Source organism: Triturus cristatus, chromosome 4_1, assembly GCF_964204655.1.
Source record: "Triturus cristatus chromosome 4_1, aTriCri1.1, whole genome shotgun sequence".
In the NCBI taxonomy this organism is placed as follows: Eukaryota; Metazoa; Chordata; class Amphibia; order Caudata; family Salamandridae; genus Triturus; species Triturus cristatus.
This window is the reverse complement of record NC_140585.1, coordinates 97393984-98370729: the sequence shown is the minus strand read 5'-3', so window position 1 is coordinate 98370729 and position 976746 is coordinate 97393984. Positions and strand designations below refer to the sequence as shown.

The following is a 976746-nucleotide window of genomic DNA, read 5'->3' as shown; positions in this document are numbered from 1 at the left end:
ACAGTTCTCAGGACAGCCAAAGTTCAGGAACACTCAGTCAAGATCCCCTAGGACAACCAATCGTTGAAAATGAAGCATCAATAGCCATGAATGAAGTGGAAACGGCTATGAATCAAGCTCAAGAAGAATTTATAGACTTACAAAATTTGGAAAGACAACTGAACGAAGAGCAGCAACAAATTTATGAAGAGATCAGAAACAAAATTGATCACGGATTTCTACATGAAAAAAAAGAGTGCTCATGCACATCATTTCATCCAATCAGGATGTATGTAAGCGGACAAGCTGGAACTGGAAAAAGTTTCCTAATAAAAGTCATCAGAAGCTACCTACAGCAAAAAACGGATTCTACTTTGTCTTGTGTGGTTACTGCTCCAACTGGGTTAGCAGCATATAACATAAAAGGAATCACTTTACATCGTTTGCTAATGTTACCAGTGGAGCATGAGAACAAAATACAATACAACAAGCTAACTGGAGAAGCATGCTTGGAAGTTTCAAGAGTATTGAAGAAGATGCAAGTTCTCATTATTGATGAGGTGAGCATGGTATCAAACTTAATGCTTGCCTTTGTGCATTTAAGAATTCAGCAAATTCTGAAGACAGACTATGACGTGTTATTTGGAGGAAAACACGTCATAGTTTTTGGAGATCTTTTGCAACTTACTCCAGTTAAAGGACAACCAGTGTTTAATACTGTGGCACATGAAGACACGAAGAAGTCATTGGGAAGCATCGGTAATACAAATATTTGGTCCTTCTTTGAGTACAAGGAACTTACTACTAATATGAGGCAAGCAAACGATGAAGAATATGGAAGTATTCTGAAAGATATCAGAATTGGACTACTCACTGAAGCTGGCAAAAAAGCATTATAGAGTCGGCTGCTACATAATTTATTTCCAAAGGAAGAAATAGTTGCAGAGAAGATATACAAGAACATTGCAGAAAACAAAAGTGTCATCTGCTTAATGCCAACTCTACGTGAATGCTCAATATTCAATGAGGAGCTTTTGAAATTGGAAAAGGAAGATATCAGGAAATTGGAAGCAGTGGACAAAATTGAGGATGGAAGAATTACTGTCACATTAACAGGCACACTGAAAAATAAATTGGATTCACTAGAGAAGAACATTTCCAAAACAGCTGGATTAGAAAAAAATCTATATGTTTGCATGAACTGTAGAGTATTTTTAAGGAGAAATTTGGATGTTCAAAAAGGTTTAGTTTATGGAGCTATGGGAAGAGTTGTGGGTTTTATTAATTATCAGAAAAAAGATGGAATTGAATGTTTAAAAATAAAATTTGATCAGATAGAAGAAGTTAAAGACATTTGTCGTTGTTCAGTTCGTTTCATGCTTGTGAAAGACTTATCTGTAGGTAGGAAGCAGTTTCCGTTTTCGCTAGCATATGCTGTAACTATTCACAAGTCTCAAGGATTGACTGTAGATTGTGCATTTGTGAACATTGGTTCAACTGTGTTCAAAGAAGGTATGGCATATGTTGCTTTGTCACGAGTGAAAACATTATCAGGTTTATTCATGATAGACTTTGATGATTCAAAAGTTAGTGCTGATACAAATTGTGTAAAGGAGCATAATAGATTAAGAAGAAGCTATGCTCCTCATTTAGGTCAGTATCCTGTGTTAGAGAAACGTGTAGTTTCTCGTAAAAAGAGAAATGAGAATATCTGTAATGAAGATGTAGAGAGGAGGAAAAAAAAGAGGAGTGATGTAATTGCAAGCAAAAAGAATAAGGAAAATGAAGAACAGGTTGTAGGATGTCATTTTGAAAATAGCTCTGGTGTCAACTGCTACGCTAATGTAGTGCTGAATGTTGCATTTTATCTGGAAAGTTTGCAAGAGCAGATAATAGTAAATCAGGGAAAAAGATTCTGTTCTGTGCTGAGTCTCCTTTTTGAAAAGCTGAGTAATGATAAAACTCAAATAGAAAGTGCTACTGAAATTAGAAAACTTTTAGATGTATGTTCAGGACGAACACAGTTTTCTCAAAATGTACAGCAAGACGCACAGGAATTCTTGATGTATTTTCTTCAGGTACTGGAAGAAGAAGAGGTTCCCATTGAAAATTTATTTGGTCTCTCTTATAAATGGGAACATAGTTGTGAAAACTGTTATAATATATGTGGCTCTAATGTTGATAATGAAAGGTTTATTTATTTAACATTGCCAGAGAGTAAAACAGTCACTTTTGCTAAATTAGTTAAAGATGCTAATCATAGCATGCAATGCGGTGAGTGTAAATCTGACATGTTTTCAACGTTAATTTTAAAGGAATACGGACAGTATGTAATTTTAATGATGCAACGATGTAGAGCTGATGGTTCAAAATTGGATACTTTAATAAAGAAGTTTACAGGACAGCAATTATCAATTTCAGGAAAAACTTTTGTAACAGTTGCAATAATTTTCCATGATGGACCTACTGTAACTTCTGGTCATTACACAGTTTATCTTAAATGTGAAAAAGGCTGGACACTGTGTAATGATTCCCAATTGATTTTTAAGCAACGTTTGCCTTTTGATTTAGCAAATTCCTATCTAACCTTCCTGAAACCTAAATTTTAGAGAGATTTGGCAACATCTGGACAAAACAATTTTACCATTTTATTGGATTACCATTTGGAATTTACAAATAAAAAGATTTAACAAATTATCATTTGGCCTAATGGAAAGGTAACCAATTGTAATGTGGAATTTTTCAATTTTTTAAGGAAACTTTGGAAAACCAAAAATGTAGAAAAAATCGGTAACATCTGCACAATTTAAATTTTGGAATGTTATTGGATTGCCATTGGAAATTTTTTCAAAAAAGATTTTTAAAATTACTATTTGGCCATGCGGAAAGGTAAACAATTCTATTGTGGACTTATTTAATTATTAATAAATCTTTCGGAAACCAAAATGTTACAGAGAATCGGTGAGATCTGTACAATTTAAACTTTAGATTTTTATTGGATTACCATTGGAAATTTAACCAAAAAAGAATTTTAAAATTACTATTTGGCCTAAAGGAAATGGAACCCGATGTATTGTGGAGTTATTTGAGATATATTATTGTGATTATACTTCTGAAACTAAAATATCAGACGGTATTTTAAAGAAATAAGTATTGATATTAGATGATATTTTTTAAGAATATTATGCATTTCTATAAAGTTATGTTTATGCAAAAAGAGATTGTGGGCTTTTTTAAAACAATCTTTGAGATTGTTAATTTTTTTTTTGCCTGCTGTTAAATGATGAATGCAATTGCTTTCACAATTTATAGTGAAATGCAATATATTCTGAAAACAGCAAAAAAAAGGCAAAAATATTTTTTGAAAAATATGTAAATATGTGTACTGTATTATAAAATGTTTTATTAAATATTAATACATTTTTCTTTTTTTTCAGATTTAGATAGAAAATTTTCGAAAACTAGAACCATTTTTAAAGCAATTAAAAATGTTTTTAAATGAATAAATATTTTTTTGAGTGGGTATGGTAAGTCAATAATATCATTGTCCCTTTTTTCCACTTCTCTACAATCACATTTTCAGTTTTTAATTGTAGTCTCTCAAGGACCTTGTAATGTGATAATTGATTTTTAGTGTTTTAAAAAAAAATAAAAAAAAATTACGCGTACCGTACGCGTACGGTAAAACAAAATTTAAAAAAGTTTTTAAAAACATATATAAAAAATAGATGAAAGGTAAGGTTGGCTCTTAAAAGAGCCGTTGTGTTCATGCAGGGACAGAGGAAAGAAAGATTGGGAATATAAGATGGTACGACAAGTGTGCTGATCTATTTTATTGTTCACTAGGGAAATACTGGTCTCCCTGTGGTAAATAAAATTCCTTTACCTGGACTTAATTTGATACAGAAACATAATAAAATAGCTCAGTAAAATGAGAGGCAGAATCCGTGGTATTAGAGGTTCGGAATGGGCTTTATTCCAATGCACGATTATAATCGGTTGCTCCAAGTTCCATCACCACGGAGGTTCAGGAAGTGAAGTACATACATTATTGACATGAAATGACTTTTATAGAACATACATTACAATGAAGCGAATGCAATAGGCGTAACAATTGATAAGGAAAATGACGATTTATCTGCGTAACCAAAAATGGGTGTAATAAGGAGTAAAATAGATGAAAGGTAAGGTTGGCTCTTAAAAGAGCCGTTGTGTTCATGCAGGGACAGAGGAAAGAAAGATTGGGAATATAAGATGGTACGACAAGTGTGCTGATCTATTTTATTGTTCACTAGGGAAATACTGGTCTCCCTGTGGTAAATAAAATTCCTTTACCTGGACTTAATTTGATACAGAAACATAATAAAATAGCTCAGTAAAATGAGAGGCAGAATCCGTGGTATTAGAGGTTCGGAATGGGCTTTATTCCAATGCACGATTATAATCGGTTGCTCCAAGTTCCATCACCACGGAGGTTCAGGAAGTGAAGTACATACATTATTGACATGAAATGACTTTTATAGAACATACATTACAATGAAGCGAATGCAATAGGCGTAACAATTGATAAGGAAAATGACGATTTATCTGCGTAACCAAAAATGGGTGTAATAAGGAGTAAAAAGGAACATAATTGGTTATGATGTCACATATAGGTGGATCTATAAGATAATACTTGGCATGGATGCGCGCGCAGCAGCATGACGTGTAATTGACGTGTAACTAGGGGGTGAAGGGGACTTGACATTTAGCTCTACATGTGGAGACGAAAAGTCTGGGGGGTCAAGTCAACCTAATCCCAAATCATATCTAACATCCTATGTTTAAAGAACTATGTTATGCACGAAAGAAGGACTCTCGGACAGAATCTATTCTATACTGACTGTGCGTGCGTGTACAAGCGTCTAAGTGTCTACACTAAATGCGAGGGGATAGGAATATTCCATGGTAACAGGGCTATGAATTACTTGCATGAGGACAGAGAAGCCGGGCCTTTTGCTTGGTAACTGGAAGAATGTTTACTTAAACTACTAGGCAGGAATGCATCGGCTGAGGGGGAAGCAGATAATTCGAAGGTGAAATACAGTTCTTGGCAGAGAATAGGCTGATGTCAGGCTTCGTGAGCCGCGCAGAGAATGAGACAAAGTTCATGGTCACAGATGCAGGCTCAGACTGGAGCTTTCAGAGGCAGAAGGCAAGAAGAGTTCGATGACAGAATCAGGGCCTACTTGCCTGGACTGTAAAATGGCATAAGTGAACCATATAAAGCCGGTGGCCTTTCATATTTAGGAATGGAATATCCGGCCTATTCATGGCGGATCTGACAGAGGACATGTTGACGGTGGACGCACATGTATTTGCGTCTTCATAACTGGAACTGGAGGGAACATACATGTACTTGTGACATGCACATAGAACCGTTGGGGTCCAAGATAGGGGACATAACTGACCAGAAAAATCCATATTTCCACATTCCCTCCTTGTCCCCTACTTGCCCGTCAAGAGATATCAATCTTCATTAATCCATTGATCTGTTCATATAGCATCATTTGTTCTTCTTTCTTCTTCCGTGACGAATGAAATCTTGGTGGGGGAATACACGATGTGGCACACAGACCACAGATCGCTGGTCCACATTGTAGACATAGACAGCAACTGAATAGTATGAGAAGGCCAATACCTAGGAAGGATAGAACTCTCCATCCCCAGGCTGATATCACACTCCAAAACCAACTGGACCAAGTCCAAGTGCCTGGGTTCTGGTGTATCTGGTTTACAATCTTATGAAGGCGAGTTATGGCTTTATATACTGATGGCGAATTTTCTGGTATGAATACGCAGCAGCTTGATCCGATGACCCTACAAGCTCCGCCCCTATCAGCCAGGATGACGTCAAGGACAAGACGATTTTGAAGCACAACAATCCGCATAGCAGACTGCTCTTCTGTTAAATTGCCTAGGGCGGAAATAGTTTCATTCACTACTGCTTCAAGGGTTCTAGTTAATCTACGTATCAGTTTACTATTTGTAACAGTACCTATATAAGGAAAGAGACCTTTATTGAAATCTGTGTATTTTTCCCATGCTGTTTCAGTGTAATCGACAATTGGGAGATCTCTCCGCTCTCTGTTGTGTACTAAATGAATATTTCTATAATAATCAGGAGGAGCTAGGAAAACAGGTGGCAAAAGGAATGCAATGTAGCAGGTACCATCCCAATCTAGAGGTAGACGCATATATGCAGTCTGACCACATATAAAGTAGGAGTGGCGATAAGCTCTAAATGAAGATTTGCCTTGATCACTGAATTCTACTATAGTAGTGCATTTACTATGGCCCATATGTATGGAACCAACCTTTCTTACACACAATTCACCCTTCGCTGGGAATACTGACATGGTGGGTAAGACTAGTTCAACTTCGGATACGACATTTAGAATCATGAGATTAGGTGTAAAATTACCTAATCCATATACTTCATTTTCTAGATCAGTTCCTGTTCTTTTGGGGCGACCCTCCTTGTCAGGGTAGCAGACCTTGAGTAAAACTAGGTTCAGGTTTCCCCATACCCACTGATCTTGGTAAACTGCTGTGTCTGAGTCTATGGAATTGATTAAACTAAACCATGCTCCACAGGAGCCATTATGTGTAAATGGGTGTGGAAAGAATGGCAGGACTCCTTCATAATTCTAATAGGGAGGGAGTCGGCCACACACCCAACAATTGGTGGCATTACTAGTCTGATGGGAATGATGTAACATACTAATGAAAGTGTTATTGCGCAGCGCAAGTCTATAAGACAATTCATGCGGAGGTAAGTCACTAAAAGAATGTTCTGCGGTAACATTGTAAACGTTTCTGGCAATAGGGTAATATATGTGCAACAATATACTTGCAGTAATTATTAAAAGACTTAAGGAAAACAAGATTATTAATGTCACTATGCAATGGCTACGCAGTGATTTACAATACGCCTGTCGTTTCAACATTTTCCGCGACTGTCCATGATTCAGGTCTAGAGGATACATGTCAGAGACAAATTCAACCGCTTCACCTTGGAGAGGACTTAAACAATCAAATTGTCTGACGTTCTAGGCCTCAATTTTACTTTATAGAGTTCGGTTTCAGTCTTTTCAACCAAAGGAAGTTTTGAATCAGTCTGTGAGGGAGTGCAGGGCACAATGTCTATATCCGAGGATAGTCCATGAAATTTCTTGATATGACTTGAATGAATCCAGCCCTTGCGGCCCTCGATCTTCACGGCTGTCCTTGTGGTCAGCAGAACCAACTTGGGTGTCTTCCACCTGGGCTCCAGCTGAGTCTTTCGGTCGAAATTTCTCACAAATACGAGATCACCCGGAACTACGTCATGGGGTTTCACCTCCGTGTTGTCGGGAAAGGCTGCAGCTACCTGTGAACGACAAGATTGTAGTGCAGACATCAAGGAAGCCAAATAATCTGTCAGCATATTACAGTCAACATCAGTTATTTTGCGTGGTACAGGCGTCCCCCACATATTTGGTGGTCTGCCGAAGATCACCTCATACGGGGATAGCCCTGTTCGAGAGTGTGCTACCATTCTCATGTAAAAGAGTGCAACTGGTAACGCTACTATCCAGTCGACACCTTTCTCTCTGCATATTTTGGACAATCTGATTTTCAGTATCTGATTATGTCTTTCTACGAGACCTGCTGCCTCGGGGTGTCGGACACAGTGGAATTTCCACTGATATCCTAACAGAAGTGAAACATGTTTCATTAATTCGGATGAGAACGGCTGGCCGTTATCTGAGTAGACAACACGTGGTAAACCGTATCGTGGGAAGAATTCTCGAACCAACTGTTTGGCAGTAGTCGGGGCAGTGTAATCTGAAACCGGGTATGCCTCCGTCCAGCGGGACAGAGCGCAGACAACTACGAGAACATATTTGAATCCTCGACATCGTTCCATCTGGATATAATCCATCTGGAGCACTTCAAAAGGGTGATCAGGAGGATGAAATCCACCCTGTTCTACGGGAACGCTTTTTCCTGGGTTAAACTGACAACAGATCATACAGGTACGGACCTTTTGTTTGGCTGCTGCTCGCAAATGTTTATTGAACCAAATGTGTTGAATGCTGTCTAGCATAGCTTTTTCTCCGAGATGTGCTGGACTATGTGTAGTGTTAATTATAACTTGGACCATTGAATCAGGAAGGAACCACACAGACTTTTCCTTCATCATCCATCCTTGGTCCGTTTGGATCCCTCCTAATTCAGTCCATTTCTTTATTTCGTCTGGTGTAGCATGTGTCTGTATGTCAATTACGTCAAGAGTAGGATCTTTAACTGTCATACACTGTGTCGGCATCGGGACTATTGTCTTTATCATGTCGGGGGTTTGAGTTTGAGCAGTCTGTTTAGCTGTTCTGTCGGCTAGATCATTGCCTTGGGAAATGATATCAGTAACCTTCGTATGAGCCTTACATTTCATAATTGATATTGCAGTGGGTCGATGTATTGCATCTAATAAGGCATGAATGAGGGGTCCGTGCTGAATGTGGGCACCGTGGGAAGTTAAATAACCTCTCTCTCGCCACAGCACGCCGAAGTCATGTACAACTCCGAATGCATAACGTGAATCAGTGTATATGTTGACTTTTTTATTCGTGGCTTGAATACAGGCTTGTGTCAGAGCGATGAGCTCTGCGGCTTGAGCTGACAAAGTATTTATACGATTAGTTTCAATGACTTCAGTATCTGTTGTGACTGCGTAAGCGGCCACTAACTCTCCTGTACTTGTTCTCATACATGAACCATCTACATACAATGTCAGGTCTGGATCTGACAATGGGACATCGGTTAAGTCTTGTCTGGGTTTTGTCGTTATAGTAATAACTTCAATACAGTCATGAGCTAGTGGGTCTGTTCCGGCTACTGGCAAAAGTGTGGCAGGATTCAATGTGTTACAGCGTCTGATTTCTATATGTGGCTGAAACAATGTAAGTTCGTACCCTGTAAGTCGCGCTATAGTCAAGTGTTGTGTTTGCGTTCTATTTACAAGAACCTCTACTGCGTGTGGTACTTGAACTGTCAATGGATGTCCTAACACTATGGCATCGCTTTGTCTGATTGCTAAAGCTGTCGCTGCTACTGATTTTAGGCATGCAGGCAAAGCCTGAGCTACGGGATCTAATGTACTAGAAAAATAAGCACATGGTTTGTGTGCTCCTGCTTGTTCCTGTGTGAGTACTGACAAAGCAGTACCTTCGCGTTCTGTAACAAAGAGTGTAAACTGTTTTCTGTAACATGGTGTTGCTAAGACAGGTGCTTGACATAAAGCTTTCTTTAGGCTTTCAAAAGCTTGTGTATGTTCCTGAGTCCAAGGGAGAACAGTCGATGTGGCTGCCTCCTGTGTTGTCAACTGAATGAGTGGTTTTGCTAGAAATGCATACTGAGGGATCCACTGCCTACAATATGAAGTGAGGCCTATGAAAGCCCGCACCTCCTTTTGCGTCTTGGGTATTGGCATGTTAGCTATTAACTGAATGCGGTCGGGTGTAAGCTGCCTTCCCTCCTTGGACAGCGAGTGTCCAAGATAAACAACTCGCTGGACACAGAATTGCAGCTTAGAAGGGGACACCTTGTGCCCCTTTTCGGCCAGAAATTGTAAAACTGTCAGTGATGCTTTTTCACATTCCTGTTCACTTCTCGCGGTGATCAACAGATCATCGACGTATTGGAGCAGAGCAGTGTTAACTGGCATGTGGATACTATCTAGTTCTCGTTTCAGTGCTTGGCTATAGATGCTGGGGCTTTCTGTAAATCCTTGAGGTGCGCGTGAGAATTTAAAGCTACGCCCATTTAAACTAAATCCGAACAAATATTGGCTCTCCGGATCTATTGGGACGCTGAAAAAGGCATTCTTGAGATCAATTACAGTAAAGAATGTTGCTTCGGAATCAATAGCTGTCAGTAATGACGAGATATCTGGGACCACAGGGAATTGTGGCACAATGCATTTGTTTAACTCGCGCAGATCAATAACCAATCGATATACTGGCGGGGCCTTTGGATCTGTTCGTTTAAGAATCGGAATTATCGGTGAATTACATACATTGGAGTCTGTTTCTACAACTACTCCTTGGGTAATGAGCTCGTCAATGATTTGTAGTAAAGCCACTACAGCATCTGGTGGTAACTTGTATTGTCGCATTCGTGGTAGCACCACTCCTGCCTTTAATGTGACTCGATATGGTGTAATATTCATGCAACCAACATCAGTAGGGCCTTGTGCCCATAGATGTGTAGGTAAAGTCTGCAGTCGGGGATCCATGTCTCTAGACACATAGTGACCTTTAAAATCACGTAAAAACAATCTTACTCCTTCCGGAGAACAACATATTATGGCTCCTAGAGCTTTCAATGTTTTTATTCCTAATAGATTTTCGGGACATGATTTAGTAAGCAATAAATCTGTAGTTCGGGTCAGAGGTCCTATCGTAAGTGGGAGAGGCTGTGACACTTCATTAACAATAGGTTTTCCTGAAAAACCAAGGGAAATATTCTGTGAGCCTGAGAGGGGTGCCCCTGGAACTTCACTACGTTTTATGGTTGTTCGACTTGCCCCTGTATCGAGTAAGAATTTTCTATCTTGGCCTAATAATTCACTATGTATATAAGGTCCTTCTTGATCTACAGGGATCTCGATAAGGGGTAAGTCAACTTCCCTCTCCAGGCTAGTTCATGCGTAACGCTGGTACTCAGGATATTCATACTGTGCGGTCTGATACATTTGTCGTGTTGTTGTCTGTGTGGCAGCAACAGGCAACGGTGGTGCAGCTGGCACAAACTGTATTGGCTGTTGTGCGGCTGGCATGGCCTGGGCATGCTGCGGAGCTCCTTGTTCATTCTGATCTTGTCTGAGTGGCCGTGGTCTTTCTTGTGTTTTACCTATGGCGATATTATGTTTTAAAACTGGACAGTCGTGTACGTAATGACCTGGCTTTTTACAATAATTGCATGTCCCTTTTACAGGTCCTGCTGAATCGGAATGTGTCATACCCTTTTTATGTCCTTCAGCTGGAACTGTCTGGGAAACTAGCATTTTCATTTTCGTGTCTTTCATGCGTCTGTGTTCATGTTCTTGTTCCTCTCTAATTCTATTGTGATGGTACTGTAACATTTGTAACATTTGTGATGGAGTGTTACCTTGCCAGGTACTCTCGAATTTTAATACTCTATTCTTTACTGGGGGCAGGGCATTTTCTACTAATTTTGTTACAAACAGATGTGGGTATGATTCGCTACTTGCTTTTATGCCACTATTTATACCAAAACATTTTTCAAATCGGGCATAGTAATCACTAGTGTCTTCATCTTGCTTCTGTTTACAGGCTGAAATTGTACCCCAATCTTCCTTTTTCGTAGTTAATAAACGTGGCAGTACCTGTACTAATAAACCTGGTAGTGCTTTAGTTTTATCCCCAAGTCCTGCTCCTGCAGTTCGGGCCTTTTCTTCCGCTTCTAACACTGACCATTCTATCTTTTGGTCTCCTACCTCCCACTCTTTTTCCTTGAGTTTCTCATAAATACCAGCAGGCATCAATACTTTTAATATTGTCATAATGTCGGGATAGGTATACTCTCCCATGAGTAACATGTCTTTAATTTCTCGGTGAAAACCCGCTGGATCTTTGTCATGACTGGGTACCACTTTCTTCATTTGTAACAATTCTATTTTTGATATGGGCGTATATACAAATACGCGCTTAAACTCGTTGTCCTCGCCCTTTATTGGGTGCACTTCTCGTAAGGGATTCTGTCTATCCATGTGATACGTGGTTCTTTCCTTGACGGGCAATGAGACATGGTCTGAACATACAAAAAGAATATACTGCTTTCTTGATTCTAGAATTTCTTTAATTAATTTAGTACCTGCACCTCTCCATTTATTCATAAGCAATTCAGTCAATATGTCAGGTAAGGGACCAGGGTCCGAATGCTGACTCCGATATAGTATAATGAGTTGTTGAATCATATAAATCCCAACTAACCTCTGTTCATCTGGGGTGAGATTCAAAAATGTGCGTACTACTGTATCATCACTATATTTTCCGGGACTGTCCACCCAATGGACAGCTGCCCTGGCTAAATCTTGTTCATCCATAGAATCGAGAAAATGATAACCCCTTCGTTCTCGGAGTAGTTTGTCGGCGGTTTGGAACGAATGCTCGTTAGACCTTATATTAATTATAGGTATTTGGAAATTCCTGTTATTATCTGGACATATCGGACGTATCGAGTCAGTAAGACATCTATTACTATTACAAGATCTTCCTCTACCTACATAGGCTATGGTGTCCGACTGTCTCGCGGGCAGTCCTGACCCTTCTTCCTCGCTTTGTTCGAACTCGTCTACCTCTAATCTTTCTTCGTGTAGGCGTTCTATTTCTTTACGGATCTTTCGGCACATGGCTATTATACAATTTTTCTTATCATGTCTACCTTCTGATATATTCTGGCTCCATCTGGTAAGAATTTGCATTGCTTCCGGGTCTACCCCCGGTCGGTCTTGATTTCTGATCACACAATTTATGAGGAAACGTAACAGTTCCCCCTGTATCTCTACTTTCTGGTATTCCATAGCTCTGTTAATACATTCTGGATCTCGCCCTGTTTGGACAAAATGATATATTTTATCTAGATGCGCAGTCATTCCTGGTAACTTCCCTAAATACACCGCGGCTCGTCTGATACGCAATGATGCCAGGGTCATTTCGTCCTCTTTACCGGGCACAGGGTCATATCTGCAATCTATAAGAAGTTCCTTCAGCGTACGGGCACTTATGAGTTTGGGTGTACGTGAATGAGCTGACTCTTGAAAAGTAAGTTTATTTATTCTGGGTGGCGTAGAAAAAATGTTACTAGCACCTCCCGTAGCCCCATCTGGGGTGTCGGGTGTGAAAGGATTCGTTGAACGTGACACAGCAACTATAGGTGTGGACACAGCTATAGAAGTAGCTGTAGGAACAGATGCAGAAACAGATGTGCTTGCCGGAACTTGTGACACGATCTGTTGCTGTAGGGATACGGGTACTGGGTCTTGGCGTTGAGCCTCCCTGATAGGCGGTCTATGTGGGGCGGAATTAGCATACTCGGGAGCTGCGTCATCTAAATATGAAGAAAGAAAAACATCTTCTGCGGTTCTAGGATGCCCCTTAGGATGTACCTTTATTGGAAATAATGGGGGTGGCAAGTCTTTCGGTATTTCTGGAGTAGCTTTAGGTAATCCTTCGGCCAGAAGGGGATACATACCATTCATAAGGGCATTTCTTTGCCTATCTACTTGTTCTGATTTCACTCGGATACCTTCCTCAATTAATGGATTCTCTCGAACTTTATTTGAACTCTCTTTATTCTTTTCTTCCTGTCTACGTGCTTTTTCTGTGCGTCTTATAACTAATTAGATCATGACAAGTGGCGCACCGTACTTCAACCCTCGCAAACCGAGGGTTAATTTCCAGAGGACCAGAAAAAGGAGATGCTCCCCCCACAGATGAAGGGCTCACCTGACCTGCAGAAGAAGGACTCGGCGCTGCAGATGATGGTCCAGGCTGAGCTGATGTGGATGTGCTTGGTTGATTTACTGAAGGGTTACCTTCAGTAAGTCGAGCATGTGTCCTTCTGTGTACATCCTTAAGGTGTCTCATCATGGTGTGATTCCCAAAGGAATACTTCCTGTCAGGATTCCCTCTTGAAAGTACACGCTTACACAGCTTACAAGTCACTAAGGGTGCATTTACCTTTTGCTGGCCTTCTGGAAAAGAAAAATACTCCCATACGTAAGAGGTCTTTTGTTTCCTCGCTCTCTGCCTCAAGGTAGTGCTGCTAGCCTCACTCTCAGAAAAGCTCTGCTGTTCTGCCATCGTATCACAAAGACAACCCAGCTCCTTCTCCTAAGGGTTCTCATTTGAGATGTCATCAGTGATGTCATGAGTGATGTCACTGACCATGTCATGAGTGATGTAATATGTGACGTCATCAGTAGTGCATTGCGGGCGCGCGAGTTATAGTTAGCTGAACTAACTATAACGGGGGAATTTCAATGGTTTTTTACGAGTGAAATGTCCAGCTAACTATAACATGTGTGAAACCTTTGGTTTTTTCATTGAATATATATATGTATATGTCCTGACGTGCACTTGTGGACTCAAGTACATCGGCAGTACTAAGTTACAAGTGCATGTCAGGATATTGCAACATCTACGCGCTATTGTTAATAACGACTCCGCATACCCGGTGGCTCGCCATTTTAAATCTACACACAACAATGACCTTAGTTGTTTAAATTATTTTGTGGCAGCAGCCATTCCAAAACGACGTCGTGGCGGAGATCGAGAGAAAGCCTTGAGACAGTTGGAATCTAAATTAATTCTTGAGCTCGACACTAAGTTCCCATCTGGCCTTAACAACACAGAGGATTTGCATAACTTTTTATAAACTAGCATCTTTAGGTCTGATTTTTCGAATCTGTTTTAAGTCCGGTTCTTCTTATGTATCTTATCTTTGTGTCTATATATATATTTTTTAGATATGATGCATGTATATTCACTATTGCTACATACGTATTTGTTCAGTGAAATACAAACTAACTGAAATATTTTCCATATTTATATGTGGCTGAGATGTTTTTAGAGATACATGTACCATAGGTATTACACTATTGTAATTCACACAGTTACACTTTTGCTAAACTTTGCACATTATATTAACATTTTAGGTGTTTATGTTATGTTGAGGATACGGTCTTTTAATCAGAATAGTTAGGTTGCCCGCATCTTGGGTTAAGAAATATAGAAATCGGCACGGCTATTAGATGATGGTCGTATACTTGCATTTATGCAGTAACATCAGCATTACCGGATCCTTGTCTATAGGTTGCAGATTGAAATGACAGCGACTTTGCACATAAGTATTATCAATAATATTACTGAATGGTTTTTAATATTCTTAATATATTTATATATTTATATATTTTATATTTCTATCTTGTTACAGATGAAATTTATATTGAGTGATTGCAATGTGCCGTCCATACAACTATATATTATGAGATTTATCTCAGGATCTGGTGTTCCCGATTATGAGAAGAAATTCAATATGAATTCTTAAGGACTTTTTCTGCATATTATGTTTGACATGCATTAATTTCGTTTTCACCCTAACTAAATAAGATGTGAATTCAATACAGCAATAATATTGAATTAAGGGGCACGTTTTTTAAATGAAAGTCAATGATATCACTGTAAAAAGACTATGACATCCCTTTAGATATATACCTTACATTCGAATGTGTGCAGTATTTTGTTTATGTTTATTCACGTTGTGTGGTCACATGGGTGTAGCATCACAATTTAAAAATGGCAATTTTACCTCTATTCGTTGATGTGAACAAGGGCGAGTGACGCCCGAAACGCGTCTTCAAAGGATTCTACAGCTGAAATAAACTTATTGCTGCTTTAAATCCGTGGTTCGTGATTCCTTGGTGACTGGGTCGGCGAAAAGGAAAGCTGCAAGCTCACTAAGGACCAGGTGTGTTTCTATATATATATATATATACATATATATATATATATATATATATATATATATATATATATATATATATATATATATATATATATATATATATATATATATATATATGTATATGTATATTACCTACTGGTGGTCGCCAATAGGCAGTTGTAGTTAGGACCTAGTTTCCATAAGAAAAGCGTTTTTTCTTTTCCAAATAACTTTGGCGCTGGTTGATGAATCTTCGCGAAATTTTCAAAACTAGTGGCCCACTCAGGTCAGCTCCCATCTTGAAAGTTTCAGGGTGATTCGCCAAGCTGGAGCCGAGTAAAAAGGGGGTCTCAAAACATGTTTTCTCCACGTTAATTTCCATAGGAAACTTTAGACACGGCTACAGCCCTAACTGCTAAACGGAATTACACCAAATTTGGCAAAAAGGTAGCCCTTGGTTCAGAAAGAGCCCTTTTTTTAAATGGTGTAAATCTGTTAAGTAGTTCCCGAGAAATTAGAAAAAGAAAACGTTTTGATATCTAGGGATGCAGTGGAGTTGCGGCCCCTCCCAAGCACAAGCTTTACTGTGATTGGCTGCCAACACTCAAAACTGGGAAGTGTTGGCAGCCATCTTGCGACTCGGTAGAACCAAGTCACAAGAAAATAGGGAAACAAAGGAGAAAAAGAAGAAAAGTGGGCAGAATAGAAACACCCTGACCCCCTAGGCCTGCTCAGGGGGACCCACAAGGACCCCCTTGGCCCAAGTAAGCAATTTCTTTTTATAATTTCGGTGGAATTCACGCTGGGGTCGCGAATCCTGCCGAAAATATTTTTTAAAATGAAGCGCGGGCTCCCGCTCTTCATTTAAATGAGGCCCCCGGGTGGGCCAGGTCCTGGGGGCATTGCCCAATTCCTAATTTACAAATGCGGGGGCCTGCGCGGGCCCCCGCAGCCCCGGGGACCGCCACCTCCCTGGGGCTCTGATAATAAAACTATGCTGGAGGGGTGTGGCAATCTGCGGCTCATTGATGTTACTTTCTTCCATATGTCCCTTAAAGTGTGGTGTGTTCGATCCCTGCACACATAAAGTCACCTACTGACTAAAAGAATGCCTTTCTTGAAGCCCGGGACTCGAAGAAAAGAACTGGTGCTGGATTAAGCATTCACCTTGCTTGGTATCGCAAAATCACAAAAAATAAATTGCGATATGAATAATTTAGTATTTCAATACGTACTGTGTACAAAATATAAAGAAAATGCACATTGTAAGGTTTTTCACTCACGCTTGCTTCGCAGTTAGTTAAGCAGTTAAAATTCAGACATCGTTTTCACTTTTTAATGCACAAGCTTTTCTAAAAACACGATGCAAATGGTGTAAATGATATTCCCTTTTAAGCTTTCTAGTGCTGGCGTCTGTGGCTCAAGTATTATTTCCCCACAGGTGGCTGCCTGTCCTTGAATCCTTGCCAGGCTCCTCGCGCACAACACCAGTGGGAGGAAGGTCACGTATCTGTGGAATACATATGTTGGTCAGTGGAACATTTGCTGCACAGTGGCCGCGCTTCTTCTTCCTGGAGCCGACTCGCCAGTCCGCCTTTGATTTCTTATGTTCTTCTTCAGATGTTGCCAACGCATTATGTTTTAAGCCTAGGCCCGTTTTCTAGGCCAAAACTCATTGCAGTGCATTAACAATGCTGGATGCTACCGTGTGGCTCCTTGAGTCAGCACAGCCTCAGATTGGACAATCATTTGGGGCCTGCCCCCCTCCACATCACCTCAGAGCCGGGCCTCTCCAGCAACTGTGGTGCGATGGGCCCCCATTATTTAGTGCAACACCCTTCAGCCTAATGCTTATTACTGTCTATAAGAAAGGGAGTGTCAGGCCCCCTCACAAGATTCTGCAGGTGGGGACGCATCATTTTGTGTTTCACTGCTGCCTCGTCCGAGGGGGACGGATATGCCAAGACGTGGGTCCCGTGCTCTCCATGTCACTAGAGTCAAGCTATCCTGGCTGAAGAGGGGTGAAACCCCGAAACCGGTCCTAGGATGCTTGTTTCCAGTCCAGGGAGAACCTGGCCTGGCAGTTCGGGCTGGACTGTTCCCTTGAGGCACAGGGTCAAGACTGATTTGCATATGCTGGGTTCAAACTCGAACGGCATGGTGAGCAAAAAAACGATTGATTTAAGCCCAGATTTCTGTACTGCAGTGAATGTATGACATTGTTCTACATTCTGTCCATCAACTGTTGTTTTTGCATTTGTCACCCTGAGTGGGATGGGTATGCCCAGACGTGGGTACCGTGCTCTCCATGCCACTGGAATCAAGTTATCCTGGCTGAAAAGGGGTGAAACCCCAAAACTGGTCCTAGGATGCTTGTTTCCAGTCCAGGGAGGACCTGGCCTGGCAGTTCGGGCTGGACTGTTCCCATTGAACACAGCGTCAAGACTGATTTGCATATGGCTGGGTCCAAACTGGAATGGCATGGTGAGCAACAAAACGATGGAATTAGGCCCAGATCTCTGGATTGGCAGTTCAGACTGGACTGTTCCCATTGGGCACAGGGTCAAGAGTGATTTGCATATGGCTGGGTCCAAACTGGAATGGCATGGTGAGAAAAAAACGATAGATTTAGGCCCAGATCTATGTACTGGGGTTAATGTATGACATTATTCTGCATTCTGTCCATCAATACTTCTTTTTGCATTTATCACTCTGAGTGGGACGGGTATGCTCAGACGTGAGTTCTGTGCTCTCTATGCCACTGGAATCAAGCTATCCTGGCTGAAGGGGGGTGAAACCACGAAACCGGTCCTAGGATGCTTGTTTCCAGTCCGGGGAGGACCTGGCCCGGCAGTTTGGCCTGGACTGTTCCCATTGGGCACAGGGACAAAACTGATTTGCATATGGCTGGGTCCAAACTGGAATGGCATGGTGAGCAAAAAAACGATGGATTTAGGCCCAGATCTCTGTACTGGGGTGAATGTATGACATTGTTCTGCATTCTGTCCATCAACATTTCTTTTTGCGTTTGTCACCCCGAGGGGGACGGGTATGCTCAGACGTGAGTCCCGTGCTCTCCATGCCACTGGAATCAAGCTATCCTGGCTGAAGAGGGGTGAAACCCCGAAACCAGTCCTAGGATGCTTGTTTCCAGTCCAGGGAGGACCTGGCCTGGCAGTTCGGGATGGACTGTTCCCATTGGGCACAGGGTCAAGACTGATTTGCACATGGCTGGGTCCAAACTGGAATGTCATGGTGAGCAAAAAACTGATGGATTTAGGCCCAGATCTCTGTAATGGGGTGAATGTATGACAGTGTTCTGCATTCTGTCCATCAATAGTTCTTTTTGCATTTGTCACCCCGAGTGGGACGGGTATGCTCAGACGTGAGTCCCGTGCTCTCCATGTCGCTGGAATCAAGCTATCCTGGCTGAAGAGGGGTGAAACCACAAAACCGGTCCTAGGATGCTGGTTTCCAGTCCAGGGAGGACCTGGCCTGGCAGTTTGGGCTGGACTGTTCCCATTGAGCACAGGGTCAAGACTGATTTGCATATGGCTGGGTCCAAACTGGAATGGCATGGTGAGCAAAAAAGCGATGGAATTAGGCCCAGATCCCTGTAGTGGGGTGAAAGTATGACATTGTTCTGCATTCTGTCCATCAATAGTTTTTTTTGCATCTGTCACCCCGAGTGGGACGGGTATGCTTATACGTGAGTCCCGTGCTCTCCATGCCACTGGAATCAAGCTATCCTGGCTGAAGAGGGATGAAACCCCGAAACCGGTCCTAGGATGCTTGTTTCCAGTCCAGGGAGGAACTGGCCTGGCAGTTGGGGCTGGACTGTTCCCATTGGGCACAGGGTCAAGACTGATTTGCATATGGCTTGGTCAAAACTAGAATGGTATGGTGAGCAATAAAACAATGGATTTAGGCACAGATCTCTGTACTGGGGTGAATGTATGACATTGTTCTGCATTCTGTCCATCAATAGTTATTTTTGCATTTGTCTGGGAGGTGTCCTCACCTCCCTGTGACAGGAAACCTATTGTCTGGCCTTCCCCTGCTTGAGCTCAGCTCAGCAGCAGAAGGGCAGACACGTGTCTGTGGCTGGCAGCATCCATTTTGTGATGCCCAGGTAGAGAAAGCTGGTACCGGGTGTACCGGTGTTTCACAGAAGTCCCTCTAGAAAAGTGGAATCATACCTCCCCCGCCAGTTACTGGTGGGGAGGTGTGATTCCAAGGTGTTTGACACCAAACACGACATGTTTCTAAGCAACCGTTTTAAAGTTAGCATTTACCGCAAGGTTATAATGCACTTAAATATATATCATTGGCTGCATCACAGACAACCCCGGAAAATGGGCTCCGAAGGCTGCAGAGGGGCTCTGCTCATGCATGAGCACCCTCTCACATAAAACTCAACACCCTGCCTTTAGGAATGATAAGGCCTGCCTGAGGGGTGACTGATAGGTTTATATGTGCAGTGATTTAGAATAGATACAGTTAACCTATATCCAAGTAAGGGGCGCATGCACCACCTTACACAGGCTGCAGTAGCAGACCTGTGGTGTCATTTTGAATGGTCGCTCAGGGGTGGCACAATACATGCTTCAGACCCTGTGAGGCCTCTGGGGTTCCTATGCCATGGGTACATGGTGTACCATATACTAGGGACTGATAAGGGTACCCCAGTATCCAATCTGGAGTGTACCTAAAGTACATGCAATCAATTTAGAGGAGAAGAAGATAGACAGGGGTGCTGAATAGCAGGATCCCAGTCAGTCTAAGTCGAAAACAGTGATACGTCAGCAAGAAGTAGGGGTAACTATAAAAAGCAGATCCTACTCTCCTACACAACCCCCCACAGATGTATGTATATTAAACTAACCTTGACCAGTTGAGTCTTCATGTTCTAAGTGAAAATATCTTGAAAGTCCATCTGCATTTGCATGGTTACTTCCAGGTCCACGTTCTACTGTATAGTCCATCCCCTGTAGGGAAATGGACCACCTCAAAAGTTTGGGGTTTTCACCCTTCATCTGTTTTAGCCATAAGAGGGGCTTACGGTCTGTCTGAACAATGAAGTGAGTGCCAAATAAGTATGGCCTCAGCTTCTTCAAGGCATAAAACCACAGCAAAGGCTTCCCTCTCAATAGCTGACCAACGTTTCTCTCTGGGGGTCAACCTTCTGCTAATAAAAGCTACTGGCTGATCCTGACCCTCTTCATTCAGTTGTGATAACACAGCCCCTACCCCCAACTCAGATGCATCAGTTTGAACAATGAATTGTTTGGAACAGTCAGGACTTTGCAGAATGGGGGCAGTGCACATGGCCTGCTTCATGTCATCAAATGCCTTTTGACAGCTAACTGTCCACTGAACTTTCTTAGGCATTCTTTTGGACGTTAAGTCATTCAAAGGGGTCCTTATGGATCCATATCCTTTGACAAACCTCCTGTAATACCCAGTCAGGTCCAAGAAAGCTCTGACCTGAGTTTGGGTAGTTGGAGCAACCCAGTCCACGATGGTCTGGATTTTGCTCTGCAATGGTTGAACCTGATCTCCACCCACAAGATGGCCTAGGTATACAACCTTAATCTGCCCTATATGGCAATTGGTGGCCTTGATAGTGAGGCCTGCTTTTTGCAGAGCCTCCAAAACATTTCTCAGGTGGACCAGGTGATCCTCCCAGGGGGAGGTAAAGACAGCAATATCATCTAGATAAGCTGCACCATAGGCTTCCAGGCCTGTACGGACTTTGTTCACCAACCTTTGAAAAGTGACAGGTGTATTCTTCAAGCCAAAGGGGTTCACCACAAATTGGAAGTGCCCACTAGGGGTTGAGAATGCTGTTTTTGGCTTTGCATCCTCAGCTAATCTGATTTGCCAGTAGCCAGCTGTCAGGTCAAATGTACTCAGAAACTTTGCTGAGGCCAAAGTATCTATAAGTTTCTCTGCCCTGGGTATTGGATGGGCATTAGTCCTAGTGACTACAGTGAGACCCCTGTAGTCAACACAGAACCTCATCTCTCTCTTATCACCCTGGGTGTGAGGTTTTGGTACCAAGACTACTGGACTAGACCGAGGGGTATCTGAAGGCTCAATTACTCCCAACTCCCACATTTTCTGGACTTCAATCCTGATGCAGTCCCTCACATGGTCAGGTTGCCTGTAAATCTTATTTTTAACAGGCAGACTGTTATCTGTGTCCACTGCATGAGTGCACCAGATAGTTTTACTTGAAAACATATGTCTGTACTGATTGAGGACTTTCCTACAATCATGTTAACCTTCACTCACCTGAAAAGCAGGACGTTCAACTTGAGAGATGTGTAGATAGTTCTCGACTTCCCCCAAGAACTTCCTTTGGACGCAACTGAATGTTTATAACCACAGCCTGCCCAAATTAAATCCTTAAGGGAAGGGGGAATTGGGACAAAATAATAAACAGAAAAACACTTCCGGTCACAGCTTGCTTCTATGTTTAACTGCCTGCTTTTCTTCAGAAAATGTCTCTAAGTTTAAACAAACAACAGAAAAGATATTAGCATAAATAATTAAAGGGTGGCGATAATTATGTATGAAATCAAAACACTGAATTTGTACCTTTATTTTACTCAGGTTTAGTCGTCACCTTAATACTTTGAAACATATTATGGTTCTGAAATGATAATAAAAACAGAATTCAAATGTTTTGTTATGATACTTTTCTAAACAATTGGTGAATTGGCGATTTGTTCCAGTATTTCACACTTACAAAGAAACTGACTGTAAATGCCCAAAGGAACTCTGATTCAATTTAAATGTTTATTCTGTTCAGTTCTCAGAGTCTTGCTGGAGAATTGCGATGCAACAAGTGAAGATGCCAAAATAAGATAAGCCAAGTTTTTTCCTATTCGTAGCGCTTTTTGCTTGTTGACTGATTCTTGTTTTATGCAAACTCGCCAAAGTATTTTTTGTTCGAATGCGCAATCAGACAGTATTTTGTACCAAAAACGTAAATATAAAGCAACTAACTTACTGCTTGTCTTTTAGGAAGTCAGCCGGTTACTCACTGTTCGAAATTTCTCTTTTGTTTCCCTTCTGTAGATCAGGAAGCCTTTTTTTGTAACCCCGGAAGAAAGCTTGTGATGTTTCCAAGACGACGAGGGAAGGAATTGAAGTCCGGACAGGAACCTTCGATCAACACGGAAGCGGTGTCACGATCTTGGACGAGGGAGCTTGCATCTCTGCCTTCAGGTAAGTAAGGATTTAACGAGCGCAAGCGCAAGAAACAGTTTGTCTGGGTCTTAAATTGGGTTGCTACAGGGTGGGGTTGGCACAAGGAGGAAACGGAGTTACACGTGCTCAGCAGTAGCCCAGATTTCACCTGCCATGAACGTGATCTGCAACTGCCGAACACAGAGAATGCCTGAAAACGTGCATAATTAGGGATGGACGAACTGAATCAACAACGTGACGATGAGCCTTTGCCAAATGTGAAAACGTGTTAAACAAACGTGTTTGGTTACTGCGTGACTGCCTAAACAATAATAGCATGACTTCTTAGATTACCGTTTTCTAACAAGCATTGGCTAAATCATTGGGAAACATAATGTAATACACAAGAAAAAACATACTAGCATGATACTTTATCATAACCATGACCTGTTTATAATATGCTTTGATCAAACAATAAAGTATTGTATCTTGTCAAGACTCTTCTAAATGTGTTTGAGCATGGTTGTTACAACAAACTGTAACAGTTGCTCCCCTCAAAGACCGCCCCACCGGACGAGGCTTGAGGGGGAAACGTAAGTAAAATTGTCTCAGTAATCGTGGGGCATGAACAAATGACGCTGGTTCCCATGAATTTTCAGTAGCATCAAAACCTTTCCATGCTATCAGGTAATACAGTTTACCTTGCATTCTTTTAGCATCTAAAGTTTTTGTACTTCGTATTCCAAATGTCCATTGACAGGAATGGGAGAGGGTGGGGGTTCTGGCCTAGTTTGTGAATTATAAGGCTTCAACAAAGATACATGAAAAGCAGGATGTACGGGGTATTCTTGAGGTAATTCCAATTTAACTGTCACTGGATTGATTATTTTGTTTACAGCAAATGGTCCTATGTATCTTGGTAACAATTTTCTAGATCCTGTTAACTTTAAGTTTTTAGTTGAGAGCCATACCTTGTCTCCTACTTGATATTGTGGAGTAGCTACTCTATGCTTATCAGCTTGTCTTTTCATTGATTCTTTGTACTTGTTTAAATGTTTCATAGCTTTTTCTTGTATGTTTAATAGTGTAGAAAGCCGTTCCGTGACCCCTGGAGTTAAAGAGGGGATTGCTGAAATGGGTAATGCTTGTGGATGATACCCTTGTAAAAAATAAAACGGAGTACATTTCGTTGCAGAATGTACATTATTGTTATAAATAAATTCTGCAACAGGTAACACTTTATCCCAGTCAGTGGTAAATTCTGCCATCAAGCAACGTAAAGTTTGCAATAACTTTTGATTTACCCTTTCTGTCTGGCCATCAGTTTCTGGGTGGAAGGCCGTTGAAAGAGCTATTTCCATTTTTAGACTATTTCCTAAATTTGTCCAGAATTTAGAGGTAAATTGACTTCCTCTGTCCGAAAGGATCTTGGTTGGTAAACCATGTAACCTCACAATTTCTTTAATGAAAATATCCGTCAATTCTGCAGCGGTAGGGAGTTTAACCAAAGGAATAAAGTGTGCCATCTTTGACAAATAATCCACTACCACTAAAATAGTTGTATAGGTGTTAGCCTTAGGTAAATTGGTTATGAAATCCAAACTAATTGTATGCCAAGGACTCGGAGGAGTTGGTATTGGTTGTAATAAACCCATAGGTGCTTTGTGTAAGGATTTATTTATTGCACAAATTGGACAGGCATTAACATACTCTTTAACGTCTGAAATCATTGAAGACCACCAAAAATGTTTTTTACAATTGTCCAGGGTCTTTTGTGAACCTGGATGACCTGCTAAAATTGAATCATGATGCCATGTCAAAATCTTTTCTTGTAAATACTTGGTTGGTACATATAACAAGGAGTTATGATAAAATAAACCATCATGTATAGTATTGTGAGGATTTTTTAACCAATCTTGAGTTTTCATTTTTAAATGTTCCTCCCTGACTGTTTTTAAAAAATCCTGTTGTATTATTGGTGCCAAGATTTTTTGTGGAGGAATTATGGGGGGACCTGTTCCTTCTTTGTTAAAATCAGCGGTGTACCCATATCTAGATAACACATCTGACTGAATTTGTTGTGCTCCTGGTCGATAAGTTATAACAAAATCAAAGGCACTAAAAAAATGTAACCACCGCATTTGTCTGGGTGTCAATGCCCTTACAGAACTGAAAAACTGTAAATTTTTGTGATCCCTAAATATAGTGACAGAAAATTTTGTCCCCATTAAATGATGTCTCCATTCAGTAAATGCCAATTTTATTGCCAAGAGCTCTCTCTCAGCCACGGTATAGTTCTGCTCAGCTGGCAGCAGTTTTTTAGAATAAAAAGCCACAGGATGCAATTGTCCATCCTGGATGTCTCTTTGTGAGAGCACGGCTCCCACTGCCACCTGTGAAGCATCTGCCTCTACAAAAAATGGAAGATCTGGGTCTGGATGTTTTAGCAAAGGTGCAGAGGTGAATTTTTCTTTGAGTGACCCAAACGCCTGAGCTGTTTGTTCTGACAATATGAATCTCTGTCCTTTGTGTAGCAATTTGGTTAAAGGTACTACAGTCTCAGTAAAATGAGGAATAAAATGCCTGTAAAAATTGGCAAAACCCAAATCTTTTTGTACTTCTTTAACAGTCGTGGGTTCTGGCCAATCCTTAATAGCATTTACCTTTTTTCCGTCCATCATTATTCATGTCGGAGATAGACAATACCCAAGGAAATCAACTGTGTCTGTATTGAAAATACATTTTTCAAGCTTAGCGAATAAATGGTTTGTTAACAATTTCTGTAATACTGCTCTGACTTGATGCACATGTTCTTCCTTTGTTTTTGAATAAATAAGTATATCATCAATATATACAATTACACAAACATCAAGAAATTCATGCAGTACCTCATTGATAAAAAATTGAAATGCTGCAGGCGCATTGCATAAACCAAATGGCATCACTGTATATTCAAATAAACCAAATTTCGTTTTAAAAGCAGTCTTCCACTCATCATTTTCTTTTACTCTAACAAGGTGATATGCACCTCTCAAATCCAATTTAGTATAAATAGTGGAATGACGTAATTGGTCTAAAAGAACGGGTATCAAAGGCAACGGGTATATATTTTTTATTGTGGCCTTGTTTAATCCGCGATAGTCAATACAAGCGCGGAGACTTCCATCTGGTTTGAGAATGAAAAATAGTGGCGAGGATACTGGAGAGGTGGAATGCCTTATAAAACCTGACGCCAATAAATCATCAAGATACGTTCTCAAGTATTTCGTTTCTTCTTCAGTGAGAGCATACACTCTAGTGTTAGGCAAAGGAGCTCCGGGTATTAAGTCAATACGACAATCGTACGAACTGTGTGGTGGCAAAGAGCCAGCCTTCACAGGGTCAAATACGTCTTTAACCCCTTGTGTGCCACACCCTTTCCCCACCCTGTGCCGGCCGTTGCATTAGCGGGCGGGTTCATGACAAGCTGGACTCGTCATGGGCACAGCGCGACCGCGGCCCATGACGAGTCCAGCTCATCATTGGCACAGAAGGGGTTAAACTCTTGATACTCACATGGTAGATTAGCAACCTGTGTTTTTGCAGTTGCACAATGAAGAATTGTCATAGATTCATTGAGTGCTTCCTGATAACAAGATTCTCGACAATAAGTGGAATCTAAAGTTACCGTTCGTAAAGTCCAATTAATTCTAGGGTTATACAAAGTTAACCATGATGCCCCTAGAATAAGCCCAAATGTGGGGGTGTCAATTAAATCAAAGCCAATCTTTTCAGTATAACCATTCTGACATACCATAAACAACGGAGTAGTTTTCTTGGTTATCATTGCTGAGGATAAGGCTGACCCATCTACTGCACAAACTGATTCAGGTTGTGTTTTCCACTCGGTAGGTATCTGTAATTCTTCAGCCATCTTAATGTCCATGAAATTCCCAGTGGCCCCACAATCTAATAAGACTGGAACAGAGTGTCGCACATGGGCACTAATGATTAAAACTACCTGTATTACAAAATGTCGAGGTATTCTTGGTACTAAATTAGTAGAAATATTGGAGGTCAATAAAGACTCCTCACTCGTGCAAGAGACCCCCCTCCTTGACGAGTTTCTTAGTTTTCCTGCTCTGTAGAATTTGTTATTACAGAATTAACTTTCTTTGGCCCTTTTGGTTTTATAGGACACTCTTTTGCAAAATGCCCAGATCTAGCACAATATAAACAGAGGTTTAATTTTCTCCTCTATCTTTTTCCTCTGTTGATAAAGGCCCTTTGATAGTCTCAATCTGCAGAGGCTCAGACTCCAACACTTTAGTATCAGTTTCCTTTTTATCACTTCTTGATACAGAAAACCTTGCTTCAAATCTTAGTTTATCACCTTTTCTTTCTCCTAACCGATGATCTAATTTTACTACTAAATCCACAAATTCTGAATATTCTTCTGGAAGATCTACAATATGAGCCAAGGCATCTTTTAAGTCATCACGCAGATCTCTATAAAACAAGGATGTACGTTTTTCCTCTGGCCACTGAGTTTCTGTCAAAAGTCTATTAAACATGGTTACATAGGTTAATAAATCTTGTTTACCTTGTTTTAGATTTAGTAACTCATTGTCACTAGCTTGAACATAAGTATGTTTTGCAAACAATTTTGTCATGGTATTTTTAAACTGAGACCAATTATGTAAAATGGGGTCATCTCTATCAATATAGGGTATAGACCAGTTTGCTGCTGTCCCTCCCAAATAAGAAAGCACAAAAGCCACCTTTGTCGCATCATTGGGAAACAATTGTGGTTTACAAATAAAATGTAATTGGCATTGGCTAATAAATACATTAAACTTACCAGAATCGCCAAAAAAGCGTTCCGGGGCTGCCAAAGGAACAACGTTAGGAACAGCTACCGTAACTTGTACTGGTGAGGAATTAGAATCTGAACTTATGACTACCTTAGGGGATTTAGGCTTACTACCAAAAACTGAAGAATCCGAACTTTGGGGCAAAACAGGATTTCCCCATAAGGAGTCTCTAGGCTTGTAACGAAGGACTTCTTGTCTTAACTCTGCATTTTCATGTTTTAATGTGTTAATTTCCAATTGCATTTTTTGTAACATATCAGATATGGATTGGTTTCTTTCAACATCATCCGCAAGTGCATGCGCCATTGCTTGGCCATCAATACCTTCATTATCTGAATCCATATCTCTCAAGGAGAACCTAATTGTTGTGAAGGCTTGCGCTTCTGTTAACCTTCACTCACCTGAAAAGCAGGACGTTCAACTTGAGAGATGTGTAGATAGTTCTCGACTTCCCCCAAGAACTTCCTTTGGACGCAACTGAATGTTTATAACCACAGCCTGCCAAAATTAAATCCTTAAGGGAAGGGGGAATTGGGACAAAATAATAAACAGAAAAACACTTCCGGTCACAGCTTGCTTCTATGTTTAACTGCCTGCTTTTCTTCAGAAAATGTCTCTAAGTTTAAACAAACAACAGAAAAGATATTAGCATAAATAATTAAAGGGTGGCGATAATTATGTATGAAATTAAAACACTGAATTTGTACCTTTGTTTTACTCAGGTTTAGTCGTCACCTTAATACTTTAAAACATATTATGGTTCTGAAATGATAATAAAAACAGAATTCAAATGTTTGGTTATGATACTTTTCTAAACAATTGGGGAATTGGCGATTTGTTCCAGTATTTCACACTTACAAAGAAACTGACTGTAAATGCCCAAAGGAACTCTGAATCAATTTAAATGTTTATTCTGTTCAGTTCTCAGAGTCTTGCTGGAGAATTGCGATGCAACAAGTGAAGATGCCAAAATAAGATAAGCCAAGTTTTTTCCTATTCGTAGCGCTTCTTGCTTGTTGACTGATTCTTGTTTTATGCAAACTTGGCCAAGTATTTTTTGTTCGAATGCGCAATCAGACAGTATTTTGTACCAAAAATGTAAATATAAAGCAACTAACTTACTGCTTGTCTTTTAGGAAGTCAGACGGTTACTCACTGTTCGAAATTTCTCTTTTGTTTCCTTTCTGTAGATCAGGAAGCCTTTTTTCGTAACCCCGGAAAAAAGCTTGTGATGTTTCCAAGACGACGAGGGAAGGAATTGAAGTCCAGACAGGAACCTTCGATCAACACGGAAGCGGTGTCACGATCTTAGACGAGGGAGCTTGCATCTCTGCCTTCAGGTAAGTAAGGATTTAACGAGCGCAAGCGCAAGAAACAGTTTGTCTGGGTCTTAAATAGGGTTGCTACAGGGTGGGGTTGGCACAAGGAGGAAACAGAGTTACACGTGCTCAGCAGTAGCCCAGATTTCACCTGCCATGAACGTGATCTGCAACTGCCGAACACAGAGAATGCCTGAAAACGTGCATAATTAGGGAAGGATGAACTGAATCAACAACGTGACGATGAGCCTTTGCCAAATGTGAAAACGTGTTAAACAAACGTGTTTGGTTACTGCGTGACTGCCTAAACAATAATAGCATGACTTCTTAGATTACCGTTTTCTAACAAGCATTGGCTAAATCATTGGGAAACATAATGTAATACACAAGAAAAAACATACTAGCATGATACTTTATCATAACCATGACCTGTTTATAATATGCTTTGATCAAACAATAAAGTATTGTATCTTGTCAAGACTCTTCTAAATGTGTTTGAGCATGGTTGTTACAACAAACTGTAACAGTTGCTCCCCTCAAAGACCGCCCCACCGGACGAGGCTTGAGGGGGAAACGTAAGTAAAATTGTCTCAGTAATCGTGGGGCATGAACAAATGACGCTGGTTCCCATGAATTTTCAGTAGCATCAAAACCTTTCCATGCTATCAGGTAATACAGTTTACCTTGCATTCTTTTAGCATCTAAAATTTTTTGTACTTCGTATTCCAAATGTCCATTGACATGAATGGGAGGGGTTGGGGGTTCTGGCCTAGTTTGTGAATTATAAGGCTTCAACAAAGATACATGAAAAGCAGGATGTACGGGGTATTCTTGAGGTAATTCCAATTTAACTGTCACTGGATTGATTATTTTGTTTACAGCAAATGGTCCTATGTATCTTGGTAAAAATTTTCTAGATCCTGTTAACTTTAAGTTTTTAGTTGAGAGCCATACCTTGTCTCCTACTTGATATTGTGGAGTAGCTACTCTATGCTTATCAGCTTGTCTTTTCATTGATTCTTTGTACTTGTTTAAATGTTTCATAGCTTTTTCTTATATGTTTAATAGTGTAGAAAGCCGTTCCGTGACCCCTGGAGTTAAAGAGGGGATTGCTGAAATGGGTAATGCTTGTGGATGATACCCTTGTAAAAAATAAAACGGAGTACATTTCGTTGCAGAATGTACATTATTGTTATAAATAAATTCTGCAACAGGTAACACTTTATCCCAGTCAGTGGTAAATTCTGCCATCAAGCAACGTAAAGTTTGCAATAACGTTTGATTTACCCTTTCTGTCTGGCCATCAGTTTCTGGGTGGAAGGCCGTTGAAAGAGCTATTTCCATTTTTAGACTATTTCCTAAATTTGTCCAGAAGTTAGAGGTAAATTGACTTCCTCTGTCCGAAAGGATCTTGGTTGGTAAACCATGTAACCTCACAATTTCTTTAATGAAAATATCCGTCAATTCTGCAGCGGTAGGGAGTTTAACCAAAGGAATAAAGTGTGCCATCTTTGACAAATAATCCACTACCACTAAAATAGTTGTATAGGTGTTAGCCTTAGGTAAATTGGTTATGAAATCCAAACTAATTGTATGCCAAGGACTCGGAGGAGTTGGTATTGGTTGTAATAAACCCATAGGTGCTTTGTGTAAAGATTTATTTCTTGCACAAATTGGACAAGCATTAACATACTCTTTAACGTCCGAAATCATTGAAGACCACCAAAAATGTTTTTTACAACTGTCCAGGGTCTTTTGTGAACCTGGATGACCTGCTAAAATTGAATCATGATGACATGTCAAAATCTTTTCTTGTAAATACTTGGTTGGTACATATAACAAGGAGTTATGATAAAATAAACCATCTTGTATAGTATTGTGAGGATTTTTTAACCAATCTTGAGTTTTCATTTTTAAATGTTCCTCCCTGACTGTTTTTAAAAAATCCTGTTGTATTATTGGTGCCAAGATTTTTTGTGGAGGAATTATGGGGGGACCTGTTCCTTCTTTGTTAAAATCAGCGGTGTACCCATATCTAGATAACACATCTGACTGAATTTTTTGTGCTCCTGGTCGATAAGTTATAACAAAATCAAAGGCACTAAAAAAATGTAACCACCGCATTTGTCTGGGTGTCAATGCCCTTACAGAACTGAAAAACTGTAAATTTTTGTGATCACTAAATATAGTGACAGAAAATTTTGTCCCCATTAAATGATGTCTCCATTCAGTAAATGCCAATTTTATTGCCAAGAGCTCTCTCTCAGCCACGGTATAGTTCTGCTCAGCTGGCAGCAGTTTTTTAGAAGAAAAAGCCACAGGATGCAATTGTCCATCCTGGATGTCTCTTTGTGAGAGCACGGCTCCCACTGCCACCTGTGAAGCATCTGCCTCTACAAAAAATGGAAGATCTGGGTCTGGATGGTTTAGCAAAGGTGCAGAGGTGAATTTTTCTTTGAGTCACTCAAATGCCTGAGCTGTTTGTTCTGACCATATGAATCTCTGTCCTTTGTGTAGCAATTTGGTTCAAGGTACTACAGTCTCAGCAAAATGAGGAATAAAACGCCTGTAAAAATTGGCAAAACCCAAAACTTTTTGTACTTCTTTAACAGTCGTGGGTTCTGGCCAATCCTTAATAGCATTTACCTTTTTTCCGTCCATCATTATTCCTGTCGGAGATAGACAATACCCAAGGAAATCACCTGTGTCTGTATTGAAAATACATTTTTCAAGCTTAGCGAATAAATGGTTTGTTAACAATTTCTGTAATACTGCTCTGACTTGATGCACATGTTCTTCCTTTGTTTTTGAATAAATAAGTATATCATCAATATATACAATTACACAAACATCAAGAAATTCATGCAACACCTCATTGATAAAAAATTGAAATGCTGCAGGCGCATTGCATAAACCAAATGGCATCACTGTATATTCAAATAAACCAAATTTCGTTTTAAAAGCAGTCTTCCACTCATCATTTTCTTTTACTCTAACAAAGTGATATGCACCTCTCAAATCCAATTTAGTATAAATAGTGGAATGACGTAATTGGTCTAAAAGAACGGGTATCAAAGGCAACGGGTATTTATTTTTTATTGTGGCCTTGTTTAATCCGCGATAGTCAATACAAGCGCGGAGACTTCCATCTGGTTTGGGAATGAAAAATAGTGGCGAGGATACTGGAGAGGTGGAATGCCTTATAAAACCTGACGCCAATAAATCATCAAGATACGTTCTCAAGTATTTCGTTTCTTCTTCAGTGAGAGCATACACTCTAGTGTTAGGCAAAGGAGCTCCGGGTATTAAGTCAATACGACAATCGTACGAACTGTGTGGTGGCAAAGAGCCAGCCTTCACAGGGTCAAATACGTCTTTAACCCCTTGTGTGCCACACCCTTTCCCCACCCTGTGCCGGCCGTTGCATTAGCGGGCGGGTTCATGACAAGCTGGACTCGTCATGGGCACAGCGCGACCGCGGCCCATGACGAGTCCAGCTCATCATTGGCACAGAAGGGGTTAAACTCTTGATACTCACATGGTAGATTAGCAACCTGTGTTTTTGCAGTTGCACAATGAAGAATTGTCATAGATTCATTGAGTGCTTCCTGATAACAAGATTCTCGACAATAAGTGGAATCTAAAGTTACCGTTCGTAAAGTCCAATTAATTCTAGGGTTATACAAAGTTAACCATGGTGCCCCTAGAATAAGCCCAAATGTGGGGGTGTCAATTAAATCAAAGCCAATCTTTTCAGTATAACCATTCTGACATACCATAAACAACGGAGTAGTTTTCTTGGTTATCATTCCTGAGGATAAGGCTGACCCATCTACTGCACAAACTGATTCAGGTTGTGTTTTCCACTCGGTAGGTATCTGTAATTCTTCAGCCATCTTAATGTCCATGAAATTCCCAGTGGCCCCACAATCTAATAAGACTGGAACAGAGTGTCGCACATGGGCACTAATGATTAAAACTACCTGTATTACAAAATGTCGAGGTATTCTTGGTACTAAATTAGTAGAAATATTGGAGGTCAATAAAGACTCCTCACTCATGCAAGAGACCCCCCTCCTTGACGAGTTTCTTAGTTTTCCTGCTCTGTAGAATTTGTTATTACAGAATTAACTTTCTTTGGCCCTTTTGGTTTTATAGGACACTCTTTTGCAAAATGCCCAGATCTAGCACAATATAAACAGAGGTTTAATTTTCTCCTTCTATCTTTTTCCTCTGTTGATAAAGGCCCTTTGATAGTCCCAATCTGCAGAGGCTCAGACTCCAACACTTTAGTATCAGTTTCCTTTTTATCACTTCTTGATACAGAAAACCTTGCTTCAAATCTTAGTTTATCACCTTTTCTTTCTCCTAACCGATGATCTAATTTTACTACTAAATCCACAAATTCTGAATATTCTTCTGGAAGATCTACAATATGAGCCAAGGCATCTTTTAAGTCATCACGCAGATCTCTATAAAACAAGGATGTACGTTTTTCCTCTGGCCACTGAGTTTCTGTCAAAAGTCTATTAAACATGGTTACATAGGTTAATAAATCTTGTTTACCTTGTTTTAGATTTAGTAACTCATTGTCACTAGCTTGTACATAAGTATGTTTTGCAAACAATTTTGTCATGGTATTTTTAAACTGAGACCAATTATGTAAAATGGGGTCATCTCTATCAATATAGGGTATAGACCAGTTTGCTGCTGTCCCTCCCAAATAAGAAAGCACAAAAGCCACCTTTGTCGCATCATTGGGAAACAATTGTGGTTTACAAATAAAATGTAATTGGCATTGGCTAATAAATACATTAAACTTACCAGAATCGCCAAAAAAGCGTTCCGGGGCTGCCAAAGGAACAACGTTAGGAACAGCTACCGTAACTTGTACTGGTGAGGAATTAGAATCTGAACTTATGACTACCTTAGGGGATTTAGGCTTACTACCAAAAACTGAAGAATCCGAACTTTGGGGCAAAACAGGATTTCCCCATAAGGAGTCTCTAGGCTTGTAACGAAGGACTTCTTGTCTTAACTCTGCATTCTCATGTTTTAATGTGTTAATTTCCAATTGCATTTTTTGTAACATATCAGATATGGATTGGTTTCTTTCAACATCATCCGCAAGTGCATGCGCCATTGCTTGGCCATCAATACCTTCATTATCTGAATCCATATCTCTCAAGGAGAACCTAATTGTTGTGAAGGCTTGCGCTTCTGTTAACCTTCACTCACCTGAAAAGCAGGACGTTCAACTTGAGAGATGTGTAGATAGTTCTCGACTTCCCCCAAGAACTTCCTTTGGACGCAACTGAATGTTTATAACCACAGCCTGCCCAAATTAAATCCTTAAGGGAAGGGGGAATTGGGACAAAATAATAAACAGAAAAACACTTCCGGTCACAGCTTGCTTCTATGTTTAACTGCCTGCTTTTCTTCAGAAAATGTCTCTAAGTTTAAACAAACAACAGAAAAGATATTAGCATAAATAATTAAAGGGTGGCAATAATTATGTATGAAATTAAAACACTGAATTTGTACCTTTGTTTTACTCAGGTTTAGTCGTCACCTTAATACTTTAAAACATATTATGGTTCTGAAATGATAATAAAAACAGAATTCAAATGTTTTGTTATGATACTTTTCTAAACAATTGGGGAATTGGCGATTTGTTCCAGTATTTCACACTTACAAAGAAACTGACTGTAAATGCCCAAAGGAACTCTGAATCAATTTAAATGTTTATTCTGTTCAGTTCTCAGAGTCTTGCTAGAGAATTGCGATGCAACAAGTGAAGATGCCAAAATAAGATAAGCCAAGTTTTTTCCTATTCGTAGCGCTTCTTGCTTGTTGACTGATTCTTGTTTTATGCAAACTTGGCCAAGAATTTTTTGTTCGAATGCGCAATCAGACAGTATTTTGTACCAAAAATGTAAATATAAAGCAACTAACTTACTGCTTGTCTTTTAGGAAGTCAGACGGTTACTCACTGTTCGAAATTTCTCTTTTGTTTCCTTTCTGTAGATCAGGAAGCCTTTTTTCGTAACCCCGGAAAAAAGCTTGTGATGTTTCCAAGACGACGAGGGAAGGAATTGAAGTCCGGACAGGAACCTTCGATCAACACGGAAGCGGTGACACGATCTTAGACGAGGGAGATTGCATCTCTGCCTTCAGGTAAGTAAAGATTTAACGAGCGCAAGCGCAAAAAACAGTTTGTCTGGGTCTTAAATAGGGTTGCTACAGGGTGGGGTTGGCACAAGGAGGAAACAGAGTTACACGTGCTCAGCAGTAGCCCAGATTTCACCTGCCATGAATGTGATCTGCAACTGCCGAACACAGAGAATGCCTGAAAACTTGCATAATTAGGGAAGGACGAACTGAATCAACAACGTGACGATGAGCCTTTGCCAAATATGAAAACGTGTTAAACAAACGTGTTTGGTTACTGCGTGACTGCCTAAACAATAATAGCATGACTTCTTAGATTACCGTTTTCTAACAAGCATTGGCTAAATCATTGGGAAACACAATGTAATACACAAGAAAAAACATACTAGCATGATACTTTATCATAACCATGACCTGTTTATAATATGCTTTGATCAAACAATAAAGTATTGTATCTTGTCAAGACTCTTCTAAATGTGTTTGAGCATGGTAGTTACAACAAGCTGTAACAGTTGCTCCCCTCAAAGACCGCCCCACCGGACGAGGCTTGAGGGGGAAACGTAAGTAAAATTGTCTCAGTAATCGTGGGGCATGAACAAATGACGCTGGTTCCCATGAATTTTCAGTAGTATCAAAACCTTTCCATGCTATCAGGTAATACAGTTTACCTTGCATTCTTTTAGCATCTAAAAATTTTTGTACTTCGTATTCCAAATGTCCATTGACATGAATGGGAGGGGGTGGGGGTTTTGGCCTAGTTTGTGAATTATAAGGCTTCAACAAAGATACATGAAAAGCAGGATGTACGGGGTATTCTTGAGGTAATTCCAATTTAACTGTCACTAGATTGATTATTTTGTTTACAGCAAATGGTCTTATGTATCTTGGTAAAAAATTTCTAGATCCTGTTAACTTTAAGTTTTTAGTTGAGAGCCATACCTTGTCTCCTACTTGATATTGTGGAGTAGCTACTCTATGCTTATCAGCTTGTCTTTTCATTGATTCTTTGTACTTGTTTAAATGTTTCATAGCTTTTTCTTGTATGTTTAATAGTGTAGAAAGCCGTTCCGTGACCCCTGGAGTTAAAGAGGGGATTGCTGAAATGGGTAATGCTTGTGGATGATACCCTTGTAAAAAATAAAACGGAGTACATTTCGTTGCAGAATGTACATTATTGTTATAAATAAATTCTGCAACAGGTAACACTTTATCCCAGTCAGTGGTAAATTCTGCCATCAAGCAACGTAAAGTTTGCAATAACGTTTGATTTACCCTTTCTGTCTGGCCATCAGTTTCTGGGTGGAAGGCCGTTGAAAGAGCTATTTCCATTTTTAGACTATTTCCTAAATTTGTCCAGAAGTTAGAGGTAAATTGACTTCCTCTGTCCGAAAGGATCTTGGTTGGTAAACCATGTAACCTCACAATTTCTTTAATGAAAATATCCGTCAATTCTGCAGCGGTAGGGAGTTTAACCAAAGGAATAAAGTGTGCCATCTCTGACAAATAATCCACTACCACTAAAATAGTTGTATAGGTGTTAGCCTTAGGTAAATTGGTTATGAAATCCAAACTAATTGTATGCCAAGGACTCGGAGGAGTTGGTATTGGTTGTAATAAACCCATAGGTGCTTTGTGTAAAGATTTATTTCTTGCACAAATTGGACAAGCATTAACATACTCTTTAACGTCCGAAATCATTGAAGACCACCAAAAATGTTTTTTACAATTGTCCAGGGTCTTTTGTGAACCTGGATGACCTGCTAAAATTGAATCATGATGACATGTCAAAAATGTTTCTTGTAAATACTTGGTTGGTACATATAACAAGGAGTTATGATAAAATAAACCATCTTGTATAGTATTGTGAGGATTTTTTAACCAATCTTGAGTTTTCATTTTTAAATGTTCCTCCCTGACTGTTTTTAAAAAATCCTGTTGTATTATTGGTGCCAAGATTTTTTGTGGAGGAATTATGGGGGGACCTGTTCCTTCTTTGTTAAAATCAGCGGTGTACCCATATATAGATAACACATCTGACTGAATTTGTTGTGCTCCTGGTCGATAAGTTATAACAAAATCAAAGGCACTAAAAAAATGTAACCACCGCATTTGTCTGGGTGTCAATGCCCTTACAGAACTGAAAAACTGTAAATTTTTGTGATCACTAAATATAGTGACAGAAAATTTTGTCCCCATTAAATGATGTCTCCATTCAGTAAATGCCAATTTTATTGCCAAGAGCTCTCTCTCAGCCACGGTATAGTTCTGCTCAGCTGGCAGCAGTTTTTTAGAAGAAAAAGCCACAGGATGCAATTGTCCATCCTGGATGTCTCTTTGTGAGAGCACGGCTCCCACTGCCACCTGTGAAGCATCTGCCTCTACAAAAAATGGAAGATCTGGGTCTGGATGTTTTAGCAAAGGTGCAGAGGTGAATTTTTCTTTGAGTGACTCAAACGCCTGAGCTGTTTGTTCTGACCATATGAATCTCTGTCCTTTGTGTAGCAATTTGGTTAAAGGTACTACAGTCTCAGCAAAATGAGGAATAAAACGCCTGTAAAAATTGGCAAAACCCAAAACTTTTTGTACTTCTTTAACAGTCGTGGGTTCTGGCCAATCCTTAATAGCATTTACCTTTTTTCCGTCCATCATTATTCCTGTCGGAGATAGACAATACCCAAGGAAATCAACTGTGTCTGTATTGAAAATACATTTTTCAAGCTTAGCGAATAAATGGTTTGTTAACAATTTCTGTAATACTGCTCTAACTTGATGCACATGTTCTTCCTTTGTTTTTGAATAAATAAGTATATCATCAATATATACAATTACACAAACATCAAGAAATTCATGCAACACCTCATTGATAAAAAATTGAAATGCTGCGGGCGCATTGCATAAACCAAATGGCATCACTGTATATTCAAATAAACCAAATTTCGTTTTAAAAGCAGTCTTCCACTCATCATTTTCTTTTACTCTAACAAGGTGATATGCACCTCTCAAATCCAATTTAGTATAAATAGTGGAATGACGTAATTGGTCTAAAAGAACGGGTATCAAAGGCAACGGGTATTTATTTTTTATTGTGGCCTTGTTTAATCCGCGATAGTCAATACAAGCGCGGAGACTTCCATCTGGTTTGGGAATGAAAAATAGTGGCGAGGATACTGGAGAGGTGGAATGCCTTATAAAACCTGACGCCAATAAATCATCAAGATACGTTCTCAAGTATTTCGTTTCTTCTTCAGTGAGAGCATACACTCTAGTGTTAGGCAAAGGAGCTCCGGGTATTAAGTCAATACGACAATCGTATGACCTGTGTGGTGGCAAAGAGCCAGCCTTCACAGGGTCAAATACATCTTTAACCCCTTGTGTGCCACGCCCTTTCCCCGCCCTGTGCCAGCCGTTGCATTAGCGGGCGGGGTTCATGACGAGCTGGACTCGTCATGGGCACAGCGCAACCGCGGCCCATGACGAGTCCAGCTCGTCATGGGCACAGAAGGGGTTAAACTCTTGATACTCACATGGTAGATTAGCAACCTGTGTTTTTGCATTTGCACAATGAAGAATTGTCATAGATTCATTGAGTGCTTCCTGATAACAAGATTCTCGACAATAAGTGGAATCTAAAGTTACCATTCGCAAAGTCCAATTAATTCTAGGGTTATGCAAAGTTAACCATGGTGCCCCTAGAATAAGCCCAAATGTGGGGGTGTCAATTAAATCAAAGCCAATCTTTTCAGTATAACCATTCTGACATACCATAAACAACGGAGTAGTTTTCTTGGTTATCATTCCTGAGGATAAGGCTGACCCATCTACTGCACAAACTGATTCAGGTTGTATTTTCCACTCGGTAGGTATCTGTAATTCTTCAGCCATCTTAATGTCCATGAAATTCCCAGTGGCCCCACAATCTAATAAGACTGGAACAGAGTGTCGCACATGGGCACTAATGATTAAAACTACCTGTATTACAAAATGTCGAGGTATTCTTGGTACTAAATTAGTAGAAATATTGGAGGTAAATAAAGACTCCTCACTCGTGCAAGAGACCCCCCTCCTTGACGAGTTTCTTAGTTTTCCTGCTCTGTAGAATTTGTTATTACAGAATTAACTTTCTTTGGCCCCCTTGGTTTTATAAAGGCCCTTTGATAGTCCCAATCTGCAGAGGCTCAGACTCCAACACTTTAGTATCAGTTTCCTTTTTATCACTTCTTGATACAGAAAACCTTGCTTCAAATCTTAGTTTATCACCTTTTCTTTCTCCTAACCGATGATCTAATTTTACTACTAAATCCACAAATTCTGAATATTCTTCTGGAAGATCTACAATATGAGCCAAGGCATCTTTTAAGTCATCACGCAGATCTCTATAAAACAAGGATGTACGTTTTTCCTCTGGCCACTGAGTTTCTGTCAAAAGTCTATTAAACATGGTTACATAGGTTAATAAATCTTGTTTACCTTGTATTAGATTTAGTAACTCATTGTCACTAGCTTGTACATAAGTATGTTTTGCAAACAATTTTGTCATGGTATTTTTAAACTGAGACCAATTATGTAAAATGGGGTCATCTCTATCAATATAGGGTATAGACCAGTTTGCTGCTGTCCCTCCCAAATAAGAAAGCACAAAAGCCACCTTTGTCGCATCATTGGGAAACAATTGTGGTTTACAAATAAAATGTAATTGGCATTGGCTAATAAATACATTAAACTTACCAGAATCGCCAAAAAAGCGTTCCGGGGCTGCCAAAGGAACAACGTTAGGAACAGCTACCGTAACTTGTACTGGTGAGGAATTAGAATCTGAACTTATGACTACCTTAGGGGATTTAGGCTTACTACCAAAAACTGAAGAATCCGAACTTTGGGGCAAAACAGGATTTCCCCATAAGGAGTCTCTAGGTTTGTAACGAAGGACTTCTTGTCTTAACACTGCATTCTCATGTTTTAATGTGTTAATTTCCAATTGCATTTTTTGAAACATATCAGATATGGATTGGTTTCTTTCAACATCATCCGCAAGTGCATGCGCTATTGCTTGGCCATCAATACCTTCATTATCTGAATCCATATCTCTCAAGGAGAACCTAATTGTTGTGAAGGCTTGCGCTTCTGTTAACCTTCACTCACCTGAAAAGCAGGACGTTCAACTTGAGAGATGTGTAGATAGTTCTCGACTTCCCCCAAGAACTTCCTTTGGATGCAACTGAATGTTTATAACCACAGCCTGCCCAAATTAAATCCTTAAGGGAAGGGGGAATTGGGACAAAATATTAAACAGAAAAACACTTCCGGTCACAGCTTGCTTCTATGTTTAACTGCCTGCTTTTCTTCAGAAAATGTCTCTAAGTTTAAACAAACAACAGAAAAGATATTAGCATAAATAATTAGAGGGTGGGGATAATTATGTATGAAATCAAAACACTGAATTTGTACCTTTGTTTTACTCAGGTTTAGTCGTCACCTTAATACTTTAAAACATATTATGGTTCTGAAATGATAATAAAAACAGAATTCAAATGTTTTGTTATGATACTTTTCTAAACAATTGGGGAATTGGCGATTTGTTCCAGTATTTCACACTTACAAAGAAACTGACTGTAAATGCCCAAAGGAACTCTGATTCAATTTAAATGTTTATTCTGTTCAGTTCTCAGAGTCTTGCTGGAGAATTGCGATGCAACAAGTGAAGATGCCAAAATAAGATAAGCCAAGTTTTTTCCTATTCGTAGCGCTTCTTGCTTGTTGACTGATTCTTGTTTTATGCAAACTTGGCCAAGAATTTTTTGTTCGAATGCGCAATCAGACAGTATTTTGTACCAAAAACGTAAATATAAAGCAACTAACTTACTGCTTGTCTTTTAGGAAGTCAGCCGGTTACTCACTGTTCGAAATTTCTCTTTTGTTTCCTTTCTGTAGATCAGGAAGCCTTTTTTCGTAACCCCGGAAGAAAGCTTGTGATGTTTCCAAGACGACGAGGGAAGGAATTGAAGTCCGGACAGGAACCTTTGATCAACACGGAAGCGGTGTCACGATCTTGGACGAGGGAGCTTGCATCTCTGCCTTCAGGTAAGTAAGGATTTAACGAGCGCAAGCGCAAGAAACAGTTTGTCTTGGTCTTAAATAGGGTTGCTACAGGGTGGGGTTGGCACAAGGAGGAAACAGAGTTACACGTGCTCAGCAGTAGCCCAGATTTCACCTGCCATGAACGTGATCTGCAACTGCCGAACACCGAGCATGCCTGAAAACGTGCATAATTAGGGAAGGACGAACTGAATCAACAACGTGACGATGAGCCTTTGCCAAATGTGAAAACGTGTTAAACAAACGTGTTTGGTTACTGCGTGACTGCCTAAACAATAACAGCATGACTTCTTAGATTGCCGTTTTCTAACAAGCATTGGCTAAATCATTGGGAAACATAATGTAATACACAAGAAAAAACATACTAGCATGATACTTTATCATAACCATGACCTGTTTATAATATGCTTTGATCAAACAATAAAGTATTGTATCTTGTCAAGACTCTTCTAAATGTGTTTGAGCATGGTTGTTACAACAAACTGTAACAATCAGTTTGCTGCTGGTCAGTGAGGCTGCCTGCCAAGGCTACACCATCAACTGAACCATCATCAGGGTTCTGTGAGAGCAGGTCAGGGAGTGGATCACTCTCTTCCTCCTTATCAGTAGCCATGAGCAAGCCCATGTCTACCCTGTCAACATATGGTTTGAGCCTGTTCACATGGAGCACCCTTTGGGGGCTCCTGGAAGTTCCAAGGTCCACCAGGTAGGTAACCTCTCCCTTTTGCTCAATTATTGTATGAGGGCCACTCCATTTGCCTTTGAGGGCTGCTGGGGCCACAGGCTCCAATACCCATACTTTCTGCCCTGGCTGATAAACAGTCAACACAGCCTTTTGGTCATGCCAGGCCTTTTGCAATTCCTGGCTAGCCTCAAGGTTTTTGGAAGCCTTCTTCGTGTACTCAGCCATCCTGGAGTGGAGGCCAAGTACATAGTCCACAATATCCTGGTTAGGGGTTTTGAGAGGTAACTCCCATCCTTCCTTCACTAGACATAAAGGTCCCCTAACTGTATGTCCAAACAGAAGTTCAAAAGGGCTGTAACCAACCCCCTTCTGAGGATCCTCTCTCTAGGCAAAGAGAAGGGAGGGCAAAAGAATGTCCCATCTATGCCTGAGCTTTTCATTTAGACCTTTAATCATGTCCTTGAGGGTTTTGTTGAATCTCTCAACTAACCCATTGCATTGTGGGTGATAAGGGGTTGTACATTTGTAATTTATTCTACACTCCTTCCACGTAGCAGTCAAGTAACCAGACATAAAGTTTGCACCTCTGTCTGATACTACCTCCTTAGGAAAACACACCCTGGAAAATATATCCAGGAGGGCTCTAGCCACCACAGGAGCTGTGGTTGTCCTAAGTGGGATTGCCTCTGGATACCTAGTGGCATGGTCGACCACCACTAGTATGAATCTGTGCCCAGGTGCAGTGTGAGGATCCATGGGACCAACAATGTCAATCCCAACCCTCTCAAAGGTAACCCCCATCACAGGTAGTGGTAGCAGGGGGGCCTTTGTAGTGCCACCTGCCTTACCACTGGCTTGGCAAGTGACACAGGAGTGACAAAACTCTTTTGTGTCCTCTGACATATGAGGCCAATGAAATTGAAGAACAAGTCTGTCCCAGATCTTGTTTTGGCCTAGGTGTCCTGCTAATGGGATATCATGTGCCAGTGTCAATAGAAAGCCCCTAAACTTCAGAAGTATAACCAACCTCCTGGTGGCACCAGGTTTGGGGTCTCTACCCTCTGAGTATAAGAGTCAATCATCCTCGTAGATCCTGTGGGACCCACTGGCACTCCCAGCAGACTCAGCAGCAGCTTGCTGTCTGAGGGGTTCAAGAGTGGGGCAGCTCAGCTGCTCCTGGCTCAGATCTGCCCAGGAAGGACCCCCTGTCCCAAAGAACTCAACCTGGTTCAAGTTCCTCTGAGACAGTTCCTTCTTCAGGTCAAAGATCATCTCCCTCAAGAGATTGATCTGTATTCTGAAGCAGGGGCGAAGACACTGCCTTACCCCTACTGCTCCTTCTCTTGGAAGGCACCTGGTCCATTATTCCAGGAGCCAGGGCCTGTTCAGTGGAAGACATTTTTGCGTGTGACCTAGTCATGGCAAACACATCTTCAGGGATGCCCAGCATTTCTGCATGTGTCCTGAGTTCCACTTCAGCCCATGCTGAAGTTTCCATATCATTGCCCAATAAGCATTTAACAGGGAGGTCTGAACTTACCACAACCTTCTTAGGGCCAGTTACCCTGCCCCAGGTGAAATTCACAACTGCCATGGAATGGTCTGTCCTGACAATGCTTGCATTGGTCACTTGGTACATCTCACAAAGTATGATTTGTTCAGGGGCCACAAGATCTTTTGTCACCATTGTGACACTTGCACCTGTGTCCCTGAATGCCATGGCCTCCTTACCATTGATCAAAGGCTGCTGTCTGTATTTGCCCAGATTACTGGGACTGAAAATAAGGAGGCAATATCCATGCCTCCATCACAGACTAACACAACCTGAGTTGGAACTCTAAGTCAGAACCCATCTCAGATCCCAGGGTTAACCCTACTACACCCTTATTCTGTGTACCACCACTTTCAGCTGAACTAGGGGGAACCATTGCCTTAGGGGCAGTGGTGGTTGGAGTAGATTCCTTGGCCTTTGGACAATCAGCATCTTTTGTCCAATGGGTCTTATCCTTACAGATATAGCACCAAGGTTTCTTTTTACCTTTACCCTTGTTTGAATGTGACTCCCCCAGAGGAAGACTTTTGGGGCCCTTGTGAAGACTTCTGGCCTTTACCCTTCTCCCCACCCTTATCTGAGGTTTTAGAATCTTGCTTCTTAGAGTCACCACCTTGGTTCTGGGTTTTCTGCTTCACCCTGGTTCTGACCCATTTGTCTGCATTATTTCCCAATTCTTGGGGAGAAGTCAGATTAGAGACCATCAGGTACTTATGCAACAACTGATTTTGACAATTATTAAGGATCTGCTCCCTCATAAATAAATTGTACAATCCTTTAAAATCACATACTTTACTGCCAAGTAACCAGCCTTCCAGAGCCTTAGTAGCACAATCTACAAAGTCAACCCAGTCCTGGGTCTGTGTCTTCTGGGTGTCTCCGAACATAATCCTGTACTGTTCAGTGGTTAAGCCAAACCCATCTATGAGAGCACTTTTCAGGACTAAGTAATTGTCAGCATCCTCTTCTCTTACAGTGAGGAGCTTATCTCTACCTTTGTCAACAAAGGAGAGCCACAAGATAGCTGCTCACTGCTCTTGAAGGACCCACTGTACTTTACAGGCCTTCTCTAGTGCAATCATCCATTTGTGGATGTCATCCCCACTTTGATAGGAAGGGACTATCTTGTTTGGGTTCCTGTGATCATGAGAATACTCTCTAATTCCAGGGACACTGCTGCTGCCACCATGGGACTCTAGTCCCAATCTTCTGGAAACTCTCTGGAGTTCTAGGGATTACCTGTCTAAGGCCAATTGCTCCTTCTTGAGCCTGAGTTTGATTCACTCAAACTTTAGTAATTGGCACTTCTTATCATAAGTGGATTCTCTTCTATGAGAAGCAGAGGTCCCCACAGAAGTACCTGAATGATTAGATTCCACAGAGGGAGATCTTGATCGGCTAGGCAAACTTTGTACTCTCCCTGGTGGAGAGAAGAGAGGGCCACTGGGGACTTCTCCTCCACCTAAGGAAGAGTTGGATTTTCCAGGTTGGAATAATTTTGATCCTCCTGGCCAGGGTTTGATTCTAGATCAAAGAAGTGTTCACTTTCTGCTCTGTCCTCACCTCCTGTCTCACCCACTCTTTCTACTTCATCAGATCCTGAGGTCTTTCTGAGGTCATTTAAGAGCAACATCTCTATGAGACGTTGGGTGCTTGCACCTCTCCCTGCTTCAGCTTCCTAGATGTACACATATTTCTCAATTCTTGAAATGAGAGTTGGTCATACCTAGTTGGCAGAGAGCCACTGGCTTCTCCTTTAGAAGACATACTAGTGTTATGTGGTGTAGGCACCTACCTAACCTAGTGGGAGCTAAACTCTCTTGAGTTGGAGAAAGGGTGTGCTAGACCTTTGACTTACCCAACTCCAAGTTCAGTAGAACTTACTTATTCTAATCTTGATGTATTATATGTACTTAATACCTTTAGTGGTTTTCAGTTAATCCCTCAATGAGATTTATCTGGTAAAACAATAGCAAGTGTTATGAAAACTATCAAAGTGGTAGCTATGGAGAGCAGCATTTAGGCTAAGTCTTGAAGGAATGTAAAGCAGCTTGTTTTACCAGATCAGAACTCCTTGAGTAATCAAATGAAAGGAGAACCACACAAGTCTAAAAAAAATATATGTATTTATTACTAAACACTCTCTACTAATCTCTTTATGAGATTAGAGCACAAGGCACACAATACTTAATCAATAGAATGACAGTAAATAGCACAATACACTGCGGGATCCAGGGGCAGACCAAACCATATACTAAAAAAATAGTATAACAACGACTTCACTAGACACAGTGCCTAGAGCACGTAGAATCGCTGGGACCCCAAGGAACCACCCAAAGGAGTGACACAGGGAGTCCACGGAGGACGGGAAACAGGAATGTCGCAGTTGGAAAATTAGAGTTTAAGGACACTTCAGAGAGGACTTCAAGCAAACCCTTTGGAACATAGAGGGTTCTAAGGCCAGCACCCTTGTGAGTACCAAGGTACCCGTGTTACCTATCCCAGAGGAGCCGGGTGCATAGGGGTCAAGTGGTGTCAGAAACCCTCGTCGTTTTCAATGGAGTGATGCAAAGAAGTACTGCTGACGGGAAGATGAAAAGTGTCTGGTGGAATCCAAGCCTGATCCGAGGTGAGATGAACCTGAAAGCAGAGGGGGCAGAGTCTGGGGCACTTCAGGGTGACCAGGGGCTCGGTAGATGAATGTCCACCGATGTCGGGTGCTTCAGGTGTGAAGATAGGATGCTTGACTCTGCAGCCACGGGGACCAAGAGACGTCGACGATGACCAAAGTCCGGAGGTGAGCTTTTCCCACAAAGGATATCAAATGCTGAGGGGTCAGTGTCCGGATTGAACACCAACAAGCCTTGGCAAATGCAACCCACGAGGGCAGAGGAAAAAAGTTACGGTGTGGACTAGCAAGGTCCAGGAGACTCTCCAAGCTCTGGGGAGTCAGGGCACGTCTGGAGCAACCAGGGAAGCCAACAGGAAATCAAAGTCACTTGTGGAGTGGAGGTCGGAAATCTTCAGTGGAAATACTGCTCGGGTCAGGACTACAAGTAAGCCTGGGCAAAGCACTACACTACTCTCGCATAGTTTGTGAAGTTTGCGATACTTCGCACTACGCGAATTGCACGTAGCTCAGTGCAAACACGCATAGCGTAGCGTAGTGCAGCGGTCATTTTTTGCTTGCTCGCGGTCCTCAACATCAAGTTGGCGACCGCAAGCAAGCAAAACGACATCCCGGTGAGACTTTTTCCTTGTTCGTGATCAGCAACATCAAGTTGTCAATTGCGAGCGTGGAAAATAAACCTCCCGACGAGCTTCTCAACAAGGGGAAGTCAGGTTTCTCATTGTGAGTGGTCGCGTATGCTCGCGACTGCTCGCGATGAGAAACTACCAGTCCGCGTTGAGAAAGCTGCCGCACGAGTAGAAATCTACTCGAGTGAATGAAAAGGACTGGTTGCACTGTGGAAGATGCAGTTTGCACTGATTGCACAGTGCGGACAAGCATCCGGCACTGTGCAATCAGTACGAACAACATCTTGCACAGTGCACTATGCAGTTTGCGAAGCTACGCATAGCTCGCGTAGTGCGAAGTGCACTTTGCATAGCTACGCGTAGCGCTACTTCGCAAACTACGCCCAGGGCTAACTACAAGTAGCCCATTGCACAGCCTCAGGGATCGCCAAAAAGCATATGCAGCTGCAAAAGTACACAGTGCACAGGGGTTCGGGTTGCACGGTCCCCACAAGGGATGCTGGTCTCAGGATTGCTGAGAGACCAGATCAACCTCAGAGATGCTTGGGAACCCACCTACTGTGTTGCACAAATCTTCAGAGTCCTCAGGATCTCGGGAGTTGCAAACCGGTCAGATGTGTTCAGTTGCCTGCTGCTGCAGGGGAGTAACTCCTTTACTCCAAGGGAGATTCTTCTGTCATCCGGCAAAGTCTAGACCGTCAAAGTACATGGTTTCTGCTGGCTGAGTTTAGTCCAGGTAAAATCTAAAGTCCTGTAGTCAGGGTTCCTACTTTATACCCAAGGAAGGGGTTGGACAAAGTCTGGGGACCCACCTATGGAAGGGTCAGGACTGAGGGATGGCTACACCCATGTCCTTTGTCCAGTTTCACGCCAGAGCAGTAGCAAATGGCTCCTGCAACCGATTTGAGCTGGACTATGCACAGGGACACCAAATGTGCCCCGGGTGCAGACTTTCTGGCACTCTCAGAGTGCACCCACCCAGCCCCAATACACTAAAGCCTGTCTGGGAGGTGGTCACACCTCCCTGTGACAGGAAACCTATTGTCCGGCCTTCCCCTGCTTGAGCTCAGCTCAGCAGCAGGAGAGCAGACTCGTGTCTGTGGCTGGCAGCATCCATTTTGTGATGCCCAGGTCGAGAAAGCTGGTCCCGGGTGCACCGGTGTTTCAAATAAGTCCCTCTAGAAGGGTGGAATCATACCTCCCCCGCCAGTTACTGGCGGGGTGGTATGATTCCGAGGTGTTTGACACCAAACACAACATTATTCTAAGCAGCCGTTTTAAAGTTAACATTTACCTCACGGTTATAATGCACATAAATATATATGGTTGGCTGCATCACAGACAACCCCAGAAAATAGGCCCCGAAGGCTGCAGAGGGGCTCTGCTCATGCAGGGGCACCCTTGCACATAAAACCCAGCACCCTGCCTTCAGGATTGATAAGGCCTGCCATAGGGGTGACTGCTAGGTTTATATGTGCAGTGATTTAGAATAGATAGAGGTAACCTATATTTAGGTAAGGGGTGCATGCACCACCGTACACAGGCTGCAGTGGCAGATCTGTGGTGTCATTTTGAATGGTCTCTCAGGGGTGAGAAAGCAAAAGACATACAATTGAAGGACGGAATGCAGAACAAATCAAAACATTCACCCCCAGTCAAGAGATCTGGGTTAAATCCATCATTCTTTTGCTCACCATGCCACCCCAGTTTAGACCTTGCCATATGCAAATCAGTCTTGACCCTGTGCCTCTCAGGGGTGGCACAATAAAGGCCTCTGGGATAACTATGCCCTGGGTACATGGTGTATCGTATACTAGGAACTGATAAGGGTACCCCAGTATCCAATCTGGAGTGAACCTAAAGTACATGCAATCAATTTAGAGGTGAAAGCAGATAGACTGGGGTCGAAAACAGTGATACATCAGCAAAAAGTGAGGGTAACTATAAGAAGCAGATCCTACTCTCCTACAACAGTTTTAATTAATCATATACAATTAAAAATGTAACTTACTTACTTTCATCAGCATTAAGACCATTAGGAAATTTACTGTCAAGGTTAATAATGTACTTTGCCTCGAGTTGTCTTAGAGCCTGCTCCCGGTTGCCGCCTCTACATTGCTTATGCACTACATCGTTCACAAAATACTGCAAGTGTTTTGCATCATTGTTATGATATTAATGAAAGTACATAGGAACTGGGTAAGAATTATCTTTATTATTGATAGCCCTGATGTATTTCAGGATTCTTTTATGCACCTAGAGAGACATACTCCCCACATATCCAAGATTGCATCTGCAGGTTAACACATATACTGCGTAAACTGTTTTGCAGTGATATGCTCCCAATAATTTAATGGTCTGTTGTGAAAACGGGTCATATATATTTAGTGGTATCAGTTCCGAAAAGGCAGGCTTACCCTTTACTACACTTTCGGAACCCTTTGGTGTCTTGAAGTTCGGTTTGTCCAAGGAACTTACAATAACATTTCAGGTTTGCTCTTACTAAAGCTGTCCCATAGAATATGCTCTTCAGTGAGTGATAGAAGGATTTTTTTAGCTTGATTGACCTATAACTGGATCTGCTTATACTACATGCCAATGATTCTGAAGGATACTTCTCAGGAGATCATGCTGATTATTGTATATTTTGATTAAGCTAATGGCTGAATCGGTTTTCTTCACATACGTTTTAGTGCTCTGACAGAACAACACAGATTTTCTGCGATCTGACCAAGCTTAGCAGCTGTTCTCTCTAACAAATATCATGAATATACCCGCTCTCTGAGTTTGACTATTGTTTATTACTGACAGACTTGCATTTTTCCTAAGTTGCTACACTGTCCTCTTATTCCCAAAATCTCTCCATATGGGGATACTAGCTTTTAGATGTTTGGGATGGAATATAGCATCAAGCTTTGCTGTGTTGCCAGTCGTTGCTTTCCTAAATAATCTTGTTTTTCAAATTTGTCTTCCTTGATAAATACTTCCAAAAATGAACTTTAGATTGGCTTATTGAACATGTAAAATATAATTTTAAATTGTTTTGTTGATCTTGTCCACAAAAGCATTCACACTATATGGTAAGCCTTTCCAAATAACAAATAAATCATTGATAAACTGCAGCCAAATATTACATGTTTACTCCATGCAGTCAAATGTTTACCGAGAAGCACCTGTTTTTCCCATCAAGCTATGGGCAAACATGCATACCCAGGGGCAAAACAGGTGCACATTGCCATACCTCCTATTTAAGTATTTCCTTATTAAACATGGAAAAGTTATTTTCAAAGCACCACTTGATCATAGATAACAGCATTTGAGAATGTTTGAACAAATGTAAAGATCTCCCTTCAAACAATACTCAACTGCATGTAAACCGTCATCCTGACCAATGCTTGTGTGGAAAGCAGTGACATCAAGCATCATCAACATATAGTCCTCTTTCTATGGGATATTGTATATTCTTTTGAAAATGACCCCTGCATCATTGATGTAGGATGGTAAGTAGATGACGTGTTCTTTAAGAAAAAAAACTACATATTTTGAAATATTTCCAAAGGTGCTGTCTCAAGCTGATATTATAGGACTCCCTGGTAGTTGGAATGGATTTTTGTGGACCTTCGCTATCAAATAAAAGATTGAAATTGTTGGATAATCATTTCTTAGAAAAAGGTATTCCTCCATTCAGTTAGTTCAGAGTGGTAAAGAGTCTTGGCATGACTGACTGCCTCATGGCTACTTTTAACACAGCGAGCTGTGTTATTCAGTTGTGTATATGCTTCCACTTTATATATTTCCAATGGCCATAAAACAATTTTGCCCCTCTTGTCTGATGCTTCACAACAAGGCTGTGTGGAATAAGCCACCGCTCATCCAGGATGATAGGGACCAACGGCCTCCATCATGGGAGGATCCAGGCCTGGGGCACATTGCCAGTGACGAGGAGGAGGAGGAGGTGGATGTCAGGAGACATCTCATTGACAACTTTTTTCCATGAGTGTAAGTAAGCAAAGATGTTTGATAATGCCTTTCCTAAGCGTTATGTGTGTATGTAGGACAATATGTTCTGATACGTGTGTGTGTAGGCCTATTGACATGGTCCTCGTTGTTGTACAATGTATGTTTAGTTATGATGGTCACCACTACATTGTTGGAGTTACTCCTAGCTTGTGTTCTGAAGTTACAATGGACAATAGTGAGTCTATATTTGGATATGTCATCATAACAAGTTGTATATCAATCTGTACTATGTCTCTCCTTCACAGGCTCCTTTGCCTATTGTGTGGGTACACACAATGCTGCTCCATGACAGAATTGCCATTTGAAACAGTACTCTGTGACAGACAATATTTTTGGTCAGTGTTTCAATTTTGTTTTTTCATTTGAATACTTGGAACTGTCATCATTTTGGTTTTGTGTTGAGCAGAGCTTGTGCCTGTGTAATACACCAGTTCCACACATTGATGTTTGCATTGTTTGTTTCCACACATGCTACAATCGTTTAGCTACTGTATTTATGCCATGGTGTTCATTTCATTTGACAATGGTCATTGTCTGTGTGGTTTAATGGTTTGATTTCACAAGAGTGTGTGCAATGTTTAATAGTTGCATGTGCTATATGTGTTGGGGTGCCCTTGCGTGTCTATCCCCGGTATGTGTAATGTGACATATCTTCACAAGACGGTGGATGAATTGTTAGCTGGTCCTTAGGATCATGCTGGATTATGCTAAATTAACCAGAGCGAAGCTTACATTTTATCTTTGTGTCTTACATTTTAGCACACATTCTTTCTATGCTTGTTGTGCAAGATGCCTTTAGGGTCCACATGAGATCATTTTGGTACAGTTGAAGCACTGCGCCACAAGGTTGCGGAACAAGACTCTTTGTAATGGAAGATCTAGTCAGCACGTATAGTTTAGCCATGAAATGCCACACTTTTTAACACATAAGTGGAATACTTGCATTACATTGACGCACAGGGGAATCATCTACACAGATCGAAGATTTCCATCTACTCACCAGAGCTTTGCTGTGCATATGCTGTAACCAGTACTCCTACTTTCTGAGGTGAGCGGTTAACCTGTATTGCCAAATAGTCCTTCAATAGTTTGATGAATATGTCACCATCACAGGTAGGGTGGTTATTTCCACACTGTTGATGTAAACACATTTCACCTCTAGCATTCTATTTAATGATGAAAATGTATATTGTTTGAGAATCATGTATTCAGCTACTGGTGCGAGCTCGTATACTGCATTGTAGGACAACAGACAGAGATTGTTCTTTCTCAAACTTAAATTCTTTAACTTTACACACACTCTGAATCATAATTTTGTGGACAAACATGGGTGAATGAGCGTGAATGTGTACATTGGTACCTTGAGATGTTGATAGTATTGGGTACTGGGTGGTAGAATCATTGTGTATCTTCTGTATGTTTTATTGAGCTAATGAGACACTAGAGGTAGTGGCTCTTTGGATTGTGTGTTCTGATATGCAACTTACAACTTATGTCCAACCATCCTTCACCAACGGCCTATTTTGTTGTGCATTCTTCTGTATGAGAAGAATCCATACCACAGAACTCATGCACCTCATTGGGAGACAGTGCCAGGTGATGCTGATCATGATTTAAAAAGTGTGTACAGTGTATAATTCACAGATGACGCAGGGATTGTGTGAATATGAAAATCTAACAGTCAAAGGTGATTGTATTCCCAAATTTAAAATCCACAGTTCATAGAGGAGTTGAAAGTGTTGTCAGATGTAAAATCTTCTGAGTAAAGTCCACAGTCAATTTGGCATTTAGTCCAACCTAAACACTTCATCCCATGTGGGAGAGTCCAGGGACTGTCAACAAAGTGAATGATTTGCACACAATGGAGGATATCCAGAGCATTTCTTTTGTACCTGGGGGGATGCACGTCCATCAATCTCTCACTTGCCATCCTACCTTGAACGGCCCCTCCTCTTCTTTGGTGGGGCAGAACCCTCAGTATCAGGCTGCTGCGGTGGAGGGGACTCTACGCCAGACTCCTAATCCCTCCCTGTGGCAGTTTCCAATGCTGAGGCAACAGGTGTGGAGTGCACACGGGGAGGTGGGGTAATGTTGGTGGTTATCTTGCGTAGGCATGTAAATATGTCCCTATGCACCGCAGTGAGATTGTCTCATTTTGACCAGTTGGACTCTATACAGTCCATGTGTTGGTCCATACGGTTCATGTGTTGGTCCACACGGTCCATATGGTTGTCCATCTGGTCGAAATGTGCAGCCTGCTGATGTTTTAGGTCCCTGAGGATCCCAACAACCTGGCGAAAGTCGCCGGTGCATTCGCAATATACATCGAAAATGCGTTGTAACTCTGGGTAAGCTTGATCTCCGACACCAGCTGTGGGACGTGTCCTCCCACCACGCACTCTCACACCACTCCATACCCTACCCACATGGACATTGCCTGACATTGCACGTACTGACAGCTCCAGTCCTCCTTCATTGTTGACAGTGCTGGTATTTCCTGCCAAATCCAGATTGGGCTGTCTTGCTGTGCTCCCAGGGTTTTGTTGTCTGGGTGTGTCCGTGGGGATCCGGGCATCTGGATGTTAATGGATGTTGCAGGAGTGGTCGCTGGGGCTGCTGATTGTACTGGTGCCGCATGCTGACCCACACCGGAGGTGCCAGGTTGGTTCCCATCGCCCAAGGAGGAGTGAGTGTCATCCCCACTGGAGGTCTCAGTGTCCGAAGTTGTACCGGAGCTGCTGGTGGACTCAGAATCTGCTCCAGATGATGCCCTCTGTTCTGGAGTGCCTGTGGGTAGTAGAGAGACACAATGTTAGTTGTGTATTTTCAAATGTTATGGTGTCAGACACAGACAAATGTGAAGATGTTGTGGATAATGTATTGTTTCCTACTTATTTCGACACATTAATCCTCACAGACGCTGAGATATGTGTTAATTGAACATTGTGATCTTGGAAACATGTGCTTTACTAAGCATGTCCAGCTCTGTGCATCAATGTGCATGTATTGTTATCCTGGACTGATCATAGTGATTGTTTGTCAAGTGTCACACTGTGCATGTGGGGAAGAAGACGCCCTATATTCCCATGTGTCCTTCTTATAGGTTACATCCAGCATCCGTGGAGAACGGATAGGTTTTCCCGTACACAAAGGAAGAGCGTGAACTGCCTCTGCCTGCCCACGGTACTGCTGAGGAGGTCCATCCTTTATTTAGGGAGGGCTGAGAACAGGGCACACGTATAACCATGTGTCGCTACGATAGTATCTGTTTATTGTAACCTATAAGAAGGACACATGGGAATATAGGGCTTCTTCTTCCCCCATTCCCATATCTACTCTCTTTCACTGGTCCTGATGAAGCGCTCTAGGATCCACTAGGGACCAATATATAGCGCAAAACATGTCGACCCCGTCTTACACTTAACACTTTAGATACTCACCACACGGGTTGAGAGCAGCGGGATCTTATTTGCTTAGTTTCCCCGCTCATTTCAGCATTATTTTACGTCTCCATCCCCATGCCATTTGTTATCCTGATTAAGAGGACCTTTCAATAAACTGTTTGGGTCCCTTGGGTCATTTTACCTTTCACTCACCACCATTTCCCGACCCACACACCATCATGCTCAAATGCGGCAACTCCTAGAAGATCTCCGCCAGAGAGCCCCTTAAAAAGGGCCCGTGAGGGACTGCAGTGCCACCCCCATGAGGAGCACTTGCCCAATGATGATGCTATACACTCGCAAGGGTGTGTGAGGGCACCACAAGTTACATACAGGAGTACTCTCTCTCCTCTCTGCACACTCAAGTCTACTTGGAGACACCGCACATTGCTCATAGCCGACTTGGCTGTTGCATACCTTCCCCTTGCGTTTTTAGGAGCCGATACCACCTACATTGTTAATGTAGGGGATTCACTAACATGAGTTGTTGTATTATGTGATAAAAGTATGATCTGACATTCCCTAATGTTGCCCATACTGGACTTGTAATGGAAAATAGTATAAATTTGTACTCCTGTGCAGAGCCTTCAGCAAGCTTGTGTGATGTTTTGCATTGTTATGTTCTGCTATGTCACAACATGGTTGTTGTTATGCCTGTGTTGTTTTAGCATTGTTTGTAAACGTTTGCAATGTGAGAAGACATATTTGTTTTGACATTTCTCATCACTTTGCGCACATGTGAATATCTTGCTGTAGTACATTTTGTTGCTGCATACTTTTGCACATGATCACTTCATGTACATTCTACTTGTTCTCCATGGACAGAGAAGTTTCCTAAGGATGGTCATTTGCCTTTTCATGATCAGAGCTGTGAGGTGCAATGTGTTTAGTGCTTGAGTTAGGCTGTATTGTCTTCTACCCCACTTCCCAATGGCAAACATACCAGCTTACTCATCATTGTCAGAGGATCTATGATAGTGAGGGTGGTAGTTTTCAAGGATGCTGACACCGCTGACTGATGTTGAATTACAATGCATAACACAACAATGCCTTGTGCACATGACACAACGCAAGAGTGTCAGCCATCTTGCATTAAACCTCACATCTACTGTCTGTGGGCATTGTCCCTGATGTGTGTTTATCTGTGTGTGTTTTGTGTTATGTGGTGTGACTGCAAATTAGAGTGTGTCCTGTCCTCCACTCACATTTGTAGCATGCACATTGAGGGCACATGTGACTGATCTTTACCTGTCAGTGTGGAATGTACAGTTAAGGTTATGGTCTGGAGTTCTGTGAGTAGGCCAAGAACTGACAGTAAGTTTTTCCAAATTTCGTACATGATGGCCCTGTGTAGTCATCTTGACAGGGCATTTGCATTCACTCTCAGGGCCAGTATAGTGACAGGTGTGTTCTTGTGGGACTGGGATGTATGTGTGTGTGACTAGTGTCTGCTGGTGGCAGTAGTGATTGCTACCACTCCTCCTCCCACCCATACAATTGGCCTGCATGTCCCAGGGTTCCCTGACAGTGAGTACAAAGTTACATTGAGGATGTCTTGCTGTGATGTCTGTGGCTGTGTATTTGAGGTAATTTTAGACTATTTGTACATGTACTCACCAGTTTCTGGTATGCCAGCTAATCCAGTTATGGCCTCCTGTGGGAGGAGGTCCCGCACCTTCACCTCCCAGGTGGAGAAATGCACCGGTTTATGACGTCCACCGCCAGTCTTGATGCTCAGGGCATGTTCTCTGGCAATGAGCCTCTGTACCCTCCTGTGAACGTCATAATAACGGTTCCAGATATCCTCCTTTGTGCGCAAGGTAGGTGAATGGGCATTCACCTTGTTGACAATCCTCTCCCAAAGTATGGTTCTCTGGGACTGGGATGTCTGTTGGACCAAGGTGCCAAATAACTGTGGCTCAACTCGGATGATTTAATCTATCATCACTTCCAACTCAGCAGCTAAGAACTGTGGATTCTTCTTTGGGGGCATGGTGATGGGTGGTGGTGGAGATGTATGTGTGTGTGAAGATGAGGGTGAGTGAGTGTGAGTGGAGGTGTGTTTTAGTGGTGCTGGTTGTGTGGAGGTTGTGTGGTGGATGAGTTATGTGTGTTTGTAGTGGGTAGATGAGTTGTCTGTGTGGTAGTGTGGTGTGCTTGCATATGTGTTGAATTCGCAAATGCTGTAGGTAAGTTTTTGCTCACTTTATATAGGTTGATTTGTGGGTGTGTCTTATTGAAATTTATTATTTAATTGAGATGACAATGCTTTTTTGGTAGTCTTTTTTCTGTTTCTATAGTATTTCTTTTCAACTTATGTAAGTCGTTTTGACGGCACATGATGCTTGTTCTTGTGTAATTTGTTTTGACCGAGTCTGTTCCATTCATACTAAGCTATGTGGCATCTTTCACGTCCGAGTCTGTCGGGTCGTGTTAGTGCTTGGCTATGTTAATGCTTGGCTATGTTCAAAACACTTGCAACGTCATGACGCTCCAATTCCAATTGCACAGCCGAAAGCAATAATAGCACAATTCCTCTTGTATTTTTATCCATGTTTATTCCAGTTTACCCTTAATTGACCAGATTTCATTTCACAATACACGATTAAACTGATAAAAGTCCCAATTTTTCAAATGAAACAATTATGCCCATCCGGGCCTTATACTGCTTCACGTAGGTACATACAATTCATGTTAGGCAGCTCTGATTTTAAAAAAATCCAATGCATTTCGGGCCTTTTTTTTTTTTTTTTGCCCTTCGTCAGGGATAGCTGTCAAGTCAAAATAAAGAACCTCTGTTAATGTCTTACATGGTAACAGCCGTAATGTATTCACAAAAAACATTTTTTCACTCAGTCATGTTCAAATGCTGTAAATCATATTAAAATAACACAATACCTTTTAAAAAATCACTGCATTAAGAAAAAAATCATTACTTCACCCCAAAACTTAGTCATATCTCAACCCTATTGAGTATCCGCTGAACGCGGTAACCTCCCCCACTTCCATACTCGTTCTCATACCTGCCAAATAAGACCGCGTAGCTAATCGGATTCTCAATCACCCAATATGCTCAATGAACTCTAACCACCCTACATCTATCAATCCTCCCACACGCCTTTCATCTAAAATACAATCTTCCGACATCACTACTTCTACCCCTTCCATCCTAGTTGTAAACCCCAAATCCGTTTCTAAAAAAAACTCCATACCTGCCCTTTTCCTTACTACTGTCTGTACCGACCTCTTCTCTCATCTAACACGTGTTGCCGAACGGATGTTCAAACGACTGAATCCTCCCCCTCCTTTCTCCTTAAATACTTCCCCCAGCTAGACTACCATCAATCACCTAACCACGTGCCTTTCAACTCCCTTCCCCTCCAACTACCTGTACCATAACCCCTTGCGTGTGACTCCCACTCCCTCCATCTTATTTTTAAGTTCCAACCTCAACCCCCCATGTTATTGTGCAATTTTAGTGTAAACGTAACATATTCAAAAAGTGCAACAAATATATAAATGTTATCTCATATTTCATGTTCCCATGTCTTTACGCATGACCAAGCAGATGTCCATAAAATATATAAGTTATGTTCAACATGTTATACGACCATAACCCTCAGAGCAAACCGCAGATGGCTCGTTATTTCCTGATCAAGAATTGAACACAGTCTTTCTCGTGGTACTGTTACTGTATGGTCATAATCAGATTCAAACAATCTGTGCTGGGTGCAAACTGCCGGTTTTGAGGTAAAAATAATTCCAAGAATGCAGTTTGAGAATGGTAGAATGCACACCAATTTTCCTCAACGCACTCAGTCTTTTTTATTTTTATTTCCTTTGTTTTGTTGGCTATGTGGCATCGATTGCGTCTGAGTCTGTTGCATCGTGCATGGGCTTGGATGTGTGGAATTGTTCGCGTACGTGTCTGTTGTGTTGTGTTGATTGTGGACTATGTGGGATCGTTCGCGTCCGAGTCTGTCGTGTCATGTATGTGCTTGGCTGTGTAGAATCGTTCACGTACGTGTCTGTTGTGTTGTGTTGATGGTGGACTATGTGGCATAATTCTCGTCCGAGTCTGTCGCATTGTGTATGTGCTTGGCTGTGTAGAATCATTCCCATATGTGTCTGTTGTGTTGTGTTGATGGTGGACTATGTTGGATTGTTCGCATCAGAGTCGGTCGCGTCGTGTATGTGCTTGGCTGTGTAGAATCGTTTGCATACATGTCTGTTGTATTGTGTTAATGGTGGACTATGTGGGATCGTTCGTGTCGAGTCTGTCGCGCCGTGTATGTGCTTGGCTGTGTAGAATCGTTTGCCTATGTGTCAGTTGTGTTGTGTTGATGTTCATGCAACACCGGAACAGCCAAAATGTTCACCAGGGATAAGTCTCTTCGCACTTTGTCCGATGAACAATGTGGCGTCAAAACCAAGTTTAGCAGTTGTACCACTGAGCGTTCAGGATGATAGTATCAATTCAGGAGTAGGAAAAAGACAGTCACAAAGCCAATCAAAAGGACCAGAAACAGTAATGAAATTGTTATCCAAAGGTATAACCATGGAGGAACAAAGTATGTCCTTTTTCGTCAGAGATAGAAAACTTGCAATCTCATCTTTAAAGGCAAAGATGGGGTTTTAGGAGCGTCAGATGAGTCGGAAGAAAAGTCATAAAAGTTGACGAAGTAACCAGAGGCAGTTCGATCTATAGCTGGCAGCCCTGCAGGTTGAGTAGAACTGTGAGATGACTTGTTCTGTAGTACATTGATGTAGACAGTATTTGTGTCAGGATTCCAAATTAAAATCTGTGTTTCAGTACAAGTTGTTTGTATCGTAGTAGTTGAAGTTGCAGGAACACTTCATTGCCTGTTATCACATTTGATCGCTGTGGACAGGCTGCTTCGTCTGTAATCAAAGCTTCCATAGTAACTTCCTGATTGGCAGTGAGAGGAGGCAGGAAACTACCCAGGATTCTGCATGGTCTGCTGTTTAGAATCGGGCACACAATGAGGTTTGACCAATTCTATTTAGACAAATCTCTTGTTTTTGGAGCCAGCATGTGATGGGAGAAGTACAGTTCTCGTACCTTCAACAGCCAGGACAGGCACAGGTTCTCTGAAAGATGGCCCAAACTCTCCTTTTTGTCTGCTATGATCTCCAGGACCAGATCCCCAACCTTCGGGATCCAGCTAAAAGCTGCTGTACAATGCTTAGTTCGTCCTGGAAGCCGTTCAGTTCTTGTGAAAATAGCTAAGCACTCATTGATATCAAATGCTTTTTCAGTCACCACAGCACTGGGCTTGTCGAGGTCTAGGACACACATCCTAACCCCAAATAGCATGTAATAGGAAGTCTGACCACCCAGGGATTTTCTTGGCAGATTATTAAGTGCCCTCTGGAGCCCATAAAGATGATGGACCCAACTACAAACTGCACCTCATACCCGAGCTTTTAAAGACTGCATTAAGTCCCAGTTTTTCCTCTCCAAAACATTATTTCTCTAGGGATGGGTTGGAAAGGAGAAATGAAGGGTCATCTCCAAAGTCTCATGGCCTCTTTGTATGCCATGGAGGCAAACGCCAGACCATGGTCGGAATGAAGGTTGTCAGTTGTGTATGTCCCGATAAAAACGTCCAGATCCTTTATAACAGTTTGGGCGTCAGCGGACCACTGTGACCATACCCAAAGGAATTGACAGAAGGAATCTACTGCAACCAAGATATACTTGTAGGCGTCATCTGATATTAGTGGCCCACAGTGATCCATATAAACACAACCCAATGGCTGTTGGAACTCAAAAGAGGAATCTGTGGTGGGCGTGCTGGGGTGGATACTTTCATTTGCTGGCAGAGGTCACATTTAAGGACAAAATTCCTAGTCTATTTATAAAGACCTGTCTACAATTAGCATGGCTGCAATAATGAAATCGTAGCCATCGCCCCTGCATGTGCAGATGCAAGACTCTCGTGTGCAGCTAGAATCAAATCTAACCTTTGATCTGAATTTGGAATTACCCTATCCCCATGCCAGGTATATTGGCAGCTGGAATATTGTCTGCATTTAACTTGTAGGAGTACTTGAGTGGAACACCCTTAGGCAAGCAGATGCCATTGCATGCAGCGTCAACAGCCATCATGGTGTTGCTGTCTTTCCTAGATTTTGAGCGAGCTATTGCAGCTATAGATCTGTCACTTTTGTGGCTTCGTCAGCCATTGAATTCCCTGCAACGTGTACACCAGCACGTTGGTGGATCAAAGGGTGCACGCACCTGTTCCCAAAGCATCTTGTGCTTAACTGTGCCTACCTTTGCATCTCTGAATTCATTCTGACTCTAGTAGTGTAAATACGCATTGTAAGACTGGACACAATAGTATGAATCAAATACTTTTTGTGTGGGTAATTCAGGATTCGTAATTTACAGTGCCAGAATTAGAGCCCTAGGTTCTGCTATCAGCGCTGTGCAATCACCTAGTGACTGCCAGTAAATGTTTTTAGGAAGTAATTCTCCATCATGCATGTGACCTGTAACGATTCAGCACAAGGCTGAATAGCTTTGTTTTGTCCCTACCACAGGATGCACAGAACCACCAGTGTAAATAATGTCATTATACTGATCCGGAGGCATTACTTCTTCAGGCAGAGGATTATTCATTCTCATATTGCAGAAAAGCGGGATTTATTGTGTACAGTCAAATCTGTAATGTGTTGCTGTGAGGGAGTTAGCCCATTGTATTCATCTTGGGTGTAATGCTTTTGCATTTGAAACACTGTATTTTGTGAAAGCAACTAAGGTCGGCACTGGAGTCATGACAAATATTTTTTTTCCCTGGGCTAAAGCTCTCTCCTTTACCACAGTAGTTTGAACTGCTGTGAATATTTTCTCTGTAGGTGCAAAGCAAATTTACCCATATGATCCAGCAATTATACGGATCACCAGGTTTGTTGTGTTTGCACGTGTGATTAAGTGTTTTGAAGCTAGCATGTCTGCCTTTACTGAACATAAGATCTGTCTATGTTAATTTGTCGAGAGTACATTTGAGAAATCTAGACTGATCAATTCGTAGAATTGTTTTACCCATTCTGCGTAATCTGGGATGTATGTTGTTCCAAAATGAAGGAATCCCAGCATGGACTGCAATCTCCACAGTGTAGTTGGAGGTTGCAAAAGTGTGCACTTCTGCAAGAAGTGTGCTGCAAGGCTCCTGCTTTCACTTGAAAACTCATATTTTTTTAAGGGAAATTTGTAGCCCATATGAGCAAATCCCAAAACAATGCGATCCACTCTGTCCAAGTGGGCTGACAACTCATCGTTGTTTAGGTAGATGTCATTAGCATAGGACAATGCCTGGTCATTAAAATTCTGAAAGAGCTCTGATACCCAAGCAGAAAAGAGCCCAGGAATATTCTTATACCACTGGAGTAATCTGCTAAATTTCTTTTGATACCCCAGGTCGCTGAAGGCGGTCAGATAGCTGCTTTCAAGCACTATGTTATAACTGAAAAATCTATTTGAGATGTCTAATGTTGTTTTATAGTTTTTGCACAGTTTTGTTCATCAGTGATGAGGTATGTGCATTCTGCACTGCAAACGTGCAAATGGCTGTGTTCAGATATCTATAATCTAACACCAAGGGGCCGATTCCGATCTCGTTGGGAAAGTCCTCCGTCCGAGTCGGATCCGGAGGGTTTTCGGACCGAGCCGTGCCCATGGAGTCCGACCGAGCGAGTAAGATGCAGCCGTATGCTGAGGGACTCGGGTGGCTCGGACTCCCATTGAAGTCAATGGGAGCCAGTCGTACGACGCGTACATGGGCTGCCATTGACTGAATGGGTACGTTGCGAGCAAGGGTGCCCCCTGTAGTGTGTACGCATTGGTGCCACCCTCACCATACATGAATGTGTAGGGGGGACCCTCTGTGAAGGACTCGTAAGGCTACGGGTGAAGGGGGGTCCGGAGCGGACCCCCAAAATCCACTTCCTTGAGCGTTTACGTGTCAGAGGCTCCGACTTGATCCGGCTGTCCGCATCGTGCATCGTACTGGCTTGGTCGGAAATTGCCACCATTGCACGACACGGTTTGCTTACGGACGAGACGTATGGGGCAGTTCGGACCAGTAAACGAGTTGGTCGGTGATTTCGCGTTTCTCGCATTGTACTTGCTCGCTCGTACAGCTGTACAAGTTGGTCAGTACTTTTTCCAGCTGGATCGCATTTGGAGCCCTTCCGAGTTAGATCAGAATCGGCCCCTATGTGAAATGAATGCACTTTATGTAATGTCTTACATGGTGCAGAGACAGAATATCGACGTGAAAATATCGACATATATTAACATCGTTGGTGTTAAATATCGAGGTAAGTAATATCGAGGTAATAAATATCCCATTTTTTTGTTGTGTGGTTATATCAAATTGTAAATATATCGATGTTAAAAATTAAAGGTGTAAAAAATATCGATGTAAGTAATATCAATGTCATTTTTTTGTGTGTTTTAATTGTTATTTTATGTTAGTTTTCATAAGTTTCTAATGTTAAACAAAAATATTTTTGGGAAATAATTTGTTTATTTGTTTTTCATATTAATTTTAGGAGTGGTATGTTGGGTTTATAGGGGATAAGGGTGGGTAGTAATTAACAAATATTGTGAGTATTACATTATAAATAGTAATTTCTAAAAAATTGAAAATATTAAATTTGAAAATTGAAAATATTTTACATGAAATAAAATATCTTAAAAAATTCGAAATTAAATTTGATGTGAAAATATTTATTTAAATTTAAATAAATATATATGTTTTTTATATTTTGCAAAAATCTACTATTATTGTCTAATACATTTAATATTTAATTTATTTTAAGTATATTGTATTAAATATTAAATATTATAAAAATTGATTAATTATATTTTTGAAACTTAAAATTGAGGATCATAAATCATATTAAAATAATATATTTGTTACAAGTTTAAAACATTTACAAAATTGTAACAAAAAATGTGATGAAAATATTACTGTAAATGTAGATAAATAATATTTCGTAATAATAATTTCTTAAAATATATCAATTTAAAAAAATCATTAGCATTTATTATTTATTCTATAATATGATTTAAAATTGTTTAATATCTTGAAAATATAAATTATATTTCGAAATTATATGAAGTATTAATAATTATAAACAAATATTAATGTGATAATATTTAAAAAAATATTTTCGAACTTTAGAAATTACATCTAATAATAACATTTTTTTTAAGGATATATGTTTTTTAATTGTAAAGATGACAAGTGGGGTTGAATTATTTATTGTTTGAGTTTATTTTTTTTGGAATTTGAATAGTAAATTATTATGGTTTACCATCCAGCACTTTCCCTGAGTTTAGTTGAATTTGAAGTAGGAACAGTAAATTATTATGGTTTACCATCCAGCACTTTCCCTGAGTTTAGTTGGATTTGGAGTTAGAATAGTAAATTATTATGGTTTACCACCAATCACTTTCCCTGAGTTTAGTTGAATTTAAAGTTAGAATAGTAAATTATTATGGTTTACCATCCGGCACTTTCCCTGAGTTTAGTTGAATATGGAGTTAGAATAGTTTATTATTATGGTTTACCATCCGGCACTTTCCCTGAGTTTAGTTGGATTTGGAGTTAGAATAGTTAATTATTATGGTTTACCATCCAGCACTTTCCCTGAGTTCAGTTGGATTTGGAGATAGAATAGTAAATTATTATGATTTACCAACCAGCACTTTCCCTGAGTTTAGTTGGATTTGGAGTTTGAATAGTAACATATTGTGGTTTACCATCCAGCATGTATGTTAGTTTTATTTTTAATATGTTTTGAATGAAAATATATTTTTATAGTTTTACAATTTATATTTTTTACCTTTTATTTAGTTTTAAAATGTATTATATTTCTTTAAGAAAATAGACATTTTTATGTTATTGAAATTTTATTTGCACATTGTTACATTTATCTATACATGTTCAATAAATCATATTTTTTTACATATATATTTTTTTAGTTACAGTTTTTAACAATTGTAAATTTTTTTGTTGTGTAAATGTAATGGTAAAGTAAAACAATACAATATTTTACTTAATACACAGTGGGGCCGATTCCAATCATGGAAAAAGGCTGTACGAATAATCGTACGGAGCGTTTTCTCCGTAAGACTCGTACCAGGTAAACTCACTCTACAAACTAGGAAGTACGATTCGTACAGAAAGCCTTTTTCTGTACGAATCGTACAAAAGATCATGCAGCAAAAAAATACCCACGATTCCGATCCGGAACTGCTTGTACGCGACGTCCGCACGTATTACAGCACCGTTTTCCGGCCCAGCAAGTACGATTCGTACCGACGTCACTACGTACCTCGCTGTGATTACGGGAGCGAAAAAGTGCCGGGAAAGCAGAACCCTACGCCACGGAGCCCCGGTACGCAACGTACAGCCATGAATCCCATCGTACGTGTCATCCCGGTCCTCTTGGCCTACGACCTGGTGCACCGCACCCGACGCACACGCCGCAGAAGGTGAGAACAACATGCCTGGGTATGGTGCGTACCACACGTACCCCTACGGCGCCATGACAACAGTGGTAGGGACCGTACTCACGCATGAATACGTGGGTACGGTGCGCACCCCTACGGCCCCATGAGTCCTTAGGTACGGACCGTACCCACGCATGAATGCGTGGGTACGGTGCGTACCATACGTACCCCTACGGCACCATGCCAACAGTGGTACGGACCGTACCCACGCATGAATACGTGGGTACGGTGCGCACCCCTACGGCCCCATGAGTCCTCTGGTACGGACCGTACCCACGCATGAATGCGTGGGTACGGTGTGTACCATACGTACCCCTACGGTACCATGCCAACAGTGGTACGGACTGTACCCACGCATGAATATGTGGGTACGGTGCGCACCCCTACGGCCCCATGAGTCCTCAGGTACGGACCGTACCCACGCATGAATGCGTGGGTACGGTGCGTACCATACGTACCCCTACGGCACCATGCCAACAGTGGTACAGACCGAACCCATAAATGCGTGGGTACGGTGCGTACCCCTACGGCCCCATGAGTACTCAGGTAGACCGTACCCACGCATGAATGCGTGTGTACGGTGCGTACCCCTACGGCCACATGATTAATCAGGTACAGACCGTACCCACGCATACATGCGTGGGTACGGTCCATACCACACGTACCCCGTTACGGCAGCAGGAAATTTTGGATACGAGGCGTACACACGCCAGGAATGTGGGCATAGAGGACTAGCCCAGCATGTTACCTACAAATTGTTGTGTGTGTAGGTCCTGGCCAGCAGTGTACAGCTCCAAGGGGGTGCATGGGTGGGTGCAGAGACCTCCCAGCAGTGCCCAGACATATGAGGGGTGGGTGCAGAGGACTCCCAGCAGTGCCCAGACATATGAGGGGTGGGTGCAGAGGACTCCCAGCAGTGCCCAGACATATGAGGGGTGGGTGCATATCACACCCAGCAGTTCCCCACTCCCAGGAGGATGGATGTCATTCACACACTGCATGACACACCACATGTGGGTGTGAGGACATGCAACACATGTACAACACACCCATGGCGGATGCCCCACAATACACACATTTAATGCCAACAGACTGTATAGTCATGGAAATGCATATTACAATAAGTTAGCCAATGGGAACACACACTGTCACACACATCACAGGAGGGATAGGAATGTCCAGGTGCTGGTCCAGCCACCAAGATGATGTCTCTCATGTAAGGAATAGGGTTCACTGCGACTAGATACAATGTCCACAATTGTGAGTCAGGTGCCCAAATACCCTGCATTACACGTGCCATTAGGCCGTGATTACACACATACATAGTGCTGAAAAGGGCTAATTGGTCCCTGATGCCATTCCTACATACACAAAACACAAGTACAGTGATTGGCAAGGATGGCACAGACGAGTCAGCAGGAGACATCGGTGAGCATGCATGGCCATTGTTGAAGGGATCCATCACCAACAAAGGATATGTTGACATAGGTCAGCACAACAATTGTGCAACTGTTTGCAGGGAACATGTCAGGTGCCGCAGAGGAAGGAACACTTCCTGGGACAATGTCTCACAATCCAAAGGAACACACACTACCAATTCATATTTTCACAGACATTGAGATGGCACACAGATACCATTGTCCACCTCATGACCATCATACTAAAACATTACTCAGAACCCTAACACATTACCAGAACACCAACTTCATGGGCCTCATCACCAACATCAAGTACCTGAAATGCAATAGTGCGGGAACTAAAAGAAAAGGCTTTATTCAGCACACACTATTTCAAAGGCCAATGGCCAGTCCATAGTTTGAGTCCAAGGGTGGACGTATGCGAGTGTGTCCACCCCTACCTTGTCTGCACAAAGTCACAGCAAGGGTTGTCGACCGGGGGGGGGCATCATCAGTGGGAGTACCAGGCACCGCAGGGACAGGAGTGGGTTGGGCAGGTGTGGTGGGTGCAGGGCTGGACGTATCCACCACAGGGGGTGGGACAGTGCCAAAGGTGGTGGTGAGCAGCTCGCTGCACACTGCTGCCAGGGCATCCAGAGGAACCCCTGCACCGGAAGGAACACCAGGGCCAACGGAGGGGGGGTGTCCAAGAAATGGGGTGCAGCGCTCTTGGGGGAGGTGGTGGACATTGGGGGGGACTCAACTCCCCTGGCCGGAGACTTCCTCAACCGCTTGCGGGGTGGTGTCACAGTGGGGCTGAGGGACAGACTAGCCATGAAGGTCTGTTTGGGTGACATTTTGCCAGGGTAGCTAAGGGGAGGGGATTTGGAGGAAGTGGGTCGGACTCGTGAGGACTGCGGTCTCTGACTGTGGCTGCGTGTCTGCCGTTTGCCCCCAGACCCTGTGGGTGTTACTACATCCGCCTGAGTGTGCGTGCCAGGAGGTGTGTGCTGTGCCTTAGTTGGTGGTGTGCTGGATGTGTCTGTTGTGGTGTGTGCCTGTGAGTGTCTGTGTGTGCTTTGGACAGGCATGGGAGAGGGCAGTGTGGGTGGGTCCAGGGGGGAAGGAGTGCCGCAGGAGAGGCACTGCTTCCGTCAGTGAAGAGTCCATGGACAGCAGAAACCTGCATTGCTCATTCATCGTTGATGACATTCCCTCCACGAATGACACCAACTGTGTGAGCAGTCTAGTGTGTTCATGGAGGACATGCAGCATCGATGCCTGACCAACCTGCAACTGGTGCAGTGTGTCCACAGACTCTTCACTGAGGGCAGCAGGGGTGACAGGGGCAGGGGCTGCGGTGCCTGGTCTGAAGGAGACATGGTGGGACCGTGCACGGAGAGAAGGGACGGGAGCAACTGGGAGGGCGGAGATGGCAATGGAGGAGGTGGGTACAGATGGTGGGATGCTGCCAGATGTTGTTGCATTCTCCGCCTCCTCAAGGATGTCAGCCTGGGACCCGTCGGTGTCGTACATGCTCTCGCCTCCGGACAGGTCCTCCGACTGACTCCCCTCGCCCTCCGTGCCACTGTCTCTTGCTGACTCCACAGCACTGGTGGCACTGTCGTTGGGTCCCGCCTCAAGGTCCATGCCAGTGTCTCTCTCACGTGTGGATGATGATGCTGTGGGCAAGGAGAAGAAACCAGAAAGCATCAGTCACCTGCATACATCTGACACATGAGCACAAGAACAATAGGTCACAGTGCATATCAGGCAATGCATCATGAGTAACAGCTGGATTACTCCGCACATATGTAAGCCCTGTACTGCCCAGTTGGTAGACCCACCATGCCAGTTTGACACCAGGAAACTCAATATACAAAAGACCACAACTTGAATGAGCAATACACTGAAAAGCTAGTGTCTGCGAACCAGTGAGCACAGCAATACAATGAAGTCATGACACCTCTTGTTTACCCTGAAAGAAACAGGAGTGGTGCACTCAAGGTTAACTAACACACTTCAATACTCAAGGTGTCACCACACTCAGAGACCTGTAAGTCCCTTGGAACACAAAACGAACAAATGTTGGTACCTTGGGACTCACACAACTTCAACCAATCTACATGTTTGGGATGTGCCAATTGGCCATTTTGCAAAAAGAACACTGATGTGCCTGCATGCAAGATGTTGCACAAGGCAGTGCACACAAAAGTACATGAGGTTGTACACGTCATTTGGACACTCTCACCACAGGTCCACCCAACTCATACACATCTGTGGGTACAGTCACCTGTCACACCGGGGGGACCACTGAATCACCTCAGGACAACATGAATAAAAGCCCCCAAGGATTAGCCAGGATGAATGTCTCATGCACTATGCAGTGAAAGTCACTGTAAGCACCATGCAAGTGAGGAGTGCACACAGGAATTACATGATGCACTGCATGAGTGACATAAGCATGCCCCCCCGGGACACACTCTGAACAACATTGCATGTCAGTCCCACCTGGACACAATATTGACTGTCACACAACAGGTGCATAGGCAAAGGTAGTGGACTCACCTGCTCCCCTGGTCTCCCATACAGGCTGGTGTACTGTGGGAGGAGGACGTCCAGCAGGGCCTGATTCTCTTCCAGGGTGAATGGCTGGGCCCTCTCCACAGCACGAGACATGGTCCAGGGAAGCACAGACAGCAGCAATGTTGTCGACAGGAAAGTTGTGCAGGCAAGTGCCTCCTCATGGCTTCTGGCTGCCTTATATCTGTCTTGCTGAGGGGCATTCATTTTGAGGAGTACATAGTGATTGGTCTGAATCATTCCCATCTTACGTTTACTCCAATCCCTTTAAACATACACCAGTGACAGCATTTGCATCGTTCAAATTTAGAGCATCATGTCAAGTCAACAACCACTTTGCAACATTGTATTTTGTGGCCAACTGACTTTTTCAGGACACCTGCTGTAGCAATTTGAAGAGAAAACTCGGTATCCATGGTAACCTGCATGCATTTAGGGCCTAATACCTGTCCCTTATGTGTCCCCTATGTAAAATTGAATGCCACACACAGGTACGGTGCATTTCACGCATACCCCTACGGCACCAGTTGCACAGTGCGTTTGACACGTGTGTACTACCAGTGCCTACACGTACATGTACTACCAGTGCCTACACGTACCTGTACACGTACGTGTATGCACCAGTTGTACACGTACATGTACTACCAGTGCCTACACATACGTGTACTACCAGTGCCTACACGTACGAGTACAACTAGTGCGTACACGTTTATGTACAGGTATGTGTAGCCACTGGTAGTACACGTACGTGTACAACTGGTGCGTACACGTACGTGTACAGGTACGTGTAGGCACTGGTAGTACACATACGTGTACAACTGGTACATACACGTACGTGTACAAGTACGTGTACGCCATGGTAGTACACGTACGTGTCGGCACTGGTAGTACACGTACGTGTACAACTGGTGCATACACATACGTGTACAGGTACGTGTAGGCACTGGTAGTACACGTACGTGTACAACTGGTGCATACACGTACATGTACGCCATGATAGTACACGTACGTGTAGGCACTGGTAGTACTACCATGGCATACACATACGTGTACAGGTACGGTACATGTATGCACCAGTTGTACACGTACGTGTACTACCAGTGCCTACACGTACGTGTACTACCAGTGCCTACACGTACGAGTACAACTAGTGCATACACGTACGTGTACAGGTACGTGTAGGCACTGGTAGTGCATGTACGTGTAGGCACTGGTAGTAGATGTATGTGTAGGCACTGGTAGAACATGTACGTGTACAACTGGTGCGTACATGTACGTGTACGACTACGTGTATGCCATGGTAGTACACGTACATGTAGGCACTGGTAGTACACGTATGTGTACTACCATGGCGTACGGGTATGCATTTCACACGCTTACAATGGTGATCCAGCCGTACACATTCCAGGAATGGAGGGCTACGAGTCGCACATGGATGTCCATCAAGTACTTGTCATTGCATACTTTCTGGTGCAGGCCCTAGGTGTGTTAGCCAGTGATCTTGCACAGGTACTTCCATCTCGTAGCACAATTGATGTGTTCTGACCTGTGGACACATGTCATGTGTGATGGGGCACGATGTGCCACACATCACCTTGACACGTGCCACATGTGTGTCTGTAGTCCAACTGTGTCATGCATAGCAGCAGTGGGTGGCACAGTCATCAACACCCGCACCTGTCTCCTGATGCCAGGGACAGGGACACTTTATGAACTGACCTGTCACGATCAGCGTGCCCCTTTGGGACCATGTTGGCTGTGTGTCATGTGTTCACATGAGCTTCATGTCAGTGTCCCGTCAATGGCATCTGCTGTTGGTGCATCCAACAGGGGTCTGTGTGGAGATGGGCATGTAACACATCTACGCACACCATGCCACATGTGGATTCCCAATGCTGTAGGGTCTGTGTGCATGGGACATCATATTCTTTCAGTCATACATGTGTTTGTTGTCTCAATGGCTGTGTCTTTGTGTTGTCACGTGTACCACTTCATCGAACTGTGTTTGACATGTACATTTGACATTCCATGTGACCTGAGCGTGTGCCTTGCAGTCAGCTGTCTGGATGAGATGACATCCTTCAAATGTAGCTATGTGGTTGTGTGTCACTCCGGTGATATCTGTGGCTCTTCACTCAGACTGGCCCCCAAATCTTTTCAGGGCATGTCATGTAGAATTGACAATCAACAGGTGTATCATGCATTTTGTAGGAGTGCCAGCAAGCTGCCATCTGTGTCCTGGATGTATTGCACCCACCCGACTCCATAGTTAGCTGATGTGTATTAGCAGTGAAGCATGTGCTATGTTCATTGACATTGATGTTTGCCGACTCTCAATCTTCATTCCTCAAAACTATGTTTTGCAGGGCACCACCTGTCCCAAGAATAATGCCGGACTTGGGTGCCATGATGGAACGTGCCTGCATACGCCGTTACAAATTCACTCAACAGTTGATTGAGGACCTGACAAACAGGCTGGCACCACACCTCCAATCGCAACACAGGTATCCTACTACGCTGACCCCCAAGATGAAGGTGATGGCAGCCTTACATTTTTTTGCAACAGGTACATTTCAATTGACCATAGCTGATGTGGGTGGGATGTCCAAGACTATGTTCAGCCGTGTCCTGCGTGATGTTTTAGCAGCCATGTTGGAGCACCTTGATGAATTCATCAAATTTCCGACTCCAGAGGGGTTGAGGGATGTCAAGGGGGATTTCTATGCCCTGGGTGGGATGCCCCATGTAATTGGGTCCATTGATGGTACACATGTGGCTTTTGTACCACCACAGGCACAGGAACAAGCCTATCACAACCGCAAACATTACCACTTGATAAATGCCCTTGTGGTGTGTCTTGCTAACATGCTGATTTTCCATGTCTGTGCATGTTTTCCAGGATCAGCACACGATGCCTACAACATGAGGCGTAGCAGGGTGCCACAAATGATGCTGCGGCTGCACAATGAACGAGCATGTCTTGCTGGATATAGTCTTTTTGTCCTATGTGTTGCGGTATCTTTGTCTCTTACGGCATCTCGTGACCCACTTATTTACATGATGTTTCCATGTAGGGGACTCTTGCTATCCCAACATGCCATGGCTGATGACACCTCTCTGCAACCCAAGAACAGCTGCAGATCACCAGTACAACGATGCACACGGCCAGACCAGGCGAGTGATTGAGAGGACGTTTGGACTCCTGAAGAGCCGATTCCGGTGCCTGGACAAGACAGGCGGGTCCCTCCCTTATGCCCCGGAGAAGGTCTGCAAAATCTTCATTGTGTACTGCATGCTGCACAACATGGCAGTTGAGAAGGCAGTGCCACTCATCCTGAATCCGGATGAGCAGGAACATCCACCCGTGGAGGATCAAGGGCTTGGTCACGAGGCTAGTGATGATGAGGAGGAGGGGGATGATATCCGGAGTCAGCTCATACGAAACTTCTTCTCATAATGGTGAGTCACTGGCTATGAGTGTGCAAGCTTGTAGCGTTGAGTGGCATGTGTTGCAATGTGTGTGTCCAGCTGACTGAATGCACTTGGATGTGTGTTCTGATGTGTCACTCGAGTGATGATGTCATGTAACACAGTTTTGCAGAGAGACTTGATTGGCAATTTACATGTGTCCAACATTGTTGCTGTTTTGTACACTTCCATGTGTGCGTTGAGAATCTTTTTTTGGTGACTTCTCGTGTGTCTGTCATTCCCAGGTATTTGGCACTTGTTGTCTGGTCGTGTCATCGTTGTCCTCCTGCTATTCCTCGTGTGGATTGCAACGTGGGCTGAATCAGCGTTCCATGCACGGACATGTGGAAATGTCAGTTTGGGTAAGTATTGCAGCAAGGCTTTTTTGTGGTGATACAGGTTGGGAATGTGTGGTGACTGCTTCTGTGCATGTTGTGGTACCATGCATACCTGTCTTCTCACCATGGAGCATATGACATGTAGCATCACTCCCATGACATGATAGTCAGCCTTCTTGACAGCCATCTGTAGTGGAATATGGCGTCTGATGAAGGCTTCAATGTGTGTGTACCTTGGCTCTGCAACATTGCAGATGCTACGGGTGGACATAGTGGGGGACATCACAACAACATGCTCTATGGGGAATTGCAGCCTCTCAGTGTGCAGCAGGATGTGTTTTGCTCATCCCCTTACCTTGTGTGCCAGTTCATTGGGATTGACATCATCCGTGTTGTGAAGGGTGGGTCTAGCGTATGTCCCACATGTTCTGTCAACTGACCTGTGAGTCTGTTAATATGGAGGCATATCCCTTTGTGTGTGTATGTGGAATAAAAAGGTGTTCAGCACAATCCAAAGTGCCTCATCTCGGTCACTGCAGATCTCTTACCAGTTTGCATGCGTCATCTATGGCAGAATTGACAAAGATTGAGCATATGAGTGTATGTGTACTTTGGCAACATGCATGCAGTGCTTCATGGCTAATGATCTCTATTGTGCATGACGTGCCTGGTTGTGTATGTATTTGTGAAGTTTGCTGACCACAATGGGACGTGAATGCCTGCTGATGGTGTGTCTCCTTTGCGCATCTCCGCATTTTGTTGCCTGACACAGTGGCTGTCATTTATGGTGATTGATCATACACTTTCTGGGAGTGACCCATGAGTGAGATGACACTCCTTCTTTGACATACACCTGTTGCACTGTGCCTTGCAGACCTCCTTGTCTTTGTGTGTTGATTTTTGCATGATTTCTAACCCCTTCCGCCTGCTTCTGCCTCACCTGCGGCCCGCCACTCCGAGTGCCCTGATTCTGCATCCCCCATGCCTCAAAAATGCTCAGCACTTCCCCCTACACCCATTTGTAATGCAGCCAGCAGCTTTTCTGTGCCACTGTAGCCCCAGCACCGTGCCAAAGGCCGGACCGTCTGCACCTGCAACATGCACAGTGCACGACCCTCTAGTCTTTGCATGACCCACATCACACAACAGGCTCATGCTGCAGCCACTCTCCAGGCAATGTCCTTGTGACAATCATCCTCCTGCCATCATGCAACCCCTAAGCAAACACACAACACCTTTGCATGCTGAGTGTGCTACTCTAACTGCCTACACAGCGCTGCCCAGCCAACCAGACCCTGTCATTCCAACCAGGTTATGTGCCTCCTACTCCACACCTGCTCCATCCACCAGCACGCCATTGGACTCTGTTACCTCCTCAACACTACAGCCCCACACATCACCTTCATGACAGTAACCTGGACAAAAGCATCCTCAGCACATGACGTCTTCATTGCCATCTCAGACGGATCCAAGATCACCCGCAGGGACGCCAACACCACTCCCGGGGGCTGAATTGGTAATTATTGACAAGTACACCCTCAGAGTCACAAGTCCGGGTTCGCAGCAACTCCCTAGCAACCCTCGGAGTAACACTCATCTACAGATCTGTAGCCCTACAGCCACAATTCCGCTAAGCCATCACCACGTACATCTGCACGCAGGCCCTCACCTCCACAGGCTACATGTGGCTGGGGCCCAGTAACTTCTTGCTGGAGGGGACACACACCACCATCCATCATTGGTCCATCAACATTTGAATCCACGTCTTCAACAAGCAACACAGTGCCACTCACCCCGCTACCGATCCCTCAAAGATGCCTAATGTAAGTCGCCACAGACAAGCTGTGTGGGACACTGATAACAACACCACCACCACACCCTGCAAACTCACACACTGGATCAGCAACTGATCCATCAATCTTGCCACATTGACGGACTTTCCTGTGAAGCACAACAACAGTTAAGGCACCTGGGACAAGGCAGACCTACTGGACTCCTACAGACCTAGCCGGACTCTTGTGCAAACCTTGCAACACAAAGAGACATCATTTTCCTTACAGCCCTGAAAAACACCACACACAGCCATCCCCATATCATCAGCAAGGCCAAGTGGAGATCCTTCAGATAGTGCCGAGACACCCAAACACACGACATCAAGGAGCTCATCGGCATTGTAAGTGAATTGACAGCAGATCTCCATCCAGGACACCCCACCCTTGCAAGGCAGATCCCATCCCTTGCTACTTTGTAGCACTGCAAGCTCATGGCCATGGACAACAGCCTTGGCACACAGAGGCAGACAGCACTATTTTCTGCTGGACAAACCCCCCTCAGGTCATGGACTCCCGCCAGCAGCAAGTACACAACCAGGATTAGGTGCACCATCCACTCTGGCTCTCCATCAGGCCCCTTCTCACACAACATCTCAACCACATAATTTGCCATCCTTGAAGCCCACGTCCTGCGCGTCATGAATGTCTCCTTTGAGTTAGCCACATTCCATGGCTGCAGGAGGCATGCAGAGCCCCATGCCCTTCTTAAACAACGGATGGCAGTACTGCAGGATCTCCTGGTACATCAGCCTACTTCCCTACCCAGCAAATGTCACCAGGAAGACACTCAACTAGCAACTGACCAATTTCCTACATGCAACCAGCTCCAGCCAACTGGCACCAGACCGTTTTACACAGTAAAAACACCACTGCAACCGTCATCATTGCCAACACCAACGACTACTTTGCCCTGCTCACCAATGGTGAGGCCACCACCCTTGACCTCTCAACGCCATTCTACACCGTGTGCTACCACACTGTCAGCTCACACATCTCCAACAGTGGTATCCAGAGGAGGGCCCAGGATTCACTCAGGAAGTAGCTCACCAGCAAGGCCCAGGGAGTCTGCCTCCACCCTGCAACATGTAGTACACTGGGGTCATCTGGCCCATGCCACAGGGCTCTTCTCTCAGCGTGACGATCTTCAATGTCTCCATGACCCCCCTCTCCACCATCACATGCACACACAGCCTCATCATCATTTGGTATGCCATTGACACCCAGCTGCTCCTCAAACTCACCAAAGAGCCAGCCATTGCCAGATCCAAACTTCAAGAAGGCATGAGATCCGTTGATGAATGGCTGAACATCAGCCATCTGAGGCAGGACTTGGACGGGACAGAGGTCATCATCTGAGGATTGTCCCCTTACGTCTGGGTCAACTCCTTGCGTCCCACTGGTCTGTGCACCGCACCAGCACCCAGTGGCCATGCAGGCAAGCTGGTGTTCATCATGGACCCATCGCTCACAATTAACATGCAACTCACCAACATCTGTACCTCATGCTGCAACACCCTCCACATGCTGCTGATGGCCCCCAGATAGATCCACTCCAAGGCAAGACAGACCGTCCCCCTGGTCCAGGACACCAGCCGCCTCAAATACAGTACCGGCCTCTAGAGAGGACAACAGCAAACATGCAGGAGAACTTATCCACATCCAGGGTGCATCCGCACACCTCATCTGCAACATCCCCCGCCCCAGCCACATCACCGTCCACCTGAGAGAGGTACAATGGCTCACTGTGTGCTGCAGGATCACCTTCAGACTCCTCAACCACACTCAGGAGGCAGTTAGGGGTGGGCGGAATTAGAGAAATCCACTTTCGCAAATTATCGCGAAAATGTTTAAAATTATCGCAAACAAGCGGAAATATCGCGAAGATGCGGAAGATTTTATCCCGCATGTTCGCGAGATTTTCTGCATGGTTGCGGGTTGCCAACTTACCCATCTGGTTGCTCGCGGGCGCGGCCATCTTGTTTTGAGTTGTCTCGCAGTGCATGATCGCGAGAAGAAAGACGTGATCGCGCGACGCATGACGTCACTGTTGTCTGCCTCCTCCTGGGTGCCCGCCACACCTTGTCTCTCCTGGTCAGACTGGCTCTGTTCACTGCGGGCAGGACTCCTGGGTGTCTCCTGTGATGTGGCAGGAATGGGGGTGGTGGTTGGCACAGATGTTCCTGAACCAGGTGCTGCAGGGGCTTGGACACCAGAGGGTCCAGGTCGGTCGGGGTCATCCACGGAGTGTTGAGAGGTGTCGCTGCTGGTGGGATCTGGTTCCTCCCGAGCCTGTGACTGTGATTCTTCCCCCCCATTGTTGTGGGGATGTTCATCACGTTGCCCTGTGTGTGAGAGAGAGACAATGTTAAAGATGTTTAATGCAACATGCATGTTTCATACACATTCAAGTTGGCACAGTTCCTCCAGGTAGTTTTATGTGCCTAGCATTCTCATCAATGTTCACTTGTGTATGGGTATGTTGCGGGGGACAGATTGATATGTTCTCCTGAGTCTTTGACATGTCCATTTGTGGCTTGGATGCTTCTTCGACTATGTATTGGTGTTGTTGTGTTACATGTCCATTGTGGCAGTGGGTAAATCCATTGCCTGTCCTGGTGGCGTGTGCTTGTGTAAGGGGTGTGTGTGACAGGGCCTGCTGGTGGGTGTAGTGTGATTTGGCCCTGCGGCTCCCAGGGGATGTAGCTGTCCCCCCATGGAGCATGCTGCCATGACAGTGAGTGTGAGTTCCTATCCTAGATATCTGACCTTGTTTTGTTGGTGTTTGTGTTTGCACTGGTCACAGGATGGCCTTGTGCTGCCTACACCAGGGCCAAGTGTGAGCTATCTTGTCAGTACGTTCCCAATCCCTGTGCATTGCGCATGGTGCATGGGTATGTAGCTGGGCCATATGGGATGAGGGCAATTGTGTCTGATTTGGAATTCAAACATGCGTTTTTGTGCACCCACCCTCCCAACATACGGGACATCCATTCTTGAGTTGGTGCTTCGTGTAGCATGGGACATGGCATGGCCTTGCTTTCTCAATGGGGCATACACATGTTATTGGCATTTGCGTTGTTTGTGACTGTGGTTCTGGCGGGTGAGGGCTTTGGGGTAGTTGCGTGCATTAGGTGTAGTTGGGGTGTGGATGCCATTACCCCATGTTACGTAAGTGGTTTGTGTACTCACCAGGCTCTGGAGGTCCTTGGAGTCCATGTACTCCCACCGGCGGAAGCATGGCCATCACCTTCTCCTCCCAGGGATGTTAATGTACTGGTCTGCGGGGCACGCCACCTCCAGTGATGTTGGTCTGGGTGTGCTCTTCATTCATTTTCCTCTTGACCGCCCTACGCCGAGCGTACCACCTGGCTTGGCATTCATTCCTGGTCCTTCTGATGGGTGCGACAGCATTCACCCTCTCGACGATCCTCTGCCACAGGCGTGATTTTTCAGCTATGCTGGTCTGTCTGACCATTGTTTCAAACAGCTGTGGCTCGACTCTGATGACTTAATTGACAAGGATGTCCAGCTCCTCCCTTGTGAACTTTGGATTCTTGTCGGTGGGCATGGTGTGGGGTGAGGGTGTGGATGGTTGTGGGTGTGTGGGTCTGAATGTGACGGTGTGGGTGTGAATGTGGAGGGGGGTATGGGTGAAGGGGTGTGTGTGTAGGTCTATATGTTTAGGTGGATGGGTGCAGTGGTTTGTGTGTGCTCTGTAGAAGTGGTGAGTCTGTTGCAAAGGCTCATGGTTTGTGTGTGTGGTCCCTGTTTATTGGTCCATTTGTGGGTGGGGCTCAGTTTGAATTTTTGGTGGGTGTGTTATAAGGGGTGGTTGTGAGGTTGCCCCTCTGTTTGCCTGTTTGGATGTGTCCAGGTCACTCCTTTTCATTTTTTGTGCAGTGTAGACGTGTTTTGTGGTGTTGGGCGAGTCGAATAGGCCCTCCTTGTGCTGTTTTACAGTGTCCGTGTTTCAGTACGGTACAGGGGTACGAGTCGTACGACCACACACCACCATGCATTGTGTATGTACGGCACGTACACAGACATTGATATGTACGGTGCGTACACCCCATTGCTTCTGTATGGTGCGGGTGCGTAGACCGCCATCACGTATGTACGGTGTGTACCCGCAACATCGCCTACCCGCAACATCCAACGTACATACGCGATGTTGGGGGTACGCACCGTACATTCACAATGGGGGTACGGTGCGTACCTACACCGGGGGTATGGTGCGTACCTACGCACTGGGGGTACGGTGCGTACCTACACGGGGGTTATGGTGCGTACCTACGCGCGGGGGGTACACACCGTACATTCGTACTGGGGGTACGGTGCGTACAAACTTCGCTTCATAGCGGGCAAAGTCATTCCCCGTGTACGGGACATTTTCCGTAAATTGTAACGCCGGTCCAGATCGTACTAGTACGGTCGGACTTCATTTTTACAATTTGTACGGAGAAGTGTCCGGGTCCGTCTCGTACTAATTTTCCAGGTACGGTTCGTACGGATCGGGCCAATCCGTATGTACTTTTTCCCGTACGGATCGTACTTCACGGGTCGGAAGTGACTTGTACGATTCGTACGGTAAAAAATATGGATACGAGTCGTACGGGAAAAAAAATACAGGATCGTTTGTATTGTTCATTTATTTTTAGTTGCAAGAGAAAAATATTTGTAGACACTTTTCTTTAAATTTTAATAATATTATATATGACAGTTTCATTAGTTTGAAAATATATACATTGTGCATGTTATAAGATTATGTTTTATTATTTAGCATTTTAAATATTATCTTTATAAAATAATATTTAATATGTTAAATAATTTACAATATATTTACAGGAATATTGAGAGCAATACATATTTATTTTTAGAACATTTGTATTATATTTGTAAATTAACAGTGTATGTAATAAACATATATTTGAATATACATTCATTATTATATTAACGTTTTTGGGGATAAAATAATTAATGTATATTTTACATTTTGATATGTTTACTCTAAACATTGAGGGGAACAATTATACATATAATTTCTAAACATTTAAAACATTTAAAAAAAAATTCTAAACATTTTCCATTGATTTCTATAGGGAGTTAGTCCTATTTTCATTTGAATTATGCAGCCATTTTATTTCCTATTAGTCACTTTTTTACCTATCTATTTCATTTTTAGGTCATTTACCAAGACAGAACCTCATGGTTGGGAGCTGCTTCTCGTCCGTTCTTGTAAGTTTAGTTTTATTTACTTTTAAGTTAGTTTTAAGGTTGGGGTAAGTTAGTGGTAGTGTAAGTATATTTGTTAGGGCGTTATTTTTTCATTTTCAGGATAGTTACTTGTTGTGTCGGTAGTTTAGTGTTTTATGTGTTTGATTTAGTGTTGGATGTAATTACCATGCTATGTAATTGTTCTTATATGTTTACAGTATGTGTTTATGTTTATTTTATGATTGGTTTTTGTGGGTTTATAGATTTGTTGTGGGTGAGTGTTATTTACCTTTATTTACAGGTACTGGCTTTGGTGAACGGATGGAGTTGTTCACGCGTTTATTTATTTTTTAAATAAAGGAAAATGTTGTTTCTTGTTTGATAACAAGTTGCTATACATTTCCTGTTTATTATTGGGTTTTTGGAGCGTTGTTTTATATACTATTTTCGGTTTTTTGAGGGTTTCGTTATTGAGAAGATTGTGGCATTGGATTCTTTTATCTACAGTTGTATTTTTCCATATTTTTTTGGGGTTAACTTATTAAATGGATTAATTTTTGCTTGGTTTGTTGTGGATTTTATCCATTTCGAAGATATTCTGCAGCTACACAACTGAAAGTAATTTTTTTTTTTATTATTGAGGGTGGGAAATGTACATCTTTTTATTCTCTTGTTTTATTTTTTATGTTATTTGATATAATTTTTTGTTATATTTAGAATGTTATGACATAATTTAATGAAATAAAAAAAGAGAAATATTTTGTTGATATGTTTGTTATGTTTATAATGTTTGCTATTTGGTTTACTTTAAATAATTGATTGGCTATCATGTCTAGATATTCTATGCCTTGGGTATTTGGATACATCCTAGTTTTATGTTGGAGGTATTCATACATACTTTAGGTTTGTTTGCTAAGTTTAGGTCCTATTTTGCTGAGAGATTGTTCTACTCTGAGCTCTTGGTAGCTTTGTTCCTTTTTAATAGATTGTATAAGTTTGTGGAATGTGGGTTGCCCTCTACCAATTGTGGCCTGGAAGGCATTATGCCCTCCATCTACCGCGTTATTTGTTTTGGCTTTTTGAGCTACAGTACTGGCGTAGACATTCCACCAGGGTATTTGAAATTTGGGTTGTCCACGATGCCCTGACCGATGTAATCTCCACACCCAGGTATCCTGAAAGTAGTCCTGCAAGAGACTTAACTTACTTTCATCGGTACGGTAGAAGGGACTATCTATTAGCAAGTTGTAATGATAAGCCACTTCAGTTGTTGGTTCGTATGCTGTGGCTATTAATTTCTTTATTTGATAGGCAAAGTTGCTATTAGTTGAGTATTCTATGCTTAAAGTAGATTTTTGTAGGTGCCTCCATATTGTTTGGTTAAAATGGTAGTAACACCCTTGTAATGCAGTGTGTGGGTACAGTTTGAGTATTGCTTGAATCATAGCATGTTCAAAATCTATTATTATTCTTTGGGGACAGTAATTTTCAGTTAATTCTTTTATTCTTGTTAGTAATTCTATATAGGTGGTGCTATGTTTATTAGGCAGCAATGCGTAAAAAGGGTTTTGGACAAACTTTAAAAGTTCCGACCTTCATCCATGTTTCGCAGTTTTTAAGTTTTTGCAAGCTACTATTAGTTGCAAAAATAATAATTCTTTTATCTTGACTTTTGCTGTCATACTGTAAGAATTTGTTTTCTTTGTGGGTGATGGTGTTTTCTGGGAGTGTTTGGAGTTCTTCAAAGGTTTTGGGGGTAGATGGGGTTGGATCTGAAGCTCTCTTAGTTTTTGCTATTAATCTTTTTAGGTTTGGTATAGAAGGTAGTTGTCCTGTGACATGTTCAGGTACTTTGGTTGGAACATTTTTCAGAATTTGAATACTTGTCTCTTGGGAGCCTGTGCTTGCTTCTCTTATTGTGTCTAAGGCTTCTCTTACTTCTAATTCAGTCACATTGGGTGGATGGTTGTGCTCTCTAACATTCACAACATTGCTATCTATTATTGCAGCTCTACCGTAACAAGCACTGGAATAATATTTGCTACATTTCCAATTGGTTTTAGTTTCTATGACTTTTTCTTGGGCGTAAGTGTAACCCATGTAGCAAAGCATTAGTTTTCCCTTTTCAGATGTTATAAACTTTGCTCCTTCTGCAATTTGTGGGGCATATCTATGAAGACATATACAGATGGGTTTAGTAAATATGCTATTGTGAATGGTAAATATACTAGCTTTATTGACAATTTATAAAAAATACTTACATTAGTGGTGTTTGTTTTTTGTTGATGGGTTTATTTGCTGCTTGTTGTTTGTTCACTGTTCGTTTTTCTGTAGATGGGGAAGACAAATGTTTTTGTTAATTACATTTGAGATATGTTTTAATTTCTTTGTATTATTTTTTATTTAGCATTGGAAATATACTTACTTTTTGTAGTAGATGAATTTAATTTGGTGGATGTTTTTTGTAGATGCAGTTTGTCAAAGCAGTGAAGAGAAATGCATTTATGAGTTATGTTTTCTCATTTTGTACGCGTAACAAAATCAGACTACTTTACTTTCTTTATAGGTTAAGTTGTACATTTAATAGTTTATGGGGCATATTCTCAAGGACCTATCGCAGAGTTAGCGGCATCCTTACCCTCATTGCCCACAGGCTGACGGTACCAACACAGCGGACAACCAACATCCCTCCGCGGACAAAGCTGCTGGCTGTGCTGCACTTGTTGGCCTTTGTTACCTTCCAAACAACAACTGCCAGAGTCAGAGGAGTCACACAGCCAGCCCTATCCAAGTTCCTCACACCTGTCTTAGATGCCATCATCAGCTTGGTACTCCAGCATCTGCACTTCCCACACACTGAGCAGGAACAGCTGGAGACCAAGCATGGCTTCTACGCCATATCTGGCTTCCCAAATGTGTTGGGGGCAATCGACTGCGCACATGTACTCCTCGTACCCCCTGCCGCCATTGCACACAATCACTGCAACAGGAAGCACACCCATTCCATCAATGTGCAGGCAATAGTGGACCACCGGGGACTCTTTACCAATGTCGTTGCCAACTACCGAGGCAGTTGGCATGATTCCTTCATCTTCCGACAGTCAAAATCACATATAACATGACAACCAACATGCCCACATACCAGACACGACAACACAACTTACTTTGGCCGCCTGGGTTAGCCATGTACACAAGCCAGCAACAGCATGGCACCTCAGCCACACAATAGCAGAATGTGGGGCGAGGTGGGAACCAGGCATGTGCAAAGGGGGCAGGTGACCGATGAATGTGAATGTACACAATGCCAAGTGTGGCGTGGTTGTGCCAGACAGGCCTGAGTATGCAGACCACGGACATCTCCATGTCGACATACACTGCTGGTGTTTGGAGTGTTATGGACAGTGGACGCAACCATGCTACCTACGCCAGTGGGGAAGATCATGGAAGAGTAGCTTGTTTACTTCCCCCCTGTGAGCATGAGCAGAGTGGGCTGGCCTGGCGTAGGCCAGGCCAGCATAGGGGTGTGAATAAAAAGACCGTTGCTCTGGGTGTGGTTCTCTTCCGCAATGGCCAACGTTTTATATCACTGTACTCCCTTCGATGTGGTGCCACCGACTCTGTGCATAGCATTCCAATGATACGTGTCAGTGGTCACTTGCTGACTACTGCCTTCGGCCTACACTGCAGTCCAGAACCGCAGAGTTTTCTGTGTACTACCTTCACTGCGGTCCACCCGGCCTCATACAAATCCAAATGCAGTCCGAACCAGACAGGACACGGCATTGTCGCACACACTCAGCTTTGGTGGTTCTACCTCCGCCAACCACAAATCATTGCCACATGCCATTCTAACGCCGTGTGGGAGACTTACAGGAGGATCTGGCTGAACAGCACTTGGCCCGCGATGACCGCTGGCTCCGGCCCACATTGCGGTCCAGTAGGTCACACATTTGGAACTGAGTCTTGATTTATTCATGGCAGAGTTTATACCATTGTACAGGCCTCATCGTAGACTGCATCCCCTTTCAGTTTTGGTGCCACTAACTCTGTACCCCAAAATTCATGGACACTCTCTGGTAGAACTTTGGTGACGTCTGAGTCTATGGCCTAGGGGTTGTCTTCATCATCATGTAGGTGATAATGACTTGGTGTTAAAAATGAGTCTGTAGCATTCATCACCTCCATATTGCCTGTTTCTGCTTGGTTCTGCCCTCTGCATCATGCCCTGGAAGAACAACTTCCACTGTCCCGGGAACACTGCGCACCATTCACCTTGGACGTCGATGAGGACCCGCTCTGCTCTGGTGCCCCTATCTCACTCAGTTCACCGCAAGTCACCATCGCGTGGCAGTGTGCCTGTGCCAGCCCCACTGCATCCGGGTCGCTGCCTGCGGCCTCAACTGCGGTCCACCAGGGCTCACACATCAAATCCAGGCCTGACCTGCCCAGACGATGCAGGGCCACCTCCCATCGACAACTGCCATAGTCAAAAGAGTCTTACAGCCAGGCTATCAGAGTTGCACACACCTCAGATGGATGCCATCATCATCTTGATACCCTGCTCAGCTCTTCAGGTGCCACTGACTCAGTTCCTCACAACTCATGGACCGTTTCTGATTGAGTTTTGTGCTGTGGACAGCTCACGCAACAATGTCACCTCATGCAGTGGGGAAGACCTGGGACGATGATGAGGAAGATGAGGCAAGTGTCCAGCTACACACCAGGAGCTATGACTGAGTATTTTGCTGTGGACTGTGGATGTAACTATGTCACCTCAGGCAGTGTGGATGACGTGGGACGATGATGGGTGAGATGTGGCAGGTATAACACACCCTACTGCAGCTGCAGCAGGGATATCCCGAAGGGACACAATCCGAAACAATTTCTCACATGAGCACGCTCAGCTCTGGTGCCCCTACCTCAGTGCACTGCAACTCATGGAATCTTCTGAATGAATATTGGGTGACCTCTGTACTTGCTCCGGCTACCACCATGATGCCTCGCAGTTGTTTGTGTTATGTTGGTGTTTTCTGTTTCCGCTTCAATAGTGATCACTGTTGTAGTTGTTGCCAGCTCCAACCACTCCCTGAGGGCTGGATCACACTCACCCCACACTGATCCAGCAAAGGCGTTACTGGTCATGTAGGCCTGGTAATAAACAGTGGTCGGGCACACATGCCCGTAGCCAGTTCAACTGACTATCACAGTGTGTTCGTATGCTCATTACGTATGCATGGTGGCCCCAGGCCCTACCACAATACATTGTGTGTTGTACAGTGGACGCAACCTAGTCACCCCAGGCAATGGGTAAAGACCTTGGACATGTAGCTCGGTCATTCCCCCATCTATATGGACATCAGACTCAAACAGCTCGTCACAACACCCACCCACTCCACCGGACACACGCTCGACCCCATCTTCTCCGCCAGCGACCACGTCACCTTCAGCCACACCACCAAACTCCACTGGACCGACCACCACTGCATCCATTTTTCCTTCAAGAAACACACCGCACAAAACCAACCACAACGAATTCCACACCGCAGCTGGAAAAAAGTCACCGAAGACCAGCTCATCTCCACTCTCGCCCGAAACCTTCCACCCGAGCCCTCCGAGACCGACGCAGCAGCCCACAACTTCAGACAATGGATCAACGATTGCGCCAACACCCTTGCCCCGATCAGGAAACCCTCCAACAAATGCACCAACATGAGAGCCATCTGGTTCAATGCCGACCTCCAGAACTCCAAGCACACCTGCCGAAGACTCGAGAAGTAGTGGCGCATCGACCAGACACCAGACAACCACGCTGCCCTCACGAACGCCAGATGCAAACACCACCAACTCATCTGATCCACCAAAAGATCCTCCTTCAAGAAATGCATCGACAACAACGGTCACACAGAAAAGAGCTCTTCAACATCGTGAAAGAACTCGCCTCCCCCAGCTCCAGCTCCAACGACATCTCACCGTCACAAGAACTCTACGACTCCGTGGCCACCTTCTTCCACCGCAAGATTGCAGACATCCACAGCAGCTTTGACACCCAGATGCAAACAACAGACGCCAACACCCTTGACTCAACACCCACCAATCACACCGACCTCCTGCTCTCCTAGAACCACGTCAACGATGAAGACACCATCAAAATCATGAACACCATTCACTCCGGCTCACCCTCCGACCCCTGCCCCCCCCATATTTTCAACAAGGCAAGCTCCATCATCGCACCCCAACTCTGAAAAATCATCAACAACTCCTTTGAGACCGCCACCTTTCCGGAAAGCTGGAAACACGCCGAGATCAACGCCCTACTCAAGAAACCCAAGGCAGACCCAAAGGACCTCAAGAACTTCTGACCCATCTCCCAGCTCTCGTTCTCAGCAAAAGTCATTGAAAAGACGGCCAACAGACAACTGACCCACTTCCTGGAGGAGAACAACATCCTGGACCACTCCCAATCCAGATTCCGCAGCAACCACAGCACCACAACCACCCGTATCGCCTCCACTGACGATATCAGAACCATACTGGACAATGGCAAAACCGCGGCCCTCATCCTCCTGGACCTCTTGGCCGCCTTCGACACCGTCTGTCACCACACCCTGTGCACACGCCTCCGCGACGCAGGGATCCGAGACAAAACCCTGGACTGGATCACCTCCTTCCTCACCGGCAGAACCTAGAGAGTCCGCCTCCCCCTTTACGATCCGAAGCCACCACGATCATCTGCGGCGTACCCCAAGGATCATCCCTCAGCCCGACCCTTTTTAACATCTACATGGCACCGCTCACCAACATCGTCTGAGAACACCACCTCAGCATCGTCTCCTACGACGACGATACCCAGCTGATTGTCTCCCTCACCAAGGACCTGGCCACCGCCAAATCCAATCTCCAAAAGGGAATGAAGGCCGTCGCAGACTGTATGAAGACTAGCTGGCTGAAGCTGAACTCGGAAAAGTCAGAGATCCTCATCCTCGGATCTAACCCCGTCGCATGGGACGACTCCTAGTGGCCGGCCACGCTGGGTGCTGCCCGAACACCCACCAACCACGCATGCAACCTGGGTTTCGTCCTGGACTCCATGCTCTCCATGACTCGGCAAGTTAACTCCATCGCCTCCTCCTGCTTCAACACCCTCCGCATGCTCCGAAAGATTTACAGATGGATCCCCACTGAAACCAGAAGGACGGTCACCCAAGCACTCGTCAGCAGCAGGCTGGATTATGGCAACTCCCTCTATACAGGAACCACGGCCAAGGCCACACTCCAGAGGAGACTCCAATGCATACAAAACGCCTCCGCATGCCTCATCCTCGGATTCCCTCACCACAGCCACATCACCACCCACCTGAGAGACCTGCACTAGCACCCGGTCAACAAGGGGATCACATTCAAGCTCTTCACCCACACCCAAAACGCACTCCACAATGCCAGACTGTTAAATGGTAGCGGCAGTTTCAGTCGATAACCTTTCAAGTATTGCCCGGCGGTAATCGCCTCTTATACCATTCGATGATAAACCAACAAAAGAGGCAGGCGCCGGAGACTGGAAGGCAGGAAACAAAGTTTTATTCCATCGGAGCAGAACACATCAGATCGGACAGCAAGGTATCGTCTCGAGGTGCTCTAACCACATCTCTGAGGCCTGGCCTCTTATACACAGGTTTATTGCTTTATTACACGTTGTACATTCTTATTGAGACTTTGATGTACGGAAAGACATCCTTGGAACCCCCACTTCAAGCTCGTTCCCACACATATCTACAGTAGAAGTCCCCACCCCACCCACAGTAGGAGATGGCTATCACACAGCTGGACATTCCGCCAATTCCCGGGGGTGTGTGCGACTGGTCGGGTCTCAGGGGGTGGGGGCCTTGATCTACTGTAATCCCTTTGATGTGAGGTGTTTCCCTTACAGTAGGGGCAATAAACTGCATCCGCCGGGCTAGGTGATGGCCTGGGATCGGTTCGGACAATTGGGTGCAGAGGAAGGGGGTTATCAAAAGGATGTATGACCATGTATGGGATGAAAGGAGGTGTTGGTCAGGCGCGGGATGTGGTTCCATGGCAGGGTCGCGCAGAAGGAGAGAGTTTATGGCCCATGTATGAGAGAGCGGGGGTTGTCAGCGCGCGGGGGGATGTTCGCAGCGCCAGGGGGACGTGCTGGCGATCGGCAATGAGGTCATGGTGCCTAAAATGGCCGTCGCGCGTTTTCTGCGTGTGGCGCTTGGGGAGAGACAAGATGGTGCAGATAATGTTCAGTTACGAACTAAATTTCCACAGTCCTCCCTTTTAACATATCTCGCCAGCTTGTTTAGTTCGGATCTATCCCCATAATACCTCGTACTTCTATTTCATATAGGGCTTTCATTCGTTCTGCTTCAAAGTTCAGAGTCTTAGGGGCAGATGCAGTTCGTGAAAAGTGAACATAGAGGTGGCAAGCATTGAATCCCCAGGCAGCATCCACACAGTAACACAATCGGTATTAGGATAAACGTAAACAACCTCCACCCCCAACTTTTAATAGTGTCCCAAAACCAACTCCCAAGCGACCATCCTTCTTGCTCCTGATGAACCTCTGCGGAAAGTCTGTGGAGGTGTTCGATCGCCTTGTAGACTGAGGGTGAGTTATCCGGTACGTAGGTACAACAGCTGGACCCAATGATGCGGCATGCTCCTGCACGGTCAGCCAGAACCACGTCTAGAACGAGGCGGTTCTGAAGAGCTACCAGGCGGACGGCCTGAAGCTCAGCGGTGTTGTTGGTGAGGATGCCGGCTGTAATGTTCATTGTGGTTTCGACTGCCTGGGTCAGGTGCCGGATGGCACGGCTGTTTGCCATTGGACCCCACAGTGGAACAAGTCCCTTTACTGCATCCATGAACTGTGCTCCAGTGGAGTCGGCTTGTACAATGTCCTTTGCACGTTTTTGTCGGTGATGGTTTGCTGGAGCCACATATGTTGGAGGAAGGATAAAAGCGATGTAGCAGGTGCCTCCCCAACTTTTCGGAAGCCAGGTGTAGGCCTTAGTACCACAGACGAAGTACATATTTGGGGAGGTAACAAAGGAGGGTGGGTCAACTGAGTCCAATGTTCGGGAGATGAGACAGGAACTGTGGCCTACCGGCTGTGTTTCTAGGCCTTCGAGGCACACCAGACCTGTGATGTTGACGACGGATAGGGCCACTGTTAGGGTGGCGGCCGTTCGTTTCCGGAGGTAAGAGAAGGTGGGTCTGGCTGGGTTGTTGAACACCTGCATTTCAACTCGCTCCTTGGCAGGGATGTCCATATGGAAAGAGGTGTTTGATCTCAAAGGACAAAAGGGGGCAGAGGTTTTTCCAGTTTGGTTCAGCCAGAACCCATGATAGAACCCATGATTGAAGTGCGACACAGTTTTGCCGGAAGTGGCATTGTCCTTGTAACTTTCTTGCAGGAGGATTAGCCAAGCGAGGCAGGAGCCATGGACAGAGAAGGGCGAAGGGATGAAAGGGATAGAATGTCCAGTGGCATGTGGTAGCAATCCACAGATCCAGCAGTTAGTGGCATTGGCGGCAAGGTTGTGTTGGTGGAGCAGTTGCACAAAAGAGTTATTCCAGAACTCCTTACGTCTTTCTCGGAGTTGGGGTGAAAGTGAAATCAGATGGTGTTCTTTCATGGTGGTGGGTTGGGCAGTGGTCAGCAATGTCTTATGAGCGGGTGCGTTTTCTTCCAGGATCCAGAAAGTGACCATGAGAAGGAGGCAAAGGAGAAGGGTAACAAAAAGTGCAATGGTCTTTGAGCTGTGCATTTTGTCAGTCTTTGGATTTTTGTAGTGGATCTTCGGACATCCGGTTGCTTCCATCATCTTCATGTTGGGTGCTTCCATCACCTTCATGTCGGGTGCTTCCATCACCTTCAAGGGACTCGGTAGCGGGCAGAACCACAGACTTTGTTTAGTTTCTCTCCTGGAGGCCTTTGAGGTGACTAGGCTACCGCTCTGAGATTTCAACTTAGTTCGTGGTCTGCTTAGCCGAAGTTCCCTCCTTGCGTCGTAGGTTATACCCTTCTTTGGATGGCACAGTGGGATCGGGATATTCAGTCAATTCAAGTGTCTCTGTATTCGGGCAGCAGCTCAGGGATGGTCGGTCTTTGTCCAGAAGTTCCTCTTGGGCGGTGATGTTGTCGGTGGTCGTCAGGGTCGATGATACCTTCTTACAGTGGTGTGCATGCAGCCAATTACGTTTCCCCTCCACTCAAAGAGCTGTTCGGGTGGTGATCAGGACTTGCAGGGGGCCCGTCCACCGGGGCTCCAGACTCTTGGTGCGCTGGAAGTTGCGCACTAGGACAAAGTGGCCGGGTTGGATGTCGTGTCCGGGGCCCCTGGAAGCATCGGGAATGGCTTGCAGTCCCTGGTCATTACTCACCCTGTTGCTGTTGTGTCAGGTCTTGTTGGGCAGTGTGGGATCCCTCACATCCTGCCACCGTCTCCACACTGATGACTGTGGAGACCATTTCCTCCATCTCATCCAGCTCCTCCTGTGGCACTGGACTCCCACCTCCTGTCTGCATCGCTGGCGAGTTTCTGCTTGGTTTTGCGCTTCATATCATTCCAGCGCATCTTGATCTCTTCCATTGTCCTCCTCAGCACTCCGACTGCATTCACCTTGTCCACGATGGAGTGCCATATTGCATTTTTTGTTGCCAATGACACAGTGGAGTTGACGAACAGTGGTTGATGGTGTTCTGTCACCTCCGTTATCAGAATCCTATTTTCTTGCGGTCTGAACCACATCTTCCTCTTCTTCTTGTCCTTGCCTTTCCCTGACCCGAGATCCCAGCCCGGTCATCTGTGGGGCTTGTGGGGTTCGCGTTGTCCTCTGCACTCAGTCCGGGTACATCCATGGTGCTACGTAGTTTATGTATTTTTTTTATTTTTTATTGCTTTTATGGTGCATTTTCCGGCATGAGGCATGGGAATTGCAGGGCTGTCGATGGTTATCACTGATTTTTGTATCCGCGATATGGGACATCGCCGCTTTTTTCGTGTTGGTGTTTCGCATTTTTCCAGCGTCGCGTTAATTTTAACGTGGGCATTAGTTGCGTTTTCTTGAGACTATCGCATGGTGCCGCCGGGTTGAGAATACTACGTTAACACGGTGTTATTTTCCCGTGATGGACTGCGATGCTGAAAGTTGCTTTAAGCTAATTTTGCAATAGTTATCACACGTTCTTGAGAATATCCCCCTATGTTTTTCATCATGTAGAGTTAAATAAGGTACTTAATAAAATTTTTGTTTTCAATTTCTTGGTGTGGTTGTTTGCAACTTTAGTTTTGATTTAAAAAGAGGGGAACATTTTATTATTTCAGTTAGTTAAGTTAAGGAGGTAGAGGCATTTATATTTTGTAAAAAAGTGTTGTTCTGACCTGTGTTGTATAATCTGTTATAGTAGTTTCTGTAGATTTTCTTTCTTTCTCTCTCGTAAAGCCGATAAACTGTAAATTTGTGTCAGTTGATTGTTTGTTTTAAGTGTTTAGCTAATTGGTTCACAATTTTTATTGGTTTGTGCTATTTTAGTTCAAATTCATTAGATGAGATATGTTATTTGAATTTTTTAGCAGTTAATTTTTAATTAGGTAAATGTTATGTTATGTTATTATAACTTATAGAGCGCACGATTACCTTACGGTGTCCTGGTGCTAAGCATTGATAACCTACGCTAACAAGGAACTAAAACTGAGAGAAGAACCATGTTTTAAGACTTTTCCTAAAGAAACTGAAATCCGAGGAGTTTCTTAGCACAAAAGGGAGTTCGTTCCAGATTTTAGACGCACTGTAAACAAAACTTCTACCTCCCCAGTTTACTTTTTTAAAGCAAGGTGTTTTCACTAGCTTCGACCCAGTAGATCTAAGAGTTCTACAGGGAATGTACCAGAAGAACTTATTCTTTAGAAACTCAGGACCTGTCCCATTCTAAGCTCTAAACACTATGCACAAGGCCTTAAGGCGAGCTCTCAAGTGGACAGGGAGCCAATGCAGCTTCTTTAGTTCGCCTTTGACTGACACAGTCCTGGGAGTCCGGGTCAACAGTCTGGCAGCAGCATTTTGAATAACCTGCAGCCTATTTTGATAATGTACTTGCATATTAACATAAAGACTGTTGCAGTAGTCAAGGCATGATAATATAAGTTCAGTCACCACCGTTCTGAGACACCCCTCAGATAGGTATGACCTGATTTTTCTGATCATTCTAAGTACCATAGAACATCCCGACGTCACCTTGCTCACCTGGTCACCCATGTTGAGTTTGTCATCTACCACCACACCCAGGTTTTTAGCTTTCCTGCATGGTGTAGGGCAGAGACCAAGCATGTCAGGCCACCAATCAGGTGTCCACATCAGAGGATTATTACTGAATCTCAGAACCTCTGTTTTAGCTGAATTTAGCTTAAGGTAATTTGCCGACATCCCCCTAGAAATGGATCCCATGCAATCTGAGAAACATGCGCCTGTTTCCTTTTCAGCTCCCTCCGTCACAGACAACACAATTTGTGTGTCGTCTGCGTAGGAGGTGAGCTGAAACCCAAACGATCTAATAATACCAGCCAGGGGTGCCACATAGATATTAAAAAGTGTAGGGCTGAGAGATGAGCCCTGCGGCACCTCACATGGAAAAAGGTTCAGAAGTATCGCCATTTAGTTCAACTATTTGTGATCTATCCTTCAGAAAGGAGTAGAGCAAATTCCATGCTCGTCCTCCTATCCCGATCTCTGATAACCGATTGAGCAATACCTTGTGATGAACGGTATCAAAGGCCGCGGATAGGTCTAATAGGATCAGCATCGCGTTCCCTCCCTTGTCCATCACCTCTCTGATCTCCTGGGTGGACTTGAGAAGCGCCAGCTCAGTACTGTGATGGGCTCTAAAGCCATATTGAGAGTGATCCAAAGAGTTATTTGCCTGAAGAAAATCACTAAGTTGTCTATTAATAGCTTTTTCTAGCATTTTGGCTGGTAGGGGAAGTCTGGAGATAGGACGGTAGTTAGTTGGATCCTTAGGGTCCAAAGACTGTTTTTTTAATAGAGGAAGCACTGAAGCTTTTTTCCAAGGACTAGGAAAGGTTCCCAAAAGAAATATGTCATTTAACAGAGGTGTCAAAGCCCTACAGGTAATATCTGCAATCTGCTTAATAATCCATGTGGGACAAGGATCACTGGGGCCACCTGATTTTATATTATTCTATATCCAAAGGAGAAAAATTATCCAAAGTACTAACCGGCGGAAGAGAGATTTTAGTTGTAAGATTATTTCGATTTTTATGAATCAATTCGGACAGGGAAAAAAAGATTGTTTCCACTTTTGACTGGATAAATACCGCGACAGTATTACAGAAGTCAGGGGCAACAGGATCATTTGGCGTCCTGGGGTTTGACAGTTTAATAACTGTTTTAAACAGCTCCTTCGTGTCAGATTTAGCTTTCGTAATTTGTAACGAAAAGTATTCTTTCTTTGCTAACACGAGGGATTGTTTATAATTAGAAATCGTTAGTTTAAATTCAATTTTATCTGCCGTAGCATAATTCTTCCGCCATAGTCTTTCGGCCCGTTTACATAGTAATTTTTTTCCCTAAGCTCTCCTGAATACCAAGGAGCAGTGTGGGTGGCCCTTTTCGGTATCCATGTTTTGGGAGGTGCTAATTTGAGACACACATCACTTAACCAACTGTTGTACAAACATGATGCTACTTCAGGGTCATGTGAAGCTGTGTACATTGAATCAATAAGGGAAAATTCCAGATGTTTGACATCTACTTTACCCCAGGCCCTGGTCGTGATCTCCTTCTTTTGTTTGGAGTCAATATGACCTTTCCTAGCACGCTTAAGTTCGAAAGTAACTAAGAAGTGGTCAGACCAGATAATCAGGAGGACGGAGATATTGCCTAAATCACAATTATTAGAAAATATCCCATCTAGGGTATGTCCTTTCGAATGAGTAGGCGAGGAGACCAGTTGTTCAAGGCCTCCTAGAGCCATAATATTATTAAGTCTGGCTGTATCGGGTCTTCCGATTTTTCCAAATGAAAATTGAAGTCTCCAAGCACAACAAATGTTTGTTGACTCAATCCTTCTTCTAAAATCATACTCAATGAGTTCAAAAAATCATTCTTCCCTCCAGGAGGACGATAAATTAAAATCCCTTTACAACGCTTATAGAGAGCTGAAAAACTCTTAAAAGACAGAGCCTCACATCCTTGATCGTAAACCGGTAGGAAATGTGGGGTCAGTGAGTCATGATACATCACCGCGAGCCCTCCACCCCTTTTATGAGTTCGGTCAAGGGAATAAAAGTGGAAGCCAAATGGAGTGGCTTTCACTAGGTCTGGGCCCGAAGTGCTATCTAACCATATCTCTGTAATAAATGCCAATTTGATATTGTTGTCCTCCAAAAGAAGAGCACATTCCACCGAATGCTTTACTAGTGATCTAGCATTAAAAAGGATACATTTCAAATGAGTGTCCCTTCCATTGTCCTTATCCAAGACCTGAGTGGTTTCCCTTTGTTTGATAGGAAGGTTAAGCAACGTTGGTAACGGAGTCAAACACTCCTTACACATTAAGTTCCCACCAGCTCTGTCTACAACATTATTACTTTCGTAGAGAGTGCCCGGAGACAATTTGTGACAATGTGCGCCTTTGTCTACATGATTCCACATATGTATTTCCTTACCCGAGTAGACATATCTTCTAGCCGGTATAGGAAGGGCAGGGGGACTGGCCCTGTGCCCCGCCCGAGCGCGGACGGGCGCAGACGGGCTTGCCTTAGGCATGCCTTTGGCGCGCCAGCGGAGCGCCCGCTGCGCGCATCCGCTGTGCGGGCACATCAGCATGCTCCTAAATAAGCCACCCTGAACCACTAGACCGCTAACCGGCGGAAGTGGTGTCGTCCTTGCCGGAAGCGAGGCTCCGAAGAAAGTGCAAGTGCAACTCCTATCTAGTTAAATGTTAAAAAGGTGTGTTAAAAACCAAAGAGTTTTTAAAAATAAATCAGAACAGTATTCACCCAGAGTTTCAAAGTTCAAAGTAGCGCCACCAGCGAGCATTGCAACACAGCTTCGCTAGGTGGTCAAATGCTGCGCGGGCGCATCATCATGCTCCTAAATAAGCCCCCCTGAACCACTAGACCGCTAACCGGTGGAAGTGGTGTCGTCCTCGCCGGAAGCGAGGCTCCGAAGAAAGTGCAAGTGCAACTCCTATCTAGTTAAATGTTAAAAAGGTGAGTTAAAAACCAAAGCGTTTTTAAAAATAAATCAGAACAGTATTCACCACAAATATGTGGTTGTTTATTATTTACGTTTATAATATATTATTTTTTGTAGTTATTTAAATATAATTGTTAATATTTTTAGTTAAACACAATTATAGTTATTGTATATTATATATATGTAATTTTCATTTCGTTGGTAAGTAAATTAATTTTATTTTGTGAATTTTAACATTTATTTGGGTTTGTAGAATTATATTATAATTTTTTTAATCATTTAATATTTTTATATATGTTGTTATCATTTATTATAATTATTTGAGATGTGTTAAATAATTAAATATTGGTTAATAGTGTTTCTTTAATGTTGAATGGTATTATCAATATTTTGTATATGTATTTCAATGATATTTGTAAGTTAATATTAGTGTTATCGATATTTGTGTTGTGTTTCATTATAGTTTAATTTTCTCAATATTTGTGTTACCGATATGTTTGTAGTCGATCTTTTTGTGAACAATATTTAGTTAGGCGATATTTTTTTATCGATATTTGTGTTTGAGTATAGGGTGTCGATATTTTTGTGTACAATATTTTTAGCGCGATATTTCTGTATGTCGTTGTTTTTGTTATCGCTATTTAATCAGTGATCCGCTTTACATGTCCTGTTTACATACTGTTATCTAGCTAAGAAAGTTTGCAGAGGGGAAAATTGTTCTGATGCTGCAGAAATTTGATAATATTTTAATCATGAGTTGCACTTGGCTAATCTGCCAATGGTTGGCTTGATGTCCCTCGTGCATTCTTGCATTTTAAATGTCTTGTATTTTTTGTGTGTGTATGTGTGACTTTTGTGGTTCATCGTATAAACCCAATAAAGTTTTATTAACTGAACTGAACTGAACTGATATGAATGTTCTGGTTTCATTACAGGAAACAAGGGATTATTCCTTGGAGAGGTGCAACTTTCAATTACACCCTGGTATTAAAGTTGTTAGAGAATCTCCCTAACTTGTTTTTTAGCCTAATATTTAATAGGGTTTTGTCTTTGAATTTGTGGGTTTGACCTCAATAGAATTTCATGATAAGGAGAACTGTCATCCCACCCCACATGGTTGCAGTATAATGTGAGACTTAGGGCTATCTCCCACTCCTTGGCATATGAATGTTTTACTGAATCTTCAACGAGGTCAGACAAAGCAGGCTAAATTACAGTTTCTGTACCCACACATAAAAGAAAAGGAGTTATCTGTTTGATTATGAAGATCAAAAAACATTAATAGGAGAGACGTAAAGTTTCTTAAAAGTGCCCTCACCCACTAATAGTGGCATGATTCGTCATAGGGCTGCAACAACATCCCTGTGCAGACAAACACCTTGGAACAGTTGCTTAAATTTGGGAGGATAGAAAATTAGTTTTACCTCTCTCTACTTATGTGTGTGTTGTAAAAATTAAAGGTTCCCCTTTTGGGCAATCCATTAGAAACCACGGTATCCAATCTTTCTCAGCCAGAAGATTGTCATAAATTATGACATGTACTCCCAAAAGAGAATATATATGGGTCTCTGAATGTCCCATCTAGCTGGAGTTCTATCTCCCAAAGACTGTGTGGGACACCTGGACTCTCAGCGCTACTCAGTCACTCAGCGCTACTCATGCCAGACAAATCATCAAGACCTCTGCCACGCTTTCCAGCATGGTCTCTGCTCAGCCCCTGCTCAGAAGCGGTGTCCTTATTATCCATGGCATGTTTGCCTTTTAGCCCAGCTACCTACTTCTTCTTGAATTGTGGTTTTGAGATTTTTTTTTTATCTTCCTATTTTATTATATGCTCTGACAGTCCACCTTTGTCATCTATTTTCCAGATGTGTCCTGAAAGGAACAAGAGGAACGTGTATCAGTATACTGATACCTATCAAGCTGTTTAATATTATCCTGGTTACGCAAGTTATAGCATTGTTCAATGGCTTCCTGTTGAGGAGACCCACCCCATGATCTGAGCTTCTCTTTCAGTTTTTTCCCCCCACTTCTTCTTGGTTGAAGTGTCGGGTGCCTGCCTAGAGTTTTCCTTTTCAGAGTTACTCTTAATTTGTGGTTTACCTGGTTTGTCCTTCAAATTATCTCTACCCACTGTAGCATATGTTTTTAAAATAATTTTAGGTAACTCACATCCCTGTTGTCCTGGAGCCAAGCCCCATAGATTTTGGTTTATAGCCAACTACCCCTCTGATATTACTTAGCATTATAGCCGACACTGTGGCAAAATTGCCCACCAGCTTCATGCCCAAATCCAGGGGAGATGCTGCCCTGTACTCATTCTTGGTCTGTTTCAACACCTGTGGTAAAACAGCCAGTGAAGGAGTGCCATGTATTCTAGTGTACACCGTGGAACAGACCGTACCTCAAGGTGCACAGTCTTCCACAGTGGGAGCAATCCCCATTGGCAAGCTTATGGTTAATATCCTGTGTTTTTCCTGAGGCCCTGTATGGGGAAACACTGCTTTCAGTTGACTCATTTTTTGTGCAATCCAGAACAGCATTTGATCCTATCTGGTGGGAATCTTACCCATAACCGCATTTAAGGTTTGTGGGCTTATGCCTGCTGTAGCCAATTGTGGTTGTACAGCTTGAGCATTCCTCGCATGATTTAAAGTCAGTGTTCTCATGATGAACTGTGTAAGACTCCTTTAGAGTGTAACTAAGTTTTTTTATAATATACATAACTCTATTGCTGACAAATTTTCAACATCAGGATGTGGTGTATAACCGGCTAAGACTGGCCATGTTGCTCATTGCTAAGGAGACCTAGTCCAATTTTTTCTGTGCTGTGTGGGAGGGTGCCCTCAAAATAATTTCTGTGTTCTTGGTATGTTAATGGTATTTCTAATTCCTCATACGGTATGTAATTATGTGGAATATCTCTGCTTTATAATTGTGAAACAGCCATATTGTAATGTAACCCAAGAATAGAACACCTCTGTCCTGTAAGCCTCATGTGCCTCAAGCACGAAGCAAACATCTCCACCTGTAATTGTGAGACTATGTTGCTGTACTTTCTGAGTAACTGCATATCTGCAGTTCTCAGTGATGTTAAAATCACCATTCTTTTCATCCCCAGACATTCTGTGGTTTGCAGAAAAGGGTATGGCACAATGGGACTTTATCCTTTGAAACGTTTGAGTTTGGCTCAACCTACAGCTAATACAAAGGTGTCCCCCCACTGAGCTCAGGAGGATATTCCCTACCACCATGGACGTCGCCAGTTGAAAAAGTGTAGGGGTCTCTGGGTATATACCAGAATGCTACTCAGGTGATCCACGTAATAAGTGCCTAAACTATCATGTTGGGCACCATGTAGTATAGCTTGTGAACTCTGTCCATGATCATATGTCTTCCAATCTGACAGCTCTTTCAGGAGGACCTCCGGTCTCAGCAGCAGGGGTGAATCTTGCACCCAACCTCTACATTCTACACCTCCTTAAGTGGAGTTTGAGCAGCGACAGTTGATATCTTGCAAGCTTTCTCCTGAAGTGGTTCTTGTCTTCTTGGTAGCCAGGCAGCCCTGAACAAAATTGATTTATGTAAGGAGAAATGTGGCCTTCTTATGTTTTCCCGACCAGCCATCCCTCTACAAATTACCAGTTGTGATGTGTTTTTTTGGGACCGGTCCATTTGTTCCTGCCCCCTTAATTTATGATGCCATATCGAGACCTTACCTTGGTACTCAATTAATGTGCACCATCTTGGAAACCATGGCATTCCTCATTGTCATAACATCCACCAGATGAGTGAGCGAACTCCAGACATTGCCTGTGGTCCCCCATATACATCTTTGTAACAAGACAAATTAAATCTCAGGACAGAAGCGGAATTCCAGATCAATTTAGTCATGCTCTTTGAAATAGGACTATCAATCATCTAACTGGCTTTCCAAGCACCACCTCATTCCTCGAAGGAGAAGGAATGGCTTCACAACCTTGACCCTAAATGAGCACTTAGCTTCTCTGTGGACTGAACTAGACACTACCAATGGGATGACCAATGGCTAAGAAAGGATAAGTGGTGCCAAAGATAACAATCTCAAGATGTATTATGCTGTGCATTAGAATCTCCTATGGGTTGCACAAGAATCAGCCACCAGACGGACTGTGTGGGCACTCAACCTTCTATTAGATATAGTCTCTACCAGAAAAGGCGTTACCAAAGGTAAGTAACTTGTTCATCTTTAACAATACCTACAACTAAAGATAAAATGGCAGCAAATCCCTTGTTAATGAAGGTGAATGGATTCATGGCTCTCTTAATTTATGCACTGAGAGATTCTCATCACTATCAATGTGTTTCTTGAGTACCTTTAAGGGGGCACTGACAAAGGAAATCTCAAAGGAAGCGACAGCTGAAATGTTCAAAGTCAACTTTTAAATGGACCACCCGGTGAATAATGTCATATTATGTGTCAACATTATACCTCATCAAACAAAGGAACAATTTTGAATTGGTGTTTGTTAGTGATGTAGGACTGGGTATGGTGAAATTTTGCTTCCCTGGGTGGACCTTTAAAAGATACAGATGGATTCCTGACACCAGAAACAGACAGGCAATATCCAGTGAGACGGACACCCCCATTTTCTGAAAAATAGAGCACAGTTGTGGAAAAATGCCATTTGTTATCAGATGAGCATTTTTTATTCATTATGGAGGGAAAAGAGGTAGGGTTTGTCAAATCATAAGCATAACATCATGTGCTAAAACAATTACAGAATCTTTGCATACAAGTTATAAACATGCACCCAGGAACACAGAGTATGGCGCACTGGGCCAGCTGCCAGGTTCTCTTCATCTCCCTGGTGAGTTTGTATCAGATCATCTATTTATTTATTAATCATCGATTTCTTAGGCGCCACGTGTAGATTTCAGGTTACCAGGTAGTGTTTAATGCTTTCTTGATGTGGGCGGAACCTTTAAAGATAAAATGAATTTCATCACAGGGAGAAAAGATGAGCAGAAACATCCATACACAGTACTGAGGAAATGAGCTATGAGAGGAAGATGTGGAGCGATAACAGCTCAAAGAATGTCATCTTATCGGAATAACAAATTCACAAAACCTTAGGAAATAACTCATTTTTTCTTTTTAGTAATTCAGAAAGCTAGTTAGGAGCACACCTGGAGAGTTAAACAATTCCTAGATACCCATTGACACTCAAATTTAGTTCTCCTTGCAGAATTGCAATAGCTGTACCTTTCTGCAGGTGAAAGGTGACACAAAAAGTGATTTTATACCCACAGTTCTTTCTGTTTTTTTGTGAGAGGAGGAACACATTTTCTCAGAAACTTCTACCCATACTATTTTGTCCTTTTCAGTTGCAATCTTGCAGAGCACTGCTGCGCTTATCATGAGAAAACCTTTTGCCTCCATAATGTGAAACTATATGAAAACAGGTATGTGGGTGTTTACCTTTTTAGGTTTGACCTGAAGACTGCTTTCACTGTCTTTCTAGCATCATGTTTTCAAAAAATATCATACAAAAATACATACATACGTAGGTGAGCCCAATCAAAACTCTTTTACCATTAGGCTGTTGAAATGTCACTCAAACTAGGCTTCCGACCCCCCACCAGAAGGTTTAGATCAATGGCCAGCCCACCACAGCCATTAGATGCTTTCACTTTGAGTGCCTATGTTTTGCCTTTACATATGTACACATAAAACTAAAAAATAGTTCCCAAAGAATCAAACTTAGGGGCTGATTATGATGGCGTAACGATCGCCACTGCCGAGCCGGCCATGGCGACCGCTACGCCATTGTAACGTGAAATACCTCCTGCCATATTATGATGGCGGGGGTATCGCAGTGGATGCAAAGTCCGCCTGCCACTGTTCCTCCGGTCTGCAATCGTTCCAATTGCTGGCCAGGCAGTGCTGGGCCAGTAATATGGTGCCGGTGCCCAGCAGGCACCACCAGCCATATTACAATGTGGGTGTCATACAGGCCCCATCGAAGGGCTGGCGGGGTTTGGGTTTGGGGCGGGCCGCCGGAGGGGGGCTGGGGTACACTTGGGGGGTACCCATGGTACCCCCCCTGCAGTTCCCTGAACCAAGTGGCAGGCATTGAGTGGTTTCTGCCACATGGTGCAGGGAAATGCCAGGCATGCGATTTTGACATCGCTGTGGGTGCTGCTGTAAGCAGCACCCGCTGCAATGTTAAAATGTGGAATGCGACCACCAGGGTAACAGTCGCATCGTGATTCACAGTGCGGGACCACTGCATGTCTGGTGGCCGGCCCCAACACCGCAAGGATGGCGGGCGAACTCAGGTCCGCCCGCCATCCTAATAGGCCCCACAGACACTTGGGGCCTAAGTTACATAGGTAAACTTACACTTTTGTACAAGTTTACTATTGTTTGCTATTCACAAAGGTTTTTTACAAGTATCTTTATGACTGCGGAATCTCTGCACATAAAAAGATATGACAATCCTACCTTTTTATGTGTGAAGGCTCCGCAGTCCTAAATATACTACTTGCAAAATATCTTTATGAATAGCAAACAGCATAAATAAACCTTGGTGAATCACATTTGTCCACTTTCCCCAGTGACTGATAGTCCCTGTGTATGATATGGTTTCATCAATTATTTCTATAACTGTAAGACATTTATGATAAATAGCAAGCAATGTTGCGAGTTTGCAGATTCAGGAAAAATGCTCCCCTTTTCTAAATACACTTTTACGTAACAGTGAATGGAAGTTCCTATACATGATAGGGTGTAATCACTTACTTTGATAACAATCAAGAGATGTTTTGAAATGTGTAATGTGGCATCATTTTAAACTAGCTTTTGCAAATAATTAATACTATGAAAAACAAGCAAAGTTCAATAAAATACCAAAAGCATGTATGCAAATTATATGTTAAAGCCATACGTCCTCAGCTTGGTGCAGGTCATTTGGAGCAGCTGCATCTCACTTGAGCAGGACCTCTTTTAGCAAGTGGAACTGCAGGTTAATAAAAAGAATATAAATGCATTCGAATTTGACTTGAGAGGGACAACTAGACACAACTAGTGAAAATGCAGCTTCATGTAAGAATTTCAACGATTGTGCGAATCACTCACAGAATATCGATTACAGAAATATCGACGAAAAAACTATCTGAGACCCGAAATATTGATGACCAGAATATCAGGGTCCTAACTACATTATGATAAGTACAAAAATATTGAAACAAAATTATCGTTGTAAAAAATATGTCTTTTTTATGTCTAAAAAATAATGTAAAATAAAGTAAATAATGCATATAATTAAAAAACACAAATATAGAATTATTAGAAAATGTTTAAAATTATGAATAATAAATATAATTTAAATAATAATTAAACATACATATATATAAAATATTATATATACATTTACTTATAATATAAATACATATATATATATATATATATATATATTACCTACTGGCGGTCGCCAGTAGGTTGTTATAGTTAGGACCTATTATCCATATGAAATCCGCAACATTCTATTTGGAATAACTTTGGCGCCGGTTGACGAAAGTTCGTAAAATTTTCAAAACTGGTGGGCCGCTCCGGTCCGCTCCTATCCGGAAAGTCTCGGGGTGTTTCGTCAAGCAGGGGCTGAGAAAGAAGGGGGGTCCCAAAACGTGTTTTCCCCATGCAATTTTCCATAGGAACCTTTAATCGCAGCTACAGCCCGAACTGCTGAACAGAATTACACAAAATTTGGCAAAGAGGTAACCCTTGGAACACACTCATGCCTTTTGGTTAAATGATGTAAATCCGTTCAGTAGTTCCTGAGAAAATTAAAAGTAAAATCACATATATATCTTGGCGGAGCCTAACCACACATCTCATCGTGAGATCTGATTGGTTGTCAGCACTTCATCCAAGAAGTGTTGGCAGCCATCTTGGGACCAATATACATGATAGCACCTCATTAAAAAGCATTGCAGTTAATAGAATGTTTTAAGACTTTAGTTACATTATAAATAATTTGTTGATGGTACCATACTCATTTTAGGAACTGTGGTGTGTTCTAAGGTGATTTTTTTTTTTTTTTTAACTTTTATTTTAAAAAATTTTGAGCGAGCATACAGCAATAAGCAAAGGTGCATCAATGGGTACACATTCCAGTCACAAGCAATACAAGGTAGGCAGGAAAACAGAGAACACACAACGGGCATTGACAGTGCGAACCTGTCCAGCAGAGCAGGACTGTACATTAATTCCATGAGTACTATAGTGTTTACCACTGCCCACACTCCCCCTGGAGGAGCTCCACGCGGCCCCATACGTCCCAACACCAGGTGTCTGGAATATATTGTTCACAAGGGTGGAATCCCCCGGTATGCAATGTCTCTGGAGCCACATCCCACGGGCAGTGCCCCTCTCAATAAAGTCTCAGTATTCCATGAAGGATTCTCTAGCTCGTGGTTATGGGGGCGTTCTGCTTCCCACGGGAGCATCCCCCCAACAGGTAGCAGTGCAGTGGAGCCCAGATATCTGCTGGTCGTGATGCTGTTGGTAAGAGTTCAGAGTATGTATTGATTTGTTCCTGACAGTAAGTAAGATCCCGCATCCAATCCTTAAATTTTGGGGCGCTACATCTGCCCCACTGACAAGCAACTCGTCGTTTAGCAAGTAAGAAGGCAAGCGCGATGAATTTGCGGTGCGTAGCTTGTATGGGCTCCACGTTTTCCAGGAGGGCAAGGATAGGGGAGGGCTCAATCTCTGAATTAATCATTTTCAAAAGTGCTGTAAATATCTGGCACCAATAGCGGTGCACAGCTGCACACGCCCATGCCAGGTGGAGAAAATCCGCCCCAGGGGCATGACACCTGTCGCATCTGTCATCTTCACGAAGTCGATATTTGTAAAGCCGGGCAGGAGTGTAATATAATCTGTGAATGTATTTATAGTGTATTATTCTAAATCTACTACTAGAGGAAATGCGTTCCGTCTGTTGGAGGCAGAACTCCCACTGTTTGTCTGTCAGTGGGTCCTGCAGTTCTAGGTCCCATTTCGCCCGGGCTGCCAGAGGCGGGGCGACCGTGAGCGAGTGGACCGACCCATAAATTTTAGAGACTAACTTGGCGCGTGCCTCGTCCAGGAGGATACGTTGTAATGGTGTCCCATCCGGTGGTTCCTGGGGAAAGTCAGGCGTTAGCGCCCTAATCCCCTGCCGGAGCCTGAGATACAAAAAAACGTCAAGGGGAGAGGGTTGGATGGCTTCATATAAGTGTTCCATAGAGCGGAACTTGCCATCATGGTACAAGTCCCCCCACGTCGCGACGTGGACAGTATGTACTAATTTCCGAAACCCCGCTTCCTGCAACAAGGGCATGCTGGGATGATAAACAAGGGGCAAGAGCGGCGCATACAGCATGGCAATCCCTAATTTGGCCGTTATTCGGTTCCATGCAGTCACCGTACTTGCCACGGTCGTGGGCGTTGTATCTTTCCCCTGCACTGGGATATACAAGGCGCCTTCTATGGGGATCGGGTGCGCCAGCCAGTGTTCAGCCGCTAGTTGGGGCATGTATCGAGGTTGCCGTATCCAGAAATAGGCGTAGTGTGCCTGCGCCGCTTGAAAGTACAGCTCAAAATCAGGGACGCCAAACCCGCCTTGACGATATGGCTTAGTGAGGACCTCCCACTTGAGTCGGGGTGCCTTCCTGCCCCAAACTAGTCTAATGAGCTCTGATCGTAGGCGTCGAAAGAAGAAACTGCCCGGGTAAAAGGGGATGTTCAAGAAAAGATACAATAGTTGAGGCAATATTACCATTTTAATCAACGACGTCCTTCCTGCCATAGAAAGGGGAAGCGTGATCCATCTAGTAATGCAGTCAGTAATGCGAGTCATCGTCGTACCATAATTGGCCCGCATTAGTTCATCTTTGTCTTTTTCTATGTGTATGCCTAAATACTTAAAGTCCCCCTCGCACCAGGCGAGAGGGTACTCCAACTCAAACCGCGCAGTAGATGTCGTAAGAGGGAAAACCCGTGACTTGCTCCAGTTGATCTGAACTCCGGAGAGCCTGCCAAATCGGATGAATTCCCTAAGGATCGGATTGAGGTTATCACTGGTGTCCCGTATATACAAAGTAATGTCGTCCATGTACATAGATATTAATATCTGCCTCTGAAAACATCGCAACGCCTTGTCTTTATGATGTTGTCGTAACTTGGCTGCAAGGGGCTCCATGGCTATCGCGAACAGTAGGGGCGACAAGGGGCAACCCTGTCTAATGCCTCTGGTGATGGGAAATGCCGAGGAAAGTCTGCCATTTATCAGCACCTTGGCTCTAGGAGATGTATACAACAGTCTAATCCAGGAGATGAAAATGCCTGGAAACCCCATACGTTCCAGCACCTGGAATACATAATCCCATTCTAACGAGTCAAAAGCCTTCGAGGCGTCGAGGAAGACAGCAGCCATTGGTAGGTCCTCATGTACCGAGTTTAGGATCGAAAAGAAAGTGCGCAGGTTATGGGATGTCGCCCTGCCGGGCACAAACCCTGCCTGGTCGGGCAATATCAGGTTAGGGAGTAGCAAGTTAATACGGGTAGCAATTAGCTTCGCAAGTATTTTTACATCGCAATTAAGCAATGAAAGGGGTCGATAAGAGTCACACCTATCCGCAGCTTTCCCAGGTTTAAGGAGGGACGTAATGAGGGCCATGCGCATAGAAGGGGGCAAATGGCCCACCTCGAGGGCGTCTTCATACACCTCACGCAAGACCGGTGCCATAAAATCAATGTAAGTCTTATAGAATTCTATCGGTATCCCATCTAGGCCCGTAGCCTTGCCTGAACGCATGTGCATAATAGCCTCACGCACCTCGTCTAACTCAAAGGGGGAGCTAAGAAATGCTCTATGCGCATCACTGAGCCATTCGAGGGACACATCCTCCAGGTTGTCCTGCAAGTGGAGATCCCCAGACCTGGTCGACGTATACAATTGACGATAGTGCTCCACAAACGCGTTAAGAATGTGCGCGGTGTCTCTATATACTGTACCTTCCACGCCTTCAATTTCCAATATAGTGTTAGGAGGCCGCGTCAACCTTATCGTCGCCGCCAGGGCTTTCCCCGGCCGCTCGCCTTTGCCATAGCGGCGGGCAATCCAATATTTACCCCTATATTTTGCCTCCCTAGCTGCTTCGTCCGAATATTCCGTCACTTTTTCGCGGATACGTGCCAGCGTAACATCGTCAGGGCTGTCCGCTAACACCGTCTCGAGCGCTTTAAGATCACCTTCCAGCGTTCGCAAGCGTGCTAATATACTCTTCAGTTCACCGGACCCCTTAGCGATGCATATGCCCCTTAAGGCCACCTTAAATGCATCCCATATAGTTTCTACAGCGCTCACAGAATCTTTGTTGCGCTTAAAAAAATCCAAACAGTCTTCCCGCAATTCCTCCTGAAACACAGTATCGATCAGCATCGTGGGTTGCAAACGCCAGGCGGTCAGGGGGGGGGCCTAAGTCCGCAGCCCGTAGCGTAATGCGTACCGGCGAATGGTCAGAGAACATTCTTGGAAGATGGTGCGCTCGATCAAGCGCCATATAAAAATGAGGAGATATAAGAACATAGTCAAGCCGAGCCCATGATCGTGCTTGCGCCATGAAGTGTGTGCCTTCCCGTTCGTCAGCATGGAGGGATCTCCATGTGTCAATCAAGTTATGCTCAACTAGTGTCTCCAACAACGTCGCACGAGCTTTGGTATAATGGTGTGGGGCCGGGTGTGACCTGTCCCTAGATGGATCAAGCGTAGTGTTGAAATCCCCTCCCCAGATGAGGCGCTGCGGGCCCACGCCTATGATAGCCGCACTGAGGTCTGTAAAGAAATGCGGGTCGTCTATGTTGGGGCCGTAGCAGCAGACCAGGGTAACTGCCACATGTCCTAGCCTACCCCACATCAAACAATACCTCCCCTGGGCGTCGCTTTTAGTTCCGGCCATAATGAAGGGCGTCCAGTTTTTCACCAGTATTGCCGCTCCCATAGAGTATGATGAGTAGGAGGAAAAAACTGTGTATTTCACCCATCTACTGGCAAAAGTGTGAGTAGCCTGCGGTCTAAAATGAGTCTCCTGGATAAAGGCTATGTGAATTGCATGGCGATCAAGATAAGAGAGGATCTGTCCTTTTTCCTCGGGTCTCCCAGGCCTCTAACGTTCAATGTTAATATATTTAAATCAGTGTCTACCCTAGACATGGTGATAGTGGGAAGGAGTACAGTGCAGCAGCAAAGGAGTTTTCCACTCTCTCCCTGGAGTGTCCATGCTCGATACCTGTTTTACCCGTACGTTACAGTAGCAACGCACTGTGTGTTCTACCGCCTTAGAAACATGACTGTCATAACTTATGTGGATGATTGTGTGTACTACATGCACCATGAGGGACCCTCCTCGCACTTCTCCATCATGCATTCCCGCAAAATCCGAAAATAGCATCCCTGTAATAGCAGCCGCGCCCAACATCGTAAAAACATTTTCAAACCGTCTCACTCCCCCACCCCTCAACCAAAATATCCCCAATGTGCTTCATATGATCATCTCCTCAGCAGGTCCTCCTGGTAATGAAAGATGATCAATCCCACCCAATGCAGAAGATTGGGCCCCGCCTACCCACCCCGTAACGATACTCAGGCATATCCAGTCGTAGCTTCGGTTGGGCCCAGACCTCGCCCCTGTTCTCCCTTCATCGTCCCATCAATAAACATCTTCATCCCATCGCATCCGCAGTACGTACTAACAAACAGTTCCCACAGCATATGTCTCGGGCAATGCACATCTATCTGCCTGGGTACAGTGGCCCTGGAAGCAATGAAGGTAACGGTGGAGACCATAGTCACCACGAAAACACCTACCCCACCCCCCACCCACTGAAGCATCCCCAACTTGCCAGTATCCCCTCCCCACCCCCCTCCCAAAATTCCCAACAGCCAGCTCAACAAGAGCAACATTGTCAATATGGTCATTGGGGTACACCCCATGGGATTCATCGAGAGTGCGCCCATATCCACCCCCCACTTCCTGCCCCTCACCACAATCAAGGGAAGAAAAAAGGGGGGTGGTGGTGCCTGGAATACATTACCAACCACTGTCCTATACTATGGTGTGCTCGTACAGTCCGGCGCCATCACATTCACGTGCCCATCAGGTGGGCCTCCGTAATACCAGCAGTTCAGCAGTCCTCAAGTTCGGAGACCAGGCAACAGAACGCCGCGACCTTGTAACTAATGTTCATCCTCAAGCTCTTCCTCGTCACCGACGTGGCGCTCAGCCCGCGCAGTCTTTAGAGCCTTCAAAAAATCCTCCACTTGTTGCGGATTCGTAAAGAAGTGTTGCTTTGCTTGGTGGGTGACTCTCAACTTTGCCGGATACAGCAGTGCATAGTCAATTTGCAGGGCATGCAGTTTTTTTTAACCTCGAGGAATTTACGCCGTTGTTCCTGAACGACAGGCGTGAAGTCTGGGTAGACAGTAAAGCGGACACCATAACACGAGAGCGTTTGGTTCGTGCGCGCAGCCCGCAACGCAGCATCCCGATCCCGGTAGTTTAAGAGCCGTGCAATGATGGGTCGCGGTGGAGCTCCGGGTTTGGGCCGCGGCCCAAGAGAGCGGTGTGCTCTCTCGACGATAAATTGCTTAGAAAACGCTTCAGACCCAACGGAGGCAAGGAGTATCTTCTCCACATATTCTTCCATGCGCCCCGTATTGGTGGATTCTGGCACACCAACCACACAAATGTTATTGCGGCGGCTGCGGGCTTCCAACTCCTCATTCTGTGCAGCGATAACTCTTAAGACATTGTCCATTCTCGAGAGCTGCGTGGTGTGTGAGGCTGTGGTGTCGTCATGATCAGATATTCGCCTCTCTGCTTCCGTTATGCGTACTTCATGTACATCCATTTTATGTGCGAAGGCGTCCATTCTCGACGATAGCCGGTCAACTTTATCCACTATGGTAGCAAAGCCTTGCCTCATTTCCTGCATCATCTGTTGTAAGTCCGTTGCTTGGGAGCTTGAACTCGCGTCAGCCGCGGGCAGGCCGTGGGAGCTCCCCGCATCCTGTGCGCTCCGCACTCCTTTTTTCGCCGCTGGGGCCTCAAACGTAATTTTAGGCTGCCGACTATCTTGTTTACCCATCGCGGCTGTCGTGCACGTACCCGTAGCAGCCAGCAAGGGGCGGACTCCGCGTTCCTCTCGGGTGTGGAAGGAGACAGAGGTCCTGGTTGCAGCTCGACGTGACCGTAGCAACGGGTATTAGGTTACGGGACAGACTATACCGGCACTTCCAGGCAGAGACTGCAAGCAGGGAGGGAGGCCTCCGTCACGGTCGTCCCCAGCGGATCCCGCACCCTCACGTAGTATCTAATTTACTCCAGCAGATAGTAGGCAGGGGGACTGATGGCACACAGCAACCCACGGCGGCGGAGGGAATGGGGCCAGCGCCGCCGGGGCTCACGAGCAGGAGATGCGCCAAGGTACTTGAGTGTCACTTCCCCAAAAAATTCTCGGAGTGGGGAGCCCCAGAAATCCGTGCTTGCCACCTGGGTACTGCTCCACTGTCCGGTGTCTCCCTGTGGGCAGGTTCGCTCACCACCACCTCTGCGTCCCGTAGCGGGAGGTCGCACTGGGTCCCAGCCGTTCAAACGGTGCCCCCGCTGCACAGGACTCTCGCGCTGATCCCCCAAGCTCCAGGCGTAACTGTCAAATAGTAGCCCCTCGTGTCAGCGGGTCCCCCGAGGCACAATATGCGGTGGCCGACACTGCCTACTCCGCCACCTGTCCGCCCGTGCACCCGTGCACTCAGACCGTCTTCGTAGGTACGGGGGGGCACCCCCGAAACACCAGGCCTCAAAAGTTAAGCAGCACTCGCTTCTTTGCACCACAGCGTTCGGCAGGTCTCCCCCACAGATGTCACCTCTCACCGCAGATCGGCCTCATAAGTTAAGCAGCACTCGCCTCCTCGCACCACATCGTTCGGCAGGCCTCCCCCGCAGACGGCACCTCTTACCGCAGATCGCAGGCTGCTCCGCTGTTCGGCGCACAGCAAGGCCGCTCCCATCGGGGGGGGGAAATATCAGGCAGTGTCCTGCGCCCGCACAGTGCCCCTCTCATCCCGCAGTCAGTCCATCAAGAAGGCAGGGCGCCGCAGTAGCTGGTCTCCGTCAGGGCCCACTCGCCGCGTGGTGCGCATCGGTCCGGCGTAGATCGCACGGCGGGCAGCACGCTCCACCGCCTCTCAGCTCTGCTCCCGTTCCAGCTTGTGCCGCCGCTAACTTCGGCGCGGCAGGTCGCACGGCCGCCAAACTCTCGCCGAGGCTGCAGGATAGTGCAAGTGGCATCCGGGTGTAGGTTTCGTCGGAGGATCAGCAGTTTAAACAGGATAAATGAAGGATTTCCTGTCCAGGCAGCAGGAGCCTCACACCAGTTCGGCCATTCTGCTTGCGCGCCCTCTAGCGCCCCCCCCCCCCCCCAAGTGTTCTAAGGTGATTTTACTATGTGAAAAAGCCTTCTGCTGGGATATCATGAATCATGTTTGAGAGAAAACTATTTTCTCATGCTTTTCCCACAGATGTTTGGAAGGTGATCTATAAACTAAACTGTGAGCATATTTTCTGTAAATTCACATTATCTTTCTCAGTCATGTGAGAATGAAGTCTGACATTCTCAGTAAAGCATGTACATCCAACAAGGGCAGAGACTGTCAGTTGATTTCTTGGTGTTCTACTGCAGCTTCCCAGAGTGTTCTTAAGAACAACTAGAGCGCTTACTGTCTTACTTATGACAAAAGTATGGCTCACCTGAAGCCATCTTGATTGGAATAAACTTGTAACACTTAAAACATTTAATTCAAAAAGGAACACAATGAGGGGGTTCATTTTGCCATGGAAATTATAATTAGTGCTGAAGAAAGAAAAATCAGGGCACATTTTGAGTGACTTCTCAAATCCTCTTCTATTTCATTAAAAAATTCTGCCTGAAACATGCACTTTCAATACCAGCATCAGACTTCCCTGGTGAGCAGTAGCTTTACTACAGTGATCAAATGAGCAACTAGAGTGCTAACATTCTGAATTTATGGCAAATGTGTGACACATCTGAATGCATTCTTGATGGAATCAAAGTAAAAGACTGAAAGTATTTCCTACTGAGGAGACTGTAGTAAATGAGGAAATTAGGAAACTTCAAAACAAATAAGTCTCCCAAGATGGCCACCAGAGACAAAAGAGCCCAAATGTAGCACAAATATCACCCAGATGAGGCCCAAGTATAGCCCAATGACAGAATGTCCCAGAGTGTTCTTAAGAACAACTAGAGCGCTAACAGTCCTACTTATGACAAACGTATTGCACACCTGAAGCCATCTTGATTGGAATAAATTAGTAACTCTTAAAACATTTAATTTAAAAAGGAACAAAATGAGGGGGTTCATTTTGCCACAGAAAGTATGATTAGTGCTGCAGAAAGAAAAATTAGGGCACATTTTGAGTGGCTTCTCAAATCCTCTTCTATTTCAATAAAAAATTCTGACATGCAGACTGAAACATTCACTTTCAATACCAGCAGCAGACTTCCGTGGTGAGCAGCAGCTTTACTACAGTGATCTAATGAGCAACTAGAATGCTAACATTCTGAATTTATAGCAAATATGTGACACATCTGAATGCCTTCTTGATGGAATCAAAGTAAAAAACTGAAAGTATTTCCTACTGAGGAGACTGTAGTAAATGAGGAAATTAGGAAACTTCATAACAAATAAGTCTCCCAAGATAGCCACCAGAGACAAAAGAGCCCAAATGTAGCACAAATATCACCCAGATGTAGCCCAAGTATAGCCCAATGACAGAATGTCCCAGAGTGTTCTTAGGAACAACTACTAGAGCGCTAACAGTCTTACTTATGACAAACGTATTGCACACCTGAAGCCATCTTGATTGGAATAAAAAGGTAACTCTTAAAACATTTAGTTTAAAAAGGAACAAAATGAGGGGGTTCATTTTGCCATAGAAAGTATGATTAGTGCTGCAGAAAGACAGATTATGACACATTTTGAGTGACTTCTCAAATCCTCTTCTATTTCATTAAAAAAGTCTGACATGCAGATTGAAACATGCACTTTCAATACCAGCAGCAGACTTCCCTTGCGAGCAGCATCTTTACTACAGTGATCTAATGAGCAACTAGACTGCTAACATTCAGAAATTATGGTAAATGTGTGACACATCTGAATGCCTTCTTGATGGAATCAAAGTAAACAACTGAAAGTATTTCCTACTGAGAAGACTGTAGTAAATGAGGAAATTAGGAAACTTCATAACAAATAAGTCTCCCAAGATGGCCACCAGAGACACAAGATCCCAAATGTAGCACAAATATCACCCAGATGTAGCCCAAGTATAGCCCAATGACAGAATGTCCCAGAATGTTCTAAAGAACAACTAGAGCGCTAACAGTCTTACTTATGACAAAAGTATGGCACACCTAAAGCCATCTTGATTGGAAAAAAGTGGTAACACTTAAAACATTTAATTTGCAAAGGAACAAAATGAGGGGGTTCATTTTGCCATAGAAATTATGATTAGTGCTGCAGAAAGAAAAATTAGGGCACATTTTGACTTCTCAAATCCTCTTCTATTTCATTAAAAAATTCTGAAATGCAGACTGAAACATGCACTTTCAATACCAGCAGAAGACTTCCACTACAGTGATCTAATGAGCAACTAGAGTGCTAACATTCTAAATTTATGGCAAATGTGTGACACATCTGAATGCCTTCTTGATGAAATCAAAGTAAAAAACGGAAAGCATTTCCTACTGAGGAGACTGCAGTAAATGAGAAAAGTAGGAAACTTCATAACAAATAAATCTCCCAAAAGAGCCCAACTGCAGCACAAATATCACCCAGATGTAGCCCACTTGTAGCCCAATGACAGAAATGTGCAAAATGGTCCCCAACGTTGTATATAGGCCCGGGGGATGAGGTCCCCGGGGAGAATAGAAATTAGTGATAGGTGGTAATTTTTTTTTGACAGGCAAATTAGGAGTCGCACACACAGTGCGGCGCTGAGCATGGCCCCCTGGTGTGCACGCGCTGGGTGCGCGACTCCTAACACGTCAAACACGTATATAACATCACGCGCAAGCGCGTGAGTGTCGCGTAAAGTAATACGTATGTGTCACGTATGCGCCTGGAGTTGCGTACCGGTCGCATACCCATCGCACATCCTACGTGGATCCTGCACAACAATCCTAAAATGACGGCTAGGTTCCGCACAGTGATCGAGAAAGGTACGTTTGGGTGCGCGACTCCCAAAAAAAATTTGAAAATAAAAAACAATAAAGAAAATAATCTAAACATATTAAAAATAATATATAAAACAAAAAAAACATTAGTTTCAATATTTGAATTTTGTTTTTCCATTTATATTAAAAATATTTAATGTAATTTAAAAAATAAAATATATAAAAATAGTAAAAAAAATTTAGAAAATCAGTATAAAAAAATACATATAACTATTATTAAATTTAAAAATTGTCATTTAAGAAATCTTTGAAATTCACTGAAAAAAACCATAGGTTTCAGACATGTTATAGTTAGGAATTAGCATTTAAAAAACCTTTGAAATTTACTGAAAAAACCATAGGTTTCAGACATGTTATAGTTAGGAATTTGCATTTAAAAATCCTTTGAAATTCACTGAAAAAACCATAGGTTTCAGACATGTTATAGTTAGGAATTAGCATTTAAAATACCTTAGAAATTCACTGAAAAAAACATAGGTTTCAGACATATTATAGTTAGGAATTAGCATTTAAAAAACTTTGGAAATTCACAGAAAAACCATAGGTTTCAGGGGTGTTATAGTTAGCTGGACATTTCACTCGTACAAAACCATTGAAATTCCTCAATTATAGTTAGTTCTACTAACTATAACTCGTGCGCCCGCAATCCACTGCTGATGATGTTACATATTAAATCATTCATGACATGGTCAGTGACATCAGTGATGACATCTAAAATGACATCACTGATGACATCACTGATGACATCATCTAGTAGATGTAAGAAAACAAACGTGCAAAACACGCAAAGGGGGCAGGGTAGACACACCCTGACCCCCTAGGCCTGCTCAGGGGTCCCACAAGGACTCCCAAGGCCAAAACAAAAAATATATATTTCTTTTTTTAAATCGCGGAATGCGCGGATTAGCGCATCCTGCTGCTAAAAAAAAAAAACGAAGCGCAGGCTCCAGCGCTTCGTTTATAATTATCCCCCGGGGGGCAAAATGCAATGCAGCGCGCGCAACGAAATTCGTTTTATTTATTTAAATGTGTACTTACCTCCGGTCATCCATATTCCGGTCTTTACATTTCCCACACTGCCCCTCCCCCGCCCCGCCTCACCACCCCACGGAACTCCCTCCACAGACCGCTACTGACGAGGGGCAGTATGAAAATAAAATTTGATGAGGCCGGTCACAGCCAATAAAATTACTGAGGACCTCTTAAAACAAATCATGATCAGCTGTGCTGGTTTGGAGCAGTGCTAAGTGTCTATTTTTTACAATTTAGTGTCAAATGTGCAGACATATCACTGTGCCTTCATGATCAAATGCTGTAACTCTGAGTTATACATATGTGAGAGAAAACGTACACAATAGGTGTTTGGATCTGCACTGAGGAACTCACCTGTTCATGATATTGCCCTTGATCTATGGGAGGATTGTTAATATCAGTGAAAATGGGGTAAGGTGTGCTGAAATTTATCACTACAGCCTAAAATCAGGTTGTCCTCCAAAGAACTAGGCCGGAAGCCATTGAGAATTTAAAAGATTACTCTGATGTAAATTCCTATGGCCAGATCTGATTTTGTGTAGGTTGAGACTAACCCTGGGCGTGACACTACGCTTCGCCCACGTAGTGTACGTAGCACTGTCTGCTTCACAGTTTTCGAAGTAGGCGAAGCAGGCAGCCTTACGCACACGCCCACCACCCGCCACCCACGCGCCCTCCTTTTAAAACATACCCTGAATGTAAAATAAATAAAAGTAAAGACACATACCTGAAGCGCGGCGTCTCCGGGGCTCCCTCTTCCTGGTTTCCAACTTCTTCTGACAAATGCGCATGCGCGGACGCCCGCGCATGCGCATTTCTCGCAAGAAATGCGCATGCGCGGGCATCCGCTCATGTGCATTTCTCGCAAGAAGTTGGAAACCAGGAAGAGGGAGCCCCGGAGACGCCGCGCTTCAGGCAAGTGTCTTTACTTTTATTTATTATAAATTCAGGGTATGTTTTAAAAGGAGGGCGGGCGGGAGGCGGGTGGCGCGTAGTGGGGCTACCCGGAGCGCGTAGTGTGTGCAGATTTGGGCACACTACACGCTGCTTCACGTAGCCCCACTATGCCCACTACGCCCACCCTTAGTTGAGACTCCAATCTTGCTTAAATATGAACATATCTGCTTTTAAGTCAGATGCCATCTATCCTTTTCTTTCCAAGAACCTGTGAAAGTGTCAAGTCATTCAGACAATGACATCAATAACACACCTGATACAACATCACTCTGGGACAAGGGCCTTGTGATCTCTATTTCAAGGTCAGTTAATAATAATAACATAAACTATGTAGTCTGAATTGATGTATGTTTATCTTATTTGTTTATAAGAATGTGTCTAAGACTAGCATCTTGAAGCACATTCAGACAATTCCACGTTATGTCAGAAATTCCCAATATCAGATAAACCACAGTATAAAAGGCACATCAAGTGACCACTTTGGAAAAGAGTTCCTTTGACCCAGATTATCGTGCACAATAGTGCCAGAAGATCTTGGCAGAGACTGCTGTGAAGCCACATCATTCCGTTCTTCGCTGAAAGCTGATACTGATAATGACATCCTTTTGCTGTAAATGGGCATGCAGTGCATTGATTCTCCCTAAGAAACTTGATATACAAGTTAAGCTACTCCATGATCTCATACTAAAGCGCATAGAAGTAGATTTGAGGGTGTTATGTTGCTAGATGGTATTTCCATCATGGTAGAAATGACCATATTGTTTATGTTGTTCACAAAATGCATTAGTACTGTTTTTAATATTATTGAGAGTGATAATTTTGAATGTGCTAGGCCATTAAACTCTTTTAAGCATAAAGTGCATTTTTCTTACTGCAGTACGTGTGTGATATTGTAAAGATATTGTAAAGAAAATAATTGGTCTTTCAAATTACCACTTCAACAACGAATCCCCGTTTAGTAACACTGTAAGCATGGACACCACATCAACAATGTATTGAGTGGGATTCTCTCGGTCTACAGCAACCTGTTATCGCTAGTGACACCTGTGGGTGTGACAGCAAATCTTGTAGAGCTAAGCCAGAGCCTTAGTATATGCAATAACACTTGTTCAGGTGAGTTGTAAAAACATCTAAAGGTAGGCGACACCCAGGTTTGAAGATGGGGACACCTCTCAAAAAATGTATCAGTTACGGGATGATTAGAGATGCCTGCATAGTTTCTTCATTCTGATATTCATTGCTGCAATGAGGGAGACTTTACTAAATATGCCTATTGCATAGCTCTTGCTACGAAGACACTCTCAGTCAACAGACGTAAAGGGAGTGGATGTCCACTTGCCTCCTCACATAGAAGAAGGTTGTGTTGTTGCTAAAAAAGATGACCTTCAATGATTGCAAGGAAATTCTTGATTTACCCACAGATTTACCACAATGTGCCTAAACCCTCACCCTGAGGAGTTTGTGGAGACAGTGAGTTGCAGACAGTACTGCAGAAGCAGCATTCCAATCAAAAGATTTAGGGGCCCATTACGATCCGCCCGCCACCGTAACGGTGAACGGGGCCGACCGCCAGGGGTGCGGCGGTCCCGCTGTGCCTATTAGGTACGCATCCTGCACATTTAACATTGTGGTGGGCGGTGCTGTAAGCAGCACCCGCCACAATGTTAAATGTGCATGTTTTGCATTGGCATGCACAACGTGACAGGCACTGCGCCACGCCTTGTGCATGCCATTGTAGGGGGGTACAATAGGTACACCACAAGTACAGCCCCCACCCTCCCACCCCATGGGGATCCACAACAGCCCCCAGGAAGCAATTCCCACATGGAAAGGCCTTCTCTGCCAGCATCCAGCTATGGATGGCAGTGTCTTCCAGACACCGCCACCATATGAGGCCTGAGTTCCGCCTGGCAGGCAATCCGAACAATTGCCTGCCAGCGGAAATGTGGCGGACGGTCTTTCTGTCCACCGCTGTAACCCCCGCCATTGTAATATGGAGGGGGGTAAATGCAGGGTGGGTGGTGAAAGATGTCGGGCGGATCGCCTCCACCGGTCGAGCGGTGGCAATCCACCCAACATCATAATGGATCCCTATGTTTGGGGAACAAGCAGCAGGTGTATACCACAAGCTCTGAAATTAGCACGTGTGATCTGTCCCTGCTATTGTTGTAGATAACGTTTGGACATGGCCACAACAGATTCTGCTGAGATTCCCCCACTGAAACCACCCACATCAAGGCTAAAAGAAAGTGAGAAGCCAGCTACAGGGGGAAATAAATAAGCACCGGAACCCACAGAAGCCCGTCTACCCGAGGAGAATTATTGGGAAGCGTGAGCAGCAAGAAGGAGCTGCAGGCTTTCTCGCTCCACAAGCAGCTTTGCCCACACAGACAGAGTTGAGTGCTGCCAGCTGCAAGGAGTGGGGGTGGGCTAGCATTTTGCCTTCTGTCTGGTGTTTTGGGATGTATGGCAAGCAGCAGCTGCTCTAATTGTGCTATCTGAGCACTGGAGTCATGAAACACATAATGCAAACCTATCTCAACTCTGCCCTCTTTGTTGTGAGTTTGAACAGTAGCTGAGACAGACATTGACGTAGTTCTGGGGAGTCTGTAGGACTGAGGTTATGTTGGAGGGCAATAGAAAATTTGGATTATCTATTGTATAAAGCTGCTTTAAAATATAAGAAAGTAGCATTCTAAGACAGTGAATGCTGTCGGCATTTCAGACTCTTCTACTCTGGCTCAGACGTCAAAAAGACGTGCCGTGCAAGCAAAGTCAGACGTTGCTTTGGCAAATCATAGCATTCACCTGAGAATGTAGTTTAGGATGGCAGCAACGCCAGTGAGTTCAGAGGATTGCAAATTCGGCAAGCAGAATTGAAGTGTGATGGGGGCTGGAAATAGTGATAAATAGGTAATCTCAGAGCAGGTTGCCGAAAGCTCAATGGACTTCTCTATAAGGATTGAATCTGAAGCTCAGAATATTGAAATTAATGTGGAGGTAACTGTTGAGGCAGATTCAAATCAGGGTAAAAGAAAAGAATACCCCTTGTTTGCAAAGGGGAAATCCATTGCATCCGTCCCTATGGTCACACTGCTGCAAGAACCCCAGCATGTAATCTGAGACAGCTGTGAGTCTCTAGCCTCTCAAGTGCCAGTGGCAGCAGCAGCAGGATCAGCAAGAAGAGTTCAGAGGGAATACAGGCAGCAAGGGACACAACGTTAAAACCATGCTTATTATTATTTTGTCTGAGATTCCCCTTACATGAGAGACTGCCTAAAATTGAAGAAACTATTGTACAAGTCGCAGAGAGACTGAAGAAAGTTACGTTTAAAATATCCAAACTTGAAGAGTTTTAGGCATAACTAGGCAGAAAGGAGAATGCAGTTTCAAAAGCAAAGGTCCTTTCTGGAATATAAGATTGAGAAGCTTGAAAACCACTCACAACGTACTAACATGCGCATAGTGGGGGTGCCAGAGGGGTGTGAGGGTGAACAGGTTCCCCAAAGGTGGGTTAGCTCAAAAAGATCTATGTACTGTCTGAGTACTTGAGAGAGCTAACCATAAAATGGGCTCATCGTGTCCCACCCAGCTCGAAATCTCCATGCACTATTCTGGTCAATTTCTCAGATTACTGAGTAAAGGAACATATTCTGGCTAAAGCAATTAAGAAAAAACAGTTTTCAGCTCCAGGGGTAACTCACTGTTGTATTTTTTCAGATATTTCAGTGTCAGCAGCTCGTTGTCGGAAAAAACCTGAAAAAGACTTGTTCAGGGCTTAGGGTGCCCAGGTGTCCATAGCACAACAGTCTAAATTAAAGGTGGTGGTAAAAGGGCAATTTCATTTGTTTACAAGTCTCATAGTTTCTCCAGAAAATCACTAATTAATAATGAATGTTTTTGTTTTTAAGATATGAAGTTGATTGTCCATTGTTGGCGGCGGCAGGTGCGGTTGGATGGTTACATTTGCACTAGTGTGCAATTCCGTGGCATCCTCTTTGTGAGGGGGGAATAGTGGGCAATTCCCACTGCAGGGATTGGGTTTTTGTGGGTCACTTAGGTATTTTTGAGTTGGAGTCAGGGGCGGGGGAAGCAAGTATAGTCAAAAATCGAAACAGGATCTGAAGTACTGTTGGTCAGTGACATGAAAGCTGTGTTGGTGAATGGCATCTATAGAATGAGGCTCAAAGGTGAGGTGTATTTCTTGCAATCTCAATGGCATTACAAATAAGCGCAAATTTGGGGGGCTGATTAGGTGGTTGATGTTTCTCTTCCCTGAGGAATTATTTCTAGAGGAGACCCATCTTAAGAATAATTCCGGCAATATTTTTATCTTCAAGCAGTATACCTATGCGTACTTTGCTTCTGCAGGGCTTGCAGTAAGGGGTATTGCTATTTTTTGAGGGAGTGAAGTTGATTGGCTGGTATGCGATAGAATTAGGGATCTACATGGTAGGTGGCTATGGCTTAAAGTAGTCGCCAATGGGAGCCTTCTAAATCTGGTAAACTACTGCTCCCCAGTCACTGATGAGATAAATCCATTACTGCAGATGTACAACATTGCAATGGTGGCGGTGGGACCGATAATTTCAGGAGGGGATTTTAACTATATTTAGGATTTGACTTTGGATACATCCAATAAGCCCAAAAGTAAATAAACCCCTAACTAAGAGAGTTTGATACTTTGAAGCAGGATTTTGAATTAGTAGATCCATGGCTCCTTAAACCTCCAGGTGTTTTACAGTACACATGTTTTTCACATTGCTTTTTCACTGCTTCCCGTTTGGATAAAAAAAAAATCGCAATTAATCAAAATCGTGGGCTCGGATATCAGGGCAAATTCCTTCTCTGACCTCTGTTATGTTGGAGTTGGAAATAATTAGGAGGGGAATGCCCAAATGGCAGTTGGACTAGCCCCTTCTGTCTAATCACGAATGGCTCATAGAGAGGAGGAAATTTATTGCAGAATTATTTTTGTGGTAAATAGAGATATGGCTTTATTTTCAGTGTGGGAAGCTTTTATGGTCACATATCGGGGCAGCTTATTCATTATAACACTCACCAAGATTAATTGAGTGCTTACCAAATAGGAGAATTGTAGTCTGTAGTAGGTCAAGCCCTTCAGGCCAAGAACAGAGCTGTAGGTATTCATGTTGTATTAGAGAACTATCTTGAGAAGGCTAAAGGTCTTATTACGACTATGGAGGTCCATTGGACCTCTGTAGTCGTAGTGGCGGTCTGTGGACCGCCAGACTGGCAGTCCACCCACCATATTCAGACAATGGCGGTGGGACTGCCACTGGATTACTGCTACCACTGGGAATATGCGATTCCTCGGCGGTGATGCAACAGTCCAAGGCCGCAATATGCTGGCAGTGCTACTGCGGAACCCCCAAGCATATTATAAGTTTCCTCACCGCCACAGTTTTCTTGAGCCCATCATGAAAAGTGTGGTGGTGCGGAAACTAAGGGGACCCTAGAGGGCTCCATGTTGTCTCTGTGCTAGGGGATGCATTTAGGGGGAGGGGCACATGGTTGCCCCTCTGTATGCATGCACCCCCCAGTTCCTGCACAGCCTGGACCTCACAGTCCATGCCAAGCAGGAACAATCATTGTCATTTCCATTACGGTGCCTAGCTAAAGCTCACATATGAGCCTTAGCACTGCACCGCCATGGGCAAGCTTCTGCAGGACTACCCGAACTGGATTCTAGAAAGAATCTAGAGAGCAGTCTCAGTATGGGTTTGGCAGTCCTGGAGCATGGCTACCCGCTCTAAGACGGCCCAGCTCTAAGACGGCCCAGCTCATAATAAGGCACTAGGCGGGGGCGGAGTCTGGCCACCGACTGAAATGGCCAACTCTGTGTAGAGCTCCCGGGCTCCGAGGGAAGAATTCTTCAATTCAGCTGTCAACAGGTGTCCTTGGAGCCAGAATGAAAGCAACATGAATGAGACAACAGCACTGTAACTTTGAGGTTATTTTTCACATGAGAAATTTCAGTTAAACGGAGCTCCTCTTTTCTTCAGCTGAGATTCACAAATCATTCTGTCAGAAAACAGTCAGCTGCTCAAGAGATAAGAGACTTTTAAACACAGAGGCAACTTCAGGGGAATTTAATTACTCTTAAACTTTGGTTGAACTCTTCACACTGTCAGCAGAGCTTTTGGAGGGAAAATGAGAGCACCATTTCTGTAGCTGAGAGAGTCTGTGAAAAAGACTAATTCTGTCAGGAAACAGCTTGATTCTAAAGAGTTAAGAGAAATTCCCTTTGTTAAAGTGGAAAGACTGCTGTGTGTTTTTGAATTGCTGTTGTATTTCTCACAGGACACAGGAGAACCATAGACTCTGCTACATAACATGGGAATTCCTGTCAGCAGAGTGTTTAGAGGGAATTTGGCTAAAAAGAGGAAAGCTGTGTGGCATTTCTGAATTCTCTGTTTTTCACCAACCCCTAGCGACATTTCTCCTGTCATGTCAGGTCAGGAACGCCCACTTTGCATCTCATTAGAGATGCAAAACTGGGCGTTCGGAATTCCTGCGCTAATGCATGGTTTCACGTGTTAGCATGAGCTTGCTAATTAGGCGATAAAATTATCGCCGCTTTTCGGCCGAAAACGGCCTGCAAAAGCGGCGATAATTTTCTATCGCCGCGTTGTAGATATGCCCCTTAGTCTCTGCTACATAACATGGGGATTCCTATTAGTAGAGAGTGTAGAGGGAATATGGCTAGGCAGGGGAAACCTGTGACATTTCTGATACCCGTTTTTTAAAAAATCATGAAGCCATAATTTTTTAGAATCCCAAGAGTCTGTAGATAAAATACTCATTCTGTCAGGAAACACAGCAGGGGAAAGCTATGTGACATTTCTGATTGCCCGGTGACTGTTTTTCAGCAACCCCTGTTTTAAAGACATGGAGTCATAGTTTGTTAGAATCCCAGAAGTCTGTGAAAAATTACTCATTCTGTCAGGAAACACAACCTGATTCCGAAGACTTAAGTGGAATTACCTTTCGTGAAGTGGAAAGGCTGCTGTGTGTTTTTGCATTACTCTTATACTTCTCATAGGGCACAGGGGAAGCATATGAGAACTCTCAAACCTAAGGTATTTCTCTTTATTTGACAGCTTAGCCTCTGCTACACATTTAAGATGACAAGGAAAGTCCTACCAGCAAAGGGTGCAGAGCGAACTTAGATAAACAGGGGAAAGCTGAGTGACATTTCTAATAGACTGTTTTTGAGCACCCCTTATTTGAAAACATGCAGCCATAATTTTTGAGAATCCCAGAAGTCTGTCCATATCCAAATATGTATGTGTGCTTGTTGTGCTACTACCCAACTGCTTTGTGAGGCAACTGGATATCATATTTGGTTACTAGGTAGCACTTATTTCTTGTTTTCTCTAACATTGTAATATAACAGTATGGTCAGTGGAAAACATAATAGAAAGCCTTTGTTTACACAAGTAGTAGGGAATACTCTACCTTCGGGTACTTCTACTACTGTCCCACAAGATACTGCTTTTATGGACATTATTTTAAAAAAGATCTCTGCTGTGGGAAAACGATTGGGATCTATGGATGCCAAAATCTCAGATCTTGCGACAGAAGTGAAGTCAATAAGGATGGACCTAAACTCTTTTCATACCAAAGTGGAAACACTAGATAAATAAACCACCCTTTTGGAAGAAAGATTAGATAATGCAGAGTGTTGGGGTCCAGATATCTGGCATTTAAAACAAAAAGTAATAGATTTGGAAGACAGGGCCCGAAGAAATAACGTTCGCTTTTATGGAATTCCCCAAAAAATGGAAATGAATAATGGTTTGAAGAACTTGCTACTAACCTTGATAGAGCGGCTACTGAACATATCTTTTGAGAATCCCCTTGAGTTGCAGAGAGCTCACAGGATTCGGTCAAGAACTTCAACTTCAACACTTGAATCTAGACATAGACCAATAATTGAGTGTCTCCCACGTCATGAACAGGTCCGTCAAATACTAACAGCTGCTCGTAAACATGGTCCTTTTGACTTAGAAGGCCATCAAGTATTTATTGCTGCGGACTTCTCCACTGAAACCAATGCCAAATGAAAAGCATTCATGCAACTTAGGAAATTGGATATTAAATATGGTCTTTTACAACCTGCTACAATGTGGATCACAATGGATGGGAAATCAAGAGATTGCACAGAGCCTGAAGATCTGGTACGCTTCCTGGACAGTTTAGAGGACCATCACATGGACTTAACACTGCCACCCTGACCTAAACAGCTATGAACAATCAACTTCAATTACAGAATGATCCTCAAACCCACCGTACTGGTAGATTACACATCCGTACATTTAAGAAACAGTCTGACAGAGACAGAACTACTCACACAGGAAAATACCAGAGACAAATCGAGATCACCTCTGAAGTCATCCACGTCTTTTGATAAAGTATCTGATGCTAAACCTTCCACTGTTGCTTCTTCCAGCTAGATGAGTATATATGCATGCTATGTATTAATATAATTTTATTACTGTTCTACTTCAGTTATTACCTCTGTTGGATAGGATTAATTTCCTTTTCTGCTACATTGTTGTTCAATACACCATGTATATCTCATACTGTATTTGTATATACAAATCTCCTAGATGGACTTTATAACTCCATGGCTTGGTTCTTTTCATAATCTGTTTACCACATGTGGTTTTCTATCCTGCGGAGTCTGCGTCTCGCATTGAGGTTTAGACCCGCCGATGAAAGATATACATGATCTGATCTGATCTGCAGTGTTCTTTTCCTTTCTAGCAGGTAGAACGGTGTACTTACACCAATTGAAGTTTAGTATTAACAGTATTTTGTGATCATATTTGCACATGTTGGTTTCAGGTTAATTATACTTTTTTATTTTTTCTCTCTCTCGCTTCAGTAATTTTCTATTACCATATTCCCACATCATTTATCAGCCTTCTTTTCTTTTTCGTTTTTACCCTCTTTTATACATTCTCACACAATACAAACATACTCTAACATTTCCAATCAGCATCATGACAACTAGTCCTATGCACATTGAGTCCATCAATGTCAATGGCTTTAATAATTACATTAAAAGGAAGAAAATTCTTTCCTATTTAGCCTCCAAACATACAAATATTGCTCTCATTCAAGAGACACATCTATCCGGTATAGAATCAGAAAAATTCAAACGAGATTGGGTAGCCCAGATTCTTTACAGCTGCAAACCTCCTTCACAAACATCAGGAGATCCTATATCCCATACTATCACTAGGAAATGTGGTGTAGCCATTCTGATACGGAAATCAATACAATGTCAAATACTACAGTCCTAGTCAGATGAAGATGGTCAGTTTGTTTTAGCCAAGCTTAAAATCGGTAATAACATATTAGGAGTGGGGTCTATTTATGCCCCATTTGGAAACAAAACAGAATTATAACAGAGATGGGAATTTCCAAAATAGCTCTGGGGGTGACTGGAATCTTGCCCCAGATGTGATCTTAGACAGAACGGGCCCCCTAGACACGACACATGGCAGAGATAGAGCGATACTGGGAGACATCCGTGAAGATCATGGGTTGACTGACATTTGGCGTTTGCTACATCCTTTAGATAAGGGGTTTACATATCACTCTGCAGTACATGATTCCTATTCTAGAATGATTATTTCCTTATTTCACATTCTATAATACCACATGTACTTGATTGTGATATTTTAGAAATTGCACTTTCAGACCATGCACCTATCAGTCTACAGCTTGATTTGGGTCTGAAACGCCCTTGTAGAAAACCATGGCGTTTAAACATATCTCGATACAAACTACCAACAGAAAAATCACAATTATAATCACATTTGACTACTTACATGAAAGACAACAAAGGTTCAGTTTCTTCTCCACAATTTTATGGGCAGCTGCAAAAGCCACCATTAGGGGGCAAATTATGAGAGATTCTGCCATAGCCAATTAACGTAGAACAGAACAACAGACTATTTTAGAAAATGATATCAAAACCCTGACACATGCTCATTTTACCAATCCAACCGAAGCTTCCAGATGTAGATTGGAAAAGGCTAAAATGGAGCTTAATACACTATATACTTCGAAAGCAGAATATATGTTATATAGACTTAAGGCTCGAAACTACAAACAAGGAGAAAAAGCTGGCCGTTTACTAGCGGCACGATTAAAACAGAGAGAAGCTATGACAACTATTCCAGCTATTTATAATTCTGAAGGTAAGCTAATTACTGAGACTCAAGAAATAGCTAATACATTTACAGATTATTATGAGCGGTTCTATAGCTCAGAGGTTGATGATGATCACCACAAAGATCAGGAATTTTTTGATAAAATAACACTCCCCTGCCTCAATGAACAGGATCGGCTCATACTGGAAGGCAAAATAACAAAAGATGAAATTGCCCAAGCAATCTCTAATCTTCCATACAATAAAGCACCAGGAGAAAATGGTTTTTCTGGGGAATTTTACCATTGGGTTAAACCAGAAGCAATAGATGCCCTTTATGAGGCCTATAAAGAAGCAGAGGAAACTGGTAGCCTCTCCTCTCTCACAAATAAAGCTATCATAACGGTCCTTCCTAAACCTGAGAAATATCGATTATACTACAGTAACTATCGTTCAATTTCCATACTGAATACAGATTCAAAGATATTAGCCATCATTCTCGCCAAAAGACTCAAACAAGTTATCGCTAAACTCATATATATTTCTCAGGTGGGATTCATGCCAAGCAGAAATTCTCGTAACCATCTACGCACTTTGCTCACATACTCTGGCTTTCCAAGGATGCTGGAGAAGGCAGATTAGCCTTATCCTTAGATGCCGAGAAGGCCTTTGACCGTATTGAATGGAGCTATATGCTCCGTACACTACATAGGCTGGGGTTAGGCAATGAATATATCTCTAAGTTTAAATGGTTATATGAGACACCATCCGCACAAGTGAACTTTGGGGGTTTCCTTTCAAAATCTTTTTTAGTGCAAAGAGGAAACCGCCAAGGTTGCCCTTTATTGCCCCTTCTGTTCCTTCTTGCACTTCAACCGCTGGCTGCGGCAATAAGACAGTGTTCACAAATAGCAGGCATTCCTACACCAGCAAGGATCTAAAAAATACTTATTTATGCAGATTACATATTGCTCGCACTTACTGATCTGCCCACTTCACTCCCTAGAGTCCTGTCTACCATTTCTCGCTTCTCAATAATTTCTGGCTATAAAGTCAATTGGAATAAGAGTGAAGCTCTACCATTGTTCAGGGGTACAACAAAAGCAGCTATTTTGGGCAATAATTTTCAATGGAAAGTGGACCGCCTGAAGTATTTATGTATTTACATCAACACAGGTTTAGAACGTATGATTCAGGATAACTTAGATCCACTTATTGCCTAAACGAAGTCAGAGTATGACAATTGGTCCCATCTTAACTTGTCTTTTTGCGTCAGAGTCCAGGCAGTGAAAATCATTATAGTGCCCCGTTTCACTTATGTTTTAGGTATGTTGCCTTTGACAGTTAAAATATCAATATTGCAAAATATTGACAAAAGTATTAAAACCTTTATTTGGGGATCCCTGAGACCTAGACTTAAAATCTCAAAATTGATTGCTCACAGGCGATATGGGTGTCTTAGTTTACCGGGTATTGAGCATTACTATACAGCCCTCCATTTATCTCAATTGGTTTATCTTTGGCCCAAACAGGATGATCCCCCACTATGGGTTCTCATTGAAAGACAAACTGTACAGGCAACTTCAGATTTGCACATGTTTTACACTCATAAATCACCTGCTTTACAAACTTCCAACCCTATTATTCAATCTATGCTTAAGATTTGGATACATGCCCACAAACTCCTTATGAGTAACCCAAGAGTGCATGGAAATGCCCCCACACGGCATAACGCTGATATTAGAATAAGTAAACAGACTATATCCTGGCATACATGGGAGAGAGCAGGTATTCTAACATTGGATCACATACTCACTTTAGAAGGTGAACTTAAAACCTTTGAAATGCTTCAGATAGGGTTTCAACTCCCTCCCTTCCAAGAGGGGAAATACTTACAACTAAAGCAAGCCCTATTTCGTACACTAGGACGATTTCCTTGTATAGTTGAGGATTCCCCAGTGTTACAATACTTACAAATTTGGGGGAAATTCAAAGGCGCACTCTCTGGATTTTATAATCTCATAGTACATAAATTACACTCATACCCACTACTAACACAACTTCATGTTAAATGGCAAGGGTTAATTGCTGTTGCTTATTCTGATGGGAAATGGGAGGATGTTATTATGAACATGGATAAGGGAATCAGAGAGGCCAGAATTAAATGTACTCTTTTCAAAATTCTTTATAACTGGTACTGGTCACCACAAAAACTCAAGTCTGCAGGCTTACTACACCAATCTACCTGTTGGAGGTGCCCACAGGAGGACTGCGATATACTACACATTTTATTCCGATGCCTAATTTTGAAGGGATATTGGTCTTCCATAACTGCCTCTCTACACAGAGCTATACAAGTGTCCATTCCTTTAACGGAAAAATTAGTTCTATTACATGATGTTACTGATCTCCCAAATCTCACAAACCATACAAGACGATTGTTAGCTATAGCACTCACTGTAGGAAATATTTGTATATTAAGACATTGGAAAACACCACAATGCCCTACACATGATGAATGGTTTATTTAAATGTATAAAATAGCATCATATGAAAAACTCATTTATAGATTGCAGGACAATGTTGGAACTTTTATCCAATTTTGGAACCCCTTTCTAAGTAATATAAATTCTATTTCTGGTAATATTTCAGATTTTTCTTCTAATTAGGAACTACAATAAGGGAATCACTTCTTTATTCATTTCCTTATTAATTCATTACCATCATTATTTATATTCATGCTGTTGATGTTATCATTAGGACTGTTGATTCTTTAGCCAGTAAATTAGGACTTACCGTTCACCTATTGGAAATTGCTGAGTTAGTGGAAATATCTTCACTTGAAATATTATATTTGTATGATATTATCGCTACTATCTTCCAACTATCTATAATACATTGTTTACTACATATTGTATACTATCTATATCATCTCCTCCCTAGTCCACCTTTCCTATTCCTTCCTTTCCAGGTTTTATGAGTACCTTAGCTATTGTATCTTTTGATATCTGTATTGTCTTTTTTATGTTTAGAAATCTAACATTTCATTGTAATTTATTGTGTGGCCATAATTTTTTTATATTCCTTTTTTAATGTATTGTTTATAAACTGACATGTACTTCTCAATAAAAATATTTTTAAAAAAATAAAAAAATGGCCCTTGGCAAAACTTGAGCGACTTTTTCATAATGGAAGAAATTAGCAGCTCTAAAGCATATCAGCAATGGGTATACCAAGAAAATCAACAGATTGGCAAGCTTTTGGCTTGGTCAACACGGGTTAAGCAGGATCCCACAGTAGTTAGAAAGTTAGAGAATCCAGATAACCAAAAATTAGTTACTGAGAAGGCAGAGGTGTTCCAAAGTCTTTCTGCAGCATTATAGAACACTGTTTGAAACCAAGTATTTGATCTTGCAATTAAGTGTATGTAGGTATTATCAGTCTATTAGACTACCCCAGCAGTCAAATTCTGTGGCTGATAAAATCACAACCAACATAACAGTGACAGAGAAACACAATCCCTTGCAAAAATACCAAGCTGAAAGGTGTGTAGCAATGATGGGTTTCCATCGAAGTTTAATAAAACCTTTGTAATTGAACTTGCACCTTTCCTAACTGATTTATTTAATATTTAATGTTATTAAGGAGGATGGGGAAGTTTCCTGTACCTTCAAGAAATCTACTATTTTGAGTTTCCTTAAAAAAGATAAAAACCCTAGTAATGTTAATTCATCTCAACCTATTAGCCTATTCAATGCTGATTATAAGCTGCTGATGAAAATATGGCCTATTGGCGTTGTTTCGGCTACTCAGGCTTTAATTCACAAAGATCAGAGTAACTTTGTTTCCAACCATTTGATGGCCCCGAACATTGTGTTTTTTAATACAGGCGTTGGACTGCTTCTTAGGCAATCACATCAGTGCAGTAGTAATAATGATCAACGCAGAGAAGGCATTTGATATGAGTAACTGGGAGGCACTGCTTTACAGTTTAAAGAACTTCAGCTTCGCTGTTCAATTTATCTTTATCCTGGAGAATTTATATAAAAGGTTACACGCAAAGATACTCATGAATTCCAGCCTCGCAGCAAAAGTGGCAGTCAACAGAGGCACCCATCAGGGGTTCCGGGATGTCCTTTATCACCAATCTTGTTTGCTTTTTTAATTGAGCCGCTGACTGCTAGGATTCGCAGTAATGAGGCGATCTGTGCTCCCATGTCTGGTATGTCCAAAGTGAAGTTGTCTGCAGACGACAATATTTTATATTTGAAACCCGACAGTGTCAATGTGTGGAGGGTTTGGATGAGTTTGAGCAAATTAAGAGGATTAGGGGGCATTAAATTAATCAAAATAAAACACAGCTGTTCCTTTTTAATAGTCCTGTTGGTGATCTTCCCATTTCTTTACAGCGGCAAGGTCATTCTCAAAGACCAGTATGCTATTTAGGTATATTTGAGATGAATAACTATTCTCAGTTATTTCAGTTTATTTACATGGAAATGTCGAACAGAATTTGAGGGCTACTGGAAAGATGGTCGGCTCTCCAACGAAGTAAGAACCATCCTAGACCAAGGGGTCACGGCAGTACTGGTGCTGCTAGATCTGTCAGCAGCCTTCGACACGGTCGATCACACCACACTGATCGATTGTGTCGCAAACATAGGCGTGACTCACAAATCTAAAGAACTACTGGCCTCATTTTTCTCCAATCGCAAACAAGCTGTCGCCCTTGGCCCTTTCAAATCAGCACCTTTTTCTCTCCCTTGTGGTGTGCCACAAGGTTCATCTTTGAGTCCGACACTCTTTAACATTTAGGTGTCTGACCTAGCAAGGGTCATCAGAGCCCACGGGATGGAACTTACCTCTTACGCCGACGACACACAATTGGTGCTCAATATCCATAATGATGGAGGAGCAATCGCTTCCAGCTTCCAAGAGGGAATGCTTGCAATCAGCACCTGGATGGCCACTAACTGCTTAAAGTTGAACTCCGACAAAACGGAGGTTTTGATCTTCGGAAAGCTCCACCCGGTTGGTCTTCTACTTGGTGGCCAACCTCCCTGGGCCCACCACCACTCCTGGTAACCAAGGTGAGAAATCTAGGTGTCATGTTCGATGACAAACTCACCCTTATTCCCCACGCCAACTCTATTGTCTCATCAGCCTTTCACACGCTAAGAATGATAAAAAAAACTCCTTCCATTCCCACAACTTGGTGCCCGAAAAACCCTTATAAGCACATTAGTTCTGTCAAGAATCGATATTGCAATGGTCTCTTTCTTAACGCACAGGCAAAGGTCACCAATAAACTTCAGATGGTGCAGAATGCCGCAGCTAGGTTGATAACAAACACCCCCAAATACCAGTCAATTGCTTCACAGGTCCGGAAGCTCCACTGGTTGCCAATCACCAGCCATATAAAATTCAAAGCGCTCTGCATCACCTTCAAGGCCATCCACAAACAGGGACCCTACTTTCTAACCAAGGCATTCTGTATCTACACTCCCAATAGAGCCTTGCGCTCTTTAACGGCCACCCTTCTGAAGGTCCCCCGGACAGAGAAGGTTCCCTGGGGTGACAGAAGATTTGTTGTTGCCACAGCCAAATTATGGAACACCCTTCCCACTCACATCAAATCATGTCAAAATCTGCTCTCCTTCAGAAAACTCTGGAAGACATGGCTTTTTGACCAATAAATGCTTATCACTGATCTCATCCTCAAGACACTCCATAGCGCCGAGACACCCATGGGTATTTGCGCGCTCTATAAATTGCTTAAACATAAACATAACCATTGAAGGATAAACATACGATGATGAGGATTGACTGGTTTCCCAGAAAGTAAGTGGAGCAGTGCATGGGGTACCACTGCTACACAGGAGGCTTTTCACAGAGGAGGGTTGGAGTAGTTCACTGAGAACTAAACCTGATGTGTCCAGTGGAAGGCCAAGATTGCACTCTGTATTCTCATGTAATAGCAATAGTACTCTCAAGGGAAAATCATCTGGGTACAGATAGCAAGATACGTTCTGTTGTTGCAGAAATGTAACCTACGGGCACAGGATCTTGGCAAAGACCCGTAGGGAGGCACTGAGACTGTGGCAGTGTTCTCTACTGGTAATGGTTTCCTATTGTGACATAGCACTACATCCTGTCATCCTCCTTGATGGGTAGATTTAAGGAGGTGTCCTTGAGAGTCAAAAAGTTCATCCTGTTAATATTTTGAACAGCTACCATCAGCAAGAAATAATCATCTTGAACATGTTTGTCAATGAAAATGGGTTAGTTCATTGAAGTTTAGGGCGGGGTGTAGTCCGCTTCCCCTTTTTCTTACAGTAATATTGCTGCCTCAGCTTGATTGCTCCTGAAGTTCTTGCAATGCTGACGGTGGCAGAGGAGGCATGGATACCTTTTAGCTGTTGGCCTCGGGGGGGGGGGGGGGCACAACGGGAGCCTGAGGTAGGGGTGCCATCTACTGGACTTGATCCGGTTAGGTACACCACGGGTTCTCCATGGGGGAGTGAAGGGTGGGTGGGGGGGGTTCACGGGCAAAATTTTAAAATTCCTCATCAGCCAACTTTTTTATTTTTGTTTTTGTTTTGTTGGTTTTTCATATTGTGCTGTGAGTTTTCTCATGGAGGTGGGTCAGTTTATATCTGGTCGTATTATAAAGGCAAAGCTGGGTGTGCTCTGTCTCAGTGGGGATGGCTAGTTTAAAGATTATGTCTTGGAACGTTAATGGGCTCCGTACTAAACATTGATGCAGTATCTCCGGGACTCTGATGCACAGGTCATCATCCTCCAAGAGACACATTTGATCCAGTCTGAAATCGATACCCTGGTTAAAGGGAATAAATGGATTGATTTTATAATATCGACCTCCCAATCTATGACTTCCCGAGGCGTGTCATTGATTTTCAAAAAGCAGCTTAGGGCCAGGGTATTAGATTTTAAGATTGACCCTGCGGGAAGATGGGTTATTGCCTCTCTGATAATTATGGGTGCTTGTTTTACTATGGTTGGATATTATGGCCCCAATGTTGACGACCCTACATCTTTGGAAGTGATTTTTTCTCACCTTTTGTCCTTCCCGGAATCAGTTATATTAGCTGGTGATTTCAACATTGTTTTAGATCCAGTCCTGGATAAATCTCATAACAGTAGATCCCGTGTCCCTTCTAAATCAAGATCTTTCCTGTTGAATAAAATGAAACAATACGGATATGTGAATATCTGGAGATTAAGGGCCGGGCAGCAGCAGGGGGTGTCTTTTAGAAATTATAAATAAAATCACCAGTCCAGGATAGACTTTATATTAATTAACCATAGTTTATCGGACGCAGTTAAGGACATTCGTTATCTCCCGTTACATCTATCTGACCATTCTGCTGTTTTCCTGGAACTTATGGTTTCTACCTCTGATGTAGTAAGGACTTGGTCTTTTGACCATTCTTTGCTCTCTCACCCTGAAGATGTCACTTTTTTAAAAACTGAAGTGAGGTCTTTCTTAGAGGTGAATGTGGGCTCTGCAGAACCTGGTGTGGTGTGGTCTGGGACTCACTTAAAGCCTCTTTGAGTGGTCTTATTACAGGTAAGATCTCATACAGAAGGAGGGAATACAGAGAGGCTATTGCCTTAGTTGAGGCGAATCTGACTAAAACGCAGGCTGATATCGATGCCAACTTGGCTTCTACAGATGCTGTCTTAACACCTTTGCGGGTTAAATTATTGACTCTAAGGGGTGAACTGACCTCGATCCTTAACCGGCGGCTTCAGGAAAGATGGGGGGCCAGTAAAATCGCACATTTTCAGTATGGAGAATGTGCTGGTAAGTTATTGGCATGGAAAGTAAAAACTGATCAGGTTCGTAACAACATCAACCAGATCTATGTCAATAACGCTCCTCTCTCTTCTGATGCAGATATTAGAGCAGCATTTAGAGATTACTATCAAGGTATCTACCACGAAGATAAGAAATTGGATACTGTTATGATCAATGATTGGCTTGGGAAAATAGATCTACCAAAACTTTCCGTTGATCAGTCAGCAATGCTAGATAGTAAAATCTCGGAAGAGGAGGTAAGGAAAGCCATCCAGGATGCCAGGAAAGGCAAGGCGTCTGGGCCTGATTGGTTGCCTGCTGAAATATATAAATCTTTGGAGCAGGAACTTGTCCCTTTCCTGGTTGCATTGTTTAATCAGATCCTGCTGGATGGAGTACGACCACCTGCGTCATGGGATAACGCATCCATAACTGTTATCTTGAAACCAGGGAAGTCTCCAACTGCCTGTGATTCCTATAGACCAATCTCTGTTTTGAATGGAGACTATAAGATCTTTGCCTCCATTCTCGCAAAGAGATTGGCCTCGGTCGCTCCTTCCATTTTACATACTGATCAGAAGGGATTTATTAAGGGGCGACAGCTCTTTGAACTGACTTTTGATTTGATTGGAGCAATAGATATGGCATGTTTGAAGTCTTTGCCCTTGGCGGTTCTCACGCTGGACGCCACCAAGGCCTTCGACAGAGTTAATTGGTTGTATCTGTCGGAGGCCCTGGCAAAGTTTGGCGTGGTAGATTTCGTCAGGCGATTGGTCTTCTCTATCGTAACCCTAGTGCCCGTGTCTTGGTTAATGGTATACTCTCTGACTCATTTGACATCTCGAGGGGTACCAGACAGGGCTGTCCTCTCTCCCCGCTCCTGTTCGATTTATATGCTGAACCTTTTGCTCAGATCTTGAGGGATAGTGTTAACATCAAGGCATTTGCGTGCGGGGGCTGGGAGAGAAAGGTGGCCCTCTACGCCGACGATATTCTCATATTTACCTCTGATCCGCATGAGGCCCTCCCAGTAATATTCAAGTTGGCTTCGGAGTTTGGGATGGTCTCTGGTTATGAAATTAATACTCTAAAAACTGAGATGATGACCTGGAATATTGACCAAAGTACCTTTGATTCGGAAATCCAGCCGGCGAGTCGGATGATATATTTAGGTTTGGATATTGTAGCTGATCTCGACCAGATTACTACTACAAATTTTTCAAAAGTTGCAAAGGATTGCCGTAAGTTGCTCCAGACCTGGGCCCATCTTCCACTCTCCCTACTGGGTAGGGTCAGCCTTGTCAAAATGTCCATCTTGCCTAAGGTCTCTTTTTTGTTTAATACGATACCCTTATATTTTGATCCCACCTCTATCAGAAAATTGCAGTCTGACATTAGTACCTTTATTTGGAATAAACATCTTCCAAGAATCTCCTGGAAAAAAATCAGGAGGCGTAGGGAAAAAGGAGGGCTCGCTGCACCTGATCTCCAGGTTTATGCCTGGGCTTTCCAGTTATTACATGCCAGGATCCTATTAAAGAGACCAGAAGGGTATGGAGTGTGGTCCCTTTATTCAATGTTATTGGATGTAGAAGGTGTAAGTCAGTCAGGTTTTCTTTTTAAATTTGGAAACCCCAAGTTCTTCAAAAAAATTAAACTGAAAATTTTAAGGGGCATGGCTAGAATATGGGCTCAGATGTCTAAAGCTATTAAAGTTGGGTACTATGGAAGCAGGACACCGCTGTGGGACCTTCCTGACGGCCAACGTGGTTAGGGGATGTACTAGCTATACCTGTGAGAGAGGCTGGCCTGGAGGAGTGGGGTAACCTATTTGTTGATGGGGATCTGTGACCCTGGGAGTATCTTTGCACTAAAATTGGTCCACACTTCTCCAGGCTTAAGTATCTTCAAATGTCGAGCTGGTCTCGTGAATACTCCGTTCAACCTCCACACGGTGTTAAATATCCTTTGGGTGCATATAGTCATCTCATAACGCTTTTGGCAGATAAGCCGCCTGCCAAAATGGAGATTTCACTGTGGTACAATCTAATCTTGGAGGAAACGGATGGATTCTTTTCACTGCCAGACGATCTTTGGTCTCTACATGTCACCAATTCCGATTTACAACATCTTTGGAATTCGTCTTGTACGATGATGTGGGATATTGTCAAACCTGCATGGTTACGCAGGAATCATCTTTTCACCATTCATCGAGCATACTACTCACCCCTTCGTCTCTCTAAATTTACCGAGGGGAGTAGTGTGGCCTGGGCGAAGTGTGGTTTGGTGGCTGCTTCTGACATTCACATGTTCTTTGAGTGCCCGCATTTGGCCCCATTCTGGGAAGCCATTAGTAAGACTCTTTCACTTTCTGTTGGAGTTAATATTACCCTGGACTTAACATGAGTAATTTTTGGCTGCTACCAAGGGGTCCCCTCCTTGGCAAAAAAGCTTATTTTTTATGCCATCCTGCTAGCAAGGAGGGAGATATGCAGGAAATGGAAGGATTTTTCATCTCCTTCTATTAATGACTGGTACGCTTCTACTCTGCTGGTCTCTCAGTTGGACCTGGCTAGAACCGGTAATCCAGATACAAGATCTTTCTGGCATCTCCTGAATTGGGTTCATTGAATAGCTGTTTTTTTTGGGTTTTTTTCCCCAGGTCCAATGATTATGCCATTAACCTCATTCTGGGGGTTACTTGACTCATGGTGCTAAGTTTAGTACCTTGGCTGGACTTTAGCAATTGCCTGTCTGGTTATAAACTAGTGATCACTGCTGGTTGAAACACTGTTGCTGAGGGGTGAGCTTTCCGTTCCATTACTGCTCCAACCAGTCTTAGTAACTGAGGCAGCGCAATGTGTGTAGACCTGCAAGATTGCATATTGATACTTGTTTGGCAGATGAGGACAAAAAAAAAAAAGAAAAAACAATAACATAAAATAACATAAAACAACAATAACGAAACAAATTAACACTGCACCACAACAAAAACACAAACTAACAAGAAAGAGCAATGCAACAACCAGACTGTGCCTTCATAAATCAAAATAAATAAAACCAATATAAAAATCAATACAGTAACACCGTGGTGATATGTTTAATTGTTGTGTTACTGTTATAGTGTTGATTTAATATTCTGTTGGTGTGTTTAGTTGGTATGTTGTTGCAATGTAGTATTGTTGCTTTTCCTTAACTGCAGCCCATATGCTCATACATAGACTCAGTCTTATTACTGGACACAAACAGATTTTTATAAAATAGTGATAGAAATGCTAGGTCATATAATTGAAGTATCCGAAATATTTTTTGTGGTTCACTCTCAGATGTTATAAACTGTCATCCTGTTCTTAAAAAAGTCACAAAAACACTATGAGAGAGAGCGGGATCACAGCTTTCAAATCCTTTCATCTCTGAGCTAGAGACCCTGTGGCACATGGACTAGGTGTGCAGCTCCTACCAGCATGAAAAGCTTGTTGTACTGCGGGCCGTGGGGCCAGAGCACCCCCGTACCATTAAGACTTCTTATTTGTTGGAGGCCAGTAGGAACATCACCTCCTGTTGTTTGGGCAATTTTAATCCTTTCTTGAATTGCACTTACCTTAGCATCTTCATTTGGAAATAACTGCGATATTATCATACTGAAAAAGACAATATTTCAGATTTAGACCAATACCTTATCAACGGTACATTCACAAACTAATACAACAAAAAACAGCACAGGCTTTGAAGCTATATTTACAGCTAAATAGAACATAGTAGTGCCAAAAATGCAGTGGCAACTCCTCCACTATGGCGGAGGAGCATCGCCCCACTTCTTTCAAGCAGTGCGAGAAGAGGAAGCATAACATGATAATAACTTTTAGTTATTATCATGTTATGTTTCCTTTGCGGGTTGGCGGGTGGACGGGGCTGCTCTGGTCACGGAGCTGGACAGGGGTGCAGTGGTTTGCCACCTCAAGTGGGCAATGACTGTTTGCTCAGCCCTCTCAGGCCACCCAAAGCAGTTATGCGCACTTTCCCTGTTCTCCATGCAGGCTGCATGGCCTGTATAGAGAATATGCCTGGCTGGCGCTCATACCAATCACAATGCTGCACTGCAGCATTGTGAATGGCTTAGGAGAAGGAGCCTGGCTGCCTGCTTCCTGTTCCTGGAAGCGAACTCAGGAGAGCAGGAGCACAGAAGTTGCAGGACCCGGGTTCAAGGTGTTTTTTTCCTCTAATTTCTAAACCCCGCTTCCCCCGCGTGACACCTTTGTGACCCCCCCACGACCTCTGTGGCCCCTGCACCCGCCCCCCCACCTGCAAGCAATGTTTGGCGCCCCTGCAAAAAAGGAGAAAGTGTGTAACTCCCTTACTACCATAACATTGGCACCATCCCATGAAAAGTAAGGCTGGGTCATTTATCAATACAGATCATCTGAGTATCACTGGCCATGGTTATTCTTCCTTATAGGAATAGGGAATTTCAAGACACAATGTACCTTGGGAAAATAATATATATATATATACACACACACACACACACACATACAAAGCACTTCTCCTCATTCAATAAGAAAAGTCCTCACTCTGGAATGTAAAAGTTTTGCTGTTTTAATTCATCTCAGACAGCGCTCAACACAGAACGCATTTTGGCTGCTTAGTCAGTTGACGAAGACTGACTAAGCAGCCAAAATGCTTTTTGTGTTGAGCGCTGTCTGAGATAAATTAAAACAGTGACACTTTCACATACCCGAGTGCACACTTTTCTTATTGAATGAGGAGAAGTGTTGTTTATGTTTACAAGCGGTAGTGCTTTACCAGCGGTTGGGATGCACATCGGCAAAACCGCAGATATATGGTGATATACATATAGTAAATCACGGTACATATGTTGAGTTATTTGTAGTAAAACTTGGCTTACCTATATTAACTTACTTTCTTGGCACACTATTTTGTCCCACAATGTTTATGGTTTCGATATTCTGTCTTAAGAATGAGACATTGTTAGACCTGATACTCTGGAGGTAGTAGTTCCATAAACCTTTTGCTTTTCCTCGTGGTTTTTGCTGATTTTCTTTTTGTGGACTTTGGACACTGGACTCTTTTCCATTGTAATGCAGTGTGAACGCACGCACCCCTCCTACCCTTGGAAGTGGTGCTTACCTGATTGGTTTACGTGCTGTACCTGTGAGTTATACCACATACCCAGGGCAGGTACTGCTCTGGCTACTAGAGGACCACATCACTGATTGAATCACCCACAAGAATAGCCTTTCAAACATGTCACAAGCCTGCCCTTGCAGGCCTGTATGTGTGCATTTGCACTTATGCTCAGGGGCACTTTCTAAATCAATTGCCAATGCTGAGGGTGCATATCACTAACATTAGAGCACCCCTAGGGTGAACCCTGGGGGGTGGAGCAAGTGATAGGTGAAAGGCAGGGCAGGTACATATATGTGTTCCCTGCCCAGGTAGTGAAGAACCCCCTTGTGTGTTTTCACTACATCTGAGGTTTGCTCTCTCCATAGGTTAACATGGTGGAATTGGGGAGATTACTTTAAGTCGCAGTAAAGCTTAAAGTGGCACATCCTCATAATGTTTCCTATCACTGGATTCACAATGACAACCCCTCTCATGTGGTGAAGGTGGATTGGTTATTGATAGCTTAGAAATGCCACCTCTAGAAAGTGGGCATTTATCTGATCAAACACTCTTTGTGTGCCTTTTAGTTTGTCTCCAGTTCTCACTGGAGGATGGGGAAACATACCTGTGCATTTCCCAGAGACACCCATAAACATTGAACATGCTACTGGAATGACAGGCCTCTGCCATTTGAGGACCTAGCTGTATAGATTTGGGTGAGAGGTTTTGACACTTGGCCAGGGGGAAGCCAGATAATACCTTCCACCCCCTAAAGATTAAGATCTGCATTTTAAAGCCTCATGGCATACTGTACTGAACTTTAGGGAAGATGTCTGTTTCGAAGGGGATCCCTCTGAACCACACCCAACTTCAAAGGCACACTACAGTAGAACTACTGGTGCCATACTTCAGCAGGGCAGAGATACAATTATGGGATGTGTGTCCAGACATCCTGGACTGCGTGGTGCACACTGCCAGAGGAATCTGTTATGCACAAGGAAGATTACTGCCATTGGAAGGGACTGTGCACCTTTCCTGAATAGTGGCTGGACTAGGCTGACTACCTGCTGCTGTGTGGCACCCTGAAATGTGCTCTCCAAGGGCTTGTTGACATGCCCCCTGTTATTTGTGGAGGTCTCAAGGACATCTAAGTCCTCCCATGAGTGACCTACACCATCTACATGTTTCGCCTGGGGAGCGGTGCCCTCTCAAGTTCCCTACTTCTTCTGTGGATCCTGACTTCAGTGCGATGTGAGCATGGAACTAATTATTGTGCTTGGAGATGGGATTGCCTTGTGTGGCACCTCCAAACCATGCCTGCATCTGAGGAGTGTAGCCCCTGCATCATGGGGCGTCAGCATGCAAAAGAGTCTTGAAGGTGGTGAGCGGATTACCGGTTGCAGGCTCAGCACGGCCCATATCGTCACCTGTGCTGCATCTCTCTCATGTGGGGGAGAATGTCTGCATTGTCAGCATTCCGTCCATCATTTGTTTGTTGTAACGCTTTTCGCCCTAAGTGGGATGGGTATTCCCAGACGTGGGACCCGTGCTCACTACGCCACTGGAGTCAAGCTATCCTGGCTGATGACGGCTGATAGCCAGAAACTGGTCCTAGGATGCTTGATTCCGGTCCAGGGAAGACATGGCTTGGCAGTTCGGGCTGGACTGTTCCCATGAGGCACAGGGTCAAGACTGATTTGCATATGGCCATGTCTAAACTGGGGTGGCGTAGTGGGCAAAAGAACGATGGATTTAACCCAGATCTCTTGACTGGGGGAGAATGTCTGCATTGTCTGCATTCCGTCCATCATTTGTTTGTTGTAACGCTTTTTGCCCTAAGTGGGATGGGTATTCCCAGACGTGGGACCCGTGCTCACTACGCCACTGGAGTCAAGCTATCCTGGCTGATGACGGCTGATAGCCAGAAACCGGTCCTAGGATGCTTGATTCCGGTCCAGGGAAGACATGGCTTGGCAGTTCGGGCTGGACTGTTCCCATGAGGCACAGGGTCAAGACTGATTTGCATATGGCCATGTCTAAACTGGGGTGGCGTAGTGGGCAAAAGAACGATGGATTTAACCCGGATCTCTTGACTGGGGGAGAATGTCTGCATTGTCAGCATTCCGTCCATCATTTGTTTGTTGTAACGCATCTCTCTCATGTGACACGCCAACTTCATGCTCATTGCTGCATGATCTGATTCACAGTTTGCAACCCTTGAATAAAGGGCGCATCAGTAGTGGTGCCTCATTCTATCTCTTGCGGTACTACTGAACTTGCAACTGTGTTTGTATGGAACTGGACTGTCAGGTGAGACTTAAATCATTGCGCACCAGACATTGTGGCTCATTTCCAGGGATGCACGGAGAATCAGATTTGTGGGTCATTGTGATCAGATTGTCTTGTGCGACTCATATAATCACGCACCATCCATTTTATGGATGTACTGAGAACCCAACTCGTGGTTCATTGTGACTGGATTGTCTGGTGTGGCACGAATCATCGAGCACCAGACATTGTGTATCATTTTCCATGGGGTGTGGGGACAGCAGCACCCCCCATTCACTGAGTGTTCCATCTTCCCTCAGTGAGGCAAATCAACTGCCCATTCTTCACACAGCCCGACGACTTTGGGGTCGATTACGATCCTATATATTTTTTTTCTGTACGACTCGTATCTGTATTTTTTTCCGTACGAATCGTACAAGTCCCGCCCCACCGGTGAAGTACGAATCGTACGGGAAAAATACATACGTATCGGCCCGATCCGTACAAATTGTATCGGGAAAAGTTGTACGAGACGGACCCGGACACTTTTCCGTACGATTCGTAAAAATAAAGTCCGACCGTACAAGTACGATCTGGACCCGCTTTCAGATATACGAATCGTACAGAAAACGTCCCGTACACGGGGAATGACATATGTATATGACATATGTATATGTACGCACCTTACAACATCGCGTATGTACGGTGCATACATACGCACTGTTGGGTGTACGGTGCGTACATACGCACTGTTGGGGGTACGGTGCGTACGTATTTACGCACCGTACCCCCAACAGTACGTATGTACGCACCGTACCCCCAACAGTGCGTATGTATGCACCATACCCCCAACAGTGCGTATGTACGCACCATACCCCCAACAGTGCGTATGTACGCACAGTACATACACGATGTTGGGGGTGTATGCCTGTACGTCACGTACCGGGGCTCCGTTTGTAGAACTATGCTTTTCCGGCTGTTTTTGGCTCCCGTATGAAAAGAGCCGTACGGAGTGACGTAGGGACGAATCGTACTTGCTGGGCCAGAAACTGCTGCTTAAATACGTCCGGACGTCGCGTTCAAGCTGTTTAGGATCAGATTCGTAGTTTTTTTTTACCCGTACGGTCTTTTGTACGATTCCTACAAAAAAAGGCTTTCTGTACGAATCGTACTTCCTAGGTTGTAAGAAAAGTTTACCAGGTACGAGTCGTACGGAGAAAACGCTCCGTACAACGATTCGTACAGCCTTTTTCCAGGATCGGAATCGACCTCTTTGTGTTGCCAGACAGTATGGTCTGGATCAGGCCTGGGTGGTGAGCGGAAGTAATTGGGCTGAGGAACACTTCCGAGAGAGATTCGAAGCAGGTCGGGGGACTGTGTGACCCACCCTGTGCTTCGCAAAACTCGGCTGGTGCCAGGAGGTGAATTGAGGGATCTCTTGATTGATCTGGGACAGCCTCTAGACCAATTCTGCTCTGAATAAAGTCGGTGAACTTCCCGAGTGGTGTCGATAGTTGCCTGGTTACCCTCATAGTTACTTCATCCTTCTCTCTGGGCCTCTGATTTAGTGTGACTCTGGCCTTAAACCGATCTAGTAATGAGTAATTTTTTTATTCTAACCTGTGAGCAGAGTAGCGTGGGGTAACTGAGATGTGTGGGAGGGATTGCGCCATGGTGTCTGCTTTCCTATTATCAAATGACTTGTCGAATATCATTGGCCCCACGTTACGGTACTAAGTGCATGTGTGTGCGAGTGTGCTCCATACGGACTTGCCAATATCCTTTGCACCACATTAAAGTGCTCTGTGAGTGTGGGAGAGTATGCTGCATGAGAACATCCTGCTAATAGAAGCACAGTGCATCGGTGTTGTTCTACTTGTTTTTTTCATTACCTAAGGAATACTCCATTTTGAAATTGGTTTTAATCATGCAGCCTTGGCCAAAAGTGTTGCTGAAAAGTGTTCTAAATTCCTGTGTGTACACTTTCCTGATATTGTTGTGACCTGAGGTGCAACCTAGAAATGTGTGAATTTGAATTGTGTCATTTGCCAGGGTGGGCCCAGTTCTGATAACGTATCGCACCGCATAAGGTCACCGGGGTAAAATAGGATGTTTCTAAAGTGTGCCTATTACTGATGTCATTTTAACAAAGCTAGACCTAGTACTACTAGCAATATTTCCAAGTTTGATTTATGCCAAGAAATACATGATGTTTATATTGTGCTGATTATTGTCTGTGTTGAATACAAACGTTATTTACATACATCACTTGTGAAGTCTCTTTTGTGATGCCCAATATATTTATTGTGAGTGAGTGCTGTGCCAAAGCTTTGCACACTGCCTCTGTGATAAACCTGACTGCTCAGCGTCAAGCTAACTAAGAGTGAGTGCAGGTTATACAGTGAGTGTAATCAACTAACCCTGCCAGGAGTGATAAGTTCGCCCTGGCTTGGGCACCACCTTAGCAAACCAGAAAATACCAGTTCCAATAGTCATGCTCAAAAAATAAACAACTGTGCTAGGGCCATATGTAGGTAAAACGTGTTTTGCGATTCTCAAGTTGCGATTTTTAGGGAATCGCAATTAGAGAATCGCAAAACGCAATGTAGGTAGGATTAGCAAAATATTTTGCGAATCCCACATATTCCTAATTTGCGAATCGCAAATTGAGATTCGCAAATAAGGAATACCTTGCCATTCATTCCTACGGGCTAGAATGCCCATAGGAATGAATGGGAAGACATTCTCAATTTGCGATTCCCAATTAGAGAATCGCAAATTGAGAATGCAATTTCAAGGTTGCAAGGGTGTCAATAGGACACCCTTTTGCACCCCTGAAATAAACATGTGTGCACATGTGGCACACATACATGCGCTAAGGTCATGTATGTGCGCCACATGGCACTTTGAAAAATGCAAAAAAGTGAATTTTTCAAAGAAATCGCAAATTATCACCAACCTGAAGTTGGTGGTAATTTGCGATTCCTTAAGCCAAAATCGCACAACTTGAGTGCTTCCTACATTGCATTTAAGGAATCGCAATTTGGGATTCCTTAAATGCATTTGCAAAATAAGGAATCGCAAATTTTGCGATTCCTTATTTTGCATGTGGGTTGTTGTTTGCTACATAACACACTGCCCAAATTGTGATCGCAAACGCTGAAATTCTGCGAATTTCAGCATTTGCGATCGCAATTTGGCTTCATACATATGGCTCCTAGTCCTTTAAAGTTAAAATCTTTTTAGGCCCCTCCTATTTCCATAGGGACAAGTGGAGTTGGTTTAAAGTTGGGTTAAGGTAGTGTGCAAAGCACGGGAACCGTTTCCCTAAAACTCAAGAAAATTTGCACAGATGTTTATAGAGTGGCCAAATCTCCACATTTCATTAGGGCGACTCATGTCCAAAGACCATCTTAAAAAGCTGCAGAGAACAAAAGGAGTTGGAGGGGGCCAAAACACAAAGAATTATGGTATCAATATGTCTGTGACTCTCTGTTGTGCGTCACCACTTGATAGAGAAACCAGCCACAGTGGATGAGACACAGTAAGTTGAGGCAGTGCTCCATTGTACAGGATATGAGTATTTCCCAAGACTTGTCCTCAGCTAGGTCCCTGGCAATGTGCATATGTCCTAGGGACTCAAGGGATGCCAGAAGTTTGGTGGATTCTCGTGAAGCACAGAGCACAGAAGAATCAATCCCTCATGCCAGCTCACAATTGTCCACTAAAACCTCATTGCTTATTGTCATCAGGGAAAATAGGGCATATCTGGCCAACATCCATTGCCTATGTCGACGACACTTTGCTACTGGACGATGTCCAACAGTATCATGCTCAACACTGAAAAGACAGAAGGAGTGACCTTCAACAAGAACACATCACAATGGTAATTCACCTGTTGGCCTGTTCACCTTCAACCCACCCCCACCACTCATGCCTGGTGCCCCAGGATAGTCACTGACAACAGATTCAACATGACTTCTCAAGTCTATGATATCACAACATCCAACTTTTACACTGTGAAAACGCTGAGGAAGAGCTTTAAAGGACAGACTCTCCGCATGAGCAAGATGAACTAAGGGAATTGTAGTGTACAACGACTTAGCGCTTCAACTAGCAAATAAGCTAACCAAAATTTGAGTTAAAGTCTAACAACACTTGCTGTTTGTTAACTGCATGTTTGCATGGCTTATATGGTTTGTCGCTACGTTATTGTCAAAGAGGGTGCGCACAATCGTCATATGTGTAAGAGAGGGAGAATAAAAATGAAACATAGGTAGGAGTGGCATGAATCTAGAATAAAAGAAAATTAGAATGAGTGTGAGACCAATATCTTGAGTAAGCAGGCTCCAGAAATAGAGCAGTAGTGAGGACAATAGGCAGAACTGCCAGGACTTAGAATACTAACCCTTGACGAATGAACATGTGAGAGGAAGAGATCCTCTAATGTAGCCACCAACACACCTTTATGAGCCCTCAGGTGTTGACTTAAGATTTGCCAACTACAAGGAGATCTTTGGGTGTAAGTACATGATCCCTTTACTACCCCCCCCTGAAATAAATAACTTATACCGGGAACCTTATCCTGTTTTCAGTTTTTACAGGATTAGCTGCAGGCCCAGGGCTTGCAAACCTTTTCCCTGTAATTGAGTGTGAGTGAACTCTAAGGCACACTGATGGAGGGACTCCTGCCCGTACAATTTACCAAAAATGTGGAAAACGCACATGCGAATATTTACAAAAGTGGGTAGGATTCATTAATGAGACGGGAAGGGGTCCTTTCCGGAAAATGGCACCCTTGATGTAGAAAGATTAGCTATTCCATGGAAGAAGCTGAAAGACCCTATCAATAGAATAGATCACAAATGGTGGCTTCTGTTTATACAATGGCATAGGGACATAAATCTCAAATCCGGAGTATAAAAGATACTCAGGAGAAATTTGAATATCAAATTACCCACCTTTCAGACAGCAGTCAGCTTGTGCTCTGCCTTCTCTGCCTCCTCCCTATCTATTTCCTAGATCATTGAACCATAAGAGAAAGAAAAGGAAAGCATAAATACCAGGGAGGAGGGTTTGTTGTACATGTTTTGAGGCTGACCAATGGAGCTCACGGTGTAATTGATAATGCACCCACAAATGTATCAATAACTGCAGAACTGCCAGGAACACCAGGTGGTAATATGTAAACAAATCCTGCAATGTGATTGGCTGGCAGTAAAACAGCCAGGGCAGGGGCTGATTCCACTACTGTGGATCGGTATAGAGCATACACGAGTTCAGCCCTGGGGCATAGATATGAATGAAAAGGAAGTCCTACAATCATTCTGAAAAGCTTAAGACAGTTTACAGGATGGCTGTCCAGGTGGAATCCCCTCTGTCACCATCCAAGTGAACCTGATGATGAAAATCCATCCTTTTCCACCCTTCTTCCTTTGTGCGGCTATGGGTAGAGTATTGGTCCATGTTCTCTGAACCTCCTTTGAATTATTAGATTATTGGGTATAATCAAGCAATTCCCCTACATTCAGGAAAAACAAGCGGTTTTGAGGTATATAAGCCCAACTGAATCATTTATTGTGATTGATAGTGCTGATTGAGGTGAGGGGAAGACATGTGGAAAAACTCACCGCTCAGGTTGGCCCTTGAGAATAATAGGTACTTAAATGTTGCAAAGGATGGGCGTTTGAATTATGATTCCAGAGTAATGCTCAGTGAAAACTGATTAGACTAAGAACTCAAATTGCAAGTCTAAGGGTGAAGCACCAACTCACTATTTGGACAGATATTGGAGTGTAACCCATCTGCTGGAGTTGACTCAGAAAGCTGTTGGTGGGGCTCTTGCACAGGGATTATTCCTGAATACTCAGTCATTTGACCTATTATGTATTCAGTTACAAACTAAGAAGCTAGCAGAATTTGTGGCACTTGCCAAAGTCAATGTTTCTTCACAGTTTCTTCACTCAAAAAAAAAAGATGCCGAATAGAAAATAATGTATTTGAAATAGCAAAATATGCAGCAATTGATTAAAGTAGTGTGATAAGGAAGCCCCTAAATGTGGTGAGGGCAAAGGAGGACAGTGAAGTGGAAGAATTGGGAGAGGAAACAGAAGTGGATGAGGAGAGACCCAAGGGTTTGCAGGTTCTTGCTTTGCATGGTGTCTGCTGAAGCATTGAAAGTGAGATTCTCTCAATATTGCTTCTAATGCACTAGGACCCATGGATCAGCCTTGATACCATCAAATTTCACAAAATCCTTATTAATCCTGGGCAGAGTTCATGGACTTTCGTTATGCGGAATTCCGCAAAGTACAAAAATAACTCCGCCGTGATACGCGGAGCTCCACAAGCGGCAGAGTTTCTTTAGATAAATGCAGTTTGCGGTGATTTTCAGTGCCAGGTGCTTGTCCACACTATGCAATCATCGCAAACGGCACCATGCACAGCGCAAACGGGCGCCGCTTCCTTTCTTCCCCTCGAGTAGATTTTTACTCGAGCAGCAACTTTCTCAACACAAATGGACGGTTTGTCAATGTGAGCAGTCGCAAGCATTTGCAACCACTCGTAATGAGAAATCTGACCGCCTGCATTGAGAATTCCCACAAGGAGGTTGAGTTGCCATGCTCTCGCTCAACAACTTGATGTTCACGATCGAGAATGAGGAAAAATCTCGCTGGGAGGTGGATTTTCCTCACTCACTTTTGCCAACTTGACATTGATGAACGTGAGCGAGGGAAAAAACTCCACTCCGCTACACGGAGTTTTTCTGAACTCCGCGAACTCCGCATAACCCGGAGTGCAGAAAACTCCACAAACTCCGCGAGAGAAGCTGAGTTTACCTCCCGGACTTAGTCCTTATGCTGAATTTTACCCTAAAACCAGCAGAAAAGAAGGCCTCTTATATCCTTTGTATCATTGATGCTAAATTCACCACCTGCATTATTGACATGGACGCAAGTCGCTCGTCTCTCAAAATGTCCAAACTCCATTTTTAACCTTCTTAGGCATATCCATAGAGGCAGTTGGTATTTCTAATCAGAGGGTTTTCCACCCACCATATTACTGACTAATGTACATTTTTGTAGGGCCTGGTAGTGATGAGAGTCCTTTTAGTCCAACTTCTCCCAGATTCAGCAAGCAAAGTAGAAAGGAGCAATATAGCGGATGTATGCTCCAAGACATAGTTATAATAACCTGATGCTATGCCACTAGCCTCGTTGTGCCTAGGAGCGATCCTTTCCCAGAAGACAAAATTGAGCCTCTGTCAAATAGTCACGGGCCAAACCATGAGTCTCCCTTTAAACCTTTCTGTGCAGCCAAGCTGGATTTACAAGATGATAAGATACATGTCTGAAATAACACATTACTAAAGTGTGATTCTTGGAAGAAAATAATCATCTCTCAATTCCCTGAACACATATTAGATTTCGGTTATAAAAATATTGTTTACCCCAACCCCCTAGAGCATGAAGATTTCAGGAACAAAAGTTGCACTTTTTAATCTAGCAGACTTTACCTATTAAAATATAGAACAACGTATCTATATTGTAAATTGCAATCAATCATTATTGCTCCAATACACTGATTCCCAAGAGTGAGGGGCATGTGTGCTGAATATGAAAAAGTCTCTGTGAAAACATAGTTTTCTTAGTGGATACAGTTAGCTAACTAACGGAAAAATGAATACAGAATAGATGCATTTTCTCTACAGAGCCATGTGGGGAAAAGCCTCTTTTGCATGATCACCCCCAAAGTTTTGGACTGATGCTGCTAATTTTTGACTCTGAGAGTGCACTGAGGCTTGCTAACTAAATCTCAGTGCCAGTGCTAGTACATGGTACCAGGGGTACCCAGGGCCTACAAGTTAAAGTGTCCCCCAGGGACTGCAGCATTTGGTGTGCGACCCTGAGTGTGACAAAGCCCATTGTGTTTTCCAGCCTGCCACTATAGCCTGAAAGAGCAGTTTAATCTGCTAACTTGCTTTGCCATTTAAAATAATGGCAAAGCCCAAATGTCCTCCTTTAATATATATATATATATATATATATAGGTCACCACTAAGGTATGTCTATTGAGTCCTTAGGCAGGGTGCAGTAAATATCAAAAAGTAGAAGGTGTGTTTTACATGTTCTGGCAGTAAAAACCCTAAATTGTCGCTGCGAGAGAGGCTAGTTGCTTCATTGGTGAGTATAGGATTCCACCCTGACAACTCAGTTCTGCTAACTCATGAATGGGAATACTAAAGTTGGTACTACAAGGCATCAAATTAATTGTAAAACCAGACTTCATACTCAAGTTAAATTTAATGTAACTTTTGAGTATATACAACTTTTAGAAAGTTGCCACTCTGTTGCCAAATGTTTCTGCAGAAGATGACCACAAGACAGCCTTTTGCCCTTCAAGGGAGAAGTGTGAATAACTCTCAGGAGTGGGGCCAATTGAGGCCTGCCACTGGAATTGGTTCTATCTCTTACTTGCAGGAAGCTACAGAGGGTGTGCGCCCAAAAGACGAGTTTTAAAGGGCAAGCCACCTTTGAAGGGCAAATGGTTACCACACACAAAAGTGGCTGCTCTTTTGTTCAGGTAGACAGGCTGGCATGGGGAGAGAGAGGGGAAGCCAGTTGTCAATCAATTTTGTCCGTGTGCATGAAGTCCTCAGGTAGCCACACCTCTACATTGGTCTCCGAAGCACCACAACACCAAGAGAAGGGATCCACCATCTTTAGAGTGAGCAGAATAGTGTAGTGTGGGAGTGTAGTGTAGTGTAGTGCAGGAAGACATCATCAGGTGGGAGGAAACCTGGTAGCCCATTGGCTCATAGCCCCTTCTTCCCCATGGGCACTTTCTGGGCATAGATATGGGACTCCCTAGCAGCCAGACCTCAGATCACATCTTGACTGGAGAGACTGGAGAGAGGACCAAAGAAGCACTGTCCTGCTGTTCCCTGGACCTGACAATAAAGGCTGCACAAACTGCTGAACTGCACCTGCTGATCCCTTGGCTAGCAGAGAGAGGACTGTGCCTGTGGTGCCTGGCTTGTGCTAAAGTCACTGCAACAAAGGATGTACAGAATGCTGAATAATTCAAACACTCCCCATTCAAGAGATCTGGGTTAAATCCATCATTCTTTTGCCCACTACGCCATCCCAGTTTGGATCCCGCCAAATGCAAATCAGTCTTGACCCTGTGGCTCATGGGAACAGTCCAGACCGAACTGCCAAGCCAGGCCCTTCCTGGACCGGAAACAAGCATCCTGGGACCAGTTTCAGGGTATGTCACCCATCATCAGCCAGGCTAGCTTGAATGCAGTGGCACAGTGAGCAAGGGACCCATGTCTGGACATACCCATCCCATTTAGGGCGAAAAGTGCAACTGCAACAAATGATGTACAGAATGCTGAATGATTCAAACTTTCTCTCCCAGTCAAGAGGTCTGGGTTAAATCCATCACTTTTTGTCCACTACACCACCCCAGTTTGGACCAAGCCATATGCAAATCAGTCTTGACCCTTTGCCACATGGAAACAGTCCAGACCGAACTGACAAGCCAGGTCCTGCCTGGACCAGAAACAATCATCCTGGGACCGGTTTCAGGGTATGTCACCCTTCATCAGACAGGCTAGCTTGAATCCAGTGGCACAGTGAACAAGGGACCCACACCTAGGCATACCCATCCCACTTAGGGCGAAAAGTGTAACTGCAACAAATGAAGGACGGAATGCTGATTGATTCAAACATTCTCCCCCAGTCAAGAGATATGGGTTATTTCCATTGTTCTTTAGCCCACTATGCCACCCCAGTTTGGACCCAGCCATATGCAAATCAGTCTTGACCCTGTGCCTCATGGGAACAGTCCAGACCGAACTGCCAAGCAAGGTCCTACCTGGACCGGAAACAAGCATCCTAGGTCCGGTTCCAGGGTATGTCACCCTTTATCAGACAATTGTGTGTCTTGTGCTAAAGTCACTCCTGATCCCCAAACATAAGAGGAGAAATCCAAGAGTCAGTTAGGTGATTTCCTGCTACAGTACTAGGGCCACAAAAGCTGAAGAAGCTCAATCTGGTGAGTCAATAGCCACAATTGCCTGATCATCACAGACTGTCGATCTGAAGCCTGGGCAACCAAGTCCTATTGCTCTAAAGTTGCACCCAAATATGCAGGACTTGGGAGAGCCATCAGAGTACAGTTTGGTCACCCAAGACTGAGACTAGCCGTCACCAAAGAGAACAGCTGGTTTCGCTGTGACGGGAGGCCAGTAGTCCAGTGGCAACTGGACTCTCATTGGACCAAAAATAACTTTGAGGGACACTACCCCTGTGCCCATTGTTACTCCACGTGGACTCTGGACCAAGGAGTGCCCTTGGAAGTTCTCGGTTGACCCCACAGCATCCTCAGAATCTTCTAGCATCTTCAGCGTCCTACATCCCTTACATCAGGATCACTCTATTGAAGTATATGGAGGTTTTCCCTTAGCAGCTGGACCTAGACTTGAGACTTCTTTGGTGCAAGGGTAACTGTCCAAATCCTCCTCATTTTCCCTGCGCCCCTGATCTTCCCCATATTGTATTGGGCCACAGTAGTCAAACACAACTATCTAAAAGTTTTACATAGTTTCCAAACTTTGCAGTTGCCAATGCTTGGAACCCACCTGTGAATTTTGTTTGATTTGATGTCTAAAAATTCATAAAAATATACTCTATTTTTATAAATTTGTGCTGGATTTCTTTTGAGTTGCATGGACTACTTTTTTTGTTTTAGTAGTTCTAAATGCTTCAAACCTATTACTTTCTTTAAGTCTTGCTGCTCGAAGCACAACTACCCAGTGTTGAGCTAAAGGTTTTACAGACGAATCTGACTGAACCCAAGATGATATTGTGAGTATAATACACAGTGAGGTTGCACAACCAACACCATATATATAATGACATTTCCTCACAAGCCTCATTCTTCTCAAAGTGTGGCAGGTGGATCTGAGACTGTATAATTAATTTCCTTCAAATGATAAGGCATAAAATTCTGTATTACACTTACCACGTTCTCTTCCCTTCTGACTGTGGTCAAAATCTTCTTTGTGTCTAAAACAGATACAAATGAATGATATGGATCAGCTATTTCTAGAACAACTTCCTCTCTGTTGTTGTCCAGACATTAAAAACATCTCTTTTATTTTCATTGTTTAGATTAATTAAAATATATTGAAAAAATTGGAAATATTTTTTCCTAAAAACATCCATATTCACCAATATACGATACAAAAAAGAAAAAGTGACATTTGGCAATTTACTCTGGACTTGTTTTCTCATCAAAATCGCCAAACATTCAATATTTTGCACTAACATTGACAGTATATGATTTCAAATCTTACATAGCTGAGAATAAACAATAATACAGTTTTTTTGTGTTATAATTCTTTATTGAAATTTTCATAAAATTACATCATATAGAATCAATAACATCAGTCTCATTTAACAATGGATAAGTAAATAAGTTAACAATAGGCAGATATGACTTAAATGTTCTAAAAATTGGATAAGTTATATAAATATATTTAAATATGTAAATAGATAAATAATTATGAAGACCATATGAGAAGGGGAGAAAGAGAGAAAGAAAAGAGAGGGGGAAGAGAAAACCTTAAAAACTGGTATATGCAATGATAATAGCATACATAGTATATATCTAAAATATAGGAAAATGAGAGCAATAGCTTCTAAATAATAATAATATTTATCCAATCTAATGATGAATATTGCTAATAGACCCTATTAAAGCTTTAGGATACAAAAGACTATTAGTCAAATGTAAGAGTAGATTATAAATACAAGGACTTAAAGTGAAAAATGCATAATAATATTTAACGATAAACTGAAAAATGTGCACGTTTCAATATTGCATATAAATATGAATCGGCTACAATAGATGGAGAATCTAAATAAATACTTACCATTTGACAGTATAATGTTATTACCTGAGTGGGGGAAAGGGATTCTTAAAACTCACAAGAAGAGGATCTTCATTTAGCTGAAAGCTTACTGTTGTATTACAATACTAAAAATTATAAACGACTCCTTATAAATCTGACTTTCTGTGGGACTCTTTCGCTACATGTCACTCCACCAGTGATCCTCTTGTTCATACCAGAGAAGTATGCAAAGAGACCTGGGTCGAGACAGAGCATGCAGTAATCAATTTCAGGTTGCCGGGGTAGCAGTTGGTACCTCTGCATGACCTTTGGTATCACAGCCACTGCTCTTTATAGGTTTGGTATCAGAGGTCAGGAAGATAATGGAGGGAACAAGACATGGAAAACACTGCACAAGTGCCTTTTCTGGTCTTTCGTTTTTTAAGTTTCACCTGCACAGCATTAGCTCCCGCCCTCTCTTCTTGTTTGTCTATGTACTTGTCACTTTCGTTTTCAGGTCGAGCCTGATTCCGCACGCATGTGCTGCTCTGCGAGACTTGTTGTGGTGGAGTAGCAAATAGAAGCACCACCCACTCTCTTCCCATACTTGCCATTGGCTTGTGTCGTTGTCTGTCCAAAAAGCTGTCTTCTGATTCGAAAATAGGCATGTTAGTCCCTCCTTTGTGCTGCCTCCATTTCATTTGTCACCTCCCATGGTGACTGGGCCTTTTACTTCGGTTGTTACATGGTACGAGTTATTTAGACTGTGAGCACTGTTTTCTTTATTAAGTTCAGTTTCTCTTACTGCAGACAGGATGTGCTTCGGAGCCTTCTTTACCTAGACTCTAATCACCTTAATTCTTTTGTGGTCAATGTCAAGGGCAGGCTTTCAGAGGTCCACCCCGATTGTAGCCTCTTTGGACTTCAGGAAGGGCCCTCCGCAGAAGCGGTAACTCATGCAAGTCTTGCCCACGCAGGAGTCACCTATGAAGATAATCTTGAAGATGCGCTGGTCGGGCGTGTCAGTCTGCCGGTACCAGCCCGCGAGCAGCATTGGGTGCCCGCAACCGGGGCTGGTCCATAGCTTTAGAGGAACACAGGAGGCTGACTATTTACAGTGAGTGTAAGTGCCAACAAAAAGCACAGAATAAGTCAGGGGCAGACAGACGCCACTAATGCACAAACTGGGTATCCATCTTGAAAAATCATTTTAAGGACCATGTACATCATTACATTACACTCATCCTCATTTTACTGTGGACAGACCAGCACGAGGAAAGTCTTTTTGTAAGGATCTTAATGCCACTCAAACATGTTTTTTATACACATTACACTAATATTTATTAAGTCTTATGCACAACATATTTTTAGCATACAAAGTCTTTTAACAGTCTTTCATAAGCAAATATAAATATATATGTATAGTGCAACAACGTGTTACTGTTCATGGCCTTTTTTAGGTCTCGCATAGGCAGCGCATGCGCTGCCTCTACGAGGCATTAAGTAATTAGCATTACGATTTAAACTCCACCCATTGTATTTCTCTTTGCCTCCTCACTTACCATTGGTGAAATCTGGCATTGCTCTTCCTAACGTGCTCTCTGTTGGCTGGTGGTCCGTCACGTCATTTCCGTTCTCTTTCGTTTTTGGCGGAAGCAGCATCGATCAACTACAGTGAACTTGCGCTGCAGGACGGCATCTTTGAATGTAGGCACTACTTTGGGTTTTTTTCCATGGCGCTTGGTTCGCGCCCCTCGCTCCTCGTTGTTCTGTAGGCTGAGGTCTTCCAGCCTGTACAGGAAGCCGCGCCGGCTCTGCTGCTCCAGCCGCCTACTCTTGTACTTCTTGTTTTAAACATGCGCCTTTTAATGTCTTATTTTTTAAAATATTTAAATAGCACGGCGCGCTTTATCTTTAGCTTGCCTGTGCTTCCTCCTCCCTGCCGTCCCGCCCCTGGATGTGAGCTAATCTTCCCTCATTACAACAACATGGCGTGGGGCGCCATGCATAATATTTCAGCTGGCACCTGTGTGATTTGTTGCTTTATTGTTACTTTCCACTTCTCCGCCTTTCCTCTGATCGCGGTGCAATCTGGGAGTGTGAGCTCTTTACGCGCGGCTCCCTGCTGGCGGCTGCATCTTGCCTGCTCTGTGTTTGCCCCTTCTCTGCAGGACTCGGCACGTGGACGACATGGGGCGGAAGAAGAAGCAGCTCAGTCCTCGGTTCTGGTATCCTTTGTTCGGTGCACGCATCAGTAGGGGATCATGCGGGGTTTGTCGTGTTGGGGGACGCAGATTGGGCAGGGACTTTACTTGTGTGTGAGGGGCAGCGGTGCGGAAGGGGGGCACAGTGTTTGATGAGGTACGGTCTTGTTGTTTTAAGGATAAGAAGGATCACCACGTTTAGCAGACTGGTCAGTGTAAGCTTGGTGTACTTACTGGTAGCAGCGAGTACGAGCTTGGAGTATGGCTGTTTAGGGTCTTCCTGGTTGTAGGAACACTGTGGGTGTTAAGGAGGCGAGCGCTTAAGGTGTGACCTGGTGAAAGGAGCAGAAACTGTAAGAATGCTGCGGGCTGTTGTAAGTTGTGGTCTCGGGGGTGATTTGGAGATTGGGAACTTTTTGTATGTTGGGATTGGTTTGCTGTGTGGAAGGTGTTGGTCTCGAGATAGGTCGTTTTACCATATGTTCTACTAACTCCCTTTGTTTTGCTGTTCTCAGACGACTTAAGGGTCCTGGAGCAGGCTGCGGCCTTTGTGTGTTTTATGTGGTTCTTGGATGTAAGGCATGAGGAGAAGTCTTGCTGGGTGCAAGAAGTGGGATCAGATTCAGGTGTTGGACAGAGGAAAGTTATTTTCTGTGCGAGTAGTTCATGTGGCGCTGTTGTACATAGTGCACGTAGCTTAGTGATTATTAAGACTTGTTTTTTGTTGTACCCAGTATTAATAGTTGATAAATCTGCACTTTCTCCTAACCCTTTTCAGGGAATTGCATTTGTTTTCATACTTTCAGGGCTCTTATAATAGCGAGCGTCATATTGATTTTTTATTTTCCTTGTCTTTCTTGTTTTACTCACTTAGGTGTTTGCAAACATCATGCAGCGTGTCTGGCTTTTTTTCTATTATTATTTTGTTTTTATATTGTCAGCGAACTTCTTATTGAGTGATATTTCTTTCCGAAGTTAGCGCACACTATTGGCATACGTTTAATCAAAGGCCATAAAACTCTGTTTTATGAGTGTTTTTTAAAACACTCCATTAATTATTGATGGGTTCTGGTTCATGTTTGTGGACAGAGAAGTATGTATTATGTTTGAACACAACCTAACTTGTGGCTTGTGTGTGTGTGTGTGTGTGTGTGTGTGTTTGTGTGTGTGTGGTGAGCATGAGGGCGGGGCTGCCAGAGTGTGGGATTCACTCCCAACATCTTTGTTTGATGTTTTTGGTTTGCATATGAGTACATTGATATTACTGAATCTATCATAACTTGCGACCTGTAGGTGTCAGTTGGGGGCCTAGGGGCTGCCCTACATTTACTTTTTGTGTTTTATTTATTGTTATTAACCCACAGCAACTTGACTGCTGTGTGTGTTTATGTGGCAGATTTGAAGTTGGGACTGCCACGGCATGTGATTCTCCCACACCCAACTTCCTTGATATGTTTTGTTGGATGTTCAAGAACCTTACACTACAGCATGGCTTGTGTTTTTTTAACCCATCATAGCCTGTGGCATGTATGTGTCTGAGGTAGGTGGGACAGTTGGGCCCACTGCTGTGTGAACTTCGCCCACACCAACTTTGTCAATATGGTTTATGTTAGTCACATTGTAGTATTCTTTATTTTTGGACCGAATATAACTTGTGTCTTGTATGTGTTTTGTGTAGGTGTGACAGTTGGGCCTGCCTAGGTTTTGGATTCGTCAATTCTAAGTTGTGCTGTGTTTGATGCTTGCAAACATTGGAGTATATTAATTGTCCAACAACCGTGACTTGTGGCATATATGTGTGTTTTGGGCGGTGTGTGATTTCGGCCAACCAGGGCATGGGCATTCTGTGTCGTTTTGATTGTTTTGTTTACAAACAGCGATGTTTGCAAATGTTTTCAATAACTAACAAAGCAACGTGTATACAGCATCCCCAACTTCTGTTGGAAGAGAAGGATTGTCTTCTGTTTGCAAAAGTTTTCGGCCATACTGCGTGCACCCTGGACACAAGGTTTTTGCTTACAAAGCAAGCAAATTAATATTCACTAAGCCAAGGAAAGGCATTTTTACACAGGATTTTGGGTTCAGCGATTTCCATTTGACTCGGAAATGTCACTAGATTTAAGATTGCCCTTTTGACATGTAACCTCTTCGACCAATCTGCAAATCTGAAAGTTTGAATTTTGGATGGTGACTTCTCCCAAGTCTGGTTTACATTGGTCAAGTGGGACCAAAGGTATTTAGGGCTGTCAGACTCAACTAGGGGTGCTACTGGAACAAGCATTTACAATGCAGAAGGTCTCGCATTTGCAAGAATTTGAGCCACTGGAGTTGTAAATGACAATGCCTTTTACTTACGTATTGGTATTGAAAACATAAATAAAAGGTATTGTCCTTTACAATGCCAATAGCTTAAACGCGTGCAAATGCGAGACCTATTGCATTGCAAATGCTTGTTTTATTGGTTTTCAGCACGCACCCCATGTTCTGCAAAATAAGTCATTCAAAGATGGCCGCCACAGTGCCGGTGAGTGGCATGAAACGCTCTAAGGCAAGAAAGCAGTTCACGCCGAGTAAGCAGAGCTCCCGAGCATGTACGTTTTAGGGTCAGAATCGGCCTAACTGCTTAATTTGCCCACTAGATGCCGGACGACCTCGGATCACAAGGAATTGCATTTCATAACTTGCACACAAAGTTTGAAACACACTGGAAGAACGGTATTGTTGAAAAGGGAAATTTCTAATATTTTCCTGAATTTGTGCCCAGATTTTAGGCACGTTACTATTTCTTGCATTTAATTACATTTTTTACACTTACAGCTGGACGTTTCATTTTCAGACTCAACTGTATCATGAATCTTTGTACCTAGCACACCGCTGTGGGCCAAGAAATACCTAGACGACATAGAGTCTGGACTGCACTATTCTTGTGAATTCCTGCATTTCCCCTAGAATTGAAACCTGTCCTCAGTTGGTTCTCACTTGTAGATCCTTTTCTTAACCCCTATTAGTTCTGAATTGGTGATAGATGTTATTCTGTTATTATGTTGTATGATTTTGAACTGCCTCTTCAAAGAGAACACACTGGGGTGGTATGCGCTTGTGCTGTGCTGTGTGTTTATCACATAATAATGCATTAACCAGGAGATCAGCATCTGTCATTAATATTCAGAGTGTCCCTGCTCTGGTCGAAGAGGTGTGATTGTAGGGTCCTTCAAAACCACCAAATATTTTTCTGTAAGAGTACATGAGCCATTGGTACGAGGCATTGTTGGCAAAATATACTTTATGACTTTATGACTCCAATGTCTCTATTAGAGGAACCTGTTGAAACATAAGAATTGGCCATCTCATTTGCACAGAAAAGTGTAGATGACTCCAGAACTGCCTGTATCTGGGTTTCTTTTTCTTATTAAGATGCAGCCCTTTTGGGGGAGGATAAATACAAGGAAATTGTGATTTAGCCGGATGAAATTTGTATTTTTCCAGCTTACACAAATATGGCCCTATAAACTTATGTGTCAATCTCCACCTCTACCTCTATCATTCTTTCCATGGGAGATACTTACACTTGTAAGTTTACTAGATTGGGGCTGATTACGATGTCAGTCGGAAAGCCTCCAACTGCGTCGGAAAGCATCCGTCGAGGGTTCAGAGGCTTTCCGACCGACACGGTCAGTTCCCGTTCCGATAACCAAATTACGATGTTGGTGGTCTGAGCGGAAACTGGCCAGTCTTTCTGACGTCGTCCGGAATGGCTCTCAGAGTCAGCCGGACAGTCGGAACCGCACTGTACTCCTTTATGGTTGTGGTTTCCGACATCACAATTAGGATGACGGTTTCCAACAGCCTTTCCGTGCTGGCATTTCCAACATTGAAAGGCTGTCAGAGAGTGACTTTGGGGGACCCCGCTGGTCCCCCTTGCCTCGGCCGGCTACAGTTGGTGGTTGAGGGGGTACCTAGGGTGCCCCCCTGTAAATCCCTGCACTGTGTGGCAGGCAGTCGCGGCCCATGCAGGTAACAGCGGTGGGGCAGTGGGGCCGGATGGAGTATTCCACTGGTCGATGCAGAGGAAAAATTTAATATTTCTGTAATTTTTACTCTGCATTGTTCCTCTGAATCACCCCATGCAGCCCTATCCCCCAACCGCTGTTACCTGCACGGACAGCGGTATGTAGCAGGCGCTATGGGGTGCCTGCCACAGGGTGCGGGGTTTTACACACACACCTGTTTCTTGATGTGAGCCTGTATTATGACTGGTTTACAGCCATGGCACATGCTCCCATAGAGAAATTAATGTATGCGACCAAACAGTGTTCGGTCGCATCATAATCAGGTGGTCGGGACCGCCACCGGAGGTCGGTCGGTCCCAATTCTGAGATGTTGTCAGTCGGAGGCAACTCCTGTTGCAGGGATTCTGCTCATGCACAGAACTATGCACAGGAAACCAGGACCTCAGTGAATTGTGGTGTACCAAAAACTCACCTCAGAACCCAGAACCCCTATCCGACCATCATCAGTGTCCCATTTGTTATCCGTATTATCTCGGAGGTCCCAATGTATAGACAACCCAGAACAAGCGACTTAGTGTACTCTCAGGAATGGTGGGAATCAGAAATACCTGTTCGTAATTATTCTCATGTCAGTCCACAACAAGAGTAAACAAAGACACGGTAAAGTTTAAGGAGTTTATTTTATAAACCTCGTGTCCTAAGATGCAGTACTTTGGCTAACATAAGCAGACAAACGATTAAAATCAAAACCATCAGCATTGTTACAATACCATAGAAAATGAAAGGAGAAATCATAATACAAATGATAGTGGAATACAACCATCTTCCTTTCGCTAGTAAACTAATATTATTATACTAATAAAAAGGTCTCTAGGCTTGAATGGGGAACCCCATACCGTAATGATCAGCTTAGTGGAATCACATCACAGGATCAGGTGTGCTCTGCTCCTGGGAAAGCTCTTCTTCAGAATGTGTGTTAAAGCATGCAGACTGCAATATTAAAAGCACTCGACTTTCAGGTATTTGCAGCTGCTTGCGTGTTATGGCTAAATAGTGGGCCGATCAACCTGAACTCAAAAACATGCATTGTCTGGCGACCCAGACTGTTTCTTTACACAATGTTCAGACCAAGGTCGCAGCTCACGGCTAGGGATGTGAACAACAGACAGTTCTCATGCGAAGAAAAAGGCGAGTAAGCATTTTTCAAATAATAACATGTAACTGCAGTGTCGTGTGCAAAAGCAGCAAAAGTGGCCAGATGGCTTTCTAACATCTAACGCGGTTATGCTAACTTAGCAATGTATGTATATAAACTACAGCCCTCACTACACTCCAACCGACATTGTAATAAGTCCCTTAGTAGTAAATGTGAGAGGGAATACGGGTGTGGTTGAAAAATGAGACATACTTACTACAAAATAGATGGGGTTCAAGGGGTGAAAATGAGGGGTTTAGGAACGCACATGCAACCACCCACAAAGAAGTAGGCTTTTTTTCTTTACATTTTTTTTTATTTATTGGCATTTTCAAGAAAATACAACAAACATTTAATACAACAGACCAGTGTGCCAGTTATATATGTTCAGAATTATTCAACAGCACATATTGTTCATTAGAGGTATAAACATAGTGCACCCAATGGGACAGTATGCCCCAGTAAAACCAGGAACATCTGTTCATGCAGCAGCATGTATGAGATTTACAGTTTTAGAAATGTAATAACAAAACCCAGACCCCGCCTGACATGATCTTCAACATGAATATACTTGGTAACCACATTGGATCAGTGCATATCCTCGGTATGGACACCACATGTCAAGTCATCCCTATCCTCATCCCCCCATTCCCTGGCCCAAACAATGAACGGCTCCCAGATGTCACATGATCTCGAAGTGGCTGGCATTAAATCCCAAAATGTGCTTAGCTGGGAATGCCCGTATGTGACATCCCTAATCCATTTCGTAGCCAAAGGTTTCCTTTCCCTCCCCCAGTGCACAGCTATCTGGCGTTTGGCAAATAAGAGAAGTAGTGCATGCAGTTTGTGTTTCTTAACTGGCGTGTCTTTGACTTAGCCCAGCAGTCCTAGTAAGGGGGACAGAGACAAGGAGACACCAATAATGTGATTGATTGATAGGAAGATCGTGGACCAAAATGCGGTAAGTGTTGGACAATTTCAAGCCATGTGTAGGAAAGCAGCTGGGGTAAACCCACATCGCCAGCAGCTCTCATCCTCTTGTAACCCCGTATGGTATAGCCCAATAGCTGTTCTGTAATACCTATGAAGGAATTTTAAATGGAGTAGGCGGAGCCTATAGTTGGGGATAGTTCGATGAGTTGGCAGCAACAATATTTCCATTGTTCCTCGGTCATTGGGGTGGGGAGCTCGTCGTTCCACCCCTGTAACGCTCAGGGTCGCGTCACTGGAGCAGTAGTTTGCATGTGTGTATAAAGACGTGTGACAAGTTTGCATGGCGATGGTGAGTGCAACACATTTTCTTGAGCTGATAGGGTTGGTGGTGGAGTAGGGAAGTCATCATGTAGAGTGCGACAGGCAGCACGTAATTTATGATAGAGAAACATTTCAACCCCTCGACTGTAACCGGCGGGCCCCTAAATGTGTTGTCTGGGTAGAGGTCCGCAAACGTGTACAATGTCAGCTTCTGTGCCTTACTTATCCCTTCTTTGACGTTGGGCAGCATGGGGTTTGTGCTAATGGAATGTAAGGGGCATACAGGATCCGGGCACCCGCTCATTTCTGAAACCCATCCTAGGCCCAGCGTAGAGTTGCTGTGGTGTCTATGTCTTTTCTAGGATGACTATATGGCTGATATAATGCCACCCGCAGGGGGACAAGTGCCATCACGTCCGTCTCTACAGCTACGTGGGGTTGAAAGGGTGTCGGATGAACCCAGTAATTTAAGAACTGTGCTTGCACACAGAGGGCATATAGTGTCATATCTGGGGGTCCCACACCAACCTGGTTTAACGGAAGGGACAATAATTCCCATGATACCCTAGCCTGTCCACCCGCCCACACCAGGGCTATCAACAAGGAGCGTAACGTTTTAAAAAAGGCATGAGTAAGTACGATCGGAATATGAACAAAAAGGTATAGAAACTTAGGTAGTATGACCATTTTAGCCAGGACAATCTTCCCAGCCAAAGATAGTGGGAGTTTTGACCATAGGGAGACCTTATCTTCCAGCCAATTCACGGCACGGCCAGAATTCAACCTCCAAACCTTCTGCAGGTCTCGACTTATCCAGATGCCCAAATATTTGAACTTCTCGGCTTCCCACTGCAGCGGGAACTCAGAGGTAACAGCCTTAGTGTTACCTGTCAGGGGAAATATGACTGATTTGGCCCAATTGATGTATATACCGGCTAACCCTCCAAACCTAACGAATTCTCTGAGAATGGGGTCCAAATTTACTGCGGGGTCTGTAAGGTATAAACTAACTTCATCTGCGTAAAGCAAGATAAGGAGGCTTCTGGTACTGAACCGAATCCCCCTGGCTGTATGATGTTGTCTGATACGTGCGGCCAGGGGTTCCATCGCTATTGCAGAGAGCAGGGGGGACAAGGGGCACCCCTGTCTTGTACCTCGGGAGATTGGGAAGGGCTCCGACTGGAGACCATTGACCCTTATCCGAGCGGTGGGCATAGTGTACAATAACCTGATCAAATTAATAAAAATGGGACTGAATCCCATGCGGGCTAGTATCGCAAAAAGATATGGCCATTCTAGTGTGTTGAGTGCTTTGGTAGCATCTAGGAATACTGCCACAGACTGCACATCTGGGTGTAGCTAGTATAGCACTGAAAAAACGGTCCGGAGGTTATGATAGGTAGACCTGCCAGGGATGAACCCTGAATGGTCAGGGCGGGCAATAAGGGGAAGCATAGGATGCAATCTATTAGCTATCAGCTTAGCTAGTATCTTAACATCCATGTTAATTAACGACAAAGGTCGATATGAATCTAGTTTGGTGTCAGGTTTCTCAGGTCGTAATAAAGTGATAAAGATTGCTTCCCGCATCGTTTGGGGCAGTATGCCCGATTCCTGGGCCTCCTCATATACCACCAGCAAACGAGGCGCAAGCTCCTCAACATCTGTTTTATAAAATTCTGTTGTCAATCCATCAGACCCGGGAGCTTTTCCAAGGGCAAACCCTTTATCACCTGAGTGACGTCTTCAGTTGTAAAAGGAATGTTCATATATTCCCTATGCCTGGTATTAAACCAAATGAGTTCCAAGGAGTCGAGGAATGCCTGCAGGCCTTCCAGACAGCTATCTTGAGTGGTCATATATAACCTAGAATAGAATGTGGAGAACTCATTGAGAATATCTATTTGGCCCCGAACTGTTTTACCGTGTGCGTTAATCAATTCAAATGTAAGCAGTGGACCTTAGAGTGCGGATCATGCCAGCAAGTGTCTGCCCCGGCCTATCGGCCTCACCATATCTACGCGCTTATGCATATTTCCCAAGAAACTTCACCTCGCATTGCGCTTCGTCAGCATAGTCTAGTAATTGGATTTCAGGAGAGCTAGAGTTTCAGAGTTCAAAAATGTAGAATTGTGTTTCAAGGTCTTTAATTTTAGATTCTAATGATGAAAGTGTACCCCTGATGGTGTTCAGCAGCCCTGCCTGGCGAGCTATACATTTACCTCTAATGACCACATTGAACGCCTCCCAAAGTGAGGCTTCTGTGTCAACAAAGCCTGCATTAAGAGTAAAATAGTCAGATATGTTGGTTCGTATTTCTTCCTTAAAGGCCTCATCCAACAGGGCATATGGGGGGAGTTTACCAAGAGAATTCACGCCGAATGGAGTCTGGAAGTGTCAGGCGCAGAATGCACAGAGCGTGATCTGATAAAGTTTGTGGCAAATGTGACACATCAGTGACCCAGTTGGCTACGTCAGCCAATAGTCCAACTGCGACCAAGCCCTGTGATGTTTAGAGAAGCAAGTGCCTTTCCTTGTCAGTGGGTTTCTCAATCGCCAGATGTCAACGAGATTGCCATATGCTAGTATGGCATGCAGAGCATCGCTGGCAGTGGGATGGAGAGTTTGTGCTTTCCCCTGTCTGTCCATATCATCATTCAACACAGCATTAAAATCTCCCCCACAATACTGTGCTGCACCCGGTCACTCTAGTCTTGGCCCAGATATCTTGAAAGAATGTAGGGGAGTCCACATTGGGACCATATATTGCTACTATCACAATGTGGACACCTCCTAGCCACCCCAATAATATAGTGAACCTGCCCTCTGGGTCTGTGTGTGCCTCTCGTTCTCTCCAGTCTAGCCCTCGCTTAACCAGCACCACTACACCACGGGCGTAATTAGAGTATATCGAGGAGTAAACGTGTCCCCATCTGTAATGTTTGAGCTTCGGGAGGGTCTGAAATTGAGGTGGGTCTCCTGCAGGAGGCAGATGTCTATATTATGTCTAGTTAGATCGGCGTGTACGAGTCTAGATTTTCTTCCATCATTTAAACCTCTGATGTTCCATGTAAGAAAGTTCAGGCTGTTAATGTGGCACACAATAATACAATATGCATTAAATCACAATGTCTGGAGCTACATTTCATTACCTCAAATTTGTTTGCGCAGTTAAACCAATTGCATTCTGGTACACGGTCAAAACATACATTAACAATCCCAACCCTCCGTCCCCTACCCACTCCAACCCCCCAATTAGGTTGAACAAAACCCACCTGATAACATAAAAAGAAACAGCTGAAATACAGGAAACTTCCCATGGGGATGTGGAAGCGCCGGCATACTCCCCTACCTAGGCAGGGTGGCCAAGAAACTGCAGAGAGTTAGGCTTGCAGCGTAGCTAGATAATAGAACAGCGAGTAGTCAGCACTCCAACCTCGCCTATCCCATCACGACCACTTGGCGGCAACAATAGGGCAACAGTCCTCAGATTTATAACAAATAAAGCAACATTTCCCCACATCAAACAGAGCCCTCTGTCTATTACATGTACAGCCATCCCCCCCAAAAACTATTTTGGTCTACAAATACGCTAGTTATGACTAGTATGAGCCAGTAAATAATAGGGCAAAAGACAGGGTTCAAATAACCGGGACCATAAAGATCCATTTTACAGTAGGAGATGGCCAAAGCAGTCTACGGAACAAGTTCCAAGTGCCCTCAATCATTGTCACTTACCTGGGTTTCCGCTGAAGTCTCCAGTCTAGGGCTTCGCTGCACCTGTTTACGGTCTGCATGTTTGGCAAACTTAAGCGCAGATTTGGCATCGGTGAAGTAGTGGGTAGATCCATCATGTGACACCTTAAGTTTGGCGGGGTACAGCAGCGAGTACGGGATATGTGCCTGCATAAGGATTTTTTTAGCAGGTAGGAATTCGTGTCTCGCCGACTGGACCTCTGGAGTAAAATCTGGATAAAAGGAGATCTGATTTCCTTTGTGCGGAATTTTCCCCATCTCATGCGCCTATCGTAGAATTACATCGCGGTCCTGATAGTTGAGGAGTCTCGCAAGGATTGGCCGGGGTGGCCCTGACCGGAGGTTTAGGACCCAGGGCGCGATGGGCTCTTTCTACCGCAAAGACCGGTGAGAGATGTGCATCAAAAAGTTCTCGTAGTAGGTCTGTTACATACGGCTCCATTTTAGCAATGGCCGTCGTCTCCGGGACACCAGTAATGCGTAGGTTATTGCGGCAGGATCTCGCCTCCACATCTTCAATCTTGGCGCTTATCACCCCTAATAGTTTGTCCATGTGTAACAACTACTCTTTTGGAACTCATGGAAGTCTATTTGTTTGTTTTCTAGTATATCCAATCGATGCTCGTGAGCTCCAACCTGAGACTTAACAGATTCCATTTGGGTGGTCAGTGCATCCAATTTGGCATCGATGGTACGGAGGCTAGATCTCATTTCAAGCATGAGTGTCCAAATATCTTCTCCTTGATCTCCTGACTGACTCTCTGTGGATCCCCCCGCACCGGTCTCTTGGTCGGATTCTATAAGTCGAGTCGTCCTCCTTTGATCGAAACTAATTTTGGGCTGTTTAGCGTCTTGTTTTCCCATGGCTGCTAAGGAGATCTGCACCACAGCAGCAGTATAATCTCACACGTTGTGTCAGCTGCACACACCGTCTGTCCTCCATCTGTCCTCCGCGTGGTTGTCCGGAGCCGGCGAAATGCTATGGCTCGAGAAAGGTAGATAATAGCACCCAGGTTAGTCAAGGCCCTCACCGCGTAGTTGAGTTAGGCAGGCCCTTAGGATGGTTCTCCTCCAGTTGGGGCCAAGCTACAACAATAACGTGAGGTGACTTTATGGCCCGATATTCGCCTCCCTCCACTCATTCACCGCAGCCTCGCCAGTCTATCCCCTCGTCAGTCCTGCTATTTATGCAATATGGTCCCAGCACACCGCATTTACAGGCAGGGGTAAGCCAGCAGGGTGTCTTCCGTCTCATGCGTGCTCGCAATTGACAGGGTTCACAGCGGCACTTGGATTAAAACAGACGCCGGGGGGCCAGATCACCCCGGGAAAAGCTGCGGCAGGAGATACGGCCGTGCAGACCCAAGATGGTGCCCACGGGTCTCAGAGCTCCTCACAGTCACCTCTCCGCTCCGACTCACCCACTTGATGCCTCGCCATTCTGCTGGGTCTCACCGTGGGGCCGCCCAGAACTGCAGGTTCATCCGGCTTTACAGCGGCAAGCGAACAGGCCAGGAGCACTCATCAAGGTAGCCGGATGAGGCCTGTGTGCAAACCGAAGCTGCGGCCTCAAGTAGCGTGGGGCTGCCGCCTCGCGACATCAGGACCCGCCCTCGCCTTCCATCCTCTCACCTGAGGGCATGGAGCTCAACACCGGAACGGGGTAGGCAGGCAGAGGCGGCGTCGTCTGGTTCTGCAAGTGTTTCACTATGTAATAGTCGGTTTTGGCAGGACCACAACTCTCCTTTGGTGCGGATATTTTGAAGGATCAGTTCTTGGCCGATGGAGCCATTCCATAGCTCGGCAGACCACGCCCCAAGAAGTAGGCTCTTTGACATTCACAAACTGCAAGTCAAAAGTTATGACACCTCATTAAGCCGTGTATCGGCCGGCACAACAATATTTACAATATTTACAATTCCTGTTCATAATATGGAAACATAACCCTATTGCATATAATTACGCCATGTATTGGCCTACAAGCAAGGGGAATAAGGTCTATGTATAGAAAAAGTAAGAGTGACAACAACTATATACAGTGTTATATTTCCATATTATGAACAGGAATTCTAAATATTGTAAATATTGTTGTGCCGGACGATATTTTATTTATTTATTTATTTAACCTTCTAAAGCGTGCAGCTACCCACAGGGGGTTTCCCGGCGCTCAGAGACAGACTGAAGAAGAAAAAATAGCAAGCTGATTTTACTGGGCTACAAATTACTGCTGGAAGAGCCAAGTTTTAAGTCCCTTGCGGAAACGAAAGAGATTAGTTTCTGTCTTTAGGGTCACAGGAAGAGCATTCCAAAATTTAGGACCTAAATAGGCAAAAGAACGGCCTCCCATTTTTGCCAGCCTAAATCTGGGAACAGAAAAATCACCGTGTACTGATGATCTTAGAGTTCGACTGGGTTTATAGGCCTGGATAAGGCCCTGAAGGTATTTTGGGGCTGAGCCGTGTTTGATTTTAAAAACGTGACACAGGGCTTTGAATTTAGTTCTGTTTGGGATTTTAAGCCAATGAAGGTCACGAAGTGCTGTGGAAGCCGATGTTCTCCTAGGAACATTGCAGAGCAGTCGGGCAGCAGCGTTCTGCACAACCTGAAGTTTTTTTATGGTTGTTAGGTCGGCTCCAAGATATAGGACGTTGCCATAGTCCAGGCGGGAAACAACCAATGCCTGGACTACCGTTCTTTGAGTGGAAAGGGGGAACATCCACAAGATCTTCTGAAGCTATCTCAAGGTGGCAAAACAGATAGAGGCCACCTTTACAGCCTGCTGTCTCATTGTAAGTTTCTCATCAATGAGAAACCCGAGATTGCGAACTGCAGTTACAGGTTGCGGGGTAGGTCCCTGTTAGACCTGGCATCATTGGCATGAGTCTCTCCTCCATTTTTTTCTGTTTGCCTCCTCTGTTTACGATGTTTTTGCTGGATTATTGCTTTGGGCACTGTGCCACTGCTGATCAGTGCCACAGTGCAAGTGCTCCCTATGTTAAATTGTTACATTGATTGGTGTTACCATGATTGGCTTGGTTGACTTACTGTTCAGACCCTAGTCTAGTGCACTGCGTGTGCCAAGGGCGTGTAAGTTAACTGCTGCTGGTGGGCTTGCAGCACTGGTTGTGCCACCCACAGAAGCAGCGTGTAAAATGTGTCTCAGGCCTGCCACCGCAGCGCCTGCGTGCAGTCCCTGACTGCCATGTCGACTTGGTAAGGAAACCTACTTACCAGTCTCTAAACCTTCACTTTGCCACATTTCAGACACCTCTATGGTAGGCCCTAGGGCAGGGTGCATTGTTGGTAAAAGGTAGGTCATGCCCTGATGTGTGTGGCATGACCTAATAGTGAATTACAGCCATTTTTGTTTTTCACTATTGAAGGGCTACCTGCCTCCAATAGGCCAGACTGGGCAGACTGATTATTAACTCCATTATAATCTATCTGACTCAGGGCGCATGGTAGCAAGTCGAGTTTAGTATCCCTGAACTCAGAATTTAATAACACACCCTTTAGGATGGATGGTTTTTAAATTCTATGTTTGAAAATAGCACTTTTAGAAAGTGGCTATTTTCTTGTCCAACTATCTACCGGTCTCTGCTGGTTTGGTGTGTGTGTCAGGGGCTGGGTGGCTCCAGAGGTCTGAATGAGTCAGTGTGGGGTGAATGGGGCGTTTACACATAGAGTGAGGGAAGAGTAGCCTGCCCTGCCTGACACAATACTGGCTCCACCTCCTGCTGGGCGACTGATAGCCCTGCTCCTGCCAGTGACAATACTGGCTCCGCCTCCCGCTGGGCGGCTGAGGACTCTGCCCTGCTCAGTGAATAGGCCAGGTGCCTCTGCCTGGCAACACCCACAACAAACCTGAGATGGTGGGAATCTCCCTGCTTGGACAAAGGGAACAAAGGGAAAAAGGGGTATAAGAGAAGGACCCCTGAACCAAGAACTCAGATCACTTCTGACAAGGAAACCTGTACCAAGGACAAGAAGCCTGCTGATCTAAGGACTTGCCTCCCCTTTCTGCCAGAGTGCTGTTTTGCTGTGGAGGAACCTGAAAGCTGCTTCTTTATTTTTGCCAAGGAACAAGGAGAGAGGAACTTGGTGTGTACTCTCTGAACCCTTGCTAGGAAATCTCCAAGGGCTGGAAGAGTGCCAGTCTCCTGCTGAAGTCACAGGGCCAAAGGACTTCACCATTTTGCTGAATTGCTGGAAAGTGTTGTTTCCAGTACACAAGGGAAAATCTGCAGTCTCGACGCCGCCGCCGAATCCAGCTCGACATCGTGAGTAACGGCTCCAGTGTCCCGAGCCTTCGACGCCGGCCGCCGGGCCCGATCGACGCCAGCAGCAACGCCAGTGAGCAGTGGGTATCGGCCCCGGCTCCAAGTGACCCCGTCTCGACGCCGGTATCGACGCCAGTGAGGAGTGAGTATCGGCTCCACCTCCAAGCGACCCCGTCCCGACGCCGCTGCTGATCGCATCGACTCGACGCCCTTCTCGACGCCGTGAGCGCTGCTCCGGCCCGACATCCCTCGACGCCGCTGCGGATTGACCCGACTCCGAGGCACGATCGACGCCGACCTCGACGCCGACATCTCGACGCCGTGGATCATCGTTTCTTCGTTTCTCAAGGTACTGTACTTGTGGGGTCTGTTGCAACTCCAGGCTCGACGTAGCGCTCCTCGCGGTCGACGCCGAACCTTGGGAATCTTGTAGACTCGACGTCGTGTGACTCCTGTGGGGGTTACATTGTTGCCAAAGAACTGTGCTCAGAAGAATACTTTGCTAAAGAACTATTTGCCAAGAAGAAACCTTACTTGAACTATCATTTTTCCTTCCAAAGAGTATTTATTAAGACTGTGGTATATTTTTGTCGTTATTTGGTCTTGTGCTAAGCCTTATATAAAAATACTATTTTTATAATAACTTCTGTGTCGTGTCCATCTGTAGTGTATTCACTTTATTACTGTATGTGGTCATAAATGCTTAACACACTGCCTCTGAGATAAGCCTGTCTGCTCTGCCAAGCTACCAAGGGGGTAGCAGGGGTTATCTGAGTGTGTAATCCCCTTTCCCTGACTAGAGTTGGTAGGTCCCTATTTGTCAGAAGTGTATACCTCTGCCAACTAGAGACTGCCGGTTCTAACATTGGTGGTCAGCGGTGAGGATTTGAACTTTGCATTTATGACTCATGTGCAGTGATTAGTGTACACTACATAGTGAAAGCAGACCATAACACAGCCACAATCTGTTTTTGGTAGGATATTCTATTTTTGTTCTCCGCTTTCCTGGAGCTTATTTTCTTAAACACTGCCAGTTTTGACCATGGAGAATGCCAGAGCTGCTACACCTGTGGAGATTGTTGTGGGGGAATTTGATAAGGAGAAGATAGATTCCTACAAGCTAAAGGATCTAAGAGGATTTTGCAAGCAGTTTAAAGTTCCTACCACAGGTCTCAAATTGAGAGGCGACTTCCTCAAAGCGCTGAAGGCCTGGTTAGAGGCCAGAGATCCCTCTGACCCGGTGGTGGTACCGGAAGAGGAAGAAGAAGAGGAAGAGGAAGAGCCCACAGGTGGGCCAGTGTCATCTCCAGGCAGCAGTGTTTCCTCTAAGAGCCTTTCTCCTGAAGAGTTGGAAGACAGGGAGAAGGAGAGGGAATACAAGTTAGAGATGGCAAAACTTAAATTAGGAGGGCAGTTGGAATTAGAGAATGCAAGAAGCAAGAGAGAAGCTGAAATGGAGAGCAAAAGATTAGATTTTGAGAGAGAGAAATTAGCGTTTGAACGTGAGAAGATGGTGAGGGAGATGGAGCTTAAAACTAAGAGTTTAGAGTTGAATCCCTCTGGTGGCAGCACTCCATCTGTGCCTGCAGAAAGTAGGTTTTATTTTCCTAAAGATGTGATCAAAGATTACAGTAAGAATGAAGATATTAGCCAATGGTTTAAAGCATATGAGTTAGCGTTATTGGCCCACCGGGTCCCTGAGAAAGATTGGGGAACGGGGTTATGGAGCCGCTTTACAAATGAAGGGAGAGATACCTTGTTGAGCCTTCCTGCTGAGGATAGGATGTCTTATACTCATATGAAAGATGCTTTAATGCTGAGATATGGCTTAACTCCAGAAAAGTACAGACAAACCTTTAGAGAATGTAAGAAGTTGCTTGGTACTACGTGGGTTGAATATGTGTCTTTTTTCTGCAGAACCATGGATGGTTGGATAAAGGGTAGCAAGGTTGATAGTTATGATGCTCTTTATGATTTGTTTGCTTGGGAGCACTTGTCTAATAACTGTTTTCCAGAGCTACGCCAGCACCTTGTTGATAGCAAGCTATCTAACCCTAGAAAACTTGCTGAGGAGGCGGACCGCTGGGTCAGTACCAGGGTCCACAAGGGTCCAGTGGGAGACTCAGCCAAAGGTGGGCAGGGTCCCCAGCAGAAGAGTGGGGGGGACAGGGGTAAACAGAGGGAGTTTCAGAAAGGGCCCAGAAGTAGTCCCCAAGGGAACCAAGGGAAGGGTTCCCAGCCTCCCCCTGTAAAGAAGCCAGAGGCCCCGACAGGTAAACCTGTTCACAGGGGCCCCATGACCTGCTATGCCTGTAAGCAGGTGGGACACCGTTATTATGATCCCCAGTGTCCCATGAAGGATTCGAATGCACCGCCGCGTGCACCCCCTCGTCAGGTAGCGAGTGTAGCCCTGGGAGGGGATGAGATGGGTGCCCCCGGTGGGTGGGGTCCCGCAGAAATGTCCCTGGTCTCTTTAGGAGACGTGGAAATGGTCCCTCCAACCCCTCTGCCTAGTAACACTAAGAAATATAGGCAGTGGGTGACCATTAATGGCCATAGGGTGGAAGCTCTCAGAGACACCGGAGCGAGTGTGACAGCTGTCAAGTGTCACTTGGTGTCCAGAGAGCAGGTGGTCCCTCATGCATTCTACCCCGTTGTAGCTGCTGACAACTCACAGAGTCAGTGTGAGGTAGCTCAAGTTCCCTTTGAGTGGGGGGGGGGTCTCAGGTACTCTTCAGGTTGCTGTGAGGCCCGCCATGCCTGTTGATTGTCTCCTGGGCAATGATTTGGAGGACTCCCCTTGGGCTAAGGTGGAGAGAAAATCGCATCTGGAAATGTTGGGTCTGCCTGAGTGGGTGTGTGCGACCACCCGGTCCATGTCAGTCAGTAAGGGTGTTGATGGGGCCCTGGAGCCTGAAAGTATGGCCCAGGTCCCAACCGTGAAGAGAAGGGGCAGGGGGCGCGGGAAACCGTCCCCCATCGTTCCCGCGGTCCAGGAGGGAGCAGACCCTGAGGGGGATGCCCTGGAACCGACAGGAGAACAAGTGGCCGAACTGGGAGACCTGCCCGAGCTGACCCATTGGCAGCAGGATGGTGGTCCCTCCAGGGAGGAATTTTGTGCTGGACAGAAAGTGTGCCCTTCTCTTGTGGGTATGAGGCAGCAGGCCTCAGCCCAAACGACAGGTGATCAGTCAGGATCACATTGGGTCTACTGGGAGAACGACCTCCTGTATAGCGAGCCTAAGGCTGCTGAGCCTGGGTCAGCCCGTGTGCTGGTGGTACCCCAGCGCTTCAGAGCCTTCCTACTGGGGTTGGCTCATGACGTTCCGTTAGCTGGACATCTGGGGCAGGACAAGACCTATGACAGGCTTGTCACCCATTTTTATTGGCCCCAGATGAGAAGGGATTCAGATATCCATTGTAGGACCTGTCAAACTTGCCAGGCAAGTGGGAAAAGTGGGCGGAAGCAGAAGGCTCCCCTCCAACCTTTTCCCGTCGTCAGTACCCCCTTTGAGCGAGTGGGAATTGACATTGTGGGGCCACTGGACCCCAAGACAGCCATGGGCAACAGGTTTATCCTGGTCTTGGTGGACCATGCCACCCGGTACCCGGAAGCCATCCCTCTCCGCACAGTGACGGCCCCCGTGGTGGGACGGGCACTGATGGGTGTTTTCTCCCGCATGGGGTTCCCCAGAGAGGTGGTGTCAGACCGGGGCACCAACTTCATTTCGAATTATATGAAGTCTCTGTGGAAGGAGTGTGGGGTAACCTACAAGTTTACCACCCCTTACCACCCTCAAGGTAACGGGCTGGTTGAGAGATTCAACCGGACCCTAAAAGGCATGATCATGGGTCTTGAAGAACCAATGAGGCGTAAATGGGACGTCCTCTTGCCATGCCTGCTGTTTGCTTACCGTGAGGTGCCACAGAAGTCTCTAGGGTTCAGCCCATTTGAGCTTTTGTATGGTCACCCGGTACGAGGACCTTTGAGTCTGGTTAAAGAAGGCTGGGAGCAATCTCCCAGGAAACCTCCCCAGGATGTATATAGTTACATGCTGGCCTTTAGGAACCAGACTCGGCGCTTCAGAGATCTTGCTCAGGCAAATCTGGAGGCCAGCCAGGAAGAGATGAAGCGGTGGTACGATCAGAATGCCACTCTGGTTGAGCTTCAACCTGGTCAGAAAGTTTGGGTCATGGCCCCTGTGGAACCTTGTGCGCTCAAGGACAGGTGGACTGGACCATTTGAGGTTGTGGAGAAAAAGAGCGATGTCACCTACTTGGTGGACTTGAAGTCTCCCAGGAACCCCTTAAGGGTCCTGCATGTCAACCGGTTAAAGCCCCACTTAGAAAGGTCCGAAGTGGGCATGCTCCTTGCCACAGATGCTGGGATGGAGGAGGAGAGTGAGCCTCTTCCTGACCTCCTGTGTGCAAAAGAAAAAGATGGGTCAGTGGATGGTGTTGTCCTCTCTGACACACTGACCCCTGAGCAGCAGCAAGATTGTCGCCATCTGTTGGTACAATTCCCTGATCTGTTCTCCTTAATCCCTGGTGTCACTCAGTGGTGTGTCCATGATGTGGACACTGGGGACAGCACTCCTGTGAGGCACAAGGCCTACAGGGTGACTGAAAAGGTCAGAGCATATATCAAGGAGGAGGTCTCCAAGATGTTTGCCTTAGGGGTGGTTGAGTCCTCTAGCAGTCCTTGGGCCAGCCCAGTGGTCTTGGTCCCAAAGGCTGCAGCGCCTGGTGCTTCACCAGAACTTCGGTTCTGTGTGGATTACCGAGGACTCAATTCGGTCACCAAGACTGACGCGCACCCCATCCCCAGAGCTGATGAGCTCATCGATCGGTTGGGGGCTGCCCGGTACCTTAGTACGTTTGATCTAACGTCTGGGTACTGGCAGATCGCCTTGACTGATGGGGCAAAAGAGAGGTCTGCATTCTCCACACCAGATGGGCACTACCACTTCCGTGTGATGCCCTTTGGGATGAAGAATGCCCCTGCCACATTCCAGAGGTTGGTTAACCAGGTATTGGCCGGGCTGGAAGATTTCAGCGCCGCCTACCTGGACGATATAGCAGTGTTCAGCGCCAGCTGGGAGGAACACTTGCGCCACCTCCAGGAAGTGTTGTTGGCCCTGCGCAGAGCAGGCCTCACAATCAAGGCTAGTAAGTGCCAGATTGGGCAGGGTTCAGTGGTGTACTTGGGGCACCAAGTAGGGAGCGGCAAGGTGGCCCCCCTGCAACCCAAGATAGATACCATCCTGGCTTGGGAACCGCCCAAAACCCAGACTCAGGTGAGAGCCTTCTTGGGTCTCACGGGTTACTACAGGAGGTTTGTCAAGGGGTATGGCAACATTGTGCACCCCTTGACCTCGCTGACTTCCAGGAAGAAGCAGAGACTTGTGATCTGGACTGACGCCTGTCAGAATGCCTTTGACACCCTGAAAACTGCAATGTGTACAGCACCGGTCCTCCAGGCACCCGACTTTTCAAAAGAATTCATTGTCCAGACAGACGCTTCAGAGCATGGTGTGGGGGCTGTTCTAGCACAGATGAATGAGGAGGGCCGAGACTTACCTGTAGCCTTCATCAGCCGGAGTTTACTTCCCAGGGAACAAAGGTGGAGTGCGATAGAGCGTGAGGCATTTGCTGTGGTCTGGGCGCTGAAGAAGCTAAGACCCTACCTGTTTGGGACTCACTTCCGGGTTCAGACAGACCACAGGCCCCTCAGATGGTTAATGCAGATGAGGGGTGAGAACCCAAAACTGTTGAGGTGGTCCATTTCCCTACAGGGGATGGACTTTACGGTGGAACACCGCCCTGGTACAGATCACGCCAATGCTGATGGTCTGTCCAGATTTTCCGCCTTAGTGATGAGGACTCCCTGGGTGAAGGGTAGTTCTCCCCACATTTCAGCTGGAGGGGACACGTGTTAGACCTGGCATCATTGGCATGAGTCTCTCCTCCATTTTTTTCTGTTTGCCTCCTCTGTTTACGATGTTTTTGCTGGATTATTGCTTTGGGCACTGTGCCACTGCTGATCAGTGCCACAGTGCAAGTGCTCCCTATGTTAAATTGTTACATTGATTGGTGTTACCATGATTGGCTTGGTTGACTTACTGTTCAGACCCTAGTCTAGTGCACTGCGTGTGCCAAGGGCGTGTAAGTTAACTGCTGCTGGTGGGCTTGCAGCACTGGTTGTGCCACCCACAGAAGCAGCGTGTAAAATGTGTCTCAGGCCTGCCACCGCAGCGCCTGCGTGCAGTCCCTGACTGCCATGTCGACTTGGTAAGGAAACCTACTTACCAGTCTCTAAACCTTCACTTTGCCACATTTCAGACACCTCTATGGTAGGCCCTAGGGCAGGGTGCATTGTTGGTAAAAGGTAGGTCATGCCCTGATGTGTGTGGCATGACCTAATAGTGAATTACAGCCATTTTCGTTTTTCACTATTGAAGGGCTACCTGCCTCCAATAGGCTAGACTGGGCAGACTGATTATTAACTCCATTATAATCTATCTGACTCAGGGCGCATGGTAGCAAGTCGAGTTTAGTATCCCTGAACTCAGAATTTAATAACACACCCTTTAGGATGGATGGTTTTTAAATTCTATGTTTGAAAATAGCACTTTTAGAAAGTGGCTATTTTCTTGTCCAACTATCTACCGGTCTCTGCTGGTTTGGTGTGTGTGTCAGGGGCTGGGTGGCTCCAGAGGTCTGAATGAGTCAGTGTGGGGTGAATGGGGCGTTTACACATAGAGTGAGGGAAGAGTAGCCTGCCCTGCCTGACACAATACTGGCTCCACCTCCTGCTGGGCGACTGATAGCCCTGCTCCTGCCAGTGACAATACTGGCTCCGCCTCCCGCTGGGCGGCTGAGGACTCTGCCCTGCTCAGTGAATAGGCCAGGTGCCTCTGCCTGGCAACACCCACAACAAACCTGAGATGGTGGGAATCTCCCTGCTTGGACAAAGGGAACAAAGGGAAAAAGGGGTATAAGAGAAGGACCCCTGAACCAAGAACTCAGATCACTTCTGACAAGGAAACCTGTACCAAGGACAAGAAGCCTGCTGATCTAAGGACTTGCCTCCCCTTTCTGCCAGAGTGCTGTTTTGCTGTGGAGGAACCTGAAAGCTGCTTCTTTATTTTTGCCAAGGAACAAGGAGAGAGGAACTTGGTGTGTACTCTCTGAACACTTGCTAGGAAATCTCCAAGGGCTGGAAGAGTGCCAGTCTCCTGCTGAAGTCACAGGGCCAAAGGACTTCACCATTTTGCTGAATTGCTGGAAAGTGTTGTTTCCAGTACACAAGGGAAAATCTGCAGTCTCGACGCCGCCGCCGCCGCCGAATCCAGCTCGACATCGTGAGTAACGGCTCCAGTGTCCCGAGCCTTCGACGCCGGCCGCCGGGCCCGATCGACGCCAGCAGCAACGCCAGTGAGCAGTGGGTATCGGCCCCGGCTCCAAGTGACCCCGTCTCGACGCCGGTATCGACGCCAGTGAGGAGTGAGTATCGGCTCCACCTCCAAGCGACCCCGTCCCGACGCCGCTGCTGATCGCATCGACTCGACGCCCTTCTCGACGCCGTGAGCGCTGCTCCGGCCCGACATCCCTCGACGCCGCTGCGGATTGACCCGACTCCGAGGCACGATCGACGCCGACCTCGACGCCGACATCTCGACGCCGTGGATCATCGTTTCTTCGTTTCTCAAGGTACTGTACTTGTGGGGTCTGTTGCAACTCCAGGCTCGACGTAGCGCTCCTCGCGGTCGACGCCGAACCTTGGGAATCTTGTAGACTCGACGTCGTGTGACTCCTGTGGGGGTTACATTGTTGCCAAAGAACTGTGCTCAGAAGAATACTTTGCTAAAGAACTATTTGCCAAGAAGAAACCTTACTTGAACTATCATTTTTCCTTCCAAAGAGTATTTATTAAGACTGTGGTATATTTTTGTCGCTATTTGGTCTTGTGCTAAGCCTTATATAAAAATACTATTTTTATAATAACTTCTGTGTCGTGTCCATCTGTAGTGTATTCACTTTATTACTGTATGTGGTCATAAATGCTTAACACACTGCCTCTGAGATAAGCCTGTCTGCTCTGCCAAGCTACCAAGGGGGTAGCAGGGGTTATCTGAGTGTGTAATCCCCTTTCCCTGACTAGAGTTGGTAGGTCCCTATTTGTCAGAAGTGTATACCTCTGCCAACTAGAGACTGCCGGTTCTAACAGTCCCATATCATTGGGCCAATGGAGGGGGCCCCAGAGATCCTTGTTCTTGCCTAGTATCACAACCTCGGTTTTGTCACCGTTAAGCTTCAAAAAGTTCCTCTTCATCCATTTGGAAACACGAATCAGACCTTCTTTCAGAGCAGAGGTGTTGTTGCACTCTTTATTAGAGAGAGAAAAAATTATCTGTGAGTCGTCGGCGTAGGAGTACAGTGTAAGACCAGCTTCCTCCACAATAGTAGCTAGGGGTCTTACATAAATGTTAAATAATACGGGATTGAGTATTGACCCTTGGGGAACACCATACGCTGAGGGATAAGTTGTAGAAGAAGCAGAAGCAGAAAACACCTGAAAAGTGCGATCTTTTAAAAAAGAGGCTATCCAGGCTAGAGCCGCACCCTCTACTCCCAGGGACCGGAGAGTAGCGAGGAGAATGGAATGAGACACAGTGTCGAACACCGCACTTAAATCGAGAAGGATCAAGGCTGATGTTTCTCCGCAATCGACACTGTGTCGCAGACTCTCGGTGACTCCTAGGAGTGTGGTTTCAGTCGAATGATGCGCTCTAAAGCCTGATTGGGACGGATGTAAAAAGCCCGAGCTCTCCACAAGATGTGTCAATTGTGTATTAATGTGCCTTTCCAGGATCTTTGATAGAATGGGGAGCAATGAAATTGGTCTGAAGTTAGACAGGTTGGTGATGTCCGCTCCAGCCTTTTTTAATAAAGGAATTATCATTGCATGCTTCCACTCCTGTGGAACATATGACTCAAGTAATGAAGAGTTGAGAAGTTGCATTAACACTTGACGTGGGCTGAGTTCAAGTAGTTTTAAGATCTTGGCGGGTACCGGATCCCGTGGGGAGCCAGATTTAATGCTATTTAGGCAATGGGAAAAAGAGGCATCATCAAAGGGTAACCAGTTTGCAAGTTTCGTCCTTGTGAGGAGTGAAACATCTGGAATCAGGATAGGTTCTGGCAGAGGCATATCATTAGATGTAGAAGGACTTAATGAGTCATAGATGCACTCTACTTTAGATATGAAAAAATTTGCAACAGAATTGCATTGAGCCTCTTCCAGTACGGGAGGGGCTGGTACCGTATTTGCTCCAGTTAATTTCTTCACAACCGAAAAGAGAGTACAGGGACAATTTTGGGCATTGGTTACTGTATTCGAAACATAGGCAGCTCTGGCCATTTTACAATGATGATGGTAGTCTCTAAGGGCTTCCTTATAGGCTATTTTACGGGAGGCAGAGTAAGAACATCTCCATTTTCTCTCAAAAATCTTACAACTAGATCTCATGCGTTTTAGATCTTCAGAAAACCAAGGTGCAGGAGGTCGATGAGATGAAGAGTTCTTGAGTGTTAAGGGAAGAAGTTCATCGATGGCAGAATTCAGTCACTTGAATACTTTGAAGTTTAATACAGATGTGGATGTGTTGGTATTAGGAAGAGTATTCGATAAACGTGTGTTAAGATCAATAGTATTAAGTTTGTGCCAACGACGTATAAACATATCCTTACTGCTGCTGTTTTTATTTTGAATTTCTGTCTGAGATAAGGCAAAGTGTACAGCATAATGGTCCGACCATTCCAATGGACGGGCAAGAAAAGAACATTCAAAAGGAAGGTTTGAAAAGACAGGGTCCAATAAGTGCCCGGCAGAATGTGTAGGCCCAGAATTGCATAATAAGATATTTAAGGCTTCCAATTCAGATAAAAACAATTTGCTGACACTACATTGACCCTTCCAGATGGAGGTTCAGGTCGCCAAGAAAGGAAAAGTTGGCCGCTTTCAGGGAAAGAGGAGCAATAATGTCTGCAAAGGAAGTTATCCAGGTGTTAGCGTTACCGGGGGACGATAAATCAGGAGACCAGACAAAGTGAACTGGGGGGCTAATAGCGAGCTTAAAAAGTCCGGCTTTGCATCCAAGCATGGGGAAAGCATCAAGAGTGCATGTATAGTTTGACTTAAAAATTATCGCAATGCCACCTCCTTTACCAGTGTCTCTATCTTTATTAACCAGTTTATAACCGTCGGGAATCGCTATGGCAATATCAGGCCCCGAAATAACCTGAAGCCAGGTTTCTGTAAGGAACATGGCATCAGGATTTTCGTCTACTACAAAGTCGTAAATGTTGGTCTTATGTTTTGGAAGTGATCTACAGTTCACACTCCAAAACTGCAATTTTGTGAGGGAGGAGGGAGTTTTAGCAGCCCTAGTTCTACCCCTCGGTTTACCCCGTTTATGTAATGCTTTCAGTTGATTACACCTTAACATTTGGCCCGTGATAAAGCTGCAGCGGGTGCATTTAAAATTATGAACTGGCAATACAAATATAGTGCACTGTGCGGGGGGGTGGTAATTAAGCCGTTTTAACTCCTCACCAGTGTAGATATAACTAGCACCAAGATGGACAGGGATTGCAGGAAGCGGAACCGGGTCCAGTGTCCCTAGGCCCGTCCTGGCGTGGACGGGCGTAGACGGGCCTGACTCTGGCGTGACTCCGGCGCGAGTCAGGCGCGCCCGCTGTGCGCGTTCGCTGCGCGAAGACATGGACATCCCCTTTTATGCGCAACTAGAGCGCTGTCAATTCCACCCACACACAAGATGGCCGCCACTATTCAGTGCCCGGGACCGGCTCCACAGCGTCAATGCTCGGCTGGGAGCGGCCCAGGGCAGCGGGAAAGAGGGGGAACGAAGTGGGAGATCAGAGCCTATCAAATCAAGCTAGATTGCTTAGAGTTGCAATAAGGTGGATAAAACGCCGATTTAGCTGTTTATACAATTTAAAAACAAGTAAAATCAGAAACAATGCTAAGTAACACAGCCTCCCGGCTTCCGCCTCAGGAGGTGCTCAAGCAGTCACACAGTCAAGCGCTGGGCAAACCGGGACCCCTTTTATGCGCAACTAGAGCGCTGTCAATCCCACCCACACACAAGATGTCCGCCGCTTAATGAGTGGATACTGTGTACCTAAGTATGCTGCTAGTGTAGGAGGGGTTAATTTACCTTAGAACCATGATATGTAGTATGGACACTAGTTGGAATTCGCCGACTCACGGCAGGATTTTAATGGGCATTATGACTTTAATCTATAATGTATTAGTCATGAGTTGTTTTTCATACGAATAACAAATTTGGCACTTTAGATGATGAAATGCAAAGACTGTTCCAATATGGCCGCCAATAGAAATGTATTCATTTGTTACATATCCCGTTGTCTATGTTGTTGACATGTGTATGAATTTAAATTTCATCAGTTCTTCTTACAAGTAGAACTCATACTTTTCCATGTAACATTAGCATGAATATCAATCTCCCTTATCTTTAGTTTTTTTGAAGTCCACACAGTCAATATTTGATTAGAACATTCGCCCATGTGATGTAAGCGCCAAAGCTTGAGTTGTCTTACATCCTTTTTCAGAGCGGTGTTCCCTTCCTGAGCGGTTGCCAGGTGGAGGTTATGGTCCCACCCAGTTTTTACGGATGAGTGGTTAATGCAACAAGTTACTTAGTTTCATTTCTTTTATTTCAGTACTTTGCATTATGAACCAACTTGTTTTCATACCAAGTTTTTCTTTGTTTAGGTGATGTTAAGATGACAAGGTGACGTACACCCTTCAAGCAGTCATTGGGTGTCCACAGTATCCTTTTTCCTGTGTAGGATTTACACAGCTTCATTTTGCAGTAGCTCTTGTGGTCCTGATGAAAGCCGAGCCTCTTTAGGCGTGTTGGCTGAAACATGTCGACCTCTCTTTGTTGTTTACCACCACAGTTTACATTTGACTAGTGGTGTTCACTATTTTAATCTAGCTTCGGCACGGCTGTGCCAAGAGGACTTCCCTTTGCTGTCCCGTGACTAGTTTTAATACACTTTTTTCACTGCACAATCAATTTGTCAGCACTGCACCCCTCACTCATACGAATCAGCTCATCATATGTGGATTTAGTCCACCCTTTAGTGTACATTCAAAACGTCCCTGAGCTCCTCCCTCTCATAGAGGGGGTTGTAGCCCCCAGAGAAACTAGGATTTTTCTCTGGGAGGAGAATCCCATATGATGAAGCATGTCACCCAGGGTGAGTGAGGGATTACGTCCTTAAAAGGGATTGCCCTCTCACTTAGTGAATTGGGCTTTTGTTTGTTATTCATACATCACCTTTTTGTTCTTTTTCTCAGCTAGTTTAGACCTCAGGGTTCTTGTTGTTTCTGAATTTAAATGGATCCTCGCAGTGAGCAAACTAAACACTGACGAAGGATTTTCCGAAATGCGTCTGTTTGCTGATTAAAAAACATCGATACGATATTCCCCGCGAGTGCTGTACTCTGTTGTTGAATTTCGGAGTTGGAGTAGCGTTGATACTACGTGGGGCACCACCACGACAAATCACCCGCCTGCGAGTGTTCCGGTGACAAGGTGCAAGACAGTAGCGTGATATATATATATATATATATATTCGTCCTTTTTCCCCACACAGGGCTTCCTCGTGCACTCACGAGTCAGGAGGCGGTTATGCAGTGATGCAATTCGATTTTTATTCCATTTTATTTCAGCATGCCAGTTCTACAACTCTACGCGTTTCGGTCTCCACTGAGACCTTGTTCACGAGACTGACAACAGGAACTATCATTTTTTTCAAAATATAGGCCCCACATATTACTCATTACATCATTTCCTGCTCAGGCAGCTAAGCATCATGGTTTTTGTAGTTTTTGGTTATTTTTGTTTTGGTATTTTGCTATTAGTGCATTATAACATCGACTGATCAACACATTACAATTTTTTTTTTATATAAATTCAATCATACCATGTTGGTCTCAAAATATTAGACATGTCTTTACTTATGCCTAATAATAAATTATATTCCGCGTGTCTGTGATAAATCACCGCGCTATCATCCGCCAATGCTTGGTTCATTAGTGTTTAACACATATATAGACAACAAATAAAGCCCTCCAGTGGGCAGTTGAATCTGTCTCTTATTTGTTATAACCTTCATACACTCTGACCCCCTGATGGGCCTGACTTCAAGCTGGGATTGATTACTCTCCTTATATCTTATCTAGTGCAGTTGGTCTGACTATGTCTAATGGTATATAATTATTGTGATTGTACCCAAGTAATTATACATTAAAAAAGAATTTTTTGAACAGTTCTTTGAACTATTTCTCATCTACATTATTCCTTCTTATTTATAACTTCTACCACTCAAATAATATTCCTAAAAACATCTACAAAACATTTTTTGGGAAAGAATGTATATACATGAGACGCATTATAGTTTAAGCTCTACCACAATTTCACATGATCACCATTTGTTTGATAGTGGAACATTATCCCAGACAGTTCATAGATGATAATGAAGCTCCTCATCCTGGTTCAAACCATCAGGCATTAATGTTCGAAAGTTTAGAATGTGTCGCCTTCTGTCTCAAGGTTCTTTCTCTGTCACCACCTCTTGGGTGCATTCCCACTGTTTCCAACGCATAAAATTTTAATTTTTTCCAATCCCCACCATGTTCCTTCTCCATATGTTTGGTTACAGCATTACTTCTATCCATATTGATTGTGGCCCGCACGTGTTCTAAAATGCGTTTTTTCAATTCACATTTTGTGCTGCCTATGTATTTCATTGCGCATGGGCTCTCAATCACATATATCACAAACTGACTTTTGACAATTGATCAACTGTTGGATTTTCCACATGCGGTTATTTGTCATCATTGCTTCCTTCTTATTCTGAGCAATTAAACATACTTTGCAACTAGTACATTTGAAGAAGCCTTTCGGTTTCAGCCATGTTTCTGGCTTCTTTTGATCTTGAAAATGACTGTGGACTAATTGATCCTGTAAATTCTTCGCTCGCCTGTAAGTAATGTTTGGATGATCTCCCACTATTTTCGATACCGTGGGATCCATCTGTAGAACGTGCCAATTCTTGCGCAATATTTTCATCAGTTGTTGATTTTCTGTGCTGTATGTTGTTATAAGCCTTATTTTATTATCTTTTTCTTCATCATGTTTTGACTTTTCCTTTATCAAATCAGTTCTTTTTACGATTTGTGAGCGTTGCAGTGCTTCCTGAATGATTTTAGAGTTGTATTTTCTTTTTGTAAATCTTTGTATTGCTTGGCTGCGATGTTGTTTCCATTCTTCCTCTTGAGAGCATATCCTTTTAATTCTGAGGAATTCCCCATATGGGATGTTTTTGATCAAACTGGAGTGATGGAAGCTTTCAGCGTGTAGTTCCGCATTTGTAGCCGTATCCTTGCGATGCAAGGTGGTGTGAACTGTATCGTTTGCAATGTAGATCTCGGTGTCCAAAAATACAACACGTTTATCGCTGATGTCATATGTGAAATTTAGGTTGAAATCAGAGTTGTTTAATATTTCAAAATATTCGGCGAACTCTTCCTTGGTTCCATCCCATATCATCAAAAAATCGTCGATATATCTCAACCATGTTATGGTCTTATTGACATATTGATCATTTTCACTTCTCCAGGCCCAGATTTTTTCCCACAGCCCCATGGTGAGGCAAGCATAGCTTGGACTAAAGGAAAAACCCATCGCCGTGCCTTTCACCTGGCGATAGATCTCTTCCCCAGACATAAATGTGTTATGTTCCAAACAGATGTTGATCATTTCAAGCAACATTTTGTTATGATCTGCAAACTGGATATTTCTCTCTTGCAAAAAATGTTCACACGCTCTGATGCCAATATCATTTCGGATGTTGGAGTATAACGATACTACATCCATCGTGATCAAATTGTATGTTGCTTGCCAAGGTGTTTCCTGCAAATGTCTCAATAAATCACCCGTGTCTTGTAGGTATGATGTTAAATGTTCGACATAAGGTAACAAGAATATATCCAAGAAGTTGGCCATGGGTTCTAATAATGCCCCTTTCGCCGATATAATCGGTCTCCCTGGTGGTTTAGTGGGGTTTTTATGGATTTTGGGTAGAAAGTATATCGTCGCCATTTTAGGATGTTCCATTTTGAGATATTTTACTTCATCCTCATCTAGTAAATTTTGTTGCATCCAGAGATCCAATTTCATATCCAGCTCCTCTTTCCATTTTTTTGTGGGATTCGATTTTAATTTTTCATAATATTCTTTATTCCTCACCTGCGAATAAGCTTCTCGCATATATGCCTCTTTTTCCAGGATGATGATGTTTCCTCCCTTTTCTGCCATTTTTATTTCAATAGTGTCATCATTTTTCAGATTTTGCAATGATCTGCGCTCTTCAAAAGAGAGATTGTCTTTTTTCATTGAGTAGTTAAGTTGGTACAAGTCCTTTATTACACATTCATGGAATAAGTCAATTTTGTTTGTCATTTGGGGACCAGGTTAGTAGAGTGGGGTCCACATGCTTCTTCATTCTAAGGACTCTGAACAAAATCAAACCCTTCCTAACAACTGAAAGCTTCAGATCCGTAGTATCCGCCTTGGTTCTGTCCCATCTGGATTACTGCAACAGTCTGTATCTTACAGTTCATAATAAACACCTTAACAGACTCCAGATGGTACAGAATGGGGCAGCAAGGTTGCTCATGAATACTCCCAGGTTTGTGTCAATCAGAAACGGCCTACGAGATCTGCACTGGCTCCCCATGAAACAACAGATCCATTTTAAAGCCCTCTGCATTGTACATAAGTCCTTACATGGAGTTGGGCCGTTGGACCTCATAGAGCGCTTCCAGTGGTATGTCCCTAGGAGAACCCTGTGCTCTAGGGAAGCCAAACGGGCAGCCGTCACTAGGGTAAAAAAGGTCAACTGGGGCGGAAAGAGTTTTGTGCTCAAAGCCACCAACGCCTGGAATGAACTTCCGTCTTTCCTAAGGTCTACTACTGAACTTTTAACCTTTAGAAAAAACCTGAAGACTTGGCTGTTTTCAGCCTAGGCTCTGGCAATGCTTCTGGACGAGTGTCTTCTACACTATCTCTTCTAGGCTAACTGCTATAGCACCAGGACACCCTCGATTAACAGTGCGCTCTACAAATTGATTTAACATAACATAACATAACTTGCTTCAAGAACTTTTTTTATATCAATTATAGCTTTAGTACAATGACCAAATTCATCTTGCAAGTCCAAAGGAACTCTGAATGGCAGTCTACAATGCGGACAGCAGAGCTCACAGTACAAATTCAGTTTTGTTTTATTTATTGCAGAGTGAACTGTACTCTATGTCGTTGGATTTTCTCAAGAGGAAGTCACAAAAAGCATTCCTCGATGTCTGTGTTGACTACTGCCTTCGATCTACACTGCGGACAGCAGGGCTCATAATTCAGATGGAGTCGCAATTGCAGATGACGCAGTCCAGTAGGCAAGAGACATTGCTCCAGTGCGGCCCGCCCACACCACGCATCATCCCTGGCTGTGCACACGCTGAGCACCACACCTACCACTAAATCTATACAGCTCAAGTCAATGCCACTTGGCTGTGGGCCCTTCCTGACCACTGCCTCCAGTCTACACTGCGGTCAGCAGGGTTCACAATTCAAGATTAGTACTGATGCAAATTGTGTAAGAGACTATAATCGGTTAAGAAAATCAAATGCTCCCAATCTGTGCAGCTAAAGTCAACGCCACATGACTGTGGGCCTTTGCTGACCGCTGCCTCCAGCCTACACTGTGGTCAGCAGGGCTCACAATTCAAATTCAGTCTTGATTCATTAATTTCAGAGTCCAGTAGACAACTAACTATAATTTCCGAGAAACCCACACATTTCGACAATGTATTCCATACATATTTCATCTTTTGTTACCTACACTGCAGTCAGCAGAGCTCATAATTTACATTGAGACATGATTTATTAATTGCAGACAGAATTGTACTCTAAGTCCTCGGATTTTGTCAGGAGGAAGTGACAAAAAGCATTTCTAGATGGATGTGCTGACTACTGCCTTCCATCTACATTGCGGACTGCAGGGCTCACAATTCAGATCGAGTTGCGATTGCATATGACGCAGTCCAGTAGGCAACAGACATTGATACCAGTGCGGCCCTCCTGGACCACGCATCATTGCTAGCGTGGAATGCTTCTGATGCCCCTACCTCAGTGCACCACAACACATGGACCCTTTATGATAGAATATTTTGTGTTTGATTTCAGATCTGCTGCCCCTACCTCAGTGTACCACAAGTCATGAGCCCTTTACGATAGAATCTTTTGTGTATTATTTCACATCTGGTGCCCCTAACTTAGTGCAGCACAAGTCATGGACCCTTTATGATTAAATCTCTGTGTGTGATCCGATGATTACTGTTGTACTTGTTACCAGCACCAATCATTCCCGGAGGGCTGGCTTACACTCATCCCACACGCATCCAGCACAGACATCACTGGACATGTGACCGTGGTAATAAAAAGGAGTTGAGCGCACGTGCCCGTACCCAGTTCCACTATCTATCTGTGTCTGTGTGTTCATTATGTATGCAAGATGCTGCCCCTGGGCCCTAAAAAATTACATTGTGCTGTGGACAGCGTATGCAACCATGTTACCTCTGTCAGTGGGGGAAAACTTCGGTTATGTAACTTTGTCTCGGTCATTGTACAAGTATGTACGTAGAGACTGGATCATTAGAGTACTGCAAGGAGAGTGTATAGTGAATTTATAAGTGCTTGGGGATTGGCGGAGTGATTGTATAACTACATATGTTGACGCTGCTCTAATTGGCTCTAATTGGCTGCCCTCCATGTGCCAAAAACTGAAACTTGAACTTTCCATGACCCTGCATTGCTACAGCCGCAACACTCCACTGAATGTGCAATAAACAGTCATATCCACACAGATCTTTCATGTGTGGAACTATGGATGAATGTAGGGTCAGTGTTTCCCCGTACCTTCCATTTTGGCCATGTTCTGGGACTTGGCTCACAGAGTGACGCATTGGTGCTTGCGACCTGGGTGATGGCAGCACTACAACACGGACACCCGCATCAGTTGATTCCTCATACAGCTCACGACGGAGCCACGACCATAGCTCCGGAGTCATTCTTCACAGCCTCATGCAGGACTGGCATACGCCAGGCCAACCCACTCCGCTTACACTTACAGGGAAGGACAACAACACTACATGGCCCAGGTTTTCATTAAAGTGATCTTCTGGTCACAGGCCTAGTTGTCAGTACACCACAGCCACTCCCTCACGGCTGGTATACACCCACACTACACCCATCCAGCACAGATGTCACAGAACACGTGACCCTGCCAATAAAAAAAAACGGGCGCATGTGCTCTACGCCATTTTAGAATTGCTCGCACAGGATGCACTGCGGCCGGCACAGGCACACCGGCACAGGACGGTGACTTTCGGTCCAATGAGGTACGGGTATCGTAACTGCTGAGCGGGTGTGCAGCCTAAGGTGGTGGCCCGTGCCAGCGGTGTGGACAGCTCAGGTTTTGTGTGCCCTGCTGGACCGCAGTGTAGGCCTGAGCCTTCAGACAGTGCAGACCTAACGCCACGTGGCATCGTCTTGCTGATCACTAAGTTAGTAGCACCACAAGGGCTGAGCAGGTGTGCAACCTGCAATGAAAAATCGAGTTCACTGGTATGTCCTCTGCCATGGCGAAATCAAGACTCAGCACCAAATGTGAGACATGGTGACCTGCGGAACGGGGCTTCATAATATAGAGAGTGCCCTGTCCGTGGGCCCCGGGCTTGGGGCTAGCAGCGGCATGTGGTAGGCCCTCTTTTCTACACCAGGGTGTGAAAGGTGAGCAGAGAGGCTTGTTTTTCGCAGCCGCGGGCATTCACCTCCAGGCAGTGGTAGTGCATGGGGTGCAGCAGCCTGGGTGCGCAGTGGTGGGCAGTCACCTCCGGGCAGTGGGAGTGGATGGGGTGCAGCAGCCTGGGTGCGCAGCAGTGGTCAGACACCTCTGGGTAGTGGAAGCGGATGGGGTGCAGCAGCCTGGGTCCGCAGCGGCAGGACAGCGATTTAGGCGTGCGCAGTAGTATGTACTCTGCCATTACTGATTCCATACTACGTTTCAGATGAGTAAGCTTGAGGGCTCCACTATGTCCCGGCACGTGGTTGGAGACAGACCAGTGGTGGAAAGGTGAGCTGTGAGGGTTTTGTCCACAGTGTGGGCACCACTGTCCCTCTATATCTCTTCCTTTCTCTCCCTCGCACTCTTTCTCTCTCTCTCTTTCTCCTCTCTCTCTCACTCTATCTCTTCCTCTCTCTCACACTGTTTCTCTTTCTCTCTCTCTTCCTCTCACTCTCTTTCTCTCTCACTCTTCCTCTGTTTCTCTGTTCCTCTTTCTCACACTGTTTATCTTTCTCTCTCTTCCTCTCTCACTGTTTGTCTCACTTCCTCTCTCTCTCTCTTGCCCTCTTTCTCTGTCTTCCACTCACTCCTTCTTTCTTTCTTTCTCTCTCTCCTTTGATGGACGCATGACGCACAATCTTATCTTGCTTTTTGTCTAGCAGGCTGTGATTCACAGATTGATGCCCCCCGACACGGACCTCCCACCACGAGGCGATGACTTCAGTTCTACTGAGTTATTGCCACCAGAGCTAAGCACGTGTGCAGCCTGCGATGATGCATGGGCATCCTAGCAATCAACATCTATTTAGAATTGCAAGCTCTGCTTCACAGCGTGTACACAATGAGTGAAGAGGTTGCTTCGGCACGTGGTGGACCCTCTCCGACATACGCCAATGGCGGAAGGTGAGCAGAGAGGCTTGTTTGTGCAGCGGCAGATAGTCACCTCCGGGCAGTGGGAGTGGATGGGGTGCAGCAGCCTGGGTGAGCAGTGGTGGGCAGTCACCTCCGGGCAGTGGGAGTGGATGGGGTGCAGCAGCCTGGGTGTGCAGTGTCGGGCAGACACCTATGGGCAATGGGAGTGGATGGGGTGCAGCAGCCTGGGTGCACAGCAGCGGGCAGACACCTCCGGGCAGTGGAAGTGGATGGGGTACAGTAGCCTGGATACACAAAGGCGGGACAGCGATTTAGACGTGCGCAGTTGTATGTACTCTGCCATTACTGATTCCATACTATGTTTCAGATCACTAAGCGTGAGGGCTGCACTATATCCCGGTACGTGGTTGGAGACACACTGGTGGCAGAAAGGTGAGCTGTGAGGATTTTCTCCACAGTGTCAACACTCACTCTCCCTCTCTTACTTTCTGTCACTCACACTCTTTCTCTCTCATTCTCTATCTCTTTTTCTCTCTCCAACCCTTCTCTCTTTCTCTGTCTCTTCCTCTCTCTCTCATTCTTTCTCTTTCTCTCTCTACCTCTCTCACACACTGTTTCTCTCTTTCTCTCTCTCTTCCTTGTATCTCTCTCTTTCTCTCTCTTTCTTCCTCTCTCTCACTCTTTCACTCTTTCTCTGTCTTCCTCTCTCTCTCATTCTTTCTTTCTCTATCTCTTCCTCTCAGCCTGGGTACACAGGAGGGGGCAGACACCTCTAGGCAGTGGGAGTGGATGGGGTGCAGCACTCTGGGTGCTCAGGAATGGGCAGTCCCCTCCGGGCAGGGAGAGTGGATGGGGTGCAGCAGCCTGGGTGCACAGCAGCAGGCAGACACCTTCTGGCAGTGGGAGTGAATGGGGTACAGCAGCCTGGGTGCGCAGAGGTGGGAGACATCTCTGGGTGGAGGGACTCGATGGGGTGCAGCAGCCTGGATGCACACGGGCAAAACAGAGAATTAGCCGTGTGCAGTTGTATGTGCTCTGCCATTACTGATTCTATACTATGTTTCAGATGACTAAACTTGACGGCTGTACTATGTTCCGGCACATGGTTGGAGACACACCGGTGGCAGAAAGGTGAGCTGTGAGAATTTTCTCCACAGTGTCAACACTCTCCCTCCCTCTCCATCTCTTCCTTTCTGTCACTCACACTCTTTCTCTCTCTCTCACTCTCTATCTCTTCCTTTTTCTCTCTCTTTCTCATTCTCTGTTTCTCTGTCTCTTCCTCTCTCTCTCATTCTTTCTCTTTCTCTCTCACTTCCTCTCTCTCACACTGTTGCTCTCTTTCTCTCTCTCTTCCTTGTATCGCTCTCTTTCTCTCTCGTTCTTCCTCTCTGTCTCATTCTTTCTCTCTTCCTCTCTCCCACACTGTTTCTCTATTTCTCTCTGTCTTCCTTGTAACTCTCTCACTTTCTCTCTCTCTTCCTCTCTCTCACTCTCTCTCTGTCTTCCTCTCTCACTCTTTCTTTCTTTATCTCTCTTTTCCTCTCTCTCACTCTTCCTCTCTTTCTCTCTCTCTCCTCTCTCTCCTTTGATGGACACATGATGCACAATCTTATTTTGCTTTTTGTCTTTCAGGCTGTGATTCACAAATGGTCCTGGGATGACACGCCATGGCTGTACCTCGTTTTATTTGTTGTTGTTTTCTTTAAATAAAATGTTTTATATGTAAATCCATACATGACTGTGATTCTTATTTGTCCAACCTCACATGCAACTTCTTAATTTATAATTGTGCGACATGAGCCAATTTGTTGCGTTCCAGACAGGGTGGGGTGAGGGGTGATGGCGGACAAGGGGCTGGTGGCAGGGGGTGTTGGAGCAGTGTTCGGTGTTCGAGCTGCATGATCATTGGCTCTATTGCATGTGTTATCGTTCAGGTGTGGCTCTGGGCTGGGCTCCATTTCATCTTTTAGGTTGTAGTCCGACTTTAAACCAGCTTAGAGCAGATGTAAACTTCCTGCTACTAACGCACCATATCACCTGTTTTGTACTCTCTTCGAGGATCTTGCTGGTGGTTGAGAAACTTGTGAAGTGATGTGCTTCCTGCTCTTTGCACGGGAACGCCTACTCTCCATCTCATTAGCAATATTTGCCGGGGTTATACGTGACAATGCTTTTTGAGGCTGCTATCGCTGGTAAACTGCTGATATGGCTGTTTGCTCCAGCTTGTGAATGGTGCGTTACATTTTGGTTGCGAAAAAGTACCGTTAACTCGGCGATGTGTCCTTGAGAATATACCCGTTGGTGTTTGAAAGACTTAGGAAGTACTCGAGTGCAGTGCTGAGAGCCGCCCACCCATCGCTTTCACACGGGGGGGTCGCGACAAAAAAAAGAATTCCACTTTCACTAATTTACATTTGCCTCGGGAACCCCATCCCCTGAAGCATGTTGACATGTTCAAAATGTAAAAAAATAAAACAAGAAGAGGACCGTGTCGGCCCCCTTCCCGTGGCCATATCCCGCCGCTAGGACCCCGTCTCCCGGGGTCTGGCCTCACCGTTGGGGACCATGGGGGCCGCCCCAATGCCCCCACTGTCCCGCCAGCTCCCCGCATCCTGCGGGAGCCGGCATTGCTTTGCACACGGGGAGCTGATGATATACACCTCCCCGTGTGGCAAAGCGGAAGCGAGAGCAGGCTCCCCAGCGCTCGCTTCCAAAATCCAAAGCAAGATTGGAATGACAGGGCGGAAGCCTTGCGGCTCCCGCCCTGTCATAGCAAACAGCACTGTCACGTGGGTGGGCACCCCGGGACACTGCAGGAGCCGCCCCTGGTGGGTGGCGGTCCCCAGGGCCATCACGGGCTCCAGGAGGAGGGCCGCGTGCCTCCCCCAACATGAGTAAAACCCCGCAGATGTGGTGGTCCCCAGGGCTGCAGGGGCCCCCGCAGGCTTCTGCTGTTATTTTTTAAGAACTGCCACCGGGCCCTAGCCCACCCAGGGGCCTCATTAAAATAAAACGCGGGAACTAACGCTTCATTGTTTTTTAACAATTTTGGCAGAATTCGCGACTCCAGCACGAATTGTGCGGTAATTTGTTTTTTTATACAAATGCTTTTTTGGGCCCTGATGGTCCTTCTGGGACCCCCTGAGAAGGCCTAGGGGTCAGGGGGTTCTACCCTGCCCCCTTCTCTTGTTTTATATCTTTGTTTCTCTGTTTTCTGGTGACTCGCTTCTACTGAGTCACAAGATGGCTGCTAACACTTCCTGGTTTGGAGTGTTGACACTACAGCCAATTAGAATGAAGCTCGTGGTCATGGCAGCCAATTAGAATGAAGCTCGTGGACAGGAGGGTTCGCAACTCCACCGCTGCCCTAGATATCAAAATTTTTATTTGTTTTATTTCTCAGCAACTACTGAACGGATTTACACCATTTAAAAAAACACAAGCACTACCTTTTTGCCAAATTTGGGGTAATTCCATTCAGCAGTTTCGGCTATAGCCTTGCCCAAAGTTTCCTATGGGAAATGTATTTTTTGACTCTTATTTTTTGAATTTCTCAAAACCTACTGAATGGATTTCCCCATTTAGATCAAAGGTTGCTTTCTGAACCAAGCTCTACCTTTTTGACAAAATTGGGGTCAATCCGTTTAGCAGTTCGGGCTGTAGCCCATCTCAAAATTTCCTATGGATATTAGCATGGAGAAAACGCATTTTGGGACCCCCTTTCTTCGCAGGCCCCGCTTGAGGAATCACCCCCAAACTTTCAGGATACGAGCTGACCTGAATAGACTTTTTTGGGGAGAATTTTACGAAGCTTCGTCAAATGATGCCAAAGTTATTAGCAAATCAAAAATGCTTTTCCTATGGAAACTAGGTTCTAACTATAACTACCTACCGGCGACCGCCAGTAGGTATTATATATATATATGTTTATATATTTGTTTATGTATATATATATTTATGTTTATGTATATCCAAGAAGATAAGTCGAGCGGCACCAAAGTTATTGGCAAAACAAAAAAATCTTTTCCTGTGTATCCAACTATAACTACCCATACTGGTGACTGCCAATAGGTTATATATATATTATATCACAAGAAGGTATTTATAGTTAGGAACATGTTTTCATAGGGAAAGTGTTTTTTGACCTGCCTATATCTTTGGTACTGTTTGACGAATCTTCACAAACGTTTCCATAAATAGTGCCCCGGTGGAAGCTGCATTCCGAAGAACTGGATGGAATTACACCATATTTGCCAGAAAGGTAGATTTGGTTACAAAGATCACACTTTCAGTTATTTGGTGTAATTCCAGTCAGTAGTTGTGGAGTTAAAAAAAAAAGCTAGTGATATCTGTGGCCATGAATACTTCCTGAAAAAAAGACAAGCTTGTGCAGGGAAATGCAGAGCTCTGATTGGCTGCAAACACTTCAACAACAATATTAAATGTCAAATGTTAAAAAAATGAAAAGGTGGCAGGATACGAATACCCTGACCCCCTTAAAGTTGGTCTATTTTTTTAAGACAAATTTGCCGCAAATACTCATTATTCGCGAATTCCTAGGGGGAAAAAAAACAAGCACAGGCTCCTGCGTTTGTTTTTAATTAATGGGCCAGGTCCCAGGGGCATGCCCATTCAATCATTAAATAGGAGGGGTCACAGGGAGGAGCTCCCATCCTAGGACTTATGAAAGCCCATGCGGCTCCTCTGCAACGTAGGGGACTGCCACTTTCCGTGGGCTAACCTTAAAATGAATGCAGGGGGATATACAGGTTCCACTGGGGCTAGAGATGAAATTAATGGGGGGGAGCCATAAGGCCTCCCCCACAGCTCTGTGGACCGCCACCTCCTTGGGGCTAATTATAAAATGAATGCAGGAGGCCCATGCACCCCCACAGCCCTGGGGACTGCCACCTCCCTGGTGCAATTTATCTAAAATAAAGGGGGCCATGCGGCCCTCCTGCAGTCCTGAGGATCGCCACCTCCCCAGGATGAATTACATAAATGTAGGGGGTCTGTTGTGTACCCCAGCCCCGGGACCCCACCTCCCTGGGGCTAACATTTTATGATGGAGGGGGCCACATGGCTTCCCTCATGGAACAATGAATGGTTCCGGGGACCCCTACCCCCTAGGGCTGGCTCCTGCTACCTCCCGAGGAGCCCACCATCAGGAGGTAGCTGTTTGCTTTTACCAAGTAAAATCAAACATTACTCTACTTTCTGCATGCTCGAGTGGGGAAACAGCTTGCAAAAAGTGAAGTTTTCATCTGTTTCTGTGCATGCACATATGAGTGTAGGGAAGGAAATGAAAACATTGCTCTGACATACAGGGTGCTGCTTATTAGCTCTCCCCATGTTCCTAACGGGCAGAATAGTGCTGATGAAGATGGTTGTTCTTCTGAAATATATATACCTCTTCCAAAATATACCAATACCAGTATCCAAACATTTGCATAATACTAATAGATCACAGCTGATTACCTGGGCTGGTAAGCAACCATGCTCAAATGGGAGGTATTTACCCAAATGATCAGGGTGGCTTTGCAGCCCCTTCCCTGGAACTCTGCTATCTTTGTGCTCAAGCAGAATTCGCTCACTGTTGGTACCTTCTGAGCCCTTTAAGCTAGAGAAAGAGCAGCTTCAGTCCCACTAAAAGAGATATGTTGTCTACAAAGTTGGCAAATGAGAGATTCATGCCTTAGCTTGCATGAAGCTAGCATGGGAAAAAGAATAGGCTAACCTTGTTGTAATAATACTGAATGGGAATTCAATCATCATCCATGGCTATCCCCAACCCGTGAAGAACACTCATCGATAATATTACAAAACTCATTATAACTAAGTTTGAAGATCTCTTTCCGGAGGGTCATTTTTTCAATTTCAGAACCTAGATGACACCACAAGGCTCACACCATCTGTAATATTCTTCATTCCATTTGCACACAGCTTGCAGGACCATTGTTTCCACTTTACCTCACTTCTAGGATTTATCTCTCCTACTCAAAGTAACTAGCCTAAATGTCTCATAACACTACTTTAAAACACAGTCCAACTTCCAGAGATAAGTGGAAGCTTGAATAAGACAGCCGTTATATGGCGTGGACTTGACGTATTGTTGGTGCTAGAGTAGCAACCTCCCTCCAAACTGAGATACATTTTAAATAGAATATATCACCCCCGCTCACTTTGATGAAACAGGCTCTTAGGAAGGACTCAGTATGCACAAGATATAGAGAACACTGACTTCTCACATCTTGCATGGGAGTACCTCTGGCTAGGAAATACTGGCTATCAATTATCAATCACTTATCAGTACAGTTAAAGAAATTATAGGTTCCAGGATTCCATTGGATCTCACAATATGTCTGTTGGGTCTAGTCAAAGTAGTCCCTGTCAGAGGTCAACAATTCATCGTACTGGCCCCACTGCTGGCTAAGCGGAGAACTGCAATGTGCTGGGGACTGGCCGATGCCTGTTCGAGAGAAATGGATAAAGGATCTTATATTTTGCAGCAAACAGTTGGTGATGTGTTCAGAAACATTACCCCTCCTCCCAACCCAAAGATATTTGGGGTACGCGAACACACTACCTACTGCATCAGTCCACCGATTTGTAGAAAAGCAGTGTTAGGGGCACATAATACACATGGATGTCTCCTGGGCACAACACAAACCCAAGACCCCGGTGTTGTTGGATGGGTTTCAGCTGGGTGCATTACCCTGAGATACAGGTGACATGACAAGGAGACACATGGTTGAAGAAGTGTCCAGCCTCAACAAAGTATACATGCTATATTAGTAGGCACGGTGGGATCAGTTAAATAGACTTCCAATTACAAAATGTGCGTGCTTCTATGTCCAGCTCTAGCATAACCACCGGTTGTAACTGTATGTTGCTTCCTAGGGGACATAAACTCAGCTGCCCACTCTATGCTGTACTGGACACAACAGTGGGCTCATAACTAACATCTTGATCTTTACATACCTATACTTGTCGTTATGCTTTTGAGGGTGCTCAGTTAACTGTGCCTCATAAGCAACGAATCCAGCAATGTATACCCCACATGGTAGATGTATAATGTGCTAAGTTATTATTTATGGAATTGAAGTAAATCAAAAAATAAGCAATGGGAAAACTACTAGGTTTGCCTTGGCAAGCCTGTGATTTCTTCTCATATCTATTTTTTTGTAACTCTATTCAATAGGCATTACATGTTTGAAACGAATCAAAAAGTAAAAATGCTGCTGTCTAAAAGTAGTGTGTATATGTTTGCAAAAAATGCCCCATCGTATAGGAAGCCAGAAGAAATCATTATGAAAATTCATTAAGCCAATTTCTTACCTCTTTTGCAACATGTGCAAAATCTTAAACACGGCCAAAATCCTGAAAAGTACAAAATGAAAACTTATTAGCAAACATTTGTGAATTGCTTCCATTTGCACTCATCAACCCTATCTGTGATGCTAAAGTGACATGCTTCTTTAGGAACATATCGCAATGACAGGTGACAATGGTAATTATTCAATAGCGTATGATGCATTAGCATCCTAGTGCCTATTTCATGAATGCATTACAAAGAAATAGAAATGAAACACAAATTATATAAAAAAGATCAACTCTCCTTCTATTAATTGTTTGACAAAAGAACATTTCAAGGAACACTTTTTTATAAACTGTTATAAGAACTTCAAATAATTCTCTTTCACAGAAGGTGGCAGTTCATCCACAGGGGCGTTTGGGCTGTGCCCTACCGTAGTACCCCTGCTTGCAGCAAAAGGTAGGCTGTCGCGATCTGTCCCCCTGCCCCATAGACCCGGGAATCAGATGTCTAAACCCCCTGGTGCAAGAAATCCAGTCCAATTGCGATTCGTATCAACACACTGCGCTGTGTGGGTGGGGTTTTCTGGCTACGATCAGTCACACTAGATGAGTTCAGGAACACAGTGGAACTCCAAACGCTCTTTAGTAAATAAACAGACTTATAATAGCACTAAGAAACAGGGGATAACAACTATATATAGCAATAAGAAATATGAATGGTAACCACACAGAATGAAAACAACATGCTGCAGCGTACGACCTGGCCAGCAAAAACAATATGAACATTCCTGACATGGTTAGCAAGTTCACTGCAGCCGAACATCCTATCAGTAGCTCTAAGCGCTATGCTGCTACATTTGAGCAGAAACAGAAAATAGCAAGCCTATGATTGGAGATTCTTAGGGTGGATTGCACAGCAGGCCCTCTCCCAGTGAAAACAGCTGGTTAGCTATTCTCTGTCGCAGCTTTTGCCTGGGAATGATACGCAGTGCGCGGCTGGCGCGGCTTCTTAGCGCGGCTCCCAGAGCAGCCCAGACTGAGGCTAGCTGCCACTGCAAAACGTCGAGACCTCTGGCGTGATAGATCTGTCGCAAAGCTCCTCTAATCAATGATCAGATAGGTGTTTTTTTCATAACATATGATCACCCATGTTATCTTATGATTATAAAAGAAAACAGTGCTTACAGACATTGAAGCACTAGCAAGACCAACCAAACATGGCGATCAATGCTTCATCTTGATTTACATAAAGGTAATATACTCTAACTAAAACAATAAACACACACCAGCATCTACTGGTAGTGTCCATGATAATATGGCAGAGCACAGATCAAAAACAGCAAAATCATCTCAGCCAAGGTAGGAGGCAGACATCATACTAACAGTTCTACAGGTGTGAAAATGTCACACGTTCTAACAAAAAGAGAGAATCAAATCCGCACACAGGCACATTGGAAAAATAGAAGGCCCGAACAGGCATTGTCACAGGGTTCACAACTAGCAGAGTAAATACAAACACAATCGTGTAAATATGTTTGTGTGTTATGTTGTTTCTGCACTGATCTTTCTGGCAGATGCAGGAACAGGTTGTGGGAAGAGAGGCCTGAACCTTCTCCAGATGTGCCCGTAAGTGCATGGAATCCTGGAGACAGGTGTCGGAGTATGCATATGTGAGCATCGTACCATAACTACATCTCCTTACACAGGCACATCCCACATTGTCTGCAGTGCCAGGTCTCAGTAAACACAGCATATGTGCTGAAATGGGGCTGTCAGGGTGCTCATCAGTGCATCCCTCTCTCCAATTGGAAGCCACAGTGAGCAGCAGGGATGGAATCCGAAGTCCAGTCCTGGCTTTTGATAGGGCTGACAGATGACTGGACGGTGCTTGCATCCTCTTCCTGCTGCTCAATCAGGCTTTGCATTTGTAAGCTGCAGCCTGGGACTCTTGGTATATCAGATTCTAGTGTTTCCCCCTATCATGAAGGAGAGGAGGTCCTTTAGCATTTAGGCATGAAGCAGCAAAGCAAGCAAACCACATGTGAAAACATGTTTCTTTTATTGTTGTGTGTGCTTGTGAGAGAGAGAGCATGTGTGACAAAATGGACATACGTGTAATAGTATTTGTAATGCTTCAAAATACATTTGCGACGTTGCAAATGAACAAAGTCAGATGTTTGGTAAATCTATATCAACTATGTGAGAAAGTGGATTATTAGTTGAGGTGGCTGGTACCAAGCACAAGTAATAATGGCAGTTTTCAAGTTAGGTCCAGTAAGGTTTCAATAATTTAAACATGAGCTCAACCACCAGAAAAGAGCAGAAAAACAAGTAAATGTGTAAGGCATGTAGAAGTACCAAAACAGTTAAAAAGTCAAAAACAAAACACAATAAAAATCCCACTCAAATTTATAAAAATAGAGAATATTTTAATGAACAAAAACTTCACAGATCTAATACGTGGAACAGGAGATATGAATTTCTGAACATTGAAGTAAATTTTAGAGCCAAAAGCACAAAACGCCAACCACAATCAACTGGTCGCGCTAGACGGGGGCATAGTAAAACGTTAAGGGCGATATCGATGGAGCACGTGTCAAATACAATGCCCAAGTAGGTGCCGGTCAGAGGGTTATTGTCAGAAACCAGGGCTTTTTGCTGTGTCTCTGCAATTTTTGCCACCACTGTGATTGGTTTTCTGATTCTGAATATGCCCTGGGCTCTGCTAACCAGATACAGGGCCATTGCTCTGATTAAAAATACTTGGTAATTAGGTGTAATTAGACTAGGTACTGGCAACCTACCTGTAAGTCCTTAGCATGTAGGTTTAGAGGCCCAGTAGATTTAATGCACTTAAGCGTGCCTATGGGTTTCTTGCGGTCATTTTAAAGGCAGCCCTGTTGTGCAGGCTCCTCCTAAATTACAATTATATGCAAGTTTGACTTTGGAATTAAAGGTAATTCCAAAGTCTTAACATACCTTATTATTAAATCTAAGTCACCCTTAAGGACTCCCCTAGATGCCCCAGGAGTAGGGTGCCTTGTAACTATAAACCTGGACATTATTAAAGATGTTTTATAAGCCCTAGTGAGGGACAAACAGCCAATTTCGTTTTTCCCCATAGTAGTGTATTAGCTCCATAGGCTAACATGGGAATACTTTAATCAAGTATAACTATTGACAGTAGTGAGCTAATATATTATTTTAAAGACTTAATAGTTATGATAAATCCAACAACTTGCCAATGTTAGATTTATTGTAACTGTTATGGAAAATGAGTAATAGAACTTGCTTTTCTCATGTGCCAAAATCCAGCAGTCTCTCCTGATTGGCTAGCCTTTGGCTGGCTGAGCCAAACAGCTATGATGAAGTTTGAAGAGGTCTGCATAGAGGAAAAGGGTATTTTGTGGGAGGAGATCTGCAGCTGCAGAGCAAAAGGCAAGATGGTGGTGACTCTGCAGCTTCAAGTCACTGATGTCGAACAGCGACGCAGCCTGGATTTCAGGTTCGTCCAGCTGAAAGCTCCGGAGCTCCTGTTGTCATAGAGACTTTCAGGACTTCACCGAGGCCTCGCGCTGATTCAAGCTGCCGTCGTCATCTTGAAACCTGGCCTAACGAGGGGCCTCGCTCATAGGTAAAAACTTGACTGGGCCCTACCGCTCAGTGTATTCGACCCATGTTCCATTACGGTCGGCCTCAAACTTTGTCCTGTTCAAGCTTGACCAGACGTTTCAAGTTGGCGCTTTTCATTTTTGGGCACTAGAAAACATTTAATCTTTCGAAGTTTATATCTCTGGTTCCCTACATTGGATTTTTTTTATTTTGGTGTCATTTTAATAATAAAAATATTTCCTATTTTTGAAATTGTAATTTTGTTTTGTGTTGTGTCTTACTTATTTGATGTAAATGTGTTTTTAAATGCTTTACACACCTGTCAACTAAGTTTAGTGTGCCTGCTTGCAGTCAGCTACCAAGTGTTTGAGAAAGGGAATCATTTATTGAGATCTTGACTAGACCTTATATTGTGGATGTGGCCTTATTACCAGTGTTAGATACCTACCTACACCTACTAATAGACCACCTTCCAATAGTTATCATTGGACTTAGATATTTTCTGAAGAAAAGGTGGTCATTGTCAAGTTGTTGGTGGGGCAAACTTGATCAGAGTCGGTGTTCGAGAAGCAAAGTTCTGGTGTGGTCGACAAAAATATTGGGACATCTCTGAGTGAGTGACAGCATCTTTATGTCAATCTGCTTTGACTTAGTGTTGCTCTCAGTGACGCCGTCTATGTTCGGAGTTAGAAACATTTCTGGAATTCAAATCTCCTTTAGCAGAGCATACCAGCAAGTTGAGCCTGACTGCCAATTTAACGCTTCTGCTTCATGGTGATCTGAATCTCCCAACAGTTCTTCAGAGAAAAAGTGGGAAAAAAGTTTCTAAATCCCAGCTTTTGTATTTTGGCTAGGAGGAGTACTTTCTGACATTTTTCTAAGGGACCAGGACCTAAGTGACATACTTAGGCGTTGTGACTCACTCTAGTAGAAGCCACCATCAGAGTCCAGTAAGTCTTGGTCCGCTGGGCCCTAAAGTAAAGTGAGCTTTCTTTCTTGGAGGCTGCTTCTTGGTCCTAGGTACAAATTGCAGCAGATACAGCCCTTAAGGTTGGATAAATTAGAGGAAGAGAAAAAGAGTTTGTTTATCTCAGGTTATACAGAAAGATGATGTTGACAAGAGGACGAAGACCAAACTGGCCCCTCATTCTGACGGAGATGTAGTATAGATCTGCCAACAAGGTCATGTTAAAAAGGGAGATGCCTATTATGGAGATCCTGTCATTACAGATAACAAATTGTAGTAAGGCTACCTGAGTACCGGGGCATCATTGGTGGACCATAGAGAGGGTGGTCAAAACACCTGACTGTGAAGTTGATAATGAGCTTGAAGCAAAAAGAAATATCAGGCCCACTCAAACCAATTTATGCAAACATGCTTGTGAAAAAAGATTTGCATGAAAAGTGAGATAGAGTTTAGGCACTGATTTTTTCTTTGCACACTTGTTTCTTCTTTACCTATTTCCATGAGTAAATGAGATGGAGTTTGTACAGTGTTTCTTATTATTTTTTTTTTCTATTTTGGTATGCTGTTGTTTGTTATCTTGCTCTTAACTAGAACGGTGGGTTTGTTTAATGTTGATAGTAAAAAACAAAGGAACATAATGTTGTGTCTTAGGTTTGTTGACTTTTCGCACAAAAAAGTTTCAATTGTCCTTGCTGTCTGTCTCTTGGAATATCGGTTCTTTTTTGAAGGATTGACTCAGTTGATGTGGGTATGTTGTAAGCGCAGTAAATGAGCGGTCTGCCTCCTGCATACACTAAACTTACCTTTTATATCAGCTCAGCATCAAAGTGCCCTTCATCTTCCCAACTCACTCAGAACTACAGTCACTTTCTCAACCTTTCCATGTTTCTTTCAATCCTTTTTCTTCCATTCATACCCTTTTCTATATTTTCCTTGTTCATGTTATTGTTTTTATTATTATTAGTATTCATTACTACAGTTCTTCAGATTTTTTGGTGGGTGAATGATTTGTAAGGTTTACAGATATGTTCTTGTTTTGGGATTGTATTGGCAGGGAACCTTTTATGAAGAACTAAAGAGAACATATAATAACAGTCTATTTTTTTTCACAACACATTCACCCAATGAGCTTTAGGTAACACATTCAATCAATCAATCAAAACATTTAAAGAGCGCACCTGTGAGGGTCTCAAGGTGCTTAAAAAACGTTGGGGGAGTGTTGCTACTGATCGATTAACCAGGTCTTGAGAAGTCTTCTGAAGGCCAGCAGGTCTGCTTCTGTCGCAGGTGGGTGGGGAGGGTGTTCCATGTCTTGTTGGCAAGGTAGGAGAATAATCTGCCATCGGTGGTCGTTCGGTGAATGCGGGTAACGGTGGCGAGGGCTTTGTCAGTGGAGCGAAGCTGGCGGTTTGGGGTGTAGAAGGTGAGTTGTTTGTTGAGGTATGCTGGTCCGGCATTGTGGAGTACTTTGTGAGCGTGGGTGAGGAGCTTGAAGGTGATCCTCTTGTTGACAGGGAGCCAGTGCAGGTCTCTCAGGTGGGCGGTGATGTGGCTGTGGTGGGGGATGTCGGGGATGATGCGTGCGGAGGCTTTCTGTATGCGTTGAAGTATTTTCTGGTGTTTGGCAGTGGTTCCCGCGTAGAGGGTGTTGCCGTAGTCAAGTCTGCTGCTGACGAGGGCTTGGGTGACCATGTTTCTGGTTCCAGGGGGGACCTATCTGTAGATCTTGCGAAGCATGCCGAGGGTGTAGAAACAGGAGCAGGAGACAGCGTTGACTTGCTGGGTCATAGATAGTGTTGAGTCCAGGATGAACCCCAGGTACGTGCGTGGTTGGTGGGTGTCGGTGCATCTCCCAGCGAGGCCAGCCACCAGAAGTCATCCCAGGCAGAGGGGTTGAGGCCGAGGATGAGGACCTCCGTCTTGTCAGAGTTCAGCTTCAGGTGACTGGTCTTCATCCATTCTGCGACGGCCTTCATTCCTTCATTGAGGTTGGTTTTGGCGGTGGCCAGGTCTTTGGTGAGGGAGAGGATCAGCTAGGTGTCGTTGGTGTATGAGATGATGTTGAGGTCGTGCGATCAGACGATGTTGGTGAGCGGTGCCATGTAAACGTTAAAAAGGGTCGGGCTGAGGGATGATCCCTGGGGTACGCCGCAGGTGATCTTGGTGGCTTTGGATCGGAATGAGGGGAGGCGGACTCTCTGGGTTCTGCCTGTGAGGAAGGAGGTGATCCAGTCCAGGGCTTTGTCGCAGATCCCTGCATCGTGGAGGCGTGTGCATAGCATGTGATGGCAGACGGTGTCGAAGGTGGCCGAGAGGTCCAGGAGGATGAGGGCCGCGGTTTCGCTGATGTCCTGTAAGGCCCTTATGTCGTCAGTGGCGGCGATGAGGGTGGGTTCGGTGCTGTGGTTGCTGCGTAAACCGGATTGGGACGATTCCAGGATGTTGTTCTTCTCTAGGAAGTGGGTCACTTGTCTGTTGGCAATCTTCTTGTTGACTTTCACTGGGAACGGGAGCAGGGAGATGTGGTAGAAGTTCTTGAGGTCCTTTGGGTCCGCCTTGGGTTTCTTGAGTAGGGCGTTGATCTCGGCGTGTTTCCAGCTCTCCAGGAAGAAGCTGTTGATGATCTTCTGGAGTTGGGGTGCAATGATGGAGCTCGCTTTGTTGAAGGTGTGGTGGGGGCAGGGGCCAGATGGTGAGCCGGAGTGGATGGTGTTCATGATTTTAATGATGTTTTTGTCATCGACGTGATACCAGGAGAGCAGGTTGCAGGTGTGCTTTGGGGGCAGTGAGTCCGAGGTGTCGGCGTCTGTCGGGGGGGTCTGGGTGTTGAAGCTGTCGTGCATGTCTGTGATCTTGTGGTGGAAGAAGGTGGCTAGGGATTCGCAGAGGTCTTGCGACGGCTGGATGTCGATGGAGCTGGAGCTCAGGTTGGCTTGTTTTTTCACGATGTTGAAGAGTTCTTTGCGGTTGTGTGCGTCGTTGTTGATGCGTTCCTTGAAGGAGGTCCTTTTGGCGGTTGGGATGAGTTGGTGGTGCTTGCGGCTGGTGTTCTTGAGGGCTGCGTGGTTGTCCGGTGTTTGTTCGTGGCGCCACTTCTTCTCGAGTCTTCGGCAAGTCTGCTTGGATGCCTGGAGGTCGGTGGTGAACCAGATGGCTCTCCTGTCGTGGTATGCATTTGTACATACATAATGATTACTAACTCATCAGAATTGATGATCATGTTATCATGTTCAGAAAGATGAAAGATTGAAGCAGCCCTGCACAGATCTTCAGATCACCCAAAGCAAAACACAAAGCAAAAACTAAAAACATTTGTTACCTTTTCCATTTGACTTGGACATTTCTGTTTCCTGTCATCCTTGAACTAGAAGGTGCTTCAAACAATTTGTGCTTTTCTTATAATAGCAAAAGGTATGCACTTGGTACAAAAAAGTAATAGTACCACTATCTGACAGTCCAACCGGTGCACTAAGGATGTGCAGGGCCTTCATGCCTCTGATGTGTCACTGTTACTTTAACATTTGCCCTGTCTAACTGTCTTTGAGGGGTTCCAAGGAGAGCACTGTTTTTGTCACATACATTCTAATAAGGCAGGTAAGGTAGTCTGAAGAACAAGGCTCATATTTGTCATGGTTTTGCGTCACCCTTGCACCACACAAAGGGACGCAAGGGTGACGCAAAACCTAAATGAGAATTACCAAGCCACCCAAGGCCACATGACATGGCTCTGAGTGGGTTGGTAAATCTGGAATAACGCAAGGCAGCGCAAGTCGCTGTTTCATATTCCGATGCATCCACCATGGATTTTGGTGCATTCTCAGATTTATCATTAGTGGTAAACCTGGGTATGCATCAAAATGCTACACCTCCCCAGTGGAGGAGGAATAGGTTTATTTCTTCTCATTTTTTCTGCCATCGCACCCGAACTATGTCGGACGGTCAACTGCTCCCACAAGAGCACCACCTTCCCCGATGACTGGAAACACGCCGAAATGAACCCCCTCCTGAAGAAACAACCCACAGACCCGACGGACCTTAAGAACTTCAGGCCCATCTCCTTGCTTCCATTTGCAGCCAAGGTCATCAAAAAGGCTGTCAACACCCAGCTAGCAAACTTAATCGAACAAAGTCCTGGACATCTCCCAATCTGGATTTCTAAGCAACCACAGCACCGAGACCGCCCTACTCACCGCCACCGATGACATCTGCTCCCTCCTTGATCAGGGCAAAATGGCAGCCCTCATCCTCCTAGACCTCTCAGCTGTATCCGACACCATCTCCCCACCACTCTAGCCACCAGACTCCATGATGTCAGTATCAACGGCAAGGCCCTCGACTGGATATGCTCTTTCCTCACTGGCAGAACTCAGCGGGTCAGACTCCCTCCCTACCTCTTGGAACCAACAGAGACCAACTGTGGAGTGCTCCAGGGGTCCACCCTCAGCCCCACCCTTCTCAAGGTCTACATGTCCCCCGTCATAACCATCGTTAGGAACCACAGGCTCAACATTGTCTCGTACGCCGACGACACCCAGTTGATCCTCTCCCTCATCAATGAATCCAACATCATCAAACACAACTTCCAAGGAGGGATGAAAGTCGGCACCACCTGGATGAAGAACAGCTGCCTGAAAGTCAACTCAGAAAAGACAGAAGTCCTCATCCTTGGCTCTACCTTCTCCGCATGGGATGAGTCCTGGTAGCTCTTCACCCTCAGAAATCCCCCCACCCCCATGGACCTCGCACGAAACCTCTGGATCATACTTGACTCATTGCTCACAATGAACCGCCATATCAACTCCGTGTCCTCTATCTGCTTCAACACCCACTGCATGCTTCGAAAGACTTTCAGATGGATCCCAACCGAATCCAGAATAACTGTCATGCACACACTCATCAGCAGCAGACTAGACTACGGCAAAGCTCTCTATGCAGGAATCAACAAGAAACTCCTTCGCAAACTCCAGACTGTCAAGAATGCCACAGCCAGACTGATCCTCAACATCTCTCGCCGCAGTCACATCATGCAACACATCTAAGATCTCCACTGGCTCCAAGTCAAAAGAACAATAACCTTCAAACTCCTCCCCGATGCATACAAGGCCCTTCACAACACTGGACCCGCATACCTGAACAGCTGCCTCTCCTTCCATGTGCCCAAAAGACACCTCCGATCAGCCCAGCTCTCTCTGGCCACCGTCTCACATGTCAACGAGACCAGAACAATAGGAAAGTCCTTCTGCTACCTCGCAGCCAAAGCCTGGAACACCCTCCCCTCCACCTCCGGCAATCTCCCACATTGCCTCAGTTTAGGAAAGACCTCAAGACCTGGCTCTTCAGATGAACCCAGCACTTCCTTGAGACCCTCATGTGTGAGTAGCTGCTCGTTACCAACCCTGATGGATTGATTTATTGGTTTTCCTTTTTCTACATGCGCTACATTCAGCACCATACGTAGAAAGAGGAACAAGCCTCAGAGAATTGTTTATGTACGGGAAGGTATGCCTTTCTGCACAAAAACAATCCTGCCCTACAACGTGCACCATGGCGCAAGAGTGCCCGCATTGGCGCTAGTTAGTGGTTTGTGCACCAGCAAAGAAAGAGAGCCGGAATGCTCCGTATAATGTTAAATATGGTGCATTCCTGCCATCTCCCTTTCACACACAGCAGCAAGGTGGCTTGCTGGGTTGCGTTGCATGAATATTTCATAAATATAACACCAAATACATAACTCTTTAAAGTGAAACATGGAACCAAGAGATCTGGATATTACATTTCATGTTTGAAGAGTTCAATGGTAAATGTGTCCCTATTTAATAAGAATGTGTCCTTTTGTTGTGTTTCTGCAGTTTAGTTTTACTGTAAGTTATGGATCTTGTATAGCGCATAGTAGGATGTGAGTTGCCTCTAGGTTTCAGGTTGTTTTAAGGAAGTGGATAATCTTTCGTTGCTGCATAACTGAGAGCTCTCGAGTTGACGTTGAAGGCAGTGCAAGTTTCTATTATAGTCTGTTTTATAAAATGTTTTACTGCATGCTTGCTTAATCCCTAGCCTCTCTGCAGACTACACAGAGGAATGGTCACATATGTGGCAACTGTAATAATGTTTCTATGGGAACTTTGTGACGGAATTACACAGCGTTAGATACTGTCTGGTTCCCGGCTGGACTGAGGCCTCTGTCTTGACTTCAGTTCCGCCTTACCCTAGCATGATTCCCTCCTGTAGCCGCGAAGCCACCTACACAGAGTGCACAATGCTTGAAAAGCAGATGGAAGAAGAAGTTTGGAGAACAGCTCAAGACTTGATGTCAACTAACAAGAATCAGGAGAATAACATGAGAGGCTTTCAGGAAATTGGGGGATCCAAGCAAAATCCTGACGAATGACAATAGGAAAAAAATATAGACTAAGGGATGAAGAAAGCGACAAAAGACACTATTCCTTGTATTGCAGCGCACCTTTCCCAGGGATTCAGCAGCCTTTTATACTATAGAGCGAGAAAGTGACATCTCACACAGAACAGTAGCAATCTGGGACTGAGAAGCAGTCATAGAAATCCATTGCACTGACCATTTTTGCTTGGTAATGATTATATGGTTCTGTTCCATAGCATGTCTTTGTGAAGCACACATTCACCCAAGGGTTTCTTGGCACTCAATAACAGATATTACCCAACTCAATGGTACTCATTTTATCAACCTCAGAAGGATGAAAGGCTGAGTGGACCCTACAAGATTGGAACCTGTGACCAAGAGGTCGAACACAGGCCCCTACAGTGAATCCATTAGTCCACTAAGCCACCAGACCCAGCAGCCACCAGACCCAGCATTCCACGTCTTCCTGAAGTACTTTGGGGCATGGAAGATTTCAGGAAAGAGAAAGTGGCATCAGAAGAAGCACAAGAGTGATTTCAGATTGAAAAACAGTCAGAATAAACCTCTCGGCCACTATCATGGATTTGGAATGATGACCTCATCCAGCTTCGAAAACTTTGGGACTGAGATGCCAAGATCGTGGATTCCATAATGTTAGAAAATTGCTTTAGTGGAAAAAATAAGCTTTCTTCAGCACTACTTATTGCTTGCACAGGTTTAGGCTTTTAGTGGAAAGAATTAGCATACTATGAGTCCTCAAGACATAGTAGAATTATGAGAAAGGGCAACAAAATAGTTTTTTGTGGCTCGCACCCTCTTATAAGATCCCCACGAGGAAAATTGGCTTGCTTGCTAGCTTTGCTTGCGCTCTGCAATATAGCTTCGGCATTTTCTATGCAGGCAGTCTTCGGTGCCAGCAAAGGAAGTGTGCATGCCGATTCATGAATGTGAGCAGCGGATATGTCCGGTATAGTGCTAGGCATTGATTGATATGCTTGTGTTTCAGTTCAGGGAGGACCTGATTTAGCAGTTTGGGCTGGAAAGTTCCCCCTGCTGCAGGGCCAAGATTGATTTGCATTTGGCAAGGTCTAAGCTAATATATCATGGTGTGCAAAATAAAAATGGACTGGGTTACAGCACTCGGAGAAACTGGGTTGTTGGTTGACTGGGGTGTTGGCAATGGTTAAGCAACAGCGACAATCCCTGGCATGGTGAACCACAAAAGTAACAATAATATTTTGGGATTAGCCCTGAGTATTTTGGCCCAAAAACCAGTCAAGCTTAACTTAGAGGCAATGTGTAAAGTATTTATGCAGCACAGAAACAAAAAAAAGTGAAAAAATAAACTGAGAAAAATCCCACACCAATTTAGAAAAATATGTTCAATTTAAATAAACAGTTTAACAACAAAATTATGAAATCCAATTAGTAGAACCAGAGTTAGAAATTCTTTCGTGAAAACTAGTGCCCAAAAATTCTTAAAAAGTGCGAACTGCAGACATCTAGTCATGAGAGACCGATTCAAAATGAAACAATACAATGGAGGATGATGGAGTGAGGGTTGAATACAAGAACTGGATTGGGCCCGGTCGACACTTACCTTCACACTTAAAAGAATTTTTAAGAAAAATGTTTTTAGAAAATAAAGTTCAGCAGTGCAAGGTTGCAGGTGGTGTCCGTGGGGAGAGTGTCATGGTTGGCGAGCCACTAAACGAAGACGTGGTGAAGATTTCTGCTTTTGCAGCTAGTTACTATTTTGGAAATCATAAATCTCCAGTGGAACGAGGCAGGATGCTTGAGCCAAAGACAGTTCCAGGAGATTGGATACTTCTTTGGTGAAGGACCTCTAAACAAGATTTGGTAATGGGGAGAAGAATGTAGTGGGAGCAGTCGTGCAGCCAGGCCAACCGGTGATGCACCTTTGAAGGATCAATGAGCAGCTTGGTCCCGGTCTTCCCTAGGTTCTCAGGGCAGTTCTTAGCCAAAATTTTCCAAGTTTTACATTTTGGATATCTGGGTCCCTTTAGCACCACAGACTAGGGTCCAAGACTGGTGGGGCACCACTTGTGGATTCAGAACTCACTCAGGCTGGATTCAGGTGCGTGTTCAAGATGGTAGGAACCTGTTATGTCCCTGTGGCTCTGAACAGGAGGCAGCAAACTAGCCCGTGAAATCTCTCTAGTAGTCCTGGGTGCAGATGAATAAGCACGGCTGTTAGAAATGGGATTTCTGGTTGGCTAGGGCTTGCGCCAAAGCCAGGCAGAAACCACCACTCTAATCAGGGCTGGGGAGTTACACGCCAAAGATAACCCCTGCTCACCCCCTTGGTAGCTTGGCACGAGCAGTCAGGCTTATCCCGGAGGCAATGTGTAAAGCGTTTGCGCGCGCACCCAGCAACAACACCCAAGGCCCACCACAAAAGAAACTCCACACAAGGTTTTATATAAAAATAGCCTTTGTATTATACCAAAACACATTAGATAATATTCACACAATTTACACGGTGCCAACTGGCACTGGGCAGAATTTACAGGGGACTATTTACACAAGACAGGGCCACATGGACCACTGTCAGAATCATCACAAATCACCAAATTATAAATGTAGAAATTTAGAACAAATAATGAATGTAGCGCACAACCAGTAACCACTGGTAACAGGTAAGTACCACCGACGCAACCCTAACTACCGTAGGAAAATATTGTGCAGGGAACCATGAACTCAAAAGTATCACTATACTAGGTAACACAACCTCCTAGGTATGAAAATACATCTAGAGGGATACACAAAGCATTGCATAAATCACATTAGGAATGAAAATGGCATAAAGGCAATGCACAGGCGCAAAAGTACACCGGTAACAATGATTATGTACCCTAGGTGAGGGCACACCACAAGAAAACTGTCCCCAGGCCAACTTGGCCTTCCAGGGGCTCAAACGCCCTTTGTCCAGCAGAGTCAGGGCTAGGCTGTGCAGGCTGCGCAAGCCAAAGCGCCAAGGGCAACAAACCAAAACGTTGCAGCTGCCCACTAAGTGCTGGGCAGCTGGGGAAATGACTTATGCCACACGTTGGAGTCCCTCTGGACTCTTAAACAATAATGCCCTCTTCGTTGGAGCGCACAAGCGCTCTAAAACAAACAATGCCCGGCGTGGGAGCCTTCTTGGGCTCTAGACTAGAAATGCCCAAAACAGCGTGGGACACCGTTGGAGCGGCCCGCTGCCTTCCGGGGCCGCTCTTCTCACCAAAGCAAAGAATGTCCCCCTACATTGGATCCTCACGGGGCTCGTGAAACAAACAATGCGGGCCCAGTCGTTGGAGCCTCTCGGGGGCTCGAGCACACTGCCCCCGACATTGGAGTCCCGCTCAGGGGACTCAATGTGGGCATGAACCACCCCGAGCCCTCTCCTTACCGGGACTTCTCGCGCTGCTCCTGACACTCCGTGGCGGCGGGGCTCTCTCCTCCTCACGAGAGCCCCGCTCGAACAGGCAGGACTTCCGGGACCTTTTTCGTGCTCACGGCCGCACACCAAGTCTCCCGGGCACTTGACGACCTGCGCTGTGGGAACCAATCCCAGTGTGGCCGCTGCTATGACGCTAGGGAACGGGAACCAATCCCGGCGCCGCTTTAACGATGACGCGGCGGGAATCCCTGAGGCCTGGGACCAATCCCAGCGCGGCTGCTGCTGACGTCGGTGGGCCCGGCACTTGGAACGAAGCCCCCGGGCCAGCGGCGGTGAATTCCTTGATGCGGGTAGGCTCCCGTTTATCCTTACATAAAGTCCCTGGTGGGGTGGGCACCCGCTAGGGATATAAAAACAGCACACAATGCAGGGTGGGCTCCCGTGTCGATCTCCTCACTCAGGGGAATCCCCACGTCGGGATTTCCTCGGGGAAACCGGCCACTTCGTGCTGCGGCAGCCACGGGACGCGTTTCTTCGTTGGCTGGAAAGAGAGCCAGGCGCTCTATTAAAATAAATGCAACAGCGCTCCCAGGGTGCAGTTAAAGGTCCGGGAGCAAAGTTCTTCCAGGAATAAGGTCCTTCAGGAGGCAGGGGGGAGCAAGGGCTGGGCCCAGGGGCCAGCTCACAGGGCCCTCCAGGCAGGGAGGCAGTCCCCAGTGGCGGTCTCTCCTAGCGCCCAGCAGCAGCAGCAGGCCTCCCCAGTTAGGATCAGAAGAGAACATTTTACATGGGGTCACAGCCACTTTTTATACACATGTTACCTTTGTTTCAAGGTGCAGGGGAGGGGCGAATCAGATGCAACTGGTTCTTGAGCACTTTGTTTTGCTCAGCTCCTCTCCCTATTCACCGAACAGGCCAGGGTCATCAGTCGCACCACAGGGGACGGAGCCAGCATTGTGTGGGGAAAGCCCAGCCCTATTTAGGTCCCAGGTGTACTCCTCCCACCCATCTGGCTGCTGATCTCCCCATTCACCACTGGGTGACTCCTCCTGACTCTGGGGATTCCCTAGCCCATCACATGACCTCAGCCAGCCAATCGCCAGACAAGGCACTCATCTCACACTGCACACAGAAATGCCAACTTCTAGAAGTGGCACTTCCACACTAGGTACATTGACGCCGCACACATCATCGCGCAGCATTTCATCACACGAGTCCGCACATACCAAACTCGGCCATGCACTCCCCACGCATCAGGAACTACCAGGGTCACACACATTCCCCATTCATTCCTATGGGAGGGCAGGTCAGTCTAACTAAACCATACACAGAGCGCACGCGTTTTCCGCTGGGACACAGTGTGAAAGCGCCTAGAGGCCTAAAACCACTAGTCCTCCATAGGGAAAGAGCTAATATACTCGCAAAAAGTTTAGGGGTGAACCTGCCAGAAGGGCGAAGTCCAACAACGGCTCAAACAGCAGGGCTGGCCTCTGAGGGTTTAAGGCAGGCACCAGGCAGCAAAGCAGTCCTTACAGGTATAGAAAAAAAGTCTTACATAGTGAAATGAAGGTCACAGCAGAATTCTGTTCTCTGGGAGTCCTTCTGCAGGTATACCTCGTTCTTTTTTTGTAGTCGGGTTTTTCTAAAGGTTTCTCTTTGAAGTGCTTCAAATTTCCTAAGTCCCCTGCCCTGGCTCCAAGCTGGCTGCAGCAGCAATGCAGTGTAGACAAGCCATTTGAGTGAAGGCAGAGCACAGCCTATTCAGTTACAATTAAGGCTGTATCCTAGCACTGCCCCCATCCTGCCAGCATTTGGCCCATTCGGGCACACCTAATCCCTCTATTGTGTGACTGTCTGGGAGGAATTCACAAAGACTAACTGCCAGTTGTACCTAGTCAAGTGACCTAAGACAGAATGTAGGCACCAGAAGGCTAAGGGCAGGAAAATGCCAGCCTACTTAAAGTGGCATTTTCAAAATAGTAATTTAAAATCTGACTTCACAATTAAAGAGAATTTTTCAGTACAATTTCATAAATACCAAACATAAAATGCTCATCTGGCCCCAATCAAATGTTAGCACTTAAACAGTTAAATGTAATAAGGCAACCCACTGTTATCCTATGGGACAGGAAGCCTCACAGTACTGAAAAACTAATTTAGGGGGTTTTCACTATCAGGACACATAAAACTTAAAAGTTCATGTCCAACATTTAATTACAATGCACCCTGCCCCATGGGCTACCTAGGGCCAACCTAAGGGGTGACGTATATGTAAGGCTTCCAGTTTTCCATTTTTACTGATATTTACAGATAAATACAGACAGAAAACAATGTTTTTCCTGTCTGTATTTATTTTTAAAAGCAGAAAAATACTAAAAATGGCGGTTCTCGTGAATGACTTTCCATGCTGTCTTATGTGAATTCCAGGAAAGCAGCTGAGCAGATAGACAGCATGGGGAGTTAAAAAAACAGATTAAATTTCCCTAAATACAGGCATATGTTAAAATATAATTATAGTCTAATGCTGATATTTACCTGTGGGTGTAGTATTTTGCTATATTTGCCTACTAAATTTTCTAAAAAGCTACAAACATCAAGGTTTGAGCGCATGTTTAGCAGCTAAATAAATGTGGAAAGATACCATTTTATTACACAATTTATTCTCAAAATACAAAATAAATAATAATAAATTCCAATAAGATGGCCAAAAAGTAAATAAGGATAAATACAGATGGAAATATTAAAAAAATAAATACCATAAAACCGGGAGCCCTACTTATATGGAATAAAAGGGAGTTTAAGTCTTGTAACGATGGTTATATTGCCAAGTTGAATTGGTAGTTTAAAACTGCATTCAGGCTGCAATGGCAGACCTGGGACATGTTTTAAGGTGCTACTTAAGTAGGTGGCAAAATAAGTGCTGCAGGCCCACTGGTAGCTTTTAATTTACAGGCCCTCGGAACATGGTATGCCACTGTTCAAGGGACCTATAAGTAAATTAAATATGCAAATCAGGTTTACCACGTTTAGGGGAGAGAGCACATTTTCAGCAAAAATGGAGAGAAACAGGCAGAATGTTTGGGGGTAAGACCTACCTAAGGCTGGCAGGTCAAACAGGCTCAAGTAATTACCAGTGTCTAAGAATAATTCAAGCATTGCATCCATCATGTTTTTGTATACTTTAGTGTGTCACTCTAGGTGGGACTGTAATGCCCATACATGGGTCCCCAGCACACTGTATCTTTGAAACCAAACTGTACCTGACTGAGCCCCAAGTAGGACAAGAGAGGTCCTTGTTTGCTTCTGTTCCGGCTCAGGGAGGATCTGGCCTACAGTTTTGGGCTGGACCGTACCCATTGGAGCAGGGCAAGACTGATTTGCATATGGCTGCGTCCAAACAGAGGTGCTATGGTGTGCCTTGTTGTACAAAGTAACGACTGACTGGGTTACAGCCATGAGTAATTACCAGTGGCTGAGTAAAGCACTTCATCCATCACTTTTTTGTTGATATCAGGCACTTTACCGGTTTCCTTCCTGCGCCATCAATGAAAAGATTGGGAAATCATGTTAAGTGCCGTGGTTTTACTTATGTTATTCTATCCTTTTCACTGCTCTTGCCTGTGCAGCTGGGTTGTGTTCTGTATTCTACCTGTCATAGCCTAGCAACAGAATACTGGCAAGCTGGAGGGGATGATTCTGTTTGATTGAGAAGCTAACTGCTGTTAGGACTGGTGCTTTTCCTGACTGCTTCTGGATTAAATACTACATATATCTACTGGATTGTTTCATGGACTTCTTTCAACTAATATCTTCATTACATTAAGCTTTATAAAAATTATGAGTAATGCTGCAGTGTAGGCCAGCATGGACTGGTTGTAGTCCACCTTGGATATTAGCATGGTGCTACTCTGCTAATTACCCATGTATGCCAGATTGTCTTTGTCTGCAACACAGCAAAAGTGGAGAAAAGCAGTTGAAACAATCATCAGACGGACAGTCACAGCAAAGGTGCAAAGGATGACAAGCAGCACCCAGGCCAGGAAGCCTGGATTTTGCTCCTCTTACCCAAGCAGTAGTGTGGTATTGGCAAATTGCCTCACTTGTTTCCCCTTTTGAAACCAATGGCAGTAGACAGGTGCATGGATGTCAATTCACCAAAATGCTAACTGGAGCAGAAGTGACATCACATGCCCTTTGACTCTCAGATGACATCACAGGATGTAGCCTCACCTTTGACCCTGGTGACATCAATGGAAATATTGTCGCATGATATTTGACACTGTTACTCAAGTTAAAAAAACATATAAGTGGTAATGAAAAAAGGAAACTAAATTAGTACACAAACTTTTTAGTTATAAACCATATACTGACTCTGCTGCTTCACAGTTGTGCCAGGTGTGCCACTACGATAAGGCAGGAGCACAACCATCATAGATCAGGGGAAATGTCATCATAGGTCAGAGTCATCACAGTACTAAGCATACCTTCAAATGCCCAGTCACAGCCAGCATTTGCTAAACATCACCATTATTTCCCCCACACAAACCACAGTATGCCTGAATATACCATCCAGTGCACAGAAACAGCCTCTAAAACACATAAAGGAATCTCCACACACAAATATATGCTCACAGATAACCGCACATACACATCCTGTTCAGCATAATTATGGAACACAGACTGACTTTGGTGTGGTACACATGTGTAGAACCAACAGCATACCGCCGGAAGCTAGCGAGCCTTCTACTTGCGAACCATTGCCCATATTAACCGTGCTGCCGCTATCTCCTAAAATCAACACTGTCCCTAGAGTTCCATGCTCCAATAGGTATTCTCCCTAAGCAGCTTATGAGACATTTAGCCAGCCATCGGCAGCACCCTTAGCCAAGCCCCCCGCTCCCTTGTAGCTGTGGTCAATGCTGTCTCCACAGACCCAACTGCTCCCACTTCCCCAGTGTTTGCAGCCACTGCAGGTCTCCATTCACCCCATGGTAAGCTGGGTGATCTGAAGTGCTTGATTACCACACTATTCAAAGCAACTGTACACAAGCAAAACAACTCTGTTAACAATTGCTGCTGTAGATGCCATGGTAGGTCAGAGTCTGTGAGACAACAGCAGGGGTCTACGGCATCAATTTCACCCAGAGTATGGACTACCCGGCCAGAGTTCTGCCCCCCGGCAGACTCAGGCAGGATATAAACCTTTTCTGTCTTGTGATAGTCCAGCATGGCCAAAGACCCCTTCCCACATATTCCTATCCTACTGATCGGCCTACAGACAACCTTACTCCTGTAGCAAGAGAGCCATGTGCTATAAGGTGCACAGACTAATACCATCTACACTCTCTGGAAGACAGCCATAGCAGTCTAATCTACTTGACTCTGGCATCCAAACTGGCTGATGCCACTTTCGAGGACACTGAGTCTTTGATAAACAAAGTCACACTTTGGATCAGAGTAAAACCCAATCGTCTTTTCATAGTAAGATCTGACATTGAGTATGCTGGACGGTGCAATACTGGTTCATCTATTCCGGATAACATCCTGGTGTCATTAAAAAATGAACTGTTAGTCGAAGGGCTCGTAAATGTTGAACTCCGCACCTGCTATCTTGTAGAAGATCCAATATGCCTTCTATTGCAGGAGGAACTGAGTTCTCTAGCCTGAACTCAATTGACTGACTGTGGCAACAAGCCAAATCTGGCTCAATGGCTAATCAGACTGGGATACTAACCCTAGTCTCACCTGGCATTGTGGGTGCAAATGGGTGTAAAAACCAGAAGACACAAAAAAAGGGCACCCCCAATTCCAGTGATACTAGTACGATACTATACAAGCAAGCGGCTGAGGATCACCACCCCCAAGTGACATCTGACCCGCAAGACGGGTTTCCATGATTCAATGCAACATGGCTAGGATTAAGCCTAAATTCATTGACAGTGAATGGATTTTCTTTATAGGGAATCATGATGTTTGGTTATTTCAAGAAACCTGGGCAGTGGAGAAGGTGTTTATAAATGGTTATGTGCTGTAGTGTGAAAGCAAAGCCTCCAAGGAAATTTGGGCGGGCTTCTGGGGGGCTGTTCATTGTGGTTAAAAATAATGTTTCATGCTCACACACTCTACTGAAGGTAGATTCTCCCAATTTAATGGGGATCTCGCTTAAATGTCCGTCCTTCCACCAGGGATTCACCTGTCCTGGCTCTCATAGACACATTAATTGACTTACATCCGCAACAAGGCTGGTGGACGTGCAATGGGCGTACTCACCCAGATCTGGAAAGATCACCTACATGTTAAAGGGGACCATAGTCTAGTGTTATTGACTACGTAAGGCTCTGGACATTGCTTGTTGACATGAACGTTGACATTTGCACAGTCAGCGACCACAACCCTCTGCTGACATCCTTAACAGGGGACGCTCTGCATAGGGCTCTAAATACCTGTAACAATGTGGTACCAGAGTATTCTAGCTAATAGCCACTGGAGGTTCTCCTGGCCACATGTAATGTCCAACCACAAATTGCACTCAGAGATATATCAGTGGTTTTCGGGTTTTTTATGAGATTATGAAGGCATTCCTCACTCTACAGTGCCCATTTTAGACACTCACAAAAGGTTCTTTAACAAATGAGTATTTTTCATGATAAAATGTACCCAAGTGAGGGAACCAACATGGTTTCATTTGCAGTAAATTACCCAAAAATAATGTTAGGAAAGGCTGTTATAGGATGCACACGCATAGAAATTGTGGAGGCTTGGCAAAATTATAAAGCTGCATTCACAAAACCCAAGAGTGACTGTGAGGAAAGGAACTGGCAGGATCTGCTGTGTGCTGTCAAATTAAAAGGTAACAGATCCCTTTGGCACATATTCTCACATCAGAGTCCAGATACTGTGAGCACTGATTGCTGCCTAAGTCGGCCTGAGAACTGGGTTGAGCACTTCTCCATGCTCTATGCTAAAAAGACATCTGACACCCTCCTCCTGTGTGAGGGTTCGACTCCCTCCCGAGGTTACATAAAATCCAGCCACAAGGAAGACCCCTGCCATACACTTTAGTTGAGAGGATACTTTCTCTGCTATTAGTCGCTTAAAATCAGCAAAAGCCCCCGACCCAGATTGAATTCCTGAATGTCTTCGCAAGGCCGGCTCCTAATCAGTTGAAAAGAATTAGGGGCATATCAGCAAGGCGAGGCAATAGAATTATTGCTGCTTTAGCGGCCGTTTTCGGCCGAAAAGCGGCAATAATTTTATCGCCTAATTAGCAAGCTCACACTAACGCGTGAAACCTTGCTTTAGCGTGGGGATTCTTTACGCCCAGCTTTGCATCTCTAATGAGATGCAGAGTGGGCGTTCCTGACCTGACATGACAGGAGAAATGCCGCTAAGCGACATTTCTCCTATCATCAAGCCCCACGCTATGAAGCATAGCGTCAGGAAAAGTAGCGATAACCCCTGTTATCGCTACTTTCCTTACGCCTGCTTCAGGAATGACTTCCTGAAATGACTTAGCCATGATATCCTATGGAAGGTGGATATCATGGCTAAGTTTGTGAGTCCCTATCATCAAGCTAACGCCACATTGCGGGAGATTATCGCTGGGTTTCCAGCGATAATCTCACGTTAGGCAGTTAGCGTGAGGATTTTGATTGCTTTTGAGATAAGCGTTGCTAATAGCACGCTATCTCAGCGATAAAAATCCACGCTAGCTGGCGATAATAATCTTAGCGCTAGGTGCGCTTAGCGATAATTATCGCCGGTTGTTGCTGATATGCCCCTTGGATCGACAGCGAAGAGATCCTGTCCCCACACCAAGCTGGTGTCCGTGCAAAAACAAGTACCTCGGAGCAGGTTTTTAGATTTGCAATGCAATACTGGAGGCACCAATACTCAGCAAGCAAAGACTATATGTAGCTTTTATAGATTGGCGAGCAGCCTTTGAACTCGCCCCTCCTGAGAATCTTTGGAGAGTGTTAGTCGGAATGGGGACCCCAGGTATCCTGGTTAACAGGGGTGAACTGGCCATCCACATTCCAATCTTTCATGGTGTTCGTCAGGGATGCGCTATTGCCCCCACTCTCTTTACTTTGTACTTTAATGACGCGGTGGAGGAACTCATGGCCTGCAAGAATGACTCCCCTGTTTTAAATGGAAAAAAGACCACCATACTCCTCTTCGCTGATGACTCGCTCCTTATTTTGAAAAGCCCCATGGGTCTCTAAAAGTTGATTGACAGGTTTGTGGAATTCTGCACAGAACGAGGTTTAGAGTTGAACGCGACAAAACAAAATACATGGGGACTTACTTACAAGCCCCTTGCGCCACTTTTGCGTCACTTGTAACATGGGAAAAGTGACGCACAAGTGGCGCAAGGGGCTTGTAAATCTGCCCCATGGTCTTTGGGAATGGTGCAGTTAGAAATAATGCTCTAAATGATGGCAGAGACTCCCTACAAAGGGCCCTTTGTTTTGATTTCTTGGCAGTTATATTATCTGATAAGTTTAAATGGGAAACCCAACTCAATAAAAGCTCCCCACTATTATTACATAGGTCTAAAACCATCCATCGATTACATAAAAGGACACATTGTCATTCAATATCACCTGCCCTTGAGGTATATTGTGCTAGGGCTCAAAGTGCAGCATTGTTCGAGGGTGAAGTATGGGGTAGTGATGACAACCAGAACCTGGCCGCTCCAGAGTATAATTTTAAAAGATCACTTATCTCAGTTCCAGTCAGCACCCCCCTTATCCCTCTTGTTCTTGATTCAGGTACCAATGGTACTTCAGATGTGGCACAATTGAAGCCATTCATGTACTGGATACGCCTGTGGACAACGCCGGGGTTCTCTAGGGGACATGATGAAAATGAGTAGTGCTTTGAAGGTTCCCAGGTTGAAGTGTGTTTCTAGTTGGTGGAGGAAGCCAAGGTTTGCTCAAACTAGGGGAAGACCCTGGAAATATCTGCAAGGCAGAGGCTGGTTTTGTAAAATCCAGATATTGGGCCAATGTTCACGAACAAGTTGTGATGGAGACAAATGGGCACTTTACTAAGCAGTTCCTTGAGTTTAAGCCAAACCCGGACTTTGAATTGTTTCTGGGCACGATTGCACCACTCCTAGCCAAAAGCCTATATGTGGCTTTGATGTGGATCTCCCCTTGAATGCATTCAGTAGCAAATGGAAAAAATGTCAGCCTTCCGATCTGTGCCCAGCGTGTGGTTTGGTGCCTGAGGAGCACATCTTGTCCTTCGGCCCAGAGTACCAGAGCCCCAGCCACAAGTGGATCCGCCCGGTGTGCTTGAACCTGGGGCAACTCGTGATCTAGTTATTCACAGAGTCTTCAAAAAACAATACTTCAGACCCAATTGTATTTGCGGTCAGTCGGTTTCTCGTTCAAGCGTGCTAAGTTTTTTACTTAGCCACACTAATAAAACAGTGCTAAAAGTACTAATCATAATAATATAGCGCTGTGAATGACTAGTTTTTTTTAGATTTACAGGTACTCTGCACGTTATAAACCCTGCAATTTCTGATTTTGCACTGTTATATGGGTTTACTGTTGGGGCAATGTGTTACTTAGTTGCCCACAGAACTTCAAACACCTGAAACATCTAATTGCACTTGCTGCTGGTTGTTTTATATTAAATTGAAGAAAAATGTGCCTAGCCCCTGATTTAGTTGACTTAAATAGAGTATTTGTTTTAATGATAGTTAAGATATGTCAATATTGTCCACGATTAGGTAACAATAGAATCTCTTAGACTTTGCACTTTATAAATCTTGCACTTTTTGACTGGGTACTGTTCTACTGCTAATTATATGCACTTATCTAATCTCAGTTTGACTCTTTCTTTTCTAGCCGTTAACAAATTTGATCCAGTACTTTTTATTTCTAATCTTTTAGAGAGACAAGGATTAGCTTTCACTTACATCGTTTTAAACAAGGATGGAAAACTAAATGTAGTTACAGATCCTTTGGTTGATTTTCAGATGTGATGTGCAGTGTCTGTACAATCTGGCATTTTCGTAAAAATCCTGTAGCTGCTTCCTGGGAGGTTTCATAAGGCAAATATATAGCAAAAATTGAATTTTTAAAGATTGTTTTTATATGTTTATAATTGATTTATCCTTTGATGGTTATGGTAACCAAATAAAGTACTTTTGCTGATGATGGTGTAGACTCTCTTTCTCAGAGCTATTCTGCACACAGATCCTACAGAACTTACCCTGGGTAAAAATATGCCCATCAAAAAATGCAGATAATCATCTCACAAACAATTATTAATACTTTGCCCTTCTGTCGCAACTGCCAGAGTGTACAGGCTTGTAAGATGTTACAGCACATGCGTTTACTATGCATTTTTTACAAAGCATGCATTTACCATGCATCTGCATTTAACACGCATACCTCTATCAATCAGACAGGTAAGTATAAATAATGTAAGTGAACACACACACACATATATTAATTCACTGAAAAAAACATAGGTTTCAGGGGTGTTATAGTTAGCTGGACATTTCCCTCGTGCAAAACCCTAGAAATTCCCCTGTTATAGTTAGTTCAGCTAACTATAACTCACGCCCCCGCAATGCACTGCTGATGACGTCACATATTACATCACTCATGACATGGTCAGAGACATCACTGATGTCATCTCAAATGACATCACTGATGACATCACTGATGACGTCATCCATGTGATAAATTAGTGCATCTCCTCACACCCTAATATAACCTTTGATACACCGACTCAAAATTTCAGACGGCCATTTTGAAAACCATAGATACTCCAATACCAATAACTACTCACCCACTCATTGACTTTTAGGTCTACATACATCTCCACTCACTCACCTGTACAGTCACTCATACTTACAGTCACTCTGTGCATTTATACACCTATATAGACACTCACACACCGCCAATCATCCATTGAGATACTGACACATCTAGTCAGTCATGCAAATAATTAATTACAGTAAAATTTACTCACCTATACAGTTAAAAACAGTCAAGTTCACTTACTCATAAAAATACTAACAAATTCTGTGTCTTTCTGCAGAAAAACAAACAGCACATGACACAGATATCGTTGCACTATGGCACATACATCCACTCCCAAAATCACACACTCTCACATATAGATAGTTATATACTCTTACACACATATACACTGCGTTTCACATATGTAGTTATTGACACATGTACAACTTAGATATACATTCAATCACTAACACACCCATACGTACACTCACCCAACCATACAGTCCATCACAGTTGCACTCTTAAAACCATGCACCCATAGAATCATCCACTCACACATCTATGCACAGAGTCACACACACCCCACCCACACATACACTCAGGCACCCATACAGATACTCAGACAACCAATCAATAACCCATAGAGACACTCATATTGCTATTCACAAAACCATGCAGCCGCTTATTCACCAACAGACAGACAGATACAGACATTCACACAGTTTAGTCACTAGTCTGCAGTAAGATACATTTAATGACTCACTTATAGAGACAGTTACGCACCTAGAAAATCACCCATTCACACACTTGTACACCCACTTATTCTTCAACAGGCCTTTCCCTATATATATTAAACATATTAAAACTGTTCAGAAACACATACTCACTGTATGACGTCATCAGTGATGTCATCAGTGATGTTATTTGAGATGTCATCAGTGATGTCACCAGTGATGTCACTGACCATGTCATGAGTGATGTAATATGTGATGTCATCAGCAGTGCATTGCGGGGGTGCGAGTTATAGTTAGCTGAACTAACTATAACAGGGGAATTTCTAGGGTTTTGTACGAGGGAAATGTCCAGCTAACTATAACGCCCCTGAAACCTATGGTTTTTTCAGTGAATTTCCAAGGTTTTTTAAATGCCAATTCCTAACTATAACGCCCCTGAAACCTTTGGTTTTTTCAGTGAATTTCAAAGGTTTTTTAAATGCCAATTCCTAACTATAATGTGCATGAAACCTATGGTTTTTTCAGTGAATTTCAAAGGTTTTTTAAATGCTAATTCCTATCTATAACTTATCTCTGAAGATATCATGAAAAGCATTCTTTTTTAAAAGTAGGGTGCACATTAGTTTTGTGGAAAAGCATCTTTGTGATTGGTTAAGAAAAAGAAGTTTCAACTTGGAGTACATATTATAGGATAAAATTTGCTCAGCTCAACCACACCTGCTACTTGCATTTGGAAGGCACTGTTCGAACTTAAAACAATCGTCAACTTTTAACCTGCACGTGTCGTTAAATGTTCAAGTAAATGTTACGAAAAAATATCGTAAAGTTTAAAAAAATCAATGAACTTTTAACCTGCACGTATTGTAGAATGTTCTAGAAAGTGTGTTGATAGAATACGTTGCACTTCTGACTTCTATGTGTTGTTGAATATTTAAAAAAAACTGTTCATATGGAAAATTAAAAAGAAACCAATGGAGAAGTTTTGAAACCTAAAAGAATAAAGGAACTATTCTAATTTATTCTTTACAAGTATTTATGTGTGCAGCAACAAAATTATAGACACAATAGCACTAGGAAGAGGAAGAAGCAGGGAGTGGGGGGAGGGGGGAGATGGGCAGAATGGCACACATGCACAATTAAGTACAACACACATATAGACTAACAATGGCCAAAATGAAACACACCAACAAGGAGCACAAGTCACACAACCTACCAACATCACACCACTGAACGAGCATGGAAGTGAAAACCACGCTGCATTCATACAGGATGTGTACAAAGGCCAGTCGTTGGTGTTCTGGGATGTCTGCAACCGTGGTCATCATGGATGAGATGCCCAGCATGTGGCACATGGTCGAGTTCACTGTGTGTTATGTTGCCACACGGCTACTCCTCCCTCCCACGAGCCCCCATACTTTTGTACGGTGAGCTGTTGTATCTCGTGCACTCGTATGGCACGCCATTGTAATGCCTATTTGCGCATGTCCTGCTACATTCCAACTACAACATCACAGTGCCGTTTGGAGGTGGTGCATGCCACTTTACAACATCGACTGCTGCGGCTCTTGTAACAGGCCACACCAGAACACAGAGACACACTTACCGCACTTCCTGTACATGGACATGTCCGAGACACCCCGTTCCCCTTGCCGGCTAGGCACACCCCAGCACTGACCTGTGAACGACAGACCAGCACACGCCAGTTGTGCATGCAGGAGGATGCGTACGTAGCTACACATCCACTGCTCACTGCCAACGCTGAGGTGACAGCACACTGTGATGTTGCAGGGCTCGTGCCTATCATGCTAAGACAATGACCACAGGGACACACTTACTAAGATGTGGGTTTGGGGGGCATTGGAGGTCCTGGAGTTGTTGAGATGAGTCTTCTGGCCCTCATGGGTATCCCTGTATCATACTCATTGACTCTATGACACCTGTGGGTGTTCTGGTGTGGCTGTTGGCTGTGTTCCATTTAATGGTGCAGGTAATTGTCCTGCTTAACACCAGCAGAAAGCAGGTGTAAAATCCCTGGTGCTAACGTGTCTTATCGCCGGAATTTGTTTCGCATTGCAATTGGTGTGAAAGTTGTGATGTGATTTTTTTTCGTGTGCACAACAATATACGAACTGAGCAGTGTATCTCGTCAAGATCCAGCACCTAACGCACTATTCCCAATCAATATAAATACAATGAGATTTCTTAATAGATTTTGTGTGTACACTGTAAGTGCAGCCAATACCTCAGTGCAATACAATACAGGATTTTAGTATTTAGAATAAATCGCAAAGGTGCACTTCGTGTCTTTTTGCACGGGAACGGTTACTCTCCATTTCATTATCAGCACTTTAACAGATGTAAAGTTGAGATAAATCTAACACACTATTCAGAAGTTGGTGCAAACTGCAGATATCACCAGTATTCCAGCGATAAGTGCCCCAAAATTTAACACCATGGTGGACTCCATCAAATAAAAGTAATAAGAACAAGAAAGAGTCACACAGCAGTTAAGAGAACAATCAAAAACGTTATTAATTTTTTTTTCAAACTTTATTTTTTATAATAATAAATATATAAACGATAAACTATTTTCAAACTTTATTTTTTTATTAACATGAATATAAACAATAAACTAATAAACAAAATGTAACAACAATAATACAAAACAACAAGGCGGAACACTCCTGTGGGAACCACGGATGTCGACGACAGACCTGGAAAATCAGAAAGATTGTTAAAAAAAAAACAACATGGTATTCTCAACAAAATACCACAAGAAGCAAATCACAGATATATAAAATGTATACAGCTAACAAAATTTTATAAGTTTAACTTACAAAAACTGTAAATGTTGCCGCTTTAAAATATTTACCGAATCTGAGGAATTTTTTTGGCAGAAGGCACCACGCCCACAACGTTTTTCTTCAGTGGTGAAGAAATTTTTAACTTTTTCCAAGGGTCAAACAAAGACCAATGCCACCTTCTTCATTCGCAAGATTTGCCAAAGAGTTCTGTTACGAGGGGATCCTAACAAAAAATACTCGTGCGGCACAGCAAGTATGATGAAACACCTAAGGACCCTTCATCCAAACAATCTTGCACGAGAATAGTGCAAACAGATGAGAAACACTCCTGTTCTGTATCTGAAAAAAAGAATAACAAATAAATGTATATTAATAACTTTCAAATTTATACTATTCCATTACTGTACAAACACATTTTATATAAAAACTGACTAAGAAACTATAGCCCTGAACCACAAGTGTGACGATCGTTAAAACACTACATGCATAGTGCATACTACTTTGAAACAGTTCAAGCCCTAAAGCCTACCTCACTAAAAGACTAAATGCTAACTGACTATGGGCCATATGTAGGTAGAAAGTGTTTTGCGATTCTCTAATTGCAGTTTTTAGGGAATCGCAATTAGAGAATTGCAAAACGGAATGTAGGTAGGATTAGCAAATAATTTTGCGAATCCTACATATTCCTTAATTGCGAAATGCAAATTGCAATTCGCAATTAAGGAATACCTCCCCATTCATTCCTATGGGCCTAGAGGCCCATAGGAATGAATGGGAAGACATTCTCAATTTGCGATTCTCAATTAGAGAATCGCAAATTGAGGATGCAATTTCAAGTGTGCCAGGGTGTCAAAAGGACACCCTGTTGCACCCCTGAAATGAGCATGGGTGCACATGTGGCACACATACATGCCCTAAGGACATGTGTGTGCACCACATTCCACTTTGAAAAATGCAAAAATATGCATTTTTGAAAGAAATCGCAAATTACCACCAACCTATAGTTGGTGGTAATTTGCGATTCCTTAAGGCCAAATTGCACTTTTTTGGTGCCTCCTACATTGCATTTAAGGAATCGCAAAATTTGCGATTCCTTAATTGCAATTGCAAAATAAGGAATCGCAAATTTAGAGATTCCTTATTTTGCACGCAGATTTGCCTTCCTACATTCCACTTAGCAAAATTGCGATCATAAACGCCGAAATTCGGCGAATTTCGGCGTTTGCGATCGCAATTTTGCTTTCTACATATGGCCCTAAATGATTACAGTACTATAAGGAGACACACTGGGTAAGTGACAGGGTGTTTGCTAGAAGAGTATGAATACTAACTAGGGAATTGAAGGTGTGAAACACAACTGTGTAAGTGATTAGAGGACTGCATCCATACTGCATAGGCATTTAAAGCAGTCCATGTGCTAAGGCCTGGCTTACTGCATGACTACTAGGGTACTGACTGAATGATTAGAGTACAGCAAGGAGAGTGCCTAGGTGAATTTATAAGTACTAGGATTTTCGCACAGGGAATGGATTAGTACTTGGTACTGAATGGGCCACTAGAGGAGTGCAAAGGCAGTCACAAGTGCTGGACTGTATGGATACTGACTAGGAAATTGAAAGTGTGAAAGACAAGTGTCTAGGTGGTTAGACGACTGCATGCATAGTGCATAGGGGTTTGAAGCAGTCCATGTGCTAAGGCCTGGCTCAGTGTATGAATACTTAGGCACTGACTGAATGATTAGAGTACTGCAAAGATAGTATCTTGGTGAATTTATAAGTGTTTGGGTTTTAGCACAGTGAATGGATTAGTACATGGTGCTGAATGGGTCACTAGAGGACTGCAACGGGAGTGACAGGCTATTTCCTGGAAATGTATGGATACTGACTAGGGAATTGAAGGTGAGAAAGACAATTGTGTAGGTGGTTAGAGGACTGCATGCATAGTGGATAAGGGTTTGAAGCAGTCCATATACTAAGGCCTGGGTCACTGGATGAGTACTTGGGTACTGACTGAATGATTAGAGTACTGCAAGGAGACTGCCTGGGTGAATTTATTAGGGTTTGGCGCAGTGAATGGATTAGTACATGATGCTGAATGGGTCACTAGAGGAGTGTAAATGGAGTGACAGGGTGTTTGCTGGAAGTGAACGGATACTGACTGGGGAATTGAAGGTGTGAAAGACAAGTGTGTAGGTGCTTAGAGGACTGCATGCATAGTGGATAGGGGTTTGAAGAAGTCCATGTGCTAAGACCTGGCTCAGTGCATGAATACTTAGGCAGTGACTGAATCATTAGAGTACTGGAAAGAGAGTGTCTTGGTGAATTTATAAGTGTTTGGGTTTTGGCACAGTGAATGGATTAGTACATGCTGTTGAATGGGTCTCTAGAGGACTGCAAAGGAAGTGACAGGATGTTTCCTGGAAGTGTCTGGATACTGACTAGGGAATTGAAGGTGTAAAAGACAAGTGTATAGTATGTTAGAACATTACATGCATACTGCATAGACATTTGAAGCAGTCTATTTGGTACTTAGAAACTGACTAAATAATCAGACTACTTCTAGGACAGTGCTTAGGTAACACTTTTACATTTTCAGTTCTGCCACAGTGAACAGAATAGTACATGGTACTGCACCTTAGTGTCAAACCCTGACTCATTTTATCAATGCATAAGCAAAGACTAGCTTCTAATGCTACTAAAACTTGACAACATGAGAGGTTTTAAATTAGTTATCTGTCAGCAAATACACGATGTTACCAAACACTTCTCTCACAGTGGTTCCCAAATGCACACAGACTCACAGTGTGATTCTAGACAAACAACACTATCCCTAGGAGTTTATCAAAACTCATTCACTACAGTGGAAGTGGTAAAGGAACTGCACACAATCTACATATTTCACGACTACACTTTAATGTCAATGCCTGACTAATTTAATCAACACATAAGCAAAGACTGGCTTCTAATGCTACTAAAACTTGACAACATGACAGGTTTTAAAACAGTTATCTGTCAGCAAATACACGATGTTACCAAACGCTTCTCTCACTATCCTTACCCAAATGCACACAGACTCACAGTGTGATTTTAGACAATCAACACTATCCTAGGACTTTACCAAAACTCATTCACTACTGTGGAAGGGGTAAGGGTACTGCACACAATCTACATATTTAAGTACAGCACATCAGTAATCCCAAATACACACTAACTCACAGTGTGATTCTAGAAAAGCACCACTATCCCTATGAGTTTACCAAAACTCATTCACTACAGTGCAAGTGGTAAGGGAACTGCACACAATCTACATATTTCACGACTGCAATTTACTGTCAATGCCTGACTCATTTAATGAAAGCATAAGCCATAACTGTCTTCTAATTCTACTAAAACTTGACAACCTGACTGGTTAGCAAATACACGATGTTACCAAATGCTTCTCTCACAATCCTTACCCAAATGCACACAGACTCACAGTGTGATTTTAGACAATCAACACTATCCTAGGAGTTTACCAAAACTTATTCACTAGTCTGGAATAGTTAATGGTACTGAACACAATCTACATATTTAAGTACAGCACATCAGTGTCAAAGCATGACTCATTTAATCAATGCATAAGCAAAGACTGGATTCTAATGCTACTAAAACCTCACAACATGACAGGTTTTAAAAAAGTTATCTGTAAGCAAATACATGATATCACCAAATGCTTCTCTCACACTGATCCCAAATACACACTAACTCACACTGTGATTCTAGACATGCACCACTATCCCTAGGAGTTTACCAAAACTCATTCACTACAGTGCAACTGGTAAGGGAACTGGACACAATCTACATATTTCAGGACTGCACTTTTCTGTCAAAGCCTGACTCATTTAATCAAATCATAAGCCATAACTGTCTTCTAATGCTACTAAAACTTCACTACATGACAAGTTAAAATAGTTATCTGTCAGCAAATACACGATGTTACCAAATGCTTCTCTCACAGTGGTTCCCAAATGCACACAGACTCACTGTGTGATTCTAGACAAACAACACTATCCCTTGCACTATACCAAAACACATTTCTTCATCTAGAAATAGTACTACATTTTAGTATAGTAACATAACATAACTCATTTCACAATTCATAAACAATGACTGGTTTCTAATTCTACCAAAATATAAAAACTGCCCAGTTATCTGTATACAAACACATGAAAAACACAAATGCTTATCACAGAATGGTTTCTACATTAACACACATTGTAGAGAAAAAAAGTACTCCCTACACTTTAGCAGGAAAAATACATTAGTCTGATTAAAATCAAAATAGTCTACATACATCCCCTCACAATTAAATAACTAATCTTTCAAGTTCTTTTGTAGATTAAGAAGTATATAAATCACTCACCATATTTTGTTTTACAGAATCTCTGCACTGTGCACCTCTTAGCAAAGAATGAAAAAGTTTCCCTTTCATTTTCCACACATATACATGTAAACATCAAATCATAATCCTTTGCACATAAACTCAAAAGCAAACACACATTTCTATTGGTTAAACATTTCAACCCTTTCCAACTGAAATACATTTCAACCCTTCCCCCAATCTGCCTTCTGCCTGTTACCATAGAAACAGGTCATGGAACACTACACTGAACTCACAGGTCACAAGTCCAGCACACAATGTTCCTACACAAGACAGGAAGTGTGCTTGACTTTTCAACATATCAGCTTATCATATATAATGTTCCTTACAATCTGTTTTTGTTAACCAATAACAATCATACCTTTAAAAAACAGAAATATACACCCTACCTTTCAGTGTAGAAAGTTGTCATACAACCAATGATTTCTTGTCATTTTTTAAAAAACAATGCCGTGGATCTGCGCACCCACCGCGAGAGAATCCGTGCATCCAACGCGATAGGATGCGCGCACCGTGCGCGCATTTCGCCGCTTTTTTAAAAAAAAAAAGGGGGGGGCCCCAGGGGGTCCCAGAAGGACCTCTAGAGGGTCAGAGTATTTCCACTCTGCCCCCTTTATATCTTTTACACACTTATTCCCCTTGCTTCTTCAGCCTTGCTTCTACCGTAGCAGAAAATGGCCGGCAACAGTTCCTGGTTTCGAATGTAGAGAGACGCTCGACAGCCAATTAGCATTCAGCGCGCAATCGGGAAGGTGCGCGCTCGGTTCGGGGAGGGTGCGCTTACGGTGCGCGTACAGTCCGCGGATCCTCCCCGGCCATAGATATCACTAACTTTTTTACCATAATTTTCTCAGGAACTACTGAACAGATTCACACCATATATGCAAAAGGCACGAGTCCGAACTGAGGACTACCTCTTTGCCAAATTTGGTGTCATTCCGTTCAGCGGTTCGGGCTGTAGCTGCAACAACAGATCCTATCGGAAATTGCATGGGGAAAACGCGTTTGGGACCCCCCTTCTTTCTCGGCCCCCGCTTGACGAATCACCACGAAACTTCAGGGTAGGTGCGGAGATTCGTCAATCGGCGCCAAAGATATTCCCAATACAATGTTGCGGATTTCCGATGGAAAATAGGTCCTAACTATAACTATCTACTGGCGACCGACAGTAGATAATATATATATATACATATATATATATATATATATATATATATATATATATATATATATATATATATATATATATATATTCTAAACGAAGCGCTCAGGAAGCTAAGGGGCCACACACAGCGTGGATACCCTCCTTATTTTATTAGGCAGGCAGCAGATTCAAAACATATCCCATCAGCTTTGCACATCTCGCCATACGCCTTTCAGGCAATGCCTTGGTCACTGGCAATATACAAAGAAAAACAGCGGCTCAGGTGTGACTGACTTTAAATGTTCCGACTCAGTGGGCGTGTGCTTGCTAGACATTATGGTTATTATAATTTAAGCAATTAACATCCTCAGAGTAGGTGCCGAAATTCTGTCTTTCACAAAGTTAAAACAACAGTTCTTACTGCGGCTGTTCAGGCATTGTTCGATACTGCTTAGCTTTTGCCTTTACCCAAAAAGGCCATGACGTTCCACAAGTGCCTCAGACGATCAAAAGGCAAGGACCTGCTGAATAGGCAGTAGGGCCCCTTCCTGGCCAGAGCAGGCCATAAATATTCCAAACGAAGTGCTCAAGAAGCGAAGGGGCCACACACAGGGTGGATACTCTCCTTATTTTATTAGGCAGGCAGCAGATTCAAAACATATCCCATCAGCTTTGCACAATTCGCCATACGCGTTTCGGGCAATCCTTTGGTCACTGGCAATATACAAAGAAAAACAGCAGCTCAGGTGTGATTGACTTTAAATGTTCAATATATTGCCAGTGACCAAGAGATTGCCCACCACTTACCACTTTTGCCTTCGGGGGCCTCCTGGAGCTCATAGCCCCCTGCACCACAGAGCTTTTGTTACACCACTGGGTGTTGGAAGGTGTAGAAACCCCCCCTTGCCTCGGGTTAAAATAGGATTTTCACTTTAAAGAAGATGCTAAGGCTTGCAGCTGGTACTGGTATACACCCTGTAAGCCACAGAGTTGAGATCTGATTAATCCAGTCACTGTGTCTGCCTGTTAATCTTCTGCAGCGATACAAATCGGCAACTGGGGTAGATCATGATCAAGTCTAAAAATGGCTGTCGGTACAAGTACATATGCTATAAATGTGTGGACACATGCATGAATATGAATCTAAATAATGAGTTCTGACCAGACCAAAGAACATATACTCATTCTGGATTTTATGCACAACGGTTCTCTGTGCATGTTCAGGGGCTTCATCAACCCTCTGCTTTAGAATCTACAGCTGTGTTGGAGTTCTTGATGGGTGCATGAGCGATGCAAACTGGGTCATAAATAAGGCAGCAGTGCAACACATAGAAAAGCAGTCCTCCCAGAAAATAGGTCCAGTTGAGTCCTTTAAGCTGCACAGCAGTCCAACTGACAGAGGTTCAGTTCAAGATCCCGAAGTGTCTAGTTTCAGGGGGTCAGAGACCTAGTACTTATATGCAAAAGTGACTTTGATGTAGGGGGTTACTTCAAAGGAACTCTCTGAAGTACACAAGGATCCCTTTCAACCAAGTGCAGTCTGTCAGGCTATCTGTGGGGGTACTCACTCCTTTGTGTGTGGACACAACACTACCTATTGTGGTGTAAGTGTTAGCCCTTCCCATTCCTCTGAGGAAGACCCATCAGAATGCAGAGTAATACACATGAGTGCTCAGCTTCCTGTGTTTGTGGCTGTCTAGAGAGAAAGCAAAATGTGTAGCTGTCACCCACCCTAAACGTGTATTGGAGACAGGCTTTCAGGCACATAGAGCAGTATGTGCAGAGAAATGTCCACTTTCTAAAAGTGGCATTTATAAAACAGTAATGCTAAATACAACTTCACAAGTAAGGAGGATTTATCACTACCATTCCAAAGATGTGAAACATGAAAAAGCTACTCCTCTCTGATCAGGAATTACAGCTTTAAAATGAATTAAGGAATTCCCAATGCTGTCCTATGAGAGGGGGAGGACTCACAAAATAGGCTGTTTGTCACTACCAGGACATGCAAAACATAAGAGTACATGTCTTACTTTTTACATGGCACTCTGCCCTTAGGGTTTATTATTCCTACCTTAGGGGTGACTTATATGTAATATTAGGGAAGTTTAGTGCCTGGCAAGTAGTTTCAAATGTAGAAGTTAAAGTGGCAGTAACTGCACACACAGGCACTGCAGTGGCGGGTCTGAGACAGGTTTGAAAGGCTACTTTGGTGGGTGGCACAATCAGTGATGCAGGCCCATTTGTAGCATTTGAAGTAAAGACCCTGGGTATATGGTATAATACTTTACAAGGTACTTACCAGTTTTAGGGTAGAAGTACATGCAAATTAGCACTGGTTAGCAGTGGTAAATTTGCTCAGAGTTCTATGCCCAACAAAAAGAGTTCAGCAAAAAGAGGAGGAGGAAGGCAAAAGGTTTGGGGTAACCCTTCAGAGAGGACCATTTTCCAACAAATGTATATAAATAAAGAAGCACCATGTAACATTGAAATTTTGGTGGCTAAAGATTACGTTAGCACCTCAGACTGATTGGTGGAAGAAGTGTATCAATCAGAATATAGAATGGACAATAAATGGTCTCAATAGAATTTAGTAAAGCTCCAAACTTCCCATTAAAATTAAAATTATCTTATATTTGTTTGTGAATTATATCAAATATTTCATAATTTGTGTATTTGATGAATGCTTTTTTCAGTATTTTTTGTATATTGTTTTGTGGTTCAAATCATTGAAAATGCTAAGGCCTGAGTCCCGGTTTCCAGTAATGACTCAGCGGGGTCCCTAGATTCCAAACGTGATTCAGTGGGGGTGCCTGTGTTCCACTTATTCCAAAGTAGTCAAAAGGTTAAAAAGAACTGCTATGAAGAGCTTGTACTGAAAGAGGTGGGGACAGAGGGTCTGCTGATTTTGGCAGGTTGGCATTGCTGCTGACTTCAAAATGTGTCTATAAGTCATAAACACAGCCTGGGATACTTAACAGACAAGGGATATATTTAGTAGTCTCTGGTTTAAACTAATGTAATCAGTGTGTGATCTGAGGAGTTGGTGACAGTGTTAGTGGATTGTTAGTTCATTGTGACGTAGTGTTCCTTAGAAAGGTGTGTCTTCAGCGCATTCCTAAATTGGAGTAAGGATGGGGTTAGATTGATGTACACAGGGCTGTTACAGATGCTGTGGCTCCACAGAAAATGTGGTTTGTACCGACAAGAGAGTCACTTGGACCGGCTTCTCGCAGACATACACAGACATTGGCCAAGTCTAGAGCCCTGGGCTTCAGGACACTGTGTCTGCACAGCAGAAGTTGATGGCGTTTAGCTATCAAACTAGAGACGTTATAAATATAAATTACAAAAATACTCAACAATGTAAATGGCAAAGATAAACACTATGGGTCTGATTCAGAAAGGTAAGTTAATTTTGAGAAACTGTAAACCTTGCAGTTACTTTACTACTTTCAGTATTTACTCCGAGTGCAAATTCACTGCAAAAGTGTTAAGTTACATCTCCACCCACATAATAATCCATTTGGCTTACTCTCGAGTGGATAGGTGACATCTCTCCCTAAGCCTCCCTAAACCCCTCTTACTCCTCCCTAATCCCATCCCCTTTAGTAGTAAGTCTGCTTCTTTTCCCACTCACTCCTGTGTCCCTCCCACATTTCTTACTAAAATCTGTACTTATATGTGTAGAGACTCCGCAGTCAAAGAGGAGGACTCTGTACAAGTAAGTATCGGCACCTCTTACATGGTGCAGAGTAAGAATATTGAGGTAAAAATCTCGAATTCCAGAAATATTGTGGTAAAAATATCGTGGGTCAGGAATATCGTTAGTAAAATCCTCGTGGTCCAGAATATCGATTTTAGGTAAGTAATATTGATTTAAAAAATATCAAAGTGTTTAATATCGTTTCTAAAGATATAGGTGTAGATTCCGATCCTGGAGAAACCGGGTACGAACCGTCGGACGGAGCGTTTTCTCCGACCGACAAAAACATAGCCACAATTCTGATCCGGGACACCGCGGACGTGACGTCCGGACGGAGTCAGGCAGCGTTTCACGAACCAGCAAGTACGATTCGTACCGACGTTACTCCGCACAGATTATATTTTCCGGCAGCCAAAAACTGCCGGGAAATCAGGACGACGCGCAGAAGGAGCACCTGTACGTGACGGACGGCCATGGACCCCAACCTACGTGTCATCCCGGCCCTCATAGCAGTCCACCTGGTGTACAGGAACCGACGCAGATGCCGCAGAAGGTCAGAACAACACCCAGGGGCAAAGGGGGGGGGGCAGGGGCAGGAAACATAACCCCCACCCAAGTCAAAAATCATACATGCCCTGTACATACCTCACCCCCAGGGCCTGGTCACTTCGGGGGGGTGGGGGCGTGTCCACCAAGGCCTGCGTCCGCAACTACGGAAGGCAACATGGACGTGAATCGGCAACACAACAATTGTGGTACGTACCGTACCCACGCCTTAAGAGCGTGGGTACGGGTCGTACCACGCCCACCCCTACGTCACCCCAACAATGGCGGTACGACCCGTACCCATGCCTTTGGGACGTGGGTACGGGCCGTACCGCCATTGTTGGGGTGACGTAGGGGTGGGCGTGGTACGACCCGTACACATGTCCTAGAGGCATGGGTACGGTCCGTACCCCTACGGCACCCCAACAATGGCGGTACGGACCGTACCCACGTCCCAAAGACATGGGTACGGTCCATACCCCTATGGCACCCCAATAATGGCGGTACGAACTGTACCCATGTCCCAAAGGCATGGGTACAGGCCGTAGCACCATTGTTGGGGTGCCGTAGGGGTACGGCCCATACGCAGGCTTTAAGGACGTGGGTACGGGTCGTACCACGCAAGTGGACAGACAAATAGGGGTGGGTGCCTATCACTCCCAGCAGTGCCCAGACATAGGAGGGGTGGGTGCAGAGTCCCCCCAGCAGTGCCCAGACATAGGAGGAGTGGGTGCAGAGTCCACCCAGCAGTGCCCAGACATAGGAGGGGTGGGCGCCTATCACTCCCAGCAGTGCCCAGACATAGGAGGGGTGGGTGCCTATCACTCCCAGCAGTGCCCAGACATAGGAGGGGTGGGTGCAGAGTCCCCCCAGCAGTGCCCAGACATAGGAGGGGTGGGTGTCTATCACTCCCAGCAGTGCCCAGACATAGGAGGAGTGGGTGCCTATCACTCCCAGCAGTGCCCAGACATAGGAGTGGTGGGTGCCTATCACTCCCAGCAGTGTCCAGACATAGGAGGGGTGGGTGCAGAGTCCCCCCAGCAGTGCCCAGCCATAGGAGGGGTGGGTGCCTATCACTCCCAGCAGTGCCCAGACATAGGAGGGGTGGGTGCCTATCACTCCCAGCAGTGCCCAGACATAGGAGGGGTGGGTGCCTATCACTCCCAGCAGTGCCCAGACATAGGAGGGATGGGTGCCTATCACTCCCAGCAGTGCCCAGAAATAGGAGGGGTGGGTGCAGAGTCCCCCCAGCAGTGCCCAGACATAGGAGGGGTGGGTGCAGAGTCCCCCCAGCAGTGCCCAGACATAGGAGGGGTGGGTGCAGAGTCCCCCCAGAAGTGCCCAGACATAGGAGGGTTGGGTGCCTATCACTCCCAGCAGTGCCCAGACATAGGAGGGGTGGGTGCAGAGTCCTCCCAGCAGTGCCCAGACATAGGAGGGGTGGGTGCCTATCACTCCCAGCAGTGCCCAGACATATGAGGGGTGGGTGCAGAGTCCTCCCAGCAGTGCCCAGACATATGAGGGGTGAGTGCAGAGTCCTCCCAGCAGTGTCCAGACATATGAGCGGTGGGTGCAGAGTCCTCCCAGCAGTGCCCAGACATATGAGGGGTGGGTGCAGAGTCCTCCCAGCAGTGCCCAGACATAGGAGGGGTGGGTGCCCATCACTCCCAGCCGTGCCCGGACATAGGAGGGGTGGGTGCAGAGTCCTCCCAGCAGTGCCCAGACATAGGAGGGGTGGGTGCCTATCACTCCCAGCAGTGCCCAGACATAGGAGGGGTGGGTGCAGAGTCCTCCCAGCATTGCCCAAACATAGGAGGGGTGGGTGCCCATCACTCCCTGCAGTGCCCGGACACATGGGGGGTGGGTGCAGAGTCCTCCCAGCAGTGCCCAGACACAGGAAAGGTGGGTGCAGAGTCCTCCCAGCAGTGCCCAGACATAGGAGGGGTGGGTGCCTATCACCCCCAGCAGTGCCCAGACATATGAGGGGTGGGTGCAGAGTCCTCCCAACAGTGCCCAGACATATGAGGGGTGGGTGCAGAGTCCTCCCAGCAGTGCCCAGACATAGGAGGGGGGGGTGCAGAGTCCTCCCAGCAGTGCCCAGACATAGGAGGGGTGGGTGCCTATCACTCCCAGCAGTGCCCAGACATAGGAGGGGTGGGTGCGTATCACTCCCAGCATTGCCCAGACATAGGAGGGGTGGGTGCAGAGGACTCCCAGCAGTGCCCAGACATAGGAGGGGTGGGTGCCTATCACTCCCAGCAGTGGCCAGACATAGGAGGGGTGGGTGCCTATCACTCCCAGCATTGCCCAGACATAGGAGGGGTGGGTGCAGAGTCCCCCCAGCATTGCCCAGACATAGGAGGGGTGGGTGCCTATCACTCCCAGCAGTGCCCAGACATAGGAGGGGTGGGTGCCTATCACTCCCAGCAGTGCCCAGACATAGGAGGGGTGGGTACAGAGTCCTCCCAGCAGTGCCCAGACATAGGAGGGGTGGGTGCCCATCACTCCCAGCAGTGCCCAGACACAGGAGGGGTGGGTGCAGAGTCCTCCCAGCAGTGCCCAGACACAGGAGGGGTGGGTGTCTATCACTCCCAGCAGTGCCCAGACATAGGAGGGGTGGGTGCCTATCACTCCCAGCAGTGCCCAGACATAGGAGTGGTGGGTGCCTATCACTCCCAGCAGTGCCCAGACATAGGAGGGGTGGGTGCAGAGTCCCCCCAGCAGTGCCCAGCCATAGGAGGGGTGGGTGCCTATCACTACCAGCAGTGCCCAGACATAGGAGGGGTGGGTGCCTATCACTCCCAGCAGTGCCCAGACATAGGAGGGATGGGTGCCTATCACTCCCAGCAGTGCCCAGAAATAGGAGGGGTGGGTGCAGAGTCCCCCCAGCAGTGCCCAGACATAGGAGGGGTGGGTGCAGAGTCCCCCCCAGCAGTGCCCAGACATAGGAGGGGTGGGTGCAGAGTCTCCCCAGAAGTGCCCAGACATAGGAGGGTTGGGTGCCTATCACTCCCAGCAGTGCCCAGACATAGGAGGGGTGGGTGCCTATCACTCCCAGCAGTGCCCAGACATATGAGGGGTGGGTGCAGAGTCCTCCCAGCAGTGCCCAGACATATGAGGGGTGAGTGCAGAGTCCTCCCAGCAGTGTCCAGACATATGAGCGGTGGGTGCAGAGTCCTCCCAGCAGTGCCCAGACATATGAGGGGTGGGTGCAGAGTCCTCCCAGCAGTGCCCAGACATAGGAGGGGTGGGTGCCCATCACTCCCAGCCGTGCCCAGACATAGGAGGGGTGGGTTCAGAGTCCTCCCAGCAGTGCCCAGACATAGGAGGGGTGGGTGCCTATCACTCCCAGCAGTGCCCAGACATAGGAGGGGTGGGTGCCCATCACTCCCTGCAGTGCCCGGACACATGGGGGTGGGTGCAGAGTCCTCCCAGCAGTGCCCAGACACAGGAAAGGTGGGTGCAGAGTCCTCCCAGCAGTGCCCAGACATAGGAGGGGTGGGTGCCTATCACCCCCAGCAGTGCCCAGACATATGAGGGGTGGGTGCAGAGTCCTCCCAACAGTGCCCAGACATATGAGGGGTGGGTGCAGAGTCCTCCCAGCAGTGCCCAGACATAGGAGGGGTGGGTGCAGAGTCCTCCCAGCAGTGCCCAGACATAGGAGGGGTGGGTGCCTATCACTCCCAGCAGTGCCCAGACATAGGAGGGGTGGGTGCGTATCACTCCCAGCATTGCCCAGACATAGGAGGGGTGGGTGCAGAGGACTCCCAGCAGTGCCCAGACATAGGAGGGGTGGGTGCCTATCACTCCCAGCAGTGGCCAGACATAGGAGGGGTGGGTGCCTATCACTCCCAGCATTGCCCAGACATAGGAGGGGTGGGTGCAGAGTCCCCCCAGCATTGCCCAGACATAGGAGGGGTGGGTGCCTATCACTCCCAGCAGTGCCCAGACATAGGAGGGGTGGGTGCCTATCACTCCCAGCAGTGCCCAGACATAGGAGGGGTGGGTACAGAGTCCTCCCAGCAGTGCCCAGACATAGGAGGGGTGGGTGCCCATCACTCCCAGCAGTGCCCAGACACAGGAGGGGTGGGTGCAGAGTCCTCCCAGCAGTGCCCAGACACAGGAGGGGTGGGTGCAGAGTCCTCCCAGCAGTGCCCAGACATAGGAGGGGTGGATGCAGAGTCCCCCCAGCAGTGCCCAGACATAGGAGGGGTGGGTGCAGAGTCCCCCCAGCAGTGCCCAGACATAGGAGGGGTGGGTGCAGAGTCCCCCCAGCAGTGCCCAGACATAGGAGGGGTGGGTGCCTATCACTCCCAGCAGTGCCCAGACATATGAGGGGTGGGTGCAGAGTCCTCCCAGCAGTGCCCAGACATATGAGGGGTGGGTGCAGAGTCCTCCCAGCAGTGCCCAGACATATGAGGTGTGGGTGCAGAGTCCTGCCAGCAGTGCCCAGACCTAGGAGGGGTGGGTGCCCATCACTCCCAGCAGTGCCCAGACATAGGAGGGGTGGGTGCAGTGTCCTCCCAGCAGTGCCCATACATAGGAGGGGTGGGTGCCTATCACTCCCAGCAGTGCCCAGACATAGGAGGGGTGGGTGCAGAGTCCTCCCAGCAGTGCCCAGACACAGGAGGGGTGGGTGCCCATCACTCCCTGCAGTGCCCAGACACATGAGGGGTGGGTGCAGAGTCCTCCCAGCAGTGCCCAGACACAGGAGGGGTGGGTGCAGAGTCCTCCCAGCAGTGCCCAGACATAGGAGGGGTGGGTGCCTATCACTCCCAGCAGTGCCCAGACATATGAGGGGTGGGTGCAGAGTCCTCCCAGCAGTGCCCAGACATAGGAGGGGTGGGTGCAGAGTCCTCCCAGCAGTGCCCAGACATAGGAGGGGTGGGTGCCTATCACTCCCAGCAGTGCCCAGACATAGGAGGGGTGGGTGCCTATCACTCCCAGCATTGCCCAGACATAGGAGGGGTGGGTGCAGAGGACTCCCAGCAGTGCCCAGACATAGGAGGGGTGGGTGCCTATCACTCCCAGCAGTGGCCAGACATAGGAGGGGTGGGTGCCTATCACTCCCAGCATTGCCCAGACATATGAGGGGTGGGTGCAGAGTCCCCCCAGAGGTGCCCAGACATAGGAGGGGTGGGTGCCTATCACTCCCAGCAGTGCCCAGACATAGGAGGGGTGGGTGCCCATCACTCCCAGCAGTGCCCAGACACAGGAGGGGTGGGTGCAGAGTCCTTCCAGCAGTGCCCAGACACGGGAGGGGTGGGTGCAGAGTCCTCCCATCAGTGCCCAGACATAGGAGGGGTGGGTGCCTATCACTCCCAGCAGTGCCCAGACATATGAGGGGTGGGTGCAAAGTCCTCCAAGCACTGCCCAGACATATGAGGGGTGGGTGCAGAGTCCTCCCAGCAGTTCCCAGACATATGAGGGGTGGGTGCAGAGTCCTCCCAGCATTGCCCAGACATAGGAGGGGTGGGTGCAGAGTCCCCCCAGCAGTGCCCAGACATAGGAGGGGTGGGTGCCTATCACTCCCAGCAGTGCCCAGACATAGGAGGGGTGGGTGCCTATCACTCCCAGCAGTGCCCAGACATAGGAGGGGTGGGTGCAGAGTCCTCCCAGCAGTGCCCAGACAAAGGAGGGTTGGGTGCCCATCACTCCCAGCAGTGCCCAGACACAGGAGGGGTGGGTGCAGAGTCCTCCCAGCAGTTCCCAGACACAGGAGGGGTGGGTGCAGAGTCCTCCCAGCAGTGCCCAGACATAGGAGGGGTGGGTGCCTATCACTCCCAGCAGTGCCCAGACATAGGAGGGGTGGGTGCATATCACTCCCAGCATTGCCCAGACATAGGAGGGGTGTGTGCAGAGTCCTCCCAGCAGTGGACAGAGACATGGTGGTGTGTACACCTTCCTACAATTAGCAAAACTCCATGGGTGCATGAAGGCATACACAAAGTGCGACTATATTGAGAGTGGCATGCCAACACATCACTGACAGCAGGGTCCTACTCCCATGAGGGTGGATGTCCATCCCCCACTGCATGACAAACCACATGTGGGTTTGATGACCAATTACACATGCATACCCACCCCAGCCGCTGGCAGCACAATACACACACTGAGAGCATGCAACAAGACTGTATATTCATGTGCCACCCTACTAAACTAAGAGACCCAAAGGGAACACACACTGTGACGCACATTCCAGGACTCATAGGAATGTACAGGTGCTGGGGCAGCCAACAAGTTGTTGTCTCCCATGAAAGGAAAAGGGTGGAGTACCCACAGATACAATGCCCACAATTGTCAGTCAGGTGACCTAAGACCCTGCAGAACATGTAACACATGTGTGCGAGGCTGGGAGTACACACATGCATAGTGCATAAAAGGGAACATGTCCATCTGAAGTCATGTCAATATACTCCATACACAAGTACAGTGACCACCAAGGATGCCACAAATGATGCAGGTTGAGACATTGCTGAGCATGCATGGCCAAAGTTGAAGGGATCCATCACACACCCAGGAAATGTAGACACAGCTCAGCACAACAATTGGGAAACACCCTGCAGGGAAGATGTCAGGGTCCACAGAGGAAGGAACACACCTTGGGACAATGGCACCATACAGTAAGAGCTTACATGACCAAAGATTATTTGCAGAGACCTTGTGATGGCACACAGATACCAGGGTCCACCCCATGAGCAGCACACTACTACATTTCCCAGAGACCTAACACATTATCACCACCCCAAATCATGGAGCAGCACCACCAACAGCAATACCAGAAAAGCATTAGTGTGCAAATGAAAACAAAATGCTTTATTCAGCCTAAAAAATGATAGGATTGGAAATGTACACTATTTACAAGGCCCATTGGCCAGTCCATATTAGAATTCCTGGTGGGGGGCACATTGGGACGCGTGTCCCCTAGCTTGCCTGCACAGTTCAGAGTTCCTTTTCATCCACGGGGGGGGGCATCATGTGGGGGGGAAGGACCAGGCACCGCAGGGACAGGAGGGGCAAGGGTAGGTGTTGTGGCTGCAGGGACGGAGGACTCCACCACAGGGGGTGGGGCAGCGCCACAGGTGGTGGTTAGGATGGCGCTGCACACGGTTGCAAGGTCCCCCAGCGTATCCCCTGCACCCGAAGGAACGACAGGCCCCAAGGAGGGGGGGCGGGTCGGAGGGATGGGTTGCAGCGCTACTGGGGGAGGGTGTGGACAGGGGGGGGACTCAACTACCCGGCCCGTGGCCTGCCTCCACCGCTTGCGGGGTGGTGCCACACTGGGGCTGATGGACAGACTGGGCAGGAAGGACTCTTTGTCCGAATATTGGGCAGGAGAGCTGAGGGGAGTGGTTTTGGAGGAAGTGGGTTGTGAGGACTGCGGACTCCCACTGTGGCTGCGTGTCTTCCGTTTGCCCCCCGACTCAGTGGGTGTGCCTACTTCACCCTGTGCATGCATGACAGGAGGTGTGCGCTTGGCCTTCCCTGGTGGTGTGCTGCCTGTGTCTGGTGGGGTGCGTGCATGGGGACGTCTGGGTGTGCTTGGGACAGGCATGGGAGTGGGAAGTGTGGATGGTGCAGGGGTAGGGGGGGACGGAGCGCTGCAGGAGACCCACTGCTGCAGTCAGTGACGAGTCTATGGACCTCAGCAACATGCGTTGGTCAGCCATCGCAGCTGACATGCCCTCCATGTACGACACCATCTGTGTCAGCAGTCTGGTGTGGCCATGGAGGACATTAAGCTGCGATGTCTGACCAACCTGCAACTGCCGCAGAATGTCCACAGACTCGGCATTGACGGCAGCAGGGGAGATAGGGGCAGGGGGTGCGGTGCCTGGCACGAAGGAGACATGTTGTCGCCTAGCACGGACGTAAGGGACACGAGCAAGTGGGAGGCCGGTGATGGGAATGGAGGGGGCGGCGAGAGATGGAGTGCTGCTTTCAGCTCTGGGAGCAGCCTCCGCCCCCTCTTGGAGCTCAGCCTCGGACCCGTCAGCGTCATAGTCGGTGGTGGGACTGGACAGGTCCTCCGCCTCACTCCCCTCGGCCTCCGTGCCACTCGCTGAGCCAGACTCGCCAGCACTGGTGGCACCGCTGCTGGATCCCTCCTCAAGGTCCGTGCCAGTGTCTCCCTCGGTTTCCCCCAACGATGCTGTGGGCAAGGTGAAGAGACAGGAAATAATCAGACACCTGTATACATATGACACATGATTCAAAACTGCATAGGTCACAGTGCATAGCATGAAAAGCAACATGAGTAACATCTACAATACAAGGCACATATGTAGGCCCTGCACCACACAGTTGGTTGACCCACCATGCCACAGAGAAACAATGAAGAGCATGACACAACAGCACATAACTTGATATCAAATTAGACAGAGGAGCTAGTCTCTGGGGACAGTCGAGCACAGCATCTGGACCACACACCGTAGCCAAAAAGGGATGAGCAGGAACCATGTCTTTTTAACTTTTGGCACATGTTGCTTAGCAAATACATTAAACCATGCCCAACATGACTGGGTCACTGCATGTTGAGTGTATGTTCAGACAATCATCACACAAAGGCCAGACCTGGCAAGGACATATACGGTTTGGACATGTAGGCCTTGCCCGCACAAACCCCCCCCTACCTGAGACAATGTGATTGAGACAGAAGAAGTACTTATACCTCTTACTCGGGGATTACTAAAATGCTCTTCAATGAATCCTGAATGTACACAAACTAACCCTCGTGCACCTGTCCACACATATAATTGACAAACAACCATCATCAGATAGTTGTACCAAAACACACAGGCACTGGCCACTGTGAGTATGCACAAGCCAAATTGGGTCACCCAGTACAGTGGACACATGTAGCACACTTCACGTAAATACAAATTAGGCCAGGGTACAATGCCACAGAGCGCAACCTATGCTGAAGACACAGAGAATGTCCACATTGTTGGATGACACACATGATACCTAGGAAAAGGTGCCCCAGGGGACTGTAGTGGCCACACTCCTCCATGGTCCTGTATGGATATGACTGCAACAGAAGCGACCGTCCCTGCACTATGCATATCTCACACTCATGCACATCATGTCTGAGGGCACAACATTGGTCATGCATGCTGTAAGGCAGTACACTTTTTAAGACACACTCCTATGTCGGGACTCAGAATCAGTGCCAACTAACATGGACCCCACAATGACTGAACTGGCCAGGGCACAGGCAAGGTCTCAAAACATGTTACACACCACCCCCACACATGATGCTGCAAGCATTGGGCACTTGGATAAAGTGGCAGCCTAGATAACCTTGTGCAAGAGTGACTACACACAGACCAGGGAACACATGTCAAGGAGAGGAAGGGAGGAAGAACAGCACGGGTTGACTTTGGGGAACAGGATCTGCACTGCACATGTAAACCCTGGCAGTGTATCCATGCAACTGCGCACTTCCAAAAGCTGGTGACACACAACAAACACACATGCACCTACCCGCTTCCTGCTGCTGCTTCTCCTGTAAGCGCCTATCCAAGTCAGGGAAGACCACCGCCAGCACACGCTTCATGATGTGGGTCAGGCGCCGGCGTCCACGGTTCTTATGGCTCTCTGGTGAGTCCCCCAGCAGGACCCGGGCGATCCTCCTGTTCCAGCACCGGATATCCTGCCAGCGTTTCCTCACCTGGGCCAGGCGCCGCTTCCGACCCTCCACCGACCTCACGGCACTGACGGCTTCCTTCCAGATCACCCCCTTGGCATAGGGGCCTACCTGTAAGGATGACAAAGTGAGACAACATCAATACACCTGCTACATGTCACAGAGACACACATTTGAACTATTTGGCTGGTTTGAACAGGGCATAGTATGCAGCAAACTCATTGCACCTTTGTCATAGGGACATTATCCTCTGGGGAAGGCCAAATGCACTACATGGCATTGAAAGTACACAGGTGGCATGAGGGGTGCAACACAATCACTGATCCCGGCTCACACTGTGCATCACAAGCTACACCACGATTATGTACAGCACCTCAAAGCAGTCACATGCCCCAGGCCACTGACGCAACCTCAGCAGGGTACACAGACACACACAGGCACAGGACAATCACCTGCCATTGGCAACTGCGGCTACAAACCTCACTCTGCACATGTGCCACTAGACTGGGGGGTGTCACAGGTGTGGGGCTGGCTCAGCACGGCAGACACACAGCACTGCTCCCTGCTCACATCAGATGGGTAGGGTATATGCTTCCCTCATGCAGCTGGGGTGCAACACTCCACATAGACACTCACCCACATGACAGGGGACTTACACACACACCACTGTCCAGGGGACGAACACATCATTTGGACACTCTCACCACAGGTACACTCAACTCACACACATCTGTGGGTACAGTCACCTGTCACACTGGGGGGACCACAGAATCACATCAGGACTGTAGAAACAACATTCCCAAGAGGATTAGCCAGGCTGAATGTGGCATGCACCATGCAGTGATTGTCACAGTAAGCACTATGCAAGTGAGTAGTGCAGACATGCACTACAGCATTCTCTGCATGGGAGACATGAGGCATTCCCCCCCCTGGGACCCACTCTAAAGTACATTGCATGTCTGTCACACCTGGACACATTGCCAGAAGTAACAGTCACAAAAAAGGGGCACAGTCTAAGCTAGTGGAGTCAGCACTCACCTGCTCCCCTGGTCTCCCGTACAGCCTGGGGTACTGTGGGAGGATCACATCCAGCAGGGCATGGTTCTCCTCCTGTGTGAATGGCTGGGCCCTCTCCACAGACCTGGACATGGTGCCAGAGGAATCACGAGCAGCAGCAGTGGTGTGGAATGAAAGGTTGTGCAGGCAAGTGCTCTCTCATGGGGCCTGGCTGCCTTATATTTGCCTTGCTGGCCTGTTTCATTTACAGGAGTACAGAGTGATTGGTCAATCTCATTTGCATCCTACGTTTCCTCCAATCCCTTTAAACCTACCCCAGTGTGTGCCTTTGCATGATTTCAAAATTGAGCATGATGTCAAGTCAACAACCACTTTGCAACATGTTATATTGTCTCCAACCGACTTTTGCTGGCCACCTGATGAAAAAATTTGAAATGGAAACTCGGTCTCCATGACAACCAGCATGCATTTAGGGCCTTATACTTGTCCCTCATGTGTCCACTATGTAATTTCACTATTCGCACACAGGTACGGTGCGTTCCACGGCCCTAGGGCACCACTACTCCAGTGATATGGACCATACACGCGTGTGTAGGGTCCCTATCACTATGGGACTGCTGCCGTAGGCGTACGCCGTAGTGATAAGGACCGTACACGCGTGTGTAGGGTCCCTATCACTATGGGAGTGCTGCCGTAGGCGTACGCCGTAGTGATATGGACCGTACACACGTGTGTAGGGTCCCTATCACTTTGGCGTACGCCTACGGCAGCAGTCCCATAGTGATAGGGACCCTACACACGAGTGTGCGGTCCGTATCACTATGGCATATGCCTACGGCAGCAGTCCCATAGTGATAGGGACCCTACACACGCGTGTACGGTCCGTATCACTATGGCGTACGCCTACAGCAGCACTCCCATAGTGATAGGGACCCTACACACGCGTGTACGGTCCGTATCACTATGGCGTACGCCTACGGCAGCACTCCCATAGTGATAGGGACCCTCCACACCCGTGTACGGTCCGTATCACTACGGCGTATGCCTACGGCAGCAGTCCCATAGTGATAGGGACCCTACACACGCGTGTACGGTCCGTATCACTATGGCGTATGCCTATGCCAGCAGTCCCATAGTGATAGGGACCCTACACACGCGTGTACGGTCCGTATCACTATGGCGTACGCCTACGGCAGCACTCCCATAGTGATAGGGACCCTCCACACCCGTGTACGGTCCGTATCACTACGGCGTATGCCTACGGCAGCAGTCCCATAGTGATAGGGACCCTACCAACGCGTGTACAGTCCGTATCACTATGGCGTACGCCTACGGCAGCACTCCAATAGTGATAGGGACCCTACACACGCGTGTACGGACCGTATCCCTATGGCGTACGCCTACGGCAGCACTCCCATAGTGATACAGACCCTACACACGCCCTCAGAGCGTGTGTACGGTGCGTTTCACACCTTACACTGGTGACAGGCAGCACACAGAAAGGAATTGAGCTGTCATACTTGGCCAAGGCTGGACATCAAGGCATTCTTTGAAAGTAACAAGGACCCCCTGTGAGATATTTAGGTCAATTCCTAAGACAGGGCAACAAAGACAATGAAAAATATATTCCTAGGCAATCAAAATTGATACAAGTGTCAACCACTGAATATGTTGATATAGAGCCAAGAAGGCAGAAATACTTTTAATAAGAGCCAGTGTACCATATGGCGATGAAATTAAAAATCATCTCTTTATTGTCAGTAACTGTTAATGTTTTATATATAAAAAACATATAACCAAAACACAATACAACTTTTAAAAAGAGACACGTTTTTTATATAAAAATGTTTCATGAATTCTCAACATAATACACAATAAAATACAGGTACAATGACAAAAAAAGATTTTCAATAAACACAATATTAAATAAGAAAGGTAAAAGACAAATATAAACATTCAAAATTCGTAAAGTTGCGGCAATTGATTGTCTTCGACGCGCGTTTCGGCGCACTAGCGCCTTCGTCAGGAAAGCCACACAATTTTCTCGTAATAATAATTGAAGTAAAAGGATGAAGGTTATCGAGGACTGATACTCGTTGATTGAATAATCACTTGTGATTAATACTATTTCCAACCGATATTCTTCGGTACGCACGACTTTTTAAAAGAGAACTCGATGAGGCAGCGAAAGAAGCCGATATCTTCCGGTTATATTCGGGAAGGAAGTTGATTGATAATCTTATTGTTGTATATTGCTGTTTGCACTGATATATAGATGTTTTATCTTCTTTTCTGACCCAAAAACGGTCTAATGATGAAAGACCTTCGTGGGAAGAAGGACGTGCCTCACCGTGTTCTTTTCTTCTACGGAACAATTTCTTCCATGTGGACATCAAGGCATTGTCAGTGCAGTCCTACATGTCTCGGGCCTAGGTGTGTCAGGCTGTGATGTGGCACATATCTTCTCATGTTTGAAGCCAATAGATGTGTGATGAGCTGTGTACACAAGTTATGTGTGATGGTGCACTATGTGCCACACATCCCCTTCACTCCTTTGACATGTGTGCATGTAGTACAGACTTGTTGAGCAATGCGTCACTAGCATGGCACAGTCACCAACACCCGCAACTGTCCCCTGATGCCAGGTACACGGATAATTACACCTGACATGTGACTACCGGCGTTGCACGATGTGACTATGTCATGTGTGTGTCATGTGTTCCCATAAGCTTGCTGTTGGTGTTCCGTCAAATGCATCTGCAGTTGCTGCATCCAACATGTGTCTGTGTGTAGATGGGCATGGCACACTATTACGCACACCAGGCCACATGTGGAATCAGACGTAACGTGTGTATGTATGCATCGAACATGGACTTGCGAGACAAGGACATATCTGCGTAGTCTCAATGTATGTGTGATCAGTCTTGACATGTACCCCTTCATGGCAAGGTGTGTGGTCTGTCCTTTTTTCAAGGACATGTGACCTGTGCCTCTAGTGTTCCGCAACCTGTCTGTATGATAAACATCCTCCTTCTGCACATATGTGGATGTCTGTCACTCCTGTAATGCGTCTGCTTGTTCACTTACACTTGCCCACAGCTAGTTCCATGCCATGTCATGTTGAGCTTCAGAATCCACGTTTGTAGCTGGCCCTTGGTAGGAGTGTCACCTGGCTGGCATACGTGTCCAGGATATATTGCACAGACCGGACTCTGTATGTAGCATATGTGTATTGCCTGTTGAACATGTGCTCAGTACATTGACATTGTTGGTGTACTGTACTCACTCTTCGTTGTCCCTTCCAAATTACTGCAGGGCTCCGCCTCTCCCCCGACCAATGCCAGACTTGGCTGACCTGAGGGAACGTGACTGTATACGCCGCTACCGCTTCACCCGACCGTTGATTGAGAACTTGACCGCAAGGCTGGCACCACACCTCCAACCACTACACAGGTATCCTACTGCACTGACACCCAAGATGAAGGTGATGGCAGCCCTACATTTCTTTGCCACTGGTACGTTTCAATATACCATAGCTCATGTTGGTGGCATGTCCCAGACCATGTTCAGCCGTGTCCTGCATGATTTTTTAGAGGCCATGTTGGTTCACCTGGATGAGATTATCCATTTCCCAACTCCTGAGCAGTTGACAGGTGTCAAGGGTGAGTTCTATGCCCTGGGAGGGATGACCCATGTCATTGGGTCCATTGATGGGACACATGTGGCTTTGGTACCACCACAGGCACAGGAGGTAGCCTATAGGAACCGCAAACATTACCACTCCATTAATGACCTTGTGGTGTGTCTTGCCAACATGGTGATTTCCCATGTCTGTGCTCGTTTTCCAGGATCAGCACACGATGCCTACATCATGAGGCGTACCAGGGTGCCTGAAATGATGCTGCAGCTGCGCAACGAACGAGCATGTATTGTTGGTGGGTATACTCTGTCAGTCCTGTATTTAGCGTCATATTTATGTTTTACTGCTTCTCCTGACCCACTTCTGTCCATGATGTTTCCATGTAGGGGACTCTGGCTATCCCAACATGCCATGGCTGATCACGCTTCTCCGCAACCCCAGAACGGCTGTCGATCACCGCTACAACGCCCATGGGCAGACCAGGCGAGTGATAGAGAGGACTTTTGGCCTCCTGAAGAGCCGATTCCGGTGCCTCCACAAGACCGGCGGCGCACTCCCATATGCACCGGTGAAGGTCTGCAAAATCTTCCTCGTGTGCTGCATGCAGCACAACATGGCAGTGGAGAAAGCTGTGCCACTCATCCCTGATCCGGATGAGAAGGAACATCCACCCGTGGAGGATGAAGGGCTTGGTGATGAGGTAAGTGATGTGGAGGAGGAGGAGGAAGAGGACATCCGGAGTCGGCTCATACGCACCTTCTTTGCTTAGTGGTGAGTTCCAGTGTCTGAGTGTGCACGCATTGAGCCTTGTGTGGCATGTGTTGCAATGTGTGGGTCCATCTGCATGTATGCCAAGTGAGTCAGAGGTGTGTTTGGATGTGTGCTTCTTTTGGCTGACTTCTTGTGTGTCTCTCATCCCCAGGTATTTGCGCATGCTGCCTGCTGGTGGGATTGTTGTGCTCCTGCTATTCCTCATGAACACAGCAACGTGTGCTGAATCAGCGTTACATGCATGGACATGTTGAAAATTCTCCTTAGGGTAAGGGATGCAGCACGGCTTTTTGGGTGTGGTATTTGTTTGGAATGTGTGTGCACTGCTCCTGTTCATGTTTGTTTACTTTGCATACATGTAGAATCACCATGGGCCACATGACATGGAGCTGGATTCACCTGAATTGATAGTCACACTTGGTGACAGTCAACTGTAATGGGATAGTGGATTGTGATGAAGGCATCAATGTGTGTAACACTGCCCTCAGAAACATACGGGATGCACCGGGTTGACATAGTGTGGGACATCCCCATTAGAGGCTCAATGGTGAATAGCAGCCTTTCCGTGAGCAGCAGGGGGTGTTTAGCTCTAACCCGTCACTTGTGTGCCAGTTCTATGGATTTCCAGCATCTGTGGTGCAAAGGGGGGTGCCAGTGTCGGTCCCACATGTTCATCTACATGACCTGTGCATCTGTTAATATAGATGCATTTGCCTTCCGGCACACATGACTAATAAAGGTGTCCCTCTGCCTCCAAGGTGCCTCATCTCTGTCAATGCTGGTCTCTTGCCACTGTGCATGCGGCATGTCTGGCATAGTTATCATAGATTGTGCATATGAGTCTATGTGTAGAGTAGCAAGATGCAAGCTGTTTGTCAGGGATTATAATCTGTATTGTGCATGATGTACATGGCTGTGTAGGTATTTTGCCATGTCAGTCTCCACGACGGCCACTGTGCTGCATGTGCATCCATTGTCTGTGTGTGTGCCATGTTGAACCAGACACTCCTTCCTTAACATACACCTTTTGCATAGTTCCTTTCTGACATCCTTGTCTTTGTGTGCAACTTGTGGCATGGTTTTCTGGACATGGCGCATGCTGCTGCAGGCCCTGCAGCAAGGGCACACAGAGTTTCTAGATTTAGCCTCACACACACGCCTCTAAGACGCACCCCCCTTCCTCCCTCCACCCATTGATTTGGGTGTAATCTGCTTGTGTGTGACACAGTTGCGGTGGCAAAGGCTGGACCGTCTGCACATGCTACATGCACATTGCACGTGCCTCATGTCCTTGCATGTGCCACATCACGCTACACCATGATGTTGAGGCCACCCACCAAGCAATGTCCATCCAATACATCTGTTGCATGCACTTAGGCATGCACTAATCGGCCACACAACACCTTTGCATTATGAGTGTGCAACTCCAACTGCCTACACAGCGCTGGCACTCATTCCAGGCCCTGTCACAACATCCAGGTCATGTCCCTCCTACTCCCCACCGGCTATGTACCCCAACAAGGCCATGGGAGTGGTACTCCTGGCCTCTGCATGTGGTATGGTGTCGTTGTGGGACACATGGCACAGGTATCATGTCTCAGCGTGTCAGTGTACAATGTGTACAGAATCCCCCTCTACACCATGACATGCGCACTGCATCTCATCATCATCTGGTGCCCCATTGACAGCCAGGTGCTCCTCACCCTCCGCAAAGACGCAGTCCTTGCCAGTTCTCATATTCAATAATGCATGTTATCCATTGGCAGATGGCTGAACATCAGCCACCTGATGCTGGACTTGAACAGGGCTGAGGTGTTCATCTGCAGATTGTCCCCTTACAGCTGGGTCAACTGCTTGTGTCCCACCCGCAAGGGCCCTGCACAGGCACACAGTGTCCATGCACACGAGCTGGTGTTCATCATGGATTGCTTGCTCACATGTGCTATGCTGATCACCAGCATCTGTACCTCAGGCTGCAGCACACTCTGCATTATGCACAAGATCCACAGTTCGATCCACCTCAAGGCAAGACAGACCATCCCCCAGGTCAACTACAACATCCGTGTCTAATCCTACCCTGCACTTTACGGACAAGTACGTTACAACTCCCATGATACTTGTCCACATCCAGGGTGCATCTGCTGTCGGGTGCCCCACAAGACTTACCTTTGCTTGTGAAGCAATTCCGCAGAAACGACAAGAGCGCCCGTCCCTGTACCAACCTGACCCCCCTTGGACAGAGAACCCAACAGGGATGAGATGGACGCAAGGATGGGAGCCGATTAAGGACGTAGGGCGGTGGTGAGTGGAATGGAGCTTGCAGGGTATCCCGGGGCAGCTGGAAAACAAACAATAACAGGATTGGTAAACTACCCCCAGGATATTCCAGAATATCCCTAAAACACACACAACTGTTCTCCTGCCGGGACTCACCAGTGCTTCTGTATAATGTGTCTTCAGCTTTCCGTGTTGTCCCCAAGAATATTCAAGAATCTAGAGAGACTCTCCTACTCAATGTCATGCGAACAAACGGGCAGAAGGTAACACAGTGATTCATCAGAAGCCCTAACTGCAACCAAAGGATAGCGCTCCTGCGCGGCTCCCCAAAAAAACAAGTAATGCGCTCCTGCGCGGCTCCCCAAAACAAATAAGTACTGCGCTCCTGCGCGGCTCCCCAAAATAAACAAGTAATGCGCTCCTGCGCGGTTTCCCAAAACAGCAAGTAAAGCGCACCTGCACCACTCTCCAAACAAACAAGTAAAGCTCTCCTGCGCCCTTTCCCCAAAATAATGTCAGTAAGCGCTCCTGCGCTGCTTAATCAAAATAAATGTGAGTAAAGCGCTCCTGCGCTGCTCACCCAAAGAACACAGTTCAAAAACGCTGCTGCGCTGCTTCTTTACACATCGAATGCAACAGCTGTAGCACTCCAGCAATGGTACCAGAACGAGAGCGCTCCTGCGCGAGAACCCCCAACAACACAGGTACCTTCGTGTCGGCAGCGGCCAGAAACGCTCCTCCGTCGCTGAAGCCTCGGGACAAGAATTCAAAGCACAGAGCCGGCGGGAAATGCGGTGATAAGGCGTTTACCCCGGAAGTGCTTCCATGACCCGCCTGTGGCAGGAGAAGAACTAGACCGGGGCTCAGCTTCCACCCGGAAGTGAGGATCCCGGCAGTGTTGTGCGTGCTTCGTGGGATGTCGGGAAACGGCAATTGCCGAGAACCCGACAGAACCCCCTCCCAAAAGAAATCCCCCCACCGACCCCCCCGGACCTCAGAAGGGGCAAGCAGGGCGAGGGCTCAGGGGGTGACTGAGATGAAAGGCACGGACCAGAACGGGAGCATGGCGCACATGGGACAAGGGCTCCCAAGACCGCTCGTCCGGACCGTAACCCTTCCAGTCCACCAGATAGAAAAGCTTACCTCGCACCCAGCGAGACCCCAAGATGGCCCTGACCTCACATTCAACATGGCCCGCCACCACCACAGGAGAAGGAGGAGAGGGGATTGGGTTGTCAGAGCGGACCGCCCGCAGAAGGGAAACATGGAATACAGGGTGGATCCGCATGTGCGATGGGAGCGAGAGCCTCATGGCCACAGGGTTAACCACCTTCTCGATGGCAAAGGGACCCACAAAACGGGGCAACAGTTTCTTGGGACCATGCACATTGAGGTGCCGAATCGAAAGCCACACTCTGTCGCCCACTCTGTATTCAGGCTCCTTCTGTCTGTGAGCGTCCGCATGCGCCTTGTAGGCGTCCTTCGCCTTGGCCAACTCAAAGCGCGCCTGCTGCCAGAGTCTGTGTAGAGTCTCATGATAGGCGCGCACTGTAGGCAACTGGCTGTCCCGGGGGACTTCCCAAGCAGAGGTGCGAGGGTGACGGCCATGGAGACAAAAGAAGGGGGACATGCCAATGGCCGAATGCTTGCTGTTGTTGTACGCGTATTCTGCTAACCATAGTACCGCAGACCATTCCTTCTCCACCATCAGCATCAGACATCGGAGATACTGCTCCATGGTGTGGTTTGTTCTCTCGGCCTGACCATCGGTCTGGGGATGGTACGCTGAGGATAAACGCACGTCCATCTCGAGGAGTCTGCATACTTCTTTCCAGAAACGGGATACGAATTGCGAACCTCTGTCCGTTATGACCACCGATGGAATGCCATGGAGGCGAACCACCTCGTGCATGAAAACCAGGGCCAGGTCCTTCACCGTGGGCACTTTCAACAAGGGTACGAAGTGCGCCATTTTGGAGAGGTGGTCGACTATGGTGAGAACCGTGGTGTGTCCAGTCTTGGTGATGGGAAGGTCAACCACGAAGTCCATGGAGACGGTGTGCCAGGGAAACGGTGGCACAGGAATGGGACGCAGCAGACCAACCGACGGCTCAGAGCTGTTCTTGCCTAACAGACAGATGGTACAGTTCGTTACATGCGTTCTTGTGTCGGACACCAGTGTTGGCCACCAAAACTGTCTTTGTATTAGTTCGAGTGTCTTGTGATAGCCAGGATGACCGGAGAGGACATGATCATGGCACATACGGACTGCTTTTTGTTGACTAGGTACCCCAGGTAAGCACAACCGTTCCCCTTTAAACAGCAATCCGTCCACACGAGTCACCTCTTCGCTGTCTTTGGCCAGGCCTATTGGATCAGACCGCTTCACATCCCTCTTTACTTGAGTTAGGAAGTCTGTAGACGCTATAACGCCCTGGAAATGTTTTTCAGATATTATGGGAACCGGCTCAGGGTTTTCGGCAGGCTCGTCATGGTCGTCCAGCCGTGAGAGGGCATCGGCTTTGGCGTTGTCCTTTCCAGGTCGGAACGTGATCACGAAGTTATATTCGTTAAAGAATAAGGTCCATCGCAACTGTCGGGCTGTGAGGGCACGGGCTGAACGCAGGAACTGGAGGTTCCGATGGTCGGTGTAGATGGTCACTATGTGTTTGGCGTCCTTCAAGAAATGGCGCCATTCCTCGAACGCCGTTTTGATGGCTAGCAGCTCCCGGTCAGACACAGTGTAGTTGCGTTCCGCTGGTTGTAATTTTTTGGAATAAAAAGCCACCGGATGTAGTTGTCCTGTGTCGGTGCTTCGTTGGGACAACACGCCCCCTATAGCGTCCTTCGAGGCGTCTGCTTCCACGATGAAAGGCTGCTCAGTATCAGGATGCACCAGCACGGGGGCTATGGTGAAACGTCTTTTTAGTTCTTGGAAGGCCCTCTCAGCGTTCTGCTCCCACCCGAATGGCACACCTTTTCGCAACAAGCGTGTTATGGGAGCCACCAGTGCGGAGAAGCCGGTGACGAACCTGCGGTAGTAGTTGGCAAAGCCTAGGAACCGCTGAACCCCTTTTACGGATTCCGGAGAAGGCCAAGACAAGATGGCTTCTACCTTTTTGTTGTCCATGTGGATACCTTCAGGTGTTATGATGTGCCCCAGGAACTCCACAGAGGTGACATGAAAGACGCTCTTCTCCAGTTTGACGTACAAACGATGTCTTCCTAGCTGTTGGAGGACAGAACGCACATGCTGCACGTGTTCAGCGATGTTACGGGAATAAATCAGGATATCGTCTATATAGACGATACAGAAGACATCTATAAAGTCCCTCAACACCTCGTCGATGAAGTACTGGAAAGCTGCGGGGGCGTTACAGAGTCCGAAAGGCATGACCTGGTATTCGAAGAGACCGAACTTCGTCCGGAAAGCGGTCTTCCATTCGTCCCCCTTCCGGACTCTGACTAGATGGTAAGCACCCCGCAGGTCGAGTTTGGTGTATACTGAGGCGTCTTTTACTTGATCCAGTAGATTGGTGATCAACGGCAGGGGGTACCGGTTTTTCACTGTGATGGCGTTCATCGCCCGAAAGTCTATGCAGGTCCTCAGATCACCTTCCTTCTTCGACACGAAGAAAAGAGGAGAGGAAACCGGAGACCTGGAATGGCGAATAAACCCGTTGTCCAGGTACTCATCCAAATAGGATCGAAGGTGGATGTTCTCCTTTTCTGTGAGAAAATAAATTCTGCTGCATGGCAACGTGGAGCCAGGGATCAAATCTATGCGGCAGTCAAACGACCGGTGTGGTGGTAGGGTGTTGGCTCCCTTTTTATCGAACACCTCTGCCAGATCCTGATATTCCTCTGGTATGGTTGTGTGGGAAACCAACCCCATGCCATCAACGGGTAGTGATCTCGCCTGTACCGAGCGAGCCCCCAGACGATTGTCCCTCGTATAACAGGTTTCACAGCAGTATTCCGAATCCAGGTGGATTATTCTGGCCGCCCAATCGATTCGGGGATTGTGCTTCACCAACCACGGCAACCCCAATATAACCTTGAATTGCGGAGCGTCAATGACATCAAAACTGATGGACTCAGCATGGTGGTTGGCAAGAAGCATGGACATCTTTTCGGTTTGATGTCTGATTGGGCCAGAGGTCAAGTCCGTTCCATCAACAGCCTTGACTGCTTCGGGTTGTTCTTTTGCCACGGTTTGTATGCCCAAGGCACTCGAATAACCGGTGTCAATGAAGCTGCCTGTCGCACCGGAATCCAGCATGGCGGTTACCAACCAGGTTCTGCCCGCCTGATTCTGTAAGGATACTTCGATGCCTACATGATGACTGCCATCGAATACTGCGGGGATCGCTGAAGTGTGATACGAAGAACCCAGAGGACGGATCCCCTTGTCTACTGGGTTGTCTCGTTTCCCATCTGATCGCCTTTTGTGATGGGCAACGCAAACGGCCGTCTGCCCCTTGGTTTAGAGGGTTTCACTGGACACTCCCTGACGAAGTGTCCGCTTTTCCCACAATACAGACATTGGTTCTGCTTCCTTCTCTTTTCTCGCTCGTGAGCGGTCAACGGCCCTCGTATGCCCCCGATCTGCATGGGTTCCGACGCTTCACCCTGGGGGGAAGCTTCGTCCTTTGTTTTCTCAACGCTTTTGTCTCCAAAGGATAAGAAACGGTTTTCACTGCCCTTCCCTTTCTCGGTCTTTCTTTCCTGTAGACAGAAATTCATCTTCACCACCAAGTCGATGAAAGGACCTATTTCCTCAGGCGGGTTGGGTAACTGTGCGATGAGATCCTTCAGGTCATCACGTAATCCTCGATAGAAGACTGACACCTTCTTGTCCTCTGGCCAATTGGCCTCGATGACTAGCCGGCTGAAACGGGTGATGTAATGCAGGAGATCTTGGCTGCCTTGTTTTAAGTTAAGCAACTCGTTATCTGCGGCCTGCACAAAGGTGTGGCGAGCGAACATCCGCCGCATGGCTTCTTTGAACGTCGGCAAGTGGTGGAGCATGGGACCGTCGTTTTCTACAAATGAAATGGACCACTGAGCGGCGTCACCTCCCATGTATGATAATATGTAGGCGACCTTGGAGGCATCATCAGGAAAAGCCGTATTTCTGGCCATGAAATGTAGGTGACATTGATGGATGAATATCCCATACTTAGTACTATCGCCGTAGAAGCGTTCCGGCGGTGCCAGTTGTACCTGATGAGGTGTTACGACTTGAATGGCGGAGCTCTGATTAGGAGCTGCGGGGGCCCCCCCAAAGGTGAAGGTAGGCGGCCTCAACAGCCCTTCTTGTATGACTCTGGAACTAGGGGTAGTGCCCCAAGGACTGGTAACCCCGGATGCCATGTGACTCTGGATGGACGTTACATCATGGCGTAGACTGAGGTTATCGGCTTGCATGGCAGCCAACATGACTGCTATGTCCTGCAAGGTGACTTCCGGGTCGCCCATGTCGTCTGGGTGGAAGAGTAAACGTGGGCTTTGAATTCTGTCGGGTGCCCCACAAGACTTACCTTTGCTTGTGAAGCAATTCCGCAGAGACGACAAGAGCGCCCGTCCCTGTACCAACCTGACCCCCCTTGGACAGAGAACCCAACAGGGATGAGATGGACGCAAGGATGGGAGCCGATTAAGGACGTAGGGCGGTGGTGAGTGGAATGGAGCTTGCAGGGTATCCCGGGGCAGCTGGAAAACAAACAATAACAGGATTGGTAAACTACCCCCAGGTTATTCCAGAATATCCCTAAAACACACACAACTGTTCTCCTGCCGGGACTCATCAGTGCTTCTGTATAATGTGTCTTCAGCCATCCGTGTTGTCCCCAAGAATATTCAAGAATCTAGAGAGACTCTCCTACTCAATGTCATGCGAACAAACGGGCAGAAGGTAACACAGTGATTCAGCAGAAGCCCTAACTGCAACCAAAGGATAGCGCTCCTGCGCGGCTCCCCAAAATAACAAGTAATGCGCTCCTGCGCGGCTCCCCAAAACAAATAAGTACTGCGCTCCTGCGCGGCTCCCCAAAATAAACAAGTAATGCGCTCCTGCGCGGTTTCCCAAAACAGCAAGTAAAGCGCACCTGCGCCACTCTCCAAACAAACAAGTAAAGCGCTCCTGCGCCCTTTCCCCAAAATAATGTCAGTAAGCGCTCCTGCGCTGCTTAATCAAAATAAATGTGAGTAAAGCGCTCCTGCGCTGCTCACCCAAAGAACACAGTTCAAAAACGCTGCTGCGCTGCTTCTTTACACATCGAATGCAACAGCTGTAGCACTCCAGCAATGGTACCAGAACGAGAGCGCTCCTGCGCGAGAACCCCCAACACCACAGGTACCTTCGTGTCGGCAGCGGCCTGAAACGCTCCTCCGTCGCTGAAGCCTCGGGACAAGAATTCAAAGCACAGAGCCGGCGGGAAACGCGGTGATAAGGCGTTTACCCCGGAAGTGCTTCCATGACCCGCCTGTGGCAGGAGAAGAACTAGACCGGGGCTCAGCTTCCACCCGGAAGTGAGGATCCCGGCAGTGTTGTGCGTGCTTCGTGGGATGTCGGGAAACGGCAATTGCCGAGAACCCGACATCTGCACAGCTCTGCTTCTACATCCGGCGACCAAGCCACATCACCGTCCAACAGAGATAGCTGCAATGGATCACTGCCAGCTGCAGGATGACCTTCACAATCCACGCCCACACTCAGGATGCAGTCCACGACCACGACCCCAAAACAACCTTGTGGCACTGTCATCCAAGACCCCATTGTGCCATCTCCATGCATCCAACCTTGGCCTGGCCACCATTCTCCACATCCACCTGACTCAAGCATGCAGGACATAGTTCTGACACCTGTGTACACATACCTGGGAGTCACACACCAGGACACTCCACATGATCCCTGACCTCTGAGCATGACTGTTGCTCTTCAAAATAGGTCTGTCCGCACAGTTGTGCAGGCATCCCCTCAGCTGGTTGGGCCCATCACGGGTGAGTATGGTGCTCCATGTCTGTATTGGATGATACATTGTGACCCATGTGTGTCCTGTGCCAGACTCAGACCCCAGGGTATGGATGGTTGGAGTTACTTCAACACTCAGGCATGGTTTGACATTATACCACACACATGTTATGGGATAATACAAAATGACGGCATCATCTCCTGATTGTGATGATTTTTATTAGTGGTGGGGTACGTGTTTGGGGGGATGAAAAGACGTGCTTGCTGGGTGTCTAGAATCCAAAGTTCACTGGGGGAGTTGGTATCCTTGCCATTGGAAATCATCAGAGTCCATGCCACAGTCTTTGTCAACATTGGTCAGACAGTGACCAGCAAGTCCATGTGGCAGAGAATGTCATTTGATGATGTGCTGCTGTTGGGCTAGAGGGCCAGGTGCCAGGCCAGGTGACCTGGGAGATGGTGATGTTCCGCTGACTCTCACGGTCTTTTGCGTGGACGACCCACCTTCCTCCGGGGACCCTCAGATGCAGGCTGTGACGATGTCTGTGATGCTCCGTCGGATGAATCCTCCTCCTCCTGATCCCTCCCTGTGGCTGGTGGTGATCTTCGCCTGGTGGCACAGGGAGGGTTGCCCATGTTTTCAGCAATCCGACGGAGTGAACGGCTCATGTCCGTTTGCACCGCCATGAGCTCAGCCAGTCTTGCCTCCATCCGTCCTTGGTGTCGCTGTTGACTGGCATGTTGCTCGGCCTGCAGGGTCTTCATCTCCTCGAGGGTCCCCTTGATGTCTGTGAGGGTGGACACAACCTGGCTGATGCCCCTGGTGTCACGCCGGTATGTGTCCAGGATGTTGCGGACGTGTGACATTACCGGTTCCTCAGCTGTCTGGTCAGGTTCGCGCCTCCGCCGTCCTCCACTCCCACCACCCCTGCCCACTTGAGCCTGGCCTGCCGTTGTGGGCACATCGGGTCTCCGGGACCCCTGAGGGATGGCATTTGTGGGGTCGCCTGCCTCCTCCTGGGTGCCCGGAGTACCTTGTCCCTCCTGGTCAGACTGGCTGCGTTGTTGTGTGCGAGCATGGATCCTGGGTGTATCCTGGGATGTGGCAGGAATGGGGGTGGTGGTTGGCACAGTTGTACCTGACGCAGGTGCTGCAGGTGCTTGGGCACCAGAGGGGCCAGGTTGGTCGGGGTCATCCACGGAGTGGTGAGAGTCGTCGCTGCCGGTGTGATCATCTTCACGCCGAGCCTGGTCCTGTGATTCTTCCCCCCCAGTGTTGGGGGGAGATCGACAATGTTGCCCTGTGTGTGAGAGAGAGACAATGTTAATTGTGTTACATGCAACATCCATGTTTTATACATATTCAAGTTGGCACAGTTCCTCTGGGTAGTTGGATATGTCTAGCATTCCTCTCACAGTGCACTTGTGCATGGGTATGTCCCTTGGCCACAGCTTTCAACACTTTACCTATGTGTGACACACTCTTTGTTGATGCATCATTTTTGAATGCAGTCAGCAGTGTAGAGAGCGGGCGTAGCGAGCCATGCAGAACCGCCTTACGTTTTGCACTGTACGTGGGCAAATGGTGTTTTTTCATATGTATTTGAGAATGCAGGTAGGTAACTTATGCATTTGTGACTGGGTTCTAACAAACACAGTGAGTGGGTATACTGGGTGTACGGTTAGGTTTGTGCCTGCAGCAAGGATCTACTCGTGCACATATTGACACATGGCTCAGTGATTTCAAAACAAAAAAGGGGTGGTTCACGCACTGCCAAACCTTGTCTACATGCACATAGTCCACCTGCTGATGAGCGGACATGCCCACACCACCCAAGGGTGATTTGGTCTCCCTCTGTCTCCCTTTCTCCCTTCCTCTGTCACCCTCCTCCCTCTGTCTGTCTCCCTCTGTCACCCTCTGTCGCCCTCTGTCTCCCTCCCTCTCTCTCCCTCTCCCTCCCTCTTTCTGTCACCCTCTGTCACCTCAGCCCAGCTTCCTGGGCACACACAGTTTGCAGGTCTTTCAAAGGCCATTGGCTTGTTCATGTGGCTTTGTTTAGAATCTCCCGGCCCCCATTGGGCGGAGTGTCTGAGTCTGCGCTGCAGCGGCGGTGTGTGCTGACACTCTTTCAATGTGATGCCTCTTCTTTAGCTGCTGTTATGTGCAAATTGGGCCTTCATACCCATGTCATCATGCGACGCGGCCACCATTTGCAGGTGACACAGTACTGTGTGGGGACACACTGTTTGTATAGCTCTGCCCTAGGCCATATGGGCTGAGGGCATTGGTGTCTGCTTCTGAGTTGCACAATGTGTTTTTTGAGGCCCACCCTCCCGGCATCAGGGACATCCTGTCTTGTGTTGGTGTTTTGTGTGGCCTGTGACTTGGCATGGCTTTGCTTGGTGCATGGGGCATGGAGCCGCTAGTGGCATGTGCGTGTTTTTGGAGTGTGGTTGTGTCCGGTGATGGCTTTGGGGTAGTTGCGTGCATTATTGAGAGTTGGGTTGTGGATGGTGTTCCCCCATGTGAGGTGAGTTGTTTGTGTACTCACCAGGCCCGGCGACTCCTTCTACTCCGCGTACTCCCACCGGCGGCAGCGTGCGCATCACCTTCTCCTCCCAGGGATGGTAGTGTACCGGTCTGCGGGGCGGCCCTCCTCCAGTGATGTTGGTCTGGTTATATTCATCAGTCATTTTGCGCCGGACCGTCCTCCGCAGATCGTACCACCTGGCTTGGCATTCATGCCTGGTCCTTCTGGTGGCCCCAACAGCATTCACCTGATTGACGATCCTCTGCCACATGGCAGATTTATCCGCTATGCTGGTCTGTCTGACCAATGTTCCAAAGAGCCGTGGCTCGACTCTGATGATTTCGTCGACAAGGATCTCCAGCTCCTCCCTTGTGAACTTTGGATTCTTGTTTGTGGGCATGGTGTGGGGTGTGGGTGTGGATGGTTGTGGGTGTGGTTGTGAAGGTGTGTGTGTGAATGTGATGAGGGGGTGTTTGTGATGGTGGTTGTGTGAAGGTGTGCAAGTGTAAGGTGTATTGAAGGTTAAAGTATGGTGCATTGCGTTGTCTCTGGGGTCTGGCAGCAGTAGATCTGTTGCAAAGGCTCATGGTTTGTGTGTGTGGGCCCTTTTTATTGGTCCATTTGTGGGTGTGGCTGTGTTTGAACTTTGGGTGGGTGTGTTATAAGGAGTGGTTGTGGTTTGGGCCTCTGTTTACCTGTTTGGCTGTTGCAGGTCAGTGTATTGGATGTATTTGGGCTTGTTGGACATGTTTTGTGGTGTTGTGCGATTCAAATTGACTCTCCTTGTGTTGTTTTGCTGTGTCCTGGTTCAGTTCGAGTGTTTTTGGCGTCTGTAAGGTGCGTACATCGGCCATGTTGTTGTACAGTGCTGACATTTGCTATGGCTTGGTACGACTCGTACATGCGCGATGCTGGGTGAGGGTGCTGGTGTAGGAGCCTGGGGTGGGTGCATACAGACACGGGCAGGATGGTGGTCCGCACCATCCATAGGTGGTGGGGGTACGCTCCGTCCATACACGGGGGGCTAGGGGTACGCTCCGTCCATACACGGGGGTCTGGGGGTACGCTCCGTACATACACGGGGGGCTGGGTGTATGCTCCGTACATACACGGGGGGCTGGGTGTACGCTCCGTCCATACACGGGGGCTGGGGGTACGCTCCGTACATACACAGGGGGCTGGGGGTATGCTCCATCCATACACGGGGGGCTGGGGGTACGCTCCGTACATACACGGGGGGGCTGGGTGTACGCTCCGTACATACACGGGTGGGGGTACGCTCCGTCCATACACGGGGGGCTGGGGGTACACTCCGTCCATACATGGGTGGGGGTACGCTCCGTACATCCACGGGGGGCTGGATGTACGCTCCGTACATACACGGGTGGGGGTACGCTCCGTCCATACATGGGGGGCTGGGGGTACGCTCCGTCCATACACGGGTGGGGCTACGCTCTGTACATACACGGGGACCTGGGGGTACGCACCGTCCATACGGGGGTGGGGGTACGCACCGTACATACAGGGGTGGGGCTGGGGGTACGCACCGTACATACGGGGGGCTGGGGGTACGGCGCGTACAGACGGGGGGGCTGGGGGGAGTTCGGCGCGTATGCGGGCACATGTTTAGACGTCTCCATGGTTGCTATTGATGTTCGCTCCGTACGGTGTTTTTTCCATACGGTTGTACATTCGGACGGACGGGACGGATCGTACTTGCGCGCTCAGACTTCAGTTTTCCGAGTTGTACGTAAAAATGTCCGGGGACGTGTGGGACGCATTTTCCGACCCGAGGACGTGTCGGGGAATTTTCCCAATGCGATTCGTATGTATTTTTTCACATACGAATCGTACTTGCCAGTTTGTACGGGACTTGTACGATTCGTATGTAAAAAAATCCGGATACGATTCATACGGGGAATATTTTTAACGGATCGGAATCGGCACCATAGTTGTTAAAAATATCGATTTTTTATTAATGTTATGTACTTTAGTATATATTTTATATGTGTGTGATGTTTGTATAAGAACTGTTTGTATTTTGATTATATGTGTTAAACTTTTAGTAGATAAGAATTTTTTTAAATTGAATTTTGCGTTTTTAGCTCTGTTGCCGGTTTATAGGGGAATAGGGTGGGAAGTAATATAATTATATAAAATGTATTGATTATTTATAGTAGTGATTAATCATTTTATTTGAATTTTGCATTTGTAGCTCCGTAGCGGGTTGTGGGTTTATAGGGGATTAGGGTGGGAAGTAATTTAATAATATAACATATATTGAATATTTATTTAATTGTGATGTTATGGTGTTAAATATGTAAATGAATTTATTCATAATTGTTTAACTATTAGTTGTTAATTAATTTAAATTAATTCATTAGTAATTAATAATTGTAATTGTGTAATTAATTTTAGGTGTGTGATGTGGATATTATAGTCTTAAAGTATGTGTACTCAATGAATGTTTATTATCTTTTTTACTAATAATATATTTTAAATTCATTATTAATTATGTTATTTATGGAAATTCATTTCAATAAATATGTTGGTCTTTTTTTATTGGTGTGGTGTTATAGGGTAGGAAATAAAATAAATACATTTATGATTTAAATAATTTGTGAATATTTGTTCTTTTTAAAGAAACATTGTTTACACATGTATTTATAATTTTTTTATGTATCATATTTGTAGTTTTTGTTATATGTAATTGACATTATAATATGTGTTATTTTTATATGTGTAATATATTTAATTGTCTGTTTTTAAAATATTGGTTATTTATTTTTAAAATTATTAAAAATGTTTTTTAAATGTTATTAGTATTTTTTGTTTTTCTACTATCCAATACTTTCCCTACTGTTGCACTCACTGGAGTGGTAATAGTAATTTGTACCCCTTCGCTATCGAAACTTTTCGTACTGTTGCACTCTTTGGAGTGGGAAAAGTAATTTTTACCCTTCTGCTATCCAGCACTTTCCCTACTGGTGCACTTACTGGAGTGGGCATACTAATTTTTACCCCTCTGCTATCCAATACTTTCCCTACTGTTGCATTCACTGGAGTGGAAATAGTAATTTTCCCCCCTCTGCTATCCAAACTTTACCCTACTGTTGAACTCACTGGAGTGGGAATAGGATTTTCCCCCCTTCGCTATCCAAAATTTTCCCTCATGTTGCACTCACTGGAGTGGGAATAGGATTTTTTACCCCTTCGCTATCTAGCACTATCCCTACTTTTGCACTTACTGGAGTGGGAATAGTAATTTTTACCCTTCTGCTATCCAGCACTTCCTTAGTGTTGCACTCACTGGAGTGGGAATAGTAATTTTTACCCTTCCGCTCTACAGCATTTTCCCCGACTGTTGCACTCACTGGAGTGGGAATAGTAATTTTTACCCCTTCGATATCCAAACTTTTCACTACTGTTGCACTCACTGGAGTGGGAATAGGATTTTATACTCCTCCGCTATCCAGCTCTTTCCCTACTGTTGCACTTACTGTAGTGGGAATAGTAATTTCTACCCCTCCGCTATCCAATACTTTCCCTACTGTTGAACTAACTGGAGTGGGAATAGTAATTTTTACTCCTCTGCTTTCCAATACTTTCCCTATTGTTGCACTAACTACAGTAGGAATAGTAATCTACGGCAGTGCTACCCTCTGTGGCCATCCCAAATACGCCCTGGCTCCACTAAGGGCTTCACTTAACTCAGCTGCTAGACTGGTTACAGATACCAAGCGAAAAGATCATATATCCCCAGTCCTAATATCCCTCAATTGGTTGCCTTTCGAAGCCCAAATTCAATTAAAGATTGCTGTTCTTACACACAAAGCCCTTCACCTTAACACTCCTACGTACCTTATGGAAAAACTTAAACTATCCTGTTGCATAAGAGCTTCAAGAAGCACCTCTACCCTCCTCCTGAAACCGCTCATCCTTAATAAAAGAGAAGTTGTCTCCAAGCCTTCTCCAGAGCTGCCCCTAAGATATGGGACTCTCTTCCACCGGAAGTTCGCAGAATCTCCTCATTGACGGCGTTAAAAGTGGAAGCCAAAAGATTTCTAAAGAACAAATTTGTACCCTAATAGGGTTAGACTCATGGGCCAGTTGACATTGCTCCTGCTGCCTTTGTTCTTACATTTGTACTTCCTCCCATCATATTGTCAAGTGCTCTGTTATCCCTCGGGATCTTGTTCACTATAGAAAACTTTATAACTAAAATAAATAAAATAAATCTTTACCCCTCCGCTATCCAATACTTTGCCTATATTGTACTCACTGGAGTGGGAATAGTAATTTTTACCCCTTCGCTATCCAAACTTTTCCCAACTGTTGCACTCACTGGAGTGGGAATAGGAATTTTTACCCATCCGCTACTGAGCACTTTCCCTACTGTTGCACTTACTGGAGTGGGAATAGTGATTTTAACCCCTCCGCTATCCAATACTTTCCCTACTGTTACACTACCTGGAGTGGGAATAGTAATTTTTACCCCTCTGCTATCCAGCACTTGCCCTACTGTTGCACTCACTGGAGTGGGAATAGGAGTTTTTACCCCTCCGCTATCCAACACTTTCCCCATTGTTGCACTCACTGGAGTGGGAATAGTAATTTCTACCCCTCTGCTTTACAATACTTTCCCTATTGTTGCACTTACTGGAGTGGGAATAGTAATTTCTACCACTCCACTATCCAGCACTTTCCCTAATGTTGCACTCACTGGAGTCGGAATAGTAATTTTGACCCCTCTGCTATCCAGCCCTTTCCCTACCGTTGCACTCACTGGAGTGAGAATAGTAATTTTTACCCCTCTGCTTTCCAATACTTTCCTTTTTGTTGCACTAACTGCAGTGGGACTAGTAATATTTACCCCTCCGCTATCCAGTACTTTCCCTACTGTTGCACTCACTGGAGTGGGAATAGCAATGTTTACCCCATCGCTATCCAAACTTTTCCCTACTGTTGCAGTCACTGGAGTGGTAATAGTAAATTTTACCCCTTCGCTATTCAGCACTTACCCTACTGTTGCACTCAATGGAGTGAGAATAGTAATTTTTACCCCTCCGCTATCCAACATTTTCCCTACTGTTGCACTCACTGGAGCTAAAATAGTGAATTTAGGGGCATATCAACAAGCAGGCGATAAAAAATTATCGCCGCTTTTGCGGCCGTTTTCGGCCGGAAAGCGGCGATAATTTTATCGCCTAATCAGCAAGGTCACGCTAACGCGTGAAACCTTGCTTTAGCGTCAGGATTTCTAACGCCCAGCTTTGCATCTCTAATGAGATGCAAAGTGGGCGTTCCTGACCTGGCATGACAGGAGAAATGTCGCTAAGCGACATTTCTCCTATCAGCAAGCCTAACGCTATGAAGCATAGCGTCAGGAAAAGTAGCGATAACACCTGTTATCGCTACTTTCCTAACACCTGCTTCAGGACTGACTTAGCCATGATATCCTATGGAAGGAGGATATCATGGCTAAGTTTGTGAGTCCCTATCAACAAGCTAACGTGAGATTATCGCTGGGTTTCCAGCGATAATCTCACGTTAGCCAGTTAGCGCCAGGATTTTTATCGCTGAGGAGATAAGCGTTGCTAATAGCACGTTATCTCAGCGATAAAAATCGGCGCAAGCCGGCGATAATTATCCTAGCGCTAAATGCGCTCAGCGATAATTATCGACGGTTGTTGTTATTATGCCCCTAAATTCTTCTAATATCCAACATTTACCCTACTTTTGCACTCAATGGAACGGGAATAGCAAATTTTACCCCCTGCTATCCAACACTTTCCCTACTGTTGCACTCTTTGGAGTGGGAATAGTAATATTTACACTTTCCATCCTGTTGCACTTGGAATAGTACATTTTATTGTTTCGCTATCCAACATTTTCCCTACTGTTGTATTTATTGTTTTGCGAAATGTACATTTTAATTTTGTTTTAACCCCTTCTGTGCTCATGACGGCGGGAGCCGTCATGACACACAGTGGGCGTGTGGCCGTTATGGTACCCCCCCACGGGGGAAGCGCTGGCGCCCCCCCGTGACGCCGATCTTCACGATACCACCGGGAAAGGCAGGGGAAGCCCTGCCTCCCCCCGCCCCACCCTCCACGTCATCAATGACGTCAGCGCCCTGACGTCATTGGAGATTTCCCTTTGTTTCCCGATGCGCTGGAAGCCATTTGCTTCCAGCGCATCAAGGAAAAAAGAGGTATGTTTTTATTCTGGGGAGGGGGGGATTTCAGCAAAAGAGGCATCGGGGGAAAGGAAAGGGTTTTCCTTTCCCTGATGCTTTCTTTTGTTCATTCCTGCTGAACTAGACACAGGGATTTTTTTTAAAATCTTCAATCAAATTTCTTTTTGGGGGAGTGGCCCCTTAGGCAAGGGTCGCTTCCTTTATGGGGGCATTCGTAACTGGCTTTGTCTGCTTCCCTGGGGGGGCAGATTTATAATTTTTTTTTTTTTAATTGGCCCACTGGGCCACCAGGGACTTTTCTTGGGAGAATGACCCCTTGAGCAAGGGTCACTCTCCTTTGGGGGCTGTCTCTCCCCATATTTGGCCCACTAGACCACCAGGGATTTGTTTGTGGGGAGTGGCCCCTTGGGCAAGGGTCGCTACGTTTATGGAGGCAATGTCTTTTGGCTTTGTTTGCCCCTCTGGGAGGCCATTTTTTTTAAACTAGCCCACTAGACCACCTGGGCAAGGGTCGCTCTCCTTTGGGGGCTGGGGCTTGTCATGTTTGGGCCCACTAGACCACCAGGGATTTGTTTGTGGGGAGTGGCCCCTAGGCAAGGGTCGCTCCCCTTTATGGGAGGATGATTGTGGCCATTTCTGTCATCTTTGGGTGGCAGATCAGCAGTATGTTTTTAAGGCCCATCTGCCCCAAGGGAGGCCGAAGCCACTAGACAACAGGGGTTTTTAAATTTTTGTGTTAGTGAGTGTATTCAAGGGCGAGGGTTGCTCCCTTTTTACGGGGTGAATATTTTGTTTATACTGTTAGGCCCACCTACCCTTTAGCTTAGCTGGTGGATTGTATGTGGACTGGTGCATTATTTGAACATGTGATTGTAATGTTTTTTTTTCTCCTTTTTATTCTAGTGTAAAGCTTTTGATTCCTGTTTGTGGTTTCGACAATGGTTGTTCTGCAGTTTTGCATAATTGAATTTATTTGGTAAGAAAAATATTTTTGTTGTGTTTACTCCAAATGAGTATTATTGTCATGCATGAATGAATGTTTTTGTTAGTGGTGTCATAATGGCAGCATATTTGTTAGTGTTCTGAGCATGAAATTCTTTGCGATGTGTTTTGCATTGTCTTATGTGTAATTTTGTTTTTCTTTTTCTTTTTTAGTGAGATATTGTTGACCCTTACTGTGTCTTTGCAGAGTAGGTGGTGGTGAGTCTAGCTGCTTCTGTCAAGTGAGTGGTATAGTGTTGGAGTATATAGGTCTTTGTGATAAAGCTACATTTTGTTTATTTATTTTTTTACAAAGGGTTTGTTGTTGTTGACTTATTTGACCAGTTACCTTTATTAGTAAGCATTATGGCTAGCCGTAGAATGACTGCTCAGCAGGTGGTTGGTATACTTCTTGAATCTTCCTCTGAGCAGGATTATGAGACTGACAGTGCGTCAGAGGGAGAGGAGGGAGGGGAAGATTCGGGCAGGAAGTTTTCTCTCCACATGGAATCATCGCATGATGAAGCTACTCTCAGTGCGGATGAAGCTACTCTCGGTGTGGATGAAGCTACTCTCAGTGCGGATGAAGTGCTTGTTTTAGAGGAGGACACTGCTGTGCCGATGGTGCAAGAGGCATCTGGATTGCAGCCTGAGGCTGCTAGGCTTCGTACTGGAAGTGCTGGACTCTGGGTTGATCCAAACATGGTGCAGCTGGTGTTGTCTGCCTTTAGTGTTGATGCAGAGTGTAGAGTGGATTGTGAAATTTTTTTGCCTATACAGTTTATTCAGTTGTTTATGGATGATGTATTTTTGGGTGAGATTGTTGAGCAGAATAATTTGTATGCTGAACAGTTTTTGAGGAACAACAGTGCCAGACTTAGACCCACTCTAGAGCTACCCGGTGCACTCCCACAAATCTGGAAGGTATTAAGAAGTTTTTGGGTTTGACTTTATTGATGGGTTTGATAAGGAAGCCGTCCATGGCTTCATATTGGTCTACCAGTCCCTTGATGGCAATGGCCATATTTCCTGCAATTATGACTTGTGATCGGTATTTACTTTTGCATTTTTTGATAATGCTTTGGCATTGCCAAGAGATCACCCTGACTGTGACCGTCTTTTTAAGATGCGGCCTGTTCTTGATCACTTTGTAGATCTATTTTCAGAGATCTATACTCCAGGGAAAGAAATATCTATTTATGAGTCTTTGGTCCTGTTCAAGGGCCATTTGGGTTTTAGGCAGTACATTCCTAGCAAGAGGGCACGCTATGGAATTAAGCTGTATATGTTGTCTGAGAGCAGGAATGGATATGTTTTTAATTTCCGTGTGTACAATGGTAGGGATTCCACTATTGACCCCCCTGGTTGTCCGTCCACTTTTGGAGTTTCAGAGAACATTGTGTGGGATCTTGCTAGAAGACCTTTTAACAGAGGCCACCATGTGTACCTTGATAACTTCTACACTGCTGTGCAATTGTTTAAAGAATTTTTCAAAGTAGACACTTTTGCTTGTGGCACAATCCGCTCTAACCGTAAAGGTTATCCAAAAGAGCTTGTTTGCAAAAAACTTCAGAGGGGACATTGCAGTTCCTTGCGTAGTGATGAACTACTAGCTTTGAAATTTGTGGACAGGAGGGATGTGTACATGCTGACTACCATTCATGATAAGAGTACTTCAGCTGTGGTTGTTTGTGTGTTTTTTGGACAATTGTTTAGGTTTGCAAGTGATTCTGGGTAACAGAACCTGGTGAGAGGCAGTAAAATCACCACACATTAGATTCCTCTGGGTGCCTAGTTTTCAAAAATGTATAGGTTTGCTAGTTTTCCCTAGGTGCCGGCAGAGCTAGGATTAAAAAACTACAGCTAGGCACTTTGCCAAAAAAAGGGTCATTTTTCACTGTGAAACTGTGGTGTGTCCATGTTGTGTTTTGCGCCGTTTCCTGTTGCGGGCCTTAGGCCTACCCACACAAGTGAGGTGCCATTTGTTTTGGATGACTTCGGGAAACGTGTGGTGGGTGGAAATTTGTGGAGCTACTCAGATTCAAGAACTTCCCAACAAAGAAATGTGAGGAAAATTTGTTTTTTTTGGACAATTTATTAGGTTTGCAAGGGATTCTGGGTAACAGAACCTGATGACAGGCAGTCAAGTCACTCCATCCTGGATTTCCCTGGGGGTCTAGCTTTTCAAAAATGTATAGGTTTGCTAGGTTTCCCTAGTTGCTGGCAGAGCTAGGGTTAAAAAACTACAGCTTGGCACTTTGCCAAAAAAGGGTCATTTTTCACAGTGAAATTGTGGTGTGTCCGCGTTGTATTTTACGCCGTTTCCTTTCACAGGCACTAGGCCTACCCACACAAGTGAGGTGCCATTTTTCTCGGAAGACTTTGGGGAATGTGGGGTGGGTGGAAATTTGTGGATCCACGCAGATTCCAGAACTTTCCACCACAGAAAGTTGAGGAAAATGTGCTTTTTGTACAATATTTTAGGTTGGCAGGGGATTCTGGGTAACAGAACCTGGTGAGAGGCAGTCAAGTCACCCCATATTAGATTCCTCTGGGTGTCTAGTTGTAAAAAATGTATAGGTTTGCTAGGTTTCCATAGGTGCCGGCAGAGCTAGGGTTAAAAAACTACAGCTAGGCACTTTGCCAAAAAAGGGTCATTTTTCACTTTGAAATTGTGGTGTGTCCACATTGCGTTTTGCGCCGTTTCATGTCATGGGCACTAGGCCTACGCACACAAGTGAGGTACGATTTTTCTTGGAAGACTTTGTGAAACGTGGAGTGGGTGGAAATTTGTGGATCCACGCAGATTCCAGAAATTTCCACCACAGAAATGTGATGAAAAGGTGTATTTTTTGTTAATATTTTAGGTTTGCAAGGGATTCTGGGTAACAGAACCTGGTGAGAGGCAGTCAAGTCACCCCATATTAGATTCCTCTGGGTGTCTAGTTGTAAAAAATGTATAGGTTTGCTAGGTTTCCATAGGTGCCGGCAGAGCTAGGGTTAAAAAACTACAGCTAGGCACTTTGCCAAAAAAGGGTCATTTTTCACTTTGAAATTGTGGTGTGTCCACATTGCGTTTTGCGCCGTTTCATGTCATGGGCACTAGGCCTACGCACACAAGTGAGGTACGATTTTTCTTGGAAGACTTTGTGAAACGTGGAGTGGCTGGAAATTTGTGGATCCACGCAGATTCCAGAAATTTCCACCACAGAAATGTGATGAAAAGGTGTATTTTTTGTTAATATTTTAGGTTTGCAAGGGATTCTGGGTAACAGAACCTGGTGAGAGGCAGTCAAGTCACCTCAATCCTAGATTCCCCTGGGTGTCTAATTTTCAAACATTGATAGGTTTGCTAGGTTTCCTGTTGGACCTGGCCCTTTTGGCAGGTTCACCCCTAAACTTTTTGCATTTATCCTAGCCTTTTTCCCTATGTTGTGTTAGTGGTTTTAGACCCCTAGGCTCTTTAGCACTGTGTCCCAGTGTACAGTGCGTGTGCGCTCTGAGTGCGTGTGGTGAGATTGGCCTGCCCTCCCATAGGAATGCATGGGGGATATGTGTGTCCCTGGTAATGCCTGATGTGAGAAGAGTGCAAGGTCAAGTTTAGTATGTGCAAACTCGTAAGAATAAATGCTGCGCAATGATGTGCTCGGATTTATTATAACTACATGAGAAGTGCCATTTTTAGAAGTTGGCATTTCTGTGAGCTGTGTGTCTGCCTGCCTGATGTGAAGTGCATGTCTGGCTTGTGATTGACAGGCGCTGGATGGTGTGGGGAATTCCAGGAGCCAGGGTGAGTCAGCCCGGTGGTGAATGGAGAGATCTGCATGTAGATGGCAGGGAGGAGTCGCACCTGGGACCTGAATAGGGCTGTGCCTTCCCTACGCAATGCTGGCTCCACCTTCTGTGGTGCGTCTGATGTCCCTAGCCTGTCCTGTGAATAGGGAGAGGGGCTGAGCAAAACAAAGTGCTCCAGAACCAGTTGCAACTGGTTCTCCCCTTGCCCTACAGTTTGTGACAAAGGAAATGTAGATATAAGAAGGGGCTGTGACCCCATGGAAAAAGGGTCTGTTGTGCTTGTGTTCTTGAGGGGACATGCTGCCAGGAGGAACCGCCACGGGACCCAGCTTCTGCTTCCTGAGGGTCCCTGCGTGCTGGCCTGCCTGGCTGCACTTTGCTGGGTTCTCCCAAGCACCAAGGACTCATTGTTTCTGCCTACCTGCGCCTTTCTGGAGAAGAAGGGCTGCCTGCTCCCTGATCGCATCAGGTGGGAGACAGGCTGAGCGCTGTGTTGTGGATACCAAGGGGCGAAGCAGCAACTGGTGCCCTGTAGCGCTGATTTACCAGGAAGCGGTTGCCCACCCCGCAATGGCCTTTTTCTAAAGCGGGTGCCCAACCCGCGTTATGGACACGTCGTTAACTTAATAGCGGGTGCCCACCCCGCGTTTTCGCCCCATTCTGCCTTTAATTGATAGTGGGTACCCAACCCGCAGTTTAGGAAAAAGAGAGCGGGTGCCCACCCCGCAGTTTTGCGCGTTGAAGCGGGTGCCCACCCCGCATTACCGAGTTCAGGGACCAAATCACCACCGCAACCCGGAAGAAACAGGAAGTCAGGCAACCTTTGGGGGCGGGCCTTGAGACGGAAGCCGAGTTCGGCCGAGGCAGCCTCAGCGCGATCAACGGATCTTCCAGGCGGGACTCCCGTAGTGCAGAGGGAGTCCCGCGGGCAGCCTTACCGCGACCAGGAGAGGAGGCGGCAGCCCCGTGTCTGCCCAAGCCCCACGGCACGACCGAAGCTCTGCAGGCAGGGGAGAATGCGGAAAAGTGCTGCCGGTGAGTGGAGCTCGAGATAGTCCGTGTTTGGGGGAGGCAGAGTCAGAGCGGCCCCGTCTGGCAGCGGGCCGCTCCCACATTGTTGAGCAGCTTCTGGAGTGCTCCACACTTCGTTAGGGGCAGGTTCTGTTCTTGTGGGGGCATATCTGTTTTAAGAGCCCATGTGCTCCAACTTGGGGACAAATTTTATTACAAAGCTCAGTGGGGCAGTATGCAGGACAGCGTCTGTCTGGTGATTGCCACAAGAGTGAGGGCCATAGTTAGAGGCCGTGTCCTCGTTGGTGACTTGCACCTCGTGAAGGGGGACAGCTTTATTTTTAAGTTGCAAATCTCCGAGTAGGGTTCGCCAGGCCCTGTGAGTGCCCGAGCCTGCGAATCTTCACAGCTGCCCCGTTTTGTCAGTGGGCAGCTGCAACGTTTGGGGACCCATTCCGTTTCAGAGTCCCAGAGTGGGCCTCAGAGGGCACGCTGGTGCCCATGATCATTTCGACAGCTGCCCAGCAATTAGTGGGCAGATGCCATGTTTAGGCCTGATCTATTGCACCTTCTGCTTTTGATGTGTGCACAGTCAACCCTGACACTGTTGGGCATAGGGCGTTGGAGCCCTGTGAGAGGCCAGTTGGCCTGGGGACAGTTTTTCATGTGTTGTGCCCCCGCTTGGAGCACACTATGGTTATGCTGGTAATTACATAATGTAATTGAGGTGATGTTTTATACCTAAATGTGATGTCTACTGCGCAATGCCTTTATGCCCTGATCTGTGCCTCTAATGATGTTTATGGTTATGAGGTTTGTGCGTAATACGGTTAGGCTAAGGGTTTTTAGGCCTAAGATGTTTCATGCCTAATGTGATTATTATTGCATAGTGCGTTTCTAACTTTTACCAGTAGTTACTGGTTGCGCTCTACATTTATTATTTGTGCTACATGTACAATTGGTGATCTGTGATTGTTCTGACAGTGGCCCAATTGGCCCTGTCAGGTGTATATAATCCCCTGTTGATACTGCCCAGTGCCAGTTGGCACAGTGTCAATTGCGTGATTATTATCTAATGTGTTTATTATAATACAAAGGCTCTTTTTATATATAACCTTGTGTGGAGTTCCTTTTGTGGTGTGCCTAGGTTTTTGTTGCTGAGTGAGCGCACAAACGCTTTACATATTGCCTCTGGGTTAAGCCTGACTGCTCGTGCCAAGCTACCAAGGGGGTGAGCAAGGGTTACCTTTGGCGTGTACCTTCCTTGCCCTGACTAGAGTGGTTATTTCTGCCTGGCTTTGGTGCAAGCCTTAGCCAACCAGAAATCCCATTTCTAACATTTCCCTAGGTGCGGGCAGAGCTAGGGTTAAAAAACTACAGCTAGGCACTTTGCCAAAAAAGGGTAATTTTTCAAATTGAAATTGGGGTGTGTCCACGTTGCGTTTTGCACCGTTTCATGTCACGATCACTAGGCCTACCCATGCAAGTGAGGTACCATATTTCTTAGAAGACTTTGGAGAACGCGGGGTGGATCCACACAGATTCCAGAAGTTTCCACCACATTACTTTGAGGAAAATGTTTTTTTTTTTTAAAACAATAAGGTTTGCAAGGAATTCTGGGTAACCGAACCTGGTGAGAGGCAGTCGAGTCACCCCATCCTGGATTTCCCTGGGTGTCTAGTTTTCAAAAATGTATAGGTTTGCTAGCTTTCCATAGGTGGCAGCAGGGCTAGGGTTAAAAAACTACAGCTAGGCACTTTGCCAAAAAAGGGACAATTTTCACTGTAAAATTGTGTTGTGTCCACGTTGCGTTTTGCACCATTTCCTGTTGCGGGCACTAGGCCTACCCACACATGTGAGGTACCATTTTTCTCGGAAGACTTGTGGATCCACGCAGATTCCAGAACTTTCACCACAGAAATGTGAGGAAAATGCGTTTTTTTGGACAATCTTTTAGGTTTGCAAGGAATTCTGGGTAACATAACCTGGTGAAAGCCAGACAAGTAACCACTTCCTGAATTCCCCTGGGTGTCTAGTTTTCAAAAATGTATAGGTTTGCTGGGTTTCCATAGGTGCCGGTAGAACTAGGGTTAAGAAACTACAGCTAGGCACTTTGCCAAAAAATTGTCATTTTTCACTGTGAAATTGTGGTGTGTCCACGTTGCGTTTTGCACCGTTTCCTGTTGCGGGCACAAGGCCTGCACACACAAGTGGGGTACCATTTTTCTCGGAAGACTTTGGGGAACATAGGGTGGGTGGAAATTTGTGGATCCACGCAGATTCCATAACTTTCCACCTCAGAAATGTGAGGAAAATGTGTTTTTTTGTGAAATTTCTTTAGGATTGCAAGGGATTCTGCGTAACAGAACCTGGTGAAAGCCTGACAAGTCACCCCATAGTGAATTCCCCTGGCTGTCTAGTTTCCAAAAATGTATAGGTTTGCTAGGTTTCCCTAGGTGCCGGCAGAGCTAGGGTTCAAAAACTCCAGCTATGCACTTTGCCAAAAAAGGGTCATTTTTCACTGTGAAATTGTGGTGTGTCCACGTTGAGTTTTGCGCCATTTACTGTCATGGGCACTAGGCCTACCCACACAAGTGAGGTTCCATTTTTCATGGAAGTCTTTGGGGAACATGGGGTGGGTGGAAATTTGTGGATCCACGCAGATTCCATAACTTTCAACCACAGAAATGTGAGGAAAATGTGTGTTTTTTGGACAATTGTTTTGGTTTGCAAGTGATTCTGGATAACAGAACCTAGTGAGAGGCAGTCAAGTCACCCCACATTAGATTCCTCTAGGTGTCTAGTTTTAATAAATGTATAGGTTTTCTAGGTTTCCCTCAGTGCCGGCAGAGCTAGGGTTAAAAAACTACAGCTAGGCACTTTGCCAAAAAAAGGGTTATTTTTCACTGTGAAATTGTGGTGTGTCCACGTTGCGTTTTGCGCCGTTTCCTGTTGCGGGCACTAGGCCTACCCACAGAAGTGAGGTGCCATTTCTTTTGGAAGACTTTTGGAAATTCGGGGTGGGTGGAAATTTGTGGATCCACGCAGATTACAGAACTTACCACAACAGAAATGTGAGGAAAATTTGTTTTTTTTGATAATTTTTTAGGTTTGCAAGGGATTCTGGGTAACAGAACCTTGCGAGAGGCAGTCAAGTCACCCCATCCTAGATTCACCTGGGTATCTTGTTTTAAAAAATGAATAGGTTTGATAGGTTTCCCTAGGTGCCGGCAGAGCTAGGGTTAAAAAACTACAGCTAGGCCCTTTGCCAAAAAAGGGTCATTTTTCACTGTGAAATTATGGTGTGTCCACGTTGTGTTTTGAGCCATTTCCTGTTGCGGGCACTAGGCCTACCCACACAAGTGAAGTGCCATTTTTCACGGAAGACAATGGGAAACGCGGGGTGGGTGGAAATTAGTGGATCCACGCAGATTCCAGAACTTCCCACCACAGAAATGTGAGTAAAATTTGGCTTTTTTGACAATTTTCTAGATTTGCAAGGGATTCTGGGTAACAGAACCTGATGAGAGGCAGTCAATCCACCCCATCCTGGATTCCCCTGGGAGTCTAGTTTTCAAAAATGTATAGGTTTGCTAGGTTTCCCTAGGTGCCGGCAGAGCTAGGGTTCAAAAACTACAGCTAGGCACTTTGCCGAAAAAGGGCCATTTTTCACTTTGAAAGTGTGATGTGTCCGCGTTGCGTTTTGCGCTGTTTCCTGTTGCAGGCACTAGGCCTATCAATGCAACTGAGGTAACATGTTTCTTGGAAGACTTTAAGGAATGAGGGGTAGGTGGAAATTTGTGGATCCATGCAGATCCAGACTTCCCATCACAGAAATGTGAGGAAATTGTTTTTAAAAAAAAACAAATTAGGTTTGCAAGGAATTCTGTGTAACAGAACCTGGTGAGAGGCAGTCGAGTCACCCCATCCTGGATTTCCCTGGGTGTCTAGTTTAAAAAAATGTATAGGTTTGATAGGTTTCCCTAGGTGCCGGCAGAGCTAGGGTTCAAAAACTACAGCTAGGCACTTTGCTAAAAAAGGGAAATTTTTCACTGTGAAATTGTGGTGTGTCCACGTTGCGTTTTGTGCCATTTCCTGTCGCGGGCACTAGGCCTACCCACACAAGTGAGGTTCCATTTTTCTTGGAAGACTTTGGGGAACACAGGCTGCGTGGAAATGTGTGGATCCATGCAGATTCCAGAATTTTCCACCACAGAAATGTGAGGAAACTGTTTTTTTGGACAATTCTTTAGGGTTGCAAGGGATTCTGGGTAACAGAACCTGGTGAAAGGCAGTCAAGTCACCCCATATTGGATTCCTCTGAGTGTCTAGTTTTTAAAAATGTATAGGTTTGCTAGGTTTCCCTAGGTGCCGGCAGAGCTAGGGTTCAAAAATTACAGCTAGGCACTTTGCCAAAAAAGGGTCAGTTTTTCACTGTGAAATTGTGGTGTGTCCACTAAGGGTGGGTGGAAATTGCGCAATTGCGTTAAGCAAATCTTTACGAAAACGCAAAAAATTATCACGAATGCGCGGAAATATCACGAAGACGCGGAAGTTTTTGTCCCGCCCGTTCGCGATGTTTTTTGCGTGATCGCGTTGGAAATGTATCGCCAACTTGGGCGCAGCCATCTTGTTTTCACGCCTGCTCGCGATGCTGTTTCGTGTTCCGAGTCGCGCAATGCATGCTCGCGCTTGTTCGCGTTAGGTATTTCCTGTTCGGGAACGATTTTTGCGTGCTCAGGGGGAAAATATCTCGCGAATTTGCCCCTGCGGTCGCTATGGGCGCGGCCATCTTGTTTTTCACTCTATGCTATGGTTCTGGGGCCTTCTTTTCAATCCTCCCTATATCTTTTCAATCCTTTGCTTCTGAAAACTTTTTTTGGGGTCTTTTTTATTTATTATCCCTCTCTATTTTCCTGACTCTATTTTTCTTGTTTTTGTCTACTTTTTTGTGTTTGTTAACTACTTTTTCACTCTTTTTCTATTACCCGCTTTTTTCATTTCTTTTACTTACTTTTTTAATTTTTACCTTTTCTTTTCTGCCCCCCGCCTACCCGAGAACCATGGCAAAGGGCCACAGGCATTGCAGCCTGAGCCGCGACCGCCTTCCTTGCGGAAGGCGGCGCCCACAAGGGGTGCAGGCACGGGCCTTATTTGGGTAGGTGGAGTTGGCTGCACTGTTTTTTTTTGTGCAGCGCCACCTCCCCTTAACCCTGGCAGCAGGCGGCAGGCCTGGGTCCGGGTACAGGCTCCGGGAGCATCGGCAGCGGTGGGGGAAGGTGCGCCAGGCAGTGTTTCGCTGCTTGGGTGTCCGGCGCAGCCAGAACCAGCTGACGCACCGGTGCTCCGATATCCTGGACCAGGAGCAGGACCTGCTGGACTTGCTAGGAGTGGAGGTCCCGGGTCTTGGTGAGTAGCTATTTAATTATTACTACTTTGTGTCTGTTCTTCTGCTGTGTTATATATTGCGAATATATATTTTTTCCGACCAGCTAGAATGCTGCTGCTTACATACATTACAGGTAATTTACGTTTAAAAGTCTTCTGTGATTGTTATGACACTGGTGCTCTGCGCTACTAATCTTGTTATTTGCAACTTTGCGTTTGCGCTCGTTTTGTGTGATTATGTAAGAGTTTATTTTAGAAAACTTAAGTTAGGTAATGCTAGAGTGACTCTAGTCCTTCCTTTGTCCTGTCGCTAAGAGATAGGGGTGGATTGATACTTAGGTTTAGTTACTTATTATAAGTTTGTAATTTTTTAGTGGTCTGCGACGCCCCCTCTATTACGTCACATGCTGCCGAGTGCTGCTACTGCTTACCCCAGTCCTTAGTAGAACCTTTTGTAGTTTTTTCAGTGAGTGCTAATAGGCTTAGCACTAGCAGAACATCTGCATCAACGAACAAACAATTTTGTGTATGCAAAAATACAGGCATATGTCCTCCATTTATGCATTTTTGAGGACTAAAAGAAGTGGAAATGCTTACTTAATGTATAATTAGCACACCTGGAATAGGTGGGCTCGGTCCGGTGGTACGTACTACTTAGGCTTAGTTTGTATTCTGTAATCACAATGGAACACTGGATTAGTGTAGATAAATAATAACTAGTCAGTCCGCGAATCCCGAGATGCTACTTGTCGACCAGATTAGATAGGTCAATTTTATTGCAATTGTTGTTTACACAAATGTTTTTTTGATAGTCTTATAAAAATATTTTATTTGTTTCACACCAATCATCAAGGTTTGTCTGTTCCTTTCTTATATCTTTCATGATCAGCACCCAGGGGCAAGAAGGCGAGGGCAGAGTCGGCGGGAGCAGTTCCAGTCCAGGAGGACCAGAACGAGGGCTCTTCTGCTGGCCCCAGTAAGTCTTCCTGTTTTTAATATTAATTCTTATTCACTAACTTTTACTGCACCGTATTTTTTTTCCCAAACTATTGTTTCCGTTTCCTAATGCTATTTTTTACCAACAATTACCCTTCGAATCGATCTAGACTATCTGTTTCTAGATTCTTGTTATCCCTGCCTCTAACTGCCTCTGCTATGACTCTCTGTACTACTACTATTAGTCTGTTTGAAGCTAAGGATGCACAGTTGGCCACTCTTTATTTAAAAGGTTTTAAATAAAACTCAGATTCACCAGTAGCTCTAGCCACTGATGAGTCCAGTCCTTTGGGTTGTCCTCTTGTACTCCTTCTATTCTTCTTAATCATTGAGGCTTTATTAATCTTGATGTTTTTCGACAATTCCCACCAACAAAATGCCCAACCAGATTTTACTATTTTGATAGGATAGGACATACTACTACTGTTGTAGAGATTTTCCACATACAGAACATTGCAGTTGCACAAGAAAATAGGATGTTGGTGATGGGAGGTTGGACCTTCCTCACACTCAGACCTCAGTCAGAACAGAACTCACCACAATCCCCTGCCCGACTAGTTATAATAGTGTTTTATTACTACTAGCTCTCCGAACCCCCCCCCAATACCCAATGAGTAGACAACCCAGAACATAACACTCCTGTCCTCTGAGTCGTGGAAGCATTACACAAGCACAGTTTGCACACCCTTCCTTTTGCTCGCTCACTCGTGTAAGTCCATCCACACCAAATACCACCGAGTCTATGTAAGTTAAAAAATTATTTTATTTGCAACTGAGAATCTATGTACTTGTTCTATCATCAACAGCAAAATCCATAAGATTAAAACTATAAACATTGTTGCACTTAGTTACACTTACAACAAGTACAAGTTCATAGAACGAAGGAAAAAAAAAAGCGAAATCAGGATTAATAAATAAGTGAACAGTTGTAGGAATAGGAATATAGTTTATAGAAAATTATAAATGAAGATCTGAGCGAATTATGTGGACCCCTCACCTTAAAAGAAGCTAGTACTGGTTACATCATAAGCTCTGCAAAACTCTGGTTCTTAGAATGGAATCTTCCGTCTGTTAGGAGAAAAATGGTGCGTGTTAGTATATTGCAAGCATTTCTCAGTCGTGGCATAAAGTGTAGCATTTTGGATAAGCAATATGGATTAACACCAGAACTCCATAACAAAGTGGCTTGTTTTGATTGACCTTGTACGCAGCGCTTAGACAGTAGCAGTATGAGCTCATGTGGGCTCAAACGTGTCACTCTTTATACAACAAGCTGCGAGGTAACGACGCGTGTGCTAAAATAAAAGACACAAAGGTAAAATGGTAGCATGGCTCGGGCTCACTAAGGAAAGACTAGAATGACTCTAGGGACCGTATAACTACTAGTGTCTACTCTACTACTACCTGATTTGTACTAGTGATGTATGCTGTATATGTATGTATTACTATTAACTCATTTATCAATCTTGCTAGTGAAAAATAGGGGGAGGTGGATAATGACACCTAAAAAATGTGTAATGTTTTTTCAAGGCGCACTACCAACCACCAGTGCCGGGGCCAGCGGCGACGCGGCTGCTGTCGGAGGAGAGGAGGAGGCGGCAGTTGCAGGAGGAGCTGCAGGGGGTGAGCCAGCAGCAGTGGCGGGCGGTGGTAAGTTAGATACCTAATCCTTACTTATTGACACTCACTGCAAGGGTGTACTGTATGATACTAGTGTACAGTTGACTTACTAAGTAAGAGGTTGTTGTGAACGGTTGAAGACACCCTTTAGTTAGCATTAGTAAAATCATTAGTGGCGGGAGTGTTGTTGAGTAACCAATGGCCTCTTCTATCTGATGATTTCAACTCAGCTGTGAAAGTTTTATGGAGAAGACTAAAAGTCAGATCAGATGACCTTGATAGATGGGTGAACGAAAAGGGAAAGAAGAGTGTAAGGAAGAAGGACGTGCGAGATTTAAGATTTATGACTGGCAGAGAAGGATTCGTGGGATGCAAGCAGCATGCATACTGGTGGCTGATAGGAATCAGATGCATGGTTGGTTGAATGCCTGAAACTCCCACAATTGTTAAAGTCCAAGAAAGATGGAGGATAGTACATACATACCACAAATGTTATGTGCTTGCTAGTGCTACTGTGACACTACGTGTAGAAATATTTGTCTTACTGCTTTGCTAAGAGTATATTTTACAATAGTCTGTTTTTTTCTTCTTCATATATAGCTACTCCTTCCAAGGGGAAACCTGACCGGAAGGAATTGGCAGCCAAGGCATGGCGTCAGAAACTGGAGGCAATACAGAATGAATATCGACGGCTGGTGGTCCTGGAAGAGGAGGAGGAGGTGGCAGCAGCAGCTGCAGCCTCCACCAATGCCCCGGGCCCAAGCCACCGCCCTCCAGTGGTACGATGCCACCATCTAGCAGCCACCCGCCGCCGCCCCTCCATCAGTGCTGCCCCCCCGTGGATGCAACTGCCGCGCATTGAAGCACCATGTTGCCCGCCTGGAGGAGCAAGTTCGTGTCCTCCTGAAAAAAGCCCGCCGAACTTAGACCCCGTTCTTATTGCCCCTTTTTTAATTATTCTTGGGGTGGGTGGGATCCGGGCGTTGGGTTTCCTCTTTTAGACAATGACTTTTTCTTTACGGACATTGGTTGGGGTTAGGGAGAGGGGTGGGTCAGGTGTGGGTTTGTTTTTTACATAGTTTGTTTTTGTTAGGTACTATTAAATAATATATTTATACTTAAGTTTACATACAATGTTGTTAATGTTTTCTGGGTGGGGTTACTGTTTTACATCACACTGTATCCTTCTTTCCTTGCTGGTGCAGGGCCGCACACAGCCAGTGTTTGATTTTAATAATTGGATGACTTTGTAAGGCAGAAACAGATAGATGCGGCATCCCTCACTGAGTGACTTGTCCTACTACTAGTACTGTCAGTCTCTTCTACTCTAGGCACTCTGTATCTGAACTCAAAGGGGTGTGTGAAATTGAATTAATGATAACATGTCCATTATTAATTATGCCTCCCCCAAACTTCTCTTACCTTTGCTTGATGTTGAACTTAGGCACATTGATGGCTGCATGGTGATGATAGTTTTCTTTCCTAACATGCCATGGTGGTGGTGGTAGTAGTAGTAGACACTGGCAGCAGCATTTGCCAAAATAGAAAATGAGACAGTCAGTAGCCAGAGAGAGAGTCATCGAGGAGTAGTAGAATGAAGTACAGTACAGAACAGAACTTACTGCCAAACAATAATATGCCCAAATACAACAAAACATAATGGTGGTGGAGATAGCCTAGTAGTAGTACACAGCAACTCTAGTTGTGTCGAGTCACTTGACTAGGCCTACAGCACACTGACTCAAACTTAACTGTTAGTGCTGTGTAGGAGGATGACAACGAATGAAATCCATTAATCCAATCAATGCCGTGAATTAATGCTGATGTACTATTAGCCGGTTCCTTTGGTAAAAAAATTACCTCACAAATATACTGCTCAGGTGGGCAAGCAGAAGAAGATCCCCGCCCTGCCTTGAAATTGAAGTACTGTTGCTTTTGCCACATCCGCCCCAGCAAGCGTGTGATTATTGATGTACATTTAATGTAGTCATACCTCAATAAGTCACACAGCCCGGGGGAAGAGGGTTAGGGTTTGTTGAATGGTTGGGAAGGGGGTTTTGGGGAAAGGTTTGAGAAAGAAAAACAGTATGCATGGACAAACATCAAATGACAGAATCCCTGTAGACTACCATATCCATATCAATATGTTAAGGGAGAAAAATGAAATAAGGCATGCATGATGATTGATGATAAGGAGAGACCCGGATTACATACAGTTTGTGTTCAGTGTTACCGGGCTTACTTTTACAGACAGCAAAGAAAATTTTAAAATATCTGTAGGGATGAATTATAGACAGAGAGCAAACCTAATAATAACAGTAACTAATAACAACAAGAACACACTGTTGTAATGATTGTAGACAAAAAAATGAATCAAATTATTTAAAAGATGAAAATTGATACTGTTACTGTGTTATCCGGGTCAAATGGTGAGTTGAATCTCGGCATTCCTCTTGGTCCTCCCTTCCATGGATGCTCCGTCCAATCTTAGGTGATGCCACTGCTTGCCTGGCAGATGTAGATTCATTGGTAAGGTAAGTGTGCATTGTTGTTTTCCCAAGTATAGCACAGGGTAAGGCCCGGCCTGTAATTGTAGATGCAAAAACAAAAGGGATATTGAGATTGAAACCAAGTTGAAAAAAATGGACAAGTTAATGTTGTAGTGCAACAAGAACACTTTCCGAGGCGGCATGGATGCATCATCTCTAGTCTGTTTCCAGCATTAACCTACAATACCAACAGGACAGTGCAGGCCCACGGTGACGGCACCCTTTGCACATCCTCTATTTAGCATACATTTTTTTAAATAGTCGGACAAAGCAACATAGCATTTTACAATTTACCGCAGTCATACCACCGCTACACTTGACTCCACCGCTACACAGACATTTAGGTCTTTTGTGGTTGTTGTTTACTAGTTTACCTTATATGCCTCTCATGAAATGGCTTGACTTATTCCATCAATCATCTCCGATCCGTGTACTGAGTGACTGTGTGAAGAATACTATGTCACTGTGGTCATCATGATGGTGTTGTTCAACTTAGTCTGGGTGTACCGAGTGAGTCCCCTTCCTATATTCAAAATGCGATGCATCGGCCTGCAGTAGAAGTACAAATTTGGTATTAAAAAAACAAGATGGGAAAAGGGATTTTAATTACTTTTAGTGTGTAGATTATTACATAAAGTAGACAATGAAGTAACTTCATGCACAACAAACAACAACAAAATCACTCAGTCAGCGTCCAATGCATGGCATCATTCAGTACCTGTTCCTTCTCATCTTCAGTTAATGGGCATTCTCGCTCAGATCACAAAGGAGGATAGCTATAGTAGTCATCATCAATCATGTTCCACTTATTTTGGAGGGACTTGGAAATATTTTTTTTTTTTTCTTCTATTTTGCATCATCCAATCATCATCATCTGACTTCTTGAGGGCAATGGATTTAGGGAGATTCAGATGGATGGAGGAGCAGGATTTTGAGGAGTGTACTGTGATATGCAGCGCAGCCAGCCAAAACTTGTATATGGCAATAAAACAATTAGAAGACGGTGGTGATGGATTTGTTGTGATTCAAAGTTTCTAACCAGAAAGACAGATACACCAATTAAAGAAAATAAGTGAGGAAAGGGAGACAGTAAGAATTGGAAGTGCAAGCCTAATTGTCAGGGAAGTATAGCTCGTCCTCAAACTCTGGGGGTTCATCCAGAAGTAGGTAATCATCATCTAACACACCAGTTCCGTCACCTGAGCTGCTGTCCTCATCTTCCTCCCTTGATTCATGTATTGTGTAATTCGGTGATATAAAGTGTTGATTCATTTTGATTATTGTTAACCTCTCCACGTTTTTGGGTGAGAGACTGGTCCTTCTCACTGTTACAATGGAACCAGCAGCACTGAAAACACGTTCTGAAGAGACACTTGCGACAGGGCAAGCCAGATAGTTTTTCGCCAGCCTGCTGAGCACTGGCCAGTGGGCCCTTTTCCCATACCAATACCTCAATGGGTTTTGATCAATGTACACCTCTGTTGGGTCATCCAGATAGGCCTGGACCATCCGCTCAATGTTCAGGGGTGCAAAACTTTTTTTGGGCTCTTTTCTTGTTGCGTCAGCACAGGACTTACCAATGCCTTGCTGTAAATACCAATCCTGTAACGATTTTACTGGGCCTGAAAATACAGCTCTTGCTGTTGTAGATAGTGTTGGTGAGTGTTCTGAGCCAAACGCACTGCGCTCAGGTTCCCAAGTTGAACTTGACGCCGGATGCCGTGCTGCAGTACTTGTTGTGGGTTTATCTAGCGGTCTGTTAATTAGCAGCCGTTCATTTTCCAACTTACTCGCTGACTCAGCTATCCACGTTTTGTACAGGGCAAAATCCATTTCTGAAAAAGGAATTAATGTCTTCAGTGCCCATTTTGTCCGTGGATCCAGAATTGTGGTACAAATGTAATGTTTTTGTGACAAAATCTTATTTTGCACCCTTGTATTGTCAGCTAAGCGACGAGCTAAGCTCTCCACCAATTCATAGGCTTCTTTATTTTCCTTTACATCTTTGTATGCTTCTGACACCTCCTTCAGCTGATGCTCTAGCATTTGCAACAATGGGATAGCTTGGCCCATAGTACAGTCCTCCTTGCTGACTTCACGTGTGAAGACCTCGAAAGGAAGAAGCATCTCAGTCAGGCATTTAACTAGGCACCATTGGTCCATCTGAAGGCTCATGCCTTTCACAGTAGCATCCCCTCTTCGCATGACATATTCACTGATTGGCCTGTACTGCTCATACAGACGGTCAAGCATGTAATAAGTTGAGTTCCAACGTGTTGCCACCTCCTGGACGAGTGCTTTTACTGGCATTCTATAGTCACGTTGAATGATCCTCAGCTGCTTCCGAGCTTTAAAAGAATGGCTGAAATGAGTGCATATTCTTCAGCAGATGGTCAATAAGTTGCTGACTATGGCTTCTTTTTTCAGAAAGTCTTGAACAATAATGTTAATGCAGTGCGCCAAACACGGAACACTGAAATAGGAACCAAGCTCCATGACCTTAAGTACATTACTGCCTTTATCCGTGGAAACAAAACCAATCTTAAGCCCTCTTGGGCGCAGCCATTCAAAAACCTTGCTCTGAAACTCTTCCAATATGTTTACAGCAGTATGAGATTTCTCCATGGCGAACATGGATACAGTTGCATGTTTCCGAGTAGCTTTAAAAATCTCAGCTGCGTCAACAGCACCTTCAGAAAGCTTATCTCTAACCGCCACAAATGAGACCCAGTGTGCAGTGATACACATGTAATCAGTGGCTTGGCAACTGGTCCACATGTCTGTTGTTAGGTGGATATTGTGAACAGCACTCTGTTGCAAAGCTTGTCCAACCAATTCCAGCACATCATGATGTAGTGCTGGAACAGTAACTCTTGCAAAATAGGACTGGCTGGGAACCTTCCATTTAGGGCAGATTGTTGACACAAATTCAAGGAAACCCACCCCTTCCACAAATGAAAAATTGAGAAGTTACAGCGCTAACATTTTAGCCAGCTTCGCATTGTACAACCGTGCCGTTGGGTGGTTGCATTGGTACTGCCCCTCCAACCTAAGCATGCTGTCAATGGTAGTCTGGATTATTTTCCTTTGTAGTGCAGTTTTCTTCAACCCAGTTAGGCTCAACGATGCACTTTGTTTCATAATCATTGCAGTACTACTTGGTCGCCTTGGTGTCTCAGCCTGACTCAGACTCTTATTGCGGTGCCACTGAGATGCTGCTGAGGAGGATGTGGGCGGTACTACTACACTACTGGGGACAGGGCTAGAATTGTCTCCCTCTTGTTCACCTTCCACCACGATAATATCGTCCCCTGATTCTTCATGCCCAACAACAATGGGTTGAGTTTTACTTTGTTCTAAGCGAAGTAGGTGACCCTCCCACACGATAGTGTGGTGTATTTTGAGATGACTTGTTTGGCCTCAGGTACCATAGTTTGTACCAAGCTTACCCCACCGAACAGCATGGCGACAAATTGAGCATATAGCAATGTTCTCCTCCTTACTGCTAACCGAAAAGAAGTTCCAAACTGGGGAGGAGAACTTTCTGGTGCTGCTGGATGTGCCACTTTCAATACCAGATGAACTGGAGGGTGTGCTTGGAATGTGACTCTGAGCAGCTACACTGCGACTTCTTCCACTACCTACTGAGGTTGAGCTGGATGTAGGTCCCTGCCTTTCCTTTGCAAATGGAAATATGGAAGATGGAGGTCGTGGTGGTGTTACCTGCGTTGGTGGTATCCGTGCTACATCCCTTGCAGCCATTTTGGATAGGGTAATAATGTTGGTCTCCATATCCTTTGGGCCGGGAGTGATGTCCGTGATGATTGGCTCGTCATCATCATCTCCCTCTCGTACATCTACCTCCATAACTCTAAGGCTTTCTGGAACCTTCCTTTTCTCTAGCCTTGTCTTGTGGCATGCATCACTCTCAGACTGAGCTGGTGGCTTCCAAGTGGCATCAAGATCATCAGAAGTGGTGCTTGAAGAAGAAGATGATGGAATAACCCTCCTTTTCCTTGCTGGGGGTTTGGAAGACAATGGATCTTCTGAAACAGTGGCTTGACTCTCTTTGTCTGCAGGAAGCTCGATTTCCTGAAATGCCCCTACTTCAGGAGGAACAACTACTATTGTGGGCTGTTGTTGTGGCGGTTCTTGCGGCTGCTGTGGTTCTTGCGGCTGCTGCGGTTCTTGTGGCTGCTGCGGTTCTTGCGGCTGCGCCGGCTGCTGCGGTTCTTGCGGCTGCGCCGGCTGCTGCGGTTCTTGCGGCTGCGCCGGCTGCTGCGGTTCTTGCGGCTGCGCCGACTGCCGCGGTTCTTGAGGCTGCGCCGGCTACTGCAGTTCTTGCGGCTGCACCTGCTGCTGCAGACTTATCTGCTGAGTTGCCGCATGCATTGATTGTGTACTACTTTGCGATACTGACTTTTCAACATTGCTGCTCATTTGTAGACGGGCTACCTCTGCGACACTCATGGGCTTGGGCCTAGGTTGGTGGGGCTGGCCCGCTGGTGCGGATGTGCTGCTCCCAGCTTGGGTCCCGCCAGACAACGATGCTGCAGGCGTGTGTTTTTTGGTCCCAAAAAACAAATTTGCCGGCGGCACACCTGTCGTGGTTAGTGCCTCTTGCTTTTTCTGTTCCTTCTTCTCACCGGCAACTTTCTTGGTACTGGAGGAACTGGTACCTTTCTTTGGGCCCATTTTCTTCAGAGGTCAGACAGGACACAGGTGCACAAGTTGCAGAGATGTCTGTGGTCACAGTTGGACGTGATGTGGTACGCAGCAGGACTTCTGTCTGGCAGTACAATGGATGATGTTGATAGTTACCTCCTCCTGTGTCTTTTTGTTCACCTAAAAGCTAATACGCCAGGAGAAGAACATCAGTGAAATGTTGCATTTGTTGTTGTGGTTCAATTCCTACTAGTACAAACAAAAAAATAGAAGATATAGTGTAGCCATTTGTGAGTACTACTTACTGTGTACAGTATACACACACACTACACTCTCAGGAAGGATAGGAAAGAATAAGAACAACCACAAAAATACAAATGTAATGGAAGGGAGCTGCTGCTGGCAAAGGGGATGGATGGAAACAGTAATCCAATAGGAAAACCATGCAGGCCCATTTTAACTCCCACCAGAAAATGCCACAAGCCACATGGACACTCACAAGCAACAAGCTGGAGGCCCGGCAATCAATGAACTGCCAAAAGGCCTATAAAGAAGCCAGGCAAAAGATGCATGCTAAACCACACTGCTGTGCCTTTTTAAAGCAAAAAAATGCAAACACGAAAATCCACAGGGCAAAACAAGGTTTGCAGGGTGCACAACAACACACCAGGCACACACACAACAAAGGCATTTCTTTAACACCCCCCCAAAAACAGAAATCCCCCCAAAAAACACGTGTTCCAACTTAATCCAATGCCATCCATGCCCTACACGATATTTAAATTCAACAGGACACACAGATAAACACTTGTTTAATGCACTTCTGGCTACCTGCTCTGAGCCTACTGGATGAAGGCAGGCCCGTGGGCAGACAAGGCCACTCAAGCTTGCAGGCCTAGGCTTCAAAATGGCCACCAGCCACATGGCCAGGCCCACCCAACTACATGAAAGAGATGACAGACAATGCAGGCCTGTTGCAAAAAACACACTGCCTGCCTTCAAAATGGCTGCCAGCCTCATGGCCAGGCCCACAACAAGCAGCCTAGGCCACAAAGGAATACCATGCAGGCATATATATATATATGGCAACAGCTGCACACTCATAACTATCACCAGAAAAGGCCCACAGCCACATGCACACTCGCAAATCACAAGCAACAAGCTGGAGGCCCGACTATCAATGAACTGCCAAAAGGCCTATAAAGAAGCCAGGCAAAAGATGCATGCTAAACCACACTGATGTGCCTTTTTAATGCAATAAAATGCAAAAACGAAAGTCCACAGGGCAAAACAAGGTCTGCATGGTGCACACCAACACACCAGGCACACACACAACAAAGGCATTTCTTTAACACCCCCCCAAAAACAGAAATCCCCCCCAAAAAACACGTTTTCCAACTCAATCCAATGCCATCCATGCCCTACATGATGTTTAAATTCAACAGGACACACAGATAAACACTTGTTTAATGCACTTCTGGCTACCTGCTCTGAGCCTACTCGATAAAGGCAGGCCCGTGGGCAGACAAGGCCACTCAAGCTTGCAGGCCTAGGCTTCAAAATGGCCACCAGCCACATGGCCAGGCCCACCCAACTACAAGAAAGAGACGACAGACAATGCAGGCCTGTTGCAAAAAACACACTGCCTGCCTTCAAAATGGCTGCCAGCCTCATGGCCAGGCCCACAACAAGCAGCCTAGGCCACAAAGGAATACCATGCAGGCATATATATATATGGCAACAGCTGCACACTCATAACTCCCACCAGAAAAGGCCCACAGCCACATGCACACTCGCAAATCACAAGCAACAAGCTGGAGGCCTGACTATCAATGAACTGCCAAAAGGCCTATAAAGAAGCCAGGCAAAAGATGCATGCTAAACCACACTGCTGTGCCTTTTTAATGCAATAAAATGCAAAAACGAAAGTCCACAGGGCAAAACAAGGTCTGCAGGGTGCACACCAACACACCAGGCACACACACAACAAAGGCATTTCTTTAACACCCCCCCAAAAACAGAAATCCCCCCCAAAAAACACGTTTTCCAACTCAATCCAATGCCATCCATGCCCTACATGATGTTTAAATTCAACAGGACACACAGATAAACACTTGTTTAATGCACTTCTGGCTACCTGCTCTGAGCCTACTCGATGAAGGCAGGCCCATGGGCAGACAAGGCCACTCAAGCTTGCAGGCCTAGGCTTCAAAATGGCCACCAGCCACATGGCCAGGCCCACCCATCTACAAGAAAGAGACGACAGACAATGCAGGCCTGTTGAAAAAAACACACTGCCTGCCTTCAAAATGGCCGCCAGCCTCATGGCCAGGCCCACAGCAAGCAGCCCAGGCTACAAAGGAATACCATGCAGGCCTATATATATATGGCAAAAGCTGCACTCTAATAACTCCCACCAGAAAAGGCCCACAGCCACATGAAACTCACAAATCACAAGCAACAAGCTGGAGGCCTGGCAATCAATGAACTGTCAAAACGAAAATCCACAGGGCAACACAAGGTCTGCAGGGTGCACACCAGGCACACAAACAACAAAGGCATTTCTTTAATACACCCCCAAAAACAGAAATCCCCCACAAAAAACACATTTTCCAACTCAATCCAATGCCATCCATGCCCTAAATGATGTTTGAAAAACATTCAACACACACCAAAGGAACAGTTGCTCGATCATGCACCCATCCATGACTAGCTCTGGGCCTACTGGCTACCCCCAACAATTAAAAAAAAGAATTATAAGTACCAAAATTGTAGTTGCAGCAACTGCAATGCCCCCAATCAAACAGACACAACACCAACTTACTTGTAAAATATCAAATTCAAAAGTCCTCAAATCCAATGATAATGATGCAGCAGACATAAAGAGTGATCCTTCCAGCTGAAATCCAAAAGCAGAATGAACAGGAGAAGGACAAAGCACTGGGAGGAGCCTGATGGACAGGAACAGGAAGTTGGATACTCTGTGGCACTTCCTCCCTCTCCCCCCCCAAAAGTTTTTTTTTTTTAAAAAGGACTCCTTGCACAAAAAAGGACAGCCAAATGTAAATCATCATTTAACAAAGGTTTTATGCAGCTAGAGTTAATATTCTTCTCCAAATCAAAAATTTGGCGTATTCGCTATCGCGACCTTCACCACACTTCCGCCGGATGTCGATGACGCGTCCAAAATGACGTGTTCGCGATCTCATGGTCTTTGTCGCGGTAGAGATTGACGTGTTTGCGACCTCACGCTGGAAAATGACGTGTTCGCGATCGCAGAATCTCGTGGTGTCTGATAGCGAGGACAATGACGCGATCGCGATGGCGAACTCTCACGGGATAGCACGACTGGCTATCAACATCTCGTGGCGCACGCGAACGGATTGGAAAACTCGTCGGCGAACGCAGGAAACCCGGTAAGGCGATCATGCGCGCGAGAATGCATTTTTAAAGCGCGAACAAGAAAAATACTTCCGTTTCGCAGCAGATTGCGAAAGTTTTGGCATTTTCGCGCTCTCCAGGGAAAGCGAAAATGTCAAAATATTGCAATTCCGCGAGCGGAACGGAATTTGACGCCCACCCTTAGTGTCCACATTTCTTGTTGCGGGCACTAGGCCTACCCACACAAGTGAGGTGCCATTTTTCTCGGAAGACTTTGGGAAACACGAAGTCGGTGGATATTTGTGGATCCACACAGATTCCAGAACTTTCACCACAGACATGTGAGGAAAATGTGTTTTTTACACTTTTTAGGTTTGCAAGGGATTCTGGGTAATAGAACCTGGTGAAAGTCAGACAAGTCACCCCTTCCTGAATTCCCCTGGGTGTCTAGTTTTCAAAAATGTATAGGTTTGCTGGGTTTCTCTAGGTGCCTGCAGAGCTAGGGTTAAATAACTACAGTTAGGAATTTTCCCGAAAAAAGCGTCATTTTTCACTGTGAAATTGTGGTGTGTCCACGTTGCGTTATGTGCCATTTCCTGTTGCGGTCACCAGGTCTACCCACACAAGTGAGGTGTCATTTTTGTGGAAGACTTTGTGAAACGTGAGGTGGGTGGAAATTAGTGGATCCACGCAGATTCTAGAACTTCCCACCACAGAAATGTGAGGAAAATTTGGCTTTTTTGTCAATTGTCTAGGTTTGCAAGGGATTCTGGGTAACAGAACCTGGTGAGAGGCAGTCAAATCAATCCACCCCATCCTGGATTCCCCTGGGAGTCTAGTTTTAAAAAATGTATAGGTTTGCTGGGTTTCTCTAGGTGCCTGCAGAGCTAGGGTTCAAAAGCTACAGCTAGGCAATTTGCCAAAAAAAGGGTAATTTTTCACTGTGAAATGATGGTATGTCCACGTTGCGTTTTGCACCGTTTGCTGTCGCGGGCCTACCCACACAAATGAGGTGCCATTTTATTTGGAAGACTTCGCGAAGCGCGTGGTGGGTGGAAATTTGTGGATCCACGCAGATTCAAGAAGTTCCCACCACAGAAATGTGAGGAAAATTTGTTTTTCTTTACAATTTATTAGGTTTGCAAGGGATTCTGGGTAACAGAACCTGATCAGAGACAGTCAAGTCACCCCATCCTGGATATCCCTAGGTGTCTAGTTTTCAAAAATGTATAGGTTTGCTGGGTTTCTCTAGGTGCCTGCAGAGTTAGGGTTAAAAAACTACAGCTAGGAATTTTCCCAAAAAAGGGTCATTTTTCACGGTGAAATTGTGGTGTGTCCGCGTTTTGTGCCGTTTCCTGTCACAGGCACAAGGCCTACCCACACCAGTGAGGTACCATTTTTCTCGGAAGATGTTGAGGAATGTGGGGTGGGTGGAACTTTGTGGATCCACGTAGATTCCAGAACTTTCCACCACAGAAATGTGTGGAAAATGTGTATTTTTTGCAATTTTTTAGGTTGGCTGGGGATTCTGGGTAACAGAACCTGGGAAAAGGCAGTCAAGTCACCCATATTAGATTCCTCTGGGTGTCTAGTTTTCAAAAATGTATAGGTTTGCTAGGTTCCATAGTTGCTGGCAGAGCCAGGGTTAAAAAACTACAGCTAGGCACTTTGCCGAAAAAGGGTTATTTTTCACGGTGAAATTGTGGTGTGTCCGCGTTTTGTGCCGTTTCCTGTCACAGGCACTAGGCCTACCCAAACAAGTGAGGTACCATTTTTCTCGGAAGACGTTGAGGAATGTGGGGTGGGTGGAAATTTGGGGACTCAAGCATATTCCAGAAATTTCCACCACAGAAATGTGATGAAAATATTTTTTTTTGACAATTTTTTAGGTTTGCAAGGAATTCTGGGTAACAGAACCTGGTGAGAGGCAGTCAAGTCACCCCATCCTGGATTTCCTTGGGTGTCTAGTTGTCAAAAATGTATAGGTTTGCTAGGTTTCCCTAGGTGCCAGCAGAGCTGGTGTAAAAAAACTACAGCTAGGCACTTTGCCAACAAACAAAGGGTCATTTCTCACTGTGAAATTGTGGTGTGTCCACATTGCGTTTTGCACCGTTTCCTGTCGTGGGCACTAGGCCTACCCACACAAGTGAGGTTCCATTTTTCTTGGAAGACTTTGGGGAACACGGGGTGGGTGGATGTGAGAAATTGGCTCTGTATTTACTGTTCCCAATTAGGTACAGTGTGTACAGAGTCCATAGTCCCCAGAGGTTTGGTAGAGGTTAAAGTTAGATATAACCTTACTCTCAAAAGTGGTAGCTTGGTCGAGCAGTAAGGCAGTATCAGAGGACAGTGTAAAGCATTTTTTGTACACACTCAAGTCAGCAAATGGTCTCACTCACTCAAGAACTGAACTCTAGGCCAATGGTTTATATAAAAAATATATGGTAGTTTTATTTTAGAACCAACAATAGGTATTACAATATACTTTCTCAGAATAAGATGCTTTGTTAAATACTTTTGCAATATGCAATTGACTTTTGTAGGTAATAGTTACAGGTTGTTGCAATAGGCAATACAATTTCAAACACAATAATACATTGAGCTCAAATTGAGTTTTAAGTTATTTGCAATAGATTACTTTCAGGATTACTTTTCTAACTCCAGGACTGGCTCCTAGATTCAGTCCTGGGACAGTTTTTGGAAACAAGTGAGTAAAGTCGTCTTAGTTACTGTTGTGATTTTGAGGCAATATTTTGCTATTTTAAAAGTTGACAGAAGAAATTTCATAGAAAAACAGTCAGTGATTCCCTAGGGGAGAAAATTAAGGGTTAAGGGTATAGTATGTTCTAGTTACTTTTGTAATCCAGTGCTGGGCTCCTAGGCTCAGTACTGGGACCTCTATCTAAAACAGGTAAGTAATTACGTTATCAGAGTTGGTACGATTTTTAAAGAATATTTGTACTTTGCAAAAATCGACACTTGGAAGAAATTTCACAGAAAAACTGTCAATGATTCCTATGGAAGAAAATTGGGTTCATTGTAAGTACGGTTGTGAGTACTTTTCTGGGTCAGTGCTGGGCACCAAGATCCAGCACTGGGATCTCTCCTAATAACAGGTGAGTATTTCCATTTTCGTTACTCGGTTGATTTTAGATGAATATTTTAAGTTTTAGAAACTCCACACTTAGAAGAAATTTCAGAAGAAACCAGTCAATGTTACCCTATGGAAGAAAATTGGGTTATCGGCTTTTGCGTAAGTACTCGACTGGCAGAGTTAAGGTTCTGGGCACAGACTCAGGGGTCTCCAGGGTCAGGTTGGTATAGTTGTTACACCCTCAGCGGCACTAGGGCGGCCGGGTGCAGAGTGAGTTAGGCCCAATGTTATCCTAAGGGAGGCAGGGGTGCCTTGGTTGGTGGCTGCTGACTAGCAGGCCTTGCGGATGTGGGAGCTGTGCTCCTGTTTGCTTGCTCAGGGCAAATGGGGAAGTAGGTAGCAGTAGAAGTTACACTGCCAGGACCAGTTGGGCGGCTGGGTGCAGGGTGCTTTTGAGCCTTGGTGCGCTCAATGGATTTCAAAGGAAAATCTCCAGGACGAACAAAGGCTGCAAGCTCGGGGATTCTTCAGGTGCCACCACCACTTCGAGAGGTAAGTTGGGTAGTTGGAGGATAGGAAGGAACCCAGGAGTCGGGCACAGGGGGCCGCAGGGCGCCGGATGCAGGGGTGCCTTTTGGTGTCGGGAAATCTTACCCTTTGTTGATCGCGATTGGGGGGTCCCTGGTTCTGAGGCTGCAGGCGTCGTCAGGAGCATCCAGGTGAGTCTTTGGGTGCCAGATTCGATGTCACAGTCGCCGGGGGGACATCCTCGGGGTCTTTGTCCACTCTGGTACAGGCCAGGCCTGGCGGGTGCAGAGTGGGCAGGGTTCATGGTTCCGGGCTGATGCCAGGGGTTAGAAACTTGCTTTAAGCAGAGCCACTGCTCATGGTAGTCCCAGGTGCTCAGAGTCACAAGATAGCCAGGTCTTCTGGGGTTTGAGAGGTTTCTGGCCACAAGAGGTGCCGGGATTTGGCAGGAGCAGGTTCGAGGGTCGACAGGCCCGTAGGGCTGGGGCCAAAGCAGTTGGAGTCTTCCTCTTCTTAGCAGCTGCACGGCAGGTCTTCTTTCTTCTTGCTTTTCTTTGCTTTTTTGGAATCTGGAATCGGAGGAAGGAAGGTTCAGGGTGCACCTAAATACTAGATTTAGGGGCGTTACAGGTAGGTAAAGGGCAGGGACCAATGGGTCCCTGCCCTGGGGTGGGTACACCCCCTATCCTGCCACTTTCCTGCGGAAGGGGGGCAGTAGCCTAGTCCTGATTGGGCAGGGCTTCCCATCTTCAAGATGGCGAGAGCCCGGATGTTAGAAATGAGATTTCTGGTTGGCTAGGGCTTGCGCCAAAGCCAGGCAGAAACCACCACTCTAGTCAGGGCTGGGGAGTTACACGCCAAAGATAACCCCTGCTCACCCCCTTGGTAGCTTGGCACGAGCAGTCAGGCTTATCCCGGAGGCAATGTGTAAAGCGTTTGCGCGCGCACCCAGCAACAACACCCAAGGCCCACCACAAAGGAAACTCCACACAAGGTTATATATAAACATAGCCTTTGTATTATACCAAAACACATTAGGTAATATTCACACAATTTACACGGTGCCAACTGGCACTGGGCAGAACTTTACAAGGGACTATTTACACGGGACAGGGCCACATGGACCACTGTCAGAAGCAGCACAAATCACCAATTGTACATGTAGGACATATACTAATTGTAACACAAATTAGCATGGTAGAGCACAACCAGTAACTACTGGCGCAATAATGACCTCAGCGTCATCACACTAGCATCAGGTATAAAACCTATCCTGCATCTATCACAGGGGCATAAAAACATTATGCAATTTCTCATTAGTCTAACGCATTAGACCTAACCACCTAAGTATAACTACCCTAGGGGCGTACATCGCACAGGGAAGTACAATCTCCCTAACATCAACCTAAACAGGTAAAACAACCTCCTAGGCAGAAATGACCACATTTAGAGGTATAAGACACAGGGTGCGCAAAACATGCTATACACAGTACATTTCCTAACACCCAATCACATTAGCGTGAATCGCAATAACACCTCAATCACATTAGGGTCCAGGTCGCACCAGAACCTAAACGTAGCAGCTGCCCACTACTTGCTGGGCAGCTGGGGACAAGAACAGGGCCTAAACGTTGCAGCTGGCACTAAGTGCTGCGCAACTGTGGAAGGCACATAGGAGGCATGGGCTCTCAATGGCCCCTGTAACAATATCCAAAACGTTGGAGCCACCTAGGCTCGACACACACCATGTCCCCATGGAGCGCACGGGCTCCTGCAATCAATATGCGCCAACGCAGCAAAAGAAGGACTGGCCCTGAGCATGGGGGCGCACACGGGCGGTTTAAATAAATGAAATGTTCCCTCAAAACGTTGGAGCCACGCAGGCTCGGGAACCAACTGTGCCCCGCATTGTAACGCACTGGCGCTTTAAATAAACATGCCCCTGAGGTTTGGCAGCATGGGCACCACTGGCCGGGGGGACCCCCACTGGGCCCCTTAAACAAAATATAACCCACGTTGGAGCGGCCCTCTGCCATGTGGGGCCGCTCAGATACTGCATACTAGACAGGTGGGTGCAGGGAAATGCTTCCACAGGGACTCTGTGCCATGTCTGCAGCTTCCCCAGAGATCAGCCCTTACTCACCGGGCTCTCTCTCGGGACTCCGCTCCTTTCCTCAGGACCGGCAGCACTTTGGACTTCACCCGGGCCTCCTCCAGGGACCCGGGGCTTGTATGTGGAGCCCGCCAGGCTCCAGAATGCTTCCGCCGGCTTCTCGTCGCGTCCCGCCTCCTTCCTTGGCAGCGCGGGAGAAGTGGAAATGATGCCACAAAGCCCTGCCCGCAACCAGGCGTTGACTGCCTGACTTCCGGGTGTTCTTTGGTGGCCGCGGCCTCACGCAGGGGGGTCCCAGACCGGCGGGGTGGGCTCCCGCTCCGGTCTTAACTATATCAAAGAGGAACGTGGGCGGACACCAGCAATTGAATTAATGTCCAATTCTGCACTGAGGGGTAGGCTCCCTCTATCTAAATACCAGATATAAGGCGGGGTGGGCACCCGCTCTGTTTAAAGGAGGCATAACGCGGGGTAGGCTCCCGCGCCGAACAGGCAAAATGCGCGGTGGGCACCTGCCCCCGGCAGCATCACGGGGGAATCCCTCCAGTGGGGATTCCATCAGGCAATAGGCAGCAGCATGCTGCAGAGATCCAGTGCTCCTTCAGGAGCCCAATTTCAGCGCTCCCAGGTGCTAGAAGACAGCAAAGGTCCTGGGGCAAGGGAAATAAGGCAAATCGCCCTAAAAGTCCTGGAGGCATCAAGGGGGCAAGGCAGGGCCCAGGGGCCAGCACACAGGGCCCTCCAGCAGGGAGGCAGCCCCCATGGCGGTCCCTCCTGGGCCCCACCAGCAGCAAGCCCCCTCCTGTCAGGATCCAAAGCAGAACCAGCAATAAAGCGCTCACCAGGGGCTATAAATAAAGTCCTTGAAGTCCATCAGGTATCCAGGGGCTGGGCAGGGCCCAGGGAGGCAAGCCTTCCCCTGGGCCCCGCAGCAGCACGCCCCTGGCAGATTCAAGTCAGAACAAGAACATTTTGTAAGGGGACACAGCCCCTTTTTATACACATAATACCTTTGTCTCAAGGTGCAGGGGAGGGGCGAACCAGATGCAACTGGTTCTTGAGCACTTTGTTTTGCTCAGCCCCTCTCCCTATTCACAGGACAGGCCAGGGTTATCAGTCGCACCACAGGGGGCGGAGGCAGCATTGTGTGGGGAAAGCCCAGCCCTATTCAGGTCCCAGGTGTACTCCTCCCACCCATCTGGCTGCTGATCTCCCCATTCACCACCGGGTGACTCCTCCTGACTCTCGGGATTCCCTAGCTCGTCACATGACCTCAGCCAGCCAATCGCCAGACGAGGCACACATCTCACACTGCACACAGAAATGCCCACTTCTAGAAGTGGCACTTCCACACTAGGTACATGTACGCCGCACACATCATCGCGCAGCATTTCATCACACGAGTCCGCACATACCAAACTCGGCCCACGCATCAGGAACTAACATGGTCACTCAGATCCCCCATGCATTCCTATGGGAGGGCAGGTCAGTCTCACTCAATGTAACCCAGAGCGCATGCACTTTACACTGGGACACAGTGTTAAAGCGCCTAGAGGCCTAAATCCACTAATACACCATAGGGAAAAGGCTAGGACAAATGCAAAAAGTTCTATGGGTGAACTTGCCAGAAGGGCCAAGTCCAACACCGGAGATGTGCCTCACCTCGCCTCCCCCCCCTGAGGGGTGGGGTTGGCAGAGGCTGGCACATCCCCTGTCCTTACTGGGGGTTTCCGGCCAGTCTTCCTGCCAGAGTGGGGGTCAGAACCGGTGGGGGCCAGTTGCTGAGTACAGCAAGTGGCCTGGAGAAGCTCACAAAGGCGGCATGCCTTTGAAGCTTCTCACTGCCCATCCTGGGGGAGAAGACCTAGCACCTTGCCCATGATGTGCATTGTTGCAGGCCCAGGAGAGTGGAGGCTCTCCACCCAGGGGTCCAGCAACATGTCTGCTGTGTGGCAGCCTAGGCAGCCTCTGAGACAAGACGTGGATTGTAGGTTAGGTTTCAGGGGGCATCTCTAAGATGCCCTCTGTAGTGCTTTGTACATTAAGTCCCACACTGGCATCAGTGCAGGTTTAATGTGCTGAGAAGTTTGATACCAAACTTCTCAGTCTTCAGTGTTGCCATTATGGTGCTGTGGAGTTCGTGTTTGACGAGCTCTCAGCACCATATACTCTTAAATGGCAGCACTGCACTTACAGTGCCCAGGAATGGACCTGGGTACTGTAGCGGCACAGGCCTCATGCTCCTGTGCCCACACCACTGGCATTGGGCCACCAACTAGAGGGGTGACTGATATATGCCAGGGCAGTGTAGATTGTGGGTATGGCATCCAGGGATGTGTGCCATGTCGACTCTTTGTTTTCTCTTGTACCCAGACACTCAGCCTGCAAGGGCAGTGTGTTTGTGGTAGGGTACAGGGCCTCTAAGGGTGGCACAATAAGTGATGCAGCCCTTAGAGGCCTTCCCTGGTCACAGGGCCCTGGGTACCTAGGGTACCATTTACCAGGGGCTGACATGTGGCCAGGGTTTGCCAATTTGGGCTTTAGGTTTTAGGGAAGGAACATAGGCCCTGGGCACCTGATTGGCAGAAGTCCAGGGCACACTCAGTCAAAGTACATTCAGCAATTCAGCGACAAGTTGGGGCATACCATGCAAGAAAGATGACACTTTCTCACACAACCCACCCCAAAGAAAGGTGATGAGACTAACCTTGCCCTAGGGAGTCTTCATTGTCTAAGTGTAAGAACCTGGAAAGTCCATCTGCGTTGGCATTGGCAGTCCCTGGTCTGTGTTCCACTTCAAAATCCATTCCATGTAGGGAGATGGACCACCTTAGTAGTTTTGGATTTCCCCTTTCATCTGCATTAGCCATCTGAGAGGTCTGTGGTCATTTTGAACCAGGAAGTGAGTACCAAACAAGTATGGCCTCAACTTCTTCAGGGACAATGCCACAGCAAAGGCCTCCCTCTCAATGGCACTCAAACGCTGCTCTCTGGGGATTAGCCTCCTGCTTATATAAGCAACAGGTTGGTCTTGGCCTTCATCATTGATCTGGGATAGGACCGCTCCTATCCCTAGCTCAGAGGCATCAGTCTGCACTATGAACTGCTTGGTATAATCTGGAGCTTTTAGAATTGGTGCTGAACACATTGCTTCTTTCAGGGTGTCAAAATCCTTTTGGCAACTAACTGTCCAGTTAACCTTCTTGGGCATCTTCTTGGAGGTGAGTTCTGTGAGGGGATTCACAATGGACCCATATCCCTTCACAAACCTCCTGTAGTACCCAGTCAAGCCAAGGAATGCCCTGACTTGGGTCTGGGTTGTTGGAGCTACCCAGTCCAGGATGGCCTGGATCTTGGGTTGTTAGGGTTGTGCCTGGCCTCCACCTACAAGGTGGCCCAAGTATACCACAGTGCCCTGCCCTATCTGGCATTTGGATGCCTTGATAGTGAGGCCTGAATTTTGTAGAGCCTCTAAAGCCTTCTCAAGGTGGATCAGGTGATCCTTCCAGGTGGAGCTAAAGAGAGCAATATCATCAAGATAAGCTGCACTAAAGGACTCCAGCCCAGCCAGGAAATGGTTCACCAACCTCTGGAAGGTGGCAGGGGCATTCTTTAACCCAAAAGGCATCACTGTAAACTGGTAATGCCCATCAGGTGTGGAGAATGCTGTTTTCTCTTTTGCTCCTGGGGCCATGCCAATCTTCCAGTACCCTGCAGTTAAGTCAAAGGTACTGAGGAATTTGGCTGCCCCAATGTATCTATCAGTTCATCTGCTCTTGGAATAGGGTGAGCATCTGTCTTGGTGACAGAGTTGAGCCCTCTATAGTCCACACAGAACCTCATCTCTCTCTTTTCACCTTGTTGATGAGGCTTGGGGGCCAGAACCACTGGGCTAGCCCAGGGGCTCTCAGAGGGTTCAATGACGCCTAACTCCAGCATCTTGCTGACTTCAGCTTTGATGTTTTCCTTGACTTGGTCTGACTGGCGATAGATCTTGTTCTTGACAGGTGCACTGTCACCAGTGTCCACATCATGGGTACACCAGTTTGTCAGACCAGGGGTCAGAGAAAAGAGGCTAGCATACTGTTGCAAGACTTGCTTGCAGTCAGTCTGCTGTTGGGCAGAGAGGGTGTCTGAAAAGACTTCACCATCCACTGACCCATCTTGTGGGCTGTAGGAGAGGAGGTCAGGGAGAGGTTCACTCTCTGCTTCCTGCTCCTCATCAGTCACCATCAGCATGGTGATGTCAGCCCTGTCATTGTAGAGCTTAAGGCGGATCACATGGATAACCCTTGTGGGTTTCCTGCTAGTACCCAGGTCAAATAAATAGGTGACCTCACTCTTTCTCTCTAGGATAGGGTCAGGGCCACTCCATCTATTTTGGAGTGCCCTTGGTGCCACTGGCTCCAAAACCCACACCTGTTGCCCAGGTTGAAATTCATCGTGAGGTAGCTGTTCGCGCTTTACAAATATCAGTATTATTATTATTATCCAATGCAGTTTTTTGGTCATACCAGTGCTTCTGAAGCTCCTGGCTGGCCTCAAGGTTTTTGGATGCTTTTTCCATGTACTCAGACATTCTGGACCTTAGGCCAAGCACACAGTCCACTATGTCTTCTTTGGGCTCTTGAAGAGGCCCCTCCCAGCCCTCTTTTACAAGACAAAGTGGTCCCCTCACAGGATGACCAAACAGAAGTTCAAAGGGTGAGAAACCTACTCCCTTCTGTGGTACTTCCCTGTAAGCAAAAAGCAGGCATGGTAACAGGACATCCCATCTCCTTTTGAGTTTTTCAGGGAGACCCATGATCATACCATTCAATGTCTTGTTGAATCTCTCAACAAGGCCATTGGTTTGTGGATGGTAGGGTGTAGCAAACTTGTACTGCACTTCCACATGTGTGTCAGGTAAGCAGACATGAAGTTGGAACCTCTGTCTGAAACCACCTCCTTAGGAAACCCTACCCTGGTGAAGACACCCAGGAGGGCCTTGGCTACTGCAGGAGCTGTAGAAGTCCTAAGTGGAATTGCTTCAGGGTACCTAGTAGCATGATCCACTACTACTAGAATTAACTTGTTCCCTGAGGCTGTGGGAGGTTCAAGTGGACCCACAATGTCCACTCCTACCCTTTCAGAGGGCACCCCCACCACTGGTGGTGGGATTAGGGGAGCCTTTGGGTGGCCACCTGTCTTGCCACTGACTTGACAGGTAACACAGGAGCTGACAAACTCCTTCACCTTTTGGTGCATATGGGGCCAGTAAAAGTGACTAACTAGCCTTTCCCAAGTTTTGGATTGCCCCAGATATCCAGTTAGGGGGATGTCATGAGCCAAAGGTAGGAGGAACTCCCTGTACCTCTGTGGCACTACCACACTCCTGGTGGTTCCAGGAGTGGGGTTTCTTGCCTCAGCATACAGTAATCCCTCTTCCCAATAAGCTCTGTGGGTACCACTGACATCTCCCTTTGCTTCTGAAACAGCTTGCTGCCTCAGGCTTTCAAGAGTGGGACAGTCTCACTGACCTTGGCACAGCTCTTCCCTAGAGGGTCCCCCTGGGCCCAAGAGTCCACCCTGGTAAGTTTCAAGCTCCATGGGCTCAGTTCCCTCAGGGGTATCCAAATCCTCTCCCTGTGGAGAGGGGTCCTGAGTGTTTTACTGTACAGAAGCTGGTTCCCCAGTCTTCTTACCTTTTCTCTTGGTTGGTTGGGCCATTATTTCAGGCTCCAGACCTACTTTTTCACCCTTCCTCTTGCTCTGTGCTCTAGTTTGCACACTCGCCAATTCAGGGATGCCCAACATGGCTGCATGGGCCTTCAGCTCAACTTCAGCCCAGGCTGAGGTTTCCAGATCATTTCCTAGCAGACATGCAGCTGGCAACTTTGGAGACACCACTACCTGTTTCAGGCCAGTAACCCCCCCCCCCCAGCCTAATGTCACCATGGCCATGGGATGACTAGTGGTGACACTGTCAGCATTGGTGACTGGTGTAAGTTTTCCCAATCAAATATTGCTCAGGGGAAACCAGTGTGTCCTTCACCATAGTGACACTGGCACCTGTATCCCTCAGAGCTTCTACCCTAGTCCCATTCACCCAGGGGTACTGCAAATATTTCTTTAAGTTGGGTGGCCACACAGCTAAAGTGGCAAACTCCACTTCCGCCAGTGAGACTAGACTTGCCTCAGTGTGTTCCCAGATTTGCTCAAGGTACACTTCTGATCCCATCTGTATACTTGCTGCCCCAGGAGTAGCTGTACTGGGTGCCTTAGGGGCTTTGTTGTGGGGGCAAGATTTATTTACAGCTAGGTGTCCTGACCTCTTACAGTTATTACACTAGGACTTTAAGGGATCAAAGTTCTTCCCCCTATTGGGTTGAGGAACATAGGGAGTCGTTTGGGTCCCACCCCACTGAACAGGTTTTTGGAGCCCTTTGGAAGACTCAGACTTTTTATCTTGGGGATTCTCACCACCTTTCCCCTGGGGAGGTTTTGTGACCACCTTCTTCTGGTCACCCCCAGTGGCTGTCCTGGTCACCCTAGTCTTTACCCAGTGGTCTGCTTTCTTTCCCAATTCTTGGAAAGAAATTAGACCTATGTCTACCAAATGCTGATGCAACTTTTCATTTGTACAATTACTTAATATATGTTCCTTCATGAACAAATTGTACAGTCCAGTAAAATCATGCACACCATGTCCAGCTAACCAACCATCCAGTGTCTTTACTGAGAAGTCTACAAAGTCAATCCAGGACTGTGTCTGGGATTTGTGAGCCCCCCTGAATCTAATTCTATACTCCTCAGTAGTGAATCCAAATCCCTCAATCAGAGTCTTCCTCATGAGGTCATAGGATCCTGCCTATGGTCCAGAGAGGGTCAGAAGCCTGTCTCTGCAGTTACCAGAGAACAGTTCTCACAGGAGTGCCCCCCAGAGAGGTTTCTTAACTCTTCTTTTTTCACAAGCCCTCTCAAAGGCTGTGAACCATTTGGTGATGTCATCACCTTCCTCAAATTTAGGGACAATCCCTTTGGGGATTTTAGGATCAAACGTTTCCTCCCTATCCTTGTTTTTATTATTGCTACCACCATTGATGAGTGCTAAACCCATCTCTCTCCTTTCTTTTTCTAGAGCCAGGTGCCTGGACTCCAGATCTAATCTTTTGGCCAGCCTTGCTAAAAGGCTGTCCTCTTCACTGGTGGGTCCCCCTTTGATCTCTCTGGTACCTGGTTCACCTGTGTGAACTCTAGGTTCCCAGATGCTAATTCTTGGATTCGAGGGTATGGGGGCCCTTTCCTCCCTAGGGAATAGTGTGTGGGGGGTAATTATCCTCCTCCTCTTCTTACCTTTCCTCATCTGACTGGTCATCACCATGTTCAGATGGGTGATCCTTAGCATACTCAGCCAAGAGCTCCTGGAGCCGTAGTTTGGTTGGATGCAGGCCCATTGGTAATTTTTTAATTTTGCATAGGGACCTCAATTCCCTGAAAGACAAGTGTAAGTAAGGTGTGAGGTCGAGCTCCTTCACCAGGTCCATGTTATTATTTTCACTAATAGCTGGGTTTGTTTGAGTCATTCTAACCTGACAGTTCTAATCCTCTACCCTGACTATAGTGACTTTTATTTTTCTAAAATTCTAATGGGACTTAAGCAAGGCCCTGACAAGACTTTTAGTATTTTGGAAAAGACCAATCAGAATTCTATAGGCAATTTTAAGAGTTCTGTCGTGTGATCAGATGGTAACCAATTAGTCCAACAAATGCAAGTTTGTATCCCACCGCTGATCCACCAATGTGAGAAAGTGGCTCTGTATATACTGTTCCCAAATAGGTACAGTGTGTACACAGTCCACAGTCCCCAGAGGTTTGGCAGAAGTTAAAGTTAGATATAACCTTACTCTCTAAAGTGGGAGGTTCAAGTGGACCCACAATGTCCACTCCTACCATTTCAAAGGGCACCCCCACCACTGGTAGTGGGATTAGGCACCACAATTTCAAACACAATAATACATTGAGCTCAATGGGAGTTTTAAGTTATTTGCAATAGATTACTTTCAGGATTACTTTTCTAACTCCACGACTGGATCCTAGATTCAGTCCTGAGACAGTTCTTGGAAACAAGTGAGTAAAGTCGTCTTAGTTACTGTTGTGACTTTTAGGCAATATTTTGCTATTTTAAAAGTTGACAGAAGAAATTTCATAGAAAAACAGTCAATGATTCCCTATGGGAGAAAATTCAAGTTACGGGTATAGTATGTCCTCGTTACTTTTGTAATACAGTGCTGGGCTCCTAGGCTCATTACTGGGACCTCTATCTAAAACAGGTAAGTAATTACGTTTTCACAGTTGGTACGATTTTTAAAGAATATTTGTAGTTTGCAAAAATCAACACTTGGAATAAATTTCACAGAAAAACAGTCAATGATTTCCTATGGAAGAAAATTGGGTTAATGGTAAGTACGGTTGTGAGTACGTTTTTGGGTCAGTGCTGGGCACCACGATCCAGCACTGGGATCTCTCCTAATAGCAGGTGAGTATTTCCGTTTTCGTTACTCGGTTGATTTTAGGTGAATATTTTAAGTTTTAGAAATCACACAGAAGACATTTCAGAAGAAACCAGTCAATGTTACCCTATGGAAAAAAATTGGGTTATCGGCTTTTGGGTAAGTACTCGACTGGCAGAGTTAAGGTTCTGGGCACAGACTCAGGGGTCTCCCAGGCTCAGGTTGGTATAGTTGTTACACCCTCAGCGGCACTAGGGCGGCTGGCTGCAGAGTGAGTTAGGCCCAATGTTATCCTATGGGTGGCAGGGAGGCCTTGGTTGGTGGCTGCTGACTAGCAGGCCATGCGGCTGTGGGAGCTGGGCTCCTGGTCACTTGCTCAGGGAAAATGGGGAAGTAGGCAGGAGTGGAAGTCACACTGCCAGGGCCACTCAGGCGGCTGGGTGCAGGGTGCATTTGAGCCTTTGGATTTCAATTGGAAAGCTCCAGGATTAAAAAATGCTGCAAGCTCGGGGACGAAGATTCTTCAGGTGCCACCATAACTTCGAGAGGTAAGTTGGGTAGTTGGAGGATAGGTAGGTACCCAGGAGTCGGGCACAGGGGGCCGCAGGGCACCGGGTGCCGGGTTGCCTTTTGGTGTCAGGAAATCTTACCCTCTATTGATCGCGGTTGGGGGGGTCCCTGGTTCTGAGGCTGCAGGCGTCGTCAGGAGTGTCGAGGTGAGTCCTTGGGTGCTGGATTCGAGGTCACAGTCACCGGGGGGATGTCCTCGGGGTCTTTGTCCACTCTGACACAGGCCAGGCTTGGCGGGTGCAGAGTGTGCATGGTTTGCAGTTCTGGGCTGATGTCAGGGGTTAGAAACTTGCTTTGAGCAGAGCCACTGCTCATGGGAGTCCCAGGTGTTCAGAGTCACAAGGTAGCCAGGTCCTCCGGGGTTTGTGAGGTTGCTGGCCACAAGAGGTGCCGGGATTTGGCAGGAGCAGGTTCGAGGGTCGACAGGCCGGTAAGGCTGGGGCCAAAGCAGTTGGTGTCTTCCTCTTCTTAGCAGCTGCACAGCAGGTCTTCTTTCTTCTTGCTCTTCTTTGCTTTTTCGGAATCTAGAATCTGAGGAAGGAAGGTTCAGGGTGCCCCTAAATACTAGATTTAGGGGTGTTACAGGTAGGTAAAGGGCAGGGACCAATGGGTCCCTGTCCTTGGGTGGGTACACTATCCTGCCACTCTCCTGTGGGAGGGGGGCAGTAGCCTAGTCCTGATTGGGCAGGGCTTCCCATCTTCAAGATGGCGAGAGCCCAGAGATGTGCTTCACCTCGCCTCCCCCACCTGAGGGGTGGGGTTGGCAGAGGCTGGTACATCCCCTGTCCTTACTTTGGGTTTCCGGCCAGTCTTCCCGCCAGAGTGGGGGTCAGAACCGGTGGGGGCTAGTTGCTGAGTACAGCAAGTGGCCTGGAGAAGCTCACAAAGGCGGCATGCCTTTGAAGCTTCCCCCTGCCCATCCTGGGGGAGGAGACCTAGCACCTCAAACAGGATTTGCATTGCTGCAGGCTCAGGAGAGCGGGGGCACTCCACCCAGGTGTCCAGCAACATGTCTGCTATGTGGCAGCCTAGACAGCCTCTCAGACAAGACGTGGATTGTAGATTAGGTTTCAGGGGGCATCTCTAAGATGTCCTCTGTAGTGCTTTGTACATTAAATCCCACACTGGCATCAGTGCGGATTTAATGTGCTGAGAAGTTTGATGATTAAAAGGGGGTGGAGGGGCACTCCTACTATTCTTACAGTTTTAAATCAGTTTTAACTAAAATACATTTTTGGTGTGCTACGGAGGTAGGCAAGCTGTCCTGGATTGCTATAAATTCACATCTGATTTCAAGTTATTGAAAACTTGACCTCTGTGCACAATTACCATTGCATTTAGTGATATCCTTTTTTAAATTAACAATACATGTTGCTAGTTTATAGAAACAATTATTTCCTGAAGCTTTATAACAATAACAAAAATATATCAAACACATTGAATTATAAAGAATTCCACATTTCTTCTGTTTCAAATCACAGATAAGTTGTTTATTCAACTTCTTTTAGATGTGGTCCATACAGTTGTCGTGTTAAACGCTGCCTGCCCAATGCATTTCGGGCCTACATGGCCCTTCTTCAGGGGCTTAAATTCTGAAAACAACATATCAATGAAAATCATGTTACATACAACCTACAGGGAAACAAATTCATTTTCATTATTCTGACAATATTATTAAGTATCCACTGGAAAACATAACTAAGTTATTTGATGCATAATATAGAGATTGCCTGTGTACTTTTTTGTGTGATTCACGAATTAAATGAAACTTTCCAAGAACAAAGAAACATAAATGATAAGTGTAAAAAGGATTGTGCTCCCATAATATTGGTGACTAATAGTATATGCACCATAACTGTCCTTTATATCCCGTGATGTAAACAAGTCACTAAAATGGACCGAACACAGCCGACTGTCCAAGCCTCATACCTGATATAAATCCTTGTCTGCTGAGAACCTCAAAGGGTCTGAAAAAATACCAAGCTTGATAAATATCTGTCTTCAACTTAATGAAATTGTCTGTTCAAACGAGCATACCATGAAAATAAGCAACCGACCTTATAGTATTCGTCTTGTCCGTAACCAATAGATGGGGTGGTAGTTCTTAATCAGTTCTTCCCAAAGCCTGTAATGACCGTAAATAATGTTGAAGCCCAATTCGGAAAGGCTAACTCACGAATGACTGCAAAACACTACGAATTCTATACTCAGTATTATCCACTATTCAATCTCACCTTTCCAGGCATACCAAACGTCTCAGTCTTCAGTGTTCCCATTATGGTGCTGTGGAGTTCGTGTTTGACGAGCTCTCAGCACCATATACTCTTAAATGGCAGCACTGCACTTACAGTGCCCAGGAATGGACCTGGGTATTGTAGGGGCACAGGGCTCATGCTCCTGTGCCCACACCACTGGCATAGGGCACCCAGCTAGAGGGGTGGCTGATGTATGCCAGGGCAGTTTAGTTTGTGGGCATGTCGAGTCTTTGTTTTGTCTTGTACCCAGACACTCAGCCTGCAAGGGCAGTGTATTTGTGTTAGGGTACAGGGCCTCTAAGGGTGGCACAATAAGTGCTGCAGCCCTTAGAGGCCTTCCCAGGTCACAAGGCCCTGGGTACCTAGGGTACCATTTACCAGGGGCTGACATGTGGAACATAGGCCCTGGGCACCTGATTGGCAGGAGTCCAGGACACACTCGGTCAAAGTACATTCAGCAATTCATCAAAAAGTGGGGGCATACCATGCAAGAAAGATGGCACTTTCTCACAGTGAAAATTTGTGGATCCACGCAGATTCAAGAATTTTACACAACAGAAATGTGAGGAAAATGTGTTTTTTGGGGCAATTTTTTAGGTTTGCAAGGGATTCTGGGTAACAGAACCTGGCGAAAGCCAGACAAGTCACCCCATGTTGAATTCCCCTGGGTGTCTAGCTTTCAAAAATGTATAGGTTTGCTAGTTTTCCCTAGGTGCCGGCAGAGCTAGGGATCAAAAACTACAGTTAGGCACTTTGCCAAAAAAGGGTCATTTTTCAATGTGAAATTGTGGTGTGTCCACGTTGCGTTTTGCGCCATTTCCTGTTGCGGGCACTAGGCCTACCCACACGAGTGAGGTTCCATTTTTCTTGGAACACTTTGGGGAACACGGGGTGGGTGGAAATTTGTGGACCCACGCAGATTCCAGAACTTTCCACCACAGAAATGTTAAGAACATTTGTTTTTTTTGACAATTTTTTAGGTTTGCAAGGGATTCTGGGTAACAGAACCTGGTGAGAGGCAGTCAAGTCACCCCATCCTGGATTTCCCTGGGTGTCTAGTTTTTCAAAAATGTATAGGTTTGCTAGGTTTCCCTAGGTGCCGGCAGAGCTAGGGTTCAAAAACTACAGCTAGGCACTTTGCCAACAAAGGGTCATTTTTCAATCTGAAATTATGGTGTGTCCACGTTGCGTTTTCCACTGTTTCCTGTCGCGGGCAGTAGGCCTACCCACACAAGTGTGGTATCATTTTTCTCACAAGACTTTGGGAAACGTGGGGTGGGTGGAAATGTGTAGATCCACGCAGATTCCAGAACTTTCCACCACAGAAATGTGATTAAAATGTGTTTTTTGTACAATTTTTTAGCTTGGAAGGGGATTCTGGCTAACCAAACCTGGTGAAAGGCAGTCAAGTCACCCCATATTTGATTTCTCTGGGTGTCTAGTTTTCAAAAATGTATAGGTTTGCTAGGTTTCCCTAGGTGCCGGCAGAGCTAGGGTTCAAAAACTACAGCTAGGCACTTTGCCAAAAAAAGGGTCATTTTTCACTTTGAAATTGCGGTGGGTCCACGTTGCGTTTTGTGCCGTTTTCTGTTTCGGGCACTAGTTCTACCCACAGAAGTGAGGTGCCATTTTTCTCGGAAGACTTTGGGAAACGCGAGGTGGGTGAAAGTTTGTGGATCCACGCAGATTCCAGAACTTACCACCACAGAAATGTGAGGAAAATGTGTTTTTTTGGGACAATTTCTTAGGTTTGCAAGGTATTCTGGGTAACAGAACCTGGTGAAAGCCAGACAAGTCACCCCATCCTCAATTCCCCTGGGTGTCCAGCTTTCAAAAATGTATAGGTTTGCTTGGTTTCCTAGGTGCCGGCAGAGCTAGGGTTCAAAAACTACAGCTAGGCACTTTGATAAAAAAGGGTCATTTTGCACCGTGAAATTGTGGTGTTTCCACATTGCATTTTGCGCCGTTTCCTGTCGCAGGCACTAGGCCTACCCACACAAGTGAGGTTCCATTTTTCTTGGAAGACTTTGGGGAACACAGGTTGGGTGGAAATTAGTGGATCCATGCAGATTCCAGAACTTCCCACCACAGAAATGTGCGGAAAATGTGGCTTTTTTGACAATTTTCGAGGTTTGCAAGGGATTCTGGGTAACAGAACCTGGTGAAAACCAGACAAGTCACCCCATCCTGAATTCCCCTGGCTGTCTAAGTTTCAGAAATGTATAGGTTTGCTAGGTTTCCCTAAGTGCCGGCAGAGCTAGTGTTAAAAAACTACAGATATGCACTTTGCCAAAAAAGTGTCATCTTTCACTGTGAAATTGTGGTGTGTCCACGTTGCGTTTTGTGCCATTTCCTGTCACGGGCACTAGGCCTACCCACACAAGTGAGGTTCCATTTTTCTTGGAAGACTTTGGCGAACACAGGCTGGGTGGAAATTTGTGGATCCATGCAGATTCCAGAACTGTCACCACAGAAATGTGTTTTTTTTTTTACAATTGTTTAGGTTTGCAAGGTATTCGGGGTAACAGAACCTGGTGAAAGCCAGATAAATCACCCCATCCTGAATTCCTCTGGGTGTCTAGCTTTAAAAAAATGTATAGGTTTGCTAGGTTTCCCTAGGTGCTGGCAGAGCTACGGTTCAAAAGCTACAGCTAGGCACTTTGCCAAAATAGGGTCATTATTCACTATGAAATTGTGGTGTGTCCACGTTGCGGTTTGCGCCGTTTCCTGTCGCTGGAACTAGGCCTACCCACAGAATTGAAGTTCCATTTTTCTTGGAAGACTTTGGAGAAAACGGGGTTGGTGGAAATTTGTGGATCCACGCAGATTCCAGAACTTTCCACCACAGAAATGTGAGGAAAATGTGTGTTTTTTGGATAATTATTTAGGTTGTCAAGTGATTCTGGGTAACAGAACCTGGTGAGAGGCAGCCAAGTCACCCCAAATTAGATTCCTCTGGGTATCTAGTTTTCAAAAATGTATAGGTTTGCTAGGTTTCCCTAGGTGCCGGCAGAGCTAGGGTTAAAAAACTACAGCTAGGCACTTTGCCAAAAAAGGGTCACTTTTCACTTTGAAATTGTGGTGTGTCCACGTTGCGTTTTGCGCTGTTTCTTGTTACAGGCACTATGCTTACCCATGCAAATGAGGTACCATTTTTCTTGGAAGACTTTAAGGAATGAGGGGTAGGTGGAAATGTGTGGATCCACGCAGATTCCAGAACTTTCCACCACAGAAATGTGAGGAAAATTTGGTTTTTTTTAGAAATGTTGAGGTTTGCAAGGAATTCTGGGTAACAGAACCTGGTGAGAGGCAGTCGAGTCTCCCCATCCTGGATTTCCCTGGGTGTCTCGTTTTCAAAAATGTACAGGTTTGCTAGGTTTCCTTAGGTGCCGGCAGAGCTAGGATTCAAAAACTACAGATAGGAACTTTGCCAAAAAAGGGTCATTTTTCACTGTGAAATTGTGGTGTGTCCACGTTGCGTTTTTTCGCCGTTTCCTGTCATGGGCACTAGGCCTACCCACACAAGTGAGGTTCCATTTTTCTTGGAAGACATTGGGGAACACAGGTTGGGTGGAAATTTGTGGATCCACGCAGATTGCCGAATTTTCCACCTCAGAAATGTGAGGAAAATGGTTTTTTTGGAAACATTTTTAGTTTTGCAAGGGATTCTGGGTAACAGAACCTGGTGAGAGGCAGTCAAGTCACCCCATATTGGATTCCTCTGAGTGTCCAATTTTAAAAAATGTATAGGTTTGCTAGGTTTCCATAGGTGCCGGCAGAGGTAGGGTTCAAAAACTATAGCTAGGCACTTTGTAAAAAAAAGGGTAATTTTTCACTGTGACCTTGTGGTGTGTCCACGTTGCGTTTTGCGCCGTTTCCTGTTGCGGGCACTAGGCCTACCCACACAAGTGAGGTGCCATTTTGTTTCGGTAGACTTTGGGAAACGCGGGGTGGGTAGAAATTTGTTGATCCACGCAGATTCCAGAACTTCCCACCACAGAAAGGTGAGGAAAATTTGGTTTTTTGGACAATTTTTTAGGTTTGCAAGGGATTCTGGGTAACAGAACCTGGTGAGAGACAGTCAAGTAACCCCATCCTGGATTTCGCTGTGTGTGTAGAATTTAAAAAATGTACAGGTTTGCTAGGTTTCCCTAGGTGTCGGCAGAGCTAGGGTTCAAAAACTACAGCTAGGCAGTTTTCCAACAAAGAGTCGTTTTTCACTGTGAAATATATGCGGTGTCCACGTTGCGTTTTGCACCGTTTCCTGTCGCGGGCACTAGGCCTACCCACACAAGTGAGGTACCATTTTTCTCAGAAGACTTTGGGAAACGCGGCATGGGTGGACATTTGTGGATCCACGCAGATTCCAGAACTTCCCACCACAGAAATGTGTGGAATATGTGTTTTTTTGACAATTTTTTAGGTTTGCAAGGGATTCTGGGTGACAGCACCTGGTGAGAGGCAGTCGAGTCACCCCATCCTGGATTTTCCTGTCTGTCTAGTCTTACAAAATTTATAGGTTTGCTAGGTTTCCCTAGGTGCCGGCAGAGTTAGGGTTAAAAAACTACAGCTAGGCACTTTGCCAAAAAATTGGTCATTTTTCACTTTGAAATTGTGGTGTATCTACGTTGCATTTTGCGCTGTTTCCTTTTGCAGGGACTAGGCCTATCCACGCAAGTGAGGTACCGTTTTTCTTTGAAAACTTTAAGGAATGAGGGGTAGGTGGAAAATTGTGGATCCACGCAGATTCCAGAACTTTCCACAACAGAAATGTGAGGAAAATGTTGTTTTTTTAAAAACAATTTTAGGTTTGCAAGGAATTCTGGGTAACAGAACCTGGTGAGAGGCAGTCGAATCAGCCCATCCTGGATTTCTCTGGGTATCTAGTTTTCAAAAATGTATAGGTTTGATTTGTTTCCCAAGGTGCTGGCAGAGCTAGGGTTAAAACACTACAGCTAGGCACTTTGCCAAAAAAGAGACATTTTTCACGGTGAAATTGTGTTGTGTCCACGTTGCGTTTTGCACCGTTTCCTATTGCGGCCACAAAGCCTACCCACACAAGTGGGGTACCATTTTTCTTGGAAGACTTTGGGGAACGCGGGGTGGGTGAAAATTTGTGGATCCATGCAGATTCCATAACTTTCCACCACAGAAAGGTGAGTAAAATGTGTTTTTTTGACAATTTTTTAGGATTGCAAGGGATTCTGGGTAACAGAACCTGGTGAAAGCCAGACAAGTCACCCCATAATAAATTCCTCTGGCTGTCTAGTTTTAAAAAATGTATAGGTTTGCCAGGTTTCCCTAGGTGCCGGCAGAGTTAGGGTTCAAAAACTGCAGCTAGGCACTTTGCCAAAAAAGGGTCATTTTTCACTGTGAAATTGTAATGTGTCCACGTTGCGTTTTGCGCCGTTTCCTGTTGTGGGCACTGGGCCTACCCACACAAGTGAGGTGCCATTTTTCTCGGAAGACTTTGGGAAATGCGGGTTGGGTGGAAATTTGTGGATCCACACAGATTCCAGAACTTTCTACCACAGAAATGTTAGGAAAATGTGTGTTTTTTGGATAATTTGCCAAAAAGAGACATTTTTCACGGTGAAATTGTGTTGTGTCCACGTTGCATTTTGCACCGTTTCCTATTGCGGCCACAAAGCCTACCCACACAAGTGGGGTACCATTTTTCTTGGAAGACTTTGGGGAACGCGGGGTGGGTGAAAATTTGTGGATCCATGCAGATTCCATAACTTTCCACCACAGAAAGGTGAGTAAAATGTGTTTTTTTGACAATTTTTTAGGATTGCAAGGGATTCTGGGTAACAGAACCTGGTGAAAGCCAGTCAAGTCACCCCAAATTAGATTCCTCTGGGTGTCTAGTTTTCAAAAATATATAGGTTTGCTAGGTTTCCCTAGGTGCCGGCAGAGCTAGGGTTAAAAAACTACAGCTAGGCACTTTGCCAAAAAAGGGTCTCTTTTCACTTTGAAATCGTGGTGTGTCCACGTTGCGTTTTGCGCTGTTTCCTGCTACAGGCACTAGGCCTACCCATGCAAGTGAGGTACCATTTTTCTTGGAAGACTTCAAGGAATGAGGTGTAGGTGGAAATTTGTGGATCCACGCAGATTCCATAACATTCCACCACAGAAAGTTGAGGAAAATTTGGTCTTTTGGACAATTTTTTAGGTTTTCAAGGGATTCTGAGTAACAAAACCTGGTGAGAGGCAGTCAAGTTACCCCATCCTGGATTTCCCTGGGTGTCTAGTTTAAAAAAATGTACAGGTTTGCTAGGTTTCCTTAGGTGCCGGCAGAGCTAGGGTTAAAAAAATACAGCTAGGAACTTTGCCAAAAAATGGTAATTTTTCACTGTGAAATTGTGGTGTGTCCACGTTGCGTTTTTTCGCCGTTTCCTGTCATGGGAACTAGGCCTACCCACACAAGTGAGGTTCCATTTTTCTTGGAAGACTTTGGGGAACACAGGTTGGGTGGAAATTTGTGGATCCACGCAGATTGCAGAATTTTCCACCACAGAAATGTGAGGAAAATGTGTTTTTTTTGGAAAAATGTTTAGGTTTGCAAGGGATTCTGGGTAACAGAACCTGGTGAGAGGCAGTCAAGTCACCCCATATTGGATTTCTCTGAGTGTCTAATTTTAAAACATGTATAGGTTTGCTAGGTTTCCATAGGTGCTGGCAGAGGTAGGGTTCAAAAACTATAGCTAAGCACTTTGCCAAAAAAGGGTCATTTTTCACTGTGACCTTGTGGTGTGTCCACGTTGAGATTTGCACCGTTTCCTGTTGCGGGCTCTAGGCTTACCCACACAAGTGAGGTGCCATTTTGTTTCGGAAGACTTTGGGAAACGCGGGGTGGGTGGAAATTTGTTGATCCACACAGATTCCAGAACTTCCCACCACAGAAATGTGTGGAAAATTTGGGATATTTTCATTTTTTTAGGTTTGCAAGGGATTCTGGGTAACAGAACCTGGTGAGAGGCAGTCGAGTCACCCCATCCTGTATGTTCCTGTGTGTCTAGTTTTCAAAAATGTATAGGTTTGCTAGGTTTCCCTAGGTGGCGGCAGAGTTAGGGTTCAAAAACTACAGCTAGGCACTTTGGCAAAAAAAGGGTCATTTTTCACTTTGAAATTGTTGTGTGTCCACGTTGCGGTTTACGCTGTTTTTTTTTTGCAGGGACTAGGCCTACCCACGTAAGTGAGATACCGTTTTTCTTCGAAAACTTTAAGGAATGAGAGGTAGGTGGAAAATTGTGGATCCACGCATATTCCAGAACTTTCCACAACAGGAATGTGAGGAAAATGTTGTTTTTTTAAAACAATTTTAGGTTTGCAAGGAATTCTGGGTAACAGAACCTGGTGAGAGGCAGTCGAGTCACACCATCCTGGATTTTCCTGTGTGTCTAGTTTTCAAAAATGTATAGGTTTGCTAGGTTTTCCAAGGTGCCGGCAGAGCTAGGGTTAAAAAAACTACAGCCAAGCCATTTGCCAAAAAAGGGTCATTTTTCACTGTGAAATTGTGGTGTGTCCACATTGCGTTTTGCGCCATTTCCTGTTGCGGGCACTAGGCCTACCCACACAATTGAGGTTCCATTTTTCTTGGAAGACTTTGGGGAACACGGGGTGGGTGGAAATTTGTGGATCCACGCAGATTCCAGAACTTTCCACCACAGAAATGTGAGGAAAATGTGTGTTTTTTTGACAATTTTTTAGGTTTGCAAGGGATTCTGGGTAACAGAAGCTGGTGAGAGGCAGTCAGGTCACCCCATCCTGGACTTCCCTGGGTGTCTAGTTTTTCAAAAATGTATAGGTTTGCTAGGTTTCCCTATGTTCCGGCACAGCTAGGGTTAAAAAACTACAGCTAGGCAGTTGGCCAACAAAGGGTCATTTTTCACTGTGAAATTATGGTGTGTCCACGTTGCGTTTTGCACCGTTTCCTGTCGCAGGCACTAGGTCTACCCACACAAGTGAGGTACCATTGTTCTCAGAAGACTTTGGGAAACGTGGGGTGGGTGGAAATTTGTGGATCCATGCACATTCCAGAAATTTCCACCACAGAAATGTCAGGTTTGCAAGGGATTCTGGGTAACAGAACCTGGTAAGAGGCAGTCAAGTCAAGTCACCCCATACTGGATTCCCCTGGGTGTCTAGTTTTCAAAATTGTATAGCTATACTAGGTTTCCCTAGGTGCTGGCAGAGCTAGGGTTAAAAAACTACAGCAAGGCACTTTGGCAAAAAAGGGTCATTTTTCACTATAAAATTGTGGTGTGTCCGCGTTGCGTTTTGCGCTGTTTCCTGTAAGAGGCACTAGGCCTACCCACACAAGTGAGGTACCATTTTTCTCTGAAGACATTGGGGAGCGTTGGGTGGGTAGAAATTTGTGGATCCACGCAGATTCCAGAACTTTCCACTTCAGAAATGTGAGGAAATTGTGATATTTTAGACAATTCTTTAGGTTTGCAAGGGATTCTGGGTAACAGAACCTGGTGAGAGGCAGTCAAGTCACCCCATCCTGGATTCCCCTGGGTGTCTAGCTTTCAGTAATGTATAGGTTTGCTAGTTTTCCCTAGGTGCCGGCAGAGCTAGGTTTCAAAAACTACAGCTAGGCACTTTTCACTGTAAAATTGTGGTGTGTACACATTGCTTTTTGCGCCTTTTCCTGTCACGTGCACTAGGCATACCTACACAAGTGAGGTACCCTTTTTCTCGGAAGACTTTGGAGAACACGGGGTGGGTAGAAATTTGTGGATCCATGCAGATTCCAGAACTTTCCACCACAGAAATATGAGGAACATGAATTTGTTAGGTTTGCAAGGGATTCTGAGTAACAGAAACTGGTGAGAGGCAGTAAAGCCACCCCATCCTGGATTACCCTGGGTGTCTAGTTTTCAAAAATGTATAGGTTTGCTACGTTTCCCTAGGTGTCGGCAGAGCTAGGGTTAAAAAAGTACAGCTAGGCACTTTGACAAAAAAGGGTCATTTTTCACGGTGAAATTGTGGTGTGTCCACGTTGCGTTTTGTGCCGTTTCCTGTTGCGGGCACAAGGCCTACCCAAGAAAGTGAGGTACCATTTTTCTAGGAAGACCTTAAGGAATAAGGAGTAGGTGAAAATTTGTGGATCCAAGCAGTTCCAGAACTTTCCACCACAGAAATGTGAGGAAAATGTGTTTTTTTTAATAATGTTTTAGGTTTGCAGGGGATTCTGGGTAACAGAACCTGGTGAGAGTCAGTCAAGTCACCCCATCCTGTATTCATCTGGGTGTCTAGTTTTAAAAAATGTATAGGTTAGCTAGGTTTCCTGTTAGAAGTGGGATTTCTGGTTGGCTAAGGCTTGCGCCAAAGCCAGGCAGAAACCACCACTCTAGTCAGGGTAAGGAAGTTACACGCCAAAGATAATCCCTGCTCACCCCCTTGGTAGCTTGGCACGAGCAGTCAGGCTTATCCCGGGGGCAATGTGTAAAGCATTTGCGCACGCACCCAGCAACACCACCCTAGGCCCACCACAAAAGAAACTCCACACAAGGTTATATATAAAAATAGCCTTTGTATTGTAATAAACACATTAGATGATAATCACATAATTTACACTGTGCCATCTGGCACTGGGCAGAATTTTACAGGGGACTATTTACACAAGACAGGGCCACATAGACCACTGTCAGAATTAGCACAAATCACCAATTGTAAATGTAGAACATATACCAACTGGAACACAAATTATAACTGTAGAGCACAACCAGTAACTACTGGCGCAATAATGACCTCCGCATTATCATAATGAAATCAGGTATAACACCTATCCTGTATCCATCACAGAGGCATAAACACATTATGCAATTTCTCATAAGTCCAACGCATTAGACCTAACTTCCTAAGTATAACTACAAAAGGGGCGTACATCACATAGGGAAGTATAATCTCCCTAACATCAACCTAAACGGGTAAAACAACCTCCTATGCAGAAATATCTAGAGGTATAAAACAAGGTGCGTAAAACATACTACACACAGTACATTTCCTAACACCAAAAGCATCAATATATGCATCACAATAACACCTCAATCACATTAGGGTCCAGGTTGCGCCAGAACCTAAACGTAGCAGCTGCCCACTACTTGCTGGGCAGCTGGGGACAAGAACAGGGCCTAAACGCTGCAGCTGGCACTAAGTGCTGCGCAGCTGGGGAAGTAAAATGAGGCCTGGGCTCTCAATGGCCCTTGAAATAATGTCAAAAACATTGGAGCACCTAGGCTCTAAAACCACATGTCCCCCCCAGTACTGGGGAGCGCACTGGCGCTGTGGACATCTGTATATAGGGCGGAGCAACCACGGGCAGCTCTTGCCCTTTGAAACAATTCACGGTGGAGCAGGGTGGCTCCTAAAAAGAAATCATGTCCCACAAAGAACTGGCCCCCACGTTGGAGCCACGCAGGCTCGGGAACCAACTGTGACCCGCATTGGAGCGCACTGGCGCTTTAAATAAACATGCCCCCGAGGCGTGGCAGCATGGGCACCGCTAGCCGGGGGGACCCCCACTGGGGCCCTTAAACAAAATATAACCCACGTTGGAGCGGCCCTCTGCCATGTGGGGCCGCTCAGATACTGCATACTAGACAGGTGGGTGCAGGGAAATGCCCCCACGGGGACTCTGTACTATGACTGCAGCTTCCCCAGAGATCAGCCCTTACTCACCGGGCTCTCTCTCGGGACTTTGCTCCTTTCCTCGGGACCGGCGCCACTTTGGACTTCACTCGGGCCTCCTCCCGGGGACCCGGGGCTTGGATGTGGAGCCTGTCAGGCTCCAGAAGGCTTCCGCCGGCTTCTCCTCGCGTTTTGCCTCCTCTCTCGGCAGGCAAGACCGGCAGCACTTCTCATGTGGCGCGGGGCTTCCCTCACTCCTGGGAGCCCCGCACTGCCATCTTCACCCGGGCCCCCTCCTGGGACCCGGGACTTTATCTCTCGGCTCTGGGAGGCGGGGTGGGCTCCCGTCCTCCCTCGTGTCATACGCTTCGGGGCTCCCATCGGCTCACAGGAGCCCCGCACAGACGCGCACAGCTTCCAGTCCTGCTGCAGCCCCGCCCCCGTCACAGGCGGACTTGCCTGACTTCCGGGGCGGCGGGACCCAGAGCGGCAATCTCGGCGGCAGGCAAAGCCGCGGGGTGGGCACCCGCGCACCCCAAGGCCGGCAAAGTCGCAGGGTGGGCACCCTCGCACCAAACATAACAATAAGCGGCCATAAGCGGGGTGGGCTCCCGCATCAATCCTGCCAACACCACGAAGACGCAGGGTGGGCACCTGCGCACCAAAGGCAAACAACCAGCGGGGTGGGCACCCGCAAGGCACACAATGAGGGGGGGATGCCTACGCTGGGGATTCTCTCCAAGGAGACCGCAGCCCAGCGCTGCAGGCGGCAGAGAGGGGTGCTCCCTCTCCAAAGAGAAAACCAAGGGCTCCCAGATTAAGCAAAGCGCTCTCAAGGCGCCAGTACAGCAACTGGTCCTGTAGGGATCCAAGGGCAGAAGGGTCCCCCAAAAGAAGTACTCCAGGCATCCAGGGGCTGGGCAGGGCACAGGGAGGCAAGCCTTCCCCTGGGCCCCAGCAGCAGCATGCCCCTGGTCGTTTCCAGTCCAAGAACAAGAACATTTTCATGGGGTCACAGCCCCTCTTTTATACACCAAATCCTTTGTCTGCAAAGGTGCAGGGAAGGGGCGAACCAGATGCAACTGGTTCCTGAGCACTTTGTTTTGCTCAGCCCCTCTCCCTATTCACAGGACAGGCCAGGGACATTAGACGCACCACAGGGGGTGGAGCCAGCATTGTGTGGGGGAAAGACCAGCCCTATTCAGGTCCCAATTGTACTCCTCCCTGCTATCAACATGCAGCTCTCTCCATTCACCACCGGGGCAGACCCAGCCTGACTCCTGGAGACAGACACACCAGCCAATCGCAAGCCAGACAGTCACTGCACATTTATGCCAGCGTCTAGAAGTGGCACTTCTACACTAGCCACTGTAACGCCGCACACATCATCGCGCAGCATTTAATCTCACGAGTTCACACATACCAAACTTGACCCTGCACTCCTCTCACATCAGGACTTATCACGGTCACTCAGATCCCCCATGCATTCCTATGGGAGGGCAGGTCAGTCTCACTAAAACATACACAGAGCGCATGCACTTTACACTGGACCCCAGTGCTAAAGTGCACAGAGGCCTAAAATTACCAACACCAGGTTACAGAAAAAGGCTAGGAGAACGCAAAATGTTTCGGGGTGAACCTGCCAGAAGGGCCAAGTCCAACATTTCCCTTGATGTCGGCAGATCTAGGGTTCAAAAACTACAGCTAGGCAGTTTGCCAAAAAAGGGTCACTTTTCACTGAGAAATTGTGGTGTCCACGTTGCGTTTTGCACCGTTTCCTGTCGCGGGCACTAGGCCTACCCACACAAGTGAAGCACCATTTTTCTCAGAAGACTTTGGGGACCGCAGGGTGGGTGGACATTTGTGGATCCACGCAGAATCCAGAACTTTCCACCACAGAAATGTGAGGAAAATGTGTTTTTTTTTACAATTGTTTAGGTTTGCAAGGGATTCTGGGTAACAGAACCTGGTGAGAGGCAGTCAAGTCACCCCATCCTGGATTCCCCTTGGTGTCTAGCTTTCAGTAATGTATAGGTTTGCTAGTTTTCCCTAGGTGCCGGCAGAGCTAGGGTTCAAAAACTACAGCTAGGCAGTTTGCCAAAAAAGGATCATATTTCACTGAGAAATTGTGGTGTGTCCACGTTGCGTTTTGCGCCGTTTAATGTCGCGGTCACTAGGCCTACCCACGCAAGTGAGGTACCACTTTTCTCTGAAGACTTTGGGGAATGCGGGGTGGGTGGAAATTTGAGGATCCACGCAGATTCCAGAACTTTCCACCACAGAAATCTGATGAAAATATTTTTGGGGGACATTTTTTTAGGTTTGCAAGGGATTCTGGGTAACAGAACCTGGTGAGAGGCAGTCAAGTCACCCTATCCTCGATTTCCCTGGGTGACTAGTTTTCAAAAATGTATAGGGTTGCTAGGTTTCCCTAGGAGACAACAGAGCTAGGGTTAAAAAACTACAGCTAGGCACTTTGCAAAAAAAAGGGTCATTTTTCATTGTGAAAATGTGGTGTGTTCACATTGCGTTTTGAGCTGTTTACTGTCGTGGGCACTATGCCAAGTGAGGTACCATTTTTATTGGGAGATCTAGGGTAATTCAGATTTGTAAAGCAACTGTTATTACCTATTGACTTTCAATGCATTTCTGCCTTCCAAATGAAAGACAATATGTAAAAAAGAAGTGATTTTGAAAAATGACCGATAATTTTCATGCTAATATGAGTATTCCCAATTTCGGACATGTGCAATTATCTACTGTTTCTAAACTGTATTTTTTGTTTCTATTTCAGAAATACATAGGTGTTTTTCATACCAATTTTTCCATGTATAGATTTTCCCAGAATAATTGCTAGATATCCGGTACATAATAAAAAACTATTGCAAGTCGCTGCTCAGTTTTTGGCTCTCGGTTAATCGGGTTCTTTGTGAACCTAAAAGTCCTATATATCCCCACAACCAGTAAGGTCCCGCAGATGTAACGGTATATTGCTTTCACAGAGTTGTCATAATTAGAAGAAGGTACAGGTGAAAATGTTAACACAAAAGGCTGTTTTTTCCAAGTAATTTTAAATTTTTCCCATATTTAACTGTTAATTTCTATAAAGAAACTTCTACACAAATGACCCCTTGCTGAATTCAGATTTCTGTCTACTTTGCTAAAATGTATAGCTTTCCAGGATTCATTATTGCCTTCATACCTATTTCTACCATTAACTGGAAGGAGGTTTAAAGCACAAAAAATAGCAAAAAAACAAAATGTAGCTGTATTTTGGCTAATTTCTGGGTCCCCTCTAGGGGAATCCACAAACCCTGGATACCTTTAGAATCCGCATGATGTTGGAAGAAAAAGACACAAATTTGACATGGATACCTTATGTGGTCAAAAAGTTACAGGGGCCTAAGCACGAACCACCCCAAATAGCCCAAAAAAGGCTTAGCACAAGGGGGGGGGGGGGGAGGGCTAGCAGCGAAGGGGTTAATAGTTTAATGTTTTCATTAATTATAGAATGTTTTTTTTAAATTGTATATCATTGATACATGTATATATTTTATTTTTATATAATTTAAAAGTTTAAAAATTAAATAAAGATAATAGTTAATAAATTATTTGAAAATATATGTATAAATTATTATGTTTGTGGATTTATATTTTAAATGAAGTTTAATTAGTATGTTTAGTTAAAATGTATATTAAATTTAATTAATTTTGTTAAAGATAATATTAATATTTGTTATATTTAATATATATTGTGATTGTATTTTTAAGAGATATTTCTTAAATCTATATTTTTAACTTCGATATTTTTGAAACAATATTTTTGTACTTACCAGTTTAAGTACAGGGAGTCGATATTTTTACTATCTATCAGTGAACCTCTTACATTTTATAGTACGTTTTGGACTACGTTTTGTCTTTCTACAACATGTACTGCAAAGTGCACTTTGTGAATCAGGCTACATATCTAACTATAAAGATATTTATCTACAGAAAATTGCAAAATGCACGTAGACTCACTTTTCACCGACAGTCCGAAATTCTCCCCACACCACTCAAGTTTTGGATGATAGGGATGCAGATCAACATGGTTGTGGTAAATATTATTTGTATGGTTTTTAGTTTTGCATCTTCATTTTGGCAGAGTATATTTTTGTAGTCTTTCTTATGGTACCCTGCAATGGGCCTACATTTTGTGCCTTGACTGAATGCAGGGGTGTCAGTGAGCTTGTCTGTGTCCCAAACAGAAGCTTTGGGTTTAATCAGTGTTTGGGTTAGTGTGCCAGGGTTTGAGTTAGTGGGCCAGGGGTTTGGGTCAGTGTGCCACGGGTTGGGTTAGTTTGCCAGGGTGTGAGTTAGTGTGCCAGGGGTCGGATTAGTGTGCCATGGGTTGGGTTAGTGTGCCAGGCATTGTGTTAGTGTGCCAGTGTTTGTGTTAGTGTGGCAGGGTTTGGGTTAGTGTGCAAGGCATTGTTTTAGTGTGCCAGGGTTTTGGTTAGTCTGCCAGGACCGCAGCAGACTGAGGACGCTGGACGCCGCGGAAGGCGCGAAAGCTGTGAGCTGTACCACAGCACAGCAGGAGCGAAGTCGGCTGGTCGGCTGGTGGCACGTTCGAAAGGGCTGGGAAAGGGCTGGAAACTGGAAAATCTATCACAAGCCTGCTAGCCCTGCTAGCCCGCCATACGGCCCGCCACACCGCCGCACCGTACCTCTGCAGCACTGCCGCCGTGCCGCCGCTGTACCGCGGCCATACCGCCGTCACACCGTCACACCGCTGCTGGAGCTGCCGAGGCAGGGCAGGTTCCGGGTGACGGCCGACGCCGCTGCGACCATCATCGGAAAACATCATCGCAGCTGCGGTTGGTTACGGAGGAGGCTGGTAGGAGCACCGCATTTGTTCCCATTTGGATACGCTCCCCCAGCGCCCCGTGCCCCGCGCCCCCGTGTCCTCATTGACTCTGGACCGACGGGCGGCGTGGGTTGGAGCCAGCAGAAATAACAAGGACGGGGGCCCAGCAAGATACAGCGCGGGCCGAGCCGCAGAAAGGCTGGGCGGGGTGAGTACCCGCCTAGGGGGTGAGCACCCGCACCTGCGGGGGTGGTCAGTGGGGGCGCCAGAGTGGATTCCGGACAATAAAGTAGTCATCCCCGCACGCCAATCATCAAACGACACCGCAAAAGAGCAAAGAGGAGAGGGGATACAGCAGCAAGTAGCAGAGTTAAGCCAAGCCAAGGATGGGCCGCCAGGTGCATTGTGGTAAGGAAAGTTAAGGGTGCATTGCAACCCTTGTAATCTTTGGGGCGCGCATACATGTCCTGTATGACCACATGACTGGCGAGACTGGTGAGACTGGCTGCACCTCTTCTCCCCCCCCTTTGCCCCCGACAAGCTCCCGTATTAGACACGTCTGACCCCATCAAGAACAGTTATTAAACTACACGATCAGATCTTTAGATAGGGCCTAAAGGAGTGTGAGATCTAGACAGGGGAAATGAGATCGGGGAAAATACGCCAACCTGCGGAAAGTAAAAAAAAAAAAAAAAAATTGAGAAAGTTAACCGCGGAAGTCAAAAGAACACTGGAAACGGGGCCAGAACCAAAAACCAGGGAAAGGTTGGTATCGGTACCAACCCCCGAGCCAAGATCAGACTCTAGACGGAAATTCGGACTCCTAAAACTCTTTTATCTTAAGGACCCAATGGCAACGATCTACGCACCAATTGCGGAGGCTTCTAAGCTACCAAGCCCCCTCGCGCCATTAAACATGCCAAGTACTAAACTAGAGTTTCCAACCATTCCAACGTGCTCGGGCCCCTCCCTTCAAGGCAAACATGCGTTGGTAACCGCACAAGTGCATTGTCCTAACACCCCAGCAGCCTCAAATGAAATTAAGTGAGGTAGCGCCGCAAAGGACACTGCTGATAATTGCCTCGCAAAGGACCTTAGGCTGACACCGAGAAAAAGTGAGATATCAGCTGAGACAATCGATGTTGTGACCATGTAAGAGGAAGCGAGGGTGTTCAGGAGGGAAAATCAGGTCACAAAAATCAATCCACCTTATTAGGGCAAGAAGGGGACTCATGGTTAAATCCCCTTTTTCTATCAAATGACTCCCGATTAGAGGAACTCACCGAGAGAATCACAAAGTACATCGACACACAAGGGAGAGTATCACGAGTAGAACACTGCCTTGGTGATCAGCATCTGAGTCCGGGCATGCTGGTCTCAACCCCTCGAGGCCCCGACCCAAGTAGAGACCAAAAAAAGCAGGCACAAATGACTTTATAAACACGCAGGCAAATCAGCTACTCCCCAGCCACCCAGTGCCAATCACAATTTCATCGGGGAGCACGTCGGACTTAGAGCTCAAGGACCTTAGCAAAATTGAAAAAGACGAGCCATCAACACCATGGACCCAATCCTTGCTAAGCACTCTATAGCAAGCAATAAGGGTGCTGAATTACCAATCCAACAAAATGGAAGTCCAGATTGATATCATCACACTAATGGCCGGGCACATCTCGGGTATAAACGCAAAATTGGACTCCCTTTCATCGCTTTTAACGACTCAGGGGAAATCAGATCTCAACACAGGCAGGAGTAATCAAAAACAAAACTGTGGATGTGGAAGTATAATCGAAAAGTTAACAAGCCTTCCGGCCATTCTGATGGACATACTAGGGGAGGTAAAACTATCACGTGCTAACAGACAGGTGTTAGAAATAACTCCTTCCCCGGAAAAATTACAAACACTCAAGAGAAAGGCCACAACAAGTAAACAAATAACGGATCAAGAACAATCATTAAAGGAATGCGGTCTAGGTAAAATAGTCTCAGACACCGAAGAACCTCAGCCCATCCACCAATCTACCATCGAGGAAAAATTAACAAAGAGAGAAAGGAAAAGGGCGAGAAAGGCTAGGCCCAAGAACAGAAAACAACTTAACGTTGATCCTGATAAAATCTTCCCCATATTTAAAAATAAATCCCATCACGAAAACAAATCTAACTTTTTGAACGGGTCAACAGCAGGTGAGGGTTTTCTTGCAGACCCAATCGACAAACCAAATCCATCAAACACACGAAGGGGAGAAGGCCCCAGATTAGGAGACAATACAAGCCCACATCCACCTACAGGTGACATCAGCAAAATGGATATAAGAACAAACCAGCAATTACTAGTACAAGTGCAGGGAAGTAAAGAAACCAAGCCAATACAAGTGGGCGAGTACGGAGCTTGTGAGCAGCACGACTCGACACGAGCCTCGGTAATAAACAGTTATGGTCACAAAAAACAGCCACAAAGAGGGCTTTAACCCAGCTATAAAAAAATTTTTTATTGAGCAACAATCATTTGCAATACCAGAAAGGAACGCATACGAACAACGTGGTTCAGTAGCAGTAGTCGAAAACAAATCAGCGTTAACCCCCTTGCGAATTACTGTCCTGGAAAAGGAACGCAAATGCTCGCTACTACAAAGGGAGCAAAGTACGCCCCGATTGAAAATAAAGAACACAGCCCCTACACAGAAAAATATATCCAAAACTGAGGCTGCACAGAACGAGCAAGAACAACAACTGACCAAGTCTGCCAGCGCCAGGATTCAAGCTCGCAACCTCACTCCTTGTAAAACAGGCTCAAAGTACAAGGAGCGAAGTAAACACTCAGATCCATATGAGTTAAAACTAACTTTTATCCCTGAATATTCGACAAGGGGGACGCAGGACATTCTGAACCGAGGCAACCTGTTAACGTTGTTCAAAGAAGTATCGGACCTAAAAGGCATTACTTCCCAGGACCTTTATTCTGTCGAATTTCAGCAAAACGCAAACAACGCGGACATAGAAGAAACAGTTACAACTTGGGCCTCAAAGGACCTGGTAGATAGGATATACCTCGCAAGACCCCAGTTCGAAACATGGGGAATATCTACTATGCATCACAAGCGTCCGACGTACCCATATCCACTACAATTTAGTACACGGGACCAAATAAAGGGAAAAGAGAGCACAGGCCAACATTCCGCTTGTCTACGCTGCGCCAGGGCCTCTACGCCAGAGCCTTTAAGTGCAACTCGTAAGCCACAAGCAACCGGACGCCGTCACGCAGACAGAACGGATTGGTCCTGGATACCCAACGTCCTGAGTAACAAAGCTACCTAACCCTGATTTAAACTCCACCGAAATTTTGCGGAACTTGATGCCCCCCCAGAATGTAACAAAGAAGCACACAGTTTCAATTTGCTCGTGGAACGTGCACGGCTTTCGAGAAATGGCCCACGATCATGAAACCCAAGCCTTCTTCCTACGACAAGACATAAATCTGATTCAGGAGTCCTGGAAACTAAGATCGACTCCAATTCCAGGCTTCAAAGAACATCAAATATATGCTGAAAGCCTTTCCACGCATGGCCATCCTCGCAGTGGATTATCGACATACGTAACCCTCAAGTTTAACTGGGCATCTGAGGAGATAGACGTGGGCCTGAAGTGGGTCCAAGTGATTAGAATCACCGAAAACCAGTCACCGGGGACGGAACCGTGGAAATTGTTAATACTTAATGTTTACATCCAGCCTGACAGACAGTCACAAAAAGAAAAACACGTGACCTTGCTATCACTTATCAAGCTCATGCAAAGGACTTATCTACAATATCCACTGCTCATTTCCGGGGACTTCAACAATGTCCTTATCGAGCAAAACAAGGCGAAGGTGAAGATAAAAGTAAACAGTGGAGGAAAAAAGTTAGCATCCAGCCTAAATGACTATGGACTGTCAATACTAAATGGGAATTCTAAGGAGGATAGGCCGGCAGCCGCCACATATTTATGTGGCAGGGTACACTCAATAATCGACTATTCTATAATAAGCGACAAGTTAATCCCCAGTATCGAAGCATTTGGAATAGAACATATAATAAGTCTGAGTATTGCACCAAGCATGGCGCCAATAATGACCTCCCTACTGCAACACGCATCAAGGTTTAACCTGAAAAAATTAAAATGGCGTGGAGAGGGTTTGGGCAAAATCACGGACAGAGTTAAAGCACAGATGGCTAACCTTGGAACCCAAAAGGAGGAGGACCGAGTACCCAACTGGGAACAAATGATTCAGGTCCTGCAGCAAAAGTTCCTAGTAAGCTCAGGGAACCACAGAAATCTTAACAACAAAAAGGAGCCTTGGTTCAATATGGATCTTAGAGCTAAAAAAAGAAAGGTGGCCAAGGAGGCCCGGGACCTCGTAAATCAAAAAACTTTGGGATCTGCGGTAAACAAATCCAAATTGAGGAGAGCCAGGAGTACTTATAGGAAGGCACTGAGCGCCGCAAAGCACACATACAAAGAAACCATCTGGAATAAGTTGTTAATTTCGGGTAAAAATCCTAACAGCCGGGACTTTTGGTGCATCATTAATGATCTCTATCAAGGGGTTAAACTTCAACAGGAAGCCGGGGTTGGTGCAGATACCTGGATCAGACATGTGCAAACTCTATACAGTAACACGGAGGCAGGTCACAACAATGGCTCAGGGGCAGTGAAGGACCACACGGAGGAACCAAAAGGAGAGAACAAAAATAAAAACCGGGAACTTGAGCAGGAAAAACCGGAGAATGGGTCAACAGAACTAGACGATCTAACCACCAAAAATGAACTGAGGATGATAATTTTAAGATTAAAGACAGAGGGGGCAGCAGGACCAAACGGGCTGCCAAATGCAATCTTTAAGCACGACCCGGACCTGTGGTCGGAGACCCTAACACCCCTGTTCAATCAAATATACAAACAAGCAGACTTACCTGCCTCCTGGAAAGGTAGCATCATTCACCCCATATTTAAGCACAGTGACCATCGTAACCCCGCAAACTACAGATTGATATCCTTAATAGATGTAGAGGCCAAACTATATGCCTCTTGTATCCTACTCGAACTACAAGCTTGGATATCAGAAACAAAGATTATGCCAAAATTTCAAACAGGATTTAGGCAAGGAATGGCTATCCTAATAGACCAAGCTGTAGAAAAGGGCACTCGCCTGTATGCCTGCTTTATAGATATCAAGTCCGCCTTTGATCGAGTAAACAGAGAGTGCCTATGGAGAAAGTTGGAGAGCTGGGGGCTGCCATACCAGCTCTTAACAGCCATCAAAGCCCTACATCATAATACTTGGACAAAGGTGAAATTGGGAAATGGAGGCAGTACCACAAGGAGCATTCCAACGCACCAAGGTCTAAAACAAGGCTGTGTTTTAGCCCCCACCCTCTTTAATCTTTTTCTTTCCGACCTCACAAACGCGATCGAATCAGTAGATAGTCACCCTCCACACTTGGTAAATAATCCAATATACTATTTACAATATGCTGATGACATTGTTCTGTTGAGCAAAACCCCAATCGGCTTACAAAGAGCCATTAACAAACTAACATCGTACTTAGAAAGGGAAAGCTTGGACCTAAACAAAGAAAAAACCAAAGTGGTCCGCCTAGTCGACCCGCAAAAATTAAAGTACAAATGGACGGCACAAGGGATAACAGTGAGAGAACAAGAGAATTACAAGTATTTGGGAATAACAATAACAAAAGGAGCAAATTACAAGGACCACAAAACAGCATTAAAAGCAAAGGCACAATCCTATATTTTTGCCCACCGCTCCCTAAAACGAAAAATGGACTGTCCTAACTATAACCACCAATTAAAAGTAATGGCAGCACAGATAATGCCCACCCTATCTTATGGCTTGGTTACATGGTGTGGGAAGGAGGCCGATCTCTTAAACAACTTACAGATCAAAATTTACAAAGCGGTCTTCAACCTGCCTAAATCTGCCTCAGCCTCACAAGTCAGGCTTGAATTTGGTCTGCAAAATCAGAAGTACCGGAGCATGAGCGGCTTCGTGAAACTTTGTCATAAACTTCGAACTGCACACTCAGAAACATTGGACTGGCTAAGCTGGGAGGAAATAAAAAAAAGTGGGGAAACTGAAAAGCCGAACACCTGGGGACAATATCTGAAACTATGTGTGGAAAAGTTGGAGCTGGAATCAGTCTGGAAATCAGGGACAGACAAGGCAACGCTAAGTAAACTAGCCAACGCGGTAGCAAAAAGGAAATCCTTTATGGAGGATAAAGAGACATTGGCAAAACTTCGTCATGGCTGGACCATCATGAACTCTTTCACAACTCTAAAACCACTGCCATATCTAGCATCCCACTTCGACGGTCATCTCAAAAAGGCATTTATAGCCTATCTGATGGGGATGCATGTCTCAAAAGACTTACTACCGTCTTGGAAACCGCCTTACCAGACGAAACGATGCCGCCTTTGTGGGTATAATACAGAAACTTTGGTCCACCTTTTCTGTACATGCCCGGCCCTGATAAACCAGAGACGATTCTTACTGAAACCCATCTTCAACGAGTTAAACATTCGCTCTTGCAGACACGCAGTCACATGCTGGCTCAGAAGCTCCTCCATAATCTTGGCATGCCGCGGAGTAAAATTTCTGGAAGAAGCAAAAAAAAGCCTAGAATTAATAGAACAGGAGGGCCAAACAGCCATTGGGCCACCTGGGACTTCTTAATCTCTGGACTGTATATGCACCGTCCCCAAAAAAATGGTAGCCGAGAGTAATTATCCTTAGTATTTTTAAATTTTGTACTGTTATTTTACTATGCGAATTTTGTAATAATTTTAATTAATTAAGCAAATAAAATGTTCTTCTTCTTCTTCTAGTCTGCCAGGAGTTGGGTTAGTTTGCCAGGGCTTGGGTTTGTGTGCCGGGGCTTGGGTTAGAGTGTCAGGGTTTGGGTTAGTGTGCCGCGGTTTCGGTTAGTGTGCCAGGCGTTGTGTTAGTGTGCCAGGGTTTGGGTTAGTCTGCCAGGAGTTGGGTTAGTTAGCTAGGGGTCGGGTTAGTGTGCCTGGGTTTGGGTTAGGGTGCCACGTTTGGTGTGCCTGCCTCAGTGCCAGATACAGTGAGTGCACCTGAGTGGTACAGGGCATGCTGCCTGAAGAGCAGAAGCTTGTGAATGCTCTATGGTATGTCAGTGGCAGCGGAAAGGAAAGAGCAGCTTTCTACTTTCACTTCTCCTCTGTTACACACACAAAATAACCATGCAGTAGATTACCTGTTTCACAGCAAACGCAGCGAGAAAGAAAGCAGAACATTATTAGATACACTGGCGAACATATAAGTAGGACTAAGGCCCAAGGAGGCACCGTTGGTGATGCTGAAAGAAAAACAGAAAAACATGTTATATCACAATTGATCTTCTCTCTTAATGTATGTCATTCACATAAAATGCATAAATTGGAAAGAATGAATGGTAGAAAATTACTTAATTCATCCATATATTGTTCGAATATATTTGAACAAAGCTGCATGACTCAATAAGCATTTTAATTGGTCATTTTGAAAGCAGGTAGTTTGTCCATACAAAACCTCAGTCCATACCCTATGCAATGTAGACAGTGCTTTATATGATGTAGCTAAAATGTTTTTCTTGGGCGTGACTCCCGTTCACTCAGCACCACAAGGACCCCAGCTGTACCTCACTGACAAGCCCTCAGAAGGATGGACCGCTCTGAGGGTACCTGTGATCCCATCTGGAGGGGACTCGGCCTGCGAGTTCAGCTGGACTGTTCCTTTTGGCCTGCTTTGTATATGACGGGTCTCAGTCTAGAAGGTCAAAGGGGTGAAGAACCATGGATGGAAATGTGGCCCATGAGACTACCAGAGGCTCAGATATATCCAAGCATTCCATCCATCACCTTGTTGTTTGGTTACATTCCTGGTGGAGAACACTCACTATGCCTTGTGGGTGGCACAACTAGTGCTGCAAGCCCACCAGTAGCATTTGATTTACAGGCCCTGGGCACCCAGGGTGCACTAGACTAGGGTCTAATAAGTAAATCAAAATACCCAATCAATACATCAATTTACATTAGAAAGCATATGCATGTTAGCACTGATCAGCAGTAGTAAAGTGCCCAGAGTCATAATACAGCCAACAACAGGTCAGAAAAAGAATACAGGACGAAGGAAAAAAGTTCAGGGATGACCCTGCAAGTCCAACAGACTCCCACTCACAAACTCATGTAACCACTCACAGATACCCACAGGCACTCATACACCCACTCACACAGCCATGTACACACCCATACACCTACGCATAGACCCATTTAGACAACCACACCCACAAAAACACTCACACACCCATACGGCAACTCACACACCCACTCTCTGACTTATACAGCCACTCACAAACCCAGTCTCAGAGGTTCCAGGTAGCAGTTAGGAAATAAAATTTAAAAAAACCTTAGAAATTCACTAAGAAAACCGAAAGGTCACAGAGACATTATGTTAAGAAATAAAATGTACACAACCATAGCAATTCACTGAAAAAACAAAGGTTACAGGGACAGTACAGTTAGGAAACAGAATTAAAAAAATAGAAATTCCCTGAAAAGAACTAAGGTTACAGGTACATTATAGCTAGCCTTATATTTCACTCATACAAAAGCATGGAAATTCAACAGTTATAGTTACCTGAGAAAACTATAAGGTATGACCTCGCAATGCACTGCTTATGATCTCACATATTACACTACTCATGACATAGTCAGTAACAACGCTGATGACTAGGCCTGGGCGGTGAACTGCGCTCCGTTCACGGAGTTTGTAGTGTTTTCTGCACTCCGTACTCTGTGGAGCTCACGGAATGCAGAACAATCTGCTCTGTGTAGCGAAGTTTTTTCCCCACTCACGCTTGCCAATAGTAAGTTGGCGGGCTCAAGCTGCTGCTTGGGTAGAATTTCTACCCGAGCAGCAGGAAGAGGAGCGCAAGCGGCAGTTCATGCAGCACGCTGATACTTTTGGAACTTCTGAGAGTTTTTTTGTCACTTTGAAGAGTTCCACAAAGTGGAACTCTTCAAACTCTGTCCAGGCCTACTGATGACATCTCAAAGGACATCACTGATGATATCACTGACATGATCCAAAGAAGCACTCACACACACTCATACCCCTATACAACCTCTCATACACCTACTCACATACCCACACAACCAATCTCATACACATTCACAGACCCATACAGCCACTCACACAACCACCCACTCACCCATACAGCTATTCATATAACCAAACTCTCACCCATACAGCCACTCGCTCAGCCACACACACATAGCTACTCACAAACCCACTTATTCACCTATACAGCCATTCACATACCCACTTACTCACTGATACAGCCTCTCAACACAGCTCAATGCATACAATCATGCAGATACCTAGTTGTCTACCTATACAGTACCTAACACAGCCACGTATTCACCCATGCAGCCACTGACACACTCACTCAGCATTACAGCCACTCACTCACCCACACTGTTGATGGTGACCTCAGCTAGGCCTACCAGTGCAAGGGGTTCGCCCTTCTCTGCACAAAGTCCTCAGACCAATAGGAAGAAGTTGGCACAGAAACTGGAATAGAAAATACAAAGTTTAATAAACCTCATGAAGTGGAACTACATTCACACAGCACCCTTTGGTGCTGAATGAATGTAGCACAGTGAACAGAAAGAGCATGGTCCTTTTATACCCACACAGGGGCTGAAAAAGGCAGTACAAGTACACATGAGAAGAGTTATGCACATAGATGGTCATACAGAAACTGCACAGTCAACAAGTAGGAGGAGTTAACAGTTTGCCAATGCTAGTAAACACATCCTGACAGTTACATACTACTAACAGCTGCAAACTCAACTGGGCATGTGCAAAGTTAGAAGATACTAAATATAGTTTGTTTCTAGGCAGATTACAAGAGCAGTCAACACTAAGGGAGGACAAAGCACATGGTGAGCACATGGCAAACAAAATGGCTGCCAGAAATACAAAATGGCTTTCCGCTCATGCTAAGAGATTAATGCAATCTTCAACAGACGGTCCTTTTAGCATGAGCTAAAGACATTTTCCATAATCCAGTAGGAAAACAAAAAATATGCACATTAATTTTTATTTAATTTTTTCATAAATTTATCAATATCCTAATTCATTGCTAGGTGGGCATTTCTCATTATAAATATTGTTAAGCGGGTATGTATAAGGTGTAAGCAGGAGTACAAAGGGAACAGAGAAGTGGGTCATACAGATAGCAGGAGAGAGTAATTACTATTATCAGAAACAGAACTATTAGCTTTCTAGTCCTAAGCAAATCCTAGAACTATCCAGTAAAAACATTTTCAAGGCTCCTATGCATTTCAGTGACCATCCATTTCAATATCAAAATAGCTAACAGTACATATCTAATAAAAACATTTTCGCTAGACTTTTCAAGTGTTTCCTTTATGAGGGCTAGAGTATCTATTATTATCAAGGAAATGCAACATCTTTCTACTGCTCAGATGAACTTTTCTCTCATAGAATAAACATTGGGCCCGATTCACAGAACAAACTTAAGACAAAATCCTAAACTTAGTACCATTTTGGTATTCACAGAATGCACTTACTACTTCTGGTATTCACAGAATGAACTTACTATTTTTGCGATTCACAGAATAAACTTACTACTTTTGCTATTCACAGAATGGATTTACGACTCCTAACTTTACGTCCGCACTCGGGCCGGAAATTCCGGCCCGGAGGCGGGGCTTCCGGGCCGGAGGCGGAGCTTCCGGTCCGGAGGTGGGGATTCCGGCCAGTGGCGGATCTCCACCACTGGCTGGAATCCCCACCTCCGGGCCGGAAGCTCCGCCTCCGGCGCGGAAGCCCCGCCTCCGGGCCGGAAGCTCCGCCTCCGGCCCGGAAGCCCCGCCTCCGGGCCGGAATTTCCGGCCCGAGTGCGGACGTAAAGTTAGGAGTCGTAAATCCATTCTGTGAATAGCAAAAGTAGTAAGTTTATTCTGTGAATCGCAAAAGTAGTAAGTTCATTCTGTGAATACCAAAATGGTACTAAGTTTAGGATTTTGTCTTAAGTTTGTTCTGTGAATCGGGCCCACAATTCCTAATACAATTATGAAAGCAGTCAGACATATTACAAAAATGATCCTGGATCCAGAGGACCAGGAGGACTACACAGGACCATGAGAATTAGGACGAAGAGCTGCAAAGGGCTGCTCCTCCTCAAAAATGGGACGACCAATGGGGTTCATTTTCAACAAAAAAGAAAAGGAAGTCCTTGGGAAATTAAAGCCGCTGTACAACCAACCAGAGGTGAGTCTTCTCTCTGTGTCCGTTTGAGCCTCACAGGCAGGCTCTTGTTGTTCCCACGGTGGAGCTGCACAACTCGCAACTCAGGAATCATGGCCTAGTTTCAAGGGAAAAGTTTCTTCATTCAGGATAGGGCAATCACCCACCAGGGCAAATGCTCTCAGCGATCCTGTCCAGTGTCTCAGGCAGTGCACCAGTTTTCTTCATTTCAATCTAACAGGCACCAGAGACACAGCACCTGTACCCTGAACTCAAGTCCTTCCCTAACTCCTGTATTGCTCTGCTGGCACACTGCTCTTTCATTGGGGCCACAGATTGCATTCAGTGTGCCCAGGTATCTCTTGACCAACAAAGGTGAAAACTTTACAGCCAGTATTCAGGAGCGTGATGCTGAAGTGCCTGAAGCAACCCTTGTTTCAAAGGGGGTTACCTCAAGCAAAAACTTTCTTGCTGATCTGGTCGGTTTGTGACTCTCAGCTGGGCATCAAAAACTTGATCCAAGATTTCTCCTTTCTGATTTGTGACCCCGTCTTTCGCCCAAGACAGTGGCAGGGGTACACACTTCACATCCCAGTGCTTCCGGCCTTCTACCTTCACTGAGGTCCTGGTTGCCAGCAATGCCTGTGCTGGTTACCTTCACTTTGACTTCAAGCTGGACTGGTGCGGACTCCTCAAGCTGGATCTGATGTCCGCGCCCCTCTGGCAATGGCTGTAAGGCAGCAAATATCTATTGGTGGACAGAACAAAAGGTCTTTAGACAAGGCACAGAAATAATCTATCAACAGAGAGGATAGTCTCAGAATACTTCCTAGTCTAGGGACGCCCATATATTAGCAAGGCACTCAAGAACCACTTTCATCTATGTGAGAGTAAAAAAAAACAACAATCTGGACTTATTGGTAAGTATAAAAGGAACTCTTTGGTGAACTGACAAGAGTAATACGTCACCCAATCCCAAGCAGCCAAGGAAGTCTGTGTTCATTTACTAATTTCTGAGGAAAAGAGAATAACAATACTGACATACTCCAAATCCTTACATCTGTATATTCCTATCTTAATCATCTAAAGACCCTCAAGAAAAAAGGAAATGTTCTACACTTTTACTCATAGACTTTGCATTACTTGTACAGGACTGCAGACACTTCTAAAATGATTTCTCTTAATAAAAGCACCTACATTGTATGCTTAGGACCATGCTCTCATGTTATAGGAGCAACAGGAAAATCTAACACTGCTAATTTAACAAGGATTCCTATTACATAAAGAACTAAAAACTTCAACATAATGGGTACATTTTCTCCAGCGGAACATTTTGTGACTAACAGACTCCTATAAAACAATATTTTCCTCAAAAATGTTTGCTAAGGATCAAATGGACATCTTCCCTGCATTCTACTTTTTCACAATCCAAACTATGCAACATCAGCTCTAGCAAGGACTGTCAGTTTATTTACACAGACTAGCTAATAAAAACTAGCAATGCCCTTGCAAAAACTGTATGTAGCATGAGAATAACAAACAATAGAGGTGTTATCACCTGAGAATTTTAGAACAAAAACTACCCACAGCTAGTTCCCCTTAAAGATCAAATAAGGAAACAGCAATCTAGACTACTCATCCTTTCATAATTTCATCGGACAGGATGGGCAGTAACATAGCAAATATATTTATTCATTTTATTAATGCTAATAATGTTTAAAACAGTATTACTGAATAGCCAATTAAATGTCTCATGGCTATTTCACAGACAGTTTAGACAGGCTCAAAAGAAATTGAGAAAAAGAGAGAGAAAACATAAATTTGCCTACCCTTAATTTGTAGAGGAGCTAGCCTCCTCCCCCATTTTTGACAGTAGGAAACCTGTAACAGGTTTCATTCTGTCAACACTATCAACCCCAATTTGTAGCAACTGGGCATAAACAAACTCTGAGGAGCTAAATAGCACATTGACCTAGCTAAAGAACATATTCCTTTAGCAAATGTAGAAGTGTAACATGAGGCCGTATGAATTCAAACTAAATCCCATTGCTTCCCTAATTCAGCCCTAAAAGCATTAGTGCTATATATATGGCAGAGCCATTGTCTTTTAAAGAGAGGTCACATATACCATTATACTATGTTCATTTGAGTGCACAAAAACTTGCTTTTGCCAAAAAAAAAGTAAGCAAAACCTCTTTCTTTCCCTGCCCTGCCATTTCGTCTTTCAAATGTCGAAATGTCAAAGCACATGTTGCGCTGAGCCCTGCCAGGCTTCTAAATGTAGGACTTCGGCCTTTAACCTATGCAGCTGTTCCATCTTGTATGCAAGGTTTTCATGCAGTTGTACCAATTCAAAGTGACCCTGGAGACTGAGAGCGCAACAGCAGCCCACTCTATTCCTGTCTACCAGCAATTCAGAGGTAAGCTTAATAACTTCTGCCAGTTTTCGTACATATTTATATTTGTAAGCAGTGTGCCGAGTGCTTGTCTAGCAGTATAGATGTCAGCTATTCATTCTATGCTTACATATGTGCATTTACTGGAGCCTAAGGCAGTTTAAAAGCTGCTCTGACTGGAGAAACCTCTTTTAAATAGTGAATTTTACTCAATTTCGACTTTGATGTTTAGGGCACTTAAAAATGAATATCCTACAATGTTTTTGCATAATAGTCATCCCCAGAATGTCCTCTACATATCCCAGAGATGTGGCATCAGAAATGTATAATGTATACCCTTATAAAAATAAGTTTTGTACGCCTGGGTAAAGTGACATTTCACATGTAAGTGACCCCCTATTGCTGTATAGAACGGCTTAAATTCAATTTGGATGCTAGGAGGTCACAGCATCATGATTAGGCATTATGGATATTAAAAAACGAATTTAATGGACCTATGTTAAATAAAAAATTTTATATAATCAAAATAATTGTTTTTTTAAATAAATCTAATCATTTTGATGAGACCACATATGAAAAGCAAGCTGCATCCCTTTGCCTATCATATTTAAACACATTCATTCACAGCCCTAAGAACAGAAGCTTAACTTGAAACATCTTAAGTCTGCGCCACTTTTAAAGGACAGTCATTATTATTTAACATCAAAAACCACTCTTATCCTTATTTAAAAGGCATTAACAAAAGAAATCCCTACTGTCAATCTGTCCTCTGTTTATCAAAAATAATGAAACTACATTTCTAACTTTTAAAACAGCAGTCTGAAATGCAGGATTTTACTCCGTGTTTGAACTGACTTAAGGGGTAGTAATTTTAGCTGTTTTCTGTGGCCGGAGTCAGAAATAGTCTCGTGCTGACACAGCTGCTTGACACGTAAAGGCGTCGAATTCACACGCCTTTCAAGTCAACCTTTCAAGCCAGCACAAATCTGTCGTTCTGTATAATGTGAATGCCTTTTAATACCTAATACAGAAGGATAAATGCTGTGACATTTTGTATCTTAATTTAATCTATTGTAAAACACACAATTTCATTTTTTGAAGCTTTTTTTATTTTTATTCCTATTCAATGTGGATTCTAATTTTATCTTACATTGTGGCAATTTGCACACATGTATAGTATCTTTCGCCAATTTAATGATAGCGTGCAGCTATTTAGCATATATTATATAATTCATTGCTGGAATCTTTTAAAATATATTTTATTTTAATGATGTTTTGCATGACAGAATGATGACAAAAAAAAACATTGAGCTCATTCCAGACATTTTCAAAACGGTGTTATACACATAATACAGGGCACTTAAGGCTAGCCATGCTTGCACCAAGAGCGCAATCGCTACTTACTCACACGAGTACCACTAATGACAAACCACAGACATTTAAACACACATTTAACCCACAGATCAACACTTAAGACAGAAACAAAAGACAGCCCACAGACTGTACTTAAACCAAACCATTTGTAAATACTAGTTGCAAGTCATATTCACTAGATTTGGCTGGCAGAACACCAGGAAAAAACGCTCTGCATATCACCACTTATGAATGTTACTAAGTGCACAGACCAGGATCCTTTCTATGTACATATTTAGTTTCTCAGGGTACTAGTCACCAAAGAAGAAATACTTTTTTATACCTAAACCTAGTTAAGTATCCCCTCTAGGGGAGCCGGCTAATTATATACAAGTTTAAAAATGGTACATCCAAGAAAGCAACACATTCATAAATTCACCTGGGGGAAAACAAAAAGACCATCACACATTTGCTTACAATTAACTGCTTTGTTCTTCAGCTCTAATGCTTTCACATAAATGTTCTTTCGCTGTTCTTTTTTTAATCAAGGCTTGCTCACGCTTCATTCGTTCACGCACTTTTTTCTCCCACATTCGTACACAATCAAACATCTCTTGCCTAGTCTTTCGCTTAAACATACATTGTTCCACATACTCAATCTTTCGTAAATCAAATGACCCATACATAGGCCAACGCAACTCAGGATCCTTACGAGTGTATTTATTCCATAATGCGCTGTACATTATTGAAGAAAGACCATACTTAATATACATATCCCTATTATGCGTCCCCTCCAGGGGGCCGGTTGTGCTTCATCTTAATCTCAAATTGGTACCACTACAAAAGCAACACATCCTACGAAGTGTGCTAAAAACAGGCATGCCAAAAATAGTGCAGAATATGCAGTATTATAATCAAAGTAGCACTTAAGGTACCTTTAGTACGATGTGCCGTTCAAATCAATTCAGATAGAGAAAATTCTCCTCATTACCTGCCTATATAGGTTGCAATCCATATATAAATCCGAAAGCCACAGTAAGTGTTACTAAACTACCTTACCAATCCCAGGCATCAAAACCAACAGCAAGCGCCACAGAAGGACACTTACCAATCACTTGGTGTCCAGGTTCCAACTGCCAAGTTCTAAAATCGACCAAATGGTCACTGCACGGCGAATCAACAGAAGAGATCTCAGTCGAGGACTGGCACCACCTGGATGGTCAGATCAGAAGGAAAGGAAAAACGCCGGGGTTGCCAAGATTCGGGTCTCATCGCGCAGCGATCGCGTCCAGAGCGAGATTCCAATCCTTCATCACGACCAATCCTTTGGGCATCCGAGTCACCGATGAGCCCCACGTTGGGCGCCAATTTGTTGATGGTGACCTCAGCTAGGCCTACCAGTGCAAGGGATTCGCCCTTCTCTGCACAGAGTCCTCAGACCAATAGGAAGAAGTTGGCACAGAAACTGGAATAGAAAATACAAAGTTTAATAAACCTCATGAAGTGGAACTACATTCACACAGCACCCTTTGGTGCTGAATGAATGTAGCACAGTGAACAGAAAGAGCATGGTCCTTTTATACCCACACAGGGGCTGAAAAAGGCGGTACAAGTACACATAGCTACTCACATACCCAGTTATGCACTCATACAGCCACTCACACACCCATACAGCCACTCAGACACCCACTCACACTCTGATACACACAGTCACACAACTACTCACAGATTACATGTTAGACGTAGCATAAAACATTAGTAGTAGACCTAGTAGACTATGTTTAACACTCATAAATTCTTAGAAACTACTAACACTCACTAGATAATGTAATCAGTGATGTCGTTTGAGATTCTGAAACTGTCTTAAGGACTGTATATATGATCTTAGGGATTTTACATTTACACTCAGGATGCATGTTTAGCCATAGTTTAGTACTTTGCTGGGCCATGTGGGTCTAAGTGGAGTAAAACTGTACTTGAATGCAGATTTTACCAATAATGTTTAATGCACTGTAAGAACCACAGACCTTGTGCAAGCACTAAAGACCTACTGTATGAATGCCCACTTGCATTATAAGGCCTCTCCCAGGTCAGTACCAATCCTTGCAGAGTCTCTTTGGCGACAGGCTACTTGTGCGGAGATATCAGGCTGCGCAAGACAATAGTCTTACATTTGCAGCCCCTACATGCTTACCAGCTCACATGAAACCAGCCAAGAGCCTCTTTCCCTAGCTGAGCACTACACATGGTCAACCACTGGTACTGCTACCTCTAATATTTTCCATGGAAGGGTGTTACCAGTACCAGTGGCTGGTCATGTGTATTGCTGCTGAGATTACTACTGTTTTTTGGTAGTAACAGTAACTTATACTAAAAGTAGTAAACTTACCAAAAGTGTAATTAACTTTGTGAATCAGGCCCTGTGTGAATGTAAACTTCCTTTAAGAGCAGTTCTTGATATTTGTGTTTAGTACCCAAGCACTGAAGGTGTTATTGGGTTGCCTTTAATTACACTTACTTAATCATGCAAGCCTGGCTCAGCTTGGACCACACTGGGGCACCCTCTAACCCTCTTCATGGGTCAGACGTTGGGCTTCTGTGGGTGCTAATGTTGTTGGATGAAGGCTGGGGATGACAGACACAAGGGTTGCTGCAATATGATGCCCAGTCCTATCTGCACCTGAACAATGTAGGCACCGGGCTCTTGGATTTCACCCTTCGCTAGGTCCCCAGGACCATTAGGAGAGCTTGATTTAAGTGATTGTACCCCAGATGGGTTGAGGACAGTCTTAGATGCACAAATGAGGATGAGTCTGGTGCACAGAGAAGATAGAGCAAGCAACTGGCCAAACCATGGGTTGACTGCAGCCATCAGAGGGGACAAAGGGTAGTGTCCCCATATTCCCCCTCCCATGGATGTTGGGCACGGAGAGGTACTGGAAGCTGTGCTGTGGTGATGCTTGGCTCCAGAGTTAAAGCACAGCCTTGGAGCTTGGATTGAAACCAGGCCAGGACCTTGGTCAACACTGAAAGAGAAATGTTAAAACGCATGAGGGCCAGAAAGCTGGAATGTTTTGTGGCAAAGAGACTGAAGGGGAGCTGAAGGTATTTCCATGGCACAGGAAAGAATGGAGCCTTGGCAGGCTGGAGAGGTGAATTGCACTTTGTATTCCTCTTCCATGCTCTCTGCACTCATGCCTCAGTGGGCATCCACTCATAATCAACATAATCACTGGCCTTCTAGCTACTGTGCCATGTTTACTGGGCACAAGACTGAGATGGGCATGCAACACATCACTAATGGACTGACCAACTGATGCCGTAGCTGCCAATTTTTGCCTTCTTGAACTGTCTGTGCACAATATGGAGGCACCTTTACCTAGGAGCAAAGGCACAAGCCACTCAACATACTAAACAACTTAAGCATCCTCAAAGAAGAACATGGAAAGCTTTCTGAAAGACTGAAGCAGACAGAAACAATAACAGATCTGCACCCACATGACTCATCCATGAAAAACTAGTTCCAAGAGCTCAAAGAGCCAATGCAACATCTTGATTATAGGGCTAGGGGCAGTTCTTAATTTGAGCCCTTGTTTGAAGGAGGGGTCCACTGTCACTTGTTTTTGGGGAGATTTAAAAACAAACTTTGATCCAGAACAATAGAGAGGAAAGCACAAGAAAGGGAAAATAAGGACAGAGAGAAAGGAAGAAAAATAGTGCTAAAGGGAGAAAGCAGGGTTGGGAAAGATCCCGAAAGAGGGTGATAAAGAGGCAGTTAGTGTAAGGTGGTGAATTAAAGAGACATGAGGTGAAATCAAGACTACACAAATTTGGGGGCATATCAACAAGGGCTTTATCTCTGCTTTTTTTGGCATTAAAAGCCAAAAAAGCAGAGATAAAACTAGCGCCCTATCAGCAACAGGGTGCTAACACGCAAATTTGCAGGATAACCCTGTTAGCGATAAAAAAAGCAGCGCTAACCGCTGTTAACGCTGCTTTTTTACGTCTGGTATTTTTCAAACAGCATTTCATATCTGGATGTTAACATTACCTTACAAAATAACCATTTGATTACTTCTGTATACTCCAAGCCTACTGACCGTAATAACTTTTTGCATTTCTCCAGCTTTCATCAAAAATCTCTCAAGCAACATCTACCCTACTCACAACTTTTACGCATTAAACGCATTTCTTCTACTGAAGAATTGTATTATGAAAACAGTCAACTTTTGATCAACAAATTTAGACAGAGAGCATATCCTCAAAGCATTTTGCATAATGCTAATGACCGTGCTAAAGCTAAAAGTAGATCTGAGCTTTTGCAATTGAAGACTAGATGTGAAACCACTGACAACCGAAAGGTGTTCGTGTGAAAATGTTCTTCTCACAGTCACAAAATCAAAAAAATCATTAAAAAATATTGGCCATTAGTTCAAACAGAGCCCGACTTTAAAGGCATTTTCCATTTACCTCCCATTTTTGCTTATCAAAGAACTAATAATTTACTACAATTACTCAAAAAGAGCACCCCTGCGCAAACATCGATTTACAAAGGCACAGTTCCTTGTCATAATTGTGGCAGCTGTAATAACATCATTAGGTGTACTAGTGTGTTGCACCCTTCAACAGGATTACCCATCCAACTACGTGTTAACGCTACTTGTGATTCTAGCAATCTGGTTTACCTTTTGAAATGCCCATGTGGCTTACCATATGTAGGTAAAACTGTTCGCAAAATTAAGGTCCATCTTACGGAACATAAGAGTAATATCCGGACAAAAAACACCAAGTCTACTGTAGCGGCACACTTTCTTGAGGCTAACCATAACATTAGCCAACTAAGATTTATGGTCTTAGAACAAATTGTTGACAAAGAAGGAAGAGATAACAATAATTTCCTATTGCAACGCGAATTATTTTGGATCAACAAACTTGATTCAGTACACCCAAAGGGGTTAAATGAACGTTTGGAGTTTAGCTGCTTTTTATAATTTATTATTCTGTTTTCAGTACCTACTAGTGTTATTTCATGGTTTGTACTTATTACAAGCATGTGATTTTCTTGTTTATTTGTTCTTTTTTATTTTTTTATTCTATATATACCTTCTTTTAACTTGCATGGTATTATCACTATTTTTGTGGGCATTTTATTATATATCTCACCATTGTTTTATTTTACGTGACCTTCACGATTACACTTGAGCACAGTATTGTTTTCATTTCTTTCATCTCATTCGCCTTCTGGATTAACATCACGCGAGAGTGACTTTGGTACCGCCGTCATATCTTTTGCTTCCGGGTTCACGTATGCGTTTACATTCATGCTACGCGCGTTAGAAAGGTAACCGAACGGTAACCGAAGCAGGTATGCTTCTTTCACAAACTTTATCTTGAACTTTCACGTTTTAATTTCGGTTGGTTACAATTGTATCTATTGCACGCTAATCGCTTGATACGGCATGAAGTTCACCGACTTTACTCATAATCACAACCCACAACTATCGTGTTTACATACTTTCATGTTATCGGGGGTTGATTTGCTTTATCACCAAGGTCTTTCTCGTTACTCTATTTAGAGAACATTCCGAGTGTACTCTTTTTTGGAAATGCACATGCAGTTTGCTACTGGTTTGAGTTAATTGGAAACGCGTGTTTGTTTATGATATTCCTTAACTCTTGTCTCACCACGATTTATTAACCTCACTAGCAGTATAACACTCTTTCTATTGAGACCTTACTTATGAGGTTTTTGTACTAATGATTGTTTATGTATGATTTTTGATTATTGTATGTAGTGATGCACTCTTAAGCTCCTGGGACAAATTCATGTATTTGTTCTCTCTAGGAAATTCCCCCTGACGAAGGGCAAAGACCCGAAATGCATTGGGAACTTAATGTGATTCGGTATTATGTTTACTACACGATGATGAACTGTTTTACCATATGAGAAGCATCATATGAAGGAGGATTATTGAAAAAGAAAAACAATTTATTAAATCTTCAATCATTAATCCATATGGATGGAATTTTTTGAGTACTTAATTTACATATGATACACGTATTTATCGCTACCACAGAGTGCTAAAGTGAGTTTGTCCTTTCCCGGCAGGAGGGCGTTTCTACTTGATGATTATGAATTACACCTCCAAGGATCAGGAGGTGGCACTCACTAGCACCTAAGCAAAATTATTTTTGAATTACTTTTGAGTACATAGGTACACACTCCGGAGTGCGACCGTTCTATATTTATTTGCATTTTTCTGACTTAGCCATGATATCCTATGTAAGGTGGATATCATGGCTAAGTATGTCTATCCCTATCAGCAAGCTATCGCCAAACCTTGTGGGATTATCGCTGTATTTCCAGCATTAATCTCACAATTGGCAGCTTGCGCTCTGAATTTTATTGCTTTGGAGATAAGCCTTGCTGATAGCACGCTATCTCCGCGATAAAATTCAGAGTTGGCCGGCGATAATTATCCTCGCGCTAAGAGCGCTCAGCGATAATTATCGCCGGCCCTTGCTGATATGCCCCTTGGTATCTGGCACATGGACCTTAGATTGCACCAGCTGTGGCTTTTTGAGAAAACCATTGGGCATGCACTTATTATTTTACAAATTAAGCACAGCATGAAGGCAACAATCCTGCACTTGGGATTTGGAAAGGCTAAGTCCCTGGCAACGAGGCTGATCTATACGGAACCATTGGCTAGAGTGCCAGTGGAACAGCGGAGTATGCAAAATACAGACTGGCATCATTTAGGGGTATCTGCTGTCGCCCCTCGTGCTCACCATAGTAATGGAGCCATTTGATTCTGTGATGCACGACAGTGGGGCAGAAACTGGTATTAACATGGGGGAGATGCAGCACACGGGTCTCTATAGTCTGGTTACCTACTAATATGCCTAGGAAATTCCAACATGAGCATTGCTCCCCTTATAACACAATTATAGCAACACAAATCATTTAGAATAAGAATGAACTCGAGTGAAACTTGTGTCTTCCAAAAATGGACAGTTGACGGTAACACCACTTATCCGATGGCACAACTACAGATGTGCTGGGAACCAAAGACCTTCAAATTTGGACTGGGAAATATGTAGAGACATGCAATACAAGGTGGATGGCAACATAATTAAACAGTAAAATCAACAAGTAGCTCTCCAGCATTCTGAAATACCCTCCCACTCTCAATGATAAGCATAATAGCCATTACCAAGATAGTGGTGATCCATGCCTATTGTACATTTTTGCCTGTGTGGCATCCAGCCAAACTATCTGCAAAACTATTTAGAGAACTCAGTGGGATCCCACTGACCTGACATTAAGGCTGGGAAGGGATCAGAGACGCCTTGCAAAAAGGTAAACTCACCACTACGAAAGCAGAATTCCCAGTCCCCAGCCTAGAACCTCACTACTGGGCTTCACAGCTACAAAGGATAGCAATATGTATGCAAATCCGGAAGCCTAGAAATTTAAACTGACACTAGCAGGATGCCATAAGAGACAGTAGGAATGGGCACTCCCAAACCACAGACGCAAACTGCCAAGCACACCGGACTGCTCAAAGTGGTTCTGAACTGCAGAAGGTGATGTTAATCAATCAATAGTGAAGGTGTGCAGGATAGTACAATATGCACCAATAACACCAGTAATCAGCCTCCAGGGAATGGTAAGAACAGAATGGTCAAAGAAAATCAAACCCTGGATTGACCCAGGTCTCACCAACATAGGAGACTGAAAGATTTCCTAAATGTAACACATAATGACGGAACCAAAGATGAAAATTCCTTGTACGGTAGTGTATTTGCTTAAGAAGTTCTTGGGCAGTACATAGGAGGAACCCAAAGATTTCCAAATGTTAGAGCAACTCTTGCCAAGGGGAATGGCAGAATCCGAACAATTCTGCTAAAGAGAGCTATAATTTAAAAATATATATATTTAAAACTGCTCAGGGACAAATGGGTTCAAGACATAGAGACTCTGGACTCAAAAAATGAATAATCACATCCTCAGTAGAACATACCTCATCCCTGCGAGACTGCAGATCTGAGGGGCTGGATGTGCTTCATATCCTATGGTCCCGCCAAGCAATGGCAGGATACTGGCAGGAAATAATGACGAGTATGCTGGGGGAGGTAACTGGGAGAACATAGATAATGTTACCACTGCTCATTTTCCTAAACCTCATGGCCAGATTAAAGAATGCCTAAACACTACAGGATTTATGAACCCTAGCACTATCATTTGCTGGAAGAATCATTATCATGCAACAAAAGGTTAGAAAACAGCTGGATCACCAGATGGAGAGCGGTGGTCATAAAGTGGGTCTGGGAGTAAGGCTCTAAGGATAAACAGACAAAGGTGTACAAGGAAGTTGAAAGAGGTCTAAACATGGGACTCCAGAGAGGATGAGGGTGACAAAACAGTACATAATATCACACCCTGTAGAACGAGGCAGATCCACCGTAGAGCCGAAAGAACAAAAACATGGCTTGCCTTCTGACCCCCCCTCAAACTCCACACACCCCGTATTCCACCTCCTAATTTCTGATCTATCTACCCCATCACCTCTGATTCCACAACTCTTTCCCCCGTCTTTCATTTCTTCGCTCAAACAATTCAATCGCTGAGTGAGGGGGACATACAGCCTTAAATACACTCACGCAGACAGTCATGGTGTGACTTTAACAATGCATACGGTACTAGCCATAAAATAAGATATAGGCCAGTTTGAAATAGTTTCTTCTTAATTGTTGATGGAACAGTGCGACATGAACCCTCGTGAAAACCAAGACGTGGAGCGCACATGCTAGGTAGTGCTTAGTAACACACTGCACTGACCCGGGTGTCCAACCCAGTCCGCTAGCTTCACTCGAAAAGAATTGGGAATTTACTTCTTCAGGCTCCAACTAGCAGCCAGCTTGAATTATGGACTATAACACATGCCCAAATAAATGTGCTACATTAGCAATGCTGCAAAATATGAACGGATAAAAAATAAAGATTTTTTTTTTAAACAAAAAAAGGTTATTCCAAAGTGTTGGACTTGGCCCTTCTGGCAAGTTCACCCCCAGAACTTTTTGCATTATCCTAGCCTTTTTCCTGTGTTGTACTAGTGGATTTAGGCCTCTAGGCGCTTTCACACTGTGTCCCAGTGGAAAGCGTGTGCGCTCTGTGTATGGTTTAGTGAGGCTGACCTGCCCTCCCATAGGAATGCATGGGGGATCTGAGTGACCATGTTAGTTCCTGATGCGTGGGGAGTGCAGTCCCGAGTTTGGTATGTGCGGACTCGTGTGATGAAATGCTGCGCGATGATGTGTGCGGCGTCAATGTACCTAGTGTGGAAGTGCCACTTCTAGAAGTGGGCGTTTCTGGGTGCAGTGTGAAATGAGTGCCTTGTCTGGCGATTGGCTGGCTGAGGTCATGTGACGGGCTAGGGAATCCCCAGAGTCAAGAGGAGTCACCCAGTGGTGAATGGGGAGATCAGCAGCTAGATGGGTGGGAGGAGTACACCTGGGACCTGAATAGGGCTGGGCTTTCCCTACACAATGCTGGCTCCGCCCCCTGTGGTGCGACTGATGACCCTGGCCTGTCCTGTGAATAGGGAGAGGGGCTGAGCAAAACAAAGTGCTCAAGAACCAGTTGAATCTGGTTCGCCCCTCCCCTGCACCTTGAGACAAAAGATTTGGTGTATAAAAGAGGGGCTGTGACCCCATGTAAAATGTTCTTGTTCTGACTTGAATCTGCCAGGGGCGTGCTGCTGTTGGGGCCCAGGGGAAGGCTTGCCTCCCTGGGCCCTGCCCAGCCCCTGGATGTCTGATGGACTTCAAGGACTTTGTTTCTAGCGCCTGGTTCTGCTTTGGATCCTAACAGGAGGGGGCTTGCTGCTGGCGGGGCCCAGGAGGGACCGCCATGGGGGCTGCCTCCTTGCTGGAGGGCCCTGTGTGCTGACCCCTGGGCCCTATATTGCCCCCCTGAGGTCTCCAGGGCCTTTAGGTTGCTGTCCAAGCGCCTGGGGGGCGCTTTATCTCTTTTCCTGGCTTCTAGCGCCCTGGGAGCGCTATATTGCTTTATGTGGCACCATAGGAGCGCTGGAGCTCCGCAGCACGGTGCTGCACGACGAGCGAGAGAAGGAATCCCCAGCGGAGGGATTCCCCCATGATGTCGGCCTCGCGGGAGCCCACCCCGCTTATTTTTATATTTAATAGTGGGTGCCCACCCCACATGGCCGCCTATTGTTGAGGTTTTAATAGCAGGAGCCCACCCTGCTTAAATATCGTAATTTGGAGGGAGCCTACCCCTCGTATCCCCGCCGCGGCCCGAGCCGTTAAAGAGTTCTCTTCCGGGCCGCTGCCCAGCGCGACCCAGAAGGCAGGCGAAGTGGTAGGCGGGGCTTCCGAAACGGAAGGGAAGATCCGCGAGTGAGGAGTTCCATGCGGAGAGGACGGGAGCCCACCCCACCTCTGCGAGTTCTAGGGAGATAAGTCCCGGGTCCCAGGAGAGGGCCCGGGTGAAGGCCGCCGATGCCAGCGAGACTCTCTGAGGGAGAGAGCCCCGCACGCTGCCAGCGAGAAATCAGCAGAGGCGGCCGGTGCTGGCAGCGCCTGTTCCTTGTCCCTCCCGGGGCTCCCGTGGTGAAGAGGGAGCCCCGGTGCTGCAGGTGAAGAGGAGACCGGAGAAGAAGAAGCTTCCCCCAGAGCCGGTGAGTGAGGGCTCGAGGGAGCGGGGTGGTGCCGGTCGAGGCACAGATCCCGAGCGGTCTCGCCAGAGAGCGGGCCGCTCCACAGTTGTTGCCCTTGTATGTCGCTGCAGAGTCCCCGAGCAGGACTCCAACGTGCACCGTGTGGGTGCTGGCCAATGCCCTCACTTCTTTCAGAGCGGCCCCGCCTGGCAGTGGGCGGCTCCAACAATGGGCCATGGTTACTGAGAATCCCCGTGTGGTGCCAGGGGGGGTACCATGGTTTTCAGAGCCTCAGTGGCTCCACCTCTGAGGGCATGTTCGTTTCCAGCGCTGCTGCGCTCCAACGTGGCTCCAACGATGGGGCACAATTGTTTTTTAGAGCCCGGAGAGGCTCCAACGAGGCGGGCATGGTTATTCTAGAGCCCACAGAGGCTCCAACTTGGGGACATGGTGTGTGTCGAGCCTAGGTGGCTCCAACGTTTGTGGATACTATTACTTCCCCAGCTGCGCAGCACTTAGTGCCAGCTGCAGCGTTTAGGCCCTGCCTTGTCCCCAGCTGCCCAGCAAGTAGTGGGCAGCTGCTACGTTTATGTTCTGGTGCGACCTGGACCCTAATGTGATTGAGGTGTTATTGCGATTCATGCTAATGTGATTGGGTGTTAGGAAATGTACTGTGTATAGCATGTTTTGCGCACCCTGTGTCTTATACCTCTAAATGTGGTCATTTCTGCCTAGGAGGTTGTTTTACCTGTTTAGGTTGATGTTAGGGAGATTGTACTTCCCTGTGCGATGTAAGCCCCTAGTGTAGTTATACTTAGGTGGTTAGGTCTAATGCGTTAGACTAATGAGAAATTGCATAATGTGCTTATGCCCCTGTGATGGATGCAGGATAGGTTTTATACCTGATGCTAGTGTGATGACGCTGAGGTCATTATTGCGCCAGTAGTTACTGGTGGTGCTCTACAGTTACTTTGTGCTTCCTTTGGTATATGTTCTACATTTACTATTGGTGATTTGTGATAATTCTGACAGTGGTCCATGTGGCCCTGTCCCGTGTAAATAGTCCCTTGTAAAATTCTGCCCAGTGCCAGTTGGCACAGTGTAAATTGTGTGAATATTATATAATGTGTTTTGGTATAATACAAAGGCTATTTTTTATATATAACCTAGTGTGTAGTTTCTTTTGTGGTGGGCCTTGGGTGTTGTTGCTGTGTTTGCGCGCAAACACTTTACACATTGCCTCCGGGATAAGCCTGATTGCTCGTGCCAAGCTACCAAGGGGGTGAGCAGGGGTTATCTTTGGCGTGTAACTCCCCAGCCCTGACTTAGAGTGGTGGTTTCTGCCTGGCTTTGGCGCATGCCCTAGCCAACCAGAAATCCCATTTCTAACACAAAGGCATGTTAAAAAGTGCTAATTTCTTGTTCCAAAGAACTGTGGAGTCAGAGTACACTGAGCACCGTCATAAAAATTTACTTAGGTAACAATTTGTCCAAGTTAAATGGTGAAGAGCCCTTGCCAAATATCACTAGGTAGGGGAAGGATAACATGGGTTAGTATAGGCGCTTAGGATTCTAAGATTAACTCATAAAGTTCATCAAATGCCTACTTGAGTATGATGCAGACACTTATGGGCCCGATTCACAATGGTAAACTAACACCTTTGTGCAAGTTTACTAGATTTTGATATTCGCAAAGGTAAAGTTAGACCAGGAGTCAAATGTTAATACTTTTCGGTGCTCACAAAGATAAACTTAGACACAATTTCTAACTTTACTAATTTTCGGCATTCACAAAGGTAAAGTTAGACCAAAAGTCTGACTTTACTACTTTTCAGTATTCTCAAAAGTAAACTTAGACCAAATGTCTAACTTTAATACTGTTCAGTATTCACAAAGGAAAAGTTAGACGAAAAGTCTAAATTTGTAACTTTTTGTTCATCACAAAGGTAAACTCCCCCGGGCTCCCCAGAACAACCCTATCACCGCGCTACCTCAAAGACAGAATGCAAAGTGGTTGCAGACCCATCACTCTTCTGACGTTACTGCGTTGCCTGGCCCCAAGATGGCGGCCTTATATTACTCACTACTCCCACCTACAGGACAAGCTCCGGACTCTCCTCATTGAACCACAACACGCCAATTCTCGAACATCATCCCCTTGCTCCCCAGAAAAATCCTACAGTCAAGCAGCCCCAGCACTCAGAGTCACGAGTGATGTAAACCCGAGTTCGTCGCCTGACATTAGCGTGATGCCTGTCCCTAAGACGGCGGACTCTGCCTATCCCTATCTCCTGTCTATTTTGCTAAAGTACTGATATAAGGCAAAAACAGTGTATAAGGCACTGTCTATCAGCCAAAGTACTGATATAAGGCACAGTCGCTAATACTATCCTTATCACCTGCCTATCGGCTAAAGCACTGATATAAGGCACAGTCTCTTGACTGATTCGCTATAAATCAATCCTCAACTGCATCCCAACGCACGCTAGCCTGTCCTCTACTGATGAACCTGCCCCAGCAAATGCCGAACACACCCTGTCAGCTCAAAAAGTTGGTCCTGGTAATAGCCAAACAGGTAAAGTAGAGGTCGAAGGAGCTATCCGACCCTCTAACCAGACATTATGCCATCCACTACACCAATCGCCATCAGCCGTTCTTAACATAACTACCGAAATTCTCATGACCCGAACTCCTTCTCCATCATTTTCCCCCAAACCTCTCCTCAAAAGCGAGAAGAAACTTCAAACATAGTCTGATTAGGCAACACCCAGAAACACTATTTGCGGACATATACCACTGCTCCTCCAAAGGCCAGTTGAAAATGGACCTAATTTTTCACACGGATAGACCGGAAAATTGGAACTCCATTCTCAGATCACATCTCCACATATCCAAAACAACTAACACGCCCCACAGCTGCAAACTGATGACCTTGCTCCCTAACCGCCCTTCCTGCAGAGGCAACACCTCTGTGACAATCTACCCCAATGGCACAGTCATGATCCAAGCTAACAACAACAACCTTGATGCATTCGACTCCCTCTTCCCCTCGCTACGCAGCACTCCCTTCCACGCACGTCACCCCCTCCCGACCAACTCCCTACCCTTTAACAGATCGACCCACCATGAAACACCGTAAACCAATCCCACGACCTATGCCAACAACGTCAACCCCCCTTGACATTAACCCCCACCCCATCCTCCCCGCACCAAACACGCAGAGCACATACCCCATCTGCAAGCAAACCGGTGGTACGACACAACTGAGGCTCTCCAACCCCAGGCCAACTGTTGCCTACCCCCTACCCCCTCACTATACCATATCCAACCAACTACTTTCGTCCCCAACCCCAATCTATGACTCCCAGCACCCCCTCTTTACCCACACCCAAGAGGACGCCAGCATCACGTCGGGATTCCTCACTCCCCTTGCCCACGGCCACCCATATTGATAACACGGACATCATGTACACCAATTTCCAGCATAACACGGACAAGCTTTCCCCTTCTCGAGTCCACCCCGCACAGAACACTCCCACCCCTGCCACTAGTGAGACGACGCAGCGTCTTGCTCTACTAGAAAGCCATCTAGAAACTATAATCATGGGCCTTAACGAAATCTTACTGAACCTCAACACACTTCGAGAGCCCAGTCCATGCCCTCACCAGACTCGCACTTTCTCCAGCACCAAACTGCCAATGCCTTCCAAGGCTCTTGGACCTAGTTGCTACTCATCCCCCCTCCTAAACCAGACACAGGGACCCAAAAGAACAAGAGCTGCTATGTCCATGAGCGAAGCGTTGGACCTTGCCTCCTCGTACGACTCTCCCCCCACTATCACCCCAAAATCCAATATCCAGGTCATCACAGGTCTAAGAAGAGACCACTCCCCACCCAGAGCTTCAAGACCCCCAGCCTGCCTCACTAACATTCCCAGGGCCCCACTAATGATGAACCACAAAAACGGGAGGACCTCCACCAACTGCATGCTCATAAAGTGCAGATCAGCCACCAAACATGCAACAGAGCTAGCAGAAACCATACTTACCCATGACATCGACATCACATTCATCACAGATACATGGCTAAATGAGTTCTCCTCTCCAATCATGGACATGCTGATACCCCTAGGCTTTGCAATCTTCAACAAAGACAGAAGAAACCAGCGAGGTGGGGGTGTAGCAATTATACACAAGAACAACATCTCTGTGACGGAAACCAACACCTTCAATTACTTCTTTAAATGTCTAACTGCCAACATCAAGACAAACGACAACAAAACACTATTCTCCCACCTCCTCTACCATTCGCCTGGCAAAACCTCCGCATTTGGAGATCACTTGTCCGACCTGATAACTCACTGTTCACTCCAGGACACCAACAACCTTATTCTAGGGGACCTCAACCTTCACTGGAACGAGGAAAATGACTCGCTAATCCAAACCCTGAACGAGTTTCTACACAATAACAACCTCACCCAACACGAAACCCACAACAGAGGTTCAACCCTGAATGCCATTATTGCCCAACCAGACACAGTCACCTTCGACCATATCCTGCCTGTTGACTGGTCTGACCACCACATCATCTTATTCCACATCAACCAAATGATCCCAGACCAGCCCCCTACACAAGACCCCCCTTCCCACTAGGTTAGAAATCTAACTCAGAATCCTCTGGTTGACTTGGAGGAAAGGTTAAGCTCTCTTCTTCCCACCTCCACAGAGGTTCTCAACACAACAGAACTCACCTCTCACTGCAACACATCTATAACAGACATTCTAGACGAAATAGCGCCACTGAAACTAAAAAGAAACAGAAACATCCCATCTAGATACTGGTTTAACACAGACATAAACTCCGAAAGAAGACAACTAAGAGCCGCAGAATGACTCTGGCGGAACAACCCGTCCCGTCCACAATCATCTGCGACCAGCTCAAATCAATACACAGGAAGTACAAAAAACACATCAAGAACGAAAAGACTTCCTTCTTCTGCAATGCTTTGGACAATGCAAAAAATAGACACAAGGAACTCTTCAACCTTATCAGACAACAAACTTCCAAACCCCCTTCATCCTCAGTTCTTCAATGACAAAATCACAAAGATTGAGCTCTCCCTAGATGACAACCGCAATCCCCCTTACAAGAGCGCATCCCCAGGAACAGAAGCCACCACACCCAAGCTCCCCCCAAAACACTGGAAATTGTTCAACCCCATCTCTGAAGCAGAGATACTCAAAATGATCTCCAACTCCAAACCCTCATCACATGCCTTGGATCCTATACCGGCCCAGCTGGCCAAAAAACTCAAACTCTTCCTAGCCCCGCTCTGGACCAAGATCATTAACAGTTCGCTAAGAACCGAAGTCGTACCGGACTGCCTCAAAGTTGGCCAAGTCTCGCCATTACTGAAAAAAACGGGCTTCAGGCCCGTCTCTAATCTTCCTCTCCTAGCTAAAATCCTGTAAAGGTGTGTTCTCCTCCAATTGACTCAACACTGCACTAACCTTCTAGACCCCCATCAATCAGGCTTCAGAAAAGGCTGCAGCACGGAGACAGTGATCCTCAATGTCATTGACGATTTACACATGTCTCTCGAGACAGACTAATTCTCCTTACTCATACTCCTGGACCTATCGGCTGCCTTCGACACGGTTGACCACAACTTACTCATCAAGGTACTGCAAGACAGGGTAGGTGCAGAAGAGGTGGTTTTAAACCGGTTCTCCTCTATTCTCCAGAACCGCACCCTAAGAATAAAAATCAGAAACTTCTCATCTGACCTACACCCCGCCAACAGGGGTGTCCCCCAAGGATCTGTTACCTCCCCACAACTGTTCAACATCTACATGGAATCCCTCACCTCCATACTCAAAAACAAAAACTTCCCCTTCCACCTATACGCAGACGACAACCAGATCTATCTTGAAACCTCCTCCATTGATGACATTCACAGATTCAATGACACTCTAAGTGATGTCCAACACTGGCTATCACAAAATCACCTGAAACTCAACAAGGGCAAAATGGAAATCCTCCTCATCTCCAACAAAGAGGAGAACCCCCAAATCTGTGAATGGATAAAAGCGATTGATGCTTTCAACTGCAATTTCACCCTGAGGGACTCTGTAAAATCGCTGGGAATCACCCTGGACCCAAACCTAGACATGCACAAACACAACAAGAACACTGCAAAGAGCGCCTTCCTCAACCTGAAGCTACTCAACAAAATAAAACACTTCATCCCGCCCAACGACCTCAAACAAGCTACTCAATCCCTGGTGCTGTCGAGACCAGACTACGGGAATGCTTCCCTCACAGGTACAGCAAAATCCCACATAGCTCCCCTCAGAACAACTCTCAAGGCAGCAGACGCGTGGTCACTGGAGTAAAGAAATATGACCACATCTCACCCGCACTGAGAGAGAGCTAAAATGGCTGCCAGTTGAAATGCGTGCCAACTTCAGAATGGCCTGCCTCACTCATAAAGCCTTGCAAACAGGGAAACCCGCTTACCTGGCCTCCAAACTCAAGAAGGCTGCTAAGACAAGGGGCCTCAGGAGCACCAACACTCTACTCCTCATACCTCCTCATACCTCCAAAAACCTGCAAACAAAAAACCGCTCCCCTTTTCTTCTCTGGAAACGCGCCCAAAATCTGGAACTCCAGCCCAGTCCATATCAGGACTACTCCCTCCTTCATACAATTCAAAAGACAGCTCAAAGACCTCTTCCTCAACCGTTCTCTCCCGAAGGGATAGCGGTTGTCGAAACGCTCAAGCCTGCATGCTGCACGACACAGACACTTTGTCATTAAGACTTCTACCTCATCCCATTCCGGACTCGTCCCTCTATCCCCCCTCCCTAAAGGAGGCCCGGCTCGAGTCTATGTGCTTACTAGTGTGACATTCCATGTCTTATTTGCCCTAAAGGTTGTTTAGCACGCTTATTATGGCATCATTCTGTGTCTTCCATGCCTTCAATGCTGCTCAGCGCACCAAGACTTCCGATTCACCAGGAATCAATTTGTATACTACTGCTAAACTGTGCGTTTCCCCCCATGTTGTAAAGCGCTCCGATACCTTTGGGTCTGGCCAGAGCTATATAAAACTTTGCAAATAAATAAAAATAAAATAAGTAAACTTAGACCAAAAGTTTAACTTTACAAGGAGTAACTTAACTTTGTGAATACCTAAAATTAATAAAGTTAGACTTTTGTTCTAACTTTACCTTTGTGAATTGGGCCTTATACTTGTAGGTGCCTAGGTCACAGCTCCCACTTACCTGGACTGGTCCTCTGACTAGTCTAAGGACCTTTCAGACCTGGCCTAGCTGCCTTGAGGTCCCCTACGTTCTTGTGATCCTTCTTCTCTCTCGCTCTCTGCTCTTTCCTCTCACCCTTCACTCCTGTGCCCTTCTCCTTGCCCTTTTCATTCTTCCTCTGTCACTCTTTTGCCTTCGTTCTTGTGTCCATTCTTGACTCTTCGTTCTCTCTTTGTGCCTCCATTTTGCACTTTCCACTCTCTCGCCTTGTGCCTCTTTTTGCCCTTGCTCCCCTCCCCACTCTCCTTCTCTGTGCCTCTTTTTGCTCATTTTCCTTGAGCCAGCTTTTCCTTCATTCTCATTATTCTCTGGTTTCTCGTGCGCTCTCCCACATCCCCCTCCAACACTTTCACACTTGTAGCCTCCCTTCACTTCTTACCTGCATCCTCATGTGTCTTCTCCTGCCTCCTGGGCCCTGCAATTCTCTAGCACTGCCCTCTGCCCCCCCTGCGGTCCTTCCCCTTCCCAGGACCTAAGGGAGGTTGCTGTGTGACCGAGCCACTGGCGCCCAAAGGTGCGCTAAAGGCAAGTCCGTTTGCGCAGGTCCGTGCATGGACCACACCCAGTGCCACTGACCCTAGACCCAACAAATTGCTTTTATACAGCCTCCCTCCTGCATGCACTCAACAATGGACGCAGCCCCAACAGCTGCTTCCATACCTCACCTCATTCTATGGTAGGACCTTTCTCATGCAGTCACTGCCATTTCACCTGCACCAACTCTCCCACCCCACACGTCACACATGCCTCACCCCATCTGGCATGCATGCTCCTCAACACCAGACCTTACACTGAGACCTTAACCACCATTTTGATCATCTTCCTTGCCCTACTCAAGAGCCTCCCAGTTTGTCCAAAGTCCTATCCACAACGCAGGACACACCTTCTACACGATCTTCACAACCAGAAACAAGGTCAAGTTCAGCCACCTTACTCTGCTCACTTGGACATACCATTCCACCGTTCACTTCTTCATCGATGCACCACAACCCCCGCAGCCGAGACTACAAACAACCTTAGACATAGCTGAAACAAGATAAAGGACACAGACTGGACCAATTCTCTCAATCTCCACCATCCAAACCTCATTGATGAATGCATGCAGACATCAAAGGCCTCAACAACTGGATCACTACTGGCACAGATACCCTAACCCCACTGAAGGACGTTAAACACTCAAAAAACAACACACAAGCAAGCTAGTACATCAAAGACCATAAAAATTCCAAACACCACTGAAGACAGCTGGAGAGAAAGTGGAAAAGTAGCTGGGCCACCACTTGCAAGCCCATGCTCAGAAAGTACAAAACCCAAATCAACAAAGCAAGAAAAACAGCCTTAGCGCTCAAACTGGAAAACAGTTCCAACAACCGCAATGAGCTCATAAATATTGTTAAGGAATCATCCAGTTCCTTAGCCGTCACTGTTAGAATTTGAGTCTCTAGTTGGCAGAGATGTGCACCCTTGTCCAAGTAGAGACCAGGATCCTGCGCTCACCCTCTGTAGTTTGGCTGTGAACCGTCAGGCTTAACTTAGACGGCAATGTGTAAAGTGTGTGTGCAATGACTCTTACAGCAACACAATGAAGCACTCAAAAAGACTCCAAACTGAACCCTGTTAGAAAAATCAAGTCTGATTTTATATAATAACCCGAGAAACTTGCTGCTGCCATCACAATCAGTTTGCTGGGAGCGGAACAGGACTCCAGATCCCAGGCTTCTTTGCGGTACGTTGCTGCCGACGCCCGCATTTGCGCGCCTGGAGGTGCTTTAAAATCTCTGCAGGGCTCCCGCTGCCCGGGCCACGCGCCGGCGTGCCCGAGCCGTGCCCGTCAGAGGCTGGGCTGGCTCAGCCATCTGACAGGCACCATCTCCCAAACCCCGCTGAGGTGAGTCACAAACATCCAACAACAGTGAGTGTTGAAACATTTACAACATGGGAAAACGCAATGGCATGCAAAGCTCTCGTCCTTCCACCTCCCTAGATAGTATGTTGGAAAGAGCAGTTAATATTGTCACCACTGAGATTGAGCTAACCGAGAGGCGTCTGTCTTTGGCATTGGCAGTGCCACAGACTGTGCCTTTGGTAGCGGAGGCTCAAGATAATTATAGTAACAGTAAAGAAACATATACAGCGCACAGCTACCCCGGATGAGATGTCCCAGCGCTAACACGGACATTGATAGAGATAGTGGTCAATATACCTTAGTCATTACGACTAAAGATGCCCCCCCCGGCATCGAGTTTACTGCTCAGTGCCACCAGCCATTCTCCGATCCTAGGAGCTGGCTGCAACAAGGAGAGTAACCAGGGAAACGAGGATCTACCACCGGTAGTCTGCAGCGGGGATAGTACATTAAAAATGGATGCGTCCCAGATTTCATCAATTTCAGGGGCAAAAAGAAAAAGGAAACTGGCTAAACCCGCTAGCTCTAAGAGGAAACGACCCCCTAGTGTTAAACAACAATGTACCGCCCTGAGTTCATGGATTCAGGGCATGCCTTCCTCTGTGAATGCGAAGACTGCTGAGGCCACTGTTGACCAAACATCAGCTGGGGCATTATATCATTCCATCCATACCCAGACTGATATCCCAGCAGTTCACCCAACTCGCTATTGACATTAGTGTGGACACTGTTTATGAGTGGACAAGAACTTTACTGCACTGTGCAAACGTTTAGACCATTTGGAGTCACTGACAAATAGATTAAACACATATACCAACACTCCTAAACCTACTGTTCAACAAGGGGAGGTCTCCAACTTGCAGTCCACTAGTGCACTTAGCTGTAATCAACAGTCGCAGGCTCCGATACTAATGCCCACTTCCTCCACCAGTGCCTGTGACACTTGCAGTGAAGTCAATGAATGCTTTTCTTTTAAATCTACTGCTGCCCAGAAAAATCCTCTGATTAGAGGACGCACTAATAGCCCACCTCCACTTACATACCCAGCTTCTCACGCTGCTTCTGTAAGCTCTGTAAACAAAGCCACTTTAGGGTCCAATACGCAGGGTGTGACCCCAACTATCAAAAATCCTGCTAGTATGGCGATCATTGAGGCTAGCAAAGAAGTCCTTAGCCTACCATTGGCAGCATGCCCCTACGTCTTAGTTTTAGCAGGTGTCCCCCCACTAAAAAAAACCAGACTGAGACCTGGGACCAGTTGTGAAATAAAAGCACCGACTGGCTTGTAAAATGTAAAGGGCTTAGGGTGGCTAACATTAGTGACATCATAATGGGTAGGGTGGGTTGGTTCCTCATTGAAGAACATTGAGGGAGACTGTATTGTCATTAATTTTCATCGACCGTCATTGGTAAGATCTATAGTGATGATACAGGAGCTTAATACCACTATTCCAACTCTTATCTGGTTGCTGCCCATGGGTTTTTTCTACAAACCGACCCCAGGGCCAAATAACTATGATACTTTTCCACACATGGTGCATAACAGGGTTTCTGCCCTGTCTGGTCTAGACAGCCTGAACTGACTGTCACCTATCCCTACACCAAAGGAGACTGTCTCTATCCAAATCGTGACTAATCCTCCAGGACATGACACTTTAGATTCAGACAAAATTGACCCAAATGTACTAAGCTGGAATGTTGCCAACTTAGTATCTAAAATAAATTCTGACGATTGGGTAAACATAGTTACAAAATATGACATTCTCATGTTCCAAGAAACTTGGTCTACACAGGACTTACATCTAGAGGGGTTTGTATGTTTTAATATTATTGTACCGGTTCAAAGGCGGGCCGCCCATCCGGCAGACTTTCTATCTAGGTCAACATTTCCTCAGGTGGTAGTGCTAAGGCTCTTGTCACAAATAGTGATAACTTTCAAGCCGTGATTTATACACGGGGGCCTCAAGGTGCTCCATAATTTATCAGGTATCTGTCTAGGTGGCAACTTTAATGCCAGGATTCTTAGGGAAAATTAACTACTTAATGATCCCCCGGCTTACGTGCCCCCATGCAAAAGGGGGTCAGAATTGCTGGATCCTTTGTCTAACCACAATCTATTGAATGTGAGGGAAATTGCGGCTGTACATCATAATGATAACTGTTTCATACCAACATACAGAGGTTGTGGGTGTGCCTCAACCATAGATTATGTTTTTATATCTGCCTCATTAGAAGATTTCTTATTAAAGGCTGAGGTTATGCCAACCGTGCAGAGTGAGCAGAACCCAATTGCAACAACAATTAGATTCGCCCCTAGACCTGACTTTGCCAAAGAGTGTGGGGCCAGTAACTTAGTGTCCTCTACTGATAACTTGAGAGGGATTTTGAAAGGTTTTGATAACAATAACCTGTTTTCTAGAATGATCAACGCACATTCAACACTCATCGATACTTGCTTGTCACACACCGACCCCAACCCAGAGGCAATTAACGCCTTTAGCCATTTATGCGGAGGCATTAAATGACTGATCTCTAGGCCCGCATCAGACACTAACCAGAGTCCAAGATGGTTCAACAATGCCTGCTCATGAGCAAACAGAGAGCTCGGTATAGCACTTCTAACTAAGCCAAGGGATGCAACTCTTGTTAAGTCCCTGAGGCGTCATTACAAACAAGTGGTCAGGCAACAAAAAGATGAGATCCTAAAAGAATGCTGAGACAACCTTGCTTGTGCTGCCAGACTTAATAATGGAATTGGTTTCTGGGCAGAAGTCAAAGATATGCGATCCATGGGCTCTACACTCACCCCCCTAAGCTGTAATATAACTAGTGAAGCTTGGGAAGCCCACTTCTCTAAGATGTATTTAGCTCCCTCTCAGTGTGAGGACCCTTTCAATCAGTATGCTGCCTCGCGGATTCAGATATCCGTGTTAGAAGTTGAGGATGCCATCCACCAAAGCTTAGGCAATAAAGCCCCTGGCCTTGATGGGCTTCCCATTGATCTCATCAAACACAAACCAGAGGTTTGGGTGCCCCTGTTACTTAACGTTTTTAATAATCTAACAAACGCCTCTATTCCTAGCTCATGGTCCACCAGCATTATCGTTCCGATTTTTAAAAAAGGGGACCGAACCAACCCTAGCTGCTATAGACCGATATCCCTGATTGACAATACACTGAAGATTCTTGGGAGGGTCTTGTTTAATAAGATCAGGTCCTAGGGGTGGGCGGAATTTGCGTAATCGCGTTACGCAAATCTCCGCGAAACGGTAAAAAATCTCCGCGAACATGCAGAAATTCCGCCAACACGCGGAATTGCATGTTCGCGATGCTTTTTTCCTGTTCACAGTTGCTGTTTGCGTGCTTGGGGAGAAATATTTCGCGAACACGCATTTTGAGAACGCGAACAAGAAAAAATTTCGCGAAGTCGCGGAAAGCAGAATTTTGGGCAATTTCGCGTTCTCTGCGGAACGCAAAATTACCGAAATTCCGCAAATTCCGCGAGCGGAACGGAATTTACCGACTAGGCCTACTGAAGAGGAACACATTTCAAATGCATGCCAGCTAGGTTTCAGGAGCAAAATAGGCAATGTGGAACAGTGCCTAAACCTAACCTTGATTCTTGGCAAATACACCATAGCTCGGAAATCCCCCATTTACCTGGCTTTCATGGACCTCACCTCAGCCTTTGATTTTGTCAACAGGTCACGTCTATGGTCGGTTCTTTTAAAATATGGGTTGGATGAGGGTTTAGTTCACTTTTTAGCCTTCTTACACAGTGATTTGAAAGCACAGGTGAGGGTCAGTAACGATGGGAAGGTTTCACAGGACATTAATATTGGCAGGGGGTCAGGCAGGGGTGCGTACTGGCCCCTCTCCTATTCACTTTATATATTAATGATCTACATTATGTACTGATTGAACTTACTAATGATGTCCCCGAGAATTAATGGTAATACATTACCCGCCCTACTGTATGCGGATGATGCGGTTCTAATGGGCTGCACACCCAACGCACTACGCACTTTAGTCCGGGGCTTTGTGGATTTTATGGCCTGTTTAGACCTTTGTACTAATTTTAAAAAATCATTTTAAATGGCCTGCGGCCCAAAAAAGCTCCCTATCAATTTATTTACCTCAGTATCCAAACGCTCACTACGCACTTGCACGTTCCCTTACTTGGGGTTAGTATTCTCAGCCAAAGGCTCCTGGGTAGATCATGTGGCACACAGCAGGAGCATGTTTTAAAATCCACTAATTCAATTGTGTGCCTTCCACAACCAAAAAGGGCTGAGGTGGTTTTATCTATAACAAAATGTATAAAACACAGTGCATTCCCACTGCAACATACGGCGCTGAAGTTTGGGGTTTTACAATATGCAGTAATATCCAGGGTGAGGAAAATAAATTCTGTTGGAAACTACTGGGGGCCCCTATTTCTTCCTCACGTTTTGTTTGCCATAAGGAATTAAACATATTTTACATTGAAGATTACTTCAGGGCCCATCCAGCAATATTTTGGCTAAACGCTTGAGAAAATCCGGCAGCGACCTTAACAAGAGATATAATAGTTGATTGTCTTAAATGTGATAGGGGTGGGGACATACCCTGGCTCGCCGCTATTAGAAAAAGTTTGATCGGTGTGAATCTCGAACATATCTTTTTAAATCCAAGCAATATGGAGGGCATAAATAAAAAAAACCTCCAGGAGGCTCTATATGACCAATATAGCCACACAAGATATGCAACAGAGCTCTCGAAATCATCAGTTGCTGGGTATATGTCCCTGGTGGACGCAGTTTGTCCCCCATCACATCTGCCATCCAGTTATCTTTTACAGAATATAGGTCGCTAGGAAAGAAGCTGGCTCTTTCGCCTTAGGGCTAGTACCCTAAAAGTTTTGCTTTGCTTCCCCCTAGGGCTTAATGTTAATCTAGATTAAATGCCCTGCCCTTGTGTCAATCATAGCAATCAATTAATGCTACATTTTTTATTCTTTTGTAATTTTTATCAAAAATATACCAAACAATTTCTGATTCCTTTTTTTAAGGTAACTGCCGTCTCCGATTATAGAGCAGCCTATATGGAAATTCTTAAACTGAAGGGGGATGACTTGGTTTTCCATGTGAGTTCCTTTTTGAAAGTGGCAGTTCGTTCTCTTACCTCAATGAACACCCCCTGATGGTTGTTTCCCATTGTTCCCATTTTTGGTGCTTAGTTAAAATATTTAGTTTATTTTTGCATATTTATTTATCCTTTCTGTATTTGTTCTGATCGTTCTTATGTTCTTTACACATGTCTTTTGAACTATTCTCGACCTTGTACTGTATATACTAAACTGAACTTTATTACATTATGCTGACAACTGACATGAGCTATAAATTCTCACCCGGACAGTATTGCACTTTACTACATTATGCTGCTATTTGTCAAGGGCTATAAGCTCTCATTCGGTCAGTGTTTTTACGAAATTGCTGTCTTGCACATTATGGTGCCGATTCCAATCCTGTAAAACCCGGGTACGAATGGTCGTACAGAGCGTATTCTCCGTACGACTCGTACCCGGGAAATCCTCCTTACAAACCAGCAAGTACGATTCGTACAGAAATACCCGGTCCGTACGAATCGTACAAATCTACGTGCGACCAAAAAATACCCACAATTCCGATCCGGGACATCGCGTACGTGACTTCCGGACGGAGTCAGGCAGCGTTTTACGGACCAGCAAGTACGATTCGTGCCTACGTCACTCCGCACGGCTAATATTTTACGGCAGCCAAAAACTCCCGGGAAATTCAGGACGACGTGAAGAAGGAGCACCTGTACGCGACGGACAGCCATGGACCCCATCCTACGTGTCATCCCGGCCCTCATAACCTATGACCTGGTGCACAGAAACCGACGAAGACGCCGCAGAAGGTCAGACCAACACCCAGGGGCAAAGGGTGGGGGGGCAGGGGCAGGAAACATAACCCCCACCCAAGTAAAAATGTATATATGTCCTGTACATACATTACCTCCAGGGTCTGGTCACTTCGGGGGGCGTGTCCACAAAGACTTGCGTCCTGCCACAATGGAAGTGGACATGGACGCGTACCGTCACCACAACAATGGTGGTACGGCCCATACACACGCTCTAAAGGCGTGGGTACGGCCCGTACCACCATTGTTGGGGTGACATAGGGGTACGTGTGGTACGACCCGTACCCACGCTCTGAAGGCGTGGGTACGGGCCGTACCACTACATCACCCCAACAATGGTGGTACGGCCCGTACCCATGCCCTCAGAGCGTGGGTACGGGCCGTACCCCTACGTCACCCCAACAATGGTGGTACGGCCCATACCCACACCCTCAGAGCGTGGGTACGGGCCGTACCACCATTGTTGGGGTGACGTAGGGGTACGCGTGGTACGACCCGTACCCATGCTCTGAAGGCGTGGGTACGGGCCGTACCCCTACGTCACCCCAACAATGGTGGTACGGGCCGTACCCACGCCCTCAGAGCATGGGTAAAGGCCGTACCACCATTGTTGGGGTGACATAGGGGTACGCGTGGTACAACCACGTACCCACGCTCTGAAGGCGTGGGTACGGGCCGTACCCCTACATCACCCCAACAATGGTGGTACGGGCCGTACCCACACCCTCAGAGCGTGGGTACGGGCCGTACCCCTACGTCACCCCAACATGGAGGGCTCTGAGGGCATGGGTACGGCCCGTACCACCAATGTTGGGGTGACGTAGCGGTACGGCCCGTACCACCATTCTTGGGGTGACGTAGGGGTACGCGTGGTACGACCCGTACACACGCTCTCAGAGCGTGGGTACGGACCGCATCACGCGTACACCTAGGGCACCAGTACATCAGTGATACAAGGCGTACACACGCCCCGAATGTTGTCTGGTGCAGCATCTGACCAGTATATTGGGGGGGGTGTATGCCCAGGAGAGCAGTGTACTGTACCAAGGGTGCAGGCGGGTGGGTGGGTGTCTGGCTACGATCCACATCAGTGGACAGAGACATGTGAGGGGTGGGTGCCTATCACTCCCAGCAGTGCCCAGACATATGAGGGGTGGGTGCCTATCACTCCCAGCAGTGGACAGAGACATGGGGGTGGGTGCCTATCACTCCCAGCAGTGCCCACACATATGAGTGGTGGGTGCCTATCACTCCCAGCAGTGCCCAGACATATGAGGGGTGGGTGCCTATCACTCCCAGCAGTGCCCAGACATATGAGGGGTTGGTGCCTATCACTCCCAGCAGTGCCCAGACATATGAGGGGTGGGTGCCTAGCACTTCCAGCAGTGCCCAGACATATGAGGGGTGGGTGCCTATCACTCCCAGCAGTGGACAGAGACATGGGGGTGGGTGCCTATCACTCCCAGCAGTGGACAGAGACATGGGGTTGGGTGCCTATCAATCCCAGCAGTGCCCAGACATATGAGGGTGGGTGCCTATCACTCCCAGCAGTGCCCACACATATGAGGGGTGGGTGCCGAGCACTCCCAGCAGTGGCCAGACATATGAGGGGTGGGTGCCTATCACTCCCAGCAGTGGACAGACACATGGGGGTGGGTGCCTATCACTCCCAGCAGTGCCTAGACATATGAGGGGTGGGTGCCTATCACTCCCAGCAGTGCCCAGACATTTAAGGGGTGGGTGCCTATCATTCCCCGCAGTGCCCAGACATATGAGGGGTGGGTGCCTATCACTCCCAGCAGTGCCCAGACATATGAGGGGTGGGTGCCTAGCACTCCCAGCAGTGCCCAGACATATGAGGGGTGGGTGCCTATCACTCCCAGCAGTGGACAGAGACATGGGGGTGTGTACATCATCCTCAGATGAGCACAACTCCATGGGTGTATGAAGGCATCCACAATGTGCGACTATGCTGAGAGTGCCATAACAACACATCACTGACAGCAGTGTCCCACTCCCATGAGGCTGGATGTCCTTCCCCCCCTGCATGACACAACACATGTGGGTGTGATGACAAATGACACATGCATACCCACCCCTGGCGGATGCAGCACAATACACACACTGAGATCATGCAACAAGACTGCATAGTCATGTTAAACCCTACTAAACTAAGAGAGCCAAAGGGAACACACACTGTCACGCACATTCCAGGACTGATAGGAATGTACAGGTGCTGGAACAGCCACCAAGTTGTTGTCTCCCATGGAAGGAAAAGGGTGGATTTCCCACAGATAAAATGCCCACAATTGTCAGTCAGGTGCCCTAAGTCCCAGCAGAACAAGTAACATATGTGTGCTAGGCTGGGAGTAATGAGGTTGAGATACGCGCTACAACCTTGTTGAACGAGGGTTGCTTTTAGTTGGTTGATTTTTGTGTGTGCTCCAGGGGTGGCGTCTTCATTCAGGCGTCAGAATACAAGTAATGAGTAGCACTTCCCATATGGGTTGTGTCCCCCTTGGGCACTACGGTAGAACAGTTTGTCGTTTTTGCCTTCTTTAAATAAACAAGCTTTTAAATGCAGTTGTATGTATTTATTCTTCATACATTTTTTCGTTAGTTTTCAATTCATGAAAAAAGGACTATAATTATCCAATGCATTTCGGGTGTGTTCATAAATACCCTTCATCAGGGATTAGTCCTAGGATTAATATAAAATAATATCATGAGTACTAATAATTCATTAACAAACGCGAGGTATTTAACATCATACTTGCATGTTAAGAGATAAATCAGGAAAACTTCGTTGATACAAATCACAGACACGTGTGGACATTTTATACAATGCTCGGTATGAAATATTAAAGTGAGACTTTCAAATGGCCGGTGTTAGAGAGAAGAGTTTTCGGGTTTGAGGTGTGAGAAACTAATATACATGCGTGCGGGATAAACGGTACGCTTAAAGTGTTTAGGTTGTGCACGTGAATTGGTTGAAAGAGTTTTAGATCAACGGACGTGAGGAGTGGTAGTAAGCGCGGCTGGACTGAATGTTCGACGGTGCGATAAGAAGTCAATTAGTGCTCAAGTGAACGTTGCGCTTAAAACAAACGCGATGAAAAACAGGCAACGGTTGAAATTAATTTGCTCACGTTAGTAGATAAACGCCGACCGGTATTATTAAATGTTCATACCTTTTTGATTATCCGATATGCCGCTAGATCACGGTTTCACATATTAGCAGTGCGCACGAAGGTGAACACTTGTGCTTCTTCTGTTGCAGTCATTCGTTGTGTCACTTAACCAATGATTAGTAACTTTGTAAGTGTTTCACCCAGTGTTAGTGAAGATAAACATAGGACTCTGTGGGGATTAGGGAGGAGGTGCAGACTAGGGTGGCCATTTTGTAATGAAGCGTGTGTGTGAAGGATGTATAGTTAAAACCATATTAGTGAACCTGTAAAGAAAATTATAAACTATTATAAATAACAAGATAATTCGATACGTTCATTCATCCCGTGGGGGTCGGTACTGTCCAATCTTTTGATCCAGTAATTCTCACGTTGAAGTAAATGTTTCTTGTGATCAAGGCCTTCTTTTGGTGTAACCACTTCGAGGATTAGGAATTTAAGTTGACTGATATGGTGGTTGTTTGCGGTGAAATGGTTAGCCACGGTTGATCTGATGTTTTTGGTGCGGATGTTTGATTTGTGTTCATTGATTCTAGTCTTGATTTTTCTTTCTGTTTTTCCCACGTAGACTGTGCCACATGGGCATTTTAGTAGGTAAACAACGTTCGTAGTGTCACATGTGGCTGTGACCTTGAGTTTGATGTTATAACCCTTTCTTGGGTGTGTGATGTTTGTTCCGGGAATGATGTTGTGGCAATTATTACAGTTTTTGCATTCAATTGTTCCTTTGTATGTTTGTGTATCTTCAATGGTCTTTTGTTTTAGCATTTCACCCAAGTTCTTACTCCTGGTGTATGCGAAGATTGGTGGATTTTTGAAGAGATCTTTAAAATCTGGTTCGATCATTAGTATTGACCAGTGACGTTGAATGATTCGTTTAACTCTGGAGCTGGCCGTAGAAAATTTGGACACCATCGTGATACGATTTTCTTTGATCATTGTGGTTTTTAATAGTAGTTGTTGTCTGGTTCTCTGTGAACATCTTTTTTCTGCTTCGTCAAGTACTTGTTTGGGGTAACCTCTTTGTTGAAAGCGTTGTTTTACTTCATCTATTCTGGTGATTGATGTTTGTGGGTCAGATACGATTCTTTTTGCTCGCAACATTTGTGAGTAGGGTAAATGCCTTTTTAAAGATTCCTGGTGGAAGCTTGCATAGTGTAAGGTATTGTTTCGGTCAGTTGGTTTCCTGTAGATGTCTGTGGTAAAGACATTGTTGGTCAAGTTTATTGAAACATCCAAAAATGTGATTTGTTGTTTTTGCACATCATGTGTAAATTGTATTCTGTTGTCTATGGAGTTTAAGTTGTTTAGTGCTTGCATTAAGGTGATTTCAGTGCCATTCCATAATACAAAGATGTCATCGATAAACCTCAAATACAGTCTGCAGTTTTTTTGCCATGGGTCCTTGTTAAGAATGTGGTCTTGTTCGAATTTATCCATGAAGAGGTTCGCGTACGCCGGGGCGGCGCAATTTCCCATGGATGTGCCTGTTGTTTGTAAGAACCATTGGTCTTTCCAAGTAAAGTAGCTTTGATATAACGTAAAGTGCAGTAATTCCATTAGGAAGACCTGCATTTCCAAGTTTATTTCTGACTGCAATAGTGCCATTTCTATGGCTTCAATACCTAAGTTGTGGGGTATTGAGGTGTACAGTGCCTTTACATCTATAGTGCACATGAGCAATGTTTCTTCTTGGTCAAGGTTGAGGTGGTATAATTTGTTTAAGAAGTCTGTAGTGTCTTTCACAAATGATTGAGTTTTGAATACGAGAGGTTGTAGATATTTATCAATGAATTGTCCAACCGGTTCGTGTAGGCTTCCTTTAGTCGAGACTATTGGCCTGAATGGTGGATTTAACAAGTCCTTATGTATTTTTGGAACCATGTAAATGGTAGGGCTTCTTGGATGATCTTTCATCAGGAATCTTTTGGTCTTATCGTTAATGACTCCTTTTTCATAGGCTTGGTTCACCAGTAATTTCAATGTGGTTTTGTAGTTTTCGGTGGGATTAATATCCATTTTGATGTAAGTTGTTTCATCAAAGAGGTGTTTAGTTACTTCTTTTTCATATTGACTGGTGTTGAGTATGACAAGGGCTCCCCCTTTGTCAGCCTTTTGACATATGATGTTTGGATTGTTAGAAATGCTTTTGATGATACCGAATTCTTTTTGGGTGAGATTCGTTTTTTTATTTGTTTTCACTAAGTTGAGTTTGGTTAGGTCTTGTTTAACCAGGTTTTCAAACATGTCCAGAGTTTTATGGCTGATGGGTGCCATATATGTACTTGGAGGTGATAATCCTTTGAGTTGGTCCGGTTCAGTTGATATTTGCGGTGTCAAAATGTTTACGAAGTAATTTCGTAAACGTAGTTTTCTCATGAGTTTGAAAAAATTTACTTCAAGTTCCAAGTGGTTGGTGTTGCTTGTGTGGACGTATGATGTCCCTTTTTGTAATGTTTGTAATTCCGTTTTACTGAATGTTTGATCAGAGATGTTGATGACCAAGTTTACGTCATTGGTTATTTCTTGCCCTTGTCTTTCTTTCCGCCCGCTGTGGATCGTGTGTATGGTGTTTCCTTGTCTCTTCCTTTGGCTCCTCCTGGGTCGCCTTTTTGAGGATGGCCTTCCTCTAAAAAAGATTGTCCTGATGTGTGAGGTTGTGCTTCGGTTTGTGGTGGTATTTGTTCTGGAATTTGTTCTGATTCCGTAGATGGTGTTGTCGGTTTAGGTCTGGTTGGGGTTCTTGTGATGTCGCTGTCCGAAGATGATGTGTCAGTGTTTTGTGAATATGGTTTATTTTGTCGTCTTTTGGCATAGATTTCGGCCCAACTATAAACTTCTCCAAGTTTGTAGTCCACCGTGTCCCGGTGGAACTTCCGTATTTTCCTTTCGTTTATTTCTTGAGAATGTTTGGTGAGTTGTTCATTGATGTCCTCTAGAACTTTCGACCATTCTTCTGTGGACATTGAGTTGGTGAGTTCATTCGTGACGGTGACGATTTCTTTGGATAGCTCCTCGAGTATTGTGGATAGTTCCTCTATAATGAGTAAAATTAAATCTAATGAACATTTGTTGAGGATCGCGTACCAGCGATCTTTGAATTTCTGGGTGTTTTTGCAGAGAGATGGTTTTAATGGTATTCTTAATCCTCGTGGTATACGTTGCACACGATGATATTTGATGAGAGTGCTTGCATGTAATCTTTGATTTATCTCACGTTTAGATAAGTAAATAAGTTGTCGTATGTTTTGTTGTTTACTTCGGTTGTTGGTGGCTTGTGATGTTTCCTCATGTATTAGTGAATAAATCCTAGATGCTTCGTCCTCTTTGAAAGCGAAAGTTTCAGCTCTTAGATCCGTCATGTTCGATATTTCATCATAAGCCATGTTGTTTGTGGGGTGTGCTGCGTATCGTGGGAATGAAAAATTTGTATAGCAATGAGGTTGAGATACGCGCTACAACCTTGTTGAACGAGGGTTGCTTTTAGTTGGTTGATTTTTGTGTGTGCTCCAGGGGTGGCGTCTTCATTCAGGCGTCAGAATACAAGTAATGAGTAGCACTTCCCATATGGGTTGTGTCCCCCTTGGGCACTACGGTAGAACAGTTTGTCGTTTTTGCCTTCTTTAAATAAACAAGCTTTTAAATGCAGTTGTATGTATTTATTCTTCATACATTTTTTCGTTAGTTTTCAATTCATGAAAAAAGGACTATAATTATCCAATGCATTTCGGGTGTGTTCATAAATACCCTTCATCAGGGATTAGTCCTAGGATTAATATAAAATAATATCATGAGTACTAATAATTCATTAACAAACGCGAGGTATTTAACATCATACTTGCATGTTAAGAGATAAATCAGGAAAACTTCGTTGATACAAATCACAGACACGTGTGGACATTTTATACAATGCTCGGTATGAAATATTAAAGTGAGACTTTCAAATGGCCGGTGTTAGAGAGAAGAGTTTTCGGGTTTGAGGTGTGAGAAACTAATATACATGCGTGCGGGATAAACGGTACGCTTAAAGTGTTTAGGTTGTGCACGTGAATTGGTTGAAAGAGTTTTAGATCAACGGACGTGAGGAGTGGTAGTAAGCGCGGCTGGACTGAATGTTCGACGGTGCGATAAGAAGTCAATTAGTGCTCAAGTGAACGTTGCGCTTAAAACAAACGCGATGAAAAACAGGCAACGGTTGAAATTAATTTGCTCACGTTAGTAGATAAACGCCGACCGGTATTATTAAATGTTCATACCTTTTTGATTATCCGATATGCCGCTAGATCACGGTTTCACATATTAGCAGTGCGCACGAAGGTGAACACTTGTGCTTCTTCTGTTGCAGTCATTCGTTGTGTCACTTAACCAATGATTAGTAACTTTGTAAGTGTTTCACCCAGTGTTAGTGAAGATAAACATAGGACTCTGTGGGGATTAGGGAGGAGGTGCAGACTAGGGTGGCCATTTTGTAATGGAGCGTGTGTGTGAAGGATGTATAGTTAAAACCATATTAGTGAACCTGTAAAGAAAATTATAAACTATTATAAATAACAAGATAATTCGATACGTTCATTCATCCCGTGGGGGTCGGTACTGTCCAATCTTTTGATCCAGTAATTCTCACGTTGAAGTAAATGTTTCTTGTGATCAAGGCCTTCTTTTGGTGTAACCACTTCGAGGATTAGGAATTTAAGTTGACTGATATGGTGGTTGTTTGCGGTGAAATGGTTAGCCACGGTTGATCTGATGTTTTTGGTGCGGATGTTTGATTTGTGTTCATTGATTCTAGTCTTGATTTTTCTTTCTGTTTTTCCCACGTAGACTGTGCCACATGGGCATTTTAGTAGGTAAACAACGTTCGTAGTGTCACATGTGGCTGTGACCTTGAGTTTGATGTTATAACCCTTTCTTGGGTGTGTGATGTTTGTTCCGGGAATGATGTTGTGGCAATTATTACAGTTTTTGCATTCAATTGTTCCTTTGTATGTTTGTGTATCTTCAATGGTCTTTTGTTTTAGCATTTCACCCAAGTTCTTACTCCTGGTGTATGCGAAGATTGGTGGATTTTTGAAGAGATCTTTAAAATCTGGTTCGATCATTAGCATTGACCAGTGACGTTGAATGATTCGTTTAACTCTGGAGCTGGCCGTAGAAAATTTGGACACCATCGTGATACGATTTTCTTTGATCATTGTGGTTTTTAATAGTAGTTGTTGTCTGGTTCTCTGTGAACATCTTTTTTCTGCTTCGTCAAGTACTTGTTTGGGGTAACCTCTTTGTTGAAAGCGTTGTTTTACTTCATCTATTCTGGTGATTGATGTTTGTGGGTCAGATACGATTCTTTTTGCTCGCAACATTTGTGAGTAGGGTAAATGCCTTTTTAAAGATTCCTGGTGGAAGCTTGCATAGTGTAAGGTATTGTTTCGGTCAGTTGGTTTCCTGTAGATGTCTGTGGTAAAGACATTGTTGGTCAAGTTTATTGAAACATCCAAAAATGTGATTTGTTGTTTTTGCACATCATGTGTAAATTGTATTCTGTTGTCTATGGAGTTTAAGTTGTTTAGTGCTTGCATTAAGGTGATTTCAGTGCCATTCCATAATACAAAGATGTCATCGATAAACCTCAAATACAGTCTGCAGTTTTTTTGCCATGGGTCCTTGTTAAGAATGTGGTCTTGTTCGAATTTATCCATGAAGAGGTTCGCGTACGCCGGGGCGGCGCAATTTCCCATGGATGTGCCTGTTGTTTGTAAGAACCATTGGTCTTTCCAAGTAAAGTAGCTTTGATATAACGTAAAGTGCAGTAATTCCATTAGGAAGACCTGCATTTCCAAGTTTATTTCTGACTGCAATAGTGCCATTTCTATGGCTTCAATACCTAAGTTGTGGGGTATTGAGGTGTACAGTGCCTTTACATCTATAGTGCACATGAGCAATGTTTCTTCTTGGTCAAGGTTGAGGTGGTATAATTTGTTTAAGAAGTCTGTAGTGTCTTTCACAAATGATTGAGTTTTGAATACGAGAGGTTGTAGATATTTATCAATGAATTGTCCAACCGGTTCGTGTAGGCTTCCTTTAGTCGAGACTATTGGCCTGAATGGTGGATTTAACAAGTCCTTATGTATTTTTGGAACCATGTAAATGGTAGGGCTTCTTGGATGATCTTTAATCAGGAATCTTTTGGTCTTATCGTTAATGACTCCTTTTTCATAGGCTTGGTTCACCAGTAATTTCAATGTGGTTTTGTAGTTTTCGGTGGGATTAATATCCATTTTGATGTAAGTTGTTTCATCAAAGAGGTGTTTAGTTACTTCTTTTTCATATTGACTGGTGTTGAGTATGACAAGGGCTCCCCCTTTGTCAGCCTTTTGACATATGATGTTTGGATTGTTAGAAATGCTTTTGATGATACCGAATTCTTTTTGGGTGAGATTCGTTTTTTTATTTGTTTTCACTAAGTTGAGTTTGGTTAGGTCTTGTTTAACCAGGTTTTCAAACATGTCCAGAGTTTTATGGCTGATGGGTGCCATATATGTACTTGGAGGTGATAATCCTTTGAGTTGGTCCGGTTCAGTTGATATTTGCGGTGTCAAAATGTTTACGAAGTAATTTCGTAAACGTAGTTTTCTCATGAGTTTGAAAAAATTTACTTCAAGTTCCAAGTGGTTGGTGTTGCTTGTGTGGACGTATGATGTCCCTTTTTGTAATGTTTGTAATTCCGTTTTACTGAATGTTTGATCAGAGATGTTGATGACCAAGTTTACGTCATTGGTTATTTCTTGCCCTTGTCTTTCTTTCCGCCCGCTGTGGATCGTGTGTATGGTGTTTCCTTGTCTCTTCCTTTGGCTCCTCCTGGGTCGCCTTTTTGAGGATGGCCTTCCTCTAAAAAAGATTGTCCTGATGTGTGAGGTTGTGCTTCGGTTTGTGGTGGTATTTGTTCTGGAATTTGTTCTGATTCCGTAGATGGTGTTGTCGGTTTAGGTCTGGTTGGGGTTCTTGTGATGTCGCTGTCCGAAGATGATGTGTCAGTGTTTTGTGAATATGGTTTATTTTGTCGTCTTTTGGCATAGATTTCGGCCCAACTATAAACTTCTCCAAGTTTGTAGTCCACCGTGTCCCGGCGGAACTTCCGTATTTTCCTTTCGTTTATTTCTTGAGAATGTTTGGTGAGTTGTTCATTGATGTCCTCTAGAACTTTCGACCATTCTTCTGTGGACATTGAGTTGGTGAGTTCATTCGTGACGGTGACGATTTCTTTGGATAGCTCCTCGAGTATTGTGGATAGTTCCTCTATAATGAGTAAAATTAAATCTAATGAACATTTGTTGAGGATCGCGTACCAGCGATCTTTGAATTTCTGGGTGTTTTTGCAGAGAGATGGTTTTAATGGTATTCTTAATCCTCGTGGTATACGTTGCACACGATGATATTTGATGAGAGTGCTTGCATGTAATCTTTGATTTATCTCACGTTTAGATAAGTAAATAAGTTGTCGTATGTTTTGTTGTTTACTTCGGTTGTTGGTGGCTTGTGATGTTTCCTCATGTATTAGTGAATAAATCCTAGATGCTTCGTCCTCTTTGAAAGCTGTGGTAAATAAAAATATTACCTAGACTTAATTTGATACGGAATATTAATAAAATAGCTCAGTAAATTAAGAGGCAGAATCCGTGGTATTAGAGGTTCGAAACGGGCTTTATTCCAAAGAATCAATTGCAATTGGGAGCTTCATATTCCATCACCACGGAGGTTCAGGAAGTGAAGTACAATACTTTATTGACAAGTTATTACTTTTATAGAATAGGCATTTCATTGAAACAGATGCAAGAGGCGTAACAATTGATAATAGAGATAAAAGTATACATGCGTAACAAAAAATAGGCGGAACTGGGTGTAACTTAGAAAACGTCATTAGGTGTGATGTCACAAAATGGGTGTATCTAGGGAATAATTTCGCAATGTCAGCAGAAATACTTGGCAGAGATGCGCGCGCAGCAGCATGACGTGTGCTTGACGTGCAACTAGGGGGTGACGGGGACTTGACATTTAGCTCTACATGTGGCGACAGAAGTCTGGGGATCAAGTCAACCTAGTCCCAAATCATATCTAACATCCTATGTTTTAAGGACTATGTTATCCAGAAAGGAAGGTCTTTCGAACAAAATCTATTCTATACTGACTGTGAATGCGTCTAAGTGTCTACGTGTAATGCAAGGGCAGAAATCTTCCATAGTGACAGGGCTATGAATTACTTGCATAAAGACAAGGAAGCTGGGCCCTTGGCTCAGTAGCTGGAAGAATATTTACTTAAACTACTAGACAGGAATGCATTGGTTGAGGAGCGAAGCAGATAACATGAAGGCTGAACTGGATCTTGGCAGGCAGCGAACTGAGCCGGGCTGAGCCGGTAGCCGTGCAAGGAGTAGGACAAAGTTCATGGGTACAGCTGCGGGCTCAAGCTGGAGCTGCCAAAGGTAGAAAGCAGAAAAGGCTTGATGGCAGAATTCAGGGCCTAGTCGCCTGAACTGCAAAATGGAGTAAGTGAACCACATAAAGTCGGTGGCCTCTCATCATAGGAACAGAATATCCGACCCATTCATGGCGGATCTGAAAGAGGGCATGTTAACGGTGGACGCACATGTGTTTGCGTCTTCAGAACTGGAACTGGAGAGAACATACATGTACTTGTAGTATGTATAAGGGATCGTTGGGGTCCAAGATAGGGGGCATAACTGGTCAGGAAAATCCACATTTCCACATTCCCTCCTTGTCCCCTACTTGCCCTTCAAGAGACATCAATCTTCATTAATCCATCGATCTGTTCATATAGCATCATTTGTACTTCTTTCTTCTTTCGAGATCTTGAGTGAAAAACCCTGGTGTGGAATACACGATGTGGCACACAGACCACAAATCGCTGGACCACATTGCAGGCATAAGCAACAACTGAATAGTATGAGAAAGCCAATACCTAGGAAGGATAGAATTTTCCATCCCCAGGCTGACAACATGCTCCAAAACCACCCGGACCAAGTCCAAGTGCCTGGATTCTGGTGTATCTGGCTTACGATCTTATGAAGGCGAGTTATAGCTTTATATACAGATGGCGAATTTTGTGGGATGAATATGCAACAACTTGACCCGATGACCCTACAAGCTCCGCCCCTATCGGCCAGGATGACGTCAAGGACAAGACGATTTTGAAGGACAACAATCCTCATCACAGATTGCTCCTCTGTTAAATTGCCTAAGGCGGAAATAGTTTCATTTACTACTGCTTCAAGGGTCCTGGTTAATCTACGTATCAGTTTACTATTGGAGACTGTACCTATATATGGAAAGAGTCCTTTATTAAAATCTGTATATTTTTCCCATGCTGTCTCAGTATAATCGACAATTGGGAGATCTCTTCGTTCTCTATTGTGTATTAAATGAATATTTCTATGATAATCAGGAGGTGCTAGAAAAACAGGTGGCAAAAGGAATCCAATATAACAGGTACCATCCCAATCTAGAGGCAGACGTATATATGCAGTCTGACCACATATGAAGTAGGAATGACGAGAAGCTCTAAATGAGGACTTGCCTTGATCGCTGAATTCTATTATAGTGGTGCATTTACTATGGCCCATATGTATGGAACCATTCTTTCTTACGCACAATTCACCTTTAACTGGAAACACTGTCATAGCGGGCAAAATTGGTGCAGGTTCGGATTCAACATTTAGGATCATGAGGTTAAGTGTAAAATTACCTAATCCATATACTTCATTTTCTAGATCAGTTCCTGTTCGTTTGGGAAGTCCCTCCTTGTCAGGGGAGCAGACTTTGAGTAAAACTAGGTTCAGGTTTCCCCATACCCAATTGTCTTGATAAACTACTGAACTTGAATCTAAGGAATTGATTAAACTGAACCATGCTCCACAGGAGCCATTGTGAGTAAACGGATATGGAAAGAGGGGCAGAGTTCCCTTATAATTCTGATAGGGAGGGAGTCGGCCACATATCCAACAATTGGTAGCATTACTAGTCTGATGGGAATGATGTAACATACTAATGAAAGTGTTATTGCGCAGCGCAAATCTATAGGACAACTCATGCGGAGGTAATTCACTAAAAGAATGTTCAGCAGTAACATTGTGAGCATGTGTAGAAATAGGATAATACATATGAAGCAATACACTAGTTATAATGATCAAAGAACTTAGAAAAAACAAAATCAATAATGTTACTGTACAATGACTGCGAAATGTCTTATAATATGTATGCCTTTTTAGTTGCACTTGATGATTCCGATCTAGAGGATACATGTCAGAGACAAATTCGACCGATTCACCTTGGAGAGGACTTAAACAATCAAATCGTCTGACTTGCTAGATCGCAGTTTTGTTTTATAAAGTTCGGATTCTGATTTTTCAACCAAAGGAAGTTTTGAATCTGTCTGTGAAGTAGTACGAGAGTCAGTGTTTATATCAGAAGGTAATCCATAAAATTTCTTGATATGGCTCGAGTGTAGCCACCCCTTCCTGCCCTCGATTTTCACGGCAGTCCTGGTGGTGAGTAGAACCAGCTTAGGCGACTTCCACCTCGGCTCCAGTTGGGTCTTTCGGTCAAAATTCCTTATAAAGACCAGATCCCCGGGAACCACGTCATGAGGCTTTACTTCAGTGTTATCGGGAAAAGCTGCAGCTACCTGTGAACGACAAGATTGTAGTGCAGACATCAAGGAAGCCAGGTAATCTGTCAGCATATTACAGTCAACATCAGTTATTTTACGAGGTATAGGCGTCCCACACATATTTGGTGGTCTACCAAAGATCACTTCATACGGGGATAGCCCTGTTCGAGAATGTGCTACCATTCTCATGTAAAAGAGTGCAACTGGTAAGGCTACTATCCAATCGACACCTTTCTCACTACATATTTTGGACAATCTGATTTTCAAAGTTTGATTGTGTCGTTCCACAAGACCTGCTGCCTCGGGGTGTCGGACACAATGAAACTTCCACTGATAACCTAGCAGAAGTGAAACATGTTTCATTAGCTCTGATGAGAACGGCTGGCCGTTATCTGAATAGACAACACGTGGTAAACCATACCGTGGGAAGAATTCTCGAACTAACTGTTTGGCAGTAGTCGGAGCAGTGTAATCTGAGACTGGGTAGGCTTCGGTCCAACGGGAAAGAGCACAGACGACTACGAGAACATATTTGAATCCTCGACATCGTTCCATCTGAATATAATCCATCTGGAGGGCTTCAAAAGGGTGATCAGGAGGCTGAAATCCCCCCTGTTCTACGGAAATGCTTTTACCTGGGTTAAACTGACAACATATCATACAGGTACGGACTTTTTGCTTAGCTGCTGCTCGTAAATGTTTGTTGAACCAAATGTGTTGAATACTGTCTAGCATAGCTTTCTCTCCTAGATGCGCTGGACTGTGTATTGTATTTATGATTACTTGGACCATAGAGTCAGGAAGAAACCATACAGATTTTTCCTTCGTCATCCATCCTTGATCAGTTTGGATCCCTCCTAATTCAGTCCATTTCTTTATCTCGTCTGGTGTAGCATGTGTCTGTATGTCAATTATGTCAAGAGCGGGATCCTTAACTGTCATGCAATATGTTGGAGTCGGAACTATTGTCTTTGTCATGTCAGTTGTGTGAGTTTGAGCAGTCTGTTTAGCTGTTCTGTCAGCTAAATCATTGCCTTGAGAAATGATATCAGTGACTTTCGTATGGGCTTTACATTTCATAATCGATATTGCAGTAGGTAGATGTATTGCATCTAGTAAAGCATGAATGAGGGGTCCGTGCTGGATGTGGGCACCATGAGAAGTTAAATAACCTCTCTCTCGCCACAGCACGCCGAAGTCATGAACGACTCCGAATGCATAACGTGAATCTGTGTATATGTTGACTCTCTTATTTGTGGCTTGAATACAGGCTTGTGTCAGAGCGACGAGCTCTGCAGCTTGAGCTGACAAAATATTTATACAGTTTGTTTCAATGATTTCAGTGTCTGTTGTGACTGCATAAGCAGCTACTAATTCTCCTGTACTTGTTCTCATACATGAACCATCTACATACAATGTCAGGTCTGGATCTACCAATGGGACGTCTGTTAAGTCTTGTCTGGGTTTCGTCGTAATAGTAATGACTTCACTACAATCATGCGCTAATGGATCTGTTCCATTTACTGGCAAAAGTGTAGCCGGATTCAGTGTGTTACAGCGTTTGATTTCTATGTGTGGCTGGAACAATGTTAATTCATAACCAGTAAGTCTTGCTATGGTCAAGTGTTGTGTTTGCGTTCGGTTCAAAAGAACCTCTACTGCATGCAGTACTTGTACTGTCAATGGATGCCCTAACACTATGGCATCGCTTTGTCTGATTGCTAAAGCTGTTGCTGCTACTGATTTCAGGCACACAGGAAGAGCCTGTGCTACGGGATCTAATGTGCCAGAGAAGTAAGCACATGGTTTGTGTGATCCTGCATGTTCCTGAGTGAGTAATGACAAAGCAGTACCTTCGCGTTCTGTAACAAAGAGTGTAAAAGGCTTACTGTAACATGGCGTTGCTAAAACAGGTGCCTGACATAAAGCTTCCTTTAAGCTTTCAAAGGCTTGTGTATGTTCCTGGGTCCAAGGGAGGACAGTCGATGTGGCTGCCTCCTGTGTTGTCAACTGAATGAGTGGTTTTGCTAGAAATGCATATTGAGAGATCCACTGCCTACAGTATGAAGTGAGTTCTATAAAAGCTCGTACTTCCTTTTGTGTCTTGGGTATCGGCATGTTATCAATTAACTGGATGCGGTCAGGTGTGAGCTGTCTTCCCTCCTTGGACAGCGAGTGACCAAGGTAAACAACTCGCTGTACACAGAATTGCAGCTTAGAAGGGGACACCTTGTGCCCCTTGTCGGCCAGAAATTGTAAAACTGTCAGTGATGCTTTTTCACATTCAGGTTCGCTTCGGGCGGTGATCAGCAGATCATCGACATATTGAAGCAGTGCAGTATTGACTGGCATATGTATACTATCAAGTTCTCTTTTCAGTGCTTGGCTATAGATGCTGGGGCTTTCTGTGAATCCTTGAGGTGCGCGTGTGAATTTAAAGCTTCGTCCATTTAAACTAAAACCGAACAAGTATTGGCTTTCCGGGTCTATTGGGACGCTGAAGAAAGCATTTTTGAGATCAATTACAGTAAAGAAAGTTGCTTCGGAATCAATGGCGGTCAGTAATGACGAGATATCTGGGACCACAGGGTATTGTGGTACAATGCACTTATTTAATTCGCGCAGATCAATAACCAATCGATATACTGGCGGAGCCTTTGGATCAGTTCGTTTAAGAATCGGAATTATCGGGGAATTACATACATTGGAGTCTGTTTCTACAACCACTCCTTGGGCAATAAGCTCGTCAATGATTTGCAGCAAAGCCACTACAGCATCTGGAGGTAGCTTGTATTGTCGCATTCGTGGTAGTACCACTCCTGCCTTGAGTGTGACTCGATATGGTGTAATGTTCATGCAACCAACATCAGTAGGGCCTTGTGCCCATAAATGTGTGGGTAAAGTCTGTAATCGGTGATCCATGTCTCTGGACACATAGTGCCCTTTGAAATCACGTAAAAACAGTCTTACTCCTTCCGGAGAACAACATATTATAGCTCCTAGAGCTTTCAAAGTTTTTATACCTAACAGATTTTCTGGACATGATTTAGTAAGTAATAAGTCTGTAGTTCGTGTCAATGGTCCTATCGTAAGTGGGATAGGCTGTGATACATCATTAATAATAGGTTTTCCTGAAAAACCAAGGGAAACATTCTGTGAGCCTGAGAGGGGTACCCCTGGAACTTCACTACGTTTTATTGTTGTTCGGCTTGCCCCTGTATCAAGTAAAAATTTTCTATCTTGTCCTAATAGTTCACTATGTACATAAGGTCCTTCTTGATCTACAGGAACCTCGATAAGGGGTAAGCCGACTTCCTTCTCTAGGCTGTTTCATGCGTGTTGTTGATAATCAGGATATTCGTACTGTGCGGTCTGGTACATTTGTCGCGTCGTTGTTTGTGTGGCAGCAACGGGCAACGGTGGTGCAGCTGGCACAAACTGTTGTGGAGCTGGCGCGGACTGTGCATGCTGCTGATTTCCATGTACATTCTGATCCTGTCTAGGTGGCCGTGGTCTCTCTTTCGTTATACCTGCGGCAATATTACGTTTTAAAACTGGACAATCGTGTATATAATGACCTGGCTGTTTACAATAGTTGCATGTCCCTTTCACAGGACCTGCTGAATCACTGGACTGCATCATACTCTTTTTATGACCGTCAGCTAGAACTGTCTGAGAGACTAGCATCTTCATTTTCGTGTCTTTCATGCGTCTATGTTCATGTTCTTGTTCCTCTCTAATTCTGTTGTGATGGTACTGTAACATTTGTAACATTTGTGACGGAGTGTTACCTTGCCAGGTACTTTCAAATTTCAATACTCTATTCTTAACTTGTGGCAAGGAATTTTCAACTAACTTAGTCACAAACAAATGTGGATATGATTCACTACTTGCTTTTATTCCACTATTTATACCAAAACATTTCTCGAATCGGGCATAGAAATCACTAGTATCTTCATCTGGCTTTTGTTTACAGGCTGAAATCGCACCCCAATCTTCCTTTTTCGTAGTTAATAAACGTTGCAATACCTGTACTAGTAAACCTGGTAGTAATTTAGTCTTTTCCCCAAGCCCTGCTCCTGCAATTCGGGTCCTTTCTTCATTTTCTAATGCTGCCCAATCTATCTTTTGATCTCCTACCTCCCACTCCTTTTCCTTGAGTTTTTCATAAATGCCAGCAGGCAATAATACCTTTAATATTGTCATAATGTCGCGGTAGGTATACTCTCCCATGAGTAACATGTCTTTTATTTCGCGGTGGAAACCCGCTGGGTCTTTGTCATGACTGGGTACCACCTTCTTCATTTCTAACAGTTCCATTTTAGTTATGGGGGCATATACAAATACACGTTTAAACTGATCGTCCTCGCCTTTTATTGGGTGCACTTCTCTTAAGGGATTCTGTCTATCCATGTAATGCGTCGTTCTTTCCTTAATAGACAGTGGGACATGTTCTGGGCAAATAAAAAGAAAATACCGCTTTCTGTATTCCAATATTTCGCTAATTAACTCAGTACCTGAATTTCTTCATCTATTCGTGAGTAATTCAGTTAATATATTTGGTAAAGGACCAGGATCGGAATGTTGGCTTTTATATAATATAAGGAGTTGTTGAATCATGTAAATCCCAGCTAAACGCTGTTCATCTGGGGTGAGGTTCAAAAACGTGTGTGCTACTGTGTCATCACTATATTTTCCAGGACTGTCGACCCAATGGACAGCTGACCTGGCTAATTCTTGTTCATCCATAGAATCGAGAAAATGATAACCCCTACGTTCTTGGAGTAATTTGTCAGCAGCCTGAAACAAATGCTCAGGAGACCTTGTATTTCTTATACGTATTATAGGTGTTTGAGAATTCCTGCTTTTATGTGGACGTATCGGACGTATTGGATCAGTAAAACATTCAATATTATTACAGGATCTTCCTCTACCTACATAGGCTATGGTTTCAGTGGTTTCTGACTGTCCCATGGGCAGTCCTGATTCTTCTTCCTCCTCGTTTTGTTCAAACTCGTCTACCGCTAATCTTTCCTCGTGTATGCGTTCTATTTCTTTACGGATCTTTCGACACATGGCTACTATACATGCTTGCTTATTGTGTTTCCCCTCCGATATATTCTGGCTCCATCTGGTAAGAATTTGCATTACGTCCGGGTTTACCCCCGGCCGGTCTTGATTTCTGATCACGCAATTTATGAGGAAACGTAACAATTCCCCCTGTATTTCTACTTTCTGGTATTTCATAGCTCTGTTAATACATTCAGGATCTCGCCCTGACTGGACAAAATGATATATATCATCTAAATGTGTAGTCATTCCTGGTAGCTTCTGTAAATACATGGTAGCTCGTCGGATACGTAATGATGCCACGATCATGTCGTTCTCTGTGCCAGGCACAGGGTCATATCTACAGTCTACAAGAAGTTCCTTAAGCGTGCGGGAATTTACGAGTTTCGGCGTACGTGGGCGTACTGAATCTTGAAAGGTAAGTTTATGTGTGCTGGGGGGCGTGGTAAAAACCAAGGAAGGAATTGGTGTACCTCCGGCAGCGCCTTCTGGGGTGCCGGACGCAAAAGGATTTGTTGAGCGTGATACAGCAACTATAGGTGTGGGTACAGATGCAGAAGCATCCGTAGGAACAGATGTACTTATCGGAACTTGCGTCGGAGTTTGTTGTTGCAAAGGTACAGACACAAGGTCTTGGTGTTGAACCCCCCCGGCGGGCTGTCTATGCGGTGCGGGGTTAGCATATTCGGGAGCTGCGTCGTCTAAATATGAGGAAAGAAAAACATCCTCTGCTGTTCTGGGATGTCCTTTGGGATGTGCTTTTATCGGAAACAATGGGGGCGGCAAGTCTTTTGGTATTTCCGGAGTAGCCTTAGGTAACCCTTCGGCCAGAAGAGGATACATACCATTCATAAGAGCATTTCTTTGTCTATTTACTTGTTCCGCTTTGATTCGTGCGCCTTCTTCGATTAATAGATTTTCTCGGATTCTGTCGGAATTTTCCTTACTTTTCTCTTCCTGTCTGAGTGCTTTTTCTGTACGTCTATGAGATTCTTTACGCCATAACTCTACAGCGTCTTTCTGTGACTGTCTAGCTTTCCTTTTGGATAACTCTTCCTCTATTTTTATGATGCAATCTGCATCCCAGGTCCCAGCCGCGGGCCATCTCTGGTTTTCTGGTAATTCTTTAGTGTACTCTACCCATAAATCAAGAAATAATATGGCGTCTAAGCCGTGTTTATGATACATGAAGTACCCTGGAGTGTCCCTAGGAGGAATGGGAACAGCCTCTTCGAGTACCCCCTTTCTAGTCGTGATCTGTCTTAATTTCGAAAAGAGCGGCATATTGACAACTGATCTGATACTTAATCTTGAACTGAACTGATCTGACACTTAATCCTAAACACACTTAATACAATAAACACAATGAACAGTCATTCATACCACAGTGTGCAGAACATATTAATACATCTTGAACATTTAACATTTAGTGAACAATACTGATGATGCTCTACGGAACTAGACCCCGTTAATACCCCGCATTAACTGGGTTAGACTGAATTTATACTTGACATACTAGATATACTGCTGAACAGTACAGATACACTGCTGAAACAGTGCAGACCGGATTTGTGTACCCAAACCCGTCTTGACCGGCACAACCTATGTGCACGTCAGAACGCCTCCCCGGCAATGGTACTCACCGGGTAGCTCGGAAACGGAAGGCCTCAGGACTGAACGGGACCGGACTGGACTCGACTCGACAACTGCGGGACTTCAGGACATCAGGACATCGAAACCTGGCGGGACTCTGTATACCTCGGATCTTGCTCTCTCAGCTAGGCTCTGGTCGGGACACTTCGCACTTCTCACCGCCTCGTCTGGGTGTTGATCGCAGCCTCAGTCGCCCCCGCTTGACCGGAGGGAGATACAGGAAATCCTGCTGGTACGCGTAATTGTCCGTCCAGCTGTGGCAGGAGACCGGACCTGCAACGCACCACCGGCGCGTGAGATGAGAAAGTGTCCCTGTTCGGGCGCCAATTATGTGGTAAATAAAAATATTACCTAGACTTAATTTGATACGGAATATTAATAAAATAGCTCAGTAAATTAAGAGGCAGAATCCGTGGTATTAGAGGTTCGAAACGGGCTTTATTCCAAAGAATCAATTGCAATTGGGAGCTTCATATTCCATCACCACGGAGGTTCAGGAAGTGAAGTACAATACTTTATTGACAAGTTATTACTTTTATAGAATAGGCATTTCATTGAAACAGATGCAAGAGGCGTAACAATTGATAATAGAGATAAAAGTATACATGCGTAACAAAAAATAGGCGGAACTGGGTGTAACTTAGAAAACGTCATTAGGTGTGATGTCACAAAATGGGTGTATCTAGGGAATAATTTCGCAATGTCAGCAGAAATACTTGGCAGAGATGCGCGCGCAGCAGCATGACGTGTGCTTGACGTGCAACTAGGGGGTGACGGGGACTTGACATTTAGCTCTACATGTGGCGACAGAAGTCTGGGGATCAAGTCAACCTAGTCCCAAATCATATCTAACATCCTATGTTTTAAGGACTATGTTATCCAGAAAGGAAGGTCTTTCGAACAAAATCTATTCTATACTGACTGTGAATGCGTCTAAGTGTCTACGTGTAATGCAAGGGCAGAAATCTTCCATAGTGACAGGGCTATGAATTACTTGCATAAAGACAAGGAAGCTGGGCCCTTGGCTCAGTAGCTGGAAGAATATTTACTTAAACTACTAGACAGGAATGCATTGGTTGAGGAGCGAAGCAGATAACATGAAGGCTGAACTGGATCTTGGCAGGCAGCGAACTGAGCCGGGCTGAGCCGGTAGCCGTGCAAGGAGTAGGACAAAGTTCATGGGTACAGCTGCGGGCTCAAGCTGGAGCTGCCAAAGGTAGAAAGCAGAAAAGGCTTGATGGCAGAATTCAGGGCCTAGTCGCCTGAACTGCAAAATGGAGTAAGTGAACCACATAAAGTCGGTGGCCTCTCATCATAGGAACAGAATATCCGACCCATTCATGGCGGATCTGAAAGAGGGCATGTTAACGGTGGACGCACATGTGTTTGCGTCTTCAGAACTGGAACTGGAGAGAACATACATGTACTTGTAGTATGTATAAGGGATCGTTGGGGTCCAAGATAGGGGGCATAACTGGTCAGGAAAATCCACATTTCCACAAAGCGAAAGTTTCAGCTCTTAGATCCGTCATGTTCGATATTTCATCATAATCCATGTTGTTTGTGGGGTGTGCTGCGTATCGTGGGAATGAAAAATTTGTATAGCAATGAGGTTGAGATACGCGCTACAACCTTGTTGAACGAGGGTTGCTTTTAGTTGGTTGATTTTTGTGTGTGCTCCAGGGGTGGCGTCTTCATTCAGGCGTCAGAATACAAGTAATGAGTAGCACTTCCCATATGGGTTGTGTCCCCCTTGGGCACTACGGTAGAACAGTTTATCGTTTTTGCCTTCTTTAAATAAACAAGCTTTTAAATGCAGTTGTATGTATTTATTCTTCATACATTTTTTCGTTAGTTTTCAATTCATGAAAAAAGGACTATAATTATCCAATGCATTTCGGGTGTGTTCATAAATACCCTTCATCAGGGATTAGTCCTAGGATTAATATAAAATAATATCATGAGTACTAATAATTCATTAACAAACGCGAGGTATTTAACATCATACTTGCATGTTAAGAGATAAATCAGGAAAACTTCGTTGATACAAATCACAGACACGTGTGGACATTTTATACAATGCTCGGTATGAAATATTAAAGTGAGACTTTCAAATGGCCGGTGTTAGAGAGAAGAGTTTTCGGGTTTGAGGTGTGAGAAACTAATATACATGCGTGCGGGATAAACGGTACGCTTAAAGTGTTTAGGTTGTGCACGTGAATTGGTTGAAAGAGTTTTAGATCAACGGACGTGAGGAGTGGTAGTAAGCGCGGCTGGACTGAATGTTCGACGGTGCGATAAGAAGTCAATTAGTGCTCAAGTGAACGTTGCGCTTAAAACAAACGCGATGAAAAACAGGCAACGGTTGAAATTAATTTGCTCACGTTAGTAGATAAACGCCGACCGGTATTATTAAATGTTCATACCTTTTTGATTATCCGATATGCCGCTAGATCACGGTTTCACATATTAGCAGTGCGCACGAAGGTGAACACTTGTGCTTCTTCTGTTGCAGTCATTCGTTGTGTCACTTAACCAATGATTAGTAACTTTGTAAGTGTTTCACCCAGTGTTAGTGAAGATAAACATAGGACTCTGTGGGGATTAGGGAGGAGGTGCAGACTAGGGTGGCCATTTTGTAATGGAGCGTGTGTGTGAAGGATGTATAGTTAAAACCATATTAGTGAACCTGTAAAGAAAATTATAAACTATTATAAATAACAAGATAATTCGATACGTTCATTCATCCCGTGGGGGTCGGTACTGTCCAATCTTTTGATCCAGTAATTCTCACGTTGAAGTAAATGTTTCTTGTGATCAAGGCCTTCTTTTGGTGTAACCACTTCGAGGATTAGGAATTTAAGTTGACTGATATGGTGGTGGTCAAACTCATGAGAAAACTACGTTTACGAAATTACTTCGTAAACATTTTGACACCGCAAATATCAACTGAACCGGACCAACTCAAAGGATTATCACCTCCAAGTACATATATGGCACCCATCAGCCATAAAACTCTGGACATGTTTGAAAACCTGGTTAAACAAGACCTAACCAAACTCAACTTAGTGAAAACAAATAAAAAAACGAATCTCACCCAAAAAGAATTCGGTATCATCAAAAGCATTTCTAACAATCCAAACATCATATGTCAAAAGGCTGACAAAGGGGGAGCCCTTGTCATACTCAACACCAGTCAATATGAAAAAGAAGTAACTAAACACCTCTTTGATGAAACAACTTACATCAAAATGGATATTAATCCCACCGAAAACTACAAAACCACATTGAAATTACTGGTGAACCAAGCCTATGAAAAAGGAGTCATTAACGATAAGACCAAAAGATTCCTGATTAAAGATCATCCAAGAAGCCCTACCATTTACATGGTTCCAAAAATACATAAGGACTTGTTAAATCCACCATTCAGGCCAATAGTCTCGACTAAAGGAAGCCTACACGAACCGGTTGGACAATTCATTGATAAATATCTACAACCTCTCGTATTCAAAACTCAATCATTTGTGAAAGACACTACAGACTTCTTAAACAAATTATACCACCTCAACCTTGACCAAGAAGAAACATTGCTCATGTGCACTATAGATGTAAAGGCACTGTACACCTCAATACCCCACAACTTAGGTATTGAAGCCATAGAAATGGCACTATTGCAGTCAGAAATAAACTTGGAAATGCAGGTCTTCCTAATGGAATTACTGCACTTTACGTTATATCAAAGCTACTTTACTTGGAAAGACCAATGGTTCTTACAAACAACAGGCACATCCATGGGAAATTGCGCCGCCCCGGCGTACGCGAACCTCTTCATGGATAAATTCGAACAAGACCACATTCTTAACAAGGACCCATGGCAAAAAAACTGCAGACTGTATTTGAGGTTTATCGATGACATCTTTGTATTATGGAATGGCACTGAAATCACCTTAATGCAAGCACTAAACAACTTAAACTCCATAGACAACAGAATACAATTTACACATGATGTGCAAAAACAACAAATCACATTTTTGGATGTTTCAATAAACTTGACCAACAATGTCTTTACCACAGACATCTACAGGAAACCAACTGACCGAAACAATACCTTACACTATGCAAGCTTCCACCAGGAATCTTTAAAAAGGCATTTACCCTACTCACAAATGTTGCGAGCAAAAAGAATCGTATCTGACCCACAAACATCAATCACCAGAATAGATGAAGTAAAACAACGCTTTCAACAAAGAGGTTACCCCAAACAAGTACTTGACGAAGCAGAAAAAAGATGTTCACAGAGAACCAGACAACAACTACTATTAAAAACCACAATGATCAAAGAAAATCGTATCACGATGGTGTCCAAATTTTCTACGGCCAGCTCCAGAGTTAAACGAATCATTCAACGTCACTGGTCAATGCTAATGATCGAACCAGATTTTAAAGATCTCTTCAAAAATCCACCAATCTTCGCATACACCAGGAGTAAGAACTTGGGTGAAATGCTAAAACAAAAGACCATTGAAGATACACAAACATACAAAGGAACAATTGAATGCAAAAACTGTAATAATTGCCACAACATCATTCCCGGAACAAACATCACACACCCAAGAAAGGGTTATAACATCAAACTCAAGGTCACAGCCACATGTGACACTACAAACGTTGTTTACCTACTAAAATGCCCATGTGGCACAGTCTACGTGGGAAAAACAGAAAGAAAAATCAAGACTAGAATCAATGAACACAAATCAAACATCCGCACCAAAAACATCAGATCAACCGTGGCTAACCATTTCACCGCAAACAACCACCACATCAGTCAACTTAAATTCCTAATCCTCGAAGTGGTTACACCAAAAGAAGGCCTTGATCACAAGAAACATTTACTTCAACGTGAGAATTACTGGATCAAAAGATTGGACAGTACCGACCCCCACGGGATGAATGAACGTATCGAATTATCTTGTTATTTATAATAGTTTATAATTTTCTTTACAGGTTCACTAATATGGTTTTAACTATACATCCTTCACACACACGCTCCATTACAAAATGGCCACCCTAGTCTGCACCTCCTCCCTAATCCCCACAGAGTCCTATGTTTATCTTCACTAACACTGGGTGAAACACTTACAAAGTTACTAATCATTGGTTAAGTGACACAACGAATGACTGCAACAGAAGAAGCACAAGTGTTCACCTTCGTGCGCACTGCTAATATGTGAAACCGTGATCTAGCGGCATATCGGATAATCAAAAAGGTATGAACATTTAATAATACCGGTCGGCGTTTATCTACTAACGTGAGCAAATTAATTTCAACCGTTGCCTGTTTTTCATCGCGTTTGTTTTAAGCGCAACGTACACTTGAGCACTAATTGACTTCTTATCGCACCGTCGAACATTCAGTCCAGCCGCGCTTACTACCACTCCTCACGTCCGTTGATCTAAAACTCTTTCAACCAATTCACGTGCACAACCTAAACACTTTAAGCGTACCGTTTATCCCGCACGCATGTATATTAGTTTCTCACACCTCAAACCCGAAAACTCTTCTCTCTAACACAGGCCATTTGAAAGTCTCACTTTAATATTTCATACCGAGCATTGTATAAAATGTCCACACGTGTCTGTGATTTGTATCAACGAAGTTTTCCTGATTTATCTCTTAACATGCAAGTATGATGTTAAATACCTCGCGTTTGTTAATGAATTATTAGTACTCATGATATTATTTTATATTAATCCTAGGACTAATCCCTGATGAAGGGTATTTATGAACACACCCGAAATGCATTGGATAATTATAGTCCTTTTTTCATGAATTGAAAACTAACGAAAAAATGTATGAAGAATAAATACATACAACTGCATTTAAAAGCTTGTTTATTTAAAGAAGGCAAAAACGACAAACTGTTCTACCGTAGTGCCCAAGGGGGACACAACCCATATGGGAAGTGCTACTCATTACTAGGCTGGGAGTACACACATGCATAGTGCGTAAAAGGGACCATTTCCACTTGAAGCCATGGCAACATACTCCATACACAAGTACAGTGACTACCAAGGATGGCACAGACGATGCAGGCGGAGACATTGCTGAGCAGGCATGGCCAAAGTTGAAGGGATCCGTCACACACCAAGGAAATGTAGACACAGGTCAGCACAACAATTGGGAAACACCCCGCAGGGAAGATGTCAGGTGCCACAGAGGAAGGCACACTCCTTGGGACAATGTCTCCAAACAATAAGAGCTTACATGACCAAAGATTATTAGCAGAGACCTTGTGATGGCACGCAGATACCAGGGTCCACCCCATGAGCAGCACACTACAACATTTTCCAGACACCTAACACATTATCACCACCCCAACTCAGGGAGCAGCAGCACCAACATCAATACCAGAAAAGCAATAGTGTGCAAAGGAAAAATAAAATGCTTTATTCAGCATTCAACAGAAAAAGTTGATATGTACACTATTTACAAGGCCCATAGGCCAGTCCAGATGCGAAGTCCTGGGGGGGGGACACATTTTCACGCGTCTCCCCTAGCTTGCCTGCACATTTGACAGTTCCTGTTCATCCACGGGGGGGCATTATGTGGGGAAGGACCAGGCACCGCAGGGACAGGAGGGGCAAGAGTAGGTGTTGTGGGAGCAGGGACGGCCGACTCCACCACAGGGGGTGGGGCAGCGCCAAAGGTGGTGGTTAGCAGGGCGCTGCACACGTCCGCAAGCTCGGACAGCGTCTCCCCTGCACCCGAAGAACCCACAGGCCCCATGGAGGGGAGGTCGGAGGGATGGGTTGCAGCGCTACTGGGGGAGGTGGTGGGGGGGGCTCAACTCCCCTACCCGTGGAGTGCCTTGCCCGTTTGCGGGCCGGTGAACCACTGGGGCTGAGGCCCAGCCCAGCTAAGTAGGTCTCCTTCTCCGATTTTGGGACAGGGGAGCTGAGGGGAGTCACAGTGGAGGGACTGGGGAGTGAGGAATGCTGACTCCGACTGTGGCTGCGTGTCTGCCTGTGTGCCCCAGACCCAGTGGGTGTGCCTTCTTACCCCCGAGTGTGCGTGACAGCAGGTGTGCGCTTGCCCTTCCGTGGTGGTGTGCTGCCTGTGTCTGGTGGGGTGCGTGCCTGGGAACGTCTGGGTGTGCTTGGGACAGGCATGGGAGTGGGAAGTGTGGATGGTGCAGGGGTAGGGGGGGACTCAGCGCTGCAGGAGACCCACTGCTCCCGTCAGTGACGAGTCCATGGACCTGAGCAACATCCGTTGGTCAGACATAGCTGCTGACATGCCCTCCATGTACAACACCATCTGTGTTAGCAGTCTAGTGTGGCCATGGAGGACACTCAGCAGCGATGTCTGGCCAACCTGAAACTGCCGCAGAATGTCCACAGACTCACCAGTGAGGGCAGCAGGGGAGACAGGGGCAGGGGGTGCGGTGCCTGGCACGAAGGAGACATGTTGTTGCCTAGCACGGACAGAAGGGACCGGAGCAACTGGGAGGGCGGTGATGGGAATGGAGGGGGCGGCCATAGATGTACTGCTGCTGCCAGCTGCTGGAGCAGCCTCCGCCCCCTCTGGGAGCTCAGCCTCGGACCCGTCAGCGTCGTAGTCGGTGTCGCCACCAGACAGGTCCTCCGCCTGACTCCCCTCGCCCTCCATGCCACTTGCTGCGCCAGACTCGCCAGCACTGGTGGCACCGGTGCTGGATCCCTCCTCCACGTCCGTGCCGGTGTCTCCCTCGGTGTCCCCCGACGAAGCTGTGGGCAAGGTGAAGAGACAGGAAATAATCAGACACCTGTATACATATGACACATGAATCCAAACTAAATAGGTCACAGTGCATATCATGAAAAGCATCATGAGTAACATCTACAATACTACGCACATATGTAAGCCCTGCACTACCCAGTTGGTTGACCCACCATGCCACTTGGAAACAATGGAGATTATGACACAACAGCAAAGAACTTGATATCAAATTATATTGAGAAGCTAGTGTCTGGGGACAGTTGAGCACAGCATCTGGACCACACACCGTTGCCAAAAATGCATGAGCAAGAACCATGTCTTTTAACTTTTGACACATGCTGCAAAGCACAAACATTAAACCCTGCACAACATGAATGGGCCACTGCATGTTGAGTGTCTGTTCAGACTATCATCACACACAGGCCAGACCTGGCAAGGAGACATAAGGTTTGGACATGTGTGCCTTGCCCGCACAAACCCCCCCTACCTGAGACAATGTTATTGAGACAGAGCAAGGACTTACACCTCTTAATCTGGGTTTACAAAAATGTTCACCCAGAACTCCAAAATGTACTCAAACTACCCCTCGTGCGGCTCACCACACATATCATTGACAAACAACCATCATCAGATAGTTGTACAGAGACACACAGGCACTGGCCAGTGTGAGTATGCACAAGCCACATGGGGTCACCCTGTACAGTGGACACATGTAGCACACTTTACGTAAATACAAATGAGGCCAGGGAACAAAGCCACAGAGGCCAACCTATGCTGAACACACAGAGAATGTCCACAGTGTTGGATGACACACATGATTCCTAGGAAAAGGTGTCTCAGGGGAGTGTATTGGCCACACTGCCCCATGGTCCTGGATAGATCTGACTGCAACAGGAGCAACCGTCCCCGCACTATGCATATCTCCCCCTCATGCACATCATGTCTCAGGCCACAACACCGGTCATGCATGCTGCAAGTCTGTTCATTTTAAGCCTCACACTCCTATGTTGAGACTCTGCATCAGTGCCAACAAGCATGGACCCCCAAATGACTGAACTGGACAGGGCACAGGCAAGGTCCAAACACATGTCACAGACCACCCCCACACATGATGCTGCACGCATTGGTCACTTGGATTAACTGGCAGCCTAGATGACCATGTGCAAGAGTGACTACACACAGACCAGGGAACACATGTCAAGGAGGGGAAGGGAGGAAGAACAGCACCGGTTGACTTGGGGGAACAGGATATGCACTGCACATATAAACCTTGGCAGTGTATGCAGGCGACTGAGCACTTCCAAAAGCTGCTGACACACAACAAACACACATGTACCTACCACCTCCTTGCTGCTGTTTCTCCTGTAACCGCCTATCCATGTCAGGGAAGAGCACTGCCAGGACATGCTTCATTTGGTGGGTCAGTCGCCGACGCCCGCTGTGCTTTCGGGGAGGTGAGTCCTCCAGCAGGACCCGGGCGATCCTCCTGGTCCAGCACCGGATGTCCTGCCAGGGATTCCTCACTTGGGGTAGGCGCCGACCCTCCACCCACATCACGGCCCTGACGACCCGCTTCCAAATTCTTCCCTTCTCGTAGGCGGTTACCTGTGAGGATGACAACATCACTTCACCTGCTCCATGTCACAGAGACACAGATTTGAACATATTTGCATTTTTGAACAGGGCATAGTATGCAGCCAAATCATTGCACCTTTGTCATAGGGACATGAGCCTCTGGAGAAGCCCAAATGCACTACGTGGCATTGAAAGTACACAGGTGGCATGAGGGGTGCAACACAATCACTGCTCATGGCTCACACTGTGCATCACAAGCAACACCAGGATTATGGACAGCACCTCAAAGCAGTCACATGCCCCAGGCCACTGACGCAACCTCAGCAGAGTAGACAGACACACACAGGCACAGAACAATCACCTGCCATTGGCAACTGCGGATACAAACCTCACTCTGCACATGTGCCACTTGACTGGGGGTGTCACAGGTGTGGGGCTAGCTCAGCACGTCAGACACAGCACTGCTTACTTCTCACATCAGATGGGTAGAGCATATGCATCCTCCATGCAGCTGTGGTGCAACACTCCACATAGACACTCACCCACATGACAGGCAACTTTCACACACAGCAATGTCCAGTGTGCTTACACATCATTTGCTCAAGAAACTCAATTTGACATTTCACCATGAAGCGATGCAACATCCATTATTTGATTAACCGATATTTATTTACAACAATTTTTTGGATTATATAAAATTCGACGCATGGTTGCTCCAGAGGGAACGTGCATAAGGTAAAAGTGCTGAGAGGTGAATATGTGAAGAGAGAATTAAGGAACAATAGAAGAATTATTAAGATAATTAACAAAGATACACAGTTTACAATTCACCGTACAAGGTGTCCCGGTCACGTGTCAGAAAATCAAATTACAATTTTCGTGTACAGAATTCAATTCATATTGCGGCACGTTAGGGAAAAGACGTGTACCAGACTCAATAACAAGGGGGTGTCGACGTTTCGACCCGTCTTAGGGTACAAAGGTAATTTGATGCCTTGACCATGCGGGTCTTCTTCAGGACAACAGGGGAAGAGGGGCAACCTGACGAAGTCCTCAGCTTGACTTAATGGTCTAGAAAAGGGCAAAACAGATGATCAGGATGTTGCATAGCTAATGCAATTGACACCTGCCAGAGCGGGTGTATGCTTACCTAGTGTAAATCCAGGTGTGACTCAACCATAGATCACTAGTATGAATAAATCAATGACCATGTGAGTGGTCTTGTCGGTTATGTTTCACAGACACTCGGAACTGAAAATAAAACGAAATTGAACAGTGTAAGGACCGGGACGGTGATCTACTCACTCTAACACAGGGACGGGGGCATAAAACTACATAAATGTCACAATACCTGCAACGCGGACTCAATCCGTTCTGCAGTATATCTGTCCTTCAGTTAGGGAACGGAGTCAATTTGGGCTTCTCATTTCCGGACACTGGCCGTTCTAGGTGGGAGCAAGGTGAGTGATATAAGTACCAAATAACCAGCGTTGTATCCTTAATCACTGAGGAAAATCCTCACAGCGTTCTTACCTGCCTCTAATGCAGTGCGTGCTACCCGTGGCGTCTCAACCGGGGGAAGCGGGGGCGCATGCGCTCTAAGTATATAAAATGCACCGGGTAACCGTACACGTCGTGACGGTGCGTCGGTAACAGTCAGAGTGAAAAGACTCACCGAAGCCTTAAACCTGTAGTTCCATCGGGGCCTACGATATCTATCTGTGATCCTACGGAGCTGTGTAGTTGGACCCATAGTCTAGGGTGCCAGGAGTTACTAGACACAATTGCGAGTAGTGACTTTAAAAATAGGGGCAAGAACTCGTGGTTCATTAAAACCAAAATCCATAAACAATTGAGGATACATAGGCACACAGCAATTCTTAATTGTGTCATTGCAGTAAATGATTATGACAAACAATATATCATAGTAATGGATGTACAGTTCATAGAAAAACATCATCTCTTAAATTACAATGAATGATTACAAACAAACACATGACGGACAATAGAACAATTGTTCCAACGTATATATAAATCAAACATACGCACAATTAAAACATACATAGGCTGTCAATGTATAGGCCAAGTTATACAGTGTTGACCAGTTGTAACCAAGAGCGATATACCTGAGGCAAGAGATTATTACCAAACCATACTAGCCATTACTCATAATGGAGATCTGTCTATTAATCTCCTCCAATTCGTTCAATCCTCTATGGATAGTGTCCAAGGAATCTATCCATCTGCATTCCCTTCTGTTAAGTATCATACTGAAGTCACCTCCCCTGGGATTAGGCTTGATCTTTTCAAGAACCCACCATTTTAAACTATCAGCTGCATGGCCAAACTTAGTAAAATGGTCAACCAAGGGTGCTCCCACTGTTTTGCAGCGTATACGGCTACAATGCTGGAGGATGCGACATTTAACCTTTTGAGTCGTCTGACCCACATACATAAAGTCACATGGGCAAACAATTGCGTATATGCCCCCTGAAGAGTTACAATTACTGAAACCCTTCAATGTGTGTACCTTTTCGTTGTGTGTGAATGCATTGATTTCTTTGGTCAAAGAGCAAGCTTTGCAGGATCCACATTTATGGTGTCCAGTGGCAAAAGGAACGCCCCATAAAGTGGTCTGACCGGTATTAGGGGGCATGGGTAGTAAGGATTTTACCAGATGATCTCGTACATTCTTCCCTTTCTTAAATGCATGCAAGGGGGTTGGTGTGTTACCCAATTCGTCAGACACTAGGTGCCAATGTTTATTGATTATCTTTTTGATCTCATTGCTCTTTGTGCAGAACGTTGTGACACACACTAGGCGATCTTCCTTAGGGATCTCCTTAGATTTAGGTGTCAAAAGAAATTCCCTGTGGTTATGCCATGCCCTTTTGCGGGCTTTTTTAAGGAGTCTGATAGGGTAGCCACGCTCCAGCAGACGTGCTAGAAGTCCAGCAGACTCATCAAAATAGTCTTCCTTTTTTGAGCAATTCCTACGTAACCTCAGGAACTGTCCAAAGGGTAAGTTATCTCTGAGGTTACGAGGATGGTGGCTCGAGTAGCGCAGTAGAGTGTTCCTTTCACTGCTTTTTCTGTAGAGGCTCGTGTGGAGTTTGCCCTGCTCAGATATTATAAGGATGTCGAGAAAGTTGATCTTTTCTCTATTGTATTCAATGGTGAATTGTATATTGGCCGAACATGTATTGAGCCATTGATGGAACCTTTGGAGATCTTCCCCATCACCACGCCAAATGATGAGCACGTCATCAATATAACGTCGCCAGAGTTCTATCTTCGCCCTATATGGGTTAAGATCACTAAGGACATATAGCTGTTCATAGTAACTCATATAGATAATGGCCAAATTCGGCGCAAAGCTAGCCCCCATTGCTACGCCCTTGGTTTGATTGAAAAACTGTCCCTGAAAATTAAAATAGTTCCTGGTCATTGCAATCTCAAGGAGTTTGATAATGAAATCTGTGGGAACCAGATGTGGTGCCGGTCTAGTGTTAAGGGCCTGTTCCATACAATTCAATGCCTGGTATTGAGGAATGTTGGTATATAGGGCAGTTATGTCCATCGTCGCAAGTATTTGGGCATTAGAGTCAAAAGGATAATCATCCACTAATTGAATAGTCTGCATGGAATCCCTTAAATAAGTGGCAGTGTTCTCGGCTAAAGGTTTTAAAAAGACATTAATATACTTACACAGAGGCTCCAGAATAGAACCACAACCGGAGACAATTGGTCTTCCCGGGGGGTCTTTCATCCGCTTGTGTATTTTGGGGAGGGTGTAGATTGTGGGTAGTCTGGGATGTTTGTTGTTTAAATATTCATACTCCAGTTTATTAAAAAAACCCTCACCCAGTGTATCTTTTGTAACTTTACTTATCAACTTGCCTATGTCCTGCGTAGGGTCTTTCTTGAGCCTAGAGTAGTTACCTTCCACAATTAATTGTGAGTGGATCTCCTTCTTATAGTCTTCTGTGTTCTGCAGAACAATGGCACCCCCCTTGTCAGCGGGTTTGATTACAATATTGCCATTTGTCCTCAAGGATTCTAGGGCATCTCGTTCCTCTTTGGTTATGTTATACCTAACATATTGTCGTTTTAAAAGGGCATTCTCCACATCCCTCATCACCACTTGCTCATAAGCCAGTATTTTATGTGGTACAGAATGTGTTGGGGGATTAAACTTGGATGGTGGTCGGAGGCCACTGCCTGAGAAGACAGGGTTATAAGGAGTTTTTAGGAAGAACTGTTTTAGACGGACTTTCCTGAAAAAATGATGTAATTCTAGTTTTAAGTTAAAGTCATTGGGCATACATGTGGGGACAAAGGAAAGACCTTTGGAGAGAATTCCCTGTTCATTGGGAGTGAGTACATGGTCTGATAGATTGACTATGGGGTTGTCTGACTTACGAATCACCATCTGTAGTGCTGGCGGCGTGTTTGTATTTCCCCGTGTGACTCTTGGAAGTGTGTCTGTTTCTTGGATTGGCCTCTCCCTTGATTCCACAATTGTTCTCTGGAACCCCTGGGTCTCCCCCAGGGGCGGCCCCGTCCTCGTTGTCCCCACCATGGTTCCTCTGCTAAAAAAGGCTGCTGATTGGGGTAGTTGGATCCGGACGTCGAAGGTGCTACACTTGGGCCCGGACGTTCTATATCACTGTCTGAACTGCTCCCTAGTGATGAACCCGAGAACGTGGTATACCTTCTGAAACCACTCCTCCCTCTGCTTGCAAAGGTGCCCTGTTGTTCCCTTATGTAGTAGCCTTCCTGGAGGTAGGGATAGGTTACTTTTTTATCATAAAATTTGATGTCCTTTGCTACCTTATCAAGCTTGGTTGCCTGTGTATAGACATCAAATTCCTGTATAGTCTTTTCTAATCTGTCAAGGGCTTCTTTAGCATTAAGCAGTGATCTATCCTCGATTATTTCCTTTTTTAAATCAAGGATCTCCTTAGTCAACCGACCCACTTCCTCTACAGCGGTCTCAACCCCTAGGACCATCCAATGTCTGGAACAATTGTTTGAAACAAAACTGAAATTCTCCTTGAATTTGGGATTGTCAAGGAAGATGGCGGGTTCGTTTCGTACTTGTAACCCTACAGGTATTACGTTGGATTGAAGGTACTTAGCTAAGGTGTGTCCGTGCAAGCGTGTTCTAATGAGTTTTTTCTCAAGTCGTTCCAACTTCGATATCTTCTCATTCAGGGTTAAGTCTACGCTAGTTGTTGTGTTCCCCAAAAAAGTATTAACTCCTTGTTGTTGTAGGAGTTTATCAATATAGTCTTCGCTGTAAGACAAGGTCTCAGACATAGTCTAACCTAATCCTCTACAAATACAAACAAATTTTTCAAAACAACATAAATTTACATATAAACCCTCGCAGGACATGCCTGCACAAGCTGAGGACTTCGTCAGGTTGCCCCTCTTCCCCTGTTGTCCTGAAGAAGACCCGCATGGTCAAGGCATCAAATTACCTTTGTACCCTAAGACGGGTCGAAACGTCGACACCCCCTTGTTATTGAGTCTGGTACACGTCTTTTCCCTAACGTGCCGCAATATGAATTGAATTCTGTACACGAAAATTGTAATTTGATTTTCTGACACGTGACCGGGACACCTTGTACGGTGAATTGTAAACCGTGTATCTTTGTTAATTATCTTAATAATTCTTCTATTGTTCCTTAATTCTCTCTTCACATATTCACCTCTCAGCACTTTTACCTTATGCACGTTCCCTCTGGAGCAACCATGCGTCGAATTTTATATAATCCAAAAAATTGTTGTAAATAAATATCGGTTAATCAAATAATGGATGTTGCACACGTCCGTGTACACACTGGTCGTACACGTCTGTGTACACACTGGTCGTACACGTACGTGTGTACGGTCCTTACACACGCGCGTACTCCTATGCCAACACGTACACACGCCCTCAGAGCGTGTGTACGGTGCATTTCACATCTTCCACTCGTGATAGGAGGTGCACAGGACAGGAATGGAGGTCTCACACTCGCACATGGCAGAACATGAAGTAATTGTCAGTCCAGTTCTTCATGTGCAGAGCCTATGTGTGTCAGGCAGTGATATGCCACTTTTCTCCTCATGTGTTTGCACAATAGATGTGTGATGACCTCTGGACAGATGGCATGTGTGATGGGGCACTATGTGGCACACTTCCCTTCACATTGTGCACATGTGTGCATGTAGTACTAACGGGTCAGCAACTGCATCACTGGTATGGCACAGTCACCCACACCCGCAACTGTCCCCTGATGCCAGGGACAGGGACACTGACACCTGACATCTCACTACCAGCGTGGGGCGATGTGACTATGTCGTGTGTGTCATGTGTTCCCATGAGCTTGCAGTTGGTGTTCCGTCAACTGCTTCTGCTGTAGCTGCATCCAACATGTGTCTGTGCATAGATGGCCATGGCATACGTATACGCACGACATGCCACGTGTGGATCCACACGTTACGTGTGTCTGGATGCTTTGAACATGTTCTTTTGACATGAGGACATATCTGCGTCATCTCCATGTCAGTGTTTTAGTTTTTCACGTGTACCCCTTCATCGCAATGTGTGTTAGTTGCTAATCATTAATGACATGTGCCCTGTGCGTGTAGCTTGCCGCCAGCTGTCGGTATGAGATGACAGCCTTCAAAAGCTGATATGTGGATGTATGTCACTCCTGTGATGTCTCTGGCTGTTCACTTACACTGGCCCACAGCTTGTTTCAGGGGATGTAATGTAGAAATTGACAATCAACGGTTGTAGCTGGCTCTTCGTAGGAGTCGCATCTGGCTGGCATACGTGTCCTGGATGTATTGCACAGACCAGACTCTGTTTTGTTTTTTGCAGATGTGTATTTGCAGTAGAACCTGTGCTACGTTTATTGACATTGGTGTTGTGATGTACTCACTCTTCGTTATTCCTTCCAAATTTCTGCAGGGCACCGCCTCTCCCCCGACCAATGCCACACTTGGGTGCCATGAGGGAACGTGACTGCATACACCGTTACAGATTCACCCAACAGTTAATTGAGGACCTGACAAACAGGCTGGCACCACACCTCCAACCGCGACACAGTTATCCTACTGCGCTGACCCCCAAGATGAAGGTGATGGCAGCCCTACATTTTTTTGCCACCAGTACTTTTCAATTCACCATAGCTGATGTGGGTGGCATGTCCCAGACCATGTTCAGCCGTGTCCTGCATGATGTTTTAGAAGGCATGTTGGAGCACCTGGATGAATTCATCCATTTTCCGACTCGTGAGCAGTTGACGGGTGTCAAGGGTGAGTTCTATGCCATGGGAGGGAGGCCCCATGTAATTGGGTCCATTGATGGGACACATGTTGGTTTGGTGCCACCACAGGCACAGGAGGTAGCCTATCGAAATAGAAAACATTATCACTCCATTAATGCCCTTGTGGTGTGTCTTGTTAACATGCAGATTTCCCATGTCTGTGCACATTTTCCAGGGTCACCACACGATGCCTACATCATGAGGCGTAGCAGGGTGCCAGAAATGATGCTGCGGCTGCAAACGCGCATGTGTTGTTGGTGGGTATACTCTGTTTGTCCTGTATTCAGCGGTATCTTTGTATCTTACAGCTTCTCCTGACCCACTTCTGTACATGATGTTTCCATGTAGGGGACTCTGGCTATCCCAACATGCCATGGCTGAACACGCCTCTCCGCAACCCCAGAACAGCTGCAGATCACCGTTACAACAACACCCATGGGCAGACCAGGCGAGTGATTGAGAGGACGTTTGGCCTACAGAAGAGCAGATTCCGTTGCCTTCACAAGACAGGCGGATCCCTCCCATATGCACCGGTCAAGGTCTGCAAAATCTTGACAACATGGCAGTGGAGAAAGTTGTGCCACTCATCCTGGATCCGGATGAGCAGGAACATCCACCCGTGGAGGATGAAGGGCTTGGTCACGAGGCAAGTGAGGAGGAGGAGGAGGAGGACATCCGGAGTCAGCTCATACGCAACTTCTTCTCATAATGGTAAGTCCCTGGGTCTGAGTGTGCACGCTTTTAGCCTTGTGTGGAATGTGTTGCGATGTGTGTATCCACCTGACTGTATGCTCAGTTACTTAGAGGTGTGTTCTGATGTGGCACTCGAGTGATGATGTCATTCCCCACATTGTGGATGAGACAGTAAATTGAAAACTAGCATGGTGACAACCTTATTACTGTAGAGTCAATGACCATCCATGCGGTTGAGTATCTTTTCCGTGACTTCTTGTGTGTCTGTCATCCGCAGTTATTTGCGCATGCTGTCTGCTCGTGGCATTGTTGGGCTCCTGCTATTCCTCATGAGTTTTGCAACATGTGCTGAATCAGCGTTACATGCACGGACATGGTGAAAAATCTGCTTTGTGTAGGTTTGCAACAAGGCTTTTTGGGTGTGGTAGTTGTTTTGAATGCGTGGGCACTGCTCCTGTGCATTTTTTGTTCCTATGCATACATGTCGACTCACCATGGGGCACCTGACATGTAGCATGACTCCCATGACTTGATAGTCACCCTACGTGGCAGTCATCTGTAATGGGATTGTGGATTGTGAGGAAGGCATCAATGTGTGTGACACTTCCCTCTGCAACATACGGGAGGCTACGGGTGGACATGGTGTGGGACATCCCCATAAGAGGCTCAATGGGGAATTGCAGCCTCTCCGTGTGTAGCAGGGGTTGTTTGGGTCACACCCTTCACTTGTGTGCCAGTTCAAGGGATTTACATCATCGGTGGTGTGAAGGGGGTGTCCAGTGTAGGTCCCACATGTTCAGCAAATTGACCTGTGAGTCTGTTCACAGTGATGCATTTCACTTCCTGTTGGCCTGAGTAATAAAGGTTTTCCTCAGCCTCCAAGGTGCCTCATCACTGTCAATGCAGGTCTCTTGCCACTGTGCATGCGGCATCTCTGGCATAGTTGTCAAAGATTGTGCATATGAGTCTATGTGTAGATGAGCAACATGCATGGTGTTCTCCAGGGATTTGATTCTCTCTTGTGCATGAAGTCCATGGTTGTGAATGTATTTGGCCATGTTGGTCCCCACAACGGGCCCTCAACACCTGCTGAGGGTGTGTTTCCTGTGCGCAGCTCGGCCTTCAGTTTCCTGATCCGGTGTCAGTCATCTTTGGTGATTGTGCATCCATTGTCTCTTGGTGTGCCATTGAAAACCGGACCCTCCTTCCTTTACATACGCCTGTTGCAGTTGGCCCTTCTGACATCCTCGTCTTTGTGTGCAACTTGTGGCATATATTCCAGGACATGCTGCAAGGGCACACAGAGTTTCCGGATGTGGCAACACACACGCCTCAAAGATGCTCCACCCTTCCTCCCTCCACCCATTCATTAGGCTGTCATCAGCTTGTCTGTTCCACTGTTGCGGCCACGCGGTGCCAAAGGCTGGACCGACAGAAACAACGTCTCAACAGGGAAATTATGTCAAGGGACCAATAAATACAAGATTTAATCAAACAGCCAAGGAGGGACGAGGGAGACCAAAGGAAATGAAAAGGTAATGATTTATAATTAAATACACAATTGGTATATACAGTTTGAAGTAACCATAACAATCATATGTGCACTGATAGTGAAGTGAACAAGTGAACGGCGCAGTGACATAAGTGTTAGAAGGACAACATGGTGCGGCAAAAAACTATTCAAAATTAATAAATTCAGGGTCAAAGCAAGGATATATACAGTAAACAGTTTACAAAATACTTTTAAATCACAAATGGCCCTTTAACAAGCCGCGATTACTGCTGTCAAGTCGACGCCGTTTCAACCTCCTTACGTTGAGGTCATCATCAGGACTATGGTTACCAGAGTATTAAAAATACCTATGTGTAAAAGGAGAAGAAAGAAAGAATGAATTGCGGAGCCCAGAAATGCCAACTGAGGTAAAGGAAAAGGGGGATGAGATAAAGCATAAAGGATGAATCATACCTGTGTATGAAATTAATTCACAGCGTCATGGCTGAGTACAGGGAAATGAAAATCCTATGTGATTAACAAGGAAAAAAGAGGAAGGGTAAGTACCAAAGGACAGGGGAATGAGGGTGTATACTAAAGAAACAAATGGCCAAAACCCTTACCAATTAGGAGATTGAGGGAAAGGTGTATAACAACATCAATGGAGGTCCGCCAATGAAGGGAGGCACGTATCTAATAATGTCTGGAAAATAGAAAGGGAATCTGATGAGGGTAATGAGCTGCTAAAGAGTAATGTGACAAGGCCCTGGAGGCAAATACGCTTACCAATAATGAAAATGGGGTCTGGGAGTCGAGGGCAAATGAAGCAAACAGCAATGAAGGTTATAGACACTGTATTAATCAGCAATCTGTAAAAACAAAGCGAAATTGCGGGGTTTAAAGAGACGTGCTATTACGAAAAGTGACGTAATAAAGCCATGAAGGCAAGTACGCTTACCTATAATGGAATTCAGGTATGGGAATCAAGGGCGTTCGAAGCAACCAGCTAATGAAATAATGAGGCACTGTGTGAATCAGCGATCTGTAAAAGCAAAACGGCGGGAGTTGTGGAAACGTGCAATTACGAAGGAATCCGTAACTAACGTACAAAAAAACGGGTCAAAAAGGGAGATAGAGACTTACTCGTGGTATCAAGCCTAATTTCCAGAGACGGGATCAGTCCGGAGGGAATCACTTCGTCATGACGATCAAAGCGTCTGGCGAGTGTGATGCGCGGAACCCGGAAATAGATTAATCGGGTCATGTGACCACACAAAACAACAATGAGGAAGGACTACGGGATTTGAGTAAAACCAGCGGAGGGACGGGGAACGAGAACAGCGGGGTGGAGAGGAGAAAGGACACCCAATGTGTGAAGGTTTATAAAACCATAGTAATATACACTAGTGGTGATAAATCCATGAATTCTAAACCATCTTTAGACAACAAATGGGTACACACTGAAAAGGGGAATATTTTGGCACCATCTGCCAAACGTGTCCCTTTTGTTTCTACCTACAGTCCGAGTAGCAATAAGGTTTCTAAGATAATCAGGAATAATTGGAAATTGCTACATTCTTTTCCACACTTCACAGATCCCCCCTTATTATCATACAAAAGGGGTAACAACTTATCTGATAAACTAGTCCATGCTATCACATGGCCCATCAAAGAAAAACATGAACACACCGTGACTACTTTATGGAACCTTCCCCCTGTGATAGGACACTTTAAGTGCCAAAACTGCAATGTTTGCGAACTGACTACCAATACAAAAGTATTTGTTACTCCTTCGCACACTTATCAACTGAAACATTTCTCTAATTGTTATTTATGTGATACGCTGTCCATGTAATTTATTTTACATCGGACAGACCACACAGATGGTTAAACAGCGCATCTCGCAACATAAAAGCCGCATTAGATGTAATGTTGTTACCGCCCCATTGGTGTTGCACTATAAGGAGCACAATCACTCTGAAACTGATGTGACTTGGCAAGTCATACACCGTCCACAACTTTCCATCCGAGGCGGCAATCTTCATACTTTATTAAATAAATGTGAATGTCGTTGGATTGCACGTTGTAACTCTGTGTCACATGGATTGAACTCTTTAGATGAATGGAATACAGTTATCACTAGTGGCTTGTATCCTTGGCACACAGTGTTCTTTCCATATTGCTGTATTCCAATTTCTGCCTATTGATACATCTACTCAATACGCCTCTAATTTGGGGTGTAGACTGTTTTGTTAATTGCAAGTATGTATTCTCTATATGCTGTTTTTAATATCTCTATGGTTGGTTGTTATTTATCCTTATAACTTGTCAATGATATAGTGTTTTTCTCTTTTACAGTACTCAAATTGGTAATATGTATGTATTAATTCTGCCCCATTTTTTGTTTACCTGAGTTTACCATATTGTGATATGTTTATCGCATTTGTACCCTGGATTTGTTGTAATAACGAACAATTTCGATAACACTTAAACATCATTGCTGCTTTGTAAAATATTCCCCTTTTCAGTGTGTACCCATTTGTTGTCTAAAGATGGTTTAGAATTCATGGATTTATCACCACTAGTGTATATTACTATGGTTTTATAAACCTTCACACATTGGGTGTCCTTTCTCCTCTCCACCCCGCTGTTCTCGTTCCCCGTCCCTCCGCTGGTTTTACTCAAATCCCGTAGTCCTTCCTCATTGTTGTTTTGTGTGGTCACATGACCCGATTAATCTATTTCCGGGTTCCGCGCATCACACTCGCCAGACGCTTTGATCGTCATGACGAAGTGATTCCCTCCGGACTGATCCCGTCTCTGGAAATTAGGCTTGATACCACGAGTAAGTCTCCATCTCCCTTTTTGACCCGTTTTTTTGTACGTTAGTTACGGATTCCTTCGTAATTGCACGTTTCCACAACTCCCGCCGTTTTGCTTTTACAGATCGCTGATTCACACAGTGCCTCATTATTTCATTAGCTGGTTGCTTCAAACGCCCTTGATTCCCATACCTGAATTCCATTATAGGTAAGCGTACTTGCCTTCATGGCTTTATTACGTCACTTTTCGTAATAGCACGTCTCTTTAATCCCCGCAATTTCGCTTTGTTTTTACAGATTGCTGATTAATACAGTGTCTATAACCTTCATTGCTGTTTGCTTCATTTGCCCTCGACTCCCAGACCCCATTTTCATTATTGGTAAGCGTATTTGCCTCCAGGGCCTTGTCACATTACTCTTTAGCAGCTCATTACCCTCATCAGATTCCCTTTCTATTTTCCAGACATTATTAGATACTTGCCTCCCTTCATTGGCGGACCTCCATCGATGTTGTTATACACCTTTCCCTCAATCTCCTAATTGGTAAGGCTTTTGGCCATTTGTTTCTTTAGTATACACCCTCATTCCCCTGCCCTTTGGTACTTACCCTTCCTCTTTTTTCCTTGTTAATCACATAGGATTTTCATTTCCCTGTACTCAGCCATGACGCTGTGAATTAATTTCATACACAGGTATGATTCATCCTTTATGCTTTATCTCATCCCCCTTTTCCTTTACCTCAGTTGGCATTTCTGGGCTCCACAATTCATTCTTTCTTTCTTCTCCTTTTACTCATAGGTATTTTTAATACTCTGGTAACCATAGTCCTGATGATGACCTCAACGTAAGGAGGTTGAAACGTCGTCGACTTGACAGCAGTAATCGCGGCTTGTTAAAGGGCCATTTGTGATTTAAAAGTATTTTGTAAACTGTTTACTGTATATATCCTTGCTTTGACCCTGAATTTATTAATTTTGAATAGTTTTTTACTGCACCATGTTGCCCTTCTAACACTTATGTCACTGCGCCGTTCACTTCACTATCAGTGCACATATGATTGTTATGGTTACTTCAAACTGTATATACCAATTGTGTATTTAATTATAAATCATTACCTTTTCATTTCCTTTGGTCTCCCTCGTCCCTCCTTGGCTGTTTGATTAAATCTTGTATTTATTGGTCCCTTGACATAATTTCCCTGTTGAGACATTGTTTCTGTCATTACATATACCCGGTCTCAACTGGGCTAACGGGCTTACTCCTGTTTTTCTTGTTTATAAAGGCTGGACCGACAGCACATGCAACGTGCACATTGCACGCACCTCATGGCCTTACATGACCCACATCACACTTCAGTCTGATGTTGCAGGCACCCTCCATGCAATGTCCATCCGCATATCTACCGGCTGCTCTGAGGCATACACTAAGCGCACACACAACACCTTTGCATGATGAGTGTGCAACTCCGACTGCCTACACAGCGCTGCTACGCCTTCCAGGCCCTGTTACACCAACCAGGTCATGTCCCTCCTACTCCCCACCAGCTCTGTACCCCAGCAAGGCCATGTGTGTGAGTCAAGGCTTCTGCATGTAGTATGGTGTTGTCATCTGGCACATGGCCCAGGTATCATCTCTCAGTGTGTCAATCTACAATGTGTCCAGGACCTCCCTCCCCACCATCACATGCGCACAGCACCTCATCATCAGCTCGTATGCCATTGACAGTCAGGTGCTCCTCACCCTCACCAAAGACGCCGACATTGCCAGTTCAAATATTCAAGAATGCATGAGATCCATTGATGGATGGCTGAACATCAGCCACCTAAGGCTGGACTTGTATAGGACTGAGGTAATCATCTGCGGATTGTCCCCTTACATCTGGGTCAACTGCTTGTGTCCCACCCGCATGAGCCCTGCACAGCCACCCAGTGGGCACGCACACAAGATGGTGTGCATCATGTATTGCTCGCTCACTTTTGCCATGGTAATCACCAGCATCTGTACCTCAGGCTGCAACACCCTCTGCAGTATGCACATGATCCACAGATAGATCCACTAAAATAAAGACAGACCATCCCCCAGGTCCACGACAACATACATGTCAAATACTGCCCTGCCCTCTACGGAGCTAGTACATCCACACTCCCTGGAAACTATTCCACATCCAGGGTGCATGTGCACACCTCAGCTTCAACATCCCGCGCCCCAGCCACATCACCGTCCAGCAGAGATAGCTGCAATGGATCACTGTGTGCTGCAGGATGACCTTCTGACTCCCCACCCACACTCAGGAGGCAGGCCACAACCCGACCCAAAACCAACCTTTTACCACTGTCATCCGAGCCCCGTTGGGCCATCTCTGTGCATCCAACCTTGCACTGGCCACCATTCTTCACATCCACCGTACTCCAGCATGCAGGACATAGTTCTCCCACCTGGGAAAACATACCTGGGACTCCCTCCCCGGGAACCTTCACATGAGTCATGACCTCTACGCCTTAATGATACTCTTCCAAATAGGTCTGTCCGCACAGTATTGCACGCCCCCCCTCAGAAGCTTGAGGCCATCACAGGTGAGTATTGTGCTTCATGTCTGCAGTGAATGACACATTGTGAGCCATGCGTGTCCTGTACCAGACTCAGATCCAAGTGTACGGATGGGTGGAGTTATTTCAACACTGAGGCATAGTTTGACATTCACACACACATATGTTGTGGACTAATGCAAAATGAATGCAACATGTAATTGTAGAAAAAGAGATTTATTCTCGGTGGGGGGGCCTGTTTTGTATGGACAAATAGGTGCTGTACAGTGTCCATGGAATCCAAAGTTCACAGGGGGAGATGGCATCCTAGTCAGTTGGAGTCATCAGAGTCCAGACCACAGTGTTGGTCATCATTGGTCAGACTGTGACCAGCAAGTCCATGTGGCAGAGAATGTCATTGGATGTGGTGCTGCTGTTGCGCAAGAGGGCCAGGTGCCAGGCCAGGTGACCTGGGGGATGTGGATGGTGCGCTGCCTCTCACGGTCTTTTCTGTGGAAGACCCACCTTCCACCGGGGACCCTCAGATGCAGGCCTTGACGATGCTTGGAACGCTCCGTCGGATGAATCCTCTTCCTCCTCATCCCTCCCTGTGGCTGGTGCTGGTCTGCGCCTGGTGTCACAGGGAGGGTTGCCCATGTTGTCGGCGATATGCGGAGTAAATGGCTTATGTCCCTTTGCACCGCCAGGAGCTCACCCAGTCTTGCCTCCATCCGTCCTTGGTGTTGTTGTTGACTGGCGTGTTGCTTGGCCTGCAGGTTCTTCATCTCGTCGAGGGTCCCCTTGATATCTGTGAGGCTCCCCACTACCTGGCTGATGCCCCTGGTGTCACGCCGGAATGTGTCCAAAATGTGGCGTATGTGTGACATACCGGTTCCCTCAGCTGGCTGGTCATGTTCGCGCCTCCGCCTGCCTCCACTCCCACCACCCCTGCCCACACAAGCCTGGCCTGCCGTTGTGGGCACATCGGGTCTACGGGACCCCTGAAGGATGGCATTTGCGGGGTTGCCTGCCTCCTCCTGGGTGCCCGGAGAACCTTGTCCCTCCTGGTCAGACTGGCTGTGTTGTTAAGTGCGAGCAGGGCTCCTGGGTGTCTCATGGGATGTGGCAGGAATGGGGGTGGTTGTTGGCACCGATGTACCTGAAGCAGGTGCTGCAGGGGCTTGGGCACCAGAGGGGCCAGGTTGGTCGGGGTTATCCACGGAGTGGTGAGAGTCGTCGCTGCCGGTGGGATCATCTTCACGCCGAGCCTGGGACTGTGATTGTTCCCCCCCATTGTTGGGGGGAGATCCATGACATTGCCCTGTGTGTGAGAGAGAGACAATGTCCATGCTGTTTCATGCGACATCCTGTCAAGATCAAACGAAAGAAGGTACCACGCACCTGAAGTTCTGTACCACCACAGGAGCAGCTGAACTAGAAGGCCTGGACTTGTGTGAAGACTATCTTCCCAGCTCCCCTGCCTCGCTACAGCGAATTACTTCACTTCCAGCAAGACGGGGGAAAGGGGAATTGGAATAACAAGAGAGACGCCACTGCTATGCCTGCTTCTTCTGGACTCTAGTGTGGGTTGCTCAGGCATCTGCAATACAATTAACAAGGAATTAATGGAACGCTCCTCCTAATTCCCCTGCAACCCTCTCCCTATCTACCACTCCTTTACCTGGCTCTTACAGTGGTTAAGCCTCTCTCTTTTATGCTGCTGATATATAAGACCTTGCTGAGCTGGAGCACTGCAGTATTGGATGACGACTGTTGCGACAGTTGGTGGTAAGTATAAGATATATATATATATATATCTCTACATACTGTAGTTGAAGATGCTGCTCCTTATCTGACTGCTGTATTGAGTAGAATTTCAGCTCGGCTCTTTTTGTAATCTTTTACAGTTCTGTGCTCTCTTAAGAAAAACTGACAGTCACCAAATTCCAGAAGTGCATTAAGTCTGTTGGCAACTGAATGCTGAAGGCTGATAATGAATCTTTTCTCCTACTCTTTCTGAACGCAGCATTTAATATAGTAGCCTTCTTAGTCTCTACTTGCTGTTTGCTTAATTACGCGCTTCTGCTCCTGACCTAAGCGCGTTGAACTTTTTCCACTCACCGGGGAGTAATGGTGACTTGCTCGGACTGAAAAGTTCTTGCCTTGACAGGTATTCAAGGCTGCCTCTGCTGGTAGTTCCTCAGGTGAATTTCCTAACTCTGGAAATAACTGGAATCCTCAGGTTTCTCTGGAAACAGACCTTCCGCCTCTTCCTGGTAAAGTTTTTAGGCAGCGTAGACTCACGAAATCTCACGCCCCTAACGAGTCCTTCAGAACTCTGTGAGAGAAAAGTACGACACTACCTCCTCACAGATAACTACAGTTGAAGTGCGTCGCGGTCAGGGAACGCTCACACGTTCTAGAAAATTATTTTACAAACACTAGACCGCTAACCAACTAGATCGCTCTGCGAACGGGCGCCCTGTTGGTAGTGGTCTTTTGACTGACCAGTCTTCCCCTAAATCGTCTGAAAGACGGGAAGTGGCGCAGCCGACTCCAAGGGTAACTAAGAAGTTTCCTTTTGCGGTCAGACATAGGGGGAACCTTGGAAGCACATAATTTACCGTTCTTGACAGTACCCCCCACCAAGAATTCTCCTCCTCCCCTTTTTGGTTTATTGGGATGTGTCCTATGAAATTCGCGAACCAATCGGGGGGCATGGACATTCGAACTGAGTTCCCAAGAACGATCCTCTGGACCAAACCCTTTCCAGTCAATTAAGTAAAAGATCTTCCCTTTCTTCAACTTAGAGTCCAGAATCCTCTTTACTTCGTATTCTTCTCCAGACTGGCTTTGAATTGGAGCTGGAGGCAACTCCATTCTCATACCCACAGGGTTCCTTTTTACTAAGGATACATGAAATACTGGATGTATTTTTAGGCTGGTAGGAAGCTTAAGCTTAACATTAACTGGGTTTACCATTTTTTCTACCTCATAAGGACCTACAAATCTAGGCTGGAATTTCCGATTACCCTTGAGGCGCATGTATCGAGTAGATAACCAGACCTTATCTCCAGACTCAAAAACTGGATTCTCCCTTCTTTTCCTGTCAGCCTGAACCTTGTGAGTTGCCTTTGCCTTGACCAAATTCTGAGTTGCTACCTTATAGGTCTCTTGTAATTTACGCACCTTCTCTTCTACAGCTGGTACTAAACTTTCTGACTTATCCACTAAGGTGTTGGGATGCCTGCCTGAGTTCAAGAAGAACGGGGAATATCCTGTGGATAAGTGTACTGCATTGTTGTATGCAAATTCAGCTGCCCAAATTAACTCTGGCCAATCTCCCTCATGGTCCATCAAGTACAGGCGCAAATATTGCTCCAGCTCTTGATTGACTCTTTCCGTTTGCCCGTCAGTCTGTGGGTGAAATCTGGTGGACAAACGGGAATCCACCCCTAGTCTATTCAAGAAAGCTCTCCAAAATCGTGAAATAAATTGGGAACCCCGGTCTGAAATAACCACCTTAGGAATCCCATGTGCTTTGACTATGTGTTGAGTAAACAAAGTGGAGAGTTGAGTTGAAGTGGGGAGTGATTTTAATGGAACGAAATGTGCCATTTTGGTGAAATGATCTACCACCACCCATATAGTGGATAACCCTTGACTGGAAGGAAGATCCACAATAAAATCCATTGAGATTGTGTGCCAAGGAGCTGGTGCTACGGGCAAAGGTTGGAGCAAACCTTGTTGGGCCTGTCTTACGGCTTTTCCCTTGACACAAGTAGCGCAAGATGCCACATACTGTCTCACCTGAGCTTCCAGATCGGACCACCAAAAATCACGTTTTATCAATTCAATAGTTTTAGCGACTCCTTTGTGGCCAGCTAAAGGGTCATCATGACAATGCTGTATCACTTTTCTTTGTAATTCGGCTTTTGGAACGAACAAGATTCCATGATGATAAGGTTTCCCATCTCTAATTTCTCTCTCTGGATCTTCCTTTAACCATCGTGCCAGTTCTTCCTCTGATATTGAAGCTCTGATTTCTTTTTCAAATTCCGAATAATGAATTGCACCAATTATCTTTTCCTCTGGAATTAAATGATCTTCTCGGGAGGCTTCTTTTAGTTCGCTTGTATTTAATCGAGACAAGGCATCTGCCTTCCCGTTGGCTGTTCCAGGTTTATATGTCAAAACAAAATTGTAGTCTGCAAAAAACAATGACCATCGTAGTTGTCGTGGTGAGAGAGTTCGAGCTGACTTCAAGAACTGCAAATTTCTGTGATCCGTATAAACTGTCACTTCATGCTTGGCCCCTAGCAAGTAATGCCGCCATTCCTGGAAAGCATCCTTCACCGCCAGCAGTTCCTTGTCTGCAATGGAATAGTTGGTTTCGGCTGCAGTTAGCTTGCGTGATCTGTAAGCGACTGGATGGAGTTGACCAGTTTCTCGATGTCTCTGCGACAAGAATTCCTCCAATAGCCTGATCCGAAGCATCGGCCTCCACATAGAATGGTTCTTCTGTATTTGGGTGTTGCAGGATTTGGGCGGAAGTAAAAGCCTTTTTTAAGGACTGAAAGGCTTCCTCAGTATCTTGTCCCCACACAAAAGGTTCTTTCTTCCTTAATAGGAGGGTGATTGGCCGAACCTTCTCTGAAAAATTCGAGATAAATCGTCTGTAGAAGTTGGCAAACCCAATGAATCTTTGTATTTCTTTGACGTTTTGCGGAGGGGGCCAATCTCGTATTGCCTTCACCTTCGAATCATCCATTGCCACTCCTTCAGGAGACAAAATGAATCCCAGAAATTCAACTTCTGTGGTGTGAAAGATGCATTTCTCCAACTTAACATAAAGCTGATGATCGAGTAATTTCTTCAAGATGGCACGTACATGTTGAATATGTTCTTCAAGGTTGGCAGAAAAAACAAGGATGTCATCAATATAAACCACTGCAAAGCGGTCAAGAAATTCTCAGAGGATATCATTAACAAAATGCTGAAAGGCAGCTGGGGCATTACACAGGCCGAAAGGCATCACCTGGTATTCAAAAAGACCGAACCGAGTTCGGAAGGCAGTCTTCCACTCATGCCCCTCAGCCATTCTCACCAGGTGATAGGCTCCACGAAGATCCAGCTTAGTGTATATACGAGCATCCTTTACCTGATCCAAAAGTTCTGAGATCAATGGCAGCGGGTATCTGTTCTTCTTTGTCACCTGGTTTAAGGCGCGATAGTCAATGCACGTGCGAAGCTTTCCGTCCTTTTTAGGAATGAAAAATAAAGGAGAGGATGCTGGAGACTGAGAAGGCCGGATGAACCCATTAGCTAAATATTGATCCAGATACTCCTTCAGATGAACATTCTCAGCCTCAGAGAGGGCATAGATTCTACTGCACGGCAACAGCGCCCCTGGTTCCAATTCAATTGTGCAATCGTACTCCCTATGAGGGGTTAATTTGTTTGCCTCCAGTTCATCGAAAACTGCTCTCAAATCCAGATACTCACTGGGAATCGCTGGGACTTCCAACGCACAGACCTCCATGGGCGGCTCCGCCAGATACGTTGATTGGGATGGTCGAAGACTGGGTTCCTTTTCATGAAAGCAATGTTCCATACAATAGTCCGAATTCATATCCATCGATCTTCTAGCCCAATCAATCCTTGGGTTGTGCTCAGTGAGCCACGGAAGTCCCAAAATCAGCTGAAACTGAGGGGCATCAATCAAGGCGAACTTTAAAATGCTTCTATGGCACCCTGGACCTTCCAAGATGATTTCTTCAGTATCCCAAGTGCTGGGGCCAGAAGAGAGGTTGGTGCCGTCGACTGCCCGTACAGGTTCTGGCTTGATCTTGCGAACAAACTGGATTCCTAAGGATTTGGCAAATTTGATGTCGCAGAAATTTCCGGTTGCCCCAGAGTCAATCATCACAGAAATATTTTCCACGGATTTCATTCCAAATTTTATCCAACAAGAAATAATCAAATGAGGGGCCGCAGACTGAAGAGTATTAGCAACCAATTGGGCATCTGGAGTCGACTTATCTCCTGCGCCCACCAGAGCAACTCCTACTACTGGTGGGGCCTGTCTTTTGGCCCTGTACCGATCTTAGGCTTTCGTGGACATTCCCTGACAAAATGCCCAGCTGTTCCACAATACATACACAATTTCCCATTACGTCGTCTCTCTCTTTCCTCCTTAGTTAATGGGCCCATTACTGACCCAATTTGCATTGGTTCTTCTCCCGAAGTTGTCTCCAGAGACTTGACCGAATCCAACCTTGCTCTATCAAAGCGCGGAGGGAGGGGCCGCACCTCCTTGCGATGCTCACTCCGTCTCTCGTTTTGTCTCGAATCGATCTGGAGTACGAGATCCATCAACTCAGAAACCTCTGTGGGCCGCCTTGGAATTTGCGCCAACCCATCCTTAATTTCATCTTTGAGTCCTCGATAGAAAATTGCCGCCCTCTTTTCCTTTGGCCACTGGGTTTCCACAATTAGTTTGTTGTATTGTGCAATGTACGCTACTAACTCCCGATTCCCTTGTCTCAAATCCAAAAGTTCATTATCAGTCATTTGAGATACAGTTCGGCGATCAAAAATGCGAAGGAATTCCTCCTTGAATTCCTCAAAATTATACAGTATATGGTCATTGCTACTCACTAGCGGCATAGACCAGGCTGCCGCATCTCCGCTCAGGTAAGACAGTACGAAGGCCACCTTGGATTGATCTTCCTTAAAAACTATTGGCTTGCATAGGAAATGCAAAGAGCATTGGGTGAGGAAAATTTGCGCCTTATGTGGGTCCCCAGTAAATCTTTCCGGAGCTGCCAAAGGTATAGTGGGAGACATGGCATGTATAACCTGAGTGGTTTGTTCAGATGTAGAAGGAGTGGGCGAGAAGTGGAATGGTTTTGGGGCCTTAAACTCAGCACCCGCTCCTGAAACGAATTCTTCCAACCTCTGTCTAAGGAAGTTCGCTTCCTGACTAGACTTCCCGACCTCCTCACTGAGTGTCTTATTAGCCTCCATAGTAACATTTAGCTGTTCCTGTATGCTTTCTAACACTACAGCCAGTGTTTTAACATCCAGTCCCTCCGCCATACTGCTCAGGTGGAATTTAGTGTGGGCACTTCAATCTGTCAAGATCAAACGAAAGAAGGTACCACGCACCTGAAGTTCTGTACCACCACAGGAGCAGCTGAACTAGAAGGCCTGGACTTGTGTGAAGACTATCTTCCCAGCTCCCCTGCCTCGCTACAGCGAATTACTTCACTTCCAGCAAGACGGGGGAAAGGGGAATTGGAATAACAAGAGACACCACTGCTATGCCTGCTTCTTCTGGACTCTAGTGTGGGTTGCTCAGGCATCTGCAATACAATTAACAAGGAATTAATGGAACGCTCCTCCCAATTCCCCTGCAACCCTCTCCCTATCTACCACTCCTTTACCTGGCTCTTACAGTGGTTAAGCCTCTCTCTTTTATGCTGCTGATATATAAGACCTTGCTGAGCTGGAGCACTGCAGTATTGGATGACGACTGTTGCGACAGTTGGTGGTAAGTATAATATATATATATATCTCTACATACTGTAGTTGAAGATGCTGCTCCTTATCTGACTGCTGTATTGAGTAGAATTTCAGCTCGGCTCTTTTTGTAATCTTTTACAGTTCTGTGCTCTCTTAAGAAAAACTGACAGTCACCAAATTCCAGAAGTGCATTAAGTCTGTTGGCAACTGAATGCTGAAGGCTGCTAATGAATCTTTTCTCCTACTCTTTCTGAACGCAGCATTTAATATAGTAGCCTTCTTAGTCTCTACTTGCTGTTTGCTTAATTACGCGCTTCTGCTCCTGACCTAAGCGCGTTGAACTTTTTCCACTCACCGGGGAGTAATGGTGACTTGCTCGGACTGAAAAGTTCTTGCCTTGACAGGTATTCAAGGCTGCCTCTGCTGGTAGTTCCTCAGGTGAATTTCCTAACTCTGGAAATAACTGGAATCCTCAGGTTTCTCTGGAAACGGACCTTCCGCCTCTTCCTGGTAAAGTTTTTAGGCAGCGTAGACTCACGAAATCTCACGCCCCTAACGAGTCCTTCAGAACTCTGTGAGAGAAAAGTACGACACTACCTCCTCACAGATAACTACAGTTGAAGTGCGTCGCGGTCAGGGAACGCGCGCACGTTCTAGAAAATTATTTACAAACACTAGACCGCTAACCAACTAGATCGCTCCGCGAACGGGCGCCCTGTTGGTAGTGGTCTTTTGACTGACCCGTCTTCCCCTAAATCGTCTGAAAGACGGGAAGTGGTGCAGCCGACTCCAAGGGTAACTAAGAAGTTTCCTTTTGCGGTCAGACATAGGGGGAACCTTGGAAGCACATAATTTACCGTTCTTGACACATCCATGTTTCAGACATATTCAAGTTGACACAGTTCCTCCAGGTAGTTATATGCGCCTAGCATTCCTCTCATTGTGCACTTGTGGATGGGTATGTTGCGGGGGACAGATTGATATGTTCTCCTGAGTGTTAGACGTGTTGAATTGTGGCTAGAATGCTTATTTGGCTATGGATTGAACTTGTTGTGTCACATGTCCATTGTGAGAGTGGATGAATCCGTTGCCTGACCCAGGGGTGTGTGCTTGTGTGAGGGGGGGTTGTGACCGGGCCTGCTGTTGTGTGTGGTGTGATTTGTCATTGGGTCTCCCAGGAGATGTGTCTGTCCCCTCATGTTGCATGCTGCCATGACAGTGAGTGTGAGTTCCTGTGCTAGATATCTGAGCTAGTGTAGTTGGTGTTTGAGTGTACAGTGGTCACAGGAGGGCCTTGTGCTGCATACAGCGGGGCCAAGTGTCAGCTACCTTGTCAGTACTTTGCCAGTCCCTGTGCCTTGAGCATGGGTATGTACCTAGGCCATATGGGCTGAGGGCATTGGTGTCTGCTTCTGAGTGTCATGATGCGTTTTGTGAGGCCCACCCTCCCAGCATCCCGGCCATCCAGTCTTGGGTTTGTGGTTTGTGTAGGCTGGGACATGGCATGGCCTTGCTTAGTGAATGGGGCATGGACATGTTAGTGGCATGAGCGTTGTTTTTGAGTGTGGTTGTGTCCAGTGAGGGCTTGGGGATAGTTGCGTGCATTTGTTGTATTTGGGGTGTGGAGGCCATTGCCGCCATGTAACGTAAGTAGTTTGTGTACTCACCAGGCTCTGCGACTCCTTCGACTCCGTGTACTCCCACCGGCGGTAGCAGGGCCATCACCTTCTCCTCCCAGGGATGGTAATGTACGGGTCTGCGGGGCAGCCCACCTCCAGTGATGTTGCTCTGGGCGTATTCCACGTTCATTTTCCGCTTGACTGCCCTGCGCAGATCGTACCACCTGGCTTGGCATTCATGCCTGGTCCTTCGGATGGGCGCAAGAGCATTCACCTTATCGACGATCCTCTGCCACAGGCTAGTTTTTTGGGCTATGCTGGTCTGTCTGACCAATGTTCCAAAGAGCTGTGGCTCAACTCTGATGACTTCGTTGACAAGGAGGTCGGGCTCCACCATAGTGAAATTTGGATTCTTGTCTGTGGGCATGGTGTGGGGTGTGGGTGTGGATGTTTGTGGGTGTGAATGTGTGTGTGTGAATGTGAAGAGGGGGTGTTTGTGAAGGAGGTTGTGTGAAGGTGTGTAAGTTAAGGTGTAGTTAAGGTGTGAGTAAGGTGCAGTTGTTTGTCTGTGGGGTCTGGCAGCAGTGGGTCTTTTGCAGAGGCTCATGGGGTGTGTGTGTGGGGCCTTTTTATTGGTCCATTTGTGGGTGTGGCTGTGTTTGAATTTGTGGTGGGTGTGTTATAAGAGGTGGTTGTGATTTTGGGCCTCTGTTTGCCTGTTTGGATGTGCCAGGTCAGTCCTTAAGATGTATTTTGTCATGTAGATGTGTTTTGTGGTGTTGTGCAAGTCGAATTGACCCTCCTTGTGCCGTTGTACAGTGTCCTGGTTCTGTACGGGTATTTTTCGTGTAGGTAAGGTCCGTACATACGTGATGCTGGGTGGGGGTGCTGGGGTACGGTGTTGGTGTACGGTGTGTAGAGGTACGGGGCTGGGGTACGGTCCTGGGGTGCGTCGTGTACAGGTGGGGGGCTGGGGTACGGTGTTGGTGTACGGTGCGTACAGGTACGGTGCTGGGGTACGGGCCTGTGGTGCGGCGCGTACAGGTACGGGGCTGGGGTACTGTGTTGGGGTACGGTGCGTACTGGTTCGGGGGTGGGGTACGGTGTTGGGGTACGGTGCGTACAGGTACGGTGCTGGGGTACGGGCCTGTGGTGCGGCGCGTACAGGTGGGGGGCTGGGGTACGGGACTGGAGTGCGGCGCGTACAGGCACTTCAGTCCTGGGGTGCGGCGTGTACAGGTACGGGGCTCGGGTACTGTGTTGGGGTACAGTGCGTACTGGTTCGGGGGTGGGATACGGTGTTGGGGTACGGTGCGTACAGGTATGGGCTGGGATAGGGGCCTGTGGTGCGGCGCGTACAGGTGGGGGGCTGGGGTACGGGCCTGGAGTGCGGCGCTTAGAGGCACTACGGGCCTGGGGTGCGACGCGTACAGGTACGTGGCTGGGGTACTGTGTTGGGGTACAGTGCGTACTGGTTCAGGGGTGGGGTACGGTGTTGGGGTACAGTGCGTACAGGTACGGTGCTGGGGTACGGGCCTGTGGTGCGGCGCATACAGGTGGGGGGCTGGGGTACGGGCCTGGAGTGTGGCACGTACAGGCACTACGGTTCTGGGGTGCGGCGTGTACAGGTACGGGGCTGGGGTACGGTGTTGGGGTACGGTGCGTACAGGTGCGGGGCTGGGGTATGGTGTTGGGGTACGGTGCGTACAGGTGCGGGGCTTGGGTACGGTGTTGGGGTACGGTGAGTACAGGTACAGGGCTGGGGTACGGACCTGGGGTGTGGGGTGTACAGGTGGGGTGCTGGGGTACGGTCCTGGGGTACGGTGTGGAGGGGGGGGTACGGTGCTGACATATGCGGGGGGAGGTGGGGCTGTACGACTCGTATCCGGGCACAGGTTTACCCGTGTACATGTGTGCTACAGCGTTCGGTCCGTACGGGGCTTTTTACATGCGTTAGTTTATTTGGACGGCCGGTACGGATCGTACTTGCGCGCTCGGACTTCAGTTTTACGATTTGTATGTAAAACTGTACGGGGACCTCTCGTAGACTTTTCCCGTAGCGATTTGTATGTATTTTTCACATACGAATTGTACTTGCCCGTTTGTACGGGACTTTTACGATTCGTACGGTAATATTTTTTAACGGATCGGAATCGGCACATATATCTTCCTTTATAATATACGTATTTTTACAGTTGCTATTTGGTACACACCACAAGCCCCTATTTGTCTATTGTTTTTATGTTGCTAATGCTCTATATACTCTGTATTTTAAAAAAATGTATGTGTTTATGCTGGTATTTTGACCTGTGCTTTTATGGAAATTTTATATCCGAATAAAGATTTATTGAATTGAATTGAATTTATATAATAGCACAAGACCAAAGACTGTAAGTATCTTTCAATTAAATGTTGACTGACAAAGTTGTATGGATTCAAAAATTCAGAGGAGTGCTTGAAATCGACAAGCACTTAAATGAGTTATTGGGTCACTCCAGACCAGGACCGTTAGAAAGTGCCCTTACTGTCATGGTTACCCTTACCTTTTGCTCGAAATGCTGTCTTTATAGATTTGGAAGCACACTGGGACCTGCTAACCAGGCCCCATAGCCAGTACTTTTCCCCTTAAACTGTAACCGTTGAATTGGAACACCCAACTGGCAAGCATTTACCACTCCTTATAAGTCCCTAGTAGATGATACCAGTGGTAACCAGGGCAAGGGTGATACGAGGAGTCACAATGGCTGCAGCACTTGATTGTGCCACCCTGTGTGACACAAGTAAAAGTATGTATGCAAGTCTGCCATTGTAGCCATGCATGAACCCCTGTCTGCTTGAGAGTGACTCTACATAAACTATGTGCTGGTGAGCCACACCACTGCCTTAATGTAAGTAAGTCACTTTGGTTTGCTCTCCTAAGCCCAGGAGGTAAAGTGTTTTATAATAAATGTATGGATATATATGTACATACATATATATCCCTACAGTAACCTAGTGAAGCAAGGTTTTACTGTAAGTGACTGGCGGTACGTAGAGTAAAATGGGCCAGCTACCAAGAAAACTTGAGTTAGGCAGCTCCTTTATGGAATGACTGAATTGTGTCATATTTAGTATAAATCATTGTGCTTTTTCACCCCAACATAATGTTCATGTTAAGGGTGAGCGGGCAGGCACAGGGATGCCACCCTCTGTGGGTACCCCCTAGGATACAAAGCTCCAGTACCTTGGCTGACTTTCCAGAGCTATTTGCCTCCAAACCAAGCGTCTGCCTTCCTGGTGGGATGTGCTAGCACTTCCCCAGGACACAGACAAAGTTCTGGATAGGAAGGACGTCACACGCCCTCTCTCCCAGGATGGCTACTGCTTACAGTCATCAAGGCGGTGAGCCTCAAAGACTTTCACCGCCACTGATAAGTATTTACCTTACCCCCTATTTGAGGACAACGTCCTTCCCATGCCTGCTTTTGAGGCATGCAGGAAAATTAGTTATTCAGGAGACGTACTCCTCCAAAAGGCTAGCCACGCCTTTAGGGTCTACTAGGAGGTCTCTACAGCCAAGGAAGGGTTTTACCATTTTGAAAGACCCTAAAATAGAGTATTCTGGGTAGCACAGTAATGTACAGGTACAGGATGTTGCAGTACAAGGGCAGGTTAGCCGCAAGGAAGAATAGCCCATTGGCCATTGTCCCTCACACCCTTAATGCCTTCTAAACTAGGATTTAAGGGGCTCCCCTGGCACCAGAATGACATTTCTAACTTGGAATCTGAAAAGTGGCACAGAGAAGACAAGGTTACCGAAACAGGACTTTGGACTCTTCTGCAGCAGAAAGAGAGGGCACTTAGGTGCCCTGAAGAGACAATATACTTGAACCATGTGTCGACTTTTGTCCATGGTGAAAGCTCATTGCTCCCATCAAGAGGGACTCCACTGGATACAAAAAATCCAAAGCAGACTCCCCTGACTGGTGGAACTAGTCAACTGCAATCTACTGAAGAACTGACATGGAGCAACACAAGCATTGGCACCTGCTGGGTCTTTCGAGAATGAACCCAAAGAGAAGTGGTGTCCTGCAAGCCCGGAGTGGTAGCTAAGCTCACACCAAGTTTTAAGCCACTAGTTTACTCCTGTCGACCTCCAGCTGCCAAAGTACCTGAGGACTACCTTTGCTGCACCCAAGGCTTGGTAATCTCCAGTTGGGTGATCGACCCCATGAGTGATATCTTCAGCCCAAGAAAACTCACAGCGACCAACATTGGCAAAAACCCCTTTGCTGTGTCCCAGCATCCTGAAGGTGGAGTAAAGCATCTTTGGTGCAACCTGCCCAGGTGATTAATAGCTGCCAGCTACCTCTACAACCAGAGCCAATGAGCAAGGTAGAAGAAATCCATCTGTTGCACCCAGGTCCTGGGACCCAAAAAGGGTAGAGTGTAAGTCCATCTCCAAGTGTGGTTTTGGCAAGTGCTGCAGTTTTTACGGTTTCCGTGGATCCCGTCAGCACCAAGGACTGCCAAGTAACCTCTGCAACTGGACTTCCCAGGCAAGGTAACAAAGTAACGAATGTTGAGTCTTGGTCTAGGGGCCTGCAGAACCTTAAACACAAGAGGGTTTATTTGAACTCACCTTGTAACTATTGTTTTGCTAAGTGTGTTTTACCCCATTGACTTAAATGGTGAACATTTGACAGCTTTCATTGCATTTAATTGTAATACTTTGAAAATGTATAACTCCAGTTATATACAACATATCCAGTTTGTTTTGGTGCCTATATTTATATAAAATTACAATCTATTTTAAAAATGTTGTCAAGATTTTATTTGAGACATGTCATTTACTTATTGTCAATGTTGGTACATCAATTGCTTTACACATGTTCATCTAAGTAAGCCTGACTGCTCTTTGGCACACTGCCTTGGCTGAGCTAAGGATTGCTGTGAGAGAACCCTAGGTCTACTTTTGTGTAGTATATTAATATCAAATGATAAGGCCTCCCAGTCATATCACATAATACTTCCACCTTGCAAAAAGGACAAAGGCAAGAGTTCAGTCCGACCGCAAGGGAGCGTGGGCCGGCAGCAGGGACCTCCTTGGATCCATTGAACAAAAACACCTTGAACAGGCGATGTCATTGGTACGAGGCTGGGTAGATCACAATGTGGGTGAGATGTGTAGGGGTCTCGCACGTAGCTGCAGTGAGTACCCGAGTCCACTACATGCAATGGCAGGAGTGCGCAGTTTATGCCCCACACTGAGGCAGCGATATGCTGCATCTGATGTGGATTTGCGAGTTTGGGAGTTTGAGCACCTTAAGGCCTTACTTCAAAGGGCCCAGACCTGGGATGGCACTACTTGGCAGGGCAGCCTCCCGATGCATAGTTTATCTGCAGAAGCAGGTGGTTCAATGCAGGGTATGTGGTGCGGCAGACAGAGCTGTCAACTTGGAAACTGAGGATCCGGGTTTGAGTCTCAGCGTCAGCTCAATGTCACTCAATCAATCAAACATTTGTAAAGAGTTCTACTCACCCGTGAGGGTCTCAAGATGCTGAGGGGGGGGGGAGCAGCTACTGATCGAACAGCCAGGTCTTGAGGAGTCTCCTGAAGGTCAGCAGGTCCTGGGTCTGTCGTAGGTGGATGGGGAGGGTGTTCCATGGCTTGGCGGGGAGGTGGGAGAATGATCTGCCACCGGTGGTCGTTCTGCGGATGCGTGGAACGGTGGCAAAGGCAAGGTCGGCGGAGCGGAGCTGGCGGTTCAGGTGTAGAAGGCGAGTCGGTTGTTGAGGTATGCTGGTCCAGTGTTGTGGAGTGCCTTGTGAGTGTTTGTGAGGAGTTTGAAGGTGATCCTCTTGTTGACTGGGAGCCAGTGCAGGTCCCTCAATTGGGCGGTGATGTGGCTGTGGCGGGGGATGTCGAGGATGAGGCATGTGGAGGCGTTCCGTATGCGTTGGAGTCTCTTCTGGAGTTTGGCCGTGGTTCCCGCGCATAGAGTGCATTGCCGTAGTCCAGCCTGCTGGTGATGAGGGCCTGGGTGATCGTTCTTCTGGTTCCGGTGGGGGTTCCATATGTAGATCTAGCAAAGCATACAGAGGGTGTTAAAGCAGGAGGCAGAGATGGCGTTGACTTGGGAAATTGACAGAGAAGAGTCCAGGATGAACCCCAGGCTGCATGTGTGGTCGGTGAGTGTCGGCGCAGTTCCCAGCGAGGCTGGCCACCAGGAGTCATCCCAGGCAGAGGGGGTAGAGCCGAGGATGAGGACCTCAGTCTTGTCTGAGTTCAATTTCAGGCGGCTGCTCTTCATCCATTCGACGATGGCCTTCATCCCTTCGTGGAAGTTGGTTTTGGCAGTGGTGGGGTCTTTGGTGAGGGAGAGGATCAGCTGGGTGTCGTCGGCGTATGAGACTTTGTTGAGGTCGTGCGATCGGACGATGTTGGCGAGTGGTGTCATGTAGATGTTGAAGAGGGTCGGGCTGAGGGATGATCCTTGGGGTATGCTGCAGGCGATCTCGGTGGCTTCGGCTCAGAATGGAGGGAGGTGTGCTCTCTGGGTTCTGTTGGTGAGGAAGGAGGTGATCCAGTCCAGGGCTTTGTCGTTGATCCCTGCGTTGTAGAGGCGTGTGCGAAGGGTGTGGTGGCAGACGGTGTCGAAGGCGGCTGAGAGGTCCAGGAGGATGAGGACCCCGGTTTTGCCATTGTCCAGCAGGGCCCTGATGTCGTTGGTGGCTGCGATGAGGGCAGTTTCGGTGCTGTGGTTTCTGTGGAATCCGGATTGGGATGAGTCCCATGTGTTGTTCTCTTCAAGGAATTGGGTCAGATGTCTGTTGACGTTATTCTCGATGACTTTCGCCTGGAACGGGAGCAGGGAGATGGGCCGGAAGTTCTTGAGGTTCTTTGGGTTTCTTGAGTAGGGCGTTGATCTCTGCGTGTTTCCAGCTCTCTGGGACGGTGGCGGTCTCGAATGAGCTGTTGAAGATCTTATGGAGTTGGGGTGCGATGATGGAGCTTGCTTTGTTGAAGATGTGATGGGGCAGGGGTCTGATGGTGAGCCGGATTGGATGGTGTTCATGGTCTTGATGGTGTCTTCGTCACTGACGTGGTCCCAGGAGGTCAGGCATCCAGTGTGACTGGGGGGCAGTGGGTCTTGGGTGTCAGCGGCTGTTGAAGAGGTCTGGGAGTTGAAGCTGTTGTGGATGTCTGCGATCTTGCAGTGGAAGAAGGTTGCTAGAGAGTCGCAGAGGTCTTGTGACGGCAGGATGTCATTGGAGCTGGAGCTGGGGTTGGCGAGTTCCTTCATGATGCTGAAGAGCTCTTTGCTGTTGTGCGCGTTGTTGTCGATGCGTTCCTTGAAGGAGGTCCTTTTGGGCGTTTGCATGAGTTGGTGGTGTCTGCGGCTGGTGTTCTTGAGGGCTGCATGGTTGTCAGGTGTTTGCACGTGGCGCCATTTCTTCTCTAGTCTTCTGCAGATCTGCTTCGATGTCTGGAGGTCGACGGTTAACCAGATGGCTCTGCTGTTGGTGCATCTGTTTGAGGGTATCTTGATCGGGCGAGAGTGTTGGCGCAGTTGTTGATCCATTGCCTGAGGTTGTGGGCGGCTGTGTCGTTGTTGGTGTGGTCGGTTGGTGGGTTTCAGGCGAGGGTGGTGATTAGCTGGTCTTTGGTGACCTTGTTCCAGCTCCGGTGGGGGATTCTTTGCTGGTGGTTGTGTGCGGTGGTTTTCATGAAGGAGAAGTGGATGCAGTGGTGGTCGGTCCAGTGGAGTTCGGTGGTGTGGCTGACGGAGACGTGGCTGCTGGTGGAGAAAATGGGGTCGAGCGTGTGTCCGGTGGAGTGGGTGGGTGTTGGGATGAGCTGTTTGAGGCCGAGGTTGTCCAGTAGTGTGGTGGATTTGCTGTTGTTGGTGTTCTCGAGGTGGAAGTTCAAGTCTCAGAGGAGGATGTAATCTGTGGAGGTCAGGGCGTGCGAGCTGACGGCGCCTGTGATGTAGTCGATGAACTGTGCCCAGGATCTAGGGGGTCTGTACACGAGGGTTCCTCTGAGGGTGGTGTTGAGATCAATGTGGATCTGGAAGTGCTGGTGTTCGGTGGTGCTGATGGTGTCTTCGGTGTTGGTTGAGGATCTGTGGGTATTTCTGTGGACGATGGAGATTCCTCCTCCCGGTCTGTTGGTGCCGTTCCTGCGGGTGATCTTGTAGCCATCCGGGATGGCTATGGCAACGTTGGGTGCCATTGAGGTGTTCATCCAGGTCTCTGTCAGGAAAGCAACGTCTGGGGAGGATGAGTGGAGCAGGTCCCAGAGTTCGATGGCGTGCCTATGGACGGAGTGGGTGTTGAGCAGTATACATCTGAGGTGGCTGTTGCCTGCCTTGGTGGGGGGGCCGGATGTGATGGTGAATGGTCCGTGGGGTTGCTGGAAGCAGGCAGTAGATTGGGCGGTGTTGAGTGCGTGGAGGAGGTTGGCGTTGTAGCGGCGTCTGGCGTTGTGGTGCTCACGGGGGCCAGGGGGTCTGGCGCTGGGTGCGGATGGGCACAGACGGACTTGCCTTAGGCGCTGCTTTGGCGAGCCATCGACATGGTCGTCATGTAAGTAGAGGAGGGGGGAGGGGCTTGCGGCTGGGAGGTGGGAGCGGCGCAGGATGCAGCAGGAAAATAATGCAGGATCAGCGTTATGGGCTGCGGGGAAACAGGCAAAAAAAAAACAAGCCAAGGTCCAAAAAGAGCGGGACCTAGCAATGTCCTGTGAGTCTATGCAAATCATGTAATCTCCCTGTGACCATGGACAGCCCCTGAATGCTCTCATGGGTGATAAGCTGTGCTCTATAAAATCTACAAGTTTATTCATCATTTATAGTTCAATGCTTTGATATCCTTGAGACTTGGGAACTGGAGGCAAGCCAGCAGACCCTTAGAATGACTCTGGGTTCAAGTGCTGCAGCCCAGTCCGTTTCACCCAGTCATTGGAACAGCAGGCAGCAGGGCTTCTCAGCACAGTAAGAGAACAGCAAGGCAGCTACACATTGCAGCAGGCTGGCTGCGTAGCAGTCCTTTTAGCAGCACAGTGGTTCTTCTTCCTGATGGAGTGGTCACAGGTCCAGAGGTGTACTGGTTTGTTAGTGCCAGAGGTCCAGTACTTATACCCATGGTTCCTTTGAAGTGGGGGAGACTTCAAAGAAAGCTTCAAGTGCATATAGATTTCCTTCTTCCTGACCTTGCTCCAGCCACACTTCAGGGGGTAATCAATCATTCGGGTGGGGACAGGACACCATCTTCCTCCTATCCTCCTCGGGATGGGCCATCTGCATGTAGATGGCCATGCAAGCACACCTACTCCTCCTTTGTGAGTTATGGTCTGGCAGAAGTGCTAAAAGCTAGCTGTCAACTACCCCAGACGTGTATTTCAGAGACAGGCAGCAGTCACAGAATGGCTAAGCGAGTAAATGTCAACTTTCTAAAAGTCCAAGAAGCCCGGATAAAGTATCCAAGACAACTAAGTGCACTACTACAAGTCACTGAAAGTGTACAACAATTTCAAATACCAATTAGACTAATTCTAAACGTAAACACCATCCTTCATTCAGTAAATTAATGAAACTACAATTCCCATCAGTGACCAAACTTGTCGAAATGTTCATGGACTTTTATTGCCACAGGTTCAAAAAAGAGATGAAGATGAAAAAAACTCAAAATGCTTCATGTCAGCAGGACAATTAATCAAATAATAGCTCCCAATGCATTTTGGGCTCATTTCTAGCCCTTCGTCAGGGGAACCTAAAACATCAGTATAATCACTATGTGGTCACAATATTAACAATAATTACAAATGTAAATTGACTTATAGCGAGGACAGGGCAAGTGAACATAAGACATCAATACGGTCATTTTGGCAGATGTCAATCAGACAGAAAAGATAGGCAAACACAATGAGTATGAGACAGGGCATAAAACACAGTCATTTATATTGCAAAAGAGATAAGAAAATACAATAAGTGTCTTATAACTCATATGGCTCTTGCTTCGAGGTGAGTAGTGTTGGTACCTAATGCAACTCCAAGATGAGTGAAATAACAAAAACAACATGCCTAAATGTGCTCCCGAGCATGCCACCAGCGAGTGAAAAGACCACATACCAATAAGTTAGTGGGAAACAGCAAAAGGGTACCTTCGACAAGCATACTACATTAAATAGCGGAATCAGCAACAGAAAACTGAAAACCAAAGGAGCTGATGCGTCAAACAAATAAACAACCAAGAGGAATCGTCTATAAAATCACAAGGAAATAAGGAGCTTACCGACTGCTCGGTGAGCTTGAAACCCACAAGAGGTTTCTGAATGGCACGGGCGTGGAGAACACAATGTAACGAGTGAATCCGAGTCCAAAAATATTAAGCGTGAGAGGTGATGACGTATCTGTCGTCAGCGACGGTGATAGAAATAGAAATGAGACTGTGCCAAATACCGCGTTATGGGTGCAATCAGTGAATACTAGTGAAGTGAGAAATATCAAACTGCAGTACGTGAAATGAAGTGCATGAAATTGAAATAGATAAAATAAAATAAACGCGATAAACCAAAATTAGGTGAAACATAGTGCATGTGAACTAAAATATTAAGGCAAAACAAGAATAATGTGGTGAGATGCAAATCCATGCAAGGACACTAAGTAAACTCTGCTAACTCAACATAATGACCTTAAAACGTGAGACCCACTGGATATGGTTCACGGAGACCATTTCTCCAAAAGGGCTCAATGATACATGTGTACTTGCCTGTTTTCTGTGATTTTTCTGTTTTCTGTGATTACTTGATGGAGTGTTTTGATAACACCCCATCGACTGTTTGGATCAGAATCAACACATTGAGTCTTTCTCCATTCAAGGTACTTTTTCATCGGGACCTGCATGAGTCCTGTAGCCAGCCTGCCCTCCATCACGGCCGACCTAAACTTTGGTTCTACCCTGGTACAGCGTGACCTCATGTAACCCCTAAGCACTGTTTGACTCTAAGCACTATATTTTGATTTATTCTATAAAAATGTGTGGGTTTTACACAAATACTTTGCATATTGCTTTTTAGATAAGCTGGATTGCTCTGTGCGAAGCTACCTGAGGGTGAGCAGAGGTTGTCTTTTAGTGTGTATCTGCCTTAACCTGACTAGAGTGGTGGTTCCTGCTTGGGCAGTGGGCATACCTCTGCCCCGCAGGCAAATAAATCGGGAAACACCACCCTAAGGCTGTCAGTTCTAACATGTGTCCTCCCCAGCTGAAAGTGGGGAGAGCTTACCCACCTCCCTGGAAGTTCTGCTCACTAAGGTGGAATGAATGAATCAATCAATCATTCCATTTGTAAAGCGCACTACTTACCCGTGAGGGTCTCAAGGCGCTGGGGGGAGGGGAATGCTGCTACTGCTCGAAAAACCAGGTCTTGAGGAGTCTTCTGAAGGTCAGCAGGTCTTGGGTCTGCCGTAGGTGGATGAGGAGGGTGTTCCAGATCTTTACGGCGAGGTGGGAGAATGATCTGTAGTCGGAGGTTGCTCTTCGGATGCGAGGGACTGTGGCGAGGGCGAGGTCAGCGGAGCGTAGCTGGCGTGTGAGGGTGTAGAAGCTGAGTCGTTCGTTGAGGTACACCGGTCCGGTGTTGTGGAGTGCCTTGTGTGCGTGGGTGAGGAGCTTGAAGGTCATCTTCTTGCTGACCGGGAGCCAGTGAAGGTCTCTCTTCAGGTAGGGTGTGATGTGGCTGCGGCAAGGGATGCGGAGCATGCGGAGGGTGTTGAAGAAGGAGGAAGAGATGGCTTTGACCTGCTTTGTCATGGAGAGGGTGGACTCGAGGATTATCCCTAGGTTGCGTGTGTGGTTGGTGGGTGTTGGAGCTATTCCCAGTGCGGTCGGCCACCAGGAGTCATCCCAGGCCAAAGGGGTGGATCCAAGGATGAGGACCTCTGTCTTGTTCGAGTTCAGCTTCAGTCGGCTGTTCCTCATCCATTCGGCGATGGCCTTCATTCCTTCGTGGAGGTTGGTTTTGGTGGTGTAGGGGCCCTTGGTGAGGGAGAGGATCAGTTGGGTGTCATCGGCGTAGGAGATTATGTTGAGGTCGTGGAGTCTGGTGACGTGGGCAATGGATGCCATGTAGATGTTGAACAGCGTTGGGCTGAGGGATGAGCCCTGGGGTACGCCGCAGATGAACTCGGTGGCTTTGGAGCGGAAAGGGGGAGGCGGACGCTCTGTGTTCTGCCGGCAAGGAAGGAGGTGGTCCAGTCCAGGGCCTTCTCTTGGATACCGGCGTTGTGGAGGCGTGTTTGTAGTGTGCGATGGCAGACTGTGTCGAAGGCGGCTGACAGGTCCAGGAGGATGAGGGCCACGGTATGTCCACTGTCTAGCAGGGTTCTGGTGTCATAGGTGGCAGCAATGAGGGCAGTTTTGGTGCTGTGGTTGCTGCGGAACCCGGACTGGGATGGGTCCAGGGTGTTGTTCTCCTCGAGGTAGCGGGTCAGTTGTCTGTTGATGGTCTTCTCAATGACTTTTTCCAGGAACGGGAGCAGGGAGAATGGCCGGAAGTTCTTGAGGTCCTTGGGTCAGGCTTGGGTTTCTTGAGTAAGGCGTTGATCTCGGCGTGCTTCCAGCTCTCCGGGAAGGTTGCTGTCTTGAAGGAGATGTTGATGGCTTTCCAGAGATGGGGTGCGATGGCGGTGCTGGTTTTGTTGAAGATGTGCTGTGGGCAAGGGTCTGACGGAGATCCGGAGTGGATGGTGTTCATGACACACAAACCTCGGAAATCAAGGAAAGTTAAGGCGGTGTGGTTTGATGACCATTGTGCGCAGTCTTTGAAAAGGTTAAAAACTTCACTTGATGCAATACCAAGAGACGTTTGTAAGATCAGGGAAGAGCGACATAACTATAAAACTGCACTTTCTATTAGGAAGAAGGAATTGCAGGATGCGGCATGGGAAAAATTAGACCTGGCTGCAGACACCAAAGATCATAAACTTTTTTGGGACACTGTAAATAGCCCATTCTTGAAGAATGACAATGTCCCTGAATTAACCTCGCATGTCAGTTGTCAGGCCTGGATAGCTCACTTTACTGGGATTTTTAATTCTGATTTTACTACCGTTTTTAATTCCAATGTTTTAACTGATACTTCAACCTGTTTTAAATGGGAGAAATTATTGTTCTCGGTGACACTAAGCGAGGTGATTGTGGCAATTGAAAAGAGTAAGGGGGGGAAAGCCCCGGGCCCAGATGGGGTCCCCGTGGACTTTTTCAAATCTGAGATTGTTTTATGGGCCCCCATTCTAACCCGTTATTTTAATGCTGCAATCGAGGACGAGTTACCAACCTCTTGGGGTCAATCCATCTTAGTACCACTTTTTAAAAAGGGTTCCAGGGCTGAAGCACGAAATTATCGCCCAATTTCACTTTTAGACTCGTCGTTAAAGATTTTGAGTCGTATACTTCTGGTGAGATTAGAGACCTGGGCTGAGGACAATAATGTTCTTTCGCCTATTCAGTTTGGGTTCCGAAGGGGTTTAGGAACTATGGAGCAGTGCGTGAACCTCGAACTTATCATCGGCAAGTACACTAAAGCTAAGGAGGGGAATTTGTTTATGTGCTTTGCCGATTTAAGTTCTGCTTTTGATTTAGTGGAACACGCACTGCTCTGGCCAGTACTACTTGATATGGGCGCACCACCTGAAATCATCCACCTCTTGGCTAGAATGTATGGTAATCTTTCAAGTAAGGTTAGATTTGGAACAAATGGTGAATGCACCCCCCTTTTTAAAATTGGTAGAGGGATCCGACAAGGGTGTGTGCTTGCTCCCCTTTTATTCTCCCTCTTTATAAATCAGGTTGATCAATTTTTACAAGAATTTTATGCTGATGCTCCCATTATCAATGGAAAGCAAATACCCGTCCTACTATATGCGGACGACGCGGTCCTGATTTCCAGGACCGCGAATGGGTTGCAAAAGTTAATTGAGAAGTTTAATATTTTTATCCAGGGCAGAAAGCTTAAAATTAACAAGGATAAGACTATGACTATGACTTGTGGTAAGAAAATAAAGAAAAACAAGTCATTCTTTTTAGATGGGGATAAACTTGAGGCAGTTCGACATTTTTGCTACTTAGGTATCACCTTTTCAGGTGATGGGAGATGGGTAAACGAGCAATCCTGTGTTGGTATGAAGATGACCAGAAATACAAATTGCATCTTCAGATTCGCCTCGAAATTGGGGGGTCGTAGAATCCGTGAGATGATTTCTATCTATAATTCAAGGTGCATGTCCTCTGCCTTGTATGGAGCAGGGATATGGGGATATAATCGTCAGATTGCTCTGTCCATCCAGCAAGAGGAAAACAAGTACCTGAAACGATTATTATGCCTCCCCGCTTCTGCCTCAAACGAAATTACCCACAGAGAGCTAGGCATACATCATGCCGCAGATTTGATTGCATTGCGTCCCTTGTCCCTATGGCGGTCCATATGGGCCAAAGAAGAAACTAGGTTTACCCAGGAAGTTATTTTGGACTGTATCCAACTAGATCGTCATTCGAAAATCCCCTGGTTAGAACATATTCACTCCTGGTATAAGATTCTCTTTGGCCAGGATATTTTTAAAGATATTTTAACAACATCGGTTTTAACAAAGTGTAACCTTAAAACCATTTACTTGGACCATGCAAAAGGGACCAGAACGAAGGAGTATGCAATGCAAAGTACGCTCAAATTATATTTGGAGAACAATCTTAGTACAAGATTCCCACCTTATCTTACATTTGTTAGTATTAATTCTCATCGCTTCGTTTTAGCACGCCTGAGGTTGGGAATAGTCCACCATCTGGTGGCTTTCCCAACCGTAAAAAAACCCGGGTCATGTTTGTGCCCATGCGACGGGAAATCTAAACAGAGTATCTGCCACTTTTTACTTTTTTGTAATTTTTATACTGGTTTTAGGAAGTTTTATTTGAAGCAATTATTTTTAGAAAATAAGATATACAATACAAGAGCCGCAATACAATTGTTGTTTGATTTGGCTTCCCCGAATGTGTGCTATCGCGTGGCCACCTACATTTTAAAGTGCACCTGGCATAGGAAATCAATTATTATATGATCCCCTCGTTCCGTTATCCTCGCTCACCCGTTGGCTATCATATTTTATGACTATCGGTGATTTACTGTTAAGTTACATTATTTGTTGTATATTTATTTCTGTACTGGCATTTGCGCATACTTTCATTACAAACAAATTGCTGCTAAAATGTCTAAACTGAATTAACTCCCCCCTAACAACTATTATTAAAATGTACTTAATGATTTAATTTAACTCTGTACATAAAGTGATATACTTTATTGATTTAACAATATTGGCATGGATAGTGCTGTAATTTTAAATGTTTTTTTATTTAATTTGCATAAATTCGTTTTTTATTGTCTTGATGTATGTTGCTATATGGTTGTACTTGTACATACCGAATAAAGCATTTTGATTGATTGATTGATTGATTGAGTAAGGCGTTGATCTCGGCGTGCTTCCAGCTCTCCGGGAAGGTTGCTGTCTTGAAGGAGATGTTGATGGCTTTCCAGAGATGGGGTGCGATGGCGGTGCTGGTTTTGTTGAAGATGTGCTGTGGGCAAGGGTCTGACGGAGATCCGGAGTGGATGGTGTTCATGATCTTGATGGTGTCGTCGTTGTTGATGTTGGTCCAGGAGAGCAGGCGTTTGGTGCGGGTGGTGGTCGTGGGTGCGGGTGTCTCAGTGGTAGTCGGGGGGTTGTGGTGTTGAAGCAGTTATGGATGTCTGCGATCTTGTGGTTGAAGAAGGTGGCAAGCGAATCGCACAGGTCTTGCGAAGGTGGGATGTCGTTGGTGTTGGAGCTGGGGCTGGAGAGTTCCTTCACGATGTTGAAGAGCTCCTTGCTGTTGTTTGCGAGGTTGTCGATCAGGGTGGTGGAGTTGGTGTCGTTGTTGTTCTCGAGGTGGAAGTTCAGGTCCCCGAGGAGGATGTAGTCCGTGGAGGCGAGGGCGTGTGTGATGACGCAGTCGGCAATGGAGTCGCTGAACTGTGGTCGTGGTCCAGGGGGTCTGTAGATGAGGGTTCCTCTGAGGGTGGTGTTGGGGTAGGTGTGAATCTGGAAGTGCAGGTGTTCAGCGGTGCTGAGGGTGTCGTTGGTGTTGGTCGAGACTCTGAGGGTGTTACTGTGGACGATGGCGATTCCTCCTTCTATTCCTTTGGTGCGGTCCTTGCAGGTGATCTTGTAGCCGTCCGGGATGGCTATGGCAATGTCGGGTGCTGAGGAGGGGTTCATCCAGGTCTCGTCCTGGTGTTCACGGGGGCCAGGGGTTCTGGGGCTGGGCGCGGTCCAGACGCGGACGGGCGCCGACGGGCTTGCCATCAGCCATCAGCATTGGGCAATGTTCTACCGTGAAATCCATTCCCTGTAGGAAGATGGACCACCTTAGCACTTTAGGATTTTCACCTCTCATTTGCATGAGTCATCTACGAGGTCCATGCTCCATCTGAACCAGAAAGTGAGTCCCAAACAGGCAGAGTCTCAGCTTCTTAAGTGTGCAGACCACAGCAAAAGCTTTCCCTTCCCATGGCACTCTGTTCCCAAGGAAGTAACCTTCGGCCAATGAAGGCTGCCAGTTGGTCTAGTCCCTTCTCATTCAGCTATGCTAAGACTGCTCCTATGACATGCTCTGAAATGTCTGTCTGCACAATAAATTCTTTGAAGAAGTCAGGGAACCTGAACACAGGTCCTATGCACATGGCTTCCTTGAGAGAATCAAAGACTATCTGACAAGCTCTGTCCATATAACCAATCTCGGGTGCTTCTTCAAAGTAATTTTGATTAAGGGGGCAAAGATGGTGCTGTAACCCTTAACAAATCATCAGTAATAGCCAGTGAGACCTAGGAAGGCCCTCACATCAGTTTGGGTTTTAAGCGGTTCCTAGGCAATGATAGTTTTGATCTTGTCCTGGAGGGGCTGCACCTTGCCACAACCTACTAGGTGTCCCGAATACACCACGGAACGCTGCCCTATCTGGTAGTTAGTGTCCTTGATGGTCAGGCCTGCCTGTCACAGAACTTTATGCACCTCATGTTGGTGATGCATGTGTTCCTCCTAGCTGAAACTGTAGATAGCGATATTGTCTAACTAGATGACACAGAAAGCCTCCTTGCCTGCCAGGAACCTATTAACCAACCATTGGAAGGTCACAGGGGCATTTTTCAATCCGAAGATCATCATACAGAACTGCTAATGTCCCTCGGGGTCGAGATTACAGACCTCTCTTTGGCCCTTCAGTTAAGGCGATCTGCCAGTACCCTGACCTCAAATAAAAGGTACTGAAGAATTTGGCAGCACCCAACCGATCATTGTGCTTGTCAGCTCTGGGGTTGCGGTGTGCAGGTGATGGCATTGAGACCTCTGTAGTCCATGCAGAGCTGGAGTTCTGGTTTAGTGCCTAGTGGGGCTGCCTTTGAAACCAACACTACGGGGCTGGCCCAGGAACTGTTAGAGCGATCATTCACCCCTAGGGCCAACATCTTAGTGATTTCCTCTTTGATGCAGGCTCTCAACCTGTTGGACAGCCTGCAAGCTTTGTTTTTCACAGGGGGGCTTTCCTCAGTGTCTACATCATTGACACACAAATGTGTGAGTCCAAGGGTGAGGGCGAACAACAGGGCAAACTGTCCCAGCAGATGATAGCACTCGCTTCACTGCTCTGGGGTCAGGGTGGTAGAGAGGATGATACCCTCGAACAACCCATTGTACTTCAGTCGGTTCACATAGAGCACCCTTAGGGGATTCTGAGGTGTCTGAATATCCACCAGGTAGGTGGCCTCCCCCTTCTGCTCCTTGATCTCGTACGGGCCAGTACAGCTGTCCTGAAGAGCCTGGGGCTCAACTGGTTCCAGGAGTCATACCTTCTGGCTAGACTGAAACCAGTGTGGCCTTCTTGTGGTACCAGAGTGTCATCACCTCTTGGCTGGCATCGAGGTTACGTTTAGCTTTCTTCCAGAAGTGGTGCATCTGGTTTTGGAGGCCAGCATGTAATAACCACATCCTGGAGGGGCTTCTGGGGAGATTGCTCCCACCTCTCCTTCACAAGGCTCAGAGGCCTCTTTGCAGGGTTTCCATGGAGGAATGCAAATGGGCTAAACCCTACTCCTTTGTGTGGAACTTTCTGGCAAGCGTGAAGAAGGCATAACAAGAGGAAATCCCACTTACACCTAATGGACTCAGGTCCATAATCACTTCCTGAGGGTCTTTGTCGAATCTTTCAACTAGACTGTTGGTTTGAACTTGTGCATCATGCCACACTCATCCCCTATTGACTTCATGTACACGGACATGAAGTTAGGGCCTCTGTTTGACATGACCTTCTTGGGGAACCTGACTTGGGTAAAGATCCCTATAAAAGTTCTCGCCACCGCTGTTGCAGTCACTGTCCTCAGAGAGATTCCCTCTAGGTAGGGGGTGGCATGGTCCATCGAGACCAGGACAAGCCTGTCCCCAAGGACTATACTGGCTTTCAAAGGACCTATGATGTAGATGCCCACACTCTTTGAAAGGGAGTGCCAATGCCGGGTAATGTTATCAGGGCAGCTTTGCTCATTTTCCCCATTTTACCACTGGCCTGAAAAGGTGGAACAAGACCTGCAGAAGTATTTGAGGCTATTTTCATTTGGGACAAACAAAAGTAGACAAACCTGGCAAAGGTCTTGTCTTTCCATAAATGTCCTGTCAGGGTAATATCGTGGGCCATTTGGACATACGGAGTCGCCCTTGATATGCCCATACTTTTAGCAATCTGTACACTGGGGTACAAACCTCCCTCTCAAAGGAACCCTTCTTCTACGGATTGGACTGAGGACCACTACTTCCTAGGGAATTACTTTGGGGGCCTTTTGAGATTTCCTTGTTTTCAAGCTTTTTTCCCCCATTTTTCTTCTGGTGGGAACCCTGACCGCCTTTGTAGGTGTCGCCCCAAATACTTTTCTGGACACTCTTTTGCTAGCCCACAGGTCCTGGGGTCATTCAGCTTACTGCTGAAAAGGTGCTTGGGCAACTCTGTAAAACAGATAATGAGCCTGTGCTCTCTCATGATTAACTAACATAACTAATTGTAATCACTAACTTTGCTTCCCCCATCCAGCCATTCAGCGCCTTACTGTAATAATCAACAAAATCTACCCAGGATTGGTTTTAGAGCTTCGGGCTGTCCCTGAATCATTGGAGATACTTTTCAGGATTCAGCCCAAATTTGGCAATCAAAATGGCCTTCATAGGAATGCACTTGGTCTGGTCCTCAAACTCTAGAGTTGGAAGCGTGTCCCTCCCAAGTGTAGGCATGTGTTTCCAAAGACAACAGCCCCCCATGTTCCTCTGGAGCCCAGTGAACCTTGAGTGCATCCTCATAAAACAAAAATCATTTATCATTGTCTTCGCTCACCACATAAATCTGCACCAAATCCTTGGGTATATGGAACCTTTTGTCATCTGCCTGTACTGCGTTTGTGCTGCCACCATCAATGCCAAAGTCAGCCTGCCTGCCTGGCCTTGATCTCCAGCTCTTTCAGGCCCAATTCATGAGCCAATAACAGTTTCTTCTTGGCTAAGGCTTGATCCACCTCAGCCCTTTTCGCATTGACTTCGATCTTACCTTTCACCATCTGTAGCTTGAATTCTCTCCTCTCACGTCACTTCCTCATCTCCTCTGGGCATAGACCATGGGCAGAGACACAGCTTCCCATTCTTCCAGAGAGCTGTAATTCAGTTGTGTCCCCCTCAATGCCTGAAGGTATCTATCCATGGGTCCCTCCATCTCATAATGTTCTGAGGTTTAGGCCACTGCCCACAACACCAGGGCCTTCTGGAACTCCTTATAGGTGTCTCCTTGGTAGGTACTCCCATCCTTGTGCAAAAGCCTCGCAACTTGACCACAGTGTAATCGTCCAGATTGTCCATCTTGAAATTCACAGCTCCAGTTGAAGATCCAGCCAGAGGCATGATGTTGAGGTTGAATCAAAAGTGGCAAAGCAAGAAAAAGGAATTGAGTCTGGCTTGAGTGTGGATGGGTAGTGTTAAACTAGCTATTGCATGGCACTGCAGAAACACATGTCCTATCCTCACTGCTGATCACCAATGTTAGAAACCGGGTCTCTAGATGGGAGAGGAGTGCACCCTTGTCAAAGTAAGCACCATGATCCTAGTCAAGGTAAGTCGCAACACAACAGGCTTAACTTAGAAGGCAATGTGTAAAGTATTTGTACAACAAATCCACACTGTTTAGAAAAATAAACTCTGATTATATATAATAGCAAACAACCACAGACAATAGGAATCTTTTAGGCAAAAGTTGTATAGAATCAAAAAGCCAGAAGAGCGATTGGAAGCGACAAGCTCTTCTATGACCTATTGGGTTGCACTAGACCAGGACAAAGTCAAGAGTTCAGGCTGACCGCAAGGGAGCAAAAGCTAGCAGCAGGGACCTTGAATCAGCTGTTGAGAAGTACGTTGATTAACCCTGTGCATAGTACTACGCTTCGCTCACGGAGCACTACTACGTACTACACAAAATGCACGTAGCACAGTGCAAAAACTGTAATACAACACGTAATGTAGCAGCAATATCAACAATACCCACAAATGCTTTGATAAAGCAATTTGACATGCTAAAAAGAATATAACCAATTCAAAAAAGTGAACTGTGAATGAAAATATTAGGCAATGAGAGAGGTGATGATTTTTGGATCCCCCCTAACCTAGGGGGAGGACCAAGCAGATGCCTTGAACACAAAGAGCACAATGCTGGTGAACGATTCAGTGGTGGTCCCTTCCTCCTAGGACCACCCCTAGCACAATTATGGGCAAAAATACAATCCCAACCAAAGGCCCTGCAAAGCATTATGGGACGAGATTAGCAGTGGACAGTGAATATTATAGTGTCCAATATCAAAATAATTCTACAAAGAGCTGCAGTTCAACTAGTCGTTTCTAGATGTCCCTCACGAGTCAAATGCAAAAGAATTGAAACCTTTTCATGAAGCTTTTGCATTTGACTCGTGACAGGCATCTAGTAACGACGAGTGGAACTGCAGCTTGATGTAACAATAATTTCAATGCTTTTGCATTTGACTCCTGAGGGACATCTAGTAACGACTAGTTGACCTGCAGCTCTTTGTAGAATTATTTTGATATTGGATACTATAATATTCACTGCCCACTGCTAATCTTGTCCCATAATGCTTTGCAGGGCCTTTGGTTGGGATTGTATTTTTGCCAATAACTGTGCTTGGAGTGGTCCTCAGAGGACGGGACCACTGCTGAATCGTTCAAGAAGATGTGCTTTTTGTTTTCAAGGCATCTGCTTGGTTCTCTCCCTAGGTTAGGGAGGATCCCAAAATCATCACCTCTCTCACTGCTTGCTAATTTATCATTTTCACTTTTGTGAAATGACTATATGCATTTTAGCATATAAAGACAGAAATACTTATTTTATCATAACTTGCCTTGTGCAAGATGCTGTTTGCAATTATTGCTCAGAGCAGAGAAGCACACAGTGCTATCAGCTATGCAGTTTGAGGAGTAGCTGAACATAGATCAAAGTATACTCCGTGTAGCTACATGTAGTGCTACTATGCAAACTACGCCCAGGGTTAATCTTGATATGGGTGATGTTGCTGTTATGAGGCTGCATAGATCACGCCATGGACGAACTGCACAGGAGTCTACCATGTTTCTGCGCTGAGGTGCCAAGTCTACTACAAACAGCGGCAAGAGTGTGCAGTTTCCGACTCACACTGTGGCAGATATGACAAATCCAGTGCAAACATGTGAGTTTGGGAGTTCAAGCAACTAAAGGTCTCACTCGCAAGGGTCCAGGACTGGGATGGCACCACATGGTAGGGCAGACTCCCAATGCATAGAGTCTAGGCACAGATTCAGGTGGTTCACCTATTTGATATCCCTGAGACTTGGGAAAAAGCCAACAACCCCTTGTATTCACTCTGGATTGAAGTGATGTGGCCCAATCGGTCTCACCCAGTCAGTAGAACAGCAGGCAGGAAGGCAGCTCAGCACATCATGCAGAGATCCGCAAAGCAGCAGACCTATAGCGTAGCAGTCCTTTTAGCAGCAAAATGGTTCTTCTCCCTGGTAGAGTGGTCACAGGTCCAAAAGTCTACTGGTTTGTTAGTGCCAGAGCTCCAGCACTTATACCCAGGAGTGAATTTGAAGTGGGGGAGACTTGAAAGAAAGCTTTGAAGCGCACAGTGGTCCCCTTCTTCCAGACCTCTCTCTAGACACATTACAGGGGGTAATAAATCCCTAGGGTGGGGACAGGATATCATCTTTTCAGGTGTAAGTGTTAGCTCCTCCCTACCATCCTCCTTGGGATGGGCCATCTGCATGCAGATTGCTGCGCAGGCACACCTACTCTTCCTTTGTGTGTTATGGTCTTGTGGGATGCCAGAAGCTACCTGTCACCCACTCCAGAAGTGTATGTCAGAGACAGGCAGCCGGCACCGAATGGCTAAGTGAGTAAATGTCAACCGTCTAAAAGTTGTTAGGTACCACTATAGTCAGCCCCAGTACCAGATCCAGAGGCACGGTAAAGACTAGAATCCTAACAAGGGTTCAGGTAGTATATTCCATATAACATAAACTGCAAAAAATATAGAGTATAGATCACATAGAACAAAACAAAAAAATAAAAGAATGTATACAGTATAAGACTCTTAGCAAGTGATACCCCTACACAAATTCAAAAATATACAAAATGTAATAGGACAATAATATAAAATCAGAAAACAATGGCGCTCTCTAAGTTACACAACAAACATAAAGGCAATAAACAGTGTAAACATAAGGAGTGGCTGAGAAAATTATTACAAATAAGCTGTTTGGACAAAACAAAAAACAAGAATAGCAAATCTTGCATCCTCTTCAATCAAGGCCACATGTAGGCGTCGACGGCGTTTCAACCACATTAAGTGTGAGTGGTCATCATCAGGACAAACAATATTCAATAACGGGGCTTCCAATAGAAAAATGTATTCAATCTCCTTATCGGGAGGAGTACAAGGTAAAAATAGTAGTAATAGACTACAATGGCATGTGGTCCATACTCAATTGCGCAATCTTGACTTCCAGTTTCGGTCCGAGATGCTGGTATGGTCGGCACGGAGCACGCTGCGATGACTTGCTAGTAGTTCTGAGCAGTTACAGCTGTTTTTCCAAAGGACCGCTTACGCATTAATCAGCCCTTTTGAAAGAGAGATTGGATTCCTCTCTAACATTTATCTTGAGTGTATACTTATACATATTATTCTCACTTGCATTTTGCAATTATGAAACGGTCAGAATGCTTTCCGGAGGAGATCACAATCAGCCCCATAATGTTAGAGTCCCCACAGCTACATGTTACTCCCTTCCATTGTCTAAGAGCACACATGGGCAATGCTGAAGTGCCCTGTCCTGTTCATAATTAGTTCGCAAAAGAAATAATAGGTTTATGTGCTTGCTAGCATTCCTCGTCAAAGAAACCTAACAGAAGCAAGTGTTTTTGATATAAGTTAATTGGTGCTATAATGGAGGTGATTTTTGTGGAACGCTTACCACTTCTCTGGCCCCGCCTCTCAAATATCTGTGTGCCTCTAGAGATTACCTATTGTATGCTTCTGCATTTCCATGTGTTGGAATTTAAACTTCAAAATATCATGTACCCTATCCAGGGGTCCATAATGTGAGTAAGGCAGTCTGGAGATGCAGAATGGAGGTAACACGTATTCTATTGTGAAAATTAATTTTACAACCATCACTTCATGCAGCGCTTCCCACCCTCACTGTGCATTCAGCACCTGTAATCTCATCCTCAGGGCCCATTCTGTCCCCTGGACTCCAGAAACTAGGAATCCTCAGAAGCCCTTACCCTCTGAATGCCTAGACTCCATTACTCCATACGATCCAACTTCCTGTCTGTCTGTCTCCCGATTCCAAGACTGCATGTATTGCATGCAATCCCTCTCCAGCGATAACATGATGCTAATATGAGGGGCTCCCACCTAACTTCCAGCCTCAACATCAAGGGATTAGAGGGAAAGGGTGCAGTATGATAAGCTGCCATAGGGTCAGGGGTCTGTTCTATTGCGCCCAAGCTTGCCATGTGGGATGTGTAGATCTTCAGTGCTGGTGAGAGGGGTGGTGAGCAGCACTGCAACACGCCAGTGAACTCCACTCCACCGGTGGCTGGTGGATTTTTTTGCTGAACTCCATGCTCCACGTGGAACACAGAGGGGCAGATTTACAAGCCCCATGCACCACGTTTGCGTCACTTTTCCCATGTTAAAAGTGACGCAAAAGTGGCGCAAGGGGCTTGTAAATCTTCCCCAGAGTGCCAGAACTCAGTGAACTCCACCAGCGGAGAAGAGTTCATCTCCTACCCCTAAACATAACATATGTATATGGACTACAACACTTTCCAGGTTCCACTTTTAAAGAAAATATTTTCTCATGAGCACAAAATATTACCTTTAAAAGGCAAATGATTTTTTTTTTAATTAATAGTTCTTTCTCACCACAGGTTGCTCCATGGTATTCGGATTTACAAACGCATTCTCCAGACGAGCAAGAGCCATACTTGCAGTTGTGGGTGTTGCAGCGTGAGGGATTGGTGTCAGAAACTAGAAAAATAAGATAAAAAGCATAAACATTCCCGTAAGAAACCCATGTGGATATTGACTGTGTGACGTAACATGGAAAGAGGGGAAAATGAAATGACAGAAAGAAACATCTCACAGATGTTGTTAGGAAAACAGATATGAATACAGAGCCCTTGCTTTGGGATGTGCTTAAAATAAAATGTGACCATATAAATATATACAACTTAATTCTGCTTATCTTAAAGTCCTAATTTATCTTACTTCTGAAAGTGCAGCCTAGAATGGGACTTGTGATATTCCAGTAGGGTGACCATATAAGGCAGTCACTCAGTTACTTATGATTATTTTGCATTCCCTTTCTCTTATTGGAGGATGGTCTATACCTCTCTTGGACTAACCTTTAGGTATTTTCTTCCTTTGAAACCTAGCAGAAGAGTGATGCTACCTCTCCAGTGCCTCTGTTTCTTCTTCACATGGGAACATTGATTGGAGACTGCTCCCTTGTGGTCGCCACCAAGTCAATGATATAACATTTACCCATTTTCAATCAAAGGTTAAGATCACCCTTTTGGTACGGCGTTTTAGTGCCATGTAGTGATTTTCAATACCTTACAACAAATTGAGTAATTAACATCAAGTGCTGGTGGCTTTATGTTCTAAATCTGCCTTCATCATTCAGGTCCTCAAAGGTAGGTACTCAAGAACTGGTATTGGACTGAGCATCAGTGAGGCATGTCCCAGGTTTGAAACACCGGTGTGACCTTGCAGAAATTAAAGTTTGCTTTACTTGGGTGATATACACAGACAAGTTATGAAAAGTGGCATCAGTGCTTCTGTTTCTTTGCTGATGTACTCTGGTCAGTTTTCCAGTGACACAGTTTTTAGACACAGTGGCACATCCTCACTTTTATGTATGCATTTTCATCTAGTTTTCACATTCCAATTCATTTGTTCTGGTGCCCTCTTGCAATTATATGGACCAGGTCTCATTTGTGGGGGATGGAGGGTACTAGTATTTGTTGTCCAAAGACCAACCCCATGGGGTGCCACCATGGAGTATGATTTTTTTATATAGGGTGCTGTTGTTTGTATTGTTAACTATTGACTAGATAGTTTCTAGATTCAGCAAATACTAAAACATTCATCAATCAAATTATTTTAACAGGACCATGGCAATACCATAAAGAGAAACAGTATGATTAAATAATCACCAGAAAGTAATTAAGCTAAAAATAAATGCAAGTTAAATTGAAATAAAGTGCACAAACATATGTACATTGAATAGATTAAGTAGACTGGCAGGAGTAGGGTGCAGGGGGAACTTTTCCCTTTGTCTTTGTGAAAAAGACAGCTGAGTTCTTCTCATGTTTGTAGATGATCTTACTATTTACACTTAAAGCTGGAGAAGTCATTTATTTTTGCTCTCAAATCTTGTGTTTGGCATTTCTTTTCATGATTCTATTGCTGTTTAGCAACATGTTTTAAGGATGGTGTAGAACCACATAAGATTCTCTAAACCATTAAACATGCAAGTTAAAAGATGATTTTGGTTCCCTCAAGACGGGTTATATGGCCTGAAATGCACTGGGTCATGGCACTCAAGGAATGAATTATGAATAAGTATGAATTCATCACTAAATAATTACCATTGCAAAAAAAGGATCATTTTATATTGATAAAAAAGCTTTGAAGGACAATCATTTTGGTATATAATAGATAAAGGTAATTTATAAGAAAAAACTGCAACTAGACACCTACAATGTAAACTGAAAGGAAGGTGGAACAAACCCAGAATCAATCGTTTAACCTTTGAACTTTGAGGAGATATTTTTTGTGTTGTTGCCAAAGCTATGCTTAAACGTCTGCCTCCAGGTGGGAATGAACAGTTTTAGCTTTGAAGAGGAGGGATGGGGTAGAGAAACCTCACAGGAGTTTTCATTGAGCATTTTCCAAACCACAGATTGAACAGATTAAATGCTCTGTGTAAGAAATTAGGTTACTGGTTGAGGGGGGTAAAGACCTTGTCAAGCAGCAACCACATTTCTTGTCAGGATGAAGTCCCAAACAAACCGACAATTAGTTTGTGCTCACTCCGCTGGTAGCTTCGCACAGAGCAGTCAGACTTAACTGAAAGGCAATGTGTAAAGTATTTATGCCCATTTGAAACAGTAACAAAGTGAAAACAGATCACAAGAACAATCCCACACCATTTCAGGCAAATAGAGTAAAGCAAATAATAGCAAAGAGTCAATCATGACTATCTAGTTGTGGGAGACCAGGAGAAAGTAACAAGTTCAGGCTGACCACAATGGAGTGCGGGTTAGATAGAGGGACAAGGTTAGTCTCCCTTGAAAAGTTACCTTATCAGTCCAGTGCCAAAAGTTCAGTTCACGGTGTACGGGGCTGCGGGGAGGAGGGAGAGATATGTGCGTATCCATGAAAAGCTGGCCAGGCATCGTGTATGGTCATTACTGTAGTTGGATTTTTATAGGCCACACTCATTTTTATGGTGTCAGAAAAAATAAGAAATGAAAGATGCTGCAAAATTGTAGGGAATCTATACAAATGTTGGTTTTACAATTTCCAGTGGCATGTGTTTCTAAAATTAACAAGGTGATAAGTTACGAGCATAGAAAATAATGATGAATTTGTACATAAACAGTTTATTGGTGATAGTCTTAATGACAACAGTTATATTAGGACATATTTGGGAATATGTGGGCATTACACAAATTAGTGAGTGTTATGTGGGCACCCTAAAGCCTGACTATGTGTGAAAGGTGTTTTCTATGTACAAGTTGCGCTATCTAATGCAATGTCATGTCATGTATTTTTGTCTATTTCCTAGTGGATGACTCATCGTTTCCTATCTTGACCAATTTTATTCCTACTATTGATAGATTTCATATTAGTATGGATACCCTGAATGTGGTGTATGGTAAGTATATAAGAAGTGTTGTATACACTATGCATAATAATAACATAGTTAATCCTGTGTGTATAATAAATAAAGACGAATTAGCATTTATTAGTGAATATAAAGAAAGGGTAATTAATATTATGAGAGCTGCAGATGAAGGGAAATTGGCAAATGAAGAATTGAAAAAGGAAGAGGAATTTGAAAAATCAAATTAACATTCAAAATTAAAGTTGAAAGATGAACAAAAGGGCAAAATATGCATAAAAGTGTGGGTAAAGGTGGAGCAGCAATTCATGGCCAGAGGGTACAAGAACAGGGTGCACCAAAGGGCTGATAACAGAATACGACAAACATCTAGGAAAAATACTCAGTCAATTCAATTCATAAAGCTTTATTCGGAGCTTAACACAAAGTCCATAAAAGCACATATATACATACATCGAAAAACAAAATAAACAGGACCAATTATCATAAATACAAATCAATATAAATTTTAAAAAACCATTAAAATATCATGCTGTTCCTAGCTTTGATCACTTGAAGGAGAAAGGTTGCAGTAAAAAAAACAGACATCAGGATTAAGGTTAAAAAACAACTTCATTGAATCATGGACATTACGTGTACCATATTTTAAGAAGTTAGGTTTTAGGAAGACTGAACGAAGATGACCATAACATTTACAAAACAGTAAAAGATGCATGGTACTTTGTGCAGATTTGTGATCACATAGACAGGGGCCATTTGGATATTTTTTAATATTGGGGAAAGCGACCAAATGGTGCACAATCCCCAACCGTAATCTGGTTAATACAAAACGGTGGGAAACTCTGTTAACGTAGCTCAAATATGGTTGGTAGCCAACAGTCTCGCAATACCTTCCATAAACCAAGCTTGTAGAAGAATGTCCACCCAACATCGCCCGCCCATCAGATATATGGCTCATGAAAATGAACTTCATTTCGCCCTTGGACAGACTAGAAGCAATGTGTGTATCCTTTCCAATGTCAAATCCATAGATCTCTGAGAAGCTATTGGCTACAAATTTGATCCAAGGGATCCTCATATGATCATCCATTTGAAGACAATCACTAATGATTGCTCTGTTTAAAGATGTCTCATCCTTGGACCAAACGGCTCGCCATAACATTAAAGGTCTTAAAGTAATATTATCTGAGAGATGTTGTATCCCAAGCTCTCTATGCGTCAATTCGTTAGAGGCGGATATTGGTAGACACAAAAGTCTCTTTAAGAAAAGGTTTTCTTCAACTTGGAGGCTTCGGGCTGAGTAATGGCCCCAGACTCCAGCACCATATAGAGCAATCGAAAGACATCTCATTTGGTAAATTGTTAGCATGTCTTTGACCCGCTTATCCCCAATTTTACTGGCAAACTTAAACACCCCGTTGGCACATTTGGCCATCTTGGCCCGGACATAAGTATTATCACTAGACCAGCAGCCGTTCTTAGTAAAATTAATGCCAAGATAATTAAAGGAATTAACCGTTTGCACTTTTTGTCCATCGATGAAATAGGAATTGGGTTTTTTAGAGCCCAAACCACATTCCAAAATGTGGGTTTTGGATTTATTAATCAATAATTTCCTATCACGGATGAACATAGAAAACTTATCCATCAAACGTTGTAAGTCTATGGGTGTCCTAGATAAAATCACGGCATCATCCGCATAAAGTAAAACCGGGATCTTAAAATCATTAATATTCGGAGCATCTGCCACCACTGTTTTTAAAACTGAATCAACTTCATTTATAAAGAGGGTAAAGAGAAGGGGTGCAAGGACACACCCTTGTCGAATACCACGCCCTATCTTAAACTTGGGGGTGCACTCCCCCCCCCGGTCCATAACCAACACTGGTGCTAAGGTTGGAATATAATCGCGCCAGGAAATATATTATACCCTCGGGCGCCCCCAATTCCAATAATTTGGCCCATAATATACTATGGTCAACCATATCGAAGGCGCTACTCAAATCTGCAAAGCAGAGATAAAGATAACCTTTTTTTGCCCTCGTATACTTCCCTATAAGGAGGTCGAGGTTGAGACATTGCTCAATAGTCCCTCGAGCCTTCCTAAAACCATACTGACAATTGGCCAAGATGTTGTTGGAGTCAGCCCACTCTTCCAGCCTGACCAGAAGCACCCTGCTCATAATTTTTACTGAGGAATCAAGGAGGGAGATTAGACGATAATTCTTCGCATCCCCCCTGTCTCCCTTCTTATATATCGGAATAATAAGGGATTCCTCCCATGTAGGTGGGACTCTATTGCAAACTGCCGCATTAAAAACTTTAGTCAACAATGGGCCCCACAAATCGGGGTCTAGTTTATACAGGTCAATAGGCACCCCGTCGGGGCCCTGTGCCTTCCCCCCGTTACTCAGGGTGATACTTCCCCGTACTTCGGCTATAGAGATATTCAGGGGTATGATAGGCCAGTCTTCTTTCTGGTCACCCCACTGTTTAACTGAATCAAAAATTTCCGAAAAGTGAGAAACCCAGTTCTCCTCACTTACATTAGCCATCAATACAGGCATCTTGTCATCCTTTAGGAACGGACAGTTAACCGTATCCCAAAATAAAGAAGAATCAGCTGTGACTGCCGCCAAATCGAGTTTATCCCACGCTTCTTTCCTTAATTCAGCCTTCCTATTCTTAACAGCTGCCTGATAGGTGGCTCTCAGGTCTCTAATCTTGCTGTTGTCTCTTGGCTTAGCTCGCAGAGCATCTTTAATCTCCTTCAGTGCAATAGTACTAACATGGTCGAACCACCCCTTTTGTTTGGATACCTTAACCTTACCATGATTCGTAAATTTGTTGTCAATAAAATGGTTAATTTTAATAAAATTTTGCACAACTTGATCAGTAACCACCTTACTTTCTAAAATGGCAGAAATGTCTACCAGACAACCTGCAACAATGGAGTTTGACACAAGCTCCGCTTTTTCTCCTTTCCATCTAATCCGGAATCCATTAGGTCAGTGCGGTTCAATGTTAACTATGGTACGCGTGTTTGCACCCTGCTTCACTTTCCATAGAAAAGTCTCAATGGTGATACAATTGTGGTCGCTAAGCGCATTATCCACAACTACCGGTGTTAAACACCACGGACTAAGACTAGAGGATATGCAAATAAAATCAATTACGATATTTGCATTTCTTCCCCTAAAGGTAGGGATTATATTTCCACAATCGTTTTTAGCATTAACCAGCATTTCCATATCATAGGTGGTTAGGATTTTATTCAGAGCTTCTCCATATTTATCATGTGGGAAATGGGGAACTTCAGCTCCTAAATTATCATTAAAACCACAAACCCTTTGAAAGGAAAGTGGACAAGCAACAGAGTTAAAATCTCCCACCCATATGTAATCAAAAACGGTATCATGCTCCATTAGAATATCAGCCAAGGCGGTCTCTAGTGCTAACACAACCTGATGCCTAGTGTTATCAAAAACATTATTGTAAAAGTTTATTAAAAGAACATTTCTCCCATGCTCCTGATAAAGCCATAAGATCTGGGAGTGGACCCCAACCAAAATATGTTTTTTTAGCACAATGGGGAGATCCACTGAAATCAAGACCAGAAGCCCTCCTTTTGCCCTACCTGAAGGGGATGCCACGGCTGGTAAATGATAGGAAATGTACCCATTGTAATTAGGTTGGTCCAAACACCAGGTCTCTTGAAAACATATAATGTTAAAAAGATTAATAAACTCCAACCAACCCAAACAGGCATCCTTAGAGGAAATACCTGCTACGTTCCAACTACCAATAGAACATACCCGGGGGTTAGAGTTTTTGGAGTGCATTGAGCACAAGGGAATTGGGCCACAATGGTTAGGCGAAACACTAATCCATGGGGGGGGTCCACCCCCGTCGTCGTAGTCCAATCATACATCTTCACAACGGCTGTTGTCCTTAGTGATATCGTCCACAGGACTATTATTTACTCCAGGTGCCTCTAGGTCAACTACCCCAAGATTAACCTCACCTCCCAAAGCTTCAATGGAGACAACTTCCACCCTTGTATCCGCCTGGTCAGTTCCCAGTCAATCATTAGAATCCAAACCACTCAGGGGCTGGAATTTGTTAGATGTTGCCACATTATAGGTAGTGTGCAGGTTAAAGTCTCTTGTCCCCAACCTCTCACGGTCAATACTAGGCTGGTTATGCAAATGCCTATAGAAATAACCAAGGGAGCGGAGATAAATGCCTTGACCACGGTAGGGGGTGGAATTACCTTTCCTCAAGACAATAGAGGCAAGGTAAGGGTTTCTAAAGTTAACAACAATACAGTCACCAACACAATTCTTACATGAGCTACCAATCCAATTGACTCTTCTGGTACATATGATTTCGTCAGCTAGTGAGGTTCCGTAGCGATCCGAACCCGAGTATTCGGTATCGTAGTACTGACACGATTTTGGTACCAATGAACCGCAAATGATCCATTATATACATGACAGTATTTTCGCTACGCAACGAGCTTGAATTCACTGAAGAATAGGGCATTCTGTTGTCAGGTCATGGCATCCATTTTAGATACGGCGTCCATTTTTGTTTCTTGCCCTCACATAGTCAATGAACGGACGATGACCCCAGCAGGATCACCTTGTTAAGGACACGTAAGCTCGAGTCCCGAGAAAGGCTGACGCTACATGACTAGGTAGAATCAAGCTGCTTCCCTTGCCTGAGGCCAGTCCTGCTATACTGGTTCTTGTGTCCATTGTCCTGACCAAGAGGCCGAAGACGATAGCCATGCCCGTTTATGATCCATAAACACCTCTTATCCTGCTTTTCAATCCTTGCACCTGGCTCTGCTCCTCTCCTTCTGGGCTTTTACAATGGGGAGGTTACGATTTTTATGATGGGGAGGATCGGGCAAAGAATGGAGAACTGACAAGGGGATCAGATCGAATACCGAAAACCTACGACTAATTATTGTTTGATGTATATTTATTGTCTGTTTGGGATACCGGGTTGGGCATGAGAAATATTCGTGTAATGTTGCCTCAAGACATTTTTCGTGTATTTAAGGAGCAACCCACTTAATGCAATTTGAACAGTCTCGTAGATTCTGCCTCTGTGTGGTTCCTATGACTTCTGTGTCCCTGCAGTAAATAAACCTTGGTCTTTGACGCCGCCATCGAGAAACCCGCGTCTCTGTTTATTTTGTGCACCGAGACAGGAGGAACTCAGGGGTCTTCGGGTGTTGTTTCCCTGACACCTCTGGACTCTTAAAAGTCCAGAACCTCAATTTGGCGCCCAACGTGGGGCGACGTCATCTGGTACCGGTCCAAAGCCTGAAAAGTTCGAGGAGCTTCGTGTGAAGATTCCGGAGGGAGGTACCCCGCTTCATCGATCCCTGCATGTCGTAAAAGTGGCCCAACGATCTCTTCCACGAGGGTTCCCGTTCCCAGACGGCTACAGAGGACCGCTGCCCTGACTGTCGCCCTGTCTTGGACCCGAGGTGCAGACCTTAGTACGGCGAGACGTAGACGGGTTCTCCTTGGTGACGTCTTCCACATTTCAGTTAAGTATTAAGTGGGTCGTGCTCAGTTTGGTTATCTGGATACGTTTGTTTTGGATTCGTAGATTATCATTGGTTGCTCTTGTTAGGATAATCTTTGTTTTTGGTATTGGTTCATTTTGGTAAGCCTAAGTTCTCTGCGCATTTTGGTTGGAATTTGTCTTCGTTTGTCATGACTAAAAATAGTAATTGTTTCTCGTCCTGGTTACGTTGCAACGGGGATTCCCGGTTGGAGGATTCGTGTTCGGTTCCTCCGATTGGAACTCCTACATATGAGCTCTATTGTAAACATGGTGTGGGTCCTATTGCGTATAATGAAGTATGGGTTCGTTATACCAGAAAAGATGGTGTCCTCAGTTGGCCATCGCATGGTAGCTTCGGAAGTGAAATCCTAGACAATCTAGAAATGAAGTTGTTTAAGAGGAAAGCCCGGCCGGCAATGTTTGATTCTTTTCGCGTATGGCGTAAAGAAGCCAAACAGAGAGAAATTAGGAAGACAAGAAAGAACAGAAAGAGAAAGGGTTGACTTTAATGGAGTCTGCTAGGCAGCTGCATGTCAACGAGACTGAAAAAGCAATGGAGATGGCGAATAGAAAATATAATTTGGCAATTGATAAATGTTACCCTGTATTGCCATCTTGTCCTGCTAAGCCGATAGAGGACCTTGAAAAGGATCCTCTGTTGTCTTACCTGTTGAGCTCACCTCCACCGTATGCACAGGGTATTACAGCACCACAGTTACTACCTGTTGTACAGCCAGCTGCTGGTCAGCCTGGAATAGGTGGTCCACTTCCTTTGATTCCAGCTCCTGTCCTTCCCGTGGTTAATGTTCCTACGGCGCCCCCTCTTCCTGGGTCGCCTATTCTGCCTTTGCCTGTCATTTCGCAAACTGCTTTACCTACTACTCCCACCCTTACTATATCATCTGCTTCAGCTGCCCTGTCCCCAAGCCCAGTCATTCTGACTCCGCTTTCCGTTCGTCGGAAGATAACCGACTCTGTAACTAACATTTTAACTCCTCTCTACAGGTCTTTAATTGGGACCCCCGTTTCTGACTCTATACAGAGACGTAGCCAGCTTCCTGGTCCCCAGGAACAAGAAATGTTAGATTCGACGGCTCTTAGGTGGATGTCGAAAGCTGCGAAGTATGATGCACAAAGAGTGTTAGACACCTTTATGCAATGGAACGAACCAACTCAACGTTATGTTTTTGACGTGATGTGTTCTCTTGTACGTGAAAAATGGGATGATGATGACTTAGATACTGTCCCCTCTGATCTGATAAATATTCAGCAGAAATTCGCCGCAGGATTGGTGATAGGTTCAGAAGTAGGGAAAGCGATAGAATTGATTTTAGCGTATAGGGATGATTCCCCTCTTCGAATACCAAGGGACCATGATGGTTCACCGATTACTAGGAAAAGACGAGGTCAGTATCCGATGAGGGAAGTTCCGCCCATATGGCGCGAAGCAGTTGCCGCTGATGGGGCTAATAATATTGTAGCTGCTCCAGCGCAATTCCAGAGAGTGTGGATACACATCCCTTGGAAGCGAGCTGAAGTATTAGCAGTAAAACAAGCGTTGCCAGACCCGCGTAAAAATCCTGCTGGTTATTATAAAGAGTTGATGCAAACAGTCCAAGCGTGTATCATGAATTTGGCAGATATCGAAATGCTATTTGGCAACGTAGTGCCACAGCCTATATGGGCCAAGATTCGGCAAGAGAACCACCCAGTCGCCTTAGGAGGTGATTGGCCAGCTATTGTAGCGGCAGACGCACAACAAGTTGGCGGAGCCAAACCTGAACCTCTGATTGCTGACTTACCTGGCAGAATAATTAATCTGATGAAAACGCTGATGCCAGCGTTACGGGTAAATTGGGATAAACTATCGGCATGCAAACAGAAGAAGGACGAAAGCGTCTCTGACTTCTTCACTAGATTTGAAGAGACCTTCGTAGACCACAGTGGGCAAGATATGAGTACCGAGGGAGGTCAGAGGTTGTTTGTCGATAAGTTCGTGTTTAATTTACTACCTGAGCTTAGTAATAAGTTAAAGGATTCCGAAAGCGCATGGGCAGTATCGACGACAGCACAGATACTTGCAACTGCCCAGTATTACGAGAATAGAGAGAAAGAAGAGAAGGAAAAGTCAGAAAAGAAAACAAAAGATTTAAAGACTAAAGTACTATTGCAGCAGGCATATCCGCCTCGCTCGAACCAGTCAGATTTACAGCAGCGATCCCCGTTTCAGCAACAGCCACAATTCCAGCAAGGGATGTCCCAAAGATTTAATTATGGATTTCCTCGACAACAGTTAGCATGGAATCAGTGTGCCTATTGTAAAAAGGAGGGTCATTATAAGAACGAGTGTCCAGTACTGCACGCACAGACCAGTGGTGTCCCAGCTCAGAGAGGTAGCGTTGGATCTATGCACACTCCTAGAGGTAGAGGACGTGGTACTATGATACCACAGGCCGATCGCCCATCAAATTATTTCGATCAGCGAAATGTACAATCTGCACAGCCAAGTAGATCTTCACAGTATCATGTTGAGGATTACTACGATCATAATGAACAGATTCAGAGAAGCGAGTACTAGGACAGCCACAGGCAAAGAGAGGGAGTAGTATCAGTTCCAGTTGATCAGAGTGGACCTTATGTCGCAGTAGTTACATCAGGCGTGGTCGAACCGTTTCTGTTGGATACTGGTGCGGCAAAAAGTTCAATCATGCATGCGAAACTCCCTGGCGCACCTTTGTCTGGCTTAACGAACACTTCAGTAGGTTTCTCAGGCGCCCCTGTTCACAATCCTGTGTCTAGTCCTTTATCTATCTCTGTTGGGCCATGCGAGCTAGAAGCACCCCTTATCCTAACAACCGGTTGTAATGAGAATCTGCTTGGTTTAGACCTGTTGAAACGCCGGCATGCGACATTGTACTGTTCTCCTTCGGGAGTACAGCTCACATTAGGCAAAAGAGTCATTTCTCCAATGTACATGTCGATGGATAAGCTCCCACCGGAGCTGCGATCTCTCCCTGATACTCTTTGGGCGACTGGTCCTAACGATGTAGGCCTTTTGGAAATTCCCCCTTATGTGGTAAGTCTAAAAGCGAATGTTAAATTCCCACGAATCCCACAGTATCGGATTTCGAATGAAGGTGAACAAGCACTCTTACTGATCGTGAAAGACTAAATACAGAAAGATGTGATAGAGGAAACGAGAGGAAATGTCTGCAATAGTCCTGTCCTGCCGATTTTGAAACGCACTGACCCTTCCAAACCTCCAATCTACAGATTTGTGATCGACCTCAGAGAGGTTAACAAAATTGTGATTCCACAGTTTCCAGTGGTACCAGATATCACTGCATTATTGACATTGATTCCTGCATCGGCCTCGTGGTTTACAGTGATCGATTTGAAAAATGCATTTTTCAGCATTCCGATAGCCGAGGAAAGTAGAGACATTTTTGGTTTCTCCCTAGGAGGTCGCAGTTTCAGGTTCAAGCGCGCTCCACAAGGCTATTGTGAGAGCCCTTCAATTTATAGCCAAGCAGTGAAAAGTCAATTAGATGCTCTTGTACTTCCTACTGGTGTTGCTCTGATCCAATATGTAGATGATCTCTTACTAGCTGCCGATGACAAGGAAACTTGCAAAACAGCTACAATTTCTTTATTACGTCATTTGTCAGACTTACATCACAAGGTGTCACCTTCTAAACTGCAATATTGTTGCCAAGAAGTGACCTACTTAGGTCATCTTTTGTCAAAGGAGGGAAGAAGGTTGACCCCAGAGAGAATCAAAGCAATCTCGCAGATGACTGTACCAAGCACACAGAGAGAAGTGCGTGCGTTTTTGGGTATTACGTCATGCTGCAGGCAATGGATCCCAAATTTTTCTATCATGGCAAAACCATTGGTAGCCTTGACTGGAAAAGGTGTTCCGAGCCCTTTGCCATGGTCTGATGAATGTCAACAGAGTTTCTCCGACTTACGTGATACGCTGTGTTCAGCTCCTGTGTTGGGTACTCCTGACTACAGTAAGCCGTTTACACTTTATGTCCATGAAAGAGGAGGTTGTGCATTAAGTGTATTAACACAACAATTTGGTGACAAACAGCGGCCTTGTGCGTATTTTTCATCCACATTAGACCCGGTAGCCAGAGCGTTGCCAAGTTGTTTAAGAGCTACAGCAGCAGCCGCAGTGTCTATCCGACAGTCTGCTGGACTAGTCATGAACAACATGTTAGTAGTCATGGTTCCACATGCTGTGGATACACTCATGAATCGAACGAAAACTCAGCACCTCACCAGTGCTAGACTATCAGGCTATGAGCTGACACTTTTGGCAAGTCATATTCAGATCAGGCGATGCAACACACTGAATCCAGCAACGCTGTTGCCGACTACTCAGGAGTCGAGTGATTCAGAGCCCCATGACTGTTGTTTCAGAACTGAGGAAGAGACAAAAGGTCAGATTGATTTAAAAGATACTCCATTACTAGATCCAGACGGCACTTTATATGTCGATGGGTCTTGTTTCAAATTACAGAATGGTGATGTGACGGCCGCGTATGCAGTTACGACCTTGAGTACAATTGTGGAGACCGCAAGAGTGAGTCAGAATTGTGCCCAGGCTGCAGAATTAATTGCATTGACAAGAGCGTGTGTTTTAGCTGAGGGAAAGAGAGTGAATGTGTTTACTGATAGCCAATACGCCTTCGGCGTAGCACATAGCTTTGGACGTCTCTGGAAAGAAAGAGGTTTTCTCACGTCCCATGGGACTAAAATCCAACATGGACAGTTAGTCAGCGATCTATTGGAATCCCTGACCCTACCGAATGAAGTTGCGATTGTGAAGTGCAGTGCACATCGAAAGATTACGGATGATGTTGGCCGTGGGAATGCGTTTGCTGATGAGGTCGCTAAAGAGACGGCCAAGAACATGATGAGTCGAATGTACGTTGCAACGTCTGCAAGATGGATTGCTGAATCAGGAATGTGTGAGAACACGATTGAAAGCGTGAAGGCAATCCAGAATGAAGCAACTGAAAATGAGAAGAATGCATGGAGGGAGAAAACGGGTAAATTGGATTCGAGTGGATGTTGGGTTGATCTGTCTGAACAGCAGCGTTGGATGTTACCTGATGCGTATGTGCGGCGCACATCAGTTCGAAAGGGATTTGTAAAATGTTAGCTCCAGTATGGAAGAATGATGGAATCACTAAGTGTGCGGAAAGAGTGGTGAAAAATTGCATGATATGTCTGATGCATAATCCTGGTAAGGGAACCCCAACCCCAGTCGGTCATTTTGCTCCCCCTTCTTGTCCCTTTGAAGTGATTCAGTTGGATTATATCCACATGAACAGGTGTAACAATCTTAAGTATGTCCTGGTGGTAGTCTGTGCCTTTTCAAGATGGGTAGAGGCATACCCATTAAAGGATAACACTGCTATGTCCACTGCCAAACTCCTCCTCAAAGAGTACTTCCCTAGGTATGGTATGCCACGGATTGTTTGGTCAGACAACGGAAGTGAGTTTGTAGGGAAAGTTATGAAGAGTGTGTGTGCAGGTCTGGGGATTGCACAGAAGTTCCACAGTGCGAATCACCCACAGTCAGCAGGTTTGGTTGAAGGGTACAATGGTACCTTGAAGCTGAAACTTGCTAAAATCCAAGCTTCCACTGGTCTTTCCTGGCCAGACGCACTGCCTTTAGCTCTACTGTCCACCAGAGCGACTGTACACTCTCGAGTAGGGCTTAGCCCATATGAAATTGTGTTCGGTCGTCCTGCCAATGTTTGGGGAGTCCCTAGGCCAAAGGAATTCAAACAGATCGAATATCCTATGTTAATTGATTACATAACATAACATAACACATGTATTTGTAAAGCGCACCTTTTTGATCTGACTACTAAATTAAGCCTTATTCGTCAACAGGTATTTGAATCCTTGCCTAAACTGCCAGAGAGTCCAGGCCACACGCTGAAACCAGGAGACCAGGTGGTGGTCCGTAATTTCGAACAAACTCAGAACCTCCAGCCAAGATTCGTGGGCCCGTACCAGGTGCTCCTGGCAACGAGAACTGCTGTACGACTAGCTGGAAAAAAGAACTGGGTACACGCTAGCCATACGAAACGTGTCCCTCTCCCACTCCCCTACGACAACTGGGTTAGACAGGGATTTGGTGTATCCGAGACAGAACCTGTTCCTAGGCTCATCCCTTTCAGTGATGCAGAATACATAACGGACAAACAAACTGAAACGCAAAACTCTGACACCTCAGCAGGAACTGCTCTTTCAAACCCTGAACAGAGTGTTGTACAAAGTGAACATTTATCATCTGTGGAGTCGAACATTTCTGCACCTGTAGACCAGCTATTTCAAGATCAGATAAGACCTGGAAAGTACAGATATAATCTACGTTCTCATGCTATGAACTAATGACGTTGCTTAATTACTTTTCTGTTTGAAAACTGTGTTGATCTTGTTGCATTCCATTCAGTCAGGAAGTTTGCTTTAATTTTTATCTTTTTGTTTTTACTGTTCTCTCACCTTGCCGTCTGGGTTACCGTAGGGTCGTAACGTGTGCCTTGTTTTAAAACTTGCAGGGAACGAGACACAAGGTCGGTTTCTTCTGTCTACTTTGGGAACTCCCAAGGTAAACAGAGGCAATTTTTAACAGGTACAAACCATCCGTTGCGAACGGTTGTAGAAGATGGAGCTTCCTGAACTGCGACGGGTTAACGTCAAAAATGTGCACAAGACCAAACTGTATGATATACTATATAGCAAATGTTTCCTAATGCAATGTGCCCTGACACTTCTGATTGTTTTTATAACTCTGGTAGGCGGAATTATTTTTGGTATTCAATTGATCTTTACACCTGTTACGTCTACAGTATCTCCCCATATTTCTGTTTCCCCGACTATTGTTTCTATTCATTCTTTCCATCCTTTTCCTGCACACGAGCAAGCTCGACGCTCCGAGTTTATAAATAACACTTTCATTCAGCTCTTGCACCAACATCAACTAGAGGTAAACACAACAAACTGTTGGGTATGTGGCTTGATACCCCATACCATGGATAAGGGCATTCCCTATCTAGTTTTGCCCTTTAGTTATAATGGATCATTCTGGGCATTTCAGACCATGTTCGCCTATGCTCTAGAGACCTATCCCCCACGTCCTCCGCGTTCCACTAGGTATAACTCCGCTAACAGAGCCTTGGTAAAGGGAATTACTGACATGGTTAGAGACGTCAATAACACTCCGTTTATTCCCAAGGATGAGTTGCGAGTTTACATGGGGTGGAACATTACGGAATATGGCATTACTCTGGGTGAGAACAAACGTAAAAGCTCGACTCCGATCTGGGTCGTACCTCACCAAGGTCAAGTCTGCTTGCAAGGAAATGGGAGGAATCCGAAAGCTCGACTAGGGAAGAGTGACTGTATTGAAACATACGTTTTCCCGTCACAATCTTCCCCTGCATTTTTAGCTGCTAAGGGTACCTATTTTGTTTGTCAAGACAGAGCATACACATGGCTGCCCGCTGATTTCTCAGGCTCATGTTATATCGCTCAACTGTTACCTCCGACATACACTGCTGCACCGGACTATCACAAAACGAGAGTTGTGAGAGGTGTTTTCAGTAAAGAAGATACTGCTGGCCAAGAAGCAGGAGACTTTTTCAAAGGTTACCTCCCGTTCTGGGGGCCTATGGCCAACAGTAGAAACCTACGTCAACTAACACGGGTAGTTGAATCCACCATTACCAAAACTGCGGGTGCCCTTAGTAACCTAACGGCTAAGCTTCAAGCGGATCGCCTCATGACGTTACAGAACCGTATGGTCCTTGACGTGTTACTTGCAGATCGAGGTGGGGTATGTAAGATGATCCAATCAAGTTGCTGTGTTTTTATCCCAGATAATGCGCCAACGGTATACAAGGCCATCTCTAAGTTGCACAAAATCTCTGACTCCATTCATGTAGAGGAAGGTGACTGGTCATTAATGGGATGGTTCTGGAGCCTGTTATCTGCGTGGGGATGGAAGATTCTAATGATCACTGGTGTTGCGTTGGTATTTTTATTTTCGTGCTGTCTCATCGTTCAGTGTGGTCCTGCCTTATGTAGCGTTTGTGTTTCATCATGCGTAAGAAGACCACCTGTTTTTAGAGATGCGCCACGGGATAGAGTAATGCTACAACAACATATCAGTGACCTAATGAACATAGAAATGGACTCTGACATAGAGTAAGCTATTGCCTATGTAAGGGCAAAAGCACGGTCTGAGGTTCCGTAGCGATCCGAACCCGAGTATTCGGTATCGTAGTACTGACACGATTTTGGTACCAATGAACCGCAAATGATCCATTATATACATGACAGTATTTTCGCTACGCAACGAGCTTGAATTCACTGAAGAATAGGGCATTCTGTTGTCAGGTCATGGCATCCATTTTAGATACGGCGTCCATTTTTGTTTCTTGCCCTCACATAGTCAATGAACGGACGATGACCCCAGCAGGATCACCTTGTTAAGGACACGTTAAGAGTCCCGAGAAAGGCTGACGCTACATGACTAGGCAGAATCAAGCTGCTTCCCTTGCCTGAGGCCAGTCCTGCTATACTGGTTCTCGTGTCCATTGTCCTGACCAAGAGGCCGAAGACGATAGCCATGCCCGTTTATGATCCATAAACACCTCTTATCCTGCTTTTCAATCCTTGCACCTGGCTCTGCTCCTCTCCTTCTGGGCTTTTACAATGGGGAGGTTACGATTTTTATGATGGGGAGGATCGGGCAAAGAATGGAGAACTGACAAGGGGATCAGATCGAATACCGAAAACCTACGACTAATTATTGTTTGATGTATATTTATTGTCTGTTTGGGATACCGGGTTGGGCATGAGAAATATTCGTGTAATGTTGCCTCAAGACATTTTTCGTGTATTTAAGGAGCAACCCACTTAATGCAATTTGAACAGTCTCGTAGATTCTGCCTCTGTGTGGTTCCTATGACTTCTGTGTCCCTGCAGTAAATAAACCTTGGTCTTTGACGCCGCCATCGAGAAACCCGCGTCTCTGTTTATTTTGTGCACCGAGACAGGAGGAACTCAGGGGTCTTCGGGTGTTGTTTCCCTGACACCTCTGGACTCTTAAAAGTCCAGAACCTCACTAGGGCTACTGGGAAACCACACTCCCTATGAAGCCAATCCACTGTCTTATTTTTCAAAGAGGCGTGCGATTCACAGTAAGGATTGTTCTGACCACTCTCGCTAACCGGAGGGACATTAATCAGAACTGCTACATAAGGTGCACAGTCCGGAGGTAAATCGGGCTGGCAGGTAGCATTGATTTTAACTGACCCTGAACTTTGTGTCACCTGATTCCCCAAAGCAACGTTAGATGAAGAATTACATCCTGTAGTCATCGGAGGGGTAGTCCCACTAGGTCCCTTCTCTGAAGTATCCCCAGAAAGAGGCATAGGAATATTAGGCATGACCATTGTAGGAATCTCAATTGTATTCTTAGGATTGGTGCCAACTGCTGCCTTATCCTTAACATGGTCACCAGTGTTGGAGTTCATGAATGATTCTAACAAACCTCCTAATCTTACGACCTCTGCATTAACCTTGTTCAACTTGTTTAGGAGGGGGTTAACAATCAAGTCGAACTTAGATTCGATGGTGCTGATTAAGAGATCAAATAATGCTCCATCTATAGTGGCCGGGGTAGAGACTGGGGCTACATTAGGATTTCCCACGTCGCTAGATGGGGTTTGTGTCACTTTTTTATTTGAGCGAATCATCCCCCGCTTTGTTTGAACATTCTTTGTGATATTTCTACATGCCCGTGGGGCTCGCTGTACTCTTGTTGCCAAAGGGCTTGGCAATGGAGGGTCAACATGACCAGCCAAACGTGATTCAGAGCCAATAACAACCCCCGAGGTCGGACTATCATGTAGGACTTGATCTTGGTCTTGGCCAGACACCAAGATAGAATTGTCCGGATCCGTAGAATCAATAATAGCCTTAGGAGGGTTTATCGAGGGGGCGGGAACTGTAGGGATGGGGGGAGAGGTGATAGAAGATTCCAAACGCCCCAGAGACTTTCTACGTTCCTGATTGATCTTATCCACTATTTTAACCAAATAGTTATCTATAGTAGTCGACCCTGCGGCGTGTTTAGCTTTAGACATTATTGCCCCAACCCGATCGTTATCACACCCTTCAACAAGCAGCTAACTATAGGTAGCTATTGTTACTACTACAATGGTCCAATTGAAAGTACCAGGGTTCATAAGATGACGATGTACCTTATTACTGCGCCAACATGCGGCCCCCTCCAGCCCCCTCCTGTCCCGGACTGTCACAGACTGTCCGCCCTTTGTCCGGGCTTCGTCCTGGGCGTCCCGCGTCGCGTCCCGCGCCGGGGGGACCAGTGATATTTAGCGGGAGCGGGAACCAATAGGCGGATGGGCGGGCCGCTACACAGCTGCGGACCTCACGGGCTCCTGGGACCTGCAGTCCCGTCCGGCGGCTCCTCTCTGGCCACAGCAACACAGCGGGTTTACAGCACAGCCCCTCCAGAAACAACAGGCACGGTAGGTAAAAGCCCCCACCAGCGATGCGGGACCCGCCCCAGCGGGTTCTGTGAGGTTTTTTAAATGGTTAGTGGGCGGATGGGCGGGCCGCTACACAGCTGCGGACCTCACGGGCTCCTGGGACCTGCAGTCCCGTCCGGCGGCTCCTCTCTGGCCACAGCAACACAGCGGGTTGACAGCACAGCCCCTCCAGAAACAACAGGCACGGTAGGTAAAAGCCCCCACCAGCGATGCGGGACCCGCGCCAGCGGGTTCCGCGAGGTTTTTTAAATGGTTAGTGGGCGGATGGGCGGGCCGCTACACAGCTGCGGACCTCACGGGCTCCTGGGACCTGCAGTCCCGTCCGGCGGCTCCTCTCTGGCCACAGCAACACAGCGGGTTGACAGCACAGCCCCTCCAGAAACAACAGGCACGTTAGGTAAATGCCCCCACCAGCGATGTTGGACCCAGTCAAAAAGGACCAATGACTCCACAAATAAACAATGCCGACTATAATTTGTTTCAAAATACACAAAACACAGCAACAATGTGTATAAGATTCTGTGGTAAAAAAATTGGCACCTACCGCAGGAAGAACCAGGAAGGTAAAGATGCAATCTCACTTAAACCCAGTATCACATACCGCAAAGGGAATACTATTGGAGATTGGCTATGTTTAAGCTATATATTGCCATGTAGAGCCACCAACAATTGCTTATCGAAACATGTGAAGGAATTGTTCATAATCAATGATAGAAACATCTGCAAATATGGCAAAAATAAGATCACACGATTCAGATACAATACAGGACACACCCATGAGATACGTCACAATATCAATTGTAAAACTCAATTTGTGACATAGATAGTTGGATGCAGTTGCAACAAAACATATATTGGTAGCACAGTAAGATCATTAAAAACTATACTACAGGAACATGTCAGGGTAATAAGACATTCAGACACATGACATCCAATGACTACTCACATGATAGAGTATCATGCAGGCAAGTTGGACATTTGGTTTCATGGAATCGATCATATTCCGCCTAATGCTAGTGGAGGGGATCGAGAACTAATGCTTAGGCAAAATGAGGTGGGCTGAATTTGTCTCTTACAGTGTGTGGATATGGGACACAATACAGATGAGGAGTTTTACTACTTTCACTGAATGAGATCACTAAGGAGTGGATGGTAATGATGGCTATTGTTCTGTTATGTCATACTTAATTTGTAGAGTTCACGTACACCAGATTGGTTTCTTGGCGATACTCTAACGGTATTGGTCTGAGATGTTACATGTAGGCCTTTGTAAATAGTCATGTTTTTAGGAGTTTACGAAAAATCATGAGGTCTGTACAGGATCTAATTGCTAGAGGCAGAGAGTTCCAGTATCTGGGACCTAATATGGAGAACCTTGTTCCACCAGAGCGTTTCAGTTTAGAGGGAGGTATAGTCAGGAGATGCATATGCATATGCAGGTTGCGGGGCGGAATGTATTTATCGATCAGGCTGTTGATGAATTTTGGATTTCTACTATTCAGGGATTTAAAGATAATACATCCCACCTTGAAGGTGCATCTCTGGGTTATGGGGAGCCAGTGTAGCTTCCTTAGAAGAAATGGTGTGAGACTTGGGCTCAGGATCGGCTAAAATCTCGTGGCATGAATTAAGATACTTTCTGGCCTCAAAATGAATTTATGGGGTGAACAAATGTTATTAAAGTTAGATACATGGCTGGTGATATGGTACTAGGAAGATACTGCGTAGCCAGTAAACAGGTGTGCTTCTGTCGCCTGAGAACCTCCCGGAGACTCCACTTTCTGGGTTTTCGCGCAGATCGATGATCACCGCTGCAAGGCTTTGAGGAGACGCGAGGAAGGACGCAAGGAAGGACGGCGGAATTGCTGAAATTGCCGAAAATAGCTGTCTCGCGCCCCTGTAAATTCTAGCTACTAGCTCCCGGCTCTGGACTTGCTTGAGGCACTGTGCTGTGCCCGGGGTTCACTTCAGGTTGTAGGGAGTGGAGCAGAGGTGGAACGTGTGGAGCAGTGCGGGCTGCGAGGTGTGCGGTGGGGGCTGAGTTGGTGCTGCATCGAGTTGGTGCTGCATCCGCATGAGTTGGCACCTCACACCTAGCGCCCCCTTGTGCCCTGAGACTATCACAGCCTGCCAGAGCCATGGCACGAGCACCCGGGAGCAACACGAGAGCAGCGGTGAGACGGGGGACAAAGCGGTGAGAGCAAGCTGGGGAAGCTGAGTCAATGCTTGCTGCTAACCCACTGCTAGCCAGCCAAAAGTGAAAGCGAAGCGAAGGGAAAGGTGAAACTGAGCAGGTCACCTGTATGAGAACCAGAGCCCAGGGAAGGGGAGATCACTGCACGTCTTTGCACACCTCATCCAGCCTCAATCAACCTCAAATCAAAATACAAAGCTTCGAGGCTATCACACCCGGAACCAGGTGTTACGGAAGACGGAGGCACCTTGGAAGGTCGTGCTGACATAACAGCCTCCGAGTCCTCCGCGAATCTCCTACTGTGCGCAAAGGATTGCAGGCAAAAGTGAGCGCGGCTGCCATTAGAGACAGCCCTGAGTGCGTGCCCAGTGAGTCCGTGGAAGCGGCCCAACTAGGTTGGGTGAGGTCTACTAAAGAACCAGATCCTCATGGGCCTGGCGACGCAGGGTACGCCTTAATCTCCTGGGTTCACCTGCTTCATATAACAGAGACACGGGACACTCTGTCAGGCGTAAAAGATCAGATTTATTAGCTGCAGCTAGTACAGTTGTCCCAGAAGTACACACGGTATGTTCTCAGGAGACTGCCACTTCACTCCGTGGCGCACAATCTTTTATAGTACATAGATGACATATAGATTAACCAAAAACACACCCAATTCATACACGAAGAGCCAATAAGAAAAGTTCGAAAACAAGACATGACCAATAGAAAGAGTTTAAAAACAAGATATCGAGTAACCCGAAGAAGCCTCTCCTCCAACTGTGTTTGTCACCCCTCCCCACAGGTTAATTTATTAACGTGTCTACAACTGACTTGCAGGTGGCGAGATACATTTGTGTGCTTTGGAGGACAGTTGTGAAATGAGAGAATACGAGCAGAGAACAGCGAAGGCCAGAAGATAAGATAAAGTCAGAGGAGAATAGTGTGAACCAACAGATAGTTGAGACAGGGATTAGGAAAACCAGACGGGGATTAGTGTACTTGGCCAGTCCCTGACACCAGCTTCGTAAACAGAGGCAGAAGGCTATTTTGACACGATGCTGCAGGAAAAGCAGAAAAGAATTCATATGCCGTGCTGCCTGAGTGAGGGCAACACAAAATGGCGGCGGAACACAAAATGGCTGGTCAATACGATCGAGATCGAAAGTCGAATTTCCTCAGACCCTCCTTTTGCCAGAACTCAGGCAATAATACACAGACTCACGTTAGTCTGAGTCGATGTCGATGGCCATGAGGTCATCAAGCTGTTGCTGTAACATCATTTTAAGGTTCTCTGTTCTCTGTGACTTAGGTTTTGGGATGCACACAGTAGCACAAAGGCCGCAGATGGCGGGGCCACAGTGCATACAGAGACAACAAGAGAAAATGATGGCCAAACCCATTCCAAGGAATGTTAATACCTTCCATCCCCATTTGGAGAGTAGTCCCCAAAGCCACCCCAATAACGACCAATCTCCTTCGTCCTGAAGAATCGACTCGGAGATTACATGTAATTTAGAAATGGCTTGGTATACTGTTGGAGCATCGTCAGGTATATAAATACAGCAACTAGATCTGATCAATTTACAGACTCCACCACTGTCCGCAAGAGCAACATCTAAGGCAAACCGGTTCTGTAATGTCATAAGACGATCCGCCTGTAGTTCTGCTGTGATATTACTCAAAGCTCCTACAGTGATGTCTATATTAGTCTTTACAACACGAACCAGTTGTCTCATATTCCTGCTGTTCGCCATTGGACCCCAAAAAGGAAGAAATCCTTTGAGGAAATCTCCTCCCTCTTGTCCTGTTGTGTCTTTGGAATCAATAATTCCTCTGCCATATCTGTTTCTATGATGATTAGAAGAAGCAGTGTATGTAGGGGGAAGAAGAAATGCTATATAGCATGTTCCAGAAAAACCAGTCGGCAACCACGTATAGGCTCTATCGTAGCAGATAAAATACATGCCCTGAGATGGTACTAACGGAGGCGAATTCTGAGATGTGTGGATATACGTATGGGAACAAAAGCTCTTTCTCTGTTCGGTGTCAGCAGTCTGGCCATTTATTTGCAAACAGAAATTGCCTTGATGAGGTACAGTCCATATTGGTGGAGATTTTCCCTGTTTAACCTTATCACTAAGGCTAGTGATGTAATGGGTGACATCCAATCAGTATATGCTTTTCTTTCATCAACAGAAATTTTACTATTCTCCATGATTTTAGCCATAGCTACCATTCCCTTTATCAATGAACTATGACTAAAATCTGGTCCACCAATATAAAAACTGATAGGTCGTCTAAATCGGCTCTGATATGCGTTAGAGAATATTACAAAATAAGCCCAAGCGGAACCTTCATAAGAGAACGGAAGGACTAAATATGGCATCCCTTTTTCTGTGGTATGAGGCATAAGACCACACACCCAACAGTCGGTTGTATTAATCACTAATTGGTGTTGGTGCAATAACTGGATAAATGAATTATTGTAATATTCGGTTCTTCTGATGAGTTCATGTTGAGGAAGTGTATGAAATAGATGTGGAGAGATAGTAGAAGGCAAAGAGATAGAAGTAGGAACAATTTATGTTGCATAGCATGAACAATCCAACCTATACACGCCAATAAAATACACGATAATATGAAAACACATAACGTTATACCACAACGACTGTACATTAATTGACAGTTTTTTTTCTCTCATCTTGACCTTTTTCTCTCTTTCTCCTAATGTAGTCTCCATCTTCTAAGTGGATGCTCACGGCAATCTTCCTCAATCACTTGGTTATGATTATCTGCCGTCCTATGACACTGCACGTCCTGCAGACCTATTGCCACTACTCAGGTCACAACCAAGACTCCTACCGTGACCCTGCAACCGGGATAGAAACTACATGGAAGAGAGAATCTCAAATTTTCTTCTTCAGTCTAGGGCTCAAATCGTAATGAGCTTTATCAGGTATAGTCGGATCCTGAAACAATGTTCGGGGATTTGTGGTATTTAAGCGACGATGTGGTGGTATCGCTTCCTGGAGAATGTCGTCGTCTTCTTTTTCCGACAATGTTCCATTCAGGCGTGCATCACTAAAAGGTACAAACCGAGGGACCTTTTCACTTTCAGAGTCACTGATACCCTTACGGACCCATTGATCAAAGGGCAAAGGCAAAGGCACCTTCTTGCAATGCACACCGTGAATCCAGTTTTTCTTTCCTTCGGCCTTCACTGCTGTACGGGTAGTTAGGAGAACTTGCCGAGGTTCTTTCCACTGAGGCTCCAAATTCTTCGCCCTTTGGAAATTCTTCACACAAACCCAGTCACCTGGCTGGATGGAATGACCTGGGTCTGTGGAGGCCTCTGGCAAAGTTTTCTGAACCTGTTGATGGAGAACACGTAATTTAGTTGTAAGGTCGTGCAAATAATCAATCAACATTGGGTATGGTAGGTCAGAATACTTTTTAGGGCGAGGGACTACCACTTCATAAGGGCTAAGTCCCAACCGAGAGTGCACAGCTGTTCTGGTGGATAGGAGAGCCAACGGTAAAGCATCAGGCCAATTAAGACCTGTACTGGCTTGTACTTTGGCAAGCTTGAGCTTCAAAGTACCGTTATAACATTCTACTAAACACGCTGACTGTGGATGGTCTGCCGCATGGAACTTCTGCTTGATACCAAGACCTGCACAAACTTTTTGCATGACTTGGCCCACAAATTCACTCCCATTGTCACTCCAGACAATGCGCGGCAAACCAAATCTAGGGAAAAACTCTTTTAGTACAACTTTGGCTGTAGATAAAGCAGTATTGTCTTTCAGGGGGTAAGCCTCTATCCATCTAGAAAAGGCACATACTACCACCAGAACATATTTAAGATTGTTGCATCGTTCCATGTGAATGTAATCGATTTGCAACACCTCAAATGGATGGGTCGGAGGAGCAAAGTGACCTGCCGGAGTTGGGGTTCCCTCTCCCGGATTGTACATCAAGCAAATAATACAATGTTTCACTACATTATCTGCACACTTCGGAATTCCTTCGTTTTGCCACACTGGAGCCAGAAGCTTGCATATTCCTTTCGCACTTAGGTGGGCTGGACCATGCGCCATAGTAACTACAGGTAGTACATAGGCATCTGGTAACAGCCAACGTTGGTGCTCTGACAACTCTACCCAACATCCCATCTCATCTAACATTCCTGTACTTTCTTTCCACTTACTCAACTCTTTCTCTGTAGCCTCTTCTTGAATCGATCTCACACTTTCTACTGTGTCCTCATACATTCCTCTCTCTCTGACCCAATTTGCAGGGCCCGCAACATACATGAGACTTGTAGCATCTCTGGCTGTCCTTTTCGCTACCTCATCCGCAAATGCATTCCCGCGACCAACATCGTCAGTAATCTTCTTATGCGCACTACATTTCACACTTGCTATCTGGGTAGGCAAAGCAAGTGACTCAAGAAGGTCAGTCACCAACTGACCATGCTGTATCTTAGTGCCGTGCGAGGTAAGGAATCCCCTTTCTTTCCACAGACGCCCAAAATTGAACGCCACACCAAATGCGTCCTGGCTGTCGGTATACACGTTCACTCTTTTTCCTTTAGATAAGACACACGCTCTGGTCAAAGCTATCAGTTCTGCTGCTTGAGCTGAATTGTGTCTGATGCGTGCTGTCTCCACAATCGTATGCAAGGTAGTAACAGCATAGGCTGAAGTTGTCTCCCCACTAGGAAGCTTAAAACAAGAACCATCTACCCATAGCGTTCCATCCGGATCCACTAGCGGCGTATCTGTCAAGTCAATTCTACCTTTTGTCTCTTCCTCAGTACGGAGGAAACAATCATGTTGTTCTTGAACACCTTTCTCTTCTGGAAGAGGCAACAAAGTAGCAGGATTTAAAGTGTTACATCGTTTGATGTGCACGTGACTAGCCAAGAGCGTCAGCTCATATCCAGACAAACGAGCACTCGTAAGATGCTGCGTTTTCGTCCTATTTAGCAAAGTATCCACTGCATGTGGTACCATAACAATGAGAGTATTATCTAGCACCACTCCAGCCGACTGACGAATAGAAATTGCAGCTGCTGCTGTCGCTTTAAGACAACTAGGCAATGCCTTAGCTACTGGATCTAACGTGGCGGAAAAATAGGCACATGGCCGCTGTTTATCTCCAAATCGCTGCGTTAAGACTGACAACGCACAACCCTCTCTCTCATGGACATAGAGCGTGAAGGGCTTACTGTAATCAGGAGTACCCAATACAGGAGCAGAGCATAGAGCAGTACGTAAGTCAGAAAAACTCCTCTGACATTCGTCAGTCCACGGATGGGGCCGAGGTGTATCTTTCAAAGTGAGTGCCAACAGAGGTTTGCCCAACAAAGAAAAGTTCGGAATCCACTGCCTACAATAAGAAGTAATGCCCAGAAAGGCACGCACCTCTCTTTGTGTGGATGGCACAGACATTCGCGCAATTGCTTGGATACGTTCTGGGGTTAATCGTCTTTCCTCCTTTGATAAGAGATGACCCAAGTAGGTAACCTCTCGGCGAACATATTGTAGCTTAGAAGGTGAAACCTTATGATTAAGATCAGACAAGTGACGCAACAATGCAACAGTCACATTCTTACATATATCCTCTGAATCAGCAGCGATTAACAAGTCGTCCATGTACTGAATAAGAGTAGCACCAGACGGCAGAGGAAAAGCATCAAGATGACTTTTCAGAGCTTGACTGTAAATAGAGGGACGTTCACAATAGCCTTGAGGTGCGCGCTTGAACCGGAAGCTTCGGCCTCCAAGAGAGAAGCCAAAAATATCCCTACTTTCTTCGGCAATGGGAATACTAAAGAAAGCATTTTTCAGATCGGTAATAGAAAACCAAGCCGCTGTGGAAGGTATCATTGTCAACAGAGCAGTGATATCTGGGACAACAGGAAACTGCGGTACAACAACTTTGTTTACCTCCCAAAGATCAATTACAAAGCGATAAACAGGAGGTTGAGAAGGATCAGTGCATTTAAGAACAGGAAGAATAGGACTATTACATATGTTTCCTCTCGTTTCCTCAACCACACCCTTCTGAATTAAGTCCTGAATGATTTCCAAAAGCGCTTTTTCACCTTCAGTGGAAATTCTATATTGAGGAATGCGTGGCAATTCAGCATTGGGCTTGAGAGTGGCAACATAAGGTGGTATCTCAAGACAACCAACATCATTTGGACCCGTAGCCCAAAGCGTTGCAAGAAAAGAGAGAGCAATTCAGGTGGAAATTGATCTTTAGACCAATACATTGGAGACGTCAATTTCTGTCCTAAAGTAAGATGTACACCAGAAGGAGAACAATATATCGTAGCATGCATTCTTTTCAACAAATCCAAGCCTAACAGATTCTCGCCACAGCCATTCGTCAAGAGAAGCGGAGCCTCCAAATCATAAGGGCCAATTGAAATAGGCAAAGGGCAAGAAACCGGATTACGAACTGGGGCGCCAGAAAATCCCACAGATACATTCGTTAAGCCAGACAAAGGTGCCCCAGGGAGTTTAGAATGAATGATAGAACTTCTCATCGCACCAGTATCTAGAAGAAATGGCTCTGAAACACCCATTGTAGTGACATTAACATAAGGTCCATTCTGATCTACTGGAATCGACACAACTCCCTTACTTTGTCCACGGCTGTCCTAGTTAGCATGAAGACTTTCATTCTCGTCTTCAACATAATGATCCTCATTGTAATACTGTGTAGACCTAACGTTTTGCTCATCAAAGTAGTTCACGGAATTTGGAGGAGGAAGGGAACGCTGTTCTTGAGTCAACATACCTCGACCTCTACCTCTGTTTACCGACTGGAGGCCACCACGACCTCGTGGAGCAGATAGTGCTCCATTGCGCTGCAATAAGACCGGACAACTATTCTTAAAATGACCTTCCTCTCTACAATAGGCACATTGATTAGGACCTAACAAAGGTCGCGGAATATACGGCTCAGGCTTTTGATACACCCTTTGAAACTGCGGAGGTTGTTGAAACTGGGGCTGAGCATAACGAGGAGGATAAGCCTGTTGCAAAAGAACCTTAGTTTTCAATTCTTTAGTCTTTTTCTCTTGCTTTTCTTTTTCTTCTTTATCCCTGTTCTCATAATATTGAGCAGTAGCCAATATCTGGGCAGAAGAAGAAACAGCCCATGAACTCTCGGAGTCTTTCAACTTGTGTGACAGCTCAGGAAGCAAATTAAATACGAACTTATCTACAAATAATCGCTGTCCACCCTCTGTAGTCATATCTTGACCACTGTGATCAATGAATGTCTCCTCAAAACGAGTGAAGAAATCGGAGACACTTTCATCTTTCTTCTGTTTACATGCGGCTAGTTTATCCCAATTAACTCTCAAGGCAGGCATCATCGTTTCCATGAATGTAATAATCCCACCAGGGAGTTCTGAAATCAAAGCATCAGGCTTAGGACCACCCACTTGAGCTGTATCCACGGCAATTATAGCAGCCCAAGTACCACCCAATTCTTGAGCGTGATCCTCTCTACGAATCCTAGCCCATAATGCTTGTGGGACTACATTTCCCATCAACATATCAATATCGGCTAGATTCATAATGCAAGCATCAACAGTCTGTGACAACTCTTTGTAATAACCCGCAGGGTTCTTACGAGGATCCGGTAGAGACTGTTTAAGAGCCAAAACTTCGGATCTCTTCCAGGGGACATGTACCCATATACGCTGGAAGTGAGCAGGAACAGCTGGATTAGGACCCTGGGCTGCAACCGCTTCCTTCCATACTCCATAAATGGAGTTTCAGCTAATGGCAGGGCAGACCACCTAAGAAACAACTCAAGTGTCAAGGAAGACCTCTCCCCCTCCGCAACAAATTCCCAGGGCTTTTGCACCACAAAGATAAAACGCCTCTCCTTTTCTTGCCCAAACATGGACATTGTTAACAGCATCACTAATTGCCCTTGGGGCCAGACTCTGTCCCTAATGCTCACACAAGCTTTGTTTCAATGGACCTTCACCCACCATCTTTTATTGATAGTTCTAAATCAGCCTTACGCGTGCCCAGAAGATAGATAATAACTGAGGCACATATACATCAATTCCACTCACCCACTCGGCAGCATCCTTCTTTGATTACTGCCATGGGCTCTCCCGCTGCCTCGAAAAAACAAGATTCGGGAGAACTTTCAGCATAATTTCTACAGCAACTTGAAACTAAAATCGAGCAAACCCTGGAGTCTACTCCACAGCTGTATAGACTATCTAGTGGAACAAATTATCATCACTGTACTTCCCAAAACATAGAAAACCCAAGTTTTATGGCTGCCTCAGAATCGCCAAAACTCATTAACCCACAACACATAACGGCCAAAGCTCTACTTTGGCAATCCTCTAAGATGGACTTGCAAATGGATCTATTGCAGGCAATAGCTCTGTGTTTTGCAGATTTGAAAGAAAAACTGGACCATATTTCTAACTTGATCCTTACTTTGCAAACAACCTGCTCATGCTCATGTGCGGCCATTGTGGACCAGTGGGCAAATCTTCCTGCGGTTCTGACTACCTTAGCAGACTCAGTCCGGGTCACAAGGGCCCCCCCTGGACCTTCCCTACAACTGACTCCAACTAAATCAAATACTGAACTTATTAACAACCCAGTTATTTTACCTGAGGACCCCCTTACAAGGTCAATTAAAACATCACATATGCCACCATCTACTGTCTTAAGTTTAACATCTCCAATGAGGCCCATAACTGCTGCGCTTTGTCTTTCAACCAGCTGTCAAATAGCAGAAGAATCTGACGGCACTTCAGAGATCAAACAGAAGGAAGGCTCACTCCCTAGGAAAGCAAAGAAAAAACTGAGGAAAGCCAAAAACAGGGTAAAAGCCAAAAATCGTGTGGCGTCCCTCCTTACTCGTACACATACAACTAAGTCAGACATTGGCTCTGTTAAGCTTTATCCAATTTTTTCAGTAAAGACATCAGGAAAGAAAGATAGAGAAATAACAAACATTTACCTACAACAATTATCAATTAAGAATTTGGCTGGTGATTCTGCTAGAGGGGCAATATTCTCCAATGCCCCCTCTACTTCTTTTCCTGATAATGAAAAAGGGGGAGATCATATAATATCAATTCAGTCTAAGTCTATGGAAGGCCCAGATGTGACGACTAACCTCGTCCCTGGGCCGGTACTGTTGCTCATAACCTTAGGATCACAGGCAGAGGCTGGCACGCAACCATTGTTCACTGCTGCACATAGCACTAACATGCAGCATCAACAGGTGTCAAAATCTCCTCCTGGACAAACGGCACATAGAACCCCCCCAATATATCAACCAACACTTGCATTTGATAATCAAGCCATACCGGGAACTTTAACGAGCAGCAACCGTTCACAACCAGGAGTCGTAAAAGTCGTACTTACACCAAAATACCATGCCAAAGGCAATCATGATGTTTTGAACAAAGGCAACATTCTGCGCTTATTTACTCACATACCATCATTGGCGCATAAAGACTCGGCAGATGTTGCCTGGGTTAAATTCCAAAGCTTGCCATGCGACTCCCACGACGAATCTACAGAGGTCGGGCTATACCAAATGTCACACCAGACGACAATGCTGTGCGAAGCCAATCAATTGGCAGATTGGGGCATTGAGATCAGGCACTTACCTCAAGACAGATACCCTCATGTTTTAGACATTGACCTACTCGAAATTAAAATTTGCTGATGGCATCCGTCCAGGTAATAATCTCACCGGTACTCTGTTCCATCATGAACCTCTGGTTTTCACCTGGTCCACTAATCAGAGAAGAGTTTTCACTAGCAAACAGGACATTAACAACCAATTTGGACATCAGACCGAAAGTGGCCGTCAACCGGCCCGATGGCAACTTTAAGTCCCTTAGAGGCAGTATAGACTATCCATTGAACAAGCAAAATAATTACTTAACGATCATTTCTTGGAATGTGGCTGGCCTTCAGAAATTGATTAAAAATGACTTGGCCCTAGATTATCTTCAACGCAGTGATAGAATCTATCTCCAGGAGACATGGGCAACGTCTACCACAGCTCTTTCCGGGTACTTTGAAATGCATGTCCCGACTTCAAAACGTAACATCTTTGGGCAGCCAATGGGTGGGCTCTCTGTTTACATCAAACATTCCCGAAGGTTGGAAGTAATCACACTTGCACCCCCCTCACCTGGAATCCAGGTATTACTCATTAATGGAATAAAAATTCACTATAAACCGCTTCGATTGCTATTATTTAACTGCTATGTCAACCCAGTCTTGCATCAGAGAAACCAAGCACTCGATGATCAGGCAGCCATCATTGGAGATCTTCTCATCAAATATCCTTATCATAATCCACTTATAGCTGGGGACTTTAATAATAGATTGCTCGAAAAAAAAGGAAAGGAAAATAAACAACCTAAAGAGTTCGCTGCACTACAAGTCTTATTTGATGCCTGTTCTATATCATCTGCTTATAATCTCAAGAAAGCAAAGGATCAGACAAGGACCCCGCTTCCAACATACAGGAATATCTCCACAATTGATTATTTATTCATCGGTGGTACATTAGCCTTACATCTGAATGATTTTAATATTGACAATCGAGTAGAGAGTGACCATAGGTCCCTTAGAGCGTCTTTTTGTCTTTCCACTGCTGCATCTTGCAAGTTCATACCTGTAGGCGAATATACGGGCAAAGAATGTGAGAAAGTCCCCCGCAGGATAAAATGGACCATCAATCTCGGCACAAAATTGTCCGAATGGACAACTAAAAATTAACAACTAAAAACCTCTTTTGGCTCACAAGCCCTCTTAGATTATTGGCCCATCCTCCTGATGGACCTGCATCGGGCGCTGGGGGGGAACATTGGACGCTCGACAAAAACAGGGGTCAAACAATCTAAACCAGTACATAAATAAGGGAACGTCAGAAAGCAAATGGAAGCGTCAAAATCCCCCAAATGCAATACAAAGAGGGTAAAAAGCATTGCTGCAATTGGATCGCTTCGAGCTGTCCACAAGAAACGCGCATGGGAGCAACGTACCAAACGAATAGAGGATGCCTGTCTCAACATTTTCTCTCTTCTTAAGGAAAAAAACCCAGCTCCATTCTGGAAATATATTAATCAGGTCAGTAATAATGGCCTGTCCAAGGAGAATGGGGTACCTGAGAATGTCTGGGTGAATCACATCAATCAGCTTTATAGCAGTGGGACAAGAGAGCCGTCAGCCCTCCATTCGCCCCAAGCACCAAACCATGAAAACATGCAGGATCCAGGCATCTCTGAAGCAGAAGTGATCAAGATCATTAGTCGTATGAGGAACGATGGCGCGCCAGGGCCAAATGGAATATCTGCTATAATTTTTAAATCAAATCGATCCTTTGGGGCAGAACTTTTTACACCGCTCTTTAAACAAGCCTTTCTTACAGCTACAATTCCATCTACCTGTCAGGGCTCAATATTACATCCACTTTACAAAAAGGGCGTTCGTTCAAATCTGGATAACTATAGATTAATAGCGTTATTGGACATTGAAGCTAAGGCCTACGTCCGTGTCCTGCTGACAGAACTTGAAAACTGGGTTACAGAAAACAGCATCCTCCCCCGTACTCAGTAAGGCTTTAGATCAGGCTGCTCCACGACAGATAACATAATAGCACTGTCCTACCTGTCCTGGAGAGCCACTTTGGCCAATCATCTGCCTCTATTCTGCTATTTTGTGGACTTTAGTGCAGCATTCGATAGAGTTGATCGAGGGATGTTATGGAACAAGTTAAACTCCTGGGGGATGCCTTCCACACTTCTCTCTGCACTGATGTCACTGCATCAGAAAACTTGGGTGAGGATTAAAACCAGCGCCACAACAGTATCAGCAAAAATTGCAACAAAAAATGGTCTAAAACAAGTCTGCGTATTAGCCCCATTACTTTTTAATCTTTATGCTGCCGATTTGCCTAAAGCATTGGCAGGTGCAACCTTGGTTGCCCCAAAACTGAGCGGTGCACGACTACAGATCATGCAATACGCTGACGACATTATCATTATGGATGATACAAAAACAGGTCTACAAGGAGCGCTCACCACCCTTAATACATACAATATAAAAAATAATCTTCTGATGAATGAGTCAAAAACCAAAGTCATGATTTTTGGGAAATATCAAAAAAAGAAAATCCTGTCTTGGCGAGCAGGCGATCTACATATAGCGACTTGCACTAGCTATAACTCTCTAGGAGTTTGGTTCAATGAAAGAGCAAATCAAGTAGCTCATCTTAAACATCTTCGGCCCAAGGGAGCAGGGGTTATACATAGTCTGAGGCGCTTGAATCGGCAATTCCACAGTCCTACAGCCGAGCCAATTCTAAGGGTCTTACGCGCCAGACTGCTCCCGGCACCTGGCTTTTACTGGCAAAATGGATTCATTTTTAGTAAACTATCAAGTAATGGCCTACAAGAAAATATTTTCGTTCCCTAGCATGCAAGGAGGGCCATGCTGAGACTCGAGCTGGGCCTGGCAAGTGCAGATCTTTACTGTCTAGGCGACTTAATACAATTCTACATCTGCACTCTGCGTGCACCAACTCAATCTATGAAAGAACAATTGCAATCTCTCTTTGGCACAAACAGCTGCACTTGGCCACTACACTGAAGACTGAAATCATAAACCTTTCTAATCCAATTATTCCCCTGTCAACGTGGAAGAAAACAATAATAAGCCAAATTACTCTAGTGTCATTCGAGAGAGACACCACTCGGCTTTCCAAAAAGCCGCTCTTTACAGCTCTGTATGCCTCGTATATCAAGGGGAAACCTCAACCATACTTTAGTTACTCTCTCCAATCACAGACTCACAATAAAATTATTTATATGAGGCTGCTAGCCCTTTCAATTCATGATTTTAACCTGCTGTGGGCACGGAGGAATGGTCAGCTAACATGTAGGCTCTGCATTTATCCACATGAGTCTTGGTTACAACTGCTATGCTGTTGCACTCATCTTGTTAATGATCATCGACGTTTACTGGTCCCAGTCTATCGGGAAAAGTTGCTGAGACATTGCAGGGAAGCATCGGATCTGTGCTTCAGTAATGATTCAGCCCACGTTGTAGCAAGGGCTAGGAAGTTTGCTAATATTATTTTAACTGCACTGCACAATGCCCAGCATTAAGAAACTGACAAGTTCTATTTCTACAGTACAAATGAAATTTGATTAAAGTTAATTATCAGTAACCAGCATTGGGAAAGTTTTGTTATTGCCTTCAATACTATACACTTTCTTATGGACTTTAAAAGGGTGATATGGTATGTAGCTGTGTAGATATATTTATGGACATGCCATCTTAAAGTAACAATGTACACAGTTTGGTTCCGAGGCACAACCAGTAGTAAATGTGGTATGTGTAATGTTTGATTGAGAATTTCAGGGATACTAGAAGGAGCAAGTAACTTCTCATTGCCCATAGAAACCTAGCCTAAAGCTGTACATGGAGCACTAAGTAATTACAGTACATACGACACACGTATTCACCCACAAACACTTTATTTAAAGTGTGCAGAATACTGCTACGCATAAATAAGGAACCTGAAATGCAGATATGTGTAGAGTTCTTTTCCGAATTTGCACATAAAATGTATCCTAATTTCATACACGATTAGGTTTACTCAGATAAGGTATAACATTTGTCCACGCCAGCACAGAATTTGTGTGGTGGCTAAGCACTTGGGGGCATATTATCAACGGCCAGCACAAATTATCGCTGGCCGTTCTGTGTGTGAGAATTGTTATCGCCGGCTATCGCAGATAATTATCGCCATGCTAGAGCTGTATAAACAACGCATAGCGCATTGGCGATAATTATTCCTGCGATAGCGTTGTTTTCCATGGAACATCGCTGGAAAACCAGCGATGTTCCATGAAAAACGGCGCTAACCTTGCTGATACAACCCTGTAGTCGTATCAGCATAATCCACCTCCAATATAAAGTATAGGTAAGTCAGCATTTTTGCAGACGTTAGTTCGCGGTTTTCGCCAAAAACTAAAATCTGCAAAAATGCCTGGGCCTCCTTGTAAATATTGCGATGTGCACATCAGCGATATTTACAAGGTTGTTCTGTCCAGTGACACCCACTTTGCATCTCATTAGAGTTGGGTAAAAGGGTGCTAACATGTTATCACCCTCCTGTTAATAGGGCAAAAGCATTATCTCTGCTTATTTGGCTTTTAAAACCAAAAAAGTGAAGTTAAGGCCCTTGATAATATGCCCCTGAGTTCTTTTGAAATGTTTTTTTTTGGGCGTTGAATTGAGGTCTGGTGTTGTGCATTACAAAGCACCAGTTTTACTCACGAAGAAGTTGGCCAGGCTGATTGTTGGGTGTTTTCTGGCAATGAGGCACGAGGTGTTAGAGAGCAAATTATTGTGCGTCACTTTAATGGCCAGAACACTGTATAAGTAATAGTAATCTCTATGTGGAAATAGGAAGAATAAGTATATGTTCTAGAAGACATACACTATGAATCAATTAGAAAAAACATTGGAAGATATTTTTAAAATGCCTGAGCACATGTACACATATGACTAGGGTAATCTTGTACATTAACAGTGTTTGTGTGTCATTGTTAGGGTTTTTTATTAAGTTGATTAGTCCTGTGATGTGTTTCGTTCATGTGTTTGTATGAATGAATTATGTGTGTGGTCACTATTTGTATTTATGTATATGTGAGGTTTTCATAATGTATATTCTGATTTACGTCTTTGTCTTGGGTTAGTACCCATTTATGTTGTATATCTTTTTTAGAGAATAATCTCGTACTTTATAGATATTTTATACTCACGACTGAAGGACAATCTATTGAAGCTATAATGACGTAACATACCGAGTTAAAATGTATTATGTGGTTGTCGATGTCATAGCAGACTTACATATGTCACTGATGAGCATGATACGTATACTAGCATGACTGCAGCAGTGAAGTGTGACAAAACAAATTAGAGAAGAATTAAAGACAAGAACATATATACTCTATTACAACAAACATGTTAGACGGATAAAATTGCACGGTATGTTTTTGGAATATTCTTTTTGTCTACATCGTATTGGGAATTTCTCAGCCTAGGTAACTTCAATTCACCGTTCATGTTATCTTTTCTGTCATTGTCTTGACACTATAGGTGTAAATAGATCTTTTTTCAGATAGTTATCTACAATCTCATGGAAGTAATGTTTTGACCAGATCTTGTTTTTAAGTTACTGTTTGGCTGTTGCGTTTGTTTCATTAGTTCAAACAGACCTATTGTGTTATGTTTTCGCATGTCAACTATGGTGATAGTTTACTTCTCCTCTACCAATTTTACTCTTGTTCTCGGTGCTTTTTTATGTGTCCTTTTGATATATGTTGTCTAATATACAGTGTACGAAGGTAATATATTATGTTTTATTTTTCATTGATATTGTGAAAATGTGTAATGTTTGGGGCACATGATTTGTATGTATTTTTTTTGTAGATTTACATTTTATGTATATATGTTTTATAGCCTGGTGAAGTTCACTTGTAGTGAACGAAACGCGTTGTCTGTTTGATGACATCATTAAAGAAAAGAAAGATTACCTTTGGAGCACACATTTCTACTTGGAATGATATCTATTGAACATAGATTTGGCGGTGCACTTCACATATATATGTTTGGACTTTTCTGACTGTGTGCTTGCACCTTTTGAAAGAGCAGGCGCAGTCAGTGTTTGTACACGCAATATAGAATACTCTGTAAAGATTGATCAGGGACAAAGAGGGAGGTGCGGTTGGTGCTGTGGCTTGCTGTCTCATTGGTCTGTATTATGTCAGCCCCTTAATGTATGAACCATTGTAAAAGTAACAGATTGTGTCATCTCTGGATTAATATGACATAGTAGTTGCTGGCAGTAGCAGGCAAAATGGGTTAGTTCTAAAAAACCTTAGAATGACATTAAAAACTCGGGATCACACCATTGTAAGTTGGTATTTCTGCCTAACTATGAGAAATTGTATATAAAATCATGGGCTTTGAGGGTGAGCCAGAGGCTTTCTGATTTCCTCCCATTTTGAGAGACTTCTCTGAGATTCTGCAGATGCTCTGTCAGTTTAACTGACTACAGAGATTTCCTGTTCCTTACTGAAACTCCGTCCATGTACCTAAGGGTGCTGCTAGTTACCTTAATGGCGCCCCAGTTTAATAAATTCCCTATCTGTTCTTAGGCCTTAATAATGCTTTACTGATTATGCTGTATCACTGGGATAGTTCTATGCATTTTTGTATTGCATTAGCTTCATGGTAACTAATTATTCTGTACAGCCTTTTCTTAATTCTGTAAGACATTTTTAAAATGACCAATGGTCTAGAACTCAGTTATTGAATGACCTGATTTACTACTAATGTATTGATATTATTTGGGTGTCCCCAGCAGTACGAATAGTAGCATGTTCATATCTAGATCAAGGGTGCTGGAGTGGCGGCATATGAGGTAATGTTGGGGTGATCTGAAATATTTGGGTATGGTAAAATATTGGGTTTCTGTTCATGAGCAGTCCAAAGGCAGAAACGAGAGCTCACAAAAGCTATTGCATCAGTATTTTTTCAAAGTGCATGGCCCACCTTCTATTTGAAAATAAAACCTGTCAATACATAAGCATGGAAGATATACTTTTTAGTCTTCTGTTGAATACAAAGGAACTGACCATGCTGTTTCCAAATAAATATGAAATTTGACACTACCCACATACCTAAATACATTGATATTAATATTCACTTTTACATATGTAAATATCATGGCTGAAAAAAGACAAGAGCGCTACTGTGTAAAGTAGGCTACTCTGTATCATATAGTAAAAGTGCACAATGACACCGGAACCCAATTAACATAAAAAACATAATGCAAGTTGTGAGAATGTAGAAAGTGGATAGTAGTAGTCTTCAAGTAATAATGGTCCTATTACTTACTAAGTCCATATAGGGTTCAATATTCTAAACTTGGGATCATGCCTTGGTAGATGTAGTACAGAGGAAATAGGCTCAACTTAGGAGTAATGTGTAAGGCAAGTATTAGTATCAAATAATTTAAAAAGTAGAAAACACCGAACAATAAAAATTGCACTCCAATTTATAAAAATTGAAATACATTTTAATGAGTAAATAGACACAAAAATGTAACAAATTGAATGTTGGGATCCAGAGATATGATTTTTAGAAATTGGAAATAATTCTAGTGCCATCGGGTACCTGGTTGTGCTAGACCGGGTCAAATTCAAAAGTTACAGACAACCTTGATGGCGCGCTGGTTGGATACAATGACCAGGTTAATCCTGGTGGAAAGTTTACGATCTGATTTAATGAGTTTTTTTTTTTTTTTAATTTTTATTTAATTTTGCGCAATTCAGTGAGGTCAAAATACTTAAACAAGATTCATAGTATACAGAAAAAAAAAAGCCTTAAATCGGGAACATATACAAACAGAGAGCCATAATCCAACATGGATAATCCATAATTTACAGACATATATTTAATAATAATCATTAAGATATATATTACTATACCTAATGAGTTTTTCTTAAACAAAAGTCCTCGTTGACAAGGCCATCAGAGGTCTGTATTGGAGACTGGAACTGAAGTGGGGTTGATGGAAAGCGGCCAACTGAAGCACGAGTCCTGGGTGGAAGGCTTGGCTTTGACAGGAAGTTTAAGGCTCTAAACGTCAAAAGTGAGAAGAAGTTTGGGCCCAAAGAGGCGTTGTCGATTTCCGGATGCTGCTTGTTTTGGTCTTGGTCAAATTCTCTATATTCAGACTTGAAAACATTTCTGGAAGTTGATATCCTTTCAGCGGGGCAAACCAGCGAGCTGAGTTTGACTGGTGGTTCGACATCGGCGGCTGCTGTTAGGGGGTGGTCTGGTGGTAACCTCTGATTCTTTTGGAGAAACATTCAGAAGGCATTACCAAGATTCCAGTCTTTTAGTTTTGAAGAGGAAAATAGAACTCTCTAACACCAGCCTAGGGTCCAGGACATGTTGGGCACCACTTGGGGGTTAGGACTCAATCTACCAGAGGCCAACAGCAGGGTCCAGGCCAAATCCAGTTGGAACTGGTAAGCTGGGCTCAGCCGAAATCTAGGCTTTTTGCAGCTTTTGTATTCCTGGAGCTTAACAGGAGGCGATCGCAACTAGCCTTTGAAGCCCACTCTTCTGTCATGAGTACAATTGGGAGTAGGTCCAGCCAATGCAGTCTCTCTCCGTGGGGTAAACAGCAGGTGCAGTTCTTCTGTCCGGCACTGGGCCATACGTGCTCTAAAGACAAACCATGGTGTGCCACTATCATCCCTGGCACTAACTTGTGGGTGGGGGTAAACTACCTGTTGAATAGAGAAAAATGTCCCAGGGGCAAACGTATCCACTATGCAATAATTTCCTGGGGGTTTGTTCCCAAACGATCCCACAGTGTCCTGATCAACCAAACTACCATGGTCAGAGCTCTTGGCACACCTCTGAGGCGTGTCTAAGGAAATAAGAATCTTCCCCTGTAAATATTTCCTGAAACAGGTCTCTCACTTGCCCCACTGGGATGTGTGCCACTCTGACTACCTGGACAAAGGATTGGGAAGCCTAGTTGTTAGACAATTGATGCCTCTCTGTAGCTAGTGCAGTTAGTGGATACCGCCCTTAGGTCATCCAAGGTCCTTTTGTTCCTTATCCTGAGACCCATTCACACCTCCTTGTAGGATGTCATCAGCCTGCCAGGTAGCAGTTAATGATAACCTCTAAAAAGGCTATGAGAGGCTTTTGGGCACAAAAATAGTGATTTTCTAAAGTGCCTATTTGTTTTATAGTTAGACAAAATTCCAATTTGGCATTAAGAAGTTGGATTTTGTTTAACTTAGTGTTTTAAGTATTTTTCCAGCTAGTGCCAATCTGAAGTTAGATTTATTAAGTGTAATAAATTAACCCAGAGTTTCCTATGGCACAGCGAGCCTTGCTACAGTGCAAAATGGAATTTTGGCCATTTCCACTGTAAGGACATGTACAATCATTAAATACATATGTCCTACTTTTAAATATTATGTACCCGTCCTTGGGGATGGTAAAGCCTTTTTTAATGGTGACTTGTTAGTATGTAAAAGGAAGGTTTATGCCTGTAAAAAGGATGGTTTTTACAGACCAAAATGGCAGTTTTAAAACTGCCCAGCTAAGCTAGAGTGACAGGCCCAGAGCTATATTTTCACTTGTCACTTTAGTGGTGGCACAATAAGTGCTGCAGCCCGCTAGTGACATTTAACGTACAGGCCCTGGATACAAAGGTTACCATATACTAGGAAAGTTAAATATACCAATCAGGGATCAACCAATTGTACATATCTTTAGGGGTCAGCACACATACACTGAGGCATGGTTAGCAGCGCCTAAAAACCAGCAGCATTAGGCTACATATTGGGGGGTTATCATGCAAAAAGAGGCATTTTCTTACATAGATGCAGTACCAAATCATCATCAGTTTCGTAATGAAAAAAGTGGTAGTATGTACGAATGTATTGATTGAGATCTCGTAGTAGAAGAGTCAAGTCTCATATAGCCCAAGTAGGCAAATTTAATCAGCAAGTTAAATGTGTGACCACATAATTAATTGAAGGCAAGAGCTGCAAGGCAAAAGTTGTGCCCCTGTGGGCTAACATGTGAATACTATAGATGCACATAAAATATACCTGTATATAAAGTTTGACGTGCATGTTCGAACTACTTTGTGGAAATAACACTTAAAGGCAAATAAATGTCAGAAATGTATCACTAGAGATTTAGCCGAGATTTAGCCGCGATAGGTTAATATTTCTTCATCAATGTTAAGGCCTGCTGGATGTTTCATCTTAAGCTCCGATGTATATATCAGGATTCTTATTGTTACAGAGTTTTATCCCATTTCCCTCCTTGTAAGTGTGCTACCCTGCCAGTGGTAAAATACCAGTAAATCCACTCTGCTTTTAGGAAACTCTTGAAAGTGGTGTGCAGTGGGGTTTGTTAGTTCTCTGTTCCGGATCGCCTTTAAGTGCTACAAAATCCTCTTTTATACAGGAAAGATAATATTGCCTACATATCCTATAGAGTAGTAACATTCTAGAATATAAATATGGAAATATGGATCACAGGTTAACGGTTTGCCAATGATAGATTATAATCCCTTTGACTGTACCATGGTTCTCCAATTAGTATCTCTACCTGTGAGTAGCTCCTCAATGTATAGCTCAACCTAGTAAATGAAACGCTTACGTTTGGTGCAATTAGGTAAATTTACAAAATGTAAAGGGATGTGCTTAGAATAAAATACGTCTATTTTCAAAACTGTTACGCTGATGATTGCTGCAAAAATTGTATTTAAGGCCAATATTAAAATGGTAATTCACGTTGCAGTGGGGACACTTATTACTGATGTTTCTTCTTCTTTTTTTTTTTTTTACTAAGCCATGATGTCAAAGTGGAGCAGCAGTTAATATCACAATAAAGATATGCCATATATCAGAATACAAGAAGTTCATTTAGCTTACATACATAATATTCAAATTTCATATTACATATTAAAAACTAAAAGCCCTCAGCAACTAAGTAAAACAGTCAGAATAGTGAAGACTATCATTAGCAAGCAAGGCGTCACAGCAGAATATTTAAAGGAAAAGAGAGAGGATAAGAGATTTAAAAATCATTGTTTTCATCATTCATATGGTCAAATATAGCTCCCCAAACCTTTAACCCCTTCGCTGCTAGGCCTTCCCTCCCCCCCTGTGCTAAGCCTTTTTTTGACTATTTGAGGTAGTTCGCACTTAGGCCCCTGTAACATTTTGACCACATAAGGTATCCATTTCAAATTTGGGTCCTTTTTTTCCAGCAACATGGGGATTCTAAAGGTACCCAGGGATTGTGGATTCCCCTGGAGGGGACCCATAAATTAGCCAAAATACAGCGAAATAATTATTTATTTTTAAACATGAGAAAAAAAGGGCTCCTGATGAAAGGGTCTGTTTTTTTCCCTGCAAATGGTATCAAAAAAGGGGTTGTGGTGCTGAAATCACCATCCTCCCAGCTTTCAGGAAGAAGCAGACTTTTGTCAGAAAACCAACATTTTTTACACAGTTTTGGCATTTTTCTGTGACATAGCCTATTTTTCAGGGGAGGCTGGTGCATAGGGGCGAGATGGGCGTCGCCCTCCCACCCTGGGGACCAAAAAAATGCCTGATGAAAAAAAATGAGCAGCTAGGAATAAATTGTGCTGGCTGCTAGTGCTCAGTGAACAAACATGTACAAAATTGGGGTTTTCTTTAGGGGGGTGTGGGGGTATGGCCTCCCTTTGCTCTGCTCTGCAGTGTCTCTGCACATGCTTTTGGCTGGGCGAAGATTTCTTCGCCCTAGAGCCAGAAAGCAGGGCAGTGACGACACACTGGTGGGTGCAGCCTATTGCTAACTAGCAGAATAGCATGTCGATTTTGGGCGTTATTCCCTTGGCCCAGGGCGGAGCTGGAGGCCCTCCATTAATTCCAATGGCCGAGGGTGGAGCATTCCGGCAGGCTTAGAGTTTGTGGAGGTGTGGCAGTGGCCTTTGTCTCCTCCACCAGACCCAGCAACAGTTGTTGTTGTTCAAGTGATTGGTTTGCTGGGGTCTGGGGGAGGAGTCGATTCGAAATCGAAAGACCAACAATTCCAGATTTTTCCAGTTTGGGCTTCTGCTTGCATGCTCTCATTGCCACGCTTTGCACTGCTGCAGTCCACGAGGAGCTCCGAGTCTTGATTGACTCGACTCGAGAACAAGAACATCCAGGCAGCATCGATCGAGGCAGCCTGTAATTTCATTCATGATTGTCATCATCCACATCATGTGAAACAGGGGATAAGTGAACAGTGGAGTCTGCTTGACTTTAAGTAAAGTTAAAGACGTCTCAAGTCTGTCTGTCTCAGTGAGGTTCGCCGGCGACAGCTTCTATCTTGGCAAGTCTGTAAATTAAAATCGGAACAGGAAATTCAAACCTAATTTGAAGGGGGCATATCGCGCACACGGTTATTATGAGTGTGAACGGAGGCTGTCAGCAGTTAACAGTACACGCGTCACCCACGCGGAAATTGTCATGCATTATAGAGACGAGCAGCGAGGTAGAGCGAAGTGAGGTCCAAGCGTAAGTGTTCGGTCTGTTCAAGGCAAAGAGGATCGCATCGCAGCTCGGTCAGTGGAGTCGGATGCAATCCCATGGGACACTGTGAGTTCCGAGGGCGATCCTCTAGGCGGATAACAACTGATGAGCGTTAATGGATATAGTCAGAGTGAAAGTGAAAGTGACTGAGTGAGAAGTTGAACAGACAACAGAAGCGAAGCGAGTATGGCCCTACACGAACGAACCCAAAACAACGGACGGCTGGGTTACGGTATCTGAAATGCACGATTTTGGCCTGAGGCAGTGCCAGTTTCCGCATGACACTCTTGACTCTTCGTGATTTATGGTTTTGCAACGCGCTGCATCTTGACTTTCCGGAATTTTGGAGCGCTAAAATTAAGATTGGGACATGTAATACAATACACATATTAAACATGCGCAGCGCAGGGCATAGCCTTATTACCCAAGAGCAGCATGGACGGAGTACAAGGCTCCCCCCCTTAATAAACGCGCGCGCCATAATAATGCTCCGACCGGACCGTCATTGAATTCGGCCTCCCCTGTCCTGAGATGGAGGCTGGCAGGCTGAGGCTGCCCAACGGTTACGTAGGCCGTGTCCGGCGTCGTGTGCTACTGCAGCCCTTGCCAAGGATGGCTGGCTGCGCCGATGGAAGGGCCCACAGGTCCGTCCGTGACCGTGTCCTTCGGCCCATGGCTCGGCAGGGCAGTGCAAGACTAGTGCACTGCAGGGTTGAACACAACGGTATTACGGTAAATAAATCAGAATTTCTCCCTCGGTCCCCTTGGCGATGTTCAGACGTTGCACTGCAGGATTGATTTTCAGATTAATGGAAGCCGTAGATGCTCGGTCTGCTTGCTATTAACAGTGCTCTGTCTGCTTGCTATTAACAGTGCTCTGTCTGCTTGCTATTAACAGTGCTCTGTCTGCTTGCTATTAACAGTGCTCTGTGCTCTGTCTGCTTGCTATTAACAGTGCTCTGTCTGCTTGCTATTAACAGTGCTCTGTCTGCTTGCTATTAACAGTGCTCTGTGCTCTGTCTGCTTGCTATTAACAGTGCTCTGTCTGCTTGCTATTAACAGTGCTCTGTGCTCTGTCTGCTTGCTATTAACAGTGCTCTGTCTGCTTGCTATTAACAGTGCTCTGTGCTCTGTCTGCTTGCTATTAACAGTGCTCTGTCTGCTTGCTATTAACAGTGCTCTGTCTGCTTGCTATTAACAGTGCTCTGTCTGCTTGCTATTAACAGTGCTCTGTGCTCTGTCTGCTTGCTATTAACAGTGCTCTGTCTGCTTGCTATTAACAGTGCTCTGTCTGCTTGCTATTAACAGTGCTCTGTCTGCTTGCTATTAACAGTGTTAATAGCAAGCAGACAGAGCATCTACGGCTTCCATTAATCTGAAAATCAATCCTGCAGTGCACACAGTGCCCATGCATGCAGGCAGCCTAATGCCGAGCTTGGCACAGACAGCAGTTCCGAAAAAACAAAGTCTTCTGCGTTTCACCATCGGCATTGTAATACCTTACAGAGGACTCCATGGCATGGCATGGCAAGCTGCATAAATCACCGAAAGGAAAATGTGTCCAGGTTTTACAGCGTGGACAACTTTACGTTTTTTTTCAATTTAAACTGATTCAATCAGCTATCATTGTAAAGCGTGTTTACTCGAGAATTAATTATACTTTAAAAGAGCCCTTTATGCTCAGCAGAGGCCAGCTTTTTGAAGCATTTTTATTTACTAGCGTGTTGTTCTGGATGCTTCTGCAAGGTTTTTTTAACACGTAGTTTTTGATTTAGGTATTTACAAATAGAGTGCAAGCCCTCCTAAGCCGATTGCTCGAGTGCTGTAGTGACCGGGAAACAGAGCACACCGCCAGTTGACTCTGTCTCCTGTTGAGATGCCCACGAACACCTAAATTATAAAGTAATTCACAACAGACGCTTTTCCCCCAACATTCTGCCACTGCAGTTAGAAATATTAATTTCAACGGGACCTCAGAGCTGCCGAGAGGTTTCATGGCATGCACGCGCGTTTAATTCTCGCGTTCGTAGTCGTACACCACCTGCAATGAGTGCCCTTTATAGATTTGTGCCTACAATTACCGGCATGCAGTGCGTTGCTTGATAAAGAACCGATATAGGTCGAAGGTGATGACATGTAACGAACATTCACCAGCTACATCAATTCTATCTTTGTAGTAACTAGTGTTCTATGCAAAAATATGTGTATTCTTGCCCAGGGACACCTATTTTATCAACGTTTGAAGAATAACATCGGATTTAGTCTCTTTAAAATCGCTATGGCTCACAGGTTGTGCACAGCGCTCATCCACAGGCACATTAACTCGCTGAGCAATTGTTCCATATTATGCCATGCACATACCTCACACACTCAGACTCACTCACATCACTTGAGGCTTGAGCAGAGATCAGTGTGTCTGCTCAGCGCGCTGCTCGCACAGTGAACCTGGGCGACATTGTCAATGGCTTGTCATCAGCACCGATTGAATGAAAAGGTTCATGTCTCCTTAGGATGAAAAGCGGAGCCAGTCCACCAATACTTAAATAAGCGATACCCAGGTTGTACAATCATTTCATCCACTCATTAAGACACTGGCCTGATGTACCAGCGCACCACAAGCCGTAAATCAATACACAGCGACTCTCTAGTGCCTTTGAAAAATAAGGTGTCAGAACTGTATTGGTTTGCTCTATTAAAAGAATGAAGCCAAGGTTGGGAAAACATCTCTAATAAAGCATTTTAATATATTTTTAGATCACTAATGGCTGAACCCTGTCTGCCAGGGCTTTAAGTGGGATGAAAAAACTCGGGGGGGGGGGGGGAGTCTCTCAAAGGGACGTGGCTTAAAACACTAAACTAAAAATCTGTGCAGCATAGCATAGTGTGCCCCTGACTTGTATTTTGCTGTCTCCTTCATTGCATCCAAATGTATGATACAACAAGTAACATCATAAATACAAGTCAGCCCTATTGGCTTTGTCAATGGTTGTTAGTTGCATAGGTTAAATAAGCAGCTACTATGGCTTGTATAGAATATTGATAAAGCTTCGACTTAAAGCCCTGGTGACACCACAACAATGTTGCTGCTCCTGAGTTTCAAAAAGAGAAGGGAAATCCAAAGAGAAAATGACCCGCTTTAAAGGATTCCCTTCCCCTACAACGCTCACCTGGCAGGACCTCATGCTGTAACTTCTCCACTAAAGAGAAGTGAGCAGTGTGAGCCCCGCACAGGATGTGCCTCCTGTCACCCCAACACGTCTCACTCTCACAGGCGGGTAAAGCTAAAGCGTGAGGCGGAAGTACGGGCTCTGGGCCAAGTCGGCGTGGTGGCGCCGGTCTGCTTACTTGAAAGAGTTGTTAAAGTAGTGTTTGTATGTAAGTATGTAGAAGTGTTCGAGGAGGTGTTAACAGCATGTAGATTAAAGATTTAAAGTGACGGTTGGGTAATTTTTCTTTTTGGTGGGGTGGGGGTGAGTAGGGGAGACCAAGGAGGAGTGACGAGTGAGCTGAGCAAAAGAAAGGCTTTTGGTAATGTAAGTGTTTCAAATGAAAATCTTTGTGCGTAAAGGTATAAATATATCCACGCCCGCACCTCGGATATTTTAGTTTCTTTTTTTTCGTATGCTCCAAACCATGTGTAATGTAAAATTGCCGATGTGAGTACCGAACGCCATTTGCGTTGCCTAATACGTCACCGATTACTCGCTATGAAAGCAGAAATTACATTTCTGCCTTTAAAAGTAGGCATCACAGCAGCGACCAGTATCATGTTTTTATATTTCTCAATGACTAAAATACATTTCTACTTGGAGATCCCACTTCACCCATTAATCTGCAGACGGACCATTCCCAGCATCACCATGGAAACACGTTAAATGTGCATGTGTTACCAGGTTGGCACTGCAGAGACATTTCTAGCTATGAGCCAAGTGGGCATTGGACTGTGCTGCTTTAAAAAACAAACGTTTTACAGCTGGAAAGACACCAGGGAGGGCAGACATTGCCACCAAGGGGGCACTTCCTTTTTACGAATCTGTCACCACCTCCTTTGAGTAACTGGTAACTGTACAATGATTTGCGACCACAACTGTAGTCGTAAAGCATTGGTAGAGTGCACACCGATGCACAATTTGGAAGAAACACCTATTTTACGCCCCTTCCAAACTGCAGTTCCCTCTGGGTCGCAAAACCTGTTTTACGAGTTGGAAAATATTTTCCGACTCATAAAATGGGTTTCCTACATTACAAAAAGCAATTTTGCGAACGCAAACCAAATGACTTAGCAAATGCAGGGTTTACAATGGTAAAATCCTTTAGTATGTCTGGCCCTAACTTTGGAACTGCAAATCCTCATTCTTTGACGGAGGAGTGGCTATTTCTATGCACGAATTAAAAAAGTGAACCCATGGAGACAACATAAGTACGCAAAATCGGTTGTGAATCACTTCTGTGTGTCAGAACCCGAAGCTCCGCATTTGTGACGGGGAAAGGCAAAGCTGCGAGCGGCTGGCATCAGAAAGACGGGCACTTTGTCAGACAAAGGCTCGAGGCACTGACAGACAGACATCCATCAGCACTTTTTGTGTGCACGAGAGGGCCAGGATTCCCAGGCTTCGGTGAAGCCAGACAGTGGTTTTAAGGAACACCCTGTTTTCATTGGGGGATTCCAGTGTAAACCAGACCTCCAGTAGGGCCTCAAAGGCACGGGCCCCTAAGAGCTGTGGGAGCGAGGCCGGGATTAGGGCCCAGGAGAGGCGAGGCCCTTCTCACCTGCACACTTGTCTTCAATAGTGAACGATAGTGCCTGTAATGCTTCCAGGCGCTGCAGCAGGTGCGAAGAGAGGGGCCCATAGATTGAAGCTTCGCAGCGCGCTCTCTACTACAAGCTTACGTTTAGATGTATTTCTCTTTGGCACATTTATACTATGCCCAAAGGCACGCAGTGCAGCGGGCACACTTTTCACATAGAAGCGTGGACTTAAGAGTGTTTAAAAGATCGAGCGACAGGGAGAGGACATGCGTCATCACCCTTCTGCCCAGACCCCCAAGCTCCTCATAGCTCACCCTACCCGTCTCTGTACCCCAATCTCCTCACGATGCCTGTGTGCTCCAATCTCCTCACGATGCCTGTGTGCCCCAAGCTCCTCACACTGCCCGGGTGCCCCTAGCTCCTCACACTATGTGCCCCAAGCTCCTCACGCCGCCTGTGTGCCCAAAGCTCTACACACTGCCCGGGTGTCCCAAGCTCCTCACACAGTCTATGTGCCACAAGCTCCTCACACTGCCTGTCCATGCACCAAACTCCTCGCACTGTCTGCCCATGTGCCTCAACTTCCTCACGCTTCTACTATATTCCCCAAGGACATCACCATTCCCCCGATGCCCCAAGCTCCCCATACTACCCCTCTAAGTACCCCAAGATCCTCACGCTGCTTGTCCATGCACCAAACTCCTTGCACTGTCTGACTGTGTGCCGTGAGCTCCTCAGGCAGTGCAGAGTCTCTCCAGATAAGCTACTTAAGATAAGTGCCCTCAGCTCCTCACACTGAATATCAAGGTACCTGTAGCTCCTTACACTGTCTGTCCATGTGCCCTTCCCTCTTCTCTCTGTCTATCCTTAGCTCCTTACACTGTCAGTCCTTGTGCCCTTCCCTCTTCTCTCCGTCTATCCTTAGCTCCTCACTCTGTCTGTCCATGTGCCCTTCCCTTTTCTTTTCTCTCTCTATCCTTAGCTCCTTACACTGTCTGTCTATGTGCCCTTCCCTCTTCACTCCATCTATCTATAGCTCCTTACACGGTCTATGTGCCCCTCCCTCTTCCCTCTGTCTATCTATAGCTCCTTACACTGTCTGTTCATGTGCTGTTCCCTCTACACTCTGCCTATCTAGAGCTCCTTACACTGTCTGTCCATGTGCCCTTCCCTCCACAAACTGTCTACCCACAGCTCCTTGGACTCTCAGTCCATGTGTCTTAAGGCTGCTCAACTTATGTGCCTCAAAACTGCTCACACTGTTCATGTGTCTTAAAGCTGCTCACAGTGTCTGCCCATGTGTCTTAAGGCTGCTCACACTTTGTGCTTCAAGGCTGTTCACACTGTCTGCCATGCACATTAAGGCTTCACACGTTTCATGTGCCTTAAAGCAGCTCACACTTTCTGCTCATGTGTTTTAAAGCTGCTCACACTGTCTGCTCATGTCTTAGCTGCTCACACTATGTGCCTCAAAGCTGCTCACAGTGTCTGCCCATGTCTTAAGGCTGCTTACACTATGTGCCTCAAAGCTGCTCACAGTGTCTCCCCATGTCTTAAGGCTGCTCACACTATGTAAAACCAAAGGAAATGATGGACGGAGTGTTGAACATTGCAAGCACTCACCCCCGGTCAACTCCGTTCATCATTTCCTTTGGTTTTGCTTTGTTCGCCATAAGTTGGCAGGGTATGCTCAGAGCCAGGTGTGCTCGGAATAGAAACACCTGCCCACAATTCACCCATGCGCGTGCACAAGTGCACACAGTCGCGCCAGTGCCCACCTGGCACACACAATTTCAATTGCTCAATGCCCACGTCCCAAGGGGTGTTTTCCCGCAGCTCCCTGTCACACTGCTTACTCGGCCTTTTAAACATGAGCGTAAAGATGGCCGAGGCCAGGGTGCTCGAATCCGCTCACCCCCCAACTGAAACTTTCTCGGCTGGCTCAGCTTTTCTCTGAAGGCCTTTCTACTACTGGGTTTTCAACAATGTCTTTCCACATTTTTTTATAGCCACTGCTGACTTGGCGCTTTGCGCAAGGCCATATTCAAAGATGGGAAACATAAACATATCTCTCGTGGCTTCCAAAACTTCATCTTAGTTATTGTGAAAAATTGGTGCCTTGGGGGGGGATGTTCACTATCTCTGTGTTTTGTGCTCTGAGCCAGCAATAAATGCTCTACGTTTTGCCAAATTTGATTTGTAGCTCACTCATCTGCCAGGGGGCTTCTTGGCGCTGAAATCTGTCAGTGAAAGTGAAAGTGACTGGGAACAGAAGTGAAGCGAGTATGGCCGTACAATGATGAACGAACCCAAACAACGGAGGGCATCTGGTGTGTGCACTGTGGCATACATGCCAACATTTCCGAAGAGCAATGGCTTGATTCCTTTTTTTAGGTGCAAGGAAATGTGACTAATGTCCTAAAAGGCTTTAATTGCCACTTGCCATTTAAAGTGTTGAACCACTGAAGTTGAGTGATTTCAAATTATAGCATGGAAGGAGGCAGTGTATAATTAAGACCCCTGTCCTGGAGGTCTTTTCCATTGACTTAACTGTTTGGGACTCATTTTTTTGAGGATTTTTTCCAGTGATTTGAATTCTTAGTCTTCCCCAGCACTTTATGAGACACTTTACTGATTGTATACCTGACACCTGCAGCCAAATAAATCACCTGAATGTATGTAACACTATTAACACATGTATGTTGACTGTAATTGCCTGCCTGGGTGCAAGAGTCCCAGCATGGATGCAAAGCCACTTGAGTTAATGGCCTAGTCCAGACTGAAGGTTCACTGTCGCACCCAGCGGTAGCACACACCATTGGGCAATACAGACATTTGCCATGACTGCCACTGCCAACCATAAGATGAGTAGATTACGTCAACACAGCCTGCAGAATTCCTTTTTGGGTTCACCCTGACCACTAACCAACTGCTTAACCCACACTACTGGAGAAACACAGTTCAAAATTCAGGGGGTGCTACTATTATTTTTGAATTGAAAGGCGGCGTGAGCAAGCTTGCTTTAGAGAGGTTTTGCAACTTATTGTCATTATTTATAGGATAATTTGCTTTGACAATTGACCTAATGTGTTTTTTGGAACAACCAAAATTGGACGGTAAAGCAGTGCGGGGGGATAAATCAACAGAAGGGAGGGAGGTAGAGGATGAAGTGATTTGTGACAGATTAAAAGCAAGGCCAAAGGTCATACCAGCTGCATGCCTGGGAACTGTGTAGTGGACATATGACCAACCAATACAGTAAAGAGGAAGAGATGTGTTACAGGTAGAAAACACTTAGAGGGCCTCTTCCCATTGGCTGTGTGTGCTTGGCTTGGGGGTCGTTTTGCAAGCAGAACAGTAAGAGGATTGGGCGCATTTTTTATATGTTTGTAATGTTTTCTTCACACTTGTGCTTTAAAATGCTATATTTGGATCCCGTTTTTGCAAACATTTACAGTAAATATGTGGTGTAAAACCCACCATTTGAATACATTTTTTGCAAAATTTTCTTGCGGGGGGGAAACCCCCCCCGCACCCTCCTTTTCCAGTTCGGGCTCGCTCGCTCGCACGCGCGTTGGACAGAGTTACAAATTTTCCGCCCCACCAGTTTCAAAATCCACCAGCCGCCCCTGCTATTTTTGCTACTTTTTGTGCTTTTAACTTCCTTCCAGCTAATGGTGGAAATGGGTATGAAAGCAATAATGGATCCTGGAAAGCTATACATTTTATAAAAGTAGACAACATTCTGAATTCAGCAAGGGGTCATTTGTGTAGATCCTTCCAGGTTTCTTCATAGAAATTAACAGTTAAATATAGGAAAAATTGAAAATAATAGTTGAATAAAACAGCCTTTTGTGTCAACGTTTTCATCTGTAACTTCTTCTAATTATGACAGCTCTTTGAAAGCAATATACCATTACCTTTGCTGGACCTTTCTGGTTGTGGGGATATATAGGACTTGTAGGTTCACCAAGAACCCGACGAACCCAGAGCCAATAACATTTATGGGAATTTGACGTAGGGCAGCTGTGCTGCTCCATGTCAAAATTAATGTACAGAAACGCACTGTATTTATGCAATACGATGCATTTCTGTCCTTTATACCTGAGCTGGCGCAATTTCGGCAGCCTAACTTCAATGTAGGGAGCCTTGCAACATGTTGCTAGAGTGATGCTGTAGCAAGCAGGATTGTTTTTGCACAGGCACCTTCCTGCACAAAAACAATCTTAAGAGGCGTTTTCCTCTTTCTATGTGTTTTGCACAGATCGGTTTTTGTGCACAGCCTCATCCAGATTCTGCTTCCATTCACTGTGAATCTGTCTCACTCACACATTCCTTCTCACCTTCATCACAGGACGGTCCATGGTATCCGTAGACACAAGTGCAGGCGTCATTCAAAGAACAACCACCGTGAATGCAGTTTCTTGTATTGCAAGATGTCACTGGAGAAGAGAACAAAGTCAAAATGCATCACCATCCATGTAAAATAAACTAAAGGCATTTCACTAAGGACTATAGGCCTGTTTAAATGAGTCCCCTGAGACTTACTCAGCCCTACTCTCCATCCCCCCCACATTGGCATTGATTGTTCCCCCTCCCAAGAAGGAAAGAGAGTGACGCCAACCATGGCTATAGTAAATCTCTGACCATTTCCAGGGTGGTAATGGGTCAGAGGGAAATAGGGGAATGCCCAGAAACATACAAACTTCCATTGCAAACCACATCTTAGAACACCCAGTTCCCACCCATGAGAGTGATTTATTGCTGTGAATGTATCTGCAATTGTAGCAGAAAACTCTCCAATATTAAATGCATTTATGCCTGCCGGGAATCGCTTTGTAGATCATGGGAGGATAAAGAAAGTAAATTCAATTGTGAGCTTATGTTTACGACTGATTATCTTTCTGAAGAGAACTCTTAGACCCCAATGATGGAATACATTCAATGGGCCTGGTTTCTTCACTACAACATGTCATCAAAGGTGTGAGCTGTCTTTTGGTTTCCTCAGTAACATACAAAACCATATCCAAAGGGAAAGGCAGGAATTGATGCTACATGTTTTCTTGCCATAAATTCTTTTATTCACCTTCCCTCCTTTTCTGAGTTCATATCATATTCATTTAATCGGCTAGGCTCATCAGAGGAAGGCAAACTAGTTTTGAAAATATCATCAAGATTATTTGAATGGTGCCAAAGTTATCAGCAAAATAAAAACACCTTCTCCATTGAAATTAGGTTCTAGATACTTTCTACAGGCAACTGGCAGTAGGTTATATGTGTGTATAGGTTGAACTGAGTCACAAGGAAAACAGTGAAAGAACAAGAAAAGGGGGCAGGGTAGTAACACCCAGACCACATAGGCCTGCTCAGGGGGTCACACAGGAACCCTGAGGGGAAAAAAAAACATTTTAAAATATTTTTGCCAGGATGCACATGGGGTCTGGAAATTCCGCCAAAAAAAGACCTGCACTTCATTTAAGCCTGGCAAAAGACACGCAATTGATGGACGGAATGCAGAACAAATCAAAACATTCACCCCCAGTCAAGAGATCTGGGTTAAATCCATCAATCCTTTGCTCACCATGCCACTCCAGTTTAGACCTGGCCATATGTGAATCAGTCTTGACCCTGTGCCTCATGGGAACAGTCCAGCCCGAACTGCAAAGCCAGGTCCTTCCTGGACCGGAAACAAGAATCCTAGGACCGGGTTCGGCGTTTCATCTCTCTTCAGCCAGGATAGCTTGATTCCAGTGGCACAGTGAGCCAAGGACCCACGTCTCGGCATACCTGGTGCACTTAGGGCAAGAAAGCAAAAGACACACAATTGATGAACGGAATGCAAAACAAATCAAAACATTCACCCCCAGTCAAGAGATCTGGGATAAATCCATTATTCTTTTGCTCACCATGCCACCCCAGTTTAGACCTGGCCATATGCAAATCAGTCTTGAACCTGTGCCTCATGGGAACAGTCCAGCCCGAACTGCCAAGCAAGGTCCTACCTGGACCGGAAACAAGCATTGTGGACTGGTTTTGGGGTTTCACTCCTCTTCAGCCAGGATAGCTTGATTCCAGTGGCACAGTGAGCCCAGGACCCACATTTGGGCATACCTGGAGCACGTAGGGCAAGAAAGCAAAAGACACACTCTTGATGGCCGGAATGCAGAACAAATCAAAATATTCACCCCCAGTCAAGAGATCTGGGTTAAATCCATCATTCTGTTGCTCACCATGCCACCCCAGTTTAGACCTGCCCATATGCAAATCAGTCTTGACCCTGTGCCTCATGGGAACAGTCCAGCCCGAACTGCCAAGCCAGGTCCTCTCTGGACCAGAAACAAGCATCCTAGGACCGGTTACGGGGTTTCACCCCTCTTCAGCCAGGATAGCTTGATTCCAGTGGCACAGTGAGCCCAGGACCCACGTCTGGGCATACCTGGCGCACTTAGTGCGAGAAAGCAAAAGACGCACAATTGATGGACGGAATGCAGAACAAATCAAAACATTCATCCCCAGTCAAGAGACCTGGGTTAAATCCATAATTCTTTTGCTCACCATGCTCAAACTGGAATGGCATGGTGAGCAAAAAATCGATGGATTTAGGCCCAGATCTCTGTACTGGGGTGAATGTATGACATTGTTCTGCATTCTGTCCATCAACTGTTGTTTTTGCATTTGTCACCCCGAGTGGTACGAGTATGACCAGATGTGGTTCCGGTGCTCTCCATGCCACTGGAATCAAGCTATCCAGGCTGAAGAGGGGTGAAACCCCGAAACCGGTCCTAGGATGCTTGTTTCCAGTCCAGGGAGGACCTGGCTTGGCAGTTCGGGCTGGACTGTTCGCATGAGGCACAGGGTCAAGACTGATTTGCATATGGCTGGGTTCAAATTGGAATGGTATGGTGAGCAAAAAAACGATGGATTTAGGTCCAGATCTCTGTACTGGGGTGAATGTATGACATTGTTCTGCATTCTGTCCATCAACTGTTGTTTTTGCATTTGTCACCCCGAGTGGGACGGGTATGATCAGGCGTGGTTCCCGTGCTCTCCATGCCACTGGAATCAAGCTATCTTGGCTGAAGAGGTGTGAAACCTCGAAACCGGTCCTAGGATGCTTGTTTCCAGTCCAGGGAGGACCTGGCTTGACAGTTCGGGCTGACTGTTCGCATGAGGCACAGGGTCAAGACTGATTTGCATATGGCTGGGTTCAAATTGGAATGGCATGGTGAGCAAAAAAACGATGGATTTAGGCCCAGATCTCTGTACTGGGGTGAATGTATGACATTGTTCTGCATTCTGTCCATCAACTGTTGTTTTTGCATTTGTCACCCCGAGTGGGACGGGTATGACCAGGCGTGGTTCCCGTGCTCTCCATGCCACTGGAATCAAGCTATCCTGGCTGAAGAGGGGTGAAACCCCGAAACCGATCCTAGGATGCTTGTTTCCAGTCCAGGGTAGACCTGGCTTGGGAGTTCGGGCTGGACTGTTCCCATGAGGCACAGGGTCAAGACTGATTTGCATATGGCTGGGTTCAAATAGGAATGGCACGATGAGCGAAAAAACGATGGATTTAGGCCCAGATCTCTGTACTGGGGTGATTGTATGACATTGTTCTGCATTCTGTCCATCAACTGTTGTTTTTGTATTTGTAATCCCGAGTGGGACGGGTATGACCAGATGTGGTTCCTGTGCTCTCCATGCCACTGGAATCAAGCTATCCTGGCTGAAGAGGGGTGAAACCCCGAAACCAATCCTAGGATGCTTGTTTCCAGTCCAGGGTAGACCTGGCTTGGCAGTTCGGGCTGGACAGTTCCCATGAGGCACAATGAGGCACAGGGTCAAGACTGATTTGCATATGGCTGGGTTCAAACTGGAATGGCATGGTGAGGAAAAAAAGATGGATTTAGGCCCAGATCTCTGTACTGGGATGAATGTATGACATTCTTCTCCATTCTGTCCATCAACTGTTGTTTTTGCATTTGTCACCCCGAGTGGCACGGGTATGACCAGACGTGGTTTCCGTGCTCTCCATGCCACTGGAATCAAGCTATCCCGGCTGAAGAGGGGTGAAACCCCGAAACCAATCCTAGGATGCTTGTTTCCAGTCTAGGGAGGATCTCACTTGGCAGTTCGCGTTGGACTGTTCCCATGAGGCACAGGGTCAAGACTGAATTGCAGATGGCTGGGTTCAAACTGGAATGGCATGGTGAGCAAATAAACATTGGATTTAGGCCCAGATCTCTGTACTGGGGTGAATGTATGACATTGTTCTGCATTCTGTCCATCAACTGTTGTTTTTGCATTTTTCACCCCGAGTGGGACGGATATGACCAGACGTGGCTCCCGTGCTCTTCATGCCACTGGAATCAAGCTATCCTGGCTGAAGAGTGGTGAAACCCCGAAACCGGTCCTAGGATGCTTGTTTCCAGTCCAGGGTAGACCTGGCTTGGCAGTTCGGGCTGGACTGTTCCCATGAGGCACAGGGTCAAGACTGATTTGCATATGGCTGGGTTCAAACTGGAATGGCATGGTGAGGAAAAAAACGATGGATTTAGGCCCAGATCTCTGTACTGGGATGAATATATGACATTGTTCTCCATTCTGTCCATCAACTGTTGTTTTTGCATTTGTCACCCCGAGTGGGACGGGTATGACCAGACGTGGTTCCCGTGCTCTCCATGCCACTGGAATCAAGCTATCCCGGCTGAAGAGGGGTGAAACCCCAAAACCGATCCTAGGATGCTTGTTTCCAGTCCAGGGAGGACCTGGCTTGGCAGTTCACGTTGGACTGTTCCCATGAGGCACAGGGTCAAGACTGAATTGCAGATGGCTGGGTTCAAACTGGAATGGCATGGTGAGCAAGTAAACAATGGATTTATGCCCAGATCTCTGTACTGGGGTGAATGTATGACATTGTTCTGCATTCTGTCCATCAACTGTTGTTTTTGCAATGGTCACCCCGAGTGGGACGAGTATGACCAGACGTGGTTCCTGTGCTCTCCATGCCACTGGAATCAAGCTATCCTGGCTGAAGAGGGGTGAAACCCCGAAACCTGTCCTAGGATGCTTGTTTCCAGTCCAGGGAGGACCTGGCTTGGCAGTTTGGGCTGGACTGTTCCCATGAGGCACAGGGTCAAGACTGATTTGCATATGGCTGGGTTCAAACTGGAATGGCATGGTGAGGAAGAAAACGATGGATTTAGGCCCAGATCTCTGTACTGGGGTGAATGTATAACATTGTTCTGCATTCTGTCCATCAACTGTTGTTTTTGCATTAGTCACCCAGAGTGGGACGGGTATGACCAGACGTGGTTCCTGTGCTCTCCATGCCACTGGAATCAAGCTATCCTGGCTGAAGAGGGGTGAAACCCCGAAACCGGTCCTAGGATGCTTGTTTCTATTCCAGGGAGGACCTGGCTTGGCAGTTCGGGCTGGACTGTTCCCATGAGGCTCAGGGTCAAGACTGATTTGCAGATGGCTAGATTCCAACTGGTATGGCATGGTGAGCAAAAACGATGGATTTAGGCCCAGATCTCTGTACTGGGGTGAATGTATGACATTGTTCTGCATTCTGTCCATCAACTGTTGTTTTTGCATTTGTCACCCCAAGTAGGACGGGTATGACTAGACGTGGTTCCCGTGCTCTCCATGCCACTGGAATCAAGCTATCCTGGCTGAAGAGGGGAGAAACCCCGAAACCGGTCCTAGGATTCTTGTTTCCAGTCCAAGGAGGACCTGGCTTGGCAGCTCCGGCTGGACTGTTCCTATGAGGTACAGGGTCAAGAGTGATTTGCATATGGCTGGGGTTCAAACTGGAATGGCATGGTGAGCAAAAAATAGTGGATTTAGGCCCAGATCTCTGTATTGGGGTGAATGTATGACATTGTTCTGCATTCTGTCCATCAACAGTTGTTTTTTCGTTTAAGCCAGGGGCATTTCCAAAATGTGATGTAGCGGCCCTGCGGGGCCCCTGCAGCCCTAAGGACCAATACCTCCCAGGAGCACTTTTAATGATATGCGTGGGGCACGCGGCCCCCCGCAGCCCTGGGGACAGCCACCTCCCTGGGGATTTTTGTTAATAAAAAAGCACGTGGGGCTCCTGCCCCCATGCTGCCTGGGGACCACCACCTCAGGGCATTCAATACCAATGGTTGGGGTTGGGATAAGGTTATTCCTCTGCTAAAAGGCCTACCTTAGATGCTTCCAAACCTGAAATCTTTTGCCCGATCTCTCTTCTCCCTTTTGTGGCTGAAGCGACAGAGTCCTACATTCACTCTATCCTTGCCAAATTTACAGAGACCAACAACATCCTTGACCTGGAGCAGAACGGTTTTAGACCTGGACACAGCACTGGATCTGCTCTGCGGGCTGTGACTGAACAACTGTGGAGCACCTTAGATGAAGGCCATACTTCTGCACTGATTCTCCTCGACCATAGTGCAGCTTTTGACACTGTATCTCATAAAATCCTGTTGCAGTGTCTACAAGAGATTGGCCTAGGAGACACTGCTCTCAACTGGTTTTTATCTTTTCTAAGTAACCTCTCCACCCTACGGCTCCCAGAAGCAGCTCGTTCATCATGGAGTTCCCTAGTGCTCGGCTTTGAGCCCAACATTATTTAATATCTATGTTCAACCCCTGAAATTGCAAAAAACAGGGGTCTCTCCATGGTCTCATATGTTGACGACACTCAGCATGCTATTTTGCTATCCAATACCTCTGACCAACACATCACCTAGTTTCGAAATGATATGATGGTGTCAGCGATTCCCGGAACCCGAGACGTCCTCCATTCAATCCCTCGCTGACGGCTCCTTTAAACCTTTCATGCAGGGTGCTGGCGGTCCCTTTAACGTGGACTGGCTGGGAGCAACTACGGACCGACCCCCGACGACGTCACAGATATCGGGCCAATCGGAGAACAGCGACGAGCCTAAGACGGAAGCCGGAAAGGAAACCAGCGCGAAAACCCGAGGAGGAGACGAGGAGAGTGACACGAATAGGACGGAGGAGAAGAGAGGAGCACGAGAGGTGGAGGAGAAGAGAGGAGAACGAGAGTCGGAGGACCGGAGAGGAGCGGAGAGAGTTGCTGAGCCAGGAGGCCAACTACACCACGTCTCGCCCTGCCACGCGCCCGGAGGAGCGTGGCTGGGAAAGGTACGGGGTCGTATCCTGGGCTTATTAAACACACGGGGAGGGCGTTAGGGGAGGTTGTTCACTGTTGGGAGGGCACCTGGGCTGTGGCCGTTTTGTTGTATCCAGAGAGCCCTCACTCACCTACTGACTTCTATTCACACTAGTGTTATTTGGTGCTGGAACCCCGGTGACTCCTCACTCCCCTTTCCCCCTCAGAACCTGAGAAGGCGAGAAAGGTCCCCTAAATTGTGGTATTGTTTTCCCTTCTTTGCATATTCCACGGAGTCTTCGGGCAGACACCGACTTCCGCAGAGAGAGGAGAAGAGGGGGACCAAACAACCACAGGAGAAGAAGAAATACCAAGAAACTGTCCCAACCAAAATAAATAAAACCTTGTTACACCTACGTCGTCTTTTGGGGTCCTTCCTATAGACAGGGGAGCATAGCGCCCAGGCGACAGATGGCTATTGCGGAATGGATGACAACCAACTGTCTGCAGTTGAATGCAAGTAAATCAGAGATCCTCCTCGTAGGCAGGGATACACATCTTTGCATTGATCAGTGGTGGCCTACTGCGCCTGGAGTTTCTTCCACCCCTAAGGATACCGTACAAAAACCTGGGCGTGTGGATAGACAGTGAACTTACCTTCCAGGCACAGACAAATCAGTGGTGGGCAGCTGCTTTGGACTCTTACGTGGGGGCATTTCAGCAAGGAACGGCGATGAATAACGCAAAGCGCGCTTAGCGCTTTGTTATTCTTCGCCGTCTATCTCTGGAATTTATCACCCTGGTAGCGCGTTATCAACAGCGCGTTACTCCAGGGCGATAAAAATTCCAGAGATAGCGGGGGAAATCGCCATTTTGCAGGGAACATCGCTGGTTTTCCAATGATGTTCCCTGCAAAAGGGAAATAACCTTGCTGATATGACCCTGTGGTCGTAGCAGCATAATCCACCCCCTATGTTAGGGATGGGTAAGTCAGGATCTTAGCAGACGTTAGTTTTTGGAGAAAACAGCGGTTTTCTCCAAAAACTAACGTCTGCTAAAATGCTGGGGCAGCCTTGTAAATATCGCGATGTGCACGTCAGCGATATTTGCAAGGCTGTACTGCCCAGTGACGCCCACTTTGCATCTCATTAGAGATGCAAAGGGAGGTGTCGGGAAAAAGGGTGCTAACATGCGATTATGCATGTTAGCACCCTCTTGTAAATAGGGCGATAGTTTTATCTCCACTTTTTTGGCTTTTAAAGCCAAAAAAGCAGAGATAAATCCCTTGTTAATATGCCCCGTGGTCTGTTGCCACTGCTCAGGTTCTTTGACACTCAAAACCTCAAACCATGATCCAGTTCACTTTCTTTTCTAGACTGGATTATTGTAACTCTCTGTATATAGGTGCCAATAAGGCAGGCATCAATCAATTACAGAGGGTGCAAATTGCTGCTGCCCGTACCCTCTTTGCCCTCCCAAGGTCTTGCCCCACGTCCAAATACATACGTAAACTACACTGATTCCGGTAGAAAAAGAATTAAATTCAAATCTCTGTGCATCACTCACAGATTTTTCTATGCCCAAGCCCCCTCCATTCTTGCCAATCTCCTCATCCCCTATGTACCAGAAAGCGCCCTCCGTTCCAAGCACCAATATCTGCTATGCACCCCCCTGGTGTCAGAAGAGCCCGGGCGGGTGGCCGCTTGTTCTGAGTTTTGGCTGCATCTCTCTGGGTATTGCAGCGCTGACCCGAGGAGGAGCAGACCCTAGGATGAAGCATGACACCTAGCTGGCTGGGTATGTGAGGGTCCTAATTCCGAAAGGAGAAATCCCCCTCCTCCTTTCGGTCATAGAATGAGCTTAGTTTCACTTGGGCAACTTGTTCTTTTCCCTTTTTTACCGTCAGGAACTGCATACCCTTTTGCCTTGAGACCCCATGGTGTGCCTTGTGTCTGTGGGTACTGTGATTCTAGGTCTAGTGTGAACAAGGTGATTTCTTAAACCGGTAGGTCTTTAGGACGAAAATAGGGGTTTCTCGATGTTTGGTCTGTTGCTGATCAATATGCACCAGTATTTGTTGATATTTTTTTTAATCTCATTTGAATTGTTCATAAAGGTGCTTATACAGATTCATTGTTTAGTGTCCTCTCTCTCTTTGTTTGTTGAAAGTGTTTCCCTGTGGCTGACCCTTGCCCATTTCTCTGCCTTGCTTGTGACTGTCTAGGATTGCGCCTGTCCTGAAGTTTCTTAGACAGTTTTATTGCTTCAACCTTGTAATCTTTCAGATCTGAGCAATTGTGCCTAATGCATACACCTGACCTATCATCTGTGGTGGCTTCTCCGCTAAGGTGGAGGAGCGTCGCCCCCTAGCTCTTCAGCAGTCCAAAAAAAAAAGGAAAAATAAAATGATAATAACACATTCATATTATCAATTTATTCATCCGTGTTGAAGCCTAAGATGGCACATTACAATGTGATGTAATACATCGCGTGCCATTACAACGCGGTCATTACAACGACTGCTTTGTTAGTACGTGATGTATTACATCGCAACTCTTTACAACAACTCCCAGTAGGGGTCGTGCTGGACTTAGGAATAGTATTATTTGCTATTCCTACTCCAGTTCGCGCAACAGTGGGGAAAGTGTTGTAATTAATTTCCAATACCTGAGCGCCCCCTACTGGAATTCGTTGTAATTACTTGCGATGTCATTAAATCGCATACTAACAATGCAGTTGTTGTAACAATCTTGTTGTAATTGCACACGATGTAATGACAGCGTTGTAAACGCTGTTTTCCATTGAAGCCTGTTGCGGGACAGGCGGGGCATGCCTGTTGTCACAGCCAGCAGGGGAGAAGGAAATATATGTTCTTAAATGTGCATGACTGCTTAGTTGGTCATCTTGGGACAGCCAAACAGTCATGTGCACTTAGCATGTTCTCCACCTGGCTGTACTTCACAGCCTGGGTGGAGAGCATGCACGGGCTCCCAGTCCCTGTTTGAGCGGTAAAGCATGGTGCTCAAACCAATCACGACACTGTTGTCATGCTGGTGACAGCAGCATTGTGATTGGCTTGGGGAGCCTGTGTGCCTCCTGCTTCCAGGAGTAGAAACGACTGACGAGAGACAGTGTGCAGAGGGGTACGTTTTTTTTTCATCCCCTTCGTTCCCCCCGCCCCGACACTCACTCACGGACCAGCCGCCACGGCATATAAGAAGGTTTTCTCTTAGGGATTGGAGATGTGCACCCTCAAAGTGTAATAACCTGTTTCTGTCAGTTCCTTTGGTATATACAAGTGTCCTTTTTTCTGCTCTAATCACTAGTTCTTGATAGGGAGTTCTTGGTTGCTCTTTGCGAAACATAGAAAAATATTGCGTAAGTTCAGCCAAACCAGAAATTCATGAGCCAGTACTTTTGAGCTATGCCATATAACAAATATGTCATTAATATTATGTTGCCAGATTTTTTTGTAGTTTGAGTATGTTATTAGACCAAACATGATTTTGTTATAAAAGGTGTAAATAATTGCATGATTAATTAACATCTTACAATTAGAGCAATCTTCAATAATCACCCTTTAAAACATATCAATAAGTCTAAAATTCGTACTAATCTTAATGGGACAATTTACACAGATTAAACGACAGAATACATTATGAACATTAATTCAGTCAATCGTTTTTGCAAGACAAATAAGCAAAGCTTAATATGGATAATTAGCAATTATAATTTCATTACTTATGTGCAAATTAGCATGTGCAATGCAGAGTTTATTCCTAGCTATTTAGAACGTTCAAATTTACTGTGGGCGACTCACTGGCATCCAGTTTCTTTCTAGCAAGTATTAAAAATTTGGTAAAGTTAGCGTTCATTATAATGTCCATTGGTTTAAAACAAACTACCATAACTTGTCTACATGTTCAAACGCCTCTATCAATGGAGCAATTCTTCAGATATCTCTTTCTTTCAGCCTTCATTGATGCACATATGCAAACCAAATGAATAATATTTTCTTCCCACAGATAGCATAGTCTGCAGGGAGTCGGCATAGTTGGTCTCAGCCAAGGCATCGCAAGCTTTAAGCCTGGCAGGTTGCCGAATCTTGCATTCATTAATAAATTTTGGGTTTGTACAGTACAAGATATTTCAAAATATGGTTGAACTTTAAGAATTGTATATTCGTTTACTATCATCCATGCATGTGTTCGCTTAATAAACAATTCTTTATCTTTCAGAAGGGATAGATATTTTATTGATTTATTAATTATTTTCTTAAAAGCTTAAGGTGTTAGAGACATTTCCCAGATCTCGTGAATTGACAATTCTTTCAAAGCCATATGAAGATATTTATAAAAGACAGACGTTTGATTCCGTTGCATCTCTTGCCAAAGAAGACAGCACATTGGATTATTAATATTGGTTTTAATTTGTTTCCATGTCTTTACATATTGACCCATACTTGCAATTTGCTGGTTGCCAAAGCCAAATTCCAGCCAAATCTGGGCAGGTGATGCATTAGCTGGAAGTCAAAACAAATATTTAAAAGTTTTTGTTACAGCGTTATTCAAAAGTGTAGAGTCCGTACCGCAAAGAGCTTCAGTTCCATAGGTAAGGCTAGGGAGCAATTTCGCTTTTATCACAAGTAGTGGGAGATAGGTTGGACCTCCCAAGGAGCTATTAAGTAAATGAAAGGCCCCTTGTAAACAGTTGCCTCTTTTTTTCATCTCTATTTTATGATGTGAAAAAGATCCGTTCTTGTCAAACAGTATACCAAGATATTTATAGCATTTCACTTTTTCTAAGTGCCGCTTATGCAGATACCATTTATGTTTATTGCGCATCAATACCCTATTGCTGACTTCCATTACTTTAGTTTCTGTTTCATTTACTATCATCTTATTCTTAACCCGTTCGATGCGTTCGTCGGCCAATGGCAGTCGCGAGCACTACCTCCGTTGGCCGACGCGGCCCCGCCCGCGCATGGAAACACCCGCACCGCGGCGGATTTTACGCCGTGGTTAAAGGGTTAATTGAATACATTGATATTTTGTTTATAAGTCGCTGCAACCCTATCTTTGTTTGACTAAGCAGAACGACATCGTCGGCATATAATAAATTCGATATTTGTTTCTCTGCCAGTTTCGGTGAATGAGCCAACTCACCTATGGGTGTACATATAGACTCGCTATGCTGGTGATGTAGGTACTTGCCATTGCTCTACTGTGCTATCAAAGTCAAAACAGTTTCTTTTGAGCACAACTCTGGCAAGTTCCATGATGAAATCAAGGGTATTTTCCAATACCAGATTTGTCGTAGTAGATCTTCTATGAAACTGAGGCTGCCTCTCCCAGGGGATACTTGTTTATTAGGCTTCAACATCTAAGCCTACCAAATATTTTGTGTCTGAATTAAACTGAACATCTGTTAGCATGTTGAGTAGATATTTCATAATCTTGATTTGCAAGGACATTGCCTTTACTAAGGGTCTCAGAAACCAATCCACAAAAACTGATAATGGCTCAAGTAATGAGCCAATTCCCGATAATATGCGGATTCTTTGTGGGGGATTACTGTTCTTGAGAATCTTGGGTAAAGTTTAGAAGTATGGAACCTTTGTTTGTTCTATGATTAGGAACTCAGGGGCATATTTACAATGGCATTGTGCCTAAGGAACATCACTTTCAACAATGTTCCTGTGGTAAAATACTCTGCTCCATAATTACAAAGGGGCATATTATCAAGGCGGCGCTATGAAATTATCGTCGCTTTTGCGTCCGTTTTTGGGCAAAAAGCGGCGATAATTTCATCGCCTTATCAGCAAAGACACGCTATTGCATGTTTTGCTGACTTAGCGCCCATTTCCAGCACGCCTAACTTTGCATCGCTAATGAGATACAAAGTAGGCATGGCTGTGGAACCAACCAGGGAAAATATCGCGAAGGCAGCTTCGTGATATTAACAAGGAAGGGTAGCGATTTTTTAAATCGCGTTAAGTATGCCTTAACGCAGGAATTTAACATCTGTTAAATTCCTGACTAAGGCATACTTAACATGGGGGGTGGATTCTGTGGCTAAGACCACAGGCCCTATCATCCAGGATATCGTTGTTTTCCACCATGGAAAACGGAGATACCCACACTATGTCTGGAATTTTTATCGCCTCGGCGATGCGCGTAGTTGATAACGCGCTAACCGGGCGATAAATTCCAGAGATAGCTGGCGATAAATATGCAAGCGCTAAGCACGCTTTGCGATATTTATCGCCGGCCCTTGTTAATATGCCCCAAAGTCCTGTTAAGCCACTCTTTGTGGCTTAACGCTGCTTTATAAATATGGAACCCTTTCACACAGGTATCTGTATGAAAGAGGCATGCAATGGGTGTTGCTGTGAGCATTCCACCACAACACCCTTTGCTTTTTGATGCTGCATCAGGTTCACAAGGAGCCAAAAGCTAAGGCCATGCAAGAGCAGGTGTTAGAATGGCTCACAAGGAGAAATCATTTTATTTCTCCTAGTATTTGCTTCTTCTATGTGTGCTGCACTCTGCAGCACACATAGTAAGAGCAAAATGCCATAAATTATTGTGTATGTGCGGGAAGGTGTCGATTACATTCAGCATACCTCAAGCAGTTTCTGGAAGTGGTAGGAGAGCAGCGTTCAGTATCAGTACAAGATTCTCCCACCCTTCTGCAAATCCTTTTGAGGAGTTTGTGTTAGGCAGGCTATCCCTGAATATTTCGGACACATGATATTCCTGAATTTGTCTGAAAGGTATCTTTTTTACCGGTATTCCAATTTATTTCAAATCGAAACTCTTTCCCCTACAAGGCTGACGATATTTTTTCCATTCCCCAAAGATCCTACATTTGGGTGATACACTGGGGCTCCAGCCTTCCCCAATGGGGCGTTGCTGCGCACAGAGCTGACGTTATCGCTTCACCCCAAGCTTAGCATAGCGGGTATGTTATTTTATTGGGCAGTTGTCAGAGGATATATGCTTGGAACTGTGTGATGTCTGTAGAGGATATTTTGTCGGTGCTGCATGGGCTCTCATCCCAGGATTGCTGCAGTTTGGGGCAGGGCCACAGTAGATGTGTCAGCACCCCTCATTGCCCACAACCTCTCCGGCAATCGGGTGATTTCTCCGGGGCTCAGGCCTGGATACGAGCGTGAATATAGTGCCAAGAGTGTGCGCTTTTATTTAATGTCTCCTTGCCTGAGGTGCTCATTGCTGAACTGCGCATGTGATCATAAATATCTGTCCATTCCTTGTCAGACAGTGCTCAGTCCAATTTCCCCTCTCCTTGTCTCACAAAAGAGGAGCGCATTGTTGACTGTGCAACCATAAGTATGGGGTGTTTGTCATCAGCTCTGGTGATAACCCATTTCTCAAAGGGGTTTCAACACTGGCAGGTGTAAATTTTGATCGAGGGCTGCATAAGCCAGTGTTTTATCTGTAAGTAGTACCAGTGCTCAGTCACTGAGATCCCATATGCCTCTTTCAGTCATTCAAAGGACAGGAGGCCATCTCTGTCATAAAGGTCTCCCACCCATTTGCAGTCATTCTCTTCAAGTTCGGGGTGAACTCTGGGTTGCCTATAATAGGTGTCATGGGGGATGGCCAAGTCGTGAGGTCCCTGGAGTTTGCTACTCTATCCTACACCCCTAGCACATTAGCTTTATGTACCCCAAAGATTCTGTGGCGTTGGGGGAGCCATGGCATTTTCAAGATATGTATTCCTGCAACTGACTAGTCCATGAAGCAACAGTGTTTCTCTGATGAGGGTCAATGCCATTCTATCACATAGTAGAGTTGTGCTGCTGTGTAATAGGGAAGTAGGTGCGGAATTCCAGTCCTCCTTCCTTGGGTGATAGATATGTCTGTCTCTTGGCAAGTCTTTTCTCTCCCCATATAAAACCTTCTATACATTTCTGAAGTTCATCAAGCATCTCTATAGGTGGCTGAAGTGGGAGGGTTCTCATAGTGCAAGGTTTTCTGGATAGAGGTGTCATTTTGATAGTGGTAATACAACTCATCCATGACTGTCCTCCCATCTGCCAGCTCTGTGGGTCCCTAGGGGCATTCTTAAAAAAGTGTGTTGTCATTTTGAGTTGCAGTTCTATCAATTGCAGATCCTCCCTCACTATATCTGGCATGTTGAGACTGAGGACTGGAGATTGTGAGACATTCAATGTGAAAACAGAGACTTTCCTGAAGGTTTTGAGTTTACTGAGTAATGTAGTTAAGGAGATACAATGGTTGGTTATCGTGACCATAACATCATCAGCATAAAGCGCCAGCTTGTGTTCATAGTAGCCAAATAGTATGCCCAAGATTTGTGGGTTGCGTCATATTTCCTCTGTTAATGGCTCCATGTCGAGTGCAAAAAGCAAGGGAGACAGAGGGCACCCCTGCCCCATCCCCTACCTATCACCAGGGGATCAGAGAGCCTACCATTCACTCTGACCCTTGTGGTGGGGCGTTTATAGTCACTCAGTTCCCCGGTCGTGAAATGGCCAATGAAAGCCATCAATGCCTTTTCCACGTCTATTGAGAGCAGCAAGGCAGATATTCCAGACTGCGTCATCTTGTCCAGTATACACTTATACTGTCATTATATCCCCTCTCTGGGATAAAGCCTGTTTGATTTGCATCTACTTCTCCCTGCATATACATCCCAGTCTCCACACCAGTAGGGTTGTGAAGATATTGACATCGATATTAGGGTTGGAGATTGGGCGGTATGAGGCACATTGCATGGGATCTTTACCACCTTTGTGGCTGTTAGAGATCACTGCTTCTTACATTGTTGGAGTGAGTAGGCCAGCTTCAGCAAAGGAATCATAAAGGTGTGCGGAGAGTGGCACCAGTAGTCGGCAAAATAGTTTGTAGAATTTGGCCACACAGCCATTGGGGCCTGGTGCTCTTACAGAAAGCAATTTATTAATACTCAAAATCACCTCCTTGATAGTTATCTTCTTCTCAAGGGTGGCAATTTGTCAGTCCTTGAGGCCCCGGGATCTGAATGGAGCCTATATATGTGGAGATGTCTGAAGGTGACACCTGGTCTGGATTATAGATGAATGTACAGCGTTGCCTACAATGTTTTTAAGATACTCTATGTGTAGTGTAGCTCTATTCCTTTGTTAGGCACTATCATGGAAACAGTGTTTAGTATCTTGCATATGTATTGTAATGTATTTTCCACCACCTGCTCAGCCGGTGCCTGTGCTCTGAACACAATGGAATGTTGGAGACTGATGAGCCTCGGAATGTTGGGACACAGAGAGGTGAAGTGGCAGTTGGGCATGGGCTGAGCAGCAGACAGGCTGCTCCTGGTGGGGCTCCCCTTCAGAACCTAAATACTTGTTATATAGAACTATACTACTTGTCAACTACTGGAATAAATCTTACTGAATTACTACTTCGTGCGTCGACCTCCTCACTACATTTGATGGCGACGAGTTGGTGACGTACTTTGCCCACATACATTTGCCTACATGGGTCACTTATGGTTTTTACCCTTACACAGGGCACCGTGGCATGGGTCACAGTCCCATTTACTTTTACACAGGTACCCTTACACAGGGCACCATCCTATGGGTCACAGTCCCATTCACATTTACATTGTCACCCTCACACAGGGCGTCTTATGGGTTATAGTCCCATCTTTACAGGGCAGTACTGTTTTCCTCAACATGGGGGTTTACTTTAGACGACCTACTTTGTCATGGGCTTTTGTCCCATTCACAGTGCTCCTCACTCTTTAACATTGGGGTTGAGGACGGTCATGGGTATTAGTGCCATTGACTGTTATTTTCTTTCATTGTAATTTTCTATGACTTCACATTGTTGGTTTATATACGCAATGCTACACTTTTATCTTATTTGAATTGTCCATTTGGAAATGAGGAGTAGCTTATATATACTGTTTGTGTCTCCTCGCTTTCTCTCTTTTTCCCTAGTTCAGATTTCCTATTGATGTTCTTTTCCTCTTCATCTTTGGAATCTGCACTATACACATTTTGCTGTTATTTCTTCTTTGTGTTTCAGTCTTGCCCTTTCTGTAATGTTCTTCTTGTTCTTCCTTGTTCAGGAGGAATCTCCTCCTTCTCTTCTCCCATTGCTAGGGTATGTCTTCTGTTCTGTTCCCGTCGTGCCTTGTCCTTCTTTCCTTGCTTGCCTGCCTGGCCAGTGGGTGTGCGTGGGGGTTGTGTTTGGTACGTCTGTCTCTCTATTTCGTATTTTCTCTCTTGCGTCTCATTGTCCCTTTCTTTCTATGTCATTGTTGTAACGGTTGGGTTTTCCTTTTGCTTACTTACACTTTACATTCTCCTCCTTGTCTTTTCCTATCTATTTCCTCACTCTTTGTTTGCTCTTTTCCCGGATGTTCTCTATGTCACTCCGTTGTTGCTTCCTTAGTGTCCGTCCCTTGTTCGCACTCGTTATTTTTTTATCATATCTTGCATTTGTTCTTCTGTTGGAAGGAAAGGGATATGTAGTATCCTGCATATGTATTGTAATGTATTTTCCACCATCTGCTCAGCCAGTGCCTGTGCTCTGAACATAATGGAATGTTGGAGACTGTCGAGCCTCGGAATGTTGGGACACAGAGAGGTGAATTGACAGTTGTGCATGGGCTGAGCAGCAGACAGGCTGCTCCTGGTGGGGCTATCCTTCAGAACTTAAATACTTGTTATTTAGAACTATACTACTTGTCAACTACTTGAATAAATCTTACTGAATTACTACGGGAAACATCGTTTACAACGCGGGGATTACATCGCGATGCCATTACATTGCGGTTTTTACAACGCAAGTCGTTACAACGACTTGCGCTAGATGGCGCTCTAGGACAAGGAATAGTATAATTTAATATCCAACACCTTCCATACTGTACGTAGACTGGAGTTGGAATAGTAAATTATACTACTCCTAAGTCCAGCGCCCTCCAATGCAAGTCGTTGTAACGACTTGCGTTGTCAAAACCGCGATGTAATGTACCACGATGTAAATGTATGCGTTGTAACGTCATACATCCAATTACTACTTCCTGCGTGGACCTCCTCATTACACAGTGCCCATTTGTATCCCACTGTATTTTAGCCCTCAGTTATAGCTCATGCATATTGTGCTCTGTCTGTATCTACGGCCTTGAGCTGGTCCGTGTGAGTTAGTGCCAGGTTTTTATCAAGTTTTCAGTTTATGGTGCCCCTCTAAGTCTCATACTTGCACCTTCAGTTCCGTCCTCTTTCCCCGGATGTCAGCATAGCTTTACGCTGCTAGGAAGATTAATTCACTCCTTATTACTGCCTTAAGTGCATCCCCATGTCAGAGATGACACTTACTGTCTTTGATATATGCAGAGATTTTCTAATATCTGCTGGGTCCCTAGGAGTTAGTCAAGCCTGGCGTACATTTGATTTGAGGGAGAATTATAGATGGAGACACTTGAGGAGGGATGTTGGGCTCTCCAGATGTCTGAGAGGCTGAGTGCCTCCATCCAATTCTGCCCCAACTTATAAATGGCCCCATTGGGCTGAACAGTCCAGTTCTGAATCCATTACCAAATTAAAATCCCCTCCCACAAAAACGTCAGTATCTGGGTTGGTCATAACTGCAGCTAAGGCATATCTTATTAACCTTTCCTGATTATCATTAGGGGAATAGCGGAAGCAGACTGCAAATAAGTTGGATGCCATGGTGATTCTCGAGGCCAGCAAACGGCCAGGGATTTCAATGTGTGTGGTCAAAACCTTCCCTTTAAACTTACTAGCAAGTAGAATAGCTACTCCTGTGATCCATTGAAATCTAAGGCATCCATAGTCTAGTTTCAGAAGATGGGACTCCTATTGCATGTGTAGCACGGGTATACGTTTGGCATTGTTAAGTTCCCTAATATTAAGACTTTGTACATTTTTCTGATTTGCCAATCCGCCTCTGACCTTAGGTTACAGGGGAACCCTACCTCGACTCAGCAAAGGTGTCCGTCTCAGATAGGGTGAAGTACATTGCGGAGTGTAGTGTTTCCCCAGAGTTTTCCCCAAGCACAAAAAGAGCAGCATAAGCTAGTTTCAGCCCTCTCCCTCTAACGTAGAGGCCCAGGAACAATGTGGGGATCTTCAGTCTCTCAGGCCTTTGATTATGTCCAAGGGGCCACGTGATTGACTTGGAATTCCCTTCCATCCCAGCTCCCGCCAATCATGTGCAATATTTTGCATCAGCCCTGCCCTGATGCTACGACCAGTGTCTTTTGAACTACTCTGAGGCACCAGGCAGTGACCAGTGGCAGCACCTTATGGGTCCTCGAGCTTGTTGTGTTCATCCTCAGATAGGAGCTTATCCACTACTGCCTTACGTTCTCATGTTATTTCCTCTTCTGTTGGCTTAGGGGGTGGTCCATGAAATGGGACTGTATTCCATTGTCCTGTCTGGAAAGTGTTTTTTTTTTCCAGATTCAGGTAGATCCAGCACTACTCCCACTTCGATCAGTATCTGATTTGCATTGATTCGCCATTCAGTCTGGAGAGTAGATAGAAGGCGTGGCCAGAGCAATACGTTGACCCTTGTCTCTAAGCAGCAAGGTGGTATGTAGCAGCAAACATCTCCTTTGTAGACTAAATGGGGACGTATCCTGATAAAGCCATACTTTGGCTCCCCGGCTGTTATAACATCCATCATTCGGGCTGCCTCAACGATGGCCTTCTCCTGCCAGTAGTTGTGGATGCATGTGAGAACATCCGCCAGCTTGTCCCCTGGACCCAATAAGTGGCCCACTTGGTGGGCCCTGTCCTGTTGTATATGTTTCAATGCCACCCTGCTTGACCTCTCTTGGGACTCCCCTAATGCAGTTGTTTAGTCTGCAGGATTTATTCTTGAGGTCTTCAAGATGACCCTGTAGTTCTATGTTCTGGTCTTGCAGTTCCAAAACTTCCTTTCTGAAGGAATCCAGTTCTTCCTCACTGGTGGCTTCTTCCATGGTGGAGACTCTCTGACCAAGCTTCCCCAGGTCCTCCTGAATTTCTTTGAGGCCCCTGGTAACATCATCATAAAGGACGGCTATATTGTATTTTCCCAAAGAGGTCCTCCATAAATGCTGCGGCGAGTGAACCCTCAGTTGCACTTTTTAGTAATCCATGTTGCAACTGGGGGGCGGACTTCTGTCCCCACCTTGGTCATTGCTCCTATGACTATTTTGTTTCGGTTTTTGGAGGCTGCTTTAGCAAGGACATTTTTAATAGTCAATTCCTTATTATGCCTTTGTGAAGACATGGTGGGGGCAGGGTGATTATAACTCTCTTTTCCCCTTTGCAGCCTGTGTGCTGTGCCTGGTAATTCATGCGCTATCTGGTTTTCAGCCTTGGCAGCCTGCGCAGGCCCTGGGGTTGCAGTACCACGTCTTAGTTTAGGTGGGCAGCAGTGAAATGCATGCTAATATGCTCCTTTATTGCTGCATGGGCCGGAACAATGTGGTGACAAGATGCAGATTTCTTGGTGCGCCTTCTGACCATGAGATTGGCTGTCCTGAGCAGGCAAAGCTCAACCCATACTGCTATGGTGCCATTAGTCCCCATAGGTGTGGCGTGCCAAGCCCTCTGCTGGTATTGCTGTGACCAGTGAGGCCTCAGGGGCAATTAGTGGGCATAACACAGCTAACACAGCATGTGTACGGCCTCTGATGTAAGCCATGCAATCCGTTCACCTCTTTCTTCACTGCTGATCTTCTGGTCAGGATTCCACTCAGTGAGGCATCGGGTTTCGCAGCAGCATGGGCAACCACTGCTGCGGGTCTGCTCTTCTTCATATATTGTCTCAATGGGGTGGTCAGCAGACTTGCGTCTCCCCTTGTAGTCTTCACTTTTCTACAGCATGTGCCAGTTCCATTCTGGCCCCTGGGACTCCTCCGATGCCTCCTGCTGTGGCCACCCCTCCTGGTCCAGGGCTTCATCTGCTTCACCATGCATTGCTCCTCCAGGCCACGATCTCTTAGCCTCCAGCGTCTCTCGGAACATAGCCACCCTGCATGAACCAAAGTTCCACTGGATTCTCAGGGTACCATTTCACACTCTATCCAGTGGGTCTCACCACAGGAGTGACAGAAGGTGGGCTGTTCCCTGGGACAGGACAGTAAGCAAGCAAATAACGCTTTCACTCCGGCGTCATCTTGGCCACACCCCTCAAAGCCTTATTTAAAGGAATTCAGGAAGCCATTAAATGGTTAGACCTATTGGAAGCATTGGAACAGCAGGTAGAGTTGTTTTCAGATATTTGTTTGGACGTTGTAAGGTCCACAGCTCTAGCAAGTTGGGTGTCCATAGCCTCTAGACACCAACATTCTCTAAAGGACTAGAATGCACACTTGACTCAGAGATCAATATGAGATCATAAAAATGCTCTTTGAGGACTCCAAGTTGTTCAGTTTAGATCTAGAAGAAAAATTACGGAATTTAATCAGACCATTATTCAGCAAAATAGAAGCTCCAGCCAGACTTTTCATGGAGATTCATGGCCACATGCAATGTGTGTTTACTGCACAGTGGGCTCATCTTATAGCATCTTCACAAGTTTTTCCCTGACAAATGTCCAATCGTTAGATACCATGATTCTTTCTGCAGTGGTGCAGTTGAAGGAGTCCTCTAAAAAGATTGTGATTTCTCCTCCTGCTCTGTGTTGGGGATTTTGGTGTGCAAGTCTGTATTCTACAGGGATAGCTGTGGCGATGTTGGGTGCCTAATCACAGGTTATCCATGATTCAATAAGGAAGAGGCATCCATTTGTAGCATGTCCCAGATTTACATGGTGGGTTGGCTGAGTAAGTGGGCGTTGAGGAGCAAGCATGAAAGCTTTTCTCAGGGTACGTGATTGATGGTAGGTGTGGAGGTTGCTTTGTATGTTGAGAATGTGGTAGGTGTTGTGGTGAAGGTGAACTGGCAGTGGATGCAAGTTAAAGCTCCTTCCATGTGGTTGATTTTCCTCCAACTATATTCTAATGGAAATTAGGATTCTGTTTACAATGTTTCCTGAAGGTTATATTTGGTTATTAACCCTTTCAACGCATGTGGAATTACCCCACAGTGCCCCCGACGCAGACACCCACCGTGTCATCAGATGGCCGGGGGCCGTCCGACGCATGGAACGGATTAAAGAGGTTCCAACTTTGGGCTGATAGTGATCTGCATTGGGATGAATTTGTTCTTTACCAGCTTTAGGTTTGGAATGGGTATCAACATCTGGCAACACGTTTCCAGAAAAAGCAAAAAAAGTAAGGCAGATGGGAGAAGGGTCAAAGGAGAGGAGTAAAACCAACACTGAGGAAAAAGATGGTGGGTACCAGCTTTGCCAAGTACCACGTTTTGTGGGTTAGACAAATGCATAATTGAGCTTGTTCCAGTATCACTGCATTGTTATACATTGCCAAGCATAAAGTATTATCTCCTCTATTTTAGTATACTGCTTGAGGCCCTCTGCTTAATAAGCATGACCCACCACAACTCATGGTTTACATCACCTACGGCCACGCCACTGGAGAGCCCTGTTCTGGGTCACGCAGATTTCAGCCTGCCCTGGGAGCTGCTTGCTTCCAGCAATCATGTATAAGCAGTGGCAGCTCCAATAGGGAGTGCTGCGGGCGCTGGGGCGGGGGAGGGACAGAGTATGTGGTAGTAAACTCTGGCATACGGCTGAACGGAGATAAGTAAAAAATAAATATAAAACGATTACAACGTCATGTCATGTCATGTTTTCATTGTTGTGCTGTATAGTTTCCATGATTCCACTTCACTGATAAACACACTTCAATATCTTCCCCTCTCCTTAGTTGAAAAAAAAGTAAAATGGAAAAGAAGAAGAAAAATCAACAAAGGGAGCCAAAGAAGGCAAGGAGATCAGTCTGGAATGTCTGATTCTCATTAAATGTGTTTAGGGTTTACTGCAGCTTTCTTTAAGGTGGTGATAGAGACACAATTTATTAGAGACCTTTGCACAGGGGTGTTACCTCTGCTCAGGCTGTATATCTTTAAACATATAAAGAACTCACGATTTTGATATTTTCATTTTAAACACAGAACAAAAAGTATCTGAATTCAAATAAAAACCAGAACTGGGGGATCTTAGTTGTTTAACTGCTATAGCGTCACTCACAACGCCACACATTAAGCACGCTAATTTTACATAAGACACATTGTAAACATAGCTATGTCACACGTCTGAAGACTGAAATCTTGGAAGCTATGAACTCTGTTTAAAGTAGTGGTTGTATCATTAATATCAGAATCCTCCGGAATGCAAGAGAACTAGATTCATAGCAGGTAACAAGGTTATTAAAATTAATGTTCTTAGATTCACAAACATTGACCTCAAATGAATTACAAATTTAAATCCTTTTTAGTGGTAAAGTCCGATTTTTAGTCACAATTCTGAAAATGTTACCTTTAGAAAGTTAGTATTTCCTTGTCCTAGCAATTTGGTCCCTGCAATCTGTGTCCTGGATCCCATGACTGTGAATAGAGTGTCAGTTGCCTTTGGGTATTCCTCCAAGACGGTAAGACAAAGGGGGACCAGCTATTGGCAGGATAGGTCATCCTAAACCAAAGGGGATGATGGACGGAGTGTTGAACATTGCAAGCACTCACCCCCAGTCAACTGATCTGGGTTTAATCCATCATCACTCTTTAGCTCACTCCGCCACCCCAGTTAAGACATGGCCATATGCAAATCAGTCTGACCCTGTGCCGCATGGGAACAGTCTAGCCCATACTGCCAAGCCATGTCTTCCCTGGACCGGAAATAAGCATCCTGGGACCGGTTTCTGGCTAATCAGTCGTCATCAGCCAGGCTAGCTTGAATTCAGTGGCAAAGTGAGCAAGGGACCCACGGCTGGGCATACCGTGCCAACTTAGGGCGAACAAAGCAAAACCAAAGGGGATGATGGACGGAGTGTTGAACATTGCAAGCACTCACCCCCAGTAAACTGATCTGGGTTTAATCCATCATCATTTTTTAGCTCACTCCGCCACCCCAGTTCAGACATGGCCGTATGTAAATCAGTATGACCCACACAGAAGGCTGAGAGGTTACCATACTGTGAGTACACGGCATGGTCCACAAGTGACCCAGAGACGTGGTGCACCTTAGTGTGTGCATACCGCTCGGGTCATTACATAGGTCCTGAGGAAAACCTAGTATTACCACCTAAAGGTTGAAACATGTAGACCACCACGATAAGTTTTCTTTGTAGATACCTCAGGCCAGTTAAGCCTACTTAGGTATCACAGACTGTTTTTAACCTAGTCTTATTGCTGATCATTAAACTCTTAGGAGTACAATAAAGACATTTTTAAACTCACTTTGGGGCATATTATCAATGTCCAGCGATAATTATCGCTGGCCGTGCTTAGCGATAAATTTCTTATTGCAGGCTATCTCTGTAATTTCTTGCCCTGGTAGCACGTTATTACAAACGCTTTTCTCCAGGGTGATAAAAATTCCAGAGATAGCGAGGTTATCGCCGTTTTGCAGTGATGTTCCCTGCAAAACTGTGATAACCTTGCTGATACAACCCTGTGGTCATATCAGCATAATCCACCCCCTATGTCAAACATAGGTAAGTCAGGATTTTAGCAGACGTTAGATTTTGGCGAAAACGTCTGTTTTCGCCAAAATCTAACGTCAGCTAAAATCCTGTGGGCTGCCTTGTAAATATCGCGATGTGAACATAAGCGATATTTGAAAGGTAGTCTATCCGGGGTACGCCCAGTGATGCCCACTTTGCATCTCATTAGAGATGCAAAGGGAGGCGATGGGAAAAAGGGTGCTAGCATGTGATTATGCATGTTTGCACGCTCTTGTATATAGGGTGATAGTTTTATCTCTGCTTTTTTGGCTTTTTAAGCCAAAAAAGAAGAGATAAAGCCCTTGTAAATATGCCCCCAGGTCACTCACTTGCACCATTGTTTCGAAAAAAACAGCTCCACTGTAAATCAGGTGTTGAAGCACACACGGGTAACATTCGGTTACTTGGGTGGGACCCCTATGATGATGCATGTCACCAACTAGGTTGGTGAGTAAGGGGTCTTTTTAAAACAGGAAGAATTTTTTCATTTCTGCTTTTATTTCTCGTCCTATCTCATTGATTTCATTGTTGATTTCTCCGGGGTATACTCCTTCTAGTGTTTATATTTTTATTTTCAAGGGGAATGGGAGTATCCCTTATTGTTATGACCCTTTTTCTCTTTTTATTGGAGATACAAACAACATCCACCATGGGGTCACACCACCCTCAGGTATTAAAGTTGGAGAGCGAACTGATCTCTTTTAAATAGTTTGATTTTAATTCCATGCCAGGTCTCGACCATCTGGTGTATTAATTCTAGTATCCTTTTCAGGCATCCCATATCCATCAACCAAAGAAAACTTTAGCATATGCATTTTCACCTGACTATGCTTTTCAGCTCAGACCACTGTACACAGCAACGCATCCAATTGATTAAATGTGGTTGTCGGTACTGGGCATATATCCCTAGATATCCAAACTAACACGGTACCCATTCCGGACCTATGTTTTGGGGAAGGCTAGCCATGTTTCATTCCAAGCCTTCCAAGGGGAATCATTTTGAATTTACCCCGTGACTTGTGTGTAATACAGAAACTGCCCTAAACCCCTCCATCTCCTTCAGCATGTAAGGATCCGAGGCAACAGGGTCCTTGAGATAGACGGGTGCGCCATCAGCACAAAGCAATATGGCATGTGACAAGGTCACATTGGGAATCCCCCATGGCAGGAGTCTGGCCCGCAGCTGACAGGTCAACAGCTCTAGCAAAAATATCAGAGGGGGGGGACAACCCTGCCTAGTTTCCCTCCAAAGGACCAGACCCTTTTTAAATAGAAAGAAGGAGAAAAGGGAATACTATGAATCGTTAGTGTTTCCCAGTATGAGATTAAAATCACCCAGGAATATCAGATAGTTGTGATAAGATAATAGGTGATATAATTAGGCAGAGTCCCCGAGGGTGATAAATGCTAATGATTCTAGTTGCTTGTTGCTTGTTGAAAGCACTTGGAAATGAGGCAATGGAAGGAAACAATGGGATGCCATGTGCTAGCAAAGAATGTTTTAATATATTACTACTGTGGCAAATCCGCATTTCTGCATGGCCACCCCAGACTGTCCGCCTTCTTCTGCGCCCTATTTTTCCTGGACTTTGAACTCTGTGCACTTTATTGCTGCTAGACAGGAGTAAAGTGCCAAATTTATAAAACTATTATATATCGCAATGGCTGTGGATAGATCTTTATTACTCCAAAGGTGGTGAAAACAGTTGATCCTCACAAAAGGGGACAAGGTGATAAAAATGAAACAAGTCAGAAATAAGGAGCAACTCTATGCTTTGCGTTGTGGGGGGACCTAGAAATTTGCCAAAATGTGGATGCAGTTTATGGAAGAAGCTTCAGGGTAGGTTGAAGGGGCTGACTGTTTTATTGGGAAATTGGTTTATCTAGGTTTGCTCTTGGTATTATGAAATCTGGATTCTTACTGCTGCTTTTATGACACATTTTGTGATGAAATATGATCTGTTGAAAGCCAACATTACTAAGATCAGATCGGAGGAGGGGGCATTGATCACAGACGAAGTAGATATAGCAGGACGATTTAGATCGTATTATGCAACCCTTTACTCCTCGCGACAGACGGATATGGATGAGAATATACGAGACTATCTAGAACATATTAAGTTGCCATTCCTGACGAACTCACACAGAGAATTCCTTGCCCTCCCCATAGAAAAAGATGAAATCTTAGAGGCTCTGTCTGGCATGAAGTCGAACAGTGCACCGGGGACGGACGCCCTCACAGTGGCGTTTTACAAAACCTTCATAGACCTGTTGCTTCCGCATATCTCCACGCTGTTTGATGACATGTGCGTCAAGGGCGAGATGCCACAATCCATGTGTGAGGCCATCCTAGTAGCTATTCCGAAACCAGGAAAGTCTCCAGAGGAGTGCAGCTCTTATAGACCATTATCCTTGCTCAATGTGGATGCTAAGCTATTCGCAAAGGTCTTGGCCTCGCGCCTGGCGTTGCTGGCTCCGGAACTGGTAGCCCCGGAACAGGCGGGGTTTGTGCCGGGCAAAAAACCTCACTTATAACTTACGAATGGTGTTTGGCACGATGCAACATGTTCGACGGGACTCTAAGGCACTGGCGGTCTTTCTAGATATGGAGAATGCGTTTGATTCTGTTGAATGGGCCTTTATGAGTCAGGTATTGACTAGAATGGGGCTGGGTCCAGTCTTTTTGCAGATGATGGGGGTGCTCTATAAGAGGCCTACTGCAAGAATACGACTAGGAGATCGGATTACGGAAGCGATGCCGATTACCAGAGGGACGCGGCAGGGGTGTCCCCTGTCGCCTATCCTATTCGCCCTGATTGCCGAACCCTTTGCATGTGCTCTCCGGGAATATCATATCCTGAGAGGGGTGAGTTTCCCCTCTTATAAGATACTGGTCTCGATGTATGCAGATGATACTCTGCTGTATGTCAGGGATCCAGAGAATAATCTGTCCCCGGTGCTACGGGAGGTGGTGCATTTTGGGGCACTGTCTGCCTTGAGAGTTAATTGGACTAAGTCTATTGCTTTCCCGTTAACCCCGGCCACGGCTAGATTCGACATGGAATACCCGCTCCAATGGTCTGATGATCCAGTACGGTACCTAGGGATACGGCTTCACGTGGACTCTGAAGTAGTAATAAGGGAGAACTATGGTAAGGCCATTGCCAAGCTGGAAGACGAGGTAGAGACTTGGATTGGATTACCTCTGTCATTAATCGGTAGGATTTCAATCATGAAAATGGTAATATTACCCCGATTTCTATTTTTATTTACCAACATCCCGATAGTTCTCCCGCGCTCCTTTTTTGTTAGGCTTAATAAGTCCATGCTCCGACTTGCATGGGCTGGTGGACAGGCGCGGGTTAGCTGGAGAGTGCTGACGTTGCCTTACTGTTTGGGGGGGTCTGGGTGCCCCAGACTTGGAGCTGTACTACAGAGTGGCACAGGGCACACAAGGGCACAGCTGGATACACGGTGAGAAGTCGGTCCCATATCTTAGGCTCGAGAGGTTGTTTGCTGACCCACTACCCCTCCCAGCGATAATTTGCAAACCGGCAGACCGGAGGGGGGGTTTTCTTGACTTCCTCAATTCAACCAGGCACGCCTGGCACTGCATTTTGCAACAAACGGCGGGAGCATTGTTATACTCACCGATAATGCCCATAGATTGGGGGGTGTGGCTGCCTCCTTGCAGGGACACAGGAGTGGTACGGGCACTGCGGAAATTAGGTATTCACATGATGGGTGAGCTGTTCGACGGGGGCACAGCTAAGACCTGGGACGAGGTTGCAGCTGCGGCCGAGGCCCCTACCCAGCTGCAACGCTTCCAATTCCACAGGGTGAGGGGAGCGTGGAGGAAGCACCTAGGGGATGATATGGCTGAGCCTCCTGAGTTTTTGGAGTTAACTTATCTCATTAAGCAAAAAAGTCCCCGCAAGCTGATATCCAAGTTATATAGTATAGCAATGTCACAGAGATCCCACCAATACACTAAGGCCAGATTGGCATGGCAAAGAGACCTAGACAGTCCCATAGACGACGCCATGTGGTCGTATTGCTGCGGGGGGGCTCACTTTGTTTCCTTTTTTTTAATTTCTTCTGTTCTTACAGTTACGTTAAATAAGAAAACTGTGATTCACAGGGGGGAAAGTTGCTATCGAACTGCTGTACAGTGCTGAAATATTGGTTGTACTTTTTGCGGGGTGTGCTCGGCGCGCATTGATGCCCGGCCTCAGGGATGTGGGATAAGATTTGCTGCGGAATACCTTGCGAAACTGTTAGCCGGTCTCAGGGTTGTAGGTGAGAAGCAATGTATGTCACTGAGTGTTCACAGTCAAAAATACAATAAAAAAAAAAAAAAAGAAATATGATCTGTTGATGTATCCACATACTTTTGGTTTATTATACATTTTGTTCACTAAAACCATATAAAAAGAAAAGGAGTAAACTGCTTTTGCTTCCATTTGAAGTTGGTATAGGAAATACACCCAGGGCTGGAAGTTGAATGACACAAGCGGACGGTAGCACCTATTGTCCATGTTGGAGTGCGCCCAGGAAACACAGCTTTAGGCTTACCTTGTGTAGTATGAGTGCAACAACCTAAAAAATAAATTACTATTACACCAGTCAGAATAAACCTTTTGCACAGGCAGAAGGGCTGCTTTTAAATAATAATAATAGGTCACCCCTACGTGCACCTTGTTGGCAAAAAGACAAAGTAGGATGCCTAATAGTGGAACATGTGTAAAATTAAAATGAGCATTTTCCTCCAGCGACTAGGCCCTAAAATATTTTTCACTGGCAGGTCTGTAGCTGTATCATAGAAATTGCCAAATTCAAGATTATAAACATTAATCTGTCACTTTTGAAGGTAATTGGCTACAAAAGTCATCTACTATTGATCACCATCTTCCTTTATGCACTAGGCGTCCCCTTGTGCACCTGCCCCCTGCTCCTTGGTTCACGCAGGACGTTAAAACAATGAAGTCTAAGTGTTAACATCTGGAAAGGTGCTGGAGGAAAACCTATTCATCAGATAGTAAATTAACTTATAGGTTAGCTCTAAAACACTATCACCTGGCCTGTAGGAAAACGAAAGGGATTTTTATTTCTGATTCTATTTCTAAGGCCAGTAATCGCCTGAAGGCTCTTTTTTCTATGATAAAGAAGCTGGCAGGGGCTGACACCTCCCCGGCTCCTCCGACATTCGAGGAAGTTCAATGTAATGAGATCGCTGACTTTTTTACCACCAAAGTCGAAACTATCCATAATTCCCTGGCAGCTGGCTTGCCGTTGCCCAGGGGTGAGCTTTCTCCCTTTATTTATGGTGAGTCTTTTTCTCCCAAGGAAGTGATCTCTGACTGGCCTCTATTGGATCGAGAGTCCTTCCGCCTCTGCCTTTCTAAGGTGAAATCTGGTTCCCCTCTAGATCCTATGCCTGCTGCCATTCTTAGTCAGCTCGCACCTGCTCCCCTCTTGGTTGTCCAAGAATTGCTTAATGCCTCTCTTCGGGAATCTATATGGAAGAGGGCTATGGTTATCCCTCTTCTGAAAAAACCTGGGGCGGATCCTAAAATCTTTGCTAATCTCCGTCCTATCTCTTTGCTACCCGTGTTCTCAAAAATCCTTGAGAAACATGTAAACACCCATCTGACTGCCCATGTGGAGGCAGTAGGCTATCTCCATTCCTCTCAGTCAGGTTTCCGCACTCATTTCTCTACGGAAACTGCCCTATTGGGGGTTACAGAGACTCTACGTGCTCGTTTGGATCAAGGCGAAACCATGGCGCTGATCCTGCTTGATTTGAGCGCCGCATTTGATACGGTGTCTCATTCTATTCTTCTCACCGCACTAAAAAATGGAGGGGTGACCGGGTCCGCTCTAACCTGGCTAGCCTCGTTTTTGTGTCAGCGCTCATTTCAGGTCTGTTCATCTAGTTGCTCCTCCTCTATTCGCGCATCTGCTTATGGGGTTCCCCAGGGGTCCACGCTAAGCCCTATGCTTTTTAACATCTACGTGCGACCCCTGGCCTCTATTGTGGAGGATGCTGGACTATCCTTCTATTCTTATGCGGACGACACGCAGATAATTTTTTCTTTATCCTCAAACAAGGAGTGTTCCTTTTCTACTTTACAGGAGGGACTTGGTCGCGTGGCAGAATGGATGCAGGCGAATTTACTAAAACTTAACGGTGATAAAACAGAGGTAGTTATACTGGGCAAGGACAAACAGCTCTGGGGCCCGAATCACTGGCCCTTGGCAATGGGCCCGCTACCCCAACCGGTTACGCATGTGCGCAATCTGGGCTTCTTGCTGGACGATTCTCTATCCATGCGTCAACAAGCGGTCAGCATTGCAGCCACCTGTTTTACCATCTTAAGGTGGCTTCGGAAAATCCTCTGGCTGCTTCCCACTTCATCTAGACGTACCGTGGTCCAGGCACTTGTCACCTCCCGCCTTGACTATGGTAATATACTTTATCTGGGTAGTAGCCAGGAGGTACGAAAGAAGCTCCAGTTGGTGCAAAATTCTGCCGCCCGGCTCCTATGTAATGTCCCTAGGAGATCTTCCATCTCTCCCTGTCTGCGGGACTTACATTGGCTGTGTATAGAGAGCCGTATTAAATTCAAGGCTCTCTGCTTTATGTTTAAAATCAAACAAGGCCTGGCTCCTCTATATCTGCGATCACTTGTTTACCGTTATGTTCCTTCTCGGTCCCTTAGATCAGCATTTGAGGGTAACTATGTGATCCCTAGATTTAGATTGGTTAGAATGGGCGGTCGCTCCTTCTCCCACCTCGCTCCTAGGCTCTGGAACTCTCTTCCTGTTTCTTTAAAATTGGAACCCACTTTTACACAGTTCCGTAGGGATCTGAAAACCTGGCTCTTCCCTCAATAAACAGCTATCTCAGTTTTGGCCTTTACCATCTCTGGCGCCGGGAGACCCCATGGTGGGTAGCTGTGCGCCGTTATACATTTAACTACAATACAATACAATACAATACAAAAGCCCAATTCATGGTAACATCAGATTATTATTAAGTATTTAAGAAATGTAACTTTTAGAATGTCGTACTTTCTCTGACTCTATGTTCTAGGGGATAATTTACATTAACCCTTTCGCCGCGGCGGGAATTCCGCCGCGGCGCTGGGGGGTGCGGGGGGGCAGCGCGGTGGCGCTGTGCTCATGACGGAGCCGCTCCGTCATGAGCCACGGTTGAGCTGTGCTCATGACGGAACGGTTCCGTCATGACTCCGCCCATTTGCGTTGTCCCCCCGCACAGGCGGGGAAACAGCGCCGCGTAGGCGGAGCGGCTGCCAACGGCCGTGACATGACGGAACCGTTCTGTCATGAGCACACGGCAACCGTGGCTCATGACGAGCGGCTCCGTCATAAGCGGGGAAGGGGTTAACTCTCTAACAACTTTAAGCCAAGTTATTGACCTTAAGGAGGTGTGAAATCTGTTCCCAGAGCAGAAAAAAGGCTTAGGCCTGGTGACAGGGTGGAATGGGTGTGGGGCATTTGATCTTCTGAGCCGAGGAAGGAAAATTGGTGTGGACCCAAGAACTTATTTAAGTCAAAAGGGACAGAAGTGAGACTTGCTCGAGTTAATATAAGCAGAAAACCAAAAGCCCTTGTCCCCAAGTCCCTCACTAGCCAGGCTGGCTCCTAACCTAGTGAGAGGGAATCCAACATTGTATATAATCACTTTAGGATGCAAGGACTACTTGGTTATGATGTGTGTCAGGTAAAGCAAATTGGGAAAAAAAGATGAGTTATGATAAGTTGAACAAAAAATTATTTGTCTTAGCAGAAAAAAGAGAGTAGTGAGAGGAGTGAGGATAAGAGTAAGAGGAGAAAAGGAGAGATCCTTAAAGGATCTAACAAGAGCCATGAAGTGGGTGGTCACATTTTTCAAGTTTGTCCTCTGATGCAGATACTGTTCCCCTTGTTAAAAATGGAGATTGAAATGTTGGTTTAGACTGATAACCTGTATTCTTGGGAAATCTTGTGAAGGTCTGATAGTTTAATTTTATTTTACAGATTTGTCTCAAATATGGTGTTTTGGGGGAAAACAAATAACAGGGAACAGATTGTATATGCATATCATGGTAATTAGGTAATTATTTTTTTAGGTAAATAAATAATTACCATATCATGGGAGTTAGATAGATAATTAAAAATGGTTGGAAACTTGACCTGCCGGGATTGATTATGATCCTTGTCAATACTTTCAATCCACAATTCTGTCTCACCTTCATTACAGTCTGGTCCTTTGTAACCATAGTCACAGATGCACTTGTCTTGTGAAGAGCAGGAACCGTGAATACAAGTTCTTGTGTTGCAGGATACCACTAAGGAAGAAACAACAAACATATTAAAATGAAACAATGGTATAGCATCCAATAAATCAACTCAAGAAGCTATTTCACAAGATCCTAAATGGCTATTATCATAGCCTATCTGTTTAGCTCATTCTGCCTAGTTGCCTGCTTTAACCTCTGATCCAGTAATCTATTTGATGATTCAAGTATATATTATTAGTGATAAATACGATGTCGATATACATCATAATATATGTGCTTATAATAATGAACTCGCATCAGTGTTGTTGAATTTACCGATATGACCTCCCCCTCAATACGAGTCAGAAATACGTGGTCAGGCAGGTCCTGTGACCTAGGTCTGAAGCAACTGATTGACAGATCAAAGGTGGGGCAACCCATAACCGGCAGACAAACGCGTGAACAGGAAAACGCAGATCAATCCCACAGAAAGGCAGCGACACCACAATGGTCTCAGGAGATTGGCCCCCAATAAAACACTTTTGGCCGGAAAAGCACGCGTTCTCAAAACACCATAAAGTCTGATGCCACACTAAGTTAGGACCACTCCGCCAATCAGAAAACAGCACACACACTACAGACAGTGATCATGTGATCCCCATGTCGAACATCTGGACACGTACCCGCTAGCTCCACGTTGAGTCCGCATTGAGACCATTGTGGGTGTCTTATCAAGTAAGCAGATTTATGGCTTTGTGACTAGGCCCAAATTCTTGTTCTGCAATGAATGCACAATCGCTAATTACACTTTGTGAAATGTGTCAAAAGATGACCGAAACCAATGAACTTTGAAACAGTCTTTTGGCCCGACTCTGTAAGCTGTGCTGAGAACCCAGTCTGTCTGCCACAGAAGCGTTCAGATATTGATTTGTAGAACAAGCCTCGATTCATAACAAAAAGAATGAGAAGTGGAAGGTTAGCAAGCATTGGCAAAGGCCAAAGGTCTAGCCTTAACAAGTTTGTATATTTTTTAGTTTTTTACTTCAAGCATATGCTACAAAGAGAGAAAGAAAAATACATGATGTAATATGCTTAGAAGAAAAATTGGAAATTAAAAAACAATATGCTGTTTTTCAATTTACAAGTCTTTCATTTGGCCCATGCAATTTATTAATAATATTTGTGATGGAAAGAAGAATAAATAAAGACCCAAACAAGCACTAAAATTTCAGGCAGCTGCAATGCTACAGTGTTACTTAAACATTGAAAAAGAGTGTACACAATATTCATTCGCCCTCAAACTACAGTGGATTTCACTCATTTCTTGTATGGCTATTTACAGTCACATCAGTGTGGTGTTCATCTCTGCTCACCTTTGTACTGGGAGAGATCTGCATCAAATTAAGAAGGCTCCTACCATATGAGGCTTCTGTCTGCCCTGTTAAATAGCTGTATTTGTAAAACAAAATCAAGTTCCTTTCAGCACAAGACAGCTGTCAATCAATTAATTCACTTGTCATTCGCTAGGATATCCATGTGTTTGCTGCCGGTCTCAGTCGAAAAGCCCTTCCTGAAGTCGATGAGCGAGGATGCAGTGTCGAGGGGGAGGGAAGGGTGTTCCAGGCTTTGGCAGCTAGTTGGGAGAAAAAACTATCTCTGGTGCGGTTGCGGCATATGTTAGGGATATCTGTGAGGGCGAGGTGTGTGGAGCAGAGGTTCCTAGGTGGTCGGTACAAGTGTGACCGTGGTTCATATAGGTGGGTCCTTGGTCATGGAGGACTTTATAGGCATGGGTAAGGAGCTGGAAGTGGTATCTCTTCTGAACTGAAAGCCAGTGGAGGCCCTTCAGGTTCTGGGTGATGTGGGTTCTCTTGGGCAGATTGAAGATCAGTCTTGCTGCCGTATTCTAGATCGATTGACGTCTTTGCATGAGGTTGGAGACTGTGCCTGCACACAGCACATTGCCGTAGTCAAGTTGGGTGGTGGTGAGGCCTGCCTAACCATCTCACTAGTCTGATGGGTAGCCACTTGAAGATCTTGTAAGGCTAAGGAGATGGCGTTGACTTGGTACTTTCTGGATAGCTTGCTGTCGAGCATTATGCTGCAGTTACGGGTGTGGTCTTTTGGCATGGGGGTGGGACCAAGATATGGAGGCCACCAGGAGTCGTTCCAGAGGGCGGTGTGTTTGCCGAAGATGAGGACGTCCATCTTGTCTGTGTTGAGCTTGAGGCAGTTTTCTCTCATCCAGGCTGAGATGCTCTTCATACAGTTGTCAAAGTATTTCCTCACTGTGGTAACACAGTTGTGTTCAATTATTAGGTCTTGGCTGGACAGCTCATGCACTCACTTGGAGAGCCGGGCTGTTTTCAATTCAGTGGGCTTCAGACTTACCATTTGCTAGCTCTATTAGAACTCTCTAGTATCCTTTGTTCCCATTTGTCCATAGCATGAATGTGTGATGTCTCTTCCTGTGTTTGGCCCTCTCCCAGAGCATGAACCCAGTACCTGTGTCCTTCCACTGGTTCGGTTTTAGGAACTACATTTTTCTTTGACTTTGAGCAATCCACATGAGGGCTCATGTTTTTACTCGCTCGGTCTCCTCCCATCCACCCCAACCCTGTTGCTTATTTTCCTTCACATATCGGCTTTATTATTCATCTCCTTACCTGCCCAAACACACAAAATGCAATGTAAATGTGTGTAACCACATATTTAGTTGGCAGCAGCTCTTGCTTGTCTGTATAATCTATAAACTTTCCCAAAAAAAGTTATGATTTATAATCTTTCACAACAAAGGATCGACCTGGTTGATGCATCTCCAAAGGTCAGTAGACTGAAGCAGTTCTTCAGGAGGAATTTCCTTTAATTCTGCCATCCGCAGAGCAGCACATACTCCATAAAGATTGATTAGGATGAGGCATTGATAAAAAAAACAAGGGGGACAATGCATCTCAAGCTATCGCTTCCTGGCATATGTGTGTCGATGTTGTCTTGGCATTGAAGTTTCTTGACATTGATGGTCCGTTCCATCTACCAAATCACATAGTTTTCTTCTCAAACACAGCCTCATCTTCCGGGATGTTTTACTGCACCTGTACATGCATTTTAATCAACTCTATAAACCTCATTTTAGTCTGGTAGGTACTGGTCCTTCATGACAAGGGACACGTGCACTCACATACGCTTCACTCTGAGAAGGGCAGCTGCATCAGAGCTCAATAAAAATATGTTATGTTATGTTAATAACATTTATAGAGCGCTTCTGTTACCCTTAGTTGTCCTGGTGCTGAGCACTGCCTAGTGGTTCCCATGGAGTAAAGCAACTAAAATGTGTAAATAACCAGGTTTTCAGCCCTCACCTAAAGGAGAGGAGCTCAGTTTGATTTCTAAGGTGGAGTGGTAGATTGTTCCATGCTTCTGCGGCAGTGGCAGTAAAGCTCCTGCCACCTCAGCAGGTTTTTTTAATCAAGGGAACTATCACCTGTTTTGCTGCCAGAGAGCGCAAGGTTCTTCTGGGGACCACTTGAACTGTTGTTTCAAGTAGTCACGACCTACTCCTTTTAATACCTTAAAGACTGTACAGAGGGCTTTAAATTGGGCCCAATGTTTCAAAGAAGCTGTCTTAGTTCCCTCTTGACAGAGACAAACCTAGGTATACCAGTCAGCAGCCTAGCTGCTGCATTTTGAACTACTTAAAGTTTGTTCCTAAGTCTCTTTCGGATATTCAAGTAGAGACTATGACAGTAGTCTAAGCGGGATATAATGAGGGCTGTAACCACTGTCCTCAGGCTGTCACCAGAAAGAAGAAACTTTATTTTCCTCAGAGTTCTGAGAAGAAAGAAGGAAAAATAGACCACCCCACTTATCTGATGTCCAAAAGTGAGTTTATTATCTATAATCACCCCCAAGTTCTTCACCTTCTCAGCTGGTTCTGGGAGCGTTCCCAGTTCTTTCGGCCATCATTCCAGTGTCCAGATAGCCATGTTATTACCAAAAATATCCTCAGTTTTTTTGGAATTAAGTCTCAGGCAGTTGGACGCCATCCATCCTGTGATGGCTTTCATACAGTTGTGGCATTTTATTCCGGTTTCAGATTCATGGCCACGCTGAAGGGACAATACAATTTGCCTATCGTCCGCATATGATGACAATTGGAACCCGAAAGACCTTATCAGGGCTCCAAACAGGGATACATAAATATTAAAAAGTGTAGGGCTCAGGGAAGACCCCTGAGGCACCCCACAGGGAAGGGAGAAGGGTTTGGACCTAGCCTTGTCCAGGTCCACTGTTTGCACTCTGTCCGTGGGAAAGGACTTCAGGAGATTCCAGGCCGTGCCTTGAACCCCATTTTCTGATAAACGGCCCATCAGCACCCCAAGATGGACCATGTTGAAGGCCGCCAAGAGATCCAACATGATCAGGATAGCGGTACCTCCTTGGTCCAGGGTCTCCCTAACCTCCTCAGAAGATTTGATCAAAGCCAACTCTGTGCTGTGTTCAGCTCTGAATCCATATTGGGTTGGATCCAGTATATTATTGGACTGCAAGAACCGGCTGAGTTGCACATTCAAGGCTTTCTCAATAATTTTTGCTGGTAGTGGAAGGCAAGAAATAGGTCTTTAGTTGTTCGGGTCCTTGGGGTCAAGGTTTAGTTTTTTAAGCAGAGACAGAACGGATGCTGTCTTCCATTCTTTAGGAAAATGCCCTGACTTGAGAATAGTGTTGAACAAGGGAGTGAAAGCTGCCCCTACCGTATCTGGGATTTGTTTGATCACAGAGGCAGGGCAAGGATCCAGCGGTGAACCAGATCGAATCGCCATTAAGAGTTTGATCGAGTCTTGTATCTCTAGGGGAGAAAAAATGTCTAGTGTCGATGTTACATTAGCCACAGAGTTCACCACACCAGCGGAAACTTTACTGTTGTGAGCCTGATTAAGGGTGAATAATGAAAAAATGACTTCCACCTTTTACGGAAAAGAGGAAGCAAGATTTTCACAAAGTTCAGGACTACTTTGTGTTTTGGACGTATTGAGGGTCGTGAGTTTAACAAGGGTCCTGAAGAGTTCCTTGGCAGAGGATGTAGCCACATTAATCCGTTCCGAAAAGAACCTCTTTTTGGTGTCCAGGAGTAGTTTTTTATAGAGAGAGACTTGCTTTGTTAGCCTCTTTATCTATCTTATGGTAGCCACTCCTCCAGCGTCGCTCTAACCGTTTACAGGCCTGTTGTTGCATATTTAATTCTTCTGAGTACCAGGGGGCAGATGGATGGACCCGTTTAGGGGTCCACCATTTTACCGGGACAAGTTTATTGCAAGCGGCCTCTAACCATTCAGTGTAGGCTGCCGTTGCATCATCAGCTCCCTCAGGTAAGTTGCGAGCCGTGGCTTTTGGTAGGTCACCTAGCTCTGAGCTATTAATCTCTTTTCAGACCCTAATGGCTGTCTTATCCTTGAGCTCAGATTTGCCTCGAGGATACATTGTCTGTGCTAATTCAAATAAAATGGCAGAGTGATCTGTCCAAGGGAGCGGCAACACTTCTGTGCAAGTCACATTGGGATCATTGGAAAAGATCCCATCAAGAGTGTGTCAAGCTACATGGGTAGGACCCTCTACCAGCTGTTTGAGGTACCCATTTCTCATCATTTGGCTCAACGTTGCAGTGTCGGGGTCTTTACCATCCTCGAGGTAAAAATTAAACATCCCCCAAAACGGTAAAAGAATTTGAGCAAAGACCATCCTCTAGTAGCGTCCCAATGGCATTCAGGAAATCAGCTCTGGGGCCAGGGGGGCGATAAAGGAGGATTCCCTTAAATGTATCATGGCTAGAGGTGCGTACACTGAGCGCAGAGCTTCGCAAGCAGAGTTTGAGGCTGTGAGGAAACAGGGTTCTAGTGTGTTATGGAAAATGGCCGCCAATCCTCCCCCTCTCCTATTGGGTCTGTCTTGCGTATAACAAAGAAAGCCCGGGGGAGTTGCTTTGACTAGATGGGCCCGATGCTTTGTCAGACCAGGTCTCCGCTATGAATGCTAGCTCGATGTTTTGTTTCTCTATCAGCAAAGCAAATTCCATTCTGTGTTTAACCAGCGACCTAGTGTTTAGAAGTAAACATTTAAGTGGGGCAGAATTTACAGTCTTTTTTGACACTCCCTCCATTATTATGGGGCGGCCAACTGAGCGATCCAAAATGACATTATAAGTCATAGGCGTCGCTTTCAGCGGAATCCTAGTGCAGCATGACTTCCCTTCAACTGGATTTAGCCCATAAGAAAGTCCCTGGTATAAGTTATAAGATCTGACCCCAGCGAACCAGGGGAACAGGTCCTGAGCCCGGTCCGTGCGCGGACGGGCGCAGACGGGCTTGCCTTAGGCTCGCCAGCGGTGCTCCCATTGCGGGCGTCCGTTGTGGGGGCGCATCAGCGTGCCACTTTGTAGGAAGTGCAATGGCCGCTGAACTCTCCGCCCCGAGTTCCCTCTGGAACAGAGCCTTCCTTGAGAGCAGCAGCAATGAGTAAAGTGCGTCGTGGGATAGTAAGCAGTCTAAAATTAAAAAAAATTGTGGCACAATTCAGTGAGCAGCATTGAAGTAAAAATGAGTAAACAAGATAAAAATTGTTTAATCCTGGTGAGCATAGAACACAGCTCGAGAAAATCAGGAAGGCAGCGCAGTTAAGCTGCTCTTGGCACATGGACATGTCTGAACACACTCAGCATCAGTCAGCTCAGCCTTCCAGGGGCTCGCGTGTCACTGTCTACCACACTCCACCTCAGGGCGCAGGGTAAGACTAGCAGCTCCTGGCACAGTTGCCCATATGTAAGCTTTCTACAGTTTGCATCTAACAACTGAACCATAGTGGGTAGAGAAATGGACAAGCATTGGCAAAGCCAATAGATCTAATTCTGGCCACCAGTCTTTTGGCTTTGTCAATGATTGTTGAATGCAGATGGCCCAAGAGATGGCCTGGAGTACTCCTAACATGCCACAGTATTCTACCCACCCCTGCTCTTCCAAGTCCATGACTCACCTACAACCCTTGCCCTCCAGATTGGGGACTGAACAATTCTTTCTTGCCCATAAAGTAATCAGACACTGAAGCTTCAATTTACAGGAGAGGAGAGATATACATTATTTCAAACACTTTTCAGTGCAGGTGAGGAAGTCCACTATGTGATGACATGGATGGTTTCTATATCATAATATCTATGACCAAAATATTGACCTCTATGTGGCTAAAATATGGGAATGTTTAGAAGATAAGGATACGCAGGTAAGTATAGGTAGGTAAGCAACCTGTATTGCATGTATTAAAACTCAATGTGAATTCCCAATAACATACGAAATTGCCATAACCACAATTATAGATACAAACAGTACATATAGGCTGATCCTTCACACAGATGTGAAAAAAGTGGTAAATTGCAGCCCGAACAATTCAAGACTTTACAATGATAATAAAAGTACAATCATTTTAGTTGTTTCTAAGCGTAAAAGAACACAGTAGACTCCTATATTGCTTTATAATCACTCCCATGAAAGAGTGCATGCAAGAACCTTTCACATAATGCTAGCAAAACCAGGCCTAAATACATGATTTGCTCCAAGGTTTAATCTGTTCTGGAACATGAATGGCAGTGTCTATGATTCCTTTACAATGTAAACCACGCACCTTTGATGTATAATAATGGTAAGAAGTCTGTTTTTATTGTAGCCTCAAGATTTGAGTTCAAGCTCCCCTTTAGGAGTTGGCTGGAGTTTGCAATGCAAATACTGGAGGGCCAGAATTAACTTTACCAGCGGGTATCTCCAATGTTAACTCCCACGATTAGGAGTTTGCCCAAAAAATGCTCACATTTTCTCTGAGCAAGAGGAAAATGTAAGTGATAGTGTTGAATCCACATGATCTTTTAATTTTTCACACATCGACTTCAAGCATAGCCAATGCGTTTCGTCTCATTATAAGGACTTCATCAGGGCTGCGCTGCAAGAGGGGTGGATCTGAAAGGGGGTGTGGTCTCGGGTGAGAGATAGGTGACAGCTCCCTATTCGCATTGCCACACAATTCTAAAACACACAATTCCACTCAAAACCGAATAATTCTACTCCACGCCACATAATTTCTATCCGCACAATATAATTCAACATCATGCAACATAATTTAATTCCACTACATACCACTCTACAGCACACAATGCCACTCTATGCAAGTCCACACCATGCAACACAATTAAACTCCACACCATGCCACATATTTATGTTATGTATATTTCATCTCTACACCACATGCATCCTCTCCATGCCATAACACATGGCTAAAGAACATTAACATTGACAACGCTAATAGCTCTCAGCTTGCTGGTGCCAATTGACTTTGCCAATGCTTGCTTTCCGAAGTCAATAATGTAGTCAATTTAGGGTGTTGTTGCACCTTATCCTTAATTCATCTTCTGGCTCCTTTCCTTGCAAATTTAAAGACAAGTTTATAGGTTGTATTACAATTCTTTTTTGCTTCCATGAACGCGGATTGTTGCTATTGCAGCTCTATGGAGTAGTCCGGGAAAATTCTGACTTTGCTGGTTTCTGCTGCAATGTCACCCTGTCTCCTGGCCTGAGCCAGTAGGAGGTCATAGTCTTTGCAGTGCAGCATCTGGGCTATAAATGGCCTCAGGGGATCTCCAGGGAGAGGCGGTCTCATAGGCATCCTGTGGACCATTTCAAGGGCTTAGAATGAGGACAACCCTTCCGGTGTCACTTTTTCTTTGAGCCAGGACTCTAAGTAGATTAGCATATTGTTCCTCTTGATCCTATCGGGTAGGTCTACCACTTGTATGTTATTGCGGCAGGAGCGATTTTCAGCATACTCCGCTCACAGCTCAAGTGTGTGGATTTTGTCTTCCATGGTTGCAAGGTTCTGGTTTACAGGTTACATGGCAGAGGTATGCCAGCAAGCTCTATTTCAGTCACATTGACCCACTCTCCAGTGGTCATCCCTCAGAAGTTATAAGTCTGATCATAAGGCATTGATTTTGGGTTTCCAGTACCTCGAAGGAGGCAGTTATGGCTTGGAGGATGTCCTGCAAGGTTGGGTCTTCAAGGGGCATTGGCTACCAATCTTGTGTGTCCTTCATTGTACGGGGTTCAGCATGATCCACTCCTCAGGAGTCCCCATCTCAATTTCAATTTTACACTATTTTGGGAATGCCTACAGCAGGGACCCGGAACCCCCACCTCTGCGTTTCTCAATGAAGAGTGCTGGTCCCGGTGTTTGATCTATCAGGCAGTCCAGAGTCAATCTGCCCCTTCTCTGCACTGCACTGCGATGTCTATGAGAAGGTCGGGGGTTGTGGTGGTCCAATGTTTGGCAGAGCACACTGACAACTCAATGGCAACCAGAGTCTCAGGGTGTGCTTCTGTGCCCAATGTCTCCACGATGGCTTCGGGGGGGTCCGGCAGTTGTTTCGTTCCTCTTCAATCCACACCCAATCTCTCTGGCATAGTGTCCTCCTATGGGCTGCAGATGTTGAGGCTCGAATGGGCCATCACATTGCAGGCTTCAGCGGTCGCCCCTCCAGCATGTGGCCCCATACTGGCAGTACCAAATCAGCGGGAGGGGGGAGCCTCCACCCCACAGGCATGTCCTTCCTGGTCTCTGTTCCCACTATGCCTGCTAGAGGCTCCACCATACCAGGTACCTTCAGTTATCACCGTTGGAACCCTTAGCTGGGATGGAATTTCTGCGCACCCACTTGCTGCCGGGAATCACAATCGCCATGCCCCCCTGGGGGCGCTGAATGTTTAATGTCAGACCAACAGCCTGAATCTATGTCCAGTATGGTTTCTCTGATATCTGCATCTGGTATTGGGCAGTCGGCATCTACGAGCCCCACTGGTCTGCACTCCGTTGATCCAAGGGTTGCAAGGCTCTCCGGTACACCGCACACTCTCAGGCAAGACTAGCTAAGTGGTCATCTCATCCCTATGGAAGATTCTGCTGCGGTTCCTCTGTGGTGTGGGTCCTCCTCTGCTACATGTATTCACTTGATCAGCCTGCAGGCCTGTTCCCCACCTGCCAGTCCCATGGGCCAATAACTGGATGGGCATGCACAGGCCTTCTTGTCTTCTCTTCAAGGTTCTCTGCCCAGCCACACTCAGCCGGGAGTGAGCTCCCCTCACATTGATCCACTCTGCAGCACCCCCAACTGTCCTACTGCCTGGCATTGCCCCTCGTAGCACCAACCTCTTCACGGTGGCCCTATTGCTGACTGCAGCCCGGGGCCCCGCCGCCACCAGTCAAATGGTTCAGCAGGTGCCACAGGTAGGCCGCACCACATCCTGTCAGTGCTCATAGGGGAAAATGTATTGCCTGTGGAGGCGGAGTCAGCCATTGCATCACCCTCTACTCTTTTGCTACACCGGATATGCTCCCGTGGGGTCCTGGCAGTGCCACACAATCGGCCAGCCATTGCTGGCTCCCCCTCCCTCGAGGTCTCAGCAGCAGAGCCGGGGGTCGTCAGCATTCCTAAAGTCCCCGGGGCCCTCAATGCAGGCCTGCAGTCAATCGCCTCACTCACTAGTGCGGCCCCAGGGGTCTGGCAGGACAGCTCTCAAGGGAGGCCAGTCATTAGCCCAACGCTTTACGCTGTGGCTATCTTGATACCGCTGCCTTGCAGCTACATTGCAGCTCAGCGGAGCCGTCAACGTCCTCCTATTGTGGTTGTCCTCCTCTAGGACAGGCCCCCCAGAACCCAAGGTCTTCTTGGCCATGGGTCTAAGCCCCCTGGGTCAGTTTGGTTAACCAGGATGGCAACGAATGGGGCCCTGCCGGGCTGAGCTCAGTTTTTTGCTGCCTCCTCTATTGGCTACAGGCCATGATCCTTATAGTTTCCAATCATCTCATTTATGTTTACCTCATCCAGGTCCCCTAGCCTTTAGCATAATCCTATGTTGTATCTTTACCATCACTCTAAACCTAAACATTCGCTTTTCATTTTACTTAACCAGAACTGTAAGTCAACATTTTGATTACCCTTATGCCTATTGCACAAACCAATGCATGTTTCTATAATCCTAAATATTTCCTTGCCTCCAAATGTACCCAGTTTCTATGACTAACCGCAGCAAAATTCCTAAACCTATCTTTTAGACCAGCACTGATCTGACTAGTTATCTATTTTCATTACTTTCACTCTTTGACTGACCTTACTTACCTAAACTAATTTTACTTGAAATGATAGTCACAGGGAAATGATTTTGAAGTAAAGAGAATTGATGAGGCGATGCTGACAATGTAATGATGGCATGTAAACATAATGTAATGAGGTTAAGGGTTTGTCCTTTGACCTTGTATCAACAACAGTGCATCTGAGGACCTTGAAGGATTGCCCTTGCCCTATGAATGTGTAAAGTGGATTTATTGAAAGGTCCCTTCAAGGGCTTAATTGTTCATTGCTAGCACAGTCCACAACCCCATTGTGTAGACTGGCAGGGCCAGAGACTGATCTACAGCATGGAGACTTGGTAACATTCTGCTGAAACTAGCAGGAGTCAGAGTGAAGGATACACCCATGGTTTAAAAGGGTACTAAACTAGGCCTGGGCGGTAGATTCCGTTCCGCTCGCGGAATTTGCAGAATTTCGGTAATTTCGCGTTCCGCGGAGAACTCGAAATTGCCCAAAATTCTGCTTTCCGCGACTTCGCGAAATTTTTCCTTGTTCGCGTTCTCAAAATGCGTGTTCGCGAGATATTTCTCCCCGAGCACGCAAACAGCAACTGTGAACAGGAAAAAAGCACCCCGAACAAGCAATTCCGCGTGTTCGCGGAATTTCTGCATGTTCGCGGAGATTTTTTACCGTTTCGCGGAGATTTGTGTAACGCGATTACGCAAATTCCGCCCACCCCTATCTAGGGGTGGGCGGAATTTGCGTAATCGCGTTACGCAAATCTCCGCGAAACGGTAAAAAATCTCCGCGAACACGCAGAAATTCCGCAAACACGCGGAATTGCTTGTTCGCGATACTTTTTGCCTGTTCGCGATCGCTGTTTGCGTTCTCGGGGTGAAATATCTCGCGAACACGCATATTGAGAACGCGAACAAGCAAAAAATTTCGCGAAGTCGCGGAACGCAGATTTTTGGGCAATTTCGCGTTCTCCGCGGAACGCGAAATTACCCAAATTCCGCAAATTCCGCGAACGGAACGGAATTTACCGCCCAGGCCTACCCTATACTAAACACAGCAACTACATATGAAAGTCAGAACCCTTGTTTGAAAAGGTGTTCCTGTTCTGTTTGTTACCCAAGGAATTAACCCATTGGTTACTGATTCTTAGTAGGCACTGTATGAATCTTAGTATTCTAGCTCAGACCTTTATCCTCCAGAGGATAAGTCAACATTATCTGAACCCTTTTTTTTAAACATATTTGTTTATAGACTTTTTATGCACAGTGATACAAGCATAGCGATTAACAAGGGTGTACATTCGCCATCAAAGCAATGTAATCTATATGCCTATATGCAACCGCCTAAGGAGTTAGTGTGCTATTTGGTGTCACTTCGACCCAATGTGAGTAGGGAATGGTAGTGGAGGACACTGGGTTGGTAACGGGAAAGGGAGTATAGAGACTTTGAGCTGGTGGAACCACACTTTCTTTGAAGGTAATCATTGTGGGTCAGCTAAGGCTCGCTCCTACTCCCAGTCATGGAGAGGTCTGTTGAATTCTGTCTCCTATATCTCCCTTAGGGACTGTAGGAACATTAGTTTGTGAGTGAGTATGGCCCTAGTGAGCCATGTAATGAATCTGTAGCTGGGTTCTATGTTATGCAGCATTTGGAATAGTTGATGTGTGACTGGTTCCATGCCCTGTGCTGCCCGGGTATCATCAATCACCCTTCCAAGAGAAGCATAGAGTAGGAGCTTGACTTCGGGGTATGGGTGCTGTTCGGTCAATACTTCAAATGTCAGTAAATGGCATCCCCATAGCGGTTGCGCACAGTATTAAGGCCAGCCTCCTCCCACACCCTCAGCCGACCACTAGAAAGATGGCCCATCCACACCGGGAAAGCCAGCGAGGGGATCACAGGGGCGCACAAGGATATGTGTCATGTGAGGTGCAGTACCCCTGATAAGCATGTGGGGGCCACTCGTGGAAGAGGCGGTAAGTTTTAGGGGAAGCGAGTCTTACTGTGCAATGGGGAAGGAGGGTGTCCCTGGTCAAAGACAGATCGATGGACTTCGGTCTTCTATACGGCGGCCCACCAGCCAACAGGCCAACCATTGAAGTTTGGCTGCCAGGTAGTAATGTTCAAAGTTGGGTGCCCCCAGGCCTCCACGTTCCACAGGAAGTCGAAGCTTTGCCAGGGCTATCCACCTACACAGATGGTGTCGACAAAGGACCAAGCAACATGACCGGTGTTTTCAACCTCACTCCTATTCATTAGATGCAAAACTGTGATGAAATTGATGGCACAACAAAGCGCAATAATATGAGCAGGTATGTTTAGGAATAAATGTAAACACTTGATTTATAGCAGGTGAGAAGTTTGTGCAGAAGGCTAAAGCTAATCCACTTTTAGCTTATCATTATTATTATTATTATTATTAATATTAATATTATTATCATCATTATCATTATTAGTATACTATTACTATTATTATTACTAATATTATTATTAACATTATTACCAATATTATTATTATTATTGTTATTATTATTATTACTATTTACTATTATTATTATTGTTATTATTATTAGTGTTAATATCATCATTATCACCATTTATAATTATCATTATTGTGGTTGTTAACATTAGTGTTGTCATTATTATAATTTTTATTATTGTTATAATTATTACTATTATTATTAATATTATTATTATTTTAATCTAAGTGAGAGGATACCATGTTAGAATACTAATTACAAAGCACTTTTTATATTGGTTTCTTCTGAAATGGCACAGGGAGGAGGGCATGGTCAGGTCTGGTAGATGCAGCTATGAGAGCCAGTGAAAAGGTTGTCGGATCTCAAGAGGTGATCATCCATTCCAGGGGGGAGTTACTTGGTAGACCATAAAAATCATTATCCTCACTCCCGTATGAAAGAAAACTACATAGAAGTTGAAAATGTTAAGGCTGGTGCAACTTACCCCTCCCCCCTTCTCCCTAAGAAACACAGGGGCATATCAACAACGAGGCGGTAGAAAATTATCACTGCTTTAGCGGCCGTTTTGGGCCGAAAAACTGTGATAATTTTATCGCCTAATTAGCAAGTTCACGCTAACGCGTGAAACCTTGCTTTAGCGTATGAAATCTTAACGCCCAGCTTTGCATCTCTAATGAGATGCAAAGTGGGCGTTCCTGACCTGACATGACAGGAGAAATGTCGCTAAGCGACATTCCTCCTATCATCAAGCCCCACGCTATGAAGCGTAGCGTCAGGAAAAGTAGCGATAACCCCTGTTATCGCTACTTTCCTTACGCCTGCTTCAGGACTGACTTAGCCATGATATCCTATGGAAGGTGGATATCATGGCTAAGTTTGTGAGTCTGTGGTACTGTAAATTTCGGAACCATGTCGGTGGCAGGGTCCCACCATGCCGATTTTAGTATCAGCGAACCGCAAATGAGTAACGCGGTATGCATAAGTGTTTTCGTCATGTTTCACCGATGAATTCACCGTGTATACGATACTATGTATAGTACCCTCAGGTTCCATTTTAGAGCGGCAGCCATTCTTTTTGTTGCCCTCACATAGGCCGTGCACTAAGGCCATGCTTAGGCCTAAAGGACACGTACACCTTCTGGTGACTTCTTTGTGACCTGTGCAAACTGACTCCAATGCCCGAGGTCATTCATGTCCGGCCGGTCCCTTTTACTGCGGCCAAATGGGATTAGCATCAGGGCTTGACACATCATAAAGTCGTTCTTCCCACACGAACCCGGACTAATCTCCTTCACACCTGACTCTGTTTCCTACTTTATGGCTTACTTTACGAGGTGGAGGTGTCGAATTGTGTGGGGGCTGCTGATATCTAATGAGTGTTCTGAGCCTCGCTGGGTAAATACTTGTGATCTATATGAGCTGAAATGTGGGATTATCATCATGCCTTTACTGTTTCTTTGAAGCGGAAATATGTGAATGACCACTAGTAAAAGAGGGGCGGTGTTGCCCAGAGCGTAATTTTGTGTATATAAGTAAAGACTGGTTTTTGGTTCGGGAGCAGTCTCCTGAGAACATACATCGTGTTGTACTTCTCGGATACCTGTGATTGGTCTGCAGCCAATAAATACGATCTTTGACTTCACCTAGAAGACTCTGTGTTTCTGTAGTCTGAAACAGGAAGAACTCGAAGTCTTAGGGTGTGTCCCCTGGCACCGCTGGGTTGGTTCTGAAAAACCCAGTACTTCAAGTCCCTATCAACAAGCTAACGCCACACTTTGTGAGATTATCGCTGGGTTTCCAGCGATAATCTCACGTTAGGCAGTTAGCGCTAGGATTTTTATCGCTTTTGAGATAAGCTTTGCTAATAGCACGCTATCTCAGCGATAAAAATCCACGCTAGCCGGTGATAATTATCCTAGCGCTAAGTGCGCTTAGCGATAATTATTGCCGGTTGTTGTTGATATGCCCCACACTGAGTAAAATCGGCGGGACCTTCGCCAAAAGAACAAAGATGAACTGGTGGGTCATTTCCCAGAGCTAGCGCAGACAAGACGTTAAAGATCTGAGTGACTGGGGCTCCTCTGAAACTCAGCAAAACACATCACATACAAGATGTGTGAGGGGATCTCCATGCATACCATGACACTGACCTGCTGGCTGAGTGAAACCCCAGGGAGGAAGAATCAATGAGGAGCATCAATGGGGTGATCGCAGAAGAAGAATTTGTCAAATGCTCTTGGTGCTGTTATTAAGCAATACCGTAACTGACTACTAAAAGTCCTCTGAAATGGGAGAATCGTGAGGGTGAGCAGCAACAAAGATGACCAGCACAACAAATTGGAAAGAAGAAAAAAGTTACTCACTTGCTTGAATTGCTCCCCATCATCTGCCTGTCTACAGATGCTCCATCTGTCTTATTTGTAGAGCTCGTCAAGAGACCATGATTGAAGCAGCATGTAGGAAGAAGAGGAGTTCTGGTCAATCTATGAATAATACCAACGCTGGAGAACTGAGTTTACATGTAAGTAACCTTTTCTTCTCCACCATTGTTTATGTCATCAATCTTGAACTAGAAATTGAATTAAGAGTAACAAAGCTGTACAAGAATAAATAGTGGTCTGCAGGAGACAAGCTCAACTTAAGAGAACAGGTTTGAGAGCATCACCTATGCCACTGCTGACTCTGGACCAGTCCTGGATTTGGAAACAATTTGCTCCAGGACTCCATAAATTGGGGGCAAGGTTTGGCAGAGGAAAGGGGTGGAGCTTGAAAAGTAGAGTCCGACCGTCAACTTGTACATTTATCTAAAAAAATCTGCTGCAAAGAAATCGTTAACAAGGACAAATTGATAGTAAATCCGTTTTGGCTCAAAGAGGCTGTTTTTTAAAATATCTTACAGGTTCAAGAAACCTGCAGTCAAGATTGTTATGTTCCTAGCAATTTTGAGGGGATTAAAATAGCAGTAGGATAACGGATAACTTGAGGGGATTTAAAATAACAGTGGTTAATGCAGTTCCTGGAGAATTCTGTGTTTTGTCCGGTCACAGTTTGACTCATAAATTAGTATGACCGGTTAATGTGTCTGTTGGACAGCACATCATGTGTTATGTAACATGCAGATCACAGTTTTTTTATTTTATGTAGTTAGGTAAGTGGGTTACTGCTTTTCACACAGAGATCCTTCTAGCACAGCACAGTGACCTATTTTCTGGCATAAAGGAGCTGCAGATCTAGATAAACACTGTAAGTCATGAATTTAGATCCTTATTGTTTTCTTTGCAAAGTGCTAACGGTCTTCTTAATGAAGACAAACCCTGTGTTACATTTTCAATCTTTACTTTGTGTTTCTCCTAACCCTTCACTCTTAACAGATAATGGGCCAGATGTATAACAATTCGATTTTGCGACTCGCAATGTGTCGCAATTTGTGAGTCGCAAAATGCAATGTACAACAGTGTCTCAGACACTGTTTGCGATTCCCAATGGGGCACAAATTGCATTCATCATGAATACTTAATGAGGCTGTCGCAATTTGCGACCTAATTGGGAATGGCTGGCACTCTCAGGGATGGTGGCCTGCTGGGTTCAGCAGACCACCATGTCTGGGCCTGCTTTGTCAATAAAGCAGTTCTTTTTTTTTTAATGCAGCCCGTTTTCCTTCAGTAAAACAGGATACTTTTAAAAATTAAAAATTAAAATTTTCAGTTTCCTTTTTAAGAGAAGGCAGCACTGCCTGCTCTTAAAAAATAAAAAATATTTGTGCATGCATTCCCAAAGGGAAAGGGGTCCCCTGGGGACCCCATCCAATTTGTCAGTGCCTTACCACCCTTCTGCAAATGTTTTGCCACCGCAATGGTTGCAAAACATTCATATATGGGTTATTGTCGGGTTCTTTAGGACGGTGATGTGTCTCACCTGTGTTTCTGCAGAGGCGCCCAGGAACTGATGACTTCCCTCAACCACCACCTAAGCATATCAGACTCTATACTATAGAGGTGATTAGGGGAAGAAGGGAAACAAAACAAGGAAAGAAAAAGGGGATGAATGTCTTGCAAAGTCTCTGCCTTCAGTCGCTTCACTGTAAGGTAGCTAAAAGAAAGAAGGAGGGGTTAGCTAACAGATGATATGACGTATCCTGTCTAACCCTCCCAATTCAGTGCTTTACCTTATATCTCCCTTCTTCCTGTTCTGGTATGGGGAACATATAAAATGGGACACCCAGGAGGCTGTAAGAACAAGGAGAGCACACTAAATATATATATTACACAGAGAGATAGTAATTGTAACTAATTATATTCAGGCTCACCATTAATTCCTCCCTGCTAACATATAAGGTAATCACGCTGCAATCTTAAAGTCAGGATATCAGGATTCTTCAGTCCATATATAGAGCGAGCAGCAGTTGAAGCAGCACAAATACAAAAGGAAAAAATAAAGGAAAAGAGCGACCTTCAATTGTTACCAGTGTTCAGGTGTTCCTTGATTTCATCTGATGTCCGGTGTACTCACAGTTGGGTCGCAGTAATTGAATGAAAAATTCCGTAGAGAGTGGCTGATGACGATATGACGCGAAACCAAGGGCTCAGGCCGAGAGCTCAGGAGTCAAAAGAAAGAGTAGGTAGCCACAGTTCCAGGAGAAATGGAGCGGAGTAACGGGAAAATTGGAGTTCAGGAGACCACGGAAAGCGGAGCTCGAATTGCGGGAGCAAAGGGCAGTGGAAGTCCGTCCGGGAAGCTGAACGCAGAGCCTCCAGCCCGTCCCACCGGCGGGACACTGGGTCAATGAACGAGCTAACCCCAAATCCGATCGGTAGGTGGAAATTACAGCTCTCACGCCACTACACCGCAGCGGAATCCCTCCCTCTGTAATAAAGCCGCCGGGATATCCTATATAGCCCTACGATTACGGGGTTGAAAGGGACAGAAGTGAGGTCCAACGGCTTTCTATGTCACAACGGGCAAACGGGGAAGAGTCAAGGATAAACACGGGACACGGAATCCAAACAGGAATCGGACGAGCTTCGGGTATACGGGGCTTCAGGATTCAGTACGCAAAGCGCTTCTTCCGGGGGAAGCCAGGCTTTTGTCCCTGCCTGACTCCTCCGCGCATGTGTGTTCCATAGTTGCCATCTTTGGTTCGGAGCAGCAACATCCCTGACAGTACACTCCTCCCAACGACCCTCCCATATGATATGATATTAGAATCATCATTTAATGGGTCATAGCAACTAAGAAAAGTAAGAGGTCTCTGTCTATTTTTGACTCTGCATGAGACCCAGCACCAACGCCCTGAGCCTCCTTCTTCTGAATGAATAATTTCCGCATGTATGTTCTTATTTAAAAATATCGCCACCCCTCGTTTAGATTCGTTGCATGATGCGAGACACCGAAACGAAGCCCATGATTTTTTTTTTTTCCCTTTTGTTTTTTACTGCTGCTGTTGCTGCTTTTTTGACTTAGTGTCATTGGACTATAGGGACTTAAAGGTACCGGGACTAAATTTGGACACTGAGACCGTCGGGGAGATCCAGATGTCAGTTAAAGATATGCTAAATCTAATTCTCGATGAGGTCCGAGAGTTGAAGAGGTTTCAAAAATCTGAGCTCGCTTTGATTAATCAGCGCCTGGACAAAATGGAGGATCTTTATTCTACATTTCCTGCTCGTCTCCAAGAAGCTGAAACCCGTATCTCTAATCTGGAGGATCAAATGATCGTGGTCAAAAAAGATGCAAATCGGCTTTCCCTCACTTCACGTTTACTAGAATCTAAACTAGATGATTTGGAGAATTATAATCGTCGATCAAACCTTCGTATAGTGGGGGTTCCTGAAGGTCTTGAAGGTTCTAGCACGTTGCAGTGGGTAACCTCTTTTTTAAAATCAAAAGTGATTCCTAATCATGAGGGTGACCTAACCATTACGCGAGCACATCGAGTTCCCGTCCAACCTTTTCCAAATTCCTCCCTTTCTCGAACAATTCTATTAAATTTTTCTGATATACGGATTAAAGAGATTATTCTCTCGACGGCAATTCGGAAAAGACAATTTTTTGTTACTAAAACTGTGAAAAGTCGCATTTTTTCAGACATGTCCGCTTCTGCCGCTCGGAGAAGAAAAGAGTTTGTCCAAATGTTACAGTTATTTAAAGCTAAAGGGGCCCAAGCCACGATAGCGCAACAGTCTAAGCTCAAAGTCTTAGTGAAAGGCAAATTCTTTATGCTATCCGATATTGCAGCAGCGCAGGACGTGCTCAAGGAGATTTCGATTTCTTAATCAAGTTAAAAGTAGGAGGAATTTGTGTAGAGCTCTTTTTGTGTTCACAGATGTCATAGGTTTTGATTTTTGTGGGTGCGGACTGTCCAGAAGGTTTGGGGGGGGGTCAGCAGAGCACGAGGGAGTGTGGAATCCAGGGGGCCCAGGGGGTGTGACAGGTCACCCCAATGCAGTGGGGTAGGTTCCGATGGTCAGCGTGGGAGGGGGAAGTTGGGCCATTGGTGGGTAGGGTCTGGGGGGGCGAGGGTGGTGATGGTTGGGGGAGAGTTTTGAGGGAGGGGGGCCAGGGAGGTGATGGGTGGGTTATAACAAAAAATGAAGTTGATGGTGCCAGGCTTTCTTTATTTACGTATGTGTCAATTCAAAATGCCAGAATGTCTACAATGGGCAAAGTGAGGCCTGACGATGTCTGCTTACAGTTAGATCATTTAAGATGTCATTGTCAAGTAAGGAGAGTTTGAAATTGTTTTCTCTTAATGTTAATGGTTTAAATAATATTAACAAAATGCGAGCTGTGGAAATCTGGATCAAGGCAAAAAATCCTTCTGTAATCCTATTACAGGAGACTCATATTTCCTCTCTTAAGCTAGATCAGTTTTCAAAGGACTCCTCAACATCATCAAGGAGTTTGCCCAACCCACCAGCGAGTCGACTGACATTCCTCCCTCACAAAACTTCTGCAACAAACTCAGCACCTTCTTCCACCACAAAATCATGAACATCTACGACAACTTCGATGAAGACAACCAACTCACTAAACCCCCATCAGCCACCCACGACACCCTGAAGCCAACGACTGACAGCTGGACAGCCCTCACCACCGAAGACACACTGAAAACAATGAAGTCAATCCACTCTGGGGCCCCCATGGACCCCTGCCCCCACCACATCTTCAAGAGAGCTGCTGACACCATCGCACCCATGCTTCACCACACCATCAATGGCTCCCTGACAAACACCTTCTTTCCCAATGACTGGAAACACGGCGAGATCAACCCCCTCCTAAAGAAGCTCTCAGTGGACCCCACAGACCTTAAAAACTACAGACCCATCTCCCTGCTCCCGTTCCCAGCAAAAGTAATCGAGAAAGTCATCAACAGCCAACTCGCCACCTTCATCGAAGAGCACAACATCCTCGACCTGTCCCAATCTGGCTTCAGAAAAAAACACAGCACAGAAACCGCCCTCCTCGCCACAAACAGATGACATCCGCTCTCTACTGGACAAAGGAGAAACAGTAGCCCTCATCCTCCTTGACCTCTCCGCGGCCTTCGATACGGTATCCCACCGCACCCTAATACGCAGACTCCAAGACTCAGGGATCCGGGAAAAAGCCCTTGACTGGATCTACTTCTTCCTCTCAGGCAAAACGCAGCGGGTCAGACTCCGTCCGTTCCTATCAGACCCTACTACACCAACTACCTGCGGAGAACCCCAGGGGTGATCCCTCAGCCCAACACTCTTCAACGTCTACATGACTCCGCTCACCCCCATCATCAGAACTAGGCCTGGGCGGCAAATTCCGTTCCGCTCGCGGAATTTGCAGAATTTGCGTAATTTCGCGTTCCGCGGAGAACGCGAAATTGCTCAAAAGTCTGCTTTCCGCGATTTCGCGACATTTTTGCTTGTTCGCGTTCTCAAAATGCATGTTCGCGAGATATTTCTCCTCGAGCACGCAAACAGCAATTGCGAACAGGAAAAAAGCATCGCGAACAAGCAATTCCGCGTGTTCGCGGAATTTCTGCGTGTTCGCGGAGATATTTTACCGTTTCGCGGAGATTTGCGTAACGCAATTACGCAAATTCCGCCCACCCCTAATCAGAACCTACGAACTCAACATTGTTTCATATGCAGACGACACCCAACTCATCCTCTCCCTATCCAACGAAGCCAACGCAGCCAAACACAACTTCGAAGAAGGCATGGAAGCTGTCGCCAAATGGATGAAAAGCAGCTGCCTGCAACTCAACACCGACAAAAGAGAAGTACTCATCATGGGCCCACACCCCGATGCCTGGTACTACACCTGGTGGCCCCCCGCCCTCAGAAGCCCACCACCCCCACAGACCACGCACGCAACCTTGGAATCATCCTAGACTCCAACCTCAAAATGGACCACCAGATCATCTCTGTCGCATCCTCCTGCTTCCACACCCTCCGCTTCCTACGTAACACCTTCAAATGGATCCCCCTCAAGAACAGAAAAACCGTCACCCATGCCCCCATCACCAGCAGACTCAGCAACGCACTCTACGCTGGAATAAACAAAAACCTTACCCGCAAGCTACAAAACATCCAGATCACCGTCGCAATACTGGTCCTTAACCTACCAAGACCCTGCCATATCTCCCAGCACACTCCACTGGCTCCCCATCAAGGATAGACTCACCTTCAAGATTCTCACCCACGCACACAAAGCCCTCCACAACACCGGACCAGCTTACCTCAACAGCCGATTCAACTTCCACACACCCCAAAGAACCCTATGATCAGCCCAGCTCTCCTACACCATGATTTCCCGCACCAGAAAGACCAGATTGGGAGGGCGCTCCTTCTTTGTCCTCACCGCCAGAGCCTGGAACGCCCTACTGCTCCACCTCAGACAGACCACATCGCTCCCAATCTTCACGAGAAACCTCAAAACTTGGCTCTTCGACAGACCCCTCCTTGATGGACTGGAACCTGCACCTCCCCAGCTCCTTGAGACCCTTACGGGTGAGTAGTCACGCTCTACAAGCACGTGATTGATTGATTGATTGAACATGTGCTCTTTTAGTTTCAGATTAAACAATCCAGTAAATGTATCAACTTTACTGCCACTCACTCATCTATTCAGTGCCTTGCAGGTGTAATCAAGAAAATTCACCCAAGACTGGTCCTGCATCTTTTGGCTATCCCTGAACCTAATGCGGTACTTCTCTGGGGTGAGTCCAAACTTGGTGACAAGGATGGTTTTCATTGAGATGTAGTTTATCTGGCCCCCCACCTCTAGTGTAAGCAAGGTATCCCTCCCTACTGGAGGCAGGTGTTTCCAGTCCTCAAAACTATTCTGGTACCCTATGCATCTTAAGGGAAACCTCACAGGCAGAAAACCACTTGTCCATGTCATCCCCTATCACATACTTTAGTTATGCGAACTTTTTTTTCCCCATCAGACACTGTAGGTATGCTACCACCATGGTTGGTTGTCTAAGTCTAGTGTCCATCTCTCTGAGGCTCCTGTCATGAGCCATTTTCTTCCATCTCGAGTTTGTCCATTTGCAACTGAAACACCATCTCTCCCCAATTCTCTGGGGACAGCCCATGCAAAAATACACTTCTTCCCACTCTGACAGGAAGTTCCAACTCGGGAGATGGATAAACCCACCCCTTCCTCTGAGTGCTGCTTCTAATGGCTCCTATCCAGGCTCTGCTCCTGCTCATCAATATCATCCTCCACATGTCTATTCTCTGTTGCTGTCAGCAACTAGTGGACCTATGTCCAGGCCCTCTGAGCTTGCTGAAGCTCCTACTTCTTGGTGTCTTTCTCGATTTGTAGCCCCCTTTCCTTACATAAGTGTTTGAACTCAACCACAGTGTAACTTAACAGGTTGGCCACTAAAAATGTATTACAGTAAGTATAGTGCAAGACAGTCAGGTAGCAATGAGTATAGATTTGGAAAAAGCAAAAGAGCAAATCAAGGAGAATTTTATAAACTCAAAATTGATTAAATGTATTTATCTGGGATTTTAGTGTAACACAAAATCCCTGTATGGCACTGCACAAACACAAGTCCCCATCTCACTGCTGAACACCAATGTTGAAAATTGGATTACTGGTGGAGGGCAGAACAAAGTCTGTCAGGGTGGAATACAAGCAAACACCGTATTAACCTGTGTTTAACACTTTGGTAGGTTGACATAAAACAGCCAGGCTTAACTTAGGGGCAATATGTAAAGTATTTATACAGCACTTCAAACAGCCGTAAAGCTAAAACACATCACCCACCAATGTAGAATAAGAGAATACAATTAGATAAATTACTTGACACCAAAACGATACATATCCAATCGGTAGAACCAGAGATAGGCAATTGTAAAGATTTAAGTGAAAATAGTTCCTAGAAGCACAAAGTGGCAACTGTGGTTCGGTGGTCGCACTGGACCAGAACAAAGTCACAAGTTTAGGATGACGGCAATGGTATCTTAAATGACATATTTTCACCTGTACAAAATACACACAGTAGGTGGATGGAACATTGATCAGTGAAACATGATGAACAATGGTGTGCAGTGTTACATAAACCAACAGAATGTTGACTTAAAAAACGTAGGTGAATATTTACAAGCCCTTTGCACCATCGGTGCATCACTCTTTGTGACGCATCGGCAATGCAGTGTGGTGCACCATATTTACCAGGACACGCTAACCACCCTGCGTGGCTTTTTGTGTCGTTGTAAATATGGCCTCTTTTCATGCATCACTTTGCGTCAAAGGGGTATTACATGGGTGTTGCTGTGGGTGTTCCCACGCAACACCCGTGGATTCTGCCAAATTCCCAGATTTACAACCATTCAGAAACCTGGTGTGTCAGAATCCTACGTCTCTCCAGGGGAGGCATAAGGAGGAGCAACAAGGAGAAATACTTATATTTCTCCCCGTCTTTTCCTCTTTCTGTGCATTTTGCAGCACACATAGATAGAGGAAAACACTTCTCGTGATTGTTTTTGTGCAGGAGGGTGTCCCTTCCTGCATAAAAAAAATCATCCCCACAATGCAAGCACCCTTGCACCATGGTGCAAGGAGGCCTGTGTTGGTGCATTGCAGCCAATTGTGCACCAGTGCAGGGGACAGCTCAGGGATAAGTCATACTATTGTAAATATGACACATCCCTTTGCTTCGTAAGTAACGCAGTGCGGCACAGCCAAATGTCTTGCGGCGCTGTGTGAGTTACTTCGTTGTAAATATGGCCCATAGTCTTTTAAGGAACCTGGACTCAAAATGACTATATATATCCATCATAGCCTGTGTTCTGACTCTCAGGAACCTTTTATTGGTTGTCCATCTGCAATCTGCAAATTTACATATAAATATCAAGAAGCTAATGTTTATGCACTTGGCCTTATTTGAGCGGTATATGGTGGAGTACTTTTAGGGGTTGAAACATCAATGTATATATGTTGACTTTGAATTGATTTTTGCCAATGGTTGAACCTATATGGTCATTTTGAGTACAGGTCCTTAAAAGACTTATGTTTTTTAAGTCTACATTCTATTGGTTTATGTAACTGTGCCCATCACTGTTCACTATCTTTCACTAATCACTTCAACTGTGCCATCCACTTAGAGCACCCACTGTGTGCTTTTGTACAGATGTGTGTGCTTCACTTAGGATACCATTGATGTATATATTTGCTTAATGTCTGCAAGTATGGGTACATGCAAGTATGTGTATAACTATTAAGCAATTGGTCTTTTATAACCATGACATTTTACTAGACCTTTTACTAGACCACTTCATTATTGTTGCCTAGGAGGCTTGGGCTATTATCTTCCCCTACGTGAACCACTGTCCAGTTTACTACATATTTACCCAGGTTCCTCGGGACACTAGGTACCCCATACTTTGTTTATAATTTACTATCTAAAAGTGGCATTTTTAGAATTGTGACTTAAAATCCAACTTTACTATTAAATAGGGCTTAAAATTGCAATTCTTTAGACACCAAACTCAACATTCATACCAAACTTGAGATTCCTACCTGCTCCCAAATGATAGTTATTACTTAATAAGTGTAATAAGTTAACTCAATGCTATCCAATAGGAGAGGTAGGCCCTGTAGTACCAAAGAGGAATTTAAGAGTTTTTTTTAGTACCAGAGCATCTAGAAGTTAAAAGTACATGCCATCTTTTTAAAAACACTGCAACCTGCCCTATGGCCTTTTAAGGGCCTTCTATAGGGGTGACTTACATGTATTAACAAAGCAGGTTTAGGCCTGGCAAAAGGTTTATTTTGCCAGGTCAAAATGGCCGTTTACAATTGCGCACACAGGCTGTGATGGCAAGCCTGAGACATGTTTTAGAATGCTTCTTAAGTGGGTGGCACAATAAGTGCTGCAAGGCCACTGATGGCATTTATTTTACAGGCGCTTGGTACAAGTAGTATCACTTCACTAGGGACAGACAAGTAAAATGAATGTGTCAATTGGGTGCAAGCCACTTTCACCATGTTTAAAGGAGACAGCACTTGTACTTTAGTACTGGTTATCAGAGGTAAAGTGCACAGAGTCCTAATACAAACGAAAATATGATCAGCAAAAATGGAGGTGCAAGGCTAGGGCTGGCAGGTCTGACAGTATGTTTCTCCTAAACTTTCTTCTACCCTACTGTAGATTTTATTCATCCTTTGCTTTTTATATTACAGCCTTTCTCCCAGAGGATTTCAGAATACTTTGCATGGTCTTAGTCTAAGCAGACAAAAAAGTAAAACTATGTACCAATAAACTAGAGCATGCTAGGTTTTAGGCTAGGGTGATAGCCAAAGAGAAGACAGCGGTGATTCAGTTTAAATAGAGATGCTTGAGAAATAGATGGTTTTAGAGGCTGGTCTGAAAGGAAGTGAAGGTTGCTTCTTGCCTTATTTCCACTGGTAGATTGTTCTATACATTTGTGGAAAGCCTGAGAATGAACAAGATAGTTTTGTGATCTTTTTGTAGAATTGGGTTTGTAAATGTAGCTTGTTTGTGCTATGTGTTGTTGTTGTACATTTGGTAATATTCCACTGGAAAGTGATTTTTTGCTCCATAATATAATTTTTCATATAATTGTGAAAGTGTCCCTACAGTCTTGTACACAAACTTCTATTGCATGAAGGCGATTTTCCACCTCGTAGTGCAGTCAATGAAATGTGAAGTCATACTGATGCATATACCTTTCACTTTTAATGTGTCATCTTATTACCTGTGTTTAATCTCTGTGCTAAGTGACAGCCATAGAATGCATTTTGTGTCACTGTCATACTGACTTTGCATCTCAAGATAAATATACTACACATTCTCCAAAACGTAGTCAAACATACAACAAAGACAGTGCCATTTTTTATCAGACTATAGAATACATATTAACACTTACTATTCCCCCTTGTCCTATCGAAAACTACCCTCAAATAAAGAGTCCTTATGGCAGATCTTGGAACTTTTATGAGGGACAAATAAAGGAATATCAGACGGGTCGTAATTAAAACAAGCCTACTCTTTTTTTCTATTTGCCATTCCACCTTGATACACTATGAATATTCATAATCTTAAAGAAGACAAAAATAAATTTAGGCAAAAAAATCTATTTCAGGTATCTATCTCAGGTTATCATAAGCAGAAATGTTAGTATCAGTAACACTGTATAAAAATGGAAAAATCAAGATTCGGTCCTCAGTCATTCTTCAACATAATTGTTGATACATCAAGGGCCCTAAAAGGTTCGACCAGGGGTCACAGTTGATTATGTGCCCCCATGCAACCATCTCTAGTAACTACAGCCCCACTAGCTCACCCTCTGCTAATCTCCTATCTCTCCATTATCAATCAGGTAGTTGGGCCCGTAACCTACAACAAAGGCACTCCTACTATGCATGAGACTGAAATACTTTCACAAAACCAAATTCTTAGGAGCTTTCCTCCACACACATTACCTCTAAAGCATGCAGCACATCCAAATACTCTTGTCACTGATCTCATTTCACATCCTGTAACCACCAGTTCCAATGTTAAACTCATGTAACACAATTAAATATCAATATTCTTAGACAGTCTCATAGGAATCACCTGTAATCAGCCCAGTGACCTATTTCCCACACATCATATCAAATCTGCCTTCTGGAACTGTAGTTTATAGTCTCTAATGCAGCTTCTGTATCTGTCGTCATCCAGGAAAGACACATTGGTGCTGTTGCACTCACAGAATCCTCGTTCTGCTAATTCTCCATACTACTATTTTCCACTAAGGCACATCATCTCCACTTCAATAAAGCGACAAAAGCAAGTGGGTGCATTGCCTCTATCCACAAAGAGTTCCATGAATGCAAACATAATTAGCTTAAATTCATCCTTGTTCCAAATATACACCTAAACCACTCAGGCTGGACATGTTATTTCATCCACCTAGCAACCGGTACTTGATTTGAAACAGAATAAGTGCTAGCATCAAATAATTTACATAGAAGCCCACAGCCAGTGCAATCGAAACAGACCTGTATTGGTTGATTAATAAAAATTATTACAATTAAAACACTACTGCCATGTGTAAAACTCAGTACATTGATCATTTTAAGAATAAGATATGTTGATTAGCTAGAACCATTACACAAAAATGCTTCATTGGTTACATACCATACTGGAACATTAATACCACTTATACACATCTTTATCAAAGTTGTTCATTTATCATAATAAAAGTAACATATAATGATTCAATTGCACAGTAAAACCATTCAATAAAAACTGTCAACATTATGTACCGTTGTGTGCAAATGGACAATAGAGTGCCTAAGCGCTTACAAATGGTCTATATATATCTATACAAATTCATTAAAATAAAGGTTCAATTAGATATATTTTTAGAACTAAAAACATACAGATGTTGTGCTAGAATCTCTTAAAGTAAAAAGAACATTAAATGTATTATGTTCATATAGCCTAAAGACAACTACATAAAATTTCAAAGTGCCAGGTGCTTCAGAGCAAATGATCTTCCATTGTCCAAATCTGTAACAACCACTTTAAAAGAGCATATACAACAAATCTAAACTACAGATGCCAGCATTTTTTCAGCACTACAGATGCCAGCATTTTTTCAGTACTACAGATACCAGCATTTTTTCAGCAAAAGGTTCATCACTGGGTTTAGGCACCACGGTGGTGTTGCGCTACCTGTCGGTTTGATGCTTTCACCTCCTTCACTCTCATCTGAGTTAGATCTTCGATGAAGAGAGATGCCCCTGGAAAAATGAAAGACAGGCTTAGATGATTTAAGATTATAAGCCTCGGATGCATGCTTCCCAGCAGGCACAGTGTAAAAGCCCAAAGGTAGTGGTGGACAACAGAATATATAACATATTAGTAAATGGATCTCAGTCAATCAGGCCTGCAAAACTCTCATCATATACACTTCTAACAGTGTTAGGAAAAAGTTTATCTTTCTCTATACTGAAAAAGTGATTCAAGACTTCTTGTGAGTGTTGGCAGAACAATGTTCAGGTAGCTAAGGAGAAGTAACATTTGCTTCAATATCCATTATCGACCTGACCAATATATTTTACCAAAGAGCATGGCATGAGAAGGTGTAAACAGATAAAAAGCATGCAAGAAGAATGCAAGAGACAAAAAAAGAGGGAAACAGTGTGATTTTTTTTGTTTCAAAATATATATTGTCTTTCAAAACGAAGCATTGCATAGCTTTTAACATACAGATACTATTGCCACAGGGTAAGCACACATTGGCTGTAGTATGTAATCTATACATTGTTACTTATAAAGTCCTCGGAGTACGCTTGCACATAACCTATGGAGTTTGACTACTTCCCACTCTATGTCACACTTCCCCCATGTGAATACAATTTAGCTAATATCCCTGTAGGGTTTCCAAGTTCCCCATATTGTTTCAAATTTCTGCGGGTGGCCTTGGCCCTCATCCATATCTTCTTAGCTACCATACACTAATCCATGTGTTGATTTCACTGGTGTACCGTAAGGAGTGATTTGGCACACTCTGATACATTATGTTTCACCACCACCAGTCCCACAAGGCATAGTAATTTCGCATTTTTCGCTGGTTTCTCGGGGCCTCTTCAACCGTGCGAGACCCCGTGGCAGAGCCCAGCCAAAATCAATTTACAAATTTCTTCCAGAAAAGGAAAGGGGTTCATTTTGAATAGCCCTTTAGTCCATTATTTCTATTTACAGAGTAAAAGTCACATCGACACGTTTCGGTCTCCACCGAGACCTTGTTCACAATGGTAATTACGATGTTTACCACAGCCAATTAAATACATTATAGTTGTGAGGTCATTTCCTGTTTTTGCAAACAACACAAAGCATTTTGGGAGTTGTAGTGTCCCTTTACATATGTGTTTCATACATTATTTCGAGTGATTACAAAAGTTATAAAGTGCATAAAGGAAACCTTTTCTTGCTTTCAGGAGTCAAAGCAGTATTGCTTTTGGACAAGGGGAGCTGCATGTTAGCAGCACCCCTGGTCCAAAAGCAATTCTGGCTTCCGCAGGAGGCGGGGAGCCGGCAGGGACTGCAGGGGCATTGGGGCTCCCCCAGTTGTCTCCAAGGTTGCGGGCCAGCCCAGAGGGGAGGGGGCCACGCGCCCACCCCCTCCTGGGAAAATGTAAATTATGTCAATTATGATTTTATTTTTAAAACAAGGCCAGACCCGGGGGATGGGGTCCCCAGGGCCAGAAGTGGCCCAGGGGAGGGGGCCACGCGGCCCCCCTCCTGGGAAGAATAAAAATATTTTTTAATAAAAATGAGGCCAGGCCCCAAGGGATGGAGTTCCAGGGGCCAATAGTGGCCCAGGGAAGGGAGTCCATGAGGCCCCCTTCCCGTATTTTTTAAAGAAAAAAATGCTCAGGCCCTGGGGTGTGGGGTCCCCAAGGTCCAAAAAATACTAAAAGAAGGGGGCCACACAGCCCTCTTCTAAAAATATTTTAAAAAAAGAAAAGCCGGCATCTTGCCGGAGGCCCCGTCCCCTCCCTGCACCACTTTGAAAACGTGCCTCCTGGTGTGTTCTAATTTAGGGGTATAGGTTCCCTTGAACCCTGAGGGTCCCTGGGGGCCAATTAGCCTGCCAGGTACCTCCAGTAAGTCCCGCACCATGGGACTGCTGAGAGGTGGTCCGAGGCCACGCCCCTTTTTACACCACTCTGCACACTCTCCCCTTGGTGCACTGCTGGTGGGACGATGAGGTCCTCTTGTGTCCTGAGGACCTCAGGACTAAAGTGGACTTCATCTTCCATCAGGAGTGCACCAGGAGGCGTGTTTGCAGAGTGGTGTAAAAAGGGGAAGTGGCCTCAGACCACTCTTAGCAATCCAGCTGTGTGGGGCTTACTAGAGATAACAGGAGGTCTAGTTGGCCCCCAGGGACCCTCAGGAGGCAAGGGGACTTCATCCCCTAACCAAGATCAAAGGGGGCTAGCTGGGGCTTACTGGAGGTATCAGGTTGGCTAGTTGGCCCCTAAGGAGCCTCAGCAGCGAAGGGGACTTTAATCCCCATCAAAGAGCGCGCCAGGGAGTGCGTTTGCAGACTGGTGGTCAAAGGGTGCATGGCCTGCTATGAGTACTTACCAATGCTGCTGTGTGGGGCTTATTGAAGGTAATAGGAGGGGTAGTTGGCCCCCAAGGTTGTCCTTTGGGGCCAACTACCCCTCCTGTTACCTCCAGTAAGCTAAGAGGTCTTCGGAGGCCATGCCCTCCCTTTCTCCACCACTCTGCAAACGCACCTCCTGGCACACTACGGGTTGGGGGATGAAGTCCACTTTACTCCTGAGGGGCTTTGGGGGCTAAGAAGCCCTCCTGCTACCTCATGTAAGTCCTATACAGAAGAATTCCTGAGAGCTGGTTGGAGCTGGTTGGAGGCCCAGTCGCCATTCTCCATCAAAAAACGCGACTACCAGTTGAAGAAGCATTTGCAATGTAATAGGTTTTGTATTTGCGAAAGTTGTTGGCGTTGTAAATGTAAAAGTGTTTTATTGATGTTTCTTGGAGTGGAGTGGATGTAGGTTGTGTGTAGTGGAATTATGTGGTATGTTGTGCAGTGAAATTATTTGGATAGGATGTATGTGGTATTTAGTGTATAAGAATTATGTACAGTGGGATTATGTGTTATAGAGAGTAATTGTGTGGTGTGATAGCCTGTGTTGTAGAGTTGCAACCTCAGGTTTAGTCTTCCTCATTTCCACAGAAACTAAACTATGAACTAAAAGGAACCACTGAGGAGCACTTCTGGACCTAGTCTGAGGTATGAGCAGGGTCACTGTAATTATGTCACTGTTTGGCTACACCGACTTTTGTACAATTACGCATTTTCTGCATTTGCCACATAATCCATCATCTGCTGCATAATCTGTATATTTGAACAAAAAAAACCTTGTTTCTAGCTCAAACGGCTCAAATGTTACCAAAAATGCAGCAACAAGTGTTACAGCGTGGTGGAAGGCCCCTTGCAAACCTAAAATGCTTACCTGTTATTTATTGCTAAATGTGGGTATCAAATTGGTACTAAAGGTGCGTAAACCACTTGTGTTTCTTTCTGCACCTCTCTTGCCTCTTTCTGCATTTCTGTTGCTTTTTTCTGCACCTTTCTTTCTTTTTCTGTACTTCTGACCTCCTTCTGCTCATCTGTTGCACTTTCTCCACCTCACTTGCTTCTTTCTGTACCCCTCTTGCCTCTTTCTGTACCCCTCTTTCCTCTTTCTGCACCTCTCTTGCTTCTTTCTGCACACCTGTTCCTTCTTTCTGCACATTTCCTGCCTGTTTGTGCACCTCTCTTGCTTCCTTCTTTACCTCTGTTGCTTCTTTCTGTATTTCTTTTGCCCCTTTCTGCACCCTTCGTGCCTCTGTTGCTTCTTTCTGTACTTCTTTTCTTTCTTTCTGCAACCCTCTTGCCTCTTTATGCAACATTTGTACCTCTTCCAGCACCTTTGTTGCTTCTTTCTGTACTTCTCTTTCTTTTTTCTGCACCTCTCTTGTAACTTTCTGCTCCTCTCTTTCCTCTTTCTGCACACACAGGGCTACTTTTAAACCTACCTCAGGCTCAGCAGTGCAGGTGCAAGTGCAGAAAAGGGCTGCTGGTCTCTAAACTGGCAGGCCCTATTATATGCTAGGGACTTAGAGGTAGCTATAATCCCCTGCCCTATTATGTACTAGGGCCTTACAGGGGAGGCCATGCCAATCACAGTTGTAACCCAACCCATAGTGTACCCTAGTATATGTAGGTGTTTTCACTGTATTCTAAGTGTCTTTCAGCATAGCACTGGCTCCAGGCCCTGTTAGGCAGAGCCTAGGGTCAACCAGAGTCAGTTACCACCAGTACTAGTCAGCAAAATGTTGGGGGGCTCCCAGGGCACAGGATGACTTTGCAACCTCTGTTGGTTCCTTCTGCATATCCCTTGCCTCTTTCTGCACCCTTTTTCCTCTTTCTGGACTTCTGATGACTCTTTCTGCATGTGTCTTCTTTTTTTGCACCTTTGTTCCTCTTTCTGCACATGTCCTACCTCTGTAGTCATAGTTAGAAATTAGCATTTAAAAAACCTTAGAAATTCACTTAAAAAATCATAGGTTTCAGGGACGTTATAGTTAGAAATTAGCATTTAAAAAACCTTGAAAATTCACTGAAAAAAACACAGGTTTCAGGGACGTTATAGTTAGTTGGACATTTCACTCAAAGAAAACCAGAGAAATCCGGCCATTATAGTTAGTTGAGCTAACTATAACTCTCCCCCGCAATGCATTGCTGATGGCGTCACATATTACATCATTCATGACATAGTCATTGTCATCACTGGTGACATCTCAAGTGGTATTACTGATGGCATCACTGATGACACCATCCACATGATAATCTGATGCACGTCCTCATACCCTAATATAACCTTTGATACACCCACTCTAAAATACAGACTACCATTTTCAATAGCAAATGGCTTTATTTCGACAGAAAAACATGTCATAAAAAGCAATACAAATACACAAACAGTTTTTAAAACAATAAAAGGAGCCAATTCGTAACAAGAATGCATTCAATTCACAAAACGAAGGCGCCAATAAATTACGTAAAAAGAGTATATATTTAAAACCAAAATTAAACAAGGTTCAAAAGCCTATTTGATCTAATCGACCATGCCCAGCTTAGAAACTTCGCCAGGCCGCAGGCATATAGGGGCCGCGGGTCCGTTTTCAAAATTCGCAAGGCCTCCCTATGGTGTCTAGTGCCTAACTCTCTACAGAGAGGTTTCAACCACCTGCGACGTGGAACTTCATAAGCGGGGCATTCGAAGAAAAAATGAGGAACGGTCTCTATCTTTGACAAACAATACGGGCACACAGAAGTAGTCTGGGCTGGACCCTCCACCTAGCAGTCAGTTCACCCACAGGAAGTAAACCAACTCTAAATTTAAAATACAATGCCCTATCTCTAGGTTTTGTTATAATATCGAGATAGGGCTCGCAGAATGGGATCTCCTTCACCAGTAAAAATTCAGCAGTAGACCTACAAAGCTTGGAATTGGTGTTTCGCCCGTCTATCACCCAACCCCAGTACAATTTCTTCACAGCAGATTTAGGGGGAGCAGTTCTAGTCTGCCAAGCTTCTTCTAGACCCAAATCTGTCATTAAACTTTTTACTTCCCTCAGCCAACTAATTTTGGACCAACCAGGCATCGATAAGATCTCTTTTAAACTGTCTGCATAGCTGGCCAATTCGGGGACTCTCCAAATACGGGCCCAAAGAAGGAGAGGACGCAACCTTGCCAAGTCACTAATGGGACAACTGCCCATATCAAGCAATAGTGGAAGGGTTGGGGTGCTATAAGGAAGCCCCATTAGGTCCTTAAGAAATTTATTTTCAGAACACGACAACTGATCCACCTTTTGCACACCCTAAAGTTCCGCCCCGTAGAGCGCCGCACTCACGCCTCTTGCCCTATATATGTCAAGTACCGGGGTGATTGGCTTGAGGGAGGAGGCCCGATGTTCTTTAAGTAAAGCCCCCGCCACCCTCTTGTGGTTCAGTAACATCTTGTGGAGGTGGCCATTTCATCTCATGGTATCACAGATGCGAATTCCTAAATAATCAAATTCTTTTACCCTTTCTAGGGGAACTGAGTTTAGAGTCGGTGGCCTACCAAGCTTCTTTGGGGGATTCAAGACCAAATACTTAGTCTTGTCAGTATTAATTTCCAATCCCCGCAAGTCACAGAAGGACTGGAAATTGGTTAAGAGGTTCTGTAAGCCTACCGGGGTCTTCGAGATCAGTAGGGTATCGTCTGCAAACAGAAGGGTGGGTACCCTCCTGCCTGGCAACGAAGGGGCATCTGAGGGGGTCTGCAGGAGGAAATCCACCACACCATTAACATACAATGAGAACAGAGTGGGGGCTAATACACATCCCTGACGGATGCCTCTGTTTACAGGTATTCGTGAAGTCTTTTGGCCCTGATTTCCCCACCTAATCTGCGCGTAATTTCCTGTATGCAGCTTAATTAGCAAGGACAGTAAATATGGGGGCAAGCCCAACCCAGATAGCACCCTGCAGAGATGGTTACGGGGAACCAGGTCAAAAGCAGTCCGCAGATCTATAAATGCCAAATACAGACTGCCTTTGCCCAGAACAACCACTTTCCAAAAAAGCATCAACAACCGGAAAGTTTGCTCAATGGTCCCAGTACCTGTTCTAAAACCTGCCTGAAAATCAGACAGAATACCCTTCTCCTCTACCCACTGTAAGACCCTCCCCAGAATCACCTTTCCTGCCACCTTCTGTGAGGAGTCTAGAAGGCTTATGGGGCGATAATTAGCAGGGTCCTCCCGACACCCTTTCTTAAAGATCGGGACGACCTCAGCGCCCCTCCAGGATTCTGGGAAAACTGCGTCAGAAAAGCTAGCATTTAGTAATGAGGCAATAAGTTTCCCCCATGCTACCGGGTTAGCGCGTAGCAGATCCCCAGGTAGGCCATCCGGCCCCGCAGCTTTATTAGGAACAAGACGCTTAATTACGTCCGCCACTTCTTTGGCCGTAAACGTAAATTCTAGGCTCAGCTCCTGAGGATCTAGTAGGGGGGCATCAGTGGGAGTTTCCCCATTATCTATTACAACATTGTATAAGTGGGAAAAGTGGATGAACCACGAGGCCTCAGGAATATTACATGTTATGAGCGAGTCCACAGGTTTGTCTCTAGCTCTAATCAATTCCCAGAAGCCCTTCGAATCTCTAGCAGAGCTTGCCAGTTTCAGATCGCACCAAAACTGGTTCTCCCAGTCTGACTTAGCCCTGGAAATGACACCTCTGTAACTTTTCCTAGCGGTACGAATCAGACCACCATCCTTAAGTTTTACTGAATTAATTAACTCCCTTTTGGCATTACGACAAGCAGGCGAATACCAGCCAGGATTGCCCTTTGGGCGACAACTTTTGATAACCCTAGAGCTTGCATTACAAACTGAAAAAAGATCACCCAAAGCTTTAGTGGTTTGGACGAACAGTGTGGAAATCTCGTGGGCACTAATTGTGACAAGGTCCAAACTAGACAAGACGTTTGCCATAATTGATCTTGCTTCCTGCATCTTATCCTCATTGTCAACAATATTCCTCCATCTTAGCCGCCTCCCACAATTTGAGGGATATACTTCACGAGATGACTTCCAATCATGAGGAGTTCGATCATTAGGCCGAACGGACCACAAAGGGGAAAGGGACAAAGACAGGGGATTGTGGTCACTGTCAGTAGAAGGAAGGACCACCATATCCATCAAATGGCTCCAAAGTTTAAAATTCAACAGGATATAATCAATTCTAGAGGAATGGCCAACCCTACCATTTTCAAAACCATAGACACACCAATACCAGTTACTACATACACACTCACTGATTCCTAGGTCTACACACACATCCACTCATTCACCCATACAGTCACTCATACATACAGTCACTCATCAGTGCAGCACTATCATATGCACTCATACACCTATACAAACACACACACCGCCACTCATCCATAGTTACTCACTCACCTAATCGTACAAAGAATCAATTACACTCCAATTTACTCACCTATACAGTTATACACACACTACCTCACTTATTCATACAAATACTAACACATACTTACTCTCTTATACAATCACTGATACAAGCACACACTCATCCATACAGCCATTCTCACAATCTCACAATCACTCACTCTCACATATAGTCATTTATATACTCCAACACTCATATTTACTGCCTTTCACATATGTAGTTACTCACACATGTACCACTGAGACATCCATTCACTAACCAGCATACCCACACACACAATCACCAACCCATATGCCCCTTCTCAGATGCACTCTTGAACCCATACACCCAGTGAATCAATCACTCATACATCTATGCACAGAGTCACACAAACACAGACACTCAGGCACCCATACAGATACTCAGACAACCAATCAATAACCCATTTAGACACTCATGTAGCTACTCACCAACCGATTCAGCCGCTTACACACCAACTGACAGACTGATACAGACATTCACACAGTTTAGTCACCAACTCATGCATTCAGTAAGACACGTTTAATCACGCACTTATACAGTCAGTCACGCACCTAATAAATCCTCCATTCAAACACTTATACACCCACTCTTTCTTCAATACACCTTGGCGCATATATTTATATATATATATATATATATATATAAAACATATTTAAACTTTACAGAAACATACAGTCATTCTATGATATCATCAGTGATGTCATTTGAGATGTCATCAGTGATGTGACTGACCATGTCATGAGTGATGTAATATGTGATGTCATCATGGGGGCGTGAGTTATATTTAGCTGAACTAATTATAACGGTTGAATTTCTCTGGTTTTGTACGAGTGACATATCAAACCAACTATAACGTCCCTGAAACCTTTGGCTTTTTCAGTGAATTTCTATGGTTTTTTAAATGCTAATTTCTAACTATATCGTCCTTGAAACCTATGTTTTTTCTGTGAATTTCTATGGTTTTTTAAAGGACAATTTCTAACTATAACGTCCCTGAAACCTATGGTTCTTTTCAGTGAAAAAATATATATATATATATATATATATATATTCACTGAAAAAACCATGGGTTTCACACACGTTATAGTTAGGAATTAGCATTTAAAAAACCTTAGAAATTCACTGAAAAAACCATAGGTTTCACACACGTTATAGTTAGGAATTAGCATTTAAAAAACCTTAGAAATTCAGTGAAAAAACCATAGGTTTCACACATGTTATAGTTAGCTGGACATTTTACTCGTAAAAAACCAATGAAATTCCCCCGTTATAGTTAGTTCAGCTAACTATAACTCGCGCGCCCGCAATGCACTGCTGATGACGTCACATATTACATCACTCATGACATGGTCAGTGACATCACTCATGACATCACTGATGACATCTCAAACCATCATTTGAACATACTGTCCGTATTCCTTTAAAATTAATGTTGAAAACATGTCAGATTGACACTCACCGCATTTCATGCTATGATTAGCATCTTTAACTAATTTTGCAAAAGTGACTGTTTTACTCTCTGGCAATGTCAAATAAATAAACCTTTCATTATCAACATTAGAGCCACATATATTATAACAGTTTTCACAACTATGTTCCCATTTATAAGAGAGACCAAATAAAATATCAATGGGAACCCCTTCTTCTTCCAGTACCTGAAGAAAATACATCAAAAATTCCTGTGCGTCTTGCTGTACATTTTGAGAAAACTGTGTTCGTCCTGAACATACATCTAAAAGTTTTCTAATTTCAGTTGCACTTTCTATTTCAGTTTTATCAATACTCAGCTTTTCAAAAAGGAGACTCAGCACAGAACAGAATCTTTTTCCATGATTTACTATTATCTGCTCTTGCAAACTTTCCAGATAAAATGCAACATTCAGCACTACATTTGCGTAGCAGTTGACACCAGAGCTATTTTCAAAATGACATCCTACAACCTGTTCTTCATTTTCCTTTTTGTTTTTGCTTGCAATTACATCACTCCTCTTTTTTTTCCTCCTCTCTACATCGTCATCACAGATATTCTCATTTCTCCTTTTACGAGAAACTACACGTTTCTCCTACACAGGATACTGACCTAAATGAGGAGCATAGCTTCTTCTTAATCTATTATACTCCTTTACACAATTTGTATCAGCACTAACTTTTGAGTCATCAAAGTCTATCATGAATAAACCTGATAATGTTTTCACTCGTGACAAAGCAACATATGCCATACCTTCTTTGAACACAGTAGAACCAATGTTCACAAATGCACAATCTACAGTCAATCCTTGAGACTTGTGAATAGTTACAGCATATGCTAGAGAAAACGGAAACTGCTTCCTACGCACATATAAGTCTTTCACAAGCATGAAACGAACTGTACAACGACAAATGTCTTTAACTTCTTCTATCTGATCAAATTTTATTTTTAAACATTCAATTCCATCTTTTTTCTGATAATTAATAAAACCCACAACTCTTCCCATAGCTCCATTAACTAAACCTTTTTCAACATCCAAATTTCTCCTTAAAAATACTCTACAGTTCATGCAAACATATAGATTTTTTTCTAATCCAGCTGTTTTGGAGATGTTCTTCTCTAGTGAATCCAATTTATTTTTTATTCTGCCTGTTACTGTGACAGTAATTCTTCCATCCTCAATTTTGTCCACTGCTTCCAATTTCCTGATCTCTTCCTTTTCCAATTTCAAAAGCTCCTCATTAAATATTGAGCATTCACGTAGAGTTGGCATTAAGCAGATGACACTTTTGTTTTCTGCAATGTTCTTGTATATTTTCTCTGCAACTATTTCTTCCTTTGGAAATAAATTATGTAGCAGCCGACTCTGTAATGCTTTTTTGCCAACTTCTGTGAGTAGTCCAATTCTGATATCTTTCAGAATACTTCCATATTCTTCATCGTTTGCTTGCCTCATATTAGTAGTAAGTTCCTTGTACTCAAAGAAGGACCAAATATTTGTATTTCCGATGCTTCCCAATGACTTCTTCGTGTCTTCATGTGTGACAGTATTAAACACTGGTTGTCCTTTAACTGGAGTAAGTTGCAAAAGATCTCCAAAAACTATGACGTGTTTTCCACCAAATAACATGTCATAGTCTGTCTTCAAAATTTGCTGCATTCTTAAATGCACAAAGGCAAGCATTAAGTTTGATACCATGCTCACCTCATCAATAATGAGAACTTGCATCTTCTTCAATACTCTTGAAACTTCCAAGGATGCTTCTCCAGTTAGCTTGTTGTATTGTATTTTGTTCTCGTGCTCCACTGGTAACATTAGCAAACGATGTAAAGTGATTCCTTTTATGTTATATGCTGCTAACCCAGTTGGAGCAGTAACCACACAAGACAAAGTAGAATCTGTTTTTTGCTGTAGGTAGCTTCTGATGACTTTTATAAGGAAACTTTTTCCAGTTCCAGCTTGTCCGCTTACATACATCCTGATTGGATGAAATGATGTGCATGAGCACTCTTTTTTTTCATGTAGAAATACGTGATCAATTTTGTTTCTGATCTCTTCATAAATTTGTTGCTGCTCTTGATTCAGTTGTCTTTCCAAATTTTCTAAGTCTATAAATTCTTCTTGAGCTTGATTCATAGCCGTTTCCACTTCATTCATGGCTATTGATGCTTCATTTTCAACGATTGGTTGTCCTAGGGGATCTTGACTGAGTGTTCCTGAACTTTGGCTGTCCTGAGAACTGTCTCTAGCTATTTCTGCTGCAATTGTAGTTTCCTGTTCAATTTCTTCATTTAACATTTGCAGATAACTTGAGAATGTACTGCATTGTATGCTGTCTTTGCAAGCATTAAAAGAATCTTCATAGCATTGAAATTCTCCCAGTAGTTCATCCTCTGTACGCCATGGTTTAAACAACTGTAAAAGAGCCAGGTAGTAAAATTCCTTCTTGTCAGTAGTGTCACAACTCAGCTTCCTGTGATTTATCAAACTTCCTTTTGTTTGCTTCACCAAACATCCTTCCTCACCAACGACTTTATATTTTCCATTGTTGATGTCTTCTGCGGCTTTCCGTGAATAAATGTAGTTCTGCAGCACTTCATAGAGACACATGTTCTCCAGATGATGACTTCTCTTGGGATAATATGTGTCCAACATATTTGATTTCAAAATATCTGTACTTTCTGGGTCATTCTCGGCCAAATATTCAATTTCTCCAACAGATTTCAGTACCCGATTTCTCATTGCTGCAAGGCCTAAACTTGCCCAAATTATTCTTCTTGACTTCGAGTAGAGACTTGCAGAAGATAACCTATCTGAACATTCGTAGGATCCAATTTCTCGATGCGATAACATCTTCAAACTGAAACTGTACAGCTTCTTACTGACAGTCTTCTCGTGAGAAATCTCTTCCCACATTTCCTTCAATTCTGTTTTTTCTGATTTCGTAATGTAAGACGTTACATATCGAGCAACAGCAATGGAATTGTCAGCTACATACTGTATATCCATGTTAGCGTTCCACATGGATAAAATCACTGGGTTGTAGTCATTTATATTTTTTGATTCTTCTTTTCTTTTAAGGTTGTAGGTATTCTTAGGTGATTTTCTTGTGATAGTATGTCTCACAGCTGACATAAAACTGTTGACTCTTCCATTTGAAAGAACAGGTCTTGGAAATCCAAATCGACATTTAGTGTAGTATTTATCTTTGCTCTTGTATTTCCGTCGACAGTATTTTCCACATCGATGACTTTGGAAACGTAAAACTTGCTCCTTTAACTTTTTCTCTTCTGTGCTTTTTGGTATAGCACATGTTGCATATTCTTCAATGTAAGATAACACTGCTTCATCAGTATCTGTTCCAAACTTTGGGGCATCCTTGATCCACAACAGCATATGAATATGAGGAGCACCTCTTGCCTGGTACTCTTTTCTCCAAAAGAAATCCACTACTTCTCCAAGAGGTGGATTTTTTTTATTGCAGATGAAGGACATCATAGCCTCAAATCTATGATTGAAATATCTGCAAACATTAACCGGATCCAATGAGCACAGTTCTCCTGCTGTCTTGTATTCGATGTTTTTAATGTTTGAATTTGCCTCTCGTAGAAAATCCAGTAAATCATCCCAAGCGTACTCCGCACAGCTTAGGGTAACGAACCATGTTGGTGTTCCTAAATTCCGTAACATGCATTTTAATTCACCATGGCGTCGGTACCAATATTCATTTGTCCCACGCTGACAAGCCATCAGATTGATAAGTTGTGTTTCCAAATGATCATCTCGGTGCTGCACTTTCTCCATAAAATCCTTAGCAGACACATTTTGTAAATGTACTCCACTTTTTAAAATGTGATTTACTGCATAAGACAGTGCAGACAAGTCGCTTTCAAATAAAAGATGGAACAAATAAGGAATACTTTGTCGAAATCTGGGATCTTCAGCATATAGTCTTGTAGTCCGATACTCAGAAGCTGGAATCTGTTCTGGACGTTCATCGTATCGTCCTCCTTTTCCTTTAGGAAACAGCTGGGGAAAACATCGAGCTTCCAAGCTCTCCTCCCATACACTCACGGGAGTTCCTTTTGCTTTCTTCATCTGAAAGAGATCAATATTGTCTCCCATAACTTCTTTTGAATGAAGAGGATGTATGCTAAAATGTTCATAAATTTCTTCTTCCTTTGACTTGTCCACTTTTTCAATTTGTCCAGTTGGTGTTTCTGTGTCTTCTTGTAAATCTTCTTCTTCTTCTTCTTCTATATAAATTGATTCATACCATTTGTTATTCCTTTTCAAATACAAATTTGCTCTTTGTACTTTCCGCACATCTACCAGCTCCTGCCAAATCTTCTTATTCTTTGTAGGTACACCATTAACCAGAATAACTAATGGTTCAGTTTCCAAAGTATCCGCATCAATAGTTTCCATATTTTTTTTTAAATCCAAGGGCAAATACACCACTCTACCTTTTAAACCTCTCAGTAAATCTGAAGGAGGTAATTTACCAGTTTTGGGCTCCATACGTACTATGGTCTGGAACGGATGAACACATTGAATGAGTATAGACTCATATGTATTTAATTCAGAAAGTTCAGCAGGAATAGCATCCAATTCTAAATTATTATGTACAGCTCTGGTCGGCATTCTATTTTCCTCTAACTTGTTGTAACAGTATTTACAAATACGCTGATCTTCACCCAAATCAAAACAATTTTCTAGAAATATATATGTGGCAAAATCCTTCCACTTATAATTATCTTCATTTTCACTCTTTCTGTAGAGATCAACATTCCTAGTTTGTTTTCTATTATGAGTTCTGCGGCAACAAATACAAGTAAAATTTGGTCTTTCATTAGAGACAATTGCAAATTTTGTTATGTGATCATTAAATGTGTAACTTACAGAGGGTTCTACATTCTCTTCCACTTCTTCCTCATTTACTGTGTCCTTCTCTGCACTGTTTTGTTCAGGACCAAAGTAACAAAACTGAATTTCATCAACAACCTTCTCTACATCTGATACCGTTCCTCGGAACAGAGCCCTATTCAATTCATTTAACTTTATTGCTGGACTTTTGGCAAAATACAACCGTCTCACAAACTTTCTCATTTCAGTATGATGAACAGCCAGCATCCTAAAATGATGGAAAACACTATTGCACACTTTTCTAGATAGACAAGCCAGAGAATGACCCTGCAAACCAGTATTCTCTCTCACTCTGCATGGATCCAGACTTTGAAGCACCTTAATCTTCTGTTTTATACTTTTTTTACTATATTCTCTTAGAAACTCTCGAAATTTGTCAATAGATTCCTGACGCACAGTGCAAATACTACTACAATTCCAAGTGTACACTGGGGCTTTAGGACGTCTCCCCATTGCCTCATCTGCCATCACTTGTACCTCATCTCTTGGAACCATTATCTCCTTCTCCATTATGCAACCATTTTTTACTTCGTATGAATGACCTCTGGTGTCAACTGCATGCAGCAAACTATTACTTTGAAAATAGCTCTCTTCATTAAAAAAAGGTTCACTACTTGAACTATGCATCCACTTTCCTAAAAACACTTTACAAAAGTTTGTTCTGTTCACTACTCTTTTCCTTTTGCTATGTGATTTCAGTACATTAACCATTTTGTCTAATGTACGCATCCTATTCAAAATTAATATGAATAGTTTCCTTTTTAATTCTAATGCCTTTGCTGCAATGGCTTCTATTTCTTTTTTTCTTTTATAAAACTTTGTCTTTTTCTTATATTTCTTCACATCCTTCATCAAATTAGACATAACTCTTCTCTGAAACATTTTTCTACGTATCTCTTTAAACGCTGTTTTTCTATTTATATAAATCTTTTCAGTTGCTGAAGGTATATTTGCATTAACTAAATTGTCAATTTTTTCCTCTCCTTTTTTTTTAAAAACATCCTTTCGAGTACAGACATTTTGTACATTTTTCATTCTTTTGAATATATTTTTTAAAAATTGTTTTTTCTGCTTACCAGAAGATTTTTTGTTTTTCCCAACATCAGCATCTTCTACTAACTTTGGTCCTCTAGTTGTCTTCAAATATAGGTTTTTTTTGTGCGTTTTTTGAACTCTGGATTTTGTAGGCATCTTAAATTTTGTTCACTGCTCATCAGCAATACCTGAAAAAAACTAAAAAAAAAAATCCTTTATTTTATTTAAATATATTACTACATTTCTTTTCACAATAGTCACAAAACGAAATTTCTTTGCCAATTTGAATGCACACTTAATGCTCTTTTTTTTTGGCAAGTGAAAATCACTTTTACAGACTGACACATTATGAAACCACTTTTCAGATTTTTTAAAAAGCCCATGTCCAGACTGCTACACTCCAGCAAGGGCAACCAGCCTTAGTGATGCTGAATGTATTTGCATTACAGACTGAAACCTCAAAACCCCACTCGCTTCTAAATACTGTGCATGATTATACATTGAAAGGAGCTGGGTGTGTGCTAAGAGTCTGCTTCTGCACCAAAAAAATCGCTCCCCCTTTTTCCTACTAATGCAACTGTGAAATCACCAGAGCAAAACGCAATAAATCTCTGCCTGTAATTCCTATTTGCACACAGAGTCATGTTTTCACATTAGTCCCAAAACGAAATTTCTTTGCCAATTTGAATGCACACTTACTGCTCTTTTTTTTTGGCAAGTGAAAATCACTTTTACAGACTGACACATTATGAAACCACTTTTCAGATTTTTTTTAAAAAGCCCATGTGCAGACTGCTTTTTCAGACCACCACCATGTGTATCCTCGGTGACTGCCTACACTCCAGCAAGGGCAACCAGCCTTAGTGATGCTGAATGTTTTTGCATTACAGACTGAAACCTCAAAACCCCACTCGCTTCTAAATACTGTGCATGATTATACATTGAAAGGAGCTGGGTATGTGCTAAGAGTCTGCTTCTGCACCAAAAAAATCGCTCCCCCTTTTTCCTACTAATGCAACTGTGAAATCACCAGAGCAAAACGCAATAAATCTCTGCCTGTAATTCCTATTTGCACACAGAGTCATGTTTTCACATTAGTCCCAAAACGAAATTTCTTTGCCAATTTGAATGCACACTTACTGCTCTTTTTTTTTGGCAAGTGAAAATCACTTTTACAGACTGACACATTATGAAACCACTTTTCAGATTTTTTTTAAAAAGCCCATGTGCAGACTGCTTTTTCAGACCACCACCATGTGTATCCTCGGTGACTGCCTACACTCCAGCAAGGGCAACCAGCCTTAGTGATGCTGAATGTATTTGCATTACAGACTGAAACCTCAAAACCCCACTCGCTTCTAAATACTGTGCATGATTATACATAGAAAGGAGCTGGGTGTGTGCTAAGAGTCTGCTTCTGCACCAAAAAAATCGCTCCCCCTTTTTCCTACTAATGCAACTGTGAAATCACCAGAGCAAAACGCAATAAATCTCTGCCTGTAATTCCTATTTGCACACAGAGTCATGTTTTCACATTAGTCCCAAAACGAAATTTCTTTGCCAATTTGAATGCACACTTACTGCTCTTTTTTTTTGGCAAGTAATAATCACTTTTACAGACTAACACATTATGAAACCACTTTTCAGTTTTTTTAAAAAGCCCATGTCCAGACTGCTTTTTCAGACCACCACCATGTGTATCCTCAGTGACTGCCTACACTCCAGCAAGGGCAACCAGCCTTAGTGATGCTGAATGTATTTGCATTACAGACTGAAACCTCAAAACCCCACTCGCTTGTAAATACTGTGCATGATTATACATAGAAAGGAGCTGGGTGTGTGCTAAGAGTCTGCTTCTGCACCAAAAAAATCGCTCCCCCTTTTTCCTACTAATGCAACTGTGAAATCACCAGAGCAAAACGCAATAAATCTCTGCCTGTAATTCCTATTTGCACACAGAGTCATGTTTTCACATTAGTCCCAAAACGAAATTTCTTTGCCAATTTGAATGCACACTTACTGCTCTTTTTTTTTGGCAAGTAATAATCACTTTTACAGACTAACACATTATGAAACCACTTTTCAGTTTTTTTAAAAAGCCCATGTCCAGACTGCTTTTTCAGACCACCACCATGTGTATCCTCAGTGACTGCCTACACTCCAGCAAGGGCAACCAGCCTTAGTGATGCTGAATGTATTTGCATTACAGACTGAAACCTCAAAACCCCACTCGCTTCTAAATACTGTGCATGATTATACATAGAAAGGAGCTGGGTGTGTGCTAAGAGTCTGCTTCTGCACCAAAAAAATCGCTCCCCCTTTTTCCTACTAATGCAACTGTGAAATCACCAGAGCAAAACGCAATAAATCTCTGCCTGTAATTCCTATTTGCACACAGAGTCATGTTTTCACATTAGTCCCAAAACGAAATTTCTTTGCCAATTTGAATGCACACTTACTGCTCTTTTTTTTTGGCAAGTAATAATCACTTTTACAGACTAACACATTATGAAACCACTTTTCAGTTTTTTTAAAAAGCCCATGTCCAGACTGCTTTTTCAGACCACCACCATGTGTATCCTCAGTGACTGCCTACACTCCAGCAAGGGCAACCAGCCTTAGTGATGCTGAATGTATTTGCATTACAGACTGAAACCTCAAAACCCCACTCGCTTCTAAATACTGTGCATGATTATACATTGAAAGGAGCTGGGTGTGTGCTAAGAGTCTGCTTCTGCACCAAAAAAATCGCTCCCCCTTTTTCCTACTAATGCAACTGTGAAATCACCAGAGCAAAACGCAATAAATCTCTGCCTGTAATTCCTATTTGCACACAGAGTCATGTTTTCACATTAGTCCCAAAACGAAATTTCTTTGCCAATTTGAATGCACACTTACTGCTCTTTTTTTTTGGCAAGTGAAAATCACTTTTACAGACTGACACATTATGAATCCACTTTTTAGATTTTTTAAAATGCACATGTCCAGACTGCTTTTTCAGACCACCACCATGTGTATCCTCGGTGATTGCCTACACTCCAGCAAGGGCAACCAGCCTTAGTGATGCTGAATGTATTTGCATTACTGACTGCAACCTCAAACCCTTAAAGTATTCCTTATTTTTACCAGTACACCTTAATTTATCATGAAAAAATAGTCCATATTATTTTACATGTTCCTCACATTTAAATTTCTCCCAAAACACAAAATAATAAACACAACTTCTCCAAAAGGAATTCCAATTCTATTATTCATTTCTTAATTTACCATATACATCCCCTCTCAAACTCATAACTCACCTTTAAAATTAGTTAGCTGTGAAAGAAATGTGGCACTCAAGCAGCAGATTATCAGAGCCAGGATCTCTGTTCTCTACACCTCTCTCCTCTCAGCAGAACCAGAAAATGGCAAAGTTTCCCTCTATTTTTCCACACATATACATGTAAGTTTCAAATCTCAGTGCTTCCCCCTTTTTTTCAAATGTAATCACACATTTCTATTGGTTGAAAACCAACCCTTTTCTTAAAGTACCCTTCCCCCAACTTGACTTCTGCCTGCTACCATAGCAACAGCTCATGGAACACTGCTGTGTGGAGTTAGGTCAGAAGTTCGCCAAACAATGTTTCAATTCCACAGAGCAAGAGTGCTTGACTTTTCAAACCTTACAACAAATCCATAGTACTGTTCTTTGGTAACACATTTTTCTGTACCAATACAAAACATGCTTCTATAAATTTACACATACAGCCTAGTTTTTAGTGTAGAATGGTATGAAACAGTCAATCAGTTCTTTTTTTTTATAAAAAAATATGTATGCCTCCATTTCCAAACTGTCTTTCATTTCTTTTTCCCATTCTACTGAATTACACCTCCTGAGTGCATCCAGATCTCCTTTGAAGATGTTCACAGTGTGGATTGTAGGGCACAGCTATGTCTTCTGGAGTGAAAAGTTTGCAGAGAAAACAGATATGGTGAGAGACCTTGCTTTGCCAAATGTAGACATTAAATGGATTGGTCAGAGAGGGTTAAAGTGGCACCAATTGATGCCATTGGTGAAATCCTTCATGCAAAACCAACACCCTGACCTCATAATAGTGCACTGTGGTGGCAATGACCTAGGCACTTTGACTGGGGTAGGTCTGGAAATGCTTATGAGGGACACCTTTGCACAACTGTTTTCTCTTTTCCCTAAAACTGCCTTTGTGTTTTCCAACATATGCCAAAGGCAAAAATGGAACTGGTCCAATCATTTCTGTCCGCAAATTGACAAAGCAAGAAAGCACGTCAACAAATCTGTTTCTGCTTTCCTCCGTGACTATGGTATGGGTGCCATTTACCACAACAACTTGCGTTATGACATGCAAGACATTTATAGAGGAGATGGTGTGCACTTCAATGATGAAGGGAACAGAGTCTTCCTCTTGAACCTTAGACTCTGCATCGGTACTTACTTGTAGGTACCAATAAAAAATCACTTCATAAACACAACGGCTCTTTTTAGAGCCCCCTAATATCTAAACACTTAAATCTGAATTACATTTCTTTTATTTTTTTTTTTTGTTACCGTACGCTTACCGTACACGTACCCCGTGATTTTTTTAAAAATCAATAAATGTTTTCTTTGTACTTTTCTGTCCTTCTTTGACCCCCTCACAAATGTAAGGGGGTCTGTAACTCTCCTCCTTGCCCCCTTTTCTTGTTTTCACTCTTTTTTTTCAGAGTGAAACACACAAAATGGCGGCCGCCGCTTCCTGGTTTCGGCCGATTCGAATGTTTACTAAGATCTAAGAGCCAATCAGAATCGCGCTCGCGCACGCCACCGTACGCGTACGGTAAGCGCACGGTAAGCGTACCGTAAGCTGGCTCAGATATATATATTGATTTAAAGGCTATTTTCTAAGAATCTACTGAACAGATTTACACCAAACCTACAAAAGGCACTTCCTTGACCTAGGGACTACCTCTCTGCCAAATTTCTAGTATGTCTGTTCAGCCGTTCGGGCTGTAGCCCTGTCTAAAGGTCCTATGGAAAAATGCATGGGAAAAACGCGTTTTGGGACTCCCCTTTTATCTCAGCCCCCGCTTGACGAATCCCCCCGAGACTTTCAGGGTAGGAGCGGAGCGTACCGCCCCACCTATTTTGAGAAATTCGTGAGGATTCGTCGACCGGCGCCAAAGTTATTCAAAATAGAATGTTGCGGATTTCCTATGGAAAAGGGGTCCTAACTATAACTACCTACTGGCGACCGCCAGTAGGTAATATATATATATATATATATATATATATATATATATATATCCACCAGCAATCCCTCCGGGTTGGAAGAAAGTTGGGACGCACTCTCAGCAACCTTGTTTTGCGCTTTATTCATTCAATTGTTTCACTTCACGGGATACAGGCATGAGCTGATCTACGCGTTTCGGTATCACAGATACCTTGCTCACGATCAACTGTTACTGTGGGTCCGCCCCCTATAAATTTGGTTGTTGTTACATCATTTCCTGGCGATGACCCAAAAACTCCCTTTGCATTATGGACAATGTAGTTTTGTAAATTTAACAAATTATACGAGAATTGCATTTTGCAAATTGAATTAAATTAATTGAAATAAATTCTATATCACAATGAGGAAAAATTAACCAAGGTAGTATATAGTGTCTCTTTTATAATAGTAACAGTCCATTACTTTTAATATTATCTGGAAAGAAAATACTATTCCCCTCAAATCGGGCATGTCATTTAACTGTCAATCGACTTTTTAATTATTGTTTATCATTGTCACCCCTCCAATTAATATTGTTGTTGTATCCATGTTTTTAAGTTTCTTTTTTGTCAATATTTTTAAGTTTCTTTTTTTGTGTCCATTTGTTCGTATTTTTATGTTGCTTTGTTTAATCAAATGTGATCTCTTACTGCGTTGTTATTTTGACATTGTGATTTCTATATTGTATCCTTTTTCCTTCCATCGGTCGATTCATTGTAAATGTATATAAAGCTCTTCTGATTGATTAAGGCCGTGCGGCTGCAGTGTTCGTAATTTCAAAATATATCGTGACTCTTTCTGGCGCAGTTGTTTTTCTCGATCTCCCCCACGTTCCTTTTTTGGAATGGTCTCAATTCCGAAAAATTTTAGTTGTTTCCAATCTCCTTGGTGACATTGCTCCATATGTTTGGCCACTGCATTGGATCTATCTTTGTGTATTGTCGCTCTTATATGTTCCAATATCCTCTTTTTTAGTTCAAAGATAGTACTCCCTACATACCTCAATGGGCATGGGCATTCCAGTACATAAATTGTATACTGCGTTTTGCATGTGATCAACTGTCGGATTTCCCATGTTTTGTTATCCGCCATTTTGATTTTCTTTGTTTGTTTCGCGATTTGACAGGCTTTACACATGTGGCATTTCATAAATCCTTTTGTTTTCAACCATGAGGTCTCTTTATCTTTTCCTTTAAAATGGCTATGGATTAAGTGATCTCTCAGGTTTTTAGCTCTCCTGTAAGTCACTGTTGGATGCTTCCCTACCACTTTCTTCATAGTAGTATCAAGTTGTAGTATTTTCCAATTCTTTCTTAGAATGCTGACAACTTGTTTACTCTCCAGTGAGTAATCCGTTATGAGTCAAATTGGCTGTTGTTGTGTAGTTGTTTGTTTCCGAGATAAACACTCCTCTCGTGTTTTGCTGTTTGTTTTCTCCCAGCATTTTCTCACTGTGTTGTTGTTATACTTTCTTTTCTTGAACCTTTCTATGGTCATGTTTCCATGCTTGTGCCATTCTTCTTCTTCACTGCAAATTCGCCGAATCCTCAGGAATTCCCCATATGGGATACTTGAGATTAGAGATTTCTGATGAAAGCTTGTTGCTTCCAGAGTGGCATTGGTTGATGTATTTTTTCTATGTAATGTTGTCTGTATTTGACCATTTTTGATGTAGATTTCCGTGTCCAAGAATACTACTCTTTCTTTACTTATTTCATACGTGAATTTCAGGTTCATTTTGCTGTTGTTTAGCAATTCGAAGTATTCTTGGAATTCTGTTTTTGTTCCATCCCATATGATGAATAGGTCGTCAATGAACCTTTTCCAACTGATGACTTTATTCACCATTACATCATTACTTGCATTCCATGCCACCTCCTTTTCCCAGTATCCCATCGCTAAACAGGCATAACTGGGACTAAAGGAAAATCCCATTGCAGTCCCGTTCCTCTGGCGATATACTTCTTCTCCAAAAACAAAGATGTTTTTGTTGAGACATATTGATATCATTTCAAGGAGCATTTTGTTGTGCTCACTATATTTAATGCTGCGATCTTGTAGAAAGAAGTTGCAAGCTTCCAAGCCCATGTCGTTCTCTATGTTTGTGTATAGTGATATAACATCCATTGTTACCAGTTGATATGATTCCTGCCAAGGAGTATTCTGTAGCAGCCTCAATAGGTCCGTTGTATCGTGTATATAGGAGCTGAGTTGAGTTACGTAGGGATTTAAAAAAAAATCAATGTAATTAGCCATCGGCTCTAGCAAAGATCCCTTTGCTAGCAAGATTGGTCTGCCCGGTGGTTTGTTTTGAGCCTTATGAAGTTTTGGCAGGAAATAGATTGTGGCTGTAATTGGGTGAGTTACTGTTAAATATTTTCGTTCATCCTCATTTATCAGTTCTTGTCCTGCCCATTCTTGAAGTCGGTTATCAACTGCTTCTTTTATTTCCAAGGTTGGGTTCTTTTTCAATTTTTCATAGTATTGCGTGTTCCATAATTGACGATGTGCTTCCACCACATATGCTCCTTTTTCCATAATTACGATGTTTCCCCCCTTGTCTGCCATTTTGATTTCAATTTGATCATCAGTTGTTAAATTTTCCAAGGCCTCCCGTTCTTGTTAGTTAAATTATCCATGAATTTCGGACCTTTTAATTTGTACAAATCCTGGACAACTGCTTCTTGGAACAGGTCTATTTTGTTTCCTGGTGCCAGTTGAGGATAAAACTTTGACTTTGGTTTCATTCCACTTAGGCCCTCTCCTCCTTGTGAAATCGCTGTGTTTAATGAAATTTCTTCTCCCTCTAATGCATCCAAATTTAAAAGAGTCAGGAAGCTCTCAGCATCTTTTGCTTGTACAATTGTAGTTGCTTCTTCTGATGTTTTTATTTGTTGTTTGTTCTGTTTTTCTGCAAAGAATTTTGCTAACTTTATTTTCCGAATGTAGAGGTATAAGTCTATTCGTACTTGTGCTAGATCCATTCTTCTTGTTGGGCAAAAATGTATGCCTCTTTTTAGCAACGATGTTTCTATTTCTGAGATGGATCTTTTGGATAAATTTACCACCTGCAACTCTTCCATTATTTGTTCTTCCGACGCATGCTCCTTGTTTCCGTTCCCATCTTTTCTGTGGTTGTATTTACCTCTTTTGCCCCTTCTTTTGGGTTTCTTTGTTGCCATTGTCGACCTCTTCCTCTTCCCCTTTGCTGTTGGAATGTAGGTCGATTTTGTTCCCATTGCCTCTGCTGTAATACCAGGCGCATATCTCCTAAAAAAGATAATTTGCTTTTGTTTACTTCTGTTGACTGTTCCCCATCACTGGGGTCATTGGATATTAAGGAAGAGGCACTGCTTGAAAAACTTATTGTGCTATTCCACATCGCTTGTTCCTTCATTGCATCAAATTAACGGGAAAAGGTAAAAATGCGTCCCTCGGCATAGTCATTCGAGTCTCTGATAAATTTAGAGTGTTTGCGTTCTCTCACTATATCCTCATGCTTATCAATTTGTGCTTCCAATTACTCTTTAAATTTTATCATTTCCGTTGTCATTTTCATTGATGTTAATTCTTTTTCTGCTTCAGAGAGTTGTTCCTTTATTTTTTCAAGGCCAATTTCAATGTGTTTCACCAGAATTTCAATTAGGCCTAGTGATGATTTTAGTATAAAGTCACCCCATTCCTGTAGTAACTCATTTGAAGCTTCTTGATGATTCGGCATTATCATTATCCTCAGTCCTCTAGGGACTCGTTGTACCTCTAAGTATTTTTTCAAGGTAATGAGCTCCCAGGATTTATTTATTTCTTTGCGGCTTAGTTTTTCCCAAGTATGTATTTTGCTTCTAATGTCCGTTTTTTCTGTTACATTGGCTGTTGCTTGATCTTTACTCGCATTGCCCTTTTCAAACATAGAGCTGAGTAATTCATTTCTTTTTGCTTCTCGTTTCTCCATAATTTGTGCCTGTTTTTATCTCCCGGTATGTACCACTTGTGTTACTCTTACAATGTTTTACAAAAGCGCAGTTGCGATCAAGGATTATTGTAACTGTTACGATGTCTCAATTTTCCGCGCGTTTCTACATTGAAACTTTCAATGCGGTTTTGTTGGAGTCATTAGTTACTTTTCCCTGACACTTAGCTAAATCCTCGCCAGGTGCGAATACAATATTGCCACTCTCGCAGTTCTTTCACACACGCTTACCTCGGTCTTCGTTTCCGAGCGGTGTGTTTCACTCGCAGTTGTTTAGCATTCAGCGGTCACTGCTCTCGGAAATTTAATCCCACTCCTTTGGTTCCTGGTTACCGAGCCAATTCAGCGCTCCTCGTGGGTGCGTAACCCTGCGGCCGAACCACGCCGCTTAAAATCCACCAGCAATCCCTCCGGGTTGGAAGGAAATTGGGACGCACTCTCAGCAACCTTGTTTTGCGCTTTATTCATTCAATTGTTTCACTTCACGGGATACAGGCATGAGCTGATCTACGCGTTTCGGTATCACAGATACCTTGCTCACGATCAACTGTTACTGTGGGTCCGCCCCCTATAAATTTGGTTGTTGTTACATCATTTCCTGGCGATGACCCAAAAACTCCCTTTGCATTATGGACAATGTAGTTTTGTAAATTTAACAAATTATACGAGAATTGCATTTTGCAAATTGAATTAAATTAATTGAAATAAATTCTATATCACAATGAGGAAAAATTAACCAAGGTAGTATATAGTGTCTCTTTTATAATAGTAACAGTCCATTACTTTTAATATTATCTGGAAAGAAAATACTATTCCCCTCAAATCGGGCATATTTTTAAGTTTCTTTTTTTGTGTCCATTTGTTCGTATTTTTATGTTGCTTTGTTTAATCAAATGTGATCTCTTACTGCGTTGTTATTTTGACATTGTGATTTCTATATTGTATCCTTTTTCCTTCCATCGGTCGATTCATTGTAAATGTATATAAAGCTCTTCTGATTGATTAAGGCCGTGCGGCTGCAGTGTTCGTAATTTCAAAATATATCGTGACTCTTTCTGGCGCAGTTGTTTTTCTCGATCTCCCCCACGTTCCTTTTTTGGAATGGTCTCAATTCCGAAAAATTTAGTTGTTTCCAATCTCCTTGGTGACATTGCTCCATATGTTTGGCCACTGCATTGGATCTATCTTTGTGTATTGTCGCTCTTATATGTTCCAATATCCTCTTTTTTAGTTCAAAGTGAAGTGAAGTGAAGTGAAACAATTGAATGAATAAAGCGCAAAACAAGGTTGCTGAGATTGCTGAGAGTGCGTCCCAATTTCCTTCCAACCCGGAGGGATTGCTGGTGGATGTTAAGCGGCGTGGTTCGGCCGCAGGGTTACGCACCCACGAGGAGCGCTGCATTGGCTCGGTAACCAGGAACCAAAGGAGTGATATATATATATATATATATATTCACAGAAAAAACCATAGGTTTCAGGCACGTTATAGTTAGGAATTAGCATTTAAAAAACCTCAGAAATTCACTGAAAAAACCATAGGTTTCAGGGGTGTTATAGTTAGCTGGACTTTTCACTTGTACAAAACCATTGAAATTCCCCCGTTATAGTTAGTTCAGCTAACTATAACTCGCGCGCCCGCAATGCACTGCTGATGACGTCACATATTACATCACTCATGACATGGTCAGTGACATCACTCATGACATCACTGATGACATCTCAAATGACATCACTGATGACATCACTGATGACATCATCCTTGTGATAGAGTGGCAGACCTCCTCTCACCCTAATATAACCTTTGATACACACATTCAAAAATAGAGACTAAAATTTTCAAAACAATGGACATACCAATACCAGTTACAACAACCTCTTTAGTAATTCTAAGATCCACATACACATCCACTCATTCACCAACAGTCCTATACAGTCACTCATACATGTACTCACTCATCATATGTACTCATACACCTATACATCCTGTTACACAATGCCACTCATCCATAGAGTTACTCACACACATAGTCACTCATGCTAATAAAGAATCAAACATACATTTACTTGCATATACAGTTATACACACACCACCATACTTACTTCTACGGAAACTTACACATACTTAGTCTTTTAAACAATCACTTATAGAAACACATACTTATTCATACAGGAACTCTTTCAATCTCTCACTCTCACATATACTCACATATATACACCAATAGTCACATATACTAGTTTAAAACATATGTAGTTACTCATAAAGACACTATTGAGACAGTCATTCACTCACTAACACACCCATACACACACTCATCCACCCATACAGTCCTGCACACATGCTGTGTTCAACCCATACAAACAGTGAGTCACTCATTCATGCACCTATGCACTACGTAATAACCCCCACTGAACCATGCAGACACTCAGACTGATACTCAAAAAACCAACTAATAACCTATATAGACACCCATGTAGCTACTCACCAACCCATGCAGCCACTTATACACAAAGTGAGAGACTGATACAGATATTTACATATTTAAACATTACTCACTAAGCCATGTATTCACTATGATACACTTAATCAGTCAGTTACACAATCAATTTTTCAAAAACAAATCATCCATTTAGACACTTATATACCCATTTATTCTTCCATCGACCTTGAGATATACATATATAAAACATATTTAATTTTCAGAAAAACACACATTCACTGGATGATGTCATCAGTGATGTCATCAGTGATGTCATTTGAGATGTCATCAGTGATGTCATGAGTGATGTCACTGACCATGTCATGAGTGATGTAATATGTGACGTCATCAGCAGTGCATTGCGGGCGCGCGAGTTATAGTTAGCTGAACTAACTATAACGGGGGAATTTCAATGGTTTTGTACAAGTGAAAAGTCCAGCTAACTATAGCCAGTGCTATGTTAAAAGACACTTAGAATACAGTGAAAACACCTACATACACTAGGGAACATTATGCGTTGGGGTCCCCCTGTGATAAGCATGACCTCCTCTGTAAGCCCCTAGTGTATAATAGGGCATGGGGATTAAAACTACCTCTTAAAACAGGCCACAGGGCGTTTTTGCACACGTTAACTCAGGCCCCGTCCCCTCCCTTCACCACTGTGTAAACACGCCCTGTGTCCATTTTTAGTTGGGAGATTAAGTTCATTTGAATCCTGAGGGTCCCTAGGGTCCAACTAGCCCACTAGGTACCTCCAGTAAGTGCCACAGAGCTGCATTGCAGAGAGGTGTAAAAAGTGTCACGGCCTGGACCACCTCTCTGCAATGCAGCTCAGTGGCGCTTACTGGAAGCACTTGGTGGGCTAGTTAGAATCTGTCATTGCGCACAATGTATTGCATATTATATTTCACGCCCGGTTCATCTTATATCACACTTTTTGGTGCATAGTTTATACCATACACTATATCTAGTTTTCATTTTCAATCGTGCTCTCAGGACTATGTTCTATATAACACTGTGTTCACCTACCCTTTTCACAGGCATTACATTTTGCGATAGGGGGTGGAGGGTCAGGGGGTGTTTCTGCCAAGTGAGCCCGGAGTCACAGTCACAAACGTCCTCTTCTTCCTGAATAAAAGTGAGATTATGCTGCATACTTGTTCATATTTTAAGTAGTTCGCACAGACACAATGTTTTAAAAACAATAAAGTTCCTTATACCCGCCTTCTCTGAACAGTTAGCTTGCTGCCCCATCCCCTTCCTCCCTATCCTCTGTTGTGTGAATCCATGGACTAGCCTCCTCCCTCCTGCCATGCATGGTCTGATGTGCTGCCACTGCCCTCAATTTAGTATGATGTACCAGTCCACTCCTCCTGCCCTCCATTGCCCAATTCTATGCCCCATCATTGACCTCCTGCTTAAACTCTGTGCTTAGCTTGCTGCCCCTATTCTCCTTCCCCCTGCCCTCCGATGTCTTTGTGCATGCCCCTGCTCCATCCTTTTTGCCCACCATGTCCCATGGACCTGCCACTCCTATCTACTCTGAGTGTTCTGTTGAGCTGCCACTCCCCTCCCACCTGCCTAGCATTGTCAGATGACTGTAACCTGTCCCTGCCACCTCCACCCTGCCTGTCCACATGCCATGCCCCTATCCTCTTCCTCCTGTCCTACATGGTCCATTGTACTGCCACACCCTTCTGCCCTCCCTGGTCTGTTGTGCTGCAACTGCTCCTCCTGCCTGCCCCGTGTGGTCTGTTGTGAGGTCCCTTCCCCTGAACTTTCTTGTCTGTGCACAGGTCCTGACCCTCCCTTCTATCCTCCATCGTCCTTTGTGCATGCCCCTCCACCCTCCTTCTTGCCCATCATAGCCATTGTGCTGCCACTAACCCTCCCACTTGCCATGCATGGTCTTCTGTGCTGCCATGGCCCCTCCCACCTTCCCTGTGTGGTCAGTTAGCTGCCCCTGACCCCCTCCCACCTTCCCTCCATGGTTTGTGTGTATGCCATCACAGTCTCACTGTTGCTCTTCATGGTGTGTCTTGCTTCTAGTGCCCATCCTGCCTGACCTCCATGGCTATCTTGCTGCTCCTGCCCTGCCCCCTTGCCTCCAGCCCTACTCCCTCCCTCCTGGCTTGTCTGTTCCATTGTAATGCCCCTGATCCGTCCCTCCTGCCCTTTATGGTCTGTTATGCTGCAGCTTTCTCTCCTGTCTGTCCATTATGGTCAGCTAGCTACCATTGCCTCTTGCCCCTCTGTTCTCTGTTGTCCATGTGCATGGTCCTGTCCCCTCCCTCTTGCTTTCTATGGATTGTTGTGCTGCACTCCCGTCCTGCATGCCCTGTGTGGTGTATTGTGCTGCTGCAAACCCTGATGCCTGCCCTGCAGGGTCAGTTTGGTGCACCTCTCCATGTCCCTCCTGTCCTCTGTTATCCAAGTCCATGTCCCTATCCCATTTCCTTCCATGATCCAATGTACCATACTTGCGAACATTTTGAACTTGGTAAGAGGGAGATTTTGAAAAAAAACTGGGGTATTGATTTTCCCCTTTGAGTTACATTGAAAAAGAGGATATTGTAGACAGGAGACAGATCAAATAAAGCCCATTTGAGCTTAAAAACATTGGACGTTTCCTGGCTGAATCGGGTCTGTTGGCATGTATGGTTGTACTACCATTGCCTCTTCCTTCTGCCCACAATGGTCTATTACATTGCCACAGCCTTGAAGGAGGGTAGATTTTGTATCACAGGGGGCCCCTGGCCCGTTCTGTCCACACCTGAAGTATGAGACCCTTGTCCTTGCCCTGCCAGCTGCATTTGTAGGCCGTATTAAATTGACCAGCGGGTCCTGTGTTGCTATATAATTATCCTGAGACATCCTTACCACTCAGCCAGCATAAAACCCCTGTGTAGGCCCTTCTGTTCAATATGTAGGCCTCTTTGTTAAATTGACCATAGCTCTGCAATTTTAGTGTATAGCAGTCTGAAGGCAGGTCTGCGAGGCCTTCTGATCCAAACTAGTAGCCCCCACCCTACCCGAGTGCTCCGTGCTCGGTATCAAAGTTCAACATCCCCCTGAAGCTGTCGACATACAGTAGGCTGCATCCTGGACTGGTACTTGCTTCCTGGGCAGGTTTCCCGCTTTTAAGGAAGTGGCAACCGCAGAGCGTCAAGTTAGGAGAACTGAGGAGATTTTATACATGAATATATTGAATTCCCGTACAATACCCATTATTTTCTGCTTGCTCTATGGAACTTACGATAAGCGATTGGCCTGAGAGACTGACCTTTTCACCCAGTCCATTGTCAGCATTAAGTGGGTAAATGATGAAATGTCTGGTAAAATCTGCAGACGAAGCTTTTGGGTAGCATACGTAGGTAGATGTAGCGTGCAAAGGAGCCCACAAAATGATATAAAAAGGGAGCACCCACAGATATCGACGGACTACCTCGCCGTCTGTATGTAGGTTAACAGGCAGTGCAGGTTTTCCCCAAGAGCTGGGAGCTCTTGTCTTCCTTTGCTTAAAATGTCTTGCTCTGCTTTGCTTGAAGTATCTTATTCTATTTTACCTATATGAAATGTCATGTTATGTTTAACCATTGTTCTCTTAACTTTTGCATTTAAAAGATTTTGTATTGTAATTGCAGGAATGCTTGCTCTAAGAGTAAACGTGAGTGTTCCTAGGTAACATTTTCCTTGGTGTAACTTGTTTCTCATGATGCATTTATAGATGTGTTTTCTCTATCTCTCTGTCAGTACATTAATTGAGATACAGAGAATATTATGACAGCTGTATGATTATCTGGATTCTGTATTTTGTACTTTATGTCTCTATTCTGCGGTTTCTTTGAAGTTGCATCTTCTCATTAAACTGCCATTGTATTCTGCCTCCAATTCCATGTCTCATATGTCTGTTTTCTTCATTTTTGGAGCAAGCGTTCCTAGGCACCCCGGCTCAAATGAAGGTGCCCCTTTTGTCCCTGACTCACTCTCCTGCTCAGTTCTGTGGTGGCTCCCGGGGATCTGGGGACCGCCCCTAGCTTCCTTGACCCGTAATAGATCTTCCCTCCAACAGCCTCTCTTGCAAGTCCTGTATTGTTGGTTTGTTGCCCCTGCCCCCCTTTCCACTGCCCTCCATAGTCTGTTGTGCTTCCACGGCCCTTCCTGCCTGTTCAGTGTGGTTAAATTGTTGCCTTTGCACCCTCCTACCTGCCTTCAATTTTCAGAGTCCGTGCCCCTGGCCTCTGCCTCTCAACAGTATCCTAATGAACAACTAGATTGCTAACATTCTATATTTATTACAAAAGTGTGGAACGCCTGACATCATCTTGATGTAATCAAAACTGTAATACCTAGAGCATTTCCTTTAGAAATTACATATATGAGAGGGTCTTATTGGCATCAAAATTATGGTTAGTGCTCTAAAAGACTAAAATAAGGACATATTTTCTGAGTTTTCAAATAGCGACAAAGCACTTTTAAATTATTTGTTATCTTTATGTTTTTTTATCCAGTTGACCACTTGATTAAATGTTGCACTTAGGGGAGAGGATGTGGTGTTACTTCCAGAACTGCAGACTTTGCAACTGGGGAACCAGGTTGAAGTTTCTGCTGCAGCTCGACATTCTGTGATTCTGGTCAAATCACTTAGTCTCCCCATGTCTACAACCAAAATGAATTTGTTCTTGTGTGATGTAACCAATGCTCATGTAAAGCACTCCAATACCTGACAAGTCTGCACTATATAACACTGCAAAAACACAAAATAATAAGTGTTTTGCTCACTTCTGTCATTGGGCTATATTTGGGCTACATCTGGGTGATTTTGGGCTACATTTGGGCTCTTTTGTCACCGGTGGCCATCTTGGGAGATTTATTTGTTATGAAGTTTCCTAATTTCCTCATGTACTGCAGTCTCCTCAGTAGGAAATGCTTTCAGTTTTTTACTTTGATTCCATCATGAAGGTATTCAGATATGTCACACATTTGCCATAAATTCTGAATGTTAGCACTCTAGTCGCTCATTAGATCACTGTAGTAAAACTACTGCACCATGGAAGTCTGCTCCTGGTATTAAAAGTGCATGTTTCAGTCTGCATGTCAGAATTTTTTAATGAAATAGAAGAGGATTTGAGAAGTCACTCAAAATGTGCCCTCATTTTCTTTCTTCAGCATTAATCATAATTTCTATGGCAAAATGAACCTCCTCATTGTGTTCCTTTTTAAATTAAATGTTTTAAGTTTTACCAGTTTATTCCAATCAAGATGGCTTCAGGTGTGCCATACTTTTGTCATAATGAAGACAGTAAGCGCTCTAGTTGTTTTTAAGAACATTCTGGGACATTCTGTCATTGGGCTATACTTGGGCTACATCTGGGTGATATTTGGGCTACATTTGGGCTCTTTTGTCTCTGGTGGCCATCTTGGGAGACTTATTTGTTATGAAGTTTCCTAATTTCCTCATTTACTGCAGTCTCCTCAGTAGGAAATACTTTCAGTTTTTTACTTTGATTCCATCAAGAAGGCATTCAGATGTGTCACACATTTGCCATAAATTCAGAATGTTAGCACTCTTTTTGCCCATTAGATCACTGTAGTAAAGCTACTGCTCACCAGGGAAAACTGCTGCTGGTATTGAAAGTGCATGTTTCAGTCTGCATGTCAGAATTTTTTAATGAAATAGAAGAGGATTTGAGAAGTCACTCAAAATGTGCCCTAATTTTTCTTTCTGCAGCACTAATCATACTTTTTATGGAAAAATGAACCCCCTCATTTTGTTCATTTTTAAATTAAATGTTTTAAGAGTTACCACTTTAATCCAAGCAAGATGGCTTCAGGTGTGCCATACGTTTATCATAAGTAGGACTGTTAGCGCTCTAGTAGTTCTTTGGAACACTCTGGGAAGCTGCAGTAGAACACAAAGGAATCAACTGACAGTCTCTGCCCTTGTTGGATGTACATGTTTTACTGAGAATGTCAGACTTCATTCTCACATGACTGAGAAAGATAATGTGAATTTACAGAAAATAAGCTCTCAGTTTAGCCTATAGATCACCTTCCAAACCTCTGTGGTAAAAGCATGAGAAAATATTTCTCTCTCAATCATGATATCCCAGCAGAAGGCTTTTTCACATGGTGAAATCACCTTAGAACATACCACAATTCCTAAAATGAGTATGGTACCATCAACAAATGATTTATAATGTAACTAAAGTCTTAAAACCTTCTATTAACTGCAATGCTTTTTAATGAGGTGCTATCATGTATATTGGTCCCAAGATGGCTGCCAACACTTCTTGGATGAAGTGCTGACAGCCAATCAGATCTCAGGATGAGATGTGTGGTTAGGCTCCGCCCACATATATATATGCTTTTAAATGCTATTTTCTCAGGAAATACTGAACAGATTTACACCAGACCTGCAAAAGGCACTTCCTTGACCTTATGGCTACCTCTCTGCCAAATTTCAAGTAATTCTGTTCAGCCGTTCGGGCTGTAGCTGTGTCTAAAGGTCCTATGGAAAAATGCATGGGGAAAACGCGTTTTGGGACCCCCCTTTTTTCTCGGCCCCTGCTTGACGAATCCCCCCGAGACTTTCAGGGTAGGAGCGGAGCGTAGCGCCCCACCTATTTTGAAAATTTTGCGAGGATTCGTCGACCGGCGCCAAAGTTATTCCAAATAGAATGTTGCGGATTTCCTATGGAAACAGGGTCCTAACTATAACTACCTACTGGCGACCGCCAGTAGGTAATATTACCTAGTGGCCAGTAGGTAGTTATAGTTAGGACCTATTATCCATAGGAAATCCGCAACATTCTATTTGGAATTACACTAAATTTGGCAGAAAGGTAGACCTAGGTTCAGAGTTGTGCCTTTTGGTTAAATGGTGTAAATCCGTTCAGTAGTTCTTGAGAAAATCAAAATCAAAATCACATATATATCTATGGCCGCGCTGGATCCGCGCACCCTGAGGCCACCCTTAGCACACCCTCCCGATCACAAGCTGCATGCTAATTGACTGTCAACTATCTGTCAACACTTCAAACCAGAAATTGTTGGCAGCCATTTTGTGCCTCGGTAGAAGCGAGGCTGAAGAAATCAGCGGAACTAGCGTGTAAAACTCATAAAGGGTAGAAATACCCTGACCCTCTAGACCTGCTTAGGGGGTCCCACAAGGAACACCAGGGCCGTAATTTTTTATTTTTTTTGTTTAAAAACCGGCAAATGCGCGCAGGGTGTGCGGATCCTGCCATAAAAAATAAATAAATAAATAAAACGAAGTGCAGGCTTTAATAATTAGCCCCCGGGGGGGCCAAATCCCGGGGGCAAAAGTTTAACATTTTATGGGGGGCGCAGAGGGGCTCCCCAGCCCCGGGAGCGCCACACCCCGGGGCTACAACATAAATGGGTGTGGGGGCTCAACCGCCAACCCCCAGCAAAATAGATGGGTGTGGGGCTCAAAGGCCCCCCCAGCCCCAGGGACCGCTACCCCCTGGGGCTTTCTAAAAAATGGTTGTGGGGGCTCAAAGGCCCTCCCAAGCCCTGGGGACCACCACCCCCCTGGGGCTTTGTATGTTGTGGAGGGAGCCCGCGTGGCCCCCGTCCTGGAGCCCTCGAGGGCCCTGGGGACTGCCATCCCCCAGGGCCGGCTCTTTGCTGTGGCAGGGCGAGAGCCGAGGCTCCCGCCCTGTCATAGCAAACCTGGTTTGGATTTTAAAAGAGAGAGCAGGGATACCTGCTCTCTCTTTCAAAATCCAAACTATTTTGCTTTTCCACATGGGGAGCTGCATGTTAGCAGCTCCCCATGCGGAAAAACAATGCCGGCTCCCGAAGGACACGGGGAGCCGGCTGGGACCGTGGGGGCATTGGGGCTCCCCCCACGGTCCCCAATGTTATATATGAGCCCCGGGGGATGGAGTCCCCGGGGAGAATAGAAATTAGTGATAGGTGCTAATTTTTTTTATGGTAAAACTAGGAGTCACGCATCCAGCGCAGCGCTCAGCACGGCCCCCTGGTGTGCACGTGTTGGGTGCACGACTCCTAACCTGTAGGGTGCGCGACTCCAGCACGTCGGCAGCACGATTTTTCTTGCGTTGGGTGAGCGACTCCAAGCAAAAACAAAAAAAATATTTTTCAGATGTACATCAAACTGACGTGTTTAGATCTTGGGTGGCTCTAAAAAGAGCCGTTGTGTTTATTGAGAGATTTTCGTACCTACAAGTAAGTACCAATAAAGAGTCTAAAGTTGTTGAGGAAGACTCTGTTACCCTCATCTGTAAAATGTACACCACATCTCTTATAGATGCCATCCATATTGAAACGCAGATTGTTGTGGTAAATGGACCCCATCCTATAATTTCGGAGAAAAGCAGAAACAGCTTTATTGACATGTTTCCTAGCTTTCTCAATCTGTGGACAAAATTGATTGGATTAGTTCCATTTCTGCCTTTGGCATATGTTAGAATAGACAAAGGCAGTTTGGGGGAAAAGTGACATCAATTCTCCAAAGGTGTACTTCATAAGCATTTCCAGACCTACCGCAGTCAAAGTGCCTAGGTCATTGCAACCACAGTGCACAATTATGAGGTCAGGGTGTTGGAGATGTAAAACGGATTACCCAATGGCAACAATTGGTGCCACTTTAACCCTCTCTGTCCAATCCATTTAATGTCTCCATTTGGCAAAGCTAGGTCTTTGTCAATGCCTCTGTTTTCTGCATACCTTTGGCTCCAGAAAATATTGCTGTATCCCACAATACACACTCTAAGCATCTTGAAAGGAGATCTGGATGCACTCAGATGGTCTCTGTAAATGAAATGGCAGTTTGAAAACTAAGATTTTTCTAAAATGGTGGATAAGATGCAGTTTTGAAAAAACAAAAGAAAAGATTGGTTGTTTGAGAACATTCTAGACTGAAAACTAGGGTGCATGTTTCTGTTTTTTAAAAGCCTGTTTCTTATTGGTTAACGAAAACTGTTTGAAAAGAACATTACATAGGATAAGCTGATATATTGAAAAGTCAAACACACTTGCTGTTTTGATTAGCAACATTGTGTGCTGAACTTGTGATCTGTGTGCTCAGTTGAGTGTTCCATGAACTGTTACAATGGTAACAGACAGAAGGCAGATTGGGGGTAGGGTTCAAAGTTATGTCAATTGGAAAGGGTTGAAATGTGTAACCAATAGAAATGTGCGTTTGCTTTTGAATTAATGAGGGAAGCAATGTGATTTGATATTTACATGTATATGTGTGCAGAATGAGAGGGAAAGTTTGCCATTCTTAGATTTTCCTGAAAGCAGTACAATACAGAGATTCTGTATAAGAAAATCTGGTGTGTGACTGACATACTTCTTAATCTACAAAACAATTTGAAAGGTGAGTTATTAATTTGTATGGGGATGTATGTGGTGCATTTTGTTTTTAATAAGAGTAATGTGTTTCTCCTGCTAAAGTGCAGGGAGTAGTTTTTCTTGTCTAGAATCACATTGTGAGTCTGTGTGCATTTGGGAACCATTGTGACAGAAGAATGTGGGTAGTTCTTGTGTTTGCAGACATATAACTGCTTAAAAACCTATCCTGTTCTTAAGTTTTGGTAGGATTGCAAACCAGTTATTCTTTATGTTTTTGCAAAATGAGTCAGGCTTCTAAACTAATGTGCAGTAGTAAAATATATGGAATGTGTGCAGTCACCTTACCTCTTCTAGAATAGTAAATGTGTTTTGGTAAAATGCAAGGGATAGTGTTTCTGGTCTAGAATCACACTGTGAGTCTGTGTGCATTTAGGAGCCATTGTGAGAGAAGCATATGGGTATTTCATGTGTTTGAGAAACATAACTGCTTACAAACCTATCCTGTTCTCACGTTTTGGTAGAATTAGAAACCAGTTATTGTTTATGTATTTGCGAAATGAGTCAGGCTTCCACACTAAAGTGTAGTACTAAAATATGTGGATTGTGTGCAGTCACCTTACCTTTTCCAGAGTAGTTAATGTGTTTTTGTAAAATGCAAGGGATAGTGTTGCTTGCCTAGAATCATACTATGAGTCTGTGTGCATTTGGGAATCATTCTGAGAGAAGCATTTGGGTACTTCATGCATTTGCAGACACATAACTGCTTAAAAACCTTTCCTGTTCTCACGTTTTGGTAGAATTAGAAACCAGTCATTGCTTTGCTTATGTATTTGCAAAATGAGTCAGTCTTCTACACTAATGTTCAGTAGTAAAATATGTGGAATGTGTGCAGTCACTTTACCTCTTGTAGACTTGTAAATGTGTTTTGGTAAAATACAAGGGATAGTATTGCTTGTCTAGAATCACACTGTGAGTGTGTGTGCATTTAGGAACCATTCTGAGAGAAGCATTTGGGTACTTCATGTGTTTGCAGAGACATAACTGCTTAAAAACCTATCCTGTTCTCAAGTTTTGGTAGAATTAGAAACCAGTTATTGCTTATGTATTTGCAAAATGAGTCATGCTTCTACACTAATGTGCAGTAGTAAAAGATGTGGAATGTGTGCAGTCACCTTACCTCTTCTAGACTAGTAAATGTGTTTTGGTAAAATGCAAGGGATAGTGTTTCTGGTCTAGAATCACACTGTGAGTCTGTGTGCATTTAGGAACCATTCTGAGAGAAGAATTTGGGTATTTCATGTGTTTGCAGACACATAACTGCTTAAAAACGTATCTTGTTCTCACGTTTTGGTAGAATTAGAAACCAGTCATTGCTTATGTATTTGTAAAATGAGTTAGTCTTCTACACTAAAAAGCAGTAATAAAATATGCGGAATGTGTGCAGTCCCCTTACCCCTTCCAGACTAGTAAATGTGTTTTGGTAAAATGCAAGGGATACTGTTGCTTGTCTAGAATCACACTATAAGTCTGTGTGCATTTAGAAACCATTCTGAGAAAAGCATTTGGGTATTGCATGTGTTTGCAGACACATAACTGCTTAAAAACCTATCCTGTTCTCAGGTTTTAGTGGAATTACAAACCAGTTAACTCTAACCACCTTCACACTTGTGTGTCAGGCCTACAATTCCCCAGTCTATATCCATACACTCCAGCAAACATCCTGTCACTTGCAATCCCATAGTGACCCTTTCAGCACCATGTACTAATACATTCACTGAAGTAAAAGTCAACCAATTATAAATTCACCCAGTGTCTTTCCTTGTACTACTCTAATCATTCAGTCAGTATCCATGTAGTCATGCAGTGAGCCAGGTCCTAGGACATGGATTGCTTTAAACTCCTATGCACTATGCATGTAGTGGTCTAACCACCTTTTCACTTGTGTTTCAGGCCTACAATTCCCCAAGCAGTATCCATACACTCCAGCAAACACCCTGTCACTGCTCTTGCAATCCCATAGTGACCCTTTCAGCAGCATGTAGTAATCCATTCACTAAAGTAAAACTCAACCAATTATAAATTCACCAAGTGTGTCTCCTTGTAGTACTGTAATGTTTGAATCAGTACATAAGTACTCATGTAGTGAGTGATGCAGGGCCTTACCACTTGGACTGGTACAAACTCTTATGCACAATGCATGTACTCCTCTGACCACCTACACACTTGTATTTCAGGCCTACAATTCCCCAGTCAGTTTACATACACTGCTTCAAACACCCGGTAACTGCCCTTGCACTCCTCTAGTGACCCTTTCTGCACCATGTATTAATCTGTTCACTTCAGTAAAACTCAACCAATTATAAATTCACCCAGTGTATCTCCTTGTACTACTCTAATCATTCAGTTAATATCCATGTACTCATGCAGTGAGCCAGGCCTTAGGACATGTACTGCTTTAAAGTCCTATGCACTAAGCATGTAGTGCTCTAACCACCTTTACGCTTCTGTTTCAGGCCTACAATTCGCCAATCAGTATCCATACACTGCTACAAACACCCTGTTACTGCCCTTGCGCTCCTGTAGTGACCCTTTCAGCACCATGTACTTAACCATTCACTAAAGTAAAACTCAACGAATTATAAATTCAAACAGTGTCTCTCTACTACTCTAATCGTTCAGTCACTATCCATGTACTCATGCAGGAAGCCAGGCCTTAGGACATGGACTGCTTTAAAGTCCTATGCACTGAGCATGTAGTCCTCTAACCACCTTAACGCTTGCGTTTTAGGCCTACAATTCCCCAGTCAGTATCTATACACTCCAGCAAACACCCTGTCACTACTGGTGCAATTCCATAGTGACCCTTTCAGCACCATGTACTAATCATTCACACTGGTACAAACCCTTGTCCATTACACATGCAGACGTGTAATCACCTATACAGTTATCTTTACACCTTGAATTACAATTTCAATTAGTGATTACAAAATAAAATGGTTAAAGGGTTTTTATATAGAATGTGTTTGTATAGTATTAGAAAACTATAATTTATAAATGTATTAAAATACATTTATTTATGTTTATTTTTTACAGATATTGGTTATCATCATTAAAATAAAGTTATCATGCCTGAAAAATCAAGAAAGTGAAAAGGACAGAAAAAGGACAATTATTAGAAGAAAATTCAACAACAAGTATTGGATGACCAACATCATGTGGCTAAAAAGAAGAAGTTTTCCGGTAAGACAACCAAGGAATTCATTAAAAAACTTTCAAAGCCTACAAACAGTGTGCAGAATGTGCAAACTAATGACAATGATTCGACTAGACAAAAGAAAATCAATAACAGGAAAAGAAAAAAAGAAACTTTACATGCAAAATATTTGAAGTATGGTAAAAGAAGGCAAAATCAGTACAAAGAAATGAGTAACAATTTTTTTTACAACAGAGTGGTTCTTAATTTGCTGAAAGATATGAAAAAATATAGAAAAAGAGCACTATTTTATAAAATGAAGCAGCATATTGAATCTATTGTTGAAAAGGCTTTGAAAGTAAAAAGGAAACTATTTATTTTAGTTTTAAACAGAATTCGATCACTAGATAAACCAATCCATTTAATGAAGGCTAAAAGTAAGAGTAAAAGAGTAATTAACAGAACTAATTTTTGTGATTTTTTTTGGGTGAATGGAAACACAGTTCAAGTTTTGAGCCTTTCTTTAATGAAGAGAGTTATTTTCAGACCAATGATTTGCTGCATGCAGTTGATACCAGTGGTCGAGCTTATGAGGTTAGAAATGGTTGTCCAATTGAGAAAGAGAAAATGGTTCCCAGAAATGCAGAAGACGTGATGGCTGATGAAGTTCTAGGCAGACGTCCTAAAGCCCCAGTGTACACTTGGGATTGCAGTAGTATTTGAAGTGTACGACAAGAATCTATTGATATTTTACGCGATTTCTTAATAGCATATAGTAAAAAATCTGTTAAACAAAAGATTAAGATATTGCAAGGACTAGACCCTTGCAGAGTGAGAAAACATACTGGTTTGCAAGGTCATTCTCTGGCTTGTCTTTCTAGGAAAGTATGTCAAAGTGTTTTTCACCATTTCAGGATGTTAGCAGTACATCATACTTAAATGCGGAAATTAGTCAGAAGATTGTATTATGAAAAAGTCCAGCACTAATTTTAAATGAGTTGAACAGTGCTCTTTAGCGTGGATCAGTATCAGATGTGAAGAAGGTTTGTGATGAAATTGAGTTTTGTTACTTTGGTCCTGAGCAAGAGAGTGCAGAAACTGATACATTAATAGAAGAAAATGTTGAAGAGAATGTTGAACATAGTAGTACAAAATATTTTGAAGATCAAAGTACAAAGTTTAAGGTGATTTCAGGTGAAAGGCCAAATTATTCTTGTATTTATAAAAGTGAAACAGAAACTAATGATGAGTGGAAGGAATTTGCAACTTATTTGTTGGTAGAGAATTGTTTTGATTTGGGAACTGACCAGTGTAGTTGCAAATATTGTTATAACAAATTAGATGAGAATAAAATGCTCGCTAGAGCTGTTCATAATAATCTAGAGTTGGTTGCTATTCCTCCAGAAATGATGGATTTAAATACCTATGAGTCTATTCTCATTCAATGTGTGCACCCGTTTCAGGCTATTGTTCGTATGGAGCCTAAAACAGGTAAATTGCCTCCTTCTGATGTACAGAGATGATTAAAAGGAAGAGTTGTATATTTACCTCTAGATTTAAAAAAAAATATTGAAACTATTGGTGTAGAGAGTGTAGAAAATGAACCACTAGTTATTCTAGTTAATGGTGTTCCTACTAAGAATAAGAAAATCTGGCATGAGTTAGTGGATGTTAGGAAAGTGCAAAAGGCAACATTGTATCTGATAAAAATCAATGAGTACTATAGAAATGTGTATGTAGGAGAAGAAGAAATAGATTTAGCAGAAGATACTGAAACGTCAGGTGGACAAATTGATAAAAGTGGACATGTCCAGATGTGACGAAATCTATGAACATTACAGTGTACATCCACTTCATTCAAAAGAAGTGATGGGGAATACTATTGAGTTATTCCAAATGAAAAAAGCAAAGGGAAGTGCCATGAGTGTATGGGAAGAAAGCTTGGAAGCTCATTGTTTTCCACAGTTGTTCCCAACAGGAAAAGGAGGAGGATATGATGAGCGACCTGTGCAGATCCCTGCATCTGAATATCAGACAACAAGATTGTATGCAGAAGATCCAAGATTTCGACAATGTATTCCATATATATTTCATCTTTTGTTTGAAAGTGACTTGTCTGGACTTTCCTATGCAGTCAATCACATATTGAAAACAGGAGTACATCTGCAAAATGTTTCTGCAAAGGAATTTATGGATAAAGTACATCAGAGAGATGATCATTTAGAATCTCAGCTGATTAATCTGATGGCATGTCAGCGTGGCACTAATGAGTATTGGTACCGTCGTCATGGAGAACTTAAATGTATGCTAAGGAATATAGGAAGTCCTACATGGTTCCTTACCCTAAGCTGTGCTGAATACGCTTAGGATGATTTACTGGAATTTCTTCGAGAGGCAAATTCGAATATAAAAAATATTGAATACAAGATACCTGGAGAATTGTGCTCTTTGGATCCAGTTAATGTATGCAGGTATTTCAATCATAGATTTGAAGCTATGATGTCTTTTATCTGCAATAAAAAAAATCCTCCTCTTGGAGAAGTTGTGGATTTCTTTTGGAGAAAGGAGTATCAAGCAAGAGGTGCTCCTCATATACATATGCTGATATGGATCAAGGATGCCCCTAAATTCGGAGCAGATTCAGAAGATACTGTTTTGTCTTTTATTGAACAATATGCTACATGTGCTATACCCAAAAGCACAGAAGAAAACAACTTAAGACAACAAGTATTACGATTCCAAAGCCATTGTTGTGGAAAATACTGTAGACGAGAGTACAAGTCTAAGGAAAAGTTTTATACCAAATGTCGTTTTGGTTTTCCACTTCCTGTAATATCTAAAGGAAGAGTAAACAGTTTTATGTCAGTTATGTGACATACCATCAAAAGAAAGTCTCCAAAAAATACCTACAATTTAAGAAGAAGCAAAGAGTCAAAATACATAAATGATTACAATCCGGTTATTCTGTCCATGTGGAATGCTAACATGGATATTCAGTATGTTGCGGACAATTCCATTGCTGTTGCTCGTTATTAGGCCTGGGCGAAGCACTACGCTACGCTCGCGTAGTTTGCGAAGTTCGCGCTACTTCGCGCTACGCGAACTGCACGTAGCACAGTGCGAACACGCGTAGCGTAGTGTTGCGTAGTGCTGCGGTCATTTTTTGCTTGCTCGCGGTCCTCAACGTCAAGTTGGCGACCGCGAGCAAGCAAAATGACATCCTGGCGAGACTTTTTCCTTGTTCGCGATCGCGAGCATGGAAAATAAACCTCCCGGCGAGATTCCCAACGCGAGAAGGTCAGGTTTCTCATTGCGAGGGGTCGCGTATGCTCGCGACCGCTCGCGATGAGAAACTACCAGTTCGCGTTGAGAAAGCTGCAGCTCGAGTAAAAATCTACTCGAGCAGCAGAAAACTACAGCTCGCACTGTGCAAGATGCCATTTTCAATGATTGCACAGTGCCGGTTGCTTGTCCGCACTGTGCAATCATTGAAAACAACATCTTGCACAGTGCGAACATGTTACTTCGCAGTTCGCGAAGTGCTACGCGTAGCTCGCGTAGTGCGAACTTCACTTTGCGTAGCTTCGCGAAGTGCTACTTCGCGAACTACGCCCACCCTTACTCGTTATGTAACATCCTACATTACAAAATCAGAAAAGACAGAATTGAAAGAAATGTGGGAAGAGATTTCTTACGAGAAGAGTCTAAGTAAGAAATTATACAGTTTCAGTTTGCAGATGTTATCCCATCAAGAAATCGGGGGTATGAATGCTCAGATCGGTTATCATCTGCAAGTCTATACTCCAAATCTAGAAGAATCATTTGGGTGAGTCTAGGTCTTGCTGCAACTCGAAATCGACTACTTAAATCTGTACAAGAAATCGAATATTCAGCAGAAAAAGATCCGGACAGTACAGATATTGCGAAAACAAATATGTTGGACAAATATTATCCAAATAGAAGTCATCATCTTGAGAACATATGTCTCTATGAAGTGCTGAAAAACTACACTTTTAAACGGAATACTACAGAAAAGATCAATGAAGGAAAATATGCAGTGATTGGTTCCGAAGGATGTTTGGTGAAACAAAGGAAAAGAAATTTAATTAATCACAGGAAACTGAGTTGCGACACTCCTGATAAAAGGGAATTTTACTATTTAGTACTTTTGCAACTGCTCAAACCGTGGCGTTCAGAATTGGAATTACTTGGAGATTTTCACAGCTATGAAGATTCCTTCAATGCTTGTAAAGATACCATAGAATGTACTGTTTTTGCAAATTATGTGAACATGTTGAACAATTAAATTGATCACGAAGCTACTATTGCAGCTGAGATTGCTAGAGACACTTCTCAAGACAGTCAAAGTTCTGCTCCACTGAGTCAAGATCCACTAGAACAACCAATTGTTGAAAATGAAGCAGCAATCACCATGAATGAGGTGGAAACAGCAATGCATCAAGCTCAAGAAGATATTATGGACTTAGCCAACTTGGAAGAACAACTAAATGTTGAACAGAAAGAAATATATCACCAAGTGAGACAACAGATTGACCATGGACTTCTTCATGAAAACAAAGAATGCACATGCACCTCATTTCAACCTATACGAATGTATGTGAGTGGACAAGCTGGAACAGGAAAAAGTTTCTTAATTAAAGTAATCACCAGTTATCTACAGAAAACAACGGACTCACATTTGTCTTGTGTTGTAACTGCTCCTACTGGGTTGGCAGCACAGAACATTAAAGGAATTACATTACATCGTTTACTTATGCTACCTGTGGAGCATGAAAACAAATTGGAATATCACAAGCTATCTGGAGAAGCTTGTTATGAAGTTTCAAGAGTGCTGAAGAAAATGAAACTTCTGATTATTGATGAGGTAAGCATGGTCTCAAACTTAATGCTTGTTTTTGCGCATTTAAGAATGCAGCAAATTCTTAAAACAGAGTACGATGTGTTATTTGGAGGAAAACATGTCATAGTTATTGGAGATCTACTGCAACTTACTCCCGTAAAAGGACAACCAGTATTTAAAACACTTGCGCATGAAGATACCATAAAGTCTCTGGGTAGTGTTGGAAACGTTAACATTTGGTCATATTTTAAGTACAAAGAACTCATTACAAATATGCGACAGGCAAAATTATGTTAATTATGGAACTATTCTTCAAGATATAAGAATTGGAGTACTGACAGAACATGGGAAAAAATCTTTGGAGAGTCGGTTACTTTCCAATTTGTTTCCAAATGAAAATATAGTTCCTGAGAAAATATATATGAAAATTGCAGAACACAAATCTGTAATCTGCTTACTGCCAACACTGTGTGAGTGTTCTATATTCAACGAACAACTTTTGAAGCTGGAAAATCAAGAAATAATAAAAATGGAAGCCATTGGTAAAATACAGCATGAAGGAATCACTATTATTTTGACAGAAAAGTTGAAAACAAAATTGGATTCTTTAGAAAAATCAATATCTAAAACTGCTGGTTTAGAAAAGAATCTATATGCATGTATAAACTGTTGGGTAATTTTAAGGCATAATTTGGATGTAGAAAAAGGTTTAGTTAATGGAGCAATGGGCAAAGTTGTGGATTTTGTTAGTTATCAGAATAAAGATGGTATTGAATGTTTAAAAATTAAATTTGATCAGATTGAAGAAGTGAAACAAATTGGTCGTTGTTCAGTTTGTTTTTTGCTTGTTAAAGCTTTATATGTCCGTAGAAAACAGTTTCCAGTTTCTCTGGCATATGCAGTGACTATTCATAAATCTCAAGGTTTAAGTGTAGACAGTGCTTTGGTGAACATTGGAAGTACTGTGTTTAAAGAGGGTATGGCATATGTTGCTTTGTCCCGAATCAGAACTTTATCTGGTTTGTTTTTGATTGATTTTGATGACACAAAGGTTACTGCAGTTGCAAACTGTGTAAAAGAGTATAATAGGTTAAGAAGAGTGTATGCTCCCAATTTAGGTCAATATCCTGTATTTGAAAAGCGTGTGATAGGTCGAAAAAGAAGGTATGAGAATATCTGTAGTGAAGGTATAGAGAAGGGAAAAAACAAGATAATGTTGTGATTGCAAGCAAAAAGAAAAAGGACACTGTGAAATAGATTGTTGGTTATCAGTTTGAAAATAGTTCAGGTGTCAACTGCTATGCTAATGTAGTGGTCAATGTTGTTTTTTTCTTGAAGGTTTGCAACAGCAAATTATGACGAATCTGGAAAAAAGATTTTGTTCCTTGTTGCATTGTGTTTATGAAAAATTGAGAAGTGACAAAAGTAAAATACAAAGCGTTTGTGATATTCGGAATCTTTTGGATGTATGTTCTGGTTGTACACAATTTACACAGAATATCCAACAAGATGGTCAGGAATTTCTAATGTATATGCTTACCATATTGAAAAATGAAGGCATAGAAATTGAAAATCTTTTTGGTCTTTGTTATAAATGGGAACATTATTGTCAAAATTGTATGTTTACCTGTAGCACTAACATAGACACTGAAAGATTTATATATTTGACATTACCAGACTGTAAATCAGTGTTTTTCAATAAACTAGTTAAAGCAGCAAATCAAAACATGGAGAGTAGCCAATGCAAATCAGAAATGTTATCAACATTACTTATACAAAGAAACGGACAATATATAATTTTAATGATGCAACGTTGTACAGCTGATGGAAGAAAATTGGACACTTTAATAAAACATTTTGTAGCAAGTCAACTATCAATATCAGGAAGGACTTTTGCAGCAGTAGCAATAACTTTCCATGATGGTCCTTCCACAACATCTGGACATTACACTGCCTATTTAAAATGTGATAAAGGCTGGACATATTGTAATAATGCTCAGTTGGTTTTTAAACAACGTTTGCCAAGCGAATTACCAAATTCCTACCTAATATATTTAAAGCCAAAGTTTTAGGAACATAATTCGGCCTCTGAGGAATTTATTAATATGTATTAATACGATTACTGTTGGACAATTGAAATAAAATGGATTTCAATAATGCCATTTGGCCTCGAGGAAAGGTGTATCTTTGAATTATGGACTTTTTCTTGCACATTCTCTCAGTGTATATTTTTAAGCAACAACATTTACAGTGTTTAGAAATTTAAGTTAGAAATTTTTCTTAGTAGTAAGTATTTTCTATATGTGTGATTTGTATTATATGGTATGTTATTGAGGATGTAGTCTTGTGTTTTTTTAAAACAATCTTATTGATTGTTTTTTTTTTGCCCGCTGTTATGTGATGAGTACGATTGAAATCACTGTTTCTAGTGAAATTCAATATATTCTGAGAACAGCAAAAAAGGTAAAGAAAATAATTTGTAAAATGTTAAAATTATGCTGTGTTGTAAAAAATATATTATTATATATTATAACTATATTTTTTCTTCTCTTTCACAGATCCTAATTCTAAAATATGAAATTTTCAGAAATTTAGATTATAAAAAACAACTGAAAAAAATGTGTGCCGTTTTTTATTACTATTACTGTGAAGGTAAGTTTAACTAAGTATTAAAATGCACAATGGCTTGTGTTTGCACACAGGTGAAAAAAGGGGAGATGGACGGAGTAGATATGTGTGGAAAGATGCTCTGTGGGCATTTTAATAAAGTTACCATGATTACTGAGTGTCACTGGGGGCCAACTAACTCACCAGATATGTGCAGAAAGTGCCAGAGAGTTGCATTGCAGAGAGGTATAAAATAGGACATGGCTCCTCTCTGCAACGCACCTGTATGGTTTTCAATAGAGAGACATGGTGGGTTAGTAGGGCCCAGGGACTCTCAGGATTAAAACAGACAAAATTCCTTAACTTAAAACACGTCACATAGTGTGTTTGCACATGTTACATCAGGCCCTATCCCTCCCCTTCACTAATCTATAAACGTGTCCTATCAGTTTGCCAAAACGTAAGTACTTAAAAATGTATCTTGTTCTCTGTTTGCAGTACTGAAATTACTCTACTTATTACTCATATAGTTAAGGATTGGACTAGCCATTAACCCTAGTACAAATTAATTTCTTTATATACTATGTAAGCCGATCTGCAAGAAGCTACAAAGTATTAATACAGTCTTGAAAACACCCAGTTTATACATATGTAGTTTTGGAATCTCACTGTCATAGGATATCGTGTGACCTGACAAAAAAAGATTTGATTGGTTCATAATATTTCCCATTGTACCTATTGAAACCGCAATCATTTCAATCATTCTTCTTTGAGCATCTTTGGAGACATAACTCTGTGCTTACCTCCTATCACTCTCCTGCAATTTTTCAAACAATGAACTAGCAATATGTTCTTATTGTAACAGTCTGCCAATACCTAAGCACTTATGGGGCAAATTTAGAAGCATCCAGTGCCAACAATATGTCACTTTTTGTAACATAGTTAGAGCGCAAGACACTCTTTCATATTTACAAAGAGAGCAAACGGCACTCTGTGTACCTTTTCTTCTCCATGTAAATACGACCTCATCATACATACCACTTTGCGTTGAAAGGGCGTTCTATAGGTGTTGCTGTGCGTGTTTGTATAGAACACTCATAGAACAAAACACATATCCAGATTTATCAGAATTCATAAATCTGGACATGTGTGTGAATGCTGCACCATCCTCCAATTGGTATAGCAAGGCACAACAAGGAGAATTGTTTTCATTTCTCCTCATTTTTTCTCTTTCAATATATGCTGCATTGCACAGCATACATTGAAGGAGAAAAATGCCTTCACTGATTGTTTTTGTGCAGGAAGGTGTGTCTTCTTGCACAAAAAAAAACTCAACACGACACAGATATCCTTGCACCATGGTGCAAGGGTACCTGTGTCACCACATGGCTGCAGTTTAAGCAGCAGTGCAGAGGGAAGCATAGACTTGCAACATATTTATGTACATATGTTGCATCCTTGTGCTTCGGAAGAACCACAGCACACAGCAGCTAAAGAGCATACAGTGTCATTCTGGAGCACTTCCTTATAGTTCTGCACTTATACATTCACCATACACTACTAATGCATTCTTTATGTCAATTATACACTACGCATACATTCATCTAAACTTTCACACACTACCATACAAATATAGCTCTTTTTTTAACCAGAGTAGTTAGTTCTGAAAAAAACTTTTTTTTTGTTTTGTGTAGTTTTATATATTTTTTTGATTTTTGATTTTTTTAAAAGGAAAAAAAGTCAACTGACGAACAAAACCATGAACTTCAAGGGGGAAAAAAAAAACCTCTAGCACCGATGATTGTCGATTGCTCGGCAAACCAAATCAACAGACTGCTCCCCATAGCAGAGCAATCTATTACACTTAGTGCAGTGTATTTTTGCATTGGCGAATTGGGGGCGTATGTCCGGGTGTTGGTTAGACGGAGACATCCCCGAAGTGCTTGGTACTGCCAGCGTTGGTGGTGGGTTCTCCCGGAGTCTTCTGCACTTCTCATGTGCTAGGTTCACAGGATGTAGACATTTTAAATGCTTTAACATACTTGCGGTCTCGCAAGAATATTTCTTATTAGGATCTCCACATGAGAGTACAGCCTTACAGATTTTACAAGTGGCCTTGGTAGCGTTCAGTTTCTTCTGTCCTTCAGGAAATATAAAAAAATTCCAGACGATGGAAGAATACCTCTGAGGGCGTGGAGGTTCCTGTAGAAATTCTTCAGTCTTGGAATGTTCAGAATCAGATGATTCTTGTTGTCCAGAAGCCATTGTTTTTTAATCCAAATCCAAAATAGGTGTGCAATCACCCAAAAATGAGGTTCTTCTTAGTAGAGTTGTTGCTTCAAAGAAAGTCTAAGAAGAATATTTGAAATGGGTGGGGTCCTTCAATAGTTACAATAGGAAGTGTTATGAACCAATCAAATCTCTTTTTTCTGGTCACATGGGGTCCGCGTAGGTTGCGCACTGGCAGCACGCACCCAGCGCGACCTCGCGAAAATGCATTTCAAAGTAATATAAGTTTATTAAAACTAAAAGAATTTTATTTTTATAATCAACTCAGATAATGAGTTGTGGAAGAAGAGGGGGGCAGTGAGAATTATGCATGCAAAACAAATATTGTATTGTGCCAGATAATGGTCCCAGTGTTGCGTTCCATGTATCTATCTGGCATTCGCCATACTTCCCTTGAGATCTTGTTGTTGGATGGGATTCTGGATCGAAGAACAATAAGAACTCAGGAGGTGGCACTAAAAAACATATGGTTGTGGGAGCCCAGATGCACTTTTCTCGAAGTTTTATTTTGCATAACCGGCCCAAAATCCAATCGAACAAATTCATTGTAAAGTATTTCGATTGCAGAGGTGAAGGGGCAATTTTGTTCCTCAGTGAAGTTTTACAAATTTTTAACCATTTTTCATCTGTGAATTAGTCAATGATTCCAGAGTCTACGTGTTTGGACCATTTCGATTGCAGTGATAACGTTAGTGTTGATTGGGTTCTAGATATGATTTTATAAATTCTTGAAGCCATATGTCCCGAAGAGTGCCATGCAGTCAGTTATTAGAGAATAGCTGCATGTTGATCAAAATTAAATTTACACAGTTTCACTTTAAGTTTTAGGAAGCTGTAGAAATCCAGATTGGAGAGGTTATATATTTTTGGGAGCTCTGCAAAGCAGCAATGACTGTTATTTGTGTTATGTAGGTCTTGAATTAGACTTATGCCTATGGTAACCCACGAGGGGCCTAAATTACTAATATTCTCAGCCTTGATTTTGGGGTTGTGCCAGAGTGATGCCAATGTGCAGTTATAGATGGAGTGCAGACGGCATTTGTCCAATAATTTAAGTACATTTGTAGTGTCTATGAAATACAATGAGCGTTGTATTTCAATCCAGCAGGGGTGACTAAAAGTGTCTGGAATCAACAAGTAAGCACCTTGTGTTGCTAGGAAGGCAGACTGTTCCAGGCTCCAGTCATGGAGGTTACAGTCCTTATCTGCAAAATTCAGTCTAAGAACTTTATAGGAGATCCATGCCATTTTGCCATTATTAGTTAATCTATTGAGTGAAAGAAGGACAGGAAACGTTTCAAAGACAACATGGATGATACAAAGGTTACTATTGGGGTAATCATCATTTTATGTGTTTGGAGTCTGCCCTACAATGAACTGTGCTTAGGGGACCAGAAAGAGAGCAGGTATTTGACTTTAGAAATAGTTTGGGAATAATTGTATCATACTGTTTTGGGTAAGTCGCTGGTAAAATAGATCACCAGGTTTTTTAGAAAAGTGGGTTGCCTTTTGAGTCCTGAATCTCCAAGTAGTGTGGGTAAGCAGTGTGGGTAAGAGCATAAACCTCAGTTTTGTCTTGGTACAGGGTGTATCCAGAGATCAGGAAGAAATCATGAATGATATTAGTGATCGCTGGAATAGCTTTTTCAATGTCGTCAGAGAATAAGAGACTATCATCAATGCATGCAAACGTTTTTTATGGCTTAATGCTGAATTGACAGTCATTAATTACAGCAGAGGAATTAATTGTTTGGAGTAAGGGGTCAATAGAGCATAAGAAGAGAAGGGGAGAGAGGGGGTAGCCTTGTTGTGTACCTTAGTTTTGGTCAAAGAAGGAACAGAGTGCACCATTTAATCTGATATTCGCTTTGCGGTTGAATATAGCACCATAATCCTTTTAATGAATGACTCAACCAAGGCTGCGAGACTTGATGACTGAATGAGGAAATCGTCATGAGACTTTATCGAAGGCCTTCTCTGCATTGAGCCTAGTAGCCACTTTAGGAAGGGAGGTTCGTTGTGCCTTTTCTATCATTTGTCAGAATTTGCAGATATTGTCTTTGGCAAGATTCCACGAAATATCCACTTTGGGAGTGGTGAATGAGTTTACGGATGCATGGTTTGAATCTTTAAGGTAAGATTTTAGCGAATATTTTGGCTTCCATATTTAGGAGGGGTATTGTTTGGACGTTTTTTACTGACGTGAATTGTGTAAAGCCATTTACACATAACTATATAACACTGTGGCTTCACTCCACTTCCATTCTCTTAGCGCATGTGTAATTACCCTGTGCCCTTTTATTTACTTTCATTGCATACTTCTGGTTGTAACCATTATTATCTCTATAACTTAACTTCTTGAAATATCCCAATTTTTGATGTATGAAAGAGGGCATTAGGTTGCTGTAGTACATTTTTCACATAATACACTTTATTAATTCTGTTATCTCAATTCTGCACATTAGGCCGGCTATGTGTGTTATTCATGTATTTTTTATGCTGAACACCTGCGGTCTGATTTTTACGTTATTTTCTATTGACTTGCCTATATCTCGTTCCCAACAACTTTGTACGGTCACGGAAGTACCTGGGGTCCTAAATAAATACATGGACTTTATTAGGGGTGGACGGAACTCAAGGAATTTGACTCCGTGGAGTTGCTTAAAACTTTCGATATTCCACAAAGTTCCTTCAGTGGGCTGAAATAGGTACCGCTTGATTGTTTTTGCTGTAATTTAGTGGCGGTAGCGTGTCTGCACTCAAAAATCACAAACGTCACCACGCTGTGTGCAAAAGGGTGCAGCTGCTTGAGTTCATTTTGCTACCGCTTTAGTAGAGTTTCTACTCGAGTGTCATTCTTCTGACCATCCACGTTAGAAAAATCTCACTGGATCTCCTCCTTGCGATCGGAAACTGCACTAAAGGACACTAAATCTAGTTTGTGCTTGCCAATTTACCATTCCGTAGCCTTGCACGAAAAAATATTCTGCCATGGGGTAATTGGCCAAATTTGGCCAGAACTCCGTGTTACATGCGTTATGCAGAATTGCCAAATTCCACCAATACCACGGATGGAATGGAATCCTCTGCTCACCCTCAGACCTTATTACCATTGTTGACTTTTAAATAGTGTCTGTGTGTTTTGTGTGCTGAGTTCATTCCCTTTACGAGTTCAAATTTGACACACACGATCCTCATGTCATAAAGCCCTTGGTAATATTCCTCAATTAATTATTCTCCCTGACAGGTTTTAAATGGCTTCTCATTAAAATATCTCCATGAAATTTCATTTATTAGAGGGTTTTCTTGGATTTTGGTCCACCACACCTTTTAGTAGGTCTTCCTTCCATAAAATGTGCTGGTTATTTTGTAAAATTTTCTTTATAGCTGGTTGTGCTGGATTATACTCCAAAAAGAGTCTCTTGGTCTTATCTTTGGACTGTTTATTATTGGATGAATATAGAACGGAACGTGTTCCCTTGTTTTCTTTTTGACTCTCTCTTCAGCATCTTTTAACACACTTCTGGGATATCCCCGTTGGATGAACTGTTCCCTCATCTTGACTAACTCCCGTTCAAGATGTTCTTCAGTTGAACATATCCTTTTGGCTCATAGCATCAGGCTATATGGAATACTCCATATCAAAGCCTTAAGTTGCCCACTCCACATCCAAATTGATGTCCAAGAACTCACTGTGTGTTTCACTCAATGATGCAATGAATTTGATGTTCACACTGTTGTCATTGAGTTTTTAGAGGAAGTCCTCCAGCATTGACAGTTCCCCATCCCACTACACTGGCTTCCTGTGAAGAAAAGAATTTACTTTAAGGCTTTGGTCCTGGTTTTTAAATCCCTCCACGGGATTGGGGCCCCGTACCTACGAGAAAAATTGCAGCCCTATACTCCTCAACGTTATTTGAGATCCTCCTCTCAGTCCCTCGCCGTAATCCCTAAATTTAGGCTCTCACGGGTCGGTGGAAGCCATGGCCTCCTGCCTTTGGAATGGTCTCCCTATCTCTCTCCGTCAGAACTCTGATCTTTTGTCCTTTAGACGTAATCTGAAGACGTGGCTCTTTACGCTCTAGCTTTCCCCTCCTTACTTTTTTTGGGTGGGCTTCTAAGGGCATTTATTTCTGTTTTTGTTGGTTGTCGGTGGTCAGCTGTAGCGCCGGGACAATCTTTGGAGTAGCCGTGCGCTGTGCAAATCACTAATAACATAACATAACACAAGATGAATCCATGAATGGGTGTAACAGTGATTATGTGAGTAGCTGTGTGGGTGAGTGGCCCTGTGAGTGACTGTATTAGTGAATGAGTGGATTTATCAGTGGCTATGTTATGTTTCATATAGGTACCCTAATATAGGCCCGGGTAATATCATACACCGTCACCTATATTATTGGTTCAAGGAGAACATATCTTTTTCCACTCAGGTCAAGAAGCTTGTCGGTAACTGCTTTGGGCTACTCAAAACCCTCAAGAAATTTCTTCCCCTCCTTCCTAGGCTCACAAAAGAAACAGTTATCCGTGCTCTTATCCTATCCTGGCTAGACTATGCCAATGCGCTGTATGTTGGCACCCCTGGCTACCTGTTGAATAGGCTGCAGGTGGTCCAAAATGCGGCAGCCAGGATTCTTCTTGAAACCCCTATTAGACACAGCGTGAGACAACACCTTCGCTCACTGCACTGGCTTCCTGTAGCAGAACGGGTCAAATTTAAATCCCTAGTCATTGCCCATCGCGCCCTCCATGGCCTAGGCCCTACCTATCTACAGAAGCAGTTCTCCTTCTATGCCCCTATGAGACATCTGCGCTCCACATCTTAACTTCTAGCCCAGGTTCCCTACTTCAAACGACAAAGGCTAGGTGGCAGCTCTCTTGCCTTGAAAGCTGGCCTGGCCTGGAACGCACTGCATCTTGCGTTATGCAACATTCAAGACCCCAGGGCTTTCGAGAAAAACCTGAAAACTTTTCTCTTTGCCCAGTACATCCTTATCTACCCCTCTTGGCTCGTGCCGGGACACTCATCGGAGTATCTGTATGTGATATAAAATAAAATAATATAACATAACATAGCATCCCCCTTATACTGCACAGTAACGTGCCTTTAGGATTGAACCTTTACCTAGTTCCAGTCCTGGGTGCAGAAGGAGGGTTTCTCCTGAACAAGAGAGTCCTATAACTTCATCAATAGGCTCACACTGTATATATGAATATTCATAAGGGTTCTTGGAACCCAGGCAGGGGCTACATACACCACCTACCCCACCATATTTATGTACAAGGTTCATCCCATACGTCATCCTCAAATCCAACAATGGCTAATACATGAGACAAGGGACAAAGGAGCCCTAGAGTGCCAAGAGTGGTGGAGAAAGGGGGTGTGATCCTCTGACCAGCTTTAAGCAATACAACAGTGTGGGTCTTACTGGAGATAACAGGAGGGTTATTGGCCCCAAGGATCATCAGCATCAAATGGAATTTCATCCTCCAACCAGCAGCATGCCAAGTGACATGTTATCAGAGTTGTGGACAAAGGGGGCGGGTCTCCAAAAACCTTGTACCAATCTGCTATGTGGGACTTACTTGAGGGAACAGGAGGGGTTCCTGGCCCCCAAGGACCCTCAGCATCCAAGGAGACTTCGTCCCCCAACCAGTAGTGCATCAGGAGGTACAATTGCAGAGTGGTGAAGAAAGTGGGGCATGGCCTCCGAAGACCTCTCAGCAATCCCACTGTGTTGGACTTCCTAGAAATAACAGGAGGGATTGGTGGCCCCCATAGAGTCCATAGAAAAAGCATTTGTTTTTGCCAATAAGATTCGCACCGCATGTTGATTCTTTAAGTAATATTCACAAACCCCCCACCCCCTTTAGGTTCAACTGTTGTGTTGAACGTTTCAGTGTTATGTTATGTTATGTTATGTTATGTTATTAAATCATTTGTTAAGCGCGCTAACACTGATTAGTTTCTTGGCGCTAAACTTGACAGTAACACAATCAGAGGTGGAAGAGATGGATTAAAAAGCTTGTCTAAAGAGCCATGTCTTCAGTGTTTTCCGGAAGGGTAAGAGATTTTGGCAGGACCGGATTTCCAGGGGAAAGGTGTTCCATAGGCAGGGGGCCAGTGTGGCAAATCTACGTCCACCAGAGCGTTTAAGTTTAAAGGGAGGGGTCTGGAGAAGGCCTACGTGGAGTGAGCGAAGATTACGGGAGGGAACATATCTGGAGATTAATTGATTAATAAATTTAGGGCTTTTACCATGTAGTGACTTAAAGATCATACAGCCTGCTTTGAAGAAACAACGTTGTATGACCGGAAGCCAGTGCAGCTTAATGAGAAGAGGAGTAGCCGCCTGCCACCTAGGCTGCTTCAGGATCAGCCTAGCAGCATAGTTCTGCACCATCTGGAGACGCTTGAGTAAATAGTTTGGGAGACCCAAGTAGATGGCATTCGCGTAATCCAGATGGGACAGAACAGTGGCGATCACAACCTGGGTAATAGCTTCTGGCGTTAATAATCGCCTGACCTTCCTGATTTTTTTTAGCTGATAAAAGCACTTGGAGACCACTTGTCCCACTTGTGCTTTTAGTGAAAGGTCACTGTCCACAATGACTCCAAGCGTTTTGGCCGAAGGTGAGGGTTGCGGAGCTTGACCCAGATCTAAAGGCCAATAGTGAGGGCCCCAGTACTTAGCACTGTCCCCAGTCAGTACCAATTCGGTTTTACCTGGTTTTAGTTTCAGCTGATTTTGATCCATCCAGGATTTAATAAACCTCATGGTTGACTGGAAATGACTCACAGATTTTTCAGAGTTGTCAATGGTAAAGAGTAGCTGCAGGTTGTCTGCATAATTAAAAACTCTCACCTGTTTGTCCCTCAAGGTTTGTATGAGGGGGAGTATGTATATGTTAAAAAGATGGGGTGACAGGGAAGAACCCTGTGGCACTCCACATGAGATGGACTGTTTAACACCAGTCAAGTCCCCCAGACGCACCGCTTGGGAGCGATCCTCCAAAAAGGACCTCACCCAGCAGGCCGCCACACCCTGTATGCCGGCCTGTCTGACACGCTCGACCAGGATATTATGGTCGACCGTGTCGAAAGCGGCCGACAAGTCCAAAAGCACCAGGGCCTGGGGAGAATGTCTATCTGCGCAGTCTCGAAGTGTGTCCAAAACTGCAGTGACCACTGCCTCCGTAGAGTGTGCAGGCCGGAATCCAGCCTGATGAGGGTCAAAGCAGGAGGACTCCTCCAAAAAATTAGAAAAAGTTTTCGCCACGTGTGCTTCCAAGATTTTTGCCAAGTAAGGCAATCGGGAGATGGGCCTGTAGTTTGCCTTACAACCAGGATCCGCCCCGGGTTTTTTTAATAGTGGTATGACCGTGGCTTCTTTGAAAGCGGACGGGACTATGCCCGACAAGAGGGAATCATTTAGAAGGGCAAGGACAGGGGTTGGATAGGTGGAAAAGCATTCTTTCAGGATACGCGGGGGACAGATATCCAGTGGGGAGCCAGATTTGACTCTCATCATTAGTTCCAAGAGCTGGTCATGAGTTATGGGTTGAAAATTAATAAGAGTGGCAGAGCCAGTCTTTATTGCCATGCCGGTTGTTATTGAGGTCTTAGATTGGGGAATGCTAGTTTTTATGTCTGTGATTTTGTCACTAAAGTAAGAATTCAGTGAGTCGCACAGACACTGAGTGGGGATTACTTTAGGACGAACATTCTCCAGGTTGGTCAGTTCATTAAAGACAGAGAAGATGTCTTTAGATTTGTTTGAGGAGTCAAGAATGCGAGAAGAGAAATACTCCACCTTAGCTGCAGAGATGGCATTCATATATTCCTTCCTCGCCCTAGTATATTTAATTTTTCCCTCAGTGTCATAATCACGGTGCCACAAGCGCTCAAGCTGACGTAAAGTCAGTTTCCTACTTTTCAAGTCGGCGGAAAACCATCTATTGGCATCCGTGCGCCGTGCAAGTTTGATTCTTTTGTACGGGGCATGGAGATTGCTGGCCGCTTGTAGCCAGTCAGTTAGAGAGGATACTGACAGATTTATGTCATTGTCCAGGAAGGGGACATCATTAGCTAGTGACTGTAAAAAAGCAGTCTTATCCATAGCGTTCCAATTCCTGGCTAATCTGCCAGCAATTGGCACAGTGGTCCTGGTGTGAGTGACACAAATTTTAAATTTAAGGATAAGATGATCTGACCATAGGCAAGGCAAAGTTAGCGGAGAGGTCACACAAGTGGTGTTAGACCACACTTGATCCAGTATGTGTCCTTTATCGTGAGTGGGGGAAAGCACCAGTTGCTTAAAATTGAGGTTAGACAGGAGGTCGGTCAGTTCCGCCGATTGAGAGCCCTCTGATGGATCTTTGTACCAGTAATTGAAATCACCTACTAACATGACCCTGGCGTGATCCAAAGCTAGATTAGCAACTTGCTCACTAAAGGCCAAGGGAAACCATGCCATTGAGATGGGCGGTCTATACAAAAGGACACATGCTATAGTCATGTGAGGAGTGGCAATTTTTAATACAAGATTATCTGTGTTGGCTAGTGTCAGACAAGTAAGAGTAGTGACATCCAGACTAGAGCGAATAATCGCCGCAACTCCACCTCCTCCTTTCCCGCTAGCGCGGTCTGCCTGGATAATATAGTAGTCAGGTGGTAGAGCTGCTATGATATCGGGTGCTGAGGTGGAAGATAGCCACGTTTCTGCCAGCAGAAGGATGTCAGGTTTCTCCGTGTCAAGTAACAGAAAGATGTCCATTTGATGCTTGACAAGGGAACGAGTGTTGAGGTAAAGGATAACGAGCGAATTGAGGGGTGGGTTGGGTGGAGCCAAACGTGCTGCACGAATGGAAAGGTGACAGCCTTGTCTCAAGATACCATGCTTACAGAGCTGGAAGAGTGTGTCCTTCGGTAGCAGTAAATGATCAATGTTTTTATTGCACTCCAATAAATCGACCCTGGAGTAATGGAATGTTTGGGTATTATGAGATGACCCTAGTCCCGGTCGGTCGCGGACAGGCGCAGACGGGCTTACCTTTGGCGCGCCTTCGGCGCGCATTCGTCGCGCCCGCTGCGCTCGTCCGCTGCGCTTCCGGGGAAAGCACATGATTTATAGAAGAATGGACTGACGATCGGTGGGCGTGGCCTCTGCAGGGGGCGTGGCCTGCGGGGTGAACGAGGCGCTGGAAAGCATTCCACGTCTAATTACAGGAAGCGCTGAGTCCGCTTTTCAAGCGTGCAAAGTGAGGGTGAGTGAGTTTTTAAAACAAGAAGTATAACAACAGCAATTTTTAAAATAAGCAGTCTCCCGGCTTTCCGCCTCAGGAGTGTGTCACGACAAATGGGAGCGCTCGTAATCAGCGTCCCCTTTATAGTGACGATCGGTGGGCGTGGCCTCTGCAGGGGGCGTGGCCTGCGGGCTGAACGAGGCGCTGGAAAGCGTTCCACGTCTAATTACAGGAAGCGCTGAGTCCGCTTTTCAAGCGTGCAAAGTGAAGGTGAGTGAGTTTTTAAAACAAGAAATATAACAACAGCAATTTTTAAAATAAGCAGTCTCCCGGCTTTCCGCCTCAGGAGTGTGTCACGACAAATGGGTGATCTCTCAAGTGGGGGCCAACATAAAAGGAGGGTCCCAAAATGTGTTATTCCCATGTTCTGTCTATGGTGATTTTTCATTTTTGTATACGACTACAGACCGAACCGCTAAACAGAATTACACCAAATTTGGCAGAAAGCTATATGTCAGTCCAGGAAGCATGCTTTTTGTGATTTTGTGTAACTCTGTTAAGTAGTTTCAGAGATATTTAAGTTTAAACAATATATATATCGGGTAGCTCAACAGCCTACTGAAACACTACTGAAATTTGATTGATGGCCAACACTTCAACAAGGAAGTGTTAGCAGCCATCTTGGGACTTGGTTGAAAAAAAGAAAAAGGGGCAGGGTAGAAACACCCTGACCCTCTAGGCCTCATGGAGGGCCCCACTGGGACCCCCCAGGGCCAAAACAAAGCATTTTTTTATAATCAATTTTAGTGGGATCAGTGGATCCAGTGGATCCAACCCAAAAAAAAAAAAATCGCCAGTCTCGGGGGCATTGTTTTAATATTGGGGGGCATACCCCCCCCTTCAGGGCTTACTATTGCCATGGGGACCATCAACTCCCTTGGGCTTCTTTAAACAAAAATTAAAGTGGGGGAGGCCCTTAAGGCCTCCCCTGTTACCCTGGGGGCCACCATATCCCTGGTGATTATAGTTATATTAATGGGGAGCCTCTTGGACCCTTCCAATCCCTGGGGACCACCACCTCACCAGGACAAATTAATACAAAGGAGGGGGATCACACAGCCCTCTCCTGGAGCCAATAAAAGCCCTGGGGATCGCCAACCCTTAGGGCTGGCTCCTGTAATGTCCCGGGATGCCCACCATCGGGAAATGATTATTATTATTATTTGTCAAGCGCAAGACAAATCATTCCCAAGGGGATCTCTTGGCACCACAATAACAGGCAACAGACGTGGAGACAGCTAGTAATTTGTTGAACAGCCTGGTTTAAGAAGTTTTTTGAACAGCGAATATGGGCTGGCAGTTTGTTCCAATGACAGGGAGCCAGATAAGAAAACGAGCGACCGTCCATTCTGGTTTTGTTTACCTTCAAGGGGCACAGCAACCGCTAGTCGCTAGATATAAGTTGACGGGAAGGAATATATGGTTTTAGCTTCTTTTTTAAGTAGCATGGACCATTCCCCTGTTGTGTTTTAAAGACCAGACACAGAAGCTTAAACACTGCCCGTTTCCTTATGGGCAGCCAGTGGAGCAGTCGCAAGAGGGGTTTGAATGGTGTCCGAGGGGGCTGATTAAGGGCTAGACAAGCAGCTGTGTTCTGCACTACCTGCAGCCTTGAAAGTAGACCTTCCCTTATCCCTACCAGTAGGAAATTGCCATAATCCAGTCTACTTACTAGTAGTGCTTGAATCAGAGATTTTTTTGCTGAGAGAGGAATCCATGGGAATACCTTCTTGAGCATTCGCATCAGGCCGAAGCATGTGCCCGAGATGCTTTTCACATGTTCATCCATGGAGAGTTTGTCATCCAATAGGACTCCGAGATTTTTCACCCATGTTTTGGGGGTAGGAGGTTCACCCAGCTCAGAATGCCACCAGTCAGTAGACCAAAACTCGTTCGTCTTTCCGAATAGAAGAATCTCAGTTTTGTTTGTGTTGAGCTGCAAAAGATTTGCCATCATCCACGCAGCCATTTTAACATGCAGTTTTTAAATTTTTCTCCAGACGTAACGAGGTCTGGGACAATGGTTATTATCAATTGTGTAACATCCGCATATGAAATGGTATCAAAGCCACAAGATATAACGATAGTGGCCACGTAAGACACATAAATGTTAAATAAAATGGGGCTTAGAATGGATCACTGTGGGACCACTTTGTCCACAATCAAGGTCTGAGATGTAAATTAATCAAATTGGACTAAAGGTGTCCTGTCCTTTTAGTGCCATTCCGCTGACACCTATCTCTCGTAACCTTTGCACGAGGATTCGATGAGAGATGGTGTCAAACGTTGCTGACAGGTCTAGGAGGATCAACAAGGTTGGGGTACCCTTATCTAAGGCCAGCTTAATCGTATTTATTACTTCTGTTAGAGCGGATTCTGTACTATGTGACTCACGGAAGCCTGACTGAGAAGGGTCAAGTAATTGTTCAGGTCAAGAAATTCTGTTAACTGCTTATTAACTAATGCTTCCATAGTTTTAGAAAAAAAAGGAAGTAGTGATATGAGTCTGTAGTTCTGCAGGTCCTGTGGATCGGCCAGGGTTTTTTCACTGTGGGTCTAATTCGAGCCTTCTTCCATTTATGAGGGAAGGAGGCTGTAATTAGTGATAGGTTACAGACTTCAGTAATCAGTACCGCTAGGGCCAGGGCCAGAGCTGAAATGATGTAATGGGGGCCTGGTCCAGAGGAGAGACTGATTTTATTTGTACTAGTAGGGCCTGGACGTGCTCCGGAGTGCTAGAATTAAAAACTTCCAATGGGGAAGAGATTAGATCTGGAACCTCAAAGTTACGCGTTACCGCGCTTAGTTCCTCCTCATTGCTAAAAGAGCAGTAGATTTTATCAATCTTTTGATGGAAGTGATTTGCGAGATCATCACAAAACGTTTGAATCAAAGGAATAGTAGGATTACTTACCCTTGGGTTAGTGAAATCTTTAAGAATCTTGAACAGCTCTTTGGAGGAATATTATGCTTCACTGATTCTAACCCCTAAATAGGATTTTCTTGCGGTGTTGCACTTTTTAAAGTATGCTCTGAAAGCAGTTTATAGGCTAGTTTATCTTCTTCCTGTTTTCATTTCCTCCATTTCCTTTACCATTTTCTACAAGTAGCTTTTTCCTTCTTAAGACTGTGGGTATACCATGGTGCCGGGCCATTTTTTCCCAGGTCTTGCCTACTTTACATGGGGCTATAGTATCTAGAGCCTTTACCAATGAGTCCTATAGCGCTCCCAGCACCGAGTCACTGTCCACACAGTCCTGAAAGACTCGGGCAAGGGTCACCTTCCTCCAAGATCTCCGAGATCCCAGGATGTACTGACGTTTGTTGATAAAATGTGGAATTGTTAACGAACATTTTAGTGCAAAATGTGTGTTTTGCTGTCCAAGTTAAGGCCATGGGCGGTTCCACTGTTATGTCCTGTATATTAGAGAAAATGGTATCCAACGTGTGTTCCGCTATATGCGTGGGGCTAAGTACTTTAGGAGAGAGCCTGAGAGATTCCATAGCTGCTATCAGATGAGCGGAATCATGTTCTGAAGAGATATCCAAATGATGATTGAAATCTCCTACTAGTAGAAAATTATCTGCTTGCAATGTGAGGGAAGCTAGGGATTCCAATAGTGATGCGCTAAAATCTTTTTTTTCACCATGGGGACGATAGAACACTGCTCCCATCCAGTTCGGACCATATGCGATCTCCAATTTTAATGCCGTCATCTCTAGGCTAGGGGAGGAGATTGTGTCCAAAAGCCTAATGCATAAAGGTAGGCGAGTTGCTGTTTACTACGGCTTGGCTCTCACCAAGCCATAGCAAATACTGCTCCATTTCAGCAAACCAGTGCAGAAAAAAAAGCTTTCGCTTGCTGAAATCGGAGCAGAATTGCTTTTGGACAGAGAGAGCTACATGTCAGCAGCTCCCTTTGTCCAGAAGCAATGCTGGCTCCCGCAGGAGTCGGGAAGCCGGCAAGGACTATGGGGGCCTTCAGGCTCCCCCGATGATCCCCAACAAAGTGTCTGGGTGCCTTGGGTGGGATAAGGGCACTAAGACTAGATGCCAGCCCCTGGGGGATGGGGTCCCTGGGCTAAAATCAGCACGGAGGGGGGGGACGCTTGGATTGCCTCCTTTAAAAAACATATTTTTAAAGATTCAGGCGCCGGCGGATGGGGTCCCGGATTTAAAATAGGCTCAGGGAACTTTCTTTGAAACAAAGAATTATTTTTTAATAAAAGAAATGCCAGGCCCTGGGGGATGGGGTCCCGGGGTGTAATCAGCCTGGATAGGGGGGCCAGCAGCCCCACAGCCCGCCTCCCCATTTTGAAAATGCCTAGCCCTGGGGATGGGGTCCCGGGGCCAAATGCGGCCGTGCTTCCTGGCCTGATCCCCTTCACTACCAATCTGCAAACATGCCTTCTGGCACACTACTAGATGAGGGATGAAGTCCCCTTGGCTGCAGATGGTCCTTGGGGGTGAAAAAACCCTATTGTCACCTCGAGAGGCCCTGCCCCCTTTCTTCACCACTCTGCAAATGCCATTACTACTTAAAAAACCATAGAAATTCACTGAAAAAACCAAAGGTTACATGTATGTTATATTTAGGTAATGGAATTATAAAAAACCTGAGAATTTCACTGAAATAAACAACGGTTATAGGTTTTACTTGTACAAAAGCAGTGCAATTCAGCAGTTATAGTTAGCCGAACTAACTATAACTCGCACCCCAGCAAGGCACTGCTTATGACCTTACATATTACTTCACTCATGACATGGTCAGTGATATCACTGATGACATCATTCAGTGACTGTGAGTGTTTTAAAAAGGTTTCTGAGTGTTACGAGAATATATATACTAAGGTGTATTGGTGAATCAGTGGGAGTATGGGTCCCTGTATGAATGATTTAGTGGGTGCATGGCTGACTGTATAAGTGAGTGTTTAGGTGTCTCAGTTGATGTATGAGTGACTGACTGGTTGTGTGAATTTCTGTATCAATCCATCAGTTAGTGTCTAAGTGGTTGTGAGGGTGTGTGAGTGGGTAAGTGAGTGATTGGTTGTCTGAGTACCTGTATGATTGAGTGTCGGTGTTGATGGGTGAGAGGGTGTGTGACTGCCTGTATAGTTAGTGAGTGGGTGAGTCATTGGCTGTATGGGTTGGTGAGTGTGTGTGTGAGGGGTTGTATGGGTGAATGAGTGTACTTGTGGCTGTGTGGGTGAGTGAATGGATGTATCAGTGGTATATGGGTGAGTGACTACGTATGTGAAAGGCAGTATAGGTGAGTGATGGGGTATATGAGTGACTGTAGGGGTGAGTGAGTGAATGTGGGTGTGGCTGCATGGGTGAGTATGTGCTTGTGCCAGTGACTGTAGAGGTGAGCGAGTACATGTTAGTATCTGTAGGAGTAAGTAAGTGGGTGTTTATGTGAATGTAAGGGTTAGTATGTGGCTGTGTGATTGACTGTATCGGTGAGTGAGTAGGTGAATGAGTAGCTTTATGGGTGACTGACTCAGTGGTGGAATGGATATATGAGTGGTTTTGTCAGGGGCTGTATTAGTAAGTGAGTGGGTGTATGAGTGGCTGTATGGGTGACTGAGTGGATGTGTGTGTATACCTATGAATCAGTGAGTGGGAGTGTAAGTACTGGTATGGGTCTATGAATGAGGTTGTGATGGTTGTGTGGGAGTGGGTATATGAAAGGTTCCATGAGGGTATGAGTGGGTGCATTAGTTATTTTGTGGATGATATCATCAGTGATATCATTTGAGATATCATCAGTGATGTCACTGACCATGCCAAGAGTTATGTAATATGTGAGGTCATCAGCAGTATATTGCGGGGGAGCAAGTTATAGTTAGCTCAGGTAACTATAACAGCCGAATTCAACTGATTTTGTACAGGTGAAATCTGAGTCTAACTATAACATCCCTGTAACCTTTGTTTTTTTTCAGCCAAAATATTATATATTATATACATATGATATATTATTATATAATATATTGTATATATTAAAAGGCTTTATACTTAACTGCTAAATACTTACTTTTTCATTGCAAAGGCATACATGGTAAAAGCCTATACGCAGTAAAAGCTTGCATTAGCAAAGATGCAGTCTTTGCAATGACCGCGTTGTTCAGGCATACACTGAATTGGCATTCGTGGTTCTGCCATATAACCCATTTTACCAGTATTTACTTCCTGTCACCCTCTATTTCCTTATGACATGTATAACAGAAGGTACCAGGTATATCTAACCTACATAAACATCTACCATATTCAGTTAAGAGCATGATGAATGTATGCACTTGATGTACATATAATTATATGTATATAGGTAGTATGTTTACAGTGCAACTGTAGCTAAAATGCAGAGAAGTGCTGTGCATAATCATAGTCCAGCATGAAGTTAACATGTAATTGAAGAGAAAGCTGAGTTGTGGATGGTTAATGCATTGTGATGTGTTCTTTAAAGAGTTGCATCTTCTACTCATTTCTACATTGCTGCAGCGTTGATGCAGTCCTGATGGATACTGGGATGCTGTTCCAGATCCAGGGTGCATAGATAGAAATGCCTGCTGCTTTGTTTTGTTTTTCTTTTTTTAAACTTCTGTCTGCACTCTAATATTGTCCTGCTAATATTGTCCTGCTTGTCAGCAAGATAAGTGGGGTGCTGGCCATGAATTGTAAATAATGTAGATGCTTTTGAAAATGATTGGAGCTAGCAAGGGAAGTCTTTGGAGTTCCATCAGGATGGTGGAGTAGGATCCTCTTAAGGGGATGCATAGACACCTATGAAGGTGAATGTTTGCACTTCCTCCTGTAGTATAACTTACTTAAAAGCATAAGCTGCACCCCTTTCTCCTACACCTGTTTATCCACCACATTGCTAAGTTCTGCATGACATACCACAATAACTGCACCTCAGTGGTCATCATGCACAACATGAAAACTATCCCCATAAAATCGGAACAAAAAAAACACCCTTGCAACCATACACCCTACCTGTTGGAGCATGCAACCCATGTAAGCAAGCACTTCAGTGCACTCTAGAGGTGGTAAGCGCTATGTAAATATTCTATTACAAAACAGTACAATCACTATAGACCTACCGAGTGTTGGTTAGCTGATACCAGTGCATGTATTTGCATACTTAATTTTCAACTAGGAAATAACTTGGAATGCTTACAGCCTTACGCCTGTCTTTCCAGGACTGTGCTATGTATTTATATATTACTCATGTGTGGTGCTGTGTTATTATTACTCATGACACATGCCACTATGATGACTTTGAAGCACTGCACCTGTGTCTACGGAACCATTTCCATTTGGCACAGGACTCATACAGACATGCAGAATAGGTTAAACTGTAAACTATAATACAGAAAGATGTAATTCTAATGCTAGCCACCTATCCCCAATTTGTGTGATTTTGGACACACTTCTTTTAATATGTAGCTCTTCTCTAGCTCACCTCCATGAACAAATTTGGCGATCTTGTGTGCATCTCGATCTTAGCGTAGGTGCTTTTCTACGGCTAGACTATTGACCTGGTCAGTGCGACTGCTCTTCCCCGGCACAGCTCCAGCATTAAGTGCTTCCCTACAAGCCTGAGCTCTCTGCGGTGGTTACTGTTCGAGGCCCTCCTCTACCCGCAGGCTCCTGCCTGCGCCTCATCCCTGGTGGTCCGGCGAGAGAGTACTCCGCTCTTTGCTCTTCTGCCTCTCTTGGCCCTCTCTGTGCACATTTTTTTCTTTTGCTATCTCTGCTCTTTTGATCTCTTTTCCCTTTTCTTCCTCTTCTTATTCCCTCTTCTTTTCTCTCTGTTTTCTCTTTTTTTCTCTCTCTGCTCTTTTGCTTGCTTTTTGCCCTCTTCTCTCTCTCTCTTTCCCTCTTGTGCTCCCCACCGCTGCTGCCCCACAGCCACTTCCCCTCCAGCGTTGTCCTTCCTGCTCCTGCCTCCCAGCTGGCTGCCTTCCCCCGCCCCCTAATTATTGGTGTCAGTGTGCTGTTGTGTGGCAAAGGCAAGCCCATCCGCTACCCAACCGCAAATAGTGCCAGGGACCCTAGTCATTCAACCCGCCTCTGCTACGACTCCAGCACCCTCCGCGCTTCCAACACCGGATGCAGCAATAACTGCCAGCTCTCAACGCCGAAGCGACACCCAAGGCCCAATCTCCTGTCACACTGCTGCTGCACCTTCATCCACCTCTGGACCCCAGCAGCAGCCCCCAGCCTACCGGACATCATCGCTCACAAACCACTAAACTGCGTGCGCTCCCTACACAGGCAGGCCATAAAAATCTGGGCCCTCCTCAACACCCATGCACTCGACATTGCCTTCCTCGCAGAAACCTTGACCAATTCCAACTCCGTGCCCGACATCGCCACCGCTATTCCTGAGTTATACAAGATCATGCAAAAAGACCACTCTACCCACCCTGGAGGAGGCATCACCATCGTCCACAAAAGCACCATCCTCATGACACCCACCGGCCTGGACGGCACTACGACCCTCATGGAACATCTCCACATTCAGCGGAACCCTCATCTACAGGCTTCCTGGACCCCGTGCTCTTTTCACTGACAACATTGCTGAGCTCATTGCACCCCACACTCTTGCCTCCACAGACGACATCTTACTTGGAGACCTAAATCTTCACCTGGACAACCACGACGACCCCAACACCACCGCCCTCCTAGTGAACCTTGCCAACATAGGACTGAAGCAACTTGTCACTGCTCACATGCACACAGCAGGACTCACACTTAACCCCGTCTTCGCAGAAGGAAACAGCATCTCCTACAGCCACACTACGGAACTCCTCTGGACAGACCACCACTGCATCCACTTCTCCTTCAGAAAACCCACCGTACACAAGCACACCCACTGCGCCATCATAGAAGCTGGAACAAAGTCACCAAAGACCAGCTCAACTCCACCCTCACCAGCACCCCACCACCGACAATGCCAGACTCCAACATCACAGTAGGCAACCTCCACCGCTGGATCACGAACTGTGCCGATGCCGTCACCCACTCAAGAAAGCCACAGGTCGACACACCAAGAAAGCAAGCTGGTTCACCCCTGCACTCCAAGAATCCAAGCACTCCTACCAACGACTCAAAAAGAAATGGAGGAACAACAAAACCCCAGAAACAGTCACCACCTACAGAGCAGCTACCACAGCACATCACCACCTCATCAAGTCCACAAAAAAGAACTTCTTCCAAGACAGAATTTCACCAGCGTCCACAACTCCAAGGAACTTTTCTTCATCAAGAAGGAATTTGCTAAACCCAGGAGCGAACCAACAGATGCCCCACCCTCCCAAGACCTCTGCAACCGACTCAGCACCTTTTTTTATCTCAAGAGTAAAATGATCTATGACAACTTTAACAACCAAGACCTCTGTACCACCTCAGCTCTCACCCCCAGCGACACAACCCAACAGACCCTGCTCACCTGGACCCCGCTCACAACAGAAGTTACCTCAAAGGCCATGAAGACCATAAAGAAACTCTAGAACACCCTCAGACCTCTGCCCATCCCTTATCTTCCCTACAGCCACTGCACCCGAACTACGCCAGACGATCAACTGCTCCCTTAACACCACCACATTCACCGATGACTGGAAACACGCCAAAGTCAACCCCTCCTGAAGAAACCCTCTGCAGACCTGACGAATCTCAAGAACCTCAGGCCCATCTCCCTGCTTCCATTCGCAGCCAAAGTAATCAAAAAGGCTGTCAACACCCAGCTATCATACTTCATTGTATCCAACAATGTCCTAGACACCTCCCAATCCAGATTCAGCAGCAACCACAGCACCAAGACCGCCCTACTCACCACCAACAATAACTTCCTTTCCCTCCTCGACTAGGGCCAAACGACAGCCCTCATCCTCATGGACCTCTCAGCAGCCTTCAACACCATCTCCCACCGCACACTGGCCACCAGACTACACAACGCCGGCACCCGCAGAAAGGCCCTTGAGTGGATATGCTAATTTTTCACAGGCAGAACTCAGTGAGTCAGATTCTTGCTCTTCCTCTCAGAACGAACAGAGATAAAATGTGGAGTTCCCCAGGTATTCTCCCTCAGCCCCATCCTCTTCAACATCTACATGGCTCCCCTCGCAGCCATCGTCAGAGACCACGGCTCAACATCGTCTCATATGCCCACGTCATCCAGCTCATCTTCTCCCTCACCAAAGAACCCAACATCACCAGGCACATTTCCAAGAAGGAATGAAAGCCGTCGCCAACTGGATGAAGAAGAACTGCCTGAAGACAACTCAACTCCGAGAAAACAGAAGTCCTCATCCTTGGCTCCACCCCATCTGCCTGGGATGACAACTGGTGGGCCTCACTCTCGGAAACTCCCCGTGCCCGACGGACCACACACAAAACCTCAGCATCATACTAGACTCATCATTCATGATGAACCGCCAGATCAATGCCATATCCTCGGACTGCATCAACACCCTCCGCATACCCTGAAAAACGTTCAGCTGGATCCCACCCGAATACTGAAAAGCGGTCACGCACGCCCTCAGCAGTAGTAGGCTGGACTACGGCAACCCTCTCTACGCCGGAATCAACAAGAAACTACTCCTCAAGCTCCAGCCCATCCAAAATGCCATGGCCAGGCTGATCCTAGACATCCACCACCACCACCACATCACCCAACACCTTCTCAATCTCCACTGGCTCCCCATCGAAAGAAGAATATCCTTCAAGCTCCTCACTCAAGCTTACAAGGCCCTCCACAACATCCGACTAGCCTACCTGAAAGACTGCCTCTCCTTCCACGCACTCAAGAGACACCTCCGATCAGCGGACCACTCTCTGGCCACCATCCCATGTATCTACAAGACTAGAACAGGAGGAAAGTCCTTCTCCTACCCTGCAGCCAAGGCCTGGAATGACCTTCCCCTCCACCTACGGCAAACCCTCACACTGCCCCAGTTCAGAAAGGACCTCAAGACCTGGCTCTTCGGATGATCCCAGCACACAACGGAGCCACCCCCGCCCCCTCCAGCACCTTGAGACTCATTCAAGAAACATTATTTGGTCAATTTGACCATCAAAGTGCAAAAGATACAATGTAGTGTGTTCGCCAAAACACATAAAATGTCCAATGATATTTCTGTACACAGCTGACAGTGAACAGGATAGCGTCATCACACAAGATTTTTTTTTAAATAAATTAGAAAAGATGGATTAAAGGAGAAGGTGGTGTAAACTTATCAAAGTGAGCGTCGCACACTCAATGGAACCCATACTAAATATTACATTAAAATGGGATAAAAAAGGCATATTCTATCTATAAACATTTTTAAAACGGTGGGGATAATAACTTCTTGAGCACAGTTTCTACATTATGGTTAAATAGCTCCTTAAAATAAAATCAGCTAATCTTACAAATATCCTAATAAAAAGAATCTTCATCAAAATAGAATAAAAGCTTTGCAAAAGTGAACTCCAAAAAAATACTCTCAAGCGTAACCCTTCAGAGAGAGGTGGATACGGAAGACAGTGCTAGTGTGTGTAGTGCAAGGGTACCATTATGCATATTTGTTAAATAACTGGTGCGGACACCAATTGCAATGTTTAACCCCAATAGAGGAGAAGCAAATGGTCAAGTGGATAGTGCATAATGAATAGATACAAAAAACGTAACATTTCCCTAATACTAAAAGCCCATGAAAGTTCATATACATGTAGTTCGAGTACACAATCATGATATCGTATTAACTGGTACTGGTGCTATTTGTATATCGTGCCCTAACTGGGCATGTAAACTAGTGGGGCCAGATATAGTTAAAGAACTATAATGAATGGTTTAACCATTCTTCGATCTGAGTTTCCTGATAAGCCACATTTTCTTTTTTTTTTTTTTTAAACTTTATTTTAACTATTTTGCACGTGAACACACAGCATCTCGTACATGTAGGACATTGGGCACACACCATATCCAAGAACAATACAAAGCAGATAGGAAATAAACGCAAGCAGGCATTGACAATGCGGACCCAATCCATGGAGCAAGCTTGTACAGTCATCTCTTGATATTCACAAGGCCCTCTGTACATAACCTTCCCCTGTCAGAGCCCCCCATACCATGCAGCACAAGGAGGACAGGGATGCAGTCCGATGGTATGAAGTGTCTGGAGCACCTCATTGCAAAAAAAAAAAAAAAAAAAAAAGGGGGGTGGGGGGTACCCTCCCCCATTTGGTTGTCAGCACTTGGGAACTTATACAGCATGTGATTATGTAGGTGACCCAACCGCACCAGCATTCTCCTCCCTTAATAAGTAGCAGTGTAACGGAGCCCATATATCTGCAGGCCTCGATGTAGGTGGTAAGAGTTCAGAATATGTATTTAGTTGTTCCTGACAATAAATAAGATCACGTAACCAATCCTTAAACTTTCGAGCCCTTCCCCTGCCCCATCTACATGCAACTTGCCGTTTAGCAAGCAGGAAGGCGAGTGCCACGAACTTACGGCACGCAGCTTGTATAGGCTCTACGTACCCTAGGAGGGCAAGGACAGGTGAGGGTACAATCTCTGAATTAATCATTAAGGAGAGTGCCTCAAAGATCTGGCTCCAATAGCGGCTCACTGCCTCACACGCCCATGCCAGATGAAGAAAATCCGCCATAGGGGCGCGACACCTATCGCATCTGTCATCGTCACGGAGGCGGTATCGACAGAGCCGAGCCGGGGTGTAGTATACTCTGTGGATGTATTTGTAGTGTATTATTCTGAGTCTACTACTTGAGGAGATACGTTCCGTCTGCAGCAGGCAGAACTCCCACTGCTTGTCTGTCAAGGGAACCTGTAGTTCCTGGTCCCAGTGCACCCTGGCCGCCAGTGGCGGGGCAACTACAAGTGTGTGTACCGACCTATAGATCTTGGAGACTAGCTTTGCAGGGGCCTCGTCCGTAAGGATACGCTGTAAGGGAGCTACAGCTGGGGGCTCATTCGGGAAGTCAGGCGTTAATGCCCTAATCCCCTGCCGGAGCCTGAGGTATAAAAAAACCTCCAGGGGAGAAGGTTGGATAGCGCCACATAGATGCTCCATAGTGCCGAACGTACCATTGTGGTACAGGTCTCCCCATGTCGTAACGTTCAGAGAGCTAGACCATTTCCGAAATCCCCCCTCCTGCAACAGGGGCATGCTTGGATGATAGACAAGGGGTAGAGGCGGCGCATACATCATGGCAGACTTCAACTTGGCGTTGATTCGATTCCACGCCGTCACTGTACTCGTCACTGTCGTGGGCATTACATCCTTCCCCTGCAGTGGGATATACAAGGCGCCCTCTATTGGGACCGGGTGTGCAAGCCAATGTTCAGCAGCCAGTTGAGGCATATATCTTGGTTGGCGTATCCAGATATAAGCGTAGTGGGCCTGTGCTGCTTGGAAGTGTAGCTCAAAATCAGGGACGCCAAACCCGCCCTGAATGTAGGGCCTAGTGAGGACCTCCCATTTGAGTCGAGGTGACCTCCCACCCCAAACCAGTCTGATGAGCTCTGAACGGAGGTGCCGGAAGAAAAAACTACCCGGATAAAAGGGGATATTCAGAAACAAATACAGCAATTGAGGCAATATTACCATTTTAATCAATGAGGCTCTTCCCGCCATCGAAAGGGGGAGCGTTATCCATCTGGTAATGAAAGCAGAGATACGAGTCATCGTCGTTCCATAATTGGCTCGCATTAATTCATCTTTGCCTTTTTCTATGTGGATACCTAGGTATTTAAAGTCTCCCTCGCTCCAGGCGAGGGGGTAGTCCAGCACGAAACGCTCAGTAGCTGCCGTAAGAGGGAAGATCCGCGATTTGTTCCAATTAATCTGAATCCCCGAGAGCCTGCCAAAGCGGATGAATTCTCTAAGAATCGGGTTGAGATTACTGCTGGGGTCTCGTATATACAGAGTAATATCGTCCGCATACATAGAGATTAAAATCTGCCTTTGAAAGCATCGCAATGCCGTTTCTTTATGATGTTGCCGCAGCTTTGCTGCAAGCGGCTCCATGGCTATAGTGAATAGAAGAGACGACAAGGGACAGCCTTGTCGAGTACCTCTGGAGATGGGGAATGCCGCGGAAAGAGTGCCATTGATCAGCACCGTGGCCCTAGGAGACGTATACAAAAGTCTAATCCATGAGATGAAGATGAGGGGAAACCCCATACGCTCCAATATTTTAAAGACATAATCCCACTCCAGGGAATCAAAAGCTTTCGAGGCATCCAAGAAGACGGCAGCCATAGGCAGGTCCTCGTGTACCGAATTGAGGATCGAGAAGAAAGTGCGCAGGTTATGGGAAGTTGACCTGCCTGGCACAAACCCTGCCTGGTCAGGTAAGATCAGGTTGGGGAGAAGCAGGTTGATACGAGTAGCAAGTAATTTCGCAAGAATTTTCACATCACAATTGAGCAATGAGAGGGGTCTGTAGGAGTCACATTTATCCGCAGGTTTCCCGGGTTTAAGTAAGGACGTAATGAGGGCCATGCGCATAGACGGGGGTAAATGGCCCGTCTCCAGGGCGTCTTCGTACACCTCGTGCAAGACAGGTGCCATAAAATCTATGTAAGTTTCATAGAATTCTATTGGTATCCCGTCTAGGCCTGTAGCCCTGCCCGATCGCATGTGCATGATAGCCTCTCGCACCTCGTCCAATGTAAAAGGGGTGCTCAGAAATTCCCTTTGAGCGTCACTAAGCCACCCTAGGGACACATCCTCCAGGTATTCCTGTAAGTGCAAGTCCCCTAATCTAGTCGACGTGTACAGCTGATGATAATGTTCCACAAACGCATTAAGGATATGCGTGGTGTCTCTGTAGACTTCCCCCTCCATACCCGCAAGTTCGAAAATGGCGGTAGGAGGTCGCGTCAATCGTATCGTCGCTGCCAGAGCTTTCCCCGGACGCTCTCCCTCCCTATAGCGTCGGGCAACCCAATGTTTACCTCGAAAGTTCGTCTCTCTAGTGGCCTCGCTTGTATATTCTGACAGCTTTTCGCGTATATGTGCTAGTGTAGAATCATCAGGTCCGTCAGCCAGAGACGTCTCCAATGACTTAAGATCTGTTTCCAGGGCTTGCAAGCGCGTCAGTATACTTTTCAGTACACCGGAGCCTTTGGCGATGCAGATGCCCCTTAGAGTCACTTTAAATGCATCCCATATAGTTTCCACATCCCGCACAGAGTCCTTGTTACGCTTAAAAAATTCTAGACACTCTTCCCGCAGTTCCTCTTGAAACACAGCATCGAGCAGCATCCGCGGCTGCAGACGCCAGGCAGTCAAGGGGGGGCCAAGGTCAGCAGCTCGCAGCGTGACGCGAACTGGCGAATGATCCGAGAACGTTCTCGGTAGATGCTGCGCTCCAGTCAGTGCCGTATAGAAGGGAGGAGAAATGAAGACATAATCCAACCAGGCGCAGGATCTTGCCTGCGCCGTGTAATGCGTGCCTTCCCGCTTATCAGGATGGAGGCATCTCCATGTGTCAATCATGTTGTGCTCAGCTAGTATTTCAGATAACATTGTACGCGCTTTGGTATACTGATGTGGGGCCGGATGAGATCTGTCCTTCAGTGGATCTAGTGTGGTATTACAGTCCCCTCCCCAGATGAGTCGCCTCGGGCCTATGCCTATGATGGTCGCATTGAGGTCTGCAAAATATTGCGGATCATCTATGTTGGGGCCATAGCAGCAGACCCGGGAAACCGCCACGCCCCCCAACCTACCCCACAGCAGGCAGTACCTCCCCTGAGCATCACTTTTCGTGCCCTCCATAACGAAGGGTGTTCCCTTTTTTACCAAGATCGCCGTTCCCCTAGAGTATGAGGAGTAGGAGGAAAACAATGCGCATGTCCCCCACTGACAGGCAAAAGTGTGAAAGTGCGTCTCCTGAAGGAAGGCTACGTGGATAGCATGACGATCCAGATAAGAGCGTATCTGCCGTTTTTTCCTGGGGTCCCCCAAGACTCTTACGTTCCAAGTTAATATATTTAAATCAGTTTCTGCTCTAACCATGTGTGCAGCGAAAGGAATCACGTTGCACCAGCATGTCACTCCGCAACTCGTTAATCGATGTGTACGTGCGGGAGCACTGCATCACTTGTAGCCTGATGCAACAGTGTACCCCTCGTCCCTCTGCTCTGCATGTAGCGCTGCTCGATCGTTCGTGAGTGTGGGCATGCATCCCATGTAATGGGAGGTGCTCTCCCTGCATTTCCCCAGCATACAGACACGTAAAATCCCAATATAGTAATGCTGTGAACAAAATGGTGTCAAACAAAAAGATAACATTGTAAAACATCCCCATCCCCCTATCCCTGACCCACGAGACCCCTACAGAGCAACCTGTATCCGTCTCCATAGTACACCCATCATTCCTTGAAAACAAAGCAATCAAACAGAACACAGTACAACGGGTCCCGCCCAACCACTCCATGATAAAGTCCCAGCGTAATACAGGTCTTGCAATAACCCGAGACACATCTAGGGCCCATCTTCTCCTAAAATACCTCAAGTACTGACTTACAAATATAATCTGCAAAACATTTACATGACAGATCCTTATTGCCAATCTAGGCGCAGTTATTTCAAAGACTTCAAAAATATTGGAGGGGACATGAAGCATCCTAAAGATCTCGAACCCACCCCCAACCCACTGAAGCTTCCCCAACTTGCCAGAATCCCCACCCCACCCCCCACCCAAAAACCCCCTCAAACAGCTCAACATGAGCAACCGAGTCATTGCGTTTAGTGGGGTACACCCCATGAGATACATCAAGAGGGCACCCGTAGCCACTCCCCACATCCAGCCCCCTCCCAACAGCGGGGAAGAGAAACGGGGGGGGGGGTGGTGCCTGGAATACGTTACCGACCACTGTCCTAGATCCGGCCATTGCAGTCTCGTACACTGAAACGCCGTCACAGCTGCGTATCCATCAGGTGTGCCGTCGTGTCGCCAACACTGCCACAGGCCACCAGTGCGGCGGGCAACTGACAAAGAGTTGTGGCTCCCCGACTAGCGATTATCCGCAGGGTCGTCTGCATCACTTTCGTGTCTCACATTTCGCATAGTTTTAAGAGTCTTCAGAAAATCTTCCACTTGTTGCGGATTGGTAAAGAAATGGTGCTTCGCTTGGTGAGTGACTCTCAGCTTTGCCGGGTATAATAATGCGTAATCAATTTGCAGGGTCCGCAGTTTCTTTTTGACCTCGAGAAATTTTCGCCTCTGCTCCTGCACAATAGGTGTAAAGTCTGGGTAGAGAGTGAAGTTGACCCCATCACATGAAAGCGTCTGATTCGTGCGCGCGGCACGCAGCGCAGCATCCCGATCGCGATAGTTTAAAAGCCGGGCAATTATGGGCCGTGGTGGAGCGCCAGGTTTGGGCCGCGGTCCAAGGGAGCGGTGTGCTCTCTCGGCGATGAACTGCTTAGAAAGCGCTTCAACTCCAACTGAAGCAAGGAGTATCTTTTCTACGTAGTCTTCCATGCGCCCTGTATTGGTGGACTCTGGCACACCTACCACGCGTATGTTGTTCCGCCGGCTGCGGGCTTCCAACACCTCATTCTTTGCAGCTATGACCCTTAATACATTATCCATCCTCGTGAGCTGCGCAGCATGCGAAACAGAGGTGTCCTCGTTATCAGATATCCTCCTTTCCGCTTCAGTGATACGTTCCTCATGCAGGTCCATTTTCTGCGCGAATGCGTCCACTCTTGACGACAACCGATCTACTTTATCTACTATAGTAGCAAAACCCTGCCTCATTTCCTGCATTAGCTGTCGCAAGTCCGCTGTCGGGGGGTCAGCACTTGCACCATCTTCTGGCGAGTCATTAGATCTTCCCGCTTCCTGGGCACTCCGCGGACCCTTCTTTGTCGCTGGGACCTCGAACGACAGTTTAGGCTGTCGGCTGTCTTGTTTACCCATCGTGGGCTGAAAACGTGGGGCCGCAGCAGCAGACAAGAAGGCGGGTTACTGGTTCCGCGCAGGCGGAGAGGGGGTCAGTGACTCCAGATGGAGCACAGCGCATCCACAGCAGGAGCCAACAGCTACTAGTAGGCTCCAAGCCAGTATCCGCAGGCCAGAAGTGCAGGCAGGGAGGGAGGCAGCCACCACCGCCGTCCCCCGAGGAACGCGCGCCAGCTATGGTCTTCCCACGGCAGCAACTGAGCCCCACCATACAAGGGGCAGCGGGACCGGCAGCAATCAGCAGCATCCACCAGCAGGCGAAAGGAGGCCAGCACCTCCGGGGCCCCCACGTCCCAGGCAGACACCCAGCCACAGGAGCGTCACCTCCATAAAGTTGCGCAGTGTTGGGGTCACAGAACGCAACGCGCGCTACCAAAACACTTATGTATTATCACTTGCCGCACCGCAAGTGGAAGCGTTCACTCTCACCGCAGGGCCCTCGCAGCGTGATGTTGTATCAGGCCTCTTCCCTACAAGACCCCCATGTCACGCCACTACTGGAGGCCTCCGGCCGGCTCGTCCGCTGATGGCTGATCTGAGCGGTGGGTTCCTCCGGGGCACTACATCTGGCAAGCCCCAGCCTCCAGAACGGCACCACGATGCGCAGGTAAGGACTCCGTCATATCTCGTCCTCGGGCACGGAGGGGGGGGGGAGGGCGGCACCTTCACTCGGCCCCCAAGTCGCCCCGGCGGCTAAGCACCCCTCCCCCGTGTCCCGCAATGGTCAGCAGGCAGCCATAGAAGCGTACGTCGCGCACCCGGAGTCCTCCGCCACACTGGGTCGTTGCACCCGGAAGACCCGCTCTCACCTGCGGAGGGGTGTGGGGGGGGGGCCGTACCTCGATCAACGCCCTGTGCCGTCTCCATGCCCTCCGCGTCCCGCAGCAACTCCTCCGCCAGGGCACCTCAGTCGCAGACCGCCGCCTGGGCCCGCAAGCATCGTGGTGCGCCCCGAGCTGGCGTACTTCACACGCCCGATACCTCGCTCCGCCTGCTCGCAGCCCAGCGCCCGCTCCGCATCCGGACGTTGCTATCTTCCCCGCAACTGGTCACACAGGCTTCAGACTTCCACCGAGGCGCCACTCCGGTGCCAGCCGCCGCCCAACGTGGTTTTCGCCGGAGAATCAGTAGATTAATGAGGATAAATGCAGGATTATTCTTCCAGGCAGCAGGAGCCTCACATCAGTGCGGCCATTCTGCTTGTGCGCCCTCTAGCGCCCCCTGATAAGCCACATTTTCCCCAGAGATTTGGCTATTGCACATGATAGTAATGGCCTGGAGTCTGTTTTTGGGATACGTAGCACCTCTTGATGACATTGAGTACCCATCTGCCTGCAAACGGGGGCTAACCACTTAAGCCTCTGGAGGTTATACAGTGGGCATGCAAAGAAAACATGGTTTATAGTCTCGAGAGCCCCTGAGCAATGGGGACATCAGCGTGATGCATCATCAGACCCACGCTGCCAAGCTGCAGTAAATGAGGGAGAGTACCAAATCTGAACTGTATGTATAGCTTCCTATCGCTGGGTGTGGTGATAACCTCCATATACTGCTCATACAAACTAAGTAGCTTAAATTCTAGAATTTCTGTTGTAAGGTGGCCCCCTGTTAATGACACATTTTTATGATCTACCCAATTCGAGTAGCAGGTCTTAATGCATTCTCTACTGGGTAACAAACTAATGTCAGACTCAGCCCACAGATTCCCCAGGAAAAATGCAGAGAGGGACTGCTGAATTTTACTAAACCACCCAACTTTTTTGAAATCGTCTAGGAAACAGACTTCTTCAAGGGCAGCCACATAGTGGCTAAGCTCAGGTGTTTTTTTCAGATGTAGCCAATAAAGGAGGGGGCGTAATCCAGCTTTTTCCACTATTGAGGGCCTTCCCATGTCGAGCCTTAGGGGGAGGAGTGGAGTAGTCTGTGGAAGAGAGCAGAGGGACCTCAGAAATGTATTTTCATTGCGCAAAAGGCCCTCTAGGTTGTCGAACTCCTAAAGTTCAGCTCCGTAAAGAGCGGAGCTTACCACTTTCTGTTCATAGATTTGGAGCAATGGTACTATGGGCCTAGTTTGCAAAGCCCTGTGTTCCTTTAATAATGCCCCTGTGGTTTTCCTCTGCTGGAGGGATCGTTTCAAGATATGGTGTTTCCAGGACATTTTCTCCGCAAGCGTTACGCCCAAGTAATCGAAAGTGTCCCCCCCAACAATAGTTTGCCCTTGAATGATTTGTGTGGATTTAGCAACATGAGCTTGGTTTTTGAAGTGTTGATCTCCAAGCCTCTAGATCTACAGAAGGACATAAAATGGTCAAGAAGCAGGTGTAAACAACTGTTTGTTTTTATACCAGCAGGGTGCTGTCCACGAACAGTAAATTTGTGATTTTTGCTCCCCCATTTTGGGGGAATCAGCGTGGGCCTCTGCTAGGTACTTCACCACTCCATTTATGAACAACAAGAAGAGTGTGGGCGCCAGGACGCAGCCCTGACGTACCCCTCTAGCAAATTTTATTGGATCTGACAGCTGCCCTTGGTCCCCCCATCGCACCCTTGTGTAGTTTTCCTTGTGTAGCCAAATAAGGAGAGTCAAGATGTTGTGTGGGAGCCCCTGGTCACGTAAAACCTGCCATAGTTTAGGCCTAGGTATAAGATCAAAAGCTGACTTTAAATCAATAAAGGCAGTGTAGAGACTACCCTGTTCTAATAGCACTGTCTTCCAGGCCAGCAAGGTAAAACAGAAAACTTGATCCACAGTGCTCACTTTCTTCCTAAACCCCACTTGGAAGGGGGATAATATGTTGTTTTTCTTCATCCAGTCAGTGATTTTATTAAGTAGAGCGAGGGATAAAACCTTCTGTACGGTATGGATTAGGCTGATTGGCCTATAGTTGGAGGGTAGCAAACGATCCCCCTTCTTGAATACTGGGATGACTTCGGCTCCCTTCCATGACGGAGGTATCGGAGCCCCTTCAGCAATTCCATTTGCTAATATCTGGATGTAGTTGGTCCAGTTTGGTATGTCGCTCAAAAAGACATCTCCAGGTATGCCGTCAGGGTCAGACCCTTTATTTTTGACAATGGAGCAAATACTTAGCATTATCTCCGCTGAGGAAAAAAGATTGGTACATAGTTAGTTGCTTCTATAACCCATGGATGGGCCTCCCGAGTCTAATACTTCCGATCCTGTGTAGACTGCTGAGAAATTATCATACCAGGCAGCTTCAGAGATGTTACTTGACGGTGGCATCACCCCTCGTGACTAACAGCCAAAACCACTCGGAGTCCTTCCTTTGGCAGGCATCTCAAATTTGGAGCCAACGGGTCTCCCGCCACTCCTTTTTTGCCTCGGCCTGCGCTAAATTGTAATGCTTCCTGGCCAGTCGTATCATGTCGACTAGGTTTGCTCTTATCGCGACTGCTAGCTCAAGCCGCAGCTTCTTACACTTCAGGGTGAACCAAGAGAAATGAGAGTTGTCTGATGGCTTTTTGTGACGAGACAATGCGAGGGTGAAATAAGAAGCTATCTCAGTAAACAAGAACATATGGTTGGTTGTTATTGCTGCAAGCTCGTCCTGCTTCAATAATAAATCACTGAGTTTGTTGGTACTGGTCAAGAGTGCTTGATTTATAGCTTCTAGCTTATGGTCATCAATAGCAACACGCGCCCACTTAAGACGCCTTTTGTTGTTTGCAGTACAAATCTCCTTAGTCGCTAGCTTTGCATCTGTGCAGCTGGAGTTCCTGGTCCAAATGCTGTTCATGGTAAGATCAAGGGGGTTATGGCAATGTCAGTGGTTTGCCCAACTATCATGTCCAACACATCAGGCCATAGTCTCAGATCTAGTAGCACATAATCAATGCGACTCACATTGCCAGTTCTGTTGAACGTGCTATCCCCCTTCTTATCGGATGGGGTACAACCATTGGCAACCCTAAGACCGTACTCGAGAGTAAGTGCTTGAAGCTGTAAAGCAGATTGGGTCCATTTTTTGATGGGTTGCAGATCGAGTGGAGGAACATGCCACAGCTCGTCTATTTTATTACTGTCCATAAGATCTTCCATGACCATCTGTTCATACGTAGGGTTGAAATTTCCTGCTAGTGGTATTGGAGATAGGGACTCTATTCCAGAGCTTGTATGGTTGATGATCTGGAGCCCGCTTTGGCACCACGGGCATAGACATTATAAATTTCCAACCCCTTGCCGTTCCTGGCCCTCAAAGTGATCGCAAGAATATCAGGGCTGTTAGTCTTGATCTCCCCAATGGAGCATTGCAGATCGATCTTAATCCAGATCAACAGCCCCCCTACTGGCCGCCCCGGTCTGATTTCCATCACTGGACAGCTTATCGTAACATAGCCGGGGATAAAGACCGGTACAGTGGACCACGTTTCTTGAAGGATGCAGATATCAAAATCCTCTATATACTGAATCCAGTGGGGGAGTTCCACCCTAGATCTTAAACCTGCCATATTCCATGACAGTATGTGGAGTTTAGATGTGGATTCTACTGGACAGATGCGGGCTGGTTGGGGATCCTCCAATACATTGCACACTTGGGCTAGAGTAGAGCATGCTTTCAGATCTAAGCTTAATAATGGTAATATATTCATCTTAGCCGGTGCCAAATATGGCGTCTCCTTAGTTGAGTGCTGGGACTTAGATGACAAGACACTATGTAAAACCCCAGATATGTTGGACTCGATGGAAGGTGTCACTACCTTGGCTGAATGGCTTAAAATCATAGGGGTTTTGAAAACCTGCCCCACCTGTCAATCGATAAGGGCCAATGGTGAGTCCATCCCCAACTGGGTGTCGTGCCTTCTGTACGCTTGAGACTCGAACATGGCAGGGGGATTGTACTTCATCTGTATATTGGTGGAAGTAGGTGAACATGTTCTTGCTTCCAATGCTACAAGATTATGTACCAAGGTCTCATCTTTCAGATGTACTTCAATAGAATCAGTCGGTAAGGTGTTATTGCTTAGTTGTTTGGCCCAAACTGTATCATCCGTAATAACAGGCCTACACCCTCTTATTTTTCTAATCCAATGGATTGTTTTATTAACCAAAGAGTTCTGGCTTTGTATTTTGCAAAGACGGTGAGGCTTTTGGTACGTTGATCAGAAAAATACTCTTAGGGAGGGATTGGTCCTGATCATACAATGGACTATGAGGACGTTCTAACTCAACTGACTTTGCATCGATTGATCCCCCTGGGTTCCGGAACTTTGTGTTTGCTTGTCTTGGGTTCCACGTTTGTATGGACATAACAGGCATGAGAGATGCAGAGGTATTTCAAGACTTAGGGACAACACTAGTCCCTGGCATTTTACCCTGTCTCATTTCCAGTCACGATGGCTCGATGTGGGTATCAGTTCTAGGTCGTTCATTATCTATCAGTGTCTTGACCTGTTTAGTAAGTGCTACAATTAATGATTTAAGTAAGGTAACTTCGTCCCTCAGATCTGAGATTACCCTATGTGTATCTAACCCTACTAATGGATATTGATCTGGGGATCCCTCCCCCCTCCTTTGATAGGCCTCTGCCTCAGGTTATCTCAGCTACTTCTATTGTGCTGTCACTTGGGCTTTTATCTGATAGTTCATCAGACGAGGGGGATACCCTTTCCTTACTAAAAACTTTCGCAGATTCAGGACAGAACATTTGCCTGGCTCCACGACCATTGTCATTGCACTACGTGTAGTGCGCTTAGAAAATATAGATGGAATCCTTTTAATTGGGTTAGAGGTTAGGCTAGAAAGAGGATTAAGTGCACTAGGGAAATGCTGAATGTCTGAGGCAGCTGGAATCGAAGCCGGATCTAAAATATTATGGCATTCATCCAGAAGGTCATCAATGCGATTAGGAACGCAACTAGTGGCACTCATTTTATGGATTGTCCTGGTTTTACTAACTTTCCTACGAGGCCATTCACTCTTCCCACCCCCCTCTTTATCAGTGGACTTCATTTTCCCCCTTGAGGTAGGTCAGTAGGTGACAGCACTGATATGTACGAACCAGAGAACAAACTAATAATACCAGACAAACAATCTAAGTAGCAATGGTTAGAACTTTAGTCAAACTCCTATACAGAAGATGCTAGTTCAACAACTCTAGAAAGAGGGGGAGCCTAGTGACTAATCTTAAGACTAGGACGAGGTAGCAGACAGGAACACAATGAATATTATATAATGCTTATAGCTCCCAATTTTTAAGATGTAATGAATTTCGAGGTCCCAAGAAGGTCCCTGCTGATGTTGGAAGGCGAGGGCCAAAAGCCAAGGGAGGTGGCCCTCCCCTGAGTCTTCCTGGTGCTAACGGGCGCAGGACAGGCCCGGCCTTGGCCAGTGCTTTGCCCGGGCACGTACCGTGCTGTGGGATGACTTCTGCATTTTAGAGCGCGATGGCGGCTCCACCCTCCTGGGAGTCAGGTGAGTTATGGGCTTGGAGTCCCCTCAGGCACAGGAGCAGCGGCACACAAAACAGCGTCCCGGGCTGCGGGATGACTTTCGTGCTAAAGAGCGCGATGGCGGCTCCTCCCTCCTGGGAGTCAGGTGAGTTGTGGAGCTTGGAGTCCCCTCAGGCACAGGAGCAGCGGCACACAAAACAGCGTCCCGGGCTGCAGGATTACTTCTGTGCTAAAGAGCGCGATAGCGGCTCCTCCCTCCTGGGAGTCAGGTGAGTTGTGGGGCTTGGAGTCCCCTCAGGCACAGGAGCAGCGGCACACAAAACTGCGTCCCGAGCTGCGGGATGACTTCTGTGCTAAAGAGCGCGATAGCGGCTCCTCCCTCCTGGGAGTCAGGTAAGTTGTGGGGCTTGGAGTCCCCTCAGGCACAGGAGCAGCGGCACACAAAACAGCATCCCGGGCTGCGGGATGACTTCCGCGCTAAAGAGCGCGATGGCGGCTCCTCCCTCCTGGGAGTCAGGTGAGTTGTGGGGCTTGGAGTCCCCTCAGGCACAGGAGCAGCGGCACACAAAACAGCGTCCCGGGCTGCGGGATGACTTCCGCGCTAAAGAGCGCGATAGCGGCTCCTCCCGTCCTGGGACTCAGGTGAGTTGTGGGGCTTGGAGTCCCCTCAGGCACAGGAGCAGCGGCACACAAAACAGCGTCCCGGGCTGCGGGATGACTTCCGTGCTAAAGAGCGCAATGGCGGCTCCTCCCTCCTGGGAGTCAGGTGAGTTGTGGGGCTTGGAGTCACCTCAGACCAAGCACAGAAGCTGCCGCACACCTTAAGACTCTCATGGGTGAGTAGCTGTGCTTTACAAACCCCTGATTGATTGAGTAATTACCTTACTTCATTCAAATAGTTACTCTAAATTTGAGAAAAGCACAGTGATGAGGCCAGACCTGTTGGCTTTGCTAATACTTGTTGATTATTTATAATCAGATACTCCTAATGTACATCCATCATGTGTAACTGCTGTCTTGAAAAATTATGCCTCACGATTTGATTAAAACAAATCCATATAGATCAACGTACCTGGAAGAGCCGAGCTGCACCATGGGGAGCCTGAGGAGAAAAGAAATAACAACTGTTATCATCAGGAGGTGGGAGAGGAAAGAGTGGAGGCAGCTAACACTGAATATTGCTGAGTGACAACCCAGGAGAGGGAAGACTATGGAAAGCTGAAGAGAGATGCATTGAAGGGAGCTGAGGATGAAGAGGGGAGAGTGGAGACAGCTGAGCAATTAGGGTCTGAGATTGGAGGCCACCACTGAGGAGATGGCAGGTAAAGGATGAGAAATTAGACAAGAGTCCTGCAAGTAAAAGAAGAAGATAGACAGATGATGAGTGAGAGGGATCAACGGAGTGCAGAGGAGGAATGGGAGGCTGCAGGAAGAAGAGCAAGAGGGACTAAGACCAGAAAGGAAATTAGGGACTGCTAAAGAAGGAAGAGTTGCTAGAGTACTGGATTATTACCTTGAGAAACTGGAGATCTTGGAGAAAGACCTGAGAGAAATCAGGAGGGTAGAGAGAAGAATAAAATAAAGTTGAGGTAGAATAAATATGTTACAGAAAACATAGGAGTTCCAGCACAGACTGGAAATGTCTGAAGAAGAGACTAGAGACAGTGAAAAGAATGGAACAGTGCCCTGAGGGATAAGGAATGTTTTGTAAAGAGAGCTCTTTATGAAATAAGAGAATGTAGGGAAGGGCAGCATAGGGACATGTGATATGGAATATGAGAAACCCGAGACATGAAGAGAAACAAAGGAGAAACGAGCATGCACAGAGGTTGAGCTTTAAAATTGGAGACCGGAGAAATCTGTGAATTGAAAGGCAGGACCAGGAACACCAAAGAGGATGAGTATTGAGGAAACAACAAAGGAAGTTCAGAAACTTCAAAAACTGTGGAAGAAAAAATAGACATAGCTGAGAAAAAGCTGCAAGAAAGACAAGATATAAAGAGTGGCATTTCTGGCACTGGCATTATTGCCGGCGACTGGCCCAGAAAGGTAGCGGGTGACTAGAATGGATACAAAGTGCAACCACGTCTTTTGGGGGTTTCGCTCTGCTGCTGGATGTGAGTGGGGTTCATGCGCCTCATCTCGGGCCTCAGAACCTCTGCCATAAAAGGTCCATGGATGCGATTGTTTCATGGTGAAGAAAGATCAGAGAAGGTAAACACAAATGAACTATGCAAGAAGTTAGAGGGGTTGCTTTATTATTTGTTTGCTACAGCACGCCTTTGCCCCAAAGTGTAACAAGAGAATTGTCTGAAAGGAACAAAAAACTACTAATCAAGGAACAGGAAAGTCTTTAATGACTTGCAAAACAATAAAGAAAAGTCTATTTATGAATTGAAAGAGGAAGTTGCATCTAGTATTTGGGTGTCAAGAAAGAAAAGCATTGGCCACCCATCCTAAGAATCCTTGGAATTACAGAGATAGTCTTGGATTCAGAACACAGATGTGGAGAGAACAGACACACAACAATGAGGTATGAGGCAATTCTATCTGCACCTATTACTTAGTTCGGTCAAGAGGTTTTTAACTTTTTTAGGGTGCTAAGGATCTGAGATTCAATACCTCTAAATCTCCAAGGGAGTCATGAACAAAAGCACTATGATCCAGCACACCATAGAAATTGTATATAATACGATATTATAAATTCAAACAACATTGATCCAGCAGCTTTCGTTTCAAAATCCTTTATTCAATTTTCTTCTTTTAAAATCTGCGTAGCCAACGCGTTTCGTCCTTACGGACTTCTTCAGGGCGAAAAATTATTTCATAGAAGTCTTCTTTATATGTTCCCTCAAAACTGAAGTCAAAATTCGTTTGCTCCTTTATGGACCAAATTTATTTGTGATCGTATTAAGTATCCTTTTGTGGTATTCTCAATGTAAAATATCCCGTGTAGGATTTTTCGCCCTGAAGAAGTCCGTAAGGACGAAACGCTTTGGCTACGCAGATTTTAAAAGACGAAAATTGAATAAAGGATTTTGAAACGAAACCTGCTGATTGGATCAATGTTGTTTGAATTTATAATATCGTATTATATACAATTTCTATGGTGTGCTGGATCATAGTGCTTTTGTTACAGATGTGGAGAGAGCCTGTAGACTTGCACCTGTTTCTCACTGGGCTCAGTGAGTTCCCTCCTATCCTGGAGTGTCCTTTTGCAAGCATGTTTATGTCTGACACAAAGGTGAGGTCCAAGTTATAGAAAATGGTGGGTGGGTATATACTTCAAGACTTCAGGTCGTTTCAGTGGCAAAGTGTCAGAGAGGTAAAGGCTACACAGTGATGAAGCAGCCTAGATGCCGCCAAGTGAGGAGACCATAGCTCAAAGAATGGCCAGTCTAGCGACTAGAAGTTAAAAAGAGGGCGGCGACTGGGATTCTGGCAGCTGTCGGGGATCTCTGACGAAAGGTAGCAAAGCAGAATAGAGGGAGCAATTACCCCCAAAAAGGCTCATGTAAAAAGGGTCTTAGTGGCATACACAACTGTGTCTTATTGACTGGCCTCTCAGAGGGGCCGTTATCAGATTAATCTGAATATATTTATCTAACAATGTTGTGGCATTCACAATAGGTTCTATATTTCATTTTACAAGACGTTTGACTTAACTTATTAGCAATTGCTTTCTTTCTCTACATGCAAGATATGGGTAAAGAGGAGCTTTTGGCATTTTATATTATTTTCAATATACATGTAAAATCGTGCTTCTCATTAACCGGCTTTTTTAATAAAGCATGTTTCATGGTTTATGTAAACAAAGAACAGAAAAAATAAAGGCACATTGCGATACATAGCAGACTAAAGTTTGCACATTATACAGAGAGAAAACACAAGAGTCCAAACCTCACAACTGGCATTTGTCATAATATTCCCACCACTTCCCCCAAATCTTTTTATGCTGAAGAGGGCCACCTCTGGTCTTATAGACGGGCTTCTCCAATTTGACAGATCTTTCCATTGCATTTAGCCATTCTGCCAATGGGGGCGCTGTTCAGACGTCCAGTATCTGGCAAGACCCCTTCTTGCCCTTACTGTACCTATGCCCGCCATGTCCTCCACCAAGGCCACCCAGTATTCACAGAAGGACAGTAGGAGGCAAACACTCACCTGATCGGCCAGACTTTCGCTAGATTAGATGCAGTGGTAGATCACATACTATATTGTGATCACTGGACAGTCCCTTTTTGCATGAAACAGGTTCCCCGTCATGCATGAGGGAACCTGACCAGCTTGCCATAGTCTTTGGGGAGTGAAATAGGTCATGTAGGTTTGCTAACTGTAGATCTCTTAGTCTGGCCCTAATAACCTAATCAAGAGGCCTTGGTGCTGGCCAGCATCTCAGGCTGACTCAGGCGGCGGCCCGCCCTTGGGGGCAGATTTACAAGCCCCTTGCGCCACTTTTGCGTCACTTTTCCCATGTTAAAAGTGACGCAAAAGTGGCGCAAGGGCCTTGTAAATCTGCCCCTTGGACACTTGGGCCATTTCTGCTGCTTGAGTATTAAACTCAAAGGGGCAGATTTACAAGGCCCTTGCGCTACTTTTGCGTCACGTTTCCCATGTTAAAAGTGACGCAAAAGTGACGTAAGGGGCTTGTAAATTTGCCCCAGAGAAACTTGAGTGACCATATTCAGAGCATGGACAGTCTCAAAATGGGCACAGCAAAGGTTGGATTCGAGCTTGGCAATACACCCTAGACAGCACTTGGAGTCTGTCATGACAAAACTATCAAATGCACAGAACGCTTTGATAAAGTGGGTCGCCCAACAGTAGGGTGAAGCCTAAAAGCTGGAGGATGGACTGATCACTTCTGCACTTTTTAAATTGAATGGCACTCGAGTACACGGCTACAAGCAGAGCTCTCCGCTGGTAAGGTCTGGTCAAATTAATGTTGTACTGAGAATGGATAAAAACAAGGTTATATTCTGGCCCCCTTATCATTTTCATTATGTATCGCAGACTTGTCGGAGTATCGAAACCGATATATGGAGTAGCCGCAAATCTGGGACCGCACGGGGGCGCACTTGGACTATGACGGTGATTTGCTAACAACAACCCCAATGTAATCGTTTGAGCGATTTTAACTCGGAGAATTAACCAGCCCCACGCTAGGGCCGCCCTGCAGCTTACACCTATGGGAACGCCCCAGGTACGGATTCCAAAGGATGTGGCTGCCCTCAAACCTCATCTGCCAGAAACAAGGTACTCTTTGAAGAATAAAACCATCCGCTGACTCACCAATGAGCTGAGGACAGGAAACACACAAAGCTGATTTAATGACATTCACAGAAGCATTCCAAAGGAACCACAGACCTCCCCTTGGGGTGTTTCTTACAGACCCGGTGCACTAATTCAAAGTTTATTGCTTATTGTGTTGGCTTTCTGTCATACAATAATACATGATAAAGCAATATATAATAATAATTCATCAATAAATACATAAAATCACAATAATCAGCCCAAGCTTGATTCCAGAGTCCATGATACATTTGATCTTTCTCTGTGAATACTATAAAATATACCCCTCACACCTTTTGAGGCTCAGAGGTTTGCGACCATTCTCTATTAGCATTGCCAGAGGATGAAGCGCCTGGAGACGTGAGCTCATGTCTTCAAGCTGCAGTCCGCTCCAGGAGGCCGATGCTTTTAGATGAACTCGTTTGTTCCTCCAGTAGGTTGGTGAATCAGTACTTGGTCTTTGCCACTTCCAGACTGATGCTTATCCAGGCTGTTCTCTCTAGAATGTTGTTTATTTTATTTCATTTTTCTTATTTGTGTGTTTCCTATCTTTCATGATGCTATATGTAACTTATTTCTATTTTTGCAAGTTCTGCATGCTTGTATGGCTCTTCGCATCTGAATAAAGTTGATTCTGATTGTGATCCCGTCTCTTGTTTCTCACATTAGTCCACAGAAATAAAGGCAACCAAAGCAGCATCGCCCATAAGAGCCGCGGCTGCAGGTGAGCCTCCCCCTCAAGCGCAGGCGCGTCTACAGCAAAGGAGAGTAGCAAAGCGCACACACGCCACATTACCCACAGCATCCTTCCACCCACAGTAGCATGTCTGCACACCCCAAGGTACATAAAAACCCCATAAAACAACAGTCTCCTCCAACGATGTTGGGCCACAGGATACAAACAGTAGTGTCCACGAAAGCAGCCCCTGCTGGCCAAGATCCTACCTGAGGACAGATACACAGATTTTGTAAGAAGGGGATGAGAGCCATGACGCATTCCTATCCGAGCTCAGTCACACTCATTGGGCGATTACCAGACCCCTCATACATGGCCAAGCTGCCCAAAAATACATTCATCCTCTGTTCTAAAACACAATGGTAATAATGCTCAGACAGAATTCATCTCATACTTTCTAGAAAGGGGCACAAGCCACCTTTTACGTGCTAAGATATTATTAGTGCAAAACAGAAAATAGTGCAAAAGATTGTCCTCCCCCAAAATTAGTCACACTATTTTTCACTTGTGGGTAGTCTTGAACATTTAACCAAGTACCCAACCTAAATTTGATATAAAGTGTGCATTTTTGTTCAGGGTAAATTGAATCCATATATAACATGTCAACTGGCCCATAATTGAGGCTAAGATAGTGCCCCAATTGACTCCGAGATCTAATCAGGAAACCTTTCCTCTTTTGTCTAGTCCCAAAATAGTACCCCTTGACAATTTGTACTGTCTCCTGCCTTATGGTACTCTGGTCGGTCCAGAGTGACTCCAAAGGTCATTCAACTAATATGCCTTTTATGTGTGACAATCAAGTATTTCTACCGTGGCACCGGCATCATTGGTATCTTCTAAAGATGTCCCATAGCCTGCTGCTTTGGGGTTCAGCACAGCTCTCATCCAGTATAATACTGGTTTTAGAGCTGCTATGTCTGCTATTGGTGTGTGTCTAAGCTCCGTGTAAAATCCTAGCGTGGGGGGACGGGGCCCGGTCTCAGCAAGGATCTGAGAAAATTGTTCTCAGCATCTTGTAATGTGTTTAATTTCCCATAGCACCAGAGCCTGGACCCATAGAGTGCTGCTGTTAATGCCTTTTGTCGATACATTTGCAGAATGGTGCCGATGCTTTGTCACCTGCCTCATGTCTGAAGTTTAAAACTGCCCCGGGGGTCTGACTCAGGGTTGTAGTTTCCTTGTGTATGTGACAGTTCCATTTCAGGTCCTCAGTAAAACATACTCCAGTTATCCAATCGCTTGACAGACTTCATCAGCTCGCCATGTTTGCTCATCTCCTGCTTGGGACTGGGGATATCGAGGCGATAATCCCGCTTGGCGAACACATAAGAGTTAGAATACTTTACAAAGCTTAACACATAGGACCATGAGGTCATGAGTGCTTGCTGGCCTTTTAACAACCGCCATATCTATGACACTCGTCTAGCTTTCAATGTTAAATATAATCTAACAGTGATGACCTATTGGCATTATCACAGGTTCCTCTAGTCTAGCAGGAGAGTCGGGGTGGGGGGGGACGACGATTAGCAAAACATAGCGGATGGGTTAGTATGAATATTGAAAAAGCATCACCCTTCCTCTTTGGTTTCAAGGAACTAGCATCTATCTCAGAATACCAAAAGCAGTGGTCTCGACCAGTGCCACTTTGTTAGTTATTATGTCAGAAGGTTGTGTGCTAAAGTCCCTGCAAATCAATAACATATGTTTACCCTTCGGCCAGCCTCAAGCACCTTAGGGGCATCCACTTCCTCTCTAACAGAATCCATATAGCTGACAAGGTCCCGCCAAGTTGTCTGTACCTCTGGGGACCACCTAGGCTCAATATATAAACATTAGGGATGTCTATCACACCTTTCTGAAAATCAGCGGAAAAACCCTCGAATTCTGTACATTTGAGAAGAATTGCACCACATCAACAAGCTCGGTCCTACAATTCAAATTGCAGAACACCCAAATGGATTTTGGGAAAGCTCCAACCTTCCCATAAATTCTAAAATGTTGATTTTTGATTTATGTGTTTATGAATTAAATACAATATTTCATAAATCTATTTTGTTTTACAAATGTTTTTATCTGTATTTTTCTGTATAGGTTTGTGATTCAAATCATCAGAATTGCTTAGGCTGGCTCAGTGGAGCCCACCAAATTCCAATAATGATTCAGTGAGGGTCCCCAAAATCCAGTAGTGATTAAGTAGAGGTCCACAGAAGTCAAAAGATTAAGAACCGCTGCTCTAAGACTCTGCAATACTTACAACACGCCGTCCAGGTAATGCACTTGCCCCATCTATTAGCATCTAGTGTCTGGTGATGAATAAACCAATCAGTCGCTTACAAATGTTTGAGTTGAGTTTAAAGCATTTATAGAGCGCACGTACACCTGCCGGTTTCATGGCGCTTTGAAGTACTGAGCCCGGGAGGATAAAGGGAGCCGGGAAGAGAGGGAGAATATGATAGTTAAAGTGGAAAGGCTTTAGAAAAAAGGAAAGTTTTGAGCACCTTTCGGAAGTGTGAGTAGTGAATGGAAGAGTTGAGGTGAGCGGGGAGAGAGTTCCAAAAGGCAGGGGCAAGTGTGGAGAATTTCGTGCCCCCCCACCTTTGGCGCCTGAAGCGGGGAACTGTCAATAGATATTGGGAGGATGAGCGCAGTTCCCTGACGGGGGCGTAGGCTTTGATTTCAGAAGAGATGAAGGCAGGGGCTGCGCCAGCTTGGGCCTGAAAGATGATACATCCCGTCTTGAACTGGACTCGTTCTTGAATAGGGAGCCAGTGCAAGGACTTAAGAAGTGGCTTGACGTGATGGAATTTGGCCAGCTTGTAGACCAGGCGAGCAGCCTGGTTTTGAGCCAGCTGTAATCGTTGCATGCTGTAGGCGGGCATGCCACAGTATAGAGCATTGCCGTAGTCTATACGGGAGATTACCATCGCCAGGACAATGAGTTTAGGGGCAGAGAAAGAGAAGAACCGGGAAACTTTCCGGATAGTGCGGAGTGAAACAAAGGAAGAGGACACCACAGAGCTAACCTGGGAGTGCAGGGTGAGTTGGTCGTTCAGCTTGACCCCCAGAGTTCTCACAGAGGAAGAAAAAGAAGGGGGGGAGCATAAAGAGGGGGGCCAGAAAAGAGAGGACCAGGGGATGGAGCAACCACCTGTCAGAACCAGTTCGGTTTTATCTGGATTTAACTTCAGGTGGTTGTAGTTCATCCAGTCCCGGATAAAGATCATAACAGACTGGAACCTCAACATAGACTCTGGGGATGGGGACAAGGTAAAAATAAGCTGCAGGTCATCCGTGTAGTTGTAAACGGAGACCTCCATTTGCTGGCGGGCAAAGATCAGGGGGGCAATGTACAGATTGAATAGGAGGGGGGAGAGGGAGGAGCCCTGGGGGACCCCGCATTGCACCTTCCGGAAGTCTGCTGAGAAGTCGCCCAGGCGTACTGCCTGAGTGCGGTCCCTCAGGAAGGAGGACAACCAGACCAGGGCTGAGCCTCCAATCCCCGCCGCTCTGACACGAGAGAGTAGGATGGAGTGATCAACCGTGTCAAAAGCGGCGGAGAGATCGAGGAGGACCAAGGCCTGGGGATGGTTGGTGTCCATGCCCTCTCTGAGGTTGTCAAGGACCGATAGCACCACGGACTCTGTGGAATGTGCGGGGCGGAATCCAGCCTGGCGGGGGGCTAATATCCCGTTCTCCTCCACAAAGGTACTGAGCGTTCTGGTGATGTGGCGCTCCAGTACCTTTCCCAGAAAGGGCAATAATGAGATGGGGCGGTAGTTTGCAAGAACAGAAGGGTCAGCGCCCGTTTTTTTTAGAATAGGAACAATGATGGCAGTTTTTAGAGACTGAGTAACAATACCCTGAGACAGTGAACTGTTGAGAAAGTTGAGAGGGGGCTGCGCACAGACAGAGAAGATGTGCTTTAGGATGTGGGCAGGGCAGGGGTCTAGAGGTGAACCTGATTTGACCATAGGGAGGAGGGAAAGGAAAGTCTCCTCTGTCAAAAGAGGAAAGGAAGAGGGATGTTTGCTTTAATGTTAGAGATTTTGTCCAGGAAATAGGTGTTGAGAGAGTCGCATAAATCCTGGGAGGGAGAAGGTTTAAGGGTGGCTCTGTCTGAAAAGGCAAGGTCGTGAACAATGGAGAAGATTTCTCTAGTCTGATTTTCGGCAGCCAGAATTTTTGAAGAGAAGTAGGCAGTCTTTGTGGCCAGAATGGATTTTTTGTATAGGGACAGAAGGGAGGTATACTGGGTTTTGAGGTTAGGGCAGTAGTCTCGCCTCCAGACCCGCTCGGCATGGCGTACAGTGAGTTTGAGGGCTTTAAGTTCCTCATTAAACCAGCGGTTCGCGTCGATCAGACGTCTGGAGGACATCCGCCTGAGGGGGGCGACAGAGTTGCAACCTGACAAAAGCCAGGAATTAATGGAATCGGCTTGTGCGAAGGATGATAAACCATGTAGATCCGGACTGGATGCGAGGAGTGTGGCGGAAAGAGGAGCCACATCCACCTGGCTCCAGGAGCGCGCCCAGAAGTTTTTGGGGGGAGAGTGCTTAATGTCTGGACTAAGGTGTAAAGAAAAAGATATCAAGAAATGATCAGACCAAGTGCAAGGGGAGATGGACAAAGAAGCTATGGGACAATTTAGAGACCACCGTTCTAAGTGGTGTCTGTCTGTGTTTGGCCTCCCACTCACAATCTGTGTTCATTGGACAGATTCTGGGCCATGGTCATGTCATGCAGCAGTTACACTTTGGGTGGGCAATCCACTCTGTGGTGTCCTGAAAACATTGGCAGTGAGCGGCTGGCTTTAGACATTGACCCTCTTCTGGGCTTTGCTGCCGTCAGCAGTAGGTGGATGTTGGTGTTATGGGGAGTCTTCATCTTCTGGTCTGGTGAGTCTTGCTGTCAGTCACGTTTGGCCAACCTGGGAAATGGCGGTAAGGCAGTCCTCCTTTCAGGTACAATTCTTAGATGGGGACATGGTAGCTTTGAGGCAGTTTGGGGCACAGATGACTAAATCTAATTCAGTAGGTCCAATTCAGCAACCGTTAACACCATGGCAGCCAGTCATCACTGTGGCACTGAGTGGCTTGAGGCATCAGTTTGGGTGTCAGAGTAGCATTGTCCACTCTGAGTCAGTACCAGGCTAATTACTTGTTCACGTAAGTAGGGTAACTTAGCGTGGGTGCCACAGGTTTCTAGGATACGTCATCGGGAGCAGGGACATCTCAGGTATAGGTCAGTCAGTGCCATAGTCATGCCAACCGCAACTTCTGGTTGCACAACGGGTGCCGCAAGACAGCGTCATTCCCTTCCTGAGTCAGGCATGCCGGTCAGGCACACTTGGGCAAATGACATAACTGTATTAACGGAGATGATGGACTTAAACACAGGAGACAAAAAAGCATGCTTTGGAGTGGTGTGGTTCCTCCTCTAGGTTCTATGATGGGCACCTGCTTCGAGCACCCCAGTCATGCATGTTTTGAGTCACTGGTGGATGGATTCCAGCACCAGGGACAACTGGTTCAGTCCACACCAGCAGCCAGCTCCTCCTGTCTGGCTCTCTTGATACTCCTCACTCGGACAGGACTCCTCAGTGTGTTTCCAGGGCAAGACCGGCAGTTCTTCCTCCAGATTAGACCCCAGATAATGCCCCCTCACTTCTGGCAGCTGACTCTCAGGCAGACAAAAGCTCTGGCCTAGCAGTAGTCCTCTGGGTACTCTGTGGTACCTTGGGTATTCTGTGGTACTTTAGTCAAAGAGAACTTGAACGTGCATATACTCTATCTGTAAACATTTTGGATCAGTTATGCGTTCCTGTGTCCCTTTCAAGCTGTGTTCCAGAATCAGCCATGCTCTTCACAGTAGGGTTTTCTTCAGGCTTGAACACCCACAACAGAGGCACAACGAGGTGTGAGCAGTCTGCACCTGACTTAGGACATCTGGCATCGATCAAGAAGAGAGACAACAGGCTGACACTCTTCTAAAGGGTCCTTCACACCTCTGACAACAGTAAATGCTGTTCCACCCTTCCAGTTTCAGGAGGATTAATCTGCAGCTGTCAGTATCAAAAGGACCTCATTGAATTCCTAAGGAGACGCCTGTCCTCTCTTTCCCCACTTAGGTGCTGATTCCGAATCCGATCCAGTAAAAAGGCCCTACGAATCATCGTACGGAGCGTTTTCTCTGTACGACGCGTACCCGGTAAACTGTTAGTACAACCCAGGAAGTACGATTCGTACAGAAAGCCGATTTCCATACGAATCGTACAAAAGACCGTACGGGGAAAATTACCTTACGAATCATCTCCGGAACAGCCTGTACGCGCCGTCCGTACGAATGTAAGCTGCGTTTTACGGCCCAGCAAGTACGATCCGTTCCCACGGCACTCCGTAGGGCTCTTTTTTTACGGGAGCCAAAAACAGCAGTAAAAGCTGATTCCCCAGGGGTACAAGTCGTACAGGCCCCCCCCACACAAGCCCCGTATGTACGCGCTGTACATACGGGGCTGGGGTGGGGGTACGGTGCGTACATACGAGGGTGGGGGTACGGCGCGTACATACGGGGCTGGGGTGGGGGTACGTCGTGTACATACGGGGCTGGGGGTACGGCGTGTACATACGAGGGTGGGGGTACGGTGGGTACATATGGGGCTGGGGTGGGGGTACGGCGCGTACATACGGGGGTGGGGGTACGGCGCGTACATACGGGGCTGGGGTGGGGGTACGGCGCATACATACAGGGCTGGGAGTATGGCGCGTACATACGGGGGTGGGGGTACTGCACGTACATACGGGGCTGGGGTGGGGGTTTGGCGCGTACATATGGGGTACGGCGCGTACATACGGGACTGGGGGTACAGTGCGTACATACGGGGGTGGGGGTACAGCGCATACATACGGGCTGGGGTGAGGGTACGGCGCGTACATATGGGGGTGGGGTGGGGGTACGGCGCATACATACTGGGGTGGGGGTACGGCGCGTGCATACGGGGCTGGGGTGGGGGTACGGCGCGTACATACAGGGTGGGGGTACGGCGTGTACATACGGGGCTGGGGTGGGGGTATGGCACGTACATACGGGGCTGGGGGTACGGCGCGTACATACGGGGGTGGGGGTACGGCGCGTACATACGGGGCTGGGTGGGGGTACGGTGCGTACATACGGGGCTGGGGGTACAGTGTGTACATATGGGGGTGGGGGTACGGCGCGTACATATGGGGCTGGGGTGGGGGTACGGCGCGTACATACAGGGGTGGGAGTACGGCGCATACATACGGGGCTGGGGTGGGGGTACGGCGTGTACATACGGGGCTGGGGGTACGGTGCGTACATATGGGGTGGGGGTATGGCGCGTACATACAGGGCTGGGATGGGGGTACGGCGCATACATACGGGGCTGGGGTGGGGGTACAGCGTGTACATATGGGGGTGGGGGTGGGGGTATGGCGCATACATACGGGGGTGGGGGTATGGCGCGTACATACAGGGCTGGGTTGGGGGTACGGCACGTACATACGGGGCTGGGGGTACGGCACGTACATATGGGGGTGGGTGTATGGCGCATACATACGGGGCTGGGGTGGGGGTACGATGCATACATATGGGGCTGGGGTGGGGGTACGGCGCATACATACGGGGGTGGGGGAACAACGCGTACATACGGGGCTGGGGTGGGAGGGCCTGTACGACTTGTATCCCAGGCACAACTGTCCCTGGATACGAGTGGTATGGCGTTCGCTCCGTACGGGGCCTTTTCCATGCGCTTGTGTCTTCGGAAGGGCGGTAACTCTAGGCTTTGGTCAAAACTCCAGAAACCAGGATACCAGATACTTGTAGTTGCCATGCATGGCAGGAGACATGACTGTACACCATTCAGAGGCTCTTCCCATCCCAACAAAAAATCACCAACCTGCCACTAAACACACAGTGTAATGTTAAAAAATGTTGCTAAATCCACAAGGTCTCCGCTCAACCTTGCGTTTTGTAAAGTAGGTGTGAATTATGTTTTAGGCACACGATTTTAATTTTAAAAAATGACTACATTAAGCCTAGACCAACAGTTCACTGTACTCATGCATCTGATGCAGATATCTGTGCTTCACCCCATGGTTCCAGATTCATATCCCAGCTGGTCCCACAAGCCATCCACCCTACTAAAGTTGATAAAAAGATTGCTATTGAATTGTGCAACAAAATACTTCTAGTAATTATCATTTGCACCAAAGGGACTCTTCGGGTCAAAGCACATTTGTCAGGTACCTGTGTGCTGAATTTTAGGTTTACTTAATTTTGATCATAGAATGCAGGAGAGTCAATCAGATGTTGAAAGATTCTTAGTATATCACTGACTTCGTCAGAAGTCTCTCACCCCTAGAGAAACAAGACTGACATGACAGACTCTTTCCCAGCCTCAGGTGTTATGCAGGCATTTGTCAGACTGTGTCTACAATGCATGTGACTGAATCCAAACTTGCTCTTTCCTAGACTTACTGAATTTTACAGGCGATATTGTCATGTGATAGGTTCTGCTCCCAGGGGGATTTCAGGAATGAATTTGGCAGATGACTGCAGTGCTCCCAAAGGTCTGATATCATGTGTGACCAGAGCCGGACTGGTTGAGCGGGCACTGGGCATTTCCCCAGTGGGCAGTAGGGGTGTGAGGCAGTTTTGTGCCCTTGGGGGCAGTTTTGTCACTAGGGGCCGGTTTTGCAGCAATGCTGCAATATCGCTCCCCTGTAACAAAAGCAGGATCAGTGCTTCTTGCTAGCAGCACTTCCCCTGCTCCCAGGGACGGTTGGCAGCAATCTGCCAGGGCTGGTTGCTGTTCCCAGTACGGCTCTATGTGTGACACGTTTAACTAGCCCAGACTTTTAGCCAGTAATACTGTGCCTTCTGGGGCTTGTAGTTTTGTTTCTCTCTACTATAAATGCACTCGTCAAGTGCGCCCATGCAAATATTGTTTGTTAAAAATCCGGTACTGATTGCAAGAATTCCAACTGACATAGGAGTTCTATGAGGATTTGTAACTGTCTGGCAGCCAATCCCTTGAATCATTCAGAGGTAGGTTAGGTAGAAGCAGGCATGTGTGCAATAAAATACAGATTATGTCATTAGCACCAAAGACAGACACATATTACCAAAGTAAATACGCATATTTCACAAACGTGATGTACAAATAACAACATACTTCAAGCAATGTTATCAAATGAGTGATTTGATTCCTTCTCGCGACATGAAAAATAAACTCTAAAAGAAGAGGTCAGAGCAGGGTCATTGACCAGTGACCCACAGATTTTCCAAGTCGGCCGAATTTCTACAAGTTCAAAGGAGTTAGAATATCAAAGCCAGTTGACTTCATCTATAAATCTTCTCGACACTGTGAGTGAGTGAGTGAGTGCCTATTTTGAGGCCTGAGCTCATTCACTGCTAGACCTAACATTTTTATTGGGTGCCTACTTGAGACATTGTTATTCTTTCTATTTCAGAGTGAGTTTCTAAAGGGATCATCTACCAGACTTCTTCAACTATCGAAGCAGATCTTAAAAATGTTAAAAGTTCAACAAAAGCAGATTCATTATAATGTATAAAAGATAATTTTTAGGCCTGGGTGGTAAATTCCGTTCCGCTCGCGGAATTTGAGTAATGTTGCGTTCCGCGGAGAACGCAGAATTGCCCAAAATTCTGCGTTCCGTGGCTTTGCGGAATTTTTTGCTTGTTCGCGTTCTCAAAGTGCGTGTTTGCGAGATATTTGCCCCCGAGCACATAAACAGCGTTTGCAAACAGGAAAAAAGCATCGCAAACAAGCAATTCCGCCTGTTCGCGGAATTTCTGCATGCTCGCGGAGATTTTTTACCATTTTGTGGAGCTTTGTGTAGCGCGACTATGCTAATTCCAACCACCGCTAATAATTTTGCTGTGAAAAATTCGGAAAAAATGTTAGAAATTAGAAATGCAAAGAATATGGGGTTATGGCTGATAAGGGCCTTAATATCAAAGAGTTACCGAGCTCTACATCTTAAGCTAATGAATGATAGTTGGTTAATCTATATTTCAAATTTATTTAAATAAAGAGGATATGTTGATCTTACAGATGTATCATATTTAAATAATCTGCCTACAGCCATCTTTTCCCATTACATGAATAAAGTTATAAAAGTCATAGCTGTGGCTTCTCAATCACGGAAAATCATAGTGAGACACGAGGTTTGGTAAGTGAAGCGGTTTATTAACAACACTCCAGCCACCCGCTTGTCCTGCTCTAACTGCCACTCCACATTTCAGCACAACCAAACATGAAACAATCTTCTGCTGAAACTATAATTTCACAATAGCTTTGGTTATCCCACGCTTAAGTGTTTGCATTATGGGTATGTTATTGACCAGCATAATCCCTTACACTTGGCATGATGTAATATTTGTGTCCATATCAAAACCTGGATTAAAATCACATATGGGTAGCTGCTGTCTTATATCTTTGGTCAATCCTTGCCAAAAGGTTTACTCTCCATCTTATTAGGCAAGCTAATTTAGTGGGGCAGTAACAACTTCACCATAACTACAACTCAAATGCTTAAAATAAGATTTAGGAAAGGGCACTCCATCTGACTGCAACAACTGAACCTCACTGTGGGGAGAGATATTGAGACTCATTGGAAGCACCAAGACATCTTGTCTTCTAGATTTCTGAGCTCTATTCTGATACTAAAGTAATATTATGTATCAAACATACAAATGTTGATGTGAGGCTTGCTTGCTGACCCTATACATTCAGTACTGGCCCTGCTCCTCGTGGGATCAGTCCACCAGAACTGCCAGACGAGTCCCTCCAGAAGGAAACACAAGCAACTCCAGAACTCCTTTGTCCTTGCTTAGCATAGTCGTTGACACATGGCTAGGATTGCGTGGCACAGCAAGTCAGGGCTGCACATCTGGGCTGGCCTTTAACAACTTAGGGAGTTACATCTTCTGCTGTATGTCTTTCAGTATCATGAAGTCACTTTTAGAACATCTTTATTGATCCCTCCATTTCTGATGTGTTGGTGCATTCTGCTGTGATAATATGGAGTTGAGATGCTTAGCATAGACCATACTGCCATGATAATGGCATGCTCTGAGGTCATATGAAAGGTGGGCTTGAGTGAAATGTTAATTATACCAGAGTATTCAGAGTATATTTGATCATTCCACATTACGCTTGTGATACAAAATCACTACAAATATACATGATTACACCCAGTTGCAGAATTAGGAGCAATTTTGGGGGCACACATTGTACCGCTGGAGCACCGGAGAAGTTAATTATAAAGGGAAAGCAAGTGGCTGCTGCTGTTCATGTTCTGTTGCATTTAATGCTATTGTCACAGCACAAAATGCATCCTGTTGAATGCAAAGGTGCATTTTTTAATAAGAAACTCGTGCTAATTGTTGGATTACGCTCCACACATTATTGTGCGTAATTATTTGCAATGTTGTGGCAAATCTGCATAATTAAGTTAGAGAATATTAAGTGATTTACACACAACTCTATTGTAACGGATAACATTTTACAAACAAGGTTTGGCAAAGCCAAAAAGTCCTGCTTTTTGGCTGTGCTAACACTTTCAGGTGATGCTGCTCAAAATTGTTCAAAATAAAAGCCAGCACAATGATGTAAACACATTCATGCATCCCCAGCAAAATGGAGCAGCCTAGCAGTAAATTGCTGTTTTAAAAAAACTTGAATGAAAAAAACACAGGATGAGCAAGTGTGGGGGAGCAATGCAGCAGAGGGAAACAAAAGGATGTTATTGAAAGAAAACCTGAGTGAGACAGGAAGGCGGGGAGGAAGCTATTGGCAAGTGTGGGGATTGGTGAGAGCAACACTCACAGCGCATTGGGTGGTGGTAGGAAGAGGGATGTGACACACAGGGGATAAGGGGAGAGAGCGAAAAATAACTCTACATAAATGCCAAATACATCAATAGGAATTGAAACATGACTAGCCAACCTTTTCAAAGGGCTTTCTACTGCATAGAAACAAGTGTCACTGTGGGTCTCATTTATGGGGAATTGGCACAGGGCAGCGCTGCAAGTCTTCTTATTTATGCAATACAATGCATAAATAGGCCAGACAGTAGGTAATGAATATAGGGGCAATGGCCAGCGGTATGGTAGACAAAGAGGAACACAGTCTTTTTTAGGGAGGAGATTCAACAGACGCAGCAATTGGAGACCCCAATATCAGCCACGATTTCAAACCAATATGCAGTACCAACCGCGCTTCCAGGGAAGTCCAGTGATGGATTACAATCAATACCTAGTGACGCGCAATGCGCAATATTGGAGGGAATAGAGAACCTCCCGATCTTTAACCTCAGCTGTACCCCATTAACAGCCTCTACCTTGTCATTACTATCTAAAGGCCTCACCTTTGCACCTCATTCGGGGTTAAATAAGTTCGAGTTATTTAAAGATTTGAAGGCCTTCTTCAGAAAGATCAGATTACAAGTATTCTTCCAGAATAAGGATACAACATCAGATACAGTTAATGTATCTGGTTTGGTGCCACCTTCGTTGTGGACTCCTACCATCGAACAGTTGCCACCGGAAGTAGCTGTGTTCGAACAAGTGGTTTACAACAAATTACTTAATATCACCAAGTATGTAAAAAAAAAACCATTCAATTTAAGTAAGGATGAACATTTTGCCTTACAAGAACTAAAATGCACTCAACTTAGAACTATCAAAGCGTGCGATAAGGGTGGAGGAATTGTTGTTTATGATACGTCCACCTATATCACTAAAATGGAACACATGCTTAGCGATGTTCAATTCTATCGTCCCATCAATAGAGACCCTACATCTCAGATAACGAAAAAAATTGAGAAATTAACCAACAAGGCTTTGAGAGATGGTGACATCTGTGAAAAAGAATGGCTAGTTTTAAACAAGGAGAAACCCAAAATGGCCAGTATCTATGGCATTCCGAAGGTACATAAAAACATCATAGATCCTCCCCTCAGACCCATAGTGACTACGATTGGGTCAGTTACAGAACCTTTAGCCAAATACATAGATGCCATTTTGTGCAAACATGTATCCAGAACACCAGCTTTTGTCCAAGATACTCGACACATAATAAATCTAGTTGAAAATACGTCTTTTTGTCCAGACAAAAGTTTTTTAGTCACCATGGACATAGAAGCCCTTTATAGTAATATTCCGATTGAAGGTGCTTTAACAGCTGTACATTGGTTCATCAATACGTACAACATTGAATGTCCCACAATTTTTGTTCTAGAATGCTTGAAAGTGGTCCTAGAGGATAATGTATTTGAATTCAACAGTCAGCTTTTTAAACAACAGCAAGGTGTCAGCATGGGGGCATCATGTGCCCCAACGGTAGCAAACATCTACATGTCCCAGTTTGAGAATAGGTTTGTGTTTAATGAGGTGGCGCCATTCTATGAATCAGTGACCAAATGGTCAAGGTTCATAGACGATGTATTCTTTATTTGGACTGATACACAAGACAAACTACTGGAATTCGTGGAGTGGATTAATCTCTGTGATGAACATATCCGCTTCACTTATAACATAAGTTCAGAGAAGGTGGAATATCTAGACATAGTGATAAAAAATGAGGGTGGTCGTCTTGCAGTGGACTTATTTACTAAACCTACTGCAAATAACACACTCCTACACTATGACAGTTTTCATCCGGCAACTCAAAAAAACAGTATACCATTTGGCGAATTTTTGCGCCTACGACGCAATTGTACCAGCATACAGGACTATGACGAAAGATCAGCAGTGATGAAAAACACATTTTTGGCCAGAGGTTATCCAAAAAAAATTGTTCGAGACTCATATAAAAGAGCTCGCTTTTACGACAGACAGCATTTACTATCTAATATCAAAGAGATTAAGGATCCCTCCTTGGTTTTTGTCACCAGACACTCAATGCTCAATGATAGGATTCGTCAGGTAGTTTGCCAAAATTGGCATATTTTAAACATCGACATGACAATCCCTAAGCCTTTATTTGCATACAAACGCAATAGAAGCATTAAGGATTATGTGGTTAATTCTAGGATAAAACATCCTAGTAACTTCCTGCAAACTAGTATAGACACTCTGAAACCAGTGACAGGAAATTTCAAATGTTCCTCTTGCAAATCGTGTGAGACAGCCATTGAATCACCAACATTCAGTTTTAATGGCCATCTGATATCTCCCAAAAATTTGAACAACTGTAAAACAACTAATGTGGTCTACTTACTTATATGTCCTTGTAACCGAGGATATGTAGGAGAGACTGGGAGAAGTTTCAATACAAGATTAACTGAACATCGCTCAGCGATACATACTAAAAAACTTCAAGCACCCCTTGTGCAACATTATGTGGAGCTTAATCATGCGCCAGATGCCATCAGATGGTTCATCCTTGAGAAAATCCAACCGAGACAGGGATCCACTACAGAAAAAACCAGGAAATTCAGAGAGGTGTTCTGGATTTTTACTCTTGGCACATCAATATCGGGCCTGAATCAAGAAATACCGTGGGACCAAGCCATCAAATAATTAATCCTTTGTTTAACATTACTTGCTACCTTTGGTTAGCTCGACTTTCGTTACCCCATAGACCATTACAAATATACAACTTAATTATTTCTAAGTGATTCCACTCTGTATCTATGGAATTACAGATTGTGAGGGTTACATCTTCACATCTGTCATTTGGGTCTCCCACCACACTATCTCTTGCATGCCCTGGTCAAAATGAGTACACCTTCAGTGGCTTGTGGCTGTTTTTCAACTCAATTAATAGTTGGCCTGGTATATGCTGTTCACTAGTTCTAGTGACCACCTTGTACCATGCCAAGCAACCCTTATGGTGTGGTTGTAAGTCAACCTTTTCGGACTAGCTGCCCTAGTGGTAGCGTAGGCTAAGCAGTCTTTGAGGCTAAACTCGTGATGCGTGTTAAGCAAGCTGTTTTACCAATAGTAACCCCCTTTTATACCAATGAAAGGACACCACACAGATATATATTCAAAATATATATGTATTTATTTCTCAAAGTAACCCCTAGTCTCTTTATGAGCACAGGAGCACAAATCGTCAAACAAGATTATCACAGAATACACAGAAGTTGCACTTTATATGGATAGGCCCTGGTGGCCACTCGAACCATATACTAAAATAGTGGTATAAGTACCACGAACAGAAAAGGGAAAAGGCCTAGGGCCTCTAGAATCGCTGGGCCTACAAGGAGCTAACGTCAGTTAGTGACCAGGAGGTCCACGGGTGGCGTGTGCAGAGCAAATAGTCACACGCGGGCTCCCATAGGTTTCAATGGGTGCGTAAAAAGTACAAAGTTACTGCAAAAGGAATCTTCCGGATGACCTAGGAACTTAAGATTTGGAACACAGGCACTAGAGATGTATTACTACACATGGGCACCGGAGTACCAGCTTTACCTCACCCACAGGAAGCGGGTGCATAGGCCTCAAAGTGCGTCGGGTTTCTTCTATCTGTTCCGTTGAGCCTGGGACAAAGATGCTGCAGGCGGTCGGTCGGGAAGAGATGCAGTGGATCCAAGAGTGGATCGGAGATGTTGCAGACCTGTAAGCAGAGGGGACAGTGTTCACAGTCACTAGCCAGTGACCAGCGTGGCACCAGGTGGGTACCAGGCGATGTCGGGTGCAAACAGGTGATGAGGGGTAGCTTGTCTCCGCAGCCACGTGGTCCCTGAAGGTCGACGACGTCCAGGAGTCGGCTCACGAGCTGTCCCACGCAGGCTCTCGCTGTCGGCGGTGTCGGCGACTTGATCGAAGCAAACAAGCCTTGGCAAAAGCAATTGCAGGAGGATTCGGAAATCAGCTGTTGGTTCTGACCAGCAAGGTCAGAGGGATTGCTCCTTTGGAGGGGAGCAAGGGCCAGTCTGGAGCAACCAGACCAGCGGTGTTTGTCGTAGATTTCGTCGCCAAGATGGCCACTAGCCAGCGGGCCAGCAACCGGTTAGGCGCGTCGAGTGGCAAAATGCAGAAGGGCCCCACGCAGATCGTGGAGATGCTGGAGGGCTCACCTTTGGTGCAGATGCTGCTCGAGGGTTGGGCTTCTCAGGACCCAAAGCACAACTTGGAGGGAGCCTCGGTTGTTGCACTTGTCAGCTTGTCGTAGTCGTTCCAAGATGGCTGGCTCCACGTGTCTCGGTGCCTCCACGGGTCTCCTCTTTGCAGGGACTGTGGATCGGGCGGTGAGAGGTCTGGAGGTCCAGGTCTTGTCAGTCTCTGGGCTCGGGCTCCGGCGGGAGGCGGCGGCAAAGCAGACGGTGATTCGCTGGATGGTGCTTGCGTTAGCAAGGTGGTCACTCCCTGACCACAGGGGAGATTTTCTTCAGTCTTCTGTGCAGCAGAATGTCGAAGTTCCCGTCTTCTTCTTAGTTTCAAGTTGATTCCAGGATGTCTGAAGTCTTAGGACACAGCTCCTACCTTTATTCGGATTCTAGGGGCCGGACTACCTGCTAGGTCCCTCCCTATGGGTGGGACCAGGAAGGGGGGTGGTTACACCCCCAATCCTTTGTCCAGCTCGCCCCAGGCCCGGGACTGGTGTGCCCCAGGACCGGTTTGAACTGGCATATGCACCGAGGCTCCTTGTGAGCCACAGGCATGTCTGGTTTCTTTCAAGCCCTACCTGACCAATACACAAAATCCTGTCTGGGGTGGTGCACGCACCTCCCCTGGCAGGAAACCCTTTGTCCACACCTCCCAAGCTGGAAGGACTCCCAGCAGCAGGAGGGCAGACTTGTGTCTGTGGTGGCAGCATCCATTTTGTGGAGCTGAGGCTATGTCTGATTTTACCCGGGTTTCAGGTACTGTACATGTCGTGTCCCTCTAGAAGGGTGGAATGCTAACCCCGTCGCCAGAATTGGCGAGGGGTTAGTATTCCAATTCGTATGACACCTTACTCGACATGTTTTGATAAAGCCAAACCAAAGATAGCATTTAACCGCGAGGTTCATAATGCACTTAAGAGTATATGGTATGACGATATCTGGAAACAGTAGAAGGAAGTTGTTCCGACCACTGCAGACAGGCTCAGCTCATGCCAGAGCACCATCTCACATGGAACCAAGCACTCTGCCTTCAGGATTGTTAAGGCCTGCCATAGGAGTGACTTATAGGTTACCAGGTGTCCCATTTAAGGTTAGGTATAGGTATACTACACCTAAGTAAGAGGTGATTACACCAACTTACCCCAGCTGAGTGATCAGCCAGTTGTGTCAGATTGTTAGGCCAAGCCTGGGGTGGCATAATACATGCTGCAGCCCTTGGCAGGCCTTGGGTACACCAATGCCCTGGGTACCTAGTGTACACTGGTACAGGGGCTGACAGGGTGATCCACTTCCAATTGGTTATGCACCTAGGGTGCATAGTTTTAATTTAGTAGAGAGAACAGCAGGCTGGGGGTCTGATTGGCAGGCCCACAGCCTCAATATGTCAAAAACCAGTGAAGCAAAAAGCAAAAATTTGGGGTGACCATAGGATAGCAGACCCTACTCTCCTACACAACCCCCCCCCAAACGCTGGGACATTAAACTAGCCTTGACCAGTCTCGTCTTCATGTCCTAAGTGGAAGTACCTGGAGAGACCATCTGCATTCCCATGGTCAGTACCTGGCCGGTGCTCCACTGTAAAGTCCATCCCCTGTAGGGAAATGGACCACCTAAGCAGTTTGGGGTTTTCACCCTTCATCTGATTTAGCCACAAGAGGGGCTTATGGTCGGTCTGAATCTTGAAGTGAGTGCCAAACAAGTATGGCCTCAGCTTCTTCAGGGCCCACACCACAGCAAAGGCCTCCCTCTCAATAGCTGACCAATTCTTCTCTCTGGGGGTCAACCTTCTGCTAATAAAAGCAATGGGTTGGTCTTGACCATCTACATTAAGTTGTGACAGCACAGCTCCCACACCCAACTCAGAAGCATCTGTTTGGACAATAAACTCTTTGGAGTAGTCAGGACTTTTCAGGATAGGTGCAGAGCACATGGCCTCCTTCAGGTCATCAAATGCCTTTTGACAGCTTACTGTCCACTGAACCTTTTTGGGCATCTTCTTGGATGTCAGATCATTAAGAGGAGTCACAATGGACCCATAGTTCTTAACAAACTTCCTGTAATACCCAGTCAAGCCCAAGAAAGCTCGAACTTGAGTCTGGGTGGTTGGAGGGGACCAATCCTTGATGGACTGTATCTTACTCTCCAGTGGTTGAACTTGGCCCCCACCTACAAGGTGGCCCAAATACACAACCTTACTCTGCCCTATCTGGCACTTAGTAGCCTTGATAGTGAGGCCTGCCCTTTGCAGAGCCTCAAGAGCCTTCTTCAGGTGGATCAGGTGATCCTCCCAGGTGGAACTAAAGACAGCAATGTCATCAAGATATGCTGCGCAAAAGTCATCCAACCCAGTAAGGACTTGGTTCACCAGCCTTTGGAAGGTGGCAGGTGCATTCTTCAGACCAAAGGGCATCACCACAAACTGATAATGCCCACCTGGGGTTGAGAATGCTGTTTTGGCCTTAGACTCCTCAGCTAACCTGATTTGCCAATAGCCAGCTGTCAAGTCAAATGTGCTCAAAAACTTTGCAGAAGCTAGTTTGTCTATGAGCTCATCTGCCCTTGGAATAGGGTGTGCATCTGTCCTGGTGACAGCATTGAGTCCTCTGTAATCCACACAGAACCTCATCTCTCTCTTGCCATCTTTGGTGTGAGGTTTGGGGACCAGAACCACTGGGCTAGCCCAGGGGCTCTCTGAGGGTTCAATGACACCTAATTCCAGCATCTTATGTACCTCAGCCTTTATACAGTCCCTGACGTGGTCAGGTTGTCTGTAAAGTTTGTTCTTTACAGGCAGACTGTCACCAGTGTCCACAACATGGGTACACCAGTCAGTTTGACTAGGTATCAAGGAAAACATATGTGAAAATGATTGTAGAACCTGTCTACATTCAGTCTGCTGATGGGCAGTGAGGTTGCCTCCAAGGGTCACTCCTTCAACTGAGCCATCTTCAGGGTTCTGAGACAACAGGTCTGGGAGAGGGTCACTCTCTTCCTCCTGTCCCTCATCTGTAGCCATGAGCAAGCCCATGTCTGCCCTGTCAACATATGCTTTAAGCCTGTTAACATGGAGTACCCTGTGGGGACTCCTGGGAGTTCCTAGGTCGACCAAGTAGGTGACCTCTCCCTTCTTTTCCAGGATTGTATGGGGTCCAGACCATTTGTCTTGGAGTGCTGCTGGGGCCACCGGCTCCAACACCCATACCTTCTGTCCTGGCTGATACTCAACCAAGACAGCCTTTTGGTCATGCCAAGCTTTCTGTAAGGCCTGGCTTGCCTCAAGGTTTTTAGATGCCTTCTCCATATACTCAGCCATCCTGGAGCGGAGACCAAGTACATAGTCCACTATGTCTAGCTTAGGCTTTTTGAGAGGTAACTCCCATCCTTCCTTCACCAAACACAGTGGGCCTCTCACAGGGTGCCCAAACAACAATTCAAAGGGGCTGTAGCCAACTCCTTTTTGTGGGACCTCTCTGTAAGCAAACAGAAGGCAGGGTAGAAGGATATCCCATCTTCGCCTGAGCTTTTCAGGTAATCCTTTGATCATACCCTTTAGGGTCTTGTTGAATCTCTCAACAAGCCCATTGCATTGTGGGTGATAAGGGGTGGTGAACTTGTAGTTGACACCACATTCCTTCCACATAGCTGTCAAGTATCCTGACATAAAGTTGGTACCTCTGTCAGATACTACCTCCTTAGGAAACCCCACTCTGGAGAATACTCCCAGCAGGGCCCTGGCCACAACAGGAGCTGTAGTGGTCCTAAGGGGAATTGCCTCTGGATACCTGGTGGCATGATCCACTACCACCAGTATAAATCTGTGCCCAGATGCAGTGGGAGGATCCATGGGACCCACTATGTCTATTCCCACTCTTTCAAAGGGAACCCCCACCACAGGTAGTGGTATCAGGGGGGCCTTTGTTGTGCCACCTGATTTGCCACTGGCTTGGCAGGTAACACAGGAGCGACAAAACTCCTTTGTATCTTCATTCATATGGGGCCAGTGAAAGTGAGGGACAAGCCTGTCCCAAGTCTTGTTCTGGCCTAAGTGTCCTGCTAAAGGAATATCATGGGCCAAGGTAAGAAGGAAGCCCCTAAATTGCAGAGGTATAACCAACCTCCTGGTTGCACCAGGCTTGGGGTCTCTAGCCTCTGAATAAAGGAGCCCTTCATCCCAATACACTTTATGGGTACCTTGAGCATTCCCAGCAGCCTCAGCAGCAGCCAGCTGTCTGAGGGGTTCAAGAGAGGGACAGGATAACTGAGCCTGCCTCAAGTCAGCCCTTGAAGGTCCCCCTGTCCCCAGAAACTCAACCTGATCAGGTTCAAGCTCTTCAGGGACAGTTCCTTCAGGGTCCTCTAGATCAGCTTCCTGGGAAGGCTGATCATCACTCTGAGGCAGGGGGGAAGGCACAGCCTTGACCCTCCTGTTCTTCTTCTTGGTAGGTGCTTGGTCCATTGTTCCAGGATCCAAGACCTGTGGTTCAGTGAGGCACTTTTTGGCCTGTGACCTGGTCACAGCAAGGACATGTGATGATATACCTAACATCTCTGCATGAGTCCTGTACTCCACTTCTGACCATAGAGAACTCTCTAGGTCATTGCCCAACAAACATTCTACTGGGAGGTCTGCACTAACCACAACCCTTTTGAGGCCAGTTACCCCTCCCCATGAGAAGTTAACAACTGCCACACTGTGTGAAGTAGTGGCATTGCTGGCATTGGTCACCAGGTAGTTCTCACCTGGTATGTACTGTCCAGGATCCACAAAGCCTGGTGTCACCATAGTGACACTGGCACATGTGTCCCTGTAGGCTTGAGCCACTTTGTCATTAATTAAAGGAGTCTGTCTGTACTTGCCCAGGTTACTGGGGCTCACAGTCAGGGACAAATCAATGTCCCCATCACAGATCAAGACTGCCTGTGTCAGGGTTCTGTCTAAGTCAGAATCTCCTTCAGTTCCCATAGTGATTCCCACTACACCCTTTGTCTGGGGACCAACACTGCTAACAGTAGTACTGGGAGCAGGTGCCTTAGGGGCAACAGTGTTGGGGGCTCCACCCTTTTTGCAATCACTAGTCCAGTGAGTTGTATTTTTACAATGATTGCACCAGGGTTTCTTCTGACCTTCTTTCTTCTTCTTGGACTGTTGGGACCCACCCTCCTTAGCAGTAGTTTGGGGCCCTGTTGAAGACTTCTGGTCTTTAGGTTTCTGATCTCCACCCTTTTGGTCTGTTTTCTTCTGATCACCCCCTTGGCCCTGGTTCTGGTTCTTTTGCTTAACCCTGGTTCTGACCCATTTGTCTGCCTTCTTTCCCAATTCTTGGGGAGAGGTCAGATCAGAGTCAACCAAGTGTTGATGCAGTTGCTGGTTTTGACAGTTATTTAAAATCTGTTCTCTCATCATCAAATTATACAATCCTGTAAAATCAGATACCTTACTTCCCAGCAACCAACCCTCCAAAGCCTTAGTGGCACATTCAATGTATTCAGACCAGTCCTGAGTCTGTGTCTTTTGGGTGTCTCTGAACATTAACCTGTACTGCTCAGTGGTTAAGCCTAACCCATCAACTAGAACACTCTTCAGGACTCTGTAGTTTCTGACATCCTCTTCTCTAACAGTGAGGAGTCTGTCTCTGCCTCTTCCTTCAAAGGAGAGCCAGAGGATTGCTGCCCACTGGTCTTCAGGAACCTGCTGTACTTTGCAGGCTCTCTCAAGAGCAGTTATCCATTTGTGGATGTCATCCCCACTTTTGTAGGGGGGCACAACCTTAGACAGGTTCCTATTGTCAAAGACCCTATCTTTGTCCTTAGGGACAATGCTGCCACCAGTGGGTATAGACCCACTCTCTTTATGCTGTCTAGCCTTGCTAAGTTTCTCTTCCATCAGGGCTACTTCTAGCTCCTGCTTCCTGATCCTCAGCTGAGCCTCTTGCATCTTGGCCTCATGTTCCCTCCTCTGAGGGGTGGTCATCCTTCTCCTGGAGTGACCTTGAGAGCCTCTAGAGCCATGGGAAGCATTGGAGTCACCTGAGCGATTCCTTTGCCTTCCAAGCCCTGTGTTAAGTCCACTGGGGAGATCCAGTGGGTTGAACCCACTGTCAGTCCCCAATAGCCTTGGTTTAGCTGGGCCAAGTATAATACTGGGCACTGGGCTAGTTCTCCCTTCATCCTCACTACTGTCAGTATCCTTTTCACTCTCATCCTCTGTGGTAGGCATCCCATCTAAGGGGTGACTATTGGGAAGGGGTACTTCAGTGGCATCTTTAGAAGGGGGGCCTCCTGTTCCTGTCCCTAAGGGGGCTAACTGGGAAGCTTTCTTGAGTGCTCTCTGATTCTCATCATTCTGTAAGAGCTCTCTGAGCTCAGCAGAGTTTGGGTTCTTGGGCTGTTTAAGGCCTCTAAGAGTTGCCAAATGCCTGAGCTCATTCTGGTTAAGGGTAGCAAAGCTGGATGGTGCCCTCTGGGGGTCACTCTCAACAGAGATGGGTACAGTGGACCCCTCTGCCCCGGCCATTGCTCTTAAGTGTGGGTGGATGTGTTGCAATCTACCTACACTTGGGTTTACCTACTAAACCTATCTAGTAGTTGTAGTCAGGGTGTGCTACTCCCTTTGCTCTACAACAACCAAGTTCAGTAGAACTTATGTATATCTAATCTTGTTTTATATGTACCTACAGGTACCTATGTGATCTTTCAATTGGTAACCAAGAGATTACAATGGTAAAACACAGCAAGCTCAAATCCCACCGCTGCCACCAATGTGAGAAGTTGGCCTGGTATATGCTGTTCACTAGTTCTAGTGACCACCTTGTACCATGCCAAGCAACCCTTATGGTGTGGTTGTAAGTCAACCTTTTCGGACTAGCTGCCCTAGTGGTAGCGTAGGCTAAGCAGTCTTTGAGGCTAAACTCGTGATGCGTGTTAAGCAAGCTGTTTTACCAATAGTAACCCCCTTTTATACCAATGAAAGGACACCACACAGATATATATTCAAAATATATATGTATTTATTTCTCAAAGTAACCCCTAGTCTCTTTATGAGCACAGGAGCACAAATCGTCAAACAAGATTATCACAGAATACACAGAAGTTGCACTTTATATGGATAGGCCCTGGTGGCCACTCGAACCATATACTAAAATAGTGGTATAAGTACCACGAACAGAAAAGGGAAAAGGCCTAGGGCCTCTAGAATCGCTGGGCCTACAAGGAGCTAACGTCAGTTAGTGACCAGGAGGTCCACGGGTGGCGTGTGCAGAGCAAATAGTCACACGCGGGCTCCCATAGGTTTCAATGGGTGCGTAAAAAGTACAAAGTTACTGCAAAAGGAATCTTCCGGATGACCTAGGAACTTAAGATTTGGAACACAGGCACTAGAGATGTATTACTACACATGGGCACCGGAGTACCAGCTTTACCTCACCCACAGGAAGCGGGTGCATAGGCCTCAAAGTGCGTCGGGTTTCTTCTATCTGTTCCGTTGAGCCTGGGACAAAGATGCTGCAGGCGGTCGGTCGGGAAGAGATGCAGTGGATCCAAGAGTGGATCGGAGATGTTGCAGACCTGTAAGCAGAGGGGACAGTGTTCACAGTCACTAGCCAGTGACCAGCGTGGCACCAGGTGGGTACCAGGCGATGTCGGGTGCAAACAGGTGATGAGGGGTAGCTTGTCTCCGCAGCCACGTGGTCCCTGAAGGTCGACGACGTCCAGGAGTCGGCTCACGAGCTGTCCCACGCAGGCTCTCGCTGTCGGCGGTGTCGGCGACTTGATCGAAGCAAACAAGCCTTGGCAAAAGCAATTGCAGGAGGATTCGGAAATCAGCTGTTGGTTCTGACCAGCAAGGTCAGAGGGATTGCTCCTTTGGAGGGGAGCAAGGGCCAGTCTGGAGCAACCAGACCAGCGGTGTTTGTCGTAGATTTCGTCGCCAAGATGGCCACTAGCCAGCGGGCCAGCAACCGGTTAGGCGCGTCGAGTGGCAAAATGCAGAAGGGCCCCACGCAGATCGTGGAGATGCTGGAGGGCTCACCTTTGGTGCAGATGCTGCTCGAGGGTTGGGCTTCTCAGGACCCAAAGCACAACTTGGAGGGAGCCTCGGTTGTTGCACTTGTCAGCTTGTCGTAGTCGTTCCAAGATGGCTGGCTCCACGTGTCTCGGTGCCTCCACGGGTCTCCTCTTTGCAGGGACTGTGGATCGGGCGGTGAGAGGTCTGGAGGTCCAGGTCTTGTCAGTCTCTGGGCTCGGGCTCCGGCGGGAGGCGGCGGCAAAGCAGACGGTGATTCGCTGGATGGTGCTTGCGTTAGCAAGGTGGTCACTCCCTGACCACAGGGGAGATTTTCTTCAGTCTTCTGTGCAGCAGAATGTCGAAGTTCCCGTCTTCTTCTTAGTTTCAAGTTGATTCCAGGATGTCTGAAGTCTTAGGACACAGCTCCTACCTTTATTCGGATTCTAGGGGCCGGACTACCTGCTAGGTCCCTCCCTATGGGTGGGACCAGGAAGGGGGGTGGTTACACCCCCAATCCTTTGTCCAGCTCGCCCCAGGCCCGGGACTGGTGTGCCCCAGGACCGGTTTGAACTGGCATATGCACCGAGGCTCCTTGTGAGCCACAGGCATGTCTGGTTTCTTTCAAGCCCTACCTGACCAATACACAAAATCCTGTCTGGGGTGGTGCACGCACCTCCCCTGGCAGGAAACCCTTTGTCCACACCTCCCAAGCTGGAAGGACTCCCAGCAGCAGGAGGGCAGACTTGTGTCTGTGGTGGCAGCATCCATTTTGTGGAGCTGAGGCTATGTCTGATTTTACCCGGGTTTCAGGTACTGTACATGTCGTGTCCCTCTAGAAGGGTGGAATGCTAACCCCGTCGCCAGAATTGGCGAGGGGTTAGTATTCCAATTCGTATGACACCTTACTCGACATGTTTTGATAAAGCCAAACCAAAGATAGCATTTAACCGCGAGGTTCATAATGCACTTAAGAGTATATGGTATGACGATATCTGGAAACAGTAGAAGGAAGTTGTTCCGACCACTGCAGACAGGCTCAGCTCATGCCAGAGCACCATCTCACATGGAACCAAGCACTCTGCCTTCAGGATTGTTAAGGCCTGCCATAGGAGTGACTTATAGGTTACCAGGTGTCCCATTTAAGGTTAGGTATAGGTATACTACACCTAAGTAAGAGGTGATTACACCAACTTACCCCAGCTGAGTGATCAGCCAGTTGTGTCAGATTGTTAGGCCAAGCCTGGGGTGGCATAATACATGCTGCAGCCCTTGGCAGGCCTTGGGTACACCAATGCCCTGGGTACCTAGTGTACACTGGTACAGGGGCTGACAGGGTGATCCACTTCCAATTGGTTATGCACCTAGGGTGCATAGTTTTAATTTAGTAGAGAGAACAGCAGGCTGGGGGTCTGATTGGCAGGCCCACAGCCTCAATATGTCAAAAACCAGTGAAGCAAAAAGCAAAAATTTGGGGTGACCATAGGATAGCAGACCCTACTCTCCTACAATTGGCCTTCATAATATGCCTTTTATCTGGTTCGCTTTTTCATTCTCCTCATACTACAGTTCCTATAATTAGAAATCGACTCTATACATATCATCTATTTTGGTAGCTCGTATTTATAGTATTAGTGCTTATTTTATTTTTATCTCCCAACAGGATTAGGGTTATTATTTAACCTTAATCACGTTAACACCCGTTCCAATATGGCGCTAACCACACTATAGCATCCGATTCAGTCACCAGTCCCCTTTTCTTTTCTATATCTGTTCACTTGACTAGTTTACGTTAGGTACCCGCCCATTGCGTCGAGTACGCTTAAATACAGATTGGTGTTAGTGGATTCGTTTCGCGCCAGAACTGATGGGATCATTCGTCTTCGGAAGGTAAACATAACTAATGTTCCACTCTGTTGCGTTTTCAGTCGGTATTACCTTCATGCCTTGGGGTTATTTTATCGTAGTTTCTTTCTGTCATTTATCATACCTTTCTTTCCTTCTTGTAGGATTAGTCATCGCTCCAATGTTAGATAGTTAAGTGTTTGCTCAGCTCTAGTAGAATCTGATCGGGCTGGAACTCATTTACAATAGGATACCTGTACGAGTTGCCATTATTCCGAGAGTACCCCAGTGTCGAATTCTGGCTTCATTATGGTCACACAGAAAGCGTTATTAACATGTTTACTTCGCATCCATGTATGTGCCCCCCTCGGTATTTCTATTGACACTATGGCTATGTTATATAGCCTGTTTATGCGACAATTACATAGCATCGACTGTAAATATCCTATCTTAATTGAAACCATTTTTCCCTCGTTGTCACGTAATTTTTACTTAGTGTTGTGTCACAATTTTATAATTATTATTTCCATCAGAATTAACAACTTTGTTTAGTTAGGCTGACGTATACTACGTATGTAACAACATACTGATGTTAAATTCATGTATCGTCATATATTTGATCATACAGACGTGTAGGCAATGGGGGTAACTTATGCCAGCATGTTATAGGCTTTGGATTTTAGGGACTATAGATATCATTTTTGACATATATTTTATTTTATTTTTTTCAGTTATACTTGATTCAAGGATTACAGAAAGCATACTGCTATCAGCCACTAGTTGCATTAACGGATTCTAAACTTGGTATCAAATCTTTACCCTTAAGTATTGTTATAAGGTCAGTTTTTACTGTTTGTCATAACAGACATTACATTTATATAAAGCATTCTATCATACTTAAGAACATTTATCTATATATAGGTTCTCTTTTTTCTGTTTTTCTGCACAGGAGGTACTACACCCCAAGGATTCATTCATCGTGTTATCTATTCATGACAGCTTGACAAACTTCGTTAAAGTGTAGATTTAATATTCCATCATTCCAATTCTAGCGATAATTTAGATCATCTACTGGTTTTAGGTATACCGCTTCTCATTGAGTTCATAAGTAAAATTCAGATATACTCTATAACACTTGTCTCATTATCAAACCATTTCTTCTTTGTTCTTCTCATTAGTTCCTTTTATCAGATTGGACCCCAGTCTTGGTCGATCATTTATGCTTCATATCAGTCCTATTTGTGCTTATGTAAAGTTGACATCAAGGTAAACTCTGTTTATCTTATATTCTTTTCATTTTGGTGTACTTTCGAGTCTTTTATTTTTCCATTTTTTTTTTGTTTGGTACATAATCCTGGGTTATCTTCTATTCTATTCATATTTCTGTTTTCACGGGTGTTAGGTGCTATTCTTCCTTTACATACGTATTATTATTCTTGTATATTGCTCTTGGGATTTTTGGTTTGAATCAGATGTTTTTGTAGACCTACTGCACTGGAATCCTTTACCACTTAGTATCAGATATATCTACACATGTGTGCTATGTCATTTTTGTGGACCAATTTGTGTTTTTGTGGATTGATTTATCAATTAAGTGTTTATCTTCCCATGTAGCATATTTGTAAAGAGTTGACACCTGATGAAGGCACATGCCGAAACGCGTTGTGGAGACGATTATCATCAATAGTCACCATTATCAAGCGGTTGTTATCATATGTTCTTGTGTCAATAACAGTGAAGATAATCGTAATCAACAAACCATTATCATTAATTAGGTGTTGTTAAATATTTGTGTTTTTGTAATTTTGTTGGTTTTGTGAACAATTTTGTATAATATATATTGTTATAACCCTTTCTTTTTTTAATATTTATGTCTCATGTCTTCATATAGTTTTGTATTAACAAAATATGTAATTATTTTGATACAAAGAAAGAAATAGAAAAATTATTTATTCACCCAAAAAAATCATTTGAAAAGTAAAAATTTAAATAAAAAAAGAGGAAAACTTATATCATGTGTAAGTTGATGATTGGTTTTGTCAAATTATTGTTACATAATAGCGTTATTTGTACTAGAAATTAAGGGTTCTTTTTGTTTATGGTTGGTTCACTCTTCGTATGCACACCTGTACTATCATTATTTTTCCCTAATTTTACCTATTATACAATGCATTCCTCTCCTTTCTCCTTGCACTGGTGCACAATGGGCTGCTTAGTGCCAATGCAGGCAGCCTTACACCATGGTGTAAGTGTGTCTCCGTTGCATGCAGGTTTGTTTTTGTGCAGTAAGCTACACCTTCCTGCACAAAAACAATCCTGAGAGGTGTTTTCCTCTTTCAATGTGTGCTGCAGAATGCTGCACACATAGAGAGGGGAAGAAATAACAATATTTCTCCTCATGCCTGCTCTGGGGAGATATAAGGTTTTGGTGCTTCCCCAGGTTTACGTGATTAAGTAAATCTGTGTCAAAACCCATGGGTGGTGCATAGGATAACCCACCGCAACACCCATGGAATGCCTCCCAGTCACAGATTAAGCCAATATTTTAAAAAATTGGTTCTGTCGGGCGATACAATTGCTGTGTTAGCTGTATTAAATACAAGAAAAAAGGTTTTTCACACTTCCTTTGTCACAGTAAATGAAAACATAATTGCAGTTTAAGAACACACCAAAAACAAGTAGAGTTGATTTACTCTTATATTGTTCACAAAGTATTGAATATTAAATGGCTGTCACAAAATACAACTTAATTGCGAAAAGACAAAGGTGACTATTGTGAGAAGGTGACTTGTGGTGACTGGTGAAGTGAAAAATACACTATATACAAACATACATATGTGTCATAAATAAAAGAACTATGAATTATTGTCCTGTCTCCTTATTAAATACATGTAATGCAAGACCCAATACTGATTGATTATTGGTCAAGAAAACTGTGTAGACATGTGTAATGGGAAAGTGTCGACGTTTCGACCCTGGATACGGGGCTGAGGGGTAAGCGTCACTGCGGGTCTTCCTCAGGACTATGAAAGCATGGGTGGACAGCCTATGAAATTATTTATAGACAGGTTGGTAATATGGTGTGTTCTAATAGTTTGCGATCATTAAAAGTGTAGTAGATAGGGAGGTAGCTTACCACAAAGGCAGGAGCTTCAATTGGATTGAACACCACATAAATAATACAGCATAAGAGTTGTACATGTGAAGGTCATGTATTACCATTGATACAATCTTAGCGGCAGGAGTCAATAATGACCTCAACATGACCCTAATGTGGGACTTTCGCGACTGGTACTATGGTCATCTAAGTGCACAGATCAATTAGGTGCAGTATCTAAAACGTCCACACATATATATCATACAGAAGAACGATTAGAGCCTAGCCATCTTTTTGTGTGTTTACTCCTGTTCATTCAGGCCCTGTTTACTGAGTCTAACATATCTATCCACCTGCATTCTTTAAGGCTCAAGGCAGAGAGTATATTACCACCCCGGGAATGTAAGGTAACCTTCTCTAGTATCCACCATTCCAGGTCATCCGCTGTGCGGTCACTGATGGAGTAGTGATCCACTAAGGGAGCCCCCTGTATCTTGAAGTGGATCCTACTACAATGCTGTATGATCCTAGTTTTCACTTTTTGTGTGTTTTGACCTATGTAAATTTTCCCACAAGGGCATCTTATGGCATAAATTACGTTACAGCTGTTGCAATTACTGTGTTGTGTTAGACAGCAGGTTTGGCCATGGTGATTGAAAGATGAACCTATCATGGAAAACTTGCATGCTTTGCATTTGCTGCATTTAAAATGGCTCATCAGTGGTGGCAGGTTGAGTTGTTGTCTGATGTTGGGCGGCCTTGCGGTATCTAAATAGGAACTAACAACGTACTCTTTGACATTTCTGGCCTGCTTGAAGGCAAAGAGGGGTTTTTCCTTGATGTTAATTGCTGTACCTACTAAGTTCCAGAATTTTGTTTATCAGCTTTTTGATCTCATGACTCCTTGTATTAAAAGTGGTTACACAAACCAGTTTGTCCATTTTCTCAGCTCTGGGTTGTACCTCAAGTAGAGTCTCCCGTGGGTGTTACCAGGCTCTCTTTCTAGCACGGTGGAGTAAACCTTTGGGGTATCCTCGCTCTCTTAGTCTAGTAATGAGAATATCTGTTTCTTTGAAGAAATCAGTCCTTCTTGAACAATTACTTTGTAACCTTAAAAATTGGCCATAGGGTAGGTTATCCCTGAGGTTACGAGGATGGTGGGAATTGTATTGTAAGATGCTATTCCGCTCCATTGGTTTTCTGTACAGCGATGTCAGGATTTTATCCACTGCAACTTGTAGTGTGAGATCTAAAAAACAGATGGATTCATTGCTGTATGACACTGTGAATTGGATGTCCACTGAACAACCGTTCAGCCATGCTTTAAAGTCTATGAGATTCCGTTCTGTGCCTGTCCACACCATCAGCACGTCATCAATGTACCGCTTCCCGATGGCGATGTTGTCAAGGAAGGGATTAGATAAATCATATATATGGGTGTCCTCATAGTGATCCATGAAGAGGTTCGCTAGGCTGGGAGCGAACCCGGCTCCCATCACCACACCCTTACATCGGTAACAGTAGGTGTCTTGGAAGATAAAGTAGTTCTTCCTCATGGCTATTTTAAGGAGCTCCAGTAGAAAATCAGTTGCAATCCAACATGGGGATGGTCGCTTCTCTAGCACCCTATGAATCACATAAATAGCCTGGTCTTAGGGTATACTGGTGAATAGGGTTTACCAGAAACTGTTTCTGTTTATCAAAAGGTTGGTTTTCTACAAGCTGAATTGTATGCATGGTGTCTCTAAGGTATGAGCGAGTGTCCACGATGCAGGGTTGCAGGAAGCTGTCTATGAATTAATTTAATGGCTCCAGGATAGACTCACAACCGGAAACAATAGGTCGGCCCAGTGGATGATCCATATTCTTGTGCATCTTCGGGAGTGTATATATTGTCAGTATTCTGGGCTCTGTCTTGTTCAGAAAGTTGTACTCATGTTCTGTTAGAAAGCCTTCAGTCAATCCTTGGTTCGTCAGTGACTGAATTGTCATGAGTGATGTAATATGTGACGTCATCAGCAGTGTATTGCTGGGGTGTGAGTTATAGTTAGCTGTACTAACTATAACGGGGGAATTTCTCTGGTTTTGTACAAGTGAAATGTCCAACGAACTATAACTTTCCCTAAAACCTATGGCTTTTTCAGTAAATTTCAAAGCTTTTTTAAATACTAATTTCTAACTATAACGTGCCTGAATCCTATGGTTTTTTAAGTTAATTTCAAAGGTTTTTTAAATGCTAGTTTCTAACTATGCCTACAAAGGTAGGACATGTGAAGAAAGAAGAAAAAACGCACAGAAAGAAGCTAAAGAAATGCAGAAAGAAGCAACAGATGTCCACAAAGACGTAGAAAAGTGCAGGAAGAAGCAAGACATGTGCAGAAAGTACCAACAGAGGAGCAGAAAGAGGCCTTGTTGCAAAATCATCCTGTGCCCACAACTTTTTCAGATGGGTACTGGTGGTAACTGACTCTGACTAGCCAGGCCTAGAGCCAGTGCTATGCTAAAAGACACTTAGAATACAGTGAAAACACCTACATACACTAGGGAACACTATGCGTTGGGGTACTCCTGTGATTAGCATGACCTCCTCTGTAAGGCCCTAGTACATAATAGGGAAGGGGGATTAAAACAACCTCTAAGTCACAGGTGCAGAAATATGCTACTTTAACTAGTAGCCGCGTTTGCAGAGTGGTGGAGAAATGGTGCTGGGCATCCAACCAACGCTCAGGAATTACGCTGCATAGGACTTACAGGAGGTACCAGGAGGGATTCTTGGCCCCCCAACTCCCTCAGGACTCAATTGGACTTCATCCCCCATCCCGTAGTCTGCCACGAGGTACGTTTGCAGAGTAGTGGAGAAAGGGGACCATGGCCTCCGAAGACGTCTTAGCAATCCGACTGTGTGGGACTTACTGGAGGTAACAAGAGGGTTAGTTGGCTCCCAAGAACATGCTTGGGGGCCAACTTCCCAAACTATTACCTCCAGTCAGTCCCACACAGCAGCACTAGTAAGTAAAATACCAATTGTGCACACGTTATGAGTATAAAAATGCGTATTAGCATGAAATGTCCACAACATTTATAGAACAAAACAATTGTCAAAGCAATGGACCACAGGAAACAGGGTTGTGTTCGGTTTCGCTGTTTATGTTCGGTTTAGGAGATCCAACCAGCCAACACGTGTTTCGTCAAAGGGCAAAAACCCCAGACTTCTTCAGGGCTGGAGAAAAAGCATACATGAAGTACGTATCACTGACATATTCTCAGAACCACATTACAGACATGTCATTTTATAGTGACTCATTTGGTGTTTTGGTGGGAACAGACACCATGCAAAACAGTAATTACATCCTGTTATTGGATCCAGCAATTCCTATAAAGTGATAGTACACGATACTATATGTGATGAAACAAATAACATCAAAGAAAGTTGCGAGAAAAGGATTGTATGAGAAAAATTATGACAAGAATATCGGTGAATAAAATAACCGCGATGAACAAATGTGATTACAATACAGAACTACTAACACAACTCAGTGACACAACATGCTATGAACAACTTCACTATAACCCGATAGGTCCCCTAACGGTATTGGTCAACAAGCATCTTACTAATTGGTATAATGATAGTCTGCTCACCCTAGAAGAGATGACGTATCTTAAAGTGTTCAGACCAAACTACCCATGCATCTATACATTACCCAAGGTACATAAACAGCTTGCCTTTCCGCCGGGTCGACCTATAGTGGCGGGTATTGGGGGCCATACGGAGAGATTGGCAGAATACGTGGATATATTCCTGTCCCCACTAGTCAGGAATTTACCGTCGTATATTAGAGATACGAAACATATTGTGAACATACTATCAGATCTCAGATGGGAGGAAGGTATGACCTTAGTGACCATGGATGTTGTGTCGCTCTATACGAGCATAGAACTGGATTTGGGTATCAAGACCCTAGAAACCTTTCTCTTCAGAAGAGCTGCTTCTTTATGGAAACATACGGAGATGCTGATCAATATGATGTGTATCATTCTTAACAATAATGTCTTTTTATTCAATTCACAATGGTATAGACAGAGAAAGGGAGTCGCCATGGGTTCTAAATTCTCCCCAAGCTTTGCTAATTTGTTCATGGGTAAGCTAGAAGAAGACTGGATATGGGGACCTGGAGGTGGCAGGTTTCAGGATCACATACTCTATTGGGGACGTTACATCGATGATTGCCTGATGATTTGGACAGGCACTCCAGAGGCTTTGGTAGAATTCCACACATATCTGAACTCGAATAACCTTCATATGCAGTTCACACAGGCCTCAAGTAAGACATGCATCAATTTTTGCCCTTTGACGAAACACGTGTTGGCTGGTTGGATCTCCTAAACCTAACATAAACAGCGAAACCGAACACAACCCTGTTTCCTGTGGTCCATTGCTTTGACAATTGTTTTGTTCTATAAATGTTGTGGACATTTCATGCTAATACGCATTTTTATACTCATAACGTGATCACAATTGGTATTTTGTTTGCATGAGTGGACCTTGGTCCACCATTTGAGGGTTTTAGGGGTATTTTTCCCTCTTCTGTGGCACCGTTACAGATTCACTCAGGCTCATTTACTTACGTGATCCACAGTGCGCCCATTAGAGACCTGACACAGTAATAACACCCCCTTTTTGGTTAAAAAGCACTAGTAAGTACTCGTACCAGGCCACGCCCACTTTGCCCACCACTCTACAAACGTGCTCCCTTGCGTGCTCTTAGATGGGGATTGAAGTCCCCTTCACTGTTGGGGGTCCTTTAGGGGCCAACTAGCCTACCTTTTACCTCCAGTAAGCCCCACGCAGTGGGATTGGTGAGAGGTAGACAAAGGCAATGCCTCTTTCTCCACCACTCTATAAACGCGCCCCCTGGCGCATTGTAAATTGAGGGATTAAGTCCCCTTGAATCCTGAGGGTCCCTGGGGTCCAACTAGCCCACCAGGTACCTCCAGTAAGTGCCACAGAAATGCATTGCAGAGAGGTGTAAAAAGGGGCGTGACCTGGACCACCTCTCTGCTACGCACCGCAGTGGCGCTTACTGGAAGCACCTGGTGGGCTAGTTGGCCCCCCAGGGGCCCTCAAGATTGAAAGAGAATTAATTCCCCAACTTAAAAGGCGTCACAGGGCATGTTTGCACACATGTCACCTCAGGCCCCGCCCCCTCCCTTCACCACTGTGCAAACACGCCCGCTACACGTTTTAAGTTGTGGGATAAAGTCCCCTTGAATCCTGAGGGTCCCTGGGGTCCAACTAGCCCACCAGGTACCTCCAGTAAGCGCCACAGAGCTGTGTTGCAGAGAGGTGTAAAAAGGGGCATGGCCTGGACCACCTCTCTGCAACGCAGCCCTGTGGCACTTACTGGAGGTACCTGATGGGCTAGTTGGCCCCCAGGGACCCTCAGGATTAAAGGTGAATTAATTCCCCAACTTAAAACACACCACAGGGCGTGTTTGCACACATGTAACCTCAGGTCCCACCCCCTCCCTTCACCACTGTGCAAACACACCTGTGATGCTTTTTAAGTTGGGGGATAAAGTCCCCTTGAATCCTGAGGGTCCCTGGGGTCCAACTATCCCACAAGGTACCTCCAGTAAGCGCCACAGAGCTGCGTTGCAGAGAGGTGTGAAAAGGGGCGTGGCCTGAACCACCTCTCTGCAACGCAGGCCTGTGGCACTTACTGGAGGTACCTGGTGGGCTAGTTGACCCCCAGGGGCCCTCAGGATTGAAGGGGAATTAATTCCCCAACTTAAAACGCACCACAGGGCGTGTTTATAGAGTGTTGCTGGGAGGGGGCGGGGCCTCCAGCACGATCGCATGTTTTTTTACTTTTTACTTTTTTTGGGCCCTGGGAACCCCATCCCCCAGGGCCTGACCCCCATTTAAAAGTGAAATATATATATGAACGGGAAGGGGAACGCGTGGGACTCCCTCCCGTGGCCAATTCCAGCGGGGCACCGCCAAATATTTTTTTTTTAATGGGGGGGGCTCCAATATATATATTGACTGAAAAAAACATAAGTTTCAAGAACGTTATAGTAAGTTGGACATTTCACTCATACAAAACCATAGAAATTCCGGCGTTATAGTTAGTTCAGCTAACTATAAATCGCGCCCCCACAATGCACTGCTAATGACGTCACATATTACACCATTCGTGACATGTTCAGTGACATCACTGATGACATCTCAAATGACATCACTTCTATGGTTTTTTAAATGCTAATTTCTAACTATAACATGCCTGAAACCTATGGTTTTCCAGTGAATTTCAAAGGTTTTTTAAATGAAAATGTGTATGTCTAATGTACCTCAATCCTATGTTTTTTTTAATTTTATATATATATATATATATATATATATATATATATATATATTCACTGAAAAAACCATAGGTTTCACACATGTTATAGTTAGCGGAAATTTTACTGATAAAAAACCAGTGAAATTGCCCCGTTATAGTTAGTGCTGGCAACTATAACTCACGCGACCGCAATCCTCTGCTGATGCTAATACTGTATTTAGACACTTATTTGCCCATGTCTTCTTCCATACATTTTTAGCTATACATATATTACAAATATTTTTTTTTATAAAGACACATATGTCATCAGCAGAAGATTGCGGTCGCGTGAGTTATAGTTGCCAGCACTAACTATAACGGGGCAATTTCACTGGTTTTTTATCAGTAAAATTTCCGCTAACTATAACATGTGTGAAACCTATGGTTTTTTCAGTGAATTTGCAAGGTTTTTTAAATGCTAATTCCTAACTATAACGTGTGTGAAACCTATAGTTTTTTCAGTGAATTTGTACGGTTTTTTAAATGCTAAGTTACTTTACGCCATTCGAGGCGTGCGCGCCCACTTAACGCAGTTCGTTCCATGCACGGTTTTTATCCGCTTAGATAAGCCCTATACATTTGGTGGCCTTCGGCCACCAAAAGCACAGGGGGTGGGGTCAATGTGGATAGTGTTTTTTTAATTTCGATTTTATAATTTCATGTTGCAAAAATTTAGTTTTTTTTATCCAAAGAATAAGCCCTGTACATTTGGTGGCCTGCGGACACCAGAGGCACAGGGGGTGGGGTAAGTGTGGATAGTGTTTTTTTTTTTTTTTACCGTACGCTTACGGTAAGCGTACGGTAAGCGTAATCGGCAAAATTGCCGAAAAAAAAATAAAACCGTTTTTGCCCTTGGGGGATGTTTGGGGACTACCTCATCATGACTATGTGGGAGGGAGTTGTCAAAACAGCCCCGTAACATGTTTTTGGCAATCTTGTTGGATAAATAACACTCAGTGCGAGAGACAAAATGGCGGACGCCGCTTCCTGGTTTCGGCCGATTCGAATGTTTACTAAGATCTAAGAGCCAATCAGAATCGCGCTCGCGCACGCCACCGTACGCGTACGTTAATCTTACGGTAAGCATACCGTAAGCTGGCTCAGATATATATATTGATTTAAAGGATATTTTCTCAGAATCTACTGAACGGATTTACACCAAACCTACAAAAGGCACTTCCTTGACCTAGGGACTACCTCTCTGCCAAATTTCTGGTAATTCTGTTCAGCCGTTCGGGCTGTAGCTCGTTCTAAAGGTCCTATGGAAAAATGCATGGGAAAAACGCGTTTTGGGACCCCCCTTTTATCTCAGCCCCCGCTTGACGAATCCCCCCGAGACTTTCAGGGTAGGAGCGGAGCGTAGCGCCCCACCTATTTTGAGAAATTCGCGAGGATTCATCGACCGGCGCCAAAGTTATTCAAAATAGAATGTTGCGGATTTCCTATGGAAAAGGGGTCCTAACTATAACTACCTACTGGCGACCGCCAGTAGGTAATATATATATACACATATATATATATTTTAAAAAATTGTGAATAATTTTTAGTTAGGAAAACTATATTGATTCTTTGTTTTTGTAAAATATTATAAAGAAGTCGCACACCCTTCGAGCACCCTACACGTTGGCTGCGCGCATTCCGGTAGCCATTTTGAAAAGTCACGCTGGGGTCGCGACTTCGGCTTAATTTGTAATGTACGAAATATCTTTAAATTAATTATAAATAAAAGATTTCCTTTGAGTGTTTGTCTAAATTTATTAATAAAAGTATTTTTAAGGTATTATTTTCATATTATTGAATTTGGAGGTTAGGAGGGATGGCCATTTTGCTCAATCTGTTTTGCAAGATCTTTTGGTCTAGTCAGATGGATACCCTCCTCCGGGTGAGGTACGGCTTGAGGATTCTATTTAAAAGGTGAGGAATCAACAGGCAGAAGTATCCATCAGAAGAGTAAGTTACTTAACTTCAGTAATGCATTTTCTGGTGGATACAGTATCTGCATGTGGATTCCTCACTATCCCACCCACCTCCCCGTTGTCTACCTGTTTCTACCAAAAAGATGCTTTTACTGTTTGGCATGAATGTTTTTAATATGTCTTAATCATGCTTATGTTTTAATAGTGAGAAATGCTTGATCTGTTGCTATTTCTTTATGCCTTTATTGGTTATGCATTTGTATATATATGTACATATATATCTATTTAGTATGCTGTGTACACATGTGAAAATGTTTTGGTCCACCTGTTTACCTCGGTGCCATGGAAAAAATGGGTGGAACTGACGTCAGCACTCCGATGAGGTCCTCTTATGGCTCCTATGACATCATACGGTGTCGCGAGCGGAGCCGTGCTATTATGACATCGTCGTCGACGTGGGAGAGCTAGGAAAGAATTTCCGCGGAATGCTGGCACAGGGGATATTCACCTAAGTGTTCAATCTAGTCCTTCAGGAGCAACTGTTTATGTTGCCACTCCAGAAACCAAAACCAGTGATCCGAGGGCAGAGGCCCTGCAATGGCACACGAGGTGGAGAGCCCAGTCGTGTGCACCGGCGGGGCAGCGAAGTGACAAGCACCACTACCCACACAAAAGGTAACGAGGGCACTGAATAATACAGGATCTTCTCTTTGTATCTGGCAGGAACAACAAGGTTAAAATGCCCTACTTCCAAAATGTAGAATTAGTGCTACAACAGTCTTCGAGAGGACCTACGATGGATGCCGCTTCTGCCTTACGTACACTGGAGGCGGCACATGGGTCACACGGTACGGTCATACTGCGGTGGTACGCACACTCGTTGACCTCTCATGGCACTGCTCCACACTTTGGGGACAATGCTTTCCATTAGCTGTGTTTTCTGATGATGTGTCGCGCCGGCCCTGTCCAATAGCAGAACCCCTTTAGATCCAAACAGACTCTTCCACTCTCTCACCGGAAGTGAAACCAGGCCACGCGTACACTTTCACAATACAACGGCCGGTAATGAACTTTATGGTAAAAAAACCACATTTCTTCCTCCTAATTTATCAAATACACGACTCACTGAAGAACAGGGGCCAGTTTCGATAGGTAAACAGCCGTTACAATGACTTTTTAACTTCGCGATACCATTACAATGCATGCATTACCATGCATGCGTTGTACATCGCAAAGTCATTACTACGCATTTTTTTTTAACGCATGGTCATTTACCACGCATGCCTTTTTTCCACAAATTTTGTTGTAAAGGTATGTATGGTAAATGACCATGGGTTCCAAAAAAAATGTAGATGATCCACGTCGTTGTAAGGAAACACAGGCTGTTCCGTTTCCTCACAATGACTTGCACCGCCCCTCAGAGACAACATGAAGCAGGAAACATGAGGAGAGAGGAACCACGAGGAGTGAAAGGTGAGGGGGATTGGGCATGGGGTTTAGGGTAGTGCAGTGGTGTTTGGGTAGTGTAGGGGGTCGTGCTGAGGGTAGTGTTTTAGGGTTTAGGGTAGTGCAGTGGTGTTTGTGTAGTGTAGGGGTCATGCTGGGGGTAGTGTTTTAGGGTTTAGGGTAGTGCAGTGGTGTTTGTGTAGTGTAGGGGGTCGTGCTTGGGGTAGTGGTTTAGGGTTTAGGGTAGTGCAGTGGTGTTTGGGTAGTGTAGGGGGTCATGCTGGGGGTAGTGTTTTAGGGGTTTAGGGTAGGGCAGTGGTGTTTGGGTAGTGTAGGGGGTCGTGCTGAGGGTAGATTTAGGGTTTAGGGTAGTGCAGTGGTGTTTGGGTAGTGTAGGGGGTCATGCTGGGGGTAGATTTAGGGTTTAGGGAAGTGCAGTGGTGTTTGGGTAGTGTAGGGGGTTGTGCTGGGGTAGATTTAGGAGTTAGGGCAGTGCAGTGGTGTTTGGGTAGTGTAGGGGGTCATGCTGGGGGTGGTGTTTTAGGGTTTAGGGCAGTGAAGTGGTGTTCTGGTAGTGTAGGGGGTCGTGCTGGGAGTGGTGTTTTAGGATTTACAGCAGTGCAGTGGTGTTCAGGCAGTGTAGGGGGGTCATGCTGGAGGTGGTGTTTTAGGGTTTAGGGCAGTGCAGTGGTGTTCGGGCAGTGTAGGGGGGTCGTGCTGGGGGTGGTGTTTTAGGGTGTAGGGCAGTGCAGTGGTGGTTGGGCAGTGTAGGGGGTCATGCAGGGAGTGGTGTTTCAGGGTTTAGGGCAGTGCAGTGGTGGTCAGGCAGTGCAGGGGGTCGTGCAGGGGTGGTGTTTCAGGGTTTAGGGAAGTGCAGTGGTGGTCAGGCAGTGTAGGGGTTTGTGCAGGGGGTGGTGTTTCAGGGTTTAGGGCAGTGCAGTGGTGGTCAGGCAGTGTAGGGGGTCTTGCTGGGGGTGGTGTTTCAGGGTTTAGGGCAGTACAGAGGTGTTTGAACAGTGTAGGGGGTTGTGCATAGGGTGGTGTTTCAGGGTTTAGGGAAGTGCGGTGGTGTTCAGGCAGTGTAGGGGGTTGTGATGGGGTGGTCTTTCAGGATTTAGGGCAGTGCAGTGGTGTTCGGGCAGTGTAGTGGTCATGCGGGGGTGGTGTTTCAGGGTTTAGGGCAGTGCAGTGGTGTTTGGGCAGTATAGGGGGTCGTGCGGGGGTGGTGTTTCAGGGTTTAGGGCAGTACAGTGGTGATCAGGCAGTGTAGGGGTTGTGCGGGGTGGTGTTTCAGGGTTTAGGGCAGTGCAGTGCTGTTCTGGCAGTGTAGGGGGTCGTGCGGGGGTGGTGTTTCAGGGTTTATGGCAGTGCAGTCGTGTTCGAGCAGTGCAGGAGGTTGTGAAGGGGGATGGTGTTTCAGGGTTTAGGGCAGTGCAGTGGTGATCAGGCAGTGTAAGGAGTCTTGCTGGGGGATGGTGTTTCAGGGTTTAGGGCAATGCAGTGGTGTTCGGGCAGTGTAGGGGGTCATGGGGATGGTGTTTCAGGGTTTAGGGCATTGCAGTGGTGTTCGGGCAGTGTAGGGGGTCGTGCAGGGGGTGGTGTTTCAGGGTTTAGGGCAGTGCAGAGGTGTTCAGACAGTGTAGGGGGTCCTGCAGGGGTGGTGTTTCAGGGTTTAGGGCAGAACAGTTGTGTTCGGACAGTGTAGGGAGTCTTGCTGGGGGGTGGTGTTTCAGGGTTTAGGGCAATGCAGTGGTGTTCGGGCAGTGTAGGGGGTCATGGGGATGGTGTTTCAGGGTTTAGGGCAGTACAGAGGTGTTTGAACAGTGTAGGGGTTTGTGCATGGGGTGGTGTTTCAGGGTTTAGGGAAGTGCGGTGGTGTTCAGGCAGTGTAGGGGGTTGTGATGTGGTGGTCTTTCAGGGTTTAGGGCAGTGCAGTGGTGTTCGGGCAGTGTAGTGGTCATGCGGGGGTGGTGTTTCAGGGTTTAGGGCAGTGCAGTGGTGTTTGGGCAGTATAGGGGGACGTGCGGGGGTGGTGTTTCAGGGTTTAGGGCAGTACAGTGGTGATCAGGCAGTGTAGGGGTTGTGCGGGGGTGGTGTTTCAGGGTTTAGGGCAGTGCAGTGGTGTTCTGGCAGTGTAGGGGGTCGTGCGGGGGTGGTGTTTCAGGGTTTATGGCAGTGCAGTCGTGTTCGAGCAGTGCAGGAGGTTGTGAAGGGGGGTTGTGTTTCAGGGTTTATGGCAGTGCAGTGGTGTTCAGGCAGCCTAGGGGGTCGTGCTGGGGGTGGAGTTTCAGGGTTTAGGGCAGTGCAGTGGTGTTCGGGCAGTGTAGGGGTCATGCAGGGGGTGTTGTTTCCGGGTTTAGGGCAGTGTAGAGGTGTTTGGACAGTGTAGGGGGTCGTGCAGGAGTTGGTGTTTCAGGGTTTAGGGCAGTGCAGTGGTGTTCGGACAGTGCAGGGTGTTGTGCAGGGGGTGGTGTTTCAGCGTTTAGGACAGTGCGGTGGTGTTCAGGCAGTGTAGGGGGTTGTGATGGGGTGGTCTTTCAGGGTTTAGGGCAGTGCAGTAGTGTTCGGGCAGTGTAGGGGTCATGCGGGGGTGGTGTTTCAGGGTTTAGGGCAGTGCAGTGATGTTCTGGCAATGTAGGGGGTCGTGCGGGGGTGATGTTTCAGGGTTTAGGGCAGTGCAGTCGTGTTTGAGCAGTGCAGGAGGTTGTGCAGGGGGGTGGTGTTTCAGGTTTTATGGCAGTGCAGTGGTGTTCAGGCAGCGTAGGGGGTCGTGCTGGGGGTGGTGTTTCAGGGTTTTAGGGCAGTGCAGTGGTGTTCGGGCAGTGTAGGGGGTCGTGCAGGGGTGGTGTTTCAGGGTTTAGGGCAGTGCAGAGGTGTTTGGACAGTGTAGGGGGTTGTGCAGGGGGTGGTGTTTCAGTGTTTAGGGCAGTGCAGTGGTGCTCGGACAGTGTAGGGGGTCATGAAGGGGGTGGTGTTTCATGGTTTAGGGCTGTGCAGTGGTGTTTGGGCAGAGTAGGGGGTCGTGTGGGGGTGGTGTTTCAGTGTTTAGGGCAGTGCAGTGGTGTTCGAGCAGTGCAGGAGGTTGTGCAGGGGGTGGGGTTTCAGGGTTTAGGGCAGTGCAGTGGTGTTAGAGCAGTGCAGGAGGTTGTGCAGGGGGGTAGTGTTTCAGGGTTAAGGGCAGTGCAGTGGTGTTCAGGCAGTGTAGGGGGTCGTGCTGGGGGTGGTGTTTCAGGGTTTAGGGCAGTGCAGTGGTGTTCGGGCAGTGTAGGGGTCATGCAGGGGGTGTTGTTTCAGGGTTTAGGGCAGTGTAGAGGTGTTTGGACAGTGTAGGGGGTCGTGCAGGGGTTGGTGTTTCAGGGTTTAGGGCAGTGCAGTGGTGTTCGGACAGTGCAGGGGGTTGTGCAGGGGGTGGTGTTTCAGGGTTTAGGGCAGTGCGGTGGTGTTCAGGCAGTGTAGGGGGTTGTGATGGGGTGGTCTTTCAGGGTTTAGGGCAGTGCAGTGGTGTTCGGGCAGTGTAGGGGTCATGCGGGGGTGGTGTTTCAGGGTTTAGGGCAGTGCAGTGGTGTTCGGGCAGTGTAGGGGGTCATGGGGATTGTGTTTCAGGCTTTAGGGCAGTACAGAGGTGTTTGAACAGTGTAGGGGGTTGTGCATGGGGTGGTGTTTCAGGGTTTAGGGAAGTGCGGTGGTGTTCAGGCAGTGTAGGGGGTTGTGATGGGGTGGTCTTTCAGGGTTTAGGGCAGTGCAGTGGTGTTTGGGCAGTGTAGTGGTCATGCGGGGGTGGTGTTTCAGGGTTTAGGGCAGTGCAGTGGTGTTTGGGCAGTATGGGGGGTCATGCGGGGGTGGTGTTTCAGGGTTTAGGGCAGTATAGTGGTGATCAGGCAGTGTAGGGGTTGTGCGGGGGTGGTGTTTCAGGGTTTAGGGCAGTGCAGTGGTGTTCTGGCAGTGTAGGGGGTCGTGCTGGGGTGGTGTTTCAGGGTTTATGGCAGTGCAGTCGTGTTCGAGCAGTGCAGGAGGTTGTGAAGGGGGTTGTGTTTCAGGGTTTATGGCAGTGCAGTGGTGTTCAGGCAGCCTAGGGGGTCGTGCTGGGGTGGTGTTTCAGGGTTTTAGGGCAGTGCAGTGGGGTTCGGGCAGTGTAGGGGGTCTTGCAGGGGTGGTGTTTCAGGGTTTAGGGCAGTGCAGTGGTGTTCTGGCAATGTAGGGGGTCGTGCGGGGGTGATGTTTCAGGGTTTAGGGCAGTGCAGTCGTGTTCGAGCAGTGCAGGAGGTTGTGCAGGAGGGTGGTGTTTCAGGGTTTAGGGCAGTGCAGTGGTGTTCGGGCAGTGTAGGGGGTCATGGGGATGGTGTTTCAGGGTTTAGGGCAGTACAGAGGTGTTTGAACAGTGTAGGGGTTTGTGCATGGTGTGGTGTTTCAGGGTTTAGGGAAGTGCAGTGGTGTTCGGGCAGTGTAGGGGTCATGCGGGGGTGGTGTTTCAGGGTTTAGGGCAGTGCAGTGGTGTTCAGGCAGCGTAGGGGGTCGTGCTGGGGGTGGTGTTTCAGGGTTTTAGGGCAGTGCAGTGGTGTTCGGGCAGTGTAAGGAGTCTTGCTGGGGGGTGGTGTTTCAGGGTTTAGGGCAATGCAGTGGTGTTCGGGCAGTGTAGGGGGTCATGGGGATGGTGTTTCAGGGTTTAGGGCAGTGCAGTGGTGTTCGGGCAGTGTAGGGGGTCGTGCAGGGGATGGTGTTTCAGGGTTTAGGGCAGTGCAGAGGTGTTCAGACAGTGTAGGGGGTCCTGCAGGGGTGGTGTTTCAGGGTTTAGGGCAGAACAGTTGTGTTCGGACAGTGTAGGGAGTCTTGCTGGGGGGTGGTGTTTCAGGGTTTAGGGCAATGCAGTGGTGTTCGGGCAGTGTAAGGGGTCATGGGGATGGTGTTTCAGGGTTTAGGGCAGTACAGAGGTGTTTGAACAGTGTAGGGGTTTGTGCATGGTGTGGTGTTTCAGGGTTTAGGGAAGTGCGGTGGTGTTCATGCAGTGTAGGGGGTTGTGATGTGGTGGTCTTTCAGGGTTTAGGGCAGTGCAGTGGTGTTCGGGCAGTGTAGTGGTCATGCGGGGGTGGTGTTTCAGGGTTTAGGGCAGTGCAGTGGTGTTTGGGCAGTATAGGAGGTCGTGCGGGGGTGGTGTTTCAGGGTTTAGGGCAGTGTAGGGGGTCGTGCGGGGGTGGTGTTTCAGGGTTTATGGCAGTGCAGTCGTGTTCGAGCAGTGCAGGAGGTTGTGAAGGGGGGTTGTGTTTCAGGGTTTATGGCAGTGCAGTGGTGTTCAGGCAGCCTAGGGGGTCGTGCTGGGGTGGTGTTTCAGGGTTTTAGGGCAGTGCAATGGTGTTCGGGCAGTGTAGGGGGTCTTGCAGGGGTGGTGTTTCAGGGTTTAGGGCAGTGCAGAGGTGTTTGGACAGTGTAGGGGGTTGTGCAGGGGGTGGTGTTTCATGGTTTAGGGCTGTGCAGTGGTGTTTGGGCAGTGTAGGGGGTCGTGCAGGGGGTGGTGTTTTAGGGTTTAGGGCAGTGCAGTGGTGGTCGGGCAGTGTAGAGGGTCGTGCGGGGCTGGTGTTTCAGTGTTTAGGGCAGTGCAATGGCGTTCGAGCAGTGCAGGAGGTTGTGCAGGGGGTGGTGTTTCAGGGTTTAGGGCAGTGCAGTGGTGTTCGAGCAGTGCAGGAGGTTGTGCAGGGGGGTAGTGTTTCAGGGTTTAGGGCAGTGCAGTGGTGTTCAGGCAGTGTAGGGGGTCGTGCTGGGGGTGGTGTTTCAGGGTTTAGGGCAGTGCAGTGGTGTTCGGGCAGTGTAGGGGTCATGCAGGGGGTGTTGTTTCCGGGTTTAGGGCAGTGTAGAGGTGTTTGGACAGTGTAGGGGGTCGTGCAGGAGTTGGTGTTTCAGGGTTTAGGGCAGTGCAGTGGTGTTCGGACAGTGCAGGGTGTTGTGCAGGGGGTGGTGTTTCAGGGTTTAGGACAGTGCGGTGGTGTTCAGGCAGTGTAGGGGGTTGTGATGGGGTGGTCTTTCAGGGTTTAGGGCAGTGCAGTAGTGTTCGGGCAGTGTAGGGGTCATGCGGGGGTGGTGTTTCAGGGTTTAGGGCAGTGCAGTGGTGTTCTGGCAATGTAGGGGGTCGTGCGGGGGTGATGTTTCAGGGTTTAGGGCAGTGCAGTCGTGTTTGAGCAGTGCAGGAGGTTGTGCAGGGGGGTGGTGTTTCAGGTTTTATGGCAGTGCAGTGGTGTTCAGGCAGCGTAGGGGGTCGTGCTGGGGGTGGTGTTTCAGGGTTTTAGGGCAGTGCAGTGGTGTTCGGGTAGTGTAGGGGGTCGTGCAGGGGTGGTGTTTCAGGGTTTAGGGCAGTGCAGAGGTGTTTGGACAGTGTAGGGGGTTGTGCAGGGGGTGGTGTTTCAGTGTTTAGGGCAGTGCAGTGGTGCTCGGACAGTGTAGGGGGTCATGAAGGGGGTGGTGTTTCATGGTTTAGGGCTGTGCAGTGGTGTTTGGGCAGTGTAGGGGGTCGTGCGGGGGTGGTGTTTCAGTGTTTAGGGCAGTGCAGTGGTGTTCGAGCAGTGCAGGAGGTTGTGCAGGGGGTGGGGTTTCAGGGTTTAGGGCAGTGCAGTGGTGTTAGAGCAGTGCAGGAGGTTGTGCAGGGGGTAGTGTTTCAGTGTTTAGGGCAGTGCAGTGGTGTTCAGGCAGTGTAGGGGGTCGTGCTGGGGTGGTGTTTCAGGGTTTAGGGCAGTGCAGTGGTGTTCGGGCAGTGTAGGGGTCATGTAGGGGGTGTTGTTTCAGGGTTTAGGGCAGTGTAGAGGTGTTTGGACAGTGTAGGGGGTCGTGCAGGGGTTGGTGTTTCAGGGCTTAGGGCAGTGCAGTGGTGTTCGGACAGTGCAGGGGGTTGTGCAGGGGGTGGTGTTTCAGGGTTTAGGGCAGTGTGGTGGTGTTCAGGCAGTGTAGGGGGTTGTGATGGGGTGGTCTTTCAGGGTTTAGGGCAGTGCAGTGGTGTTCGGGCAGTGTAGGGGTCATGCGGGGGTGGTGTTTCAGGGTTTAGGGCAGTGCAGTGGTGTTCGGGCAGTGTAGGGGGTCATGGGGATTGTGTTTCAGGGTTTAGGGCAGTACAGAGGTGTTTGAACAGTGTAGGGGGTTGTGCATGGGGTGGTGTTTCAGGGTTTAGGGAAGTGCCGTGGTGTTCAGGCAGTGTAGGGGGTTGTGATGGGGTGGTCTTTCAGGGTTTAGGGCAGTGCAGTGGTGTTTGGGCAGTGTAGTGGTCATGCGGGGGTGGTGTTTCAGGGTTTAGGGCAGTGCAGTGGTGTTTGGGCAGTATGGGGGTCATGCGGGGGTGGTGTTTCAGGGTTTAGGGCAGTACAGTGGTGATCAGGCAGTGTAGGGGTTGTGCGGGGGTGGTGTTTCAGGGTTTAGGGCAGTGCAGTGGTGTTCTGGCAGTGTAGGGGGTCGTGCGGGGGTGGTGTTTCAGGGTTTATGGTAGTGCAGTTGTGTTCGAGCAGTGCAGGAGGTTGTGAAGGGGGTTGTGTTTCAGGGTTTATGGCAGTGCAGTGGTGTTCAGGCAGCCTAGGGGGTCGTGCTGGGGTGGTGTTTCAGGGTTTTAGGGCAGTGCAGTGGTGTTCGGGCAGTGTAGGGGGTCTTGCAGGGGTGGTGTTTCAGGGTTTAGGGCAGTGCAGAGGTGTTTGGACAGTGTAGGGGGTTGTGCAGGGGGTGGTGTTTAATGGTTTAGGGCTGTGCAGTGGTGTTTGGGCAGTGTAGGGGGTCGTGCAGGGGGTGGTGTTTCAGGGTTTAGGGCAGTGCAGTGGTGGTCGGGCAGTGTAGAGGGTCGTGCGGGGCTGGTGTTTCAGTGTTTAGGGCAGTGCAATGGCGTTCGAGCAGTGCAGGAGGTTGTGCAGGGGGTGGTGTTTCAGGGTTTAGGGCAGTGCAGTGGTGTTCGAGCAGTGCAGGAGGTTGTGCAGGGGGGTAGTGTTTCAGGGTTTAGGGCAGTGTAGTGGTGTTCAGGCAGTGTAGGGGGTCGTGCTGGGGGTGGTGTTTCAGGGTTTAGGGCAGTGAAGTGGTGTTCGGGCAGTGTAGGGGTCATGCGGGGGTGGTGTTTCAGGGTTTAGGGCAGTGCAGTTGTGTTCTGGCAATGTAGGGGGTCGTGCGGGGGTGATGTTTCAGGGTTTAGGGCAGTGCAGTCGTGTTCGAGCAGTGCAGGAGGTTGTGCAGGGGGGTGGTGTTTCAGGTTTTATGGCAGTGCAGTGGTGTTCAGGCAGCATAGGGGGTCGTGCTGGGGGTGGTGTTTCAGGGTTTTAGGGCAGTGCAGTGGTGTTCGGGCAGTGTAGGGGGTTGTGCAGGGGTGGTGTTTCAGGGTTTAGGGCAGTGCAGAGGTGTTTGGACAGTGTAGGGGGTTGTGCAGGGGGTGGTGTTTCAGTGTTTAGGGCAGTGCAGTGGTGCTCGGACAGTGTAGGGGGTCATGCCCTAAACCCTGAAACAACACCCCCTGCATGACCCCTACACTGCCAGCACACCACTGCACTGCCCTAAACCCTGAAACACCACCCCCAGCACGACCCCCTACACTGCCTGAACACCACTGCACTGCCCTAAACCCTGAAACACTACCCCCCTGCGCAACCTCCTGCACTGCTCGAACACCACTGCACTGCCCTAAACCCTGAAACCCCACCCCCTGCACAACCTCCTGCACTGCTCGAACACCACTGCACTGCCCTAAACACTGAAACACCACCCCCGCACGACCCTCTACACTGCCCGACCACCACTGCACTGCCCTAAACCCTGAAACACCACCCCCTGCACGACCCCCTACACTGCCCAAACACCACTGCACAGCCCTAAACCATGAAACACCACCCCCTTCATGACCCCCTACACTGTCCGAGCACCACTGCACTGCCCTAAACCCTGAAACACCACCCCTGCACGACCCCCTACACTGCCAGAACACCACTGCACTGCCCTAAACCCTGAAACACCACCCCTGCATGACCCCTACACTGCCCGAACACCACTGCACTGCCCTAAACCCTGAAAGACCTCCCCATCACAACCCCCTACACTGCCTGAACACCACCGCACTGCCCTAAACCCTGAAACACCACCCCCTGCACAACCCCCTGCACTCTCCGAACACCACTGCACTGCCCTAAACCCTGAAACACCAACCCCTGCACGACCCCCTACACTGTCCAAACACCTCTACACTGCCCTAAACCCGGAAACAACACCCCCTGCACGACCCCCTACACTGCCCGAACACCACTGCACTGCCCTAAACCCTAAAACACCAGTCCCAGCAAGACACCCTACACTGCCCGAAAACCACCGCACTGCCCTTAACCCTGAAACACCAGCCCCAGCAAGACCTCATACACTGCCCGAACACCACCACACTGCCCTAAATCCTGAAACACCACCCCCTGTACGAACCCCTACACTGCCCAAACAGCACTGAACAGCCCTAAACCCTGAAACACCATCCCCAGCATGACCCCTAAACTGCCTGAATACCACTGCTCTGCCCTAAACCCTAAAACACCACCCCCTGCACACCCCCCTACACTGACCGAACACCACTGCTCTTCCCTAAACCCTAAAACACCAGCCCCAGCACGACCCCCTACACTGCCCGAACACCACTGCTCTGCCCTAAACCCTAAAACACCACCCCAGCAAGACCCCCTACACTGCCCTAACACCACCGCACTGCCCTAAACCCTGAAACACCACCCAAAGCAGAACCCCCTACACAACCCGAACACTACTGCACTGCCCTAAATCCTGAAAAACCACCCCCTGTACGAACCCCTACACTGCCCAAAAACCACTGAACAGCCCTAAACCCTGAAACACCACCCCCTCCACGACCCCCTACACTGTCCGAACACCACTGCACTGCCCTAAACCCTGAAACACTACCCCTGCTCGACCCCCTACACTGCCCAAACACCACTGCACAGCCCTAAACCATGAAACACCACCCCCTGCATGACTCCCTACATTGTCCGAACACCACTGCACTGCCCTAAACCCTGAAACACCATCCCCAGCATGACCCCTAAACTGCCTGAATACCACTGCTCTGCCCTAAAACCTAAAACACCACCCCCTGCACACCCCCCTACACTGCCCGAACACCACTGCTCTTCCCTAAACCCTAAAACACCAGCCCCAGCCCGACCCCCTACACTGCCCGAACACCACTGCTCTGCCCTAAACCCTAAAATACCAGCCCCAGCACGACCCCCTACACTGCCCGAACACCACTGCACTGCCCTAAACCCTAAAACACCACCCCCAGCACGACCCCCTACACTGCCCGAACACCACCGCACTGCCCTAAACCCTGAAACACCAGTCCCAGCAAGACACCCCACACTGCCCAAACACCACTGCACAGCCCTAAACCATGAAACACCACCCCCTTCATGACCCCCTACACTGTCCGAGCACCACTGCACTGCCCTAAACCCTGAAACACCACCCCTGCACGACCCCCTACACTGCCAGAACACCACTGCACTGCCCTAAACCCTGAAACACCACCCCTGCATGACCCCTGTAGAGGTGTTTGGACAGTGTAGGGGGTCATGCAGGGGTTGGTGTTTCAGGGTTTAGGGCAGTGCAGTGGTGTTCGGACAGTGTAGGGGTTTGTACAGGGGATGGTGTTTCAGTGTTTAGGGCACTGCAGTGGTGTCCGGACAGTGTAGGGGGTCGTGCAGGTTGTGGTGTTTCAGGGTATAGGGCTGTTCAGTGCTGTTTGGGCAGTGTAGGGGTTCGTACAGGGGGTGGTGTTTCATGGTTTAGGGCAGTGCAGTGGTGTTCGGGCAGTGTTGGGGGTTTTGCTGGGGGTGGTGTTTCAGTGTTTAGGGCAGTGCAGTGGTGTTCGGGCAGTGTAGGGGGTCTTGCTGGGGGTGGTGTTTCAGGGTTTAAGGCAGTGCAGTGGTATTCGGTCAGTGTAGGGGGACGGGCGGGGGTGGTGAATCAGGGTTTAGGGCAGTACAGTTGTGTTCAGGCAGTGTAGGGGGTTGTGCTGGGGGTGTGTTTCAGGGTTTAGGGGAGTGCAGTGGTGTTGGGGCAGTGTAGGGAGTCGTGCTGTGTGTGGTGTTTCAGGGTTTAGGGCAGTGCAGTGGTGTTTGGGCAGTGTGTTGGGTCATGCTGGGGATGGTGTTTAAGTGTTTAGGTCAGTGCAGTGGTGTTCGTGCAGTGTAGGGGGTCATGCTGGGGCTGGTGTTTTATGGTTTAGGGTAGTGCAGTGGTGTTCGGGCAGTGTAGGGGGTTGTGCTGGGGTGGTGTTTTAGGGTTTAGGGTAGTGCAGTGGTGTTTGGACAGTGTAGGGGGTCATGAAGGGGGTGGTGTTTCATGGTTTAGGGCTGTGCAGTGGTGTTTGGGCAGTGTAGGGGGTCGTGCAGGGGGTGGTGTTTCAGGGTTTAGGGCAGTGCAGTGGTGGTCGGGCAGTGTAGAGGGTTGTGCGGGGGTGGTGTTTCAGTGTTTAGGTCAGTGCAGTGGTGTTCGAGCAGTGCAGGAGGTTGTGCAGGGGGTGGGGTTTCAGGGTTTAGGGCAGTGCAGTGGTGTTCGAGCAGTGCAGGAGGTTGTGCAGGGGGGTAGTGTTTCAGGGTTTAGGGCAGTGCAGTGGTGTTCAGGCAGTGTAGGGGGTCGTGCTGGGGGTGGTATTTCAGGGTTTAGGGCAGTGCAGTGGTGTTCGGGCAGTGTAGGGGTCATGCAGGGGGTGTTGTTTCAGGGTTTAGGGCAGTGTAGAGGTGTTTGGACAGTGTAGGGGGTCGTGCAGGGGTTGGTGTTTCAGGGTTTAGGGCAGTGCAGTGGTGTTCGGACAGTGTAGGGGGTTGTGCAGGGGATGGTGTTTCAGTGTTTAGGGCACTGCAGTGGTGTTCGAGCAGTGCAGGAGGTTGTGCAGGGGGTGGTGTTTCAGGGTTTAGGGCAGTGCAGTGGTGTTCGAGCAGTGCAGGAGGTTGTGCAGGGGGGTAGTGTTTCAGGGTTTAGGGCAGTGCAGTGGTGTTCGGACAGTGTAGGGGGTTGTGCAGGGGATGGTGTTTCAGTGTTTAGGGCAGTGCAATGGCGTTCGAGCAGTGCAGGAGGTTGTGCAGGGGGTGGTGTTTCAGGGTTTAGGGCAGTGCAGTGGTGTTCGAGCAGTGCAGGAGGTTGTGCAGGGGGGTAGTGTTTCAGGGTTTAGGGCAGTGTAGTGGTGTTCAGGCAGTGTAGGGGGTCGTGCTGGGGGTGGTGTTTCAGGGTTTAGGGCAGTGAAGTGGTGTTCGGGCAGTGTAGGGGTCATGCGGGGGTGGTGTTTCAGGGTTTAGGGCAGTGCAGTTGTGTTCTGGCAATGTAGGGGGTCGTGCGGGGGTGATGTTTCAGGGTTTAGGGCAGTGCAGTCGTGTTCGAGCAGTGCAGGAGGTTGTGCAGGGGGGTGGTGTTTCAGGTTTTATGGCAGTGCAGTGGTGTTCAGGCAGCATAGGGGGTCGTGCTGGGGGTGGTGTTTCAGGGTTTTAGGGCAGTGCAGTGGTGTTCGGGCAGTGTAGGGGGTTGTGCAGGGGTGGTGTTTCAGGGTTTAGGGCAGTGCAGAGGTGTTTGGACAGTGTAGGGGGTTGTGCAGGGGGTGGTGTTTCAGTGTTTAGGGCAGTGCAGTGGTGCTCGGACAGTGTAGGGGGTCATGCCCTAAACCCTGAAACAACACCCCCTGCATGACCCCTACACTGCCAGCACACCACTGCACTGCCCTAAACCCTGAAACACCACCCCCAGCACGACCCCCTACACTGCCTGAACACCACTGCACTGCCCTAAACCCTGAAACACTACCCCCCTGCGCAACCTCCTGCACTGCTCGAACACCACTGCACTGCCCTAAACCCTGAAACCCCACCCCCTGCACAACCTCCTGCACTGCTCGAACACCACTGCACTGCCCTAAACACTGAAACACCACCCCCGCACGACCCTCTACACTGCCCGACCACCACTGCACTGCCCTAAACCCTGAAACACCACCCCCTGCACGACCCCCTACACTGCCCAAACACCACTGCACAGCCCTAAACCATGAAACACCACCCCCTTCATGACCCCCTACACTGTCCGAGCACCACTGCACTGCCCTAAACCCTGAAACACCACCCCTGCACGACCCCCTACACTGCCAGAACACCACTGCACTGCCCTAAACCCTGAAACACCACCCCTGCATGACCCCTACACTGCCCGAACACCACTGCACTGCCCTAAACCCTGAAAGACCTCCCCATCACAACCCCCTACACTGCCTGAACACCACCGCACTGCCCTAAACCCTGAAACACCACCCCCTGCACAACCCCCTGCACTCTCCGAACACCACTGCACTGCCCTAAACCCTGAAACACCAACCCCTGCACGACCCCCTACACTGTCCAAACACCTCTACACTGCCCTAAACCCGGAAACAACACCCCCTGCACGACCCCCTACACTGCCCGAACACCACTGCACTGCCCTAAACCCTAAAACACCAGTCCCAGCAAGACACCCTACACTGCCCGAAAACCACCGCACTGCCCTTAACCCTGAAACACCAGCCCCAGCAAGACCTCATACACTGCCCGAACACCACCACACTGCCCTAAATCCTGAAACACCACCCCCTGTACGAACCCCTACACTGCCCAAACAGCACTGAACAGCCCTAAACCCTGAAACACCATCCCCAGCATGACCCCTAAACTGCCTGAATACCACTGCTCTGCCCTAAACCCTAAAACACCACCCCCTGCACACCCCCCTACACTGACCGAACACCACTGCTCTTCCCTAAACCCTAAAACACCAGCCCCAGCACGACCCCCTACACTGCCCGAACACCACTGCTCTGCCCTAAACCCTAAAACACCACCCCAGCAAGACCCCCTACACTGCCCTAACACCACCGCACTGCCCTAAACCCTGAAACACCACCCAAAGCAGAACCCCCTACACAACCCGAACACTACTGCACTGCCCTAAATCCTGAAAAACCACCCCCTGTACGAACCCCTACACTGCCCAAAAACCACTGAACAGCCCTAAACCCTGAAACACCACCCCCTCCACGACCCCCTACACTGTCCGAACACCACTGCACTGCCCTAAACCCTGAAACACTACCCCTGCTCGACCCCCTACACTGCCCAAACACCACTGCACAGCCCTAAACCATGAAACACCACCCCCTGCATGACTCCCTACATTGTCCGAACACCACTGCACTGCCCTAAACCCTGAAACACCATCCCCAGCATGACCCCTAAACTGCCTGAATACCACTGCTCTGCCCTAAAACCTAAAACACCACCCCCTGCACACCCCCCTACACTGCCCGAACACCACTGCTCTTCCCTAAACCCTAAAACACCAGCCCCAGCCCGACCCCCTACACTGCCCGAACACCACTGCTCTGCCCTAAACCCTAAAATACCAGCCCCAGCACGACCCCCTACACTGCCCGAACACCACTGCACTGCCCTAAACCCTAAAACACCACCCCCAGCACGACCCCCTACACTGCCCGAACACCACCGCACTGCCCTAAACCCTGAAACACCAGTCCCAGCAAGACACCCCACACTGCCCAAACACCACTGCACAGCCCTAAACCATGAAACACCACCCCCTTCATGACCCCCTACACTGTCCGAGCACCACTGCACTGCCCTAAACCCTGAAACACCACCCCTGCACGACCCCCTACACTGCCAGAACACCACTGCACTGCCCTAAACCCTGAAACACCACCCCTGCATGACCCCTGTAGAGGTGTTTGGACAGTGTAGGGGGTCATGCAGGGGTTGGTGTTTCAGGGTTTAGGGCAGTGCAGTGGTGTTCGGACAGTGTAGGGGTTTGTACAGGGGATGGTGTTTCAGTGTTTAGGGCACTGCAGTGGTGTCCGGACAGTGTAGGGGGTCGTGCAGGTTGTGGTGTTTCAGGGTATAGGGCTGTTCAGTGCTGTTTGGGCAGTGTAGGGGTTCGTACAGGGGGTGGTGTTTCATGGTTTAGGGCAGTGCAGTGGTGTTCGGGCAGTGTTGGGGGTTTTGCTGGGGGTGGTGTTTCAGTGTTTAGGGCAGTGCAGTGGTGTTCGGGCAGTGTAGGGGGTCTTGCTGGGGGTGGTGTTTCAGGGTTTAAGGCAGTGCAGTGGTATTCGGTCAGTGTAGGGGGACGGGCGGGGGTGGTGAATCAGGGTTTAGGGCAGTACAGTTGTGTTCAGGCAGTGTAGGGGGTTGTGCTGGGGGTGTGTTTCAGGGTTTAGGGGAGTGCAGTGGTGTTGGGGCAGTGTAGGGAGTCGTGCTGTGTGTGGTGTTTCAGGGTTTAGGGCAGTGCAGTGGTGTTTGGGCAGTGTGTTGGGTCATGCTGGGGATGGTGTTTAAGTGTTTAGGTCAGTGCAGTGGTGTTCGTGCAGTGTAGGGGGTCATGCTGGGGCTGGTGTTTTATGGTTTAGGGTAGTGCAGTGGTGTTCGGGCAGTGTAGGGGGTTGTGCTGGGGTGGTGTTTTAGGGTTTAGGGTAGTGCAGTGGTGTTTGGACAGTGTAGGGGGTCATGAAGGGGGTGGTGTTTCATGGTTTAGGGCTGTGCAGTGGTGTTTGGGCAGTGTAGGGGGTCGTGCAGGGGGTGGTGTTTCAGGGTTTAGGGCAGTGCAGTGGTGGTCGGGCAGTGTAGAGGGTTGTGCGGGGGTGGTGTTTCAGTGTTTAGGTCAGTGCAGTGGTGTTCGAGCAGTGCAGGAGGTTGTGCAGGGGGTGGGGTTTCAGGGTTTAGGGCAGTGCAGTGGTGTTCGAGCAGTGCAGGAGGTTGTGCAGGGGGGTAGTGTTTCAGGGTTTAGGGCAGTGCAGTGGTGTTCAGGCAGTGTAGGGGGTCGTGCTGGGGGTGGTATTTCAGGGTTTAGGGCAGTGCAGTGGTGTTCGGGCAGTGTAGGGGTCATGCAGGGGGTGTTGTTTCAGGGTTTAGGGCAGTGTAGAGGTGTTTGGACAGTGTAGGGGGTCGTGCAGGGGTTGGTGTTTCAGGGTTTAGGGCAGTGCAGTGGTGTTCGGACAGTGTAGGGGGTTGTGCAGGGGATGGTGTTTCAGTGTTTAGGGCACTGCAGTGGTGTTCGGACAGTGTAGGGGGTCGTGCAGGTTGTGGTGTTTCAGGGTTTAGGGCTGTTCAGTGCTGTTTGGGCAGTGTAGGGGTTCGTACAGGGGGTGGTGTTTCAGGATTTAGGGCAGTGTGGTGGTGTTCGGGCAGTGTATGAGGTCTTGCTGGGGCTGGTGTTTCAGGGTTTAGGGCAGTGCGGTGGTTTTCGGGCAGTGTAGGGTGTCTTGCTGGGACTGGTGTTTCAGGGTTTAGGGCAGTGCGGTGGTGTTCGGGCAGTGTAGGGGGTCGTGCTGGGGGTGGTGTTTTAGGGTTTAGGGCAGTGCAGTGGTGTTCGGGCAGTGTAGGGGGTCGTGCTGGGGCTGGTATTTTAGGGTTTAGGGCAGAGCAGTGGTGTTCGGGCAGTGTAGGGGGTCGTGCTGGGGCTGGTGTTTTAGGGTTTAGTGAAGAGCAGTGGTGTTCGGGCAGTGTAGGGGGGTGTGCAGGGGGTGGTGTTTTAGGTTTTAGGGCAGAGCAGTGGTATTCAGGCAGTTTAGGGGTCATGCTGGGGATGGTGTTTCAGGGTTTAGGGCAGTGCAGTGGTGTTCGGACAGTGTAGGGAGTCGTGCAGGGGGTGGTGTTTCATGGTTTAGGGCTGTGCAGTGGTGTTTGGGCAGTGTAGGGGGTCGTGCAGGGGTAGTGTTTCAGGGTTTAGGGCAGTGCAGTGGTGTTCGGACAGTGTAGGGGGTCGTGCAGGGGGTGGTGTTTCAGTGTTTAGGGCTGTTCAGTGGTTTTTGGGCAGTGTAGGGGTTCGTACAGGGGGTGGTGTTTCAGGATTTAGGGCAGTGCAGTAGTGTTCGGGTTGTGTAGGGGGTTCTGCATTGGGTGGTGTTTCAGGGTTTAGGGCAGTGCGGTGGTGTTAGGGCAGTGTAGGGGGTCTTGCTGGGGTGGTGTTTTAGGGTTTAGGGCAGAGCAGTGGTGTTCGGGCAGTGTAGGGGGTCGTGCTGGGGCTGGTGTTTTAGGGTTTAGGGAAGAGCAGTGGTGTTCGGTCAGTGTAGGGGGTGTGCAGGGGGTGGTGTTTTAGGGTTTAGGGCAGAGCAGTGGTATTCAGGCAGTTTAGGGGTCATGCTGGGGATGGTGTTTCAGGGTTTAGGACAGTGCAGTGGTGTTCGGGCAGTGTAGGGGGTTGTGCAGGGGGTGGTGTTTCAGGGTTTAGGGGAGTGCAGTGGTGTTTGGGTAGTGTAGGGGGTCGTGCAGGGGGTGGTGTTTCAGGGTTTAGGGCAGTGCAGTGGTGCATTTGGACAGTGTAGGGGGTCGTGCAGGGGGTGGTGTTTCATGGTTTAGGGCAGTGCAGTGGTGTTCGGGCAGTGTTGGGGGTTTTGCTGGGGGTGGTGTTTCAGGGTTTAGGGCAGTCGTGTTCGAGCAGTGTAGGGGTTCTTGCTGGGGGTTGTGTTTCAGGGTTTAGGGCAATGCAGTGGTGTTCGGGCAGTGTAGGGGGTCTTGCTGGGGGTGGTGTTTCAGGGTTTAAGGCAGTGCAGTGGTATTTGGTCAGTGTAGGGGGACGTGCGGGGGTGGTGAATCAGGGTTTTGGGCAGTACAGTGGTGTTCAGGCAGTGTAGGGGGTCGTGCTGGGGGTGTGTTCCAGGGTTTATGGGAGTGCAGTGGTTTTGGGGCAGTGTAGGGGGTCGTGCTGTGTGTGGTGTTTCAGGGTTTATGGCAGTGCAGTGGTGTTCAGGCAGCCTAGGGGGTCGTGCTGGGGTGGTGTTTCAGGGTTTTAGGGCAGTGCAGTGGTGTTCGGGCAGTGTAGGGGGTCTTGCAGGGGTGGTGTTTCAGGGTTTAGGGCAGTGCAGAGGTGTTTGGACAGTGTAGGGGGTTGTGCAGGGGGTGGTGTTTCATGGTTTAGGGCTGTGCAGTGGTGTTTGGGCAGTGTAGGGGGTCGTGCAGGGGGTGGTGTTTCAGGGTTTATGGCAGTGCAGTGGTGGTCGGGCAGTGTAGAGGGTCGTGCGGGGCTGGTGTTTCAGTGTTTAGGGCAGTGCAATGGCGTTCGAGCAGTGCAGGAGGTTGTGCAGGGGGTGATGTTTCAGGGTTTAGGGCAGTGCAGTGGTGTTCGAGCAGTGCAGGAGGTTGTGCAGGGGGGTAGTGTTTCAGGGTTTAGGGCAGTGCAGTGGTGTTCAGGCAGTGTAGGGGGTCGTGCTGGGGGTGGTGTTTCAGGGTTTAGGGCAGTGCAGTGGTGTTCGGGCAGTGTAGGGGTCATGCAGGGGGTGTTGTTTCCGGGTTTAGGGCAGTGTAGAGGTGTTTGGACAGTGTAGGGGGTCGTGCAGGGGTTGGTGTTTCAGGGTTTAGGGCAGTGCAGTGGTGTTCGGACAGTGCAGGGGGTTGTGCAGGGGGTGGTGTTTCAGGGTTTAGGGCAGTGCGGTGGTGTTCAGGCAGTGTAGGGAGTTGTGATGGGGTGGTCTTTCAGGGTTTAGGGCAGTGCAGTGGTGTTCGGGCAGTGTAGGGGTCATGCGGGGGTGGTGTTTCAGGGTTTAGGGCAGTGCAGTGGTTTTCTGGCAATGTAGGGGGTCGTGCGGGGGTGATGTTTCAGGGTTTAGGGCAGTGCAGTCGTGTTCGAGCAGTGCAGGAGGTTGTGCAGGGGGGTGGTGTTTCAGGTTTTATGGCAGTGCAGTGGTGTTCAGGCAGCATAGGGGGTCGTGCTGGGGGTGGTGTTTCAGGGTTTTAGGGCAGTGCAGTGGTGTTCGGGCAGTGTAGGGGGTTGTGCAGGGGTGGTGTTTCAGGGTTTAGGGCAGTGCAGAGGTGTTTGGACAGTGTAGGGGGTTGTGCTTGGGGTGGTGTTTCAGTGTTTAGGGCAGTGCAGTGGTGCTCGGACAGTGTAGGGGGTCATGAAGGGGGTGGTGTTTCATGGTTTAGGGCTGTGCAGTGGTGTTTGGGCAGTGTAGGGGGTCGTGCAGGGGGTGGTGTTTCAGGGTTTACGGCAGTGCAGTGGTGGTCGGGCAGTGTAGAGGGTCGTGCGGGGGTGGTGTTTCAGTGTTTAGGGCAGTGCAGTGGTGTTCGAGCAGTGCAGGAGGTTGTGCAGGGGGTGGGGTTTCAGGGTTTAGGGCAGTGCAGTGGTGTTCGAGCAGTGCAGGAGGTTGTGCAGGGGGGTAGTGTTTCAGGGTTTAGGGCAGTGCAGTGGTGTTCAGGCAGTGTAGGGGGTCGTGCTGGGGGTGGTGTCTCAGGGTTTAGGGCAGTGCAGTGGTGTTCGGGCAGTGTAGGGGTCATGCAGGGGGTGTTGTTTCAGGGTTTAGGGCAGTGCAGTGGTGCTCGGACAGTGTAGGGGGTCATGAAGGGGGTGGTGTTTCATGGTTTAGGGCTGTGCAGTGGTGTTTGGGCAGTGTAGGGGGTCGTGCAGGGGTTGGTGTTTCAGGGTTTAGGGCAGTGCAGTGGTGTTCGGAAAGTTTAGGGGGTTGTGCAGGGGATGGTGTTTCAGTGTTTAGGGCACTGCAGTGGTGTTCGGACAGTGTAGGGGGTCGTGCAGGTTGTGGTGTTTCAGGGTTTAGGGCTGTTCAGTGCTGTTTGGGCAGTATAGGGGTTCGTACAGGGGGTGGTGTTTCAGGATTTAGGGCAGTGTGGTGGTGTTCGGGCAGTGTATGAGGTCTTGCTGGGGCTGGTGTTTCGGGGTTTAGGGCAGTGCGGTGGTTTTCGGGCAGTGTAGGGTGTCTTGCTGGGACTGGTGTTTTAGGGTTTAGGGCAGTGCAGTGGTGTGCGGGCAGTGTAGGGGGTCGTGCAGGGGGTGTTGTTTCCGGGTTTAGGGCAGTGTAGAGGTGTTTGGACAGTGTAGGGGGTCGTGCAGGGGTTGGTGTTTCAGGGTTTAGGGCAGTGCAGTGGTGTTCGGACAGTGCAGGGGGTTGTGCAGGGGGTGGTGTTTCAGGGTTTAGGGCAGTGCGGTGGTGTTCAGGCAGTGTAGGGGGTTGTGATGGGGTGGTCTTTCAGGGTTTAGGGCAGTGCAGTGGTGTTCGGGCAGTGTAGGGGTCATGCGGGGGTGGTGTTTCAGGGTTTAGGGCAGTGCAGTGGTGTTCTGGCAATGTAGGGGGTCGTGCGGGGGTGATGTTTCAGGGTTTAGGGCAGTGTAGTCGTGTTCGAGCAGTGCAGGAGGTTGTGCAGGGGGTGGTGTTTCAGGTTTTATGGCAGTGCAGTGGTGTTCAGGCAGCATAGGGGGTTGTGCTGGGGGTGGTGTTTCAGGGTTTTAGGGCAGTGCAGTGGTGTTCGGGCAGTGTAGGGGGTCGTGCAGGGGTGGTGTTTCAGGGTTTAGGGCAGTGCAGTGGTGCTCGGACAGTGTAGGGGGTCATGAAGGGGGTGGTGTTTCATGGTTTAGGGCTGTGCAGTGGTGTTTGGGCAGTGTAGGGGGTCGTGCAGGGGGTGGTGTTTCAGGGTTTAGGGCAGTGCAGTGGTGGTCGGGCAGTGTAGAGGGTCGTGCGGGGGTGGTGTTTCAGTGTTTAGGGCAGTGCAGTGGTGTTCGAGCAGTGCAGGAGGTTGTGCAGGGGGTGGGGTTTCAGGGTTTAGGGCAGTGCAGTGGTGTTCGAGCAGTGCAGGAGGTTGTGCAGGGGGGTAGTGTTTCAGGGTTTAGGGCAGTGCAGTGGTGTTCAGGCAGTGTAGGGGGTCGTGCTGGGGGTGGTGTTTCAGGGTTTAGGGCAGTGCAGTGGTGTTCGGGCAGTGTAGGGGTCATGCAGGGGGTGTTGTTTCAGGGTTTAGGGCAGTGTAGAGGTGTTTGGACAGTGTAGGGGTTCGTGCAGGGGTTGGTGTTTCAGGGTTTAGGGCAGTGCAGTGGTGTTCGGACAGTGTAGGGGGTTGTGCAGGGGATGGTGTTTCAGTGTTTAGGGCACTGCAGTGGTGTTCGGACAGTGTAGGGGGTCGTGCAGGTTGTGGTGTTTCGGGGTTTAGGGCTGTTCAGTGCTGTTTGGGCAGTGTAGGGGGTCATGAAGGGGGTGGTGTTTCATGGTTTAGGGCTGTGCAGTGGTGTTTGGGCAGTGTAGGGGGTCGTGCAGGGGGTGGTGTTTCAGGGTTTAGGGCAGTGCAGTGGTGGTCGGGCAGTGTAGAGGGTCGTGCGGGGGTGGTGTTTCAGTGTTTAGGGCAGTGCAGTGGTGTTCGAGCAGTGCAGGAGGTTGTGCAGGGAGTGGGGTTTCAGGGTTTAGGGCAGTGCAGTGGTGTTCGAGCAGTGCAGGAGGTTGTGCAGGGGGGTAGTGTTTCAGGGTTTAGGGCAGTGCAGTGGTGTTCAGGCAGTGTAGGGGGTCGTGCTGGGGGTGGTGTTTCAGGGTTTAGGGCAGTGCAGTGGTGTTCGGGCAGTGTAGGGGTCATGCAGGGGGTGTTGTTTCAGGGTTTAGGGCAGTGTAGAGGTGTTTGGACAGTGTAGGGGTTCGTGCAGGGGTTGGTGTTTCAGGGTTTAGGGCAGTGCAGTGGTGTTCGGACAGTGTAGGGGGTTGTGCAGGGGATGGTGTTTCAGTGTTTAGGGCACTGCAGTGGTGTTCGGACAGTGTAGGGGGTCGTGCAGGTTGTGGTGTTTCAGGGTTTAGGGCTGTTCAGTGCTGTTTGGGCAGTGTAGGGGTTCGTACAGGGGGTGGTGTTTCAGGATTTAGGGCAGTGTGGTGGTGTTCGGGCAATGTATGAGGTCTTGCTGGGGCTGGTGTTTCAGGGTTTAGGGCAGTGCGGTGGTTTTCGGGCAGTGTAGGGTGTCTTGCTGGGACTGGTGTTTCAAGGTTTAGGGCAGTGCGGTGGTGTTCGGGCAGTGTAGGGGGTCGTGCTGGGGGTGGTGTTTTAGGGTTTAGGGCAGTGCAGTGGTGTTCGGGCAGTGTAGGGGGTCGTGCTGGGGCTGGTATTTTAGGGTTTTGGGCAGAGCAGTCGTGTTCGGGCAGTGTAGGGGGTCGTGCTGGGGCTGGTGTTTTAGGGTTTAGGGAAGAGCAGTGGTGTTCGGGCAGTGTAGGGGGGTGTGCAGGGGGTGGTATTTTAGGTTTTAGGGCAGAGCAGTGGTATTCAGGCAGTTTAGGGGTCATGCTGGGGATGGTGTTTCAGGGTTTAGGGCAGTGCAGTGGTGTTCGGACAGTGTAGGGAGTCGTGCAGGGGGTGGTGTTTCATGGTTTAGGGCTGTGCAGTGGTGTTTGGGCAGTGTAGGGGGTCGTGCAGGGGTAGTGTTTCAGGGTTTAGGGCAGTGCAGTGGTGTTCGGACAGTGTAGGGGGTCGTGCAGGGGGTGGTGTTTCAGTGTTTAGGGCTGTTCAGTGGTTTTTGGGCAGTGTAGGGGTTCGTACAGGGGGTGGTGTTTCAGGATTTAGGGCAGTGCAGTAGTGTTCGGGTTGTGTAGGGGGTTCTGCATTGGGTGGTGTTTCAGGGTTTAGGGCAGTGCGGTGGTGTTAGGGCAGTGTAGGGGGTCTTGCTGGGGTGGTGTTTTAGGGTTTAGGGCAGAGCAGTGGTGTTCGGGCAGTGTAGGGGGTCGTGCTGGGGCTGGTGTTTTAGGGTTTAGGGAAGAGCAGTGGTGTTCGGTCAGTGTAGGGGGGTGTGCAGGGGGTGGTGTTTTAGGGTTTAGGGCAGAGCAGTGGTATTCAGGCAGTTTAGGGGTCATGCTGGGGATGGTGTTTCAGGGTTTAGGACAGTGCAGTGGTGTTCGGGCAGTGTAGGGGGTTGTGCAGGGGGTGGTGTTTCAGGGTTTAGGGGAGTGCAGTGGTGTTTGGGTAGTGTAGGGGGTCATGCAGGGGGTGGTGTTTCATGGTTTAGGGCAGTGCAGTGGTGTTCGGGCAGTGTTGGGGGTTTTGCTGGGGGTGGTGTTTCAGGGTTTAGGGCAGTCGTGTTCGAGCAGTGTAGGGGGTCTTGCTGGGGGTTGTGTTTCAGGGTTTAGGGCAATGCAGTGGTGTTCGGGCAGTGTAGGGGGTCTTGCTGGGGGTGGTGTTTCAGGGTTTAAGGCAGTGCAGTGGTATTTGGTCAGTGTAGGGGGACGTGCGGGGGTGGTGAATCAGGGTTTTGGGCAGTACAGTACAGTGGTCATGCTGTGTGTGGTGTTTCAGGGTTTATGGCAGTGCAGTGGTGTTCAGGCAGCCTAGGGGGTCGTGCTGGGGTGGTGTTTCAGGGTTTTAGGGCAGTGCAGTGGTGTTCGGGCAGTGTAGGGGGTCTTGCAGGGGTGGTGTTTCAGGGTTTAGGGCAGTGCAGAGGTGTTTGGACAGTGTAGGGGGTTGTGCAGGGGGTGGTGTTTCATGGTTTAGGGCTGTGCAGTGGTGTTTGGGCAGTGTAGGGGGTCGTGCAGGGGGTGGTGTTTCAGGGTTTATGGCAGTGCAGTGGTGGTCGGGCAGTGTAGAGGGTCGTGCGGGGCTGGTGTTTCAGTGTTTAGGGCAGTGCAATGGCGTTCGAGCAGTGCAGGAGTTTGTGCAGGGGGTGGTGTTTCAGGGTTTAGGGCAGTGCAGTGGTGTTCGAGCAGTGCAGGAGGTTGTGCAGGGGGGTAGTGTTTCAGGGTTTAGGGCAGTGCAGTGGTGTTCAGGCAGTGTAGGGGGTCGTGCTGGGGGTGGTGTTTCAGGGTTTAGGGCAGTGCAGTGGTGTTCGGGCAGTGTAGGGGTCATGCAGGGGGTGTTGTTTCCGGGTTTAGGGCAGTGTAGAGGTGTTTGGACAGTGTAGGGGGTCGTGCAGGGGTTGGTGTTTCAGGGTTTAGGGCAGTGCAGTGGTGTCCGGACAGTGCAGGGGGTTGTGCAGGGGTGGTGTTTCAGGGTTTAGGGCAGTGCGGTGGTGTTCAGGCAGTGTAGGGGGTTGTGATGGGGTGGTCTTTCAGGGTTTAGGGCAGTGCAGTGGTGTTCGGGCAGTGTAGGGGTCATGCGGGGGTGGTGTTTCAGGGTTTAGGGCAGTGCAGTGGTGTTCTGGCAATGTAGGGGGTCGTGCGGGGGTGATGTTTCAGGGTTTAGGGCAGTGCAGTCGTGTTCGAGCAGTGCAGGAGGTTGTGCAGGGGGGTGGTGTTTCAGGTTTTATGGCAGTGCAGTGGTGTTCAGGCAGCATAGGGGGTCGTGCTGGGGGTGGTGTTTCAGGGTTTTAGGGCAGTGCAGTGGTGTTCGGGCAGTGTAGGGGGTTGTGCAGGGGTGGTGTTTCAGGGTTTAGGGCAGTGCAGAGGTGTTTGGACAGTGTAGGGGGTTGTGCTTGGGGTGGTGTTTCAGTGTTTAGGGCAGTGCAGTGGTGCTCGGACAGTGTAGGGGGTCATGAAGGGGGTGATGTTTCATGGTTTAGGGCTGTGCAGTGGTGTTTGGGCAGTGTAGGGGGTCGTGCAGGGGGTGGTGTTTCAGGGTTTACGGCAGTGCAGTGGTGGTCGGGCAGTGTAGAGGGTCGTGCGGGGGTGGTGTTTCAGTGTTTAGGGCAGTGCAGTGGTGTTCGAGCAGTGCAGGAGGTTGTGCAGGGGGTGGGGTTTCAGGGTTTAGGGCAGTGCAGAGGTGTTCGAGCAGTGCAGGAGGTTGTGCAGGGGGGTAGTGTTTCAGGGTTTAGGGCAGTGCAGTGGTATTCAGGCAGTGTAGGGGGTCGTGCTGGGGGTGGTGTTTCAGGGTTTAGGGCAGTGCAGTGGTGTTCGGGCAGTGTAGGGGTCATGCAGGGGGTGTTGTTTCAGGGTTTAGGGCAGTGTAGAGGTGTTTGGACAGTGTAGGGGGTCGTGCAGGGGTTGGTGTTTCAGGGTTTAGGGCAGTGCAGTGGTGTTCGGAAAGTGTAGGGGGTTGTGCAGGGGATGGTGTTTCAGTGTTTAGGGCACTGCAGTGGTGTTCGGACAGTGTAGGGGTTGTGCAGGTTGTGGTGTTTCAGGGTTTAGGGCTGTTCAGTGCTGTTTGGGCAGTGTAGGGGTTCGTACAGGGGGTGGTGTTTCAGGATTTAGGGCAGTGTGGTGGTGTTCGGGCAGTGTATGAGGTCTTGCTGGGGCTGGTGTTTCGGGATTTAGGGCAGTGCGGTGGTTTTCGGGCAGTGTAGGGTGTCTTGCTGGGACTGGTGTTTTAGGGTTTAGGGCAGTGCAGTGGTGTTCGGGCAGTGTAGGGGGTCGTGCAGGGGGTGTTGTTTCCGGGTTTAGGGCAGTGTAGAGGTGTTTGGACAGTGTAGGGGGTCGTGCAGGGGTTGGTGTTTTAGGGTTTAGGGCAGAGCAGTGGTGTTCGGGCAGTGTAGGGGGTCGTGCTGGGGCTGGTGTTTTAGGGTTTAGGGAAGAGCAGTGGTGTTCGGTCAGTGTAGGGGGGTGTGCAGGGGGTGGTGTTTTAGGGTTTAGGGCAGAGCAGTGGTATTCAGGCAGTTTAGGGGTCATGCTGGGGATGGTGTTTCAGGGTTTAGGACAGTGCAGTGGTGTTCGGGCAGTGTAGGGGGTTGTGCAGGGGGTGGTGTTTCAGGGTTTAGGGGAGTGCAGTGGTGTTTGGGTAGTGTAGGGGGTCGTGCAGGGGGTGGTGTTTCAGGGTTTAGGGCAGTGCAGTGGTGCATTTGGACAGTGTAGGGGGTCATGCAGGGGGTGGTGTTTCATGGTTTAGGGCAGTGCAGTGGTGTTCGGGCAGTGTTGGGGGTTTTGCTGGGGGTGGTGTTTCAGGGTTTAGGGCAGTCGTGCTCGAGCAGTGTAGGGGGTCTTGCTGGGGGTTGTGTTTCAGGGTTTAGGGCAATGCAGTGGTGTTCGGGCAGTGTAGGGGGTCTTGCTGGGGGTGGTGTTTCAGGGTTTAAGGCAGTGCAGTGGTATTTGGTCAGTGTAGGGGGACGTGCGGGGGTGGTGAATCAGGGTTTTGGGCAGTACAGTACAGTGGTCATGCTGTGTGTGGTGTTTCAGGGTTTATGGCAGTGCAGTGGTGTTCAGGCAGCCTAGGGGGTCGTGCTGGGGTGGTGTTTCAGGGTTTTAGGGCAGTGCAGTGGTGTTCGGGCAGTGTAGGGGGTCTTGCAGGGGTGGTGTTTCAGGGTTTAGGGCAGTGCAGAGGTGTTTGGACAGTGTAGGGGGTTGTGCAGGGGGTGGTGTTTCATGGTTTAGGGCTGTGCAGTGGTTTTTGGGCAGTGTAGGGGGTCGTGCAGGGGGTGGTGTTTCAGGGTTTATGGCAGTGCAGTGGTGGTCGGGCAGTGTAGAGGGTCGTGCGGGGCTGGTGTTTCAGTGTTTAGGGCAGTGCAATGGCGTTCGAGCAGTGCAGGAGGTTGTGCAGGGGGTGGTGTTTCAGGGTTTAGGGCAGTGCAGTGGTGGTCAGGCAGTGTAGGGGGTCTTGCTGGGGGTGGTGTTTCAGGGTTTAGGGCAGTACAGAGGTGTTTGAACAGTGTAGGGGGTTGTGCATGGGGTGGTGTTTCAGGGTTTAGGGAAGTGCGGTGGTGTTCAGGCAGTGTAGGGGGTTGTGATGGGGTGGTCTTTCAGGATTTAGGGCAGTGCAGTGGTGTTCGGGCAGTGTAGTGGTCATGCGGGGGTGGTGTTTCAGGGTTTAGGGCAGTGCAGTGGTGTTTGGGCAGTATAGGGGGTCGTGCGGGGGTGGTGTTTCAGGGTTTAGGGCAGTGTAGTCGTGTTCGAGCAGTGCAGGAGGTTGTGCAGGGGGTGGTGTTTCAGGTTTTATGGCAGTGCAGTGGTGTTCAGGCAGCATAGGGGGTTGTGCTGGGGGTGGTGTTTCAGGGTTTAGGGCAGTGCAGTGGTGGTCAGGCAGTGTAGGGGGTCTTGCTGGGGGTGGTGTTTCAGGGTTTAGGGCAGTACAGAGGTGTTTGAACAGTGTAGGGGGTTGTGCATGGGGTGGTGTTTCAGGGTTTAGGGAAGTGCGGTGGTGTTCAGGCAGTGTAGGGGGTTGTGATGGGGTGGTCTTTCAGGATTTAGGGCAGTGCAGTGGTGTTCGGGCAGTGTAGTGGTCATGCGGGGGTGGTGTTTCAGGGTTTAGGGCAGTGCAGTGGTGTTTGGGCAGTATAGGGGGTCGTGCGGGGGTGGTGTTTCAGGGTTTAGGGCAGTGTAGTCGTGTTCGAGCAGTGCAGGAGGTTGTGCAGGGGGTGGTGTTTCAGGTTTTATGGCAGTGCAGTGGTGTTCAGGCAGCATAGGGGGTTGTGCTGGGGGTGGTGTTTCAGGGTTTTAGGGCAGTGCAGTGGTGTTCGGGCAGTGTAGGGGGTCGTGCAGGGGTGGTGTTTCAGGGTTTAGGGCAGTGCAGTGGTGCTCGGACAGTGTAGGGGGTCATGAAGGGGGTGGTGTTTCATGGTTTAGGGCTGTGCAGTGGTGTTTGGGCAGTGTAGGGGGTCGTGCAGGGGGTGGTGTTTCAGGGTTTAGGGCAGTGCAGTGGTGGTCGGGCAGTGTAGAGGGTCGTGCGGGGGTGGTGTTTCAGTGTTTAGGGCAGTGCAGTGGTGTTCGAGCAGTGCAGGAGGTTGTGCAGGGGGTGGGGTTTCAGGGTTTAGGGCAGTGCAGTGGTGTTCGAGCAGTGCAGGAGGTTGTGCAGGGGGGTAGTGTTTCAGGGTTTAGGGCAGTGCAGTGGTGTTCAGGCAGTGTAGGGGGTCGTGCTGGGGGTGGTGTTTCAGGGTTTAGGGCAGTGCAGTGGTGTTCGGGCAGTGTAGGGGTCATGCAGGGGGTGTTGTTTCAGGGTTTAGGGCAGTGTAGAGGTGTTTGGACAGTGTAGGGGTTCGTGCAGGGGTTGGTGTTTCAGGGTTTAGGGCAGTGCAGTGGTGTTCGGACAGTGTAGGGGGTTGTGCAGGGGATGGTGTTTCAGTGTTTAGGGCACTGCAGTGGTGTTCGGACAGTGTAGGGGGTCGTGCAGGTTGTGGTGTTTCGGGGTTTAGGGCTGTTCAGTGCTGTTTGGGCAGTGTAGGGGGTCATGAAGGGGGTGGTGTTTCATGGTTTAGGGCTGTGCAGTGGTGTTTGGGCAGTGTAGGGGGTCGTGCAGGGGGTGGTGTTTCAGGGTTTAGGGCAGTGCAGTGGTGGTCGGGCAGTGTAGAGGGTCGTGCGGGGGTGGTGTTTCAGTGTTTAGGGCAGTGCAGTGGTGTTCGAGCAGTGCAGGAGGTTGTGCAGGGAGTGGGGTTTCAGGGTTTAGGGCAGTGCAGTGGTGTTCGAGCAGTGCAGGAGGTTGTGCAGGGGGGTAGTGTTTCAGGGTTTAGGGCAGTGCAGTGGTGTTCAGGCAGTGTAGGGGGTCGTGCTGGGGGTGGTGTTTCAGGGTTTAGGGCAGTGCAGTGGTGTTCGGGCAGTGTAGGGGTCATGCAGGGGGTGTTGTTTCAGGGTTTAGGGCAGTGTAGAGGTGTTTGGACAGTGTAGGGGTTCGTGCAGGGGTTGGTGTTTCAGGGTTTAGGGCAGTGCAGTGGTGTTCGGACAGTGTAGGGGGTTGTGCAGGGGATGGTGTTTCAGTGTTTAGGGCACTGCAGTGGTGTTCGGACAGTGTAGGGGGTCGTGCAGGTTGTGGTGTTTCAGGGTTTAGGGCTGTTCAGTGCTGTTTGGGCAGTGTAGGGGTTCGTACAGGGGGTGGTGTTTCAGGATTTAGGGCAGTGTGGTGGTGTTCGGGCAATGTATGAGGTCTTGCTGGGGCTGGTGTTTCAGGGTTTAGGGCAGTGCGGTGGTTTTCGGGCAGTGTAGGGTGTCTTGCTGGGACTGGTGTTTCAGGGTTTAGGGCAGTGCGGTGGTGTTCGGGCAGTGTAGGGGGTCGTGCTGGGGGTGGTGTTTTAGGGTTTAGGGCAGTGCAGTGGTGTTCGGGCAGTGTAGGGGGTCGTGCTGGGGCTGGTATTTTAGGGTTTTGGGCAGAGCAGTGGTGTTCGGGCAGTGTAGGGGGTCGTGCTGGGGCTGGTGTTTTAGGGTTTAGGGAAGAGCAGTGGTGTTCGGGCAGTGTAGGGGTGTGTGCAGGGGGTGGTATTTTAGGTTTTAGGGCAGAGCAGTGGTATTCAGGCAGTTTAGGGGTCATGCTGGGGATGGTGTTTCAGGGTTTAGGGCAGTGCAGTGGTGTTCGGACAGTGTAGGGAGTCGTGCAGGGGGTGGTGTTTCATGGTTTAGGGCTGTGCAGTGGTGTTTGGGCAGTGTAGGGGGTCGTGCAGGGGTAGTGTTTCAGGGTTTAGGGCAGTGCAGTGGTGTTCGGACAGTGTAGGGGGTCGTGCAGGGGGTGGTGTTTCAGTGTTTAGGGCTGTTCAGTGGTTTTTGGGCAGTGTAGGGGTTCGTACAGGGGGTGGTGTTTCAGGATTTAGGGCAGTGCAGTAGTGTTCGGGTTGTGTAGGGGGTTCTGCATTGGGTGGTGTTTCAGGGTTTAGGGCAGTGCGGTGGTGTTAGGGCAGTGTAGGGGGTCTTGCTGGGGTGGTGTTTTAGGGTTTAGGGCAGAGCAGTGGTGTTCGGGCAGTGTAGGGGGTCGTGCTGGGGCTGGTGTTTTAGGGTTTAGGGAAGAGCAGTGGTGTTCGGTCAGTGTAGGGGGGTGTGCAGGGGGTGGTGTTTTAGGGTTTAGGGCAGAGCAGTGGTATTCAGGCAGTTTAGGGGTCATGCTGGGGATGGTGTTTCAGGGTTTAGGACAGTGCAGTGGTGTTCGGGCAGTGTAGGGGGTTGTGCAGGGGTGGTGTTTCAGGGTTTAGGGCAGTGCAGAGGTGTTTGGACAGTGTAGGGGGTTGTGCTTGGGGTGGTGTTTCAGTGTTTAGGGCAGTGCAGTGGTGCTCGGACAGTGTAGGGGGTCATGAAGGGGGTGATGTTTCATGGTTTAGGGCTGTGCAGTGGTGTTTGGGCAGTGTAGGGGGTCGTGCAGGGGGTGGTGTTTCAGGGTTTAGGGCAGTGCAGTGGTGGTCGGGCAGTGTAGAGGGTCGTGCGGGGGTGGTGTTTCAGTGTTTAGGGCAGTGCAGTGGTGTTCGAGCAGTGCAGGAGGTTGTGCAGGGGGTGGGGTTTCAGGGTTTAGGGCAGTGCAGTGGTGTTCGAGCAGTGCAGGAGGTTGTGCAGGGGGGTAGTGTTTCAGGGTTTAGGGCAGTGCAGTGGTGTTCAGGCAGTGTAGGGGGTCGTGCTGGGGGTGGTGTTTCAGGGTTTAGGGCAGTGCAGTGGTGTTCGGGCAGTGTAGGGGTCATGCAGGGGGTGTTGTTTCAGGGTTTAGGGCAGTGTAGAGGTGTTTGGACAGTGTAGGGGTTTGTGCAGGGGTTGGTGTTTCAGGGTTTAGGGCAGTGCAGTGGTGTTCGGACAGTGTAGGGGGTTGTGCAGGGGATGGTGTTTCAGTGTTTAGGGCACTGCAGTGGTGTTCGGACAGTGTAGGGGGTCGTGCAGGTTGTCGTGTTTCGGGGTTTAGGGCTGTTCAGTGCTGTTTGGGCAGTGTAGGGGTTCGTACAGGGGGTGGTGTTTCAGGATTTAGGGCAGTGTGGTGGTGTTCGGGCAGTGTATGAGGTCTTGCTGGGGCTGGTGTTTCGGGGTTTAGGGCAGTGCGGTGGTTTTCGGGCAGTGTAGGGTGTCTTGCTGGGACTGGTGTTTTAGGGTTTAGGGCAGTGCAGTGGTGTTCGGGCAGTGTAGGGGGTCGTGCAGGGGGTGTTGTTTCCGGGTTTAGGGCAGTGTAGAGGTGTTTGGACAGTGTAGGGGGTCTTGCTGGGGTTGGTGTTTTAGGGTTTAGGGCAGAGCAGTGGTGTTCGGGCAGTGTAGGGGGTCGTGCTGGGGCTGGTGTTTTAGGGTTTAGGGAAGAGCAGTGGTGTTCGGTCAGTGTAGGGGGGTGTGCAGGGGGTGGTGTTTTAGGGTTTAGGGCAGAGCAGTGGTATTCAGGCAGTTTAGGGGTCATGCTGGGGATGGTGTTTCAGGGTTTAGGACAGTGCAGTGGTGTTCGGGCAGTGTAGGGGGTTGTGCAGGGGGTGGTGTTTCAGGGTTTAGGGGAGTGCAGTGGTGTTTGGGTAGTGTAGGGGGTCGTGCAGGGGGTGGTGTTTCAGGGTTTAGGGCAGTGCAGTGGTGCATTTGGACAGTGTAGGGGGTCATGCAGGGGGTGGTGTTTCATGGTTTAGGGCAGTGCAGTGGTGTTCGGGCAGTGTTGGGGGTTTTGCTGGGGGTGGTGTTTCAGGGTTTAGGGCAGTCGTGTTCGAGCAGTGTAGGGGGTCTTGCTGGGGGTTGTGTTTCAGGGTTTAGGGCAATGCAGTGGTGTTCGGGCAGTGTAGGGGGTCTTGCTGGGGGTGGTGTTTCAGGGTTTAAGGCAGTGCAGTGGTATTTGGTCAGTGTAGGGGGACGTGCGGGGGTGGTGAATCAGGGTTTTGGGCAGTACAGTACAGTGGTCATGCTGTGTGTGGTGTTTCAGGGTTTATGGCAGTGCAGTGGTGTTCAGGCAGCCTAGGGGGTCGTGCTGGGGTGGTGTTTCAGGGTTTTAGGGCAGTGCAGTGGTGTTCGGGCAGTGTAGGGGGTCTTGCAGGGGTGGTGTTTCAGGGTTTAGGGCAGTGCAGAGGTGTTTGGACAGTGACGGGGGGTTGTGCAGGGGGTGGTGTTTCATGGTTTAGGGCTGTGCAGTGGTGTTTGGGCAGTGTAGGGGGTCGTTCAGGGGGTGGTGTTTCAGGGTTTATGGCAGTGCAGTGGTGGTCGGGCAGTGTAGAGGGTCGTGCGGGGCTGGTGTTTCAGTGTTTAGGGCAGTGCAATGGCGTTCGAGCAGTGCAGGAGTTTGTGCAGGGGGTGGTGTTTCAGGGTTTAGGGCAGTGCAGTGGTGTTCGAGCAGTGCAGGAGGTTGTGCAGGGGGGTAGTGTTTCAGGGTTTAGGCCAGTGCAGTGGTGTTCAGGCAGTGTAGGGGGTCGTGCTGGGGGTGGTGTTTCAGGGTTTAGGGCAGTGCAGTGGTGTTCGGGCAGTGTAGGGGTCATGCAGGGGGTGTTGTTTCCGGGTGTAGGGCAGTGTAGAGGTGTTTGGACAGTGTAGGGGGTCGTGCAGGGGTTGGTGTTTCAGGGTTTAGGGCAGTGCAGTGGTGTTCGGACAGTGCAGGGGGTTGTGCAGGGGTGGTGTTTCAGGGTTTAGGGCAGTGCGGTGGTGTTCAGGCAGTGTAGGGGGTTGTGATGGGGTGGTCTTTCAGGGTTTAGGGCAGTGCAGTGGTGTTCGGGCAGTGTAGGGGTCATGCGGGGGTGGTGTTTCAGGGTTTAGGGCAGTGCAGTGCTGTTCTGGCAATGTAGGGGGTCGTGCGGGGGTGATGTTTCAGGGTTTAGGGCAGTGCAGTCGTGTTCGAGCAGTGCAGGAGGTTGTGCAGGGGGGTGGTGTTTCAGGTTTTATGGCAGTGCAGTGGTGTTCAGGCAGCATAGGGGGTCGTGCTGGGGGTGGTGTTTCAGGGTTTTAGGGCAGTGCAGTGGTGTTCGGGCAGTGTAGGGGGTTGTGCAGGGGTGGTGTTTCAGGGTTTAGGGCAGTGCAGAGGTGTTTGGACAGTGTAGGGGGTTGTGCTTGGGGTGGTGTTTCAGTGTTTAGGGCAGTGCAGTGGTGCTCGGACAGTGTAGGGGGTCATGAAGGGGGTGATGTTTCATGGTTTAGGGCTGTGCAGTGGTGTTTGGGCAGTGTAGGGGGTCGTGCAGGGGGTGGTGTTTCAGGGTTTACGGCAGTGCAGTGGTGGTCGGGCAGTGTAGAGGGTCGTGCGGGGGTGGTGTTTCAGTGTTTAGGGCAGTGCAGTGGTGTTCGAGCAGTGCAGGAGGTTGTGCAGGGGGTGGGGTTTCAGGGTTTAGGGCAGTGCAGAGGTGTTCGAGCAGTGCAGGAGGTTGTGCAGGGGGGTAGTGTTTCAGGGTTTAGGGCAGTGCAGTGGTATTCAGGCAGTGTAGGGGGTCGTGCTGGGGGTGGTGTTTCAGGGTTTAGGGCAGTGCAGTGGTGTTCGGGCAGTGTAGGGGTCATGCAGGGGGTGTTGTTTCAGGGTTTAGGGCAGTGTAGAGGTGTTTGGACAGTGTAGGGGGTCGTGCAGGGGTTGGTGTTTCAGGGTTTAGGGCAGTGCAGTGGTGTTCGGAAAGTGTAGGGGGTTGTGCAGGGGATGGTGTTTCAGTGTTTAGGGCACTGCAGTGGTGTTCGGACAGTGTAGGGGGTTGTGCAGGTTGTGGTGTTTCAGGGTTTAGGGCTGTTCAGTGCTGTTTGGGCAGTGTAGGGGTTCGTACAGGGGGTGGTGTTTCAGGATTTAGGGCAGTGTGGTGGTGTTCGGGCAGTGTATGAGGTCTTGCTGGGGCTGGTGTTTCGGGGTTTAGGGCAGTGCGGTGGTTTTCGGGCAGTGTAGGGTGTCTTGCTGGGACTGGTGTTTTAGGGTTTAGGGCAGTGCAGTGGTGTTCGGGCAGTGTAGGGGGTCGTGCAGGGGGTGTTGTTTCCGGGTTTAGGGCAGTGTAGAGGTGTTTGGACAGTGTAGGGGGTCGTGCAGGGGTTGGTGTTTTAGGGTTTAGGGCAGAGCAGTGGTGTTCGGGCAGTGTAGGGGGTCGTGCTGGGGCTGGTGTTTTAGGGTTTAGGGAAGAGCAGTGGTGTTCGGTCAGTGTAGGGGGGTGTGCAGGGGGTGGTGTTTTAGGGTTTAGGGCAGAGCAGTGGTATTCAGGCAGTTTAGGGGTCATGCTGGGGATGGTGTTTCAGGGTTTAGGACAGTGCAGTGGTGTTCGGGCAGTGTAGGGGGTTGTGCAGGGGGTGGTGTTTCAGGGTTTAGGGGAGTGCAGTGGTGTTTGGGTAGTGTAGGGGGTCGTGCAGGGGGTGGTGTTTCAGGGTTTAGGGCAGTGCAGTGGTGCATTTGGACAGTGTAGGGGGTCATGCAGGGGGTGGTGTTTCATGGTTTAGGGCAGTGCAGTGGTGTTCGGGCAGTGTTGGGGGTTTTGCTGGGGGTGGTGTTTCAGGGTTTAGGGCAGTCGTGTTCGAGCAGTGTAGGGGGTCTTGCTGGGGGTTGTGTTTCAGGGTTTAGGGCAATGCAGTGGTGTTCGGGCAGTGTAGGGGGTCTTGCTGGGGGTGGTGTTTCAGGGTTTAAGGCAGTGCAGTGGTATTTGGTCAGTGTAGGGGGACGTGCGGGGGTGGTGAATCAGGGTTTTGGGCAGTACAGTACAGTGGTCATGCTGTGTGTGGTGTTTCAGGGTTTATGGCAGTGCAGTGGTGTTCAGGCAGCCTAGGGGGTCGTGCTGGGGTGGTGTTTCAGGGTTTTAGGGCAGTGCAGTGGTGTTCGGGCAGTGTAGGGGGTCTTGCAGGGGTGGTGTTTCAGGGTTTAGGGCAGTGCAGAGGTGTTTGGACAGTGTAGGGGGTTGTGCAGGGGGTGGTGTTTCATGGTTTAGGGCTGTGCAGTGGTGTTTGGGCAGTGTAGGGGGTCGTGCAGGGGGTGGTGTTTCAGGGTTTATGGCAGTGCAGTGGTGGTCGGGCAGTGTAGAGGGTCGTGCGGGGCTGGTGTTTCAGTGTTTAGGGCAGTGCAATGGCGTTCGAGCAGTGCAGGAGGTTGTGCAGGGGGTGGTGTTTCAGGGTTTAGGGCAGTGCAGTGGTGTTCGAGCAGTGCAGGAGGTTGTGCAGGGGGGTAGTGTTTCAGGGTTTAGGGCAGTGCAGTGGTGTTCAGGCAGTGTAGGGGGTCGTGCTGGGGGTGGTGTTTCAGGGTTTAGGGCAGTGCAGTGGTGTTCGGGCAGTGTAGGGGTCATGCAGGGGGTGTTGTTTCCGGGTTTAGGGCAGTGTAGAGGTGTTTGGACAGTGTAGGGGGTCGTGCAGGGGTTGGTGTTTCAGGGTTTAGGGCAGTGCAGTGGTGTTCGGACAGTGCAGGGGGTTGTGCAGGGGTGGTGTTTCAGGGTTTAGGGCAGTGCGGTGGTGTTCAGGCAGTGTAGGGGGTTGTGATGGGGTGGTCTTTCAGGGTTTAGGGCAGTGCAGTGGTGTTCGGGCAGTGTAGGGGTCATGCAGGGGGTGTTGTTTCAGGGTTTAGGGCAGTGTAGAGGTGTTTGGACAGTGTAGGGGGTCGTGCAGGGGTTGGTGTTTCAGGGTTTAGGGCAGTGCAGTGGTGTTCGGAAAGTGTAGGGGGTTGTGCAGGGGATGGTGTTTCAGTGTTTAGGGCACTGCAGTGGTGTTCGGACAGTGTAGGGGGTTGTGCAGGTTGTGGTGTTTCAGGGTTTAGGGCTGTTCAGTGCTGTTTGGGCAGTGTAGGGGTTCGTACAGGGGGTGGTGTTTCAGGATTTAGGGCAGTGTGGTGGTGTTCGGGCAGTGTATGAGGTCTTGCTGGGGCTGGTGTTTCGGGGTTTAGGGCAGTGCGGTGGTTTTCGGGCAGTGTAGGGTGTCTTGCTGGGACTGGTGTTTTAGGGTTTAGGGCAGTGCAGTGGTGTTCGGGCAGTGTAGGGGGTCGTGCAGGGGGTGTTGTTTCCGGGTTTAGGGCAGTGTAGAGGTGTTTGGACAGTGTAGGGGGTCGTGCAGGGGTTGGTGTTTTAGGGTTTAGGGCAGAGCAGTGGTGTTCGGGCAGTGTAGGGGGTCGTGCTGGGGCTGGTGTTTTAGGGTTTAGGGAAGAGCAGTGGTGTTCGGTCAGTGTAGGGGGGTGTGCAGGGGGTGGTGTTTTAGGGTTTAGGGCAGAGCAGTGGTATTCAGGCAGTTTAGGGGTCATGCTGGGGATGGTGTTTCAGGGTTTAGGACAGTGCAGTGGTGTTCGGGCAGTGTAGGGGGTTGTGCAGGGGGTGGTGTTTCAGGGTTTAGGGGAGTGCAGTGGTGTTTGGGTAGTGTAGGGGGTCGTGCAGGGGGTGGTGTTTCAGGGTTTAGGGCAGTGCAGTGGTGCATTTGGACAGTGTAGGGGGTCATGCAGGGGGTGGTGTTTCATGGTTTAGGGCAGTGCAGTGGTGTTCGGGCAGTGTTGGGGGTTTTGCTGGGGGTGGTGTTTCAGGGTTTAGGGCAGTCGTGTTCGAGCAGTGTAGGGGGTCTTGCTGGGGGTTGTGTTTCAGGGTTTAGGGCAATGCAGTGGTGTTCGGGCAGTGTAGGGGGTCTTGCTGGGGGTGGTGTTTCAGGGTTTAAGGCAGTGCAGTGGTATTTGGTCAGTGTAGGGGGACGTGCGGGGGTGGTGAATCAGGGTTTTGGGCAGTACAGTACAGTGGTCATGCTGTGTGTGGTGTTTCAGGGTTTATGGCAGTGCAGTGGTGTTCAGGCAGCCTAGGGGGTCGTGCTGGGGTGGTGTTTCAGGGTTTTAGGGCAGTGCAGTGGTGTTCGGGCAGTGTAGGGGGTCTTGCAGGGGTGGTGTTTCAGGGTTTAGGGCAGTGCAGAGGTGTTTGGACAGTGTAGGGGGTTGTGCAGGGGGTGGTGTTTCATGGTTTAGGGCTGTGCAGTGGTGTTTGGGCAGTGTAGGGGGTCGTGCAGGGGGTGGTGTTTCAGGGTTTATGGCAGTGCAGTGGTGGTCGGGCAGTGTAGAGGGTCGTGCGGGGCTGGTGTTTCAGTGTTTAGGGCAGTGCAATGGCGTTCGAGCAGTGCAGGAGGTTGTGCAGGGGGTGGTGTTTCAGGGTTTAGGGCAGTGCAGTGGTGTTCGAGCAGTGCAGGAGGTTGTGCAGGGGGGTAGTGTTTCAGGGTTTAGGGCAGTGCAGTGGTGTTCAGGCAGTGTAGGGGGTCGTGCTGGGGGTGGTGTTTCAGGGTTTAGGGCAGTGCAGTGGTGTTCGGGCAGTGTAGGGGTCATGCAGGGGGTGTTGTTTCCGGGTTTAGGGCAGTGTAGAGGTGTTTGGACAGTGTAGGGGGTCGTGCAGGGGTTGGTGTTTCAGGGTTTAGGGCAGTGCAGTGGTGTTCGGACAGTGCAGGGGGTTGTGCAGGGGTGGTGTTTCAGGGTTTAGGGCAGTGCGGTGGTGTTCAGGCAGTGTAGGGGGTTGTGATGGGGTGGTCTTTCAGGGTTTAGGGCAGTGCAGTGGTGTTCGGGCAGTGTAGGGGTCATGCGGGGGTGGTGTTTCAGGGTTTAGGGCAGTGCAGTGGTGTTCTGGCAATGTAGGGGGTCGTGCGGGGGTGATGTTTCAGGGTTTAGGGCAGTGCAGTCGTGTTCGAGCAGTGCAGGAGGTTGTGCAGGGGGGTGGTGTTTCAGGTTTTATGGCAGTGCAGTGGTGTTCAGGCAGCATAGGGGGTCGTGCTGGGGGTGGTGTTTCAGGGTTTTAGGGCAGTGCAGTGGTGTTCGGGCAGTGTAGGGGGTTGTGCAGGGGTGGTGTGTTTCAGGGTTTAGGGCAGTGCAGAGGTGTTTGGACAGTGTAGGGGGTTGTGCTTGGGGTGGTGTTTCAGTGTTTAGGGCAGTGCAGTGGTGCTCGGACAGTGTAGGGGGTCATGAAGGGGGTGATGTTTCATGGTTTAGGGCTGTGCAGTGGTGTTTGGGCAGTGTAGGGGGTCGTGCAGGGGGTGGTGTTTCAGGGTTTACGGCAGTGCAGTGGTGGTCGGGCAGTGTAGAGGGTCGTGCGGGGGTGGTGTTTCAGTGTTTAGGGCAGTGCAGTGGTGTTCGAGCAGTGCAGGAGGTTGTGCAGGGGGTGGGGTTTCAGGGTTTAGGGCAGTGCAGAGGTGTTCGAGCAGTGCAGGAGGTTGTGCAGGGGGGTAGTGTTTCAGGGTTTAGGGCAGTGCAGTGGTGTTCAGGCAGTGTAGGGGGTCGTGCTGGGGGTGGTGTTTCAGGGTTTAGGGCAGTGCAGTGGTGTTCGGGCAGTGTAGGGGTCATGCAGGGGGTGTTGTTTCAGGGTTTAGGGCAGTGTAGAGGTGTTTGGACAGTGTAGGGGGTCGTGCAGGGGTTGGTGTTTCAGGGTTTAGGGCAGTGCAGTGGTGTTCGGAAAGTGTAGGGGGTTGTGCAGGGGATGGTGTTTCAGTGTTTAGGGCACTGCAGTGGTGTTCGGACAGTGTAGGGGGTTGTGCAGGTTGTGGTGTTTCAGGGTTTAGGGCAGTTCAGTGCTGTTTGGGCAGTGTAGGGGTTCGTACAGGGGGTGGTGTTTCAGGATTTAGGGCAGTGTGGTGGTGTTCGGGCAGTGTATGAGGTCTTGCTGGGGCTGGTGTTTCGGGGTTTAGGGCAGTGCGGTGGTTTTCGGGCAGTGTAGGGTGTCTTGCTGGGACTGGTGTTTTAGGGTTTAGGGCAGTGCAGTGGTGTTCGGGCAGTGTAGGGGGTCGTGCAGGGGGTGTTGTTTCCGGGTTTAGGGCAGTGTAGAGGTGTTTGGACAGTGTAGGGGGTCGTGCAGGGGTTGGTGTTTTAGGGTTTAGGGCAGAGCAGTGGTGTTCGGGCAGTGTAGGGGGTCGTGCTGGGGCTGGTGTTTTAGGGTTTAGGGAAGAGCAGTGGTGTTCGGTCAGTGTAGGGGGGTGTGCAGGGGGTGGTGTTTTAGGGTTTAGGGCAGAGCAGTGGTATTCAGGCAGTTTAGGGGTCATGCTGGGGATGGTGTTTCAGGGTTTAGGACAGTGCAGTGGTGTTCGGGCAGTGTAGGGGGTTGTGCAGGGGGTGGTGTTTCAGGGTTTAGGGGAGTGCAGTGGTGTTTGGGTAGTGTAGGGGGTCGTGCAGGGGGTGGTGTTTCAGGGTTTAGGGCAGTGCAGTGGTGCATTTGGACAGTGTAGGGGGTCATGCAGGGGGTGGTGTTTCATGGTTTAGGGCAGTGCAGTGGTGTTCGGGCAGTGTTGGGGGTTTTGCTGGGGGTGGTGTTTCAGGGTTTAGGGCAGTCGTGTTCGAGCAGTGTAGGGGGTCTTGCTGGGGGTTGTGTTTCAGGGTTTAGGGCAATGCAGTGGTGTTCGGGCAGTGTAGGGGGTCTTGCTGGGGGTGGTGTTTCAGGGTTTATGGCAGTGCAGTGGTATTTGGTCAGTGTAGGGGGACGTGCGGGGGTGGTGAATCAGGGTTTTGGGCAGTACAGTACAGTGGTCATGCTGTGTGTGGTGTTTCAGGGTTTATGGCAGTGCAGTGGTGTTCAGGCAGCCTAGGGGGTCGTGCTGGGGTGGTGTTTCAGGGTTTTAGGGCAGTGCAGTGGTGTTCGGGCAGTGTAGGGGGTCTTGCAGGGGTGGTGTTTCAGGGTTTAGGGCAGTGCAGAGGTGTTTGGACAGTGTAGGGGGTTGTGCAGGGGGTGGTGTTTCATGGTTTAGGGCTGTGCAGTGGTGTTTGGGCAGTGTAGGGGGTCGTGCAGGGGGTGGTGTTTCAGGGTTTATGGCAGTGCAGTGGTGGTCGGGCAGTGTAGAGGGTCGTGCGGGGCTGGTGTTTCAGTGTTTAGGGCAGTGCAATGGCGTTCGAGCAGTGCAGGAGGTTGTGCAGGGGGTGGTGTTTCAGGGTTTAGGGCAGTGCAGTGGTGTTCGAGCAGTGCAGGAGGTTGTGCAGGGGGGTAGTGTTTCAGGGTTTAGGGCAGTGCAGTGGTGTTCAGGCAGTGTAGGGGGTCGTGCTGGGGGTGGTGTTTCAGGGTTTAGGGCAGTGCAGTGGTGTTCGGGCAGTGTAGGGGTCATGCAGGGGGTGTTGTTTCCGGGTTTAGGGCAGTGTAGAGGTGTTTGGACAGTGTAGGGGGTCGTGCAGGGGTTGGTGTTTCAGGGTTTAGGGCAGTGCAGTGGTGTTCGGACAGTGCAGGGGGTTGTGCAGGGGTGGTGTTTCAGGGTTTAGGGCAGTGCGGTGGTGTTCAGGCAGTGTAGGGGGTTGTGATGGGGTGGTCTTTCAGGGTTTAGGGCAGTGCAGTGGTATTCGGGCAGTGTAGGGGTCATGCGGGGGTGGTGTTTCAGGGTTTAGGGCAGTGCAGTGGTGTTCTGGCAATGTAGGGGGTCGTGCGGGGGTGATGTTTCAGGGTTTAGGGCAGTGCAGTCGTGTTCGAGCAGTGCAGGAGGTTGTGCAGGGGGGTGGTGTTTCAGGTTTTATGGCAGTGCAGTGGTGTTCAGGCAGCATAGGGGGTCGTGCTGGGGGTGGTGTTTCAGGGTTTTAGGGCAGTGCAGTGGTGTTCGGGCAGTGTAGGGGGTTGTGCAGGGGTGGTGTTTCAGGGTTAAGGGCAGTGCAAAGGTGTTTGGACAGTGTAGGGGGTTGTGCTTGGGGTGGTGTTTCAGTGTTTAGGGCAGTGCAGTGGTGCTCGGACAGTGTAGGGGGTCATGAAGGGGGTGATGTTTCATGGTTTAGGGCTGTGCAGTGGTGTTTGGGCAGTGTAGGGGGTCGTGCAGGGGGTGGTGTTTCAGGGTTTACGGCAGTGCAGTGGTGGTCGGGCAGTGTAGAGGGTCGTGCGGGGGTGGTGTTTCAGTGTTTAGGGCAGTGCAGTGGTGTTCGAGCAGTGCAGGAGGTTGTGCAGGGGGTGGGGTTTCAGGGTTTAGGGCAGTGCAGAGGTGTTCGAGCAGTGCAGGAGGTTGTGCAGGGGGGTAGTGTTTCAGGGTTTAGGGCAGTGCAGTGGTGTTCAGGCAGTGTAGGGGGTCGTGCTGGGGGTGGTGTTTCAGGGTTTAGGGCAGTGCAGTGGTGTTCGGGCAGTGTAGGGGTCATGCAGGGGGTGTTGTTTCAGGGTTTAGGGCAGTGTAGAGGTGTTTGGACAGTGTAGGGGGTCGTGCAGGGGTTGGTGTTTCAGGGTTTAGGGCAGTGCAGTGGTGTTCGGAAAGTGTAGGGGGTTGTGCAGGGGATGGTGTTTCAGTGTTTAGGGCACTGCAGTGGTGTTTGGACAGTGTAGGGGGTTGTGCAGGTTGTGGTGTTTCAGGGTTTAGGGCTGTTCAGTGCTGTTTGGGCAGTGTAGGGGTTCGTACAGGGGGTGGTGTTTCAGGATTTAGGGCAGTGTGGTGGTGTTCGGGCAGTGTATGAGGTCTTGCTGGGGCTGGTGTTTCGGGGTTTAGGGCAGTGCGGTGGTTTTCGGGCAGTGTAGGGTGTCTTGCTGGGACTGGTGTTTTAGGGTTTAGGGCAGTGCAGTGGTGTTCGGGCAGTGTAGGGGGTCGTGCAGGGGGTGTTGTTTCCGGGTTTAGGGCAGTGTAGAGGTGTTTGGACAGTGTAGGGGGTCGTGCAGGGGTTGGTGTTTTAGGGTTTAGGGCAGAGCAGTGGTGTTCGGGCAGTGTAGGGGGTCGTGCTGGGGCTGGTGTTTTAGGGTTTAGGGAAGAGCAGTGGTGTTCGGTCAGTGTAGGGGGGTGTGCAGGGGGTGGTGTTTTAGGGTTTAGGGCAGAGCAGTGGTATTCAGGCAGTTTAGGGGTTATGCTGGGGATGGTGTTTCAGGGTTTAGGACAGTGCAGTGGTGTTCGGGCAGTGTAGGGGGTTGTGCAGGGGGTGGTGTTTCAGGGTTAAGGGAAGTGCAGTGGTGTTTGGGTAGTGTAGGGGGTCGTGCAGGGGGTGGTGTTTCAGGGTTTAGGGCAGTGCAGTGGTGCATTTGGACAGTGTAGGGGGTCATGCAGGGGGTGGTGTTTCATGGTTTAGGGCAGTGCAGTGGTGTTCGGGCAGTGTTGGGGGTTTTGCTGGGGGTGGTGTTTCAGGGTTTAGGGCAGTCGTGTTCGAGCAGTGTAGGGGGTCTTGCTGGGGGTTGTGTTTCAGGGTTTAGGGCAATGCAGTGGTGTTCGGGCAGTGTAGGGGGTCTTGCTGGGGGTGGTGTTTCAGGGTTTAAGGCAGTGCAGTGGTATTTGGTCAGTGTAGGGGGACGTGCGGGGGTGGTGAATCAGGGTTTTGGGCAGTACAGTACAGTGGTCATGCTGTGTGTGGTGTTTCAGGGTTTATGGCAGTGCAGTGGTGTTCAGGCAGCCTAGGGGGTCGTGCTGGGGTGGTGTTTCAGGGTTTTAGGGCAGTGCAGTGGTGTTCGGGCAGTGTAGGGGGTCTTGCAGGGGTGGTGTTTCAGGGTTTAGGGCAGTGCAGAGGTGTTTGGACAGTGTAGCGGGTTGTGCAGGGGGTGGTGTTTCATGGTTTAGGGCTGTGCAGTGGTGTTTGGGCAGTGTAGGGGGTCGTGCAGGGGGTGGTGTTTCAGGGTTTATGGCAGTGCAGTGGTGGTCGGGCAGTGTAGAGGGTCGTGCGGGGCTGGTGTTTCAGTGTTTAGGGCAGTGCAATGGCGTTCGAGCAGTGCAGGAGGTTGTGCAGGGAGTGGTGTTTCAGGGTTTAGGGCAGTGCAGTGGTGTTCGAGCAGTGCAGGAGGTTTTGCAGGGGGGTAGTGTTTCAGAGTTTAGGGCAGTGCAGTGGTGTTCAGGCAGTGTAGGGGGTCGTGCTGGGGGTGGTGTTTCAGGGTTTAGGGCAGTGCAGTGGTGTTCGGGCAGTGTAGGGGTCATGCAGGGGGTGTTGTTTCCGGGTTTAGGGCAGTGTAGAGGTGTTTGGACAGTGTAGGGGGTCGTGCAGGGGTTGGTGTTTCAGGGTTTAGGGCAGTGCAGTGGTGTTCGGACAGTGCAGGGGGTTGTGCAGGGGTGGTGTTTCAGGGTTTAGGGCAGTGCGGTGGTGTTCAGGCAGTGTAGGGGGTTGTGATGGGGTGGTCTTTCAGGGTTTAGGGCAGTGCAGTGGTGTTCGGGCAGTGTAGGGGTCATGCGGGGGTGGTGTTTCAGGGTTTAGGGCAGTGCAGTGGTGTTCTGGCAATGTAGGGGGTCGTGCGGGGGTGATGTTTCAGGGTTTAGGGCAGTGCAGTCGTGTTCGGCCAGTGCAGGAGGTTGTGCAGGGGGGTGGTGTTTCAGGTTTTATGGCAGTGCAGTGGTGTTCAGGCAGCATAGGGGGTCGTGCTGGGGGTGGTGTTTCAGGGTTTTAGGGCAGTGCAGTGGTGTTCGGGCAGTGTAGGGGGTTGTGCAGGGGTGGTGTTTCAGGGTTTAGGGTAGTGCAGAGGTGTTTGGACAGTGTAGGGGGTTGTGCTTGGGGTGGTGTTTCAGTGTTTAGGGCAGTGCAGTGGTGCTCGGACAGTGTAGGGGGTCATGAAGGGGGTGATGTTTCATGGTTTAGGGCTGTGCAGTGGTGTTTGGGCAGTGTAGGGGGTCGTGCAGGGGGTGGTGTTTCAGGGTTTACGGCAGTGCAGTGGTGGTCGGGCAGTGTAGAGGGTCGTGCGGGGGTGGTGTTTCAGTGTTTAGGGCAGTGCAGTGGTGTTCGAGCAGTGCGGAGGTTGTGCAGGGGGTGGGGTTTCAGGGTTTAGGGCAGTGCAGAGGTGTTCGAGCAGTGCAGGAGGTTGTGCAGGGGGGTAGTGTTTCAGGGTTTAGGGCAGTGCAGTGGTGTTCAGGCAGTGTAGGGGGTCGTGCTGGGGGTGGTGTTTCAGGGTTTAGGGCAGTGCAGTGGTGTTCGGGCAGTGTAGGGGTCATGCAGGGGGTGTTGTTTCAGGGTTTAGGGCATTGTAGAGGTGTTTGGACAGTGTAGGGGGTCGTGCAGGGGTTGGTGTTTCAGGGTTTAGGGCAGTGCAGTGGTGTTCGGAAAGTGTAGGGGGTTGTGCAGGGGATGGTGTTTCAGTGTTTAGGGCACTGCAGTGGTGTTCGGACAGTGTAGGGGGTTGTGTAGGTTGTGGTGTTTCAGGGTTTAGGGCTGTTCAGTGCTGTTTGGGCAGTGTAGGGGTTCGTACAGGGGGTGGTGTTTCAGGATTTAGGGCAGTGTGGTGGTGTTCGGGCAGTGTATGAGGTCTTGCTGGGGCTGGTGTTTCGGGGTTTAGGGCAGTGCGGTGGTTTTCGGGCAGTGTAGGGTGTCTTGCTGGGACTGGTGTTTTAGGGTTTAGGGCAGTGCAGTGGTGTTCGGGCAGTGTAGGGGGTCGTGCAGGGGGTGTTGTTTCCGGGTTTAGGGCAGTGTAGAGGTGTTTGGACAGTGTAGGGGGTCGTGCAGGGGTTGGTGTTTCAGGGTTTAGGGCAGTGCAGTGGTGTTCGGGCAGTGTAGGGGTCATGCGGGGGTGGTGTTTCAGGGTTTAGGGCAGTGCGGTGGTGTTCAGGCAGTGTAGGGGGTTGTGATGGGGTGGTCTTTCAGGGTTTAGGGCAGTGCAGTGGTGTTCGGGCAGTGTAGGGGTCATGCGGGGGTGGTGTTTCAGGGTTTAGGGCAGTGCAGTGGTGTTCTGGCAATGTAGGGGGTCGTGCGGGGGTGATGTTTCAGGGTTTAGGGCAGTGCAGTCGTGTTCGAGCAGTGCAGGAGGTTGTGCAGGGGGGTGGTGTTTCAGGTTTTATGGCAGTGCAGTGGTGTTCAGGCAGCATAGGGGGTTGTGCTGGGGGTGGTGTTTCAGGGTTTTAGGGCAGTGCAGTGGTGTTCGGGCAGTGTAGGGGGTCGTGCACGGGTGGTGTTTCAGGGTTTAGGGCAGTGCAGTGGTGCTCGGACAGTGTAGGGGGTCATGAAGGGGGTGGTGTTTCATAGTTTAGGGCTGTGCAGTGGTGTTTGGGCAGTGTAGGGGGTCGTGCAGGGGGTGGTGTTTCAGGGTTTAGGGCAGTGCAGTGGTGGTCGGGCAGTGTAGAGGGTCGTGCAGGGGTGGTGTTTCAGTGTTTAGGGCAGTGCAGTGGTGTTCGAGCAGTGCAGGAGGTTGTGCAGGGGGTGGGGTTTCAGGGTTTAGGGCAGTGCAGTGGTGTTCGAGCAGTGCAGGAGGTTGTGCAGGGGGTAGTGTTTCAGGGTTTAGGGCAGTGCAGTGGTGTTCAGGCAGTGTAGGGGGTCGTGCTGGGGTTGGTGTTTCAGGGTTTAGGGCAGTGCAGTGGTGTTCGGGCAGTGTAGGGGTCATGCAGGGGGTGTTGTTTCAGGGTTTAGGGCAGTGTAGAGGTGTTTGGACAGTGTAGGGGGTCGTGCAGGAGTTGGTGTTTCAGGGTTTAGGGCAGTGCAGTGGTGTTCGGACAGTGTAGGGGGTTGTGCAGGGGATGGTGTTTCAGTGTTTAGGGCACTGCAGTGGTGTTCGGACAGTGTAGGGGGTCGTGCAGGTTGTGGTGTTTCAGGGTTTAGGGCTGTTCAGTGCTGTTTGGGCAGTGTAGGGGTTCGTACAGGGGGTGGTGTTTCAGGATTTAGGGCAGTGTGGTGGTGTTCGGGCAGTGTATGAGGTCTTGCTGGGGCTGGTGTTTCAGGGTTTAGGGCAGTGCGGTGGTTTTCGGGCAGTGTAGGGTGTCTTGCTGGGACTGGTGTTTCAGGGTTTAGGCAGTGCGGTGGTGTTCGGGCAGTGTAGGGGGTCGTGCTGGGGGTGGTGTTTTAGGGTTTAGGGCAGTGCAGTGGTGTTCGGGCAGTGTAGGGGGTCGTGCTGGGGCTGGTATTTTAGGGTTTAGGGCAGAGCAGTGGTGTTCGGGCAGTGTAGGGGGTTGTGCTGGGGCTGGTGTTTTAGGGTTTAGGGAAGAGCAGTGGTGTTCGGGCAGTGTAGGGGGGTGTGCAGGGGGTGGTGTTTTAGGTTTTAGGGCAGAGCAGGTGTATTCAGGCAGTTTAGGGGTCATGCTGGGGATGGTGTTTCAGGGTTTAGGGCAGTGCAGTGGTGTTCGGACAGTGTAGGGAGTCGTGCAGGGGGTGGTGTTTCATGGTTTAGGGCTGTGCAGTGGTGTTTGGGCAGTGTAGGGGGTCGTGCAGGGGTAGTGTTTCAGGGTTTAGGGCAGTGCAGTGGTGTTCGGACAGTGTAGGGGGTCGTGCAGGGGGTGGTGTTTCAGTGTTTAGGGCTGTTCAGTGGTTTTTGGGCAGTGTAGGGGTTCGTACAGGGGGTGGTGTTTCAGGATTTAGGGCAGTGCAGTAGTGTTCGGGTTGTGTAGGGGGTTCTGCATTGGGTGGTGTTTCAGGGTTTAGGGCAGTGCGGTGGTGTTAGGGCACTGTAGGGGGTCTTGCTGGGGTGGTGTTTTAGGGTTTAGGGCAGAGCAGTGGTGTTCGGGCAGTGTAGGGGGTCGTGCTGGGGCTGGTGTTTTAGGGTTTAGGGAAGAGCAGTGGTGTTCGGTCAGTGTAGGGGGGTGTGCAGGGGGTGGTGTTTTAGGGTTTAGGGCAGAGCAGTGGTATTCAGGCAGTTTAGGGGTCATGCTGGGGATGGTGTTTCAGGGTTTAGGACAGTGCAGTGGTGTTCGGGCAGTGTAGGGGGTTGTGCAGGGGGTGGTGTTTCAGGGTTTAGGGGAGTGCAGTGGTGTTTGGGTAGTGTAGGGGGTCGTGCAGGGGGTGGTGTTTCAGGGTTTAGGGCAGTGCAGTGGTGCATTTGGACAGTGTAGGGGGTCGTGCAGGGGGTGGTGTTTCATGGTTTAGGGCAGTGCAGTGGTGTTCGGGCAGTGTTGGGGGTTTTGCTGGGGGTGGTGTTTCAGTGTTTAGGGCAGTCGTGTTCGAGCAGTGTAGGGGGTCTTGCTGGGGGTTGTGTTTCAGGGTTTAGGGCAATGCAGTGGTGTTCGGGCAGTGTAGGGGGTCTTGCTGGGGGTGGTGTTTCAGGGTTTAAGGCAGTGCAGTGGTATTTGGTCAGTGTAGGGGGACGTGTGGGGGTGGTGAATCAGGGTTTTGGGCAGTACAGTGGTGTTCAGGCAGTGTAGGGGGTCGTGCTGGGGGTGTGTTCCAGGGTTTATGGGAGTGCAGTCGTTTTGGGGCAGTGTAGGGGGTCGTGCTGTGTGTGGTGTTTCAGGGTTTATGGCAGTGCAGTGGTGTTCAGGCAGCCTAGGGGGTCGTGCTGGGGGTGGTGTTTCAGGGTTTTAGGGCAGTGCAGTGGTGTTCGGGCAGTGTAGGGGGTTGTGCAGGGGTGGTGTTTCAGGGTTTAGGGTAGTGCAGAGGTGTTTGGACAGTGTAGGGGGTTGTGCTTGGGGTGGTGTTTCAGTGTTTAGGGCAGTGCAGTGGTGCTCGGACAGTGTAGGGGGTCATGAAGGGGGTGATGTTTCATGGTTTAGGGCTGTGCAGTGGTGTTTGGGCAGTGTAGGGGGTCGTGCAGGGGGTGGTGTTTCAGGGTTTACGGCAGTGCAGTGGTGGTCGGGCAGTGTAGAGGGTCGTGCGGGGGTGGTGTTTCAGTGTTTAGGGCAGTGCAGTGGTGTTCGAGCAGTGCGGAGGTTGTGCAGGGGGTGGGGTTTCAGGGTTTAGGGCAGTGCAGAGGTGTTCGAGCAGTGCAGGAGGTTGTGCAGGGGGGTAGTGTTTCAGGGTTTAGGGCAGTGCAGTGGTGTTCAGGCAGTGTAGGGGGTCGTGCTGGGGGTGGTGTTTCAGGGTTTAGGGCAGTGCAGTGGTGTTCGGGCAGTGTAGGGGTCATGCAGGGGGTGTTGTTTCAGGGTTTAGGGCATTGTAGAGGTGTTTGGACAGTGTAGGGGGTCGTGCAGGGGTTGGTGTTTCAGGGTTTAGGGCAGTGCAGTGGTGTTCGGAAAGTGTAGGGGGTTGTGCAGGGGATGGTGTTTCAGTGTTTAGGGCACTGCAGTGGTGTTCGGACAGTGTAGGGGGTTGTGTAGGTTGTGGTGTTTCAGGGTTTAGGGCTGTTCAGTGCTGTTTGGGCAGTGTAGGGGTTCGTACAGGGGGTGGTGTTTCAGGATTTAGGGCAGTGTGGTGGTGTTCGGGCAGTGTATGAGGTCTTGCTGGGGCTGGTGTTTCGGGGTTTAGGGCAGTGCGGTGGTTTTCGGGCAGTGTAGGGTGTCTTGCTGGGACTGGTGTTTTAGGGTTTAGGGCAGTGCAGTGGTGTTCGGGCAGTGTAGGGGGTCGTGCAGGGGGTGTTGTTTCCGGGTTTAGGGCAGTGTAGAGGTGTTTGGACAGTGTAGGGGGTCGTGCAGGGGTTGGTGTTTCAGGGTTTAGGGCAGTGCAGTGGTGTTCGGGCAGTGTAGGGGTCATGCGGGGGTGGTGTTTCAGGGTTTAGGGCAGTGCGGTGGTGTTCAGGCAGTGTAGGGGGTTGTGATGGGGTGGTCTTTCAGGGTTTAGGGCAGTGCAGTGGTGTTCGGGCAGTGTAGGGGTCATGCGGGGGTGGTGTTTCAGGGTTTAGGGCAGTGCAGTGGTGTTCTGGCAATGTAGGGGGTCGTGCGGGGGTGATGTTTCAGGGTTTAGGGCAGTGCAGTCGTGTTCGAGCAGTGCAGGAGGTTGTGCAGGGGGGTGGTGTTTCAGGTTTTATGGCAGTGCAGTGGTGTTCAGGCAGCATAGGGGGTTGTGCTGGGGGTGGTGTTTCAGGGTTTTAGGGCAGTGCAGTGGTGTTCGGGCAGTGTAGGGGGTCGTGCACGGGTGGTGTTTCAGGGTTTAGGGCAGTGCAGTGGTGCTCGGACAGTGTAGGGGGTCATGAAGGGGGTGGTGTTTCATAGTTTAGGGCTGTGCAGTGGTGTTTGGGCAGTGTAGGGGGTCGTGCAGGGGGTGGTGTTTCAGGGTTTAGGGCAGTGCAGTGGTGGTCGGGCAGTGTGGAGGGTCGTGCAGGGGTGGTGTTTCAGTGTTTAGGGCAGTGCAGTGGTGTTCGAGCAGTGCAGGAGGTTGTGCAGGGGGTGGGGTTTCAGGGTTTAGGGCAGTGCAGTGGTGTTCGAGCAGTGCAGGAGGTTGTGCAGGGGTAGTGTTTCAGGGTTTAGGGCAGTGCAGTGGTGTTCAGGCAGTGTAGGGGGTCGTGCTGGGGTTGGTGTTTCAGGGTTTAGGGCAGTGCAGTGGTGTTCGGGCAGTGTAGGGGTCATGCAGGGGGTGTTGTTTCAGGGTTTAGGGCAGTGTAGAGGTGTTTGGACAGTGTAGGGGGTCGTGCAGGAGTTGGTGTTTCAGGGTTTAGGGCAGTGCAGTGGTGTTCGGACAGTGTAGGGGGTTGTGCAGGGGATGGTGTTTCAGTGTTTAGGGCACTGCAGTGGTGTTCGGACAGTGTAGGGGGTCGTGCAGGTTGTGGTGTTTCAGGGTTTAGGGCTGTTCAGTGCTGTTTGGGCAGTGTAGGGGTTCGTACAGGGGGTGGTGTTTCAGGATTTAGGGCAGTGTGGTGGTGTTCGGGCAGTGTATGAGGTCTTGCTGGGGCTGGTGTTTCAGGGTTTAGGGCAGTGCGGTGGTTTTCGGGCAGTGTAGGGTGTCTTGCTGGGACTGGTGTTTCAGGGTTTAGGCAGTGCGGTGGTGTTCGGGCAGTGTAGGGGGTCGTGCTGGGGGTGGTGTTTTAGGGTTTAGGGCAGTGCAGTGGTGTTCGGGCAGTGTAGGGGGTCGTGCTGGGGCTGGTATTTTAGGGTTTAGGGCAGAGCAGTGGTGTTCGGGCAGTGTAGGGGGTTGTGCTGGGGCTGGTGTTTTAGGGTTTAGGGAAGAGCAGTGGTGTTCGGGCAGTGTAGGGGGGTGTGCAGGGGGTGGTGTTTTAGGTTTTAGGGCAGAGCAGGTGTATTCAGGCAGTTTAGGGGTCATGCTGGGGATGGTGTTTCAGGGTTTAGGGCAGTGCAGTGGTGTTCGGACAGTGTAGGGAGTCGTGCAGGGGGTGGTGTTTCATGGTTTAGGGCTGTGCAGTGGTGTTTGGGCAGTGTAGGGGGTCGTGCAGGGGTAGTGTTTCAGGGTTTAGGGCAGTGCAGTGGTGTTCGGACAGTGTAGGGGGTCGTGCAGGGGGTGGTGTTTCAGTGTTTAGGGCTGTTCAGTGGTTTTTGGGCAGTGTAGGGGTTCGTACAGGGGGTGGTGTTTCAGGATTTAGGGCAGTGCAGTAGTGTTCGGGTTGTGTAGGGGGTTCTGCATTGGGTGGTGTTTCAGGGTTTAGGGCAGTGCGGTGGTGTTAGGGCACTGTAGGGGGTCTTGCTGGGGTGGTGTTTTAGGGTTTAGGGCAGAGCAGTGGTGTTCGGGCAGTGTAGGGGGTCGTGCTGGGGCTGGTGTTTTAGGGTTTAGGGAAGAGCAGTGGTGTTCGGTCAGTGTAGGGGGGTGTGCAGGGGGTGGTGTTTTAGGGTTTAGGGCAGAGCAGTGGTATTCAGGCAGTTTAGGGGTCATGCTGGGGATGGTGTTTCAGGGTTTAGGACAGTGCAGTGGTGTTCGGGCAGTGTAGGGGGTTGTGCAGGGGGTGGTGTTTCAGGGTTTAGGGGAGTGCAGTGGTGTTTGGGTAGTGTAGGGGGTCGTGCAGGGGGTGGTGTTTCAGGGTTTAGGGCAGTGCAGTGGTGCATTTGGACAGTGTAGGGGGTCGTGCAGGGGGTGGTGTTTCATGGTTTAGGGCAGTGCAGTGGTGTTCGGGCAGTGTTGGGGGTTTTGCTGGGGGTGGTGTTTCAGTGTTTAGGGCAGTCGTGTTCGAGCAGTGTAGGGGGTCTTGCTGGGGGTTGTGTTTCAGGGTTTAGGGCAATGCAGTGGTGTTCGGGCAGTGTAGGGGGTCTTGCTGGGGGTGGTGTTTCAGGGTTTAAGGCAGTGCAGTGGTATTTGGTCAGTGTAGGGGGACGTGTGGGGGTGGTGAATCAGGGTTTTGGGCAGTACAGTGGTGTTCAGGCAGTGTAGGGGGTCGTGCTGGGGGTGTGTTCCAGGGTTTATGGGAGTGCAGTCGTTTTGGGGCAGTGTAGGGGGTCGTGCTGTGTGTGGTGTTTCAGGGTTTATGGCAGTGCAGTGGTGTTCAGGCAGCCTAGGGGGTCGTGCTGGGGTGGTGTTTCAGGGTTTTAGGGCAGTGCAGTGGTGTTCGGGCAGTGTAGGGGGTCTTGCAGGGGTGGTGTTTCAGGGTTTAGGGCAGTGCAGAGGTGTTTGGACAGTGTAGGGGGTTGTGCAGGGGGTGGTGTTTCATGGTTTAGGGCTGTGCAGTGGTGTTTGGGCAGTGTAGGGGGTCATGCAGGGGGTGGTGTTTCAGGGTTTATGGCAGTGCAGTGGTGGTCGGGCAGTGTAGAGGGTCGTGCGGGGCTGGTGTTTCAGTGTTTAGGGCAGTGCAATGGCGTTCGAGCAGTGCAGGAGGTTGTGCAGGGGTGGTGTTTCAGGGTTTAGGGCAGGGCAGTGGTGTTCGAGCAGTGCAGGAGGTTGTGCAGGGGGGTAGTGTTTCAGGGTTTAGGGCAGTGCAGTGGTGTTCAGGCAGTGTAGGGGGTTGTGCTGGGGTGGTGTTTCAGGGTTTAGGGCAGTGCAGTGGTGTTCGGGCAGTGTAGGGGTCATGCAGGGGGTGTTGTTTCCGGGTTTAGGGCAGTGTAGAGGTGTTTGGACAGTGTAGGGGTCGTGCAGGGGTTGGTGTTTCAGGGTTTAGGGCAGTGCAGTGGTGTTCGGACAGTGCAGGGGGTTGTGCAGGGGGTGGTGTTTCAGGGTTTAGGGCAGTGCGGTGGTGTTCAGGCAGTGTAGGGGGTTGTGATGGGGTGGTCTTTCAGGGTTTAGGGCAGTGCAGTGGTGTTCGGGCAGTGTAGGGGTCATGCGGGGGTGGTGTTTCAGGGTTTAGGGCAGTGCAGTGGTGTTCTGACAATGTAGGGGGTCGTGCGGGGGTGATGTTTCAGGGTTTAGGGCAGTGCAGTCGTGTTCGAGCAGTGCAGGAGGTTGTGCAGGGGGTGGTGTTTCAGGTTTTATGGCAGTGCAGTGGTGTTCAGGCAGCATAGGGGGTCGTGCTGGGGGTGGTGTTTCAGGGTTTTAGGGCAGTGCAGTGGTGTTCGGGCAGTGTAGGGGGTTGTGCAGGGGTGGTGTTTCAGGGTTTAGGGCAGTGCAGAGGTGCTCGGACAGTGTAGGGGGTCATGAATGGGGTGGTGTTTCATGGTTTAGGGCTGTGCAGTGGTGTTTGGGCAGTGTAGGGGGTCGTGCAGGGGGTGGTGTTTCAGGGTTTACGGCAGTGCAGTGGTGGTCGGGCAGTGTAGAGGGTCGTGCGGGGGTGGTGTTTCAGTGTTTAGGGCAGTGCAGTGGTGTTCGAGCAGTGCAGGAGGTTGTGCAGGGGGTGGGGTTTCAGGGTTTAGGGCAGTGCAGTGGTGTTCGAGCAGTGCAGGAGGTTGTGCAGGGGGGTAGTGTTTCAGGGTTTAGGGCAGTGCAGTGGTGTTCAGGCAGTGTAGGGGGTTGTGCTGGGGGTGGTGTTTCAGGGTTTAGGGCAGTGCAGTGGTGTTCGGGCAGTGTAGGGGTCATGCAGGGGGTGTTGTTTCAGGGTTTAGGGCAGTGTAGAGGTGTTTGGACAGTGTAGGGGGTCGTGCAGGGGTTGGTGTTTCAGGGTTTAGGGCAGTGCAGTGGTGTTCAGAAAGTGTAGGGGGTTGTGCAGGGGATGTTGTTTCAGTGTTTAGGGCACTGCAGTGGTGTTCGGACAGTGTAGGGGGTCGTGCAGGTTGTGGTGTTTCAGGGTTTAGGGCTGTTCAGTGCTGTTTGGGCAGTGTAGGGGTTCGTACAGGGGGTGGTGTTTCAGGATTTAGGGCAGTGTGTTGGTGTTCGGGCAGTGTATGAGGTCTTGCTGGGGCTGGTGTTTCGGGGTTTAGGGCAGTGCGGTGGTTTTCGGGCAGTGTAGGGTGTCTTGCTGGGACTGGTGTTTTAGGGTTTAGGGCAGTGCAGTGGTGTTCGCGGTGTCTAGGGGGTCTTGCAGGGGGTGTTGTTTCCGGTTTAGGGCAGTGTAGAGGTGTTTGGACAGTGTAGGGGGTCGTGCAGGGGTTGGTGTTTCAGGGTTTAGGGCAGTGCAGTGGTGTTCGGACAGTGCAGGGGGTTGTGCAGGGGGTGGTGTTTCAGGTTTTATGGCAGTGCAGTGGTGTTCAGGCAGCATAGGGGGTCGTGCTGGGGGTGGTGTTTCAGGGTTTTAGGGCAGTGCAGTGGTGTTCGGGCAGTGTAGGGGGTTCTGCAGGGGTGCTGTTTCAGGGTTTAGGGCAGTGCAGAGGTGTTTGGACAGTGTAGGGGGTTGTGCTTGGGGTGGTGTTTCAGTGTTTAGGGCAGTGCAGTGGTGCTCGGACAGTGTAGGGGGTCATGAAGGGGGTGGTGTTTCATGGTTTAGGGCTGTGCAGTGGTGTTTGGGCAGTGTAGGGGGTCGTGCAGGGGGTGGTGTTTCAGGGTTTACGGCAGTGCAGTGGTGGTCGGGCAGTGTAGAGGGTCGTACGGGGGTGGTGTTTCAGTGTTTAGGGCAGTGCAGTGGTGTTCGAGCAGTGCAGGAGGTTGTGCAGGGGGTGGTGTTTCAGGGTTTAGGGCAGTGCGGTGGTGTTCAGGCAGTGTAGGGGGTTGTGATGGGGTGGTCTTTCAGGGTTTAGGGCAGTGCAGTGGTGTTCGGGCAGTGTAGGGGTCATGCGGGGGTGGTGTTTCAGGGTTTAGGGCAGTGCAGTGGTGTTCTGGCAATGTAGGGGGTCGTGCAGGGGTGATGTTTCAGGGTTTAGGGCAGTGCAGTGGTGTTCGAGCAGTGCAGGAGGTTGTGCAGGGGGGTGGTGTTTCAGGTTTTATGGCAGTGCAGTGGTGTTCAGGCAGCATAGGGGGTTGTGCTGGGGGTGGTGTTTCAGGGTTTTAGGGCAGTGCAGTGGTGTTCGGGCAGTGTAGGGGGTCGTGCAGGGGTGGTGTTTCAGGGTTTAGGGCAGTGCAGTGGTGCTCAGACAGTGTAGGGGGTCATGAAGGGGGTGGTGTTTCATGGTTTAGGGCTGTGCAGTGGTGTTTGAGCAGTGTAGGGGGTCGTGCAGGGGGTGGTGTTTCAGGGTTTAGGGCAGTGCAGTGGTGGTCGGGCAGTGTAGAGGGTCGTGCGGGGGTGGTGTTTCAGTGTTTAGGGCAGTGCAGTGGTGTTCGAGCAGTGCAGGAGGTTGTGCAGGGGGTGGGGTTTCAGGGTTTAGGGCAGTGCAGTGGTGTTCGAGCAGTGCAGGAGGTTGTGCAGGGGGGTAGTGTTTCAGGGTTTAGGGCAGTGCAGTGGTGTTCAGGCAGTGTAGGGGGTCGTGCTGGGGGTGGTGTTTCAGGGTTTAGGGCAGTGCAGTGGTGTTCGGGCAGTGTAGGGGTCATGCAGGGGGTGTTGTTTCAGGGTTTAGGGCAGTGTAGAGGTGTTTGGACAGTGTAGGGGGTCGTGCAGGGGTTGGTGTTTCAGCGTTTAGGGCAGTGCAGTGGTGTTCGGACAGTGTAGGGGGTTGTGCAGGGGATGGTGTTTCAGTGTTTAGGGCACTGCAGTGGTGTTCGGACAGTGTAGGGGGTCGTGCAGGTTGTGGTGTTTCAGGGTTTAGGGCTGTTCAGTGCTGTTTGGGCAGTGTAGGGGTTCGTACAGGGGGTGGTGTTTCAGGATTTAGGGCAGTGTGGTGGTGTTCGGGCAGTGTATGAGGTCTTGCTGGGTCTGGTGTTTCAGGGTTTAGGGCAGTGCGGTGGTTTTCGGGCAGTGTAGGGTGTCTTGCTGGGACTGGTGTTTCAGGGTTTAGGGCAGTGCGGTGGTGTTCGGGCAGTGTAGGGGGTCATGCTGGGGGTGGTGTTTTAGGGTTTAGGGCAGTGCAGTGGTGTTCGGGCAGTGTAGGGGGTCGTGCTGGGGCTGGTATTTTAGGGTTTAGGGCAGAGCAGTGGTGTTCGGGCAGTGTAGGGGGTCGTGCTGGGGCTGGTGTTTTAGGGTTTAGGGAAGAGCAGTGGTGTTCGGGCAGTGTAGGGGGGTGTGCAGGGGGTGGTGTTTTAGGTTTTAGGGCAGAGCAGTGGTATTCAGGCAGTTTAGGGGTCATGCTGGGGATGGTGTTTCAGGGTTTAGGGCAGTGCAGTGGTGTTCGGACAGTGTAGGGAGTCGTGCAGGGGGTGGTGTTTCATGGTTTAGGGCTGTGCAGTGGTGTTTGGGCAGTGTAGGGGGTCGTGCAGGGGTAGTGTTTCAGGGTTTAGGGCAGTGCAGTGGTGTTCGGACAGTGTAGGGGGTCGTGCAGGGGGTGGTGTTTCAGTGTTTAGGGCTGTTCAGTGGTTTTTGGGCAGTGTAGGGGTTCGTACAGGGGGTGGTGTTTCAGGATTTAGGGCAGTGCAGTAGTGTTCGGGTTGTGTAGGGGGTTCTGCATTGGGTGGTGTTTCAGGGTTTAGGGCAGTGCGGTGGTGTTAGGGCAGTGTAGGGGGTCTTGCTGGGGTGGTGTTTTAGGGTTTAGGGCAGAGCAGTGGTGTTCGAGCAGTGTAGGGGGTCGTGCTGGGGCTGGTGTTTTAGGGTTTAGGGAAGAGCAGTGGTGTTCGGTCAGTGTAGGGGGGTGTGCAGGGGGTGGTGTTTTAGGGTTTAGGGCAGAGCAGTGGTATTCAGGCAGTTTAGGGGTCATGCTGGGGATGGTGTTTCAGGGTTTAGGACAGTGCAGTGGTGTTCGGGCAGTGTAGGGGGTTGAGCAGGGGGTGGTGTTTCAGGGTTTAGGGCAGTGCAGTGGTGCATTTGGACAGTGTAGGGGGTCGTGCAGGGGGTGGTGTTTCATGGTTTAGGGCAGTGCAGTGGTGTTCGGGCAGTGTTGGGGGTTTTACTGGGGGTGGTGTTTCAGGGTTTAGGGCAGTCGTGTTCGAGCAGTGTAGGGGGTCTTGCTGGGGGTTTTGTTTCAGGGTTTAGGGCAATGCAGTGGTGTTCGGGCAGTGTAGGGGGTCTTGCTGAGGGTGGTGTTTCAGGGTTTAAGGCAGTGCAGTGGTATTTGGTCAGTGGAGGGGGACGCGCGGGGGTGGTGAATCAGGGTTTTGGGCAGTACAGTGGTGTTCAGGCAGTGTAGGGGGTCGTGCTGGGGGTGTGTTCCAGGGTTTATGGGAGTGCAGTGGTTTTGGGGCAGTGTAGGGGGTCGTGCTGTGTGTGGTGTTTCAGGGTTTATGGCAGTGCAGTGGTGTTCAGACAGCCTAGGGGGTCGTGCTGGGGTGGTGTTTCAGGGTTTTAGGGCAGTGCAGTGGTGTTCGGGCAGTGTAGGGGGTCTTGCAGGGGTGGTGTTTCAGGGTTTAGGGCAGTGCAGAGGTGTTTGGACAGTGTAGGGGGTTGTGCAGGGGGTGGTGTTTCATGATTTAGGGCTGTGCAGTGGTGTTTGGGCAGTGTAGGGGGTCGTGCAGGGGGTGGTGTTTCAGGGTTTATGGCAGTGCAGTGGTGGTCGGGCAGTGTAGAGGGTCGTGCGGGGCTGGTGTTTCAGTGATTAGGGCAGTGCAATGGCGTTCGAGCAGTGCAGGAGGTTGTGCAGGGGGTGGTGTTTCAGGGTTTAGGGCAGTGCAGTGGTGTTCGAGCAGTGCAGGAGGTTGTGCAGGGGGGTAGTGTTTCAGGGTTTAGGGCAGTGCAGTGGTGTTCAGGCAGTGTAGGGGGTCGTGCTGGGGGTGGTGTTTCAGGGTTTAGGGCAGTGCAGTGGTGTTCGGGCAGTGTAGGGGTCATGCAGGGGGTGTTGTTTCCGGGTTTAGGGCAGTGTAGAGGTGTTTGGACAGTGTAGGGGGTCGTGCAGGGGTTGGTGTTTCAGGGTTTAGGGCAGTGCAGTGGTGTTCGGACAGTGCAGGGGGTTGTGCAGGGGGTGGTGTTTCAGGGTTTAGGGCAGTGCGGTGGTGTTCAGGCAGTGTAGGGGGTTGTGATGGGGTGGTCTTTCAGGGTTTAGGGCAGTGCAGTGGTGTTCGGGCAGTGTAGGGGTCATGCGGGGGTGGTGTTTCAGGGTTTAGGGCAGTGCAGTGGTGTTCTGGCAATGTAGGGGGTCGTGCGGGGGTGATGTTTCAGGGTTTAGGGCAGTGCAGTCGTGTTCGAGCAGAGCAGGAGGTTGTGCAGGGGGGTGGTGTTTCAGGTTTTATGGCAGTGCAGTGGTGTTCAGGCAGCATAGGGGGATGTGCTGGGGGTGGTGTTTCAGGGTTTTAGGGCAGTGCAGTGGTGTTCGGGCAGTGTAGGGGGTCGTGCAGGGGTGGTGTTTCAGGGTTTAGGGCAGTGCAGTGGTGCTCGGACAGTGTAGGGGGTCATGAAGGGGGTGGTGTTTCATGGTTTAGGGCTGTGCAGTGGTGTTTGGGCAGTGTAGGGGGTCGTGCAGGGGGTGGTGTTTCAGGGTTTAGGGCAGTGCAGTGGTGGTCCGGCAGTGTAGAGGGTCGTGCGGGGGTGGTGTTTCAGTGTTTAGGGCAGTGCAGTGGTGTTCGAGCAGTGCAGGAGGTTGTGCAGGGGGTGGGGTTTCAGGGTTTAGGGCAGTGCAGTGGTGTTCGAGCAGTGCAGGAGGTTGTGCAGGGGGGTAGTGTTTCAGGGTTTAGGGCAGTGCAGTGGTGTTCAGGCAGTGTAGGGGGTCGTGCTGGGGGTGGTGTTTCAGGGTTTAGGGCAGTGCAGTGGTGTTCGGGCAGTGTAGGGGTCATGCAGGGGGTGTTGTTTCAGGGTTTAGGGCAGTGTAGAGGTGTTTGGACAGTGTAGGGGGTCGTGCAGGGGTTGGTGTTTCAGGGTTTAGGGCAGTGCAGTGGTGTTCGGACAGTGTAGGGGGTTGTGCAGGGGATGGTGTTTCAGTGTTTAGGGCACTGCAGTGGTGTTCGGACAGTGTAGGGGGTCGTGCAGGTTGTGGTGTTTCAGGGTTTAGGGCTGTTCAGTGCTGTTTGGGCAGTGTAGGCGTTCATACAGGGGGTGGTGTTTCAGGATTTAGGGCAGTGTGGTGGTGTTCGGGCAGTGTATGAGGTCTTGCTGGGGCTGGTGTTTCAGGGTTTAGGGCAGTGCGGTGGTTTTCGGGCAGTGTAGGGTGTCTTGCTGGGACTGGTGTTTCAGGGTTTAGGGCAGTGCGGTGGTGTTCGGGCAGTGTAGGGGGTCATGCTGGGGGTGGTGTTTTAGGATTTAGGGCAGTGCAGTGGTGTTCGGGCAGTGTAGGGGGTCGTGCTGGGGCTGGTATTTTAGGGTTTAGGGCAGAGCAGTGGTGTTCGGGCAGTATAGGGGGTCGTGCTGGGGCTGGTGTTTTAGGGTTTAGGGAAGAGCAGTGGTGTTCGGGCAGTGTAGGGGGGTGTGCAGGGGGTGGTGTTTTAGGTTTTAGTGCAGAGAAGTGGTATTCAGGCAGTTTAGGGGTCATGCTGGGGATGGTGTTTCAGGGTTTAGGGCAGTGCAGTGGTGTTCGGACAGTGTAGGGAGTCGTGCAGGGGGTGGTGTTTCATGGTTTAGGGCTGTGCAGTGGTGTTTGGGCAGTGTAGGGGGTCGTGCAGGGGTAGTGTTTCAGGGTTTAGGGCAGTGCAGTGGTGTTCAGACAGTGTAGGGGGTCGTGCAGGGGGTGGTGTTTCAGTGTTTAGGGCTGTTCAGTGGTTTTTGGGCAGTGTAGGGGTTCGTACAGGGGGTGGTGTTTCAGGATTTAGGGCAGTGCAGTAGTGTTCGGGTTGTGTAGGGGGTTCTGCATTGGGTGGTGTTTCAGGGTTTAGGGCAGTGCGGTGGTGTTAGGGCAGTGTAGGGGGTCTTGCTGGGGTGGTGTTTTAGGGTTTAGGGCAGAGCAGTGGTGTTCGGGCAGTGTAGGGGGTCGTGCTGGGGCTGGTGTTTTAGGGTTTAGGGAAGAGCAGTGGTGTTCGGTCAGTGTAGGGGGGTGTGCAGGGGGTGGTGTTTTAGGGTTTAGGGCAGAGCAGTGGTATTCAGGCAGTTTAGGGGTCATGCTGGGGATGGTGTTTCAGGGTTTAGGACAGTGCAGTGGTGTTCAGGCAGTGTAGGGGGTTGTGCAGGGGGTGGTGTTTCAGGGTTTAGGGGAGTGCAGTGGTGTTTGGGTAGTGTAGGGGGTCGTGCAGGGGGTGGTGTTTCATGGTTTAGGGCAGTGCAGTGGTGTTCGGGCAGTGTTGGGGGTTTTGCTGGGGGTGGTGTTTCAGTGTTTAGGGCAGTGCAGTGGTGTTCGGGCAGTGTAGGGGGTCTTGCTGGGGGTGGTGTTTCAGGGTTTAAGGCAGTGCAGTGGTATTCGGTCAGTGTAGGGGGACGTGCGGGGGTGGTGAATCAGGGTTTAGGGCAGTACAGTGGTGTTCAGGCAGTGTAGGGGGTTGTGCTGGGGGTGTGTTTCAGGGTTTAGGGGAGTGCAGTGGTGTTGGGGCAGTGTAGGGGGTCGTGCTGTGTGTGGTGTTTCAGGGTTTAGGGCAGTGCAGTGGTGTTTGGGCAGTGTGTTGGGTCGTGGTGGGGATGGTGTTTAAGTGTTTAGGTCAGTGCAGTGGTGTTCGTGCAGTGTAGGGGGTCATGCTGGGGCTGGTGTTTTATGGTTTAGGGTAGTGCAGTGGTGTTTGGGCAGTGTAGGGGGTTGTGCTGGGGTGGTGTTTTAGGGTTTAGGGTAGTGCAGTGGTGTTTGGACAGTGTAGGGGTTGTGCAGGGGTAGTGATTCAGGGTTTAGGGCAGTGCAGTGGTGTTTGGGCAGTGTAGGGGGTTGTGCTGGGGTGGTGTTTTAGGGTTTAGGGTAGTGCAGTGGTGTTTGGACAGTGTAGGGGGTCGTGCAGGGGTAGTGATTCAGGGTTTAGGGCAGTGCAGTGGTGTTTGGACAGTGTAGGGGGTCGTGCATGGGGTGGTGTTTCAGGGATTAGGGCTGTTCAGTGGTTTTTGGGCAGTGTAGGGGTTCGTACAGGGGGTGGTGTTTTAAGATTTAGGGCAGTGCAGTAGTGTTCGGGTTGTGTAGGGGATTGTGCATTGGGTGGTGTTTCAGGGTTTAGGGCAGTGCGGTGGTGTTAGGGCAGTGCGGAGGTTGTGCAGGGGGTGGGGTTTCAGGGTTTAGGGCAGTGCAGAGGTGTTCGAGCAGTGCAGGAGGTTGTGCAGGGGGGTAGTGTTTCAGGGTTTAGGGCAGTGCAGTGGTGTTCAGGCAGTGTAGGGGGTCGTGCTGGGGGTGGTGTTTCAGGGTTTAGGGCAGTGCAGTGGTGTTCGGGCAGTGTAGGGGTCATGCAGGGGGTGTTGTTTCAGGGTTTAGGGCATTGTAGAGGTGTTTGGACAGTGTAGGGGGTCGTGCAGGGGTTGGTGTTTCAGGGTTTAGGGCAGTGCAGTGGTGTTCGGAAAGTGTAGGGGGTTGTGCAGGGGATGGTGTTTCAGTGTTTAGGGCACTGCAGTGGTGTTCGGACAGTGTAGGGGGTTGTGTAGGTTGTGGTGTTTCAGGGTTTAGGGCTGTTCAGTGCTGTTTGGGCAGTGTAGGGGTTCGTACAGGGGGTGGTGTTTCAGGATTTAGGGCAGTGTGGTGGTGTTCGGGCAGTGTATGAGGTCTTGCTGGGGCTGGTGTTTCGGGGTTTAGGGCAGTGCGGTGGTTTTCGGGCAGTGTAGGGTGTCTTGCTGGGACTGGTGTTTTAGGGTTTAGGGCAGTGCAGTGGTGTTCGGGCAGTGTAGGGGGTCGTGCAGGGGGTGTTGTTTCCGGGTTTAGGGCAGTGTAGAGGTGTTTGGACAGTGTAGGGGGTCGTGCAGGGGTTGGTGTTTCAGGGTTTAGGGCAGTGCAGTGGTGTTCGGGCAGTGTAGGGGTCATGCGGGGGTGGTGTTTCAGGGTTTAGGGCAGTGCGGTGGTGTTCAGGCAGTGTAGGGGGTTGTGATGGGGTGGTCTTTCAGGGTTTAGGGCAGTGCAGTGGTGTTCGGGCAGTGTAGGGGTCATGCGGGGGTGGTGTTTCAGGGTTTAGGGCAGTGCAGTGGTGTTCTGGCAATGTAGGGGGTCGTGCGGGGGTGATGTTTCAGGGTTTAGGGCAGTGCAGTCGTGTTCGAGCAGTGCAGGAGGTTGTGCAGGGGGGTGGTGTTTCAGGTTTTATGGCAGTGCAGTGGTGTTCAGGCAGCATAGGGGGTTGTGCTGGGGGTGGTGTTTCAGGGTTTTAGGGCAGTGCAGTGGTGTTCGGGCAGTGTAGGGGGTCGTGCACGGGTGGTGTTTCAGGGTTTAGGGCAGTGCAGTGGTGCTCGGACAGTGTAGGGGGTCATGAAGGGGGTGGTGTTTCATAGTTTAGGGCTGTGCAGTGGTGTTTGGGCAGTGTAGGGGGTCGTGCAGGGGGTGGTGTTTCAGGGTTTAGGGCAGTGCAGTGGTGGTCGGGCAGTGTAGAGGGTCGTGCAGGGGTGGTGTTTCAGTGTTTAGGGCAGTGCAGTGGTGTTCGAGCAGTGCAGGAGGTTGTGCAGGGGGTGGGGTTTCAGGGTTTAGGGCAGTGCAGTGGTGTTCGAGCAGTGCAGGAGGTTGTGCAGGGGGTAGTGTTTCAGGGTTTAGGGCAGTGCAGTGGTGTTCAGGCAGTGTAGGGGGTCGTGCTGGGGTTGGTGTTTCAGGGTTTAGGGCAGTGCAGTGGTGTTCGGGCAGTGTAGGGGTCATGCAGGGGGTGTTGTTTCAGGGTTTAGGGCAGTGTAGAGGTGTTTGGACAGTGTAGGGGGTCGTGCAGGAGTTGGTGTTTCAGGGTTTAGGGCAGTGCAGTGGTGTTCGGACAGTGTAGGGGGTTGTGCAGGGGATGGTGTTTCAGTGTTTAGGGCACTGCAGTGGTGTTCGGACAGTGTAGGGGGTCGTGCAGGTTGTGGTGTTTCAGGGTTTAGGGCTGTTCAGTGCTGTTTGGGCAGTGTAGGGGTTCGTACAGGGGGTGGTGTTTCAGGATTTAGGGCAGTGTGGTGGTGTTCGGGCAGTGTATGAGGTCTTGCTGGGGCTGGTGTTTCAGGGTTTAGGGCAGTGCGGTGGTTTTCGGGCAGTGTAGGGTGTCTTGCTGGGACTGGTGTTTCAGGGTTTAGGCAGTGCGGTGGTGTTCGGGCAGTGTAGGGGGTCGTGCTGGGGGTGGTGTTTTAGGGTTTAGGGCAGTGCAGTGGTGTTCGGGCAGTGTAGGGGGTCGTGCTGGGGCTGGTATTTTAGGGTTTAGGGCAGAGCAGTGGTGTTCGGGCAGTGTAGGGGGTTGTGCTGGGGCTGGTGTTTTAGGGTTTAGGGAAGAGCAGTGGTGTTCGGGCAGTGTAGGGGGGTGTGCAGGGGGTGGTGTTTTAGGTTTTAGGGCAGAGCAGTGGTATTCAGGCAGTTTAGGGGTCATGCTGGGGATGGTGTTTCAGGGTTTAGGGCAGTGCAGTGGTGTTCGGACAGTGTAGGGAGTCGTGCAGGGGGTGGTGTTTCATGGTTTAGGGCTGTGCAGTGGTGTTTGGGCAGTGTAGGGGGTCGTGCAGGGGTAGTGTTTCAGGGTTTAGGGCAGTGCAGTGGTGTTCGGACAGTGTAGGGGGTCGTGCAGGGGGTGGTGTTTCAGTGTTTAGGGCTGTTCAGTGGTTTTTGGGCAGTGTAGGGGTTCGTACAGGGGGTGGTGTTTCAGGATTTAGGGCAGTGCAGTAGTGTTCGGGTTGTGTAGGGGGTTCTGCATTGGGTGGTGTTTCAGGGTTTAGGGCAGTGCGGTGGTGTTAGGGCACTGTAGGGGGTCTTGCTGGGGTGGTGTTTTAGGGTTTAGGGCAGAGCAGTGGTGTTCGGGCAGTGTAGGGGGTCGTGCTGGGGCTGGTGTTTTAGGGTTTAGGGAAGAGCAGTAGTGTTCGGTCAGTGTAGGGGGGTGTGCAGGGGGTGGTGTTTTAGGGTTTAGGGCAGAGCAGTGGTATTCAGGCAGTTTAGGGGTCATGCTGGGGATGGTGTTTCAGGGTTTAGGACAGTGCAGTGGTGTTCGGGCAGTGTAGGGGGTTGTGCAGGGGGTGGTGTTTCAGGGTTTAGGGGAGTGCAGTGGTGTTTGGGTAGTGTAGGGGGTCGTGCAGGGGGTGGTGTTTCAGGGTTTAGGGCAGTGCAGTGGTGCATTTGGACAGTGTAGGGGGTCGTGCAGGGGGTGGTGTTTCATGGTTTAGGGCAGTGCAGTGGTGTTCGGGCAGTGTTGGGGGTTTTGCTGGGGGTGGTGTTTCAGTGTTTAGGGCAGTCGTGTTCGAGCAGTGTAGGGGGTCTTGCTGGGGGTTGTGTTTCAGGGTTTAGGGCAATGCAGTGGTGTTCGGGCAGTGTAGGGGGTCTTGCTGGGGGTGGTGTTTCAGGGTTTAAGGCAGTGCAGTGGTATTTGGTCAGTGTAGGGGGACGTGTGGGGGTGGTGAATCAGGGTTTTGGGCAGTACAGTGGTGTTCAGGCAGTGTAGGGGGTCGTGCTGGGGGTGTGTTCCAGGGTTTATGGGAGTGCAGTCGTTTTGGGGCAGTGTAGGGGGTCGTGCTGTGTGTGGTGTTTCAGGGTTTATGGCAGTGCAGTGGTGTTCAGGCAGCCTAGGGGGTCGTGCTGGGGTGGTGTTTCAGGGTTTTAGGGCAGTGCAGTGGTGTTCGGGCAGTGTAGGGGGTCTTGCAGGGGTGGTGTTTCAGGGTTTAGGGCAGTGCAGAGGTGTTTGGACAGTGTAGGGGGTTGTGCAGGGGGTGGTGTTTCATGGTTTAGGGCTGTGCAGTGGTGTTTGGGCAGTGTAGGGGGTCATGCAGGGGGTGGTGTTTCAGGGTTTATGGCAGTGCAGTGGTGGTCGGGCAGTGTAGAGGGTCGTGCGGGGCTGGTGTTTCAGTGTTTAGGGCAGTGCAATGGCGTTCGAGCAGTGCAGGAGGTTGTGCAGGGGTGGTGTTTCAGGGTTTAGGGCAGGGCAGTGGTGTTCGAGCAGTGCAGGAGGTTGTGCAGGGGGGTAGTGTTTCAGGGTTTAGGGCAGTGCAGTGGTGTTCAGGCAGTGTAGGGGGTTGTGCTGGGGTGGTGTTTCAGGGTTTAGGGCAGTGCAGTGGTGTTCGGGCAGTGTAGGGGTCATGCAGGGGGTGTTGTTTCCGGGTTTAGGGCAGTGTAGAGGTGTTTGGACAGTGTAGGGGTCGTGCAGGGGTTGGTGTTTCAGGGTTTAGGGCAGTGCAGTGGTGTTCGGACAGTGCAGGGGGTTGTGCAGGGGGTGGTGTTTCAGGGTTTAGGGCAGTGCGGTGGTGTTCAGGCAGTGTAGGGGGTTGTGATGGGGTGGTCTTTCAGGGTTTAGGGCAGTGCAGTGGTGTTCGGGCAGTGTAGGGGTCATGCGGGGGTGGTGTTTCAGGGTTTAGGGCAGTGCAGTGGTGTTCTGACAATGTAGGGGGTCGTGCGGGGGTGATGTTTCAGGGTTTAGGGCAGTGCAGTCGTGTTCGAGCAGTGCAGGAGGTTGTGCAGGGGGTGGTGTTTCAGGTTTTATGGCAGTGCAGTGGTGTTCAGGCAGCATAGGGGGTCGTGCTGGGGGTGGTGTTTCAGGGTTTTAGGGCAGTGCAGTGGTGTTCGGGCAGTGTAGGGGGTTGTGCAGGGGTGGTGTTTCAGGGTTTAGGGCAGTGCAGAGGTGCTCGGACAGTGTAGGGGGTCATGAATGGGGTGGTGTTTCATGGTTTAGGGCTGTGCAGTGGTGTTTGGGCAGTGTAGGGGGTCGTGCAGGGGGTGGTGTTTCAGGGTTTACGGCAGTGCAGTGGTGGTCGGGCAGTGTAGAGGGTCGTGCGGGGGTGGTGTTTCAGTGTTTAGGGCAGTGCAGTGGTGTTCGAGCAGTGCAGGAGGTTGTGCAGGGGGTGGGGTTTCAGGGTTTAGGGCAGTGCAGTGGTGTTCGAGCAGTGCAGGAGGTTGTGCAGGGGGGTAGTGTTTCAGGGTTTAGGGCAGTGCAGTGGTGTTCAGGCAGTGTAGGGGGTTGTGCTGGGGGTGGTGTTTCAGGGTTTAGGGCAGTGCAGTGGTGTTCGGGCAGTGTAGGGGTCATGCAGGGGGTGTTGTTTCAGGGTTTAGGGCAGTGTAGAGGTGTTTGGACAGTGTAGGGGGTCGTGCAGGGGTTGGTGTTTCAGGGTTTAGGGCAGTGCAGTGGTGTTCAGAAAGTGTAGGGGGTTGTGCAGGGGATGGTGTTTCAGTGTTTAGGGCACTGCAGTGGTGTTCGGACAGTGTAGGGGGTCGTGCAGGTTGTGGTGTTTCAGGGTTTAGGGCTGTTCAGTGCTGTTTGGGCAGTGTAGGGGTTCGTACAGGGGGTGGTGTTTCAGGATTTAGGGCAGTGTGTTGGTGTTCGGGCAGTGTATGAGGTCTTGCTGGGGCTGGTGTTTCGGGGTTTAGGGCAGTGCGGTGGTTTTCGGGCAGTGTAGGGTGTCTTGCTGGGACTGGTGTTTTAGGGTTTAGGGCAGTGCAGTGGTGTTCGCGGTGTCTAGGGGGTCTTGCAGGGGGTGTTGTTTCCGGTTTAGGGCAGTGTAGAGGTGTTTGGACAGTGTAGGGGGTCGTGCAGGGGTTGGTGTTTCAGGGTTTAGGGCAGTGCAGTGGTGTTCGGACAGTGCAGGGGGTTGTGCAGGGGGTGGTGTTTCAGGTTTTATGGCAGTGCAGTGGTGTTCAGGCAGCATAGGGGGTCGTGCTGGGGGTGGTGTTTCAGGGTTTTAGGGCAGTGCAGTGGTGTTCGGGCAGTGTAGGGGGTTGTGCAGGGGTGCTGTTTCAGGGTTTAGGGCAGTGCAGAGGTGTTTGGACAGTGTAGGGGGTTGTGCTTGGGGTGGTGTTTCAGTGTTTAGGGCAGTGCAGTGGTGCTCGGACAGTGTAGGGGGTCATGAAGGGGGTGGTGTTTCATGGTTTAGGGCTGTGCAGTGGTGTTTGGGCAGTGTAGGGGGTCGTGCAGGGGGTGGTGTTTCAGGGTTTACGGCAGTGCAGTGGTGGTCGGGCAGTGTAGAGGGTCGTACGGGGGTGGTGTTTCAGTGTTTAGGGCAGTGCAGTGGTGTTCGAGCAGTGCAGGAGGTTGTGCAGGGGGTGGTGTTTCAGGGTTTAGGGCAGTGCGGTGGTGTTCAGGCAGTGTAGGGGGTTGTGATGGGGTGGTCTTTCAGGGTTTAGGGCAGTGCAGTGGTGTTCGGGCAGTGTAGGGGTCATGCGGGGGTGGTGTTTCAGGGTTTAGGGCAGTGCAGTGGTGTTCTGGCAATGTAGGGGGTCGTGCGGGGGTGATGTTTCAGGGTTTAGGGCAGTGCAGTGGTGTTCGAGCAGTGCAGGAGGTTGTGCAGGGGGGTGGTGTTTCAGGTTTTATGGCAGTGCAGTGGTGTTCAGGCAGCATAGGGGGTTGTGCTGGGGGTGGTGTTTCAGGGTTTTAGGGCAGTGCAGTGGTGTTCGGGCAGTGTAGGGGGTCGTGCAGGGGTGGTGTTTCAGGGTTTAGGGCAGTGCAGTGGTGCTCAGACAGTGTAGGGGGTCATGAAGGGGGTGGTGTTTCATGGTTTAGGGCTGTGCAGTGGTGTTTGAGCAGTGTAGGGGGTCGTGCAGGGGGTGGTGTTTCAGGGTTTAGGGCAGTGCAGTGGTGGTCGGGCAGTGTAGAGGGTCGTGCGGGGGTGGTGTTTCAGTGTTTAGGGCAGTGCAGTGGTGTTCGAGCAGTGCAGGAGGTTGTGCAGGGGGTGGGGTTTCAGGGTTTAGGGCAGTGCAGTGGTGTTCGAGCAGTGCAGGAGGTTGTGCAGGGGGGTAGTGTTTCAGGGTTTAGGGCAGTGCAGTGGTGTTCAGGCAGTGTAGGGGGTCGTGCTGGGGGTGGTGTTTCAGGGTTTAGGGCAGTGCAGTGGTGTTCGGGCAGTGTAGGGGTCATGCAGGGGGTGTTGTTTCAGGGTTTAGGGCAGTGTAGAGGTGTTTGGACAGTGTAGGGGGTCGTGCAGGGGTTGGTGTTTCAGCGTTTAGGGCAGTGCAGTGGTGTTCGGACAGTGTAGGGGGTTGTGCAGGGGATGGTGTTTCAGTGTTTAGGGCACTGCAGTGGTGTTCGGACAGTGTAGGGGGTCGTGCAGGTTGTGGTGTTTCAGGGTTTAGGGCTGTTCAGTGCTGTTTGGGCAGTGTAGGGGTTCGTACAGGGGGTGGTGTTTCAGGGTTTAGGGGAGTGCAGTGGTGTTTGGGTAGTGTAGGGGGTCGTGCAGGGGGTGGTGTTTCATGGTTTAGGGCAGTGCAGTGGTGTTCGGGCAGTGTTGGGGGTTTTGCTGGGGGTGGTGTTTCAGTGTTTAGGGCAGTGCAGTGGTGTTCGGGCAGTGTAGGGGGTCTTGCTGGGGGTGGTGTTTCAGGGTTTAAGGCAGTGCAGTGGTATTCGGTCAGTGTAGGGGGACGTGCGGGGGTGGTGAATCAGGGTTTAGGGCAGTACAGTGGTGTTCAGGCAGTGTAGGGGGTTGTGCTGGGGGTGTGTTTCAGGGTTTAGGGGAGTGCAGTGGTGTTGGGGCAGTGTAGGGGGTCGTGCTGTGTGTGGTGTTTCAGGGTTTAGGGCAGTGCAGTGGTGTTTGGGCAGTGTGTTGGGTCGTGGTGGGGATGGTGTTTAAGTGTTTAGGTCAGTGCAGTGGTGTTCGTGCAGTGTAGGGGGTCATGCTGGGGCTGGTGTTTTATGGTTTAGGGTAGTGCAGTGGTGTTTGGGCAGTGTAGGGGGTTGTGCTGGGGTGGTGTTTTAGGGTTTAGGGTAGTGCAGTGGTGTTTGGACAGTGTAGGGGTTGTGCAGGGGTAGTGATTCAGGGTTTAGGGCAGTGCAGTGGTGTTTGGGCAGTGTAGGGGGTTGTGCTGGGGTGGTGTTTTAGGGTTTAGGGTAGTGCAGTGGTGTTTGGACAGTGTAGGGGGTCGTGCAGGGGTAGTGATTCAGGGTTTAGGGCAGTGCAGTGGTGTTTGGACAGTGTAGGGGGTCGTGCATGGGGTGGTGTTTCAGGGATTAGGGCTGTTCAGTGGTTTTTGGGCAGTGTAGGGGTTCGTACAGGGGGTGGTGTTTTAAGATTTAGGGCAGTGCAGTAGTGTTCGGGTTGTGTAGGGGATTGTGCATTGGGTGGTGTTTCAGGGTTTAGGGCAGTGCGGTGGTGTTAGGGCAGTGCGGAGGTTGTGCAGGGGGTGGGGTTTCAGGGTTTAGGGCAGTGCAGAGGTGTTCGAGCAGTGCAGGAGGTTGTGCAGGGGGGTAGTGTTTCAGGGTTTAGGGCAGTGCAGTGGTGTTCAGGCAGTGTAGGGGGTCGTGCTGGGGGTGGTGTTTCAGGGTTTAGGGCAGTGCAGTGGTGTTCGGGCAGTGTAGGGGTCATGCAGGGGGTGTTGTTTCAGGGTTTAGGGCATTGTAGAGGTGTTTGGACAGTGTAGGGGGTCGTGCAGGGGTTGGTGTTTCAGGGTTTAGGGCAGTGCAGTGGTGTTCGGAAAGTGTAGGGGGTTGTGCAGGGGATGGTGTTTCAGTGTTTAGGGCACTGCAGTGGTGTTCGGACAGTGTAGGGGGTTGTGTAGGTTGTGGTGTTTCAGGGTTTAGGGCTGTTCAGTGCTGTTTGGGCAGTGTAGGGGTTCGTACAGGGGGTGGTGTTTCAGGATTTAGGGCAGTGTGGTGGTGTTCGGGCAGTGTATGAGGTCTTGCTGGGGCTGGTGTTTCGGGGTTTAGGGCAGTGCGGTGGTTTTCGGGCAGTGTAGGGTGTCTTGCTGGGACTGGTGTTTTAGGGTTTAGGGTGGTGCAGTGGTGTTCGGGCAGTGTAGGGGGTCGTGCAGGGGGTGTTGTTTCCGGGTTTAGGGCAGTGTAGAGGTGTTTGGACAGTGTAGGGGGTCGTGCAGGGGTTGGTGTTTCAGGGTTTAGGGCAGTGCAGTGGTGTTCGGACAGTGTAGGGGGTTGTGCAGGGGATGGTGTTTCAGTGTTTAGGGCACTGCAGTGGTGTTCGGACAGTGTAGGGGGTCGTGCAGGTTGTGGTGTTTCAGGGTTTAGGGCTGTTCAGTGCTGTTTGGGCAGTGTAGGCGTTCATACAGGGGGTGGTGTTTCAGGATTTAGGGCAGTGTGGTGGTGTTCGGGCAGTGTATGAGGTCTTGCTGGGGCTGGTGTTTCAGGGTTTAGGGCAGTGCGGTGGTTTTCGGGCAGTGTAGGGTGTCTTGCTGGGACTGGTGTTTCAGGGTTTAGGGCAGTGCGGTGGTGTTCGGGCAGTGTAGGGGGTCATGCTGGGGGTGGTGTTTTAGGATTTAGGGCAGTGCAGTGGTGTTCGGGCAGTGTAGGGGGTCGTGCTGGGGCTGGTATTTTAGGGTTTAGGGCAGAGCAGTGGTGTTCGGGCAGTATAGGGGGTCGTGCTGGGGCTGGTGTTTTAGGGTTTAGGGAAGAGCAGTGGTGTTCGGGCAGTGTAGGGGGGTGTGCAGGGGGTGGTGTTTTAGGTTTTAGTGCAGAGAAGTGGTATTCAGGCAGTTTAGGGGTCATGCTGGGGATGGTGTTTCAGGGTTTAGGGCAGTGCAGTGGTGTTCGGACAGTGTAGGGAGTCGTGCAGGGGGTGGTGTTTCATGGTTTAGGGCTGTGCAGTGGTGTTTGGGCAGTGTAGGGGGTCGTGCAGGGGTAGTGTTTCAGGGTTTAGGGCAGTGCAGTGGTGTTCAGACAGTGTAGGGGGTCGTGCAGGGGGTGGTGTTTCAGTGTTTAGGGCTGTTCAGTGGTTTTTGGGCAGTGTAGGGGTTCGTACAGGGGGTGGTGTTTCAGGATTTAGGGCAGTGCAGTAGTGTTCGGGTTGTGTAGGGGGTTCTGCATTGGGTGGTGTTTCAGGGTTTAGGGCAGTGCGGTGGTGTTAGGGCAGTGTAGGGGGTCTTGCTGGGGTGGTGTTTTAGGGTTTAGGGCAGAGCAGTGGTGTTCGGGCAGTGTAGGGGGTCGTGCTGGGGCTGGTGTTTTAGGGTTTAGGGAAGAGCAGTGGTGTTCGGTCAGTGTAGGGGGGTGTGCAGGGGGTGGTGTTTTAGGGTTTAGGGCAGAGCAGTGGTATTCAGGCAGTTTAGGGGTCATGCTGGGGATGGTGTTTCAGGGTTTAGGACAGTGCAGTGGTGTTCAGGCAGTGTAGGGGGTTGTGCAGGGGGTGGTGTTTCAGGGTTTAGGGGAGTGCAGTGGTGTTTGGGTAGTGTAGGGGGTCGTGCAGGGGGTGGTGTTTCATGGTTTAGGGCAGTGCAGTGGTGTTCGGGCAGTGTTGGGGGTTTTGCTGGGGGTGGTGTTTCAGTGTTTAGGGCAGTGCAGTGGTGTTCGGGCAGTGTAGGGGGTCTTGCTGGGGGTGGTGTTTCAGGGTTTAAGGCAGTGCAGTGGTATTCGGTCAGTGTAGGGGGACGTGCGGGGGTGGTGAATCAGGGTTTAGGGCAGTACAGTGGTGTTCAGGCAGTGTAGGGGGTTGTGCTGGGGGTGTGTTTCAGGGTTTAGGGGAGTGCAGTGGTGTTGGGGCAGTGTAGGGGGTCGTGCTGTGTGTGGTGTTTCAGGGTTTAGGGCAGTGCAGTGGTGTTTGGGCAGTGTGTTGGGTCGTGGTGGGGATGGTGTTTAAGTGTTTAGGTCAGTGCAGTGGTGTTCGTGCAGTGTAGGGGGTCATGCTGGGGCTGGTGTTTTATGGTTTAGGGTAGTGCAGTGGTGTTTGGGCAGTGTAGGGGGTTGTGCTGGGGTGGTGTTTTAGGGTTTAGGGTAGTGCAGTGGTGTTTGGACAGTGTAGGGGTTGTGCAGGGGTAGTGATTCAGGGTTTAGGGCAGTGCAGTGGTGTTTGGGCAGTGTAGGGGGTTGTGCTGGGGTGGTGTTTTAGGGTTTAGGGTAGTGCAGTGGTGTTTGGACAGTGTAGGGGGTCGTGCAGGGGTAGTGATTCAGGGTTTAGGGCAGTGCAGTGGTGTTTGGACAGTGTAGGGGGTCGTGCATGGGGTGGTGTTTCAGGGATTAGGGCTGTTCAGTGGTTTTTGGGCAGTGTAGGGGTTCGTACAGGGGGTGGTGTTTTAAGATTTAGGGCAGTGCAGTAGTGTTCGGGTTGTGTAGGGGATTGTGCATTGGGTGGTGTTTCAGGGTTTAGGGCAGTGCGGTGGTGTTAGGGCAGTGTAGGGGGTCTTGCTGGGGCTGGTGTTTCAGGGTTTAGGGCGTGCGGTGGTTTTCGGGCAGTGTAGGGTGTCTTGCTGGGGCTGGTGTTTCAGGGTTTAGGGCACTGCAGTGGTGTTCGGACAGTGTAGGGGGTCGTGCAGGTTGTGGTGTTTCAGGGTTTAGGGCTGTTCAGTGCTGTTTGGGCAGTGTAGGGGTTCGTACAGGGGGTGGTGTTTCAGGATTTAGGGCAGTGTGGTGGTGTTCGGGCAGTGTATGAGGTCTTGCTGGGGCTGGTGTTTCAGGGTTTAGGGCAGTGTGGTGGTTTTCGGGCAGTGTAGGGTGTCTTGCTGGGACTGGTGTTTCAGGGTTTAGGGCAGTGCGGTGGTGTTCGGGCAGTGTAGGGGGTTGTGCTGGGGGTGGTGTTTTAGGGTTTAGGGCAGTGCAGTGGTGTTAGGGCAGTGTAGGGGGTCATGCTGGGGCTGGTATTTTAGGGTTTAGGGCAGAGCAGTGGTGTTCGGGCAGTGTAGGGGGTCGTGCTGGGGCTGGTGTTTTAGGGTTTAGGGAAGAGCAGTGGTGTTCGGGCAGTATAGGGGGGTGTGCAGGGGGTGGTGTTTTAGGTTTTAGGGCAGAGCAGTGGTATTCAGGCAGTTTAGGGGTCATGCTGGGGATGGTGTTTCAGGGTTTAGGGCAGTGCAGTGGTGTTCGGACAGTGTAGGGAGTCGTGCAGGGGGTGGTGTTTCATGGTTTAGGGCTGTGCAGTGGTGTTTGGGCAGTGTAGGGGGTCGTGCAGGGGTAGTGTTTCAGGGTTTAGGGCAGTGCAGTGGTGTTCGGACAGTGTAGGGGGTCGTGCAGGGGGTGGTGTTTCAGGGTTTAGGGCTGTTCAGTGGTTTTTGGGCAGTGTAGGGGTTCGTACAGGGGGTGGTGTTTCAGGATTTAGGGCAGTGCAGTAGTGTTCGGGTTGTGTAGGGGGTTCTGCATTGGGTGGTGTTTCAGGGTTTAGGGCAGTGCGGTGGTGTTAGGGCAGTGTAGGGGGTCTTGCTGGGGTGGTGTTTTAGGGTTTAGGGCAGAGCAGTGGTGTTTGGGCAGTGTAGGGGGTCGTGCTGGGGCTGGTGTTTTAGGGTTTAGGGAAGAGCAGTGGTGTTCGGTCAGTGTAGGGGGGTGTGCAGGGGTGGTGTTTTAGGGTTTAGGGCAGAGCAGTGGTATTCAGGCAGTTTAGGGGTCATGCTGGGGATGGTGTTTCAGGGTTTAGGACAGTGCAGTGGTGTTCGGGCAGTGTAGGGGGTTGTGCAGGGGGTGGTGTTTCAGGGTTTAGGGCAGTGCAGTGGTGCATTTGGGCAGTGTAGGAGGTCATGCAGGGGGTGGTGTTTCATGGTTTAGGGCAGTGCAGTGGTGTTCGGGCAGTGTTGGGGGTTTTGCTGGGGGTGGTGTTTCAGGGTTTAGGGCAGTCGTGTTCGAGCAGTGTAGGGGGTCTTGCTGGGGGTTGTGTTTCAGGGTTTAGGGCAATGCAGTGGTGTTCGGGCAGTGTAGGGAGTCTTGCTGGGGGTGGTGTTTCAGGGTTTAAGGCAGTGCAGTGGTATTCGGTCAGTGTAGGGGGACGTGCGGGGGTGGTGAATCAGGGTTTAGGGCAGTACAGTGGTGTTCAGGCAGTGTAGGGGGTCGTGCTGGGGGTGTGTTCCAGGGTTTATGGGAGTGCAGTGGTTTTGGGGCAGTGTAGGGGGTCGTGCTGTGTGTGGTGTTTCAGGGTTTAGGGCAGTGCAGTGGTGTTTGGGCAGTGTGTTGGGTCGTGCTGGGGATGGTGTTTAAGTGTTTAGGTCAGTGCAGTGGTGTTCGTGCAGTGTAGGGGGTCATGCTGGGGCTGTTTTTTTATGGTTTAGGGTAGAGCAGTGGTGTTCGGGCAGTGTAGGGGGTTGTGCTGGGGTGGTGTTTTAGGGTTTAGGGTAGTGCAGTGGTGTTTGGACAGTGTAGGGAGTCGTGCAGGGGTAGTGATTCAGAGTTTAGGGCAGTGCAGTGGTGTTCGGACAGTGTAGGGGGTCGTGCAGGGGGTGGTGTTTCAGGGATTAGGGCTGTTCAGTGGTTTTTGGGCAGTGTAGGGGTTCGTACAGGGGGTGGTGTTTCAGGACTTAGGGCAGTGCAGTAGTGTTCGGGTTGTGTAGGGGGTTGTGCATTGGGTGGTGTTTCAGGGTTTAGGGCAGTGCGGTGGTGTTAGGGCAGTGTAGGGGGTCTTGCTGGGGCTGGTGTTTCAGGGTTTAGGGCAGTGCGGTGGTTTTCGGGCAGTGTAGGGTGTCTTGCTGGGGCTGGTGTTTCAGGGTTTAGGGCAGTGCGGTGGTGTTCGGGCAGTGTAGGGGGTCGTGCTGGGGGTGGTGTTTTAGGGTTTAGGGCAGTGCAGTGGTGTTCGGGCAGTGTAGGGGGTCGTGCTGGGGGTGGTGTTTTAGGGTTTAGGGAAGGGCAGTGGTTTTCGGTCAGTGTAGGGGGGTGTGCAGGGGGTGGTGTTTCAGGGTTTAGGGCAGTGCAGTGGTGTTTGGGCAGTGTAGTGGGTCGTGCAGGGGGTGGTGTTTCATGGTTTAGGGCAGTGCAGTGGTGTTCGGGCAGTGTAGGGGGTCTTGCTGGGGGTGGTGTTTCAGGGTTTAGGGCAGTCATGTTCGAGCAGTGTAGGGGGTCTTGCTGGGGGTTGTGTTTCAGGGTTTAGGGCAGTGCAGTGGTGTTCTGGCAGTGTAGGGGGTCTTGCTGGGGGTGGTGTTTCAGGGTTTAAGGCAGTGCAGTGGTATTCGGTCAGTGTAGTTGGACGTGCGGGGGGTGGTGAATCAGGGTTTAGGGCAGTACAGTGGTGTTCAGGCAGTGTAGGGGGTCGTGCTGGGGGTGTGTTTCAGGGTTTAGGGAAGTGCAGTGGTGTTGGAGCAGTGTAGGAGGTCGTGCTGTGTGTGGTGTTTCAGGGTTTAGGGCAGTGCAGTGGTGTTTGAGCAGTGTGTTGGGTCGTGCTGGGGATGGTGTTTAAGTGTTTAGGTCAGTGCAGCGGTGTTCGTGCAGTGTACGGGGTCATGCTGGGGCTGGTGTTTTATGGTTTAGGGTAGTGCAGTGGTGTTCGGGCAGTGTAGGGGGTTGTGCTGGGTGGTGTTTTAGGGTTTAGGGTAGTGCAATGGTGTTCGGGTAGTGTAGGGGGTCGTGCTGGTGGTAGTGCAGTGCTGTTCGTGCAGTGTAGGGGCTCGTACTTGGGGTAGTGTTTTAGGGTTTAGAGCAGTGCAGTTGTGCTTGTGTAGTGGGCAGCGCATGTGCTGCATCACTATGCAAGACCTAAAAAGCATTGCACCAAGATGGCTGCCAAAACTTCCTGGATTGAAGTGGTGGCCGCCAATTAGAGCCCCGCCCAGATATTTAAAGATTTTTTTCCTTTACTATCTCAAAAACTACTGAATAGATTTACACCATTTAAAAAAAAGGAAGCTTTATGAACCATGCAGTACCTTTTTGCTAAATTTGGCGTAATTCTGTTCAGCAGTTTCAGCTGTAACCGTGTCTAAAGTTTCCTATGGGAATTTGATTATTTTACCTCTATTTTTTGAACTTCTCAGGAACTACTGAACGGATTTACACCATTTAAAAAAAAGATCTCTTTCTGAACCAAGGACTACCTTTTCCGTTCAGCAGTTCGGGCTGTAGTCGTGTCTAAAGTTTCCTATGGGAAAAAACATGGAGAAAATGCGTTTTGGGACCCCCCTTTTTTCTCGGCCCCCGCTTTGCAATCACTCCGAATCTTTCTGGATAGGAGCTCACCGGAGCGGGACCAACGTTTTGAAAATTTGGCGAAGATTCGTCAACCGGCGCCAAAGTTAGTGGGAAAAGAAAAAACGCTTTTTGAATAGAAACAAGGTCCTAACTATACTAATATATATATATATATATTCACTGAAAAAACCATAGGTTTCACACACGTTATAGTTACAAATTAGCATTTAAAAAACCTTGCAAATTCACTTAAAAAACCATAGGTTTCACACATGTTATAGTTAGCTGGACATTTCACTCGTAAAAAACCAATGAAATTCCCCCGTTATAGTTAGTGCAGGCAACTATAACTCACGCGACCGCAATCCTCTGCTGATGACCCGTCAGATATTACATCACTGTATTTAGACACTTATTTACCCATGTCTTCTTCCATTAATCTTTAGCTATACATATATTACAAATATTTATTTTTCAGAAAGATACATATGTCATCAGTGATGTAATATCTGACGTCATCAGCAGAGGATTGCGGTCGCGTGAGTTATAGTTGCCTGCACTAACTATAACGGGGGAATTTCATTGTTTTTTTACGAGTGAAATGTCCAGCTAACTATAACATGTGTGAAACCTATGGTTTTTTAAGTGAAATTGCAAGGTTTTTTAAATGCTAATTTGTAACTATAACGTGTGTGAAACCTATGGGTTTTTCAGTGAATTTCAAAGGTTTTTTAAATGGCAATTTATGTATGTATTTTTTATTTTTTTTATGGGATTTTTAGCGTGCGCGCACGGTGCGCGAACCTCGCGCGTTTTTTCCATTAAAAATTAAAAATATATTTTTTACGTGTGTTTTTCAGCGTGTGCGCACAGAGCGCGCACTCCGCGATTTTTCGGAAAAAGAAATAAATCTTTTTTTGGCCCTTGGGGGTCCTTCTGGGACCCCCTGACAAAGGCTAGGGGGTCAGGAACTGTCCACCCTGCCCCCTTTTCACGTTCTCCAACTTTGTTTTTCACCCCCTCAGACTGCGAGAGACAAAATGGTGGCCGACACTTCCTGGTTTCGACCGATTCGAATGTTTACCGACATCTAACAACCAATCAGAATTCTGCTCGCGCACGGCAGGGTGCGCGCACAGTGCGCGCACGGTGCGCGCGTATAGATATTGATGCTATTTTCTCAGGAAATACTGAACAGATTTACACGAGACCTTCAAAAGGCACTTCCTTGACCTTATTTCTACCTCTTTGCCAAATTTCACGTAATTCTGTTCAGCCGTTCGGGCTGTACCTTCGACTAAAGGTCCTATGAAAAAATGCATGGGGAAAACGCGTTTTGGGACCACCCTTTTTCTCGGCCCCTGCTTGACGAATCACCCCGAGACTTTCAGGGTAGGAGCTGAACGGAGCGCCCCATTAGTTTTTTAAATTTCACGAGGATTCGTCAACCGGCGCCAAAGTTATTCAAAATTGAATTTTCAGATTTCCTATGGAAACTAGGTTGTAACTTTAACTATCTACTGACGACCGCCAGTAGATAATATATATATATATATATATATATATAAATATATACCCATTTATTCTTCCATCGACCTTGAGATATACATATATAAAACATATTTAATTTTCAGAAAAACACACATTCACTGGAGGATGTCATCAGTGATGTCATTTGAGATGCCATCAGTGATGTCATGAGTGATGTCACTGACCATGTCATGAGTGATGTAATATGTGACGTCATCAGCAGTGCATTGCGGGTGCGCGAGTTATACTTAGCTGAACTAACTATAACGGGGGAATTTCAATGGTTTTGTAGAAGTGAAAAGTCCAGCTAACTATAACACCCCTGAAACCTATGGTTTTTTCAGTGAATTTCTGAGGTTTTTTAAATGCTAATTCCTAACTATAACGTGCCTGAAACCTATGGTTTTTTTCTGTGAATTTCAAAGGTTTTTTAAATGCTAATTTCTAACTATGCCTACAGAGATAGGACATGTGAAGAAAGAAGAAAAAATGCACAGAAAGAAAAAAAAGAAGTGCAGAAAGAAGCAACAGAAGTCCTCAAAGACGAAGAAAAGTGCAGAAAGAAGGATTAGGTGCAGAAAGAACAAAAAGAAGAGCAGAAAGAAGCCTTGTTGCAAAATCATCCTGTACCCTCAACTTTTTCAGACGGATACTGGTGGTAACTGAGTCTGACTAACCAGTCCTAGAGCCAGTGCTATGTTAAAAGACACTTAGAATACAGTGAAAACACCTAAATACACTAGGGAACATTATGCGTTGGGGTCCCCCTGTGATTAGCATGACCTCCTCTGTAAGCCCCTAGTATATAATAGGGCAGGGGCATTAAAACTACCTCTTAAAACAGGCCACAGGGCATTTTTGCACACGTTAACTCAGGTCCCGTCCCCTCCCTTCACCACTGTGTAAACACGCCCTGTGTCCGTTTTTAGTTGGGACATTAAGTTCATTTGAATCCTGAGGGTCCCTAGGGTCCAACTAGCCCACTAGGTACCTCCAGTAAGTGCCACAGAGCTGCGTTGCAGAGAGGTGTAAAAAGTGGCACGGCCTGGACCACCTCTCTGCAATGCAGCTCAGTTGCGCTTACTGGAAGCACTTGGTGGGCTAGTTAGCCCCCAGGGGCCCTCAGTATTGAAGGAAAATTATATCCCCAATTTAAAACGTGCCATAGTGCGTGTTTGCACACGTCACCTCAGGCCCCGTCCCCTCCCTTCACCACTGTGTAAACGCGCCCTGTGGCTGTTCTAAGTTGAGAGATTAAGTCCCCTTGAATCCTAAGGGTCCCTAGGGTCAAACTAGACCACTAGGTACCTCCAGTAAGCGCCACAGAGCTGCGTTGCAGAGAGGTGTAAAAAGGGGCTTGGCCTCAGAACACCTGTCTGCAGCGCAGCTTCCTGGTGCATACTGGAGATGCCTGTTGGGCTAGTTGGCCCTCAGGGACCCTCAGTATTGAAGAGGAATTAATTCCCCAACTTACAACTCGCCAGGGGGCGCGTTTGCAGAGTTCTGCAAGGAGGGGGCGTGGCCTCCGGCACGATGCCAGTCTTTTATTTATTTTAATTTTTTAAGAAGGGGGGCTGTGTGGTTCCCCTTCTTATTCTAATTTATTGGCCCTGATGACCCCATCCCCCAGGGCCTGTCTCCTAATTATATTTTTTTGACCCCAATCCCCAGGGCCGGCCACTGTTTTTTATTATTTTTAAAATATATATATTTATAGACACACCTAGGACATGCTGGACAAACCGTACGTACCTATCACCATGACGATTTGCGTGATATTCATTAAAAGGCGACTATGCATACAATGAATCCACGTGGAATGTAATTACACCACTAGTGAAGCTCTGACATGTCTGATGCCCTACCGTGCCTAATCCCGGTAGACACCCTTGTCGTTTATTTATACAAACATGGGTAGCTATTGACGGCCACATTTAATACACATGCACACCAAGCCATTCAAAGGGGATTCGACAAAAATTCGACAAACTATGCAAGAAACCCCCCTCACGGTTAATAAAACACACATCCACTGCCGGATGTGTAATACTTTTTATTTTACTCTCTGGAAAGGGGACGAACATCACTTGAGAGTCACAGCGCGCTCCTGGCAGAGCCCAATGCTGTATTTTTTTATTTATGTATTTATGTGTGTTCTTATATAGCGCTCGACTTACCCTTGGGCATCTCGGCGCTTGCATTGGGAACCCGTCCTGGCTTTTCCCTGTGAGATAACCCATACTCTGTGTTACACCCACCATTGCCTGCTGAGTGCCACACACCTCTGTGTTGTATTCCACTAGCTAGTGCATATGCTATGACACTCTCTAGCCCATGTGCACTGTAACACCACCCCGTGAATATGTCATGCCACACTTGTCTTCGCACAGGTTATATTGCCCCATCTAACGTGCCTTCCTCGATGCCTATGTTATAACGCACAGTGCTATGCCATACATATTACAATCTGGGATCCATATCTTTGTCACAGTGCATATGCAACGTTACACTCCCCAGCACATATTTTATATTACAACTTTAGAGACTAGTTAGGTTACACAACACTGCCCTGTGCATATTACACTCCAAGGCGCATATCGCATAGCACGCGCTAGTGCCTGTGCTATCTCGCGCTCTCCAATGAATCTGTCATTGCGCACAATGTATTGCATATTATATTTCACGCCCGGTTCATCTTATATCACACTTTTTGGTGCATAGTTTATACCATACACTATATCTAGTTTTCATTTTTAATCGTGCTCTCAGGACTATGCTCTATATAACACTGTGTTCACCTACCCTTTTCACGGGCATTACATTTTGCGATAGGGGGTGGAGGGTCAGGGGGTGTTTCTGCCAAGTGAGCCCCGAGTCACAGTCACAAACGTCCTCTTCTTCCTGAATAAAAGTGAGATTATGCTGCATACTTGTTCATATTTTAAGTAGTTCGCACTGACACACGTTTTAAAAACAATAAAGTTCCTAATACCCGCCTTCTCTGAACAGTTAGCTTGCTGCCCCATCCCCCTCCTCCCTATCCTCTGTTGTGTGAATCCATGGACTAGCCTCCTCCCTCCTGCCATGCATGGTCTGATGTGCTGCCACTGCCCTCAATTTAGTATGATGTACCAGTCCACTCCTCCTGCCCTCCATTGCCCAATTCTATGCCCCATCATTGACCTCCTGCTTAAACTCTGTGCTTAGCTTGCTGCCCCTATTCTCCTTCCCCCTGCCCTCCGATGTCTTTGTGCATGCCCCTGCTCCATCCTTTTTGCCCACCATGTTCCATGGACCTGCCACTCATATCTACTCTGAGTGTTCTGTTGAGCTGCCACTCCCCTCCCACCTGCCTAGCATTGTCAGATGACTGTAACCTGTCCCTGCCACCTCCACCCTGCCTGTCCACATGCCATGCCCCTATCCTCTTCCTCCTGTCCTACAGGGTCCATTGTACTGCCACACCCTTCTGCCCTCCCTGGTCTGTTGTGCTGCAACTGCTCCTCCTGCCTGCCCCGTGCGGTCTGTTGTGAGGCCCCTTCCCCTGAACTTTCTTGTCTGTGCACAGGTTCTGACCCTCCCTTCTATCCTCCATCGTCCTTTGTGCATGCCCCTGCACCCTCCTTCTTGCCCATCATAGCCATTGTGCTACCACTAACCCTCCCACTTGCCATGCATGGTCTTCTGTGCTGCCATGGCCACTCCCACCTTCCCTGTGTGGTCAGTTAGCTGCCCCTGAACCCCTCCCACCTTCCCTCCATGGTCTGTGTGTATGCCGTCACAGTCTCACTGTTGCTCTTCATGGTGTGTCTTGCTTCTAGTGCACATCCTGCCTGACCTCCATGGCTATCTTGCTGCTCCTGCCCTGCCCCCTTGCCCCCAGCCCTCTGTTTACATATGCAGACCCCTACTCCCTCCCTCCTGGCTTGCCTGTTCTATTGTAATGCCCCTGATCCATCCCTCCTGCCCTTTATGGTCTGTTATGCTGCAGCTTTCTCTCCTGTCTGTCCATTATGGTCCTGCCTCTTGCCCCTCTGTTCTCTGTTGTCCATGTGCATGGTCCTGTCCCCTCCCTCTTGCTTTCTATGGATTGTTGTGCTGCACTCCCGTCCCGCATGCCCTGTGTGGTGTATTGTGCTGCTGCAAACCCTGATGCCTGCCCTGCAGGGTCAGTTTGGTGCACCTCTCCAAGTCCCTCCTGTCCTCTGTTATCCAAGTCCATGTCCCTACCCCATTTCCTTCCATGATCCAATGTACCATACTTGCGAACATTTTGAACTTGGTAAGAGGGAGATTTTAAAAAAAAACTGGGGTATTGATTTTCCCCTTTGAGTTACATTGAAAAAGAGGAGATTGTAGACAGGAGACAGATAAAATAAAGCCCATTTGAGCTTAAAAACATTGGACGCTTCCTGGCTGAATCGGGTCTGTTGGCATGTATGGTTGTACTACCATTGCCTCTTCCTTCTGCCCACAATGGTCTATTACATTGCCACAGCCTCTCTTGCAAGTCCTGTATTGTTGGTTTGTTGCCCCTGCCCCCCTTTCCACTGCCCTCCATAGTCTGTTGTGCTGCCACGGCCCTTCCTGCCTGCTCAGTGTGGTTAAATTGTTGCCTTTGCACCCTCCTACCTGCCTTCAATTTTCAGAGTCCGTGCCCCTGGCCTCTGCCTCTCAACAGTATCCTAATGAACAACTAGATTGCTAACATTCTATATTTATTACGAAAGTGTGGAACGCCTGACGTCATCTTGATGTAATCAAAACTGTAATACCTAGAGCATTTCCTTTAGAAATTACATATATGAGAGGGTCTTATTGGCATCAAAATTATGGTTAGTGCTCTAACAGACTAAAATAAGGACATATTTTCTGAGTTTTCAAATAGCGAGAAAGCACTTTTAAATTATTTGTTACCTTTATGTTTTTTTATCCAGTTGACCACTTGATTAAATGTTGCACTTAGGGGAGAGGATGTGGTGTTACTTCCAGAACTGCAGACTTTGCAACTGGGGAACCAGGTTGGAGTTTCTGCTTCAGCTCGACATTCTGTGATTCTGGTCAAATCACTTAGTCTCCCCATGTCTACAACCAAAATGAATTTGTTCTTGTGTGATGTAACCAATGCTCATGTAAAGCACTCCAATACCTGACAAGTCTGCACTATATAACACTGCAAAAACACAAAATAATAAGTGTTTTGCACACTTCTGTCATTGGGCTATATTTGGGCTTCATCTGGGTGAATTTGGGCTACATTTGGGCTCTTTTGTCTCCGGTGGCCATCTTGGGAGATTTATTTGTTATGAAGTTTCCTAATTTCCTCATGTACTTCAGTCTCCTCAGTAGGAAATGCTTTCAGTTTTTTACTTTGATTCCATCATGAAGGTATTCAGATATGTCACACATTTGCCATAAATTCTGAATGTTAGCACTCTAGTTGCTCATTAGATCACTGTAGTAAAACTACTGTTCACCATGGAAGTCTGCTCCTGGTATTAAAAGTGCATGTTTCAGTCTGCATGTCAGAATTTTTTAATGAAATAGAAGAGGATTTGAGAAGTCACTCAAAATGTGCCCTCATTTTCTTTCTTCAGCATTAATCATAATTTCTATGGCAAAATGAACCCCCTCATTGTGTTCCTAAATGTTTTAAGTGTTACCAGTTTATTCCAATCAAGATGGCTTCAGGTGTGCCATACTTTTGTCATTATGAAGACAGTAAGCGCTCTAGTTGTTTTTAAGAACACTCTGGGACATTCTGTCATTGGGCTATACTTGGGCTACATCTGGGTGATATTTGGGCTACATTTGTGCTCTTTTATCTCTGGTGGCCATCTTGGCAGACTTATTTGTTATGAAGTTTCCTAATTTCCTCATTTACTGCAGTCTCCTCAGTAGGAAATACTTTCAGTTTTTTACTTTGATTCCAAAGGCATTCAGATGTGTCACACATTTGCCATAAATTCAGAATGTTAGCACTCTTTTTGCTCATTAGATCACTGTAGTAAAGCTACTGCTCACCAGGGAAAACTGCTGCTGGTATTGAAAGTGCATGTTTCAGTCTGCATGTCAGAATCTTTTAATGAAATAGAAGAGGATTTGAGAAGTCAGTCAAAATGTGCCCTAATTTTTCTTTCTGCAGCACTAATCATACTTTTTATGGAAAAATGAACCCCCTCATTTTGTTCCTTTTTAAATTAAATGTTTTAAGAGTTACCACTTTAATCCAAGCAAGATGGCTTCAGGTGTGCCATACATTTATCATAAGTAGGACTGTTAGCGCTCTAGTTGTTCTTTGGAACACTCTGGGAAGCTGCAGTAGAACACAAAGGAATCAACTGACAGTCTCTGCCCTTGTTGGATGTACATGTTTTACTGAGAATGTCAGACTTCATTCTCACATGACTGAGAAAGATATTGTGAATTTACAGAAAATAAGCTCTCAGTTTAGCTTATAGATCACCTTCCAAACCTCTGTGGGAAAAGCATGAGAAAATATTTTACTCTCAATCATGATATCCCAGCAGAAGGCTTTTTCACATGGTGAAATAACCTTAGAACATACCACAATTCCTAAAATGAGTATGGTACCATCAACAAATGATTTATAATGTAACTAAAGTATTAAAAACTTCTATTAACTGCAATGCTTTTTAATGAGGTGCTATCATGTATATTGGTCCCAAGATGGCTGCCAACACTTCTTGGATGAAGTGCTGACAGCCAATCAGATCTCAGGATGAGATGTGTGGTTAGGCTCCGCCCACATATATATATGATTTTACTTTTGATTTTCTCAGGAACTACTGAACAGATTGACACCAGACCTGCAAAAGGCACATCCCTGACCTGAGGACTACCTCTCTGCCAAAGTAATTCTGTTCAGCCGTTCGGGCTGTACCTTGGACTAAAGGTCCCTATGGAAAATTGCATGGGGAAAACGCGTTTTGGGACCCCCCTTTTTTCTCAGCCCCCGCTTGACGAATCCCCCCGAGACTTTCTGGGTAGGAGCGGAGCGGAGCGCCCCACCTATTTTGAAAATTTCGCGAGGATTCGTCAACCGGCGCCAAAGTTATTCCAAATAGAATGTTGCGGATTTCCTATGGAAACACGGTCCTAACTATAACTATCTTCTGGCGACCGCCAGTAGATAATATATATATATATATATATATTACCTACCGGCAGTGGCCAGTAGGTAGTTATGTTAGGACCTAGTTACTATAGGAAAATGGCAACATTCTATTCGCAATAACTTTGGTGCTGATTGATGAATCTTCGTGAAATTTTGTAAAACTAATTCTTTGTTGAGATCAGCTTCTATGTTGAAAGTTTGGGGGTGATTCGTATAGGGGGGTCCGAGAAAAAAGGGGGGTCCCAAAACGTGTTTTTTCAATGTTAATTTCCATAGGAAGTTTTAGACAAGGCTACAGGTCGAACGGGTGAACGGAATTATCCCAAATTTGGCAGGGAGAGGGTTCTTGGTCTAGAAAGCACACTTTTGTTTATTTGGTGTAAATCCGTTCAGTAGTTTTTGAGAAATATCGAAATTTACAGATATCAATATTTGGGAATTCTGCCATCTGATTGGCTGAGGCGTTACGAGCACGAGCCTGCTGCTGATTGGCTGCGAGCACTGCGAGCGTTTGCAACTAGGAAGTGTTGGCCACCATTTTATGATTCCGTTGAAGCGAGTAAGGGGGGAAAAGGGCAAAAAATGTGGGAAAGAGGAGGGTAGGAGCACTATAACCTTTGCAAGGTGTTTAGGGTGTGCTATAGAGGGGATGCAAAGTGAACGAATCATACCTATCGGTGTGAAAGTTCTAGGCTACGAAAATTAATTGAGGTTTTGGCTAGTGTGTGATGTTTCTAAGGTGAGCTTTTGCGCGACTCGAGGATTAAAGCGTGAGCCCACACTGTGTGTCTTATGCTGCGAAGTCATGTGCCCTGGCCGCTGCAGTACAGTTGTGGAAGTAGTCAGCATGTGTTTATACCTACTAGGATGAACTACTGACCCGTAGTGGTGTGAAAGTCCTGGCTACGGAAAATATGTGAGGTATTGTCTAGAGTCTCATGGAAGGAGTAAGTGTTGGCTGCCATTTTGTTATTCCGTTGAAGCGAGTAAAGGGAAAAAAGGGTGAAAAAAGTGGGAAATAGGAGGGTAGGAGCACTGTAACCTCTGTGGGGTGTTTAGGGTGTGCTATAGAGGGGGTGCAAAGTGAACTAATCATACCTACCAGTGTGAAAGTGTTAGGCTAGAAAATTAAGTGAGGTATTGCCTAGAGTGTGATGCTGCTAAGGTGAGGTGGTGCGGGACTCGGGGATTAGAGCGTGAGTCTAAATTGTGTGTCTTATGCTGTGAAGTTATGTGCCGTGGCCGCTGCAGTACAGTTGTGGAAGTAGTGTCAGCATGTGTTCATAACAACTAAGACGAACTACTGACCCGTACTGGTCTGAAAGTTCTGGGGTACGGAAAATATGTGAGGTAGTGTGTAGAGTCTCATGCTTCTAAGCTGAGCAGCTGCCGGACTCGGGGATGAAAGCTTGAGCCCAAACTGTGTGTCGTATGCTGTGAAGTCATGTGCTCTGGCCGCTGTGCCACATCTGTCCAAGTAGTGTCAGCATGTAGTTATAACTACTTGAAGGAACTTTTGTTTCGAACATTGTAACTTGTGTATGGTGCTTAGGGGGTGTTATATAGGGAGTGCGAACGTAAATTTGAGTGTATGAAATTAATTTGGTATTTGGAAAGTGGAAAGCACTGACTCCTACGGGTCTAATGGCGCTGGGGGCGTAAGGTAAGGTGCTGCTGGAATTGGGAATAAAGCTGATGAACTACTGAGCCCTATTGTGAACTTTTAACGTGCACGTGCCGTTGAATGTTCGTTAAAATGTTGCAAAAGTATATCGTTAGGTTAAATAAAAAAATATGAACTTTTAACCTGCAGGTGTTGTAGAAGGTTCCAGAAAGTGTGGTGATAAAATAGGTTGAACTTGTGATGTGTATGTGGCGCGGAATAATAAGTAGCTTTTTGGGAGGAAAATTCAAAATTAACCAATGGAGGTAAGTTTTGGAATGTCATTGAAGGACTTAAGTATTCTGATTTGTTCTTTACATGTATTTATGTGCGGAGCGACAGAGAAATTGTGCCATTCCTGGTTTCATACTTGATGAGGTCGGAGCTTTACATGTACTATGTGAGAAAGAGAGAATTGTATGCGTGTGTCATTTGAAATCTGGATAACAACTACAAAGGTGAGTTAGAAATAAACAAGGTGTGTTATGTGTTTTATAGTATTGATTAAGTATTTGAGGTGATGTTTTTGATTTTGAAAGTTTTTTTTATTTCAAAGTAATATAGTGTTAGTAAAGTGTGGTGTTTAATATTGGTTATGAAATATACATAAAAATTGAGCTGTTGTTATATAAGTATTTTATATATGTTTAGGAATTTTTCACAGAGAAGAAGTGTAGTTTGTCATCTTTATAGGACTGTATTGTTTTGAAAATGAGGTACAGCATTAATTTGAGTTTGGAATGTATTTGGGGAGATAAAGAAAATGTTGCATGTTTGCAACTGAAGCATTTTGTGGAAATAGTGGGGTGGGGGGTGGTTGTAGGAGACGTATGTGTTAAGTTAAAAGCGATAAAACAAAATGCAGAAATGTTATGTGGGCAGGTTGTGGTCTTATTCATGACACTGAGAGGTAGGTTTGAATGTAAGTCAGGGTAGGTTTTTGTACATTGGGGCCGTGTACATTGTTTGGAGATTACATGGAGAGGAGATGGAGATAGTAAAAGTAATACGTTTTTTTAAATTGTACGCATAGTTTGAATCATGTGATCCTAAATTGAGATAAATATGAATATGGTTTCTGGTTTGTATTTGGGTATAGTGAATAGTTTTTGTAGTTTCTGCCTAGTGAATAATAAAAAGGTAGAAATACCAAAATATATGGTAGTAAACATATTAATTATTTTCTGTTCTTATGGAACAGAAGTAGTTGGGGAGTGCTTCTTTAGAATAGATTTTTTATAAATGTGAGAGAGATAAAAAAATGTAAATGTGCGGTATATTTTCTGTATGAGTTTGTTGATATTAGAGAACTACATGTGATTATAAGTGTTACTATTTGTCAGGCTGTGTCACTGTGGCGGATATATGTAGGTGTTGAAGTGGTTCGTGTTTTACTGATGGTGAGCTTCACTATTCCTTTTGAGACACTAGTCAATTTATTCATTCCATTTAATATCTTTAATATAGATACAGTGAAGGGACTGTATATCAAAAGTTTGGGAATTAGAACTTTGTTTACTCTCCCCATGCCCCGCTATACACTCTACAGAGTGTGTAAACGACTTTCGTAACATATAGATGTCTAGCTAGTAAAGGTGGTGTAGTTCGAATGGGCCCATTTATAAACCGTGCCATGGGATGGTTTAGGTTTTACCCGCCAATTTGCATGTTTGAATACTTTTTGCTGATAAGTGTTCCGGCAGACACCTGTTAAAATTAACGTTATATATGGGTATAGTGGCGCTACTGGGAATGGTGGAGGTTTCTGTTTGATTTTGTACGGTTAAGCAAGGGCGTGGGTGGGTGTGGGGGAGGTGGTTATGTTGATGATTGAAACACAGAATATAGTAACGTGCAGATGTCGAGCTACTAAAGGTGATCTAGTACCACTGGGAGCACTTATAAAGTGCCTTTGGCATGGGATATGTTTTAGTGGCAAATTTGCATGTTTTAATACGTTTTGCTGATGCGTGTTTCGGGAGAAATCTGTTGAAATTAAGCCTCTGTTTGGTTATAGTGGCGCTTCAACGTTTGCTGGGGCTCTTTCTTTTATTGCGTAAAGTTAAGCAAGGGCGGGTGTTGAGGTGGTGTAGTGGTACTGTGACTATTTATAAACCGTCTTATGGTATGGTGTATGTTTGAGTTGCAAAATTGCAGGTTTTAATAGGTTTTGCTGATGAGCGTTCCGGCAGACACCTGTTGACATTAAGTCTATGTATGGCTATAGTGGCGGTAACGGGAGAGCTGGGGCTCGTTGTTTGATTTCGTAAGGTTAAGCAAGGGATGGGTGGGGGTGGGGGAGGTGGGTATGTTGCTGATTATAAGACGGATATTTGTAACGTGGGCATGTGTAGTTACTAAAGGTAATGTAGTTTCACATGGCCCATTTATAAACAGTGCTATGGGATGGTTTATGTTTTACCCGCCAATTTGCATGTTTGAATAGTTTTTGCTGATAAGTGTTCCGGTAGACACATGTTAAAATTAAGGCTGTGTATGGGTATAGTGGCGCTACTATGAATGGTGGGTTTCTGTTTGATTTCGTACTGTTAACCAAGGGCGGGGGTGGGTGTGGGGGAGGTAGTTATGTTGCTGTTTGAAATACAGAATATAGTAACGTGGAGATGTGGAGCTACTAAAGGTGATGTAGTACCACTGGGAGCACTTATAAAGCACCCTATGGCATGGTAAATGTTTTACCCGCAAATTTGCATGTTTTAATACGGTTTGTTGATGAGCTTATCAGGAGACATCTGTTGAAGTTAAGGCTGAGTATGGCTATAGTGGTGCTTCTACATTTGCTTGGGCTCTTTCTTTTATTGCGTAAAGTTAAACAAGGGCGGGTGTTGAGGTGGTGTAGTGGTACTGTGACTATTTATAAACCATCTTATGGTATGGTGTATGTTTGAGTTGCAAAATTGTAAGTTTTAATAGCTTTTGCTGATGAGCGTTCCGGCAGACACCTGTTGACATTAAGTCTGTCTATGGCTATAGAGGTGGTAACGGGAGTGCAGGGGCTCGTTGTTTGATTTCGTAAGGTTAAGCATGGGTATGGGTGGGGGTGGGGGATGTGCGTATGTTGCTGATTATAAGACGGACATTTGTAACGTGGGCATGTGTAGTCAGTAAAGGTAATGTAGTTTGAGTGGGCTTATTTATTAACTGTGCTATGATATTGTTTATGTTTTTCTCGCGAATTTGCATGTTTGAATACTTTTTGTTGATAAGTGTTCCGGCACACACCTGTTAAAATTAAGCCTGTGTATGGGTATAGTGGCGCTGCTAGGAATGGTGGGGGTTTCTGTTTGATTTCGTACGGTTAAGGAAGGGCGGGATGTGTGTGGGGGAGGTGGGTATGTTTCTGATTAAAACACAGAATTTAGTAACATGCATATGTCGAGCTACTGAAGGTGATGTAGTACCACTGGGAGCACTTATAAAGTGCCCTATGGCATGGTATATGTTTTACCCGCAAATTTGTATGTTTTAATACGCTTTGCTCATGAGCATTCCGGTAGACGGTTGTTGAAATTAAGTTCTTGTATTGGTATAGAGTGTTTATTAGGTTTGGTGTGGCTCTTTCTTTAATTTTGTAAAGTTAAGGAAGGATGGGGAAGAGGGTGGTGCAGTGGCAGTGTGCCCATTTATGAATCGCTTTATGGTATGGTATATGTTTTTCTGGCAAATTCCCATGTTTTAATACATTTTGGTGATGAATGTTCCAGCAGACAGGTACAGAAATTAAACAACATTTCTGTGGCTAAGACATCTTCGTGCTGATAGACACTCTTGTACTGTGGTAAAAGGCTGATGGCGTTGATGGAAAATTATGAAACATGGTGCCATTGTAGATTTTAATGGAAGGTTACACTGTTTGTTGGTTACTATGGTCTAGTTAGGGTTCTAAGTGGGGGTACTCTAAAAGGGGGGGCAAAGCTCTTAAAGGGGTGTGGGCTATGCAAGTTGGGGTGTGGTCTAAATCAAGATAAGTATCATTGTGTGCTTTAGAAAATCCTCTCCAATTATCGTAGGTTCTGAAAAAAACATTGTTTAAAGGATTTCCCTTTCTTCTACAATGTGGGTAACCTAGCGTGATGTCTCCAGTTCTCAGTAGTTAGCAAAATAAGCATGCAAACATCGATGTGCATGCTGTCACTGCAGTGTAATAAAAAATAAAAAATATTGACTCTCTTTGAGAGGGCCGAAAATAGAGCCTGGTAGAGAGTCGTTTGGAGGCTGCCTGAAAATAAGTGCCGGTCCCCAGACCCAGCCCAATTAAAGCGCAGTATCCATGCATCCTAAGCACTACGCCATTCAACTATCTTTTAATTGATGGATATATTCCTACTTATATATATACATAAATCTGTTTGTCTGCTTATCTTAAGCATCTATGAGCGCACTCGCCTATAGTAAGCACTGTGCCATTCATGCAGCGATACGCCTATATATGCATAGATATATCTGTCCCAGAATCAATCCTAAGCATTTATCAGCCCACCCGTCTATCGTAAATACTGATCTTTGCATTCATTCATCCTTCCATCCATCCATACATTGATACATTGATCTATGTATCTATCCATTTGTGCATCTGGCCATGCATCCACTCGCCCTTTATTCAACTATACGATCTTATTTCCGTGCACCGTCCGCCCCCGCTCTTAAATACAACATATTATACTCATCCAGCTACCCTCTTAAGGTGTTGAAAAGGCTTGGTGCCGCTCGCTGCATTCGACCGCAGGACACTTGGAAGCTGGTCATTCTCCCTGCCTGGGACTGCTGATTTTAAAAGGACGCTGCATCTGGGGACGCTGTTCTGTACCATCCCGGGACTGCGAGGACCAGGGTGCTCGCTGTTGCGCTGACCCAGCACACCTGTGTCCTCTTCCCGGCCCCTCCCCCATCAAGCACTTTACCTCTCCCGGCCCCCGCTTCGCGGGAGCCGCTCGCTGCATTCGACCGCAGGACACTTGGAAGCTGGTCATTCTCCCTGCCTGGGACTGCTGATTTTAAAAGGACGCTGCATCTGGGGACGCTGTTCTGTACCATCCCGGGACTGCGAGGACCAGGGTGCTCGCTGTTGCGCTGACCCAGCACACCTGTGTCCTCTTCCCGGCCCCTCCCCCATCAAGCACTTTACCTCTCCCGGCCCCCGCTTTGCGGGTGCCGCTCGCTGCATTCGACCGCAGGACACTTGGAAGCTGGTCATTCTCCCTGCCTGGGACTGCTGATTTTAAAAGGACGCTGCATCTGGGGACGCTGTTCTGTACCATCCCGGGACTGCGAGGACCAGGGTGCTCGCTGTTGCGCTGACCCAGCACACCTGAGTCCTCTTCCCGGCCCCTCCCCCATCAAGCACTTTACCTCTCCCGGCCCCCGCTTCGCGGGTGCCGCTCGCTGCATTCGACCGCAGGACACTTGGAAGCTGGTCATTCTCCCTGCCTGGGACTGCTGATTTTAAAAGGACGCTGCATCTGGGGATGCTGTTCTGTACCATCCCGGGACTGCGAGGACCAGGGTGCTCGCTGTTGCGCTGACCCAGCACACCTGTGTCCTCTTCCCGGCTCCTCCCCCTTTCCCCACGCCTGACCAGCATATGAGCACCGCCCCTACGCACCAGCGGAACGCGCCCGGTGCGAAGACCGGGCAAAGAGCGGGCCGTTTGAGGCCGTTAGAGGACGGAAGAGGCCGGGCCAGGGCCATACCCCCTAGATTTTTTCCGGAACAAGAGGGATAACTAAAGGACCCACTCCGCAGAGATGTCGACAAGAGAAACAAGGAGCAAAAGTGCCATGGCTTCCACGACCTCATCAAAGGGAACACTGGACAACTATTTCGTGAAAGCAGGGTCATTGTTAATTGAGGACATCACGCTCCTTGAAAGGCGAATATCCCAAGAGCTGGACTGGGTGCGGAGATCGTCTATGGGCCCTTTGGCCCAGGCTAAGTCGCCTGTGGTAAGCTCAGAATTTACCACGCCGGACACACTGGTGGATGACATTAATGATTTTTCTGAGTCATTGAATATATTGAATTGTACTTCTCAGGCAAGTAGTAAGGACCCTAGTGATTCTGTAGATTTTAGCATGCTAACTCTTCCCGGAGCCCAACCCCATCCTACAACTACTATAAATCCTACATTAGATCCTGATATTTCTAATCCCTCAGGCTCTAAACCAAATAAGCGAAGTGGAATTAGTGAAGGAGCCATTCCAAAAAAACGCGGAGGGTTTAAGGACAAAAGAAAGCAAAACACCATAGTTCCACTCACAAACATGCCACCAAAAAGTTCCCGCTTAACTACCAGGGAAAAACCGCAATCAGGCAGAGCTGAGCTCCTGCCCTTGAACTCAGCAAAGAAGACAAGTAATCAATCCAATCCAACCCTACCTGAATATATCGAGGAGGATGTCACCCTTGCGGACATAGGTGCTCTCATAAGAAATCTCTTAAGCCCGTTGGAAGAAAGACTAATAAAGATGGAGGCCAGGCTAGTGGTTATAGAAAAATCAACAGTCCAACTAGCCGATAGCCTGAAAATAGCCAATAAAGGTAGAGTAAAGGCTTCCGATAGGCTTGCTCAAAGGGATTCTCCCCAAATCATATACCAAGCTAAAAGTGCCTCACACATAGTCCAACAGGCAGTATCTAGCTCGCCTACCTGTATTATTACTGACCCGATGGCAGATGCTGCAAATAAACATGCTAATCAGTTTAATTACACATCTCCCTCCCCTACGAGGGTAGCCCAAACTAGGGAGAGCAAATCTGCTCCTACCAATCCATCCAATGATGCGAAATTACCAACGAAGGGTGCCAATGAGAGAACAAATCCTGGATCAATACATCTCCCCCCAGAGGCAGTACCATACACTGTTGTGTTGGTGGGGGTTCCAGAATTGAACTCCACCTTCAAAGAATCCACTATCTCTCTTAAGAACAAGGTGATAAATTGGTTATGTACGTATAGGCCGCTCCCGGAAGGTATAGTGAGCCCCGTTCTTATGGTAAGAAGGGTCCCGTGGGTGGGTAACTCTACTAAATCCACAAAGGGCGACTGCGTCATAGTTAATTTTAAAGATCAAAGGACCGTCCTGCATATATGTGGGTGGCCCAATGACGCAGAGGGGACCACTATTCAATCTCTACCCCTCTCCTTCTTCTATCCTCCCCTGGCATATGATAGAGAGGATGAGACATGGGGGGCACAGATACAAAGATTGAGCAGGTGGGGAGATTACAAGAAAAGGGGAGCCACCTATTATCCCAGAAGACAATATTTAGGGAACTCCGAAATTAATACATACCATTCACACCAAGAGAGATTGGGTGAGGAGTTGCTAAGTGGATGGAGAGCACCACTCGACCCTCGTAGGCAGGAACTTGTCCACTATACACCCAGTATGATAGACGAGGGATGGGAAACCTGCCACGGTAGAGGTAGCAACCGTGGCGCAGAAATGCAAAATCAATACTCCCGGAGACCCCCCCACCACTTCCATCTCCCACTCCAGAATAGATATAGCCATTTAGATATGGTGGACTGACTGCCCATATACGCAAGTGGGAAATCTAATTCTGCAGTAGAGGAGATTGTGGAGGAAGCTAACCAAGCTGCTTAACCCCCCCGAACACCATGTGGCTCTGAATAACCCGGCTGCTGCGGCATGCCATAATGTGGAGGAAGATATGAACACCCCACTAACAAACATAGAGGTAACGATTAGAGACAACGGGGATGCTTGTACGTACACCATTTGTAGTACCAGGTCCCATTCATTAAAAATATTATCTTGGAATGTGGCGGGCCTGGGAAACAAGTTTGATTCTCAGGATTGGACTGAATATACTGATTCCAAGGATCTATGTATGTTTCTGGAAACATGGGAAAGAGAGGAACATGAGAGGCGGGGCTTCGCAGTATTCTCCCGGGCCCACTTTTGTGGTACTCGCTGCCCCCTTAAGTCGCCCCAGCGCCCCTGAGATCTGAGCCTTTGTACCGGCCCCACCCCCACGGCCTCTACCACCTTTCCCAGTCCGGCCCTGTTTTGGGCCTTTTCCCTTCTGGGCTCCCCCCTCCTCCGGGGTATTGATCCTAGGACTGCGAGTAGTCCCACAGCTATTAGTACGACTACTGTCATCTTGAACCAGGGCAGAGTCACTGGGGGAGAGATCCAAACCACTCTCTTAATTAACATTGGTCACCCCATTTCTGCTGCCATTATCGTCACAAATCACACTCCTGCCATTCCCGTCCAACCTACTTAAACCAATACCCTGCAAGGAGCTATTTGACAGCGACGGAGAGTCTTCATTATTCGACCCCGAAGAGTGAGAGGTATGATCTGCATTGACAGGTACAGTTGGAGCGGGAATGGCTCTGAGGCCAGCATTAAAAAGAGATGCTGAAGTATCTGCTTCTATATGTGCTTCAGGAGCAGAGACGGCCACGCTCACACCAGCTGCAGCAGAGGTTCCCAATATTATGCCACTAGTAGGATTCCCTTCAACAGAGGCAGTCAGTGATATTGTAGAGTCTTCCGGGCCCCCCAACCCTCATGAACTGTCGCATTCAATACCTCAGCCATTTGAGCAGTAGAGATGGCTGTCTCTGGGCCGCAGGAGCAGAGTAGCGCTGTAACTTAACCGGAGCGCAAAAGTTTTAACATAGGCTTGACCACCTGATAGTTAGTAAATGAATCATCTCTGGGTGTATTATCACTTGCCAAGGCCTCCCCGGAAACTGCACCGCAGCCAGCAACCACCGGGGACTCCGCCGCCATTAAGCAATCCGTGACACCCACGTCCACGGAGCCCGCAGCACTTGCTCTTGCTGGCGCCGGAACACCCGCCCGTCCTCGGCGGGTCATCCTTGGAGGAGCCACTGTTTTCAGCTGAAAGCGCACCACTTTGTAGCCTGCGCTCGCACCCCCGCGGCCACAGCCAAGCTTCACCTGACCATCTGCACCACCACAGAACTCACCGGAAAAGCGCCGGAAAAATAGTGTCCGCGGTGTGGCCAGTGAGGGTTCTCTGAGCGTCAGACAACTTGCCATGCGGATACCAAACACCGCGCAGCTGAGCTCTGTTAATCGGCACATCCACAGCAGGGAGGGAGACACAGTCACGGCAGCAGGTACGGTTTCCAAGTTTCCAGCTTTCCGGCTCCTCACGTTTTCGGAGTCTGAGTCCTTTTCTCCCAACTTTCCGCATTCAGCAAGGCCGGCCATCAGGAAGGGTGTAGCGGCAGATCGGCGAGAGCCTCCTGAGGAGAAAGTGGAGGAGGCGTCCTCAGGAGCGAAGTCAATCCGCCATCTTCCTTTTCCTGGATGCTTTCAAAGCAAAATTTTTGATACATTATCTGGCGTATTGGGTAAATTTGCAGACGATCTACGAAGTAAAGGTAAGCTTTGAACATTTGAAGTACTATTGGATATGTTTATTTGTGTTGATTTTGTATTATATTTGAGAGAATTAGGGTTTTGGTTTTATTTAACAATCTAGTTGATTGTTTATTTTTTCCCTGCTGTTTATGATGAAACTACATTGACATCACTGTGAATAGTGAAGTTAAGTAGTAGCTGATGAAAGCAAAAAAAGGGAGAAAAATTGTTATCTGGATGTTAAATTGTTTTGTATTATTTAAAAACTCATTGTAATTTGTGAAATATATTACGTTACATCGTACTTTTGCAGTTTATTTTATGTAGTTGAAAAGTTAGAAAAAATAGTATTAATGACAAATACACAATAGTAGTTCGATATTTAAAAAACCTTTGAAATTCATTGAAAAAACCACAGGTTTCAGAGACGTTATACTTAGAAATTAGCATTTAAAAAACCTTCGAAATTCACTGAAAAAACCATAGGTTTTACAGACGTTATAGTTAGGAATTAGCATTTAAAAAAACCTTAGAAATTCTCCGAAAAAACCATAGGTTTCAGGGACGTTATAGTTAGTTGGACATTTGACTCATATAAAACCAGAGAAATTCGCCTGTTATAGTTAGTTGAGCTAACTACAACTCGCGCGCCCGCAATGCACTGCTGATGATGTCACAAATTACATCACTAATGACATGGGCAGTGAAATCTCAACACATAAAAGAGGTAGGGTAAGTCAACTGTCGTTCCCGATTTTGATCCGAAGGAGGAATATTTGGTGGGGTTAGATATAGAATCCTTGTACACCATTATTCCCCAATTGGAAACTTTGAGGGTAATTGAGGAACTTTTATTTGAACAGGATTGGCAATATCAAACCCCTAGACCATTCATTTTACATCTGGCCGAATTGGCACTCACAAAAAATGTGTTTGAATATAAAGGCATTTTTTATTTACAGACCCATGGAACATCTATGGGTAGTGCATTCGCGCCGAGTCTGGCGGGGTTATATGTTTCTTTTTTTGAGGAGAAATATGTTTTTAGTATTGACAATCCATGGAGACAGAACATCCGTGTCTGGAAACGGTTCATAGATGACTTGGAGGGGCAATGAAACATCTATAAAGGAGTATCTGGATTGGTTGAACACACAGAACCCGTTCCTCCATTTCACTATGACTATCACTAGGGAAGAGCTTCCATTCTTGGATTTAGTCATTTATCCTTCTGAAGGAAAATTGTCTACAAGTGTTCACCACAAAGCTACGGATAAAAATGGATTGCTTCATTTTGGGAGTTTTCATCCCAAATCACTTAGAGACAACCTTAGAGACAACCTTCCGGTTGGACAGTTTCTGTGACTTCGCAGAAATTGTTCTGAGATTGAGAAATTCAGGCAAGAGGCTTATGGCCTGACTGAAAAACTCAGAGATAGAGGTTATCCTAGGAGAGTGGTGAGTAGGGCACAAAAAAGAGCTTATAATTGCCCGAGAGAGGTACTTTTGGAAAAGTCAGAAAGATCAGCCAATAAGAATACAATATGTGTCACTACATTTAATACATCGTCTACGACGATCAAACGCATTATTTTGAAGCATTGGCGCATATTGAATTCAAGTGGCTTAATGCTTGAAAAACCCTTATTCTCCTTCAGTCGAGGTCAGAATATTAGAGATCAACTAGTTCATTCCTGAACACACAAGATTACTCAAGGGGCTCCTCAAGCGAGTGGTACTCTCATACCAGTTACAGGCCACACACGGTGTGGATCATGTGATGTCTGTAAACTAACAAGAAACACCAAAGAAGTGGAGGTTGGATTGCATTATCCGTGGCAACAGAGAGTGCATACAAATTGTAATTCCTCTAATGTTATTTACATCATTAAATGCCCGTGCAATCTAATCTACGTAGGGATGACGTGTAGAAAAGTTAAAGTGAGGATTATGGAACATAGGAGCAACATCCGATGTGCCAGAGCAAATACACGACTTACGACACACTATGCGGAATGCAAACATACAGTGGATGAGATATATTGGACAGTGTTGAACAAACCAGTTTTTCCAGCTTCAGTGAGAGAGGTAGCGCATGCACTCTTTGTACGTGAACAAAAATGGGTATATCGCATTGGCAGTCATATTGTAGGGCTGAATGACGATATACCCTGGTTGGCTCTGGGCAAGAAGTAATATGTGAGGACTCAGATCCAATCTGCCTCGGGGATGGTGGTACTGTTGAGTGAACAAGCACATAGCTATCAGTAGAATGAATATCCTTCTACACCACTGGTGTGTTTAATTAGACATCATCACGTATTGGTCGGTGGGCGGTCCTACTAAGCGCTTAAGATTGTTACTGACAGGGATTTATATTAAAGGATTTTTTCTTCCTTGTTATATCTTTTAATATAGATTAGAAAGTGCTTTTTAAAAATTTTCTTTGGGAGCACTTGTACATGTTGGCGCTAGAAGTAGGAATCGCTAATATGGCCTCTCCAATGGTTGAGCTTATCATGGGCGGAGGAAGGATCCGTGATATGGATTAGAACTCTGGCAGTCCCTATGCGGGCGAGCGCTCTAGTGTTTTTTGAGTCACACCACGCAGCGCGGTTACGTAATGATCACGTGACCGGTAGTAACAGATGTAAGCAGCAGAGGAGAGACACTCGGTGCTTCTATGCGGCACCGAGAGAGACTGATTTCTTCGAGCAGCGCACCACCCTTGGTGAAGTAAGGTACAAGGGGAATACCAATGGGGGGTGAGGGCAACCCATATAAAGATATACGATTCGCCTTATTGATGTTGGATGAAGTAAGTGTTAAAGTACCCATTGGTTGCTAATTTACTTTTTGCGGGATACGTGAGTGACGGATGGTAGTGATTTTTACACTATGGAATGAATTTTGGAAATACGATTGTGTGGAAGTTTGGTCCTTGATTCCATATGTCTTAAAATTGGGTATACGATTGCGACTTTCGAATGTAGGGGTACAGATAGACCGAGGCATATCTGTGTTCTTTTAAGAGAATATGGACATAGAATAACGCTCGACTAGGTATGTGTGGCATTGCTCCGGTTATACTGGAGCTTTAATTTGATAGGATGAATAGCATGTTTACTACTATGTTTTAATATTTGTCCCTACAGTGTGTGACTACAGGGGGTCGCCCTCTTCTCCTCTGCCTGTTCAAGCGTTTTATCTAATAAACTCGGTAAGAGGATGTGGGTAATGGATTAATTAAAAAAGATCAGAATTTGGCCCGGTGGTGGATGGTGTTTTGCACGTTTTGTTCACACATGTTTGTTTGGCTAGCACATTATGCAAATGGCATCTGGTGTGAGGTTCACATGAATTATGTGAGACACATCAGGATGAGAGCTAGTAAAGCTCTGTTCCACTGGGGTGAGTGATGATACCCCTCAGTATTTGGAACATTTGAAGTCGTACCTATTGGGTTATTTGTGTAGATGTATGCGTTCTGGGGAGAGCACATTGATAAACTTGTGAATTTATGTGGTGTTGGTAAAATGTGACTGTGGAGTGTAGTTTAATATTTTTATTTCTTCTTTTTCTTCTTTTTTCCGCAGTGGAAGAGTAAAGTTACCAACTAAAGCAATTCTCCAGTGGAGTAAGAACCCCAACTGGGGAGTATATAAGGGGTAATTAGGATAAGAGCATAGGGATCCGTTTAGTCCTGATGAAAGCTGGATAAAGACGCTATAACCAGCTGAAACATGTTGACCTCTATGCAGACAGGGGGGGTGGTGAGTACATAATTAACTCATACCACCATCACCCATATACCTTTTAGTCCTGACGAGGGAATCTAGGAATAAAATTGTTATACAGATATCCCTCAGTTAGTTTTAATATTATTAGTTTCTGCACATTTTTTCAGGATCCTTTCTTATACTTGTATGTCTGTATCATTGTTATATTGTTTACCCCTCCCTATTGCTCCGTCTCTAGCGTTGGTCTGCGCAGAGACGTTAGTAGCAGCCCTATGATGAAGCATGCCACAATTTTATGTGGGTGAGGGCAGTTTTTACAAGTATAATGTGCTCCCCTGGCGTATAACGTCTAACAAATGGGAACGACAGTTGATTTACCCTACCTCTTTTATGTGTTGAGACTTGATACAAGAGGAGGATGAGGTAGGGTGTATCCTTCTCCCCCTCCGTTGTTAGTTTGTGTGGTATATGGGCAGTGAAATCACTGATTACATCACTGATGACATCTCAAATGACATCACTCATGACATCACTCATGACATCATCCACGTGACAATCTGATGCACATACTGATGCTCTAATATAAACTTTGATACACCCATTGTAAAATGCGGACTACTATTTTTGAAACCATACACAGAAGAATGCCATATACTACATAGCACTCACTATTTCCTAGGTCTACACACACATCCAGTCACTTATACATGTAGTTACTCATCAAGAGGACTATAATATGCACTCATACATCTATACATGCAGTCACACGCTGCCACTCATCCATGGAGTTAGTCACACGCCTAGTCAGTAATGCAAACAATGAATCACATACCCATTTAATCATGTATACAGTTATACACAACAACTTTGTTATTTTTAGACATACCACATCACTTAGTTATACAGATACTAACATATATTTACTGTCTTATACAATCACTGATAGAAGCAGACACTTATTTATACACCCACTCTTGAAATAATTTAGTCTCACATATACTCATTTATATACTCCAACACTCACATATAGTGGCTTAAAACATATGTAGTTAGTCACAGATATACCACTGAAACATTTATTCACTCACCAACACACCCATAGATACACTAAGTCACCCATACAGCCGTTTCCAGATGCATTTTTTAATCCATACAACCACTGAATCAACCACTCGAACATCTATGCACAGACTCATACACCCACACACACAGACACTGAGGGACCCATACAGATACTCAACAACAAATCAATAACCTATATAGACACTCATGTAGGTATTCAGCAACCCATGCAGTTGCTTACACACCAATGGAGAGACTAATACAGACTTTTACACAGTTTAGTCACTAACCCATGCATTCAGTAAGACACATTCAATCACTCACTTATACAGTCAGTCACACACATACGAAATAATTCCTTTAGGCACTTGTAAATGCATTCATTCTTCAATACACCTTGGCATAGATATATAAAACATATTTACATTTTATAGAAACACACATTCACTGGATGATGTCATGATTGATGTCATCAGTGATGTCATTTGAAATGTCATCAGTGATGTCATCAGTGATGTCACTGACCATGTCATGAGTGATGTAATATGTGACATCATCAGCAGTGCATTGCGGGCACGCGAGTTATAGTTCGCTCAACTAACTATAACAGGCGAATCTCTCTGGTTTTATATGAGTCAAATGTCTAACTAACTATAACATCCCTGAAACCTATGGACTTTTCAGTGAATTTCTAAGTTTTTTTAAATGCTAATTCCTAACTATAACGTCTGTAAAACCTATGTTTTTTTCAGTGAATATATATATATATATATATATATATGTGTGTAAAGGTTGTCGCAGTCCCAGAATTCCTAGTGAGATAACTCACCTGAAAGCTATTTGGAATCTAAAATAAAGGGGATGTTCTAGTGGCTAATCGCAAGTCCTTTTTTGCTTACTTTGCCCATGAAGAAGAGCGTCCAGCTTGAAACGCGTTGGCATCACAGTGAGGTGGTCGGAGTCACAACCGGAGGCTTTTCATTTGTCAGCTGCATTCCAACCTGCGAGTGCTTCTCACGAAACGGCAACCTTTACACATACAATGTGGTCCTGCCTGGGCCACGAGGTAGCACCGCCACGATATCCCAGTGGGTCTGTGGCAGCCTACAAAGGCAGCATTTCACAGAGCAGGTTGGTGCTGCTATATGGAAAAGAACTGTGCGTGACTTTTTATTTCACCCTGGTTTTGAAAACAAGAGCAAACTGTGACAGCGACCCACTTGGGGATTACTCATTTGCCTACTAGTCCCAGAATTCCTAGCGAGATAACTCACCTGAAAGCTATTTGGAATCTAAAATAAAGGGGATGTTCTAGTGGCTAATCGCAAGTCCTTTTTTGCTTACTTTGCCCATGAAGAAGAGCGTCCAGCTTGAAACGCGTTGGCATCACAGTGAGGTGGTCGGAGTCACAACCGGAGGCTTTTCATTTGTCAGCTGCATTCCAACCTGCGAGTGCTTCTCACGAAACGGCAACCTTTACACACATATATATATATGCAAACAGCACAGCGCCTGCGAGGTAATCAGCAAGCACAACAGATGGGGGCACACTGAAGTGCAAAATAAAGCTTTGAAAGACACAACACAGAACCTACAAAGGTAATCACTGTCTCTCGATCCCAGCATGCACTGTACTATACCAAATCCACTACGAGTTTTAGCATGAGCCTTACCAAGGTTTAAAGGTGATTGAAGCCATCTGTGTCATTTTTAAGTGTCCATGAAGAAGAGGCTGCCTGCCTTGAAACGCGTCGGACTGTTTACCCTGACTGGATGTGCTGGCTCTCGTTTGTTAATAAAGCCTCACGGCTTTGCAAGCGCTGTCGAGTGCGCCTTCAAAACCCCTGGGGCTTTGAAATAAAAATAATCAACACGGCTGCCCGGCCGTGGAAGGCTGCACCATTTCAGCAATATGAAAGGCTGCGCAGAACAGGAACTATGCCGCAACTGCAAACCGCACAGCGCCTGCGAGGTAATCAGCAAGCACAACAGATGGGGGCACACTGAAGTGCAAAATAAAGCTTTGAAAGGCACAACACAGAACCTACAAAGGTAATCACTGTCTCTCGATCCCAGCATGCACTGTACTATACCAAATCCACTACGGGTTTTAGCATGAGCCTTACCAAGGTTTAAAGGTGATTGAAGCCATCTGTGTCATTTTTAAGTGTCCATGAAGAAGAGGCTGCCTGCCTTGAAACGCGTCGGACTGTTTACCCTGACTGGATGTGCTGGCTCTCGTTTGTTAATAAAGCCTCACGGCTTTGCAAGCGCTGTCGAGTGCGCCTTCAAAACCCCTGGGGCTTTGAAATAAACATGTATATATATATACATATATATATATATAAAATGCAGCTTTTCACCATTCGACCTTCCATCCAATTTCTTGTTTGGCAAGCAGACACGGACCCGGATTTAAGTGCTTAAAATAGCTGTTTAATGCCGGCCATTATGCGTTTCGGTCCTGAAAGGACCTTGATCACATGAGAAACGCCATCAGTATCGACAGACCATTTAAATTGCTACATATTTGCACGTGATTGCTGATGCGTGATAGACATAGAAGACAAGTTGGCATACTTTCATTTGTTTCAAGTAACGCTCGCTATTTTGTTTCAAGCAACATGTATATAAATACTTATAGTTACAATGTTAAATGCCAAACGTAAATATCACAACCAAAAAGGAAATTGTCACAATTTGATGTAAATGGTTAAAAAAAAAAATTACCTTAAATATATTTGGACATTAAATATTTAAAATGTCATATTAGATCATTTCAAAACGTTTTTAAATGTCATAAAAACATTGATAAATATTCAAATCTAAAAAAGTCATAATTTTTTCATTGGCACATTCAAAAGTATTAATAAAGTGTAAACAATGTCGGGATGAATCCGAGATTTTGAGCGAAATTGTACTAGCATAAATGCAAAACTTCAAAAATCAGTAATCGAGAGTATGCAACCTTCAGGTTCAAATATATTTTAAAGTGCTGTGTGCTATTTTTAAAATAACTAAAATTCACCTGTGATCTTATTTATCTTCGAAAAATCAATAAAAACCCTTAAGTGTTAAAATGTAAAGTGCATCTAAGTGTAGTGTGTTAAAAAACCATTATGTTAACTGGTTTGGGTGATTTAGCAGCCTCAATTTACATCAAGAAATATGTCCCATTCGTTTTACTAACAAGTTTTTTAGTTGGAAACACAAATAGATGATAGTGCTATCGTTTTCAGATAGTGCTATCGTTTTCACGGCAAGATGGCGGCGTCGAGCTAGACGCCGGTAGCAGCTCCTGACCGACCCGGATCGGATTATAACAACAAGAGATGTATTTTGTTCCCTCTGGTTATTCGAAAGAAGAAAACAGCATTGCAATGGATTAAGTAGATTTCAGGAAGATATGCCCACCAAACCCGTGACTTTACCGCTGCAGTTTACGATCTTAATTTCGAGGACGCCGCTGTCACTTCTGGCTTCCATCATCGGACGTGCCGTCCTGCACTCGTTGGTTGGTGGCCGCTTCCTCCTCGGCAATCATCCTCTCCCTGAGCGTTTCCCTGAGTGTTGTGGTGGTTGTGGCGCTAGCGGAGTTGGCTGTGGCTCCGCGTACAAACTACAGGCTACGCACGGCGCTGATACCATGCCTCCCAAAAGCGCAGCTCTTAGTTCTGCAACCGCCAAAGCTAGAGCGACCCATCTAGCACTACGTGAGCAAGAAATGAATAACAGACGCGGGACGACCCGAGAGGAGCTCGCTGGGGGTCCAGCTACAAGAGTCGCGTCCCATGGCTCTGAGGTCCTAAATAAAAAGCCCAATGCCTCTTCGTCTGCCTCTGCTTCTGTAAATGCTCCTACTCCCCCTACTGTTCTGACAATGATGCATGCTGCCAATCGGAGACTCCAACACAGGCAGACTCGGCATGGCCAATCAAAGGAGCTGAAGGAAGTAGATGCTACCGATGACACCACAATAGCCGGAGTGACTGCTGATAGTGATATTGATAATGGGGAGAGTATCAATAGCCCTAAACAGATGAGGCAGATTCCTGACTCCGATATACCAGATCATATTAAAGAATGCAACGGTGGGCAAGACGTTCTGTTAGCTGCCGAGGGGTCAGACGCTGCAAACACCCTGGTAAGTCAAGCGATTCTTCCTGCTTCTGGTTTTGCTTCTGCTTCTACTAATATTTTCAATGGTCGAGATATCTCTAAATCTAATTCTGAGACTTTGGAGACATTAGCTCAGCCACCGACTGTAGCTGCCGTCGCTCCAATTACAGGATCAGACAGTCCCTATTCTCATGCTGGCAGTGGCAGTGATACCCATTGTTCGTTAGTGCTGCCAGAGTCGCTCAGGGGGGCCTCAATAGACCCTTTAACTCAATCACCCTATACTACGGACCGGCCTGTATCTGAGAGAGAAGAGACGGCTGAACTTCTGCTAAATCGGAGGAGAGAACTCAAAATAGATAATACAGCCAACGGTGCGACAAGCGACCATTATACCGATCTTTTGGAGGCAACTGAGGCGGACAATGAAAAAGATAAAGATAAAGATATAACTGACTTCTACTCCTTATCAGATGGCTTTAGCTTGTCCGGTGACACAGAGGACGAGGTGGATGAGGGTGAGAGCGATTCTGACTCGTACTCTACTACAGATTCGGACTTCGACCCTTCAAGGGAACCACGTGATAAAAAACGGACAGTACTCAAAAAGGTGAAAGCTGGATGCCAAGGAACAAACGAACTAACTTGGGATTACACTCCAACAGCCTTGAATTCCAGTCAAAGTCAAAATATCATTGCCACGCCACAGGTACCAAATTTAAATAAAGCCACAAACATTCATCAAGCTGGTCCACAACCTGATGTCTCTGGTGCAACTGGTGCGACATTGTCTCAAGTCATGGAAACAGTATTACAAGCCATTGCTTCTCATCGTGAAGAGACCTCAAGAGACAGTCGCAAAGCGCGAGCAGCTGTGCAGAAGGTCCAAGGGGTTGTTCGAAAACTTTCAAAAACGATGGGTGCTTTTACAGAAAGGCTGCATGACATAGAGGCGCGGATCGTTCAGAATGAAACCGATGCTACCAGAGTAAATGATCGGCTTGAGGCGCATGAGGCAGAACTTAAAGATACCAGATGGAAGTTGGAGGACTATGAAAATAGACTTCGCAGGAATAACCTTCGCGTTCTTGGTGTTCCAGAGAAAGTCGAGGGCGAGGACTGTCGTTCCTTCATTATACAGCCGTTGCGCGATACACTACCTGAACTTGCTGCCTGGGACTGGGACTACGAGATACAACGAGCACACAGAGTTCCTTTAACTCCAAAATCTGCGGCTGTAGCTGGGAAATACCCACGAGCAATCTTAGTTTATTTTGGAAACTTTATGCTTCGACAAGCAATTTCCGATAAAGCTAAGCCGGATAAACCTCGCAGCAAGGATACCATCTCCTATTTCGTGCGCCCTGACTTTTGTCATTACACAGTCGAACGCAGATGGAGATTAAGACAGCTAATTAAACCTTTTCAAGAGAAGAATGTAACAGTATATCTTAACAACCCGGCTAAGTTAAAAGTAATCAATGGTGGGCAAATTAAGTTTTTCACATCCGAGATCAAGGCTAAAGAGTACCTTGACAGCTTAAAGTAAAATGCATAAAATGTCTAAACCACTTTATAACGCCTTATATCATTAACATTGTTGGATCACCTCTTTTAAATTTGTAATTAGTATGCTAAATTCAGAGCGAGGGTGATTCACAGTGTCTAAATTACTGACTAATTGTACTTTATATTGTAGAGAGAGGGTTAAACAATTTCCGGTTATTCCTCTCTCCTTGATTTTCGTGTGACTTTGCTCTGTTTTCTCCTTTTTCTCTTCATTCTCTTCATTCTGCTTGTTTGTTTCCTCTCCTTTGTTTTTTTTTTGGCTTGTATTGTTTTCCGGTGTCGGTCAGACATTGCTAATTCATCACAAAAGACTCTTGTGGAGTCTTGTTGCCTTTTTTGGGATGTCTGGGTGGGTTGGTTGGGCTGTGTAGGGTGGGGGGCTGGGTGGGTGTTCTGTTGGGTGGGGTGGGAGGGGAAGGGGGGAAAAAAAATGTGTTGCAAAATGAGCAGATCCGAGAGTACTATAAGATTATGTTTTGACATTAAACTATTATTTACGCTTCATGTGCAGTGTTTAAAAAATAAAACAATAAAATCGGGAAGTTAAAATTAGGATGTTGGAATGTGGCAGGACTTAATGACAAAGGAAAGAGGGCTCAATTTATTCAACTAGTGAGACAAAATTCCTGGGATATTATATGTATACAGGAAACCCATATTCCGATCGGGGAGATTAATAAATTGAACATTCCGGGCTTTAACCTATTGGCTGCAACCACACAAACCTCTAAAACTAGGGGGGTCACTATTTTCGCAAAAACAGGATTCGGTATTCCAATACGTAAAAAAGTTGACAGTCATGGTAGGTGGGCCATTGTCCAACTTAATATAGAAATTGTCATATGTTCTATTTATGGCCCTAACATTGACGATCCTACTTTATTTATTGAGCTAGACTCAGAATTAGCGTTATGGACTGGCCCTCTAATATTATGTGGTGATTTCAATTTATCAAGTGACCCACTACAATATAATCAAAACCAACATACTTATCTGGGTCGAAAACCAAGAGTGTTCAGGGCATTACAAAATTTGATACATAGCCACAATCTGTGTGATATATGGTCATCAAAGAATGGCGGAGATCCTGGATATACGTATTTTTCCTATCCTCATCGGAAATATGTACGGATTGATTATATATACACAACTACCGATTTTGCTTCTAATGCCTCTATTGTTAAATCCCCAAAGACAATATCAGACCACAACGCACTCTGTCTAATATGTGATGTCCCCAATCTTAAGAGGGCCTATCCACATTGGACATTTGACCGCAAACTTCTAGTCAATCAAGCATACATCGATCATATTAGGCGATGGGCCCAAGAATTTTTTGATATTAATCAATATAGTGCGTCTCGGTTCAATGTTTGGGACTGCTTCAAGGCAGCATTAAGGGGAGAGACCGCTACCTTTGTTGCCAGCCGAAAAAAAGAACAGGAAAAGCTGCAAATTCAATTGACCAATAGACTCATGGAATTAGAGTATTTACATGCCAGTCAGTTGCGCTTGGGGATTCCAGCTGAAGACATATTGAATAAAATCTTAGTGCTCAAAGCCGAGTTTAACGATGACCTAACTCGTAAGGCAGCCGAAACTTTCCAATCGAATCGGAGTAAGGTCTATGAGACTGGCGAGAATGTAGGGAGATATCTTGCCCTTAGAACTCGGCAATCACAATCTCGTAATACTATCCAGAATATCAAATATGAGGGAAGGGAATATACCACTCAAGAGGACATCACTAAATGCTTTTACGATTATTATCAAAAATTGTATCAAAACGGAGATCATGGCTTAGCCGTTGATACCAAGGATTTTTTAGAGAACTGGCTGGAAGAGACTAATTTGACTAATTGCCTTGATGATGGTACAAAAGATGAACTCGAAATAGACATAACCTTAGCTGAAGTAGAACTTGCCTTGGCCGAATTAGCAGCAGGAAAGGCGGCGGGGCCAGACAAAATACCTACTGACCTTTATAAAATATTGGGCAATGTAATTATCCCATTTATGCATGATCTCTTTTTGGGGATACAATGGCTTGGTAAATCTCCTGAATCCTGGAAACTAACGAATATTGTCATTTTTATTAAAAAAGATAAGCCACCCGAATTAACAACTTCTTATCGACCAATATCCTTGATTAATTCAGACTCAAAAATATATGCCAAAATCTTATCTAATCGCTTGAGCAGGATCATCGAACGTCTGGTCTCTCCCTGGCAGCACGGTTTCATACCCGGTAAGAGCACTACAGATCACACGCGTAGAGTGATCTCCCTTTTTGACATCGTGGGAGCAAGGGGGGACCAGATGTCGTTGATCTTGCTGGATGCTGAGAAAGCTTTTGACCGGGTCTCTTGGCAGTTTCTTTGGGAAATACTAGCCGTTAACAACTTTGGCCCGGTCTTTATAAAATCTATTAAGGCCCTTTATGCAGACCCCAAGGCAAAAGTAATGACGGGTGGAGGTGAGTCTGCAATTATTAATATACAAAGGGGTACACGACAAGGTTGCCCGTGTTCTCCATTATTGTTCGCCTTATATATTAATCCCCTTATCCTCAAACTATTAACCTCACCATCGATTAGACCTATCAAAACTGGCATATATGATACTAAAGTTCTTGCCTATGCCGATGACGTTGCGGTCTTAACAACTAACCCCACTGAGGCCATATCTAATATTGAAGAAATTACTCGTACTTTCGGTTTATACTCTGGATACTCATTGAACCAAGACAAAACAATGGTGCTATCTACTGCTAATACTCCTTTTATAAGCCTCTATAGAGTTAATTCGGCAAAATATCTCGGAGTGACCATTTCACCAAAAATAAGTGAAATTAATGCTATAAATTATGACCCCCTAATTAAAAAAATAAAAACAGACTTACTCAGAATAAATAATCTTCATCTTTCTATAATTGGTAGAGGTAACTACGTTAAAATGGTGGTATTCCCAAAGATCTTATACCTATTTAGAGCAATCCCCCTTCTTGCCAGTATCGACACAATTAAAACCTTAGATCGTGCGATATCATCCTTTATTTGGAGTTATGGGAAGACAAGGCGAGCGCTGGCAAAAATGACACTATCATCTTCAAGAGGTGGTTTAGCTATCCCAAATTTAACTTATTACTTATGGGCCGCTTTCCTACAACCGATGATGGTTTTGCTTATACCAGGTACTAACAGTAACAACAGTAATAATAACAATCACGATCAATATATACCATCAATTTACGAGTTGATGCTGGGCAGTAAAGCAAGAGGTCTGCTTCTGAGACAAGTAGAACCATCCTACTTCAAAAAAATTAAATTTAAGACCTTTACAGACGCCCGGAAAATTTGGAATAGAATTACTAAAATGCTTTCTATTTCAAAATTTACTTCATATACACCGCTATGGGATAGTGCAGTTATACCGCAATTCTTCAATGACAATATAACTAGGCGATGGGCGAATCTGGGCATCATAACTATTGGGGATTTTTTGGATAGTGAGGGTAAAACCACATTTGATGAAGTATATGCTAAATATCATATCCAATCCACAGATTATCTAAAATTTATTCAAATTTATACAAGTCTTAGACAAATTAAATCCGACATCGAACTAAAACCCATTCCACTTCTTGACCTTTTAGGAAAACGCCGCACCAGAATAAGTCACCTATATGATATTTTCATAAGAAATCACCCCGACGACCTTGAAGATATAGAAACCAGCTGGGCTAATAAATTGAACAATGTTAATGTAGATATAGATATGATTCTATACCTGTCTTCCAAAGTTTTACTTGCCTCTAACTTAAAGGCCCAAGTTTATAAAACTACATTTAATTTGTATTACACCCCCTCCAAACTGTTCTCCTGGGGTAAGGCAGAACATGATAAGTGTCCCAGATGTACTCTAGGTCCGGCTGACCTTATACATATGCTTTCGGATTGCCCCAAACTGGAACAGCTTAAAATTGCCATTACTAAGCATTGGATTGAAATTTTTGGGCATGAGATAAAAACGTCAACTACTTTGTTTTTGTTAGGATATGATGACTCTCTCGGTCATACCAACCTAGAAATTCCTGTTATTTACATTGGCACTGCGGCCTATAGAATAATTTTATCAACAAGATGGAAAGATCCCGAAGCACCAACTTTCCAGGGATGGCTAAATAGACTACTGGCAATATACAAGCTGGAAATAGCTATCTATGGAGCCAGAGGTAAAAAGTCTCGACGTCATGGGGAACAAGTTTGGTTACCAATAACTAATTGGTATGAGTCGCTGAGGGACTAATTTGATTCTCCTGTTAAAACATAAATATATATGTATACTTGATGGTTACGTTCATTATGAATATTTTATTGTGTCTCAGGTGAATTTCGCTTCAATGTTAATCCCTAAAAAAAAAAAAAAAAAAAAAAAAAAAAAAATTCTTTTTCTTTTCTTTTCTTTTTTTATCTTCTTTTCTTGCCTTTCTTGCTCCTAGAAATGTAATTGGATTCCCATTGATTTCTACTGCATTATTTAACCACCTAACATTCATTATTTGTTCGTCCTGCCACCCTAAAGTTTCTACTAGTACTTCTTTTTTGTATTTCTTGAATCTGCTCAATAAAAATTTAAAAAAAAAAAAAAAGGAAACACAAATAGATTGGTTATGGGACGACGTAAATATAGTACATTAAACTGAACAGATTTCTATTGAAAGCTAGAATGTAACACAGATTATTCAAGTTGGTAAAAGGACGCCCAGAGTTTTGGGGATACATTCAATCAATTTATAAACAAGTATATAAATCCTCCGTATTATTAAGCCCTCCCGGTGATTTGCTATCCATATTAAGGATGTAGCGAGTTTCAAGTCTTCTCAGCCAGTGTTCCCTGTCACCCCCTAGTTTTTTAGGTATGGCATCTATCACATAGTATGAGAAGTCCTTTAGATTGTTATTGAGGACTTCTGCAAAGTGCCTAGCGAGGGGATAAGCAGGATCATTATTGTTGATTGCCCTGATGTGTTGCAGGATTCTTTTGTTAACTGGTAATTTGGTGCTGCCTATATATTTCAATGAGCATGTGCATTCGAGAACATATATCGCAAATTCAGTTTTGCAGTGCAAAGGTTTGTTGATTTTTATCTCTTGCTTACTAAAAGCTGTACAATAACTTTTTTTGTTAATGCAGTGTTGGCATGCTTTGCACACTTTGCACTTGGTGAATCCATTAGGAACAGTCAACCAGTTGGTACAATTGGATGATTCAGGGCTGCTGGAGACTAAACTATTATGCATTGAGGGTGCCCGTTTGTAGGTAATACTGGGTTTTACAGGAAGTTCATGACCTATAATGGGATCACTTTTAACTAGAGCCCAATTTTTATATACAATTTTTTAATAGTTTTTTCTTGGGCACTATAGGTGGTAATGAGTCTTAAGTCGTCGGGGCTAGAATTTTTAGTTTGTATTTCTTTTCTGGATTTTTTGGGAATTCAAAGTTCGTTTCTGACCAGATTTTGAGTTTTGTTAATTGCTTCTTGTATGGTCCTGAGGGGGTATCCTCTTGCTAAAAATCTGTTTTTGCTTTGCTGTTGGGCCTGTGCCAAGTCTTTTTGATTACTGCAGATTCTTTTTAAACGCAACATTTCCCCATAGGGGATGCTGTGTACAAGGTGCCCAGGATGGAAACTAGAGAAGTGCAATACCGCATTTCCAGCAGTTTCCTTTCTGTAGAGTCTAGTTTCCAATTTGCCTTTGTTAATATAGACCTCAACATCAAGGAAATTGATTTTTTGATTACCTACGGTAGCAGTAAAGTCTAAATTGACATCATGTTCATTAATCTTGGTGACAAAATTCATGGCTTACTCTTTTGATTCATCCCACACAATAAATTGATCATCTATATATCTGTAGTACATTTTCACATGATCAAACTCCCTTCGGTGTTTGCCTTTGAGGACCAGCTCCTCCCACCAGACCATAAATAAACAGGCGCAGCTGGGGAGAAGCTGGCTCCCATGGCAATGCCCCGCATTTGCTGATAAATCATTTTGTCAAACAGAAAAATATTATTATTTAGACAAAAACTAATCATATTTAACCCTGGGCGTAGTTCGCGAAGTAGCACTTCGCGAAGCTACGCAAAGTGCAGTTCGCACTACGCGAGCTACGCGTAGCACTTCGCGAACTGCGTAGTACCTTGTTCGCACTGTGCCAGATGTCTTTTTCAATGATTGCACAGTGCGGACAAGCTACCGGCACTGTGCAATCATTGAAAATGGCATCTTGCACAGTGCGAGCTGTAGTTTTCTGCTGCTCGAGTAGATTTTTACTCGAGCGGCAGCTTTCTCAACGCGAACTGGTAGTTTCTCATCGCGAGCGGTCGCGAGCATACGCGACCACTCGCAATGAGAAACCTGACCTCCTCGCGTTGGGAATCTCGCCGGGAGGTTTATTTTCCATGCTCGCGATCGCAAACTTGATGTTGCTGATCGCGAACAAGGAAAAAGTTTTGCCGGGATATCATTTTGCTTGCTCGCGGTCGCCAACTTGACGTTGAGGACCGCGAGCAAGCAAAAAATGACCGCAGCACTACGCAACACTACGCTACGCATGTTCGCACTGTGCTACGTGCAATTCGCGTAGTGCGAAGTAGCGCGAACTTTGCAAACTACGCGAGCATAGCGTAGTGCTTTGCCCAGGCTTAATCATATTTAGCAGCATAGCATTATGTTGGGGGCAAGTTGCCTTATTTTGATTAAAATAAAATTCCACTGCACGAAGGCCATCTTTGTGATTAATGCAAGTGTACAGGGATGATACATCCAAAGTTAGAAGATAAAATTGTTGGTTCCATTGGAAGCCCTTTATTTTGGCTAAAAAGTCACTGGTATCCCTGATGTATGATGACAGACTTTGCACCCATTCTTGAAGAAAAAAGTCTATGTATTTGGAAGCATTTTCTAATAAGCTTGATCTTGCGGATATAATGGGCCTGCCAGGTGGCTTGGAAGCATTTTTATGGATTTTGGGGATAAAGTAAATGTTGGAAACGGTTGGTTGATCATTTCTGATGAACTGGTATTCATCCATAGTTAACAAACCTGCACTTTTCCAAGCCACCAGTTTCACATCAAAGTCATTGGCAGTTTCCCTTAAGGCCACTGAGTTACTGAGCCGATAACATGATCTATCGTTAAGTTGGGACAAGGCTTCCAACATGTAGTCCTTACTTGCCCACAGAACAACATTGCCCCCTTTGTTAGAGTTTCTCACAATAATGTTTTTATCTGTTTGTAATTTGTTGATAAGCTGATAGTATTGTCTATTTTTATTGGTGATGTTCTTCCTCGAGTTGGAGACTTTATGATTCAACTATTAAATTTGACTTGTTACATTTTCACTGAAAATGTCAATACCATCTCTTAATAAATTTGGAGTGAACTGAGACTTCTTTTTGAAGGGAGTATTTCTGCTATGAATGGCTTGTGTGGCCAAAGTGTTTGTTATCAGGGTAGGAGAAAGCACTTCCTCTTCCACGTATTGATTTTCCTGGTGTAAATCAGTTAGAACTTGTAGCAATGATTGGTCAGTTGAGAACATGGTCTGTGTGTATTCCTGTGTTTCTGAAGATTTTTCAAGTGTAGTAGCAGCTCCTGCTTTAGTTTTTTTCATTGCATGGAATTTTTGGAGTTTCAATTTTCTCACAAATTTGTAAATATCCATACGGGTATTGGGATAGTCAAAGTTGGATTCATTGCAGAAGGATAAACCAAGGGCCAGTATTTGTATTTCTGCTTTGTTAAGCACAGCTTCAGATAGGTTGATCACCATTGTTTTCTTTTCTTCAAGAGTGTTTATCGGCAGTTCCCCCAGCCCCTCCTGCGTTTTTGGTTGTTTCCGCGCGGTGCTCTCTCATTTTCTTGCCTTTCGCCTCTGTCTCCGCCTGAAGTTTCTCCTCTGCCTACTTGTTGTTTCTGGGGTCGTGGCCAGAGGGTAGTTCTCCGCTCTTCCACTAAAAAATTCAGCTCTTCTGCAGGAGATGGTGTGACACGAATCCCGCTGGGCAGAGGTCTACTCGAATTCCCCTCGGCTTCACTTTCAAGTGCCGAGCTAAGATCTGAGTTAGACGTGTCTGCCGTGACTTGTCTGTTCATAGCGTTTCCTGATTATTGGGCATTGGAGGTGGCATATTTAGATGACTTCATGGCTTCGTATTTGCGTGAGAATGTGAAGATGCGGCCACTTTCATAATCCACTCGGTCCCGGTGGAATCTGAACGCTTTTCGTTCCTTTATTTTGTCTTCTTCTTTACACAAATGAATAGTCATTTCATTTTTTAATTTTGCAGTTTCCTCAGGGAGGCCCATAGCAGTGATTTCATCAGAAAGTTTGTCGATGCGTTGTTGTAACATGATTCTATCGATTTCCACGTACTTGACTAATATTTCTACTAATCTCCTTGATGAGTCCAGATTGCATTGGGCCATTCTTTCATCATTTCTGGGTTAGGCTGCTCATAGCTGGGCGCGGTTAAAATGCGCAACCCTCTTGGAATTCACCCTACGTCCAAATAACATTGAAGTGATTTGTGTTCCCACCATTTTCCCTGTTCTCCACGCATCAACTTTTCCAGCGCTTTCATTTTGCTTTTCAAATCGTCATTTGAGTTTATGACATTGGCTCCCGATTGATAAGACACATTCCTGATTATGGGCACATTGTTAAACATTTCTGAGGCTGCTGCCTCGCGGTCTTTTAGCACGTCAGCCGACATTTTCGTGGTTCCTATGGTAACTTGGTTTAGCGTATCCCGGGTGTATCAAAGTATTGAATAATCCTCTTATCCCGTACGCTGTGCACACCAATCACCCCTCAATGTCCTTAAGTCCTACCTTTCACCTCCCTCCAGCAACCCGAGAGTCCACCGACACTGCGAGCGCAGTGGACGATCCTGGCGGCACAGTCCTGGCTGAGGGGGGGCTGACTGTTGAAAATTCCTTCCGGATGCTTTGTTTCCCCCGGTCAAAAACATGGAGGCGGTGGCTTGGTTTTAACAGTCGCCTCTGGTCGATTCGGGGTCTGTGTACGACTGGTCAAAGCCTCGCCAGTCCAAATATAGAAAATGCTGCTTTTCACCATACGACCATCTACCCAATTTCTTGTTCGGCAATCAGACACAGACCCAGATTTAAGTGTTTAAAATAGCTGTTTAATGCCGGCCATTACGCGTTTCGGTCCTGAAAGGACCTTGATCACATGACAAAGCCATCAGTATCAACAGACCATTTAAATTGCTACATATTTGCATGTGATTGCTGATGCGTGATAGACATAGAAGACAAGTTGGCATACTTTCATTTGTTTCAAGTAACGCTCGCTATTTTGTTTCAAGCAACATGTATATAAATACTTATAGTTACAATGTTAAATGCCAAACTTAAATATCACAACCAAAAAGGAAATTGTCACAATTTGATATAAACGGTTAAAAAAAATATTAACCTTAAATATATTTGGACATTAAATATTTAAAATGTCATATTAGATCATTTAAAAACGTTTTTAAATGTTATAAAAACATTGATAAATATTAAAATCTAAAAAAGTCATAATTTTTTCGTTGTCACATACAAAAGTATTAATAAAGTGTAAACAATGTCGGGATTAATCCGAGATTTTGAGCGAAATTGTACTAGCATACATGCAAAACTTAAAAAATCAGTAATTGAGAGTATGCAACCTTCAGGTTCAAATATATTTTAAAGTGCTGTGTGCTATTTATAAAATAACTAAAATTCACCTGTCATCTTAGTTATCTTCGAAAAATAAATAAAAACCCTTAAGTGTTAAAATATAAAGTGCATCTAAGTGTAGTGTGTTAAAAAACCATTATGTTAATTGGTTTGGGTGATTTAGCAGCCTCAATTTACTTCAAGAAATATGTCGCATTCGTTTTACTAACACGTTTTTTAGTTGGAGACACAGATAGATTGGTTATGGGACGACGTAAATATAGTACATTAAACTGAACAGATTTCTACTGAAAGTTAGAATGTAATACAGATTATTCAAGTTGGTAAAAGGACGCGCGGAGTTTTGGGGATACATTCAATCAATTTATAAACAAGCATATAAATCCTCCGTCTTATTAAGCCCTCCAGGAGATTTGCTATCCATATTAAGGATGTAGCGAGTTACAAGTCTTCTCAGACAGTGTTCCCGGTCACCCCCTCGTTTGGTTTTAGGTATGGCATTTATCACATAGTATGAGAAGTCCTTTAGATTGTTATTGTGGACTTCTGCAAAGTGCCTAGCGACGGGATAAGCGGGATCATTATTGTTGATTGCCCTGATGTGTTGCAGGGTTCTTTTGTTCACTGGTAATTTGGTGCTGCCTATATATTTCAATGAGCATGTGCATTCGAGAACATATATCGCAAATTCAGTTTTGCAGTGCAAAGGTTTGTTGATTTTTATCTCTTGCTTACTAAAAGCAGTACAATAGCTTTTTTTGTTAATGCCATGTGTATATATATACACACACACACACATATATATTAATACACATGCGGGTCACTTGAATTATGCAATTGTACGGCTGCTGCTTTCTCCATATTACTATGGATTTTCAGCATTTTCCATGCAAGCCCTCATCTACTGCATATAGTCATAGGATCGAGGTGTAAGCAGTGTCCAGACACAGTTGCTTTAAATCTCCTGCATCACGTGACCAAACAGCAATCTACAAGTCTCAGGATGCATTGGTAAAGTCATACCTTTCAATATGTGTTGTGGTGAGTATTCCTATATTACTGGATAGCGTTTTTCACTCCAGCCATAAAACACATTTCATAATTTGCTGTTCATCATGCATCGTGTTAATTAAGTGTCACAGGTATTGTTTAAAAAATTCAAAGCGTTCTGGACAGATTTCGTTTTTCAATCTGTTAGCCACAAAGAGCACTGTGTCTCATAAAACTTGTGGAAACCAGAATTGCCAGGGAGAGGACACCTCTCCCTTCTCCCTTTCTCACCTCCATTGCTTCTCATAACTGGCAAATCCAACTTTTTGCACAGAGACAAGACTGTCATGCCCCCCTATTAGTCACCACAAAGAATTCTTCGTCATCGGGGGCCCCTAACCTTGCAAGGCAGCCTCAACTGCCAGGGACAAACCATCCTGTTAATTAATGCACCAAAGGGAAAGTGCTGAGGCCAATTCACGGAAAAACACAGTATTTATAAACAAATAGTCAGAGGAACCGGGGACAGAGATTTTTTTTTATTTTTGTCCCTTAATAACTTTACACCCGTTTGGCAGATATCCGCAAAACTTTGTAGAGCTACTGCCCCCTTTCATTCTTGGATTCCTAAAAGTTTCTTGCTGTATCATCAAGTATAGTGCAAATAACGTCTGTTGGCTTTTGATGAAATTTGGAAGGATTTTCTTTTATGGTGCATAGATGACTCTTTAGGGTACAGCATGTAAGTAGGGTAAGTATTTTATAAGTTTTAAGTTGTATGTTTTTTAAGCTTTTTTTTAGCTGGACCTGTGGCTACGGTAGTATCGAGGTACTGCTGAGGTACACAGCAATAACAAGTCATTAACTGATTGGCTAATAAGTGCCTTTATAAAAGTTAAAGGCAGGCATGTTGCGTTCACCTTTAGTTTCCCAATGTTCTTCTTTATGCCTTGTAATGTAGGTAAGTATTAGGTTTTTGGCGGCCCAGCCCCCTTTCTCCATCACTCATCAAATGTGACAACTACTTTAAAAAAAATAGAAATTGAAAAAAAAACAAAGGTTACAGGAACAATATAGTTAGGAAACGAAATTAAAAAAACCTTAGAAATTCACTGAAAAAAACACAGGTTACAGAGATGTTATAGTTAGGCTCAGGTTTCACGCTTACAAAATAGTGAAATTCAAAAGTTATAGTTAGCTGAGCTAACTGTAACTCGCGCCCCTGCAATGCACTTCGTATGCCCTCAGATATTACATCACTGATGAAATGGTCAGTGACATCACTGACGACATCACTGATGACATCACAAATGACACAATTTATGACATCACTGATGACATCATCCAGAAATTGACTAACACACCTTCTCACACCCACATAGAAGCTTTGATACACCCACTCCCACAAATCATTGACAAGCCCATTCACAGATCCACTACTTGCACACCCACTCACTGATTCATTGATATGCACACACATCTACTTTCTTAACTATACAGCCACTTATACACCCACACACTCACTACTGCGGCCACTGACATATGCACTCATGCACCCATACAGCCACTCACAAAATGAGTCAGTCACCCATATGGCTACTCACACGCCTACCTACTCACCCATTCAGTGAATTCCACAGCCAATACCTCACCCATAAAGTTACACACACACATACACTTACTTAATCATACAGATACTAACACATGCTCACTCACCTATACAGTTACTGACACAAGCACACACTCACCCATACACTCTCACATTCACTCACCCATCCATACAGTCACTTCTATACCCTATCACTCACCAATACTGCCTTTCACATACCCAGTTACTCACCCATAAACCACTGACATGTTCACTCACCCATACAGCCATACACACACACATACAGCCCCTCACACAAACAATCACTAAACCATAAAGTCACTGCCTCACCCACTCACACATCCATACAGGCAGTCACACATCCCCTTACCCACCCACAAAGACACTCAAATACCCATACAGGTACTCAGACAATCAATCACTCAGCCATACAGCCACTCACATACCCACTCACACACCCATACAGCCACTATGACACCAATTGACTGACACAGACATTCACACCACAACCAGTCACTCACCCATACATTCACTGAGACACCTAATCGCTCACTTACACAGTCAGTCACTGAGCTACTGAATCATACATACAGGCACTCATACACCCACTGGTTCATCAACACACCTTGGTATACATATTTGGCACTGATCAACCTTTTTTAAAACACTTACATTCACTGGATGATGCCATCATTGATGTCATTTGGGATGTCATCAGTGACACCATCAGTGATGTCACTGAGCATGTTATGAGTGATGTAATACGTGAGGTTTTAAGCAGTTCAGCTCAGCTAACTATAATTTCTGAATTTCACTAGTTCTGTATGAATGAAATCTTAGCCTAACTATAACATCTCTGCAACCTTTGGTGGCCAGTAGGTACTTCTAGTTAGAGCCATGTTTCCATAGGATATATCACTTTTTGACTTGCCTATATCTTTAGTGCCGTGTGACAAATCTTCACAAAATGTTCCAAAAAAAGTGTCATAGTAGGTCTTGTTGTGCATGGAAAGGTTCAAGGTGATTTGTGAAGCAGGAACTGAGAAAAAGGGGGTAAAAAAAAGGTGGGTTTCCCATGTTAATTCCCATAGGACTTTTAGTCGAAGCTACAGCCCGAACCACTGGACGGAATTACCCCAAATTTGGCAAAATGGTAGATTTTGTTACGCAGATCACGCTTTCAGGTATTTTGTGTAAATCGGTTCAGTAGTTTTTGAGAAAATTAGGAGAATCTAGTTAGTTATATCTGTGGCTGGGAGTCCTTCGACATTAAACGCAGAAAAACAAAAGCTTGTGCAGGTAAAAGCAGAGCTCTGATTGGCTACCAGCACTCCAACCAGGAAATGTTGGCAGCCATCTTGGGACTCAGCTTGAGCCCAGTCTCAAAACAAAATGTAAAAAAAAGAAAATGGGGCAGGGTAGGAATACCCTGACCCCTTAGGGTTGGTTCAGGGCCCAGTGGGAACCAAACAGGCCAGAAATAATATATATATATATATATATATATATATTTTATTACTGTAAAATTGTTATATTTGCAAATTTTTGGCATTTTTTTTTTTTAAAGCAAGCGCTGGCTCCCACGCTGCTATTAAAGAATCCAATATGGGCCAGGTCCCAGGGGCATACCATAAAAAGCAGGAGGGGACGCACAGGGCCCCCCTCCTGCAGCTTTATGACAGCCCTAGGGTCCGACACCTCCCTGGGGCACTTAGTATTATGTATGTGGGTAGGCCCGCATGGCCCACCCATGCCCGCGGTTCGCCACCTCCCTGGGGAAATGTGATAAAAAATGCAGGGGGCCTGCAGGGCCCTCTGCAGCCCTCAGGACTGCCACCTCCCTGGGGCACTTTATAATATGTATGTAAATGAGCCCACTGGGACTGCCTACAGCCCCAGAGACCACCAACTCCCCAGGGCATATGTAAATGAATCCAGGGGGCCTATGCCATCCCCCCGCAGCCCTGGGGATCGCCACCTCCCTGGGGCACTTTATAATCTGTACATGGGTGAGCCCACTGGGCCTGCCCACAGCCCCGGGGAGTGCCACCTCCCCAGGGAAAATAATCTTAAAATAATTCCAGTGGCCCACTCAGCCCCCTGCAGCCCTTTGGTCCACCACCTCCCGGGGGCTGAACTTAAAATTAATGTGGGGGCATATGGCCTCCCCTGGACTGCCACCTCCCTGGTGCTAATTTGAAAAGTATTGCAGGGGGGCCTGCGCCTCCCACCACACTCCCGGGGACCATCACCTCCCAGGGGCAATTTATCACAAGCATTGGCATAGCCAATAGGTCTCGCCTTTGGGACCTTATAAGTGTTTAACCATGCAACAGTTCATGGTGTTGCACCAAGGATATTGTGCTGCATAACTAAATACTTATAAGGTCCCAAAAGACAGGCAGGAACAAAGATAGAGTTGCCTTGAGTTTGATGATGGGGGTTGTTGCAGGTAGAGGAGGGGAGGAGAAACAGCCAGTAGAGAATGGAGGTACGTGAGAGGTAGGTACATGTAGAGGAAGGTATGAGGTAGGAGACATTTATAGTGAGGGAGAGACAGTGGGGACCAAGATTGGTTGTTTCCCATGAGACAAAGGCAAATAAGAAGTAAGACAGAAGAGATTAATGCATTCAGAAAAGAAATATGGGCAGTAAAGGTTACGTGCGGGGGTGACTAACTAACTACACAGAAAGGGGTGGCATGAAGGAAGAGGCGCAGGCAGACAGGCAAGGAGAGAGCCATAGCTACATAGTGTGAGAGAAAGCCTGGCAAGTAGGGGAGGGAGGGACAGATGTGGAGATGGGCTATGGCAGTCACAGAAAGGGCAGGGACAGATTGGAGGAGAGGCGTGAGGGATGCCCTCAAGTTGGGGTGGGGTTGGAGTCAGATAGAGTGAGGGAGTGAGCCAGCAGAGACAAGGAGAAAGTGAAGGGCATGCTCATGGGAGGCAGACAGTGAACACTGACAGGCACAGATGCGATAGGCAGGAATGGAGAAACGTGCACAAATAGAGTGAGAGGGAGGGAGGGCTTGAAGAGAGGCATGTAGTTCTACAAGGTCAAAGAGAGACAGGCTAAAGTTAAAGAGAGGCACAGGCACATGATGATAGCAATGGGTTTGCAGGCTGAGTGCGAACTGGCAAAAACAGACATGAACAGAGGGAAAGAGATACAGGCAGATTGAATGGAAGTGAATGGGGAGAGTTTTGACAGGGAGATTGCACAGAAGAGGGACACTGGTGAACAGGACATGGCAGAGAGGAGCAGTAGACATGCAGGGAGAAAGGCAAAACAAGCAGAAAGAAAAAAATATATATATATGTAGAGAGGCAGTTGCTGACTGGAGGGAGACTTAGAAAAAGACGGACATAGAAGAGAGAAAGGGATAATTGGGAAGAGAGCGGGACAATGGAGGAGATATAGGTTTTCCACTGATGGGCAGAAGACGTCGAGATGTGAGTGTGAGAGAAAGAGAGGAGAGAAAATGTGTAGAGAGGATACATACAAGCAAGGAAAGATGGTAGAGAGAGCAGGGTTAAAAGAGAAAGAGCAGATGGCAGAGACAAGGAGTGTTGAAAGAGGTGGGGAGGACCGGCATGTGGGGAGTGAGAAAGAGAGGTGGATACTGAGCAAGATAGAGAGTGGATAGGCAGCTGGAGAGGAGTGGAGGAACAGAGCCAGGAACTGGAGAGGTGATCTGGAGGTGGAGAGCGCAAGAGGCCGGAAGGAAAGGGAGAGATGCAGTCAGAGGCCCTGTGTCCACAGTGAGCAGTCTGCTGGGGTTGTGTCCAGAAAGTGTCGCGTGGAGGGGGCGGGGCTTGATTAGGTCGCAAGTGATGCGCGACGAGGACACGGAGCAAGTGCAGTACAGCGAGTGCCAGTATGCCAGAGAAAATAAAAAATACAAATACTGAGTTAATAATTTTTAGATAGGTATTGCAGTGCACATCCTTGTAATAGTCTCTTTGACTGCCTTTAAATTATGCTTAAAAGCAGTGTGCATCCGCGTAATATTACTTGTCTGTAAGCTGTTGTGTCAAACGAACAGGGCTCAGATGAGCAGCTCACACGGGACAGCTCGGGTGAGACTGGATACAGAGCACAGACTTCAGAAGGACAACATTCAAAGTTGCATCAAAGGCTACTTAAATAACAAGCAGCAGCTGTTTTCAAGCACACTCATGCTTTGTGGCACCATCCACCTTGTGGGAGCGAACAACAGCCAATTAGCATGCGCGCCGCTCCTTGCTCCCGCAAGGTGGATGCCGCCACAAGCACGAGTGTATGCTTGAAAATGAGCAGAGCGGCGGCTAAAGGCCCTCCTATGCGTAGGCGAGACCTAAAAACACCAGTAATTCTGCACTATTGCAACTTTTTCTCTGAGGGAAAGGAATTACCAATGAAATGTGTGTTTTTGCTTTATGTTGCTTTGCTATCTACTGATATATTCCATCATGTTTTACTTGGCGAAATGTATCCATTGAAATCTCACCACGTGCATTCATAGCATTTGAGGTAATGCAAATTCACACTAACTCCAGTTTTCAGGCTAATAGTTACCACAACCAAGACAGCAATGAGTGCCACAAGCTTCATCTCAACAAAGCCCATATCACTCTAGTATTGCACGAGACAACTTGAAGGAGCATCAAAGCCTGAGGCTCTCAAACACTTAAGCTTTACAGCCCACTTTAATAACAAAACGAGGGCTCATCTGTCCAAGGCAGTGGGCCCATGGTTTGTGTTCCTGTATGCACAACTAAAAAAAATTTACATTGAGGCTTCTCTCTATTGAAGAGACGCACAGCCAGGCTATTAATGGGAAGATTGGTGCACAAACGAGTGCAGCTTCCTCATGGTAGCCAGGAGCATCAAACAAAAATTCCAATTTTCATATGGGAACACCACCAGTGATGTTTACTGCCAAGCTCGCCAATCATGAGAATCCCACTCGAGCCGCTGTTGAACGAAAACCCTGCATTTGAAAGTAGAGTTCATAGGACAATCTCAGAACACAGACATAAGTGTTCTTGGCTCCCAGTGCCAGAAACTCTTTTGGAACTCCTAGAAACCAGTAAACAAGGCCCAACCCTTGTCCACGATTATCCATCACCTACAGAACTTCCACAAAAGACAAATATGAAAGCACTTGTCAAACAACCTTCCTTGCCTTAGGTTGGTAATGCTCTGTGATTAGACAAGTCAGCACTGTCTTTAGACAGAGTCTAATGGTCACAAGAAAACGCTGGAGTCTACACTGCAGGTGTGAGATTCGAGAGCCATGGGGCACATCTACATTTGGGTATGGTAAAATTCTTCTCCCCTAAAATCTCCACAAAGAAAACGGAGAAACGATTTTTATTTATGCAAAATGCATAAGGCCACTAGATTGCCTGAAAACTGAAAGCAAGGGTATAGCTTTAATATTAAATAAAGAGATAATCGCACGACTTGGAGGAGAAAATGTCTCAAAGTTGTGGCTCACATTGTTTTCGCTGTTCCACAAGATATTTTCTACTCAACCCAGTATCCAGAGAGAAAAATTATGGAAAGAGCATAACTGTAAATTCTGCTATTCCCGTATTCCAGAGAAGAGTTCATATTTAAGCCACAAAAGGCAAGTAACTCTTTATTTTCCCCATATTTCAGATCAACAATGCACTACCTATGGAGAGTTTCAAGGCACAGTTTTACTGTATTACGTGGGTGGATTTTGGCTTAAGGGGAACACTGCAACTCGTTAACATGCCTAGATATTGTCCACAATTTAGCATATGCAAAAAGCATAACTACTTCATGCGTATGACGCTGTAATTTGACTTCACCAAAGGCCACGAGCAGTGTGTGCAATGGATGAAAACGCCCACAAAATGCTGGCGAGACCCCATCTTACAGTTTGTGAAAGGCAGCTCAAGCCTGCATTGCTACGACGGCCAAGGCTAGCTTGAAGCATTTACAACATGTTGGTACACTGTCCGTGCTCGAGTATGTGTGAGGGCGACGTCAGATCTAGTGGGAACATGTCGTATGAGTAATGGTTGGTGTTAATAAAGCGATCCCTTCCACAACAGCAGGAATAAAACAAACGTAAAGCAGTCAGTTCACACACCCACAGGTGGGCACCCATGAACGCAAATGAACAGTAGCCTGGAAATGACGGGCACATAAATCGCCCATAAACCCACTTTGAATGATTAGGAAAAAAAGACTAATGAAACAAGAGCTAACGCTGAAGCCGGACGAAAGTGAAAGTGATCGCGATGCACTTAATGAGGCTGAAAGTGATCGCGATGCCCTTAATGAGGCCAGCAGAGTGACGAGATCTGTGGTGGGGGAGGGGGAGGGAATTGAAGCGCGGAGAGAGGCACGCAAAGCGCGCGCCCGCGCACATGCACTCAGCCTCTAGGCCGGCCATGGCAGCATCTGGTAGCACTTTTTTTTACCCCTTTACAATAAGTCGAGCAAGCAGCTTGCGCTGCTCTAGGCTCGACCTAAAAAATAAGGGGGGCACGTGTTGATCCCTGCAGGTGGGAACTGCCGTCTCTCTTGGGCTAAAAAGCATTCATGTAGGGGGTCTGTTGCAAACCCCCAGCCCTTGGGACTACTACTGACCCGGGGCGAATATGTATGGCGGAGAGGGGCCGCACAGCCCCCTCGTGGAGCCATGGATGGCCCTGGGGACCGCCACCCTACAGGGTCAGCTCCTGCTATATCCGGGTGAGTCTGGCTCTGGGACATAGCTGTTTGCTTTTGCTTGGTGGGAGCTGCCAACTCTGCTTTCTGCAAACCGGAGCCATCAAGCAAATCCGGCTAGCCGAAAGCGGAGTTTTCATCAGTTTCTCTGCACGTAAATATGCGTGCAGAGAAACAGATGACAACATTGCTTTGACAGACAGGGTGCAGCCTTTCAACAGCCCCCTGTCTGTGAAAGCAATGCCGGCTCTTGCTGGCGGAAGTGAGCTAGCAGGGACCACAGGGGCCAAGAGGATCCCCCTGCAGTCCCCAACACAGGTCACTGGGTGCCTTATGGACACTCAGAACGGAGAGGAGGTCGGGAGCCAAAATCGGCAAACATATAGCTGCACGTATGTGGAAAAATCTGCCCATGGCTATTCAGAAGAACGAAATCCTCTGATCAGACTGGGTTAACAAGGGACCCTTGATTTTATTAAACAAGATTTTGTCTGGTTCAAAGTGTTTGAGTAAATCCAACACAGTACTCAACCCACTCTCTCAGCAAGATCCCGCCCCACTCCAAATAGATAACGCCGAAAGACCTTCATCAACTTTAGCAAAACGCTATGGCAACTGAGAATAGAAAAAGATGCAAAGATATGAAAAAAACTTACAGACTGTCAGGAAATTCATTATATCGATATTAATTATTCTGAAACATAATACACACACGAAAAAAAATCCGAAATGCGTGTTTTCTACTTCTTGCAGTTTTAACTGAACGTAGAACAAGGAAATGGATGTACGAGACTGCAGCTACACTCGGCATTACCACCCGGTAATCTGTGAGCACGCGCTGTGCCACGATCTCTGACCTTATGTCTTGTTAGTCTAGGTTACTGCCTCTACTGATGTGCAGGATTTATGAAATAATAGATTATTAGGTGATTTAGCAACAGTACTTAAGTGGACCGCGTCTGTCTTCGACGCAGATCCCAATCAAACCGTATATTAATACCTTAATTTTCAGCGGCAAAACACATATCGATTTCTCAACAGTGACCCGAAAAATGGGCAAAATAATCCATGCCAGCGAGGATGTCTCTGTTTACAAGTCACTTTTTACCTACCTCACCTTGCATTGCATAAGAGTATTTCCTTTTTCCAGATGTTGAGTTTCTATGATGTTTTGTCCATTTAACACAGGACTTTTGTATAATACATACCATGATTGCAATCACCTCTAGGTGTGGGGGGGGGGACTTTCTGGCAGGTGTTGGTGTTTATGGCAGAGCACGAGGCAGTGTGAGTTTCCCAGTGCCTGTCAGGGGACCATAAACTATTTCAGACTGCATGCACATGCATTCCTTGGCCTCTCTGTAGCGTGGAAAAAGCAATGGGAACATATGTGCCAAATGTAAATATGATTCTATGTGAGAGTGTGTGAAGGAGGTACACAGCTATCAAAACATTGACCACGCCAAAAGAAAAGAAAATGCAGTGCTCACGTGAGTGAGTGGTGTGTGTGGGGGGGTCAAGGGGCGAAGGAGATGAACTGACGTAGGTGCACGAGGAAAGAATGAACAGTTGGTGCTTAAAAGGGATGACGTGATATGCGTGTGGAGGGTCTCCGAAAGATGAGGGGTGAAAAAGGTCATGACAAACAGAGTAAAACACTACAAATTAAAGTAGAGTGAACGAGACTGACGGGCATTCTGCAGCCTGTCACCCCTTCCACGGGTTTTAGTAATGTTTAATTCACCGCCTAACAGTTTCAGAATTGAACCATTTTAATTCTAATTATTCACTACAATTTAATTGGATTTACTAATGCATCTGATACTGTTAACAAGCACTGGCAAGTACAACAGCCCTGGCTTGTTTTTGGCATATTTGTATCGTTGTGTGATATGAGGGATTGAAATAACAGAAAACTCACAAAGTGACACCCACATACTACCCTGTGGCATGCTGGGAAGCACAGATATTTTATTTTAATTCACTAGTTTTAAGCTGTGTCTTTAATTTCATATTTAGATATGCCAGTCAGAGTCGGTGAGACTATAGGGTGATCTGGCAGTGTGAGAAGAGGTGGTCTGACTAGTTAGAGTATGGCTAACTTCCGTTGGCTGTTAGTGGGCCCGGTTTATGATCTGGTGGGACGGTTTTTACTGTTGATTTACCGAATATTACAAAGATTGCCTGTAGCAGGTACAAATGTGTGCAGATTCCCATACCTTACACACCTTTAAAAGTAAAAGAAAAAGTGCCCCTATTTGCGAATGTGGGAATGTCCTTCACATCTAACATGGGCTTCAATTGGAATTCCATAGAGCATATTATCAAGCCCATTATCGCCGTTTTAGCGGCAGTTTTCTGACGCTAAAGCGGCGATAATTGTATCTCCTGGCTTGATAATATGCCCCTAATTTAGTAAGGGTGGTCGGTTTTATTTTGGTGTGGTACGTATTTTCTGTTCGAGCCCAACCCTGATTCCCAGTTAGGCTGATTGGGCCATGCCCCTTTTGAAGATCCTGACCCTTTTCATCCCAATTTAAGCACCGATTCCTTTACAGTAAATATGGAGGCTGCGAATGTATTGCAAACTGTGAGGTAAAAACCTGGGCTAACAGCCCACCTGCCACCCTAGGCCAATCATAGCTGTGCGTCAGTGTAACTCATTGCTGGATATTTTGGGAACTCCTACGACTATAACAGCCTAGAGGCAGCCCTGCACAGGAAGATAACTTTTTCAAATGTAGAGGTCTTATAATAATTTGAAATACCATATATGAGCGTTAACTTGAGAGGTCTATTGCTTGGATCTTGTCTCTTAGGGTCAGGAAGTGACTCGGCTCTGGCTCTCCTCGTGCTTTCAGTGGCCTGCCCACCTCTAGCCAATCGCCGGTCAGCAGAGAAAGGTCACTTGGAGGTCACACTCACCACAGTCCGGCCAGCAGCAGGATCCAGAGGGCCCTTCCTGAAGGTGACAGCCTGCTCACGTCCATAGCGGTGTGTGGTGGTGTTTGTTGTGTATGCTTCTATCACTCCTGGGCGCGCGCTTCCTCGTTCCTCTGTGTTTGGCGTCACCGGCCTGTGCGTTTACAAACCTGTGCGTCTGGGTGTTTTCGGCGACTCTCCATCAGCCTGTGTGTGCGCGTGTGTTATCTAGCTTTTGTCTATGCTGTGTCTTTTGTCTTTAGTTAGTCTGTGTTTGCGTGTTATCCGACTTCCTCGTGTCACAATGACAGCCAGTCCTCCACGCTACGTGACTCTTTCATTCTTCAACTTGTTTTCTTTAACTTCTCTGTCCCTCAGTGTTTTGTTCCCATCAGCCTCTCTGATTGTGCATTCCCGTAATGATTTTGCGCCCTTCCTGTTGTTCAGCGCGAGTTGCACACCTTCATTCCTTTCTCCTGTATGTGGTATATGCGTTTTTGTCGTATCTTAGCTCTGAGGCAGCTGAAGGGCTCGGTGACGCAGATGCTATTCTTGCAACTTCTGGTAAAGTGATGGCGGTTCCTGCAGAGTGACATTCCGCTCACAAATGACGAAATAACCTCCCTTTCTCGTTTAGGGGGGCACCTAAAAACCTTCCTTGAGAGTCGATTATGTTGTTACAGGTATGCCTGAGGAAAAAATTAGAGAAATGAAAATGTTTCTCCACTTTACGCCAGGATTGTTTTTGTGCTGGAAGGGGCACCTTCCTTTACAAAAACAAATCCTGTGAGGTATTTTATCTTTCATTGTGTGCTGCAAAGTTCAGCACACAAAGAAAGAGGAAAAAACGAGTGGAAATAATCCTATTTCTCCTCATGCTTCTCCTGGTGATGTGTAGCCGTTTTGATGCATTTCCAAGTCTACCACTTATAGTAAATATGGAATCCACCAAAATACATGTGTGTTGCATGGGTACACACGCACACCACCCATGAAACGCCTCCCTAGGGCAGACAAACGCAACACAGCGATTTGTGCTGTGGTGCCTCACTCCTGATTTTCCAGCCACTCAGGCCATGTAAGGCTGGATAAATCACACTTAAGGGTTGTGTTGCGCATTCCCCCAGTTGTTTTCTGCAAAAGCAACACAGTCCTTTATAAATATGGCCATGTGTTGCTGGTTTGGCTTTAAGCTCCAGCTCTCGGAGGTTTTGTCGCAGGGATTCTGGTAGTAAAGCAGAACAGTGCCTTGGGATACAGGGACTGAGTCTCTCTACCACGTCAGCACCTGAAGGCCCAAACCCAGCTAGCTCACAGTTCCTCACCTGAACTCCTAACCTTCCCAGAGTAACAGGTGATTTGGCAACCTAGAACATGACCCTCTAGTCCTCAAGGGAACCGTGAAAACAGATCATCACCTTTGGTTTCTCACGCATGCATGTCCATAATAAACAAAAGAAAGACACATAGAAAGTTTGCAACACATTTATTGAAACTACCGGTCTATTATGAAGCAACTGAGCTGCAATAAGAAAACAAATACGACATAATCAGCATTAGCAGGCTGTATACAATGAACAACCCACAATCCAAACAAGAAACCAGCTGCCTAGTCAAATTATGTAAAGCAAGATATCTCGCCAATAATTTGAAAACACTAAAAAGTAGCAGTTGAGCCAAGTGATTCAAAACAGACAAGGATCAAATCTCAAAGATTGTTTTTGCAAAGAAATATAACCATAATTAAAAAAAAAGATATTCAATATTTCCTAGAGAATTTTCAAAGTAAACACATCGTGCACTGATTTTCGGTCGCGACTATTCCAGCAGACTGCTATATTTGAGGCCACCAGCCAGAACTCTGGATAAATTGCACAGAGGTCTTGCCATCCTCTTATTCTTAGGGAAAAGGGGATTTCCCCTCCCTTATTATTTGATCAGTTATATGCTGAGTTTTCTATTGACACACAGTGGACCCTGCCAAGGAGACTTCCTTCTTTTGTAGAAACTGTGTTTGGCCATTAAATTTGGTCCACATTACATGCGGTTATATTTTGAATTTTTCTGCATCCGACTGATCCCTGGGACTCGCTTTAGTTCCTTACCTCTGTTCTTGGTTGTCTTTTAAAATACTTTGTGCCCTGAAAAAGTTGCAACCAATAATCTGAGTCCTCATTAAAATGCGCTGCAGCACTAACCTAGAATACAAGGACCAGAATACTTGATTTTTCTAATCGTTTTTTAATCTAGTGATCCGTCCTGCAATATGGAATTTATGGTATCAGTGTAATTTGCTTCTAAGGGGCCGATTCCGATGTCGGACGGACTCAGGTCCATCCGACATCGGTCAGGAGCCGTAACCGATCGACCTGCTGTCGTCAGTTACGGCCCTGCAAGTACGATGCGACCAAACAGGGTTCGGTTGCACTCGTATACTTCACAATGCAAGCATGCATTCCGAGCGGAATGCATGCTTGCATTGTGAAAAGCAGGGGTGCAGTTCATCCCTGCACCCTGTGGCAGGCACCCACAAGGTGCCTGCCACTGGGTGCAGGGGTCCACAGAGGGGAACCTTAGGTGCCAGGACGCCATTCGGCAGCCGCGCACCCATGGGGGCCCTACTGGGGGCCCCCAAAGACAGTCTCCGATTGCCTTTTCGTGCCAGAAAGACCGGCACGAAAAGGCAATGAAAAACTGCCATCGTACTCCCTCGGTCGCAAAGAGGCGGCCGGGAGAGTACTGAGGGATTTCCGGACGGTGCACGGGCTCTCCGAGCCTGTCGTCCGCAATTTGGAAATCCGTGTCGGATTCCTTTCCGACCGAGCCCATCAGAATGGCTCGGTTGGAAAGGAATCCGGACGACACGTTCCTTTTCAGTCGGAAGGTCTCCGACCATCGTTCGGAGCCCTTCCGTCTGGAATCAGAATCGGCCCCTAAGAAGTATAAATTATGTTATGTTATATGAGTTACAGAGTGCGACGGTTACCTGAGGGTGTCCTGGCGCTTAGTTCAACAGTCGAAATAGCAGAATAGGCAAAGACCCAGGTCAAACTAATTGCTGTAAACCCATGTTTTTGGTGCTTTCCTAAATGATGACAAGTCAGGGGAGGCCTGGCTCTGGAACCAGAAGTTTGTTCCATGCCTTTGAAGTGCAGGTAGCGAAGCTTCTGCCTCTCCAATTAGCTTTTTTGAATTTAGGCACTTTCTCTGTCTTCGCTCCTAAGGAGCGAAGAGTTCTGTTGGGGGTGTACCAGCTAAAACACTGCCTAAAATGGTCTGGTCCACCATCATGCAGATCATTGAAGGCAATACAAAGCGCTTTAAATCTGACACACTGCCTCATGGGCAGCCAGTGGAGCTTTCTGATTCTTTTTTTACCAATGTAAATTTAGGAGTACCTGTTAGCAACCTAGCTTCCCCATTTTGCAATAATTGCAGTTTATTCATGTGTTGCTGTTGAATTTTCAAGTATGATCCATTGCAATAATCAAGTTTAGGTCAGATAAGGGAGGTTATCACTATTCGTTGGCTTTCCTGAGGTCGTAGGAGCAATATTCTTTTTTTGTTCTAAGGGTCTGGAACGTGGAGGCAGTAACTGCGTTCACCTGATCCCCAAAAGTGAACCTATTGTCAATTACTACTCCTAGGTTTTTTGCTTTCCTGACGGGCATCATGTGGATAACTTATTCCTCAGGCCACCATCTAGGTGACCAAAAGATAGCATTGTTTCCAAAAATGATCACCTCGGTTTTGCTTGAGTTCAATTTCAAACAGTTTTCCATGATCCAGACCTTTACCGACTTCATACATGCATAAAGTTTGTGTTTCAATTTCCTGATTCTTTTTTTTTCGTGGAGTTTTATATAGCGCGACCAGAAGGTATCAGAGTGCTTTACATGAGCACCAGTTACGTTACAGACGGACACATTCATTATTCGGTAGCAGGTAGAAAGTTAAGGGGAAACCCAATGTTCTAATCAGTGGGGCCAGAGATGAAACATATTGTAGGAAGGTGGATATCTGACTATGGTTACCCCCAAATTTTTGCCTAGTGTCTAGCTGGTTTTTCGACTTAGTTGGCCTGAGATCCTGCCATTCAGGACCTCAGCCCATCTGCTCTCTCTTTAAAATGGACTCCATGTACCCTAGGTACATACCCAATTGGTTGGATCACCCTGTCAGCCCCTGTACCAGTGTACACTAGGTACCCAGGGCATTGGTGTACCCAAGGCCTGCCAAGGGCTGCAGCATGTATTATGCCACCCCAGGCTTGGCCTAACAATCTGACACAACTGGCTGATCACTCAGCTGGGGTAAGTTGGTGTAATCACCTCTTACTTAGGTGTAGTATACCTATACCTAACCTTAAATGGGACACCTGGTAACCTCTAAGTCACTCCTATGGCAGGCCTTAACAATCCTGAAGGCAGAGTGCTTGGTTCCATGTGAGATGGTGCTCTGGCATGAGCTGAGCCTGTCTGCAGTGGTCGGAACAACTTCCTTCTACTGTTTCCAGATATCGTCATACCATATACTCTTAAGTGCATTATGAACCTCGCGGTTAAATGCTATCTTTGGTTTGGCTTTATCAAAACATGTCGAGTAAGGTGTCATACGAATTGGAATACTAACCCCTCGCCAATTCTGGCGACGGGGTTAGCATTCCACCCTTCTAGAGGGACACGACATGTACAGTACCTGAAACCCGGGTAAAATCAGACATAGCCTCAGCTCCACAAAATGGATGCTGCCACCACAGACACAAGTCTGCCCTCCTGCTGCTGGGAGTCCTTCCAGCTTGGGAGGTGTGGACAAAGGGTTTCCTGCCAGGGGAGGTGCATGCACCACCCCAGACAGGATTTTGTGTATTGGTCAGGTAGGGCTTGAAAGAAACCAGACATGCCTGTGGCTCACAAGGAGCCTCGGTGCATATGCCAGTTCAAACCGGTCCTGGGGCACACCAGTCCCGGGCCTGGGGCGAGCTGGACAAAGGATTGGGGGTGTAACCACCCCCCTTCCTGGTCCCACCCATAGGGAGGGACCTAGCAGGTAGTCCGGCCCCTAGAATCCGCTTAAAGGTAGGAGCTGTGTCCTAAGACTTCAGACATCCTGGAATCAACTTGAAACTAAGAAGAAGACGGGAACTTCGACATTCTGCTGCACAGAAGACTGAAGAAAATCTCCCCTGTGGTCAGGGAGTGACCACCTTGCTAACGCAAGCACCATCCAGCGAATCACCGTCTGCTTTGCCGCCGCCTCCCGCCGGAGCCCGAGCCCAGAGACTGACAAGACCTGGACCTCCAGACCTCTCACCGCCCGATCCACAGTCCCTGCAAAGAGGAGACCCGTGGAGGCACCGAGACACGTGGAGCCAGCCATCTTGGAACGACTACGACAAGCTGACCAGTGCAACAACCGAGGCTCCCTCCAAGTTGTGCTTTGGGTCCTGAGAAGCCCAACCCTCGAGCAGCATCTGCACCAAAGGTGAGCCCTCCAGCATCTCCACGATCTGCGTGGGGCCCTTCTGCATTTTGCCACTCGACGCGCCTAACCGGTTGCTGGCCCGCTGGCTAGTGGCCATCTTGGCGACGAAATCTACGACAAACACCGCTGGTCTGGTTGCTCCAGACTGGCCCTTGCTCCCCTCCAAAGGAGCAGTTCCTCTGACCTTGCTGGCCAGAACCATCAGCTTAAACTCCTTGCCTACAACAATTGCTTTTGCCAAGGCTTGTTTGCTTCGATCAAGTCGCCGACACCGCCGACAGCGAGAGCCTGCGTGGGACAGCTCGTGACTCGACTCCTGGACGTCGTCGACCTTCAGGGACCACGTGGCTGCAGAGTCAAGCTACACCTTCCTTCCTGTTTGCACCCGACATTGCCTGGTACCCACCTGGTGCCACGCTGGTCACTGGCTAGTGACTGTGAACACTGTCCCCTCTGCTTACAGGTCTTCAACATCTCCGATCCACTCTTGGATCCACTGCATCTCTTCCCGACCGGCCGCCTGCAGCACTTTTGTCTACAGGCCCCACGGACCAGATAGAAGAAACCCGACGCACTTTGAGGCCTATGCACCCGCTTCCTGTGGGTGAGGTAAAGCTGGTACTCCGGTGCCCATGTGTAGTAATACATCTCTAGTGCCTGTGTTCCAAATCTTAAGTTCCTAGGTCATCCGGAAGATCCCTTTTGCAGTAACTTTGTACTTTTTACGCACCCATTGAAACCTATGGGAGCACGCGTGTGACTATTTGCTCTGCACACGCCACCCGTGGACCTCCTGGTCACTAACTGACGTTAGCTCCTTGTAGGCCCAGCGATTCTAGAGGCCCTAGGCCTTTTCCCTTTTCTGTTCGTGGTACTTATACCACTATTTTAGTATATGGTTTGAGTGGCCACCAGGGCCTATCCATATAAAGTGCAACTTCTGTGTATTCTACTGTAATCTTGTTTGACGATTTGTGCTCCTGTGCTCATAAAGAGACTAGGGGTTACTTTGAGAAATAAATACATATATATTTTGAATATATATCTGTGTGGTGTCCTTTCATTGGTATAAAAGGGGGTTACATTTGGTAAAACAGCTGGCTTAACACGCATCACGAGTTTAGCCTCAAAGACTGCTTAGCCTACGCTACCACTAGGGCAGCTAGTCCAAAAAGGTTGACTTACAACCACACCATAAGGGTTGCTTGGCATGGTACAAGGTGGTCACTAGAACTAGTGAACAGCATATACCAGGCCAACTTCTCACATTGGTGAGCAGCGGTTGGATTTGAGCTTGCTGTGTTTTACCATTGTAATCTCTTGGTTACCAATTGAAAGATCACATAGGTACCTGTAGGTACATATAAAACAAGATTAAATATACTTAAGTTCTACTGAACTTAGTTGTTGTAGAGCAAAGGGAGTAGCACACCCTGACTACAACTACTAGATAGGTTTAGTAGGTAAACCCAAGTGTAGGTAGATTGCAACACATCCACCCACACTTAAGAGCAATGGCCGGGGCAGAGGGGTCCACTGTACCCATCTCTGTTGAGAGTGACCCCCAGAGGGCACCATCCAGCTTTGCTACCCTTAATCAGAATGAGCTCAGGCATTTGGCAACTCTTAGAGGCCTTAAACAGCCCAAGAACCCAAACTCTGCTGAGCTCAGAGAGCTCTTACAGAATGATGAGAATCAGAGAGCACTCAAGAAAGCTTCCCAGTTAGCCCCCTTAGGGACAGGAACAGGAGGCCCCCCTTCTAAAGATGCCACTGAAGTACCCCTTCCCAATAGTCACCCCTTAGATGGGATGCCTACCACAGAGGATGAGAGTGAAAAGGATACTGACAGTAGTGAGGATGAAGGGAGAACTAGCCCAGTGCCAAGTATTATACTTGGCCCAGCTAAACCAAGGCTATTGGGGACTGACAGTGGGTTCAACCCACTGGATCTCCCCAGTGGACTTAACACAGGGCTTGGAAGGCAAAGGAATCGCTCAGGTGACTCCAATGCTTCCCATGGCTCTAGAGGCTCTCAAGGTCACTCCAGGAAAAGGATGACCACCCCTCAGAGGAGGGAACATGAGGCCAGAATGCAGGAAGCCCAGCTGAGGATCAGGAAGCAGGAGCTAGAAGTAGCCCTGATGGAAGAAAAACTGAGCAAGGCTAGGCAGCATAGAGAGAGTGGGTCTATACCCACTGGTGGCAGCAATGTCCCTAGGGACAAAGATAGGGTCTTTGACAATAGGAACCTGTCCAAGATTGTGCCCCCCTACAAAAGTGGGGATGACATCCACAAATGGATGACTGCTCTTGAGAGAGCCTGCAAAGTGCAGCAGGTTCCTGAAGACCAGTGGGCAGCAATCTTATGGCTCTCCTTTGAGGGGAGAGGCAGAGATAGACTCCTCACTGTTAGAGAAGAGGATGTCAGAAATTACAGAGTCCTGAAGAGTGTCCTAGTTGATGGGTTAGGCTTAACCACTGAACAGTACAGGTTAATGTTCAGAGACACCCAGAAGACACAGACTCAGGACTGGTCTGAATATGTGGAATGTGCCACTAAGGCTTTGGAGGGTTGGTTGCTGGGAAGTAAGGTGTCTGATTATACAGGATTGTACAATTTGATGATGAGAGAGCAGATTTTAAGTAATTGTCAAAACCAGCTTCTCCATCAACACCTGGTAGACTCAGATTTGACCTCTCCCCAAGAATTGGGAAAGAGGGCAGATAAATGGGTCAGGACCAGGATCAGGCCTAAAAACCAGGGTGGTGACCAAAAGAAAGATACCACCAAGCCTCACGAGAAGGGTGGGGATAAAGAAAAAGAGAAACCTTCCTCAGGGCCCCAAAACTCCACACAGGGTGGTGGGTCCCAAGCTCCCTCCTCTACCACAGCCAAAAAGCCCTACTGCCATGAGTGTAAAACTCCTGGGCATTGGAAAACTGACAGCGGTTGCCCAAGGGCTAAAAACAAAACTGTTCCTCCAATTACTCCTGTCACACCACCTATTACTGTCAGCAGTAATCCCCCAGGTGGTGGGAGTGCCCCCAGAAATCTGGGTGGGTTTACTTGGGGAACACAGGGGGACCCTGGCTTAGCCAATTCCCCTGCAGCAGATACTCTTGTCTGTGATGGTGGCATGGGGTTTGCCAACTTCACTGCCTGTCCCAACACTTTGGGTAGGTACAGACAGGAGCCCTACATCAATGGTACAAAAGCTGAGGCCTACAGAGACACTGGAGCTAGCATCACAATGGTGGCCCATTGGCTAGTTCCCTCTGAGCAGCTTTTGCCTGGTTTCTCCTACCAGGTGACCAACATTGATGGCAAACAGAACAGTCATCCCATGGCAGAGGTATGTCTCAGCTGGGGAGGTGTCACTGGCCCTAAAAGGGTGGCAGTGTCCCCAACCTTGCCTGTAGACTGCTTACTGGGGAATGACTTAGAACTCTCAGCTTGGGCTGGAGTTGAACAAGACACCCATTCTAAAATGGTAGGCCTGTCACAAAAGGGTAGGGGGGTTGTGCCATTCACAACCCCTGTCCAAATAGATTTCCTCCCTGAAAAGGTTGGAAGGGCAGTGGTAGCCACAGCCCAGGCACAGACAGACTTCACTGTAGAGACTGGCAGAGCTGTGACAGTCACAGCTCAAACACAAACTGAGTGCCACCCTGAAAAGGTTGGCAAGGCTGTAATGGTCTCAGCCTATACTCAGACTGACATAGGTGTAGTGAAGCCTGAAACAATGGATCACTCCACACAAACTGAGAGTAGTGGGGAGGAAGAAAAGTCTCCCTCTCCCCAGACATTAGGAAAAGGTCAGCCTCCTCAGGGATCTGACCTCACCCCTTGTGAAGGAACTGCCCCAGAGGTAGCCAGGCCTGGCCTGGCAGAGCCTCTGATGTCAGTGGCCCCTTCCAAGGTGGGACCCAGTCTGGTGCAGGTAGCCTGCCTCTCTCTACCCTGCCTCAGTCAGCCCAGGGCTGCAGAGGTCAGGGAGGCCAGTGGACCCCCAGAGGGCCCCTGTCCACAAGAACCCCCCCATCAAAAGAATGAGGATTGCCTGGCTAGTAGCCCTAGTCAGGTGATGGGTAAAAACATTCCTGAGGGATCTCCTTTACAGGTAGTTAGGGACCTCCCCCAGAGGGATTCTGTTGGGCACAGGCAAACCTGGGACCTTAGGGCCCCAAACCTGACCTGTCCCTCCAGTAAGCCCACAAAAGGGACCCAGCCTCCAGCTTTAGGTAGCCAGAGGCTGACCCTGAGAGCACAGTGCAACTCAGTTAAGGAAAGAAAGGCATCCATGGTGAAGGATGATTGGAGGAAGCTGAGGTCTCACTTTGAGGACACTCACTTCAGTACTCCATCTCGACACCAGCCTTTTACTTTGCCAAGACACACCAAAGGTAGAGATTCCCTATGGTGGAGACCCTCTGATACCCTTAGGGTGAGGGATTGCTTAGTGGACCATGAGACAGGGGGTAACCATGCCAGTGCTGGTTCCTCCTTATATGGCCACTTGGGCAATATAGGCTTACCTGGTCAAGGTCAGCCTTATCTCCCTTCGTTTGGGGGGGGGTTGTGTAGGAAGGTGGATATCTGACTATGGTTACCCCCAAATTTTTGCCTAGTGTCTAGCTGGTTTTTCGACTTAGTTGGCCTGAGATCCTGCCATTCAGGACCTCAGCCCATCTGCTCTCTCTTTAAAATGGACTCCATGTACCCTAGGTACATACCCAATTGGTTGGATCACCCTGTCAGCCCCTGTACCAGTGTACACTAGGTACCCAGGGCATTGGTGTACCCAAGGCCTGCCAAGGGCTGCAGCATGTATTATGCCACCCCAGGCTTGGCCTAACAATCTGACACAACTGGCTGATCACTCAGCTGGGGTAAGTTGGTGTAATCACCTCTTACTTAGGTGTAGTATACCTATACCTAACCTTAAATGGGACACCTGGTAACCTCTAAGTCACTCCTATGGCAGGCCTTAACAATCCTGAAGGCAGAGTGCTTGGTTCCATGTGAGATGGTGCTCTGGCATGAGCTGAGCCTGTCTGCAGTGGTCGGAACAACTTCCTTCTACTGTTTCCAGATATCGTCATACCATATACTCTTAAGTGCATTATGAACCTCGCGGTTAAATGCTATCTTTGGTTTGGCTTTATCAAAACATGTCGAGTAAGGTGTCATACGAATTGGAATACTAACCCCTCGCCAATTCTGGCGACGGGGTTAGCATTCCACCCTTCTAGAGGGACACGACATGTACAGTACCTGAAACCCGGGTAAAATCAGACATAGCCTCAGCTCCACAAAATGGATGCTGCCACCACAGACACAAGTCTGCCCTCCTGCTGCTGGGAGTCCTTCCAGCTTGGGAGGTGTGGACAAAGGGTTTCCTGCCAGGGGAGGTGCATGCACCACCCCAGACAGGATTTTGTGTATTGGTCAGGTAGGGCTTGAAAGAAACCAGACATGCCTGTGGCTCACAAGGAGCCTCGGTGCATATGCCAGTTCAAACCGGTCCTGGGGCACACCAGTCCCGGGCCTGGGGCGAGCTGGACAAAGGATTGGGGGTGTAACCACCCCCCTTCCTGGTCCCACCCATAGGGAGGGACCTAGCAGGTAGTCCGGCCCCTAGAATCCGCTTAAAGGTAGGAGCTGTGTCCTAAGACTTCAGACATCCTGGAATCAACTTGAAACTAAGAAGAAGACGGGAACTTCGACATTCTGCTGCACAGAAGACTGAAGAAAATCTCCCCTGTGGTCAGGGAGTGACCACCTTGCTAACGCAAGCACCATCCAGCGAATCACCGTCTGCTTTGCCGCCGCCTCCCGCCGGAGCCCGAGCCCAGAGACTGACAAGACCTGGACCTCCAGACCTCTCACCGCCCGATCCACAGTCCCTGCAAAGAGGAGACCCGTGGAGGCACCGAGACACGTGGAGCCAGCCATCTTGGAACGACTACGACAAGCTGACCAGTGCAACAACCGAGGCTCCCTCCAAGTTGTGCTTTGGGTCCTGAGAAGCCCAACCCTCGAGCAGCATCTGCACCAAAGGTGAGCCCTCCAGCATCTCCACGATCTGCGTGGGGCCCTTCTGCATTTTGCCACTCGACGCGCCTAACCGGTTGCTGGCCCGCTGGCTAGTGGCCATCTTGGCGACGAAATCTACGACAAACACCGCTGGTCTGGTTGCTCCAGACTGGCCCTTGCTCCCCTCCAAAGGAGCAGTTCCTCTGACCTTGCTGGCCAGAACCATCAGCTTAAACTCCTTGCCTACAACAATTGCTTTTGCCAAGGCTTGTTTGCTTCGATCAAGTCGCCGACACCGCCGACAGCGAGAGCCTGCGTGGGACAGCTCGTGACTCGACTCCTGGACGTCGTCGACCTTCAGGGACCACGTGGCTGCAGAGTCAAGCTACACCTTCCTTCCTGTTTGCACCCGACATTGCCTGGTACCCACCTGGTGCCACGCTGGTCACTGGCTAGTGACTGTGAACACTGTCCCCTCTGCTTACAGGTCTTCAACATCTCCGATCCACTCTTGGATCCACTGCATCTCTTCCCGACCGGCCGCCTGCAGCACTTTTGTCTACAGGCCCCACGGACCAGATAGAAGAAACCCGACGCACTTTGAGGCCTATGCACCCGCTTCCTGTGGGTGAGGTAAAGCTGGTACTCCGGTGCCCATGTGTAGTAATACATCTCTAGTGCCTGTGTTCCAAATCTTAAGTTCCTAGGTCATCCGGAAGATCCCTTTTGCAGTAACTTTGTACTTTTTACGCACCCATTGAAACCTATGGGAGCACGCGTGTGACTATTTGCTCTGCACACGCCACCCGTGGACCTCCTGGTCACTAACTGACGTTAGCTCCTTGTAGGCCCAGCGATTCTAGAGGCCCTAGGCCTTTTCCCTTTTCTGTTCGTGGTACTTATACCACTATTTTAGTATATGGTTTGAGTGGCCACCAGGGCCTATCCATATAAAGTGCAACTTCTGTGTATTCTACTGTAATCTTGTTTGACGATTTGTGCTCCTGTGCTCATAAAGAGACTAGGGGTTACTTTGAGAAATAAATACATATATATTTTGAATATATATCTGTGTGGTGTCCTTTCATTGGTATAAAAGGGGGTTACATTTGGTAAAACAGCTGGCTTAACACGCATCACGAGTTTAGCCTCAAAGACTGCTTAGCCTACGCTACCACTAGGGCAGCTAGTCCAAAAAGGTTGACTTACAACCACACCATAAGGGTTGCTTGGCATGGTACAAGGTGGTCACTAGAACTAGTGAACAGCATATACCAGGCCAACTTCTCACACATATACATTGAAAAGAGTAGGACTCAGTGAGGACTCGTGTGCGACCCCACAAGTGAGAGAAAAGGGTTTGGAAGTCAACGTATCTAAGGCAACTGTTTGATTTCTATCCATCAGGAAGGAGTGTAGTAGCTTCCAAGCCATACCCTGAATGCTGCACGCTGACAATCAGTCCATTAAGAGATCATGGTGGACGGCGTCAAAGCCTACAGAGAGATTCAACATTATCAATGCAGCATTGCCTCTCATTCCCAATGCCTCCCTGATTTCTTTGGTGGACTTAATAAACACTGATTCTGTGCTGTGGCCTCCCCCTAAAGCCATATTGTGTTGAGTCTAGAATATGATTTTCCTGTCTAAAACTGGTGAGTTGCAAATTCATGGCCCTTTCTATCAGTTTTGCTGTGAGGGAAGCCAGAAAATAGGCTGAAAATTATTGGAATATTTGGGGTCGAGATTTTGTTTTCTCAGCAGTGGATAATCAATGTCTTTTTCAATGCTTTAAGGAAATACCCAGAGTTAAACAAGACATTAAGGGGCTGATTCCGATGTCGGACGGACTCAATTATCAATTAATCAATCAATAAAAACTAATTACCAATTAATAATAAATTTACAATAAATTAATTAACAATAAAAAAAGAAATAATAATGCATTAATCATAATTAATATAATGATAAATTATCCAATTAATAAAAATTAATTCCCAATTAGTAATTATGTAACAATAAATTAATAATCAATAACAATAAATAAAAACATATACATTAATTAAATATAATTAAATTACTACCCACCCTATTCCCCTATAAACCTGCAACCCGCTGCACATAAAAAATAACATAATTAATTTAATTTTCAATTAATCCATTAATAAAAGTTATTTACCAATTAATAATTGATTAACAATAAATTAAATAACAATAAATAATACATATTAATACAATAATTATAAATAATATAATGATAAATAATCCATTAACAAAAATTAGTTAAAAATGAATAATTAATTGACAATAAATGAATAATCAATAACAAGAAATAAAAACATATCAATTAATTAATTATAATTAAACTATTTTCCACACTATTCCCCTATAAACTCACAACCCGCTCTGATACTAATACGCAAAATGTATATTAAAAAAAGTGCTTATTTCTAAACATTTAATACATATATTTAAATATAATAAAAATACATTACAAAAAATGTTAAACATACATATAAAATACATACTAAAATACAAACACTAATATAAATATCGATATAATTAACAACAATATTTTTGCTGATGATATTACTTACTTCGATATTACTTACTTTGATATTACTTACTTCGAAATAAAAAAGCAATATTACTTACCTTAAGGTCAATATTCAGGTCACCGATTTTCTTGATATCGATATTTTGTCCCTACGATATTAAAAAATCGATATTAGTGTAGGTCGATGTAAAAAAGTCGATATTTTGACTGCGCACCCTGATATCTTGGCTTAATATGAAGGCAATGTGTAAAGTATTTGTGAACCACTTAAAACAGTAATAGCATGATAAACACCACACAAGAGCAATCCCACACCATGTTTGAAACATAGAGTAATGTTTAATTAATAAAACGAGCCCACAACAACAATCAAATCAGTAGATTGAAGACTGGTTTAAGGATTTCAATGAAAATAGCGCTAATAAGCACAAAGCTCCAACTGTTGATGTCTAGGAACGCCGGACGGGGACAAATTGAAAAGTTCAGGCTGACTGCAATGGAATGCGGGCCGACTATAGGGACCCAGTTAGGCCCACTTAACAAGAGTGCCTTAAATCCAGGTTGCGGATCATTGTGAATTCACATGTTGAGGATGCGTTTCACAGCTGAAGCAATATGAGGGCCAGGAAGGAAATGAGACACTCTGCACCAGTACCGGGGAGTCTCAAGTCTGTAATGTTAAGTCCTGCGCCATCCTTGAGCAGGCAATCAATGAGGAAAGGTTGTGATGTGTGTTACTGCATTGAGGATGTGTCATGCTCTGGCTGGTTGCAAAGTCCTGCTGTCAACAAGATGTTTGCAATGCAAGGCCCTGTATTAGAGATGCATCACTCAGCGACGGTTCCGATGAGGCAGTGGGCTGTAAGGTCGATGCTGAGTCCTTGTGCTGGAAGAATCATTGCAGCAGAGGGAATGGGATAGTTCTTCTCTGGCTTACACTGTGCAGCAGAGGATATATGTTTGTTCCGCTGGGTACAGACTGGCAGAGCAACTTAAGGCCCACTTCCAAGTGTCCAGGACTGGGATGGCACAACTTGTCAGGGTAGAACTCACACTTGCATACCCAGGCGCTGGTTACAAGAGACTAGCCCTTGGTGTAACTCTGGTTGTGCAGGGTACAGGTTGCAGGTCCAATCCTTCTCACCCAGGCAAGAAGGCAGCAAAAAAACAGGTCATCATAAAAGGCTGCAGTCCTTCAGGACATCCGAAGCTTCTAGAGTTTTTTTTTTTTAAATTGCACAGGTTTCCTGCCTACCCTACCTTGGTTCCAGACTAACAACAGGGGGTATGCAATCCTTTGTAGGAAGGCAGGACACAACCTATTCAGGTGCAACTGGGGTTGTTCCTAACTCTGCCCTCCCATCCTGTCAGTGATGGCCCATCTGGCAAACCTAAGCTCTCTTTTGTGTGTGACTATCTAAGATGAATACACAAAGACCAACTGGCAGCTACAATAAGTCTTGTGACCTAGAGACAACCTAAGGCATGAAAATGACAGATTTTTATATGCGGTATTTTCTAAATTATTATTGAAAGTCCAACTTTACCATAAAAGAGGAGTTTTTTATTACAATTCCAAAGACACCAAACATGACCCATTTACCTGGTCTCATTTGGAAGTTAGATCGTATTAACTGTAATAAGGTAACACCAATGTTCTCCTATGGGAGATACCTTACAACTTTGCAAAAAGAAAAACAAATGTAAGAGTTTTTCACATATCAGGACATGTAGAGCTTAAAATGGCAAGGCCAACCTTTTAAATAAATTGCACCCTGATTTTGGGCTTTTTAGGGCTTACCCTAGGGGTGGCTTTATTGTCTGAAAAGGAAGATTTGAGCCTAGCAAAAAGGTTTATTCTGCCAGGTCGAAATGGCAGTTTGAGCCTGCACACATAGGCTGCAAAGGCATTGCTCAGACATGTTTAAAGGGCTACTTGAGTGGGTGGCACCATCAGCCTTGCAAGCCCACTAGTAGTTTTAATTTCAGGCCCTGGCTACATGCAGTACCTATTTCTAGCGACTTACAAGTGAACTAAATAGGCCAATTGAGTGTAAGTGTAGTCTACCCTGTTTAAAGGAGAGAGTACAAGCACTTTAGCACTGGATAGCAGTAGTAAAGTGATCAGACTCCTAAAAGAACAACCAAAATGAGTTCTGGAAACAGGAGGGTAAAGGCAAGATGTTTAGGGATGACCCTGCAGAAAGGGCCTAGTCCAAAATCAGTTTTGTCAAACCCATTGTCGCAATGTGATTGCTGAAAGATAACTATGTAGAAGGCATTGTTCTTGACGGTAAGTAGAAAGGCAGGGACTGTATTCCAGACTGTGAGGTGAAAAACCTGAGTTAACATCCCAGCTTCCACCCTAAGCCAAATATTGTGCTCCTAGGTCAACAGCTTTACACCAGTGTATTTCATTTCCCTAAACTTGCTACTTAGGGAACTCAGATGGCCATAGCAGCCTAGAGGTAGCCCTACACAGAACCAGAAACATTTCCAATTTTTATGAGATCCTTTGATAATTTTAAACACCATCTATGAGTGTTTTAATTGAAAGATCTATTGATGGCTTTGATGATGTCTCTTAGGGTCTAGAGCACCTGTAGCCCAGCTCAGGCATGTCTCTCATTGTGCATTCATTTGCTGCCCTCCTCTAGGTCACAAGAGCAAGCTATGACATGCACCATCACCTTCTCCTGATATAAACTCCTCCCCAGATGCTGCCAATCAAAAAGCAGCAGCAAAAGGACACTTGGAGGACACACTCATCACAGGCTGGCCAGCACCAGGTGTCAGTAGAATGTTCCTGAAGGTGACAACGCAACCAAGTCCTTATCTGTGCGTGTGCTTCTTTCAACTCCTAGGTGCACACTTCCTTGTTTTTTTTGTGTTTGTGGGCACCAACACATGCATTTACATATGTGTGTGTATGTATGCCTCTGGAAATCATGCCTTTCTCTTCATTTGGCTGTGTATGTGTGTGTGTTCTGTAGCTTGTATCTGTGCTGTGTGTTCTGTCTCTTCAGTGTGCGTTATCTTCCTTCTTTTCTTCCTCATGTTTCATTGACAGTCAATGCTCCACGCTACATGCCTCCTTCCATATATTTTGTCCTGTCAGTTCTCTGTCAGTGTTTTGCTCTCATCAGCCTCTCATTTTGTGCATTCCTGTAACCCTTTGATGGCCTTCTGGATGCTCAGTGCAAGTTGTTCACCTTAACTCTTTTCTGGGCTATTTGATGTTTGAAGGGGTGTAGCTTGGTGAGTCAGATAGGGCGGATGAGCTTTAGTTTTCCCTACAATCACTCTGGCATATCTTGTTAACTTACATTATCTAAGAACCTGTACATGAGAGGTGCTTAAGGGGCAGTGGAAAGGGAGAGCAGGGTGCTTAAAATTAAATATTTTGAAAAATAACCAATATAACTAAGAATTTGAAAACTGCGAGGAGAGAAAGCGTGTGTGTGTGCATGTGTGTGTGTGTTTTAGTTGTATGTAAAAATCCTAGGTGAAATTCTGCAAACATCTCACCATACTCAACTGAAAACACCTGTCCCCAACTATTTGCGACATAATACATTTATTAGAAGGGTGTAACACACCAACCCCCCACCCCAAGCTACACCCTGGGTGTTTGTATGCTAGTTGTATCTGCGCTCCAAAGACGTTCCCTACCAGCATCAAGCTAGCTGAGTGACATTCTGCTCCTAACTGACAAAAATAACCTCCTTTTCTCGTCTAAGACGCACCTAAAATCCATACTTCCTTGAATCGGTTAGGCTGTTGCAGGTATTTATTTCAGGGGGTACCTAGAGTCGAACATCACAGGCACAATGGTGTAAAACACCAATTTAAACACATAAATTAACATGCAGAGATTGATATAATGTGATCTTCTAAACAAAATTCTTATAATGTGGATGCCCTTTTCTAACGTATGTTAATTAGGTTACATTTCGATATAGATGCCTTCTTGTGCAAGATGGAAGTCATCTAACAATCATTGGCAGCCCCATTTATGCTTGTCTACACAGGCGGTCTTTTCTGCCTATTGTACGCTCATGCAGAGTGTACGATTCCACATGAGCGGGCAATGGCCGTGCATCATAATTGAAGAAACCCTCCTCATTTTGGAGACCAGACAGAAACGAAGAGGCGTGGGAGGCTATGATTTGAAACCCTTGACATGAAAAGGTTAGATGCCGCAATTACATTGACCCACGGAGTTATCTTCGACCCTGACTTCATTCCTTCCTTAACAGAATACACCAACCCCTTCCCTTTGCTTGCTTCAATAGTCATCTCAAGTTCATTAATTTAGTTGATGTCTGAAAAACGCTTATTCATTTCTGACAATGCATATAACCACTGCAGCAGCCGAGTTAAAAGATAAGAGAACATTTGCAGTGAACCTGGTTGACAAGATCCAGTGTTTCATCATACATTGCCCTCGTTTTTTGATCAGTTTTTTACCAAATTTCTAATTTAAAAAAAAGACCAGACTTTTTGCACAACAGCAGACAGTGTATGAATATGATAAAAATTATGGGCATCCTTTATGAGGTTTTTCCGTAGGGCAGCGCAGCAGGGCATCCTGCTGCGCCCCCCTATGGCAATCGAAAAGGGCAGGAATGTGCCGTATCTATAGGATACGGCACATTATTTATTTGTTTATTTGAAAAGTTTTATAAAGCGCAAACAAGACCCAAACGGGTATCAGAGCTCTGTACAGATTTGGCAAAAACATAGGTAACCAAAACACAATGGAACAGGTTAAAAACAAGGGGGGTAAACAGATCCGGTCGAGGGTTGGAGGGGTAAGCTCGACTAGAGCAGTAGCTGAAGTGCCCTCGAGCACGATAACAATTAAATAGACAAGCATACAATAAATTACACCAATGAAGTAAAATAAGAGTCAACAATATGACAGAGAAAAAGCATGAGAACAAGTCGATGCTGTTAGAAAATGCTGTTAAAGTTCGTTCACGAATAGCCGTTTGACAAGCTTCTTGAAAGATGCCGTTGAAGGATTGGTTCTGATCTCGGGTGGCAGGGCATTCCTGATTCTTGGAGCAAGACCGGTGAAAGCACAATTATAGGATCTTTTCTTTTTGGATCTGGGTGGTTTCAAGAGTAGGGTAGACATACTTCTTAGGTTCCGGCCTGAGCCCGAAAATTCAAGCTTATTTGCCAGGTAGATCAGGCTTTTGTACTGTAAAGCTTTATGGGTCAAGCAGGCTGTCTTGAAGCGGATCCTGGCTTCGATAGATAGTCAATTTAGTGGCATAAGGTCGGAGGAGATGTGGTCATGCTTTCTAGAACCCATGATAAGTCTGGCCGATTCGTGCAGGGTGGCTCTGAATGGGGCCAAGCTAGCTTGGGAAGACCAGCAAGGGCCACCATACCATATTCCAGTCTATTGATCACCAGGGATTGAACTGCCGGCCTGATGTCTTCGGGGGGGAAGGAAAGGCTTGATTTTTTCCAGGGTGTTAAGTTGAAAGTTGGCTCCCCTAATGGCTGCACTGATATGCGCTTGCATTTAAGTGTTTGTCCAGGGTGATGCCTAAGGATTTAGCAGTGTCTACCACATGAGGGGTGCAGTTAAGAGCAGTGAGTTGTTTGAGCCAGTCCAGGGTAGGTGCCGAGTGATTGGGGGGCAATCAGAAGAAATTCCGTTTTGAGAGTATTTAACAGAAGATGGTTCTGAGCTAACCATTGTTGGGTTTGTGGAAGTGCAGCATTTAGTTTTTTTATGTCCTCTTGAGACGAGATCTTCAAGCACAGTTGCGTGTCATCCGCATACATGTGGTACTGAATGTTAGCAAGGTTCAGAATGACAGTAAGTGGTTCCATAAAAAGGATGAAGAGAGTGAGCGAGAGCGCGGATCCTTGAGGGTCCCCCATAGTGACTGGGGTACTAGAAGCAAGGGAATGGTTAATTTTGATCCTTTGTGTGCGGTTATATAGGAAGGAGGCAAACCAGTTTAGGACAGGGCCCGAGAGACCCATTCTGTGCTGAAGAAGAGCAATCAGGTTTTCATGTTTGATGGTAGTCTCAGGGCAGGTACCGAAGGATCAGGAGACAAGGTATATTTTGGACAAGGGATCTCAAGGCGTCATCAACAATGTGCGTTAGTGCCGTTTCAGTACTGTGCCCTGTTCTGAAACCTGACTGATAGGGGTCAAGTAGTTGATAATTCTCTATGTGGTTGCATAGCTGTGTGTGAACGCATTTTTTCGAGCAATTTAGCTACTGTCATGATGCTGGTGATTGGTCGGAAGTTGTTAGGATCTGAAAGATCTGCATTGGGCTTCCTAGGAAGAGGAGTAACTTGCCCCCAGGTATCTTACGCTGTGAGAGGGATTCATGAATGATCCTGGACCAAAGAGGGAGAATGGCTGAATGAGCTCTATAAAAAGCTTAGTAGGTAAAGGATCACTGAAATGGTTGGAGGGTTTAAGAGACGCCATGTTGTGTATGGCGAATGGTGCATGAGCCCGTATTATGGGATGTGATACCACTATTAGTAGGAAACTAAGGTGATGGAGGGATGATTAAAAGCACGAAATCTTGGACAATACTAGCCCTGTTATGGTGCTTATTGTCCACTATACATGTTTTAATCCTGCTATGGCCCCTCTCCCGGTCCTGGGCTTTCTTCAGGACTGTATTCAACCCAATTGTATCCCTATAGTATTTCCTTAAATGCAGCATTCAATTAACACGCATATGTTACCTCATTGACCCTTCGTCCACAAAGGGTTTCAACCATATCTGTGGGAACCTTATCTATAAAACAGAAATATGAAATGTATAGTACAGTAAACATATAAATACACAAACAATCACATTGAGATGATCATTGTGAGCAGCCAGAGACAACTTATAAAGGTATTCAGCATGCGTTGGTTCTTAAATGTCAATCCATGATCGCACGCTTACTAGGTCTTGAATGAATTACATGCATTAAAAAAATCATTAAGAAACACACCCGTGGGTACACACAATCTCACATTCCAAAAAGTAACAAACAAATCTAAATGCAGAGATTCGCTGCGTACTATAACCATGCTCATGACCCATGTCTGTGCATTGGTGTCCTCGATAACAATTGTTACCAATAGCGTGTCTTACCATCATTGATTAGTATTAATGCCACATGGAGGGAAGGGGGAGGGAGTCCTGTAGTCAAACCCCAGATTGATATGATACATATTAGATGATTGATTCAAACTAAATCCAATACATATAAATTTGTTTAAGGAAATGCAGGGTATATTTTCTACTTTTCTCTGGGTAAATAAGACACCAAGACTTTCTATAGATATTTTATCAAGATCAAGTAAAGCCCTCCCTGATTTAAAGGAATATTATTTTGCAAACTTTGCACATACTTTGTATAGATCAACCAGGTCTTTAAATATAAATAGGTATGATCATTTTTGTTTAATCAAATTTATCAGGAATATGAGATTAGCGATTTTATGCCTTTAACAAAAACCCCTAAGAAAGTTAGTTCGTTGGTATGCAAATCCCAATCTTAATGCAGCAACCCTACTATCGGATATCTATATAAGGATAGACCCGATGTTAAATAAGACCGAAATGCTCAAATGGCGGAATCAGGGCTATGCTAAAATAGGGGACTTTTTAGATTCAAATTGGAAAAGCTGGAGTGAAATTGACCCCAATATTAAACATTTAAAAAAAGCATGCAATGGTCGTTCATTAGGATAAAATATTTTTTGCAGAAGTTGAATCCTACTTGTATAATGGAGACGAGGGAGCCAGTCAAAATAATATTAAATCCTCAACCTCATAAAATAATTAACAGCTTTGCTATTTAGCAGCAGCAAAGTGTAAATCCCTATACAAACGTGCAAAAAAAATGGCAATTAAAAGGTCTTGAAATAACATCTTCAGCTTAGGATCAGATAAATAAATGTAACTTTTCCTATTAAGAGCAGCTAATTTAAGATGGATGAAATATTATACTAAATGGCTCTAATACAGGACCCCGGACTTTCTTTATAAGAGAAATCCCCAGATCCCGTCATGGTGTTTTCGTTGTAATTTGGAGGGTGGTGTGAACTGGACACACATTGTATGGTCCTGCCCAAAGCTAAGCGGATTCTGGGGAGAAATCAGTACTGTGTGAATAAATTGAAAGTACAGTATACGTTGGATATACAGACGGCAGTTTATGGATATTCACATGATTCAGCAGTGGATATATATAATAAAAAAGAATGTACATAGTGACGTTGCTATCAAGATCTTTAATTCTTCAAAGGTGGCGAACAGATGAAATTCTGACCTTTCAACATTTACATTCAAAGTTAAACAAGATTAAAGCATTAGAAAACAAATGTGCATTAAGGTCGGGGTCGTATAGAGAGTTTTATAAAGTATGGGAATTGTTTTATAAATGGGAAATATATTTTAACGTGTGATTCTTTTATCAGATGTTCGAATTTTTAATCATAAAACTGTTTTTTTTTACCGATTATTCTCATATTCTACGCATTGTTTGTTTCACATAGGGATCAAGCAGGATGATCATAATTCAGAAATCTTAAATTCATTAAAATGATTGGTATTGTGCAAATTGTTCTTATTGTTTTGGCACAAAAAATCCTATATCATTATTTATTATGTATTATTTGTGCTTTAATGAATCAATTAAATATTCCCGAAATAAAAAAAGATTAAAAAAAAAAAAGAAACACACCCGTGGGTACGCACAATCTCACCTTCCAAAAAGTTACAAACAAATCTAAATTCAGATATTTGCTGTGTACTATAACCATCCACATGATCCCTGTCTGTGCATCGGTGTCCTCAATAACAACAGTTAACAATAGCGTATCTTACCCTCATTGATTAGTATTAATGCCTCATGGAGGGAAGAGGGAGAGAGTCCTGTAGTCAAACCCTAGATCGAAATGATATATTAGAAACATATTAGATGATCGGTTCAAACCAGCGTCTCGGCAAAGAGCACGCCGAAATTAGATTGCGAGGGCCGGGCGTACTACCCCTTACCTTCTTCATCAAGGTGCTCCCTCTCTAGTGGACTGTGTATCCTTGTTCTCCTCCCAGCAATGTCCTGTACTCTGTGGCACTTGCTGGTTAACTAAACGACACGCTTAGAGCCTCGTCATCAGCCAGTGCCAGACCGGGACTCATGGAAAGTGTAGTCCCAAGCGGCCATCGTGCCAGTATAAGACAGCACAGCGTGCATCGGGTACCGACAATTATATCATGGATATTTTTAAGGAGGTTGGATTAACAGATGGAAAAAGTCGTTAACTTTAAGGATAGGAAGCACCCATGGAGAAATCTTTTCCTAATTGAGGATGAGAGGCAGCCATGTTATCGCTTCATATGAATATTGTATATAGATAAACATAGCCATAGACACCCCTATACAGCTCTGTTGAAGGACAAGAGCTCAATTATAATGGGGAGGACTGTGGCTAGTAAAAATAATAAAAATAATAAATAACGCAACCCTTAAAGGTAACAGTGGGAGTAAATGAAGGACCCCGTCTTGGTTACAAGTTGGCCACCCCTCACGTAAAGTCTGACGGATGCTTGGTGAAGTCTTCAGCAAGCAGGGACCCTCGAAGTCAGCAGAAGTGCTCCTCTATCTACCTATTGAAGGTGTGAATCTTTTATATCAGAATAAAGCCGTGAAATAACTACCTAGATTAATTATGTTGTGATTATGATTATGTAAATAGCCCTCTCACCCATGGATGAAGATAGCAATGACATTTGTACATTGAATGGTAATTTCTGCACGTCATTATGAAACAGACAGGACAATGTAAGCAAGACGCCATTTTTCTACAAAGGTCTAAATTAAGGAAAACCAGCTCTGGTAAACACACCAGGTAGTGCTCTAGCCACTGCAGGAGCCTCTATGGTTTTAAGAGAGATTGCCTCAGGGTACCTAGTGGCATGGCCCACTACCACAAAGATATACATATTCCCTGATGTAGAATGTGGGTCTAGGGGACCAGCAATGTCCATACCCACCCTTTCAAAAGGAACCCCAACCTCTGGCAGTGGTATTAGGGAAGCCTTTGTCTTGTCCCCTGCCTTGCCACTGGCCTGATAGGTGACACAGGAGCTGCATAACTCCTTTACCTTTTCAGACATTTGGGGTTAGTAGTAATGGTTCCCCAACCAGATTCCATGTTTTTGTCTGTCCCAAATGTCCTGCCTAGGGGATATCATGACCCAAAGTCAGAATGAACTCTCTGTACCTCTGGGGCACAACCAACCTCCTGGTGGCTCCCTCTCTGAGGTTTCTGGCCTCAGTATACAGCAGTCCTTCTTCCCAGCAGATTCTGTGAAATCCACGGTCATCCCTTGCCTACTGCTTAGAGGCAATCCTCCTCAAGCTCTCAAGAGTGAGACCATCTCTCTTTTGCTTAAAGAACTCCTCTTTGGTGGGCCCACCTGCTCCTGTCAGTTCTGTCAAATCTGACAGCTGTGGCAGGGATGGAGTTCAGTAGCCAGATCCTCCCCATCAGGGTTAGATTCTCCCTGAACCTCTGGAGTTCCCTGGTCTGGCTCACCACGCCCAGTAACCTTAGTCCCTGAAGCTTGGCCCTATGTTCCAGCGTCCAGGTGCTCAGCCTTTCTCCTCTGGCTAGTGTGTGACCTAGTCATAGCACATGCCCACTCAGGGAGCTCCAATATTTTCATATGGAGACCTCTCTCTACCTCTGCCCACTCAGATACTTCAAGATCATTGCCCAGCAAACACTGCCTGTCATACCTCCCCATTCCAAAACCACCACGCAGTTGGTAGTGGGAGTACCTGCCGGGCGGTGACGTGGGGAGTGGGAGGGGCATGGTGGGGGGTAGTAAACTATGGATTACGGAGGTTTACAGGTAAGTAAACATATAAATAAATAAAAAAATGTTGTTGCGCGCACCTCATCGCATTTGGGGATGCAGTGCACGCAACAAAATTCATTTTATTTAGCTATATGTTTACTTACCTGTAAATCTCCGTAATCCATAGTTTAGTGCCCCCCCCCACCATGCCCCTCCCCCTCCCGACGTTACTGACCGGCAGGTACTCCCACTACCAACCGCGGCTGCAAATCGGTCCACTTATCAAGCTTTTTTCAAAGTTCTCCAAACTTCTGGAACTTCTTCCTGAAGTGCCTCAGAGGGTCCCAAAGTGTGGAAAACGAACTACAAGATTCTGGAAGCTCCAAGATGGTCCTTGAAAGTTTGAGACTTCAGTTTCCACAATCCACTTGGACAGCCCCTTCCAAATCCACTGGTAGTACTCCAGGCTGAGTATTCTTGGTGGTGATGGTCCAGGTGAGTTCAGTTAACCTGTATCTTGCAAGGGGTCCGTTCTTTAGTCCTTTTGGAGCAGGGTAGATCCACAGGGCTGTAGTTTTGGATTGTCCAGCAGGCACAGTCTTAAGAGTGCAGGGCCTGGTTGAGGCAAATCAAACTTCTACCATGGATCATTTTTCTTACCTTGGTTTCACGCAGAAGATTGGAGAGGCTCTGTTCCTCTCAGATACTTATTCCAGGTTCTCTGGGTGAAGCAGGAGGTCACTCCTATCCAATGAGTTGCAGGGTAACACCCCAGAGTATGACCGTATCCTTGGATACCCAATGGGAGATCCTGGGGTACCTTATATTCCAACGTATTATAATTTACTTATGTTTAAGTGCACCAAACATCAAAGTTGAGTTGGGCACAATTTGCATTTTAAAATCAGTCCTGCAACATAGGGCTGTTTTTAAACTGGTGTCTGGCCCTCACAGTGCACATATGCACGTGCAGAAAGGCTGCTGGACTCTAAACTGCCAAGCCCTACTGTATACTACAGATTTAAATGTATGTTTAACCCCCTGCCCTATTATGTACTAGGGCCTTATAGGGGAGGTCATGCCAATCATATGGGTACCCTAACCCATAGTGTACCCTAGTGTATGTAGGTGTTTTCATGGTATTCTAAGTGTATATTCACCATAGAAATGGCCCTAGGCCTTGGCCTGGTTAAGCAGAGCCCAGGGACTGTCAGTTACCATCAGTACCAGTCAGCACAAAATGGGGGTACCCAGGGCACAGGATGACTTTGCAACTCACATATACTATCTTTTCTCAGTAAATCATTGCCCAGCATGTTCTTCAGTCCGACAAAGGATCACATTTGATATCAGATCCTGCACCAGTATACACAGACTTTGACCTTAGGCCTTTTTCACCACATGCAGGTAGATGGCACTTTAACAATTCACTACTTTTAGATGCTACATTACATCCCAATTGCCTTTGCCTCTGAATTTTCTTTTATTGATACTACACCTGCTACTTACTTTGCAATAATTTGGGATTCGTTTAAGGCAGCTGCAAGAGGTTTTATAGTATATTTTGTCTCCCAAAAGAAAAAATATATGGAAGCACTATCCAACAAAATACTTGATAACATTAAACAAATGGAGTATACTTATTATCACTCTAAATCTGAAACATCCCAACAATTGATTGACACTAAACTTACCTTTTATAGATGAACTATGAAAGCCACCTCTTATCTATTGAAGAACAGTGCACCAAAATAACATAAGAAAACTTGTTGCAAATCATTTAAAAATCAGAATAGATAAAACCAGAATAGAGTCCTTACAAAATAGTACAGGGGCTACACTCTTTAAGGACAAAGATATCTTTAATGAATTTGTACAATTTTATGCAAATGTATATTCTCTAGAAACACAACCATTGGAATACGATTTGATAAACTACTTTCAAATCATTGCTTCCCCTCCCTTGCATCATATTGCTTTTGACCTACTAGAGGCAGATATTTTACTTTCAGAAATTACTCATGCAGTCTCTATACTACGCAGAGGGAAAGCTCCTGAATATGAAAGATTCACTATTGAATTTTATAACCACTTTGTTAAGCTTCTCCTTCCCAACCTTTTACTTTCATTTTACTCATTCATCGATAAGGGTGCTTCTGAGGGCTCTTTCCAAGGCGCCATGATTTGCTTACTTCGGAAAGATAATAAAGATCTCTCATAGTGCATTCCATTTCTTTAGTTAATACTTGTACCATTTTTTAAAAAAGTTTGGCAGTGTGTATTAACCCTATTTTGCCTGATCTCATAGGCCCAAAACTATCCGGTCATGTTAAGGCGAGACTGTCCTCTGATAATGCTTGAGTATATTTCAATGTTCAAACAATTCCTCTACATTGGATTATCTTATTGCTGCTTTTTTTTGGATGCAGAAAAAGCTTTTGATATCATTGGCTGGTATTTTATGTTTCAGGCATGAACATGGATTAGTTTCAATCCCAAATTGATTGCTTTAATTTCCTTGCTATACACAGGTCCTAAAGCTGTAATGTTTGTTAATTGCTTTCGGATATTTTCCTTTGTTCAGAGGGGTACGCCAAGTTTGCCCACTATTGCCTCTTTTATTTGTTATTGCACTTGAACCTTTTCTAACTAAAATTCAACAAGATACACATATTTCAGGTTTCCAAATTGTATCTGATCAAATTAAGATGTCAATTTATGCTGTTTTACTGTTCCCAACCCTACAACTTCTCTTCCTCCTTTCCGCAAGCAGGTTACTACTTTTCCCAATCAAACAAAGGGGGGAGAAAGAGGTCACGTTCACTGTAGACTCAGACTCCTGTCTTATATGAATAACCAAGGAAAGTCCACCTGTACTTCAAAAATAACTATCTTTCCAGTAGTCTTGTTTATGTTTAAGGAAAATTATACTTTCCTTAAAATAAGCCTCACCCACCAAAAAGTCCCTTGGTGGCATGCTTCATTATTGGGCTCTTCCCGCCCCACTGCGGACGGGGCATGCTACGACCGACGCTTCTTCGGAGCAAGTGGAATATGCACGGTGAGGATGCAGCATTGATGATTGTGTGACTACAAGTGCCCCTTCAGTCCCATGGAGACAGTCATGGGGCCAAAATTAGGGAAAAAGCATATCGCATTGAAGAAATATACCTATTAGGTATTGTATTAGCATGATATTATCTCTACTTCACCTTAATATTAATTAAGAAGACCAATTTGGTTCTTTAGGAGTGGTATAAGGGATCATTTAGTTTGGTCCTGAAGAAAAGCCTTAGGGGATAGGCTTGAAACATGTAGACCAGGAGACACACACCCATTATAGTGTGTTTCGCCCACTTCCACCTTTGTAACAATACCAGCTACAGGATTTAATAAAAGTTAGGTTCCAATTATCCAGGTATTTTTTAATCCACAAGTTTTTTTGACCCTTCCATTCTCCCATCACTTTATAGCCCACCCCTTACAAAGTGCTTCCACGTCTTTGTTGGTCATAGAATGCCCTATCCCGCAGCGGGCTGCAAGAAACCGATGATGAAGCATGCCACCAAGGGACATTTTGGTGGGTGAGGGTTATTTTAAGAAAACGTATCATTTTTCTTAAATATAAACAAGACTACTGGAAGAATAGTAATTTTTAAAGTACGGGTGGACTTTCCTTGGTTATTCATACTACTTTTCCCAACCTTTTATCAGCTCAATATTAATAAGTTTGAGGTAGTACCTTTAGATGTTTTGTGTAACAAGCAACTTTGTGATCCCACAGACTTGGCCTGGCAACCTTCCTAAAGTATTTAGAATTGGGCTTTACACAGATGATTAACAAACTTTGAAATTGAACTTTGATTACATTACCAAAACACTAAATTGCCTGATCGCACTGACTCTTACTTTCTTGGTGGGTCAGAATTAACTCTATTAAAATTATGCTTACTCTCTTGATTTTATATGTTATTGCTATGATTCATGTTCACATCCCTGATTACTATAAAAAAAAATAGATTCCCTCCCATAAAACTAATGGAGGCCTTAACTTACCACAATGCTTTATCTCTAAAACAGGCTGCCTGCTTTCTCCGACTTCTCTTACACCCTCTTTTGTGGCTACCTGTTAGAGAATTTCTTACTACCCTTTTGATTTGAACAAAATTAATTCTTTCCCAATTATTTCTCAATCACTCTCCTATTATTTCCCATTCCTGAAAACTCCTAGCATCTCTAATACCATCCACATATCTCTCAGTTGCTACCTATCAACAATGACCCATTTAGCATAATTAATCACCTTTTATTAAGAATTGTTCTATATATTGCAAGACATGGCAAGCCAAATGTTTGAGTTGGATATTGAAACTTTTTGCGGATGATCAACTCTTACCCTTTCTTGAACGCTAAACCTAATTTTCTCTGGCATCTACCTCCAAAACACAATATGACATTTTATGTACTTCCTTCAAACAATACATTTTCCCTTTGCCCTCTACTTCCATTCCTCCCTCCGTATCCACTACAATGTTCCAATATTAAACAATAATCCATTAGCCTCTGCTATTTATAAATCATTAGAAATGGCATCAGACAGGGCCAAGACAAAGACTGAACTGGCTTGGGAAAGGAATCTTAGGGAGTGTTAGACTATTACCTTTTGGGGTAAGATATGGCTCAAACTTCATAAAACTTTGCAGGCTGCTAATACTACACAAACACTTTAATTTGTCTTTAACTGTCTGTTATTTACCCCCTTAACTTGAAAATCATTTTCTCTAACTGCATCTTCTTCTTGTTGGTCCTGTTCATGAGCTAATGCTGATTTCAGTCATACGATATTTGAATGCCCACTTATTCATCAATTTTAGAAGTTCATGTGGTCTCAAATTAGGAAGATTTTTAGAGTTGCCATTCTTTTTTCCTTAACTAATATATCTTTGGGTAGTTTGGCACCTCAATGGCTCCACACAACCCCAAGTTATAAGTCGATAGATTTATTGTTAGCTGTTGCCTTTCATATAATAACATCAACTTGGAAACAAACTCAGAATGTCACTTTCAAGTGGTGGAATGCAGTTTGCTTTCATCACAAATTAGACACCAACTATGTCTCTCCTTTATCTTTAGCCACAAAGTGGGATCTCTAATGGCTTCCACTGACTACGTATTTTTCCCTTTTCCCATCACTTGTTTATGATGATATTACCATGTCAGAAGATGTTAAGAAGCCGCTTTGAACTTCACCTGATTATCCTTTTTTGTACTAATAAAATGTTGTGTAGAATTTCATGCAATTTTCATATATGATGTTCATTTATCCTTTCTTTTGATAATGTCTACAGTTCTTTGCCTTTCTCATTATACATTGTAGTTACATATTGTCTTTCCTTTTCCCTGCCCATCCCCCATATTTCTTATGTAATTATGGAGTTTCTTAAAGCGTGTAATTTATTCCTTCCTACATTTGTATACTATTTTAGCAAATAATTACTTAATGCATTGTATAGTATGCTCAATATTCTTGCTCTATTTTTAATACCAGGACTTATATTACTAATTGTAAGGTTGTTTTTTGCTGTTCCTAAAAAAACTCAAACTTAAAATTATGATTTCAACCCACATTTTTTCCTCGTATTCTCTGCATGTTCTGTGCTAAAAATCAAAGTATAAATGAGGCGGTCAGTGCTTTACTCCCATGCATATCCTCTCCCGACTGGCTCCACTGACCACAGTAATGATTTAATCAGTTTAGTTACTTTTTCATTGTTATCATTGTTCTATTCATATAGAACGTTCTATAGTTCAGTCGCAACTTGTAACATGTTGCAAAGCGTTCCGCTTGTTCACTGAGAACTTTTCATTCACATAAAACGTTATTGTTAATGCATCTTATTATGTTCTGACATCTCCAGATGACATGAGCATAGAGGGTGTTGAATATTTTTTAATGTAGTGGGTTAGTGCATAGGTTTTAAGGCAATATGACTTTTACATTTTATGTGCTCTAAATGCTGGAGAAATGATATAACCTCTCACACCACGATAAATCTGCAGACGTTTTGATTATATACGCAATATAATGTATAATAACCGTTCATTATAGGGGTGACTTAGATACTGCTGGGGATGCTGTCCATTTTTCCATTGATTGTGCGGCCCATTTGAGACTAGAATGGAATTTGATCTTTCCATACTCTGCATAACTCTGCATTGAAAGCCTTCATGGAATTGACTCTGTACCATTTTGTTTATGAATTTTGTAATAAAACCCTTTAACTTTTATTGATCTCAAACTCAGTTATTGAGTAGGCCCAATCAATCTCAAGATGGAATTATTTAATGAATTGTATTTTTCCTATTTCTGTTTTTTTATAGAAGTGCCTTTATATGGGGACACATTGCCTCATGCAATTGAGGTTCAACACCGTCTCTGATCCTGTGTAACGTGGGACTCTGAGGAAAAAAATTTGGGATACAATGTTTTGCTCCCACAAAACATTGCCAGAAGATGATGGTTGCACTTTAAAGAGCACCTCCTTTGCTGATTATAAATTATTTTTTTGCCCAGTCCATAGAAATAGTGGATTTTCCAGTGTGGATCACAAGGACCAGGTGTTTCAACCAAAATGTGGAAACCATTTTCAGACTTACTTAAAAATTAGGCTCCCGGACAATTAATGCCATCATAGATATCTATAAAGGCCGTACGTGTGCTGTTACTTTGTATGGTGCTAGAGTCTGGGGTTCTCGCAACACCATGGGCTTACAGAGAGCTGAGAACATGTTCATGAAATGTCTGTTGACAGTCCCTGAAAGCACTGCTGCCACAATCTGTCGTAGCGAACTTGGTGTCATTCCGCTGTCTTTCCATATACAACTAGCACCTTTATTACTGTGGCATAACATTTGGGCAAAAGAAGAAACAGTTCTGAATCACGCTGTTATTTCAGATTGTTTAAAACTGGATTGTGTAATCAAAATGCCCTGGATTACTTATATAAACGACCAGCTGGAGAAACTGGGACTATCGGATTGCCTCGACAACCCTGGAAACATAGCTAAAATATCAAGAGTGAGCTGATTTTTTTTTTTAACCCCTTGAGTGCCCATGACGAGATAGTCTCGTCATGGGCTGCGGTTGCGCTGTGCCCATGACGAGACTATCTCGTCATGAACCCCGCCCGCTAATTCAACGCCCGGCACAGGGTGGGGAAAGGGCGGGGCACACAAGGGGTTAATACACTCCTATTTGATTAGATAGAACCAAGAAATGGCAAAAAAAGGGTCATTGACCACTCACTGCTAGTTTGCTCTCAAGGCACTGAGCCCTATCTCTCTTTTTGTTTCACCCACGCTGAAATGTTTTATCTTATAAGGTTCAGGATGGGCATCTCCCACTTACTGGTTTCAAATCAACGTGATGCGTATTGCGATGCCAACTTGGATTTGTGTCCAGGTGATTCAGAGTCAGTCCAGAGCACCTTTCATTTAATTTTTTTTGTAAACTTTGTATTTTATGCTTTTTAAAACCTCTCCTAAGAGTTCTAAATATAAGAAAGTGTCAGGCCACGTTACATTATCTTCTGCTTTTAAAAGATTAATTTACTTGCCTAATGGTCTACAATAATTTTTCTTCCGTCGTTCGGCTCCAGAATATTGTTGGAAAATGATTTTATGTATGTTTATTATGATTATGTGTTTAGGTCTGAGGTTCTTCTTATGCGGAACTAAGTTATTACAACTGACTAATTTTGATAATTGAAATTGATACCTACAGAGATTTTGTATATAGATGTTCCCCCTTTTTTTATCTACCTATTAATCTTGACTGAAATATTGCAGTGCGTAGGCATTATGGCTCCCCGCTTGTGGATAAATTGCTCTAAGAGACTGATACTTGGACATTTGCAATTGTTATTGCCATGGAATCATTATTCACTGTTTGTACTTTATTTCATTGTGTCATTTTTCTCTTAAATGTATTTATGATGCACTCTTTTATGGCCGGCATAGAGCCGAATAAAGATTTTTGACTGACTGTGCTGAAGCACCTTTTTGACATTTTGCAGAAAAAAACAAAATGTACCTATATGTTGGCTAATTTCTCGGTCCCCTCTAGGGGAATCCTCAAATCCTGGGTACTTTTTGAATCCCTAACATGTTTGAAAAGAAGGATGCGGATTTGGCATGGATAGCTTATGTGGACAAAGTGTTATAGAAGCCAAAGCTTGAATTACCCCAAATAGCCAAAAAAATGCTTAACACTGGTGGGGAGGATTTGGGGGGAGCCATAGCAGCAAAAGTATGTCAACTAGATTGCTGATATTTGCATTTGGCATTACCACCTGGTAATTTGAGAGCAAACACTGTGCCACATACTCTGCCTCTATGTATTTTGTTCTAAATATCCCCGGCCATTGTGCTTTGCAGCCTGACACCAATCTATGTCTAGATTAGACTGACCGTGGCCGGTATTTTTCATTCACTTTAGACAGTCACAAAGGGAGCTGAGGTGTACCCCACACATCCTGATGGATCTCCTGACCTAGAATCGTGGGAGGAGTTGTCACTGACACCTGAATAGGAATGGGATTGTACTTTCACTGTGTTGTCTCCTCCCCCCGTAATGTGTCTGGAATCAGGACAGGGGATTGAATGGGGCTGCTATGCACTTCTAAAGCTTGTTTAAAGTTACCTCCACATCAAAGACATTTTGAGTATAAGTACAGGCGCTCTGACCCCATGATTTTAGACACTATGTGAGACCAGTAATCAGACACTGCTAGCTCTAAATACCGCACGAGATACTGGTCCCACTACACCCTTCCCGAGAATGCATGGATTGGCAAACAAACATCCCAATCTGACGGTTGAGTTTCCGGTACCTGAGGATATGGGTAGCTTTACATCCAGAACTCACATGGTCCCTGAACTTTGCCCTGTTGCTTAAGAGGACCAAAGAAGAGCTGCAGAACTGGCAAACACTGTACAAGATGATGATCCTCCACCATTTCCTATACATATTACAAAATATCCCTTTGCGCCTCCCAAAACACTGGTCCCATGCCCTAGAAATAATTTCAACCTTGTTGCTTTGGGGCAACTCGAGGCCGCACATGGTGTTGACTCACTGCCAAATGACCCCAAATGATGAGGGCATTGGAATGGTAAACCTACACCTCTATTATATAGCCACACACTTGTTGGTGATCAGTGAGTGGATATCAGGAGGATAGGCAGACCCACCCTACCAGTTGAAGCTCGAAGAATTGGGACTCCCACGGATACAAGCAATGCCAAATGACTCTCCAATCCCCCAGTGTATTCCCTCTGTCACCAGATCCGTCCTTCTGGCATGGCGATCTGTGCTTTGCTACACAAACTGGGAGCATAGGTTGACACTGCAAAAAGCCTTGTGGCAGGGCATGTGTGTGGGTACAGCGGCACAGCTAGAGGGATCCCAGAAGTGGGACCGTATACGTATCTCCTATATTGGAGACGTCTGTATGGGAGGTCAATTCCGAACATTTCAAGACCTCCAGTACTTATATTCACTTAATACCATAGCAACACTTATACACAAGGGCACCACGCTTCCCGAGTTCAGCCCCCTTGAAGCGAAGATACTCATGGTGGAATTGTGTCAAGGAGGGATCTCCTGGATCTACAAATCCCTCATCATAAACTCCCCCACCATGCTAGACCAAGTTCGGGCCAGATGGGAGGGTTGGTTGGGCCCTATGGAGGATGACAATTGGTGGGACGCTGTCATGGTCACCCGAATGATCACCAACTCAGCCAAACTGAGACTTATCCAACTTTACTAACTCCATTGTGTATAACTCATCCCCGTCAGGTTACAACGAGCCGGCTGTTAGCATGCCTTGAGATGCCCATGCTTGCTGAAGAACCCGCTGACCTTTACCATATGATTTGGTCCTGCGTCCTGTAGCAAATTACTCGTCAGGGTTCTGGTTGGGGAACTGAACAGCACATTGGGGTAGGAGGTGCCCTGTACACCCCAGGTTGTGCTTCTAGGGATCCTGGAGGGTATAGGAGTGTCTAGGGCAGAAAGGGCATTCTTGGGTACGGCCCTGCTGGTGGCCAAGAGAGCTATTGCCGCCAGATAGAAGAACTCCACCCTCACACAATCACCCAATGGAGGAAGGGTGTAGACTGGTGTGCCTTGCAGGAACAACCAGTATACCTGGCTCAGGGATGCCCAAAGAAATACTAACGAGTGTGGGGCACATGGTTGGGTCTGCTGGGTTGAAAGGGAGGGTGTGGCTGGGGGTCTTCGACCTTGAGCCATCACCTGGCTACAAATATGTGCATTATTGAGTTGTACAAGGGCTTGTTGAGGGGCAGTCGAAGCGTGGTCTGAGTTACCCATCCGCAATTCCTATACAAATGTGGTCATGTCGCTATCATGGCTGTTTTAACCCCAATAAAATGTAAATAGTAAAAAAATAAAAATACTGCACCAGAAATACTGCACCAGAGGATTGCTGCTCTGTGAAAAGGAACCACCATTTGCATTGCTTGCCTTGTTGGACTGGGCTGCTGCCTACTGATTGTTGGGCTGCAGAAGGTACTGCCACATTGCACTTGTTTCTTCATGTGCAGGCATGCTGCCTGCCCTCTGCTTGTGCTCCCTGTGTTCTCTGAGGGCTTTATTTTATTTATTTGTATATTTGTGTCCCTGCGCTGTTACCAAACAGAGATGAGTAGGTATAATACAGTTAGCGTGTTATATGTGCCTATTCTAAATTCCTGGTGGGGAAGTTCAAGTTCAAGTTCAAGTTCAGGAATTTGTATAGCGCACTACTCACCCAGAGGGTCTCAAGGCGCTTGAGGGAGGGTGGGTGCATTACTTATCGAATAGCCAGGTTTTTAGTTGCTTTCTGAAGGAGAGGTGGTTCTGTGTAAGTCGGAGGTGAGTGGGGAGTGAATTCCAGGTTTTGGCCGCTAAGTAGGAGAAGGATCTTCCTCCCATGGTGGATCTGTGGATGCGCGGAATTGTGGCGAGGGCTTGATTGGATGATCGTAGTTGGCGGGTGGGTGTGTAGAAGGACAGTCGTGTGTTGAGGCATTCGGGTCCTAGGTCATAGAGGGCCTTGTGTGCGTGGGTGAGGAGACGGAACGTTATTCTCTTGTTGACGGGGAGCCAGTGGAGATCCCTCAGGTGACCGGAGATGTGAGCATGACGGGGAATGTCCAGTATGAGTCTGGCTGAGGTGTTTTGGATGCGTTGGAGTTTTTTCTGTAGTTTGGCTGTGGTCCCGGCGTAAAGGGTATTTCCATAATCCAGTCGGCTGGTGACCAGTGCGTGGGTGACTGTCTTTCTTGTTTCGGTGGGGATCCAGCGAAAGATTTTTTTGAGCATGCGCAGGATGTTGAAGCATGAAGATGAGACAGCGTTGACTTGTCTGGTCACCGAGATGGAGGAGTCTAGGATGAAGCCCAGGTTACGTGCGTGATCTGTAGGTATGGGTGCTGTACCTAGGGCTGGTGGCCACCATCAACTCTTCACATCGCTAAACCAAAACCCTCCTGAGAGCCATGTTTTCAGCCTTTTCCTAAAGGCAGCTTCACATGGCTCTGTTCCAGTGCTTTGCAGCTAAGTATCTAAACGATCTGCCACCCACCCTGGCTTTTCTAATTCTAGGTACATTTACTAGCGCCTTTCCCTCGGATCTTAAGTTTCTGCTGGATGAGTATGCTGTTATCATAGTTTGTAGGCACCTTGGACCTTTATTAGCCAGGATACGGTGACTAAAGCCCATTACATTGAACAATATCCTTTGTTCCACAGGTAGCCAGTGCAGGTTGGTTAAGGCCTTTGTAGTAGATGATCTTTTAAGGAGATTCAGCACTAGGCGGGCAGCTGCATTTTAAACTGATTGCAGTTTCATTAGCCTTTTTTGGATGCGCCTAAGTAAAGAACATTTCTGTAGACAATCTGAGAAGTGACCACAGCATGTACTTTGGTTTTTCTGGCATTGACTGGTAGCAGGTCAAGGACCTTCCTCAAGATTTTCAGCGTTCCGATACATTTACCTGTTACTTTTCGGATTTGACTCTTATACGTCAGGTTGGAGTCAAGCCATACTCCAAGGTTTTTGACTTCTGCTTTAGGAGTTGGGAGTTGGACAAGCATCTCAGGCCACCATACAGATGTCCATACAGATGGCACCCCTCCCACTATCATCACCTCTGTTTTACTGCCATTGAGTTTTAGGCAGTGATTTGCCATCAAGCTGTTACCTCCTCCATGCATCAGGAGAATTGGTGAGCGGTGCATTCCTGGCTTTGAGATAGTGCAATGATAAGCTGAGTATTGTCAGCATATGATAAAATGGACACCATGTGACCTTCTACTATACTAGCGAGTGGTCTTATATATAGGTTAAACAATGTGGGGCTCTGAGGGACTCCTTGTAGTAGGGGCGATCTCTTAGATGTAAATGTGTCTTGTATGACCTGGAAACCCCTTGACGCCAGGAAGGATCTCATCCATCTTAGGGTCATGTCCTTGACCCAGCATGACTCCAATTTCTGGAGAAGGAGACCATGGGAGACATTGTCAAATGCTGCACTGAGGTCCGGCAGAATCAGTGCAGCAGTATGACCTTCGTCTGCTCGTTGTCTTAGGGTTTCTGTGGCCTGGAGCAGAGCGGTTTCAGTGGAATGTTTAGCTCGGAAACCTGATTGTGAGCAGTGCAGTAGGGCATTCCTATCGCTATGGCTAGTAAGCTGTGTGTTGACTACTTTTTCTGCAATTTTTGCAAAAAAAAGGTAGGAGCGAAATGGGATGTAAGTTCTCTAGTACCGCATGATTTATTTGTTTTTTTTTCCATAGTGCATGAACCATGTCCTGCTTCCATTCATAGCGGACTTCTCCCGATTGGAAGGAGCGGGTGATTAGTTCTGATATGAGTAGCACAATACACTTCTCTCCCTGTAGCAGGATTTCAGGGCGAGCTGGGTCCCGCGGGGAGCCAGATTTAATTACATTAGCTAGCTTCCTCATCTCATCTGGCTCCAGCACTTTAAATTAATCTAAGGTTTCTCCTTTAACTACTATATCCGTAGTACCTTTGGTGCAGATGCCTTGACGTGCCTCCAAAGGGAAGGTATCATAAATCTTTACCACTTTCTCTGCAAATAATTCGGCGATTCTATTGCAGGACTCTCTGATGTAGAGGGGGGCTCCGTTAGTTTATCAGCTGACTGTAGGGATTTTAGTATGGTAAACATTTCTTTTGAGGAGTTTTTAGCCATTAAAATTTTTCTGGTATTGACATCACAGCGAATTTCCTTTATCAGTTTGTAATATATTTTTTGTTCTTGTTTATTCTCCTCCTTAATTTTAATACAGTAATTCTTACGCCATCTGCGTTCCAACTGTTGACACTTTTGCTTGGCCTTTATTAAGGTTTCAGTGAACCAAGGTGCTGATACCCTCACCCTCCTGGTATTTTTAGCGGTCCATGGTGCTGCTTCATTCAGTACTTCCGTTATCCATGTTTCCACTTGTCTGTTGGCTCTATTGATGTACTTATCCAATTTGGGCTAATCTTTTTGTAGTGCCTGTGTAAACGAATTCAAATTAAAGTTATCCCACTTCCTACGGGTCACTGTCTGTTTAGGTTTACTTACTAGTGGACCCAGTCGCGGAATACGAAAAGGGATTATGTGGTGGTCGGACCAGGGGACTGGCCAAGATGCTCCCACTTCAATGTCAGTTATATTTGTTAAAATTGGATCTAGAATGTGGCCCGCTCGATGTATTGGAGCGCTAGCTTTTTGTGCTAAGTTAAACATCATGAGGTCTTTGCAAACAGTTTGTAACTCCAGTTTCTCAGTTTCATCAAAGTGTATGTTGAGGTCCCCTAGAACGAGGAGTCTATTGTGATGTATCGCTGTATGTATCACTTTTTCCCCTAGGCTAGAAATGAATTGCGTTTCTGGGCCAGGAGGACGATAAATCAAAAAAACAGCTATAGTGTCATTATCTGCTATGGAGAGTGTGAAAAACATGAATGATTTGCTTGCATGCGTCCTTAATAGGTGGCATCAAACTCGGCAGGTCATTTGCTGTGTATTTAAATCTACGGTTGGGTGTCAAACCGGCAGGGGTTCTGGCCCCTGGGCCCGGCTGGGCACAGACAGGCTTGCCTTAGGTGCGCTTTCGGTGCGCCAGCGGCACACCCGCTGCGCGCGTCCACTGGCACATCTGACCTAAGTAGGGTAGTGCGTGTCAAACTACTACACCTCACCCCTCCTCCCCCGGAAGTCAGGTGCTGTTGGTTCTGATGCTGCCTGCGACGCCCTCCAAACAATCGGCACACTGCCATGCTGGAACACGGTGGGAGAGCAGGTAAGAAAGTGTGCTATGCTTTGTGCAAGAATGCTTGAGGATAAAAAGTTAAAACGCTTTAAAAGTTAAAATCGATGCTTAGTAGAAACTCAGAGAGTTCAGAAAGCAGCAGCCTACCCTGATCCGCTGCGCGTCCGCTGGCACATCTAACCTAAGTAGGGTAGTGCACGGCAAACTATTTCTCCTCACCCTCCTCCCCCAAAAGTGAGGTGCTCTTGGTTCTGATGCTGCCTGCCACGCCCTCCAAATAATCGGCACACCGCCGTGCTTGAACAGGGCGGGAGAGCAGGTAAGAAAGTGCACTATGCTTTGGGCAAGAATGCCTGAGTATAAAAAGTTAAAAGGCTTTAAAAGTTCAAATCAATGCTTAGTAGAAACTCCAAAAGTTTGTTCAGACAGCAGCAGCCTACCGTGATCCGCTTCCTGTTTTCCCCCGGAGGTCACAGGGATACAAAAGACTTTGTGACCCCATGATCTACAGTTTTGCTGTGGATTCTAATACTGCCTGAGTGCTGTGGGCCTAGCGCACTGTGGGTTTTGCAACAGAGACCTCATGGTGTTTATTTGTACTGTTGAGGTTGTTTTCGAGTTTGGTGCTGACTGGAGCCCCACAGCTGCCCCCTAGGCTTGAGTGGTGGCAGAGTGATATCAAATCAACCAGGGCCAGAATCCTGCGGGCCTTATATTGCCTCTGTTCTCAGATCAGAACCCCCTCAGTGCGACCCCTTGTAACAGCAAAGCCGTCAAGATGACACCAGCGACTCTGAGCGCAACGTTGTGCCTGGTGCTTCTCCTTTCTGCAACCTCAAGCGCAACAACGCGGGCAGGTGACTGTAAACAGGGCCCGTGAGTGGCATCGGTGCTGAGATCTGCAAGATCTGAGAGTGGCGGAGGCCCTCTGGGGGAATCGGGCCCTCATTTGCACTTCCCTCCCGAGTAGCCCCGGCCTAGTCATGAAGAAGGGCTGCCCTGAGCATATTTAACAGCTACACCGCACGCTTGTGGGTAGCTGCATGGCAGTTGGATTTCCTTACATGCGGGGAGACCAAGCAGGGTCTGTCCATGGATCACAGTGTGTGTGTTTCCGTCCGGCTCCTGCACATACTGTGGAGGCACTGAATCTTTTAGATGTATGACTGGTGAGTCCTCTGATAATAATGGGTCAATGGCGTGCGCATCCTATCCAAACTACTGCATTTCATGCATTGGTGCGTTTGATGTATTTGTCTCGCCTTATATTTTTTGCATATCTGCTGCATTACATGACCTGACAATCTTGATATGTCATTTTAATCCTTGCACTGACAAGATAGTGATCATTATATTAGGAGTTATCTTTATATGCACAGTATGGGAAACAACCCTAACAACGGGGGCATCACATCGCGATGCCATTACAACACGGTTGTTAAAACGACTGCGTTGTAACCACGCAATGCCATTACTACGCAAGTCGTTACATCGACTTGGAGTAGATGGCGTGCTAACATTAGAAATAGTATAGTTTACTATTCCAACACCTTCCCTAATGTTACGTAGGCTAAAGTTGGAATAGTAGATTATACATTTCTAATGTCAGCGCGCCATCTACTGCAAGTCTATGTAAAGACTTGCATAGTAATGGCTTGGCGTGGTAACAACTGGGTCATTGTAATGACCGTGTTGTAACGGCATGCGGAGTAATGGCTCGCGACGTAATGAGCCATATTAGCACAGTATGGTGTTTTGGTGACAATGGGCAACTGAAACCTCTCTTTTATTGCACTCATTGTGATGACTATTGCCTAGTTGGCAAAGTGAATATTGATTCATGTTGTTTTGGTCTATGTTCATGTGCCATACAGATATGTATTTTTATTTACTACTGAGTGGAGTTTTTTTGTGGTGTATTATTGTGCCACTGGAGTGTGTGAGTGTTGCACAAAGGCTTACACCTTGTCTTTAGGTTAAGCCTGACTGCCTGTTCCAAGCTACCAAGGGGATGAGCAGGAGTTGTCTTGGGTGTGTAACTCTCTTACTCTGAGTGGTAGGTTCTGCGTGGCATGGGTGCATACCATAGCCAACCAGAAAGCCTATTTCTAACAGTAACTCTGACTTCCAACATGTGAGCAGAGCCAAGGCCCCTCTCTTAGTGATACTTACATAATTGTCCGGGGACAACTACACTGTCAAGCCAAACTATAAAATCCATTAAGGTAATTTACTCTAGCGAATTATTTAAATTTCCTGTTTATGTTTTGCATGGCTGAGTCTCTTAGGGAATTTGAGAGATACTTCCAGGATGTTGTGTAGCATATAACTCTTGCGTAGTTCATACTTTGAACGTAGCCGCCTTTTGGGATTATAAACTCTGGAGTTGAGGCTAAAGGAAGTGTAAGTTTCTTACAGCGCTTGTCAGTGTGTCAAAAGGATATTCAGAATACATGGTCATCCAATCCTTGGTTTATCTGTCGAGCACATATAGCAATGGTCACTTATTCTAGTTGCAATTGTGATTCTATGCAAATGTGTGTGAAGGAGCTACACAGTTGTAAAAACATTGACAAGATTAGGTAAAAAGTATATACAAAGTTTATAGGTGAGTGTTTAGTTGGTGTGTAGTGAAAGAGATGTGAGGAAGTACATTAAGGAAAGAAGGAAAAAGGGGTGCTGACGAGGAAAGAGATGAGGTGTCAGATATGCAACACTCTGAAGGCCACTGCCTCCTCCACATACCCCACTAATGTTTAAGTCACTGTCTCAGTTTCAGAATTTAAATATTTTCAATATTATTTACATAAAACACATTATGACTAATTTAGCTAACAACCGTTTTAGGTGCATTTAGGTGTATGTCTGTTGTTGTGTTAGATATCTAACTGCAATAACAAAAAGGTAAGTAAATCACAAAAATACTGATATAGTGCCACACTATTGAAATCAAAGCAATTTAGTTTACATATTTAGGCCACGCTTTCCATTTCTTGAGAAAGATCCCATTTATAGACCCCCACTTTTTCATCCCACTTAAAGCTCTGAGCATATCCTTAGCTCCGCTTCTGTCTCTTTGCTTTAGGAGAAACCAACGGCTGAGCTCTGGCTTGGCTGTCGTCTTGCGTTCACTGCTTTTTTGCATAAATATAACTCTACTGCATTTGCCACATAATCCATTATCTGCTTCATAATCAACAGATTATAAAAAAAAAATTGTTTCTAGCTTAAACCGTTCAAAGGTTACTAAAATTGCAGCAACACATGTACCCATGGAATGGAAGGCCATTTGCTAACTTTGACCGGTCACACTTCTATTGCTTATTGCTATGTTTGGGTATTAAACAGGTACTAATGAGGTGTAACCTACGCCCAGACAGTGTTAACAAGTGAAAGAAATTAAACTAATTAAGAAAAATAACCTTAAGGTTTGCCACATTCCGCTCCACAATTTGCCTTTTCTTGCCGCATAATTTAGTCAACACTGCTGCATAATTTGGCCCTCTCATTCCAGTTGCCCATGCTATCAGCAAGCAGGAGTAACTACGCCGTAAGCTTCCCCTCGCAAGGTAAAGGTGAGGTGGAAGAGTTATTTGGGTTTCTGCATATAGTTCAATCACACAGTGGTTCAGTAACAAGAAACAGCTGAGAAAGGTCATTTGAAGATCACACTCACCACAGAATGGCCAGCATGAGGATCCAGCAGACCCCTCCTGAAAGTTACAGCCTGCCCATATCCATATTGGTATGTTGTGGTGTCCGTGTGTGCTTATTTCACTACCTGAGCGCACGTATCCTTGTTTCTCTGTGACACCCTCTGTGTGTTCACAATTATATGCGTTTGCCTCTGGGTATCATGTCTTTCTCCCCATCTGCCTGTGTGTGCACATGCGTTCTCTAGCTCAGTGATTCACAAATGTTTGACTTTTGTTAACCCCAACTTAATCATTACTGGTACCAGGGAATCACCACAGAATTTTTATTGGAATTCGGGGACGCCTCACTGTCATTACTGGAAGCCAGGGACCCCGACATAAACATTGTTAATGATTTGAAACACAAAGCAATACACTAAAAATAGAGAAACAAGTATTAATCAACACATAAACAAACAGTAACACATTTTATTTAATTTGCAAACAAATATAAATAAAAAATAATTTAAAAATGTATTTCAATAGAAAGTTTGGAGCTTTTCTATCTCAATGAAAGCCACACATCATCCATACTATTGTCTGTTTGGTGCACCTGCACTGCTCCCACGAATCAATCTGAGGATATTATTTTAATTTTTAGCCTCCAATTTCAATTCCTTTATATTTACAGTGTTGATATTAGAAAAATCAATGTCGATGTGCACAATGATACACTCATGTATAAAAATGAAATCAAATTGCATCACTTCAAATTCTCCCGTCATGAACTCTCCATCAACCCTACTCAGAAATACGGGTTCCAACAAGCTCTGATACCCAGGCCTACGATTACAGATTGACAGGCCACAAGTGGGCAGCACTTAGCCAATAGACAAATGCACGAACAGGAAACTCAGATCAGTCCCACAAATAGGCAAAGCGTCACCACAATGGTCTGGGGCAATTAGCCCCAATAAAGCACACATGGCCAGAGGGGTGCGCACATTTCCAAAACACTATGACGTTAAGATGCCAATTTTAGTTAAGGACACTAAGCTATTCAGAACCTAGCACACACAGTAAATGCAGCAATTATGTGCCCTTCATGCCGGACCTTTGGACACTTCTCCTACTGGCTAACATTGTGTCCCTGCAAGGTCGAGTGCGACCTGAATTTGTTATCAGGAACCATATTTCTGACTTCAAGACAACTTCTCACATTCTTTTACCTAAAAAGGAATGCTCAGAGTGTTTTATAATGTTTAATTATGCCTTGGAAAATGTATAAAATCGTGCCCAAAATCATTGTACTTTGAGACAGCCATAAACCCTATTTCTGTAGTTGTCTCTCGCTGCAGTGTTGAACTAAATCAAACTGTTCCTGTTTTGCCAAATGCCTCTTGGCTTTATTTTTTTTAATGTAAATTCACATTCGAGCAACAACAGTATATTTTAAAATTTTCAGTTGTACATTTTGCCACTTTATTTATGTACGCTTTGTTAATCTGTTAATGGTATTTAATTTTGTAAACAGCTGCGTACTACTGAGGAGGCTTTGCGGGCCCACAGGGGTCCCCAGACCACAGGTTGGGTACACTACTCTATCTTGTATCTGTTCAGTCTTGGAGGTAGGCAGGTCAGCGGGCTAGATCTCATGCCCCTGACTCTACTTAAACAAACGCTGGCGCGAGCGCGCCTTGTGAAGTCCTCCTGAGGCCCAACCGGGAGAGACCTACACTGTATTTGCCCAAATTTGACCTCATTTTACATACTTGCACATCTCCGACGCTGTTTTCATTAAAAAAAATATAATTTTAACTGGTTTTACCTCTGCGCTATTTGCACTTTTTCTGTCCTCAGCTAGGAGCCCTCCGTAGTGTGTTTCACGGGACTTCGGATACTGAGTCAGACATCTTGGAGGTAGGTAGGTCAGCGGGCTAGATCTCATGCCCCTGACTCTACTTAAACAAACGCTCGCACGAGCGAGCAGCAGACGCATGCAGCGGGCGCGCCAAAGGCAAGCCCGTCTGCACCCGTCCGCACTCGCAATGTGCTCAGCGCCAGCCCCCCTGCAAAAATTCACTCACGTACTGACACAACAATTCGATACTCTGCTAATTATTTGTTTGAGCTCAGACGTTTCCCTACAAATCACAATTGTCGCAAGCTTCATCTTGACGTTGCATTACCTCGTGTTCATTCTAACTGTCCAAGATTCCAGAATTTATCGGCCAGCCCTTAACAGATACAAGACTCAAACAAGCCCCAGCAAGAAAGGACGCCTCTCCCCTCGCATGGATATTCGCACTTTTCAATGCCAGGTCTTTAGTTAAACACAGTTAAGAAATTGCCTCCCTCATTGGTGATGATAAAATTCACGCGGTATTTATTACTGAGTCATGGCCAGATCATGCGTCCGGACCCGACCTAGTAAAGGTCTCACCCCCTGATTATTTCTGTTACACACTTAATAGACAACAGAGGCGAGGGGGGGGGGTTTAGTTGTTTACCATAAATCCATTATGGCCTTCTTTAATCATTTAGCCATTGAGGAATGTGAAGTGCTTGAGTTTGGGCTAAGTCTCTCAAATCATTACACCTTTAGAGGCACTCTCATATACAGAGCTCCGGGCCCAAGAGGCCGCTTTCTAGAACAAGTAGGCACTATACTAAAGAGGGGGATTAGCTCAAACTCCTATACCATTCTAGGGGATTTTAATTATCACCTCGAACTATCCTCTGACCAGACACCTTCAATCTGCCAGACCTGATGAAAGGTGGTAACCTTGAACAAAAGGTAAATGGTGCAACGCATCAAGCTGGCCATACCTTAGATGGCATTTTCTCTAATAACCTGCAGCTCTCATTCACGAAGGTCTTGCCGTTAGTCTGGTCAGACCACTCTGCAGTCCTATTTCAGCTGACGGTGCCAGATCACACTCTGCCAAAATTAACTGCAAAACACTCTGAGAATAGGGCCTGGAATAAGATAAAAGCAGAGGACTTATACTAGGCCTGGGCTAAAATTTCGTTCTGTTCGCGGAAATTCCGACAATTTGACATATTCGCGTTCCACGGAAAGCGCGAAAATGTCAAAATTTCCGCATTCCGCAGCTTGGCGATAATTTGTTTCTTGCTCGCACTGTAAAATAATACATTCTCGCGCGCGCGCTATCGCCTTACCTGAATCCCTGCGTTCGCCGACAAGTTTTCTTGATCCGGTCGCGTTCTCCATGAGATGTTGTATTGTTTTTAGCCATTTGCACTGTCTCGTGACAGTTCGCGCCCGCAGTGATGTCATGCGTCGCGCGATCACGTCTTTCTTCTCGCAATCATGCACCGTGAGACAACTGAAAACAAGATGGCCGCGCCCGCGAGCAACCACATGGGTAAGTTGGCGAGCCGCAACCATGCAGAAAATCTCGCGAACATGCGGGAAAAAAACTTCCGCATCTTCGCGATATTTCCGCGTGTTTGCGATAATTTTTAACATTTTCGCGATAATTTGCAAAAGTGGATTTCGCAAATACCGCCCACCCCTAACTTATACCACCTTTTAACCGCTACTAAGGGGTCGATTCTGATTCTGGCCGCAAATCGTACCGACCGACATGGACCCGGACCAGAGACTGACGAAAACGGACCAGCGCCGTACGACCCATGCAGTACGATGCAACGCCTGTGAATTACAACCGACACGTACGGAATACAAGCCGTACGACCGAGCCATAGGGAAAATAGTGATTCGGCCGGAAAACCGACGCAAGTTTCACTGACCGACACGAACCTGGAATGAACCCGACCAACCAGTACCCACGATGTCTGATCCGCGCAGTACAATGCAATGCGTGTAAACCCAGACCGACTCGCATGGAGACCAAGCCGCATGACCGACACGCACAGAAAACTGGGCCCAGTAGTAATAGAGATCTCTGTGACCGACGCGTATGAAACACAGAAGATAGTCAGCGTGAACGAGGCGGAGAAGCCCACACGAGCCAACATCAGCGTCCGTTTCCATCAGAAGAACGTCTCCTTCATGCCTACAAAACCCAAAGGAAACAAGCATTGGTATAGCCAATAGGTCTCGCTGTTGGGACTTTCTAAGTATTTATTTATGCAGCACAATATCCTTGGTGCAACCACATCAACTGTTGCATGGCTAAACACTTATAAGGTCCCAAAGGTGAGACCTATTAGCTATGCCAATGCTTGGTGTGGTTGTGTGTGTGGTTGTGTGTGATTGTGTGTGATTGTGTGTGTTGGGTTGTGTGTGTGTGGTTGTGTGTGTGTATGTGGTTGTGTGTGTGTATGTGGTTATGCAGTTGTGTGTGTGTATGTGGTTGTGTGTGTGTGGTTGTGTGTGTGTGGTTGTGTGTGTGGTTGTGTGTGTGGTTGTGTGTGTGGTTGTGTGTGTGGTTGTGTGTGTGGTTGTGGGTATGGTTGTGGGTGTGGGTGGGTGGTTGTGTGTGTGCGTGTGGTTGTATGTGGTTGTGGGTGTATGTGTTTGTGTGTGTGTGGTTGTGTGTGTGTGGTTGTGTTTGTGTGTGGTTGTGTGTGTGTGTGGTTGTGGGTGTGTGTGGTTGTGGGTATTGTTGTGGGTGTGTTTGGTTGTTTGTGTGGTTGTGTGTGTGGTGTTGTGTGTGGTTGTGTGTGTGGTTGTGTGTGTGGTTGTGTGTGTGGTTGGGGTTGTGTGTGTGTGGTTGTGTGTGTGTGATTGTGGGTGAGGTTGTGGGTGTAGTTGTGTGGTTGTACATGTGTGTGGTTGTGTGTAGTTGTGTGTGGTTGTGTGTGTGTGGTTGTGTGGTTGTTGTGTGGTTGTTGTGTGTGTGTGGTTGTGGATGTGTTTGTGTGTGTGTGGGTGTGGTTGTGGTTGTGTGTGTGTGGTTGTGTGTGCCGTTGTGGTTGTGTGTGTGTAGTTGTGTGTGTGGGTGTGTGTGTGGTTGTGTGTGTGGTTGTGCGTGTGGTTGTGGTTGTGTGCGTGGTTGTGGTTGTGTGTGTGGTTGTGTGTGTGACAGTAATACTAAAAGCATCTCAAAATAAAGGAACACAAACATCGAGTTTGTGGAAAGAGAAAGCACGTTGTAAGTCAAACGGGCGCAGCAAAGCATTAACACAACAACAAAACAAACAAGATCACTTAGCGAAGACTGGGTGCTGATAATGGATACACACAGCCCATCATCTTAAGAGTTCGATTGCAGCAATGTGCACTCAAACCTGCCCCCTCCTTGTGAGTTCCACCCCATATTTCATGACTTATAACTGCTGCACCCACCATAGCGCTTTGAGATCTAAAGCGCTACATAGGTCTAATCGATTAACCAGTCGCCAACGTGCTGTGCTTTTAAAGAGAATGTGCCAAAAGTTTCCAGCTTCCTCATCATGTCCTCATGAAAGCGCCAACGAAAGGACTCTCTGAATGGTGCAACGGACATGAAGCAGCCGCTGCGATCAGAAATAAACACTGTGAACGTTGTCCAGTTTCACAGTAACATTTCCTTAATGTTCTTTAAGTCACAAAACAGTAATACTAAAAGCATCTCAAAATAAAGGAACACAAACATCGAGTTTGTGGAAAGAGAAAGCACATTGTAAGTCAAACGGGCGCAGCAAAGCATTAACACAACATGTTCTTTGATGTTTGATGTTCTTTGAACGAGAACATAAAAGGGGCACCGCAAAAGTGATCGCGGGCAAAAGTGAAAGTGATCGAGGGTGCTTAATGAGCATGACGAGGTTTGCCAGCCTCTGCTCCTAAGCATGCGCCTGCGCACATGCACTGTAGCTCTAGGCTGGCCATTGTAGCATTTTTTTGAGCCCTCACAAAAAGTTTCGCCAGACCAGCGCATGCGCTGGGTCAGGCGAGACCTGAAAAGACAAAAAAAGGACCAAACAAGCAATGACAATAAATATCAAATAAAAAAAACATGGGACAAAGACACACCCACAATCCAAATATATAAAGGACTACAATCACTACCATGATCCCTTGCAAACAGGAGACACAGCCAGCAGCAAACACCATCACACAGCAAACATGTGCACACTCACAACTCACCCATCACACAACTCACACACCATCAGCACCTCATCCAAAAGCACCCACACATACAGCTATCAAAACTGACACTAACCCACCCTCAATTGCACCCTCACACACACATCACTCACCACCATGCCCCCAAAGAAGAATTCAAAGTTCACAGATAGTGAGTTAGAAGTGCTGGTAGACAAGATCATCAGAGTAGAGCCCTATTTGTTTGGTACATTGATCCAAAGGACCCCCATGTCACAGAAAGCAAAGATGTGGGGGAGGATTGTGGACAAGGTGAACGCTCAAGCACCAGCAAGGTGCACAAAGGACGATATTCAGAACAGGTGGTATGACATGCGCAGGAGGGTCAAGAAACTCATCAAAAAATATCACGCCCTGAGTCAGTGCACCAGTGGTAGCCCTCCTGCCAAACCAGTCAACTTCGGGACCTAGGAGGAGAAGGTGCGGGACATCCTACCACCAGAGAACATCCATGGTCTAACAGACATACCAGAGCCTGGTGAGTACACAAACAACATACCCAATATTGTGTGGCAAGGGGACAGTGAAACCATGCACCACAAGCAAAGCCACAGTAACCAATAGATAATCAGATGTATATGCCAGTCAGACCAACACAATACCTGCCATCTCATAGTGACTTGGAACTGTGTCATGACATGCACCAACCTACAAACAAATAGAGCAAGGCAGTGGCACAAAGCTAAATAAACACTACCATACAGTTTGCCACCACAAACACACTACCTCACAGTGCAGCTGACTGACAGGAAGGAATAGTGGGGATGCAGGTGAAGTGAGTATATCCAAAACCAAAATGAGGTTTGTAGTCACAGATAATGCTCCCCCTCCTGATTGGCCCATCAAGACCTCTCTGAGCCATGCCCACATCACAGGGAGTGTAAAATGACTGACAAGATGGATGACACTGGGTCCTGCTGTGGGGAGCACAATGCCCTTGTTAGAAATGGGATTTCTGGTTGGCTAGGGCTTGCGCCAAAGCCAGGCATAAACCACCACTCTAGTCAGGGCTGGGGAGTTACACGCCAAAGATAACCCCTGCTCACCCCCTTGGTAGCTTGGCACGAGCAGTCAGGCTTATCCCGGAGGCGATGTGTAAAGCGTTTGCGCGCGCACCCAGCAACAACACCCAAGGCCCACCACAAAAGAAACTCCACACAAGGTATTATATAAAAATAACCTTTGTATTATACCAAAAACACATTAGATAAGAACACACACTTTACAATGTGCCAACAGGCACGGGCAGAATTTACAAGGGATTATATGTACAGGGGACAGGGCCACCTGGACCACTGTCAGGAATTAGCACTTTGTAGAAACTAGCACTTAGAACATAGGAATAATACTGTAGTACAAAATAGCAAATGTAGCACACAACCAGTAACTACTGGTAACAGGTAAGTACCACCTACGCAACCCTAACCACCTTAGGAAAATATCGCGCAGGGAACCAGGACCTCACTAGCACCACCTGTACTAGGAGAAAACAAACAACCACCTAAGTATCACAATACCTGTAGGGGTAAACGCACATTACACATGATGCATCACAACACATTCAGAGGTGTAGGGAAGGAAAACACATGATGCATAAAATACATTCAGCGGTGTAAGAACAAGGCACATGACGCATAAAAACACATTCAGAGGTGCAGGTAGGAACAACAGCGCAAACTCCACATGAGCCACTGCCTGTGGCAGTCCCTAGGCCAACTGGCCTTGTCGGGGCTTGGACGCCCTGCGTCCAGCAGACTCAGGGGAAGACTGCGCAGGAGGCGCAGTCCAAAACGCAGAGTCAGGGCAAGACTGCGCAGGCTGCGCAAACCAAGCGCACAAGGCACAACCTACACGTTGCAGCTGCCCACTAAGTGCTGGGCAGCTGGAGAAATGCGCCTGGGCACCACTGTGCCTTAAAAACCAATCTGTCGCCCTTGGAGCCTCTCTGGGCTCTAAAACAATGAAATGCCCCCTAGAGCCTGTCAGGGCTCTATTAAACTATTGCCCCCGACGTTGGAGCCTCACGGGCTCTAGAACCAAGGTGGGGGCGACGTTGGAGCGGCCCGCTGCCTTCCGGGGCCGCTCTGCTGGTCAGGAAATGCCCCCGTATACGTGGGAGTGGCCCGCTGCCTTCCGGGGCCGCTCTGCTGGTCAGAAAATGCCCCCGTATGGTGGAGGGTATGGAGAAAGGATACGGAGGAGCTCTACGGGAGCTCCTCACTCAGCCCCCACTCACCGGACAGACGCGGGACTCCTCACGGCGGGGGCGCCTCCTACGGGGTAGGCGCGGGGCCCTCTCCTCCTCACGGGAGCCTCGCCAACCACTGCTGCTTTTCCTCCGGACCTTCGGCGCCGTCCAGCGCAGGGTGGGCTCCCGCCTGGGTGGGGGACATGGCACTTTTCCTCCAGAGTGCCCCGGGGCGCAGGGTAGGCTCCTGCCTGCTCCGGGGCTCGAAATTAGCCACGAGGGTTCGGTTGGAGGCGGGGTAGGCTCCCGCCCTCCTACTTCCGGTTGTCCCGGAGTCCCGCCCCCGGCCTGCCTGACTTCCTTCGAACCCGGCCGCGGCGGTGATTTCCAAATCTCGGCGATAAGAGGGGTAAGCTCCCTCGTAACCAGGGATATATGGCGGGGTGGGCACCCGCCGTGGAAACAACACAAATAAGCGGGGTGGGCACCCGTGAGCACACCACAATGCGGGGTGGGCACCCGTCAAATAAATAATTAAATCAGCGGGGTGGGCACCCGCAAGCGCGGCAAAGTAGCAGGGAATCCCTACGTCGGGGTTCCCTCGCTAATAATTGCAGCTCCGCGCTGCTGGCCACCAATAAAGCGCTCCTAGCGCTATAAATGAAAGAAAAGCGCTTCCAGGCGCTTAGGGGATAAGGCAAGTCCAGCAAAGTCTAGAAAGGTAGGCAGGGGGGCAAGGCTGGGCCAGGGGCCAGCTCACTGGGACCTCCAGGGCAGGAAGGCAGTCCCAAGTGGCGGTTCCTCCTGGCCTCCAGCAGCAGCAGCAGCCCCCCTCAGGATCCTGGAAGAGAACAGTTTCTGTGGGAACACAGCCCCATTTTTATACACTAAAACCCTTTGTTCTTGGTTCAGGGTGAGGGGGAAAACCAGTCGCAGCTGGTTGGGGAGCACCCTTGATGTGGTCAGCCCCTCACTCTATTCACTGGCAGGGCTAGGGTCGTCAGTCGCACCACAGGGGGCGGAGCCAGCATTGTGTGGGGAAAGCCCTGCCCTATTCAGGTCCAAGGTGCACTCCTCCCCAGCCATCAGCATGCTAATCTCACACTCACCACTGGGGCAGACCCAACCAGACTCCTGGAGCCAGGCTCACCAGCCAGCTCCAACCAATCACACGCCAGACACACTGCACACAGAAGTGCCCACTTCTAGAAGTGGCACTTCCGCACATGACACAATCACGCATCATACATCATTGCGAAGCATTCGATCACACGAGTCCGCACATACCAAACTCGAGCCTGCACACCCCACGCATCAGGAACTACTAGGATACATACATTCCCCATGCATTCCTATGGGAGGGCAGGCCTATCTCACCACATGCACTCAGAGTGCGCACGCACTTTATCCTGGGACACAGGGAAAGTGCGCAGAAACCAAAAATCACCACACCAAGTCACCAATAAAAAGCAAAAAGTTCAGGGGTGAGCCTGCCAGAAGGGCCAAGACCAACAGCCCTGGTAGGGCTTGTGCGCAAATCAGAAGCAGGACACCACTGACTGACATCCTGAAAGACAACTTGCACACCCTCCAATGGAAGCACATTTCATGGTGGGATGTCTGGCCGGGTTGGAAGGAGGACTGACAGCTCTGACCATACTTACCAGCATGTGGAGACACCCCCCTCAACCCAAACTCTACACAACTCACCGTGTAGAATGCGTTGACCCACACCTCTGTGAAATATATAGCCAAAAAAAAACAGGATTTCACAGTCAGCCATCTTGCCATTGCTGTCACACCCCCTCAAAGGGAAGCAGAGTCAAGAGGGATGAAGTATGGGCATGATGGGAAGGGGGTGTAGCCAAGAGTATGATGGGAGTTGTAGTCACAGACAATCCACACCCACCCACATGGCCCAGAAAGCAAACACTGAATCATGCTCGCCTCACAGGGAGTAGGAAGGGACTGACAAGATGTCTGACACTGGGCTCTGTTGTGGGGAGTACAAGGCCCTGCTGAGAAATGGGCAACAACAAACACCATGACTTCACAGTCAGCCATCTTGCCATTGCTGTCACACCCCCTAACAGGGAAGCAGAGTCAAGAGGAAGGAAGTATGGGCATGCTGGGAAGGGGGGTGTAGCCAAGAGTATGATGGGAGTTGCAGTCACAGACAATCCACACCCACCCACATGGCCCAGCAAGCAAACACGGGACCATGCGCGCCTCACAGGAAGTGGGAAGGGACTGACAAGATGTCTGACACTGGGCTCTGTTGTGGGGAGCACAAGGCCCTGCTGGGAAATGGGCAACAACAATATCAAACTCTGTCCGTGACAAGCTGGAACAAAGCAGTGTACAGGCAGGCCTCTGTTTGTACAGTAGAAAATGTCATGTTTGTGCACCATTGATGCCTGTAGAAACATAACTTACATTGTGTGTCTCTTCCAAACACAGGTGGTGCTGGGGACCCAGCACCAAATGAAGAGGATTCCCAGTCCCAGACTCTGGTGGACACTGAGCTCTCTCGTTTGACTCTGTTTCTGTCCTCTTCGGATGACGATGACCAACCTGGCCCCTCCGGTGTGAGTCATCATGCAGCACCAGCAGCATCAACATCTGCACCCCCTGTACCCACGCCTCCAGCATCTGGAAACCGACAGGGCACCCCCGCCAACACAGACAGACCAAGGCCACTGAACACCCACTGCACAGGGACACAGGACCCCCTGAAAGCTACAGCAAACACCAGCAGCAACACCACCCAAGGGGTCCGAGTGTCACCTGTGCGTCTCGCCGCTGGTCCTGGCCATGTGGATAGGGGTGCTGGGAGGGGTGAAAGGCAGAGGGCACGCCTTGCAGAGGGGTCTGGACTGCATGATGACCCCAACTGGCACGCATCATTGGTCCATGAGATATGTATCCTATTCTGGTTGGTGGGGTTCTGCCAGTGATATTTCTTACAGGCGGCTGGGATTACTTGGACTTCTGCTCTTCCCTTTCGCATTTCTCCACGACTCGCGGCCCCCGCTTCGCGGGCGCCGCTCGAGGTACTGGGATTCTGTTGTTTGCTCCCGGGGTGACAGCGGCGATTGGATCCTGCGCTGTTTGCCGTGACTCAATCCACTGAGGGGCTGCTGCTGGACAACTGATTTCTGGGTGTGCTCGGGACTGCGAGGACCAGGGTGCTGAGCGAAACACAGAACAGCCGCACCTGGTCCTCTTCCCGACTCCTCCCCCAATTCCACGTTTCCACACCTTAAAACTGGCCCGACGCCCACACGCGCTAGCGGGACGCGCGCGGGTCTTAGCACGGGGCTAAGACCGGGCAAAGAGCGGGCCGTTTGAGGCCGTTCGAGGACGGTAGAGGCCGGGTCCGGGCCCCTCTAACTCCATTTTCGATTCGACCAGGTGACCATGGCTGCAAGGGAAACCAGGAGCACCGTTGCCAGGTCTGGAGCACAAACTTTTTCCACACTGGGAACTATGGACAACTTTATTATAAGGGCTAACTCCGTACTTGACAAGGAAATAATTACGCTAGAGAGGAGATTGTCACAGGGACTGGCTCTATCAAAACGTTCTTCACTTGGGGCCATCGCTAGGGTTGTATCACCTATACAGCAGAGCCTACCGGAGAATCCCAGGAACCTGAGTTTAACACCACCTCTAGTAAGGTCACCTAACGAAGTCCATTCTCCATTTAACCTCAATAGCACTGATACCCAAGTAGATTCCCAAAGCCTGCTCCTTGCTTCTCCTAACCAACTCCCTCAGGGCTCTGACATTAGGACTAAGCCCCCGGTGGTTAACCAAGGCAAAGGAAAAAGTGTAACCACGAAAAGGAAACAGTTCACCCAGGGTCCGGGGGGGAAAAAAGCGAAAATATTAAAACATGACAACCCCCAACCCCCGCGAAGTAAGAGCAAGAAACGAGGGAGGACTCCTCAGGCATTCAATACTAACACAAGGGTAGAAGTTACTTCCCCATTGTCAAGTAGTCTCCTCGCAACTACTGATACTGATGGGGAAGTGCAATTAGGAGATAGAGCATTAAGCTCCATTACTGAACGCCTGATAAATTTCCTGGAAGATAGGTTAACATGGATAGAGGCTAGGCTGAGCGGCATTGAAGAAGGCATAAATGCCAATCAGCAATCCCTTACGGAATCTATTAGGGGGCTAGGGAAACTAGAGGGTAGGCTAATTAGAATGGAGGGCCTAACGAAAGATTTGGCTAAGGGTGTAGGGACGCTGAAGGCATTGTCAAATAGTTGCAGCACATGCACCAAATGTGCAATAAGGGGAGATGCTACCCCTGCAATATCACCACCCCCCCATCGGATGAACCCACCCTACCCAGTCACCAACCAACCCAGTGTAAATCCTATTAATAACCAAGCCCCATGTAGCAGTAATATAGCACGAGACATCTTAAATCCCTCCCTTCCACCCCTTCTACTCCCTCTTAATGGGGTGGACACCGCTAACAAAACCTTGGCAATGCCCGTCCCTGTCCCCCAGATACAGGTACCTGACTTACCTCCACAGCTACCAAAAGAACCCAATCAATACCCTAGGGAGCAGTCTCAACTGAAGATTTTTGATCCAAAACCTGTTAGGAGACCAGCCCATTTACCACCAGGTGCTGCTCCCTATGTGGTAGTTCTCAGTGGTGTCCCGGAGCTTGCTGAAGGCACCATTGAGACTCCCACTTCGATCAAAAATAAGACTATAGACTGGCTCAACAAATTCAGGCCCTTACCCCCGGGTACACACAATGAGGTCATTCTGGCAAGGCGGGTTCCGTGGGTAGGAGAGACACCCAAACGGGGAATAGGGGACTGTGTCTTGGTCAATTTTAGAGACCCAAGAACAGTTGCTTACATCTGCAATTGGGTTGGGGGTTCATCTCACACTACCATTCAGACACTTCCCCTATCGGCCTTCTACCCCGACAAACTAGAGCGGCTTGCTGAGGGAGGCGATGAGGGCTGGACATGGGTGGACCGTGGAAAGCTCACCAGGCTAGAAGAGTCTATCCTCAAGGGGATCCTCAGGGCAATAATAGATGGAATCAGCCAGCTTTAGATCTGTATGGGGCCCCATTCGCTCATTATAACAGATTTGGTTGCCTTGATGCCGTGGATTGACGGTGCTCTCCCAAAGGGGACTCCACTGTTCGACCCACATCAGGGGGGGAGAGGAAAAATGAGGTGAGCAGGCCCCCACTAAGAGAGATCCCTCCACCACAGGTCATCACAGATAGCGAACACCTCGATACTGGGGATCGGGCCCCCACCGATATACTACAAAGTACCCCCGAAGCGATCGTTGCAAGTGTAGCTGAGGAACAGAGGTTATTAGAAATTTTATCCTGGAACATCGCTGGGCTACCCAATAAGCTAGATTGTGGTGAATGGGCAACCTTTATAAAGAACTACGACATATGCATGTTTCAGGAGACGTGGGCCAGAGAGAACTACTGCTATCCTGGCTTTGCTACCTTTAATGTCTTAGCCAAATGGGGTGGGAAGGGACGACCGTCCGGTGGTTTGTCAATATGGATTGGTTCCCATCTCGGCTGCAAGGCTGAGATTGTAGAAACTAATTCTGTCGATATTTTGTGTGTGGCCTTATGTTGGCCCACTGGGATGAGTTTAACATTGATAAACGTTTATTCCAGACCGGTTGGAGTAGCGGGTACTTCAGGGACATTGGAGGACCTGGGGATATTCCTTGACTCCCTTTCTAGTTCCGCAACACTTCTGGTCGGAGGTGATTTTAACATTCAATATGAACCACTGCCGAGCTACTTAGACGGGGTTAGCAGTGAGGAGGATGATCTTTGGGACATTCCAAATATAGCGGGCCCCCCGGCTAGGTCATGCTCACCACTTCTATCACAAATAATAACAATGACACTTGCGAACTCTCTCAGAGCTTGCAATGGTAGGTTTAAAGGGGATATACCGCCGCAACCAACTTTTAACAGACCAGGCCAGGAGTCCCGGATAGATTACATATTAATAAAACTCCAGGACTGGAAATTAGTCAAAGAATTTAAAATAGTCCCCAGACTGGACAGCGATCATAATGGCCTGTCTCTCTCCCTGGCTTCAGACGGATTTCTCAATGCTGCTGTTCCAGTAAATAGAGTTTTCACCTCAGGTTTAACTATATCCAGTAACAGGCGAAGAATAAGGTGGGAGAAACTCTTAGAAAACCCTAACCTCATCAGGACAATTTACGAGTTAGTGGCATTAGCCCTTGAAGATGTGGAAAGACTTCTCCCACGATTGCCTTCGCCTGATGGTTGCCTCTCCCTTGGGGACATCCACCTAACCCTGTGCAACAACCTTGCAGAGGTATTGAACCCGCAGGTCCGGGAGAGGAAAGTGAGGAGAGAAAGAGCCTCCTGGTTTAACGCTACTTGCAGGAGAGCCAAGGTAGACCTCCTCCAGGCATTCAAAAGTAAGGAGCCCCCTTCGATTATCAGGGAAAAACGGGCTGCTTATAAGCTCCTTCTTGAAAAGGCCAAAATAGATTGGGACTGGGAGAACTGGTCAGAAATGACATCTGCACTCAAAATTAGAGACCCTAGGAAATTTTGGCAAATAGTCAAGCATGGATCCTCGGAGCCTGCTTCGGCTATAGAGGGAAATGTTGCCCCTGAAGTGTGGGAGCAACATTTCTCATCGCTCTATAGTGCAGCTGGGTCGGATTCCCTAGGAATAGAGGCTGGGGAAATAGCCTCCCTAACCATTAGCAACTCTATCGCGATGCAAGATTTTAACTTGGAGGAATTAGAAATGGCAATCACCCGCCTTTCCTCGGGAAAAGCACCAGGCCTTGACAAGCTCCCGGGTGACCTTTTAAAACACGAGGTTAGAATCTGGGCCCCTTATTTCCTGGTTCTGTTTAATGCTATTGCCAATGGTATGGCGGTTCCCCCAACATGGCTTGGGGCCGAAATCGTCCCCATATTTAAAAGGGGCTCACCTTTACTTCCGGCCAATTACAGACCGATCAGTCTGATAGACGTCCCCCAGAAGCTTTTCGCGAGGCTCCTGCTGGATCGTCTCTTGGACTGGATCGAAGAAAGAGACATTCTGAGCCCCCTACAGGCTGGGTTCCGGCAAAAGACCTCCACTATAGACCAGGTCTTTAGGCTGTCCCTTATATATTGGAAAACAGTGCAGTTGGAGGGTGGCAGCCTCTATACTGTATTTGTGGACCTAAGGGCGGCCTTTGACCTGGTTCCACGTGGTAAGCTGTGGGAAGTGCTAGCTAGAGCCGGGGTGCCAGGTGATCTTCTGACGATGATTATCCGCCTCCATACCAACACCTACGCTCAAGTGAGGTGCGGTAGGCAGGGTGCTCTATCTAACAGGTTCCCCGTTGACGGAGGGGTAAGACAGGGCTGTGTGCTTGCACCGACCCTGTTCTGCCTCTTTGTCAACGGGGTCATTGAACACCTCAACAAGGTCCCCAATTCCGACGTCCCAAAGTTGGCGGGAGGGAGGGTGCCGGCAATTATGTTTGCGGATGACACCCTCCTTCTCTCCAAGTCACCGATGGGAATACAGCGTGTGTTAGATGGCTTTGGGGACTTCTGTAGAGAGCACGGATTGGAGATTAATACCTCAAAGACCAAATTTATGGTCTTCAATCCGCCACCCAGGTTCCATCGTATCCCACGCATAGGGAACAACATGCTAGAACGAGTTAACACCTTTGAATATCTAGGTGTAACTCTTAATGAGAAAATGGGTTGGGGTCCGCACCAGGAAAAGGCAAGGTTAAAACTAGTGCAGCATGTGGGTGGGATTCTAAAGCTGGTGGGGAAGAACAGGTCAACCCTTAAACCCATAGGTCCTCCGCTCCACATTTATAGGGTGCAAGCCAGAGGAGCTGCAACTTACGGCAGTGAACTTTGGGGTCATAAAGTTTTGATTAGCTTGACAAAAGAGGAGAACAGGTTTCTAAGGTGCCTAGTAGCCCTCCCTCCAAGCACACCCCTAGTGCCATTAAGACTTGACCTAGGCATCAGACCCCTGGAAGAAGAACTGGCGCTCCGCCCTCTGATCTACTGGCGCAGACTCTGGGCGGTGCCAGAGTTAATTCACTATAGACAGGGCTTGCAGGAAGTCCTCAATCTTCCAAATTCGGGGAGTATTGACTGGCTCAAGTTCGTAAGAAGCAGTTTGGTGGGTTTAGGTCTTGACACCCTCTGGAATGACCCCCTGGATGCTTGCCCCAGGCTCCCAAAAAAGGCCTTAACTAAATTGTACTATAACTCCAAAGCTCCCACCTTGAACTCCTCCACAGCCCTAGGGACATTAACGGAGCAATTTCTCTGTATTAAAAATAACTACAGTTTTGAACTAACTTTGGACAATATTTACCCAGTATTAATCAGGAAGCTTTATCTTCAATGGAGGCACGGGTCCTTGCCAACCCGTGCACTTACTAGTCACTGGTCCGAGTCTGCACCCAGCACTTGCCCGGCATGTGGAGTAAGTGATGAAACCGAGCTGCACATCATATTTTTTTGTCCGGGCTATAGTGCGGCGCGCAGAAAATGGATCATTCCCATTTGTAGGAACCTGGGTTTCATTAGGTGTCACGAAGCCTTCAGGATTCTCAAGACTGAAATGGCTACTCCTATTGTGTTTGCTGTGGCCAAATTTCTGGGGGCTTTCTGGCACACCAGGAGACGTTATCTGAATATACTTACCTGAACCAAGTTTTACTGGGCTAAATTGTGTACCATTGATGCAACTTGTGGATATACAGATGTTTTTCTATTCTTCTTTTTTAATGACTACTCATTTTAAATTGTTTTCTATATGTATGTTCTTAAATGTTTTTAATTACCATTTTATGTATCTTTTATGGAGATTTTCTCCGAAATAAAGTTCTTCTTGACTTGACTTGACTTGGTTGGTATCCATGTCATCCTTTGCAGCTAACTGGGTGTGTCATGATCAACAATTTGTGTACATCTCTGTGAACATTTAATTTGCATGGTCACATCTATGGCTTGCACCCATGCACATATGATGTGCTTCCCATTGTCCTATTTGTCTATTTCCCAGACTTTGAGCGCATCTCCACTGGACCTACAGGTGTGGGCATCATTGGTATAGGAGCAACTGGATCCTCTGTGCAACTTGCTGTACATATGAGTTGAGTATGTGCAGATGACTTAGGGGAGACTCCCGTACCCAGGCTGTTGTGAGTTGTGACCAGAGCCTTCATTGTGTGGTAACTGATGGCTGACTGATCAAGTGTTCTGCTGACATGAGTGAGACGTGCTGTGACTATGTTTGGCACAGCTGGGCTACCACAGGAGTTGGGTCCCCTCAGGCTATGTCACAGATGTGTTGTTCCGTGACATAGCCTGGGCCCATGGTGTGTGTTGTGTGAGCATGTGTGTGTGTGTCCACATCCCTTTTCATAAACAGGCAGTGTTCCCTTGATATGCTCCTGTTGTTTATGCTTGCTGAGTGGTACTGTGTTCATCCCACAACTTTGCCATGGGCTACCAGATGTGTGGGTGCATGACACACTACTATTAATTGGTGTTCCATCATTGGGATTTTTCAGTTCTGAGTTGTGGTGATGTTGTCAGACGCAGATGAGACACAGTCAGGGGTCCCCAAGGCACTTGTTAGTTCGCAATATCATGTAGTTGTCCCTAGGTGATACCTTTCAGTGATTGAGACATGTGTATGTATGTGTGACTGCTCCCACTTGTCCGGTTCAAGGCTGCAATGTTTGAAGGTGTCAGCATGTGTGCCTTGTTGTTCTCCTTGGCTTCTGCATTGTCCTGGGACTGTGGGAGGTTTTCTGAAGGTTACATGAGCTTTGACATCATGGCCAGGTACCGCATACTGTGCAGTATGTCTGTCATTCACCAGGGTTGTGAACTGTCCTTGTGTGATGAGTCTGTGCACCTTAGTTCCTCCCAACATTCCTGTGTTTGTCATGGGTGCATGTGCAATGTCACCTGTCCATGTGGGCTTCACAGATGCACATTGTTGCAGTTCAGGGTGTGTGGTGTTGAGGGTGGACTGATGTAAATGTTTCCATGGATGGGCCCCTAACTCCCGTTTGTCCATGGATGACGGGCCATGCTGAGTGATTTGTGTTTGTGTAGATGTGATGTACGTTTGTGGCACAGGACACATGTCTGGTTTTCACATTTTGTAAGACATCTACCTTTGTCATCACATTGGAGGTGTCATGCATGCTTGTGTCACCCAAATGTCTGGTCCCTGGGGGTAGTGCTGTTGTGTGTCAGTCTCTTGCTGTGTTAGTTTGTGTTCATTCCAGCTTGTGTCACATGTGTCTGTTGTGCTCCCTCTCATCTCACAATGCCTGATTGCCCACTAAGGGTGTCCCAATGATGGTTTACTTTGGTATGGCACTGTGTCCACATCTGTGTCACTGTGGTTCAGCCCCTCTCGTGTGTTGTGTAGTTGCCTGGGGATACTGAGACACACACACATGTTGTGTCAGATGTGCAGTGTGAGGTTGCCTGTTTGTGTTTGTGCATCTGCATCAGTGCATTGGTATTGCTGTTGTGGGCCATTGTTTGAATGCTGTTTCTGTGATTTTCCCTGCAGCCCCTCTGAGTCATATCACATCATTTTGCACATTCATCCTGGTTGTTAGGTGCCATTGCTGGCATGGAATGGGAGTTTGTGACCTGACACCTACAGTCTACACAGGTTGTTTTGATTAGTGTGTCTCTTTTCGAGATGTGTGTATGCTTTGTGATGGTCACTTCTGCTCTTGTGTCATTGTACACTGTATGCATTGTCAGCCCCATGTATGGTGCTTGTCTGCACATGGCCGAGAGTATGTTTTGTTTTCACAGCACCGTTAGCCTCACCACATCTCTGTGGGTATGGGACACAACCACTAGTTTGCCCCAAAAGTGTTTCATGTGTTGGGAGCAGGAATCATACATGCTGTTCGGCATTTGCAGCGTTGACCATGATGGCACTTACCTTTTGGTCACTGTGATGAGGGGGGGGGGGGTTTAGACTCCATCACCACAATGCTCGACATTTGCTGCAGTTTGGAACCCCACACTTAACTTTTGTTCTACACAGTGAGGGGGTGTGATTTTTACATTGACACAGTGCTATATTGATTCTTGCCTTCTATAGGCCACACTCATTTGTTGGTCACACATGTGCTGTTAGTTTCATTGTATGTTCGAAGTCATAATCACTGTTGTGGGCATTTGTCACATACTACACACTGTTGTCATGATGTTACGGGGATGTATTTTGCTGGCATACCTAATGTTGGAGTATGATGGATGTATAGCGCATCACCCATCCTATGGGTGGGGGTGGCAGGGGTTTATGGGCAACAGGTCCCCTATGAGTGGGGGTGGCAAGGGTGATGGGCAACAGGTCCCCTATGAGTGTGGGTGGCAGGGGTGATGGGCAACAGGTCCCCTATGAGTGGGGGTGGCAGGGGTGATGGGCAACAGGTCCCCTATGAGTGGGTGTGGCAGGGGTGATGGGCAACATAAGCCCTATGAATGGGGGTGGCAGGGGTGATGTGCAACATAAGCCCTATGAGTGGGGGTGGCAGGGGTGATGGGCAACATAAGCTCTAAGAGTGGGGGTGGCATTAGTGATGGGCAACAGGTTCCCTATGAGTGGGGGTGGCTGGGGTGATGGGCAATATGTCCCCTATGAGTAGGGGTGGCAGGGGTGATGGGCAACATAAGCCCCTATGAGTGGGGGTGGCAGGGGTGATGGGCAACAGGTCCCCTATGAGAGGGGGTGGCAGGGGTGATGGGCAATAGGTCCCCTATGAGTGGGGGTGGCAGGGGTGATGAGCAACATAAACCCTATGAGTGGGGGTGGCAGGGGTGATGTGCAACATAAGCCCTATGAGTGGGGGTGGCATTAGTGATGGGCAACAGGTCCTCTATGAGTGGGGGTGGCAGGGGTGATGGGCAACAGGTCCCCTATGAGTGGGGGTGGCAGGGGTGATGGGTAACAGGTCCCCTATGAGTGGGGGTGGCAGGAGTGATGGGCAACATAAGCCCTATGAGTGGGGGTGGCAGGGGTGATGGGCAATAGGTCCCTTATGAGTGGGGGTGGCAGGGGTCATGGGCAACATAAGCCCTATGAGTGGGGGTGGCAGGGGTGATGGGCAACAAAAGCCCTATGAGTGTAGGTGGCATTAGTGATGGGCAATAGGTCCCCTATGAGTGGGGATGGCAGGGGTGATGGGCAACATAAGCCCTATGAGTGGCGGTGGCAGGGTGATGGGCAACAGTCCCCTATGAGTGGGGGTGGCAGGGGTAATGGGAAACAGCTCCTCTATGAGTGGGGGTGGCAGGGGTGATGGGCATCAGGTCCCCTATGAGTGGGGGTGGCAGGGGTGATGGGCAACATAAGCCCTATGAGTGGGGGTGGCAGGGGTGATGTGCAACATTAGCCCTATGAGTGGGGTGGCAGGGTTGATGGGCAACATAAGCCCTATGAGTGGGGGTGGCATTACTGATGGGCAACAGGTTCCCTATGAGTGGGGGTGGCAGGGGTGATGTGCAACCGGTCCCTTATGAGTGTGGTGGCTTTAGTGATGGTCAACATGAGCCCTAGGGGTGGGAGTAGTAGTGGTGCTGGCCATTCAACCCCTATGGTGGCCTGTTGTTAGTGGCCAGGATGTGGATCCCCTGTGTGTGTGTGCCATTTTGCGGGTACGTGTCATTTATTTGTGTGGTAGGTGTCTGACTTACCGTCTGCGCTGTCCGCGTCCGTTCCTGATCCGGTCCTAGATGTAGAGTACTGGTATGTCCTGCGCAATGGGATTCATGATGTGTTTGTGTCGTACACGCTGCTTGTTGCTCTGTCTCGTACCAGTTGCAAGCTGGTCCATCTCGTAGCCGTGGATTGAGTTGTGGCGCGAATCGTAGCTGATATGCTTCTTTTCCAGATGCTGTGATGTGCCGAACTTGGCGACCCGTCCAGGGCGTAGAAAGTACGCATCGTACTTGTCAGGGCGGAAACTGCTATGGATACTGCTTCCGGGCGACTCGGTTCGGCGTTAGGAGTTGCGGCTTGCACGGAGAATGGAGTTTGAATCACAGCCTTCGTGTCGGTCAGGTTTTTGGCAGTTATGCGCATCGTACTTCATCAACAGGACGGACCGGCTACGTCGCAAGGTAAGGCTGCGGACAGCTCTCGGAGAGCTGTCCGACCCGGATCGGAATCGACCCCTAAGTGGCTAAAAGCAGCAGGAGACAAGCTAGCACCCTCCAAACACCGCAGCCATACGAGACAGCAGCCCTCCTCACCATGGTATTCGAAGGAGCTGAGGGATCAAAAACTGGATGCAAATATCTGAAAAGAAATTGGAGGAAGGGCTATAAGGAAAAAGACATAAAGGAATATAAAGCGGTATTGGCACTTTCTAAACAGTTACTTAAAAACACAAAACAAAACTTTTTTAGTAATAAAGTTAAATCTGCCCAAATTTCTCCCAAAGAGATTTTCAAAATTGTAAATTCAGTAGCCCATCCCCGCGCCCTGCCTATTACAGCTAGTCAAGGACTCTGCAATACAATTGCCTAGTGGCCCCCCTCCCGGGCAACTTCTGGCCCTGGAGACCCCATCCCCTGGGGCCTGGCCTCAACATTGGGGACTCGGGTTGGGGAATGGTGGGGGAGCCCCAATGCCCCCATGGTCCCTGCCGGTTCCCCGCCTCCTGCGAAAGCCGGCATTGCTTTTGGACAAGGGGAGCTGCTGACATGCAGCTCCCCTTGTCCAAAAGCAATCTGCTTTTCTTTGTGGAAGCAAGATCAGGTTTCCTGCTCTCTCTTCCACGAAGCAAAGCAGTGTTTGCAAGACAGGGTGGCAGTCATTGCAAATTGCAATGTCCCAGGGGTAAGCATCCCGGGACAATGCTGGAGCTGGCGTTAGGGGTTGGTGGTCCCAAGGGCCATCTAGGGCTTTGGGAGGGGGGCTGCGTAGCCCCCTTCCCAACATATACAAAGCCCCGGGGAGATGGTGGTCCCCGGGGCTGGGCGACCGCAACGGACCCCTGCATTAGCATTATTAGTGCCCCAGGGAGGTGGTGGTCCCCAGAGCCATGCCTAGGAGACAGGAGCCCCCACACATATTTATTCAAATTGAAGGCACCCCTGCCTGATACAACTTGAAGCCCTGGGGAGGTTTCGGTCCCCGTGGCTGCAGGCGGAAGCGCTTTCCCCTGTGCATAATTAATAAAGCCCAGGGAGGAGGTGGCGGTCCCCGGGGCCATAGGGGCCCGTGCAGCCTCCACATATATTTTGCACAGTGCCCCCGGGACCGGGCCCACCCGGGGGCTTGTTAAAACAAAGCGTGAGTCTACGCTTCGTTTTAAAAAAATAATTTCAGCCGGATTTGCGCACCCTGCGCAAATCCCTGTGGACCCCGTGATCACACCTAGGGGTTTAGGGTGTTTCTACCCTGCCCCCTTTTCTGTATTTTTTAACCTTTTTTCTTGTGTCGGTTCTACCGAGTCAAAAGATGGCTACCAACACTTCTCGGTTTGAAGTGTTGGCAGCCAATCAGAATCAAGCTTGTGTTTAGGAGGGTTTGTGAATCCTCCTCGGTCCACTAGATATATAATTTTTTTAAACATTAATATTTCAGAAGCTACTGAACGGATTTATACAATTTTTTAAAAAGCACGCTTTCTGAACCAAGAGCTACCTTTTTTGCCAAATTTGGTGTAATTGCGCTCAGCAGTTCGGGCTGTAGCTTTGTCTACAGTTTTCTATGGATATTAACATGGAGAAAACGCGTTTTGGGACCCCCCTTTTTTCTCGGCCCCTGCTTGATGAATCACCCCAAAACTTTCAAAACAGGAGCCACCGAGAGCAGAGCATTATTTTTTAAACAGGAGCCATCGAGAGCTGGCCATTATTTCTGAAATGTTTGCGAAGATTCGTCAAACGGCGCTAAAGATATTGCCAATTCAAAAAACGCTTTTCCTATGGAAACTAGGTCATAACTATAACTACCTACTGGCGACCACCAGTAGTTAATATGTATATATAATCCTCATTGTACTGCATGTCCTCGGTACACACGGGCACGGACTCCAAAGTTCTGGTGCTTGTTTTTTTATTGTATTTGCTCATTACATGTCACAATGCGTTTTGGCCACCTCAAATGGCCTTAAGTGCGGGGACTGGTCTCTCGACTGAGACCGCTCTCTTGTATATGACGGGTGTACATAGGCTGTGTGGAGATACTGTGAAAAAAAAGAATTTAGCATGGCTACAAAGCAAATATTTGTTGCGATACGAAAACCCAGCAGAAGACACTGAAGCACTTGCTTAGTAAGGAGGCTCACTTTTTTGTGCTTGCATTTCCAAAAGTTGTCCCTATCACGATTACAAGTCAATCTAAGGCCCCTGTTAGTGATTTAAATGATCAAGTACACTGCATGTCAACGTCAATAGTGAAAATATTTAGGATAAAAGAAAGCTTCAAAGCTCGCCCTTCAAAATGTGCAACTGAAGCAGAATAAAACCTAGCCTAGTAGGATGTAAGAAACCACACATTCCTGGCGTTACAGAACTTTAATGCCAAGCCCTGTAACAGAAGCTATTGTACATTTAAATGGCTACTTCTGGAAGCCCTGATTCAAGGCCTTTGAGCACCACATTCACAGATCCGCGAGCAGGAGCGTAACACAGACTGTAGCGCCGCTGATGAGAGCCTGACCTCATGACAACATGATCCGAAGTAGTTATGACGGTCAGGTGTCGACTCGAGGGGGACGTCACTCACATCCTGCTGCCGGAAAGCGGGAAGCTTTGAGGAAGGACCGGCGCGGCTCCACGCTAGCTGGTTTGCGAGCTGCGTCATAAAACAGAAAGAAACCTGTTTGAAAATTGAAAGAGTTTTCTGACGTGAAGGGAAACCTCGTAACTCTGACAGATGTACTCTGCAGTAGCCGGAAGAGAGGCTCCGCTGAAGGGTGAAATGGCAAAGCTGCATATATAAAGTAAGTATGTGTTTTTAAAATTACTTAAATGGTTTCTATTTGCTACGGAGTACTCGCTGTTCTTTAGTTTATTACCTATTGCAAGTGTTAACTATCTCACCTCGCAGCACTAGCAGGCGTCACACCGGACACCAGGGCTGCTCACTTAATTATGTGGTAACGGAGCCACCCGGCCCGTTCCAGCACGCTGTTCACGCACCCACGCACCCGGAGGGCGGGCACGCCCGACGGTATAAATAAAAGGGCGCGAGACCGCTCGAGGTCTTCGGCCCACTACAGTAACCCCGGCTGTTGTGTCCTTTGTGTCCCAGTAGTCCCCCTGCCCCTAGGCCTACCCCAGTCCAGGTCTGCCGCCCCGGAACACTACATTGGCGACGAGGGCGGAGCCTACCCGCGCCTCGCCTCTCCGGCGCTCCACACACTTGCCTGGGGGTGCCCGGCGCTCTCCGCGGAGGCGGAACAGGGAGGACCTCGCCGCGCGCGTCCTCGCGCTCGAGGTCTCGAAGCCGGTGCTTGGCAGGTGAGCTCCGTCGGAGGGGGGAAATCGACCCTCGTGAGCTGCCTGGGCGTCCGGGTGTCGTAGCTGGCTTTGGATCTGCCGGTGAAGGCCCCGACAGCCGGTTGCTGCAGAGGGCGTCCTCAGCGGTGCCTGAGGGAAACCAGGACAATAAAGCGTCAAAAAAAAAAAAAAGAGGTGGAGAAGCAGGTCTCGCCTACGAACAGCAGCACCATCAGCAGGTCTCGCCCACGCGCGGCACCAGCAGGTCTCGCCTACGGGCAGCACCATCTGCAGCACAGGTCTCGCCCACGCGCAGCACCAGCAGGGGAAAAGGTCTCGCCTGGACACCAGCCAAGCAGCCACGATCAGGGGAGGAGCACAGTGAGAGGTGACGAGCATGTCGACCCCTACCACCAGCGGAAGTAGCTCGGCGCAGCAGCCTCAGCAGGCAGCCGCGCAGCCCGCGGCCGCCGCGCAGCCCGCGGCCGCCGCGCCTGGACACAGTGCGGTGGCCCCGCTGCCGCCGTTCAGCGAACTGTCAGACCCCTCCACGGCGGCGGTGCGGTGGCGATCATGGATCGGACGGCTGGAGCACTACTTTGTCGGAGTGCGGGAGACGGACAACACGGTCAAGAGATCTCTCCTCATGTGCTACGGGGGTGAAGAACTGTATGACCTCTTCGAAACTCTACCGGACCGGGGGAACGACGACGACTATGCGGGCGCCATAAGGGCCCTGAACCGCCATTTTGATCCCCAAACGAACCCCGATTTTGAGTGGTTTAAGCTTCGCCAGGCGCGACAGGAAGAAAATGAAAGCATTGACGTCTTCTATGCACGCCTGCGGAAACTCTCCCTGTCCTGTGAGCTGCCAGACCAGAGGGCAGAGATCCGGGCTCAACTCATTCAAGGGTGCAGGTCGGTCCCGCTGCGGCGTCTCATCCTGCGGGAGCCAGGCATCTCCCTCGACAACATCCTGGTCCTAGGCCGGTCTCACAAGCTGTCCAATGCTCGAGCAGATGCAATGGAGGCGGCCCTCAATCGGCCAGCGACTGCCCCGAAACCGCCAGCAATCAAGGAAGAGAGAGTGGACGCGCTGCAGAAGCGACCGAACAATCAGCGAGGAGCCGCAAGGGCTCCGCAGGGCAGCACATGTGGCAACTGCGGCCTAGGTCACCCACCGGGCGGCCGGTGCGTCGCAATGGGACAAACATGCCTGAAGTGCGGCCGAGCGAACCACTTTGCGAAGGTCTGCAGGAGTGGCCGCAGGGGGCGCGGAGGTGCTTCCGGCCCACGTGGGGCTGCGGCGCGCGTACACCAACTGACAGTGGAAGAATCCGCCGCCCTGCGCGAAAACTCCAAGCCACAGTTCGATGGAGATGGGGAAGAAGAAGAGGAAGTGTTCTTCGTGTCGTTCGTAGGCCGGGAAGGCACGAAGAGAAGACCGCCGCCCATGTGTGACATCATGGTGGCCGGGTCCCCGGTGAGTGCTCTCATCGACACGGGGGCGTCGGTGAACGTCATGGACAGCTGCCAGTATGAGAGGTTGTCGCCACGCCCACCCCTGAGACCCTCTAAAGCCCAAATCTACACGTATGACAGTGACCGGCCACTGTCCCTGCGAGGGGTGATCGACGTTGAAGTCATCAGCGAAGGCCGGAAGCTGGCCACGACATTCCACGTGGCGGAAGGCAAGAGGGGCACCCTGCTGAGCTGCCACACCGCCGAAGATCTGGCGTTGGTGTTCTTCGCGAATCAGGTGCATGACCTGCATGCAAGGGAGATACTGAAGGACTTTCCGATGTTGTTTCAAGGTCTAGGATGCCTACGCGGGAAGCAGTTCAAACTACACGTGGACCCGACAGTCCGGCCCATGGCGCTGCGTCACCGGAGAATACCGTTCCTCCTGCGACCACGGGTAGAAGAGGAGTTACAAAAATTGGAAGACTTGGGGGTGATTGAGAAGGTATCGGGTCCGACCCCGTGGGTGTCCCCCCTGGTCGTGGCGCCCAAACCCAAGCAGCCGGGCGCCATCCGACTGTGTGTAGACATGCGCCTCCCAAACAAGGCAGTCAAGCGCGAAAGGCACCTCACGCCCACCATGGACGATATTGTGGCCGACCTCAACGGCGCGCAGTGGTTCACGAAACTGGACCTCAACGCGGGGTACCACCAGCTTGAACTCCACCCCGACAGCCGCAACATAACCACCTTCTCCACCCACGTTGGCCTGCGGAGGTATAAACGCTTGAGCTTCGGAATCTCGTCGGCGGCCGAAGTGTTTCAAAACGCCATAAGGGAGACGCTCTCGGGTCTCCAGGGAGTCATCAACCTAAGTGACGACATCCTGGTGTTCTCGCAGACTCTGGAAGAACACCATCGGCATCTGCGAGACACGCTGCAGCGGCTAGCGGATAGTGGCCTCACCCTGCATGAGGCCAAGTGCTCCTTCTACCAGGAGTCGGTCGAGTTCTTCGGCTACATCTTCTCGAGGGAAGGCCTGAGAGTGGATCCGAAGAAAGCGGTAGCGATCCGCGCTGCCCCGAGGCCCACATCTGCCACCGAGGTCAGGAGCTTCCTAGGGATGGCATCCTACTGCGGGAGGTTTATTCCCAATCTGGCGTCCCTGTCGGAGCCGCTCCGGCTTCTCACAAAGAGTGGTCATCCGTGGACCTGGGCGGCTAAGGAAGATATGGCGTTCCAGGCGGTCAAGGATGCGCTGATCGATGACAAGGTGATGGCGTATTTCAGACCCCATCGGCGGACAGAGGTGGTGGTGGACACGAGCCCCGTGGGGCTGGGCGCAGTCCTGATGCAGGAGACGGAGGCGAAGGAATGGGTCCCGACCGCGTATGCCAGCAGGGCTCTGACGGCTACGGAGATGAGGTACGCGCAGATTGAGCGGGAGGCGCTGGCCATCAAGTGGGCCTGTCAACACTTCCATCTCTACCTTTATGGTCACGACTTCCGGGTGGTCACCGACCACAAGCCCCTGGTTCCGCTCTTTGCCGGCACGGCGAGGCTAGGGCCCCCAAGGATCGAGAGATGGGCGGTCCAGTTACAAGCGTACCGATTCGAGGTCGTGTTCCGACCCGGGGCCAGCAACCCAGCGGACTTCCTGTCCCGCCACCCGGAACAGGTGCGCCCTGATCAGGCGGATGAGGCGGAAACGGAGGAGTTCGTCCGACTGGTGTCGCAAGCTGCATGCCCTGTGGCGCTCACGTTGGAAGACATCGGCAAGGCCACGGAGCTGGACGACTGCCTCGCGAAAGTGAAGCGCACGCTGGCGACCCACCACTGGCGGAACTTCCTGGATGGGGTGCAAGCCCTCACCGAAGAGGAGAAAGTGTATAGACAGCAGGTGTGGAATGCGCGGAGTGAACTCAGCGAGGGGCCGCATGGCGTGGTCCTGCGAGGTGCGACGCTCGTCATTCCGAGGAGTCTCCAAGGAGAGGTGGTCAGGCTGGCGCATCAAGGGCATCAAGGCATCTCCAAGACCAAGGCAAGGCTGCGGAGCAAGGTGTGGTTCCCTCGGATGGACGTGCTGGTTGAGGAGGCCATCCGCAACTGTCACTCGTGCACCATCACGGGGGGGGAGCCGACGCCTCACCCAGTGGTCACGGAGGACCCCTGTCTGGAACCCTGGTCCAAGTTGAGTATAGACTTTGGTTCGTTCCCGGATGGGCGACACACCTTAGTGGTGGTGGATTCACACTCCAAGTTCCCGGTGGTGGAAGTGGTGTCATCGACGGCATTCAACCTGGTGCGGGCGGCGCTGGATCGCATATTTGCCATGATGGGCCTACCTGAGGAAGTCCGGTCGGACAACGGGCCCCCATTCCAAGGGCGAGAGTTCCAGGAATACCTCGCGGCTCGAGGGGTCAGACACAGGAAGATTACCCCGCAGTGGCCCCAGGCGAATGGGGAGGTGGAGCGCTTCATGCGCACGATGAACAGAGCACTGAGAATCGGAGTCGAGCAAGGAGAAGATGCGGAGCAGTGCCTCTCACAGTTCCTAAGTGCTTACCGGCGGACCCCCCACTGTACGACCAGGTGTGCGCCAGCACACCTCCTGTTCAAGAAGGCCCCCAGGGACAATATCCCGGCGAGTCATGTGTGGCAGCCCACGCCGCTAGACCCAGAGGCGGCGCAAGGGAGAAGGCGGACCTCCAACGAGAAGGCCAGTCAGAAGAGAAGAGCCCGGGCGAGGAGTCTCCAGGTGGGAGACGGGGTCATCCTGAAAGACCGGTACCCGAATTGGAAGTATCGTACCCCGTTCGAACCGGAGGTGTGGGAAGTGACGGGAGTGCGGGGCACCATGGTGTCTGCCAGGAGAGGGGCGCGGACAGTAACGCGATATGCGTCCTGGTTCAAACGCATATCATCTGGCGCCCCTGAGACCGACAAGGAGGACGAAGAGTTTGAGGCCCCGGACGGGTGCGGCTCACCAGGAACGCCGGCGAGCCCATCGCAGAGCGCAACCTCACTGCCCGGGGCGGGCGATCGAGAAAGCGGGCCCTCCGCCGAGGCCGAGGCGCCCGGTGGCTGTGGGGCAGGAGGAACAGGCCGAGGAGATGTTCCACGGAGTCGGCCGTATGGACTTCGGCCAAACCCGGCCCCAAGTAAGAGACTTAGAGACTTTGCGTGGTGTGCACAAGAACTGAACGGTTTGGCGATAAATAATCTCTGTATCTGAAAGATTGGAGGGATGTGGTAACGGAGCCACCCGGCCCGTTCCAGCACGCTGTTCACGCACCCACGCACCCGGAGGGCGGGCACACCCGACGGTAGAAATAAAAGGGCGCGAGACCGCTCGAGGTCGTCGGCCCACTACAGTAACCCCGGCTGTTGTGTCCTTTGTGTCCCAGTAGTCCCCCTGCCCCTAGGCCTACCCCAGTCCAGGTCTGCCGCCCCGGAACACTACAAATTATACTGGTGTCATATTTTTGAAATAATAGTCAGCCGGCCTGACTGTGACTGCTATGTGTGCCTCACAGGTTCTCCTAAGGCTTCACCAGCAATCACGGTATTACACACATGCAGACTGCAGCGGCCAGAGTCAGCTGAATACTTAATCTATGGCTTGGGCCTGAGGCAGCTTTATAGTCTGGGCCCAGGTCCCACATGAAACAGAAAGAGCGGCATGAAGTTTAGTGACGCTCCTCGCCTGGTTTAATATTTGAGCTCTCTCTAAACAGCCGCAATGCCATCAGTTCACAGACTGTGTATTCTCAGCAGAATGCGTCCTAACTGTCACTGGAGTCAGAACTTTTGCACTTGCCTGCATGTGTCTGGACCTGAAGGTGGGGTGTTGGATTCAGGGGTCTTTCGACACTTGCTGTGCTGCAGGCTTTAAACAGCAATACAAGGCTGACAGACTACCCGACTTCTGATCATGCTGATTCTGTGCTGTTTACATGTTTTCACTTCTTGCCCATGGACAGAAAACAAATCTTTGCCAGAAGTGTCATCTGGTGTATTTACACTCGGTGTGTAACTTATCACTCGCTGGATCACGCAGACACACTGGGCCCGATTCACAGAACTAACTTAAGACAAAATCCTAAACTTACTACCATTTTGGTATTGACAGAAGGCACTTATTCATTTTGCTATTCACAGAAGGCACTTACTCATTTCGGTATTCACAGAAGTTAGGAGTCCTAACTTTAGGACTCCTAAATGCCTTCTGTGAACACCTAAAGTCTTAAAATTAGGATTTTTCTCAGTTTAGGCGTAGTAAAGTTAGGACTCCTAACTTTAGGACTCCTAAATGCCTTCTGTGAATACAGAAAGTCTTAAAATTAGGATTTTTCTCAGTTTAGTAGTAGTATAGTTAGGACTCCTAACTTTAGGACTCCTAAATGCCTTCTGTGAACACCCGAAGTCTTAAAGTTAGGATTTGTCTCAGTTTAGGAGTAGTAAAGTTAGGAGTCCTAACTTTACTACTCCTAAACTGAGAAAATCCTAACTTTAAGATTTCCTGGAATATGTTAATACAAGGCCTGGTATATTTCTGAACCTTGCTGTACACATACTTTACCCCTATGAAATGTTTGAGTGCAGATATTACTATTTCCAGGGTAAAACATTGTGCTCACTGTTAGCAAAGTTGTGTCAAGAGGAATGTGTTACTTTATAAACTTTTATGGAACCAGGGTTGATGGCATGTTATAATTTACTTGTAAAAAATAAATACATTAGTTGAGGGTGTGGAATATTTCAAGAGAAAGGAAAAACAAGTTAATGGTAAACTACACATAAGTATGCAATTGTGGGTGAAAAATGTAGGAACATTTAGAGAATATAGTGATGTGACATTGGTATTAATTATTGATCAGTGTGTAGCTTTAAATGTTTTGGTTATTTTGTCTTTTTTTTAGGATGAAAAGGGATAACAGAGGTTGTGAAAAAGAAAAGTACCATGTCACAAAATATATGGATGAGGAAAACACAATGTGCTCACTTTGGAAGAAACAGGAAATAATAACTGAGTGGAAAGTCAGAAAAGAAACTTAATTGCGGAGCTGATTTTGTTCCTACTGCCTCAGGGGGACATTTGTGGTCTTGCAGAACCTTGTTCTGTGCACCTCTACCTGTTTCTACTGAGAAAAGGATCTGGTTACAAAATCAGCAAAAAAGAGCCTTAATAAGTAAATAGGGTTGTTGTCTGCTTCTGGAAGCACATTAGCCTCCAGATGACGTAGCAGCACCTGAAGAAATGTCTAATTTGGATGGATGAGATAACGTTGTCTGGTGTAACATTTGTGAAGGTGTGGATCCTAATTTCATCCGTATTTCTGTAATGTATATAGTATACGGCTTCTTTGTACTTTCCTGATTGAACTTCTTTTTTACAAAGTTTGTAGCTGTGAAAACTTTGCTGAGACTATTTTGCCACCTAGCCTGATATGTAAAAACTGCGAACTGAGAATTCTTTGTCAGGATAAGGTGGCTGAAAGAGAGTAAGGGAAGATGTTCTAGGCACAGAGGCCAGTGCATCTTCATACTCTGCAACACACTGCTCTCAGCTGGTGGAGATGTGATAGTGGTGAGGGCAGTTGTTTCACACATATGCTTTTGACTCTGGAGATAAGTTTCAGTGGAGTAGTCTGTCGGATCACTGATAAAATATCGACTCCTAAAACCTCATCCTACAAAAATATCGTTGAAAAAATATCATAAACAAATATATAGACACCCTATACTTAAACAAGATATCAAACAAACATCGATAAAAATATAAAATCTATAAAAAAAACATTTCAAACAAACAGTTAATATCCTGAAAAGCAATCATGTCATTGATTGCATATGAGTCCACACAGTACCCTTCAAAGTTGATCTTCTTTGCACTTTATTCCATATCTTGTTTGTATATAAATCAACACTTCAATCTTCATCAACTACAAATAGCCACAGATTAAGCCAACACGTGTTTCGTTTTTATGGATTTAACCATAGACTTCCTCAGGGCGCCTATGGCAATATATATGGAAATACTAGAGGAGTGACATCTGTAAAAACCTTCATACAAAATCCTCAGTATTCGAAAAGTATCCTTGATTCGACAAGAAATCATACGGAGAGTGCTCCGCATGCTTCCATGGCGTTTCACCAGGCTTCTGCAAACTGCACCAACTAAAAACATCCACAAAACTTATTTCATCAACTACAACTTGTAAGTATTACTTGTTTTACTACTAAAGACAAAAAATACAATTTAATTAAAAATATATGTACAATTTTAGTAACAGAAACATTTTGGTTTCATACCAACAGAAAATATAACTGAATAAACAACGACCATCAAAACATACCATCAAGAAAAGTAAAGCAACACTAATGTAAGTAACATATATATGTATAAATATATATATATATATATGTATATATATATATATATATATATACACACATATATATATCTTCACAGATATACCCCAAAAATGGCAAGATTCATTTGATCCCAAAAGAGGAAGTAATGTTTTGCTACATGGGTTACACTTATACCCAAGAAAAAGCTATTGAAAATAAAACCTATTGGACATGTAGCAAATATTATTCCAATGCCTGGTATGGGAGAGCCACTACAATATATACCAATGTAGTAAATGTTAGAGAACACAACCACCCTCCCAGTGTAACTGAAGATGGAGTAAGAGATGCGCTAGACACAATAAGGGAGAAAACACAATTTCCCAACAAACAAGCACCCAAATACTGATTTTGTTTTTGACTAGAGTGACAGAACATGTCACATGACAACTACCTTCTATGCCCAATTTGAAAATACTAATAGCTAATACTAAAAGAGCTACATCACAAACGCCACCTATCCCCCAAAGCTTTGGAGAAATCCAAATACTACCTGAGTATACCAACACCCACAAAGAGGAAAAATTCCTTATTTATGACAACGAAAGTCATTAAAAGAGAATTATTATGTTTGTAATTAATACAAATATACAAAAACTTAAAAACTGCGCAACATGGATGATGGATGACACATTTAAAGTTTGCACCAAACCATTCTATCAGCTGTCTACCATCCACGGAGAATATGAAGAGACAAATATCCCCTTTATTTACGCATTACTGCCTAATAAACAGAACTCCACTTATGCAGAACTACTAACTTAATTCACAGAAAAGTACTGTCCCCAAAGAATCATAATAGACTTTGAGCAGGGAATGATTCAAATCATCCTCAAACTATACCCACACACTGCAATACAAGGTTGCTAATATTTTTTAATCAGAGCATATGGAGGCACCTACAGAAATCTACTTTGAGCATAGCTTATTCAACAAATAGCAACTTCTGAAGTAGCCAATCACTACAACTTACTTACAGAAAGTCCTTTATATCAAGCTAATGAATCAAAATTAATTCCCTTCCTAGACTACTTCAAAGACAACTGGGTTGAAGGGTACAAAGGTCAGGGCACCTTAGACAACCTAAACTTCAGATCCCATGGTGGAACATTTACGCCAGTACTGTGGCTTAAAAAGCCAAATCAAACAACGCGGTGGAAAGATGGCATAATGATTTCCAAGCCACAATAGGAAGGGGACAACTAACACCTAGAATACCTAGACATAATTGCTAAATCAATTCTTTAAACTAAACAAAATACTAAATATCATTTAAATCTTACAACAATAAAACATATAAACAACATATTTTTTTCTTATTGATAAGCATAATTATGTCATAAAATTTCAAATTTATCACAAAATTGTATGACATATTATAAATATTAAATAAAAAAAGAAACAATGAAAAAATAGATACATTTACCACCCATAGTAAAAAATAATAATACTTACAGTTATGATGCAGTAGCATATTCTCAAACTATGAAATTCACAGCAAACCAATTATATACGAATTGATTGGATAACAAAGCCACCACAAAAATGCAAAAATACAACTGTACAAAAAACATCCAATACCTCAATCCTCTTAACCCCTTCGCTGCTAGGCCTTTCCCCAACCCTGTGCAAAGCCTTTTTTTGGCTATTTGGGGTAGTTTGCGCTTAGGCCCTTGTAAATTTTGACCACGTAAGGTATTGCCTTTACCGGGTACTTGGACCTCCCACACGAGTGAGGCACCAATTTAATCGAGAGACCTGGGGGAATGCTGGGTGGTAGGAAATTTGTGTCAGCCCGGTGGTGCCACAACTTTCCCACACAAAAATGTGTGGAAAAAGTGATTTATTCAGTTATATTTAAGGTTTGCAGGGGATTTTGGGTAAGAAAAAAGAAAAAGTTGGGGGATCCACACAAGCCATACCTCCCTCGAATCCCCCGGGTGTCTAGTTTTGAGAAATGTGTGGGTTTGGTAGGCTTTCCTAGGTGGTCGCCGAGCACGGGGCCAAAAACCCAGATGAACCCCCCCTTGCAAAACCAGGTCGTTTTTTGCTAGGCAATTTTGATGTCGCCACAATACGTTTTGGGCCCTTGCCTGTCGCGGGTACTTGGGCCTCCCACACAAATATGGTAGCATTTTTATCAGTAGAGCCAGGGGAACACTGGGTGGTAGGAAATTTGTGTCAGCCCAGTGATGCCACAACTTTCCCACACAAAAATGTGTGGAAAAAGTGATTTTTTTCAGCGAAATTTCAGGTTTGCAGGGGAGTCTGGGTAAGAAAGCTTTGGGGAATCCACGCAATCCATACCTCACTGGAATTCCCCAAATGTCTAGTTTTCAGAAATGTGTGGGTTTGGTAGGTTTCCCTAGCTTGCCGCCGAGCATGGGGCCAAAAACTCAGGTGACCCCCATTGCAAAACCAGGTCGTTTTGTGAAAGGCAATTTTGATGCCGCCTCAATACGTTTTGGGCTCTTACCTGTCGCGGATACTTGACCCACCCACAAAAGTGAGGTACCATTTACTCGGAAGACTTTGGGGAACGCGTGGTGGGTGGAATTTAGTGGATCCACGCAGATACCAGGACTTTCCACCACATAAATGTGGGGAAAATGTGTTTTTTTTTTTTACAAAGTTTGAGGTTTGCAAGAAATTCTGGGTAACAGAACCTGGTGAGAGCCAGACAAGGCACCCCATCCTAGATTCCTCTTGTTGTCTAATTTAAAAAAATATCCAGGTTTGATAGGTTTCCCTATGTGCCAGCTGCGCTACGGCCCAAAATCCACAGGTAGGCATATTGCTAAAAAAAAGTCTGCCTAGTGGGCTTTCTGCCACCCTGTTGGGGAATGGGGGGGTCGCCCCGATATATCCCCAAGGGGGGCAGAAAGACTGTGGCTATTTTTTGGGGGGGTGGGGGCATTGGTATGTTGGTATGCCCATTCGGGGCAGCCCACACGCATAAAAAAAGCTAGCGTAATCGCTGGAGCCTAGTGGGCTTTCAGCCCCCCCCGGGGCAGATCAGAGTTCATTGCCCCATCTACCCACCCTCATTGAAAATCCACACAAAAATGTCCCGGGTGTCCTGTGGGCTTTCTGCCTCCCCCGGGGGGGCAGTTTAGAAGCTACTGCCCCCATCAGCCCTGGGCAGAAAGGCTGTAATTGTGGCAAGGGGCATGGGGGCATTGGCTTGCCTGTTGTGGGCTGCCCCCACCCAATTAAAATTACCCCAAACAATCTCTGGTGTCTAGTGGGCCTTTTCCCCCCTGGGGGGCCAGATTGGGACTACTGCCCCATCTGCCCCTCAGGGGGGGGCAGAAAGGCTGTAGTTGTGGTGGGGGTGGGGGCATTGTCGTGCCTATTTTGGGCAGCCCCCACCCTCATTGAAAATGCACGCAAAAAAATCCCTGGGGTCCTGTGGTTCTGCCCCCCCAGAGGGGAAGATTGGCGGCTATTGCCCCCATCCTCCCCCCAGGGGGGGCAGAAAGATTGAATAATGCCACATTTTTGGGACGAGCAAAGGCCCTTGCCCAAGGTGTCTAGTGGTGGATCCATGCTTGGGGATCACCCTCCTGGGCCGATCACCAAGCAGGTATCCACTGTGGAAGGGTACCATTGGAAAGGGGGAAATTCTCCCCTTTTCAATGACACCTCTCCCGTCTTTCTACGTACTCTGAGCACATAGAAAGTAAAACTGAAATGAGCCTAATGGCTCATTTCAGTTTTGTTTCCTGTGAAATGACGTCAGCGCGACGTGCGCACTGATCGTCATTTCACAAAAACGGTGGTGGGCCTCGGGAGCTGGGGAAGCCCTTCCACAGCTCTTCCACAGCTCCGGAGGCTACAGGGGAGAAAAAGAAATCCCTCCGTTGCCTGCACCAGAGTGATTTCCAATGCCATGAGCCATGACTGCCGGGAGCCGCCGTGTGCACTCGAGCACTAGGCCTGGGCGAAAATTTCGTTCCGTTCGCGGAAATTGCGATAATTTGACATTTTCGCGTTCCGCGGAGAGCGCGAAAATGTCAAAATGTCCGCTTTCCGCAGCTTGGCGATAATTTGTTTCTTGCTTGCGCTGTAAAATAATACATTCTCGCGCGCGCGCGCGATCGCCTTACCTGAATCCCTGCGTTCGTCGACAAGTTTTCTTGATCCGGTCGCGTTCTCCATGAGATGTTGGATTGTTTTTAGCCATTTGCGCTGTCTCGCGACAGTTCGCGCCCGCAGTGACGTCACGCGTCGCGCGATCACGTCTTTCTTCTCGCGATCATGCACCGCGAGACAACTCAAAACAAGATGGCTGCGCCCGCGAGCAACCACATGGGTAAGTTGGCGACCCGCAACCATGCAGAAAATCTCGCGAACATGCGGGAAAAAAAATTCCGTATCTTCGCGATATTTCCGCTTGTTTGCGATAATTTTAAACATTTTCGCGATAATTTGCAAAAGTGGATTTCGCAAATTCCGCCCACCCCTATCGAGCACCTAAACTTACTACCATTTTGGTATTGACAGAAGGCACTTACTCATTTTGGTATTCAGAAAAGGCACTTACTCATTTCAGTATTCACAGAAGTTAGGAGTCCTAACTTTAGAACTCCTAAAGGCCTTTTGTGAATACCGAAAGTCTTAAAGTTAGGATTTTTCTCAGTTTAGGAGTAGTAAAGTTAGGACGCCTAACTTTAGGACTCCTAAATGCCTTCTGTGAATACAGAAACTCTTAAAATCAGGATTTTTCTCAGTTTAGGAGTAGTTAAGTTAGGACTCCTAACTTTAGGACTCCTAAATGGCTTCTGTGAACACCCAAAGTCTTAAAGTAAGGATTTTTCTCAGTTTAGATGTAGTAAAGTTAGGACTCCTAACTTTAGGACTCCTAAATGCCTTCTGTGAATACAGAAAGTCTTAAAATTAGGATTTTTCTCAGTTTAGGAGTAGTAAAGTTAGGACTCCTAACTTTAGGACTCCTAAATGCCTTCTGTGAACACCCAAAGTCTTAAAGTTAGGATTTGTCTCAGTTTAGGAGTAGTAAAGTTAGGAGTCCTAACTTTACTACTCCTAAACTGAGAAAATCCTGACTTTAAGACTTCCTGAAATATGTTAACACAAGGCCTGGTATATTTCTGAACCTTGCTGTACACATACTTTACCCCTATGAGATGTTTGAGTGCAGGGTAAAACATTGTGCTCACTGTTAGCAAAGGTGTGTCAAGAAGAATGTGTTACTTTATAACCTTTTATGGAACCAGGGTTGATGGCATGTTATAATTTACTTGTAAAAAATAAATACACTAGTTGAGGGTGTGGATTATTTCAAGAGAAAGGAAAAACAAGTTAGTGGTACACTACACATAAGTATGCAATTGTGGGTGAAAAATGTAAGAACATTTAGAGAATATAGTGATGTGACATTGGTATTAATTATTGATCAGTATGTAGCTTTAAATGTTTTGGTTATTTTGTCTTTTTTTAGGATAAAAATGGATAACAGAGGTTGTGAAAAAGAAAAGTACCATGTCACAAAATATATGGAGGAGGAAAACACAATGTGCTCACTTTGGAAGAAACAGGAAATAATAACTGAGTGGAAAGTCAGAAAAGAAACTTAATTGCGGATCTGATTTTGTTCCTACTGCCTCAGGGGGACATTTGTGGTCTTGCAGAACCTTGTTCTGTGCAGCTCTACCTGTTTCTACTGAGAAAAGGATCTGGTTACAAAATCAGCAAAAAAGAGCCTTAATAAGGAAATAGGGTTGTTGTCTGCTTCTGGAAGCACATTACATTAGCCTCCAGATGACGTAGCAGCACCTGAAGAAATGTCTAATTTGGATGGATGAGATAACGTTGTCTGGTGTAACATTTGTGAAGGTGTGGATCCTAATTTCATCCGTATTTCTGTAATGTATATAGTATACGGCTTCTTTGTACTTACCTGATTGAACTTCTTTTTTACAAAGTTTACAGCTGTGAAAACTTTGCTGAGACTATTTTGCCACCTAGCCTGATATGTAAAAACTGCGAACTGAGAAGCCTTTGTCAGGATAAGGTGGCTGAAAGAGAGTAAGGGAAGATGGTCTAGGCACATCTACATATAGTAGACAAATGAAGCAAAAAGGATGGAGTAGTTGATGCCTGCTGTTCAGAGTCAGAAGAAAACATTATAAATTAGTAACGTTGGTTGTTGCATTTGTTTTACAATTGTTGATATAGTTGATATAGTTGTTAATATAGTTATCATCGTTTTGTAATGTTAAATTCTTTTATTGCTCTAAAAAATGTTTTACTTACTACTGATTTCTTTGCCTCATAGTCATTATAGACTTCAATATTATTATAGTTTTGCAATGTTGACTAACACTGGCAGTTCAATCATCAGGGACTGTAAATGTGCTGCTGTATGTCAATGTATCTATACTGTACTATGCACATCTTCTATGCTTCAACAACTTGGTATTGGTAAGCCAATTATTTGAATAGCCAACTATAGTGACATGTCATGCAACAGTGGGGTTTCATTAGAGGGATCAGTCCTTCTCCACACTTCAGTATAGAGACCTCTCATACAAGAGAGAGGTATTGGCACAGAGGCCAGTGCATCTTCATACTCTGCAACACTCTGCTATCAGCTGGTGGAGATGTGATAGTGGTGAGGGCAGTTGTTTCACACATATGCTTTTGACTCTGGAGATAAGTTTCAGTGGAGTAGTCTGTCGGATCACTGATAAAATATCGACTCCTAAAACCTCGTCCTACAAAAATATTGTGGAAAAAATATCATAAACAAAAATATAGACACCCTATACTTAAACAAGATATCAAACAAACATCAATAAAAATATATAATCTATAAAAAAACATTTCAAACAAAAAGTTAATATCCTGAAAAACAATCATGTCATTGATTGCATATAAGTCCACACAGTACCCTTAAAATTTGATCTTCTTTGCACTTTATTCCATATCTTGTTTGTATATAAATCAACACTTCAATCTTCATCAACTACAAATAGCCACAGATTAAGCCAACACGTGTTTCGTTTTTATGGATTTAACCATAGACTTCCTCAGGGCGCCTATAGCAATATATAAGGAAATACTAGAGGAGTGACATCTGTAAAAACCTTCATACAAAATCCTCAGTATTCAAAAAGTATCCTTGATTCGACAAGAAATCATACGGAGAGTGCTCCGCATGCTTCCATGGCGCTTCACCAGGCTTCTGCAAACTGCACCATCAAAAAACATCCACAAAACTTATTTCATCAACTACAACTTGTAAGTATTATTTGTTTTACTACTAAAGACAAAACAATACAATTTAATTAAAAATATATGTACAATTTTAGTACCAGAATCATTTTGATTTCATACCAACAGAAAATATAACAGTGAATAAACAACAACCATCAAAACATACCATCAAGAAAAGTAAAGTGAAGTACTGGGAATTTTAAGCCCAGCGGTGCAGGGGAACACACCCTATGACTTCGGGTTCTTCCTGTTTCAGACCTACAGAAACAGAGTCTTCTGGTTAAAGTCAAAGATCAGTTTATTGGCTGCAGACCAATTACCGGTATCCTAGAAGTACAACAGAGTGTATGTTCTCAGGAGACTGCTTAAATTACAGAAACGGGCTTCTCCTTAAATACAAAAAATCATGCTTCAGGCACACATTCCTTATTTTATGGTATGGTCATTTACAGGTATACATTACAAACGAAAAGGCAGAGTCATGATGACCATCCCACATTCCAGTTAAGCCAGCCCACAATTATTTACCCAGCGAGGCTCAGATCCCACATCAGATATCAATATGCCCCAATAAACACGGGCATCTCCTGTTTGTAAAACAAGCTATAAAGCAGGAACAGTCAGATGTGAAAGAGATTAGCCGGAGGCTCGTGTAGGATGAAAAGGCTTTATGGTGTGTTAAGCCCTGATGCTAATCACAGGTGGCCGGGGGACGGGGAGCTCGTGAGACCGAACTGACCTGGGGCGGCGGAGCCAAGCTGCCCAGGTCACAGAGAAGTCAAAGGAAGGCACATGTGCTCTAAAGGGCCCGTATTTGCTTCATGATATGTAGCCTATGTGAGGGCAACCATAAGATGGCCACCGCTCTAAGATGGAACCCACGAAGTTACTGTATCATATCGTATACACAGTGTTAATATCATATACACAGTGCATTTATAGCTAAAACGTTATACAGAGCACTTGTACATACCGCATTGACCATTCGCGGTTCGCTAATACCGGGATAGACAGGGGTAGGGCCCTGCCTCCTACGCGGTCCCAAATTTCAAAGTACGACAGACCCTCCTTTTGCCCTTACATAGGCAATAACTATGCTCACATCAATCCGAGTCTAGGTCAATATTCATGAAGTCATGGAGATGTTGCTGTAGCATCATCCTATTACTTAGCTCGTCCCTCGATACAGGTTTCCTTACACATAATGTAGCACAGAGGCCACATATCGCAGGAGCACACTGTATGCACAGACAGAACAGGAAAAGAATGGCTAAGATCATTCCAATGACCATCAGAAATTTCCAACCCCAGGCAGATATCAGTTCCCAGAACCACCCCACCAGTGACCAATCTCCTTTATCCACGTGTATGGATTCAGATATTTTATGCAGTTTGGAGATGGCTTGATAAACTGTTGGAGCGTTATCTGGTATGAAAATGCAACAACTAGATTGGATAACCTTACATACCCCACCGCGGTCTGCAAGTATAACGTCTAGAACCATGCGGTTCTGCAAAGTCATGAGGCGATCCGCTTGGAGCTCAGCTGTTAAATTACCAAGGGCACCAGCCGTAACATTAACAGTGGATTCAACCACACGAGTCAGTTGTCTCAGGTTCCTACTATTGACCATAGGTCCCCAAAACGGCAGGAAACCCAAAAAGAAGTCTCCCGCTTCCTGACCGGCAGTATCCTCCTTACTAATCACGCCTCTCACAACTCTGGTCTTGTGATAGTCAGAGGCAGCAGTAAATGTTGGCGGTAGCAAATTTGCAATATAACAGGTGCCCGAGAAATCAGGGGGCAACCATGTATATGCTCGGTCATTGCAGACAAAAGATGTACCCTTGGCAGCCAAAAACGCAGGTAAAAACTGTGATGGGAAAGTGTACGTTTCAGTACAGTCACTTCTCCCCAGTTGAGCTCTAGGATTCTGACCATTACCTTGTAAACAGAACCGACCTATGTGGTGTACGACCCAAATTGGGGATGAGATTTTTCACTGTCTTTCACCCAGACTAATACTATACCCCGTCGCGTTCCACATTACATAAGCTCTCAATTCTTCCTTGGGTATAGATGAGTATGCGTCGATATCTCTGCTCATATCGGCAACTCCTTTCATTAAAGCTTTATTATTTGTGCTAGGTCTGATGGAACGCGGTTGTCGCGGGGAGTAGGTATCTAGTGCAAAGAGAAACATGGTCTGGAATGCCCATGACGATCCATTGTAACTATACGGCAGCACTAGATAAGGAATACCCTTATTAATGGTATGTGGCATTAAACCACACACCCAGCAATTGGTTGTATTCATAACTAGTTGGTGCTGGTGCAGGAGCTGAATAAACGAGTTGTTCACAAACTCTGATCGTCTAGCTTGTTCATGTTCGGGCAGAGGGTGAAAAGAGTGTGAGGAGACAGTAGGAGGAGGTATGGGCTGTATAGTGGGTGCAATGGGCTCTTGAGAGGAGAAGAATACAAATCCTACGGTAAACACGATCATACTACATAATATAAACAGACATAATAATACAAAACGTTTGCTCTTCATTATTTTACACATTCTTGCTTTAAAGTTCATTTCCTCAGCGAGTCTCTCCATCTTGAAAAACTTCATCCTCTAATCGTGCCGCTCGCGGCGGGTGAGTATCTTCTGCTAAGGGGTACGTCTGTCGGTCCAGGGAACGCCCTAAACCAACCAGAACCGTTGACCTAACGTCTTCGGCCTGTACCCCAAAGTCTTGGCACCGCGACCCTGCGGCTGAACCCGGATGGTGGTTCGAAAAACAAAAAAAAAATCAAGAAAGTCCTTCAGATGGGAGAGCTATGGTATCAAAAACAAAAAGGTAAGGAAAAAAGAATATTTATTTGTCCATAGGCCTTGGTCTTAAGTTATAGTGAAAACGGCCAGGTACTGTCTGATCTTGAAACAAGAGTTCAGGCTCTGTAGTGTCCAATCGAACTGACGGTGGCACAGCTTCTTGCAAAATATCGTCACTTTCTTGTGTTGAAGTTGTGCCTCTCACGCGTGCATCACTGAACGGCACAAAACGAGGTACAGTGTCTGTTTCAGAGTCAGCGATACCCTCCTGGACCCACTGGTCATACGGCAGAGGCAAAGGGATCCTTTTGATGTGGACGCCGTGGATCCAGTTCTTCTTCCCCTTTACTCGAACAGCTGATCTTGTAGACAGAAGTACGAGATGAGGGCCAATCCAACGGGGCTCATCGTTGCTTTTGCGCTGGAAATTCTTCACCAGAACCCACGTGCCAGGGTCGATAGGGTGTCCTGGAGCTTGAGAGGCCTGGGGAAGAGTATCATGCACCTGTTGGTGTAAAACACGCAATTTAGCCGTCAATTCATACAAGTAGTCAAGCAGTACTGGATGTTCGATTTCGCTGAATTTCGTCGGTCTTGGCACACCCCATACATTGGCCGGGCGGCCAAAAATAATCTCGTAAGTCCCACTCGTGAGTGTACGATCATTCTGGTGGACAGGAGTGCTAAAGGCAGAGCGTCAGGCCATTTAAGACCGGTGCTCGCCTGGATTTTGGCCAGCTTGAGTTTTAGAGCGCCATTGTAGCGCTCCACTAATCCAGCTGATTGGGGGTGATTTGCAGCGTGGAACTTCTGCTTGATCCCTAATCCCTCACACACATTCTTCATCACTTGACCCACAAATTCACTCCCATTATCACTCCACACCATTCTTGGCATTCCAAACCTAGGGAAAAATTCCTTCACAAGGGCTTTGGCTGTGGATAGAGCAGTGTTGTCTTTTAGGGGATATGCTGCAATCCACTTTGAAAAAGCGCAAACAACAACCAGTACATATTTCAAGTTGTTGCACCTTTCCATGTGGATAAAATCTAGCTGCAAAACTTCAAATGGATATGATGGAGGCGAAAAATGACCAGCTGGAGTTGGGGTTCCCCTACCAGGGTTGTATTTCAAGCATACCATACAATTCTTGACCACATTCTCTGCACACTTGGGAAGTAAATAAGTACTCCAGACTAATTAAGTACGTTTTCTTTGGCTTTTGGATTAAATCAGCTGAGAGTATAACTTTTACTCCAAAATTGCTAATGGATCATTGTGAATAAGTTCCTTGTGGACATTGTTCTTACTTAACACTTGGGAATTCCAGCATTCTGCCATACTGGAGCCAACAACTTACAGATTCCTTTCATACTGATATGTGCCATTCCATGTGCCATAGTAACCACTGGAAGTACATACGCGTCAGGTAACAACCATCGCCTATGTTCTGACAAATCAATCCAACAACCATTCTCATCCAACTTACCCGTACTTTCTCTCCACTTGCTCAACTCTTTCTCTGTGGCTTCAGCTTGAAGGGACTTCACACTCTCTATTGTGTTTTCACACATTCCAACATCACCAACCCATCTTGCAGGGCCTGCAACATACATTCGAGTCTTCATATCTTTCACGGTTTCTTTCGCGACTTCATCAGCAAATGCATTACCACGACCAACGTCATCAGTGACTTTCTTGTGCGCACTGCATTTCATAATCGCAACTTGCAACGGTAGGGTCAGTGATTCGAGGAGATCATTCACCAACTTGCCATTCTGAATTTTAGCTCCATGCGAAGTCAGGAACCCACTTTCTTTCCACAATCGCCCAAAACTATGAGCCACGCCAAAGGCGTACTGGCTATCTGTATATATGTTTACTTTCATTCCTTCAGACAACACGCATGCTCTTGTAAGGGCAATCAATTCTGCGGCTTGGGCCGAATTTTGTGGCACACGTGCAGTTTCAACAATCGTGTGCAAAGTCGTGATAACATATGCAGCAGTCGTATCACCATTTGGAAGCTTGAAACACGAACCATCCACCCATAAGGTACCATCACACTCAGTCAGGGGAGTATCTTTAAGATCTACTCTCCCTTTCGTCTCTTCTTCTGTTCTGAACAAACAATCATGTTGCTCAATCTCATCTAGGTCTGCTGGAATCGGCAATAATGTAGCTGGATTCAACGTGTTGCATCTCTTTATGTGTATATGATTTGCTAACAGTGTCAGCTCATATTCGGATAATCGCGCACTAGTTAAGTGCTGTGTCTTGGTCCTGTTTAACAATGTGTCCACAGCATGTGGAACCATAACAATCAATGTATTATCCATTACTAGTCCAGCAGACTGTCGAATAGACATAGCTGCGGCGGCTGTAGCTCTCAGACAACTTGGCAATGCCCTAGCTACCGGGTCCAAGGTTGATGAGAAATATGCGCATGGACGCGGTCTGTCGCCAAAAGGCTGTGTTAACACCGATAATGCACAACCGTTCTTTTCGAGAACATACAATGTAAAAGGCTTGCTGTAGTCAGGGGTACCCAACAAAGGAGCTGAACATAATGCATTGCGCAATCCCCAAAAACTTTTCTGACACTCTTCAGACCAAGGGATAGGATTCGGTGTGTCCTGGGAATTTTAAGCCCAGCGGTGCAGGGGAACACACCCTATGACTTCGGGTTCTTCCTGTTTCAGACCTACAGAAACACAGAGTCTTCTGGTTGAAGTCAAAGATGAGTTTATTGGCTGCAGACCAATTACAGGTATCCTAGAAGTACAAAAGCGTGTATGTTCTCAGGAGACTGCTTAAATTACAGAAACGGGCTTCTCCTTAAATACAAAAAATCATGCTTCAGGCACACATTCCTTATTTTATGGTATGGTCATTTACAGGTATACATTACAAACGAAAAGCCAGAGTCATGATGACCATCCCATATTCCAGTTAAGCCAGCCCACAATTATTTACCCAGCGAGGCTCAGATCCCACATCAGATATCAATAGGCCCCAATAAACACGGGCGTCTCCTGTTTGGAAAACAAGCCATAAAGCAGGAACAGTCAGATGTGAAAGAGATTAGCCGGAGGCTCGTGTAGGATGAAAAGGCTTTATGGTGTGTCAAGCCCTGATGCTAATCACAGGTGGCCGGGGAACGGGGAGCTCGTGAGACCGAACTGACCTGGGGCGGCGGAGCCAAGCTGCCCAGGTCACATAGAAGTCAAAGGAAGGCACATGTGCTCTAAAGGGCCCGTATTTGCTTCATGATATGTAGCCTATGTGAGGGCAACCATAAGATGGCCACCGCTCTAAGATGGAACCCACGAAGTTACTGTATCATATCGTATACACAGTGTTAATATCATATACACAGTGCATTTATAGCTAAAACGTTATACAGAGCACTTGTACATACCGCATTGACCATTCGCGGTTCGCTAATACCGGGATAGACAGGGGTAGGGCCCTGCCTCCTACGCGGTCCCAAATTTCAAAGTACGACAAAAGCAACACTAATTTGAAGTAACATATATATGAAATCTCAAAATTCTATTTTGAATAACTTTGGCGCCGGTTGACGAATCTTCGCGACATTTTCAAAACTAATGGGGCGCTCTGCTCAGCTCCTACCCTGAAAGTCTCAGGGTGATTCGTCAAGCGGGGGCCGAGAAAAAAGGGGGTCCCAAAACGCGTTTCCCCCATGCATTTTCCCATAGGACCTTTAGTCGAAGGTACAGCCCGAACGGCTGAACAGAATTACGTGAAATTCGGCAAAGAGGTAGTCCTCAGGTCAAGGAAGTGCCTTTTGCATGTCTGGAGTCAATCTGTTCAGTATTTCCTGAGAAAATTGCAGTTAAATGCATGTAAATATCTATAAGCGCGCACCGTGCGTGCACCGTGCGAGCTCGGTGCCGGGCGCGAGCGTAATTCTGATTGGTGGATAGATGTCAGTAAACATTCGAATCGGTCGAAATCAGAAAGTGTCGGCCGCCATTTTGTCTCTCGCAGTCTGAGGCAGTGAAAAACAAAGGTGGAGAACGTGAAAAGGGGGCAGGGTGGACAGTTCCTGACCCCCTAGCCTTTGTCAGGGGGTCCCTGAGGGACCCCGAAGGGTGAAAAAACATTTTGAAAAACCCATGAAAAAATTAAAAAATTTAAAAATGTTTATCATTTTAAAGAAGATATTAACTATGCTGTTCAAATTTATCCAAATTAAAAAAGAAAAGAAAATAAATAATACATACATAAATTGGCATTTAAAAAACCTTTGAAATTTGCTAAAAAAAACATAGGTTTCACACACGTTATAGTTATGAATTAGCATTTAAAAAACCTTGCAAATTCACTTAAAACACCATAGGTTTCACACACGTTATAGTTAGGAATTAGCATTTAAAAAACCTTGCAAATTCACTTAAAAAACCATAGGTTTCACACATGTTATAGTTAGCTGGACATTTCACTCGTAAAAAAACAATGAATTTCCCCTGTTATAGTTAGTTCAGGTAACTATAACTCATGCGACCGCAATCCACTGCTGATGACATCAGATATTACATCACTGATGACATATGTGTCTTTCTGTCAAATAAATATTTGTAATATATGTATAGCTAAAGGATAATGCAAGAATAAATGGGTAAATAAGGGATGTATGACGTTACAACGCATGCTTTTACAACGCATGCCGTTACAACGCATTTTTTACAACGCAAAATCTGTTACAACGCAAGTCTTTACAACGCAAGTCTTTACATCGACTTGCAGTAGATGGCGTGCTAACATTAAAAAAGGGTAATTTACTATTCTAACACTAGTCCACGTTGCAGTAGGGAAGGTGTTTGGATAGTAAACTACACTATTTTTAATGTTAGCACGCCATCTAGTGCAAGTCGATGTAAAGACTTGCGTTGTAATGGCATGCGTTGTAACAGATTTTGCGTTGTAATAGTTTCGTTGTAATGGTAGTGCGTTGTAAAAGTTGCGTTGTAAAGGTTGTTCCCCGTAAATAAGTTGTCTAAATACAGTGATGTAATATCTGACGTCATCAGCAGTCGATTGCGGTCGCGTGAGTTATAGTTACCTGAACTAACTATAACGGGGGAATTTCATTGGTTTTTTACGAGTGAAATGTCCAGCTAACTATAACATGTGTGAAACCTATGGTTTTTTAAGTGAATTTGCAAGGTTTTTTAAATGCTAATTCCTAACTATAACGTGTGTGAAACCTATGGTTTTTTAAGTGAATTTGAAAGGTTTTTAAAATGCTAATTCCTAACTATAACGTGTGTGAAACCTATGGTTTTTTTAGTGAATTATATATATATATGTATATCCTAACAGATATACCCCAAAAATGGCAAACTTCATTTGATCCCAAAAGAGGAAACTAATGTTTTGCTACATGGGTTACACTTATACCCAAGAAAAAGCTATTGAAAATAAAACCTATTGGACTTTTAGCAAATATTATTCCAATGCCTGGTATGGGAGAGCCACTACAATATATACCAATGTAGTAAATGTTAGAGAACACAACCACCCTCCCAGTGTAACTGAAGATGGAGTAAGAGATGCCCTAGACACAATAAGGGAGCAAACACAATTTCCCAACAAACAAGCACCCAAATACTGATTTTGTTTTTGACTAGAGTGCCAGAACATGTCACATGACAACTACCTCCTATGCCCAATTTGAAAATACTAATAGCTAATACTAAAAGAGCTACATCCCAAACGCCACCTATCCCCCAAAGCTTTGGAGAAATCCAAATACTACCTGAGTATACCAACACCCACAAATAGGAAAAATTCCTTATTTATGACAACGAAAGTCATTAAAAAAGAATTATTATGTTTGTAATTAGTACAAATATACAAAAACTTAAAAACTGCGCAACATGGATGATGGATGGCACATTTAAAGTTTGCACCAAACCATTCTATCAGCTGTCTACCATCCACGGAGAATATGAAGATACAAATATCCCCTTTATTTATGCATTACTGCCTAATAAACAGAACTCCACGTATGTAGAACTACTAACTATACTCAAATAATTCACAGAAAAGTACTGTCCCCAAAGAATCATAATAGACTTTGAGCAGGGAATGATTCAAATCATCCTCAAACTATACCCACACACTGCAATACAAGGTTGCTATTATTTTTTAATCAGAGCATATGGAGGCACCTACAGAAATCTACTTTGAGCATAGATTATTCAACAAATACCAACTTCTGAAGTAGCCAATCACTACAACCTACTTACAGAAAGTCCTGTATATCAAGCTAATGAATCACAATTAATTCCCTTCCTAGACTACTTCAAAGACAACTGGGCGGGAAGAGTACAAAGGTCAGGGCACCTTAGACAACCTAAACTTCAGATCCCATGGTGGAACATTTACGCCAGTACTGTGGCGTAAATGTTCCAGCATGGGATCTGAAGTTTAGGTTGTCTAATCAAATCAAGCCAAATCAAACAACGCGGTGGAAAGATGGCATAATGATTTCCAAGCCACAATAGGAAGGGGACAACCAATACTTAGAATACCTAGACATAATTGCTAAATCAATTCTTTAAACTAAACAAAATACTAAACATAATTTAAATCTTACAACAATAAAACATATAAACAACATATTTTTTTCTTATTGATAAGCATAATTATGTCATAAAATTTGAAATTTATCACAAAATTGTATGACATATTATGAATATTAAATAAAAAAAGAAACAATAAAAAAATAGATACTTTTATCACCCATAGTAAAAAATGATAATACTTACAGTTATGATGCAGTAGCATATTCTCAAACTATAAAATTCACAGCAAACCAATTAAATACGAATCGATTGGATAACAAAGCCCCCACAAAAATGCAAAAATACAACTGTACAAAATAAATTCAATACCTCAATCCTCTTAACCCCTTCGCTGCTAGGCCTTTCCCCAACCCTGTGCCAAGCCTTTTTTTGGCTATTTGGGGTAGTTTGCGCTTAGGCCCTTGTAACGTTTTGACCACATAAGGTATTGCCTTTACCGGGTACTTGGACCTCCCACACGAGTGAGGCACCAATTTTATCGGGAGACCTGGGGGAACGCTGGGTGATAGGAAATTGGTGTCAGCCCTATGGTGCCACAACTTTCCCACACAAAAATGTGTGGAAAAAGTGATTTTTGCAGCGAAATTTCAGGTTTGCAGGGGATTCTGGGTAAGCAAAAATGAAATAAAATGAAATGAAAGAAACATTTATAAAGCGCATGGCTACCCATAGGCCTCCCAGCGCTAAGAACCAAATCAACAGAAAAGAACACTGATTAATCAGTTGGGAATAGATACGTCTTCAAGAGTCTCCGAAAGGGAAGATAGTCCTCCTCCAGGCGAATGGATTCTGGGAGGGTGTTCCAACGTTGGGGGATCCACACAAGCCATACCTCCCTCGAATCCCCCGGGTGTCTAGTTTTGAGAAATGTGTGGGTTTGGTAGGTTTCCCTAAGTGGTCGCCGAGCACGGGGCCAAAAACCCAGGTGAACCCCCCTTGCAAAACCAGGTCGTTTTTTGCTAGGCAATTTTGATGTCGCCACAATATGTTTTGGGCCCTTGCCTGTCGCGGGTACTTGGGCCTCCCACACAAATATGGTAGCATTTTTATCAGGAGAGCCAGGGGAACACTGTGTGGTAGGAAAATTGTGTCAGCCCAGTGATGCCACAACTTTCCCACACAAAAATGTATGGAAAAAGTGATTTTTTTCAGCGAAATTTCAGGTTTGCAGGGGAGTCTCAGTAAGAAAGCTTTGGGGGATCAACGCAAGCCATACCTCCCTGGAATTCCCCGGGTATCTAGTTTTCAGAAATGTGTGGGTTTGGTAGGTTTCCCTAGGCTGCCGCCAAGCACGGGGCCAAAAACCCAGGTGACCCCCCCTTGCAAAACCAGGTCGTTTTGTGATAGGCAATTTTGATGCCACCTCAATAAGTTTTGGGCCCTTACCTGTCGCGGGTACTTGACCCACCCACAAAAGTGAGGTACCATTTTCTCGGAAGACTTTGGGGAATGCGAGGTGGGTGGAATTTAGTGGATCCACGCAGATTCCAGAACTTTCCACCACATAAATGTGGGGAAAATGTTTTTTTTTTTTTACAAAGTTTGAGGTTTGCAAGGAATTCTGGGTAACAGAACCTGGTGAGAGTCAGACAAGTCACCCCATCCTGGATTCCTCTTGATGTCTAGTTTTAGAAAATATCAGGTTTGATACGGCCCAATATCCACAGGTAGGCATATTGCAAAAAAAATGTCTGCCTAGTGGGCTTTCTGCCGCCCTGTTTGGAAATGGGGGGGTTGCCCCGATATATCTCCAAGGGGGGGCAGAAAGACTGTGGCTATTTTTTTGGGGGGTGGGGACATTGGTATGTTGGTATGCTCATTCGGGGCAGCCCCCACGCATGAAAAAAGCTAGCGTAATCGCTGGTGCCTGGTGGGCTTTCTGCCCCCCCGGGGGCAGATCAGGGTCCACTGCCCCATCTGCCCACCCTCATTGAAAATCCACACAAAAATGTCCCTGGCGTCCTGTGGGCTTTCTGTCTCCCCCCGGGGGGCAGTTTAGAGGCTACTGCCCCCATCAGCCCTGGGCAGAAAGGCTGTAATTGTGGCAGAGGGTATGGGGGCATTGGCTTGCCTGTTTTGGGCTGCCCCCACCCAATTAAAATTACCCCAAACAATCGCTGGTGTCTAGTGGGCCTTCTCCCCCCTGGGGGGCCAGATTGGGGACTACTGCCCCATCTACCCCCAGGGGGGCAGAAAGGCTGTAGTTGTGGTGGGGGTGGGGGCATTGTCGTGCCTATTTTGGGCAGCCCCCACCCTCATTGAAAATGCACACAAAACATCCCTGGGGTCCAGTGGGCTTTCTGCCCCCCCGGGGGGGAATTTTGGGGGCTCTTTCCCCCATCCTCCCCCCAGGGGGGGCAAAAAGATTGAATATGGCCACATTTTTGGGGGCGAGCATAGGCCCTTGCCCAAGGGGCTGCTCTCCCCTCCCTGGTGTCTAGTGGTGGATCCCTGCTTGGGGATCACCCGCCTGGAGCGATCCCCAAGCAGGGATCCACTGTGGAAGGGTACCATTGGAAAGGGGGAAATTCTCCCCTTTCCAATGACACCTCTCCCGTCTTTCTACGTACTCTGAGCACATAGAAAGTGAAACTGAAATGAGCCGAAAGGCTCATTTCAGTTTTGTTTTCTGTGAAATGACGTCAGCGCGACGTGTGCACTGATCATCATTTCAGAAAAACGGTGGTGGGCCTCGGAAGCTGGGGAAGCCCTTCCACAGCTCTTCCACAGCTCCCGAGGCTACAGGAGAGAAAAAGAAATCCCTCTGTTGCCTGCACCAGAGGGATTTCCAATGCCATGAGCCATGACCGCCGGGAGCCGCCGTGTGCACTCGAGCACCGTTGCGCACGACAGCTCCCGGCCGTTGTGCGCAAGAAAGGGGTTTATAACGAGACCCTCAAAATTCTAAAAATAGTTTAGAATAAAATGCTCCAACAACCCTTAAAAAATAGGAAATGTAAAGTAACTTGTTAACAAACAAGAAATAACATCAGTTCACCAAAGACAACACCTGTAAATAAAAAAGAACAAAACACCCGTCCACAACACAAATACAAAATGACAAGCAATAATATCAACATTATATACACATTAATACATTTAATAAACACCTAACTAACACTACATAACATTCTAATTATATCCAACACTATGGGCCCGATTCCAATCTCGCTAGGAAATCTCTCCATATGACTCGGTCCCGGAGGGCTTTCCGAGCGAGATGTGCTCCTGGAATCCGAACAAGCGAGTACGATGCTGCCATATGCTTATGGACTCGGTTCGATCAGACTCCCATTAAACTCTATTGGAGCCTGGTACAGACGCATACACAGGCTCCCAAAGCAGAAAAAGGGTGGGTGGGGAAAAGCATACACCCTGTGGTGGGCACCCCAAGGTGCCCGTCACACTGTGCTTGCCTGGATTGGGGGACCCATGGGCACCCTCAGTGATGGATTCGGAGTGCCCTGGGTCCTGGGAAGGCTGCTACGGCCCCCTGAAGAACGCTTCTGACAGCCATTTCGTCTCGCAGAGACTGAGATGAAGCGGCTGTCCAAATTGTGCATTATACTCGCTCGGTCGGAATTCGGCTCCATTGCATGGCATGATCCGGCTATCAACTAGTCGTATGGAGCGGTTTCAGTCGGAAACGATTCGGTTGGCACTTACGCGATATTTGCATCATACTTCGTTGTTCGGACCTGTGTATGATTCGGTCGTTAACAAGGGCTACGAATCAGATCCGGCAAAGCCAAATCCGATTCGGTGGCCTTCCGAATGACATCGGAATCGGGCCCTTTGTCAAACACATAAAACACTAAAATAACAAAATTACACCTAACTACACGAAAACGATCAAATAATGTCCTAACAAATCTATTTACAGTCCTACTACCTCACCTCTACCCTAATACTAACTTAAAGGTATATAAAATTAAACTTACCTGAAAGGACGAAAAGCAGCTCCCAACTGCAAGATTCCGTCTTCCAAAATGACCTAATAACTAAACTGATAGACAGAAAAAGGAGGAATATAAATGACCGCATAAATGAAATGAAAAAAGACTAAATTCCCATTGAAAATATAGAAAAAAACCTAAAATTAATATGTATAACTTTATGAATTGCAATGTTTTCTCCCAATGTTTAAAATAAATAAAAAATATATATAAAATATACTTTAACTGTTATATTAATAAAAAAAGGCTAAAATATAATATTTAATATATATTAAAATATATGTTTATTTTGTACAATGTAAAAGTACAAAAAATATAAAAACGTGATAAAAAATATACATGTTGAACACAATAGTTCTGTTAAAAACTATTGTAAAGTATGTAATATATTAAATATTATTTTATTAAAAATAATATTCAATATACTAAATAATAAAATATAACCTTGTCAAATACATAGGGGCCGATTCTGATCCTGGAGAAACCCGGTACGAACCGTCGGACGGAGCATTTTCTCCGTCCGACTCGTACCCGGTTAAAAAACATTACAAAAATGCAAATACGATTCGTATGGAAACACTATTTCCGTACGAATCGTACAAAACACCGACCGAGGAAAATATACATACAAATGTGATCCGGGAAAGCGCCGACATGACGTCGGGACGCATTCAGGCTGCGTTTCACGAACCAGGAAGTACGATCCGTACCCACGTCACCCCGCACGGATTATATTTTCCGGCAACCAAAAACTGCCGGGAAATCAGGACGACGCGCACAAGGAGTACCTGTACGCGACGGACAGCCATGGACCCGAACCTATGTGTCATCCCGGCCCTCATAGCAGTCCACCTGCTCTACAGGTACCGACGCAGACACCGCAGAAGGTCAGAACAACACCCAGGGGCAAAGGGGGGGGCAGGGGCAGGACACATAACCCCCACCCAAGTCACACATCATACATTCCCTGGACATACCTGACCTCCAGGGCCTGGTCACTTCGAGGTGGTGGGGGCGTGTCCAGCAACGCCAACGTCCGCCACAATGGAAGTGGGTAATGACACGAACTGGCAACACAACAATACTGGTACGTACCGTACCCAAGCGTGGGTACGTGTCATACCACGCCCACCCCTACGTCACCCCAACAATGGCGGTACGGCCCGTACCCATGTGCTAAAGGCCTGGGTACGGGCCGTACCAGCATTGTTGGGGTGATGTAGGGGTACGCGTGGTACGACTCGTACCCATGCTCTGAAGGGCTGGGTACGGTACGTACCGCTACGGCACCCCAACATTGGAGGTCAGCACCGTACCCAGGCCTTCAGAACGTGGGTACGGGTCGCACCATGTGTACCCCTACATCACCCCAACAATGCTGTTATGGCCCGTACCCATGCCTGCAGAGCGTGGGTATGGGTATGTATGGAGCATACCCCCACCCGTGTATGTATGGAGCGTACCCCCACCCCACCAGTGTATGTATGGAGCGTACCCCCACCCGTGTATGTATGGAGCGTACCCCCACCCCACCAGTGTATGTACGGAGCGTACCCCCACCCGTGTATGTACAGAGCGTACCCCAACCCCACCAGTGTATGTACGGAGCATACCCCCACCCGTGTATGTATGGAGCGTACCCCACCCCACCAGTGTATGTACGGAGTGTACCCCCACCCGTGTATGTATGGAGCGTACCCCCACCCCACCAGTGAATGTACGGAGCGTACCCCCACCCCACCAGTATATGTACGGAGCGTACCCCCACCCCACCAGTGTGTGTACGGAGCGTACCCCCACCAGTGTATGTATGGAGCGTACCCCCACCCCACCAGTGTATGTTCGGAGCGTACCCCTACCCGTGTATGTATGGAGCATACATGCCCAGACACAGGAGGGGTGGGTGCAGAGTCCTCCCAGCAGTGCCCAGACATAGGAGGGGTGGGCGCAGAGTCCTCCCAGCAGTGCCCAGACATAGGAGGGGTGTGTGCCTATCACTCCCAGCAGTGCCCAGACATAGGAGGGGTGGGTGCAGAGTCCCCCCAGCAGTGCCCAGACATAGGAGGGGTGGGTGCAGAGTCCTCCCAGCAGTGCCCAGACATAGGAGGGGTGGGTGCAGAGTCCTCCCAGCAGTGCCCAGACACAGGAGGGGTGGGTGCAGAGTCCTCCCAGCAGTGCCCAGACACAGGAGGGCTGTGTGCCTATCACCCCCAGCAGTGCCCAGACATAGGAGGGGTGGGTGCCTATCACTCCCAGCAGTGCCCAGACATAGGAGGGGTGTGTGCCTATCACTCCCAGCAGTGCCCAGACATAGGAGGGGTGGGTGCAGAGTCCCCCCAGCAGTGCCCAGACACAGGAGGAGTGGGTGCAGAGTCCCCCCAGCAGTGCCCAGACATAGGAGGGGTGTGTGCCTATCACCCCCAGCAGTGCCCAGACATAGGAGGGCTGGGTGCCTATCACTCCCAGCAGTGCCCAGACACAGGAGGGGTGTGTGCCTATCACTCCCAGCAGTGCCCAGACATAGGAGGGGTGGGTGCAGAGTCCTCCCAGCAGTGCCCAGACATTGGAGGGGTGTGTGCCTATCACCCCAGCAGTGCCCAGACATAGGAGGGGTGGGTGCAGAGTCCCCCCAGCAGTGCCCAGACATAGGAGGGGTGGGTGCCTATCACTCCCAGCAGTGCCCAGACACAGGAGGGGTGTGTGCCTATCACTCCCAGCAGTGCCCAGACATCGGAGGGGTGGGTGCAGAGTCCCCCCAGCAGTGCCCAGACATAGCAGGGGTGGGTGCAGAGTCCCCCCAGCAGTGCCCAGACATAGGAGGGGTGGGTGCAGAGTCCTCCCAGCAGTGCCCAGACATAGGAGGGGTGGGTGTAGAGTCCCAGCAGCAGTGCCCAGACATAGGAGGGGTGTGTGCCTATCACCCCAGCAGTACCCAGACATAGGAGGGGTGTGTGCCTATCACTCCAAGCAGTGCCCAGACAGAGCAGGGGTGGGTGCAGAGTCCCCCCTGCAGTGCCCAGACATAGGAGGGGTGGGTGCAGAGTCCTCCCAGCAGTGCCCAGATATAGGAGGGGTGGGTGCAGAGTCCTCCCAGCAGTGCCCAGACATAGGAGGGGTGGGTGCAGAGTCCCCCCAGCAGTGCCCAGACACAGGAGGGGTGGGTGCAGAGTCCCCCCAGCAGTGCCCAGACATAGGAGGGGTGTGTGCCTATCACCCCCAGCAGTGCCTAGACATAGGAGGGCTGGGTGCCTATCACTCCCAGCAGTGCCCAGACACAGGAGGGGTGTGTGCCTATCACTCCCAGAAGTGCCCGGACATAGAAGGGGTGGGTGCAGAGTCCACCCAGCAGTGCCCAGACATAGGAGGGGTGTGTGCCTATCACCCCAGCAGTGCCCAGACATAGGAGGGGTGGGTGCAGAGTCCCCCCAGCAGTGCCCAGACATAGGATGGGTGGGTGCCTATCATGCCCAGCAGTGCCCAGACACAGGAGGGGTGTGTGCCTATCACTCCCAGCAGTGCCCAGACATAGGAGGAGTGGGTGCAGAGTCTGCCCAGCAGTGCCCAGGCATAGCAGGGGTGGGTGCAGAGTCCCCCCAGCAGTGCCCAGACATAGGAGGGGTGGGTGCAGAGTCCCCCCAGCAGTGCTCAGACATAGGAGGGGTGTGTGCCTATCACCCCCAGCAGTGCCCAGACATAGGAGGGGTATGTGCCTATCACTCCCAGCAGTGCCCAGACATAGCAGGGGTGGGTGCAGAGTTCCCCCAGCAGTGCCCAGACATAGGAGGGGTGGGTGCAGAGTCCTCCCAGCAGTGCCCAGACATAGGAGGGGTGGGTGCAGAGTCCTCCCAGCAGTGCCCAGACATAGAAGGGGTGTGTGCCTATCACCCCAGCAGTGCCCAGACATAGGAGGGGTGGGTGCAGAGTCCCCCCAGCAGTGCCCAGACATAGGAGGGGTGGGTGCCTATCACTCCCAGCAGTGCCCAGACACAGGAGGGGTGTGTGCCTATCACTCCCAGCAGTGCCCAGACATAGGAGGGGTGGGTGCAGAGTCCCCCCAGCAGTGCCCAGACACAGGAGGGGTGGGTGCAGAGTCCCCCCAGCAGTGCCCAGACATTGGAGGGGTGTGTGCCTATCACCCCCAGCAGTGCCCAGACATAGGAGGGGTGGTTGCCTATCACTCCCAGCAGTGCCCAGACACAGAAGGGGTGTGTGCCTATCACTCCCAGCAGTGCCCAGACATAGGAGGGGTGGGTGCAGAGTCCTCCCAGCAGTGCCCAGACATAGGAGGGGTGGGTGCCTATCACTCCCAGCAGTGCCCAGACACAGGAGGGGTGTGTGCCTATCACTCCCAGCAGTGCCCAGACACAGGAGGGGTGTGTGCCTATCACTCCCAGCAGTGCCCAGACATAGGAGGGGTGGGTGCAAAGTCCCCCCAGCAGTGCCCAGACAGAGCAGGGGTGGGTGCAGAGTCCCCCCAGCAGTGCCCAGACATTGGAGGGGTGGGTGCAGAGTCCTCCCAGCAGTGCCCAGACACAGGAGGGGTGGGTGCAGAGTCCTCCCAGCAGTGCCCATGGAAAGAAAAGGGTGGAGTACCCACAGATACAATGCCCACAATTGTCAGTCAGGTGCTCAAAGACGCTGCAGAACACGTAACACATGTGTGCGAGGCTGGGAGTACACACATGCATAGTGCTGAAAAGGGAACATGTCCACATGAAGTCATGTCAATATACTCCAGACACAAGTACAGTGACCATCAAGGATGCCACTAATGATGCAGGTGGAGACATTGCCCAGCATGCATGTCAAAAGTTGAAGGGGTCCGTCACACACCCAGCAAATGTAGACACAGCTCAGCACAATATTTTGAAAACACCCTGCAGGGAAGATGTCAGGGTCCACAGAGGAAGGAACACACCTTGGGACAATGTCACCATGCAGTAACAGCTTAAATGACCAATTGTTAGCAAATACCTTGTGATGGCACACAGATACCAGGGTCCACCCCATGACCAGCACACTACTACATTTCCCAGACACCTAACACATTATCACCACCCCAAATCATGGAGCAGCACCACCAACAGCAATACCAGAAAAGCAGTAGTGTTCTAAGGAAAAAAAACGTTGCTTTATTCAGCATCAAAAAATATGTTTTTGTTTTCAAAGTTCAATATGTACAATGCCCATAGGGCAGTCCATAGATCCAATCCAGGTGGGCGACATATTGGGATGCGTGTCCCCTAGCTTGCCTGCACAGTTCAGACTCCCTTGTCTTCCACAGGGGGGGCATCATGTGGGGGGGAAGGACCAGGCACCGCAGGGACAGGAGGGGCAAGGGTAGGCATTGTGGGTGCAGGGACGGAGGACTCCACCACAGGGGGTGGGGCAGCCCCAAAGGTGGTGGTGAGAATGGCGCTGCACACGGTTGCAAGGTCCCCCAGCGTCTCCCCTGCACCCGAAGGAACCACAGGCCCCAAGGAGGGGGGGGGCGGAGGGATGGGTCGCAGCGCTACTGGGGGAGGGGGTGGACAGGGGGGTGGACTCAACTTCCCTGCCGGTGTCCTGCATCCACCGCTTGCAGGGTGGTGCCACACTGGGGCTGGTGGACAGACTGGGCAGGACTGACCCTGTGTCCGACTGTTGGCCAGGAGAGCTGAGGGGAGTGGATTTGGAGGGTGTGGGCTGTGAGGAATGTGGACTCCCACTCTGGCTGCGTGTCTTCCGTTTGCCCCCCGACCCAGTGGGTGTGCCTACTTCACCCTGTGTGTGCGTGCCAGGAGGTGTGCGCTTTGCCTTCCCTGGTGGTGTGGTGCCTGTGTCTGGTGAGGTGCGTGCATGGGGACGTCTGGGTGTGCTTAAGACAGGCATGGGAGTGGGAAGTGTGGATGGGGCAGGGGTTGGGGGGGACGCAGCGCTGCAGGAGACCCACTGCTGCAGTCAGTGTCGAGTCTATGGACCTCAGCAAGTTGCGTTGGTCAGACTGCGCAGCTGAAATGCCCTCCATGTATGCCTCCATCTGGGTGAGCACTCGGGTGTGGCCATGGAGGACATTAAGCATCGCAGTCTGACCAACCTGCAACTTCCGCAGGATGTCCACAGACTCGGCATTGGCGGCAGCAGTGGAGACAGGGGCAGGGGGTGCGGTGCCTGGCAAGAAGGAGACACGTGGTGACCTAGCACGGCGGGAAGGGACACGAGCTAGTGGGAGGCCGGTGATGGGAATGGAGGGGGCGGGTAGAGATGGAGTGCTGCCTTCAGCTGTGGGAGCAGCCTCCGCCCCCTCTGAGAGCTCAGCCTCGGACCCGTTAGCTTCATAGTCGGTCGTGGGACTTGACAGGTCCTCCGCCTCACTCCCCTCGGCCTCCGTGCCACTCGATGTGCCAGACGAGACAGCACTGCTGGTACTGGTGCTCGCTCCCTCCTCACGGTCCGTGCCAGTGTCTCCATCAGAGTCCCCCGACGATGCTGTGGGCAAGGTGAAGAGACAGGAAAAAATCAGACACCTGTATACATATGTCACATGAGTCAAATCTACATAGGTCACAGTGCATAGCCTGAAAAGCAACATGAGTAACATCTACAATACAAGGTACATATGTAGGCCCTGCAACACACAGTTGGTTGACCCACCATGCCACTGAGAAACTATGGAGAGCATGACACAACAGCAAATAACTTGATATCAAATTGGAGAGAGGAGCCAGGCTCTGGGGACAATCGAGCACAGCATCTGCACCACACAGCGTTGCCAAAAATGGGATGAGCAGGAACCATGTCTTTTAACTTTTGGCACATGCTGCAACAGTAATACATTAAACCATGCCCAACATGACTGGGTCACTGCACCTTGAGTGTATGTCCAGACAAACATCACACACTGGCCAGACCTAGCAAGGAGACTTCTGGTTTTGACATGTAGGCCTTGCCCGCACCAACCACCCCCTACCTGAGGCAATGTGATTGAGACAGAGAAAGTACTTACACCTCTTACTCTGGGATAAAAACACATGGCCTGCAATAAATCCTGATTGTACACAGAATACCCCTGGTGCGCCTGTCATCAAATATCATTGACAAACAACCATCAGCAGATACTCGTACCAAGACACACAGGCACTGTGCACTGTGAGTATGCACAAGCTAAATTGGGTCACCCGGTACAGTGGACACATGTAGCACAGTTTACGTAAATACAAATGAGGCCAGGGTACAATGCCACAGAGCCCAACCTATGGCGAAGACACAGAGAATGTCCACATTGTTGGATGACACACATCATACCTAGGAAAAGGTGCCCCAGGGGACTGTAGTGGCCACACTGCTCCATGGTCCTGTATGGATATGACTGCAACACAAGCCACCATCCCTGCACTATGCATATCTCACACTCAAGCACATCATGTCAGAGGGCACAACATTGGACATGCATGCAGTAAGGCAGTACACTTTTAAGACACACTCCTATGTCGGGACTCACCATCAGTGCAAACTAACATTGACCCCACAATGACTGAACTGGGCAGGGCACAGGCAAGGTCCCCAAACCTGTTACACACCACCCCCACACATGATGTTGCAAGCATTGGGCACTTGGATAAACTGGCAGCCCAGATAACCTTGTGCAAGAGTGACTACACACAGACCAGGGGACACATGGCAAGGAGGGAAAGGGAAGAAGAACAGCACCGGTTTACTTTGGGGAACAGGATATGCACTGCACATTTAAACCCTGGCAGTGTATCCATGCTACTGCGTACTTCCAAAAGCTGGTGACACACAACAAACACACATGTACCTACCCCCTTCCTGCTGTGCTTCTCCTGTAAGCGCATGTCCCAGTCAGGGAAGACCACCGCCAGCACACGCTTCTGGATGTGGGTCAGACGCCGGCGCCCACGGTTCTTATGGCTCTCAGGTGAGTCCCCCAGCAGGAGCCGTGCGATCCTCCTCGTCCAGCACCGGATATCCTGCCAGCGTTTCCTCACCTGGGCTAGGCGCCGCTTCCGACCCTCTGTCTTCCTCACGGCACTGACGGCTCGCTTCCAGATCTCCCCCTTGGCACAGACGCCTACCTGTGAGGATGCAAAAGTGACAATACATTAATCCACCTTATCAATGTCTTAGAGACACACATATTACAAATTAGGCATGTTTAAACAGGCCATAGTATGCAGCCAGCTCATTGCACCTTTGTCATAGTGACATTATCCCCTGGGGAAGGGCAAATGCACTAGGTGGCATTGAAAGTACACAGGTGGCATGAGGGGTGTGACACAATCAATGATCGAGGCTCACACTGTGCATCACAAGCTACACCAGGATTATGTACAGCACCTCAAAGCAGTCACATGCCCCAGGCCACTGACGCAACCTCAGCAGAGTACACAGACACACACAGGCACAGGACAATCACCTGCCATTGCCAACTGCGGGTACAAAACTCACTCTGCTCATGTGCCACTAGACTGGGGGGGTCACAGGTGTGAGGCTGGCTCAGCACGGCAGACACACAGCACTGCTCTCTGCTCACATCAGATGGGCAGGGTATATCCATCCCTCATGCAGCTGGGGTGCAACACTCCACATATGCACTCACCCACATGACAGGGGACTTACGCACACACACCAATGTCCAGGGGACGAACACATCATGTGGACACTCTCAGCACAGGTACACTCAACAAACACACATCTGTGGGTACTTCCACCTGTCACACTGGGGGGACCACAGAATCCCATCAGGACTGTAGAAACAACATTCCCAGGAGGATTAGGCAGGCTGAATGTGGCATGCACCATGCAGTGATCGTCACAGTAAGCACTATGCAAGTGAGGAGTGCACACAGGAACTACATCATGCTCTGCATGGGAGACATGAGGCCTTCCCCCCCTGGGACCCACTATATAGAACATTGCATGTCTGTCACACCTGGCCACAATGCCAGAAGTCACAGTCACAAAAAAGGGGCACAGTCTAAGCTAGTGGACTCAGCACTCACCTGCTCCCCTGGTCTCCCATACAGCCTGGGGTACTGTGGGAGGATGACGTCCAGCAACGCCTCATTCTCCTCTTGGGTGAAAGGCTGGGCCCTCTCCACAAACCTGGACATGGTGCCAGAGGAATCACGAGCAGCAGCAGTGTTGTGGAATGAAAGGATGTGCAGGCAAGTGCTCTCTCATGGGACCTGGCTGCCTTATATCTGCCTTGCTGCCCTGTTTCATTTACAGGAGTACAGAATGATTGGTCAGTCACATTTGCATCATACGTGTCCTCCAATCCCTTTAAACCTACCCCAGTGAGTGGCTTTGCATGGTTTGAAAATTGAGCATGATGTCAAGTCAACAACCACATTGCAACAAAGTATATTGTCTCCAACCGACTTTTGCTGGCCACATGATGCAAAAATTCAAAATTGAAACTCGGTCTCCATGACAACCAGCATGCATTTAGGCCCTTATACTTGTCCCTCATGTGTCCCCTATGTTATTTCTATGTTTAAACACAGGTACAGTGCGTTCCACGGCCCTAGGGTACCCCAAATGCATTGAAACGGACCATACACGCGTGTGTACGGTCCCAATCACTATGGTAGTGCTCGCGTATGCGTACGCCATAGTGATACGGACTGTACAGGCGTGTGTACGGTCCCAATCACTATGGTAGTGCTCGCATATGCGTACGCCATAGTGATATGGACCGTACACGCGTGTGTACGGTCCCTCTCACTATGGTAGTGCTCGCGTATGCGTACCCCATCGTGATACGGACCATACACGCGTGTGTACAGTCCCAATCACTATGGTAGTTCCCGCGTATGCCTACGCCATAGTGATACGGACTGTACATGCGTATACGGTCTGTATCACCATGGCGTACGCATACGCGAGCACTCCCATAGTGATTGGGACCGTACACATGCCCTCAGAGCGTATGTACGGTGCCTTTCACACCTGACAGTGGTGACAGGCGGCACATAGTAAGGAATTGAGCTGTCATACTTGTCCAAGTCTGGACATCAAGGCATTGTCTGTGCAGTACTACATGTGTCGGGCACAGGTGTGTCAGGCTGTGATGTGGCACATAACTCCTGAGGTGTGAAGGTAATAGATGTGTGATGAGCTGTGTCCAAATGTCATGTGTGATGGTGCACTATGTGCCAGACATCCCCTTCACTCCTTTTACATGTGTGCATGTTGTACAGACTAGTTGAGCAATGCGTCACTGGCATGGCACAGTCAACAACACCCGCAACTGTCCCCTGGTGCCAGGTACAGGGATTTTTACACCTGACATGTGACTACCCACGTTGCACGATGTGACTATGTCATGTGTGTGTCATGTGTTCCCATAAGCTTGCTGTTGGTGTTCCGTCAAATGCTTCTGCAGTTGCTGCAACCAACATGTGTCTGTGTGTAGATGGGCATGGCACACTGTTACGCACACCAGGCCACATGTGGAATCCGACGTAAGGTGTGTATGTATGCATGGAACAAGGAGTTGCAAAACAAGGACATATCAGCATACTCTCAATGTATGTGTGATCAGTCTTGACATGTACTCCTTCATGGCAAGGTGTGTGGTCTGTCCTCATTCTATGTCATGTGACCTGTGCCTCTAGTGTTCCGCAACCTGTCTGTACAATCGACATCCTTCTTCTGCACATATGTGGATGTCTGTCACTCCTGTAATGCGTCTGCCTGTTCACTTACACTGGCCCACAGCTAGTTTAATGGCATGGGATGTGGAGGTTCACAATCCACGTTTGTAGCTGGTTCTTGGTAGGAGTGTCACCTGCCTGGCATACGTGTCCAGGGCATATTGCACAGACCTGACTCTGTATGTAGCATATGTGTATTGACTGCTGAACATGTGGTCAGTACATTGACATTGTTGTTGTACTGAACTCACTCTTCCTTGTCCCTTCCAAATTACTGCAGGGCTCCACCTCTCCCCCGACCAATTCCGGACTTGGCTGACTTGAGGGAAAATGACTGTATACGCCGCTACCGCTTCCCTCGAACGTTGATTGAGGACTTGACGGCAAGGCTGGCACCACACCTCCAACCGCTGCACAGGTATCCTACGGCACTGACACCCAAGATGAAGGTGATGGCAGCCCTACATTTCTTTGCCACGGGTACCTTTCAATATAACATTGCTCATGTTGGTGGCATGTCCCAAACAATGTTCAGCCGTGTTCTGCATGATTTTTTAGAGGCCATGTTGCTTCAGCTGGATGACTTCATCAAGTTCCCAACTCCTGAGCAGTTGACAGGTGTCAAGCGTGAGTTCTATGCCCTGGGAGGGATGCCCCATGTCATTGGGTCCATAGATGGGACACATGTGGCTTTGGTACCACCACAGGCACAGGAGGTAGCGTACAGGAATCGCAAGCATTACCACTCCATCAATGCCCTTGTGGTGTGTCTTGCCAACATGGTGATTTCCCATGTCTGTGCTCGTTTTCCAGGATCAGCACACGATGCCTACATCATGAGGTGTAGCAGGGTGCCAGAAATGATGCTGCAGCTGCGCAACAAACGAGCATGTATTGTTGGTGGGTACACTCTGTCAGTCCTGTATTTTGCTTAAACTTCCTGTCTGACTGCTTCTCCTGAGCCACTTTTGTCCATGTTGTTTCCATGTAGGGGACGGTGGCTATCCCAACATGCCATGGCTGATCACGCCTCTCCGCAACCCCAGCACGGCTGCCCAGCACTGCTACAACAACGCCCATGGGTGGACCAGGCGAGTGATAGAGAGGATGTTTGGCCTCCTGAAGAGCCGATTCCGTTGCCTCCACAAGTTCGGCGGCGCACTCCCATATGCACCGGTGAAGGTCTGCAACAACTTCATGGTGTGCTGCATGCTGCACAACATGGCAGTTGAGAAAGCTGTGCACTCATCCTGGATCCGGATGATCAGGACCATCCACCCGTGGAGGATGAAGGGCTTGGTGATGAGGCAAGTGATGTGGAGGAGGAGGCGGAGGACGACATCCGGAGTCGGCTTATACGCGACTTCTTTGCTTAGTGGTGAGTACCAGTGTCTGAGTGTGCACGCATTGGGCCTTGTGTGGCATGTCTTGCAAAGTGTGTGTCCATCTGCATGTATGCCACGTCATTCAGAGGTGTGTTTGGATGTGTCACTCGAGTGATGGTGCAATAGATTAATGTTTTTCCAGAGTCATCATTGTCACCTAGCATGTTGACATCCTTATACGTGTCGAGTACATGCACATGCAAGCGGATGTGCTTCTTTTGGCTGACTTCTTGTGTGTCTCTCATCCCCAGGTACTTGCGCATGCTGTCTGCTGGTGGCATTGTTGTGGTCCTGCAATTCCTCATGAACACAGCAACGTGTGCTGACTCAGCCTTACATGCACGGACAAGTTTTAAAATCTCCTTAGGGTAAGGGATGCATCACGGGTTTTAGGGTGTGGTATTTGTTTTGAATGTGTGTGCACTGCTCCTGTTCATGTTTGGTTACTTAGCATACATGTAGCATCACCATGGGGCACATGAAATGGAGCTGGATTCACCTGAATTGATGGTCAGACTTGGTGACAGTCATCTGTAATGGGATAGTGGATTGTGATGAAGGCATCAATGTGTGTAACACTGCCCTCAGAAACATACGGGTTGCACCGGGTTAACATGGTGTGGGACTTCCCCATTAGAGGCCCAATGGTGTATAGCAGCCTCTCCGTGAGCAGCAGGGGGTGTTTAGCTGTAACCCGTCACTTGTGTGCCAGTTCTATGGATTTCCTGGATCTGTGGTGCAAAGGGGGGTGCCAGTGTCGGTCCCACATGTTCATCCACATGACCTGTGTATGTGTTAACAGAGATGCATTTGCATTCCGACACACATGACTAATAAAGGTGTCCCTCTGCCTCCAAGGTGCCTCATCTCTGTCAATGCCGGTCTGTTGCCACTGTGCATACGGCATGTCTGTCATAGTTATCTGAGATAGTGCCTATGAGTCTATGTGTAGAGTAGCAAGATGCAAGCTGTTTGTCAGGGATTAGAATCTGTATTGTGCATGATGTACATGGCTGTGTAGGTATTGTGGCATGTCAGTCTCCGCGACGGCCACTGTGCTGCATGTGCATCCATTGTGTGTGTGTGTGTGTGCCATGTTGAACCAGACAATCCTTCCTTGACATACACCTTTAGCATAGTTCCATCCTGAGATCCTTGTATTTGTGTGCAACTTGTGGCATTGTTTTCTTGACATGGCGCATGCTGCTGCAGGCCCTGCAGCAAGGGCAGCCAGTGTCCAGGCAACGAGCTGGTGTTCATCATGGATCGCTTGCTCACATGTGCTATGCTGATCAGCAGCATCTGTGCCTCATGCTACAGCACACTCTGCATTATGCACAAGATCCCCAGTTCCATCCACCTCAAGGCAAGATAGACCATCCCCCAGGTCAAATACAACATCCGTGTCTAATCCTACCCTGCACTCTACGGACATGTGCGTTACAACTCCCATGATACTTGTCCCCATCCAGGGTGCATCTGCACAGCTCTGCTTCTACATCCGGTGACCAAGCCACATCGACGTCCAACAGAGATGGGGGGAATGGATCAATACCAGCTGCAGGATGACCTTATCAATCCACGCACACACTCAGGATGCAGCCCACAACCCCAACACAACCTTGTGGCACTGTGATCCAAGACCCCATTGTGCCATCTCCATGCATCCAACCTTGGCCTGGCCACCATTCTCCACATCCACCTGACTCCAGCATGCAGGACATAGTTCTCCCACCTGGCTACACATACCTGGGACTCCCACCCCAGGACACTCAACATGATCCCTGACCTCTGCGCATGACTGTTGCTCTTCTAAATAGGTCTGTCAGCACAGTTGTGCGGCCACCCCCTGAGCTGGTTGGGCCCATCACGGGTGAGTATGGTGCTCTATGTCTGTATTGGATGATACATTGTGACCCATTTGTGTCCTGTGGCAGACTCAGACCCCAGGGTATAGATGGTTGTAGTGATTTAAAAACTCAGGCATGGTTTGACTTTACAACACACACATGTAATGGAATAATGCAAAATGACGGCATCATCTCTTGCTTGTGATGACATTTATTTGTGGTGGGGTACGTGTTGGGGGGGGTGACAAGAGGTGCTTTCCGGGTGTGTAGAATCCAAAGTTCACTGGGGGAGTTGGTATCCTTGCCATTGGAAATCATCAGAGTCCATGGCACAGTCTTTGTCAACATTGGTCAGACAGTGACCAGCAAGTCCATGTGGCAGAGAATGTCATTTGCTGATGTGCTGCTGTTGGGCCAGAGGGCCAGGTGCCAGGCCAGGTGACCTGGGAGATGGTGATGTTCCGCTGACTCTCACGGTCTTTTACGTGGACGACCCACCTTCCTGCGGGGACCCTCAGAAGCAGGCCGTGACGATGCTTGTGATGCCCCGTCGGATGAATGCTCCTCCTCCTGATCCCTCCCTGTGGCTGGTGATGTTCTTTGCCTGGTGGCACAGGGAGGGTTGCCCATGTTGTCGACAATCCGACGGAGTGAATGGTTCATTTCCGTGTGCACCGTCAGGAGATCAGCCAGTCTGTCCTCCATCCGTCCTTGGTGTCGCTGTTGACTGGCATATTGCTCGGCCTGCATGTTCTTCATCTCGTTGAGGGCCTCCACTACCTGGCTGATGCCCCTGGTGTCACGCCGGTATGTGTCCAGGATGTTGCTGACGTGGGAAAATACCGGTTCCTGAGCCAACTGGTCAGGTTCCCGCCTCCGCCGTGCTGCACTCCCACCACCCCTGCCCACTTGCACCTGGCCTGCCTGTCGGCATCGGGGACATCCTGTCTTGTGTTGGTGTTTTGTGTGGCCTGTGACTTGGCATGGCCTTGCTTGGTGCATGGGGCATGGAGGCGCTAGTGGCATGTGCATGTTTTTTGAGTGTGGTTGTGTCCAGGGATGGCTTTGGGGTGGTTGGGTGCATTATTGGGATTTGGGTTGTGGATGGCGTTCCCCCCATGTGAGGTGAGTTGTTTGTGTACTCACCAGGCTCTCGGACTCCTTCTACTCCGTGTACTCCCACCGGCCGCAGCGTGGCCATCACCTTCTCCTCCCAGGGATGGTAGTGTACCGGTCTGCGGGGCGGCCCTCCTCCAGTGATGTTGGCCTGGTTGTGCTCCTCCGTCATTTTGGCGCGGACCCGCCTCCGCAGATCGTACCACCTGGCTTGGCATTCATGCCTGGTCCTTCTGGTGGCCCCAACAGCATTCACAGCATCAACGATCCTCTGCCACATGGCTGATTTTTCAGATATGCTGGTCTGTCTGACCAATGTTCCAAAGAGCTGTGGCTCGACTCTGATGATTTCGTCGACAAGGATCTCCAACTCTTGGCTAGTGAACTTTGGATTCTTGTTAGTGGGCATGGTGTGGGGTGTGAGTGTGGATGGTTGTGGGTGTGTGAGTGTGGTTGTGAAGGTGTGTGTGTGAATGTGATGAGGGGGTGTTTGTGATGGTGGTTGTGTGAAGGAGTGCAAGTGTAAGGTGTAGTGAAGGTCGAAGTATGGTGCAGTTGTTTGTATGTGTGGGGTCTGGCAGCAGTGGGTCTGTTGCAAAGGATCATGGTTTGTGTGTGTTGGGCCTTTTTATTGGTCCATTTGTGGGTGTGGCTGTGTTTGAACTTTGGGTGGGTGTGTTATAAGGAGTGGTTGTGTTTTTGGCCTCTGTTTAGCTGTTTGGCAGTTGCAGGTCAGTGTATAGGATGTATTTGTGCTTGTTGGACATGTTTTGTGGTGTAGTGCAATTCGAATTGACTCTGCATGTGTTGTTTTGCTTTGTCCTGGTTCAGTACAAGTGTTTTTAGCGTCTGTACGGTGCGTACATCGGCCATGTTGTTGTACAGTGCTGACCTTTGCTATGGCTTAGTACGACTCGTACATGCGCGATGTTGGGTGAGGGTGCTGGTGTTGGGGCCTGGGGTACGCTCTGTACATACACGGGTGGGGTGTGTGTACGCTCCATACATACACGGGTGGGGGTACGGTCCGTACATACACTGGTGGGGGTGCGCTCCATACATACACTGGTGGGGTGGGGGTACGCTCCGTACATACACTGGTGGGGTGGGGGTACGCTCCATACATACACTGGTGGGGGTACGCTCCAAACATACACTGGTGGGGTGTGTGTACGCTCCATACATACACGGGTGGGGGTACGGTCCGTACATACACTGGTGGGGGTGCGCTCCATACATACACTGGTGGGGTGGGGGTACGCTCCGTACATACACTGGTGGGGTGGGGGTACGCTCCTTACATACACTGGTGGGGGTACGCTCCATACATACACTGGTGGAGTGGGGGTGCGCTCTGTACATACACGGGTGGGCTGGGGGTACGCTCCATACATACACTGGTGGGGGTATGCTCCGTACATACACAGGTGGGGTGTGTGTATGCTCCATACATACACGGGTGGGGGTACAGTCCGTACATTCACTGGTGGGGTGTGGGTATGCTCCATACATACATGGGTGGGGGTGCGGTCCGTACATACACTGGTGGGGTGTGGGTACGCACCATACATACACTGGTGGGGTGGGGGTATGCTCCGTACATGCACTGGTGGGGTGGGGGTATGCTCCATACATACACTGGTGGGGGTACGCTCCGTACATACACTGCTGGGGGTATGCTCCGTACATACACTAGTGGGGTGGGGGTTCGGCGTGTCCATCCGTGGGGGGGCTGGGTTGGTCGCGTACATACGGGGGCTGGGGGGGTTTCGGCGCGTACATACGGGGTATGGGGGGGTTCAGCGCGTACATATGGGGGCTGGGGGGGTGTTCGGCGCGTATGCGGGCACATGTCTCCATGGTTGCTATAGGAGTTCGCTCCGGACGGTGTTTTTTCCATACGGTTGTACAATCGGACGGCCGGTACGGATCGTATTTGCGCGGTCGGACTTTATTTTTCCGTTTCGTACGTAAAATCGTCCGGGGACGTGTCGGACAGAATTTCCGACCCGAGGACGTGTGGGGGAATTTTCCCAATGCGATTCGTATGGACTTTTTCCCATACGAATCATACTTGGCAGTTTGTACGGCAGTTGTACGATTCGTACAGAAAAAAATCCGGATACGAATCGTACGGGGAAAATTTTTGACGGATCGGAATCGGCACCATAGTATTTAATATTTCAAAATTAAGAAAATTATATAAAATGTTTTATAAACATGTTCAAAAAAATGAATACAACTGTTTTCTTTTTGGTATGAAAAATAATAAACCATACAAATGAATTTTTTTTATAAACAACATTTTTTTAAAAATATTTTGCTTTACTATTACATGACTATGGGGCTCATTTTGATGGCGGGAGGACCGCCACCGCTGGGCCGGTGGTGGCGATCCACCCGCCATCAGAATGAGATTAACCCACCGCCAAATTAGGATGGCAGTAAGAATCACATTGGTTCCGCGGCCGACGGAAAGTCTGTGCGCCATGGTCCTGCAAGGTGGTCCTTTCCCGCCCGCCTTGCGGAACCCAGAGCCAGGGCATCATTGGTGCTGTGCAAGCACCGCCGTAGTGATTATAATGAGCTTTTCCACCTCTCTTTTTGCGGCGGATATCCCGTCGCCAAAAGACATGCGGAGACTGGCTTTGGGGGCCTGTTGCGGGCCCCCTCTGTAGGAGGTGCACTGGGGGCATTTCCATGCACAAGGTGGCAGGCACCACTGGGTGCCTACCACATTGTGCATGGAAATGCACATCATGGGATTTTCACATTGCGAACGGTGCTGCAGCCAGCAGCACCGTCCGCAATGTTGAAAGGCCAGGGTGCATCCGTATTGGGCTGGTGGGACCGCCGCACGTCTGACGGGCAGTCCCATCACCGTTATGATGGCGGGCGGACTAATGTCCATCATAATTTATTATTTCAACTCCAAATTCAAATAAACTCAAGAAAATGCTGGATAGTAAACCATAATAATTTACTATTCCAACTCCAAATAGAAATAAATTAAAGGAAAGGACTGATTAAACCCCCCATATTGATCTTTCAATTTAACAAAAATATATATTTTTAACAAAAAAGTTGTTATTATTTAATGATTTCCAATTCTCAATTTTTTGAGGAATATATAAATATTTAAACATATGTTTTAATTTAATCACAACATTTGATGAAATTTATATTTACAAATACAAATTTATAATAATTTTTTTTTAGTGTATTAACATTTTTAAAAGTTTATTAAAAATCGTACAGTTTTTCAAAATTTCACATACAATATTTTGCAACACAAAACAATTAGAAATCTATTGAAATTAGAAATTAAAATGAACAGAATTTTTTAAAATTATATATTTTTGTACTTTATCTCAAATTAATTTGATATCAAATTTTTTTTTAAATTACTCCCCACCCATATCCCCTATAAACCTAACATCCCGCTTCTAAAATATATACAAATTTTAAAATTATAGTAATTTTTCATCGACATTTTTAAAGTACTCCCTACCCTAATCCCCTATAAAAATTATATTAAAACCAAAAATAGTTATTTAAACATAAAAAAATTATTTAAACATTATAAAATTACCAATACAAAATTACATAAAAAATAGAACATTTACATCGATATTTTTACCATCGATATTTTTAACATCGATATTTCTAAATAACATTAAAATCGATATTTTTGACATCAAGAGAACTTACCTCGATATTTTACTCCATCAACATTCTTACCTCGATATTCTTGTATGTCGATATTTTTCCATCGATATTCTTTCTCTGCACCAGTTTGTCTCTACACACTACTACACATGCCTGTCTTCATAGGGAGATATTTGAGGGAGAGCTGAGTGTGTCCACAGATTCAAATATTGACACCAGTCGTCTAAGGCAAAGTTGTCATCCAAGAAGATACTCCATTTTATATCCTACTATGGACATTCATCACCATGAAGAGAGGCATGAACAGAGAGAGCAGTCTCTACCCACAGCCTATTTTGTACATGGGTTATTCTAGTGAGATTTTTGAGCTGACAGCACAGTGTGTCTCCATACCCTAGTCTCTATAGTTGTTATGTGAAACAGACCTCTCAGCATAGAGGTAATTTCATCCCACAACTTAATTGTCAATCAATCAATCAATCAGGGAATTAAGTGTGCTACTCACCCGTGAGGGTCTCAAGGCGCTGAGGGGCAGGGTTCTGCAGTTCTGTTTCGCTGAAGGGCCAGGTCTTGGGGGTCTTCCTGAAGGTGTTCAGGAAAGGGGCGTGTCTGATGTCTGTCGGTAGCTCGTTTCAGGTCTTGGCTGCAATGTGAGAGAAGGATCTACCGCCTGCTGTGGTTCTGTGGATGCGCGATGTTTCGGCCAGTGAGAGGATGGAAGATCGGAGGTTTGCTTTGGGTACGTGGAAGTTGATTCTGTTGTTGAGGTATTTGAGTCCATTGTTGTGTAGGCATTTGTAGGCGTGAGTGAGGATTTTGAAAGTGACTCTTTTCTCCATGGGGATAAGTGGAGACTTCGTAGGTGATGTTGGATGTGGTTGTGTCGGGGATGCTGAGGACGAGTCTGGTGGCGGTGGTTGTATTGTCTGGAGTTTGCGGAGTAGGTACTTGTTGATGCCGGCATAGAGTGCGTTTCCATAATCCAGTCTGCTGGTGATGAGTGCGTGGGTGACTGTCTTCCTTGACTCAGGGGAGATCCACTTGAAGGTCTTGCGGAGGGAGTTGAAGCAGCTGGAGGTGACGGCATTGACCTGTCAGTTCATGGTGAGGGATGTGTCGAGTATGATGCCGAGGTTCCTGGCATGGTCTGAGGGGGTAGGTGGGCTTCCGAGGGCAGTCAGCCACCAGGTGCTGTACCATGCATAAGGGAAAGTACCGAGGACGAGGACTTCTGTCTTCTCGGCGTTGAGCTTCAGGCAGCTGTTGGTCATCCAGACTGCAACGTCTTGCATTGCTTTCTGGAATTTTTGTTTGGCAGTGGTGGGGTCTTGGGTGAGGGAGAGGATGAGCTGGGTGTCGTCGGCGTAGGATAAGATGTTGAGGCCGTGTTGTCAGACGATGGCTGTGAGTGGGTCCATGTAGATGTTGAAGAGGGTGGGGCTCAGTGATGAACCCTGCAGGACTCCGCAGGTGATTTTCGTGGGGTCAGAGAGGAAGGGATGGAGTCTGATCCTTTGGCTTCTTCCAGTGAGGAATGATCAGATCCAATCCAGGGCTGTTCCTTGCATGCCTGCATCTGTAGTCTGGCGACTAGTGTGCGGTGGGAGACGGTGTCGAAGGCCGCTGATTGGTCGAGTAGGATAAGGATAACGGAGTGGCCTTGGTCCAGAAGGGTCCGGATGTCACCTGTGGCAGCGAGTAGGACAGTCTCTGTGCTATGGCTGCTTCGGAATCCAGATTGGGACGGTTGGAGGATGATATTCTCTTCAATGAATCATGTCAGTTTCCTGTTGACTGTTTTCTCTGCAACTTTGGCTGCAAAGGTGTGAAGCGAGATGGGCCGATAGTTCTTGAGGTTGGTGGAGTCAGCTGTGGGCTTCTTGAGCAGGGGTCTGACGTCTGTGCACTTCCAGTCATCTGGTAAGGTGCCTGTTTTGAAGTTGGTGTTGATGGTGCATTGTAGTTCAGGTGCAATGGTGGCCGCGACTCTGTGGTAGATGTGAGGGGGTAATGGGATCGGTGGGGGCCCCTGAGTGGATTAGGCCATGTCTTCAGCCGTGATCGGTGTCCAGTTAGAGATGGTGGGCTAGTTGGTGTTTCTGGGGGCCATCTGTGGCACCTGGTGGATGGTCGATGAAGTTGTAGAGGTTTTTGATCTTGAGGTGGAAATAGGTTCCAAGCTTTTAGCAGAGGTCTTGGGATGGGGTGATGTCTGCGGCTTTAATGCGTGGGGTGGTGAATTCTTGGATGACACTGAAAAGTTCCTTGGCGTTGGTGGAGTTGGCCAGGATTGTGTTGTAGATGAAGTTCCTCTTGGTGGCTCTGATCTGGTTGTGGTAGTCCGTCATGGCATCCTTATAGGTGGTGTGGTTTTTGGTTGTCTCGGTGTTTCTCCAGTTCTTCTCCAGGCGCCTGCAGGTGCGTCTGGCTTCTTCAAGAGTGGTGGTGAACCATGCGGCTTTCCTGGGGCGTTGTCTGTCAGGGTTGCGTAGCGGGCATGCTCAACTGCACAGTTGGAGCTCCAGGTGTGGCGTTCTCTGGCTGCGTCGTTTGCGTCGGGTGCCCAGGTGTGGTTGTCTCGAGTGAGGGTGGAGTTAAGTCGCTCGTCAGTAGCTTTGCTCCAGTTCCTTTGTGGTGGGTGTGGGTCTGGTTTGGGTGCCTTGGGTTTGTTGATGGCTAAGTGTACGCAGTGGTGGTCGTTCATGGCAGCTGCCTTGTGTGGCTGAATTGAACGCTGTTTCCTGCCGCGAAGATGGGGTCGAGGGTATGTCCTGCTCTGTGGTTCGGCGTGTTGACGAGTTGTTTAAGTCCGACGCTGGTGAGGTTGTCACGGAGGATATTGAAGTTGGGGTCGCTGGCGTTGTCGAGAGGAAAGTTCAGGTCTCCAATGAGTATGTAGTTTGTTGAAGTGATGGTGTGGGGTGCGATGAAGTTGGTAATGGTAGTGGCGAAGGGTGTTCGGGGGTCTGTAGACAAGGGTTCCTCAGAGTGTGGCTTTGGGGGTGGGTTGTATCTTTAAGTGCAGCTGTTTGGCTGAGGAGAAGGTTTTGCTGGGGTGGTGAGGTGGAGGGTGCTCTTGTGGTCAATGGCGAGGCCCCCTCCTTGGTGGTTGGGGGAATCTTTACTCTGGATCTTTTATCTGTCTGGGATGGTGGTGATGATGTCGTGGTCTCTGTAAAGAAGGCAATGTCAGACGTGTTTGTGTACGGAGCGTACGTTGAGGAGGATGCATTTTAAAGTGTCGCCGGTGAAGGCATTGTCGGTGTTGGAGGCCGGGGTGGCGCTGAGTGTTTGGCAGCAGTGGAGGAAAGAGAACTGGCTGTGGTTAGTGTTAGGTGAGGCCTGTTGGCATTCCCTAAGTCATTCAGGGTTGAGTGTGAGGAGGGTGGTAGTGTCGTAGCGATGGGTAGTGGCAGATCCAGGGTTCCTTTGGCACGCCTTCGGCACACCCGCAGTGATATCCACGCAGCAGCCGCCATTCGGTAGGGGAGGTGGGAGGGAGAAGAGGCTGGGAGGCGGGAACAGGGGAATTCCAGGGGGGAGGGGCTGCAGGGGCAGCAGTGGCAAAAGGCGAAAGGAACAGGTAGGCACAAGAAAATAAAAACAGTGGTGGAGTTAGAGAAAGACACAGATGGGCACAATAACAGTGGCAGAACAGGGAAAATTAAGAAAAAAAAATTTGAGAAAGGTTACGGTGGCTGCAGGCAGTTTGGTCCCAGTTGGAGTGGGCATCAGGCGCAGGAGTGGGCAGCAGCCTTGAACCTCTCAAGGAGGAGGTCAAGGTCTGGAGGCAAGAGACGACACAGCAGAGCTGCGGGGAGATAGTGGACCTAGACTGAGGGTTGAAGGTCTTACCTCCTGGGGAGAGCTGCGACAAGAGGGAAGCTTCCCTTTTCACACACTAATTTGTGCACCTATCATCCAAGGGAGAAAGGTACCATGAGAGGGGCTAGTGTCTCTCAGCATTTTACTGCACAGAATTATCATCCAAGAGTGATGTGTCAGCAAAAGAGCAGTGCCCTACCCGCAGCCTACTATCAGCATGGGAAGAGGTATGTGCAGAGAGGTAAGTATTTGTCAAAGCCTTCTACAGACACCTCTCACCATGGGGAGATGTTTTAATGAACAATCCACTCCCTTCCCAGACACTACTGTCTATCCCTGTTGTTTTACAGAGAGGTGTCAGCAGAGAGGCCACTTCTTGCCCACACCCGTACTACACATCACTACACATCAATCCTGTCCTGGAGTTAGGTCCTAGGGAGGGGACAATGTTTCCCCACACAGTACTGGATAAGTTTGTCATCCTGGGGGGAAATGTCATTGTACAGGCAAATCCATTCCCACACCCTAATTTACATGGTTATTGATCTGGGAAAGGTCTCAGTAGAAAGGCCAGTAACTCTCATACTTGCAATGCAATAGAGAGGTGTAACATGTGAAGTGGGTACCTTACACACCCTACTATGCCTACTGATCAGCCTGGGGAAAGAAGAAAGTGGAATATCAGTGTCTCTATACATTCTAGTCCACACACTGGTCACCTTGATGCAAGGTCTCAGTGGAGACACCAGTCCCTCCCGATACTCTACTATACACAGTTGTTGGTTTGGGGAGCGGTGTCAGAGAGACCTCAGTCCCTTCTCATGCCTTTCTTTGCGCTGTTGCCATACTGTTAAAATGTCTCATTGGAGAGGAGACTCCGGCACTTGTGTAGCTTTGTCATTTTAGACCACTATTTGTGCCATTAGCTATCTTCCTAGTGGAACACTATATATGTCATTTGAGATGTCATAGGAGGGCTGAGGCTAGAGTGTTGGTACTTTGGCAGCTGCTCTTAGGATGTTGGTGTGATGGATGAGGTCTTCCTTGTGAGAATAAACTACAACTATTGAACAACCTCATTGTATCCTAGTGGAGTTCTTTATTAGGATACCACACTTGCGTTGTTGGCAGGATAACCACAGGAAAATCTCAACACATGAGGGAGTGATCTGGAGTCTCGGCAGGCACTTTTGTTCTGCTCTGTGTGGCCATTGGACGTAATCATCTTATTTCGGTGAGATTGGTCAAGTTAGAAAGGAATTGCAGTTGTCTTGTGTTACCTTGTGTTTCTAGGCTTGCATTGCAGGAGTTGTAAAGCCAATGGCAGCACTTGGGGCCTTGTGGTGCATTTGAGGTGACAAGACTAATACCTAGTGATTAATGCTGCTCAGGTACTTTTTCTTGATTTGTGTGGTGTGAGTCACTTCAAGATTGAGAGATCTGATGCCACTTTGTTTCTGGCAATCGTAAGTGGCAAACTCCAAAGGGATTTCTTTGTGGCTCTCGCGCTTTGGCCTCATGTCTCCATACACTGCTTCACGGTCAAAAGAGACGTGTTCTCTCACTTATTTGAGACGTGCTTTATTACGGCCTGGGTTCCTGAGCAGAATTCCTCCAGTGGTAAAGATCACATTTACCTATCTGACTAACCATACCTTCTTTTCGTGTCCCTGCAGGGCCTTCCTTCTGCATGTATGCCGAGAATGGCTGCCCTTCGTTTGAACACTCCATACAATGTGTGTTGATAAGTATGAAATCGTGAGAAAGAACTTAAAGTTTATGGAGTGAAGAACATTTTTTAAAAGTACTAGTGAAAGAAGAGAATGAAGCGAGCAATAGTAGGGGACTTTGCTGTGGTATGCAGAAGTAAAGACAAGCCCAAGGTCAGGAGAGTAGGGGTAGAGGATGATCAAGAGAGTGATAGCACTGACACCTGTGTTTCATTTAATTTAGGTGCAAAAATTACAATTTTCTCAAATTAATTCTTCAATAGGAAACTCAAGGACAAGGTCACCTTAATCAAACCAGACTTAAAACCCTGTGCATATGGTGGGGAACCCATGAAGTTGCATGCATATTTTGTTGGGTTAATTGAATATAAGGAACAATTGGAATCTGGAAAAGTATATGATTCTAAAATAGGTGACAGCCTTTGGTGCATCAAGGTGATTTTGACGTTATGTTGGATCCCAACAGTTATACCCCGATCCTATTGAAGGAGTGAGTTATGATGTGCAGTATAGGGACACTCAATAAGAAGGAATTTTTGGACGTGTTAAAGGGAGACTCTCCAAACGTTTTCAGGGTGAAGCTTGGATGCTTGAGAAATTACAAACAGAAGATAAAACTGAGACAGAATGCTCAACCGATTTGCTGTAGGGTCAGGAAAGTTCCCATTGCTCTCAGAGAAAAGATGCTGAATGGATGCGGAATGAAATTGTGAAGTTAAAAGACAGATGGAGGGTAAAGAATGGTTGGCTCCCATTGTAGCAGCCAGAAAACCTAATGAAAATTTACATCGATGCATGGATTTAAACAGCTCAATAAGAATGTGATTGTGGAAATTTTCAATGAAAAAGAATTGGATAACAAAATGGGTTATTGCCTTATATGAATACAGTTTTACTGTAAAGTACATTCCAGGGGTAGAGAATGGAGTAGCAGACACTCTTTCAACATTTGTTCCCAAATGAAATTCTGCGATAATGGATAATGATCTATTGGAGGATGAAACTGAATTTGTGTGCGTCTTTCAATGTCAGGTCATTTCATAACAGAGATGGCGGGAGAAGTGTTGTTACTTTTACAGAAAGACTGGCATTATAGCAAACAAGGGTCTGAGGTCTGCATATCTTTTTGGGGAGTGAACGACAAGCTCAGTGCCTCTAAGAACCTCTTGTTACGAGGCATGAGGCTGGTGCCCTCTTGTAGTCTCATGAGACTCACCAGGCCATACCCAAAACCAAGGAGAGGTTACAAACTTCATATTGGTGGCCTTGAATGGACAAACACATTGAAAGGGTCAAACATGATTGTCTTCTATGTGCCATGAGTGATAAGTCCAAGAGTAAGTGTGTATAACCCATGATTAATAGAGAATGCCCTACAGGTCCCTGGAAGGATTTTGTGCTACATATTCTGGGGCCCGTTCATGGTGATAGACTAATTGTATGTGATTATGGTCATAGACATTTACTCATGCTGGCCAGAAGTCTGTTTTACGAGTACAATAGAAACCAAGCATGTTACTTTGTTTCTTGTGGAGCTTATGAAAACGGAAGGAGCCCGAAAAACAATAATTATTGACAAGGGGATGCAACTAGTTTCTAAGGAAATGGAAGAATTCCTGAGCAAAAGAGGCATATAGCATAAACAAAAGTGCCCTTTACCACCTAGAGACTAATTGAGTGGTCGAGAGGCTGAATAAAGTACTAAAAGAAACAAGGTATGGCTAAAATCAATTAAGTGAACGGGAGAAGAGAGGTACTTAAAAAAATAGAAATGTACAGATTCACACTCCATAGCACTACAGGGAAAACCTCCTTTGAACTATTTTGAGGGAGGGTTCTCAACACTTCACTGCTACTTCCCTGGGAGTTTGTCCAGTGCTGTAAAATCAGCGCGAACATCACTCTGAGTCACGCTGGAGGGCGCTGCTGCTTTCTCCCGCTCAAGTAAATATTCTATTTAAGCAACAGCTTACTCAACATGAGTGACATATTTCTCAACATGAGCGGTCGTGACCTGCGCCACTGCCTGCATTCAGAAATCTTGCAGGTTGGAGGTCTAGCGCTCAATTGTTTCTCATGAGCGCTCGCCAACTTATCGTTGGTGAGCCGTGTGAGAGAAAAAACTCCCCTCCACTTCACTTCGCAGAGTTTTGTGGAACTGGGCGAGGAGCACGGAATGGGCAAAACTCCGCTGGCAGGGAATTCTTCACCCAAACCTAGTCTTATCTATGGATAGGGATCTTTCAGGCTGTCCATGACTTTACATCATCTTACGATCAGACATTGTTGAGCAGTGCCCTGGCAATCATGATTGAATTATGACACAGTGCTCATCATAGATTTACATATAAGTTCTATGTGTGGGTTGCTAATGCAACATGTCTTGTAGGTATGCTGTGGTTAAAATAGTTTGCCGAATTAGTAGGTTGTTGGACTCATAAACAGATGGCTGCACCATACCAACTCACACTTGCAACATTTACCCTGTATGCTTGCTAGTAACCTTGGATGGACCCAGCACTTGTGGGGTGACTTTATTCACCATTCACATTGACTGCATTATACCAGTTGAAATTAATGCTTGCAACCTTGAGTAAGCAATTACTAGTCATCCAACAAATTGTGACTGGATGGGGACAACGAAAGAGGAATGCAAGAGTAATCTAGACTGGGGAACTACAAACTCCCCTTTTTCCCCTCTTGTTCTTTCCCCATAGGACGAGTGGAGTTCACCATCCCCACCTCTTCAGAACGTTTATGGGAATAACCAAGGAGGTCCCTCTAATTGGGAAGCATCAAAAAACGAAACTCCGCCCCCTGATGACACCGCGGAGTTCCCAGTTTTCATGTACAAGGAAACCCGGAAGTCCGTGTGTTCAAACACCGGAGAGAAAGCAACCGCTAAAGACTCGGCTGTGACTTTCTGCGGAGTGGCGTCCCTCAAGGAAAAGAAGACTCTGGAGGAAGTTCCTGCCAGTACAACGGGAGTTCCTGGTATCCCGACGGCAGCCGAAGGAGAAATACACCACAACACGACCTGCCACACTCCAGGAGGAGTGTGGTTAACCAAGGTACAAAGACAGTTTGTAGACTGGATAGGAGGGTGGGATAGGCAAAAGGTGTAACAACCGGTTCCCTCTCTCTCTGTCACCCACCTCCACCCTTTTCCCTAAGCACTTTTCACTTCTTCATAGATGCTTGGCACGGTGGTTGGTGCTCCTTCACTCCCGCCCCTAATAAGCGCCCTTATAGTCATGCCCTCATACCGTTTCTCCTGTTTTCTTTTCCCAACGCCACCACGGAGTTCCCTGGGACCAGACGCCAGAGGAGCAAGAAAGAAGATCGGACTGGATCCCGGAAAGGACTAACTCGGGAAGAAAAGAAAACCCAAAATCCGGTTAATGCTAGTTCTCTTGTGTGGAGAAGAAAACAGTTCTTGAGCAAAATAAAACCTTCACTAATCCAACAAAGCCTCCGTCCCGTTCTTCCCACCCGCAACATTTGGGTGTCGATTCCGATCCGGTAAAAAAAATTGCGTACGACTCGTATCCGTAAAGTTTCACGTACGAATCGTACAAGTACCTTACAAACAGCGAAGTACGATTCGGACGTGAAAATTACCTACGAATAGCGTCGGGAAAAGCGTCCGAGAGGGACCCGGGAATTTTTACGTCCGAATAGAGTTGGGAAAAGTGAAAGAGAGGGAGTCGGAAATTTGTCCATGCAAATCGTAAAACACAAGTCTGAGCGCGCAAGTACGATCTGTACCGGCCGTCCGAATACACAACTGCATGTAAAAGGCCCTGTACGGAGCGAACGCTGTAGCACACATGTACACGGGTAAACTTGTGCCCGGATACGAGATGTACAGCCCCCCCCCGCACCCCGCATATGTCAGCACCGTACCCCCCCCGTATGTCAGCACCATACCCCCCCTCCGCACCGTACCCCAACACCGTAGCACAGCCTCCCGCACCCTTACGCACCGTACTGCCACACCGTAGCCCAGCCCCGCACCCGTACGCACCGTACCCCAACACGTAGCACAGCACCGCACCTGTACGCACCGTACCTAAAAAATAGAACATTTACATCGATATTTTTACCATCGATATTTTTAACATCGATATTTCTAAATAACATTAAAATCGATATTTTTGACATCAAGAGAACTTACCTCGATATTTTACTCCATCAACATTCTTACCTCGATATTCTTGTATGTCGATATTTTTCCATCGATATTCTTTCTCTGCACCAGTTTGTCTCTACACACTACTACACATGCCTGTCTTCATAGGGAGATATTTGAGGGAGAGCTGAGTGTGTCCACAGATTCAAATATTGACACCAGTCGTCTAAGGCAAAGTTGTCATCCAAGAAGATACTCCATTTTATATCCTACTATGGACATTCATCACCATGAAGAGAGGCATGAACAGAGAGAGCAGTCTCTACCCACAGCCTATTTTGTACATGGGTTATTCTAGTGAGATTTTTGAGCTGACAGCACAGTGTGTCTCCATACCCTAGTCTCTATAGTTGTTATGTGAAACAGACCTCTCAGCATAGAGGTAATTTCATCCCACAACTTAATTGTCAATCAATCAATCAATCAGGGAATTGTAAGTGTGCTACTCACCCGTGAGGGTCTCAAGGCGCTGAGGGGCAGGGTTCTGCAGTTCTGTTTCGCTGAAGGGCCAGGTCTTGGGGGTCTTCCTGAAGGTGTTCAGGAAAGGGGCGTGTCTGATGTCTGTCGGTAGCTCGTTTCAGGTCTTGGCTGCAATGTGAGAGAAGGATCTACCGCCTGCTGTGGTTCTGTGGATGCGCGATGTTTCGGCCAGTGAGAGGATGGAAGATCGGAGGTTTGCTTTGGGTACGTGGAAGTTGATTCTGTTGTTGAGGTATTTGAGTCCATTGTTGTGTAGGCATTTGTAGGCATGAGTGAGGATTTTGAAAGTGACTCTTTTCTCCATGGGGATAAGTGGAGACTTCGTAGGTGATGTTGGATGTGGTTGTGTCGGGGATGCTGAGCACGAGTCTGGTGGCGGTGGTTGTATTGTCTGGAGTTTGCGGAGTAGGTACTTGTTGATGCCGGCATAGAGTGCGTTTCCATAATCCAGTCTGCTGGTGATGAGTGCGTGGGTGACTGTCTTCCTTGACTCAGGGGAGATCCACTTGAAGGTCTTGCGGAGGGAGTTGAAGCAGCTGGAGGTGACGGCATTGACCTGTCAGTTCATGGTGAGGGATGTGTCGAGTATGATGCCGAGGTTCCTGGCGTGGTCTGAGGGGGTAGGTGGGCTTCCGAGGGCAGTCAGCCACCAGGTGCTGTACCATGCATAAGGGATAGTACCGAGGACGAGGACTTCTGTCTTCTCGGCGTTGAGCTTCAGGCAGCTGTTGGTCATCCAGACTGCAACGTCTTGCATTGATTTCTGGAAGTTTTGTTTGGCAGTGGTGGGGTCTTGGGTGAGGGAGAGGATGAGCTGGGTGTCGTCGGCGTAGGATAAGATGTTGAGGCCGTGTTGTCAGACGATGGCTGTGAGTGGGTCCATGTAGATGTTGAAGAGGGTGGGGCTCAGTGATGAACCCTGCAGGACTCCGCAGGTGATTTTTGTGGGGTCAGAGAGGAAGGGATGGAGTCTGATCCTTTGGCTTCTTCCAGTGAGGAATGATCAGATCCAATCCAGGGCTGTTCCTTGCATGCCTGCATCTGTAGTCTGGCGACTAGTGTGCGGTGGGAGACGGTGTCGAAGGCCGCTGATTGGTCGAGTAGGATAAGGATAACGGAGTGGCCTTGGTCCAGAAGGGTCCGGATGTCACCTGTGGCAGCGAGTAGGACAGTCTCTGTGCTATGGCTGCTTCGGAATCCAGATTGGGACAGTTGGAGGATGATATTCTCTTCAATGAATCATGTCAGTTTCCTGTTGACTGTTTTCTCTACAACTTTGGCTGCAAAGGTGTGAAGCGAGATGGGCCGATAGTTCTTGAGGTTGGTGGAGTCAGCTGTGGGCTTCTTGAGCAGGGGTCTGACGTCTGTGCACTTCCAGTCATCTGGTAAGGCGCCTGTTTTGAAGTTGGTGTTGATGGTGCATTGTAGTTCAGGTGCAATGGTGGCCGCGACTCTGTGGTAGATGTGAGGGGGTAATGGGATCGGTGGGGGCCCCTGAGTGGATGAGGCCATGTCTTCAGCCGTGATCGGTGTCCAGTTAGAGATGGTGGGCTAGTTGGTGTTTCTGGGGGCCATCTGTGGCACCTGGTGGATGGTCGATGAAGTTGTAGAGGTTTTTGATCTTGAGGTGGAAATAGGTTCCAAGCTTGTAGCAGAGGTCTTGGGATGGGGTGATGTCTGCGGCTTTAATGCGTGGGTTGGTGAATTCTTGGATGACACTGAAAAGTTCCTTGGCGTTGGTGGAGTTGGCCAGGATTGTGTTGTAGATGAAGTTCCTCTTGGTGGCTCTGATCTGGTTGTGGTAGTCCGTCATGGCATCCTTATAGGTGGTGTGGTTTTTGGTTGTCTTGGTGTTTCTCCAGTTCTTCTCCAGGCGCCTGCAGGTGCGTCCGGCTTCTTCAAGAGTGGTGGTGAACCATGCGGCTTTCCTGGGGCGTTGTCTGTCAGGGTTGCGTAGCGGGCATGCTCAACTGCACAGTTGGAGCTCCAGGTGTGGCGTTCTCTGGCTGCGTCGTTTGCGTCGGGTGCCCAGGTGTGGTTGTCTCGAGTGAGGGTGGAGTTAAGTCGCTCGTCAGTAGCTTTGCTCCAGTTCCTTTGTGGTGGGTGTGGGTCTGGTTTGGGTGCCTTGGGTTTGTTGATGGCTAAGTGTACGCAGTGGTGGTCGTTCCATGGCAGCTGCCTTGTGTGGCTGAATTGAACGCTGTTTCCTGCCGCGAAGATGGGGTCGAGGGTATGTCCTGCTCTGTGGTTCGGCGTGTTGACGAGTTGTTTAAGTCCGACGCTGGTGAGGTTGTCACAGAGGATATTGAAGTTGGGGTCGCTGGCGTTGTCGAGGGGAAAGTTCAGGTCTCCAATGAGTATGTAGTTTGTTGAAGTGATGGTGTGGGGTGCGATGAAGTTGGTAATGGTAGTGGCGAAGGGTGTTCGGGGGTCTGTAGACAAGGGTTCCTCAGAGTGTGGCTTTGGGGGTGGTTTGTATCTTTAAGTGCAGCTGTTTGGCTGAGGAGAAGGTTTTGCTGGGGTGGTGAGGTGGAGGGTGCTCTTGTGGTCAATGGCGAGGCCCCCTCCTGGGTGGTTGGGGGAATCTTTACTCTGGATCTTTTATCTGTCTGGGATGGTGGTGATGATGTCGTGGTCTCTGTAAAGAAGGCAATGTCGGACGTGTTTGTGTACGGAGCGTACGTTGAGGAGGATGCATTTTAAAGTGTCGCCGGTGAAGGCATTGTCGGTGTTGGAGGCCGGGGTGGCGCTGAGTGTTTGGCAGCAGTGGAGGAAAGAGAACTGGCTGTGGGTAGTGTTAGGTGAGGCCTGTTGGCATTCCCTAAGTCATTCAGGGTTGAGTGTGAGGAGGGTGGTAGTGTCGTAGCGATGGGTAGTGGCAGATCCAGGGTTCCTTTGGCACGCCTTCGGCACACCCGCAGTGATATCCACGCAGCAGCCGCCATTCGGTAGGGGAGGTGGGAGGGAGAAGAGGCTGGGAGGCGGGAACAGGGGAATTCCAGGGGGGAGGGGCTGCAGGGGCAGCAGTGGCAAAAGGCGAAAGGAACAGGTAGGCACAAGAAAATAAAAACAGTGGTGGAGTTAGAGAAAGACACAGATGGGCACAATAACAGTGGCAGAACAGGGAAAATTAAGAAAAAAAAATTTGAGAAAGGTTACGTTGGCTGCAGGCAGTTTGGTCCCAGTTGGAGTGGGCATCAGGCGCAGGAGTGGGCAGCAGCCTTGAACCTCTCAAGGAGGAGGTCAAGGTCTGGAGGCAAGAGACGGCACAGCAGAGCTGCGGGGAGATAGTGGACCAAGACTGAGGGTTGAAGGTCTTACCTCCTGGGGAGAGCTGCGACAAGAGGGAAGCTTCCCTTTTCACACACTAATTTGTGCACCTATCATCCAAGGGAGAAAGGTACCATGAGAGGGGCTAGTGTCTCTCAGCATTTTACTGCACAGAATTATCATCCAAGAGTGATGTGTCAGCAAAAGAGCAGTGCCCTACCCGCAGCCTACTATCAGCATGGGAAGAGGTATGTGCAGAGAGGTAAGTATTTGTCAAAGCCTTCTACAGACACCTCTCACCATGGGGAGATGTTTTAATGAACAATCCACTCCCTTCCCAGACACTACTGTCTATCCCTGTTGTTTTACAGAGAGGTGTCAGCAGAGAGGCCACTTCTTGCCCACACCCGTACTACACATCAATCCTGTCCTGGAGTTAGGTCCTAGCGAGGGGACAATATTTCCCCACACAGTACTGGATAAGTTTGTCATCCTGGGGGGAAATGTCATTGTACAGGCAAATCCATTCCCACACCCTAATTTACATGGTTATTGATCTGGGAAAGGTCTCAGTAGAAAGGCCAGTAACTCTCATACTTGCAATGCAATAGAGAGGTGTAACATGTGAAGTGGGTACCTTCCACACCCTACTATGCCTACTGATCAGCCTGGGGAAAGAAGAAAGTGGAATATCAGTGTCTCTATACATTCTAGTCCACACACTGGTCACCTTGATGCAAGGTCTCAGTGGAGACACCAGTCCCTCCCGATACTCTACTATACACAGTTGTTGGTTTGGGGAGCGGTGTCAGAGAGACCTCAGTCCCTCCTCATGCCTTTCTATGCGCTGTTGCCATACTGTTAAAATGTCTCATTGGAGAGGAGACTCCGGCACTTGTGTAGCTTTGTCATTTTAGACCACTATTTGTGCCATTAGCTATCTTCCTAGTGGAACACTATATATGTCATTTGAGATGTCATAGGAGGGCTGAGGCTAGAGTGTTGGTACTTTGGCAGCTGCTCTTAGGATGTTGGTGTGATGGATGAGGTCTTCCTTGTGAGAATAAACTACAACTATTGAACAACCTCATTGTATCCTAGTGGAGTTCTTTATTAGGATACCACACTTGCGTTTTTGGCAGGATAACCACAGGAAAATCTCAACACATGAGGGAGTGATCTGGAGTCTCGGCAGGCACTTTTTGTTCTGCTCTGTGTGGCCATTGGACTTAATCATCTTATTTCGGTGAGATTGGTCAAGTTAGAAAGGAATTGCAGTTGTCTTGTGTTACCTTGTGTTTCTAGGCTTGCATTGCAGGAGTTGTAAAGCCAATGGCAGCACTTGGGGCCTTGTGGTGCATTTGAGGTGACAAGACTAATACCTAGTGATTAAAGCTGCTCAGGTACTTTTGCTTGATTTGTGTGGTGTGAGTCACTTCAAGATTGAGAGATCTGATGCCACTTTGTTTCTGGCAATCGTAAGTGGCAAACTCCAAAGGGATTTCTTTGTGGCTCTCGCGCTTTGGCCTCATGTCTCCATACACTGCTTCGCGGTCAAAAGAGACGTGTTCTCTCACTTATTTGAGACGTGCTTTATTACGGCCTGGGTTCCTGAGCAGAATTCCTCCAGTGGTAAAGATCACATTTACCTATCTGACTAACCATACCTTCTTTTCGTGTCCCTGCAGGGCCTTCCTTCTGCATGTATGCCGAGAATGGCTGCCCTTCGTTTGAACACTCCATACAATGTGTGTTGATAAGTATGAAATCGTGAGAAAGAACTTAAAGTTTATGGAGTGAAGAACATTTTTAAAAAGTACTAGTGAAAGAAGAGAATGAAGCGAGCAATAGTAGGGGACTTTGCTGTGGTATGCAGAAGTAAAGACAAGCCCAAGGTCAGGAGAGTAGGGGTAGAGGATGATCAAGAGAGTGATAGCACTGACACCTGTGTTTCATTTAATTTAGGTGCAAAAATCAAAATTTTCTCAAATTAATTCTTCAATAGGAGACTCAAGGACAAGGTCACCTTAATCAAACCAGACTTAAAACCCTGTGCATATGGTGGGGAACCCATGAAGTTGCATGCGTATTTTGTTGGGTTAATTGAATATAAGGAACAATTGGAATCTGGAAAAGTATATGATTCTAAAATAGGTGACAGCCTTTGGTGCATCAAGGTGATTTTGACGTTATGTTGGATCCCACCAGTTATACCCCGATCCTATTGAAGGAGTGAGTTATGATGTGCAGTATAGGGACACTCAATAAGAAGGAATTTTTGGACGTGTTAAAGGGAGACTCTCCAAACGTTTTCAGGGTGAAGCTTGGATGCTTGAGAAATTACAAACAGAAGATAAAACTGAGACAGAATGCTCAACCGATTTGCTGTAGGGTCAGGAAAGTTCCCATTGCTCTCAGAGAAAAGATGCTGAATGGATGCGGAATGAAATTGTGAAGTTAAAAGACAGATGGAGGGTAAAGAATGGTTGGCTCCCATTGTAGCAGCCAGAAAACCTAATGAAAATTTACATCTATGCATGGATTTAAACAGCTCAATAAGAATGTGATTGTGGAAATTTTCAATGAAAAAGAATTGGATAACAAAATGGGTTATTGCCTTATATGAATACAGTTTTACTGTAAAGTACATTCCAGGGGTAGAGAATGGAGTAGCAGACACTCTTTCAACATTTGTTCCCAAATGAGATTCTGCGATAATGGATAATGATCTATTGGAGGATGAAACTGAATTTGTGTGCGTCTTTCAATGTCAGGTCATTTCATAACAGAGATGGCGGGAGAAGTGTTGTTACTTTTACAGAAAGACTGGCATTATAGCAAACAAGGGTCTGAGGTCTGCATATCTTTTTGGGGAGTGAACGACAAGCTCAGTGCCTCTAAGAACCTCTTGTTACGAGGCATGAGGCTGGTGCCCTCTTGTAGTCTCATGAGACTCACCAGGCCATACCCAAAACCAAGGAGAGGTTACAAACTTCATATTGGTGGCCTTGAATGGACAAACACATTGAAAGGGTCAAACATGATTGTCTTCTATGTGCCATGAGTGATAAGTCCAAGAGTAAGTGTGTATAACCCATGATTAATAGAGAATGCCCTACAGGTCCCTGGAAGGATTTTGTGCTACATATTCTGGGGCCCGTTCATGGTGATAGACTAATTGTATGTGATTATGGTCATAGACATTTACTCATGCTGGCCATAAGTCTGTTTTACGAGTACAATAGAAACCAAGCATGTTACTTTGTTTCTTGTGGAGCTTATGAAAACGGAAGGAGCCCGAAAAACAATAATTATTGACAAGGGGATGCAACTAGTTTCTAAGGAAATGGAAGAATTCCTGAGCAAAAGAGGCATATAGCATAAACAAAAGTGCCCTTTACCACCTAGAGACTAATTGAGTGGTCGAGAGGCTGGATAAAGTACTAAAAGAAACAAGGTATGGCTAAAATCAATTAAGTGAACGGGAGAAGAGAGGTACTTAAAAAAATAGAAATGTACAGATTCACACTCCATAGCACTACAGGGAAAACCTCCTTTGAACTATTTTGAGGGAGGGTTCTCAACACTTCACTGCTACTTCCCTGGGAGTTTGTCCAGTGCTGTAAAATCAGCGCGAACAACACTCTGAGTCACGCTGGAGGGCGCTGCTGCTTTCTCCCGCTCAAGTAAATATTCTATTTAAGCAACAGCTTACTCAACATGAGTGACATATTTCTCAACATGAGCGGTCGTGACCTGCGCCACTGCCTGCATTCAGAAATCTTGCAGGTTGGAGGTCTAGCGCTCAATTGTTTCTCATGAGCGCTCGCCAACTTATCGTTGGTGAGCCGTGTGAGAGAAAAAACTCCCCTCCACTTCACTTCGCAGAGTTTTGTGGAACTGGGCGAGGAGCACGGAATGGGCAAAACTCCGCTGGCAGGGAATTCTTCACCCAAACCTAGTCTTATCTATGGACAGGGATCTTTCAGGCTGTCCATGACTTTACATCATCTTACGATCAGACATTGTTGAGCAGTGCCCTGGCAATCATGATTGAATTATGACACAGTGCTCATCATAGATTTACATATAAGTTCTATGTGTGGGTTGCTAATGCAACATGTCTTGTAGGTATGCTGTGGTTAAAATAGTTTGCCGAATTAGTAGGTTGTTGGACTCATAAACAGATGGCTGCACCATACCAACTCACACTTGCAACATTTACCCTGTATGCTTGCTAGTAACCTTGGATGGACCCAGCACTTGTGGGGTGACTTTATTCACCATTCACATTGACTGCATTATACCAGTTGAAATTAATGCTTGCAACCTTGAGTAAGCAATTACTAGTCATCCAACAAATTGTGACTGGATGGGGACAACGAAAGAGGAATGCAAGAGTAATCTAGACTGGGGAACTACAAACTCCCCTTTTTCCCCTCTTGTTCTTTCCCCATAGGACGAGTGGAGTTCACCATCCCCACCTCTTCAGAACGTTTATGGGAATAACCAAGGAGGTCCCTCTAATTGGGAAGCATCAAAAAACGAAACTCCGCCCCCTGATGACACCGCGGAGTTCCCAGTTTTCATGTACAAGGAAACCCGGAAGTCCGTGTGTTCAAACACCGGAGAGAAAGCAACCGCTAAAGACTCGGCTGTGACTTTCAGCGGAGTGGCGTCCCTCAAGGAAAAGAAGACTCTGGAGGAAGTTCCTGCCAGTACAACGGGAGTTCCTGGTATCCCGACGGCAGCCGAAGGAGGAATACACCACAACACGACCTGCCACACTCCAGGAGGAGTGTGGTTAACCAAGGTACAAAGACAGTTTGTAGACTGGATAGGAGGGTGGGATAGGCAAAAGGTGTAACAACCGGTTCCCTCTCTCTCTGTCACCCACCTCCACCCTTTTCCCTAAGCACTTTTCACTTCTTCATAGATGCTTGGCACGGTGGTTGGTGCTCCTTCACTCCCGCCCCTAATAAGCGCCCTTATAGTCATGCCCTCATACCGTTTCTCCTGTTTTCTTTTCCCAACGCCACCACGGAGTTCCCTGGGACCAGACGCCAGAGGAGCAAGAAAGAAGATCGGACTGGATCCCGGAAAGGACTAACTCGGGAAGAAAAGAAAACCCAAAATCCGGTTAATGCTAGTTCTCTTGTGTGGAGAAGAAAACAGTTCTTGAGCAAAATAAAACCTTCACTAATCCATCAAAGCCTCTGTCCCGTTCTTCCCACCCGCAACATTTGGGTGTCGATTTCGATCCGGTAAAAAAATTGCGTACGACTCGTATCTGTAAAGTTTCACGTACGAATTGTACAAGTACCTTACAAACAGCGAAGTACGATTCGGACGTGAAAATTACCTACGAATAGCGTCGGGAAAAGCGTCCGAGAGGGACCCGGGAATTTTTACGTCCGAATAGAGTTGGGAAAAGTGAAAGAGAGGGAGTCGGAAATTTGTCCATGCAAATCGTAAAACACAAGTCCAAGCGCGCAAGTACGATCCGTACCAGCCGTCCGAATACACAACCGCATGTAAAAGGCCCTGTACGGAGCGAACGCTGTAGCACACATGTACACGGGTAAACTTGTGCCCGGATACGAGATGTACAGCCCCCCCCCGCACCCCGCATATGTCAGCACCGTACCCCCCCCGTATGTCAGCACCATACCCCCCCTCCGCACCGTACCCCAACACCGTAGCACAGCCTCCCGCACCCTTACGCACCGTACTGCCACACCGTAGCCCAGCCCCGCACCCGTACGCACCGTACCCCAACACGTAGCACAGCACCGCACCTGTACGCACCGTACCTCCACACCGTAGCCCAGCCCCGCACCCGTACGCACCGTACCCCAACACCGTAGCACAGCACCGCACCTGTACGCACCGTACCTCCACACCGTAGACAAGCACCGCACGCGTATGCACCGTACCCCAACACCGTAGCACAGCACCGCACCTGTACGCACCGTACCTCCACACCGTAGCCCAGCCCCGCACCCGTACGCACCATACTCCAACACCGTAGCACAGCACCGCACCTGTACGCACCGTACCTCCACACCGTAGCCCAGCCCCGCACCCGTACGCACCGTACCCCAACACCGTAGCACAGCACCGCATCTGTACGCACCATACCTCCACACCGTAGCCCAGCCCCGCACCCGTACGCACCATACCCCAACACCGTAGCACAGCACCGCACCTGTACGCACCGTACCTCCACACCGTAGACAAGCACCGCACCCGTACGCACCGTACCCCAACACCGTTGCACAGCACCGCACCTGTACGCACCGTACCTCCACACCGTAGCCCAGCCCCGCACCCGTACGCACCATACTCCAACACCGTAGCACAGCACCACACCTGTACGCACCGTACCTCCACACCGTAGCCCAGCCCCGCACCCGTACGCACCGTACCCCAACACCGTAGCACAGCACTGTACCTGTACGCACCGTACCTCCACACCATAGCCCAGCCCCGCACCCGTACGCACCGTACCCCAACACCGTAGCACAGCACCGCACCTGTACGCACCAGACCTCCACACCGTAGACAAGCACCGCAACTGTACGCACCGTACCCCCACACCGTAGCACAGCACCCTCACCCAGCATCGCATATGGACAGACCATACCTACGCGAAAAAAGCACGTACAGAACCAGGACACTGTAAAACAGCAGAAGGAGGGTCAAATCGACTCGCACAACACCACAAAACACGTCTACATGACACAATTCTTCTCAATGACTGACCTGGCACATCCTAACAGGCACACAGAGGCCCTAAACCACAAACAACCCCTATAACACACCCACAACAAATTCAAACCCAGCCACACCCACTCAAGGACCAATAAAAAGGGCCCACACACACAACCCATGAGCCTTTGCAACAGACCCACTGCTGCCAGACCCCACAGACAAACTACTGCACCTTACTTACACCTCAACTACACCTTAACTCACACACCTTGACACAACCTCATCCACAAACACCCCCTCTTCACATTCACACACACACCGTCACATTCACACCCACAACCATCCACACCCACACCCCACACCATGCCCACAGACAAGACTCCAAAGTTCACAAGTGCGGAGCTGGACCTCCTTGTCAACGAAGTCATCAGACTCGAGCCACAGCTCTTTGGAACATTGGTCAGACAGACCAGCATAGCCCAAAAAACCAGCCTGTGGCAGAGGATCGTCGATAAGGTGAATGCAGTTGCGCCCATCCGAAGGACCAGGCATGAATGCCAATCCAGGTGGTACGATCTGCGCAGGGCAGTCAAGAGGAAAATGAACGAGGAATACGCCCAGAGTAACATCACTGGAGGTGGGCTGCCCCGCAGACCCGTACATTACCATCCCTGGGAGGAGAAGGTGATGGCCACGCTTCCGCCGGTGGGAGTACACGGAGTCGAAGGAGTCGCAGAGCCTGGTGAGTACACTAACAACTCACGTAACATGGGGGGAATGGCATCCACACCACAAACGCACCAAATGCACGCAACTTACCCCAAGCCCTCACCGCACACAACCCCACTCAAGAACCACGCTCATGCCACTAACGTCTCCATGACTAATTCACTAATAAAGGCAATGCCATGTCCCAGGCCACAACAACCACAAACCCAAGACTGGATGTCCGGGATGCTGGGAGGGTGGGCCTCAAACAACACATTATGCAACTCAGAAGCAGACACCAATGCCCACAGCCCATATGGCCTAGGTACATACCCATGCACCATGCCCAATGCACAGGGACTGCCAAAGTACTGACAAGGTAGCTGACACTTGGCCCTGCTGTAGGCAGCACAAGGCCCTCCTGTGACCACTGTACGCTCAAACAACAACCCCACGACCTCACATACCTAGCACAGGAACTCACACACACTGTCATGCCAGCATGCACCATGAGGGGACAGACACATCACCTCGGAGACCCAATGACAATCACACTAAACCCAACAGCAGGCCCGGTCACACACACCCCCTCACACAAGCACACACCCCAGGGGCAGGCTACGGATTCACCCACTCTCACAATGGACATGTGACACAACAAGACCAATCCATAGCCAAATAAGCTTCCGAGCCAAAAATCGACTGGGCAAACACTCAGGAGCACATGCCAATCTGTCCCCCGCAACATACCCATCCACAAGTGGACATTGAGAGGAATGCTAGGCACATCCCACCACCTGGAGGAACTGTCACTACTTGAATATGCCTGAAACATGGATGTGGCAAGAAACAGCATTAACATTGTCTCTCTCTCACACACAGGGCAACATCCTCGCCCTCCCCCCAACAATGGGGGGGAACATTCACAGTCCCAGGCTCAGCATGAAGATGATCCAACCGGCAGCGACGACACTCGCCACTCCGTGGATGACCCCGACCAACCTGGCCCCTCTGGTGCCCAAGCCCCTGCAGCACCTGCGTCAGGTACATCTGTGCCAACCACCACCCCCAGTCCTGCCACATCCCAGGAGACACCCAGGAGCCCTGCTCGCACTGAACAACACAGCCAGTCTGACCAGGAGGGACCAGGTTCTCCAGGCACCCAGGAGGAGGCAGACGACACCACTAATGCCATCCCTCAGGGGTCATGTAGACCTGATGTGCCCACAATGGCAGGCCAGGCTCGTGTGGCCAGGGGTGGTGGGAGTGGAGGCAGGCGGAGGCGAGAACCTGACCAGCCGGCTGAGGGACACATGTGCCACATCCTAGACACATACCAGCGTGACACCAGGGGCATCAGCCAGGTAGTGTCCAGCCTCACAGACATCAAGGGGACCCTCGACGAGATGAAGAACCTGCAGGCCGAGCAAAATGCCAGTCAACAACGACACCAAGGACGGATGGAGGCAAGACTGGCTGAGCTCCTGGCGGTGCAAACGGACATGAGCCGTTCACTCATTCGGATCGCCGATAACATGGGCAACACTCCCTGTGACACCAGGCGAAGACCACCACCAGCCACAGGGAGGGAGGAGGAGGAGGATTCGTCCGACGGAGCACCACAAGCATCGTCAAGGCCTGCATCTGAGGGTCCCCCAGGAAGGTGGGTCGTCCACGGAAAAGACCGTGAGAGTCAGTGGACCATCAACATCTCCCAGGCCACCTGGCCTGGCACCTGGCCCTCTGGCGCAACTGCAGCACACTACCCAATGACATTCCCTGCCACATGGGCTTGCTGGTCACAGTCTGACCAATGATGACCAACACTGTGGTCTGGACTCTGATGACTCAAACTGACAAGGACGCCATCTCCCCCTGTAAACTTTGGATTCTATGCACCCGGTTGAGCACCTTTGTACATCTACCACAAGACTCACCCCACCAAAAATAAAATCTATCCTGTCATGAGATGTTGGTGTCATTTGGCATTAGTCCACAACATATGTGCGTGTAAATGTCTAACTATGCCTGAGTGTTGAACTAACTCCACCCATCCATACCCTGGGATCTGAGTCTGGTACAGGACACACATGGGTTACCAGTTATCATTCAATGCAGACATGGAGCACAATACTCACCTGTGATGGCCTCAAGCTGCTGAGGGGGTGCTTGCTAAACTGTCCGGACACACCTAATTGGAAGAGTGACATTTAGGCGTAGAGGTCATGCCTCATGTGGAGGTTCCCTGGGAGGGAGTCCCAGGTAAGTGTTCCCAGGTGGGAGAACTATGTCCTGCATGCTGGAGTACGGTGGATCTGAAGAATGGTGGCCAGGTCAAGGTTGGATGCACGGAGATGGCACTACGGGGTCTCGGATGACAGTGGTACAAGGTTGGTTTTGGGTCAGGGTTGTGGCCTGCCTCCTGAGTGTGGGTGGGGAGTCTGAAGGTCAGCCTGCAGCACACAGTGATCCATTGCAGCTATCTCTGCTGGACGGGGATGTGGCTGGGGCACGTGATGTTGCAGCTCAGGTGTGCAGATGCAGCCTGGATGTGGACAAGTGTCCAGGGAGTCTGGACGTGGCTTCTCCGTAGAGGGCAGAGCATCATTTGGCACGGATGTTGTCGTGGACCTGGGGGATGGTCCGTCTTTCCTTGGAGTGGATCCATCTGGGGATCATGTGCATAATGCAGAGGGTGTTGCAGTGTGAGGTACAGATGCTGGTTGTTAGAAGGCGACCTCAGAGGGGCCCGGAGGGGGCCCTGACTGTCCTGAGACCCACCCTCGAGGAATCGTAGCCGGGCACTGGCGGGAGGCTCCTCAGGGGAGAAACCTCGTATCTAGGATCGTACACTCGGCACCACACGACAAAGAGACGCCACACTGAGAGTTCTTAAGAATAAACCTTTATCAGATCGGAGATGTAGGATCTTTATGATTAGCCAGGCAAATATATACAAGTGGAGCGCGGGCTCACAAAGTCTTGGAGGGGGGGTATGAGGTAGCAGGACAGTCTTTGGGGATATGGATCAGATGCAGGAGCGTACCCGGCGCACAGCTCACAATCCTCGAGCTGGGGGATACGGTTGTCGTCGTGGGGTCCGGCGGGACCAAGAGAATCTGTGGGAGCCGCGAGTCACTCAGCAGGGCTCAGGTGCAAGTTCGGAGGTCTTACGATCTTCAGGGAGCCGCGAGTCACTCAGCAAGGCTCAAGCACGAGTTCGGAGGTCTTACGATCTTCAGGGAGCCGCGAGTCACTCAGCAGGGCTCAAGCACAAGTTCGGAGGTCTTACGATCTTCAGGGAGCCGCGAGTCACTCAGCAGGGCTCAGGTGTTTCCAAGGCGAATCTGCCGGACAGTCCCAGAGCACCCCTTGTTATAGGGCGACTCCTCTTCGATGTCCGGAGTCTGTGCAGGCAGGGGTCTTGTCACCTGGGGGTCGCTTGTCGGGGTTTCCTGCCATTGTCCTTTGATCCTTTCAGGGCCGGGTCGGGAGGAGTCCCAGACACCCAGCAGGCGTGGAGCCAGCCCTCAGGGAGGCCGGCGGGTCGATCGAAACCCACCTTCCCAGGGAAGCGCAGAGGTGTGATCGAAACTGCTCCTCCTTCTCTCATCCCAAGGAGAGCGCGATGTCCTCCAGCCGGAGTGGCGCCCCTAGGCCAGGGTCGCGCTGGGGCCGGGCGGCCATCTTGGTGCATGAAGTGGGCACGCGGGCCCGGTGTGGCCGAAAGGGAGGAAGGCCACGGACGGGGAAGTCCGGGTCGGGTGTGTGTGTTCTGGTGGGAAGGATCGGCTAGGCCGTGGGCTCGGGGGCTCGTGCGAGGTGCAGGGGTCAGGTATGGCTATGTGACGAGGGCCGGGTCTAACACTGATGATTAGCATGGCAAATGTGAGCAGGCAATCCATTATGCACAACATATTGTGTGCGTGAACACTGGATGCCTGTGCGGGGCTTCTGTGGGTGGGACACAAGCAGTTGACCCAGCTGTAAGAGGACAATCCTCAGATGTTGACCACAGTCCTGTACAAGTCCTGCCTCAGGTGGCTGCTGTTCTGACATTCATCTATGGATCTCATGCAATCTTGAATATTGGAACAGGAAATGTCTGCGTCCTTGGTGAGGGTGAGGAGCACCTGGCTTGCAATGGCATACGAGTTGATGATGAGGTTGTGAGCGCATGTGATGGTGGCGAGGGGGGTCCTGGACACATTGCAGATTGACACACTGAGAGATGATACCTGTGCCATGTGCCTCACGACGACAGCATACTACATGCAGAAGCATTGAGTCCCACTCCCATGGCCTTGCAAGGGTACAGAGCCGGTGGGGAGTAGGAGGGACATGGCCTGGTGGGTGTGACAGGGCCTGGAAGGCGTGCCAGCGGTGTGTAGGCAGTTGGAGTTGCACACTCATCATGCAAAGGTGTTGTGTGTGCGCTTAGTGTATGCCTGAGAGCAGGTGGGAGATGTGTGGATGGACCTTGCTTGGAGGGTGGCTGAAACATCAGACTGTAGTGTGATGTGGGTCATGCAAGGACCTGAGGGTCGTGCAATGTGCACGTTGCATGTGCAGACGGTCCTTCCTTTGGCTTTGCGTGGACGCAACTGTGGCACAGACAAGCTGATGACAGCCAAATGAATGGGTGGAGGGAGGAAGGGAGGAGCATCTTTGATGTGTGTGTGTTGGCAATTCTGAAAACGACGTGTGCCCTTGCTGCAGTGGCTGCAACACCAGGCAGCATGTCCTGGGAACAATGACACAATATCCACGCAAAGACTAGGATTTCTGAAAGGACCACGGCAACACATGTATGCCAAGGAAGGAGTAACTGGTGTCCAATGGCACACCGAGAGACAAAGGATGCACAATCACCAAAGATGACTGACAGCGGATCTGGAAACTGAAGGCTGAGCTGCACACAGGAAACACACCCCAGAAGGTGTTGAGGGCCCGTTGCGGGGACCAACATGCCAAACCACATACACACCCATGGACATCATGCACAATAGAGAATTACATACATGAACAACAGCATGCCGGTTGCTAATGTACACATAGACACATATGCACAATCCTTGACAACCATGCCAGACATGGCGCATGCACAGTGGCAAGAGACCTGCATTGACAGAGAAGAGGCACCTTGGAGGCTGAGGAACACCTTTATTACTCAGGCTCACACCTATGCAAAAGCATCAATGTTAAATGACTCACAGGTCAATATGAATAACATGTGGCACCTGCACTGGACACCCCCTTTGCACCACAGAGGCAGTGAATCCATTGTACTGGAACACAAGTGAAGGGGGTGACCCAAACGTCCCCTGCTGCACACGGAGAGGCTGCAATTCCCCATAGAGCCGCTCATGGGGATGTCCCTCAATATGTCCACCCGTTGCCTCGCGTATGTTTCCGAGGCAAGTTGTACACACATTGATGCCTTCATATAATTCCACTATCCCATTACAGATGACTCTCATGAAGTGTGACCATCAATTCATGTGAGTCATGCTACATGTCATGTGCACCATGTTGAGTCCACATGTATGCATAGTAACAAAACCTGCACAAGAGCAGTGCCCACACATTCCAAGCAACTACAACACCCAGAATGCCTTGCTGTGAACCTTACCCAAAGGAGACTTATCACCATGTCCGTGCATGTAACGTTGATTCAGCACACGTTGCAATACTCATGAGGATTAGCAGGAGCACAACGATGCCACGAGCAGACAGCATGCGCAACGACCTGGGGATGAGAGATACACAAGAAGTCAGGAAATACCTAGTCATCCGCATGCATGGTCATGTACTCCAAATGACTAAGGTCGACACCATGCTAGTTGTCAAATGAGTGTGTCAGCAGAAATGTGTGGAATGACATCAGCACTGGAGTGACCCATCCGAACACACCTCAAAGTCACTTAGCATACAGTCAGCTGGACACACACATTGCAACACATGCCACTCAAGGCTCCCAGCGTGCACACTCAGACCCAGGGACTCACCATCATGAGAAGAAGTTGCGTATGAGCTGACTCCGGATGTCCTCCTCCTCCTCCTCCTCCTCCTCCTCCTCCTCACTTGCCTCTTGCCCAAGGCCGTCATCCTCCATGGGTGGATGGTCCTGCTCATCGGGATCCAGGTTGAGTGGCAGAACTTTCTCCACTGCCATGTTGTGCAGCATGCAGCACACGTGGAAGATTTTGCAGACCTTCACCGGTGCATATGGGAGGGACCCGCCGGTCTTGTGGAGGCACCGGAATCGGCTCTTCAGGAGGCCAAACGTCCTCTCAATCACTCGCCTGGTCTGCCCATGTGCGTTGTTGTAACGGTGATCTGCAGCTGTTCTGGGGTTGCGGAGAGGCGTCACCAGCCATGGCATGTTGGGATAGCCAGAGTCCCCTACATGGAAACATCATGTTAAGAAGTTGGTCAGGTGATGCCGTCACATACTAAGACAACGCTAAATAGTGGACAAACAGAGTCTACCCACCAACAAGACATGCGCGTTCGTTGTGCAGCTGCAGCATCATTTCTGGCACCCTGCTACGCCTCATGATGTAGGCATCGTGTGCTGAACCTGGAAAACGTGCACAGACATGGGAAATCTGCATGTTAGCAAGACACACCACAAGGGCATTAATGGAGTGGTAATGTTTGCGGTTTCTATAGGCTACCTCCTGTGCCTGTGGTGCTACCAAAGCCACATGTGTCCCATCAGTTTACCCAATTACATGGGGCATCCCTCCCAGGGCATAGAACTCACCCTTGATACCTGTCAACTGCTCACGAGTTGGGAAATGGATGAATTCATCCAGGTGCTCCAACATGGCTTCTAAAACAACATGCAGGACACGGCTGAACATGGTCTGGGACATGCCACCCACATCAGCTATGGTGAATTGAAAAGTACCCATGGCAAAGAAATGTAGGGCTGACATCACCTTCATCTTGGGGGTCAGCGCAGTCGGATAACTGTGTCGCGGTTGGAGGTGTGGTGCCAGCCTGTTTGTCAGTTCCTCAATTAACTTTTGGGAGAATCTGTAGCGGCGTATGCAGTCACGCTCCCTCATGGCACCCAAGTCAGGCATCGGTTGGGGGAAGAGGCGGTGCCCTGCAGAAAATTGGAAGTAATAACGAAGATTGAGTACATTACTACACCAATGTCAATGCACTCAGCACATGTTCAACAGCTAATACACATATGCCACATACAGAGTCAGTACTGTGCAATACAACCTGCACACGTATGCCAGCAAGGTGATACTCCTACCAAGAGCCAGCTATAAACGTGGTTTGTCAAGGTCTACATGACATGCCATGAAAGAAGCTGTGGGGCAGTGTGAGTGAACAGGCAGATAAATTACAGGAGTGACATACATCCACATCTGTGCATTTGAAGGAAGTCATCTCATACCGACAGCTGGTGCCAAGCTAGACGCACAGGTCACATGTCATGGGAAATGGACACACCACACACCTTGCCATGAAGGGGTACATGTCAAACATGATCACACAGACATTGAGACTACGCTGATATGTCCTAAGCTCGCAAGTCCCAGTCCGATGCATACAGACACACGTTACGTGTCATTCCACATGTGTCCTGGTGTGTGTAATAGTGTGACATGGGCATCTACACACAGACACATGTTGGATGCAGCCACAGCAGATGCCGTTGACGAAACACCAACTGTAAGATCATGGGAACACATGACACACACATGACATAGTCACATCGTGGGACGCTGGTAGTGAGATGTCAGGTGTCATCATCCGTGCACCTGGCATCAGGGGACAGTTGCGGGTGTTGGTGACTGTGCCATGCCAGTGATGCAGTGCTTGACAAGTTTAAACTACATCCACACATGAACAAGGTGTGAAGGGGAAGTGCACCACATAGTGCTCCATCACACATGACATGTGTACACAGGTCATGACACAACTATTGGGTTAACACATGAGGAGACATGTGCCACATCACTGCCTGACACACCTAGGCCCTACACATGAAGGACTGCACTGACAATGACTTGAAGTACATCCTTGTGCGAGTCAGACACCGCCATTCCTTTCCTGTGCGCCTACTATCACCAGTGTAAGCTGTGAAATGCACCGTACACACGCTCTGAGGGCGTGTGTACGGACCGTAGCACTATGGTAGTGGTGCCATAGGTGTACGCCATAGTGCTATGGACCGTACCCACATGCGTACGGGCTGTAACACTATGGTAGTGGTGCCATAGGCGTACGCAATAGTGCTACGGACTGTACCCGCGTGTGTACGGACCATACCCGCGTGTGTACGGACCGTACCCACGTGTGTACGGACCGTAGCACTATGGTAGTGGTGCCATAGGCGTACGCCATAGTGCTACGGACCGTACCCGCGTGTGTACGGACCGTAGCACTATGGTAGTGGTGCCATAGGCGTACGCCATAGTGCTACGGTCCGTACACACATGGGTACAGTTCCTGTGACACCTTTTCCTAGGAATCATGTGTGTCATCCAACACTGTGGACATTCTCAGTGTCTTCAGCATAGGTTGGCCTCTGTGGCATTGTACCCTGGCCTCATTTGTATTTACGTAAAGTGTGCTACATGTGTCCACTGTACAGGGTGACCCAATGTGGCCTGTGCATCCTCACACTGGCCAGTGCCTGTGTGTCTGTGTACAACTATCTGGTTGTTTGTCAATAATATGTGTGGTCAGCCCCACAAGGGGTAGTTAGAGTGCAATTAGGATTTAATGGAGCCCATTTTTGTGATCCCTGATTAAGAGGTGTAAGTCCTTCCTCTGTCTCAATCACATTGTCTAAGGTGGGGGGGGGGGTTTGTGTGGGCAAGGCCTACATGTCCAAACCTTATTTGTCTCCTTGCCAGGTCTGGCCTGAGTGTGATGATAGTCTGAACAGACACTCAACAAGTATTGACCCAGTCATGTTGTGTAGGGTTTAATGTTTGTGCTTTACAGCATGTGTCAAAAGTTAAAAGACATGGGTCCTGCTCATCCATTTTTTGCAACGGTGTGTGGTCCAGATGTTGTGCTTGACTGTCCACAGACACTAGCTTCTCTGTATAATTCGATATCAAGTTCTTTGCTGTTGTGTCATGCTCTCCATTGTTTCAAAGTGGCATGGTGGGTCAACCAACTGTGTAGTGCAGGGCCTACATATGTGCGTAGTATTGTAGATGTTACTCATGATGCTTTTCATGCTATGCACTGTGACCTATGTAGTTTTGACTCATGTGTCATATGTATACAGGTGTCTGATACTTTCCTGTCTCTTCACCTTGCCCACAGCATCGTCGGGGGACACCGAGAGAGACACTGGCACGGACGTGGAGGAGGGATCCAGCACCGGTGCCACCAGTGCTGGGGAGTCTGGCGCAACAAGTGGCATGGAGGGCGAGGGGAGTCAGGCGGAGGACCTGTCCAGGCCCAACACCGACTATGACGCAGACGGGTCCGAGGCTGAGCTCCCAGAGGGGGCGGAGGCTGCTCCCACAGCTGAAAGCAGCAGTACATCTCTCGCCGCCCCCTCCATTCCCATCACCGCCCTCCCACTTGCTCGGGTCCCTTAAGTCCATGCTAGACAACAACATGTCTCCTTCGTGCCAGGCACCGCACCCCCTGCCCCTGTCTCCCCTGATGCCGTCAATGCCGAGTCTGTGGACATCCTGCGGCAGTTGCAGGTTGGTCAGACATCGCTGCTTAATGTCCTCCATGGCCACACCAGACGGCTGACACAGATGGTGCCGTACATGGAGGGCATGTCAGCAGTGATGTCTGACCAACGGATGTTGCTGAGGTCCATGGACTCGTCACCGCCGGCAGCAGTGGGTCTCCTGCAGCGCTCCGTCCCCCCTACCCCTGCACCATCCACACTTCCCATTCCCATGCCTGTCCCAAGCACACCGAGACATCCCCATACACGCACCCCACCAGACACAGGCAGCACACCAACAGGGAAGGCCAAGCGCACACCTCCTGGCACGCACACACAGGGGGAAGTAGGCACACCCACTGGGTCGGGGGGCAAACGGCAGATAGGCAGCCACAGTGGGAGTCCGCAGTCCTCATGGCCCACTTCCTCCAAAACCACTCCCCTTAGCTCCCCTGCCCAACAGTCAGACAAAGAGTCCTTCATGGCCAGTCTGTCCCTCAGCCCCAGTGTGACACCACCCCGCAAGCAGTGGAGGAAGTCACTGGGCAGGGGAGTTGAGTTCCCCCCCTGTCCACACACTCCCCCAGTAGCGCTGCAACCCATCCCTCGGACCCCCCCAGCTCCGTGGGGCCTGTGGTTCCTTCGGGTGCAGGGGAGACGCTGGGAGACCTTGCAACCGTGTGCAGCGCCATCCTAACCACCCCCTTTGGCGCTGACCCACCCCCTGTGGTGGAGTCGTCTGTCCCTGCACCCACAACACCTACCCTTGCCCCTCCCGTCCCTGCGGTGCCTGGTCCTTCCCCCCCACATGATGCCCCCCCCTGTGGATGAAAAGGAACTCTGAACTGTGCAGGCAAGCTAGGGGGGACGCGTCCCAATGTGTCCCCCCCCAGGAATTCGCATATGGACTGGCCTATGGGCCTTGTATATAGTGTACATTTCTAATCAAATCATTTGTTATGCTGAATAAAGCATTTTGTTTTTCATTTGCACACAAATGCTTTTCTGGTATTGCTGTTGGTGCTGCTGCTCCCTGAGTTGGGGTGGTGATAATGTGTTAGGTGTCTGGGAAATATTGTAGTGTGCTGCTCATGGGGAGGACCCTGGTATCTGCGCGCCATCACAAGGTCTCTGCAAATAATCTTCGGTCATGTAAGCTCTTACTGTATGGTGACATTGTCCCAAGGAGTGTTCCTTCCTCTGTGGCACCTGACTTCTTCCCTGCAGGGTGTTTCACAATAGTTGTGCTGACCTGTGTGTACATTTCCTTGCTGTGTGAGGGATCCCTTCAACTTTGCCCATGCCTGCTCAGCAATATCTCCGCCTGCATCGTCTGTGCCATCCTTGGTAGTCACTGTACTTGTGTATGGAGTATGTTGCCATGGCTTCATGTGGACATGGTCCCTTTTCCGCACTATGCATGTGTGTACTCCCAGCCTAGCACACATGTGTTACTTGTTCTGCAGGGTATTTGGGCACCTGACTGACAATTGTGGGCATTGTATCTGTGGGTTCTCCACCCTTTTCCTTCCATGGGAGGCAACAACTTGTTGGCTGCCCCAGCACCTGTACATTCCTATCAGTCCTGGAATGTGGGTGACAATGTGTGTTCCCTTAGGCTCTCTTAGTTTAGTGGGGTTTAACATGAGGATACAGTCTTGTTGCATGATCTCAGTGTGTGTATTGTGCTGCCACCGCCAGGGGTGGGTATGCATGCGTAATTTGTCATCACACCCACATGTGGTGTGTCATGCAGTGGGGGAAGGACATCCATCCTCATGGGAGTGGACACTTCTGTCAGTGATGTGTTGTCATGGCACTCTCAACATAGTCGCACATTGTGGATGTCTTCATGCACCCATGGAGTTTTGCTCATCGGAGGATGATGTACACACCCCCATGTCTCTGTCCACTGCTGGGAGTCCTCTGCACTCACCCCTCACATGTCTGGGCACTGCTGGGAGTCCTCTGCACCCACCCCTCAGTTGTCTGGGCACTGCTGGGAGTGATAGGCACCCACCCCTCATATGTCTGGGCACTGCTGGGGGTCCTCTGCACCCACACCTCATATGTCTGGGCACTGCTGGGAGTCCTCTGCACCCACCCCTCATATGTCTGGGCACTGCTGGGAGTGATAGGCACCCACCCCTCATATGTCTGGGCACTGCTTGGCGTCCTCTGCACCCACCCCTCAGATGTCTGGGCACTGCTGGAAATGATAGGCACCCACCCCTAATATGACTGGGCACTGCTGGGGGTCCTCTGCACCCACCCCTCATATGTCTGGGCACTGCTGGGAGTCCTCTGCACCCACCCCTCATATGTCTGGGCACTTCTGGGAGTGATAGGCACCCACCCCTCATATGTCTGGGCACTGCTGGGAGTCCTCTGCACCCACCCCTCAGATGTCTGGGCACTGCTGGGAGTGATAGGCACACACCCCTCATATGTCAGGGCACTGCTGGGAGTCCTCTGCACCCACCCCTCAGATGTCTGGGCACTGCTGGGAGTGATAGGCACCCACCCCTCATATGTCTGGGCACTGCTGCGGGTCCTCTGCACCCACCCCTCATATGTCTAGGCACTGCTGGGAGTCCTCTGCACCCACCCCTCATATGTCTGGGCACTGCTGAGAGTGATAGGCACCCACCCCTCATATGTCTGAGCACTGCTGGGGGTCCTCTGCACCCACCCCTCAGATGTCTGGGCACTGCTAGGAGTGATAGGCACCCACCCCTCATATGTCTGGGCACTGCTGGGGGTCCTCTGCACCCACCCCTCATATGTCTGGGCACTGCTGGGAGTCCTCTGCACCCACCCCTCATATGTCTGGGCACTGCTGGGAGTGATAGGCACTCACCCCTCACATGTCTGGGCACTGCTGGGAGTCCTCTGCACCCACCCCTCAGTTGTCTGGGCACTGCTGGGAGTGATAGGCACCCACCCCTCATATGTCTGGGCACTGCTGGGGGTCCTCTGCACCCACACCTCATATGTCTGGGCACTGCTGGGAGTCCTCTGCACCCACCCCTCATATGTCTGGGCACTGCTGGGAGTGATAGGCACCCACCCCTCATATGTCTGGGCACTGCTTGGCGTCCTCTGCACCCACCCCTCAGATGTCTGGGCACTGCTGGAAATGATAGGCACCCACCCCTCATATGACTGGGCACTGCTGGGGGTCCTCTGCACCCACCCCTCATATGTCTGGGCACTGCTGGGAGTCCTCTGCACCCACCCCTCATATGTCTGGGCACTTCTGGGAGTGATAGGCACCCACCCCTCATATGTCTGGGCACTGCTGGGAGTCCTCTGCACCCACCCCTCAGATGTCTGGGCACTGCTGGGAGTGATAGGCACACACCCCTCATATGTCAGGGCACTGCTGGGAGTCCTCTGCACCCACCCCTCAGATGTCTGGGCACTGCTGGGAGTGATAGGCACCCACCCCTCATATGTCTGGGCACTGCTGCGGGTCCTCTGTACCCACCCCTCATATGTCTGGGCACTGCTGGGAGTCCTCTGCACCCACCCCTCATATGTCTGGGCACTGCTGAGAGTGATAGGCACCCACCCCTCATATGTCTGAGCACTGCTGGGGGTCCTCTGCACCCACCCCTCAGATGTCTGGGCACTGCTAGGAGTGATAGGCACCCACCCCTCATATGTCTGGGCACTGCTGGGGGTCCTCTGCACCCACCCCTCATATGTCTGGGCACTGCTGGGAGTCCTCTGCACCCACCCCTCATATGTCTGGGCACTGCTGGGAGTGATAGGCACCCACCCCTCATATGTCTGGGCACTGCTGGGAGTCCTCTGCACCCACCCCTCAGATGTCTGGGCACTGCTGGGAGTGATAGGCACCCACCCCTCAGATGTCTGGGCACGGCTGGGAGTGATAGGCACCCACCCCTATTTCTCTGTCCACTGATGTGGATCGTAGCACGACACCCACCCACCCGCCCACACGCTCTGAAGGCCTGGGTACGGGCCATACCCCCAATGTTGGGGTGCCGTGGGGTATGGCCCGTACCCAGGCCTTCAGAGCGTGGGTACAGGTCGTACCACGCCTACCCATACCTCACCCCAACAATGGTGGTATGGCCCGTACACATGTTCTGAAGGCCTGGTTATGGGCCGTACCACCATTCGTGGGGTGACGTTGGGGTAGGCGTGGTGCGACCCGTACCCACGCTCTGAAGGCCTGGGTACGGGCCCGTACCCCCAATGTTGGGTTGCCGTAGGGGTACGGCCTGTACCCAGGCCTACAGAACATGGGTACGGGCCGTACCACCATTGTTGGGGTGACGTAGGGGTAGGCGTGGTACGACCCATACCCACGTTCTGTATGCCTGGGTATGGGCAGTACCACCATTCGTGGTGTGACATGGGGGTAAGCGTGGTGCGACCCGTACCCACGCTCTGAAGGCCTGGGTATGGGCCGTACCCCCAAGGTTGGGGTGCCGTAGGGGTATGGTCCGTATCCAGGCCTACAGAACGTGGGTACGGGCCGTACCACCATTGTTGGGGTGACGTAGGGGTAGGTGTGGTACGACCCGTAGCCACGTTCTGTAGGCCTGGGTACGGGCCGTACCCCTACGGCACCCCAACATTGAGGGTACGGCCCGTACCCATGCCTTAAGAGCGTGGGTACGGGCCGTACCACCATTGTTGGGGTGACGTAGGGGTAGGTGTGGTACGACCCGTACCCACACTCTTACGGCCTGGGTACGGTGCGTACCACAATTGTTGTGGTGACGGGACGCATCCACGTCCACCTCCGTTGTGGCGGGACGCGGGCCTTGGTGGACACGTCCCCCCCAAAGTGACCAGACCCTGGAGGTACGGTATGTACAGGGCATGTATACATTTTGCCTTGGGTCGGGGTTATGTTTCCTGACCCTGCCCCCCACCTTTGCCCCTGGGTGTTGTTCTGACCTTCTGCGGTGTCTGCGTCGGTTCCTGTGCACCAGGTCGTAGGCTATGAGGGCCGGGATTACACGTAGAATGGGATCCATGGCTGTCCGTGGTGTACAGGTGCTCCTTCCTCGCGTCCTCCTCGATTTCCCGGCAGTTTTTGGCTGCCGTAAAATATTATCCGTGCGGCGTGACGTAGGCACCAATCGTACTTGCTGGTTCGTGAAACGCTACCTGACTCCGTCCGGATGTCACGTATGCGGTGTCCCGGATCTGAATTGTGGGTAAGATTTCGGCGCTCGTACTTTTGTACGAATCGTAAGGAATTTTTTTTCTGTACGATTCGTACTTGCTGCTTTGTAAGATGGAAATCCCGGGTACGAGTCGTATGGAGAATACGCTCCGTACGACCATTCATACCCGGGTTTTTCAGGATCGGAATCGACACCTTGGTGTCAGAAGTGGGATTAGAAGGACTGTCCATCAGTAATCCCATGATGGACGCACTTATCCAACATTTAGTGAAGGGCCAAGAACATTTGGAATGGGTGGTAGAAAGGCAAATGTCATCTGCCCAAGCCGACTGCGACGTCTTTAAGGACTCCATATCCGCCCAAATCGAAGGGTTGCAAAAAGCCATTACGGATTCCTCCGCTCCCCCCCAAAGAGACAGCAGACGTTCAGTGCATGCACCCTTGGGTATCTCTCTGCAAAAATATGTGACAGGTGAGGATCCCAACGCATTCCTCTTAAATTTTGAACGAGCCGCCAGAGCCTGTGGTTGGGCTGAAGAAGACCAATGGCCTTTCTTTTTGGCCCCTATGCTGACTGGGGAAGCCCAGTCAGCTTACCAAATAGCTAAACCAAATGGGAACACTCCCTATCAGGACATTATGGACGTTATACTGGACCACCTTGGTCTAGATGCGGAGGCATACAGGGTACGCTTCAGAAAAGAGAGAAACCCCAAAGCTTCTATTTTTCAGTCTTAAGACAGCTGCTGACAAATGGTTAAGACCGGCCACAAAAGAAGAAATTATGAATCGGGTGTACTTGGAGCAGTTCCTCGAGGCTCTCCCTTACAGCACACAGAGGTGGCTGAAACAACAACCCCACCTCACCTTCGAGCTGGCCATTGAAATGGTAACAACTTATTTTAGAGCTCAACCACGTACCCCAGAGGGATACGTAGAGAAAAACCCCATACCCAACCCAATGAAAACTGAAAAAAAACACGGATACCAGACCTACCACTCTCCAAACCCAGTCGACCTGATGACCAGCCTTTCCGAGGACCACAGTGTTTCGAGTGTGGCGAATGGGGCCACATAGCCAGACTGTGTCCCAAACATAAATCCACTGAAGAACCCATGGAAATCGGTTATTTGCCAAAGTCCATCCTTTATACAGCTGACATGGGGACAACATTTTACGTGAGTGTACAGATGAATGGAAGAAAAATAAAAGCGATATTAGATTCAGGATGCAGACAATCAGTAGCACAGAAACACCTCATAACTCCTTCTCAATATGTCTCTGACACCGTGGTGCACATCAGGTGCGTGCACGGCGACATGAAGCCCTACCCTCTAGCCTCAGCAGTACTAATAACACCCCATGGGATCTCCTGTAGTGTTCGGGTGGGGGTGGTGGAAGGTCTGCCCGAAGAGTTGCTGTTGGGAACTGATAACCCTGAATTCTTACGGTTATTCCAACATAGTTTGGGGAATAGGGGTACCTCGCTAACCAGTCAGGATAGAACCCAACAATCGAGTCCTGCCCTCACTTATCCCGAACCGTGGTTAATGGACAGAAGTTTCCGGTTTTCCCAAGCGAATGATGCCACTTTATGCAACGCCTGGGAACCCGCACTCGCCAATCAAGATAACCCATCCCCCTCCTATCCTCATTTCCTGATCAAGGACAGCCTACTTTATAGCAAAGGTAGTGCAGAGGACCCAGAGCAACTACTTGTCCCCGTGGCTTTCAGGGAACAAATATTATTTTTCTCCCACTCACACCTCACAGAAGGACATACAGGGACAGAGAAAACAACCCAAAATGTGTTAAGGCATTTCTTTTGGCCAGGAGTATACAAAGACATTAAGATCCATTGTCAAAGTGTGAAGAGTGCCAGAAGAAAAACACTCAAAGGCCGCCAGCTGTACCCCTACAACCCATTCCGGTAATAGGAAATCCATTTGAGAGAGTCGGAATGGACCTGTTCGGGCCCTTACCCCAGAGCCACAGAGGAAACCAATATGCCCTAGTGGTAGTAGACTATGCCACAAGGTTTCCGGAGGCTTTTCCACTCAGAGCTCCGACTTCTCGAAACATCGCCGATAAACTGCTGGAACTATTCTTGAGGGTAGGATTTCCCAGAGAGATCCTAACCGATCAGGGAACACAGTTTGTATCACGCCTAATGAAGGAGGTCTGTCGTGCTCTAGATCTACACCACCTAAGGACTTCTGTTTATCACCCTAAGACGGATGGTCTTGTGGAGAGGTACAACTGAACACTCAAGACAACCCTGAAGAAGATGTTATCGGTTGAAGGCAGATAGTGGGACCATTTGTTACCTCTGGCGCTATATGTGATCCGAGCCCAGGTATAGAGCAGTCTGGGTTGCTCATCGTTCGAACTGCTGTATGGTAGACAGCCCCTCATCGTTCGAACTGCTGTATGGTAGACAGCCCAGGTCCTTGCTAGAGATGACGAAGGAAGCATGGGAACGGGAACCAGAAGAAGAGAACAAAGGAGTGTTAGAGTACACCCAGCAACTTAGGTCCAAGATATGGAAACTGAGAGATCTAGCCTGGAAAAAACATAAAGAGAAGGAAAAAACTTACTATGACCGGGGAAACAATGGAGAAGGTTATCCGTAGGGGATTGGGTCCTGGTGTTACTCCCCTCTTCGAAAAAATGTTTTCTCGCTGAATGGTTGGGCCCCTACAAAGTTGTGGGTGTCATCGAAAATGCTTCCTATCAGGTCTAGATTTCTCCCAGTCGGAAGCAAACCTACCATATAAATTTATTAAAAAAGTGGTTAGGGCCCTTACCAAAGTCAGTGCACCTAACTCTTCCTACGATGGAGATAGAAGACACCACACTCGCTCACCTCGTGATCAACGATGAACTCACCGACACAGCTAAAGCTGAACTGCATGATACACTGCTTCCCTTTTCACATCTTTTTCCGACATCCCTGGTAGAACAACTCTCGCTGAAAACTGTATTACAACCCAACCAGGAAAGACGGTAAAACAACGACCATATCGGATACCTGCACCTAAGAGAGCGGCAGTGAAGAAAGAGGTAGAAGACATGCTACGTCTAGGAGTCATACGTCCATCTGTGAGTGACTGGTCTTCACCTATTGTGATGGTACCGAAGCCAGACGGTTCAACTCGATTTTGTATGGACTTTAGGGCTCTAAATGCCATCTCCGCTTTCGATGCTTACCCCATTCCTCGAATAGACAAACTTATCGAGAAATTAGGAGACGCCAAGTTTATAACAACTTTAGACTTAACTAAAGGTTACGGGCAAGTTTCCCTGAGAGAGGAAGACCGAAAGAAGACTGCATTTTCCACGGATGAAGGACTATATGAATTCAACGTTCTGCCCTTTGGACTTCACGGAGCTCCTGCTACGTTCCAAAGGTTGAAGAACACAGTCCTTCAGAACCATCATTCCTTCTGCTCTGCATATTTAGACGACATAGTGATTTTCAGACAAACCTGGGAGGAGCATTTAAACCACCTTCAGACAGTCCTCCAAGCCTTGAATCAGGCAGGCCTACATATCAACTCCAGAAAATCCATAGCGGCCTATTAGAAGTGAAATACCTAGGGTACATCCTCGGCCATGGTGTGATCGCCCCTCAGTCAGAAAAAGTCTGGGCCATAGCAGAGACCACTGTGTGGCGCGGTGGTTGGTGCTCCTTCACTTCCGCCCCTAATAAGCGTCCTTATAGTCACGCCCTCATACTGTTTCTCCTGTTTTCTTTTCCCAACGCCACCACGGAGTTCCCTGGGACCAGACGCCAGTGGAGCAAGAAAGAAGACTGGACTGGATCCCTGAAAGGACTAACTCGGGTAGAAAAGAAAATCCAAAACCCGGTTAATGCTAGTTTTCTTGTGTGGAGAAGAAAACATTTCTTGAGCAAAATATTAATTACAAAATATGTTATACTCTCACTGCCTTGCATTGCACCAGACTCCACAAAACACATGTTCCTTTGACAAGCAGTTGGTGTTGTTGCCTCTTAGAATGTATAACAATATAAGGGGGGGAGGTGTAGACCTACAGCCCCTAAGGGGTAGAGCAATCCTCTGGCGTGAGGATGAAGGGATACAGCCTCCCTTTTGTATCTCAGAATAGCCAATGGTCAACCAGGTCCTGACTCCTAGAGACAGGCAACACACAGGTAGTTTTAAGAGCATAAATTAACATATGCATATGTTCAAGGGGCTCACAGGTAAAGTTTATTGGACAACAACCCCAAAGGATGTTTAGAGCCACTGAATGTCCAGAGTCCATGTGGGGGACATGTCATGGGACATGTTGAGGAGAGGAGTGCTTCAGTAGGAGGATGATCACAATGTTATTAGGGAGGATAGGCCACATTGACTGTCCACAACTGGTCAAGTTGAACAGGGCGAAGTCAAAAGGAGGACCTTGACAGCAGATGTTCCCTCGCATGTTAATCAGCACAGGGCTAAGGAGAAACTGCGTATGTGGCACAGATTCATTGCACTGCAGACTTTTTCGTTGACAAGAGGTAGAGTCAACATGTTCCTCCTCTTATGTGTGCAGTGTCTCTCATGGGGGTGGTGTTAGAGATGCCACAGCCGAGGAAGGCACACACACATCAGGGGCAGAAGATGCCCGCTGCAGCATTTATCTGTGGCAATACATGAGGCAGCACAGCAGCGAGGATGTTATGCTGTTTTTGCAACACAGCAGCAAAGTCAAGGTGGTAGGCAGCCATGGCAGCAAAGGGGGAGTCCTGCCTCCGCTCCATGGACTTTAAGATGGTTCTGATTGCCCCAGCTGGTTGCAACCTCACTGGTGCCACTTGTGCATGGCAGTTGTTGATGCTTCTCCCACATAACACCAGCGATGTAAGCCCGAGACTGCTGGAGGCAAAGTAGCAGAGAGTAGGTATCTCTGATGGTGGCAGTGATGGCACTTTTGGGACTGAGGCATCCATGAACTCCCCCTTAGGTGAACGTCACAGTCTCCATCCCCGCCTTCACCTGCTCTGCCAACTTCAGGTGGACTCCTACTTCAGTACATTTGAAGTTAATCTGTGGATCCTCGGAGTCCATGGTTCTGAGTGGATTGGGAGGTAGTGCCTCTTGGGTGTTAGGAGGGGTATGTGGAGACACCACCGCGGCTGACCTTCCCTGTGCCCGAAGATGGTGCCCAAAGGAGTCCAGGAGTTCCTGGAGGCAGTCCTGGTCAATGGTTGTCAGGTTGGCATCATCCACATCATCACTGATGTCTGGGACAGGGTGCTGGTCAAGAGGTAAAGGTTCATCCTCATCAATGAGATGGGGAAATTCTATTGGTGATGTCTTCAGCATGTTGAAATGGGCAAAGTAGTTGACAAACAAAGTGCAGTACATTACACTTTTAGTTCCTCATTGATGCATAGGACAGCTGTTACGCAAGGGTATGGATTGCAAACAGCAATGTATTTCCCTTTTTGATGACTGGATCTCAGCATTGTTGTCACTACCACTGTGTGCCTATTCTGAGTGGATGGGCCCAGCCATAGTAGTCAGATTCCAATCAATGACATTCACAACATTTCATCATGACCAGAGTTGGTTATCGGCAGAGTGTCACACCGTTTTGATCAGACCCATGCACTTATTTGTGTACATGGCTGCCCTGGCTGTCCAAATTTGGCCCTGGTAGTCAACTTACTGCCACACAGTGATGGCACCTCGATCATGAATTGACTCCTATGTGCCTAAGACCCTTACATTATGCGCAACAATCTCCGATGGACTGAGATGGCAGGCTGTTATAGAGTGTCATGCAGCACCCCAGAAGATAGTAGGGCTGGAAATAGTGACATGTGCCTACCGAGGGGCATGTTCACGTAGAAATGGCACAACACAGTGGTGGAAGCACTTTAGCTGCGCCACCCCGCATCATTCCACAAACACAGGAAAGCACCATATTCACAGGAAACAACACACCTCATGTCTTTTTCCTTGCACTGGCACCTATAAAAATAGCCAAGAACCAACACAGACAGCCTTGCACCATGATACACAGGTACCTGCATTGTTGCATGGCAGTTCTTTTTGCAGCAGCGCACAGGTGAACAGAGAGGTGGCACATATTCCAGTAGATACAGCCCTTTCATGCATTTGTGAAATGATGCAGCTTGGCGGTGCATATTTGTTTGCATCGATGCCCTGCATCTTTTCACTTTAAATGTGGCCTATGGTACGCTGGTGTACATAACTTGCCGTCACCTCCACACCCAGTCATATATATGTAGATGACAGGAGGTCCAGTGGTCCCTACCATGGCAGCTGTCACCTGTGTGGTCTGAGCCTGCATGCCAGGACAACTGCATTTCATGTAGTTTAATCTAAGGGAGTATGAGCATGACTCTTGAAATGTCCCTATGTGTAGGTACTACCCATAGCCCACATATCTCCCATCCTAACCAGTTGTATGCTAGGGATTTTGAAGCTAGGTTAATGTGCATGGGCCCAGGTGAGACAGAGGGGCATCTTTCATAGACATGTGGTGTAGTGCATCACAAGAAACCATCTAGCTATGTCAATCTGTGTGAATAGAAAAGTGCAGGCTTATACTGTGTTAGGGACCATAAAATGCATCCCTGTGCTTTCCTTCATGCTCGTGCACATTCATCTGGCTAGCACCAACAAAGGTACCCTTGACCCATGGTGCAGGGCAGGGGTGCCTGCTTAGGTGAACGTCTACCATTTGTGCACCAACACAGGCAGTTAGGACAGGAAAGGGCCATATCTTGTAGAAATGGCATACTACTTACCTTTCCTTTTGATGAAGGATAGCACACATAGAAGGCTTGTGACGCTGCACTATGCCATCATATGATCAAGAAATACCCATGAGCTTCCATTGATGACATAGATTTGCCAGGTGCCTACCATTTAGCATGCAGACAGTGCCGCAGAACGCTGGGGCATATCTGCCTGGACTGCATTACATTATGTAGTTTCCCACATTAGCCTTGTAGGGATTTGCCCTCTTTTTGATATAGTTTGTCAAAGGCAGCACTGTCCTGTCCTGCAACTCCGACCACCGATCCCTCAGATTTGACAATGGACACCTGTTCTTCCAAGGGATCCAGCTCCTCCTGGGGTGTTGGACTACCCCCTCCGGTCTGCAATGCTACCTGGAGATTTGCTGCCAGTGTCTCTGTAGTTTTGTGCTTAGCATCATGCCAGTGCTTCTTACAGTCAGTCACTGTCCTCTTGACTTTAGCAACTCTGTTCTCCTTGTTTACTATGGACTGCCAAATGGGACACTTTGGAGCTGATGAAGAGCTGGTGTTGGTGCTTTATCACCTCTGCAATCAAAATCGAATTCTCCTTCTTACTGAATTTGTTCTTTGTCTTCTCCTGGAATTCTGGTTGGTCATCCTGGCTGATAGTAGGGTTGGTGGGGTTTTTGTCCTGTGCTGTGCTCACTCCTAACTGCTTTTAGGTAAGTATTTTTTTTTTCACTCAGTGGTATTTTTGTATTTTTCTCTTCCTATTTCACCTTATGTTTTCCCCCCATTTCTTCTTTCCCCAAATTGTTCTAGAAGTCATCAACTTATGTAATTTAGGATTTTTGTAGCTATGTTCATTGTATATTCAGTTGTGTTATTTTTTATATTCTGCATTTTAGATATATTTTACTAGTGTGAATATTTTTTATCCATGTTTTGTCTTTGTAAAGGAAAAACCCATGTAGTGCTCGTGTTGTATTCATAGAGCGTTGAGCATGGAATCCTGCTACCCTGGATTCCATGCTCAAGGCTAGAATCTGAGGAACGTCTTTTGGGGCTGTTTTACACTGCTTGGATGCTTCTTCTGGAGACTCGCTGTACGAGGAATAACGTTTCTTGCATCTACACTAACATGTCTCCAAGTGGTTGAATACGACATCGTAGTAGTCATAATGGGGACAAAAAGTGTGAGTGATCCTACAAAAAGCCTGTTTCCTCACACTTAGCATTTTCCTCCTTTGAACCCAAGCATAGTTGCCCTCTAAGACTGCTGAAGATCCAGAGAGGTCTACTTGGAGACTAATCAAATTGGTCATGAGGATCAGAGTTCTTTCTGTTTACCCTCCATGCAACAATTTGTTCCCAGACACTGTGGTTTCCCGTACTCGTACTCCTCTTCTGCTGAAGGTGGTGACACCTCTCCAGATCCCCCAAAGCATCATGCTGAAAACCTTCTTTGCTTTGTCTCATCACTCCAAAGAGCATGAGAGGCTCTATAGCTTGGAGCGCAAAAGAGTATTGTCATTATATTGATCGCACCAAAGAACACTGGGTGAACTATCTGCTCTTTGTTAGGTTTACTGGAGTGAAGACGGGAAAGCAGTGCAGAAAAAGACCAGCTCCAGATGGATTGTCCTTTGCATAAAAATCTGTCATGCATCAGCCAAAAGACAACCCCCTGAGGGCTTGCAGGCTCATTCCACCAAAGCCAAACAGCATCTACTGTGTTAGTTAGTGGATTGCCTGAGCTGGACATCTGTCAGGCTGGTACAGGGGCATACTTGCCCATGTTTAACAAACACTATTGCCTTGACCACCAGGACACTTGCCCGTTTTGTCCGACAGGACCTTTTCAAATGAGCTAGTTCACAAGCCCACCTCCGGGGATGTATTGCTTTAGCACCTATTCTAAGGTAAAGTAACTGCGTCTACCAGTCTTTATAAGATGAATAACTTTTTTACCTCTGATAACGCCTAATCTGGTAGATACTCTAGTTAGCTGTAGATGTCTTACTGACATCCCATACTTTCCTTATCTACACAGTGGCCAATCAGCATTATGATGTGGCTCTGTGCTACTGGCATGGAAATCGTGATGTAAAGAAACTAATGTCAGCGTGCAGGGGTGGTGTCTGTATAGGCACTGTGCATGTCAAATCAGGTGTGGTCAGCACCTATGAAGCCAGTACAGAGCCATTCAATGGCATCTATTGGCACACAGGGATACTGCTCAGGATTTGGCGGTTCCAATTACCTGCAACTCCTGTGGGATACTGTTGTCCATTGGCTTGCACTCCCGGTGTACCTGATGGGTAGAACATTTTTCTTTAAGCTGATGGCACCTGTTGTATGTGCTACAAAAAGCCCCTTTCAAATTACCTCCAGACTTTTTCAGGAAAGTTGACAGTGAGCTGCATAAATTTGTAAAGGATGGAGGTAGCTTTAGAATTGTCCTTGGTATGCTACAGAGAGTTGTGCTTGAGGGGGGACTGACAGTCCCAGATCTGTGCAAGTATTACTAGGCCACCCAGCTGGTCGCAGTCGATTACTGGTTGTTTACAGACAGCGATGATCCGTCCTATAAAGTGGAACAAAATTCAATACTGCTCTACAGGAAAAGACAGAAAAAGGTGATGATGACCCATACTCAGATGGTAGTTAGGGCATGGAGGCATCCCACCATGTTTCTGGGTTAGGAGGGAAAGCTGACAAATCAGACTCTGCTATGAGATAGTGATCTATATGGACGGTAGGAAAGTTGGAGGGTTTCCAGAGATGGGGGCTCTTAGTCACTGATTATCTGGGGGACTGAGGAAATTCGATTTTCGATCGCGATCGTATCGACCCGCCATTTTGTGCTCCGCCTCCATTTTGTGTTGCCCTCACTCAGGCAGCACGGCGAACAAAGTCTTTTCTGCTTTTCCTGCAGCATTGTGTCGAAATAAGCCTTCTGCCTCTATTTACAAAACTGGTGTCAGGGACCGGCCGAGTACACTAATCCCCGTCTGGTTTTCCTAATCCCTGTCTCAACTATCTGTTGGTTCACACTATTCTCTTCTGACTTTATCTTATCGTCTGGCCTTCGCTGTCCTCTGCTCGTATTCTCTCGTTTCACAACTGTCCTCCAAACCACATGAACGTATTTGGCCACCTGCAAGTCATTACAAACCCGTTAATAAATTAGCTTGTGGGGAGAGGTGACAAACACAGTTGGAGGAGAGGCTTCTTCGAGTTACTCGATATCTTTGTTTTCCAACCTTTTCTATTGGATATGTTCTGTTTTCTAACTCTTCCTATTGGTTCTTTATATATGTTTTAGGTGTGTTCTTGGTTAATGTATATGTCACCTATGTACTATATAAGATTGTACGCCACGGAGTGAAGTGGCAGTCTCCTGAGAACCTACCTTGTGTTCTTCTGGGATAACTGTGCTAGCTGCAGCTAATAAATCCAATCTTTTACGCCTCACAGAGTGTCCCGTGTCTCTGTTAGCTAAGCAGGAGAACGCAGGAGATTTTAGGCGTACCCTGCGCCGCCAGGCCCAAAAGGTTCTGGTTCTTCAGGACACATGGAGATGTCAGGCTCTGATTGCCTTTGAAGAGCTGCAGACGGAGTTAGAGATGGCAGACTCTGAAGGTTCCCGTATCTACAGTACTGCATGCACTTGTACAACACATATTGGAGGGAGAGAAACACCAATGGAGGATCGACTGCCTTCAGATCCTAATCCTGCTAATGTGACCTTCATGATCTAAAGGAAATTAATGAGCAATTCTCCTGACCCCTTGTTAAAGCTAAGGGAGAGCATGGGAGAGAGAATTGAGATTGATCAAAGATGATGACTGGACTGAGGTAATCCAAATCCCCAGAAAGGTGGCAATCCCTGCCCTTTTCCATTTGGTGAAATTGAGGATATTGCATAGATTGTATTATTCCGGACCCTTCCTGCACAAGTTGTGGAGATTCACTACAGCACTGTGTACTAGGGATCCTTCTTTAATGCATTGTGTGGATGCCCCAAAATCCAGCGATACTGGAGCAGAGTGACACAGATTGTGCATCACAATGTATCGACAGGGGCTTTGTGGGCTTCTCTTACACATAACAGGGGTAGAGGTGTGCCCCAGGTACCTGAAAAATGGCTCATGTTGGGACTGGGGGGGGGTCAAAAAATATATAATGAGAACCTGGCAGCAGAGTAGGCCACAGAGCATAGTGGACTGAGAAAATGGTCTAGACTAGTGCCAGCAGGCGGAGGAGGTAGTGGGCCAAAGTTGGGACTGTCCCAGGAAATAGAGGAAGTTTGGGACCATTGGTGCACATACAGACAATTATGCGAGTTCCCCATTAGAGGATGATTGTAGCTCGACTACTCAGATGTACGATATATACTAACCTGTCTGATACGGTATTTTTGATGTATTTGGCTGGGGGAACAACCTTTACAACGCAACTTTTACAACGCACTACCATTACAACGAAACTGTTACAACGCAAATGCATTGACAACGCATGCCATTACAACGCAAGTCTTTACATCGACTTGCACTAGATGGCGTGCTAACATTAAAAATAGTGTAGTTTACTATCCAAACACCTTCCCTACTGTTACGTGGACTGGAGTTAGAATAGTAAATTACACTTTTTTAATGTTAGCACGCCATCTAGTGCAAGTCGATGTAAAGACTTGCGTTGTAAAGACTTGCGTTGTCACTGCATTTGCGTTGTAAAAATTTCGTTGTAACAGCATGCGTTGTAAAAGCATGCGTTGTAACATCATACATCCATTTGGCTGACACAAACCAATTCTAAAACTGTTTTATACGTACTATGTCTTTCTCTTTGTACTATTTCTCCAGCCAATGGTCGATCACTGCCGTTATTGTGTACTGAGTGATTGTTTAACTAAAAGAGTTTACAAAAACAGATTTTCTGGATCCAGTCTGACCCCTAGGGAATATTTAAAGGTAATGAATCTGCAGCTAAATATAGTCTCTATCAGTTACGATGTTACTTCAATGCAAGACCTATGTTTGATGTTACCTGTCGCTCTTAGCTCACCTCTTAGATAAAAGCCCACCTCCTAGACACAAATTAGCAAGCACTGGCAAAGCTAGGACGTTGGGTCTGGGTTAATGTGCTAGTCAGTGGCAACTCTTATTTGTGCGTGCCTGTTATACATTTATTAACATAATGAAGTCAGGCATATTGGTTTGTCCAATGCGTGTTTTACAGGGAGCTGCATATAATTCTGGAAAGCTAATATGCTTAGGCCACCTCTTTCCTGGATAACTCTGTCACATGTTCACTAGGGGCACTGTCGACATCTTTAAGTTACATGGGCCCGGGAGCCATGATGCTGCTTTTGCACATGTTACTAGATACTTTTTGTTTATGCAAGACTCAGTTTATGTGGTTCCCATGAGAACTGTCTGCTGCGATTGTTTTTTCCTTCTTACTGAGAGTTTAGTCTGAACATTGTAAGAAAGGTCAATCAACAATGTCCCTTGTTATTCTGTTCTGGTCAGGCCCTAGCAGATACACAAAACATACCCCTGCAGCTGCTGTTGCGGAAAAGTCGTACTTTGATATTACGGGAATGCAGGCTTAACATACAAACACTTGGTGAGGGACCTTTCCAGGGAGAAGAGCAATACACAGCTGTGATGTAGAGATATGATCTAAGGCCTATGGTATGGGGTCTGCTGCAAAAACCCAGAGATCTTCTATTAGATAATAGTACTTATTCTGTCCACGGGGAAGAAGCTTAGGCACTGTATTCCTGTCTCCATTGTCTTTGTATAATGACCTCTCCCTTTGTAATGTATGACTATTTGTATTATGCATTCTTACGCTAGTGGTGGCAAGTATAATGCATTTTAGAGCACGTTAGTTAAAATAAATATTTTTAACTATTTCTGTGACTCTGTCAAATCTTATTGTGGACATGTATGAGAGTGCGCGCGAAAGGGAGTGACTTGTTACCGCGATTCCGCAGGGATCCAGGAGTGTTGTATTCTGGGTTGTCTAATCATTTGCTTCTCCATTTGTGAGTAGGAGAGCGAGTGAGACACTATAGCTAGTAGGTCCTGGGCTCGTGGGTATTAAGGAGGTAGGAAGGCCTAGTCCCTATACTCTGAGGTCCCATAATCCCGTGAATAGTTCTGTGTATGTGAAGAATCCCTGCAACATGGCGCCATCAACGTTTGGTCTGGTACTTATTCGCGAGATCCCTGAGTAGCACTTTTGCTTGTCCACAATACCCTTTCACCAGTTTTGGAGACATCCATGGTGAGAGGGAGTTTGCCTCCTATATTTGAGATGTATATGTTTTTTAAGCTTGAATTCTAAAAGGTGAAGTTTTATACCTGTATTGCACTGCTGTTTTCCTTAGAGTCTTTATAATGGTGGTTGCCATTACAGCTCTAAATCAGGCAGGTGCTACAGCACATCTGACCCATCATGGGGTATTGGCTGCGGGAGCAGACTTCATTTTTGTGTGTCTTCTTACTGTGATTCCTGAGAGATCCGGGAGTGTTGTGTTCTGGGTTGTCTAATCATTTGTTTCTCCATTTGTGAGTAGGAAAGCGAGTGAGACATTATAGTCAGTCCTGGGCTCGTGGGTACTAAGAAGGTAGGAAGGCCTAGCCCCTATACTCGGAGGTCCCATAATCCTGCGCATAGTTCTATGTATGTTCAGAATCCCTGCAAAAACTCTAGTTAGATGATCTTGAATAAGATTAGAACAGGGTTTCCTAAACCGTGGGTCGTGACCCTTTGGTGGTTTGCCAGCTGATATTTGGTGGATTGGGACAGTGGGAGCAATAAATAAAGATTCCTTTAAATTCTGTATTTAACTTGTCACATTTGTGGTACTTCAAAGACAGTGGTCTGATGTCAGGCTATGTCTTTTGATAAATTGCTGGAGGACTGTTATTTACTTTTTACTTTGACTTCAAAGTGAGAGGAGTTTATAAAATGAATTGTATGACATTTCTTGCTGGAATCCAGCGAATGTGAAAGCAAATGCTCCAAGATTACTTGTTTTTGTAAAACACAATAAAATGTAAATACCTGTAAATGAACTGTTTGCATTCAGCAAATAATAAAGTAAAACGTAAGCACATTTTTATGTAATTCGGAAGTGTGCTGGAAGTAGAGATATTAATAGGATCAAAAAAATTAAGGCACTTTACTCTGTAATGCACAAATGATGAATATTCACAGAAAGACATCTCTGCACATTATCGTGTGTGTCCTGTATAGTTTTCTCAGTAAGACTGTATGTCTGTGTAAATTAAGTGTCCATTGCAATGCAAAATATGCTGCATGTGAATGACAATGCATACCACACAAAGCTTTATTTACATTAAAAAATAATCACCTCTCTTACGTCAATTAAA

At 46.2% G+C, this 976746-nt stretch overlaps 1 protein-coding gene across 2 annotated transcripts; it reads right to left on the bottom strand.

The window, feature by feature from the left end:
* Positions 1-99436: 99436 nt before the first annotated feature.
* Positions 99437-812262, bottom strand: LOC146839641 (uncharacterized). Of its 2 annotated transcripts, XM_085650376.1 has the most exons (11): positions 811893-812257; positions 642468-642497; positions 558357-558424; positions 529496-529594; positions 496843-496941; positions 444179-444283; positions 332038-332139; positions 196320-196361; positions 151516-151559; positions 136691-136730; positions 99437-99711 (listed from the first exon to the last, which is right to left on the bottom strand). In XM_085650376.1, the coding sequence occupies exons 1-10, from the start codon at positions 811955-811957 to the stop codon at positions 136701-136703; spliced, it is 684 nt and encodes a 227-aa protein (XP_085506502.1). In that variant the 5' UTR covers positions 811958-812257; the 3' UTR covers positions 99437-99711; positions 136691-136700. The 2 variants fall into 2 exon arrangements, with proteins under 2 accessions (XP_085506502.1, XP_085506503.1); XM_085650377.1 differs by lacking the exon at positions 332038-332139 and having other exon boundaries at positions 811893-812262.
* Positions 812263-976746: the final 164484 nt, after the last annotated feature.

Coding starts and splice junctions, on each gene's coding strand:
- LOC146839641 (XM_085650376.1), bottom strand. CDS start 811,957: ATGGACGTGAGCAGGCTGTCACCTTCAGGAAGGGCCCTCTGGATCCTG. Junction 642,498..811,892: donor CTGCTGCTGGCCGGACTGTG/GTGAGTGTGACC, acceptor TTTTCTCCTCAG/GCTCCCCATGGTGCAGCTCG. Junction 558,425..642,467: donor GTGCAGCTCGGCTCTTCCAG/GTACGTTGATCT, acceptor TCATTTTTCCAG/GGGCATCTCTCTTCATCGAA.